This window comes from Megascapheus bottae, chromosome 17 (assembly GCF_031878675.1).
Source record: "Megascapheus bottae isolate mThoBot1 chromosome 17, mThoBot2.hap1, whole genome shotgun sequence".
In the NCBI taxonomy this organism is placed as follows: Eukaryota; Metazoa; Chordata; class Mammalia; order Rodentia; family Geomyidae; genus Megascapheus; species Megascapheus bottae.
The window spans coordinates 16,675,840-17,517,589 of record NC_143525.1 but is presented as its reverse complement, the minus strand read 5'-3'; the positions used below and the strand labels follow the sequence as shown (position 1 = coordinate 17,517,589).

General features: G+C 40.4%; 8 protein-coding genes, 2 long non-coding RNA genes, 3 other non-coding genes and 3 pseudogenes across 28 annotated transcripts in view; 11 read left to right on the top strand and 5 right to left on the bottom strand.

Moving 5' to 3' along the window:
• Positions 1-41,211, top strand: part of Itgb3 (integrin subunit beta 3) — a 60,213-nt gene extending 19,002 nt beyond the window's left edge. Inside the window, exons 2-15 of the mRNA XM_090349996.1 lie at positions 331-416; positions 9,163-9,358; positions 10,450-10,702; positions 12,559-12,721; positions 13,554-13,715; positions 14,905-15,000; positions 15,393-15,482; positions 16,114-16,253; positions 18,256-18,680; positions 26,499-26,721; positions 28,252-28,352; positions 30,677-30,796; positions 35,717-35,883; positions 38,668-41,211. Of these exons, the coding sequence (XP_090206122.1) occupies positions 10,518-10,702; positions 12,559-12,721; positions 13,554-13,715; positions 14,905-15,000; positions 15,393-15,482; positions 16,114-16,253; positions 18,256-18,680; positions 26,499-26,721; positions 28,252-28,352; positions 30,677-30,796; positions 35,717-35,883; positions 38,668-38,733 (1,938 nt within the window). The 5' untranslated portion in view covers positions 331-416; positions 9,163-9,358; positions 10,450-10,517 and the 3' untranslated portion in view covers positions 38,734-41,211. The remainder of the gene's footprint in view (positions 1-330; positions 417-9,162; positions 9,359-10,449; positions 10,703-12,558; positions 12,722-13,553; positions 13,716-14,904; positions 15,001-15,392; positions 15,483-16,113; positions 16,254-18,255; positions 18,681-26,498; positions 26,722-28,251; positions 28,353-30,676; positions 30,797-35,716; positions 35,884-38,667) is intronic.
• Positions 41,212-50,340: 9,129 nt separating this feature from the next.
• Positions 50,341-178,405, top strand: LOC150051205 (EF-hand calcium-binding domain-containing protein 13-like). Its single transcript, XM_090351491.1, has 43 exons — positions 50,341-50,417; positions 53,612-53,687; positions 55,453-55,604; positions 60,085-60,199; positions 62,919-62,969; positions 64,480-64,607; positions 66,664-66,746; positions 67,350-67,493; positions 69,339-69,413; positions 70,463-70,606; positions 75,172-75,243; positions 77,041-77,514; positions 79,584-79,718; positions 81,370-81,441; positions 83,234-83,377; positions 85,095-85,166; positions 89,204-89,344; positions 98,910-98,981; positions 99,207-99,275; positions 104,844-104,984; positions 106,121-106,192; positions 111,926-111,976; positions 115,138-115,281; positions 116,480-116,551; positions 119,209-119,352; positions 122,161-122,232; positions 124,148-124,291; positions 124,642-124,710; positions 127,406-127,798; positions 137,207-137,338; positions 138,623-138,694; positions 139,651-139,785; positions 153,583-153,636; positions 154,849-154,947; positions 155,796-155,849; positions 156,995-157,099; positions 158,995-159,102; positions 162,786-162,884; positions 164,289-164,339; positions 164,967-165,047; positions 170,028-170,120; positions 174,528-174,632; positions 178,344-178,405. The coding sequence occupies exons 2-43, from the start codon at positions 53,646-53,648 to the stop codon at positions 178,403-178,405; spliced, it is 4,737 nt and encodes a 1,578-aa protein (XP_090207617.1). The 5' UTR covers positions 50,341-50,417; positions 53,612-53,645.
• A 5,258-nt stretch (positions 178,406-183,663) lies between these two features.
• LOC150051202 (uncharacterized) lies at positions 183,664-320,481 on the top strand. Its single transcript, XM_090351490.1, has 68 exons — positions 183,664-183,761; positions 184,279-184,332; positions 185,526-185,630; positions 187,355-187,408; positions 189,127-189,222; positions 195,882-195,935; positions 198,113-198,166; positions 199,614-199,715; positions 201,551-201,604; positions 202,129-202,233; positions 207,508-207,561; positions 208,106-208,210; positions 210,466-210,519; positions 213,892-213,996; positions 215,767-215,871; positions 217,523-217,576; positions 220,081-220,185; positions 222,147-222,200; positions 222,950-223,054; positions 235,586-235,645; positions 235,962-236,066; positions 237,033-237,086; positions 238,590-238,694; positions 238,932-238,985; positions 240,052-240,156; positions 241,911-242,015; positions 244,095-244,148; positions 245,279-245,383; positions 246,285-246,338; positions 247,279-247,383; positions 252,977-253,030; positions 254,194-254,298; positions 254,860-254,913; positions 255,510-255,614; positions 258,700-258,753; positions 259,946-259,999; positions 260,530-260,634; positions 262,530-262,583; positions 263,729-263,833; positions 264,337-264,396; positions 266,655-266,759; positions 267,232-267,285; positions 271,304-271,408; positions 272,920-272,973; positions 274,261-274,365; positions 274,860-274,913; positions 278,232-278,336; positions 281,223-281,276; positions 281,899-282,003; positions 282,712-282,765; positions 284,728-284,832; positions 287,979-288,032; positions 289,811-289,915; positions 296,861-296,914; positions 298,707-298,811; positions 299,594-299,647; positions 300,553-300,654; positions 303,071-303,124; positions 303,527-303,631; positions 304,886-304,936; positions 306,034-306,138; positions 309,900-309,953; positions 311,170-311,274; positions 313,130-313,183; positions 314,050-314,154; positions 317,781-317,834; positions 318,979-319,083; positions 320,411-320,481. The coding sequence occupies exons 1-68, from the start codon at positions 183,701-183,703 to the stop codon at positions 320,479-320,481; spliced, it is 5,373 nt and encodes a 1,790-aa protein (XP_090207616.1). The 5' UTR covers positions 183,664-183,700.
• Positions 219,003-219,608, top strand: LOC150051204 (protein cornichon homolog 4 pseudogene; annotated as a pseudogene).
• Positions 262,732-262,863, bottom strand: LOC150051203 (small nucleolar RNA SNORA51). The gene has a single exon (XR_016538496.1). It is a non-coding gene; the product is annotated as a small nucleolar RNA SNORA51 (small nucleolar RNA).
• A 579-nt stretch (positions 320,482-321,060) lies between the features above and the next one.
• Positions 321,061-418,510, top strand: Efcab3 (EF-hand calcium binding domain 3). Of its 7 annotated transcripts, XM_090349992.1 has the most exons (54): positions 321,061-321,160; positions 323,663-323,716; positions 324,855-324,959; positions 326,341-326,391; positions 331,706-331,810; positions 332,790-332,843; positions 334,221-334,325; positions 336,534-336,587; positions 337,383-337,487; positions 339,076-339,129; positions 339,973-340,077; positions 340,717-340,770; positions 341,473-341,577; positions 343,572-343,622; positions 345,218-345,322; positions 346,257-346,310; positions 347,373-347,477; positions 349,054-349,107; positions 352,112-352,216; positions 353,195-353,248; positions 353,648-353,752; positions 355,913-355,966; positions 356,633-356,734; positions 357,106-357,174; positions 357,568-357,672; positions 359,977-360,030; positions 361,691-361,795; positions 362,355-362,408; positions 364,559-364,663; positions 367,031-367,084; positions 368,114-368,218; positions 368,989-369,042; positions 370,958-371,062; positions 371,773-371,826; positions 374,011-374,115; positions 375,738-375,791; positions 376,611-376,715; positions 379,212-379,265; positions 380,729-380,833; positions 381,343-381,411; positions 382,650-382,754; positions 387,206-387,259; positions 388,911-389,015; positions 391,602-391,655; positions 393,173-393,223; positions 398,303-398,390; positions 399,120-399,196; positions 400,066-400,209; positions 402,774-402,845; positions 405,487-405,607; positions 409,815-409,993; positions 411,559-411,743; positions 415,538-415,660; positions 417,996-418,510. In XM_090349992.1, the coding sequence occupies exons 1-54, from the start codon at positions 321,100-321,102 to the stop codon at positions 418,323-418,325; spliced, it is 4,845 nt and encodes a 1,614-aa protein (XP_090206118.1). In that variant the 5' UTR covers positions 321,061-321,099; the 3' UTR covers positions 418,326-418,510. The 7 variants fall into 7 exon arrangements, with proteins under 7 accessions (XP_090206118.1, XP_090206112.1, XP_090206115.1 ...); XM_090349986.1 differs by lacking the exons at positions 356,633-356,734; positions 357,106-357,174; positions 357,568-357,672; positions 380,729-380,833 and having other exon boundaries at positions 381,358-381,411; positions 417,996-418,492; XM_090349988.1 differs by lacking the exons at positions 321,061-321,160; positions 323,663-323,716; positions 324,855-324,959; ... (2 more) ...; positions 357,568-357,672; positions 380,729-380,833 and adding an exon at positions 324,999-325,080 and having other exon boundaries at positions 381,358-381,411; positions 417,996-418,492.
• On the top strand, positions 327,577-328,153 carry LOC150051201 (ADP-ribosylation factor-like protein 1 pseudogene; annotated as a pseudogene).
• On the bottom strand, positions 395,350-422,589 carry LOC150051199 (uncharacterized). The gene is made up of 4 exons (XR_016538288.1): positions 422,501-422,589; positions 420,579-420,658; positions 418,189-418,278; positions 395,350-395,677 (listed from the first exon to the last, which is right to left on the bottom strand). It is a non-coding gene; the product is annotated as an uncharacterized LOC150051199 (long non-coding RNA).
• On the top strand, positions 422,557-439,675 carry Mettl2a (methyltransferase 2A, tRNA N3-cytidine). Of its 2 annotated transcripts, XM_090349993.1 has the most exons (9): positions 422,557-422,642; positions 422,765-422,856; positions 424,412-424,767; positions 426,073-426,122; positions 428,158-428,218; positions 431,093-431,232; positions 433,333-433,439; positions 435,155-435,220; positions 437,693-439,675. In XM_090349993.1, exons 1-9 carry the CDS (start codon positions 422,557-422,559, stop codon positions 437,845-437,847), a joined length of 1,113 nt encoding a protein of 370 aa, XP_090206119.1. In that variant the 3' UTR covers positions 437,848-439,675. The 2 variants fall into 2 exon arrangements, with proteins under 2 accessions (XP_090206119.1, XP_090206121.1); XM_090349995.1 differs by lacking the exon at positions 422,765-422,856 and having other exon boundaries at positions 422,566-422,642.
• LOC150051198 (large ribosomal subunit protein eL30 pseudogene) lies at positions 437,220-437,566 on the bottom strand (annotated as a pseudogene).
• A 23,871-nt stretch (positions 439,676-463,546) lies between the features above and the next one.
• On the top strand, positions 463,547-570,840 carry Tlk2 (tousled like kinase 2). 3 transcript variants are annotated; one of them, XM_090349984.1, is made up of 22 exons: positions 463,547-463,629; positions 467,752-467,834; positions 491,934-492,005; positions 492,753-492,822; positions 493,909-493,952; positions 494,656-494,751; positions 507,256-507,423; positions 521,597-521,692; positions 523,041-523,133; positions 530,433-530,543; positions 532,607-532,743; positions 534,724-534,876; positions 540,141-540,207; positions 542,452-542,549; positions 546,017-546,098; positions 549,603-549,694; positions 556,435-556,524; positions 559,064-559,233; positions 560,365-560,503; positions 567,349-567,460; positions 568,570-568,677; positions 569,752-570,840. In XM_090349984.1, exons 2-22 carry the CDS (start codon positions 467,754-467,756, stop codon positions 569,923-569,925), a joined length of 2,253 nt encoding a protein of 750 aa, XP_090206110.1. In that variant the 5' UTR covers positions 463,547-463,629; positions 467,752-467,753; the 3' UTR covers positions 569,926-570,840. The 3 variants fall into 3 exon arrangements, with proteins under 3 accessions (XP_090206110.1, XP_090206109.1, XP_090206111.1); XM_090349983.1 differs by lacking the exon at positions 463,547-463,629 and adding an exon at positions 464,879-465,188; XM_090349985.1 differs by lacking the exons at positions 463,547-463,629; positions 494,656-494,751 and adding an exon at positions 464,880-465,188.
• A 9,607-nt stretch (positions 570,841-580,447) lies between these two features.
• Positions 580,448-635,790, top strand: Mrc2 (mannose receptor C-type 2). Its single transcript, XM_090349982.1, has 30 exons — positions 580,448-580,696; positions 611,832-612,233; positions 613,510-613,683; positions 613,869-614,033; positions 614,214-614,327; positions 614,542-614,685; positions 617,686-617,874; positions 618,041-618,195; positions 619,553-619,660; positions 621,430-621,545; positions 622,283-622,431; positions 623,048-623,265; positions 624,417-624,559; positions 625,640-625,742; positions 625,989-626,127; positions 626,235-626,270; positions 626,477-626,637; positions 626,736-626,803; positions 628,058-628,158; positions 628,902-629,044; positions 631,036-631,150; positions 631,273-631,436; positions 631,574-631,682; positions 632,249-632,487; positions 632,625-632,793; positions 632,889-633,038; positions 633,655-633,774; positions 633,966-634,145; positions 634,396-634,422; positions 634,529-635,790. Exons 1-30 carry the CDS (start codon positions 580,582-580,584, stop codon positions 634,750-634,752), a joined length of 4,440 nt encoding a protein of 1,479 aa, XP_090206108.1. The 5' UTR covers positions 580,448-580,581; the 3' UTR covers positions 634,753-635,790.
• On the bottom strand, positions 595,200-595,383 carry LOC150051195 (U2 spliceosomal RNA). The gene has a single exon (XR_016538540.1). It is a non-coding gene; the product is annotated as a U2 spliceosomal RNA (small nuclear RNA).
• Positions 595,874-595,954, top strand: LOC150051194 (small nucleolar RNA SNORD121A). The gene has a single exon (XR_016538527.1). It is a non-coding gene; the product is annotated as a small nucleolar RNA SNORD121A (small nucleolar RNA).
• Positions 635,791-643,422: 7,632 nt separating the features above from the next.
• Marchf10 (membrane associated ring-CH-type finger 10) lies at positions 643,423-730,135 on the bottom strand. 7 transcript variants are annotated; one of them, XM_090349977.1, is made up of 11 exons: positions 729,869-730,134; positions 724,446-724,552; positions 714,349-714,465; positions 694,381-694,549; positions 678,892-679,044; positions 671,532-672,909; positions 665,254-665,420; positions 662,056-662,165; positions 653,749-653,862; positions 647,336-647,378; positions 643,728-643,863 (listed from the first exon to the last, which is right to left on the bottom strand). In XM_090349977.1, the coding sequence occupies exons 2-11, from the start codon at positions 724,533-724,535 to the stop codon at positions 643,811-643,813; spliced, it is 2,394 nt and encodes a 797-aa protein (XP_090206103.1). In that variant the 5' UTR covers positions 724,536-724,552; positions 729,869-730,134; the 3' UTR covers positions 643,728-643,810. The 7 variants fall into 7 exon arrangements, 6 of the variants coding, with proteins under 6 accessions (XP_090206101.1, XP_090206102.1, XP_090206104.1 ...); XM_090349975.1 differs by lacking the exon at positions 647,336-647,378 and having other exon boundaries at positions 643,423-643,863; XM_090349976.1 differs by lacking the exons at positions 647,336-647,378; positions 729,869-730,134 and adding an exon at positions 728,076-728,277 and having other exon boundaries at positions 643,423-643,863.
• On the top strand, positions 650,446-651,737 carry LOC150051192 (uncharacterized). The gene is made up of 2 exons (XR_016538287.1): positions 650,446-650,543; positions 651,597-651,737. It is a non-coding gene; the product is annotated as an uncharacterized LOC150051192 (long non-coding RNA).
• Positions 730,136-841,750: the final 111,615 nt, after the last annotated feature.

The window sequence follows — 841,750 nt, the reverse complement described above, 5'->3', positions numbered from 1 at the left end:
CTTTTCCCATCAGTTACGATCAGACCCTTAGCCTTGGCTTAGCCTTATCATCTGCTGTCTCTGTGGCCATGTATAGTATGGCTGGTAATGAGTTTTCTCCCCGTCATCACTTTGTTCTCTTCCTTACCAAATATCCTGTGGTTTAGTAACAGTCTGTAGCATGAATAGGATATATCTGTGGAAACTCCAGAAGGGTCGATTTGAATGTGGAAACTCCAGAAGGTTAATTTGAACTTTAGGGGGATAAGTTGGGGAAGATGTGCAGGTTATTATTTCTTTCAACGAGTCCAAATCAAGTGTAAATCAAATGGCTTTGTCTCTTTGTTGCAGGGCCAAATATCTGTACCTCGAGAGGGGTGAGCTCCTGCCAGCAGTGTCTGGCTGTGAGTCCTGTGTGTGCCTGGTGCTCTGATGAGGTAAGCAGAACACACCTTACCTGGCTTCTGTAGACATAGACACTTGTATAGGAACAGACACATAGGTTGTCTTCCCTAGAAATGTGCAGCCCCCAGTCCCTTCTGAGCAAGACTAGGGTAAAGAATATCCTTTGGCAGATGGAAGAGAGCTGCCCTATAGAGATGTTACTGCTATTGCTATTGATACTACTGTAAACATCTTCATCTTCTTGTCTCCCCCACCCGCCCCACAGCCTCTACTTGGATATCTGGCCAGAGGCCGGAGAGGCTATAGGGATGGCGGGGGTGCTAGCTTATTTCTTTTCCCTAGATTTTTTTTTTAAAGCACATAGAAATCTCTCACTTGTATCTGGAGTGTTCCATCGGAGACTCTTTTGTTTTGACCAAGCTTCTCTCTTCCTTTCCTTTCCATCCTTCCATCTTCTCTGAAGTGTCTAGGAGGAAAGCTGGATTCATCAGGGGAGGATGAGAGGATGACAGGAAAGGGTTAGCTGTGTCTAGGCAGAGTTTGTTGTGTCTGGGGCCCTAGGGAATGAGTGTGTCTGAGGGAATGGTTATGTTTGTGGCTAAGATGGGAATTTGGAGCTGGCAAGAGCTGGTAAGGGGTGGGAGGAGTGAACAGGCCTGGAGAGCCTGCCAATGATGCCAATCTGAGGCTGAGTCACAGAGGACAGGTGTTTACCTGAGCTCTTGGCTGGCGGCTTCTCTGCACTGGAGACATCCTCTGTCATGTAGTTTGCTCCTGTGCTCTGCAGCTTCGTGGCTGCCTCTCATAATCTGCGTCTGCTTCTCTTCCTGATCTGCCAAGTTTCCTAAAAAGGCAACCTCCCTGGCAGGGTGTGGGAAGAGAGGAAATGGGGAGGCCAGAGCATCAGAGGCCAGCTCAACACTGTTCTGGCCTCCTGTGCTATTCAGCACGAGAACTGCTTCCAGAGGCAGCTGCCCAACATCTGGGCCATATTGACTTCATTTCGCAAATGAAATATTCCCTGAGGTTGGGAAAGGGGTGGGAGGGAGGGCGAGGCCTTCTTCTTCACCCCCCAAGGAGTCCCACCCCTCTGGCCTGAGCTGGCTGCTCAAGTGTGACGTGGCCTCCTCCCTTCCTTTTCTTTTACCGTATCTTCATTCCCTTGATTTCCACCAGCTATTGTCAAGCTTCTTGTGTAAGGAGGTTGCAATTCTGCAAATATGTCCTAGAAATGGAAGGGGGGTGCAAAGGGTGCTATGTTTGGATTGTGTTGCCTCAAGTTGTCTGGAGCAGAGGGGAGCTGAGGCAAGAGGCCTTAGTGTCACTCAAAAGATATTTCCCCCTCCTCCTCCCCTCTTTTTCAACTCAAAGCTAGAGCAAAGACAAGCAACTCTGGTTCAAACTCTGGAGAAAAAGGAAACAGGGGGTTTGGAGAGTCTGCTTTGGACCTCCCACCCCCATTTTCACTCCCACTTGATCCAGTAGAACTAATCAGAGCTAAGTGTGATCATCTAAAGTCCTAAGTCAGGTGACCAGATTGCAGTTATGCAAATGTGGGGTATTTATGGGTGGCCATGGTGAATATGGTCTTCTAGGGCAGACTGCAGAGGGCAGGGGGAAGGGGCAGGATAGCATTAAAGCATGTGGCAGGAGTGGGGGGCATGGAGAAAGGACATGGGTGCAGCTAGGACACAGAATTAAAGGAGGGAAGTGGAACGACTCCTTTGGAGTGGAGTGAATAACTGCAGTCATCAATGGAACAGGCGGGAGGGTGGAGCATCCCACTATGGGGGAAACATGTCAACCAGGGAAGAAAGAGATAAGAATGGGCCCTGTAACCTCAATATAACTGCCCCCCCTCCAAGGGAGCAGGACTTCCTCTTGCAAAGATCAATTTTAATAACAAACCAAAAATCAAAAGGTGGGGCTGGGGGTACGGCTCAGTGTTTCAGGCAATGCTGGCAGTGCCTGGGAAAACAACTGGTTGGGCTCTGCTTTCCCATAGTCTTTAGAGGACAGCAACTCTTGGGTGTGTATTGTGAGTGCTTGGCTGGGTAGTAGGAAAACACAGCCAATGTTGCATGAGCCTGGTGTTTGGGGCCCATCTGTATAGGGTGTGTTCTTGGAGGGTTACTGACATGGGTTGAGGTGGTGTGCTAACTCTTGTCTGTACAGCTAGCACAAAGACTAGCTTCAGGCAGAGATTCAGCTTTTATAGTCTTGGCTTCAGTGGTGCCATGCTGGTTTCTAGATCCTCCCAAACTTAGTTGGTGATGGGTTTCTTAAAAAAAAAAATGCAGAGCTGTCAGGATGAACCCTGGACCTATTGCATCCGAATGGGTTGTTATGGTAGCAAGTTGAATAAACATTGCTAGTGGAAGAGGCTGGTTATGGGGCCAGGTGGGTGGAGGTAGAGTTAATGTTGCCAGATAAAGACAGAACACCCAATTAAATTTGAATCAAACATCAAGTAACTGTTAGTATTGGCATATCCCCAATATTTGCTAAATGTGACAACCTTAAACCAGACAGAAATACTAGGAATTGTTGTGTAGGCTTGAATGTGCATGGGTGGGAGAACCAGCTCACACAGAGTCTGACATCCAAAAATGAAAAGTGGGAGAATGGGGTAGGATATAGTAAGACTGCAAGGTTGTGTGTGTGTGTGTGTGTGTGTGTGTGTGTGTGTGCACACATGAGCACGTATAAGCACACTGTCAGCCTTCTTTGTTCAAGGCTAGCTCTATCATAGCTGTACTTCTAGCTTTTTGGTGGTTAAAGAGTCTCATGGACTTTCCTTCCTGGGCTGTCTTCAATCATTGCTCCTCTCTCTTAGTTAACCTGAGTTGCTAGGGATTACAAATAAAAGCCAGGAGCACCCAGAAAGAGGAGTTTATTTATTTATTTTATCTGAAATTGCACAGGATTTGTGACTAACCTAATTATGTTTTTATATTTTTATTTTTCTGCTGTTCTTGGTACAAGTACTTGGGCTTGAGCTCAAGGCCTAAGCACTGTCCCTGCGCTTTTTTGCTCAAGGCTAGCACTCTACAACTTGAGCCACAACAATACTTTTGGCTTTTAGTGATTAATTGGAGATAAGAGACTTACAGACTTTTCCTGCTTAAGCTGGCTTTGAACCTAGATGTTAAGATCTCAGGCTGCTGAGTAGCTGGGATTAAAAGCATGAGTCACTAACTCCTAGCTTTCTACTTAGTTTTAACCTGGAGGGTGAATGTCTATCAGTAACAATTGGAGCTGGAGCAAAACTCCAACTATTACTATATAAAACAAAAACAAAAATGTATTAATAATAAGCATGTTTCTCTCCTTATAAAAACCTTGAAGTGTGATCCTCAATAACCACAGACTAAAATGCATTCTTTCTCTTCTTGTTTCTTTCCCTTTCACACTCCTTTCTTGTGTCCACGTGTTTACTTGTCCATACCAGATGAGCCACTCTACACAAGGATGATAATTTATTTGGACAGAGATGTTTTTGTAACTCTTGCCAATAAAGAAAAACCCTAGATTATATTCTGCCCTTGCCTTCCTCCCAGAAAGTCACTTTCTACTTACTTTTATTTTTCATACCACGTTGGGAAGGTTTGGAATATATCCCACCTCTGTGCTCAGGACCTTTTTCTTGGGTCTGTGGCTATTTTTGACCTATTTGTGTAACATCCAGTTTCACTAGGAACTAGAATTCCAACCTCCGGTTCCTTTCTAGTTTTCTCTCTGAGAAACCAAACCTCATTCTACTATCTCAGCCCTGGGTTATTCAGGGAAGGAATGTTGCTCAAGAGTGTTGAGGTCACTGCTTTGGTATCCGTCCAGGACAGGAGGCTTTTAGGGAAAGCTGGAAGGTTTTCAACCTCTGATGTCAGTGAGCACAAAAGGAGCCAGAGAGCCAGGTTTTGTTTTTGTATTTTTTTTTCCTAAGGAAATTCATGCCTAACACAAAAACGATTAGCTCATCTGAGCACTTCAGTTCTAATTAGGCCAGACATATGAGGAATGGATGTGAGGACCCCAACTCAGAAACAGTCTCTCTCTCTGCTGTCCCTTACACTGCAATAGCCTGAAGATTCTTGATGACATGCTATCCTCAGTCAGCTCCCTCAAACTACTGACCCTTCTCAAGCTTCCTCCTCCAAAGTCTTTCTTGCTTCTTCTTCCAGAGTCTTTCTTGTTCTGGAAAGGGTCAGTTTCTCTGACATCTTGGTGCTTTGATCATTGCCTTTTAGGGAAAGGTTTTTCCTAGGTTCTGTGGGTAGCTGGAATCAGAGATAAGAAAGAGATTTGTTTTCTGAGGGAAAAGGGTAGAGTTAGAGAGGGGGACCAAGAGTGTGGACAGAACTTAAAATGCCCAGGAGTTCTCTCCATTCTGTTGCTTGGCCAGAGGTAGGTGAGGGAGCCGAGATTTTCCTCTTTCAGTATGATAGAGAGTCTGTGATACCTCACTGTGCAGACACCTCACCATGCAGAGGAAGGTTAAATCTTACACACTAGTTCTCATTGTTGAGGCCATTTCTGTCCTCCTATTTCTGAGGAGCAAAGAGAGAAAGAAGGAAACTCTCTGCACTTTTCTGCTTCGACAGGGGTGTGTGTCCATGTGTTGCGAAGCTGGCCTTTAGCCCATCAGAGGGAGCTAGGTAGGGACTTTAAGTAACCCAGGGGATTTGGCTACTGTTGCTGAGCATGGGTGTCTCATTTTGGACATTATAGTTGCCAGGTCATAAGAACAGTATGAAGAGGAAGGCCATTAACCACCCTTCTTGACAACTTTCACCTCCCTAGCTGGCATCCTGTTCCCTACCTAGAATATTCTGTGCTGGGCTTTTCTGCCTAGCAGAAAGGATCAGTCCTTCTACATGTCCACTTCTCTTCTTTGAGCCTTTCCCTGTATAGAATGGAATAAAAGTACTTGAGGACAATTCTATTCTAGTAATCTAGTGATGGGACCTCAATTTTGCCACTTCCTAGCTCTAACTTTGGGCAGATTACTTAACTTCTTCAAGCCTCAGATTTCCTAACGTGGGTTCCTTATTTGTGAAGCCTCTGAGCCTGATGTTGGTCACTTATAGAATAAGAAAAAATTTCCAACTTTCCAGTACTGTCAGGAGTCTTGCAGTAATGCACAGTCACCATAGTGCCTGCATACAGTGAGTGCATCATAAATGTTTCTACTAGTTGTTCTGGGATATTGGTAGGGGTTATCTAGCTGACTTTTGGAAGAGGGTGGGTAGAAGAGCGTGAAGGCCTAGATCTTGTGAGATAAGCCCAGGGAGGGGCATTTCAGGTCTCCAGAAGGTCTCCTTAGCCTGGCAGTGAGTCCTCTTGGACTTGAAGCCACATAGGCATGGCTAAATTTCCTCAGTGTAGAGCAGTGTGGAACTACAGTATTGAACAGATGAAAATATTGATCAGAGACTAGGTGACTTCTCTGAAGTCAGTCAAATGGCTGACCCAGCATCAAGCCTGTTTCGTGACTACTGTTGTTCTTTCCAGAACAGCAATCTCCCCCCAATTCAATATGCATATGTAAGTAAGCAATTTAAAGTCAGAGGGAGGTGGGAGGCTTGTCAGGGTGTTGGGATGTGTTTGGCTCAATGTGCTCTTTGTCTTGGTTGAAGAAGGAAGGTGTATGATAGGCTCTGGCTTAGAATAAATAGTTTTGAAAATGGTTTTATAATATAATTTTATTATGTTATTAAGGTGTACCATTTTATAAGTCAGGTAATGAATACATTTCTTTTTGGACAATGTTACCCCCTTCGTTTGCTTTCTGCCCATAGACTGTTTTTTTCTTTTTTCTTTTGTTTTGTTTTGTTTTTGTCTGTTGTGGGGCTTAGACACCGGGCCTGGGCGTTGTCCCTAAGCTCTTCTGCTCAAGGCTACTGCCCTACCCTTTGAGTCACAACACCACTTCCAGTTTTTCAGGGATTAATTGGGAGATATGAGTCTCATGGACTTTAGTGCCTGGGCTGCCTTTGGACCTTGATCCTCAGATCTCAGCTTCCTGAGTAGCTAGGATTACAGGTGTGAGCCACCGCGCCCAGCTACAAGTTTTTTTTTTTATTTTTTTATTATTTATTTTTAAAACATTATGTCAGTGGCCTGGCATCATGGTATTTTCCCAAGCTTGTGGAGTTCATTCATCATTAACTTATTCATGAAGTTTTTATCAACCATTTCACAATAAATGGCTAACATTTACTATGCAATGTGTTTTCCATGCATTGTTTTATTTAGCCCTATGAGAAAAGAGTTATTATTATTATTGTTAACCCTTTAAAATTAATTTTTATTGTGGTAAAATATATATAACCATGTTACCAGGTAAACCATTTTTCTGGTGGTGCTGAGGTTGGAATTGAGGCCCTTATACTTGCACAGCAGGCACTCTTCCACTTGAGCCATTTTGCTGGCTCTGTCTTTTTTTTTTTTTTTTTTTTGCCAGTCCTGGGTCTTGAGCTCAGGGCCTGAGCACTGTTCTTGAACTTTCTCAAGGCTATAGAGTTCTACCACTTGAGCCTCAGAACCACTCCAAGCTTTTTCTATGTATGTGGTACCGAGGAATTAAATGCGGGTCTTAGTGCATGCTAGGCAAGCCCTCTACTGTCGGGGTCCTTCATCCCCTGTCCCTCTGGACTAATAGGAGGGATGGGAAAAACAGGCCCAACCAGGCCAAGCTGCGAGAGGAAGGGGCCCACTGTCCTGCACTCAGCCTTCCTTCCCCGGAGCACGAACAGAGACGCCACACAGCTTCATCAAGGCAGGAAAATCTCTCTCTCCAAAAATCCCCCCTCCCGAGGAAGTCCCTCCAGCTAATATACCCTCACTCTAAGTCTCAGCCGAGAGTGATAAACAATAACACATCTGTAACCAATGGTAATTAAGTCTTGTGCCCTGCCTCTTGCACCTTGCCTTGTCTCAGCAGAAAGTTATTGGACATGATGTTACTCGGCCCCCAACACTCTACCACTAGGTCAAACTCTCGGCCCTGCTGGCTCTGTCTTAATGTGTATGTGTGTGTGGAAGGGCGGGGGGAGTGAACTGAGAGCCTGGGTGTGGTCCCTTAGTTTTTCAGCTAGCATTCTTCCACTTGAGTCACAGCTCATTTGTTGGTTTTTTTTTTTTTTTTGGATAGTTAATGGGAGATAAAGAGTCTCATGGATTTTCCTTACTGGCTGGCTTCAAACCACAATCCTCAATCCTCAGCTCTAGCCTCCTGAGTAGCTAGGATTACAGACGTGGACCCCTGGCGCCCAACATTTGAATGACTTTTTGTTTTCTCTCCCCACCCCACTTCCATGAATTTTAAATGTATCATTGGGTAGTGTTAGATATATTCATAATGTACCATCATCTTCATAAGCCATCACTGTCTTCTGTCTCCATAGTTCTTTATTTTGTAAAATAAAAATATTTTGCTCATCAAACTGGGTGCCAGTATTTCCCCACTATAATCCTTACTGCTCAGGAGACTATAGATCTGTCTATCTCAGCCTGAAGCAGGCTGGGCAGACAAATATATAAGTCTCTTATCCCCAATCAACAACAAAAAGCCAAAAGTGAAGATGTAGCTCAAGTGACAGAGCTCCAGCCTTGAGTAAAAAAGCCAAGCAAGAATGTGAGGCCCTGAGTTCAAGCCCCAGTATCGACAAAAGAAAAAAATATCCAAACGCTTTTTACCCATCAATAATAGTACCCTATTTCTTTTCTCCTCTAGTTTCTGGTACAACCGTTCCATTTCTCTATGAGTTTTGATTCCCATGTGTACTAAGTGAATGCTATTATCTTCATGTTACAGCTGAGGAAACTAGATTGCGAAGACTGAACTCCTTGCCTCTAATAAGCAGTTAGTCAGCCATGCTGAGATTCCGTCTTTGCCAGTCCACTCCTGTGTACTTAGCTTACTCCTCTCCACACTGTTTTCACTCCTATCGTCTTGGTCAGAAGTCTCAGGTTAAGTGTTGGAACTGGAGCGGGAAGGACACATGTACTTCCTTCTTGACTTCATGGATCTCACTCCTGGCCTAGTTATCATCTAACACGATAGCTTCCAAACTATGCTGACATTGACCTACAGAAAGAAGCATTTTGAAGCATTATGGTAGTAGCCTGGCATCATGGTATTTTCTCAGGCTTGTGTAGTTCAATCATCACTAACTTATTCAGGAACTATTTATCAAGTATTTCATAATAATAGCTAACATTTACTGTGCTATATGTTTTCCATGCATTGTTTTATTTAGCCCCACAAGACATCCCTAAGAGAAAGGGGTTATTATTATTAGTTCCTTTGAAATTAATTTTTATTGTGGTGCAACACATATAACTATATTATCATATAAATCATATTTTGGTGGTACTGAGGTTGGAACTCAGCATTGTATGTCATTATTTATGATACTCCATCCCCAATAAATACATTTCATGAAGCAACACTCACCTTAATTATTCATATGCTTTGCTATTTTATATCCTATTCTACTGTATTTTACTTCATCCAATGATGGTTGGGACTCACTAAATTAATTTTGAGACTCACAAATGAGTAGTATTTCACAGTTGGAAACATGCTTTTCTGGAGGGTATCTTACAGACATTCACTCACCCCTTCTAATACTTAGTTTCCCTTTTTACTTCATAGTCCTAGGGATTTTCCTAAGAAGGACTGTATCCATTCATTTATGCTGATTTAGTGTGTGAGTGAGTGTGTGCCACCATGGCTCTGATTGTGAGTGTTTCCTTTGGGCTACTGCCTTTCAGGCCCTGCCTCTGGGTTCTCCTCGCTGTGACCTCAAGGAGAATCTGCTGAGGGATAAATGTGCTCCGGAATCCATTGAGTTCCCAGTCAGCGAGGCCCAAGTCTTGGAGGACAGACCCCTCAGTGACAAGGGCTCTGGAGACAGTTCCCAAGTGACTCAAGTCAGTCCCCAGAAGATTGCGCTCAGGCTCCGGCCAGGTAGGACTGGCTTCCCTTTGGGACATACCTGGGACAGGTAGGCCTGGAGGACAAGTGGAGGTCTGAAAGGGAAATCTTCAGGGAGTAGCTCGGATTAGAATTAGGGTGGGAAAAGAAGGAAATAGGCAGGAGAATGGAAGAAAATGGGAGATACTAGGATTTCAGTCAGACATCTGAGTTTCAATAGTAATTTCACCTTGTATTAGTTACTTGGCACATTATTTAATTCCATTGGCACAATAGGAATCATATACATGTCTGTTTCTCCTTTTCCTTAATGCCTGTTTTCTTTTCTTTATAGCTTTATGTTGAGGCACAGATAAAGGCTGAGAAAGCAAGTTAGGAGCCTGTATGTATGGGCTCTAGGATCAGGAATAGTGGGGCAGAAAAATTAGAGGGCAAGAATAGCATAAGAGACAGGATTTTTTGAAGCATTAGTTTTGACCTTCTGGTTAAATCAATAAAAATTTAGGAGAGTCTTACTCAAGATAAGGAATATATTGGATTCTACAAGATTCAGAGAGGACCTAGTTCCTTCTTTCACAGAGTCTAAAACATAGTGATTGTCAAAATTTCTGTGCCTCAGATGGACCATGGAGACACAGAATTTTAGATTAAGAGGGAGTTAGCGGATGGGAAGAAGAGGTTAAAATAGGGGGAGACCAAGAGATTAGAAGAACAATAGAATTGTAAGGTGAGGGGAGAAGGAACCAAGACTTTCAAGTTTGGTTTGATTAAGCAGTCGTTATTCCCAGCTATGGCCAAATGGCCAAGTCCACTTAACTCAGTCTTAGAAGAAGGAAGGGAAAGTCAGGTGCAGTGGCTCACACCTGTAATCCTAGCTACTCAGGAGGCTGAGATCTAAGGATCATGGTTCAAAGCCAGACGGGCACTAAAGACTTTAAAGACAGTGAGACTCTTATCTCCAGTTAATCACTAGGAAAAAAAGAAGTGGGGCTGTGGCTCAAGGGTAGGGTGGTAGCCTTGAGCTGAAGAGCACAGGGACAGTGCCTAGGCCCAGAGTTCAAGCCCTATGTATGAGCCACCAAAACAAAACAAACCCCAAACCTTAACATCTTTCTACCTTCCAGATGATTCGAAGATTTTCTCCATCAGCGTGCGGCAGGTAGAAGATTATCCTGTAGACATCTACTACTTGATGGACTTGTCTTACTCCATGAATGATGATCTGTCCAGCATCCGTAATCTGGGTACAAAGTTGGCCTCCCAGATGCGCTCACTCACCAGCAATCTGCGGATTGGCTTTGGGGCCTTTGTGGACAAGCCTGTATCACCATATATGTACATTTCCCCACCAGAGGCCCTCAGAAATCCCTGTTATGAGTAAGTACCTCATCTGGGAGCTCGGCAAGAATCCATCCCTAGTTCCTATTTCCAGTTCTAGGATTGCTTTGGCTTCCCTTTGGCCAAAATAGTAACTGTTTCTCACCTGATTTCCATATCTGGCAAATGAGTGAACCTATTGACTTGGGGTATTTGTGTCAACAGGATTCCAGGATGCTTAGGGTCCCAGAAAGAAAATCCATCAGCTTCTTTGGACTTTGCCATAAATACGTAGTTGGGAAGAGAATTTGGGAGGAAAATGAGGTTGACCACATAGAAGACTGTAGGAAGGAGGAAATGGAGGAATTCTGTTTTCAGAGCCCATTGTTGTCATGGTTCTCATCATCAAGGGCACAGAATATGCAAGGTTAACATGCAAGAAATTAAAGGCAAGAGGAATGTAAGAGTAAAAATGATGTTCTATAACATCATTTAATACTGTATAAATGGATAAAAAAGGCTTCGCTTCCTTTCTTTTTTCCTTTCTCTTCTTTTGTTTCGCTTTTTTCTCAAGGCCGATGCTCTACTTCTTGAGCCACAGCTCCACTTCTGACCTTTTGGTGGTTCATTGGAGATAGAATCTCACAGACTTTTTCTGATCAGACTGGCTTCAAACCAAGATTCTCAGATCTCAGCCTCTTGAATAACTAGTATTATAATAAGACACTGGCCTTTGGATTGTATTTTTGGTTATTGAGACAGAGTCTTACTATGTAGCCCATCCCAGCTTGCCTTGAACTCTTAATTCTTGTGCCTCACTCTGTGGTATGTCTCTCTCTCTCTCTCTCTCTCTCTCTCTCTCTCTCTCTCTCTCTCTCTCTCTCTCTCTCTGTGAGTGTGCGTGCGTGTGTGTGTGTGTGTGTGTGTGTGTGTGTGTGTAGCTGGGATTGAGCCTTAGTGTCTCATACATGCTAAGCAAGTTCTCTATCCCTGAATATCTCCAGCCCTGTGTCTCTATTTCAAACTTGGGCTATGTACTGAATGGCTTATTTAATTGCTGGTACTGAGCAAATCCATGTAGCAATGACGATTTAAAATGATGGTTACAGAGCCTGATTATAGGGGAATTTACATTTTAGTTTTCAAACTTATAGAATACTGCTTTTCACCTTTTATCTGTACTGTATGTCTTTCTAGCAAAGATATCAGCTATTGATTAAACATACTATTAGTCTGGGATGAGCAGTATCCTGGTCTGGCATAATCTATCAATTTATTGGTAATTCAGGAATCTTTCTTGGTGATGGATTTTTGCTTTTGTTTTTTTTAAAGTCATTTGCTTTTAAAAATGGTTATTGTAAAAGTGATGTACAGAGGACTTTATTGTTGCTATAGGGAAATGTTAATGTTAAGTGTTAATTGTAAAATGACCACTATAAAAACTCAGTCCTCTTTCTGGTCTATGTGCTTTATTCACTTGAATGAAGAATAATAAAGAACAATGTCCCATTATTCTAGGTTAGCTTTAGAGGTATCACATCTAGTAAATGGGGCTGCTGGAATTTGAACCCAGGTAGTCTAGATCTCTCTCATATTCTAAGATAGTTAGAGTTCAGGTTTATATGAGGCCCCAGATAATTTGAGGGGCTCACACTAAATTGTCTGGCTAAGTGTGATTGGATAGGGCTAGGGATGTAACTTAGAAGTAGAGCAAATGCTTGAAGTCCTAGTTAGGGCTCTAGTACCACAGAGAAAGAAGAAAGACAAAGAAAGGAACAAACAAAGAAAGAAGAAACAGGAGGAGAGGAAGGAAGGAAAAGAAGGGAAGAGCTAGAGTATAGGCATATGCTTTTCATATTTGTCCTTTTTCTCAGTCATCAGAATTTTGGCTTAAACGATCTCTCGTCCCTCCTCAGTTTGAAGACCACCTGTTTGCCCATGTTTGGCTACAAACACGTGCTGACACTGACTGACCAGGTGACCCGCTTCAACGAGGAAGTGAAAAAGCAGAGCGTGTCACGGAACCGTGATGCCCCAGAGGGTGGCTTTGATGCCATCATGCAGGCTACAGTGTGTGATGTGAGTTTGGAAGGGGTAGGGTGTGGTTGGCACAGATCAAAATGAGGAAGGAAGTAGCTCACTCTGGGGATTTTTAGTGTGATAAGAGCTGGGTAGGGACAGAGCAGAACTTCATGCAGTATGAGTAATAGTTGTAATGGTATGCAGCCTGTTTATATCCACTCCCTGCCCTAAGCTGATACCTTTTCGAACCATAGTCATTCCAGATGTTTCCTAGAGACAGAATCTTCCAACTTCTCTATGATTTTTTTTTTGGGGGGGTGGGGAGTGTGGTTTCAGTACTAGGTCTTGAACTCAGGGTCTGGGTGCTGTCCCTTAAAATTTTTGCTCAAGGCTGGTGCCCTGTCACTTAAGCTGTACTTCAGCTTTTTGATGATTCGTTGGAGATAAGAGGCTCACTAACTTTGCTGCTTGACCTGGCTTTACATCCTGATCTTCAGATCTTATCTTCCTGAGATAGTAGAATTACAGACATGAGCCACTGGTGCCTGGTCCTTGTCCAGAAGAGTCCTTATTTCAGAGTTAAGTCTGAGCAGATGGTAAGATGGGATTTCTTTTAGCCCAGCTAGCTCTGAGGCTGCAGGTGGCTTTCTAGAAGGGTAACATGACTGCTAGTTGAAGAGTTATGTTTGGAATTAAAGAATGGGCCATTTAATTGCTTCCACTACTATTACTCAAGAGGGCAGAAACTCCTGACTCAGAAATCTCCGGTCAAGGACTAGGATGGAGGTCCTGTTCACGCAGCGATTCTTGAGAAGGGGTGTTGAGTCTGTTCTCTGCCGACAGCATAGCTGAACTTGCGTGGCCTCTTTTGGTTTTTGTTTTCAAACAGGAAAAAATTGGCTGGAGGAATGATGCATCCCACTTGCTGGTGTTTACCACAGATGCCAAGACCCACATAGCACTGGATGGGAGGCTGGCTGGCATTGTCCAGCCCAATGATGGGCAGTGTCACATTGGCAGTGACAATCATTACTCTGCTTCTACTACTATGGTGAGATCCTTGACACCTTACTGTGATCAGGGCTGCTTTAAACCAGCTGGAGCTTTTGTGTGAATGTGAAGATGGAAGACTTTCCTCTGGGCAGTAGACAAGGCTCAGTGTCATCCTGCTGCTACCCCCTACCAGCAGGATAGCCTTATGATTGTCCCTAGGGTACAACCTGCCCAACCATTAGAGGTGGTCTTGATGTGGTCAGTGTTATCATTGTTTCCACTATCACCAGCACAGACAGTAGCACCATGGCATCCAGAGTGAACCCAAAGGCCAGCTGTAAGCAGATCTTCCTCTGCAGATCCCCAGTGGGATACCAGGTTCACCCATGGTTATTGGGAGAAGACAGAGGAAAAAGGGACAAAGATCAAAACCACTGACAGCAGGTTCTATCAGGAAAGGTTAAAGGGCTCAGAGGCATTTAGCTTAAAGGATAATATGTAAGAGAGTATATAAGAGAAAACTCAAGGACAGTGCCCAGGCCCAAAGTTCTAGCCCATGACTGGCAAAAAATTATATTAAATAATAATGTCCTTTTTGCTGGCAGGAGTCCTGAGAATGGTGCAGGGCCTCACGTGGGAGTGTACATGTGTATATGTGTCTCTTTGGGTCTCCCACTACCTTTTTTTTTTTTGCCAGTCCTAGGTCTTGAACTCAGGGCTGGGCACTGTCCTTGGACATTTTTTGCTCAAAGCTAGTGCTCTGCCACTTGAGCCATAACACTACTTTTGGCTTTTTCTGTGTATGTGATATCAAGAAATCAAATCCTGGGCTTTGTGCATGCTCCGAGAGCACTTTACCACTAGGCTACTCTCCCAGCCCCCCACTACCTCTTTTTATAAACTTAGCAGGATTTAATCATGGTGGTAGTGGTGTTCTAGCCTAATGACCTAATGATCTAATCTTTCTTACTTCCCCGAGTCCCACCTCTGAACACCATAGTCATATTGTTTCTATCTTTTTACTTTGCAATGGGAATTAAATTCCAGTTTTAAGGAACACACTGAAAACATCTCTATATCACCGTTTCTTGCTCTGACTAAAATGTTTGAGTAAAATATTTAAGTACCATCACTGTCTTTCTTGGTCACAAATCCCAATCTGTCAAGTTCATAGGCTTAGAATCCAGGGATATGTGTGAAACTCAACTCTTCACCTTTGCACCTTTTTAAATTTGTTGATTTTCTAGGATTATCCCTCCCTGGGGCTCATGACTGAGAAGCTATCCCAGAAGAATATCAACTTGATCTTTGCAGTAACTAAAAATGTAGTCAGTCTCTACCAGGTAATTATGACTTTGAGACTTCCTGGAGTGGGTTGATCATGTGATGGACGGTTCTTTCCCAGGCAGCCAACCCATGATGCGACTGGCCAGGGTCGTAACTGGGAAAGAGCCTGTGTATTCCTTCACCTGCCCTTTGCTTCTAACTTCTAACCTACTGGGAAGGGTGTGCTGCTGTTTGTAGTGGTGGAGCTGAGGGAATTCAGTGGGGGTGAGGAGATGATGAAAGGTTGCCTATTGTTTTACTCAGGCCTGAAAAACTGGCTGAGGCCAGTGAAATATGCCAAACTTTCCTCCAGTCTTCACTTCAGGACCCTTGGTTTGATTTGGGGAGAGCTTTAGTAAGACGGTTACTTCCCTCCCATAAGTTCTGACATCTTTGTTTTCCCTTCTAGAACTACAGTGAGCTCATCCCAGGGACCACTGTGGGGGTTCTGTCTGCCGATTCTAGCAACGTCCTCCAGCTCATTGTTGATGCTTATAGTGTAAGTGTCTTGTACTGGGAATGGGCCCTGCTGAGTCAAACTTGCTGTGATTCCCTGGAAGATTTGGCAGTCCTGGTTGCCAGGGCACCAGGAAGCTCTTCTGCTTCTTACATTCTCCAAGTCAGCAATGCCAACCCTGGGAGAGGTGCAGCTTTCCGAGAAGGAAATGGAATAGGAAGGGATGCCAGGGAGCAGCAGGAACCACGAATGGAGAGTAGAAGGAGATGGGATGAGGTGGCAAAGGGGCAGTTGTAGGGGTAGAGTAAAAGAGAAGGCTTCAACAACAGAGAAAACATGCAGCAAAACCAGAGGTAATGAAGATTAAAAACAACCACAAGTTGGTAACCAGTGCTTCCATCCAAGATGACCCACATTAACCTTTCCTGTTACACAATCTTTGTGGCTTGCAGCAGGGTATGCTAGTTTGGAATTTGCCTAGACTCATATGGAGTCTGTAGAGACTGGAAGCAGGGGCAGATTCTTTGATGGGAAATAGAACAGGAAACAGGCTCCCAGAATGCTCTAGCAGCTTCTGGGTCACCAAGGTCTTCTGATAGACTTTACTTGGGATGCAACTGGCCCATTTCCTTTCAGCTCATTTTCTTTCCTTCTTTTGCCCTTTTCTGCTCAGAAAATCCGTTCAAAAGTTGAATTGGAAGTGCGTGACCTCCCCGAGGAGTTGTCTCTATCCTTCAATGCCACTTGCCTGAACAATGAGGTCATCCCAGGCCTCAAGTCTTGTGTGGGGCTCAAGATTGGAGACACGGTGAGGTGGGCCAGGCAAGGACCATTGCTGCAGCTCTGACTCTGGCCTGGGACTCTGCATACCCATGGGCTCTCCAATCTCTGTCTTCTCATGTCTTCTTACTGAAGATCCTTACAAGTTAGATGTGTTAGAAGACATTTCTATTTCTTAAAACTTTTTACACCTGTAGAATGAATTACTCTCCCAGTAGTTTTAAGAACTTCTATTGTGGTAATCTTTGTTTCTATAGACACATTTGCCTGCAAATAAAAATGTGTGTGTGTGTGTGTGTGTGTGTGTGTGTGTGTGTGTGTGTGTGTGTTGATACTAGAGTTTGAACTCAAGATCTTGCTAGCCAAGCTGGAGCCACACCTCCAGTCTATAAAGAGTTATTTCTTATTTTCACCTCCTGAAAGATAATTTCTCTGCACCATAAAAGGGCAGTATTATCTATACATTTTTTTAATTGAACACTAACTATATACTGGCATTATTGTAGCTACTAGAGATTCAATAGCAGATGGAACAGGCAGATATACCTGCCTCATGAAATTTGAGAATATAATGTTATATATATATATAAATATAAAATGTTCATTGTGCCCCACCATTTTCTCTATATCCTTCCTTCCTTCTTTCCTTCTTTTTTAAATTTTTATTTTTTATTGTCGGAGTAATGTATAGAGGGTTACAGTTACATTCGCCAGATAATAGATGCATTACTTTTCACACATTGATACTCCTCTTGTTTTTATCCCCAGTTCCCTCCCCCACCCCATACCCTTCCTTCCTTCTTTCTTTTCTTTCTTCAATTCCCTTCTCCCTCCTTCTCTCCCTTCCTCCCTCCCTCCCTCTCCCTCTCTTTCTTTCTTTCTTTTTTTTCTGTCTGCCTTTCTTTCTTCCTTCCTTCCTTCCTTGCTTTTTTTCCCTGTGCAGATCCTAGGACTTAAACTCAAGGTCTAGACACTGTCTCTTAGCTTTTTTTGCTCAGGAATAATGCTCTACAACTTGAGCCATTGCTCTACTTCTGCCTTTTTTGGTGTTTTATTGGAAATAAGAGTCTTACAGATTTTCCTGCTCAGGCTGGCTTTTTTAAAAAAAATCTTTATTTTTATTTTTTATTGTCAGGGTAATGTATAGAGGGGTTGCAGTTACATTCCTCAGGTAGTAGGCACATTACTTCTCACACATTGATACCCCTTCTCATGTTTTTCTCCCCATTTTCCTCCCTCCACCCCCGCCTCAATCCTCAGATCTGAGCCTCCTGAGTATGTAGGTTTACAGATATAAAGCACCAGTGCGCAGCTCTCTACAGCTTTTCTTACTGGCTAGTTCACTTCTGCTCTGTTTAAAGACACACACACACACACACACACACACACACACACACACACACACACAGAGGCAGAGGCAGATAGAGAGAGGCAGACAGACAGACAGACACACACACAGACACACACTCAGACACAGGTATTAGTGAGGAAGGGAAACAAATCTTTGAGATATCAATCTTTCTGCAGGTCTATTGATCTTTCTGTTAGTTGATTTTCTAAGTTACATGTGCTCACACCTCATGTAAGAGATGTTTGCTTGTGATGAAACATTATACGGAAATTCCCCAGCTTACAGTTGTACACTCTGTGGCATTGTGTGCTGTGAAGCAGTACTTTGTGTGTCTTGCTGATATTATGTAATCAGCACCAGAGTAGAGTGCTTTACAAGTTCAGACATTCTATTCCACTTGACCTGGGTTGCTTCAAGTGTGGCAAACCTTCTATTTCCTGTCTGTGACCAGGTCTTTGTGTCCAGTCAGATAGTTACAGTGGCCCAAGCCCCCTTAGTGCCCTTGTTATTGCTCTGCAGAATGAGTAGTAGTAGGCAGAGGGACTCAGATCACACATGGATTAGAGACTCAGTGTGGGGATTTGGTGGCAGGGCACAAACAGGGGAAAGTTTCTATTCTTCCAGGGGTGGAATGCTAACTGCCTACTTAGGTATGAATGCCATCTGTCTTTCCATCTAGGTGAGCTTCAGCATCGAAGCCAAAGTGCGTGGCTGTCCCAAGGAGAAAGAGAAGTCCTTCACCATCAAGCCTGTGGGCTTCAAGGACAGCCTCACCATCCAGGTCACCTTTGACTGTGACTGTGCCTGCCAGGCCCATGCCCAGCCTTTCAGCCAGCGCTGCAACCATGGCAATGGGACTTTCGAGTGTGGGGTGTGCCGCTGTGGGCCCGGGTGGCTGGGGTCCCAGTGTGAGTGTTCTGAGGAGGACTACCGGCCCTCTCAGCAGGATGAGTGTAGCCCTAAGGAGGGCCAGCCAGCCTGCAGCCAGCGGGGCGAGTGCCTGTGTGGCCAGTGTGTCTGCCACAACAGTGACTTCGGCAAGATCACGGGCAAGTACTGCGAATGTGATGACTTCTCGTGTGTTCGCTACAAGGGGGAGATGTGCTCAGGTGAGTAGAGCTGCCTGCCTCAGGTGTTCACATAACCCAGCCTGCCTATACACCACACCCATACACCCAGAAACAAGAGGACAGGCAGAGCAGAGGGAATGGTATCCCATCCCAATGGCAGAAAAACAGAAGTGAGGAAGGGAGGGAAATAGATCTTTGCTCTTGTTTGTGGGGGTACAAAGATGCAAAAATGAGACCACACTTGCAGAGGCTTCTCTCCTTCTGATAGGGCAGACAAGGGGGAGTTGTGAGGAGGGTAAAGAGAGTTTTGTGTTTCTTTCTTTTGCTCATTGTGTTAATGTGTGAAATTCCTAATCTTTTTGCATACAAAAGTGCCTCTTTTCAACTAAAAAGCATACCATTGACTGACTACTGGGCACTCTGACTCATGCCTGTAAACCTCTGCTACAGAGATCAGGGAGATTGCAGTTCAAAACCTGCCTGAGAAAAAAGTGATGTCTTATCTTAACCCAAAACTAGATATTGTAGTGCCTGCCTGTCATCCCAGCTAAGTGAGGAAGCATGAATACGAGGATCACAGGCCAGGCTAGCCTAAGCGTGAATATGAGAGTCCATTTGAAAATAACTAAGGCGCAAGAGATCTGGAGGCATGGCTCAGCTGGTAGAGTACTGCCAAAAATAATCATTGACTGGTGGTAATTAAGTTGTCAGTATTTATGAATGATATATAAAAGAATATATAAAGTTAGTAACAACTCTATAGAAATTTATCTTTTTATCTCAAGGCATGAAATTGTACAATATATGCAAGACACGGGAACACATTTAATGAGCTAATATATTTAGAACAATGTCCAGAAAATAGTGTGCTCTTTGATACATACACATTAGTCTTATTGTGTTTCTGGGTGTATGGATAGCCATTAGCTACATGTAACTATGTAAGTTAATTGAGATTGAAAACATGAATTCAGCCAGGTGCATGGTGGCTCACAGGTGGAGTCCTAGCAACTTGGGAAGCTGAGATCTGAGGACCATGGTGTGAAGCCAGCCCAGCAGACAAATCCATGAGACTCTTATCTCCATTTCACCAGTAAAAAACCAGAAGCAGAAGCATGTCTCACATGGTTGAGTTCCAGCCTTAAGCAAAAAAAAAAAAAAACACACACAAAAAAACAAAAAAAACCCAAAAAACTAAAGAGCAAGAGCCTTTGAGTTCAAGTAGTACTGGCACAAAACCCTATACCAAAACACAATATAAAAAAAGCCAACACCTAAGTTCAATTGTCCAGTAGTTATAAGTAGCAAGTGGCTAATTGGATAGCAGGTACAGGTACAGAACATTACAGCATGGCAGAGAGTTCTACTGAGTAGCATTGCCATAGAGAGACCCTGCCTACAGATTGGACTTATGATTTTACGTCTGTTTACCTATAGGAGGCTGAGTTGTCCTCACTATGAAACTCAGTAAAAGTTTAAGAATGGGGAATGATAATACCAGACTGATTTCTCTTTGTCTTTTAGACCAGGCAGAAGAACAAAATGTTGACATAGTCTTTTATCTGCAGACAGGCTGGCAATACTCTCAGAGGACAAGCAGACAGGCTGGTTTTCCCTTGAGCCCCAGAGATAGATTTTTTTTCTAGTTCATTAACCACTGTGGTTTGGTTTAATTCCTCTTATGATAGACAGATTGCACATATTTGCAAGTCAGTTGGAACTGCAATAGGCGTAAACTATGGGGCCAATGGAAAAGTGGATCCTAATTGTTTTCTACAAAGGTTTGTGATCCACATGAGTTTCATTTGCATTGGACTTTAACTAGCTGGGCAGGTTGGCACAGCATTTTAGCACTTATATAAGCTCTGAAAAAAATTCGGTTAGGAAGATAAAGCTCTCATTCTCAAACATACTTTGAAACCATAAAAAAGCATTGCCTTAAAAAATTTCCAATATTATTTCCTTCACAGAAAAAGACTCACAAAACTTGAGAAGATGTTTGGAGGAAAGTGATGTTGATATTAGACTGGAGTGGGGGAGTGAGATCAAGTTCATAAGGATGGAAACATTTAAACAGCAGCCGTTTCGAATGAGGGGGGGGGAGGCAGAGATCTTAGCTCACAGTATTTGCACCATATTCAAAGCACCAAAGGCACCTGAAAAGTTCACAATTGAGAAGCCCAGTTTGGAACTTTGGGGGATGGGAGGCGAGGCTGGCTGGGGAGGGTTGTCCTAGGAGAGGCCTGCAGTGGACATGCTGGGGCACCCTCACTGTTCCTGCAGGCCCAGTTATCTCTGGTCTGGAGTGAGGTGCTGTGGTGAGGGATCCACATAGAATGTTTCCTTTGGCTGACCCCGAAGCCACGCAGCAAAGCTGCAAGGGTCGGCAGCTCTGGTCCATGAAGGAACTACTTGTATCCAGTCCAGAGGGAAACTCAGGAGGCCATAGCAGCCTTCTTCTGCCACTTCCTGCCAGGGGATCATGTGCCCGGCGTGTACCACATCTGAGTCCCTTGGCCTGTCACCATGTCCTCAGGAACAGACCACAGGATACACATTCATCACGGACTTGTTTTATGCCAGTATTCGGGTGAAGAAGGTGGCTCCTGACTTCTCAGAGCTTCTCGGCCCAGCTTGCCTTTGTCCTTCAGCTTTGTGGCTGGCCTAGTGGTGTGTCTTTGGCCACTTCCAGGGGCATCACTGCATGCCATTGGGGGAGCTTTCCACATAGGTGGGCTTCATTTCCCTAGACCCTGGCTGCCTCCCTCCCTCCCTATTGGATTTTGAGGTTGGGCACTACTGGCATCCTGCCTCAGACACCAGGGAATGAAGCCTTTTCCTCAGGCTCTTTTCTGCTTATGACATCCAAGCACATGGACTGTCTGCTATGCCGTTCTTTGCTGTGCAGGAGAGAGAGAGGCATAAATAAGACAATTTCTTTTTTTTTTATTACCAAAGGATAATTTACCACATGAGGCAGAATCTGCCAGATCCTAGAAATGAGGAAACCACTGAAGAAAGAAAGCCTGAGCAGTTTCCTGGAGGTGGAAGTCTGCCCAATGACTCTCAAAAGAAGAGTGGTCCATTAGAAGAGTTGTGGAATGAGGACTCAGCCTGCAGGTCTAGCTGTGTAGGGAGAGTGACCCAGTGCCCTCACCTCGACACCTCTGCCCCAGGTCTCTTCCTTCCTCCTTCCTTTCTTCATCTCTTTCATCCCTTGTTCCCTTCCTCTGACTTTCCTATGAACTCAGCCTCAGCCTCTCTTTTTCTGGAGGAGTGCCAGTCCTGTGATATTAGCATACTGTGGTTTCCCTTTAAGGGCTGGCTCTGCCAGAGTGTGGGGTCAGCCTGCTGGCTCTGGCTGGCAACTTCCATTCCCTACCTCACTCCCTGGCTTAGCCTGGCAAGGTCAGATCGTCAAAGATCACTTTGTTTGGCCTCACAAAGGAAACACTATGGGACAAGGGTTCTGAGCAGGCTGGGGCCTCTGAGTGCTGCCAGGCTTCTGTGGAGTCCATCTTTCCTTCCTTTCCTTGTTCAGAAGCCATGGTCCAAAGTGAGGCATAGTGGATGCTGTGGGCCCACTCTGTTGGCTGGCAGTCCCACCCCCACAAATCCATGAGGTCAGCTGAGAATAGCTCACAGCTGGCCCTTCCCTGGAGCCTTGGCTAATAGGAGCTGCTTTACTCTCAGATGATGTCCAAGGACTGATGAACGTGGGTTCCACAAGGCCAGGCCTTTGGCTTCCAGATGAGCCTAGCTTTGTGGTGCTCTTTATGTTCCAGAGCCCACCATGGATTCAGGCTGAACAGATTTCTCTGTCTAAGACCAAATTCAAATTCCTGCTGCCTTTTTTTCCCCCCAGTGTCAGTCCTGGGGATTTAACTCATGGCTGGGCACTATCCCTTTGTTTTTTGTTTTTCTCAAGAATAGCCCTCTACCACTTGAGCCACAGCTCCACTTCTGGCTTTCGTTTTGGTGGTTAATTAGAGATAAGAGTCTTATAGACTTTCCTGCCCAGGCTGGTTTTGAATGGTGGTCTTCAGGTCTCAGCCTTCTGCACAGTTAGGATTTTAGGTGTGAGCCACCGGCACCCAGCTCCAGCTGGATGACTCTACGCTGCATCCATCCATCCCATTTCCTCAGGAAGACACTTTTAACAAGAATCCTTACCAGATATTACTTTTAGGGAAGCCAGTCCCAACACTCAGACTTTCTGCCTTTCCTACTCTACATGGCAGCTCACCATCTGGCTTCTGTTGCCCATCCTTCCTGAGAAACACACATTTCTTTCCATGACACCTGGGGTGTAGCTGAGTCTTATTTATTTGGTTAGTTGGTTGTTTATGGTGCGTTTGACTCTCAAGTGTGAATGTGGTGTTGGAGCTACAGGAAGAGGGACCCACAATGGCCAAGAAATACTAGTTGCATCCAGTGGGTAGTGTTGTGGGGGCTGGCCTCGTCCCACATCCTCTTCTCCACTTCTCTGGGACCACTGCTTACCTAGGGACCAAGTTACTAGAGCAATAGTCCCCTTTACTTTATCTCTCCTTTACTTCCTGCAGTTCTTCTGATTGACATTTTAATTTTTGCATCCACTACTTTCTGATTGTGAATTCTAGGGGCCGGGTCACGTTCTGCAGCTTTTAAAAGCTAACTTGTTAACTCCTCGTTGAAGGAATATTGTGGGGGCTGAGTGCGGTGGTACACACCTGCTACCAGAGAGACAGAGGTAGGAGGATCGAGGTTTGAGGCCAACCCACACAAATGGCCATACAGTAAGGGTTAAAAAAAATAAAGGGAAATATAACATACTTGGAGAACAAATGATAGTTCATTCAGCCTGAGAAAGCCAGAAAAAAGTTTCTGAGAGTAAGGAACATTTAAGTTGGGCCTTAGTGAGTAGGAATTTGGTCGTGGTTGTGGAATAACAGGGCGGTCTAGGTATAGGGAACAGAATGAACAGAACAACCAGGATGTACAGCTCTACAGAAAGTGGAGCTGACTCAGTGTCAGCTTTGATGTGGAAATGTGAGATAGAAGCAGGCAGAGCCATTGTAATGGCTTTGAGTGTTTGCTAACGACTGGATTAATCCTTTAGATGATATGGAGTTCTATAAGTTTTTATGCAGATGAAGACAGAAGGTATGGCTCAAGCAGTAGAACTCCTGCCTAGCTTGCTCAAAGCCCTTAGGTCCAAATGTGAGCATCACCAAAAAGTAAGCTGATGAAAAATTAAGCTGATGAATATTAAGATTGAGTTGATGGGAAGTTTAAGAGTAGTGGTTCTCAATTTGAAAGAAGGAGCTATTTTCTCTCCCACTCGACTATGTATGGTGATATTTTTGGTTACTGCAACTGGAATGAGGCTACAGACATTTTGTGGGTGGAGTCCAAAGAGATTAAGCATCCTACAGTGTACAGACTCCTCCAGCAATCAAGTATACTAAGTTTGAGAAACCATACCTCAGAAAGAGGATCCTGGCTGCAGAGGAAAGGAAAGAGAGATGATTTAGAATTTTCTAGGGATGGAGCCAGGTTTGGGGCAGTATCCTTAGTGAGACCCGGAAACACAGCCATCAAAATATTGTCTTTGTGTTTAGCACTGGTGTCTTATGTGTGTAATCCTAGCCCACTCACGCAGCTGGAATATGAGTATCATGGTTTGAAGCCAGCCATTTAGCCAAATCCATGAGACTCTTATCTCTAATTAATCACCAAAAAGCCACAAGTGGAGCTGCGGCTCAAGCAGTAGAATACCAGCCTTGAGCAAAAAACCTAAGGAACAGTACTGAGGACTTGAGTTCAAGCTCAGTATCAGCATGAAAATACCACCACCACCAACAAAACCAAACAAAGACAAAAAGCCAAATAGTTCCCAATAGTTGAATATATTTGAATTCCTAAAATGTTCTATTTTCAAAATTTCTCAATGGTATTAAGCATAATTATGAGACATTCTCTGTTAATCTACTTTAGTCTCTTTTCTTCCTCCACTAGTCAAACTAAATGGTTTCATCTTCTAAGGTTACAGAAGTCTTCTGGAAAGACCGGCTGAATATAAATAGGGGAAAGCAATGTTTACAGCATTACATGGTGGCTTAGCAATTGGGACCTGAAGTTAGAATGACTTCATGCTGGGCTCTGGCCCTGTTTATAAGCTGTATTGTCTTGGGCAAGTTCCTTAACTTCTCTGACCCTACAAGAAATGAGTAGAATAGCTTACAAAGAACTGGGCACAAGGCTTGGCTCATATTAAAATGCTCAATAAGTATTAGTAGACATCATTATTGTTTTTTTGTGTGGGTGTGCATATTGATGGCACACTTCCCACTGAGAATATTCACTCCATTAATTGATTTGGAAAGTAGAGTTTGCTTTTTTTTTTTGTGGGTCATAGGACTTGAACTCGGCCTGGGTGCTGTCTCTGAGCTCTTCAGCTCAAGGCTACCACCCTACCCCTGGGCCTATGAGTTGTCCCTGAACTCTTCAGCTCAAGGCTACATCCTACCCTTGAGCTAAGCCCCACTCCCCAGCTAAGCCCCACTCCCCAGTTTTCTAGAGGTTAATTGGAGATAAGAGTCTCAGGTCCTTTTGTGCCGGGTTGACTTTGAACCTTGATCCTCAGACCTCAGCTTCCTGAGTAGCTAGGATTACAGCTGTGAGCCACTGTGCCCGGCTAGAGTTTGCTTCTTTAACTAAATATGTTCTAAAGCCATCTTAATATATGTCCTGGAGGCCACATAAGTTGTAGTGAAGTCACATGGTTGAGGCAACCAGGTTAAGAAAGACAGGTTGCACGGGTGAAGCTGGCAGCAGTAGAACTGTATCTACAACTTACAAATTTCACCATGGAAATGCTTTGGCAGCTTTGGTGTGCGGAGTTAGGAAGGATGGCATGCAGAGGCTTGGTGGCGGCCAGTGCATCAGGTGATGTCATCGCTAACAACTGTCTTAACTGCTGTTCACTGCAGGAAAGAAAATCTCTGCTGTCTTTTCTTAGCTTCTGTTGCTTCCTTCTGTCTTTTCTGTGGCATTCCTGAGATGGTCTTACATTGGCTCTCAGCAGGCTATGAGGTAGGCCAATTTGTTCTGTGCTTACTTGGCTCTGTTGACCGATTCCCTGGGCTTTCCGTGCCTTCTGTCTGTCCTCTGCATGCCTGACTCCCACCACGTCCCTGGCATTTTCCTTCCCAGGCATTGCTCCCAGTGCTGTGTGTGTACCACTCCATTCCTCCATTCTCCTATGGTGCAGCCTTCCTGCATGGAATCCACTCCCCCACCCTTGCTTCTTGCTTTGAAGCGGGATACCAAGCTGAGTTGAGAAACACCATCATGGACTAGTGGCTGGTTTGTGAGTAAGAGGACTATGTCGATGTTCCACCCACCTGGGAAATGACAGTGAAGACCCACTCTGGTCAGATAAGGAGGAGAGAGAGGCCCTCAAAGGAGGAGAGTTTGGGAATCTGCAGGGAGGGGAGAGGGGATTTTGCTATTAGTAGCCCACTCCATCGAAGCTTCTGATGTAGGCACAGGGCTGTGATGCAGTGCTGTGCCAGCACACAGGGCTAAAGAGCTTGTTTGTAGTCATGAGATGAAAGGGGCAGAGAATGAGGGAGGAGGGGTTTGAACAGGGTAAGAGAAGGGTGGGGGCTTAGGAGACATAGAGTTGACACTCCTTTGCTCTTGTCACACTTTGGGGCTCCTAAAGAGTTGAGTTTGTTCCACTGAATAGGGCTCCCCTGGTTGTGAACCCATTCCCTCATCTTATTGGGAGAGCAGGGAGGAATTCAGCCTGCTGTCTTGGGGGAGAGACTCCCTTCAGTTGGTTTGCCCTCCTGGGCTCTGTGTTTGCAGGTCATGGCCAATGCAGCTGTGGGGACTGCCAGTGTGACTCAGACTGGACCGGCTTCTACTGCAACTGTACCACACGCACGGACACCTGCATGTCCAGCAACGGGCTGCTGTGCAGCGGTCGGGGCAAGTGTGAATGTGGCAGCTGTGTGTGCATCCAGCCAGGCTCCTATGGGGACACCTGTGATAAGTGCCCCACCTGTCCAGATGCCTGCACCTTTAAGAAGTGAGTGGACAGTGTGGCAGAGTTAGGAGGCTGGGGTTTGAGACCCCTTCAATTTCCCAGGGTTCTGACTCCTCCTCACCAAAGACTTAGGGAGAAGAGTCCACTCCAGTCAAATGATTACTCTGTTCAATGAAAGCTTTGCATCGGGGAGGTGGAGGCAGAGGCATCTGTGAAGAGGTTCAATGTTGTACCAGCTGGACCCCAGAGTCCCTTTCTGGGGTGGCATCCCAAACCCCTCTGAGTGGGAGGAAGGCTAAATCCACATTCACTGGAGCATTCCATGCTGATGCCTGGATTCTGGGGGTAGGGCAGGAACTGGAGTTATTGGAGACACTGTGGGAGACAGGCATTTTACTAGTGCCAGCTCCTCCTGCTAACACGTCACAGGAAGCCACCGTGAGTCCCTGTCCATGGCTCTGCCCTTCCTTTTCCCACTGCAAGGGAGCCAAGATTTACAGTCATGTGCTCTGGGCCACTCTATGGGACTTAGAAGGGACCCGTGCTTGTTTAGATGCTCTGTTGTCACCGTTAGGAAATTCTTCACAAATGCTGCACCAAATTTTCATTTCTCACAGGATCTCCATCTCTGAATCGTGTGATCAATTCTGAGTTTAAGCTTCCAGAAATGATGTAGGGTTCACCATCACAGCTCTTGAAGTTTAACAAAGCTGGCCATGATACCACACGCTTGTAATCCCAGCACTATGAGAGGCTATGGCAGGAGGATCTTGAGTTCAAGGCTAGCTTGGGTTACATACTGAGACCCTGTCACCTTCTGGCTATCCAAAAGGCTTCACAAAAGGCTGTTGGCGGTGGTGGCCAGCCTGTAATGAGATACCTTGACTTGTGAACTCTACTCTTGGCTTTGGGTTCCCAGAACAGTATTACAGGTGGCGTGTACGTATGTGTACATAGCCAGTACTGGAGCTTGAACTTAGGGCTTCATGCTTTCCCATAGCCTTTTGATTCAATTCTATCACTCTACCACTTAAGCCATACATCCCCTTTCTGGTATTTTTAAATTTCTGTTTTTTTTTTTTTTTTTTCTGTTACTGGGCTTGAACTCTGCTTTGGGGTGGTTAATTGGAGATGAGTCTCACTGACTTTTCTGCCTGAGCTGGCTTCAAATCAAGATTCTCGGATTGGGCCCGGAGCATAGCCTAGTGGTAGTGTGCTTGCCTAGTATGCACGAAGACCCGGGTTTGATTCCTCGGTACCACATACACAGAAAAAGCCAGAAGTTGTGCTGTGGCTCAAGTGGCAGAGCACTAGCCTTAAGCAAAAAGTGTCCAAAGACGGTACCCTGGCCCTGAGTTCAAGCCCCAGGACTGGCAAAAATAAAAAAAAGATTCTCAGATCCCAGTTTCCTGAGTCAGTAGGGTCGTAGGTGTGAGCCACTAGTCCCCAGCTTGTGATGATCATTTTTACCTTTCTATCTCCATGTTTTCTGCATTGAGGTCAGAGATGGATCAGACCATGCTTGGGCTTGCTCTTTGTTTGTCTTTAACAGCCATGTCATCTCTCCTTTAGGGAATGTGTGGAGTGTAAGAAATTTGACCGGGGAGTCCTGCAGGAGGAAAAAACCTGTAATCGTTATTGCCGTGATGAGATTGAATCGGTGAAGGAGCTTAGTAAGTCCAACAATGCTAGAGTCTCCCATGCCCAGATTCCCATTCAGTTTCAGGTCCTCTCAGCTGCAGTCTGTAAAGTCTAAGAATAATTAATCCCCACCTCCCAAAATGCTATGCAGATCTGGTGCATGGCAGGCAGAGATGAGACTGGCTCAGCACTCTTCTCTTGCTTCCTGGAGCCCGCAGATTCAGCAAAGGTCTGCATACAACTTGAAATGGGTGTGTAAGCCAGGCAATCCTAACCTTACTCTCCAAAATAATGGAGATCAGTAATGCCCCATTTTATTGATGGAGAAACTGAGGCACAGAGTTGGGACATGGTTGCCTACCATTGTTATCAGCTAAGCAAGTAATCAAGTTTATTTGATGAAGTCCTCAGCAATGCCCAGCTTTTGGCTTAAAGCATTAATGATTTAAAAGGCAACTTTTTGCCATATAGATCTGTAACCCACACCTCTACAGCCAAGTCTTCTGGATTTCTGAACATCCTTCTTTTCTTGAGTAAGACAGAAGTACTGAGTGGGGAGCAAAACTCTAGCTCACAATTATTTTGGTCTGGAACTTTCCCTCTGACTTGAAAAATGCTCTTTGGTATGGTTATCTGGGATGGAGACACTGGATGTTACCAGGGAGAGGGCTGTCTTCCACAGATAGCACCTGCTATGAAGGAAGGACTGCATCTTCCGAGGGAGGCCACAGTTAGAGGCATTCAGGAAGTCAGTTCTGAGAGGGAGTATTTAGGAAAAGAATCAGATCTCTGCACCTTTTGGCTGTTAACACATGTGGAGAGATTAGGGGGTTGAGTTTGAAGGGGGTTGCTTCCCCCTACAGGAGGCGAGGCTTGTTCTGCTGAACTCAGGGATGGGAGGCTGTCCAGAGGTGGAGATCACTTATCATCTTGATCAGGCAAGAGTATGCAAATTCGTTTGTATTTCTTAACCCACCATGGCTATCACATTCATTAAGCCTTATCTGTATGGAATTTCTTTTTTTAATTTAATTTTATTATCAGGGTGATGTATGGAGGGGTCTGTATGGAATTTCATGGCAGATGAAAGATTCTAAAAGAAAATTTCTAGTTAAGAGAATTGTAAAATACTGGAATCCAAAAGCCACAGATTTTATAGAGCAGAATGAAACAAAAGCCTAAACTCAGCATTGTTTACTTAGCCCCTGAATTAATAGAGCCTGATTGAGATCATCCCCTGAGCAAAGGAAGGTCAAAACTTAAGCAACTCGATCTGAGAAAACATAGACACAAACTCATTACCAAATGCCAGTTTGCCTGGAGTCTTTCCCACATGTGGTGTTCTTGTCCTAACATAGCATGGCACCTTATCTTTTGAATAGGGGCCATGTTGTCTTTTTTTAAAAACCAAATTACTACTTGAAATTATAATACAGCCCATTTGCTGTTTCAATGCTGTCCTATATATTTTACTAGTGGTATGATTTTAAAATGACCTTCTATTATTCTCCTACTATCTAGATGATGACTATTTAACTTTCTCACTACGCTCCTTGTTATATGTAAAATGAATTTTTTTTTGGATATCATAAGTAATTTATTTGTGGAGGGGGAAAGTTGAGTCTCAGGAAAATTACCTTGCCAAAGATAAGGAGTGTTGTGTGAAGATGAGACTTCCTGCAATCCTCAGTCTTCCCTGAATACTGTGATTCTCCTGGCATACCGATGGCTTATTCACCTCTGGTTCATTGGATGTGCTTTGAGACTCAGATTCTAGTCCTTCTCCATCACCTATTTGCCGTATGAGTCTGGTGCATTAACTTAATGTCATCATGTGTCAGTTTTGCTCATCTGTTTTTATCAGCTCAGGATATGGCTCTGGGGGGGTGGCTCAGCAGATCAGAAGTAGACATGGGAAAACTGTAAGCAATTGATTGGGGAACCACTGAACAAATGGAGAAAACAAAGAAAGGGAAAGAGACATCTGCTAGATGTGAGGGATCAATTATTTTCCATTATTTAATTCTTCCTGTTGGATGGGCATCCTTTTTTAAAATAGGTGAGCAAAGAGAGATAAGGACAGATAACCTTTCCAAGATCATACAGCTTATCTCTTCCAGAGGAGGAAATGAGAAACAAAAGGGTCCGGGAAGGACAAACACACCAGGGAAGGCCAGTGAGTGACACTTGCGAGGCTTGATAGGCATCTCAAATCTAGACATCTTGCCTAATGTCAGGCCCACAGGGTTTCTTGTCACATACTTTCTGTGAGAGGTTTGGGAAGCCTTCATCAGCTAGGAATTGACCTGTTTTCCATTCTTCTATATCCTCCCCTCCCCTCTCACCTTTCCCCTAGTGGATACTGGCAAGGATGCAGTGAATTGTACCTATAAGAACGAGGATGACTGTGTTGTCAGATTCCAGTACTACGAAGATGCCAGTGGAAAGTCTATACTGTATGTGGTGGAGGAGCCAGGTGAGTAAGTCCTGAAGTCCTTCCTATCCCTGGCTCCAGGAAGAAGAGCCGTGTTAGGTGGGAATTCCCACCCAGCCTTTCTCTTACATTCAACAGATGAAGCCTGGTCTTACTAAAAAGTGATAAGTTCAAGTCTTATATTATTGGTCAGAAAGTACTAGTGAGAGAGTAATTCGGGAGTTGAATGTCATAAGGAATGGAACAACATATCATGACATTTTTTGAGTGTTAAGGTCTTGATGTGACGGAAGTTCAATTCTAGGATGTCATAGCTTATAGCACCTGCTTTATCATAAGAGAGATGGCTGTTAGGAGCAACCTGCCTGCTGCTGTAAAGACAGGCTCAGTGGGGGAGACACTGACCAGACCAGGTTTTTGGTGGGCTACATGGACTTAACGCTGCTATGAACAGTGCATAAGTAGATGGTGTTTGCTTTCTAGACTGTTCCAGTACACACAGCAACTACAGGTTTGTCACCGTTGGACATCGGTCATCTGACTACCTTCATAGCCTCTTGCTAAAACATACCCAAGGCTAGGAAATGTATCAAAACTAGAGTTAGTACTTGTGTTTGATTCTCTTACTACATATGCATCCCTTAGGAAAGTCTTCATGGCAAGAAGATCAAATAGTTTGATCATTTGCTGAATAGACCATAAATTCCATGAATGCAGACATGAATGTAGAAATCATATCCATCTTATCATTTATTACATCTTTGTTCTTATCATCTACTTAGGCAGCATTCAATAAATAGGAATTGAATGAATTAATAAGATCAATTATTCATAAAATATACCTGTATATATATATATATACAGTCTGTCCACTATCTTCCTTCCTTCCTTCCTTCCTTCCTTCCTTCCTTCCTTCCTTCCTTCCTTCTTTTCTCTCTCTCTCTTTCTTTCTTTTTCTCTCTCTTCTTTCTTTCTTTTTTTCTTTCTTTCTTTCTTACTTTCTTTCTTTCTTTCTTTCTTTCTTTCTTTCTTTCTTTCTTTCTTTCCATTCACCCATCTATCCATCCAACCATCCTAGCTATCTCTTCATATTTGCTAGAATACTGGCTGCTTGGGAAAGAAAGGGGATGAAGGTGGGAAAAAGGAAGATCATGGGGAGCCATTTTGGGTCTCTTTCTTTGAGAAAATATGGCCACATCTTCATCATCCAGGATGTTGCTCTTTCTTGGTAGAGGGGAATATGATGCCCTCATCTGGAATATCATTCATCGGCTCTTCTGAGGGGGCTTACCTCTCACAGGAACCAAAGAAGGTTAAGAAAAGGCAATACCTTCATTTGATTTAGTGACTTCCCTCAACCCATCCCACTACATTTACACAACTGAATTTTCCATTCTCACAATATCTGTTTCTTTGCCCCTTCTTATGATTAAAAGGCATTGTGTCTTTTTGAGGGGGGCTAGCATTACTTTGTCTCCTTGTTATAATTTTTTTGTTTTTACTCTGCTGCTGAAACACTTGCTTGAATCATTTGTTTGTGGTTTTGAGATTAGAATTTACCACCAGAAGTTCTGGTTGATAGCCTGGGATGGTTCAAATAACCCTGAGGGGTAACTCTCCAGGCTTCTTCTAGTACCTCTCTTTCTTCATATTAGGAGAAGAACTCTCACATCCATAGACTCATATTTCCTTTTCATTTTATGGTGCTGGGGTTGAAATCCAGGGCCTTATGAAGATAGAAGCAAGTTCTCTACCACTGAGCCATACTGTCAGGGCCTCCCATTTCCTATCTGGTTGCCTGGCTCTGCCTCTCTTCTCACCTGCCCCCTAACCACTTCTAGGAGCCATAGATTGGAAGAGAATGTACAGTTGAGAATATATAGTTGAAGAATGTATAGAAAAGAGAGTATTTCCAAATGCTTAAACATTGACCAGTTAGTTTAAACACATAGAATAGACTCCTAAACTGGATTATCTTCATTCCCAGATAAGATTGAAAGACAAAACAGTTTAATGTAGGCAATATTTGGGGCAGAATTTTACTAAAAAGTAATGATGTAAAAATCAAATTTATCTGAGTCCCTGAACTTTAGGTTTCTAAGTCTATCAACCCTAGCCAGACTTCTCTGACCTTGGGTTACTCACATGGGTTCACTGCTGTGGCTGAGAGGAGCCCCGGAGCCCCGGAGACCATCTGATATTGTCTCTTTGTACTAAAGCCTGCCACCTACCCATGCTTAAATAGTAACTGATTATTTTCCCCTGGGGTTCTACCTGTCCTGTCCCTACCACATGGAGAATAGAAGCAATTTCCCTTTGAGTTCAAAGTTTATGCCTCCAATAATAGGGAGGATTCATAATTGCTTTTCCCAGAAGAACACGGTGGGCGGGGTGTGTGTGTGTGTGTGTGCTTGGTTCCCAGGAATCCAGATGTTGGAACTTCATAGCCTCTCTCCAGGCACTCTTTCAATTACAGACAGCTTATAATTTGGTGGGTTGGGAAGGAGCCAGCTTGGTTTACAGTGGTGCTGGTTTTTGTGTATGTGTGGTGGGCACAGGGTGAATGTTTAGAGAAAAAGGCAGGAGACAGTGTGGAAAGTGGGTGTTACTTCCTCTCCAGGCTCAGTACCCATATATACAAACACCTGATTTCATAACACTTGAGGTTATGAAATAGAAAATAGTGAGATCATATGTCAGGCACCTGAGGTTTATGGGAAGCCAGGCTCTACAGACCCTAGAGCATGGCCTAATTTGTCTGCTTTGGTTGTTGACTAGGGTTGAGCAGGAAGTCAACTTCCAGCAGGGTTAAGATGTGGTATTATACACAATGGAATTCTACTCATCCATCTGAAAGAATGATTTTGTACCAGTTATTAGGAAATGGAAAGACTGAAAAATGATGTTAAATGAAGCAAGCCAGATCCAGAGAAACACAGGTTGCATGGTTTATGCCTATAGATCTACAAGTAAATACACTGGATGGTTCAAAAAGAAAGTACACTGGGACATGATAAATGATACAGGACTCTAGGCATTCACACACAGTGAGACCAATAGAAGATATTATTAGGAGAGGAATATAAGGGCATAATACCTATGTGCATCTGATCATATAAAATAATATTTATCGAAATGAACTCCAGGAAATGGAAACGAGGTCTTTTCTTTGTTGCTGTTTTAGTTTTTTCCTTTTTTTTTTTGCCAGCCCTGGGCTTGAGCTCAGGGCCTGAGCACTGTCCTTGGACTTTCTCAAGGCTAGAGCTCTACCACTTGAGCCTCAGCACCATTTCCGGCTTTTTTCTATGTATGTGGTACCAAGGAATCGAACCTGGATCTTAGTGCATGCTAGGCAAGCACTCTACAACTAGGCCAAACTCCCGGCCCCAGTTTTTTCCTTTTTTAAAATAATATAAATACAGAGGGGTTACAGTTATATTCGTTAGATAGAGGGTGCATTACTTCTCACACATTGATATCCCTTCTTATGTTTTTGTCCCCATTTCCCTCCCCCACCCCTTCCCTCATTTTCCCCTCCTATTTCAAATAAACAAGTAAACATCTATATAATATACCAGGTAACAAAGTGGTTTTTTTTCCTTTTGTCTTGTTCATTTATCTGTCTTTGGGAGGAAAAGTCAAGGCACAGAAATGGTGGCATAAAGGGAGAACAAATACAGCAGTGGCATTCAGTAGATGCTATATAACTTATGAGTGAGGACAGGAAGGAAAAACTGGGAGAGAATTAAGGAATGACATTGAGAAATGTACTTTTTTTTGGTCATGGGGCTTGAACTCTGGGCCTGGGCCCTGTCCCTGAGCTCTTCAGCTCAAGCCCAGACCCCTTGAGCCACAGCGCCACTTCCTATTTTCTAGTAATTAATTGGAGATAAGAGTCTCACAGACTTTCATGCCTGGACTGTCTTTGAACTGTGATCCTCAGGTCTCAGCCTCTTCAGTAGCTAAGATTACAAGTATGAGCCACCAGTTCCTGGCCAGAAATGTATTCTTTTTTTTTTTTTTTTTTTTGTGGATCATGGGGCTTGAACTCTGGGCCTGGACACTGTCCCTGAGCTCTTCAGCTCAAAGCTATTGCCCTATCCCTGGAGCAACAGCCCCACTTCCCATTTTCTAGTGATTAATTACAGGTGTGAGCCACCATATCTGGCCAGAAATGTATTCTTAATCTCATTTATATAACTGTAACTTCTCTGTATGCCACCTTTGTAGTAACAATACAAATGCATGAAGAAAAAAATTAGAAATAAATTTAAAACATTTTAGATAATAAAATATTGCCAGAAAGAATCTCAATGCTGTCTTGATCGGCAGGCCTCCTATTATATAGGGACACTAATTCAGAGATATTAATACCTGAACGAGGGAAACAGACACAACTGCCACTAGGAGCTAAGAATAGATAATAGATAAACAAAACAGTAGGGAGTAGAACCTTGTAAGAAGAGCTGATGTGTTTTGAACACTTAATTTGTATCAGATTACTGGCACTCTTTGAGTCACTAGCTTAATTATTCCTCATAGTAAGCTTTGTGTGTGTGTGTGCATGTGCATGCACATTCACGTGTGTGCATGGGAACAGACATATGCATGTGTGCACTGCTGGGAATCAAACCCAGGGCCTCACAGATGCTAAGCAAGTGCTCTACTACCGAGTTATATCTTCAGCTCCCATATCAAATTATAGAATAAACACTTGGGCAAACCACATTGAGAAAACAAATCTGTTTACTGAGACCATCTTAATTAAGAGCTCCAATTTTAACCACGCAGGACACATCATTGCTGTCTTCAGCACTGCTTGCTTCTTAAAAATATCAATGCCTTTACTTTTCAAGACTATCTTGTTTTTTCAGAAGTCTCTTTGGTCCTTTCTACCTTTGTCAAGAAGATCTCATTAGTAGCCAGTTGTAGTGATTCCTCTCCTGGGCTTCTGCCTCACAGAGTGTCCCAAGGGTCCTGACATCCTGGTGGTCTTGCTATCCGTGATGGGAGCCATTCTGCTCATTGGTCTTGCTACACTGCTCATTTGGAAACTTCTCATCACCATCCATGACCGGAAAGAGTTTGCTAAATTTGAGGAAGAACGAGCCAGAGCAAAATGGGACACGGTAAGAGACTGGGCTCGGTGTTTTTCTTCAGTTTTTAGTTTGAGAAGCTGAATTGAAAGCAGTAGTTGCTGTGGTCAGGTTCCTACTCATCTTCTGCTCTAAAAACGGGGAGATGGTTTAACAACCTCATGTCTTTAGGCTTCCCAAAAACTGAATCTCTACCATACCATGACCCTGGACCATGGCATACGTACTGATTGAATGCAAATAGGACATAAATGAGATGCTGTGAAGAAATTTAAAAGAAAAAAGAAATTCATTCTCCGATTGGAGGAGACAGAACCAACTTATACTGACAATATAAAATATACTATAAAGTAGTATTAAAGTCAAAAGTATTAATACACAAATGGAAAAAGATACAATAGCGAACATTTACTGAGAATTTACCATGGGCTAAGAACTATCCTAAATGCTTTCTATGTATTAGCTTCTCTCATCCTTTTGTGGGAAGCACTATTATTGTTGCAATTTTCTAAATAAGGAAACTGAAGGCTAGGAAGTTACCTGGTCATGGAAAGTTTTGGTTTGCGACTTGGGGTTGAACAGGAAGTCAATTTGTTATAGAGTTAGGAGTTTAAGTGACTGAATGTTGTGGGAAAGAACCTACTTGATTCTTTTTTAAATATTTTAGGCTTTTTTTTTTTTGGACTTTCCAAATGGCCATTTGATTGCCTAAATGTTCATGGTTAGACTAAAAGTTTGTTCCCATTTTTTTTTTTTTGTGGGACTTGAACTCTGGGCCTGGGCATTGTCCCTGAGCTCTTCAGCTCAAGGCTACCATCCTACCCCTTGAGCCACAGCACCACTTCCAGTTTTCCAATTTTCTGGTGGTTAATTGGCCATAAGAGTCTCACATTCTTTACTGGGCTGGCTTTGAACTGCGATCCTCAGATCTCAGCCTCCTGAGTAACTAGGATTACAGGTGTGAGACACCATGCCTGGCTGTTTTTTTCCTATTTAATCCCAGCCCCAGTGCTTTGTATTCATAGATCGCAAGGAACTAGATTGTTTCTATTAGGATCAAGTATAACACCTCTTAAGCTTAAAAACATATTTGGGTTTCTTTTTGGAAGCTTGAACTCAGTCCCTGAGCTTTTTTGCTCAAGGCTAGTGCTGTACCACTGGAGCCACAGATCCACTTGTGGCTTTTTTGGTGCTTAAGAGTCATATACACTTTCCTGGCCAGTCTGGCTTTGAACCAGGATCCTCAGATCTCATCCTCCTGAGTAATTAGGATTATATGTGTGGGCCACTTGTTGAAGGTATCATTACAGAATAATTGATATGGTGAAATTCATCACTTTTCGCTGGAAAATAATGCAATATCCAGTGAGCCACCGCTTTTTCCTGGTCACATGACAGTTTTCTGGCTAGGGATTGAAGAGATGAGGTGAAAACAAATAAAGAATTATTGCAGGAGAATCTGGCTTCTGTGTTCTGACCACCATACTCTTCAGCAGTATGGGAGAAGTACGAAAAGAGGGGTGGCAGGCAGGGGAAGGTCATGGGAGAGACTGGTGAAAGCTGCCCTGGAATGTTTGGGGCTATTAAAAGAAAAAAAAGTGATACATGTTTTTAGAAATAGTAACAGGATGTCCATCTACTTTGTTTATCCTCTTCTTATTTCTTACCTATTCCTGTTGTACAAGTAAAAATGTGAGTTAGCTGGCCTCTGGTGGCTCACACTTACAATTCTAGCTACTCAGGAGACTGAGATCTGAGGGTTGTCATTCAAAGCCAGCCCAGGCAGGAAAGTCCATGAGACTCTTCTTTTAATTTTAATTTTTATTTTTTATTGTAATTAATAGAAGGGCTACATTATATTCGCCAGATAGAAGACGCATTACTTCACAAACATTGCTACCCTTTCTCATGATTTTATCCTCATTTCCCTCCCCCATCCCCTCCCCTCATCTTGTTTTCCCCCCTTCCCTATCCTATTGCAAATAAACATATATACAATATCTCAGATAACAAGGTAAGCTACTGTAACAATATAAGATAACCAAGGGACAACAAAGGAGATGAGAAACAACATAGTACATTAAGAACAATAATCACACATTATATGGCTTTTGTTTCTATATCCTGGAGGTCCTATCATAGCCTCATCCTATATGGCCTTATGTATCTAGGTTTTACCCTATTGTAAACCTCTGCTAGGAGAGTCCAAGGTTTCTACTGATTATGACAAATGAGGAAAACCATTGAGCCTAAGTTCCTTTGAGTCTGGCTTACTTCACTTAATATGATTTTTTCTAAGTCTTTCCATTTCCTTCAAATGGGGCAATGTTGAAGTCCATGAGACTCTTATCTCCAATTATCCACCCCCAAACCCGAAGCAGATCTGTGATTCAAGTGGTAGAGTGCTAGCTTTGAGCAATAAATCTCTGGGTTAGTGCCTAGGCTTGAGTTCAAGCTCCAGAATTGGTATACACTCACACATACACACATATACAGTGTGTGTGTGTGTGTGTGTGAGAGAGAGAGAGAGAGAGAGAGAGAGAGAGAGAGAGAGAGAGAGAGAGAGAGAGAGAGAGAGAGAGAGAGAGAGAGAGAGAGAGAGAGGAGGGAGAGAGAGACAGAGAGAAACAGAGAGAGACAGAGAGACAGACAGAGACAGAGACAGACAGACAGACAGACAGACAAACAGAGAGAGAGACAGAGAGGGTGTTAGCCTGTTTCATCAATGCTGTGCTCCAGGGAAGAGTGTCTTGGACAAACCTTTAGGCCAAGGAGGGAGAAGGAGCTCAGTATAAGATTTTCTGTTCTTTTTTTCAGGCCAACAACCCACTGTATAAAGAAGCCACCTCTACTTTCACCAACATCACCTATCGGGGCACTTAAAGACAAGAGGTCAACTTCAGATCATTGTCACACTGTGCCAGGGTCGTGGGAGTCTCTGCCATCATGTTTACAGAGGACAGTGTTTATGTGGTGGGATATGGGGTGGGTGGGCTGGGAGAATGTTTGCATGTGGAAATGTGGGTCTCGTCAGTGTGTGTGTGTGTGTGTGTTGTACATGGGGAAATGTGTAATTTAAGCCTTGTGATGTGTTCGTTAGCAGAGCTCCCTCTCCTTGGTCCCGAGAATGCCTCCTTCAGGGATTCTTCCTGCTTCGCTCGAGGGTAACCTATGAGCTGAGTAGGTCTTCATTACCTCAGTGAGAAGCCAGCTTTTCTTGTCAGAGGGGCAAGGCTGAGGTCTGTCATGCCAGAGGAAGGAATTCCAAGTCTTGACCCTATCCTGAGTTTGTCAGTTCATGGTTCATATGCCTGTATTTCAGTGGCTAATGGCTATGGTAGAAACTTCTGGGCTTTATACCCTGGTTGTGTTATTAACAGTGTCTCTATCTCCTTCCCTTTTCTCAGGCTGCAGGGGGATCTAAGCCCTCAGACCTGTCCGTGTCTTTTATCATCACCTCAGTTCAGCAATGGTCTCTCCTGATGAGAGTCTTTGTCACTGAATTCTTTACCTGTTGTTCGTGAGGATGGCAGCCCCCCCTTCAGGGACCATGAGTGGCCTGGGGGATGTGCATGCATCTCCTCCCCCCTCAATTCTGAATCACAACCCTTCATATTTGCCTCATTGGCAGCTCTACCCCAGAGGTTGATTTAGAACTGCCATCATCCTTAGATCAGAGCCATAGATCAGAACCATCACTTACCTCCTGCTCCCACACCCTCACTTGTTGAAGACATTTGCTATACACTGGGAATTTCTCTCATGACCAGATATCTTCCTCGAAGGGAGGGTGCAAGTGATCAGAGTCAGAGGCCTGGCCCTATCCTCAGGCCTTTTCCCTTGTCCTAGGCAACCCCAACCACCTAACCCTGTTCCTCTAGGTATTCTATGCACCTGCAGGAATAATTGCATTTACCTACCTCTTGGGCATCTAGTGGAGGAGACATTCCCATGAGTATGCCAAGTGGAAGTGCCAGGATGGGATGATAGCCAGTGGGACCAGCATATACAGCCTGTTCTCCTACGGGCTAGAAAAAGCTCACTTTAACTCAGTCTTTAATATGAGAGGCTGCTGGGGCAATTTTATTTGATGTTTTTTTTTCCTTAGGGCACCTGAAATCTTGATAAGGTTTGCTTTATTGAAAGGAAACAGGTAACAGTGTACTCGAGACATATTTGTACTTTAATTTAATCGTGAAGGAGACCATAAGAGAACTCTGCAGACTTGGGTTGGATGCAGACACTCTCATTTGGCATCATGGTAGTTAAGTTGCTGAGCCTGTGCCAAGCCCTCTCTTCTGGGAAGCCTGTGGGGATGGATATTTGGACATGTTGGACCTTTCTCTTCTTTTGTCCTAATGCAAGCAGTTGCTTGAATAATGTTGAATTTTAATTAAAAAAAACCCCCACCCCTTCACCACTCAAGGAAAAGGGAAAGACCTGTATACAGTGGTCCACTGATAAGGAAATCTGAGTACTGGCTTTAAAGTTGCTACTAAGGAACCATCCATGTTAATTAGGGCAAGTTAGTTTCTTCACCTTGGAGTTCAGTTTTCTAGGCTGAAAAAGGATGTGTTTGGACCAGTTAGTCTTTTCTTCCCTTCCCTTCCTTTCCCTTCCTATCCTTTCCCTCTCCTCCCCCCGCCCCACTTTCTTTCTTTCTTTTTTTGCCAGTCCTTGGGCGTGATCTAAGGGCCTGAGCACTGTCCCTGAGCACTGTCCCTGAGCTTCTTTTGCTCAAGGCTAGCACTCTACCACTTGAGCCACAGTGCCACTTCCAGTTTCCTGGTGGTTAACTGGCGATAAGAGTCTCAAGGACTTTAGTGCTCAGGCTGGCTTTGAACTGTGACCCTCAGATCTCAGCCCCTGAGTAGCTAGAATTACAGGCTTTTTTTGTTTATGTGATACTGAGAAATGTAACCCAGGGCTTCGAGCATGCTAGACAAGCATTCTACCACTAGACCACACTTGCAGCCAGGTTTTTTGGTTTTGTTTTTTTGTTTTTTTGTTTTTTTTGGTTGGTCATGGGGCTTAAATTCTGGGCCTGGGCACTGTCCCTCAGCTCTTCAGCTCAAGACTAGTGTTCTACCACATAAGCCACAACAGCACTTCAAGTTTTCCGGTGGTTAATAGGGGAGATAAGTCTCACAGACTTTCATGGCAGGGCTGGCTTTGAACTGTGATCTTCAGATCTCAGCCTTCTGAGTAGCTAGGATTACAGGTGTGAGCCACCAGCACCCCGCAAGATATTTCTTTTTGTTAAGTATTCCTGGTTGAAATGACTGAGTGCCTTCTGACTTCTTCACCTCCTCCAATGTTTGAGTTGTGCAACAGTGAATTAAATGTGTTTTCCAAAAAGAATCTGTACTTCCTGTGTTATTTCTGTTTCCTTTGGGTGAAAAGCCTTAGGTGTCACTGCCTCACAAATGATTATTTTGGAGTAGGTGTATTTCTAAATGGGAACTGAGCTAGCTTTGAGTCATGCTCTTATCTTGCTTGCTGGCTTATTTACTTATTTATTTGTTCATTCATTCATTCATTCATGCATTCATCTGTGTGTTTTGTATGCTTGTCCTGAGGCTTGTGGGGGTAAGAGTCTCTTGGATGTTCGTGCCTAGATGGCTTTGAATTGTGATCCTCAGATATCAGCCTCCTGAATTGCTTAGGATTACAGATTCACATGACCTCCTGATACAACAAGGACATTTGGTAGACATGAGCTATATGATCTGCCAGCCACTGGAGCAGGGCATACTTTTTTCTAGTATTTTTTTTAAAAATTGCATATTTTTAGCTGTGTTAGGAATTGAACTCAGGACCTCATGCATACTAGGCAAGTACTGTTCTACTTTGAGCCATACTCACAGCTCTTTTGTTTTGCACGGCATGTGTGTATGTGTGCATTTTCTAGAATCACGTGTTGGGCTCTGCTGACAGCATTGTAAGCTTTTTGTAGTTACCTCTTCAAAGTTTTCTGCATGAGACTAGTTTTAAAGGTTTACTAATCCTATGACCAGATTAAGTCACAGCAAAGGCCCCATTTCTTGGCACTAATTTTCTGTATTAATGTTCTCTAAAGGAACAGGTATGTAATTATTAAGGAGGTTTATTAGATTGGCTTCTATAAATGAGTAGTCCTATGGTTGGATAGACCTATGAGGACCATTTGTGTGCTGGAGAGCCAGAGAATCTAGTTGCCTCCTAGTTTTCTTTTTTCTTTCTTTCTTTTTCTTATTCTTTCTCTTTTTTTGGGGGGTGGTTACAGGGCTTGAACTCTGTTTTTTTTTTTTTTTTTTTTGGTTGGTCATGGGGCTTAAATTCTGGGCCAGGACACTGTCCCTGACCTCTTCAGCTCAAGGCTAGCGCGGTACCTCTTGAGCCACAGCACCACTTCCGGTTTTCTGGTGGTTAATTGGAGATAAGAGTCTAATGGAATTTTGTGCTTGGGCTGGCTTTGAACTGTGATCCTCAGATCTCAGCCTCCCGAGTAGCTAGGATTACAGGCATGAGCCACCAGCATCCAGCTTCCTAGTTTTCTTTTCTTTTCTTTTTTTCTTTTTTGGTTGGTTGTGGGGCTTGAACCCAGGCCTGGGCACTGTCCCTAAGCTCTTCAGCTCAAGGCTATAGCACTCCACCACATTGAATCACAGCGCCACTGCCTGTTTTCTGGTGGTTAATTGGAGATAAGACTCAGACTTTATTGCCTGGGCTGGCTTTGAATCACGATCCGGAGATCTCAGCCTCCCGAGTAGCTAGGATTACAGGCATGAGCCACTGGCACCAGGCTCCTAGTTTAAGAAGTGAGAAGCCACAGAACAATAGGGATCTCTGATGTGACCTCAGTCCCAGACCGAGGGTGTGGAACCTTCCTAGAGAGGGGTTGGTATGAGTTTATGTTGAAAGTTAAAGAATCTGGGTGGGTTGACATAACCTGTAAATTCTACTAGTTTAGGAGTCTGAGTTAAAAGGATTGCAAATTTGAAGGAAGCCAGGACAATTTAGATTCTGCCTTGGAATGAAACAGAAAGAGTTGGGATATAGCTTAGTGGTAGTGTTTACTTACCATGCATAAAACTCTGAGTTCAATCTCTAAGTGTGAGTGCACATGATAAAATAAGTTGTAGTCATATGTGTATGGGCTATAGTAGCTACACTGGGTACAACTGCTCAGGAAGAATGAAGCTTATATATGCTGGTTAGCTTCCTCCTTTTTCCACTTTTATTCTAAGCAAGTCCCTTGCCCAGTGCAGGATGCTACTCACATTCAGTTGCTGTTCCATACATCTCTGGTTATACCATGACAGACACATCTAGAAATGTTCTTTAATCTCCTAGGCAACTTTCAGTCCAATCAAGTTGACAATCAAAATTAAGCACCAGAACTTTTTTTTTTTAAGAAAAAAGAAATGTGTTGATAGATTTGCTTTTCCTGACCTTCTTTTGATAAACCACACTTGTAATCATTTAACTTTTGGCTTCTGTAGTTTGAACTCTATAGTAACAGAGCCATCTAATGACCATTAGGGCCAATTACAAGCAGATTCCCTGATAATCACAGTGAGCCAATTTTCACACTGATGCACTGCAATGACTATATATACTTTGTTAGTAAGCACTTTAAATAATTAATGTTTGACTTTGCAATGCAATATGTTTCTGGAAACATACTTTCTTCATTTGTTTGGTTTGGCTAAAGTATGCAAGGAGACAGTCTTGGATGCTTATGATTACGGTTAAGTATATCATTAAGTGAACATTTAAAACTCCACTCAGTGTAGCTAAAAAAGGAGAATTAAGAGGTCAAGGACATGATTGCCTCGCCTGCTTTCTTTGCAGCTGCTAATGTCAGAATGATGTGACATTAAGTCACAGAGGAAACCTCTGTTATCACTGTGTATCATTGATAACATGCCAAAGAATGAACACAGAAAGCAGCATTTAGAAAATGTAAGAGCCTTAAGATAAAATATCCATTTTAAATGAATCTTTCACATTGTCCCTGAAAAGAACTATGTTAAGAAAACCAGTGGCACAATTAATTGTGCTTTATCTAATATGTTAGTTGAGTTTTCCAGTGATTCATGCAATTGGCAGGACTCTTTAGAGAGGTCAGAGTGAAGGGTGTGTAGTATCACTTTGATGGTCAATGAAAATAACTAGTTAAGAAAAAGGAAATATGTTGATGAGGTCTAGTGGATGTTGCCTTTTGACCCTTATAATCACCATTGTAACAGAAATCAGTAATTATACCCCATTATTTGTTTTCCCTTTCCAGTTTCTCTTGCAGCTAGATGTGACATGATTATTTCATAGGCAGTGAGGCATAAATGAAAGAATTGTTTGCAACTTGCAGTATTGCTGTTTCAATCAAGGGTGTATACCTTTTTCTTCCTTTCTTCAGGCTGGAATGAAAATGCATTCCATTCCAGAAGTACTCTGAAAATGAAGTAGCCATCATGAACGAAGATGTGATCTAGGTGACTGATTATATTAATTATCTGCAAGTGCATAAAGTCACCCCACAATTTAGCAGTTTAAACAACAAACATGATTGTATACCTTCTGTGGTTAGGAGTTCAGGGATTTAACTGGGTGGTTTTGGCTTAGTTTCTTATGAGACTGAGGTCAAGCTGTTGGCCAGGGTTTCAGACAATTGTAGGTTCAATGGGGCTGGAGGATGTTTTTCCAAAATGGTTTACTCACATGACTTTTGGCAGGAGACACTATCTAGGCTGGCGTCCATCACCCCTTGATTGTAGCCAGAGGGCTGTTTGAGTGTTGGCAGGACATGTCAGCTACTTACTTTCAAGGTATCCAAGGGGGAAGCCACAATGTTTTGACTTTTTAAAAAGGAAACTGCCTTCATTCTTAGTTGGTACAGAAAAAATGTTTAAGTTAGCTGAGAGGAAGCAAAAACCTGAGAGTCAATCATGAGAATGGATAGGTTCTCTGGAAGAAACCTGAATAGAGCAAGGAGAAAGGAATATTGTGAATAGCCAGAGCCTATAGCCCAAGCGAGAAAGCCAGCACCACTTCAAGTGTCTCTATTCCTCAGCCTGAAACCAAATTTCCATTTAGGAAATTGGCAGGCTCTGGAGAGGGAAGTAAAGTGTATGGGGGCTGAAAAGGGTTTGTGTGGCCACCTTTTATTAGAGAAGGGGGCAAAACAGGAAATTGTAAACAGCCTAGTTGACAAAAGGTATCAATTGCTTCTCTTCTAGAAAGAAGTAAACAGTCAAGAAACTCCTTGAATATAGAAATGAGGTTTAGCTTTATGGTCATTGTTTTTAATGGACTATGTGAAGTTATCTCTTTTTCTTTTCTTTCATTTTTCCCCTACGGTTTATCCCCTTTTCTCACTGTATTTGATTTTGGTATTGGTTTATTATATATATATGTACATATGTGTGTATGCACATATATATAAATATGTTTATTGGAACTAAAAAGAAGAAACTCCTTGAATTACCACTCAGTGTGTCATGTGGAGTGCAAAGAGTGCTGCTGCAGCCCTGGACCATGGAAAGTCAGATGGGTTGGACATCAAATAATGATAGCAAGATGACTTCTCACTTATAATTCTAGGAAAGTTAAAGATATATGTTTATATCTATTAGTATTATTATGCTGCGATCAATAAGCAACATTTCCTAGTTACCTGCATGAGGGGTATGCTTGCAGCCGTCTTTATAAAGTGAGGCACTTAGAATTTTTTTCTTCCCCCATCTAGCTTGTAGAACAGTCCTGTTGCCATTTGGGAAAACGCCCTCACTCCATCTCTGTATAGGGAACTCTGCAGCTGAGATGTAAGCCCAGCCAGAAAAAGGGTTGAGCAGTTGGAATGCTGCTTTGACAGTACTTGGAATGCCGATAAGTGACCATGGAAAGGTTAAAACAACCAGCTCTGGAGAGGGCTAAGAGTCTGGAATACTGCCCCAAGGAAGGGCTCTTAGAGCTCGACCTTGAAAGCTAGATAAGGCAGAGTACATGTTTGAATTATGCTATCTTTGCTCCAAAAACAATAAGGAAGCCAATTCTTCCCACAAACTCTGTGATTGGAATAACAGTATAGATGCATTGTTTTCTGCACATACCCATGGTAACCTTCCCCATACTAAAGAAATAAGCTTGCTTATGGAAACTTGGTGTTCAGAAGCTGGTGCGCACTGAATCCCCTGGCTCCCCACCATCTCTCTCTTTCTCTGTCTTTTCTCATTTCTTCCGCTTCAGTGCATATCTGCCTTCTTCAAGTTTTGTCAGTTCCTACTTCATCTTGGCTGCCTACCACCTTGTATGCTCATCATCTTCTTCTTCCCAACCAGGATGATGGGCACGCTGAGACAGAAATGCTTGACTTCTGGAATCATGTTTTTCTTGAATGCTTCTAAACTAGAACGGTTACCAGTTGGTGTCTGGGTTGGAAAGTGGCCTGGTTATACCCCCAAAACCAGCCTTATCAACCTTTCACCCACTTCAATGTCTGCCACATAATCCTCAAACACCACAGGGACACTGTACAACTCTGGGAACTGCTCCTTGCTGAGACCATGAGGCAAGCACATCTTCCTACAAGGTCCGTCCCCAACTATCACACCAGTTTGTCCCCAGTGGCAGTTATCACTTACAAATGTGCTTCAAAATGCATGGCTCACATGACTAACATTGCACAAAGTACCTGTAACTTCTCAGATGAAAGGTACACGATACAATTTTCTGGCTGGTCTCTTTGCATGTTATACACCTCTCTGTGAGTTACAAGCTCAGAGAAGAGAGCAGGATTCTCAAGAGGTAACAGCAGACTAATGAAAGGTGATGAACAGTGGAGCCTAAGTGAGGATGGCCAGGGCAAGAGTGTGGGGAAGCAAGGCTTGCTACAAGATTGAGTTTTATATCACACTGTCACTTCTGACATATTCTATTTATTATAGGTAGCCCAATAGAGCCAGCCAATAGATAAGAGGATAGGAAGAGTTGCTATCTCTTGAAGGAAGGAATATTATGGCCAGAATCATCACTCACCAAAGATACTCACATCCTAATCTTAACCCGTGGATTTGCAATAAAGAACTTTGTTGATCAACTCAATGATCTTGCCAGAGGAAGGTTATCCTGATTTATCTGGGAGGCTCATTGTAGTTACTCTGGCCCAATAGAGTCATAGTAAGAGTAAGTGAGTAGGAAATGTGATAAGGAAAGTATCTTGGAGTGATTTGGCTATAAGTCAAAGAGTGCAATAGTGCAGGTAGCCTATAGAAAGACAGGAATGGGTTCCCATCCCCCTGCTTCCATTCCCCCAACACACACACACACACACACACACACACACACACACACACACACACACAGACCCACAGACCCCCCCCCCCACACACACACCTGGAAGAATTGCAGTCTTTGATTTTAGTCCTGAAAGTTTCATTTTGGAGTTATGATCTCCAGAAATGTTAGATAATAAATTTGTGTTGTTTAAGACAATAAATTCAAGGGATTTTTGTTTGCTTTTGCTTTACAACAAGTATTGTTGGATGTATTTAAAAATTACCACTGTCCTGCCTCTGGCCACAAATTATTTATAATTTTCTCACATGCTAAGTAAACTCATTCCTCCCATGGACCTGGATTTCTTATCCCATTATAGCACCAATTCAATTTTCAGAATTATATTCTCTAAATAGGTGTAGGTGCATCTGAGTTCCTTGGGTGTAATTCCTTGTATATAGCTACATAAGAACAGAGCTCTAATTCCAAGGTCTTTGCGCTAAAGAAAAAGTTATATGCCCCATTCCCTCAACAATTCATATGAAATGGTAGGCCAGACTAGTTAGGTAACGTCTATAAATACACAGAAAGTAGGAAAAAGGAGGTACAGTGAAGTCACTGGTCCACAGCAACTCTGAAATCCACTTGGGCAGGGGTTTGCAGTTCCACACTTCAAAGCCTGGGAATAATTCTCCATGGTTCTTCATTCCAGCTTCTGGGCTCTTGACTTTATCTTCTATGTTTCCCGTCTCATGAAAGGTAACGTATGTTTGTGCCTGAATAGATTTCTCTGACTTCTTTCTGCTTGTAGAGCTGTGGGGGCCTTAAGGACTCTTTCCTTTCCATATTTTCTTGATTTTAGTCCAAGCTGACAATAAAACTTCTCAAAACTTTTTCAAGTCTCCTTCAAATCATACCACGTTTTAGCACATGAGCTAATAGCTATTCCCACAAATCTTTTTGGAAAAGTCTTTGAGATATGTCCATTGAAGGACAAAGACTCTAAGATTATTAGAGGACCAGTGATCTTCCATAAAGGAGTCACGAATGCACAATGGGGAAATGAAGATCTCTTCAATAAATGGTAGTGGGAAAACTGAATATGTACATGCAGAAGAATGAAATTAAAACAGCATAGAAAAGATCAGCTCAATAGTTGATGGATGAAGGGCTTAAGGGTAAGATTTGAAATTATAAAGCTACTCGAAGAAAAGTTGTTCCATGGTGTTGGCCTGGGCAATGATTTTTTTTTTCTATGTGACTTTGAAAGCACAGGTAAAAATAAATAGAATGGTACCAAACTGAAAAAGCTTTTGCTCAGCAAAAGAATCAGGAGAGTAAAGAGACAATTCAGAACAAGAATAAAGATTTGTAAGCCATCTAGTAAGGGCTTCATATACAAAGTATAAGCAAACCAAACACATTGTTAGCAAGTAAAGAAATAACCAGCTGGGGGCTGAGAGTGTTGCCATGGTAGAGTGCTTGCCTCACATGCATGAAATTTTGGGTTCAATTCCTCAGTACCACATACACAAGCCCCAGGACTGGCAAAAAAATATACACAAAAAAGGGAGAAATAACCAGCTGGATGCCGGTTGCTCAGGCCTGTAATCAGAGCTACTCAGGAAGCTGAGACCCACAGATCATATGGTTCTGGACAGGAAAGTCCTTGAGACTCTTATCTTCAATCAACTCCCACAAAATCCAGAAAAGGCTCTGTGGCTCAAGTGGTAGAATGCTAATCTTGAGCACAAAAACCTCAGGCCCTGAGTTCAAACCCCAGAACTGGCAATAATAATAATAATAATAATAATAATAACAACAATTATTATTATTATTATTATTAACCAAGCTAAAAGCTGGGCAAAGCTTCTGAATACACATTTCTCCCAAAGAAGACATATGGTCTTATGAAGAATGTGTGAAATCTCAGTTTCGGTCAGTGAGAATGTCTATTATCAAAAAGTTGAATGGCAGCTACTGTGGTTATGGAGAAAAAGGAACCTTTGCATATTGTTAGTGACACTGTAAATTAGTACAGCCATTATGGAAACACTATGGAGATTTTCCCTCATGAAGAAGAATGGGGTTACCATAATATCTAGCTGTCCATTTCTAGGTGTATCTCTGAAAGAATTTAAACCATTGTCTCAGAAAAACAACCGACACACATGTCTGCTCTTGTAATACTCAAATGGTCTAGATATGGAGCCGGCTGAAGTGACCATCAATGAAGGAATGGATCAAGAAAATGTAAGTATAGCAAGCAAATGATATTTTAGCCTCAATAAAGAAAGAAATTCTGCAATATGTAACAGCTGGCAGAAAACGGGTAGACATGCTAAGTGATATAAAACAGAAAGAGGGTTTGACATATATGAAATATGACAATGTCAAATTCATACAAGTAGGCAATGAAATGCTGGTCTTTAGTGACTGAGAGGGAATGAGGATGAGGAAACATGACACAAACGGTACAAAATTTCAAGATGGAAGGATCCTGTTCTGAAATCTGTTGCAGATGTACATTTACATTTATATAGAGTAAATGTACATTTGAAAAACTGCCATCATTTTCAGACGTCTTAAAAAAGATGAACAGATGACTGTGTTAGTAGGCTTGATGTAATCATTCTCTCTCTCTCTCTCTCTCTCTCTATATATATATATATTTTCTTTTTCTTTTTTTTTTTTTGCCAGTCCTGGGCTTGAGCTCAGGGCCTGAGCACTGTCCTTGGACTTTCTCAAGGCTAGAGCTCTACCACTTGAGCCTCAGCACCACTTCAGGCTTTTTTCTATGTATGTGGTACCAAGGAATCAAACCTGGGTGTTTGGGCATGCTAGGCAAGCACTCTACCACTAGGCCAAACTCCTGGCCCCTAAAGATACAGTTGAATTAATTGAGGGAAAATGATAAGTGGAATTCAGGATGAATATCATGGAGTGATTGAAATATCGTTTAGCGGGAGGGTGGAGGCATTCACAGGATGGACAGAAGGAGAAAACAAAATAGACGTGGGTCAGACTCTGGCAAGGCCAGAAAGGGGAGCCAGCAGGACAGAGGGCGACATTCATGCCAGGGTGGAGCTGGAGGCCCCCCAGTCGTGAGCGGGGCCCGCAGTGCTGGGAGGCAGGTGGGTGGAGGCCCCGGGCCCGCCTAAGTCGACGCTGACCAAGGCCTGACGCTCCGGCCCTCACAGGTGAGCGCTTCCTGGAGGCACGCTTGCCTGGACCTGGGGGGCCCACATCCGCCCACAAGAGAAGGTGTCCAGGAAGCGCTCAGTGGGCGGAGCGTCAGGCTTGGTCAGGTGACTTAGGGGGCGGGGCCTCACCGCGCGGGAGCCTCGAATGGGGGCGGAGCTAAGGAAAGGCGCTCAGGGCCGAGGATTCTGAGGGGAGAGTGGGCCTCTGGGGCCTGGCGAGTGGGCAGACGCATGTCCCCTCCGGGAAGCCTTGGAGACAGGACTGGTGTGAGGACCAAGTGGGCCGTCTGACACCATTGGGTGAAGGAAGGTTCCAGAGCGGCATGGTCAGTCATCAGAGCAGAGTGAGAAACCACGGAAAGATCCTGGCTCCCTTAGAAATGGTGGCTGTGGAAGGGAGGGGGACGCCCGTGTTCTGGAAACTTCCCTGCTCCTCCCGTGTGTGGCCTGTCCAGGCCCCGGTTTTAATCTCGCCTGGTGGTTCCTTTACTCGCCTATTTTGTTCCCAAAGAAATGTCCTCACAAAGCCAGGCCCCATGGGGGAACCTGGGCAGCCCGGGGCCCTGGTGAGGTGGAGGCTCACTCAGTGTTAAACACATTGATGAATGGTCATGGATGCAGTTGTTATCGCTGGATATTTGTTAGGGAAAAGTGAGAGAATTGTGAGGTCTTTTCATGTGAGGCCATGCCCTGCAGTCTCTCTTCAGTGAAGATACTCGACTCCATTTCTCCCTCAGTTGCTATCTTACTTTTTTTGTCAGTTGTGCGGCCTGAACTCAGGGCCTGGAAGCTGTCCCTGAGTTTTTTCAGTCAAGGCTAGCCCTCTTACTACTTGAGCCAAAGCAACACTTCCTACTTATTTCTCTCCCTACCCCACTCCCCACTCCCACCTCCCCCCAACCCCTCTCTCTGGCAGAATCTGAGCTGTTTCTGTTTCTTAGTCTCTTGTTTTAAGGACATTTCCTCCTTACCATACTTTGCTCCTTTTAACATGGTTTACCCTGCCTTGTAAAACCTATGGTGTTAATCAGATTTGTCTTGACCTAACAGTAGCATTTATCATTATTTATTTTTCTTTAAAGTATTTTCTTCACTTGGCATCCAGAAATGCAGACCCACCTGATTTTCTTCCTACAGTAGCCAGCCCTTCAGAAACGATTTCAGATCCTGTCACCTCCTGCTCTGAACTCTGCCATACACGCTGTCCCTGCAGAGTTCAACCCCAAATTCTCTTAATTACCTTAGGGCTCCTCTATGATCTGTTTCTTTTCCTTTGCTTCCACTGCTTAAGTGGCAACTTTTCCAGTATTCTAGAATGTTCTGACTTCTTGCCTCAGGGTCTTTTTGTACTTACTTTCTTTCTGGCTGAATAGCTCTTTCAGAATATTATTTGGAAGTCTGTATTCACCTTCCTCCCCTCCCCATGTCTGTCTGTTTTACATTCCTCTCCATCTTCTGCCCTTTGCTCCAGGCCTTCACTCCAGGCCTCCATTTTACTGGAGACACAACCACTCTGGCACCTGAACCACACCCTAACCTACCTCCCTGACTGCCTGGCTGTCCTTAAAATTCCCTATCCTCTTTCGTCTGCCTCTGTCTCTGCCTCTACCTCCAAGTAACTAGGATAATAGGTATCTGTCAACACACTCTGCTCTTGGCTACTTGCCGCAGACCCACTCAGTGGGAGTGCGGGGAGACCAAGTCTGGATTCACAGGTCAGGAATGGATTCGGCGATGACAGACAGACACAAACGCAAGGGAGGTTTGAAGTCTGCTGCGAAGTTTTACTTGTTGAATGTGAGATTATATACGGTCAAAGTAGGAGCATTTTCTTTCAGTTGGCATAAGGTCAAAAGATTACAATCATGTTTAAGAATGGTTACAGGGTACATTTTTCTGAGTAGAAAAGAAACTTCTCCCTCCCTTCTAAGGAGTTATGGTTAATATGTCAGACATTGTGGTTAGGCGTCATCCGCCTTGGCATTAATCAATATTAGTTTTGTTTACCATCTGTTCCATTCTAGTTCTTCCTATGATTTTGTTTCTGAGTCAGTAATTATTACCCTGTGCCAGGAATTGTAAAACCTTAAACCTAAGAGTCCATTGTTGCTGTTCAGTTAGAGCACACCACGGTGCTCTAGCCCTTCTAATCCTTTCCCATATGATTCATTATGTACTTGCAACATTTACACAAGTAATGCAGATGCATTAAAGGCATATTCAGGCAAACTAACATTTATTACTAATTCAAAGATCATGTTTTCCGTTTTAGTTTCTAATTCTGTCTTATTATTAATAGAATGCATTGAGGTCATTAAGGCTGCTGTGGGTGTGTCTTGCGCCAGAGTAGCCAGGCATGCACTTTTAGTTCCTGGAGCATCTAGTCGCTCAATTAATTGTTTAGGCCAGTAGCTGGCACAGAATATTACTGCCATACCATCAACTATCAGAAATGAAAAGAGTGATAAAAGAATCCCAGCACCCAGCATTATGAGCATTCCATGCATATGTCCCGGTCTCTGCCAGGGACCTCCAGGAGGCCTGATCACCGTTGGTGCGAACCTCAGGACTGGCAGCCATTCAAGCTCTTTCTGCTCCATGCTGCACAGACTCCACTGGAGTGGGTGTGGCAGCTACTCTTTCAATTTTCTGAATTTCTTCCCCAGTACCACACTTCATAGTCCCCTTACATTTACTTTTTCCCTTTATTTACTTACTCGATTATATATGACATATTTTATACTTTTCTATCTCTGATTAGAATATAAGTTCCCCGTGGATAAGGATTTCATAATCTTGTTTATTCGCTGGAATAATTCATGTCAAAATGTTTATCATAATATCTAGTAAAATATAACATAAGCCTATTCAACAGTGGCATTGCTATTTCAGGACTTCTGTTTCTCAGCATTTGTTTGAATATATACATATATTTATATTCATATACATGTATACATTATATAGATATAAATAAATATGAATTTATTTGCTTTTCATATCATTTAAAAGGTATTACACGAGCTTCTTATACTGAAAAGGACAAATTTTAAGGGACTGGGTTATATCCTGTGATTTTTGAGCTTTTGTCCACCTATCTCTGTTGGTGACATTTATTAGTTATACTCTGAGGGTGACATTGAAGAGGTAACTTCAGGTATATAATATATATATAATAACTTAAGTTATTATATATATATAATAACTTAAGTCTCCTAAACAGGCAAATTATTTTTCTATTTTTTTCTGACAGGAAATCTTTTTGTTCTGTTGTTCATTTGTACTTGTTCATTACCTTACAGCCCTGGAGGCCAGAATTTACATCAAAACAGAAAGATGGAAAGTAGAACACATTTTTTCAGCAAGGTATTTCAGAAGGTATTCTTCTATTACATGTTATGTGATCATACATTCATAATCATTAAACAAATGTAGAGCATAGTACAATTCTTAAGAACCTGTCTAATGATGGAGGTGACTTTTCAGGTCTTTTAGTGGAGTAGCACAAGTTGAACTGTTATCCAGCTACTCAGGTAGCTCCGTATAAAAAGAGTTCCTGTGGTGTATGATGGGAATCATTTTTTTCTCCAATCCCAGGGCTTGAACTCAGGGCCTGAGCACTATCCTTGGGCTTTCTCAAGGCTAGTGCTCTACTACTTGAGCCACAGCACCATTTCCAGCTTTTTTTCTAAGTATGTAGTACCAAGGAATTGAATCCAGGTCTTCATGCATGCTAGGTAAGCATTCTACCACTAGGTCAAATTCCTGGCCCTACCTGGATTATTTTTAAGGATTTCATAGGATTTAAACTATCTTCCAGAGTGATATATGATTTTGCATTCCCAATAATGAATGAGTTTAAGTTGGGTGTTTTTTTTCTTATTGTTGTATCTTGAGTTCTTTATACATTTAAGATAATAATACTTTATCAGATGTATTTTTTTTGCCAATTCTGGCTTGAACCAAGGGCCTGGGAATTGTCCCTGAGCCTCTCTGTACTCAAGGCTAGCACTCTACCATTTGAGCTATAGTGCCACTTCTGGCTTTTTCTGTTTATGTGGTACTGAGGAATTGAACCCAGGGCTTCATGCTTGCTACACAAGCACTCTACCACTGTGTCACCTTCTCAGCCCTCAAATATCTTCTTTGCAAGTATTTTAAACCAATGTATGGCTTCTCCGGTCATTCTCTTGATGACGTCTTTCATTATCAGAAGCTCTTAATTTTTAAAAAGCCTAACATATCAGTTCTTACTTTCATAGACCATGCCTTTACTTTTGTTTTTTGTTGATTGTGGTGTTTGAACTGGTAGCCTGGGCACTGTCCCTGCATGTTTTTTGTTCAAGACTAGCATGCTACCACTTTGAGCCACAGCACCACTTCTGGTTTTCTGGTGGTTAACTGAAGATAAAGAGTCTCATAGATTTTCCTGCCTGGACTAGCTTTAAACTGTGATCCTCAGATCTCAGCCTCCTGAGTAGCTTGAATTACAGATGTGAGCCATTAGCACCTGACTCATGCCTTTGGTTTGTATCTAAATAAACTTAGTTTTTATGATAAAATTATTGCATTGGAAAGCTTTTGTAACATGAATGAGGGTCACGCTGGGTGCCAGTGGCTCATACCTGTAATCGTAGCTACTCAGGAGGCTGAGATCTGAGCATTGTGGTTCAAAATCAGCCCAGACAGGAAAGTCAGAGTCCCTTATCTCCAATTAAACAGCAAAAAGCCAGAATGGAGCTATAGATTAAGTGGCAGAGCACTAGCCTTGCACAATAAAGTTCAAAAACAATGCCCAAAACTCAGAATTCAAACCACAGGACCAGAACAAAAACAAGAAGAACAACAAAGAATGAAGCTCAGATGAAATATATATGATTATGAATGGTCTGTACTTTACACCTGCAATGATGCATTAAGGAAAACTAGTAGTATACAGAATATGTTCTTAATATATTATAATTACAGTAATAATAAGAAGAATAATGTTCTAATGCACACTAATGGTAGTACTAATGAGTTCTAATTGCAGTACTATTTGAGCAAGAATATTGATTCAAAAAGAATTATTTGACTCAGAATGTTACATTTAATGTGTATATGCAAAGAGAACATGAATGACTTTGTGTCTTATGGTTTGCAGACAGAAGAAACAACTAACTCATCAGACAATGAAGCTAGTTCCTTTGCACCACCAAAAAGTAATGAAAGCAAGAAATATATCAAAATGTCTAGAACAATAGAGAAGAGAACTTCACCCAGAACTATGGATTTGAGCCCAGATACTACAAGAGAGTAAGTTAAAAATTCTGAACTTGCTGGGTGCTGGTGCTGGCTCAAACCTGTAATCCTAGCAACTCAGGAGACTGAGACCTGAGGATTGTGGTTTGAAGTGAGCATGGGCATAAAGTCTGAGACTATCATCTCCAGTTAACCATCAGAAAGCCAAAAGTGAGGATGTGGCTCAAGTAATAGAGTGCTAGCTTTGAGTTCAGGGAAAGTGTCAGACTTTGAAGCCAAGCTCCATAATCGGCACAATAATCTTTTTGGAACTTACTTTATCCAAGTTTGCTTTTTGAAGAATGCTACAAATGCAGCTTATGTGTTCTCATGTACCATATATGTAGGGTCACTCACATTGTGGCTATTCTTTCAGGAGCTGAGTTTTTACTCTTACACAGACATTCTTTTTTATTAAATAATTTTTTTATTGTGATTAATAGAAGAGTTACATTATATTCACCAGATGGAAGGTGCATAACATCACAAACATTGATACCCTTTCTCATGACATGGTCCCCATTTCCCTCCCACCCTCCCACTTATCTTGATTTCCCTCCTTCCCTATCCAATTTCAAATAACCAATTAAGCAAATATAAAATATATCAGATAACAAGGTGAAAAATGGTAACAGTATGAGATAACCAAGGGATGGCAAAAGAGATGAGTGATAACATAATACATTAAGGACAACAGATACTCATCATATGGCTTTTGTTTCCTTATCATGGAGGTCCTTACATTTAGTGTCATACTATTTGGCCTAATGTCTCTAGATTTTGTTCTATTGTAAATCTCTGCTAGGAGAGCCCAAAGTTTCTACTGATTATGACAAATGAGGGACTGTTGGGCCTATGTCTTTTGAGTCTGGCTTACTTCACTTAATATGATTTTTTCTAAGTCTTTCCATTTCCTTACAAATGGGGCAATGTCATTCTTTCTGACAGCAGCATAGAATTCCATTGTGTATAAATACCACATCTTATTGATCCACTCATCAACTGAGGGACATCTGGGTTGGTTCCATATCTTTGCTATGGTAAATAGTGCTGCAATGAACATCATTGTGCTAGTGGATTTAGTATGCCCTTGTTTCTGGACAGTGGGGTAAATTCCAAGTAGTGGAATTGCTGGGTCATAGGGGAGCTGTATGTTTAGTCTTTTGAGGAACTGCCATACTTCTTTCCATAGTGGTTGAATGAGTTTGCACTCCCACCAACAGTGTGGTAGTGATCCCTCCTGGCCACATCCCCTCCAGCATCTGTTGTTATTAGTTTTCCTGATCCTGGCCATTCTAACTGGAGTGAGGTGGAATCTTAGAGTTGTTTTGATTTGCATTTCTTTTATGACCAGAGATGTTGAGCATTTCTTCATGTGTCTATAGGCCATTTTTGTTTCTTCTTCAGAGAAGACTCTCTTTAAGTCTTTGGCCCATCTTTTAATGGGATGGTTGTTACTTTGGAGATTAGTTTTGGAGTGATTCAATTTTTTGAGCTGTTGATATATTTTAGATATGAGGCCTTTGTCCATTGTATGGTTGGTGAAGATCTTCTCCCATTCTTTAGGCTTCCTAATTAATTTACTAGCTATGTCCTTTGCCATACAGAAGCTCTGCAGTTTAATGCAGTCCCACTTATCCAGCTTTTCTCTTATTTGTTGTGTTTCTTTTTTTTATTTTAATTATTTTTATTGTAATTAATAAAAGGGTTACATGATATTTGCCACATAGAAGGTGCATTAATTCACATACATTGATACCCTTTCACATGTCTTGGTACCCTTTACCCTCCCCCCTCCACCCTCCCACCCGTCTTGGTTTTCCCCCCTTCCCTATCAAATTTCAAATAATCAAATACAAATAAATTCAATATATCAGACAACAGAGTGAGGTACTGTAACAATATGAGATACCCAAGGGACAGCAAAGGAGATGAGAGATAACATAGTACATTAAGGTTTTTGTTTCAATATCCTGGAGGTCCTTTCAATTAGCTTCATACTATATGGCCTTATGTATCAAGGTTTTGCTCTATTGCAGATCTCTGCTAGTAGAGCCCAAGGTTTCTACTGGTTATGACAAATGAGGGAAACCATTGAGCCTAAGTTCCTTTGAGTCTGGCTTACTTCACTTAATATGATTTTTTCTAAGTCTTTCCATTTCCTAACAAGTGGGTCGATGTCGTTTTTTCTGATGCAGCATAGAATTCCATAGAATACCACAACTTGTTGATCCACTCATCAACTGAGGGACATCTGGGTTGGTTCCATATCTTTGCTATGGTGAATAATGCTGCAATGAACATTGTTGTGCTAGTGGATTTAGTATGCCTTAGATTCTAGATGGTTGGGTAAATGCCAAGTAGTGGAATTGCTTGGTCATAGGGGAGTTCTATGTTTAGCCTTTTGAGGCACTGCCATATTGCTTTTCATAGTGGTTGAACCAGTTTGCACTCCCACCAACAGTGTGGTAGTGATCCCTCCTGGCCACATCCCCTCCAGCATCTGTTGTTATTCGTTTTCCTGATCCTGGCCATTCTAACTGGAGTGAGGTGGAATCTTAGAGTTGTTTTGATTTGCATTTCTTTATGACCAGAGATGTTGAGCATTTCTTCATGTGTCTATAGGCCATTATTGTTTCTTCTTCAGAGAAGACTCTCTTTAAGTCTTTGGCCCATCTTTTAATGGGATGGTTGTTACTTTGGAGATTAGTTTTGGAGTGATTCAATTTTTTGAGCTGTTGATATATTTTAGATATGAGGCCTTTGTCCATTGTATGGTTGGTGAAGATCTTCTCCCATTCTTTAGGCTTCCTGATTAATTTACTAGCTATGTCCTTTGCCATACAGAAGCTCTGCAGTTTAATGCAGTCCCACTTATCCAGCTTTTCTCTTATTTGTTGTGTTTCTTATTGACAAAGTTTCAATCTGTGCCAAGGAGGCCTAGTGTGTCTCCTATTCCTTCTTGTAAAGTTTTCATTGTGTCAGCTTTTATCTCGAGGTGTTTGATCCATTTGGAGTTAATTCTAGTGCAGGGTGACAAAGAAGGATCCAACTTTAGTTTTCTGCATGTGCTTAACCAGTTCTGCCAGCACCACTTGTTGAAGAGGCTGTCTTTCTTCCATTCTATTTTTTGGCTCCCTTGTCAAAGATTAGGTGGCCACAGGTCTGTAGTTTAATATCTTACAGAGACATTCTTATGCTTTCTTTGTCTTGCTCTGTCAAAGCCCTCAAAATATGTAAACTGTCATAGAATTCCAGTGAGAGGAGCGCAATTATGGATAGGTCTGTAAGTTCATCTCAGAATTTAGTAAGAGAATGGAAGGATTCTTCCATCTGGGCTTGAGTTTATGATTTCCATGAAATTAAACCATTTCATTTTCATGGTAGTTTTTATTTTTGTGAATTATATTGCTTGGTTGAAAGAAGCTATAGCATTTCCCTTATACCTAGGATATATGTAAGATATTGATAAAGAAAACAAAGGTTTTTGGAAAGAAGAATTCAGAATTTACCTCATTGGGTTGTTTTTTTAAATTAATACGAGTCTCATGGCTTCTTAATTAGGAAGGAGAGTAGAAGTATTAGAAATTTCTCCTTATCTTTTTTCTTTAGCATTGTTCATAATAAGTTAGCATCCGGAGAGATGCAAAGGAATGGGATATAGGAAGAATGTTTTGATTTATTCATGATTTATGTAAAATGGTTGATAGACCACAACCTTTTAAAATCTTAAAAGCATGATGACATTGTCAGCAAAATCCGGATTGGAAAATCTACAGTAAGATAACATGATAACAACAATAATAACCTAAAAGGAAAAGCAATATAGATGAAAAGAGGTTTAAAAGATCAACCTACAGGCCGGGTGTTTGGCCTAGTGGTAGAGTGCTTGCCTAGCATGCACGAAGACCCAGGTTCAGTTCCTAGATATCACATACATAGAAAAAGCCAGAAGTGGTGCTGCGGCTCAAGTGGTAGATTTCTAGCCTTGACAAAAACCCAAGGACAGTGCTCAGGCCAGGACTGAGTTCAAGCCCAGGACTGGCAAAAAAAAATATCAACCCATCAACTGTGTTACAGAGAAGTTATTGAATATGATGCCAAGTGTCAAAACATTTTTTGACATTTGACAGCTGGAAACTTGAACACTGATTAGGTATTTAGTGGAATAAGCATACCTATTAATTTATTTAGGTGTCATGTGGTGTTTAATATGTTTTTAGAGAAAAAAGCCTTCTGGAGATGTGTATTGAAATCTTTACAGATGAAAAATATGGTACTGAGATTTGCCTAAAAATGATAAAGGATGAGAGTAGGGACAAGGATACAGATGGATAATATTAGTCATTATTGAAGCTGAGTAATGGGTACATAGGGATAAAATAATATTCTGTGTGCTTTTTTATATACTTGAAATTTTTTCATAATTAAAAGTTGAAAAGAAGAAAAGGCAAGGAAAACAACTCAAGAATTACTCAATTTGTGTGCCATTTAGGTATGGAACATCAGTATTCCTAAGTAGAGAAGAAAACAGCTTTGATTTTTCAGGCGGGAAAACAGTAAGGAGAAAGAAAAGTTTACAAGTACACTTGCATAGTAGAAGATCTGAGGTAAATTAACATTTGGAAATTTTCCTTTCTCCTTCAAATGTTGTACTTAGACCTTAAATAGTTGTGTACATTTTTGCCCAAACCCATCCTTCCCTCCCTCCCTCCTTCCCTCCCTCCCTCCCTCTCTCCCTCCCTCCCTCTCTCCCTCCCTCCCCCTTCCTTCCTTCCTTCCTTCCTTCCTTCCTTCCTTCCTTCCTTCCTTCCTTCCTTCCTTCCTTTTTCTTGCTTCCTTTTTTAAACATAAAAAGGAAGCAAGAAAAAGGTGCCACTAAACTTCTGGGATCAGATTGTCCTCTTCTCAGCCTTTGTGAGTATTTAAGAATATACTATCACACCTGGTTGGAATTCTTTCTTACGTTTTCCTCTTCCTCCTCCTCCCTCTCCTGCTTCTCCTCCTTCTTCTTTTTCTTCCTCTTCCTCCTCCTCTCCTTCTTCCTTTTCCTCCTCCTCCTCCTCCCTCTTCCCCCTCCTCCTCCTCTTCCTCTTCCTCCTCCTCCTTTTCTCCTTCTCCTTCTTTTTCCTCTTCCTCCTCCTCTTTTCCTTCTTCTTCCTCTTCTCCTTCCTCCTCCCCCTCCTCTTCCTCCTCCTCCTCCCCCACTCCTCCTCTCCCCTTCCTCCTCCTCTTCCCCCATTCTGCTTTTGCTTCCACTTCCACTTTGCCTGTAATGGGGCTTGAACTCAAGGCCTGAGCACAGTCCTTGGGCTTTCTCAAGAAAAGTGCTCTACCACTTGAGCTCCCAGCCTTTTCTATGTATGTGGTTCTAACTCAGGGCTTCATGCATGCTAAGCAATCCCTCTACCACTAGGCCATGCTCCTGGCCCCAGGCTTACATTTTTTTACTCTCATTCCTCACATATATACATATACATCACATACATATATTTTACCATGCTGTCTGCTAACATTTTTTCTTATTCTTATAAACACTTCTGTCCTGTGATTGTTAACTTGATTGTAATATGGATTCCCATTTCCTACGTTGCAGATATTAGTAGCGTGGATCTACTATTCCACCTACTACATTCACTGTGATAATAGTTCAGAATATATTTGTTTTAATTTCTTTCATCTTAATATTTATGAGTTTCCTAAATCTGAGAATCAATATCTTTATTCAACTGTGATTATTTTTGCTGTGTATATGGTACTGAGAAATCAAATCCAGTGCTTCATGCATGCTAGGCAAACACCCTACCACTAGACCACACTCAGGGCCCCACTGTGGAAAAATTTAATTCACTGTTTTTTTTTTTTAGAATATTTCTTCTCCCTCAGTCTCTATTTTCCTTTTCACTTTTTTTTTTGCCAGTCCTGGGCTTTAGCTCAGGGGCTGAGCACTGTCCTTGGACTTTCTCAAGGTTAGAGCTCTACCACTTGAGCCTCAGCACCACTTCCAGCTTTTTTCTATGCATGTGGTATCAAGGAATTGAACCTGGGTCTTTGTGCATGCTAGGCAAGCACTCTACCACTAGGCCAAACTCCCAGCCCCCTATTTTCCTTTTATATTAGATGCATATAGGACTTTGTGTTCTTTCTGTCCTTTAACATTTGTATTAGCTTTCTGCCATAAAATACCTGGGGCAATTAATTCATAAGGAGGAAAGCTTTATTTTGGCCATATTCCTGGAGGTTGCAGTCCAAGATCAGTGGCTCCAGTTTTTGGCAGGCCATCATAGGAGCACATGGCAGAGCAAACTTCCTGCTTCATAAGCCAAGAAGATATGAAGGATTTCATAGTCCTCTTCAAAGTCACTCTTCAAGGTCATAGGGACTCTCATTTGGTCTTGCCTCTCAAAGGTTCCACTACTTCCCAATAGTGCTGTCCTGTGGACCAAGATTTTGGGGAACACTATCCATTCTCTCTCTTTCTCTTGCTCTCTTTTTTTTTTCCCAGTCTTGGAGCTTGAACTCAGGGCCTACGCACTATTCTCGAGCTTTCTCAAGACTCCACTTGAGTCACAGCACTACTTCTGGCTTTTTCTGTGTATGTTGTACCTAGGAATTGAACTGAGGTTTTTTTGTATGCTAGGCAAGTACTCTACTACTAGGTCACATTCCTGGCCCAGGTTTTGGTATTTTTAAATCTACCTTATAGTTCTTTTATTCAGCTAAATTTAATCTGCGACTTTATACTACTCTTTTTTTTGGTTGGTAGTTGGGCTTGAACTCTGGGCCTAGGCTCTGTCCCTGAGTTCTTCAGCTCTAGGCCAGAGCTCTACCACTTGAGCCACTGTGCCACTTCCTAATCTGCAACTTTAACTTATCCAGTGAGATTTTAATTTCAATGAATATATAGATATATATTAGTGTTTTTTGCTCATTCTCCATATTTGTTTCCAGACCAGTATCTGATAAATGATAAATCCAATATGTGGAGTCCCTGGGGAATGGGGGAATCTAAATCTTGCTTGTAGTTTTTATATGATTCTTATCCATGTTAGCGTGTATCCTTGAGTATTTTTATATGTTTTATTTATTCTTTCATATATAATTGATCTACATTTGTGGGAATCTGGTGATTTTTTTCTGTCTCTAAGAGATATTTTTATTCCAAACAGAATTTGCATGTGCTTTTGTCTTGAACAAATCTGAGACTACTTGGAATGAATTTTTGAGTTATTTTTCTAAGTCACATGTTTATTGCATATTTGAATTCAATATATGTTTATAATTAATCAGGACTAGTAATCTTTCTTTCTCTTTTTTATTTTTTAATAGCTTGGAGTTGGGATACAGAGAGAGGATGCTCTTCGTATTCCTAAACTGGAGGTTAGTTTTTTCAATGTAGTCTATTCTTGGTAAACGCATTAACTTTTGAAGTTTTTGGCTTTACATGGGCTTTCAGCATCATTTCTTTTTCATTTTTCTTTTGCCTGTCCTGGGGCTTGAACTCAGGGCCTGGGAGCTGTCCTTGGGCTTTGTCTTTAAGGCATATGCGTTCTACCACTTGAGCCACAGCACCACTTCTGGCTTTTCTATGTATGTGGTACTGAGGAATCGAACCCGGGTCTTTGTGCATGCTAGACAAGCACTCTACCACTAGGCCAAACTCCTGGCTATTTTCAGCATAATTTCTTGACAATCTTTAGTAGCTTAAGAGTTTTCTCTCCATAATTTGTAGGGTCTATAAAACTTAAGGTTCTAGGGCCGGGAGTTTGGCCTAGTGGTTAAAGTGCTTGCCTAGCATGCATGAAGACCCGGGTTCGATTCTGCGGTACCACATACATAGAAAAAAGCCGGAAGTGGTGCTGAGGCTCAAGTGGTAGACCTCTAGCCTTGAGAAAGTCCAAGGACAGTACTCAGGCCCTGAGCTCAAGCCCACGACTGGCAAAAAAAAAAAAAAAAAGAAAAAAAAAAAACCTTAAGGTTCTAGGTTCCATGTAAAATTGAAGACACCCTTAAGTAGAGTCCTCATTTTCTAAAGTGATATTTTTCTATATAGGTAGCTGTTTGTATGTTTTGAATTATGTTTGTATGTACAATGTTAAGTGGATATTTTATAATTTACTCAAATATAGGGATAATTTAAAACAAAATTACCTGCATCATTTGAATAAGTATGATCTGTCTGTCTCTCCCCCCCCCCTTCACGCTCCCCCTCCCAGTCCTGGGGTTTGAACTCAGGGCCTGGGCACTGTCCCTGAGTTTCTTTTGCCAAGGCTAGCATGCTACCACTTGAGCAATGGTGCCACTTCCAGCTTTTTTCTGTTTGTGTGGTACTGAGGAATGGAACCCAGGGCTTCATGCATGTTAGCCAAGCAAGCATTCAACTACTAAGCCACATTCCCAGCCCTGATGTTTCTCTATATTATTTTACATATGCTGTTAAAACTTAGTAGCCCAGTTTGAATGCTGAATCATTTTCTTGCTTTACTATAAAATTTCCTATTCTATAAAAACCCATTACTGGGAGGGGATGAGGGGAGGGAAATGGGGACAAAGACATGAGAAGGGGTATCAATGTTTGTAAAGAAATGCACCTTCTATCTGGCGAATATAATGTAACCCTTCTATTAATTACAATAAAAATCCATTACTATGCAAGAACATGTTTTTAATTAGATGATTCTCAGCTGTCAATTTAAGAAAAACATGATGCTGCAAATGAACATTATATATAGCTTATTTTAAATTCCAGTATATAAAAATGTAGTTTAATTACAAAAAAACAGTTATATCAGATGCATAGTTAAGTGAAGAGCCAACGAATGACCACTGTCCAAGGACAGTGGAGTCCCAGTGTGATCGTAGGCATCAGTATACTTATATTTTGCTCTAGATTGCCTCTCCTCCTCTGAAGCCATCCAAGGAGACTACCAGGAAAGAAAGTACTTCATGCAAATTGCCAGATCAGCTTGGTGCTCCCAAGCCTTCATTACCTCCTCGTAAATATTCCTCAAGTACTCGGTATTTAAATTTTTGTTTTCTTTTCTTTGAATGTTGGGCTGAGACTCGAGGATTTTCTCCAGAGTTATTTATCCCTTCTGCTTATAGAATGTCAAATTATTTGTATAATTAAGAGACTATGTCGATAGAAAGGATTATGTAGAGAAGTAAGAATACTATATGGGATTGGGTTCTAGTTGATCTGACCGTGTAGTTTTCCCACTTGTAAGGTTTACTTTGTATTTTGGGCCTTACTTTCTACTGCTGTATAAAAATCTTGTTCTAACTGAACTTTTTTTTTTTTTTGCCAGTCCTGGGCTTGAGCTCAGGGCCTGAGCACTGTCCTTGGATTTTCTCAAGGCTAGAGCTCTACCACTTGAGCCTCAGCACCACTTCCGGCTTTTTTCTATGTATGTGGTACCGAGGAATCGAATCCGGGTCCTCATGCATGCTAGGCAAGCACCTTAACCACAAGGCCAAACTCCCGGCCCAAGACTTTTTTTTTTTTTTTTTTTTTGCCAGCCATGGGCTTGAGCTCAGGGCCTGAGCACTGTCCTTGGACTTTCTCAAGGCTAGAACTCTACCACTTGAGCCACAGCACCACTTCTGGCTTTTTTCTATGTATGTGGTACCGAGGAATTGAACCCGGGTCTTCGTGCATGCTAGGCAAGCACTCAACCACTAGGCCAAACTCCCGGCCCAAGACTTTTTTTTTTTAAAAGACATCTGAACTCCATTTTACACTGGCTAGGTGTGAGCTATAGGTACCTGGCTTGCTCTACATTTTGGGGCATACCTCTGGCCCTTTTGCCCTGATTATGTGTCTTTTTGTTTTTTGTTTTTTTGTCAGTCCTGGGCTTGAGCTCAGGGCCTGATCACTATCCTTGGGCTTTCTCAAGGCTAGAGCTCTACCACTTGAGCCTCAGCACCACTTCTGGCTTTTTTCTATGTATGTGGTACTGAGGAATCGAACCTGGGCCTTTGTGCATGCTAGGTAAGCACTCTACCACTGGGCCAAACGCCTGGCCCTGACCTGATTATATTTGAGACCTTGCTTCTCCCTCCTCTCCTATAATGGCCTAGACCACATTCATTCTGCAAGAACTGGGATGACTTGCATATGCCTCCCTTTCACAACTTTTTGTTGTTGTTTGGCCTAGGCTGGTCTGGAACCACAATCCATTTGATCTCAGCTTTCTAAGTAGCTAGGATGACAGGCTGATAGCATTATGTCTAGCTATTGATTGAGGTGTAGGGTCTTGAGAACTTTTTGCCAGAGCTGGCCTCTAATGACTGTCCTCCCTGACTCCTTCTGAATAACTAGAACAGGCATGAGCCACTGGCACCTGGCTTTGCATGAACTCTTACATGATTTCAAATGTTTATATAATATAGCATCACATGAATCCTTCTCTTTTTTTCCATATATTTTTATTGTAATTAATAGATGGGTTACATTATATTCACCAGATAGAAAGTGCATTACTTCACATATATTGATACCCTTTCTCATGTCTTGGTCCCTATTTCCCTTCCCCCACCCCCACACCTCATCTTGTTTTCCCCCCTTCCCTATCCGATTTCAAATAACCAAATATGCATATATACAATATATCAGCTAACATGGTGAACTACTATAACAATAGGAGGTAACCAAGGGACAGCAAAAGAGATGAGAGATAACATAGTACATTAAATAATCATTTTCTTTGAGACTATTTTTTTCACCCAAAGATGATAGAATCTGGAATTCTTTGGTTGTTTAAGGGTGTTTTTATTTGTCTTATAGTAACTTTCATTGAATTGTAACTTATACTGAGTAGGGAAATTGGACCACAAAGGCTAGTGAATTATAGGCACTATTTACTCTCTAGGGTTTATTCTACCCCCATAGAGATGCATTGTCTAAAAATATAAAGTAGGAATCGGGATGGAGAATATGGAACTCCTTATCATTTGAAATTTCTTTAGGAAAAAGGTTCTTATGGACTTCAGATTATTGATGTTTACCAATAGTTTTCACTGAGGTTTTAAATATTTTCTTTGCTGCTTTCTAACATGGCCATTTCTTTGAAAGGAAAAAAGAATCCTTATCTAATCTCTACATGACACTATATGAAGAAATACCTGAAGGAAACATTGTCAAAGAAGATTTAAACGGTAATAGGAGGTTCTAGAGTCAATCCTTTCCTCTCCCTCCCTCCCTCCCTCCCTTTCTTCCTTCCTTCCTCTCTCTCATTTCTTCCTTCCCTCCTTCCCTCTCCCCTCCCTTCTTTCTCCCTCTCCTTCCTCTCTCTCTCTCTCTCTCTCTCTCTCTCTCTCTCTCTCTCTCTCTCTCTCTCTCTCATTTGTGTAGCTCAGGCTTGATCAGGACTTATCATCATCCTGTCTCTGCCACCTTACTTGGCTATTTAATCTTTTCTGAAAATAAATATAGTTGTCATTGAAGTAAACCCAGTCATAATTACAAAGAGCTTTGGCTGAGATGCACAGTGAGTGTTAAATGGCCACATAGAAGGATTTCATATTTCTAGGAAAACTTGTAGAAGCCTTTTCTTATGTGATCCTTGCATGACTTTTCTGACAGTTTCTTACTTGCACTTGACCTCAAATCAGATAGATTTTAAAATAAGCAATCTAGAAAACAGGAACTTACTCCCCTTTCTTCTTTCAATGATTATTGTTTGCTCTTATAAGCAGGTGAGGACAGTAAGAATAGTTATTCCTTAATGTTTAACTCAGTGTTTTGTGATATGTGTACAGCACTTCATAAAGCCTGCAAAATTTTTGGTAAAGTTCGAGGTGGTAAGATTTATGTGAATGATCTGTCAGTGGTCCTTAATACTTTGAAGATTTCCATGAGTGACTCAGAAATACGACGGGCACTAAAGATGATTGATATTGATGGTAAGTATCCTGTTTTATTATTGGTTTAAGGATCTTGAAAACATGAATTTGTTATGTTAGTGAGATTAGTTGAAGATGATATAATCCTAAAATTTAAAACAAAAGGCATCATTTATTAAACACACAATGTTTATGATAATGATATTAAAACGTGAGCTTTGGGTTATGCCTAATTAGGTTGACTACTGGGTTAGACTGTGATATATTCTCATAATTGATTTATACAAATCACGCTTTAGTTATGTAATGTTATTTTAATAATATGATAATATCTGACCCAACCAGCTCAAATGAAAAGTAGGACCCTGACAAAAATTTTCATCTGTCCATAAAAGTCCAGACTTGGGTTTTCTTAAAACACACACCTTATCTTTTAGTATCATGCAATAATGTTTAACAAATATGCAGGTCATACATGACCTTATTCATATGATCTTATTCATATGATCTGAAAATGTCGATTTATTTTGTAGTTTAGGTTAAGAGAAAGGAAATAGATGCTAAATGTCTGTAAAGTTCCTTAACCCAATCCAGGATTCTTAACATTAAAAAACATTAAAATACTTTTTTTTTTCTGGTACCATTGGTTGAATTCAGGGATTTTTGCTCACCTGGCTTGCTTTCTTAGCTGGCATTCTACCCAATGAGTCACACCTTTAGCCTGACTTTTTCGTAGTTATTTTGGAGATAGAGTCTTGTGAACTCTTCTGACTGGGTTGTCTTTGAATCACAATCCTCTGGAACACGTTCTCCTGAGTAGTTAGTAATACAGATTTGATTCACAAGTGCCTGGATTGAAAAACATTTTAAGGAGATAAAAGAAAAGTTAGTAACTCTATGTAATTAGAGGAGCTTATGGATGCCTAATAGTTGTACCTCTACTTGCTTTTTGACTATTACCCTGTTACGATTGCAATGAGATAGCGATAATTTCTCAAATGATAGTTTTTATCTGTAACATTAAAAAATGACTCCAAGTTCAAACTTAGCGCTGTGATTTTTTTTTTTACACAATCCCCAAATCACAAGGAAGTCAGAAAGGAAGTCAAAGTAATTGATTAATTTGGAAAATGTTTCACTGTTTTTCAAGGAAAGGAGAGGAGAGCCTACTGTCAAGTTGTTATCCTAAAGAAGTTTGGAGATGGATAACTTGACAAACTTTGCCATTTTGTTTGCAGATAGAAGAAGCCTGCTGACAGCAGAAGCATTTATACATTCTTGTCTGTTCAGATGACATTTAATAAAAATGTGGATTTATAATCATTTTAGTCTTGACATAGATAATATCAATGGTGCAAACCTGTAAAAGTTTTCATTTGATTAAAATGAAAAATTTCTTAAGAAAACTGAGATCATAATAATTTAACTTGAGGAAACTTGAAAATTTGAGATGTTTATGTACATTTGTTCAGAAAAAATGAGATTTATAAACCCTGATTCTGTGATTTGGTGGACCTTGTGCGTCAGGATTTTCAGTTCTGGTTATCAAAGATGGTATTTTCATTTATGATTCTAAAAACCACTCTGATTTGAAAGTCTTCATTCAAGTCAAACAATAAAAATTTCTGGTGAAATGATCATTTATGTAATGTAGACTTCCTCTTTTAAAAAATCTTTTACCAAAAAGGGCCATTTGTTTTTTTAACTGAAAATAATATTGTTTTTGGGAGTAAATAATATTTTAATATAGTGAAATAATATGTATACTTATTTGAGGAGAAATATTCTAGTATCAGTGAATTCTATTTACATGTTTAGCTCATCATTTTTGTCTTATGTTTTGATGAGTCTACTGATCTTATTTGCTGATGGAATTTTTCTTCTATTTTGGAACTATTTTTACAGTTAATGGAATGCTGGAATTTTCAAGTTTCCTGAAGACTGTGAATAGTGTTTCCAGTTTGGTTTCTCAGGACTTAGGTAAAAGAATATTCTTCAAAAGTATACATTAGACAGTTGCATAGATCAACTAGACCTAACAGATATCTGTAGATTATTCTATCCAGCAATACTAGAATATGTTTTTTTTTCCAGCAGCACATGGAACATTTTCTAAAATAGACCACATGTTAGGGCATAAAGCAAACCTGTGCTGATTCAGAAGCACTGAAATTATTCCCTGCATTCTCTCAGACCACAACGGCATAAAATTGGAATTGAACAACAGTCTCCACCAAGGAAAACCCTGTAACTCATGGAGACTGAACAAAATATTGTTGAATCACCAGTGGGTCATTGAGGCGATTAGAACAAAAATTTAACAAAAAGGAGCACACAGAATACCAGCTCCTGTGGGATACAGCAAAGGCAGTACTCAGAGGAAAATTTATAGCTCTGAGTGTCTACATTAACAAATTGGAAAAATCTCAAACCAACACTTTAATGGTGCACCTTAAGCTCTTGGAAAAAGAGCAACAAACCAATCTCAATTCCAGTAGAAGGAAGAAAATTATTAAAATTAAAGCAGAATTAAATGAGTCCAAAAAACCATAGAAAGAACCAACAAAACAAGGAGTTGGTTCTCTGAAAAAATTAGCAAAATTGACAGACCCTTAGCAAATATTACCAAAAAAAGAAGGGAGCACATCCAAATAAAAAAGTATACATTAGAATTATATTGATAGTGAATTTTAGTGTGAGATTGGTAGATTAGTTTTTATCTTTTCTACTTTATAATTCTATTGTGATGACTGAACGAGAACTCATAGCTGTTAATACAGACCTTAACTAATAATCAGTATTCAATAAATACAAGTGATTATAAGTATTACTTTAGCAGTAATAACAGCAAGAATTAGAATTTGTGTTAGAAATGCGGCCCTAATTGGGCATATGCTTTATTGTGGGTAAATATTTAGAAATCCTTCAGGCCTGTATAAGGTTACTTTTAAAGTATTGGTTGGCACAAAATCAGCTCCTTTCCAGGAAAAGCTCTTGATTCTCATGATACATTTGTTTGTTTGTTTCAGCATTCCAGAATGCCTTGAAGACTTTTTCTAAGATTAAAGGTGGTCGAGTTTCCACTGATGAAGTAGATACTGTTTTGGATAGTCTGGAGATCCTTAGAAGTCCAGAAACAGTTCAGGAAGTGTTAAAATATGTTTACACTGACCGTGAGTTGTTTCAATTTTGAATTGATTCTTTGTTTACTTCAGTGTCTTTTTTCTCTTTTTCTTACCTTTTGCCACAGCTCATCAGTGTCTATAGTAAAGGATAATCTAGAGAAACTTAAATGAAAAACTTCTAAAATTATTATATCTTCATATGTTTGGGAAAAGTCAGAGTACAATGAGTTTAAAAGAAAATTTAGCCTCACCTCTCTTTCCTAATAGTCATTTCCTATCTTTGTAGAGGGGCAGTTTTTTTTTCTTTTTAGAGTATCAAGGAAGGGCCTGGTTTCCCAAGTTATCAGGTTGAAACATCTTGACTTCCCAGTTTTTTATGTTATTTTGATGTAAAGATTTTGTTACAGTGTATAGTTATTCTCTGTACACTATAGACAACTTTGAAACATTATAGAAAATAACATTATATATATATTTAGCAGATGTTTGTATTGCATATTTACATTTGACCATGGGATGACATACTAACAATCCACTAATAATGGGTTGATTAGGGATTGGCTAGGTGACTGATTCATTCATTTAATGATTCTGATGGTCATTTAATATCTATTATGCATGAATCTATAATAGGGAAAAGAAAGATGAACAGGACGCTTCTTGTTTTAGGATGGTTCCCATTTTCATGTGGAAAGGGTCAATAAAGAAAATTATAATGCTCTGTGGCAAGTATTGGAGTGTATTTAGGTTGCTTTTGCATATAGAAAGAAAAAGGGAAAAGTTATCAGTTAAGGTGGTGTCTGAGTTGGATCTTGAAGAATTAGCTAGGTATTAATTGGATAAAAGTGGTAGCAATTTTAGGAAAAGAAAGCAATTTTAGGTTGAGGTGACAGTTTGTGCAAAAATGGCAGAAATGTAATCTGATAGAACATCTGTTTTAGTGAGCTTCAATGTTTTTAGTTTTTTTTTTCTCATTCTTTAGTGGTGGCTTTGTAGGTGGGCCACTGGGCGATAATGTGGCGTGGAGATAAACACAGGATGCACAAAATTCAGTTAGGTGTTGGACTCTAGTGTGGCAGAGTGGAGGGACATACTGGAGTTAGGAAGGGAGTTAAGTCTTTTTTTGGTCAATTGTGAGGCTTGAACTCAGGGAACTCAGGGCCTGGGCGTTGTCCCTGAGCCTCTTTGTGCTGAAGGCTAGTGCTCTATCACTTGAGCCACTGTGCCACTTCCTATTTTCTGGTGGTTAATTGGAGATCAGAGTCGCATTAACTTTTCTGCCCAGGGTTGGCTTCAAACCACAATCCTCCCGAATAGCTAGGATTTCAGGCATGATCCACTGGTGCCGGCTCATTAAAGTCCTTAAGGCATGCCTTGCCAGGAACAGTAGAAATTATATGTGAAGCCATTATATAATCCTGCTTTTTGGCTTACTTCTTCCTTGTTTGGTAAGGTCAATTGGGCAAAGTACACCAACTTTATAGGTTTGATGTAAGCATCTATCACAGGGATGATCACTGTGAACAGGCTCAGGAAAGGTGAGGAGGAAACCTCAGAATCTTTCCTGACAACTCCATTTCTTTCTTCTCCTCATGTTACCATTATAAAGTTCTCTTATTTTAAACTCCTCTTATATCTTCCTGCTTCTGTTTTCCTCCCTTAGTTCAAATTAATATAACCTTTCCCTAGAACCATTGTTATTTAACCTTATAAGTCTATCCATATCCATTTCTAGCCCCTTGACACTGAGAACATCATAAAAATGGTATAAGGCACACATTGTAACTCTCCTTTCATAAAATCCAATAACAATCCTTATGAACAAGATCCCTTAAGGCAGTGTTACAAGTTTTGTCATGATCTAGCCTTCCCTCAGATGTTCAGTTTTATTTCAGACCACATTTCTCCTTTGTTTTCTGTGCCTTTTTACTTTCAGCTAGACCTCTTTCTTCATTGCACCTGTTCTTTCTATGAGCATTCCTCTCCTCCTAGTTAATTCCTATTTATACGTTAGATCTGAACATTGACTGTATATACTTCTAGAAATGTTTCCCATGATCTCTTGGACTAGTTCACATTCTTTTTTTTTTTTTTGGCCAGTCCTGGGCTTGAGCTCAGGGCCTGAGCACTGTCCTTGGACTTTCTCAAGGCTAGAGCTCTACCACTTGAGCCTCAGCACCACTTCCGGCTTTTTTCTATATGTGGTACTGAGGATTCGAACCCGGGTCTTCATGCATGCTAGGCAAGCACTTTAACCACTAGGCCAAACTCCCGGCCCTCACATTCTTTTTTTGATTTTGTGCCAGTCCTGAGGCTTGAACTCAGGACCTGGGTGCTGACCTTGAGCTATTTTTGCTAAAGTATAGTACTTTGCCACCTGAGCCACAGCTCTACTTCCGGCTTTTTTGTAGTTTATTGGAGATAACAGTCTCACAGATTTTCTTGTCCTGCCTGGCTTCAAACTGCAATCCTTTGGTCTCAGCCTCCCGAGTTATTAGGATTACAGGCATGAGCCACTAGTGCCTGACACTAATTCACATCTTATGTTATACACTTTACAGTGAATCATAGTGGTATTTTTTTGTCGGTTTTGTGGACTTTGAACTCAGGGCCTGGGAGCTGTCCTTGAGCTTTTTTAAAAGTTCAAGGCTAGCACTCTGCCACTTTGAACCACAGTGTCAACCATTTCTGGTTTTCTGGTAATTAATTGGAGACAAGAGTGTCAAAGACTTTTCTACCTAGGCTGGCCTTAAACTGAAATCATCACATCTCAGCTTCCTCAATAGGTAGGGCTATAGGCATGAGCCACCAGTGCCTGCCTAGAATTTTAAATTGGCATTATTTAGTTGTACAAGAGGGTTTTATTTTGACATGTACATTTATGTGTGCAATTTATTTTGCTCAGAATCACCCTTCTATCACTCTCCTTTCCTCTTGTTCCCCAAACCAATCTTAACAAGTTTCATTGTTCCAATTTTACTCAAGAACATAAAGGATTGAATTGCTTTATTAGTGTTTGTATCGCAACTGAGACTAAACACCAAGTAGAAATATATGAAGTCTACTTTGACTCAATATTGTATCCTTAATACCTTGACACTTCTTTTCTTACCTAGCAACTACTTAACAAACATTTGTTGATTAGTAATTCTAGAATCTTACTACACATTTTCTTTCTTTTATCATATTAGTAACTTGGCTTTAACTTGAGAAAATATTTCTCATAGGAATGTACTTGTGTTTTAACTATGAAAATCATTGACCGTATATGTTAAACCCCACAGGAAAAACACATAGATTGAACTAAAGGGTGAGGAAAAGTAAGCTACAGATAAAAAGAACAGGAATTTGGTATATGGTAATGGCTCAGTAGTGTAGGAAGGAGATTGGTGGAACCTAAGAGCAGGTGATAGGGATCATTAATGGAGATAAGCCATAAAACATCAAAATCTGTGCTATAGTATAGTTGCTTTTTATTCTGTTAAGAACTCCCTTACTCCAATCAACTGCAAGCTGTTAGTAAGGAGTTTATATACAACAACCCATGTAACATTTTTGGTAGAGAGATTTAAAAGAAGAAAAAAAAATCCCTTGGGCTCTATCTTGGGTCTCCTTAGGTTGGATGAAGGTAGTACCTATAGAAGGGGATAGATAATATGCGATCAAGAATCCTTAGGAAGGTCCAGCACTCATGCCTGTAATCCTAGTTTCTCAGGAGTCTGAGATCTGAGGACCATAGTTCAAGGCCAGCCTTGGGCAGGAAATTCCATGAGACTTCTCATTTCCAATGAAAAAACTGGAAGTGGCTTTCAAGTTGACTTTCCCCATTGGTTAATGTGTGTTCAACTAATTATATTTGAGTTACCAAATCTCTTTGCTTTGGAGGCTGAAGCCTTGAAATCTATGACGTAAGAGTTGGATATGGAATCATTGCAGTAAGAACCAGGAATTCACTGGGGAGGCTGGGAGATGAGAGAGCCACATTCAACAACAGACTGAGGAAAAACACTAAGCAAATAAGAAATAAGACTGTAGGAAGCAGTTCCTAATTAGAAGACAATTTGGCATCAATTTGGTCTCACACTTCTCTGAATGATTCAAGTACATACATGCTTTATAGTAATTTAAAGGTCTGCATTGAGCTATTACAATTTCAGGTATTACTTAAAACTCATAACACGTGATCCTCTATTCCACACATGTGTATATTGTTTTCATATTAAAACAAGATGGCAGCTATATATATTTAAAAAGTAAATGCAGTATGGAAACAAGAGCTTTATAATGTGATTATTGTTCTTAATGTACTGTTATATCTCATTTCTTTTGTTGCCCCTTGGTTATTCTCATATTGTTACAGTATCTGACCTTGTTATCTGGTATATTGTATATACATTTCTTTGTTTATTTGAAATAGGAAAGGGAAGGGGGGAAACAAGATGAGGAGAGGGGGTGGGGAAAGGGAAATGGGGTCAAAACATGAGAAGGAGTATCATTATGTGTGAAGTAATGCACCTACTATCTGGAGACTATAAATGTAACTCTACTAATTACAATAAAAAAGAACAACAAAAAAGTAAATACAGTACTTGAAATTACTCTTTCTATTACAGGCAATGAGACAGTGGATATTGGAGATGTTATATTTACTTTGAGTGAACTGCAGCAACAATATGAAGATGTTTGTAAGAGAGCTTTTGCTGAGATAGCAAATTTTGTCTGTAAAAATCAAATTGTCTTTAAATCCTAAAACTATAGGTTTATATAATAGTATGGGTGGTGATGATGATGATGATGATGTCAGTTGTGGGGCTTAAACTCTGGGCCTGGGTGCTGTCCCTGAACTCTTCAGCTCAAGGGTAGTGCTCTACCACTTGAGTCACAGCACCACTTCCATGTTTCTGGTAGTTAATTGTAGATATGAGTCTCATGGACATTTCGTGCCTGGGCTGGCTTTGAACCATGGTCCTCAGATCTCAGCCTTCTGAGTAACTAGGATTACAGGCATGAGCCACTTGTGCCCAGCTCAGGTGGATCATCTTCTTCCTCTTCTTCCTCTTCTCTTCTTCCTCTTCCTCCTCCTCCTTCTCCTTTTCCTCCCCCTCCTCCTCCTCTTTCTCCTCCTCTTCTCCTTTTTGCTTTCTGCTTCCTCTTCTTCCTCTTCTCCTCTTCCTCCTCCTCCTCCTCCTCCTCCTCCTCCTCCTCCTCCTCCTCCTCCTCCTCCTCCTCCTCCTCCTCTTCCTCATTCTCCTCCTCCTCCTTTCAGTATTATGGCATTGCTCAAGATAGTGAGCTCCTGAACTCTATTTAAACTTTTTGCTGATTAATTGGAGATAAGATTCTCACAGACTTTCCTGCCTGGAAAGGCTGCAAACTGTGATCCTCAGTGATCCTGAGTAGCTAGAGATAAATGTTTTGGCCCAGATAAAGCACACCACTCAATTCTGAGCAGGGAACAAATGTTTAATCCCAGGGAGACTGGCATACTGTCTTCATCAGGACAGAGAGAAGCAGCTGCCATTAAGTTAGGGAGGAATATTTATAGGGAGGGAGCCTGCAGGAAAGATGGGAGAGTACATTGTGAAAGGGAAGCAGATTAAGGTCAGTGGCCATATCAGGTGGCCTTGAGATGAAGATAGCCAGGCAGAACTTTGATTGCTAAAATGCTGGCCCTCAAAGAATGACATCCCCACTAACAGTATTACAGATGTGGGCCACTAGTATCTAGCTTTATAGCATGTTTTGAAATCTGTCTTTGGATCCTTTTTTATAACTCATAAATCAGGGAGATAAAATTTTAATATAACACTTTTTAAAAAAAGTTGACTGTATAATAGAGCTATCTCATCCTTTTTCTTTTATCTTGTTCTTAACACATCAAGAGATAATTCAACTTGAAAACATCATAGTAAACTAAGGTGATAATAGTGTCTCATTTGTAATCTCTTAGATATTCTGGTATTGTGATATTGATCCTCGAATAAAATTTCATTGTTTCTTTTTATTTATTCTTTATTTTTCTTCATTAATGGGTACATTTTAAAAATCTTCGTATTGCTCTGCATACCATTTTTTAACACTTTTACTCATGCCATTTGGTCAATTACCTATGCCTATAATTTTAAGAATTGCGGTTTTATTAATCTTATTACCAAAAAACCATCTTCTTGAATTCTCAGAATGAATAACAATGACTAAATCAGAGAGATTAAAATTTAATATAACAACATACAAAAACCATTTTATTTTTACCATAACTATAAATAACTTTGGATGAAAGCATTTAACTATAGGAAAGTATCAGATTATGTTTATTCCAGTCGATAGTTTATTGACCAAATTTTTTCAACTTGTTAAGTTTTGCCTTGTATATTTAAGCAACTTCTATTTCTTGCGTGGCTTTTATAAGGACTTAGTTATTTTTTGAAATAGAAGACAAATTGTACAAGTAAATGAAATAATTGAATGTTTCTTTTTCTTAGCAACTATGGAAGACTTGGGCTCGAATGAAACTAGTTTAAACAGAACACTATCATACATAGCCCCACATAAGAAAAAATCAAGTTTGTCAAGACCATCTGAATCTTCATTATTACAAAAGTTGGAAAAGAGAAGCTTCCAATCTTTTAGTAATGTTCTAGAAAGGGATAATTCTGAATATAAAGAATCAAAAGTTTCTTTGCAGCCAAGGAAGTTTTCAGATGTGGTTGACAGTAGTCATATAAGAGCCCAAGAATCATATTCAAAGAATGGAACAGACTTAAAAATTTCAGAGGACGAACCTCCTGACTCAAAATCTAAACCACAAAGCTTACAAAGTAGTACAAGCCTCTTTAAGTTTCTGGATAAAAGTGATACTACTAATATACGCAAGCCTCAGAAATCAACTGGGAAAAGGCGTTCTACTTTTCTAAAACAAATTTCATCTAAGGAAAAACCTGCAGTTAATACTCTGGGTCAGTACTATGCATGTAAATCAGAATTTAGATCCTTAACTTCTTCAGTCATTATAGAAATGAACATAATTTGTCATTGGATAGTTGTAAGTATCTCTACTGTCAGTACTCTGTGTAACCCCCACTGTTGATACACTAGGCCAATAAATATTATTTTGTGGTGTTGATTTTTCACAGCGGGGAGGTATATAGAGAAGAATTTAACTTTGAGACACTTATTCCAGTTCCCTAGAAAATTTAAAAAGTGTGAAAGAAGTTTGTGAAATATTTTGTTACAATTTCATGCTTTAAATGATATTCATAGGACTTCAGGTATTATTCTCTATGAATGGAAAATATTATGAGAAGACAATATTATATATTAAAGTCTCCAAAAATTTATAATCATACTCAAAAAGATAAGTAATGATTTTTCACATAAATGTATGTACTCCTTCTGTGCTACGTCTAACACAGAAGTACTATGTATGGGAACTAGTCAAACACTTGCTCGAGTCTCTTCACAAAATAAGTAACTTACTATTAATGGAAAGGGTACTATTCTTAAAGAAATTTCATAACTTAAAAAATTTCCATTTAGGGAAGTGGGGCTGTGGCTCCAGGGGTAGGGCGGTAGCCTTGAACTGAAGAGCTCAGGGACAGTGCCCTGGCCCCATGGAGTTCAAGCCCCATGACCCATAAAAAATTCCATTTGGTACTCAGTAGTTAAAAATGAGTATTTAGTGAAAAATTAGTTATTAGTACACTGATATAGTCCAAATAATGTAGCTGAACAAAGAATGTTATCTGTCGAAGAAGGTTAGGGCTATTCATCTGTATTCCTTCACTGAGATGATGCTAGTGCTCTGAACCTCTTATTTCTAAGGGATCTTTGTGTTTTAATATAAAACAATAAGCCCTGAGTGAACAGAAATCTAGAGTAGTGGACATTTAGCCAGTAGGTAGAAGTGGCCTTCAGAAGAAAGGCCTACCTGGTTTTGCTAAAACCGAATGATACTGGTTACCACTGCCATATTTGTATTCTGTATACAAAGAAGCATAAAATAATTTATTTGGTACAAGTTCTCCAGACAAATTGTGGTGGTAATTAGGCATTTCTGAAACATGACCATATCAATGATTTATGTTAAAAATACTGGCTTTTTATCTTCAATTCATTTTGCACTCATAGCAGTTGAAAATATAGTTAAAATTGCCACATGCTCCTTATTTTCCCAAGTGTTAATATCTTATGTACCCATAGTCTAATGATATAAACCAGAAAATTAATATGGATACAAGAGTACTTATTCTCCATAGACCTTACTCAAATTTTGTTAATTATATCCCTTTTCTGATCATAATCTGATCTGAGATGATACACTACATTTAGCTGTCATATGTCCTTAGTCTCTTCCAACATGGGATGATTCCGCAAGTTTTCAATTTCCTTGACACTTTTGAACAGTAGTGACCATTTTGTGTAATGCCTTTATTTTGCACTTTTCTTATATTCATGAGCAAATTCATGTTATTCATTTTCCTTCAGAATATCAAAGGAGTAATGTCATCTATGCCTTTAGAACTTTATTATTTGAAGGTTGTACATGCAAAGTTTGTCTAGCATAAACTTACTGGAAGAGAATTCATTTTTCTTAGAATTCTGGAATTGAAATAAAAATATTATTGTCATGGGCACTGGCATAGGCTGTGACAAACCAGCAGTGTATATATGTTTATAGAATTTTAAGTTTGTTTTGTGTTTGTTCTAAAAGAGAAATATAATGTGTTACATAAGACAACATAAATGTGTGGAGAAAAGTTGTTTTAAATAGTTAATATTAAGTAAGTAAAACTTGTTCTTTGATTACTGGAGATTTTAGGTGTAGCTGGGTGTGGTGGCGCATGCTTGTAATCCTAGCACTGGGGAGACAGAGGAGCGGGCATCCCAAGCTTGAAGTTAGCTTAGGTGACAGAGTAAAACTGTGTCTTGAAAAAGAGAGAGAAAAAGGGAGAGATTTTGACCAGTGATTGCTTTTAGGCACATTAATTCTGTTGTTTAATAGTCCTCTACATTTTTGTACATTTAGATAATATCTCTCAACCTATCAATAAACTCCAGAAAAATTACATTTCTATAGAGGAACTTCAGTCCATTTTGCCCTCATTAGGGATTACTTTATTGGATACAGAATCCCAGAGAATTTTGAAACAGACTACAAATGGTAAGAGTTTGATAACACCAACTTTTTGAGAAAATTAGGTAGTCTTGTGGGATACTATTACATGTTGGAGGAATTTCAAGCAGAATTGGAATAGAATGGGTAATTCTGAAGAAGATTAAGAAAAACAAAACAATCGTAAATAGTTAAAAAAAAAAAGATCCCAGCAAGTGTGACCATTCTGGGTTTGTTTCGGAAGACACAGGCTTTTCATAACACAGAGTAAAGAATGCTAGCAGGGGTAAGCTAGGTGGTAATACATATTTATACATTCAAGATGTATAAAAATTGCTAATCAGGGGGCCAGGAGTTTGGTCTAGTGGTAGAGTGCTTGCCTAGCATGGACAAAGACCTGGGTTCAATTCATTGGTACCACATACATAGCAAAAAGCCAGAAGTAGTGCTGTGGCTGAAGTGGTAGAGCCCTAGCCTTAAGAAAATCCAGGGACAGTGCTCAGGCCCTGAGCCCAAGCCCAGGACTGGCAAAAAAAAAATTGCTAATCACTCTTAAGTTCTGTGACTCAGCCACTCAAGAGGCTGAGACCTGCATGATTGTGGTTGGAACAATGTACAAGCATTGTTAGATTACAATTAATCAGCAAAAAGCCAAGCTGGAGGCATAGTTCAGGTGATAGAGGCAAGTTAGTGAGATGGCAAGTCTGTACAGTTCAAGCCATACTTTAAAATCAAAACCAAACTATAAAACAAAACAAGAAAAGCCCTTTAACCAAGGGCTGGAGGTGTTGCTAAATGGAAGAATACTTGTTTAGCGAGTGAGAGGTCCTGAAATCAATCTCTAGTTATATCAAGAGAAAAAAAATGAATCAAGTTCCTAGAGATTTGGGGAGAACTAATTGGAGGGAATTTAGAGCTAGTGATAAGAGGGCTGTTAGCATCTAGATGTTAAACGACATGTTCCAGTTATGAATGTTAAGTTCAAGGAAAAGATGGTCTCTAGAGAGGTTTGTTTTTGTGAGAGTTTATATATTAGAGAATTTTTTTTATCAGTAAGAATTGTTCACTGCAGAAATTCAATTGAATGGAAAGAGACATTTTTCTTTTGAAAGAATGACTCAGAATCTGGATATAATTTCTCAGCTAAGAAAAATAGAAAAGATTTGATTGAAAATATAGAGATAATGGGTACTAATAAAATTATTAAATCCTTTCTGTTGCTTTTCAGGGTTAGTGTGATTACTGTGGAAGGTTTGTTTTTTAAAAAAGTTACTAGACCTAGTAAGGTGTCGTAATAGATAGCATATTAATAGTTTATGGGTTTCCATGGTGGCATGAAAAATAGACCCCTGAACCTTTTCATAGTCTACAATATGGAATACCTTTCCATTTACCCATGCCTAACAAGATCTTAGTATTTACCTGAATTAGTCTCATCTGTTGATATTGAAGAAGAAGAGATTATGCCATACTTATTTTTTTTATCACCTATGTTTAGCACTAACATTCCTCAATCATTGCTGAAGTAAAAGGAACTGACCTAATTTAGAAAGACTCCTCTTAGGAGAAAGTACCTGAAGGAGAAGTAGTATGATGAAATAAAAAAAAAATCAAATGCTTTTGCATACTTGCATTTAATGTGACTTTGTTTATGCAAGTGACAACGGAAACTATAATCTATTACTCTTTATTTTTATAGAAAATGGATTGGTGAACTTAGATGACTTTATTACAACTCTCTCCAAGGAGCAAAATCTTCATGAATATGATGGTAGGTAGGAAAATTGCTTTAAGATGATTTGAAGGAAAGAACAATTAGGTTGGGAAGAATGAAGTTCAATTTGGACAGATATTTGAATTGCCTGTGATTCTTAGGTAAAATGCAAGCTTTAAAAATAATCTTGGTATATCAGGGTAATTGTAGCTACCCCGCTGCCTCTTAGAGTTGTCATATGAATGTTATGAACTAAAAATCAGTACATACTCCGTAATGCTAATAATACTGAGGCAATCCAATGGGTAATTAGCCCATTGATTAATGATTGATAGATGATTTGATTAAAAAATTAAAACTTGTTTGAATAAAATACTGGCATGGCTTTTAGTGTAGAACATTTTAAAATGCTTTATTAAAGTATAGTTTACATATTTTATCCATTCACTGAGTTTTTAGCAAATTGCTCAACTATCCTCAGAATCCAGCTTTTGCTTGCAAAAATTCCTTTTTTTTGTTGGTTGTGGGACTTGAACTCTGGGCCTAGGCGCTGTCCCTGAGCTCTTCAACTTAAGGCTATTGCTCTACCACTTGAGCCACAGCACTACATCAGTTTTCTGGTGGTTAATTGGAGATAAGAGTCTCATGGACTTCTGTGCCAGGGCTGGTTTTGAACTGTGATCCTCAGGTCCCAGCCTCTTGAGTAGCTAGGATTACAGATATGAGCCATGGGTGCCCAGCTGCAATGATTACTTTTATACAAACAATTCAATATTTTCCCAGAAAGATTAAAATAAGAAATGAAAGATATTAAGTTTTGCTTTTATGTCTTCTATTTATTTGTATGATAAAAAAATTTCCCAAAGATTTTCCGATAATAAAAAAGAATCCAAAAGTCAAGAGACTTCCTTTTATACTTAGTTGACTCTCTGATATTAAAAGCTACCTTTTTGGGGCATGGTGGCTCACCCTGTAAACCTAGCTACTCAGGAGTCTGAGCTCCAAGGATCTGAGTTCAAAGTCAGCCTGAGCACTAAAAAGTCCTTGAGACTCTTATTTCCAATTACTCACCAGAAAACTGGAAGTGATGCTGTAGTTCAAGGAGTAGGGTGGTAGCCTTGAACTGCAGAGCTCAGGGACAATGCCCAGGCCCAGAGTTCAAGTATCATCAATGACAAAATATAAGCTATGTTTGTCATATAGCTTTAGTACTTACAGTGCCAATTTCATGAAGGTAAAAAACAAATCTACTTCTCCAATGCTTCCCTATGAAATAAGCAGTCACTGTTATGTTGCTGTTCTTGTGAAGACTAGAATGGACACTTTCTGAAACTTTGTGGTATAGCTTTTTTGGGGGGGTGGCAGTAGAAGGCATATGGTAGCTTCAGTTCCTGAAGCTCTATCACTTGAGCTGTGCCTCCACTTGTGTTTTTTTACTAGTTAATTAAGAATAAGAGTTTCATGGGGTTTTCATTGTTTCTAAGTAATAATAATCTACAGGAGAAAAGGAATTTACCAAGGAGAACAATATTAGAGATTAGATTAAATTAGAGGTTTTCTGGTAAAGATTAAAAAACTATTAGGACATTTCAATTTGTTGAATTAACTACTAATATTTCATATATTCTATACATGTTTAGTCATGATGTTTTCAGTACATTTTAGGCAAACTATAGAACAAAGATACAAATATTTTGACTGATTTTGAAACATACTGATCTTCACTATTATTAATCATTATGGCCTTATACTTTAAGTATATAACATTGCTGAAGTAATTTACATGTTTATTACTACTGGCATTCTCTTTTTGATTTACATGTAATACAAGTATGCTGCTTTATTTTAGTACTGACTAATCTCATTAATGGTGTTGAGAAAATTGAAGATGGAAAAGTTGATTGTAAGGATATAAATACTTGTCTTGAAGATTTTGGAATTTACCTCTCTAAGCCAGAAGTGGAAGAGCTTGTAGAACTGACTGAAGTTGATGGCAAGTGCTACATGTTCAGGAAACTAGGATGAGATATCTAGCACAAGTTGTCAATTTGCTGTTATTCTCCTTTGAATAATGATCTTTAAAAAAGTCTTATTAATGGAAGTAATGCTGTGGCTCAAGTGGTAGAGCACTAGCCTTGAGCTAAAAGAGCTCAGGCCCAGAGTTCAAGCCCCACAACTGACAAAACAAACAAACAAAAAGTCTTGTTAAGATTAAATAAAAGAGAGCACAAAAGTACTCACAAGTGTTGTAGAAAATGCTCAAAATCCTATTATGTAGAAGTAAGAAAAAGAAGAAAAATATATGACCTATGTAAAACAAAATGTGTAAGGGGAAAATGGAACTGTTAAAACATTAAGGTCCACCTAAATGAATGGGACTATTTCCCCCATCTATATAGATTCAGAGGCCCCAAACTGCCACTTTTCCTATTTAAATACCAGCACTCCCCATCTCTCCTTAGCATCTGACCTCAGATTATATTTGAGAATATTGAGGGTGAAGTGGCATCTGTCAATTCTCTTTTTAGCCAAAGCAATTCTAATAAAACAGGCTTGTAGCCAGTTGTATGAATCAACAAAATCTAAATATAGTGAAACCCTCTCAATCATTTGCTCCTCTATATATCCAAACTTCTTAAAAAGCTGTCATAATTAAAATAGTGTGAAAAGGGAACCAAGGTAGAGAAATTGACCATAGGAGAAGGTAAAGACCTTCAAAACAAGTTCGTATATACACATGGAAAGGTAGAAGATAAAAATTTATGCATTAAAGGGGGGAAACCAAGATGGGGTTGGGGGGGAGGGTAATGGGGACCAAGACATGTGAAAGGGTATCAATGTATGTGAATTAATGCACCTTCTATATGGCAAATATCATGTAACCCTTTTATTAATTACAATAAAAAATATTAAAAAAGAAAAAATTTATGCATTAAATTATACTTCAAAACTATTGTACTAATAAAGAATTAAAGGGATTTTGATCTATTTTCTTAGCTGTTGTGTGTGTGTGTGTGTATGTGTGTGTGTGTGTGTGTGTATTGCTGTGTTGTTGCTAGTACTGGCCTTGTGCTCTTTTTTAAAATTTTATTTTATTTTTTTATTGAGGTAATTTATAGAGGGGTTACAGTTACATTCACCAGATAGTAGGTGCATTACTACACAAACATTGATACCCTTTCTCATGTCTTGGTCCCCATTTCCCTCCCCCTACCCCCACCCAACATCTTGTTTTCCCCCGTTCCCTTTCCTATTTCAAATAAACAGTACAGTAACAATATGAGATTAACCAAAGAGCAACAAAGGAGAAGAGAATGTAATATGTTAGTACATTTTTCTGTTCAAGGCTGGCACACTAACACTTGAGCTACACCTCTACTTCTGGCTTTTTGTTGGGTAATTAGATATGATTGTCTTGGATTTGGCTGCCTAGCTAGCTTGTTTTTGAACCTTGATCCTCAGGTTTCGGCCTCCTAAGTAGCTAGAATTACAGGCATGAGTTACTTACATTGTTAGCCACTTTAACTGTTTTTAAAAATTTATTCTTTGCCTTTAAATTGAATTACTTCCTCTCCACTTTTATTTTTAGTGGTTAGTATTATGTGATGATTGTAATTATATCTTTCTAAATTTAGAATTTTTCACAACCCAGTATTTGTCACAATTTACTATTTAAAGATACTGATAAAATGTATTTCTTTTCCCTTCAGAAGCAGAAAAGGTGAATTTTAAGCAATTCATTGATACCCTGATGAACAACACAGACTTCTCTGAAAAATCAAGAACATTGTGTTTTATGCTTTTTTTTGAAGATCAAGTTGTTTAACAGACTTTGCAGATTACAAGTTTTCATAAAATGCCCAAGAACTGACTAGATATCAGGCCAACAAAGACCTAGATTCCTTCTGCAGCATTTGGCCTTAATCATCTCCTCCATATATTATATATAATTATCTTTAAGCAGTTGTACAAAGGGATTTCAGTTCAACATGTCCATTTATGAGCATAATATACCCTTTCTGTTATTCTTCCCACTCTCATCTACCTCAATCCCAATCATCTTCTTTATTGACCCTTAATTTTGAGGGAACTTCCACATGCAAATGAACAAAAACAATGTAAGAATCTTTTTATTTCCACCTTTTTTTACTATTACGAAAATAGTAACACTTTATTAAAGGTAGATTTGTAGATTCTGTACAATAGTAAGCATTAAATAGACTTTTCAATAGTCATCATAAAATAATACATATGACACCCCATTCAGTCTGATGGATATTAAATACAAAATGTAAATTCAGTCATTTCTATCTTTACTATAGAGCTAGAGCCATGTGTATCAGGTTCATGTTTTGGGAAATTTTAAAATATCTCTTTGCTTTGGGAAAGTGATACCATTTAATGCCTGGGTCTTTATATACAGAATTTCTATTCTAGCTATTTCATTAGCATTTCTTTCCATTCCTCATTTATTCAGTAATGCTTATGAGTTATTAATTTGTATCAGGCTGTCAGTGTGGCTATATGACAGTCTTTGCCAATATGAAGATTACTAAAGAAAGGTAAGGGGCTGGGAGTTTGGCCTAGTGGTAAAGTATTTGCCTAGCATGTTCAAATACCTGGGTTTGATTCCTCAGTACCACATACATAGAAAAAGCCAGAAGTGGTACTATGGCTCAAGTGGTAGAGTTCTAACCTTGAGAAAGCCCAAGGATAGTGCCCAGGCCCTGAGTTCAAGCCCAGGACTAGCAAAACAAAAGAAAGTTAAGAGTGTGTGTGTACATTTTTAATGGAGTAAAGTTAACACTTGAAAAATTGTGGCTAAGGGCTGCAAGTGTAGACTAGTGGTAGAATTCTTGCCTAGCATGCATGAAGCCATGGGTTTGATTCCTCCATACCATATACACAGAAAAAGCCAGAAGTGGTGCTGTGGCTTAAGTGGTAGAGTGCTAGCCTTGAGAAAGTTTAAGGACAGTGCCCAGGCTCTGAGTTCCAGCTGCAGGACTGGCAAAATAAAAATGAAAAAAAAAAACCCTGTGGCTTAAAATAATATTCTTATTTTTGTTTATACCAATGATAGATATCAAGCTATTTTACCTTATATGGAGTTTTGTCTCTTTAATATATAATGATGAAGAAGTTATTTGTATAGTCACTTCAGTTTTCTTAGAATTTCAATGTCAAGGAAATAAAAATTTTAGTAGCACCATTTTTTAAATTTATAATTATTTTTTATTGTAATTAATAAAGGGGTTACAATTGTATTCACCAGATAGAAGGAACATTATTTCACACACATTGCTACCCCGTCTCATGTTTTTGTCCCCATTTCCTTCCCCCCCAACAGCACCAAGTTTTATAGACTATTTCCATCAACATCTATAGTTAATATTTTTTTTTAGTTATTAATATTGTCTATCAGGTGACTCAGGACCATCTGATACCTTTTTCTTATGTAGGTCCTAGGGTTTGAATTCAGGGCATGGGCACTATCCCTGAGCTTTTTTGCTCAAGGCTAGTCTCTGCCACTTGAGCCACAGCTCCACTTCTGACTTTTTGGTGGTTAATTGGAGATAAGAGTCTCACAGACTTCCCTGCCCAGGCTGGCTTCAAACTGTGATCCTCAGATATCTCAGCCTCCTGAGTAGTTTTATTTGCTGGCAACTGCTTCTATGGTGACTTTTAAAAATTAGCAAGATCTCTGTCGTTATTCTGACCCTGTCTCATATTGTTACTGTGTCTGACTTTGTTACCTGGTATATTGTATATATGTTTATTTGTTTATTTAAAATAGTTAAGGGAAGGGGGGAAAACAGGATGATTGGGAGGGGTGGGGGAAGAAATAGGGACAAAAACATGAGAAGGGTATCAATGTGTGAGAAACAATGCATCTACCTAGCAAATGTAACTGTAACCCCTCTATACATTACCACGACAATAAAAATAAATTTTTTTGCCAGTTGTGGGGCTTGAACTCAGGACCTAAGCACTGTCCTTGGACTATTCTCAAGTCTAGAGCTCTACCACTCGAGCAACAACTTCTAGCTTTTTTCTACATATGTGTTACCAAGGAATCAAACCCGAGTCTTCGTGCATGCTAGGCAAGCACTCTACCAGTAGGCCAAACTCCTGGTCCAATATTTTTTTTTAAAAGAGTCTCTCAAAGTGAGGGGAAGATGGTGCCAAGACAATAGGGACCCAGCCTAGCTCTCTCCCACAAAAAGAGAGAATCAGGGAATCCCACGAGCCAACTACCTTAAGAAACCCACAACTACAAATTCAAGAAGCAATGGAGAAGTACACAAGCTGGAAAAGAAATCCAGATAAAACATGATTGTATCAATAGATGCAGAAAAGGCATTTGACAAGATCCAACACCCCTTTATGTTAAAAGCTCTGGAGAAACTAGGAATCCATGGAACATTCCTCAGTATAATAAAGGCTGTGTATGACAAACCCACAAGCTAGTATTATACTTAATGGTGAGAAGCTAAAGCCATTCCCTCTAAAATCAGGAATGAGACAAGGATGCCCACTCTCTCCACTTCTCTTTAACATAGTATTAGAATTCCTAGCCAGAGCAATAAGGCAAGAAGCAAGCATAAAGGGGATCCAAATAGGGAACGAGGAAGTGAAACTCTCCCTCTTTGCAGATGACATGATTCTGTATTTAAAGAATCCTATAGACTCTACTCCCAAGCTCCTTGAGCTGATTCAAAACTTTGGAAAGGTAGCAGGGTATAAAATTAACCCTCAAAAATCAACTGCCTTCCTCTATGCCAACAGTGAGAGGAACGAGACAACAATCAGGAAAGCAACTCCTTTTGCAATAGCCTCAAAGAAAATAAAGTACCTAGGAATTAACTAAGAATGTAAAGGACCTTTTTGATGAAAACTTTAAAACTCTGAAAAAGGAAATTAAAGCAGAACTGAGAAAATGGAAAATATCCTAGGCTATTCTTGAAACTATCTTCTTAGCTTAGTCTCCAGTGTGCTGAGCTTAACAAGGGTGAGACCAGCACTAGAGGTAACTTACTGCTCTAAATAGGATTTGTATCCTTTTCATTCCCAATTTATCTCCCTCTTACTGTGTTCTCCAGTAAACTTGCTATTTCCCTAGTCTTTGAAATGACTACTCAGATGCTCAGGATTAAGCTTCTTTAGCCTCCCTTTTTCCTTATATATTTTTTGTAATTAATAGAAGGGTTATATTATGTTCACTAGATAGAAGGTGCATTACTTCACAAACGTTGATACCCTTCTTCATGTCTTAGTCCCCATTTCCCATCCCCCACCCTTTTAGCCTCTCTTCAATTTATCATTAAATTGTCTCAAATATATCCTGAATGTTTCCACTTTTTCTCATCACCATCACTGTCACAGCAGGTCATCGTAGTTTCTTCTGCTTTATCTTCTTGAATCCATTCTTTATACAGCAGCACAGTGACCTTTTATAAACTTTTAACAAGATAATTTGTCTCTTCTATTTAAAATGCAAGGTTTTCTACTGAAATTCTAATAAAGCAAGCTTTTTATTGTCTGCAATGGTAGAGTCTAGGGGAAGGAGGTAGAAAAGGATTTGGGTGAAAGAAATGGGGCAAAAACTATTTTATTAACATATTTTAAAAATCCTTGGAGATGTTAAAATTGGGTTAAATATTTTATTATTTTTTGATACTTGAAAGTTGGCCATGTATTTATGCTGTTGTTATTCTTAACTTACAAACTTTTAAATTCCTTGACTATTTCAAATTGGTATGCTATATTAACTTATCAGATAAACATGTCATAAAAACTTGTGTTTTTATTCACTACTTAGAATTGCCTGATGCTACTGAAAATCTTCAGAATCTCACCCAGGATCAGATGAGTGTTAATGTCCTGTGGAGCATTCTGTCTACTTTGAATAGTAATTTGAAAAAAGAGAAATTCCTAGATATACTGAAACTAGCAAAAGTTGGTGAGTATTCCTTGTACCAAAGCTAAGAGGCACAGGATGTAACTTTATTTTCTGTTTTTGATGATAGCTAATCTAACAAATATAAGGTGCTAGTTCATTGTGGCTTTAATTGCATTTTTTTAATTAAAGAATTTATTAATGTTGATTTTTACATCATTTTTTAAATGACAAGTTTAACAAACAAGTGTTCAAGGAGGGAATCTCTATTTACAATCACTGGGACTTATTATTTAGAACTTAATCAAAATTAGGCTAAGGGCTTGTATGTCATAGAAACATTAATTTATGAAATAAAACATTATATCTGTAGAGTTATAGGTTTTATGTCTATATAGTTATGTTTATATTTCCATTACCATGTCCATGGCTTTGGGTATGCAGTTATTGAGTCCTTGCACTTGTACTCTTTGGATTTAATAGCCACATATTAAGGATACCATGTGCCTTTTGTTCCTTAGGTCTTGACTTGTCTCACTCAGCATGATTCGCTCTAGATTCATCCACTTCCCTGCGAATGCCATTATTTTATCTTGTCTGTTGGCTATGTAGAATTCCATTGTGTATGTATACCACATTTTCTGTATCCATTCATCTGCAGTAGGGCATCTGGCTTCTTTCCATCGCCTGGCTATTGTGAATAGTGCAGAGATGAACATAGCTGAGCAGGTGTCCTTATAATATCTGGGGTCATGATGTTAAGGATAGATGCCCAGAAGTGGTATAGCGGGATCGTAGGGAAAGTCTATTTTCAGTTCTTTTAAGGAACCTCCACACTGCTTTCTAGAGTGGCTGAACTAGTCTGCATTCCCACCAGCAGTGTAGTAGGGCTCCTTTTTCTCCACAACCCCGCCAGCAACTGTCATTGTCTGAGTTCAAAATCTTGGCCATTCTTGTTGGGGTAAGGTGTTATCTTAGGGTTGTTTCTATTTGCATTTCCTTTATGACCATAGATGATGAACATTTTCTCATATGCTTTTCTGCCATTTTAATCTCTTCTGCTAAGTCTCTCTTTAGTTCCCTTGCCCATTTAGTGAATGGTTTATTGGGTTTTGGGGGGATTAGTTTCTTGAGTTTCCTGTAGATACTGGATATTAAGCATTTGTCAGATGTTGGTGAATATCTTTTCCCAGTTGGTTGCTTGTCTCTCTACTTTTGTGACTATGTTTTTATCTGTACAGAAACTTTTTATTTTTAGGTAGTGCCATTTATCGAGTCTCTCTCCAATCTGTTGTTACCCTGGGATTCTGTTCAGGAATCTTTTGCCTGTGCCTGAGTTCCAGTGTCTCTCCTACTTTATCATGTAGCAGTTTCACGGTTTCTGGTCTGACGTTGAGGTCTTTGATCCATTTTGAGTTAATGCTTGTGCATGGTGAAAGGCTAGGGTCAATTTTTAGTTTTCTGCATGTGGCTGCCCAGTTTTGTCAGCACCAATAATTGAATAGACTGTGTTTGTTCCACTGTATATCTTTGGCTCCTTTGTCAAATACAAGTTGCCTATAGCTATTTCTGGGTCTTCTATTCTGTTCCACTGATCTTCTGGTCTGTTTTTGTACCAATACCAAGCAGTTTTTGTTCTTATGGCTCTATAGTAGAGTTTGAAGTCTGGTATTATAATACCACCAGCATTGCTCTTTTTGCCTAGAATTGTTTTGGCTATTCTAGGTCTTTTCCTAGAATTGTTTTGGCTATTCTAGGTCTTTTCTTGTTCCATATGAATCTTTGGATTATATCTTCTATTTCCGTAAAGAATGTCTTTGGGATTTTGATGGGGATTGCATTGAATTTGTATATCAATTTTGGCAGTATAGCCATTTTCACTATGTTGGTTCTCTCTAGCCATGAGCATGGGATGTCTTTCCATTTCCTAGTGTCCTCTTTAATTTTTTTTGTTAGGCTTTTATAGTTTTCATTGAATAATTCCTTTACATCTTTGGTTAAATATATTCTTAAGTATTTTATTCTTTTGGGGACTATTGCGAATGGGATCATTTTCTTGATTTGGCCTTCTGTTTGTGTATTGTTGGTGTCCAAGAAGGCTACTGACTTCTGAAGGTTAATTTTATATCCTGCTACTTTGCTAAAGTAGTTTATTAATTCTAGGAGTTTGGGAGTGGAGTTTGTTGGGTCACTCAAGTAGAGTATCATATCATCTGCTAATAGGGATAGTTTAATTTCTTCTTTCCCTATGTGGATACCTTTGATGTCCTTTTCTTGCCTTATTGCTCTGGCTAAGGGTTCCAGCACTATATTGAAGAGAAGTGGAGAGAGTGGGCATCCCTGTCTAGTTCCTGATTTTAAGGTGAATGGTTCCATCTTTCACCATTTAGTATAATACTGGCTGTTGGTTTTTCATATATGGCTTTCACTATTTTGAGGAATGTACCTCTTATTCCTATTTTTTAGTGCTATCAACATGAATGGATGTTGTATTTTGTCAAATGCCTCTTCGCATCCAGAGAAATTATCATATGATTCTTATCCTTAGCTCTATTGATGTGATGTATTACAGTGATTGATTTGCGAATGTTAAACCAGCCTTGCATCTGTGGGATCAAGCCTACTTGATAATAGTGTATGATTTTTAAAATTTGTTTCTGGATTCTGTTGGCTAATATTTTATGGAGGAGTTTTGTGTCTGTGTTTATTAGAGAGATAGGTCTGTAGTTTTCTTTTTTTTGTTGGGTCTTTCCCTGGTTTGGGGATGAGAGTAATATTAGCTTCATAAAATGAGTGGTATTCCTCCTTCTGTTTCTATTTCTCAGAAGAGTTTCAAGAGTATAGGTGTTATTTCATCTTTAAACGTCTTGTAGAATTCCGCAGTGAATCCATCTGGACCCAGGCTCTTTTTGGTTGGCATTTCCCTGATTGCTTCCACAATTTCATTGTAAGAGATTGGTTTGTTCAATTTGTTTACCTCGTCGTTGTTCAGTGTGGGTAGCCTATATTTATTTAAGAAATCATCCATTTCTACTAGATTTTCTTGTTTCTTTGAATATAGGCCCTGGTAGTACCTATTCATTATGGACTGAATTTCTTGGGAATCAGTTGTGATTGTTCCCGTGGGGTCTCTAATCTTGTTTATTTGAGTCTCCCCTTTCCTTTTTTTTGATTAATCTTGCCAGGGGTCTGTCTATTTTGTTGACTCTTTCAAAGAACCAACTTTTTGATTTATCAATTTTATGTATAGTAGATCTTATTTCGATCTCTGATATTTCTGATTTTATTTTTGTTATTTCTGTCATTCTGGTTGTTTTAGAATTAACTTTTTCTTGCTCCTCTAAGTGTTTCAGTTTTTTTTAAGGTTATTTACATGCTCTTCTTCTGTCTTTTTAATATGTGCTCCTAATGCGATAAATTTGCCTCTTAGAACTGCCTTTGCTATGTCCCATAAGTTCCTTTGGAATGTTTCCTGATTGTCATTACATTCAAGGAAGTTTTTAATTTCATTTCTGATCTGATCTGTTACCCAGGTGTTATTCAGAAGTGTGTTGTTCAGTTTCCAAGTGATTGAATGTTTTTTGACTTTGACTATATTGTTCAGAATTAGTCTGACTCCACTGTGGTCTGATAGAATGCATGGGATTACATCAGTCCTCTTGTATCTGCTTAAGTTTTCTGTATGAACTACTATATGGAATGGGTTCCATGTTCTGCTGAGAAAAATGTAAAACGTTTCGCCATTGGGTGGAAGACACTGTGTATATCTGTTAAGCCCATGGTGTCTTTGCTTAATTTTTGTTGAGTTGACCTGTCATTTGTTGAGAGTGGTGTATTGAGGTCTCCCACTATGATTGTGTTTGAGTCTATCTTGTTCTGTAATTCTAAGAGAGTTTGTTTGACAAATTTGGGTGCTCCCGCGTTGGGGGAGTAAATGTTTATAACTGTAATATTATGGGCATTAATTCTACCCTTTACTAATGTATAATGGCCATCTCTATCTTTATGTACTGATTTTACTGAGAAGTTAATTTTGTCAGAGATTAAGATTGCTACTCTTGCTTTTTTGCATGGTGCATTGGAGTGGAAAATTCATTTCTATCCTTTCACTTGGAATTTGTTTCTGTCTTTGGCAGTGAGGTGGGTCTCTTGGAGGTAACATATGGATGGGTGGTGTTTCTTAATCCAATCTGCTGCTCTGTGTCTTTCGATTGGATTGTTCAGCCCATTCACATTTAGGGAAATTATGGAGAAGTGGTCAGTGTCCATTGTCATTATTTATTTTTGCTTTTAAGTTTCTTTCTCTCTCTTTTTCCCTTTTTGTGTTTAGTGAATTATAGATATTTGCTTCTTGATGGGGGTTCTTGATACTCTACAATTTGTTCTCGATTAATTAGTATTTTTTTTAACACTGGCTTAGTGTGCACATATTCATAAAGCTTCTCTTTGGAGTGAAATGTTCTTGTTTCTCCCTCAAATATAAATGCTAGTTTTGCTGGATATATCATTCTGGGTTGGCAGTTGTTGGTCTTCAGGACATCAATGATGTTTTTCCAAGCTTTTCTTGCGTTTAGGGTTTGCGTGGAGAGATCTGCTGTAATTCGATTTTTTCCCCATTGTAGTATAGCTCTTTGTTTTTGCAGCATTTAAGATCAATTGCTTGGTATTCGGGTCTAGTGTCTTTACTATGATATGTCTAGATGAGTTCCTTCTAGGATCTTGCCTGTTTGGAGTCCTGAAACCTTCAATAATGTGAGTATTTTCACTTTTGAGGTTGGGGAAGTTCTCTGCTATGATTTTGGTGAATAAGGGTTGCATTCCTTTGTCCTGAAATTCTGCACCCTCATCAATCCCTATTATATGAAGATTAGACTTCTTTGCTGCATCTGCCAGTTCCTGGAGTTCTCTCTGGTGGATTTTGACTGATTTTTCCAAGATGGCGATTCTCTGTTCCAGCTCTTGTGTTTTATCTTCAGTTCCTGATGTTCTATTCTCCATCTCAGTCAAGTTGCTGCTTAATGCCTCCATTTTTGCCTGAAGTGTGGATACTGAGCTGGTCATGTCTGCTAAGAGGATATTGAACTTTTCTTCCATTTCTCTTTTGAATTCGAAGAGTTCCTTGGAAATTTCTTGCTTATGTTTTTGGAATTCAGCCTTCATTTCATTAGTCATTTCCAAAATCATCTCCTTGATTAGAGTCATATTTCGTGTCTCTTTAGGTGTCCTTTCTTGGGATGGTGACATCTCTCTCGTCCCTTCGTTCTTGTTTCCTTTTGGTTTTTGCGTGGGACTTTGATTATTTATGTATGTCGTAATTTGTCTTTGCGCTCTTCTAGGCATCGAGAAACTGTTGCTGTAGTTGGCTCTGTGGTCGCTAGGTGGCGCTGTTTACTTGGATTGGGACTGGTGGTTCTGGGAATCTGTGTGTACCTGTGCTTCTAGGCCAGATTGATTCCGTTGCTGACTAGGTGAGAGTTTGCAGTTTTTGCAGGTGTTTGGCCTGTTTCCAGGGGCAGTGTGCTGCTGCACGAGTAGCTCTCAGCCCAACCAGTGGCCTCACAGTGGGCTGTGGGTTGGATCTGCGCACTTCAGTCTCAGCGCACTGGGCGGATGGTTGGTTTTCCTGTGCTGCTTCCAGAGGAGGTCCCCGGCCAAGGGTCTGGGTTTTGGGAGTTTCCAGGGCCTCTCAGGTAGGCCAGCTGGTTTCAGCTCTGTTCCCAGGGGGTGGGGCCCAGCCGGTCCCAGGGGCGGGGCTCAAGGGCTCCAAGGTCAGAGCTGAGCCTTTCTGATTCTCAGAAGGCGAGCTTGGCTACTGGTCTGCCCTTCAGTTCCCTGCTGTGTTTCTGCCGCTTTATCAGAGAGTCTGTGACTGTGGAGGGGCCCCTTGGTGCTGTCTTGATCAGGATTCACAGCTGGAGGATGCCCAGTTGAAGATTTGAGGGGGACAGATGCAGGCTCCTAGACTCCAGCACCCCCCTTCCGCTGTTGGAAGGCAGGGTCTCAGCATCCCCCACCCTTCAGGTCCAGTGGCCTGGGAGAGGAACCTGTTCGGCGGGTGAGCTGGGACACCTCTGCCCCCTTGGTGTGGGGTGCTGAGTCTTAGCGCCCGCCTGCCTGACAGTCTCAGGTCAAAGGACTGGGAGAGGAACCTGTTGGGTGGGTGATAGCAGGGACACCTCCGCCCCCTTTGGTGGGTTGCTGGGTTTTAGTGCCGCCTGCCTGTCAGTCTCCTGTCAGAGGCCTGGGGGAGGGGACTGTTGAGGGAAGGGACAGGATTCTAAATTCCTTGCCCCCCTGCCTTTGCCAGTCTTTCTCGGGTGGGGTGGAGGGGTCTGAGTTAAGTTCTATAACTTGGCACCAGCTCTGCTTTCCTGATGGGTTTGGGGACCCCCTGGGCTACCTGCTGGGCTACCCCTGCTCTACTCACTCCTCTGCGTTTGGCTGTGGGGTGCTCTGCGGTGTTGGAGAATCATTCACTCCCCTTGGATCTCTGCCACCACCTGTGCTCCGCGTCTGGGTTCCGCTGCTTGCTGTTCTGGTCTGCGTTGGTTCCTGTGTCGCCGCTTGCTGTTCTGGTCTGCGTTGGTTCCTGCATCTGGCTTCTGCCGTTTGCTGGCCTGATCCTATGCTGGTTTCTGTGGCGATTGGGGCTGCCTGGCCTTATGCCCTCCGCGGCTTTTCCCGGCTTGGAGCCGGCGGGGAGGGATGGGGGAGGGGCCTCGCGTTTCTAAATCTTTGAGAAAGTTGAATGTAAGCTTTATCTGGATTTATTTTCCGGTTTGAGTCCTTCTCCATTGCTTCTTGAGTTTGCTGTGGATTTCTCAAGGTAGTTGGCTCGTGGGATTCCCTGGTTCTCTCTTTTTGTGGGAGAGAGCTAGGCAGCGTCCCTATTGTCTCGGCGCCATCTTCCACCCTTTTAATTGCATTTTTGTGATAGAAATATTGAGCATTTTAAATTGAAAGGACTTCCAGGATAGTGAAACAAAAGCCATATAATGAATGATTGTTGTCCTTAATGTACTATGTTGTCTCTCATCTCCTTTGCTGTCCCTTGGTTATCTCATATTGGTATAGTATCTCACCTTGTTATCTGATTTATTGAATTTATTTGTATTTGGATATTTGAAATTTGATAGGGAAGGGGGGAAAACCAAGACGGGTGGGGGGTGTGGGGGAGGGAGTGATACAGGTACCAAGACATGTGAAAGGGTATCAATGTATGTGAATTAATGCACCTTCTATCTGGCAAATATCATGTAACCCTTTTACTAATTACAATAAAAAAATTAAAAAAAAAAGAAATATTGAGCATTTTAGTCATTTGTATGTATTCTTTTGAGAAATGTTCTATTCGAGATCTTTGCCCAATTAATGGGTATTTTCTTGCTATTAAGTAATTTGAGTTCTTTATATATTTTAGATATTAGTCCATTACTTGGTATATGATTTGCAGCTATTGTCTCCCAATTCATGAATTGTCTCCTCATTCTAATTTTTTATCTGAAGAAGCCTTTTTAATACATTCCCATTCATCTATTTTTTCTCCCATAGATTGATTGTGGTATGGGTTCTATTGAAAAAACTCCTGCCTAGATAAAGATCAGGGAGCTTTTCTGTTGTTTGTTTTTTTTTCCAGTAGTTTTATGTTTTCAGGTCTCAGTTAGATAGAGTGTTGCAATGTGGTTGAAATGTCTATACATGTAAGAAAATTTACTTGTTTGACTGATGCATGAAAATATTAATATCAATGTATTGTTTAAGCATCAAATATGCATTAAGTACATTCAGAAAAAAAGATGTCCCAGAGAATATAGAGTGGGTGACCAGGAAATGATAGAACCCTATTAAAATTTTATCATAATTACTTGGGGTAACTGAGGAAGAGTGCTACTAAAAGGCCAGGAGTTTGGCCTAGTGGTAGAATGCTTGCCTAGCATGTGTGAAGACTTGGGTTTGATTCTTCAGTATCATATATGTAGAAAAAAGCTGGAAGTGGTGCTGTGGCTCAAGTGGTAAAGATCTACCATTGAGAAAGTCCAAGGACAGTGCTCAACCCCAGGACTGGCCAAAAAAAAAAGTATGACAAAACGGCAATAGACACAACAGCACTAGTGTAATTTACTATATAGTATAGTATTGGAAAACTTGAACGTTAATTTAAAACCCACAGTAGCCAGGCACTGGTGACTCACACCTGTAATCATAGCTACTCAAGAGACTGAGATCTGAGGAGCACAGTTCAAAGCCAGTTCAGGAAGGAAAGCCCACGAGACTCTTATCTCTAACAAACCACCAAAAAGCTGAAAGTGGAGCTATGGCTTATGTGATAGAGGGCTAGCCTTGAGGAAAAAAAAAAGAAAAAGATAAGAAAAGTTCAGGGATAGCACCCAGAGCCTGAGTTTAAGCCCCTGGACTGGCATGCACATATGTGCACATGCACACACACACACACCCCTGAGCACACCAAAATACTCTTCCCACAAAAAACTCAAAAGCATAGTACATAGAAGGTAAGACATTATTAATTGTACCTATATAATTTTTATATAGTCCTTTTAATTTAATTTTTTGTGTTTTATTGTATGGAAGGGTTATAGTTACATTCATCAGATAGAGGGTACTTTACTTCTCAAACATTGATACTCTTTCTCATGTTATTGTCTCCGTTTCCCTCCCTCCACCCACCCTTTAATCATCTTGTTTTTCCCCTTCCCTTCCCTATTTCAAATAAATAAACGTGCATACAATATACCAGGTAACAAAGTCAGATACAAAATGAGATAAATCATAAGGGGTAAAAAAGAGAAATCACTTTTACACCCCATGCGGTGACTCACACCTATAATCCTAGCTACTGAAATCCTCAGATCTCAGTTCAAAGCCAGCTCGGCACTAAAGTCCATAAGACTCTTATCTCCAATTAACCATTAGAAAACTGGAAGTGGCATCATGGTTCAAGGGATAGGGCAGTAGCCTTGAGCTGAAGAGCTCAGGGACAGCACCCAGGCCCAAAGTTCAAGCTCCATGACTGACCAAAAAAATAAAAATTGAAAAAAAGAAAGAAATAACTTTTTTATGCTGGAAATTTACTTTGCTGGCTATACTTTGTTTTAGTTTTTGGTCACAACTATAGTAATTTTAAACTTGGGGACTAAGCTTCTTTGTTCTCAAATAGGGAAGAAAAACTATTTCTCTCTCTTGTGATTGTTATTTGACATACTAATCTGCTATTTGAATTTTCTTGTATAAAATATGAGTATAAATATTTGTTGGATATTATAGAGCTAGAACTACTGGAAAAAAGTTTAAAGACAGACGCAGAATTTTTATCTTCAAGTGAAGATAAAATTAGACTAAATTGAAACAACTGTACCATTAGTTTAATCCAGGGATATGTCTTTATATTATATTTTAGGAATATAGATCATATAGTTTCTCTTTATTGATAGAAATTGAGAAATAAGCTTAAACTTACTCTAAACAAAATTATTCTTTTGATTATTTAGAAGTATGTAAAAGAAATATGATTTTCTTCTGAGCATGTCAAATGATTTACATTTATTAGATTACTTCATTGGAGCAGACTTTTGCTATGTAAGAGTAACCTATTAAAATTTTATTATTACAGATGATGACAAAGTACAACTTAAAGAATTTGAAAAAGCAGTTAAGAATATGCATGATGCTTCCAGGTTAAAAAGTAAGTATGGGTTATTTGTAATGGATTTTCTTGGAAATTGAGAAATAAACTTGAAGCTTGTTATCTCAAACTTAATCTATAAAATTATTCTTTTCGTTATTCAGAAGTATGAAAAAGAAATACAATTTTCTTCTGAGCATGTCAAATGATTTACACTTATATAGATTGCTTCGTTGGAGCTGACTTTTGCTATGTAGGAGTAACCTATTAAATTTATTATTACAGATGATAAAGTACAACTTAAAGAATTTGAAAAAGCCATTAAGAGTATGCATGATCCCTCCAAGTTAAAAAGTAAGTACGGGTTATTTGTAAAGTTTTGTCTTTTGTTGAATGTACTTCGTTTTGCTTTAGAGTTTTCATCACTTCTGGTTCTAATTTCTGGTTAACAGATTAGTGTTGATCTGCTGAGAGATAGATAAAACTTGGTTTTAAATAAAATTGACAGATTTCATAATGAAAGAGAAAAATGCTTTTTGAGGAAAAGGGTCGCACTGAAAGTTCTTTTTAATTCCATATTTATTTCATGAGAGCTGCAGAAATACTTGCTTTATTTATTTCCCCCAGATATAAGTATTCTCTGTGTATTATTAAGCCTGAGACTTGGAACTCTATCTTATGAATTATTTTCCTTTTTTTTTTCTTGTTGGTCATGGGACTTGAACTCTGGGCTTGGGCATTGTCCCTGAGCTCTTCAGTTCAAGGCTACCACCCTTCCCCTTGGTTTTCTGGTTTTCTGGTGATTAGTTGAAGATAAGAGTCTCACAGACTGAGAGTGCCCCGGCTGGCTTTGAATTATGATCCTCAGATCTCAGCCTCCTGAGTAGATAGGATTAAAGGAGGAGCTACTGGGCCAGGCTGAATTATTTTTTATTATTGAAATTTTTTTCTTTCTTTCTTTTTTTTTTTTTTTGGTCACTCATGAGGCTTGAACTCTGAGCCTGGGCGCTGTCACTGAGCTCTTTAGCTCAAGGCTACGAACTAACCTACCCCTTTAGCCACAGCACCACTTCTGTTTTTTTTAGTGGTGGTTAATTGGACATGAGTCTCCTGGGCTTTAGTGCCTGGGTTGGCTTTGAACTGCGATCCTCAGATCTCGGCCTCCTGAGTAGCTAGGATTACAGGCGTGAGCCACCATGCCGGGTATTACTGAAAATTTTCTCGTAAGTTTTCTGCTGCTTCCTTTAGGAGATAAGTCATTAAGAGCTTAGTCTTTAGTTTTCATTAAATAAAATAGTTGTCATATGTATGTTTTTTGCCAGTCCTGGGACTTGAATTCAGGGCCTGGGCATTGTCCTTGGGCTTTCTCAAGGCTAGTGCTCTACCACTTGAACCACAGCACCACTTCCAGGTTTTTCTGTGTATGTGGTATGGAGGAATCAAACCCAGGGCTTGTGCATGCTAGGTAAGCACTCTACCAGTAGGCCACGCACCTGGCCCCACCATATGCATTTTTGTAGCACATTGTTTTAGTATTTAAAAATGCTTTTATTGTTATTATAAAGGTGGTATATGGAGGGGGTACAGTTATTTAAGTCAGATGAAAAATACATTTACTTTTGGACAATATACCCCTGAACTCACTTTTGCTCAGTTTTTCCTTCCTGTTCCCACTCAGAAGTTGGATAGTTCATTTTCAACATAGTATCTAGTATCACTGCTGCATTTACTCACCCTTTGTCCCTCCACTTCTGTGGCCCCCTTACTCTCCCTAAGACAAATAAACAAATAAGATAAAAAGAAAAGACCAAAAAAAAAAAACCCAGCAAACAAGGAAAAAATTTCTGATTTCGATTTCCTGGGGTACTTTTTGATAAATCTGGAGACCAATACAGAATCATTTATGTTCCCAGATAAATAACAATACCTCATCTTCCCTGTAATGTAAAATTACCAATACTGTTCAGTTAAGAAAAGTGCTTGATGATTTTTCTGTTAAAACATAAACATGTTACTGTGTCACGTAACTGCCATCAACATAATGTATTAGTAGTTAGATTAACTTTATTATAGGAAACAAAGCATAGAAATAGAACATGAGCTTTGGGATAGACTGAGATAGGCTTTTGTTTCTTTCACTTAACCTCTGGTCATTCTTTTTGGGCCATTTTGATTTCCTTCAGCTAATAACATCATGTTTCTTATAAAGGGGTCAAACACAGTGGTAACATATAAAATGCATATAGCCTAATATTAGGAGCACATTGTGGGTTTAATAGGTAGTAATTATAATTTTATTTCTAATTCTGAAATCAGAGAGCAGGGCTTAGAAAGCCTGATTGATAATACTAGATATGTAACATTTTATAAGTAGGAAAAGGAAATTAAAGAAAAATTAAGCCATGGTGCATTAAGGAGAAGAGGATATAGACTAGGTACCTGAATCTGGAAGATAGTTACAGAGATCAAGGAGATGACATTGTTATCCAGTGCAGAATAAGACCAGTAACTTCCAGAAAGAATGACAATAATCTACATGAGCATGGCAGGGCTGAGGTTCCTGTTTGGAAGATCCTGCTTGCAAGGTTGGTTGGCATATGTGAACTTGGTGTTCAGAATGTTCTATCAGTAATGGATAAAGTGGACTCAATTTGTTGGAGAAACTGGAAGAACCAAGAGGATAGCCATATAAAGTTTTATGTTTTTCTTTAAGATATACAAATACATAAAGCTTTCAAGGATTATTAACAATGTCTGACCTTTTAGTTAAGATTTTAGAAGTAAGATAGACAATTTTAGCTATGGAAGCAGATGTAGGGTAGCATTGTTGTAGATGACTTTGGAAGGGAAAGACTTTTGGAAACAGAAGGTGAAATTACCTTGAGGCTGGGCTCATTCTTACAATCAGTAAATTGTAATGTGGTCTACAGTAAACGGAAGATTAAATCAAGGTGCCAAAACCCTCAGAAAATAAAACATGATGACGTTAGTGGAGTAACATTATTGAATGACAGTCCTGAGCCTTAAAGAAAAGGGCTAAGCTAGAATTAACTCCAAATGGATCAAAGACCTCAAGGTAAAAGCCGACACACTGAAAACTTTACAAGAAGGAATAGAAGATACACTAGGCCTCCTTGGCACAGGTCAAAACTTTCTTAATAAGGACCAAGATTTACAACAAATCAGAGAAAGGCTGGATAAGTGGGACTGCATTAAACTGTGGAGCTTCTGTATGGCAAAGGACATAGCTAGTAAATTAATTAGGAAGCCTAAAGAATGGGAGAAGATCTTAACCAACCATACAACGGACAAAGGCCTCATATCTAAAATATATCAACAGCTCAAAAAATTGAATCACTCCAAAACTAATCTCCAAAGTAACAACCATCCCATTAAAAGATGGGCCAAAGACTTAAAGAGAATCTTCTCTGAAGAAGAAACAAAAATGGCCTATAGACACATGAAGAAATGCTCAACATCTCTGGCCATAAAAGAAATGCAAATCAAAACAACTCTAAGATTCCACCTCACTCCAGTTAGAATGGCCAGGATCAGGAAAACAAATAACAACAGATGCTGGAGGGGATGTGGCCAGGAGGGATCACTACTACACTGTTGGTGGGAGTGCAAACTCGTTCAACCACTATGGAAAGCAGTATGGCAGTGTCTCAAAAGACTAAACATAGAGCTCCCCATGACCCAGCAGTTCCACTACTAGGCATTTACCCAATTGTCTAGAAACAAGGACATACTAAATCCACTAGCACAACGATGTTCATTGCAGCACTATTTACCATAGCAAAGATATGGAACCAACCCAGATGTCCCTCAGTTGATGAGTGGATCAACAAGATGTGGTATTTGTACACAATGGAATTCTATGCTGCTGTCAGAAAGAATGACATTGCCCCATTTGTTAGGAAGTGGAAAGACTTAGAAAAAATCATATTAAGTGAAGTAAGCCAGATGCAAAGGATTATAGGCTCAATGGTTTCCCTCATTTGTCATAATCAGTAGAAACCTTGGGCTCTCATAGCAGAGATTTTCAATAGAGCAAAACCTAGACACATAAGGCCATACAGTATGATGCTAAATGAAAGGACCTCCAGGATATAGAAACAAAAGCCATATAATGAGTGATTGTTGTCCTTAATGTACTATGTTATCTCTCATCTCTTTTGCTGTCCCTTAGTTATCTCATATTGTAACAGTATCTCACTTCGTTATCTGATATATTGGATATATTTGTATTTGGTTATTTGAAATTGGATAGGGAAGGGGGGAAAACAAGATGAGGGGTGGGGGTAGGGGGAGGGAAATGGGGACCAAGACATGAGAAAGGGTATCAATGTATGTGAAGTAATGCACCTTCTATCTGGTGAATATAATGTAACCCTTCTATTAATTACAATAAAAATATATGAAAAAAAAAGAAAAGAAAAGGGTTAAGGAGGCCATGAGCATGGCCTAGTGTGGTAGAGTGCTTGCCTACCATTCATGAAGGCCTGGGTTTGATTCTTGAGTACCACATACACAGAAAAATCCAGAAATGGTACTGTGGCTCAAGTGGTAGAGCACCATCCTTGGAGGAAGAAATTCAGGGATACTGCTTAGGCCCTGAGTGAAAGCCCCAGGATGGGGTGGGGGGAGAAAGAGAGGAGGAGGAGGAAGGGAAGAAGATGACCACTAAAGTTTGACTGAAACTAGAACAATAGTTGCCTGACAACAAGAAAAATGCCTTTCTGCTTCCTGGTCCTATGATATGTAGAACATGGGATGATGAGCTGACTCCATTTAAGACAGTTGTGCAAGGAAACTCTTTTTTCAAGGAAAGTAGGCTTTAGTTAAATCAAAGAGGCAGAACTGGTTTTTCAGGTGCTGGCCAGGTCGTTGTTTTCAATGACCTCTCAATGATGTTAGGGGAGCAGACAATAAAACAAGATCTAAGTTAGCTAAAAAGGTATTATTACTATTTAGTAGTTCTCATTAGCTTCAATAATCATCATAGATTTATTTTATAAATATTGAATTTGTTAGATTTTATTAATTGACTAATGTGATTTTTAGAGCTTTTCAAGCATCATACACATCAACCTTGTGAATTTAATTATTTTCTTATTTTATATCCATCACCATGAACATTATAGAGTGGTTAGATAGCAATAATGTGTATAGGGTCATGCAATTCTAGGTCACATAACCTGAAGCTGAGATTTAAATGTGCCTTAACCATCACTGGACATGAAACTAAATGCTAGGGTATAAGCAAATCTCTGAGGAACTGAAAATAAATGTGAATGAGCTCTTGTATCATATTTTGTACTTTTTATGATCCTAAATTATTCCCCTATGTCAGGATGAGTTAATTTTGTTTGCTACTATTAAATCTCCACAGAAATATTACTTTCTAGAATTGCCAGGGAAAATTAGTTATAAATGATTTTCTTGGATAATACTGATTTTAAAACAGTACCAAAGAAATGTGATCAACCAAGAACCCTCTTTATACTGAGGTGCTGGTCATGCAATTATTTGAAAGTTGAAGTAGTCATATTTCTCAGTTCAAGATGTAATCATAAAAGAATGGGCTGGGGGGGGGAGGGTAATGGGGACCAAGACATGTGAAAGGGTATCAATGTATGTGAATTAATGCACCCTTTATCTGGCAAATATCATGTAACCCTTTTATTAATTACAATAAAAATATCAAAATAAGAGAATGGGCTGCCACTGACAAAAATATTTTTTTCTAGTACAGTAAATTATTAGTTTTTTTTTAATCTGAGAAATAAACACATGAAATGTATATTCTACAACATTTCTTATGAAAAAGATCTTTAATGATGACTTTTGCTTTTTTCCTGTTTTATTTTTCAAATCAGAGTTTAGCTCAATTATAAAATATCTCTTTTCAATTTCTAGATTTACAGGAGATTGCCTTAGCTCTTGATTCCCTTGATGGTGACATGATAGCTGAGAAGAACTTGGAAGATTTTCTGAAAAATATTGGAATTAAGTCACCTAAAGAAGCAGAGAGAATTCTTCAATCAGATTTTGTTTCTGGTAATCATTTTATTACCTGCAACTTTTTTCCTGTTAGAGTACCAATGAAAATGTTGTACAAGCCCTTCTTTACAATTAGAGATAATTTAAAAAATTAAGAAGTTGTACAACATTGGGGTTGGAAGTTTGGCCTGGTGGTAGAGTGCTTGCGTAGCATGCACAAAGACCGGGGTTCGATTCCTTGGTATCACATACATAGAAAAAAGCTGGAAGTGGTGCTGAGGCTCAAGTGGTAGAGCTCTTGCCTTGAGAAAGTCCAAGGGCCGTGCTCAGGGCCTCAGCGCAAGCCCAGGACTGGCAAAACAAAACAAAACAAAATAAAACTTGTGCAATATCTATAGATATTTGTTTATGGAAGAACAAATATTATACATTCTATCTTTGAAAAAGAGACTTTCCTCTTCTAATTACTTCATTTGCAGCTATAAGAATATATATTCTTATATATTCATATATAAGAATATATATATATATATATATATATATATATATATATGAGCTGGGCATGGTGGCTCACGCCTGTAATCCTAGCTACTCAGGAGGCTGAGATCTGAGGATCGTGGTTCAAAGCCAGCCCAGGCACTAAAGTCCATGAGGCTCTTATCTACAATTAACTACCAGAAAACCAGAAGTGGTGCTGTGGCTAAACGGGTAGAGCTGTAGCCTTGCATTCAAGAACTCAAGGACAGAGACCAGGCCCATAGTTCAAGCCCTATGACTGACAAAAAAAGAATATGTATTTATATATATGTGTATACATATGTATATGAAAACAAACATGTCTAAAGTTTGTAGGGGGTGGGGTTGTTGAAATTCTGTCTGCTCAAATATATTTTAATTTACTGAGTGAAGAACAACTTAAGAACTCAAGCTCTGTAAATAGAAATCCCAGCTTTGTTATCTTTGATCAAGTTAAGTTACTGGCTTTTCTTAGCTGTTTGGTGTTATCACAGATGGAACTGGCACTACTATAATCACTATAAATGTATAGTTAGACAAAGTGGAAATGAATCCAGTGAATCTTGTAAATAAAATGTTCAAGAATTTATATAAATTTTTAGATAGAAATTTTATGTAATGTTGGTTATTAGTCTTTTTATATTACAGTTCTTGCTTTTTACTTCTTTTTCTTCTAGAAGGAAACATGGTGAATGTTAATGACAGTTTGAAAAGTTTGAAGGACACTCAAAAATTTTCCAATTTTATTGGTAAGAGCTTTATGTTAAAGCCATTAGAAGGCAACAATACAGGATTCATTCAAAAGGTCATTTAGACAAGTTCTCTTGCTTTGATTTGATGTCTTCTCTGAAACTGGTGATGAAATTTAATCCAATTGTGAGGTATTAAGAAACTTGATCTAATAGTGATTTTGGGGTTGAGCCTTGAGGAACTGATTAGAATTACATAAGGTTGTTAGGATAGATCCCTGTGGCTTTATAAGAAAGTAAAGAAAGGCTGGGTGCCAGTGGCTGAAATCTGTAATCCTAGCTACTTAGGAGGGTGAGTTCTGAGGATTGCAGTTCAAAGCCAACCCTGACCACAAGGTTCCGTGAGACTATCTCCAATTAACCACCAGAAAACCGGAAGTGGCACTGTAGCTTATGTGGTAAAGCCTTGAGCTGAAGAGCTCAGGGACAAGGCCCAGGCCCAGAGCTAAAGCCCCATCCATGACCAAAAAGAAAAGAGAGACCAGAGGACAGACAGAGAGACAGACAGACAGACACACACACACACACACACACACACACACACACACACACACACACACATGTGCATGTGCGAGTGCATGCTACTGTCTCTCACCATAGTATCTTAGACCATCTTGGAAGACCACCTCTAAATGTGACCCTTTGAACCTGAACCAGAGCTAATCATAGAAAACTTCAGTACCTTACTGAAGTACTTTCACTGATCTCACTGATAGGTCATCCAGTTGCCAGTGGCTCATGCCTATAATGGTATTTACTCAGGAGGCTGAGACCCTAAGGATCTCAGTTCAAAGGTAGACTGGCTTTCTCCAGTTATCCAGCAAATATTGGATTGGGAAGATGTGGCTCAAGTGGTAGGGTGCCATGTGAGCAAACGACCCTGAATTTGAGCACCAGGTGCTTAGGAGAAAACTAAACATCTCAATGCATTCTAGATTTCACTGTTGCCTTGGTTGTTGCTTCTAATTTTATCTCATTATAGTTGGAGAAATGTAGGTAGAGTTTGATAGTTCCTTTGTTTATTAAAAGTGGACTCCTCCCCCATTCCCTCCCCTCCCTCCCTCCCTCCTTCCCTCACTCCCTCGGCAGTACTGGGAACTCAGGGCCTTGTACTTGCTAGGCATTTGAGCCATCACTTGAACCACATTTGCAGCCTCCTTTTATTGCTTGCTCTAGTTATTATTATTATTTTTCATATAGGATCTGGTGATTTTTACCTGGGACTGCCTGGACCACAATCCTTGCTATGCCTCTAGCAGACATGTGACACCACACTCAGTCCTAAAAGTGGACTTTCTTCAGTTTCTATGTGTTTATTTCAAAAATCAAATTAGTTATAGGGATAAGCTAATGATAGGTACATTCACTTTTTCTGTCTTGGAAGTTCTGATAGGTTTTAAAAACAACCCATTCCACAGAAGAGGTAGAATATTATAAAAGTGCATTATATACATGTTTAAAAACAGAATAATGAGAACCATTCAAATCATTTAAAAAAGAAATAGAAGGCCGGAGGCATAGCCTAGTGCACATCTAGAATGCACAAAGCCCTGGGTTAAATTTCTAGGTACCACATAATCAGAAAAAGCTAGAAGTCGTGCTCAAGTGGCAGAGGGCTGGCTGTGAGCAAAAAGTGTCCAAGGACAGTGCCCAGGCCCTGATTTCAAGACTCAGGACTGCCCCCCCCCAAAAAAGAAAAGAAATAGATAACTTTTATAAGCTTGAAAATAGTCCACACCTGACAGGAGAAAAAACTGGAAAAGAATGAGAGAAGAGATGACATTGTGTGAAAAGAAATGCACTCTTTACCTGACTTATGTAGTTATAACCCATCTGTACATCATCTTTATAATAATAAAAATTTAAAAAAATATCCTTCCCCATCATTTTGGACAGTTATAGAACTAGAATTTTATTGCATAATTTTGGTAGAATTCTTTTCTATTCCTAGAATCATATTTGACATTTGGACTCTTTTACCTGTTCAAGAAGCTTTCCAAAATATGAAAATAACTTATTTTCTCTTTTCTTCTGAATAAACTGATCTTTTTTGCATAGTCACATTTCCCATGAATTCCTCTCCACTGACTTGTTTTTAAAAACTTCTTACTGATAGTTAACTACACCAGGTAGTTAATTACATTATAGAACAAAATAATCTATTAAATGATAGCTACTTTTAGATAAAACTTAAAACAATTTATTTTGCATTTCTTTCAGTGAATTTTATGATGATAGTTTTAGAAATATACTTTGAATATATGAATTTTTTAAAGAAAAATTTGGGAGGTTGAATGTAGGCTTTCTAGTCTAAATGTGTGCTAAATATGAGATCATAAGCCTCGTTAGAATAGACTAAGGTAGCTGACAGGAACCAAGGATGTGGTAAGGAATGTAGAAATAGAACTGGAGTTTGGAGGGTTTTGTAAAGAATGAGGGGAACTTTTTGCTGAAATAGTAGGCTCATTGACAGAGTAATTAGAGAAACATTGATATGGCTTTGTTCACAGAGGAGTAGCCCAGCCAAATCCTAGACACATTATAAAATAATTTTAAACATAAAGAAAAGAATTATGAGTGAACATGGTAGCACATGTCTGTAATCTTAGAACTATGGATGGTGGAGACAGGAGGACTATAAATCTGATGCCAACCTACACTACTTAGCAAGACCTATCACAGAAAAGAAAATATGTTGAAACATAGCTCAAGTGGGTGAGCACTTGCCTATGTAAGGTCCTACGCTCAAAAACCAGTTCAGAAAAACAAAACAAAAACAAAGAAAAACCCTGGTTATTTAGAACTATAAAAGATTATAAATACAAAATTATTGGAGTAGAGAAAACTATTAAAATGAGGTTATAGAAAATTATTAGGGGGGAAAGTAAGTTCTACTTAAGGGATCTGCATGTGTCTTCCAAGTACCATATCAAGGACCATTTCAAAGAGTGTAGATGTGAAAGACATGATTAGTTTTACTAGTGTGCTCAAAAGATTTCGATTCATGAACTAAATTATATGATCTATGTGTCTTTTCTGTATTTGTAGCATTGAATGAGATCATCGATATATTGGACCACATGGAAGATAGTTATCCATCTGATAAAGACAAATATTCTGATAAAGTTGAAGATACTTATTTTACTGATGATACCCTTCAAGAAATAATTAACGACTTAGAGGGTGAGTTGATTAAGCAGACAATCACAGCTTCCCATAAGCATTTTTTTCAAAATCTAACTTTGTCTTTTTTCCATATATTTTTATTGTAATTATTAGAAAGATGACATTATTTTCACCAGATAGAAGGTGCATTACTTCACAAACATTGATAACCTTTCTCATGTCTTGGTCCCCATTTCCCTCCCCCCATCCCCGCCCCTCATCTTGTTTTCCTCCCTTCCCTATCCTATTTCAAAATAACCAAATAAGCATATATACAGTATATCAGCTAACTAGGTAAAATACTGTAACAATATTAGATAACCAAAGGACAGCAAAAGAGATGAGAGATAACAGTACATTAAGGACAACAATTACTCATTATATGGCTTTTGTTTCTATATTCTGGAGGTTCTTTCATTTAGCGTCATACTATATGGTCTTATATATCTAGGTTTTGTTCTATTGTAAATCTCTGCCAGGAGAGCCCAAGGTTTCTACTGATTATGACAAATGAGGGAAACCATTGAGCCTGTGTTCCTTTGCATCTTGCTTACTTCACTTAATATGATTTTTTCTGAGTCTTTCCATTTCCTTACAAATGGGGCGATGTCATTCTTTTTGACAGCAGCATAGGATTCCATTGTGTATAAATAACACATCTTGTTGATCCACTCATCAACTGAGGGGCATCTGGGTTGGTTCCATATCTTTGCTATTGTAAATAAGTGCTGCTAATTTTGTGTTTTCAGATATAGGCTTTCTAGTTTGAATATTTGATGTTATTTTCTTCTAAATTTTGAAGATTTTGAATTATTTTAACAAATATTAATTAAAACTTCCTTATTTAGTTCCAAATTAACACCATGAACTTATTGGACCACTATATACTCTAGATCATATTTAATACTATACCTATGTTAAATCCATAGAAATTTTGTTATTGTAGTATTAAATGTGTGAGTAATCTCATGACCTGAATTGTAAAACTCATCTCAAAATATTTCTGAATATTGTGGTATGGTATTGAATTGATACTTGTTTCTAAATAACTATTTCACATTTAATACTTTTATTATTATATGCTTTACAGTGCTCATAATATTTGTTTCACAGCTTTTCTTTAAAGTAAAAGATCCATAGAAAAAGTATTGTTAATAATTACATTGAAACTGGTTTTGTTTCTCTAGACAATGGACAGTGTTGTCTGCCAATTTTCAAACAATTCATTGTTCTGTTTATTCTCTCACTTCAAATATATCTTACTCAAATTATGTCTTTCTTCTAAGTTTAATTTTGTCAAAAATGATAGTGAATTTTTGGTTGTTAGGGTAGATTAGGAAGAGATACTGCTAAATGCTCTGCTCTGCTCTGTCTGTCTATCTATCTATGTATCTATCTATGTATCTATCTATGTATCTATGTATCTATGTATCTATCTATCTATCTATCCATCCATCTACCTACCTAACAGCACCATCTCCCTGACCAAAATGTTGACAATGCTGAAGTTCAAAAAAATACTGCTTTAGAGTTACATATACAATTGCTTGATCCTATTGTTTTAAAAGTATTTTTTAATAGTTTAGCTGTTTTGTTTATCTCACTTAGACATGAAAAAAAATTTATCTGTATCTTAACCTCCCTTTATTACAAGGTAACACCTGGACTATTTGTGAGTAACTCACAACTGTTCTTGAACTTCGATAAGGTCAATGTACGCAAATAGATTTTTCTTTTTTTATATGCTTTTTATTGTAATTAATAGAAGGGTTACATTATATTCACCAGATAGAAGGTACATTACTTCACATACATTGATACCCTTTCTCATGTCTTAGTCCCCATTTCCCTCCCTCCACCCCCACTCTTCATCTTGTTTTCCTCCCGTCCCTATCCTTGTCATAATCAGTAGAAACCTTGAGCTCTCCTATCAGAGATTTACAATAGAACAAAACCAAGATACATAAGGCCATATAGTATGACACTAAATGAAAGAACCTCCAGAATATAGAAACAAAAGCCATATAATGAAGCAAATAGATTTTATGTCTAACAATTATGCCTCAAATAGATCTCTGTGTGAGTTTGCATTTCTGTAGGAAGCACATGGTATAAATGGAGGCAACTGCAGTTTGTGGGAAAAGCCTCAGGATTAGATAGTATCTTGCTAGGTAGTTCCGGAAGCAGAGGTAGACAAGAGTAATTAAGTTGGAGAGTTTATAAATACAAAATGAGAGAAAAATTTGAAAGCATCTATGATATTGGAAGCTGCCATACTTAAGAAGTGGATGGAGACCACAGACGGGATTCAGAATGAGAGAAGAGCAAGGAAAACATGATAGCTTGAGAGCCTGAGGCAGATGGGAAAAAAAGTCATTGTTTTGATTCTGTACATGTTTTCCATATCCATGTTTCAATCAGTCTCCTTTCAGCCAGGTAAGATTTTAAAATAAGGAACCAGTGATAAATGTTGATGAGAAAAGAAGTACTCATTGTTGCTTTCCTTCTAAACTAGCTAATGTCAAGATGCCATTCCTCATTACTTCGTCTTTGTCTTTACATTTTCAGATTTTAGTAATGAGGCTTTATCTTCAAATCCGAAATTGCCGGCGGTAAATGGTGAGTAAGAACTTTCCAAATGAAAAAAATTCCAAATAAGAGACTTTTATTTTTTCAGATCATTGTTAAGTACAAATGTATTCCTGATCAACCCTGCCCACTTCAACTAGATTTTTATTATTTCCAAAGAATAATCATGTGTTTAAAGATGAAATTTCTTAAAAATGAATGTCCTAGCTCTGTGATATTATTACAAACATTACCTATGCTTTCTATATTTCAACTCCATTTTCAAATCTTCAGTTCCTTACTCTCTTTTCTACCATTCCTAATCTTTTGCACATTTTACTGCTTAGGATATATTCCTCTGACTCTCTTAGCTTATATTTCTGTTCCACAGTACTTTCCTATAAATATCAACTCATGTTTCTTATTATTTGATTAATATTTCTTTTTCCACTTGCCTGAAAATGTCATTGGATCAAAGATTGTTTTATCTCTAGAAAATAGCACAATCCCAGCTCCTTTCATACTCAAAATAGCTAATATTAATTGCTCACACTTATATTTACTATGACAGATATTGGGGGCAGATATTGGCCTAGTGGTAGAGTGTTTGTCTAGTAAGCCTGAAGACCCAAGGGTTCAATTCCTTGGTACCACATACATAGAAAAGCCAGAAGTGGTGCTGTGGCTCAAGTGGTAGAGCTCTAGCCTTGAGGAAAGCCCAAGGATAGTGGTAAGGCCCTGAGTTCAGTCCCCAGGACTGGTAAAACAAACCAACAAAAAACTATGGCAGATATTGTCTCACATTTCTTATGATAATTTATAATTATAAATATTAATTGAACCAATAGATATGTATAACTTTTTTAGCTTATTGTTTATCATTTCTGTATGTGTATTTATTATGTAGCTATACTGCTACTTACAATTAAAACTGGCTCAATTTGCTCTTGGTTCTGTATGTGTTTGTGTGCTATTTTATTGGCATATATTTCCTGTTGTACAAACTGATAAACTTGCCTTATAGATTATGCCCTTTTCTGTGAAACTTTCTTCTGAATTTATCACTCATTAAATAAAGTGAAAACTTAGTTAACCTTCTTAGTACTTCCATACCTCTTATGTATATTTTTCTCAGAGCACTATTGACAATCACATGTTACAATTTTGTTTACCCAGATGACAAGTTCAGTCTCTCTCACTAAGGAATTTACGGGAAATGTTTTGTGTGTGTTATATTGGGAACTGAGTCTAGAGTTTTGTGTTTGCTAGGCAAGCACCATGCCATGTGAGCTTTATCTTAGCCCCCCTTTAAAAAATATTACTTTTGAGATAAAGTCTTGGTGATTTTGACCAGTCTGGCCTCAAACTTGCTATCTTCCTATTTTAGATTAAGAGAGTCACTTAGATTATAGGTGTATACTATCATACCTAGCTATAGGAAACTCTCTGATAAGAGGGATTGAATTTTTTCGTCGTTCTTAGTAACTTTTAAGATAATTATTTGTCAAAGGAAGATAGTTCTTTGATGATACCATGATATTTTGTTTCAAATGATCTGTGTAATGTAACATTTTTTCAGAATGGGGAAATAAATACACACACACATATATACATATATAAACTTCATTTTCAGGTTAAATACAAAATGGATGAGAAAATATAGATGAAAAATTAGAAAGATCAGCCTAGCTAGCATCTGGTAATCACGCCTGTAATCCTAGCTACTCAGATCTGAGGATCATGGTTCAAAGCAAGCCCATGCACCAAAGTCTGTAAGACTCATCTCCAATTAACCACTGGGAAACCAGAAGTGGCACTGTAACCCTACATGGTAGAGTAGTAGCCTTGAGCTAAAGAGCTCACAGACAGGGCCCAGGCCCAGAGTTCAAACCCTACAACTGACCAAAAATAACAAAAAAAATCAATAATGAGTATGTTTTATATATTTAAAATTTTTTTTTGCCAGTCATGGGGCTTTGAGCTCAGGGCATAAGCACTGTCCTTGGACTTTTTTTTTCCCTCAAGGCTAAAGCTCTACCACTTGAGCAACAGTACCACTTCCAGCCATTTTCTATGTATGTGGTACTGAGAAGTCGAACCTAGGTCTTTGTGCATGCTAGGCAAGCACTCTACCACTAGACCAAATTCCCAGCCCCTTTATATTTTAAATTGATAAGAGAACAATAGTCTCATTTGGCTATATGGGTTGTACATGTGCAGAGAGATAGCAACTTGAGGGAGTACAAGACTAAATGAGGCTCTTTTTCCACTGAATTCTCTAATTCTTGGACCCCTGTTCTTGATTATGACTGCCTACAGAAGGTACCTGTGACATGCATATAGAGTACATCTTTGTGTAATCCATACAAAAAAAAGTATAATCTGGATTGGCAGAGGTCCTGGGGATCAAGAACCTTAGCGCACTCTGTGTGTGTGTGGGGGGGGGGGTCTTGGGTCTTGAACTCGGGGCCTGGGTACTGTCTCTAGGCCTTTTTGTTCAAGGCTAACACTCTACCACTTGAGACAAGCTCTACTTCTGGCTTTTTTGGTGATAGTTAGTTATAGATTAGAATCTCATGGATTTTCCTACACAGGCTGGCTTCAACTTCAGTCCTCAGTTCTTAGCCTCTTAAGTAGCTAGGATTACAGATATGAGAGTCATTTTCATCTGGTGTTAGCCTTAATTTACCTCATCAGTTGATATAAATCTTTAGATCTATATGTAGAACCATTAATTCTTATTTAAGAGGTGTTTACAGCTTGATCAGTATATAGAGTATGAATGACTTCTGGTGAAATTTTATTAAAATGTGGCTAGCCCAACATATTCTCTTTGCCATAAGTTAAAAAAATTTAAATGTTGGACTGGGAGTTTGGCCTAGTGGTAGAGTGCTTGCCTAGAGATGCACAAAGATTCCTTGGTACCACATACATAGAAAAAAGCCAGAAGTGGTGCTGAGACTCAAGTGGTAGAGCTCTAGCCTTGAGAAAGCCCAGGGACAATGCTCAGGCCCTGAGCTCAAGCCCAGGACTGGCAAAAAAATTAAATATTATTTCAAATAAGTAGCCATCAATTACAAATAGAAATATTTTATTTCTGTTATATTTTAGGTTGACATAAATATTTACTTGATGGTTTGCCTGTAGTTGACTGTGAATTATTTCTCATTCACTTTTTATACTAATATTTTTTGTGTTTTTTATCTTTATAGAGATTAAAGAAGCTGCTAACATCTTTTCACATGTCGATAATAAAAGGATTGCTATACCTAAGTTGGAGCATGCCCTGAAATGTTTGAATCTTAGTTTGATGGAGGAGGATTTCAATGAAATACTTAAACACTGTAATACCAATGGTAAGCTGTTCTTGACAAGATTCTTTTCATTTTTTTCCCAACTCTCTGTCATTTTGTTGTTACTTAAAGTCTTCTTATTGTAGTTACAGCCCTGGATCATCTGCTATGGTTAAACTATTACTGTTCTGTTACTTAGCTTGTAACTCTGTCCTGGTATTGTATGTACTAATAATTTATATCATTACCTCAAGTTTCAGATTGAATCAGTTCATACCACCTCGAGAAGTTCTTGGCTTTGTGATCTGGACAAAGTTCCTTAATTTCTCTTTGCTTTCAACTTTTAAAAATAGGCATAATGCTTTGGCCTCATGGTACAAATTTGTGTTCCTAGTTACTTGAGTAGTGGAGACTAGGAGTCTAAGGCTTGAGGCCAGCCTGGGCATAAAAGTTCATGGGAGCTGGAGAATAGTGGCTCACACTTGTAATCCTAGCTACTCAGGAGACTGAGGTCTGAGGATCATGGTTCAAAGTCAGCCTGGGCATTAAGACTGGGAGACTCTTATCTCCAGTTAATCACTAGAAAGGTGGTACTGTGGCTCAGAGGGTAGGGTGGAAGCCTTGAGCTAAAGAGCTCAGGGACAATGCCCAAGCCCAGAGTCCAAGCCCCACGACCTCAGACAACAACAACAACAAAGTTCATGGGACTCCATCTTAAGCAATAGCTGGGTGTGATGATGCATAGCAATTATCCCAGCAATACTGAAAAGCACAAGTAGAAGGACCCAGACCTAGGTTAAAAAAAAAACTAACATGGAAAGAGGCAGAAAGTGTAGCTTAAATGGTAGATTGGCTGCCAAACAATTATGAGGTCTTTAACTCAGTCCTCAGAATTATTAAATAAGGTACCTATTTCAGAGAATTTTTGTGAAGATCAGTGAATTATTTACATATTATATATAAAATTGTATATGGAATATATATGTGTATGTATAATATATGTGTATATATATACCATGCATATGGCATATATATTTATGGTATACATATCAAAAAAGGGGCTAATGTATAAAATTCTAGTTATTTATAATATTAACTAATGGAAAATATTTACAAGTGTTAATAATTCTATCAAAATAGTTTCAATAATTTGAGAAAGAAAATGAACTAGAATAAAATTTTAGCCAATTATTGTAGAGCAAGGCCTATTTCATTCACTATCAGCTTTTTAATATCAATGTGTTTGGTTTTGATCTTCTAGATAATAGAGAAGTGGATTTACAAGATTTCTTAACAGAAACGAAAAAAAGTCCAAATTTCAAAAACTGTGAGGGTAAGTGAATACTCTGGTTCAACAAAGTGACTAGAAAATAGACATTATGAAATGACATGTTAAAAATCACCACTGTGGGCTGGAAGTGTAGCCTAGTGGTAGAATGCTTGACTAGCGTGCATGAAGCCCTGGGTTTGAATCCTTGGTACCACATACAGAGAAAAAGCCAGAAGTGGCACTGTGGCTCAAGTAGCAGAACTCTAGCCTTGAGCATAAAGTATCCAAGGGTAGTGCCCAGGCTCTGAGTTCAAGCCCCAGTACTGGTAAAAAAAAATCACCACATAGTTCAGGTACTGGTGGCTCATGCTTAAAATCCCATGTTTATAATCCCATGCTTATAAACCTCAGGAGGCTGAGGTTTGAGTGTTGAAGTTCAAAACCAGCCTGGGCAAACAAATCTGAAAGACTCTTCTCTCCAATTAACCAGAAAGAAACTGGACATAGACACATGGCTCAAGTGGTAGAGCTGTGAGCATTATTGCCAGAGCTCAAGGCTCTGAGTTCAGTCTTACGTAGATTTCAATGTTTAATTTCTATTCTTTAGTTTCAAGATAGATTTTAAGTAGTATGTAAAATGTAAGTAAGACTGTATGAATAAGGAAAACCAGAGAGGAGGAAAAAGGTGAGAGGAAATAGGTGATAAAGGATGAAAATGATCCTAAACATTATATACATGTATGGAAGTACAAAATTATAAATGTTAAACTGTCAAAATGGGGGAGAGGATAAGAGAGAATACTATATGATGGTGACACTCTTCTGAGCCATCATATGGCATTAGAACCATCTTTTCCCTTGCTGAGTTGGCTCAGTAGTGAGGCTTCTTATTGAATCTTTTTCTACCTTAACCTTCTCTAACATACTACCTTACCTTTGAATTTTAACAATAAAGGATTAGAAAGTCTTTTTTTTTTTTAGTCAGTTGTGGGGCCTGAACTCAGGGCTTGAGTGCTGTTCCCGAGTGTTTTTTTATTCAGTCATGAGACTAGATCTATGGGCCTGGGTGTTGTCCTTGAGCTCTTCAGCTCAAGGCTACCACCTTACTCCTTGAGCCACAGGGCCACTTCCGGTTTTCTAGTGGTTAATTGGAGATAAGAGTCTCATGGACTTTAGTGCTTGGGCTGACTTTGAACTGTGATCCTCAGTTCTCAGCCTCCTGAGTAGCTAGGATTACAGGCATGAGCCACAACACGTGGCTTCTGAGGTTCTTTTATTTTTTTACTCAAGACTAACACTATACCATTTTGAGCCACAGCTCCACTTATGGTTTTCTGGTAGTTAACAGGAGATGAGTCTTACAGACTTTGAACCATGGCTTTGAATCATGATTCTTAGGTCTCAGCCTCCTGAGTAGGTAGGATTACAGACATGAGCTATTGGTACCTGGCTCTCCTTCCTCCCTCCTTCCCTCCTCCTCATCTTCCTCCTTCTTTTTCTCCTTTAATGTCACTTCAGCTCTCCAGTGTCACCTTTTTCTCCTTCATCTTCTTCTGGGAAAAGTAGGGTTTATTTGAACTTAGAGTCTTAATTGGCTAGTGTTCCTCTAGATACCTCAGTTTCTGAATCCAAGAACAGTAGACATCCATATCTTGGGTATTCCTCAAGTTCAGAAGAGAGTGGGGAAGCAAACAGCCCTGAAATCAACACTGAAACACAGAACTGAGGGAAGCTAGGACTCTGCTAATCTCAAGAGTTTTCAGATTCCATCCTGTAATTTTGAAATCACTTGATAAGAGGGAAAAACTGGGAAAATAGTGACGTACTGGTTTGGCATCAGATCTCTTAGTCTCACAGAGCAGCAAACCACACTCAGTAAGGAGGCAACTCCAGCCTGTTGGTCATGGACAGGGGCTGGGGCACTTTCAGTCTCTGAAGTGATCCACAGGCAATGGTACAGCAGAGGCTCCATAGAGAGTGAAGCCTCTGACTCTCAGATCCTTCCAAGCCCAAATTACTCTCTGTGTAAGACCTCAGTGGGTTTATGTATGATCCTCCCACACATTATGACCACCTCTCATGTCTGTGTCCACTCTGACACTGTAAGAAGATGCACCTAAGCTCCGTGACTCGTAATTGTTTCTTGTCTTCAGATCACAGAGAAGCTCAACCTCAAAAATAGGCTTCATCTCAAGATGTGTCTAGCTAGCTATACCTATCTAAGATATGGGGAACAGCAAAATTGATTTTTTTCCTAATTCTGGACTGCCATGCAGGAGGAGTCATATCAATTCAAAATGGTTTCAGGAGCCACAACTGAAGTGTTCTATGACCCAAGGGATAAAGCATGACTGCTTTTATATGTTTGGTTGAAAGGCATAGTGGTTAAGAGCTTGAGCTTTGGATTTGAATCCTGAGCTTATCACTTAGCTAACAATATAGTCTTTAGTAAGGTAATCTTACTAACTTCAATTTCTTCATCTGAAAAATGAGATAATAGTGCCAACTTTGATATTATGATAAGGTGAAATAAAGTAAAAATTCTTAGACTATTGTCTAGCACTTAGTTCTTAAATTTTTAGCTATAATATACTCTTGTTTTAAAAACTATATTAATATCTCCATATAAAATTCGATTATATATGCAATCTGAGACCATTAATTAATGAGCAATATAGCTTGTCCTGCTATTGAAACATTTGGTTTTGCTCTTTTTGCAGCCACAGAGCTACTCTTAGCTATTACTCAAATTCTCCAAAATGACCTTGTTGACATCTCTGAACTCAAGATGTTATTGTTGAATGATGGCCTTGACTCAACTAATGTTGTACTTACTGAAATGTTAAGAAATATACCTGAATATGGTTAGTAGTTTCAACAAATTTAACATTTTTTAATTTTTTGTTGTATTTTATTGTTGGGGTAATGTATAGAGAGGTTACAGTTACATTCATCAGGTAGTAGGTACATTACTTCTTTTTTCCTTTTTTCCATATATTTTTTATTGTAATTAATAGAAGGGTTACATTATATTCACCAGATAGAAGGTGCATTACTTCACAAACATTGATACCCTTTCTTATGTGTTGGTCCCCATTTACATTACTTCTTGAATATTGATATCCTTTTTCATGTTTTTCTCCCACTTTCCCTCCCTCCACTCCCTAACAATCATCTTGTTTTTCTCCTTCCCTTCCCTATTTCAAATAAACATATATACAATGTACCAGGTAACCAAGTCAGATATAGTAACAGCGTGAGATAAACCATAAGGGAAAAAAAAGAGAAAAAAAAATAACTTCACATAGCACATTAAGAACAACAGGGCTGGGAGTTTGGCCTAGTGGTAGAGTACTTTCCTAGCATGCATGAAGACCCAGATTCGATTCCTCAGTACCACATACATAGAAAAAAAAAGCCAAAAGTGGTGCTATGGCTCAAGTGGTAGAGCTCTAGCTTTGAGAAAATCCCACAGATAGTGCTGAGGCCCTGAGCCCAAGCCCAGGACTGGCAAAAAAAAAAAAAAAAAAAAAAAAAAAGGACAACAAAAATAAACCTCTTGGGTTTCACTGTGGTATTTCCATATGTACATATAAAGCTTTTTGATCATACTCACCCCTTTTGTTATTGCTTTTTTTCTTTCCTCCCTTAAAAAAAAACTTCCTTACAATTTTTTTTTTTGCCAATCCTGGGCCTTGAGTTCAGAGCTTGAGTACTGTCCTTTGGCTTTCTCATGGCTAGAACTCTACCACTTGAGCTACAGTACCACTTCTGGTTTTTTTTTTTCTATGTATGTGGTACCGAGGAATTGAACCAGGATCTTCGTGCATGCTAGGCAAGCACTCTACTACTAGGATAAACTCCAGGCTCTCTTTACAAATTTTAATGTGGGCTTCATTATGACTTTTTAAATAAATACATGTAATGTACTTATATTTTCCCCCTTCCCTCTGTTTTCCACCTCCTACTGGTTTCTTCCAAATAGTCCCAATTGATGATCATACCTTCTCCTCCTTTTCCTCCTCTTTCTTGTTCTTTTATCTAGCTTCTAAGAAAACACATATTTGTTTTTTCCAAATCTAGCTTATTAGGATGATTCTTAATAGGATGATCCCTAGTCCCATTTACTTTCCTGAAAATAATTTTATTATCCTTTTTGGTTAAATAATACTCAATTACGTGTATTTGCTGGACTTTAAAATGCATTCATGGCCTAGTGTTGTAGTGTTTGCCTGCATGCACAAAGCCCTGGGTTGGATTCCTCAGTACCATATACACAGAAAAAGTCAGAAATGGTGTTGTGGCTCAAGTGGTAGAGCTCTAGCCTTGAGAAAGCCCAAGGACAGTGCCCTGGCCCTGAGTTCAAGACCCAGGACTGGCAAAAAACAAAAACAAAACCAAACATAAAATACATTCATCTTGTGATGAGTATCTAGTTTGATTCCATAACTTGGCTATTGTGAACTCTACTGCAATAAATATGGGTGTTCAGGTATCTTTATAATAAGTTGTCTTAATTTGCTTTGAGTATATGTCCAAGAGTGGTATAGCAAGATTTTTGTACTGGAGGAGGTCTGACAGAATTTGGCAGTGAATCCTTCTGGTTCCAGGCTGTTCTTTGTTGGGGGCCTTTATTTTGGTTTGTGCCAGTCTTGGGGTTTGAACTCAATGCCTGGTTCAGTCCCTGAGCTTTTTTGTTCAAGTCTAGCACTCTACCATTTGAACTCCTTCCAACTTTGTGGTGGCTAATTGGAGATAAGAGTCTCATGGACTATCCTGCTCAGTCTAGCAATCCTCAAATCTAGCTGCCATTACAAACATAAGCCATGGGTGCCTCGGTAACAGGGTTAGTTTTAATCCATAGACTACTTTTACTTGTCCATACATAAGTAAAAGGTACTGAAGGATTTTGTTTATAGGGGTAGTCAGATTTTGTTTTTAAGATTTAGCTCTCCCGTACCAAATTGTGGGAAATAAATAGAAAAGGATGAGACTGGGGTTATAGCCTTTTAAAAGGATCCTATTTTAATACCGTAGGAGTTAGATAATGCAATACATTCAGTAAATATTAGGTAAAAAGAGAAGCTGATAATTTTGGTCATGTAGGAAATAAGAAGGAAGAAATAATCTAAACTTCCAGCCCCCCCCCCACTTTAAAAAATAACTTGCTTGTTGTCTTCAGATATAGTAACTAATTTAGAAACATGTCACCCAGAGTGACTTGAACCTGTGATACTAGCTACTGGAGATTAAGGAGAACCATGATTCAAGGCTAGTTGAGAAGTTCATGAGACCCTATTTCAAACTATACCTAGGCACAGTGCATGGGCCTCTCATGGCAAGTCTATACAGGAAGATTAAGCTGTCAGGCTGGCCTGGGCAACAAAGTTAGAGAGATTCAGTTTCTATAGAAGGAAGCTAGATACAGAGTCTGTCAAATGCCTGTAATCCCAGTGATAGCAATGACAGGAAGAAGATTTTGACTTAGAGGTATACCTAGTTTAGAAATAAGATCCTATCCTAAAAATAACCAGTGAAGAACAGTACTGAAAGTGGGGCTTAGTGGTATTACAGCAGTTTGAGGTTCTGAGTTCAATCATTTAGTACTGCCAAACCACCATAACAACCACGACAAACTATTTTATTAACCTAAAATTTGCTTTGCATTATAGAATATGGCAAGATTACGATTCATGAAATTATGACTAAATTTGCAGAAGCACTGACAATTCCAAAAGCCCCAGGTGAGTTTTATTTAATATGCACATCTATAAAGATGTGATGATTTACAGATTCAAATAGTATGAGATGAGATATAGTTCAAGAACAGATAAGAAGCAATATGAAGATCAAGCAAGATTCATATTTTTATTTTTGCCAGTCCTGGGCTTGAGCTTGGGCCTGAGCACTGTCCTTGGACTTTCTTGAGGCTAAAGCTCTACCACTTGAGCCTCAGCACCACTTCTGGCTTTTTCTATGTATGTGGTACCGAGGAATCAAACCGGGGTCTTTGTGCATGCTAGATAAGCACTCTACCACTAGGCCAAACTCCTGACCCCAAGATTCAATTTTTATATAAAATTTTATGAGACATGTATTGCTAAGCTGAACCCAAACTTAAAATTATGAGTAGTTTTTCATTTGAAATGCTAGAGAATGACTTTATTTATGTGTGTGTGTGTGCGCGCGTGGGCGTGCTGATATTAAATTTTGAACTTGGAGGCCTGGGCACTGTCTCTTAGCTTTTTCACTCAAGACTGGCACTCTACCACTTGAGCCAGAGCTCCAGTTTTGGCTTTTTCGTGGTTAATTAGAGATAAGAGTCTCATGGACTTTCCTGCTTGGGCTGGCTTCAAACTTTGATCCTCAGATCTCAGACTCATGTGTAGCTAGGATTATAGGCATGAGCCACTGGCATCTGGCATTCTCAGATCACTTAGTATATATATTTGATTTCTGCATTGATAAGAAAATTTTAAATTGTTAGAAAATAATTTTTTTAACTTTTAAAAACCAGTACACAAAGGAGATGAGAGACAACATAGTACATTAAGGACAACAATCATTCATCTCCTTTGCTGTCCCTTGGGTATCTCATATTGTTATAATATCTCACTTTGTTATCTGATATATTGAATTTATTTGTATTTGGTTATTTGAAATTTGATAGGGAAGGGGGGAAAACCAAGATGGGTGTGGGGTGTGGGGGGGGAGGGAAATGGGTACCAAGACATGTGAAAGGGTATCAATGTACGTGAATTAATGCACCTTCTATCTGGCAAATATCATGTAACCCTTTTACTAATTACAATAAAAAAAATTCAGTACACAAAAGAAACTTTTGACAAACCTAAGGGAAGGGATTTTTGAACATATTTTCTGGTTTTTGGTTGTGTGTGTGTGTGTGTGTGTGTGTGCATGCGTGCATATGCACTAGTTCTAGGGCTTGAACTCTGGACCTGGGCACTATCCCTGAACTTTTGCTTTTTTTTGCTTTTCCTATATTAATTCTTATAACATTATAGTGTCTATTTTCTTCTTGTGACTAGATAAAATAAAATTTTTATAATTGGTTATTTGAAATTGGATAGGGAAGGGGGAAACAAGATAAGCGGGGGGGGGGGGGGGGGGGGGAGGGGGGGGAAAGGGGGAGGGGGGGAGGGAAATGGGGACCATGTCATGAGAAAGATTATCAATGTTTGTGAAGTTATGCACCTTTTATCTGGTGAATATAATGTAACCCTTCTATTAATCACAATAAAAAATTGTAAAAAAATAAATAAAATAAAATTTTTCTAATGACCTAGAATTCTATAATTATTCTAAATTATAATTTTAGTCTGTTTTAAATTCTCTAGTTTCTACAATGATCTCATGTATGAATAAAATTAAGTTTTTATTTTATTATGTAACTGAACTACTTTTATGTCTTTTTAAGTCCCTTGTAGTGGTTACCATCTCCAGTACAATGCTGAGTAGAAGTGGCAAGTCTTCAAAATCTGTTTGTAATTTTAGAGGGAACCACTAAATGGTTCAATACAAAGCATGATGTCAGCTGTAGAGTTTTCAAACCATTTCTTTTCAGCTTGAGTAGGTGTTCTTCTATTCCTAATTATTTTTTGTTACTCTCGAGCTGAAAAACCAATCATCTCTTTCCAGATGATAAAAATAAAGTTTACAACGTCAACATTCATAAAAGTGATCCTAAAGCTGCTTCTTATATTCAGCAAAATTTAAATGCTATAGGAATCGATCTAACAGATGAGGAAACACAGAAAGTTTTGGATAATACTAATCCTAATGGTGAGTACTTATTATACTTTAAACAGAGTTTGAATATTTCAAAAGCTTCACCTTAAATGCTTAAGGCACATACAACCATCTCCTAGTCTCCATTTCTAAAGAAAAGTTGAAATCATTTTTTCTTTCGTTTCTAATGGATATTCTTTATATCAAAGGAACTTATTTTCAATGCAATCTCTCTGGCAGCTTTTTACTTTTAGATTTAGTCTACATATTGCATATGTACATGATAATTGTAATTCTTCCATTCTTTTAGTTTATATTTCTGTTTTATAACTCCAATTTCATAATATCAAATAGTCCTTTAAAAAAGAATATTTAAATTATATCTGCTTTTTTTCTTTTAAAAGATGAAGTCGTGCTTTTCAAGGATGTCATCAGAGAATTGGCCAACACTGATGATTTTATGGAGTGTCAGAGTAAGTATGAAATTTGAAACAAATATAATTAGAAACTTCATGTTTTGGATTGGTATGTATAGGGATATGTGTGTGTATTTATAAAGTTTAACAAAACTCTTTCAAGTCCTCTTTTTCATTCTTTCATTTAACCATGGGAAATATATATATATATATATATATATATATTTTACACCCTATTTTTAGATGGCTGAAATATGAATTTATTTTTCCTAATCTCCTTGTATTACTTTAAAATTTTGAGGTATATCTATATTCATTTCTCTCTCTTGTTATATTCTGTGGTCTCATCAGTCTTATTAGGGGATTATTTATCTTATTATCACAGTTCTCTGCTCTTGGTTTCTTTAATCAATTCTAATGACTTTTTATCTTTTCTATTCTTATCTGTTTATTTATTCTGATTTATTTGGGCTTAGTCTTTCACTTTTTGTCAGTAACTTTAAATGATAACTGAGCCTTTTTTGATAACTGAGTCTGTTTTGACATTTTAGCAAAAACGACAGTGAGACAACCAAGTTTGAAGATTAGAGTTCTAAGACTGGGGATTTAAAATAGATGTTAAAAGTAAGCTTAATAGGGGCCGGGAGTTTGGCCTAGTGGTAGAGTGCTTGCCTAGCATGCACGAAGACCCGGGTTCGATTCCTCGGTACCAAATACATAGAAAAAAAGCCGGAAGTGGTGCTGAGGCTCAAGTGGTAGAGCTCTAGCCTTGAGAAAGTCCAAGGACAGTGCTCAAGCCCTGAGCCCAATCCCTAAGCTTAATAGGGGCCTGGAGTTTGGCCTAGTGATAGAGTGCTTGCCTAGCATGCAGGAAGATCCAGGTTCTATTCCTGGGTACCACATACATAGAAAAAAAGCCATAAGTGGTGCTGAGGCTCAAGTGGTAGAGCTCTAGTCTTGAAAAAACCCAAGCACAGTGCTCAGGCCCTGAGCTCAAGCCCATGACTGGCAAAAACAAAAAGTAAGCATACTATAAATTAATCTGTAATTTGAATATAATTCCAATCAATATCTTTTGGAAATTTTTGATGGGAACCTTTACATGTAATTTTGATAGTTTTCAAAACATTGCAAAAAGAACCATTATGGGTGCTAGTGGTTCATGCATGTAATCCTAGCTATTCAGGAGGCTGAGATCTGTGGATTGAAGTTCAAAGCTAGCCCAGGTAGGAAAGGCCATCAGACTCTTGTTTCCAGTTAATCACAGAAAAACTCAAAAGTGATGCTGTCGTTCAAGTGCTAGAGTGCTAGCCTTGAGCAAAAGGAGCTATAGCACCCAGGCCCAGCAAGGCACAGGACAGGCCAAAAAATTTTTAAAAATAAAATTTAAAAAAGAACTGTTATTGAAGTATATTAACTTATAAATCAAGAATCTCCTTTGCATACACTTGCATACTACTCAAAATATTTACTTATATATTAACAAACTAATTCTGGCTTTTACATAAGAGAGAAAACATGTAACCTTTGTCCCTCTAGGCCTGACTAGCTTTATGTAATATAATTTTTCCAGGTCCTTCCATTTCTTTTCAAATAATCTAATGGATAAATAAAATTTCATTTGTGTATAAAAAAAAGAACCATTATGGGTAATGTGCTTGATCAGATATAAGAGCACATTATAACACTAAAACAAAGTATTAAAAACTGATCAATTCATTATAGTACAGAACCTGTAGAAACTTAAAAAAAGAAGTTGCTGAAATGCAATACACTCAAACAAAAGCAATTATTTATTTTACCAATAGTTAGATAATTCCAAAGACTAATGAAACTGATAACTCTATTTCAGGATTCATGGGCATCTTATGTTGTCCTTCATATTGAAAGATTTCCCCTAAATTAGAGAAAAAAGTTGAGATAACATAAATAAGACAGTAGTAATAATGTACACAGATATTAAAATTTTAACTGAGAGCCAGGTATGATGGTATCTGCCTGTATTCACAGCTACTCAGGAAGTGGAGATAGAAGGATCATCAAGAATATTGATATTCTTGCCCAACATTTGGATATGGAGAGTTAGGGACACTTTTTTAATTTAAAAGAACTTTAAAATATTGTGGCATAATTTTCTTAGGGACTATTTGGTTTTAGTTGTTTTGTGAGCTGAACACAGGATAAAACATTCTAGTGTATAAAATTCAGTGCATATTCTACAAAATTAGAAAATTGAGGGAAGGGTTGGAGTTGGGAGGGATGGTGGAAAATGATGAAGGGAGTGATACTGATCAAGATTCATTGAGTTCAGACACTGTTGTGTTGAATGGCAACTCAGTTGTACAACAATTTAAAAATAAAAATTAAGTTAAAAATGTTTTAATTTCTCTTATCTCTAATTTAAGCATTGAAGATTTTTGTTAAGTTTTCAGCATAGAAATTTTTTTGCCAGTCCTGGGCCTTGAACTCAGGGCCTGAGCACTGTCCTTGTGTTTTCTCAAGGCTAGAGTTGTACCATTTGAGCCACAGCAACACTTCTGGCTTTTTTCTGTATATATGGTACTGATGAATCGAACCTGGGTCTTCGTGCATGCTAGGCAAGCACTCTACCACTAGGCCAAACTCCCAGCCCTATAGACAGTTTTTTAAAGGACAGAAAAAGATGAGCTGTTTTAGAAAATGAATGCATTTTCTTTAATCTAGTTTGTTATAAGCTTCTCTGGATATACTAACCATTAATACATGTGCGTAGGAATAGAAGATGCATGGAACATTGTTAACACTATCTCTGATGGAAAAGTTGAAGTTAAAGAACTTTTATCCACTCTGAAGAATATTTTTAATACTGTCTCTGATGGAAAGGTTGAAGTTAAAGAACTTTTATTCACTCTGAAGAATATTTTTAATACTGTCTCTGATGGAAAAGTTGAAGGTAAAGAACTTTTATCCACTCTGAAAAACATTGTTAATAAGGTCTCTGATGGAAAAATTGAAGTTAAAGAACTTTTATCCACTCTGAAGAACATTGTTAATAATGTCCCTGATGGAAAAGTTGAAATCAAAGAACTTTTATCCATTCTGAAGAACCTGGAGAAACCTTTAAATGAAGACCAGCACGAAGTGTTACTGAGCTCTGCAATAAATGGTGAGTACTTGTTATTTCTCAAGTTATTCCCCTTTGGGGCACCATGATCATACAGAAAAAAATTCCTTCCTTCCTTCTTTCCTTCCTTCCTTCCTTCCTTCCTTCCTTCCTTCCTTTTTCTCCCTCACTCTTTTTTTCTTTGTGTGTGTGTCTGTGTCTGTGTGTGTGTGTGCGCATGCACGCGCGTGCGTGTGTGGTAGTAGTGTGCCTTGAACTCAGGCCATGTGCTATCCTTTTAGCTTTTTGTCTGCCTCAGCTCCATTTCTGGGGTTTTTTTTTTTGCTAGTTAATTGGAGATAAGAGTGTCAGACTTTGCTATCTTTCAGTGATGATCTACAGATTTCACAGTCTCCTGAGAAGCTAGGATTATAGTTGTGACCCACTGGAACCCAGCTAATTTGTTTTGTTTGCTTTATTAAATGTTGACAGTACTGAGTGCTTTCTTCTTTGTTTTTTTTATTGTAATTAGTAAAAGGGTTACATGATATTTGCCAGATAGAAGGTGCATTAATTCACATACATTGATACCCTTTCACATGTCTTGGTACCCATTTCCCTCCCCCCCACACCCCCCACCCGTCTTGGTTTTCCCCCCTTCCCTATCAAATTTCAAATATCCAAATACAAATAAATTCAATATATCAGATAACAAAGTGAGATACTATACCAATATGAGATACCCAAGGGACAGCAAAGGAGATGAGAGACAACATAGTACATTAAGGACAACAATCATTCATTATATGGCTTTTGTTTCAATATCCTGGAGGTCCTTTCAATTAGCTTCACATTATATGGCCTTATGTATCAAGATTTTGCTTTATTGCAGATCTCTGCTAGTAGAGCCCAAGGTTTCTACTGATTATGACGAATGAGGGAAACCATTGAGCCTAAGTTCCTTTGAGTCTGGCTTACTTCACTTAATATGATTTTTTCTAAGTCTTTCCATTTCCTAACAAATGGGGCGATGTCATTCTTTCTGACAGCAGCATAGAATTCCATTGTGTACAAATACCACAACTTGTTGATCCACTCATCAACTGAGGGACATCTAGGTTGGTTCCATATCTTTGCTATGGTGAATAGTGCTGCAATGAACATTGTTGCGCTAGTGGATTTAGTATGTCCTTGTTTCTGGATGGTTGGGTAAATGCCAAGTAGTGGAATTGCTGGGTCATAGGGGAGTTCTATGTTTAGCCTTTTGAGGCACTGCCACACTGCTTTCCATAGTGGTTGAACGAGTTTGCACTCCCACCAACAGTGTAGTAGTGATCCCTCCTGGCCACATCCCCTCCAGCATCTGTTATTTGTTTTCCTGATCCTGGCCATTCTAACTGGAGTGAGGTGGAATCTTAGAGTTGTTTTGATTTGCATTTCTTTTATGGCCAGAGATGTTGAGCATTTCTTCATGTGTCTATAGGCCATTTTTGTTTCTTCTTCAGAGAAGACTCTCTTTAAGTCTTTGGCCCATTTTTTAATGGGATGGTTGTTACTTTGGAGGTTAGTTTTGAAGTGACTCAATTTTTTGAGTTGTTGATATATTTTAGATATGAGGTCTTTGTCCGTTGTTTGGTTGGTGAAGATCTTCTCCCACTCTGTAGGCTTCCTGATTAGTTTACTAGCTATGTCCTTTGCCATACAAAAGCTCTGCAGTTTAATGCAGTCCCACTTATCCAGTCTTTCTCTGATTTGTTGTGATTCTTGGTCCTTATTAAGAAAGTTTTGACCTGTGCCAAGGAGGCCTAGTGTATCTTCTATTCCTTCCTGTAGAGTTTTCAGTGTGTCAGCTTTTACCTCCAGGTCTTTGATCCATTTGGAGTTAATTCTAGTGCAAGGTGACAAAGAAGGATCCAGCTTTAGTTTTCTGCAGGTGCTTAACCAGTTCTGCCAGCACAACTTGTTGAAGAGGCTTTCTTCCATTCTATTTTTTTGGCTCCCTTGTCAAAGATTAGGTGGCCATAGGTCTGTGGTTTAATATCTGGGTCCTCAGTTCTATTCCATTGGTCTTCAGGCCTGTTCCTGTGCCAGTACCAAGCTGTTTTGAGAATTATAGCTCTGTAATAGAGTCTAAAGTTTGGAATTGAAATTCCTCCAGCGCTGTTCTTTCTGCTAAGAAGTGTTTTTGCTATACGGGGTCTTTTATTATTCCATATGAAATTTTGGATTGCCTCTTCTATTTCTTTAAAGAATGACATTGGGATATTGATGGGTATTGCACTGAATTTGTAGATAGCTCTTGGCAAGATTGTCATTTTCACAATGTTGATTCTTCCAATCCAGGAGCATGGGAGGTTTTTCCATTTCCTTAGTTCTGCTTTAATTTCCTTTTTTAGGGTTTTAAAGTTTTCGTCAAAAAGGCCCTTTACATTTTTAGTTAAGCTAATTCCTAGGTACTTTATTTTCTTTGAGGCTATTGTGAAAGGAGTTTCTTTCCTGATTATTGCCTCGTTCCTCTCACTGTTGGTGTAAAGGAAGGCAGTTGATTTTTGAGGGTTGATTTTATAGCCTGCTACTCTTCCAAAGCTTTGAATCAGCTCAAGGAGCTTGGGAGTAGAGTCTATAAGATTCTTTAAATACAGAATCATGTCATCTGCAAAGAGGGATAGTTTTATTTCCTCTTTCCCTACTTGGATCCCCTTTATGCTTGCTTCTTGCCTTATTGCACTGGCTAGGAATTCTAGTACTATGTTAAAGAGGAGTGGAGAGAGTGGGCATCCTTGTCTCATTCCTGATTTTAGAGGGAATGGCTTTAGATTTTCACCATTAAGTGTAATACTAGCAGTAGGTTTCTCATACACAGCCTTTATTACATTGAGGAATGTTCCATGGATTCCTAGTTTCTCCAGAGCTTTTAACATAAAGGGGTGTTGGATCTTGTCAAATGCCTTTTCCGTGTCTATTGAGACAATCATGTGATTTTTGTCCCTGCTCCTGTTGATGTGTTGAATTATATTAATTGATTTGCGTATGTTGAACCACCTTTGCCTTCCTGTGATGAATCCAGTTTGATCATAGTGTATAATTTTTTTGATGAGTTGTTGTAGACAGTTGGCCAGTATTTTGTTGAGAAGTTTTGCATCGATGTTCATCAAAGATATAGGTCTATAGTTCTCTTTCTTTGATGAATCTCTGTCTGGTTTGGGGATGAGGGTTATACTGGCTTCATAGAATGAGTTTGGTAAGGAACCTTCATTTTCAATTTCGTTGAAGAGCTTGAGGAGTATTGGTGTGAGCTCTGCTTTGAAGACCTTATAGAATTCAGCTGTGAATCCATCTGGCCCTGGGCTTTTCTTAGGTGGAAGTTCTCTAATTGCCATTTCTATTTCAGAGCTTGAAATAGGCCTGTTGAGTTGGCTTAGTTCTTCTTGGTTCAGTGTGGGTATGTTAATATTGGCTAGGAATTCATCCATTTCATCTAGATTCTCAAATTTGTTGGCATAAAGGTTTGAGAAGTATTCCCTCATGATATTCTGGATCTTGGTAATTTCTGTCGTGATATTACCATTTTCATCTGCGATTTTGTTTATTTTGATATGCTCTCTTCTTTTTTTGGTAAGATTTGCTAAGGGCTTGTCAATTTTGTTAATTCTTTCAAAGAACCAACTCCTTGTTTTGTTGATTCTTTCTATAGTTTTTTTGGATTCCAAATCATTTAATTCTGCTTTGATTTTAATAATTTGCTTTCTTCTTCTGGGATTAGGGTTGGTTTGTTGCTCTTTTTCCAGGATCTTAAGGTGAGACATTAACTTGTTGGTTTGCAATTTTTCCAACTTGTTGTTGTAGGCACTCAGCGCTATAAATTTTCCTCTGAGTACTGCCTTTGCTATGTCCCAAAGGAGTTGGTATTTTGTGTGCTCCTTACTGTTAAATTTCATAAACTGTTGGATTTCTGTTCTGATCTCTTCGATGACCCATTGGTGATTCAACAATGTGTTGTTCAGTCTCCATGAGTTACAGGGTTTTCGTTGGTGGAGATGTGTGTTCAGTTCCAGTTTGATGCCTTTGTGGTCTGAGAGTGTGCATGGAATAATTTCTGTGTTTCTGAATCTGTCCAGGTTTGTTTTATGGCCTAAGATGTGATCTATTTTGGAAAATGTTCCATGTGCTGCTGAGAAAGACGTATATTGTGTTGTTGCTGGGTGGAATATTCTGCAGATGTCTGTTAGATCTAGTTGGTCTATATAGTTGTTCAGTTCTAAGGTTTCTCTGTTGAGTTTTTGCCTTGTTGATCTGTCCATAGGTGAGAGTGGTGTGTTAAAGTCACCGACAATCACTGTATTTCGATCTATGTATGGTTTCAGTGTAAGTAAAGTTTGCTTGATGAAGTTTGGAGCTCCGGGATTGGGTATGTGAATATTTAGGATCGTTTGTCTTCCTGGAGGTAAGATCCCTTTAGTAGTATGTAGTAACCTTCTTTGTCTTTTTTTACTAATTTTAGTTTGAAGTCTATTTTATCTGATATGAGGATGGCAACTCCAGCCTGTTTATGGGGGCCGTTAGCTTGATAGAGTTTATTCCAACCTCTCACTTTCAAAAGATGCTTGTTTTTTTGGGTAAGATGTGTCTCTTGAAGACAGCAGAACGATGGCTCTTGCTTTTTGATCCAACTAGGCAGCCTATGCCGTTTAATTGGAGAGTAAAGTCCATTGATATTGAGAGTTAGGATTGAGAGATATTTATTAGGTCCTACCATTTTTAAAAGCTTTTATTTGGGCCTGTGTCTTGATAGTTCTTGTGGTCCTTAGATGGTATGCTGTTTAGGTGCCATTTCTTTCCCTATATTGCATTTATTTTGGTTTTCTATGTATAGAACATGTTTCAGAATTCTCTGTAGTGTTGGTTTTGTTGCGACATATTGTTGCAGCTTTTCCCTGGAATGGAATGTTTTTATTGTTCCCTCAGTTTTGAATGAGAGCTTAGCTGGGTACAGTATTCTTGGTTGGTAGTTATTTGAGTTAAGGGCATGACATATATGCTTCCATTCACTTCTTGCTTGCATGGTCTCTGCTGAGAAATCTGGGGTTATTCTGATTGGTTTTCCTTTATAGGTTACTGAACCCTTTTCCCTGGCTGCCTTTAGGATCCTTTTTTTGGTTTCTATTGATCCAGTTCGGATTACGATGTGGCGGTGGGATGTTCTTTTCTGGTCAGGTCTGTTTGGGGTTCTAAAAGCTTCTTGTATCTGGATGGGCCTGCCCTTCTGGATGTTTGGGAAATTCTCTGAGATGATTCCCTGAAGTATATTTCCAATACCATTGACCTCTTTCTCCACGCCCTCCTCAATACCAATTAGCCTTAAATTAGGCTTCCTAATTGTATCTTGGACCTCCTGAAGCGCTCTCTCATTTTTCCTAGATTTGGATTGACTCATTTTATGTTCTTTCTCTATAATAACTAAATTATCTTCAGCCCCGGAAATTCTCTCCTCTGCATTGTCTAACCTGCTATCAAAGCTATCTACTTTATTTTTCATCTCCCTTGCTTCTAATTGCTCATTTTTGATGCCTTGCATCTCTTCTTTTAGATCATGTATGGATTTCTTTAGCTCCTTGATTTCCATTTGAGTGGTTAGCTCAGTAGCTTTATTTTCTTTGAACATTTGCTGGAGTTCGGTCACCTTTTTATTTGTGGATTCTATGAATTCATCCATCTTTCTTTGAACAGCCTTTATTATGGCCTCCTTTATGGCTTCTTCTTTTTTACTTATCACCTTGTTTATGGTTTCCTCTTGTTCAGCTATGGCTTCCTCCCTTATCTCTTTCTTTATATTTTCATATTTTTCATTAATGATGTTTATCAATTGCATTTGTACAGCACTTGGAAGACTCTCCTCTAGGTTTGCCAGTGACTGTTCTATTGGCTGTTTACATTGGGTGAGGGGGGTGGGGGATGTTGTTTCCTGATTTGACATTTTTCTTGATTTTCTTGTTCTGCCCATTTGAAAATGGGAGCAAGATTAATACTAAACACGATTATAGTTTTTCAGATATAACCAACCTAGACCTCTGTAGCTGGCAGACTCTAGATGTTCACAAGTTTTGATTGGTGTTATCACTCTTTCTTTTTGTGCAGTTACCGACCAATCTAATACATCCACTGATAAGCGATTTATATCCAAAACAATAAGCCTCTCAACCCAATCTCTATTGTCTTTAAGTCCCTCTGAGCCTAGAGAATAATTAAACACCTAGATATACAGTGTTGCTCAACAGCCATCAAGTGTAGATCCATAAAGTATAAGGGTTGAAAGAGGAGCAGAGGTCCAGAGATAGAAAAATAGAATGAGAGAGGTCAGGGGGTAAGTAGGTAGTGTATTTGAGTACAAAGTTTGGAAAGTATTAGAATAAAACTTATGTGTTGCTGCACGACTAGCTGTTAGCCCAACCAGTGGCCTCACAGTGGACCATGGGATGGCTCTGCGAGCTTCCGTCTGAGCGCGGTTGGCGGACGTTTTCCTGTGCTGCTTCCAGGGGTGGCCCCAAGCCAAGGGTCTGGGGATTGAGAGTTTCAGGGGCTCTCAGCAGGACCAGCAGGAGACCCTTCTGTTCCCAGGGGCGGGGCCCAGCTGGGGACGTGGGCTCCAAGGGCGGAGCCGCGCCTTTTTGGTTCTCAGAAGGGGAGCTTGGTTGCTGGTCGGCCCTTCAGATCCCTGCTGTGTTTCCACTGCTTTGTCAGAGTGTGTGTCTGTGGAGGGCCCCTTGGTGGTGTCTTGCTCAGGATTCCCAGCTGGAGGATGCCCCGGGCAGGAATTGAGGGGGGGCAGATGCTGGCTCCTATTTACCCGCACCCCCTACCCACTGTTGTAAGGCTGGGTCCCAAAGCCCTCCACTCTCCAGATCCAGTGGCCTGGGAGAGGAGCCTGGTGGGCAGGTGGGAGCTGGGACAGCTCCGCCTCCCCTGGTGGGGTGCTGAGTCTTAGGGTCCGCCCACGTGTCAGTCTCCAGTCAGAGGGGTAGGGGTTGAGCCCCTTGAGCGGGTGGGTGTTGGGACAGCCCTGCCTCCCTTGGTGGGGTGCTGGGTCTTATGGGTAGCCCGCCTGTCAATCTCCAGTCAATGGCCTTAGGGAGGGGGCTGTTGAGGGAAGGGACAGGATTCTAAATTCCTTGCCCCCCTGCTCCCTCCAGTCTTTCTCGGGCGGGGTGTTGGGGTGTGAGTTAAGTTCTATTGCTTGGCACCCGCTCTGCTTTCCCGATGTGTTTGGGGACGAGCTGTATTACTCACTCCTCTGCGTCTGTCTGCGGGTGCTCCACGGTGGTGGGGAGTCTTTCACTCCCCTCGGGTCTCTGCCGCCGCCTGTGTTCTGCGTCTGGGTTCTGCTGCTTGCTGTTCTGGTTCCGCGTCTGGGTTCCGCTGCTTCCGCCATTCGCTGGCCCGGTTCTGTGCTGGTGTCTGCAGCTGTTGGGCTCCCAGCCTGGCGCCCTCCACTGCCGCAGCTTTTCGTGGATTAGATCTGGCGCCCGCCGCCACTTTCCCAGGGTGGAGCTGGCACCCGCTCAAGCCGATTTTCTCAGCTTGGTCCGGCGCCAGCTGCCGCTTTTCGCGGCTTTCCGTGGCTTTCGTGGCTTGGATCCGGAGGCGAGAGGTGGGGGAGGGGTCTTCGCGTTCCGAATTCTTTGAGAAAGTTGGATGTGAGCTTTATCTGGATTTCTTTTCGGGTTTGAGTCCTTCTCCGTTGCTTTTTGAGTTTGTTGTTGTGGATTTCTTTAGGTAGTTGGCTCGTGGGACTCCCTGGTTCTCTCTTTTTGTCAGAGAGAGCTAGGCTGCGTCCCTATTGTCTCGGCGCCATCTTCCTTCCCCCCTGAGTGCTTTCTTCTTTGTATGCTTGGTTTTTTTTGGGGGGGGGGGTCGGTTGTAGGACTTGAACTCTGGGCCTAGGTGTTGGCCCTGAGCTCTTCAGTTCATGACTACCATCCTATCCCTTGAGCCACAGCATCACTTCTGGTTTTCTGATGATTAATTGAAGATAAGAGACTCATGGGTTTTATAGTGCCCAGGCTGGCTTTGAACTGTGATCCTCATATCTTAGCCTCCTGAGTAGCTAGGATTACAGGCATGAGCCACTGTGCCTGGCTGTATGCTTGTTTTTTATGGGAGTGATACTACAGTATACCAAAGAGAAAAATCTTAAGGATAGCCAAAAACAGAAGTCAAACCGAAGTACCTGCAAAAGAGACATTTTTTCCTCTTCCTGATTTTTTTTTGAGTGTTAAAATCTAGGGAAAGTGTTCTATAATGTTCTATAATCTGAAGGAGGAAAAGGTCAGTTTTTGAAGAATCTAGACTTTGAGCTTTTGAAATTTCAACTGAAGTTTACCTTGATTTTATTTTGTGTTTGCTACTCTGGGGTAAAAAGTACCTGTCATGTCTACCCCCAACCCCCATTTTCAGTCTCTTCATGGGTGAGAGACTGGAAATTTCTCATATTCTGACAAGCAAATATATTTAAGATTTTTTTTCCAGTCCAGGGGCTTGAACTCAGGGCCTGGGCATTATCCCTGAGCCTTTTTATGCTCAAGGTGAACACTCTACCACTGGAGTCATAGCATCTCTTCCGGCTTTTTCTGAGTGGCTTATTGTGGATAAGCCTCCTGACTAGCTAGGATTATAAGCATTGAGCCACACTGGTCCTTGGCTTAAAATTACTTTAAATGTAACATTTTATTTATCATTTTTGGTTCTTTTCAGAGGTTAATAGGAGTATCTATCTATATGGTACCTGAAATTTCAGTTGCTTTAATAATTAAATTAAATATGAGCCTAATGAATTATCCTAATTCAGTATTGCAACCATCTCTCTCTACCAGAGAGATGGGGATGGGAGGTGGAGGAAGTACTGGGAAAAAACCCCTATTGTTTCCATTTCTTGGAATTAATTTCAATAAGCATCATCTTATATGGTCATATGCACGTAGATATTGAGCTGCTGTGATCCTCTCCTAAGAATGTCCCCATTTGTTCTCAGTGTGCAAATGCTTAGAGTGCTATTTAATTAATCATGTCCAAATGTAATTATTTGGCATTTTTAACTATCCATTGGATTAACTTGTAGATTTATAGACATTATTCTAGTTATTACAAATGAAGGAAACCATGAGCCTGTGTTTCTTTGGGTCTGGCTTACTTCACTTAATATAATTTTTTTCCAAGTTTATTTGATTCCTAAAAATAAAAAAAACACACTGGTAGGGTTTAAAGTCTTAAGATTGGAAGTGGCACTGTGGCTCAAAGTTTTAGAGTGCTATATCCTTGAGTGAAAAAGCTCAGGAATAGTGTTCAGGCCCTGAGTTCAAGCCTCACAACTGACACACAAAAAAAGTCCCAAGATATTCCTACCATCTGCAGGTTGTGGGTGCTTTGCTTAAAGAAGGCTTTGCTCCAATGCCATCATCTGTTCTCTTGAATTCACAGGTTTATTGAAAGAGAAGACTATAGCTCTTGATAAGATGCCTGAAATTAAACTGAACTCCAAACTTTTGGGTGCTGGTATTCCAATAAGTGAGAAGACATCCCAGGAGAGCCTGAGAAATGCATCTATCAAAGGTAAATTCCTTTTTTAGAAAGCAATTCTATTGAGCTTAATCAGGCTCAATATACTCCGCTATCTGTTCCTATTTTGACCAGGAGATACGTTTAGTTTTAATTAGCAAATGAAAAATTAGACATCTTTATAGTATAAAGGTGATATTTTGATATATAGATACATATATATACTTTATGAACTGATTAAGTCAAGATAGTTATCATATGCTTCATCTTACATCTTTATAATTTTTGTGATAAAATTTAAAATCTACTCTCAGCAATTTTAAATATGTACCATTATTAATGTAGTCATTTTGCTGTCAATAGATCTCCAGAACTTATTCCTGCTGATCACTGAAACTTTCTACCTCTTAACCAACACCTTCTCCCTGACCTCTCCTACCACATCAGTCCCTGATATTTACTGTTCCAAATCTAAAATTATTCCACATGGAAGCGAGATCATATATTTCATGTAGCATCATTCTATGCCAGACTTATTTTACTTCACATACTGTTCATCCATTTTCTTGCAAGTGACAGAATTTCTTTTCAAAGGTCAAATAGTATTTTATTGTGTGAGTATGGATGTGTGTATATGTGTGTGTGTGCATGCACATGTACATGTGCTCATTGCATTCTATTATCTAGTCATCTATTGATTGACAGGTCGATATAACACTTTAGCTACAATGAGCTGCAATGAGCATGGAAGTGTAGACATCTGTCATACTTATTTCTTTTCTAATAGTAAGAATTAGAATGACTAGATCACTCAGTAGTGTTATTTTTCTAATTTGAACCTACGTAATGTCTTCCATAATTTTATGGTTTCCATAATACTACTTTGAGTAGTCACTTAGAGTGTGTATGTTCCCTTCTCACTTCTTCCTTGCCAACAACTTCCTTTGGTCTTTCTCATAAAGCTCATCTTTACAGTTGAGAGACAAACTAAGTTAAAAATAAAATGAAACCAATAGCATATTGATACCTTGGTAGAATTTGTATTGTTTTCTTCTGAAAATGCTTTTCAGAGGCATCCTCTGTTTATTTGTATTACCTATATACATGCCCATATATAAAACAAACTAACTTTTTGAAAGTCAAATAATTGAATATAGTTACAGGTTATTTCTTTTATTGAAAGGAGGATTTTGAATAACATGATTTTCATTTAGTTTAATTTTATCTAATTTTCAGAAATTATAAAATTTGCCCATCCTCATCCTTTGTCATCAGTATTTAATGATTATTAGCTTTGGTATGTTGCCATTTTATAATCCATGTATTTTGTTTTTTTAGAAAATGATGAAATAAGTGTCAAGCAAATTTTGGAGAATTTGGACAAAAGTAAGCCAGCTCCTGTATTGGAAGGTAGGTTCATCAGCATTTCACTGTATGAATATGCGTGTGTGTGTGTGTGTGTGTGTGTGTGTGTGTGTGTGTGTACTAGGATCTGAACTGAGGGCTTAGCACTTGCTAGTCAAGTATCCAGATTAGATATACTGTGTTAGTATATGCTAAATATGAAGTTTTCAATATTAGACAGAATAGGCAACTACTTCAGTAAAAGACAGCTGTTCCCATAGTATCTGAAATTTCTCTCTTATGGGGTTTGGACTTTGGGCCTGGGTGCTGTCCTTGAACTCTTCAGCTCAAGGCTAGCACTCTACTCCTTAAGCCACAGTACCACTTCTGATTTTTCTGGTGGTTAATTGAAGATAAGAGTCTCACAGACTTTTAGTGCCTAGGCTGGCTTTGAACCATGATCCTCAGATTTCAGCCTCCTGAATAGCTAGAATTACAGGCATGAATCATCCCTGGCCTTCCAGTATCTGAAATTTCTATCAAGAAAAAAGTTTTGTACTAAGTTATTATCCACATTAGGCTTCTATTAATATGTCTTGTTATTAAATAGGTATGGAGGTACATGCTTGTAATCCCAGCACTTTCAGGGCTGAGGCAAAGGGATGATGAGTCTGACACCAAGATGAGGCAACACAGGAAGACCATAGCAACAAACAAAAATAAAATAGGGGAGAGTTAAGTAAAACTCCTCACTATATTAACATTAATTTCCAGTTATTAGCCAAGATTTATTCCTTCTGAGACTGCCTTACAATTGATCTTCTATTTATATGCAAAGATGAAAGCATATACGTATTCATACATACATATATAAGTTATTTAAACACAGCAAGAAAGTATTTCATGTAAATTGTGGTATCATCTTTTAATTAGTGTCAGGTATATATACTAATTTTTGATTGACAGTTTAGATTTGTTATTTAGAATTTATATCTAAACTGAAAATGTTTTTCTTTTGATAGATGTGCAGGAACTTTCAAAGGCTTTGGACAAAGTCACGAAGGGAAAAGTGGATACAGCTGATGTGCGACCTATATTGAAGGGCCTGAAGGTTTCTCCTCCTGAGGAAGAATTACAGAATTCCATTCCTGTTGACAGTGAGTATTGTCATTGAGTTGTTTATTATACGTAAAGTTGTGTTTACTTTTACACATTGATCAGCAACTGTAATGAGTGTCCATTGTGAAGTTTGTTGAGAATTTGTTGTAAGTTATAGTCATACTGAGATCCATTGAAGAAGGGATGATGGATATCTGGATTGTCAACTTGAGTGGTTTGAGAAACACATATGATATTAGATGGAGGCACAGACTGTGAAGGGATAATAGGTTCAACATTAATATTTTAAACCCATTGAATGGTTTAACCCATTCAGCTTTTGAATAGACTATTAGGAGGCAGTAGAACTGTGAAGGTAGGACCTGGTTGGAGATCATTGGTCCCTGGGATATATCCTTGGCAGCTATGTCTTCCTTTCCTGCTAATTATTGTATGCCAGGATGTAAAGATCAGAATGATGGCAGAAATATGGATAGTTAAGTTGAGGCTCATGAAGTTTCGCATAGGAAAGAGGGACTCTGTTGGGAGCTGGACTAGGTTCCATTCATGTTACATTGTGGGAAATAATTGACTGATATTTTATCTGTGTTCTGAGACTTTGTAGAAGACTGGCTTTACATGGGCTAGATTAATGAATCTGATAGAGGTGTTTTCAAGAGAGCTCAGAATTCAGGTTGCCAGAATATTTATTGTTGACTGCTCTGGGACAAGTTTTCTTGGGGATAGTTGGGAAATCATTGGATAACTGCAAAAATCAAAGTGAAAATATTGGGAAAAAATGTACATTCTATCCAGAAAAGGAAGTGGCTTAAAATTGTGGACAAGGACGTGTAGTTGTTAAAGGGATTAATACTGTCAAGGAGAAATTAAGAACTTTGCACTGAAACAATAAGAAAGATATATGTAGAATGCAATGGGAAAGGTATCTTGAATTGACTGGCCCCAACTTACTGAAGTCTCCAAGTTGTTAAAGGATAAAATTATCAAAAAGACTTTCCCTTGAAAAGAGAACACCTCTTGGGTTTTGAGATTATGCAAGGGGTCCCGAGTAAACTGTTTCCCCAGCACTTGAATCACTGTGCTCAGCTATGCAGGCCTCAGAGACTGTTGTCCAAAGGGAGCCTGGTCATTGTGTTGGTGACAGACTTTGGTGGTGTTATATGAGGCTGGTTTTGTAGAAATGCATAATATAAGAGTTATGGGGTAGTTATGGGAAAGTCAGGCAATATGTGATAGGGTCAGTATTCTTGCAGGCATCTGGCAAGGCCATAAGCACAGGGCTGAATAATTCCTTTGGAATTTATAACATACCACCATATAGTCTGGATATAAGACATGGAGGTGCAGAATTTAATGTTTCTCCTATTGAGTCTTCATCTTGCATTGTTCCTTACTATTTGACTTTCTATGTCTCTACTACCAAATAGGGAATGTTTACTTTGTGCCAGTATGCATCTGTTTTAGGGGGGCTCCTAGCTAGGAGACTACCTTAAGTCTAAGTACGGAGTCTGGATTTAGACTATTGAATAGTGTTGGAACTGCTAAGGATTACAGTAGTAAGGCTTCTTCATTGCTATAACCAAATACCTGCAGAAAGCACTCATTAAGATGGACTGCATCATGAGATGGGCATGAACACTTGAGGGTGAGAGGGTGAATTGTTATGGTTGGAATCTGAGATGTCTCCATCAGACTCAGGCTTTGATGCCAATACTTTGGAAGATGGGGCTGGTATGGAGAAAGTGAGTCACTGGAAGCATGTCTTTGAAGGTTATTCTTGGCCCCTGGTTCCTACCTCTTTGCTGTGCTTTCTGCCCACTATTTTGTAAACAGCCTCTTCCTTCACATACTACTGCTACCATAATGTTCAGCCCAAGTACATAAGGCCAAACAGCCATGGGATGATCCCTCTGAACCCATGAGGCAAAAGAAATCCTTCCTTATTTCTTTCAGGTATTTTCTTTCAACAATGTGAAAAGTACCTAATATATTAAAGTAACATAGTCTTCCTTTATTTTTCACATTTCCGAACTTTTTATTTTTCTTTTTGTGTAGTACTAGCATTTAAACTGAGAGCCTTGTGCTTGCTAGCCAGGTACTTTGTGACTTGAAATACACACACTCCTTTTGGTTCTAGTTAGCTTTTTGATAGGGTCTCATGTTTTTGTTAGGTGGACCTTGGATTGAGATACACTCACATATGGCCTCCAATGTAGTTGGAATCACAGGTGCAAACCACCATACACCGCTTATTTGTTGAGATAGGTGTCTTGCCTGAGGTGACTTCGAACTCCATATCAGTGTCTTATGTAGCTGGGATTACAGGCATGAACTAGTGCACTTTAACTCTCTCCCATTTCTTTGCCTCCAATGATTCAAGTTCATGAAACTAGAGCCTAATCTTTAGTGTGTGTTGCACCATAAGCTTGTTTTCTCAGAATCCTCCATGGGTCCTTGGGCTTCTTGCCTTGGAAACGTAGCATCGGGGGAAGGTGAAGCGCTTTCCCAAGGATGAGGCCTCCAAACCTGTCCACCTCACAGTGTTTCTGGGCTATAAGGCTGGCATGACTCACATCGTGCAGGAAGTGGATAGGCCAGGATCCAAGGTGTTGTTATTTTGGCTTAACTGTCTGGTTTTTGGTTAACTATTTTTTTCCCCTGTGAAGGCCATTTGCTTTTAACTTTTACTTTCCAGTATAGTCCTAATACACTCTCCAATTTAATTTTAAATTTTGCTTCTCCCTTTCCTCATTTTTTTTCTAAAATCATTATGCTTACATTACAAGGAGTTCATGACTACTAAATCAGCACTGCAAAAGATGCTTAAAGGCATCTTACTCACAGAAGAAGAAAATCAAAATACAGGAAAATACAGAAAGAATAAATCCTACTAGAAGAACAGATTATCAAGCAAAAAGAAAAAAGAAGCAAGCATCACAAAACAACAAAATGACAGACAATGTAACATAGTTATTAATATTAACATTGAACATTAATTACTTTAACTATAATCAAAAGATTTAGAATGGCAATTTGGATCAAAAAGCAAGATCCAACCATCTATTGTCTACAAAAAACACTTCTCACTGACAAATAAAAATACAAGTCAGGATGAGAGGATGAAAGAAGATTTTCTAAGAAAATGGACCCCACAAACAGGCAGGAATATCCATGTTTACAGACTTTAAACTAAAATCAGTCAGAGGAAATGAGGCTATTTCATATTATTAAAGGAAATGATTCACATATAGACATCAAATAAGGGTGTACCCAGTTTCATTAAACAAACACTATGGACTTAAAAGTACTGATAAACCCTGGCACAATAATAGTGGAAGATGTCAGTATCTTATTTTCATGCATAGATAGAACATACATACAAAAAGAAAACAAAATCAACAAAGAAACTCAGATTTAAGTGGCACTACAGACCAAATAGACTTAGCAAGCATCTTCAGATTTAAGTGGCACTATAGACTAAATAGACTTAGCAAGCATCTACAGATTATTTTATCTGTATACAATATACATTTTTTTCACTAGCCCATGGAACTTTCTTCAAAATAGATCATATCCTAGGACATAAAGCAAATCTTAGCAAATACAAGAAACCCAAAATAACCCCTTGTAAAGGAATTAGACTTGAGTTTAGTTGCAAAAGTTTAGTTGTAAAAGACTCTATTGAAACCATTCAATCATGGGGACTGAACAAATACTATATTGTTGAATACAAAGTGCATGGTGTGGCAATGACAAAATAAAAGGAGAAATGAAAATATTCTTGGGATCTGTTGAAAATAAAAGAGCAAAGGCAGTGTTGACAGAATAGTCATATTGAACTATGAGCAATTCTCCATGTTTTGATAAACAAGTTACTTTCAGGATTAGTTGCCATAGCTTTAAATATGATAAAGAGCACAAACAGATGTTTTGAGATTTGTGTTTATGTAACAGTCATTAAATCTTAAAAACATCTTGATTATTATGTTATTCTCCCTAAGGAATTAAATATGTGGCTCATCAAATTTGGCTTCACCTTTAGTAACTAGGTGTTCTTACACAGATTATTTACATCAAAGCTAGGTTTTTCTTATTTGGTAAAGTATTAAAAGAGAATTTTATCTTGTCTTTTCTGTTTTTCTGGGATGAAATCAGATGGTACATGTAAAGCATTTAGCATACTGCTTAGCAAGCTTAGACTGAAAACTTAGTAAGCAGTAACTCATTCAGGACATATTATTGATATTTGCATTTTGTTTTGTTTTTGAGTATAGAAGCAAAATACCTCTTAAAAGCTCTGGCCTCCATTAGGAAAAACTCAGTTCATACTGATGACTTAGCCTCTGTACTGTAAAATATGGGAGTTCATTTAGCCCCAGATGTGATTCAAACTGCACTGAAGAATATGATTCACAGGCGTGTGTATTTCATATGTTGTGTGTTTAAAAAATTATTTCTAGGGACGGAGTTTGGCCTAGTGGTAGAGTGCTTGCTGAGCATGCACAAAAACCCAGATTTGATTCCTCGGTATCACATACACAGACAAAAGCCAGAAATGGTGCTGAGGCTCAAGTGGTAGAATTCTAGCCTTGAGAAAGTCCAAGGACAGGGCTCAGGCCCTGAGCTCAAGCCCAGGACAGGCCAAAAAAAATTATTTCTAGTACTGCTGTTTGAGCTCAGGTCTTCACATTTGCTAAACAGGCACTACAACACTTGATTCATGCTTCCACCATAGTTTTTGTTGGTTTTAAAAAATGTTATTGTAAGCACAGCAATATGGCTCATGCCTGTAATCCTAGTTTCTCATGGTTCAAAGCCAGTCCAGTCACTAAAGAATGCGAGTCTATTATCTCCAGTTAATCACTAGAATATGGGAAGTGGGGCAGTGGCTCAAGGGATAGGGTGGTAGCCTTGAGCTGAAATGCTCAGGGACAGTGCCTAGGCCCAGAGTTTAAGCACAATGATCTCCCCATACAAAAAAGTTATTGTAATGGTGATATACAGAAGGATTGCAGTTACATAAGTAAGATATTGAGAATATTTCTTTTTGAACAGTGTCAACCTCTTCCTCATTTTCTCCCAGTTTTTTTCCTCCCAACTCCCCTTCTCCTCCATTTTGTATAACAGTTTCCAACATAGTATCTAATGAGTATCACTGATGAATTAGTGCACCCTTGTCCCACCATTTTTATGCTTCCCCTTCCTCTCCTCAAATCAGATAAACTTACATATGAGACAAAAAGAATCTCTCATACTTCTTTTGCCCAAGCTAGCCTCCAATTGTGATCTTCATATGTTTGGCCTGCCAAGTAGTTAAGAATACAGTTGTAAGCCAATGATTCCCAGCTGTTTAGTATATTTTTTTTAATCTTAGCTAACATGACTTTCCAAGTCTTTAGAAGGTTCTTCTCCTTCATGGATTATCCAAGAATTTCTTCTACCAACCAACTACCTGTGCTGTAGATTTTGTCAGTTGGGTTCTAACTACTTTCAATGGGAGCATGAAGAGGGGAATCATAGTAGATGAAGGTGTGTCTATCTGAATGATATGCGTATACTTCGATTTCTGGCCAAATATCTATATCTATATCTATATTTATATCTATATCTCTTTGATACCTATCTCTATATCTTTTTATAAAAGCCAAAACTGTAAAGTGTGTATGTGCACGCGTGCACATGCACGCACGTGAGCATACATGTGCATGCATGCATATGCTGGTTCTGGGGCTTGAACTTCCAGTCTGTGATGGTGTCCTTGTGGGTTTTTTTTCCCCCTCAAAACTAGCATTCTATCACTTGAGCCACAGCTCTATTTCTGTTGCTAGTTAATTGGAGAAAAGAGTCTCACTGGGTTTTCCTGCCCTGACTGGTTTCATACCTTGATCCTGAGATCTGAGGCTCCTAGGTAGCCAGGATTTTAAGTGTGTGCTACTGGTGCCTGGCTAAAGTATTTGTTTTTTGTTTGTTTTGCCAGTCCTGGGCTTGAGCTCAGGGCCCGAGCACTGTCCTTGGACTTTTTCAAGGCTCCACCACTTGAGCCTTAGTACCACTTCCAGCTTTTTTTTTTCTATGTATGTGGTACTGAGGAATCGAACTCTGGTCTTCATGTATTCTAGGCAAGTAAGTACTCTACCCTAGGCCAAACTCCTGGCCCCAAGTGTTTTTATATATAGCAATTATGCTATCATTGTCTATTGTTTATTATATTTGATCATTTATGTTTCCTAGATATGCTGAAATTCACTTTTTTTTTCAGAGAATGGGACTGTGAATTTAGAAGAATTCATGGCCAATTTGGTAAAGTCACAGTTTTCAACTGCACCAGGAAGTGAGAATTTTCAGTTAAATGCGGAGAGATGATGATATATGATAGATGATGATATATTTGTGTTTGAAGGTCCTTTGGGACAACTCCAGAGAATCTTTTGTAGTAGACTACTGTAAACTCAGCTTGATTTGTAGGCTTGAGTAAAGGGCCACTAGAGAGGAACTGTGATTTCTTATCTGATAAGTTTACAAAACCTGATTTACAGTGGTGTAATTTTCTAATGCCTCTGTGTCAGACATGTCTTGTATACAGCACAACTAGAAAAGACCATTTTCATTTTAGTTATCCTTTCTGCTTAGTCTGGGCATGAGAAATTTTACAATTATATTTTCCTACAGACATTATTAAGATAAAAGCATTACTGTTAAAATGACCAAACCATAGCTGGCACAGTGGCTCATGCCTGTAATCCTAGCTACGCAGGAGACTGAGATCTGAGGTTCAAGGCTCAAAGCCAGCCTGGGCACAGAAGAACTTGAGACTCTTATCTCCACTTAACCTCTAGAAAATGGGAAGTGGGGCTTGGCTTAAGGGTAGGGTGGTAGCCTTGAGATGAAGAGCTCAGGGAGTGTCCAGGCCAAGTTCAAGCCCCATGACTCACACAAAAAAATGACCAAACCAGGCTGGTGCTGTGGATCATTTCTTTAATTCTGTAGCTATGCAGGAGTCTCAGATCTAATATAGTTTGAAGCCAGGTAGGGCAGAACACCTGAGAGACAATTTTACTTCTAATTAAGCAGCAAAATGCAAAACTGGAAACATGGCTCAAATGGTAGCCAGTCTTGGGTGAAAAAACCCAAAGTCCTAAGTTCAAGCTCTAGTAGCAACAAAGAAGCTGGAGAAAAAGGAGGAGGAAGAGGAAAGGAGGAGGGAGGGACATGGGGAGGGAGGGAAGGAGGAAAGGAAGAAAAGAGGAAAAGGAGAGGTAGAAGAAGACAGAAGTGAGTGATAATTATTTAAAAGATGTTTATTGACATTTAGTATCAGGAAAAGTTTCTCTCCCAAAGGCCTAGTATGCCCTTTTTATATGGATAACTCAAATTTCCCTTTATTCCTTAGATATTAGGATCTCAGACCTAAATATAATATTTAATCACTTATTTCTGTGGGATTTAGTGTTCAAGGACAGTGTTCAGGCCCTGAGTTCAAGCCCCAGGACTGGCAAAAAACAAAAACAAACAACAACAAAAACAAGGTCCAACCATTTATATATATTGTCTCCAAGTAACACATCTCACAGTTAAAAGATAAACTCTGAATTGGAGGGATTCAAAAAAGATCTTCCAAGCAAACGTGCTCCTCAGGAAAGCAAGAGTAGCATATTATCAGATAAACTAGACCTCATAGTAAAAGCAGTAATAAGAGACAAAGTCGCTACATATTAATAAAGGAGAAGATCCACAAAGAGGAAATTACAGTGGTATATGTATGAAACATTAGAGCAACTGAACGTATTAAACAAGTACTCTTTGACTTAAAAAGACTGATAGATCCCCAATACAATAATATTGGGAAATTTTAACACCCCACTTTCACCAAAGGATAGGTCAACCAACCAAAGTATCAGCAAAGACACCTCTGAATTATATGACATCATAACCCAAATGGACTTAATATTTCACCCAACAAGACCACATAACACACATTCTTCTCAGAATCCAAGATAGATCATGTCTGGGGACATTGAACAAGCCTGAACAAATACAGAAGGATTGAGATAACTCTGCATCTTATTTGATCACAATGGAATTAAACTACAATTCATTGAAAATGAAAAACACATCAGAACCTCTAGGATACAGGAAAAAAGTTGAGAAAAAAAAAGTTGAGAAAAAAGTTCATAGAACTAAGCATATACAACTCAGGCAAATAACCTCATAATGCATCTTAAAGCTGCTAGAGACACAGGAACAAACCAAACCATGAAGTGCCAACTAGAAAAAGATAGTAAAGCTTAGAGCAGAAACAATTCAATGAAAGACTAAAAACTGTACACAGAATAAATGAACCATAAAGTTGGTTCTTTGACATTTTTAATAAAATTGACAAACCCCTAGCTAAGTTGACAAAAAAAGGAGAGGAGTCTTTTTTTATTATTATTATTATTTTTATTTTTCATTTTTTTATTGTAATTAGTAAAAGGGTTACATGATATTTGCCAGATAGAAGGTGCATTAATTCACATACATTGATACCCTTTCACATGTCTTGGTACCCGTTTCCCTCCCCCCCCACACCCCCCACCCGTCTTGGTTTTCCCCCCTTCCCTATCAAATTTCAAATATCCAAATACAAATGAATTCAATATATCAGATAACAAAGTGAGATACTATACCAATATGAGATAACCAAGGGACAGCAAAGGAGATGAGAGACAACATAGTACATTAAGGACAACAATCATTCATTATATGGCTTTTGTTTCACTATCCTGGAGGTCCTTTCAATTAGCTTCACATTATATGTCCTTATGTATCAAGATTTTGCTCTATTGCAAATCTCTGCTAGTAGAGCCCAAGGTTTCTACTGATTATGACGAATGAGGGAAACCATTGAGCCTAAGTTCCTTTGAGTCTGGCTTACTTCACTTAATATGATTTTTTCTAAGTCTTTCCATTTCCTAACAAATGGGGCGATGTCATTCTTTCTGACAGCAGCATAGAATTCCATTGTGTACAAATACCACAACTTGTTGATCCACTCATCAACTGAGGGACATCTAGGTTGGTTCCATATCTTTGCTATGGTGAATAGTGCTGCAATGAACATTGTTGTGCTAGTGGGTTTAGTATGTCCTTTTTTCTGAGTGGTTGGGTAAATGCCAAGTAGTGGAATTGCTGGGTCATAGGGGAGTTCTATGTTTAGCCTTTTGAGGCACTGCCACACTGCTTTCCATAGTGGTTGAACGAGTTTGCACTCCCACCAACAGTGTAGTAGTGATCCCTCCTGGCCACATCCCCTCCAGCATCTGTTGTCATTCGTTTTCCTGATCCTGGCCATTCTAACTGGAATGAGGTGGAATCTTAGAGTTGTTTTGATTTGCATTTCTTTTATGGCCAGAGATGTTGAGCATTTCTTCATGTGTCTATAGGCCATTTTTGTTTCTTCTTCAGAGAAGACTCTCTTTAAGTCTTTGGCCCATTTTTTAATGGGATGGTTGTTACTTTGGAGGTTAGTTTTGGAGTGATTCAATTTTTTGAGTTGTTGATATATTTTAGATATGAGGTCTTTGTCGGTTGTTTGGTTGGTGAAGATTTTCTCCCACTCTGTAGGCTTCCTGATTAGTTTACTAGCTATGTCCTTTGCCATACAAAAGCTCTGCAGTTTAATGCAGTCCCACTTATCCAGCCTTTCTCTGATTTGTTGTGATTCTTGGTCCTTATTAAGAAAGTTTCGACCTGTGCCAAGGAGGCCTAGTGTATCTCCTATTCCTTCCTGTAGAGTTTTCAGTGTGTCAGCTTTTACCTCCAGGTCTTTGATCCATTTGGAGTTAATTCTAGTGCAAGGTGACAAAGAAGGATCCAGCTTTAGTTTTCTGCAGGTGCTTAACCAGTTCTGCCAGCACCACTTGTTGAAGAGGCTGTCTTTCTTCCATTCTATTTTTTTGGCTCCCTTGTCAAAGATTAGGTGGCCATAGGTCTGTGGTTTAATATCTGGGTCCTCAGTTCTATTCCATTGGTCTTCAGGCCTGTTCCTGTGCCAGTACCAAGCTGTTTTGAGAATTATAGCTCTGTAATAGAGTCTAAAGTTTGGAATTGAAATTCCTCCAGCGCTGTTCTTTCTGCTAAGAAGTGTTTTTGCTATACGGGGTCTTTTATTATTCCATATGAAATTTTGGATTGCCTCTTCTATTTCTTTAGAGAATGACATTGGGATGTTGATGGGTATTGCATTGAATTTGTAGATAGCTCTTGGCAAGATTGTCATTTTCACAATGTTGATTCTTCCAATCCAGGAGCATGGGAGGTTTTTCCATTTCCTTAGTTCTGCTTTAATTTCCTTTTTTAGGGTTTTAAAGTTTTCGTCAAAAAGGTCCTTTACATTCTTAGTTAAGCTAATTCCTAGGTACTTTATTTTCTTTGAGGCTATTGTGAAAGGAGTTTCTTTCCTGATTATTGCCTCGTTCCTCTCACTGTTGGTGTAAAGGAAGGCGGTTGATTTTTGAGGGTTGATTTTATAGCCTGCTACCCTTCCAAAGTTTTGAATCAGCTCAAGGAGCTTGGGAGTAGAGTGGGAGTTGGATCAGCCCCACCTCCCTTGTTGGGGTGCTGGGTCTTATGGGTAGCCCGCCTGTCAATCTCTAGTCAATGGCCTGAGGGAGGGGGCTGTTGAGGGGAGGGACAGGATTCTAAATTCCTTGCCCCCCTGCTCCCTCCAGTCTTTCTCGGGAGGGGTGTTGGGGTCTGAGTTAAGTTCTCTTGCTTGGCACCCGCTCAGCTTTCCTGATGTGTTTGGGGATGCGCTGTATTACTCACTCCTCTGCGTCTGTCTGTGGGTGCTCCACGGTGGTGGGGAGTCTTTCACTCCCCTCGGGTCAAAAGGAGAGGAGTCTTAAGTCAACAAAAGTTCAGTTGCCGAAGATAATATCACAAAAAACCAAGTAACCCAAAAGATTATGAGGGATTACATTCAAAATCGATACCCAGGATGGAAAATCTATACCTAAGATGGAAAATCTAGAAGATATGTATAAAAATATGGATATACAAGCTGCCTAATCTGAACCAAGAAGATATAAACCACTTAAACAGACCCATAAGAAGCAATAAGATGGAGGAAAAGTCCAGATCCCAATGGATTCACAGCTGAATTCTGCAAGACATTTAAAGATGAACTAACACAAGTTCTCCTCGAGCTTTCCCATGAGGTAGAAATGTAAGGATCACCACTAAACACATTTTATGAAGCAAATATCACATTCATCCCCAAACCAGGATCCAAACTAAATAGAGAACGATAGACCAATCTATCCGATGAAAATACATGCAAAGCTCCTCAATAATATACTTGCCAAGAGAATTCAACAAGTAGTCAAAAAATTATATATTATGGAGCTTGGAGTTTAGCCTAGTGGAAGAGTGCTTGCCTAGCATGCATGAAGACCCAGATTTGATTCCTTGGTACCACATAGATAGAAAATCCTGGAAGTGGTGCTGTGGCTCAAGTGGTAGAACTCTGACTCTGAGAAAATTCAAGGACAGTGCTCAGGTGCTGAGGTGAAGCTCCACGATTGGGAAAAAAATTTATACATTATGATCTAGCAAGTTTTATCTCAGAGATGCAAGTCTGGTTGAATATGCATAAATCAATAAACATACTATATCACATTAACAAAACCAAATACAAGAATCACACTGTACTTCCCAGATATACCACTCTGGGGCATCTACCTGGAAACTTACAAGTCAAAGACATTTGCATATCCATGTTCATTTCTGCAGTATTCAAAATAGCACAATTATAGAAATAGCCTAGATGTCCTGGAGTTGACAGTCCTCAGATCTCAGCCTTCTCAGTAGCTAGGATTACAATCATGTATCAATCTTTCCCTAGTATAATTTATTTTTTAAAATTTTTTCCATATATTTTTTATTGTAATTAATAGAAGGGTTACATTATATTCACCAGATAGAAGGTGCACATACATTGATACCCTTTCCCATGTCTTGGTCCCCATTTCCCTCCCCCTCCCCCTCACCCCTCATGTTGTTTTCCCCCCTTCCTTATCCAATTTCAAATAACCAAATAAGCATATACCCAATATATCAGATAACAAAGTGAAATACTGTAACAATATGAGATAACCAAGGGACAGTAAAAGAGATGAGAGATAACATAGTACATTAACGACAACAATCACTCATTATATGGCTTTTGTTTCTATATCCTGGAGGTCCTTTCATTTAGCATCATACTGTATGGCCTTATGTATCTAGGTTTTTCTTTAGTGCAAATCTCTGCTATGAGAGCCCAAGGTTTCTACTGATTATGACAAATGGAAACCATTGAGCCTATGTTCCTTTGAGTCTGGCTTACTTCACTTACAAATTTCCTTACAAATGGGGCGATGTTGTTCTTTCTGACAGCAGCATAGAATTCCATTGTGTACAAATACCACATCTTGTTGATCCACTCATCAACTGAAGGACATCTGGGATGGTTCCATATCTTTGCTATGGTAAATAGTGCTGCAATGAACATCGTTGTGCTAGTGGATTTATAGTATGTCCTTGTTTCTGGACAATTGGGTAAATGCCTAGTAGTGGAACTGCTGGGTCATAGGGGAGCTCTATGTTTAGTCTTTTGAGGAACTGACATACTTCTTTCCATAGTGGTTGAACGAGTTTGCACTTCCACCAACAGTGTAGTAGTGATCCCTCCTGGCCACATCCCCTCCAGCATCTGTTGTTATTAGTTTTCTTGATCTTGGCCATTCTAACTGGAGTGAAGTGGAATCTTAGAGTTGTTTTGACTTGCATTTCTTTTATGCCATAATTTATTTTTTATTGGATTTCTCTTCTCTGTGTTTCCACTATTGTGTATTACTTTCCATTGCATTTTCCACATTTTGATTGTATTTTACGTTTGACTATCTTGTCTTTTGATATTTAAGTTTAATATAAGAAAGGATATATTATTTATCTTTTTATAGTCAATACCTAAAAGTATGTGACATATAAGTAGATATGCCATAAATGTTGAATGAGTTATGAATAAATGACTGTGAAAATGCATGACTGAGTGAATACATAGGTGTTGGGAGCCAGAGTGGGATCAAACTGTACCTTGATTTGCATCAGACAATGGCTTTATTGTCTTATTGTTTTCTGGCCTTATTCTGTTTAAATGACCTGAGATTTACCATATGAATGTAACACCTGGAAGTTCCTTGAGTCTGGAGAAGGGAAGAAGGGGAGTGAAAAATAAACGGCAGTCTTTACCTGGACTGCGGACATCCCGGACCCGGTGTGTCTGTCTCTCTTCTATTTCTTCCTAGTCCTTGCCCCCTATTTCAGGAACCCCAATCTGCGAACCCTGGTTTGCTGCCGGTTGGCCCCGGCACATAGGTATTAATGGGATGATTTCTTAAGAAAAAGCAAGGCCTCATTTGTATGTGGAACTAATGTATTTCTGGCACATTGTAATTATTTATCTACAGCAATTCTGAATGCCACAGAGAACTGAAGTCTGTGTTTAGACACAGAATAAAAAATAGTCTTTTTTCCCTTTAACCTGAGAGACTCACTTGGAAGATTCTATATATTGCTAGAATTGAGGGTATTAAGAGAATTAATACTTGAATGGTATTTTCTATCATGTTTAATAAAAAAGTATAGTCCCCAGGGCTAGATTTTTTTAGTGGTCAAGGGCCAGTTTACCAAAAATCCTAGGAAACTAAGAATTGCATGATTAAATAGACTATAAGGAAATAAATAATGCATAATAAACTTTAGTTTATGAATCATTACCTTGAAAACATTTTCCTTGAATTTGTATATTATAGCTAAAGCAGAGACTGATCTGAAACCATTGGCAGATACAGGAGAAGTTACTTCAGGTTAGTGAAAAATTACTGTTAATTTAAGGCTCAAATTTTTTATCCTATACTATATTTTTTCTATGATAAATATTTTATTGAAGTATGACATGTGATCATTATATTACATAATCGTGTGTGTTCAGCTTATGATCACAAAGTAAACACATCCACATTGCTAGCGCACTACCATTTTGCATCACAGCTCAGATCCTGGCCTTTTGGTAGTTATTTGGAGATGAGTCTCATAGGCTTTCCTACTCAAGCTGGCTTTAAACCATGATCCTCAGATTTCAGCCTTCTGAGTAGCTAGGATGATAGGCATGAGTCATCAGCACCCAGATCACATTGTCTTTTTTTTATTTTTTAATTTTTATTGTGATTTTATTTTTTATTTTAAGGTGATGTACTGGTACATAAGTCAGGTAATGGGTGCATTTCTTTTTTTTCCTATTCTGGTTCTATCATCATCAATCGAATCTTCTATTAAACGCTTACACATCTGTATTACTCCTGACATTATTCTAGATTTCTTTTTTCTTTTTTAATTGTAATTAATAGAAGGGTTACAGTTATATTTGCCAGATAGAAGGTGCATTACTTCACAAACATTGATACCCCTTCTCATGTTTTTGTTCCCATTTCCCTCCCCTGATCCCTACCCTCATTTTGTTTTCCCCCTTCCTTATCCCATTTCAAATAAACAAATAAATGTATAACCATATACCAGATAACAAGGTAAGATACTATAAAATATGAAAATAACCAATGGACAACAAAAGAGATTAGTAATAACATAGAACAACAATCACACATTATATGGCTCTTGTTTGCATATCCTGGAGGTCTTTTCATTTTGCTTCATCCTATGGATCACACTGTCTTTTAACATACCATCTTTATAGACAATTGACAGTAATCCTGAAAATCCTTTATGGACTTTATGGTCAATTCCTTGCTACTTTTGGAGGTAATTCCAGTTACCCCTTCATATCCATGGCCTCCCCATCTGCAGGTTCAACCATATTTGGAACAATATTGCATCTGTATTGAACAAACAGATATTTTATTGTTATTATTTGAAACAATACAGTATATTCCATTAGGTCTTATAAGTAATATAGGAATGCTTTAAGGGATATGGAAGGATGTGTGTAAGTTATAGTCAAACCCAGTATCACAACAAACAAAAGACGAAAACAAAAATTATCATCTTTATTTTTTACTTTGAAGAAGTTGACTTCAGTGACCTGGAAAATGTCATAAAAAATATGGGGATAGAGCTCACACCTAGAGAACCACTGGAGCTAGAGAAATTACTTCGTATTGATGGTAAGCATTTCAAATATTAGATTAGCTTTCAAGACTGTTTTCAGGGTTATCCAGGGAGTTATATTCAGCACCAAAAGCATCAATAGTCTTGAAAGACTTATGATTATATCCTTAAAATGTGCATTGTCTAATAATTCATGTTATATTAGATAATTTATAAATATAGGTAAAAATTATCCATAATTTTATGTGCAATAACGTTCAGAATATGTAAATTTTCATTTAAAATGTACTCAGGCCAGTAAACCATAAGTTTTGTCATCAGGTTTGAGGAATGCTTAAGATTACTTTTCATCCCTTCAAGATGTTTGGGTTGCCAGGCTCCCATGACTCATGCCTATAATCCTAGCCACTCAGGAAGCTGAGATTTGAGGATTGCAGTTTGATGCCAGTCTGAGCAGGAAACTCCATACAACTCTTATCTTCAAATAACTACAAAAAAACTCCCACAAGTAGGGCTGTGGTTTGAAGTGGTAGAGCACTTGCCTTGAGCAAAAAAAGCTTAGGGATAGCTCCCAGACCCAGAATTCAAGACCCATGACTACCACCACCACCACCAAAAAGATGTATGTATGGAAGAAGACCTATAGGAAATAGGAGGAGGAAGAGAGATATATAGGAGAAAGAGGGGAAAATGAGTTTTGGAAAAAATACAAGTTAGTGAAGTGCTTTGCTTTAGCCTAATTGGTATCTATAATTGTCTCAGGTGCTGAACCTGATGTTATTTTTAGAAAATAGACACATTTTAGGAGCAAATTATTTTATGGTTTACCCTTATGTACTTAAGACATCTTTTATTACTTTGATATCATAGCTTTCCTTGACCTGAATTATGTATTTTCTTACAGCTAATGGGAAAATAGATACGAATAAGTTGATGAGTTGTGTGGAAACTATAAGAGGTAAGTGATTTTCAAATTAAGAAGCCAGACTGAGGTGCTTATGTTATGCTTTTAGGATTTCATTCTCATTCCTCCCTACCTCTCCTCCCTTCCTTCCTTCCTTCCTTCCTTCCTTCCTTCCTTCCTTCCTTCCTTCCTTCCTTCCTTCCTTCCTTCCTTCCTTCTTTCCTCCCTCCCTTCCTTCCTTCCTTCCTTTTATTTATTTTTGCTTCTTTTCTTGCTTGTACACAGGGCTTGGGTACTTTCCTTGAGCTTTTTTTCCTCAAGGCTAGACTCTACTGCTTGAGTCACAACTCTACCTCTGGCTTTTTGCTGGTTAGTTGGAGATGAGTTTCATGGCCTTTCTTGACAGGACTGGCTTTGAACTGTGACCCTCAGATCTCCAGCTTCTTGAATAGCTATGATTACAGGAGTGAACTATCAGTGCTAGCTTAGGTTTATTTAATTTTGTTAGTGGAAATAACAAAATTTGAGGGAAGCAAGTGTAACTTGAAATTTGGTGACTAAGTAAACTCTATTTTATTATTTATTTATTTTTGCCAGTCCTGAGCACTGTCCTTGGACTTTCTCAAGGCTAGAGCTCTACCACTTGGGTCTCAGCACCACTCCCAGCTTTTTTTTTTTTTTAATATATGTGGTACTGAGGAATCAAACCCAGGTTTTTGTGAATGCTAGGTAAGTACTCTACTATTAGGCCAAACTCCTGGACCAACTCTATTTTTTCAAAATGTTTATGTTAAATATTGTTAGTGTTACTGTTTTGCTTCTCTAAGTAGCCTGAGTTATGTGTCAGGTCTTTTTCTTTTTCTTTTTATCAGTCCTGGGGCTTGAACTCAGGGTCTGACCACTGTCCTTAGGCATTCTGAAGGCTAGCACTCTACCACTTGAGCCACACCACCACTTACAGCTTTTTCTGGGTATGTGGTGCCAAAGAATCAAATCCAGGGCTTCATGCTCTTTCAACATGTTTTCTTAAAGACTTATTTACAATGTCGAGTATGGATGGGGAGATTAATATTAGTCCATTAAGTCCTCTTTAAACAGAAGTCTTTGAACTCTATTTTTATGAGGAAACTGATAACTGTGATCTATGGAAATTATTATTTATTATATTTTTCTTTGGTTTCTTTTTCTTTCTTCTATAGGGTCACAAGTTGATATCCATGATATTGACAGTTTTCTTGGAAACATGGCACTAAAATTTACAATGACAGAACCCAGTGATCTAAGTTCAGATTTAGTAGTTGATGGTGAGTAACCTAATAGAATTGCACCCCGGAGAGAATTTGGGATTTGAAGCTACTGTTTTTTTAAATTGTATTTTATTGTCAGGATAATGTGTAAAGGGGTTACAATTACATTCGTCAGGTAGTGGGTACATTACTTCTCGAACCTTGATAACCCTTCTTATATTTTTGTCCCCCTTTCCCTCTCCTCATCCCCTTCAGTCATTTTGTTTTTCCCCTTTCCTTTCCCTATTTCACATAAACAAATAAGTATATATACAGTACACTATATACAAATTCAGTTATAGTAACCTCATGAGATTAACCATAAATGGAGAAAAAAAGAGAAAAGAAGTAACTTCACATTAAGAACAGCAATCACAAAGATAAACCTCTTGTTTCATTAACCAAGAGTTCATTTTGTTTAGATTCATCCTGTATGACCTTACGTACACAGCTTTTGAGCTACTGTGACCCTGTTAGGATAATCCTAAATGTGTATTAATTATTACAAATGAGGGAAATGGAGCCTGTGTTCCTTTGGAACTGGCTTACTTCACTTAAGATTTTTTCTAAGTCTTTCCATTTCCTTACAAATGGGGCGATGCCATTCTTTCTGATGGCAGCATAGAATTCCATTGTGTATAAGTACCACATCTTGATCCATTCATTTACTGAGGGACATCTGGGTTGATTCTATATCTTAGCTATGTTAAAAAGTGAGGCAATGGCATCATTGTGCTAGTAGCTTTAGTATGCCTGTGTTTCTGGACATTAGGGTAAATGCCAAGGAGTGGGATTGCTGGATCATTATGGAGCTCTATGTCTTTTGAGGAATTTGTCATACTGATTTCCATAGTGGCTGTACGAGTTTACACTCCCACCAACAGTGTAATAGTGATCTCTCCTGGCCACATCCCTGCCAGTGATTCGTCTATTTTTGATAGCATTTATTTAGGTTAAACTTGAATACCTTTTCTCTTAGTTGCCACTACTTGGTCATTCATTTATTTAATACATTTTGCTAATATACATGAAATTTGAGAAAGGTAGAGTTACAAATTGAAAATATACTCAGCATAAAATGGTAGGAAGAATTAATTAACTCTGTATGAAGCTTTTCTCATAGCACAGGTCTACTCTTATTTGTTTATTTTTTGGGTCATGGGGCTAGAACTGGCCTGGGCGCGCTGTCCCTGAGCTCTTCAGCTCAAGGCTATCGCCCTACCCTTGAGCCAAGCCCCACTTCCCATTTTCTGGAGGTTAATTGTAGATAAGAGTCTCAGGTCTGTTTGTGCTCAGGCTGGCTTTGAACCTTGATCCTCAGATCTTAGCCTTTAAGTAGCTAGGATTACAGGCATGAGCCACAACGTCCAGCTCTACTCTTATTTTTTCTTTTTTCTTTTAAAGCTACTTTTTTTTTTTACTAGATCCAAGCTAAGTCTTTTCTTCTATTTTATGAGAAAGTTACTGTTATAGTCTTAATAAGTGGATAATAAAGTTGTTACAAGTGATATAGGGAAAGTAATATCACAGAGTAGGATGCTTCTAGAAAACTAAAGTCCTTGTCCTTCCTGTATGTATACAATTTACAACTGATTTTTAACATTATTACTTCATGAGCTTTTGGTTGTTTTTTCTCACAAAATTATTTTTACATGAACAGCAGACTCTTAAGACAAAATTTCATTCTAGTAAAAGATGACAAAGAATGTCATGGCAGAGAATCAAACATAGGTAACCAGCATTACCATTATTTCAAGTTCAAGGAACAACTTAGCTTCTTACCAGATTTTTGCAAGTCATTATTGGAAAACTGAAAGGCCAAGTTTCTAGTTTCTGTCTCTGTTCATGTAGCCATTGAATATAGCAATATAAAGGCTATTCCTAAAAGTCTTTATTTTTTTCTTGCTTTTCAGAAAGAGGGAAGATTGATACCAGTGGCATGAAAAAAGTTCCAGAAATCATGGAAATAGAACCTGAAGATAAAGACCCCTGGAAAATGGTGAAAGACCAGCTAATGAATGGTAAAAACATCAAATTGTAGTATACTTAGTAGATCACCTTTCTTCAGAGGAACTTATGTGTTCATTTATGAAAATTTCTATGACAATTCGATTTCCTATCCAATTGGAAAATTGTCCCTTTTTGTTTGAGGCAGAGGATGGTCTCACACTCAGTAAACTTTCAAAAGACATTATTGTTTTATCCTAAGAAAAAATAATCAAATGTAACAACTTGATTCAAATTTGAAAATCACTTGTTTATTCAGAAGTCTTCTACAGTCAATAAGAATACTGGTTGTTATCCTTGATCCATAGGGAGTCTCAAGATTTAAAGTGAGAATTAAGAGGAAAGTAAAGCTATAGAAAAGTATTAGAATTGGAAAAGGAAAGAATTACAAAGAAGAAATGGCAGTCTCACGGAAGGGTTTGAATACAATGATTATAACAGTAATTATCTTAATGCCAATAGGTGAAAGTGATATTGTTAAGAAATTTCTGTTTTATTTGTCTAATAAAATTATTGAGAGTTGGGCCGGGAGTTTGGCCTAGTGGTTGAGTGCTTGCCTAGCATGCATGAAGACCTGGGTTCGATTCCTCGGTACCACATACATAGAAAAAAGCCAGAAGTGGTGCTGAGGCTCAAGTGGTAGAGCTCTAGCCTTGAGAAAGTCCAAGGACAGTGCTCAGGCCCTGAGCTCAAGCCCAGGCTGGCAAAAAAAAATATTGAGAGTCAATTCGTGTTTTGTTGGGAAATGCAAAGTCTGATTTTGTGAAGTAATGATGTCTTTACTGCCTTTGAAAAAAATCTTAATGTCACTTGGGAGAGACTATGTCTCTTCCATCTGTTGAAAAGAATGATTATAATAGGTCTGTGAATTGTATGAAAGCTTTAAAGTTGAGTAAATGATGCAAGACATTAAATTTTCATCCTTGCCACTCTTCACATATTCAGATGGTATATTTAAGCTTCTTTTGCTCTACCTTTAATTCTGCAGATAATCTCATATTACATTTTAGGAAAGAGTCTCATAATTGAGTCAAACTTTGAGACCTATGAAAAAGAATAAGCAAAGTTCTGATCTAAGTAATTAGTAAACAAAAATTGTGCTTTCTAAGAAATTTGGCTTAAAAATCAGACAAATAGCCAGGTACAGTGGCTCACGCCTGTAATCCTAGCTACTTAGAGGCTGAGATCTGAGGATCATGGTTCAAAGTCAGCCTGGGGAAAAAAGTATCTGAGACTTTTATTCCAATTAACCTCTAGAAAATGGGAAGTGGGGCTTGGCTCAAGGGTAGGGTGGTAGCATTGAGCTGAAGAGCTCAGGGACAGCGCAAACCAAGTTCAAAGCCCTATGACCCACAAAAAATTTAGACAAATAAGAATAACCAATTTTACTGAATAGAATCTGAAGTTTGTTGTTGTCTACTGCTGTATTTCACTGAGCAACTAATCAGTCTCCTTTGTAACTTTGCTATATGGACTGATCAAATGATGAGTTTTGATTCGAACGCTGTTATTGAATATCTCTTAATGGTTTGAAAGTTGTTGATTTAGACATGATTTTTGTGCTATAACTTAAGACTATAATACATGGGAGTTAGTAAACAGACTCACACATTAGCCTGTAAATTTTGATCTCATTTTTCTGTTACTGAGAGGAATGGCAGATATCAGTCCAACTATAGGGTACTATGGAAATTGTGGATTTCCAGAGAAATTCACAATTCTCAGAAAAAGGGACTTTACCAATCTGAGCAGAACCAGCATTGAGTCACTCTGGAGTGCTTAGACTTAGGAAGTTATGAAAATAATCTATTAATTTGACACTTTAGCAAGACATTTTAAAGGCTTATAAAAGAGCTCAGTTTTTGGCTGGGAATGTGGCTTAGTGGTAAAATGCTTGCCTAGCATGCATGAAACCCTGGGTTCAGTGCCTCAGTGCCACATAAACGGAAAAAGCCAGAAGTGGTGTTGTGGCTCAAGTGGTAGAGCACTAGCCTTGAGAAAGCCTAAGGACAGTACCTAGGCTCTGAGTTCAAGCTCCAGGACTGGAAAAAAACCCTCAATTTTAAATATAGGTCTTTCCTATTACACCTGGGCATCTACCCAGCACTTCATAAACCAAGATAGCATAAAGACATCTTTGTTCATTGCTGCACTGTTCTCAGGATCCAAGTTGTAGAAGCAGTCCAGGTGTTCTACAATAGATGAGTGGTTCCAAAAAATATGGTTCTTATATGCTATGGAATTTTATACAACCATTAGGAAAAATAATATTATGTCATTTGCAGGGAAATGGATCGGCCTAGAACAAGTCATGTTAAATGAGGTGAGCCAAGCTCAGAGAAGCAAATGGGGCATATTTTTTTCTCATATGAGGAAGCTATATCTAAAATACATTGAGTATATTATGCAGGACTCTAGTTGTTCACTCACAGTGAGACCAAAGGAGGTACACCCTTAGGAGAGGAACAGAAGGACACAATGCCTATGTACATATGATCATACAAAATAATATATACTAAAATGAACTCCATGGAAATGGAAACTGTTTTTGTTTTATTTACTTTTTGTCATGTTTGTCTATGTCTTTGGCAGTATATAGGGAGGCACAGAAATGGAGGGACAAAGGGTAAATTAACCAATTAGTACTCAATGGATACTGTGTTGAACATGAACTATGCAAGTTGTGGGTGGGATGCAAGGAAAACTGGAAGAGATCAAGGGAACAGGTAACATTGTCCATAAGGAAATTTACTCTTTGCCTGACTTCTGTAACTGTAACCCCTCTTGTTTTAGCATTTTCAAATAAAAAATAAAAAGAAAAATCGAAAATACCTCAGGTCTAAATTGAAATAAATACTATCTTCAAAACTTAATTAATGTTTTAGCAGCAATGTATTTAACTGTGTATCATAAGCACTGCTGTAGTTTCTAAAAACCACAGAAGGCCAGGGAAGAGTCAAGGCAAAGCACACAAATAGGGGACAAGGAGAGTGGAAATAAGAAAGAAACATTAAACTGAAAAACCAAACTAAAGAATATACTGCAAACACAGAGGTGAAGAACTAGCAATTCCTTGATAGAAACAAAATTTGACTCAGGCAGAAGGGGCTAGATTTTTTTTTTGGAGTGGGGAAAGTCTGTTCTGGGGTTTGAACTCAAGGCCTGGGTAATGTCCCTGAGCTTTTTGTGCTCAAGGCTAGTAGTGCTCTATCACTTCAGGCCACAGCTCCTCTTCTAGCTTTTTAATTACTTGGAGAAAAGAGTCATGCAGGCTTCCTTCCCAGGCTGTCTTCATACCAAGATCCTTAGATTTTAGCCTCCCAAATAGCTAGGATTATTAGGCAGGAAACAACAGTGACCAAGTGGGCCTAGCCTTTTTATTGTTTAACAGAATGAAACATGTTGTCTCCAGCTCTAGTCATTACCCCTTAGTACTATTTGCTATCTAAAGTTGACCTGAATATTAGGTAAACAGTACTGGGTTTAATTTGCTCTATCTTATTGATGTTTTTGAATAGGAATCAAATTAAAGTCCCGATGGGCTTAAAATACACTGTTATACAATAATACAAAGTCATTGATTATAGTGTATCTTTTTTATAACAGTAATACTGATTAATGTTACTTGTAATATATTTTAAATCATTTGGGTAAACATTTCATCTTTCTTATTTTTCATTTATATTACTTCTATAAGGACAAAAAATTGATGTGAATAATTTGGATAGCATTCTGGGAAGAATGGAGATTAAGCTTTCAGAGGAGGAAATAGAAATGCAGACAGAAAACCTTCAAAGTGAGTATTATAGAAATGACTGTGCCTTTAAAGAGGATTCATACTTGTGAACATAAATAGTAGAACTTCTAAAACTAATACCTTTGATACCTGCAGGTATCAAATCTATTCTTAATACAAAAGCAAGTCTTGTTGATTGAATCAGAAAAGTTAAGATACTATGGACTTCAGTTGAATCACTTTGTCAATGTCTTAGAAAATGATAATGCAACTTTTCTATAGATAAAATCTTATCTATAGATTTGTGGAGCATGCTAATGGTCATACTACTGAGTTAGTGTTGTATTTATAGATTAAGAGAATAGGCATTTGAAAATGATAAGAATTGAGGTTCAGGAGTTTGGCCTAGTGTTAGTGTTTGCCTAACATGCACGAAGACCCGGGTTTGATTCCTTGGTACCACATACATAGAAAAAAGCCAGAAGTGGTACTGTGGTTCAAGTGGTAGAGTTCTAGCTTTGAGAAAATCCGAGAATAGTGCTCAGGCCCTGAGTCCAAGCCCAAGACTGGAAAAAAATGGTAAAAATTGATAGCTACAAACATAATATATCTTTCTTTTAATTTTTATATTCAGTTTTTAGTTCTCAGGGAAGAAGACATTTTTTTTAAATTTTACTTCCAATTATTTTTCTTGTTAATGTCTTTTAGATAATTCTTTTTATTATGTTTCTCTCCCTTCCTCTCTCCGTCCCTTCCTTCCTTCCTTCTCTGCTGGGTTTGAATTCAAATCTTTAAGTTTTTTAGGCAAATGTTCTGCCCCTTAAAAGTTCCCAGTCCTTTTTGCTTTAGTATCTCAAATGTTTTCCCAGGCTAGCCTGGACTGCAATCCTCATATTTATGCCCTTAGCAGAGCCGGATTACAGGCATATACCACCATGTCCACTTATTGAGATGGAGTTCTCATTAACTTTTTATATGAGTTTACCTTGAGTTTTAATCTGTTAATCTCCACCTCCCAACTAGTTGGTTTTACAGGTTTGGGCTACTATATCTTGAGTATAGGGAATTTTAACGTTTCATTTTCTAACTGTTTACTGCTAGTATCTGAAAATATGACTTTTATATTGATCTTGTATACTATAGAATTATTTCATTCATTTATCAGTTCAAATAAATTTTATAGATTTCTGCTTACATGCTCATGTCATCTACAAATTATGTTTTTTTCATTTCCTCCCTTCCAATAGTACAGTGTTGTTTTCTTTTTCTCTCTTTATCCTTTGACAGTGGATGATGTGTCATGCTCCAATCTTAGGGGAAAAAAGAGCGTAATGTTTCATCACCCAGCGTTATGTTACCTGCAGTGTTTTTGTAGATGTCCATCCAGATTTCTATTCTTAAATTTGTTATCTTTCCTAAGAGTCTTTTTCATTTTAGGTCTCTCAATTATGGTTTTTCTTATAGCTGAAGAGAAGACTGATTATAAATTAACAGGTGCAGTGAAAGTTGAATCAGGTTAGTGGTGACAAATGTGAGATTCCCATTACTTTGTGATTCTTTACCCAAATTATATGTTAATGAACTATTTACACCATCTTTTATTCCTTTTCACATGTATCTTGTGAAACATTTTGTGTTTAATATCCTTGGATTTGACTATAGATTATCTACATTGAGCAACAAAATTCTAGTGTACTTTCATGATGGTATTTTCTTTATGAAGATTTTGCTGATGCTACTCTTCTTTGTGCATTACTCTTGGGGAAAAATGACCTGGAATTTAAACATAAAAATTTGAAATAAAAATAAAAGCATAGATATTTCACAACTAGAACAATGAAAAAATTGGTTCTATATACTACAGTACATGCATATTGACATATATTTATATATACATACATTTATAACTTATTCTTGCTATATAAATTACCCTACTTTTATCAGAGATAGGAAAATTACATTTTAATTGGTACAATAAGTTAAATCTTCATAATAACTACTGATACAGTTGAGTAGGTTTCATGGTGCTTGCCTGCTCATGTGGAAATTAATTCTAGTCAGACATAAAATTGTGTATGTATGTTTCTTAGACTATTGTTTTGCTCTTATCTACTTGTATTTTTATTTTTTTACTTTTTGAAGGAGAAGAGGTTGATGTTAGTGATGGGAAAGAGCTCCTACCTAGAGGAAGCCAGGACCTGATGAAGAATGTGTCAGTTGAATGTAAGTAATTCACACTTGTGCATGTTTTATAACAATCCATAAATTGTCATAAGATATCTTTTTTATTCATTTATTGCATTTTCCCCATAAAATGTCCTTTTTATTTATTTATTTATTTTGCTGATTCTGCCTTGAACTTAGGGCCTGGGTGCTGTCCTTGAGCTTCTTTTGCTCAAGGCTAGCCACAGTGCCACTCTGGCTTTTTTGAGTAGTTTATTATAGATAAGAGTCTCATAGAGTTTCCTGCCCAGGCTGGTTTTGAATCACAATCCTTTGGTCTCTGTTTCCTGAATAGCTAGGATTACATATGTGAGCCACCAGCACCTGACCCATAAAATGACCACCAAAATGAAAATACTTCCTCAAAATGTTTCATATAAATTTCTTAGTGTTTCTACTTTAAGTCCCAACTGCACAAGAAAATAGTTTAGAGATCACTTCTGTATCATTTCTTTTACATTTAGGACAGATTGTCTGTTTCTTCCTTAAAAACCAATGATAAGAACTGGGAGATAACAGAGGAAGGGATGATATTTTTCAAAAAGAAATATACTCATTACCTGGATTATGAAATGATAACCCTTAAAAGACGGCTGGCCATTGGTGGCTCATATCTCATGTCTGTAATCCTAACTACTCAGAAAGCTGAGCTCTGAGGATCACAGTTCAAAGCCAGTCCAGGTAAGAAAGTCTGTGAGACTCTTTTTTTTTTTTGCCAGTCCACTCATGGCCTGGGCCTTTTCAGTGTAAGTGGTACCAAGTAATCCACTCAGGACTTCGTGCATGCTAGGTGAGCATTCTACCACTAAGCTATGCTCCCGGCCTCTGTGAGACTCTTATTTCCAATTAAGCACCAATAAAGCTGAGAGCAGAGCTGTGGCTCAAGTGATAGAGTGAAAAAGCTCAGAGACAGGTCACAGACCCAAGTTCAAGTTTTAGTGCCAGGAATGGCACACACAAAAAAAGCAGTGATAAGAATTTCAAAAGATGAAGCTGGGATGAATAAGAAAATAAGTCAAATGTAAGTGAGAACTGAGATGAAAAATAGGATAGGATAAAAAAATTAAGAAGGATAGAGCAAATTAAGAAATGAGATTGGAACATAGATAATGATCTTTTGGAATAGGAAGTACATTCCAAAACATTAAATATTGAATGATTGCATAAAACAATTGTTATAAATTGGATTTTTGCCTTTTAAAAATATTTTGTTATTCAAACTCCTATAAACAAAAATAGACATTTTGGTTTGGAAAAATCTAGAATTATTAGTAAGCTATAATAAATAATTGGGCAGGACAACTTATACATTACTCTTCTGTCTTCTAAGAAATAGTCTTGAATTCTGTATTCCTCTATCTGCAATATAGGTACAGAAAGATTTACTTAGCCAGGTGTGGTGGCTCATGCTTATAATCTCAGCTATTCAGGAGGCTGAGATCTGAGGATCACGGTTCAAGTCAGTCCAGGCACTAAAGTCCATGAGACTTTTATCTCCAATTAACCACCAGAAAACCAGAAGTGGCTCCAGGGGTAAGGTGGTAGCCTTGACCTGAAGATCTTAGAGACACTGCCCAGGCCCAGGTTCAAGTCCTACAACCGACAAAGAAAGAAAAAAAGAAATATGTACTTTCATTTGTATATTTTACTTCATGTGTAATATTTGTGTATCAAAAAGTAAGCAATGTAGAAATACATAGAAAAAATCAGATCAAAAGAAGAAACTTGATGAACTGATGAATACTCTTTTTTTTTTTTTTTTGCCAGTCTTGGGCTTGAGCTCAGGGCCTGAGCACTGTCCTTGGACTTTCTCAAGGCTAGAGCTCTACCACTTGAGCCTTAGCACCACTTCTGGCTTTTTTCTAGGTATGTGGTACCAAGGAATCGAACCCGGGTCTTCGTGCATGCTAGGCAAGCACTCTACCACTAGGCCAAACTCCCAGCCTGATGAATACTCTTTCCATCTAAAAATGTTAGCATTATTATCATTCCTAACTATTTACTTGTATGAAAAATATAAACATACTTCAACACACACACACACAAAAGAAATGAGATTGGAAGATGATGTGAGATCTCTAGAAGGTGAAATGCATAAAGGAAAGACACCAGAATGTAATGTGCCTTTAAATTGTAACTTTTACTATCCTGTCTTAAATTGTGATATTATATATACATTTCATTTAGAAATCTAAGTGCATAGTAGCAATTTTGGTTTTGTGGTAGATAGTAGTCTTTTACTTGAGATTTTCCCATTTTTAGAAAGAAACAATTAGATAAATTACATAAATATATTAAAAACTAAATGATAGGAATAGAAATTTTAGTAAAAGTTGGAGCACACAATCTTATGGAACTGAGGAAAGCAAATGCTATTTTCTTTTTTGATGAAGTCTTAAACTTGTCTTTTCTTTAACTATAAATTACTAATAAGTGCTTAACCAGCTGGATAAAAACACCAGATCAAAGTAATACATCTGTTTCTATTCTGGCATTGATATTTCTGGTACACTGGCGTGAGTAGACTTCACTGGGCCTTAATCTTTGTACACTAAGCTATCATAATTCCCTAAAGATTATACCCATAAATAATACATAGTAATTTAGCTCTGCTCATATTTTTTCTAATGGAAAGCATTTATTGTTATTTTGTTTCTTGAGTGTTAGGGTTCCAATTTCTTGAATTTACACTACTATTTTATCTAGGTCTCCCCAACCTGTTTTGCTTTAGTTACTTTTCCAATAGCATTTTGCTGAGTCTATTGTCAGACTGAGACCTTTCTACCTACAGCCTTTTGTATAGCTAGAATTACATGTCTAAACAACCAAGTCTGGAAATGAGGTCTTGCTAATTGTTTGCTTAGATTGAACTCTAATCCTCCTTATCTCTGCATCTTTAGTGGGAAGGATTGTTAATCTTGGCAAACTGGACACTCTTTTGCAAAATACAGCTATGAAAGTCACAGAATATGCAATTAGCAATCTTAAGCAAAACCTTCTGGATGATGGTGTGTAGGTATATTTAAATCGACATTGACAATTGGGGAATATGAGCTTTTATGTATATGTCTCAAAAATGTCTATTTTTACAATAAAATATAGGAAAAATCTATCCTAATACTTTAAAAATTACACCACATTTCATAATTTTATTCACTAGTCTTGAGAATTTGGTTGTATTTACTATTAGACTGAGATTAAGGGAAAAGGTAATATTCTTGAAAGTATCTTTTTATTTTGACAGTTCTGGGGCTTGAACGCAGGGTCTGGGCACTGTCCTTGGACACTTTTTGCACTCTGCCACTTGAGCCACAGCACCACTTCTGGCTTTTTCTGTGTATGTGGTTCTGGGAAATTGAACTCAGAGCTTTAAGCATTCTCTAGGTCATGCTCTTGGCCCTTGAAAATATCTTATGGACAGAAAATGTAAGAAACTAAAAATTAGAAAAAATATAAAGAGATAGAGACAGAGAAAGAAAGAAATACTGCCAGAGTAGGAAATTGTTAAAATACTGTCCTCCCAAAAAAGAATGAGAAGTTCTTTAAAACTCTCCTTTATCTATTTTTTGAGAAATTCAAAGGAAATTTGTAACCAGATATTTTCTTGTTACCATGTTTATGGGAGCAGCAGTTTTTTACAACTAGATATAATAGGATAAGCTATAAAGATAAGGCTGTGGTCTCTCTACTACAGAATCCCAAGAGACATGACTGTTTCAGAGCTGAACATTATTAAAGGCATTACCACTAAACCTATAAAATAGAAACATAATTGAGGAATTTATCTTCCTTTTGGAGTCCTCAGATCAAAGGCTCCTGAGTTAATGTAGACCTGATTCTTAATACATATGACTGAATCAAGAAAATTAGTATAATCAGTACATTATTTACAGTGTTACTTTCCCATTTTATATAAGGCCTCAATATTTTTTAAAAATGTTAATTGTTATTGTAAAGGTGATGTACAGAGGTGTTATAGTTACATAAGTCAGGTAAAGATTACATACCTGACCTTGCTCTCTCCCAGATTTTTCCTCATGTGCCTAACAAGTTGTATAGTTCATTTTCAACATGCTGTCCAGTGAGTACCATTGCTGTGTTTGTTTACTCTTTGTCCCTCTATTTCTATGCCTCCTCATTACACTCCCAAAGATACATAAATGAACTAACAGGAAAAAAAAAAGAAAACCAAAACACACACAACCCCTTCCTTTTTTTGGTCAGTCATGGAGGTTGAATTCTGGGCCTGGGCGCTGTCCTGAGCTCTTCATCTTTTTGGTGGTTAATTGGAGATAAGAGTCTCATGGACTTCAGTGCCATGGCTGCTTTGAACCATAATCCTTAGATTTCAGCCTCCTAAGTAGCTAGAATTACAGTCCTGAGCCACCGTATCCAGCTAGTTTTTTTTTTAAAACATGTAATGAAAAGGATACACTCAAATTTGTTGCATGCAGTTGTAGGTTAGTAAGAAATGCCATAAATCCATTGGTTGCTGTTTTGTTTAGTAGAGAAGTGTATATATCTAATTGCTTGGAGTTGAATTTTAAATTATCCACATTTTAACAGTAAAATTTCATAACAGGGGCCAGAAGTTTGGCCTAGTTATAGAGTACTTGTCTAGCATGTGCAAAAACTCAGATTCGATTCCTTGGGACCACATATATAGAAAAAGCTGATAGTGGTCTTGTGGCTCAAGTGGTAGAGCTCTAGCCCCAAGAAAGCCCAAGGACAGTGCTCAGGCCCTGAGCTCAATACCCATGAGTGGCAAAAAAAAACTTCGTAACAATGTTTTCATAAGTTTTATTTTTTGAAGTGTTTTTATAGACAGCTATATTCAAATGTATCATAATCCTGGCTAGTATCTTGAGTGGCTGAAGAAAACAAAAGATTCATAATAGAAAATGCAAAAGTCACTACTGCTGTAGAAATGATCAAGATAAGCCAAAAATTCTCCTCCATCCATGTTTCTATCATTTGAAGGGAAAAAAGTTGGTGTCCATGATATAGAAAATGCCATGTTGGAGCACACAGATCAAGAGGGATTAAAAGAAATGAAAGGTCTACCAAATGAAGGTAAGAACTTCACATGCCAAGGTAGCCTTTAAGGGGTTTATTTATTTCTTTTTTGCCAGTCTTGGGGCTGAACTCAAGGCCTAAGCACTGTCCTTGGTCTTTCTCAAGGCTAGAGCTCTGCCACTTGAGCCACAGCACCATTTCCAGCCTTTTCTATATATCTGGTACTGAGGAATTGAACATGGGTCTTCATGGATGCTAGGTGAACACGCTACCACCAGGCCAAACTCCTAGCCCCTATGGGGTTTATAACTGTATGTGTTTTGTACTTGCTTAACTTGAACAATTTCACATATAACTTTTATCTACATTTCATGATTATAAAGATATTGTCATACCTGCTTTTATTTCTCAGGATGAAATAGTTTGGACCAAATCTATTCTATTTTACCTCTGCATTTTTGAGTATGTATGCATATTTGAGTATGTATCTCTTCATGCACAGTTACATTTCTAATACTTCAGGTATTTTTTATGTAACTAGATTGATTAGTACAATTTTAAATTTCCTTTTGTCTTTAAAATATCTTAAAGCCTGTTGAAAAACCAAATAATGGTTGTACATTTTATGTGATGATATTTAAATCTCATGTAATTGACAGCTCTTTCTCCTACTGCCCCCTTTTTAGTCATTGACTTGCTGAAAAAAATATATTTTACTAGTTGTCCTTTTACAGTAATTCTGTTTTAGCTGTCTTTCTCCTTTATATTGTTCCTCTACTCCCATTTTTCTTATGGATTAAAGTCCATTCTAACAGCTAAATTGTTTTGGAATAAAAAAACTTCAATGTCCAAAATGTCGCACTCCATCAGGAAATACAGTTCAATTTTTAGCTTTTTTTAAAAAAGATTTTATTAACACTGATTTTTATATCACATTTCAAATGTCATGTTTAACAAACAAGTATCCAAGAAGGGAATCTCTATATGCAATCACTGGCACATAGATTTTAGAACATAATTAAAATTAAGCTGAGGGTTTGTATGTCATAGATAAATATTAATCTAAATAATAAAACATTATGCCTATAGAGAATATATCCCATCATAGATTTTTATGTCTATGCAGTTGTATTTATATCTTCAAGACCATGTCTATAACCTTGGGTACCCAAATATTGAGTCATTGTTCTTGTGCTGTTTGGATCTAATATCCACACATCAAGGAGACCATATGCCCTTTGTTACTTCATTGACCATGCACCCTTTGTTGACTTACCTCACTCAACATGATTCGCTCTAGTTTCATCCACTTCCCAGCGAATGCCATTATTTTATCTTTTCTGTTGGCTATGTAGAATTCCATTGTATATATGTGCTACATTTTTTTGTATCCATATGTCTGTCTGTAGTGGGGCATCTGAGTTGTTTCCTTTAGTTGGCTATTGTGAATAGTGCAGAGATGAACGTGGCTGAGCAGGTGTCCTTATTATATCCTGGGTTAGGATGCTCAGGGTAGATGCCTAGGAGTGCTATGGTGGGATAGTAGAGAAGGTCTGTTTTCAGTTTTTTAAGAAACCTCCCAAGTGCCTTCCAGAGTGGCTATGCTAGTATATATTCCCACTAGCAGTTCAGTAGGGTTACTCTTTTTCCACAACCCCACCAGCATTTGTAGTTGTTTGAGTTCAGAATATTGGCCATTCTAAATGGGGCAAGGTGGTATCTTAGGGTTGTTTTTATTTGCATTTCCTTTATGACCATGGATGATGAGCATTTTCTCATATATATATATATATATATATATATATATATTTGCCATTTTAACTTCTTCTTTTGATAAGTCTCTCTTTAGTTCCCTTGCCCATTTAGTGATTGGTTTGTTGGATTTGGGGAAGGGGTGGTTAGTTTCTTGAGTTTCCTATAGATAACTGGATATTAAGCATTTGTCCGATGTATTATTGGTAAATATCTTTTCCCAGCTGTCTTTCTACTTTAGTAGTTATGCCTTTGTCTGGGCAGAAACTTTTTATTTATAGGTAGTCCCATTTTTTGAGTCTCTCTCCAATGTGTTGTGACCCTGAAACTCTGTTCAGGAAGTTTTTGCCTGTGCCTATGAGTTCGTGTCTGTCATACTCTATCATGTAGCAGTTTCAGGTCTGATCCATTTTGCATTAATGCTGTGTATGGCAATAGGCTGGGATCAATTTTTAGTTTTCTGCATGTGGCTACCCAATTTTCCCAGCACCAAAAATTGAATAGGCTGTGTTTGTTCCACTGAATAACTCACTTCTGAATAACTGATGGGTTACAGAACACATCAAAGAAGAAATTCAAAACTTTCTTGAATGTAATGACAATCAAGATACATCACAAAGGAACTTATGGGACACAGCAAAAGCGGTCTTAAGGAGCAAATTTATTGCACTAGGAGTCCATATTTCAAAAACAGAAGAAGCTCATGTAAACAACTTAAAGAAGCAATTGAAGCACCTAGAGAAGCAAGAAAAAGTTAACTCTAAAATAACTAGAAGGATAGAAATAACAAAAATACAATAAAAATACCAGAGATTGAAATAAGATCTATTATACAATTTTTACCTTTTTAACAAATAGTTTCATAGATGTCCCCATATTGTTTAAGTGATCATCATATCACACAATTTTAGATGGTATTGTAAGTATAGTGTATTTCTAAATATAATTGTTTAGTTTGTTTTTATTTCTGGTCCTAGAACTTGAATTCAGGTCCTGAGCACTGTCCCTGCGCTTTTTGTGCTCAAGGCGAGCAGACTACCATCTTGAACCACAGCTCTACTTCTGGCTTTTTGGTAGTTAACTGGAGATGAGTCTCACAGACTTCCTTGTTAGCAATAGCTTTGAACTGTGGCCTCCTGAGTAGTTTGGATTGTAGGTGTGAGCTACCAGTGCCCAGCATACCTGTCTGTTTTTAAAATGTTTACCTGTGAACCTAGTGATGTAGTGTGGTTCTTGATACCTTTCATCACGCCATATATCTCCTGTTAGCTTCTTTCCTCTCCTTCCTTCCCTACCCCTTTTTTTCCTTCTCATTCTCTATCCTCTTCTTTACCATCATTTCCTTTCATTTTTTTTTCTTTTTTGCCAGTACTGGGCTTGAGCTCAGGGTCTGAGCACTGTCCTTGGACTTTCTCAAGGCTAGAGCTCTACCACTTGAGCCTCAGCACCACTTCTGGCTTTTTTCTATGTATGTGGTACCGAGGAATCGAACCCGGGTCTTCGTGCATGCTAGGCAAGCACTCTACCACTAGGCCAAACTCCCGGCCCCATTTCCTTTCATTTTTAAGAATCTATTATTACTTTTAGATTTACAAAAAATTTGACATATATTTATGCATATTAATGAAGTTCCATGTGAAGAATTGATTTGTATATACATTGAGTAGTGATCAATTCAGTGTAATTAGCATATCTATAACCTTAAACTTTTATCATTTGCTTATGGTGAGGACACTTAACACCTAATAATGATTTTCAGGGACCTACTGCCACTACCTGTTGCTTCTAATTTTTCTCAGGGACTTTATTTTATCTGTGCTTGAATAAATTGTGAGCTCCATTTCTAAGGGGAGAGTCCTTGAAAGGAGCCTAATATGAAAGCACATTCCTAAAAAAATATAACTGTGTTTTCATTGCAGGATGTTAGCATTGTTGTGTTAACATTGCAGTATGTGTGAGCAAGGCCTTCCTGTATTCACCCTCCCAGAGTTAATTTTTCTCCTCTACTTTCTCTATTTTAGGGAAGCTGCTCTTATAGCCTTGGGGTTTAAGGGAAGTAAGGTAGTCATACCTTTCAATTACTATTATCCTGAAGATTTAGTCTTTTAGGATCCTAGCCTACTCTTTAAGATCTTAGAGAATCTTCTTTGACCAAGTTCAGGTCTCTGGTTTTGTTCAGCTATACTCCATGAGATCATCAGCTTTACAGTTTAAATTCTGATTTCACTAATGCCATTCAAAAACAGTAATTGTGCTTATCATTCCTTCCTGGGTTTCTGTTTTCTATTAGATTTTTTTACCTCATAATTCTATATGCTCTTACCAGCTGTTCATGTTCAAGGAAAGAATTTTTGTAATTTCCTTCAGGAGGAAAATTGGTCTGAGTATCATAGCTTTCTAAATAATTGGTAGCAGGTTTTAGTTAGGAGTTGAGGTATTTACTCTGGAAGTTCAGAACACAAAAAATAAGATCTACTGATTTTAACTAACATTTTATTTATTTTACCCTTTGTTGTAAGTGATTGAATGGTTGCCTAACCACCTAAAATATTCCGTTTTAATTTTAACAGTATTTTTGACAATCCTTTATACAAGAACAGACTTTATTGATTTTTTGTCTTCTTCATGAGACTGATAATCATAATAGATTGTGATATCAATGGTTATACTACAGAGTCAGTATATTTTACTCATATTGCTGTTTTCCCAAAGGAGGGGCTGTCGATATCAATGAAGTAGGCACTCTTTTGCAAAATATGGGGACGAACCTTTCAGAAGAGGAAATTAGCAATCTGATGCAGAATCTGCTATTTGATGGTAAGCATGTAGATCAAAATCTGAATTGCTCAGGACATCAAAGAATATTTGCTTCTATAACAGACCTCTGAAAAGTCCTATTTGACAACAAGAAGACACAATATTAAAGATAACAGCTGAAAGGGAATATGTTTTATCTTTATATTTTTAGTAACTTCATTGCAGCGGATGGTAGGGCTAGGGCTACCATTAGTCTAAGAAAGAACTAGAGAAAGACAGTGTTATTGAGGGAGAAAAGAAGATACATAGAATGGAAACTTTAATATTGGTAAAGAGGGAAAATAGGGGGGTGGGGAGAGCATTGCAATAGTGAGGAATGATTAAAATAACATTTCTTTTTTTTTTTTTTTTGCCAGTCCTGGGCTTGAGCTCAGGGCTTGAGCACTGTCCTTGGACTTTCTTAAGGCTAGAGCTCTACTATTTGAGCCACAGCACCACTTCCGGCTTTTTTCTATGTATGTGGTACCAAGGAATCGAACCCGGGTCTTCGTGCATGCTAGGCAGGCACTTTAACCACTAGGCCAAACTCCCGGCCCTAAAATAACATTTCTTCACTCTGCATCCCATCATCATTTACAGGGATATTTAAAAAGACAGACAGACTCTACAGTAGGTAAACAAATAAGGAAAAGTTAACATTTTAGAATGTGATGTTAACTTAGCCCCAAGTAGTACTGTGTCTATATGGAATATAACCCAACCATCTTATAACCTTAGACAAAATGAATTTTTATTGATTTATTATTTAGTTTTATTGCATTTAGTTTACCAGAGAGAACATATAGGTTGTTTTAATTATCTGATGTCCTTTGCTTTTACAGTGGTGTAAAAAGTTAGAAAAAGTTAGATGTATTATCATCCATTTTCATAGCAGATATTCTTTCTAGCCATGGATATCTCTCTGAAGATATTATAGAAGTTTTTTTTATTTTCTAATTGCTAACGTGAGCAGAACTGTGAGGAAAAGTACATAGTCACTATTTGGTAACATTCTCTAGCCTCGCCATTGACTCTTACTCTCATTTTAAAATAACAGTTTAAGATCAACTAAGGCAAATTGTAAAAGATGGTTGGACAAATAAAACAGAGTACATGAAATAAAATGGGCATCTGGAATAAATATACCTTTAAAAATCAGAGTTATTTTAATTTTAATTAATGTCTATTGATGATGTGAGCATCTGAGAAATTAATATTATAATTGGCCATGAAATAAAACTTCCTGAAATGCTGGGACTCACGTTGAAAACACCAGTTAAGTAGGGGGACAAAAAGACTTTGAAGTTCTGACTTGGGACAAAATGTTTCTCATAATGTATTGTCTACCAAAGAGATGCAAATCTATGAAAAAAGCCATATTTAACTGAAATGTGACCCAAACTAGCATATACATGTGCTAAGTATGTAGCACTATACCTGATACATGTGCTTTTCTTTGTCCTTGAAAATATATGTATCCCAGGGAAACTGGCATGTATTTTTTCATTTTCCCATACTTAGCATTAGCATATAAATGTCTGTTTGAAGTGTTATGCCTCAGTGGGTCCAGATTTGAAATGTTGTGGCTCAATATGTCCAGAACAAAACTAAAACAAGAGTCTACTTTGCCTAGGTTTAGCAGTCATATGAACATTCATGTTTACTTGAATAGTCATTGTTCAAGAACTTGTCATACATATATATATAACACATAAACCATTTTTTCTATAAGTCACTACACACTTCAGATACTTCAGTAAATATACTGGCCTATAGTATATTTCCATGTTCATATCTTTTTTAAAAGATTTTTTGGAGTTTTTTTTATTGTAATGTATAGAGGGGCTATAGTTATATCTGCCAGATAGTAGGTATATTACTTCTCACACATTGATACCCCTTCTCATGTTTTTGTCCCCATTTCTCTCTCCCCACCCCTCCCAATCATCTTGTTTTCCCCCTTCCCTTTCCTATTTCAATAAACAAATAAATGTATATACAATATGTCAGATAACAAAATCAGATACAGTAACAATATGAGATTAACCAAAGGGCAACAAAAGAGAAGATAAATAACATAGTACATTAAGAACAACAATCACACAAGATAAAGCTCTTGTTTTCATATCTTGGAGATCCTTTCATTTAGCCTTATCCTATGTGACCTTATGTATCTAGGTTTTGAGCTGTTGTAATCCTCTGCTAGGAGAGTCCTAGGTGTGTACTAATTATTACAAATGAGGGAAACCATTGAGCCTATGTTCCTTTGGGGCTGGCTTAAGTCACTTAATATGATTTTTTTCCGAGTCTTTCCATTTCCTTACAAATGGGACGATGTCATTTTTTCTGATGGCAGAAATAGAATTCCATTGTGTATAAATACCACATCTTCTTGATCTAACCATCTACTGAGGAATATCTGGGTTGGTTCCATAACTTTGCTATAGTAAATCGTGCTGCAATGAACATCATTGTGCTAGTGGCTTTAGTATGTTTTAAAGATTTAAATAATACTGATTTTTCATCATATTTCAAATATCATGTTTAACAAACAAGTATTCAAGAAGGGAATCTCTATATGCAATCACAGGCACATAGATTTTAGAACATAATTAAAATTAAGCTGAGGGTTGTCATAGATACATGTCCATCTATATAACATTATGTTTATAGAGTATATATCCCATCAAAGATTTTTATGTCTATGTAGTTATGTTTATATCTCCAAGACTATGTCCATAACCGTGGGTACCCAAATATTGAGTCATTGTCCTTGTACTGTTTGGATCTAATATCTACATATCAAGGAGACCATGCACCCTTTGTTCCTTCAGTCTTGAGTTACCTCATTCAACATGATCCGCTCTAGTTTCATCCACTTCCCAGTGAATGCCATTATTTTATCTTTTCTGTTGGCTATGTAGAATTCCATTGTATATATGTACTACATTTTTTTTGTATCCATACATCTGTAGTGGGGCATCTGGGTTGTTTCCTTTAGTTGGCTATTGTGAATAGTGCAGAGATGAACGTGGCTGAGCAGGTGTCCTTATGATATCCTGGGTTAGGATGCTCAGGGTAGATTTCCAGGAGTGCTATGGTGAGATAGTAGGGAAGGTCTGTTTTCAGTTTTTTAAGAAACCTCCCAACTGCCTTCCAGAGTGGCTGTACTATGTTCACATCTTTTTAACACTGATTTTTGTGAAGTTTTATAGAATATCTATGGTAAAAATATACCCATTTATTGAGTTGACACTCAGTGAATTCACATGCTCAAATTAACATGGTCTCACAGAGATTACTATTTAATTCTTATGAATAATATGCCTAGGCAGTGAAATTGAAAGAGGAATAGTAACTCGATTTCAGTAAGTGAAAGATAATGTTAAAAATTCGGTTAAAATCAGATGATTAATAGATTCTACTTTTGAGTTTTGCTCTTTTAAGGTAATCAAGAAATGATTCTTTAACATCTCAGAACTAAAAGTTAGGTCCCATATAAAGAGGCAATGTTTGTTTCATGTTTTTACTATCAAAAATTGTTTTTTTCTATATGACAACATAACTTTTTCTAAAAGCATGCTCACAGTAAGTAGAGTGATTTTTGTTCATCCTCATTTTACAAGAGAAATAGGATAAATTCAATTACCAATAAATGTTCCTAAGTTTCTTTAATATTTCACACATTATAGTTGAATTTAAAGTATGCCTTTGATTTACATTTTCTTACAGGTCATGGGAAGATTGAAATTGAAAATCTTCTGGATGGAATAAAAGCTTTTATAGGTAAATAAGAAATGACTTTTTTATTGTTGACAAGTATGAATAATCAGAAATACTATAGTTTGGAATGGAGGTGACTAGCTTATGCAAATACCTTGAGTAAAACAAGCTGAGGGACAGTACCTAGGACTGGCACACACACACAAAGAAGTCCACAACTAAGAAGATTCTAGAATATATGGCCAAAAGAGACTTATTTAAAGGAAAATTAATACCAATCCTTCATATATTCTTCCAAAAAGATAGTAGAGGAAGGAAAATCTCCCCATTCTATTAGGCAAGCATTGCATTGATTACTAAAGTCAATCAAAGCATCAAAAGAAAAAAAAGCTTTAACTATCCTTTATTAACATAAATCACAACAAAATAATACTATAGACTGAAGCAAGCAACATATTAAAAGGAATATGTACAACAGTTAAGAATGGTTCAACATACAAATATCAATGAAACACACTTATAGAATAAGGGGAAAATCACACAAGCCTCTCCCTTGATGTGGAAAAAGCATTTGGGAAACCTAATATTCTTTCATGCTAAAAAATAAGTGATTCAAGTTTCTTGGACAAAATGGAAAATTAGAAACTGCTCCTATGGCTCTGAATGATCATGATTCCCCATGAAGTCATCTCTATTTTAGGTTTGAAAATCCTTTTTCTAATCTATCAAATAATAAATCTAACCCACCTTGAAGCCATCAGTAGACCACAAAGGATGAAAGTAAACTCAGTGCACTAGTACAGAAGGTGCCAGTGGCTGAAGACTAGGGGCCTGTACACTTGGTGTCATAACACAGGATGGGAGATTGATGGGAAAGCACATAAATAAAACTATATCATGGTGGTAGTTAGCACTACTAACTTAGCAAGTCACTCCACATATCCTGACTGTCACAGAAAAAATGTAGCCGTTACATGCATCCACCCAGTTTCTTCACACACCTTGAACTTTGGCAGAACACAGATTTGAGCTCAGTAATGTAATGGACTCATGGTATGTAAACACACAGTACCAGTCACAGGATCAGGTGGGGCTTCATATACAGAGCCTTCCTATTCCAAGTCTGATGGTTGCAGCAGGTGGAATGTAGACAGATAGGACGCTGTAGTCTTAAAGCAAGACTTTGTTTGGGGAGTTCAGATGAGCAAAGCTTGTTTGGCTTCCTCTTTGTAGGTGGGGCAGGGCTACTTGAGACACACCATGAGTGGGATGCATTTGACAATCAGCTGCTACTTAATAGTAACAAAACCTGCCATTAAAGTTTGAGAAACTTTTGTAGACCAAGATTCTATAAAAAAAAGGAATTTTCCAAGTTAAATTAAGTATTTTGTGAAAGAGCAGGAAAAGAAAATTAGGAACTCATGAGGAATTTGAAAATGAAGGTTGATGTTTAAAGCATTGTAGATAGATCACCCACAAAAATACCTTAAGCTGCCAACAATTGAATAAAATATTCAGAATATTTCACTTTTTTATCAGCACTGGGGCTTGACCTCAGGGACAAGGCTAGCACTCTACCACTTGAGCACAACTTTTGGATTTTTATGAGTATGTGGTACCAAGGAATTGAACTGAGGGCTTCATTCATGGTAGGAGAGCACTATACCACTAGGCAAGTTGAATATTTTTTTTCTGGGAAAAGTTACAAATCTTCTATATCTTAAATGAAGACTTTTGCTGCCTTGGTACTCATCTACATGTCTCACTTACATGTGATTTGGCTTATGTTTCTGCAGAAAATAGAAAACTCTACCAGAATAGGCTAATGGATAGTTTGAAGTCCCTTAATAGTAAGTGCAAAGAGTAATAAAATTCATATAAATCTAAGAAACATTATTAAATATTAAGTTTTGAATATGACCACTTTACCCAAATTTTGACAGCATTGTATCTTCCTGGGCAGAGAGGTTTGAACTAAATCATCTCTAGATTAAATTACAAATTTTTTCCTTTGGCAAAAGAAAATAAAGTCTATCCCCAGCAATGAAACCAAAAAGAAATGACTCAGTCCAGTAAGGACTTTAACATTTATTCTCATAAAATAAGCAACACTGAACCTATCTATGTGTGAAGATTAAATTATTTCTCATTAATGTGAGTTGTTAAAGAGTGATTCGGCCTATTTTAAACTTAGTGGTTTGTAACCTATAATCATAATCGAACTGAAAATATTGAGTTTTAAGTCCATTTTTTCCTTCTTTGTAGTTGGATCCTAGACATCCCTATTGACATTGATAACCATAGTATGTATAAAGTAAAAGCATTGGAACTTCAGTGTTATTCATACTTACCTTTTTCTTCCTAGGAGTTCTTGCCAATATTAAGAAAATTGATTGTTTACTCAATTTGGCTACTTTTGCCTTACACGATTTCATCTAATTTATGCTTTAACAAATCTCATGATGGACTTGATCTTGCCTAGATTTAAGTGTATGATTAAAATTCTGTATTTTAGCCTTCATGGGAATATTTTTTCATATATTTTATTGTAATTAATAGAAGGGTTACATTATATTCACCAGGTAGATGGTGCATTACTTCACATACATTGATACCCTTTCTCATGTTTTGGTCTTCATTTTCCTCCCCCAACTCCCGCCCCTCATCTTGTTTTCCTCCCTTCCCTATCCGACTTCAAATAACCAAATATGCATATATACAATATATCAGATAACTCATGGGAATATTTTTTTAAAATAATCAATATTTACTTAGTAGTACTCAAGTTACCCATATCAAGCAATTAAAAAACAAAGCTTAATTAAGGATCTAAATATTTATGTCTCTAAAAATTATATAATTTTTAAGAATCTCTTCCTGTATTGACTTCTCCTTCTATAATTACACATCATTCTTATTTCCATCATTCTTATTTTCTAAACAACCTTGACAGCAAAGTTACTGCTCTGATTTGTTACTTATATCCTCTATACATATAAGCCATCCATTAACAAGACATTATTCATTTTATGAAATTAAAGAACAATGCTCCATTATGGATATCCTATAATAATTTGTAGTTATATGTGAAAAATTTTTCCTTCCCAGGATGTAATAGAGCACAGCTGATGAGGACTTCCTTACTTGAAATCTATTAATTTGTGTTATTGTTCAAGAACCGAATAAAACACTGATCTGTTGAACAAAGAAGCATGCAAACATATGCACTATCATGGTCACCATAAGAACAAGATTTCCTGTGCAGGCAGATCTCATGGAAAAGTCCAATGATGTGGGTGTAGTTCTCCATGAGCTCATTGCTACCTTAGATTTAGAAATCCCAGTTTTCTCCTGGCACGGTGGCTCACACCTGTAATCCTAGCTACTCAGCAGGCTGAGATCTGAGGTTCAAAGCCAGCCTGGGCACAAAAGGACCTGAGACTTTTCTCTGCCATTAACCCCTAGAAAAAGGGAAGTGGGGCTTGGCTCAACACCCAGTCCAAGTTCAAGCCCCATGCCCCACCCAAAAAAATAAAAAAGGAAATTCCACTTCTCAATCTATCAAATTATCAATACGTCTAACCCACCTTGAAGCCATCAGTAGACCACAATGGGATGAAAGTGAACTCAGTACACTAATATAGAAAGTTCCAATGGTTGAAGTTAGGGGCCTTTACACTTGATGTCATAACACAGGATGGGAGCTTGCTGGAAAAGCACATAAATAAAACTATATCATGGTGGTAGTTAGCACTACTCACTTAGCAAGTCTGTCCACACATCCTGACTGTCACAGATAGAAAAAATGTAGCAGTTTCATGCATCCACCTGGTTTCTTCCCACTCCTTGAACTTTGGCAGAAAGCAGATTGGAGCTCAGTAATTAAATGGATGCATGGTATGTAAATACTCAATCTGAGTCACAGATTGAGTGTGTTTTCCACATACAGAGCCTTCCTATTCCAAACCTAATAGTTTTTTGCAGGTGGAATGTAGACATATAGTAAGCTGCAGCCTTAAAGCAAGACTTGGTTTGGGGAGTTCAGATGAGCAAAGCTTGTTTGGCTTCATCTTTGTAGGTAGGGCAGGGTTACTTGAGACACACCCTCAGCTGGACACATCTGAATTCAATCTCCTATTATTTTTGTCAGTCTAATTTTGATGTCTGAATGCAAGAGTAAATACAGAGCAAATTCATTTAATGACAGTCCTGACCTCAGATGTTTTAAAATTAAGACAAAGGAAATAAAGTCAAATAAAAGTTTTCTTTAATTCAGACATGGAAAATAAGGGAGAGTTAAAAAGGTTTCACTGGGCCCCTAGCCCGGAGCTGCATGAGCAGCTCCAGTCACATGAAGGGGGGTGGTGTGTGTGAAAAATAAAAGAAAGAGAAAAATGTTTCACTGGGTCTCAAACTGAGGTTTCTTATTTTTTAAATGCTTTAGTGTCCTGAGATGCATATGCATATATGTTAATATACATATGATATGTAATATAATACATTATATGATGATATTTTAAATAATTATATGTTAATATTATATAATAATCATGTATATTATACAGTATAATAACATATATAATGTTACACTGGATATATTAAAGCTATAGTTTATGATATATTAACATGTTAGTAACAAATTACTATATAGAGAGTAATATATACAGTAAAAAATGGCTTTCTGCATATTAGGGTGATAAGTAATTCTTTTGTTCACACTTTGTAACTTTCCTGTACTCTTACAGTGCATTATACTACAAATATATTGCTTGTAAAATGAAGAGAAAGAAAGGTGGCCAACTTGGCCAACTGCATACTTGTGGTATGCTGACAGGGCAGACAATGCACATGACACTGATGAGCCCATTTACTTTGTATTTTTCTATGTGGACTGGGCCAGGGATGAGCACCACAGCAGATTCCAGACAGGGAATGGAGAAATCCTGAGTATCTACCTCAACTGCTTTCAGTTGACTGCCTCTTTTGGCCAGGGGCCACAATTCTTCCCAAGTAGCCTCTCTGCAAGCCCATTTCTCTTCTTCTGGTCCTGCTATCATCTTTCCCCAAGGTAGCAACCTCTCTTTTTTATTCCTCCCATACACCTGAGGATGCTGAAGGTGTCTCACAAAAGCCATCCCCAAGAAACTGCACTCTCTGAGGCTTCCTGCATTCTTCTGAGAGTGCTGCAGAAGTCTCTTGATTAAATGTCCCTCAAACTACACAAACTGTTCTCCTTTCTTCTGCTGTGACCTCACATGATGTAGTAGTCACATGCTCCAATTGAAACTGGGTGTTTACTGACATTTTCTTATCTTTTAAAAGGGCAAAAGGTTGGTGCTGGAGATATCACAAAAGTTCTGGGAGACATGGGGATCGAGCTCAGTGAGAAAGAACTCACGAAGCTTCTCCAAGTACTGCCTATGGATGGTGAGCCATACAGATCCCAATGTAGTCTGTCCAGGAAGCTCGGTTGTCAGGATTATTGTAAGCAGTTCCATTATTATCTCCTGGAACGTGCTTAAAATGATTGAGAACAGTTAAAATATTCTTCATACAGATTTGATGCATCACCAAGTTCCTCTATTAGAATTTTGCCATCAGATGCACATGTAGCAGTCTTACTCACTCAGGTTTTTTGAGGCCTAATGAAAAAGGAGAAATCTGAAGAGGAAGAGGCACACAAACTGAAGAAAATGAAGGAAGAGTCTCAGAAAGCAGTCAGGATTGTTTCTGCATATTATAATTTTCTCAGAAATTTCCCCAGTGTACACATTTTTGTCACTAAGAGGATTTTCTTTTTAATATTTTATTTTATGGAATGTTAGGGAAGAATTTTCAGGGAAAGCATTAAAAACTCTTGCAGTAGAATTACTCTGTGGCCCTGTAACTGTGTGACTATCTTCTTTCTTTTCCTTTTGAACATAAACAATGTCTTTTCTCATAGATGCTGGAAAAGTGTCTGAAAATAAATTGTTGCATGGTGTGAAATCTATAAAAGGTAAAGAAATATGGTTATCAGAAAAAGACTTCTAAAAATTCAACCATGTAACTATTTTTTAACTTTGTGTATGTTAGTATATTTACATTTCTTACCTCACTGAATTCATTAGACAGTAGTTTTCCATAATCATCCAGGTTATACCACTGCAGGAAGTTTATTCTTTCCAGACCATTTCTAAGTAGTGCCCTCAAAAGAGTAATTTAAAATCTAATTTTATACAGAACTTTATGTTGAGAACATTAATTTTCTGTAGATTTGCCCAGTACCCATTTGGAATAATTTTTTTGCCAGTTCTGGGGTCTGGGCCTTGTCCTTGTGCTTTCTCAAGGTTAGTGCTTTATCACTTGACCACAGGACCACTTCTGGACCTTTTCTGTGTGTATAGTACCAAGGAATCAAACCAATAGCTTTGCACATGCTAGACAAACACTCTATAACTAGGCCATGCTCTTAACCACTGGGATAATATTTAATATGCATTTATTTCATAGTCTTCTAGTTCTTTTCTCTGATGTATCTTTCCCTTGTGGCCATTTAACACATAAAATGAAGCCAGAGAAGAAGGCATGGTGGTGTAGCCAGGATATTTTTTATTTCTTCCTCCTTTGATATCAGACCTTCATATAAGAATCAAATTCTACTTCCTATTAAATGACATGGGAAGACTTTTACCAGTGGCTGTCAACTTCTCCACATTCCTGACTCCCAGAATACTGACAATTAGCAATATTCTTTGCAAAAACTTGTGGTTGCATATATTGTCCACAATACTGGCATAATACAATTGTTATCATTTTAAATCCATATTTGGTTATAGCAATAAAGCAGAACGCTAACAATCAAATATTCAACTGGTTGCCACAACTTTCTTTTGCACAAAGACTGTCAGGTTTTCCTCCTTATGTATACCTTATGAGGACTGATTTATAATACTATATAACTTCAAACACACACAATCATGGCGCTTTGAGAAACTCTTCAACTTCAGAACATTTTCATCAAAATTGTTTTTCACATTATAGGTGATTTGCTGAGTAGTGCTAGCAAATGCCTGGTCAGTGATGCGAATAAACTATTTATACTTTTAATCACACTAAAATGCATATAAGTATAGCTTTAAGCCTAAATATATCATTATTTGAAAATCATTAACTATTTTTCTTATTTTGCTTATCTGTTTGTTTCCTAAGGAGGAGTAGTTAAATCCCAAAACCTAGATACCACTCTGGGAAAACTGGAGATGAACCTCACCAAAAAAGAACACGCAGACCTGATCAAAATTCTACCATTCAATTGTGAGCATTGTAGTTTCCAAGGGGTCTTAGAAAGCATTTGACATGGTAGCTTTTGTTTGGTAATGTAATATTATTACTTAGTGATATTTTGTATGCAAAATTGTTATAAATTAGTAAAAAGCTTGTCTTATTTAGGGTGTTAGTGGAAAACTATTGCAAAACTAATTTACCGAAGTTAATTTGAGCATTAAAATATCACAAATTGGGCAGTGTTCATGGTCAGAAGAAATTCAAGAGTGCCACCTTAGCAGTAGGAATGTAGAGGCAAAGTAAAGAATCACATGATTTACTCTAAATAAACATTTTCCTTATCTGGGTATGATCCCCTCTTTATCAATTATTGATATTATAATGGACTCAAAGTTCATTATAATGAGCTTAAAATTGGATTTAGTAAAAAGTAATTTCTCCAAGTTGCGTTTTAATTATATGTATAAGGATTCTTTGTACAGGAACAACCCCATGTTCATGACTGCCTATTTATTTACTTAAAAAAGAACAAGCTCTGGCCGGGAGTTTGGCCTAGTGGTTGAGTGCTTGCCTAGCATGCATGAAGACCCGGGTTTGATTCCTCGGTACCACATACATAGCAAAAAGCTGGAAGTGGTGCTGAGGCTCAAGTGGTAGAGTGCTAGACTTGAGAAAGCCCAAGGACAGTGCTCAAGCTCTGAGCCCAAGCCCAGGACTGGCAAAAAAAAAAAAGAACAAGCTCAACTTTTGCTTTGAACAGCAAACTTCAGAATATCTTGTGTTTTTTGCATTTCATGTCATCTGTTACAAATGTCCAAGATGATAATTTTATAGAAGGAGATCATTGTTTCTCCATTTAATCTTTCTTCCATCTTGTAATCCTTTATAAGCCAATTTGTTGTTTTCTTTGCCAGTCCTGTGGCTTGAACTCAGGTCCTGGGCTTACTCAAGGCTAGGGTACTACCAATCTAGCCACAGCACCACTTCCAACTTTTTCTGTGTATGGGGGTCCTTATGAATTGAACCTAGGTGCAGGCTAGGCAAGCACTCTACCACTAGGCCTCTCCCCTGTCCCTCAATTTATTTCTAATATGCAACTGATGGAATAGAAAAGAGTTCATGTTCTATAAAGCACACAGAATTTCAGTAACCCAGGGGGTATCAATATGTGAGAAGTAATACACCTACTACCTGACTATTGTAACTGTAACCCCTCTATACATTATCCTGACAATAAAAAAAAAGGAATTTCAGTAACCCTTTCTTTGCTGAGATTTGCTTATCTCTGTAAGCAAAGAAGAGAAGTCCAGTTAGGAGGCATTCCTCTATTCACAAATCCTAATGATGGAAGGTCATTGGAAAATTGGGGAATACCTCAGTTTTTTTGTGTGTGATAGGTATTATTGTAGGTAGGGAATTATTTTTCTAGTTTCTATTTGCTATTTTAATTGCTTTTTTATTTTTAAGCCAATGAACTATTTCTTAATTTTCACATATAAAAGAATAAGGCATATAAGAACAAGGCATGTCATTGCAGAAATCCATAGTCATTTATTTCTTCCCTTCTGTCTTCTCCATATTGTCTAAAAATTGGTCAAATAGTCACTTGCAAATTTGGAATTGCACATGGAGAAGTGATCGTTAGTGCGAACATCTCTTTTATGAATTTTTATTGTGTTAAATTGTAGGCAGATTCTCGTCCTTAATTCATTTTTTCATAATATTTTTCTTATCTAATTATGTTTTTCTTTCAGCTAGTGGGAAGGTTCATCTCCCTGACTTGCTACAAGCAGCAAAATCGATTACAGGTTAGTTTCATTAAATCCAGTGCCTTTACACTTATACTAAATTTGATTTTTACACAATATTTTTATTATTATGACATTTTAAGCTTTTTTCCTTTTGAAAATTTTTATTGTTGGGATAACCTATAGAGGGGTTAGAGTTACATTCATCAGGTAGTAGGTGCAGTACTTCTCACTCTTTAATACCCCTTCTCATTTATTTGTCCCTGTTTCTCTCCTCCTACCCTCTTCCAACCATCTTGTTTTCTCCCTTTCTTATTCCAACTAAACAAATAAACATATACAATATACCAGGTAACAAATTCAGATACAGTAACAACATGAGATTAACCATAAGGGCAAAAATAGAGAAGAGAAATAATGTAGATTTTAAAAACAATAATCACACAAGATAAACTTGTTTCCATACTAGAGTTCATTTCATTTAGTCTCATCCTATATGATCTTGCACATCCGTACCTATGTACATATGTTTTGAGCTATTGTAATCATCTGCTTGGAGAGTCCTAGATGTGTATTAATTATTACAAATGAGGGAAACTATTGAGCCTATGTTACTTTGGGTCTGGCTTACTTTGCTTAATATGGTTTTTCCATGTCTTTCCATTTCCTTATGAATGGAGCAATGTCATTCTTTCTGATTGAATCATAGAATTGCATTGTGCATAAGTACCACATCTTCTTTTTTATTGTTGGGATAATGTTTAGAAGGGTTATAGTTACATTTGTCAGGTAATAGGTTCATTACTTTTTGAACATTGATACCCCTTCTCATGTTTTTGTCCCAGTTTCCCTCCCCACACCCTCCCAATCATTTTGTTTTCCCCCTTCCCTTCCCTATTTCAAATAAACAAATAAATGTATATACAGTATACTAGGTAACAAAGTCAGATACAGTAACAGCATGAGATTAGCCTTAAGGGCAAAAAAGAGAAGAGAAGAGAAGAACAACAATCACAACAAGATAATGCTCTTGTTTCCATATCCTACAGCTGTATCCTCTTGATCTATTCATCTACTGAGGGGCATCTGGGTTGGTTCCATATCTTACCTATGGTAAATAATGCTGTAGTGAGCATCACTGTGCTAGAGGCTTTAGTATGTCCTTGTTACTGGACATTTGGGTAAATGCCAAGAAGAGGAATTGCTGGGTCATAGGGGAGCTTTATGTTTAGTCTTTTGAGAAATCACCGTACTCCTTTCCAGAGTGGTTGAAAGAGTTTACACTCCCACAAGATTTTTCCTTTTCTTTCACATGGATATTTCTCTGAAGCTGTAGTTTATTTAGCATGTGCTTATTTTAGCGCTGTTTCAGTACAAGGTTTTGATAGCAAATAATGCTTTGCGTCTGGGATATATGCTAATAAATGTCATTATTACCAAGTTTGAAAGTAAGAACATAAATTCATGCTGCAAGTTATACAGCTGAATTTCATAAAAATTCTCTTATTTATACAATATATTATTGGGGGAAGAGTAGATAGAATCCTGACAAAAATATATGAATCTTATACTACAATCTCCTAATTTACTTCATATAATATGAATTTCTATCTAATATTACACTAAAAATAGAAGGAATGTACCTGAAGCAATTACAATTATGAGCAATCATATGAGGCCACATATGCATTTCTAATTCTTCTAATTGAATACACACCAACATTCTTTTGGACATGGAAGACCTTTATACTCATATGTTTTATTTCATTCTATTGAAGGAGAAGAAGTTGATGTACAAAATGTTCTAGAGAATATGGGAGTGATTCTCACAGATCAGGAATATGAAGAGCTGCTAAAAAGCCTGCCAGTTAATGGTAAGCCTTTAAAATATTAATATGATCTTAAAGGCATTGTACATTTATTTTTCTGGATAAAGGCCAGATCCCTACCACTTTGAGCCACTCCTACTTCCAGTATTCTGGTGGTTTATTGGAGATAAAAGTCTAAGGAACTCACCTCCCTGTGCTGGTTTTGAACCATGACCCACAAATCTCAGCCCCCTGAGGAGCTCTGATTACGGGTGTGAGGTGCTGGCCCTTGACCCCATTGTACACTTTTTTTTGCCAGTTCTGGAGCTTGAATTCTGGACCTGAGCACTGTCCTTGGGCTTTTGCCTCAAGGCTAGCACTCTGCAACTTGAACCACAGCATTATTTCTGGCTTTTTCTCTGTTTGTGGTAATGAGGAATTATACCCGGGTTTCATGCATGCTAGGCAAGCACTCTACCAAAACTCCCGGCCCTCACACTGTACATTTTTATTACATTTGTGTGAATGTGCATAAACTTTTGAAAAAGATAGTAAAGAAAATATTTTAAAAATCGTTCACATTTAATACTCTAATCCTAATGTAATTACAGGTGGACAGACAGAATATCTAGACTAATTTGTTAACACGAAAAATTTGAAGCCTTATGATTACGTCTGTAGGCAGAGAAAGGAAGTAAAGAGAACAGAATGAAGAGTAGACTTTAAAAACACAGTGAGGGTCAGAAGGGTGGCCTAGAGGTAGAGTGTTTGGCTAGCATGCACTAAAGTTTTAATTCTTTGGTACCACATGCACAGAAAAAGCTGGAAGTGTACTGCGGCTCAAGTAGTAGATTACTAGGCTTGAGGAAGCTCAAGCACAGTGCCATGGCCCTGAGTTCAAGCCCCAAGACTGGTTAAAAAATGCATAGTCAGCTGTACTGAGAGTGCAGGGCCAGCTCAGGCTGCATAGTGAGACTCTGACTCCAAGAAAGGGAGATGATGTAATCCCAGAAAATTTTGGTAGCTGTGGGAGCTCATGGTTCTTCTACTGAGGGATCTGCACGTTTCTATTTATAATATAAACATTAAAAATAAAAAATCCGGTTGGAAGATGGCACCAAGACAATTAGGATGCAGCCTAGCTCTCTCCCACAAAGAGAGAATCAGAGAATCCCACGAGCCAACTACCTTAAGAAATCCACAATAACAAACTCAAGAAGTAACAGATAAGGACTCAAACCAGAAAATAAATCCAGATAAAGCTTACATCCAACTTTCTCCAAGAATTCGAAACGCGAGGCCCCTCCCCCACCCCTCACCACCGGTTCCAAGCCGGGAAAGCCCTGATCGCCGCAGAAACCAGCATATACCGGGCCAGCAAGCGGCAGAAGCCAGACGCAGGAACCAGCACAGACCAGACCAGCAAGCAGCAGAACCCAGACACTGAGCACAGGTGATGGCTGAGATCCGAGGGGAGTGAATGATTTTCCAACACTGCAGAGCAGCTCACAGCCAAATGCAGAGGAGTGAGTAGCCCAACGGGTAGACCAGTAGGTAGCCCAGTGGGTTCCCCAAACTCATCGGGAAAGCAGAGCTGGTGGTGAGCTATAGAACTTAACTCAGACCCCTCCACCCCGCCAGAGACTGGCAAGGAATTTAGAATCCTGTCCCTTCCCTCAACAGCCCCCTCCCTCAGGCCATTGACTGGAGACCGACAGGCAGGTGGGCACTAAGATCCAGCACCCCACCAAGGGGGGCGGAGGTGTCCCTGCTCCCACCCGCCCAACAGCCTCCTTTCCCAGGCCATTGACCGGAGACTGACAGGCGGGTGGACGCTAAGACCCAGCACCCCACCAAAGAGGGCAGAGGTGTCCCTGCTCTCACCCTCCCAACAGGTTCCTCTTCCAGGCCACTGGATCTGGAGACTGGGGGGCGCTGAGAACCTGCCTTCCAACTGCAGGTGGGGTGTGTGGGAATCTAGGAGCCACCATCTGTCCCACCCAAATCTTGAGCCTGGCACCCTCCTGCTGGGAATCCCCAGGAAGACAGTACCAAGGGGCCCCACACAGTCACAGCAGGGAACTGAAGGGCAGACCAGTAGCCAAGCTCGCCTTCTGAGAGTCAGAAAGGCACGGCTCTGCCCTTGGAGCCCACTTCCTCGGCTGGGCCCCACCCCTGGGAACAGAGCGGAAACCAGCTGGTCTAGATGAGAGCTCCCAGAAATGCCCAAACCTCAGGCCTGTGGCCTGGGCTCTGCCCCTGGAAGCAGAGTAGGAAAATCAACCATCTTCCCAGGGTACTGAGACTGAAGCGTGCAGATCCATCCTACGGTCCACTGTAAGGCCACTGGTTGGGCTGAGAGCTAGCCCTGCAGCAGCACACAGCCTCTGGGAACAGGACGAACACCTGCAAAAACTGTAAACTCTAACCTAGTCAGCAGTGGAATCAATTTGGCCAAGAACCACAGGTATACACAGATTCCCAGAACCACTGGTCCCAATCCAAGTAAAGACCGCCACCTACCGGCCACAGAGCGAACCTACAACAAGAGTTCTCGATGCCTAGGAGAGCGCAAAGATGAATTACAACGTACATAAATAATCAAAGCCCCACACAAAGCCCAAAAGGAAACAATAGCGAAGGGATGAGAGAGATGTCACCATCCAAAGAAATGACACCTGAAGAGACGACTCTAATCAAGGAGACGATTTTGGACATGACCAATGAAATAAAGGTGGAGTTCCAAAAACAAAAGCAAGAAATTTCCAAGGAACTCTTCAAATTCAAAAGAGAAGTGGAAGAAAAGTTCAATACCCTCTCAGCAGACATGATCAGCTCAATGTCCACTATTCAAGCAAAAATGGAGGCATTAAGCAGCAGAATGACTGAGATGGAGAATAGAACATCAGGAACTGAAGATAAAACTCAAGAGCTGGAACAGAGAATCATTAGCCTGGAAAAATTAGTCAGGATCCACCAGAGAGAACTCCAGGACCTGGCAGATGAAGCCAAGAAATCTAATCTTCATATAATAAGGATTGATGAGGGCGCTGAATTCCAGGACAAAGGAATGCAACCCTTATTCACCAAAATCATAGCCGAGAAATTCCCCAACTCAAAAGGGAAAATACTCACATTATTGAAGGTTTCAGGACTCTAAACAGGCAAGATCCTAGAAGGAACTCATCTAGACATATCATAGTAAAGACTCTAGACCCGAATACCAAGGAGCTGAGCTTAGATGCTGCAAAAACAAAGAGCTGTACTACAATGGGAAAAAAATTAGAATAACTGCAGACTTCTCCACGCAAACCCTGAATGCAAGAAAAGCTTGGAAAAACATCATTGATGTCCTGAAGACCAACAACTGCCAACCCAGACTGATGTATCCAGCAAAACTAGCATTTACATTTGAGGGAGAAACAAGAATATTTTTTTTTTGCCAGTCCTGGGCTTGAGCTCAGGGCCTGAGCACTGTCCTTGGACTTTCTCAAGGCTAGAGCTCTACCACTTGAGCCTCAGCACCACTTCCAGCTTTTTTCTATGTATGTGGTACCGAGGAATCGAACCCGGGTCTTCGTGCATGCTAGGCAAGCACTTTAACCACTAGGCCAAACTCCCGGCCCCAGAAACAAGAATGTTTCACTCCAAAGAGAAGCTTTATGAATATGTGCACACTAAACCAGCGTTACAAAAAATCTTAATTAATCGAGAACAAATTGCAAATATCTATAATTCACTAAACACAAAAGGGGGAAAAAAGAGAGAGAAAGAAACTTAGAAATAAAAATAAATAATTACAACGGACACTGACCACTTCTCCATAATTTCCCTAAATGTGAATGGGCTGAACAATCCAATCGAAAGACACTAGCAGACTGGATTAAGAAACACCATTACCTCCAAGAGACCCACCTCACTGCCAAAGACAGAAACAAATTCCAAGTGAAAGGATGGAAATGAATTTTCCACTCCAATGCACCATGCAAAAAAGCAGCAGTAGCAATCTTAATCTCCGACAAAATTAACTTCTCAGTAAAATCCGTACATAAAGATAGAGATGGCCATTGTACATTAGTAAAGGGTAGAATTAATGCCCATAATATTACAGTTATAAACATTTACTCCCCCAACGCGGGAGCACCCAAATTTGTCAAACAAACTCTCTTAGAATTACAGAAGATAGACTCAAACACATAGTGAGAGACCTCAATATACCACTCTCAACAAATGACAGGTCAACTCAACAAAAGTTAAACAAAGACACCATCGACTTAAACAACACCATAGCCCAGCTGGCCTTAACAGATATACACAGAGTCTTCCACCCAATGGCGAAACATTTTACATTTTTCTCAGCAGCACATGGAACACACTCCAAAATAGATCATATAATAGTTCATACAGAAAACTTAAGCAGATACAAGAGGATTGATATAATCCCATGCATTCTATCAGACCACAGTGGAGTCAGACTAATTCTGAACAATGCAGTCAAAGTCAAAAAAACATTCAATCACTTGGAAGCTGAACAACACACTTCTGAATAACTCCTGGGTAACAGATCAGATCAGAAAAGAAAAACTTCCTTGAATGTAATGACAATCAAGAGACATCACAAAGGAACTTATGGGACACAGCAAAGGCAGTTCTAAGGGGCAAATTTATCGCACTAGGAACACATATTAAAAAGACAGAAGAGCATGTAAATAACCTATAAAAAGAAATTGAAACACCTAGAGGCGCAAGAAAAAGTTAATTCTAAAACAACTAGAAGGGCAGAAATAACAAAAATAAAATCAGAAATATCAGAGATTGAAATAAGATCTATTATACACAAGATTGGTTCTTTGAAAGAATCAACAAAATAGATAGACCCCTGGCAAGATTAATCAAAAAAAGGATATGGGGGACTCAAATAAACAAGATTAGAGACCCCATGGGAACAATCACAACTGATATCCAAGAAATTGAGTCCATAATGAATAAGTACTACCAGGGTCTATATTCAAAGAAACAAGAAAATCTAGTAGAAATGAATGATTTCTTAAATAAATATAGGCTACCCACACTGAGCAACGATGAGGTAAACAAATTGAACAAACCAATCTCTTACAATGAAATTGTGGAAGCAATCAGGGAAATGCCAACCCAAAAGAGCCCGGGTCCAGATGGATTCACTGCGGAATTCTACAAGACGTTTAAAGATGAAATAACACCTAGACTCTTGAAACTCTTCTGAGAAATAGAAACAGAAGTAGCAATACCAAACTTATTTTATGAAGCTAATATTACTTTCATCCGAACGAGGAAAAGACCCAACAAAAAAAAGAGTCTGGGAAGGGAATGGGAAAAGCAAGAGGTGTGACAAAGGACAAAGGGTGAACCAGTATGACAGCTTCACAGAAGAACATGTTCACAGAAGAATATGTTTGAAATGAATTTTACTAGAGAGGGGGTGGGAGGAGGGAAAATGGGAGAAAATCATGGGAAGGGGAAGCAGTGTGCAAGAAGTATTGTATTCATCACCTCATGCATGTAATTGTAATCCTGTTTAAAAAATAATTATCAATAAAAAAGAAATGTATTCATTACCTTACTTATGTAACTATAACCCCTCTGTAGTTACCTTTACAATAAAGGTCTGATTTTTTGTAAGCCAAAAAAGAAAAAAGAAAAAGATAAAGGGAAAAAATCTTGAGTGGTAATTGAGGCATGGTCCAAGTCACAGATTTCCTCGTTAACTTGATGCCCTAAGTTCAAACCCAGCATTAGAAAAAAAAGTCTTTCTAATAGTAGACAAATGTTAACCATTGAAGCTGTGAAATTATGGGATTGATATTATACTGTTCTACTTTTGTAAACATTGGAAATGTTTCATAATGAAAACATAATAGTAGATTTTTAAAGAAATTATATTAGAGGGCCGGGAGTTTGGCCTAGTGGTTAAAGTGCTTGCCTAGCATGCACGAAGACCCGGGTTCAATTCCTTGGTACCACATACATACAAAAAAGCCGGAAGTGGTGCTGAGGCTCAAGTGGTAGAGCTCTAGCCTTGAGAAAGTCTAAGGACAGTGCTCAGGCCCTGAGCTCAAGCCCAGGACTGGCAGCAAAAAAAAAAAAAAAAAAAAAAAGAAGAAGAAAGAAATTATATTAGAGAAGTTGGTTTGTTTTGGCATTCAGCTGCTACTCAATAGCAACAAAACTTGCCATTAGGGTTATTGAATCTTTTATATCCCAAGATCCATAAGGAAGGATTTCTACAAGTTAAACTGAGTATTTTCTGAAAGAGTAAAAAATGGAAATTAAGAACTCATGAGGAATTTGAAAATGAAGGTGATGTTCAAGCACTGTAGATAGATCACCCGCAAAAGTACCTTAAGCTGCCAATAATTGAATAAAATAGATACATTGAGAATATTTCAATTTTATAATAAAGAAAAACCTGGATATTTTTTGTCAGTCCTGGGACTTGACAGAGCCTGAGCACTGTCCTTGGGCTTTCTCAAAGCTAGAGCTCTAACACTTGAGTCACAGTCACACCTCCAGTTTTTTCTGTGTATGTGGTATTGAGGAATCAGATCCCAGTCTTTGTACATGCTAGGCAAACATTCTAACTCTAGGAAAAACTCCTAGCCAGGCTTCTGTATCTTAAATGAAGACTTGCTGCTTTGGTAAACTTTCACATGGCTCACTTGTATGTGATTTGCCTTATGTTTCTGCAGAAAATGGAAAACTGTACCAGAATAGGCTAATGGATAGTTTGAAGTCCCTTAATGGTAAGTGGAAAGCATAAGGAAAAATCATACAAATCTATGAAATAATCATATACTATTTATTAAATATGAAGTGGTGAATACGACCTTTTCACTGAAGTTTGGATAGCGCTTGTATCTTCCTGTGTGGAGAGGTTTGAACACAATTATCTCTGCTAAATTTGAATTTTTTTTATCCCTTTGGTTAAATAGACAGTAAAGACAATCCCAAGCAGTGAAACCAAAGAGAAATGACTCAAGCTAATAAGGACTTGAAACAATCCATCTAATGAAATAAGCAAAATGAACCCTACTTCTTAGTAAAAAGATTAAATGTTTCCCATTAATATGAGTTGTTAAATAGGACTCAGCCTATTTAAATTTAGTGCTTTGTAAACCTATGCCCACAAATCAGTTGAGGAACATTCATTTTACAGTCCATTTCCCCAGCTTTGTAGTTGGATCCTAGACATTCCTACTGAAATTAATAACCTTAAAATGTAGAAAATGGGAGTGTTGGATTTTCAATGTTACTCATACTCTTCTTGTTCTTCCCAGATGGGCTTCCCAATATTAAGAAAATGAATTCAGTTTACTCAGTTGGCTAATTTTGCCTTACAAGTTTTTCATTTAATTTATGCTTTAACAAATCTCATGTGGAACTTTCTTTTACCATGTTGTATGATTAAATTCTGTATTTTAGTAGGCAATTTAATGAGAATATTTAAAATAAATATTCTGAAGTTTCCATATTAAGCAACTAAGCAACTAATGTGTTATTAAGGTTCTAAATATTAGTGTCTCTAAGAATTACATAATTTCTAAGAATTCCTTCCTGTATTAATTTCTCCTTCTATAATTATCAATTTGTATTGTTCTATTATTCTAATTTACTTTTTTCCCATTATTCTAATTTTTTAAACAACCTTACGGCAAAGTTACTTCTCTACTGTAGTCTATGCATATAATCCATCCATCATCAACTTATTATTTCCTTGATAAAATTAAAGAACTATTATGGAGACCCCCAAAATACTATGTAGTTATATGTGACCACTTGCTTACTTACCAGGATGAGATAGAGCACAGGTGATGAGGTCTTCATTATTTGGAGTCTTTTAGTTTTTGTTAATTTCAAGTAGCTAATTAACCACTGATCTGTGGAAAACCCAAGCATGCAAACATGCACTGACATAAACACCCTGAGAGCAAGAGTTTGCTGTGCAGGGAAATCTCACGGAGAGATCCAGTGATGTGGGTGTGGCTCTCTGCAAGCCCATTTCTCTTCTTCTGGTCCTGCTATCATCTTTCTCCAAAGTAGAAATCTCTCCTTTCTCTTCCTCCCACACACCTGAGGATGCTGAAGGTGTCTCACAAAAGCCATCCCCAAGGAACTGCACTCTCTGAGGCTTCCTGCATTCTTATGAGAGTGCTGCAGAAGTCTCTTGATTAAATGTCCCTCAAACTACACAAACTGTCCTCTCTTCTTCTGTGACCTCACACGATATAGTAGTCACATTCTGTAATTCAAATTGGGTGTATACTGACATTTTCTTATCTTTTAAAAGAGAAAAAGGTTAATGCTGAAGATATTGTAAAAGTTCTGGGAGACATGGGGCTCGAACTCAGTGAGAAAGAACTCACGAACCTACTCCAAGTACTGCCTATGGATAGTGAGTCATGCAGATCCTAATGTAGCCTCTCCAGGGAGCTTGGTTGCCAGGAGTATTGTAAGCAATTCTGTAAAGTCACCCCTTCCATTATTTTCTCCAGAAACGTGCTTAAAATGATCAAGATCAGACAAATTTTCTCTCATACAAATTTGATGCATCACCAAGTTCCTCTATCATGAATTTTGCCATCAGATGCACATGTAGCAATCTTACTCACTCAGGTTGTTCAGGCCTATGGTAAAAGAAGGACTCTGAGGAGGGGGAGGCACACTGAAGATGAAGAAAATGAAGTCTCAGAAAGCAGTCAGCATAGTTTCTGCATGTTATAATCATTGTAGAAATTTCCCTACTCTGCACACTTTTGTCACTAAGAGAGTTTCCTTTATAATATTATATTTTATGGGACATTATGGAATGTTTCTTGGAGAAAGCATAAAAACTATCCTACTGGTATTACACTGTGGCTCAGTAACTGTGTGACTATCTTTTTCCTTTTCTATTCAATATAAACAATGTGTTTTCTCATAGATGCTGGAAAAGTGTCTGAAAATAAACTGTTGCGAGGTGTGAAGTCTATAAAAGATAAAGAATAAATATGGTTGTGGAAAAAGACTTGTAAAATTTCAACCATTTTACAATTTTCTGATTGTGTGTATATTAATATATTTACATTTCTCACTTTACTAAATTCATTGTCAGAAATTTGACATAATCACCCAGGTCATATCACTTCAGGGAATTTATTCTTATATTTTTGAGAATCCATTAGCTTGATCTCAGGTCCTGAGCTCTGTCCTTGTGGTTTCTCAAGGGTAGACTTCTGTTACTTGAGCCACAACATGCCTTCCAACTTTTTCTATGTATGTGGTACCGAGGAATCCAACCCAGGTCTTCTTACATGCTAGGCAAGCACTCTACCACTAGGTCAAACTCCTGGCTCAAGAAATTTTTTTCTTTTGAAATATTTCTAAGTAGTGACCTCAAAAGAATAATTTCAAATCTAATTGCATACAGAATGTTATGTTGAGAATATTAAATTTCTCACGATTTGCCCAACACCCATTTGGGATATCTATATATCTATATATCCACATACATGTGTGTATATGTATATATATATCTACACATGTATACATATATATTGCCATTCCTGGATATTTACCTCATGGAATAGGCGCTGTCCTTGTGCTTTCCAAAGGACAGGGCTCTACAACCTGAGCCACTTCTCTCATTTTCTCTGTATGTGGTACAGAGGAATCAACCATGGCTTTGCACAGACTAGGCAAACATTCCACCACTAGGCCATGCTCCTGGCCCCTGGGACAATCTTTAATATAGATTAATTTCATGAATTGTCTTCCAGTTCTTTTCTCTTATTTTTATTATCCATGTGGGCATTTAACACACAAAATGTAAATAGAGGAGAAGGTATTGTAGCCAAGTTGCTTATTATTTCTTCCTCCTTTGACATCAGACCTTAAGGTAAGAATCACATTGTGCTTCCTATTAAATGACAAGAGAAATCTTTACAGGTGTCCTTCAACTTCTTCACGTTCCTGACTCCCCAAATACTAACAATTAAGCAAAATTATTTGCAACAAAACTCGTGTTGATATATTGTCCACAATACTGGCATAACACAACTTCTTATCATTTTAATCCATTTTTAGTTATAGCAATAAGGCAGAACGCTAATGATCTTGAACTGGTTGCCATGACATTCTTTTGGAAAAAGACCTATGGATTTTTTCTCCTTTTTTCATAATACTCTATAACTTTGAACACACACAATCATTGCCCTGTGAGTAAATCTTTGACTTAAGAACATGTTTATGTAAATTGTTCTTGACAGTATAATTGATTAGTGCTGAGTAGTGCTAGCAAATGCCTAGTTGGTCAGTGATGCAAACAAACTCTATACTTTTAACCACACTAAAATGCATGCAAGTGTAAATTTAAGCCTAAATATATCATTATATGAAAATCATTAACTATTTTTCTCATTTTGCTTATCTGTTTGTTTCTTAAGGAGGAATAGTGAAATCCCAAAACCTAAATACTGCTCTGGGAAAACTGGAGATTAACCTCACCAAAAAAGATGCAGACCTGATCAAAATTCTACCAGTCAATTGTGAGCATTGTGGATCCCAAGGGGTCTTAGAAAGCATTTGATATGGTACCCTGTGTTTGGTAATGTAATATTACCTAGTGATGTGTATGCAAAAAAGTATTGTGCACACATGAGAGAAACACCAATTATAAATTAGTAACAAACTTGTGTTATTCAGGGTGTTAGAGAAATACTATGGCAAAACAAATTTAAATGATTTAATTTGGAAGTTAAGATTCACAAATTAGGCAGTGTTCAGGGTCTGAAGAGCTTCAGAGTGCCACCTTAGCAGTAGGAATATAAAGAAAGCAAAGTTTTAATCACATGGTTTGCTCGAAATAAACATTTGCCTTATTTGAGTATGATCCCCCCCTTATATCAATTAATGGAATTATGATGGACTGGAAGTTCATTATAATTAGCTTAAAGTTGGAATTACCTAAAAGCCATCTCTCCAAGTTACTTTTAGTTACATGTATAAGGTTTCTGTGTATACAAACAGCTCCATGTTAATGGCTGCCTACTTGTTTTCTTAAAATAGAACAAGCTCAAATTTTGCTTTGAAACAACTAACCTCCAGAATATGTTGTGTTTTATGCACTTCATGTAATTCTGTTACAAATGTGCAAGATGATAATTTTGTAGATGGTGTGCAGTTTCTAATCTCCATTCAGTAACAGAGGAATCCATGTTCCTTTCACCTTGTAATCCTTCATAAGCCAGTTTAGTTTTATATTCACCTGATGGAATAGAAAAGAATGCATGTACTATATAGTACACAGAATTTTTATATCCTTCCCTTTTCTGAGGTTTTCTCATATCTACAAGCAGTGAGGTCCAATTAGCTAGGCATTCGTCTATTTACAATCCTAATTAAAAAAGAATGTGGGAAAATTGATGAATACCTTGGAATTTAGTGCTAGCTATTATTCTAGCTAGCAAATTATTTTTATAGATTGTATTTGCTTTTATAATAGCTCTTTTCCTTTTTGCCTATGAACTATTTCTTCATTTTCACATACAAAAGAACATGGCCTGTAAGAATAGTGTATGTCTATACCAGTGTATGTCATTTATTTCTTCCCTTCTGTGTTCTCCTCATTGCTTCGAAAACAGTCAAGGCCACTTGAATTTAGGAAAGTCACATGGAGAAGTGATCTTTAGTGTAAACATCTCTCTTATGGACTTTTTATTGATTCTAATTAAACTGTATGCAGATTCTGGTTCTTTATTTTTTTTGCTTTTAAAAGTGGTCATTTTGATATTTTCGACTATATTTTAAAATGAGCTAATCCTGAATACAAGTGTATCCTACATTTACTATATATACACAGATTATTCCTTCTCTACTTGTATTTTGTTCATATATTTTTATTGTAATTATTAGAAGGGATAGATTATATTCACCCAGATAGAAGGTGCATTACTTCACAAACTTTGGTACCCTTTCTCATGTCTTGGTCATTTCCTTCTCCCTACCCCCTCCACTCATCTTGTTTTCCCCCCTTCCCTATCTGATTTCAAATAACCAAATAAGCATATATACAATATATCAGATAAATATTGTAACCATATGAGATAACCAAAAGACAGCAAAAGAGAAGAGATAACATAATACATTAAGGACAAGAATCACTTGTTATATGGCTTTTGTTTCTATATCCTGGAGGTCCTTTCATTTAGTGTCATACTATGTGGTCTTATGTATCAAGGTTTTGATCTATTGTAAATCTCTGCTAGGAGAGCCCAAGGTTTCTACTGATTATGACAAATGAGGAAGCCATTGAGCCTTGTTCCTTTGATCGTTATTTTATTTTTTACAATGTTTTTCATAGTAATTATGATTTTTCTTTCAGCCAGTGGGAAGGTTCATCTCCATAACTTGCTGGAAGCTGTGAAATCTATTACAGGTTAGTCTTTAAATCCAGTGTCTTTACTTTTATAATAAATTTATGTTTACACAATACAATTATTTTTATTACATTTTTTAGCTTGTGCCTATTCTATATAAATATTTCTTTGATGGTGTACTTTAGAATGTCCTATTTTAGCACTATTTCAGTACAAAGTTTTTATAGCAAATATCACTGTGTGTTGAGAGTGAAAACTGAAATTAGGGCTGCAAGTTATGCTGATGAATTTCATAAAGATTCTCTTATTAATAGAACATGTTGTGGGAGAGAGTAGATAAAATCCTGACAAAATATATGAACCTTAGACCTACAAGTTCTTAATTGACTTTATGTACAATGAATGTTTTATCTATTATTACACTAAAAATAGAAAGAATGTATTTCAAGTACAATAATAATTGTGAGTAATCATTGTATTAGTCAACATATGCATTTATAATTCCTGTAATTGAATCCACATCAACATGCTTTTGGACATAGGAGACCTTTATGCCAATTTGTGTTATTTTCCTATGTTGAAGGAGAAGAAGTTGATGTCAGTGATTTAAGAAATGTTGTGGAGAATATGGGAGTAACTCCCACAGATCAGGAATATGAAGAGCTGGTAAAAAGCCTACCACTTGATGGTAAGCATTTAAGATACTATTATGATCACAAAGGCATTGTACAGTTTCCAAACTTTTTTTTCCTTTTGGTCTGCCATGGCACTTGAACTCTGGACCTGGGTGCTGTCCCTGAGCTCTTCACTCAAAGCCATGTCCCTACCATTTTGACCCGCAGTGCCACTTGAAGTCTTCTGGTGGTTTATTGGAGATATGGGTCTCAGAGACTTCCCTGCCTGTGATGGCTTTGAACTGTGATACACAAGTCTCAGCCACCTGAGGAGCTCAGATGGCAGTTGTAGGCTTTGATGCCCAGCCACACTGTACATTTTTATTATATTTGTGTGAATGTGTATAAACTCTAATTTGTTAATGTGAAACATTTGAGACCTTGTGATTGCATCTACAGCTTGAGAAGGGAAGCAAAGGAGAACAGGATGAAGAGTACAATTTAAAAACATAGAGAAGGGCAGGGAGGGTTGCCCAGTGGTAGAGTACTGCCTACTATATGCTAAGCCCTGGATTTGATTATTCAGTACTACATATATAGAAAAAGCTGGAACTGTGCTGTGACTCAAGGGGTAGTGTTCTTGGCTTGAGGAAGCTCAAGCACAGTGCCCATGCCCTGAGTTCAAGCACCAGAACTGGCAAAAAAAAAAAAAACAAAAACAAAAACAAAAAATCCCTAGAATTTGACCACTTGAGCCACAGCACCACTTCTGGCTTTTTCTGTGTATGTGGTGCTAAGGAATTGAACCAAGGTTTTCATGCATGCTAAGCAAGCATTCTACCACTAGGCTAAGCTCCTAGGCAGAAGTTGAATTTTTTCTGAGAAAAGTTACAAATCTGTGTATCTTACACATTTAGACTTTTGCCGACTTGGTACACATCTACATTGCTCACATGTGATTTGGCTTATGTTTCTGTAGAAAATGGAAAACTCTATCAGAATAGGCTGATGGATAGTTTGAAATCCCATAATGGTAAATGGAAAGCATAATGAAAAATCATATTAATCTAAGAACAAATCGATACTATTTATTAAATAGTAATCACCACTTTATCCTAATTTGGATCTCAATTGTGCAGATTATCTCCATATAAAATTTAAATTTTTTTCTATTTGGAAAAATGGAAAACCAAGTCTAGAGCTGAGCGGGTGGCCTAATGGTAGAGTGCTTGCCTAGTATGCATGAAGACCTGGGTTTGATTCCTCTGTACCACATACACAGAGAAAAACCAGAAGTGGAGCTGTAGCCTTGAGAAAGTCCAAGGAAGTGCTCATGCCCTGAGCTCAAGCCCAGTACTGGCCAAAAAAAAATAAAAAAAAGAAAACCCAAGGACAGTGCTCAAGCCCTGAGTCAAAGCCCCAGAACTGGCAGAAGAAGAAGGAGAAGAAGGAGGAGAAGGAGGAGGAGCAGGAGGAACAGGAGGGAGGAGGAGGAGGAGGAAGAGGAAGAAAGAAAAAGAAAATCAAGTTTATCCGAAGCAGGGAAACAAAAAGAAATGACTCAGGCCAGTAAGGTTTTGAAATAATTACTCAATCTATTATTGAGAAGATTAAATTATTTCCCATTAATATGTTAAAGAGGACTCAGCCTTTTTAAAACCTTGTGGTTTGTGAACCTATCACTGTAATCCACCTGATAACATTCCGTTTTTAAGTCCATTTTCCTCTTCTTTGTAGTTGGATCCTAGACATTACTACTGAAATTGATAAATTTAATATGTAGAAATTGAGAGCACTGGATCTTCAATGTTACTCTTATTCTAATTCTATCCAGGAAAGCTTGCCAATGATAAGAAAATTGATTCAGTTTACTCAGTTGGCTAATTTTGCCTTACACATTTTTCATCTAATTTCTGCCTTAAAAAATTTCATGTTGCACTTTATCTCACCTTGATTTAACTGTATGACTAAAATTCTCCATTTTAATAAATACTGTGACCAGAATATTGCAAGTAACTGATTAATATTTATCTCGGTAGGACTCAAGTGCTCCATATCAAGCAATTAATCCACTGAAGTGTTATTAAGGATTTAATTATTAATGTTTCTAAGGATCATATAATTTTTAAAAATCTTCTCCTGCACTGATTTGTCCTTCTATAACTATAAATTTCTATTGTTTTCATTATTCTAATTTTCATTTTTTTTGTGGGTCATGGGGCTTAAACTCAGCCTGGGCTCTGTCCCTGAGCTCTTCAGCTCAAGGCTACCACCCTACTCTTGAGCTAAGCCCTCCTTCCCATTTTCTAGAGAGGTTTATTTTTAAATGAGAGTCTCAGGTTCTTTTGTGCCCTAGCTGGCTTTGAACCTTGATCCTCAGCTCTCAGCCTCCTGAGTATTTAGGATTACGGGTGTGAGCCACCAGGCCCGACTTCCAGTATTCTAATTTTCTAAATAATCTTGACAGCCTAGTAACTGCTGTGCTGTAGTCTATGCATAGAATACATCTATCATGGAGACATTATTGCTTTTATTAAATTAATCAACTATGCTCCATTATGGATACCACACCATACTGTGTGGCCCTTCCTTCCATCCCAGAATGCAATAGAATACAGTGGCTGAGGTTCTAATTATTTGAATTAATTACTTTATTAATGTTTAAGTATTTAATAAATCACTGATCTGCAGAAGAAGCAAGCAAAGAAATATATGCTATGACTTGATCACCATAAGAACAAGAGTTTTCTCTTTAGGCAGATCTCATGGAAATGGTCCAGTCATGTGGGTGTGGCTCCCATTTGGTTCAAGATTCCCCATGAACTCATCTCAGTCCTGGGCTTGAGCTCAGGGCCTGTTCTTGGACTTTCTCTAGGCTAGAGCTCTACCACTTGAGCCTCAGTACCACTTTCATCTTTTTTCTATGTATGTGGAACCTAGGAATTTGAACCCAGGTTTCCCTGCATGCTAGGCAAGCACTGTACCACTAAGCCAAACTTCCGGCCCTGGAAATCCCATTTCTTAATCTATCAACTAATCAGTAAATCTAACCCACCTTGAAGCCATCAGTAGACCACAACAGGATCAAAGTGAACTCAGTGCACTAGTATAGAAGGTTCCAGTGGCTGAAGACTAGGGGCCTGTACACTTGATGTCATAACACAAGATGGGAGATTGATGGGAAAGCACATAAATAAAACTATGTCATAGTGGTAGTTAGCACTACTAACTTAGCAAGTCACTCCACACATCCTGACTTTCATAGAAAAAATGTAGCAGTTACATGCATCCACCTGGTTTCTTCCCATTCCTTGAACTTTGGCAGAAAGCAGATTTGAGTTCAATTATATAATGGACTCATGGTATATAAACACCCAGTATCAGTCACAGGACCACAATGGGCTTCATATACAGAGCCTTCCTATTCCAAGCCTGATGGTTGCTGCAGTTGGAACATAGACAAAGAGGAGGCTGCAGTCTTAAACCCAGACTTGGTTTGGGGAGTTCAGGTGAGCAAAGCTTGTTTGGCTTCTTCTTTATAGGTAGGTCAGGGCTACTTGAGAGACACTATGTGGGGAGGGGGACACATGTAAACTAGTACTCTCTCTTTTGTTTTTGACAGTCCTGGGGCTTGAACTCCGGGCCTGAACTCTGTCCTTGGGCTTTCTCAGGGGTACTGCTCTACCAGTGGACTCACAGCTCTACTTCCAGGTGTTTTTCTTTTCAGTGTACATGGTACTGAGGACTCCAACCCAGGGCTGTATGCAATCTAACCATTCTACCACTTGACCATACTCCCAACCCCACTCCTTTTTTTTTTTTTTTTTTTTTTTTACCAGACCTGGTCTTGAACAATTGAGCACTGTCCTTTGGCTGTCCTCATGGCTAGCCATCTACTACTTGAGCCACGACACCACTTCCGGCTTTTCTAAATATGTGGGTACCAAGGAATCAAATGTATGCTAGACAAGCACTGTACCACTAAGTCAAAATGCTGCCCTCTGCTATCCTTTTTATCATTCTAATCTTGATGTTTGTATGCATGGGTAAATGTACAGTAAGTTCATTTCCTGAGGGTACTCACCTCTGATGTTTTAAAATGAAGGCAAAGGAAAAATAAAGTCAAATATACATTTGTTAATAGAGTCCAGGAAAATAAAGGAGATTTAAAATTATATCACTGGGTCCAAAACTGAGGTTTCTTATTTTCCAGAGCCTTTGTATCCTCAGATGTATTTGCATGTATATTAATATACATATGCCATATGATATAATTAATATATTTTTGTAGTTATGTGATTATATTTTAAAATAATTTAATATATCATGCAGTCATATATAGTATATAATATATGAGGTATATAATGTATTACTGAATATATAAATTATATATTGTATGATTTATTAAGATATATTAGTAATAGACATATACCATGAAGCAAAACAGAAAAAATGGCTTTCTGCATATTAAGGTGATAAGTGATTTTTTATTCATATTTCTTTGTTTGCAACTTTCCTCTAGTCTAACTACATATTATACTACAAATATATTGCTTGTAAAATGAACAAAATACAAGTTTGCCAAATACATACTTCTGGTGGGCCCTACTCTATTCCTTGACAGGGCAGACAATGCACACGACACTGATGCCACATTTATTTTGTATTTTCCTACTTCGATTAGGCCAGGGATGAGCACCACAGAACATTCCAGACAGGGAGTAGAGAAATCCTGAGCATCTCCTTCAACTGCTTCAGTTGATTGCCTCTTTTGGCCAGGGGCCACAATTCTTCCCAAGTAGCCTCTCTGCAAGCCTATATAGCCAGCTCCAGCCACTTGCAGGTAGCCAATAGGGTTACAGCCCAGTGTTCGAATTTACCTATCACCTTAGTTGGAATTGGTGCGCGAATTTGGACAGTCTTCACACAAAGCAGCCTCCCCTCCCCCCACCCCAAACCAAGCAGATATCCCATGTCATGGGGGCTGGGATATGGTTGCCTCCCTCAGAAGGGCAAAGGTGGCTGGGCTGCTTTACCATTGCTGGCCTTCCACAATGGGGCAGGGAACTCAGCACATTCAAGATGATGCCAGTCTTTGCTCCCTTAACAGGTGCATTACTTCTCACACATTGATACCTCTGCTCATGTTTTTGTCCCCATTTCCCTCCCCCACCCACCTTCTCTGTTTTCTACATTGCTTAGGAAAGCCACATGGAGAAGTGATCTTTAGTATAAACATCTCTTTTTATGAACTTTTTATTGATTTAAATTAACTTGTATGCAGATTCTATTACTTAATTTATTTTATTATACATTATTTTCTTATCAATTTATTATTTTTCTTTCAGCTAGTGGGAAGGTACAGCTCGAGAACTTGGTGGAAGCTGTGAAATCTATTACAGGTTAGTTTCACTAAAACTAGTGTCTTTACTTTTATATTAAATTCAATTTTTGCACAATACTATTTTTATTACACTTTTTAGCTTGTTCCTTTTCTTCTATATGGATATTTCTCTGAAGCTGTAGTTTAGAATGTCCTTATTTTAGCATTGTTTCAGTGCATTATTTCTGTGTGTCTGGGATATATGCTAATAAGTCATTATTACTAAGTTTGAAATTAAGAACTAAATTAGAACTGCAAGTTATTCAGCTGAATTTCATAAAGATTCTCTTAATAATACAACATGTGTTGGTGGGCAGAGTAGATAAAATCCTGATAAAATATACGAATCTTCGACCTACAAGTTCCTAATTTACTTCATGTAAAAGGAATATTTTATTTATTATTATACTAAAAATAGAAGGAATGTATTTCAAGTACAATGATAATTGGTAGCAATCACTGTATGCATTATACATATGCATTTATAATTCTTGTAACTGAATCCACATCAACATGTTTTTGAACATAGAAGACCTTTATACTCATGTTTTATTATATTAAAGGAGAAGAAGTTGATGTCACTGATGTAAAAAATGTTCTGGAAAATATGGGAGTAACTCTCACAGATCAGAAATATGAAGAGCTGCTAAAAAGCCTACCCATTGATGGTAAGTGACCTCTTAAAACATTAATATGGGGCCGGGAGTTTGGCCTACTGGTCGAGTGCTTGCCTAGCATGCACGAAGACCAGGGTTCAATTCCTCAGTACCACATATATAGGAAAAAAAAACTGTAAGTGGTGCTGTGGCTCAGGTGGTAGAGCTCTAGCCTTGAGAAAGCCTAAGGACAGTGTTCAGGTCCTGAGATCCAGCCCCAGGACTGGCAAAAAAAAATTTGTTTTAAAAATTAATATGATCTTAAAGACATTGTATGTTTTTTTTTCTCTCACTAAAGGCCAGATCCCCACCACTTTGAATCATACAGCTACTTCCAGTCTTCTGGCGATTTACTGGAGATAAGAGTCTCTGAGTCTTTTCTCCCTGTGCTGGCTTTGAATCATGACCTACAAATCTGAGTTTCCTGAGTCTCAGATTATAGGCATGAGGTGCTGCTGCCAGGCCACACTGTACACTTTTATTACATTTGTATGAATGTTTACAAAGTATTTTAAATGATAACCAAAGAAATGCTTTAAAGTCATTTAGAATGATTTCTCTCATGCTAATGTAATTACAGGTGGACAGACAGAATATATAGACTCCAATTTGTTAATGTGAAACACGTGAGACCTTATGATTGCATCTGTGGCTGAGAAAGGAAGAAAAGGATAACAATATGAAGACTAGATTAAAAATATACTGAAGGGCTGAAGCATGGCCTACTGGTAGAATGTTTGCCTAGCAGGCACAAAGCCCTGGATTTGATTCTTTGGCATCACATAATCAGGAAAAGCTGGAAATATGCTGTAGCTCAAGTGGTAGACAGCTAGCCTTGATTAAGCTCAAGGGAAGTGCCCAGGTCCTGAGTTCAAGCTTTAGGACTGGCAAAAAAACAAATAGTCAACTATGGTATGAGGGAAATTTATATTTATTTAAATGTAAATAAATATAACATAATTTTAAAGACAAGGGTAACAAAAATATCACCTTAAAGAGTGACAACTACTTATAATAATTACTTATAACTACTTATGTTAATCAGTTTTTAAAGTTTTGAAGTCAACCTATGCAAAAAGTTAGTGACACCTCCATCCATATCCACCTCAAACAAAGAAGTTTGGCATGAAGGTATGTTCCTGTCATCTTAGCTATACAGGAGGCGCCAGATAGAATGATTATGGTCTAAAGTCAGTCTTGGACCATAACACTGTCTAAAGAATAACTAAACAATAAAAAAATCTAGGGTGGTAGTTGGAGTGTGGCTTAAGTGACAGTAATTTCCTAATTGACATGATGGCCTAAGTTCAAACCTAGTATTAGAAAAACAGATATTTCTAATGATAGAAGACTGTTAACCGTTGAAGCTGTGGATTTAGTATACACTTCTACTTTTGTATACATTTGAAATGTTTCATAATGAAAACATAGCAGATTTTTTTAAGGAATTGTATTAGAGAGATTAGTTTAGTTTGGCAATTAGCTGTTACTTACTAGCAACAAAACCTGCCATTTGGATTAGAGAATACCTTTTGAAGACCAAGAGTCCATTAGGTAGGAATTCTCTAAGTTTAAATTATTTTATGAAAGAGCAGAAAAAGGAAATTAGAACTCATAGACAAATTTGAAAATGAAGGTTGTTGTTAAAACATTGTAGATAGATTACTAACAAAAATGCCTTAAGATGCCAACAATTGAATTAAACAGATACATTGAAAATATTTCATTTTAGGGGCTGGGAGATTGGCCTAGTGGTTAAAGTGCTTGCCTAGCATGCACAGACTCGGGTTCGATTCCTTGGTACCACATACATACAAAAAAAAAAAAAAAAACGGAAGTGGTGCTGAGGCTCAAGTGGTAGAGCTCTAGCCTTGAGAAAGTCCAAGGCCAGTGCTCAGGCCCTGAGCCCAAGCCCAGGACTGGCAAAAAAAAAAAAAAAAAAGAAAATATTTCATTTTAATCTAAAAAATAAGTTGAATATTTTTTTCAGTCCTGGGGCTTGAACTCAAGGCCTGAGAACTGTTCTTGAGCTTTCTCAAGGCTAATGCTCTACTACTTGAGCCACAACACCACTTCTGGCTTTTTCTATTTGTGTGGTAACAAGAACTCGAACTCATGCGTACTTGGCAAGCATTTTAAACTAGGCCAAATTCCTTGCCACAAGTTAAATTTTTTGCTGGGAAAAGTTACAAATCTTCTAAACTTTTGCTACCTTGGTAAACTTTCACATGGCTCACTGGTATGTGATCTGGCTTATGTTTCTGCAGAAAATGGAAAACTCTACCAGAATAGGCTGATGGATAGTTTGAAGTCCCTTAATGGTAAGTGGAAAGCATAATAAAAAATTCATATAAATATATAAAACAAACATATTATTTATTAAATATTAAGTTGTATATATTATCAATTCGTCCAAGATTTGACAGCAATTGTATCTTCTTGTACAGAGAAGTTTGAACCAAATTATCTCCATATTAAAATTTATTTTGCCAATCTTGGTACTTGAACTCAGGGCCTGAGCACTGTCATTGGGCTTTCTCAAGGCTAGAGCTCTACCTCTTGAGCCACAACACCACTTCTAGCTTTTTCTGTATATGTAGAACCAAGGAATTGAACCCGGGCCTTCGTGCATGCTAGGCAAGCACTCTACCAGTAGACCATGCTTCAGCCCTTCAGTATGTTTTTATGGAGGGCCACATTCCCGGTCCTCCATATTAAATTAATTTTTTTCTATTTGGCAAAATAGAAAATAAAGCCTATCTAAAGCAGAGAAAGCAAAGAGAAATGAGGCAGGCTAGTCAAAGGGCTTGAAACAATAAATACTATAAAATAAGCAATACTAAACCTATCTACTAATGAGAAGATTAAATTAGTTCTCATATATATGAGCTGTTAAAGAGGACTCAGCCTATTTTAAACTTAGTGGTTTGTAAATTTATCACCACAATCCAACTGTGGAACATTCAGTTTTAAGTCCATTTCCCCCTCTTTGTAGTTGGTTCCTAGACATTCCCACTGAAATTGATAACCTTAATATGTAGAAATTGAGAGCATTGGATCTTCAGTGTTATTCATATTTTTGTTGTTTTTTCCAGGAGAGCTTGCCAATGTTAAGAAAATTGATTCGGTATACTCAGTTGGCTAATTTTGACTTACACATTTTTCGTCTAATTTATGCTTTAACAAATCTCATGCTGTACTTTATCTCACCTCAATTAAACTAAATGACTAAAATTATGTATTTTAGTAAACAATGTGATGAGAATATGATTGATATTAACTCTAGTAGTATTCAAGTTGCCAGTATCAAGCAATTAACCAACTAAAGTTTTATTAAGGATCTAAATATTAATATTTCTAAGATTATATAATTTTTAAGACTCTCCTCTAGTATTGATCTATTCTTCTATAATTATATATTTCTATTGTTTCCATTATTCTAATTTTCTAAATAACCTTGACAGCAAAGTTACTCCTCTGTTGTAGTCTATGCATATAATCCATCTATCACCAAGACATTATTCCTTTTATGAAATTAAACAACTATGCTCCATTATGGATACTACACCATACTGTGTGGCCCTTCCTTCCATCTCAGGATGCAATAGAATACAGTTGAGGAGGTTGTCATTATTTGAAATATTTTAATTTCTTTGTTAATGTTGAAATATCTAAATAAACCATTGACCTGCAGAGGGAGCAAGCAGACAAACATATGCAATGACATGCTCACCCTAAGATCAAAAGTTTGCTGTTTGGGCAGATCTCATTGAAATGGTCCAGTGATGTGGATGTGGCTACAATTTGGGTCAAGATTCCCCATGAGGTCATCTCTATTTTAGGTTTGGAAATCCCATTTCTAAATCTATCAACTAATCAGTAAATCTAACCCACCTTGAAGACATCAGTAGACCACAACAGGATGAAAATGAACTCATGCACTACTATAGAATGTTCCAGTGGCTGAAGACTAGGGGCCTGTACACTTTGTGTCATACACAGGATGGGAGATTGATGGGAGAGCACATAAATAAAAATATGTCATGGTGGTAGTTAGTACTGCTAACTGAGCAAATCACTCCACACATCCTGACTGTCACAGATAGAAAAACTGCAACAGCTACATGCCTCCAGCTCCTCTCTTCCCACTCCTTGAACTTTGGCAGAAAGCTGATTTGAGTTCAGTAATATAATGGACTCATGGTATGTAAACACCCAGTACCAGTCACAGGACCACAATGGACTTCATATACAGAGCCTTCCTATGCCAAGCTTAATGGTTGCAGCAGGTGGAACATAGACAGAAAGGAAGTGGCAGTCTTAAAGTCAGACTTGGTCTGAGGAGTTCAGATGAGCAAAGCTTGTTTGGCTTCATCTTTGTAGGTAGGTCACACCTTGAGACACACCATGAGCTGGACACATCTGAATTCAGTCTTCTGTTATTTATGTCCTTCTAATGTTGATGTTTGAATGCATGGGTAAATGCAGAGAAAGTTCATTTCGTGAGGTTTCTGACTTCAGATGTTTTAACATCAAGACAAAAAAATAATGTTAAATAAACTTTTTTTAATTCACTCATGGAAAAGGGAATAAAGTTAAAAATGTTTCACTGGGAGCCAGGAGTTTGGCCAGGAGCCTGCCTGGGAGCTTGCCTAGTATGCACGAAGACCAGGGTTCAATTCCTCTGTACCACATACCTACAAAAAGCTGGAAGTAGTGCTGTGGCTCAAGTGGTAGAGCTCTAGCCTTGAGGAAAGCCCAAGGACAGTGCTCAGGCCCTGAGTTCAGTCGCCAGGACTGGCAAAAAAGAAAGTTTCACTGGGTCCCAAACTGAGGTTTCTTATTTTCCTAAGATGTAGATGCATATATTTTAATATACATATTGTATACATACATACGTTCAATAAAATTAATGTATTATTGTAGGTTATATGATTGGTTTAAAATAATTATTCTAATATTATATGATATAATTATATATTCTACAACATCATAAGATAAATAATGTTATATTGGCTATATTAAAATTATGTGATATATGATTTATTAACATATTATAACATACATGTAATCTGAAGTAAAACAATAAAAATGGCTTCCTGCATATTAAGGTAATAAGTAAGTATTTTGTTCACACTTTGTTTGCAACTTTCCTTTAGCCTAACTGCATATATTTCTTGTAAAATAAAGAAAATGTGAGTTTGCCAACTACATAGTTGTGGTGGGCCCTACTTTGCTCCCTGACAGGGCAGACAATGCACACTACACTGATGAGCACATTTACTTTGTATTTTCCTTTGTGGACTGGGCCAGGGATGAGCACCACAGCAAATTCCACACAGAGAGTGGAGAAATCCTGAGCATCTCATTCAACTGCTTTTCTTTTGACCAAGGGCTTGCCTCTCTGCAAGCCCATTTATCTTCTGGTCCTGCTATCATCTTTCCCCAAGGTAGAGAACGCTCCCTGCTATTCCTCCCATACACCTAAGGATGCTAAAGGTGTCTCACAAAAACCATCCCCAAGGAATTGCACTCTCTGAGGCTTCCTGAATTCTTCTGAGACTTCTGCAGAAGTCTCTTGACTGAATGTCCTTCAAACTACACAAACTGTCCTCTGTGACTTCACAAGATATAGTAGTCACATTCTACAATTGAAATTGGTTGTATACTGATATTTTCTTATCTTTTAAAAGGGAAAAAGATTAGTGCTGGAGATATCATAAAAGTTCTGGGAGACATGGGGATCGAACTCAGTGAGAAAGAACTCAAGAAGCTACTCCAAGTACTGCCTATGGATGGTGAGCCATACAGATCCTAATGTAGCCTCTCCAAGAAGCTTGGAGGTTAGGATTATTTTAAGAAATTCTGTAAAGTCACCTTGTTCACTATTTTCTCCTGGAACATGCTTAAAATGATTAAGAACAGATACTTTGTCTCTCATACAGATTTGATTCATCACCAAGTTCCTCTACTATGAATTTTGCCATCAGGCGCCCATGTAGAAATCTTATTCAGGTTGTTGAGGCCTACTGAAATAGAAATAAACTAAGGAGGTTGAGGCACACTGAAATAAAGAAAATCAGTCAGGATTGTTTCTGTATAATCTTCTCAGAAGTTTCTCCACTCTGCACATTTTTGTCACTAAGAGACTTTATTTTTTAATATTATATATTATGGGAAGTTAGGGAAGATTTCTCAGGGAAAGCATTAAAACCTGTCCCACTGGAATTACTCTGTGACCCAATAATTATGTGACTATCTTCTTTTTTTCCCTTTCAACATAAACAATGTGTTTTCTCATAGATGCTGGAAAAGTGTCTGAAAATAAATTGTTGCATGGTGTGGAGTCTATAAAAGGTAAAGAAGAACTATGGTTATTAGAAAAAGACTTGTAAAAAATCAACCATGCAGCTGTTTTTTAATTTTGTGTATATTAGGATAGCTACATTTCTGACCTCATTAAACTGATTGATTGGACCATAATTTAATGTAATCATTCAGGTTCTATCATTGCAAGAAGTTTAGAAGTTTATTCTTTCTGGAATACTTTTAAGTAATGCCCCCAAAGAATAATTTAAAATCTAATTATATGTAAAATATTATGTTGGGAGTATTATCTGGGGATTACCAAAAACCTATTTGAGATTATCTCTATTATAGTTTTGTTTCATTAATGATCTTGTAGTTCTTTTCACTAATGCATCATTTCCTTGTTACCCTTTCACACACAAAATGAAAATAGAAAAGGTGTGGTGGTATAGCCACGTTGCTTTTTATTTCTACCTACTTTCATATCAAACCTTCACATAAGAATCACATTCTGGCCAGGAGTTTGACCTAGTGGTAGAGTGCTTGCCTAGCATGCACAAAGATCCGGGTTCAATACCTCGTGTATATAGAAATAAGCCGAAGTAGTGCTGAGGCTCAAGTGGTAGAGCTCTGGCCTTGAGAAAGTCCAAGGATAGTGCTCAAGCCTGAGCTCAAGCCCCGGACTGGCAAAAAAAAAAAAAAAAAAAGAATCACATTCTGCTTCCTGTTAAATGACGAGAAGTCTTTACAGGTGCCTGTCAACTTCTTCACATTCCTGACTCCCAGAATAGTGACAATTAGCAAGAGTTTTTGCAAAAACTTGTGGTTGAATATATTGTCAACAATATTGACATAACACAACTTACCATTTTAATTCATTTTTAGGAATAGCAATAAAGCAGAACACTAACAACCAAATCTTGAACTGGTTGGCATGACCTTCTTTCAGATAAAGACCTGTCAAGTTTTCCTCCTTATTTGTCACGAAGACTGATTTATAATACCATAAAACTTCAAACAATCATGGCCCTTTGAGCAACTCTTCAACTTCAGAACTTTTTATCTAAATTGTTCTTGACATTATAGGTGATTTGCTGAGTATTGCTAGCAAATGCCTGGTCAATGATGCAAATAAACTGTATATTTATAATTTTAATGATATTAAAATGCATGTAAGTATAAGTTTTAGCCTAAAGATATCATTATGTGAAAATCATGAACTATTTTTCTCATTTTGTTTATCTGTTTTGTTTCCTAAGGAGGAATAGTTAAATCCCAAAACCTAGATACTGCTCTGGGAAAACTGGAGATTAACCTCAACAAAAAAGAACATGCAGACCTGATAAAAATTCTACCGTTCAATTGTGAGCATTGTAGATCCCAAGGGGCCTTAGAAAGGATTTGACATGGTAGCCTGTGTTTGGTAATGTAATATTATTACTTAGTAATATTTTGTATACAAAAATTATTATGCGTGGATAAGGTTGAAAACAATTTTAATAGCATACTAGTATTATTTTGGGAGTTAGAGAAAATATAGCAAAACTAATTTAACCAAGTTAATCTGAGCATTAAAATATCACAGTTTTCAGCATCTGAAGAAATTCAAGAGAGTGCCACCTTAGCAATAGGAACGGAGAGGCAAAGTGAAAACTCACATGATTTGCTCTATATAAGCATTTGCCTCATTTGGATAAGATCCCCTCTTATATCAATGGTGATTGTGATGGGCTTGAAGTTCAGTATCATCAGCTTAAAATTGTATTTAGTTAAAAGTATTATCTTCAAGCTACATTTTAGGTGCATGTGTAAGGATTCTGTATATAGAAATAACCTTATGTTAATGGTTGCCTGTTTGTTTAAATAAGAACAAGCTCAACTTTTGCTTTGAAACAAACTTCAGAATATGTTGTAATTCTATTAGAAATGTCCAAGGTGATAATTTTGTAGATGGTGAGCAATTTCTCCTCTCCATTCAGTGACAGAGGAATTTATATTCCTTCCAGTTTATAATCCTTCATAAGTCAATTTCGTTCCTTTATGTGCTGGGGCTTGAACTCAGGGCCTTGACACTGTCCTTGGGCTTTCTCATGTCTAGTGAGCTACCAATATAGCCACAGCACCACTTCAATTTTTTTCTGTGTATGTAGTGCCGAGGATTAGAACCCAGGGCTTTATGCATGCTAGGCAAGCACTCTACCACTAGGCCATAGTCTTGGTACTCTAATTAGTTCTGAAACCCACCTGATGGAATAGACAAAAAGTGAGTGTACTATATAGCACACAGAATTTCTTTTTTTCTTTTCTTTTTTTTTTTTTTGTCGTCATGGGACTTGAACTCTGGGCGCTGTCTCTGAGCTCTTCGGCTCAAGGATTACTCCCTAATCATTGAGGCACTGCACCAGTCCAGGTTTTCTAGTGCTTAATTGGAGATAAGAGTCTCAGGGTGTAGTGCCTCAGCTGGCTTTGAACCGCAATCCTCAGATCTCAGCCTCCTGAATAGCTAGTATTACATGTGTGAGTCCCCCAGCAGCACACAGAATTTCTGTAATCCTTTCTTTTGATGAGATATGCTTAGGTGAGCAAAGAAGTCCAGTTAGCTGGGTATTCCTCTGCATACAATCCTAATTATATAAGAAAGAGGGAAAATTGGTAAATACCTCAGTTTTTTGTGCCAGTTCTTATTCTAGCTAGTAAATTATTTTTCTGGATTCTATTTGCTATAGTTGCTTTTTTCTTTTTCTGCCAATTTCTTAATTTTCTCATATGAAAGAGTAAGGCCTGTAAGAACAGGGCATATCTGTTGCAGAGATACATAATCATTTATTTTTCCCTTTTATGTTCTCTACATTGCTTAGAAAATAGTCAAGGTTACTTTCAAATTAGTAAACTCACATGGATAAATGACTTTCTGGGTAAATATCTTTTATGAATTTTTATTGATTTAAGTTGTGGACAGATTCTGCTCCTTAATTTTTTACAGTATTTTTATCATAATTATGATTTTTCTTTCAGCTAGTGGGAAGGTTCAGCTCTGTAACTTGCTGGAAGCTGTGAAATTTATTACAGGTTAGTTTCTGTAAATCTAGTGTCATTTTTTACTAAATTCAATTTTTTATAATACTATTATTTTTTTAATTTTTTATTTGCCAGATAGAAGGTACATTAATTCACATATATTGATACCCTTTCACATGTCTTGGTCCCCATTACCCACCCCTCTCCCCCCCTTGGTTTTCCCCCCTTCCCTATCCAATTTCAAATAACCAGATACAAATAAATCCAATATATCAGATAACAAAGTGAGATACTGTAACCATATGCGATAACCAAGGGACAGCAAAAGAGATGAGAGATAACATAGTACATTAAGGACAACAATCAATCATTATATGGCTTTTGTTTCAATATCCTGGAGGTCTTTTCAATTAGCTTCATACTATATGGCCTTATGTATCAAGGTTTTGCTGTATTGCAGATCTCTGCTAGTAGAGCCCAAGGTTTCTACTGATTATGACAAATGAGGGAAACCATTGAGCCTAAGTTCCTTTGAGTCTGGCTTACTTCACTTAATATGATTTTTTTCTAAGACTTTCCATTTCCTAACAAATGGGTCGATGTTGTTTTTTCTGACAGCAGCATAGAATTCCATTGTGTACAAATACCACAACTTGTTGATCCACTCATCAACTGGGGGACATCTAGGTTGGTTCCATATCTTTGCTATGGTGAATAATGCTGCAATGAACATTGTGGTAGTGGGTTTAGTATGCCCTAGTTTCTGGATGGTTGGGTAAATGCCAAGTAGTGGAATTGCTGGGTCATAGGGGAGCTCTATGTTTAGCCTTTTGAGGAACTGCCATACTGCTTTCCATAGTGGTTGAACGAGTTTGCACTCCCACCAACAGTGTAGTAGTGATCCCTCCTGGCCACATCCCCTCCAGCATCTGTTGTTATTTGTTTTTCTGATCCTGGCCATTCTAACTGGAGTGAGGTGGAATCTTAGAGTTGTTTTGATTTACATTTCTTTTATGACCAGAGATGTTGAGCATTTTATTATTTTAGTTTTTTCCATTTCTTTATATAAATATTTATCTGAAGCTGTAGTTAAGCATGTCCTCATTTTAGCACTGTTTCAGTACAAAATTTTGATAGCAAATATTGCTGTGAGTCTGGGATATATGCTAAAAAAGTCATCATTACTAAGTTTAAAGTGAGAACTTAAATTAGGACTACAAGTTATACATCTAAATTTTATAAAGATTAGATAGTAGATAAAATCTAGCAAAATATATGAATCATATATTTACAAGATCCTAATTCACTTCATGTAATGTGAGTCTTTTATCTAATATTATACCAAGAATAGAATGTATTTCAAGTATCAGTGTAATTGTGAGCAATCATTGTATTAGTGCACATATGCATTTCTAGTTTTTGTAATTGAAGACACATCAACATGTTTTTGGACTTAAAAAATCTTTATACTGGCGGCGGCGGCGGCGGAGGATGGAGGCGGTGGTGTTCGTCTTCTCGCTCCTTGATTGTTGCGCGCTCATCTTCCTTTCCGTCTACTTCATAATTACATTGTCTGATTTAGAATGTGATTACATTAATGCTAGATCATGTTGCTCAAAATTAAACAAGTGGGTAACTCCAGAACTGATTGGTCACACCATTGTCACTGTGTTAATGCTTATTTCATTGCACTGGTTCATCTTCCTTCTCAATTTACCTGTTGCTACTTGGAACATCTATCGGTTCATTATGGTGCCAAGTGGTAACATGGGAGTGTTTGACCCAACAGAAATACACAACCAAGGGCAGTTGAAGTCACATATGAAAGAAGCAATGATCAAGCTTGGTTTCCACTTGCTGTTTCTTCATGTATCTTTATAGTATGATTTTGGCTTTGATAAATGACTGAGGCTGGAGAAACTACTGTTGAAGTCAACCTACACCACAGTGTACAGTTGAGGAGCTAGTCTACTTAAATCATCTTTAGAACCATAACCACAGCAGTATATATTTTTGTCTTTGGAGAACAACAAAAAATTATTTTTTGCTGTATTTTTTACCATATAAAATATTTGAAAAACAAATTGAGTTTTTTTAAATAAATTCCTGGTTCTCAACTTTAATCTGAATCCCAGCATATCATCTGTATATTGAAAAATGGTAATATGTGTGTAGCAGGCATGTGTGCTAACTTTGCATGCCAAAGAAATAAAGAACACATCTGAAAGGGACACTTAGTAGATGAGATAGGCTGTCTTCAAGTCTACCAAAAAGTCAGACCACAAAACAATACTGTTAATGTGCACAAAAGAAAGAAACCCTTTTTGCCTATGTTGTGGCAACTTTGTGTTACTGTAGTTTGAGATTTTATGTGACTGTTAGCAAGTGCTAACACAAGAATGTTAACAAAACGACCCATACACACATACACTCTGCAGTATTTGTGAAACTTAAGCCATTTGCCACAGGTACAATGTAATCCCTGCATATAGAAAGGAAAATAAAATTTTAAAAAAATGAAAAAATCTTTATACTAATGTATTATTTTCTTGAAGGAGAAGAAGTTGATTTCAATGATGTAAGAAATGTTCTGGAGAATATGGGAATAACTCTCACAGATCAGGAATATGAAGAGCTGCTAAAAAGCCTTCCAGTTAATGGTAAGTATTTCAAATAGTAATATGAAATTTTTTTGGTCAATCATGGGTCTTGAACTCTGGGGCTGTGCGCTGTCCCTGTGTTCTTTAGCTCAAGGATAATGCCCTACCGCTTGAGCAACACCACCCCTTTTGGTTTTCTGGCTGTTTAACTGGAGACAAGATTCTTATGGACATTCATGACCGGGCTGGCTAGAAACACCATTCTCAGATCTCAGCCTCCTAAGTAGGTAGGATTACAGGTGTGAGACATCAGCGGCTAGCTAGTAATATGATCTTAAAATCATCATTGTATATCCTTTTTTTCTTTTTCTCAGTCATGGGGCTTGAATGCCAGTCCTGGGCATTGTCCATGAGCTCTGCAGCATAGGGCTAGATCCCTACCACTATGATCCACAATGCCACTTCTGGTTTTCTGGTGGTTTGTTGGAGATCAGAGTCAAAGAAACAAAGTAAGCCAGACTCAAAGAAACAAAGGCTCCATGGTTTCCCTCATTTGCAATAAGTAGTACACATCCAGGATTATCCTAGCCAAGTACCACAGTAGCTCAGTAGCTCTGTGGATATGGCCTTGTAGGATGAGGATAAGCGAAATGAACTCCAGGATATGAAAACAAGAGGTTTATCTTTGTGATTGTTGTTTCTAATGTACTATGTGAAGCTACCTCTTTTTTTTCCTCTTATGGTTTATCTCGTGTTACTGTATCTGATTTTGGTAGCTGATATGTTGTATATATCTTAATTTGTTTATTTGAAATAAGGAAGGGAAGGGGAAAGCAAGATGATTTGGGGGGGTGAGGGGGGAGAAAAACATGGGAAGGGATATCAGTGTTCAAGAAGTAATGTATCCACTATCTGACTAGTGTAACTGACCCCTCTGTACATCACCCCGACAATAAAATACAATGTAATAATAATTTTAAAGAAATGGAGTGAGCTCTATACATAGGCCTGACAATAAAATACAATAATAATATTTTAAAGAAATGGAATGACCAAATTTCACCTTAAAAAGTGACCACTACTTATAATAATGACTTATAGCTACTTATAAAAATCAGTTTTGAAAGTCAACCCAGGCAAAAAAAGTTAATCATCTCAGACAAAGTTTGGCATGAAGGTTTGGGGGAGATTTAGGGGTGTGACTTAAGTGACAGAGTATTCATTAACATGATGCCCTAAGTTCAAACCCCAAAATGGAAAAAAAATTCTAATGGTAGATTAATGTTAACCATGGAAGCTGTGGATTTATGGGATTTCTATTATACTATTCTACATTTGCATACATTTGAAATGTTTCATAATGAAAACATATTACTAGATTTTTTAAGGAATTATATTAGAGAAATTGGTTTGGGCCAGGTACCAGTGGCTCATGACTATAATCCCAGCTACTCAGGAGGCTGAGATCTGAGAATCATGGCTCGAATCCAACCTGGGTACAAAAGTCTGTGAGACGCTTATCTCCAATTAACTACCAGAAAACCATAAGTGGCTTAAGTGGTAGAGCACTAGCCTTGAGCTAAAGAGATCAGGGAGAGCATCCAGAGTTCAGGCCCTATCAACAAGAAAATAAAATAAATTGGTTTGGTTTGGCAATCAGCTGCTACATAATAGTAAAACTTTTGTAGACCAAGATTCCATAAGGAAGGAATTCTCCAAGAATTTTATGAATTTTTTTACTCTTTTATGAAAGAGTAGAAAAAGAAAATTAGGAACTCATGATGAATTTGAAAATGAAGGTCAATGTTAACGCATTGTAGATAGATCACCAACAAAAATACCCTAAGATGCCAATAACTGAATAAAATAGGTACATTGAGAATATTTCACTTTTAAACTGAGGAACAAGTTTTTGTTCTGAGAAAAGTTACAAATATTCTATGTCTTAAATGAAGACTTTTGTTGCCTTGGTACACATCTACATGGCTCACTTGTATGTGATTTGCCTTATGTTTCTGCAGAAAATGGAAAACTGTACCAGAATAGGCTAATGGATAGTTTGAAGTTCCTTAATGGTAAGTGAAAAGCATAATGAAAAAAAAATCACATAAATCTAAGAAAAAAACATATAGTATTTATTATTGAGTTGTGAATATTACCAGTTCACCCAAGTTTCGATAGCAATTGTACAGAGAGATTTGAACCAAATTATCTACAATATTAATTTCTTTTGGACAATCATGGGGTTTGAACTCTGAGCCTGCGCTGTTTCTGAGCTCTGCAGCTAAAAGCTAGCAGTTTGAGCCACAGCACCACTTCTGGTTTTCTGGTGACTAATTGGTGATAAGAATCTCAAGGACTTTCATACGCAGGCTGGCTTTCTTTGATCCATGATCCTCAGATCTCAGCCTCCTGAGTAGCTAGGATTATAGGCATGAGCCATGAGCACCCAGTTCATATTAAATTTTTTTAAATTGTTTTCTGTTTGACAAAATAGAAAATAAAGTCTATCCCAAGTAGTGAAACCAAAGAGAAATGCCTCAGGCTAGTAAGGACTTGAAACAATCATATAAAATAAGCGAAACTGAACCTACCTAATAGAAGATTAAACTATTTCCCACTAATATGAGTTGTTGAAGAGTGACTCAGCCTATTTTAAACTTAGTGGTTTGTAAACCTGTCACCACAATCTACCTAAGGAACATTCCATTTTTAAGTCCATTTTTTTACCTCTTTCTAGCTGGATCCTAGACATTCCTTAATATGTAGAAATTGAGAGCATTTGGATCTTCAGTGTTACTCATGTTCTTGTTGTTCTTCCTAGGAGGGCTTGCCAATGTCAAGAAAATTGATTCCATTTTGGAAAACATGGGATGGAAGCTCACAAAAGAAGAAATTAAGGATCTAAGACACAATCTGCCCATTAATGGTAATAATTTGAAATAGTTTTAAGTAATATCAGCTACTTGTAATGCAGAGTTGGAAGGATAGTGTAAGGCTAGCATGGCAGGGAAAAGTTGGCCAGATGTCTTCTCTATTAGTAACCTTGACATAGTAGTGCATACCCGTCACCCTAGGGTCAATGGAGGAAGGCCATCAACAGGAAGATCTTCATTTCTTGCTGGCCCTCCGTAAAAATACAAAATTCTACTTAATAAAGTACAAAAGGGCTGGATGTGCAGATTAGTTTGGAGAGCACCTTTCTAGCAAATACAAGACCCTGAATTCAAATTTTAGTGATCTTCACACACACACACACATACATACACACACACACACATGCGCGAACACACACAATTTTAATTACTCAAGAAATTTGAGGATTTTTATACAAACATCAGTCAAGCTAAATGTTCACTGGGCAGAGGTAGGAGTTTTAAGTATAAAAGAAGGCAATGGGGGCTGGGAGTGTGGCCTAGTGGTAGAGTGCTTGCCTAGCATGCACGAAGACCCGGGTTCAATTCCTTGGTACCACATACTTAGAAAAAGCCAGAAGTGGTGCTGAGGCTCAAGTGGTAGAGTTCTAGACTTCAGAAAAATCCAAGGACAGTGCTCAGGCCCTGAGCTTAAGCCCAAAACTGACTAAAAACAAAAAACAAAAACAGCAACAACAAAAAAAAAACTAAAAGAAGGCAATGGATAACTAATTTTGTCTCATCATATTCATCAATTCATGATGCAATTCATTTCACTTGAAACCAGGACTGCCTTTTGTTCAGATTGTCTATAATACTGGGAAATGTTAGAAGAAAGAATAAACTAGTCGACAGGAGAGAGTGAAAAATCAAATTAAAAAAATATATGGAGCAGGGTATAGTGGCTCTCACCTGTAATCATACCTACTCAGGAGGCTGAGATCTGAGGATCTCAGTTCAAAGCCAGCTGGGCACTAAAGTCTGAGAGACTCTTTTTATTTTCAATCAAAGAATTTATTTTTTTATTGTAATTAGTAAAAGGGTTACATGATATTTGCCAGATAGAAGGTGCATTAATTCACATACATTGATACCTTTTCACATGTCTTGGTACTCATTACCCTCTCCCCAACACCCCTCACCTGTCTTGGTTCTCCCCCCTTCCCTATCAAATTTCAAATAACCAAATACAAATAAATTCAATATATCAGATAACAAAGTGAGATACTATAACAATATGAGATAACCAAGGGACAGTAAAGGAGATGAGAGACAACATAGTACATTAAGGACAACAATCATTTGTTATATGGCTTTTGTTTCAATATCCTGGAGGTCCTTTCAATTAGCTTCATACTATATGGCCTTATGTATCAAGATTTTGCTGTATTGCAGATCTCTGCTAGTAGAGCCCAAGGTTTCTACTGATTATGACGAATGAGGGAAACCATTGAGCCTAAGTTCCTTTGAGTCTGGCTTACTTCACTTAATATGATTTTTTCTAAGTCTTTCCATTTCCTAACAAATGGGGCAATGTCATTTCAATTAAAGAATTTATTAACATTGATTTTTACATCATATTTCAAATGACATGTTTAACAAACAGGTATTCAAGAAGGGAATCTCTGCATACAATCACTGGTACTTAGATTTTAGAACATAATCAAAATTAGGCTGAGGATTTGTATGTCATAGATATATAATAATCTATGTAATAAAACATGTCTATAGAGTCATAAGTTTTCATGACTATGTAGTTGTGTTTATATTTCCAATATCATGTCCATAGCATTGGGTATGCAAATAATGAGTCCTGGCTCTTGTACTGTTTGGATCTATTAGCCACATATTAAGGATACCATGTGCCTTTTGTTCCTTAGGTCTTGATTTGTCTCACTCAACATGATTCGCTCTAGATTCATCCACTTCCCTGCGAATACGATTATTTTATCTTGTCTGTTGGCTATGTAGAATTCCATTGTGTATATATACCACATTTTCTGTATCCATTCATCTGCAGTAGGGCATCTGGATTGTTTCCATTGCCTGGCTATTGTGAATAGTGCAGAGATAAACATAGCTGAGCAGGTGTCCTTATCATATCTTGGGTTATGATATTCAGGGTAGATGCCCAGAAGTAGTATGGCGGAATCATAGGGAAGGTCTATTTTCAATTCTTTAAGAAACCTCCACACTGCTTTCCAGAGTGGCTGAACTAGTTTACAATCCGATCAGCAATGCCATCATGGCCATTCTTGTTAGGGTAAGGTGGTATCTTAGGGTTGTTTTTATTTGTATTTCCTTTATGACCATGGATGATGAGCATTTTCTCATATGCTTTTCTGCCATTTTAATCTCTTCTTTTGATAAGTATCTCTTTAGTTCCCTTGCCCATTTAGTGAATGGTTTATTGGGTTTTGGGGGGGATTAGTTTCTTGAGTTTTCCTGTAGATACTGGATATTAAGCATTTGTCAGATGTATTATTGGTAAATATCTTTTCCCAGTTGGTTGGCTATCTCTCTACTTTTTCGACTATGTTTTTATCTGTGCCGAAACTTTTTATTTTTAGGTAGTCCTATTTATCAAGTCTCTCTCCAATCTGTTGTAACCCTGGGATTCTGTTCAGGAATCTTTTGCCTGTGCCTATGAGTTCCTATTCTAACATGTAGCAGTTTTATGGTTTTCAGGCTTACACTGAAGTCTTTGATCCACTTTGAGTTAATGCTTGTGCATTGCGAAAACCTAGGGTCAATTTTTAGTTTTTTGCATGTGGCTGCCCAGTTTTGCCAGCACCAATAGTTGAATAGACTGTGATTGTTCCACTGTATATCTTTGGCTCCTTTGTCAAATACAAGTTGCCTATAGCTATGTGGTTCTATTTCAGGATCTTCTATCCTGTTCCATTGATCTTCTGGCCTATTTTTGTGCCAATGCCATGCTGTTTTTGTTATTATAGCTCTATAGTAGAGTTTGAAGTCTGGTATTGTATTACCACCTGCATTGCTCTTTTTGCCTAGAAGTGTTTTGGCTATTCTAGGTCTTTTCTTGTTCCATATGAACCTTTGGATTGTATCTTCTATTTCAGTAAAGAATGTCTTTGAGATTTTGATGGGGATTGCGTTGAATTTGTATGTCAATTTTGGCAGTACAGCCATTTTCACTATATTGGTTCTCCCTAGCCATGAGCATGGGATGCCTTTCCATTTCCTAGTGTCCTCTTTAATTTTTTTCATTAGGCTTTTATAGTTTTCATTGAATAATTCCTTTACATCTTTGGTTAAGTATATTCTTAAGTATTTTATTCTTTTGGGGGCTATTGCGAATGGGATCATTTTCTTTATTTGGCCTTCTGTTTGTGTATTGTTGGTGTCCAAGAAGGCTACTGACTTCTGAAGGTTAATTTTATATCCTGCTACTTTGCTAAAGTAGTTTATTAATTCTAGGAGTTTGGGAGTGGAGTTTGTTGGGTCACTCAAGTAGAGGATCATGTCATCTGTGAATAGGGATAGTTTAATTTCTTCTTTCCCTATGTGGATCCCTTTGATGCCCTTTTCTTGCCTTATTGCTCTGGCTAAGGGTTCCAGCACTATATTGAAGAGAAGTGGAGAGAGTGGGCATCCCTCTCTAGTTCCTGATTTTAAGGTGAATGGTTCCAGTCTTTCACCACTTAGTATAATACTGGCTGTCATATATGGCTTTGATTATTTTAAGGAATATACCTCTCAGTCCTATTTTTTTAGTGCTTTCAACATGAATGGACGTTATATTTTGTCAAATGCCTTCTCCATGTCTGAATTTCTTGTATATCAGTTGTGATTGTTCCTATGGGGTCTCTAATCTTGTTTATTTGAGTCTCCCCTCTCTTTTTTTTTTGATTAATCTTGCCAGGGGTCTATCTATTTTGTTGACTCTTTCAAAGAACCAACTTTTTGATTCGTCAGTCTTGTGTATAGTGGATCTTATTTCAATCTCTGATATTTCTGATTTTATTTTTGTTATTTCTGTCCTTCTAGTTGTTTTAGAATTAACTTTTTCTTGCGCCTCTAGGTGTTTCAATTTCTTTTTATAGGTTATTTACATGCTCTTCTTCTGTCTTTTTAATATGTGTTCCTAGTGCGATAAATTTGCCCCTTAGAACTGCCTTTGCTGTGTCCCATAAGTTTCTTTGTGATGTCTCTTGACTGTCATTACATTCAAGGAAGTTTTTCTTTTCTGATCTGATCTGTTACCCAGGAGTTATTCAGAAGTGTGTTGTTCAGCTTCCAAGTGATTGAATGTTTTTTTGACTTTGACTGCATTGTTCAGAATTAGTCTGACTCCACTGTGGTCTGATAGAATGCATGGGATTATATCAGTCCTCTTGTATCTGCTTAAGTTTTCTGTATGAACTATTATATGATCTATTTTGGAGTGTGTTCCATGTGCTGCTGAGAAAAATGTAAAAAGTTTCACCATTAGATGGAAGACTCTGTGTACATCTGTTAAGGCCAGCTGGGCTATGGTGTCGTTTAAGTTGATGGTGTCTTTGCTTAACTTTTGTTGAGTTGACCTGTCATATTGGTATACTGAAGTCTCCCACTATGATTGTGTTTGAGTCTATCTTGTTCTGTAATTCTAAGAGAGTTTGCTTGACCTGTTTGGGTGCTCCCATGTTGAGGGAGTAAATGTTTATAGCTGTAATATTGAGGGTATGGATTGTACCCTTTACTAATATGTACTGGCCGTCTTTATCTTTATGTACTGATTTTACTGAGAAGTTAATTTTGTCGGAGATTAAGATTGCTACTCCTGCTTTTTTTTTTAATCTTGAAAAAGCATTTATTTCTCAGGCATACTGAGAAGGGGACACATTTAAAAAGCAGTTGACATTAATATCATGGAAACATATATATTCAATATATACTCCTGCTTTTTTGCATGGTGCATTGGAGTGGAAAATTCATTTCCATCCTTTCACTTGGAATCCGTTTCTGTCTTTGGCAGTGAGGTGGGTCTCTTGGAGGCAAAATATGGATAGGTCTTGTTTCTTAATCCAGTCTGCTGCTCTGTGTCTTTTGATTGGATTGTTCAGCCCGTTCACATTTAGGGAAATTATGGAGAAGTGGTCAGTGTCCATTGTCATTATTTTTACTTCTAAGTTTCTTTCTCTCTCTTTTTTCCCCTTTTGTGTTTAGTGATTTATAGGTAATTGCTTCTTGATAATTCTTGCTGTTCTACAATTTGTTCTTGATTATTTAATATTTTTTGTAATGCTGATTTAGTGTACATGTATTCATATAACTTCTCTTTGGAGTGAAATATTCTTGTTTCTCCCTCAAATGTAAATGCTAGTTTTGCTGGATATGTCAGTCTGGGTTGGCAGTTGTTGGTCTTCAGGACATGAATGATGTTTTTCCAAGCTTTTCTTGCATTTAGGGTTTGCGTGGAGAAGTCTGCAGTTATTCTAATTTTTTTTTCCCATTGTAGTATAGCTCTTTCTCTTTTTTTGCAGCATCTAAGCTCAGCTCCTTGGTATTCGGGTCTAGTGTTTTTACTATGATGTGTTGACAAGATCCTTCGAGGATCTTGCCTGTTTTGAGTCCTGAAACCTTAAATAAAGTATTTTCCCTTTTAAGGTTGGGGAAGTTTTCTGCTATGATTTTGGTGAATAAGGGTTGCATTCCTTTGTCCTGGAACTCCGCCCCTTCATCGATCCCTATTATATGAAGATTAGATTTCTTGGCTGCGTCTGCTGGGTCCTGGAGTTCTCTTTGGTGAATTCTGACTGTTTTCTCCAGACTGATGATTCTCTGTTCCAGCTCTTGAGTTTTAGCTTCCGTTCCTGGTGTCCTATTCTCCATCTCAATCAATCTGTTGCTTAATGACTCCATTTTTGCTTGAATTGTGGACACTGAGCTGCTCATGTCTGCTGAGAGGGTATTAATCTTTTCTGCCATTTCTCTTTTGAATTCAAGGCACTCCTTGGTAATTTCCTGCTTATATTCCTGGAATTGTTTTTGTAACTCTGCTTTAATCTCTTTAGTCATGTCCACAATCATCTCCTTGAATAGAGTCATGTTTCGTGTCTCTTCAGGTGTCATTTCTTGGGATGGTGACATCTCTCTCGTCCCTTCACTCTTGTTTCCTTTTGGGCTTTGTGTGGGACTTTGATTATTTATATATGTGTAATTCGTCATTGTGCTTTCTGAGGTATTGAGGACTGTTGTTGTAGCTCGCTCTGTGGTCGGTAGGTGGCGGTGTTTACTTGGATTGGGACCAGTGGTTCTGGGAATCTGTGTATACCTGTGGTTCTTGGCCAAATTGATTCCACTGCTGACTAGGTTAGAGTTTACAGTTTTTGCAGGTGTTCGTCCTGTTCCCAGAGGTTGTGTGCTGCTGCAGGGCTAGCTCTCAGCCCAACCAGTGGCCCCACAGTGGGCTGTAGGATGGAGTTACGAACTTTGATCTCAGCTAACCTGGCAGATGGATAGTTTGTCTGCCCTGTTTCCAGGGGCAGGGCCCAGCTGAGGGCCGGGGTTGGGGTGTTTCTGGGAGTTCTCAGCTAAACCAGCCCAACTGGTTTCCACCCTGTTCCCAGGGGCGGGGCCCAGCTGATTACATGGGCTCCAAGGGCAGAGCCATGCCTTTCTGGATCTCAGAGGACAAGCTAGGCCCCTGCTGATCTGTTGGGGGAAGTGACAGGATTCTGAATTCCTTGCCCTCTTGTACTTGCCAGTCTTTCTTGGGCGGGGTGGAGGAGTCTGGGTTAAGTTCTGTAGCTCGCCACCAGCTCTGCTTTCCCGATAAGTTTGGGGGAACCCGCTGGACTAGTTACTGACAGGGTTTGGCTGTGAGCTGCTCTGCAGTGTTGGAGGGTCGTTTGTCTCCCCTCTGGTCTCCACTGCCATCTGTGCTGTCCGTGCTCAGTCTGTGTGGGTTCCTGCGTCTGGATTCTGCTGCTTGCTGGCATTGCTGGAGGTCAGGGCTTCCCAGCCCGGCGCCGGTGGGGAGGGGTGGGGGAGGGATCCTCGTGTTTCAGATTCTTTGAGAACGTTAGATATAAGCTTTACCTGGATTTCTTTTCCAGCTTGTGTACTTCTCCATTGCTTCTTGAATTTGTAGTTGTGGGTTTCTTAAGGTAGTTGGCTCGTGGGATTCCCTGATTCTCTCTTTTTGTGGGAGAGAGCTAGGCTGGGTCCCTATTGTCTTGGTGCCATCTTCCCCTCACCTTGAGAGACTCTTTTTTTTTTTTAATTTTTTTTTTTTTTGCCAGTCCTGGGCTTGAACTCAGGGCCTGGGCTAGAGCTCTTCCACTTGAGCCTTAGCACCACTTCTGGCTTTTTTTTTCTATGTATGTGGTACCGAGGAATCGAACCCAGGTCCTTGTGCATGCTAGGCAAGCACTTTAGCCACTAGGCCAAACTCCCGGCCCCGAGAGACCCTTTTAAAAAAAAAATATGCTTGTCTAGCATGCTCGAAGACCTGGGTTTGATTCCTTGGTAACACATACGCAGAAAAAAGCTAGAAGTTGTGGCTCTAGTGGTAGAACTCTAGACCTGACAGTGCTCATGCCCTGAGTTCAAGCGAGTTACACTCGCTAGGTAGATACATTGTTTCTCACACATTGATACCCTTTTCATGTTTTTGTCCCTATTTCTTCCCCCACCCCTCCCAATCATCCTGTTTTCCCCCTTCCCTTAACTATTTTAAATAAACAAATAAACATATATACAATATACCAGGTAACAAAGTGAGACACAGTAACAATATGAGATTAACAAAAGGGCAAAAAAAGAGAAATAACAGTACATAAAGAACAATCACACAAGATAAAACCCTTATTTCCATATCCTAGAAATCCTTTCATTTAGTTTCATCCTATATGACCTTAGGTTTTGAACTATTGTAATCCTCTGTGTACTAATTATTACCAATGAGGGAAACCATTGAGCCTATGCTCCTTTGGGTCTGGCTTACTTCACTTAATATAATTTTTTCAAGTCTTTCCATGTCCTTACAAATGGGGCGATATCATTCTTTCTGATGGCAGTATAGAGTTCCATTGTGCATAAGTACCACATCTTCTTGATCCAATCATCTACCGAGGAGCATCTGGGTTGGTTCCATATCTTTGCTATGGTAAATAGTGCTGCAATGAACATCGTTGTTCGACTGGCTTTAGTATGTCCTTGTTTCTGGACATTTGAGTAAATGCCAAGGAGTGGAATTGCTGGGTCATAGGGGAGATCCATGTTTAGTCTTGTGAAGGACCACCATACTACTTTCCATAGTAGTTGAACGAGTTTATACTCCCACCAGCAGTATAATAGCAATCCCTCCTATCCACATTCCCTTCAGCATCTGTTATTAAGTTTCTTGATAATGGTCATTCTAACTGGAGTCAGGTGGAGTCTTAAAGTTGTTTTGATTTGTATTTCTTTTATGGCCAGAGATGTCAAGAGTTTCTTCATGTGTCTATAGGCCATTTTTATTTCCTTTTTGGAGAAGTCACTCTTTAAGTCTTTAGCCCACCTTTTAATGGGATGGTTGTTTCTTTGAAGATTTGTTTTGGAAAAATTCAATTTTTTTTACCTGTAGATATATTTTAGATATAAGGCCCTTGTTTGTTGTATGGCTAATGAAGATCTTCTCCCACTCTGTGGGCTTTCTATTTAACTTGCACCACCAAGTCTAAGAGTCTCTTATCTCCAATTAACCACTAGAAAATGGGAAGTGGCTCTGAGGCTCAAGGAGTAGGCATGGTAGCCTGGAGTTGAAGAGCTCAGGGACAATGCCCAGGCCCCAGAGGTCCAGCCCCATGATGACCAAAAAAAAGAAAAAAGAAAAAGAAAAAAAGAAATGTCTACTCCTATTGGTTAGGCAATTACCATTCTGCAAGAAAATATGAAAAGGAAAGAATGACCATCATTGGACACATTTGTTTGCTGAGAAGCCAAATATAACCTGGCACCTGTCTTCTGGTTGAGGGCAGTGATGGATTCAGGCCAGCACACATGATACATCCTTTTCATACAGCTACAAAATTCCTTTCTTTTGGGCCCTACTTTGTAACCCAAAAGTTGTATTCCTGGATTTCTAACTACTGCTGACTGAATTGGTAATAGTACTTAAGTTCACCAAATCACAAAGCAATTCCATCACAAAATGAGCACAACAGATGAGTAGCAACTTGGCAAAATTCCTTGCTCGTGATCATTTTGTTAATTTGCAATTTCTGTTCACTGTTGTGGACTGATTACTGTACCTTTGTGGAGGATATGAATTATTTTCAGAATATATTTCTGTGAAGGTATCCATTTCTTCCTGGCCATCTTTATTATTTTCATGATAGTTATTCCTTTATTATCTTTTAAAAGACATGGAAATATAAAACTATGTTTTACACAATAGATATATAGATATATATGCTATAAAGTTTTCTTTGGTTGTACTAGGTTTTGAACACATAGCCTTCCATTGATAGGCAGATGTGCCCCTACTTGAGATCTACTGCAGCCCTTTTTTGTTTTCCAATTTTTTAAATTGTTACTAAAGGTGAAGGGCAGAATGGTTACAGTTACATCAGTCAGATAATAAGTACTCTTCTTTTTGGTCAGTGTCATCCTTTCCCTTGCTTTCTCCCAGGTTTTCCCTCCCCTTCCTACCCACAATTTGTATAGGTCATTCTCAACATAATGTCTAGTGAGTGTCATTCCTTAATTTGTCCACCCTTTGTCCTTCCATCTCTGTGCCTCTCTTGCCATCCCAAAGACAGATAAAGATGAAAAGAAAACATGAACAGCAACAAAGAATAAAACCTCTTGTTTCCAGTTCCTAGAGTTCATTATGATAAATATTATATGGTTAGGCATTGGCACCTTTGTTTTCCTCCTCCAAGAATATCCTTCTTTGGTCTTATCTCATTGTGTATGAATGCCTAGAATTCCATATAAGTTATCATGTCCTAGTATATTTTAGATCTAACTTCTGCATACAAAAGAAAACATGTATCCTTTGTCTCTCTGAGCTTGGCTTACCTCACTGAACATGATTTCTTCTAGGTCCATCCATTTCCCTGCAATTTCTTTTTCAGATAAGAGCCTCCCATTTTTGGCTATCTGGTCTGGACTGATCCTCCTATCTACATTTACACAGCTACAATTACAGGCATCAAATTGCTACACCCATCTCATTAAGACCAGATCGAAGTTTCTGCCCAGTTGGCCACCAACCATGTTCCTCTTGATCTCTGCCTCCTAAGTAGCTAGGACTACATATGTGAACCATGTACCCAGCCCAAGTTGTTTTCATAGATGAAAAAATGACAAATTAACATAGGGGCTCTTCCCACATCACATCCCTTTGCCATTCCCTCGCAAGGCAATCACTACGCTGAATTCTGTAGCAATTTTAAAACCAATTGTTGATCATATATATGCATTCCTAAACATTATTTTAATACATTCTATTAACTTTATAAAAATATTTTCTTACATTTTGTGTCTAATCTACAATTTATTTTTTCAATATGAAATTCTGAAAAGTCATCAGTGCTGTATATGCCACAATAGTAATATTTCTTTGTTGTGCTATAATGTTTCATTGAATGAGTATACTACAACTTATTTATGTTTTCTAACATCAGTGGACATTTTGTTTCCAGTTTTTACTATCATGAAGATTTCTTCTTGGTAGTCTGGGCCTCTCAGTGCATGTCAAAGGATTTCTATAGGTTTATACCTAGAACTAAAGTCCGTGAAATTCTCAAGCCACAAAGATAAGGACAAACTAAAGTCTTGATGGAAATATTTCTATCAGATATTAATTTATATTGTTAAAACAATAATGTGTATGTACATGTTTTCCTTACTTTCATCAATCTAATGAGTATGAAATATTTTATTTGAATATTAGTTAATAGTTGGAGATATATTTTATTTTTTTTCATATATTTTTATTGTAATTAATAGAAGGGTTACATGATATTTGCCAGATAGATGATGCATTAATTCCCATACATTGATACCCTTTCACATGTCTTGGTCCCCATTTCCCTCCCCCCACCCCTACCCCTCATCTTGTTCTCCCCCATTCCCTATTCAATTTCAAATAACCAAATACAAATATATCTGATATATCAGGTAAGAAAGTGAAATACTGTAACAATATGAGATACCCAAGGGACAGCAAAAGAGATGAGAGATAACATAGTACCTTAAGAACAACAATCATTCATTATATGGCTTATGTTTCTATATCCTAGAGATCCTTTCATTTAGCGTCCTACTATATGGCCTTTTGTATCAAGGTTTTGCTCTATTGCAAATTGGAGATATATTTTATATATGCTTAATTGGTTATTTGAAATTGGATAGGGAAGGGGGGAATCAAGATGAGCGGGGAGAGAGGGGGAGAGATAAAAATTTACTCTTATATGAGTTACCATTCATAACCATTGCCCATAGAGATGCACCATTGTCATTTTCTTATTTACTTAGAGCAGTTACTTATAAGTTTGCAATAATCTTTTGTGTGGATATTTTATAGTATAGTCTCATAGTTCATATATTTTCTCTTTATGAAGTACTGGTAGACAGAAATAGTCAACATTGGTATCTTTATCAGTGTTTTTCTTTATGACTTGTACTTTTCAAATAGTTTCAAATAGCTTTCCTAATGAACTAAAAAAAGATTATAATTTTGTTTCAAAAGATATTTTTTAATTTTGCTTTAAGTTTTTAAGGATTTACATGTGGAATTTATTAATGTGATCTGATTGTTTTTTCCACATGGAAAATAATCATTTCACTATCATTTATAGCCTTTTTCAGTTTTTTCACCTATACTAAACACAACCACTTCCAAATATCAAAATTCTATTAATTATTGCATCTCTTTCTGGTCTCTTTTATTCCATGGGTCAGTTAATCTGCCTATACACTAATGCTACCCTACTAATTATTATAGCATAAATAAAATTTCACATTTATTAATGCAGTACCATGCTTAGACTTCTAAAGCTTCTGTTAAGAGATGATAATTTTTATTGGACAAAGTAGGTCAAATGGCCAACAAATGATACAGTAAGTATAATCTTCCAACCCAAAATACATCTCATAATTTATCATAAAACTCAAAAAATAGTAAATAAAACATACCTAAGTCTTCTAAAAAAGCAAGAAAACACTGGAAATGTTACATGAGAAAGTGATTGGTCAATACCATATTGAAGCATTATTGAAAAATATAAACTAAATTTAAATGCTGTTTGTTATTTGATCTAGAGCTTCATAAAGTTAAAAGAAGATCTTTGAAAATAAGTAGCTTTTGAATCTCATTTCTTGGATGTTACAGGTTTGATTTTCTATTAAATAATTAAATTACAGTTACTGTTAGACTTGTTAAACTTGTTGACAGCTCATCTTTACTCCAATTCATTCTCAGAAAGAAGGTAAGGTAGAAGAAGGTAAAGGTAAAGAAATTTATTATATAAATGTTTCTAGGCTTTTCTTCACATTAAGTCTCATAGTCTCTATCTTTTTATTATTTGCATGTCTTCCTATAGTGCAAGCTTCAAATAATATTCCAATGAAAACACTCTTGGATGGAGTAAAGCCTTTTACAGGTAAGGAATTCTATATTAACAAGTCTTCTGACAGTGTGCAGTAGTAGTGTTTTACTATTTCATTCCTAATTTGTGAATTTTAATCTTTGTGAATAAAACATGCTTAACTAGTTGTTCAGACAATGTTAATTTTCCTTTACTTTGACTCATCCTCAGATTAAGAAATCGATCTTTTCAGCACTTTAAAGCACATTTGTTGTATGACGTTATTTTACTATATCTGAGCCTCCTCAAATTAAGGAATATTATTTCATTGTAATTTAGTGTAATTATTCTATAAGATTCTTGGACTGACAGAATTTCATGTTTTCCAAAGGAGAAAAGATGGATGTTAGAAATGTGCCTGATATGCTGAGTAACATGTGTCTTGAGCTAACAAATAAAGAACAAATGATGCTACTAAGTGAACTGCCAGTTGATGGTGAGTTTCATAGATGACTCTGATGCCTTCTACTTAGCTTAATTTTATAGAACTATTGGAGGATTTTAAAATCATTCTCTATGCACTATTTTTTTTTTTGCCAGTCCTGGGCTTGAGCTCAGGGCCTGAGCACTGTCCTTGGGCTTTCTCAAGGCTAGAGAGCTCTACCACTTGAGCCTCAGCACCACTTCCAGCTTTTTTCTATGTATGTGGTACTGAGGAATTGAACCCGGACCTTTGTGCTTACTAGGCAAACACTTTACCACTAGGCCAAACTTCTGGCCCTCTCTCTATGCAGTATTTAAAAAATACTTACAACCCTATTAAGGAGGCTAAGATACGGAAGGTCATGGTTCAAGGCCAGACTAAGAAGAAAAGTGTATGACATCACGGTGCCCTCTTGCTGTATCTGCTACAGTCCTGGAACATGCCTAGGCAAGAAATAACTAAAATAGGCTGGAGGCATGGCTCAGAGGTAGAATGCCTTACCGGCAAGCAAGAAGCTCGCTCTGAGTTCAAATTCCAGTACTGCAAGACATATAAAACAATTATTAAACCAAGTGTTGAGTTATATAACTAAAGCCCCTTTCACCTCTTTTAACTAAGGCTACCAAGAAGTAAGCAAATAATTTAATGTCATTCCTTCTCACCAACAGCAAAACAATCTCAGGAAAGAAAATAAAGGAAAGTAATTGTGGGAGAACATTTCAGAATTGGATGAAAGAATCCAAATCACAAACATAGGAATATGAACAGTACAGCCTACTAAAATTGCCTCAGATGTTAAAAATTGCATATTTTGTCACTGATGGTTCTGATTTTCATTCTTCATTTTATTGGAAAATATGAAACTTTATTTAGTTATAAAAGATTTCTTCTTGAATTTAAAAACTATATATATAAATATAATTTTGATCTGCATCTATATTATATTTTGTTTGATATTAAACATGCTTTGTTTCATAGTTACTGGGAAGGTATATAAAAAGAGATTGTTGGATGGTATCAAGTCTTTCATAGGTAAGTAGAAAGCAGCTTGAGGTTTAAGGTTTACATTGTTTTAGAGTTATCAACCTATCCTTTTCATGATACAATGTTTAAATTACCTTTTTTCATTTAAAATATATTTTCCTCTCCAATGTTTCGTATGTTTTCAAAACCAGATCTTCCAAGTGTAGGTATGTGGGCATTATGAAGACAGTAACATATATCTATTCTCTTTTAACTGAAGAAAAAAAGAAACCCAAAATTTAATCTTGCATATTGTCAGATTGATCAGACATTATTTTACAGTAGAATTAGTCTTATTGTCTTGTTATGCTTTCCCTAAGTATATATTTGCAGTAAAGTCTATTTATGAAAAACTGTTTTTAAAAAAAGGCACAAGTGTAGCCAAGGTGCATTTCCTCCATCCCTGTTCACCATGTCTAGTATAAAAACAAAAGGAAGACTGAGGAGAAATGAAGAAAGGTATTTACTTTGCTACTTGTTGCCTATTGAAAAAATCCCTAGGCACAGGGGAAAACTGCATCCTACATTATTTGCTGCAGGAATTTAATGAGGACATTTATGATGCGCCTGTTTTATAATGTGTATGTGCTAATATAATATAAATTTTAAATGAAGAATTATTTAGTCACTGATGACTCAGGCCTAATGCAATCCTAAATATGCAGATGGCTGAGGTCTTAGGATCACAGTTCAAAGCCCCAGCCTGGGCAGGAAAGTAGGTGACTCTTACCTCCAACTAACCACCAAAAAAAAAAAAAAGAAAAGAAAAATCTTGAAATTGAGCTATGATTCATGTGGTGGAGTGCTAGCCTTGAGCAAAAAAGCTCAGGGACAGAGCCTAGGTCTGGCACAGAAAGGAAGGAAGGGAAGGAGGAGGGAGGAAGAAAAGAAGGGAGAGAGGGAGGGAGGGAAGGAAGGAGGGAAAGGGAAGGAAATGAAACATTTATCACTAGAAGCTTCATAGGTCAGCCTCTCTGTCTGTTTTCTCCTCTATCCTATTGTGACATCTAACCTACCTTCAGATTCCTGTTTCACAACTTTTACAAAACATTTTCCCCTCCATGTGTTCCCAATACCACCTTCTGTTTCAATTTTAGAACACTTTAACTGAATGCATAATTCATGGAGATGAGTAGATGTTAATTTGTCAATGCAGGTAGCTATTTTTAAACAATCTCTACTCACAAGCTATCTTGAGAGCATGAATAAACCAGTTCTGTAGTCATTTCTGGGTTAGTGGACAAAATCTTTTTCCATTAACAATTTCATTGGCTGCCTTCACCTTCAGTTGCAAAATCCGCTTAGAGACTATTGCCTGAGTGCAATTTCACCAAGACAAAGCTTAAGGTTCTTTAATAGAAATCTTCTCTAATTGTTCATGTTTAAATGCAGTATTAATGCTCAGATATGGATTATATTTTTCCTTTACTCTGTTTTTTTACTTTACTATACCTAGCATGTTTTAATTGTTAACATATTTTTAACAATTTTCTCAATCTGTCTTTTACTAAGGGGGCAAAGTAGAAAAAAATAAAATGGATACTGTTTTAGAAAACCTCAAAATCGTGCTCACAGAAAAGGAGCTTGGACAGCTAACAGACAGTGTTTCAGTTACTGGTGAGCAATGAAGTTATTACAGTGCCTTTCTGCACATTGTGCTTATACATTTATTTTATTGAATTTTATATATACTCATATACCTGCTCATTTCAGCCAGGGGTCCAAATTTAATTATTGAAATTAAATGATTTTCAGAAAGTGAGGAAATATTATTTGGACTAGTGTTGAGAAACTTTTATTTCATTTTATTTTATTTCATTTTTTCTGTGTCTGTATATTTGTTATCTCTTATAGAATCTGGGAAGGTTAATTTCAATGAGTTGATGGATAAAGTGAAAATTATCACAGGTAAGAAATCAGTTGCTATAAATCTAATTCTTACTTTAAATCATATATTGATGATATCCTTGTTTTTCTATTTTATTCTTATTTGTTTCTAATTTTATAAAGCTGAACTTCCACTTATATGTTAAGAATAAATTTTTTTAAGATTAAATATTTGGGGCTGTGGCTCAAATAATACAATGTTTGCCTAAAATGTCTGAGACCCTGGGTTCTTCAATTCTTGGTATTGTAAAATAAAAAAGGAATTATTTAAACTGTCATTTGTTAATTATATTTCATTCTCTATAAAATTTTCCAATTGTATAACTTAATGATTCTGTGATTTTAAAGTATCAAATTATAAGTTAGCACAGTGAATTATAAAAGAACATGTTGACAAAAATATAATTTTATATATAATAATAGGACTACTGCCTAATTATAAATGTTTAAAAATTACATTTTATTGTACACTGTGTTTTATTGTATCATTATGAAATAACCCAATTTTATAAGACTAAAAGGAGAAACTCTTTGTGTTGTTGTTGGTGGTGGTTATGGGGTTTAAATTCAGGGGCTGGTCACTGTCTCTGAGTTATTTTGCTCAAGGCTAGTACTCTACCACTTTGAGGCATAGTGCCACTTCTACTTTTCTGGTGTTAATTGGAGATAAAAGTTTCACAGACTTTCCTTCCCAGAATGACTGTACATCTTGATCCACAGATCTCAGCTTCCTAAATAGCAAGGATTACAGGTGTGAGCTACTAGTGCCCGGTGGAAAATACTCCTTTCCTTCTAACCCCGTGAAAAGTATCTAGTTGGGTAGACCTCCTTGTGCTTTTGGTTATGTGGTTGGTTAGGTGAACATTGATTAGTAATAAGAGCTCATTCATTCTCACTATGTTGTCCCAGTTGGCCTGGAATTTGCTATGTAGTCAAGGCTAGCCTCAACCACTTGATTGCCTTGTCCCTACCTCCTCAGTGCTTAGGGATTACAGGCTTGTACCACTTCATCCAGCACAAACAGTTGTTTAAAGTAATTACATAATGTGCAGATTCCTCATCTGTTTCTATTTTCATCTTTCTGAAGGAGATGAAGAAAATATCAATGAAGTAGAAAATATTCTAGAAAATATGGGGATAGAGCTAACAGAGGAGGAATACACGGAGTTGGTGAAAAATCTACCTGTTGACGGTAAACATTTCAAATAGCAGTATGGCCTTCAAGGAAGTTTAGACCATGTTTTTTCCTGTGAGAACTTTATTAGTTCTTGTTTGATAGCCAATGAAACAATTAATAACAAATTATCAAAATATGTGTGAAAATTTCAATTTAGAACTTAATCATATTTGATTAATAGTATCACCCCTGATCACAGGCATTATTGTCTTACTATGAACCTGGAGGAGGCTAGAACTCAGAACATTTGACAAATAATACTCAATACTACAGCATTAAGAATTACTGTCAAAAGGGTAAAATGGCACTATCTTTAGCTACTACTATTTCATATGTTTAGAAACAATTTGTATTTTCTCTCCTAATACTTATTTTTACCCAGTTTTCTATTACTAGCCTGTAACTTTCTTGTGAATTTTTAAGAGTTCTTTACATTCTTGATCAGAAGGCAAACAAACATTTGCTATAAAAGGCAAGCTGGCAACTATTCTAGGTTTTTTTGCTGCTGCTGCAATTGCTCCCCTCTTTTATTACAGGAAAAGTACCCATAGTTAACAGCTAAACAAATTGACATAGCTACGTTTCAATAAAATGTAATTTTTGAAAGCAGGTGGTGGGTTTGTGTCTCACAGTCCATACAATGCTTGCCTCTAAGTTTTTATTTTAAGTGTTTAAATTTTCTATCAATTTGACTTTCTCTGAGTTCATTATGGCTATACAAATAGTTGCTCCAACTTGTATTATTTTCCCTTGAGACTTGAGTTTTTATGTTTTTCCTATTAAGTCATGAAATATTCTACACTTTCTTCTAAATGTTTTAAAATTTACCTTTCACATTTACCTCTTCACTGTACCTGAAATGTCACTTTGTCAGAGCTAGGAATCAACCAGCTATTCAGCCAAAGAAGGGTCTAAACCTCAAGTGCCCCTTCCTCAATTCCCAGTTCTACTAGGAGCTTTACTTATAAAAGATAAAAGGATAAAAGTGTCATAAAAAGAAGTGCAATAAAAGGGAAATTAGGGAAATGAATCCAGAAATCAGCATATTTATTTCAGTTTTTGAGGGCTAATAGTCCATTGTCTGTGGTTCAAAAGAATAGGAATACAGGCTTAACTCATATCTCTGATTGAACTGTAATTTTTCTTGCAGCTGATGGAAAGTTCTATCACAACAGATTGATGGAGGCTCTAAAATCTCTTAGAGGTGTGTGAAAGCATACTTAATGGAAAGAAATTAAGTCTGACATCATGGTTTCAATGTATAAAATTTGTAGTCACCAAATTGTCAGTTCTTCAATCCATCATATACAGATGATTTTTTTCTCTTTGTCACTGCATAGAAAATTCATTTCTACTGGAATTTTCTAATCATTGACATGGTAGAAAATAAAAGTCAGTTTGAGTATGAACAACAAACAAAATACAACAAACAAAATAATTAACATTACATCTATTTGGGAGCTAGAGAAATTAATCTGAGTTTGGAGAGGAAAAGATAAGCTCCATACTATTCAGAAATATTATATTTGGAACTATACTGCTTAATTTCATGAACTTATATGCAAATAAGTAACAATTTTTGAAATGGGACTGGTTGTGAAAAATAAGTTTAGTAAAAGTGCCTTTGCTTTTACTGTATTATCTTTTTACACTTACATAATCTCAATGAATGTTTGTTTTCATACTGAAGAAAACTATAGTTTTCAGGAAATAATATTTGTTATATTTTTGAACCATTAGATTTTTCATGAGCTTTTTTTTCCCATAAGGAGGGAAGGCTGATATCAACAAACTAGACATAATACTAGAAAATATGAGGATGAATGTGTCAGAAGCAGAATTTAAAGATATGAAAAATAATCTACCAGTGAATGGTGAGTGTTTAAGATTTGAGTCCCTGAGTGTGAAAGCCTAGAGACTTTTTTTTTTTTTGCCAGTCCTGGGCTTGAGCTCAGGGCCTGAGCACTGTCCTTGGACTTTCTCAAGGCTAGAGCTCTACCACTTGAGCCTCAGCACCACTTCTGGCTTTTTTCTATGTATGTGGTACCGAGGAATCGAACCCGGGTCTTCATGCATGCTAGGCAAGCACTTTAACCACTAGGCCAAACTCCCAGCCAAGCCTAGAGACTTTTAAAGATACTTATACTAGTAAATATGAGATGTTATTGTGATTCCCCTTCTTGAAACAAGTTCCACAGGTTTTATTATTCTATTTTATATATGCATATTATAATTTAGCCTAATTAATCTTATCAGTTGCTCTCTATTCTGTTCATTATGCCCTTCTTCATACAGACATACAGTGTATTTCCATATTTTATTTTACCTATTTGGCAACAAAGAGACATTTAAAATATCTTAGATAAGAATAAGAACACATATAAAATAAGAAAATAATTCCAGTAAGAATAGTTGTTTTCAAAAATTCAAGACATGACAGGATACAGAGAAGAGAGAACTCTTATATATTGTTAATAATAATATAAATTAGTAGTTGGGGCATGGCTCATGCCTGTAATACTAGCTGCTCAGAAGGCTGAGATCTGAGGATCAAGGTTCAAAGTCAGCCCCAGCACACCCTGCACAAAAGGACCTGGGACTCTTATTTCCAATTAATCTCTGGAAAACAGGGAGTGAGGTTTGGCTCAAGGGTAGGGTGATAGCCTGGAGCTGAAGAGCTCAGGGACAGTGGCCAGGCTGAGTTCAAGCCCTATGACCCAAAAAATGTGTGTGTGTGTGTGTGTGTGTGTGTGTGTCTTTGTGTGTGTGTGAGAGTTAGTATAGCCACAATGGAAAACAGCATGATAGTTCCTCAAAAGACTAAAAGTAGAACTACCCTGTGATCTAAAGGAAGTAAAATCAGAATAGTAAAGATGAACCTGCACTGTTTATTATAGTACTATTTTTCAATAACCAAGATAAAGAATCAACCAAGGTTTCTATTGATAAATGAATGGATAATGAAATTGTATCTATATACAGAGTAGAATATTATTCAGGTAGAAAAATAATGAAATCATGTCCTTTGCAGCCACATGGATGGAACTGGAGGAAATTATGTCAACCATGTGAACTAAGCAAGGCAGAGAAATAAAAATGCTGCATCTCCCTCATTCATATATAGAATCTAAACCCATTGATTTGTTGTAACTACAGAGTACAATATAAGTTACAAAAGATTAGAAAGGATAATATATAAGGAACAAAAATAAGCTGGACTCCAGTTGCTCACACCTGTCATCCGAGCTACTCAAGAGAATCTGAGGATCACAGTTTGAAGCCATCTAAGCCAGAAAAATTCATAAGACTTTTATCTCCAATTAGCTACCAAAATGCCAGAAATGGAGCTGTGGCTTAAGTGGTAGAGTGTCAGCTTTGTATATAAAAGCTTAAGGAGTGCTCTTAAGGAGCGTTCAACTCCTTTCCCCCCCAAAAATATATATGTATATGTATGTATGAATAAGAAATAAGTCAGTTACTGGGTACAAAATATAATAAGAAACAAGTTCTAATGTTCTACAGAACAGGACGACTGTAGTTAACTAAAGATGACAAACACAAAGGAGTTTGAATCTTCTAAAAGCAAGTAATATTTGTGGTCTGGCATGAATTCTGTTAAGATCAAATTTTATTATCAGAATCTTATAATCCTTTTGGCCAGGGCTATCCTGTAACTTCAGCCTCTCACACAGCTGGGATGACAGATGCACACCATCACACCCAGCTGGAGTTTTTATTAAAATCATTATTAATTTTTAATAATAAAAAGATCACAATTTTCACATAGGTGAAACACGATATTTACCATGTTTAAGTGTTTTCCCCTAAGTCATGCTTATGAAGTAATTAAACTGTGTTAAAATGCTAGAAAATACAAATATTTTAAATTTGAGCAGAGTGATTACGGTTTCTTAGTCTTAGTATATCTGTATGTGAAATGCATTTTCTTGTAGATGATGGGAAAGCTGAAATGACAAAGCTGATTGACGAAATGAAAGTTTTTTCAGGTGAGTAAATACACTGTGGCACTGTTTTACTTTGAATTGGCATCTTACCAATTGTTTATCACTGACTTTTTAATTCTCTTTTGCTTTTGAAAATGTCTCATGTTTTACTGTACTACATCATTATTTAAAACCAAGAAAACCAGAGCAAACAGCAAAATAAAGCTTTAAGAAATTCAAAATGGGGGGCCAGGAGTTTGGCCTAGTGGTTAAAGTGCTTGCCTAGCATGCATGAAGACCCGGGTTCGATTCCTCGGTACCACATACATAGCAAAAAGCCGGAAGTGGTGCTGAGGCTCAAGTGGTAGAGCTCTAGCCTTGAGAAAGTCCAAGGACAGTGCTCAGGCCCTGAGCTCAAGCCCAGGACTGGCAAAAAAAAAAAAAGAAATTCAAAATGGTTTATTATGAGATGTCAATCGTGTGCTTTTCATGTGTATATGTATGGATGCCAGTCCTGAGGTTTGAACTCAGGCCTCTGTCCCTAAGAGTTTTTGCTCAAGGCTAGTTCTGTACCACTTGAGCCTCAGCTCAACTTCTGGCTTTTTGGTGCTTAATTAACAACTACAGTCTCCCAGACTTTCCTGCCTGGCCTGAATTCCAATAACAATCCTCATATCTCAGTCTCCTGAGTAGCTAGGATTATAGGTATGAGCCACTGGTGCCTGGGTAGGTAATGTGATTTAAAAATGAAAATTAGGGGGGCGGGAATTATAGCCCAGTGGTAGAATGCTCACCTAGCATGCGTGAAGCCCTAGGTTCGATTCATCGGTACAGCCTACACAGGAAAAGCCGGAAGTAGCACTGTGGCTCCAGAGGCAGAGCACTAGCCTTGAGCAAAATATGTCCAAGGACATTGCCCAGACCCTGAGTTCAAGCCCCAGGACTGGCAAAAAAAAAATGGCCCATTTTCAACCAGGCATTTAACTCTGTGACTAATTGTACAAATACAGGACTTTTTTGCTACTCAGTCCTAGTTCCCAAAATATTCAAAATTGGTTTCTGTACTAATAGTCTTGGAGAATATTTTCTCTCATTGACATTATGTGTTGTCATTATTAAGCTCTGAACTTTATTTTGTACATCCTCCTATCTTTCCTATTCTTCTAATAGTTAGCATTCTCATCTTTTCCAAGGTGAAAAAATTCACATCAGTGATCTCCGAAACACTGTAGAAAGCATAGGGATTGATCTCACAGAAGAAGAATTCTCAAAACTGCAGGAAACCCTGCCTGTTGATGGTGAGCCACAAAAATGCTACTTAGGCTTTACAGGAAACCTGATCTAGTGGGCTGTGAAAGAAAGTTTAGACTTTCCTATTTAAAATTCCTTTGGATTAATGCACCTTCTATCTGGCAAATATCATGTAACCCTTTTATTAATTACAATAAAAAAATTTAAAAAAATAAAATAAAATTCCTTTGGAAATTGTTAGGAAGTGAAAATCCACCTGTAAGTCTTAGTTTTGCCAATGACTGTGCAAAAAATATTGAGAAAATAAAAGAATGACTAAATTAAAAAGAAAAAATAGAGTTGAAAACCTGTGTGGTTCAGGATTGTAGACGTTTACAAAAATCTCTGACAATGAGAACCTTTAACAATGGCTTCAAATGCCATTGGTAATTTTGTCACATAACAAAAGTTTTCCATTCTTTGATTCATATTTGAAAGACCTAAAGAAATTACAGAAGGAGCCAGGCACAGTGGCTCATACCTGTAATCCTGGCTACTCGGGAGGCTGAGATCTGAGGATCAAGGTTCAAACCTAGCCTGGGCACAAAAGGACCTGAGACTTTTATCTCCAATTAATCTCTAGAAAAAAATGAGAAGTAGGGCTTGGCTCAAGGATAGGGCAGTAGCCTTGAGCTGAAGAGCTCAGGGACAGCGCCAAAGCCAAGTTCAAGCCCCATGACCCACCAAAAAAAAAAAGAAATTACCAAAGGGAAAACCTGGGAGAGAGTGAGGGAAGGAGACAGTGTCCAACTTGGGTAACTGTAACCCTTCTGCACATCACCTTAATAATAATAATAATAATAAACAATTGAAAAGAAAGTTTTAAATTTTTAATGTAATTAAAGTATATGAATTATTGTCTTTAATATTATTATCTGTTTCTGCCATGAATTAAATCTCCTATTGTAGATGCTGAGATGGTATTTCTGAATAGAGTTTTAGATGGAATGAAGTCTCTCAAAGGTAAGAAACTTAATAAGCCAGATCCACAACTGGATATGATGATTCATTGTTATAGTCCCAGCAGTCAGGAGCTTGAGGCAGGCAGCGGGATCTTAAATTTAATGACAGAGTGGGTTACGGAGGTCCAAGCCAACCTAGAAGTCACAGAGCTACCCCTTCTCAAAGGAAAAAAGCCAGAACTTTCTTAAAAATCTTAGGACATATAAATAATATTCCTATCATTAGATAGGAAATCTTGTCTCTCATTTATAAACCATTTCTTACATATTGGAATTTTTTTTTGCCAGTCCAGAGCTTGAGCTCAGGGACTAGAGCTCTACCACTTGAGGAACAGCACCATTTCCACCTTATTTTTTTCTATGTATGTGGTACCAAGGAATCAAACCCCAGTCTTCGCGCATGCTAGGCAAGCACTCTACCACTAGATCAAACTTCCAGCCCTCTTATATATGGTTTTTATAAAGTATATATGTAATTTACCAGCTAGTATTCTTGATATTTCTTGGCATAAATCAAACTATTAGAATTTTCTAAATTTTACTTCAAAAGGAAAAAAAGACTTTAGTAGCTACTTCAGGAGAAAAAAAAGTGTAAAGACACATAAGCTTGAGTTGCAGTAGCAACTCAATACAAAAGTTCAGAAAAATGTCTCAAACAAAAGGATTTGTTGTTTAAAAGTATGAACTCATGAAGCCATTTAATTCCATCAGGTATTTTCAAGTATGAGCCTGACCCAACAGCAAGGGTTAGGAAGTAGATTCGTGTTAGTTGGTATTCATATTGTGAGCCAGAATAATATATAATATTATATATAGTAATATTTAATATATGGCCATATCAAATTTTTAAACAATAACATATATTCATTACATGTAGATTATCATTAAAATAATATTGATTGCTTTAAAGCCTTCACATTCCTAACTTCTGTCTTTTTAAGGAGGGAAACTCAGTGTTGCTGACATAGACTCTGTACTGGAAAATATGGGGATCAAGCTCACAGAATTAGAGCTTAAACCTCTAGCAGAGAACATAACAGTTGATGGTAAGCCTCATAGAGACTGCTTATGTCCTTTTCAAGTCTTTACTAAGCTTCTCAGTAATTCTATAATTATTCTTTAAGATATTGCAGGAAAAAAATCCTATAACCTCAGCAAAATAAATTAAAATTAGGGCCAGGAGTCTGGCCTAGTAGAGTGTTTGCCTCGCATGCATCAAGACCCGGGTTCGATTCCTCAGTACCACATACATAGAAAAAAAAAAGCCGGAAGTGGTGCTGTGGCTCAAGTGGTAGAGCTCTATCATTGAGAAAGCCCAAGGACAGTGCTCAGGCCCTGAGTTCAAGCCCCAGGACTGGCAATGAAAAAAAAAAGAAATTAAAATTAAAAGAAATCCTATAATCCCAGTAAAAGGATCCCAAATTACTGATCTCTTTTATAAAGAGATAAAATGTATCTTACAGCAAAGTAAGGATCACTACCCAGCCCACATCCCCCTGAAAAGTTGTTTAGGAAACAGAAAAAAAGTTGAGAGATTAAATCAGAAGGTTCCAACATGTATATTGGCATAACAATTATATCTAACCACCTGAGAGATCTTTTAAGAATTCAGTCTCAGTATTTCCAGTTCTACTTACCTCTGTTCCCAATAGACTCATATATTTTCTTCTCAGAGTGTCCATTCTTTCTACTTTTGCCCAGTATAATTCTAGAGTTTTTAGCCAGAGCAACAAGACAAGAAAAAGCTATGAAAGGGGTAAAAAATGGGAGAAAAAAAAAAAGAATACAACTTGTCCCTTTTTTGCAGATAGTATTATCTTATACTTAAAGACCACCAAAAAATTTTTTTTAATTATTTGAAATCAGCGGAAGATGGCAGCAGTTCAGTGTCTTTCTGAGCTCTCGCCAAGATACCAGTTCTAGCATCATAGGGGAAAATTTATACCCAAAGATCAATTCTAAGTAAGCTTTAGCACCACAGAGATCTCAATCAGAGAGGAAAAAGGCAGGAAACTGGTGCAAGAAGAAAGCTGGAGTGGCATCAGCCACAGGGAGCAGCGGTGGAGACAAAGCCTCCCTTCGGCACCTGAGCAGATAGTGTTTCTTGGCAGCTCAGACTTGCCGGCTACAGACAGAGCCTGACCAAGCTGATAGCCGTCACCCGGCCGTGGCGCAGACCTGCCAGCTTCATGGAACCAGAAAACCCAGCAATTTGTGAGTAACTCTGTGGAGACGTTTTCGCTTCTGTTGGTGGAGCAGCATTGGGAAGGAATCCCCTCCCCTCACCAGCTGACAGCAGCGCTATCTTGACTGCTGGCAAAGACCCTGCCAAACCAACTGGAGCCTGAGAAGTGGTGCTGGCAGCACCATCATTCAAAAGGGCAAAGGTTTTCTCAGAGGTAGCTTAGCTGGACTACCACCCCCAGTGCTAGTGGAAGTTCCTTCTCCTGGGCGGGGCCTCGCTCCTGGTAAACAAAGCCACTGGTGGCTCCACCGGCTTTTTTTTTCTGCCCAATCAAGCAAACTGATCAGAAAAACCACAAAGCCAAAATGCAGGAGAAGAAGACATTTTAAAGTGTTTGGATCACGAATTTAATGGAGACACAAGTTTCCCACTCTGCCCCACCCCCAAAAAAACAAACTGAAGAATACCACCCCCTTTTTTTTTACTACCTTTTTTCATTTGCGTTTTTATGTGTTTTTTTTTTTTTGTCATTTTACCTCCACACTTCTTTTTTAATATTATGATTTTTCTTCCCATTTTTTTTCTGCTTTCCTTTTGTCATTGTGGCTATTCGTAGGAACATAGTGACAGCACTGGGTACAGACTGGATACAAATTATATTTTTATTGATAAAGTCAATAACCCTAGTTATTTCTTAACCCCAGTATTTCTTGTTTAAGGACTCACAATTGTGTGGGTTCTTCCCCAACCTTTTTTCTTGTTGGGTTTTTTTTTTACTTTTTTTAAAATTTTTATCATTTTATCTCTCCTATATGTACCTTCTTCTTTTTTATATATATTCTTATTACTCTTGTTATTTTTTATAAATTTTATCTTATTCTTTCTAAATTTTGTACTCAACTATTTTATCTTTCTATCACCTTAGGTCAGTTATCTTTACGCTATCCCTTTCTGTTATTACTATATTAATCTTACACTCCTACATTACTCTTTTCTCACCTCTTGTCTTTCATACTATTTTTCTATCTCTGGTCCTCTGTTCATATTTCAACTTTTATAATGCATGGATCTACAGTTGATGGTTGTTGAGCAATATTGTGTATCTAGGTGTTCAATTATACTGAGTGATTTAAATGCCATAGAGATTGGATTGTGGGGGTTTTTTTGGTGATGATGTTAGATTTGTCTGTAAGTGCACAAAAAAAGATAGAGAGAATGATAATACCAATCTAAAATTGTCAACTTCTATTGTCTGGCCAGCTAAAGAGCTCTAGGTTGGTTATATCTTAAAAACTGTAATCTTGTGCAATGTTAATCTTGCTCCCATTTTCAAATGGGGAGAACAAGGACTCAAGAAAAATGGCAAATCAAGGAATAGCATCTCCCACCCAATATAAACAGGCAATGGAGCAGTCATTGGCAAAACTAGAGAAGAGTCCTCTAAATGCTATACAACTGCAATTGATAAACATGTTTAATGAAAAGTTTGAAAACATACAGAGAGATATGTGAACGAGAAGAAGCCATATCTAAACAAGATGAAACCATAAAGAAGGAGATATATGAACATGAGGAAGCCATAAAGGAGGCCACAATAAAGGATTTATGTGAATATGATGAAGCTAGACAAAGAAAAATGGACAAATTCATAGAATCCACAAACAAAAAGCTGACCAAATTCCAACAAATGTCCAATGAGAGTAAAGCTGCTGGACTTCAAAGAGACTGCTCAAATGGAAATCAAAGAGTTAAAATAAAGGATCTAAAATAAGAGATGCAAGGCATCAAAAATGAGCAATTGGAAGGAAGGGAGAAGAAGAACAAAGTAGAAAGTATTGATAGCAGGTTAGACAATGCAGAAGAGAGAATCTCCAGGGTTGAAGATAATCTAGTTGTTATCAAGAAAGAACAGAAAATGAGTCAAACCAAATCTAGGAAATATGAGAGAACACTTCAGGAGGTCCAAGATACAATTAGGAAGCCTAATTTAAGGCTAATTGGTATTGAGGAGGGCCTGGAGAAGGAAGTCAATGGTATTGGAAATATACTTCAGGGAATCATCTCAGAGAATTTCCCAAATATCCAGAAGGGCAGGCCCATCCAGATACAAGAAGCTTTTAGAACCCCAAACAGACCTGACCAGAAAAAGACATACCACTGTCACATTATAATCCATACAGGATCAATAGAGACCAAAGAAAGGATCCAAAAAGCAGTCAGAGAGAAGAGAACAACCACCTACAACGGAAAACTAATCAGAATAACCACAGATTTCTCAGCAGAGACCATGCAAGCAAGAAGAGATTAGAAGGCTATATGTCATGCCTTTAAGACAAATAACTACCAACCAAGAATACTGTACCCAGCTAAGCTCTTATTCATAACTGAGGGAACAATAAAAACCTTCCATTCCAAGGAAAAGCTTCAACATTACGTAGCAACCAAACCAGCATTACCAGAAAATTCTCAAAGATGTTCTACGCATTGAAAACCATTGCTGTCCCTTGGTTATCTCATATTGTTACAGTATTTTACCTTGTTATCTGACATATTGTATATATGCTTATTTGGTTATCTGAAATAGGATAGGGAAGGGGGGAAAACAAGATGAGAGGCGGGGGTGGGGGGAGGGAAAAGGGGACCAAGACATAAGAAAGGGTACCAATATTTGTGAAGTAATGCACCTTCTATCTGGTGAAGATAATGTAACCCTTCTAATAATTACAATTAAAATATATATGAAAAAACCACCCCCAAAATACCCTCTTGGATATAATAGTTACTTTGGATAAAACAGTATGATATAAAATCTACATAATCAGCTTTTTTTCTGTTTTTTGGGTCAGTCGTAGGACTTGAATTCTGTGCCTGGCATTGTCCTTGAGCACTTTAGCTCAAGGCTACTGCCCTACCCTTTGAGCCACAGCACCACTTCCAGTTTTCTAGTGGTTATTGGGAGATAAGAGTCTCATGGACTTTAGTACCTGGGCTGGCTTTGAATTGCAGTCCTCAGATCTCAGCCTCCTGGGGAGCTAGGATTACAGGTGTAAGCCACCCCACATGGCTTACAGTTAGCTTTTCTATAGCTCAATAATGAACAGGCTGAGAAAGAACAGGTCAACAGTTACATTCACAAAATCTAAATTATAAAAGTACCTATAGATAAACCTAACCAAAGAGGTGAAAAACATCTGCAATTAAAATTGTAAAACACTAAATAAAGAAACTGAAGACCCTAAATTATGATGATTCCATGTTCATGGATCATCAGAACTAATATTGTATAAGTGGCTGTGATACTGAAAGTGATCTACAAATCAACACAGTCATCAATTCCAATGACATTCTTTGCAGAAATAGAAAATAGGAAAGCAGTTTTGTACAAAACAGAACAAACCTGGATGCATCACTTTATGTGACTTCAAAATATACTGCTAGGTAATAATATCCTTAGTAGAAGATAGTCACTATCAACAATGGTTTTTCTAATGTTTATACAATAGAATGAATTTCAGAAATTCACAGAAAAATACTGTGTCTATGGATAAAACTATCTCTTATACCTTGGCAATGTATATAGAAAAGGTAAAAAAAAAAATTCCTTTAGTCTTTCTAGGACTAAATTCCTATCACAAGTAGTCACTTCAGTCTTTTTACTTTAATCTCATATATGTCCTAGTCAGTGAGGTTTATTTCTTATAGGCAACCAATAGTTGGGTCTTTTATTTAATCAGTTGGTTTTTTACTCCAGTCTACAAGTCATCTTTCAATTAGAAAGTTGAAATCATTAACATTAATGAAACCATTACCATTACATTAGTGAAAAGCATTACTAATTCCTTTCATTTTATTTTTGTATGTTTCTTTCCCAATTCTCTTTATTTCTATTCTTTTATAGTCAGTTTAATTCTTTCCTATATCGTCACTTATTTCTCTTTTGTGCATAGAATTTCTTTACCTTCTTTAATCTTTTTAAAATCCTTTTCTATTTTCTAGTTTAGTTGTGATGAATTCCTTTGATTTTGATTTTTTTCTTTACATGAAAATTTATTTCTCCATCATTGTGAAGGAGAGTTTTGTGAGGTATAGTAATCTAGATTGGCCATTATTTTCTTTCAAGGCTTTTCATTCCAGCCTTGCTTTTAAAGTTTCTATTGAGAAATCAGAGATTTTGTATTACTACAATTGGTTTGATTTCATGTGTAACTTGTTGCCTCTCTCTTGCAGCTTTCAGTATTCTTTCTTTGTTCCATATATTTAATGATTATAATATGACAAGGGATGGTCTTTCCTGGTCTTGTCTGTTTGATGTTCTAAAAGACTTAACTGGATTATCACTTTTTCCTCAATATTTGTCTTTAGGCCTATCCATTTTACTGCAGCTGATATCATTCTTTTTATGGCTTAGTAATACTCCACTGTGCTGGCTCATTTGTTCTAATTTTATCTTATAGATAATGGGAAGGTTAATTTTACTGAGTTAATGGATAGAGTTAAAGCTCTCACAGGTAAGAAATTTATACAAACCTAAAAATATAAGTTTTATTCAAGATTTTTATTAATTTATTGCTGGTTCTGGGGCTTGAACTTAGGATCTAGGTGCTGCCCCTGAACTTTTACTCAAGACTAGTATTCTATCACTTGAGCTACAGTGACACTTCCAGTTTTTTCTGAGTGGCTTACTGGCAATAACAGTCTCAGAGACTGGGGGTGGGGGAGGGAAATGGGGACCAAGACATGTGAAAGGGTATCAATGTATGGGAATTAATGCATCATCTATCTGGCAAATATCATGTAACCCTTCTATTAATTACAATAAAAATATATTAAAAAAAAAAAAAGAGTCTCAGAGACTTTTCTGCCCAGGCTGTCTTTCAATGTCAGTCATCAGATCTTATCCTCCTTAGTGGCTAGGATTATAGATGTAAGCCACCAGCGCCTGGCTATTCAGTATTTTTTATGTCCTTGTTTATTGAGCCACAGCATCATTTCCAGCTTTTGTTTGCATGTGGTACCAAGGAATTGAACCCCAGTCTTCATGTACTCTACCACTAGGCCAAACTCCCAGCCCTTGCCACTTTTGTTTTCAAACCTAGTTTTTCTAATGTTAGGTTAGATTTTTGATTGTTTACATTTAGCAATAAAATCTTAATTCTGTGACTTCGTAGCAAGTTTTTTGTTGTTTTGGTATAACACTAAAATATTCCTGTATAGACAAATTCTAGATCAAATAACTGAATGAATGAGAAGGTAAAACTCTGATATGTATATTGGAGATTGTGTTGTTTAAAGCTGTTCAGAAAATTGACATGATGAAAATTGTTTGAATCAATTCTAATAAATCTTCATTTACTATGAGATTTTATAAACCTCTTTTCTTTTATATGTTGTGGGGTTCTAGTTATACTATCCTATCTGTATCAGTATAACCTGAGTCAACCTACTAGGATTAAGCAATATCTTTATAGCAGTTAACTAGAGTAAATGATTTTGCTAGGGGTAAGCAATGTACTTAATGAATGCAATTGTTTATATAGATACCACAATCTGTCTTTGCTTTTCAACAAGCAGTAAAGATCCTGTGGAGCAGGCTGAGATGCTATTTTTTCATGTTTTAGAATTAGATTGCTCTTTAAACTTCTCAAATTATTTAATTTTCTGTTTTTTGAAGGAGGAGAGATTGATGGCAATGAAGTAAAAGATATTCTGGAAAACATGGGGATATACCCAACAGAAAAGGAACTGTTGAAGCTGCTGAAAAATCTGCCAAAAAATGGTAAGAATTTCAATTACCCTAGTATTGCCTTTAAGAGGATTTACTATTACGTATTTGTAAATGTTTTTAAATTATTTTTATTTGGTTATAGAAAAAAGAATATGTATCTCAGAATACTTAGCATCCTTCTTTTCTTCCTTAAGAATGTCTGTCTCAGTTTAGCAGGTAACAAAGAGCAGTCATAAATCCCATTATTAGGGGAGAAGCTTCTATATTTGGATTCTAGTGAGAGGCCACAAATTAAGCTGTGAATGAAGGAAACAGAATATAATACAAGTTAAGACATAGATTAATAATAGTAGCAGCAGCTGCAACAACAGCAGCAACAATAATAATCAAGGGAACTAGAAAAGAACTGTGTTTCATCAAGGAATTAGCCAGTAGTAACTGTTCATGAGTAAATGGAATGTCTATAGAAAGAACTTTCTCTATTTATTAGTCCTATTAGTTTTAAATGGACATATTAATGTATATAATAAAATGTCTTTTAAATTTTTAATTATATTTTATCATAATGAATAATTCCTTGTATCTATGATTTGATTGTAAATTTTCTCACAGAGAATGGAAAGATCTATCAAAATAGGTTGATGGATGATATAACATCTCTTAAAGGTAAGAATCATGAAATACAAATGTGAGAAAAACTCCTCAGAATGTCTATACTGCCCCTCAGCAACTAAACTGTGGATATTGTTTCTGGTCATAAATATTTATTTTATTTTTATACTTCTATAAATTGTGATTTACTATTTTATGTTTATTTTTGTTCTTGGAAAGAAATTGCCCACTTTTGGAATTTTTATTCTTAGGAGGGAAAAAATGGTACTTACATTTGAAATGTCAAAAATAAAAACAATAAGGATTTATGCCAGTTTAGCCCATTGTAGAAAGAAGCTGAATAGTCAGTTAATGAAAGTAAATTATTTGCTGGCCAAACAAAAATCTCCACTACTAAATGGACAGTGTATTTAATATAGCCTTTTAAAACTTTACATTACAGAGAATAGAAGACCAGTAAATTAAGGCAAGTTTGTATAAAAATGCTTCAGTTATTAAGGCCATTATTGATTCTCTGGTTGTTTTTACTATTTACTGGCCCTTAGGCCTCAGTCCTCATACTGAATATGATTATCATAATCCATAAGAATAAATAATTATATAACTTTTTAAATTATTTAATTTTGTTTTTACACTGTGTCTCTTACAAGATGGGACAATGGATGTCAATAAATTGGACACATTTCTGGAAAACATGAGCATGAAACTCTCAGAAACAGAACATAAAGATCTGACTCAGAAGCTGCCAGTGGATGGTAAGCTGTGAATGTTACTGAGCTCCTCACAAGGAGATGAACTTTGACCTTGTGTGTTTGGTTATAAATGCCACTAAGTATAATTATTGGGAATTATTAAGCTATTTAGGAAAATTTTCAGGAGAAAAAAAAAGCGTAAAGTGAGATTCAGCATCACTGTATTGTCATATGTCATGATACCAACTTTTTCCACAGTTTGGTTAAGATCAAAGGAGTCTCTAAGATTGGTGGAACATGGGAAAGGAGTAAAACAAAAACAAAATGTAAGATGTTTGATTTTCTAAAGTAGGGTGAGAAGTAATGGAAATTAAATAGATGAAAAAGAGATTAAAGAAATAGTGGTAAATTATTCAAATGCAATAAAAAAGAAAAAGAAAATGCCACTGTGAATTTCCTAAAGTGAATAATTAGTCATATACTCCCTCCCTATTAATCATGAAAGTTCTAGAAGGAATAAGAAGCAATAAAAGCATATCTCTACATTGACCATAAATGCTATCTATCACTGATTCCGAAAAGCACATTGTGTTTCTCCTGCTCTTGAAACCTTACACATCCTAATATTTCTCAGTAAATCTCACTTGAAAGCTAAAACAATGAAGCTATTTCTGACTGTTCATAAAATGGAAACACTGAAGCTACGCGCTGGTGGCTGGAGCCTATAATCATAGCTACTTAGAAGGCTGAGATCTGAGGATTGCGGTTCAAAGCCAGCCCCAGCACAAAAGCCTGTGAGATTCTTATTTCCAATTAACACCAGAAAACCGGAAGTGGCTCTGTGGCTCAAGGAGCAGGGCCGTAGCCTTGAGCTAAAATAGCTCCTGGACAGTGCCCGGCCCAGAGTTTAAGCCCCACAAAAAAAAAAAATAAATAAATAAATAAATAAAATAATAATAGAGGGAAACACTGAAACTATTCTTCACTGTTCACTTTTTCACCTTCTGTTTACTTTTTGGAACTGCTGAGTGCCCTGCACATAATTATTGCTTATATATAAATATATTATCTATAAATATTATATGTAAAATAAAGATAAAAATATATAAATACATTATAAACTATATTTAAAATATAAACAGCATAATTGAATATCCAAATAATATTAGAACAAATAATATAATTAAATTTAAGTATATTTTAAGATGGATATATTAAAATATATTTACATAAAATATATAGAAGCAGTATATACAATATAGAAATGTATTGTATATTGTATATATATCAATAGCTTGTCACTTGCCTGATTTCAGAAAACAGACTTTGTGGCAGAAATTTGTATTTCAGGTTTGTTGTGAATGCTTTCAGGACACCACATCTGTAGGGGAATATGTGACACAGGGATTAGGCAGGGAGGGGAACTAGAATATAGTTGTGACAGCAGGATCAGCTGATCCTAGAGATGCTAGGCCTGTGTATTCTAAATCAACCAATCAGGCATTGGGTATGGTCACATCTCCAAGGAAAGGCAGTCAATATGGAATATGGTTGGCAATTCCAAGAGGAAGAATAAGGCAATGAGCTTTCAAAAGCCAATACTTTCACTGCTTGAGGAATGACTACTTGTACTAGTATGGAACGGCATCTACTAAACAATCCTGAAAATTACCAAGGAAAGTTAATTTAGGCATAAGATGAATTTCAGCAAAAGAGGCCATCCTGACTGAAGAGTCTATCTAGATTTGTAGTAGAAATGTTTTGTTCTTCTTTTCTAGCTCAAAAAAATCTAATAAATCTTAATGATAATGAAAATTCAATCAAATTATAGTGTCATTCTGTAATTTGTCATAATATTTTTGTTGCTTTGGGGGGGAAACAACAGAAAGGAAGGAAAGAAGGAAGGAAGGAGGGAAGGAAGGAAGGAAGGAAGGAAGGAAGGAAGGAAGGAAGGAAGGAGGAAAGAGGGAGGGAAGGAAGAAGGAAAGAGGGAAGGAAGGAAAGAGAGGGGAAACAAAGAGGGAGAGAGAGGGAGAGAGGAGAAGAGAAGAGGGAGAGGAGAGAGAGAGAGAGAGAGAGAGAGAAAAAGAGAGAGAGAGAGAGAGAAAAAGAGAGAGAGAGAGAGAGAGAGAGAGAGAGAGAGAGAGAGAACCTCTTGCTAGGAGCTAGGAGCCATGGCTCACACCTGTAATGCTCATTACTCAGGAGGCTGAGATCTGAAGATCTAGGTTGAAAGCCCTCCCTGGGAAGGAAAGTCCATGAGAGTGTGGTCTCTAATAAACTATCCCTAAAAGACCAAAGTGGAGCTATGGCTCAAGTGATAGAGTGTTAGCTTTGAGTAAAAGAATCTCAGGGACCATGTCCAGTCTCAGGACCAGCACAAAACGAACAACCTAAGCCATTAGGTTTCAACTCTGTTCCTAAGGAAAGAGCAGGGGATTAGGGCCCTTGAGCCCACTCCTTGGGCAGCTCTTTACTAGGTGTCTGTTAGGACATTATCACTACAATTATTACTTGAAGGCAAAGATAAACATCTAAGCGGAATAAACATTTTAACTTCCTCCTTTCCATTCTCTAATAGTGATATGAATCACTTCTACGTTTGAACAGCATATTATATAGGAAAGTATATACCAAAGTATCCACACAAGTAAACAGATTTCATACAAAAAAAACTTGAAATTCAACTTTTGTATGCCCTGTATATGATTCCATAACTTGAAAAATAGGAAATCCGGGCCGGGAGTTTGGCCTAGTGGTTAAAGTGCTTGCCTAGCATGCATGAAGACCCGGGTTCGATTCCTCGGTACCACATACATAGAAAAAAGCTGGAAATGGTGCTGAGGCTCAAGTGGTAGAGCTCTAGCCTTGAGAAAGTCCAAGGACAGTGCTCAGGCCCTGAACTCAAGCCCAGGACTGGCAAAAAAAAAAAAAAAAGAAAAAGAAAAATAGGAAATCCATGTTCATTCGCATAGCCATTTTATCACGAAGGGCTATTTTTCCTTCTCTATGATCTTAAAAAAGATTTTAAAATGCAGTGAAATTATAAAGAGAATTTTTAAACAAGTCTTGGATGATTAGTAATTTTCTTTGGTATTTCATATCATATTCTAGTATCAATGCATGTAATTTATGCCTTATTTTACAGCTGATGGAAAAGCTCCTCTTAACAAGGTGATGGATGAAATTAAAAAATTCTTAGGTAAGTAAAAAGGTTGCCATAAAATGTATCTGTAAGACTCCCATTGTTCTATTTTTTTCTTACATTTTCTACCCCAATCATTTAAAAAAATATGGAGTATTAATTTTTTTACTATTGAAATACTGTATTTACTACATCTGGATGTTAGTTGAAGGGGTTGACAACTGTTATTTTACTCTGTAATTTACTTTTCCAAGAATATAATTGACAACAAATGTTACTTATCCCAACTTCTAGTAGGCACAATAAGTATATAAAATAATTTTCCTTATTACAGGGAATACATAATCACAAATGAATATCTACAAAACTTAAAATAAGTCCAGTGTCCAGGGCTCATGATTGTACCCTTAGCTACCTGGGAGGATAAAAACAGCAGGATCGCAGTTCAACACAAGCTGGAAGTTCACAAAACTCTATTTCACCCCATAGTTGGGCCTGGTGGCATATAACCCTCATCTTGAGCTCAGTGGGAGGCTGACACTAAGAGAGTTTCAGGCCAGCTCAGGCAGAAAAGTCAATCTCAAGGGCAGAAGCTAAATGTGGTGGTATGTTCTTGTCATCTCAGCTAGGGACAAGGAATCCTAAGGTAGATCACCATCCATGCACATTCCTGAACAAGAAGTAGGACTATCTCAAAAACAACCAGTACACAAAAGGGGCAAAGAAATGGCTTAGTGATAAATCACCTGCCTACCACTTAAGTACTATCTTATCAAATCCTAGTATTGCCAAAATAAGACTGAAATATGATACATGCTTTTTGGTTTAGTAGCCTAGCTAAAATAGTAATCATCTAAGATCTAAATGCAAAGAAGAAGCTAAAAGTTTTAATATCTTAAAGCAAGGAAAGTTGATGTCATATTGTTAATATAACTATGAATTGTGAAATTAAGTTTTTTTTACTTTGTCTCACAATAATGAAGGGAAAGAGATATTTTTTATGGCCAGTCCTGGGGCTTGAACTCAGGGCCTTGGCACTGTCCTTGGGCTTTTTCAAGGGTAGCATTCTACTACTTCCAGCTTTTTCTGTGTATGTGGTACCGAGGAATTGAACCCAGGGCTTCATGCATGCTGGGTAAGCACTCTACCGTTAGGCCCCAAAGGGAAAAATAAATTTTACACCAAGTAATTTCTTCTAAAATTTTTGCTCAGTTTATTCTGTTTAGTGTTACTATATGTTTTCTTGCAGTTGAAGGGAAAATTGATGTAAAGAAGGTGATGAATGAAGTAAAAGACTTCACAGGTAAGTGAAGTCAGTTTGTACTAACTGAGTCTTTACAATAATCCCTTTCTTTGCTGTTGCCAGTGTTCAACAAAAACTATTGTTTTAGATTACATAAACTTTGACAAGATGAAGCAAAAAATTATAAACATTCCTATAGGACTAAATCTTAGTACGAAATCCTATGTTCTATAGAACTCTTCTAATATATTAACACCCAGGAAATTTGAGGCTGAAATAGTAAATGGCACCTTTAATTTTGGTGGTGTAGAGTTAACATTTCAACAGTACTAACAAAAATCATATGACAATTTTTATAAAGTGTTTGTATTAGCTATCTATGTGGTTGACACAACAGTAATGGAATCAAATTTATTTTTCTAGAATTCTAAAAGCATCTCTGTATATTGCAATGGAAGGAATCGCTAAAATTCCAACTCCCCAAAGACAGTGCAATGAAAGAGGACTGCACTATGCTTTTGCTAGTCACCATAATACAAGATCATCATTAATGCACTTATCTGTCGCTAACATTTTTCCTAACTTTTTAGGTGAAAAAGTTGATATAAAAAACCTGAAAAATGAACTGAGAAAAATGGGAATTGAACTTGCTAATAAGGAATATGAAAAGCTAATTAAAACATTGCCATTTAGTGGTAAGCTTAGAAATACTTATGGAAACTTATTTACTGTTGCTGTTTTTATCTTTAGTCATACAAAAAGGTTTCAATTCATATCAATTTATGAGTACAATGAATCTTCACTAGTGTTGCCTCTTCTGTTGTTCTTCCCCATCATTCACAGATTCATCCATCCCCTCAAGTTACCTGGTTCTGTTTTCACATATATACACTGAGTATTTTGATTATATTCACCTAGACTTCCTCTCCCATTTGTCTCCTTTCCCTCTCTGTGATTCCTTTCCCACTCCCAACATCACATGTTTCAGCTCTTCTGGAACTTTCTTAACATTGTTTCACAACCCTGGGAGGAAAATTTAAAAGTTTTAGAATTTAATAGCAACTGAAATTGATTTATGAAAATAATGGAAATTTAAATTACAAGAAATTTATGCCCTGAATTATTTTTGTCACAGCCTTACATACAAACAGAAGGATAAATAACAAAATAAATAGCTCATGCACTTCAAATGTGAAAATTATGAGTTAATTATGAGAAGTATCTTATTAAAGAGTTTAATGAGCTGGGCACCAGTGGCCCATACCTATAATCCTACGTGTTTAGGTGGCTGAGATCTGAGAATCACAGGTTGAAGCCAGCCCATGCAGGAAACACCATGGGACTCATATCTCCAAGAAATTACTCACAGCTGAAAGTAATACTGTGGCTCAAGAGGTAGAGTGCTAGCCTTGAGGACAAAGAGGGTCAAGAACAGCATCTAGTCCCTAAGTTCAAGCCCTAGGACAGGTGTAGGGGGAAAAGGGGAGGGTGACTTCAATGACATGAGAAATTAATGCTTCATTGCTATCTATAGCATTAATGTGGCAATATATCAGATCTGAATAAATTCTGTATATTAGTTAGGTTTACTAAAAGTTTGTAATAAGTTAAAACACACAAACATAGTAAAAAAAATTAACACCTGTGATATCTAAGTGACAAATATATAAGAATCTTTGTTCTATATTTGAAATTTTCTGTAAGTCTGAAGTTATATCAATAATAAAAAGTTAAAGTAAAGAAATCATACTGGTTTAAAAATTATTGAGATCTCCATTGAAGACTTGTCATGGGAGATAATGATTTTATTATAATATGATTGTAATGTATTACAATGAAGATCAACGTGTCATGAATCCTAATGTATCAAATAACCTAATATCATCCAAGAATTACATTAACTTTCTATTTTTTCTCCAGATCATTTTAAATATGTTTTGGTCATACTCTACACATTGAACTTAGATTCTAGCATTTGCTAGGCAAGCACTCTACTACTTGAGCAACAACTGGTATGATGTATACTAGAGAGTCCCCCATTTTACAATTTTCTAGAACTTCAATTAATTCATGCATAGAATATGGAAAGGTATTTTCATTTTTTTGTGCTGAGGCTTGAGCTCAGGGATTCAGAGCTCTTGCTTAGCAATTTCCCCCCACATACTTTTTTTTTGGTAGGCTGGTACTCTACCACTTGGGCCACACTTACAACTCCACATAATTTTTAAATATGTTATGTATTTAATTATTTTCCACTCCCATCCCTTATTTGTTATATTTATGTTTTATCTTTTTCTCAGTTCCTAATAGTTTATTTGTGTTATTTACATGGAATTTTCTTCCTGAAGAAATCAACTCATATTTATCAGTCTTTTACTTTTTGTTTAGTGCACTAACTTTTACCTGGGTTTTAATCAATTGCTTTCTTCTTTTCTGTCATTAGGACTGTTAAAATGTTCTTTATTGTTCTTGAAGTTGAATGATGGATTCTATCGTCATTCTTTGTTGTTTTGCCTTCTGTTTTCATAAATTTCCTTACCAATTTCCCTGTATTATAAAAACGAACTCCTCTCCTATTTTTTTTAAATAGATGATGGAAAGGTACATCCCATTAGGGCACTGAAGGAGGTAACGTCTTTCAAAGGTTAGTAAAACTTATACTAATTGTTCGATGTGAAATCTTTAGACTTTATATTTTTATTTCTTTTCCACTTTATTTTTGTTCTTATATTTATTTATTTTTAGTATATTTCATACACACAAACTGTGCATTCTCTTTTTTCTTCCTTTTCCCATGTCTCCCCATTCACAATATAGACCAGGCATAGGGCCTGGACTGAGGCATATATGGGGTAGGTTTACTCTGCCTCCTTTTTCTATACAGTCAGTGTAAGAATACAGCCTGTCGTAAGTACCCAGAGGCCTACACTGTATAATCTTTATCTTCATAGAAAGCATCATACTTGAAATTTCACTTTCAGATGAGAAAGTAATGTTAGATATACAGAGCAAAATTGGAAGATTAATATCATTTTGCTGTATTTAGAAGCATTGGTTCAATAAGAGACAAAGCCAATATAGGAGCTTGGCAAAATTATAAGTATTCCTTACTGTGCATTAGAAGTATTTAAAAAAATGATGAATAAGTTCTAGGTCCAGTTACCACTAAGCCAAATCACCTTAAGAACTACTATGCTATGTGTATTTCTTACCAATACAGAGTTTAAGAAAATAGGTTCTTGTTAGATACTACTGTCTTATAATACTAGACAACTCAGGAGGATCAAAGTTCTAAAGCCAGCCCAGGCATGAAAGTTTGTGAGATTCTTATCTCCATTTAACTATTCAAAAAACCCCAGAAGTAGCATTTTGGCCCAAGTGGTAGAGCATTTGCATTGAGCAAAAGAAGCTCAAGGATAGTTCCCAAGCCCAGAGTTCAACTCCCAGGACTGGAAAAAGAAAGGAAAAAGAAGAAAAGGAGAGAGAGAGAGAGAGAGAGAGAGAGAGAGAGAGAGAGAGAGAGAGAGAGAGAGAGAGAGAGAGAGAGAAGTAAAGGAGGGAGAGAGGGAAATAGGTCCCATTTCCATTATAGATTTATGTCCTATAGGAAAAGTTAAATAGAAATTAGTCTTTTTAAAACCAGGAATAGCAATAATAAGACAAAGATGGAATTGTATTTTTGTTGTTTCTTTTCTTAAATTAGTTAAATGTACTCATTAAAAACATTCTAAAACATGAACATGTTTTCCATCCTTCTTTGTCTTAATGTTCCTTTGTGTGTTTCATAAGGAGGAAAAATTGACATCATCAAACTGAAGCCTCTCTTAGAAAGCCTGGGTGTCAAGCTTACTGAAAAAGAACTTGAAAAGCTGACAGAAAACCTACCAGATGATGGTATGTATAATAGATACCATTGTCAGTCTCCAAAGCTGAAAATTTCTAAAACTACATTTAGTTTAGTGGTAAGATAAATGTTTAAAATCTTAGGGAATATGATTGTTGGTATTAAAGTATAGGGGCTGGGAGTTTGGTCTAGTGGTAGAATGCTTGCCTAGCATGCACAAACACCCAGGTTCAATTCCTTGATGCAACATATACAGAAAAGGCTGGAAGTGGTGCTGTAGCTCAAGTGGTAGAGCTCTAGCCTTGAGAAAGCCCAAGGACAGTGCTCAGGTCCTGCGTTCAAGCCCCAGGACTGCCAAAAAAAAAAACCAACATATAAAATACCAACTCTTAAATACAATTTCAAGCTGGCCTTTGTTTGAACTCCAGTACTGAAAAAAAGAAAAGTTATTATTATATATGGAATTTATCTTCAAAGACTATTCTTTGTGTGTGTTTCCTGAGCCTTTGACATCAATCGCATGTCTCATATTGTCTTTTTTTCTTCTTCATAGCTAATGGGCAAGTGGATCTAATGAAAGTGATGGATGGAGTGGAAGCCCTTACAGCTAAAGGTAAAGTTGTTGTACACATAAAATCCTAATTCTTTATAGTAGTTGTGGTTTTCTTCATGCCTTAATTGCTTTGTTAATTCTACATTGTACTTCCTATTTAATTTTTTTATTCATACAGTGGCCTAGAAACTAAATGTTTTCTATGTATTTTCTGCAAACAAATTTCATTTTCCTGCCAGGCACTGGTGGCTCAGGCCTATAATCCTAGCTACTCAGGAGACTGAGATGTAAGAATCGCTGTTTGAAGCCAGCCCAGGCAGGAAAGTTCATGAAACTCTTATCTCCAATAAACTATTCAGAAAACACTGGAAGTGTTATTTTTGTTCAAGTGGTAGAGCATTGGCCTTGAGAACAAAGAAGCTCAGGCACAGTGTTCAGGCCCTGAGTTTCAAGCCCCAAAACTGGAGAAAAAATTTATTTCCCTTATTTTTAAATCAAATACAATCTATAATAACATGAAATGAATCTTTAAAAATAGATCCTGGAAATAAGATTCAACATGTTAACAGAAATATTGGAATAAGACATTTGCAATTTACTAATAGAAGAGAGAGAAGCATAGTACCCATTTGTTTTTCTTGTAATGATGCATGCCATTATTAGAGTAAGCTGCCCAAGAAGCAGTCACCAAGATAGGATTAAATATGCAAGGACATTATTGGAGAAATAGCTATATAAGAGAAAATAGGAAAAAGCTATTGAACTACACTTTGACTTCAGATTAAAGAGAAAAGAAAGGCTAGGTGAGAATCTTAGATACTAACCAGTCTAAGGAAGATCTAACAAGGCCTTTTAGAAGCCTCCCAGGCCCAGATTTTTATTAGTGTCTGTTATACTCAATTGCTAGCAAGAAAAAGCCTATGAAAGAATAGGCCTAGCCTGCCACCAGTGGCTCATGCCACTGAGAATCCTAACTTCTCAGGAGGCTGAGATTTGAGGATTGTGGTTCAAAGCCAGCCCAGGCACTAAAGTCCATCACTCATCTCCAATTTATAACCTGAAAATCATAAGTGGTGCTATGGATCGAGAGGTAGAGTTGTAGCCTGAAGTTGAAGAGCTCAGGAACAGCACCCAGGCCCAGAGTTCAAGCCTCTCTCTCTCTCTCTCTCTCTCTCTCTCTCTCTCTCTCTCTCTCTCTCTCTCTCTCTCTCTCTCTCTCTCCCTCTCTCTCCCTCTTTCACACACACACACACACACACACACACACACACACACACACAAAGAAATAGGCCTAGTTCATTTACCCAATCGTCCAGAAACAAGGACATACTAAATCCACTAGCACAACGATGTTCATTGAAGCATTATTTACCATAGTAAAGATATGGAACCAACCCAGATGCCCCTCAGTTGATGAGTAGATCAACAAGATGTGGTATTTATACATAATGGAATTCTATGCTGCTGTCAGAAAGAATGACATCGCCCCATTTGTAAGGAAATGGAAAGACTTAGAAAAAAGCATATTAAATGAAGTAAGCCAGACTCAAAGGAATGTAGGCTCAATGGTTTCCCTCATTTGTCATAACCAGTAGAAACCTTGGGCTCTCCTAGCAGAGATTTACAATAGAGCAAAACCTAGATACATAAGGCCATATAGAATGATGCTAAATGAAAGGACCTCCAGGATAGAGAAACAAAAGCCATATAATGATTGTTGTCCTTAATGTACTATGTTATCTCTCATCTCTTTTGCTGTCCTTTGGTTATCTCATATTGTTACAGTATTTCACCTTTTTTATCTGATATACTCTATATATGCTTATTTGGTTATTTGAACTAGGATAGGGAATGGGGAAAACAAGATGAGGGGTGGAGGTGGGGGGAGGGAAATGGGGACCAAGACATGAGAAAGGGTATCAATGCTTGTGAAGTAATGGACCTTCTATCTGGTGAATATAATGTAACCCTTCTATTAATTACATTAAATAATATATGGAGAAAAAAAGAAATAGGCCTAGTTCATATTTCAGACCAACATCTGGTCAATTGTGTTTTCTATAGTTGATCATATTGGCATTTTCCCTTCTTTACAAAACAAAATATATTTCTGTGAATAACAACAATCTCTTTACATTTTTTACATACTTAGTCAGGACTTGATGGGTATCACTTTCAAAGATATCATAAATTAGTGCTTTTTCTTGGTTCAGTAGTACTAGGGCTTGAACTCAATGTGAGTGTCTTCTTCATAAATTTACTTCTTTATTTGCAACCATCTGACTGTACTTAAATGCCATATTCATCATTTTATTAAGGAGGGAAGGTTGGTATCAACAACGTGAAAACTGTCCTGGAAGACATGGGGATAGAGCTCAAAGATAAAGAATTGTTGGAACTGGTGACAAATTTACTATTTGATGGTAAGCATTTCAACTACATATGTAACTGACAGGGTCTTTTGTGACAAAATCATCTTAAGTTCCTAACTCTGCAGAAAATAGAAATTTTTTTCTCAAAAACAAACCAAAGGAAGAAAATGTATAGCCCCTAGTGAATCCATATCTACATTCTTTTGGCTTTTAGATTGGGAAACAGAATCTCCATTATATTGAATCATACCAAGGATCAAACAAACAAACAAAAGACAAAAGTTGACTTGAGCTTTCTGAAAAGAATAAGGCTGATAGGTTAAGAATGAGTTAAAGGTGGGATTAGGGATTAAAAAAAAAGTATGCTTGATGTGCCAGATCACTCCAATTTTCTTTTAAATTTTACTATAATGCAAAAATAAGATAAATATCTGGTGAAAATCATAGCGCATCTATTTTCCTGAGAGTACGCCAGTGATAAACAGCATTCCTCTTAAAACATGGATCCTGTCTTTTCTTACAGATGATGAAAAGACCTTTCAAAACAGGTTGCTAGAAGGTGTGAAGTCTCTTAAAGGTGAGTGAAAAGCCTAATAGGAATGTAAATTAACATAAGATTCCCACACTGATACTCTTTTCCAAATATTAAATAGCAAATGCTAGTAAGTAGATAGAGCATACGTACAAAAGACTAGTCAATCTTCACTTTAACAGCTGATCTATTTTTTTAAGTATATGAAAAGTTATATGCCACAAAATCCCACTGTAATTCGACACTGTATAGATTTAGCTGTCACTCTTCATAGACATACATTCACATATCCGTAAATCAGAACAGCATAGTCAGTCCTTCGGATAAGACAGAGTAGTCTCATGATGGAAAATAAGTAAAGCATACATGCATGCACACATCACCACTTTATGTTAAAAGCTCTGGAGAAACTAGGAATCCATGGAACATTCCTCAATATAATAAAGGCTGTGTATGACAAACCCACAGCTAGTATTATACTTAACAGTGAAAAGCTAAAGCCATTCCCTCTAAAATCAGGAACGAGACAAGGATGCCCACTCTCTCCACTCCTCTTTAACATAGTATTAGAATTCCTAGCCAGTGCAATAAGGCAAGAAGCAAGCATAAAGTGGATCCAAATAGGGAAAGAGGAAGTAAAACTTTCCCTCTTTGCAGATGACATGATCCTGTATTTAAAGAATCCTGTAGACTTTACTCCCAAGCTCCTTGAGCTGATTCAAAACTTTGGAAGGGTAGCAGGCTATAAAATTAACCTTCAAAAATCAACTGCCTTCCTCTACGCCGACAGTGAGAGGAATGAGGCAACAATCAGGAAAGGAACTCCTTTCGCAATAGCCTCAAAGAAAAGAAAGTACCTAGGAATTAGCTTAACTAAGAATGTAAAGGACCTTTTTGATGAAAACTTTAAAATCTTGAAAAAGGAAATTAAAGCAGAACTGAGGAAATGGAAAAACCTCCCATGCTCCTGGATTGGAAGAATCAATATCGTGAAAATGACAATCTTGCCAAGGGCTATCTACAAATTCAACACAATACCCATCAATATCCCAATGTCATTCTTTAAAGAAATAGAAGAGGCAATCCAAAATTTCATATGGAATAATAAAAGACCCCATATAGCAAAAACACTTCTTAGCAGAAAGAACAGTGCAGAAGGAATTTCAATACCAAACTTTAGACTCTATTACAGAGCTATAATTATCAAAACAGCTTGGTACTGGCACAAGAACAGGCCTGATCTTTTTTTTTTAAGTTCTCAAAGTCCTTTATAAAGAAAAATAGGATGTGACTTACATTTCATTCACTGTGTGACACAAGAGAAATTGCTGAGATGTAAAATACAAAACTAAGAATAAGACACTGTATTTCAACACTGAATAAAATGATAATAAGCAAATATTAAATCTGTAAATAATATTCTAAATTCTTTAAAAAAACAACTTCTAAAAGAAGTAATGCTTATTATAAACTATAAATAATCAAAATTAAGGAATACTACAAGGCAAAGAATGGAACAACCACAAGGCTTACAGATAAACTTCAATCCAAACTATAGTTACTAGAAATCAAACTTCCTTTGGCAGAAGTCAACCAAGTCAGGTGAAAGCAAGACCTGACTTACAAGCTAAAGTTTCTTAAAAGAAAAATCCAGGCATTTCATATTATTTAAATTGCAGTATTGTCATTTCTAATGTATGTATTGACTTCACCAACAACAGCTGATCTATTTTAAGAAGAAAGTTCTCCACCTTCTCAGGATTTTCCGAAACTTTTCAACAGAACAACAGAATTTCAAGTTTGTGGTAGCACAAAGAGTCTGAAAATATTAGTAATGGTCTAAGGAACTTAATTAGCTGGATGAATCTAGAGTGAATCATGTTGAGTGAGACAAGTCAAGACCAAAGGAACAAAAGGCACATGGTATCCTTAATATGTGGCTATTAGATCCAAACAGTACAAGAGAGAGGACTCAATATTTGCATACCCAATGCTATGGACATGGTATTGGAAATATAAACATAACTACATAGACATAAAAACCTATGACTCTATAGACATAATATTTTATTTCATAAATTAATGTGTATCTATGATATACAAACCCTTAGCCTAATTTTGACTATGTTCTAAAAACTAAGTGCCAGTGATTGTATATAGAGATTCCCTTCTTGAATACTCGTTTGTTAAACATGTCAGCTGAAATATGATGTAAAATCAATGTTAAATTCTTTAATAATAAAAAAACTAACCTGGGACCTCAGTCATCAAAAATCAATCCTACATATTGTTCCAGAAGCAAAGAATGGTTGAATGATAGAATTCCTTAAAAATTTATAGAAAAGTTGATTATCAAAATACAGCTGATTATGCCTTGAATAAATAACTATTAAAACTTTTGGGATGAAAACAATATCTCCTTCTCAGTGTATTTCAAGAATATGATATACTATAAAGTACATACCCTATGCCATAAATAGATCTCTTAAATTTACTACTGAAGTTTCTAGCTGAAGTTTCATATCCTTTAACCAACATCTCCCCACCCCACTCACAGTCCCAATTCTACTCTAGTTCTATGGGTTTCATTTAGGATTCCATACATATTAGAGATCCTACAGTATTTGTTTTCTCTGTGCTAAATTTTTTCATTCAACATGTTCTTTAAGTTCATCTATGCCATTAAAAATGATAGAATTGTCTTTTTTTTAAAAAAAAAAGGCTGTAATAGATGGACATCAGTGGCTCATACTTGTAAGCCTAGCTATTTAGGAAACTGAGATTTGAAGATCACAGTTTGAAACCAGCCCTGGCAAAAAACATCATGAGGCTCTTAGTTCCAATTAACTATCCAAAAATGCCAGAAGTGGAGCTGTTGCTTAAGTGGTAGAGCACTAGAGTTGAGCAAGAAAGCTCAGGGACTGTGCCCAAGTCCTTTCAAACTCCAGCACCAGAAAAAAAAAAGATATATAGTATTCCAGTGTCTATATGTTTGTGTACACACACGTGGCACATTTCCTTAATCTCTTCATTCTTGGAAGAACGTAGTTGGTTCCCTATCTTGATCACTGATCACTGTCATTAATGCTACAATAAACATAGAAATACACAATAGTGAAATTTAACATACTGATTTCTGATTTCTTCCTTTTCAAATATGTGTCCCAATAGTGGTAATGCTGGATCATATGGAAGTTCTATTTTTCATTTTTGAGGAATGTTTTTATTTTTTACATTACTCCTTAACAATTTAGTCAATAGTATTTAAATCTTTGAGTTGTATATATTAGTCTCCAAGGCAAGTCTCAAGGAAACTGACCTTAATACCAGCTTTGTAGTAGACTTTCTTTATGGACATAAAATCTCAGGTCTCTTGCTACGCACCAGTGGCTCATACTCAGGAGGCTGAGAGCTAAGGATCACACTTTAAAGCCAGCCTATGCAAGAAAGTCCATGATACCCTTATTTCCATTTAACCACCAAAAAAGTTGGAAATGGATCTCAAATGGTAGAGCAAAAATAACTAAGGGATAGTGTTTAGACCCTTGATATCAAACCCCGGTACCAGCATATTCACACATATATAAACACATAAAATCTCTGGTCTCTGCTAAAATTGATGTTTTTGTAACTAATAGAATACATTTCAGTTAAAAGTGATAGGTAAGTGACATGATGGCCACAGTACCTAGTTTTCTCTAACCATTCTACATTGTGTGTATACATACATCTATATCTATATCTATAACTATATACATATCACATTGACAATTATGATCTTTCCATTTAAAAATAGTATTACTAAAAAGAATAAAATTATAGTTTGTTCATATTTTAGAGCAACATTATTAACCCTGGTAAGATACTTTAAGGGGTTCTGAGAGTGGGCTTTAGAGAATGCATGAGTTGCCCCCACACACATACCTACTGAAATGATCTGTAGTCTTTCTGAGCACTAGCACACAAATCCTGAAATTCACAGCAGGGTGTATATCTCCAAAAGGTTGAAGAACCTATATTTTGACACTTTGTAATTTTCTTCATGGATTATCTCTTTCCTTAGGTGGGAAGGTCAGTGTCAAGAATTTGGAAGCTTTACTGGATAATTTGGGAATCAAGCTAATGGATGTGGAACTTAAGGATCTGATTGAAAATCTCCCTATTGGTGGTGAGCAAATCTTTCAAGCATCCTAGTTACACCAGGAGATTTTAATTGCAAAGATTCTTCAATTAGTGATAAAAATTTTAGGGTAAAGGGGCTTTAGGAGTGGTAGTATGATGTGACATAATCAAGAAGCTGTAAATAGGGGCAAAGCATATTAGTAACAAGTTACAAAAATCAGTATGAAAACACTGTGCCTTGCATATAGGGAAATATTTATTCTCTATTCATATTGTGATCAAGAGTAGACAGTCATCCATATCTTAAATAGAAAAATATGAGCTCTTAAGTTAAAATGACACTTGTGAATTTCTTCTGATCATTAACACATATGACTTTCAGATAGGATAGAACTATAAATAAAACTTACATTAGTGAAATGGTATGCCCTAACATTTAAGGTCTTTTTTTTTTACTAAGAACTCATGAAGGTAATGAGAGTGAATAAGATAACAGAAAATACTATCCTGTTACATGCATATATATACATCTACATACATAGACAGCATAATGAAATCCACCAAATGCTATTTGAAAAAGTAGTGAGGAGGACTAGTAATATAAAGAGGTGAATTTGTTCAAAGTGAATTGTGTGCATCTATGAAACTATCACGGTGAAACCTACCTAATACTGCAAATTATGCTCATTCAAAAACAAAATAAACACACACTTGAGTGCTGCTGGTTCACACATGTAATCCTAGCTACTCAAGAGGCTAAAATCTGAAGGATCAGGGTTCAAGTCCAGCCAAGTTAGAAAACATTCCTCAACTCAAAACCATCATTAGAAACCAGCAAAATCAGAGCTTGGAGGCATGACTCAGAATACCAATCTTGCAAGCATAAGACCCTGAACTCAGATCCTGGTAATGACCCAGAACAAACAAACAAGCAAACAAAAACACCTTTTAGTTTTGCTGAGAGGAAAGAAAAATATATGTTCATCATTTAAAAAAAGATTGTTATTTTCTTTCAACCTAGTGTCTTTCACTTAGCAATATACTCTTAAGGTGCTTTTTGTAGCTTGGTAACTTACAACTTTGTCAGTGAATAATGGCTATGACCATTTCTTTATCCACTTGCCTATTAAAGGAAATTTTCTTGGTCATTTCCAAGTTTGAAGATTATTAATTAAAGGTACTTTAAACAAAAATAAGGAATGAAATATTGCCTTATATTTCCTAAGTAAGCATATATAAAATATTTAGGATAGGGGCCGGGAGTTTGGCCTAGTGGTAGAGTGCTTGCCTAGCATGCATGAATACCCAGGTTTGATTCCTCGATACCACATACATAGAAAAAAGCCGGAAGTGGTGCTGAGGCTCAAGTGGTAGAGCTCTAGCCTTGAGAAAGTAAAAGGACAGTGCTCAGGCCTTGAGCCCAAGCCTAAGACTGGCAAAAAAAAAAAATTTAGGATAGTACCTAGCATGTGATAGATGAGGATTTATTATCATTATGCTCATACTTTTACTCAAACATTTTGTGATTTTTGTAAGTCTTTTTGTAATCTCTTACAGTTGATAGGAAGATTTCTCTACCAAGATTATTGAATAAATTGAAAGATTTTACAGGTGAGTGAGGCAATGCTAGAAATCTAACATTTTAGTCCTTTATATTAAATGTTGATTTCAGTGATATTGCCAGTATCTTACTAAATTTAAATGTGCCATTATTTAATATATGCATGTAAGGCCTATCAGACTGTAATGAAATTATTCAGATTTTTGCAGGAGAACACATCTGTGTGTGTTTGGAATCTCAGGGTCTGTGTTGGTCATGCCAGTAATATGCCTCATATCACCAAATGATAATTCTAAACTTAAATAAAAATAGCATGAGCCAGACCCAGTGGCTCATGCCTGTAATCCTAGCTACTCAGGAGGCTGAGATCTGAGGATCAAGGTTCAAAGCCAGCCCAGGCACAAAAGAACCTGAGTTTCTTATCTCCAATTAACCTCTAGAAAATGGGAAGTGGGGCTTGGCTCACGTGTACAGTGGTAGCCTTGAGCTGAAGAGCTGGAGGACAGCACCCAGACCAGGTTCAAGCCCCATGACCCTCAAAAAAAAAAATAGCATGAGGAGATGGGAATGTAGCTTACTGGTAGAGTGCTTGCCTAGCATGCACAAAGCCCTACGTTCAATTCCTCAGCATAAAAAGAAAAAGCCAGAAGTGGTACTGTGGCTCAAGTGGTACAGCGCTAGCCTTGAGCACACAGAGGCTCAGGAACAGTGCCCAGGCCCTGAGTTCAAGCCTTATAACTGGCAAAAGAAAAAATAGCATGATGATGTTTAGAAGTAATAAAACATGTTCACTGAAATCTTCAGGTAGCAAGTATTTCTGAAGAATATTTTATGTAAGAACTAATATCTTAATTCGTTCTTTGACTTTATTCTGGAAGTTATCATTTCCAATGTTAGTAAAACCTCTTTCTTTATATATGGTATATTCACATGTATATCTTCAAGGAAGTGGGAAGGAGGGTACAAAACTCAGAGGGGAAAGGGTAAAAAAGTGCAGCAGTAGAGCTCACAGGACACTGATGAAAGTGAACTATACAATTTGTGGGAGGAGATGGGAGTAAGGGACGGAAAGAATGGAGGGAGGGAAGACACTATATGAAAGGAAGTGTACTTATCTGACTTAATTGTAATCCCTCTGTGTTGTTTTTATAATGACAATAAAATAAATTTAATAAAACCTCTAATTTATAGTATACCATAAAACCTACCTGGTAACTCTACTATAGATTCCCCACCTTAAACCAATGGGATGTTATTAACTCATTTAAAATGATTTTATAACTTGACACAGTATGGTGGTTCCCAAAGTTCTTACATCTGCTCTCCCTTTGGGAAAGGAGAGAAGGTGGATTCCAGTGACCTGAAAAATATCCTGAAGAATCTGGAGCTGGAGCTCACAGAGAAAGAACAACAGAAGCTATTGCAAACACTGCCTGTGGATGGTGAGCCATCCTCCAGGGCCTGCTGGGAGTCCAGGTTTTTTGTCTCTAGGATTCTGTAGACATCTCCGATGCTGCTTCTTTATCTAAAAATGAAAAAGAAAAAAAAACTTTTTAGATTGAATTCCAAGTAATATAGCAATTTTGTCATTGTTATTTATCTTTTATATTGGAAACTACAGAACTTTTGGCAGGCAAAAGTTGATGTTAAGATGAAAATGTTATTCGGCCATTACTTTTCTTATATCATCAAATAGGAAAAAAGAAAAGGGAAAGGTATTGCATTGCTGATTTTTTGAAAGCCACTTAAGCTTGAGCAGTTAGACTAGAGTAGAAAGGTTTATGCAATAAGGAAGTCTCTGTCCCCTAACTTCCTCAAATCAAATGAAAATTAGAGGAACATCTCTGAAATGTTGTTTTTTAAATAATTGATACCATGCTGTTTTATATGATCTCTGTTCTTTCAGCATTAAGGAAATTTACGGTTTTTCTTACAGCTGCTGGGAAAATGTATTACAATAGATTGTTAAGAGGTTTGAAGACCCTGGAGGGTAAGTTTCCCAATTAAAAGGCATGTTATCTGACATTCTCGATCGTTCATTGTGAATGCAGATTCTTATTTTGTTGTCATTCCTATATCTGACTCGGTTTGTCCACATTGTAACTAACAACATGTATTTTATTTTACAGAAAGTTCCATAGACTTGCACTTTAAAAAGAAAACAAATCTTTATACACCATTACTAGTCTTGTCACTAAGGCAAAATTTATTGCTTTTTATTGATTGTGTACTTAGACTAATCTATTGAATTGTCTAGCCTTGTTGAAAATGGTAACTAAAAAAGATATAAGATACACTTTTTTGTTTATTTAATAAAATTTATTGTCATTGTACAAGTTACAGCTTGACTAAAGAATCAGGATTATTATGAATAACATAATGACATGGGAAGAAATCTTTGAAGGCTACTACTGCCTTTGCTCCTCATAACAGGTCTAAAAATCTGTAATAAACCATAGACAACAAGGCCAGCAATCAGGAGCAAAAGTTGGACACAAAAGAGTTGTGGAAAATGAGGGCAAACTACTATCTCTGAGGACACGTTAGAAACCTGTCTGTCATACTTTCTCCACTCTTAAGAATTCTAGTGAAGAGAAAAAAACAAGTAATCTTCTCATTGGAGATGTGCACCTGCATAGCACAAGATTAGGAGGCTCTGAAGAGAAAATGTAACAAGAGGAAAGTAGGCCTGGCTTCTACCCCATGATTACAAAGGTGATCCAAAAAGTGACAACTATAATGCTATAGTGCTATATATAATGGCATCTGGATCCCTTTACTGACCTTCAGAGTTCAACAGCAGATACCTAACTTGTGGGAAAAAAATCTCCCATGGACAGCCAGAACTATATAGGGAAGAAACTTGTAGAAATGGGTTAGTCAGACTTTTCCTTGCTATGACACGTCTCTAAGAGAAACAGATTAAAAGGCAAAGAAAGATTTATATTGACTCACCATTTCAGAGTCCACAGTTTCTAAACTTGTGGTGAGACAGAGCATCATAGCAGGAGAGTATAGTAGAAGAAAGCTGTTTACTCTATAAAAGCCTGAAAGCAGAGCAACAAGCAAGACAGGGAACAAACAATGTATCTTTCTGAGAGATGTCTTCAGTAACCTACTTCCATCAGCTGGGATCTCTTACCCACCTTCCACCACCTTCCAATCGTGACATCACATTATGAATCTACCAAGAGATGAATATTGTGGTGGGAGACTAGGGATGTAGCTCAGTAGCAGAGCACTTGACTAGCATGTGTGGGTCCCTGGGTTCAGTCCCCAGCCCTGAAGAAAACAATTGCTGAAAACTTCTAGTGGTTTACCAATAAGAGTGGAGGGGGAAAAAATCTCAAAGTCAGTAACTACATATCAAATATCAAGGCAAGTATTGATTTTTATCTACAACTAAGCCTCATCTAGAGTTATAACTGAAGTTAAAGGACTATCAAATTAAGGTTATATAATCAAATGTTATCCTCCAAGATTGAATGGAAATGTGGTAGGAATCACTGTGGCACCTGTTTAAAACTCTCAGTGGTGTTATTAATGTCTGCTACTTCTCCAAAAAAATTAGTATTCCTTTTGGTTTATACTTTTTGTGAATAAAGACATTTCTGGAAGTGGCTCTGTGGTTCAAGTGGTAGAGTAGTATCCTTGAGCTGAAGAGCTCAGGGACAGCGCCCTAGGCCCAGAGTTTTAGCCCCATGACTGACAGAAAAAAAAGACATTTCTACTGTATATTTCCTATCACAATAGCACTCATTTCATAGGCCAGGGAACCTTGACGAAATTCTGTCAATTGCTCAATATCTTTATCCTAAGTCTATCTGAAATCAGAGAAATAAACAGTCAAGTTAATGATCTTCCAGACTTACTATGTGATAAAACCAAGTCAAAGTTTTGTAATGATGACCTTAAATTTCTTCAGAACCGTAAGCTCAAGTGTAATGGATGGCAGACCCACAGTATTTTGAAGGTTTCAGTATCAGTATTCATTCAGAACCATTACACATTACTTCCTAAAAGGTCTGAGTGTACAGGTAGCCCCCTACACTCTCCCACTGACCCAAATAGCAGCCAAGCAACACCAGTAAACCCTCACTCCCTGAACATAACCAAGAAGTCACCCTGCACAATTAGCCCTACAGAGATCCAAGAAAGTAGATGAGAGACTCCATTCAAACAAACCAAGATTCTGGAAATCAACCAAGCAGCCAATTTTAAGTGGTTTATCTACTGAGGCACCCGGGAGAACAATGAACCAACTCTTCCACTCTCAGAAGCTTCATCCACGAAGACTCTGAGAAAGAAATGTTTGATATGTACTATAAGCCTTATGAAGTAATTTGACCAAGTCAGCACCATAAAGGCCCCACAAAATTACCTATTCAAACCTCAGACACTGACAGGTCTACTATGTGGATTTACATATATGGAGAAGTCCTCAGACACTGACAAGCACATTATTCTTATTTAAGATATACCGTACTATACCCTTCTGGGCCCACAAGGGTAGGAATATGCTCATATGACTCACAGGAACTGATAGGCACACCCGAAGCCAGATTCACTCTGCTCGAAACTTCTAGTGAATGTACCTGCCAGTGAACCCATCCCAGCTGGTGGTGTATTCTCACAAATCCTGCACCCTGGACCAAAAGACAGACATTGCTAACCTTGATATAGCTAAAGAAGCTATACTAAAGCACCCACTTGGAACCAAAGCCAAAGCAGCATATCCAACCAACACTGAAGGGCAACTAGATCAGCAGAAAGTCTCTTTCTACAAAAGTTAATCTATGAAATTGGTAGGGACAAGTACCCTGCTGCCAGATGCACAAATACCAAAATAGGATCAGGTGAAGCATTAAAAAAAAACACAAGGTAACAAGGCACCTTCAATGGAACACAATAACTCTAGCAACAGACCAAAAGAGTTGAAAAGAATATAAGAAAACATAACAAAGTACAATCTCACATAAATGAACAAAAATAATCAGCAAAAATAATTTAGGAATAAATGAGAAAATCCTGGCCTTGCACACAGGATTGACCTAGGACTCAGGGAATCAAAAGAAGTCACAGAAATGTTGAGGGTATGGCTCTGTGGCAAAACTGCATGGCTCAAGTGGGTTTGATCCATGAAGATAAGATGGAGCTTTACACAATAAAGATGATTCTTGAAAACTTAGTCTCAACCTCAGTTGATATAAGGCTGAAACCATTACAGTCACTAAAGATACTAATTAATAGTAGACAAAATATTGAAATAGTACATTTCTTCATGATTCCATGTTGTCTCTTTTTTAAGGAGGAATGGTTCTTATAAATAAAGTACACAATGTTCTAAAAAGACTGGGAACCAACCTCGTAGAAGAAGAACTTGAAACAGTGATAGAAACCCTTCAAGTTGATGGTAAGCACTAGAGATACCTCTTTTTTTTTTAATGGTACCTGATATATTTTTAAGAATTTTTATTTGAAATAGGGGAAGAAAGATGAGGGGAGAGAATGGGGGGAAGGAAATGGGGACAAAAAGGGTATCAATGTGTGAGAAATAATGTACCTTCTATCTGGCAAATTTAACTGTAACCCCTCTTTACATTAAAATAAAATTTAAAAAAGAATTTTTATTACTATTATAAAGGTGATCTCCAGAATTATAGTTATGTAAGTCACATCATGAGTACAACTCTTGGATATCTGATATATTTTAGAATAAATTTAATTGGTGACAGATGCATGTAGGAAAAAATGTAGATCTCAAAATTTATGCAAGAATAAATTTTGGGAAAAAAAACATAAAAAAACAAGAATAAATTTTGGATCTTTATCACAATTAAGCTAAAATAGGTATCATTTCTCTGTTCCTATCCTTGCTACAGGTACTGTCAGGACTCTAAAAGATCTAGATCACAATGCAAGCAAAATACAAGGTTACAGAAAAAATAGAAAGCATCAGGTCTATTCTTCTATCCATTTACCTATCTACTGAATCTTTAAGTTCAAAGAGGGATTCTAATTTTTAAAAATCTTCATGTTCCTCTAATACAATATTTTTCATTTTATTTTTTATTATTGAGGTAATATATAGAGGGATTACAGTTACATTTGCCAGATAGTAGGTGCATTACTTCTCACACATTGATACCCCTTCTCATGGTTTTGTCCCCTTTTCCTTCTCCCCACCCTTCCCAATCATCTTGTTTTCCCTCCTTCCCTTTCCTATTTCAAATAAACAAATAAAGTATATACAATATACCAGGTAACAAAGTCAGATACAGTAACAATATGAGATTAACCAAAGGGCAACAAAGGAGAAGAGAAATAACATAGTACATTAAGAACAACAATCACTCAAGATAAAACTTTGTTTCCATATCTTAGAGATCCTTTCACTTAGTCTCATCCTATATGACCTTATGTTCTGATACAATATTTTGTCTTATTCCTCCTATAAAACATATTTAATTACAAGTAAATTCTACGTATATAATTTGATATTCCTATAATTTTCTTTTTCTCAACCTCTCTTCAATGTGAATTTCCCACCCTCCCCACACACACAACCAGACTTACTAATAAATGAAATAATTCAAACATATTTCCTGATGGAAAGAATCTTAGAATACATCAGGATAAGTTAAGGTTAAGAAATTATATTACCAGAGTAACTGGCCATCCTCAACTAGGGTTTATAATGGCATGCAAAACAATATGGACAAAGACCTGGAGGTAAAAGCTGACACACTGAAAACTTTACAGGAAGGAATAGGAGATACACTAGGTCTCCTTGGCACAGGTCGAAACTTTCTTAATAAGGACCAAGAATCACAACGAATCAGAAAAAGGCTGGATAAGTGGGACTGCATTAAACTGTGAAGCTTTTGTACGGCAAAGGACATAGCTAGTAAATTAATTAGGAAGGCTACAGAGTGGGAGAAGATCTTCACCAACCAAACAACGGACAAAGGCCTCATATCTAAAATATATCAACAACTCAAAAAATTGAATCACTCCAAAACTAATCTCCAAAGTAACAACCATCCCATTAAAAAATGGGCCAAAGACTTAAAGAGAGTCTTCTCTGAAGAAGAAACAAAAATGGCCTATAGAAACATGAAGAAATGCTCAACATCTCTGGTCATAAAAGAAATGCAAATCAAAACAACTCTAAGATTCCACCTCACTCCAGTTAGAATGGCCAGGATCAGGAAAATGAATAATAACAGATGCTGGAGGGGATGTGGCCAGGAGGGATCACTACTACACTGATGGTGGGAGTGCAAACTGGTTCCACCACTATGGAAAGCAGTATGGCAGTGCCTCAAAAGGCTAAACATAGGACTCCCCTATGACCCAGCAATTCCACTACTTGGCATTTACCCAACCATCCAGAAACAAGGGCATACTAAATCCACTACCACAACAATGTTCATTGCAGCATTATTCACCATAGCAAAGATATGGAACCAACCTAGATGTCCCTCAGTTGATGAGTGGATCAACAAGTTGTGGTATTTGAACACAATGGAATTCTATGCTGCTGTCAGAAAAAACAACATCGCCCCATTTGTTAGGAAATGGAAAGACTTAGAAAAAATCATATTAAATGAAGTAAGCCAGACTCAAAGGAACTTAGGCTCAATGGTTTCCCTCATTTGTCATAATCAGTAGAAACCTTGGGCTCTACTAGCAGAGATCTGCAATAGAGCAAAATCTTGATACCTAAGGCCACATAGAATGAAGCTCATTGAAAGGACCTCCAGGATATTGAAACAAAAGCCATATAACAAATGATTATTGTCCTTAATGTACTATGTTATCTCTCAACTCCTTTGCTGTCCCTTGGGTATCTCATATTGTTACAGTATCTCACTTTGTTATCTGATATATTGAATTTATTTGTATTTGGTTATTTGAAATTGGATAAGGAAGGGGGGAAAATCAAGACGAGTGGGGGGGGAGGGTAATGGGTACCAAGACATGTGAAAGGGTATCAATGTATGTGAATTAATGCATCTTCTATCTGGCAAATATCATGTAACCCTTTTATTAATTACAATAAAAAATAAAAAAACAATATGGAAAATACAATTTTCCTGACATATATCCTATATTCTAAGATATAGGGGACAGCATTTCTATTAATATGAAGGTAAATTGCTTGAGATCCAAAAATGTAATAAGGATAGGTAAAATTAAAATAAAAGGAAATTTATGGTATCTTTTCCCAACAAACTAAGTCTTAAGTCTGTTTTCTGTGCTTGTGACATTATCTTTATGGAATTTCTTCTTATAGATGATGGGAAAGTTGGTATGAAAGAGGTGATGGACGGAATAAGAGCTACCACAGGTAAATAAGAAAATATGAACGTATGGTGTTTATTGTAATTTTACTTTATCATAAATCCTTCATTGCCCTGTTAATTATGACATCTCCTTCCTTTTAATTGCTTCCTAGTCTATTTTCAGCTCATTTATATATTTGTTGCAAAGCTTCCAATCTCTACATCATTTATAGTATTGTAATTCAATTGAGGTACTTACTATAGATTTCATTCTTTGGATGTAGCACTGCCACTGTCATTATAATTGTCTTCTTTTTTTTTTTTTTTTGCCAGTCCTGGGCTTGAGCTCAGGGTCTGAGCACTGTCCTTGGACTTTCTCAAGGCTGGAGCTCTACCACTTGAGCCTCAGCACCATTTTCGGCTTTTTTCTATTGAACCCAGGTCTTCATGCATGCTAGGCAAGCACGCTACCACTAGGCCAAACTCCCAGCCCCTATAATTGTCTTCTTTTATCAAAGCATTTATGGCTCAAATCACTTTTCTTTGACTGTCACAGTCGACTTACAGAAATCTGATTGGCCTCTAGTACTTCTTCTCACAATGTAGTTATAGATCATTTTTCTCCATTTGGAATCATCAGATAAAGCTGTAAGTGCATATATGTGATGGTGTCTATCTTTTTTTCAGGAGGAGAAGTAGATGCTACAGATGTAAAAAGTACTTTAACAAAAATGAGATTAGATCTTACAGACAAGGAATTATTGAACCTAATGGAAAATCTGTCTTTTAATGGTAAATATTTCAAATATTTAAAGATCTTAAAGAATTCTTTGCCTTTTAATTTTTTAGCTTCTAAAATTTTAGCTTCTCATTTTCTAATATTAAAAGTACAAATTTATTGCTAAATAATTTGATTATTCCTAGGAGAAATTCCTACCTGTGCAGTTTAACTTTTTTGTTTGGAAATAAGCATATCCACTATATTGAATTATGTCAACCAAAAGAAGAAATAACCAGATATTCCTCAGTGTGGGAAGTAAAAAATGAGAGGTGTGATGTTAACCTAGAAAGGGCAGAATCTCTCCCTCTCTTTCTCATACACACTTGTACATGTTGCAAAGTACCTTATTGTTGAGTTTTCTGGTAGCTTCACTTTATAAAATATCCCTAATATTCTCTCAAACTTGATTGATTGACACTCCCGAGGCTTAAACTCAGGGCCAATGCACTGTCCTTGAGCTTTCTTCAAGGCTAGCGCTCTACCACTTGAGTCACAGGACCATTTCCAGCTTTTTCAGTGTATGTGGTACTGAGCAATCAAAGCGAGGGCATTGTGCATGCTAGGCAAGCACTCTACCACTAGGCCATGCTCCTGCCTCAAACTTTAATGAGAGCAACATCTAATACAAATCACAAACACTTCAATTTTGGTGAAGTAGATTTAGTACATAGCTACAACATTATTTCTCTATGACCTTAATTTTGCCCCTTTTTTTATAGATGATAACAAGATCTTTAAGAACAGGTTATTAGAAGGTATAAAGTCTCTTAAAGGTGAGTGAAAAGCATCATGGAAAATGTACTGGCTTTGAGATCCTTGTACTTACACAGATTACATGAAAATTTAATTTGTGTGCACTTCCATCTTTCTAGATGTTAATTGCCAATTGGTATTTTAAAGAGCTCAGTCTTTATGCTCAAGAAGATAGATTTTCTTTGTTCAATCTTAAAAGTTCTGCCTCTCTTGTGATTTTTTCCAAACTTCTCAGGAAAAGAAATACCAAACTTTAAGTTTGCATAGCAAAAATTATATGTGATTACAAGAAGTCCAAATAAGCTGGGTGCTGGTGGTTCACACCTATAATCCTAGCTACTCAGGAGGCTAAGATCTGAGGATCACCATTCAAAGCCAGCCTGAGCATGAAAGTCCATGATACTCTTGTCTCCAGATAACTGCCAGAAGACCAAAAGTGGTGCTTTGTCTCAAGTGGTAGAGTGATAGCCTTAAGCTGAAGAGCTCAGGGACAGAGCCCAGGCCCAGAGTTCAGACCCTCTGACTGACCCCCCCCCCAAAAAAAGTCCAAGTAACTTAATAAGTGGCAGATTAAAATTAAGCTACTAATTCAGACATGACTAGCCAAATTCATACACTGTTCAAAAGTAGAAATGTTGGTCTCCACAATAAGTATTCTCCAACCATTTTAAATATTATATGTTGCATAGTTGCCCAAGAGAAGACTCAAGGGAAGTGGCCTGAATTCCAAGTTAATATATTTGACCTTATTAAAATATTTGGCCTCAGCGAAAACTGTTAATGTATTGAATTTTTTTACTGTGGCTTTCCTTTATTATTATTTTAATTTTTATTGTCAGGGTAATATATAGTGGGGTTAGTTACATTCGCCAGGTAGTAGGTGCATTGTTTCACACATTGATACCCCTTCTCATGGTTTTTGTCCCCATATTCCCCCCACCCCCTCCCAATCATTTTGTTTCCCCCCTTCCCTTTCCTCTTTCAAATAAACAAACATATACAATATACCAGGTAACAAAGTCAGGTACAATAACAATATGAGAGTAACCAAAGGGCAAAAAAAGAGAAGAGAAATAACATAGTACATTAAGAACAACAATCACACAAGATAAAGCTCTGTTTCCATATCCTAGAGGAATTTTTTTACTATAAATATTTTTAATGTCAACCTGGTATCTGAGAGAATTCTCAGATAGGCTTTAATGAGTAAAGACCTTAAGGTTGTGCACAGACTTTCTGTGCTCAAGAAATTCATGGTAGACATAGCAAAGATATGGAACCAACCTAGATGTCCCTCAGTTGATGAGTGGATCAACAAGTTGTGGTATTTGTACACAATGGAATTCTATGCTGCTGTCAGAAAAACGACATCGCCCCATTTGTTAGGAAATGGAAATACTTAGAAAAAATCATATTAAATGAAGTAAGCCAGACTCAAAGGAACTTAGGCTCAATGGTTTCCCTCATTTGTCATAATCAGTAGAAACCTTGGGCTCTACTAGCAGAGATCTGCAATAGAGCAAAACCTTGATACATAAGGCCATATAGTATGAAGCTCATTGAAAGGACCTCCAGGATATTGAAACAAAAGCCATATAACGAATGATTGTTGTCCTTAATGTACTATGTTATCTCTCATCTCTTTTGCTGTCCCTTGGGTATCTCATATTGTTACAGTTATCGGATATATTTGTTATCTAATATATTGGATTTATTTATATTTGGTTATTTGAAATTGGATAGGGAAGGGGGGAAAACCAAGACAGGGTGGGGCGGGGAGGGTAATGAGTACCAAGACATGTGAAAGGGTATCAATGTATGTGAATTAATGCACCCTCTATCTGGCAAATATCATGTAACCCTTTTATTAATTACAATAAAAGATATTTTTAAAAAAGTAATTCATGGTGGAGTATATCAGGAAAATTTAAGAACCCTTTGATGTCACTTAATATTATCCACTGTAACATTTTTCTTTTTAGTTGGAAAGGTTGATGTTGACAATCTGGACATACTTCTGGAAAACCTCGGAATCAAACTTGAAGATAAGGAACTTCAAGATCTGTGTCCAGACATCCCTGCTGATGGTAAGAAACTTACCAGAAACTATACACATCATTCCCTTTTGTGCTGATATAACAGCATCCACCAACTACATGATTTTTAAAGAACAGCAGTTAATTTTCTCAGTGTTCTGGAGGGTGGGAAGTCCAAAATAAACGTCGCTGTACTTGAAGGTCATCTTACTGTAACATCACTTAGCACTGCCTTAAGACTACTCACTTGTTAAAAACCCCATCTCTTTTTTTTTTCTTTTTCTTTTTTTTTTTTACTCCACATGTTAGTATTGTTTTATTTCTTAATCTAAGTAGTGATTACACAGTTATTTCTTATTTTGTTTTTGTGGGAGTCCTGGGGCTCAAACTCAGGCCTAGGAGCTGTCCTCCTGAGCTTTTATGCTCAAGGCTAGTGCTCCACCCCTTAAACTTTTTTGATGGTTAATTGGAGGTAAGAATCTCACAGACTTTCCTACCAGGGCTGGCTTTGAATTACAATCCTCAGATGTTAGCCTCCTGAAGAGCTAGGATTACAAGGGGACCAAAGGACCCTTGGCCTATAATCACTTCTTAATACTTTATTGACTGCATTTTTTAAAAATTATCTTTAGGTAGTTTCACAAAGGGATTACCACTTATAACTACTTAAAGATAATAATAAAAGTCTTGTCATCCCTTTCGTAATTCTCCTCTCTTTTCCTATCCCAGCTACCCCCTCAATTTCCCTAGTCCTGTTCTCACATATGTACATTGAATATTATCTCTTCACTTTCCCACCTTTCTGCTCTCCATCCATCTATCCTCAATTTGACTTCACCACACTCTCAACACCACAAGTTTTAGCTTCCTACTATTAGTTTTGTTAAACTGTAAGTTAGTTGTTTAAAGTTATACCTTTAGAATCTTCCTGTATATATACCATAATTAAGCTAATGTGTTTTTCAAAAAAACACACTTCTTAATATCATTAAAATAGCAATTAGCCCAATGTGACTTTTGAAGAGGACAGACATCTAAACCATAACACCATAGGTGCTCCCTAATCCCATTCTTTTTTTTATTTTTTTATTGTAATGTATAGAGGGGTTACAGTTAAATTCGCCAGATAGTAGGTGTATTACTTCTCACACACTGATACCCCTTCTCATGATTTTTCCATATTTCTCTCCCCTTCCCCCCTCCCAATTATCTTGTTTTCCTCCCTTCCTTGTCCTTTTTCAAATAATCAAATGTATATACAATATACCAGGGAACACAGTCAGATATAGTAACAATATGAGATTAACCAAAGGGCAAAAAAAGAGAAATAACAGTACATTAACAGCAACACACAAGATAAAGCTCTTGTTTCCATATTCTAGAGATCCTTTCATTTAGTCTCATCCTATATAACCTTAAGAATCTAGGTTTTGAGCTATTGTAATCCTCTACTAGGAGAGTCCTAGATGTGTAATAATTATTACCAATGAGGGAAACCATTGAGCCTATGTTCCTTTGGGGCTGGTTTACTTCACTTAATATGAATTTTTCTAAGTCATTCCATTTCCTCACAAATGGGGTGATGTCATTCTTTCTGATGGCTGCACAGAATTCCATTGTGTATAAGTACCACATATTCATGATTCAGTCATCTACTGAATCTACTATGGAACAAACCCAGGGGCATCTGGGTTTGTTCCATATCTTTGCTATGGTAAATAATGTTGCAGTGAACAGTGTTGTGCTAGAAGCTATTCACAGACATATTTAACCATCCCTCTGCTCTGTTTCTGAGTTCACCTCTTTCATATTTTGTGTAAATGAAAGACCATGAAGTATTTTTCTTTCTGTGCCTAACATTTCATTTACTACAACTATGTAATTTGGCTGAGTAATGCTACAGTGCACATGAAGCACAACTATGTTTTTGACATGTCAATTGCATTTCCTTTGAATAGACTTAGTAGTGGGATTAACAAATTATAATTTCATTTTTTTGTGGGTCGTGGGGCTTGAACTCTGGGCCTGGACACTATCCCTGAGCTCTTCAGGTCAAGGCCTACCCCTGAGCCACAGCCCGACTTTCCATTTTTTTTCCAGTCCTGGGGCCTGAGTACTGTCCTTGGGTTTTCTGAAGGCTAGTGTTCTACCACTTGAGCCACAGCCCTACTTCTTGCTTTTTCTATGTATGTGGTACCAAGGAATTGAACCTGGGTCTTCTGCATGCTAGGAAAGCACTCTTACCACTAGGCCAAACTCCCAGCCCCACTTCTCATTTTCTAGTAATTAATTGGAGATAAGAGTCTCAGGTTCTTTAGTGACCAGACTGGCTTTAAACCATGATCCTCAGATCTCAGCCTTCTGAGTAATTAGGATTACAGGCGTGAACCACTGCACATGGCTTATAATTTCTTTTTTTTAAGAGCTCATACACTTGTTTCCATTAAGAGTTATACTAATTTACATCCCCTCTAACAATACTGAGTACACTTTTCTCCATATCTTGTCCAATACTACCCATATTATAGATTATGATCATGATGAAAGGTTTTATCTTAAACCAGGAGCAGAGAGAGGGAGAATCAAGCCAAATTCAGGCTTTTATGATTGTCTTCTCATGAGAACTTTCAAAGAGTTCTAAAAACACTACCTTCTACAATCATTCTTCCAAAACCAGTAGGGATCTGTGGGAAAAATGGTTCTGCTGGGTATCTCCTGCTATTCCCCCTCCTAGTTCCATGCTGATTCCAGCTAGATAGAGTAGAGGCATGATGCTTTTTTCACTTCTCCATGCAGCCAGCCTGAGCTCCTGTACCCTACTGGTTTTCACTACTTCCTTGTTGTATGTCATGGTTCATCTTCAAACACTCCAGATCAAAATGTATTTGCTCATTTGTTTTGTTGTTGTTGTTGTTGTTATTTTGGTCTGAGGGCAGGGAGAAGCCTATAAGCATTAGCTATCTTTAGTTAGCCATCTTGCTGAGATCACTCTTCTTTATTTTCAATGCTTATAAAAAGAATTAAGGAGTAAAATTAAAATCCAGAAAGTACGTATGATAAATATTTCTGAGGGATATAATTAGTGTGGTTCCTGACCCAACACTTTGTAAGTGCAACTTCTACATTTATCTTTATGCTTCTCCACAAAATCTGTGTAACTATGATGTCTCAATGTAATTTTTAATCTCCTCCTACAGTTGATGGGAAAATATCTCTAGAAACATTGCTGGAAAAGGTCAAAGATTTTATAGGTAAGTTTTTTTAAAAAAAGCTATTGTACCTGATATATCAGATATATTTGTATTTGGTTATCTGAAATTGGATAGGGAACAGGGGAAAACAAGATGAGGGGTGAGGGTGGGGAGGAGGGAAATGGGGACCAAGACATGTGAAAGGGTATCAATGTATGGGAATTAATGCACCATCTATCTGGCAAATATCATGTAACCCTTCTATTAATTACAATAAAAAATATATGGAAAAAATTGTTACTTCAAAAATCACAAAAAAAAGCTATTGTAAAATTAGGAAATTATTTCCCAGTATTTTTCAGAACTCAATCCTTGACTTGTAAATTCTGATAATTTTACATGTTTATTAAGAAAATATTTGCCACTAGAATCCTATGTTTTGACATAAAATTACCTTTACTTGTGAGTGATATTCTATAATCTGTGATTTATATCAATAATACCACTCATATCACTTGATATTAATAAGTACAGTATAGAGAACATTGGAAAATCTGAATAAGTTAATAAATTATCACTAGTATATCTTTATTGTGTTTGTTGTGTGATTCCTATTATAAAAATTAAAGTACAGCTGGATACTGGTGTCTCACACCTGTAATCCCAGCTACTCAAGAGGATCTGAGGATCATGGTTCAAAGCAAGATCAGTCAGCAAATCCATGAGACCTTATCTCCAATTAAACACCAGAAAACCAGAAGTGGAGCCATAGCTCAAATTGGTAAACACTAGCCTTGAGCAAAAGATCTCAGAGATAGCACCCAGGCCCTGAGTTCAAGCCTGAGCTCCTCTCCCCTCCAAAAATAAATTGAATACTCTTTGGCCAGGTGTGGTTATCTCAACATTTGGGAAGCCAAGACAGATAGATTGCAGTTTAAGGCCAGCTATTAGCAAGACCATGTCTTTGAAAGAAAAAGAACAGAAAGAAATCACACCCCTAATCCTAGCTACTCTAAAGTCTGAGTAGCTAGGTAGTATCACACCTCTAATTCTAGCTACTCAGAGGGTAAGTAGCTAGGTAATGAGACTTATCTCCAACTAAACTCCAAAATCCCATCGGTGGAGCTATGGCTCAAGTGATAGGCTGCTAACTTTGAACACAAAAGCTCAGGGCCTTAGTTCAAGCCTCAGGAATGGCACAAAGATTTTGGGGGGGGCAAGGTTCTATGACTGTTGGGGTACCTGGCACCATTTTTTATTAGCTTCTCAATCATCATCTGTAAAGAAAACATTCTTGAATAACATTATTAAAAACAGCTTTGGTAAAGCACAGTCACTACTATGTATCGTAAAGCAGGTACAAGGTATTTTATATTCAAGAGGGATGATACAGTACTGTCCTACATCTATAATACTAGAGAATACAATTAAAAAGGCATTATACAGACTTGATTTTATTTTTCCAGCAGAAGGCCCAAGGATTGGTATGATACAGCTCTGTAAAGAAATGAACTTTCTTAGATAGGAAGCAGGAAGATTTTTTTAAGGAAAACAATAATACAAATAGTTTTAGGAGAAAAAAACCCTAAGTATCTTTTTGTTAAACTAATTTACCAAATTATATTCAGAAATCATCTTCCATGCATTTTAGAACCTCATTTATATGATGAAAATAAATTTGACCTAACATGCTTTTTGACTGTATAGTTAATATTTTTCTCTAATCCTCAAGCTAAAATTAAAATGATGTTAGTTTTCATGAAGTAACTTTTTAAAATAAGGAAATATCATTTTCTGAAAAGGTGGTACATGTCCTACCCTATCTTCCATTTTCAAAGGTAAGAAGATTGATTCTAGAAATCTGCAGAATACTCTGGAAAGCTTTGGAATTGATCTCACAGAGGAGGAAGTAGAGGATCTGCTGAGTACATTGCCAGTTGATGGTGAGTTGCATGCTCTGTGAGGACCTTCTAGAAAATATGGAGAGGTTTATCTACATAAAAATTTTTATTTCTTCAAAAACTGGATGGGATTTTTTTTAGTTAAAATTTAAGCTACATGTGAAAGTTATCACTCATTTAGTGGATGTCTTATTTTTTGTTTTTGTTATTATTTTCCATATATTTTTATTGTAATAGAAGGGTTACATTATATTCACCAGATAGAAGGTGCATTATTTCACAAACATTGATACCCTTTCTCATGTCTTGGTCTCCATTTCCCTCCCCCTACCCCCGCCACTTATCTTCTTTTCCGCCATTCCCTATCCTATTTCAAACAACCAAATAAACATATATCCAATATATCAGATAACCAGGTAAAATACTGTAACAATATGAGATAACCAAGGGACAGCAAAAGACATGAGAGATAACATAGTACATTAAGGACATGTTTTTGTTATTTTTTTAGTAGCCAAGAAACCCCTAAGGTGTAAGTTGCCATCAAGGATCATGTGTGCTTCCTGCTACTTTTCCTTGGAGAAACATCCATTCATTTCCTTTGTCAAATTTTACATTGGGTTGTGTCTTTACTGTCGAGTTTAAAGTTCTTTATATATTCTAGATAAGACAGCCTTCTCAAATCATGGTTTACAAATCATTGTCTATGATTCAGTGGATTGTCTTTTCCCTATTGTTTTGTTGTTATTGTTGTTGGTGGCTGAGGGCTTGAACTCTACATCTGGGCACTGCCTCTGAGCACTTTTGCTCAAGAATAGCGCTCTACCACTTTAAGCCATAGCTCTACTTCAGTTTTCTGATAGTTAATTGGAGATTTCCTGGACTTGCTGACCAGGCTGGCTTCAAACCATGATCCTCAGATCTCCTGAGTAGTTAAGATTGCAGGTGTGAGTCACTGATGCCCAGCATTTTCAGTTTCTTTATGGTATCTTCTGATACACAAAAGTTTTTTTTATATATTTTGATTGTAATTAATAGAAGGGTTACATTATATTCACCAGATAGAAGGTACATTACTTTACATATATTGATACCCTTTCTCATGTCTTGGTTCCCATTTCCCTCCCCTCCCACTCCCACCCCTCATCTTGTTTCCCCCCCTTCCCTATCCTATTTCAAATAACCAAATACTCATTTTCAACATATCAGATAACAAAGTGAAATACTGTAACAATATGAGATAACCAAGGGACAGCAAAAGAAATGAGAGATAACATAGTACCTTAAGGACAACAATCACTCATTATATGGCTTTTGTTTTAGTGTCATACTGTGTGGCCTTATGTATCTAGGTTTTGCTCTAATGCAAATCTCTGCTAGGAGAGCCCAAGGTTTCTACTGGTTATGACAAATAAGGGAAACCATTGAGCCTATGTTCCTTTGAGTCTGGCTTACTTCACTTAATATGATTTTTTCCCAAGTCTTTCATTTCCTTACAAATGGGGCAAAGTCATTCTTTCTGACAGCAGCATAGAATTCCATTGTGTATAAATATCACATCTTGTTGATCCACTCATCAACTGAGGGACATCTGGGTTGGTTCCATATCTTTACTATGGTAAATAATGCTGCCATGAACATCATTGTGCTAGTGGATTTAGTATGCCCTTGTTTCTGGAGGGTTGGGTAAATGCCAAGTAGTGGAATTGCTGGGTCATAGTGGAGGTTTATGTTTAGTCTTTAGAGGAACTGCCATACTGCTTTCCACAGTGGTTGAACGAGTTTGCACTCCCACCAACAGTGTAGTAGTGATCCCTCCTGGCCAAATCCCCTCAGCATCTGTTGTTATTAGATTTTTTGATCCTCACTAATCTAACTGGAGTGAGGTGGAATCTTAGAGTTGTTTTGACTTGCATTTCTTTTATGACTAGAGATGTCTAGCATTTCTTCATGTGTCTATAGGCCATTTTTGTTTCTTCTTCAGAGAAGACTCTCTTTAAGTCTTTGGCCCATCTTTTAATGGGATGGTTGTTCCTTTGGAGATTAGTTTTGGAGTGATTCAATTTTTTGAGCTGTTGATATATTTTAGATATGAGGCCTTTGTCCGTTGTTTGGTTGGTGAAGATCTTCTCCTATTCTGTAGGCTTCCTATTTAATTTACTAGCTATGTCCTTTGCCCCACAGAAGCTCTGCAGTTTAATGCAATCCCATTTATCCAGCCTTTCTCTGATTTGTTGGATACACAAAAGGTTTTAATTTTAATCATGTGTAGTCATCAGTTTTTTGCTTATTTGGTTTGTAATGGTTTTGGTATCAAAGCTAAAAAGACTGTTGTGTTATTAAGAACAATAAAAGTTACACCTGGGCTTTCTCTCCTAAAAGTTTTTTTTTATAGTTTTAGTTCGTATAATTAGGTTATTAACCCATTTTTAGTTTATTTTGAATATAGAATTAAAAAGGGATACGAAACAATGAATAGTCCTTTACATGTAGCTATCAGATTGCCCCAGAGGCACTTGTTGACAAGATTTTTCTTTCCCTCTGAACAATGTTGACACCTTTATCAAAACTCAATTGACTGTAAAGGATTAATTTTGAATGATCAATTCTCTTTCATTGATCTGTATGTCAGGTATAATGTCAGTTATTTTGTTGTTTTGTTTCTGGATAAGTATTCACATTTTAAACTCGGAGTCCTTCAACATGGTTCTATTTCAGAATTACTTTGGGGACTTGAGCATGGCTCAAGCAGTGCAGAGATCCTAGTTTAACTTCTAGTACTGCCAAAAATAATAGCATATTTGGAGTCCCTGCACTATTGTATGAATTTTAGCACCATTTCATCAGTTTCTAAAGGCTAATGGGAATTTTAATAGAATTCGATTTAAGGTGTAGAATAAGTTAGGAGTATTACCGTCTTTATATTAACTCTTCCTGTTCATGAATACTGGACACCTTTTCATTTTTTACGTCTTTTACATTTTCTATCATGCTTGTATTTTTCAGAGTATAAGTCTTCTCATTTTGACTTCACTCTTTCTTTTCTCTTCTTTTTTTTTTGTCAGTTGTAGGGCTTGAACTCTGGGTGTGGGTGTTGTCCCTGAGCTCTTCAGCTCAAGGCTAGCACTCTGCACTTGAGTCACAGTACCACTTCCAGTTTTTCTAATGATTAATTGGAAATAAGAATCTCACAGAATTTCATGCCTATGCTGGCTTTGAACCCTGATCCTCAGGACTCCTCCTCCTGAATAGCTAAGCTTACAGGCATGAGCCACTGGGACCTGGCAACTTCATCCTTTTTGATGATATTGTAATTGGAGTTGCTTTGTAATTGGAGTTAGTTTCATTTTGGGTTTGCACATTGCTATCGTATAACTGTACCACTAGTTTATATAAGTACCACTAGTTTATATAAGTAAAAATACTTCAAATGTCTTATTTTGTATTTTAACTTCTTGCTAGCTTTATTCATTTCATATTTATCATTATGCAAAATATGGCTTTTTATACAGATGCTAGAAAGATATATAATAATAAGCTGCTTAATTCTCTGAAGTCTCTGACAGGTAAGGAAGGAACCAAACTCAGATTGTAAGGCCTATTATCTGAGTTCTCAAGACTTCCCATCACTTAATGTACTATTTTGCCTGTATAATTTGTATTTGGGATTCATTTAGCAAAATTACTTTTTATCAGTTATTATACTTTTTCTCAGCCAGAAGTTTAGTAATTGACTTTTTAACACTTTTCTTTGCTGGGAAAAATCAGACTTAGCAAGACAAAATAAAACCTGGCCATTATCAAAATATATGAGTCGCTAATAAAATGTAGTTAATAAGTCAGTCAAAAAAATTCCACTTTTTGTGTAAAGGAATAAAGTTGTTTTCTGCGGTTCTACTTGTTCAGTTTCTAAACATGTAGGCTTGCCAATAAGAATAAAGGAAATACACTCCAAATCTGATTCTTCTATTGGGGCATCCAAGTGGACAAATTTATTAAAGAGATTCCACCTTGTTGAACATAATGGTATAAAGGCATGAAAGATATCTGATTTATTCTCTCCTGCTCTGTTTTATTAATACATGCTTATTAAAGTTAATAATACTAAAAAAGTAGCTTTCTCAAAAAAGTAAAAAATAAATAATATATAAATATAATTAATTAAATTTTAAAAAGTAGCTTTCTCATTTAACTATGGCATGGGTTTTAAAATATTGCTTCATTGTTCCCTCCCAGGGGGACAGATTAAAAAGAATGATCTTCATAATAGTTTGGAAAATATAGGAATCAAGATCACAGAAGGAGATTTTGACAAACTGTTAGAAAACTTACAAATTGATGATAAGCACTAAAGATCTACTTAGTCATCATTTATTTTCATCTTCTATGTGCTATTGTTTCCTAAATCACTATATGAGTAATTTATTGGGTTTTCCTACTTGATCGTATGTTTTCTTTTGCACATTTACTTACATAAAATGAGAATGTTGATCTACCTGATGTGATGGAAAGAGTGAAAGACATTACAGGTGAACATAAAGCTACTATAAACCTAAAATTCTTCTTGGCACAGTAACACAATATTCAACCCTTGGCCCTAATGTCTGTATTAACTCTGGTATGTTAGCCTTTTTCATGAGTGTTTGTTTAACTTGGGCTTTGTGATGAAATTGAACTCTTGGTAATAACATTTTAGTGTTATGTCTTGGCTAAAGCACCTTTCTCTAAATAAATGCTCATAAATGTTTTCTCTTGGTTAATACAATATCGGTATCATGAAACATTGCTAGCTTGTTGCCAGTGGCTCACTCATATAATTCTACCTGCTTTTGGGGCTGAGGTCTAAAGAATCATGGTCCAAGGCAAGCCTGAATAGAAATATTTACTAGACTCCATCTCTAAAATAACCAGCAAAAAGCCAAGATGGAGATATAGCTCAAAAGGTTGGAGTACCAGCATAGCAAGAGCAAGGCCAATAATAACACCAATAGAAAAAATAAAGAAGGAAAACAGGAGGTAAGGAGCAGAATCATCATTGTAGAATGCTACTTGTTGTGTATTGGCAGAATAAAACAAATATTAAATATGTGATAAGTTGAAGAGAGTAGAAGTATCTTAGTTTCTCACCTATTATTTTATTCCCTTCATAGTACTAAATTTCTTTATTCTGTTTAATGAATTGCTGCTGTTCATGTTGAAAAACATAATCATGATTCACAGCAATTTTCTTTTTAATATGGAGCTGTCATTCTAAAATCAAGTTTCATAACTATAGATAAGGTTTATTGTTGGGCTACTGCACATCCTCTGAGATCTTTGTTTTTTTCCTGCACTGGGGCTTGAACTCAAGGCTTTGTGCTCTTACTGGGCTTTCTTGCGCACAGATGGTGTTTGACCACTTGAGCCACACCTTTAGCCTAGTGTTTTGCCAATTATTTTGGAGATGGAGTCAAATGGTACTTTTCTGCTTCAGCTTGATTCAAACCTTGATTCTCCAGATCTCAGCCTCCTATGTAGTTAGGATTTCAGGTATGAGCTGTATCCTCTAAAATCTTAATGCCTAGTTAATAAATATGCATATATTTACTTTGTAGAGATGTTAAATATATATCTGTTCTCAGATTTTCCAAGGGTTTATGTCTCAAAAACAAAACACTTTAGAAATCACTTGGAGCTCCTCACTTTTTTTCTCACACCCATCTCTTTCTGAGTAGAGAAGGTTGACATCAAAAACCTGGATACCATTCTAAATGACATGGGTATTAAGCTTACCTATAAGGAACTTGAAGATCTGATACAAAGCCTACCTGTTAGTGGTAAGCATGTTAAGAACTATTGATTTTTATTGCTTTTCTTTAGTTGTCCAGAAGAGTTGACTATTGATTTTTATTGCTGTTTTTTTTTTAATAAGACAGTATCTTGCTATATAACCCAAATTGGCTTGGAACTTGCTGTGTAATTTAGGCTGTGCCCAAACTCACAATCTTCCTGCTTCTGCCTTCCAAGTGCTAGAATTTTAGGCATGTGCCACCATATTTAGTGCTAGATCTTTGGATCTTATATACCTTTAGCACTGGAAAGAAAGAAAAATCTCTTTACGGGGAAGATGATAAGGATGTATAAGAGACTAACAAAGAATTTGAAAGTGCAGTATTCTGCAAAAATGCTTACATGAGGGTAGGAAAGCTGACCTTGAGGAGACAGCCACTTTTAACTGGCATCTTTTTGTGATCAAACATAATACTTGGCCATATTATAGGACATATTATCAAACACAATACTTGCCATATTATATATATACATATATATATACACAGATACGTTTGAAGTAAATTTATTTTTGATATAAAGTTTTCTTTGCTTTGTGCTTTTAACATATTCTAATTATTTGCTGAATTACTATTTAAAGTGATTAACAGAATGTTCAGTAACAGAAGTTCTATCAGTAGATGGGTATTTTGGGGGTTTTGCATGTTTGTGAAAGTACTCAGGTTTGAACTCAGGGTCTTTCATGCTTTCTAGGTAGGCATTTTACCACTGAGCCACATCTTTACCCTTGATCTTTGCTGTTTATTTTTTAAATAGTCTCACTTCCTGACTTGGCACACTCCTGAACCAGGACCTGCTTCCTTTGAGGCTTTTTCTCATTGCTGGAATGTTAGGCATGTGCTACCATGCCCAGATCTCACAGACGTTCTTGCTCAGGCTGATCTGGAACTGTGAACCTCCCACTCTTGGTTTTCTAGATAAGTTAGGATGGCAGACATACACTTTTCCTAGCTCTTAGTTGAAAAGAGGTCTTAGGAATTTTTCTCTCCAGACTGACCTCAATTCACAATGCTCTGATTCTTAGCTTTCCTAGTAGCTAGGATTATAAGTGTGAGTCACTAGCACTGAGCTGTTGAAAATGTTTACTCAGTGAAGGAAGAAGATGAAGAGACTTTATTTTATATCACTTTATAAGCTTCAAGTTTTTTTGTATTACAGATGACAATAAAATTTCTCTGAAATCTTTGATGAAGGAACTGAAAGCTTTTACTGGTAATTATTATAGATGATTTGCAATTAAATTTTTTTCTGTCTCATACATTTTTTTCATATTTTTTATTGTAATTAATAGAAGGGTTACATGATATTTGCCAGATAGGAGGTGCATTAATTGACATACATTCATACCCTTTCAGATGTCTTGATCCCCATTTCCCTCCCCCTATCCTCACCCCTCATCTTGTTTTCCCCCCTTCCTTATCCAATTTCAAATAACCAAATACAAATATATCCGATATATCAGGTAACAAAGTGGGATACTGTAACAATATGAGATAACCAAGGGATAGCAAAAGAGATGAGAGATAACATAGTACATTAAGGATAACAATCACTCATTATATGGCTTTTGTTTCTATATCCTAGAGTTTCTTTCATTTAGCGTCATACTATATGGCTTTATGTATCAAGGTTTTGCTCTATGCAATTAAATTTTAATAGTATTTTTCAATATGGTAATTGTATCTTATAAATCCATGTTTCAATATTCATTTTTGTAAAATAGTTATGTGACCTAATTAACCTTTTTAATTAAGCAAGAAGACTATTTTTGATAGTAATTTTTACTTTCTTTGATGTTTTTGCCAATAAAATATCACTAATATTTGTAGAGCCAAATGATGCATTTAAAGAATGTAATAAGTCTATTGTACACAACTATTTAGTCTTAACAAAATGGGGAAATGTATCCTATTTTGTTAACTGGGTATTTTCCTATACTAACCACCCTAATTTTTGAATAATTACATGACCAGATTTCTTTCTGCATTGTCTAGTATTACCATTCTATTGATAAACATTAAGAGCTAAATTTTAATTTCAACTTACCATTTAACCATTTTATCAGAAATTCCCACATTCTTGTTCCTCTTCACTCTTGTACTAAAAGACTAGGCATTCACATAGACCTAAGGAAGATATTCTTAGGAGAGAATCATGAAAGCAAATAGTTATATACATCTGATCATATATAATAATGTTTATCAAAGTGAACACCAGGAAATGGAAACAAGGGGTTTCTTTGTTGCTGTTTTTGTTTTCATTTCCTTTTGTCTTATTTGTTCATTTTTCTGTCTTTGGCAGATTATGATGAAATGATGTGACAAAGGGTGAACAAATGAAACAGTGATACTCACTAGACTCTATGTTGAAAATAAACTACATGACTTATGGGTGGGAATAGGAGGGGAAAATTGGTAGAGAGGGAAGGAAGAGATGTTTAAAAAGAAATGTATTCATTACCTGACCTATGTCTCTGTAACCCCTCTGTATATCACCTTTCAATAACAATAAATAAAAGATTATTTTAAAGATTTTATTTACATTGATTTTTACATCATATTTCAAATGTCATGTTTAACAAACAAGTATTCAAGAAGGGAATTTCTATATACAATCACTGGCACATAGATTTTAGAACATAATTAAAATTAAGCTGAGGTAGGGCCGGGAGTTTGGCCTAGTGGTAGAGTGCTTGCCTAGCATGCACGAAGACCCGGGTTTGATTCCTCAGTACCACATACGTAGCAAAAAGCCAGAAGTGGTGCTGTGGCTCGAGTGGTAGAGCCCTAGCCTTGAGAAAAAATCCAGGGACAGTGCTCAGGCCCTGACCTAATCCCAGGACTGGCAAAAAAAAAAATTAAGCTGAGGGTTTGTATGTCATAGATACATGTTAATATATGTAATAAAACATTATGAAAAGAGCCTATAGCAGCACAATTATACTTTTAGTTCATTTGAAATTAATTATTCACTGACATTTTACCCATGAACACTTTTTTTAAAGGTGAAAAGATTTATACTAGTGACATAAAAAATATCCTAAAGAACATGGGAATTGAGCTTTCAGACAAGGAATACAAGGAGCTGCTGAAAACATTGCCTGTGGATGGTAAGCCACATGGATGCCATATGCTTTCCAGGGAACTTTACAAAGGCCTTGATGAACAACTATCCATCTTATAGTGCACATTCACCTAAAACATGTAAATGATACTACAAAGGCAGTCTGACTTGAAGTAAATTCTGCCATTTTCTCTCCAAACACCATTTAAGAAGTCTTCTATACATATATAGTTTTTCTGATTATGTCTTCCCTTAGATTGCTATTTAAGCTTATAATATGGGCAGTAAAAAAAAAATCTAAAAGAGAAGACTAAGAAAGCAAAGTATATTAACATTTTTTAGTGTGGCACCATGGAAGAACTGAACTCATAAATGTCTCTATTATCAAAGGATGGATAGTTTTTGTCATGGTGGAAAATATTTCCATTTACAAAATATCAATAGCACTAGTGGCTCATGCCTGAAATCCTAGCAACTCAGGAGGCTGAAATCTGAGGATCACGATTCAAAGCCAGCCCAGGCATGAAAGTCCCTGAGACTCTTTATCTCCAATTAACCACCAGAAAAACAAAAGTAGCCCTTTGGCTCAAGTGGTAAAGTGATAGCCTTGAGCTGAAGAGCTCAGGGACACCTCCTAGGCCCAGAATTCAAGTGCCACGACTGACAAAAGAAAAAAGAGTTGAAATGTCCATATTATCTGGCTATGAAATAGCTTCAATATAAGGCAAGGCAAATCATTAAAATATCATTTTACCGACTTCATATAAGTTGTAATATTGTAAATCTGTGTTAGTATTATAGATATCTGAACTTTGTCTCTATTTACAGATGATGGAAAGGTGTTTCAAAACAGGGTGCTGAAAGACTTGCAAAATAATATGAGTGAGTAAGAGGCACAGTTAAGAAGGAATAGGAAAAAAAAAAGAAAAAAAAAGAAGGAATAGGAAATATGTTCAAGGGTTTAATAAATACCAATAGAATATTATGCCTTATTTTTGTTTTGTAGCACATCTATATTTTCCATAATAACCTTTCTCTTAAAAGGTGGTTTTTCTACTATCTTATGTATTTCAAACTTTATGGAAAAAATGTTTACATGAACAGAAAGAAAAATGTATAGATATATTGGGAGATAAAGAAACATAAGAGGGTAAGAAAGAGGAGGGACATGTGGGAAATCTGACACTTATTCTAAGATTTGACCATAAGTAAACTAATAAGATTTCTCTTCTTTACTCACATTACTTTAACTTATGTTCCACCTAACCTTTCATCGACAGATGTATCGTAAGGTTTGAGGAAATGAATTCTAATTCTGTTTTTAACTTTCTGTAGAATAAAACAAATCTATTATAGCTGTCCTTTTCTTGAAAATATTAGCAGTTATACTAGGTTATAAACTCACTTTTCAGGCAGGGCACAGTGGCTCACACCTGTAATCCTACCTACTCAGGAGGTGAGATCTGAGGATGACAATTTAAAGCTAGCCCAGGCACTAAAGTCTGTGAGAATCTTATCTTCAATTAACCACTGCAGAACTGGAAGTGGCACTGTGGCTCAAGGGGTAGGGTGGTAACCCTGAGCTGAAGAACATAGGGACAATGTCCAGGCCCAGAGTTTAAGCCCACAACCAACAAAAAAATTACTCTTTTCTAGGATATATTCATTTACTAGTAAATTTAATAGTAATACCTGTTAGATGATGATAATGATATATATGTAAGATATGTATTTTTATTGTTTTAGAATCATCCCTCTTTTCTTTGTTTTTTTTTCATGTTCACAAGGAGGGATGGTTAGTGTAAATAATCTCGGTGGCATTTTAGAAATGATGAATGTCAAACTTACAGAAAAGGAGCATGATCAGCTAAAGGACCTTCTGAGAGATGGTGAGCATTATAAGAAGTGTGAATTTTAACATGAGTTGAACTTGCAATATTGTGACAATTTCTGTGATTTAATTTGTTTCCCAAAAGAGACTTGAGAAACCTTAGAAGAACTCAAAGTGAACCATTCATTTTGTTCCTTTAAAATCTAAAATCTGTTCCTTTACATGTCTTAAGACAGGATAAAATGCTACTGGTGAAGGGAATTATTGTCTTGTTTTACAGAAATATGATCTACAAACTGGCTTTTTTTTCTATCACTGAGCCATAGACCATCGACCTTAATCTAGGATGTAACCTAATTTGGTCAGCCTTTTCACATCCCTCCATTCATGGATATGGCAGTCCTTTCCCTTCAGTCTTGCCCTACTTCCTTTTCAGCCTCCTTCCATATTCCTTCCTTCCATCCCTCATGGTTTTCAATTTGTTTATAATTTAGGATGTATACAAAAGATATGGTAAAATAATTGAACTTTAGTTGAGAACTCAGCTAAAGAACCCCTCATTGGATCACTACTACACTGTTGGTGGGAGTGCAAACTCGTTCAACCACTATGGAAAGCAGTATGGCAGTGCCTCAAAAGACTAAACATAAACCTCCACTATGACCCAGCAATTCCACTACTTGGAATTTATCCACTCATCCAGAAACAAGGGCATACTAAATCCACTAGCACAATGATGTTCATTGCAGCACTATTTACCATAGCAAAGATATGGATCCAGCCCAGATGCCCCTCAGTTGATGAGTGGATCAACAGATGTGGTATTTATACACAATGGAATTCTATGCTGCTGTCAGAAAGAACGACATCGCCCCATTTGTAAGGAAATGGAAAGGCTTAGAAAAAAGCATATTAAATGAAGTAAGCCAGACTCAAAGGAATGTAGGCTCAATGTTTTCCCTCATTTGTCATAACCAGTAGAAAACTTGGGCTTTCCTAGCAGAGATTTGCATTAGAGCAAAACCTAGATACATAAGGCCATATAGGATGATGCTAAATGAAAGGACCTCCAGGATAGAGAAACAAAAGCCATATAATGAGTGATTGTTGTCCTTAATGTACTATGTTATCTCTTTTGCTGTCTCTTGGTTATCTCATATTGTTATAGTATTTTACCTTGTTATCTGATATATTGTATATATGTTTATTTGGTTATTTGAAATAGGATAGGGAAGGGGGAAAACAAGATGAGGGGCAGGGGTGGCAGGAGGGAAATGGGGACCAATACATGAGAAAGGGTATCAATGCTTGTGAAGAAATTAATGTACCTCCTATCTGGTAAATATAATGTAACCCTTCTATTAATTACAATAAAAAATATATGGGCAAAAAGAACCCTTCATTGGATCAAGGGATCGCTAAACCAACCACTGAAATCATTTCTCTCTGTTTACCACTACATTCTTAGATCAACACATAGCATGTAAGACAATAGTCTTTATAGATATTGAGAGAGAGGTGCATAATTTAAAGTAGTAAGTGAAAAGTTATTTTGAAGAACTACTCTAATCACAATAAAGTCACTAAAAATATGAATGTGATATACCATGTGACAAAAAGTGCATTAGCCAGATGGCAGTGTCCTATTCCTGTAGTCCTAGCTATTCAGGGGGCTGAGATCTGAGGATCATGGTTGAAAGCCAGACTGGGTAGAGTCCATGAGACCATTATCTCCAATTAACCACCAAAAAGCCAAATATGGTGATGTGGATCAACTGGTAGAGAGTTAGCATTGAGAAAAAAGTTTAAGCCCTAGAAACAGCATACACACACACACACACACACACACACACACACACACACACCACACACACACACAGCTGCATAAGTAATGACACGATTCTGAATAACATGATTTGAGCTCCAAAAGATTCAGAGAAAGAGCACTGGGCAAAAGTTATTCATTTTGTAAATAATACTTTTTTTTGCCAGTTGTGGAGCTTGAACTGTGAGTCTGAGTGCTATTCCTGGGCTCCTTTTTGCTCAAGGCTATCACTACCACACTTAGGCCACAGTTCCACTTTTAGCTTTTTCTGTGACTTACTGAAGATACTGTCTCATGAACTCTCCTACCTAGGCTGGCTTCAAACCACAATTATCAGATCTCAGCCTCCTGAGTAGCTAGGATTACAAGTGTGAATCACCAGTGCCTGGCTTGTAAATAATACTTTTAGCATGTTTGTTTCAAAGTTCTAAAGGATCTATAGTGCAAAGTAATATAAATAAACTTATTTTTATAATTTACACTTTCTTCGAACTTTAGAATATTTTTACTTATTATTGACTATTACATACTGGTATTCATTTTGGCTACATTTATTCTGAGTTGTCATTTAGTTAATAGTAAATCTTAGCTACAAAATTTCCTGTCATATATCTTTGTGTTTATATAATTGGTTGTTACTGATCTGCAGGCTATGGCAAGATTCCTCTGGAAAAATTGATGAGTAAAGTAGAAACTGTTACAGGTAAGAGACAAATTATAAAATATATATGATTCTGGAAGTTTGTCAGTCAATTGACTTTTTTCTTGAATAACATCCTTTTAAAAGACCAACAAATGTTAAAAATATACTTAGCTTAATATAAAAATGAACAAAGATCAATTTAATTTTTACAGTTTTGTTTTTTGAGACAATGTCTCTCTGTATAACCCAGCCTAACCTCAAACTTGTGATCTTCCTGCCTCAGCCTCCTGGGATTACCAGTGTGTACCCCCACACCCAGTTTAAAATCATATAAAATATCAATTACATGTCAGAAAAGTTTATTATGAACTGAGTAGAGTCCAATAATAGAAGTTTCCTTGTTACTTTAGAACAATTATGTAGTTCTTTAAAAATCTAATGTGCTACTATTTTTATTGGAAGGAAAAAAAATTGATGTCAGTGATATCAGAACAATTTTAAGAAACTTGGGAATAGAACTCTCAGAAAAAGAAGTCTCAGAACTGGTGAATAATTTGCCAGTCGATGGTAAGTAAGTGAAATTTAAAGAAGTAGGGCCGGGAGTTTGGCCAAATGGTAGAAAGTTTGCTTAGCAATACAAAGACCTGGGTTCGAATTCCTCCATACCACATATATAGAAAAGGCTGGAAGTGGTGCTGTGGCTCAAGTGGTAGAACTCTAGCCTCGAGAAAGTCCAAGGACAGTGTTCAGGCCCTGAGTTAAAGCCCCAGGACTAGCAAAAAGAAAAAGAAAGAAATTTAAAGAAGTAGTCTTTTGTTACATTATGAGAACTTCTAAAATTATCTATCTAGTTGCTTTCCAGAGATTATCTATGAACCATGGTACATAATTTAAATCATCTTATCACAAGTAAAGTACTCATTTCACATTTTTAATGTCCACTCCAAAACTTTTCCAATGTCAACATGAATCCACAGTGGTTTCATATTAGGCTTCCTTAAAAACTAAGGCAACTGAACATATTGTGTACAATTAGATTCGGCCATGTGTACAAGTTGGAATAAAACATAAGTGAATTTGATGTTAAATCTAGATCCCATCTGAAATAGAGAGGTAGGGGGACTATATTTGCACAGATGCAAATATCTCCAAATCTAAAAATGCTTCCACTCCCAAACATTTTGGATAAAGGTATATTCAAGCTTTATTTTTTAAAAGTGCACCCTTCGATAGTCAGTTGGTAGATTGGAGGACTGTAGACTGGACACCCAGCTGTGGCCATCTTTTATTTCTTAAAAGACTGTTAGTTTTTTATTCTATTGAAAGATCTGAAGTATAAGCCAGTCTAAATGAGCAAATTAAAAAGGAAATGATTTAATAGGGAAAGACAAAAATATACTAAAAAGAGCAATAAATATTGCCAAATGTTGGTGGCTCACACTTATTATAATCCCAGCTACTCAGATGGCTGAGATTTCAAACCAGTCTGGGCAGAAAAGTCCATAAGATTTTTTTCTCCAGTTCACCAGAAAAAAAAAAAACTGGAAGTGTGACTCCGTGGTAGAGTACTAGCCTTGAGTGTAAAGAGGGCTAGGCCTTGAGTGCAAGCTAGTACTAAGAAAAGGAAATGTTGCGATGAGTTTGGGTAACAGTTTTAACTAAATTGCTAAAGTTAAAAAGTTTCCCCATATTCTAAATAATTCATTTTTATAGGTAAATCAGCAAATTTCTAGTGTAATTCATGAAGTTTGTCTTTCTTGGTTTGTATTGACTGTGAATTCTACTTTTTCTTTTGTGATCTGAATAGTGTTTTTCTTACAGATGGAAAAGTATATGAGAAAAGGTTATTGGATAATCTGAACTATCTTAATGGTAAGGGAGAATCATAATGAAGCAAGGGTGCAGTAGAGATTATCATGTTTGTTATTTATACTGTTTCTTTGTGAATAAATTATGAAGCTTGCTACCTAACACATTAATATATACTTTTAGTTCTTATATACACCAGTATACAATTTAGGAGATCATTTCTTACAATGTAACCTGGAGAGAATGCCTGTATGCTCCGGAGGTTATCCATACTTTGACAGAAGAAATCATCAGAGGCCAGATTGCATAGCAAAAAGTAAAGGGGAAATTACCACATACTAAATTTATTTAGCAGCAGAGACTAGTAATATCATTGTGCTCTCCTCCCCTCCCCCCAAAAAACTATGAAGTCTCAAAAAAAACGTGGAGGGACATATGACTAATGAGCTAATAAACAGGAAGCAGGCCAGAAAGGAACTTCCACTAAATGAGATTCCCATTCTTCCATCACCGCATACTACAATCATACCTGCCAAGTCCGCGCATCAATTAATGCCTAAACCACTACTAATGATTTTTTGAATTGTCTTATTTTTACTTAAAATCATTTGAATAGGAATGGAATCTAGTATCCTTTAACATACTAGAAATTCATTGTAAAAATAAATGCAATTAAAACAGGGCAAATTTAGAAGTGGAATTCACTGTTACCTTTTTGTTCTATAAGAAGTTATTCAATTTTTTTCAAATTTTATAGTGAGCATGCTCATCAAAGATTAAAGCATTTGTATCTGATTTTGTTACCTGGTATATTGTATATCCATTTATTTGTTTATTTGAAATAGGAAAGGGAAGGGGGGAAACAAGATGCTTGGAAGGGGTTGACTGAGGGCAATGGGGACAAAAACATGAGAAGGGGTATCAATGTGTGAGAAGTAATGCACCTACTATCTGACAAATGTAACTCTATATCTTATCCTGATAATTAAAAAAGAGAAATTAAAACAAAAAAAGATTAAAGCAACAAACTAGTTTTAATTCTGATACAGACTCACTAAGCATTGATCTTTTAAATGAAAATGTTACTCATAGTCCTCAAAAATTATAAATTTTCTTCACATTTGAGGGACATTAACTTCTGTTTCTATGTCTCTCTTAAGGTGGGAAAGTTGACTCCAGTAAAGTTGATGAAATTTTCAAAAGCCTGGGCATAAACCTCAGTAAAAATGAGCTTGAAGATCTAAAACAAAACTTGACAGTTGATGGTGAGAATTTTAGATATTACCAGCCTTTATTTAAAAATGTCATTTTATAAGTTTATCTACAATAATAATTAAAAATGTTTCTTTGATATCAGGAAAGCATTCTGAAAAACTTAGGGGAAAAACTCAAACTCAAAGAAAGAACACATCTATCTTGTGAGGTTCATGTGTATTTCCCATCTCCATTTCCATCGTCCCCATTCCCCTTCTCTTTCATTTTCCCTGCTCTTTCTCCCTCCCCCTCTCCTGTCTCCTCACCCTATCAACTTTTTCTAATTCTTTTCACATACAAGGAGAAATGCTAGTTATTGCTAAAATTCCAGTGGTCATGTACACAAAGGAGTGACATCAATGTTGATTTTTTTTTTTTTTGCCAGTCCTGGGCTTGAGCTCAGGGCCTGAGCACTGTCCTTGGACTTTCTCAAGGCTAGAGCTCTACCACTTGAGCCTCAGCACCACTTCCGACTTTTTTCTATGTATGTGGTACCAAGGAATCGAACCCGGGTCTTCATGCATGCTAGGCAAGCACTTTAACCACTAGGCCAAACTCCCGGCCCCAATGTTGATTTTTGAACAGAAAGAACACTTACTCTTTTATGCTCTAATCCCTTTCAGCCAGGCTAAAGTGAACCTGTTCTATCATCTAAATCAGTGCTTGTTTATCTGTCTCTTACTTTCATGTGGGTTCTGTGAAGGAAAGTTTGTCATCAACAACCTGAACCTTCTCCTTTTCATTTCCTCACTACTGGCATCTGTGGAGCCTATCAGCCTTTATTAAAACAATGGTGGCAAAATTTAAGACCTTATTTTATAAGGTCTATTTCTGCTGTAATATTTTCAAGTTCTACTAGCTTATTAAAACTACATAAAAATTACATGAAATTTGGGGGAAGTGTTAATTGCCTTTATTTCCTAGGAGTGTGTTTTCTCTTAAACTCAAGGGAAAGAGGTTTGTCATAGTTCTCAAGTTCCTGAAACTCTTGACAAAAAGCGAACATCTTTACCTTCTTAATAACACCTAAATCTTTTCTTAATTTCTATTTTTAGTAAACTTTGTCATTTTTTGAACAATTGTGAGCGGTACTGCCAGAGCCACTAGTAGGTGAAATAACACCCAGAAAGATTAATTAGGCCAAAGTTATGGCCAGATAATGGGTAAAATATATGCATGTACTTTTGTTTGTCTAGAATGTCGTTGGAGCCCCGGCTGTGCTCCAACTTGCAAACTTCCTGCCTCAATTCCAGTAGCTGAGATTATAGGCCCGCCCCATGTCATTTTGCTTTATGTTGTGTTTAAGCTAAAATACATGGGAATATAGAATTTCATCTTTTACTTTCTAGCCATATATAATTATGAAATTTCCCCCTAATAATACCGCTTTATAAACTACTTTGCCCAGTGTTACCAATGTTATTAGCTTTTTTCTTTTTTCAGCTGTTTATCTTTTATTCCCCCATATATCTAGAGGGTATATCTGGTAAATAGTATATTGTTGGATTCTTTTTCATTGATTCTGAAAATGTTTTCATTAGAGTTTTTAATACATTGAATGTAATTACTGATAACAATCTTCAGAGCATGACATGATTGATAAGGGTTTTTGTTTTGTTTGTGATGGTCTTGGAGCTTGCATGCAAGAGAGACCCAGGAGGCTATCCTCTGAGCTTTTCTGCCCAAGGCTAATGCTCTACCACTTGAGCCATAACTCCATTTCTAACTTTTTGCAAGTTAATTGGAGGTCAGAGTCTCACAGACATTCTTGCCTGAGCTGGCTTCAAACCGTGATCCTCAGATCTCAGCCTCCTAAGTAAGCTAGGATGAGCAAGCATGAGCCCCTGGCACCTAGCCAATTGTTCAGTTTTGACCAGTACATACCTGGTACAACCTAACTTCTGTGGTGCTGCAGAACACTGAAATCACCCCAGGAAGATGCCCCATCCCAGGGCATATCCATCCATCTAGAGCCAATTGATGTTCTGATTTTTTCTCATAAATGAGTTCTACTTTTCCTAGCCTCTCCATTTTCTAATGCTGCATAATAATTGCTCCAAAAGTTAATGGAATAAGGTAACTATTATGATTACATATGGTAAATCATGAGTTCAAGACATTAAATTAGTAGCTTACGTAGTATGGCTTATGTGAGTTCCGTAAAATCTGGAGTCTCGGCTCAAAACTCTTAAGGACACATTCACTCTCTCATCCTCACATTCATCCATCTCTCTCATCTAAGTAGTTAATAGTCATTGGATAGGGATTGAACAGTCTGTTTCTCCCCATGTGAACTCTCCATGTGCTTCAATGTGCTTCCTAGCATGGCTTCTGGGAACAGAGAAAGATGCAAAAAGTGCAGTGAGCCTCAAAAGTCAAGCAGCATTGCTTTCAATAAATGTTTTTGTCAAAGAAGTTGTAAAACCGTGCCTAGAATCCCTCTAAGCTCTAGATAGGCAATGTGTCAGCCATTTTAAAGAAAATGGATCTTGTCAAGGCTTCAAGAGGCTCAGTAAAATTGTTTTAGATTTGTGATAATTCATTTGTTTTAAATGCTGAACCAGTATTTTATAAATATGCTCCTGTACATTTATCTCTTCTTCTATTATGAAATGGTTTTCTAGTTTTGAATTATATGAATAACACTGCTGTGAACATTGTTATACAAGTATATTTGCACTTGATTTTTCTCTTGGGTGAATATGCATAAATGCAAATAGTGCATCATAAACTTTAGTTTTGTTAGCAATTGCCAGATATTTTTCCAAAGTTGATATCTTATTTTATATTTCCACCAGCAATGTGTAAGAGCTCTATAATTTCATTCCTTATCAATATTTGGTGTTATGATTTTTTTTCCTCCCTCCCTCCCTTTTGTGGGAGAGAACTGGGTCCCTATTGTTTTGGCGCCATTTTGCTTCCCTTCCCTTCCCTCCCTCCCTCTTTTCCTTCTTATTCTTTCTCTTAACCTACCCTCCTTCTTTCCTTCCTTCTTTTCTGTCATTCTTGTGGTACTAGTGGTCAAACCCAAGGTAGCACAAATGCTAGGCAAGCATTTTACCACCAAGCCACATCCCCAGTTCCTGTTAATATTTCATTACAGCCCTTCTGATTGATATCTAGCAGTATCACACTATCTCTTAATTTATATTTCCTTAATAACTGGTGAAATGTTCTGTTCCAAAATTTTATTTATTTTTAAATTTTTTATTATAAAGTAGTTGTATAAAGAGGGTACAATTCCATAAGTCAGATTATGAATATGATGCATCTTCATCAGTCACCCCTTCCATTGTTCTCTCCCATAGTTCCCTCTCCCATCCCGACCCTCAAGTTATGCAGTAGACATTGCATATCTTTTATAAAGCTTTATTACATTCTAGAATATAATCAAAGATAAATTACCCAAAGTAAAAAAAAAAATAGAAGAGGAGACTAGGAATGTGACCTAGTGGTAGACTACTTTCCTAGCATGCACAAAGTCCTGGATTTGATTCCTTAGTAGTACATACACACAAAAAAGCTGGAAGTGGCACTGTGGATCAAGTGGTCGAGCGCTAGCCTTGAGAAAGCTCAAGGACAGTACATTTACATATCTTTAATTGTGTGTATGATCGCTTAAAATTTCTTCTCGTGTCTTTTAACTTCTTATGAAATATATGGCAAAAGGTAAAAATTTTTAGAAGAAATATACTGCTAAATTCCCCTGCTCTGTACAACATCATTTTCACAGTCTCATTGTTATGTTTCTGTCCCATTATATGTCTTACAGTTGATGGTAAGACTGATCTGAAAAATTTGATGAGGGAAATGAGACCTTTTGTAGGTGAGTAAAACAATTTTATTTGAATCTGGTTATCTTTTGCTTATTGTCTTCCCATTATTATATCATAAATTCATTAATGCTAACATTTTCTATATTTATAATGAAATATTTATATCCAATTTTTCTTCTTTTAACTTGGAATTATTTAGAGTTTAACCATGAAAATCAATAGCAGTACTTGGGTAATATTATTACTTGTGATCTCTGACAATAATATGCTGATCTTAACTGGTGTTTTAATCAGCATTCATAAATTTTCCACTTATGAGTTAGATCCATATTGCATACTACTTGGGAGGTCAGAAAACATTGATTCTAAATGCCTTCACAAAAACAGCTGACAGGGGGTCAGGAGTTTGGCGGAGTAGTAGAGTGCTTGCCTAGCATGCATGAAGAACCAGGTCGATTCCTCAGTACACATACTTAGAAAAAGCTAGACATGGTGCTGTGGCTCAAGTGGTAGAGCTTTAGCCTTAAGAAAGCCCAAGGACAGTGCTCAGGCCTTGAGTTCAAGCCCCAAGGGGGAAAATAAACAGCTGGTAGGGCCAGGAGGGGAGCTTAGTGGTAAACTGCTCTTCTAGCATGTATGAAGTCCTAGGTTCAATTCCTCGATACCACATACACAGAAAAAGCCAGAAATAGCACTGTGGCTCAAGTGACAAAGTGCCAGCCTTGAGCAAAATGTGTCCAAGAACAGTGCCCAGGTCCTGAGTTCAAACTCCAGGACTGGGGAAAAAAAAGAACAGGTGGCATTTTGATAAGGCATGTTCTTCTCCATTTCACTATGGCCTCATTTCCTATATCATTTCCTCATTCACTCATTTCCACTTGCAACAGGCCCTTTAAGAACTTTTGAGTTAATTAACACTTGCTTAAATAGAATGTAAGTACACAGAGCAAATAAAAATTCAATAGTGTTGATTAAAATGATTATCACATGAAATATCATGAAGAAAAGAAAGACTAGATAATGCTAGTTTACTGGCTGATTATATAATACAAAGTGATATCCGCAGTACTAGGTTCTCTTGCTAATAGGCTCATTTTTTTTCATAAAGAACTAAAAAGTTTTACCTGACTCCTTCTTAAACACTGGAGAATGTGTGAGAATGTGCAAGAGAGGGTGGCATGGCATGGGCCAGCTTTTCATTATTTTAGACCATTAAATAATATCCTGAAACTACCATATGTTGTTACCTTTTTATGTCTTTCAAAGGAAACAAAATTGATCTAAATAAAATTGATCAGTATTTGGAAAGTTTGGGGATTGACCTCAAGCCTGATGAATACTTGAACTTTCTAAAGAGATTGCCAGTTAGTGGTAAGTCTATGGATATCATTTGATTTTTTAGGTAGTCTGGTTTTGTACCTATATGAAAATTTCCAAAATAAATTAAAATTGCTTAAAAACTGTTAAAGTTAATGTTATTATAAAAGAAAGTTTTACCATGTACATTTGAATTTAAAAATCATATTCTCAGGGTTGTCGTTGGGTGGAATTGTAAAATTATAATATGAATAATAGAAACAAGAAAGAAGAAAGTTAAACACACAAAGACAAAGACAGAGACAAAGAAAAGTAAAGAGATAATGAAAAGAAATGATTTGGCTGTATGTGTTTTTATACAGAAGAAGCTATGGTTTACTGACAAGATAAAACTTCCGTATATTTAAAAAGAGGCTACATTGGGCCGGGAGTTTGGCAAACTGGTAGAGTGCTTGCCTAGCGTGCATGAAGAGCCGAGTTCAATTCCTCAGTAACACATGCATAGAATAAAGCTCGAAATGGTGCTATCGCTCAAGTGGTAGAGCTGTAGCCTTGAGAAAGCCCAAAGACAGTGCTCAGACCCTGAGGTCAAGCCCCAGGACTGGCAAAAAAAAAAAAAAAAAAAAAAAAGAGGCTACATTTCTTTTTTTTTTAAATGGGAAAGTAATTTATCATAAAACTGGTTGAAATGGTGGAAAGCTAGTCTACCAGAAGTACAAATCTCAACATAGGGATTAAAAAAGCAGAAGTATACAAGGACAAGAAAAACACAAAACAACAACAACATTATGACTTCAAAAGAATTCAAGGTCCCAGGTGCCTGTGAAGTTTAGGAATATTCCTCAACATAAAAGATTGTGATGAAATGTCTGACAAAGAATACAAAAGAATGATGCTGAGCCAGTTCAAAAAAGTTCCAAAAGATGTAAATGCAGAAAGTCAATTCAATGAAAGTAGGAAAATGGTATGGTTTCTGATGTGAGTGAGAAATTCTTTTTTTCTTAATATCAATATTAGATTAAATAAAACTTTAAAGGGGGGGAGGGAAATGGGTACCAAGACATGTGAAAGGGTATCAATGTACGTGAATTAATACACCTTCTATCTGGCAAATATCATGTAACCCTTTTACTAATTACAATTAAAAAAATGCAAATAAATAAATAAATAAATAAAACTTTAAAATCAGGACATTTTAAGATGCTTTTAATTTCATGACCCAATGACAACTACTATCAGTATTTTTGTGCATTTGTTTTAGTGCTCTTAAGATATGTGATAAATAGACATAAATAAATATTTATGAATATATTAATTATACAACTAATCTCTAAATATGAATGTATTCATCATAGAAAATCTTGATAATGCACAGAAACATTAAAAATAATCTCATCTTAGCAAAATCTACTGTTAAAAACCTGACATACATATTCCCACTCTCCTGACTATGTATTTCTCTAGCTTGGCAACCTTCTGAGTAAATCTTTGCAAACCCCCTTAAAAAAAATCTTGCCGGGAGTTTGGCCTAGTGGTAGAGTGCTTGCCTAGCATGCATGAAGACCCAGGTTCGATTCAAGCCCAGGACTGGCAAAAAAAAAAAAAAATCTTAATTCCTTTAGGACTTAGAGAAAAAGTTGCAAAATGGAAGATTTTTTTCTTTGCTCCCATTAGCATAAGAGTATTATTTTCAACATTGACTGTACAGAAAAAGACCTGGGGAGAGTACACATCTCATTATTACAAGTTAAATTTTGTTCACATACCAGTAACAATGGCTCTTTTACTCTCATGTGTTATCCATTTAAAATGTTCATAGAGCAAAGATTTTTAAAAATTCTTTTTCTCTGAAATTAAGATGTTCTATTTTTTTTACTCTATTTTCAATATATCCCTTTTTTTCCCCTAGATGATGAAAAAGTGTATGAGCAAAGGTTGCTGAAGGGCATAATGTCTCTCCAGGGTAAGAAACAAAACTTTAAAAAAAAAAAAAAAGAATCCTTATTTGTACAGTCAAAAACAAAAAAAAAGTACTCATAGCTAGGCACTAGTGACTAATGCCTATAAATCTACTACTCAGGAGGCTGAGATTTGAGATCATAGTTCAAAGCCAGCCTGGTCTTACCTCCAATTAACACTTACCTTCGATAAACCACCAAAAAATGTTAGAAAAAGTGAAGCTGTAAGTCAAGTTGTAGACTACTAGGCTTGAAGGAAAAAGCTCAGGGGGACAGAGCCCAGGCAGGATCAGGGACTGGCACCAAACAGAAAAGGAACCTGCTTATATTGGAAAATCCTTATATATGCTAAAGTAAAATCTGCTGCAGACCTATGCTTTACTTAATAGGCCCTCTGAATATGAGTTGGCACAAAGTGTTAGATTTCCTTGGATTTCCCCCTAGCACCAATGAAACAAAAAAAAATTTTTTTAACTAGAAGCAAAACAAGAAGAGTGAAGACTGTTACAACAGGATTTCAGAGAAAACAGAAATAACTTTGGAAGCACAGACAACAAAAATGACTGTTTTACAGACCGTCAGTCCACTTTGGCACTAGTTGTCAACCTCCTAGAATATTTTTCTCTACGGGCTTGTTTCCAAGAGTTCAGAAAATTAATTCTATCTTTTAAAATGTTTTTATTTATTGATATAAGACTGAAATTTCCATGTTTATCTTTAAAACTTAACAGTAACAAGAAGGGATTAAAGGTTTTGATTTTAATGAAATATGTCCATCAATAAAGAAGAAAAATAATACAGTAGCATGAATATAAAGAACAATTTTAGAATCATTACATTTCTCTGAATTTCTTTCCTGTCTGTTACTTAGAAGGTGAAGTTGATATCGATAAATTAGATACGTTTTTAGAAAAGTTGGGGATCACATTCTCCGAAAAAGAATTCATGGATCTAACAGAAAAATTGACAGGAGATGGTGAGCACTGTAATTTATTCTATACTTTTAAAGGGGTTCTATTCTGTTGAACTTGAAAATATGAATTTATCTAACCAGAGGGTCAAAATATGAAAGATTTTTGAAAAGCTTGGAGAACTTAGCCTTAAAATAAGTTTTAAAAAAGACTTGTTTTTATTTCCATTTATCTAAAATCCAGTTTCTTTCCTTCTGGGTATTAAGCACCAATAAAATAAAGCCAAGAAGACATTGTTAAGCCAGAGAAAGATCAGGAAGTAGATTCACAATTTGAAGAGATTTATAAGAATGGGAGCCTCACATCTACATCTTCCAGATATAGGATCTCATTCCACATCTACTACGTTATCAAAATACCTTGTCCTTGACTCTTCCCATTTTTCTTGAGTTCTTTCACATTTTCAATAATATTTTTTGATATTACCACACTGTAGCTAAAGTAAGGATTTATGAAAATGACATCGTATACACACCTTAAACAGTCTACTTGAGAACCAAAGACATTATTGTTTAATTCAAGGATGCTCTCTAGGCTGTTTACCTTGAATATACATACATATTTATTGTCTATATTCCTAAGGCAGTTTCTTTTAAGAGGAACAGAATACCTTTTTAAAAGTTCAACCAAAGGGTCAGTGAGAATCTGCCTGGATTTTAATTCTATTTTTTTACAGTTATTTATCCCTCCCAAATTTAACAGAACTTTCATTTTCATTCTGGTATGTGAATTTTTAAAATTTGACAGAAGAAAACATTTTAATATTTTTGTTGCTGAGAGTGGTGGCTCACACCTGTAATCCTAGCTACTCAAGGAGGCTGAGATCTGAGAATCATGGTTCAATAAAAGCTGAGACTATCTCCAATTAATAGCTAGAAAATGAGAAGTGAGACTGTGGCTCAAAGGTAGGATGGTAGCCTTGAGCTGAATAACTCAGGGACAGTGCCCAGGCCAGATTTCAAGCCCCATCCCCCCCCCCCCCGCAAAAAAAAACCTTATCTTTAAGTAGTTGTACAAATGAGTTGCCATTCAACAAAGCAGTTTATGGATATGATGCATTTGATCACTGTCATCCCATTCAACATTCTTGCCCATCCCTCCCAACCTGCCCCTCTCTCACTTTTCTTAATTTTGTAGATTATACATTGAATTTTTACTGCATTTCCCCCTCCTTCTACTCATTCTTTACCCCTCTTTCCTTGTCTCCCCCCACCTTTTCAAGTATCCATTCCCTGCTTTTTATTTTGGTGAACTTATGCCTCTCTAAGGAATTATACTGAGTTCACTCTTGAATCTACTGTATTTCAGTTAATTCTTTGTGTACATTTTCTTATCACCCAAAGTATTCACTTATGCATTTATAAACTAATTTTAGCTTCTACATATGACAGAATACATGCAGCCTTGGTCTCTCCAGGCCTGCGTTATTTCAGTTATCATTTTTTTTCCAGGTTCCTCCATTTCTGTAAAATTCCTTTTGTATGTTTGTATGTATATATATATATACATATATATATGTATATATATAACAATTTCCTGATCCATTCATCCATTGAGGGGCATCATTGGCTATGGTGATTAAGTGCTGCAGTAAACATGGTTGTGCTGGTGGCTTTACTGTATCCTAGTTTTTAATCTTTTGGATAAATGCCCAAGAGTGAGATTGATGGTTCTTCTATATTTAGTTTTTTGAGGAACATCCATACTACTTTCCAGGGTGACTGAACAGATTTACATTCCCAAGAACAGTATATTAGGGTTCACTTTTGCCCACATCTTCACCAACATCTGGTCTTTATCATCTGTTCTTCATGATGGCCATTCTGACTGGGGTGAGGTGGAATCTCGTGCTGTTTTGATTTACAGTTCCTAATGGCCAAAGGTATGTAACATATTTTCATACATCTGTTAGAATTTTTACTAATAGAATTCTTTTGGCAATTTTCCTTTACCAGAACTTTCTGTATCACTCAAATTTGTTTTGTGGGGAAACACCCTTTTCCATTTATAATCTGTCTGTTTACATAATGACTAAAATATCAGTTTAATAAGAGTAATAGATGGAGTGAATTTAATCAAAAACATTGTATTCAATTACTATTACTAATAAAACAAAAAAAATGTATATCGACAAATTCCAGTTAACACACAGCAGGCTAAATCTGGGTTGTTAGCAATTTGAACTTAGCATATAAAAAGTAGCACCCAGGCTGAGTTCAAGCCCCATGATCCCCACACACTCACACAAAAAGTAGTTCTTGATGTTCTTATGCTTCGGTGCCACTGTTGTTCATCTACAATTACTCATGCAATAAACTAAAAATTATTTTTGGCTGCTTGTGCTCACTTCATTTCTTCTTTTTTTTTTTTTTTGCCAGTCCTGGGCTTGGGCTCAGGGCTTGAGCACTGTCCTTGGACTTTCTCAAGGCTAGAGCTCTACCACTTGAGCCTCAGCACCACTTCCGACTTTTTGCTATGTATGTGGGGTATCGAGGAATCAAACCCGGGTCTTCGTGCATGCTAGGCAAGCACTCTACCACTAGGCCAGACTCCTGGCCCCTCACTTCATTTCTTCTTAAAAATATCCCCCAAATTATTCTTCATTTCTGGCTTAGATTTCTTACAAAAGACATAGTTTTCCTTAAATGCATTCTACATAAACTAGCATTGTACATAAACTAGCATGATCTAGCCAAGATGAAACTTGGACCTTGTTGTTCCTAAATTAATGACTCTCCAAGCTTACAGAAATCCTATAACATCCTTAATGTACTATGTTATCTCTCATCTCTTTTGCTGTCCTTGGTTATCTCATATTGTTACAGTATTTCACCTGGTTATCTGATATATTGTATATATGAGTATTTGGTTATTTGAAGTCAGATAGGGAAGGGAGGAAAACAAGATGAGGGGTGGGGGTGGGGGGAAAGAAATGGGGACCAAGACATGAGAAAGGGTATCAATGTATGTGAAGTAAGGCACCTTCTATCTGGTGAATATAATGTAACCCTTCTATTAATTACAATAAAAACATATGAAAAAAAGAAATCCTACAACATGTACTGCAAAGGATTTTTATGAATTACTCATTCATTTGATTTACTCACAACTTCTATTGGTATTTATATCTACACATATCTTTTGGGATCGGTATGTATTGAGTACCCAAATAGATACACATCTATGTATGAGTCTTAGTAATAGAGCCATGTACAAGACAAATTTATGTTAACATGGAGCCAGAATTTTCTTTCTCAAATCCATAACAGAGTAAAGACAGAATTCTACCTGCTACCTGCTACAAGAAATTATGCTAAACCCCATTCTGTCTCTTTGAGTCATCTTTTTACCCATCATGTGGCATTCGTTGTCTTTCCCAATTATATAAAGCAATGTAATGTGATAAACAATGGCCAAAAATGTAGACCAGTATGTGTTATCAAGTATTCAGAAAAACCAGGAATTTAAAAATATACACCTTAAAGACTTGAGAGGAGATTGTAATATAAAATTAACTTTGTAATCCAAGAAATCTTAGTTCCTATTGGAGCTTCATCTAGGCTATTCTTCATAACTCAAGTACTTAAGGCTTTATTTCTTTTTGTAATTTGAATTTTGTATTATCTTGTAGGTCAAAAGAAAATCAAACTAAATGAAATAATGAAAGAATTGAGTTCTACTTGGGGTAAGTGCAAAATTACTTCTTTATACTGTCTTACAGATATTTTCTACACACACACACACACACACACACACACACACACACACACACACACGCATGCACACATGCACACAGAGGAGTTTTAGCCACCCATAAAGAAAAAAGAAATTATTTTGTTGTCAGGAAAGAACTGACAGATAGAACTGGAGGTCATTATCTTGCTACATGAAATAAGCCAAAATAAGAAAGACAAATGTGGCATATTTTCCCTTACAGATAGTATCTAGATTTTTTAAGACACAAAAATAGAAGAGGAACTATTTGGGAAGCAAAGTAGGGGAAAGAATCCAAGAAAAGATAATAGGTAGTGAAGCTGATTTAAAGTGTTATGTGCTTGTTTTAAAATATCCTAATGAGAGCCAGGAACATGGCCTAGTGGTAGAGTGCTTGCCTAGCATACATGAAGCCCTGGATTCCATTCTTCAGTATCACATACAGGGAAAAAGCCGGAAGTGGTAGAACACTAGCCTTGAGAAAAACCTTTAGAACAGTGCCCAGGCCCTCAGGTCAAGCCCAAGTCTGACAAAAATAATAACCTAATTACAAGTACAGTGGTAACTCATTGGACATTTTGTTGAAAATGAACTAAACAACATATGAGTGGGTATGGGAAGGAAAAACTGGGAGAAGCAAAGGAAAGGGTAACATTGTTCAAAAAAAAAATAGTACTTGTTACCAGATCAATGTAAATATAACCCCTCTGTATGTCACCTTTATAATTACAGTTGTTTTTATTGTTCGTTTGTTTGTTTGTCCGTTGTGAGGCTTGAACTCTGGGCTTGGGTGCTGTCCCTGAGCTCTTCAGCTCAAGGCTACTGCCCTACCCCTTGAGTCACAGTGCCACTTCTAATTTTCTAGTGGTTACTTGGAGATAAGAGTCTCATTGGCTTTAGTGCCCGGGCTGCTTTAAATTGCTGTCCTCAGATCTCAGCCTCCTGAGCAGCTAGGATTACAGGTGTGAGCCACTGCACCTAGCACAGTTAAAAATTTTTAAAGAACTATTATAAAATGCCAATATTTTAACAATAATATATGCTAATACAAAATATGTTATTCATTAACAAAAGAATTCCTTTTTTGATGCTCTTTATCTTTATCTTTTATCTAGGAGAGGAGATAAGTTTCAGTAACCTAGACAGTGCTCTGAAAGACATGAAAGTTGAGCTCATAAATAAGGAATATTTTCATTTAATGAACTCTCTACCTCGTAATGGTAAGTGTTTAATTATATATATATATATATATATATATATATATATATATATATATATGTAACAGGTGGGCACCTGTGCCATATACCTGTAATCCTAGCTGCTTAGGAGACTGAAGTTGAAACAATTGTGGTTGAGGCCAGCCAAATATGAATATCTCTTCTCAGCCAATAGCTGAGCATGGCAGCACACACCTGTGACATCACAGCTAGGAGGCTGAAATTGGAAAAGATGAGCTAAGTGGTATATGAATGTCATCCTAGTTACAGTAAGAAACTTAACATGGTCAGGTCTAAGCACATGTCCATATAGGAAGCAAACCTCTATCACAAAAAATGAACAGTGCAAAAATGGAGTGGAGGTGTGGCTCAGTGGTAAAGCATTGGTCTAGAAATAGCAAAGCCCTGAACTCAAGCCCTATTACTGTCAACTAGATAGATGGATAGACAGAAGGACAGACAAATAGATTGATTCATTCAGAGTCTCCAGCTTGCCAGGCAGGCACTCTACCAATTGAGTCATGTTCCCAGGCATTTTTGCTTTAGTCTTAAGCTGGCTTTTCTTGACTGGTCTGAAAACCTCATACTTTATACACGTACAGCTGGGATAATAGGTTCACAATACCATGCCTTGTGAACATTTTCCCCCAAAACTGGCATCAAACTGCATCTTGAGTAACCAGAATTATATGTAGGAGTACTGGCACCTAGCTGTCATTTAACTTTTTTTTCATTTTTACCAGTCCTTAACTCAGGGCCTGAGCTCTATCCATGAGCTTTTTCTTTGCTCAAGAACAGCACTCTTGAGCCACAGTGCCAATCCTGCTTTTTTCTGTGTATGTAGTACCAAGGAATCGAACCCAGGGCTTCATGCATGCTAGGCAAGCACTCTACCACTAGACCACACTCCTGGCCCCTCATTTGACTTTTAATAAGTTCAACAAAAATTATTTCAGGCATTCTAGCTCATACAAGACTATATTGCTATCCTTGGTTGCATTAATATGCCTGAGAGGATAAAGCATGTGTAAAATAGAAAGGATAAAGGATAAAAAGTAAATCAATGAGTAAATCACTTGCAGATAAATCAATGAGTTCTATGTTTACAAGCTGTTAATTAAGCCTTGGCTGCAAGGGAATAGATTTCCCTCATTAACATTTTTCTCCAAACAAACTTCATTATCAAGGGAGAAAATTAGACAAAATTAGGAGAAAATCATTAAGATGTCTATCACTTTGAAATTGTGGGGTTGGATGAAGAATTACACTTTTTTGTTGTTTAGGCAGATCTCTTTTATTATTCTGGCTTGAATTCTGCCTTTTCTTACAGCTAAAGAAATGGTGTATAAAAAAAAATTGCTGGAAGGTGTAAAGGTTCTTCATGGTAAGTGTAAAGTATGATAAGCAGATAAATCTAAGAAATCATTTTTTTCACTTATGTGAATTCATTTTATTAAACTGAACATCTCATCCATTTCCATATTTATGGATGTGTTAGATACACTGTGCCATGTTACTTAGAAAATTACCAAGTCCCATTTAGAACTTACCATACACTGATATCAACAAATGATACAAAGAATAAAAATCTATAGTTTTTGTTATTTTTCTTTGTTTGCTTGTTTGTTGCATTGCCAGGGCTTGAACTCAGGACCTTGTACTTGCTTGGTTAGCAAGCTACCACTTAGCCACACTCTTAGTCCAGCATGTTGGTAGTGAATTAGAGATGAAGTCTTGAGGACTTTTCTGCCTGAGCTGAACTATGATCCTCTCTCTGGGTCTTGAGTATTTATGATTACAGGCATAACCCATCAGCATCCATCTAGGTTGGTTTTAATAACTCTTCTTATACCTTGACAAAGTCTTTCTGCATCTATGTATTCATGATTAAAATGATAAACACAGCACATGTAAACTAATAAGCATATTTCTCATATTTAGGCATTTTCTTTAATGATACATTGTCTCTCATAAGGAGGAAAAGTTGATGTGAATAACCTGAATGCATTTCTGGAAAATATGGGGGTTGAACTCTCAGCTGGAGAATTTGAAGATTTTTTGCAAGACCTACAAGTTGATGGTGAGCATTATAGATGAAAAAATGTTCATTTTCAAACCACTAGATTTGAGATCATACATAGACAAATGACAGTGTTTGTTTGGTATCTAGAGGGTTCAAAAAATTTGAGGCAAGGGTGGGGGAAGGAAATGGGGACAAAACATGAGAAAGGGTATCAATGTTTGTGAAGAAATGCACCTTCTATCTGACGAATATAATGTAACTCTTCTATTAATTACAATAAAAATAGTTTGAGGCAAAAATTAAATAATATACCCTGTGTGTTTCCTAAGTCCAGAAAATGTCTTCCATTACCAATAGTGAAGCTGGGCACTGGTGGCTTTGCCTGTAATTCTAGCTACTCAGAAGCTGAGATCTGAGGACTGCAGTTCAAAGCCAGCCTGAGCAGGAAAGTCCAATTAATCACTAGAAAACTGAAATGGTGCTGTAACTCAAAGTGGTAGCCTTGAGCAGAAAAGCTCAGAGCCCAGGCCATGAGTTGAAGCCCTACAACAAAAACAAAAGTGAAAATTCATTAGAGTGCCCTCAGAGCATTCTTAGATCAAAGAGTATAGGGAAGGAGATAATGGGAGGTGATGTATGAATGAACAGAATGGTGAAATCCATTTAAAAAATGTTTTATGGTCAAAAACCAGTGGTTCACACTTGTAGTCCTATGTGAGTATTACAGTTCAAAGTGAGGCAGGAAAGTCCATGAGATTCTTATCTCCATTAAGCACCAAGAAACCTCAGAAATGGAGCTCAAGTGGTAAAGTGCTAGTTTTGAGCAACAAAGTTCAGGGACAGTGCCAAGGGTCTGAGTTCAAGCTTTAGGCTGGCACAAAAAAATGCTTTACAAAGTGGAAAGAGATTAAGAAAGAGTAATAGAGACAAGATTGATCAAAGGGATTGTATTCATGTATGGAAACATACAAGGAAACCAGTTTGCACAATCAACATACATGAGTAAAAACATTTTGATAACAGCAAGAGAATAAAATGAAAAACATTTAATAAAAGCATTAAATACCTCATCAGAGAAAAATAAGATCTGCATATGATGAATGATTTTAAATGATTACTGAAAAGGCATGGGATGTAGCATAGTGGTAGAGTGATTAATTAGCATGCCTGAACCTTCAAGGACAATCCTCTGTACTACAAAGGAAGCAAAGAATTTGTCTGAAATTGTTTAATGGTTATTTCCAGTTTGTATGACTTGGCTGTTCTGAAATAGAATAAAAGGGGAAATTAGATAGATAGATAGATAGATAGATAGATAGATAGATAGATAGATATGCATACACGTGCATGTGTATATAATATATGTACTCAACAAAGGATATTCAACACCAGCCAAATAATAAAAGGGGACCAGTCTAATGCCATAATGGATAAAAGGGGACAGACAAGGAAATGAAACAAACTACAGAAGAAACAGCATATAGTAGTCGGGTTCTTCTAAATTCCTCTAAACTATCAGAAACGAAGCCATAAGGTATGAGATCCAGGGAAGTCTCACTAAAACTCCCAGATCTAGAACAAAGCTAAAGACAGTTTCACACTACTGTTCATTATTTTTGAAAATATGCTTATCCACATCAGTTGCCCATTTTGTCATTATTATTATTAGCAATACTGGGATTTGAACTAAGACTTTTGTTCCTGGTAAGCAAAGTTCTCTACCACTTGAACCATGTCCCCCTTCCCTTTATACTTTAGTTTATTTTTCAAGTAAAATCTCCTGCTTTTTACTTGGGGCAGAGCCTACATTCCTTCTTCCTTTGCCTCCAGTACAGCTGGAATTATAGAATGTTACACTGTACCCAGCTTGTATGTTGAAAAGCTCTCACTAACTTTTTTCACAGGCTAGCTTCAAACTCCCAACTCTGCCTCCCAGCCATCACCCATTTCAAAATTGGATTTTTGTTACTGTTCTTATTGAAGTATTTGAGTTCCTTATATATTCTGCATAATAATCTCTTATCAAGTGAATTGTTTAATAAGTTGAAGTCCTTTCCAACCTTAGCCTTGCAAAATTTCACAACATTTAGGACAAATGAATTTGTACATAATTAAAAGGAAGCAAAACTGACTACTACACACAAAGGAATTAGCAGCTCATATTAGCAACATTGGAGTCAGGGAAAAAATAGAAAAAATAGTTTTCAAAATGGAAAATACCTTCAAAATGCTAAGAACAATAACTTCAAACACCTAACTTTCAAGGATAGCAGTAAAGCAAACATTTTCAGATATGTAAGAAAACAGAAATTTACTGGCCACAGATTTTCTAAACAAATGGCTAGAAGACATATTCAAATACCGAGGAAAATAAATAAGTAGAAGATGCATGAAGCAAAGTAGGAGGACATAAAAGAACTTAATATGTAAGTAAGTATTTTCAAAACCAATAATCTCTAAAATCCATACAATAGCGACATTGTAGTTGGGATCCTATGTTATAGATTGAGAAAGTGGAAAGAGTAACCTGTTACTGTGGGTCTGTGATCTGTTTTATAGATGATGGGAAGATTGATCTGAAAAGCGTGGTGGGAAAAATGAAAGACTTCACAGGTGAGTTCCTATAGCACTCGTACTCTACAATGAGCTTCCCTTATATACTGTTTTCCCAGCATCTCACTGACATTAATTTAGCCATTTTACCTTCCCATTGTAAAATATTTCTGCCAGATACAATTTATCTGCTCTTAGACAATCTATTCTTTTTAATATTTACATTTGATAACAACCCCTCTGTATGTAAGAAGTATATTTTTCATTTATAAATATTTCTTTGAGCCGGGCATGGTGGCTAACGTGTAATCCTAGCTACTTAGGAGGCTGAGATCTGAGAATCAAGGTTCAAAGCCAGCCTGGGCACAAAAGGACCTGAGACTTTTATCTCCAATTAACCTCTAGAAAACGGGAAGTGGGGTTTGGCTCAAGGGTAGGGTGGTAGCCTTGAGCTGAAGAGCTCAGAGGCAATGCCCAGTCGGGGATCAAGCCCTGTGACCCACCAAAAAAAAAATTTCTTTGCCTACATGTAGATGGCTAAATTTCAAGAAAGTATATTAATAAATGGAATAAATTTTTGGAAAGCCTAAGATAACTTTTGGGTAATTAGTTATACGTCAGTGTAATTATTATGAGAATTATTTCTACTGGCAATTCATAATCTAACTTGTGAGCTAGATTGCATTTTGCACATTATGTATCCCCTACTCTGAGAGAGCCTTTTTTACATTAATATAAGGAGCAGGTCCACTTTGTCTTCTATTACCATGCTGTCTTTATATGCTCTATTTTGCCTTTATTCTTTAACCTTAAGATGGAAGCAATGTAAACTATTTTAAAGTATATTTAAAGAAAGCTGTGATGAGCTGGGCATGATGGCTCATACCTGTCATCCTAGCTACTCAAGAGGCTGAGATCTGAGGATCACAGTTCAAAGCCAGCATGGGCACTAAAGAACATGAGATTCTTTTTTCCCAGTTAACCACCAGAAAACCAGAAGTGGCACTGTGGCACAAAGGTAGCCTTGAGCTGAAGAGCTCAGGGCCAGCACCCAAGCCCAGAGTTTGAGTCCCATGACTGACAAAAAAAATAGTTAAAAGAAAGTTGTGATGATAGCTCACATTTGTTAGGAACTTCTAAGACACTGAGTTATTAATGTATATACATTGTTCACCTGCAAATACTTTTTTCCCCAAAGGAGAAAAAGTGAATACCAGGGATGTGAAAAATATTCTTGAAAACATGGGTATAAGAGTCAGTGATACGGAATGTGAGAAGCTGCTAGAGTCACTGCCAGTTGATGGTGAGCTTCATACATGTTACTCTGACCTCCAGTCTGTCATTCCACTATGGACATCAATTGATATTTAAAGGGATACATTTTTCGATGTTACCTGCATCCATCCTCCAACTATGCTTCTCCTGTGAGCAGTCTTTCTTTTACCATGTGAACTCAGGTGCAGTTTCAATTCCTAAAAGAATCCTCTTTTACAAAATCATTGTTAATGAGAAATGATAGAAGGATTTAATTATTTTCTCTCTCAAGTAAACAATGTTATCAATGTTGTTTCTTGCTTCCTTTAAACAAAAAGGCTCATCCCAAAGTAAGCTTTTAGCTAGCATCTTCTTAACCAAGTGTGGTAGCCTACACCTGTACTCTCAGCATGTGGGAGGTAAAGATAGAAGCATGTCAAGATCAAGGCCAGCTTAGACTACATTTTAAAGTCCTGTTTCAGAAAAAGAGAGAGGGGGAGGGAAGGGGGGAGGAAGGAAGGGAAAAGGAAGGAAGGAAGGAAGGGAGGAAGGGAGGGAGGGAGGGAGGGAGGGAGGGAGGAAGGAAGGAAGGAAGGAAGGAAGGAAGGAAGGAAGGAAGGAAGGAAGGAAGGAAGGAAGGAAGGGACGGGGAAAGGGGAGGAGAGGGGAGGAGAGGAGAGGAGAGGAGAGGAGAGGAGCATCTTCTCAGCAAAGAACCATTGACCTCTACAATTAGTTCTTGTACTGGCTGCTAAGAAATTTTTCCATATTTTTATACCAGTTTGTAATTATGAAAGTCTTCGGGCATAAGGTTTGCCATCACGGAGTATAAAAATATTTGCTTTTTCTTGGTTATGTCAAACTTTAGGAGTAAGAGTAAATGAAGCAGAATGAAAATATGGTAGAAGTAAGAGATGAGACAAATCAAAACTAGAAAAGATTCTAGTATTCTGAAGGCTGAGGCAGGAAGATCCAAAGTTTGAGGTCAGTTTAGGGTATGGGGAAGGACCATATTTTAAAAAAAGAGAAAATGGGTAAGCATGAGGGTTTCGGTTCTATACTATAGAAAACAATAGTTGTTTGGTGTTAAGGAATTAGTAAATATACTAATAATACTCTGTAGCATACTGATGATCAAGTGCCACTGTCACCACACACACAATGATAACATATTCTCCTCATTTGATAGTAGAGGAAATAGGCATAGATCTGTTTGAGGCCACAAAAGATAATAGCAGAGCAAGAATTTAAACATAGGCTCCTAACTTCTACAGCAGTAACCAGTGCATGCCATAACGAGAATTTGTTGCTTAATTCCAGTATGATTTAAAAGAGGACCACATTGCTATGTCAGTCACACAAAAGAAAGTCAGACCCTTATGTTCTCTTTGAGAAACATTTTCTGTCCTGAACTATGCCTTTTCTTACAGGTGATAAAGTTTTTCAGAATCAAGTGCTTAGAAGTTTGAAGTCTTTCAATGGTGGGTAACAGACATTTTTTTTTAAGTATTTAGGATTTAGACTCTAAATCTTTGTATTTGTCTTTTTTCCCAGTTACTATGTCATTTTGCCTCTTCTAACCTTTCTGTGTATTGATTACATATTGATTACATATTATTGAAAGATCAATATATAATCCTTTTTGTGTATATGCTGTGTAAATTTGATACTTAGATTCAAAGAAACCAGTCTGAAGTATCTCCATGGTGGTCTTTCTTTGCATTCCCAGATAGCTTTAACTAAAGTTCTGCCATTGTAATATTCAGTTGTGAGCTGTTAGTGTTATTTTTCAATATACCAAGTGTTATATACACATTTAATCAAGTCATATGCCCATTTAATAAAATAACTAATACTTTAAATAATGATTCTTAGTCCTATTGTGTTATCATACCTGCTTGATATTTTGAAGCACTCTATATTTAAAATATCAAAAACCTGGCTGGCAGACCTATGGCCACCTAATCTTTGATAAAGGAGCCAAAAAATAGAATGGAAGAAAGACAGCCTCTTCAACAAGTGGTGCTGGCAGAACTGGTTAAGCACCTGCAGAAAACTAAAGTCGGATCCTTCTATGTCACCCTGCACTAGGATTAACTCCAAATGGATCAAAGACATCGAGGTAAATGCAGATACCCTGAAAATTTTACAAAAAGGAATAGGAGATACACTAGATCTCCATGGTACAGGTTGAAACTTTCTTAATAAAGACCCAGAAACACAACAGATTAAAGAAAGTTTGAACAAATAGGACTGCATTAAACTGCAGAGCTTCTGTATGGCAAAGGACATAGCTGGCAAGTGAAATAGAAAGGCCACAGTGTGGGAGAAGATCTTCACTAGCCACACAACAGACAAATAACTCATATCTAAAATATATCTACAGCTTAAAAAAAATTGAATCACTCCAAAACTAATCTCCAAAGAAACAACCATCCCATTGAAAGATAGGCCAAAGACTTAAAGAGAGACTTTTCTGAAGCAGAAATAAGAATGGCCTATAGACACATGAAGAAATGCTCCACATCTCTGGCCATAAAAGAAATGCAAGGGGCTGGGCTGGCGAGGAGATCCAGGCGAATGGAGGTGGCCCCAGGGCTGGAATCGAGTCGCGGCCGAGCCCAGGCCCTCTGTGAGGGTCAGCGAGGGCAGACAGGCGGTTCACCATGGGTGGCTTTTTCTCAAGTATTTTTTCCAGTCTCTTTGGAACCTGGGAAATGAGAAATTTAATTTGGGGATTAAATGGTGCTGGAAAAACCACAATTTTATACCGATTACAGATTGGAGAAGTTGTGACTACTATTCCTTCTATCAGATTTAATGTAGAGACAGTAATGTACAGAAACCTTAAGTCTGGGACCTAGGAGGACAGACAAGTATCAGGCCGTACTGGAGGTGCTATTAGTCAAACACAGATGCCATCATTTATGTGGTAGATAGCTGTGACAGGGACAGAATGGACAGAATTGGTATTTCCAAGTCAAAATTAGTTGCCATGTTGGAGGGGGAAGAGTTGAGAAAAGCCATTTTAGTGATGTTTGCAAATAATCAGGACATGGAGCAGGCTATGACACCCTCGGAGATGGCAAATTCACTTGGGTTATATGCCTTGATGGATCGGAAATGGCAGATATTCAAAACGTCAGCAACCAAAGGCACTGGCCTTGATGAGGCAATGGAATGGCTGGTTGAAACATTAAAAAGCAGGCAGTAATTCAATCACTCCAGCTCCTCTGAAATAGATGACATTGTGTCTCTGTACAAAGTCAGGTGTGCTCACATGATTACATGGAAAACTGTGATTGATGATATATATAGAACTGACTGTAACATCTATAATAGATATTTTAAAAAGCACAGACACACACACACACACACACACACAAGTATTTGGAGGAATAACATGGTCAAATCACCTGAAAGTTCAATGTAAAGTAAAATATTTCTTCCTTTCTCTTCTGTGTTAAGGTATGCTATTTGTATGGAGTTCTTACTCAAATATAGTTGTATTAAAGAATGAACTCTTCTCAGGGGGAAAGCCCTCCTGTTTCTGAATAAATAGTGCATCTTGTTTGTATAGACACTCACATATATTAATTGAGGTTTTTTTTCTCCCTTACAATAAATTAAGTCTTCCAAAAGATTAGACTCAATAGAGTAGGCTAGAAACATACCGTATACTATAGCCTTCATTTGCTTACCTGACCGTATTTAAGCTTGCTCATTTAAAAGCTTCTGGTTACAGGTATGAATATGATTTTGGTGGCCATATTTACTGGCTGCTCTGTAATTGTCATTCTAAGTACCTTATAATCATCAAAATAATTCTACATATATTGACTTAATTGATTAATATAGCAACCCTATGACACAAGCAGGGTGTGCGGTATAATAGTCCTTCATGGTTATGGACTCAAGGTTTTTATAGATTGGCTTGCCCATAGACATAGGACTTAAAGTAAGACTTTGGGGTCTGAAGCTTGTCTCATAAATTATAAATTATATATTCCTGAATATACCAACATTTACAATACACAGAACGAAGTTAAAATTACAGTGAAGTAGTCAGAGAACATTGAAAATAATGTCTATTTAAACTTACTTGGTTATAGTAATCTTATCTAATATGGTGAAAAAATAGTCCTGAATGGTTATATTTCATGGAATTTATTACATAATAAAGAAAAATGGCATTAAAGAAAATAAAAAAAATATTTAAGAAACAAACAAACAAAAAAGAAATGCAAATCAAAACAACTCTGAGATTCCACCTCACTCTGGTTAGAATGGCCATGATCAAGAAATCTAATAACAACAGATGCTGGTGGGGATGTGACCAGGAAGGATCACTACTACACTGTTGGTGGGAGTATAAACTCGTTCAACCACTATGGAAAGCAGTATGGCGGTTCTTCACAAGAATAAACATAGGAGCTCCCCTATGACCCAGCAATTCCAGTTGGCCTTTATCCAATCGTCCAGAAACAAGGGCATACTAAACCAACTAGCACAACGATGTTCATTGCAGTAGTATTTACCATAGCAAAGCTGCCCTTCAGTAGATCATTGGATCAAGAAGATGTGATATTTATACACAATGGAATTCAATGCTGCCATCAGAAAGAATGACATTGCCCCATTTGTAAGGAAATGGAAAGACTTGGAAAAAACCATATTAAGTGAAGTAAGCCAGACCCAAAGGAACATAGGCTCAATGGTTTCCCTTATTTGTAATAATTAATACAAACCTTGGACTCTTCTACCAGAGGATTACAATAGTGGAAAACCTAGATACATAAGGCCATATCAGATGAGGCCAAACAAAAGGACCTCCAGGATATGGAAACAAGTTCTTAATGTCCTATGTTATTTCTCATCTCTTTTGTTGCCCCTTGGTCAATCTCATATTTTTACAGTATCTGACCTTGTTATCTGGTATATTATATATACATTTATTTGTTTATTTGAAATAGGAAAGGGAAGGGGGGAAAACAAGATGAGGGGAGGGTTAGGGGAGGGAAATGGGGACAAAAGCATGAGAAGGGAGGAGTTATCAATGTGTGAGAAGTAATGCACCTTCTATCTAGCTGATATAACTGTAACCCCTTTATTAATTATAATTTTAAAAATTCAAAAAACAAAAACCTGGCTTGTGTGTGGCTTAGTGGTGGAGTGCTTGCCTAGCATGCACGAAGCCCCAGGTTCAATTCCTTGGTATCACATACACAGAAAAAAGCCAAAAGTGGTGCTGTGGCTCAAGTGATAGAATGTTAGTCTTGACAAGCTCAAGGACTGTGACCAGGCCCTGAGTTTAAGCACCAGGACTGGCCAAAAAAATCAAAATCTCACACAGACAAAAATGCTTTGAAATCTCACTGGAAGTTTACATGAAAAAAAAACACCCACCTACAAAGCTTAATAAATTTAACATAGTTACTTTCTTCCACTGTTGGAAATGATTGTTATGCCTATGGCTGAGCAATTAAGTAAAGTAACAATTGGCTTGAATAGGTCATGACACACAAAAATATTTCTAATATTAGGATCACATTAAATTAAGATGTTCATGATCTGTTGGAGTAAAAAATTTATGTATATATATAATTTAAATATATATATGTATATATAGAGAGAGAGAGAAAGAGAGAGAGAGAGTTTATCTGATTTGGGGAGGGGAAGAAGCACAGAAATGGTGGAACAAAGGGTGAAGTAATTCAGCAGTGAAAGCCACTTAGACAGTATTTTGGAAATGAAGTATACAACTTGAGGGGAGAGAAGTAGAGAGGGACAACTAGGAGAGAATAAAGGAGAAAGAGACACTGTTCAAAAGGAAATGTACCCGACTTATGTAACTCTAACCTCTTTGTATATCACTTTGCAATGAAATTTAGAAATAAATAAATTGATATCTACCTGAGATTTGCTCTACTTAATATGCCTGCCATCTGTAGAATGGCAAGGAAAATGACAGGCATTGTTTATTTCCTTCATTTCCTACTTATCTTTGCTAGACAAGTGATTTTAATTAGTATAAGTTAAGTGATTATATAACTCTACTCCACCAAAAGGCAGCTTTTCCTGTGTTAACTATCTGTTGTAAATGATTGTAGCTACATCATTTTCTATGAAATAAAAGTACATTTGTCGGGGGCCGGGAGTTTGGCCCAGTGGTTAAAGTGCTTGCCTAGCATGCATGAAGACCCGGGTTCGATTCCTCGGTACCACATACATAGCAAAAAGCCGGAAGTGGTGCTGAGGCTCAAGTGGTAGAGCTCTAGCCTTGAGAAAGTCCAAGGACAGTGTTCAGGCCCTGAGCTCAAGCCCAGGACTGGCAAAAAAAAAAAAAAAAAAAAAAAAAAAGTACATTTGTCGGCTAGAGGTGTAGCTTAAGTGGTGGCGCATCTGCTGAGCAAGTAAGCAAGCAATTCTGAGGTCTTGAGTTCAAATTCTGGTGCCAGCAAGCAATAAAACAATATTTGTTACTTAATAATACCCTGCCATTAGATATTTAACGTGTGAGTTTTTTGTTCCTAGGTTTTATATATATATATATATATGTATATATATAATAACCATTTACTCTTCCTCTTTGGCATAACTTTTTTGTGAAAAGTAAAATTGCTAAACTAGCAGTTACAACATTTTAATTAAAGAATTACAGAACCATTTTCCAATAATGTAATTTCAGTTAAATCTCACCAGCAGCCAGGCCCATAGAAAGTTAATTTAACGGCATATGTGTTTTTCACATTATGTCTTTACTGTGTTTTCTAATATCTCTGTCTTTTTCTTAAGGAGGGAAGGTCAATGTCAACAACCTGAACCAGGTTCTAGGGAGCATGGAGATCCATCTTAAAAATAAGGAATTGAAAAATCTGATACAACAGCAGTCTGTTGACGGTGAGTATTGTGAATCACTATTTTGCCTTTGAGTAGAAAACTTAGAATCTTTAGGGTTTGGTACTAGGAAGGCTGAGATCTGAGGAATCTCAATTTGAAGCCAGCCTGGGCAGGAAAGTCTGTGAGACTTTTATCTCCAATAAACTACTCAGAAAAACCAGCAGTGTCACTATGGCTCAAGTGGTAGAGTACTAGCCTTGAGAACAAAGAGGCTCAGGGACAGTACCCAGACCAGAGGTGAAGCCCCAAGACAGGAAAAAAATTCTAAAACTAGGCTGATTTAAATCATTTAGGACATTTTTATTAGAGAAAGGCTTGGACTATCTTTTTATTTTTATCTATCTGATGTTATTGTCCTGCTTGACTATACTAAAAGGGAATATTCACAACTGTCATTAGACAAAAAGACAGGACAAATGAGGGAGAATGAAAGAAACAATGAAGAATGAATGAAGAGACAGTAAAGACACCCAGAAATAACTGAGAGAAAAGTATCCATAGTAAAGAGTGGTAGAACATCATTAATATTTCTGAAGGCATCAAACAATAATAAGCCACTACAACTTTTTGAGACACAGAAGTTGGAAACAGTACAGGAAAGCAGTAACATAGGGGAGATAGAAAATGTCTCGCTAAGAGTTAAGTTTTAGGTTCACAAAAATAAGAACAGATCTTATGAAGGATATTTTTTACCATGCTTACAAGAAAGCATCTGAAGTCCAAGCACTGGAGATAGAGTACACTTGTTATAGTCAAACCCTGTGGTCAAAGAACATGAGTGGAAATGTGTGGTCCTTCTTACCTTAATAAGGAATCAGACTCTCAAATAAGGAAATATAAATGTCAGTATAACAAAAATAATTCAACAAGATTCAAAGAGTTTCATTGAATCCTAGTTTGTAATTATTGCTAGATATAATTAGAAACATAATAGAACTAGTTTCTACAATGATTGTCCAAATTATCTTTCATATTACAGCTGATGGAAATGTTTCTCTGAAAAATGTGATCAATGACGTGAATAGAATAACAGGCAAGTTATTTTAAAATACTAATTTCTTTAATATTTCCCCAATCTTTTAGTAAATGCATAAATTCAGGAGCATAGTATTCCTGAATAATTAAACTCTTGACTCCACCAATCAAAAATAACTAGATGGGCCAGGAGTTTGGCCTAGTTTAGAGTGTTTGCCTAGTATGCATGAAAACCCCAGTTCAATTCCTAGGTACCACATACATATGAAAAAAAAAGCCGGAAGTAATGCTGAGGCTCAAGTAGTAGAGCTCTAGCCTTGAGAAAGTCCAAGGACAGTGCTTAGGCCCTGAGCTCAAGCCCAGGACTGGCAAAATAAACAACAACAAAAAAAACTAGAATATTTCTAGTGTTATTATATTACATCATGAGTACTATCATCTTGCTCCTTTACTCTTAGAAATAACACTGTCCTGAATTTGTAGGGGGGGGGGAGGCGGTCATGGGGCTTGAACTCGGCCTGGGCACTGTCCCTGAGCTCTTCAGTTCAAGGCTACCACTGTACACTTGCGCCAAGTCCCACTTCCCGTTTTCTAGGGGTTAAGTGGAGATAAGAGTCTCAGGTTCTTTTGTGCCTGGGCTGGCTTTGAACATTGATCCTCAGATCTCAGCCTCCTGAGTAGCTAGGATTACAGGCGTGAGCCACAGTGCCCGGCACTTTCCTGAACTTTATATTGTTTGTTCTCCTTTGAAAAAGTTTGTTGCCTGTGTGATAGTAATTTTTATTTTTCATTATTTGTATGAAAATACTATCAACTTCTATAACTTTCTCTTTTTCTGAAAATTGTGTCAGTTAAGATTTTAGAGTTGCTTGCTGTGTAGTTTATTCCGTTTTTGCTAACAGATGAACCTTCTATTGTTAAAGAATATTGAGACCAAATACTACTTTACAGCTGGTTTTATTAATGGGGATGCAGTTACATAATTATATAATAACACTACTTTGGTGCTATCACAGAGTTGAGTATGTGCTAGGGAAAGCAGATGGCCTGCAGAGCCTATAATATTTCTGAGTGATCCTGTATGGGAAAAGTTTATTCACTCCTGATGTTGATCACCTCAGTAAATGTTGAAATAAAGATGAAGAAAATCCTTAAATCCAATAATTTTGCAAAAACAAAACTGATTCACTATTAAACTAGTTTCTATAACATTCTAATTTTTGGAACACTAAAAGTTGTGCCCCTAGATATGCTTTTTTTCCACTAGGTCAAAGAAGCAATTCTAATTTTCTTCCCATTGTTGGTATTCTTCTGGCCGTGTCTTCTGCCTTTATTTTTTAATCAAGGAATCAGAGGTAGTACTGTAAAAGTATGGGCAATTTTCTTTCATTTTTTGAGTATATAGTTTTAATTAAACCATTTCTGTTTATTCAAGGAGAAAAAGTTAATGTCAAAGATGTGAAAAATATTCTGGAAGACATTGGAATTGAATTGCCTCCTAATAAATGCTCAGAACTGGTACAAAATCTAGACGTTGACGGTGAGCATTACAATTAGAGTGTTTAAGGAGGTCCAAATTGCATATTATGACAACTTTTTAAAAACTAGGCTAGATGCAATGACTCATACCTATAGCCCTAGCTTCTCAAGGGGCAGGGGTCAGAAGCATCACAGGGTGAGGCCAAGCCAGGTAAAAAGTTGTGAAACAATAATCTCTACCAATGGAAGTTGGACATGGAGGCACAACTCCATCATCATGGACATGTAAAAAGAAGACTGCAGGTACGAACAGTCCAGGTTTAAACACAAGACTGTACTCAATAATTAAGAATAACAATAATAAAAAGCAGGAGGGCCTGAGAACATAGCCTAGAGGTAGAGTGCTTGCCTAGCATGCAGGAAGCCCTGGGTTCGATTCCTTGGTATCACATACATAGAAAAGGCTGGAAGTGGTGCTATGGCTCAAGTGGTAGAGCACTAGTCTTCAAAAAATGGAGCCCAGGCACAGAGGTCAAGCCCTAGGACTGACAAACAAACAAACAAACAAGTATTTTTTAAATATTTTTTAGAAAGGCAGGGAAGGTGGTTCCAGTGATAGTGATCCTGAGTTCAAACTTCAGGGATAAGAGAAAGAAAAATATTGGCAGGAAAGGCTGAGAGTTTGGCCTAGTGGTAGAATGCTTGCCTAGCATGCACAAAGACCTGGATTCAATTCCTCAGTACCACATATACAGAAAAAGCCAGAAGTGGTGCTGTGGCTCAAGTGGTAGAGAGCCAACCTTGAGAAAGCCCAAGGACAGTGCTCAGGCCTTGAGTTCAGACCTGAGAACTATCAAAAAAAAATGGGCAGGGAGTGTGGCCTAGTGATAGAGTGCTTGCCTAGAATGCATGAAGCCCTAGGTCCATTCCTTGGTACCATATACACAGAAAAAGATAGGAGTGGTGTTGTGGCTCAAGTGGTAGAGTGCTAACCTTGACAAAGCCCAAGGACAGTGCCTAGGCCTTGAGTTCAAGTCCCAGGACTGGCAAAAAAAAAAAAAAAAAAAAGAGGGGCCGGGAGTTTGGCCTAGTGGTTAAAGTGCTTGCCTAGCATGCATGAAGATCCGGGTTCGATTCCTCGGTACCACATACACAGAAAAAAGTCGGAAGTGGTGCTGAGGCTCAAGTGGTAGAGCTCTAGCCTTGAGAAAGTCCAAGGACAGTGCTCAGGCCCTGAGCTCAAGCCCAGGACTGGCAAAAAAAAAAAAGAAAGAAACTATAGCTATCTACAGATATTTGTAGATGTCTCCTACTTTATGAGATCACACATACCCATATACATATCTTCATATTTTTTTCTTTTGTTTTTTTTGTGGTTTCTTTTTTTTTTTTTGCCAGTCCTGGGCTTGAGCTCAGGGCCTGAGCACTGTCCTTGGACTTTCTCAAGGCTAGAGCTCTACCACTTGAGCCTCAGCACCACTTCCGACTTTTTTCTATGTATGTGGTACCAAGGAATCGAACCCGGGTCTTCATGCATGCTAGGCAAGCACTTTAACCACTAGGCCAAACTCCTTGCCCCATGATAGCTATAGTTTCATAATAAGTACATATACCTATAGTGTATTATGTGATATATATATATATAGCCTCTATATACTTACTAGACATCCTACTTTAAAAAAAATAATGTGATGGCTAACCTAGTTCTTTCTTCGAATTATAGTTTGCTCTTTTTTTGTCAGTCCCGGGGCTTGAGCACTGTCCTTGGACATTTTTTGCTCAAGGCTAGCACTCTGCCACATGAGCCCCAGTACCACTTCTGGCTTTTTCTGCATGTGGTTCCGAGGAATCAAACCCAGGGCTTCGTGCATTCCCAGCAAGCACTCTACCAGTAGGCCAAACTCTTGGCCCCTATAGTTCATTTTTTGAGAATCAGTAAATTCTATTTTCTTGAATCACTGTCACTAGATATAGATTTTTGTATTTGTTGGGTTCCACCTTTAGAACAAAAATTAAACTGAGAGATGTAAGGAAAGTGTGAATAGATAGGAATAAGAGTAGAAAAAAGAAGGAAAGGTCGGGGGGAAAAAAAGGTGAGGAAGTGTTCTTGTTCCTTTATGGCATTTATCACAAATTATTAAATAATTACAATCAGACATAGCTGTTTCACAACTCTTGGGTTGTTTCTCATGTAAATCATGAAAATACCTATACAAATGTATCTGAATTTCTGTATTACTTTGATCTATACTGTGCCTTTTATTTACAGATGATGGCTATACATTTGAAAATCGACTATTTGATGGTGTAAAATCTTACAAAGGTAGGAAGCATAATAGAAGAAAGATAAATAGAATTCTTGTACTTTACATACGTATTATTATTTAGTTATCTCTTGTGGGTCTTACTGCCTCCCACACTAATTCTATACCTATGGTAATCTTCTGATATTACTGTACTTCCAAATAGTTTTTGTTTTGTTTTGTTTTTTACAGGTAGGATTGGATTTTAGTTGGAAAGAAAATTTAAATCTGGCCCTTTGGGGTTGATGGTACCTTCCCCTGCACACACACACTCATGCATGCACACATGTCTTTTCATAGATAGTATTAAATAAATAATTGGAACTTGTTCTGCACATCTTATTAACTAAAGGAACTAAACTAAACATTTAAGACCCGTTTACTAGAAAGTTTAAAAAAAAATTTGCCAGTCCTTGGCTTGTACTCAGGGCCTGAACCCTATCCTTGGGCTTTCTCAAGGCTAGAGCTCTACCACTTGAGCCACAGAACCATTTCTGGCTTTTTTTATGTATGTGGTACTGAGGAATCGAACCCAGGTCTTTGTGGATATTAGGCAAGCATTATCCCACTAGGCCAAACTCCTGGCCCCAGTTTTAATTTTTTCTACTATTGTAATTCATTGAGAAGTGAATTCATACTTGGAATGCATATCTAAAGAGCAAGTAAGAGCTTATGACTCTGTCTATTTTGTTTACTTTTGTGGACTTGAAAATTGTGATTCTGGCATTTTAGGTAGAACCATGCATGGTATGTGTTAACTGAAGTTAATTCTTGTTCAGGGAAATTATTATATTTCCTTTGTTTCTGATTCTTAGGTGCTAAAATTGATATAAATAATGTGGAAAACATTTTAAAACACATGGAAATCAAGATCCCAGATGCACTACTTAAAGATTTGGTAAAAAATCTACCAGTTGATGGTAAGTACAATATATATTTCTAAACCTTTTAGGGTAATTCAGACTTACAGGTTTATTTAGTGTTAGTGTGGAGCTAGATTTGTTTCAAGGACAGTGTAACTTTTTCAGTCTTAGAAAAGAACCCAGTCCAAGCTGAGCACATTCATATTTAGTGTCTTTTTATTAGCATCAGGGTATGTGGTATATGTTCTCAGAAGCTGAAAAGAGGACAACTTGTTACAGAAAAAGTTACTAAGTTCAGATTATCATTTCAATGTACTTTAAAAGTCCTATCAACCCTTTGTATATTCCTCAACCTTAGCATACAGACTTCAAATCCTTTTTTCCTGTATCTTGGCACTGGCTCATTAATATTCTTTCCAGTATTTCAACCTTTTAAAGATAGACTTCCAGAGTCTTTTTTTGATATTTTTATTGTAATTAATAAAAGGGTTACATGATATTTGCCAGATAAAAGGTGCATTAATTCACATACTTGATACCCTTTCACTCCTGTTCCCTGGGGAACAGGAAATATTTCTTCTCTCCATTTCTTGGTAATCAAACCTTATTTTTCTTGTTGTTGTGCAGTTTTGTTTTGGGGTCTTTGTTTGCTTTTGTGCTGGTCCTAGAGCTTGAATGTAGAGCCTTATGGGATATCCTTGAAGTTTTTTTATTCAGAATTAGCTAGCGCTCTACCATTTAAGCAACAGTTACACTTCTGGCTTTTTGTTGGTTAATTGGAGACAAGAGACTCAGATTTTTCTTCCCAGGCTGCCTTTGGACTTGATCCACAGATCACAACCTCCTGAGTGGCTAGAATTATAGGCCTGAGCCACTAATGCTTAGCTAATGTTGTTCTGTAGTAGTAGTTGCTAGCATGAGTGAGACCCTGGGTTCATTCCCAGGGAATGAAACAGCACAGGGAAATGGACTGTCACGTACAAGCTTTATACTAGTTGCTTTATGCTAGTTGCTATGTCTTAATATGAAGCAGAATAAAAAAATATTGATTTAAATTACAATCTGAGTATATAATGAATATATCTGTTAGGAAAAAAGTTACAACAGATTAAACTAACTACTAAAGGGTATTTGTATAGAGTAATGTTGAATGGGCAAAAAGGTTAATTTTTCAAACAGAAATTGTTTCTAGGAACCTGGTAGTAGACAGGGTAAACACTAGAAGCCTGAACTGGGAGATGTCTGAAGAAGCTGAAGTCTTGAAAAGGAGAGAGAATAGTTAGAATAACATAGAAAGTAAATTTCCCTAGTTCATCTTTGTGTGTGTCATTAAGCTATAATTCAAAACAAATCATTAAGGAAGGGCTGGGAGTTTGGCCTAGTGGTAGAGTGCTTGCCTAGCATGCACGAAGACCTGGGTTCGATTCCTTGGTACCACATACATAGAAAAAAAGCCAGAAGTGGTGCTGTGGCTCAAGTGGTAGAGCTCTAGCCTTGAGAAAGCCCAAGGACAGTGCTCAGGCACTGAGTTCTAGGCCCAGGACTGGCAAAAAAAAAAAAGGACAAATCATTAAGAAAAAACTACTGAAAAACCTTTGTGAATCAGTAGACCATTATGTATGTCTAATTATGGCTTATGTTTTAGATTCTGGGAAGACTGATGTATATAAACTGCTACAAGAAATAAATAAATTCACAGGTGAGAAAAAAATTTCCTTGAAAAGATGTAAACTCTAGTACAACCGCTTCATATTCCATAAATATTTAAATTTAAAATTTCTTATCCCGTCATTGATTTAACTTCAACATTAAAGCTTGTTGTTATGAATTTCTATAAGTTGTCTAGGATAAGCATAAGTGGATCACATCTATAACCTTAGCTACTCAGAAGACTGAGATCTGAGGATTGTAGAGTGAAGCCAGCTAAGGCGGGAAAGTCTGTGAGGCCCCTATGTCCAACTAACTACCAAAAACAAGCCAGAAGTAAAGATGTGGCTCAAATAATAGAATGCTAGCCGTGAGCAAAACAAAAAGTTAAAGGTCAGCACCTAGACCCTGAGTTCAAGGAGCAGCATAAAACACACACACACAATAATCAAGTTGTCTAAATGTTCTGACACCTCGTTTTTATTTTATGGTGCATATCACCAGGATTTAGGCAACATGCCTGTTTCATTCATTCAAAATGCATCCTTAACACCTACTGTAATCTAGTAAACTTACTCTAAAACAGGAATGCAAACAATATGGTCACCATGAATAACTTAGCTAATAATTCAGTCAAAACAGAGTAACAAATTTTATGTAGTAATAACAAGCATATGCATACTTAGATAACTGAGCCTTCTATATACTGTATATCTCTTTCCAATGCATTGGGTCAATGTCTCTGAAATTATTTAGACTGTTATAAATGGACATTTCTTTAAGAATAAGGACATCTGAAAATTAAAGATAAGCTTAGTTTTGATCATTTGGAGTCAGACAGTTCCCACTTTCACAACCCCCCCCCCACACACACACCTTTCTTTTTTTCATAAAGGAGGAGAATTTGAAGCCAAATATGCACAAAAGGTGCTGAGAAACGTGGGGATAGAGCTCACAGACAGAGAATATGAAGAGCTGCTGAAAACCTTGCCAGTTACTGGTAAGTACTTATGCAGTTACTGAAAGTTGCTGTAGTCACTGGTATGTATCTGTATGCTAGTTAGGACTTTAGGGAGAGATTATTCCAAAAATCAATCTCTGTGACTTCCTATCAAAATCTAGAAAAAATTATTAACCTTTAAGTGTACAGACATTATGCTTTGACACTTACTATCTTGAGAGGCTAGATCTCTGACCCTGAGTTCTTCCATTAACAGCACCATTATCATGAGGTAAATAAAGTTTGAGTATGGCAAGAAGAAACAGGATGAATTACCAAGTGATAGAGACAAGAAAAGGGAAGAACACAGAGTAAGGGAAGAGGTATATTGGTTTCAATGTAGAATGAACAGACTTCCTACATTGAGGATTTTTCTACTGAACTTGAGTGTAGCTCAGTGGTAGAAGACTTGCCTAAAATATTATGAGACCCTACATTCAATACCAAACACTGCAGAAAGGAGAAAAAGACTGGGGGGGGAGTGTTCTTGTCTTATGTTTTTACTTATTTAAAAAGGGGTATATAGGCCAAGAAAATGTAAAAGTATAAATTAAAGTTAGTGTTTTTATCTTCATTTGAAATTATTCTTCTTCTCTTTTTTAATTTTTTATTTGATTTTAAATGTGCCTTGTTTTACAGAATATGGGAATGTATATAGAAGCGCATTGCTCGATCATATGAAATGGTTTCCTGGTGAGTAAGAATCCCAATAAGAGAGCAAGATCTGAATTTCAGAAATCCTTATCATTAATGAGGGAGAATGATGGAAACCTGAGTCTGTTTGAGCTACATTGTAAGCATATATGAACATGTCAAAATGAAATACCCTTGTACAGCTAATTGATGGTAATGAAAAGGAAAAAACCTTACCATTATGCCCAAATTAGATTATTTATGATCATCCTATTGCTCTTTTAGATTTAACTCTAATAATTATAGCTTTCTGGTGATAAGATGTTTAGCTGTAATTCAACAAGTTTACCTAAAAGCATTCATAATTTATAATATAACAAAGTAGTATATCTAATTAATACATCAATAAAGTATATGAATACCTGATAGAATACATTGATTTTATTTATATATTAATTTATAAACTACATTTGTATCATCTTTGTGAATTATATATTATTAACTTTCTTCTAAATATATCTTTTTTTTTCTAAATATATCTTTCCTACAAACTATAGAGAGTATCCCTTGAAGCAAGATTGGCCAAATATATTGGTATATTTCTGGCTTTCAGAGTATGTCTGTCTGTAGCCGTGAAGCATTTTTGGTTTTTTTGTTATTATGCAATAGATTTTCTTCCGTCTGATTATACTTAGTGCATGAATATAGCCAACATTTTCTTAGCTATCTGCCCCTATTTTTATTACTTCCTTCTTTTCTAAGGTGGGAAATGCTCAATCTCTAAGATGGATGGCATCTTAGAAGACATGGGCTATGATTTGGAGTATGAGGAAATGGAAGACCTGAAGAACAACATGCAAACTGATGGTAAGCATTTCATAGTACCTTCGGGGAATCACCAAGTGTTTGGCCTAGTGGTAGAGTGCTTGCCTAGCATACACAAAGATCCAGGTTCAAATTCCCCAGTACCACATACCAAGGAAAAAGTGCTGTGGCTCAAGTGACAGACCACCAGCCTTGAGAAAAAAAAAAAAAACAAGGACAGTGTGTAGGCCCTGAGTTCAATCCCCAGGTCGAGAGAGAGAGAGAGAGAGAGAGAGAGAGAGAGAGAGAGAGAGAGAGAAGAGAGAGAGAGAGAGAGAGAGAGAGAAGAGAGAGAGAGAGAGAAGAGAGAGAGAAGAGAGAGAGAGAGAGGGAGGGAGGGGGAGAGGGGGAGGGGAGGGAGGGGAGAGGGGGAGAGGGGGAGAGAGGGAGAGAGGGAGAGGGAGGGGGGGAGGGAGGAAAAGGGAGGGAGGGAGGGAGGGAGAGAGAGAGAGAGGGAGAGAGAGAAACATTCATTTTTTTTTTTTTTTGCCAGTCCTGGGCTTGAGCTCAGGGCCTGAGCACTGTCCTTGGGCTTTCTCAAGGCTAGAGCTCTACCACTTGAGCCTCAGCACCACTTCTGGCTTTTTTCTATATATGTAGTACCAAGGAATCAAATCTGGGTCTTTGTTCATGCTAGGCAAGCGCTCTACCACTAGGCCAAACTCCCGGCCCTCACTTTGAAATATTTTTACCTCATATTATAATATTTAAATCAGAGGTTAGGAATCTGTTAAGCAGTGATCCACAACTGTAACCTAAACTCAAATACCACTGAGGAATTGACAAACCTAAAAAAGAGAGAGAAGCTAGATATTGGTGGCTCATACGTGTAATCCTAGCCACTCAGGAGGATGAATCCTAGGGGACCTTGATTCAGTGCCAACCCTGTGAGAAAACTCTTCAAATACTAGAAATCTGATAGCCATGGAGTTAGATATATACAGAAGGTGCTCCTGTATATTTATGCATGTGGAAGTAGCTGCTTCACAATAGCCAAGATATGGAAACAAATGCAGTACCTATATACAATGGAATTTTACATGACCATTAAAAAGAATAAAATAATGCCATTTGCAGGGAATTGGATGGAACTAGAACAAATCATGTTAAGTAAGATAAACCAAGATAAGAGAGACAGATGGCACATATTCTCCCTGCTATGTAGAAGTTAGATCTAAAACATACTGGGATATGACAAATTACACAGGATTCTAGATAATCACATACAGTGAGAAAAAAAGAGGATAGTCTTAGGAGAATCACAAAGGTACAATACCCAAGAGCCTCTTCATATGTATAGAAAATAATATACATACAGAAACAAACTCCCAAAGATATGGAAACAAGGACTTTTTTCTTAATTTAGTTTTTACTTTTTCTGATCACTCTGTATTCTTTACCTTATATACAGTGTATTCACATGCTCATCTCTAGGAGGGTAGAGGAGGGCACAGAATCTGAGGAAAATGTGTCAAAAGGATGGAGATGAGAAAGAGGGACTGGAAAAAAATGAGGGAATAGATAACACTTATTACTGATATATGTAAATGTAACCTGCTGCACATCACCTCTAAAATATAAAGTAAATTTTAAAACAACAGTAATTGCTACAGTGTTGAAGGTAGATGAATATAGTGATTTTATAGTATACACTGCTTTTAAATCCTATAATACTAAAGAAGGCAAATACAGATGATTTTTGATCCTACAGTGGGAAAAGGCCAAATGAAAAAGAAATAGTGATCTTTAAATTTCGTACATTGTATATAACACTTGAAATACTGGTCTAGACTTTCCTCTTCGGTGCTATATGCTTATCATATTTAGACTTTTAATCTCTAATTGCATGTCCATCTGGGGATGAAAATTAGTGTATTCATAGGACAAATGAGGGTGACTCTCTGAATTTGGTGATTTATTCCACAATATGAGGAATTATAATGTGTTTTCAGGACCTGAGTCATTATGACAGATCTCACTTACACCTTATCTTACAGGTGAAAAGGTTAAACTGACTGAAATGATGGAAACTGTAGCGCTATATACTGGTAAGTGAAAGATATAAGAGGAAATTATTGTAAAGCATAGCTGTAATGCTTTTACTGTTATACTACTAAATCTTCTATTTATATTATACCGACAAGAGCCATATTAACCTTCTTGATATGCTACTGTTATCTTTCATCCAGTAATACAAATTAGTTTGTTACATATTTTTTATGTAATTGTTACTAAGGTATTATCTTTCTATAGTACCTTGTAATTTTCTGGATTTTTTAAATTAATATATATCATTTTCCCATTGCTCAAATAACCAAAAGCCTTGGTTACCACAATATTTGATCATATATTAACATAAATATTTAGAATAATCTTACTACATAGACTAAAAAGCCATATTAATATTACCTTGTAGAAATCTGGGTGCTGGTAGTTCATGCCTATAACCCTAGCTACTCAGGCTAAGATCTAAGGATCAAAATTCAAAGCTATTCCACACAGGAAAGTCCATGACACTCTTTTTTTATATATATTTTTATTGTAATTAATAGAAAGGTTACATTATATTTACCAGATAGAAGGTACATTACTTCACATACATTGATACCCTTTCTCATGTCTTGGTCCCCATTTTCATGACACTCTTATCTCCAATTAACTACCAGAAAACTCCAAGTGTCACACTTAGAAACAATACCCAGGCCCCAAGTTCAAGCCCCACAGCCAACAACAACAACAAATTTATTTGTATAGTTATTAATGCAAGTCACTCTAGATCTCTATAACTTCAGTTTCTGATTGTTAACTCATCTCATTGTTACGAGAACATTCAAAAAGTATTTTTTTTTCTGTGTGCCAGTAGCTCACTCCTGAAATCATAGCTACTCAGGAGGCTGAGATCTGAGGATCACAGTTTAAAGCCAGCCTAGGCAGGAAAGTCTGAGACACTCTTATCTCCAGTTAGCCAAAAAAAAAAAAAAAAAAAAAAAAAAAAAAAAAAAACCCACAGTAAAAGTGTGGCTCAAATGGGAGAATGCTATCTATGAGCCAAAAACCTTAAGAGATAATAGTCAGGCCCTGAATTCAAATCCCCAGTACTAGAACAAAAAAAGGGCTTTTTTTCTCTAGTAAGAAATTAGGCAGGGGCCGGGAGTTTGGCCTAGTGGTTAAAGTGCTTGCCTAGCATGCATGAAGAGCCAGGTTTGATTCCTCGGTACCACATACATAGAAAAAAGCCGGAAGTGGTGCTGAGGCTCAAGCGGAAGAGCACTAGCCTTGAGAAAGTCCAAGGACAGTGCTCAGGCCCTGAGCTCAAGCCCAGGACTGGCAAAAAGAAAAAGAAATTAGGCAGGGCATAGGGGTGTGTACACTTATAATCCTAACATTCAGGAAACAGAAACAGAAAGATCTTAAGCTAAAATTAGCCTGGGCTGTAATGAAGTCATAGGTCACCACAGAATACATAGCAAGATTCTGTCACCAAAGAAAAAAAAGGCACGAGTTCTGTTCTTTATATCTTATTAGAGTTTTGATTCTGAATTATGACCGTTTAATTTTGTAATTAAATTTAGATGAATTCACAGCTTAAAATCATTTGTTTCTGTTAACTTTTTTGTTAGCCATCATTTCTGTCTTTTTATAGGAAACAAAATTGCTGTAAATGAAATAGGTTATGCTTTGAAACACATGGGAATAGAACTCACACCAAAGGAACTCTGGGAGTTGTTAAGGAGCCTGCCAATTACTTGTAAGTATTTCTGATACAGCTTTGGCCTTCAGGGGAATTTAGTTTCTTCGGTATGTATATCATTGCAGAAGTACAGAATCATTGAACACTTATTCTACATTTATTGGATGATAAAATTAAAGGCAAAGTCCTTGCCTTCATGGAAACTGTTATATGAGGTAGGGCTTAATCTTTTGGGATTGAGATTGAAAACTTCTTAATAAACTAAGAAAATTCAATGACAATAATGGAGGGTAAATAATCTTGAAATCAATTTTGAAAAAGGATGAATGGTCAAAACAGGTCATTTACAAAATAAAGATTGTTTACAGCTATAGAAATTTAGCAAGAAAGTCTGTTGAAATTGTTTGGGAAATGAGGAGGTAAAAATGATAGGAATATATTATAAACTAGTATGGAAATGTAACAGTGAAATCTTCCTTTGTCTAACTAATGTAAGCTAATTTAAATAAACATAAATAATGAAAAAAGAAGTCAGGGTCAATTCAAAGAGAAAGTTTAAGCATTGGAAGATGGACAAATTCTGAAATTTCACTACCTCACTTTATTATATGTATCTGGGGTGGGGGACAGCCTTGAATTTAAGACTGGGACACTGTCTCTGAGCTTTTTTGTTCACAAGATTAGTACTCTACTACTTGAGCCTCAGTTTCACTTTTGGCTTTTTGGAGATGAGTCTCATGGATCTTCCTGCTTGGGCTAGCTTGGACCCATGATCCTCAAACAGCAGCGTCATGAGACTCGAGGATTACAAGCATTAGCCATCAGCTCCCAGGACTTTATCCTTAAAGCTAAGAAGGCTGTGTACATGGGAATTGGATGAGTCTCTAAGGCAGATTATCTAATGTTATTGTCCTCATAAATTACCAGTCTACAGTTTTATGAACTTCGGTTATCATTTTACCTGTGACACTAATTATATCTTCTGTTATAGCTGATGGAAAGGTGTATTGGAACCGATTGCTACGTGGTTTAAAGAGTTTTCACAGTGAGTGATAAACATAAAATTGAGTAAAACTGATATCTTTAAGCTTGTTTATTCTTTCAAAAAGTCCATTTAATTTATTACTGATAACTCATTTCTGTTGCGTATAACTCCAAACACTAGTCTAACTACATCTACTAACTTATTCTCACAGTGATATAAAAGTAAGTACTTAGCACTACTTCCCAGGTGAGTCATGTTGATTCACTTGCTTAAGGTCACACATTCTGAACTTGGGAAGAACCAGGATTTGAATCCAGATTCTGAAACACTGTGGTCTATTTTAACATTTTTGCTTTGAGTACTGGGACTTCAACTCAAGGCCTCACTCACACTTTGGCTTAACGTTTTTGCTCAAAGCTGGTGCTCCACCACCTGAGTCATAACTCCACTTCTGGGTTTTAGCTGACTAACTAGAGACAGACTGTCCTTCCCAGCAGTGCTTCAAACTGCAATCCTCACATCTCAGCCGCCTGTCATCCTGGACAGGCCTAAGCCACCAGCGCCCAGTTTGTTTTTAATCTTTTTGCCAAGTAACTCAAATAGCTGAAACATCTACTAAGTTTGCAGAGATCATTTGCTGTTACCACAGGTTTCAAACTTGAGAGCCACCATATTGATGTTGTTTTTCATATATCTCTCTATCACAAAAAGAAGAATGAATGTTAAATCTTGTTTCCTTTGTTATGAATATCTATACAGGAGAATTATCACTATATTTTGTAACATGTATATGATGTTCTTTTCCTGATCTCCTGATCTCCTGCTGCAATGATTTTTAACTTTCCCTGAACAATGTATTGCAATTTTGCTTTTATCTCTCCTCCTTGGTACATAGAAAAAAGTAGAACTTTTAAACTAAGGAATGTATGAGTGTGTGTGTGTGTGTGTGTGTGTGTGTGTGTGTGTGTGTGTATGCACACATGGGCATATATACTGGGGCTTAAACTCAGAATCTCACTTTTGTTTGTCTTTTTTCCACTTAACTCTTGGTATGCTACCACTTCAGCCATAACTGAACTTCAAAGAGTTTTAAATTTTTATTTCCTCTCTTTCTTTCTTCAGGAGGGAGGGCTTTGGGGAATAAACTAGAAACTATTCTGGAAAGCATGGAATATGGGCTGGAAAAGAACGAAGTGGAAGATATGCGGAACCTTCTGAAAGTTGACGGTATTTTACCACTTATGACTTCCTTTCAGAAGAATCTTTCTTATAGAATATCTGAGCATATTTTTGTTCACTTAAGAAGTGTTTTTTTTAAATAAAAAAGTAGGAAATATGAGGTTCACACCTGTAAACCAGCTGCTATTCAGGAGACAGAGTTCTGGAGAATGAGTTTGTAGTCAGCCCAAGGCTAAAATGTTAGTGAGGACCCATCTCAATCACAAGCTGTACATGGTAGCAAATGCCTGACATCTCGGAGGATCGCAGTCCTGGCCAGCTGGGGAAAATTTCATAAGGTCCTATTCAAAGAATAGAAACTCTAGCCAGGCACAGTGGCTCACGCTTGTAATCCTAGCTACTCAGGAGGCTGAGCTCTGAGGATTGCAGTTCAAAGCCAGCCCACGCACTAAAGTCCATGAGAACTTATCTCCAATTAACCACCAAAAACCAAAAATGGTACTGTGGCTAAAGGGATAGGGCTGTAGCCTTGAGCTGAAGAGCTCAGGGACAGTGCCCAGGCCCAGAGTGCAAGCCCCACAATCGACAAACAAAATAGGATACTCTAGATATAACTCAAGTGGCAAGTTTGATGCCCTAAATCAAACCCTAGTATTGGGGAAAAAAATTAGACAGGAAGAAGGGAGAAAGGAAGAAGGAAGAGGAAAGAAAGAACTTGTAGAGTTGTAATGTTCAAGGATGAAAATATATCTTCTGCTCATTCATCTCACCTCTCACATAAGGCTGAAAAGAGCACTGTTAAGTTCAGATGTAGCTAGAGAAAACAAATTATATATCAAAAGAAAATGAGGGGCCGGGAGTTTGGCCTAGTGGTTAAAGTGCTTGCCTAGCATGCATGAAGACCCGGGTTCGATTCCTCGGTACCACATACATAGAAAAAAGCCAGAAGTGGTGCTGAGGCTCAAGTAGTAGAGCTCTAGCCTTGAGAAAGTCCAAGGACAGTGTTCAGGCCCTGAGCTCAAGCCCAGGACTGGCAAAAAAAAAAAAAAGAAATTGAAAGGGCCAGGAGTTTGGCCTAGTGGTTAAAGTGCTTGCCTAGAACGCACGAAGACCCAGGTTCAATTCCTTGGTACCACATACATAGAAAAAAGCCGGAAGTGGTGCTGAGGCTCAAGTGGTAGAGCTCTAGCCTTGAGAAAGTCCAAGGACAGTGCTCAAGCCCTGAGCTCAAGCCCAGGACTGGCAAAAAAAGAAAAAAAAAAGACAAAAAAGAAAATGTAAGTTTTTGGAAAAAAGATTGGCAAACCAAATAAGGTAAAAGTAGTTGAGACTTATAAGCAATTTACAGATAAAAGAGATATTTTCATTTAACAAATATTAGCTAATTTTAAGGAAGGGTTGAAATAGCATATCAGTGATTTCTGAGTTGAAATTTACACGGAAAGAGCTGTCTTTTAAGTCAAATGACCATTTAGGAAAAGAACTTAAGACCGAAGTCAATGTGTTCAAACAACCTCTTTAGGATTCTATAATATAATAACTTGGAAATGTTTATGGGTAAATGATCCCATTTTCAATAGCAATCAAAAAAAATGTGTGATTCCAATTATGCTTTGTATTTCAGAAGATGGAAAGGTTACCCTGAATTCCTTGTTTAATACAGCCAACTTATATTCTGGTAAGTGAGAATTAATGATAAAAACATACAGAAACACTACTTCTGGTTTTCTGGTGGTTGATTGGAGATGAGTCTCATGGGCTGAATTTGAAATGTCATCCCCAGATCTCAGCCTCCTGAGTAGCCAGGATAATAGGCATGAGCCACCAGCACCTGGCTACATTTGGGTTTCTTATTGTCCGCCTTTTAAATAAGTATCTTGGGAAGGGAGGTTGGTTGTTCATTTTTGTGTTGATAGGCAGGCTTGAATCTGGGCACTGTCTCTGAGCTTTTTTGTTCAAAGCTGGTACTCTATTACTTGAGCCACTGCTTCATTTCTGGATTTTTGGTGGTTAACTAGAGATAAGTGTCTTATAGGACTTTCTTGCCCAACTGACTTTGAACCACAATCCTCCTCCTGAGTAGCTAGGATCACAGCATGAGCCATGGCCTCTGGCTATAAGTATCAATGTTAAATAAAATGGATTTTAATATAGGCTGATGGCTTGTCCCTGTAGTTTTGACAGTATAAAGAACTGTTGTTTCTTCGGCATGTTTTCATGTGCATACTAATGGGCTTTATTGTGCTATTTCCATGTCTATTTCATGTACTTTGGTCATATTTCCCTACCTCTTTTCCCTTTGCACATGTATAATCTCTCTCTTATTTCCATATTCTTTTTTTCTATAATTTCCAAATACGAGAGAAGACATTGCAATATTTGCCTTGTGGGATTGATTTACTCTACTTAAGATAATGATCTCCAGTTCCATCCATTTTCCCAAAGGCGAAAATTTTCATTCTTATGGTTGAATAAAACTCCATTGTGTATTTTTTTTGTTTTCTTCATTCATCTACTGTGAACTGTGTAGTGACACAGTATGCAAATGCCTCTACAGTAAGTTCATTTTAATTTTTTTTGCCAGTCCTGTGGACTGAACTCTACCACTTGAGCTACAGCACCACTTCTGGCTTTCTCTATGTATGTGATACTGAGGAATCAAAACTGGGTCTTCATGCATGCTAAGCAAGCACTCTACCACTAGGCCAAACTCCCAGACCCAAGTTCACTTTTTTTTTTTTTTTTTGCTAGTCATGTACATGAACTTAGGGTCTGAGCACTGTCCCTGGACTTTTTTCTCAAGGCTAGAGCTCTACCACTTGAGCCACAGCACAGCACCACTTCCAGCTTTTTTCTATGTATTTGGTACCGAGGAATCGAACCCAGGTCTTCGTGTATGCTAGGCAAACACTCTACCACTAGGCCAAACTCCCAGCTCTACTTTAATTCTTTTTTTTTTAATTTTTTTAATTTTTTTATTTTTTATTGTAATTAGTAAAAGGGTTACATGATATTTTCCAGATAGAAGGTGCATTAATTCACATACATTGATACCCTTTCACATGTCTTGGTACCCATTTCCCTCCCCCCCCACCCCCCACCCGTCTTGGTTTTCCCCCTCTACTTTAATTCTTAAGAGTATACTCAAATGTAGAATAAAAGGATCATAGAGTCATTTTTATTTTTATTTTTTTAGAAATTGCCCTACAGATTTCCCTAGTGACCACACTAATTTACATTCGTACCAAGGATCTCATTTTCCTTCTATCTTTGCTAAATTTGACTAATTTTCACTTGAATAATACTTTGTCAGATTTGAGTACAGCTTGTATAGCTACATTGAGATTTCTTTTTCTATTCTTTCAGTCTCTGAGTGCCTTTGCCAGTGAGGTATTCTCTCTTGAAGACTCTAAAAGATTGAATCTTGTTTTTTAAATCCAGTTAGTGAGTCTAAATCCTTTAATTACAGAGTTAAGACCAGTTAGACTTAGGGTTGGTATTGAGAGGTAAGTTGTACAAATTTTCTTTTATTCCCTCACTGCTTGATATGAGTACTAATTTTTTTTTCTTTTATTAATCTTAGAAGTTTGCTTGTTTACTGAATGGAACATAATTGCTTCTCTCCCAGGTCTCATTTGTTCATCTATTCTTCTCATAAATTTATGCTTTTCCAAACTTTTGTGACTCTTTCTTATCTGTGTATAGGATACCTTGAATTATATTCTACAGTGTTGGCTTAATAGTCATGAATTGCTTTGGTTTGTGCTTACCTGGGAAAGTTCTATTTCTCCATCAATCTTAAATGATAATTTTGCAGAATATAGTAATTATTTATATTCACATAGAACCTGCCTGATCCCTTACCCCAGAGATCATCTGCAATTCCCAACTTCCCTCTGCAGTCGCCTATACTTCCTACCAAGGAGGCATGTGACTGTGAATCTACACCTAAGTCATAACCAGTTTCCCGGGCCCGCAGTGATTCGAAGGCTGGTCATTAAATGAGGCCTTTGGTGCTTAGAGGTATAAATACAAGAACTGCTTCTTTCCCAGATGAAAAATTTGACTGTAAGCCCTCTCTTAGTCTAATTCCACATCATAGCCAGTGAGCAAGCCAGACAGTATATGGGAAGGGAAGGGCTGCTTCTCCTACATCACCATTTCTGGCAGTTCACAGATCTCACATCTTAAATGATAGCTTTGTGGATTCCAGATTGTGTGTCTGTAGAGCTCACTAAAACTTTCCTTTCATCTTTTGCTTAAAACTCTGCTAAGGAAATTCTCCCCCTTCCTAGCACCCAAAGTTTAGGGTTTATAGTTTCTTTTACAAATCTGAAGTTTCTGGATTTTACATGATCTCTTACTGTCAGGTGTTTGCTATGAACTCCCATACCTTTCCACCCTTCTCCGATCTCTCCCAGTGGCCAGACATCTGATTATTTGTTTCGGGTTTAGGAAGAGTCAGGAAAGGACTGCATGTTTCAACTCTACCATCTTGCCTTTCCTCACTCAAGTGTTCTAATAAGACTTAATAGGAATCATGCTCCAGTATTTAGCTCCTTTACAGCAAGAAAGGCCCCATTGTGCTCTTGTTTTTCTGCAGTTGTTTTTATTATTACTTTAATGTAAAGTCAATGTATATGAAAATGTTTACTTACCATGCTTCCTGTCCTTTTTTTAAGGTATTAAGATTAATGCCAGTGACACACAAATTTTCCTTGAAAATGTAGGCATCGAGTTAACAAATACTGAAAGCCAGGAACTACTGGAAACAATGCCATTGGATGGTAAGCATTTCAAGACATGACAATCGATTTAAGAGAACCTTGGGCTTATGAGTTCTGTGAATGAAGTTCTAGAAGTATAACTGTTCAACAGTGTATTAAAAATAAAAGCAACAAGTAAAAGATTCTGATATAAAATGTCTTGCCCTTAGGGGGCCGGGAGTTTGGCCTAGTGGTAGAGTGCTTGCCTAGCTTGCATAAAGACCCGGGTTCAATTCCTCGGTATCACATACATAGAAAAAGCTGGAAGTGGTGCTGAGGCTCAAGTGGTAGAGCTCTAGCCTTGAAAAAGTCCAAGGACAGTGCTCAGGCCCTGAGCTCAAGCCCAGGACTGGCAAAAAAAAAAAAAAAAAAAATGTCTTGCCCTTAGCATTTATATCATAAATGTCTTGTCTTAAGCATTTACATTATATATTGGGAGATAAAGCTCTTTTGGAGATCTGGGAGTTGGCCTAGTTGGTAGAGTGCTAGCCTAGCATGCACGAAAAACCGGGTTCAATTCCTTGGTACCACATACATAGAAAAAAGCCAGAAGTGGTGCTGTGGCTCAAGTGGTAGAGCTCTAATCTTGAGAAAACCCAAGGACAGTGCTCAGGCCCTGAGTTCAAGCCCCAGGACTGGAAAAAAAAAAGCTCTTTTGGAATATTGTTGTTATGGATAAGTAATTTTTTGTTTGTTTGTTTGTTTATTTGTTATTGAGGAATAGAACCCAGGTCTTTGTGCATACTAGGCAAGCACTCTACCACTAGGTCAAACTCCCGGCCCAGAGATTTTTAGGAAGGAAAGTACAGCTAACCTCTATTTTTTAACAAGTTATAATGTATTCTACTTACAATATATCAGAATAGTTTAAACTTCAAGAATCATATTAATTTCCTTTCATGTGTTTTGAGTTTAACTAAGACAATTTACAAAACTTATAACTAACGAAACACTATTACTTAAATGTGAATGAATTAAACTGACCATTATGTCTTACAGAAAATAAAAGGGTATATAAGAATAGATTAATGGATGGTGTGAAGACGTATGGAGGTGAGTGAAAGCATGGTGAGGTAGACATACCCAAGATGTTCAGCTTTTGCATTTACTTGTCTAAAACCTCTCATTTTCAACTATTAAATTCTTCATCCCATAGAAAACAAAAACTCTCTGCATAATTATGATCGTTATGTGCTAGAATTCTTCTTTGTTCATATTTGGCATAATACTGATACTGTGCTGTCACTGTAGCAAATATAAATTTTGCTGGTAAGAAAATTTTCATCCCCTGTCTCTTTCTTCTGGGTGAATTAATACTACATACTGCTATAGCAATGTTGCTGAGAACCCTAAGGAGGTTTTTTTCTCTCTCTTTCTAATCCCCAACTGATTTATTTTCCCATTTGAGTAATAAATATGAATTTATTTTGTTCTTATTTCTCATTTCTTCAGGAGGAGAGGTTCATGTTGATAGAATAGATGATGCTCTTGAACATTTGGGATTCTTACTGGAGGATAAAGAAATTGAGGAAATATGTAAACAACTACCAATTGAAGGTATTTCAAATGCAGTACCTGTAAGAAATTTTTCATTTTTTCTTTATTCATTTTTGCCAGTCGTAAGCCTTGAATTCTGAGCCTAGGTGGTGTCCCTAAGCTTCTAGCTAGGCTAGTACTCTACCACTTGAGACTTAGCAACCTGCCCGAGCTGGCTTCAAATCACACTCCTCAGATCTCAACTTCCTGAGTAGCTAGAATTACAGGTGTGAACCACCTGTGCCTGTCTAAGAAAAATTTTATATCTCTGTGTAATAATCTCAAGTACAGTTGTTAATTTTATGCTAAAATTTAGAAGTACACAGATACTCAAATCTAAAGTATGAGAAGATATTATCTCTTAATATTTATCATAATAGGGCTGGGAGTTTGGCCTAGTGGTTAAAATGCTTGCCTAGCATGCATGAAGACCTGGGTTCGATTCCTCGGTACCACATACATTGAAAAAAAAGCCGGAAGTGGTGCTGAGGCTCAAGTGGTAGAGCTCTAGCCTTGAGAAAGTCCAAGGACAGAGCTCAGGCTCTGAGCTCAAGCCCCAGGACTGGCAAAAAAAAATATTTATCATAATATTTTTCTGCTATTGGGATTAAAATAATTAATATGAATATAAATTTAGAGGTCACAATAACACTTAATTTTAGATAAAATATATACTTATTTTGCTACTACCAGAGGTCCTGTGCTAGAGAGTCCTTGTATACCAGGTATACAAGATTTCTCTTTTTAGGAGGCAGAAGGAGGGAGACTATTTGAAGCCAGAAGTGGTTCACACCTATAATCACAACTACTCAGAACATGGTAACAGGAGAATTGCAAGTTCCAAACCATCCTGGAAAATGTTAATTAAACCTATTTTTAAAAAGTCAAAATCCAAAATAAAGGGACTGGCTAGGCACCAGTGGCTGACACCTATAATCCTAGCTATTCAGGAGGCTGAAATCTGAAGATCGAGGTTCGAAGCCAGCCTGGGCATGAAAGTCCTTGAGACTCTTATCCCCAATTAACCACCAGAAAGCCAGAAGTGTCGCTGTGGCTCAAGTGGTAGAATGATAGCCTTGGGCTGAAGAGCTCAGGGACATTGCCCAGGCAGAGTTCAAGCCCCATGACCAACAGAAAAAAAATTATTTTTATTGTCGAGGTAATGTATAGAGGGGTTCCAGTTACATTTGCCAGATAGTAGGTGCATTACTTCTCACTCATTGATGACCCTTCTCATGGTTTTTGTAGCTATTTCCCTCTTCCTACCCCCTCCCAATCATCTTGTTTTCCCCCTTTTCCTTTCCAATTTCAAATAAACAAATAAATGTATATACAGTATACCAGGTAACAAAGTCATGTACTGTAACAATATGAGATTAACCAAAGGGCAACAAAAGAGAAGAGAAATAACATAGTACATAAAGAACAATAATCACACAAGATAAAGCTCTTGTTTCCATATGCTAGAAATTCTTTCATTTAGTCTCATCCTATATGACCTTATGTACCTGGATTTTGAGCTCTTGTAATCCTCTGCTAGGAGAGTCCTAGATGTGTACTAATTATTACAAATGAGGGAAACCATTGAGCCTGTGTTCCTTTGGGGCTGGCTTACTTCACTTAATATGATTTTTTCCAAGTCTGTCCATTTCCTTACAAATGAGGCGATGTCATTCTTTTTTATGGCAGCATAGAATTCCATTACGTATAAATACATCTTGATCCAATTGGATCTACTAACGGGCATCTGTTCAAGTCCCACAACCAACAAAAAAAATTAATAAAAATAAATAAAGGATAACACCTGCCTAGCAAGCTCAAGGCCTTGAGTTTAATTTCTCAGGACAGCAAAATACATGTGTGCGTGCATGTATGCATACATGCGTACATAGAAGTGTACATGCATGCATGGATACATGCAAGGAGTATCACTTAGTGGTAGAACACTAGGCTAGCAAGTGCAAGATCCTGGGTTCAATCTCCAGATAATTTTTCTCTTACAAAATATTGTTTTATCATATTAGATCCTACCCTTATTTCTGTTTACCTTTAATTACCTCCTAGAAATCCTCTCTGAATACAACCCCATATAGGGTCTTAATGGTTCAATGCATGAATTTGTAGGAGAGACATAGTTCAGTCTAGAGCAAGACCATATCTAATTTGTATCTTGTATTGTAGATGAAAGAAGACTTAATTTGAAGTCACTTATAGGTGAAGTCTATAACTTTTTAGGTGAGTGGGAAATTATGAGAAAGCAGAATAAAATATATAACAAAGATTACTTTTAAAATATTTTATGTCATGTCAATAGTGTATTAACCCTATCACCACATTTATTTTTACTGGTAATTATATTTAACTAAAGAGAATACTTTACAAATAAAATCATACTCATTGTTTTTTCATATATTTTTATTGTAATTAATATAAGGGGTTACATTATATTATACTCATTGTTATATTCAGTCCTTATCTATGTCTTATTTAAAAGACCACAGTGCAATGCCTAAATAAAAAGCCTTCTATGGAGTGTTTCAGTGGTAAAACAAAAAATTCTGTTTTAATATAAAAATAACAAGGCAGGTGATACATATGACATCTGTAACCAAGGTAATGATTCAGGCAAAAATTATAGAGCAAATATCACTGGCAGAATGATGTCCTTGGCATACTTAGTGATCTCTTAAAAAAAAAAAAAACTTTTTGTATTCTGTTTTCCCAAAGCTGGAGGGGCTTTTTACCATAAAGAAGCTATGTTCCCGAGTCATCTTTCTGGTTCCTTATAGATAACACAAAATATTTCTTTAGCTTCTTAGTTCCATGATACTTTATAGACATGTTTAGTTTTATTATTTATATATGGAATCTGACCATTTTACTACCATTTTCTTTTCTAAGGGGAAGAAATTGACTTTGTTGATATGGAAAATACTCTTAAAAATATAGGATTAAGACTCTGCCTGAAAGAGAGCGTTTTGATGAAAAATTTGCCAATTGATGGTAAGTGTGTCCTTTATCTGTGAAGTATTCACTCACTTAGTGAAAGTTGATGAAGAAGAGATAGAGGAAAAAAGGAAAAGGGCTGGGCATTATCCTTGAGCTTTCTCAAGGCTAGCATTCTACCACATGAGCCACAACACCACTTTCAGCTTTTTTCTGTGTATGTGGTACCAAGGACGCAAACCCAGGGCTTCATGCATGCTAGACAAGCACTCTACCTCTAGGCCATACTCCTGGTCCCTTGTCTAATTCTTATATAGAAAAAAACTGTATGTAAAATTATGAGTTGTACTGTATGAAATTCTTGGGTTTTGAATTCTTTCCATATATTTCCTTACCAATTACTAACTATACTCTGCCTTATCTTGCAGCTGCTGGAAAGTTGCATAAGCAACAATTGCTGGAAAGCCTGAAATTTCTCCCAAGAACAGAGCAATCAGGTAACATTGAGACTTTTATTTTCACTATTTAAAAACCATACATGTTTTCAGTGATGGCAAATTTGTCTGTTAACTTATTTATTCAAATATTTTTGAATAAATGATCATTTTCACATAAACACTTCATTAATATAATTAAGAAGGCAGTTTTTTGCCAGAATTCTCCAACACTTCTTTACCTTGTAGTTCTTTTCATATGTCTCATAAGAGCTACAATCAAGTGCTTCAGGGAGCAGTTTCTGTCCCCAATTCCTGTGTCTATATACCCCTTTCATTTAAACAACTTTATTGTTTTTATGATGGTTTACTCTTAGATTACTGCATGGATATGATAAGCATTTTTAGTCTGTCAATATTACTTGCTTTTCTACTTCCCATCCTCTTTTTCCTAAGAAATAAAGCTTGACATTGGTAAGCTAAGAAACTTCATGGAAAATATGGGGGTTGACCTTGACGATAATGAATACGAATACCTGAAAATCAACCTGCCAATTAATGGTGAGTTGTTCCTTTGGATTCATATAGTGGAATTTCTGAGAGTAGATTTGGAGTCTGAAAAAGACATTTAAAAGTTAAATGATAGTGTCCAAACCTCAAGTAATTACTAGCTCATGCAATGAACTTTATTGAATGCTGATATATGTATATATATATATAAACAGGATGGCAGGCTCTCTGACCTTTAATGAGTTTTAAATGCTGATAAGTCATTATCAAACTATACAGTTGAGCTCAATGAATGTATTATGCATATATTCACACACAAATATATATTATATGTATATATGCATATGTATATATATGAGATCCTAAAGACAATTAACTTTTCTGGAAAGGGAATCCACGACAGAAAAGGAATTCTAGATAAGGAAAATAATGCAAATAAAACTATAAATGCAAATAAAAGCTTGGAAAGCAGCAAGTATTTCTTTATAGCTAGAATGTCTGCTTCATGTTATAAAAGTGGCTGGGAAAAGCTGGAAAAAAAAAAAACTGGAAGGACCTTAAACCAGGTTATAGAGTTTAGTCTTCATTTACCTGAGTCAGTTTCAGTAATCTGTACCATGTGAGAAATTTATCTACTTCATCTAAGTTGTATTGGCATAAAATTGTTTATTGGATTCCTCTAAAATCCTTTTAATTTGTGCAGTTAGGGAAATTCTTTCTCATGGATGCATCAGTCGATAGATGGGTGAATGGATGGATGGATGGATAAAAGTTCTTCAGTACTAGAAACTTAACTCAAGGCCTCAAGCTTGTTAGGCATGCCTTCTAGCCACATCCCCAATCCACTTTCCTCCTCTTTCTCCTCCTTTTTTGTTGTTGTTTAATAATGTTCATCACTTTTGATGATCTTTGCACCCGACACTAATCTTCCCAATTAATTTTCTGTTCCCATTTTATTGATTTCAGCTCTAATATCTCTCTCTAGAGCAGACTCATTTTGTTGCCAGGCTAGTCTCATCAATCATACCATAGCCAATTAAAAGAACTCATGAAGGGTAGGCACCAGTGACTCATAAAGTAGTCCTGCTGTGTATTCTGAAGTACTGAAAGCAAGTTCAAAATAAAGAAAGGTAATAATTCCCAAAGTAATTCATTTTTAACCTTGATTACACTTAGCACCTATTAACATGGCCTTATGAAAACTTTCTAAAACAATAGCCACCTTTAACAAACAGCAGAAACCTCTGACTCATTCCATTGGTTCTACTATTATACAGTATTTTGGAAAGAAATGAATTTCATATCTCAGTTCAATTGGCCCTAGCTGGGTCAATTGGTCAAGTCCTCTGAAACTTATTTCTTCCATTACAAAGAAAATAAATGTTACTTTTTGTGCCCAGGCCTTGAGTTCAGGTCCCAGTACAAGCATTAAAAAAATTTTAATACAGATTTTAAAATCCATTTTAAATATTACTATAGTTCAGGTAGGTTGAGCTAGCTCTTTGTTTCATATTGAATATAGTTAGTGGAAGAATAGCCACCACCGTGAAGTGCTATCTGTGGACTGAGTTTAAAACTATGCTTCATTATTGCTCCAAGTCAAATTTTCCCTATCAGAACCTTTGCTCCATTTAAGTTGCTTGCCAGATTTATAACCTGTAAGAGATATTCCAGATATAAAAGTAGCTCAGAATCAGCCCTACATTTCTACTATGCAGAGTTTATTATCTTAATTGTATAAAAATCACATTAAAAACATGAAGTTTCAGGGCTGTAGTATGGCCTAGTGATAGAGTGCTTAGCTAGCATGCATCTCTGGGTTAATTCCTCGGTACCACATACACACAAAAAAAGTTGAGAGAATGGGCTGGGAGTTTGGCCTAGTGGTAGAGTGCTTGCCTAACATGCACGAAGACCCAGGTTCGATTCCTCGGTACCACATACATAGCAAAAAGCCGGAAGTGGTGCTGAGGCTCAAGTGGTAGAGCTCTAGCCTTGAGAAAGTCCAAGGACAGTGCTCAATCCCTGAGCCCAAGTCCAGGACTGGCAAAAATAAATAAAAATTAAAAAAAGCTGGGAGTGGTGCTGTGGCTCAAGTGGCATAGTACTAGCCTTGAGCAAAAAGTGTCCAAAGACAGTGCGCAGGCCTAGAGTTTAAACCCTGGGATTAGCAAAAAAAAAAAAAAAAAGTGAAATTCCTTTTTATAATCTAAATTTTGCCTTTCCACATTTTCCATTTGGGATGAAAACAGGATAGAATTCTGCAGCAAATCACAAAAATTTGCTGAATTTTGTCTTTTGCTTCAAGATAAAACTTTCTATTATCATCTGTATTCATAAAATTCTCTTGCACAGATGATGGAACAGTTGATCTGGATATGGTACTGGATGAAGGGGCTCTTTTTACAGGTAGGTTATATTTTCACTAACTTACTGAATATCTACTATATTCTAAGTATGGATCTACAAAAACTAAACTTCTAGGTTTATGTAATTAGGTCTTCTGTAATGGAGGAATATGGGTGCCAGTTATAACACTATTCATAAATAAAAAGTAACCTGAGCACCAGTGACTCATACCTGTAATCCTAACTATTCAGGGGCTTGATAAGGACTGTAGTTCACAACCAGCCCGGGCAGGAAACTCCATGAGATTCTTATCTCTAATTAACCAGCAAAAAGCCAGAAGTGGAAGTGTGGCTCAAGTACAGATTGCCAGTCTTGAGCAAAAATTAAAAGCTAAGGAACAGTGCCCAATCCCTGACTTCAAGCCCCAGTACCTAAACACAACAAAAAATATTTAAATAAACATGCAGATACATAAATAAATAAAATGGAGTTACATGGCCACTGGCACTAGAGGGATTGGAAAATGATTTAATAGAGTGATGACACAAAATACATGATCTGGTACTTAAAAAGCAAGTCAGTGTTTACCACACAGAGTAGATGGACAAGAAAAATGAGGGAAAAAAATGCATAGAAAGGTCAAGATGGGAAGCAATGTAGAAGTAGAAATAATTGGGCCTGGAGCATGAAACCAGAGTTGTGCTCTGTTGTGAACTAGTATAAATATGGCAAGGAATAAACTTCAATGGGTGAAGAGGGGGGATGTAGATGGGCTGGCCCCAGTCGTCAGAAATGCAAATATTCCCTTACATGGCAAAAGTGACTTTGGAGATATGATTAGAGGTCATGAGGGAGATACCATAAACTTTCCAGACTGGTTGTACAAGTAATCCCAAGCATCCCTAGAAGAGAGTGGCAGGGAGAGAGAATGACAGAAAAAGTGTAAGCCAATGTAACAGTAAAAGATGTTGCACTTGCTGGCTTAGAAGATACAAGAAGGTATAAAGGCTAAGGAAGTCATCTCTAAAAGTAGAACAGCAAAGAAATGGATTCTTCTGGAGCTTCCTAAATGAACCAATCCTGTTAATGCTTTAACTTCCAACCAATAAATTCAGATTTCTAATGTTCCAAACTATAGAAGAAAAAAAACTGTATTGTAATGCACCTACTACTTGATGAATGTAAGTATAACCCCTCTATACATTATCCCAACAATTAAAAAAAGAAAAAGAAAAAAATCTGTATTATTTTAAGCGACCAAGTGGGTGGTAGTTTGTTATAACAACAGGGAACTAATACAGGGGACAAAATCACGGAGGGCCTTAAATACCAAGTAGAGTATGAGTTTTATACTGTGTAGAGTGCAGAGTCGTTCCAAGATTGTAAGCAGGAGACTGTTGTGATCAATTTACAAACTAGGATGATTAGTGTAGCAGATATATGGCTATGTAGAGGATGGGTGTGTGCAAGAGTAGAGCTAGGGACAGCAGTTATGAAACAAATCCTAACTATTCACACAAGACAGTAGAGAGTGAAATTATAAGCTTGGGGTGTGTTTTAATCAAAAAGCTTCTAGGATTTTATGTTCATGATAGTCTACATTCCTGTCAAGTTTACTTCATGAACATTTAATCCACAAATGATACCACAAAGTCATTTATCAGAAGACAGAATCATCAGTCTTTAAATTTTAAGCTATTCCCATTTCTTGCTTTTTCAGGTAAGAAGATTGACACTGATAACATAAAAGATTTTCTGGAAAACATAGGGATAACACTCAAAGAAGATAAAAGCATGCAACTGTTAAATAATCTGCCAACTGATGGTGAGCATTTAAAAATAATCATGATACCAGGCACAGGTAGCTCATGCCTTTAATACTAGCTACTCAGGAGATTGAGATCTGAGGATCGTGGTTCAAAGCCAGCCCAGGCACGAAAGCCCATGAGACTCTTATCTACAATTAGCCACCAGAAAACCAGAAGTGGTGCTGTGGCTCAACGTGGTAGAGTACTAGCCTTAAGCTGAAGAGCTCAGGGATAGTGTTCAAGTCCTGTTCAGGCCCAGAGTTCAAACCCTAGATAAGAGAGAGAGGGTGGGGCGGGGAGGGGGAGGGAGAGGGAGGGAGGGGGAGAGAGAGAGAAGAAGAGAGAGGGGGGAAGAATGAAAGAAAGAAAAAAGAAGTCATACTAACATTTGACAGATTCTCAACATAGGAAACTCTGTGACTGTATTCCATGTGTAAGGACATTTCATGCCCCATCACCAAAATGGTTGAGATCAGACAGAGTAAAACATGTAAAAGTCTGCACTTTTTGAATTATGTGCTTATGCTACTTTTAAATATCTGCATTGTTCCCTGAGACTTGAACTTTGTCTTATAGCCAAAGGAAGGGTGTATAAGAACAGACTGATGAAGGAGCTGGAAAGTCTCGATGGTGAGTGAGAAGCTTACTGGTTCTTTTCTCCACAGGTAAAACAGGTCCTCAAGCTCTTCCTACTTCCCAGTTTTCATATAGTTAATCTTGCTGTCCCTACTGCTTAATTCCATTTTTATCCTTACATGATTTTAGGACACATTATAGTCAGCAATGGGGTGCTTTAATTACAAATAGACCCAAAATTTAATTACAATAAACTCAAAAGCAGTGATTCCCAGATAAAGTTATATATTAGAATTGACACCTTTTAGCATTTGGAATACTAGACACTTTTCAAGTAATATTGATGTTGAATTTCTAGACTTAGTACCTAGAAACATGTTTTTAATTATTCACAACAGTGAAAAAAAGGAAACAATATAAATGTGATCAGCTTATGAATGGAAAGAGAATGTGGTATATATATACATACATAGTATTTGACCATAATCAAAAGAATGAAATTCTGTCATTTGTAACAATGAAGATGGAATTGAAGAGCATTTTGTCAACTGAAATAAACCAGGCACTAAAAGACAAATAGCATAGGATCTCTTTTATATGTGAATCTTAAAAAAAAAAAAATGTTCTTATGGAGTTGAAAGTAGAATGCTGGTTCCAGAGACAGGGGAGAAGAGAGAAAAGGAGGAAGAATGAGGAAAGGTACTGTTTAGATAAGAACAAGTAGATCTGATTGTACACATAAATCTGCTATTGTACATTAGAGTGAGTATAGATATCCTAAGTTGTATGTTGTTGGTTTGTATTTTGATCTTGTGGCTGTTCTGGGTTTTTTTGTTTGTTTGGTTGGTTTTATTTAATTGTTTATTTTTGTCAGTCATGGGGCTTCAACTCTGTCCCTGAGTTCTTCAGCTCAAGGACATCGCTCTACCACTTGAGCCACAGCACCACTTCTGGTTTTCTGGTGGTTCATTGGAGATAAGAGTCTCACTCACTGTGTTGCCTGGGCTGGCTTTGAACTGAGAACCTCACATCTTAGCCTCCTAAGTAGCTAAGATCACAGGTATGAGCCACCGTACTGGCCTTGTTCTAGATTTTGAACTCAGAGCCTTATGCTTGCCAGGCAAGTACTCTACCAACTGAGTCACACCTCTAGCCTCAAGTTGTACGTTTTCAAAAGCTAGAAGAAAGCATTATTTTGAAAATTTAAGCTATAGAGAAATGACAGATGTTTAACTTGACTTAACTATTACAAAATGAGAATTTAGGGCTGGGAGTTTGGCCTAGGGGTTAAAGTGCTTGCCTAGCATGCATGAAGACCCGGGTTCGATTCCTCGGTACCACATACATAGAAAAAAGCCAGAAATGGTGCTGAGGCTCAAGGGCTAGAGCTCTAGCCTTGAGAAAGTCCAAGGACAGTGCTCAGGCCCTGAGCTCAAGCCCACGGCTGGCAAAAAAAAAAAAAAAAAATGAGAGTTTGGAGGCATGGCTTAGTTGGTAGAATGATAGCCAATGAACAGAACAACAGGTACTGAGTTTGATTTCCAGTCTCACAACAACAAAAAATTCAAAATATGTGTCTCAAAATATTGTATTACCTCATTAATATGTACAATATTAGGTTTTATGTATAAATGTTTAAAAGTAAATTTGATTTTAAGTGATTCCTTGGGGATAATAATGGAATAAATACATGGACCTTGTTTCTTTCTCTCCATTAGTTTAGCAACCTTTAAATGTATTATATAGGGAAATTTATAAAAGATTTGCCTCAGTCTTTGCCATGATTTACAGAAACCCCAAACTCTTCATTTACTTATGAAGACTTATTTAGGAATTCCAAATTCTGAAAGTTTAAAATTTATACCCCAATGGCCGGGAGTTTGGCCTAGTGGTTGAGTGCTTGCCTAGCATGCACGAAGACCTGGGTTCGATTCCTCGGTACCACATACATAGAAAAAAGCCAGAAGTGGTGCTGAGGTTCAAGTGGTAGAGCTCTAGCCTTGAGAAAGTCCAAGGACAGTGCTCAGGCCCTGAGCTCAAGCCCAGGACTCGCAAAAAAAAAAAAAAATTTATACCCCAAGCCATGGTTTACCTGAATAGTTTAATTCTTCTTTGCTTTTCATTCCCTATATAGTATTGATGCTTGGGAATAATAATTTACGCCATTATAGCCATTGTTCACATCCATCCCCTTCTTTCTTCAGGGATAAAGGTGTCTCCAGAAAAGATGGAAAATTTTGTTAAAAACCTAGGAATTGACCTCAAGGAGAAAGAAATCAAAGCACTGAAGACCCATCTACTTCTTGATGGTGAGATTTTTGAATATCTATATAATCCCTAGTAAAACTCTGGACATGACAGGAAAAAAAGAACAAGAATGGACAAATGGAAGCGCCTTAAATTAAAAAGCTTCTGTACATCAAACAATTACCAGAATCAAGAGACAAACTACAGTGTGGGAAAAAAATTTGACTAGATATTCATTTGATAAAGGATTAATATTCAGAATATATTGTGTCTAGGAATGTGGCCTAGTGGTAGAGTGCTAGCATACATGAAGGCATGGGTTCAATTCTTCAGTACCACATACACAGAATAAGCCAGAAGTGGTGCTGTGGCTCAAATGGTAGAGGGCTAGCCTTGAAAAAGCTCAAGGACAGTGCTTGGGCCCTGAGTTCAAGCCCTAGGACTTGCAAAAAATTAAAATAAAATAAAATAAATAAAAATATTCAGAATATATAAAGAGCTTAAAAAATAAACATGAAAAGAATAAGTAATCCAGTTAATGGGGCAAGTGAATTGAACAGACTATTTTCAGAAGTAGTAAAAATGAACATGAAGAAATGTTCAACATCCTTAGTCATAAAAGAAATCAAATCAAGGGCCCAGGAGTTTGGCCTAGTGGTAGAGTGCTTGCCTAGCATGCACGAAGACCCAGGTTCAATTCCTCAGTACCACATACGTAGCAAAAAGCCAGAAGTAGTGCTGTGGCTCAAGTGGTAGAGCCCTAGCCTTGAGAAAATCCAGAGACAGTGCTCAAGCCCTGAGCCCAAGCCCAGGACTGGAAAAAAAAAAAAAAGAAATCAAATCAAAATGACACTGAAATGACATTTCACCCCAGTCTAAGTGGTCATCTTAAGACAACAACAACCAGATGCTTGTTATAAAAGAAACTATACGCATTTATGGGAATGTACATATTAGTGTAGCCACCATGAAAATCAGAATGGAGATTTGTTAAAAATAAAAATTAAAAAAAAAAACTAAGAAGCACTAGTGACTGTGCCTATAATCCTAGCTACTCAGAGGGCTGAGATCTAAGGATCTCAGTTTGAAGCCAGCCCAGGCAGGAAAGTCCATGAGACTCTTATCTCCAATTAGCCATAAGAAAACCAGAAGTGTAGCTGGGTGTGGTGGCTCACACCTGTAATCCTAGCTAGTCAGGAGGCTAAGATCTGAAGATAGCAGTTCAAAGCCAGCCCTGGCACTAAAGACCATGAGATTCTTATCTCCAATTAACCAACAGAAAACCAGAAATAGGGGTGTAGCTTAAGGGGTAGGACAGTAGTCATGAACTGAAGAGCTCAGGGACAGCACCCAGGCCCAGAGTCCAAGCCCCACGACAGAGAGAGAGAGAGAGAGAGAGAGAGAGAGAGAGAGAGAGAGAGAGAGAGAGAGAGGGAGGGAGGGAGGGAGGGAGGGAGGGAGGGAGGGAGGGAGGGAGGGAGGGAGGGAGGGAGAGAGAGAGAGAGAGAGAGAGAGAGAGAGAGAGAGAGAGAGAGAGAGAGAGAGAGAGAGAGAGAGAGAAAAGAAGAAGAAGAAGAAGAACAAGAACAAGAACAAGAACAAGAACAAGAACAAGAAGGAGGAGGAGGAGGAGGGAGGAGGAGGAGGAAGAGGAGGAGAGGAAGGAAGGAAGGAAGGAAGGAAGGAAGGAAGGAAGGAAGGAAGGAAGGAAGGAAGGGAGGAACCTTATCATATACCCAAAGGAAGGAATCCTTTGGCATATAGCAAATACTCATGTTTATTGCAGCAGTAATCACAGATGGAATTATGTTATTTATGGTAGAATGGTTAGAACTAAAGATTATCTTGTTGAGTTAGATAAGCCAAGCTCAAAAAGCCAAATACTGGGACTGGTAAGACCTTCACCATAGGCTTTGAGAAATATTGAGTGAAGAAACTTTATATTTTGTATGAAAATGCCATTCAGTCTAGAATTGTCATTGAAAATAAGTTTTGTCATGTCAGTGAACTTTCACCAGTACAATCAGCAATAATGATTATGGTGTTGGCAACCTAAGAGTGGCCAGACATGCACACCAATGCGCTGATCTTTGATCACATCACATGGCATACATGTGGTTATAAGCCAAAAGATGAATGGCATCAACAACATGGAAATATACTTCTTTAACAAAAACTTCTAATTCTCAAAAACATTTCCAACCTCTGAAAAGACTAACAATTGGTAATAGGGGAATAGTTAAAATTGTGTTCTTATGTTGCACTTATTAGGTAAATTATAGTCGATCAGTTACCTACATGACTTATATTAATGAGGGTATAGCATGAAAAATAATAAACTTCTCAGGAAATGATTGAATTTTCAGTTTCTATTTCACAATTTAAAGATTTTTAGATCACTCTTCTAAATGATTCTGTTTTTCTTAAAGATAAAAAGAAGATTAGTTTCAATGTCTTGATGGATAAACTTAAAAAGATTACAGGTGAGATGTTACATAAGTATTATGCCACCTATTTAGGGTTTATATTGAAATTCATTTTTAACATGATATTGTGTTCCTTTCATTCATTTAACAACCGCTTATCCAGCATTTGCTTGACAGCAAGCATTATTGTAGATACTTAAGATACATTGGTAAACAGAAAAGCAATAAATCATAATACAATACATAGCCATCGTAGAGTATTTTAGGTAGATAATTAAGCCTCCTTGAGAATATGGCACGTGAGCCAACTCTTAAAGGAAGAGAAGATTTGGTCCATGTAGGGATTTCTAGACAAACAGTACTGAAGGCAAAAGAGACAAGGAGAGAGACCGAAAGGAAAGACTGTGCTAGGACTATTCAAAGACCAGCAGGAAGGACAATGTAGTTAAAGATGAGTGACTAGGGGGAAAAAATGCAAGAGAGACTAGGCACCAGTAGCTCACACCTCTATTCCTGGCTACTCAGGAGGCTAAGATCTGAAAATTGTAGTTTGAAGCCAACCCATGGCAGGGTTCACAAAACTCTGATCTCCAGTTAATCACCAAAAAAAGCAAGAAATGAATCTATGGCTCAATTAATAAACACTAGACTTGAGCAAAAAAAAAAAAAATACTCAGAGGTAGTACATAGTCTCTGAGTTCAAGCCCCAGGATCCCCTTTCACTCTCCCTACACAAAGTAATAGGAGATGAGAATAGTGATTGATTGGTGCAGAGAAGTAAAGGAGCAGTCAGTGAAGTCGCTGGAAACCCAAGAGAATAGGAAGGATATTTATTAAGGTTGGCTGTCCCCAAAAAAGGAAGTTCAGGTCAAGGATTTGTCATATAGACAGTTTACTTGGAAGAGAAGCCTGACTAGAGTGAACACAAAAGAATCTGAGGACCAGATTTAAAGGCAACATGGTATCTGAGGAGTTTTGAGGCTCAAGAGACAAAGAAATAGAATGGGGGGAGGGGCAAGCAAGGTAGTGCCTGTGAAAGCAAGCCTTCCTTGTCTTAAGAGACAGACTATTTCCTTCTTTCTAAAGGAGAGAAGATTCACGCTGCTGATGTGAAAAACACTGTGGAAAACATGGGGATAGAAATAACAAATAAAGAACACAAAAAACTGCTTAAAACTCTACCATTTTCTGGTAAGCATGGCACTGAGTCCTGAACATTTATGGCCCTAACCCAAATATTGCCCCAAGTTCCTTGCCTCTTAAAGAAAACTTGAGAGGAGGATGGCCCCAAGGTTTTCTAGTAATTCTAATATTTGAACTAGTTTATGACAACTTAAAATAATTTCTAAAAGATCCAATCCTAAATAGCACTCTTTTGTTTCTTCTCTTTTCCTTTTTTTTCTTTCTTTTAGTCTCATATTGTCCTTTATTTTTTCTTCTTCTCTTTTTGTTTATTTTCCTTCGTAAGACAGGGTATCATTGTGCAGCCAAGGCTAGCCTCTAATTTATCACAATTCTCCTGCCTCCTCTTCCTGAGTACTGAGATTACAAGCATGCACCATCCATCTTCTAACTAGCATTTCTAAAAATCTTACTGTTTTTGTTTTAGTTTAGAAAACAAAGGACCTTGTCATGCAAAAATCCTACCATAGGACAAACAAATTGGTTTGTACCATGTAGGAAACCTAATACTTAATGTACAATCTGGAAAATAATAAAAGGACAGGAGCAGAGAAGATGAATAAAGAAAGATGAAGCCGTATTAGAGAGGAGGAAAACAAGACAGTGAATGCCACTACAAATGCCTTTGCATTTTATCCAGAAATAGAGTGCACTGAGACTCCTATAACTACCTTTCATTTCATTGAAAATGAATTGTAATATGTTTCTAAGTGCTCCTTTTAAGTATGAACACTGATTTTTATGACTCTTCAAAACCTTAACTGTGTTTTATCTTACAGCTAATAAAAAAGTCTTTCGAAAAGATATAGTGGATAGTGTGAAGTCCTTCATAGGTAAGTGAGAAAAGGGAGACAAACAATAAAATTTTAGAATATTCTCAGGTTTTTTATTCAACAAATGTCCAGGATCTACTAAGTATTAGCTACTTCAGAATAATCTGAAATACAAAGCGGCACATAGAAGAAAATAAGATACTACTCATAGCCTCAAGTAATATTACTTTTTTGTAAGTTATAGTTATCATTGTTCTTTTTCTTGTGTGTGTTCATTCCTGTATGAAGTAGTCATTAAATTTACTGCTGTTTATGTAGCCAACATTTAATCCTACAATTGTAGTGAAAGAATTTCATTATGTCAGTTAAAATTCCTTGGAAACACCATTTTTAATGATCATTTCAACTGATTTCAGCATCTCATTATAATCATTCTCCTCTCATTAAACATTCAATAGTCTCTAGAGTTTTGCTCTATGTGATTTGTGTAGTTAAGCTTTGATCTAATTTTAAAATTATTTCTTTAGACACATTCTTTTGGCAAGAAATACTGAGGTTTAACATGTTTAAGGCTTAAAATTCTGAGACCTCTATTTTGCATTCCAAAATGATTATATTAATTTACTGCTCCACACATTATGAGAATACTGATTACCATTATGTTCTAACTATCGCATATCATTTCCCATTTTTTTGGTTCTTGCTAATTTTGTAGAATGAAAAATGAATCTAATTATTGTAAGTTTTTTGTTATCAATGAAGCTGAAGATCTTTTTATATAATTATTCCTTTCATGCTTTGAATGTCTTGTTCAGGACATTTTATTATTTTTATCTCTTTGCATATTAAATCTAAGCATATAATTCTATCTGTAGTCAATATTTGCCAATTGTCTATTTGCTTTTGGTTTTGTTATATTAAAGCTGTATGACTGCTTTGCTGACCTGTTATTCATATACTATATAATTTACCCCCTTAGAGTGTACAATTCAGATGGTTTTAGTATAGTGACAGAGTTGTACGACTGACACTATAATCAGTTTTAGAACAGTTCATCACCCTAGAAAGAAACTCTTAGTATTGCTACTGGTACTCCAGCCCTCTTAGATCTAAGCAATTATAACCCAGTCTTGCCATTACACTGTATTTTCATATATGGACTTTATTCTGTGTCAGTCCTGTGTCAGTCCCCTGAATTCAGGGGCTGGGCCAAGTCCCAGAGCTTTTTTATATACTCTACCATTGAGCCACAGTGCTTCTTCCAGTTTGGGCCAACATTAATTGGAGATAAAAATCTCATAGACTTTCCTCTCTAGGCTGGCTTCCAACTGCAACCCTGAGATCTTAGCCTTTCCTGAGTAGCTAGGATTAGAGGAATGAGCCACCTATTCCTGGCTTCGTTTTTCATTTTTATATGCTCAGTTTGATCAATCATTTCTTCAGTGATTTCCCATTGTTTTTCTATGACTTCACAAATCATAGAAACAAGTAATTACATTATACATTTAATTATTTAAATCATCTGATATATATAGGCTCTTTGTAAACTCATTTTTCAAATTTATTTGACAAAAGCTACATCAAAAATTTTCAATAATCTTTTTTATGAACTAGAGTTATCATTTATGTATAATTAATTGAGGAGGTATTTTTGTTTCTAGATAAAGTTTTACTTATTTTTTATTTTATTTATGTGGGATGAAAGAATCAAACCCAGGGCCTCAAGCATGCTAAGCAAGCACTGTACCACTATGCCACATTCCCAGCCCACATATCAAGTTTTAAATACTTTTGACCACATTAACATGAGTTGGTTATTATTATTACCAGACTCTATTTCCACCCCCTGCCCCAGTTCATTGTGAAGCGTATTTCTGACTCCCACATGACAAGCTCTTATTTCTAGGTAGGAGTCAGTGGCCTCAGTTTTTCATTTTATAAGGTCTTTATCTATTTTTTCTTAATTTTTTTAAAGGAGGGAAGGTTAATGTCTCTGACTTAAAAAATGTTCTGCGAAACATTGGGTTCAAACTCGAATCAAAAGAAATGAAGGACCTGGTGACTCACCTACCACTTACTGGTGAGTAGAAGCTATATCAAAAAGACATTCAAATTCATGGATATGTACACGTGTGTATTTTTTTTTTTGGTCAATCATGGGACTTGGGCCTGGGTGTTGGCCCTTAGCTCTTCAGCTCACGGCTGGGATTATAGGCAAGAGCCACTGGCACCCAGCATGTGTGTATATTTTTATACATATATTTATACATATATATTTATAACACAGGTCTAATACTATGGAATTCTTAAGAGAGATGAGGGAAAGGGATGATGAAAAAAGATGAAGGATGAGTAGTTTTGAGATACACTGCAACTATGTACAAAGACAGCATAAGGGACCTTAACAAAAGCTGTTGAACTAGCACTGATGGCTCATGCCTATAATCCTAATAACTATGGAAGCTGAGATCTGAGGATCACAGTTCATAGCCAGCTCAGGTAAGAAGTCTATGAGACTCTTATCTCCAGTTAACCACCAAAAAAGCTGCAAGTGGAGCTGTGACTCAAGTGGTATAGCTTAGGGAAGAAAAAGAGGAACTCATATTAATGGAATATATATATATGAAGCTTAAATCTTCTGTCCTCCATTACATATTCTGGTATTTTAGAATAATAATAATTATTATTATAGAACTAAATATGAAAATTTTGCAATTCCATACACCATATTTTCAGAGTATTTTTAAACCCTATCTTCACTTTGAATTCAAATTCTGATCTTTTTTACAGAAGATAAAAAAATTGACTTGGATGTATTGATGGATGTAGCAAAATCTTTTTCAGGTGAGTGAGAATTCATGTAAGATATAAAATTAAGATCTTGATTTTGTAGAAAATTGTCTCTCTGTATGCTGGTACTGGAGCTTGAACTCAGACCATTACATTCCCATTCAAATTTTTTATTAGACTAGTGCTCTGCCACTTGAGCCACATTTCCACTTCTGGCCTTTTGCTAATTAATTGGAGGTAAGAGTCTCTCAGATTTGTCTGCTTGCACTGGCTTTGAGCCTCGATTCTCAGATCTTACTCTTCTGGGTAGCTATGATTACAAATGTAAGCCACTGCAACCAGAGACAAATGCCTTTTGCCGTGTGTGTGTGTGTGTTGTGTGAAAGAGAGAGAAAGAGAGAGACAGAGAGACAGACAGAGACAGAGACAGAGACAGAGAGAGTTGTTGTAGGGCTTGAACTTGGGTCTGGGCACTGTCCCTGAGCACTTTTTGCTCAAGGCTAGCACTCAACCACTTTGAGCCACTTACAGTTTTCTGTTAGTTAAATGGAGATGAGTCTCACAGACTTTTCCTGCTCCACTTGGCTTTGAACTAATCCTCAGATCTCAAGCCTAGTGAGTAGCTAGGGTTACAGGAATGAACCACTGGTAAGTACCCTGTAACAACTGCATTTTTAAATTTGTTTTCCCTTTGAGCAATCACTGTTTACTCTGCTCACTTACCTATTATTGTTCATTTTAATGTATTTTCAACAACTTAGATTAGAAACTGATGAAAAGTATAGCACGCTTCAATATTTGAGCCAAAATATAAATACTGTCTCAAGGTAGCATCCTTTTGTTTTGGTTTGGTTTGGTTTTTTGCATTACTAAAAATCAAACCCTTGCTCATACAAGGCACACACTCTCTCCTGAGCTGTGCCCCTGCCCTATCAAGGTAAAGGTTATGCACGGGGAATATGGACACTATGACAAGTGAGTCCCATAATCCATGCTTTGACATAGTAACAGATTTTCCTGCAGGTAGAATTCTGTAGGTTCTATTTGCCTTCGGTCTTCTATAACAAAATGCTACATGCTGGACTGTTTGCAGGGGAGTCCAATGTTAAGGCACCTACATGTTTGGCCAGCGTTTGGCGAGGGTTTCTCACTGCTTTGATGGTGCCTTGAGTGCTGTGCCCTTATACTGTGGAAGATAGAAAGGCAAAAATAGTAGGGAGGGATTGGATTACCAGTGTGTAAGACCGCCTTTATAGGACTATAATCTCATTTGTGATTGAGACTCCCCATGATTTCATCCCCTCCTAAAACCTTTACCTCTTAATATTATTGTACTGAAGATGGCTTCAGCATGATTGTTTCGAGGGGCAATACTGAGGTATGAACTCAAGGGTTTATGTTTGCTAGGCAAGGCGTTCTACATTTGAGCCATACCATCAAACCTGTTTGCTTCAGTTGTTTTTCATATAGGGTCTTTCTTTTGGCAGATTCAGCCTCAGATCATAATCCTCTTACTTATATTTCCTTGTAGCTGGGATTACAGATCTCTATTTCCACATCAGCTTTTTTTTTTTTTTTTTTTTTTTTTTGCCAGTCCTGGGCTTGATCTCAAGGCCTAAGGACTGTCCTTGAGCTTTCTCAAGGCTAGAGCTCTACTACTTGAGCCTCAGCACCACTTCCGGCTTTTTTCTATGTATGTGGTACCGAAGAATTAAACCCAGGTAGGCAAACACTCTCACTAGGTCAAACTCCCGGCCCCATCAGCTTATTTTTTGAGATAGGGTCTCACTAACATTTTTTAAAGGGCAGCTGAATTCAAACCAGTATCCCTCTATTTCTACCTCCCAAGTAGCTGAAATTAGAGATTTTGCTGCGAACAAAAACATTCAGTCCACAGCATCATCATAAATCATTGGGCTTCTATGAAGCTTCCATGTTAATCCATGCTATATTGATTCATACACAGAATAGAAATGTTGTCTTGTCTCGCTTAGACACTGAATTTCAAAGTAACTCTTATTTCCATTTAACCTCTAGAAAAAACAGTAAGTGGGGCTTGGCTCAAGAGTAGCGCAGTAGTCTTGAGCTGAAGAGCTCAGAAACAGTGCCCAGGCTGAGTTCAAGCCCTAAGACCCACAAAAACAAATTAATTAAATATTTCTGCACTTTATTCTGTTTTCATAATTTGTAATAATTGTCTTAATATTGTCATCTGAAACATGTCCCATCTACTTAAAGGAGAAAAGATTCATGTCAAAGACATAAAGAATATGCTGGAAAACTTGGGAATCAAGCTCACTGAGCAGGAAGAATGGAAGCTGTTAAAAAATCTTCCCATCTGTAGTGAGTATTTGGCACCTTTTTGGTATTCAGGGGAACAAGGAGGTGGTATGGGCTTCTGGGTGAGGAATGTGAGGAATGGAAAGAAAATGCCATTCTGGCATAAGAAGTCCTGTTCTTGTTGTTTACATTAGGAAATGAGAATCTCTCTCTCTTCGGTACAGCCAGAGGCTGTTGTTGTTGTACATAGACAACAAATTCATTGACAGCTAAAATTTCTGAAGCCCTTGATGCCCTCACATCCTCAGGCTTTCCCCTGGGAGCCTCCCATCTCGCCACAATCCATTAGCTTCTTAAAAGATAAACACCAGGGGCTCACATCTGTAATCCTAGCTACTCAGAAGGCTAAGATCTGAGGACTGTGGTTCGAAGGCAGCCTGGGCAGAAAAGTCCCATTGAGATTCTTTACCTCCAATTAACCACTCGAAAACCAGAAGTGGCAGCTGTGGCTGAAGTGATAGAACTCTAGCCTTGAGTATAAAGATGCTCAGGCCCTGAGTTCAAGTGCCAGGACTGACAAAAAAAAAAAAAAGTTCTACTCTAGGTTCACGATAAAGACACTAGCATAGGCCCATTTCTTGGGACCCCCACAGAGACATCATCATCTATTCCCTTTGTACTCGCCCTCAACTGTGCCCCAGTCTAGAGCAAGCCTACACATTATCAATGGAGTTATTGCTCCTCACTGTGTCTGGCATTCTCTCAATGAACAATTATGAGAACTGAAGCTGTTCATGGGGAGGAGGGAAGAGGAATGCTGAGTATTAGGTCTTGCATGTGGTAAATAAACACTCTTCACCCTTGCAGCTTTATTAGCACTTTGGTTCTGGACGTAGAAAGGGGATGCCAGATAATGCCAATGGTGACTTCTACAGACATACACCAGGCACTGCAGATACTCCTGCCACAGGATGAAGGGCTTTAGGGACTGATAAGACCCAGGAGGATGGGTTAGGCTGGCAAATGTCCCCTCTTCTCCATCCCACCTCTGTTTATCACCTCCATCTATCAAGATTACTTGACAAAAATAATTTTAAAGACTGTTTTTTTATTACTGTTTGGGTTTATAACTGATTTTGATATCATCCCTTTATGGAATCTACCATTTGGGCTAAACATCTATGCATATCTTCATGGTCCCAGTGCCTAGGCAGAGAAGAGAAGAAGAGACGGAGGGTGAAAGTTTAGTTACAGAAGAAAAGAGGAAGGGAGCAGAAGAAAGAAGCACTGTGTGTGTGTGTCCCCGTCTGTCTGTCTATCTGTCTGTGTCTGTGTATATAGTACACAGTAGCCACTAGCATGTGTACAGCTAGGAGACAAAAAAAAACACACTGAGAACAATTCTCTCTTGAGGATTGAAATAAACTTCTAAGTGGGTCAAAAAACAACCTGGAGTATAGGAGTTTGGCCTAGTGGTAGGGTGCTTGCCTAGCAGGCACGGAGCCCTGGGATTCAAATCCTCAGTACCACATACACAGAAAAAGCTGGAAATGGTACTGTGGCTCAAGTGGAAGAGCTCTAGCCTTGAGAAATCCCAAGAACAGTGCTCAGGCCCTCAGTTCAAGCCCCAGAACTGGCTTTGACTCTGTCTTCCTTCTTTTGACTTGAATTTTACTATCTTACAGGAGATGGAACGGTGTACAAGAAAAGAGTGCTGGAAGGCTTGAGGCTTTTCAAAGGTAATGAGAACAGCACCTAAAATTGATGTGCATTGTGTTTGGCTTTGGGAGGATGGCTGAAGTTTGAACTCAGGGCTATACGCTTGCTGGGATGGTGTGATACTGCTGAGCCATTCCCTGTGATTTCTCACTGATTAGTTTCTTGATTCTGAATTTGTCTCCTCAACCTACCATTCTTCTGTGAGTCTATTGATAGAGAAGTCATGGTCAGTAATATGTCACTGTCCCAAGCTTAAAATTTTGCTTTCATTCAGATGATTATTTGTATTATAATTTACCAGAATTATCTAATTCATTGTTTGTTTTGAACTCGGGGCCTAGATGCTCCTGAGCTTTTATGCTCAAGGCTAGTGCTCTACCACTTGAGCTATAGCTCCACTTCTAGCCTTTTTTTGTTTGATTAATTGGAGATAAGAGTCTCATGAATTTTCCTACCGAGTCTGGCTTTGAACTTTGATCCTCAGATCTCAGCCTTCTGAGTACTTAAGATTACAGGTGAGAGCCACTAGCACCCAGCTAATTCTTTTTCATTGGTCATTACTGCCATTGAAAGTTATAGCTTTGTGCTTTCTCTTCTCAATTCCAACACTGAGTTTACTTGTGTGTGTGTGTGTGTGTGTGTGTGTGTGTGTGTGTGTGTGTGTGTGTGTGTGTGTGTGTGTGTGTGTGTGTTGGGGAAGATTGTTTGGGTTTGGTTTTCAGTTTTAGTTTTTGGTGGTACTGCAGTTTAAACTCAAGGCTTCATGCTTATGAGGCAATCACTCTATCACTTTTGCCTGCAATTCACCATTTCTTATTTCTGTCCCCTTATTTCCTAAGAGAAAAAAGTTCCTGTTAGAAACCTGGAAAACCTGGTGGAGGACATGGAACTTGAAGTCAAGGATGATGACTATGTGGACTTAAGGAACCACCTGCCAGCAGATGGTAAGTAGATAGGAAGTAATTGGCGGGCTGGGAGTTTAGCGTGGTGTTATAGTGCCCAAGGACACTGAGGCCCTAAGTTCAAGCCCAGGACTGGCAGAAAGAAAGAAAGCAAGACAGCAAGAAAGAAAGGAAGGAAGAAAGGACGAAAGAGAGAGGAAATTTCCAGGATTTCCAAAACTACTATGTTGGGAGGAATCCTAAGGCTTCTGTGTGAAGGCTTCTGAAATCAGAATTATTTTTGAGTGTCTTAGGAAGTATTTCTCTGTGTGCCAAATGGCTAAGGTTAATAATTGTTATTGTTTGTGCATGTGTGTGATTATCCATCTTTCTTCTTAGGTCTTTCTCCTCCCTCCTCCCTTTACATGTATGCCTGCTTTAAATAAGATAGCTCCATTATGATTTAACAAGATTGGTCTGGCTGTGGGGAAAAACAAAACACAACAAAAGCATCAATAAGAACTTGAGATGAGCCCCAGACCAAGATTTTTCTCATAGGAGGGTGTTAAACTTCAAGCCTAGAGCCAGTAGCTTCCCCATGAATAAAAACCTGACTGGGGGCTGGGGATAGCCAGCTTTCATCAGAGGTCTTAACTACCCATCTTCCAAAAGCACATAAATACACAAATCATTACCTAATTCAAGGTCTCTACACTAATAGTGACTGGCAGGTGTAAGTAAGACAGACCACTGCTACCTACACCATTTCCCATTCTACCCTTTCTTGTAGCTGGCCCTAACAAAGTTTTTGGCCTCACCTGTATTTTAAAAACTCATTCACACCAGGCTTAACTATGCTAGTAAGTTATTCATAACTGTCTGATTCTTCTTCCTATCATAAAGAAATCATTATCAAGTCACTTTTTTAACTGTGATCTTTGTCCTCACATATTAGTTAGAGATCCCACAAAATGCTTCCTACTACGAGGCTTTTGTTATCAGTTAAGAATTTTTAAACTGGGCCGGGAGTTTGGCCTAGTGGTAGAGTGCTTGCCTAGCATGCATGAAGACCCGGGTTCCATTCCTCGGTACCACATATATAGAAAAAAGCCGGAAGTGGTCCTGAGGCTCAAGTGGTAGAGCTCTAGCCTTGAGAAAGTCCAAGGATAGTGCTCAGACCCTGAGCCCAAGCCCAGGACTGGCAAAAAAAAAAAAAAAAGAATTTTTAAACTGATTATTTTTATGACAGCTTTTTTTTCTAGCCCTTTAATGTAACTATTTCTATGTCACTTGAATTCTTCCATTCATTTACCAAGCACAAACTAGTTTAACTAGTGCCAAGCACCCAGATAAAAGAGTGGACAATTTACAACTGATTATATAGGGAAATATTGGTCTGATCCCTGGTCACAAGTAGCTTCCAGTTAAAGGATAAAGAGGAGGAACATAAACTTGTTTAGAACATAAAGAAGGGATGCTAATGGAGGGACAAAGGGTAAACAAATGCAGCAATAGTACTCACTAGACACGATCTTGAAAATGAACCATACAGCCTGTGGATGGGAGAGAAAAAGCAGGAAAGAGCAAGGGAAGGGGTGACATTGTCCAAAAAGAAATGTCCTCTTTATCTGACTTACGTAACTGTAACCCTTCTGTACATGACCTTTATAATAACAATTTAAAAATTCAAAAAAAAAGCAGAAAAAAAGAGGGTGTGCTATAACAAGAAGCAGAACTGTGTTTTTGTGAGGGGAAGAGAAGAGGAATGAAGGCAGGAAGAGTAAGCGAGCAAACGCAGTCATTATATTCAATGTACTTTATATGAAAATTGGACTACATAACTTGAGAGGATCAATGGGATTGTGAAAGAGGGGGAAGGATTGTGAAAAGGGAACATGGATGAAGATACACTGTACTACAATCTAACTTGAATTGAAACCCCTTCACACAACTACTTAGAGGAGAGGAGGGGAGGAACGATCTAGAGAAAGAGAGGATATAAGGCTTCAGGGCAGTGCTTGTGTAAATTCAAGCCTGTCTATTGATAGTAGGAAAGGACAGGCCTAGGAGAAAAACTCCCTGTGAAACTTGCCATATCTCAAAATGGTAATAGTTGCATGGATGTTCACTTTATATTTACACATTTCGTTTTTTTTTTTAATCATTGTATGAGTTTAATCAGGGCATGTTTAGGTTTTTTTTTTTTCTTTGCTTTGTGATTTGAACTAAAATAGTAGACAAAAGGGGCCGGGAGTTTAGCCTAGTGGTTAAAGTGCTTGCCTAGCATGCATGAAGACCCGGGTTCGATTCCTCGGTACCACATATAGAAGAAAAAAAAAAGCCGGAAGTGGTGCTGAGGCTCAAGTGGTAGAGCTCTAGCCTTGAGAAAGTCCAAGGACAGTGCTCAGGCCCTGAGCTCAAGCCCAGGACTGGCGAAAAAAAAAAAAAATAGTAGACAAAATACTCAAAGATAAATTCTAGCTCTTTATATTGTGACTTTTTTATAATTTTTACAATCAATTTTTCTAATCTCTGTGCTTGAATTATCTTTTCTTACAGAAAATCAAATGGTTTACTTCAATGATGAAATGGATGAAGCAAAAACTTTTACAGGTGAGTAAGAAGTTGTGGTGAACAGAGCATTCATTATTAACTATGAACCCAGTGCCATAATGATTTCTTTTTTAAAAAGCTAGACACTTGTGGCTAACTCTAGCTACTCAGGAGGCTGAGATCTGAGGGTTAAGAAATCAATCCAGCTCAGGCAAGAAAGGCTGTGAGACTGTTATCTCCAGTTAATCATGAGAAAACCAGAAGCATTGTTGTGGCTCAAGTGGTAAGATGCTAACCTTGAGCAAAATAAATTCAGGGACAGTACCTAGGCCCTGAGCTCAAGCCCCAGGACTGACACAATAATCAAAAATAAAAGTATTTTTAGGGCCAGGAGCATGGCCTACTGGTTGAGTGCGTGCCTAGCATGCACGAAGACATGGGTTTGATTCCTCACCACCACATACATAGAAAAAAACTGGAAGGGATTCTGTGGCTCAAGAGTAAAGTTTCTAGCCTTGAGAAAAGTCCAAGGACAGTGCTCAGGCCCTGAGTTCCAGCCCCACAACTGGCAAAAAAAAAAAAAATATATATATATATGTGTGTGTGTGTGTGTGTGTGTGTGTGTGTGTGTGTGTGTGTGTGTTTTAATTTTTTTAATTTAAATTTTATTGTAAAGGTGATGTACAGAGGAGTTACAGTTACATAAGTAAGGTAATTAGTACATTTCTTTTGAACACTGTTACCCCCTCCCTCATTTTCTTTCTACTTTCTCTCCCTCCCCCCTCCCCGACTCGCCTCTCCCCCAAGGTATAAAGTTCATTTCTAGGGACCAGGAGTTTGGCCTACTGGTAGAGTGCTTGCCTAGCATCCTTGAGGACTGGAGTTCAATTCTTCTGTACCACATACATAGAAAAGCTGGAAGTGGTGCTATGGCTTAAGTGGTAGAGTGTTAGCCTTGAGGAAAAAGTCCAAGGACAGTGCTCAGGCCCCAGGACTGGCCAAAAAAAAAGTTCATTTCCAATGTAGTGTCTTGCTAGTGTCACTGTTGAAGTGGCTCCCCTCTGGCCCACCATTTCTGTGATTCTCCTTCTCCAAATCAGATAAATTTACAAGACAAAAGATACAGTAATCAAAAACACTGACAACAGGGACTAAAACAAAGGGAGGAGGAAAGAAAAGAAAGAACTACAAACAGGGCAAGATAAAAACCTCCGTTTCCGTTTCTTGGAGTTCATTTCAATAAGCGTCATTTTATATGTTCATATGCACATAGCTATTGTACCATTGTGATCCTCTGCTAAGAATATCCTAGACATATTCTAGTGAGGAAAAAAAATTTTTATAAAGAATATATTCTCTGTAAACTCATAAAATACATTCAGATGTCCCTTATTTAACTTTATATAGTTTGATAAGTTTCATTGTAAATTTGCTCCTCTAATTAGGAATTAAGCCACATAAATGTTTTCCATAATCTGGAGTCATTCTTTTTTAACACTTGAAAAACTCCCATTTTTGCTAAGGGGAGAGAGTTGATATTCATCAGCTGCGCCATGCGCTGAGGAAACTGGGGCTGATTCTTACTGATGAGGAGTACAAGGAGCTGCGAAAGACCATGTCAGTTTATAGTAAGTAATAAGCATATCCTCTGAAGCATAGAGGTAGCGGCTTAGATGTGTGCCTTTCTGAGATTATATAAGTGTGTGTGTGTTTAGTAAAATGAATTTAGAAAACAATGCTCACAGAAGAAATCTTAGTGCTTGTTACCACTTTCATTTTACTACTGAAAGTTTGAAACTTGATGCCTTTCACTATTCTCCACCATCAAGGTGAGTTTTCCTGCTATCCTGGGAGCACTGCTTACTCTAAATTACAGCCAAATAAAGAGGAGCATCAGTAAAATAAAACAAGGGGTAAAAAAGAATAAGCAGGAAATTAAGACAGTTTTTAACTAACCAATGAGTTTACTAAATATCTTTACCTTTTGTTTCATTCTCCCATTGGGGTAAAAACAGAATAAATTGTCAAAGAAATCAGAAGTTGTTAGGAGGATTTTTTTCCTACAAATTATATTTTTGTGTTGGATTTGTGCTGTCTTTGCTAATTTTCTCAAAGTTTAAACCAATGCTGTGAATGGTATCTTGTCTTACAGCTAGTGGCAAGGCATATAAGAGCCGATTGATAAAAGAAGTGAAGACCCTCAAAGGTGAGTGAGAAGCACAGTGAAAATTCAATTAAAATATACCTCGAGATGGTAGTACACTTCTGTAATTCCAGTACTTAAGAGACTAAAACAGGAGAACAGGGAGCTAAAGGCAGCCCTGGGCTACCTAGAAAGACCCTCTCAAAAAAATCCTTATATGTATTTCTTTTTATTGGTCATGGAGCTTGAACATGGGGCCTGGGGGTTGTCCTAAGCTCTTCAGCTCAAGGCTAGTGCTCTTGACCATAGTTCTACTTCCAGTTTTCTGGTAGGTCATTGGAGATAAGAGAGTCTTAGGGACTCAGTCTAGCTTTGAACCATGATCCTCAGATCTCAGCCTCCTGAGTAGCTAGGATTATTGGTGTGAGCCACCAAAACCCAGATACATATTTTTTAATGTTTCAATTTTTCTTCCTGATAATTTATAGATTAATGTGATTTATAACTTGCCATTTTTTGATACATTTACTTTTGGAGATCTAATAAAAAGTATTTTTTTCAAAACACTGAAAAATTTAGTTTCCCAGCTAGACATGAGTCACTAGACTTGCCTACAGCTGGACCATTCAGTATTCATAGAAATGTCCTATTTCTACATTACATAACTAAGTCTTTGAACATAATTATCCTTTTAATTTTTAACTATGGAAATATATTTAAGGATAGCGATATAGCCCAGTAGTAAAGCATTTCCTTACCAAGTACACATTCCTAGGACATTTACCTAGCATGTATGAGGTACCCCGCCCTCACAAAAAAAAACATGATATTCTCCCAACCTCTCACCAATCTAACCTACCTCTTAAAGGCAAATGATGTTAAGCATTGAATGGTCATCTTTCTCTGTTTTTTTTTCTTCCTGTTAACACATGTACAGTTTCTTTTATGCTCTGGTACATTACCTACCAATAGGGTTTTTGATGTGTGAACATGGTTAATCTTTAACTTTGTGTGTGTGTGTGTGTCATAGGCTTGAACTTGGCCTAGGTGCTGTCCCTGAGCTCTTCAGCTCAAGGCTACCGCCCTACCCTTGATCTAAGCTCCACTTCCCCATTTTCTAGAGATTAATTGGAGATAAAAGTCTCAGGCCCTTCTGTGCCTGGGCTGGTTTTGAACCTTGATCCTCAGATCTCAGATTCCTGAGTAGCTAGGATTACAGATGTGAGCCACCATGCCCCGTTTCATCTTTAACTCTTAAACCTGAGTGTTCACATTTTTATTCCATGTCCTTCTTTCCTAAGAGCCCCAGGTCAGATTCAAAAATATAGAACCTCTTTTGGAAGACCTGGGAATCAGAGTCAAGAATGAAGAACTTGAAGAACTAATGGCTTGTATACCAACTAACAGTGAGTATTCCCTTCACTGCATTCTCCAGAGAAACACACAGTGCATCTATCCGAACTGCCGAAAGTAGGCTCTTTGAAATCATATGAAATAAACGTGGAAGTGGCACTGTAGAGTGCTAGCCTTGAGCAGAAGAGCTCAGGGACAGCTCCCGGGCCCAGAGTTCAAGGCTTGTGATTGATCAAAAAGGAAAAAAAAAATAAAGAAAAGTAAATGAATGTTGGATATGGTGGCTCAAGCCTGTAACTCCAGCTCTGGAGTTGGAGACTAGGGATCGTGGTTTAAAGCCAGCTCAGACATGGTGGTAGGTGCCTGTTGCCCCAGTTAAAGAGGAAGCAAAATGGCTGAGCAGAGTGCCATTTATGTCATTGCCCTCTGACATAGGGAAGCATAAGGAGAAAATCTTAGCTCAGGCCAGACTAGGAACAAAGCTCGACCTTACCATGAAAATAAGTAAAAATGGGACTGGAGCTAGGTACTGATGGCTCACACCTGAAATCCTGGCTACTCAGGAGGCTGAGATCTAAGGATCAATATTCAAAGCCAGTGAGATTCCTATCTCCCAATTAACAAAAAGCCAGGAGCTATAGCACAAATGGTAGAGTGCTAGCCTTAAGCACAAAAGGTCGGGGACAGCACCCAGGTCCAGAGTTCAAGCCCCAGGACTGGAAAAGAAAAAAAAAGAGAAAAAAGGGAGCGGGGAGCCTGGAGGCATAGCTGTAGTGGCTGGAGACTAGAGACTGGCTAGGCAGATAGATACCCCACCTAGAAAGCATAAACTCAAAGTCATATTTCCAGTGCACGCGCACACGCGCGCGTGCACACACACACACACACACACACGTACACACAGGGAAACTTAATTCTGACTTGTGCAGATGACTTTGACTTTACTTGCCAGGTGCAGTGGCTCACGCCTGTAATCCTAGCTACTCAGGAGGCTGAGATCTGAGGATCAAGGTTCAAAGCCAGCCTAGGCACAAAAAGACCTGAGACTCTTATCTCCAATTAACCTTTACAAAATGGGAAGTGGGGCTTGGCTCAAGGGTAGGGCAGTAGCCTTGAGCTGAAGAGCTCAAGGATAGCACCCAGGCCTAGTTCAAGCCCCATGACCCACAAAAAAAGAATTATTATTTTTTCTGTGGTTTATTAAAATCCAACTATAATACACTTAAGAATACACTGTAGGAAAAAAAAGAATACACTTCCCACATTACTAAGACACTGTTGTATATAACATCTCTCCAGCCACATGGAAATCTTCCTCCCTTGCTCCTTCTCGTCCTTCACCAATACCTTTCCACCACATTGCCTTCCTCCCATGCTTAATATCCTATCATTTTAGAACTTCCAGAACGCCTATCAAATGTGCATGGCAAAAAAAACTGAGCCACCACATTCCATGCCTGTGCTTGGACAGCTTAACACTGCTGGAGAAAATTCCCAGCACCATGCAGTAAAACTCATTTCATACAATAGCCACACGTGTCCAATCAGCCCTTAACACTTCCCAGGGAGCCTCTGCTATACTTTCATACTTTCTTACTCTTAGAGACAATTTTATACCTTCTCTATTCAAATTTTCAGTATCTTCTCACCTCAACTTTTAGCTAATGACCTCATCTCAAATTTCATAGAGAAAATTGTTGCAATTAGCCAAGAATGTCCTTATTTTTCTACCTCCATTTCCATGAGCCTCCCTCTCTCTGTCCAGGCCCTCAAGACCTGCCCTGCCCAGCTGTGAAAAGAATCCCTGCTCCTGTGGTGGGCCAGCCTTCCCACAGTAAACACCTGCAAGGAAAGGAGCATTCCTTTCCCTGCCTGTATCCTCAGTTTCTACCTTTCAATTTCCAGTAGAGTAAATATGCTCTTCTGTCCCACTGGCCCCTGCTAGGTACCCTCCATGCTCTATTTCCTCTTCAGAGTTGTCTCAGAAAGTTAGCATCACTCATTGTCTCCACTTCCTCATCTCACGGTCTCTCATCAGGTTTTCATTCCCACACAGCACTGACCCAACTCTCAACAAGGTCATCATAGACCTACCTCTTATCAGGGGACATAGTCAAGTCTGTTATGTGAGTTGAATCTTGGCACCATTTGACAATAATCACCTACTTCTAGAAACATTTTTCTTCAGATTTTTAAAGTTCCATTCTCACCAAGTTTTCTAGTCCTTCACTGACAACATCTCCACCTCTTCTTCTGCCCCCAAGATATCCAAATAATTCAGTACCCAAGGCAAGCCAAAGACTGCCTTTGTTTATCTGTACCATTTTCCTAGGAGATTGAATCCAGTGTTCCTTTGGGTCAGATACCACCTCCAAGCTGATCAAATACATTTATTCCTCTAGCTCAGTCTCCCCACATCAGGAATGGTATAGCAAACTAGCTGTTTAATATTTCCACCAATTCATTAGTGATTCATTCCCTTAAAAGTTCTCAAACCCTCCCCATCTCATTTTCTGTCTATCCTAATAATTGGAAAGTAGAAGAAATTCAGTTTAATTCTTTTTCTTTATTGTCAGGATAATGTATCTCTACAGGGGTTACAGTTACATTCTTCAGGTAGTAGGTGAATTACTTCTTATAAATTGATACACACATTGATACTCCTCATGTTTTTGTCCCCATTTCCCTCCCTCCACCCCTCTTGTTTAGTTTAATTCTTTTTATTGAGTTCTGAGACTAGAACTCAGGTCCTGGGCACCGTCCTTGAGCTTTCTCAAGGCTACTGCTTTACCACTTTAGCCACAGCACTTCTTTCAGCTTTTGCTGTGTATGTGGTACAGAGGAATCAAACCCAAGGCTTCGTGCATGCTAAGCCACTCTACCACTAGGCTACAGTCCCCACCCCAATTCAGTTTAATTCTTAATTTCTACTTTTTCTTTATTCCATGTTCAAGTCTAGGCTCTAGAAAAAAGTATGACTTGAATCCACCTATTTCTCATCATTTATACTGCTGCAACCACAGCCAAAGCCACCAGCATCTCTTCCTTGCACCAATGAAATAGTCTATACAGATTCTAGTGATCTTTTGAAAGCTGAAAATAAGTCACTTTCCTCCTTCAATACCTCCAATGGCATTCTATTGCAACCACAATAATGTCCCAACTTTTTTCATCATAAATTATAAGGCCCTGTCACATTGGCCTTCTCTCAGTCTCTCAATCACAGGTCAAATGCATACCAATCTTAGGACCACAGGCACACAACATTCTTGTGTGATATGAATATTAATAATCCACAGAATATTTTTGGAATATTTTTCTTCCAATTCTTCAAATAGTTAACTCCCTTCTCATCCATTGAGGTCTCAATTTAAATAAACTCTCCTCACCTTTCCTTGCCTCTCTATCTAAAGCAACTCCACCCTCTATTCTTCTTTACTCTGTTGTCCTGACTTGTTTGCTTATAATGATATTGGGACTTGAACTCAAGGCTTCATGCTTGCAAGGGAGGCACTCTACCACTTGAGTCCCAAAGGAGTCTCTTATCATTGATTATTTTCAAAATAGTGTCTTTCTTATGTCTGAGCTGGCCTGGCTGTAATCTTTCTACTTGTGCCTCCCTATGTCACTGCAGATGACAGGTTCCTACCACTCTACAGCCACTGTGCTTCCTCTGTAGCTAGGATAACAGGCATTGCTCCACCTGGATATTGATTAAAATTGAGTCAGACTTGTACGCCCTGGCTGGTCTTGAGTCACAGTAGCCTTCCAAGTAGGTAGGATTAAAGGCTTGAGTCACTGTACCCAGCTGCCCTGTTTTACTTTTCATAGCATCTTACTGGTACTTCAAATTACCCTTTTTGTTTATACATATTGTTTATCTTCCTTATGAGCTTGTATACTCCATGAGAATTAGAACTCATTACCTTTCTTACTTTTTCATCCACAAGATCTGAGTGCCTAGCACAAAGGTTACTATACTACTAGTAGATTAAGTGATGAACTAAAACTATGCAGAGTCAGATTCATTTACCTTGTCTTCCTACCATTAACAATACGCAGTCATTTCTTAATTTAGATAACTGTGGTGGTCTCCAAAGCAAAGGAAAGAGGAAGATACAACCATGAGCCATTATACATTGAAAACTTTGTTTCCAAGATAACCATGTTATCTCTGAGGATAAATTCATAAAATCCCACAAAAGGGGCTGGGAGTTTGGCCTAATGGTAGAGTGCTTGCCTAGCATACACGGAGACCCAGGTTCGATTCCTCAGTACCATATACATAGAAAAAGCTAGAACTGGTACTGTGGCTCAAGTGGTAGAGCTCTAGCCTTGAGAAAGTCCAAGGACAGTGCTCAGGCCCTGAGCTCAAGCCCAGGACTGGCAAAAAAAAATCCCACAGAAAATAGATCACTTAATTCTTATACATTTATATAATACATTTGCAAGTCATAGTAAAATGGGTTTATCTGATCTTAAATATCCTCCCCTTGTCTTACAGTTGACAGAACAGTTTATCTAAATGATCTGGTGGATTCTATCAATTATATTAAGGGTGAGTTACAAACTATGATGCAAAAAACTTATAAGTATTATATTTAATGCTCCATAAATTAGTGATGTATGAAAGGATTTTCTACTCATCAAAGTTTAAATTCTTCCCTATAGCGTATGTTCCATTTCTGTGGATGCTGTTGAACTTGGATAAACAACAACTAGTATATATTTACAAATCCACACCTTTAGTGTTCTCTGAAATATTCCCCCCAAAAGTTCTTTAGTACATCAGATTTATACCCTTTTCCCTTCTTAACCCTCTTCTAGAAAATTATCTTAAGGGACTGGGAGTTTGGCCTAGTGGTAGAGTGCTTGCCTAGCATGCACAAAGATCTGGGTTCGATTCCTTGGTACTACATACATAGGAAAAAGCCAGAAGTGGTGCTGTAGCTCAAGTGGTAGAACTCTAGCCTTAAGAAAGCCCAAGGACAATGCTCAGGCCTGGCAAAGAAAGAAAGAAAGAAAGAAAAAAAGAAAGAAAGAAAGAAAGAAAGAAAGAAAGGAAAAGAAAGATAGAGAAAGAAAGAGAAAATTATCCTGAGAATAAATTTACTTAATAAAATTTAAAATCCCTGTCCAAAAACCTCCATTCTTATGTTAGAAAAAAAACTGAAAAGCTAGGGGCTGGTATTGCACCCTTATAATCTCACTATTAGGAGGAGATGAAGCATAAGAGTAGCATGTTCAAGACCAGACTGGACAACCCAGCAAGAAAGACTAGCAAAGGGAGGAGATAGGGAGGGAAACAAAAAGAGAAAAGATGAAATAGGCTAGAAACATCTCAATACATAAGCCATGGTGTCAGTATAATGGTGAAGAAAGTGTTGAAGGGCTGGGAGCGTAACCTAGTGGTAGAGTGCTCATCTAGCATGCGCAAAGCACAGAGCCCTGGGTTCGATTCCTCCATACCACATACATAGAAAAAGTTGGAAGTGGCACTGTGGCTCAAGTGGCAGAGAGTTAGCCTTGAGCAAAAAAAGTATTCAAGGACTGTGCCCAGGTCCTGAGCTCAGGCCCCAGGATTGGCAAAAAAAAAAGAGGTGAAATGCTAATTATAAAGATTTTATGGCAGCTAGGCACAGTGGCTCACGCCTACAATCCTAGCTACTCAGGATCAGAGAATCACGGTTCAAAGACAGTCGCAGGCACTAAAGACTGTAAGACTCTTATCTACAACTAACCACCAGAAAACAGGAAGTGGCCTTGTAGCTCTAGGGGAAGGGTGGTAGCCTTGAGCTAAAGAGCTCAAGAGCAGTGCCCAGTCTCAGAGTTCAAGCCCTACACTGACAAAAAAAAAAAAAAAAAAAAAAAGATGTGGCAACTTAGAATCATGCTTATAAAAGGATTATTTTAGGTTAGAAAAAAATGTGAATTTTTGGGCTGGGAGTTTGGCCTAGTGGTAAAGTGCTTGCCTAGCCAGAAGTGGTGCTGAGGCTCAAGTGGTAGAGCTTTAGCCTTGAGAAAGTCCAAGGACAGTGCTCATGCCCTGAGCTCAAACCCATGACTGGCAAAAAAAAAAAGTGAATTTTTTCTTGCCCCTTTTTATAATTTTGTTTGTACCCAAGTTATGGTAAATATAAGCACACAGAACATTTTTCACCTTTGTAAATAGTTTCATAATAATTCTTTCCTTTCTTACCTTTTCTAAGGAAACACAGTTGATATCCAGAACTTAGAGAAGTTTCTAGCAAGAAGAGGGATTTGGCTTACAAAAGAAGAGATGAAAGATCTGTTAGTTTATTTGCTGTTTGATAGTAAGTGTTCCTTTCTATAATATTATTTTCCTGAAACTGTTTTTTTTTTTTTTTGCAGTCGTAGGGCTTGAACTAGGGACCTGGGTACTACCTCTGAGCTTTTAGTTCAAGGCTAGCACTCTACCACTTGAGCCACTTCTGGTTTTCTGGTAGTTAACTGGAAAGAAGAGTCTCACAGACTTACCTGCCTTAGCTGGCTTTGAACTGCAGTCCTTAGATCTCAGCCTCCTGCGTAGCTAGGATTATAGGTGTGAGCCACCAGCACCTGGCTCCTGAACTATATTTTTATCCTGTATAGACGATCCTCAGAATCTAGACACAGTGGCTCCTCTTTATAATTCTAGCTACTCAGAAAACAGAAGTCAGGATGATTGGGGTTTGAGGCTGACTTAAGCCAAAAAAAATAAAAGTCCAAGAGACTCCATCTCAACCAATAAAAGGCAAAAAGGTCTGGGGGATATATAGCTCAAGTGGTAGAGTACCTGTGTAGCAAGCATACATTTTCTGTACTTCAGTACAGAAAAATGCTCAAAGACTTTCCTTTTTGTTTTTTTGTACTTTAGTGTCAGGGCTATGTATAGAGGGGTTACAGGTATGTTCATCGGGTAGTGGGTACATTACTTCTTGAACATTGATACCCCTTCCTATGTTTTTCTCCCACTTTCCCTCCCCCACCCCTTTCTTAAACCATAAGTTCCATTAATATGCTACGTCCTAAAAGGAAAGAAAAGTATAAGAGAGCAGGGCATGGTGGCTCATGCCTGTAATCCTAGCTACTCAGGAGGCTGAGGTCTGAGGATTGTGGTTCAAAGCCAGCCTGGGCACTAAAAAGTCTGTGAGACTCTTATCTTCCAATTAATCACTAGAAACCAGGAAGTAGTGCTGTGGTTCCAGGGGTAGGGCTATAGCCTTGAGCTGAAGAACTCAGGGACGGTGCCCAGGCCCAGAGTTCAAGCCCCAGGACCAACCAAAAATAACAATAATAATAAGAGCACTTGAAATTGGGACTATAAAAGTATTAAGAAAAAATACACAGGAAAAGCATGAATGTAGAGTGATTTAACTTTGTTTATGCATTTCTAATATTGTTATTGAGCTTAGTTACATGACTTACTCATAACTACTTTTTCGTGGTACTGGAAATTGAACTCAGGACCTCAATACATGCTAGGCAAGGACTCTGCCACTTGAACTCTGCACTCAGTCCTGAAGATAATGAAATGCTGGCCCCATGCCTCTAAAACTATATCTTTCCCCTAATGGAGGGTGTATCTCTAAAGCCTCCAGTTTTCTGAGATAAGTGTACCCCTTGTATAGGGGAAACTGAACATCCTACCCAGGTAGGCCAGGAGATTGTGTACTTCTCTTATTCATTAGTGCTTGGATTTTCTACTTTAACTGGATCTTCAATCTCTACGTTGAATTCCTTCTATTTTGTTGCTACATTTTGTATTCTGCTATATAGCTGGACACTGCCTAACCCTGCATTTCCTAACTTAATACTGAATGGATAGTTGATTTTAACTAAACTGTCTAAAGCTGAATAATCACTGGATAATGGTGGCCAATATCTATAATCCTAGCTATGCAGGAGGCTGAGATCTGAGGATCATGGTTCAAAGCCAGCCTAGGTAGGAAAGTCCATGAGATGCTTATCCCAATTAACCATCAAAATGCCAGAAGTGAAACTGTGGCTCAAGTGGCACAGCACCAACCTGAACACAAAAGCTAAGAGACAAGCTGGGCACAGTGCCTCATACCTGTAATCCTAGCTACTCAGGAGGCTGAGATCTGAGGGTTGCAGTTCAAAGCCAGCCTGGGGAATACTAAGTGGAGAGGCCCTTATTTCCAGATAATCACTAAAAAATGGGAAATGGGCCTGTGGCTCAAGGGTAGGGCCGTAGCCTTGAGCTGAAGGCCTCAGGGACAGTGCCCAGGTCAGAGTTCAAGTCCCACAACCCCCAAAAAAAGCTAAGGGACAGTACCTGGTGCCTGAGTTCAAGCCCCAGACGTCACAAAACAACAACAATAATAAACATAACTGAGTATGGTGGCATATGCCTGTAGGATCTCAGTTTGAAGACAGTCCAAGAAGACTCAATCAGCAAAACCTCAGGCTGGAGATGGGGTTCAAGTGGCAGAGAGCTAGCGATGAGCAAGTAAGCCAAGCAAGGGTGACACCATGAGTGTTCCTGAAAAACGCATCCTTTTCCCCATCATACTCACTTAAAAGAAAACAGAATCCTAATTGCAGGGCAAACTCCTAGATAAAGTTTCAGCTTAGAAATTATCTTTGATAGGTCTGGGAGTTGGCCTAGTGGTAGAGTGCTTGCCTAGCATACATGAAGACCCAGGTTCGATTCCTTGGTACCACATACATTAAAAAAAGCCAGAAGTGGTCCTGTGGCTCAAGTGGTAGAGCGTTAGCCTTCAGAAAGCCTAAGGACAGAACTCAGGCCCTGAGTTCAAGCCCCAGAACTGGCAAAAAAATTAAATTATCTTTTAAATTTTAATTATCTTTGATAATTTCACAATTTTATTAATTTTTATATAACAGCCTCCTATCTAAATTCAAATGTTTTATAGGAAATGGAAAGGTTGCTGTGGATTCAATAGTAGAGGGCGTGAAGAAGCTTAAATGTGAGTAGAAATTATCATACTATATAAAGATTGCTAAGTGAGTGTTCTCTATTTTAGATGCTTTATTGTTTATAAATATAATACATGGCTGGGTACTGGTGGCTCATACCTGTAATTCTAGTTACTCAGGAGGCTGAGATCTGAGGATCATGGTTCAAAACCAGCCTAGGCAGGAAAGTCTATGAAATTCTTATCTCCAATTAACCACTAAAAAGTAGAGCTTTGGCTCAAGTGGTAGAGCACTAGCCTGAGCACAAAAGCTCAGGGACAGTGCCCAGGCCCTGAGTTCAAACCCCAGGATCATCATCACCATCATCATATCATTATCATTATCAAACATGGAACTTGGGATGTGTCTCAAAGTAGAGCACTTGACTAGTAATGTATAATTAAAGAATTACATTTGGTGATACTTTTAGTCTATGTCATTCAAAAGGGAGCATACATAAAGTAGAAATACCTTCCTTATTGAGGGAAGGATTAGTTTAAAATACATTAAATTATTTGTAGAATCAACACTAAAAACACATGGGGATTGTTGGGAGTGGGAACAGGAGGGTGGGAGAGTAAAAGAATAGGGTGGTGAATATACAAAATAGCATGTACATGTGCACTGTGCGCGCACTCGCACGCGCGCACACACACACACACACACACACACACACACACAAAGTTAAGGTGTGGGGATGTGCCTTAATGGTAGTACACTTGCCTATACAAAATACTTCATACACATAGGCAATCCACACACTCCTTACAGATGCTCCCACCTATCCATGAAAAGAAAAGAGCCCAGAGCCAGCAGCAGGTAGAAGAAGCTGAAACAGAAGGTGGACACCACAACTACGGATGTATGGAGTGTTCATGTACATTAGCACATAATGGAAATCCTTTCTATTTAGGGCCCAACCTTAGCTTATGATCTTTGACCCAAGTTTGGTTTTTGTTAGGTCTTGGACTCAGGGACCCAAAACTTGTCTGGAACAATTGCTGAAATAACGAATATGAGAATAATGACACCAGGCTGTCTGTAGGCTCTGGGTAGTGCTGATCATGAACAAAGGCAAACAGCAAGAGTAGTCATATTCTGAATTTTCCTGCAGACAGGTGAATGGACAATGTGAACAGTTGTAGAAAAGCTTATCTTCCTTTAAAGCACTGCTTTAAGTCACTGCTGCCACTCTCAGCAGAGTACTTCTGGTCACTAGAGTAACCACAAACACTAGCATCTCCTTCATACATAAACACATACATACATATATGCACACACATGAAAAATACGAGATAAATGAATAGTTTTTATTTCAATTGTAACTCTAGTACTTTGCAAGACTTTTTTTAGAATTTAATGTACTAGGGCACTTTTAAAGCAACATACGAATTAAGATGGATATCTCACATAATTTTGATGTCTGGTTTAGTTTCTTACCCATTTGAGGAAAACTAAAATAAACTATACTTTTCCATTCCATAACTTCAAATTTTGTATAATTTTGAGTCTTCATCTTGTCTTTAAGCAAAAAGAATGAGTCTACACAAGCTGATAAGAAGTGCCAGTGATCTCAGAGGTGAGTGTGCAGCCTATGTGGAGGAGTGAGTGCTATAACACAGTTGTTGGTCTCATGGGTGCTTTCCTTACTAGTCTTGTGTTTACCCTCTGTCTGCCAATCCATAAAGTAGATAAACATCATTGTCTCTCGAACTGTTTTCTCATTCCACCTCACATCTCATCTTGACTATTATTTCCTAATAGGTTTATTTGCTCCTGTAGCCTCTCTATTGTAACCTGTTCCATTTATACAGGAACTGCTGATAACACTGTCATTGAAGAAATGAAATGTTGATTCCTGTAATCCTAACTCTTCTCAGGAGGCTGAGATCTAAGGATCCCCATTCAAAACCCAACCCTGACAGGAAAGTCCATGACACTCTTATCTCCAATCAACCACCAAAAGCCTGGAAATGGAGGTGTGGCTCAAGCATTAGAGCATCAGCTTGGATCAAAAAAGCCAAGTGAGAGCAGGAGACCTTGAGTTTAAGCCCCAGTACCCCAGTTCCAGCACACACACACACACACACACACACACACACACACACACACACACACACATTGTTAAGGTGTGAGGATGTGCCCCAGTGGTATACATTAAGCCTAGCATGTGGAAGGTCTGGTACTTGATCCCCAGCATTGCAAAAATAGATTAAGATGTAATGTGTGCTTTGTTAAAATTAACAATATATAATATTTTAATGTTTTTGTTTCTGTCTGGGAACTATTCCCCATGCCTGTAGTGCCCGCTATTTGGGAAGCTTAGACAGGGGTGATGTTTAAAGCCCAGAAGTTTGAGGCCAGCCCAGGACACATATCTTAAGACCCTATCTTAAGAACAAACCCTAATTTTTTTCACCAGCACTGGGACTTGAACTCAGGGCCTGGGCACTGTCCCTGAACTTGCTCAAGGTTAGCACTCTACCACTTGAGTCACAGCCCCACTTCTAGCTTTTCCTTATTATGTGGTACTGAGGAATCTAACCCAGGGCTTCATGCATGCTAGGCAGGCACTCTACCACTAATCCACATCTCCAACCCCCAATTCTTAATTTTTAATACCAATTCCATTCAATAGCAATTGTCATTACTGCCATTTTAATATGGTAACCCTTCAGCAAATAGTTGTTGATCTGTAAATTAAACTTTCCCTTCTTTCTCTTTGTAGTCCTGACCACAACAGGAGACAAGGTTACCAAGTCTGAGAATACTTAGTACACTAGCTAAATTATGCTCATAATGAGCAAATTCTCAGAGCAAGAATTAGAAACTTCTAGAAATGCTCCCACTAAGTGAAGTCTGGAGCACTTTGGAAAGCTTCATTGTGAAATAGCTAATCCTTGGGTGCCTGAGGCTGCATTTAGCCATAATAATTTCTGTGCTGAAGGGCTTAAAATGCCATGAGATAGGTCAGATCATGCATATTACAGTTTCTGCTTGACATGATCTATTTTATCTGTGTCAGAACCTTACTGTGGAACCCAAGCTGGCCTTTGAATTCAAAATCCTTGTGCTTTATCCTTCCAAGCACTGAGAGCAATTTTTTTGAGTCACTTTCCTCCTAGTATTAAAAACTATGAGTTTCAGTATTGTTGTTGTCTTTCTAGGTTTAAACAACTAATGAAATAAGTTTTCTAATCATCATTCAGGCAAAGTACCTGTGTAAAATGTTTTAAGTTGAAGCCAGGCTCAGTGGCTCACGCCTGTAATCCTAGCTACTCAGGAGGCTGAGAGCTGAGGATCAAGGTTCAAAGCAAGCTTGGGCACAAAAGAACCTGAGACTCTTATTTCCATCTAACCTCCAGAAAACAGAAAGTGAGGCTTGGCTCAAGGATAGGTAGTCTTGAGCTGAAGAGCTCAGGGCTGAGCTCAAGCCCCATGACCCAAAAAAAAAAAAAAAAAGTTTTAACTTGAACTTTCTACTCATTAATGAAAATATGTTAATGATTTAAAAACAGTTCCCTCTCCTTCTTGAAACTTCAATGGTGTCTAAAAAAGAGGTTCTCATTCTGTAATTCACATTCTCACAGACACCCACCCCTAAGGTGCTGAATGAACTACTCTGAAACATTCAACACTGGACAGAGTTTATGGTCATTTTCTCCCTAGGCCTGAGCCTGAGCAGTGAATGAGGTCACAGTTGCATGATGGAACAAAAACCCTTTATTTGATTCTTGATCTGAAGTCCCAAAGTCCTTAGTAGCACAGTTTAAAAGTAGGTAAATAACAGGATTTTGTACAATTGGATGCTGAGTCCTTCTAGGAAAAATAATCTATCATCCTTATAAGAAATTGAAGGTATTTTTTTAAGTAATGATTATTTTGAGCCAGAAGACTATTTCACAGCACCTTTCCTGTGCCTAGATTGTTGAGCATCTCTGCAGTTCCCAGCTCCGTGGTAGGTTTTTCCATTCTGAACACTATGTAATTGGGTTGTTTAGAATGATTGCTTTCCAAGTTCTGGGGTGACGACCTAGGAAAAAAAAAGAATTCTAACCAAACATTCTGAAACTCTTTTTACTTCCTAGTTCAATATCCTTTATTATCCCTAATACTCCTAATAGGGTTTAAAAAGGTAACCTGAGTGATTAAACCAACAAATCTGGGGAAGCTCTACCACCTAGCCCTGTTTCTCAGACTACACAGGAGAAAGGGAGGAGAAGGCAGGCCATAGCAATGGAAGAGTGCATTCAAGGGTCAAGGATGACAAACATCCTTGCATCCATACCCACTTCTGCTTTTGGCTCATACTGTCAGGGAAGAAATGTCTTCCCCGGGCCGGTAGTTTGGCCTAGTGGTTAAAGTGCTTGCCTAGCATGCATGAAGACCCGGGTTCGATTCCTCGGTACCACATACATAGAAAAAAGCCGGAAGTGGTGCTCAGGCTCAAGTGGTAGAGCTCTAGCCTTGAGAAAGTCCAAGGACAGTGCTCAGGCCCTGAGCTCAAGCCCAGGACTGGCAAAAAAAAAAAAAAAAAAAAAGAAATGTCTTTCCCCCAGGGTTTCCTTCTAGGAAATCTGCCTACTACCAGGCAGGTAGTTAAGATAGAAAAAAATAAGTAACCATTTTAGAAATGATGTAACATTTTATTCTTCGCAACATAAAGTGTTGTGATTTCATAAATAAATGGTAGTTTTACATACTCTTGTCCATGTATTTCAGGATGATTTACCTGTACATTTTTTATTATTAGATAGTTGTACAGAGGGGTTTCAATTCCATAAACCAGGTTACAAGTACAATGCATCTTTATCAGTGTCACCCTTTCTGTTGTTTTCCTTTTCCCCCTTCCATTCCTAACCTCAAGTTCTACAGCTCAGTTTTTACGTATTATGTATTGGATATAATGACTGCATTTGCTCATTCTTCCTCCTTCCATTCATGTGCCCCCAACAAGACATTTTCACATGCTGGTAGTCATTACTGTTTTTCTTAATGTATACAATTTCATGATTTTATATATTATACATTGAGAAATAATAACTACAGTCAAGCTAATTAACATATCATTCACCTCACACAGATACTGGGGTGGGGGGGCGGTTAGGAATTTTGTTCCTGTAAATCACCAAACCATACATTTAGTCTTTTTGTGGGGGGCGGGTCATGGAACTTGAACTAGGCCTGGGTGCCATCCCTGAGCTCTTCAGCTCAAAGCTACTGCCCTACCCCTGGGCCTGGGTGTTGTCTCTGAGCTCTTCGGCTCAAGGCTACTGTCTTACCCTTGAGCCAAACCCCACTTCCCATTTTTTACTTGTTAACTGGAGATAAGAGTCTCTGGTCCTTTTGTGCCTGGGCTGGCCTTGAGCCTTGATCTTCAGATCTCAGCCTCCAGAGTAGCTAGGATAACAGGCATGAGCCACCACGCCCAGCTTACATTCCATCTTTGGAAATTATGTGCATAAGGGCCAGGAGTTTGGCCTAGTGGTAGAGTGCTTGCCTTAGCATGCATGAAGACCCCAGGTTCAATTCCTAGGTACCACATACATAGAAAAAAGCCAGAGTGGTGCTGTGGCTCAAGTGGCAGAGCTATAGCCTTGAGAAAGCCCAAGGACAGTGTCAGGCCCTGAGTTCAAGCCCCAGGACTGGCAAAAAAATTATGTGCATTAACTGCAACTTGTGTCCATTGACCAGTATTTCCTTTCATTCCCCTTGCTCACCGTTCTACATTCCTGTGAATTTTACTGCTTTAGAATTTATACATGAGAAAGAATATAATAGCATTTCTTGTTGTATATCTGGTTTGCCTCATTTCACATTTTTTAATATAAGATCAAAGTGAAACCCTTGAAAGGAAAAGCTGTGGCAAAAAAAAAGATTTTTACTTACAGATCAATCTAGTGATAATAATAAGACCTTTTCATATGATCTTCCAGTTTTGCACATGGTTTTAACTTGGATTTGTATACAGAGTCATTCTAGGAAAGCCTTACCTTTCAGACTACAGGCCTTGTAAACTGTGAAAGTTGCAAAAGAAAATAAAGAAATTAATCTGTAAGAAGTTGGGGTTGGGGTTGAGGGTAGAGCACCTGCCAGCAAGGCTGAGTTTAAACTACAATACAGTACTTTAAAAAAAAAAAAGGAGAGAGAGAAACATGATATGTAGACTAAACTTAGTGATGCATATTTGGAATTCCAGTACTTGAGAGACTGAGGCAGGAAAACTGTGAATTTGAGGCCAGCTTGGTGAAATTCTTCAGAAAGAAAGAGTGGAGGAGAGGGAGAGGAAGAAAGGAAAATATTAAGGTATTAAGGAAGTGAGGAAGAGAAGAAAAGGAAGGAGGAAGACTAACCTAGCCAGACTCCAGTGGTTTATGCTTGTAATTCCAACTACTTAGGAGACTAAGAAGCCAGCACAGACAGAAAAGTCTATGACACCCCATCTCCAGATCATCAGCAAAAAGCGAGGTTGAGTCAAGTAGCAGAATATCAGCCATGAGCAAGCAAGCGAGCATGAGGTCTTGAGTTCAAGTCCCATATTGGTATAATAGTAGAAGAAATAGTACTAGTAGTAGTAGCAGTATAGTAGTAGCAGCATAGTAGTAAACCTATTTATTAGATGACCCTTAATTCCTAAATTGTATCTTCTGAATTCCAGACAGAGTCTCTGGCCACATGGCAGTTTCAGATGTTAAACCAAAACTTAAGCTGAAACCTCTAAAAGTACCTGTCTTCCACGTCAGGAGGTAGGTAATAAATGTGTTAATATATCACAATAAAGAATTATTAAGGTAACCAATATGTTTACTATGCCATAAAGGCAAAGTAGACTGGTCCTCAAGTATTTTATAGTAAGTTTTCTTTTTTCTTTTTTTGTTGGTCATGGGGCTTGCACCCTGGAGCTGGGTGCTGTCCTTGAGCTCTTCAGCTCAAGGCTGGTAACTTTACCACTTTGAGCCACAGTACCACTTCCGGTATTTTGGTGGCTAATTGGAGATAAGCTCATAGACTTTCATGCCTGGGCTGGCTTTGAGCTACGATCATCAAATCTCAGCCTCCTGAGTAAGTAGGATTATAAGCGTGAGCCACCAGAACCCAGCTTTGAAGTAAGTTTCCTTATAAAGTAAGACATCTAAATTGTCAGTCATGGGGCTTGAACTCTGGGCCTGGTTGCTGTCCCTGAGCTTTTCAGCTCAAGGCTAGCACTCTACCACTTGAGCCACAGCACCACTTCCAAGTTTCATAGTTTTTAAGGAGTTACGTATGATTGGTAAGCAGACAGCAGAGGTGGACCTCAGTAGTCAACATTTTTTTCCACCCTCCATCCTATAGCCTCAGCAAGTGACAGTAACAGGTCTACTTAGGTATGTTCTGACGCTTACAGACATTCTAATCAACAGGAACTGCCGAAGGAGACTAACATTTGCTGATTTTGCATTTGCATGAAAGCTAAATCTTTTCATGTCTCTTTTCAGGGAAAACGATTTACCAGGATCTCCTCAACACCAATCATACCACAAAGAAAAAAAGCTGAACCCTGCACAAATGGAAGGTAATGAGATTTCCAGAAGTGTCTACACTATCTTATCACTTCAGAGGGTCACCTTTTGTGTTATCAGATGGGAATTGGTTTCAAATTGGCATCTTCCTAGAATGTGGATAGTCCTGGTCAAATAGTTTCATTTAAAGAATTTGTAGTAAAGTTGGGTACTGTGGCTCACCCCTGTAATCCTAGCTACTCAAGAGGCTAAGATGTGAGGATCAAGGTTCAAAGCCAGCCCAGGCACAAAAGGACCTGAGACTCCAATTAACCTCTACAAAATGGGAAGTGGGGCTGGGCTCAAGGGTAGGGTGGTAGCCTTGAATTAAAGAGCTCAGGGACAGCACCCAGGCCTAGTTTAAGCCCCATAACCTACAAAAAAAAAAAAAGAATTTGTAGTAAAAAGAATAAATGCAAGATCAAATATGAATCAGAAGATGGGTGCTAGTAGCTCATGACTCCTATAAGTGTGTGCTACCTTATCAGCTTCCAGTTCAAATCCCAAGAAAAGATAAATATTCTACATTTAAAATACCATAAAATACTATTTTTCAACAGTTTTCCAGAACATTATCTTTGACCAGCTGCATTATCTGTCTTAGTTCTATTAACATCCATAATTCTTCTTGAATAAAAATCTTAGACAGGTGCCTGTGGTTCACACCTGTAATCCTAGCTACTCAGGGGGCTGATCACAGTTCAAACCCAGCCTGGGCATGAAAGTCCATGAGACTACAATTAACCACCAGGAAACTGGAAGTGACTCTGTGGTTCAAGTAGTAAAGTGAAAGCCTTAGCTCAGGGACAGCACTGATGCTCAGAGTTCAAGCCCTACAACTGACCAAAAAAAAAAAAGTCCTAACACAATCCAATTTCCCCAGCCTTCCATGATGCCTACAACTTCTTCAACAAGGATAAAACTGGCTGCATCGATTTACACGGACTGATGTGTACTTTATCTAAGTTGGGAATGAATGTAAACAAATATGACATTTACGCTGAGTTAAAACTTGCTGATCCTGATCGTGAGTATTTGACTTCTCATTGTCTTTGAAGGAAGACTTTTGTCAGTGTCTCTTTTTCCCTCTGTTTACTAAACTATACTTAGTAACCAGAAGCAAAGGGAGGATTCCCACAATTGCCTTCATGGTTTCAGTTCTCCTGACTCTTTCAAGAGAAAGATATCACATTCACATAACCTTTATTACTTTATTATCATTAAAACTGTTATATTGTCTTTGTTCTAAAACTATTATATTTTCTCACTTGTTTTTAACTTGTTACTGTGCCTAACAGCATTAAACTTTATCATAGGTAGGTATGAATAGGAAAGTATCAGTAAAAGTAGTGTTCAAAAGTCCAAGAGTGTGGCCTAGTGATAGAGTGCTTGCCTAGCATGGACAAAGCCCTGAATTCAATTCCTTAGTACCACATACACAGAAAAAACCAGAAGTGGTGCTGTGGCTCAAGTGGTAGACTGTTAGCCTTGAAAAAGCTCAAGGACAGTGCCCAGGCCCTGAGTTCAAGTCCATAATTGGCAAAAAAAAGTAGTGTTCATTAGTAGCTGACTGCCAGATGGTATTGAATGGTATATATTCTCTGTGGATTAAAGCACTCATTTTTCCCTTCAAGAATATCAATTAGGCAAAACTTTTTGAAAAGAGTCCCAGGGGCACAGCAAATAGGAGAGACTTGAAAAATGGGATTATATCAAAATCAGAAGTTTCTTCACAGCAAAAGACATAGTTGTCAGGCATGGTGGCTCACGCCTGTAATCCTAGCTACTCAGGAGGCTAAGATCTGAGGATCAAGGTTCAAAGTCAGCTTGGCACAAAAGGACCTGAAACTTATTAACCTCTAGAAAATGGGAAGTAGGGCTTGGCTCAAGGGTAAGGCGATAGCCTTGAGCTGAAGAGCTCAGCCAGGAAACATCTGACAAAGGCCTAATATATTCAAAGTATATATTATACAAGTACATAATATATATATACACAAAGGATACAAGAAGCTCAAAAAATTAACCTCGCCCCCCCCAAACTAATAAACCAATCAATAAATGGGCAAAGGAACTAAAGAGAGACTTCCCAGAAGAAAGGCCAATGAACATATGAGGAAGTGCTCAGTGTCCCTAGGTGAAAATGAATTGCAAATCAAAACACCAGTTAGGCCACTAAAGTTAAAGTCTGTGAGACCATTATCTCCAGTTAACCACTAGAAAACCGGAAGTGGCACTGTGACTCAAGGGGTAGGGTGGTAGCCTTGAGCTGAAGAGGTCAGCAACAGCACCCAGGTCCAGAGTTCCGGACTCATGACCAACAAAAAAAAAAAAAAAAAAAAGAAAAAGAAAAAGAAAAACCACCAGTTAGATTGCCCAACATTCAGAATTTGAACAAATGCTGGTGGGGATTGGGGGAGGGGGGCTGGGAAGAACCCTAGTGCACTACTGGTGGGAATGAAAACTAGTACAACCACTTTGGAAGGCAATTTGGAGGTTCCTCAAAAAACTAAACATAGATCTTCTCTTTGACCCAGCCATACCAATCTTGGACCTCTTCCCAGATCATCACAAGTCAGGATATGATAAGACTTGTACATCCATGTTCGTGCTGATAATAAAAACAGCCCAGATGTGGTGTGTGTGTGTGTGTGTGTGTGTGTGTGTGTGTGTGTGTGTGTGTGTGTATGTGTGTGTGTATACATACACATATACACATACACAGTGGAATTTTACTCATCCATTAAAGTGATGAAGATTGGGCCAGGAGTTTGGCCTAGAGGTAAGAGTGTTTGCATAGCATGCATGAAGACCCAGGTTGGATTCCTCAGTTACCACATACATAGCAAAAAGCCAGAAGTGGTGCTGAGACTCAAGTGGTAGAGCTCTAGCCTTGAGAAAGTCCAAGGAACAGTGCTTAGGCCCTAAGCTCAAGCCCAGGACTGGCGAAAAAAAAAAAAATTAAGATTATGTCATTTGCAGGGAAATGAATGGACCTAAAACAAATTAGGGTAAGCCAATCTCACAGAGAGAACAAACAGCAAAACAGCATACCTTTTCTCTCATATGTGGAAAGTAGATCTAAAATGTAACTGGACATGATAATGTATACAAGACTCTGGGCATTCACACAGAGACTAAAGGAGGATACTCTTACAGGAGAAGCACAAAGGTGTAACTTCTCTGAACATTTAAAATGCTATTTATTGAAAGGAATTCAGGGAAATAGAAACATGGGTTATTCTGTTGTTATTGGGTGGTGGTGGTGGTGGTGTTTGTTCTTGCTTTTGAGTTTTAGAGGGCTGTTTTTTATCTATTTAGTGGGGGAGAAAGAGGAATGCAGAAAGAGAGAGAAGGGTAAGCAAATTCAGTCCTGCTAATCAGTATATACCATGTGGAAAATGAACTATGCAACCCGTGGGCAGGGATGAGAGGGATGAGAAAGGAAAGGGATGACATTGTCCAAAAAAGAAATGTACTCATTACCTCATATATGAAATGGTAACCCCTCTGTAAAACACATTAATAACACAATTATATTAAATGTATAGATACATATGTTATCCTTATTCTGATCTTAGATTTCTGTTCCAGGAGATGGGAAAGTGAACTTTGCAGACTTTATGAAGGTGCTAACAGATAAGGAGCGCTTCCTCAAGGCTGTGGGTGAGTAGACAATTGCTATAGAGACAGCAGTTTAGGTCACTACCACCAACTACATATTCACTTAATTCTTCAACCAGAAGACAAATACTGAAGGAATAATTTGGGATGTGATTTATTTTTATTTTTTTATTTTTGCCAGTTCTGGGCCTTGAACTCAAGGCCTGAGCACTATTCTTGGGCTTTCTCATGGCCAGAGTTCTACCATTTGAGTGACAGCACCATTTCCAGCTTTTTTTTTTTTTTCTATATGTGGTACTGAGGGATCAAACCCTGGTCTTTGTGCATGCTAAGCAAGCACTCTACCACTAGGCCAAACTCCTGGTCTTGATGTGATTTATTTTTATACTGCTTCACTTAAACACTATTTTACATAACTTTTCAAACATGTTTATCTCCAATAAGAGGATTCAGAAAAAGATAAGTATAGAAACTTTGGTCCCCTTTTGTAGTGTTAACTTCTTTACCAAGTGTATGTACTACTTCCAAAGACATTCTTTTCACAAAAGAAAAGGCATTTCTTAGCCAGGTGCCAGTGACTCCGGCTATTCAGGAGGCTGAGATTAGGAGGATTGAAGTTGGAAGTCAACCTAGGCAGGAAAGTCAACAAGACTCCATATGGTATATCCATGTTATGTATATGGTATATATGATATATCCATGGATATATACAGCAAAAATAAAAGAATGGAGAAAACTGGTAGCAAAAAGCTCAAGAGGGGGGCGCTGGGAGTGTGGCCTAGTGGTAGAGTATTTGTCTAGCATCATGAAGCCCTGGGTTTGATTCTTTGGTACCACATGCACAGAAAAAGCCTTAAGTACTGTGTCTCAAGTGGTAGAGTGCTAGCCTCGAGAAAGCTCAAGGAGAGTGTCCAGGCCCTGAGTTCAAGCCCCAGGTCTGATTAAAAAAGAAAAAAAAAAGCTGAAGAGTTTGGGGGTCAGCTGTGAGCAAGTAGGCCTAGCAATTGGTCTTGAGTTCAAACTCAAGTTTTTTTTAAGTATTTCTTAAAGAAAATAATAAAGCCTTTCTTTAGAAAAAGAAAAAAAAATTCCATGTAGATCCCTGGGGCATAGCTAAATTGCTGTGGTTGTGGGGCTTGAGCTCAGGGCCCGGGCACTATCCCTGAGTCTCTTTGTACTCAAGTGCTAGAGCACTTGAGCCAAAGTGCCATTTCCGGTTTTTGAGTGATTATTTTGAGATAAGAGTCTCAAAGAGATTTTTCTACCCAGGCTGGCTTTGAACCATGATCCTGAGATCTCAGCCATACAGGCATGCTTAGGAATACAAGCATGAGCCAGCAGCACCCAGCTAACTTGCTGTTCCTGAAGAAACATCCTCCTCATACTGATGAAGCCTCTCTACCTCAAAGAGGGCAGGGGAAATAATGCTGGAGGTGAAAGAACATGTTTATACACAGGCCATAATGCTGTGTCAAACACTTGAAATAATGATTACTATTCTCATACTTTGCTTACTAGCTCAACAGGCAGCCTTGAAAAATCTAGCTGCTGTCACATTGTTTTACTGGATAATTGTATTTCTATACCTTGAATAGTTTTTAGGCTATGAACTGTAGTTGTGACACAGTTACTGTTTGCAAATACAATTATAATGAAAGTTTCTGCAAAGCCAGAGATAAGTAATTTATCAATTCCTTTGCTTAAAAAGAACAAGATGATGTTCACTCTTTGGATCCATTTCTGGATCCATCTTCCCTTCCACCTAGACACTATGTTGGACATGAACTTTATAACTTGGGAGGGAAAGGAGTGGGAGAGGGAGGAAAGCAAGAGAAAACAAGAGAGGGGATAACATTGTCTGAAAAGAAGTGTACTCATTACCTTACTTATGTAACTGTAAGCCCTCTGTATATAAGCTTTATAATAAAATTAAATTTAAGCTGGGCGCTAGTGGCTCACGCCTGTAATCCTAGCTACTCAGGAGGCTGAGATTTGAGGATCACAGTTCAAAGCCAGCCCAGACACTAAAAACCATGAGACTCTTATCTCCAGTTAACCACTAGAAAACCAGAAGTGGTGCTGTTGCTCAAGGGGTAGGGCAGTAGCCTTGAGTGAAGAGTTCAGGGACAATGCCTACTCCCAGAGTTCAAGTCCCATGACTGACAAAAAAACAATAATCGTAATCATAATTTAAAGAAAAAAGAGTAAGGCAGTAATACTTAACAAAGAATTTAAGCTTGTGTTAAAAGTATAACTCTATTGGGCCGGGAGTTTGGCCTAGTGGTAGAGTGCTTGCCTAGCATGCACAAAGACCTGGGTTCAATTCCTCAGTACCACCTACGTAGAAAAAAGCTGGAAGTAATGTTGAGGCTCAAGTGGTAGAGCTCTAGCCTTGAGAAAGTCCAACGACAGTACTCAGGCCCTGAGCTCAAGCCCAGGACTGGCAAAAAATAAATTAATTAATTGAAAAATATAAAAATCTTTAAAAGTATAACTCTATTTACTTTGAATTAAAAGTATTCAATTATTATTCTGTATATTCAGTAATAAAAGTGATCTACTATAGTCCATGCATTGATAGTATTATATTCAGTAAAAAGAATGTTTTCTGACATTTTTTTGCTATTTTTCTCTCTTTGGTTTTAATTTGATAGACGGAATTTTGTTTTTGTTCCCTCCATAGTTCCAAGTAAGAAGATATGTTTAGAACTGACTGCCACCCCAGGGATCATTTTATTTGAAATACTGTCAAAGCTTGTAGAGACTTCAGCCCTACCCAGAAAAACTATAATGGAAATAGTGAGGTAAGTGGCCAGGAAAAGCAGACTTCTCAGAGCCACTTAGAGGACAACTCATCAATATCCTACCCAACAAGAGTCTGGTTCAGAACAAGGGAGATGGTCCTATACCACCATGTTCCTGCCTGGCTCTGACATTGTAAGGCAGACCTCAGACTAACCCAAGGTCTCATTGTAGGCAAAAGTTTCAGCCTTCCCTAGCCTAGGCCACAGAATCCCCACAAAAGAAGACTTTTCCATGATTTCAAGTGAGCTTCAAAATCTGGTGTGGAGTACAAGACATATCCTACATGTAGGAACAACAGGTGCTTGGACTGTGAATGAGGTGTAGTAAGCTCAGACCTCCCACAGTAGTTTGGGAACTGGAGTGGAACAAGAGCCCACATATCTTGAAAACTTTTTAGTATCCCTCTTAGAGAAGTTTAAAAATAATAGAGACCACCAACAGTGTAAAAAAATATTTTATCTCCTCAATACTTTTCTATTCTAACTTGACTATAGGATGTGGAACAGAGGGATGCACAAAACTACTCATTTCATTTCATTTTAGTTCAAGGCCACTAATATACCTGCCATTAGTACACAAATGTTTTAACTGAGGCTTAACTCTTCAGCCTCAGTCTTCTTAGCTACAAAAGGTAAAAGTAGAGCTGGGAGTTTGGCAAGTGGTAGAGTGCTTGTCTAGCATGAACAAAAACTTGGGTTTGATTCGTTGGTACCATATACATAGAAAAAAAAAAGCTGGAAGTGGTGCTGTGGCTCCCGTGGTAGAACTCTGGTCTTGAGAAAGCCCAAGGACAGTGCTCAGGCCCTGAGTTCAAGGCCCAGGACTGACAAAAAAAATAATGCCTAATAATAATAATATCTGCCTTAAAGGGCAGCTGCAGGAATGATGTATGATAAGACATGTGAAAGTACATGGTATATTATAAAAGCTCAATGTTAGTTACTATAATGTGGAAATAATTAGAATAATCACAGGCTCTGTGTGTGTGTGTGTGTGTGTGTGTGTGTGTGTGTGTGTGTGTATGTGTACATACTATCATTCTGAAGTACAGATTAGTTATCCGAGAATCAAGGATACTTAAGATTTTTGTGCAAGTCTGATTCCAGAATCCAGGTTCATACTCACTTTCTTACACTGCCTCCCTCTCCCTCTCCCTCTCCCTCTCCCTCTCCCTCTCCCTCTCCCTCTCCCTCTGCCTCTCTCTCTCTCTCTCTCTCTCACCAGTCCTGGAGCTTGAACTCAGGGCCTGAACTCTGTCTTTGGACCTTCTCAAGCCTAGAGCTCTACCACCTGAGCCACAGCGCCACTTCTGGCCTTTTCTATGTATGTGGTACTGAGGACTCGAATTAGATTGTATTGTTGCTTCTTTGATTTTCTTATGAGGTAGTTATTTATCTCATCTCACTATCAGATTCCTAAAGACATTAAAAATGCTTAAAACCTCCCTAGCAAGCACAGGGCCCTGAGTTCAAACCCAGTACCAGCCCCAAAGCAAGACAAACAAAAACAAAATAAGACAAAGCCTGAGAACCCAGAAAGACTTATCTCTCACCAACATGGATTGCAGCACTACAGTACAACACCCATCAAGAACCAAACCCAACACAGAATATCCACATGGCCCCCTAGGAGAGTTCTCCAACTGAAAATCTCTTGCTACAAAGCCACCCTGCAAAACTTGTAGAGGCAAGTACGCTGAGAAACACACAAATACAACTGAACAGCCTGAAAAACACTGACACTTCCAAAGAAACACAGTAACTCTATCAACAGACCCCACAGAGAAAGAAATCAAGGAATTGCTTCATAAAGAACTTGAGGAAATCCAATGTGCTATAAGAGAAAACAGACAATTCAGCAAAATTCAGACAATTCATGATATATATGAGAAATTCAGCAGAGATAGTGATTAGTAAACACAACCAATCTGAAATCTTGCTGCAGGACTTGGAGGTATGAAGCAGGTGATAAAACATCTGCCTATGGGCTGGGAGTTTGGCCTAGTGGTTAAAGTGCTTGCCTAGCATGCACAAAGACCTGGGTTCGATTCCTTGGTACCACATACATAGAAAAAAGCCGGAAGTGGTGCTGAGGCTCAAGTGGTAGAGCTCTAGCCTTGAGAAAGTCCAAGGACAGTGCTCAGGCGCTGAGCCAAAGCCCAGGACTGGCAAAAAAAAAAAAACAAAAAACATCTGCCTATCAACACAAAGTTCTGAGTTTAAGTTCTAGTAATGTCGAAAGAAAAAAATAAAACGTACATCGTGGCATAAGCAATCTTGGTTCTTAGTACTAGATTATTTAGTAAACAGAATAAAAATACAACTAAAGCCAGGCACCAGTGGCTCATGCTGAGTTCTGAGGATCACAATTCAAAGCCAGCCTAGGCAGAAATGTCCCTTTGAGACTCTTTTCTCAATTAACCACTCAAAAAACAGAAATGGCACTATGGCAAAAGTGGTAGAGCTCTAGCCTTAAGCACAAAGAGGCTCAAGGATAGCACCCAGGCCCTGAGTTCAAGCCCCACAACCAACAACAACAATACAGTTGAGTACCTCAACAACATAACTGATGAGAGGATTTTTCTGAGTTATGAGATCTGAAATTATCCTATCATATTTTAAAAAGAAAAAATTGAAATCAGGCATGGTGGTTCACAGCTGTAATTCCACTTACTCAAAAGGCAAAGATAAGGAGGATTAAAGTTTGAGGCCAGCCCAGACTAAAAATTCAAGAGGTCCCACATTAATCATACATGGCAGCATGTACCTGAGATTTCAGCTAAACAGGAAGCCATGGGTTAAAAGACCACGATCTGAGGCTAGTCCCAGACAAGGTTGGGGGCATTGTTCAAATGAAAGAACAGCCTGCCTAACAAGCACAGAACCCTGAGTTCAAATTCTAGTACAACAAAAAAAGAGGGGAAAAAACTGAAGAGAAGAAAGTAAACCATAGAAATTCATGGGATATTATTAAGCAAGAAAAAAAAATTGAGCTGGTGGCTCACACCTGTAATCACCGAGGCACAGAGTTCAAGCACCACAACCAATAAAAAAGAAAAAAGAAAAAAAAATTGCACTTAGTAAAACAGTTCAAACAAATTAGCTGCAAAAACCTAACAAATCTCAGGACATAAACAGACATAAAAGAAGTTCAAAGAACTCCTAGTGAACTCAACGAAGAAAGATTCTCTCCAAGGAATCTTATGGCCAAATGGTTGAAAGTACAAGACAAAGAGAAAAATCCCTGTAAACAGGAAGGAAAAACTATCAAGTCACATATAAGAGCATCTCTATTAGAACATCATCTTTGCAGACAAAGAGACAGAGGGAGAGGGAGAACTTTGGCTTACACCCATCTGGAGGCTGAGATCTGAGGACCGAGGTTTGATGGCAGCAGGGACAGAAAAGTTCTGTGAGACTCTATTTTCATTTAATCAGGAAAATGCTAGAATGGAGGCATAAATAAAATGTTAGCCCAATAACCATAAGTAAGAACGTGGAGCAAAAGTGAGGCCCTGAGTTTTCAAGCCCCAGTACCACAACACATAGAAAAATCAGCAAACAATCCTAACAGACATTTGTAGAACCTCTCTCATTCTTCTCATCAGCACATTCTCCACATGTTAAACAATAAAACAAGCATCAGAAATTTGATTTTTAAAAAAATGGTAGCCAGGCAGAATAGCTCACATCTGTAATCCTAGCTATTCAGGAGGCTGAGATCTGAGGATCATGGTTCAAAGCCAGCCTGGGCATTAAAGAACATGAGACTTTTATCTCCAATTAATCACCAGAAAATAGGAAGTGGGGCTGTGACTCAAGAGCTCAAGGACAATGCCCAGGCCTAGAGGTCAAGCCCCACAGGTGACTAAATAAAAAAAAAATAAAAGGAAAAAAACCTTGATTTTAAAGTAATAAACATGATTAATATTTGTATTCAAGCTGGTACCACCTCAATGATTTCTCAAAGGTCTGAATAAGTGTTTTCAACACAAGACAAGCAGGTCTTGAGGAAGAAGGAAACCATAGATCATGGCCTACAGAGAGTCAATCTGTGACTATTCCATAAATGTCACAGGAAGAGGAACTCAAATACTATTGAACAAATATACAAAATAAAGTTAATCTGCATAGATAACCCACAAGTATTTTATCTTATAGCTGTTGTTTTTATCCATTTCTGAATTACTTTTTTTTTCTTTTTAAGCTATTTCCGAAAAAAATTCCAGGATGCCAGTGCAGAAATTTGGAATCCCTATGGAAAGGGAAAATTTAAGCCAGAAATGTGCACAAGTCCAAACACAAGCACAGCTGCCTTTGCTAATGCAGCCCGGGCTGCAATAATGAAAGAAAAGGATTTGTTTAAATTTCTTGAAGAGCTCAAGAGTAAGATCCATTTGTCCTTCTTGCTGGTTTATTTGGTGGTGTACTCTGTAATCCCAAATACTCAGGAGGAGATTGGGAGGATAGAAGTTTAAGGCTAGCCCAACCAAAATATCTCTAAGACCTCATCTCCATAAGTAAACTAGAAAAAGAGTGGAACACATCTGTAATCTCAGCTACATGGGCAGCTGAGGCTGGCTTTGAACAAAAATTTAAGACCTTATCTAGCAGCAGATCTGCTTAGCATATGATAGACCCTTAGTTAAAACCCAGTACTAGGCCAGGATCGTGGCCTAGTGGTGGCATGCTTGCCTAGCATGCACGAAGCCCTCGGTTCAATTCCCTGGTACCACTTACATAGGAAAAGCTGGAAATGGCACTGTGGCTCAACTGGCAGAACACTAACCTTGAGCAAAAAGTGTCCAAGGATAGTGCCCCAGCCCTGACTTCGAGCCCTGGTCTGGCAAAAAAAAAAAAAAAAAAAAAAACCCAGCATTACCTACCAGAAGAAAAAAGAAAGATATATTTGCATATGGTCAGAAATATTAGAAGCTGGGGCCGGGAGTTTGATCTAGTGGTAGAGTGCTTGCCTAGCATGCAAGAAGACCTGGGTTCAATTCCTTTGTACCACATACATAGAAAAAAGCTGGAAGTGGTGCTGAGGCTCAAGTGGTAGAGCTCTAGCCTTGAGAAAGTCCAAGGACAGTGCTCAGGCACTAAGCTCAAGCCCAGAACTGACAAAAAAAATTATATATGTATATAATTTTTATATATTATATATATATATATATATTAGAAGCCAAGATCAGACCTAAGCCCCTGACCTAACTTCTCAGACACCTGGGTGAAGCCTAGCATTTATATTTAAGCTGGTACCACTTCATACGGAGTGGGATATGGAGTGGAGTAGGAAGGCAGGGGACAATAGCAAAATAGGCGACTTGTGTTTGTCTTTTTTTTTGCAGAACTGTACCTTAGTCCCAAGATCTCACACACGCTAGGCAAGCACTTTGTCACTAAACTATATGCCCAACCTTACATGCTTGCAATTTGTAATGTAGCTCAGGCTGACCTTTACCTCAAGATCCTCCTGCCTTTGCCTCCCTAGTCCTGGGATTACAGGCCTGCACACCACCATCACTGGCTTAGTTTGAGTTTTTGAAACAAGATTTCACTAGTAACCCAGCTCACTTGGAACCAGAGATTCCTCCTGCCTTAGCTGTCTGAGTGCTGGGATTATATGCATGAGCTACCGCACTCAGATTCTTACTTGTCTTTTATGGGAACTTTTTTTTTTTTGGTGGTGGGGCTTGAACTCTGGGCCTGGGCATTGTCCCTGAGCTCCTCAACTCAAAGCTATCATTCTACCACTTAAGTCACACACCACTTCTGATTTTCTAGTGGTTAATTGGAGATGAGTTTCACAGTCTTTAGTGCCCAGGCTGGCTATGAACCAAGATCCTCAGATCTCAGCCTCCAAAGTAGCTAGGATTCCAGGTGTGAGCCATCACTACCGATGAGAACTTATTATGTTGTTAGTGATAGCAGTTTTGTTTTCTTCTTTCTAGGATGCAGTCTTCCTACAAAGAGCCCATACTCAAAAATACCCATCTTCCCTTTGTTCCCTAACGTGGATGGAGTGGTGATGGGAAAGCCACCAAAGGACCTACAGAAATTAGAACTGCTAAGGAGAAAGGAGCCTCTGGATTTCTTTGAGGACTACTTTTTCCATAAAAAAGACTGGAAAGCACAGGTGAGACTTAGATTTTCATGTTAGCTAACTTTGTTCTTGTTGTTTTGTCAGTTATAGGGCTTGAAGTCTGAGTCTGGACACTGTCCCTGAACTCTTCAGCTCAAAGCTAGTGCTGTACCACTTTGAGCCACAGTGCCACCTCTGGTTTTCTAATGGTTACTTAGAGATAAAAGTCTTATGGACTTTTGGGCCCAGGCTGGCTTTGAACTGTGATCCTCAGATCTCAGCCTTCTGAGTAGCTAGGATTACAGGCATGAGCCACCAGTGCCCAGCTATATATATTTAGATTTTTTTTTTTGGTAAGTCATGAGGCTTGAACTAGGCCTGGGTGGCTACTACCCTACTCCTGGGTCTGGGCATTGTCCTTGAGCTCGTCATCTCAAGGCTACTGCCCTACCCTTGAGCCATTTTCTAGAGGTTAATTGGAGATAAAAGTCTCAGGTCCTTTTGTGCCCAGGCTGGTTTTGAACCTTGATAGCAACTGGCTAATTTTTTTTTTAATGTAGCAAAAGAGTATCATGCTTTTTGTGAAAAAAATGTATCTTTAGTCATTATATTTATAATAAGATACTTGAAGTATATTCCAAACATAGGCCCACATGTAAATATGTCACTTAATATCAATAAATAATTCAATTTACTGAAGATGCCAGCTCTTAGTCCCAGTTAGGACAGGTTCTATAAGAATAACAGTGATGAGGGCCGGGAGTTTGGCCTAGTGGTAGAGTGCTTGCCTAGCTTGCACCAAGACCAGGCTTCAATTCCTTGGTACCACATACATAGAAAAAAGCCAGAAATGGTGCTGTGCCTCAAGTGGTAGAGTCCTAGCCTTGAGAAAGCTCAAGGACAGTGCTCAGGCTCTGAGTTCAAGTCCCTGGAATGGAAACACACACACACACACACACACACACACACACACACACACACACCAGTGATGAACGACCTGCATTGCTGTCCCATCAACTCAGGGGCCAGAAGCTGTATTTAGGATTCCCTCAACTAGCCAGAGCCTGTGATTGGCCAAATACCATGCAACAGGAGGGCCAAGTCTATGCCAGCACTCTGACGATGGGACCATCTTGTTCCTCATTAAACCTTGTCATGGGACCAACTGTACCTCTGGACTTTTATCAGGTGTATGGCTGGTCATTGCTAGTTCTGGTTTTGTTTAGTTGGTTCTTTTAGACAGGGTCTGAAACCATATGTAAACTACACTGGCATGGAATGTATGGTAACCACTAGCTTAGAACTGGTGATCTCCCTGCCTCCTGAATGTTGGGATTACATGAATAGACCCCCATGCCTCACTATCATCACAAGTTTTAAGATCTCAAAGCAAAGACACCCACATTTCCAGCTCTTCTGGCTTCCTCTAAGTTTGCCATAGGCCTTTCACTTGAGCACAGGAATGAGATTTGTTTGGAATCAAGCCACCCTGCAAGTCATGTCTGAGTTCCCAAGAAAAGTATTTAATCTAGGTGCTAAGACAGCCCAGACATACTAAATCCACTAGCACAACAATGTTCATTGAAGAACTATATACCACAGCAAAGATATGGAACCAACCTAGATGTCCCTCAGTTGATGAATGGATCAACAAGATGTGGTATTTGTACACAATGGAATTCTATGCTGCTGTCAGAAAGAGTGACATCGCCCCATTTGTTAGGAAATGGAAAGACTTAGAAATAATCATATTAAATGAAGTAAGCCAGAAGTAAGTTCAAAGGAACTTAGACTCAATGGTTTCCCTCATTTGTCATAATCAGTAGAAACCTTGGGCTGTCCTAGCAGAGATTTGCAATAGAGCAAAACCTTGATACAAAAGGCCATACAGTATGAAGCTAAATGAAAGGACCTCTAGGATATAGAAACAAAAGCCATATAATGAATGATGGTTGTCCTTAAGGTACTATGTTATCTTTCATCTCTTTTGTTTGCTGTCCCTAGGTTATCTCATATGGTTACAGTATTTCACTTTGTTATCTGATATATTGGATATATTTGTATTTGGTTATTTGAAATTGGATAGGGAAGGGGGGAAAACAAGATAAGGGGTGGGGGTGGGGGGGAGGGAAATGGGGACCAAGACATGTGAAAGGGTATCAATGTATGGGAATTAATGCACCTTCTATCTGGCAAATATCATGTAACCCTTCTATTAATTACAATAAAAAATATATGAAAAAAAAAGCCAGCCGAGGTATGAAAGTCTATGAGACTCATCCCCAATTAACCATCAGAAAACTAGAAGTGATACTGTGGCTCAAACTGGTCTTGAACTGAAGAGCTCAGGGACACCACGTAGGCACAGAGTTCAAGCCCCACGACTGACAAGAAAACAAAAGAAAAGAAAAGAAAAGAAAAAAGCTCTCTCATATGGAAGGAAAAAACAACTGGACTAAAGGATAGAAAAATCATAAGGTAGAAAGATATATTAAGAGAATTCATATAAAGTAGTTGAACTCAGAACCTGAGTACTATCCCTTAGCTTTTTTTTTTTTTTTTTTTTTTTTTTTTTGCCAGTCCTGGGCTTGAGCTCAGGGCCTGAGCACTCTCCTTGGACTTTCTCAAGGCTAGAGCTCTACCACCTGAGCCTCAGCACCACTTCCGGCTTTCTTCTATGTATGTGGTACCAAGGAATTGAACCTGGGTCTTTGTGCATGCTAGGCAAGCACTTTAACCACTAGGCCAAACTCCTAGTCCTAGCTTTTTCACTCAAATTTGGCACTCAACCAATTGAGCCACATCTCCACTTCTGGGTTTTTAATGGATAAAAGATAAAAGTCTCAGGGCAGGGAGTTTGGCCTAGTGGTAGAGTGCTTGCCTAGCATGCATGAAGACCTGGGTTCGATTCCTCAGTACCACATACGTAGAAAAAAGCCGGAAATAGTGCTGAGGCTCAAGTGGTAGAGCCCTAGCCTTGAGAAAAATCCAGGGACAGTGCTCAGGCCCTGAGCCCAAGCCCAGGACTGGCAAAAAAAAAAAGAAGAAGAAGAAGCTAAAAGTCTTACAGACTTTCCTGCCTGGGCTAGCTTTGAATCATGATCCACGATCCTCGATCCTCGTGTAGTTAGGGTTATAGGCAAGAGCCACTCCTAACCCGTATATTAGGAAGTTTTAAAGAAACAAGATTAATAGTAGCAGGAGTTCAAAGGCCTAACTTTTCTGCAGCACTATGAGCTCTGTAAGAGTGTTAACAATGGGCCGGGAGTTTGGCCTAGTGGTAGAGCGTTTGCCTAGCATACACAAAGACCTGAGTTTGATTCTTTGTACCACATACATAGAAAAGCCAGAAGTGGTGCTGTGACTCAAGTGGTAGAGCAGTAACCTTGAGGAAAAAACACAAGGACAGTGTTCAGACTCTGAGTTCAAGCCCCAGAACTAGCACACACACAAAAAAAAGCATTAACAGTGAATGGAGAAAAGGAACATAGAGTATCCGTTAACGAATGCCTGAATTAAATTAGGTAATACACATTTCCAAAGTGGGCAGTAGATTCACCTGCTTTCTCTAACTAGGAATAGGCAAGGACAGACTTTGGTTACTATGGCACACACCTACTCTGTGGCACATACCTTCACTTTTGTGCAGATTCTTGATTTTTCTCCTTTCATTGCTAGAGATTAAACCTACATCTTACGTATGGTTCCAACAACAATGACACATGGTTCTGCAACAACTAAAAGATCATATATAAATTCCCTCATAATAAGATATACATGTTTATGTTTTTGTTGTATAATTCAAACCAATATGTATCCTATACCTTCTTTTAAAATGTGCATTTCAGGCAGCACATATAAAGCCAGTGAACTCTGCCTCGGGCTATCCTGATGAAATCCTTGCCATCGACCATTTATTCAAGAAAAAACATAATTGGACATTGCCTGATGCTGTTGCTATTAAGCCGCATGTGAGTACTAATTGTAGAAAGCCTTCCCCTTCAACACCACCCCTTAAACTTGGAGAATCTTTATCAGCACCTTGTCTTCAAAATGAGACAAGATGGGTTCTCATTGTTATCTATTGTAATAACATTTCTTGTGCATAAACAAACAGATTAAAAGTGTCCAGGGTTAGGATTCATCCTGTTAATCATTTATGAAGCTGCAGTCAGCATTATTACTGGGACATTCATTTGTTACATGCTGGAAATAGCAAACTAATTAAGGTAGTAAACCACAGAATCTGTGAGTGGTGTACTTGGTGAGCAATAATGTATGAATGAAAGCAGCATTATTAATGCAACAGCAAGAATATTAGTAGCTGACATGCACTTCCTGTCTAGCACCGGGCTCTACAAGGATTCCAAAATTGTTCTACAGGTACGGACTCATTTCTCACAACTCCCACCCCCCACCACCCTCTCAGAAACAGCACTGTAAAAATTCCTTCACAGTTCAAAAGTATGTATAGAATGGTTAAATGATTTGCTCAAAAGTACCCAGCCAGGAAGAAACCTATCAAGGATTATGAGCAGGGTGGCTCCAGAACACACACCTGTAAAGCACAACTCTGTGCTGCCTGTCTACAGTGTGCTCTGTCTTAGCAACTTTACTACTTTTCAGTGAAGACCTCTTTATACTGCTTCTCTTTGGTATTTGTCCGTAATGATCAAAGTCTGCATCACATTTCTGCTTTCTTGGCTTTCTCACACTGCATCTTCAGTCCCTCTGGCTCAGTGTGCTCTTCTCTCTCTTCTCTTTCCTTTATCCCTCTAGAAATGATATGATGCCCAGGTGTCTACTCTTGTGCTACTCTTTTCACTGCACATACACACACACACACACACACACACACACACACACACACACACACACACACATATTCTATTCAGTTATTCAGTAAGTGTTTAGGCAGGAGTTCTGAGATGAGGAGATAGCATGAGAAAAAAACACAGCTCCTCCTCCTTTTAGCAAGTTTGGAGGCACAAGAAAGTTACTGAGGAAGAAATGGATAGGAGGAATACAGTGGGATAAATAAGACTTTAGGACTTCAAACTGCATGCCACAGAACACAAAGATGTGAGCTCAGCATGGCACATCATGCACTAGAGTAAATGGAGGTTGAGTAAAGCCTCAAGTACCAGCTGCTGAAGATCAATAGTCTGTCATTCCTATAACCCAGACATAGCAGAACACTGGATCTCGGGGCCTGGTGAAGGAACCGCTAGGACAAGTGTTTAGGCTATTTCAGTCTATCTTACTGTTTGCCACTTAATACAGTGATAACTGTTGAATTTGTCCCTAGCCTAGACTTCTTTCCTGTGCCTTATCTCACTGACTAATTCATAAATACTTCCAACTCTCTGCTATATCTCATAACACATAGAACTAACTTATGGTGTCCAGCACCAAACATCATCTTCTGTTTCAAGCTGGCACTTCCCTGAGGACTTTGTAGTTGTTGAGACTGCCATGGTCTTGTCCCCTGTAGCCAGAAGGCCAGAAGACATTCTTAACTTTTCATTCCTCACACCCATCACCACATCCAACCTCTCTGTCCCATTCTACCTTTGCCTTAGCTGAGGCCCTCCACGGGTCCAGTCTAGACAACAACTTCCATCCTTGAGGTCCTCTTCTCTGTAGCTGCTCTTCCGTAGCCATTCTCCACACAGCTAAGGATCTAACATGAAGATCCAGTCACAGGATTGTCCTGATTAAGAATAAATGCTTCCCTGTCAGTGCTGGCAAAGTTTTTCAGTTATCCACATAACTGAGAGATTTGTCTCTCTTGCATCAGAAACAGTGGCTCACTGAAGGATGAACAAGGGATCACCCTACCTACACTGACATCAATAACTGACAAGTTTGTGTCTACGGGCCTGCTTCTCCTCCATCATTACTCCTTCCTTCCCACTTTAAACATGACACTGAAGTGCCTGAACCCTTCCCACCAATGCTGTTTACTGTCAGCCATTGTTTATGCTGCCTCCTCTTCCTGGTACACCTTCTCATCAGCACTCCCTCAAGTTTATCAAATCCTCACAGACTTACTCAGCTATTCTTCTACTGCTTCTCCCTGCCCCAAACTCAGATGGGTGCCAATTATGTGCCCCAACTCTGTTCTACCATATTTTAATGTGTGTGTGTGTGTGTGTGTGTGTGTGTGTGTGTGTGTGTGTGTGTGTACTGAATTTGGTTGAACTCAAAACCTGGATACTTCTTTCCTTAAGTTGCTTTGCTCAAAGCTAGTATGACTCACATGCATTTGAAGGTAACTACGGTGAATATCTGCTCTTGTTGCAGGTGAAGAAAGCTACAGAGACCTATCATTTAGGAATTGCTGTTGAACACCGGAAAGATATGCTAAATTTCTGGCGGAAGATCCGAGGGGATCTGGTTGGACTAGAAACTGGAAGTGAGACCTTTTATGACACCTTTTCTACTTATTCTTGGTCCTGGAATGTTTGCCAAGAGCTGCTTTCTCCTAAGGACTTACGGTTGCATGATGCCTGCATGAACAGAAATCCCTCCTCCCACAGCTCCGCATTCTCTTCCGCATCAGATATCAACGAAGGTGACATAGAGACTGGAAGAAAAAGAAAACGGAAAGGCTTCAAAGGGTTTCGACAATGAAAACTCTACATTTTTCTGAGCAACTCATCAAAAACTACTTTTTCATAGTTATCAAAATTACGAGTTCTTGCTTTTGTCTAGTACATTCTTAGCAGATGGAAATTTTGACATCTTTTGAATTCTGACGAGTAAAAAAAGTTTACGTCATAAAATGATTACACTGTCCTAAATTTTTACTAGCAAGTAGATAACATCCCTGCTAAAAAAATGCCAGTTGCTCTCTGCTGCCCCCACCTGGATTAAAACTAACTTAGCAGAAAGAAAAATCTGGCCCCTGATTTCCTAAGAGCCTCCACACAATAAGCTTCTGAGCTTTTGGTGACTGTAAATGGAATTAGGCTTTCCCAAGGTTTATGAAAGAGGCCAGTGGCTGAGGATGGCAATAACCTTTCAGTTTTAGGGGTTATCACAGCCCCCTAGGAAACTTGTAACTGTATGTTGTGCCCTGTTCAAGGTCTTAGCTATATAACAGTGAACAAATAAAATACCTAACCTCACTGGGCTTACTAATGGAACTAGTTAAAACTATTGACTCAACAACTCCATTTCTAGAAATTAATCCTAAAAAAAGTGAATATAGAAAATCATTTAGTTACTAAGGGGTATTTGTTTTGTTTTGTTTTTTGTCATCCCTGGGGCTTGCACTCAAAGCCTGGGCCCTCTCCTTAAGCTTTCTCAAGGCTAGAGCTCTACCACTTGAGCCACAGCACCACTTCCAGCTTTTTCCATATATGTGGTACTGAGGAATCGAATCCCAGTCTTTGTGCATGCTAGGCAAGCACTCTATCTCTAGGCCAAACTCCTAGCCTGTTACCAAGGGTTTTTTTTTTGTTGTTGTTATTGTTTGTTTGTTTGTTTTTGTCATGATTGGCTTGAACTCTGGGCCTGGACACTGTCCCCGAGTTCTTCCATTCAAGGCTATAACTCTATCACTTGAGCCACTTCTGGTTTTCTGGTGATTAACTGGAGCTAAGAGTCTCTTAGACTTTTGTGTCTGGGCTGGCTTTGATCTGTGAACCTCAGATCTCAGCCTTCTGAGTGGCTAGGATTATAGACATGAGCCACCAGTGCCGGGTTATGAATTCTTTTTTTTTTTAATTAGGAGATTGAGTTTTACTGAAGACTCTATCTAGAGACTGTATTTGAAAGCAAACTAAAAAATGCAAAACAGGGGGGAGGGAAAGGGAGACAAAAAAATGACAAGGTTTGAGAAGTAACATACCCATTACCTTATAAATGTAACTGTAACCCCTCTATACATTATCCTGACAATAAAATATCAATATTTGAATAACAGTACATGTGAAAAAAAAAGCAAAACAAACTAGGGGTGTGGCTCAAGTAGTATTAGTACTTACCTCACATGCACAAGGTCTTAGATTCAATCCCAACTTCCAATAAATTATTAATAAAGCAGTGCATAATAGAATTTGTTCTGAGGCTATTTTAAATTAAAAGTTTTTTTTAAAGTTATTTTTATAAACAGGAATGACCACAAGGATATAAAAAGGTGCTAATGAATTAACTTGTGAGACACAATATTTGTTTTATTGCTCATAAATACTCTATGATGTACATATATTTGTTACTCAACAGAAAAATAAGTCTTAAAGCCGGGTGCAGTGGCTTTTGCCTATAATCCTAGCTACTCAAGAGGCTGAGATCTGAGGATCTCTATTCAAAGCCAGCAGTAATGAACTTGAGACTTTAATCTCCAGTTAACTCCAATTCCCCAAAAATGGGAGGTGGGGCCTTGGCTCAAGGGGTAGGTCAGTAGCCTTGAGCTGAAGAGCTCAGGGACGGCGCCCAGGCCCAGAGTTCAAGTCCTATGACCCCCACCTACCCACCCACCCCCCAAAAAATAAGGCTTGATTTTGTAATCTTAGCCCTCAGAAGGTAAAGGCAGGAAGATCTAAAGTTCTGGGCTACCGAGAGCCTGCAGAGTTGAGATCTTTCCTCAAAAAAATAAAAATAGTCTAGGCACAGCAGCTCATGTCTATACCACAAGCTACTCAAGAGGCATAAATCACAAGGATCACAGTTCAAAGCCAACCTGAACAAAAAGTATTGAGAACTCATTTCAATCAACAAGCTGGGCATGATGGTATGCATCTGTCTAACTGTGCAGGAGACCATAAATAGGAGGATCACTGTCCACTGCCAGCCTGGGAAAAAAACAAGACCCTATCTGAAAAATAACATAAAGAAAAAAAGGAAGGGAAAAAAAGAAGGCAATGTATAAAATAACTTTACCTTAAGTTGAACAGACACCAAGATACTTCTTCCCCAGTTTTCTGTTGCAAAGTGCATGTTTAAAGACTCCACTGATGGAACTGAAAGAAAAGCATGAAATAATTAGCCATCTTTGTCCTAGGCTAACACCCAAGGGAGTGATCTAGAATACGTTTTTAACCTTTACAAACTCTTCCATTGAGCAAGAAGCGTTTTCAGTACTTCACTCCTCTGAAACAATATGGTCACTATAGTCTAAAGCTACAGATAACTTGAGGCTAGATCTTCCAAATTCATCTGAAAAATTTTAGATGATTTAAAAGATGGAGAAAAATGAGTTGTACAGGCTAACCAAATATAAGTATGTTTAAGTTCAGGGCACTTAAAAACACTTCACAGGGGCCAGGAGTTTGGCCTAGTGGTAGAATGCTTGCCTAGCATGCAAGAAGACCTGGGTTTGATTCTTCAGTGCCACATACATAGAAAAAAGCTGGAAGTGGTACTGTGGCTCAAGTGGTAGAGCTCTAGTCTTGAGATAGTCTAAGGACAGGGTTCAGGCCCTGAATTCAAGTCCCATGATTGGCAAAAAAGGGGGGGAGAAAAATTGGGAAAAAATTTTAATGTGCCAAATTATTGGGCATTCCTGGTGAGGAGAGAGAAATTCCAATTTTTTTTGAAAGGGTTATTTTGTTCAAAATGTTTCAAACAATCATGAGGATGACAAATGTTATTTGTCTTCAAATAAAGAACATGTTCTTGACTGTCATATTTTTTTCATAACTACAGATAGCTTAAGTAGGCTCCTCCCAATTTTTCAGTGGGAAAAATTCTGAGTCTCATATTAACTCCCTTAAGTAGTTGTTGTTGTAGTAGTTTTGCTTTGATTTTGCTGGTCCTGGTGCTTGATCTCAGGGCCTGGGCACTGTCCTTGAGCTTTCTCAAGGCTAGAGCTCTAGCCACAGCACCACTTCTGGCTTTTTCTGTACTTACCGTGGAAACAAACCCAGGGCTTCATGCATGCTAGGCAAGCACTCTACCACTAGGCCACATTCCCAGCCTCCCCTAAGTTTTATCTGCAGAAACTCCCTACAGTGGAACACCAGTGTCCTTTATGTAGCACTGTACTAATTAATAACTTTGTCTCCATCATTTGGAAGTCATCCACATTTTATTGATAGCATGCTTCTAGTTTCTTTTGAGAACCAGACTCTAGTGATTACGGAAATAATCATGTAAGGCTGAAATGCATTAATATTGCAAGCTGTATGTATGTATTGCAATCAGTATTGTAATAATTAAACCTAGTTAGTTGTTTGTTTTTTTAAATTTGTCCATGTGAGGAGTGAACCTCATGTGCTTGAAATTCATTTCATATCCACCCCCAAAGTGTGTGCGTTACAGAACCCCAGTAATTGCTGTTTTCTCCCACTGCTTGTTACCTTCCTCCATTCTGGCTATCAAGTTCACAATGGATGCGGGTACCTTTATGTCTTTAAAGATGACCTAAGAATTTTCTTGTCTTAAAACACGAGGGATGGAGGGTTGGAGGCTAGGCTTGGGTGGTAAAACGCCAGCCAAAGAGCCAAAGCTTCAGGTACCCCGTTCAAGTCTGGGGAGGCCAGGGACATGAAGGGAAGAACTGCGGCGTGACTCAAGTGGTAGAGCGCCACTGAGCCAGCAGCCTAGAATAAGTGTGCACCCCTAAGTTGGAATCCTGATACCAACACACACACACGAGGGAAACGAGTGAGCCTGCGCGATTCCAACACTGAATGTGGGGGAGGGGGTCTCAGGGAGAATGTCTCCCATTGTCTCCCCAAGTGACACATCCACTAGCGTCCCCAGGGGAGGGAGAGAGTCCTCCCGAGTCAGGCCCTCCGCCCTCTTCCCTGGAGACCTCCACCCCAACTTGAGGGACCGCCTCCCTTCTTTCCCGCGCTGACCCGGAAACTTCCGGAAGGGGCGTGGCCGCCAGGAAGGCACTTCCGGGCCCGGTGTCATGGCGGCTCCCGTAGACGGGAAGAGACGAGCGTTCGGGAGCCGGCTTCTGAGCGACCCGGCGAAGGTCTTCCACCACAATGCCTGGTAAGCGCCCTGCCGCGTGTCCCGCGGCTCCCGAGCGATTCGGGAGGCCTCCCAACCCCCCCAACCACCCGGCCGGCAGCTCGGAACGCGAAGCCGCTAAACCGCCCGTTCGGTTTCCGCAGGGACAACGTGGAGTGGTCGGAGGAGCAGGCCGCGGCGGCGGAGAAGAAAGTGCAAGAGAATAGCACCCAGCGGGTGTGCCCGGAGAGACAAGGTGGGCACCGACCCTCCACGTGCTGCCGCACGCGGCCCCTGGCCCGGCCCCCGGGATCCTTTGTTACTGGCCGGCTGCAGAACTCGAGGGTAGAACGGAGGGGGAGGGGGGCGTCGAACGCACGGCCGGGGTCACAGGGTGTGGGGGTTTTAGGGCTTTCCGAGTTCTTACGTGAGGGAGCGTTAACTAACCATTATGGCTTTTTTCTGGTATCTGAGTTATTCATGGTCTACATGCGACCGGAAAGTGGCAACCTTATGGTCTGATAATCATCTCAGAATGTGGTTTTTCCAGTATTTATACTTTTTGAGGGTTCCCATTGAGGGTAGATTGCGACTCTAAGTACTGTTGAGTGAGGAGGCTTAATAACTGGGGATAGTACATCTTCTGGTGTGATGGGAAAGTGTTTAGGGCCAAGGAAAGATGGTTGAAGCTGAATGGCGATAGGTCTGGCCAAAGAGAAAAAAAGAGGCCTCTCTTAAAGTGGAGAATATATTCACTGTAGAACATCCCCAGACTATGACTAAAACTAATTGATTCTGTGACTCAATTGACAATTGGAAATAGGACTTTGAGAGTGATGCCCATTTAAAAAGGATCTTATACAATAAGATTACAGTTAGATAGCATCCATGGTATATAGTTTGACAGACCAGTTTAAAGCAAAGTAGAATTGAAAGGAAATTTTGAGTAGCATGTATCACAGTTTCCTCCTTTTGGGGGGGGGGGCAGCCCTGGGACTTGAACTCAAGGCTAGCACTCTGCCACTTGATCCACAGCACCAATTCTGGCTTCTTCATTTTTTTTTTTTCCCCTCTTTATATGGGATACCGAGAAATTGAGCCCAGGGCTTAGTGCATGCTAAGTAAGCATGCTACTACTAGGCCACAACACCTGCCCCTCCTCTTTTTTATGGTTAAACTTCAGCCAGGGACTGTGGTGTACATCTGTATGTAGTCCCATCTACTTGGGAAAATCACTTGAGCTTGAGTTTCAAGGCTATCCTGGGAAACATAAGGCAGGCTATCTCAAAAAGAAAAAATGAGCCGGGCTCATTCACAGCCTGTAATCCTAGCTACTCTGGAGGCTAAGATCTGAGGATCAAGGGTCAAAGTGGTGGGGCGGGGGGCAGGGGGGGGCACAAAAGAACCTGAGACTCTTATGTCCAGTTAACTTCTAGAATTGGGAAGTGGGGCTTGGCTCAAGGGTAAGGCTGTAGCCTTGAGGTGAAGAGCTCAGGAACAATGCCCAAACCCAGGGGAAGGGCAGTAGCCTTGTTCCTAGAGCTCAGGGACAGTGCCTAGGCCCAGAGTCCAAGCCTCTAACCCAACCACCCCCCCAAAAAAAAGCTTTCTGGAAATCAGAAATAGGGAGCATTAATATATAATAGTAACTAGTAGAAATTACTTAAGAAATGCCTTCAGCTCTGAGACTGCAGCTCTATTTGAATATATTTTTATTTTTAAATTATACTGGTAAAGCAGAATATCTGACATTTGATATAAACAAAATGTTTTGAGACTGATTCTTAAAATTCTTTCTGAAATATTTTCAGTTGATTACGAGGTCAATGCTCATAAGTACTGGAATGACTTCTACAAAATTCATGAGAATGGATTTTTCAAAGATAGACACTGGCTATTTACCGAATTCCCTGAATTGGCACCTAGACAAAATGAAAATTATTTGAAAGATTTGCACTTAGAGAACAAGAGAAATGAAATTCCTGAATGTGGAAGCAGTGACAATGGATCTGATTTAACAATAAAAGAGCAACACAAGTGCCCTGCCAGCCTTGGACATAAAATACAGAAGCCTCCTGAGGAAGAGGCTATAACTCAGAAACTCAGTCATCTGATGGTTTGTACTGACAGCTTTCCTGGATCCTCGGCCACCTACAGAATACTTGAGGTAATCTCTGTGATACAGTTCATAAAGCTGTCACCCTGCCCGCCAAATAGCATTAAAAAGGCTAATGATCCCGAAGTGTCTGTTGAAAGTGTCTTAATTTAGTACTTATGTTTAATTGGCCTGGAATAACTTCCATTGTTTGAACTGTGAAAGAAAGTACCTAAGTGTCCACGTGCCACCTGTAATCCTAGCTACTCAGGAGATTTGAGGATTGTGGTTTAAAGCTAGCTCAGGCAGAGAAATCTGTGAGACTCTTACCTCCAATTAACCATCAAAAGGCCTGAAGTAGAGCTCTGGATCAAGTGGTAGATTGCTAACCTTGAACACCAAAGATCAAGGACAGCATCTGGGCCCTGAGTCTCAAGGACTGGCACAAATCAAAAAGAGAATAATTACCTAAGTGGGTACCATAATGGAAATGACACAATTAGGATACTACCACTGGGAGCTTATTTTGAAACTGGTTTATCTTAGAGTTGAGCCTTATGCTATGATTTGTGTCTGCCTGTACCTTTGGACAGACACTCAACACTGAGCTGTACCCTTGCTGTTCTTTGTCTTTGTTCAAAGACAGTGCTGTACCACTTGAACCATAGCTCTATCCAGTCTTTTGGCAGACTAGAGTCTGGGGAGGCCAGTAATTGAAGATAGGAGTATGAGGGACTAGAACTCAAAAAAGTAAAGATAACCCATCCTCCTCCCTCCCCCTTTTTCTTTGGTGGGTCATGGGGCTTAAACTCTGGGTCTGGGTGTCCCGAGCTCTTCAGCTCAAGGCTAACCTCCTACCCCTTGAGCCACAGCCCCACTTCCCATTTTCTAGAGATTAATTGGAGATAAGAATCTCACATTCTTTAATTCTTTAGTGCCCAGGCTGGCTTTGAACCACGATCCTCAGATCTCAGCTTCCTGAGTAGCTATGATTACAGGCATGAGCATTCCTGTCCAGCTCCCATCCCCTTTTTCTAGACCAGCTCCCTTCTACTTTTGTGTGAGACTTCAGGGCCCCTTAGGTCAAGGGGCCCTTACTGAGCTCTCACTATAACTTGCCTAATACACGTAGGGAAGTTTTGTTATGTTGATTATTAACTTAAAGGGCTGGGCATGGTGATATATATATATATATATGTATATATATGTATAATCCTTATATAACCCTTAGCACTGCAGAGGCTAAGACAGGATGATCATGAGTTGGAGGAGCTGTAACAAGTTCAAAGCCAGCCTAAGCTACATTGTAAAATCTTGTCTCAAAAAAAAAGTTTTTGTTAATGGTTTCTGTGGTTAATAGTTCATTTCTGTGTGCAGGTTGGTTGTGGTGTGGGAAACACAGTCTTTCCAATCTTACAGACTAACAGGTAAGAATGTTGTTAGGTTTATTCATATGAGAGAGTGAAAAACTTCCTGTTTGAGACTAGGACTCAAACTTGCTAGCTCTCTGATGCTTTATGCTCATCGGCAGGTGCCCTGCCCCCTGAGCCATACCTCCAACCCCAGGGTTTTATTTTCTAAACTATCAACTACCAAACTATAATCTAGAGGCATTGATATAGTATGAAGGACTTAGATATCTACATTATCCAATGTAGTTTAATTGGTTATCATGGAAATTAATGAAACTTAACAATCTGCTACAGTGTTAATGTGCCTTCCTCTGAGTTGCTTAAAACATGTTTATGTTCTGTTTCTCCTCTCTCCTGAGCTCTTGTAGAACAGTTAGTGACTAAGCTATCATTACCCATGGTAAAGTAGAGCTGACTTCCATGAAGGTGTGTCCAGTTCTGATGACAGCACACTGCTTCTGTACCTCACACACAGAACACTGCTGATTCCAGATGTTATGGAGATTTCCCCACACTGACCAATTCTCTAGCACTAGCTTAGTGCTTTGTAATATAGATCTGAGACCATCCATCTGGTGTTAACATCTTGTCACATGTGCTAAGGACTCATTCCCAATTATGATGCCGATTGTAAGCTGGGCACCCGTGGCTCGTGCCTATACTCCTAGCTACTCAGGAGGCTGAGATCTGAGGATCATGGTTCAAAGCTATGAAAGTCAGGAAAGTTTATGAGACTCCTGTCTTCAACAAACTACCAAAAAGCTGGAAGTGGAGCTGTAGCTCAAGTGGTAGAATACTAGCCTTGAGCAAAAGTGGCTCAGAAACAACTCCCAGGTGTTAGTAGTCACACTACATGTTTTTCCTTGACTTTATACCTTCCCAAAATGTCTTCACTCATTTCTGTTACACTAGTCTTCAAGATTTAGATCAGAAACATCTGGAAAACTTAACCCAATTAATGCAGTCCAGATATATAATTTCGTAGTCATTCTACTGTTACCTTAATGCCCATTTATTGTCAGGTTGGTTGGTGGTGGTTGTTGTTTGCAAGTACTAGGATTTGAATTCAAGGCTTAGTTCTCTACTGTTTTAACCATACCTCCAACTCGACATTTTTTTTTAAATAGATAAGTCTAGCTATGTGCCAGTGGCTGAGATTATTGGGATCAAGATTTAAGACCAGCCTAGGCAGAAAGAAGAAGCTTGGGAGACCTAAACGTAATAGGCAAGTGTTTTCTACCTATTATCCTAACTACTGGGAGCTAACATAGGTTAACCATGCTTGCCCAGTTGTATTCCAGACAGGAAGATGGTCTTAGCTCAAAAATAGGCAAAATGAATACTAGGTACACAGTAAATTGTAGAGTTATTCCTTGTTTTGTATTTTGATGTCTTTGGGATACATAATATTTCTGAATTGCAATTTTGATAGTTATTAAATGTATCTTTGTATTAATGCTTCATGATAAGACTTCAGTAATAAGCACAGAGATTTTTTTATCTTATTTCTCTTCGTTTCTCCACACTTAGGATAGTAGCCAACATGTTGTAACCCTCAGGGAGCTTTTGATGAACACATAAGTAGCAAATGTGATTGATTTCTACTTTGGTGGCCTCACCATATGGTAGAAGCAGGTAGACAGGCACAGTTGTATTCCTAGCATGGAGCAAGTGCCAAGGTAACTCCGAGAATATATGGGAATACTATTGTGCAAGCAATATAGAATTGTCTAGGTGGAAAAAAAGAAAACAACTAAGATTAGCCATTTCCGCAGGCCTGATAAATATGTATCAAGAAAGAATTTTGAGGGATGTGGGTGCAGCTCAGTGGTGGAGCACTAACTGCATACACAGGACCCTGAGTTTCAAACTAGGATTGCAAGCAAAAAAATTATATGTAATTTTTTAACCAAGACATATATTGTGACTAGTAGCAGTTCTTTGAACCCATCCATTGTTCTTTGCCGTTTGGTATTTTAACTCTGCCACGATAGATGTAGTCTACTCTGTAGCCTAATTGTTGTGTTGTTTTGTTTTGTGCTTATTTCAGTGACCCCGGGCTCTTTGTTTACTGTTGTGATTTTTCATCAACAGCTATAGAACTGGTTCAAGTAAGTACAATGACCCCTTTATAAATAATTGTTACTGATTGAGGTGGGGAGGAGAGATTAAAAATCAAGGTTACTAACTCTGTTTTTATATTGTATCCTAAAAGTAAAAGATTCCTTGAAACAGCCTGGAGCTGGAATAAAGAGCCAGACATGAATGTTGAATCTGCTGCTTACCAGCTGTAGAACTCAGAACAAAGTTCCTGACCTCTCCAATCTATGTTCTAAGTATTAGAATTAGATTTCTTCAGTAAATGTTCTTTGAATTGTAAGAAACTGGACATGTAGAAGCCCAAACTATGAAAAATTATGTCACAGAACCTAAGTACACTAGGGTAGCCCAGGCAGCAGGAGAACTGACACTCAGACCTGAAAAATGACACCATACCACAACAAGCAACTGCTCCATGCTGTCTCATTCCTCCCCTACCCCCCTTTTTTTTTGGTGGGGGCAGTACCAGGCCTTGAACTCAGGGCCTTCAACTTCATAGGCTAGCACACTACCATTTAGGCCATGCTGAACCTCAGTTTCTTGATGATTATTTTAGAGATAACATCTCATCTGTAATCCTAGCTACTTAAGAGGCTGAGATCTGAGGCTCAAGGTTCAAAGCCAGCCCTGGTACAAACAGACCTGAGACACTTACCTCCACTTAACCTCTAGAAAACAGGAAGTGGGGCTGTGGCTCAAGTAGTAGAATGCTAGCGTTGATAAAGCCCAAGGACTGGCAAAATAACAAAAAATTTGCTTGCCCTGTTTGATGCATGCAGGCCGATGAGAAAGTCACATTTTGGGGGGGGACTATGTATAGAGGGTTTACAATTACATTCATCAGGTAGTGAGTGCATTACTTCTCAATTCTTGATACCCCTTCTCACATTTTTGTCCCCCTTTTGCTCCCTCCACCCCTCCCAATCATCTTGTTTTCCTCCCTTCCCTATTTCAAATAAATAAATATACAATACACCAGGTAACAAAGTCAGATGCAGTCGCCACATGGGGGGAGGGAAAGGGGGACCATGTCATGAGAAAGGGTATCAATGTTTGTGAAGTTATGCACCTTCTATCTGGTGAATATAATGTAACCCTTCTATTAATCACAATAAAAATATTTTTTAAAAAAAGATTAACCATAAAGGGAAAAAAAAGAGAAAAATAACTGCATATAGTACATTGAGAACAAGTATCACAAATAAAACTGAAAGTCTTTGAGATTCTTGGTTTTGTTGTTTTGTTTTGTCTGGATAAGGTATAGAGGTGCTGTAGTTACAATCACTAGGTAGTAGGTGTGTTACTTCTCACACATTGATACCCCTTTTCATGTTTTTTCCCCATTTCCCTCCCCCCATCCCCAGTTTTTTGTTGTCATTTTTTGCCAGTCCTGGGGTTTGTACTCAGGGCCTGAGCACTGTTCTTGGACATTCTACCACTTGAACCACAGCACCATTTTCAGCTTTTTCTATGTATGTGGTACCACTAGGCCAAACTCCCAGCCCCAAAGTCACAATTTTTGAGAACAAAAGACATGGATAGGGACGATGCCCTAGGGTGTATCTATCTATTGCCTTCATTCAGGATGCTGTTTGCATAGGAGACTCTAGAATTGCTATCGTTTGTCTTTCTGCTTATGGGATACTTTCCTTGTTTATCACTTGCTTACCTGATCATTCCTTAATTCATAGATCTGAGAAATGCAGAACATATATCAAATTAAGAATGGGGGACTGGGGCCAGGAGTTTGGCCTAGTGGTTAAAGTGCTTGCCTAGCATGCATGAAGACCCGGGTTCGATTCCTTGGTACCACATATATAGAAAAAAAGCCTGAAGTGGTGCTGAGGCTCAAGTGGTAGAGTTCTAGCCTTGAGAAAGTCCAAGGACAGTACTCAGGCCCTGAGTTCTAGCATAAGGACTGGCAAAAAATAACAGGATAAAAGCCAGGCATGGTGGCTCATCTGTAATCCTGGCTACTCAGGAGGCTGAGATCTGAGGATCAAGGTTCAAAGCCAGCCCAGGCACAAAAGGACCTGAGACTCTTATCTCCAGTTAACCTCTACAAAATGGAAAGTGGTACTTAGCTCAAGGGTAGGATGGTAACCTTGAGCTGAGGAGCTCAGGGACAGCGCCTAGGCTAAGTTCAAGCCCCATGTCCCATTAAAAAAAAGAAAGAAAGAATGAAGAAAAAATGAAAGTAAAGCTGAGCTTAGTGCACATACCTGTAATTGCAGCACTTAAAAGGCTGAGACGCTGATGAGTTTTAAGGGCTAGCCTGGGCTGTATAATGAGCCCCAGCTCTAAAAAACAAAGATGTAGAAGATCTGGGCAAGTTAGTTTTTGTGCTGGTTTGGTTTGATTTTGCTTCCATACTAGTAATTGGAATTGAAGTCATGGTAGGTTAACCTACATTCCTAATCCTTAATTGTTTATGTAACAGTCTCTTGCTGGCCTTGAACTCAAAATCTTGTTGCCTGTTTCTTGAGTACAGTAATTAGAGCAATGGTGTTCAATTTTAGCAACACCAGTTCTGCAAGGTCTTCCTGGGTTATTTTGACTCATATCCTGTATGTCCCCTTGGAAAACCTCATACTGCCAGGGCTCGATCCTGCAACCCATTTACTCAGAAGGCAGAGAACAGGAGGATCTTGTCTTAAGACCTGCCTGAGCAAAATGCAACCACAACTTGTTCCCAACTGATAATCAGGTGTGGTGGTATCCATCTAACCCCAGCTACAAGGGAGGCATGTGTAGAAGGATTGTGGTATCCTAATACCTAGAAGTACATCCCTGGGCTGGGAGTGGCAGCAGTGACATTTAAAGGAAGGCAAGCTTTTCTCCAAATCTGTTCACATGATCTTACCATTGTATCTCCCCGTCTGCAGACAAATTCAGAATATGACCCTTCCCGCTGTTTTGCCTTTGTTCATGATTTGTGTGATGAAGATCAGCGCTATCCAATGCCTAAAGAAAGTCTTGATGTCATCGTTCTGATATTTGTTCTTTCAGCAATTGTTCCAGACAAGTAAGTTTTAAATCCCTTAGCCCAGGATCTAACAAAGATAAGACTTTGGCCAGACCATGAGTTAGGGTTGAACCCTAAATAAAGAAGATTTTCGTTATGTACTAATAGACATGAAGATGTTATACGTCCATAGTCCTGGCATCCACCCTATTTCAGCCTCTGCTGTTGACTGCTGGCTCTGTTCTTCCTCTCACCTACTGGTACTCTCAGCTGTGGGTACCACAACTGTTAGAGAACATCATGAGTAGCTTTTTAAATGCCTAAAGTTATTAACTGCACAAATTTTACATTGAACCTCAACAAATTAGATCTCTGACGTTTAATATTTTTGTAAAACTGAAACAGAATTCCATAAAAGCATGTTTATGCAAAAAGGAAGTCAAACGCTGTACCTTAAAAGATACTGTTACCTGAGTGCCAGTGTCTCATGCCTGTAATCTTAACTACTCAGAAGGCTGAACTCTGATGATTATAGTTCAATACCAGTCTAGAAAAGTCCATGAGACTCTAACCTTCAATTAACCAGCAAAAAGCTAGAAGTAGGGATGTGGCTTGTGACTCAAGTGGTAGAGGGCCTGCTGAGCAATACTGCCAAAGTAGGCCCTGAGTTCAAGCCCCAGTATCAGCACCCACGCACGATAACCTTAAAGACTTGGGTGCAAGGGACTAGGAGTGTATTCCAGTGGTAGAATGTGTTTTTCAGCATGCCAGAGGTCCCAGGTTAATACTTAAACCAGGGTAGGAAGAGCCTGCCTTGAATAGCATAGCATGTACAGGCTTTTGTAGTCCTAGTTACACAAGAAGCTTTTAGGGCGAGCCTGGGCAACGTACCAAAACCCCAGCAGATACATAAAATCTCATGTGTATCAGTATAGTTTCCTAGGTGGTCTTGTGAAACTACTCAGAAAAGCAGGATCCAAAAGATTGTGGCATCATTTGTTGATCCAGTGCCTGATGACTGACCCTGCCTGACTCCAGTGAGTCAGGACAGAACAGGGCCATGGGCTGGGCATGTACCAGTATTATAGACAGACACACCCCTACACTGGGGTTAGTACAGGTTCTTAGAGACCTTAAACATCTCCTCATTCTGTACATTGAGAGCCAGCAGATGATATAAAAAAGCCAAATAGTAAGATTAAATAGGACAACATCACCATGGTCACTGCACTCAACAGGAACCAGAGGGTGAAAGGATGGGACCAAAGTCCTACAGTCCTCTTTGATAACACATCCCTAAAGAACTCCCATTAGGTCCCACCTCATGAAAGTTTCTTCCATGGGCTAGGGAGGGAGATACGTTGGAAGGGATACTCTGATCAAGATGTGCTATGCCCATAAGAAGTTTCCACCCTTTCCCAAAATCACCAAGCTGAGGAGCCCTTAATCTTTGGGTCAATGGAGGACCTTCTAGATTCAGCAGAGCAGAGCAGTTGTAAACGTAAGACACTGTAGTGCTCGTCTGCATCCTGATTGTATCACCAAATAACCTTTTGGGGTTTTTTGCTCTGGCCACTGGGGTATATGAGTTGCTAGAGTTCCTCATGCTGGATGGTTAGGGCTCCTAGACTTCCATGGGAACACAGGGCAAGAGCACTTGACAATGCCAGGACCAGGAGGCTTTGGACCAAATGAATGTGGAAGCCAGGGGCCGGTGGCCCATATCTGTAATCCTGGCTGCTCAGGAAGCTGAGGTCTAAGAATCGTGGTTCAAAGCCAGCCAAAGCAGGAAAGTCTGTGAAACTCTTATCTCCTATAAACTACTAGGAAAAAGTAGCAAGTAATGCTGTGGCCCAAGTGGTAGAGTGCTTACCCTTGAGCAAAAGAAGCTCAAGGACAGCGCACAGGCCTGGAGCTCAAACCCCAGTATTGGCTCAGAAAACAAAACAAAAAAAAACATGGAACTTTCCCCACCACAGAGCCCTATAATAGAGCAGATTGTCCTTAGATCTGTTCCCACTGAAGAGAGACTGTTACTGAGGAGAGGAGTTACTGTTTCCATGTTGGTGTGAGAGTTAGTAGGTCCTTAGTCTTCGGGATATGCTCCAGGGAAAGGAACTCTGTCCTATAAGGCTGATCTCATTCTCTACTGCCCCACAGGATGCAGAACGCTATCAGTAGACTGAGCAAACTTCTAAAGCCTGGAGGGGTAATGCTTCTGCGAGATTATGGTCGCTATGACATGGCTCAGCTCCGATTTAAAAAAGGTATGGTGGGTTTGCTTTCAGACTAGAGAAATGGGTCAGTAGAAAATGGCTCTAGACTATAAAGTTATTATGTAAAGCCATCAAATATTTGCAGTAGAGAGGTGATATATTTTTGAAGAAACAATAAAGATTGTATAATCTTTATTTTCAAAATAACTACTTTAGAAGAGCATTTTAGAAAGACAATAGGGCTGGGAGTGTGGCCTGGTGGTAGAGTGCTTGCCTAGGATGCACGAAGCCCTGGGTTCAATTCCTTGGTACCACATATGCAGAAAAGGCCAGAAATGGTTGCTGTGGCTCAAGTGATAGAGCCCTAGCCTTGAGAAAGCCCAAGGACAGTGCCCAGGCCCTGAGTTAAATCCCCAGGATTGGGGGGGAAAAAAAGATATAAATTGTACAGATAGTTTTCAGTGTATGTAACAAATTTCATTAAAAAGTTAAATAGGGGGCTGGGAGTTTGGCCTAGTGGTAGAGTGCTTGCCTAGGATGCACGAAGACCTGGGTTCGATTACTTGGTACCACATACCTAGTAAAAAGCCAGAAGTGGGGCTGTGGCTCAAGTGGTAGAGCCCTAGCCTTGAGAAAATCCTGAGACAGTGCTCAGGCCCTGAGCCCAAGCTCAGGACTGGCAAAAAAAAAAAAAAAAAATAGGCATCAGTGGCTCTGAAATCTGAGGATTGCACTTGCACTTTGAAGCCTGCCCAGGCAGAAAAGTCCCTGTGAGACTCTTAATAAACTGGTCAGAAAAGGCTGGAAGTGGCATTGTAGCTCAAGTGGTAGAGCACTAGCTTTGAGCAAAAGAAGCTCAGATATAGCACCCAGGCCCAGAGTTCAAGCCCCAGGACCAGAAAAAAAAATTAAAAGAGGGCTGGGACTGTGACTCAAGCCTCAGGCATGTGCGTGTAATCACAGCTACTTGGGAGGCAGAGATTGTGAATAAAAGTTCTCAAGACTCCTCTTCCAATGGTTTGACACAATGCTGTCATCCTAGCATACAGAAAGTTCAAGTAGGATTGTCAGAGCCCAGGCAAGACTCTACCAGTGCAGCTTCGTGTGTGCCAGTGGATTGTGTCTGTGATCCTAGCTCAGGATGCTGAGATCTGAGGATCATCATGGTTCAAAGCCAGCTTCAGCAGGAAAATGTGAAACTCTTATCTCCAGTTAACCATGAAAAAACCAGAAGTGGAGCTGTGGCTCAAAATGGTAGAGCGTCAGCCTTGAGCAAAAACAGCTCAGGGATGGTGCCAGGCCTTGAATTCAAGGAGGAGGAGGTGCCAAATTGTAATGCAACAGAAGTAGCATAAGGGAAGGGGTGTCCATGATAAGAACAATAGGACTCATCACTGGCATGAATTTGCATGTGAGCTCATGGAGAAACATTTGAGAGAGCTAGCACCAAAATGGTAGTAGTAGCTTGATCAGTTATATTGTATGGTTTTTTTCTGTGGCATGAGCATGGTGGAATTGTAAGCAGATGGACAGTGAGGGCTACATGGCCCTCCTTGTCTCCAAAAAAGAGAGGAAAAGTGAAAACATGGTTCTATCAAATAATTCTAGGCTGCAGAGTTAAGAATTGCATCTGTACTGAAATTCACTCCCATGGAGCTGCCTGATCTTTTATACATTCCACTTGTGAAATCAGTGTCTTGTTGCATACTCAATTATTCAAGAAATGTTTTAACCTGTCTCTGTATTTTTACCATGTTACCCTACAGGTCAGTGTCTGTCTGGAAATTTCTATGTGAGAGGTGATGGCACCAGGGTTTACTTCTTCACACAAGGTATGCAAAATGTCAAATTTATTTAAACTAAAAGTTCCTGAACCACCTGGTCAGGTTTGTGGTCTTCAGTGTATTTTCAGACAGAAAATCATCTACTCCCCCTACCCCCACTTTGCAGGCTGCCTTTTCCCTGAAGATCCCCATCTCTGCCCCTCCCCCACTACTGGAGCCATTCTGAACCACTTACTGTCCCCAGACGCTGCCCTTTGCCACTGTTTTGCTCTTCCTTTTTATTGTTTTGTTCAAAATGGAAACCTGCTTTTATTTTTTTATTTTTATTTTGTGTCAGTCCTGGGGGCTTGAACTCAGGGCCTGAGCATTGCCCTTGGGCTTTCTTAAGGCTAGAACCCTACCACTTGAACTACAGCACCACTTCCAGCTTTTTCTGTGTATTTAATACCGAGGAATCAAACCTGTGACTTTGCGCGTGCTAGGGAAGCACTCTACCACTAGGCCAAACTCCTGGCCTCAAGCCTTTTTTTTTTTTATGACTCATCTCCAGTACTGTTAGACTTCTGCACGAGGCTGGGCTTTAGGTACAGCTGTAGCAAGGTGAGTCATTTCCCCTAAGCTCCAGGAGCTACTCTTCTCTATCACCTTCCCTGTCCACAAGCTAGGCCTCTACCAGTACTTGCATACTTCCCATTCCTTTGATGGGTCACAGATACTGAACTTTTGGCTAAAGCAATGAAAGCTTTCCAGGGAAACAATGTTTTGACATTCATATGTAGATTTTTGCGTATAATTTTTGGTGTCGTTTTTAGGGGCACTGTGTTGTTGAAATAGGGTCTTCCTATGAAACCCACCTGAATTTACCTGTCTCAACTTCCCAACTGTTGGTATTATAGCCCTGTAACACCATTTCAGGTTGAATTTTTTCATATAAATTTAAGGTTTCATAAAGCCTGGGGCAGGGGGGAGGGAGGAATTAACTTGTTTTTATCTTCTTAAAAACTCCTTCCCCATGGCCAGGAGTTTGGCCTAGTGGTAGAGTGCTTGCCTAGCATGTATGAAAACCTACATTCAATTCCTCGGTGCCACATACATTTAAAAAAAAAAAAGCCTGAAGTGGTGCTGTGACTCAGAGTTCAAGCCTCAGCACTGACGAAAAAAAAACTTCCCCTCAGAAATCTGTAGGTTCTAAGTTGCCCTTCTGTGAAGGGTGTTTTCCCCAACCTGTCAGAACAACTAGCTGGTTAATGCATTATCACAGCAGTCTCTCAAGTCTCTCTCTCAAGTCTCTCAGCTGCATTTAACCTGGGAAATGCCTTTTCTTCCTTCCTTCCTTCCTTCCTTCCTTCCTTCCTTCCTTCCTTCCTTCCTTCCTTTCTTCCTTCCTTTTTGTTTTTTTTCTTTTTTTGTTGTTGTTGTTTTTATTTTTATTTCCAGTCCTGGGGCTTGAACTCAGGGCCTGAGCACTGTCCCTGAGCTTCTTTTGTTCAAGGCTAGCATTATGCCACTTGAGCCAAAGCGCCACTTTTGGCTTTCTCTGTTTATTTGGTACTGAGGAGTCGAACCCAGGGCTCTGTTTGCTTGTTGGTAGGGCTTGAACTCTGGGCCTGGGTGCTGTCCCTGAGCTCTTCAGCTAGAGATCTAGCCATTGGGCGCGCACGGTGGCTCACACCTATAATACTAGCTAATTAGGAGGCTAAGATCTGAGGATCAAGGTTCAAAGCCAGCCCAGGCACAAAAGGACCAGAGACTCTTATCTCCAATTAACCTCTAGAAAACAGGGAAGTAGGGCTTGGCTCAAGGATATAGGCTTGAGCTGAAGATCTCAGAGATAGCTCCCAGGCTGTGTTGAAGCCCATGTTGAGCCACAATACCACTTCTGGTTTTCTGGTAGTTAATTGGAAATAAGAGTCTCATGGACTTGTTCCCTGGCTGGCTTTGAAATGGGAATTCTCAAATCTCAGCCTCTTGAGTAGCTAAGATTACAGGTGTGAGCCACCAGTGCCAGCTTTCTGGCAAGTTTTATTAAAGAAAAATTATGCACTGTTTATTTTTCTCCAGTTTGTTCTGGCATGCTCCTAAGGGTATCAGAGTCTTCTAGATCAATGATAGCCAGTGTGTACACTGTAGTATTTCCCACATGCTGTGTCCACTTCAATATTATTGCCCCTATAGCAATGGACACCAGTTTTGGCCAACATAGCATAGTATTCTATTTCAGATTTCCTCAAGGCTGGGCACTTGTTGGTGAGAATGACTAATTTCCCTTTGCCTGGTCTGATCACCTTCAGAGTCTGCTTGTACCCCAGCATGTTCTTTCCACTTTTCATAACAATTTGGAGTCTAGAGTTGATTAGCTCCCGATATTTTTTCTGTCTTCTTGGTGGCCACCATCTTCCTGCCTTGGGTACAGGAGGATTCCCAACCAAAAGCAGATGACAAGATGGCTGGGTAGAGAGAAAGGAGGAAATGCCTTTTCTTCACAGGAAAATCCATAAGTATCTCCTCTTTCCCACCCAGATGAGCTAGATGCACTTTTTACTACAGCAGGACTAGAAAAGGTACAGAACCTGGTGGATCGCCGATTGCAAGTAAACCGAGGGAAACAGCTGACAATGTACCGTGTCTGGATCCAGTGCAAATACCGCAAGCCTCGGATGTCCGCTACCAGCTGACTGGCACCCACTCTTGACCTGGCACCAGCTCAGTGGGTTTGAGGTTTTTCTAAGAAGAGCTTCCATAAACAGCAACTCCTTGACAGTGGACTTCAAAATACTTTATATCATTTACATTTTTTATCAGTGAAGTTTATTAATATATACTTGTTATTTTGCTAGCTTTTTATTTTTTGTGTGTGAGAACAGGATTCAAACAGGATGTATTGATGCTTTATGCTCGTTGGCAGACACCCTCCCATTAAAACTGAAGTTTTGTATTTTAGAATTGTTGATTTTTTTTTTTTCCTGGTCATGGGGCTTAAACTCTCTGAACTTTTGCTCAAGGCTAGTGTTCTGCCACTTGAGCCACGGTGCCACTTCTAGCTTCTTCTAAGTTGTTTATTGGAGATAAGAGTCTCATGGACTTTCCTTCCTGGGGCGGATTTAAACCACTATCCTCAAATCTCAGCCTCCGGAGTAGCTAGGATTTACAGGCACCTGGTGGAATTGTGAAATTACAAACAAGGAATAGCTGGGATTGTAGTTCAGTAGTGGAGGACATGCTTAGCATGCACAAAGCCCTGGTCTATCTCCAGCAAAGAAAACCATAATAGTATCTGTGCTGGGCCGTTGTAGTTGATACATACAAAGATAACTAAAAGACTTACTAAATCTGCAAGGAAGCAGTTTGAAGAAATTATCTGATTTAGGGAGTTTTCCTTAGGAAGAGCATCAGAATGTATCCTGTTGGCAAGGAGGCACAAACTTTGTTCTTTTTGCAAGTCCTAGGACTTGACCTTAGGGCCTGAGTACTGTCCCTGAGCTTTTTGCTCAAGACAAGCACTCTACTACTTGAGCCATAGCTCCACTTCCAGCTTTATGTGTTTTCGTGGTACTGAAGAATCAAACCCAGAGCTTCATGTATGTTAGGCAAGCACTCTACCACTAAGCCACATTTCCAGCCCCTACACAAACCTTTAATCTCAACATTGAAGGCTGAAGCAGAAGAATTTTTAGTTCAAGGCCAGCCTTGGATGCTGTATTAGCAAGACCCGGTGCCAAAGTAAGTAATGTAATATCTTTGATAAGGAATTACTCTTTATCTCCATTTTAAATCTTACTGCTCTAGGTTTTAGCACTGTTTTCTCTAGTGTGTGTCTAGAAAGAATTTAAAAGGATGACGAGCTCATGTGGCTCACACCTGTAGTTCTAACAGTAGAGGCTCTGATCTGAGAATCACAGTTCCAAGCCAGCCCAGATGGGGAAGTCTGAGACTCTTAGCTTTCAGCTAACTACCAAAAAGTCGTAAAGGGAGCTGTACAAGGTAGAGTGCCGGCCTTGAGCAAAAAAGCTCGTCAGCACTGAAACCCTGAGTTCAACACACACACACACACACACACACAGTAATTGAGGGGCCTGGAGCATGGCCTAGTGTTAGAGTGCTTGCCTAGCATGCATGAAGGCCTGGGTTCGATCGATACCTCAGTACCACATACACAGAAAAAGCTCAAGTGGTAGAGTACTAGCCTTGAAGAAAGCCCCAGGGGCAATGTTCGGTCCCTAAGTTCAAGCCCCAGGACTACTAAAAAAAGTAATTGAAAAACACTACTGAGGCTTCAGCTTTAAGACCTTATACTTGATAGGTAAGAACTGTATTACTTCAGCCACTGCAATCCCTGCTTTTTTGCTTTTATTTTGGAGATGGGACCTAGCAAACTTGTGCTGAGGCTGGCCTCAAGCCTCCAGATACCAGCTCCCTGGGTCGCAAAGATCTAAACTTGAAGAAAAGAAGCAAGACTGTTGCAGAAATCATAAATTTTTTTCTGAACTGTATGAATAAATTGCAAAGGAATGTACCACACTCGTGTAATTTGTAATTTCTGTAACTGGAGACATTCTGTCTCATATATAGATCCTTCAGAATAGAAGCGTAGTAAAGTCACTATAGTCTACAGAGAATTCAAGACACCCAGTGTCTTTCCACACACAGACCCCCCTTGTGTTAACACTGCATCCTTATATCTGTCTCCTGAAGCCTTGCTTCCTTAACCTTGACATTTAAGATTGCATTCGTAACGGGCAGCTCAGATCTGTTGGTGTTTCTTCATGACTGGGTTCAGGTTACTCACTTTGGCAAGAATATCAAAAGTTGTACTGTCTTCTGTTGTATTGGGTGATATAAGTGCCAGTAATTATTATTGATGATTTCACTTAGTTGAGGCAATATCTCCCAGCGAAGTATTTTGTAAGGAGATGCTTTGAAACTAAATGTCCCATTTCCTCATCAAAGGTTTAACTTGGTACTTTGAATATGTCACTAGTTTCTTGATTGAATTATTACTAGGATGGCTACCTGTAATCTACATCTATTGGTTGACATTCTTAGGGTAGAGAAAAGCCAAGTACTTGTGGCTCCACTTGCAATCCTAGATGCTTAGGAGACAGATCTGAGGATCATGGTTCAAAGTCAGCCTGGGCAAGAAAGTCCATGTGACTCTTAACTCCAATGACGAGGGGAGACCTGGTAGTGCAGCTGTGACTTAAGTGGTAGAGTAAAGAAAAGGAAGGAGCTGGGCATAGTGGCTCATGCCTGTAATCCTAGCTACTCAGTAGGTTGAGATCTGAGGATCACGGTTCAAAGCCAACCTTGGCACTAAAGTCCATGAGACTCATTTCCAATTAATCACCAGAAAACTGGAAGTGGTGCTGTGGTTCAGGGGGTAGGGTGGTAGCCTTGAACCGAAGAGTTCAGGGATAACGGCCAAGCCCAGAGTTCAGGCCCTACAAACAACAAAAAAAGGAAGAAAAAAAGCCAGGCTGGGAGTTTGGCCTAGGGTAGAGTGCTTGCCTAGTATACATGAAAACCAGGGTTTGATTCCTTGGTACTCATACATAGAAAAAGCTGAAAGTGGCACTATGGTTCAAGTGGTAGAGCTCTAGCCTTGAGAAAGTCCAAGGACTCTACCACTTGAGCCTCAGCACCGCTTCCGGCTTTTTGCTATGTATGTGGGATACCAAGGAATCGAACCCAGGTCTTCATGCATGCTAGGCAAGCACTCTACCACTAGGCCAAACTCCTGGCCTGCACTTCCAGATTTTTTTCTATGTATGTGGTACCAAGGAATTGAACCAGGCCTTTGTGCATGCTAGGCAAGCACTCTACCACTAGTCCAAACTCCCAGCCCAAGACATGAATATATTAATATGATCCACCAAAAAAAAGGGTGATTTGACTTGTTCTACTGTATATCAATGCAACAGGAGCAATTTTAATTCCCTTTTCCTGGCACCTGATTTGGTCTTTGAGTTTGAAAAGATGAGTCCTTTCCTGCCCTGCTCCCTTTTATTCCCTGCCATGTGCTAAGCTCTGCAACCAAGGAGAGCCAAGTAGACTGGGAAGGATTTTGCACAAAGTCGTGGTGGGCAGAGGACAGTCACATGCTCAGGGTGGAACACGGCATGACCTGCACAAGTACTGGTAGGACTGTCAGTCTCACTCCAAATAGTAAGTATTTTTGTTCTAAGGATCAATCCCAGGGCTTCACACATACTACACAAGCACTCTACTCCTCCAGCCCTCAGCCTATAAGAATGGTCCTGTGTAGGGCTAGAAATATAGCTGCAGATGTAAGAGGTGTGGTTTAGAGGTAAGCCTAGGAGAGAACTATTTGTGAAAATAACATTTCTTCCAAATGGTGGCAGTTTGACCAAGGAGAGAAATTGTTTGACAAATGAGAATTGGTTGAATTTGCGACAGATGCAGTAGAGCTAGTAGAACAAAGCCATGTTCTTGAAAGCCATGCCGAGTCAGAGTGTAACCTGAATCATCTCAAGACTGTAGGCTTTAAACCGCAAAGGCGATTCACCTAATCTTGCATGGTTAATCCTGAGCCTGGGCCCTGTCAGTGTTCAGCAAATCAGCCTCCTACCTTGCTTCATATCACTTCATACTCTGGCTGGAGATTTAAGATCCTGGAAACCCAATAGGAAGAAAAACCTAATGTGTTGAGACAGCTGGCTGTCATAGTTGATTCATGTACTTTTTTGAAGACGTGTGCTTGGTGGCTTAAAAGATGAGTTACGCATAAACAGTTTCTTTCACTCTGCTCACAAAGATCTGTTCTTTGATTTGGAGCTGCAGCTGCTGTTTTCAGAGCCAGGCTGCATTGAGTCACTACAGATTTTTTTTTTTCACCAGTCCTGGGGCTTGAACTCAGGGCCTGGGTACTGTCCTTAGATACTTTTTGCGCAAGGCTAGCACTCTGCTACTTGAACCACAGCACCACTTCTGGCTTTTTCTGTGTATATGGTACCAAGGAATCAAACCCAGGGCTTCGTGCATGCTAGGCAAACACTCATCACTAGGCCTTACTCGCAGCCAGATTTTTTTTTTTTTGCATCAGTTATGCAAGGTGGGGAGAGGGGGTCATGTTGATAAGCAAACAGTGTACTTTTCCTAGGTATTCTCTCCTCCCCATGTCTCCTCTCCAAACCAATCCCTGAATTTCATTGTTCCAACTTTGACCTTTATCCTTCTTCACCCTCACAGCCCAGACAGGACTTGTTTCACCTTCTAATGTGCTTCTTAGTCTTGAGGTTATAATCTGGGAACCTTGTTTAAGCAGTACCATACCTGTAATCCTACTTTCCTGGAAGGCTGAGATCTGAGAATCCTGGTTCAAAGCCAGCCCAGGCAGAAAATCTTATCTCAAGTTAACCAACAAAAACCCAGAAGGAACCAAGCACCAGTGGCCTATAATCCTAGGAGGTAGAGCTCTGAGGATCAAGGTTGGAAGCCAGCCCTGGCAGGAAAGTCCGTGAGACTCATCTCCAGTTAACCACTAGGAAACCAAAAATAGTGCTGTGCCTCAAAGAGGTAGAGCACTAATCTTGAGTGAAAAAGCCCAGGGGCAGTGCCCGGGCCCTGAGTTCTAACCCCACAACTGACAAAATCAAAAGTGGGGCTAGCTGTGAGTGATAGAACACCAGTCTTGAACAAAAGAGCCAAATGAGATCATAAGACCCTGAGTTCAATCCCCAGTACCAGCACAAGAACAGAAGTAGAAGTAGGGCTGGTCGTGAATTTCCCAGGTAAAGACACAGCGGTGGAGTACCCCAGCAGGCTCACTGTGTTGCAGTAAGTATACTTATGACTAGACATTGTCCCTTGGCTACCGTCGATGGAACCTGCATGACCAAGCTTTGGGACAAATAACAATCTGATTACATGGTCCGTTTTGAGGCCAAGACATGGACTAGTATCCTTGACCAAAAAACTCAACCTGATGTGTTCACCTGCAGAAAGCTTAAATTGCATGCACCCATTTGTTCTTCCTTTCTGTGAGTTTGGATTTCTCCTCTGAGAGGAAGGTATCAGGGCTGGGAGTGTAGATCAATTGTGGGGAAGAATGGGGGAGGAACTCAGCCATAGCACCAAGGCTTTCGCACACTCTGCACCCTTGCTCCTCTTAAGGCTGACCTTCAGTAGAGCTTACTAAGTGATAAGTTCCTTGCAGTAACTGTGTATTCTAAACACTTAGTACAGTGACAATGCATCTGGCCAATGGCCAGGACACAATCAACAAGCTGAAGGTGACTCCTTCGCAGGCCATCTTCCAGGCAGAAGGAACAGTCAGTGCAAAGGCCTGAGGCTCATGATAGCAGTCTCTTCCTCTCCACCCCCGCAGCAGGGGAGCGCTGCAGCCCAAGAGGAATGTATGGCTCCATTGCTCATGTCTGCATCCACCTCCTGAATGTTCTATTAAGAGCACTACCCAGTGAAAATAAATGTAAGGGACCAGAAGTGTCACTCAAATGTATTATGCGCCAAGAAATGAGAAAGAAAGATTGCCTGTCTCTGCTTGTCCCTCACATCCAGAGTCTGGATTCTCAGTTCAGCCCAACTCACCACTCTTGTTCACAAAGTACCACTGTTGATCTGTGATCTGAAATGTAACCAACCTGATTCACAGCCTCCTCTGTGTCCACTGGACTTCACTTTTTCCTGTGTGCGTTTAGCAGCTGTATTGGTGATATTTCCTTTGGGAATTTTGACTCAGAGAGAATTCATGTGTTAGGCCTGGACAAACTTAGACTTTTCTGGAAAGATGTCTCAGAGCAGGTAGTCCTCAGGCAGATTCACCGCCAAAGGGGATTTTTTGGGTGGGTAGAATGGAAGCAACAGTGCTTGGCCATAGGAAAGAAATTCACTCCCCCCACTCCCCTACCCCCAAAGATCCATTTCTAGGGCACAGCAACAAATGTACAATGGTTCAGCACCTGTGCAAGGGATGGTTCCAGAAGCATCTAGTGATTGTTAAAAAATAATGTCCAGGCAGGGTGTGGTGGCTAACCCCTGTAATCCTAGCTACTCAGGAGGCTGAGATCTGAGAATTGTGGTTCAAGCTAGCCTGGGCACTGAAGTTCAAGAGACTCCAATTACCACTAAAAAACAGGAAGTGGGGCTGTGGCTCAAGGGGTAGCCTTGCGCTGAAGAGCTCGGGGACAGCGCCCAGGCCCAGAGTTCAAGCCCCATGACCGACAAAAAATAAATAATGCCCAGGCTGGGAGTTTGGACTAGTGATAGAGTATTTGCCTTGGTACCACATACATAGAAAAAAGCCGGAAGTGGTGCTCTGGCTCACGTGGTAGAGCTCTAGCCTTAAGAAAGCCCAGCGACAGTGCTCAGGTCCTGAGTTCAAGGTCCAGCACTGGGGGAAAAAAATACCATCAAAGGCCTGGGAATGTGGCTTAGTGGTAGAGGGCTTGCCTAGCATACACGAAGACTGGGGTTTGATGCCTCAGTACCATATAAATAGTCCGAAGTAGTGGTGTGGCTAAATTGTTAGAGTGCTAGTCTTGAGCAAATGAAGCTCAGAGGCAGTGCTAAGATCAAGCCCCAAGACTGGCAAAAATGAGGACGGAGGAGGAGGAGGAGGAGGAGCAGGACGAGGAGGAGGAGGAGGGCAGGCAGGCAGGCAGGTGAAAAAGAAGAAAGCCAACTAGCCTATTCCTCTTCAACAGCTGAGCTAACCTCAACCACCAAGCCTCCCCTTGTACTCAGCAATGGGTCACAGAGGAAATTGCAAAGAAGAAAACATGGAATTACTGGACACTTAAGAGCGATCTCCCTAGAGAGAACGACAGGGGAGGGTGGCAGGTGTGCAGACCAGAGCAAGAGACATGAGGTAAGCAAGATAGACTGAACAAGGTAGGGACAGATGGGGACACATCTAACCAGTACAACGGGTAAGGTGGGTACCCAAATGAGGGAGGCAGTGAGGTGAGAAACAGAATAACATCCAGGTTTCTAGCTTTAACTTAACTGTGGGGAGGGGGAGGGCTGATGCCATAATTAGGTCTTTAATCAAGATAAAGAAGAGATTTCAGAGGTTGGAGGGCAGAATAAGAGCTTTGGCTCCAACCACGCACAGGCCTCGTGCATAGACATGTAGCAGCAACTTTGAAACTAAAAAGTAGATGGGAACATTTCAGTGAGGGAATGACCAACCTGGAGGCCAGGCTGTAGCCATGGCCATAGGGGAGAAAGAGCTAGAATCCTGTGGGAGGAAGCTGCAGAAGAGCCCTTTGAAGTTGAGCCTTAGGGGTGGGTTGTCTACAGAGAGAACCATGGGGGATGTCGTAAGTTGTAGGGTTGTTTTTTTGTTGTTTTTTGTTTTGTTTGGTTTGGTTTTTTGCCAGTCCTGGGCTTGGGCTCAGGGCCTGAGCACTGTCCTTGGACTTTCTCAAGGCTAGAGCTCTACCACTTGAGCCTCAGCACCACTTCCGGCTTTTTTCTATGTATGTGGTACCGAGGAATCGAACCCAGGTCTTCGTGCATGCTAGGCAAGCATTCTACCACTAGGCCAAACTCCCGGCCCGGTTTTGTTTTTTGCACTTCTTGTTCTCTACTTGTTTTTGTTTGTTTCTTTCTTTTCCTTTGCTGTGGATGGATCCCAGAGCCTCCTGCACACTAGCATGGTATCACTGTGCTAGACTACTGGTCCCTATTTTCTAGTTTTCATTCTTCTGTTGCTAACTACATATTGCCAATTTTTATTCTAAAAACTTGTTGCTGTTGTTGTTGGTTGTGGGACTTGATCTCTGAGCCTGGACACTATCCTGGAACTCTTTTTTTTTTTTTTTTTTTTTGCCAGTCCTGGGCTTGAGCTCAGGGCCTGAGCACTGTCCTTGGACTTTCTCAAGGCTGGAGCTCTACCAGTTGAGCCTCAGCACCACTTCCAGCTTTTTTCTATGTATGTGGTACGGAGGAATCGAACCTGGGTCTTCATGCATGCTAGGCAAGCACTTTAACCACTAGGCCAAACTCCCGGCCCCTATCCTGGAACTCTTCAGCTCAAAGTTACAACCCTACCCCTTGAGCCACAGTCCCACTTCCCCTTTTCTAGTGATAAACTGGAGATAAGAATCTCACCGACTTTTTAGTGCCCGGGCTGGCTTTGAACCGTTATCCTCAGATCTCAGCCTCCTGAGTAGCTAGGATTACAGGTGTGAGCCACTGTACCCGACAAAAACTTTTTTTTTTTTTTGCCAGTCCTGCTCTTGGGCTCAGGGCCTGACCACTGTCCTTGGTCTTTCTCAAAGCTAGAGCTCTACCACTTGAGTCTCCGCACCAATTCCTGCTTTTTTCTATGTATGTGGTACCCAGGAATCAAACCCAGATCTTCATGCATGCTAGGCAAGCACTCTACCACTAGGCCAAACCCCCAGCCCCCAAAACTTTTTTTAAAAAACCTTTATTAGAAAAATAAAAGGATGGCAGGTGCCAGTGGCTAAGAAGGCTGAGATTTGAGGACTGTGGTAGGCCAAGCTCTCGAGTGAGGATGAGGGGTCGGGAGGAAAGGGGCAGGTGATGGTGCTGCTGTTCCTGGGATGGGGAAAGGGAGGTGTTAAGACTTCTGTTTGGATGCACTGTGGTGCTGGAAGCACATCTACAAAAGGGACAGGCAATGCTGGATGCCCATGGGTGCTGGCAAGGTGTGTGCCACTGGCATCTGCCTAGGGGATCTAGTTCAAGCTAAGATGGCTGAAGAGTACTGAGCACATTGCAGGACCTAGCTGGTAATGTGCTAGTGGTCCTGTGCTTGCTTAGCATGTGTAAGGCTTAAGAACAGAAGGGAGGAGAGAGGGAGGGAGGGAAAGAGGGAGGGAGGGAGGAGGAAGAAGAAAGGGGACTTCATATTAGACAATACTGGATCAACATTTAATTTCTTATTTATTTGCCTGTGGTAAAAGGCAAGGCTTGGTTTTCCCTAGGGGAAAACACCCAAGTATTTACTCTACTATGGAAACTGAGGGGAGCCCTGAATGAACACTCTATCTTTGCTTGCTTTTAATCACTTCGGGTTTTTTCATCAACTTTTTTTTTTTTGGTTGGGGTAATGTATAGGAGGGTTACAGTTATATTTACCAGGTAGTAGGTACATTACTTCTCACACATTGATACCCCTTCTCATGTTTTTGTCCCTTTCATCAACTTTCTAAGTTGCATAGCTAAGGGCCCATGCTTCACTGGCTACTCAGGAGGTTGAGATATGAGGATCGCAATTCCAGGCCAGCCCAGGCAGGAAAGTCTATAAGACTCTTATCTCCAATAACCACCACAAAAAGCTGGAAGATGAGCCATGGCTCAGATGGTAGCCAGCCTTTAGTTCAAATACTGGAAAAAAAAATTAAAGTTACCTAGCTAAGCAAAGCATCCCATTGGCTTTACTACAGATGGCGCTGCTGATGTGACCATTACTGTGACCCTAAACTATTTTTCACTAGCATTTATGTAAAAGGTAATTCAAAAGCTGCTTTGGCTGGGCCTGTGAGTTAAGTAAAAGCTGGGCATCCAGTACCCACCTTTTATATCGGTGCTATTGGATGGAAGCCATTCTCTACCTCAGTCACTTTACAATCACCTTGGGCTTCCAGGAGAGATCTGACAACTATCTTGTGACAGAAAGCAAACTGCCCTTCACACAAGCAATGCCATCCTCTTATCATCTTAAAGAAAATAGCCAATAGCCCAACAGTCTGCCCTCCAGGCAGGCTGTGCCTGTTCCGTTACAGTGGTAAAGTGATAACAATGTCTCCAGACCCCTTTCTCACCCCTTTCTCCAATTCTCCCTATTTTACCTGAAGCCAATATCCATACCCCTGGAGAGGTGCCATAGAATAATGCTCCTTTCTCTGCCCTTCACCATGGCTCTTTATTTGGTGGATGGGGTGAGTGGGCAGATCAAACATGGAACTCTTGGACTTTGGGCCTGAAATCAAAAACTCCAGTGTCACTAGAGATAGCTCAAACTGGTTGAAACCACATAACCACATACCTCCACTTACATCTGAGTCAGCATCAGATAGGTGACCTTTCTATGTCACCAGGCCCTAATTCTAGCCTCAGAGTACATGGAGCCACCATGTATCTGGACGCAGGCCCTGGGAAGAGTCAAAAGTTCTGTAGTGTAAAGCCTGAGATCACACCTCTTTCCTAACCTCTAATCCCTTCTCCCCTGAGCCCAGACCAACCTGTATCCATCCCATAAACACCTGTCCTGAACTCCATCCTCCCGGAGGAGGCCTTAATATGAGAGCCCCACCTCCTCATGCTAACACACCTAGTGAATAAATGCTTATGCAAAATGTCCTAGCTCATGGGGAATGTGGTTTAATGGTAGAGTGCTTGCTAGCATGCTTGAGGCCCTGGATTCAATTCCTCAGTACCACATAAACAGAAAAAAAGCCAGAACTGGCACTGCGGCTCAAGTGGTAGAGTGCTAGCCTTGAGCAAAAGAAGCTTAAGGACAGTGCCCAAGACCTGAGTTTAAGCCCCAGGACTGGCCAAATAATAATAAAGTCTCAATTCAATGATTGACACATTGCTCACTGGACACAGTGAGCTGTGTCAAGTGTGAAAGAGAAGGATGCTGAAATTTTTCAGAGATTTCAACAATTACACACACACACACACACACACACACACACACACACACACACACACTCCACAGTATGTGTATATGCTAGGGAAAGGGAAGAGGAGGGAGGAGGAAAAGGAAAAGAGAAAAAAAAAAGAGATCTTCCAAAATGCTAGTTAGAAAAGTCTGAGTGAAGGAAATTTTAATATCTTTTCTTTTTGTCTGAGACCAGGACTCAAACCTGGTACCTGATATTTGCATGGGTTGGCAGGTGTTTTCCTTCCTTCTTTCCCTCCTTTCTTTTATGGTTAGTCATGGGGCTGGAGCTCAAGGCCTAGGCACCATCCCTAAGCTCTTTCAAGACAGGCTAGTGCTCTACCACTTTTTGTTTGTTTGTTTTTTGTGAGTCATAGGGCTTGAACTAGGCCTGGGCATTGTCCCTGAGCTCTTCAACTCTAGGCTACTTACTGCCCTACCCTTGAGCCAAGCCCCACTTCCCATTTTCTAGAGTTTAATTGGAGATAAGAATCTCAGGTCCTTTTGTATCCTTCAGTCTCAGATCTCAGCCTCCCGAGTAGCTAGGATTACAGGTGTGAGTCACCACGCCTGGTATGCTTACCACTCTGAACCACAGCACCACTTCTGGGTGGTTCATTGGAGATAAGCATGTCATGGACTTTCCTGCGTGGACTAGCTTTGAACTGCAATCCTCAGATCTCAGCCTCCTGAGTAGCTAGGATAACAGGTGTGAGCCACCAGCCTTATATTAACTCTCTGTAGGCTTAACTTTTTTGGGGGGTGGGGATCATGGGTCTTGAACTCAGCCTGAGCGTTGTCTCTGAGCTCTTCAGCTCAAGGCTACTGCCCTACCCTTGAGCCATGCCCCCACTTCCCTGTTTTCTAGGGTTCACTGGAGATAAGAGTCTTAGGTCCTTTTGTGACCGGGCTGGCTTTGAACCTTGATCCTCAGATCTCAGCCTCCTGAGTTGCTAGGATTGCAGGCAAGAGCCACCATGCCAACTGTAGGCTTAATTTTTCAAAAAAGGAGAAGAATGAGTGAAGATGTGAATGTCAGAGTCTAAGTGTAGCTTTATGGAATTCATCCATGGTGGTAAGATGAGATTGTGTACACCTGCACTTGGGAAGCTTCTGGTGGAAGGCCAAGCTTCCAGAGGGTGGCTTGGTGGTGAGTACTCTGCTCCTATCTGCTTACTGCATTCTCTCCACCACCGCTCCTGAGACTGTGCATTGACAAGGCCAGGAGGGTGATGGGAGGCTCAGCCCACAATGGTGGAGCTTGGGGCCAAGGGAAAAACTAGTGGGGATTGTTTTGTTTTGTTTTTGCCAGTCCTGGGCTTGAGCTCAGGGCCTGAGCACTGTCCTTGGACTTTCTCAAGGCTAGAGCTCTACCACTTGAGCCTCAGCACCACTTCCGGCTTTTTTCTATGTATGTGGTACCAAGGAATTGAACCCGGGTCTTCATGCATGCTAGGCAAGCACTTTAACCACTAGGCCAAACTCCCAGCCCCGGGGATTGTTTTTTTGAGTTGAAGATCTGAAGATTGTTTCTATGCTGAGGGAAGAAGCCGCGTGGACCTTAGGAGACTGAACCAAACAATCTCAAAAGACCTTGCAAGTTCCTGAGCCCTTAAGATCTCTTACTGAAAGCAGGGAGTGGTGGCTCATGCCTATAATCCTAGCTGCTCAAGAGGCTGAGATCTAAGGATTGTGTCCCGGCTGAATGGCTCCGGGACAGTGCGTAGGCCCAGAGTTAAAGCGCCACGACCAAAAAAAAAAATCTCTTCCTGAAGTCCCAAGGGAAGGCACTGGGAAGAGCATGTCTTACACAGGCATTAAAGGCCTGGAGGGGTAGCTGGGTGGTAGCGGGTTTGCCTAGCCAGGTGTTGGAAGCTCATGCTTATAATTCTAGCTACTCAGGAAAGTGAGCTCTAAGGATTACAGTTCAAGGCCAGCTCAAGCAGGAAAATCCATGAGACTCTTATCTCCAATTAACCATCAAAAAGCCAGAAGTAGAGTTGTGGCACAAGTGACAGAGAACTATCCTTGAGTACAAAAAACTCAGGGATAGCACCCAGGCCCTGAATTCAAGCTACACACACACACACACAGCAAAAGCTAGTCCCTTACCCTAAAGGTTTCTAATTTGAGAGTTAAAAGCAATAAAACAGAGAAATGCCTGAAAGGAAGGTTTTATACTTACCCTGTCAGGGGAGTGAGAAGGTGGCCCAGAGGCCTGGGGATGGAGGGGGCGGGTCTGGGGAGGGAACGGGGTGGGGGGTGGGGGCTCTGAGAAGCCTTAATGGTGCTTGGTGGGACTGGGGTGGGACCAGAACTATGTTCTGCTAGTGAGGGCTTTTCTCCTGGCTCTCAAAGACATTCACACCACACAGCATGAAATGAAACAGCACATTAATATGATTAACACCGAATAAACCTCCTTGTGTGAGCAAATACAGCATGAAGTGGGTTTCAGGAATTTGAAAGTATCTATTATTAAAGACAGCCTCCAGGGATGCAGTGACATCTTATGATAAGCCAGAGACTGCCACCATACTCTCACATTGCCCCCATCAGCGGCGCTGGCTTCTTTGCAGAGCCCGGGGAAGCAGATCAGCACTGCCCATTTTATAGATGGAGAAACAGCACCATTCTAAACAGGTCTCACACATGGTTCAGGACTGGGTGTGAGCTGTGCACCTGAGAGGAAGGAGCTGAGTTCTCTAAGGGAAGCCTCTGCCCTACACTGCTAAGCTGTGACTGCTTGACTGCTCTCCACACATGGTCTCACTTAGACTTGATGACAACTCTTAGAGGTTGATATTAACCCCTAAGAGGAAACTGAGGGCAGAGAGGTTAAATAACTTGCCAAAGGGCCACACAGCAGAAGCAGGATTCAACAGAAGCTCATACCCCTGCCTGCCTGCAAGCCATCTTCCACCGAAACTCAAGGTGGACTCCGGGAATTTCTTGCAGTGACTTTACTTGAAAGCAGTTAACTCCGTGCTGAGCACAGGTAATGGGTCATGGATGGATGTAAGCACCTGTAACTGCTCACATGATTGACAGTCCAAATGAACGAACAGATAGAGATGTGACTGCCTGCCTGTGGGGAGGGGGGCGGGGGAGCTTTCTCTCCAAATGAAAGATTTCCTCCAGAGCCATTTAATGCTTGGGATCTAATTAAGGCAAAAAGGCATTCGAGAATTGCTGGGCCTGTCCTTTATTAACTGTCAAGACCAATCTGTAGGCTGTTTATGTGCCAAGGTCAGAGATCAATCTTTAGCTGCTCTCTTCTCATTCATCTGGCAAAGTGCTGAACATAAAGTTTATTGATGCAAAACTGATTGGCAGGCAGGGGTAACAAGGTGGTGGCGACAGGGAATAGCTCAGAGCTCTGAGCCGCTGTCGTTCAGCCAGTGTATGGGTGGACTGGCTTCCCTGGAGTCCAGGTTATCGGGTCACAGCTTTTGCACTAAAATCAAGAGAAGTAGCAGATGCTTGCAACTGGGAAGTTTCCATGGAGTGATCAGAGGAGGAGAGAGGACTAATCTGTTCAATTTTAAGGATAAGCCATAGGTTAAGTAGGGAGGTTCTTACAGGAGTTTCTCCTTAAGCCTTCTGGGTAACATGATGGAGGCAAGTAATTATCTTTAGTCTGCAGCCAGCCTGAAACTAAGCAGTCACCTGGTTTTCTGGGCCCACCAGCAGGAGTGGCAGGGAAGGAGGTGTGGGTCACACCTCTGGCTCTATTTGCACAGTGCTCAGCATAAAAGCAAGGAAGTGGGTAGTAGGTTCCAGAGGAGGCAGGTGACCCCAGGAACTGTTTGGCTCATGCCTAGACATGGAGAAAGGTCTCAAACAATGGTCCCACCTGACTCTGGCTGGGTGCCAGTGGCTCACACCTGTAATCCTAACTACTCAGGAGGCTGAGATCTGAGGATTGTGGTTTGAGGCCAGTGAGGACAGGAAAGTCCACTTGCTTATCTCTAATCTCTCTCTCTCTCTCTCTCTCTCTCTCTCTCTCTCTCTCTCTCACACACACACACACACACACACACACACACTCAGATGTGGAGCTGTGACTCAAGTGGTATAGCGATAGCCTTGAGTAAATAAACTCAGGGACAGCACCCAGGCCCCGAGTTCAAACTCCAGTACTGGTAGAAAATCAAAACCAAAAAACCTGACTCATCTTGATCCAATGAAAAGCTGAAATAGGGGCTGGTTGTTTGGCCTAGTGTCAGAGCACTTGCCTAGCATGCATGAAGACCAGGGTTCGATTCCTTAGTACCACATACATAGAAAAAGATGGAAGTGGTGTTGAGGCTCAAGTGATAGGGTTCTAGCCTTGAGAAAGTCCAAGGACAGTGCTCACACCCTGAGCTCAAGCCCAGGACTGGCAAAAAAGAAAAAGAAAGAAAAAGGAAAGCTGAAATGATTTAAAACACTTCCTTTGTCCTTGTAAGCACATGTAGTGATCTTCACAATAGATAACGTACCTGGATTTAAACCTCCAAATCATATCACAAGGTGAAGCAGTCTATCTAGAAGCAAAAAAAAAAAAAAAAAAAAAAAAAAAAGAAAAGAAAAGAAAAGAAAAGGAAACAGGACTGGAGGCACGGCCCAAATGGTAGACTTGACTAATGAGTGAGAGGCCTCAAGCTCAAACTTTGGTTTGAACAATCTATATTCAAAACATGGCATTTTGGCTGAGAGTTTAGCCTAGTGGTAGAGTGCTTGTCTACCATGCACAAAGACCCAGGTTTGATTTTTCAGTATCATATACATAGGAAAATCCGGAAATTGTGTTATTGCTCAAGTGAAGAGCTCTCACCTTGAGAAAGCCTAAGGACAGTGCTCAGGCCCTGAGTTCAAACCCCAGGACTGGCCAAAAAAAAAAAAAAAAAAAAAAAGGCATGGCACTGCTTTCTCTTTGAGATACTGAAGCACTTCCCAGGGCAACAGTTCTTGAGTCAAAATAAACCATGACCCCACTGAGAATGGACACTGAGGGTTGACTGGTGGGCAGGTGCTGCAATCTCCCTTCTCTTTTCTATTGCAACTACTGTCGTAGGGAGACCTTATCTTGAAAGAACAATTCCATCTTCCATTTATACACATTTTTAAAAAGCCCTTCTAAGTCTAATGAATGTGTTAACTGGTTTAATCCTAAGATTAACTTTGATAGATGAGGAAATTGGCCCCAAGAGGTAAAGTGACTTCCCTAAAGTCAGAAAGCTAATGAACATTAAAGCAGTGTCAAAAACCTCAAAGCCACCATCACACACACACACACACACACACACACACACACACACACACACACACACCAGAGAGCAAAACATGGAAGACTCAATTGGGAGCTGAAATCAGCCACATACAAAAGAGCTACAACCCAAGGGATTAGCTGAACTTGGTTGATCTAATTTTCTAAGAAAATGTAAACCTGTATATCACTTGTGGTTTCAGGAGAGGTGTGGTCCTCCATCCAGCAGCTGAGAAGAGAGAGTTTGGTGGGGTGCCATAAGATAGGCTTACTATCTAGTCTTTGAGAAGACAGGGCCTTGATTTTTTAACTTATAAACTGAATTTATCAGCATATAAAATTGATAGGTACAATCTGATGCAATTCACGAACACAATGTAATTAACGTGCATGTGAGTGTGTGTGTACGTGTGTGTGTGCTCACATGTGCATGTGTGTGCTGCTAATGGGGCTTCTAGGATTATAGGCATGAGTCCCTATACCAGGCTAGGCCTTGCATTCTTGCTTGGCTTTTTTTGCTCAAGGCTGGTATTTTACCACTTGAACCATACCTTCACTTCTGGCTTTTTGCTGATTAATTTTTTAAAATTTTTGCATATGTTGGTCTCAAACTGTGATCCTCAGATTTCAGCCTCTTGAGAAGGTAGGATTATAGGCATGAGCCACTGGCACCCAAGGCTTCGGTTAACCTCTGCCTTACCTCAAATACTTATCATTTTTGTGGTGAGGACATTTGACATTTACTTTAGTAATTTTGAACTGCACAATATGTATTCACCATGCTGTACAGTATATCTAAAAAAAAAAAATCCCAGCACCTCTGAGAAGCATTCTGGTGTAGTCTGCTCTCCTGTAAGGTGAGTCTATAACCAAGTATTTCTGCTTGGTAAGCATGTTCTCCTTTCATTTATATATTATTTATTATTCATTCACTTAATGTTGAAACAGGGTTGTACTATGTTCCCCAGATTGGCCTCAACCTTTTTTTTGTTGCCAGTCCTAGGCTTGGGCTCAGGGTCTCAGCACTGGCCTTGGGCTTTCTACCACTTGAGCCACAGCACCACTTCTGCCTTTTTTTTTTTTATGTATGTGGTACCAAGGAATCAAACCTGGGTCTTCGTGCATGCTAGGCAAGCACTCTACCACGAGGCCAAACTCCCGGCTCTGGCCCCAAACTTTTGATCCTCCAGTCTGCCTACTTACAATCATCATATTCAGTGGTCATGTTTTCCTTTTAATGCTGGTCTTGGGCCTGAACACAGGGCCTGGGCACTCTCCTTGAGGTTTTGTACCCAAGTATGGTGCTCTACCACTTGAGCCATGGCTCCACTTCTAGCTTCTTGGTGGTTAATTGGAGATAAGATTCTGATGGACTTTCCTTCCTCAGGCTAGGGTTATAGGTGTGAGGGACTAATGCCTGGTCCAACTTCTTGATGCCATGAAGCATTCCAGTGGTGCTGTTCACAGAGGCAGTTTTCTTGTGAAGATTGTGGTGGAAAGGCCAGTGGGGGATTGATTTCACATCGCAGATTATTTTGTGCCAGAATAATATCAGTTACCAGGCACACATGAATGCATTTGGCCACAGTCATACTTATGCTCACCAGTTTACCAATGTCAGACATCTGGCTTCCTCCAAGATTCGAGCTGCTAATCATGGTGGGGACGTTCATATTCCAGCTCCATTTTGGATTAAAATGACATCATCAGACTTGTGTGTGAGACAGAACCATCCTTTCTGTCCTGGCCGTCAGGATTATCAACAGGGTAACAGCTCAGAAGGCTGCTGATAAAGTCTTTTGAGTCTTTGTTTCAATACCATGAACCTTCAGGAAGGATCACGCATAGCAAGACATATGTAAAACACTCACAGACCCACAGGCCCCTGACGATGTTACTCAACTATGTGAAGGCAAAGACAATGTATGTTTTAGAGTTTCAGGGATCATGAAGAAAAGATGGCTCTTAAGGAAACAGATGTATAGAATGTAAAAGATTAAATTTAGATAAAAGCACAGGATGTTGCTTTTAGCATATGATCAGAGAAAGTAACTAGCAAAAAATGAAACTGTTGGCCTGGCACGGTGGTTCATGCCTGTAATCCTAACTACTCAGAAGATCTGGGGATTGTGGTTTGAAGTCAGCCTGGGCACTAAAGACCGTGAGACTCTTATCTCCAATTAACCACAAGAAAACTGAAAGTAGGGCTGTGGCTCAAGGGGTAGGGTGGTGGCCCTGAGCCGAAGAGCTCAGGGACAGCACCTACGCTAGAGTTCAAGCTACACCCAACAAAAAATAGAAAAAAGAAAAGAAACTGTTTTGAACTCCAAGGTAAGACTTGTATCTTTGTAGCTAATCAGCTGGTACATGAGATAAATAAATTACATTTTTTTGTATATAAAAAAAAAGAACTCCTGGGTTGGGAATGTGGCTTAGTGGAAGAGTGATTGCCTAGCATGCATGAATGCCTGGGTTTGATTCCTCAGTACTGGCAAAAAAAAAAAAAAAAAAGCTACAAAAATTCCTATCGTAAGCTGGCTCACATCTCTAAACCTAGTTACTCAGGAGGCTGAAATCTGAGGATCATAGTTTAAAGCCAACCAGGGAGGCCATGAAACTCCTCAATCAACCAGCAACCCAGCTGTGACTCAAGTGGTAGAATGTTAGCCTTGAGTAAAAAAGCCAAGGGAAAATGGGAGGCCCTGAGTTCAAGCCTCAGTACCAGCACGCACAGAAATATCAACTTTCTAGCCATATAGTGTCTTTACCATTGTTTCTACCTTGAAAGTTTTCTGAGAAAAGTCACTAGCCAGAATTCAATAGCTGAAAGGAGGGGGCTTTTTCAGAATGGAGTTTATTCTTTTTTTTCCCACATATACTTCAGCTGCTGGAGAAGGAAGGAACAAGATGCAGGAAAAAATGACTAAAAACAGATAATGTGTGGGGTGGGAGTTAGGAGTTCATAAGAGAAGGGAGAGTATGCTCCAGAGAATAGGACTTGACCAGTAAAACAATGTCAAAGGGACTTGCTTTAGCTGAGGACATGAAAAGCAGAGGCAAAAGACACCTAAAAGCAAGCTGTAGTGAAGCCTGAGGTCTGGAAACAGTTTTCCATTTCATTAGAAATGGGAAGAAAGCCTGGGCACTGGTCACTGAGGCAGAGATTTGAGGATCAAGGCTAGAAGGAAAGTCCATGGGACTCTTACCTCCAGTTAAGCACCCCAAAAAAATCAGAGGTGGAGGGACTGGGAGTTTGGCCTAGTGGTAGAAGGCTTGCCTAGCATGCACGAAGACCCAGGTTTGATTCCTCGGTACCACATACATAGAAAAAAGCCAGGAATAGTGCTGTGGCCCAAGCAGTAGAGCTCTAGCCTTGAGAAAGTCCAAGGACAGTGCTCAGGCCCTGAGCCCAAGACCGGGACTGGCAATAAAAACAAAAACAAAAACAAAAAAACATCAGAGTTGGAGCTGTGGCCTTGAGCTAAAGAAGTTCTGGGACAACATGCCCTGAGTTCAAGCCCCAGATTTGGCACAAAAGAAAATAAGAAGAGAGTAATGCCATTAGCTACACTTATTCTATGTCAGGAAAGGTTACAGGCATTAAGTAACTTTATACAAATTTTAATTAAAACTATTCATGGAGTTAGCAGGTTGGCCACAGGTGAGGAATCTAGTTCTGTCACACTGCAAATATCTTATGTGTTCTCTGCTGGCAGGCCTAGGATAAGTAGTAATGGAAATAAAATTGTTCAAATAAATACTTATTTTTTCATACTCTTGGTTGTTAGTATAGACCCTGGATCCAACCTCCCACAAAACAAAACAAAGGCTTTTAATTATTTATTGTGTTTGAACCCTGGGCTGGCAGCTGTCCTTGAGATTTTTGGTAGTTAATCGGAGATAAAAGGCTGACAGTCTTTCTTTCCCAGGTTGGCTTTGAACCTTGATGTCCCCACCTGAACCTCCTGAGTAGTTAGGATTTCAGGTGTGAGCCACTGATGCCCAGCATAAAAGCATTTTTTGTTTTTTTCTTTTTCAACTTAATTTTTTTTTGCGAGTCCTGAGCTTGAGTTCAGGGCCTAAGCATTGTCCTTGTACTTTCCCAAGGCTAGAGCTCTACCATTTGAGCCTCAGCACTACTTCCAGCTTTAAAAAAAAAAAAAAAATATATATATATATATATATATATATATATGGTAATCTATCTATCTATCTATCTATCTATCTATCTATCTATGGTATAGAGGAATTGAACCCAGGTCTTCGTGCATGCTAGGCAAGCACTCTATCACTAGGCCAAACTCCTGGCCCCTCAACTTATTTTTTTTTAATCATTATTATAAAGGTGTACTAAGGGTTATTATCTGATGTGTCTAAATGTAACATCTCTGTATATCCCCTCTAAAATAATAAAGTAAATAAAATGTATTGTTAATTGTAACAGTGATGTACAGGAGGGTTACAATTGGGTAAGTCAGGTAAAGAGCACATTTCTTTTTGGACAATGTCACTCCTTCCCTCACTCACAAAAGCCTTTTAAATTCAGAGTTAGGGACAAACATGACTGAAAAATTTTTTGTGTGTGGGTTTTAGGGCTTCAACTGGGATCTTGGCACTATTCCTTAGCTCTTTTGCTCTAGTCTAGCACTCTACCACTTTGAGGTACAGCACCACTTCCAGTTTTCTGGTGGTTAAGTGGACATGAGTCTCATAAATTTTCCTTCCCTGGCTGTTTCAAACTGTGATCCTTAGATCTCAGCCTCCTGAGTAGCTAGGATTCTAGGTGTGAGCCATCAGTACCCAAGTGGATTGAAGATTTTTATCTTTTCTTCACTTCTCCCATTATAATTTGGATCCGTGTGTGCTTCCAAAAAAAAAAAAAAAGGCTGTGTGTTGCAGACTTCGTCCTCAGCTAATGGTGCTACTGACAGGGTGATTGGCTCATGTTATCAGTGGATTAACTAATTCATGAGTTCATCCTTGAACTGGCTATTAAGAGATGAGGCCTTAACCCTGGCCCTGGTGGTTCATGCCTGTCACCTTAAACTACTCAGAAGGCAGAGATCAAAGCTGGCTGGGGCGGGAAAGTCCATGAGTCTAGTATCTCCCGTTGTCAAAAAACTGGGAGTGGAGCTGTGGCTCAAAGGGGAAGAGTGCTAGCCTTGAGCAAAAGGGCTCAGAGACAGCCCCTAGAATTGGATTCCTCCCCCCCCCCCCCCGAAAAAGAGATGGCCTGTCTGGGGATACAAGTCTCTAGGGGCATAATTTTAAGAATGCCTTTTCTCTGGCCCCTTCTTGCCATTCTTTCTGCTTCCTGGCTACCATACATACTGGAACTTAGTTCTACTGCACTCTTTTGCTGTGATGCACTGCATCACCATAGGCCAGAAATAACAGACCCAGCAACATGGACTGAAACCTCTGAAACGCAGGTCCAGAATAAATCCTTCCTCCCCTGAGATGATTTCTCAGATATTTGCCACAGCAATGAAAAGGGATAAATACAACCCAGCACCGCTCAGAAATGGAAGGGATGCCTTAAAAGGGTACGAAAGCCTTCTTAGCTGTGAAAAAAATTAGTCACACACACTAACTTAGTAACAGTAACTTAGTACGACAGCAGCCTGGTTTCCCAGGTGCCACTGTGTATTGCCAACTCAATCTAATGACAAAGATCCAAACCCTTGACAGAAATTGGGGTTATGCTCAGAGACCATTAATTCACGGATTACTGGCAGGTATGTATGTATACTGTCTTACTTAATCCAGCACCCTGTGAGGTAATACCACTATTTCATGAGTAAGGCTGAGAGAGCAGTTCAGTGTCTTATTGAAGGCTACACAGCTCCTAAGACGCCTGGGAAAAACCTGAGGTCCTTTCATAGGGTATGTTCTTGGGGCCTCCATAGTCTTTCTATGAAAGAACCAGAGCGCCAGTGCTCTGGGGCAGTTAAAGGTATCAGCACCATCAACATGCTTAGTTTACATATACCATCTCTTTGATGAAGATGATGACACTGCAGAACTTTAAAGAAAATGCTAGACCATCATATGGTAAAGACCAATGGAGAGTTAATAGTTCAGCTTTTCCCTAGTGCTTTCCTGGAAACACTTTTCCTATGAGGGATCCTGTAACAGATGAACCACAAAAATAAAGCGTGGTGGTTGCAAAAGCAAACTGTTCCCCAATCCTCCTCATAGAAATGAGCACCTCCATAGTAGAAGCTCTAAGTGCAGTAAGTTATCCTGCTTAAGTTTAATCCACAGTTCCTCTAAGATTACTGGACCAAGGCAACTTTTACTATTTTTGATGCATGACTGACCTTTCTTTTTTTTTTCGCCAGTCCTGGGCTTGAGCTCAGGGCCTGAGCACTGTCCTTGGACTTTCTCAAGGCTAGAGCTCTACCACTTGAGCCTCAGAACCACTTCTGGCTTTTTTTTCTATGTATGTGGTACTGAGGAATCAAACCCGGGTCTTCGTGCATGCTAGGCAAGCACTTTAACCACTAGGCCAAACTCCCGGCCCATGACTGACCTTTCTAAACCAATGGAACACATCTTGGCAAACACCAAATTAAGGTGTGTTTAGCTAGTTCTGTGGTCCTCTAGCCAGGATATGAATCTGAAGGACCTTTCATTCACTCCCTGAAGGCAGTACGGGTCTGATGACCCACCTTCTAGTTTTATTCATATTTACATCCTCCACAGCTGATGGGAACCGAGAGGATTTGCATGGGAATGTTGCCACCTACTTTTGCATAGTAGGCTGAGGCTCATGGGATTCTATGAGTTACCATGTGATCAAACATACTTTGATCAAGTTTATCCAAGGTGAAATCATTATCTTCGAATTGGAGGTATGTGGCTCAAGTGATAAAGGGCAAAAAAGAAACATCACTTGACAACAGTACCTGCTTTGAAAACTTCTTCTGGGAAAGAGTATATGGCCTATATTTTCTTGCCTTACTGTTATGTATTTTTATGGTGCTTAATATGCAAGCACTCAGTCTTTGTAGTAATCTAACTCACTAACTTTCCACAAGCAGTTCCTATTGGGATGGGTATAGTCTAGAGTGGGGCTATGAGTAGACAGGACCCTCTCTGTTGAAATGGAAAAAAAGTGAACCAGGTATAGTGGAACTGAAAATCTCATTTTTTCTTGTGCTCCAATGATTAAACAACTTTAAAATGGGGTGGGGTGCTAATGGCTCACTTCTGTAATCTTAGCTACTTAAGAGTCTAAGATTTGAAAATTGAAGTTTGAGGCCAGCCTCAGCAGGAATGTCCACGAGACTCTTTTCTCCCAACTACTCACCAAAAAAGCAGGAAGAAGAGCTGTGTCTCAAGTGCTAGAGTGCTAGCCTTGAGCAAAAATGCTCAAGAACAGAGCCCAAGCCCCAAGTTTTTTTGGCAGGACTCATACACAAAAGTACTCATGTGAAGGACCAGGAGTTTGGCCTAGTGGTAGAGTGCTTGCCTAGCATGCACAAAGACCCAGGTTTGATTCCCCAGTACCACATACACAGACAAAAAGCCAGAAGTGCTGCTGTGGCTCAAGTGGTAGAGCTCTAGCTTTGAGAAAGCCCAAGGACAGTGCTCAGACCCTGAGTTCAAGCCCAGGACTGGCAAGAAAAAAAAAATCAAACAGAAGTAATCATGTGATGTAAGAACTCAGATTTAGGGCTGGGAGTTTGGCCTAGTGGTAGAGTGCTTGCATAGCATGCACAAAGACCAGGGTTCGATTCCTCAGTACCACATACATAGAAAAAAAAAAAAAAAGCCTGAAGTGGTACTGCGGCTCAAGTGGTAGAGTGCTAGCCTTGGGAAAGCCCAAGGACAGTGCTCAGGCCCTGAGTTCAAGCCCCAGGACTGGCAAAAAAAAAAAAAAAGAACTCAGATTTAATAAAGCTTTCATAAAAAAATGTATTCATATACAGGTTGGGGTATGTGAGGTGCATGCCCGTAAACCTAGCACTTATTTAGGAGGCTGAGGGAGAAAGATTTCAAGTTTGAAGTCAGTTGGGCTACAGTATTTTCTTTTTTTTTTGGCAAATCCGGAGGCTTGAACTCGGGGCTTGGGCCCCGTCCCTGAGCTTCTCTTACTCCAGACTAGCAATCTACCACCTGAGTTCCAGTGCCACTTCCAGCTTTTTCTGTTTATGTGGTAGTGAGGAATTGAACTCAGGACTTCATGCATGTTAGGCAAGCACTCTACCACTAAGCCACATTCCCAGCCTCCTGGGTTACGGTTGTTTTTTTATTTTGGGGGGGGCTAGTCTTGGGGACTGAATTCAGGGCCTGAGCACTGTCCTTTTCCTTAGGGCTACTGCACTATCACTTAAGCCACACCACCACTTCCAGCTTTTCTATGTATGTGGTATCGAGGAATTGAACCGGGGTCTCTGTGCATGCTAGGCAAACACTCTAACCACTAGGTGAAACTCCTGGCCCATGGGCTACATTTCTGTCCCAAACTTTTCCACTTAGAAATGACTTTGGAAATCCTTTATCTTCAAAAAGGTACACTGTATCTCATGAGTTAGTCAAGCTTGAAAAGTCAGGTAACTGGACTCAAGTGGCTCACTCCTCTAATCGTAGCTACTCAGGAAACAGATTTTAGGATTGCAGTTCAAAGTCAGCCCAGCCACACAAGTCCCTGAGACTCTTATCTCCAATTAACCACCAAACAGAAAAAGTTAGTAAGCTTGTTTATAGAAGTGGGGTGAGAACTAAACTCCATTTTTTTTTTTTTTTTTTGCCAGTCCTGGGGATTAAACTCAGGGCCTGGGCACTGTCCTTGGGCTTTCTCAAGGTTAGCGCTCTGCCATGTGAGCCACAGTATCACTTTCAGCTTTTTTTTTCTATGTATGTGGTACCAAGGAATCGAACTCAGGTCTTCATGCATGCTAGACAAGCACTCTACTAGTAGGCCAAACTTCTGGCCCCAGGGATAAGATTTTTATGGACTTTCCTGCCCTGGTGGCTGGCTTTGATCCTGGATCCTCAGTTCTCAGCTTCCTGATTAGCTTACAGTCCTGAGCCACCAGTTGCTTTCATGACACCTACTATTAGGAAAAACTTTGCCTTATTTGTTTCCTTGTGTATGCTGTGGGAGGCTCGCCAGGCAGTTACACTATCCTTGCTCTAGCACTCAGGAGAGGCTGCATTCTTGGTGATTCTCAACTTTGCCCCCTTTCTAACCTCTGTCCCTGACTTGCCCTTTCTCCTTTTGAAATAGTAATCTTTGGAAATTATGTGTGTGACTTCCCAAGCAGTCTGTAATGAGTTTTTCCACCATGCCTGAATTTGCGAAGACCGGAAGGCGGAAGAGCCAACAGCTAGTCAACTGTCATCCTTTCTACACTGGCAGGTCTATGGACTGTCCATATACTGAAGAATTAGGAAGAAGGAAGAAATAAGGGCAGAAATGCCCGTTGGGAGTACTTGCCTACCCCTAGGCAAGTCCAAGGCTGTTCTCCAAGGTCTGTCTGTTTCCCTTGTGAACATCTGTAGTCCAGTCCTTCAGTCATCTTCAGACAGCGGATCAAGAAGGCATGAGAGGAAAACCAGAAGCTGGGTAGTTGCATTGAAGTAAGTGTGCCAGCTAATGGCTGTTGGTGGAACAAGAGACTTCCTTTGGCTCTGGGTCAGTGGGGCCCCTTTCTCATGGTGGACTAACTTGCCAGAAATGGCTCTTCCCTTCACCGTCATTCCTCAGCAGCCTTTCTGGAAAGAAGCAGGCTTGTTTTTCCATTCTAGCACTTACCCTCCGACCCACCTCAGCACCCTGGAGGGCCGTGTTTGTAATTGGAGGCTGAAACGGAGCCTCCGCCTGGGGGCTCCGGGAGGGTCCCCCCGGGGTGGCGCCCTGCCCCCTCCGGAAGGCAGCATCCTAGTGGAGGGCTCGGCTCCGATCCCGCGGCGCCTTTGGTCCCCGGAGCCACCCCGCCGGCCCGGTAGGTGTGCGGAGGGGAAGAGCGGCGGCTCCCCGGGACTCCAGGCGGGGGCTGGGGACCGCATGGTGGCTCTGGGGAGTGGCGGGCCGGCGAGCCTGGGAACCTCGGCGGACCCAGCGAACTCACTAACGGGGCGTCTCCTGGAAGTCCGGGCGGGGTCCGCCTCGCAGAGCCATCCCCGAGGAGAGCAGCCCCCCCTCTTCTCACCCAAACTTGTGTGGACCCGGGATGAGGCGGGCGCGGGGGGCGCCGAGGCGGACCTGGGGGCAGCCCAGCCTCGCCGCGAGGACCCTCGGGCGCGCGTCTCCAGCCCGGGGCGCATCCCAGCGCCGAGGGGCCGGGGGCCGCTGACACAAAGGCGGCGGCTGAGGCGCCGGGGCTCGGCCCGGCAGATGGCAGAGCGCCCCGGAGCCGCCCGGCCGTCCCTCGCGTCGCGGGAGGTCCACCAGCGCCACTCGCCGCCCGCCCTCGGCCGCCCGGCCAGGCGCGGCCTCCTCGGCCGGCGCGGGGTCCCCCGGTTAACCCCTGCCCGCCAGCCCGGCCGCTGATTGGCGGAGGCGGGGAGCCGGGGCCGCGGGGACCCCCCCCCACCTTCCTGGTTTCCTCCCCCTCCTCCCCTACAGTCGGCGCTACCCCCCCCAAGACCCCCCCCCCCGCCTCCCAGCCGTGCAAATCTCGCGAGGAAACACGCGGTTTCACTAGTGTGTTTACACCGATCACTACTAATCCGGACCGAACCGATCCGGATTAAGGGGCCGGAGGCGGGTCCTGGGCACCAGCGGTTCCGACCCCCCCTCCCCCGCCCTCCGCGCCGCACCCGAGTGGCCCCCAGCCGAGCGGGCCCCCACCTCCCCGGCCGGCCTGGGCTCTTCTGCGCCTCCCTTGGCCTTTGTCCGGCGCCAGGAGGCCCGGTCCCGCGCCCCCCGCGGCCGCCCGGGCCCGGGCCCGCGTCAGGCGCCTGGCTCTGTACGCGAGCCCGGGGATCTGCGGCCTCCACGGCCCCCCTCCCCCGCCCGCCCTCTCGTGGAGCCCGGCGCCGGCGGCGGCTGCCCGGGCGGGGGGTTGCGGCGCTCAGGAGAGGCCCCGGCTCCACCCCGGGCCTGCCCAGGGGGAGAGCAGAGCGGTCCGCAGCCGGGTCGGGTCGGGGCCCCTCCCGGGAGGAGCGTGGAGCGGCGGCGGCAGCGGCGGCGGCAGGTGAGAGGCAGAGCCCGGGGCGAGGGAGGGCGCCGGGCCTGAGTGTCTAACCGTCTCGGAGACCCCCCCTCGGCCCACGGAAACTGCGACCCGGGCCCCCTGCGGGGCCGGCGCCGGGCCGCGGCTCCGGGCGCTGAGGAGGGAGGCGCTCCCCGAGGGCTGCGAGGTCGCTGAGGGGCCCGGTGAAGATGGGGCAGGCCCGGGCCTGGGAGTGGGGCTGGCGGTCGGCCGAGAGACGGGGGACACCCCGGGAGCCGAGGCCCCGAGAGCCGGCTGCTCCCTCCCCACCCCCGTGACAGGTGGGCCTGGAGTTGGGGAAAGTTTGGAGGCGGCGAGGGGCGCCGGGAGCAGGCCCGGCGGTCCTGCTTCTCGACGGCTGCGGGCCGCGGGGAGGAGCCCGGTCCGGAGCCCCGCCGGAGGGAGACCCAGTGCCTGTTTTCTTAACATGAGTTGACATTAAATGGAGTAACCGCTGAGGCGTCATTTTCCGGGTCAGGCCTAGGGATGGAGGCTCGTGGAGTGTTTCAGGAGACCTCTGCCTTTTCCATCAGGGCCGGGCGAGGAAGGCCACCGAAGGAAACTCACGCTCACCACCTCCTTTTCGGTCTCCCTCGCCCCCTCTCCCCTCTCCCTCTGTCCCTCCCTCTCTTTCCTTCTCCCTCTCCTCTCTCCCACTCTCCCTCCCCCCCCCCAACATGTCTTTCTTCTCGTCCAAGAATTTCCTAGTTCCTCTGTAACCTGCACTTGTACGTGTGGGTGAAACTTTCATTTGTCACCCTCTCATTCCCCTCTGCCCCCGGCTCCCGGTCCAGGGAAGGGAAACGAAACCGGAGGACTTACATAGGGGTTTTTGCTGGCAGTCGTGGAGTTGTTAGCTTGCAGATGGATCCACGTTTTCTGTGAACTTTAAAAGCACGCCAGTCCTTCCAGTCACCACCTAATGACCAGTGCGAAGGGGTTCTGTGTGGTGATTCATGCTTCTTTCCCACTTTTTTTTTTTTTTTAAATGTGGAGGAGAGAATTTGAGTGCAACTTGCGAGAGTTGATTGCTCACAATGGATGGGCATATCTGCTCAAAGTGCCTGTACATTAATTGGTCGGGGAAGGAATTTAAAAATGGTGTCCTCTTGATTCCTGCTCAGGAGTGCCTGGCTGCAAGTAGACAGGTATCCAGAGGGGAGAGAAACTTACTGATCCCGGGAGTGGTCAGCAAAAGATTTTGTAGAAGGGATTTTTCAAGAATTACATTGATTTCCCGAATAAATGGAAGTCGGTGGTTTCACCATGGTTCTCTGTTCAACTTAAAATAAAATTCCTTTTTTTTATATATATATTTAAAGCTGCTGTGAGTTCTGCAGAGAATGGGGATATATGATGTTATTTGGAGTTGTTTGCAATGTCTGGCTCATGCTGTATTTGAAATTATGAATGCTTTATATTTTTAGATTAAGGACTGATTGCTGCATGTTTGAGAAATAACTAAAAGTACTTAGCTCGAGTCAAAGGTTGATGGAAGGAGTTTTCTTTTTGCAAGTTTGCCCTGTTTCATTCCCTCTGCTCAACTTTTTTTAAAAATAGGTTTTACTTTTATTTATTTATTTTGCCAATCCTGGGGCTTGAACTCAGGACCTTGGCACTATCCTTGAGCTTTCTAAAGGGTAGTGCTCTCCCATTTGAACCACAGCACCACTTGTGGCTTTTTCTGTATATGTGGCAACCAAGGAATCGAACTCAGGGCTTTGTGCATGCTAGGCAAGCACTTTTACTACTAGGCCAAACTCCTGCCCCCCCTCTTTTTTTTTTTTTTGTCAGTTACAGGGTTTGAACTCAGGGCCTGGGCATTGTCCCTGTGCTCTTCAACTCAAGGATACTTAGCACTCTGCCACTTGAGCCATAGCGCCACTACTGGTTTTCTGGTGGCTAATTGGAGATAAGAATCTCTTGGACTTTTGTACCTGGGCTGGCATTGAACCATAATCCTCAGATCTCAGCCTACTGAGTAACTAGGAATACAGGCCTGAGCCACTGGAGCCCAGCCTCTGCTCAACTTTTACAGTGATTATGCAAAGGATTTGAAAATCTGTGCTAACTTTTTTTTTTTTTTTTGCCAGTCCTGGGCTTAAACTCAGGGCCTGAGCACTATCCTTGGACTTTCTCAAGGCTAGAGCTCTACCACTTGAGCCTTAGCACCACTTCTGGCTTTTTTCTATGTATGTGGTACCAAGGAATCGAACCTGGGTCTTCATGCATGCTAGGCAAGCACTTTATCCACTAGGCCAAACTCCCGGCCCCCTGTGCTAACTTTTTTTTGTTAAAATAAAATCAGAACATGGGAAGAATAAGTGGCATTCATGGAAGAATTTTAAGCTTCTATATGTAACTATTGATAACATCAAATAACTGATGAAGCATATCATAGTTTACCATGTGCAGGATTTTTTTTCTTGATGTACTTGTATGTTGTCATTAAGTTACACTATTTACTATAGTTTTGTTATAATTGTTTCCTCTCATTTTAGTTTTCATAGTTTCATAACTTTCTTTTTTATTTTTTTTTTTGTAGAAATGATGGAAGAATTGCATAGCCTGGACCCAAGAAGGCAAGAATTATTAGAGGCCAGGTTTACTGGAGTTGGTGTTAGTAAGGTGAGTTAAATAATAATAATACTATTATTTATAGTATACTTTAAACACATTTAAAAATGACTTATGTGGAACGTACTGAGAGACTGTAGGAGAGATTTAGTTTGTGGTTTAAATGGTTTTAAAATCTAATGTGTTCTATTTGGGAAAAAATGTTTCTTTCTTCTTCTAATATAAAAGTTTCCCAAGGGGCTTGTTGCAGGAATATGAACAGGATGCATATCTAAATTCTGGCCATATTTGTTAAAACTCTTCAGTCCCTGGGGAAGGGGGGGGCGGGACACACCTTAATTACAAGGTATTACATAGCTTCATTACACTGGATTTTTTTGGAGGTAGTTATGTGGTAGTGTTGAAGAAACTGCCTCTGTGAAGTCTGTCGATGTTCTAAATCTGCAGCTCAGCAGATTTCCCTATATTTTACCCCTAGATTGTTTTTTCACTCCTGTTTTCTTTCTTTTTTGTCGGTTGTGGGGCTTGAACTCTGGGCCTGAGCACTGTCCCTAAGCTCTTCAGCTCAAGGCTATTGCTCTACCACTTGAGCCATAGCACTACTTTTGGTTTTCTGGTGGTTAATTGGAGATTGAAGTCTTATGGATTTTCCTGGCCTGGCTGGCTTTGAATTTCGATCCTTCAGATGTCAGCCTCCTGAGTAGCTAGGATTACAGGCATGAGCCTCCAATGCCCAGCGCCTGTTTTCTGCCTGGTTCACTGTTTTATTTTTGCCCCTAGAATTGGTAGATGAATAGTTAAACATAAATTAAATATTTTTATGATGTTTTACTTAAAAGCTTCAGTTCAAGGTGATTACTGCTTACTTGGGTTTGAAACGTGAGGTATGAAATTTTGATCTTGAGCTGATTCAACATTTTTGTGTTTACTTTTTTAAAATTCTGTATGGTAACTTCAATGTTAATCTTGTTCTTTGGTCAGTTGCTTCTACAAGAAGGTGTATATTAAGGTTTATAGTTTGAAAGTCTGGGTTCTTTGATGGTTCAGGAAATTTTGTTTTATTGTTGGTTGTGGGGCATGAGCCTGGGCACTGTTCCCTGAGCGCTCTTACTTAAGGCTTGAACTCCTACATTTTGAGTCGCAGCACCACTTCTGGTTTTCTGGTGGCTTATTGGAGATAAGAGTCTTATGGACTTTCCTGTCTGGCCTGGCTTCAAACTTCCATCCTCAGATCTCAGCCTCCTGAGTAGCTAGCATTACAGGTGTGAGCCACCAGCTCCTGGCTGACATAGTTTCTACTGAGTGCTGACAGTATGCTAGGCATCATGTAAGGTGTTATCGATGATATTGTAGCATAGTACCTCCAAACCTGCAGTATGTGGAAGTGGAGGGGAGAACAGAAGAGATAATGTGAGGAGAGCTAAAATTACAGCTTTGACTAGGTGCTATGGGACACAGGATTTGTTTACACATTAGATGTTTTTTTTTTATTTTTTTTATTTTTTATTTTTTGCCAGTCCTGGGCTTGAACTCAGGGCCTGAGCATTGTCCTTGGACTTTCTCAAGGCTTCCACTTGAGCCTTAGCACCACTTCTGGCTGTTTTTTTTTTCTATGTATGTGGTACTGAGGAATCGAACCCGGGTCCTCGTGCATGCTAGGCAAGCACTTTAACCACTAGGCCAAACTCCCGGCCCCTGTTTTTTGTTTTTTGCTTTATATTTTGGAGACAGTCTTGCTATGTAGCTCAGGCTGACCTGGAACTTAGAATCCTTCTTCCTCAGCCTTCTAAGTCCTGGAGTTATAGATGTGTACCACCATGCCTTGCTGCACATTAGTTCTTTGTCCATTTTATTGATTTACAGGAAGTAACTTCACATAGAAATGAGATTTAAATTGATCCCTCATTCAATTGATTATGTATGTGTTTTTGTGGCAGTGCTAGGGCTTGAACATAGGACATTGTGCTCTTGCTTATTTGCTTTTTAGCACAAGGCTACCATCCAGGCTACAGTCAGTTGTGGGACTCGAACTCTGAGCCTGAGTATTGTCCCTTAGCTCCTCAGTTCAAGGCTACCACCCTACCCCTTAAGCCATAGCGCCACTTCCTATTGGAGATAAGAATCTCTTGTCTTCCCTGTCTTACTTCAAACCATAATCCTTAGATATCAGCCTCCTGAATAACTAGGGTTACAGGTAGGAACCACTAGTGCCCAGCTTGTATTGATTTATTTAAGCAGGGTTTTGGTGTGTGTATGTACATGCATGTCAGACTGACTTTGAACTAGTCTTTAACCTAGTCTTCTGAGTGCTGGGATTACAGGTATATTCCACCATGCTTAGGCCTTTTTTTTTGGTTGGTTGTGGGACTTGAACTCTGGGCCTGGGTGCTATCTTTGAGCTTTTCAGCTCAAGGCTACCACCCTACTCCTTGAGCCGCTGCACTACTTCTAGTTTTCTAGTGGTTAATTGGAAGTAAGAGTCTTATGGACTTTAGTGCCCCAGCTGGCTTGGAACCTTCATTCTCAGATCTCAGCCTCCTGAGTAGTAGGCGTGAGCCACCGTGCCTGGCACTTAGGCCTTTTTGATGTCTTTTTTCTTAAAACAATCTTAGTCCTAGGAACTGAATCTACAGCCCTTACCTTGTTCATGCTAGCAAGTACTCAACCTCTGAACTATCCCCAATCCTGATGTGTCTTTTTACTTGAGAATTCAACCAAAGGCACATACCATACTGAACAAGTTGACAGCAAGTTGTATTCAAGTTGTATGTAATTTCAACTTATTGGTGTTGTTTGGGATGTTTTCTGTTTTTTAGGTGCATGATGACTTTATCAAAGTATAAATTATATGAAATAGGATGTAAGTCATGAAAATGAGTAACATTCTGAATTTTACTGTCTAGGGCCAAAATTTTTCAAAGGTTTCAGAAAATTTTGTTGCACTGATTTATTGGTATAATAGAATAGTCTACCTGTAACATAAAGAGAAATATATATATATATGTATATATATATATTTTTTTTTTTGATGGGGCTTGAACTCCGCCTGGGCGCTGTCTCTGAGCTCTTCAGCTCAAGGCTACTGCTCTACCCTTTAGCCAAGCCTCACTTCCTGCTTTCTAGAGGCCAATTGGAGATAAGACTCTCTGATCCTTTAGTGCCTAGACTGGCTTTGAACCTTGATACTTAGATCTCAGCCTCCTGAGTAGCTAGGATTACAGGTGTGAACCACCGCTTGCTAAGAAAGAAATTTTTTTATAAGTGAAAAGAAGTTAATTTAAATCTAGCTGATTTTGTGCTATTGTGTATTGTTTTTATGCTTCTGTCATGGTAAGCCTGGTTATTGAAATAAAACGTTATTCTAGAACTAGTAGGGAAGTATAGTTTTTCTTTCTTAGCAAAGAAATTTGAAGGAAGAGTAAGTACATTACTAAGTAGTTTGCAAAGGTAGGAAGAGAAAAAGAAAAATGCCTGTTTTTGTATAACTTCTTACCCCTCAGACCATAGGTTTAAAATGAGCTCAGGAAGGAGTCATGGTACTGGGACAAAAGGATACTTTTGGATGAACTTGTGGCTGTTTATTCTGCATTATGGGTTATAATTCCTCAGTGAGGATATTGCCGTGTTGATGACAGGTTTCAAACCTTGCTACTCAATGAGAGGAGAGAGAGATTTGTCTCTGGTGGTGCCATCTAGTGGGACTGGTACTACCTCACGTGCTCTTCTGAGCCTCTCCTAACATTTTCTGTACTCTTTGATGTCCATAGAAGGAAGAGTCTAATGCTTCTGCAGATTCTTACATAGTGGATAAGACTTCTAATAGCTTCAGTCTTTGAACTTCCTAGCTATTGTAGGTCTTCTATCATTGCCTAGTTTTTTACACCAGTGAATTAGATATATTTCATAAAATTTAGGTTAAAACAAAATGGTAAACTATCACATTTATTCCTGGTATTTTAGTGACTTATTTATATGTAGGTTCTTAACTTACAAGTTTTAAATACTTACAGTACATTTATCTGTAATCAGTATAAAATACTTCGAAAGTCATTTACTTGGGAAGCCTTATGTGGTTTTGTTTCAAAGACTGATGATAGAGAAAAGATACCTAATGTGCACTGAGAAGCCTTTGGCAGACTTTTTTTTTTTGGCCAGTCCTGGGGTTTGAACTCAGAGCCTAGGCACTGTCCTTGGTCATATTTTGCTCAAGCTAGTACCTCTTTGGCAGATTCTTTTAGTTTAGCTTCATCCTTGTAGAAGAACTTGGAATTATCCTTATAGCAAATTTGAGGTAATAAGATTAAATTGAAATATGAACTCACTTTATATCACTGATATTTGAATTTTTTTTTGGTTGTTCATTTTTGTTGAGCTGTCTTCTTTAAGATCTCTGTTTCTTTTTTCTGGTACTAGGACTTGAACTCAGGGCCTTAATTACCCTCTGTTCCTAGCTGTCACTCTACCACTTGAGCCATATCTCTACTTTGGCTTTTTGCTGGTTAACTGGGGATGAGTCCATGGACTTATCTACGTAAGTCGGCTTTGAACCTTGATCCTCAGATTTTAGTCTCCTAGGTAGGATTATAAATGTGAGCCACTGGTGCCCAGCTAGAATCGTGTGTGTGTGTGTGTGTGTGTGTGTGTGTGTGTGTGTGTGTGTGTGTGTGTGTGTGTGTGATTTATGGGGCTTGAATTCTGGGCCTGGGTGTTGTCCCTAAGCTCTTCAGCTCAAGGTTAGTGCTGTACCACTTGGAACCACAGCACCACTTCTGATTTTTCTGATGGTTAATTGGAGATTTAAGAGTCTTACTGGCTTTGGTGCCCCGACCGGCTTTGAACCATGCTCCTCAGATCTCAGTCTCCTGAGTAGCTAGGATTACAGGTGTGAGCCACCAGTGCCCAGCTTGTTGTTACTTTTTAAAGAGATCAAAATGTATAATTTTGATATTGCAGATCTATTACTCAAAAGCCTAACTGGTGAGAATATATTTAGCACTAAAGATGTAGCCTAGGCCAGGAGTTTGTCCTAGTGGTTAAAGTGCTTGCCTAGCATGCATGAAGACCCGGGTTCGATTCCTCGGTACCATATATAGAAAAAAGCCGGAAGTGGTGCTGAGGCTCAAGTGGTAGAGCTCTAGCTTTGAGAAAGTCCAAGGACAGTGCTCAGGCCCTGAGCTCAAGCCCAGGACTGGCCAAAAAAAAAAAAAAAAAAAAAAAGATGTAGCCTAACATTTGCTAAGCCTAGGGTTTGATCTTGAGTATGTTGGTCAGCTTTTCATTACTGTAACAATACCTGAAAAATCAGCCTGAGGAATAAAAGATTCATTTTGGCTATTTTAGAAGTTTCATTCCATGGTTGCTTGACTGTTGTTTCTAGGCCTAAGGTAGAGTATCATGGTAGACAGAGTAAATGGTGGAGTACAATTACTAGGAAGCAAAGTGAGAGAAAACAAGAGAAGGAAGGGTTCAGGTATAAGATGCAGACCCCAAGAATATACTTGGATCTTTTAGATATGATCCCATCATTGGATCGAATCATATTCATAAAGCCTTGCCTCTGAACATGGCTACATGAGAGATCAGGCCCTCACCACATGAGCATTTGTGAAACCTTACAGAGCCAAACTATAATAGGTATCTAGCATGGCAGTTTTGTTTGTTTATTTTGTTAGTCCTGGGGCTTGAACTCAGGTCCTGGGCACTGCCTTTGGGCTTTCTCAAGGCTAGAGCTCTACCACTTGAGTCACAACACCACTTGCGGCTTTTTCTGTGAATGTGGTACCAAGGAATTAAACCCAGGGCTTTGGGTGTGCTAGGCAAGCACTCTACCACTAGGCCATAGTCCCAGCTTGCACTGCCAGTCTTAACAAATTTATAAGGCTTGTACATGATCAAATTAGGCTTTTTTTTTTTTCTTTGCTTGGTCGTCTGGCTTGAACTCTGGGCCTGGGTGCTGTCCCTAAGCTCTTTAGCTCATGGCTAGTGCTCTACCACTTGAGCCACAGGGTCACTTCTGGCTTTATGGTGGTTAATTGGTGATAAGAGTCTCACAGACTTTTGTGCCCAGTTGGCTTTGAACCATGATCCTTAGATTTCAGCCTCCTCAGTAGCTAGGATTACAAGTATGAGCCACAAGTGCCTAGCTGCAAATTTGACTTTTGAAAAGATAGTTAAAAAATGGATGCCTTTCAGTGGATTATAGTTGGAAGGTTTATAATCTACTCTAAGCTCTTGCATATAGTAGTGCCATTTTTATTATGTTTAAACATGTATAGTTAACCATGCTAGACAATAAGCATAAATGTCCAAAAGAATACTTACAAGAATGCTTTTTCCCCTTCTGCGGATGTGGTTTGACCCCAGCACTTTGTGCTTATTAGGCAGATCCACTTATGATATTCTGCCACTTTTTTCGTAGTAGTAGGGATTTTTTTTTGAGGGGGGGGGTCATGGGGCTTGAACTCTGGGCCTCGACACTGTCCCTGCGTTCTTCAGCTCAAGGCTACTGCTCCACCTCTTGAGCCATAACCCCACCTTCCCCTTTTCTAGTGATTAATTGGAGATAAGAGTCTCAAGGTCTTTAGTTCCCTGGACTGGCTTTGAACCATGATCCTCAGATATCAGCCTCCTGAATAGCTAGGATTGCATATGTGTGCCACCACGTCCGGTTTAGCCAGTGGGGATTTTTGTGTGCTACTACTAGGGCTTGAACTCAGAACCTGGGCAGTGTCACTTTGCTTTTTGCTTCTGAGCCACATCTCCATTTCTGTTTTTTTTTTTTTTGTTTTTTTTGATAGTTAATTGGAGATACAAGTTTCATGGATATTCTTGTCCCAGCTGGCTTCAGTGATTTTTAGATCTTAGGCACCTGAGTAGCTAGGTTTGTATAGCTAAGCCACCAGTGCTCAGCTCATGGTGATTATTTTGAGGTGAAATCTTGCTTTATGCCTGCGAAGGCATGGGCTATAATCTCCTATTTGAGCTTACCTTTGGTTCTGGTATGGCATGTTTATACCACTGTTTCCAGTCATTGTGCTTTTCCTGTAGCTTTAGATGGCAGGCTCTTGCCACCATAGTCAATCATTAGTTGAAATGGAGTCTGGTAAATGTTTATGCCTGTACTGGCCTTGAATTGCAATCCCCTTCTCTGCTCCCAGTTGGTTAGGATTATAGGCTTGAGACACTGCACCCAGCATTTTTTTTTTTTTTGGCCAGTCCTGGGGCTTGAACTCAGGGGCTGAGCACTGGCCTTGGGCTTTCTCAATTGTAGAACTCTACCACTTGAGCCATAGCACTACTTCCAGCTTTTTCTATGCATGTGATACCGACGAATGGAATCCAGGTCTTCGTGAATGCTAGGCAAGCACTCTACCACTAGGCCAAACTCCTGGTTCAATATATTGCTTTTTTGTTTCGTGGGTACTGAGTTTTGATCTCAGGGCTTGCTCCTTGCTAGGCAGATGCTGCATCTCTTTGAGTCCATACCTCTAGCCCATTTAATCAATGCATTCTAAGGAACTCTTTTACTATTACATTTACCTTCATGTTGTCTTTTTCCTTTTTGTTTACTTTGACATTTGATTCTCTGTCATTTCTCATACAATTATTAACCCAAGTCTTTATTTTTTATTTTATTTTATTTTTTTTGCCAGTCCTGGGCTTGAGCTCAGGGCCTGAGCACTGTCCTTGGACTTTCTCAAGGCTAGAGCTCTACCACTTGAGCCTCAGCACCACTTCCGGCTTTTTTCTATGTATGTGGTACCGAGGAATCGAACCCGGGTCTTCATGCATGCTAGGCAAGCACTTTAACCACTAGGCCAAACTCCCGGCCCCCCAAGTCTTTATTTTATTCATTGTTTGTCCTTTGGAGATAGGTCTTGCCATGTAGCCTCATGGCCTCAAATTCAAGAGTCTCCTGCTTTAGCCTGTACTGGAATTACAGCTGTGTACCACTGTGTCCAGCTTTTTAGGTGTCATTGTAGTTGTCCTGTTCTTCTTCCTCTTTTAATTTTACTTTAACACACATAAATAATAGTTTCATTCTGCTAATTTCATGGATGCATATAGTATAGTTTGAACAAACTTATTCCCTTGATTATATTCTCATGCTGTCTCTCCCTCTGCTGCTTCTTGAAACCGTTTTTGGTGGGTTTCATTATGCTGCCTTCATATGTATGCATGTAAACTATTTTGATTCTCTTCACCCTTCATCTTCTTCTCTTCCTTCTTGTTGATCTCCTAATGAACCTTCGTTCAACATTCATATCCCATTATCATCATCATATAATATCATCGTCATCATCACCATTACCATCGTATCATCATCATCATCATACTTACCATTATCCTAGGTCTAGATTCTACAAATGAGTGAAAACATGTAATAGAACTTTCTGAATTTGTCTCCATCAGCATAATCTCCAGTTCTATCCATTTTTCTTCAAATAAAGCAATTTCATTTTTCTCTGTGGTCAGTAATAGTCCATGATGAATGTATGTATGTAAGAACTTGTATATCTGTTTGTCTTTAATTCAGCCCTATATTGAGATTTGAACTCAGAGGTTTGAGCTTGTTTGGCTGGCTTATATTGGCTAGTGGTCTGCCACTTGGCTGCTTTTTTTTTTTAAAGTAGATCATGGGGCTTGAACTCAACGTAGTAGGTACTGACCTTGAGCTCTTCAGCTCAGGCTACCGCCCTACCCCTGGACCTGAGTGGTAGCCCAGAACTCTTTAGCTCAAGGCTACCACCCTACCCTTGAGCCAAGTCTCACTTCCTGTTGTTTTTTTTTTCTAGAGGTTAATTGGAGTTAAGGTCCTTTTGTGCTTTGAACCTTGATCCTCCAATCTCAACCTCCTGAGTAGCTAGGATTACAGGTGTGAGCCACCATGTGCCTACTTGGTTACTTTTGGAAAGGAATCTTGAAGACTTTTCTTCCTGGACTGTTGATTCTCTGTATCTCCTGAGTAGCTGGTGTTAACCATTGGCATCCGGCTTCATATCTTTTTTATCCATTCATTGGTTGTTGGCTGATTTCACAGTTTGACTGGTAGGAACAGAGCTGCAATAAACATGGGTATGCAGGTATCTTTGTGTGTGTGTGTGTGTGTGTGTGTGTGTGTGTGTGTGTGTGATGGTACTTGAACTCTGGGCCTGGGCATTGTCCCTGAGCTCTTCAGCTCAAGGCTACCACTCTACCCCTTGAGCCACAGTTCCACTATGTTTTTGTTTGCCTGTCCTGGGGCTTAAACTCAGGGTCTGGGCGCTGTCTTTGGACACTTTTTGCTCAAGGCTTGCACTCTGCCTCTTGAACCACTTCCTGGCTTTTTCCTGTGTTTGTGGTAATGAGGAATTGAATCCAAGGCTTTGTGCATGCTGGGTAAGCACTCTACCACTAGGCTATGCTCCCAACCCCATCAGGTATCTTTTTAATATGTTGATTCATATATTTTTTGGGTATATATCCAAGAATGGTAATGCAAAGTTGTAATATAGATCTGTGTTTAGGTTTTTTTTTTTGGTCCTTGTTGGTATTGGGCATGGAACACAGGATGTTGCACTTGCTAGGCAACTTGCTAGGTAGCACTGAGCTACATCTGAGCCCTGTTTTTAGTTTTTTGAGGAATTTCCATCACTGATTCTCACAGTGTTGGTACTAGTTTACATTTCCATCAACAATGTATGAGGGTTCCTTCTTCCTCTATATTCTCACTAGCATTTGTTTCTTTTTCCCTTTTTTTTTCTTTTTTTTTTTTTTTTTGCCAGTCCTGGGGCTTGAACCCAGGACCTGGGCACTGTTTTTGGACAGTTTTGCTCAAGGCTAGTGTTCTTCCGCTTGATCCACAGTGCTATTTCCAGCCATTTCTGTGCATGGGGTACTGAGGAATCCAAACCCAGGGCTTCGTGCATGCTAGACAAGCACTCTACCACTAGGCCACATCTCACAGCCCCCGTTTTGTTTATTTTCTTGATGATTGTCATTCTGACTCTGATGACAAGAGATCTTAGTGTATTGTTATTCATTCTCTCTCTCCTCTCTCTTTGTTTCTTCTTTATCTTCTCAAATCTTAGGACTTGAACTGAGTGTTCTCTCTGAGCTTTTGTGTTCATAGCTACCATTCTACCAGGTGAGTCACTTTGTTGTTGTTGTTGTGGATAACTGGAGCTAAGAGTACTTTGGACTTTGCTGCCTTGCTAGCTTTGAGCCATGAACCTCAGATCTCAGCTTCTTGAGTAGCTAGGGTTACAGGTTTGAGCTACTGACACCCAGCTTTGTAGGTGCTTGATGATAGCATTTTTTTTTTCTTTGAGACAGTCTCACTATAGCTCAGATAGATAAAGCTTGAACTCACATCTAGCCTAACCTAGGTTGGCCTCAAATTTGTGGTGGTACTCCTTAGTCTCCCAGATGCTAGGATCACAGTGTACATGATTATGCTAAGTAATTTCTAATTCCTCATCTGAGTCCAGGGGTGACTTGGTTTTAGTCTTATTCTTCCTCAAGTGGATCTCGAGCTGTCAGGTTTTTTTTTTTTGCATTTTTTTTATTGTAATTAGTAAAAGGGTTACATGATATTTGCCAGATAGAAGGTGCATTAATTCACATACATTGATACCCTTTCACATGTCTTGGTACCCATTTCCCTCCCCCATCTGTCAGTTCTTTTTATGGTAGCATTTTCTTGGTCCTGACTACTACTAGATATAAACAGGAATGGTTTAGCATCTGCTAAATCTTACTGTATTAATCATGGCTAAGCATCCTGTGCTGGGTTTGAAATCATGACCTGGTTCATGATAGATACCCTTACATCAGGTATCTACCCTGAGCCACATCCCCAGCTAACTAGACTTGGTTGTTGTTGTTGTTGCAAAGTTGCTGTCTTCCTTTCTCAGCCTCCCAAGTGCTTGGGTTCTAAATGTGGGGTACTAAGTCCTTATACAACTTTCTTAAGTTTCAGGCCCCTGCCCTTCTTTTTCCCCTTCCATATTCTCTCTCTCTCTCTCTTCTGCCCTTTCTTTCTTTTTCTCCCCCTCCCTCCCTCCCTCTCTCTCTCTCTCTCTCTCTCTCTCTCTCTCTCTCTCTCTCTCTCTCTCTCTCTCTCTCTCTCTCTTTCTGCCTTTCTTTTCTTTCTTTTTTTTGTGCCCATTCTGGAGCCTGAACTCAGGGCCTGAGTGTTGTCCCTGAACTTTTGTGCCCAAAGCTAGCACTACCATTTGAGCCACAACTATACTACTTCTGGCTTTTGGATGATTAATTGGAGATAAGAGCTTTATGGGCTTTTTTTGTCCTGACTGGCTTTCAACTTGATTTTCAGATCTAAGTCTCCTGAATAGCTAGGATTACAAGCATGAGCTATTGCTGCTCGGCTTCTTTCCTTGATTGTCCTCCTTTCCAGGGAACCTCTTTTATGGATTATAGAAGTCTGAGGAATCTAGAGCCTTTTCTCTGTTTGATTTATTAACTTTATCTGTTTTTCAGTGTTCTCACAACTAAGTCTGGCTCCTTGCTTTTTTTCTGCTTCCAGAACACAGTACCTCTTTATCTAAGATTTACTTTTTGTAGTTTCTTTTACCCTTATTTAGCCATGGACTGAAAATATTAGGTGGGAAATTCCAGAAATAAGTTGTGTGTGTGTGTGTGTGTGTGTGTGTGTGTGTGAGAGAGAGAGGGGGGGGGGAGAATGCTGGAGATCGATCTTAGCCTCCAGAGTAGCTAGGATTATAGGCATGAGCCAATGGTGCCCAGCAATCATAAGTCATGTTTTGAATTATATGCTGTGCAGCATGATGCTGTCTTGGCTAGCTTACTGTATCTTGTGCTAGATATAAATCATGCCCTTGTTCCTTGTGTCTGCACTGTATATGCTGTTGCTTATTAATTACTTAGTAGCCATCTTGATTATCGGATTGATTACTGGTCATATTGCAGGACTTTATTTTACTTAATAATGGCTCTAGAGTCTAAGAATAATGATGTGATGCTGGTAGTTGGGATTGCCCCATAGAAATTGTAAAATACTACTTTAAGTGTAAAAGTTCTCAACTTTTTTTGTGTATGGTTCTTGAACTCCAGGCCTGGGTGCTGTCCCTGAGCATTTCTGATCAAGGTTAGCACTCAACCACTTTGAGCTATGGCCCCAGTTCAGGTTTTCTGATGGTTAATTGGAGATAAGAATCTCACACTTTTCTGTGTGGGCTAGCTTTGAACCACAGTCCTCAGATCTTAGCTTCTTGAGTAGCTAGGACTATAGGCATGAGCCACCACTACTGGCAAAAGTTTTCAATTTAATAAGGAAAGAAAAAGTGAGTAAATTTTCTGTTTATGAAATTGAAAAGGAAAAACTGTTCTAGATTTGTGTTGTACTTGAAACTGAAAGAATAATAGTTCCTGTACTTACTAAGATGAAAGAGATAATACTTCTATATATGTATAGGAAAGTATATATATGGTATTTGGTAATATCTGTGGTTTTGGGTATCCATATGTAGTCCTGAAATGGATACTTATAGAAAAAAAGAGAGAGAACAATTCTGCTTGTATTGCAAGTTACATTGGAATGGAATAATTTAGCTTGATCCTAGTATCCACTTAGAAGTTAACTAGCAATATGACTTGGAAATTACTTCAGTTCTTTGGATACTTCCAATTTAAATTTTTTGTGTGGGTTTCTTTTATTGTTATTATTTTTTAAAGTGGTACTGGAGTTCAAACTCAAGGCCCCAAGCTTCCTAGGCAGGTATCCTATTGCTTGAGCACTTTTTGCTTTCATTAGTTTTTGAGATAGGTTCTCACTTTTTGCAAAACTTGGTTTCCTGTGTATCCTCCTAGACCTCTTATGAGATCTCCCTAACTTTTGCTGATCTGTCTTGAATTTTAGTGCTTCTGATCTCAGTCTCCTGAGTACCTGGAATTACAGGTATAGAGCACTAATTCTAGCTTATATATATATAGGTGATTTTTCTCCTTGTCCAGCCTGAACTGTGATTTTCTGTGTTTCTTATGTAGCTAGAATGGCTACATGGGCACACCACTGTGTCCAATTTTTTGTTTATTGGGAATATGGTTTCCCTAACTTTTTGCCCAAGTTCGCCTTCTGATTTCTACTTCCCGAGTATCTAGGATCACAGGCCTGAGCGACCATACTGGCTCTTAAGCTCAAGGCTGCCGCCCTTCCCCTTGAGCACAGGGCTACTTCTGGTTTTCTGGAGGTTAATTAGAGATGAGAGTCTCACAGACTTACATGCCATGCCAGATTTGCATGCCTTACATGCTGGGCTAGCTTTGAACCATGATCCTCATACCTCAGCCTTCTGTAGCTAGGATTACAGGTGTGAGTCACCAGCTCTCTGTATTCTTAATGAATCTTGACCTAATGGAAAGTCAGTAAATGGTGTTTTATTTGGCTTAGATCATACTCTTAAGCTTTAGAAGTATTACAAATTCTGGGGCCAGAAGTTTGGCCTACTGGTAGAGTGCTTGCCTGGCATGCATGAAGACCTGGGTTCTATTTCTCGGTACCACATACATAGAAAAAGCTGGAAGTGGTGCTGTGGCTCAAGTGATAGAGCTCTAGCCTCGGGAAACCCCAAGGGCAGTGCTCAGGCCTTGAGTTCAAGCCCAGGACTGGCAAAAAAAAAAAAAAAAAAGTCTTGCAGGTGGACTAATAATTTTTAAATTGTAGCTCTTTTTGTGAAAGTTAAAGACTTTTTTTTTTTTTTGGTCAGGCAGAAACCTTTATTAATCACTGTAATTAGAGAAGTAGATATATATGCCAGATAAGGCATGTATGTACACTGATGATTGCTTACAGATACTTTATTGAAGTGTAGTCAGTTCTCTTGCCAGTCTCTTCTGAGAAGCTCCTCTCCCAGTTCTGTAGATAATCAGATGACTGTTTTCCTAGTTAGATCTCTATATAAGGAAGCTGCAAGATCACACCTGAACTCTGGAAAGGTGACTACAGGTATTGTGTAGACCTGAGTTGTCAAAGTTAAAGATTTTTAAGCTATCATGTAACTTACTGAGTTTTATTTTAACTAAAGCACAGATTAATTTTAGGATGAAAACAGCAAATGACTATTCATATTTGCTCGCTCTTTCTCCTTCTTTCTTTCTTTTATTTTATTTTTTTGGTTGTGGGGCTTGGACTCTGGGCCTGGGTGTTGTCTCTGAGCTCTTCAGCTCAAAGCTACCACTCTACCCCCTGAGCCACAGCACCTTTTCTGGTGGTTAATTGTAGAGAAGAGTCTCACAGTCTTTAGTGCCCAGGCTGGCTCTGAACTGAGATCCTCAGATCTCAGCCTCCTGAGCAGCTAGGATTACAGGTGTGAGCCACGGAGCCAGATTCTTCTGTACTAAATCTATTAATTTTTCTGTTTTGCAGTGCTGGGGATTAAACCAAGGACCTTATGCACAATAGGCAAACACTTTACACAGAGCTGTATTCCTAGCCCTAGAATAATACAATTTCAAAGTTGACTTTGCCTTAAATATTTAGTTCTCTGAAGATAGGTGAAGTCCACATAAAGATAAGATATGACCTAGTGACTGATAACTTTGCTTCCAAAGAGGACAAACTTGTTACTTTTTTGTTTGTTTGTTTTTTAAAAAAATTTTTATTGTGATTAATAGAAGGGTTACATTATATTCACCAGATAGAAGGTGCACAACTTCACAAACATTGATACCCTTTCTCATGACATGGTCCCCATTTCCCTCCCACCCTCCCCCCAAAACTTGTTATTTTTATCACATAAACAACATGTAATTTTTACCTTGCCTGCTATGGATTGTGAATATTCAAATGAAATTGAAAGGAACATCTAATCACAGGAGATAATACTGCCTAGTTCAGGATATCTGTCATATTAATGAACTTTAGCAGCCACATTTAATATTCCTTTTTTTTTTTTTTTTTTGCCAGTCCTAGGCTTCAGCTCAGGGCTGAGCACTGTCCTTTGACTTTCTCAAGGATTGAGCTCTACCACTTGAGCCTCAGCACCACTTCTGGCTTTTTTCTGTGTATGTGGAACCTCGAGGAATTGAACCTGGGTCTTCATGCATGCTAGGCAAGCACTCTACCACTAGGCCAAACTCCCGGTCCCTCATATTCCAATTTTGCAGAACTTGCTAATATCAAACTAACTTGTCTAGTGTTTATTACAGAAACAATTGACCAGCTAGACTAAGATGCAAGCTAGACTAAGATGCAAACTATTCTACCAACTTCTTGTGAAAAGTCATTTGACCTACATGTATTTGGATGAATGAAAAATCATTTGACCCACCTATCTGGATAAGATGAAGAGACATAGTAACTATGTATCTTTTTTTTTTTTTTTTTTTGGTTGTGGGACTTGAACTGAGACCATGAATACTATCCCTAAGTTCTTTTGCTCAAGGCTAGAGCTCTACCATTTTGAGCCACAGTGCCATGTCTGGTTTTCCATCGCTCTGGAGGTTGGTTTGGAGTATTAGTCAGAAAGCAATTGAGATTACTGTGAATGAACAACAATAAGATACTACTATGAATGTCACAGAATATTAGTACTGGATGGCTTTTCTTTTTCTGTTGAAACAGTCTCATATAACCTATGCTGGTCTCAAACGTATAATCTTCTTGCTTCATCATTCTCTCCATTAATTGAAATATAAATAAATTATTTGTATCTGTATGTACTATATATACTATAAATATATGTAGCCTTATGTATATGCTTCTTTTTGTGCCATACAGTGAAACATAATTTGGTTAAATTAGCCTTTGGTTAAATTTTCCTTTGAAAGACATTTAGATTCACAACAGTGTTTTGTTAATATGTACAGGTTCTGTAGGCACCAGGAGTTTGGCCTAGTGGTAGAGTGCTTGCCTTGCATGCATGAAGACCTGGATTGGATTCCTCGGTACCACATACATAGAAAAAAAAGCTGGAAGTGGTGCCGAGGCTCAAGTGGTAGAGCTCTAGCCTTGAGAAAGTCCAAGGACAGTGCTCAGGCCCTGAGCTGAAGCCCAGGACTGGCAAAAAAAAAAAAAATAAATAAATAAAAATGTACAGGTTCTGTAGTTGAGCCTTGTACATAATGTTATGTCACACATATTCAGATATACTTATAGGCTAAATCTCTAGAAGTAGAATTGCTGGCACACAGGATATGTCTATCTAGCTATACTCCTCTCCACAGAGAAGAGGAATACAATGTTTTCTTTCATTAGTAACTGAGGGAGTCTGTAGATGTTAGGTCTTCTCACCTTATAAAATGTTAATGGGGGTGGGGGTGGGAGTTTGGCCTACTGGTAGAGTGCTTGTCTAGCATGCATGAAGACCCAGGTACGATTCCTTGGTACCACATATGTAGAAAAAAAATGCTGGAAGTGGTGTTGTGGCTCAAGTGGCAGAGCACTAGCCTTGAGAAAGCCCACGGACAGAGCTCAGGTCCAGAGTTCAAGGCCCAGGACTGGCAAAAAAAAAGAAAAATGTTAATGGGCCAGAATAAAGCTAAAGAAAGACCCTATTGAAAAATAAGTAAAGCAAAACAAACAATAACAACAACAACAAAAAACATGTGAAGCAGGGGCTGGGGGGCATGGCTCACTGGAAGAGTACTTGCCTGGTAGCATCTGTGAAGTACTGGGTTCAGATTTTCAATACTGAAAAAAAAAAATAGTGTGAAGCAAAAATTGACAGTTGAAGTTGAAGTAGACATCCATGATTAGAGTTGGAAGCAGCAAACTTTTCTCTCAGTAATTGCTAGAACAGCAGGAAAAAGAAATCTGTAAGGTTCACCATGCTGGTGGTCGTACCTTTAATCATAGCTACTCTGGAGGCTGAGGTCTGAGGATCACAGTTCAAAGCCAATCCAGGCAATAAAGTCTATGAGACTGTTACTTCTAATTAACCAGGAAAAGCTTGGACTGAAGCTGTGGCTGAAGTGATAGCCTCGAGTACAAAAGCTCAGGGGCTTTACCCAGGCCCGGAGTTTAAGCCCTAGTACTGGCCAAAATAAACAAACAAATAAGAAGATAAATCAGTAAGGATATAGAAAACTTGGGCAATGTTCTCAGTGTTCTGAATGGACTGTACCTAATTGACATTTTGAATGTTCTGCGCATGTTCATTCCACATAGAACATTCACCAAAATGCACATTGCTGGGCTATAAGAATAATTTCAACAAAGGGTGGAACTGACTAGAAACTATTTTGAATACAATAGAAATTAATCAGAAATTGAGAAGCAGAAGTTACCCAAAAAACCTCTATTGGAGTGAAATAACATTTCCAAATAGCCTTTGGGACAAAGAAGTACTTAAAAGAGAGTTTAAAGGTATTGAATGAAGACATAGTATGTTGGCTGGGAGTTTGGCCTAGTGGTAGAGTGCCTAGCATGCACGAAGACCCAGGTTCAATTCCTCGGTACCACATACATAGAAAAAAGCCGGAAGTGGCGCGGAGGCTCAAGTGGTAGAGCTCTAGCCTTGAGAAAGTCCAAGGACAGTGCTCAGGCCCTGGAGCCCAAGCCCAGGACTAGCCAAAAAAAAAAAAAAGAAAACATAGTATGTTGAAATTTTTTGGGTTTGCTTTAGAGTGAGTCTTACAGCTTCAAAACAAAGGAAATCAATGACTCAAGATTCTGACTGGAGGCTGGGAGTTTGGCCTAGTGGTAGAGTGTTTGCCAAGCATGTACAAAGACCCTGGTTCAAGTCCTGGTACCATATACATAGAAAAGCCGGGAGAGGTACTATGGCTCAAGTGGCAGAGCACTAGCCTTGAGGGAAAAAAACCAAGGACAGTGCTCAGGCCCTGAGTTCAAGCCTCAGGACTGGCAAAAAAAAAAAAAAAAGATTCTGACTGAAGAATGGGGGGGGGGCGGAGAACAATCCTAACAGAAGGAAAAAAAAATATTAGAGTTGAAATAAATTAGAAAATAAATCTAAATAGCACTATAGTTATTAAGCTGCATTTGTAACCGTTTTCCCACAAAGAAAAATTCAGACTGTTGCTGATTGAATTGTATTAGACATTTAAGGAAGAAGAAATACCACAGATTTCAGTGGTATTTCAGTGAGTTTAGTCCTATTGTTATACCAAACAAGACAAAACGAGTAGGAAAAAAGAAAACTACAGTTTAGTAACCTTTATGCATATACATGTACAAAAATCACTAACAAAAATCAGGCGCTGGTGTCTTACGCCTGTAATCTTAGCTACACAGGAGGCTGAGGTCTGAGGTTTGTGGTTCAAAGCTACTCCAGGCATGAAAGTCCGAGTAAGACTCTTGTCTCCAGTTAACCACCAAAAGCCAGAAGTAGAGATATAGTAGCACCAGCCTTGAGGGAGAGGGTGAAGGAGTTGGAGAGGATGTGTACATGCCAGTCCAGGTGCTTGAACTCTAGGACCTGGGCACTGTCTGTGAGTTTCTTTTGCTCAAGACTAGTTAGAACTCCACAACATAAGCCACAACTTCAATTATGGCTTTTTTTTCCCCCTGGAGATTATTGGAGATAAGAGTGTCATGGAGGGCTGGGAGTTTGGCCTAGTGGTCGAGTGCTTGCCTAGCATGCACAAAGATCTGGATTTGGTTCCTTGGTACCACATGCATAGAAAAAGCCAGAAGTGGTGCTGTGGCTCAAGTGGTAGAGCTCTAGCCTTGAGAAAACCCAAGGACAGTGCTCAGGCCACAGAACTGGCAAAAAAAAAAAAAAAAAATCATGGAGTTTCCTGCCCAGGCTAGTGGTCTCAAATATGATCCTCAGGTCTCAGCCTCTGGAGTAGCTAGATTACAGGGGCAAGCCAGTGACACCTGACGCGTAAGATAGTTTTGAAAGTTCAAAAATGCTTATTTTTGCTTGTAAGCAGGCAACAGGCAAAAATATTCTAGGACAGGGAGTATATCTCAGTTTTTTTTGCTAATTAAATTTAATCTACTAATTTAAAATAGTGTGAGATGCTGTACTTTTTGTTAGACTGTAGAGATTTTTCTTAAGATTTTTCACTGATATACAATGTATGTCACTGTATATTTTAGGTTTTTTTTTAAATCATTTGCAATTGCTAATAGAAATAGGTGGTGTAGTTCTTTCATCTCTATTCAACATTCATGCCATTTCCTTTTGAAAAGGAGGGATATTTGGTGATAAAGTGGATAGTTAAAATGTATCACATTGTTTTATTACTATCCTAAAGCAAAAATGCTTCATAATGGTAACATTAAAGACAATTCATGCTAAGATATAGCTCAGTGGTAATCTGTTTGCCTAGCAAGCTCAAGGCTACATCTCCAGCACATCACCCCCTGAAAAGATAATTCATGAACTGAGTAACTTCAAAATGTCGACATAGAAATATTCAAGTTGTTATTGTAGTTATGTAAATAAAGCTCTTGTTTTCATTTTAAAACAATTTTCTTCATTCAGTTTTATTATTGAACTCTAAGAATAAGTCTTTTGTTGATTCATGTCACTAGGAATGCATGATTTGATTTGATTTCTTCTTCAGTTTCACTTATTTTCTTTGCAATTTTACAAGACATTTCACTGACACTCCCTGGTACAGTGTGCTGATTATAGTTTTAAAGCTTGCTTTAAGGATACAATGAGAGAAATACATAGTACAATGTTAATAGGTATACAAATTATTCCTGATGTGAAACTTAGTAACTGAAAAAAACAGCTTTTTTGAGATACAGTTTGTAATACATATATTACATCTATAAAATAATATAATTAGACTATGGTATCCAGTGTTTTTTAGTATGTTGTCAAGTAAGTATATAACATTAGCATGGTTTTAGAACATTTTCAGTACCTTAAGAAGAAATCCCATGCCCTTTCACATTCAGTCCTTTTACCTTTCACTCACTCTCACTCCTACTGTTATCTTCCATCAAGCAACCACTAATGTATTTTCTGTGTGTTCTGGATTTTCATAGAAATGGAGATATTTGCTATATAATCTATTCTAACTATTTTAACTTCAGCAAAATGTTTTCAAGGTTTATCAGTGGCTGTCTCTATACTCAGTTTAATTGGATTTATAGTGAATAGTATACCACTATGGATATTTCATTTCATATATTCTTTTTGAGTCAGTAATCCTCTGTTTTTCAGCCATGTAGCTTTTTTTTTCTTTCTCCTCGTCCTGGGGCTTGAACTCAATGCCTGGGCACTGTCCCTGAGTTTCTTTTGCTCAAAGCTAGCACTCTACCACTTGAACCACAGCATCACTTCTGGCTTTTTCTGTGTATGTGGTACCAAGGAATTGACCCTGGTTTTTGTGCATGCTAGGTGTCTGTGAAGGGGTGGCATACATACTTATTGAACATTGCTGGCTGAAGTGTGGTCTAGTTGATACAGTCTTCACTTTTGTAAAGAATTCCAGAGAAGTTGTTAGCTCTGTCATCATTGGTCAGGAAAAACAAGTCTTTGTTGCCTGGTGGGTGGTCTGACCTAAGGAAGCTCTTCTCTAGGGGTAGTTCTTTTTTTTCTTTTTTTTTTTTTTGCCAGTCCTGGGCTTGAGCTCAGGGCCTGAGCACTGTCCTTGGACTTTTCTCAAGGCTAGAGCTCTACCACTTGAGCCTCAGCACCACTTCTGGCTTTTTTCTATGTATGTGGTACCGAGGAATCGAACCCGGGTCTTCATGCATGCTAGGCAAGCACTTTAACCACTAGGCCAAACTCCCGGCCCCATCTAGGGGTAGTTCTTGTCCTGTAAAAATGTTACTGATCAGTCACAAGTGCTGTCATTCCCTAGTTCTAAAGTCAATGCCCAGCAAATGACTTAAAGATACATAGAGAATAGAAGCAAGCTTTTCTCCTGCTTTTAGTTTGTTCAGGTACCCATCAAAAGCAGCTTTTAACTATCTCTTACAATCAGATAGCCCTTTTACTGTGTGTATATGTGTGTGTGTATGTATTTTAATACTGGGGCTTGAACTCAAGGCCTCACACTTTTTTTTTTTTTTTTTTTTTTGCCAATCCTGGGGCTTAAACGCAGGGCCTGAGCACTGTCCTTGGGCTTTCTCAAGGTTAGGCCTCTACCATTTGAACCACAGCACCACTTCTGGCTTTTTCTATGATGTTGTACTGAGGAATCAGACTGTGGTCATTGTGCATGCTAGGCAAGCACCTACTACTAGGCCAAACTCCTGGCCCATGCCTCATACTCTTGCAGAGGTGTTTTTTTTTTTTCTGAGAATTGGTATCTAATAACAGCATATTACTAATTTATTAGACATGGAGTCTTAGAGACTTTTGTACCTGGGCTGGCTTCAAACCTTCATCCTCAGAGCTTGGCCTCCTCAGTGGCCTCCTGAGCTAGGCTTCCCAAGTGCTGAGAATACAGGTGTTATGCCACCATACCTGCCCTTTCAAAATTTATTTTTCATTTATTGATTACTTGATTATAGTGCTGAGGATTGAGCTCATGACGTTCTTCATTATCCATGCCAGGCAAGTGTTTGATTGTTTGTTTTGATTTTTGCCATTCCTGGGGCTTGAACTCAGCTACTATCCTTGGGCTTTCTCACAGCTAGAGCTCTACCACCTGAACCACATCACCACTTCAGTTTTTTCTATGTATGCTAGGTAAGCACTCTAGGATTAGGCCAAATGTTCAGGCCCTAGCTCCTGGGTTTGTTACTGTTACATTTGTTTTGGGGCAGGTAGAGATGGAGGGTATGTGGGTATGTGTGTTAGCACCTAGCTGTGTTATTTTAATGACATCCATTTCACCCTATCCCTGCCTCTTAGTTTGAGCCTCTGATCCTAAGAGGGCTACACCTCTCTGTATGCCAATATTCATCCTAGGGTGACCATAGTGTAGATAGGACTCTATTTCTGAACCATATCCATCTGTTACATACCACTAACATCTAGTTGCTCTTCCTGCCCCCCCCCCCCCAACAATTTCCTGGGCAAATTCCATGATCTAATCCAATATAGTTTCTCTGAAAGGTTTCTGCATCTTTTTTGTTGTTTTTGTTATTGTCTGTTAATGGGGCTTGAATTCAGGGTTTAGGTGCTGTCCTTGAACTCCTTTTTTGCTCAAAGCTGGCTAGCAGCTAGCCTTCTGCCACTTCTGGTTTTGTGGTGGGTAACTGGAGGTAGAGTTGCTGACTCAGCTGGCTTTAAACCATGATTCTCAGATCTCAACATTATAGGCCTGAGCCACCAGTACTCAGCCAACTATTTTTTTTTTTTTTTGTCAGTCCTGGGGCTTAAACTCAGGCCTTGAGCACTGTCTTTTGGCTTTCTCCAGGCCAGAGCTCTACCACTGGAGCCTCAGTACCAGTTCTGACTTTTTTCTATGTATGTGGTACCGAGGTATTGAACCTGTATCTTCATGCATGCTAGGCAAGTACTCAACCACTAGGCGAAGCTCCCAGCCTAAGCTGATTATTCTTAAGAATCCTTTTTTGTGGAGCGGGGGAAGGAGGGGAAGAGTGGTCAGTCATGGGACTTGAATTCAGCCTGGGCCCTGTCCTTGAGCTCTTTTACTCAAGGCTAGCACTCTACCACTGCAAGTCACAGCTCCACTTCCAGTTTTTTTTTTTTTTTTTTTTGTGGTTAATTGGAAGCAAGAATATCCTGGAGACTCTCTTGCCTGTGCTGACTTCAAACAGTGATCCTCAGATCTCAGCTTCCTTCGTAGCTAGGATTACTGGCACAAGCCACCAGCACCCAGCTTTTAATAATACACTTAAATTTGTATTGCAAATGAAGTTTCTTCTCTTAGGCTCAAAATACTAGTCAGGATTTTGAAGGCCTGAGACAATAGCAAGCTATTTCTGTGAGTAAAGTCCTCTTGGCTTCTTTTCCTATTGTGGAACTACTTCTTTGGGGGAAGGCATCCCTATTGGTTTGTTGTGTTCTCTTTGCCATGACTATAGTAGAGCTTCTGTCCCACAGTAGGGACTTGTTAGAAAAAGGCCCCTCCTTGCTTTTGATGGCATGCTGAATATTTGGATGTGGGGGAAGGGAACCCTGTGTTGCTGGACAGAGCAGTTTGAAGCCAGGCTAAGGAGGAAGGAGAGAAGGTAGTAGTCTTGGTTTGAATGCTACAGGCTTTTCCCTCCACTACTACCTCCTCCCCCTCCTCCTCCTCCTCTTCCTCCTCCTCCTCCTCCTCCTCCTCCTCCTCCTCCTCCTCCTCCTCCTCTTCCTCCTCCTCTTACTCCTCCTGTGGTGCTGCTGCTTTTTCTTCTTTTTTGTCTCCTCCTCTTCTTCCTCCTCCTTCTCCTTCAACAACTACTACTATTTCTTCTTCTTCTTCTTCTTCTTCTTCTTCTTCTTCTTCTTCTTCTTCTTCTTCTTCTTCTTCTCCTCCTCCTCCTCCTCCTCCTCCTCCTCCTCCTCCTCCTCCTCCTCCTCCTGCTCCTGCTGCTGCTACTGCTGCTGCTTCCTCCTCCTCCTCCTTCTCCTCCTCCTCCTCTTCCTCCACCATCACCACCACCACTTCCACCTTCACCTTTATCGTAGCTAGAATTACAGGTGTGAGCCACCAATGCCCTGGCATCTAGAAGTTTTTAATGCTTGTCTTTTTATATAATTTCACTGAGGACCAGTACCTGAAGCTAATGTTACAGTATAGTCAATCTCATGTAGCCTTTTTGTTCTTTGTTTTTTCTTCTGGGACAGAGCCTGTCTGTGGATTAGACTGGCCTCCAATTGATGATCCTCCTGCTTTTAGCCTTCTAAGTGCTGGAATGTAACCTTTTGGTTTTGTAGCTTATTGTCATGCCTCCATAAGCATGTCTTAGAAGAGCACTTCTTTTATTGTGGTTCCTAACTACCCCTTATAACATACCCTTAACATACTTCTAGATACAGCTTTATGATACACAAGGCAGGAAGAATTGATTTCCATGCTTATTTTCCTTTAATAATGACGTTAGAATATATGAAAGTACTTTGGAATGGAAAACCTGCACATAAATAATTTATAAAGCAAGTGAAATTAGTAGTAGCTGGAGAATTTTGATATAGAGGGCGTAAGTTCCAAGTTACTATTGTCAAGTTGATATAGAGGTGTTGTTACTATTTTCTGTCTTCATCTTACCTAACTTAGACATAAGTCAGCAGGCTTCTTCCATTTTGTAGTCATCTTAAACCAAAATTTCTTTTGATTTTCTCTTGAAAATTTTCTTTTTAGGGGCCACTCAATAGTGAGTCTTCCAACCAGAGCTTGTGCAGCGTGGGGTCCTTGAGTGATAAAGAAGTAGAGGTAAGAAACCACATTAAGGCAAGACTTCTATATTTCTAGTCGGGGTTAAGAGATAAGTACCCTTTTTTGCCTCCCCGGGCATTTAAGTCTATGTCAGTCTTGTGCTGTTTGTATAGCTTTGATGTAGCTTTTATCATTTACTTATTTATTTGTCTTAAGGCTTGAACTCTGGGCCTGGATGCTGTCCTAGAGCTCTTAAGCTCTATGGCTTAAGCTCTAGGGCCTACCACTTTGAGCCACAGCACCACTCTGGTTTTCTGGTAGTTAATTAGAGATAAGAGTCTTCTGGATTTTTGGCTGGCTTTGAACCCATTATCCTCAGCCTCCTGAATAGCTAGAACTACAGGCAGCCATCACTGCCAGGCTTATCATGTTTTGTTTTTTGTTTTTTGGGTTTTTTTTTTTTTTTTGCTAGTCTTGGGGCTTGAACTCAGGGCCTGGGCTCTGTCCCTGAGCCTATAGCTCACCCTGTCCTCTGACTTGTGGTCCCCATGCCTCAGCCTCCCTCGTGTTGATGTTATAGGCCTGTACCATCACACCTTAACATATATATCAGTAAGTCAAAGGTGTAATACTTTAAGCAACTTGCCAAAAATTTAGTAGAATTCTGGACTCTGTGTGTTTTAGTTTTCAGGACTTGTTTGTGTCATGGTTATCTCTTATATATTTATTATTTTATATATGCTCTAGTTTTCCTAATGTGAAGTTTACCAAAATACTAATTGTGACATATGTGATGTTTAACAGACTCCTGAGAAAAAGCAGAATGACCAGCGAAATCGAAAAAGAAAAGCTGAACCATATGAAACTAGCCAAGGTAGTATTTAACATAAATTGAAAATATATCTTTATATATTTAGAATTTTTAATTCACAATAAGTTATTAGCTTATATGCAAGGCTTCCTAATAAATTTTTGTATCTTTCAGCAATATCAGGCAGTTTATAATAGGCTGGCATTTGATATATACTGGATCAAGTGTCAACTGTTTGGAGGCTGTTTTTACTATTTCTTTTTTGGTCTAAGACTTGGGGGAGGACTCAATTGGTACCAGCTAAGGCACACCTCTTAATCCCCTTCCCCTGTTGAATTTCAAGCCATTTTTTCCCTTCATTTTGTTTTGTTTTGTTTTTGCCAGTTCTGGGGCTATAACTCAGGGCCTGGACACTATACTTGGGCTTTCTCAAGGCTAGCACTTTACCACTTGAGCCACAGCACCACTTGTATGTGGTACAGAGGAATTGGACCCAGGGCTTCATGCATGCTGGGCAAGCATTCACACTCTACCACTAGGCCATACTCCTACCTCCTCAAGCCATTTTTTTTTTTAAATCGTAAGATTTTTTTTTCAGATACAAAAGAGAATAGATACATTGATGTTTAAGCATGTCTTAGATTAGATCAGTGATTTGTTTGTAGCCAACATTTTTGAAATTTACATCGCCGCTATTCCATGGCAAGTATTTAGTTTAGCATTGGGGTCCACTGGGATAAATCTATAAAAATGATCATTATAATGCCAATATGTACTGAAACAATAAATGGTTTGGCCCTTCTTACTTCTGTTGTAAGGAACAGAAATTATTATACTTACATTTTGAAAGGAAAATTCTCCCATAGTGACAAAGTCATGTATGTTTGTGAAACAGAATCAACTCTTTAGTTCTGATTAGTATGTTTTGAATCCTCATTCTCATAAATTGAGATTATAGATGAGTTTTGTTCCTCCTATTTTGCATATATTGTTAGTGTATTTGTGAAAGAAAGATTATTTTTGGCTCATTTGTTATAATAGTAAAGGCAATACTTGTTTTATAACAATGTGTGCAGTTATAATGCATTTTGGTTATGATGTTTTACATGTGCATTGTAAAAACTGTACTCACTTTGGTTTCATTTTCAGGGAAAGGCACTCCTAGGGGACATAAAATTAGTGATTACTTTGAGGTAAGTTATATTTTGGGGGAAAAAAAACAATCTAGAGTGAATTTTTAAAAACCTAAATCTGTGTTCATCTGATACATTAGGGTACACTATTTTGCCTTTTGCCCCCTTTTCTTCCCATCTGTATCTCCCAATGCTTCCCCATCTCTTAGTAAGAGGAAACTGCTGCTAACTTGTTAAATTTAAAAGTTTTTATTACGTGTTTTGTTTGTGATGATACAAGAATTCACGAGGTATTTTTTTTCTTGGCCAGATGAAGTTTTGTGTCTTTCAAAGATTAAGGTGGAATGACTTATTCTCTTCTTTTGTCCTCTTCCCTTAGTCCAGAGGAATGTGTGAGAGCTCAGTGACCCATTCTTAGTGCTACTAAAAACAACTAACACCACGGCACCATGCATTTCTGCTATGTGTATTTTGAGGCAAACAGAGAAAACATTCTTCTGCCATTCAAAAACCATGTGTACTTTCAACTTTCTACTCATGTTTTCTATATATCTTGGTGTATTTCTATGTTAGCTCATTCTTAAAAATGTCATTGAAAAGAGCAGAATTTGACTTACATGAGATTTTCTCTCTAGAATAAGATGTTTTGACATAAAAGGGCCATGTATAATTAAGACCTGTTTGTGTATTAATCTTTTACTCTCCTTATCTGAAGCATAGTACTATTTTGAATTATTCATATCCATTTTTCCCTGTTGGCCAGTTTGCTGGGGGAAGCGGGCCAGGAACCAGCCCTGGCAGAAGTGTTCCACCAGTTGCACGATCCTCACCGCAACATTCCTTATCCAATCCCTTACCGGTAAGCATTCACCTGGAGAAATATGACCACTGTTATAGGAGACCAAGAAGCCCAGGAACACTCAAGTAGTTTCTCTTCCATTAATTACCCATGGGGAATGAGGCATGAGGGAAAAAACTTCCTCGTATTCCCTAGGAATAAGTGATTCACTTAACTTAGATTCAAATCTGTATCACCAAGTTAACTTTAGAAAAGTGCTAACCAATTCACTCAGTATATAAATTATCTCTAAGATTATGTAGCTCAGCTGTCAGTCAAGAAAGTGATTCCAGACCAGACAGTAGTTCTTTGTTGGTTTGTGCCTGTTTTAGGGCTTGAACTCAGGGCCTGGGTGCTATCCCTCAGTGCTTGTGCTTAAGGTTAGCATTCTGCCACTTGAGCCACAGCTCCACTTCAGAAGGCTTGTTTTTGGAAATTGTTGTTTGTGGTGAATTGGAGATGAGAGTCTCATGGACTTTCTTGCCTGGGCTAGCTTCAAACCATGATCCTCAGATCTTAGCCTCTTGAGTAGTTAGGATTACAAACAATAATACTTTTTTGGTGTCTCTCCCTACTTCCTCTGCTGGTCCTGAGGCTTGAATTCAGGGCTTGAGCACTGCCCTGAGCTTATTTGCTCAAGGCTAACTAACACTCTACCACTTGAGCTAACTGGAGATAAGAGTCTCCTTTACTTCTCTTCCTAGCAGGCTTGAACTATGATCCTCATAACTCAGCCTCTTGAGTAGATAGGGTTACAGTGTTGGTGGAGAGGTGGGGGGCACATTACTATAGGGTTGTTTTGGTGCTAATTCTGGGGCTTGAACTCAAGACATGGGCTCTATCCCTGAGCTTTTTTGCTCAAGGTTAACATTCTACATGAGTCATAGCTCCACTTCTGGGTTTTCTTATGCTTAATTGGATATAAGAATTTCCTGGGCTTTCTGGCCTTGGCTGGCTTTGAATCTTGATCCTTGAAGATCTTGATCAGTCTTTCGAGTAGCTAGGATTACAGACATGATCCACCAGCATCTGGCTAATAGTGTGTGTGTGTGTGTGTGTGTGTATGTGTGTGAATCCCAGGTTTTGAACTCAGGGCCTTGATGCTGTCTCTGAGCTTCTTTTGCTTAAGGTTAGTACTCTACCACTTGAGCCACATCCCTACTTCTGGCTTTTTTGATAAGAGTCTCACAGATTTTCCTGCCTGGTCTGGCTTTAATGTAATCCTTAGATCTCAGACTCCTGAGTAGCTAGGATTACAGGTTTGAGCCAACAATAGGTTTTTAATTCTTTTGTAACTTACATGTTTCTGAAACCAAATTCTTTCTCTTCCTTTTTACAATTTGGTCACCTCTTGGTATTTGAGTTGACTCCAGAGGTTACATAGGATACAGAAAAGCTAATGCCATACACATTTGGGACTGATTCTTTTCAGTCTTTTAGTGAGACCACAAATTCTTAAAATCATTACACCTCTGTTAGTGGTTTTCAACCAGAGACAGTAACAATATTTTGAGTTATTTTTGTTTTAAAGGTAGGGAATGCAAGGATAGATGCCATGACATCTACTGAGCAGAAGCCAGAGTGCTGGTACATAACCTATGAAGTTAGGACAGTTGCTTTACAAAGAAGAATCATTTGATTCAAATAATTCTGAGATTGGTAATTTCTGAACTACCTAATGTAGGAGTTTGGTTAATTTGTTTTAGTAGCTTTAGATAATTGGTGGATAGTAATACAAACTCCAGCACCATGTCCTTAATACCATGCATGGATAGTGCTGTCACTGGAAGGAAGCTGTCATCTTGGATCTCTGTTTAGGAAAGTTGTTTTTCTTTGCCTTCTTAGCACATTGGATAATATAACTTCCCTTTTTCTGAGTAACTTAAGCTTTTATATTGTTAAGGCACTTAAGACATGTTTCCTTTTCTTCTACTTCTTTATCAAAATATGCTTATATTAGGATGAGTAATTGTTAAAGTACTTACAAAAGTATAAGTTAAACTCTTGAAACAACATTATTTTTTCATTACTGCCATACTTTAGTATTGTTAAATGTATATATCTACTTGCATAGATTGAGGTTTGTGAGATAATGACTGAGGAGGCTATTTTTTCTACTTTGAAATGAAAGTTAGAAAATATTACATGAGACTGCAGAGTATTGGCACAGATAGAATGTCTCAATGTTGTCTCTGTCTTGGGCTTGAACTCAGTCCTGGGCAATATCCCTAAACTTTTTTGCTCAAGGCTAGCATTTTACCACTTGAGTCTCAACTCCACTTCTATTCTTTTGGTGGTCAACTGCAGGTAAGAGCCTCATGGACTTTCCTGCCTTGGCTGGCTTTGAGCTTTGATCTTCTGATCTCAGCCTCCTGAGAGCAGCTGTGATCACAGGCATGAACTAACATTTGTCTCTTGTCTTAAAATCTTTTTTTAAAAGTAGTGTGATATGATTTGTCAATTGAGACATAATTCCTCTTATTGTGTCTTTACAATCCTCCATAGCACCTCTTCAATTCAATTAATAGCCTTGCTGTTTTACTTTCCTGAGAAAATAGAATCAATCAGAAGGGATTTCCACATTCTGTGCTACATTTGCCATGCTGCCTCAGTGGTGGGCAAAGACCATAATGCTGGTAAACTTCCTATATAAAGTCAGAACAGTATCCTAATAACAGTTTCCTAAGGTAGCTATCTTTTTTCTTTCTTTCCTTCCTTTCTTTTCTTTTCTTTGTCTGTCGTGGGACTTGAACTCTGGGACTGGGTGCTTTCCTTGAGCTCTTCAGCTCAACACTATTGCTCTACCCTTTGAGCCACAGCACTACTTATGGTTTTCTGGTGGTTAGTTAGAGATAAGAGTCTCATGAACTTTTTAGTGCCTGGGTTGGCTTTGAACCTCAATCCTTAGATCTCAGCCTCTTAAGTAGCTAGGAGCCACTGTGACCAGCAGCTTATTTTTTAAATAATATCGATGTCTACTTTTTTGAATGAGTGAACTTTTTGCTCTTCACTTGGATTCTGGTAAGTATGTGTCCATTTTTCTTCTTGAGATTGCCACTTTTATTTAATGCACAGTTTATACTTTAACATATTGGTAAAGGGCTCTGCATTGTCTCATACAAAATAACTGCAGATGATTTTTCTATTGTCTAGGAAATCTACTTTTTAGGTAATGAGTTAAACTTCAAAATATATAACCCATCAGAAAATCTCATTTCTCCTTTAAAATATATTGGAATTTATTTTCTAGCTTCCATCATAGACTCCTTTTTTTTTTTTTTTTTGCCAGTCCTGGGCTTGAGTTCAGGGCCTGAGCACTGTTCTTGGACTTTCTCAAGGCTAGAGCTCTACCACTTGAGCCTCAGCACCACTTCCGACTTTTTTGTATGTATGTGGTACCGAGGAATCGAACCCGGGTCTTCGTGCATGCTAGGCAAGCACTTTAACCACTAGGCCAAACTCCAGGCCCCTCCTTTTTTTTTTTTTTTTTTTTTTTTTTTTTGCCATTTTCTGACACATTTCTAGTCTGAGAGGTAAGAAAGTTATGGCTTAACCCTGTCATTCCTCTGCTCAGAATTGCACAGGGGCTTACTACACTGAAGTTGTCACATGGTCTCATAGCTCCTGTCTGACCTGCACTCTGCTTCTCTGACTATTATCCATGTTGTATGTGGCGGTAGCACATGGTCTCTTTGAATACTGTAAAGCACTCTTCTGCTTCAAGGCCTTTGTTGCCTTTCCTTCTTCTGGAAACATTCTTTCCCAGAATTGGCAAACTCTTCAGCAGGTTGTTGCTCAAAAATGACATTAGCATAGTTTATTTCTGGTCAACCTTTGCAGAATGGTACATATTCATGCCTTGATACAGTCTCTAATTTGACCTTAGGTTTTATTTATTTGTTTGTATATTTGTTTGTTTGTTTTTGGTCTGGGGCTTTAACTCCAGGCCGGGTCACTATCCCTGAGCTCTTAAGTTTAAGACTACTGAGCCATAGCACCACTTCACCACTTCTGGTTTTCTCATGGTTAATTGGAGATAAGAGTCTCAAGGACTTTCTAGCCTAGGCTAGCCTTGACTCAAGATCTTCAGATCTCAGCCTCTTTTTTTTGCCAGTCCTGGGCTTGAATCAGGTCCTGAGCATTGTCCTTGGGCTTTCTCAAGGCTAATGCTCTACTACTTGAGCTACAGCACCACTTCCAGCTTTTTCGGTGTATGTGGTTCCAAGGAATTGAACCTAGGGCTACGTGCATGCTAGGCAAACACTCGGCTACTAGGCCATGCTCCAGTTGTGACTTGGGTTCTTAATTTTTCTTAACTTCTCCCCCCCACATAAACACATGCTGATTTGTGAAAAGCAAATGTTGCAGCCCTGTAGACATTCCACTGAGTTCCTTTCCTGCTGACCACCTCTTTCTCCCTTGGGCATAGCCATGGTCCTGACCTGTAACAGCACTGTTGATTGATTGATTTTACTTTGTATTTTGTATGAAAACAATGATGTAGTATGTACTCTTGTGTTTTTGGCTTCCTTCATTGGGCATTCTATGTTGTCTGCTTATTGATGCCATTGTGTATGGTATAATTGTATCCTTTCATTTGCTTTTTCTTTCTTTCTTTTTTTTTTTTTTGCTGATCCTGGTCCTGGGCTCTGTCCCTGAGTCTGTCTATGGTCAGGGTTAGTGTACTACCAGTTTGGCCACAGAATCACTTCTTGCTTTTTTTATATTATATTGATAATATAAGTCTCACAGTATCCTGCCAAGACTGAAATGCTCAGATCTCAGTCTCTTGAGTGGCTAAGATTACAGGATTACAGTGGTGCCCAGCCTAATTTTTTCTTTTTTTTTCTTGGTTGTGGGGCTTGAACTCATGGCCTGGGCAATGTCCCTGAGCTTTTCAGCTCAAGGCTACTGCCCTACCCTTTGAGACACAGCTCAACTTCCGGTTTTCTAGTGGTTAGTTGGAGATAAAAATCCAGTTCTTCGGTGCCTGGACTGGCTTTGACCCTGTGATCCTCAGATCTCAGCCTCCTGAGTAGCTAGGATTACAGGCATGAGCCACCATGCCTGGCCAAGGTCCTAATTTTTTTTTTTTTTTTTTTGCCAGTCCTGGGGCTTGAATTCAGTTCCTGGGCACTGTCCAAGGCTAGCACTCTGCTACTTTAGCTACATAACCATTTCCTGCTTTTTCTGTGTATGTTGTATGGAGGAATTAAACCCAGGGCTTCATGCATACTAGGTGAGCACTCTACCACTAGGCCACATTTCTAGCCCCCTAATTTTTTTTTTTTTCCAGTCCTGGTTTTGAGCTCAGGGCCTGAGCACTATCCTTGGACTTTCTCAAGGCTAGAGCTCTACCACTTGAGCCTCTGCACCATTTCCAGCTTTTTTCTATGTATGTGGTACCAAGGAATCGAACCCGGGTCTTCATGCATGCTATGCAAGCATTCTACCACTAGGCCAAACTCCCGGCCCATCGCCCCCTAATTTTTAAATATAATTCATTGCCCATCTTCTTTCACAAATATGCTAATACTGTGAGCAAAGGTGTCTAGCTTGCTTTTGTTTACTCCTGTTTACAGTGTTTATTATATACAAATGTTCTTAATTGATAACTTTCACTTGACATGTAAGAGATAATGCTCAACCAGGTACTACTGGCTCACACCTGTAATCCTAGCTACTCAGAAGGCTGAGATCTGAGAATTACAGTTTAAAGCCAGCCCTGGCACAAAAGTCCATGAGACTCTTAATGAGACTCTTATCACCAGTTGATCTACAGAAGTGGTGCTGTTGCTCAGGTGGTAGAGGGATAACTTTGAGCTGAAGAGCTCAAGGACAGCACCCAGGCCCAGAGTTCAAGCCCCAGGCCCCCCCCCCCCAAAAAATAAGAAAGATATTGCTCAGTTCAATTTTTCCTTTTTTAGTACCCAAAACAGTGTTTGGTACCCAAAATTGCTCAAAGAGAAATTGGTAGATTAAAAAAAAATGAATTTTTTTTGTAAATGATTGTTTTCCTCTGGTATTTGACCTCAGAGCTTTAAACTGGTTCAGCTTGTTTAGTGAGATACTCTACTACTTGAGCCGTGCCTCTCCTCCAGCCTACTTTTTTGCTGGTTATATGAGAGGTGGAGTCTCATGGATTTGTATTATCTGGCTTGGCCTTGAACGGTGATTCTCTGGATCACAATTTTCTGAGACTAGCTTTCAGGTGTGAGCCACCCATGCCTGTCTTAATAAATGTTTCCCGTGCATGCGTGCGTGCATGTAGGTGTAGGTGGTGGAGCTTGAATTCTACGCCTGGGCATTGTCTTTGAGCAGTTCATCTCAAGGCTAGTGCTCTACCACTTGAGCTACAACACCGCTTCTGGTTTTCTGGTGGCTAATTGGAGCGGAGTCCAGGCTGGCAAATTTTTTGTTGTTATTGTTGTTTTTGGTTGGTTGTGAGGCTTGAACTCTGGGCCTGGGCACTGTCCTTGAGCTCTTCAGCTCAAGGCTATTGCTCTACCACTTGAGCCACAGCACTACTCTTGTACTCTTTTACTATTTGTAAAAGTACAAGAATGTAGCCAGAGTCTGGTGGCTCATGCCTATAATCCTAGCTACTCATGAAACAGATCTGAGGATCACAGTTCGGCTTGAAGCCATCCCAGTCAGGAAAGTCTATGAGACTTTTTTTTTTTGCCAGTCTTGGGCTTGAGCTCAGGGCTTGAGCACTGTCCTTGGACTTTCTCAAGGCTAGCACTCTACCACTTGAGCCTCAGCACCACTTCCAGCTTTTTGCTATGTATGTGGGGTACCGAGGAATCGAACCTGGGTCTTCGTGCATTCTAGGCAAGCACTCTACCACTAGGCCAAACTTCCGGCCCCCCCATGAAGACTTTTATCTCCAGTAAATCACTGAAAACTAGAAGTGGTACTGTGGTTTAAAAGGATAGAGGGCTAGCTTTGAGCAGGCTGAGTTCAAGCCCTATGATCAATTAAATAAAAAGAAAGAAAAAAGTATATAAAGCATGAACATTTTTGTGAATTGGCAAGTTAGTGTCCATAGCTGCCAAGCTCAGATGATTTTTAGGTTCTTAGAAACCAAGAATACATGCAGAAAATGTGGCCCTAAAAGCCTAAAAAGCTGAGTGAGAGTGAAAAGCCCCAGTACTAGCCCAAACAAAACAATTTCTAGAAAACCATTATTATATTAACTCCACGTAATCATTCCATACAAGAGACAAACTCATCAGCATAGTTTTTGTTTCTTTTTCTTTTTTGTCAGTCCTGGGGCTTAAACTCAGGGCATTTGTCCTTAAGCTTGTTTTGTACAAGCATAGCACTCTACCACTAAGCCACATCCCCAGCTCTCAGTATGCTTCTTGCTTGAGTGTACTTCCCCAATTCTCTGAGTATGACTCAGGTGATTACTCCTCTAATTTTGTACTGGTTATGGGGCTTGAACTCAGGGCCTGGGTAGAGCTTCTTTTTGCTCAAGGCTAGTATTCTATCACTTGAGCTACTATTTTGAGTTTTGGCTTTTTGCTGGTTAATTGAAGATACGAATGTCCCAGACTTTCCTGCCCAGGCTGGCTTTAAACCATACCTCTCAGACCTTACTCTAAGTAGCACAGTTTACGAGTGTGAGCCACTGGTGGCTGATCACTTGCTTTTTGTTGTTTTTAGTTTAGTCATCCATGTGTATACGTTTAACATAATGGTTTAGTTGTGCTCTTAATTTGGTTAGTCATAATACTAAATCTTCTGTAAGTTTGGCTAGAGATTTGGTTCAGTGGCAAGAGCACATGCCTTAATATGCTTGATCTTCAGTGCTAGAAGAAAGAAGTAGGGATTAAATAAATAAGCTTTTTATGATTTGATATTTGAGTTTATCTATTTAAAGAGAAGCATATTCATTTCTCTGTGATTGTAGAGTCTTTTTTTTCTCTCTCTCTAATTAAATGCAGATTATAACAGTTTGAGGGCAAGGGCCCTCAGTTGGTAGAGTATCTGCCTAGTGAACACAAGTCCTGAGTGGAATCCCTAGTTACACAAAAGAAAAGGTTTGACAGTGGTTCACATACAAAATCCCCTCCAAAAGAACTGTTAGTGTGGTGGGCAAATGATTATGTGGACCTTTTTTGGATACAGTGTTGTATATTTGTTCTATAATAGTTTTTCTTCTTTCAGTTTATTATTATTATTATTTTGTGTGGATGCTAGTACGGGGCGTGAATTTAGGATCTTGTATTCTTGTTTGCCTTTTTTGCTTACAACTTGTCTTAACACTTGTCATGTGTGCTTAGAGATGTGAGTCTCTGGATTTATCTGCCTATACTGGGTCTGGACCTTTATCCTCAAACTCTAGTCCCCTGAGTAGCTTGGAGCATAACATGTAAGCTATTGTCACCTGGTCCCGGTTGGAGGAATTTTTCTTTTTTTCCTCTGTGCCAGTATTAGGTTTTGAACTTTAGTGCTCCACACTTTTCTTTAGCTTTTTTTGCCCCAGGCTGTCACTACCACTTGAGCCACACCTCCAGTTTCTCCAGTGAATTGTTTTTAGTCAACATCCTAGAAATATTTGTGTACAGTTCTATAGTGAAATGAATTGTTTGGTTTTCTTTTTTTTGCTTTTGATCGGTTGTGGGCTTGAACCACCTTACCCCTGGGCCTGGGTGTTGTCCCCCAGATCTTCAGCTCACCACCCTACCCCTTGAGCCACAGTTCCACTTCCTGCTTTCTTGTGGTTAATTGAAAATAAGAGTCTCAGGTCTTTTGGTCCTTTTGTGCCTGGGGTTGCTTTGAGCACACAGTCCTCAGATCTCAGTCTCCTGAGTAGTTAGGATTACAGGCGTGAGCCTGCTTTACTTCCAGCTTTTTATATGTATGTGGTACCAAGGAATCAAACCCAGGTCTTTGTGCATGGTAGGCAAGCACTCTACCACTAGGCCAGACTTCTGGCCCCTAGTATTTTATTTTTATAACCTTTTAAAATATTTATATTAAACTAGTTGTAAAATGGGGATTTTATTCCAAAGTTAGGTGCTGAATGCAATGTATCTCGATCATTATAACTGTGTTCATCATTCTCTCTAGTCTTTCCCCATCCCATCCCTACCTTCAGGTTATGTAGTTCAGTCTTCCTAATGTACATATTGGATATAATCACTACATTTGTTCTCCCTTCTTCCCTCCGCCTCTGTATAATTACCTCCTCTTATTGCCCCGCCCTCCTGCCATGTTTTAGCTTCCCTGCTATTCATTGTGCTAAACACTTTTGTTCAAAGGAGTTAAACTTTTGGACTTCTTCCCTAAGTATACTGTCCTTTAATCAATTTGTGTAGGGCTGGGGATTTGGCCTACTGGTAGAGTGCTTGCCTAGCACATACATAGAGAAGCTGGAAGTGGTACTGTGGCTCAAGTGGCAGAACATTAGCCTTGAGGAAAGCCCAATGAAAGTGCTCAGGCACTGAGTTCAGTCCCCAGGACTGGCAAAAAAAAAAAAAGAAAAAAAGAAAAAAAAAGATTTGTGTGTATAACTATCTTTCTAATCTTTTAACTAGTGAGAAAATACAATACCTTCTTTTACCTTCCATGTGTTCACTACTGTTGCCAAGCATCTTTTCATATACTGGATGGCTTTTTCAATTTCTCTTTTAATTTATATTTTTGGCATCTTTCTCTGTTCCAGTATTTGTTACGCTAGTGTTGGTAGGAGCACTTTATTAAGATTACTAACTCTTTGTAAATAATTTTCCTGTTTGTAGTCCCATAACTTCCTGTTGAATTTTCCATTCATAAGTAAAAATATTTAAAGAATGATCAGATTTTCCTTTATGGGCATTTTGTTATTTATACATGTTCTTACATGGTTTACAAATATGCACACACATTTTGCATTGCTGGAGATCAAACTCTTGACCTTGTGCATGTTAGGTGAGTTCTATATCCTCAGCTGGGGTGTGTGTGTGTGTGTGTGTGTGTGTGTGTAAATATATATATATATTTAGATAAAATTTTATTTTTATTACTAAGATGTTGTACAGATGGGTTACCATTTTGGTTTATGTTTTTTTTGCTTTTTTTTTTTTTGCCAGTCCTGGGCTTAAGTTCTGAGCACTGTCCTTGGATTTTTCTCAAGGCTAGAACTCTACCACTTGAGCCTCAGCACCACTTCTGGCTTTTCTCCATGTATGTGGTGCCAAGGAATCAAACCCGGGTCTTCGTGTGTACTAGGCAAGCACTCTACCACAAGGCCAAACTCTGGGCCCCTTGGTTTATGTTTTTAATGTAATTTTTTTTCCCCCCCAGTCTTTGGGCTTGGACTCAGGGCCTGAGCACTGTCCTTGGGCTTTCCTCAAGGCTAGCACTCTACTACTAGGCCATGCTCTCGGCCCCTAATATAAATGTTCAAAAGGCCTTCACAACTATGTGCCAGTACCTCATGCTTATTACTCTAGCTACTTTTGAACATAACGGGAGCTTCCAAGTTTGAGGCCAACCTGGAAGAAAGGTTCTAGAGACTTCTTTCAACCAAAAGCTGGGGTTGAGAGGCCAAGATTGAGAGGATTTTGGTTCGAGGATAGTCTGTACAGAGAAGTCTTGAGAGACTTCATCTGTCCCCTTTCCTTCTCTCCCTTCTTGGCAATAATGAGGTTAAAACTCAGGGCCTTGTACTTCCCTCCCCTCCCTCATATTTTCTCCCCTTATCACCCGGGCTAAGAAACTACAATAATGTTGAATATGGCCAGGTATGATGGCACACACTTATAATCACAGCATGTAGGAGACTGAGACAGGAGAGTTTTTAGTTTAAGGCATCGGTACTACATAGCTAAACTTCATCTTAAGACAACAACAGGGACCAGAAGCATAACCTAGTGGTAGGGTCTTGCCTAGCATGCACAAAGCCCTGGGTTTGATTGCTCAGTAACACATTCACAGAAAAAAGCTGTGGCTCAAGTGGTAGAGTGCTAGCCTTAAGAAAGCCCAAGGACAGTGTCTAGGCTCTTGAGTTCAAGCCCCAGGACTGGCAAACAAACAAACAAAAAACCCCAACAGTAAACAGTAACAAAAAGAAAACTGAATGTATGGACTGTTTGATTCCTACTTTAACTTCTTGTTTTGATTCTTTTATTGGTGGAGGTAGAAGCTGAACTCAGGTCCTTAGGCTTGTTAGGCATGGTTTGAGAGTCATGCTCCATCTTGTTTTACTTTTTTTTTTTTGAAAGTCTGACTCTGTGCAGTGTGACCTGACAATCATGATTTTTCTAGGATTTTTTTCTTCCTGTATTTGGATTGTCATTGCACTAAGCTGTCTTTTTTTTTTTTTTTTTTTTTTGCCAGTCCTGGGCTTGAGCTCAGGGCCTGAGCACTGTCCTTGGACTTTCTCAAGGCTAGAGCTCTACCACTTGAGCCTCAGCACCACTTCTGGCTTTTTTCTATATGTGGTACCGAGGAATCGAACCCTGGTCTTCATGCATGCTAGGCAAGCACTTTAACCACTAGGCCAAACTCCCGGCCCCTGTCTTTTTTTTTTTTTTTTTGGCCGGTTGTGGGGCATGAACTCTGGTCCTGAGCACTGTCCCTAAGCTCTTGAGCTCAAGGCTACCACCCTACTCATAGAGCCATAACACCACTTCCAGTTTTCTGGTGGTTAATTGGAGATAAGAGTCTTATAGACTTTCTTGCCTTGGCTGGCTTTGAACCACGATCCTCAGATCTCAGCCTCCTGAGTAGCTAGGATTACAGGTGTGGCGTGTACTACCTGTTGCCTGGTTGCTTTTTTTTTTTTTTTTTTTTTTTAAAGCTTTTTTTGGTTGAGGTGGTGTCTTCTGAACTTTTTTTTTCCAGGCTGGCCTCAAGCTTTGATCCTATCTAGGAAGGATCCTCCTAGGATTTCAGCCCCTGGCTATATCAATTTTTTTTTTGAAAGAAAATACTTTGAATCATTAAATTGGAGTTTTAAAAGATGGCCAAAAAGGTACTATAGTCTGGTTCAAAGACATAAATCATAATTTTTCTCTAACATTAATGTTGGATTAGATTTGGTGATTTTGCTTATGATGAACTATCCTTGCATTTTCGAAGAAATTTCCTAATTGTGTTTATTCTTTTAATTCACTGTGCTTGTTTTGTTTATATTTATTGTAGATTTTGTTTTTATACAGAAGGTTTGGTATATTGCAAATCGAATTGAAAGTGACATGGTCTATCTAGAAAAGCATGGACAATTGGTTGTCTTAATTCTTTATTTATTTGCAGGATTGAATAAATTATCTTGTCTGGGAAAGAGTATTATGAAGTAGATTATTGAACTCAACAAAGAATTCTATAAATTCAGAATTACATGAATACCGAGAATCATGAGAATGGGATTGAATTATTTCCTCAGTTTTATAGTGACATAATTGACAATATTGTTGAGTTTTCTTTCTGTAGGCTTTTTGTAAATCATACATCTTGTGGTCTGTAGCTGTGTGGTTCCATATTTTGGTTGTATTACTTTCTCATGTAAGATATTCCTTTACTGTTTTCCAGCGGCGAGTAGAGCAGCCCCTGTATGGCTTAGATGGCAGTGCAGCGAAGGAGGCCTCAGAGGAGCAGTCTGCCCTGCCAACCCTCATGTCAGTGATGCTAGCAAAACCTCGGCTGGACACGGAGCAACTAGCGCAAAGGGGAGCTGGCCTCTGCTTCACTTTTGTTTCTGTAAGTGTAACACTATATATATATTTATTTATTAAAGAATTTATTAACATAGATTTTTACATCCTATTTCAAATGACAAGTTTAACTAACAAGTGAACACTATATTTTTATCCTAATGCTTCTTGTCTTCAAGCTTCTTGACGAAGGCGTATTAGTTATTTTAATAGAGATTATATTTTCTATTCTATGTCAAGCCTAAAAGTTCTTTCAGTCACTTGAAACTCTGAGGAGAGACTGCTTTGTCCAAATTAAGCTCACAGTGGAGAAATAAAGAATACTTAGGTTAATGAAGAAGAAAAAGTACAGATTAAGGAGCTGGGAGTGTGGCCTAGTGGTAGAGTGCTTGCCTAGCATGCCCAAAGTCCTGGATTTGATTCCTCAGCACCACATACACAGGAAAAGCTGGAAGTAGTGCTGTGGCTCAAGTGTGACAAAGCACTAACCTTGAGCAAAATGTATCCAAAGACAGTGCCCAGGCCCTGAGTTCAAGCCCCAGGATTGGAAAAAAAAAAAAAAAGTGCAGATTAAATTCCATTGTAAACAAAACGTTTGTATAATTAAAAATAAAATCTCCAAATTTTATCTATCAACTGATGTTCAAATTGGTATCATGTAATAGGTAGGTAGGTTCTACAGAGGTCATTTTTCCTGTGTGGTTTGTAGGTCATCTACATACTTGCTTTCCCACTCCTTTGGAGTATTTAATATAGTTAGTTTTTCAGGAATAGTTGACGATTTTCCTTTTCTCTCTTTTAAAAGAACATGTATTAGGTATTGTAAAAGCTTGGCTCCAGCCTGGCGTGGTGGCTCATGTCTATAATCCTAGCTGCTCAGCAGGCTGAGATCTGAGGATCATAGTTCAAAGCCAGCTTAGGCACTAAAGTCCATGAAACTCCTATCTTCAATTAACCAATAGAAAACAGGAAGTGGCGCTGTGGTTCAAAGGGTAGGGTGGTAGCCTTGAGCTGAAGAGCTCAGGGACCCAAAAAAAAAAAAAAAAGCCTGGTCCTAGAGGTAGATGCTTGTTAGCATGCATGAAGCCCTGAATTTGATTCCTTGGTTCCACCTACACAGAAGGAGCCGGAAGTGTTGCTGTGGCTCAGGTGGCAAAGCACTAGCCTTGAGAAAGCCCAATGACAGTGCTCAGGCCCTGAGTTCAAGCCCCAAGACTGGTATTAACAAAAAAAGCTTGCCAAGTTACAATGCAATTTGAATTATTTTCTGTATCCTACCAAGTATCTATTTTTGTCCATAGTGCTATAGGGGAATTACTGTTCTCTTCTCCAGTTATAAGTCAGATTTCCTCTTTGCTCAGTAGATTATTCTACATTTGAAAAGATAGTAAAAATGGTGGGTATATTGAGGCAAGAAAATAAGAATATAATTTAGCAGGGAAGGAAATAATCATGTATTATTATTATTGTTGTTGTTGTTGCCGTTGTTGCCAGTACTGGGGTTCGAACTCGGCCTGGGCACTGTCCTTGGACTTTCTGAAGGCTACTGATCTGCCACATGAGCCACAGCACCACTTCCGGCCTTTTCTATGTATGTGGTACCAAGGAATCAAACCTAGGTCTTTATGGATGCTAGGAAAGCACTCTACCACTAGGCCAAACTCCCAGCCCCATTGTGTATTATTTGAAATGTTTTATATATATATATATATATATATATATATATATATATATATATATATTTACCTCAAGGAACAGATATGACTTTTGACAAGATGTATAAAATTGTTTAGTAATTCAAGGAATGGGAAAATTTCCTGTGTAAATATAGTAATGTTTTGAGCACATAAAAATTAGAAATAGAGTTTCCTACCTCGTCTGGCTTTGAACTGGGATCCCCAGATCTCAGTTTCGTGACTACCTAAGATTACAGATGGGGGCCATCAGTGCTTGGCAATGCACAGGATTTTGATTACCAAACTCTGTCCCCTAATGTAAACCTTCCATACAAGGCCTGGGTTTGTGGGCTTAGTGTGGGTGTGTACATGAAGGATCATGCACTGAAGTCCTGTCATCTAGAATACTCAGGCTTTAGGAGGAGTTGTAGATGCTCTGGTAAGATTCTTTCTCTCAGGACAGAGAAGAATAATAAGGTTTATATGTGAAGAAGAAATGTGTAAAGATTTAAGACAAAGGCCTAAATACTTTGATAAGTGTTTTCTCCCTTTTCCTCCCCCTCCTCCTCATCCTCCTTCTCTTCCTCCTCTTCCTCTTCCTCCTTTTTTCTAGTCAAGGATATAAACTTAATAATACAGTGAAAGAAAAAAAGTAAAAGCATTATTAACTTTAATATACAGCAGTAAAGATAAATATTTTCCAACAAATCAGAGATAATTTTCAACCTAGTACTATAAAAGTATATATATATATATATATATGTTTAAATTATTTATTTTTTTATTTTTTTATGTCTTGGGCTTGAATTTAGGGCCTGAGTACTGGCCTTGGGCTTTATCGAGGCTAGAGCTCTATCACTTGAGCCATAGCTCCATTTCTGGCTTTTTCTATGTATGTGGTACCGCTGGCAAACACTTTACCATTAGGCCAAACTCCTGGCCCCATAAATAAGTAATTTTTAAAGGAGTGTACTGGTTCTCACTTCTAACTCTGTAACCTTCCCACCTCAATAATAAGCAGTTACCTAGAAAATAAGCAGTAAAACACTTTAAGAAAAGTCAAATAATATGAATACATAAATGCAGAATAAAACAATTTTACCAATTTAATTGACCAAGGATTCAATAATTCTCATGGAAGTTCAAGACATACACAATTTTATACTGACTAGAAATTAGAAGTAATAGTAATTTGGACAAGCTAGTAATATATTTTCATGTTAAATTTATGTATCTTTAGTCCAGATTCTGTTTCTATGGAACTAAAGTATTTATTTTTGTCGGTTGCGGGGCTTGAACCTCTGGGCCTGGGCGCTGTCTGCGAGCTCTTCAACTCAAGGTTATCACCCTACCCTTTGAACCACATGCCACTCCCAGTTTTCTAGTGGTTAACTGAAGATAAGAGTCTCACAGATTTTAGATTTTAGTGCCTAGGCTGGCTTTGAATGGTGATCCTCCAATCTCAGCCTCCTGAATAGCTAGGATTATATATGAGAGCCACCTCCCAGACTTCTAATCTTTTGTGTTGTGGGTTTTTTTTGTTGTTGCTTTGTTTTTTGCCAGTCCTGGGGCTTGAACTCAGGCCCTGGGCACTGTCCTTGGGCTTTCATCAAGACTAGTGCTCTACCACTTGAGCCACAGCACCACTTCCAGCTTTTTTCTACGTATGTGGTACCAAGGAATCAAACCTGGGTCTTTGTGCATGCTAGGCAAGCACTCTACCATTAGGCCAAACTCCCAGTCCTCTTTTGTGTTTCTAATCTATAAACATTGGAATGTCCTAGGGCTCAGCCTTCAGATTTCTTTATCCTTCTTCATTTTCTGCTTAATCTTATCAAGTTATTTGGGTTTTTTTGTTGCTGTTGTTTTGTTTTGTTTTGTTTTTGTTAGTTCTGGGCTTGAGCTCTGGGCCTGAACACTGTCCTTGGACTTTCTCAAAGCTAGAGCTCTACCCCTTAAGCCTCTGGCTTTTTTTCTATGTATGTGGTACTGAGGAATCAAACCCAGGTCTTTGTGTATGCTAGGCAAACACTCTACCACTAGGCCAAACTCATGGTCCTCAAGTTATTTGTTTATTAAAACTTATCACCTTTATTCACTGGATAGCCACATTTGTATCTCTAATTAAGTTCCTACCTTGAATTTCAGACCTGTATTGTCTAGTACTTCCAGTCATCTCCCTTTTCCATCCAACGAGCAATTGGGTTTAAAGTGTCCACAGCAACTCTTCTTTCTGTGTCTAAACTTAAAATGATTTTCTTTTACAGCTTTCTACATCTCAGTAACTGAACTCTTCTGTTCTAGACTAAAATCCTTGGAGTTATTTTTGTCTCTTTGTATGTACTTCAAATCTAGAAACATCAGGAAGGTTTTATCTGATATTCAGAATTATATTACTTTGGCTAGGAGCATGGGCCAGTGGTAGAATACTTGCCTAGCATGCACGAAACTCTGGGTTTGATTCCTGGTACCACATACACAGAAAAAGCTGGAAGTGGTGCTATGGCTCAGGTGGTAGAGCACTAGCCTTGAGAACCTACAAGGACAGTGCCCAGGCCCTGAGTTCAAACCCCACGAGTAACTAAACCAAACCAAACCAAGCAACACATTACTTTTTAATTCTTTTCAGATGTTATTCTATTCTTACCCATTGTCTTCTACTAAGATGTTGGGTTCCTGATTTTTTTTTCCCCACATTTGTTTCTTTTTATTTTTTTTCTCAACCAAACACAGTGATCCTATTGAAATTGAAATGTTAAGTTCCATCTTGTCTGATTCCTGTTGAAAAATCTCCCAAATGGCTCTATATAACGTATGCCCTCTGCTCCCACGTTCATTATTATGTCCCTTGTTGTGTTCTGTTCACACTGGCCGCCTTATTTCTTCAGATACTACCAGGCATGTTTTTAACCTCAGAGCCTTTATAGTTAAGGTTACTGTAACATTCTTTTAGACATCAGCATGCCCCCATTCCTTATTAGAGATGCCCCACCCTGGCATACTGTATTATGTAGCAACCCTCCCCGCTTCCTCTACCTATTATTTAGCTTAGATCTTGCTTTGCTTTTCCTCCTTAAGTTTATCACTAGCTGGCAGGTTTCTGTGTACTCAGTCTAACTTTTCCCACTGGCTTACTAGCTTATCAGCTCTAGGACTTTGTTCAGCTCTGTATCTTCAGTGTCCTGTAGGATTTGCTTCAATAGTCACCAAGTGCAATTATATGTTGCATAAATTAATAAAGGCAGCTGGATGTCAGTGGCTCATACCTGTAATTTTACCTACTTAGGAGGCTGAGATCTAAGGATCAGAGTTCGAAATTAGCCCAGGCAAGAAAAGCCTTGAGACTTTTATGTCTAATTAACCAGCAAAAAGCAAGCAAAAAAAGCTCAGGAACAGTACCTCGGCCCTGAGTCAAGCCTTAGGACTGCCATGTGCATGCACGCGAGTGCGCGCACACACACACATACACACACACACACGGAATACTTCAAAAAAGTGTTTGGTTAAATAAATTACAATTGAATAATAGAAATTATAGCTGAATAGTAGAAAGCTATATAACTGACAAAAGAGGTGAATATTGTACATTGACAATGAAAGATCTGTAAATTTTTATTTATTTATTTATTTATTTATTTATTTATTTATTTATTTATTTTGCCAGTCCTAGGCTTGAGCTCAGGGCCTGAATACTGTCCTTGGGCTTCTTGGGCTTTCTCAAGGATAGAGCTCTACCACTTGAGTCACAGCTCCATTTCCAGCTTTTTTTTCTATGTATGTGGTACTGAGGAATCGAACCTGGGTCTTCATGTTTGCTAGGCAAGCACCCTACCACTAGGCCAAACTCCCGTCCCCAAATATCTGCAAATTTATATTGATTAAAAAGTAGGTTATGGCTGGGAGTTAGGCCCAGTGGTAGAATGCTTGCACAATTGTTTGGTACCATATTCATAGAAAAAGCCAGAAGTGGTGTGTAGCGTGCTAGCCTTGAGAAAGCCCAAGGGCAGTGGTCAGGCCCTTTTTTCCCCCCTCCGTTGTGGATGCTGTCCTTGAGCTTTTTTGCTCATGTCTAGTACTCTACCATCTTGAGACACAGTTCCACTTCTGATTAGAGATAAGTCTTAGGACTTTCTTACCTGGGCTGCCTTTGTTGTTATTGTTGTTTGTAGGGCTTGAACTCTGGGCTTGGATGCTTGTCCCTTAGCTCTTCAGCTCAAGAGTTCAAGGCTAGCACTCTACCACTTGAGCCATAGTTCCACTTCCATTTTTTTTTTTTATGGTGATTAATTGGAGATAAGAGTTTCATGGACTTCTCATAGACTTTGGTGTCTAGGCTTGCTTTGAACCTTGATCCTCAGATCTCAGCCTCCTGAGTAGCTAGGATTACAGGTGTGAGCCTACAGTACTGGGCTGGGCTGGCTTTGAACTTGGATCTTCAGGTCTGATACCTTTTTGGGGGGGGAGAGGGGGAAAGAGTTATAGTGCTAGAAGTCGGGGCCTTGGCACTGTCCCCAAGCTCTTCAGCTCAAGGCTACTGCCCTGCCCCTGAGCCATAGTCCCACTTCCTATTTTCTAGTGATTAGTTGGAGATGAGAGTCTCACCTCTTTTAGTGTGTGGGCTGGCTTGGGCTATCTTTGAACCAAGATCCTCAGATCTCAACCTCCTGAGTAACTAGGATTATAGATGTGAGCCACCATGCTGAGCAAAGATCTGGTACTTCTTAAGTAGCTAGGATTATAGGTGTGAACTACCAGAGCTCACTCTCTTCCACTAATTTGAGTCACTCCTTCAGCACAGCTTTGATCTTTTAAACATTTATATTGATTACATAATTTTATGTTTTAGCATAGAAAGTTTGTTTTTAATTCATAAGCATATAATTTTTTTTTCTTGTGGGTCGTGGGGCTTGAACTTGTCCTGGATACTGTCCTGAGCTCTTCAGCTCAAGGCTACTACCCTATCCTTGAGCCAAGCCCCACTTCCCGATTTCTAGAGGTTAATTGGAGATAAGAGACTCAGGTCCTTTTGTGCCCGGACTGGCTTTGAATCTTGATCCTCAGATCTCAGCCTCCTGAGTAGCTAGATGTGGGCCACCACGCCCCTGGCCATAAGCATATAATTTCTATGTTGTAAAAATAGTACATTTACTTAACGTATAAGAAATTAAAGCAATAGAGACAAATTCCCTCCTTTGAACTCCTCAGAGAGATAGCCACTGTTGGCAATTTATATTTTAGATTTTCTAGTGATTATAATGTTACCTTCTTATACTGTTTCCTATTTATTTAACTTTATAAACAATGTCTGTTTATTCATTAGGAAAGATAAATTGAATATATTCATAAGATTCATTCAGTGTCTCTTGCATTCAGTCTTCCCTTTGTTACATTGTGAGTGACATTTGTTAGTTTAAGTATAATTGAGTTTTCTGGTTTGTAAATTATTCTGAGATTTGAAAAATTAATATTTATAATGTTATGATAGTTTTATTGTTGAATATTACAAAGCCAAATGATTTTATTGAATTCATTGAGAAGAAAACAGACCCAGTCACTGAATTAGTTTTCATGAAATAAAAGACTTTATTAAAGTCTACTGGATTTTCTTTTTAAGTACCAAGTCTATTATTTCCTTGAAAGCTGTATCTTTAAAAATTTTATAGGTCTTGTTAAAATCGTGACTTTTCTCCACTAGGGATCCAACTGAGAGCTTTGTATGCACTGAAACAAGTGCTCTAACATGGAACTATAACTGCCATCCCAGTACTTGATTTTTTTTTTTTTCCATCATAGGGCTTTAACTTTGGGCTTGGGGCGCTGTTCCTGAGCTCTTCAGCTCAGTATTTGATTTTTTAAATTTATCTTTTTCATGTTGGTCCTAAGGCTTTAACTCTTTATCAGGGCACTGTCACTGAGTTTCTTTTGCTCAAGGCTAGTGCTGTACCACTTCTAGCTTTTTCGGTAGTTATTTGGAGGTAAGAGTTTCATGGACTTTCATGTCTGGGCTAGCTTCAGACCACGATCTTCAGATCTCAGTCTCTAGAGTAGCTAGGATTACAGGTGTGAATCACTGGTACCTGGCCAAAAGCTTGACTTTAGAAAAGAAGAATATGTAGTTTGCTTTTATTTATACTGAAGTGTAATTCAAAAATACATTTCAGAATTCTTGGCTTCATCCAAATTGGCATTTGCTATAAAAATACTGACATTTCCTTAGATACCCAAATTAACATCCTACTCTTTAGCTTGTTTCATAATGTAAAATGGAACTTTCATCATCTCCTGCTTCTTAGGGTGTGCTCACATAGTTTTACTGGAAAATCAAGCTAAAATGTCTTAAGTTTTTTTCTTTTTTCAAATTTGTGTGTGGAGGGGGTCCTGGGATTTGAACTTATGGCCTGTATGCTATCACTGATATTATTATTATTATTTTCCCTTAAGGCTATCCTTCTACTACTTGAGCCATATGAGTTTCATTGCGTTTCCTGCTTGGGCTGTGAACTATAGACCTCAGCTCTTAGCCTCCTGAGTAGATAGGGCTTGAGCCATAGATTCTTGGCTTTCACTTATTTTCCTTTTGATTGCCAATTTTGATTTCTCTTTTTCTCCCATGATTAAACAATATTTAATTGCTTAGTTTCATACAATCCATTGCAGCTACCATCATTATGAGGACTTCAAATTCTAGAGTACTTTGGTCCTTGATCTCATGGCTCTTCTTCTCCCTCCATCTTTCTCCCTTTCCTTCCCTCCCCCTTCCCTTTCTCTCACTCTTCCCTATTCCTCCTTTTCCCTTCCCTACTCCTTCTCCCTCTGTTCCCCCTTCTTTTACCTACTTTCCCTCCTTTCTTCTTTCTTCCTTAGGAGACGAGAGTTTGTTCCAAAAGTTTGTCTAAAGCCGAGAAGTGTATTGGATAAAAAGCTATGTATATCAGGGCTTTAGAGATGACTACACTTAAGAAATGTCTTGTTATAACAGAATAGAGAATAAAATTACTGTTGAGAGCTAGAGACTAATAGTGACTCTTTATGACATACCCCATATAGCTTTGAAACCAAGTATTAGCATAACCACCATCACAAGTACTTACTAGCTCTTGAGTAGAGCCACAGTAGCCACAGATGTTTCTGCTTCTTTAATGCAGTTAGTCTGTCCAACTTATCATTGGAGAACAGAGAGAAAGGAAAGAAAACACATTGGCTATGTTTTTACTATGACCAGGTCCTGTTTTAGGTGCTTCACTTTTTCTATCCATTTAATACCCAGAACAGCCTGAGTTGAATACTATTTCTGTTTTAGAGAGAAAAATGGAGACTTAAGTGTATTTTAGGAATCATTGAAGAAGCAGTATTGTTTTGTAAGGTAGATTTAGATACAACACCATGTTATTTAGGCTGGTTATTCAAAGATAGAATAGCTAATCATAATTCTGCCTTTATACCTAAAATTAAATCATAACCAATACAGCCTTTTAGAGGTAATGTCTTAAGCAAAATTTTACATATCTTTGAGCTTCAATTTCATCATTTGTAACATAGTCCTGGAATAGGCGATTATTTTAAATCTTCCCTGATAAACCTGAAAGTTTAATAGGCTCTTACCTTAAATCATTGTTATAGCTAAACAGGTGAGTTGTCAGAAATAGTTTTTTTTTCACTTTTTACTATCAATTTTATTTTATTTGCAAGTCCAGGGGCTTGAACTCAGGGCCTGAAGCACTCACTGTCCCTTGGGCTTTCTCAAGACTAGCGCTCTACTACTTGAGCCACAGCACCACTTCTGTTTTTTCTGTGTATGTGGTACTGAGGAATCAAACCCTATGTTTTTGTGCATGCTAGGCTAGCACTCCTGGCCCTCGATTTTATTTTATTTTTATTATTTTTTATTTTTTTTTTTGCCAGTCCTTGGCTTGAGCTCAGGGCCTGAGCACTGTCCTTGGACTTTCTCAAGGCTAGAGCTCTACCACTTGAGACTCAGCACCACTTCCGGCTTTTTTTTTTTTTTTCTATGTATGTGGTACCGAGGAATTGAACCCGGGTCTTCATGCATGCTAGGCAGGCACTTTAACCACTAGGCCAAACTCCCGGCCCATCGATTTTAATTTTTGATTTAATTTATTTTTTTTTTCCAGTCCTAGGCTTGAGCTCAGGGCCTAAACCCTGTCCTTGGACTTTCTCAAGGCTAGAGCTCTACCACGTGAGCCTCAGCACCACTTCTGGCTTTTTTCTATGTATGTGGTACTGAGGAATTAATTGAACCCAGGTCTTCATGTATGCTAGGCAAGCACTCTACCACTAGTCCAAATTCCCAGCCCCAATTTTAATGTTTTAAGTAAAAATTTAAATCTCAAACTAGAGAGTTGTTGGCTTACTATTAATTTCATCAAGTGGTGACAAATACCAACTCACAGACTTTTTTTTTCCAGTAAAAAGCCTCTGGGATTGAACCCAGAGGCTTACACTTGGTAGGCAAGTGCTTTGCCATATCCTCTCTACTTTCCTGCTGTTCTCCCTTCTCCCTTCCTCCCCTTGGATGGGAAGATTGAGCCCAACACTTCATACATGTAAGCATGTGATATACCACTGAGCTGTATTCCAGCCCTGATATTTAAAAAGTTAATTTTGAGGGCCGGGATTTTGGCTTAGTGGTAGAGTGCTTGCCTAGCATGCACAAAGACCCAGGTTCAATTCCTCAGTACCATATACATAGAAAAAAGCTGGAAGTGGTGCTGAGGCTCAAGTGGTAGAGCTCTGGCCTTGAGGACAGTGCTCCAGCCCTGAGCTCAAGCCCAGGACTGGCAAAAAAAAAAGTTAATTTTGAAAGCAATCCAAATAACTTTTTTACTTTTGTTGCTTGTATTTCTTGTCACTCCTAAGAAGGTTCTATCTGACATAAAGGTATGAAAACGTACTCCTATATTTCCTTCTCTTTTATACTTTTACATTATATAATTGAATTTGATCTGCTTTGTGTTTAATTGTACATGTGTTGTAAGGAAGGAATTTTTTTTATTCAGTGTAGCTTACTAGTGAAGTACCAGGCTAGCATGGCCAAAGACTTGAATCAGTCTCCAGGGCTGAAGAAAGAAGCAGTGGGAGAGGTGAGGTCAGGAAGAGGGAAAGAGGAGGAAGTAAATGGCAAAATAAGATGATGTTGGGCCGGGAGTGTGGCCTAGTGGTAGATTGCTTGCCTAGCACGCATGAAGGCCTGGGTTCAATTTTGGTACCACATACACTGTTTTTTGCTTTGAGAAAACCCAAGGACAGTGCTCAGGCCTTGAGTTCAAGCCCTAGGACTGGCAAAAAGAAAAAGACAGAAAAGACCATGTTGACTCAAAACGTAAAGGGTTTACTTCTGAACTCAATTCAACCGTACTGCTCCATGGGCCAAGCCTTAGGTAATACCACTCTGTTTTAATTGCTATAGCTCTTTAGTTAAGTTTCAAAGTCAAGAAATTTGAGTCTTCTGACTTTTTTCTTTTGGCCAGACCTGGGGCTTGAACTCTCAGGGCCTGGGCACTGTCCTTGAACACTTTTTGCTCAAGGCTATCACTCTGCCTTTGCTCAAGGTCAGCACCCTACCACTCCAACCACAGTACCACTTCTGGGTTTTTCTGAGTATTTGGTATGCAGGAATGGAACTCAGGGCTTCATGCGTCTGGGTGAGCAGGCTGCCACTAGGCTACACTCCCAACCCCACGTTTGTTTGTTTTTGAGATTTATTGACTGTTTAGGATCTCTTGCATTTCCATATATTTTTAGAGTTCCCTCTTACCCTCTTTTCTCTTTTCTTCCTCTCCTTTTTCGTGTTAAGGGGGAAATTTGAGGCCAGCTTAACCTTTGAACTCAAGATATCCTGTGCCTATTCTGTCACTGAGCTACACCCTGGCCCTAAGGTCAGGTTTTCAAGTCACTTAGTTTTTAAATACATGTTTTAGGTTGGCTCAGTTTTGTGGGACAGTCATACTAAGTCATACCAGCCTAGGCTGGTCCTGAGCTAGTGATCCTTGCCTCCATTTTGCAAGTGTTGAGATTATAAGTGCACAACCCTATTGCCAATTCCCAGTTAGTATGTTGATAGTGATTATGTTGAGTCTGTAGATCCATTTCCAGACTATTGCCTTTTTAACATTACATAGCCCATGAACAAAAGTTAATTTAACATTTATGTAGACTTCTTTAATTCCTCTCAACAGTATTTCGGTTTTAAGTATTCTTTGATCTTTGAACGTTTTTTTCCTCCATCTGTCTTGTGGTACTAGGGTTTAAATGTCTTATACTGCTAAGTAGCTACTCTAACTTCTCTGAGTCTCAAATACATTATCTTTTCTTGTTATGTTTTTGAGTATTACTATTTTCAATGCTGGGAGCTGGGCCTTGTGGGTACTAGGCAAGTAAGTGCTCTACAGTAATGTAATTCTTTTTTTTTTTTTTTTTGCCAGTCCTGGGCTTGAGCTCAGGGCCTGAGCCCTGTCCTTGGACTTTCTCAAGGCTAGAGCTCTACCACTTGAGCCTCAGCACCACTTCCGGCTTTTGTCTATGTATGTGGTACCAAGGAATCGAACCCGGGTCTTAGTGCATGCTAGGCAAGCGCTTTAACCACTAGGCCAAACTCCCGGCCCCAGTAATGTAATTCTTAAAGTTGTTTATATTCAGTTGTCTGTTGTCTCTGTGGTCTTGTTTTGATCTGTTTCTTACTGTTAGCTTTCTTGAAAATGTATTTTTTAGTTGAATAAAGGACTAGCTGATTGGTATATATTGTTAGTATGAATTTTTTTGGTAGCTTAGTTGTGTTTTTCAAATCATTTTCCCATAATAATGGTGGTAGTTGACTTTTTATGTTTTGAAAGCTCTAAGCTTCTCTACAGTTGTTGCAATATAGGGCTTTATTCTGATGGATAGGCATTTTTTTTGTATTAGGATAATATCAAATCTCAGCCTCCTGAGTAGCTAGAATTATAGGCATGAGCCACTAGTTCCAGGCCTGTTTTCCTCCTCCTCCTCCTGTCTTCCTCCTGTCTTCCTCCTTCCTCTTTTTTTTTTTTTTTGTTCAGTTGTAGGTCTTGAACTCTGGACTGGGCACTATCCCTGAGCTCCTCAGCTCAAGGCTACTGCTGTACTCCTTGAGCCACAAGGCCACTTCTTGTTTTCTAGAGGTCAATTGGAGATAAGAGTCTTTAGTACCTATTGCTGGCTTTGAACCACGATCCTTAGATCTCAGCCTCCTGAGTAGATAGGATAACAGGCGTGAGTTGCCCAGGCCTGTTCTCCTTCTTAAGATAATTTAAACTATAAATTTTAGAATTTGATATTCTCCATCAATCTGATCATGATATTATACACACATGCATGCATACACATGTATGTATGTATGTATGTATGTCCTACATACTTAACTGCTTAGGCTAGCTTTGAACTGTGATCCTCACATTTCAGCCTCCTTAGTAGCTAATATTTTGTTTTTTTGAAGTATGAAGATCAAACCTAGGGGCTCCCATATGCTGACCACATGTTGTACCATTAAGCCATACCTTAATTCCCTAAAATTCACATATTTGAAAATACTACTTTCTGTTGAAATAGCAGTGGTAGAAGGATTTTGGTCTGAGACTAGAAAAAACCCAAGACTTTGATGAAAAAATGAAAGAAGTAAAATGCTTAGAAGCTCTGAGTTCATTCCACAGTACTGCAAAAGTAATAAATAAATCAGCCAGCCAGTCTCAGCTCAGTGGTAGGGTGGCTGACAACATGTAAGTTTGGTTTGTACTGCTCCAAAAGAAAACTTAAAAAGTAAAAGAAATGATATGATATACCTCAGAATGCCAAGTCGGTGAGTGGCAATATTGGAGATCTGTCGTATTCCAAAGTACTTAGAGTTCTAAGTACTGAATTCAAGGCCTCGTGCTCTATTGCAGTTTTTAACTTGAAGTTTTAGATCAGTGTGTTCATGGCTAATATGGGTATATGTAGGAGATTATTCTGCATATTAGTTCATAATCCTTTTGGTTTGTATCTCTTGGGTCTGAGATGCTCCATTTTTTCTGACAAAAAGTGCTAAAACAAATTATTACAAGAGTAGCTGTCCATTTTCTCTAATTTATATATTTGAAAAAATTTGGATATAGGCTTTAAAGCCTAGCTGTAGAAACATGGGCTATGGGCCAGGAACATAGCCTAGTGGTAGAGTGCTCGTCTAGCATGCATGAAGCCCTGGGTTCGATTCCTTGGCACCACATACTCAGAAAAAGCTGGAAGTGCTGGCTGAGCACTGGCCTTGAGCAAAAAGTATCCAAGGACAGTGCCCAGGCCCTGAGTTCAAGCCCCAGGACTGGCAAAAAAAAAAAAAAAAAAAGAAAGAAACATGGTCTAAACCACCATATCTGGCTCTTAACTCTTTGACATGTTTTACTTTCATCTTAGCCATAACTTTTGACTTTTATCAGAATGAATTTGTTTTACAGAGGTAATTATTTTCATTCTTACAAATGTTTATGGAGAAAAATTCAAAACCTTCCTGTGATTGGTGATGTACCTTTATTATAGGCTCAGCAAAACAGTCCTTCTTCTACAGGATCTGGCAACACAGAGCATTCCTGCAGCTCACAAAAACAGATCTCCATCCAGCATAGACAGACCCAGGTAGGTTTTAATCAATGAACAGTGGAGATCTACTCAGGCATAAATTTGATCGTAGAAAAACTGATTTTTCTTAGTCTTCCCTTTGCTCCATTGGCTGTACTTCCTTATTTGTGTGTTATATTCTGAACTTTCATATAAGTAGTAAAGGTCTTTGGGAGGTACTTTTAACTATTTGAGGCTTTCTTTTATCTTTCTAGGGTATTATAGGACAAGTGGTGCAGCATAATATTGAGAAAAGAACACATGCTTTGAAAGCCTTAGGGCTTGGGTTCAAATTCTGTCTCTGCCATTTCACTTAATTTTCCTGGTCCTCAATTTTCTTTAGTAGAGATCAACTAAAAATGTAGTTTCTAATTATCTTAGTATTTACAAAATATTAGTCTGGTCAATGTTTACAGTAGGCTTTTAATAAATGTACTTCCTGCTTTATGAAAGGTATTTATTTCTTGCATATACTTGCTTATTTGTCAAAACCAAGTTAAACTTCCTTAACATGTGCTACACTAACATAATTTCCTTCCTAAATTTAAGGACTGTTGTGAACATTTAAGTTATATATGATGTGATGCATGCCTGTAGTTTGGCACTCTAGAGCCTGAGGCAGAAGGATTGCATATTTAAGGGCAGCCTGGGTTACATAGCAAGTTTCTAGGACAACCCCAGCTACACAGTGAGACCCTGTCTACTGGAGGGTGGGGGTCTTGGGAGGGGGAGAGGGAGCAAGCTAATAAAGGTTATTTCTGGCAATCGAGCCTGTAATTCCTAACACAGGAGGCTGAGAGAGATGAATCCCAAATTTGAGGCCATCCTAGGCTCTAAGAGAAAGCCTATCCAAAAAACAAAAAAAGTGATGGGGGTTTTGAGAAGGGAAAGGAACTAGAATCTCTTCAAGTCTCAACAACTATACAAACACCCAAAGCAAATTTTTAAAATTTTGTTTGGAGAATAGACTTGGTTGAACATGGAGAAAACTTTTCTTTCCTTTTGATTTATCTGTTTCCACTAGGTGGCATTTTTGTTCCTTTGCAATTTGGGTCATGTCTTCATACAATCACTTTATATTCAGTTTTATTTCTAGAATATTACATTTTTGTGTGGTTCAATACATAATAGTTTGAGAATTTGTATTTGCTCCCAGAACTAACATGTTTTGGAGGTGCATGTATAGTGAGATGGAAGGAACCCATAGCTAAGGTTAGAAGAACAGGGTGAGTAAAGCATACTTAATTTCTTCAGCTATTTTAGGCTGTTGGTGATAGAAAATATTTTATTTCTTTAGAAAAGTAATGACATATGAACATGTAATATTTTGTTACTAATTCTAAATTTGTTTTTCCATTTTCTTTAGTCTGACCTCACAATAGAAAAAATATCTGCACTAGAAAACAGTAAGAATTCTGACTTAGAGAAGAAAGAGGGAAGAATAGATGATTTATTAAGAGTAAGTATCAAAGTAAAAGGCATCTTAAAACAAGCATCTATTATGTGTATTTGTATAATGTGTATATTATGGATATAAATACTTGGGTATTCTTTAGTTTGAGGGAAACGAGTAAGAACTGCAATTATATGTTCATGGTAAATAATGTCTTTGGGTTGAAAACCTAATATTGCAGTATTTTGATATTTGAATTTGTACTAAATAGACCTGTAGTGTTTTATTTCATCTAGAATTGTGGGATTAAATGTAAACTAGTTAAGAATTATTATTTAGGGGATTTATTTATTTATTTATTTTAGTAGGAGATAGGGACTTAAGCTTGATATATGATGCTTTATGCTTATTGGCAGGCACTTTCAGTGAGCCATGCCTGTAACTCCCATTTATATGTTCTTTTTGTTTTCTTGCAATGCTAGGGTTGACCCCCTGGGTCCTACATATGCTCTGCAAGCACATTACTACTGAGCTGCATTTACCCGCCTCCTCCCCCCCTTTTTTTTTTAAGGTCATGACACTTGAACTCTGAGCCTAGGCACTACCACTCTACCCCTTGAGCCACAGCGCCATTTCCTTCACACCCTTGTATTCTTTTTTTTTTTGCCAGTCGTGGGCGTGAGCTCAGGGCCTGAGCACTGTCCTTGGACTTTCTCAAGGCTAGAGCTCTACCACTTGAGCCTCAGCACCATTTCTGGCTTTTTTCTATGTATGTGGTACCGAGGAATCAAACCCGGGTCTTCGTGCATGCTAGGCAAGCACTCTACCACTAGGCCAAACTCCCGGCCCCTCCCTTGTATTCTTAAATCTTAGTGACTTTTAAACAGATCTTTCAGCCCATTTTACATTTTTGTATGTTTTGATTTTGGTTGTGGGGCTTGGACTCTGAGCCTAGGTGCTGTCCCTGAGCTCTTCAGCTCAAAGCTAGCACTCTACCATTTGAGGCACAGTGCCACTTCCGGTTTTCTGGTGGTTAATTGGAGATAAGAGTCTCATGGACTTTTGTGCCCAGGCTGGCTTTGAACTATGATCCTCAGATGTCAGCCTTCTGAGTAGTAGGATTACAGGCGTGGGCCACAGTGCCCCGCTAAACTTTTTTATTGTTATTATAAAGGTGACGAACAAAAGGTCTTAGTTACATACATCAGGTAATGTGTACATTTCTATTGGGACAATGTCACGTTTTCCTTCCATATCTTTCAGATTTTCCCTCTCATCCCCACTCATAAGTTGTATAGTGTCAAGTCAGCATGGTGTCTAGTGAACACCATTGCTGCATTTGTTTACATTTTATCTGTCCATTTCAATGATTTTGTGTCTTTGGTAGTCTATCCATTTAAAACTTCACAAGCTTTCAAGACACTTTACAATGCTGAATTAGGAATTTAAAGATACAATATATATAATTCATTTATATTCGTACATATATATTATTTTTTCCCCATGAGACATTCTATACCCTATGCTGGCCTCAAACTTAATGTCCTTAATGTTGGCCTTGTAGGTGTATGCTATCACAAACTGGCTCCCAATATCTTTATTTGTGTTTTTGATGAACTCATGCATACTAGGTAGCAGTCTTACCACTTGAGCGATCTTGAGCTTCTGAGTATGATTTTGTTTGAATAAAAGGATGTTTAGTAACAACAAGTAACAAAAGCTACTTTTTATGTTTATCTGCCCTCCAAAACTTTTGCATTCTCATAATCAAATGTGTAATATATTTAAAATTTTTTAAATATCTTTTTTTGTGTATGCTGGTATTTGGGCTTGAACTCAGGGCCTGAGTGCTGTCACTTAGCTTTTTCCACGTAAGACTAGTGAGTGCTTTATTACTTGAGCCACAGCTCTGCTTCTTCTGGCTTTTTGGTAGTTGATTGGAGAGTCGCATAGACTTGTTTTGCTCTGTGGGGCTGCCTTTACACCGTGGTCCTCAGATCTCAGCATCCTGACCAGCTAAGGGGACAAGCATGAACCATTGGCAGCATGCATAAAATAGTGTCCTTTTACTTGGAAGTTAGCCCAAGCCAGAAGACTCATCTTTGCCTAGTGCATCTTTTATGTTTATATTATTAATGGTATTATTTCATTCAAGTTCTTATATTTATAGATACCTTTAAGTTCAGATGCTTAGAAATCTGTTCATGGTCATTAGCTATATTTATATTTGTTTATTTGTTTGTTTTTTGGTGGGTTGTAGGGCTTGAACTCAGCCTGGGTGCTGTCCCTGAGCTCTTCAGCTCAAGGCTACATCCTACCCTTGAGCCAAGCCCCACTTCCCTGTTTTCTAGAGGTTAATTGGAGATAAGAGTCTCAGGTCCTTTTGTGCCCTGGCTGGCTTTGAACCTTGATCCTCAGGTCTCAGCCTTCCACTGCGCCCAGCTGTTAGCAATATATTTTGTACTTTTTATCATTTTGTTTCATCTTTTGATTGACTGGATTACATTTTTTTTTTTTTTTTTTTTTTGCCAGTCCTGGGCTTGAGCTCAGGGCCTGAGCACTGTCCTTGGACTTTCTCAAGGCTAGAGCTCTACCACTTGAGCCTCAGCACCACTTCCGGCTTTTTTCTATGTATGTGGTACCAAAGAATTGAACCCGGGTCTTCATGCATGCTAGCAAGCACTTTAACCACTAGGCCAAACTCCCGGCCCCTGGATTACATTTTTAAGTAAACATTTTTTAAGGTTACATCAGGTTAAAATTTCTATGCTCTTTCTGATCTGAGAATTGTTTGCTTTCTTCTCTGATATAAAACACAGCAGAATCAGTAAGATTTTTGTGTTATAATCTGTTGTAGTTTTCTTTGTTTCCTAAATCATATGCACATGCACACACGCGCACACACACACACACACACACACACACACACACCTCTTTAATTTCTCTAGTATTCAGTGTTCAGAGAAGTCCATGGCCAGAAGAAGCTTTTTTGCAAGAATATACATATATATGGGTCTCTTTTTTTATTCCAAAAATGTGTGAAAAGTATGACTAATGATTGCCTTTTCCCCTAATACTTGTTTTCTATCTTACCTCATTTCTTGTATTTCCAACATTTTGTTTCATTTAATATGATTAACCTTTTCTTTTGAATCCTGTTAATTATTGTTTACCATGCATTTTCTCCTGTCTGTCACTTGTTTGAATTTTAGTTATGATTTTTACTTTTTGTTGTTATCTACTTCTCCCCTGTTATCTAACATACTTAACAAAAATCTCACTGTTTTTTGGGGTTTTTTTTGTCTGTAGTGAGGCTTGAACTCTGGGCCTGGGTGCTGTCCTTGATCTCTTCAGTTCAAGGCTAGCATTTTGCCACTTGAGCCACAGAACCACTTTTCTGCATATGTGGTACCAAGGAATGGAACCCAGGGCTTCATGCATGCGAGGCAAGCACTCTACCACTAGGCCAAACTCCTGCCTGTTACCCTGTATGTTTTTAATAGTTTTTTTTGGGTTATATTTTATGTTTTGTTGATGCTGGGGTTTGAACTCAAGGCCTCACACTTCACTACTGACTTATAACACCAGCCAAGCGCTTGTTTACCAAGTATAACTTTTGCATTTTTTAGTAGTACACCAAACAGTATTTTCAAATTTTCATTTGACTTATGTAGGTGACATTTTCTTCGTGTTTCAGTAGATGTGCCTTTATTTGGAAAAACTTTCATAAGGCTTGTTTTTATTATTTCGTCTGAACGTGAAGAGCCATCTGTTGACTCAGTTACTGTTCTGAATGCATCTTCATTGTTACCATATAAACTTATTTGGAGTTGGTCTTATTCTAGGTTTTTTTTTTGGGGGGGGGCAGTCCTGGGCTTGAGCTCAGGGCCTGAGCACTGTCCTTGGACTTTCTCAAGGCTGAGCTCTACCACTTAAGCCTCAGCACCACTTCTGGCTTTTTTTCTATGTATGTGGTACCGAGGAATCGAATTGGGTCTTCCTACATGCTAGGCAAGCACTCTATCACTAGCCCAAACTCCCAGCCCCTTATTCAAGTTTTTATTGCTCTAAGTTCTTCTTGAATCGTCGTCTAATACTACCTGTGTGTTAAAAAAAAATCCTAGCTTAAAAATGAAATCCTGAGCCCAGTGCCAGTGGCTCATGTCTGTAATCCGTTACTCAGGAGGTTGAGATCTGAACATCGTGGTACTGTCAGCTTGGGTACAAAAGTCCCTGAGACTCTTATCTCCATTTAGCCACCGGAAAACCAGAAGTAGCACTGTGACTCAAGGGGTGTTGTGCTAGCCTTGGCCTGAAGTGCTTAGGGACAGCGCCCAGGCCCAGCGTTCAAGCTCCATGGCCTACAAAATTAATTACTTAGCCGTGAGTTTGGCCTAGTGGTAGACTGCTTGCCTAGAATGCATGAAGACCTGGGTTCAATTCCTCGGTATCACATATATAGAAAAAAGCTGGAAATGGTGCTGTGGCTCCAGTGGTAGCGCTCTACCCTTGGGAAAGCCCAAGGACAGTGCCCAGGCCCTGAGTTCAAGGCCCATGACTGTCCCCCCCCCCAAAAAAAATTAATTAATTAATTAACTATTAAAATCCTGGAGCTAGAAATGTCGCTTAGTGGTAGAGTGCTTGCCCTGGGTTCTGTTCCTCAGTACTACATAAACAGGAAAAGCCAGAAGTGGCACTGTGGCTTAAGTAGTAGAGTGTTAGGCTTGAGCTTTGTTTAAAGCTCAGGACAGTGCCCAGGTCTTGAGTTCAAGCCCCAGGACTGAGGGAAAAAAATCTTAGCTAAATTTCAGTATTTGATAGCACTTCATCCAAAGTAGCTTTACTGGACCCCTTCTTTATTGCCTGACTCTCCTAAGACTGTGAAGATAATGTTACTGGGAGGAGAGCTTAGTGGTAGAGTTCTTGTTTTAACACACATGAGGCTCTGGGTTTGATCACCAGCTTAAGGAAGCATGAAGATGGAGAGACTGAGAAAAGTGGTTTATGTGAAAATCTTAAACCCTAACTTGGTAGTTATTTTACTTCTTGGGCTTTAAGAAATGTTTACTTTTATTTCTAGAATGGTATTCTGCCTTTACTCATCACTCACCCTCTTGTATTTCATTGTCTTTTTCTTTTTCTTCCTTCCTTCCTTTTTTTTTTTTTTTGCCAGTCCTGTGGCTTGAGCTCAGGGCCTGAGCGTTGTCCTTGGGCTTTCTCAAGGCTAGCACTCTACCACTTGAGCCATGGCACCACTTCTGGCTATTTCTATGTATGTGGAGTGCTGAGGAATCAAACCCTGGTCTTCGTGCATGCTAGGCAAGCACTCTTACCACTAGGCCAAACTCCCACCCCCTTCTTCCTTACTTTCTTATGTGCTCCCCCCTTCATCCCTTTTTCCCCTTTTCTCTCCTTTTCTTTCCCTTTTCGCTCTTCTTCCACCTCTCAGGTCATTGTACATGCTCAGCCAAAGTTCTATCAGAGAGCTCTACCTGCCATCCACCCCCTCCCCACCATTATCTTCTGAAGGTTGTTTTCTCTATTTGGACGTAGAGTTGTACTATAAGGGAGTGAATATAGTGGTCAAGAAGAAAGACCCAGGCGGGCAGCTGCCATGTTTGTTTGTTTGTTTTCCTAATTGATCATTTTTTGTTTTCTTTGTTGTTTATTTGAGAAAGTATTTTGCTATGTAGCCTCTACTAGATTCCTAAGTATTGAAATTATAGGCAATTGCTACCATGACTGGTAGAACTTTTGTTTCTGATCTAGAGGATAGACAGTAGGGATTTTCATATTTCTATTTTGTGAGATGATGGTATGACTGCACAGGAGGCTATAAACCACCTCCTACTTAAAGATGAACTTGAAATCATTAGTGTTTCTTATTATTTTGTCAGCCATGGGGCTTCAACTCAGGGCCTGACTGTTTCCCTGAGCACCATTTCTGGATTTTGGTAGTTAATTGGAGATTAGAGTTTCATGGACTTTCCTGCTAATGCTGGCTTTGAACCCAATCCTAGATCGGGGCCTCTGGAGTAGCCAGGGCACAGGCTTGAGGCACCAGCCCTTAGCTCATCGTGTTTACAAACCACAAACATTTAAATTTTTTTTATATTTTAAGCTGCCAACAATTGATTAATTTTATGTATTTTATTAGGATTTTGAAAAAATACTGACTTCTCAAGTAGATTGAATTTTATGTAAACATTACATGGTCTTTGACTTATAAATTCTTATTAGGTAGAGTCAAGTTTATCCAAACATAATTACATTTTGTCTTTGATATTATAATCTCTAGGATTCTGTAAGAAAAACTAATAGAATTGTGCGTATGGAGACTAGAAATATTGGGAGATGGAAACTATTTCACACCTGTCACTTTAAAAAGGAAGATGGGCTGGTGGTATGGCTTAAGTATGGAATATCTATCTAGTAAAACTCTAGCATTGCAAAAATAAAAAGGAAGAGAAAGGAGAAGGGAGTGGAGAGAAGCTGAAAAGTCTCAGCAATTCAGTATCTTGTTATTGTCCTTTGTTTGCTCATTAACGGTTTCAGAAATGCTTGTATCATTTGATTGGGAAATAACAGTTTTTTTGCAGGGGGGGGCATTCAAGGAGGTTATTATAAAGTAGTATTATTTTCCAAGAATAGAAATCTTTTGTTTAAATTCAGGCTTTGCAAGCCAAATTTGATCTTGGGTTAGTGGTTCTTTCCTTCTCTGTTATTGTTAGAGGCTTGAAAATTTCAAAGTATTTAGCTCATCCTGCAGGTTTCTGACCACAGCTAAATTAACTGTGTATTTACATTTTGGCATTCTTGAACTAGGACCTTACTTGTTTGTTCTCTTTTGTGGATGTGTGTGTGTATGTGCCTGTCTTTTCTGGTGAGAATCATTTGTAAAAATAAACATTTATTATATTTTTAGGAATAAGAGCAGCAGAAAGAATAAAATATAAAGCATGAAGAATATTATATAGCTTGTAAAAATCTAGTTGTTTTTGTAAATGTTAATCAGACTAAGTAATCTGTAAATGCTTTAGTGTATATTTTGAACATTTACTATAGATTATTTTAAATTTTACTTTGTGGTTGTTTAACCTCTTCAGTGCATAATATTAGATGGAAGGGGTTATTGTGAGAAACATTAAAAGCATATCTACTTTTCAGAGCAGAAATTATTGACAAATCCATAATATTAAGTGGTTAAAGGAGTGAATATTTTCACCTTTCATAAAGCCATGTTTACCTCTTTGAATCCAAATTTTGCTTTTGATTGAATAACAGAAGTGATTTTTCTCTCTCCCTAGGTACTCCTTTTCTGTTTATCATTTTTGGAGCTATCTTAAAAATATTTTTCCATTGTAGGCTAACTGTGATTTGAGACGGCAGATTGATGAGCAGCAAAAGATGCTAGAGAAATACAAGGAGAGGTTAAATAGATGTGTCACAATGAGCAAGAAACTCCTTATAGAAAAGGTTAGTGAATAATGCTGGTTTAAATGTTATATTCCAGGGTATTTAACATATGTCATTATGTGGTTCTTTCTTACTGGGCTGAATCTATTTAGGGCTTTATGGGAAAAGACATCTTGTGTTCTGCTGTCCATATCAAACCCATGACCTTGAGTATGCCAGGCTTATCATTGGGCCGTAATGCCTACTTAGCGTTTTACCCCTAGCTAGTCAAAGCACTACTTTGGGCTTCTTCTGTATATGTCGTACAGAGAAATGGAACCCAGGGCTTTGTGAATGTTAGGCAAGCATTCACCACTAGGCCATGTTCCTGGCCTGTCTTTTCAATTCTTGTATTCATTCTGCCAGTGGAAGAGAGTGCACTTACTAAGACCACAATGTTTTAACTGTATTCCCATTTCTGGTATTTGGAGTGTCTGAGTATAATAATGTGATAATTAGGTGCTCTGTGCTTCACAAAATAATATTATCATATAATTGTATATAATTACTTTAATTGGCTTATGTTTACCTTACTTTCCCTTAAAAGGCAGTATATCCAGGAAAATTTTTAAGATTAGAGTCTAGAGGCTTGAGATATACTGGTGGTTACTTTTCTTATGGTCTTTGGAATGCTGTTAAATGTCGTCAAGGAGCTCTGTTTTTCAATGAATGTGAAACAGATTATTTTACTGAAGCCAAAAATACTAGGTAGAATTTTGCTCCATTTCTTTAATCATTAATCAGTTTAAAAGAGAGGGAAAACAGTCTTTTTTCCCAGGGCCAGGAGTTTGGCCTAGTGATAGAGTGCTTGCCTAGCATGTATGAAGACCCAGGTTCTATTCCTCGGTACCACATACATAGAAAAGCTGAAGTGGTGCTGTGGCTCAAGTGGCAGAGTGCTAGCCTTGAGGAAAATGCTAAAGGGCAGTGTTCAGGCCCAGAGTTCAAGCCCTAGGACTATCAAAAAAATATTTTTTCCCTATTTGTGGTATTGAGAAATAAGAAAGCTAAAATAATATTAGAATATACTATGACAGTCCATTTATTTAAATTTTTAAAAGAAAAACTTCCTGAAATCAACTTAGATCAACCCCGTGGTACTAAAATCTGAACACCATAGTTTCAAAAAATAAGCATAGGACTAGGAATATGGCTTCGTGGTAGAATACTTGCCCAGCATGTATGAAGCCCTGAGTTTGATTAAACCTCAGTACCACATCAGCAGAAAAAGCCAGAAGTGGCACTGTGGCTCAAGTGGTAGAGTGCTAGCCTTGACCAAAAGAAGCTCAGGGACAGTGCCCAGATGCAGAGTTCAAGCCCCAGGACTGGCACACACACACAAAAAGGCATAATTCTATCTCTGACCTTTCATACTTCTTTTTCTTCAAGTTCTTTATCGTAATGTATACTTAGAATTACAAATTAATATATTCACTGGTGGTAACTCCCCTTGGTCATAAAACACCTGTTTTTTTTTCACTTTTTTTTTTTTCTGTTTTAAGCAACCTTACAATCCTTCTTATATAATTGGTTTTTAGTAAGTATATGTAAAATTAACAATGTGCAAGAACCAAAAGTATTTAAGATGTCATAGAATAAGAATTATGGGGGAGTCGATTTAATCAGCTTATGGAGGACTTTTTCATATCAGGATTCAGTGTTTGCAGCAGAAGAGCCATTGCAGGTTTGGAACATGAGCCAGGAAATATACAGAGTGGTGCTTTGACATGTTAAGTTAGTCCATTTTCTAGACTAGATTGCACAGAGAGGAAACTAAAGATAGGGCAGGGCCACCATTGGATATTGCCGCAGTCCAAATATCAGATGTTGTTAAGATAAGAGAGATCAAAGAAAGTTTACCTAGGAAGAACCTGCAGTTCTTGATTACCCTATCATGTCTACTCATGAGCTAGGAATAGTTTGTTACCAAAGGAATCATTGCTGACTGATCTGAGATGGTGTATCATTTGTCAACAGTATTTTCCCAGTAATCTTTTTTTCAATTTCAGAGAATTACTAATTAACCTATCTCCCTCCCCTGTCCTTGCCCCCCTCCCTTTTTTGGGGGATCTTTTCTTCCTAAGTCAAAACAAGAGAAGATGGCTTGTAGAGATAAGAGCATGCAGGACCGCTTGAGATTGGGACACTTCACTACTGTCCGACATGGGGCCTCCTTTACTGAACAGTGGACAGATGGTTATGCTTTCCAGAACCTTATCAAGTAAGTCAGTTCTTATGACTAAAAAGAAAGTTTAAAATTTTCAAGGTTTCTTTTATTAAGAATCCTACTTATGGCTGTCATTATTCTTTTTGTTTTGTTTTGGGTATTTTTTGTTTTTATGGTGCCGATCCTGGGGCTTGAACTTTAGACCTCTTGCCAGATAAAAGAAATAGTCAGTGAGGCAAGGGTATAGGCAGTGGTCATGCTGGTGACTAGCCACACTGTGCAGCTTGTAACCTTGATCACCCTTTTGTTTATAACACCTTTTGTTTTGAAATCTTCGGGTATATCCCCTAAGGAGGGAATCAACATTTAAGTCCTAAAATTCCAATAGTGCGAATAACTGTTATTAGATTAGGATTTAAAATGTACATTTTCATACCTGAAGTACCAGGATTGGTATAGAAGCAGGATGACTGAGAGTATAAAGCCTCATCACAAAAAAGAGGATCAGTCAGGAGTTTGGTCTAGTGGTAGAGTGCTTGCCTAGCATGCACGAAAACCCTGGTTCAATTCCTTGGTACCACCACATACAGAGAAAAAAGCCGGAAATGGTTGGTGCTGAGGCTCAAGTGGAAGAGCTCTGGCCTTGAGAAAGTCCAAGGACCGTGCTCTGAGGCTTTGAGCTCAAGCCCAGGAATGCCCCTCCCCCCCAAAAAAAAGGAGGATGAAGAAAGCACAGAGAGCCAGAGATGGGGGGAGGTGAGGGGGTACACAAGGAAGGAGGAAAGGAAGAGAAAGAAGGAAAAGGGAAAAAGGAAAGGACTCAGTTGGGCACTGGTGGTTCATGCCTAAGAAGGCTGAGATCTGTGATCACAGTTCAAAGCCAATTCAAGCAGGAAAGTCTGAGACTCTTGTTTCCAGTCATAAAAGGAGCCATGGATCAACCAGTAGAGAGCTCTATCCTTCAGCAAAGATGCTCAGGGACAGTGACCAGAACTGGTATGAGCGCGCACACACACACACACACACTGAAATACTCCACACTTGTAAGACTTTTGCTTTGTCTGTATGGTTGTTGTTGTTGTTGTTGTTTTTAAGATTACTTTAGGTGTTACTGCATTAGTAATTGGGAATGGGTTACAGGGCAGTAATGACTTTTTTGGTTTGTTAATAAATGGTCTAAAAAGACAATCCTGTGTGTTCTTTATTTGGTATGTTTCTAGGTGGAATTTGAGGAAGATATTGAGAACATTTATGCTTTTTTCTCTTAATGAAATATAAATCTTTAATGGGCTCTTACTAAAGTTGTTTTCTTAGCTGTTGAAAGACATGTCATAATAGAAAATTGGTATTTTCCTTCTCAGCTGCTTTTAAGATGTTACTAGTCTGTTCATCTGTCGCTATGTCTCTCACTCTCCCTCTCTCCCTCCTTTTTTTCTTTCTTTCTTTTTCTTTCTTTTTTTCTCCCTCTCTCCCCCTTCCCCCTCTCCCTCTCTCCCTCTCTCTCTCTTCCTCTCTCCCTCTCCCTCTCTCTTCCTTTCTCTCCTTCCTTCCTTCTTTCTTTCTTTCTTTCTTTCTTTCTTTCTTTCTTTCTTTCTTTCTTTCTCCCTCTCTCTGCCCCTCCCCCTCTCCCTCCCCCTCCCCCTCTCTCCCCCCCTCTCTCTCTCCCTCTCCCTCTCCCCCTCTCCCCCCCCCTCTCTCTCTCCCTCTCCCTCTCTCCCTCTCCCTCTCCCTCTCCCTCTCTTTCTTCCCCTTTCCCTCTCTATAACTAATCTCTTAAAGTTATGTCTTACTGGGGAAGAAAAGAAGCTGAGAGTTAACATACTAAATAAAAAAAAAACCAACATTCACCAATTATTTAGCTCTTATACCTTGATGGTCAAGTAAAAATCTCTATTTGATTTAAAGAATTATTTTATTTTGATTTGGTTTGGTTTGGTTTGTCAAAGATGTAGATGTCAAGTTATTTGTGTTTGTTCCATAGCAATGATAAGAAAAATTTTGCTTCTCTCTGTGCCAAATCTTTTATATCTCTAGGCAACAGGAAAGGATAAATTCACAGAGGGAAGAGATAGAAAGACAACGGAAAATGTTAGCAAAGCGGAAACCTCCTGCCATGGGTCAGGCCCCTCCAGCAACCAACGAGCAGAAGCAGCGGAAAAATAAGACCAATGGAGCTGAAAATGAGACGTATGTTCTTATGGACATAAACTGAGGCAACGCCCTCCCCCCAAATCCAAATATCCTGTTGAATGCCAGTGGAATCAGTTACAAATTACAGATATCTTTAGGGTTTAAGATCTTCAGTTCATATTAATGGTTTTGTTCAGCTCATATAAAAACCATTAAAAAATTAAGTGGTTTACGTGGGGTGCAGTGGCTCATGCCTGTAATCCTAGCTACTCTGGGGCTGAGATCTGAGGATCATGGTTCAAAGTTGACCCAACACAAAAGGACCTGAGACTCTTATCTCCAGTTAACCTCTAGAAAACGGGAAGTGGGGCTTGGCTCAAGGATAGGGCAGTAGCCTTGAGTTGAAGAGCTCAGGGACAGTGCCCAGGCCATGTTCAAGCCCCATGATCCACCCCCCCCTCCAAAAAAATAAAAATAAAATTACTCTTTGATTTTTGACCACCCATAACAAATATGATGTCAGTAAAAATTACTGTTTACACATGACTCTTGGTTATGGTAAACTAGTGTATTACTATGACTGCCTAGCTGCTATTTCAAACTGAAGAATGTACTTTGTTGGTCAAAAAAACCATTTGTCTAATAACAAACTTAGGAATAAGCTTGCAGGGGGGAGCTGTTGTTTGAGGAAAAAGACATTTTTATAATAAGCTTAAAAAAAAATAACAACAATAGTACCTTAAATTGAATTGCAGTTTTTTGGGGGCTTTCTCTCTACCACTTGAGCCACAGTACCACTTCTGGCTTTTCTCTATGTATAGTACTGAGGATTCGAACCTGGGTCTTTGTGCATGCTAGGCAAGCACTCTACCACTAGGCCACACTTCCAGTCCCAAGTTGCAGTCATTTTAATTATTTGCAATTATCTGACATAGGAAGGGTCAAAAATCCTGAGCATAAATGACTTTATTTTCCTTTTATTTCTCCCTTTCTTTTAGTTGAAAGTAAATTTTGTTTCCAAAGAGAAGAACATAATATAAAGCATTATATAACTTACTAATATGCCTTTTTAAAATGCTTTTGTATCAGTTCACAAAACACAATTTATAGTCCACTTCAGAAATATTACTGATAGTATTTCTAAAAACCTCAGAAAAGCGAATTCTTCTGTTCCAGTAATGCCAGTCCTTACCCTGTATATATATATACTTGATGTATTGGGAAATCGTTTCTTTGCATTCACTTAATAAATCTATGTTGAATGCTTATTTTAATTAGACCCTTTTTTTAGGAACAACCGAGTTTGAATTTGAAGATAAAGCCCCAATTTAGGACTTTAGTTAACTTAGGAGAAGTGAATTGATAAATATAGTAGTAAGAAGTAAACATCATAATCCAGCCACTGGTGGCTCATGCCTGTAATCCTGGTTACTCAGAAAGCTGAGCTCTTAGGACTGAGGTTCAGGAAAGTCCATGAGACTCATATCTTCAATTAACCATCAAAAAAGCCAGAAGTCAATCTCTGGCTTAAAAATGTTAGGATCAGTAAGTATCCAGGCCCTGAGTTCAAGCCCCAGTACCACCAAAACAACAAAAGAAAACAAAAACCCGAAACAACCAAGTAAGCTAAATAGTAGTGCCTGCAGTCCTACCTGCTGTGGAGGCTGAGGATCACAGTTCAAAACCAGCATCAGTAGGACAGTCCATGAGAGTCATCTCTGATGAATGACTAGAAAACTGTAGTGGAATAGTGGCTAAATGATGGAGCGTTAACCTTGAGCTCAGGAATAGCATTCTGAATTCAAGCCCCATGTTTGGCCAAAATAATAATAATAAGAAGAATAAACATACTAAATTAAGTTTGAAAAAGGTCTTCATACAATTATTTTAAAACTAGACTATAAATGTAAAGGATTTTCTTTCTAAAAGTCCAAATAGGAGTCCAAATTTGAAAAGTTCTCCAGATAAATGAATCTGATTAATATATTTTAGCCACAGAATAATAATTGAAATTGACTGTAGGCCAGGAATGTGTCAGTAGGCAGTTGCTGCCTAGAATGCAGTGTAAAATGCATGCTGGAAGGCTTTTAGTCTGGTTTTTAATTTAAAAGTGTCTATGACTTGGCTTTTTCCCTTGACCAGAAGCCAAAACAGGTCTTTCGAGTGGGTCACATTATCTTGTTCTGTTATATTGAATCTCTTGCATATGAAAAGAATTCTTGTCTATAAGTTTTCTTTTTTTTTTTTTTTTTTTTTTTTTGCCAGTCCTGGGCTTGAGCTCAGGGCCTGAGCACTGTCCTAGGATTTTTCTCAAGGCTCGAGCTCTACCACTTGAGCCTCTATGTATGTGGTACCGAGGAATCGAACCCGGGTCTTCATGCATGCTAGGCAAGCACTATACCACTAGGCTAACTCCTGGCCCATTGTCTATAAGTTTTCTTTCTTTTTTTCTCTTTTTTGGTATTTCTACCTCTTTGCAGTGAAAATGTAACAGTCCTATTAGATGTATTTGTTCTTACCCATTCTTTGAATTAAACCTCAAAGGCTCTTTTATAGCCCTTCCTGCTGGAAAATGGCTGTTTCACGCTGCTATTTAGATTGTGTCTCAACAGTGAGGTCTAAACCTTGAAGTCTCACATGTGTGCTTCTAGAATGTGAAGCAGGTAGATGGAGAAGAAAGATAGCACTTCTTGTTCATTCTTGAGATACAAGAATGACTAGAATATATGGAACATGAAATGGGCCATTATCCCTCAAGTCAACCCTTGAGAATTGGTTCAAATAGAATTTTCAACATCCTTTTCAAATTCTTATAAATAGATAATGCTTTGTTGTTCTTTGTTCCTCTTTAGTTTGTTGTGCTTTGTTCCAGTGGGTGAGTTAAGGGGTTAATATTTCTTGCCCAAAGTCTCATGGCCAGAGTCTAAATTTTGAATTCTAATTTTCTACTATATCTTTCTCCTGGTTATTAGAGTCTAGAAGGCTGGATGTCATGGCACCTGTCTGTAATCCCAGTTACTTGGGAAGTTAAATAGGAGAATCATGAGTTTTGAGGCCAACTTAGGCTACATGGCAAGACCCTGTCTTAAAACAAACAGGAAACAAATGTCTTGGAAATTACCAAGAACAATTAAGTTAGTTGACTTATTCATCCTTAAAATATTTTTTAAAGAATTTATTAACATTGATTTTTACATCATATTTCAAATGACATGTATAACAAACAAGTGTTCAAGAAGGGAATCTCTATATACAATCACTGGCACTTAGTTTTTAGAACATAATCAAAATTAGGTTAAGGGTTTCTATATCATAGATACATATTAATTTATGAAATAAAGCATATCTATAGTCATAGGTTTTTTTTTTTTTTTTTTTTGCCAGTCATGGGCTTGAGCTCAGGGCCTGAGCACTGTCCTTAGACTTTCTCAAGGTTAGAGCTCTACCACTTGAGCCTCAGCACCCCTTCAGGCTTTTTTTTCTATGTATGTGGTACCGAGGAATCGAACCCGGGTCTTCATGCATGCTAGGCAAGCACTTTAACCACTAGGCCAAACTCCCAGCCCCAGTCATAGGTTTTTATGTCTATGTAGTTGTGTTTATATTTCCAATACCATGTCTATAGCATTGGGTATGCAAATATTGAGTCCTCGCTCTTGTACTGTTTAGATCTAATAGCCGCATATTAAGGATACCATGCGACTTCTGTTCCTTTGGTCTTGACTTGTCTCACTCAACATGATTCACTCTAGATTCATCCACTTCCCTGAAAATGCCATTATTTTATCTTGTCTGTTGGCTACGTAGAATTCCATTGTGTGTGTGTGTGTGTACCACATTTTCTGTATCCATTCATCTGCAGTAGGGCATCTGGATTGTTTCCATCGCCTGGCTATTGTGAATAGTGCAGGGATAAACATAGCTGAGCAGGTGTCCTTATCATATCTTGGGTTGTGATGTTCAGGGTAGATGCCCAGAAGTGGTATGGCTGGATCGTAGGGAAGGTCAATTTTCAGTTCTTTAAGAAACCTCCACACTGCTTTCCAGAGTGGCTGAACTAGTTCACAATCCCACCAGCAGTGTAATAGGGTTCCTTTTTCTCCACAACCCTGCCAGCAACTGTCTGAGTTCAAAATCTTGCCCATTCTTGTTGGGGAAAGGTGGTATCTTAGGGTTGTTTTTATTCACATTTCCTTTATGACCATGGATGATGAACATTTTCTCATATGCTTTTCTGCCATTTTATTCTCTTCTTCTGATAAGTCTCTCTTTAGTTCCCTTGACCATTTAGTGAATAATTTGTTGTGTTTGGGAGGGATTAGTTTCTTGAGTTCCCTGTAGATACTGGATATTAACCTTAAAATATTTTTAAGATAGGGGCCGGGAGTTTGCCCTAGTGGTAGAGTGCTTATCTAGCATGAACAAAGACCCAGGTTTGACTCCTTGGGACCACATACATAGACAAAATGCCAGAAGTGGTGCTGTGGCTCAAGTGGTAGAGCTCTGTCCTGGAAAAAATCTAAGGAGAGTGCTCAGCCCCTGAGTTCAGTTCCCAGGACTGGCGAAAAATAAAATAAAATAAATAAATAAATATATATATATATATATAATTTAAGATAATCTCTGAGTTTTTACCTAAGTAATATATAACAAAACTAATTTAATAAATAATGTAAAAATTTGGCTCAGTAATTTTTATGTTTTACAAGTTAAACTCTTAGCTTTTGATTATTCCTCACATGTAAGAAATCATAGAAGTTTCTTCTTGCCAGAGGACTGCAAGATACTTTTTCTTTGTTGGTCATGGGGTTTGAATTTAGGGGCTGGACACCGTCCCTGAGCTTTTCTCTCAAGGCTAAGAGTGCTCTGCTACGTTGAGCCACAGTGCCACTTATAGTTTTCTGGTGATTAATTGGATGTAAGAGTCTCGTAGACTTTGCTGTCTGGACTGTCTTTTCATCTTTTTAAGTAAGAGACCAAATATGTCTTTTTCCTCTCACTCTTGGGGCTTTAACTCAGGGCATGAGTGCTGTCCTTGAGCTTATTCACTTAAGGCTAACAGTGCTGTACTACTTGAGCCACAGTGCCATTCTTGGCTTTTTCTCTGTGGTTTATTGGAGAAATGAATATCATGGACTTTTCTGTCTGGGCTGGTGTCAAACTGTGATCCTCAGATCTCAGGCTCCTGAATAGCTGTGATTATAGGTGGGAGCCACTGGTGCCCAGTTGGAAACAAAATAAATCTTGTAGCATACTTGAGTATTTCTATTTAAACACATTATTTCAAGTAAATTGTTGGATTTTCTGTTATTTTTTTTCAGGTTAACATTAGCAGAATACCATGAGCAAGAAGAAATCTTCAAACTCAGATTAGGTCATCTTAAAAAAGTAAGTATATAGTTAGCCTATAAACCTGTAAGTAAACACATTGGTTGGTATAAAGTGTTTACAAATATATTCATGGAAATATGCATATTCAAAAGAGAGTTCAAATTCTATCACACCTTAGAAAGGTAAAGTCAAAGCATAACAAAATAGGTACCGGGAAATGGGTTCTTGTGAGAGGTAGGAAAGGGGAAACAGCAGGTAGAATTCAGCTAAGAATTCAATGTATATATTATACAATTAAGAAAAGTAAGGGAAGGGTTGGGCTGGGTGGGTGAGAATGTTGAAAAGGGTGAGATAGTGATCATAAACTGCTTTAAGTGGCAACTCCTTTGTACAACTAGTTAAAGATAATTAAAAAAAATAAACTGAGCCATTAGTCCAATAAAAATGAATAATTATTGAAGACTTTTTAAGAAAAAAAAGTAAGTATGGTAGGAAAATCTTCCCAGAGAAAATATGATTTCTCAAGGAGTTCTCCCCACCCCCACCTCCCCATCTTAACTCAAGGCCTGAGCACTGTCCTTCCTTTGATACTTTTGGCTTAAGGCTAGCACTCTGCCACTTGAGCCACAGCACCACTTCCAGCTTTTTCTATGTATGTGGTACCAAGGAATTGAGTCCAGGTCTTCGTGCATGGTAGGCAGGCACTCTGCCACTAGGACAAACTCTTGGTCCTAGAAAATGTGATTTTTATTTTACTTCTGGCACAGAATCTATTTGGTCACTTGGGCAAATATAATAGCATCATATGAAGGCATCATAATATGAAGACATCATAAATATCAACTGTTACTATATGTAAGGATAGTAATGATTTCTTTAGGTTTTCAGGTCAATTCAAGCCTCCCAGTGAGAGTACTTCTTTCCTCAGTGGACATTAGTAGATTAATCTGTCCATATTACAATGCTTTATAAGTGGCTGTCCCTGTAGAGCTTAAATACATGGAGCACAGGATTCTGAAGTTAATGTTAAAATTCTAGTACTCTTTTAAATCGCATAGCAGCTGTTATTTTTGGCGTAAAGTAGCTGTAGAGAAAACATTATTATGCCAACCATCATGTAACGGAAAGACACCAAACAGAACTGTTGAGAGTTATTTGTTTACTTTTGAGTTTTCTTTTGTTTTGTAAGATAGTCTTGTTATCTAGCATAGGTAATCCTTGAACTCCTGATACTCTGCCTCAATCCTGGAATTATAAAGATGGGTTACCATGCCAGCCTAAAATGTTTCTTTCTTTTTTTCCTTCCCATTTTTCTGATATTGGAGATCAAACTTATGGTCTTTCCGGGTGCTGGTGGCTCACACCAGTAATTCTAGCTACTTCAGGAGGCTAAGATCTGAGGATGGAGGTACAAAGCCAGCCAGGGCAGGAAAGTCCATGACTCTTTTTTTTTTTTTGCCAGTCCTGGGCTTGAGCTCAGGGCTTGAGCACTGTCCTTGGGCTTTCTCAAGGCTAGAGCTCTACCACTTGAGCCTCAGCACCACTTCCGGCTTTTTTCTATGTATGTGGTACCGAGGAATTGAACCTGGGTCTTCATGCATGCTAGGCAAGCACTTTTACCACTAGGCCAAACTCCCGGCCCCAAGTCCATGACTCTTACCTCCAATTAACCACCAGAAAACTGGGGGTGGCAATGTGGCTCAAGTGGTGGATGAGCTGAAGAACACAGGGCAGTGCCCAGGCCCAGAGGTCAAGTCCCCCCACGCCCCCCCCAAAATACAAATAAATCTAGGACCTTGAATATATGCTAGACAAGTACTGAACTACACCCCCATTTTCAAGAACATCCTATACTTTTTAGAATAGTAGTGGTCAGTAAGCATTTAATAACCCGCTCTTTGCGTGTGTGTGTGTGTGTATGTGTGTATGTGTATATGTGTATGTTCGTGCATATGTGTACTTCATGTATTAGTTAATATCTTTTTTCCCACTGGGTTCTCAGGCACTAAGTTAGTAGAACTTAAGACACAAGTGTAAAGCATACTAGAGAAAGAACTAGAAGGCACAGAGCTAATTTTTGTAAAAAGTATTTACATGCCCATATGTAAATGCACAAAACATTTGTGAAGAGTTAACACAGACGCTTAAAATGGTTTATGTCCAGGCAAGTAAACAGGAGAGGAGGATTTAATCTTTTTTAGTATGAAATATTTTCCTTTAGATTTTTACAAGAGAAATATATTTCATTTCTCTAAAATGAAATTGTGCAGTTCCCTATAGTCTGTTTTCTTTCCTTTTCAGGAGGAAGCAGAGATCCAGGCTGAACTGGAAAGGCTAGAAAGAGTTAGAAATCTACATATCAGGGAACTAAAAAGGATACATAATGAAGATAATTCACAGTAAGCATCTTGGGATGTATTGGGATGGAGTTGCTAAGCACTTTCTGACATAAATGGTCTAGAATAATATTTTTCTTTAATATAAGTTTGGTAAATGATTTTCATGGTATATTTAGTTCTTTTGTATGTTTAACAGTTTTGTTAACAAAATTATGATCTGCTTTAGTTTAAATATGTAAATATATTTTATATACGAAGTATGTATATACATATATGTATATATACACATACACATGGCATTTTTAAATAAGTAGAAGTTTCTGAAACTATGTACAGCATTGCAACTCTAAATGGGTGGGGTATATACTGTTCATATTATCTATGGAGCCTTGAAAAAGGGAAACACGGCACAGTGTAGTATTGTAGTATATTAGGTTGAGATGACATCTAGTTTCCACATAACTCTTAAGGGCCTTTTGGGTGTTGAGATTTTTAAGTAAAACTCTTTACATTCCCATTAATTAGCCAGCACTAGTAGCTCACACCTACAACTAAGATGTGAGGATCACAGTTTGAAGCCATTCAGAGCAGGAAAGTCCATGAGACTCTTCTCTCTAACCACCAAAAAAGATGGAAGTGGAGCTGTGACTCAAGTGGTAGAGTGCTAGCCTTGAGCAAAAAATCTCAGGGACAGTACCAGACCCTGAGTTCAAGCCCTAGGACCAGTACCCCAGCTTCCCCGCACCCACGCGCCCCAAAAAAGAATCCCATTAATTATAAATTAATGTCCATTTTTGTTTATAAGTCATTTAAAGGCCTGAATATAGGAAAATTAAACTAGAGAGAGAGAGAGAGAGAGAGACTTTATCATTTACTGTTCTTTCTCACATATGTTTGAGTTTGAAGCTTTTTTTTTTTTTTTTTTTTTTTTTTTTTGCCAGTCCTGGGCTTGAGCTCAGGGGCTGAGCACTGTCCTTGGACTTTCTCAAGGCTAGAGCTCTACCACTTGAGCCTCAGCACCATTTCTGGCTTTTTTTTCTATGTATGTGGTGCCGAGGAATCGAACCCAGGTCTTCATGAATACTAGGCAAGCACTTTAACCACTTGGCCAAACTCTTGGCCCCTGAAGCTTTTTTTTTTTTTTTTTGGCCAGTCCCTGGACTTGAGCTCAGGGCCTGAGCCCTGTCCTTGGACTTTCTCAAGGCTAGAGCTCTACCACTTGAGCCTCAGCACCACTTCTGGCTTTTTTCTATGCATGTGGTACTGAGGAATCGAACCCGGGTCTTCATGCAAGCACTTTACCACTAGGCCAAACTCCCGGCCCCAATTTGAAGCTTTTTTTTTTTTTTTTTTTTTTTTTTTGCCAGTCTTGGTTTGAGCTCAGGGCCTGGGGACTGTCCTTGGATTTTTCTCAAGGCTAGAACTGTACCACTTGAGCCTCAGCACCACTTCTGGCTTTTTCTAAGTATGTGGTACCAAGGAATCGAACCTGGGTTTTCGTGCATGCTAGGCAAGCACTCTACCACTAGGCCAAACTCCCGGCCCTTGAAGCATTTTTTAACATAGCCAAAACCTTCTTGTTTGTCCATTGTCAGACATGGCTTACTCCTTTGCCAAGTGTCAAGTACCAGTACTTGACATTCACAGAGACATCTTGTATATCAAATATGGTGCTATGGTGCTAAATGTCTACATTCTTATCAATTTTTGGCCAGTTCTAGGACTTGGACTCAAGGCCTGGGCACTAACCCTGAGCTTCTTTTTGTTCAAGGCTAACTTTGTACCACTTGAACCACAGCACCACTTCTGACTTCTTTTTCTGTGTATGTGGTACTGAGGAATTGAACCTACACTTCATGAATGCTAGGCAAGCACTCTACCACTAAACTACATTCTCAGCCCTATCATTTGTAACATACAAAAAAGAAAACAAGCTTAGAGAAATTTAGTTTGACGAAGAGTCCATAACAAAGACTCAAATTTGGATCCATCTAATACAAACCACTTCATTGCATTTGTTGTTGTGCCCCCCCACCCCCGCCACTCCAGGCATGCTACTCTGTTAAGTCAAAATGCAGTGATTTTACGATTAAGATAAATGCTGTTTTAAGATCAGAAAAGCAATATGTTAGATTTTTGTTTCTGAGACAAAATACCTGAGAAAACAAGGACGGAAACACTTATTTTGGTCTATAGTTTAATAGTCACTTGACTTCGTTGTTTTGGGCTTGTGGGTGGGTAAGACATATGACATTTTGGCCAAGAGTGAATAGCAGAGCAAAGTTACCCTGCATGGGAACTGTGAGTGATTAGATAAAGGCACACTCAATTACTGTACTTCCACTAGGCACCATTTCTTGATAGCCCAGTTGTCCTCATGATCCACTTGAAAATAGGGACAGCAGTTGGGGGACTACACCTTTGAGCCTTTGGGACCATTTTCTATTTGTTGTATAACATATATGTTAAATTTTATCAGAATATGCCATTTCTTCATAATATTGTTAGGCAAGTGACTTGGGGTAGGATCCTGGTTTTTGTTTGTTTTTGTTTTGTTTTGGAAGGGAGGGGGGTTGATCTTGGGGCTTGAACTCTGGGCCTGGGTGCTTTCCCTGAACTCTTCTGCTCTGTCACTTGTGCCACAGCTACACTTCCAGTTTTCTGGTAGTTGATTGGAGATATGAGTCTCACAGACTTTCATGCCCAGTCTGGCTTCACACCGTGATCCTCAGGTCTCAGCCTCCTGGGATTACAGGTGTGAGCCACTTGTGCCCAATTGGATCCTGTTTCATTTTATGACACTAGGGTTTGAATCCAAGGCTTTACACATATTAGCAAATATGGTACCATGTATCCATATCCCTAGACCATGTTTTTCGGGACAGGTACTTGCTATTAAGCCAGGCTATCCCTGAATTCATGATTGTCTGCCTCTGCCTCCTGACTGCTAGGATTACAGGCAGGCACCAAGATGGAATCGCATTTGTAGAATATGCTGGAATCATAGCTATTCTGTCTTAAAGAGAAAAAAATGAATTGGATATGGTGGTGTATGTAGATCTATAACCTCTACGTTTGGGAGACTGTAGCATGAACTCAAAGATAGTCTGGGCTACATAGAAGATTGTCCCAAAAATAAAAATAACAAGTACAGAGGAGGAAGGAAGAAAGTCAGAAATAGAGAAATGACTCTACATAGACCATACATCTCACTTTGTAATTATCCATTTTGAAGGCAGAAAATACTGCCTTTGAATTTTACTCTATATAGTTTCAAAATGGTAAGAGTATGTGATTCTTAAATCCTTTGGAAGAGTTAAGTAGCAGTTTTGAGCATTCATCCTCTAGTCTAAAACTACTTCTTATTTTGTAGCAGGAGAGCTAGTAAGAATGACAGAAGATCTAATTGTAGCTACTTATACCTCTGGCTCTGTAGCCATCATGGTTTGTTGCAGTTTTACTTCCTATTTGAACCATTAAAAGCTCTGCTTGACTTCAGAGTGTTACATGTTCCCTATTTTCCACAGATTTAAAGATCATCCAACGCTAAATGACAGATATTTGTTGTTACATCTTTTGGGTAGAGGAGGTTTCAGTGAAGTTTACAAGGTAAGTATGATAACCCAATACAAAGGCTATCACTAGTTTGGAAGATATGTGATAACAGAATAGTGATAACAGTGGGTTAATAATCCATGAGTTGAATTTAAAAATGTTAAGAAGCTATCACTAGGAAGTTTACTTCCAATAAATTTTTCAACTTGGAAAAATTAGTAATCGACAAGACAAACATACTTGGCTTTGGTACAGGTATTGGGACTTGAACTAAGAGCCTTCTGCTTTCATTCAGCCTTTTCTATTCAAGGGTGCCCCTGAGCCACACCTCCACTTTTGGTTTTATGCTAGTTAATTGAATGTAAGAGTCTCTTGGGTTTGTTTACCTGGACTGGCTTTGAACTTTGATCCTCAGATCTCAGCCTCCTTAGTATCTAGGATTGTAAGTGTGAGCCACTTGTGCTTGTTTGACCCCCACCCCCCCCCCCCCAATCCTGGGACTTGAACCTGAGGGCTTTGGTACTGTCTCTGAGCATTTTGCTAGTGCTCTACCATTTGATACACTGCTACCTTTCTGGCTTTCTTTATGTTGGTTAATTGGAGATAAGAGTCATGGATTTTTCCTGCACAGGCTTTGAATGACAGTCCTCCTGTCTCAGCCTCCTAAAGAGCTAGGGTTGTAGGTGTGAGCTGCTGGTGCTTTGCTTCTCCAGCTGATATTTTACCAGCTTTAAATATAGCTACAGATACACATATTTCCAGCACCTGGCTATAAAATGCAGAATTGGTTTATTAAGTGGTTATTGCTGCATAACTATGTTCATCTGTTTACTAAAGCATAATATTTATTCTGAGGTGACTTTGGACCATAAGAATTTTAGTATATGTGAGAAGCTTTTCTCTTGTTTATTTTTTTTTACTTTTTTTTTTGTAATGCTACGAGATTGAATCCAGGGCCTTGTGTACATGCTACGCAAATGTTCTACTGAATTATAGCTTTAGCCTGTGAAATCTTTTCTCTTTTTTATGGGTCTTGGGGCTTGAATTCAACCTGGGCGCTGTCCCTGAGCTCTTCAGCTCAAGGCTACCACCCTACCCCTGGGTCTGGGCATTGTTCCTGGGCTCTGTAGCTCTGGCTACTGCCTTACCCTTGAGCCAAACCCTACTTCCCCTTTTCTAGGTTAATTGGAAATAAGAGTCTCGGGTCCTTTTGTGCCCCTGCTTGCTTTGAAGCTTAATCCTCAAATCTCGGCATCCTGAGTAGCTAGGATTATAGACATGAACCACCACATTGGCTAGCCTGTGAAATCTTTAGCATAAATAAAAACTTTCATTTAGGTAGAAACTATAAAATCTGATGCTTCACTAGAGATCAAACCAAGGACATCACACATGCTAGAAACACTCCAACCGAACTACACTGAGACTGTTTTCTTTTGTTTTTTTTTTGTTGTTCATTTATTTATTTATTTATTTATTTTGCCAGTCACTTGAGCCTCAGCACCACTTCCGGCTTTTTCTATTTATGTGGTACCGAGGAATCGAACCCAGGTCTTCATGCATGCTAGCAAGCACTTTAACCACTAGGCCAAACTCCCGGCCCTTGTTCCTTTATTTATTTATTTCTAGTCCTGGGGTTTGAACTCAGGGCCAGGCTGAACTTTGTTCAAGGCTAGTATCCTATCACTTAAGTGACAGCTTTACTTTTGGCTTTTTTGGTAGTTTATTAGAGAAGTGTCATGAATTTTCCTGTCTCTGAATCACAGTCCTCAGATCTCAGCCTTCTAAATAGCTAGAATTATAGGCATGTGCCACTGGCACCCTGCTAGTAAGTTAGCTTTTAATCAAGACCTAAGAATCTAGCGGGGGGAGCCAGTGGCTCATGCCTATAATCTAGCTACTTGGGAGGCTGAGACAGCCTGGCAAGAAAGTCTATGATACTCTTATCTCCAGTTAATCGTCAGAAAACTGGAAGTGGCTCTAGGGCTCTAGGTGGTAGAGCACTAGCCTTGAGTAAAAGAGCTCAGGGACAGGGCCCAAACCCTGGGTTCAAGCCTCATGACTGACTGAAAACAAAAGAACCTAAGAACCTATACCCTTACTCTGCCAAAGCTATGCACCCAACTCTTCAGGACTGGGTGTTTGTTTGCTTTTGAGATAGAATCTTGCTTAGGCTAGCCTCAAAACTCACAATCCTGCTTGTTAAGGTGACTAGCTTCAAGCCTTGTTATAGCTAGAAACTATTCACTCTATGTCAGGATAGAAAGTAATTGCAGGGCTACCTTTTGTTTTTTTTTTTTTTATTTATATTTTTCTCACACCTGTAATCCTGGCTACTCAAAAGGCTGAGATCTGAGGATCAAGGTTCAAAGCCAGCCCAGGCACAAAAGGACCTGAGAGTCTTATCTCCAGTTAACAACTAGAAAAGGGGAAGTAGGGCTGTGGCTCAAGGGGTAGAGCACTAGCCTTAAACTGAAGAGCTTAGGGACAACGCCCCAGGCCTAGGGGTAGGGCAGTAGCCTTGAGCTGAAGAGCTCAGGAATATCGCCCAGGCCCAGAGTTCAAGTCCCACAACCAACAAAAAATAAATAATAAAAATAAATACAGTGTACCAAATTACAGAGTTTTTGGAAACAGTTATGCTAGAAAGTTGCATCCTGAGGAGTTTTCTCTATGAGGCAGGCAGTGTGAGTCCTCTAGATGGATTAATTTTTTCCTTTCCTTTCCTTTCCCTTTTCCTTTCCCCTTTCCTTTCCTTTTCCCTTTTCCTTTTCCTTTTCCTTTCCCTTTCCTTTTTCCTTTCCTTTCCCCTTCTCCTTCTCCTTCTCCTTCCCCTTCCCCTTCCCCTTCCCCTTCCCCCTTCCCTTCCCTTCCCTTCCCCTTCCCCTTCCCTCTCCCTCTCCCTCTCCCTCTCCCTCTCCCTCTCCCTCTCCCTCTCCCTTTCCCTTTCCTTTTCCTTTCCATCCTGGAGCTTGAATTCACGGCCTGGGCACTGTCCCTGAGCTTCTTTTGCTCAAGGCTAGTATTCTACCACTTGAGCTACAGCACCATTCAGTCTAGCTTTTTCTATTTATGTGGTACTGAGGAAACAAATCCAGGACTTCATGAATGCTAGGCAAGTACTCTACTACCAGCCCACATTCCCAGCCCTCCTCCGGATTTCAAAAGCAGGAAGGCTTTCTGTTGGGGCATGTGAAGTCCTAGTATCAGCTGAAGGGGTAATAGACAACCTAAGGGAGGAAGGTCTGATAGGAGGAGGGCACTATCCAAGGAACATTGCTGGGAAAAGCAGGGTTAGGCATGTGCTGGCTTTCTGTTTGTGGTGTTTGCTTGGTTTGTCTTCTAAACCCCTTGGTGCCAGTGCGTCTGGAGACTTCTAAATTATCTAATCACAGTTTCAAGATGATTGCAACACTGAAGGAATTATGTGATCTGTTGTCATTTGCTGATGTTTTTATTTAATATTTTGTATTCTGAACTTTGTATTTATCTGTTGTCAGTTCTCAAGCATTCTTGTTAATGTTTATTCATAATACAATCTATTCCTTTTCTTTATAGGCATTTGACCTAACAGAGCAAAGATACGTAGCTGTGAAAATTCACCAGTTAAATAAAAACTGGAGAGATGAGAAAAAGGAGAATTACCACAAGTAAGTGATACTAAAGTATCTGATTTTTCCCCCTAAATTTAATAATAACTTTGAACATAGTGCCAAGAGATCTAGATGTTTGTTTTGTTTAATCTTCCTAATTGCCCTTGGATATATATTTGAATATACTTTACCTCTTACTGATGGGGAGAAGTGTAAACACTATTTGAGTAACTGTTCACTGGCTGTCGAACAGAACCCATGCTTTTAACTCCCTTTTCTATTGTATCTAAAAATAGCTACAATAAACAAGTAAGCCTCAGAAACTATTGCTATGGGTATATAGAAACCAACTGAGAGTGTCCCTTAATAGTCTGGACCCTGGAACGCTTCTTCCTCAGTCCTTTAGTTATATAGGACACAATGGGGGAGGGGGCTTGTAGTGTGCTTCAGTGTTTGTGCTTGATTTACTCAGCCTTTAGTGCCATGCTCCTGCCCCAGCATAGTTTGCCCATTTCAAAATTCTGAGTGTCCCTTATCTCCATGTGTTTGCTTATCTTCAGAGTGTAAGTGGAGTGCATCCTCTTTGGGATGAGAGGTTTCAGAGGGTGTTTTCTTTAGAGATACAGCTGTGAATTTCTTTGTTTCACCAGTATCAAGTTTGTCTGCAGCTTCAGAACACCAGAGTTCAATGGTTCATTTGCTTTGGGAGCCCCAGACTTCATTTTCCTTTAGGTTTCCCACTGGGCTGTCCTGTGTTTTCATGTGAGAGGTACATATATTGAATGAGACACATCTTGCCCCTGAAAGAAGGAAACAAGCTCCTTTTGATAGAAACAAACACCTCTTGATGATAGAGACACTCAGATCTGTGCTTTTTCTCATATTTCAGGGACAGAGATGAGGAGAGCGAAAAGCCTTTTAGTTGACTTCTAAGTCTTTAGAGGAAACCCAAGTATTTATTTTGTTATAAGACAGTTCTTGGGACCTAAACCAATGCAACTCTTACTTTATACCTGGTACTTACCAGGGATTCTCATCCCATCCCCATCCCACCCCTACCACACACACACACACACACACTCACACACTTTTTTTTAAATTGAGTGATATGATTTGAACTTGGGGCCTTGTGCTTGCTATAAACAATCTCTTTGTGACTTGAGCTGCACTCTGAGCCTATTGGCAGTGGAACCCAACTTTGGACTCCAGAGAGGTTTTGTGCAATATTAAGAGAAATTAGGATTAACAGAGGTAGGAAGAGGGGGTGATGGGTACCTTCACGTAGTTCTGTGCATGTGTGACAAGCAGATGCATTATTACAAGTGCATTCCAGTCACTTGAAGTCTAGGAAGAATGGTATGCAGTAGTGCATGCCAGGAGCATTTTGGTGAAGAAAAGCACACATTATTCAGGCCATTTATAAATGAGAATTATCACTTTTATATTGAGGCTTGTAAATGGCTAATAGTGTCAGACCAAGTCATCGTTAGTGCTTTTTCTGTAGCTTACCTGTGCATTGGCCTCTCTATACCAATTGACTGAATAATGGTCAACATTGAAAATACAGCTTCTATACCAAGGCTTGTACATATTTTTCTATTTTACAATCCAGCTTTTAGGCTGACCTTAAGAAGACCCTAGTAATTTCAGGAGAGCTGTCAGCTGATCTAGACTTTTCAGACAGGAGTTACCAGGCTATGTCCCTACTAAACACATTTGGATAGTGAGTTTTAGCCCTGGTGGGTAGGATTGGGGTCTGTCAGGGAAAGCAAGTCTATCCCCTTTGCCCTAGCTCTGCTGTTCCAGCACAGCTGCCCATTTGCCTTCTGACTCTCCCTTCACCAGTAGGACTCAATGTACCTCCAAGAGTGTGGAAAGCCCTCTGGTCAGAGTTTGTTTCTCAGTTGACAAACACATCGGGGAGAGAGTGTGCAAAATGATTCTGACCTTCTTGCTTGGGAGGAATTTTTCAACATTTCTACTTTTCTTTGAAAGAGTTTACTTTGTAAGTGATAAGAAGTCATTATGAATTTTAAGCAATAATAACGGTGAATTGGGTGTCATTAACACATTTGCACATAAAGAAGGCTTAGTTCAAACATACAACATTTGGAAGAACGCTTCAATAATGTTTTGTTAAACACTGAAAAATAGTACCTTTGGTATGGGGTAACCTTATAAAATATAAAAATGCTATTCCTCTACATAGTACTGTCTTTTAAAATTGTATTTTCTTTCATCAAGGTACTTTCCCAGGCCCGTTTGGAATCAGATCATATGGGTTAAAAAAAAAAAAAAAGGAAACTTAGAATTGAAAAATTCTTCTTTTGTTGAATGTTCAGTTCGATTTTACCATCCTTTCCTCTTTTCCTTCTTTTCTCAAATTAAAAAAGGCTAATTATATTACTTTTGCATTCAAAGAATATTAGTTACGGGGCTGGGAGCATGGCCTATAAAGTTACCTATCAAAAGTTTATAGTTGGGGCTGGGGTTTGGCCTAGTGGTAGAGTGCTTGCCTAGCATGCATGAAGACCCAGGTACGATTCCTTGGTACCACACACATAGAAAAAAAGCTGGAAGTGGTGTTGAAGCTCAAGTGGTAGAGCTCTAGCCTTGAGAAAGCCCAAGGACAGTGCTCAGGCCCTGAGCTCAGGCCCAGAACTGGCAAAACAAAACAAAACAAAAGTTTATAGCTAAATCAGTATATTCTTGTATGAAACTTCTAATTTCCTTTTTATTTTTCTTTTTGTCGGTTGTGGAGCTTGAACTTGGCCTGGGCTCTTCAGGTCAAGGTTAGCATTCTACCACTTAGCCACAGCGCCACTTCCAGTTTTCTGGTGGTTAATTGGAGATAAGAATCTCACAATTTACCTGTTCTGGCTGGCTTTGAACCGGGATCCTCAGATCTCAGCTTCTTGAGTAGCTAGAGTTATAGCTACTCAGGGCTGAGTAGCTACCAGCCCTGGCTGAAACTTCTAATTTTTCTAAAGTGAAAGCAAGGGTTTTTAAATTTAAATTGTATATCTACCTGTAATAGGCTAAAAGTGTAGAGGGTCTCTCCTGCCTTAAGTCTCCATTCACGATGTGCATTGATCCCTTGGATGATAACTGAAATGTTGAGCATGTATGGAACTACCCAGTCAAACCTGGCTGTGAATTTACTAGTAGCTGGTACTCTACCAATGGAGCCAGCCTCTGGCTATGAGATTGATGTCACTGAGTAGCTACTGCTGCCAGTGAGGCTTGGCAGATTCCTTCAATGGTGAGGATTTTGAAAGATTGTTTCTTTGATTCTTGGTTTCCTCTATTTTCTGTTCTTTCACAGAGAAATTGGCTTGTCCTTTGAAATGTACAGGATAATTAATTGCAGAGTTAAAAAGCATTTTCAAGTGATTTCTGATTTGAGCAATGATCTGCTTATTTTTTAAGCATCAGTACACCACCCTCGCCCCCTCCAGCCCCAATGTAATATTATGTAGAATCTTGATATATTCAAAAAGATAGCTGCAATGGGAGGGAAAACCTGGGAAGGAGCCAGGGAAGGGATGATACTGTCCAAAAAGAAAGGTACTCTTTACCTGACTTACATAACTGCAACTCCTCTGTATATCACCTTCATAATAACAATGAAACCATATCAAACAAACCCAAAACGGCAGCTATGGTGCTACCTTGGTAAAGGGCTTGAGCCAAAGCCGTGTATGCTTATAACTAAGGGGTGTTTTTCTGAACTTTGCACCCAAGACAAGTAAACCATAGCTCTGGGAACGAGGTTCTTGCTTACTCATGCAGTAAGGGTCTCACACTACTCTGCCATGTTGGCCCATTTTTTTCTCTATAGAAGATGTAACAAGGAAATGAAACATTAAAAAAGTAAAGATTGCCCAGAGTGGCAGCTTCAAAAATAAGCCTAAAGTTTCCATCAGGAAAGTTTATTTATTTTTTTTTTTTAGCTTTTCCTTAAACAAATATTTCTAAACTAGATCATGCAGAATTGCCTGTTTATTTAATTTTTATTTATTTATTTATTTATTTTTATGCTTTTTATTTTAGAATGAACCTGAGGTCTTGCACAAGCTGGGAAATCTACTAATCTATATCTCTAGCCCAGTTACTGTTGTTAGAAATAGCTCAACTTGGGATATTGGAGTGTGATGTCAGAATAAGGACACCAAGTCAAAAGGAACTTGGCAGGGCAAAAAGCAAGCACACAGAGCAGGCAGGCTTCTCCCTTTTTAGCCTTAACTCAGTGGGCCCTGCCCCTCTGCTCACACTGGCTGAGTTAGGTGTACAAGCTACAAACAGATATGGCTTAATTGACAAGATATAATTAAATTCAAGGAGTCTCCAATAGAATGTCTTAATTAAAATGCAGCAGGAAAAGGATATAACTAAGATGTAACTAGCAAGGGCCAAATCACCTGGCCAAAGCAGGAACTTCTCAGAAAAAGAATTCTCACAAGATTAACAGAAGAGAAGCAAACTACTTGGATAGAAAAAAAAAAAAAATGTTGGGCCGGGAATTTGGCCTAGTGGTAAAGTGCTTGCCTAGTGTGCACGAAGACCCGGGTTCAATTCCTTGGTACCACATACGTAGCAAAAAGCCAGAAGTGGTGCTGTGGCTCAAGTGGTAGAGCCCTAGCCCTGAGAAAAATCCAGGGACCGTGCTCAGGCCCTAAGCCCAAGACCAGGACTGGCCAAAAAAAAAAAAAAAAGAAAGAAAGAAAGAAATGCTTTTCTCACACTATTTTTGTAAATAAAATCTAAATTCTTGGCCAGGTGCCTGTGGGTCATGCCTGTAATCTTAACTACTCAGGAGGCTGAGATCTGAGGATTGTAGTTCAAAGCCACCCCAGGCACAGAAGTCAGTGAGACTTTTCCCTCCAATTAACCACCAGAAAACCGAAAATGGTGCTGTAACTCGTTGGTTGAATGCTAGCCTTGAGCTGAAGAGCTCAGGGATAGCTTCCAGATTCAGAGTTCAAGCCCTACAACCAATCCTGCCCCCCCCCAATAAATAAAAACTACCAAACACTTGAAAAATTATTGGTAATTATACTGCATGAATATATTCTGTTATTTGAAAATTCAGTATTAAATGTCATATTATGCCATACATTTTTGTTTATAATCTTAGAAAATTATTTTAAGGCACAAAAGTACTTTTAAATTCATGTTAGATTTGTTCCAGGATCCCCCACAGATACCAAAATACTGTTTATTAAGTTCTTCTTTTAAAATGGCACAATGTTTATAAAACCTGTGTGCACCCTCATGTATGACACTCTAGAGAACTTACAATGCCTAATACAACATAAATGCTATTTAAATTGTTGAAAAGTCTGCATACTCAATGCAGATGTAATTAAGTGAATGTCCATGATTTGTTGATCCATATTAAAGAGGTGTGTGTGTGTGTGTGTGTGTGTGTGTGTGTGTGTGTGTGTGTGTGTGTGTGTGTGTGTGTGTGTGTGTGTGTGTGTGTGTGTGGCTGTCCTGGAACTTGAACTCAGGGCCTGAGTGCTGTCCCTGAGCATATTTGCTGAATTTAACTCCACCACTTGAGTCATAGCTCTACTTTGGACTTTTGTTTATTTAACTGGGTATTGGAGTCTCACAGACTTTCCTGCCTGGACTAGCTTCAAACTATGATCCTCAGATCTCAGCCTCCTGAGTAGCTAGGATTACAGGTGTGTAATCAACGTATTAAATTTTTCTAAGAGAACATTTCTTCCCCCCCCCTCCCTTATTGAAATTAGGTAATTACATGCATAATTTTTATATTCACACTGATAGGGATCATTATTCTGATTTATACAGCTTATGAATAATATAAAATGCATAGGACTCAAGTTTTACATAGGAAGGAAGTTTAACTCTTCAAACATTATTAATAAAATTATTTCTTCCTGATCAGGTGATACATACATTTCCTTCCTGTTGCTTAGTATCAGCTGTTCCCTCCCTTCTTCCCATTCCCTCCCTCCGTCCTTCCACTGCCCCTGAGTTGCTCAGTTCACCTTCTACTTATTCTATGCCCTCTTCCCATCTTCCTACAGGTGTGTACTTGTTTGCACCATGTATGAGGTGGAGGACAATAGGACAAGTTAAGATGTCCTTTGTTGCCCCATCCTTGGGGCTCCCATCATTATATACGAACATTTCTTTATATTTCAAATTTCTATAAATTTTACATTTGTTGGAACAAAATACAACAAGCCCTTTTTATTTGTGATTTTTTCTTTTTTTTTTTTGCATGTAGCTTCAATCTAACATACTTGCCCAAAAAGCAAAAGACCAAGTTCGGTAGATTATGCTGGGCAATGTCCCTAAGCTCTTCAGTTCAAAGTTAGTGTTCTACCACTTTGAGCCAGAGTGCCACTTCTGGTTTTCTGGTTGTTAATTGGAGATAAGAATTTCATGGCCTTTAGTGCCTGGGCTGGCTTTGAACTGTGATCCTTAGATGTCAGCCTCGTCTGTAGTTAGGATTATAGGCATGAGCCACCGGCGCCTGGCTCCATGAGACTCTTATCTCCAGTTAATTACCAAAGGCCAGAAGTGGAGCTATGGCTCAGTGGTACAGTGAGCTGAAAAAGCACAAGGACAGCCAACACATAGGCCCAGAGTTCAAACAACAACAAAACAAAAACAAATGATAAAACAGCAATAGCAGAAAACTACCAAGGTTGACATCTATTCATTTAACCAATATTCAAGTAATATATACTCAAATATATACCTATAATTTTATCAATAGTGTTCTCAAATGCCTTCTTCATTTTTTGTTCTGTTTACAGGCATGCGTGTAGGGAATACCGGATTCACAAAGAACTGGATCATCCCAGAATAGTTAAGCTGTATGATTACTTTTCACTGGACACTGACTCGTAAGTCGACTCCATTTACCCTAGCAGTGAAATCAAGACTTATGTGAGATCTTTGGCAATTTTTTTTTTTTTTTTTTTTGCCCGTCTTGGGCTTGAGCTCAGGGCCTGAGCCCTGTCCTTGGACTTTCTCAAGGGTAGAGCTCTACCACTTGAGCCTCAGCACCACTTCCAGCTTTTTTCTATGTATGTGGTACGGAGGAATCGAACCTGGGTCTTCGTGCATGCTAGGCAAGCACTCTACCACTAGGCCAAACTCCCGGCCCATCTTTGGCAATTTTTAAGTAATCCTCTATATTATTACCTGGCATAGCAAGTAAGTTCTCAAGCCTGTGGGCTTATCTAAGAGTTTAGGAACATTACAAACATTTAGAAAATGTTTCTCTGTAGGAGCCTCGCCTGAGTTGGAAAAACATATCCTAGATGCGGTCTACTGGTATCTCCTTAGCCTCCTAGAATGATTCTAGGAGTTTTATTCTGTTCAACCAACAGCTGTGTTAGATGGCATAGACAACGAGCCCACATTTAGACTTACCCCAGAATTCTTGCGATTTTCCTTTTACATTGAGGAGCTCTTGTACCAAGCGTATAATGTGTGTTTCTGAATGTCATTCAAAAAAAAAAATACCTTAGGTAGAAAGTAGGAGAGGGAGTAACCTGTCAGGTGACATCGCTTTGAGTAGACTCCTTTCTTTGAGTAGGGATTCTTCTGACCCCTAAAGTGTAAATAGGAAAACCATTTCAAAGATAAATATAATGACTTGCTCAGTATCTTCTGTTTAAAATTATTTACAAGTGTTTAGCTATTGTGATTGAGTTGATTCCATACTATTCTTGTAGCTTTGTTCTTCCCATTTGTGTATGATGAATTTTCACCAAAAATAAGTCAGACCATAGTTTGATTATTAAAAGTGAGGTTTTGTTTCTATGCTTCATGCTGATCATAGAATTAGTCCACCATTGTGAAAGTCTGTCTCAGATTGTAGCACTTCGGATCAGAGACTATACTCTAAACACCCCAGCACTAGTGCTGACCGGCTTGCCCTTTCCCTGCTCTATATTAAGGAAGGAAGTTCGCCCTTGTAGTTTGTGCTTAATTACTCATATGTCAGTTGCTGTCCATCTAGGTTCAGCTGAGTTTCCTTGGTAATGTGAATTCTGGTTGTACTGTCTTCCTCTGATTACTGGTCTCGGGTTGTTAAAGGCTTCCTGCTGTAGATGATGGCTGGGGTGCCTCTCTGGCCAATTTGTCTTCACAGATCTTCCATCATTTGTGTGATCAGTTTCCTGAATTAAAACCTGTTTTCTGTCTTAAACACTCAAGTGGTTTTTATTTTCTTGCTAGACCTGACTGATTGACATGACATTGTTAGAACCTTAGTTCAAAAGGTAATAATATCTCAGGGCTTGCCGGGATGCTCAGACACCCTAGGATGCTAAGGGGGATACCTGTTTGTTTGTTTGTTATTTATCTTTGTTTTTTTGGTGGGGGGGAGGGTCATGGGGCTTGAACTCAGCCTGGCACTGTCTCTGAGCTCTTCAGCTCAAGACTACCACCCTACCCTTGAGCCAAGCTCCACTTCCCATTTTCTAGAGATTAATTGGAGATAAGAGTCTCAGGTCCTTTTGTGCCCCAGCTGGCTTTGAATCTTGATCCTCAGATCTCAGCTTCCTGAGAAGCTAGGATTATAGGCATGAGCCACCGTGCTCAGCTACATTTGCTTTCTATTTGGGCTTAAATTGTGGGCTTGAGTGCTTTCTCTGAGCATTTCTGCTGTGGACTAGTACTTGAGGTCTACTTTTGGCTTTTTTTTGGTACTTGAGATAGGAGTCTAATAGACTCTCCTCCTCGCCCCACCCCATCCCCCAGGCTGGCTTTGAGCCACTGTCTTCTGATCTCAGCATCATGAGTAGTTAGGATTATAGGCATGAGCCACCAGTGCCTGGCTTTACATCAGTTTTTAACACCTTGGAAGATAGACATGTATCCTGTAATGCTACCAGTGGTGTATAATTTTAAATGTGGGTCTGTATGATATATTAACCATAAAAAGAACCCATACCATATAGTAACAGTGCAGTGGTGTATACAACTCCTTAGAGATATAGTATACTATTCATTTTGGGGATCCGAAAAAACCCTAGATATTTCTCAGTGTCAGTACTCAGATTTATATAAAATGTTTACAAGGAGAAATGGGTATATGATGTGGTATGTAAAGGAGAACTTTCCTAGAAAATGTTTAACTCATGTACATTATAGTTATTGCCAGTGTCTTTAATTGTGTAGATTCAAGAAGAGTTATACCCTGGTGAACTGTATAGCAGTGAGTACCACCATTGAAGGTTACAAGAGGCTTTTCAAGAGAGCAAGCTCTTTTCCTGTGACATAGCAGATGGTGGATACTGAGTAAGGAAAAGTATTTTAAGGGACAAAGGAGAAAGGAATGAGAGAAGCTAGTAGTTATGTTAGGAGTGATTGAGATAGTTGTAATCTGCTTGTTCTTACTCCAAGGTTAAATGTCGGTTTGTTTGTCTTTAGGTTTTGTACAGTATTAGAATACTGTGAGGGAAATGATCTGGACTTCTACCTGAAACAGCACAAATTAATGTCGGAGAAAGAGGCCCGATCCATTATCATGCAGATTGTGAATGCTTTAAAGTACTTAAATGAAATAAAACCTCCCATCATACACTATGACCTCAAACCAGGTATGTCCAACTTTTAGGAGACAATATTGGTGACTTTTTCAGTCTTCCTACTGGATTTTATCAAGTTAGACAATTTGACAGGCATCAAGAAGACCTAACGATATCCAATTGTAAATTGCCCGAGTAGTGTGTGTCGAGAGTGGGTGAGTGGGATTAAATAGTCTAAAGAAACAGTACCTTTGTCTGCAGAGCTAGGGCTATTGAGCAACAGTTACCTTGGCAAGTTCAGTTTTGCTTTTTCCTATTATTCAGTATAGCAAGTCCATATTTCATTAACTTATGAGCAGTTTTAAAAATCCTTTTGCATTATCATGTTTAATGACTTTGATAGTTATCAGTAAAGAGCAGATAGACTTCTTAACCTTGAGCTTTGGTTGGTAGCTCCAAGAGGGTTTTTTTTTTTTTTTAATATCTGCATATATTGTGTGTAGATTACTCAAACCATTTTAGGACTGTCTTGTCATGGGCATTAGAAAAATAGTCCTATTACCTCCTTCTATGCCACAGTTGTTAACTTTGTTTTACTCTCCTGGTAGTTACATATTAAATCTCACCAGTCAGTGTTCTTCAGTGTTCTCATACAGTTCACATGGCTTTAAAAAAAAATGCTGAGGTAGTTTTAAAAGCATGATTATGTGACCTAGTTTTCTATCACTGAATTCAACACATCCCTGCCATAGGAGCTATAGGTGGCGCTGTGGTACTAGCTTTAATAACCAAGCATTGTCTTTTTCTTCCTCTCTCCATGCTATTCCCCCTCTCCCTCCTTCACCCTCTCCTTTTCCTTCTTTCTTCCCTCTTCCATCAAAATTTTTAACAGGGTATTATAGCAATCTTATTGAAAGTTAATAGGAGATTTTCCTGTCATTCATTACCCATCTGTACAAGTGATATTTTATTTTGACAAATTATTTTCTTTCCAAAGCTTATAGTAGTGGTTTTGGTACATTAAGAAGGTAATTCTTGGAAAATAAATTTCTAAAGATGCCAAAGACTCTTCCTTCAGTATTCAGAGTTAAATTCTTTTATTCCAGAGATTTAGAATTCAGTTGTTCCCTTTATGTCTATTAATACATTGGATTTTTCTCTTAGTGAAACTCTGCTTATTCATGAAGATTTTTATCTTTTTAGGTAATATTCTGTTAGTAAATGGTACAGCGTGTGGAGAAATAAAAATTACAGACTTTGGTCTTTCCAAGATCATGGATGATGATAGCTACAATTCAGTGGATGGCATGGAGCTAACGTCACAAGGTGCTGGTACTTATTGGTAAGTATCCAGAGAGGTTTACTGGGTTAGAGATCTACTGGTGGAGATGCAACTACAGTACTGAAGTCTTGTCAATTCACGGTTTCTGTTTTAGCAGTATTTGATCCTTTGTATTAATTTATCCTGCTTTTTTTCTTTTCTCTCTCGAAAACACTAGTGAGAACTTGTTTGTGGACAGGTCTTTCAGAGCTAGCCTCACAAGTCCCTAGAGAATGAAGTTGCTCTTGTGTGCAAGAAGAGGTCTCCTTGAGTTAAGCAGACAAAGAATTTGTTTCTAGAGTTATCTGAGGATGATAGACACATGAGGAAATAGGAATTATAAGAATCAGAATTTAGGGCTGGGAGCGTAGTCTAATGGTAGAATGCTCGCCTCACATGCACAAAGCCCTGGGTTTGATTCCTCAGTATCAAATACATAGAAAAAGCTGGAAGTGGTGCTGTAGCTCAAGTGGCAGAGCGCTAGTCTTGAGCAAAAAATGTCCCAGGACAGTGCCCAGGCCCTGAGTTCAAGCTCCATGACTGGCAAAAAAAAAAAAAAGAGAATTTAAAAAGCCAAGCTAGGCATGACCCACACCTTTTATCCTAGCTACTCAGGAGGCTGAGATCAGAGGATCAAGGTTCAAAGCCAGCCCACACAAAAGGACCTGAGACTCTTATCTCCAATAAACTTCTAGAAAAGAGGAAGTGAGACTTGGCTTAAGGGTAAGATAGTAGCTTGAGCTGAAGAGCTCAGGTACAATGCCCAGGGTTTGGGTAGTGACCTTGAGCTGAAGAGCTCAGGGACAGCACCCAGGGCGAATTCAAGCCCCATAACCCCCCCCCCCCCTCCAAAAAAAAAAAAAAAAGGAATTTAAAAAGCAAAAAAAAAAAAAAACAGTTGGGTGCTAGTGGCTCATGCCTGTAATCCTAGCTACTCAAGAGGATGATATCTGAGGATCACAGTTCAAAGCCAGCCCAGGCAGGAAAGTCTGTGAGACTCTTATCCCCAGAAAGCAAAAGTGGGGGTGGGCTTAAAGTGGTAGAGTAAAAGCCTTGAGTACAAAGAGGCTCAGGGACAGTGCCCAGTCCCAGAGTTCAAGCACCATGACCCACCAAAATAGGAAAAGCATACTATGAAATCTATATTCAAAAATATGAACACAGTTTACTAGAAGTTAATCCATGTATATCAGCCGTGTTCTAAAAGGTTTTGAGGCACGGTTCTTTCTACCATCTATTATCACCTACCTCTGCCTGCCAGTTCTGTGTCCTCTCCTATTCTTGCCTACTCTTCTTCCCTACCCCTTCTTGTTCTTTTGTTTTTGTTTTGTTTTTTTTGGGGGGGGGTGGTCATGGGACTCTGGGCCTGGGCATTATCCCTGACTCTTCAGCTCTAATACTCTACCCTGTGAGCCACAGGGCCATTTCCAAATTTTACAGGAAGAAATAGGAGACACACATGGGCTCTTAGGCATAAAGTCTGGGCCTGGGCATTGTCCCTGACCTCTTCAGCTTAAGGCTACTGCCCTACTGCTTGAGCCACAGCATCACTTCCTCCTACCCCTTCTTACTATTGCTTTTGACACAGAAAATCATGTGGTACACCTGTGCCATACAACTTTGTGATTGTAAAAGAGTGTTAACAAAAGTTTCTTCCTCTCGTGAGGTGATTACTCAGAGCCACATATTGGCATTTGTGATTCTGAACCTGGAGAACCCTCTATTTGCCACAAAAGAGGGATAATATGCTTTTGTGTCCAAGGGTCCAAAGGGTCAAGTCACTTGCCTTTCTGACTGAGAGCTCTGGGCTTTAGCAGAACACTTAACTATCTAGGAAGAAAAGGTATGATGAGGAAGATACAGGGAAGGAGAGTGAGTCGTTCACAATAGGATGAGTCCCATTGTCTACAGTTAATCCTGCTGCCAGCAGCATGTGCACGGTACTGTGCTTTCCATTTCTCCTTGTTCCTTGTGGTGGTGGAGATGGTACCTGTACTAAAAGTCACTCTCTAATACTTCAGAATTCTAAGTTTAAAATAGAACATGTACTTTCAGTGTTTATCCATTAGAGTGGTTATTGTGAATCAGTATCCCTGTCACTAAATGATGTAAAAATATCTGATTTTGGAAATTCAGAAAGAAAGGTCTATATTGCATGAAAGATCTATATGCCTCCATTGTATAAAGTCCTTGGAACTTGATTTGAGCTTTGTGTCTGATAGCTTATTCTTTCTTAAACTCAAGGCCTGAGCTCTGTCCTTGGGCTTTCTTAAGGCTTTCTTGTTACTGAGGAATTTGAACCTGGGTCTTTTTGCATGCTGGGCAAGCACTCTACCATTAGACCAAACTCACGGCCTGATAGCTTGTTCTTGAAAGGTACAATATTTTCATGTCCAAAATAGTTACCACATTGCTTTACTACTATATTTGCTTAGCTGTAAGAACTCAAAATTGAAGCTGTGTGCTCTTATCTATAACCCTACCCATTGACAAGGCTGTAGTCTAAAGATCCGGGTTTGAAGTCAGCTCAGGCATGAAAGTACATAAAACTACCTCCAATTAACCACAGAAATGTTGGAAGTGGAGCTGTAGCTCAAGTGGTAGAGTACTAAGCTTGAGCAGAAAAGGTTAGGGACAGTGCCTAAGCTCCAAGTTCAAGCCTGGGACCAGCCTCATCCCCCCTAAAAAAAATTTGAGAATCGAAATTTAATATTGCAATGTTTTGTTTCAGAGTAATCTGTTAAGGCAGTGTGAAGGGTGTATATGAGGAAAGGTTGACCACATGGGCTAGATGATGTTTAGTTGGGAGTTCATCTTATTGTTCCTTGTATAGTTTGTGAAGATTTTTTATGAAAAATAAGAGAATTTCTGAGACTATCTTTATAAAGACTTGAAGACTCTCCACACAGTTGTCATAATCACTATCTTCAATATGCCATCCTCTTATATGACCCAAAGACATATAAACAGATTAGGAGGATAGAAAAATTTAAGCAATTATTAGCAGTGTCTAGTTGTTTCATTATTCTACATTGGTGAGCTTTTTTTTATTAAAGAATTTATTAACATTGATTTTTACATCATATTTCAAATGATGTATTTAACAAACAAGTATTCAAGAGGGAATCTATATACAATCACTGGTACTTAGATTTTAGGACATAATTAAAATTAGGCTGAGGGTTTGTATGTCATAGATACATATTAATCTATGTAATAAAACATTATGTCTATAGAGTCATAGCTTTTTATGTAGTTGTGTTTATATTTCCAACACCATGTCCATAACATTGGGTACTCAAATATTGAGTCCTTGCCCTTGTACTGTTTGGATCTAATAGCCACATATTAAGGATACCATGTGCCTTTTGTTCTTTTGGTTTTGACTCATCTCACTCAACATGATTCCCTCTAGATTCATCCACTTCCCTGCAAATGCCATTATTTTATCTTGTCTGTTGGCTATGTAGAATTCCATTGTGTATATATACATATATACACCACATTTTTTGAATCCATTCATCTGCAGTAGTAAAGTAAGCAAATAGTAAAGCAAGCTTAGGCTACAGATATTTGAGGACTTGTATCAAGATGGAAATTCATTTGATTTTTTTGTTTGTTTAAGAACTTTTTTTTTTTTAGGGGCTAAGAGGTTAGACTAGTGGTAGAGTGCTTGTCTAGCATGCATAAAAACCTGGGTTCAATTCCTTGGTATCACATACGTAGAAAAAAGCCAGAAATGGTACTATGACTCAAGTGGCAGAGCTCTAGCCTTGAGAAAGCCAGAGGACAGTGCTCAGGCCCTGAGTTCAAGCCTCAGGACTGGCCAAGAAAAAAAAGGTTATAGGGCTTGAACTTTGGGCCTGGGCGCTGTCACTGAGCTCTTCAGCTTAAAGCCCTACCCTTGAGCCACAGCCCTGCTTCCCATTTTCTAGTGATTAATTGGAGATAAGAGTCTCTTGGCTTTGTATTGCCTGGGCTGGCTTTGAACCCAGATCCTCAGATCTCAGCCTCCTGAGTAGCTAGGATTATAGGTATACGTGACGTGAGCTATGGCACCCAGCTTTTTTTTTTTTTTTTTTAAATAAAAGTTGTATGTAAGATTACTTCATTCCTGCTTCTTAATTGCTCCTTCCTTGTGTTTGCCATTTTCCTTTCCTACTTGGCAGGATTTGGCTTTCCATTCCAGGATCTTTTTGCAGTCCAGTTTCAGCCTGGTTATAACCACCTTGATGGAGTGATGTCCACATGGACAGTGGTGCCATTGGCCTTTTCCTGCTGTCCCTATTCAATGTGGATGACAATTGTCTTCCTGTAACCTGGACCACATTGCCACTCTCCTGACCTCTACAGTACCCTCATACAACCTGCACCTCACATCTTTTCAGATGGGCAGAGATCTTATCTTGTGCTTCTTTAAACTGTCTCAGTTCTTTGGAAAGAGGGAAAGACATTATCTTCCCAAGAATGTGGGAAGGTGCATTGAAATGCCTTTTCCAGTTCTTGCTTTGGTCAGAGTGACAAAGGGATTAGCCTTCATTTTGGCAGCTCCTGCTTCAGTGGTGGCCAAAAAGGTGGCCAGAAAGGGCACATTTAAAAAAATAAAAAGCTGGGCGGGTGTTCATGCCTATAATCTTAGCTATTCAGGAGGCTGAGATCTGAGGATTATGGTTTGAAGCCAGCCTGAGCAGCCAGATGTGGAGCTGTGGCTCAAATAGTAGAGTTTGCCTTGAGCAGAAAGAGCTCAGGGACAATACCAAGGCCCTGAGTTCATGTCTAGGACTGGCACAAAAATGAAATCATATTTAGTTCATATGTGTTTAAGAATCAAACCTGGGTGCAAGTGGCTCACACCTAAAATCTTAGCAATCTCTGTCTGTCTCTTGTTTTGTCACTATTTCTCTTTCTTGTCTCTCTCTTTCATTACCCTAACCTTCACTCTTCTGCCTCATTCTTCAGGTGTACCACAATGCCCAGCCAATTTTTTATTTGTGTGTGTGTGTGTGTGTGTGTGTGTGTGTGTGTGTGTGTGTGTGTATTTAAAAATGAAATATATGTATATTTCATTTTTAAATATGGATTTGTTTTGCTTTGGTTTTTTTTCTGGTGCAGAGATTAAATCCAAGACCTCATTCATGCTAGTTTTTGCACCTCTCACAGTATGTTTAAGCTAAAAATATTCATTGTGAAATAATAATTTAGTCAGTGGTTTTAGTCATCCAATGGTTTAAGAAAAGATATGAAACCAAAGATATGAAACAACTTTTTTTTTTTTTAAAGAAAATCTGATATCTAAAACTAAGTTTGGTAGTGTTGGTGAATGAGACATGAAAATTTTTTGCCTGTTGCCTTTTGTGATATTTTAAAACTGTAAATTTAGATTTTTATGCCAGGAATACAGCAGGATCCAAAATAAAGATTTTTCTGTAGGATAGATTTTGTCACATGAAATCTACAGAAATTGATCTGTTATTTTCAGGATTTTGTCTACTAGCTGTGCTGTGGCTAAGACTGTAGGAGAATGTATTTGGTTTCCTAAATACCCAGGGCCACTTACCTTCCATACCATACAATTTGGTGTGGTCTGCTGTTCCCGGGTTTCTTCAAAGACTAGTGGTCAGAAGGGAAAGAGTTTAGATCAAGTTGTGCTAACTACTAGTTTGCATGGTTTTTGCTGCAGTATTTGTTAGGGTTCTAGTAAGCCCCCTTATCCCAAAAGTAGGAAATAGAAAATATCTTCTGATAATGTAGACTTTAATGTCACCTTCAATTTTGTAATTGCATCCTTTCTAATAGAGTTCCAAGAGTCTTTTTTTGTTGTTGGTGGTGTTGTGGGGCTTGGACTCTGGGACTGGGCACCGTCCTTGAGCTCTTCAGCTGCCCTACCCCTGGAGCCATAGTGCCACTTCCAGTTTTCTAGTGGTTAATTGGAGATGAGAGTCTCACAGACTTTATTGTCCAGCTAGCTTTGAACCTCGATCCTCAGATCTCAGCCTCCTTAGTAGCCACTGCACCCAGCTCCAAGAGTCCATCTTAAAAAGACAGAATAAACTTTGTCTTTAGAACATTTGTTAATTTTAAGGGCTGAGGCCATATAGCTCAGTGGAGGCTTTGGATTGATCTCCCTGCACCATGAATGAATGAATGAATGAATGTTGGTTTTATAGAACCCTTCCTTTCTAGCAACATGAAAAGAAGCCAGAATCATTTTTCATATTAAAATACTTGTCATTGAAGCTATCTTAGAAGGGAAGTGCTTTCTCTTGTGCCTCCACTTGTTTTAAAAACTCATTATGGGCTGTGAATATAACTTGGTGGTAAAATGCTTACCTAGCAAGCATGAAGTCCTATGTGTGATCCCAACACCACAAAACTCCACAAAACTTTGTTGTGTGATACCTAGATTAGGCCCAACTCTGTGAACGGCAGCTGGGTAAGTGAAGGAGGACTAGGGACAGTGTTGATCTGTTTCTATAATTGAAAAATATTTCCCAAGGACATTGCTACCTCCCTTCATTGACTTGCATACATTTCTAAGTTGAATGTAAAGACTTGAGTGTATCTTTTTCACCAAGGTCTTTTTTTTTTTTGCCAGTCCTGGGCTTGAGCTCAGGGCCTGAGCACTGTTCTTGGACTTTCTCAAGGCTAGAGCTCTACCACTTGAGCTTCAGCACCACTTCCGGCTTTTTTTTTATGTATGTGGTACCGAGGAATCGAACCCAGGTATTCATGCATGCTAGGCAAGCACTTTAACCACTAGGCCAAACTCCCAGCCCCTCACCAAGGTCTTTTATTTAGCCTTTCTGTACGTGTCTTAGGTGTCTATATTCATTTTTCTAAGTATTTTTCTTTTTCTTTTCTCCCAGGTATTTACCACCAGAATGTTTTGTGGTTGGGAAAGAGCCACCAAAGATTTCAAATAAAGTAGACGTCTGGTCAGTGGGTGTGATCTTCTACCAGTGTCTTTATGGAAGGAAGGTAAGGAAGAAGGGTGGTGCAGCAGTTTCACTTCCTTCCTGGGAGCATTGTGTCCATAGTTCCTCAGTGTGGATTGGTCCCTGGAGTTAATCATTGGTTTATACTAAATGTAATCCTGAAACTAATGATTTAAAGAAAATACACATTTTAAGGCCAGACTGGGTATCTCAAGCCTGTAATCCTGGCTACTTGGGAGGTAAGGACCAGGAGATCACAGTTTAAGGCCAGTATAAAAGTTTCTGAGGGAGAGATGGGGAAAATGATGAAGGGGTGATGTTGATCAAGATGTATTATACTCAAATTGGCATGTTGAATTGAAACCTTTTATATAGCTACTTAAAGATAATAAAGTAAACTTTTTTAAAAATTAAAAAGGGAAAATGACAAGACACAATAAAAATTTGAGATTGTAAAGAAGAAAAAGAAGTTTTCAAAACTCCATCTCAGCCAATGGCTAGGCATAGCAACATGGGGAAATATAAGTGAGAGGAGCTCAGTCCTTTGGCATACAAGGCTAGCACTCTACCACTTTGAGCCACAGGGCCAGTTCTTTTTTTTTTTGAGTAGTTAATTAGAGATAAGAGTCTCACTGGGACTTTTCTGCCTGGGGTGGATTCAAACCTTGATTCTCATATCAGCTTCCTGAGTAGCTAGGATTACAGGTGTGAGCTTGAACTTAGTTTTTAAGTTTATTACCAAATTCTAACTTAGGGCACAGCTGAAACCATAAAATGACTCCAGCACATTTTTTGTTTCCATTTTCTCCTTAGCCTTCTGCTCTTTTATTTCTTTTTCTCTTTTCTACATGGGTTAGCCAGTGGTGTGGGAGGGGGCGGTACATGAGCCTACAGCTCTCACTTGGAGCCCACTGGTTTTTGGTCTGACTTCCTTTTCTTTGCTGTGAAAAGAAGTTGAGATAGGAGATGCTGCTTCAGCTTTGACCTAGTCCTTAAGCTCTGAGTCTACCGCCTTGTCTGTTTAAGGTGAGACTTAGAAGAGAGCACTCTCAAGTTCTGGGGCTCCTTCTTCTCTCCTTACTGGATTGTGTTCTGTTTAATTTCACCAGAAGCCCACCTTTATTTGCTTATTACTTTGTTTTTATATGACAGCCTTTTGGCCATAACCAGTCTCAGCAAGACATTCTACAAGAGAATACTATTCTTAAAGCTACTGAAGTACAGTTTCCGCCAAAGCCAGTAGTAACACCTGAAGCAAAAGTAAGTTTGACTTATTTATTACCAACAGAAATAATTACCTTGCTGCCTTGCTTTCTATATTAATGTTTTGGATGGTAGTAGATGGATTATTTCATACGAAATTTAGCAGTAACTAAAAACAGTATTGTAGGCATGAATTACTATTCCTAAGAACAGTAGATAGACAGCGATTGCTTTCATTTTCTACCCACCTCATTCTCAAGTCCAGTAAAAGGATTGTTGATATGTGGAATATTTGAATGCACAAAGACACTGTGGGGACAGGGCAGGACAGGGAAGGGTAAGCAGACTCTACGGTAGCAATCTATACCAGGCATTGTGGTCGATAGGAAGGATACTCAGCCTGGCCCCTGTAGAGTATGATCTGTTTGGGGAGTTAAGATCCACATGGTTACACAATACAAAAGTACTAAGGAAGGGAGATGGAGCCCTTTTTTTTTATTTCCATGGTGTGGTTGGGGAAGGCCTTGATGGGGAAGTGACATTTTTAGTATTGTCTGATGTGATGGTGCAAGTCAGTGTAAGTTTGGGGTTTTGCAAAGATAGAAACAAGTATAGCACCAATGAGCTTGTAAGTTCCACAGAGCAGAGAAAGGGGTGTGGAATAAAAGAGGCACTGAGACACTGTGAACTGTGGTGCTGGAAAGCAGAAGGGTATAATCAGGGTTGCTACGTGATCTTAAAACTGTTGTTTTAAGAGCCTCCATTGGCAGCTGTGTAGAGAACATTCAAAGTAAAAGGCATTTGTTTGACCAATATCTGACCCAAAAGAACCTTTTAAATTCTAGATACATGTATCTCATTAAGAAAGGTTCATTTTAAAGGCCCAGTTACTTATGTTTATGAATTTGTTTGTATCTCCAAATGCTTTAATCAGTATCTGTGTCTTCATGGAAAATCTGAATTGGCATTGTGCTTTTATATTTTGTCAATCAAACATGAGATCAATAGTTTGTTTCATGTGACCTAAGCCTCTTTTTTATGGGGCTCTGGCAGCAGATCCACAACCTCAGGTTCCTTGTAGGGTGCCAGGATTGTTGTCTTCAGTCTTCTCCAAAAAACTTTCCTTTGCAGGCATTTATCCGGCGATGCTTAGCCTACCGAAAGGAGGACCGCATTGACGTCCAGCAGCTGGCCTGTGACCCCTACTTGCTGCCTCACATCCGAAAGTCAGTCTCCACAAGTAGTCCTGCTGGAGCTGCTATTGCATCAACCTCTGGGGCATCCAATAACAGTTCTTCGAATTGAGACTGACTCCAAGGCCACAAACTGTTAACACACAAAGTGGACAAATGGCATTCAGCAACGGGTTTGGAACATAGCGAATCCGAATGGATCTCATGAAACCTGTACCAGGTGCTTTTATTTTCTTGCTTTTTTTCCCATCCATAGAGCATGACAGCATCGATTCTCATTGAGGAGAAACCCTGGGCAGCTCTGGCCAGGCCTCATAGGAAAAGGCCCCGCCCGAGGTTCCGGCGTCAACCGCCACTGTGTGTGGCTGCTCTGAGTGAGGAAAAAAATTAAAAAGAAAAACTGGTTCCATGTACTGTGAACTTGAAAACATGCAGACTCAGGGGGGTCCCTGATGCATTGCTTCAGATGAAGAATGTGGACTTGAAAATACAGACTGGGCTAGTCCAGTGTCTATATTTAAACTTGTTCTTTTCTTTTAATAAAGTTTAGGTAACATCTCCTGAAAAGCTTGTAGCACAAAGGCTCGGCTGGGGATGGTATTGACTTCGGAGGAAAAAAGTTGCTATTGCCCGTTAAAGGCACTAGAGTTAGTGTTTTATCCCTAAATAATTTCAATTTTTAAAAACATGCAGCTTCCCTCCCCCCTTTTTTATTTTTGAAAGAATACATTTGGTTATAAAGTGAAACCCGTATTAGCAAGTACGTGGCAATGTTCATTCCAATCAAATGCAGCTTTCTCCTCCGTCTGGTCTCCTGCTAGAATTGTTTCCCTCATTTCAAGAGGGAAAATGGAGTGGGAGGACTGAGATGCGTGGTTTGCCATTGGACAAAGAATGAGGTTAGAAGACTGCAGCTTGGAGTCTCTGGGTTTTCAAATATTTCTTCACAATTTGAACACTTGACGGTTGTCCCTTTTAATTTATTTGAAGTGCTATTTTTTTAAATAAAGGTTCATCTGTCCATGCAGTCCTCCTGGATTCACTGAATGTAGTCACTGTCAGAACTATCCAAAAGTAGCAGAAAGTTGGCTGGGAATCTGGATGCTCTGGGGATCACTAGTTTCTACCCTCAGTCTTTGTGTGATTGCTAAATGGTGTACATTTCTTGTTAACCACATTATTAAAACTTGATGGACACATAAGCTATCTTCTGTTAGATCTCTTGGCAGGAAGTAACCTTCTACCCCCTAAACTTGGAAAATATATGTTGGTACCTGTTGTGTACCTGTAAGTGTACACACGCACTTTATGTAACTCACTTTAGACACAGCAGTGGAATTACAAAAACTCATCTCAAGGAACTAAGTATTTCAGCTAGAAGCATTCTTTTAGAACTAAATTTTTTAAATGGGTTGTTTCTGAGATATGTGTTCAGCTGAAGACAGAAGTGAAATGAGATGCATGGCCCCGCCGTACCCTTGAAACAGCATAGCACTCAGCAGGAGAGGGAAGGAAGCCAGAGCCTGAACATGTGGTAGCCAGCTTGGAATGTTACTGACATATGTGGCAAAAGGGCTCAGGCAGAAATATTTAAAGATGTAGCATTCAGGCCTTGGCGGGGGAGGGGCGTCAGGACCAGGAGAAGGCTCTCAAATAACACATGATTCTAGTGTTTCTTTTACATGTGAAAAATGCCACTGAGAACAGATTTTCTAGGGTCCTTGTTTATTTAGTGGGCCTGGCCCCACTCTCCTCAGTATGGACTGAAGATGGAGTGTTACAGATTGAGGAGAGATTCGTAGGTAGATCTTGTCACGTGAAGCTCTGCAGGAAGGAAGTCACTCCTGAAGGCCTTACTGCCCCCAGCTTTAATCAAACTTCTTTTTTTCTTTCTTTCTTTTTCTTTTTCTTTTTTTTTTTTTTTTTGCGAGTCGTGGGGCTTGAGCTCAGGGCCTGAGCACTGGCCTTGGACTTTTCTCAAGGCTAGAGCTCTACCACTTGAGCCACAGCACCACTTTCAGCTTTTTTTTCTATGTATGTGATACTAAGAAATTGAACCTAGGCCTTTGTGCATGCTAGGCAAGCACTCGTAACACTAGGCCAGATTCCCAGCCCTAAAGCTACTTTTAAGCTGTCAAAAACTATTTATTGAAATATGTATTTATATATATATATATACATATAAATGCATGGGGTGTGTCAGATCTTCTCCCCCCTTGGAGATAACATCTCCTTCACTGCCTTTTGTTTTAATTGTTATTGCTTGTGGTATCAGTTTACAGGGAAATAGGCAGTGTCATTTTGGCATGTCTATATGTGAATGTAATGTACCTTGATCAGACTGCCCCTGCATCACTTCCCCCTAGCTCACTCCTTTCCTTCCTCCCTTCCTTTCTTTCTCTTTTTTCCCCCTTCCCTTCCTCATCCCCTCCCTTCTGTCCTCCCCTCCTCTCCTCTTCCCTTTCCCTTTAAACTGTTATACAAAGACCAGCCTGGACTCATGTATATTTCCACAGAAGGCTGACAAGGGTGGTTCACATATATGAAGAGGTACTGGATGAAGCTAAGATAATGTGTAAACCCCCAGTAATTCCATTCGTAGACTGGGGGCACAGCTCATGTGGTAAGCAAACATGAATCTTAGGTTCAAACCTCAGAACTGCCAGAAGTAAAGTTTGTGCCTTTTATTCTCCTCCAGTGACCTTATAGTGAAATTTTGGTTTTTGTGTGTTTGTTTATTTTTAATTTGAACTTTTTAGGGTTGAAAAAAAAGTTTTGAGCCTTTTCTTACTTCCTGCTCCCTTTTTGTCTGAGCTTAGCGGTGAATATCAGGACTTGATTTGTAATCTGCCTTTCCCCCTCTTATTCTGAAGAAGGATGTCCTCTCTCCTTGCTGTGAATGGATCTAGCTCTGGGAAGTCTTCTATTGTATGATCCCCGCTCTGAGAGCACACAGTGCACATATCCTCTGGTTTCTGGCTTCAAAGGAGCCAGTAAAATGATTTAAGTGCAGTTCTTTATGACACACTTTGTTAAGATGGGTTTCACTTTCTCCAATGATAGTTGTTGATTTTATTTACACAGTAATTTTTTTAAAATGTATGTTCATGTGTGATTAAACCCAGCCAGACTTTTGGCATTTCCCAATAGGAGGTGTAGTGGAGAAAAGGATATTAACATAAGTTTTAAGAATTCATTTCCTAGCTCCCTGCTTTCCACTCCAGCTCTCCAGCCTCAAATGGGCGGAATCCTGGAGGGTGTAGATATGGGGATTCCCAAAGTGTGCATGGAGGGGCCATAGACATGGCAGGCATGATGGGAACGTGCTAATTTGTGCAACTCCCATTTCTTGCACTGTGCCAGGACCGGCTTGTGGCTGGGCATACAGCAGTAGGAAGCAGTGTGCCGGCCACACTGTCAGCTGACAGTCTAGAAGTGAGAGCCTGGTGGGGACAGAGGTGCAGTGCACAGGGATGGGTGGTATGCAGGCTGTCCACTGCTTTCCCTCTTCTAGCTGGGATTAGCAATCAAGAGCTTGCCGGGACCTGCCGGCAGCAAACCAGGATTCCTGAAATGGGGGGCAAGGACTGGAAAAAATAGAAGAGAGACAAACAGATGGGGTTCGGGAGGTCTGCAGCCCAGGTAAAGACTGCAGCCCCATTTATTTCCAATGCAAGGCTTATATCCTTTCTTGAAACCAGGGAACTGCCAGGTGTTACGTCCAGATGGTAAATCAGAGAACTGTTGGGGGTTACATTCATATGGTAAATCTCAGATCAATTAAACAGAACAAGGCCAAAAAACAATAAGACAATAAAGCAATTATCTGGTGCAAATCAAAGTACAGTTTGATTCCACTCTGGCTCCCAACAAGAGCTCTTGTGTTCCTTCATTTAGAAAATAGCTCTTTAGGGCTGTGAGTTTGGCCTAGTGGTAGAGTGCTTGCCTAGCACGCATGAAGACCCGGGTTCGATTCCTCAGTGCCACATACATAGCAAAAAAAGGCCAGAAGTGGTGCTGAGGCTCAAGTGGGTAGAGCTTTAGCCTTGAGAAAGTTCAAGGACAGTGCTCATGCCCTGAGCTCAAGCCCACGACTGGCAAAAAAAAAAAAGAAAAAAAAAAGAAAATAGCTCTTTAAACAAAGTAATCTGGTAGTCTCTAGATTTAAAATTTAGCATTGACTTTCTTCTAATAAGGCAAAGTTTGAAACTAATGACCCATCAGGTGTTTTTCTTTTGAGTATTTCTCCTTCTGTCCCTTCTGTGGGTGGAGATGACAGAGTGTGGTTTTGGTGTTTTAGAGTGTGTGTGTGTATGTGTGTGTGTGTTGAGATAATCTTGCTGTGGAGTCTAGGCTGGCATCAAACTCATGGCCTCTCTGCCTCAGCTTCCTAATCTTGGGACTATAGGTTTATACCACCATTTCTATTCTGTTGTCAGTACTCTAGGTAGAGTGGCTTAGAGGCTAAGAGTTTAAACTTTAAAATTAGATCTGGGCTCAAATTCCATGTCTGCAAGCTTCCAAGATGACTCCTTGCATTGTAGGAATAAGATGTATACTGCATTACTAAGAGCTTCTTGGAAATGCAGTCTCGGGCCCCTGCCTTATCACTGATCACTGGGTCTTAGTCTATATCAGGTACACATGCTGCTGGTGCAGGAAGGAGAGTGGAGGATTTAACAAGGGAACAGCTGCTGGGGAGCTCTAGGAGGATGACTGAGAAAACACCCACCTAGGAGCAGATCTGGGACCTGATGGGATTAGTGCTATTGTGCAGGAAGAACCCAGGAGGAGGAACCCAGACAGGCTGGAGTCACAGCTAGAGGTATATATGTGAGGCTCTGGACAGGTCAAAGACCAGCTGGTTGGCTGACAGGGTGTCATGGGCAGTGCCCAGCTAAAGAACCCTCAGAGAGCAGCCTGCACTGTGGCTTCCTGTGTAGCCTTAAGACTTCTCACCTGGAAGAGACTGCTTAAGGGCTGCAGAAAGCAGTCTTGGCAAAGAGAAGAGGCTCTAGCCCTTTTCTTTTACAAACATGTTTCTTGGGAGCATCCTACTAATTTTACAGACCAGGAAACAGGTCAAGAATGGTTTGATGACAGCTGCAACAACTGGGAAGAGGAACTCAGGTTAAGGTTTTGTAAAGTAGATTTTCTGAGTACTGTGGATATCAGGGAGTGGAGGGGGGGGAGCAGGCATGGATGATGATGGTGCTTGGGCTCTCAGCTGGAGGCACATCTTTTCCTTAGAAATCTACTGGAAGGTCTGGGTCCAAGCCCTGCCTCTATAATCCTTTGCTCAAGATGAACTTTGGTGAAACCACGCCCCCATTTTGCCACCCAACAATGCTACCTGTTCCCTAAAATCTAGTTCTGTTATTTTGTTTATAGATTTGGAAGCCATAATCTTGCCCTCCCCTCTGGGAGGCAGGCTTGTATAAATGGGAATGGGACCTTGGCTTTGATTTTTTTTTTCTTCTTGAGGATATTGTAATCTTGAAGGGGGTGAAGGATAAATAAGAAGCTGTGGGCAGCTGTGCTGCACCACTGGCTCCTGCCTGTAATCTTACCCAGGAGGCTAAGGGACAACACCCATGCAGTGAGTTCAAGCCTTAGACCAGTATGGGTGCACACACACACATACACACACACACACACACACACACACACACACACACACACACAAAATGGTGGCTAGTTGCTACTTCTGTGTTACAGTGGTTCATGGAGAGATGTTCATAGGACACAAAAGACCTGACACAGAGCCAGACTTGAGCTTTTTAGCCTGTGCTCCAAGACAAGGATACACCACTAGGAAATAGCAAGGGAGGAAGTGCCACCACAGGAACTGTGGCTCCTGAAATTTTCCCAGGAGCCCTGTGGCTCAGGAGCTCCCAAGCCGCATTAACCAGGCAGAACTCATCCAGGTTGGAATCACAGAACAGGGATAACTGGTTCAGGTCACCACTCTACACCTGGCAGTGTGACTGTGGGCCAGACACTCACCCACAGAGCCATAGTTGGCACGCATCTACTTGGGCACAGTGTGGAGAGCTTTCTGTTGATTTTTGCCGGACTAGACTCCACGGGAGATGAGGAAATACAGGGGTATAAGCCTGGAGGTGTGGTAAATTCTATAAGCTTGAGATCTGGTCTGGGAAAATGAAAGATAGCATAGGATTGGGCTTTTGAAGATGGGTAGAATTTAAGAAGAATGAGAAAGGAAGCGTGTTGACAACAAAATGACCTTAGCACTTCATAGAAACATGTATTCTTCTAAGACTCCTCCAGGTCCTCTCACAGCCCCAGATTCTAACAACACTGTTCAGTCACCTTGGCCTTCTGAATGTTTTTGGAAGCTGACCTCAGGTGGCAGCCCTAGGCTGTCTTCCTCTGGGCTCCCGTGGCCCCTTGGTTCCTGCACCCTCACATCACTCCCCTCCCCCAGATCATGCCGTTGTAGTAAGGCAAGTCCATGACTGAATGAAGGAGGTCTTCAAAACAGTCTAGGCCTATTGACAGATGAGCGAGGGATCGTGGATGTGAGGCTGAGGAGGAATGAGAGGCAGCGTGTCAAGTCGAGTTAGGGACTACTGAGTCGGGAAGGCTTAGAGGCCTGATGACTGGGCCTAGGGCTTCGGCTGCAGCAGTTTTTAGACCCCGTGGATGGCCGCCCACAGCATGATGCTCTTCAACATCTCAACCTAATCTTGGGTGGGAATTTGTGCCCCAGTTCCTGAGAATCAGTCTCCCAGAAAACTCCCTTAGACTCACGGAAGTTGTGCTAATAACTTACCTTGTGGCCTCTGGAAGGAGGAGAACAGTGTTGAGAGTTGTTTTAAAGGACCCTCAAGGATACAGGGGCAGAGGGGATCCTGGTGTAGGAAAGACCCTCCAGATGTTCTCCACACCATGGAGAAGGGAAGGCATAGGCACTGTGGACAGAGTTCTTAGGTTCTTCTTGTAGACATGAGATGGGACCATCAAGAGAAGATGAGAGCCACATACTTTCCTGCAGGGGTGTAGGGAGAACAGTTCTTGTAGGTTAACAGCTTTCCTGAGGCTGCACAGTTTTGTGAGCAGATGGGGCCAAATTTGGACATTCAGTGCTATCTAAATCCTCAGCCTGCCTTCCCCCTCTAGCCCAGTTTCTTCTGGGGTCCTCGGTGCTGTGAAGGAGGTGGACTGCCTCCACGGCTCCTGAGGGTCTGTCATGCCATATCCAGAGAGGGGGAAAAAGGCTGAGGTCCACCCAGCTTGTGTTTGGCTGGACCTCTGCCCTGACTTGGAAAGGGAGCAGATTGTGCCCCTTTGGGGGTCACATCCCTTTTTCAAATCCTCTCTGGCAAGCATTGGCTGAACGCTTTTAGCTTCCTCTAAATCGATTATGTTCTTCTTCTCTGTTTCCCTTTCCTATATTTGTATTATAGGCCTGCCTGCTTAGGGTGCTTTCTTCTTTTCTGAGTGCCACTGGCACCCTCAGTAGCAGAGGCTACTGAGCTCCAGAGAAAAGGAGACTAATGCAGAAACACCCTAAATAAGCACAGTGAGAAATGACTTCCATGTGTGTATTTCAGAGTACCCTGAGACTCCAGGCAAGTGACTGCCAGAGAATCTGTGACTTTAGTGACTGGCAAAGCTGAAATTCAAGTCACTATTTTTTTTTTTTTTTTGCCAGTCCTGGTCCTTGAACTCAGGGCCTGGGCACTGTCCTTGGGCTTTCTCAAGGCTCTACCACTTTAGCCATAGCACCATTTCTGGCTTTTTTCTGTGTATGTGGTACTGAGGAATTGAACCCTGTGTGCATGCCAGGCAAGCACTCCACCACTAGGCTAAACTCCCGGCCCTCTCAAGTCACTTTTGATGCTCAGGCCTGGACTCTGCACTGCCCCAGACTCGGCAGTTTAAGGGTAAACATTTACTAGCCTCCCCGGGCAGTGGACCACTTCGCATCTTTCTGGGTTTATACTTCAGGATGCCATTTTTGTACAGTTAAGTCTAGAAATGTTCAGATACTGGGGAGGAGGCCATCTTGTTCTTTTGTAGCAACTCAAGGGTATCCTGATAAATCTGTCCTAGGCAGTTCTGGGTGGGGGTGGGGGAGATTCAGTGAAGAGTCAGAAATTGGGGAGACCCCTGGTATCCAAATGGCAAATAAGGGGAACAGGAAGAAGATACCCTTTCCTGAACACCTTCCAAGGACTGCACCCTCTAGACGAATAGTTAACTCTCAAGATACACAGGCATTGCTCCATTTACAAATAACAATTGTGAGCTCGGAGGACTAAAGTAACATACTCAACATCAGAAAACTGGTGAAAGGGGGAGCCGGGAGTTTCAGATTTCTGACTCGGAAGTCTAGGCTCCTTGCACTAACTGGCCTCATGAAATCCCAGGCATCCCACTGCTACCCTAGGCCTGTTGCAGGCAGAGTTACCATCTGAAGGACATTGCCAGACTGTCTGCAAGAGGGCTGTTACAAGTACCATGTTGTCAGAATCTGCCATACCATACCAGAGACTTCACTAAGTCCCAAGCATATAACTAATGCCTGGAACATAGTCGGGCTATCAACAAAGCTGTACAAACTTTCTGGAATGGTGAGTAGGCTGAGGGTACAGAGGACACTGACTCTTCCTTGCCTCAGCCCTCAACAACACCCAGCACCTGTAGATCCACCGAGCTCAAGATCTAAGCCGCATGGTGGATGTGGGTGCCAGTGCAGTCTGCAGCACGGTGAGTAACCCTGGTACCCAAGATGGGAACGTGTCTGCCCTCAGCAAGGGCCAGACCAGGCCTCAGCATTTGAGCAAGACTCATTCTCCCCCCCCCTCAGGAAGCAAAACTCAGAGGGCTACATCTGCTGTTGACATAGCAGCAGGCAGTGCTCCATGAGTGGGTGGAGGGCACGGTCCCCTGTGCTGGGCCCACTGCGGACCCTGTGCTGGTGAGTAGTAGACTCCAGCCACATCACACTTCGGTGATGTCAGGGAGCTGGCTTCTGCTATGCCATCTGGAGCATGCCAAAACTTAAGGCTGGCTGGGAAGGAGGAATCCAACCCTGATCCAGAAGCATCTTGTGTTTGGGCTATTGAGATAGGGAGAGCAGTTTTGTTTAGTCAGCTCTCTTGTAGATAACAGGACTGTGAGACAGAAGGGCAAGAGGAGGACGTTGGAGGTCGCCTCAGCAAGACCTATCTTGTGTCAGGGCTTGAGATCCCAAGGCATGCCAAACCAAGGTGACAGGCTCTAAGGGACAAAGAAGTAGCCAGTTCCCCAAAATGACCTAAGAGCAGCAACGTTCGTTGAGCCCTGCTGTCAGTCATTCTTCAGGGCCACCATGACAAATGCAGTCTTAACAGAGCCCATTCAGTGGGGGCTTTCATAGGGGTCCTGCAACAGAGAGTTGCCAAGAATCTCAGCTTGGCTCTTCTCACCTGGGCCTCTCCGGCTCAGCACAACATTGTAGACAGGAGACGGTAAAGATTACCCAAGACAGGAGTCATAAAAAAGAAAAGTCACACTTGGTTATTTCCAAATAAATTCCACGTGTGGACAGCCCAGCAAACAATAAAATTTGTATTACAATTTCAGTGTCTTTATTTATTGTGGTGGGAGAATGTGAGTCTTCTTTCTTGCACTTGGGGATCTCCAAATGTCTCTGTCTTACTCTTGGCCTAGAGAGCTCAAGCAACTTTTCTAAGGCTCTGGGGATGAGAAGTGGTTATGAGGGCTACACTCCCACATCCTGACTCCCAGTCCAGTGCTCTGCGCTGAAATGACCTGTTGCGTAACACTGAATAACTGGATTGTCTTCTCTTTCATGAAATTTCCATTTGGTCCTTTGCTATCGTCCAGCACACCCGTTGGTGGGAGCTGATGTAGGTCTTCTGGGACGTCCAGTGGACAGATTTTCCCCAGGTTTCTGGATGCAGCCCCAGGCAGCAAAAATGCTACACTCCTTTTGTGCCAGAGACACTGACACAGGGGTCACACCAATGCACAAATGCAGAAACAAGACGTGTAAGAATTGTTTTTTGTTCCGCGCGCGAAAGGAGTCCTGTCTCCCCCTCCTTCAGCCTTCTCCCCGGAGGCTGAGCCCAGGGCTCCCCCCCCCCCACCAACACTGGGAAGGGGGTCTCATAGGCGAGGAAGTTGCGGGTGCTTAGAGGCCACCAAACTTGGCAGCGAGAGGCGGGGTGGAGGGGTGGGGGAGGCTGTGTTGGGCGCCTGGATCGGCAGCGCGCCCCCGCCTTCGCCTGGCCCTGCACAGCTCGCCACGCCGTGAAGTTTGCGGAAAGTTTTGCAGTTGCTTCCCCCGCCCGCGCCAGCAGGGGACTTGTGACGCAGCGTCTGGGGCTTCGGGCCCCGGCTGAAAAGAGGGAAGGCGAGGCGGGGAGCTCACCAAGGAAAAAGCGCACACTGGGGTCCTTCCTTGACCCCACCGATCCTCCCGGTCCCGGGCCATTCCCTCCTCTCCCAGGCCCCCAGGCCCCTCCCCCACCTCCCCTCCCCTCCCACGCTGCCCGCTTCCCTTCCCCTCTGCCCCTCAAACCCTCCTCCTGGGTTCTGCGCTCCTCCCTCCGCCCTCCCTCCGCCAGCCTTGCCTCCTCCCTCCTCCGCCCCGGGAGGCATCGCTTCGTCCCGACCCGGAGGAGGACGCGAGCCCCTCGCGGGCGGTCAGCACAGCTCCGAGCCCGGGCCACACCGCGCTCCGTCTGCCCGCGCGCCCTCGCTCCCCGCATCCTCTGTGCGCCGCGCGCGCGCGATGGGCCCCGTGTGGCCGCCCCGGGCGCCCTGGCCTGGTCACCTGCTGCGCTGCGCCCTGCTCCTCGGGGGGCTGCGCCTCGGCCGCCCCAGGGACTCCACCGCCGCCCTCCCGGGTAAGGCGCGGCCGGGCATGGGGAGCGGGCCTCTCCCAGCCCCGAAGCGTGCGTGCGTGTGAGCGTGTGTGTCTGTGTGTGTGTCTGTGTGTGTGTGACTGGGATTTTTTAAAAAAAGTCCTCCCAGCTTTTCTGGGAGCGGGGTGGGGAGGGGAGGAGGACCTGAGTGGAACCAGATGTGGCGGGGGAGGAGGAGGGAAACGCGAGCCTCCAGGCTGGGAGTGGCGGGCTCTGGAAGACCCTCGCCCCGGCCTCCGGGACCCCTGGCGCCCGTCCCGTGCTCAGCCGAGGATCCGCACGGCGCGCGCGCCTGGGGAACCCGAGGCTGGGTCCAGCGGGCTGGGGTGGATCTCGGGCCTCTGTCCCGGGACTGGTGCGGCATCGTGGTTTCTCTCGGCGCGTGCGCTCGGGGTGCGCCCTGCCTCTGCCCGTGTTCCTGTTCTCTTCTACACTTGGTCTTCAAGGACGCTTTGTGGCATGTGGCATCTCACCGGAGCAGTTTTAGGCCATCAGGATGCAGTGGCCAACTAAGCGGGGTGTGTGTGTGCGTGTGCGTGTGTGTGCGCGCGCGCGTGTGTTTTCAGTGTGGGCAACTCTAGCCAAATTGGCGCCTTTCCAGATTGGACAGATCTTGAGCAGCGAAAGAGCTGCAAGCGATGTGAAAACTCAACCCGCAGAAAACCCAACAAACTCCCAAAAAGACACCCTTCCTTCTGCTGCGTTTTAAACGGGGTGTCAGTAAAATGTGGGATTACATTCCTCACCGAGGATTTGAAAGTTAAGGGGAAAGATTGTACAGGGAACTTTTCAGGAATAACAAAACGATTCTGTGCTGCCCACCCCCTCCTGGATTCCGCTTCATGTTTAATTTGGGGCTCGGGTGAGTGAAAGGGGGCAGTCAGGGTTGTGTCTGTAGCTTTGTGCAAAGACCAGCTAGCCAATAACCCCCCCCTCCACACACACACACCCGAGAGGCCCAGGCCTCCGCTGCGGCCTGGTGTGCTGTGGGCCTCTGCTGCGGGGAACGCTGGGGGACCGAGGGTGGCCCACATCCGGTCCAGGAGGGGGGCACATTCCGTCCCACCTGGAATGGAAGGTTGGACAAACAGGAACTGGGCACCGCTCACTGCGCTGCAGGCCACCACAGGCCGCCCCCACCCCTCCCTGTTCATAGAATCTTGCTCCTTTGCAAAGGATGGGGGTGGCAGGGTGAGGGAGAAGGGAAGAGGATGACCATGCTGAGAGTCCCAGCCCTAGTTTTAAAGCCAGGTCCTGGCTTTCACTTTTCCCCTGAGCACCATGTCACAGGGAGCAAGAGGTGCCTGGGTGGCCACACATTCCGTGTCTGAATTGAGCACATCACCATCACCACCTACTGAGGAAACCTGGGGTTTGGGCTGGGTGACTGGAGGTCACCCAGAAAAAAGAAAGAGGAACTTGCATAACTTTTTCTGCCATTAACCCTGCACACAAAGGTCCCTTCTGCCACCTCCTGTTAGTGCCCGTCTGGGAATCCCTGGGCAGAGCCTTGGACTCAATTCTTGGCGTGAAGAGCTCCTATTCCCAGGTTTCTGCCGTGCAGACACTGGGAAGAGAAACAGGGCCCCAGGAAATGCTTGTGGGAGGTAGGATTTACTGGGCAGGCCAGCCCTGGGGTGGGGGAGGGGCTGCCTCTGACCACTACTTGAGCCCAGCTGGCCTGAGGATGCAGCACTATAGTGGCCCTTAGGGAAGAGGGGCGTAGGGGCTGCCAGACTCTGGCAGAAGCCATCTCTCCGCTTTAGCACAGTGTTACCCCTGAGTATGCCACCAGAAGATGTCCTCTATGCTAATTGCTGTATTACTGTATTTTTTCTTTTTTGAACATTCATAGTTTGTTCACCATTGAGCCAAATACTAGAGAAAGAGGGGAGGTAAGACAGATGCGTCCTCGAGGAAAACAAAGCCTCGCTGGAAAAAATGATACTTGAAACTTCAGCGGTGTGGGGAGAATTCCACTTGCAGAGTTCACAGTCACTTCCCAGAACTATGCTGATTGGTTTGGTTGCAATTTCTCCATTTATTTCCCGTAATAACTCAAGGAGGTAGTTATTGTTGGACCCATTTTTCAGAGGATAAATTAAAGGCTGCGAAGAGTCTGATGATTTACGTACTTGGGGTGACATTTAGTAAGAGGTGGAGGCTGGGAATGCTTTATGAATGGAGGCAGAAGCAGTCTGAAGTTTGAGGTTCTAGAGAAAGTAGACAGGTAGCCAGGCAGTTGGGCTGGGATCCCCAGAGCTTGTTAGGCTCCTGAATTGAAGGTCAATTGATCCAGGTGCTTGGGAGGCAGAAATGAGGAAACGACTTGAAGAGTGGGGGTGGGGATGGGTATTTCTTCTGAGGAACATCGCATATTTGCTGATGCCACCAGAGTCCCTCACTTCCAGCTCGCAGTAATCAGAGCTCAGAGCCTCTTCTTTCACCACAAAGCTCAGCCTTTGTGAGTGAGCTGCCAGGAGGCTGGGGTGCCAACCTGACAGCACCTGGTGCTGGTCCCTGAGTTCACCTGAGCAAGATAAGAGTGCAGACAGGAAAAATGATAGTTCAAAGCCAGCCCAGGCAGAAAAAGTCTGTGAGACTTATCTCCACTAAACTACCAAGAAAAAAAAAATACAGAAGTGACTCATGGGTAGAACACTAGTCTTGATCAAAAGAATCTCAGTGATAGTGCTCAGGTCCTGAGTTCAAGCCTCAGGGCTGCCCTTTGCCTCACAAAAAAGCAGGAGAGGCCAGGAGCATAGCCTAGTAATAGAGTGCTTGCCTAGCATACATGGAGCTCTGGGTTCGATTCCTGGTACCATATACACAGAAAAAAACTGGAAATGGTGCTGTGGCTCAAGTGGTAGAGTGCTAACCTTGAGAAAGCCCAAGGACAGTGCCCAGGCCCTGAGTTTAAGCCCAGGCCTGGCAAAAAAAAAGAGAGAGAGAAACTTGACACCAGTGGCTCACACTTATAATCCTAGCTACTCAAGAGACAGAGATCTGAGAATCATGGTTCAAACCAGGCCAGATAGGAAAGCCCATGAGACTTATCTCCAATTAACTACCTAAAAGCCAGAAGTAGAGCTGTGGCTTAAATGGTAAAGTCCTAACCTGGAGGATAAAAACCATGATAACCAGAATGTAGCCTGCTGTCTGAGGGCTAGGTGCTGTGTATAGTGTTTTAAAGGCAGTTGCCCCTCACGTCTCACAACTCTTACCAGTGTGTCAGAGGCTTTTCACACCCTGCAATTCAAAAGGATTTGCTCAAGACCACACTGCTAGACAGAGGGAAAGTGAGTTGGAATGCAGATGGGGCCGCAGAACCTGAACTTGGTAGTGCCACACCAGGAAGCAAGCCATGAGAAGCTATCTGATAGTGCCAAGCTCCCTTGGGTGACTCCGTTTATGGTGATAAATGTTCTTTACCAAAGCAAAATACCTGAGGTAAAGGAGGAAGGGTTTATTTTTGACTCTTATTTTCAGAGGTCTTCCATCCAACTGACTCTGTTACTTTTAGACTGAAATCAAGGAATAATATGGTGGAAGGGTCTGGCAGAGGAAAGCTGCTCAGCTCATGGCAGCCAGAAAGCGGAGAGAGGAAGGGGCAGGGGACAAAGCATCCTTTTCTTGGGCCTACCCCCCCTGATTTTCTCTAAGCTTCGCCTCTAAGTCATTCTGCCAATAAGACTACCATATTATGACTATCAATAGATTAGTCCATCAAATAGGTGAGAGCCGTAGGAGCCAATCACTTCCCCGACTGAACATTGCAAGTGAACGTTGTATGAGAATCAAGCCTGTAACGTGAGGTTGTTTTTGTTTTTTGGGGTCTTTTTTGTTTTTGTTGTTGTTTTGACAATGCTGGAGATTAAACTATGATCGTTGTGCTTTCTGGGCAGGTGCTCTACTCCTATTTTTCTTTGTGTGGGTACCGGGACTAGGACTTGAACTCAGCACCTTATGTTCTAGATGAAGCTTTCTTCGTTGGCTGTCTTTTTGCCATTTGAACCCTTTTCCGCATTGGTTATTTTCGAGGTAAGGCATCACTTTAAGCCTAGGCCAGCTTGGGCTACCATCCTGCTCTTTGTGGTTTCCTGTGTCCCTAGGGATGGTGGGCCTGTGCCATAATGCTCAGTCATCTTGCTTCTTCTGTAGCGGAGACAAGTCCACTCCACGGCTCCCAGTATTGGTGGAGATGGAGTCTTGAAAACATATTCCCAGGCTGACCTGGAACTTTAATCACCTGAGCTCTACCTCCCAAGTAGCTAGGAATACAGACCTGAGCCATCACACATAAGTTTCTTTTGGGAGAGGACACTGCATGTCCAAACCATAATACTCTTTACATGTGTCCTGAGAGAAAGAGGGTAGAGTCCTCTGTGATGTGTCGGCTGGCTAGGCCACAACCTTGTGGCCTCAGGAGCCCTGAGGGCTTCTGAGTTGTTCCAAAAGGATATACTTAGGAATTCAGTGCCTCAGCCAATCTGCCTCTGAAGTCAGTGATTTGCAGGTTCGTTCGTTCGTTCATTCATGCATTCATTCATTCATTCAACAATGAGTACTAAGAGTAGCAGTGCTCCAGGCCTATTCTCCTGTAGGGTTTACCTTCCTTTGTACCTTTGCTGTCTCTTGAAGGCCCCAGCATTGCTGACAGGAAGTGTGTCTTCCTACTTAGTCCTTTAGGAGATGTGGAGGGCTCCATTCCCATGACTCGATCCTATAAATCTGGGTGGAGTGAGCCATCAGAGTGGTGACACAGCCCTTGGAACTCACCCCAGACACTACAAATCCTAGTTACTCCTCAGCTGGACATTGGGTCAGTAAATAGCAGGCTGGAGGAAGATATCTGTGGCCCTGGGGGAATGCTTGGGTCAGCTAGTTCAATCCCTTTAGGAAACAGACTGGGTTTGTCTCCCCAAATAGCACTGCTTGACTCCCAGGTATAGGTTCTAGTAATTGGTTCCTCCCGTTTCTTTTCCCAAAGGCCACCCCATCTTTTTTTTTTTTTTTTTTAAGTCCTGGGGCTTAGACTCTGGGCCTGAGCACTGTCCTTGGGCTTTCCTCAAGGTAGCACTCCACCACTGGAGCCACAGCACCACTTCCAGTTTTTCTATACATGTGGTACTGAGTAATTGAACCACTATCTTCCAACATGCTAGGCAAGCACTGGACGGCTAATCCAAACTCCTGGCCCCAGGGCTCCCCATATTCTGTCCTGGAGCTTGGTCTTGTACCTTTAGAGTGCAACCTCTCCTACAGGCATGGCTAGGCCTGTGCTTTCTGTCTGTGTCTGCTCTGGCCCTGCATTCAAACTTCATTTTCTCTGTCTGTATTTTATCCTTTGAAAGTAAGAAGGGAAACCACTGCTTTGCAAGACTCCACCTTTTTACCTTCACTCTATTGTCCTTTCTGGCACTCCATCCTCCGTGAGTCTTTCCTATCTCCAGACTTTGGCCCACATATACCCTTTTCTGAGCTGGCCTTTCCATCCCTGTGGCTACCACTGACTCTTTCCTTCAAGACTCAATGATTCTGAGAACACTCGTGAGTTCTGGCCACTGCCCCTTGTGCTTCTCTGAGCTGAAGGAAGAGAAATACTCAGACATTGCCCACAGTGATAAATATGAGAATCCACAGGAAAGCTCCTCTTTTTCCCTGTCCTCAGGGATTGCCCAGAAAAGGCCATCTCATGGTAAGACCCTGCTTTGATGAGCTGAAAACTTGCATTCGTTTCTCATCTGACTCGTTTCAGAGGACTCAGTCCATAGTCACTTGGTCCTGTTGCATTGAGCTGGAGAGGCCAGGCCAAACAGCATGGAGAAGAAAGCATAGCAGAGCAAACCTGCTCACTTCAGGAAGGAAAGAGAAAGAGAGAAAGGGGCTGTTTCTGGGGCACTTTCTCAGTGACTACTTTCTCCAGCTGGGCCCTTCTTCCCAGTCTCTACCATATCCCAGCAGGATCATCCGTCAGTGAATCCGAGGAATTCATCCATCTGTTAGATCGCAGCTTTTACTATTTCCCCAAAGCTTGTCAACTAGATTCTAATTGTAACAGATCTCTTCTAGAGAAAACCTAGCTAATATCCCCCAGAGTTCTCTGATATCTGCAGGAAGTTTAGGAGGGTTGTTTCAGGTGGTACCCACTCCCTGGTAGACTGAGGCAGGAGTATGGGAATGACCTGGCATGTCCCCTCCTCTCAGTTCTCTGCAAATGTAACTCAGTGAAGGACCCAGGTGATCAGGCTGAATGCCACTCACCAACTGTGTGACCTCAGGCAGAGGCTCAAATATCTTATTAATTTGTCAGATTGGAGCAATAACATCCTCCTCCCCCACAGTGGCATTGCGAGAATTACAAACAAATGAGATGATGAATGGGTGACATATGTGTCTGGTGCATTTGTGGGTATAACATTGTGTCTTACCAAAGCAATATTAAATTAATAATACATTTGTTTTGCTTGTTCTGGAGCTTGAATTCAGGGTCTGAATACTGTTCTTGGATATTTTTTGCTCAAGGCTAGTGCTCTGCCATTTGAGCCACAGCACCACTTTTGGCTTTTTTTTTTTTTTTTTCTATGTATGTGGTACCAAGGAATTAAACCCAGGTCTTGGTGCATACTAGGCAAGCACTCTACCACTAGGCCATGCTCTAGGCCCCAATAATAATTTTGTTGTTGTTGTTGTTGTTGGTCGTGGGGCTTGAATGCTGCACCTGGGCATTGTCCCTGAGCTCTTCAGCTCAAAGCTACTACCCTACCCCTTGAGCCACAGTGCCACTTTCTGGTTTTCTAGTGGTTAATTGGAGATAAGAGTCTCATGGACTTTTATTGCCCAAGCTGGCTTTGGACCAAGATCCTCAAATCTCAGCATCCCGAGTAGCTAAGATTATAGGTGTGAACCAATGCGCCGAGCTAAATACAATTTTTATTTTTTCTAATTTAATTTAATTTTTTTTGCCAGTCCTGGGCCTTGAACTCAGGGCCTGGGCACTGTCCTTGGGCTTTCTCAAGGCTAGCACTCAACCACTTGAGCCACAGCACCATTTCTGTTTTTTTTCTGTGTACATGGTACGGAGGAATCAAACCCCAGTCTTCCTGCATGCTAGGTAAGCACTCTACCAGTAGGCCAAACTCCCAGCCCTACAATTTTTATTTTATTTTATTTTATTTATTTATTTAATTTATTTTTGCCAGCCTTGGGACTTGAACTCAAGGCCTGGGCACTGTCCTCGGTCACTTTTTCCTCAAGGCTAGCGTGCTGCCTTTTGAACCGCAGCACTACTTCCAGCCTTTTCTGTGTATGTGGTACTGAGGAATCGAATCCAGGGCTTCATGGATGTTAGTCGAGCTCTACCACTAGACTATGCTCTCGGCCCTTAATAATACATTTTTTTCAGTGCTTGTCCTGGGGATTGAAGTAAGGGCCTGGGTGCTGGTCTAGCTTTTGGTGGATAATTAGACATAAGGGTGTCACAAACGTTGAACCACAACCCTTAGGTCTCAGCCTCCTGAGTAGCTAGGATTTCAGGCATGAGCCACAGGTACCTAGCTTAACTATTTTTATTAAGAAGTTTCATGATTGGGGGTGAGGGGGAGGGTAATGGGTACCAAGACATGTGAAAGGGTATCAATGTATGTGAATTAATGCACCTTCAAAAAAAAAAAGAAGTTTTATGAACACAAATGGACTCAAACATGATTAGACAGCTCTCAGTATTCAAAGTTCTAATTACAGCCACTTCAGTACTTCTTGGTCACACTTTGTTAACTGCTGTATGTACCTCAGAGTAATTTTGGTTTTTCTTCAAATAAACTTAAATCCTTTAAAAAGAAAGGAAGGAAGGAAGGAACAAAAGGGAGAAAGATCCCAAAGCCAGCCAGCCAGTGGTCCAAGTAGCTAGTATTACAGCTTGAGCTGCTCCATTCAGCCTGATGGGCATCTTTTTTTTTTTTTTTGCCGGTCCTGGGCTTGGGCTCAGGGCATGAGCACTGTCCTTGGGTTTTCTCAAGGCTAGAGCTCTACCACTTGAGCCACAATACCACTTCTGGATTTTTTCTATGCATGTGGTACCAAGGAATTGAACCTGGGTCTTTGTGCATGCTAGGCAAGCACTCTACCCTACCACTAGGCCAAACTCCTGGCTCCCGATGGGCTCTTCTTGAGACTTTCCCATCCTCTTCCCTTGTGATGTAGTTTGTGTCCATGTCTTCTGCCTCCAGCTTTCTCTCCATCCCTCGTCCTCAGCATAAGGGGCAGCTGTAATAATTTTTTAACTTTGTGAATGTACAATTCCAGGCCATCCACAGGTGAGCTCTACCTTTTCAAATCCCTTGCACAAGTAAACTGAGCTGTGAAGCTGGTATTATCCACGGATGCACAAATACTGCTCTTTTTTTTTCTGACAGCAGTGCCAGCTAGCTTCCTTCAGGACTGTCTTTGTGTCCTTCCACCTCAGGACTTACCTGGCCCACATCACCCCTCATACCTGAAGCTCTTCGGTTTTCAGCTGGAAGAAGCCTTTTCTTCCTCCAACGTTTTATTGCTGACTTTCCAATTCTTCCCTTCCTAGACCAGAGGGATCTTCCAGCAGAGTCTTGTTTTGAAGGGGAGTTGATGGGAATCAAACCCAAGGCCCTGTGATAAGTATGGTAGACATGCACTCTACCACTGTACCCGTAGGCTATACCCTAAACCTCTGTCTTGTTTCTTCTTTTTCTTTTTTTTTGTTTATTAGAACCTGAACTCCAGGTCTCAAGCTTTCTCACTTAGCTGCTTTTCCCCCTACTTCCTTCCTTCTTTCCTTCCTTCTTTCCTTCCTTCCTTCCTTCCTTCCTTTCTCTCTTTTTTTTTCTCATCCTTGCTGGTGCTTTACCACTTGAACCACTCTACCACTTCTAGATTTTTACTGATTAATTCGAGATGAAAGTCTCACAGACTATGGATTGGCTTCAAATTATGATCTCAGCCTCCTGAGTAACTATAATTATAGACATAAGCCACCAGTTCCTGGTAACCCCACTTTTAATTCCTGCACAGATTTTTTAATTTCTGCAAAGGTTCAATGCTTTAGACACAGTGGCATTAAGTAAATATTTATTAAAGTGAAAAAAAAAACCACTAGAAAGACAAGTGTTTCAAAGATTCTTTTTTTTAAATAGAAAGACAATAAGGAAAGTTTTAGATGATGTCATAATCATTAAAAACATATGGCATTGAATTAAATAAGCAGTAAAATGTCAAATGGACCAGAATAATTTCCAGACGTTGATTTAAACTATTATAAGAGCTTAATGTGAGGCACACCAGAGTCAACACTTTAATGAAAAAAAGAAATCTTTTAAACATTATTGAGACAACTGGATTGCAGTTAAAGCCATTTGGAGGGGTGTAGATTTATGGTGGCGGGTGTGCTTAACATATGTGAAGCCCTGTATTTGACCCCCCAATGGGCCCCCAAAAAGAGGAAATTTAATTTTAATTTATAACTGATCACATTCGAAGAGCTTCAGATGACAAATTGTCACATAGGTGCAAGGATCAGTAGAAATGAAAGAAATGAGCTTTCTTAGATACTTAAGCTAGTGAAAACAGAAAACCTAGTTTGGAAAAGAGCTGTTAGGAATGCAATAAATATGCATGAGGCACTGAAAATCAGTTCCATCTTTCAAGGTTCAGTCTCTTGGACAATATGGAGTGCAGTAGATAATATAAGATTATTTGCAAACTACACAGTGGACAATTTATGCAACACTTAGGTGACACATAGATAGCTAATGTCAACTCTTGAGAAAAAGTCAAAAATTCTCATGACCACCAGGTAGTCTTACAAATAAATATGTGCACTCTGGTGACGTGACACTGCATGCCTGCTGCTAACATTCATTCATGCATTCATTCATTCATTCATTCATTCATTTGCTTCAGTATTGTGTTTGTTTTCTTTGCTGAGCACTGATAATATGCCAGGCATGGTATTTAGTGTGGTAACAGCCAGCCCTCCTGAGCCTTGTTCTGAACAATCCCCTCTGCCCTCAAAATAAAGATAAAACAACAGTCAAGTGTGCATGGCATTAGTCTCAACCCAGTTATAACCAGAACAAAAGGGCTGCGGAGATACGGAGGAAGAAGTAGGACATCTGTCTAGCAACCACACAGCCCTAAATTCAAACCTCACCCCCCGAAAAAGTCAAGTATTCACAATTTATTTTTTGTCAGCCTTGAGGCTCAAGCCTAGGGTCTAGGCACTGTCTTTAGGCTTTCTCAAGGCTATCACTCTACCACTTGAGCCACAGCATCACTTCCAGCTTTTTGTGTGTGTGTGGTACTGAGGCATAGAACCCAGGGCTTTGTGCATGCTAGGCAAGCACTCTACCACTGGGCCACACTCTTGGGACCACATTTTTTTTGATAACACTTAGAGTTCATTCATAGAAAGAAGCAAGCTGGGTGAGGCGGCTCACACTTAACTGATAGGATTAAAGGGAGCCCTTCCGCCACTCATTTTGTATTTTCTTGCCGTTTATATAACCTACATATCCCTGTTTAGGACTTAGTGCATTTCTTCCACTTGAAGCCTAGGGTCAAGCATTTGCTGATGACAGTGCATCAACAAGAGGTGGCTGTGGTCTAGAGGAAATCTGTTTCCACATCCCTCCATACCTAGCCCACAGCTGCCAGCTTTCTCCTCTTCTCTGGCACTTAGCAGCTGAGGGGTTCCAGCTGGGGCATGGGGATGGCGCTTGAAAGCTGTGGTGCAAATGCTTTTAGAAAGCAGCAGGATAAACAAAGTCTATAAACACAAAATAATGGTGCCAATGTACCCGATTGGAATGCTAATCAGAAAGGTGCCAGGAAGTTAGGGGATGGACCTGGGGGAGGGTTTCTTTTGGAAAAAAAAAATAAAATGCTTTATAAAGTTTCTGTATGAACTTGTTAATGCAATGGATAAGAAATGGAAACGACACACGCTACCTCGTACTTAGCACAGGACTAGTGTTAGGTAATTCCACATAGCCAATGTTTCAGATCCTTACATTCTCCTTTTCACAGACAAGGAGGCTGAGCCAGAGAGACCAGGAGTCGGTGAGATAGTAAGGTCTGTTTGTTCCCATCATGGTCCTTTACCGATGCCAGCATATCTTAATTATCACAAGTAATATAGTTACTAATATTAGCAGACACCACTGATGACCTCATCTAATCTAAGATGGAGAACATTAAAATATCTATCAATTTATCTATTCAGTGAGGTTTCAGTTGCTTTAGAATTATAATGATCTAGCTGGACACTGGTGGCTCACACATAATATCCTAGGAACTCAAGAGGCTGAGATCTGAGGATCACAGTTCAAAGTCAGCCAGGGCAGGAAAGTCCATAAGACTCTTATCTCCAATTAATCACAGAAAAAGCCAGAAGTGGAGCTGGGGCTTAAAGTGATAGAGTGCCAGCCTTGAGCAAAAGGAGCTCAAGGAGTGCCCAGTTCCAGAGTTCAAGTCCCAGGACTAATAAAACAGATTATTATTAGGATTGGAGCTTCCTGTCTTTTTTTGCAACAAATACTGACCCATTTGTTTTTTGTTTAAAAGTAAGTGTGTGTGTGTGTGTGTGTGTGTGTGTGTGTGTGTGTGTTTTGTGGGGATTTACCTTAGAAACCCAGTACCATCCCTGAGCTTTTTCACTCAAGGCTAGTGTTCTACCATGTTGAGCCATAGAGCCACTTTCAGCTTTCTGGTAGTTCATTGGAGATAAGAGTCTCATGCCCTTTCCTTCTTTGAACTTCAATTGTTAGATCTTGGCCTCCTGAGTGACTAGGATTACAGGTGTGAGCCACTGTACACCAGCTGGGAAATATCTTTCTTATTTATTTATTGTCAGTGGTAAGACTTGAACTCTGGGCCTGCGTGCTGTCTGTGAGCTCTACAGCTCACAGCTACTGCCCTACCCCTTAAGCCACAAAGTCACTTCCAATTTTCTAGTGGTTAATTGGAAATAAGAGACTCACATATGGGGTCGGGAGTTTGGCCTAGTGGTAGAGTGCTTGCCTAGCATGCATGAAGACCCAGGTTTGATTTCTAGGTACCACATACACAGAAAAAAAAGCCTGAAGTAGTGCTGTGGTTCAAGTGGTAGAATACTGGCCTTGAGAAAGTTCAGGGATAGCCCCCAGGCCCATAATTCAAGTCCCAGGACTGGCAAAAAAAAAAAAAGACAATAAGTAAATGAATAAAATATGCAAATATTTGTATATTTCCAGTTAAGAATACATTTGGGGGGAGGAGGTAGGGAGAGAGAAATAGGGACAAAAACATGAGGAGTATCAATGTGTGAGAAGTAATGCACCTTCAACCTGGCAAATATAACTAACCCCTCTATTAATTACAATAAAAAAGAATACATTTTTTTTGCGGGGCTGGGAATGTGATCTAGTGGTAGAATACTCACCTATCTTGCATGAAGCCCTGGATTTGATTGCTTGTACCATATACACAGAAAAAGCAGGAAGTGGTGCTGTGGCTCAGTGGCAGAGTACTAACCTTGAACAAAAAGTGTCTAGGGACAGTGCCCAGGTGCTGAGTTCAAGTCTCAGGACTAGCAAATTAAAAAAAAAAAAGAATATTTCCAGGCATTGGTGTTTCATCCCTGTAATCCTACCTACCCAGAAGACTCAGAAGATCTGAGGATCATGGTTCAAATCTAACCCAGTCAGAAAAGTCCATGAGACTCTTTTCTCCATTAACCACACATACCAAAAAAGCTGGAAGTGGAGCTGTGACTCAAGTAGTAAAGTGCCAGCCTTGATTATAAAAGCCTAGGCTTTGAGTTCAAGATCCAGTACTGGCACACACACAAAACACCATTTTAATGATTATAAGAATGATATCTAAGCTGGGTTCTGTGGCTTACACCTGTAATTCTAGCTACTTGGGAGGCTGAGATCTGAGGATCATGGTTCAAAGCCAGCCTGGGCATGAAAAGGCCATGAAACTCTTATCTCCAATTACCCACCAGAAAACTAGAAGTGGCACCATGGCTCGTGGTACGGTGGTAGCCTTGAGCTGAAGAGCTCAGGGACAGTGTCCAGGCCCAGAGTTCAAGCCCCATGACCAACCCCCCCCCCAAAATCTATTTAGAGTATATAATTGAAACAATGCAAAAAAAATTCCTCCCTCTCCCAATTTTATGACCAGACATAGGTAGCTCAGGCCTGTAATCTTAGCTATTCAAGGGGCTGTGATCCTAGGATCTCCATTCAAAGCCATTCTGGACTGAGAAATTCTATTTCCAAGTGTGACTCAAGTGGTAGCAATGACAATTCAGTTCCCAAGTAAGAAAACAGAACAAGTCCCTGTAGTACTTCCACCTTAAAAGGTTGAAAGGGACCTAGGCTCCTGTTTCCAGGGGCTTGTGCATGCCAGGCAAGCACTCTACCACCAAGCCACATTCCCAGCCCTAGCCTTTCAGTTCCATGTGCCCTGCTGTTGCCCTTGTCCTAGGGAGGGTTCCACACACTCCTGTCCCTGCATCTGCACTGCCCCAGCACTAGTGCTCCACCTCATTCCAACTGTGGGGAGTATGTGACCTCATTTTCCTTTACAACTATCCTTGACTTTCTGTAAGACCCCAGCATGGTAGGAGGGGAGCATACTTCACGAGTCTTGACCCTCCCAAAAGTCCTTTTCCAACACGCCTACATCTCCACGTACCTCCCTTCCCAGGAAGACCCATCACAGGATCCAGAAAGAAGTTCACTTGGTACAACTATGTAGAGATAGTTTTATACAAATATACACATTTAATAAAAAGTTCAAAGACACGCATGCTAGTTTTGAGACATCAAGACACCCGTGGGAACTGTGACGAGGACTGTGCATTTGGACTGTGGGTTTATTTTTCTTTTCTTTTGAAGTCCTTGGCCTTTTCTCTTATCATTTTTTCTTATCCTAAATGCAGAGTACAGTGTCTTCTAAGCCTGGTTCCCAGGCTCAGTGCTGTGAAACCCAGATTCTCTTGCTTTTACACCTGATGCAATAGTGACTTTCTTCCCACATCAGCATTCTCTACTTCAAGCCTCCCCAAGACCCACAGAGCTCCCCACACTACCCAAAGCTCCCAGGCCCAAAGCTCAAGAGCCCAGGCAGGTTATTTGAACCTTTTTATATCCAGATTCCAGAGTTGCTTTCCCTAGCCTTCTGGAGAAAGTGGGGGCTATGTTCTCACCGCCTTGTCCTTGCAGACAGCAGGTTTGTTTTTGTTTTTGTTTGTTTGTTTGTTTGTTTTGTAAAGTAAACACTTATTTCATCTTGAATGATAGTTTGAAGACAATTCAGTTCCCAGGCTCCCCAAAAAGATTCTACATCCTGGGGCTGGGAGTTTGGCCTAGTGGTTAAAGTGCTTGCCTAGCATGCATGAAGACCCAGGTTCGATTCCTCGGTACCACATATAGAAAAAAAAAGCCGGAAGTGGTGCTGAGGCTCAAGTGGTAGAGCTCTAGCCTTGAGAAAGTCCAAGGACAGTGCTCAGGCCCTGAGCTCAAGCCCAGGACTGGCAAAAAAAAAAAAAAAAAAAAAAAGATTCTACATCCACTTGATTGTAATTAGTGCCATGTTGTGTTTTTATACTGATACTATACTTGATCTTAGCCAAAAGGCTGAGAAATGATCATGATGTCATGCTTTTAGAACCAAGCAAAACATTCTTGAAGTCAGATCAGGATGGTGAGTAGAGCAGAAGCTTGTTCTAGGATGTTATATTTTCCTAGTTGTGTTTTGTGGCCTCTCACACGTGTCTCATGAAAATCATACAACTTTATTGTGGGCAACATAGTGGATAGGGAGCAGTAAACCCCTCCCCTTCTCTCATTTCCTACCCCCTCCATGATCCTCAGAGACCATCAGCTAATAAGGATTCTGTGCAGCTTGGCGAGAAACCCTACCTCTTGATTTCAAATGTTGTTTGAAATATAACCTATCTATCCAGAAATAGGGTAGAATGCTAATATTAATATTCCTTTATGTGTATGTTGGTACTGAGGCTTGAATTTAGGGCCTGGGTGCTGTCGCTCAGCTTTTTCACTCTAAGCTGGTGCTTTACTACTTGAGCCATACCTCCACTTCCTCTTCTTCTTTGAATGGTGACTTGGAGATAAGTGTTTCCTGGAAACAGTGATGTGATAATTTCCAAGCACATATCTGATGGTTCTATGTGGAATTTAACTACTGAGTTTCCTAGACCAAACTAAAAATATGTCTTCATAGTACACTGAATTCTTTTTCAAGTAATAATCACTCCAATTGAAAACATCCTTCTTATTCATGACTTTTTTTCTCAGATTTGGGAGCAGTGTGTCCCTATTTTTAATCTATTTAGTTGACCTGAATGTTAGTCAGTCTTGACTTATATAAAACTAATTCTAAGAGTCTGGAATTTGGCCTAGTGGTAGAGTGCTTGCCTAGCATGCACAAAGACCGATTCCTCAGTACCATATACATAGAAAAAGCTGGAAATGGTGCCATAGCTCATGTGGTAGAGCACTAGCCTTGAGAAAGACCAAGGACAATGCTCAGGCCCTGAGTTCAAACCCTAGGACTGGCAAAAACAAAAACACCTGATTCTAAGTTTATCTAGGTTTATCTAGGTGTTAATGTTTTTGTGATTTTTGTTGTTCTCATTCCAAAAAAATAAAGGCTCCTTTTTCTTAAAGTGCCAAACAGTATTTAAAAAAAAAAAGAGAGAGAGAGAGAGCCTCATAGAGTGCTTGCCTAGCATGCATGAAATCCTGGGTTTGATTCCTCAGTACCACATACACAGGAAAAAGCCAGAAATGGCCTTGTGATTCTATTGGTAGAGTACTAGCCTTGAGCAAAAGAAGCTCAAGTTCAGTTGCCAGGCCCCGAGTTCAAGCCCCAGGACTGGCATAAAAAGAAAGAGTGGCAAATACTAATATTTCAAACTTTAACATTTCACAAGCCATTCTATTTTAGTGGAATTCTAAACACTCTTCTTTTGCCATTGGCTGGCTGTGGGCAGGAACGAGGACGTCTGACAAGGCAGGAATGACAAGGAGCTGGAGTCCTACTGGGGTCTTCTACCAGTGGATTTTATGAAATAGAATCACAGATAAGAAACAAATGGGTCTCACCAGCCTTGGGGACCTGCTTTAACGAGTGATGGCTGTGGTGATGGTGACGTTGTTGTCTGGGGGGGGGGGCTGGAGGCACCCCACTCCACCCACAGGTTTGGGTCACATTCCGGAATTGTGTCCTTGTGGCCGGGTCAATGGGGTTGGATTGTGCTGGCCCAGAAAGCCACTTCCTGCCGCCACTGGGCCTCTGTCCTTGTGAACGCTCCCCACCGAGGAAGGAAGCTGCTCTTGCTGCTGTTTATTTTGGCTGCAGGCTGGCAGACGCTCACCCGCCCTCCAGGGCTGTGGCCTTGCACACCCGGCCTTGGCCTCCTGAGTGGGCAGAGGGGAACGGGGGCTAGCGTGGCACATGGCAGCAGCCAGGACCTGAACCTCTAGAATCCAGGGTCTCAGTGCCCCAGGTCCTGGGCATCTGGGCCAGGCAGGGATCAAGGTATGTCCACCTCTGGGAATTTCTGGGTGGAGGGCATCCAGGATGGAGTGGGAACTGGGGAAAGGCGAGCCTTGAGAGCTGTCCAGAAGTGGAGGATGGGCACTCCCCTTGGGTTTTAGCCTTACTGGGTGAATCCCCCATTCATCCTGCAACATGGAGCCTGGACAGCTGGAAAATAGAATGCTTGGGTCTGTGAAGAGGAAAGCCACCAGAGGATGAGATCAAACACTTAAGTCACAGGGAGAGAGTGAGGACCCAGCAGTCAGATCCCACTAACCCTGTCCTCTGGGGGAGAGGGGATTCCAAGCCTGCAGGAAGGGGGAAAGTCACCTTTCTAAATTTCCAGGGATTCTTCCACCACTCCTCTAAAGTCCCCTTTGTCCTTCATTGAGTAGGTGAAGGCCATAATTGCAGCTGGTTTTACTGTGTTTACTTATTTGCTTGTTTTCTTCCTCCACTCTCATTCCTCTTTGTGTCAGTTCTGGGGCTTGAACTCAGGACCTGGGCTGTGATCTACTTGGGTAATTGGAGATAAGGGTCTCTCAGACTTCTCTGCCAGCGCTAGCTTTGAACTAGCCATCTTCAGATTTCAGCCTCCTGAGTAGCTAGGGTTACAGGCATGAGCCACCAGGGCCTGGCTTGTTTATTTTCAAGTCGAGGTTTCCTTGTGAAGCTCAGGCCTGAACCCTCTGCCTTCCTGCTTTGTCTCCCTGGCGTTGGGATCACAGACCCATGCCACCATAGCTGTGATGCTTCGCCATTTTTCCTAGAGTGCAGTCTATGGCATTGTGCGGCACACATTTGGAGCAGAAGGAAGCAAGGATCTGCCATTGAACTGTAGAGAAAACCCTTTGGAAAGCAAGCGGCTGCACACTAGGGCTGGGGACAGATCCGTGGCTAGGAGGTTACAGGGAGGGTTCAGACAACATGGAAAAGCTGCCGGGCGCAAACAAGTCTGGCCGGGCTGGAGCAGAAGGCAGGGATACCACAAATCTAGGCCTTTATGGAAGGGGTTCTGCTTCTCCCCACACCCCAGCTTAGGGTCCACATGCCTACATGTATAATATGGACAGTGTCTGGTGGCCTGTGCTGGCTGGGGTGCCGGTCCCCAGGGTTGGCCTCTTAGCAGGGAGGAGCTGGCTTGCTTCTGCTGACTCAGGGACCTTTCCAGTCTTGGCCCCAGGGCTAATCAGCTCATTGAAAACAGCTGCTTCTGTTGGCAGATAGCCCTGTGGGCTGCAGGCGGCCTCTGGCTCTCCCTCAGATGACCCTTCACCTCTGCCTCTGGGAGGCTGGAAAGGGGACTGATGGGGGGTGGAGAGGCTGAGTGCTGGTGGCCCCCCTGTCATGCCCTCTGGACCATATCAGGTCCCTCTGTCCCCAGCTCTCAAGAGCTATACCAGATGGCTGCTGAGCCCCGGATTCCTGCCTCTGGCCTTTGCCCCCACTCCCGCTGCTCATGCCTTGCTGTTGGGTTTTGTTGGACGTTGCCTCTCATCCAGCAGATATTTGCCGCGTGGTGCTGCATGCCAGGCACTGAGGAGGCGATCTCATCTGCCCTTTCCGTGCTGATGTCTTCAGCTAGTAACAGTGATCGGCTGGCGGGTCCAAGGTCATACCTCTGGCTGCCTCTGCAATTGAGCTGAGCCTGGAGGTTTTCTCCCAAGAGATAAGCTGTACTCCAGCCTTTACACTCAGCTTCAGACCCCACAGAAGCAATGTGCGTACCTTTAGTTAGACCTGAAGGGAAGGGAAGCCGTGGTGGCCATGGAGGGGACAGGGGGGATGGGCTGCTCAATGGAGAACAGATCCATTTAATTTCTACTTGACTCTGCATGGGAATTAATTTCCTCAATGATGCCCTGGGGAATGCAGGTACAGGAGCTATGGACTTCAGAAGCTCCCCCCACCCCCTTTACTGCTTGCTTGGTGACAGGAATCTATTTATGATCATGTCAAAGAGATTCCTGTCATACTTTGATTACCTGGAAAGTGCATTTCTTTTTTTCTTTTTTCTTTTCTTTCTTTTTTTTTTTTGGCCAGTCCTGGGCCTTGAACTCAGGGCCTGAACACTATCCTTGGACTTTCTCAGGGCTAGAGCTCTACCACTTGAGCCTCAGCACCACTTCAGGCTTTTTTCTATGTATGTGGTACGGAGGGATCAAACCTGGGTCTTGGTGCATGCTAGGCAAGCACACCACCTCTAGGCCAAACTCCTGGCCCTGGAAAGTACATTTCTATCCAACACCTGCACACACACACACACACACACACACACACACACACACACACACACATATTATGCAGTAGAAAGTAAGTCTAACTGATCTGTGCATTTGTTGGTTGGTGGTTTGTAATTTTCTCATGGATTGCATCAGTAATTCAGCCTCTCCAGCTTTCTTGTAATCAGCACAAGGACAGAGGCCAAGTCATCTTGCTCATTTTTAGTGTCCCTGTACTCCCTTGAACACTGCTCTGTAATGCTTGTCATCGACCTGGGGTGAGATGGCTCCTCAGGGAGCAGCTAGAAGGGTGAGAATTGGCTAGGCTGGAAAAGGATCTTCCGAAGCAGTCTCAGTGTTGCTATTGACTCAAGAAGCAGGTCTGACAGAGCAGAAACGTCCCTGGCCAATACCCACCCCAAGAATAAAGAGAAGGAGGATGTAACAAGAGCTCGGGCTTCAAGGCATAGGGCTGTATATTTATTGGAATTTCTGTTGTTATTGTTTTAACCAGGATAGTGCAATTCAACTTAGGAAAAAATGTGTCTACTGAGCAATTGGTGGCTTGTGCCTGTAATCCTAGCTACACAGGAGGCTGAGATTTGAGGAGTGTGGTTTGAAACCACCCTGGGCAGGACAGTCTGTGGGACTTTTTTTTTTCCCCCAGTCCTGGACACTGTCCCTGAGCGTCTTTTGCTCAAGGCTAGTACTCTACCACTTGAGCCACAGCATCACTTCTGGCTTTTTCTGTTTATATGGTACTAAGGAATCAAACCCAGGGCTCCATGTGTGCTAGGCAAGCACTCTACCACCAAGCCACAGTCCCAGCCCTGTGAGACTCCAATTACCCACTGTAAAACCAGAAGAGGAGCTGTGGCTCAAAGTGGTAGAGCGCTAGCCTAGAGTAGAAAAGTTCAAGGATAGCACCCAGGCTCTGAGTTCAATCCCCAAAACTGATCCAAAAAAGAAAGAAAGAAAGAAAAGAAAATGATCTTGAGCAATTCACAGCATCACCCCAGAAAGTCAGGAAAGAGATTAGATGCCCAGAACCTCTAAATCTCATTTCCTCCGTCCAGTTCTCAGCTCAGCTTAAGCTTTTTGTTTCTCTTTGCCTTTTTCCCCTTTGAGTAGGAAACATGGCCACTGGCAACCCCAGTCTAGCAAGCTCAAAAGAAAAGGACAACTATGTGTTCCAGGGAAACTCTTATCAGCCTGGCTTGAGCTATGTGCCCAGTGAGACCACTGGGGCTAGGGAGATGGATGTTCGTACTCTCCATCAGTAAGTCTTGAGTCCACCCATACAGCTGTAGCTTCCTGTTTATATATAAGAAGGGAATAGGCTTGGTTCTAATGGCTTATGCCTGTAATTCTAGCTACTTAAGAAGCTGAGACTGGTTCAAAGCCAGCTAGGACAGATAAGTTGGAGAGAGTCCTCTCTAATTAACTAGCAAAAAGCTCATCTGGGAGGGATGGCTCAAGTGGTAGAGCACCAGCCATGAGCAAGCTTAGTGGGTGTAAGGCTTCTGAGTTCAGTTCTTAGTACCAGCAAAGAAAAAGAGAGAGAGAGAAAGAGACAGAGACACACACAGAGAGAGACAGAGAATAAAGAAAGGAAAGAAAAGGAAGAAGAGATTGTACAGTTTTTTGGGCAGACAAAAAATGCAAAGTAAGCCATATAGAAATAAAGAGCAGAGGGCCAGGAGTTTGGCCTAGTGGTAGAGTGCTTGCCTTGCATGCACAGAGACTGGGGTTCAACTCCTTGGTACCACATACATAGAAAAAAGCTGGAAGTGGTGCTGAGGCTCAAGTGGTAGAGCTCTAGCCTTGAGAAAGTCCAGGGACAGTGCTCAGGCCCTGAGCTCAAGCCCAGGACTGGCAAAAAAAAAAAAAAAAAAAAGAAAGAAAGAGCAGAGCCGGATGTGGTGGCTCACGCCTGTAATCCTAGCTACTCAGAAGGCTGAGATCTGAGGATCTAGGTTCAAAACCAGCTGGGGCACTAAAGCCTGTGAGACGCTTATCTTCAATTAACCCAGAAAACTGGAAGTGGTGCTGAAGAGCTCAGGGACAGAGCCAAGGCCTAGAGTTCAAGTTCCATGACCGACTAAAAAAGAAAAGAAAAGAAATAAAGAGCAGAAATGCTTCATCATTGACCATGACTGCTCTCAACAAGTATTTGTTGAATGGAGGACCGCCGCTGTTCAGTGTACAGCAGTGAGCAGTGCTCTGCCTTATTCATTCATGTATTCATCCGCAGAACAGCACATACCGAGCCACCACCTGATGCATAGCACACTGCACCAGGCATGGGAGGATTACCAGCAAAACACAAGATGGATACCTTTGCCCTTGGGGAGACCAGGCCCTTCTTCGGGGCTGGGCGCTGCACCCTCAGACCTGGGCATTTTCATTTCTTGTTCTGACATCTGATGCTCTCAAACAGGCGGGGTCATGTGGGTGTGGTAAGGCTGGAAGGGCTCTGTCACTTTGGGGGAGCATTGGACCTCTGCACATTCAGTTCCCTTTGCCTGCTTCCATGAGCTTGACGAGAGCACAGGGACAAAGAATACAGAGCAGTTCTTAGCATTCTCTTCCTCCTCTCCTCAGCAGTCCTGCTCAGTCAAGCTGCACTCCTGCTCTCCCCCATTGGCTCCTAGAGAAATCATTTCCTCTCTCTGTGAGAAGTAAGCTTTTCCCCCCACCTGGGCTATGAAATACTCCTTCAAGAGGCTTCGGCCCAGCTTGACTGAGTGCCCAGAATCCTCCTTCAGAGAGGAGCCATGGTTCAATAGTAGAGTATTAGATAAGCAAACATGTGAGCCGTGAGTTCAAATCCAGCACCACCAAAGATGGGGGCCAGGAGGGAGGAGAGCTGGACAGTGATGGCTCTCACCTGTAATCTTAGCTTCTCAAAAGACTGAGATCTGAATATCAAGGTTTGAAGCCAGCCCAGGCAGGAAAGTCTATGAAACTCTTATCTCCAATTTCAAAAAGCCACAGGTGAAACTGTGGCTCAAATGATAAAGTATTACCCTTCAGCAAAAGAGCTCAGGGACAGTGCCCAGGCTCTGAGTTCAAACCCAGGGCTAACACACACACGCACACACACACACACACGAGACCATCTGCAAGAATTCACTCAGTCTAACCTATGCTTTACAGCTTCTCTATATGCTTCTACTCTTCTTCTACCTGCATCCTTCACCCTCTGCCTCTTCCAGATTCTTAGTCTGCAGAGCTCAGTTCTGAGCTGGCCTTCCAGCACAGAATTCCCTCTGACACTCCAGATGCCTGGGGCTTAGAGGCTTGTTTGCCTTCGTGTCCTGCAGTGTTCAAAGCCACTATCTGTCTCTACACTGAATTACACATTTAGAAGGGCACAGATAGTGTTGGGCCCTGTGTTTCTTTACAGCCTCAGTACTACTGTGCATGCAGCAAGTGCTCCAGAACCTAGGACATCAGTGGGAGGAGGAAGCAGAAATCTTGGAAGGTATTGTGGACATGCTCAGCTTCCTCTTCTATGGGCAGGTGGACCTCATACCAGGGGTAGGCCCTGCCATCTACTTCTTTGAGACCCTTCAGTTGTCATTTGTTATAACTACTGCAGTCTGGCTGGCGTGGGCTTAGTGCCCACATGGCTGCCCTAGATGAGAATGAGGGGGAGGCTTTTGTTTCCTTAGGCTCTTCTGAAGTGTGAGGCCTCATTGTCCAGACCTATCTCTAAGAAGCATCTACAAAAACAAACAAGGCATTCTTTTCTGGTCCTGGATCCTTTCTCTACCCCCATGCTGAGTCACTTTCAGTTACTACAGACTATCCTCTCTAAAGTAGAATTTCAGAATAAAATACTCAGCCTTAAAGGATATTTGGACAGGGCTGGATCAGGTCTAGGACAGTTAACTGTTTCTGGGATTGTTGGAGAATGTTTTAGTTCATTTTGGCCATCTATTAAAATGTATCATGATATCTGGGTGCTGATATCTCATTCCTGTAATCCTAGCTAGATCTCAGGAAGCTGAGATCTAAGGATCATGGTCAAAGCAAGCCCAGGAAACTCTGCGAGACTCTTATCTTCAATTTACCACGAAAACCAAAACAAGAAGCTGAAGCATAGCTGTGGCTCAGGTGGTAGAGTGCTAGCCTTGAGCATAAATGCTTAGAGATAGAGCCCAGACCCTGAGTTCAAGCCCCAGGACTGGTATCAAACAAACAAAACATAATGGGAATAGAACTCATCAGAAAAAAGTGTAAAAACAGAAGTCTGAGTTTCAGTCTTCTAGATAGGGTAAAAACGGAGGAAAAATCTTACAGCCATAGAAATTCCCCTCAACCCCCCTGTGACTCCTAACTTGCACACATACAGGGCAAGACTCCAAGCCCAGCAAGAAACAGGAGTGGCGAGGCAGTAGTTTCCATCACTCATGGTTCTGAGACCTCAGAGCGTGGAATTCAAGTTCCACCATGTTGGCCTGCTGATCACTAAAGTTTCCTTCTGAACCGTCAGAAGGGCTTCATCTTTCTTAATTGAATCCCAGGCTAAGAGCCACACCCCAAGACGTAAGGCCTAACCCAAACAACTCCACCCTGGAAAAAGCTAAAAATCAAGCCGCCTCAGGACCCAAGTGCTCCACTGCCAGAACAAAACCCAATGTCATTTATAGGAAGATTTAAAAAAAGATCATATTCCCTAGAAATGACCGTCTACAACATCCATCATACGACTTAAAAACGTAGCCAAAAAGTGGCTCACACCTGTAATCCTACCTACTCAGGAGGCTGAGATTGTGGGTTCAAATTCAGCCCAGGCAGGAGTCAGTGAGATGCTTATCTCTAAAACTGCTCAGAAAAAGCTAGTATGACTAGTATGTCATAAAAAATTGCCAGGTCCAGTGCTCATACCTATAATCCTAGCTACTCTGGAGGCTGAGATCAGGATTGCGGTTCAAAGCCAGCCAGGGCACCAAAGAACATGAGACTCTTTTTTTTTTTTTTCTTTTTTGCCAGTCCTGGTCTTGAGCTCAGGGCCTGAACACTGTCCTTGGACTTTCTCAAGGCTAGAGCTCTACCACTTGAGCCTCAGCACCACTTCTGGCTTTTTTCTATGTATGTGGTACCGAGGAATCAAACCCCGGGTCTTCATGCATGCTAGGCAAGCACTTTAACCACTAGGCCAAACTCCCGGCCAGAACATGAGACTCTTATCTCCAATTAATCACTAGAAAATGGGAAGTAGTGCTGTGACTCAAGGGGTAGACAGTAGCCTGGAGCTGAAGAGCTGAAGAGCTCAGCGACAGTGCCCAGGCCCAGAGTTCAGGCCCCAGGACCTCCAAAAAAATTTATTAGATTCTTGTCCATAATGTCTAGTGTATAAGGTTAATTGCTAGTCATGCAGGCTACAGGACATAGGTTGAATGTTCTATCCAGGAGAAAGTGGCCATAACCAAGGAAAGCGAATCGATAAGTACAGTCTTTCAGAGAACCCAATCCTTCAACACTGGGAAGAGAATTGTGATAAAGAAATATGAGAGAGAATTACTGGTTACTTATAAGTAAGAGGGAGACTTACATTGTTTATTTTCCTTTGACTAAGACAGAGACTTCAAATATATAAATGCCAATTGCACTTTATTTAGCATGTCTTCATTTTCTACTGCATTGTTGGTAGAGTTTTCATAATATATTTATTTTTTTATTGTGGCAGAAGCTCTTTTTTAAAGGAGTTAATCACTTGCCTCTAATAGGTTACATATCATTATATGCTTTGAATTTTGCCTTTGATTTGTCATTCATCTTGTCATGGAAAAAAATTCTTTTTTTTTCTTTTTCCTTTCTTTTCTTTTTGCCATTCCTGGGGCTTGAACTCAAGACCTTGGCACTGTCCCTGGGCTTCTTTTGCTCAAGGCTAGCACTCCACCACTTGAGCCACAGCGCCATTTCTAGCTTTTTTCTGTTTATGTGGTACTGAGGAATCCAATCCAGAGCTTCATGCATGCCAGGCAAGCACTCTACCACTAAGCCACATTCCCAGCCCATGGAAAACAAATTCTCATGTTATTAAACCCGTCACTCTTTATGACCTTCAACACTCTAGTATTTTTTTCTATTTCTTTCTTTTTTTGCCACACTTGGGCTTGAACTCAGGGTCTAGTCACTGACTCTGAGCCTCTCTGTGCTTAAGGCTAGCGTTCTACCATTTGAGTCATAGCATCACTTCCAGCTTTTTCTGTGTATGTGGTACTGGGGAATCGAACCCAGGGCTTTATGCATGCTAGGTAAGCACTCTACCACTAGGCCCCACTCCTTGCCCCACTCCAGTATTTTAAAACATTTTTTGTGGAACTTATCTTTTTGTTTTGGGGGGGGGGTGTTGTGGAACTTGAACTTTGGGCCTGGACATTGTTCTTGAGCTCTTCAACTCAAGGCTACTGCCCTGGCCCTGAAGCCACAGTACCACTTCTGGTTTTCTGGTGATTAATTGGAGATGAGTATCTCCGGCTTTGTAGTGCAGGAGCTGGCTTTGAACCTTGATCCTCAGATCTTAGTCTCCTGATTACACTGTGCCCAGCCTTATTTATATCTTTAAAAGGTGATTCTGAGCTGGGTGCAGACTCACATCTGTAATCCTAGCTACTCAGGAGGCTGAGATCTGAGGATTATGTGTGTGTGTGTGTGTCTCTGTGTGTGTGTGTGTGTCCTTCCTAGAACCCAGGGCCTAGTCTCTGTCCCTGAGCTTTTTTTGCTCAAGGTTACACTACCACTGGAATCACCACTTTACTTCCAACTTTTTAGTGGTTAATTGGGGAGATAAGAGTCTCACAAACTTTTCTTGCCCTGGCTACCTTAAACCTCAGGAGGGTCACATTTTGAAGCCAGCCCATAACACACAAATCCTCCAGATTCTTTTTTTTTTTTTTGCCCATCCTGGGCTTGAGCTCAGGGCCTGAGCACTGTCCTTGGACTTTCTCAAGGCTAGAGCTCTACCACTTGAGCCTCAGCACCATTTCTGGATTTTTTTCTATGTATGTGGTACTAAAGAATCAAACCCAGGTCTTCGTGCATGCTAGGCAAGCACTCTACCACTAGGCCAAACTCCTGGCCCCAAGTCCTCCAGATTCTTATCTCCAGTTGATTGGCAAAGATGTGGAAGTGAAAGCACGATCCGTGGGTAGAGCACCAGCCTGGAGCAAAAGAGCCAAGCCAAGAGCACAAGAAGACCCTAAGAGAAATGATAAGGCCAGCCTGGGCTTTGATCTCTAGAGGATAAGTACAGTCTTTTTTTAAAAAAATTATTATCAGGGTAATGTATAGAGGAGGAACAGTTACATTTGCCAGGTAGTAGGTGCATTACTTTTCACACATTGATACCGCTTCTCATGTTTTTGTCCCCATTTCCCCCCACCCCTCCCAATCATCTTGTTTTCCCCCTTCCCTTTCCTATTTCAAATAAACATATATATAATATACCAGGTAACAAAGTCAGATATAGTAACAATAGGAGATTAACAAAAGGGCAAAAAAGAGAAGAGAAATAACATAGTACATTAAGAACAACAATCACACAAGATAAAGCTCTTGTTTCCATATCCTAGAGATCCATTCATTTAGTCTCATTTTATATGACCTTACATACCTAGGTTTTGAGCTATTGTAATCCTCTGCTAGGAGAGTCCTAGATATGTACTAATTATTACAAATGAGGGAAACCATTGAGCCTATGTTCCTTTGGGGATGGCTTACTTCATGTAATATGATTCTTTTTCATATATTTTTATTGTAATTAATAGAGGGGTTATATGATATTTGCCAGATAGATGGTGCATTAATACCCATACATTGATACCCTTTCACATGTCTTGGTCCCCATTTCCCTCCCCCCCACCCCCACCCCTCATCTTGTTTTCCCCCGTTCCCTATCCAGTTTCAAATAACCAAATACAAATATATCCGATATATCAGGTAACAAAGTGAGATAGTGTAACAATATGAGATAACCAAGGGACAGCAAAAGTGATGAGAGATAACAGTACCTTAAGAACAACAATCATTCATTAATGTAATATGATTTTTTCCAAGTCTATCCTTTTCCTTACAAATGGGGCCATATCATTCTTTCTGATGGCAGCATAGAGTTTCATTGTGTATAAATACTACATCTTCTTGATCCAATCATCTACTATGGGGCATCTGGGTTGGTTCCATTTCTTTGCTATGGTAAATAGTATTGCAATGAACATCGTTGTGCTAGTGGATTTAGTATGTCCTAGTTTCTGGACGATTGGGTAAATGCCAAGTAGTGGAATTGCTGGATCATAGGGGAGCTCTATGTTTAGTCTTTTGAGGAACTGCCATACTGCTTTCCATAGTGATGGAACAAGTTTATACTCCCACCAACAGTGTAGTAGTGATCCTTCCTGGCCACATTCCCCCCAGCATCTGTTGTTATTAGATTTCTTGATTATGGCCATTTAACTGGAGTGAGGTGGAATTTCAACGTTGTTTTGATTTGCATTTCTTTTATGGCTAGAGATGTCTTTAGGCCATTCTAATTTCCTCTTTAGGGAAGTCTCTCTTTAAGTCCTTAGCCTACTTTTTAATGGATTGGTTGTTTCTTTGAAGATTTGTTTTGGAGAGATTTAATTTTTTAAGCTGTAGATAGATTTTAAATATGAAGGCTTTTGTCTGTTGTATGGTTAGTGAAGATCTTCTCCCATTCTATGGACTTTCTATTTTACCTGCTAGCTATATCCTTGGCCATACAGAAGCTCTGCAGTTTAATTCAGTCTCATTTGTCCAAACTTTCATTAATTTGTTGTGCTTCTGGGTCTTTATTAAGAAAGTTTTGACCTGTTTCAAGGAGACCTAGTGTATCTCCTATTTCTTCCTGTAAAGTTTTCAGGGTATCTACTTTTACCTCAAGGTCTTTGATCCATTTGGAATTAATTCTGGTGCAGGGTGACACAGACAGATACAACTTTAGTTTTCTGCAGGTACTTACTCAGTTTTGCCAGCACTACTTGTTGAAGAGGCTGTCTTTCTTTCATTCTATTTTTTTTTGGCTCTCTTATCGAAGATTAGGTGGCCATAGGTCTGTGGGTTGATTTCTGGGTCTTCGGTTCTATTCCAGTGGTCTTCAGGCCTGTTCTTGGGCCAGTACCAAGATATTTTGGTTACTGTAGCCCTGTAATAGAGTCTAAAGTTTGGTATTGAAATTCCTCCTGTGCTGTTCTTTCTGCTAAGAAGTGTTTTTGCTATACAGGTCTTTTATTATTCCATATGAAATTTTGGATTGCTTCTTCTATTTCCTTAAAGAATGGCATTGGGATATTGATAGGTATTGCATTGAATTTGTAGATAGCCCTTGGCAGGATTGCCATTTTTACAATGTTAATTCTTCAAATTCAGGAGCATGGGGGTTTTTCCACTTCCTCAGTTCTGTTTTAATTTCCTTTTTCAGGTCTTTTGAAGTTTTCATCATAAAGGTCCTTTATATTTTTGGTTAAGTTAATTCCCAAGTACTTTATTTTCTTTGAGCTTATACCAAAAAGAATTGCTTTCCTGATTTCTGCCTTGCTCCTCTCATTGTTGGCATACAGGAATGTAGTTGATTTTTGAGGGTTAATTTTATACCCTGCTACCTTGCCAAAGTATCAATTCTGCTCAAGCAACTTGAGAGTGGAGTCTATAGGGTTCTTTAAACACAGAATTGTGTCATCTGCAAAGAAGGAAAGTTTCACTTCCTCTTTCCCTATTTCAATCCCCGTATGCTTGCCTTCTATCTCTCTCTAGGAATTCTAATACAATATTGAAGAGGAGTGGAGAGAGTGGGAATCCTTGTCTAAAATCATTCCTGATTTTAGAGGAAATGGCTTTAGCTTTTGTCATTAAGTATAATGCTAGCTGTAAGTTTGTCATACACAGCCTTTATTATACTGAGGAATGTTCCATGGATTCCTAGTTTCTCCAGAGCTTTCAGCATAAAGGGATGTTGGATCTTGTCAAATGCCTTTTCTGCATCTATTGAGACAATCATGTGATTTTTGTCCTTGCTCCTGTTCATGTGATGAACTATATTGACTTGCATATATTGAGCCAGCTTAGCCTCCCTGTGATGAATCCTGTTTGATCATAGTGTATAATTTTTTTGATGAGTTGTTGAAGACGGTTGATCAGTATTTTGTTGAGAAGTTTTGCATCCATATTCATCAAAGAAATGGATCTGTAGTTCTTTCTTTGATGAGTCCCTGTTTGGTTTTGGGATGAGGATTATGCTGGCTTCATAGAATGAGTTTGGCAAAGAGCCTTTGCTTTCGACTTCATTGAGGAGTTTGAGGAGTATTGGTGTGAGCTCTGCTTTGAAGGCCTTATAGAATTTAGCTGTGAATCCATCAAGTCTTTGTCTTTTTTTTTGCATGGGAGGTCTCTTATTGCCATTTCTGTTTCAGTACTTGAACTAGGTCTGTTTAGTTGGTTTAGGTCTTCTTGGTTCCGTTTGGGTATGTTAATATTGGCTAGAAATTCATTCATCTCTTCTAGATTCTCAAATTTGTTGGCATAAAGTTTGAAAAGTATTCCCTTATGATGCTCTGGATCTTGATAATTTCTGTTGTGATATTTCCATTTTCATTGATGATTTTGCTTATTTGTGTGTGCTCCCTTCTTCTTTTGGTAAGATTTGCTAAGGATCTGTTGATTTTGTTAATATTTTCAAAGAACCAACTCCTTGTTCTATTGATTCTATTTTAATAATTTGCTATAAGTACAAGTTTTTTGCTCTATTAGCCTGTGGGTCTGGTCATCAAATTACACACTGCACTTAGTTTCTTTACCAATAAATTGTATAACTCATAATAATCATGGTGATAATGAAAAACACTTATAGTATTCTTCTCTGAGATACTTTGCACCTAGTATCTGTTATTTCATTTAGTCTTTATAATAGTCTTATGATGAGAAGCTGGCCATAAAGAAGTAATGTTCTTGTCTGAGTCACATGTGAAGTAGTGGAACGAGGATTTGAACACCAGCATTCTAATTCATGCTTTTGAGGCATGGAAACAAACTTAAATGGCTAGACAAGTTCATATGGCCTGGGACACGCAGTGTGAATGTCTATATGGTGCACTTCAAGACAGCGTGAGCCCGAGGGGAGGAAGGTGTGACACATGGCTGTCAGAAACTTGGGTTTGCTGATTGTCTGGGTGACATTGTGAGTAGATGATTTTATGCCTCTAAACCAAAGTCTTTCCTCTCTTGTATTTTGACCCCTCTCCTCTTTCTCTTTCTGAAACACAGTGCACATATTCTAAAATTTACAGGGTAAATTTAATTGGGTTTTTAGTATGTTCACACAACAGTCCAGTTCTAGAACATTCTCATCACCCTCTTCCCCTTAAGAAACACCATATTCTTTAGCAATCTTTATCACTCTTAGTTCATTCATTCCCAGGCTACCACTAACCTTCTGCCTTGTGTCTCTGTCCCTTTAGTCCTCAGGTCTCATTGCCTATGAAGTCTGTTGGGCGTGGGGATTGGATTTCCCTAATGTCTTCCACAGAGACTTGAAAGGCAGTAGAGGAGAAGATGCAAAAATGGAAAAGCAAAAAACAAGCTAAATGGCACTGTCTCAAAAATAGGGCATGAAATAGTTACGAGAGTATGAGTGTGGTTAGGTACAGGCAGGGAATGCAAGCTTTGGCAAGTTTCTAGAAGAGTATAGAAACCAATGAAACTCAGGGACCAGAGGGTGACTGAGACAAAATGTCTCCAGGCCCTAGGGCTTTGACAAAACTTTGGTATGTCCCAGAGATGGAGACTGGGCTTGAGTTGTGCTCTGTGATGACAGCCCCTCCACAATGCCTCCCCAGCTGCCCCGAAATAATTATAGGCACTGTAAGAGAGGAACAATAACTAATAATAAGCTAGAGCAATTGAAATGATACACTATAGTAAAAGTTGTTTCAAACTTATGAAATGTTTATTTCTGGATTTTTTCCATTGGTTATCTATTTTGGACTGCAGTTGACTGTGGGAAAATGCAGCCACAGGTGAGAGGGAACCAATGATACAGGATCAGACCTGCTACTAGAGTTGGGTTTGCTTGTGAAGTTTACAACCTAGGGGCACGGGACTGGACTGCAGATGGGTTGTGCCACGTCTGGGCATGAGGGCATACTAGTGCCCCTCTCCCCAACTTGAAGGGGACGAAATAAGGACAGAGTGACCAACATTCTAGGCAATGGTCAGTGTCTGCTGGCTTTGCCAGGCCAAACTTCTCAATGTGATAGTTTCATGTCCCACCTTCTTTTTCCATCTAGAAGCTGACATCTTCCTCATCTTCAGCCACGGACTGCAAGGTTGTTTGGAAGCTCAAGGTGCCCAGGTCCGAGTCACCCCAGCCTGCAACACCAGCCTCCCAGCCCAGCGCTGGAAGTGGGTCTCCCGGAATCGGCTTTTTAACCTGGGTGCCATGCAGTGCCTTGGCACAGGCTGGCCAGGCACCAATAGCACAGCCTCCTTGGGCATGTATGAGTGTGACCGGGAGGCACTGAGTCTCCGTTGGCAATGCCGCACCCTGGGGGACCAGCTGTCCCATCTGCTAGGGGGCCGTGCAGGCAATGCATCCAAGCCTGGCCCCCTGGAGCGTGGAGACCAGACCCGCAGCAGCCAGTGGCACATCTATGGCAGTGAGGAGGATCTCTGTGCTCGGCCATACTATGGTGAGGGGTGAGGGGCTGCCTGCAGGTGAGGGGTGGGTCCTTAGTGTCATGGCAACCAGAGCAACAAGGCCTTTGGTTTTCTGTGGATCTCTTTAATTGTAATAGGAAGGTTGTTTTTTGTTTTTATTTATTTATTTATTTATTTATTTATTTATTTATTGCCAGTCCTGGGGCTTTAACTTAGAGTCTAGCCCTGTCCCTGAGCCTCTCTGCACTCAAGGCTAGCACTCTACCACTTGAGCTTTTTCTGAGTATGTGGTACTGATGAATTGAACCCAGGGCTTCATGCATGCTAGGCAAACACTTTACCCCTAAGCCATATTCTCAGCCATATTTATTATTATTACTATTAGTATTTGTTTTGGATGCTGGACCTTGAACTTAGAGCCAAAGTGCTATGCCTTAGCTTTTTATGTTATTTTTTTTCACTCTAGGCTGGACTGCTACTACTTGAGCCACATACAACTCCACTTCCAGCTTTTTGGAGGTTATTGGGGATCAGAGTCTCACATAGCTTCCTATTTAGGCTAGCTTTGAACCAGGGTCCTAAGATCTCAGCATCCTGAGTAGCTAGGATGACAGGCATGCGTCACTAAAGTAGTTACTTTTAAGAAATGCAAAATGAATACTGCTCATAAAGATTTTAAGACATATAAAAGTGAATGGCCTTCCCCCAGGGGACTCCCTGGAGCCACACTGCACTGGGGTTGAGGCTACTGAAAGTCCTCCAGTGAGGAACTTCCAGGGGTGGGCAGCTCACCGTCTGGGCTTTTGTTCTGGAAGCTGTCAAAGCTTCATGGTAGATCTTTTAGGGGATGCATGGCGTCTCCTGGCTGATTTTGTCTTTATCATTAGAAAAAAAAATGTTTTTATAAAGGTGATATACAGAGGGAGTACAATTGCATATGTGAGGTTAAAGTGTACATTTCTTTTTGGAAAATGTCACCTCTTCCCTTGCTCTCTCCCAGTTCCCATGGCTGATTCTATGGGGTTTAGTCCTCTGGGGGTGACTTGGAGCTGCTCCCATGTAGCTGGATTTTGGATGAACATTCCAGGGACAGGGGAGGCTCTTTCCATCCCCATGGGATGTGCCAGGCTCCCAGTCTCACCAGACAGCAGATGGTACCATAGAGCCGCTGTCCAGCGCCATCGTCCCTCCTGATCTCTGTTGATCCTGCCGTTCCCTGGCCCCTGAGTTAGAGGGGGCTTTCCCTGAGAGGAGAGAGGCTCTGGGGTGGGGTCCACCAGCCCAGGGCCTGACTTTGCTCCTCCACAGAGGTCTACACCATTCAGGGGAACTCCCACGGAAAGCCATGCACCATCCCCTTTAAGTACGACAACCAGTGGTTCCACAGCTGCACCAGCACAGGCCGCGAGGACGGACACCTGTGGTGTGCCACCACCCAGGACTATGGCAAAGATGAGCGCTGGGGCTTCTGCCCCATCAAGAGTGAGAGTGGGGCGGGATGGGGAGGCATCTGGAGGGAGGCTGGTAAAGGGACTAAAGTGGGACCCACGGAAGCTTTGGGGCTGGGGTGAGACGCTGTCCCTCTGTACTCCAGGAGGGGTGCTGGGTGGGGCTAAGGGACCACCTGCTGGAAGGGAGGTCATCCCATCCATTCGTTGTGGTGCTAGGTAATGACTGCGAGACCTTCTGGGACAAGGACCAGCTGACCGACAGTTGCTACCAGTTTAACTTCCAGTCCACGCTGTCCTGGAGGGAGGCGTGGGCCAGCTGTGAGCAGCAGGGGGCAGACCTGCTCAGCATCACCGAGATCCACGAGCAGACCTATATCAATGGTGAGGTGGAGGCAGCGCCTGCGGCCAGGCTGGTGGGCTGGAGAGTTGTCTGCCCTGGGGCACAGGGCCCGTGTCAGGCCAAGCCTGAGACTCCTCTGCACCCTTTGTGCATATGAGGGGTGAGGAGGGCTGAGATCCGGACTCCCTGCTGTCTGTCTCAGTGCCCCCTCTTGCTGCCAGGGCTCCTCACGGGCTACAGCTCCACACTGTGGATTGGCCTTAATGACTTGGACACCAGTGGAGGCTGGCAGTGGTCGGACAACTCACCGCTCAAGTACCTCAACTGGGAAAGTGGTGAGGCCACGGGGTTTGGGGGACTCGGGAACCCTACAGGTCCTTGGCTGCCGTCTACCCTGCTCCATTGTGTGTAGGTGAGGCCCAGATTTCTGCTGGTGCTGATGCCTGGCTTTCTTTACCTGATTCTGGGAGTAGAGGGAGGCAGGAGGCTCCATCGACTATAGGGTGAGCTTCTGTCTTCTGTCATGCCCATGCCCTGCCTACCCCACAGATCAACCAGACAACCCAAGCGAGGAGAACTGTGGTGTGATCCGCACTGAGTCCTCAGGCGGCTGGCAGAACCGTGACTGCAGTATTGCTCTGCCCTATGTGTGCAAGAAGAAGCCCAACTCCACCACTGAGCTGATGCCTCCAGGTGAGCCAGGGTCCATGCCACAAGTGTGTGTGTGTGTGTGTGTGTGTGTGTGTGTGTGTGTGCGTGTGTGTGTGTGTGTGTGTGTGTGTGTGTGTGATTAGGGAGCTCAGCTTCTCTTGTTCTCTCCATGACTTGAGGTGGTTTTCATCTTCTCTATCTAATTGCTGAGCTTAAGTTTGAACAAGTTTGAATGTGCCATTCATTCCTTTGGGAAATATTTGTGGGAACTGTGTTAAACGTTAGTAATATTCTCCATGTCCTGTGGAGACCACAGTCAACTGGAGGTGACAAGACCTATGAACACATAATTAGAATATCTTGAGCTATGGGCTGTTGTATTCATATAGATAATAAGTGCTAGAAAAGAAACAGTTGAAACTTCTGACACTTCAGAGTTTTGTGAAATGACATGTGACTTGTGCCTTTCAAGGTGAGAGCAAGGACAGGTGTGGGACACTCACGTGCAAAGGTGTGGAGGCAGGGAAGCCTCCAGGATGAGTCTGTAGTTGACTTGAAGAACAATCCCCACGTCTTCCAAGCAGGGTCTTTAGCTAGCCTCACACGAGAAGAACAATATCGTCTAGAACTGTGTGAGAAATTTTGGCCAATGGGTCCTGCCTCAAATGAACTGAATTAAATCCTTCTTTTAAGGGATCCACGTGACCCCTGTGCAGGATCCATTTGGGTGTGGGGATGAGAAGAGTTGAGAAAGGCAGGTTGAAACCCATCTCAGAAGAAACATGGCTTCTGGGTAAAGTTTGGGTGGGGTCAGGTAGCCCATGGAGAACCCTTGCAGGTTTTTAATCTCATTTGGATGATTTATAGAGATAGTTCTAGTGTCTCACAGGAGAAATGGAGGAATTTGGGACTATGGACAAAGTCCATTTGGGGGCTTTACCCCTTACTGGTTTGTGGCCATGGGTAAGCAGTTTAGTCTTTGGGGTACAGAATCCTCATTAACACATTGAAAAGAAGTGCCACCAGCCTGCAAGGGTGTTGCAAAACTGAGACCTGGCCCAAGGTGACAGTGTTCCTAGATGCCCTGGTTTTATCAGTATAACCTACCTGTCCACTGTTACACATAGCTGTGGACTCAGTAAAGAGGAGGTTTCCATTTTTAAAAATATGTATGTATGTATGTATGTATGTATGTATGTATATACCAGAAAAACCCACAAACCTGTGATGTTGGAGAGATTTAGTGTCAGCTTTCTGCTCTGGACTATGAAACATGCCAAAGACTAACTCAGGACTGTCAGCTACTGCATTCTCCCCTGACCCCTTTGGGGATCAGGAGCAAGCCCCACACCAGATAGCCCACCTCTGGCTGGGGAAAGCCTGGGCAGTCAACAATCCTGGGTTTTCTCAGAAGTGGCTTCTGAATTTTCCCTGTGTGTCCCCATGGCCAGACTTCCTCCAGTCAGGAGGATGGAGTCATGGAGTCATGTCTGTGACCTGAGATTCCCTCCCTCTTCTCTCATCACCAGCTCTCTAACATGAGGCATAATGTAAGCAGTTGTTAGGGCAGGCGGATTCTGCTTTTGGAGTGTCATCACATAAGGCATGTCATTTCCAGGTTGGCGCCCCAGCCAGGAGCAGCCTAAAATCCATTCTGTTGAGGTTGGCAGCTTCTTTCAGGTCATAGCTCATTGGCTAGTGAAAGATGATTGACGTTTTCTAAGCCAAGGAGTGAATCTGATCAGGTTCTGAGCCTACCCCCTTTGCTAGATCTCTGGGGAAAGGTGTGTCTGGAACATCCAGAAAGAGCATCCTCATTTGGAGCAATGTTTCAAGTAGGCACAGGTCTTCCTGCCTGGCCAGGCGGAATCCTGCCTGAGCCTGACACTGTGGGTGGTTTGAAGATGTCCTGTTTTCTCTTGCCAAGATCCAAGTGAGGGCTTGTTTGCCTCAACTGCTCTCAGAACCCAGGCCCTAGAGGGTGAAGCTGAAATGCATGGTCCTGAGTGTAAGAGGGCATTGGGGTATATGGAGAGGAGTTGGGGATGGGGAAAGGAGCCAGGGGAGGCATCCTAGCTTGGGGATGTGGCCAACTACAGTGACTTTATGCACCCCATGATCCTGATTGCTCATCCAGCCTATGATCTGCTCAGTTTCCCAGTGGTCCACACTGGTTCTTGTTATTGCCTCAAGGCCCTTTCCCTTCATCCAAGCCTTCCCAGGCCAGCACAGTGTTGAGGCTCAGTGACTTATTTGCCAGAATAATTAGGATTCCCTTTACTAAGCAAGGTTGCCACAAGCTAAGTTTGATTCGCATAGCAGGAAATACCATCTAGAGAGGAGAAAACTGGGGCTCAGAGGGCGTTGTATGCGTGTGTGTGTGTGTGTGTGTGTGTGTGTGTGTGTGTGTGTATGCACATACCAGTAATGGAGGTTGGGCCTAGGTGCTGTCCTTTAGCTCTTTTTTTTTTTTTTTTGCTGAAGGCTGGTGCTCTACCAGCCTTAGAACCAAGCCTCTACGTCTAGCTTTTTGGTGGTTAATTGGAGATAAGAGTCTCACAGACTTTCCTGGCCCAGGAACTGACTTCAAGTGAAGATCCTCAGAACTCAGTCTAGACAGTAGCTAGGATTGCAAGATGTGAGCCACTGGTGCCCAGAGTGAACTTCACTTTCTCTTTTTTTTTTTAAATTTATTTTTGTTTTTTGTTTATGTGTTACCAAGAAATTGAGTCCAGGGCCTCATGTATGCTAGGCAAGCACTTTACCACTAAGCTACATTCCCAACTCTGAGAATTTCAGTCTTAATCCGGATCTCTGCCTACTCAGTAGCTGAAAATACAGATGTGAGCTACCACACTGGGCTCTAAGAAGGGTTTTATTTTCAACATCCAGACTGTTCTGAGTAGGGAAGGTCGACATGGGATATACTTGGGAAGAGGATAACTTGGTTATTCCGATTGTGTTGATGTCCAGTGAACTGGTAGGTATCCAGTCTGGGCAACTTGGTCTCTGAGCAGTGGCCTCGGGGCTCTCTCTCCACAGACAGGTGGGCCAATGTGAAGGTGGAGTGTGAGCCGAGCTGGCAGCCCTTCCAGGGCCACTGCTACCGCCTTCAGGCTGAGAAGCGCAGCTGGCAGGAGTCCAAGAAGGTGTGTCTTCGGGGTGGAGGTGACCTGCTCAGCATCCATAGCATGGCTGAGCTGGAGTTCATCACTAAGCACATCAAACAAGGTGAGGGGCTGCCTGGCCGCGTGGCTGAGATGGAGGGCGGGGCCTGTCTGCTGTCCATCCAGTTCTCTATCCAGGAAGTTCAGAGCGTGTCCCTCCCCTTCCTGTGGGTGGCTGGGCCTGACTTGTCCATGTCTTCTCTATCTTCCTCTTCTACTGCGTGTCACAGAGGTGGAGGAGCTGTGGATCGGCCTCAATGATTTGAAACTGCAGATGAATTTCGAGTGGTCTGACGGAAGCCTTGTGAGCTTCACCCACTGGCATCCTTTTGAGCCCAACAACTTCCGGGACAGTCTAGAGGACTGTGTGACCATCTGGGGGCCGGTGAGACCCTTCTTTCCCACCACAGAGCCACAGAACCCATGCCCCCCACCCCACCCCAGACCTCCCCATTGATCCTTGGCAGTCCACCGGGTTTTGTCTCTCACCCTCCACTTGACTAGCTGAGTCACTTTGGCCATGTTACCTCTGGGCCACAAGGAAAATGAGAGGAATCTACTCTCAGGAAACCTTAGGTGCATTTGCCTGGAATGTTTTTTTGGTCTCGTGCCAATGCTCCTCCCCACCAGCAGGTGGCATCAGAACCTGTAGGATGGAGAGGCTCTAGGAGCAGGGCTGTCTGCCAGCCCACGCCCTCCAGGAGTTTGAACTTATTACAAGATCCTTTCTTTCTCTAGAAATGGGGTTCTGTTTGCCATGGTCTTGACTTTGACATGGTGTGTGCAAGCGAATTAACCCAGGGCTTCAAATAAAGAAGAAATCCTTTAAAAAGAGATAGAGCTGCAGGGACACGTCGCCTGTTTAGGAGCCATGCAGAATATTCTGTCAGATGCAGTGCCAGGAACTGAAACAGCAGAGTTTTTGCCTTTGGGGCTGTTATTTAACAACATAAAAGCAGTTATGTATTGAGTACCAACTTTGTGCCAGGCACTTCCTGGGTGCTAGGATATATAAGCATGGTGTTCTTAAAGTGAGCCTAAAGGCCGACTCCCTGCTGGACGGCTGTGTATACCAATAAGGGCTCAAGTGCTTTTATCCCTGAGATTCTCAGCTGGCTGAATCTGGTCCTGATTTATGGATTTAACTTTACTGTAAGTATAAAAGCATATAGTATATACAAGGATTGGTACTGTCTGTGATTGCAGGTGGGGAGCTTAGAACACATCTCCTGTGGATAAGCCCAGACCTTACACTTAGAAACACACCTGTTTGTTCAACTGACAAAAAAAAAAAACCCAAAAACCTGTTTGTGCTATCCAGATACTCTAACAATTCTAGCTGCTTTTTGTTTGTAGCAGGGGAGGGCTTTGTTTATCTTTAATAGTACTGGGGTTTGAGCTCAGCCTCGGGCTTGCTGAGCAGATACAGTACCATTTGAGGCACACCTTCAGACCCAGCCAGTTTGGTTTTGATGTTTTTAAAATTCAGAATTGAGAATAGCTTTCTCCATTGAGGCATTATTGTTAGAGTTTCAGCGCATTTGCATATAAATGATTTATGCTCTCATCTACCCGGGAGGCTTACAGAATGTGTTGTCCCCATTGAACAGGGTCATATAACTCAGCATCACACAGTAAGTCAGAGATAGGGCCAGGCCAAGAAACAAGTCCATGGAAAGATTGGAGGTGCGGGGGAGAGGACGGAAGATGTGGGGTATGACTTTCCCTCACTGTGTTCCTAGGAAGGTCGCTGGAATGACAGCCCCTGTAACCAATCCCTGCCTTCCATCTGCAAGAAGGCTGGTCAGCTGAGCCAGGGGGCCGCTGAGGAGGACCACGGCTGCCGAAAGGTGAGGGTGTTTCTGGACCTGCCCTGAATGGGGCCTGCCAGCAGGGCCCCCAGGGCGAAGGGGTGGAAGGAATCCTTCAGCCTTCCCCAGCACTCACCCACTTGTCTAGCTTGCCAATTGCTCCTGTCTGAAGGAGCAGTACTGCATGGGGTGGGATAGGGCAGGGACTATAAGAGGAAGTGAAGACCCTCATCCAGGCGGGAATCTTTCCCCCATCTATGAGGAAGCACTTCCCACCCCAGTGGAGAACAGGGAGGTGAGAATGGCCCAGTCATAGCGGGAAGAGGCCTCTGTGTACCCCAGGCCTTTCTCCTCTGTGCCTTGCTGGCATGTGCCTCGGTGCTACAGTGTGTGCTTGCCTGTCACCTCTGGAGGTGTGAGGCCCCTTGATGAGGGCAGTCTTCATCTTCTTCCTCTTCTTGGTCCACCACCCTGGGCTCCCTCCCCTCCCCTCCCCCTGGGCCCCAGAAGAGGAGGGGAGGGCTGAGGAATGAAAGGTGAGTGAGTGGAGCCATGTGGGGACGGGTGAGAATGAGCTGGTGATGGCCCTGCCTCCAGCTCTTCCTCACCCTGCAGAGTGGTGGCAGGGGTGTGAGAGGCAGGGGTGTGGGGAGGTTGCTGATAAGGCCTACTTTGTGGCCTTCCCGTCTCTCCCCTCAACCTCTCCCTGTAGATTTGTTCCTCACTGTATTTTCCTATGGATTAAGCCCCTCACCACAGCCATTCCCACCTGCAACCAGACCTTCCCCCAGGGGAGAAGCAGGAAATACCAGTGGGCCTGCTCAAGATGGATGGGCCCAGCGGAGAGGCCTGAGCTCTGCGAGCTCAAAGTATTTCGCCTGGAGACTGTCTTGGCTTGGGTGGGATAGAGAGAGGGGATAGAGAAGAGTTGCTAATTGCCTGGCACCAGGGCCAGTCTAGAGGTGTGTGTGTGTGTGTGTGTGTGTGTGTGTGTGTGTGTGTGTTGGTGTGCATCTCAGGATGGCTAGAGGTCTCTGGCCAGATTCTAATGGTCACATGTGCTCCCCTCCCCCATCATACCTTCTGCCTTGGCTCCTGACATCACCCAGATACCAACATTGCACCTAGAATGTTCTCTTCTCTACTCCCCACTGATGGGCTACCCTGCCCCCCCCCAAGCACATCCTCCCCAGTTCTAGCTTTTTACAGACCTCTGAGAACTACTCAGCCCCGCCCCTCCCGCAACACCCCGGCAACTCCAAAGCTTTTCAGCTCTGGTTTCCCAGCCAACCAGCAGTTTCACACTGTACCTCTTTGTTTCAGTGCTACTCATCTTCTGAGCCAGGCTGACTCCTTCAGCCACCTGCAACCATCCTGGCCTGCCGGTCATGGTTAATGTGGGGGGTGGGGGGAAGAGTGGACACTGACCAAACATAGGCATTACCCTCTCTGGGATTGAACCCATGCCCCTGCTGTCTTTTTTTTTTTTTTTTTTGAGGGTCATGGGGCTTGAACTTGGCCTGGGCATTGTCCCTGAGCTCTTCAGCTCAAGGCTACTGCCCGACTCTTGAGCCAAGCCCCACTTCCCATTTTCTAGAGGTTAACTGGAGATAAGAGTCTCAGGTCTTTTTGTGCCCAGGCTGGTGTTGAACCTTGATCCTTAGATCTCAGCCTCCTGAGTAGCTAGGATTACAGGCGTGAGCCACCATGCCTGGCCTGCTGGCCTTTTGTACCCCAGTATTTATGGGGGAAGAGGGTGGCCTCTTCCTCTCACAGACTCCCCTCTTCTGTCCTCTGTCTTGAGCCAGGGTTGGACTTGGCATAGCCCATCGTGCTACTGGCTGGGAGAAGACCAAGTGACTTACAGTGAGGCCCGGCGCCTGTGTACTGACCACGGCTCTCAGCTGGTTACCATCACCAACAGGTATGGGAGGAGCCAGAAGCCCTGATCAGCCCTTGCCTGCATCCTGGTCTAATCTACCCCCTCCACCAAATAAGGTAGTTTCCTGCCATCAGATCTATGCAGACCTGGAGTCTCTTAAGGCTCAATGGACTCCAGGGTCTTCTTGAAATCTTACGGTAAGAAAGGTAGGTGTGTGTGTGTGTGTGTGTGTGTGTGTGTGTGTGTGTGTGTGTGTGTACTAGGACTTGTACTTAGGGTCTTACTCTTACTTGGCTGTTTTGCTCAAAATAGCACCTTGAGCTGGTTGCTTTATTTCTAGCTTTTTGGTGGTTAACTGAAGATAACACTCATAGCTTTTCCTGCCTGGGCTGGCTTTGAACCTTGATCCTCAGATCTCAGCCCCCCTGAGTTGCTAGGATTACAGGCCTGAGCCACCAGTACCCAGCAAGGAAGACTTTCCCTGGTTAAGTGACCTCAGGCTTGTGAAGGACGGGGGCAGGGCCCAGGTGCAAATGGAGTGCCCAGGAAAGGCAGGCCTTGGCAGCGTGTGATCCTTTCTGCTTTCTTCTCAGCAAGGCACGGAGGTGTGGACAATAGAAGAGGGAGCTTGGTTTCCTCCTCTGTCACATGGAGTCCCCACTTCCTTCAGCCTCTTACTGGTTGGGCAAAGCATTCAAGCTCTTGGGGCTGGTGACTTGGGCTTGGGCTCCAGGGATGGGGTAGTGAACTTCCTGCCTTGACCAGCCCATCTCCCAAAGGTTCGAGCAGGCCTTCGTCAGCAGCCTCATCTACAACTGGGAGGGCCAGTACTTCTGGACAGCCCTGCAGGACCTCAACGCCACCGGCTCCTTCCACTGGCTCAGTGGGGACGAAGTCATGTATACCCACTGGAATCGGGACCAGCCCGGTGAGCCCCGCCGTCACAGCACCCCTTCTTTTCTCTGGTCATGAGGAAGCTGGAAGGCTGTGTTGGACTTGCCCTCTAGGGCTGAGCCCTGGAGTTTCACAGGAAATGGATCATTTCTACAATATGGCACGTTGTTCAGGAGCACAGGTTCTGGAGCCAAAAGGCCTGGCCTGGGTTCCTGACTGCTGGTGGCTGGTGGGGTGTCTCTGGACCCAGGCCTCTTCTGTCAGATGGGGATCATGGCGCTTTCCTCAAAGAGCTGATGTGAGGTTTAAAGATAGGCCCCGTGCTAACATAGGAAAAGGGCTAATGTATGCAGAGTGGATATAATAATGAGCACAATACAGTGCTTGCTGTGAATAGTGTTAAAATCCCATGCTAATTACGTTTTCCCCCTAATCCTTCACATAACCTCAGGTACCTCAGGGGCTCAGAGAAGTTAAGGAACTTGCCTAAGATCTCATAGGAAACAACCACAGAGCTGGGCCGCTGCCTCATTCCTTCCTCCTCCCCTGGCTCTGAGCTTGTCCCTGCAGAGAGGGCCAAGCTGGTTCCTCTTGTCAGGGCTGGAGTGGTGAATCCTCTTTCATGAGCTGGTCTCTTCTCTCTTCCTCAGGGTACAGCCGTGGGGGCTGTGTGGCTCTGGCCACCGGTAGTGCCATGGGACTATGGGAGGTGAAGAACTGCACCTCATTCCGGGCTCGCTACATCTGCCGGCAGAGCCTCGGCACACCAGTGACGCCAGAGCTGCCCGGGCCGGACCCCACACCCAGCCTCACTGGCTCCTGTCCACAGGGCTGGGCCTCAGACCCTAAACTCCGCTACTGTTATAAGGTAAGTTAGCCTGTTGGCATGGCAGAGGGCAGAAGAGAAGGGCGGAGCAAAGAGGCCGCTGTCCTGAGTATTATCTGTAGTCCAGGCATACCACAGCAGACAGTAAACTCTGTGTGTGTGTGTTTGTGTATGTGTGCGTGCGTGTGTGTGTGTGTGTGTGTGTGTGTGCGCGTGCATGCACTGGTCCTGGGGCTTGAACTCAGAACTCAGGGCCTGGATTGCTGTCCCTCAGCTTTTTTACTCAAAGGCTAGTGCTCTACCACTTGAGCCACAGATCTACTTCTGCCTTCTTGGCTAGCACTAGTTTCTCAGTGAGGCTGAGATCTGGGGTCATGTTTCAAAGCCAGACTAAGCAGAAAAGTCTGTATGGAACTCTTATCTCCAATTAACTATCAAGAAGAAGAGGAGGAGGAAGGAGAGGAGGAGGAGGAGGAGGAGGAGGAGGAGGAGGAGGAGGAGGAGGAGGAGGAGAAGCAGCAGCTGCAGCAGCTGGAAATAGAACTGTAGCTCAAAGTAGTAGAACACTAGCCTTGAGTACCAAAGCTCAGGGTCAGTGCCCAGGCTCTGAATTCAAGCCCTTCAAACCCCAGGATGGCACACACACACACACACACACACACACACCAAACAACAACAACAACAACAACAACAACAGCAAGACTTTCCTTCTCAGTCTGGCTTTAGACCTAAGCCACCTGAAGAGCTAGGATTACAGGCTTGAGCCACTCATACCTGACTAAATAAACTCTCCAAGGCCCTGGGTTTTATCCCCAGCACCACAAAACAACAAAACAAACAAGATCTGCTAGGTTGCCACTGTAGAGACCCAGCCTCAGTAAGTCTTCATGGCGCCTGGTCATCTGCCATGTTTCAGGGTCATGGAAGTAACTAAGGTCTTTTATGAAGTGCAGAAACTGAAGTCTAGGAAGAGGCACTGGTCCATAGCATATTGTAGCTGTGCTATAATGGATCTCCGCTGGCAGATTGGGCACAGGGGCTCTAGCCTGTGCTGATGGTGAGGGTTTCCCTTTCCTGACGAGCAGGATTGTCCTTAGTAATTGAACCACAGCACCCCACCCTCCTATTGTCATGGGGACCCTGAGAAGGTGGGCCAGTGGGCAAAGCTTCAGCACTGAGCTCTACTCCTGCAGGTATTCAGCTCAGAGCGGCTACAGGACAAGAAAAGCTGGATCCAGGCCCAGGGGAACTGCCAGGAGTTGGGGGCCCAGCTGCTGAGCCTAGCCAGCTACGAAGAGGAGCACTTTGTGGCCAATATGCTCAACAAAATCTTTGGGTACTGAGCTTGGGACCAAGCAGGGCTGGGGTGGGGAGGTGCTTCAGGACAGGCGTAAAAGTAAACTATCAGACCCTTGGTTTTGCTGGGGACAGGAAATGGGTAGAGTAAAGGTGATTGCGAGCTTGGAATGCCTCAATAAACCATTCTGAGATATTAGGATTGCTCAGGGAATTTTTTTCAGGACCCCATCTCTATCTTGTGGGCCCCAAAGTACTATTTTCTATGGCACATATCATTTATATACCTTACTATTAGGAAAAATCCAAACGGGGTCAAACTTTCTGAGACCAATTTATTTATTTTTATTTTTAAATTAATTTAAAATTATTTTTGATTATGTAGTACTAAGGAATTGAACCTAGGGCCTCATGCATGCTAGGCAAGCACTCTACCACTAAGCCACATTCCCAGCCCTCCTTCCTGAGATTTTAATTCTAAGGATCTCTTCTAGTAATCAAGATTATGTATGTTTTGTTTTGTTTTTTTTGGTGCTGGTCTTGGGGTCTGGATTCAGGGAATGGGGAGCCAGGCCACTGCCACATGAACTGGACAATTTTCTTTAGCTTTCCTCATCTCCAGGGAAAGAGCTTGAGCAAACCAGGGTGTTTTGGGCACTGGTGGCTCATGTCTGTAATCCCAGCTACTCAGGAGGATCTGAGGATTGTGGTTCAAAGCCAGCCAGGGCAGGAAAATCCATGAGACTATTATCCCCAGTTAACCACCAGAAAACCAGAAGTGGCAGTGTGGCTTAAAGTGGATAAAGTGCTAGCTTTGAGCAAAAGAGCTCAAGGACAATGCCTAGGCCCCGAGTTCAAGTTTCATGACCAGAGGGGGGCGGGGAATGGAAAAGAAAAGAAAAACAGAAAGAAAGGAAGAAAGAAAGAAAGAAAGAAAGAAAGAAAGAAAGAAAGAAAGAAAGAAAGAGAGAGGACAAGAAAATGACTGCTTTGGCAGGCCAGAATGAAGCTCAGATGGAACAGACTCAGGCACAGGACTGCCCAGGTCATCAGTAGCCAAGTAAATTTTGGTCCCTGTGGTTCTCACTTCTCTTTTCTCTCTCCATCCCTGGTACTGAAGTGAATCAGAGCCGGAGATCCACGAGCAGCACTGGTTCTGGATTGGCCTGAACCGTCGGGACCCTAAAGAGGGTCAGAGTTGGCGCTGGAGCGATGGACTAGGGGTGAGGGTTAGGGAGGAGGCTGAGGCAAAACTGGGGATTGGGGGCGCGTGGCTTGATTGTGGGTGGGACTTATCAGATTAAGTGCTTGGGGTAGGTGGGGTTCTAAGAGGCCAGAGCTTAAGAAAGCAGGCTGGAGATGGGAGCCCAGCCCAGTATGGGAGTATTCAGCTTGGGCCAGTCCTCCTGGTTATCTATCCTGTACCCTGTGTCTTAAGTGTTTCTTCCCTCCTCTACCCGGTTCTCCAGTTCTCTTACCACAATTTTGACCGGAGCCGGCATGATGATGATGACATCAGGGGCTGTGCAGTGCTGGACCTGGCGTCCCTGCAGTGGGTGGCCATGCAGTGCGAGACGCAGCTGGACTGGATTTGCAAGATCCCTCGAGGTTGGCTGGGTAGCTCTGGGGAACATTCCGAGAGAAGGGCAGTGGGGCCTGGCCTCCTGGGAGAGCCTCCTTTCCTGGGTAGCATCTTTGTTTCTGCTGTCCCGCAGGCACAGAGGCTCGGGAGCCTGACGTCAGCCCACAAGGTGAGACCCTCAGCTTCCTCCCCTCCACACCATGGTCAGGGGTTCCGGCCCAAGGGGATGTTTTGGCTGGGGTTGGACACTGTCACCCTGCTTTCTTTGATCTGGAAGGAGAGGCAAGTCCAGGTCCTTGAGCCTGGCCTTGCCCTGGCCCCTTGGTGTGCCTCTGGGCCCTGGCCCTGGCCCCCACCCCTGCGCTGCTCCCGCAGGCCGGCGGGAGTGGCTGCGCTTCCAGGAGGCAGAATACAAGTTTTTCGAGCATCACTCCACGTGGGCGCAGGCACAGCGAATCTGCACATGGTTCCAGGCCGAGCTGACCTCTGTGCACAGCCAGGATGAGCTGGACTTCCTGGGGCACAACCTGCAGAAGGTGGGCAAGAGATGGCCAGGGGTATAAACTTGGAGGGAAGACCTATGGGACCAAAGGCCAGGAGGCTGCCAACCTGCACCTTCCCTCCGCCTCCCCAGTTCTCTAGAGGCCAGGAGCAGCACTGGTGGATTGGCCTGCACACCTCGGAGAGTGATGGGCGCTTCAGGTGAGAAGCATTGGTGGGCTGCAGGTGTGAAAGGAGCGCATGCGCAGGCGGCCAGCTCTGCCCCTGGGCCCACCCTAGGAGTGTGTTGGGGGATAGATGCCATGTTTGAATTTAGCTTTGCTCCTCTCTTGACTGTGTGGCTTCAGGCAAATGACTTTGCCTTTCTAGTCTTCTCATCTAAAAGTAGTGATTAGGAGACTGACTTCTAGGATTCTGTGTGTGAGTGTGTGTGCGCGCACGCACACATGCACACGCACACGCGCCTGTATTGGGGCTCGAAGTCAGGATCAGTCCCTTAGCTTTTTTTTTTTTTTTGTCAGTCCTGGGCTTGAGCTCAGGGCCTGAGCACTGTCCTTGGAGTTTCTCAAGGCTAGAGCTCTACCACTTGAGCCTCAGCACCACTTCCGGCTTTTTTGTACGTATGTGGTACCAAGGAATCGAACCCGGGTCTTCATGCATGCTAGGCAAGCACTTTAACCACTAGGCCAAACTCTAGGCCCCAGTCCCTTAGCTTTTTTGCTCTGACTCTACCACTTGAGCCACAGCTCCACTTCTGCACTCTCGGTGGATACTTGGCAATAAGAATATCATGGGCTTTCCTGTTCAGGCTGGCTTCAAACCTCAGATCTCAGCCTCCTGAGTATCTAGGATTACAGGTGTGAGCCACCCATGGATCGATGTGGGGTTCTTGTGAGGATTCAAAATTAGGATTGGGTTCACTCCCTATACTACAAAGGAAGAAGAAAGTGGGGGGGAGGCAGAGAAGGAAGGGAAGGGAGAGGAGCCAGGAGAGAGAGGGAGGGAGGGAGGGAGGGAGGGAGGGAAGAAATCCAAGTCCTTAGCTTAGCATCCAACAGAGTGTGCACTACCTAATGAAATGATGACAGCTCCCTTCTGTTACGCCTGGGATTATGGGTAGAATCTCTGATCACCCAGAGAGGGGCTCTGCATTCAGTGCTCACCTCCATTTGGCAAAGGGCCAGAGGAAGGCCTGCGCTTAGAATCCCATGAAGGAGTTTTCGGGCATCTCAGAGGAATGAGGGCTGGGCTGTCCTTGGAGTCACCAGGTCAAGTCTCTGGCTGCTCCAGCTGTTTGATATTGTTCTTCAGTCTGCAGCCACAGAACCCCTGGATGTGGATTCCCGTCCTCCGCCCCCCTCCCCCCACCTTCCCCCGCTGCCAGCCTCATGCTGCATGTGGGGGAGGCTGAGCCCTGGGCTAGTGCTGGTGTCACCCTGTTCTGTGCCACTGCAGGTGGACGGATGGCTCCATTATTAACTTCATCTCATGGGCAGCGGGCAAACCTCGGCCCCCAGGGAAAGAGAAGAAGTGCGTGTACATGACAGCCAGCAGAGGTGAGTGTGAGGCGGGGCAGGAAGCAACCGCAGCCAGGGCCATCAGTCTCTTCTCATTCTGTCTCTCTTTTTGGGGGGTGCGGGGGGCCTGGTACTGGGGTTTTCACTCATACTTGCTAGGCAGAGGCTACCTCTAGGCCTTTCTGCTTTAGTTATTTTTCAAGCAAGTCTTATCTTTTTACCTGAGGCCAGCCTCAGACTTGGATCCTCTACAGCCTCCATCCACTGACAGATCACACTATGCCCAGCAGTTTTTTTCCTCCCCCTTTGGTTGTGGGGTGTGAACTTACGGACTGGATGCTATCCCTAAGCTTTTTCCACTCAAGGCTAGCGCTTGACCACTTGAGCCGCAGGCCACTTTTGGCATTCTGATGGTTAACTGGGTAAGAGACTCATAGACTTTCCTGCCCAGGCTGGCTTCCAGTCAGCATCCTTAGATCTCAGCCTTTTGAGTAGCTAGAATTATAGGTGAGAGCCAGCCGCCCAGCTTACTGATTGAGATGGGGTCCTTTGTTCTCCTAACCTCTACTTCCTAGGTAGCTGGCATTGCAGACACAATCCTAGTTCTTCTCATTCTTTGTTCCCAAGCCCAAGAAGGGCTTGACCTAGAGAGGGGTGGCTTGTGCCTTGTGGCTCCCAAACTACAGAGGACTTGAGTTCAGAGCTGGACGAGAACCCCAATTCATGCTACCAGCTACTGCCCTGACCCACCGTGGGGTGACTGTCCTCCCCTCCCTCCACAGAGGACTGGGGGGACCAGAGGTGCCTGACAGCCTTGCCCTACATCTGCAAGCGCACCAACAGCACAGGGCAGGCACAGCTTCCTGACCTGCCACCTCCAGCCCTGGGGGGCTGCCCTGCTGGCTGGAGCCAGTTCCTCAACAAGGTAGGAGGTGGGGGAGACCTTGGCAGCATGGTCAGGGGAGGAGGTGTGAACCTGCGGATGCTGGCTCTTTGGCAACTGCTTTTTGCAGTTACCCCCCCCCATCTGTCTTTTACTTGGCCCCAGTGCCAGGGCTACACTCTGGAAAATGGCTCAATATGGTAAGATCTTCTGGTTGACCCGGGGCAGGGTGTCCAAATAGATTGAGGTTTTTGGATCCATTGTCATCAAACCTTATGATAATGAACTCCTCCTAATAAAACAGAATAGGGGCCATACATTCCCAAACTCATGTGTGTGTGTGTGTGTGTGTGTGTGTGTGTGTGTGTGTGTGTACATAGTTGGCTGTATGTATCAATAAAAATGCATATATAAGTAAAATGTAAGAACAAAACCACTTAAAACATGCTAAAGGTGAAAAATATATTTTACAATGGAAAATTCTTTGGTATGTAAACATGTTTGGACTCACTCAAATGATTAGTTGTAGTAATTATCAATGTTTAAATAATGTTTAGAAGAGATGTGGTTGTATATATTCCATAATTAGTTTTCTTTGTGATAGAAAAATCCTAGCCTTGTTTTTTTTTCCCCCTTAATTTAAATTTATATTTAAATGGTACCTAATAGTATAAAAGTTGCACATATTTGTTGGGTATCCTGTGACATTTCAGTACGTGTTTATGTTGTACGCTGTTTAAATCTTCCTAAGTATTTCGTATTCTTTGGGGGGAAATATTAAATAATCATGAATTCTAGCTTCTTTGAAGTACATAGTACATTACTGTTTTCTATAACCATCCTATTGTAGAATAGCATCCCAGCACTAATTACTCCTGTCTTCTTGTAGCTTATACCTAACCAATCAGTTTTCCTCTGCCCTTCCACTGGGAATCCCCATTCTATCTTCAACTTCTGTGTGAGATGAACATATATTCTGCATAGGAATGAGATCCCATGGTACTTACTTTTCTGTTACTGTATTTAAAAATCTCAGTGTGGGGCTGGAAGTATGGGTCCAGTGGTAGAGCTGCCTATCTAGCAAGCATGAGATTCAGAGTTCAAACTCCATTACCCAGGCAGGTTGGTCCATGAGACCTTTATCTCCAGGTAACCACCACAAAACCAGAAATGACATTGTGGCTCAAAGTGGTAGAGCGCTAGCCTTGAGGAAAAGAGCTCAGGAACAGAACACAGGCACTGAGTTCAAGCCCCATCACGCACGCACGCACAAAATCGCATGGAGTTTTCTCTATAGGCTAACTTTGAACGGTGATCCTCAGATCTCAACCTCTTGAGTAGCTATAATTATAGGTGTGAGCCTTCAGCACCCAGCTTGAGCTTGAGCTTGTGTGTGTGTGTGTGTGTGTGTGTGTGTGTGTGTGTGTGCGTGTGTGCGTGTGTCTGTGTGTGTATTGGTCCTGGGGCTTGAATCGGCCTGGGTGCTATCTTTGAGCTCTTTTGCTCAAGGCTAGAGAGTTACGTCTTTAAGCCACAGTGTCACTTTCAGATTTTGCAGTTTTTAAGTGGTCAATTAAAGATTAAAGTCTCACAGGGACTTTTCTGCTCAGCCTGACTTTGAATCTTGAATCTTGATCCTCAGATCTCAGCCTTCTGAGTAGCTAGGATTACAGGCGTGGGCCACCAGTGCCTGGTTCCACGGGACTCAACCTCCAATTAACTACCAAAACAAAACCAAACAAAAAGCTGTGAGTTCAAGTGGTAGAGTGCTAGCCTTGAGCAAAAAGCTCGGGGACAGCGTACAGACCCCCAGTTTAAGCCACAGGACCATCACATGAGACAAAAAAATCCCCCTCCCCCCAAATTCTCCAAGAACCTTGGGCACATGTCTGAATCCAGCCTCTGTGGCAAGTTGGGAGGGTAGAGTCTAGTCTAAGACCCTGGTATCCTGGTTCTCAGCCCCCAAATGACCCATTGCTGAGGTGGGTGGCAGGAAGTAGGAGCTGGGGCTCAGATCACCTTCTTTCCCACAGTGCTTCCAAATCCAGGGCCAAGATCCCCAGGACCGGGTGAAGTGGTCAGAGGCACAGTTCTTTTGTGAGCAGCAAGAGGCCCAGCTGGTCACCATTTCGAGTCCCTTAGAGCAAGGTAAGGCAGAGAGGCCACGGGGAGGCCTGCCCCCCTCATGTCCTCCAACACAGCCCCCCAGCCTCCCTGCTCGGAGGGATTGGGGATTGGCCCATCACTCTTCACTCTCTTGGGCTCTGTAGCATTCATCACAGCCAGCCTACCCAATGTGACCTTTGACCTCTGGACGGGCCTCCATGCCTCGCAGCGGGACTTCCAGTGGGTGGAGCAGGAGCCTCTGCTCTATGCCAACTGGGCACCAGGGGAGCCCTCAGGCCCCAGCCCCGCTCCCAGTGGCAACATACCAGTAAGAACACCTCTCCACTCTCTCCCCCTGTCTCCCCTCTTTCCTTCTTTCTTCCCTTTTGGGGGGCAGTGGTTCAAGTGGAGGAGAGGCAGCCACTGGGACGTCTCTGAGCAGCTCCTCCTCCCTCCCTCCCCCAGACCAGCTGTGCGGTCGTCCTGCACAGCCCATCGGCACACCTCACTGGCCGCTGGGATGCCCGGAGCTGCACTGAGGAAGCTCACGGATTCATCTGCCAGAAGGGCACAGGTGTGTGGCACCAGTGTACCTGGAACTCTAATGCTGAGCCAAGCTGCCAGGGGCCATGCCATCGTGAGGAGTGGAACAGGGTCTCCCGAGCCTTCGAGGCCCTTAGGACAGAGGGTCACGTGTCTACTAGGGAATCAGGTGGGCGGAAATGCAGGCACGGAGAGCAGGAAAGACAGTAGCAGGCTTCGGGGGTCGTGGTGGCAGATCTGGAAGTGTGGAGGGCTCCCCTGGAGAGCTGGACCCTCGGTGCCTGGCAAACACTGGACACATCCCTGGGGTGAGGCCTCTGGGTTCTTTCTGCCCCCTGCACCGTGCCTTCTGCCCTGGGTTTCTTGCGACAGAGTAAGGCCAAAGCCTTAGTTCCTTCCTCCTCTGACTAGGAACAAATATGCCTTCTTCATGAATAAGTTTACCGAGGGTCATTCTATGCCAAGTACCATGTCCAGTGAAGACCTGGTCTTGGTTTGATGTCTACCCCTCCACCCCCACCCCAACCCGGAGCCTCGTGCATGGGAATGAGATGAGGGTGGCAGAGCCCAGCCTGAGCCCCGCCCTCTTCCCTGTAGACCTTTCTCTGAGCCCATCTCCAGCTGCATCGCCCCCCGCCCCGGGCACCGAGCTCTCCTACCTCAATGGCACCTTCCGACTGCTGCAGAAGCCGCTGCGCTGGCATGACGCCCTCCTGCTGTGTGAGAGCCGCAACGCCAGCCTGGCCCATGTGCCCGACCCCTACACCCAGGCCTTCCTCACGCAGGCTGCCCGAGGCCTGCGGGTGCCCCTTTGGATTGGGCTGGCCAGTGAGGAGGTGGGCACCCAACACTCCAGCCCCTGCCCTTACCCCACCCACTGCCTAAATTCCTCCCTTTCTTCTTCTCCCTATCTCTCCCCCCCCCCCCCCCACTGACTATCCCTCCCTTCTTCCTGCTCATGCCTCATGTCCAGGGGGCCCGACAGTACTCCTGGGTCACAGAGGAGCCCCTGAGCTATGTGAACTGGCAGGATGGAGAGCCCCAGTACCCACAGGGGTGCACCTACCTGGATGTAGATGGGGCCTGGCACACTACCAGCTGTGACACCAAGCTGCAGGGTGCTGTGTGCAAGGTTAGCAGGGGTGAGTATCACCCACTGAGGTCAAAGTCGGGGTGCAGTGGTCCTGGGTGGTTATTGGGCTACATCCTCAATACTGCACTCCCCCATCTTCCCCAGGGCCGCCTCTTCCCCAGAGGATCAAGTACCATGGCAGCTGTCCCCAGGGGTTGGTGGACTCCGCCTGGATCCCTTTCAAGGACTATTGTTACTCCTTCCACATGGAGTTGCTGCTGGGCCACAAGGAGGCGCTGCAGCGCTGCCAAAGAGGTAGGCGGAGGCAGGCCAGTCCACGTGGGCATTTCAGAGGGTCTCCTCTGACGTCACTCAGACCCCAGGGAGGCAGTCACGGGTCTCCCTCTTTATTTTGTTTTCGAGGCAGGGTTTTTAGGAACTCTTGATCCTCCTGGCCAACCCATCTAGTTTTCCCTTCCTTTTCATTGTGCCAGTCCTGGGGCTTGAACTTAGAGCCTCATGCTTGCTCGACTTTTTCACTCACAGCTGGCAGGCACTCTGTCACTTAAGGCATGCCCCCAGTTCAGGCATTTTGCTGATTAATTGGAGATAGAGTCACATGGACTTTTCTGTCTAGGCTGGCTTTGAAGTGATCTTCATCTCTCACCCACCTGAGTAGCTGGGATTACAAGTGTGGAGCCACGTGGCCTGGCTTCCCCTTCACTTTCTAATTCCTAGAGACTGTATGTGACACGGACAGTACAGAGAGCATAGGTGTCTGGTACAGAATATTTCTACGCTATACACACGTGTACAATCCATGGATTCCACACTGGCCTGTACTGGAGGCCAGACAGGAAGGCTGGGGAGGGGGAGGTTCTGCTACCCCAGGGAAACCTAATGGCCCTAACTAGGCCTCCTTTATGTCCAGCGGGTGGGTCAGTCCTGTCCATTCTGGATGAAACGGAGAACGTGTTTGTTTGGGAGCACCTGCAGAGCTCTGAAGGCCAGAATCGGGGTGCTTGGCTGGGCATGAACTTCAACCCCAAAGGTAGGTACCCCAAGAAGAGGAGTGGAGCAGGGCTTGTGCTATAGGAGAGGTGTCCTATTCTTTTTCCTCCCTGGATTGGAGATGGAGAGGCATGGGAAGAGAGGAGTATTGGTCCTCAAGCACTTCTCCTGCCTGCTCCCGCCCCACCTCGCACCCATGTACCCACATCCCCAGGGCCTTCCTTTCAACAGGAGGCACACTGGTCTGGCAGGACAACACAGTGGTGAACTACTCTAACTGGGGATCCCCTGGCCTGGGCCCCAGTATGCTGAGCCACAACAGCTGCTACTGGATCCAAAGCAACAGCGGGCTGTGGCGTCCCGGGGCTTGCACCAACATCACCATGGGCGTCGTGTGCAAGCTTCCCCGAGGTGAGCAGGCATCCTGGCAGGTCCAGGAGACACAGCAGGTCAGAGGGCATGGGTCAGAGGTCATGAGCAGCAGGGAACCAGGGCAGTTGGGACCCCTTCTGGGGACCCATTAGTAGGAAGTGCTGGCTCTGAGCTGGACAGCAGGCCCCAGAGGCCAGCAAGTCCCTGCCAAGAGCTCTCCAGGTGTTTGCTCAAATGATTGTTACTGTTATGGCAACCGTTACCAACCAGCCTCTTCCTTCTTCTGCAGAAGAGAAGAGCAGCTTCTCCCCATCAGGTGAGTGGAAGGCAGTGCTGGAGTAGGCCTCCTTCCCCCACACCCCTGCTCTTCAGCTCGCCCCTGCAGGCAGGACTGCATCCTGACGTCTCCCTCCCCTCTGCAGCTGCACTCCCTGAGAACCCAGCAGCCCTGGTGGTGGTGCTGATGGCCGTGCTGCTGCTCCTGGCTCTGATCACAGCCGCCCTCATCCTCCACCGGAGGCGACAGAGTGTGGAGCGTGGGACCTTTGAGGGCGCCCGCTATAGCCGCAATAGCTCTGGCCCTGGCGAGGCCACTGAGAAGAACATCCTGGTGTCGGACATGGAGATGAATGAACAACAGGAATAGAGCCAAGGGCGTGGTCAGGGCCATGATCGGGCGCTGGGGAGCTGGGCCCCGGGACAGCCAGGGCGCCTCCCCTCAGCCTGTGGAGGGGAAACCCCTGGGAGCCACTGTTGGGAGCTGGGACTGGGACTGGGGCAGGGCCTGGGCTGGGGGTGGGCACCCACTTTCCTGCGAAGGCTGGATGACACCCAGATGGGTACAGCATGGAGATTCCCTTTCTGGGGGCCTGAGGTCTTACAGTCACCCGAGACAGGATGGGGAGGGCCAAGGAGAGCCTCTTCTTGCCCTTCCTCCCCAGCCCCCCAGCCCAGGCCTACTGACCTTCTCCCTCAAGACTTCTTCCTTGTAGACCTGGGGGACCAGGGCTGGCCCCTCAGCTGCTCCCCATTGCTTCTTCTCTCCTGCCTGATCGTCTCAGCTCAGTGATCCTCACCCAGCCTTTCTCCCAGCCCCTCTCGAACCAGGCTTCAGCAGTCAGGGAGCTCCCTAGCTCATAGTGAGGGTGAGCCGATGGCCAGGCATCTGTCACTGGGGCTGGAGTGGCCATGAGGGTGGAACAGGAGGGGCCTGGGGGGGGGGACTAAGAACAGACACCAGTGTGTCTTCTGCTGGGGTAGAGACAGGACTTGGGGGAGACACTCCATGCTCCCAATGGGGTGCTAGGTGTCATCTCCTGCCTGTTGGGGGGAGGGTTATGTTCCTGAAAGAGTCCCCTGTGGGGACCAAGATAAGTTCCCTAATGTCTCTAGCTCCAGGCTCTTGTTTGGAGAGAAAGTAAGGGGTTGCCAGGGTCCAAGAGGCCAGGCAGTGGGAGCCCAGGACGATGCCAGGTGTCGCCCTCTAATGGAACCCAGAGGAACAGCGCCTTCCCAAGAGGCCAGAATCCACCCAGGATGTCAAAACAATGTGAACACGGACTTGAAAACATGGGCTTTTTTTTTTTGTTGTTGTTGTTGTAGTTCTTAATTTTTTTTAATGTGCCCTTATTCTAAAAGAGTAAAAAAGAAGAGCAAACAAATAAAACACCTTCCAGAGGCTTGAGAGCTGAGGGTTCCAGTCTTGTCCTGGGGTCAGCCTGGTTCTTCACATTCCTTGAGATGAAGCCCGTGTCATAATTTCTGAAGCCTATGGCTGGAGCACTTCAGAGAACAATAAGTGGGCCCTGCAGCCAAAGAGGGGGGCACTGTGAGGAGTGAAGTCAGCCCAAGGCAAGGTGCTAGTTTTGACTGCCTCGGTGGGGTCCTATTAGAGGGAGGGAGATGAACTGAGTTTAAAAGTACAGATGGGCAGCATAGACATGAGGGCCCAGGGTGGAAGAAGTTGGGGTCCCTGGTGTCTCAGAGGACCAGCAGGAAGGTTAGGCCCGCGGAGGAGTGTGGAAGTGTGTGTGATTTAAAAATATGCTTGGAAGTAGGGGGATGGGCAGTCTGACCTTTTAACAAGATTGTTCTAGGATATGGGCAAGAGACAATGGGTAGGAAGCAGGAGTGAGAGCAGGAAGGGCATGGGAAGCTCTTGTAATAATTCAAGCAACAGGACATGGTGGTTGGTTTGGCTCAGAACTGCAGCCTTCAGATGCAGAGAGAGAGAGAGAGAGAGAGAGAGAGTGTGTGTGTGTGTGTGTGTGTGTGTGTGTGTGTGTGTGTGTGTGTGTTTGCCCTGCTCATGGCTTTTTAAATATACATTTCTCCTTCTATGAATAGGCAATGCAGTCACATGGTTCGGACCCTGAAGGATATAAAAAGATACACAAAGATACGCATTGAACATTCTTCCTCCTCCTACCCCATTCCCATCCAGCCTGCAGCCTCCTTCCCTGCTGCTTTCCTGTGTCTCTCTCCAATGTTTCTTTATAAAAACACGAGCACCAGATCTGCCTGAGGGATGAGGGACACACTGGCGCTTGTGAGAGCTGAGGATAGGCTGTGCTGCAGGAGGGGTTATGGAGGCATGGGGGAAGTCTTCCACACTCTCTGGAGAATGGGTGCCATTAGCCAGAAATGGGGCCCTGGGGCCTTGTGAACTGAGTCCTGAGTCCAAGACTAGGGGACCTGGCCCAGCTGTCCCCTCTGTAGCCCCGGCAAAGCCTGTATTTGTGGGGTGGAAGGTGCTGGCCTCTGGGAGGGGGCCCTTAATGATTAACCCGCTTCATCCTGAAGTGAATTGCTTTCGCAGTCCAGGCCACATTGGCTTCCTTTGTGAACAAAGTGCCCGCACCAGCTACAACTCAAGAGCCACTTGACAGGGAGACTGGGAGCCACTCTGAACCAGAAATCACCCCCGCCCCTTGATGCCCCTGACCTCTGCCCTGGAAGAGAAGGAAGCAGAGGGGCAAAGGCAGGTTTGCAGGAGCTAGGGGCAGGGGAAGGGACCCAGTTCAATTTGGGGGACAGACCTTGGTGTCTATGGACAACCTGCATTCAGCAGCTTTCCCCTGTGACTGGAGTCTCACCGGAGCCCTGCACCCCCATGCAAGCATTTCCCATGAGCCCTTGGGGCTCCCCAAAGATCTTGTTCATAGCCTATCTGATGGGGGCGCCTGTCAGCCCCAGAGGACCTTTGGTCACTCTGGATGGATATGCAGGAGGAAGGCACGTGGCACAGCCTCCTTTCTCCCTGTTAATTTCAGTTCACTAAACATGAAGTGCCTCTTTGGGATGCCAAGATATTTGCAGGGTGGCAGATGTCCTAAACCTGTCCTGGTGGGTCTGGGCAAGGGCGCTGTCTGCCAGGCACTGAGCCCAGGCTTCCCTTATAGGACTCCACTGGCCCTGCTCTGGTCACCTGGACACGAAGTGACAACTCAATGAGTCTAGGGCAGCTGTAGAATGGCATTCTGGCAGTCACTTGGTGTCATACTGGGGACGGCCTCCTCCCAGGTTTCCTGGCAGAGCTGGTCTGGCCCAGTGGGCAGTGAGTGCTTAGAGGCTGTCGGGGAGAGGAGCCAGCCATACCACGTGGCTCTCCTGGACCCGAGTAGCCTGAGCCAGGCCAAGCTGCCTGAGCCCCAAGGCTTATGAGTACAGCAGTCACATGGTAAGAATTCCGTCTTAGGGAGGCACTGAGGAAGGCAGGCAGGAAAAGGGAAGGAAGAGGCATGCAGACCAAGGAAATGAGAGGCCATAAGTGGGGGGGTGTTGGGGGCCGAGTAACGCCATTCTAATAACTTTCTGCTGAGACCTGCAGTAGGGGTAAACAAGTGGACCTCTTTATCCTGCCCACCTGTTGTGCTGATAGGCTCCCACACCCAATATAAGGAGGGGAGTTCTAGAGAGAGAGAGAGATTCCTGCCTTGATGAAGCTGCGTGGCGTTTCTGTTCGTGCTCTGGGAAGCAAGGCTGAGTGCGGGAGGACAGTGGGCCCTCTCCTCTCGCGGCTTGAACTGGTTGGGGTGTGCTTTTCCCCATCCCTCCTCAGGAGGGACTGGGGACGAAGGACCCCAACATAGTGGCGCCCAACGTGGGGCACGAAAGAGGCACAAAAGAGCCAATGTGGGGCAAGAAAGAGGCACGAAATGGGGCATGAAAGGGGCACGACTGTGAGTTGAGCCAAGTGAGAGATACATGGAGGAAAGACTGAAAAACCAGAGAAAACCTGAAAGGCACAAAAAGATTGAACAACCAGGGAAACCTGAAGGGAAAATGCAGGCTGAAGTCACTCACAGGGAAAAAGAAAAAGACAGGAAGAGAAAGAGAGGGACAAGGAGAAAGAGAAAGAAAAAAAAGGTGATAAACAGGAGAAAGGGAAGCAACTACCTGCAAAAGTCAAGAAAAACTCAGACTGAAAAACCAGAGAAACCTGAAAGGAAGATATAATGCAAAGAAAATGAAAAAGGGACTGAAAGGCCAGGGAAAAAGAGAAAGACAAGGAGAGAAAAGGCAATTGAAAAGCCAGGGAAACCTGAAGGAAAAATACAGGCTGAAATTGCTCACAGGGAAAGAGAAAAAGGGAGGAAGAGAAAGAGAAGACACAGGGAGAAAGAAAGAAAACTCCTCAAAGACTAAACCAGTGAATGTGTGTGAAAGGGATTTTAATCATTCCCAGATCACCTCCGAAGCGCGGGTCACTTCGGGAGGAACCTCTCGGAGGGCGAGGCAATGTCCCAGGAAGGGAGGAACCTCGCGGGAGTCTCTGGCCAGAGCAGTGGGGCGAGGCTAATGGTTACCTCGCAGAGGGCGAGGCCTATTTTCTACTTTTCAAGAGGTTTTAGAATGGAACCGAATGGGTTCAGACTGGAACGACCGCGAATGTGTGTGTGAATGGTAAATGTAAATCTAAATCTAAGTCTATACGGGAGTAAACAGTTTAAGAACAGGTGAAAAGCGCAGACTTGAGAAAGAATTAAGTGGTGGTGATTTAGAAAGCCTGTGCTCGGGTTCAGAATAGTTGAAAACAGGCTAAAGCTTTTTAAAGTCCCTGACAAAATACAGAGACGACGCCCCTGAGTCAGCTTGAAGAAGTTACAGAAAATGGATCTTCGCCCATAACCCCCTAAAAATGAAGGGACCAGAGTCATTTTTAAAACAAAAAGGGAGGGACTGGAAGACTCCTCTAACTCTTCCATTGCCCTGCTACTCCCTATGGCTTCTCTGTTGTAGTCAGAGTCACTCAGTATATACTAGTGCCTGTACAGGAGGAGAAGAATGCTTTTCCGCTCATCAGTAAAAGACTTTGGTGTTTTCCTGCCCTTATTGCTGCGAGTATTGTCCTTGCCACTGGGGTTCCTACAGAAAATGATTTGAATACTGCGTTGTAGATCTCAGAAGCCATTAATCAGCATGTGAGGACTGGAATTGTTATGTGCACAATTGTTACAATATTCTAACTTTGGGTGATTAGTTATCTTGACACTATTTTGGGATTGATCAGTTTGGAATTGTTTTTATGCACTATAATTGTAATATGTCTATTGCTTGCCTACAAAGTCAACGCAGAAAGTGAATGCTAATACGACAGGCATTTGCTCCCATGGAAATAGATGCATCTCCTCAGGTCTGATTTGCTTAAATGGAAGGCTGGTAGTCAAAGATGGGAAAGTCGCAGCTATTAGCCTATCAACTTAAGACAGGAGCCAAGTACCTATCAACCTAGCCAAGTAAAAAGGACTTGGTGATCCCATGACGAGTAAGAAGACTAATGAGCTTGGAGACACCTAAGACAGGCACAGCCGATCTAATATGGTGGTAGCCCCACATATACTAAGTTTTGTCTTTTTTAAGATAAAAACGGGGGAGATGTTGGAGGCCGAGTAACGCCATTCTAATAACTTTCTGCTGAGACCTGTAGTAGGGGTAAACAAGTGGACCTCTTTATCCTGCCCACCTGTTGTGCTGATAGGCTCCCACACCCAATATAAGGAGGGGAGTTCTAGAGGGAGATTCCTGCCTTGATGAAGCTGCGTGGCGTTTCTATTCGTGCTCCGGGAAGCAAGGCTGAGTGCGGGAGGACAGTGGGCCCTCTCCTCTCGCGGCTTGGACTGGTTGGGGTGTGCTTTTTCCCATCCCTCCTCAAGAGGGACTGGGAACGAAGGACCCAGATAGCTCTTTGGGGTCTGACTTTATCTTAGGGCCTAGGGCTGCCAAAAAACACCAGGAAAAGGCAGCTTTCAATCTTTAATTCTACTAGAATCAGTTTCCAGGAAATCTTCTGCTTGTTTTTGGTATCTGTACTGGGGCTTGAACTCAGGGCCTAAATGCTGTCCCTTAGCTCTTTTGCTCAAGGCTGGCACATTCTACCACTTGTCCCCTCCATGTCTAGCTTTTTGGTGGTTAACGAGAAATAAGAAAATCTCATAGACTTTCCTGTCTGGGTTGGCTTTGAACCATGATCCTCAGATCTTAGCCTCCTAAGTAGCTAGTCCCCAGCTAGCTTCCTGTATGGAGGGGCTGAAAGGCAAATGCCAGCCCTAGGAGGTTTGGCAGAAAAAAAGAGCAACAAGTGGTCCTTTTGTGGCGGAGATGGACATGCCACTGGCAGCGAGGTTCAAGGTCATTTTTACCTTTATTTCCAAGTGCTTCTGAGTATTGAAGTCTATGGGGTGCCAGGTTCGCAGAGGGGGCCGATGTGGTCCTTATTCTGCCAGGTTCTGATGCAGAGATGTGCTGTCCTTCCGTATTCTCTCGAACTCAGCAGCATGGTGGTATCTTTCCTGGACTGGAGCTCCAGGTGCCCCGGAAGTGGCATCAGATGGACAGTTCCTCCATGATAATGTTGTTAGCACCATCTTTCCTGGGTGTCTGAGGAAGATTGGTTCTAGGACCTGCTGCTGGTACCCAAATGATATTTACCTATAATATGTGCACTTTTCTCCTGTACTTTGTTGGTATTGGAATTTGAACTGAGGGCTCCTCCATCTCTCCAGCTCCTTTCTCTCCATATCCTTTGCTGCAGCTCCCTAGCTCTGGCACCCCACATCTTGGGAGCTGGGTAAGGTGTTACCTTTTCTCCCAAGCAGTAGAGCAGAGGAATTAGGCACATGGCCTCCTCATGTGTAGACCTTATGAACTGCATGTGTTCTTTAACCTCTGTGAGATTAAATTTCCTTCCAGGTAACATGGGGTTAATCATGGTTGCTTCACAGACTTATTTGTATTACAGATATTTTTCAAGTGCCTATTTGTCCCCAGAAGGACAGCTCTTAGGCAGTGCTAGCGGACAGGGAGGGAGGAGTACAGTCTCCTATTACCCTCATTTGACTCTTCCTGTCTATATCCCTTTGTCCCAAGAAGGCTGAGCCCTGTCGGGGTGGGGCTCATCACACCTCACAGCCTGGCATGCACTTATCATTATGCCAGCTGCAGGAAGAGCCAATGGCTGGAAAAGGCCCTGTGTGTCCCAGCCTCTGGTAGAAGCTGGCAAGAATCACCCCATTACAGAGGGAAACACAGCCCCCTTTTATTAGCTTTGCCTTTTTTTTTTTTTTTTTTTTGATCAGAGACTAGGCACCAGTGGAAGGCCTTTCAAAAGAGTTCCATAGGCTGGTGGTGGGGACTTAGATTTGGTGTCTCTCCCACTTCTGACTACACATGCCACTTCCACCTTTCTAAAACCCCACTGACACCATCCTTGATCTCCAGGCCCTGAGGCCACTGGGAGAGGGCTGGGTTGGAAAGCAGGAGCCATGCCATGAATTTAAGGACTTGGCCATTTGTTCAGCTAGCTTGCTGGTGCTCTACCACTTGAGTCATGTCTTCAGCCCAGCTTTTGACTGGCTGTTTTGGAGATGGATTCTCAAGGACTTTTCTACCTGGTATAGCCTCAAACATGTGTCCTTTAGATCTCAGCCTCCTGAACAGCTAGGCATGAGCCTATGGGCTCATTTGTCCTCTATGATTCTCATTCTCCTTCCTCCCCTCTGTCTTTCCAAACAGGAGCACGGAGGTTCAAAGAAAGAGGGGGAAGCACTTCTTTTTCATTTCACCTCTCTTCTTGCTCTCAGACCCTTCTCCCACCGAATCTGAGAACATTTACAGAGGTACATACCAAGCCTGTGGCATTAAGTTCAAACTTTGTAAACATGCAGCTCAATGAGCTTGAGCAAATTTGTCTAGATGTGTGACTATCACTACGAATTGGCCAGGGTCTGCTTAGTCCCTGTGCCTTTCCCAGCTCCCAAGCCCTCAGCTCTCTCTGTGGGACTTATTGTCTTTCCTAGAAGCTGCATATAAGTGGACTCATCATGGACTATGTAGTCATTTATGTTTGGCTGTGTGTATGTGCAGAACAGTAGCATACTCTTCTATTAATTAACCTACCTCTGTCTATATATATTTTGCCAGTCCTGGGGTTAGAATTATATTATGGGCCTGGGCACTGTCCTTGAGCTTTCTCTAGGCTAGCACTCTTATCACTTGAGCCACAACACCATTTTCTGGCTTTTTGTGAGTATGTGGTACTGAGGAATTGAACCCAGGGCTTTGTGCAGGCTAATCAAGCACACTACCACTAGGCCACACTCTTTGTACCAGTCCTGGGGCTTGAACTCAGAATCTGGGCACTGACCCTGAACTCCTTTTGCTCAAGTCTAGTACTCTATTTGATCCACATCATCATTTCCGGCTTTTTCAAGGTAATTGTTGGACAGCCTCATAGCCTTTTCTGTCTGAGATGGCTTTGAATCATGATCTTCAGATCTCAGCCTCCTGAGTAGTTAGGATTAGAAGTATGAACTACCATCGTCCAGCTACTTATGACTTTTTTTTTTTTTTTTGGTGATTAATTGGAGATAAGAGTCTCATGGACTTTCCTGGCTAGGCTGGCTTCAAACTGTGATTCTCTAATCTCAACCTCCTAAGTAGCTAGAATTACAGGGGAGAGCTGCCAACACTGGCTCTGTTTTCCTCTCTCCTCCCCATATACAACCCTCTCCAATCTCTCCACCCCCTCCCCCACAATTTTCTCTCCTCTTTCTGATCTCTCTGACCTGTCTATGTCCTGACTTAGTCTTGGGGCAGGTCCTAAGTGGGTCTGACTGCCCCAGCTCATGGGGGCCTGAGATGCATCACACCCACCGGGTCATGGTAGGCAGCTGAGCAAAAGTACAGGTGGTATGTGTGTATGTGTGTGTGTCTGTGTGTCTGTCTGTGTCTGTCTGTCTGTCGGGAGTTTTCTTCTCCCTGAAGTTCGAGCTGCTCTGCCTTCCTCTGCCAGGAAGGGAAATAACATGAAATAAAGGCCGGAGAATAAAGTCAGTTTACTGAAGGCCAGGCTCCATTCCACTCAGGGTGGATGGAAGCCTAAACCAGCACCCTGAACAGTGGATCCCAGCTGCTGGGACTGCCGGGGCACCTGGGTCCCCTTGGGCTTCTTGGCAACAGGAGGACAGCCTACCAGGGGCTCGGCATCCCCAGGTGTTTAGACCTGGGCTGCCTGGGCCTCCACTGTCTCCTGTGGCTGCTGTGATCACTCAGGTCAGAGCCCCAACCAGAGTGGCACAAGTTGCAAATGATAATGACACAGTGGCTTCGGTTTCGGTAAAGAGGAAGAGGGGAGGGGGCTGGCAGGACATGGGAGGACTGCTGGCTGGAGGGGTCTCTGCTGCGCCCTGCAGCCGGCTCCCTCGCTAGACCACCCGGCTTGAAAAATTGCTCTCATTTCCATCTCCCGACTCGGAACCTAGAAAACAAGATGTCATCTCAGGCCTCAGCCGTCTTCAGAATCTGTCATGGTGTCATTGCCCTTCCCTGTGCCACCCTGCCCCAGGGCCCAGCCACACACACACACACACATGCATACACGGATGGCTACAGAGCCTGCAGTCTAGGGCCGTGTGGTTGTTGCAGCCTGACCAGTTGTTTCAACCTAGACTGCAACCTCCTGGTCACATGTTCTCAGTCATCTCCACATCCCACTTAGCCTGGTGTGCAAATGTTTGCAGGCCAAATTCTCAGAACAAAGTTCCCAGTCCCCTGCCCCCACTGCTTCACTGATAGAGGGGAAACTGAGCTAGATTCCCAAGATGTCGGCTGGAAGTCAGGAACTGGGGGAGGGACATATGCTAGTGGAAGGCAGTGCTGGTGAAAGGCTGTGGATGGAGGGTAGTAAACGGTGTCTCCTTTTTCTTGGGGGAAACTTGTTTGCAATATATTTCTTTCCATCTTGGCTAGAGTGAGCATCGCCTCAATATTTAGAAACAGTTTCTGGGGTCAGGTATGGTGCACACCTACAATTTCAGCTACTAAGATTAAATGATCTTGGCCCAAGGCTGAACCCAGGCAAAACCATGAGACTCTATTAAAAATAAACTGGTGGCGTGCTGGTGGCTCATGCCTGTATCCTAGCTACTCAGGAGGCTGGGATCTGTGGATCGCAGTTCGAAGTCAGCCCAGGCAAGAAAAGTCTGTGAGACACTTATCACTAATGAACTACTCCGAGAAAAGCTGGAAGTGGTGCTGTGGCTCAAGTGGTAGAGCACTAGCCTTGAGCAAAAGAAGCTCAGGGACAGTGCCCATGCCCTGGAACCAGCAAGACAGCAACAAAAATAGAGTATGGCTTAAATGGTAGTTCAATCCCCAGTACTGTTCCAATATCCCTCTCCCAAATAGGAAGTTTCTGATTGACTGCCATCTTTTCCCCATTTCCCTCCAGAGCCTCTTCAGCGCTGCCTTTGGCCTGAAGGAAACCCATCTTCCAGGGCTGTCTGTCCCAGACTGCTCTGGTCTTTTGGCCTAAAGGCCAGCATGGGTGACTCTGCTCCAGCCCTCACCTGTATGGAAATCAGCAGGTGGCATTGCTCCCCTGGTCTTGGTTATGGTGACAATCACTTGTGATATCTGGGAAGCAGCTGCTGGGGGGCTGAGCTGCAGAGCTGCCAGGACATTGTCACACTCTCCCAGATTCCCTAACCTGGGTGCTGGCTGTGGCCTTTGTGTGAGTTTTTGGTTCTTGGGGCCAAGGGGACCGTGACCAGTAAACAGGCAGGCACGGATACCTTAGAACCACAAGGCAGCTGGCACCTCTTGTCCTGATGTTTGGGTCTTTTCCCTTCCTGTTGACCTGAACTGAGCTGGGGTGGCAGGTCACAGCTATGACTCAGTGCTGGCAGCCCCCAAGTTAACAAAGTGCGGCCAACCAGGTGAGTCATGGCTGGGGGTGAAGGGTCAGGGTGTGTGTGTGTGGGGGGGTTGCTGGAAGCTTCTGGGTCTGTCTCTGGCTGCCCGAGTAGCTCTTATCTTGATAATATTGGAGAAGAGCCAGGCTGACAGCATACCTGACCGGCCCCTCTCTGCAGGGCGATTTTGGCCGGGCTGTGTCCACCCCTGCCTGGGGACGAGGGGGATTAGGTGGAGAGGGCCTGGACCCCTATTTCCAGGGCATTGCTTGGATGCCCCTCATTGGGATGGGGGCCCGCTGAAAGTGGTGGGGTGGAATCTAGAGCCACACCCAGCTCCCTGAGCACAGATGGGTTTGTGGGTGCCAGACAATCCGGGGACAATTGGCCTTGGGGCCGCATGGAGGACGGCAGGTCCTCTCCCCCCCTGTCTCCGGGGATCCTCTTTTTGAGGTGCCCTACAGAGGTGGTTTTAGGCACCCGCTCCGACCCCCACAGAGTGCAGCGTCCGGTGGGGCTCGCTGGGAATCCAGGGCGCCCTTCTAGGGGACCCCAGCCCTGGCCTGGGCCTGGGCTCCGCACTGGCCAGCCCTGGGCACTAGGGGGCGCTGCTGCCCAGCCGAACCCACAGGGGCGCGCCCGGGTGCGGGGCGCAGCGGGGCGGGGCGCGGGGACCGGGTTCCCCCCCCACCGCCCGGAGACCCGCGCCCAGGCCACGCGGAGGACCACGCGGCGGGGGTGGGGGTCACCGCCCCGAGACCACGTCTCCAGAGGTGCTGGGGGTGGAGGGCACACAAAGGTCACCCGGACCCCAGGGCCCCGGGGAGGGGCTGCGCCTGGCGACCCTGCGAGCATCCCGGGGCCAGGCTCGGCTGGACTCGCGGGGTGCGCGGCTGCGGGGGTGCCGTTGGTGGGCTCAAGTCAGAGTCACCCCTCTTTCCCCCGGCTCTGTGTCCCGAATAATAATAATAAATATTGTGGCCTCCGCAGGGTCGCAGTGTGGGCCCCCACCCCGGGGAGCCCCGAGTTGGCGCCACGTCTTCTGCACCCAGCTATTGGGGTTCGGGGGGTCCTCAGGGCGCCCCAGACAGATGGTTCCCGGGTGGGGAAGGGCGCCTGGGCACCGCGTCCCCGGAGGCGGGATCGCTGGCAGGGGAACGTTCCCCCGCGATTCCCAGGCTCGGCCCGCGTGGGAGACCTGGGCAGGTGGTTGTAAAATCCTCTCCCCGAAGAACCCCCAGAGTCCCCTCGGGGAGGGGTTTACAACCCTCCTGCTGGTGAGTCCTTCCCTCTCCGGCCTCGCCTAGAGCCCTCCTGCTGAAATCAAGACCCCCCCCCTTTTTTTTTCTTCCTCCCGGTGGGAATTTCTATGGAAGGAAGAAGAGGGAGAAGCCTTTTTCTCCAACCTGTTTGCAGGCAGTCGCCCTGCCTCCTGTGAGGGAGCTTTCTGGGGGGCTGCTTTGCTCAACCTCTGAATCCAGTGGACACACTTAGGTGGGTGTAATGGTAACCCCAGCCAATCCAGTCTCCTGCGTGCCAACAAGTATGGTTCCTTTTGGTAATGGCCAAACAGGCTCCTTTCAGGGTTTGGGAGGGAAAATTCCAGATAGGATTCTGACAGGAAAACAACAATAACAACCCAAACAACCACAACTACCACGACAATAACAGCAAACTCTAAAGCTCACAAAATACTGACTGGATGCTGGAGAAAAAAAAAATAAAAGACTCCTCCCCCTCCCCTCACAAAAAACCCTTTTCCGCTTGCTGATAGCCTCTGCCTCTCTATTGACCCTTTTCCTTGCTTTCAGGATGAATTAAAATTCTTATCTTCCCTGCCTCTCTCCAGCTTCCTTGGACTCGCCTTCCGGATTGTTGGCTGCAGCTAGAGTTTTCCCAAGCTTGGTGGGGTTATTTTTGCTTCTGGGTGGTGGTCATTATTTCTTCCCACAGTATCAAGTTCACAGTTAACAGTAAGAGAAAGAGGGTGCTTTAATGAACACCCTCAAAATGGCAAGACTGATCCCCCAAACCTACTTTCAGTTTCTTCCGGTCTGGGTTGTGGGTGATTTCTTGACAACTATGAGAAAGAAGACAATGAAAAATGAATTGTTTGTTGTTGTTTCCAATGCAATTGTGAGCAGACGTATAAAATTCCCTAGTCTCGGGAATGTTCTAAGACTCCCTCACAGCACTTTAGAGGGGCAGGAAACGAATCTGAGGGCATGGAAGACATTCAGGGCAGTGTGCTATCCAGCGTGATTGGGGTTTCACTGGCCCCAAGGATAGCCACAGTGATAACCCAGGTTGCCTTTGCGTTCGCAGCTTTGGGACTTCTAAACGGGGCCCTGTGAACAGGCTTGCTTCTTTTGCAGCAAGTGATCTGAACAGCAGAATCCCTTTCTGCTGGTGGAGTCACAGTTACAGGCTGTGAGGGGAAGGCTGTGCTAATTGGCCACTTGCCTCACCACTGGCTCTTAAACAATTGGTTGTATTCTCTGCTCGGCAGGAAACAGCAGACCCATCAAGGCCCTGGGCTTTCTCTTTGTTCTGACTTTATGGCATTTTATGCCACAATAAGATAGCTGTGTACTCCATGGGAGCCCATTGTGCCAGGCTGCAAGGAAGTGGGCTTATTGCAAAGGCACTGGTGTTCTTCCTCTTGAAGAAGAGGGGCTTTGTGACAGTCTAGGGACAAAAGAAGGGATGCTGGACTCTGTTATCAGGCAACTATCTGCCTGGCCAGTAGAGAGGCAGCTCTAGTCCCTGGGCCCCTCCCTGTACCCAAGGAGGTGGCAGGGGCAGGATGGAATTTCGTCTAGAGTAGGAGCTCCTGGTTGCCTGGTAAATTATGTATCAGGCTACTACTGGGCTATCCTCCACCTCCATTTACCCTAGGCTGCTACAATGAATGTTCTAGGCTTCTACATCCTGTACCAGGTGACCCTCACTCTCTAACCAATCCATATACTCCTGCGAAACCTGACCTTGGAGGGCAAATTATGTTTTTCTAACTGTGGGCCAAACCTGGGTTTTCCAGGTTTGGGGTAGATTTTGACCCTTGAAGCAAGAGTTTTTGGTCTCAAATATGAATGGACAAGTGGGATCTGAGAACCTTCTAGACCCTACCTACACTTTAAGTGAACTATGATTTCCCCTCCCCTACCACCTAGCCTGGCATTTCCACCATTAACAGCACAGCTAGGGCAGAAGACAAGGAAGGGCTCTCTCCTTTTCTCCTCTCTCTACTTCTCCCTCCTCCCCTCCAGAAGATGCCGTCATAATCAGAGATAAGACTTGGGCCACATAGGAAGCCCAGGGCAGGTCTGCTTTGGGGTAGCAGACCTCAAAGGATGGAGTGTCCCATGTAGATATGAAAGGGAAAGAGAGAAACAGAGAGTGTCCCATGTAGATACAAAAGGGAGGAAGCGAGGGAGGGAGGGAGAGAGAGAGAGAGAGAGAGAGAGAGAGAGAGAGAGAGACAAGAGACAAAGAGACAGAGAGACAGAGGAGGGCAAGTCCATTTAGTGCTCTCTTCCAGGTCTGGCTGCCTCCCCATCAGACTAAAGGGTGAGGCAGGTGGGGTCAGGTGAGGCTCTTAGGGTCCCACCAGAGCACCTGCTATGAGGAAAAGCCAGCTTCCCACTAGATGTGTGTGTGTGTGGGGCACATAACATTAGCGCTTCCTTTATGCTGCCCTCTTTACACCCATACCCAAGCCTGCCTTCCCATCCATGCTCTGTATGTGCCCTGGCTATTGTCCTGTGCTACAGCCACCCAGCTGGTTTCTTCCAGCCTGTCTGGCCATGTGACTGTTCAACTCATCATTCAAATGGCTAAATCTCCCTGCCTGTCAGTCCCAAGCTGGGATAGTTTCCAAGAGAAACTGTCCAGTAGCCTCCACAGCCACACCTAAGCCTTCCTGTCTAGCTTCTTGCCTACACTAAAAGCTTACTTCCTGCCGGCCCTGGCCACACATCCTTGGCTTTCTCTAAACAGACAGACTTTTCCATGTCTTTCAGCCTTTGTGTTTCCTCTTTCCTCCCCACCCACTGCCAGTTTCCAGGATTCAGTCGAAGCATCGTCTCTCCTTGGCTGATCAGTTTATAAGAGTGAAAATGGAAGCAGTGTTATCACCAGGTTCCCAAAGACTGATGACAAAGGTCTCCCAAGCAGGGGTCCCCTGGACACCAAGGTGGCAGAATTTCTCCTAGAGATGAGGTAGAAGCAGGGTGGACGAGCAATAGCTCCCACTTTACCCAGATGCTCTCAGCTCCTTCTGTTCTGTCATAATCTTCACACAATTTTAGGTCCTTTGGTTACTAAAAAAAATCCTTTAAAGTGCCTTCTTTAGACTCAGCCTGTAATAGGCAAGGGATGTCTTAAAATCATATCTGGACTCCAGGATAGCATTTAGAACTAAACATCTCTGTAGGTGTGCAGAATCAATGAGTAAAAGGATCTCTCTTGACTATGGGAGTTTTTCTTTACCTAGAATACTGTTCTCTCCACAAATTTATACTATTACTTCCCAAAATGTAATTCAAGACTTGCTAGGTTCTGGTTCATTGCACATCACAAAGTTATTTAGCATAGATTATGAGCCAGAAATGTCTTATAGAGTACCGTGGGATACGAAACAGACAAGGGTTCTATGCTCAAGTTGGTAATGAATGACTACAACCTACGCACACTATTTCCTTATTCAGTCATCATTTGGAACAATTACAATCATCCAATGTTCCTGGGATCCATAGTGCCGGGGGACATGGTCGGCAGTCAACCATGACTCATCCTGTGCCTACCATCAGGAAAGACAGGTGCAAAAGGCATGGCTTAGCCTTTAAACAGTTCACAACCCTCACTGGGGAGACAGATGGTCTGTTGGTGGTATAGTTGGAAACCCAGAGAGCCTCAGCCTGAGAAGATACTGTATAGTTGATTTCAGCATCTAAGAATTCAATGGGCCTACAAGTTCTCCTGTCCATGTGCTACTTTTCAATTATTTTCTGTGTGTGTTTGTGTGATTCTTGCTTTGCAATGCAATCATGAGCTCCACAAAGAAAGGGACATTGTGACATCACATCTGACAGCTACTTCCCCTGATCCCCATCTCAGCTCTGGTGCAGATGGTGCTTGTAGGATTGAGGAAATGATAACTGACACCATTGACAGGTGTTTGTCACAGGGTATCTTAATGAGACACCATTAAGAAGCCCAATGGTAATGACTTAACCACTGACAGGTAAGGAGGAGGAAGAAGGACTTCTCTTCCAACTCATTGCCTTTCTCTTGCTAAATGTTACTCTTAGATTAAGACACAAAATTCAGGAGCCGGGAGTTTGGCCTAGTGGTAGAGTGCTTGCCTAGCATGCACGAATACCCGGGTTCAATTCCTCAGTACCACCTACATAGAAAAAAGCTGGAAGTGGTGCTGAGGCTCAAGTGGTAGAGCTCTACCCTTGAGAAAGTCCAAGGACAGTGCTCAGGCCCTGAGCTCGAGCCCAGGACTGGCAAAAAAAAAAAAAAAAACCCAAATCTAGAAAAGTAAGGATTTGACAGAAGCCATTGGTTTTTATTTGGGATTCTTTTTCTTTTTTGGTGAGTCATGGGGCTTGAACTCGGCCTGGGTGCTATCCTTCAGCTAAAGGCTACTGCTCTACCCTTGAGCCAAGCCCCACTTCTCATTTTCTAGAGTTTAATTGGAAATAAGAGTCTCAGGTACTTTTGTGCCCAGGCTGGCTTTGAACCTTGATCCTCAGATGTCAGCCTCCTGAGTAGCTAGGATTACAGGTGTGAGCCACTGTACCCCACTTTTTTCTGATCTTGGGGCTTGAACGCTAGGCCTGGATGCTGTCCCTGAGCTCCTTTTGCTCAATGCCACAGTCCTACTTCTAGCTTTTTCTGAGTAGTTTATTGGAGATAAGAGTCTCATGAACTTTCCTGCCCAGGATGGCTTCAAACCATGATCCTCAGGATTTCAGCCTCTTGAGTAGACAGAACTACAGACATGAGCTACCGGCACACATATTCAGCCTTAACTGACTGCACTTGTATTAATGCTTGATGTTAGAGTGGGTGAGACCTATTTTAGAGTTTCTCAGCTTAAATGTGAACTGGTGATGAGAGAAGGGTGCCTGGCCCTTTTTCCTTTTTTCCCTCTTTTCTGCTCTGCTCTTGGTATAACTTACTCCTTTCTCTAGAAGAGTTTTGCCAGAAGGTTCCTCAGAGTCAGGGTTCTAAGGGCCTTGGTTTCCATTCATTCATTTGTACTGTTTGTCTTATGTTTGCTTTGCAGTCTCAGTGACTTGTACTAGTTGGACGATACTGGAGGTCCATCTTGACCTAAACCAACCCTGGTGCTTTGAACTCCAATGTGTAATAAAAAGTTCATTAAAAGAAGATGTGAAATCATGAAAGTGAAGCTACACAAACGTTACCCAAGGATCATTTCCTGCTTTCTGTATTTTCTTTTTTTTTTTAAATCAATATCTCTGAGAAATTTATGTCACCATTAAAACCATGGAAAGAGTTTAAGGAAGGACAGGCCTGGGTTAAACAGAGGGTGAGATTCCTGGAGAGATATATTGGCCGAGACCCAGAGGGTTGTCTTAATTGAGAGCCCAGGATCTGAAGGAAGAACTGAAGCCAGAAAAAAAGTAGGAAAATCTAGAATTTTATAACTTGATGGCTTGAATCTGGCATTTTAAAATAAGAGTGGCTTTGAACAGATCATCACAGTGAGTTCAGTGGGGTCTGTGGCAGTGTAAGGAGCCTTGGCGATTGCTGGGCTCCAATCTGAAGTGACGAGCACTGTAAGGTGTCTCTTGTCAGGGAGGAAGGAGAGGGTGGCGGGGGAGGAAGAGAAGCAGAGAGGGAAAATGGGGAGGAGAGAGGGACTAGGAGTGGGATGGCAGATCACTGAAATTGTCTCATGGTGCTATCAGTGACTCTTTCTACTGGTACACTGGCTCATAGTCTGGTCATGACCTTCTGGCATGGGAAGAGGTCAAGATCAAAGCCTCACAGGGAGTTCTCAGACTCCAGCTCAACAGCATATCAGTGGCTAGTGTGACCTTAAGGAAAAGGAGGCGCCCCTGTCTGTGCACAGCTTTTGCTGATCCTGACTCTGAGGAAACTTCTGGAAAAACTCTAAGTTGTACCAAGAGCAGAGCAGAAAAGAGAAGAAAGGGCCAGGCAACAAATTCATGGTGCTGACCTGCTAATGACTAAGTACCTTAAGACACTGTGGCCCATTGCTGACTTTACTAATGCCAAGCCCTAGTTGGTTGCAGGGCTAGGCTTCTCCCTCCACCCCACGAGGTCTGCTAGAAATCGTGGCCCTCTTGAAGAAAGGGCAGCGCAAATCAGGCACTGGTGGCTAATCCTATAAACCTCACTACTCAGGAGGCTAAGATCAGAGAATCAAAGTTCAGAGCCAGCCTGAATAGACAAAAGCCTGGAGACTCTTTAATTAACCAACACAAAGTCAGAGATAGGAGGAATTGCCCAGGCTATAGACTGCTATGCATGAGCAAAAAAAAGCTGAGGGAAAGCATGGGGTTCTGAGTTCAGACTTACTATTAGTACAAAAAATAAAATAAAAAAAAATAGCTGGGTGCTGGTGGCTCACACCTGTAATGTTAGCCACTTAGGAGGCTGAGACATGAAGATCATGGTTCAAAGACAGCCCAGACAAGAAAGTCTATAAGACTCTCCTCTCCCATTTAAAACTGTCTGTCTGTCCATCTGTCCATCTGTCTGTCTATCTCCAGAAGTGAATCTGTGGCTTAAGTGATAGAATGATAACACTTAGTAAAAAGACTCAGAGATAGTACTTAGAGGCTGAGTTCAACAACAAGGATCAGTACAAAAAAGTGCCATTGTCACTTGTCTAACAGGATCAGCATCCTAAAGACTTCTTGGAAGTCTTTCTCTTTCAGCAGGTTCGGGTATGCACATAGTGTGCTTGCTTATGCATGAGCCTGCGCTCGTGTGCACGCACACACACACACACAAGGTATACATATGCTGGGATACAAACAAAATAGGATGGTTCATCTGATTGTTCATCAGGCCTCCAGCAGGGAAGGTCCCACTTTGCACGGGTCCTCCGTACCTGGGCTGGGGAGGGGGGTACACCCACACAGTGCCCATGCAGCCCTACCATTCCTGGCTAGCCTCTATTTGGGGAGACTCACTTATGTGATCACGTGACCACCTAATATGGTCACTTCATTACTATTTGTATTTACTAGTCACCAATTACACGATCGCTTGCTTTTCAGAGAATCAGTGCACAATACCCTTCGCGACCCTTACATCTCAGTCCTAACAATGACTGCCCCAGATCTTCCCATGGGACCATGAGGGCCTCAAGCCTGTCTAATAATATTGCAGGGCTTGGGTGGACTGTGCCCCCACCCATTCCAGAAAAGGGCCACACTTACCCTCTCTCTTGAAACCCGTCTGTAGTTAAGTCGCATGAGCTCGGCAAACCTCTGCTCATAGAGGTGAAGCAGCAGTACCAGGTACAAGCCTGAATTCATCAGCTCATTTTGTGCCTAAGTATGGAAAAGAAAGCCAGTAAGTGCATGTACAGAATATTCAAGGAATGAGGTTAAATAAGATGTGGGAAGAAACAGAACAAGAGTCCAAGCTCCAAGGCATGGCCTGCCCTTGAGGAGCAGAGGGCAGGAGGTGCCCGGGGCTGGGAGGGAGGAAGGGGAGGCTGTCAGCCATTCTTCTGTATTTCTTTACTGGATGCTCTGAGAACGCTTCCTTTGACAAGTGGGGTCTTATTCCACAGACATTTGTCCCCGGAGCAGTTTTATAAGCAAAGCCTTGAGCCAGGTGTCGTAGGGAGCTCCTTGCTTGGATACCATCACCTGATCTGGGGAAGGTTCTCACAATACAGCTCCAATACAAGCCAGTGTGTGAGTACAGCAGTAGAGATGCAAACTTTCCTGCCTGGGGTTGGTTTTGAACCACAATCTTCAGATCTCAGTGGCTGGTGAGCTAGTGAGTCACCAGTGACCGGCAAGAGGAGGACTTATAATGGGTCCTTAAAAGATGGTAGGTAGAGGGCTGGGAGTTTGGCCTAATGGTAAAGTGCTTGCCTCGAATGCATGAAGACCCGGGTTCGATTCCTTGGTACCACATACATAGTAGAAAGCCGGAAGTGGTGCTAAGGCTCAAGGGGTAGAGCTCTAGCCTTAAGAAAGTCCAAGGACAGGGCTCCGGCCCTGAGCTCAAGCCCAGGACTGGAAAAATACAAAAAGATGGTAGGTAGCAGGAGGGTGTTAAGGCCATTCAGACAGACAGAGGCATTGAAGGCCAGCAGAGATGGGGTGGAGAATGCAGAGCAGGTTGTGGGCAAAATTCCTCTGTGGCCAGTGTGGCTAGAGTAGATGACGTTGGTGTTTGTTTTGGATTTTAACAAAGCATCGGCATGAGCTGGGGCCATGGGAAGCTAGGGACCAGAGCAGAAGGCACACTCCACGGTGACACAATCCGGGACAGAGATGTTGCAGGCGCACATTGTTTTTTGAGATGGTTCTTTGCTCAGAGGAAGGGCTCTATCTCTATGGTTCTCTATAAGTGGGCCTTGTGATAGGCCTCACCTGAGATGCCCTTCTACCAGCACATCTATTCTTTATTACCACTTAGCCCCCAGAGAGAGTAGCAGGAGCTGGCACGGCCCTGAGCCTTGACTTTAGGGCCTTCACTTGGGGTTCCTTTTTCGTGATTCTTTTTTCCCTCTCCTCCTAGTGCTGGGATCTGAATTCAGGTTCTTTGAGTTCACGAGGCATTCTACCACTGGAGCCATGGCTCCAGCCCATGTATCTGCTTTGAATGCTGCTCCTCCCACCTTAGAGTCTTTCCTTCCATGGGTCATGAACATTGCTCCCTGTGGAAACCTTCCTGATGAATCTCGTTTGTTCCTGCCATTTCTCTATTTTCAGACTCCTAAGCATTTGTCTTTATTGCCTGCACCACATTTTGTACATGTTAAATGTGTTTTGCCTTTTTGCAATAGGCAGGTTGTACTTTGATTCTCACTGGGCTGAGCCCCTTTCCCTCCTCTCCTAGGCTGTGCTACAAGGCCAAACTCTCCAGACCCCTCATAGCCCTTCAATAGATCATATCAGTAGCCTAACTAACAACTTCTGGTTGGTAAGAGGAGGAAGGGAAGGTCCTTTTTGTCCTCTACTGGTCTCAAGCCAAGTCCCCACGAGTGGAGGGCTCTGGGATGGGCCAAGGCTGTGCTCAGGAAGTAGCCCAGCCCCAGGGGACTGAGTTCCCTTGAAAAGGGTGCGGTCTTTCTATCACCCTGGGAAAGGTCAGTGCTGTGACTCTGTGTCCCAAGTAATAAAGTGATCGCTTTGGTGTGGCATCTTCCTGCAGCTGCCGAGATGTCCCCATTCCCATTAGATCAAGGGCAGCTCAGGAAGCTGGCACAGAACCCAGCTCTCCCAGGACCCAACAGCTATCAGGAAAGGGTTTGGAAGATGAGCAGGGATCGATGTGTCCTTCCTTTGAAACAAGACAACTCCGGATCTTTGGTGACAACTGACCCCTCAGGGTCAGCGCTCAAGGCCTCTCCCCTGTCCTGAAGATCATTTTAGAAGGCACAAGAGTTTGATATCTTGTTAACCACTTATTTTTAGCTTTTGGTGGTGGCTTCTTTTTGGGCAGGGGGGGGGTGTAGGGAGGGACTGGTGGTTTTTGGGTTTCTATTCTTCCTCCTAGCAACTCAGTGCCTGGACCTCCTTTCAGGACAGTTTCCAAAGCCACCTCCTTTGGGAGACCTTCTGAATGAGCTTTTTAGAATCACCACTTCACTCCCCCTAACCCCCCTCCCCCCAACCAAGCCCTTGTTCCTTGCTGGTTTTCCAATACTCTTGCCATGAAGGCTGTCTGTGCAGAGACATGCTAGTGGTAAACCAATCAGCTAGAAAATGGCTTGGAACTCTCAGATTTGTCAAAGCATTCAGGGAAATCATTTACTTTTTTATGACTCAATAAGACCCGGAGGCATGCAGATGGGAAAATATCCACTAATGTTTTCTGCAGATAATTTGAAAAGTCACTTGCAGCAGATTGTGTCTCTTCTCTGTTCTGTGGGAGGGACTGTATCACGTGAGACCATGAATCTCCTGGCTGGCCCTCTGCAGAGTGAGGTGGCATACCCAGGGGTTGAGCTGGCCAATCAGAGAGGGCACTGACGGAGTCAGCCTGTCTACTCCAGAGTCACAAGTGGGCGGGGCTTGTTCACTGAACGAATTCTACAGCTTTTGTTTGGCAAGTGCCAAATGAACTCCATTTTGGAGTGTTATTTGTTGGAGCCGCTCCTGGACTCAGCCTCCTTAGATTCAGTCATAATCACACAACTCTGGCTCCCATGTGGAGTTTCCTTTGTCTTTAGAATGCAGGGCATTGGGGACATGGGAGGGGAGACTAGCAGGTGGAGGTAAGGACACTTGACACTGTGAAGGGTAAACGCTAGAGAGAGCTCAGCCACCTGTCGATCTCCTTTCCTTCCCAACCTTCAATTTTGTGAATATTCATTGTGGTTACGGGATTTGCTACTTGGTGGAAATTTTCAATATTCCAAGTAATGCACTCAAAGAAGCTATGAGTTTGGCTGAATGTTTTATGGTCTTCAAACACGTTCTAGAAACGCTGTCAGGTCTGAGGGTGATTTAGATGCCAGTGTGTGTCCAAGGACACATGTCCTTGACTGGGAGCAAAGCCAGGCCTGGGCTTCACAGCAGTGAGAGCCAGAGGCTCTGGAGATGCTCCTGTGTGGCAGAGCAAAGATGGCAGGAGAAACAGGTTCTGGACTCAGTAGGTGTGGACCCAGAATGTGCCAGCTGTAAGGTGGGCAATGTGGAACCAGGGAACACTGGCTCTGAGCAAGGAGTTTCCACTGTGTGGCTCCATAGGTAACCTCTGCTCTGCCCATTTCCCCCAGGTGTTATATAAATTGAACTCACAGAGGGCCATGATATATCATAAAATAAAAATAATCTACAGGAAAGCAAGAACTAGAGCTAGGATACCAGGTACACTGTCTGGGCATAAGGTCGGTGAGGGCAAGCCTGACATCTTGTGTGTACCTGTCCTGCTAGGGCTTGGCCTTGTGCCTGGTACCCAGTGTGTGCTCCATAAATATATGTGCAGATGGAGCAGTGAGAACCAATCCCAGACTGCTCCATGTCTCTTGTTCTGATCCTTCTACAGCATAGCTAATGCTCACTTACGGCCTCCTTATTAGGAAGAATGGCTATATTGATCTTCGATACCTTGGTGTCTCCAGCACATTGTCTGGCATACAGTAGGTGCTCAATAAATGTTTTGAAAACTAAACTTTTCACGCAATGTATATTTTGACATAGTTAAAAAAATGAAACTAGGCATGGTGGCATACACCTATAAATCCAGTACTTGAGAGGTAGAGGCAGGAGGGTTATAAGTTAATGGCCAACCTGGGCTACATAGCAAGACTCATCTGGGAAAAAAAGAAATGGAAACCAGCCTCATGCCTGTAAGCTACTTCAGGAGAATGAGATCTGAAGATCAAGATCCAAAATCAGCCCAAGAAGACAAAGCCAGTTAACCAGCACATGGACTGGAAGCAGAGGTGTAAAAGGTGTAGCTCAAGTGGTAAGAGCCACCTATGGGGTTTGGTTGTTTGCTTGTTTTGCCTGGTCCAGCCTTTGAAGAGCAGATCTTCTGAAGTAAACAGAGCTGATCTCTAGTGGGGTAAAATAAACTAAGTTTGGGTATGAGTCAGTTGTCAGCTGTGGGTGTAAAAGCCAAGTGAGAGTGTAAGGCCCTGAGTTCAATCCCCAGGGTTAGGCCTGAGTATCAGTATTTTCGTAGGAAAACCAAAGAAGATCTCCAGCTAAAGGTTAAAAGCTGTTTTCTGGGATGGCAATTTATGGGAGATTATGTCACCAGCTCTTTGTGTGACTTTCGAAATTAAAGCAAAACTAACAAAATAACATGAAGTGGGAAAATGCAGAAGAATGCAGTTGGTCAGCTAGGTAGTTGAGGCTCAGTTAGAGCCAGTTAGAAGCCAGTCCTAGGCCCCTTATGGGTTTCCCCTTAGCTCTCTACCCTTTTCCCTTCCCCTTTCCCATCTTTCAGTTTTGCCTCTTTCTTTGTACATATCTACATTTGGCATAGTTGCCCCATGTCTCAAGACGGAAACTCACTAGCAAGGAGCACTGAGGGTGGCTAGAAGGCCTACATGAGCGCCAGTTTGGGTATCAGAAGAAGGGCTCAGCCCTCAAAAGCACAGGGAAGTATATCATCCCCACATCCAGCCTTGGGGACCCTCCCTCCCTAGGGGAGCTGAAGCCATATTCTAGGACATTCTAGAGAACAGCTTCTTCCGCCTTGGTCCATGATGAGTTTCTGAACTTGCTTGCGCACTCTTCCCTCTTGTTTTGAGACAGACTGTTAGCAGACACTATTACAATTACAACAGGCCTCAGAGCAGAAGTGCTTGTGGCAGTGTGCTGGAAAACAGCCTTCTGCGTCCTAGGATGCTTCGCGTCCCGCCAGAGGGGGTGGGCAACCCAGTGTTTACCAGGAATTATAAGGAGGGGCACTTTCCAAAAGCCTCTGATGGCCTGTCAGGTTCTCACATGGAAGATTTTTAAATCTTTTCTGCTTCTATGTAATTATGAGCTGGACATTTTCCATTTCCGTCCCCCAGAACTACTGTCTACCCTGCTCGCTGGTCTACAGGCTGACCCATGGCTTACACTGCCAGGCTGTCTTTGCTGTCTGCCTCCACTTGGTCGGTGGGTTTGGCTGGGAGGAGATGAGGCTGGAGGAGAGAGAGTTGAGATTATTCTGTTTCCTCTTTGATGGGTAGTGGTGTGGCTGGGCTGCTTCTTGCACTAAGTAGCCACAGCACTTCTGTTCTGACAGGAGACTCCTTGTCTCATCAAGCCCTGCTAGCTCTTATTCCTTTTCTTTTCTCTTTTGGGGGGAATAGACATTGAACTCAGGGCCTTATACTTTGGCCCTGCATCCCTTTACTTTGAGTTAGTTTTGTTGTTTTTAATTTTCTGTTAAGAGTCTTGAACTTTTGTCTGGGACTGGTTTTAGACTGTGATGCTCCTATTTTTTCCTGTGGATCTAAGATGTGTTGTTGACTTTTTAGTTTGTTCAGATTTTTTCCTTGTGGTACTAAATGCTCTATATGTGCTGAGCAGGGATGTATACAAAGTCTGTGAAATGTGATGCACACTGTGGTTTGGATATGAGTTAAGCCTTTCCTCCAAGGGTTCACGGGTTGAAATTTGATCCCCATGGCTGAGGATTGATGAGGCCTAAGGCTCATGTGTTCAAGGCTTGGTCATTGTGCCCATAGGAGGCAGGGCCTTATAGCAGGTCCCTGGGTCATGTGGAGTGTGCCTTTGGTGGAGAGGTGGCAGGCCAGTGTCTTCTGCATTCTTTCTCTGCTTCTTGGACATGAGATGATGAGCAGTTGGCTCTGCCACATTACTATCATGTCGTGTTACCCCTTGTCAGGGGCAGCTCAGTCTTGGCCTGGGACCATGAACCAAAATATGCCTTCTATCTTCTTAATTGCCTCAGGTACTTCGTTATAGTCATGGGAAGCTAATGCACTCACTCTGACGTATGTAAGATGGTGAAAACTAGCTGGCTGCAATGGTGCATACCTATAATCTCAGCAGTCAGAGAGGCAGAGGCAGGAAGGTAGGGTTCCATTGTGAAACGCTGCCTTAAAAAGACGATCTGGATATGGTGACCCATCTTTCACTCCAAGCTATTCCAGAGGCAAATAATGGAAGGACATTGGGTTGAAGCCAGCCTGGACAAAAAAAAAGTTCTTATACTTTTCATCTTAGTAACGTGAGAAGCATAACTAGAACTGCTGTCCGGGCTGGCCTGGGCACACATGTGAGGCCTATTCAGAAAAATTAATGCAAAATAAAAGGGGCAGGGTATGACTTGGTGTTGTTGGCTAGTGATCATGGGGCCCTGAGTTCAAAATCCTAGTATAAGAGAGACAGAGACAGAGAGATAGAGAGTGACAAAGTGACAGACAGAGAGAAGAGAAAGGGAAGGAAGAAGATAGGGACAGGGGAGGGAAAGGGGGAAGGGAAAAAGAGAAGGGAAGAGAGGGAGAGAGGGAGTAAGGGAGGTGGAAGCTTAATCTGCATATGGTGTTAGGACTTGAGGCCTTCAGGAAGTAACTAGAATTAGATAAGGTCATCAGGATGGAATCCCCATGGTTGGATCCTGGTGACTTTAGCAGGAAGAGAGAGAGATCAGGAGACATGCATGCTTCCTATTTTTTACTGTGTGATGCTACATCCGGCCTTGGCACACTACCAGCAAGAAGACCATTATGGGATGTGGGCCCTTGGACCTACATATGACTGATAGAACTCAGTCATGTTGAAGTTATCCTGGGACAAAGGGCTGCTACACAGTCAGCTATTGGCCTTGTAACTTCAAACCTGCTTTCTCTGAGTCGACCAGACTCAGGTGTTTTGTTCTAATCTTGAAAAATTAACTAACATTTTATACATTGAATATCAAATTGTGTGATTGTTTACTCTTGGGTTTTTTTTTTTTGGCCAGTCCTGGGTTTGAGCACAGGGCCTGAGCACTGTCCTTGAACTATCTCAAGGCTAGAGCTCTACCACTTGAGCCTCAGCACCACTTCCGGCTTTTTTTTCTTTTCTATGTATGTGGTACCAAGGAATCGAACCCCGGTCGTCATGCATGCTAGGCAAGCACTCTACCACTAGGCCAAACTCCTGGCCCCTTGTTTACTCTTTTTTTGGAGGGCTGTAATTTGACATGGGCTGTGTATTTATCACTTAACAGGACATCTTGATTAGAATTGACCACCATCTTATTAGCCACAGATGGCTTGTGACTTCGATCTTGGAGAGTGTAAGTCTAAATGAAAGATTATTTACTGGAGAATTGGGTGATTAACTACTACCCTGGGCCCAAATCACCCTTTCCACCTGAGGTTAATTAACTTTTTCACAGTTTTAGAAATGTAATCCAAATGCCCATGAGACTTCTCTCCACTACGCCATTCCTTGCTGCACTAGGTGTTAAGCAGCATGCAGTAAGCATTGACTACATGCTTATTAACCTTAGATAAAGCAGTTCCTTCTTACCCAAGAGTTAAGTCAGGACCATTTCCTCCAGGATTGTGCTTTTTTTTTTCCTTGTGATTACTTTAGCAAATCTAGGATGACTAAGACTTCCCAGTACTCCAATATTCTACTTTAGTGATAAAGCTTCTTAAAAAAAAGTACAATGGACTGTCTCAGACCCATGTCACACACATTCCTTAGATTAGGGAAATTCATACTTGGGTGTGGCTCCTAGGAGAATGCTAACTCAGCATGCTTGAGGAGGCTCTGAGTTTGATCCCTAGTGCCCAGTAGGTTAAGTGGTTTTAATCCATGTGAGTCTAAAGATAGAGCATAAAGCAGGTGGAGTTTTTTTTTTTTTTTTTTTTTTTTTTTTTTTTTTTTTTTGCGAGTCATGGGGCTTGAACTCAGGGCCTGAGCATTGTCCTTGGGCTTTCTCAAGGCTAGTGTTCTGTCACTTGAGCCATAGCTCCACTTCCAGCTTTTTCTTTGTATATGGTACTGAGGAATCGAACCCAGGGCTTTGTGCAGGCTGGGTGAACACTACCACTAGGCTACACTTCCAGCTCCCATGGGTGCAGTGTTTCTTACCCGGGATTGCTGGTGCTTCTGATAGAACTCAGTCATGTTGAAGTCATCCAGGTCGACCAGTAGGCCTTGCTTACACATTTCACAGGTCTTCACAGTGCCTAGATCAGCTCCTTAAATGAGACAGAGGTTCTGTGTAAGAGAATAGATCTATTCTCAACACACACACACACACACATGCATACACACCCCATTACATACAATCCTGCCATCTGTGTTGGCACTTTGGGCAGGTGATGTTTTGAGAGTGAACTTGTTTGTGTTATGAATTCCGGGCTTTATTGACCTTCATTAAAAGTCAGTCATCCTCTGGAGAAAATGACCTTGAAGTTGAGATCTGAAAAATTCCCTTTGTAATCATTTATTATACAAGCTTCATGTCAGTGAAATTCCCATGACTTTTAAATAACAAGTCTTGTTTCTATTTAAATGTATAAACATAATGGTTCATAAAATTGGAATTGCTACATGGAAGCCAAGAGTCTGTAACACAGGTGTTTGAAAAAAAAATAATAAAACAACTAACAGTGGCCTTAGTTCTTCTTGGTTTTTGTTTTTTTCTTATAGACTTAACATAGATCGAAGTAGAAGGAAAAAAATTTGTAAAGAAGCTATACTCCCATCACTGGCTTAAAAATATAGCTTTAGTCCTTCCTAGGTGTGTTTCTTATCTGAGAAAAGAAAGGGAGCAAGGGATGATGTGTGGTTAGGAGTGCAGTGGGGGGAGGGAGCACCTAGTACCTAAGTCCCAACTCAGCCCTATTTGGGGAAAAAACAAGAGAGTTTCCTGTTCTGGGGGGAGGAAGGATGCATTATTCTAAAATAACAACTTGCATTCTAAATGAGCACTTTTTCTTCCTCTACCCTATTCCCTAATACAAAAGTAGGAGCTGCAAAACTGTGGCTATTTTAAGGGGGGAAAAAAAAGCATACTTCTTACCTCTTCCCCCACTTTGGCACATACATGCGTTAGGAAACAAAGAACTGCTTAACTGTTATCTATTGAGTAATTTGGGCCTTGCAGCTTTCTATACCAGTTCTATTTCCCCATGGAATATGGAACAAGAGTAAATGATAGAGACTTTTAAAGGGAGAATGAACCATGATCTCTTATCTGCATTTTGTTTCCTTGACGTCTTTTTTTTTTTTAGCACCATTCAGCAATGCATTTGGCTCCTCAATATCCCATGTGTCTTCCAACCTAGTCTTGCCAAACATATCATACCCACATTGGCATTTATGAGCCTACAATATCATTTTTTAAAAGATGATCCATTTCACGGTTCCTTTTTCTTATACTAGATTTTTTGGCTTGCTTTTTCTTTGGGAAGGGGGTGTCCCCCCCTGCAAAAAAAGACCCCTTAGGGGCCTCAGGTTCACTTATTGTCTTATTTGTTCATGGTTGGAGCTCTATCACTTAAGCCATATCTCAAGTCAGGTTTTTTGCTGGTGAATTAGAGGTATGGGTCTCATAGACTTTTTTTTTTTCCCCCTCTAGCTGGCCTTGAACGGTGATCCTCTAGGTTTTAGGATTGCAGGTATGAATTGGTGTTGGTTGGTCTAGATATTTCATTGACTCAACTTTCTATTAAGATAAAGCATTAGATGGCAGGGTTATTATTGCCCTCTTACTAGAAAAAGTTCTTCACTTACATTTAAGCATCTCAGGACTGATTCTGTATTTCTTATGCTGGGGAACACAGGGAAAGAGACTTTAGGAATGAGATAGTTAATGTGACAAAAGTCCCTGTGTCCATTCTCTGGTTAAACAGTGTGCTGTCTTTGGTGAAGGGGGTGCAGCAACACATCACAGGGACACAGGGTAAAGCCCCCAGGGTCTCTTAAGACAGCAGAGAATAGATAAGAATGTGTGAGAAGAGAAATGGCTCTAGCTACAGAGTAAAGATTTCTGAAAGGGAGAGAGAGAGAGAAAGAGAGAGAAAGAGAATGAGAGAGAGAGAGGGGGGGGTGTCTGAAAGACATAGCTATTTTCTAATTGAATTGCTTCCATTGATATCCACAATTTTTGTTAAAATTGGCATTCATTCCTAAAGCCATGTTTGAAAGAAATCTTCCATTCTCTGCCAAGAAAACTATAGCCAACTTACTGATGCGGCTATATTTAGGTTATCACCTCCCCCGAGGAGTTGAGAAGGGACCTTACACTCCGTTGTAAGATCAAACTGACAAAACCCACACATGGAAATCTCTAATATGGTTCTAGAAAAATCAGATCAATGCTTAAAAAGAAAATGTTAGGGCCGGGAGTTTGGCCTAGTGGTAGAGTGCTTGCCTAGCATGCACAAAGACCCGGGTTTGATTCCTTGGTACCACATACATAGAAAAAAAGCTGGAAGTGGTGCTGTGGCTCAAGTGGTAGAGCTCTAGCCTTGAGAAATGTCCCAGGACAGTGCTCAGGCCCTGAGTTCAAGCCCCACAACTGGCCAAAAAAAAAAAAAAAAAAAACCTAAAAAAAATGTTAACCTCAGCTTGTCAACAGGAAGCTCTGCTTAAGTTCCTAGATGCCCTCAACCCTCCTCCACCTAAATACGAGGAAGATGAACTGGGTGTGTTTCTTCTGATGGTCTTTCTGAATGAATTTTGCAGAGGGCTTACTGGCTGGGCATGGCCAGGGGGCATGGTGTTTCCTGTACCTCCTCTACTACTGGGAGCTTCCCAATTTCTTCTGTTTCCTTTCTTGTAGACTGGCAGGCTTAGCACCTCTGCTTGAAGCAGGGGGAGTCCATAGTAAAGGTTTCCAGGATCTATCTCTGGGACTTAAAGACAACAAAACAAACAAAATCTCCAACACATTTGCCAGGAGCTGGTGGCTCATACCTGTAATTCTAGCTACTCAGGAAGCTGAGATCTGAGGATCATAGTTCAAAGCCAGCCCATGAGACTCTTTAGGGAACCATCAGAAAGCTGGAAGTAGAAGTTGTGGCTCAAGTGGTATACTAGACTTGAGTGCTCAGCACAGCAGCAGTACGCAGACCCCGAGTTCAAATCCCAGCACTGGCATGAAAACAAGCCATATTCATTTCCCTCCTGTCATTTGAAGGCAGTGTTCTAGGGCAAAGAAACCCAGGCTAGGCCATGTTTTCCTGGGACAGAGCAGTTCACGGGCTCCGAGGCCCATGGCGTGGTGGCTCAGATTCATTCCATGTGTCTGTGCATGTGCGCCCTTCTCTCTCCACCTACCTGATGTGATCTTCACTTTCAACCATTTTTTCAGGCACTCTTGGTGAACAAACTGCAGGCTTCCCACACAGCCGCAGGGCTCCAGGAGGGGGTTGGTAGGGGAACCCCCAGCTATCTGACAGATGCGACACAAGTCTCCCTCCTCCTCAGAGTCCTCCTCCAGGAGACTAAAGAGAAAACAAGCCCTCATGACCAAGAGTCTCCACAGTTGCAGTTTCCACAAAATGTCAGTTCCCAGGGTGCTCACGGGAGAAGGAAGAAAAGGGACATTGGCCCCTCCCCCCTCCATGGGGGTGCTCAGGATGACTTCTGGGGTCTAACCTGCGGGCCCCCTCTGATTCTGGGAGCATTCCTCTAGATGTGGTTGTGGATGGTCAATAAACATGTTCTTATGTCCCAGGCTCTTTTTAAAATTTAACTGTTACTGTTAAGGGGATGTACAGAAGGGGTTATCATTTCCTTAGTTAGGTATGAATACACACAGGCTCTACTGTAATCATGGATACACAGGAGCTCGCTGGGACCAACACGACTACCACAAACAAAGAAGGGAGCCAGGTGCCAGTAGCCCACACCTGTCATCCTGGCTACTCAGGAGGCTGAGATTTAAGAATCATGGTTCAAAGCCTGCCCAGGCCGAAAAATCCCTGAGATGTCCTACCTCCAATTAAGGATCAAAAAAGCTTTGAGTGAAAAAGCCAGCCAAGAGCCTGAGGTTCTGAGTTCGAACCCCAGTAATCTGCACCGAAAAATAAAGAAGGGAGCAGAGGGCCAACTATTGTACTCTTAGATGAAGCAAGCAGGAGCCCCTGGGTTCAGTTCTCAGGTTCAGTTCACTTTAGAGAGAACAGAAGTGAGGATAAGCTTCTGGACGAAACTAGAGTAAGGCCTGCTGTCACCATTTCACAGGAGTTACCATCAGAGCTCTAGGGTTTGAGGGCTGCCTTTTAAGCCATGTGTAAACAATGTTGTGACTTGCGACAAATTCCTAGTATTTTCTCAGGATTTTGCCACCTTATTTGCTGCTTGATTCCCAGTGCCTGATTACTGACCTGCTCTACAAACTTTACGGTGCGTCCAGGGTACAAGCTAAGCTTTTCATTCTCAGAGGCCACTCAATAGGCAGGCACAAGTTTGAATAAATGATGAACCAAAAAACCTGAACGTGAGCAACAACTATTGCCCACATTTCAGGATGGGAGCTGCTAGAAGTTGATAAGGATAGAATGAATGAAAATGTAAGCAAAAATACGTGTGTGTAATAAATGGCAAGCGAAGGATAGCTGGGTGATATTCATGTTAAGAGTGCTGAAAGAAGCTGACAGTGGTTTTTCTTTTCTTTTGCATTTTCATGGGTCTAGGGCTGTCAATAGAAGGAAACCACTTCGTGGCTACACTCAAAAGGAAAGAAATGGACCATGTTTAAAAAAAAATCTTGACATCTTCCCCAAGAAAGGGAAGTTCAATGAAGAGGAACAGAATTTGCTGAGTGCCAGTGGCTCATACCTGTAACCTTAGTACTCAAGGAGGCTAAGAGGGGAGGATTTAGCTTTGAAGTCAGCCTGGGAAATTCTTATCTCCAATTAGTCAGCAAAAAGCTAGTAGCAGAGGAGTGGCTTAAGTTGTAGAGAGCCAGCCTTGAGTGAAAAAGCCAAGTGAGACAAGAAGGCCTTGAGTTCAAGTACCAGTACTGGCATCAATTTTTATTTTTTGCTGGTCCAGGGACTTGAATTCAGGGACTGAGCACTGTCCTGTCCCCGAGCCATTGTGTGTTCAAGGATAGCACTCTACCACTTAAGCCACAGCATCACTTCTGGCTTTTGCTGAATAATTTATTGGAGAGGAAAGTCTCATGGACTTTCCTGCCTGGCCTGGTTGCAAACTACAGTCCTCTGATCTCAGCCTCCTGAGTTGCACCTTCCCCCCCCCCAAAAAATAACTAACATTGTAAGGCCAGTTACTCTGAGAAAGAGCATCAGTAGCGCTAATATCTCCCCCCAATAAACATGGAGCTGAGCACTGTGGAATGGAGCTGCTGCCTGTAAAGCCCGAAGTTTCAAACACTGTTAATACTTTCCATTCACTTACTCAAAACCCTCCGTTTAGGGAAGAGGATAGAGAGGAAGCAAGGCACACAGCCTCCAGGGAATTCATGCTGGCAGCCTCTCTTCTCAACCCCCCTTTCCTTCCTTCAGGAGGCAGCAGCAATCACCTGTCATGGAGGCAGCAGGGAGGGAAGGGGACAGAGGCAGGGCTCTGCTGATGGTAGAGGAATGGATAGTTCATGGAATAGAGGAGATTTATCCAGAAGATTCCAAAGGATTTAGCCTACTATTTTGTAAAGGAATGATTAGATCAGAGATAAATAGATTTCTGGGGAATTAAAAAAAGTATGATTAAGCCTACACCAGTTGGCTCACGCCTGTAATCCTAGCTACTTGGGGGGCTGAGATCTGAGGATCATGTTCAAAGCCAGCCCGGGCACAAAAGACCAGGAAACTTATCTCCAATTAATCACTAGAAAACGGGAAGTGGGAATGTGGTTCAAGGGGTAGGGCAATAGCCTTGAGCTGAAGAACTTAGGGACAACGCCCGGGCCCAGAGTTCAAGCCCCATGACCGACAAAAAAAAAATATGATTAAGAAAAAGGAATTTTTAAAATAGGTACAAGCAATATTAATAAAACAGAATTCAGGGCTAAAGAAAATTAGCTCCCCCCTTTTTCTTGGACAGTGCTGGGAATCAGCCATTAGTCTTAATGAAATAAATAAAAATAAAATTCCTATAGATACAAAAGAGAATGGGGCAAATCCAAATCCTAGCGGAAAGTTTTAGTGCATTTTTGGAAATGGATCCGTTCAATAGAAAAGAATAAAGAAGGAAGATTTTTTGAATAGCAATTTTTTTCCAAGCTGTATTTTATATATGTGGACAGACAATAAAAGAACAGAGACTTTACAACCTCTCTATGTGGTAACGGATTTGTAAATATTTGCTATGTACCTAAGCCCAACAAAGCACATTTCTGAGATCACAATACAACTAAATAAGGAAGGGCAATAACTTTTTAGAAGAGGATAACGGAAGATGATTTACTGCATCAGATAGTAAATCTATAGTAAGTAAAATTGTACAGTGCACGCAGTATTCAGGCAGATTGACTCAAGTGTTAACGCTAACATATCCAGTAGGGATCTTGAATGCAAAAGAAGTCATGGATTGACAACTGGCTAACCGTGAAGAAGGAGCTGGAGAAGTAGGAAAAAGAAAGATAGAAAAAGACATTAGAACCCTACCTTGTGCCATACACCAAACTATATTCCATATGAATGGAATGGTAGCTATATGACAGTATAGCTTAGGCAAATATTTTAGACCTCATTCAATTTTCACTGCATTGCTCCTTCTCTTTTCTAGATGGAAAAAACATAACTCCAGAAAATGAACAATTTCTTAAACCATAGACAGCTAATAGTTCATAGGATCAGGAACGGAATCTAGACCTGTAACCACAACAAATCTATGCTTTTAAACCTCCATGCTACATAAAATGAGAATATGAAAATGCCAGAGGGAAAATGACTGTGGACACTTGAGTGTTCATAAAATGGCAGTGAGAATGGAAAGGTGGAGGACTTTCTTTCCTCTGGAGGTCTTTACTCAGCGTCCTCCCAGTGGCCAGTGCTTTACCGCTTGAGCTGCTTTCTGCTGGTTCATTGATGTTAAGAGTCCAGTCTAAAACAAACCCAAATAACAACAAAGAAAAAAGACAAAAGAAAAGGAAGGAAGGAAGGAAGGAAAGAAGGACCCAAGTAGCTGGAATCATAGCTACTCAGGAGAATGAGCAAGTATGAGGACCTGAGTTTGAATCTTGGCATCACACTAAAACTTGCATTTATATGCAAACATGAAAGACTGGAAACAATGTTTTCAGCAGTACTTATCTCTGAATGGCAGGTTACAGGTTTTATATTTGTTGTTGTTTGTTTGTTTGTGGGTCATGGGGCCTGGGCGCTGTCCCTGAGCTCTTCAGCTCAAGGCTACCACCCTACCCTTGAGCCAAGCCACTTCCCATTTTCTAGGGGTTAATCAGAAATAAGAGTCTCAGATCCTTTTGTGCCCAGGCTGGCTTTGAACCATGATCCTCAGATCTCAGCCTCCTGAGTAGCTAGGATTACAGGTGTGAGCCACTGTGCCCGGCAGTTATAGGTATCTTTCTAAGCCTGTATTTTAAAATATTTCCTAAGTGGACATTTTGGAAATCACAAGAGTATAAGGTTCATTTTGTATAGAAACAACAGAGCATTTGATAAACATTGATAAGGCATTGATAAACAATAGTTTCAATGCTTAGAATTGCATGCATTATAAAATATTTTGAGCCTAAAGGTGTCACTTTGGTGGTAGGAGTTAGGATTTGTGGCAAGCTATTTTTGAGGGGGATGGGTAAACATGTGGTCATCTAGTAGTTGGTTAATTAAGAAAAGGAAAACGTAATGGCAACTAAAAAGTTCTTTATTTCTGGAAGTAGAGACAAAGACTTAGACGCTGGGCACCAGTGGCTCATGCCTATAATCCTACTCGGAAGCCTGAGATCTGAGGATTGTGGTTTGAAGTCAGCCAGCGCAGGAAATTTTGTGAGATTCTTATTTCCAGTTAAGCACCCTAAAGCCAAAAGGGGAGCCGTGGCTCAAGTAGTAGGGTGCTAGCCTTGAGCAAAAGAGCTCAGGGAAAGCATTCAGACCCTGAGTCCAAGCCCAGGACCAGTACACACACACACACACACACACAAATACTCAGAGAATAGGCCAGGTACCTAGCTAATCAGAAAGCTGAGATCTGAGGACTGCAAAATCAGGGAAGACAAATTCATGACTTCTGCAATTAACCAATAAAAAGCCAGAAGTGGAGGTGGAGTTCAAGTGATAGAACACTACTCTTCAGCAAAAGAAGCCAGACAAGAACACAAAGCCCTAGGTGTATTTTTTTTTTAATGTACTAGCGCACACACCCACACCCACCCCCCCCCACACACAAACTCAGAAGATTATAGTTATCACTGAGTGAATTAAACTTTCTTGATTCTAGATGCACATCAATAGGATAATTAATGGCCCAAACGAGCCATTCCAGCGTACCTAAAGAAGGCTCACATTTCAATAATCAATTCTCAGATCAGTAAGCCAATATAAGGACACAGTAAACACCTATCATAAATGAAATGGTAGAATTTTGACACTGTATAATGATGGCATGGAAAACGATCCAATTTTGAAGCTGTAAAATTCCCAAAGTCACATCAAGAGGAAAAAGATCGAAGAAATGGGCAACTGGAAAATATCTTTTTTTTTCCCCCCTTTCTCTCTCATGCATGAGAAAGAGCACTTATAATGTGCACAGCTCTTCAACGATCTAAGTAACTATGGGAACTGTTTGGGAACAGTCTTTTACTTCGGAAGGTTCCAATTCTAAAACTGTTGGTAAGATTTGCGTTTAGTCCCAAGAGGGAGAGCTGTGAACTTCAAGGGCTGTATGGTTCATTCTCTAGGGAGACAGCAACCTTTCCATAAAAATTCCTGGTTTCTAATTGCTGAAGAGAAGAGTTAGGATTGTGTAGCCCTCAGAAATGCTTAATCTGCAAGTTTTCCTTTCTTAAAGTTACGGTATAGGGGTGGGAGGAGCCCATTTTGGTAAATTGAGTGCTACACTAAACTTTTCTCTATACATTTACATACACTTTACATACACGTGTGTGTGTGTGTGTGTGTGTGTGTGTGTGTGTGTGTGTGTGTGTGTGTGTGTGTGTGTGTGTGTGTGTGTGTGTGTGTGTGTGTGTGTGTGTGTGTGTGTGTGTGTGTGTGTGGTGGGTACTGGGATCTGAACTGAGGGCCAGGGCCTTGCCTTTTCTGCTCAAGGTAGATGGTCTACCACTTGAGCCGCATCTTTCCACTTCTGGCTTTTTGGTGGTTAATTGGAGATAATTCTCACTGATTTTCTTGCCCAGGCTGGCTTCAAACCTTGATCCTCTGATATCAGTCTCTTGAGTAGCTAGGATTATAGGCACAAGTCACTGGTGTCTGGCTTATCTATATTTTAAAGCAACAATAGAGGGGCATTTTTCTTCAAACAAGTCACCATTAAAATGATGAGAAAGAGCCTATCTGTGATTTAAAATTCCTAGGACTTTCTAATGAGAACAATGCTTATTTTAGCACTGGGAGGGAAGCAAAGGAAGACAAGCTGTATATATTTTATATAGAATTGTGAGAATTCCTCACCTTTCTTGCAATTTCTTGAGTTTCTCAGGGTCTGCCTTTGGCTCAGTCTCCCCCTTCTCATCTGGAAAGCTAGAAACTGCTACATTGTAGGCCTCACCATCATTTTGGTTCGTGAAATCAGACACTGCAAAGAAAGTAAAAGGGATAGCTTCTTGCAGGGACTCAGGCATGCGCAAGTGGCCTTGCAAGTCCATTCTTGATAGAGGTGGCCTGGGAGTGTCCACCGAGGACAAACTGCCTTGAGGATTTAGTAATAAATCTTCTGTGTATAACGAAGCCCCCTGAGGTTGGCTTGTTAAAGTAATATGTTCTGTTCCCCTGATGTCAAATTCATGCGTCGTGTTGACCAGAAAAATACCGTGGTTTTCAGTGCTGGTGAATGGATTCCTACTTCTAATAGGGGACAGCGGTCGACGAGCATTGAATCTGGAGCTTTCCTCCAGCTGCGAACTGTGAACTAAAATAGACGACACTGACAAGTCTATTGGAATGTCATCCATCAGAGCGGAATGCATCAACGACGCAGGAGTGTTATAGGGATTCACTGACGCTGATCTTGGAGCTGGGGGTCTACCCGAAAGCAAGCAGTCAAAAGAATTTCTGGGACTATTTAAATAGTCTTGCCAATCTCTTTCGTAGTCGTGGACCCCACGTGCTTCCACCGAGCCGTGACTGTGAGATGGATCTTCAGCACCGAGACCATCTTCTTGTCTGGGATGGGATTGTGTGTCGGATTCGATCTTTGTCTCATTTTCACCGTCATCGCTGTCATTCTCTGTAGCAGGCTCCTCATCAGACAGTCGGGAGTCTTGCTGCTTTGTCACTGGCTCCATTGTATTTATCCTGAGTGAGCCAAGTTTGGGTTCACTTCTTCTTAGAGAATGACCTCGACTGTTTTCGGCATTTTCTTCGTAATTATGATTTTTGACTGGAGTGGTTGCTGTCCTGACGCATACATTTCTTCTCTGGTTGGAAGGAGAATGGGGCAAGCGCATGCCAGCCATCAGAAGTTGTTCTTCTTCTTGGATTTCCTCTTCTGTGTCATCGTCTTCCGGGACCATGTTTATTGAAAATGTAGAATAAAAGTCTTCATCTCGGAACCTAAATGGTGTCCCTCTTCTCGTCGCTCCCATGGTTCTACTAGGTATAAGAGGTGACCCTAAAGACTCACTGTCCATGCCTTGGAAGGGCTGAGATAGGGCTGAATGGGGCTCTTTTTGGGAAAGGGCACTGGGTTCGCCTTTCTTGGGCCTCTCGGGGGTTTTTTCCACCAGTCGCACCAGCGGTGGGGGTGCAGCTACGTTTTTTCTCTCTCGACTTGGACGCTTCAGCTTCATCTCACCTGCAAACACGTGGCCTTCTGGTTGAACAACTGGACCTGCATTGAGAAGAGACAAATTCATCATTCTGTTAAACAACAAAAACAAAATCTGGTGGCCTGGGTGCCAGTGGCTCATGCCTATAATCCTAGTTACCCAAGAGGCTGAAATCTGAGGACCGTGATTTGAAGCCAGCCTGGGCAGGAAAGTCTGTGAGACTCTTTGTTCCAATTAACCATTCCCCAAAAAGCTGGAGCTATAGCTGGCTCAAGTAAAGTTCTAGCCTTGAACAAAAATGCTCAGGGATAGCATCCAGGCCAAAGTTTAAGCCCCAGGACTAGTGCACGCACACACATACACACACACACACACACACACACACACAGATACATATACACAAACCTCTCTACACCAAACATGAGATATCTGGCCACGAGGTACCAGCCCAGTCTGATTTATGGGCTTCTATTTATTGCTGCTAGTCTTCTTTGTGCTCAAAGGTCGACCTTAGGTTTGGGGTGACTCTGAGCATATGGGTTAGTTTTTGGTGGTATTGGGGTTTGAGTCCCATGTCTGTTGCCTGCTAAGCAAGGCGCTCTACTGCTGCAGTGTTGATGCTAGTCTTCTGCACAAGCACTGGGAAGACTGATCTAGCTCCATCCTTGTCAAGACTGAGGATGGATAAACCTCCCACTAAATACTGAATTCATTCTGTAGTTGTTGAAAAGGAAAAGCAGTTATCTGGGAATGACTTCTAGAAAAACCATTGGTTCTGGGCTGGGAGTGTGGTCTAGTGGTAGAGTGCTTGCCTTGCATGCACAAAAGCCCTGGGATTCTTCGGTACCGCATGCACAAAAGCCCTGGGATTCTTTGGTACCACATACACAGAAAAAGCTGGAAGTGGTGCTATGGCTCAAGTGGCAGAGTGCTAGCCTTGAGAAAGCCTAAGGACTGTACTCAGGCCCTGAGTTCAAGCCCCAGGACTGGCAAACAACAACAAAAGCACCACAGGTTCTTCCTTTCTCTTCCAAACTCCTCTCACATACATTTATGGCAGTTCTGCTTCACACACACAGCTTCATCAACACTAAAGTACAATCTGCCTTGACAGATTCTAGAAGCCCCAAGCCCAGGTAGGTACATTGATGATTATGGTCATACTTATTAAATTCAAGCATTTATGCATGTGTGTGCATGTTCGTGTGTGTGTGTGTGTGTGTGTGTGTGTGTGTGTTTGGGGCTTTTTTACCCCATGTGGGCATTGACACACTGCAAGCACTTTTCTTAATTCCTCTTCTCTTCCCTCCTGTCATGGTGCCACCCCCCTATGCTCTTCTCCCTGCTTCTCCTTGCATCTGATGAAGCTCTGCTGTCCTTATCGCTTAATTTCTACAGCAGTTTGCTGTCTAGTGGACAGGATGCCACAGGCTGGGCAGGTTGGTGATAACAGCTCTACTCAGGGAAATGCAAATCTTCTGAGCAGCCGGCTCAGCCAAGGCCAAGTCAATACTGACACACTTTAATTGAGGTGCCTCACAGGGGAGGCTGGCTTCATTCTCTAATGTCCTAATACTCGGTAAGCTTCTTTTATTGTCAACAGTGTGGGACACTCAGCGACACAGTGCGAATCTTTACTCAGCAGCTCTTCCAGAGATCAGTTAAACTCTCCTACCATGCCCCCTCATGGGTTTATAAGCCCCAGTGAGTGATGTGTCAACAGTTCGAGGATGCATTGAACATCTGGTTCTATAGGAAGCACCCACCCTACAGGGCGGAATCATGTGTTTGGGAAATGGAAGAGTCTATGAAACCAACTGTGGACCTCAGATTAGTAACTTCTTATTTTGAATTTGAGGGCAGGGCCTTAGAATTTAACTGACTGACTGCATATGGCTCACATTTGTTAATCCTAGTTATATAGGAGGCTGAGATTTGAGGATCATGGTTCAAAGCAAGCCTGCGCAGGAAAGCTGTGATCTCCCATCTTCCAAAAATCCAGAAGTAGAGCTATGGCTTAAATTGGTAGAGTGCCAGCCTTGAATCAAAAAGCTAAGAGATAGTGTTCAGGTCTTTAGTCCAAGCCCCAGTATTGGAGTGAATGTGTACATACACACACACCTGCACGTGCACACGCGCACACACACACACACACACAAACACACACAAACACTCTCACACACATTTAGTTGGTGGCTGATCAACCAAAGTCCTGGGTTTTCTGACGCCCTGTAAGAAGATCAGGACCTCCTGCCTCAAATTTAGCTCATGTTTCTGACCAGAATAGGGAGACACACTTAACAAGCTAGATGGCTTCTGAAAAACAGAACTAGAAACCCAACCAGAGCTATGAGCTCATTTTGTGGAGGCCACTGAGCTACCACAGTACACCCTGGGTCTAGGCCCAGCTATGTGCTGGGCTGAGATTCTGTGGCTCTGAGACACACACCAGGGACTGTGTCTTCACCCTTCCTTGTCACACTGCTTTCCTTTTTAACCATTTAATCAGAGATTCCCTGAAGTGTGTGTGTGCATGTGTATGCATACGTGCGTGTATCTTTCCCATAAAGGTGGCAGACTGTGCTATTCTATATTTATGCTATTTTAACCCCGTGTGTGTGTGTGTGTGTGTGTGTGTGTGTGTGTGTGTGTGTCTATATCAAAGTGGGAGTGAATTCCAGTAGCTCTGGGCTGGGAATAAACACTGATTGCTATGCCAGGGATGAGCTATTCATAGCCCAGGCCCTGCAGATGCTGAGGCTTCTCTGAGGCCCTGCCTGGCTTCCAGCTGTGGATGGAGGGCCTGCCGCCTCCAGGAGGTCTAGGCACACTGAAATGAGACTGGAACAACTATCTGCCCGTGTGAAGACAGGGCCTTTGGTCTGGGCTGCCTTGTGTGCTTGACCAGTGGTGCCGTACATTCCAGCAGCCAGCCATCTACTGCTCTCTTTTTTTTTTTTTTTTGACTTTTTCCTTCTGTATAGAAATAGTCTATGACCACCGGAGAAAAATTAGAAACTATAGAGGAAGATTAAATAATCCATGTCTGCTCACAGCCAAACGCTCAGAATAGCTGATGCTCATACTCTGGACTTCAGGGGTAAGCTGTAGACTCCAGACCAATAACGGTTGTATGTCGGTATTTGGATAATAAATTCAATGCCTTTAAGTGGAATAATGTATATTGTGGTTTAATACAGGCCTCATAATTCTTGCTATGTCTCTCTTACAGACCCACATGGCTCTCTGAAGCCATTTGAATTTTTATAACCCAGGGTTCCCTTATCTAGAGGCTTTCTTTTTTGTTTGTTGTTGCTGTTGTTGTTGTATATTTGGGTTACTGTTTCTTAGCTTTTTCTGTTCAAGGCTGGCATTCTATCACCTGAGCCACAGCTCCACTTCTGGCTGTGTGTGTGTGTGTGTGTGAGATAGAATTTCCTGCCTGGGCTGGCTTTGAACCGTGATCTTCAGATCTTAGCATCTTGAGTCTAGGAGTACGGGCATGAGTTATGAGCACCTGGTTAGAGTCCTTGAAATAAAAGAAAAATTTGCCTCCTTTCTTAAACATTTCATTGTGGTTAATTATTCTCTAAGAACTTATAGAAATTAGAGTATAAAGGTACCCTATATAAATATACTATGATTTGCTCCTTCTGCTGGTAGGTAGCTTGCTCGGAAGGTTTTTTTTTTTTTTTTTGTCATGGGAAATCACATTGAAATGAATGTCCTTGCTCACACATCTTTGATGACTTGTCTTCTGAGAATGGATTCATGGGGGTGGATTGCCAAGTTAATAGGTATGAACTTTCTAGACTTCTTTGACACATGGTGCCACATTCCTCCTTTGTACCAAATTGCCCTCCAGGTAGGATATGAAAGCATCACTGTCACCCTGTGTTGCCCACAGTTTGTGACAACAGGAAATGCCAGTCGTTAGCTTTGCTCTACCAGTGTTAAATACGCTGATCGAAACCTCAGCCGATTTAGTGGATCAAAATGAGTTCATGTGAAATTAGTTCATGTATAAATTTACACGTATTACCAATGAGGCTGAATTTAAAAAATGTCTATCAGCTACCTGTAATTTTTTTCTGTCCAATTTTTATATTCCAACACCATTTTTCTATAAGGTTATCTGTGGTGTGCTTCTCTTAAGATACAAAATTGATTTGCAAGAGGTTCTGTATATCATCTTAGTCATATTTGGTCCAAATCTCTGATACAATTCTTATATCTGGTTCAGACTCCCACTTAGAATGTGAGAAAAAGGAGCTCAAGGGAGACTGGCTGGGATAAGGAGCCCCAGGTATTCGTCCCCAGTGGACCACAGGCTGATGGACCGCGTGACCTGGGTGCAGATGGAAGATTGTATAAGCTCCTTGGGTTCATAAATAGTTCATGAACAATGCACTTCACCTTTAATTGTGTGTGTGTGTGCGCACGTGTGTGCACATACATGCATGTATGCATGCATGCACCGCCAGTACCAGGACCTTGAGCTCAGGGCCTTGCATTCTTTTTTTTTTTTTTGCCAGTCCTGAGGCTTGAACATAGGGCCTGAGCACTGTCCTTGGGCTTTCCTCAAGACTAGTGTTCTACCACTGGAGCCACCAAACCATTTCTGACTTTTCTATGTATGTGCTACTGAGGAATTGAGCCCCGGGTCTTCGTCCATGCTAGGCATGCAGTCTACCCTTGCATTCTTGCTTGGCTTTTTTCACTCAAGGTTGGTGCTCTACCACTTGAACCATACCTCCACTTCTGGCTTTTAGCTGGTTGATTGGAGATAAGAGTCTCTTGGATTTGACTGACGGGATTGGGTTTGAACTGTGATCCTCAGATCTCAGCCTCTTGATTAGCTAGGATTACAAGTATGAGTCACTGGTGCCTGGCCTCACCTTTTAAATAATATCTGAGAATTCATTGATGGCAGCTGGGGAGGCAGCATGAAGAAACTATCAAAATGGTTCAGTGCCTTGTATGTGGACCTACTATGTGCTGGCCTGTATATCATTTCATTTAATTAACCTTCACATGCAGCAGGTTAGATGACATCATCCTTATTTCAAAAGAAAGGAGTTGGAACCCTTATGGCACTATGTGACCATTCAAGAATCTCCTGCCAGGAAGAAGAAGGGAGAGTAGACGTTTTAGAAGTAGGATCTGCCCTAAGGCTCAAGCCCTTTCCTCCAGGAGGCATTCCACTACAGAGGCATCTGGTCACTTACAGGATCTTGTGGACTCTGGTTGTCTCTTAATTCTAAGCCATCCAAATACTTCCAGGTGTTTCTATGGTTTCTACCAGAGTATCAATCACCTTTGATAGCAACAAAAGATGACGCCGGGTCATTTGTCTAAAGGGCGAGGCTGGCTGTGGTGTGCGACTTTCCTTGAGTTAGCCTAAGAGGACTCCTGAGGTCGTGTGCTCTCTCTTTCTTCCTGCCACCATGGGAGAGGGTGATGGGGTCAGCAGAGTGGCACGGCGTGGGCCTCCAGATACACGCTTGGGAAGGCTGCACCCAAGCCAGCGCTTTGAAATAAAGCACCTCTTCATTTTGATGTTATTTTGTAACACATTTAAAGAACTTGCTGGTGCGACTGTCCCGGATCACAGGGAAGAAGATCTCTGTGGCTTGCTGGAGCCATTTGCTACTCACATTCCTCCATTCTCCTGGCCTTGCAGGTAAGTGGGAACCGCAGCCTGATGGGGCCTCCCCAGAGTGGTGGCAGGCTGCTTCTCCACCTTCCCCTCCCCTCTCTGTCCATGCAAAACCATGCAGAGGCATGCTCACGGGTGGTGATTTGAGAGAAAGACAAAAGGTCAGCTCCCCTCATTCCCTTTTCCTACTAAGCCTCTGTTGGAGAAAATAAAACAAGATTGAATAGTCCGCTTTGAAACCCTGTTACATGTTCTGGTTCGCGATAAAGCTCCTTCATATAAAAGCCTAAGCATCTAAAAAAAATCAGAACAAATTCAAGAGGTAACAACAAAAGTCAGCCTCTCCTCTCAATCCCCCCTCTCTCCAGGCAACCAAGGTTCTTACCTGTTCCCACGAGAGCTGGCACCTTTGCGGGCAGCTGTGATTTCTGTCTGCTTCTCTCCCCAGATACTCTTGGGCTGTACATTTCTGGGCTGACTGTCAGTCTCCCCAGATTTGGTCTCCTCTTTCTCGATAAAATCTTGGGTGTCTGTGTCACTGAAAGGTGCAAAAGCTTTTCAATAACTATTTTAAAAAATAGGCAAACACTTTCTGTATAAAAGGATGCTCACAAGACTCACCTAGGAGAGAAGGAAGGGGTTACCACAAGAGACCCAAGAGGTCAGAGAAGAGCTAGATTTGAAAACAGGTTCCACTCTCTCATCACCAAGTGAATGTGGCAAATGGCTTACCTCCCCAAGCCTCAGTTTCCCCATTTGTTACACAGACTGCTACTGTCTCATCAGATTATCTTCAACATGAATAGCGTGATGCGGAGGATAGAAGGGTCTTTTACTAAAAGCTTTCATGCTTCTAAGGTCAAGAAGGTTCATGGAGCTAGGTACTAGTGGCTCACAGCTGTAATTCTAGCTACTCAGGAGGCAGAGACTTGACAATTATGGTTTGAAGCCGCAAGAAGATAAATCAGAGAGCTGCATCTTCAGCCAAAAGCTAGAACTGGAGGTATGGTTCAAGTGATTTAGTGCCAGCCAAGAATGAAAAAGCTAAGATGGAGCATGAGACCTAGAGGTCAAGCCTTCGTACTGGCAAGCAAGCAAGAGGAAAAGAAAAGAAAAGAAGGCTCTTGGGACACACAATGCTACAGTTGCTCAGGAAGTCACCCAGGTTTGAAACAACACACTTTGTCTCAACATATTTATGTCCTCAGGTTGTTAATTAGCAACAGGTATGCTCTTACTGGAAGGTGCCGAGCCTCTGAGATGGTGGGCCTTTTCTTTTTGCTTGCAAAATTGTCACCTACCACTGTGGAAGATGGCAGCTAGAGTACCATGGACTGAACCCCAATCAATACCTTCTCAAAACTCACATTTGGAAGTAGGTCTGAGTGACATCAAGCTTTGTGTGGTTAGTTCCAGGGCCTATGAAGGTGGGGGTAAAGTGCCAACATTTTCCATGTGTTTTGACACGTTGTTGGGTTCACAAGGCATCTAAATCATCAACATCTGCACAAAATCTCCCAAGAGAATTTTCCTGGCTCATCTCCTTTTAGAAAGCTTAGAAGTTTCACAAATAGACATAGCCAGCAGGCACCATAGAGATAGAGCCCACTGGCTGGTGTGTGTGTGTGTGTGTGTGTGTGTGTGTGTGTGTGAGCAGAGCCTTTCTTGGCATGTTGGGGACAACAGGATTTATATTCCTGAGTATAGGTTGTGGTTGGGTGAATAGTTTCCATCTTGTCTTGGGAAAAGGATGAAAGTTTTCTTTGGCAGCCTGTGAAACTTGGTTTAATCCAATGGCTAGGCCTCCTGACTAACTTCTGACAGACTCTGGCCGGGATGGAGGTGGAGGAGTGGAGGGCTTTGTGCCTCGATAGGGGGGAGTATGCTGTACAGGGAACTTACTAGAAGAGAACTACTAATTACTAGTGGTGATGGGTAGCTTTGGACAAGTAGGTAGAGGCCCAGAGAGGCCATGGGTATGGCCAGACAGGGGAGGAGGGAAAGGAAGTTCTGTAGGAAATGAGAATCTATTCTTTGGGGTGCACAAGGTGGTGGTGAGATATAGTTCACTTTTTAAGAGTGAAAGACAGGAGAAGAATGAGAGAGGAGAGAGGAATGGACAGAGGGGAGGGAAGGAGCGAGGGAGGGAGAGAGAGACAGAGAGAGAAACAGAGAGAGACAGAGAGAGACACACAGAGAGACAGAGAGGCAAAGACATAGAGAGAATAAGATACAGAGAAATAAGATCCAGGATCTGGAATCTGCCACAGTAGACAGGAGGGATAACATTTTCTCAGCATAAGAGTTGCATTCCTTGGGTGAGGAGTTTGGCCTAATGGTAGAGTGCTTGCCTAGCATGTACAAAGACCCAGGCTCAATTCCTTGGTACCACATACATAGAAAAAAAAAGCCAGAAGTGGTGCTGTGGCTGAAGTAGTAGAGCTCTAACCTTGAGAAAACCTAAGGACAGTGCGCAGGCTCCGAGCTCAAGCCTAGGATCGGCCAAAAAAAAAAAATTGCATTCCTTAAGTCAGGCACCAGTGGCTCACACCTATAATCCTAGCTACTGGGAGGGTGAGATTTGAGGATAGCAGTTTGATGCCAGCTGGGGCAGAAAAGTACTTGAGACTCTTTTTTTTTTTTTTTGCCAGTCCTGGGCTTGGGCTCAGGGCTTGAGCACTGTCCTTGGACTTTCTCAAGGCTAGAGCTCTACCACTTGAGCCTCAGCACCACTTCCAGCTTTTTTTCTATGTATGTGGTACCAAGGAATCGAACCCTGGTCTTCATGCATGCGAGGCAAGCACTTTAACCACTACACCAAACTCCCTGTCCCATCCTTGAGACTTTTATCTCCAATAAACTACTACAAAAAAGTTGGAAGTGACACTGTGGCTCAAGTGGTAGAGTATTAGCCTTGAGCACCCAGGCCCTGAGTTCAAACCCCAAGACTGGAAGGAAAAAATTGCATTTCTCAAAGCTAGAAGCTTCCCTGTATCACCAAGGCCTCATCTGTCAGCAGTTAGAAGCAACTGCTTCCTTACTGCCCCGCTGACAAGAGGAAGGAGCAGGGAATGGTTAAGTTTCCTAAACCTCAGGCCCAATCCAGTAAATTCGAACCTGGCCCAAAGGTTCTAACTTAGTTGACTTTCTCAGTGAAAATCTCAGCAGAACACTCAAATTCCTTCCACATCCCCATCTGCAGAAATTCACACTGTCACAGTCCCTCCCCCCGCCCCCCAAGTTACTCCAGCTCCACCAACACACCCACAGGGTGGGTGACCTGCCTTCCTAAGGGCCTGTCTTCCCGGGCCATAAGCCAGCCAGTCCTTCAAAGTCTGATTTTATGTCCACTAAGTCTCTGCTTTAACTGTCTTTTCCATAGCCCTTACTTTCAGCATTTTGTTTGCATATATATATATATATATATGTATATATATATATATATATATATTCACCTGTAGTATACGTAGACTGAAAGCTCCTTAAGGCCAAATATCACTGCTTAGCTAGTCTATATGTGCTCACATTATCCTGCAGGACTCATTATATTTGCTTAATAGGGTTGAAGAAGATGAAATAATCACAAGCCATGAGAGAACTTCAAAAGTAGAACAAAACCTTTGGTAAACAAAACACCCAAGGTGACTTTAAAGGTTATTTTTGGGGTTGTGTTCAAAAACTGTTTTCCTTCAGGGAAAGCATCAGATTTCTTAAATTCTTTCCAAAACTAAAGCCACAAAGCTGAACGCCTTGGAGGGCTCTGGCAGGTCTGGGAGTGGAAATGTCATTGTTAGTAGAGTCAGAATTTTCTGACCTTTGATAATGTATGTCTTAGCTCCTATAGCTATAAAATGGGACTACTACTCCTGCTTTGTTAAATTACTGTAAAATAAAGCAACAATAAACTTCAATGGCCTACTTCAAGTGTCTCGGTGCAAATTAGGCACTAAAAAGGGTAGCTGCTTCTTCTATCACAAAGGATACTAGCAAGGCATTAATGGCTTACATCTATAATCCTAGCTACTCTGGAGGCTAAGATCTGAGGATCTTGACTCAAAGCCAGCCTGGGCAGGAAAGTCAGTTAAGACTCATCTCCAAATGACGAACAGAAAATGGAAAATAGAGCTGTGGCTCAAAAGTGCTAGCCTCTGACATCTGAGGACCAAGGTTCAAAGCCAGCCCAAGCACAAAAGGACCTGAGACTCTTATCTCCAATTAATCTCTAGAAAATGGGAATTGGGGCTTGGCTCTAGGGTAGGACGGTTAGCCTTGAGCTGAAGAGTTCAAGCCCCATGACCTCCCCCTACCCCCAAAAAAGTGCTAGCCTTGAGCAAAATATGATTAGGAACAGTTGCCCAGGCCCTGAGTTCAAGAATCTGAACACCACCATCAGTGGGAATCTGAAGTCACCACCCAGGAGAGGAGCTGAATTTAACCAGAAACTGAGTTTAACTAGCCACCTTCCCAGGTTGACAATAATTTATTCTGCCCTTCATTCCCATATACTTTTTGTTGATTCTCTCCCCCAAGTCTTCTTTTATAAAATCCAAAAGGTAAATGGCAACTCTTTTATAATAATTTGTTCAACAAATACCTGTGTGCCTTTGCTATGCAATAATTTGAGTAAGACATTTTGGTCACGACCTTAAAGATTATGAACTCATTTGATTGCTCTGTGGACTTCTTCCCTTTGATACACTTTAGGTTTGTTATTTCTTCTCCATCTTTCCCTAACAGGTCACAAAGAAAGTGACTTTGATGAGATAGTGTGTGTATAGGAATTCAAGAGCTACAGATAACACATTCCTAAATCATCTCATCTATATGAACAGTGACTCCAATTTCAGAACTTTGGGGCCTTTCTAAGAGGGGACCTTACCCTGGCACAATGCATGTACATCAATGAATATTGCAGGAAATCTAAGTCCTATCTGTACTGGAAGATGAAATGTGACTTCCTCTTCAGGTAAAAGGAACAAGCCCTTTGTCTTGTGGAGGAGAGGGTTTGCATTCAGTTTCATTGCTAGGTAACCCACTATCCTATTTGTCAGTAGATGGGGGATGCCTGCGATTGGCTCTAAACAACGCGAATCCCCTTCCTGTATCTGAGCAAGGTGATATATCAGGAACTAAGCATTGAAACAGCTGTTTTTTTTTTTAAGCCATGTGCCCCAGTTCTCTTGATAATGCTGGGAAATAATGATTGTTAAGAGATTAGTTCTTTATTCAGACAGAAAAATGGGGAAAATATGTAGAAGTCTCATTTATACAAGGCCCTGACAACTGACACCCAAGTCTACTCAATTGCTCACATTTGTCATACACAGTATACAGTCCTTGAAGAAAAAATGAGAAAAGCAAGAAAAGGAGGAAGATACAGTCCCTGAGCCTTTGCCCGCTTTCCACTTGGACTGCAATCCCTGGCTGCCGGGAGGGGCTGAGATTCTGTCTGAGGAAGACGCTTGTTTGCAAAGCTCACTGCTCCCTTTGGATGGCAGGAAGAATTACAGCTTAATTGCAAGAGCTACTCACTGCTGCCATGGTATAATAGGCAGCTTTCTATACAGTAACAAATAATAGGTCACGTCTATTTTCGATTTGAGTGTGCTAGAAATGTGTGGTGTCACACATCCCCAGAGGAGATCTTAATTAAAGCTTAATTATGGACCATAAATATGTTTTACTTTGGAACTCAGGAGCTGGGATTTTTGATGTTAGGAAATGCAATGCCTAATAAGTAGGCAGGAAAGGGAACATAAACATCAACTGAGCCCTTTCATTTGTCCCTCCTTGGTATGGCTCTGGATGGGGATGTATTTTCAGAGCCACCTGGTCAGTGCCACCCTCTCAGGGCAGGGGGCTCCCCAAACAAAAGTTGGCTTTCTGGTGGTAATATTCCAAAGAGTGCCAGACACAGGAGGTAAGAAATCAAAGGAGTCTGCGGAGATGATGGGATTTTATTGGTTGTTCTTTCCTTAAGCACTACAAGAAGCTGAACTTAAGGGGAGGTGGCAGCGTAGTCCGGTCTTCCTGTTTCCCGCACACCACACCTCCTGGTATTGATTTCTGGCCCCCTCTCCTGTCCAATTGCCTTCTGGAAGCCTCTGTGCTGTGCCTTGCTGCAGATGACTTACCACATGAGATAAATCTTACTGGGCCTTCTGGGGCCAGGCAGGCACAGCACAGGGGTCTCAGATGGAGTAGGGCAAGAGACAGGGAAGTAGCAGAGGGCTGCTGGTGACCCCTTTAGGCGACCTGGAGTGGTGGAGGCACTGGAGGTGGTAAAGCTGGGAAAGATGATAGGAGGGAGGGAAGTAGAAGGTCCCTGAGCCGCTGGAGGGGAAGGTGGCAATAGAGGCAGGAGCAGGCAGCAGTAATTCGTATTGGGCTGCAGGACAGGGGAGAAAGCGAACACAGAACAGTAAGGGGTATATTCAACACAGAACAGAGGGTGCTCGCTGCTGTCACCTGCACAAAAGAAAAAGAGCAATCAGGTTGCAGCACTCACAGGGGAAAGGTCATTAAAAAAAGAAAAGGCTACGAATGAATTAAAACTGAAAAAAATAATTGTGCTTTTGGGGTGGGAACAGTGGTCACGCCAGGTGTCTTAGGACACCATGTTTAGTTCTGAATCCCTGAGAGGGTCATCATGAGAAATGGCATGGCTTTGCACTCATTTCTCAGAGAAACAGTTGAGCAGATGTCGGGAAGTTCATCCCCTAGCAAGTTCCCAAGAACGTCCTGAAGTGGCGGTGGGGAAGGTTCCATCTTTCTCCATCTCCCACAGCCAGTCTAACGAGCTGCTCTGGAAGCAGCATATGGCAGCCTGCAGGGTCTCCCTACCAGCAGGCTCTCCCACCCCATCTTCTGGCTGCCCCCAGTAGGAGGCCGTGGTCATACCCCTAATCTAGGCACCCCTCCCTTTTATTTTTGCTGTGGAAGGGAAGATTGAGAGAGAGAGAGAGAGAGAGCAAGCTCAAGAAAAGAAAAAAGAAAGCAGAGAGATCCTGGTGGGATTGTGGGAAGAAGAGGACCCAAGGTGGGAAAGACAGGTGACAAGAAAGGTCTCCAAGTGGAATAGATCATTTGTTCACTAAGCCAACCGCGCTGGAGGCAGAGAATACACATTGATGGAATCAGGATTCAGAGCCACTCAACTTGTACCTGCCACTAACCAAATGGGTCACCTTGAGTCAACGGCCTACATTCTTAGAACATGATTCTTCATCTGCAAAATGAGACAGGAGTTTTCTCTGGCATGCATGGACATCCCCTGTCTGCTTCCTACCAATACTCAACCTCAGCTCACCTAAATCAGAGCATGTGTGTGTGTGTGTGTGTGTGTGTGCACGTGTGAATGAACATTAAAGCTGGGGAAGCAAAAGCAAGTCTTTTGAGACAGTTTCCTGAACCTCAGTCGTGAGAATGATGTATAGTATTAGTATGAAAATTTTTTTTTGCAGGCTTCTATATTGTAGGTTTGGCTATATTATGGCTTGGAAAATGATACTCATTTTCTTATCCCCCCAATTCCATGTGTTAAAAGGTTTGGTCCCCAGAAACTTTGGGGGTGATCATTAGGTCACTGAAGGTGTGTGAAGAGAATTGTGGGATCCAGGTCTTTGCCTTTCTCTTTTTCTTCCTAGTGATGAGATGAACTGTTTTGCCTCAGTGTGCACCAGTGCCATGAGATATTGCTTTGCCACGGGTCCAAAAGCAATGGGTATACATGACAACCAGTCCAAGCCAGTCCTAGGGCTTGAACTCAAGACCTGAGCCCTACCCCGGAGTTTTTTGCTTAAGGCTAGCACTCTATCCCTTGAACCACAGTTCCACCTTTGGCTTTTTGCTGGTTAACGGGGGTAAGAATCTCATGGACTTCCCTGCTCAAAGCTGGTTTCAAACCTTGATCCTCAGATCTTAGCTTTCTGAGTAGCTAGGATTACTTGTGTGAGCCATTGGCACCTGGCAAATCTCTTCTTTTTATAAGTTAACTATCTCAGGTATTCCATGATGGTGCTATGATATTGACTAACACAGAAACTTGGGGTTGGAAAGAAGCAGGAATTTATATTTCAGTGAAGTACCTCTCTGGCGATTAAATCATACTGCAATAGAAATCAATTCTGATTCTAACAAATAGTTCAAATCAGTAGCCCTCCATTTGAGAACCACTAGCTACAGTGGAAGGCCTCAGCCTACTAAAATGGCCCAACATGGTTCTGCTATACAAGGTTTTGACTAAATATCTACTCTTCCCTGAATGTCTTTGAGAGTAGTCCTGATACATTTGCTCTCTACATTGTCTTCATGAATTGTCTCCATTCTTCATTTAACTGATCTTACCTCTAACGGTTGTCAAATCTCTTCCTATTCCATCCACTCTCATAGGAGGGGTTCTTTTACAGTTTTAGCCCTGTTTTGCTCCCTAGGATATGTGGGCTCCAGCTAGCAGTGGGGAGTGCTCTGATGAACATGATGGCTTCCTGGTATTTCTACCCCACTGTCCAACTTGTGCTGTAAAGACCACATCACAGGACAAGGATGCTTTCTTCTCACTTTCTCAGCCTTGGCTCTTGGCAAAGGCAACCTTCACTGGCCTCATTTCCTAGGCCAAATCCCTGAATTCGCTCAGATTCCTTCTTTATCCCATCCCTACCATCGCAGTCATCAAGTTCTTCTAGGCCTAGTCCTTGGGTCTCCTTCAAGGTCATTCTTCTTCCCTGTACGCTCTGCCTTTGATCCAGGTCAAGCCCCTGTCACTCACACCCAGTCCACTTCAAGTGGCCCTCATCTGGCCTCCTTTGTGTCTGGCTGTCTGCCCAGACAGCCCCTTCTCCAGACTACAGCCAGAATCAGAATTAAAAATGCCAATCTGGTGGAGTGCTTGTGGCTCAGGCACAAGCTAGTAATCCTAGCTACTCAGGAGGCTAAGATCTGAGGATCACGGTTTGAAGCCAGCCTGGGCAGGAAAGTCCATGGGACTTTTTAATCTCTAATTAACCAGAAAAATGCTGAAAGTGGAGCACTGGTTCAAGTTGTAGAGTACTAGCCTTGAGCAAAATTGCTCAGGGATAGCATTAAGGTCCAGAGTTCAAGCCCTAGTTCCAGTGCGCGCGCGCACGTCTCGCACACACATACACATACACACACGTGCACACACCCACACACAGACTCACACACACATATGAATTCTCCTGCATAGACCCTAGAGATAGCTGATACCTTGTTCTTCTACAGACTTTCAAAGCCCTTGGGAACTTTGTCCTTGTCTACTGGTAAGGCCTTCACTTTACACTCCATATTTCCTACTTTGTAGCTGACCATAAACCAGGATTCCTCAGACCCACACATGCATATGAATGTCCTTGAAGTCTTAAGTGCAGTCTGGTTAGGTCTCAGTGGAGGTTTCAGATTCTGCATCTTTTTAACAAGCTCTTAGATGATGCCTCTGCCACTTCTCTGGAGATGCTTGAAGCACAAGGCCAGAGTTTTTTGTAGGTACTTAATGTCTGTCCATCTGTCTGTCTTTTTTCTCCAGGCCTTTGCACACCAAGCATCTCCAACTGAGGCTCTTCTTTTCTCTCTCCCCTCTTCCCTCATCTTTTGTCCTCTTTCTTTCTCCTCCCTCTCTTCCTCCCTTCTCCTCCCTCCCTCCCTCTCTCCCTCCTTCCCTTCCTCTTTCTCCTTTCCTCCCTCTCACCCTCCCTTTCCCTCCCCCTGCCCCATCTCCCCAAGTCCTGGCTGCCACTTGCTCACTGCTCTCAAAGCTCTTAGAATTTACTTTGGTCATGGTGTGCATTGCACCATTTTTCCCATTGGTGTCCCAGAGTTTCATTTCTGTATCCCCAGGGCCCCAACTGGGAAGCAGGAAGTAAAAGAAGAGGGAAAACCAAATAACCTAAAATAGGGTGCACAGCAAAGTGAGGGAGGGAGGGGGGAAGTTGAATGTATTGATCTCTATAGATAATATAAATTATTTCATCAATAAAAAATATTTAAAGTTTTTTTAAAAAAATAACTAAGCTGCACACATCTCAAACTAAAGTTTCTTTGGCCAGTTTTCTTATGGAGTTGCCAGCCCTGGAACAGTAGGTGTTATTGAGAGCAGGAGGGAAGGAATGGGGATTTACCTGTGCCTAAGCTCCAGCTGATACCCAGAGTCTTTCCTGATGAGGACTAGTGAATTCAAAAGAAGTTGCCACCTTTCATTTTGAGACTGTAAAACAGTAGAGCCAGGATTCACAATCTAGGCTCTGTGATCTCCACCTCCACCCTGTGCCCTCTATCACAGAAGCGTTAACAAAATAAATAAATAAATAAATAAATAGACCTGTGTGTGTGTGTGTGTGTGTGTGTGTGTGTGTGTGTGTGTGTGTGTGTGTGTGTGTGTGTGTGATGGGGCTTGAACTCAGCCTGGGCGCTGTCCCTGAGCTCTTCAGCTCAAGGCTACTGCCCTACCCTTGAGCCAAGCCCCACTTCCTGTGCTGGGCTGGCTTTGAACCTTTATCCCCTCAGGTCTCAGCCTACTGCAAAGCTAGGATTACAGGCATGAGCCACTGCGCCTGGTTTAGACCATTTTTAAATTAAAGAATGACAATTTAAAAAAAATAACAATGGGAGTAGTCATGTATATCGTTTTCATTTTTTTTTTCTCTCTTGGACAGATAGTTTGGAAAGTTGTTGGACACCAATTGAACTTGCTGGAAAACTCATTCATCTTGGCTTTTGGTGGGGAGGGGACCCTGGACGGAATTCATTTGCAAAGCAAATTATAAAGATTTAAGATCTGCCCTCAAATTCCTCATTCATGATACTCTTTAAATAAATGTTTCCCCAACAAGAGAGACCACAGTTATTTTAGATTTCTATCTCCTCAAGACTGAATTCCAGGCTTTTGCTTGTTTCACAAGAACACATCTTCACAAAACACGGTGAAGAGGCAGAACAGGCCTGGCTCCTCCCACCTGTCTGAGTCTGGTAATGACTAACGTTGAACTCAATAATAAGTGAGGATAATTTCAGAACACTTGGCTTTGTTTTAAAGGGCAAGATTTTGGAAGCAGCCTCCCAGGAATCCATCCAGATTTCGTTTTCCCGGAACATAACTAGTGAGGGCTCTCTCTGCTCAAGCTCCAGGTGAGAAGAGAACAGGAGAAAGCCACATTTGGGTTTCCCATGTGACTGATCCTGCGGTAGAGAACGCTTCAGCGTTCTAGGTGCCAGAACCCCACAAGCACAGGACATGGTTCTCCATGTCCTGAGAAGGAGAGGTGGCTCTTTCTAAGACCCAGCTGGGGATTGGAAAGATGGAGAGCTGGGAGGACTGGGGTGGGGGGGGGAGTCTGGTACCCCTAGTACCCTTGCACTTGCTAGGCTTCACCCATCCATACAGAATTCTGAAATACATGCTGTTCTTCTAGATTCACTCATCACCTCACACGTTGCCAATGAATGAAGATTTAGGAGTCAATACGTTATCATTCCCAGATGTGCCTCGACACATGGCCTGCATTTTGCCATCTTTTTAGAGATAAATGTATCTCTGGCTTGGTTTTGGAAACTCATGAGTGTGGTAAAAATGTCTATACCTACATCTATGACAGAAATCTTAAAACTACATCTCTGATTTCTGTAAAGGGGCAAAGAAAAAGAGGATAACATTGTGTTTGGGGGGGGGAAGCTACCGGGACTTTAAACATGGGGCCCTTTTATCTCATCCTGCTTCCTCTCTCAAGGCTGGAACTCTACCACTTGAGCCACACCTCTACTTCTGGCTTTTTGACTATCAGCTGGAAATAAGAGATGAATGTTCCTGCTTTGGCTAGCTTCAAACCACCATCCTCAGGTCTCAGCCTCTTGAGTAGCTAGGTTTACAAGTGTGAACACCCCATTCTGGAGAGAATAGCATGAAATCAAGAAAAGTACACTGTGCTGCTGTCAAGTACTAGAATGAGAATGCTATAATTTAATTCATGGTTACAGAGTTAGTGTTTCACAGACATGAATTTTAATCATCCAGTCTTCACAGCAATCTCAGAGCAGGGAGGCTGTTTTTATTCCCTCCATTTTACAGGTGTCAAAACTGAGGCCAAGGGGCCGGGAGTTTGGCCGAGTGGTTAAAGTGCTTGCCTAGCATGCATGAAGACCCGGGTTCGATTCCTCGGTACCACATACATAGAAAAAAGCCGGAAGTGGTGATGAGGCTCAAGTGGTAGAGCTCTAGCCTTGAGAAAGTCCAAGGACAGTGCTCAGGCCCTGAGCTCAAGCACAGGACTGGCAAAAAAAAAAAAAAAAAAAAAAAAAAAAACTGAGGCCAAGAGAAATTCCTTGCCATAGGGCATAGAGTAAATAAGAAAAAGGGTTCTGATGGTAATTGAAGAAATCATTTTGATTCCAAAGTACTTGCCCATGAACTTAGCGCTTCTACTGGGACCCCTACCACCAGAGAGAGGGAGGAGGAGGGACATTGTGACTTGATTCATCCAGGATGGCTCATATCAACTTGATATGGAAAACTTAAATGTGACCTCCCTTCAGTGAGGAATGGGGAGAATCTTAGGCCTTTTTAGTTGTAAATCTATTTATGAGGGCATGGAGAGATCTATTTATTTTTATATTTTATTCCCTTTGTACCAGTACTGGGGCTTGAACTCAGGGCCCTGATTTCTGGCACATTATTATTATTATTAATATTAATATTTTTGCTCATGGCTGGTGCACTACCACTTGAGTGATTTTTCTGCCTGGCTGGCTTTGAACCACGATTCTAGTCTCTTGACTAGCTAGAATTATATGCGTGAGCTGCTGACAACTGGCTTATTCTGGGTTCTAGATGGCAGTCTATTAGTAGCAAGAACGGATTTTATGACATGGATTATTGTCACGTGGGTTTCCAGCAAATGCAGCCCCTTTAGCCGCCGTGCCCCCCACCCTCAGCCTTGGTGTTTTGTAACACAGTGGAGAAGGAAGGCTAGCCTAACAGACAGATGCTCTGTGCTTCGGATTCACTCAGGTCAAGCATGAAAAGAAGTTTAGGGGATGTACTGTTAACTTTGGATCACCTCAAAAAATGCTGTAGGAAAATATTTCTCTATGAAGATGAAGAAAAGCAAGAAATTGAGCTAGTGAATTAGTAGATCAGTGTCCAGATAATTCAGGAACCAAATCCTCTTTTTTTTCTTCTTCTTCTGTAACAGCAGGTTATTTATCTGAATTGTGCATTGTCACCAGCCCTCATCTCGGCTTTTCCGGAACAGACACAGCTTGAACATTTGCCATGTGTCTAGTTTCTAGGCTCATTTTGCTATGTTAATCAGGGACGAGGGCGAGTCTACACAGGCTAAAAGGTGGATCACAGCAAGCCAGTGCTTTGCTTTTAGTCATCTTCTTTAAAAAAAAAAAAGTGTGTGTGTGGGGAGTGTGGCCTAGTGGTACAGTGCTTGCCTAACATGCACGAAGCCCTGAGTTCAATACTTCCATACCACATACACAGAAAAGGCCAGAAGTGGCGCTGTGGGTCAGTTAGCAAAGTGCTAGCCTTGAGCAAAAATTGCTCAAGGACAGTGCCCCAAGCCCTGAGTTCAAGCCCCAGGCCCGACAACAAAAAGTTGTGTGTGTGTGTGTGTGTGTGTGTGTGTGTGTGTGTGTGTACATGTGCATGCACATGCATGTATTCAATTGGAATTGAAACCAGAGTCTGAGGCATGCTAAGCAAGCTTTTAATTTTGTTTGTGAATAGGGTCTCACTGGCTCCTGACTCTTCTACCTTCACCTCCTGAATAGCTGGGATTACAGGCATGAGCCACCAGACCTCACTGGTTTCAATCAACTTTTCTGAGCAACTCCGATTGCTGTACCCCAGCCTCTAGCATCGTCTGCAATTCAGTGTTGCAGCTCAGATATCCTCATCCAGGACTATGCTAGCAAATAGTTGCGCAGGTCAGCAACAGTCAGTTGCTGATATAGATTAGGGGCATAATCTGATGATGGAGCTGGCTGCTTGTAAATGAGTTGACTATATGTACCATCTCTTATTTGATTTCTGCCAACCTGGCTCTTTTGCCTAAACTGTGATTTTTTTTTTCCAGCCTGGTAATTCTTCAAATTTGATGTCTTCTAGAATGGAAAGTGAATTAATTATGCCTCCCCCTTTGTGTCAGTGTGGTAAGTTCCATGTAGAGTTTTCTGTCTGTATTAATCAGACAAACTAAACCATCGAGTGAAACTCAAGCCGATGGATCATTTTAATGATTATTTCCCACAGATGATAGAGAAGGCAGCAAGAAGACTAAAAATTATATTAAATGAATACAGTTAGCATTATTTAAACTTGCAGTCCATTTTTTTGGCAATTAAAAAACATCTTCAATTTGATAAATCGCAACTTCGGTTTTGAAATTGTAGAATGACCACATTTGTTTGAGTCCAGCCTTAAAAAAACACTTAAATTAAAACCCTAATTCTTACTATGGATCCTTAAAATGAGAAATGAACTTGGAAACTCCTTTCCCCCGATTAAATAAGTAGCAAGAGCTGGGGCTTTGCCTGAGTGGACGTCATTTTAGAACTCTATTCGGTTTTGACTTCATTAAAGCAATCAGTGTGGGTGGCTAATCTGAGTGAAAGCTGCCATTTTGTACAAATGCATTCAGACTTAAACTGGGTGGGTAGTTGCATGACAGGAGCTATTTAGGATTAGGAAATAGCTGTGATTGGGATTTTAATGAATTGAAAACTATTTACCAATTCTTCGGCAGTTAGTTTGGATCTCTTCCCAGAAGGCAGACCTTTCTGCTTAGTTACCCCAACTAAAGGATTCAAGATACACACATTCAAGAGCCCATGGACTCAAACTTTCCCTTCAATTTTAGGCCTTTTCTGGATTCCAGAGAATCAGTCTTGCCCCAAGTGGAAGATGGTTTTTGCTTCAAGGGCCAATTAAAGAGTGAATTATTTACCAAATTGCACAAAAGGGTGGATTTATCAAATCCCTTTATTCCCAGAGAGGACAAGCCCAGGACTAGAGGACTTTATTACTCTTTTCCTTGGCTAGTAAACATGCTATTCAAATGCCTTTGAAAGCTTCTCTTGTCCGAGCCATAAAACTTGATACCTCGGTCCAAATGCCTTCACTCACCTACACGAGCACACACACACTCCCCAAGGGGCAGGAAGATAAAGAGGCAGAAGTTCTGGGGAGGAGCCACACAAAGCTGGTGATTAGGAGAAGGTGGTCACTGGGAGAGAGTTGCTTCACATTAAGTGATGCCTTTTTTTTTTTTTGTGGGTCATGGGGCTTGAACTCAGCCTGGGCACTGTCCCTGAGCTGTTCAGCTTAAGGCTACCTCCCTACCTTGAGCCAAGCCCCACTTTCAGTTTTCTAGAGATAAGAGTCTCAGGTCTTTTTGTGCCCCAGCTGGCTTTGAACCTTGATCCTCAGATCTCAGCCTCCCATGTAGCTAGGATTATAGGTGTGAGCTCAAATGATGCCTCTTTGACTTGTTATACTCTATTCTGAAATTAATTCTACCAATTGCATAGGCCAAATACCCCTAATCTGGTGTGTGTGCGCGTACATGTTCACACCAATACTAGGGCATAAACTCAAGGATTTGTGCTCTCACTTGGCTTTTTCATTCCAGGATAGTGCTCTACTTCTTTAGCTACAAGTTCCATAACCATCTTTTTGCTGTTCAAAGAGAAAAGTCTATCAGATTTGTCAGCCCAGGCTAACATCAAACCCGGATCCTCAGATCTCAGCCTCCCGAGTACAGCTGGGATTATAGGCATGAACTACCAGTATCCCACTAGCAATCTGAGTTTGATGATGGGAATTTTAGATGTGATGAAATGAGATAAACCAGCTACTCACCTGGAGAGGGTTTGCTGGGTCCAGCCTTCTCTGGTTTCTTTGGGGTCATGGTACTTTTATGTTTCTGCTTGATCGGTGTTGGGTCAATTGCTGGAAGTCTATCATCACACTTCGTTGAAGGTAGCTTTGTGTATCTTGGTTCCGTTAGAGATTCCGCCTCACTAACACTCTGTGGGAAAACAGAAAAGGAGAGGGTCCAAGTAGGTTACCTTTGCCAGGCAGGGAAAAGGAAAATGATGCAAATGTGGGGAATCCCTGAGCAGGAACACTGCAGGCTCCACTTGGCCTTTGGCCAGTGAGGTTTGGATGGGCTAGGAGAATCAGCTTAGACCTAAAAGCCAACCTTCTGAATCTATTTTGTGAAACAGTATGTAAAGAAGGCATTTCTATGAGTCTGTTTGGCAAATTATTATTATTATTATTATTATTATTATTATTATTATTACTATTATTTTGCCAGTCCTGGGGCTAGAACTCAAGGCCTGAGCACTTGTCTTGGGCTTTCAAGGCTAGAGCTCTACCACTTGAGCCACAGCACCATTTCCAGCTTTTTTTCTATGTATGTGGTACCGGGGAATCGAACCTAGGTATTCATGCATGCTAGGCAAGCACTTTACCACTAGGCCAACTCCCGGCCCTGGCAACATATTATTTAAAAAAAAATAATATGCATTCCTGACCTGCAAATAACTTTATGATCAATAAATAGCTCATGTTGAAAGCTACATTTGAAGAGAAAAAAATGGTGGGTTTTTTTTTTCCCATTTCTTATTTGAACTGCTTTGGGGATGGGTGAGGGAAACTATTTCTTATGTTTTTCATGGACTTGATAATGAAAAGGAAATTTAGTTTAATGGGGTCTGACTACTCACTAAATCAGAATTAAGGTTGTTTTTTCTTTTCTTCCCTTTATGCCAGTACTAGGGCTTGAACTCAGGGTCTCTGGCTCTCCCTTGGCTTTACCACCTGAGCTACACCCTACTTTTTGGCTTTTTACTGGTTAATGGAAACAAGAGCCTTTCAGACTTGTCTCCCTAGGCTAGCTCCAATCCTCAATCCTTGTTACCTTAGCATCCTATGTTGCTAAGATTACAGATGTGAGCCATTGATGCCTGGCTCCAGATTTCAGGGCGTGTGTGTGTGTGTGTGTGTGTGTGTGTGTGTGTGTGTGCGCGCGCGCGTGCGCTAGTCCTAGAGCTTGAACTCAGGACCTGGGCACTGTCTTTGAGCTCTTGTGCCCAAGGCTAGAACTCTACCACTTGAGCAAAAGCTTTTACTATCGGCTTTGTTGATGCTTAATTGAAGAGGAATTTCACAGACTCTCCTCTCTGGGGCTGGTTTTGAACTGTGGAGCTCAGATCTCAGCCTCCTGAGTAGGTAGGATTACAGGTATGAGCCCATCAATGCCTGGCTTTGATTTCAGTTTTAATATTCTGAGTTGCTGATTGTAACATAAGACAGATCTCATAAGAAATCTCCTCCTCCTTCTCCTTTTCTGTAGCAAAATCAATATAAATCTATGCACAGGCAAATCATGATTCTTTCAGCGTCAGAGTATCTCACCCAGCCTTGCATCTAGATGCAGTGAAAATTATTCAGTCATTCAATTTTTTACATATTCAACCAAAAAAGAAAAAAATAAAGAAACCCAATATAGAGGACTAACAGAAACTTGATCTTGAAGCCTGATTTAAGTAGAATCTTATGGCTTTAGGTTCTGGCGCTAGCATGATTTGCTGGGCTACACATCCTGTAACAAACCCCACAAACTCTTCTCCTAATCCCAGTGCTAATATTGCACATTAGTCTAAAATACTGGAAAGTTCTGGGAAAGTGTCGTCTTTTTGCAGACATGGGATGCTAAATGAATATCCCCAGATCCTCGCCAACTGTTGCAATTTGTATTGATCTTGTTCATCGTTCTTGCTGACAGTGTGACATTTTCATTTCACAGGTTCCTGACTCAGGAAAATACTCTGAATAGCTTTGAATTATTGGGCTCAGTGTAAGACAAACTAGACTTTAAAAAAATAAAACAACAACTCTGCTCCATGTCAGTTTCCTATGCAGATGTCTCTATAAATCTACAGGTAGACACATCATTAGCCATTGAGATGACAAACCATGTATTTAGATTTAGAGTTTCCATAACAACATTCAGACAAATAATTACTGTTACTCCACATTTTTTAAAAAGCAGATCACTCTGAGATAAAGGGACAGGGAAAGGATAGTATATAATGAATTGATTGTCCTCCCTTTCCCTTTTGATTCTGTGGCTTAATAGAAATCCTTGAAAATTATTCTGAAATGTCAAAGATGAAACATTAGGTCATTTCTGAACATGAGGTGAATTCTCTATTCTCAGAAAAAGGAAATATGGGCCAATTTTAATGATGGCCCTAACGCTGTCATTGGGTTAGGAAAGTCGCAGTCTAAGATTTCGGTCCTAAGAAGAGCAGCAGGGAGCCTGGGACAGAATTCCTTCCACAAACTGTCTAATACAAATAGTTTGTTGGCTTTAGTGGACTGAGAACTCTGTCCACCTAGGGCCATGCAATTTGCCTTTGGTGTCCAGCCCCAAGAAATGCAAGAAAGAGGCTCCAAGCTAAGATTTTCAACACCAATGCTGTTTCATCAGAGCAGGAGCTTGCAGCCAGGCCTGGAATTCAGTGCCTGCCCCAGGAGGTGTTAAGACAAGAGACACTTTACTGGGTGAGTGCTAAAACCAGGTTAATCCTACCTTCACCCATCCATTATCTCTTGAGCCTTAAGTAGCATGGCCAACTAAATTGCCTGGAATGTAGAGGATTGAGCACCTGCTTTCTGAGTATGTCTTTTCAGATTCCTGGTTCTATCACCCTTAGTTTCAGGTAGCCATTATTGTCAGGGTATAGAAACTGCCAAGAGAAGTAGGTAGCTTTGTCCAGGCCTCTAATTCTTATAAACTATCTTTTTTCTGCATGTCTCACTGAGCAATTTTGAACAAGTCACTTTTCTGTATCTTTTGTCTTTGTCCATTCTCATCTGTCCTCTCCCCTGAAAACCCACTGTGCCATCTGGGGAAGATGGTCTTGGGAAAGAGAAGTTGTGCTAACTCATTCTGGCACTACAGTGTGGTATTTAAAACTCTGGAACCAGTTCTTTAGCAGTGAATCTGGGCTTTTGCACATAATCATCGTGTGATCCTTGGGGTTTATTTCTCTGCATCTCAGGGTTTGTTGTCCATGAATAATAGTACCTGAATTTTGGGAAATTAACAGATATATGCATACAGTATTTATGACATTACTATATACCCAGAACACAGTCCGCATCCTATGAGTGTTGACATTTATAGTTAGTTACTCACAAGCTCTTCAGCTTTGTTTGGTATAGCTTATTTTGTGGTGTTTGTTTTTTAGACAGGGCCTTGGTTCTGGCCTTGAACTCACAATCCTTTTGCCTCTGTCTGTGTTACAGTGCTGGGATTACAAGTCTGTACCACAATGCCTGGTTATGGTCAGTTAAAAATTGTGCAGCTAACCACTGAATGTTAACTACCATGAAAAATCCTATTGCATTTCCTCCATTCCAAGTAAATGAATGGAGAGGAGAGTCAGTACCCATATGGCGTTCTTGCTTTCTTTTATAATGGTTTTAGTATGCTGGTGCTGGTACTGGGTCTTGAACTCAGGTATTATAGCCTTGGCTTTGTTTTTCCTCAAGGTTATCTCTCACCATTTGAGCCATGGCACCACTTCTAGCTTTCTGGTGGTTCATTGGAGAAAAGAGTTCCTCGACTTTTTTGGCTTGGCTGGCTCCAACCCAAGAACCCAAGATACTCAGAGCTCAGCCTCCTGAGTAGCTAAAGTTATCATTCTATAAGTATAAGTGTAATTCTATAAGTTATAGTTGCCAAAAAGAGGCAGGTGAAAGTCATCCACTCTTAATGGGGACCATTTTTTCACATTGTGATGTTCTAATAGCAAATATAAAATAATACATTAAATAATAATTTAAATTTTGGATTTAAAGCTGATTTTAGAACCATATTTTCCTCTTAAGGCATTGAAAATTATAGTTTTCATTTCTTCTGCATACGTTCTCAAGTTGAAATGTCACATGGTGGTAGAGACAGCAACACAGTGTTATTCCTTTGGGGAAGAAGAGTGGCTCTAACTCTCAAAATCAGTGCCTAAAATATCAAGATCTTTTTCCTTTCTATTTGTTGGGCATTGGTGGCTCACACTGGTAATCCTAGCTACTCAGGATGCTGAGATCTGAGAACTGCAGTTGCAAGCCAGCTCAGGCAGTAAAGTCCATGAGACTCTAACGTCCAGTTAACCACCAAAAGAGCCCCCAAACCAAAACCAAAACAAAAAAATAAATAAAATATATAAGTGGAGCTATGGCTCATGTGATAGAGTTCTAGCTTTGAGGGAAACGAACTCAGGGACTGCTGAATTTTGTTTGTTTAAGTCCCAGAACACATACACACACACACACAGATTTCAGAGAAAACCTCAAAATGGGGGGAGGAGAAGGAACTTTATAATTAGAGAATGTCCCAGGCCCTGGGGTAACACTTAATGACATTTTGATGGTTCAAATTAAAGTGGGATGTAATTCCCCAAGAATTTGAGAACTAGAAACTGAGGGTGAACACTGATGGTAAGGTGTCATATTAACTGAGCTTATTAGAAGACAACGAGACTCAAGCAGTTAAGGGACAGAAAAGACTTGAAGTCATTTTTCCCACCCTTGCCTGATGGTTCCTTTCCCAGGCCCAGGAAATTGGTTCTCACTTGTCTGCCCCTCTGTCCCTCCCCAGAGCCTTGCGGCTGAGCGGCTGATGGATGTGTTGGAAGTAAGCTTTTGCCAGGAGACAGTGAGGGCAGGCTGAGCAGAGCAGGTCTTATGACAGGGTGCAAATCAGGGCAGAACTTTCTAAATAAGCAGGAAGAGGCAAAAAGAAGTATCAGGCTGATGCCAGAGGAAGATTGTGTGCTTATTACATTGGAAATAAATTTAGTCTCATGAGATCATGAAAGAGCGTCATTAAGGCAGTGAACCTCGACAATCAAACAGGGACAATACAAGCAAGGTTGAGCAGGGGACTGTGTGTAAAATGAACATTCTCAGAGTGTGGTCCCCAAAGTCCATGTTCAAACAGAGTCTCACACACAAAAACTGCCATAGGGAATTGAGGGCAGCTTGTATAAATAGCCTTCAGGGTAGGATGTAAATAGCCTTTACTTATTAAATAAATATAAAGTATGTTCTACACGGCATGCTGCTGTAATACAAAGCAGGCTTAACTTCCTCTTGCTTCAAGAAGAGTCTAAACACAGCAAAACCCTTCTTCCTTTGTGTTCAGAACATTTTGAGGTTCACCAGAATTATAAAAAGGAACAGTAAGAAGAGATAGGAATAATCAATAGGCTTTGGGAGAATCTTTTGGGTTCAGTTATCACTCACCTGAATTAAACTGAGGTTCTTCCTTACTTGTGTCTCCCATGAGAAAATGTAGCTTCCCAGGGAGGTTCTGGGTAAGAGTGAGACTAAGGCAAGAAACCCTTGTGCATGTTCTCTCTCTCTCTCTCTCTCTCTCTCTCTCTTTCTCTCTCGCTCTCTCTCTCCATCTCGACCTGGGCACTGTCCCAAGACAGTACTCAAGACATTCTACTATTTGATCCATAGCTCTACTTCTGGCTTTATTTTGGTGCTTGATTAGAAATATAAGTCTCATGGACTTTCCTGCCCAGGCTGGCTTCAAACTGTGATCCTCAGATCTCAGTCTCCTGAGTAGCTAGGATTATAGGCATGAGCCACCAGTGTCTAGCTCTTGCTCTCTCTTTGTACAGATGTGCTTCTGGAGTCAGCTGGGCTGCCATATATAAATAACATGGTTTCTGTCTCTTATTTATTCTATAGACAATACCCTCCTGCCTGCAGCTCTGGGAAACATGTTACAATCCTGTTTCAAAAAAATAAAATAAAAAGCTAGTGTGTCCACTGCTGCAAGAAGAATATTGTTTCTAAATTCTTTTATTGAACTGGATTAAGAAGATGTATTTTAAGAATTATGAATTCACAGCAATAGTTCTAATTAAAATTTAACACTGCAGGTTTTCCATTGTTTTCTATGCGTGTCTCTTTCCTCTTACATTTAAAATCTTTATTCATTAATCATATTAATATATTCATTCATTTGCTTACCCTGAAATAAATATTAAATAATTTTAGAATTAAAATACTAATGTGACTCGGAGTAAACCTGCTAAATAAAGTTTATTCATTTGTTTTTTTACAATATATTCTTCCTTTTATAAATATCCTAATTCTTCTGTGGTTCATGATGATTGCTTCTGACTTTTTGCTATGATAAAAGTCATTGTGTATTGAAGTATATTGTTAGTTCTTAACTTCACCACAGTGGGAATTTAAACCACTAGATTAAAAGTGTTATGAAGATTTTAATTTCTTGTTCCTAAAACATCCTTCACAAATACCATACTAATTTACATTTCAGGATTCATATGAAAATGTCAGCTTTTACATAAATTTCCTATATTACCGTAAAAAAATCTCTTGTCATTTTTGGATAAGATTGTAACTTTAATTCGTAGCCTATATGTACCTTTGATTAATGATTATACTAGCTTCTTTATCTATCTAATTTACTGGAAAATGTATATTTTTCCTCTGGGGATAAGAATAATAGAACCTCAAAAGGAGCTGAGATAGGCTGGGAGTTTGGCCTAGTGGCTAGAGTGCTTGCCTAGCAAGCATGAAGCCCTGAGTTTGATTCCCTAGTTCCACATACAGAGTAAAAGCTGGAAGTGGTGCTGTGGCTCAAGTGGTAGAGCATTAGTATTGAGAAAGCCCAAGCACCGTGCTCAGGCCATGAGTTCAAGCTCCAGGACTGGGGAAAAAAAAAAGCTTAGATGACTTAGAAAGTTGAATTCAAAGAACATTTTTAAATTGGGTATAGTAGTGTACACCTGTAACCCCCACACTCAGGAGGGCTGAGACATGAAGATGAAGATTCCAAGTTACACAAGGAGATCTTACCTCAACAAGAACAACAACAAAAAATAGCTTACTGAAATGGAATAAGCGAAGGCAGAACCTCTGTCCGATGAAACCAATGCAACAGTGATCCCTCTGGATGGGGCACAAACACAGCTGGCGTAACAAGAGAAAGGAGGGAACCTGACAAGGCTTACCTTTATCCATAGTTCATAATAAATGGTCATTCATTACATTCAAATTTGTTCTTCCATGATATCAGCAACTAATAGTGAGAGAACAATGGTCGATGCAGGCAGGTAAGGTAAGTTTTGATTCCTGCCCAGCATGTATGAGGCTCCGGGTTTGATCCCCATCACCCTCAAAGCAAGACAAAACAAAACACAAATTTTGAAAGAGATGTCTTATCTGACACTTGATGCTTTGGAAGTGACAATGACAAGGGTCCACCAAGGAAAAGGCAAGAGAAGCTCTGACCCTGGAGATGAAAGTATGATGAGTGCAATCAAGGCCTTCCCTGGAAGAGCTTCCACTCGAACGTTGGAATTCGATTATCTATTCGGACAGTTACGTGACAAGTATAACATTATCCCTGTCAATTTTTTAAAGGAACCACAGACATGGGCGGAGAGATTCCTCAGCTAGTTGTGGGTAGGAATGGCCAGGGAAACCCTGCCTGAATGTCTCCTCAGCTGACACCTGAAGCAGGTGAGCACTGCAAGACAGAATAGCATGTGTAGAGACTCTACAGCAGAAAGTACCTGGACATAAGGGGCCCTGCAGCCAGTGCAGACAAGGCATAGGTGGCAGTATGTAGATCCCACAGGGCCTTGTTGCTTATATGATGAATTTTCACTTTGAAAGCTTATGCCTTAGCAGGGGAACTGTGCTCTCTACCTGTTAATACCACTGTCCCTGAGGTACATAATGGGCTTGGGAAGTAGGAATGGGAGCGTGAGGACAAGTTAGAAAGCCATTTTAATAACTGAAATTGGATCAGAAAGATATTGGGGAAGTAGAGTGGACAGGTCATGGAAGTGAGGAAGGGTGGAGAGAAGGTGGGGTTCTCACAGTACGGAACAGAGGAAGAATGGGGTATTCCCTTCAGAACTTGTAGCATAGGGCCTGTAGCCCTTGAGGTGTCTTTTGAGGCAATCAAGTTGAATATTAGATCCGGAGATGGCAAAAGGGGTTGGATTGGGAATACAGATTTGGGAGTCATTGGCAGCTAAAACCCTGACTTTAGCAGTTAAAATGCTAATGAGATAAATTGAGAATATAGAAAGCAAGGCTTCTTAAGAGTGGAGATGGCAAAAAAAGACATCTTTATCAAATCTAACTGCTACCTGGAATCTAAGCATATCTGTCATCTATGAATGCCGCCAATAAAACCACAGTAGTATTAGAGGGATATGTGATTTTTGTCACCAATGGAAATCACAGATATTTTTTTCACATCTCATTAGATTTGTTGCAGATGTCTCAAAATACCCTTTACACCCATCACTTGCTATTTAATGTGTTAATAAGAAAGCACATGCATTACCAAATCACAAATTTCTAAAAATATTCTGATGACTATTTCAATACAAAGTGGTTTCCTTTGAAAGTTTGGCTATTTGAAAAGAGGAAATCTACAGAATTCACCAGAGAAGTTTGTGGTGCAACAACAGACTAAGACTCCCTAGGTAAGAACAAAAAGTCCCTAGGAACCCCAGAATTCCTGCAGGGGAGTGGAGGAAGATTAAAAAGTGGGGAAGGGTTCCCCCCCCCCCACCGCTCCCCGACACACACAAGACAAGGAAGGAAGCTATCAGGATACAGTGCAGACAGGAAGTGACATCAGCACAAGCATCCAGAGCTGTGGTAGGGTTTAGCATGTTGGTGGGGGGGGGCGACAGGAAGGTATCTGCCACATTCGCTGATGGGAAGTCACATCTCCACAAAGAGCAGTTCTGCAGAGCTGTGAATGTGGAAGCCAGATTGGAGTGGGTTGAGGAGTGAGTAGGAGGTGGGGAAAGGGAGTCCGGCAGCGTAAATAATTCTTCTGGGAACTTAGGCTGTGAAGGAGGAGAAGTAAGTGGAGGGGAGGTCTGGATAAGGAAGGGTTGTCCACTTGTCTTCGGTGAGAGGCCTTAGATCATGGATAAACACTGAGAGGAAAAGCTCTGGTACAGCGATGAAGATACAGGAAGGGATAAATTTAGGGTCCTGAGAAAGGCAAGAGGGTGGATGGTGAGTATACATAGAGAGGTTGATAATATGGGAAGATTCAAATATTGGAATATGGGATTGAGGGCTGCAGAGAGAAGAGTTGAGGTGACAGAGATGACTAAGCAGAGGAACCGAGCAACTTTGAGGAATGCCAGGAGGTTGGTGGCTGTGACTCATTGTTGGTTCATTTTTTCAAAGTAGGGTGATTTTCCTTTAGCAGTAGCCAGTGGTGTGGATATGGGCCCAGAGATATGAATGGTCAGGTTTCCATGGCCGGCTCAGGAATGAAGAAAGGGGTCAAGCACAAGGGTGAAACATAATACAGAGAATGCTCACAGGACAAAGGGCGAGGGCTCAGTGGATGGGCAATTCCTGGAGTGATGGAGGAAAAGCAGTGCACGTGATGGACAGCAGAGCGGTGGACTGGAGCAGTCGTGATCTATGATGTGGAGACAGAAACCTTTTCAATGGCCATGAAGTCTGGGGATTCCCTTGGAGGCAGGGGTGGATGGCAATTAGGATGCATCATGACCTGAGAGGCCTCGGGACTGGCTGATTATCCAATGAGATATTGAAGCCACCAAATTATGTGGTAGAAAATCAGGAGATGGGCATATAAGAGACTGAACTGGAGCTTCACTGGATAAGGAAAGAGTGGCCAGGAGATCAACAGGGATGACAAGAGGGAGAATGCTGGAATAGAATAGAAGCCAGGAGAGCAATGGTGTGGGCAGCTTCCTGGTAGGGGTGTTGGATAGTGCCCCCCAGAGGACAGTGAAGCAGAAGCATCCTAGGGGAAGAAGCATACATCCTGGCAAGTCATTTCCCAATTGAGCCCTGGTTTAGCTCTTTCACCTGACATGGCTTTAGGACCCAGTTTCAAATCTGCATCCTCTACAAAGTATCCTCAGATTTCCCTTGGTTCTGTGTGTGTGTGTGTGTGTGTGCACGCGTGCACGCACGCACGCGTGTTCGTGTGTGCTGGTACTAAGGCTTAAACTCAAGGCCTGGCTGCTGTCCCTACTTTTTTTTTTTTTTTGCTCAAAGCTGGCACTCTTAAGATATAGCTCTATTTCTGGTGTTCTGTTGGTTAACTGAGGTAAGAGTCTCATGGATTTTCTTGTCTCAGTTGGCTCTGAACCTCCAGCCTCAGAACTCAGCCTCCTGAGTAGCGAGGATTACAGGTATGAGCTGCCAGTGCCTGCCCCTCCAGCAATTTAAAAAATATATATTTAAAATCGTTATTATAAAAGTAATACACAGAAGTGTTACTGTTCTTAAGTCAGGTAATGAATACATTTCTTTTTGGACAATGTCACCTTTTTCTTCGCTCCCTCCCAGTTCCTCCAGGAATTTTTATTACACTCATCAGTTACCTTGTGAGCTGCAGGCATTTATTTAATGTCTTAGTTTACTAACACTGCAAAAAATACCAGAGAGCAGGGCAGAGTTAATTCATTACTATATCCCAAAGCACCTAACAGAGTGTCTTGTACATAAGTGATTTATAATTTCTGCATTTTATTTTATTATTCAAATTTTTTAATTTAAAATTTATTTTTAATTGAAAAATAATTATATTATACTTTTTAAATGAATAAGGCAATATGAAAATAAAATACTACTTTAGGATGAAATTCTATGTTACAGAATACATTTAATGCAGGTCTGCAACTGAATATCTTGCGACTGAAAAATTTTAAATTGATATCTAATATTTAATTGGTTTTTAACAAGGCTTTAGTTTTCAAAATGAACTGAAATCATTTTTTTTAAAGTAGACAATTTTTAATCAAGTGTAGTAAGCGGAAATATATAACATTATATCCAAAGGGGAAACGAGGCATTTTTTAAAAATTATAACCTATTTTCATGCAATTTCTGAGCTGCTAAGTCCAATTAACACAGGCAACTGTTTGGGTCAGAGGCCACCAGTTCCTGACACCCACAATCTCCCTGAGCTGCGATCATTCTTGGTGTTTGAATTGGCCTGCCGGCATGGCGGAAATGTCCGAGCTAGAAGGCAAGGCTGGCTGACTTTTCTGTTGGAATAAAAAGGCAAGACAACCTTCTGGAAGCAGTCACAATTTAAACTGACACTTGTCCCCATTTTAATGTCATGGTCTATTTTTAAATTACCTGGTGGAACTCTAAGACAAAATGCAGCAATTGAGGAGCCACCAACTCTGCTGTCCTTGCTTAAGAGATAATTATTTGTTTGTGCTATTGGGGCTCCTCAAGACCCTGGCTTGCCTGGAGAGGGGCCTGCACATTGGTTTCCAAAGAATCCATAACCCAAGCACAAAAGAAACAGCCAATCAGGCCTGTCTCAGTTATCTGGCAGAACCAGATAACCACCCCAGTTCAGCCACAAGGAGATGACCTCAGTTGTCAAGTATAGGCCAGTTACTTCTGGATGATACTGAGTTTCTTCTGTGCATTGTGAGCTGGAATCTAGCATTCTTATGTCTCTGTGTGCTTGTCTGCCTGTGACAAAAGAAACCACGTGTGTCTTTGCACAGTGGTATGCCAGGAAAGGAATGCTCTATTTAGCTCATTCCTGGTCACCTTTAAAAAAATTATATTAATCAGAACCTGAACTTCAGAGAAGTTATCTTTGAGCCCCAAACTGGTCCTCTCGGTGATTGCTGGCCAGCTCACTGAGCATGCGCTACTCCAAGTAACATAATCCTCTCTCTTGTCTTGCCCAGGGCGAGGATCCCTAATCTGGCTGTTATGTCTACATGGTTATGATTTTCAATATGTGCACATTCCTAATACATTAGCCATCAAACACAGGTTGAGCTCCTATTACAGGCCAGGCCTTGTAAACAGAACACTAAGCGGTGCCTGCTCTTAACTAGCTCCTAGTCTAAGAGAGGACGATGAACTTCTGGAGAACTTGAGCCCAAATAATATCCTGAAAATATAAAAAGAAGGTGAAGAGCCAGGCACGGGGCTCCCAGGAGAAGCCTGGGAAAGTCTTTCCAGAAAAATATTCCAGGTGTTGAGAGAGTTTCAAGGTTGGGCAGATGAGCTAGAGAGCTCTGCAGGAAACTGGTCAACCAGAGGGGGCCTTGAGTTCCTTGCTAAGGGGTTCAAACTTAACCCCAAAGACAATGAAAACAAATGAAGAATTTTTTTAACAAAAAGAGTGTCATGGGGGCTAGGAGTTTGGCCTAGTGGTAGAGTGCTTGCCTAGTATGTATGACACTCTGTGTTCAATTCCTTGGTACTGCATACACTGAAAAAAGCCACAAGTGGTGCTGTGGCTCAAGTGGTAGAGTGCTGGCTTTGAGGAAAGCCCAAGGATGGTGCTCAGGCCCTGAGTTCAAGCCCCAGGACTGGCAAAAAAAAGAAGAGAGTGTCATGATCCAATTTGCTTCTAGGGATCACTCTGGAAGACTACCTAGAGGAAGTGAGGTTAAAATGAGATGTCTGAGAAATGGATTCCTGCAATAGTCCAGACACCAAAAGACAGGACCCAACAAAGGGAAGTGATGGTAGGCAGATTCAAGAGAGAAGCAAGACAGGCAGACTTTTGGTATCTGATGTAAAGCATGAGCAAGAACAGAAGGAGAAGGAGGAGGCTGAACCAACTTTCAGAATTCTGGCTGGGAAGAAATGGGAAGGAAAAAAAGAATCTAGAAAGAGGAACCAGTGTGGGGGGAGATGCTGCATCTAGTCTCTTGAGGGGCTTTCGGGGACACTCAGTGGTGAAGAGATCCACAGCTAAAATGCTAAACAAGCTCAGAGGAGACGTTCCCACAGATCCACACTTGTCCAGCTCGTGGGCTGCACATTCTCTCTCCATGACGTTCAAGTTGGGGTGAGACGCAGTGTGCAGAGCTGCCTTTTTTTTTTTTAACCCAGGTGTGCCCAGAGGGCCCCAGATCTAAGCTAGAGTCAAGAGGGCAACTGTGACAAACACCATGCCAGGTGTGAGAGATGACTCACAACCTCTCAGGGTGGGGCCTTCAGTAGTTAGAACCAGCACCAGCCTGTGAGAGTGAGTGTGAGGCCTCTTCAGCACACAGGCTTGAGGCTGGGAGGCGGCGGGGAGAAAAGTGGAACCCACCCCACCCCATAGAAGTTAGAGAAGATGAAAGTATGATTCAAATTCATGGAACGCAGATGCTATATCCCATGCAGAGTTCAGGGTGTCAGTGAGTTGACACTGACGAGTTCCTAGGAGATGAACACCTTCTTTGAAAGAGAAGGGGAAGGTTCTCAGAAAGAACAAGCAGGTGAGTCATGCAAATTATCCCCAAATGCCCAAGACGTAAGATGCGAATGGCGCTGGGCTTCCCTGGCAGCTCAGTTAGGGGCCAGCCAGCATCTCAAAGGAGCTGCAGGATGCAGTGCTCATATACTTGCTTTTCATACTTGGTCATCCTCAGGAGTGCCGTCCCTAACAAATTCCAGCAATGCTCTATATGTTGACAAGGATTACTGCTGTGACAGCCACTGGCCAGAGTATGGGGAACATAACCATCGCAACTCAGAAACTCAGTTTTAGATAGATAGATAGATAGATAGATAGATAGATAGATTGATTAGATAGATAGATAGATAGATATTTTTTTTTTTTGCCAGTACTGGGGCTTGAACTCAGGGTTTGGTAGCTGTCCCTTAGCTTTTTTGCTAAGGGACTTTACTTGGGTACTTTACCACTTGAGCCATATCTCTATGCCTGAATTTTGCTGGTTGGAGATAAGAGTCTTGTGGATTTCCTTGCCTGGGCTGGCTTCCAATTGAGAGCCTCAAACAAGAGCCACCAGATCGCTTGCTTACTACATCCATCCGTCTGTCTGTCTGTCTGTTACTGGAAATTAAATCCCAGACTTCACCAGAGCAATCCCTCTAGCACTTGAGCCACATTGCTCTACTGTTAATTAATTTGAGCTGCATGTGGCTTTTGACTGCTGTATTGGATAACATAATTCTAGACCTTTGCTTTCATGGAGGATGGATCTCTAATTTTTTTAAATTTTTAATTAAGCCACTTCAGGTTACAAGAAGAAGCCGTGTGTGTGTGTGTGTGTGTGTGTGTGTGTGTGTGTATCTTCCAAGTTTATTTGGATTCTCATGGACTAAACCAAGTGTTTACATTGGGTAGCAGCCCTTCTCCCGAAGCTTCCCTTGCTTGATGGGAGGTTCAGATGAGCTCACTTACGCCAACATTGCACAGAGGGAACAAGACTGGGGCACTGCCAGCAGCTTCTTGGTTTCAGGTTAACTGCTTTCTTCCAGTGTAACCTTGGGTCCCTGTGACCTGGATGCTAAATATTTAGTTGCTTGGTTGCTGAGGGAGAATAGATGATAATCCTATTCTTATCAGAAAAAGAAAAATATGTTCTTGAAAAGCTGAGAGCTTATCTCTCTTAGTTCCCAGTGACAGCCTGGAGGCTGGTACATTTGGAACTCTGTCCCTTCCAGCATGGATATAGGAACTTGGAAGATGAGAAAGGCTCGGGTTGCATCACTGCATCCCAGCTCATTGCCTCCATCCTGGGCTAATTAATCATTTTCAGCATCTTCTATTGGCGAGGGTGGCGGGGTCAGGGCTCCTGTCCCTTCTCTGTGTTAAAGGGCTGGAATATTCCGGTGCCCCTGTAAATTGTGTCAGTTCCTCTAAATGAGCAATTGGCTCAGGGGAGGGGGAAGGGAAGGAAGGAAGGAAGGAAAGAAGAAAGAGAGGGACGGAGGAAGGGAAGGAAGGATGTTTCTAATTCAAGAAACCTTGTTTTATAGTTTACTAAATTATCTAGCTCCTACTTGATAATGAAATGCTAATGTTTATTTCCCTGTTAAATTCTCTTTTCTCTCTTCCTTTTCTCCTTTATCTCTTTCTTCCTGTTTTTTCCCCTCTTCATCCCTCTTCCTCCTTTCTTCTTCCTCTCTCCCTCCTCACTGGAGATTTATCCTGCCAGGGCCTCTTGTCAGGACAATTTGATCCACATCCCTAGTACCTATGGCTTTAGGTTATTTTTCCAAAGAAAGTTTCTTTTCCTACCACTCTCTTCACTAGCCTGGAACTGAGATTCACCTAACTATACCTTCCACATAGCTACAGAAGTGAACTTCCACACAAGCTCATTTGATTGACACGGGTCTCATTTATGTTTCGTCCAGTTTGGTTTTAAATCACAATCCTCCCCAATTTCTATCTCCTGAGTAAACTTCAGGCATGAGTCATCTCAGCCAGCCTTTCCCTGTTAAATTCTAGTCTGGTTAAATAGTCCATATGGCTGATGTAATCCTGAGAAGGAAGTACAACTCAGTTGTCCCCTTAGGTTGGATTTTAGAAGTGTAACCATGGATGAGATGAGGAATAAGTCAAAGTCACCCCTTCATAGGAAACTGAAGAGTTTAGAAGGGCAGTGGTTTGCCTGAGTTTACAATGAAATGAGGTACAGAGCTGGTCTTAATGAATGTTTCTATTATGCAAAGTCCACAAACTTACAAGTACGTAGAAAGTGCCACTTTAAGCATGGGCTTCAGAGAGATTGCTTCCTGTTGGGTTTATAGATAATAAGCACAATCTCTGTACCCACGTCAGTCTCAGCCACTGGCCAGAAGCAAGGAGGCCAGGTTATGAGGGCTGACAAGACAGGTACCAGGTCACCTGCATGGCTGGGGAATCTACCCTACCTCTAGGCAAGTGTCCCAAAAGAGATCTTGACACGGAGAGTCATTACATGCTGCTAAAATGCCTTACATGTTCTCATGTCGGAATTGTGACAATTTGAGTCTAGGTTAAGAAAGGAACAAGTGATGAAAATTGCAAGACAAGTGTCAGAAAGTGATTGGGATGTGCTTCACAGAGTGACAAAGCAGTGGGGAAATTTCCCATGCACTCAGCACTTTACTTTCCTATCTGCCACTCAATCAGGGGATAAACCTGCCTCCACAAATCACAGGCAAAGCGTTACTTAAGAGTTTTAGGCCACAGCAATCTCTGCAAGGAAATTACCCAGGGAATTTCTGCTCAGGGAAGGAGCTTTGGTTGGGTTTGTACCATCTCATGATGCTGTATCTTTTTTTCCACCCAGTCCCTTTCTCTCTCCCCTTCCTTCCTTCCTTCCTTCCTTCCTTCCTTCCTTCCTTCCTTCCTTCCTTCCTTCCTTCCTTCCCTCCCTCCCTGCCTCCCTCCCTCCCTCCCTCCCTTCCTTCCTTCCTTCTTTCCATTCTTTTTTATTGGCTGGGGATGTTTCACAACGCTAGCACCCTGTGTGACATACAATACATTGAGTTCTGCAAATGAGATCTGTATGGCCTGGTTCCCCTTTGGAAGATGGCTTAGATTCCTTATTCCCTATTTCCTATAGTGTCTGGGAAACTGAGTCTTTAGGAGACCATTCTTCCCTGGTATGGTATACCTTGCCCAAAGAGGATTATTTAGTAAATTGGACATCCCCTCCATTGTTGAGATAATAACTGGGCATGCCAGGCTCTAGTGATTTAAGAACCATCACATTTCTATAGGAATTTGGGCAAGTCTCCAAATCAACCCGTGAACCTGGGGGGATTGAGGATTTCTGTGGATCTAGTATGAGTCTCCCAAGGGAACTTGGGTTCCATTCAAATCAAGCATGAGTTGAGAGGATTGAGCCTGGGTTGGGGTGGGGGGTGCCACACAAGCCTACAGATGACCATTGAAGGCGGTACATTCAAAGGACAGCTGCCACTCTGCCCTTCTGTGTCCTCTGTGTGTGTATCCAGCAGGCAAATCCTCCAGTATCCTCAAAGAAGATCGGTAATAACCAGGGTAAAGCAGACATCTCTGATGTTGCTGTGAACACTCTGATTTTGTCACTCTTTCTGACAAGAAGGTGGGGCCTTGAAGGCACTTGTGTAATCAAAGTCTGGCCTTGGGAATATCAATATTGAGGGAAAAATATATAGGCAATGTTTTCTAACTCATACAGTGGCATAATGCAAACATAAAACCCATGCCTTATAGTTTAATAGAAATGGCCACTTTTATGAAATTGTGGGGGGTTTTTTGGGTGTTGGGTAGAAAACAAATGAAGCATTAGGAAATCAGATCTAGGGGCCGGGAGTTTGGCCTAGTGGTGGAGTGCTTGCCTAGCATGCACAAAGACCCAGGTTCGATTCCTTGGTACCACATATATAGAAAAAATGCTGGAAGTGGTGCTGAGGCTCAAGTGGTAGAGCTCTAGTCTTGAGAAAGCCCAAGGACAGTGCTCAGACCCTGAGCTCAAGAGCTCAGGACTGGCAAAAAAAAAAGAAAGAAAGTCAGATCTAATTAATCTATGATTTTAGAAGGTCTTGTACAGAATGACATGTACAGCCATGGTCTTTGTCTGGGTGTGGTTGAATGTCTATACAATGATGACTGAAAGAAAGAAGGCATGGTGCGAAGAAGATAATCTGACAGCAGATTGCCACAAACATCAATGGCGTGGAGCATTAAAATGTAATTCTGGAACATTCCAAATGCACACATGCACAAAACGAGAAGTACAGGAAATCTGCATGAAGACAGGAGAATCCCTCCACCTATTTGTTTAGTAAGCTCAGTCTAGGAAGATTACTACAAGCTACTAGCTGACTTAAATTACATTCTTATCTATTGTTGATTTTTGTTTCTAAGTGTTAGACCTTCATCTCCCTGCTCAAATGTGTTGTTAGAGCCAAACCAGACTTAATTTGGGGGTTAATCTCACTCCCTAAGTCTAATCATCAGCAGGTGTTATATTGGTCCTTGATGAACAGGAAAGGAGCCAGGCAACATGCTTTTCTTGGCTCTGTCAATATTGTGAGATGCTCTCTTTCACCTTCAGACTCTAGGTGGGATATTTCATTGTGTGATTTTTATATCCCTTAATAGGGAGTATATATCTCTCCCAGGGATATAGCTACATCCATAAACATCAATCACTGATGTTTTTAAGATCCTCCAAACATTAAATAACCACAATAAGAACATCCTGGATTAAAGAAGAAATCTCAACCAGGGCTTGATTGATATCAGGTACCCAAGATCTATCTCAGGGATCCAGGCCACTGATAGGGAAGAGAGAGTTCCTCCTCTCGAGTCTATTTCAGGCATAAAATATTAAATAAGAATTCATAAGAAGTATATTACTCATCTTAAATCAATTCACCATGCTAGCAACCAAGGTTGAATGCAATTTGTGGTATTTAGCTCTTATGCAGCAGAAGTAAAATTCTTAGACAGACCAGATCTTAAATGTGAAATACGACTGGATAGTGCAACAGTTCAAAGCATCACCTTTCTCAGAGGTCAGCCCGCCTGCATGGAATCCCTGCCAGGGAAATCTTAGACAAGGTTACTTAACTTCATAAGGCCCACTTTCCCCATCTGTAAAATGGGATAGATAGATAGGTTTATGAGAATTAAATAAGCTAATATATATAGTGCTTAATATATTACCTGGAATCCAATAATGATGCTTATTATTATCATCATCACTATATTGATATAGTATTATAATAATCCGAAGTATAAGTATTTAAACAGTTTCCAGTTCTTACATGATATAGGTATCCGTACATTTTACCCTCACTCTCTCTTTTCTTTTTAGACTTTTTTCCCCTAAAAGCTAGTGCTCAACCACTTGGGCCACAATTCTTCTTCTGGCTTAAAAAACAACAACAAAAAGTTAATTGGGGACTGGGAATGTGGCCTAGTGGTGGAGTGCTTGCCTAGCATGCAGGAAGCCCTGGGTTCAAGTCCTCGGTACCACATACACAGAAACAGCTGGAAGTGGTCCTGTGGCTCAAGTGGTAGAGTGATAGCCTTGAGAAAGCACAGGCCCTGAGTTCAAGCCCCAGGACTGGCAAAACTAAACAAAACAAAACCCATTAATTTAAGATAAGAAAGTCAAGGAACTTTTCTGCCTGGGGCTGTCTTCAAACTGCAATTCTCAGATCTCTTTCTCCTGAGCAGCTAAGATTACAGGTATGAGTCACAGATTCTTCTGAAATAAAAACTAGACTCAACAACCTTAGACCTTAAGTCACAAACATGATGCTGAGCTTGGCAAGGCCTAGTGCCTCTGACCCGTAGGATAAAGCATTCCAGTATGTCTAAATTGGTAGTACCTTGTATCATGGATGTCAAGCCCTTCACCCACAAGGGAGAAGACTGAGGTCTGACGAAGGTGAAGTAGAAAGGTCACAGATGGGGTATGGTGGGTGACATCCAGGAAGGGGGCTCCGGCCCAACCTTCCCTCTCTTTGCTTTGACCTTTAACATTCTATAACATCTCGTGTGTGTGTGTGTGTGTGTGTGTTTCTGTTTGTTTTTTGTTGTTGTTGTTTTATTTTGTTTTGCTAGTTCAAGTCTTGGGACTTGAACTTAGGGTTTAAGGCCCTGTCCCTGAGTTTCTTTTGCTCAAGGCTAGTGTTCTACCATTTGAGCCACATCTCCACTTCTGGATTTTTGGGGGATAGTTCATTGGAGAGAAAGAGTCTCATGTACTTTCCTGCTTAGGCTGTCTTTGAACAAAGATCTTCAGATTTCTGTCACCTGAGTAGCTAAGATTATAGGTGTCTGTCACTTGTATTCAGCTAATGCCTTGGTTTTAGTTTGGCTTTTTCCTAAATCCACACACACACACACACACACACACACCCCACCAGTTTCGCTTTTTCCTAAATCTACACACACACACACACACACCCCACCACCAGCAGCAGCAGCAACAGGAGAAGGAGGCAGAGACTGCCTCTCAGGATTCTCCATACCTGTTTAGAAGATGAGCCGCTTGAATGCCAGGATCTCTCACTTGTGTCTTGTCCCCAAAACTGATCTCGTTTCTTCTCACTTGGGTCTTTTTTGAATTCATGTCGTCTCAAACAAGCCTAGGGAACAAAAAACGGTTCGTTTATCATTGGTCTACGGCTGGTTTGGTAAACATTAGGCTTAATTCCAATTGCAAAGAGCATGTGATACATGACATCTATTTCCAAGAATTCACCAAATATCTTGCATTCATTTTCTCATCAACCAATCAGAACAAACAACTTAAAAGATAAATGTCTTCTGAGAGTTTAACTCATGGTTGCTTGGCCCCCGTGGGCTCAGGCAGAGCATTATGGCAGCAGGACTATATGTGCAGAGGAAATTCATCTCCTCATACCAGACAGGAAGTGGAGTATGAGGAATTAACTCAGGACCAGGTATCACTTTCAAAGACACAGTCCCAGTGACTTTCTTCCTCCAGCTAGCTTTCCCTCCCTAAGTTTCTACCACCTCTCAAAACAGTATTACCACACAAGTGTGTGGAGGAACAGTTATCATTTAAACCAAAACCTACATGTTACCAAATGTAAAGACCAAGAATCACCAGGCCTTTCTTTTGCCCCAAATGCCTGCCACCACTTTAGTAAATTCAGATGATACACACACTCATATGTGTCCAGTTACAAGCTTGCTTTCTCAAGAAAGGTTATACCTAATACATCGTATTAGGGTCTCCTTTTATCCCCTTGGACTTCTTCCTACTTACAGAAAAATTTCTATAGTTTCAGCATATGATGTTTGTTTGGTCAATCCTGTTAATTACTAAGAAGCAACTTTTGTGATATCATTCCTGGGCTGAACTAATTGCTGAAGAAGCAATGCACAGCAGTACCCACCCCCGTCTCTGCATTTTAGATTTCTATAGTCTCAGCTGCCCATGGTCAGCCTTCATCTTAAAACATCAAATGGAAGATTCTAGAAACACAAAGTTTGTGCCACTCTGAGTACCGGGAATTAATCTCACTTGGTTTCCTACCAGATACAACAATCTATAGGATTAGTATTATTTGCAGCATCTGCTATCCACTAAGGACCCTGAATTAGTCACCTATAGATAAAAGAGAACTAGCATATATTAATACAAGAAATTATATGTAATCTGAGCTGTGAATTTTGTACCATATAACTATTTGTTCTGTCGGGCTGGGAGTTTGGCCTAGTGCATACATGAAGACCTTGGTTCGATTCCTCGGTACCACATACATAGAAAAAAATGCCAGAAGTGGTGCTGTGGCTTAAGTGGTAGAGCTCTAGCCTTGAGAAAACTCAAGGACAAAGCTCAGTCTCTGGGCCAAGCCCAGGACTGGCAAACAAAACAAAACAAAAACAAAAAATCTATTTGTACTGTCATTAGCTAGCAGTTAGCCTGTTCTTCCCGCTGATAAGTGAGAATTCTACCTTTTGAACAATGCCTAGGCACCTGGCACTTAATGTTAGTTGATGACATTTTTGCTTTGGAAGAAAATATCACTCTTTAGGTACAAAATAATAAAAAGAATAGCCAACCACAACAATTTCCTTAGTTTCTTAGCAAAATTAAAATAAAGTCTGGTACCCAATACTTGTCCTCTAGTACAAAGACTGAACAAACCCAAGTATGTCATGTGTCAAGTGGCATTTTAAGTACTCTGAAATAGTAACACTTCTTGGAGTATTTCCATATATGTAGATCCAGTGACCAGATTTACCTTTTTCTTTCTGGTTCTGGGATTTGAAATTCAGGGACTGGGTGCTATCCCTGAGTCTCTTTGTGTTCAAGGTTAATGCTCCACCACTTGAACCACAGTGCTACTTTGGGTTTTTTTGTATGAGTTGTTTATTGGAAAAGAATCTAATGGACTTTCCTGCCCTGGCTGGCTTGGAATCATAATCCTCATATCTCATCCTCCTGAGTAGCTAGGATTACAGGTGTGAGCCTCTAGTGTCTGGCTTTAATTTACCTCTAATCTAACAGGGTCAAGTTATCCACGATTATAGTAAAGAAATTTGGGGCAAAGATCCAACATTATAATGTCACTAAAGTAATCTTGCCATCTTCCCTTTCCTTAGCTAAGTTGAGACAGGAAAGATTTCCTGGGATTTTTTTTCCTCCTTCCTTCCGTGTGTGTGTGTGTGTGTGTGTGTGTGTGTGTGTGTGTGTGTGTGTGTGTGTGTGTGTGTGTGTGTGTGTGTGTGTGTGTGTGTGTGTGTGTGTGTGTGTGTGTGTGTGTGTGTGTGTGTGTGTGTGTGTGTGTGTGTGTGTGTGTCTTGTGGAGCTTGGACTCTGGGCCTGGGCTCTGTCCCTTAGCTCTTTAGCTCAAGGCTACTGCCCTACCCCTTGGTAAGGGCCATTTCTGGTTTTGTAGCAGTTAATTGGAGACAAGAGTCTCTTAGTTCTTAGTGCCCAGGCTGGCTTTGAACCAAGATACTCAGATCTCAGTCTCCTGGGTAGCTAGGATTACAGGTGTGAGCCACCATGCCTGGTTTCTTTCTTTTTTAAACTTCTGTTCAGAAAGTTATTTCCTTCTGGGATAAAGGAGGAATTCCACACCATGGGGAAAGCCCACAAGGTTACCATCCCAAGGTTAAGAATAGAAATGACCTGATACTGCACAACAGTCACTGCTCAGAATTGGGAACAGTCATGCTGCACTTCACAGGAACTGCAGGTGAAGCTGGGGCCTCCAGCTTGTTCAAACAAGCAATCACCTGCAGCCAGTGGAACCCTGGATCTACCTACCTTGTTAGTAAAGGGAGAACCCTCCAAAATGTTTTTTGTTTTGTTTTGTTTCTCTGCCCTGCAGCACATTTAATTTTCAGAGAGTATGCTAGATAGTAAATCACTGCAATAAATACTGAGCTGTGTTTGTTTCCATAACATAGGCAAGAAATCTCCAAGAGTAGTAGACAGTAATGATAATAAATAAGTACAACAAATAAACAAAGAATAAATAAGCCAAGGTGAATCTAAAGGAAGTCAGCCGAAGAGCTTTAATGAGTTTAACAAAATAGGAGCCCCTGTTTTGATCTCTTCCTCCACAATGACGTCAAAGCAGAGCTTGGGTGTGCAGGGCTGTTTCCTGAAGTGGCAGCTGCCTGCCTCGCTTTAACCTACTCTCTTGAAAGGCAGATTGTGGCTGGGCTGAAAAGTGGAGGAGCCAGTGTGAACAAATGCACACAAGACCAAGGCAGATTTTGTGGGATGAACAGAATTTTTGTGGGCTGAATTTTTTTTTAAATTACCTCCAAGAATGTATACAACTTTTTTTTTTTAACCCAAAGGGGTGGAGGAATAGATTGGTTGGTACCATTGGAGGGAAGGAGGGATGGGAATCTTTCTTTTCTAGTTCCTTTTTCTTCTTTCCAGATTAGTGGGCCAAACCAACCAGTTGGCAAGGCAGGTACTTATTCATTTTTATCTTGAGACAGCAGAGCAACCTTTTTGTAAATCAAACTTGAATCCTCTCAAAGTTATAGCACCACTGACAAGGAATTCAAAATAGACCCACGAGACGTCCAGTTGTACAAAAAAGCTGGCAATATTCTCCTGGTGTGTGTGTGTGGTCTTTTCTTTGTATTTTAAAGGGGGTTTTGGTGGTGATGATGATGCAACTGTGGGAGGGATCCTGAAGGTTATCAGGCAATGAGGATGCGATCCTTGGGCTAAAGAACTGATGAATTGGTAATTCCTGACCACTCCAGGCTTCCTTCCCCTTTTATCCATTTAGAGGAATCTAAATGAATTTCTGGTGTGTGGCAAGACCATCAAAGGGCAGTCTTGGAACTGAAGGCTTCGGGTAACTTCTTGTTTCTTCCTTCTGGGAGAAGCAGGACTTCCTTCTAGGGGTCTACCTCAGTGGGCTCCCTGCTCTGCCACACGAGCTCATGCCTCGGAGAACAGCACACGCAGCCAGGCTGCCTTCTGTACAGGATCTTCCATCATGGGGGCAAACTGCAGAATATGCAGAGCTGCCTGCGGGGGATGGCGTGGGCTTCATGACTCAATCCTGATAAACACGACAAACCCCAGCCCTGCCACTTTCCAGCTCTGAGTCCTTGGGTGAGATAGCATTATGGAGAGTCATTGCCCTCATCTGTAATAAGATAAAGACGTCTCTGTGTGGTGAGATTGTTTCTCTTGTCAGACTTGTTAGCAGTGACTGATCCATGGTGAAGACACAATAAAAGGTTCCCTAGCCCCATCACCACCACCACCACCACCACCACCATCATCATCATCATCATCATTCTGTTTTCAGTCCTACTTGCTGGTTTACTTCCATTTCTAAAATCAGCCTTTGTCAAAGCATGTGACCATGATCTTGTTTCTAGAAGAAAGAGCCTTTCTGTCTGGGCTTGAGAAACACTCTTTCTCTGTAAGAAGTCTGTTTCCCATCCCTAAAATCCCCCAGGCAGCCAACTGAGGGTCTCTCACGCACGGTGATTCAGGGTCACACTATAAAACACTTTGTCTTCAGATGGAAGTTTCTGAGCCCACAGTTGTGCTCAGAGATTCTTGTTGAATTACCAGTATGCTCCTTCCAATCATCCTCCTGACTTAGGATGGCTTAAGAAGTCATTGGTGAAATTGGGTGTCATGACACATGCCTGGGGTCCCAGCTTCTCAGGAGGCAGACAAAGATCAAGGGCCAAGGGAAGGCCCAGCAAAAGAGGGAGACACTATGGCAGAAACAAACGAAAAAGCAGAAAGACTTGTGGACATGCCTCGAATGCCTGCCTAATAATTGAGAGGCCCTGAGTTCAAACCCCACTAACTGCCATAAGAAACAAGAGAAACATGTGTCACAGGAATATTGCCCTAGCCACATGGTTCTGCTATAAAAATAAATAATAATAAAAATGACACAAATTTATATATCTCAGTGACTAACAGCATCTACAAGAACCTCACAGGCATTTTGGGAAGTGGAAGCTGCCATTGGATTCTATTGGTTTTTCTTTCTTATACTTTTGATCTAGCTAAGAGTTGGGGTTTTAACATTGGTAATATGCCAAAAGTTCATCTGTCTTAAAAGTTAAGAAATTGAAGGCATAATAAAGCTTGACATTCCCTTCATTGGCTGTGAAGAGTAGAGGCGAGCCAGGGAGAGAATGCTCTCCCTAATTTCTCTGAGGAGGGAAGTTGAATTACAGGTCAAGAATCTCTTATCTGAAATGCTTAGGACCAAAGTGTCTCAGATCTAGAGGGTTTTTTTTCTTCTTCAGATTTTAGAGTTTCAGCTTAGATTTCATAATGTTCTAGTTTGACTCAGATCCAAGTCTAAACACCGAATCTCTTTTTCTGAAATTCTTAGGACCAAAGTGTCTTAGATTTTGGATTTTTTCCCCAGATTTTGGAATATCTTCTTTGACAGAGATATCCAATGAGATCTAAGTCTAAACACAAAAATTCATTTGTTTATATATACCTAGACATATAACCAAAAGGCAAAAGTATATAATATTTACATCGTTTTTCTTCTTTCTTTTCTTCCTTTCTTCTTTTCTTTTTCTCTCTTCCTCTTTCCCTCCCTCCCTTCTTTCCTCCTTTCCTTCCCTTCTCTCCTTCCTTTTCTTGCCCTTCCTCCTTCCCTCCTTTTCCTCCCTCCCTCCCTCTCTCCTTTGTTCCTTCCTTCTCTCCTCTCTTCTCCTTTCCTCTCTTCTTTTTGACAAGTATTTGGATTTGACAGTGTTTTCATATGAAACTGTTTTCATTTACTGAATTTTGGCTCTTAAAATCCTATATGTCTTTCTCCAATATTTTCAAAAGTAATTTTGTGCTTAAAATTTCCTGGTATAGAATATTCTACTTGTGACATCATGTCCGTAGTCCCAAAGAGTTGGGTTTTTAGATTAGACTTGCTCAACCTGTATCTCTTTCCCTCCCCTCCCAGCCCTTGCTGCCTGGTACAAAGTCACCTATCATGTCCTTGAATAGATTTGTATCATCATGTTTAGTTGTTTGATCTGAACTTGAAAGAATCAAGATGGGTAAGTGACGTGAAATGAAACCAATTTGAACACATTTGGTAGATTATAGAAAACTGCTCTGAAATGCCAAGTGTAATCTTTCCCTCCAGCTTTCTAGTGGACATTAATGCCTAAATTCTTCCAGTTACATAAACACATTTGCCAAAAAAGAAAAAAAACAACAACAAAAAAAACCCCAAACCCACAACTATGTAGCATGAACACCCTTGAAGGAATAGAGCCAAATTCTGAGATAGCATATAATTAGATACTAGTTACCAGATTCTGAAATAGCATGTAATATGCCAAATAGATATTTATTTCCTCATGTTTTCTCAAAAGTGTCCCACCCAGCTACTGAAAGTTGTATCAAAATAACCCAGGGTAGGTTTGTCTCTCTGCCACTAGTGCAGAGACCTGTAAAAGCCCTGCTAATTTTGGGGCCTACCCACCCTCAGTGTATTTTAGGAGGCAGCAGGAATAGCCTTCACAGGAGGTTTGTGTGGGCTTCAATTTGAGCCAGTTCATTAAAGGCAAGTGAGGAACAGGAAGGGATATGTGGTGAGTGCCTACAATTTGGGAGCCCTACGTAGTGATTAGGTCTTACACTATTTGCACACGCCGAAACGGGGAATCCCAGGTGGTGTCCCCAACCGATGACTTCACTGAGAAAGAGAGAGGGAAGAGGAAAGAGAAGAGAGGATAAGGGGAGAGGAGAAGGGAGGAGGGGCTCAGAGTGAATTAGGATACTCATAGGAATAGCCTACCAATGCCACGTCTACCTTAGTAAACAATCTAAATACACATTGGCCATATGTGAGCCAAGATACCCAGGAGTCACTGAAACCATACAACTGATTTGTTGTTGTTTTTTTCCTTGAGAGACAGGGTCTTGCTATGTAGCTTAGGCTGTGGGTCTGTAAGAGGCTGTGTTCTTTGGTTCTGATGATGGAAAACACTTGAACACTTTTGTAAACTAAGTCAGTAAAATAGAGAGGGTCAAAGGCATAGTAGATAAGAGATCCATAATTGGGAGAGCTGGGAGGAGCCAAAGGGGTGGAGGGTGCAAGGAGGAAGAGCCTGAGACTTGAGGGCTGAAATAGTACATGTCCTGCGAGGCAGCAGACCAGGTGTCAAGTATGTTTCTACCTGCTAACCTTAGGTCTTCCCCTAAACAGGAGGGAACCTGCTAGAAGACTGGGGGGGGGGTGGAATGGAAGCTTTTACATGGCTGATATTCAAGGAGGCTGATGGACACACCAGTGTGCCGAAGCTACTCTCATCCATTGCTATTTCTTTCCTTCACATCTCTTCTCCGTTGATCCACCCTATGTCTGTTTTGCTTCTGTGTCCTGGGCTTGGTCTGCATGCTCTCAACCTGATCCAAATCACCATAATCTCGCTCCTAAATTTTCATCTTAGTTTCCTTATGCATTTTCCTGTTTTTCTTGCTCTTTCTAGTCTCTTCCCTTTCCAGAACCCAAACTGATTTTTAAAAAAACCTAAATCGGCCAGGTGCTGGTGGCTCACATTTGTAAATCATAGCTAGAGAATCATGGTTCAAAGTCAGTCTGGGCAGAAAAGTCCCTGTGAGACTCTTATCTCTAATTAAACACTCAAAAACCAGAAGTGGGGAGCTGTAGCGTGAAGTGGTAGTGTATTAGCTCTGACAAAAGTGCCCAGGGACAGCATGCAGGCCTTGAGTTTAAGCCTGGCCACCAATAAACAGCAACAACAAAAACTAAAGCAACCAGGTGCCTGAATTTCATGCCTGTATTTCTAACCACCCAGGAGGAGGCTTGATGTCTGAGAACCTCAGTTTGAAGACAGCTTAGTCTGGAAAGTCAGTAAGACTATCATCTCCAATAACTACCAAAAAGTAGTGCCCAGGGGCTGGGTTCAACCCCGTTTAGGCATAGACACACACACACACACACACACACACACACACACACACACACACACACACACACACACACACCTAAACCAAGTTATACTGTTCATCTTGTAAAATCATCCAGTAATTCTCATTGTGCTAAGAATCAAAGCTGTACTCAAGCCTTGTTGATTGGGCCCTATGGAGCCACCCTCTCCACAGCTCCCTCCATGAATGCCTTTCAGCCACTCTGGTCTTCTTTTGCTTACCCACAAGGGCTCCTCCCTCCCCGCTCCGCCCATTTAGTTCCTGCCTCAGGGTCTTCATATTTGCTTTCCTTCTCTGTGGGATGCTTTTGGCAGGCTTTTTCTTGTTATTCACTTCTGAGAACAAACAACATTTCTTCAGAGGAAGTCTATGGAAAGGAGTAGTGCTCTTACTTTCACCACCTGCTTTATTTTCCTCATATGTTTGTAAGAAACTATATTAGTCAGCTTTCTGTTACTATAACAAATATCTGAGATAAGCTGACTTAAAGAGAGTGAAGATTAATTTTGGAAGTGTGACTGGGACCAAGTGCTATGACGGAATGTTCCTGTGTCATCACTGGACAGTAAGGAAGGATCTACAGCAAAGCCATTCACCTCACTTTGGCCAGGAAAGAAAGGAGGAGGAAAGGAAAGAAGGAAGGAAAAAAGGAAGGGAGGGAAGGAGAGATGGATGGAGAGAGGAAAGAACAGGGAAAAAAAGGGAAAGAGTGTAGTGTGAGCCTACACATCACACGTCACTATCTCCTTTGAAGGCATGTCTCCGATGACCTACTAAGTGAGGACATTCTCACTTGTCATCTAGAAATCTCCTTAGGATGTGTGTGTGTGTGTGTGTGTGTATGTGCATGTGTACATGCACGTGCATGCATGCATGTGTACTAGTCCTAGGGTCTGAACTCATTGCCTAGGTTCTGTCCCTGAGTTCGTATGCTCAATATTAGCACTCTACCACTTGGGCCACAGCTCCATTTGTGGCTTTTTGGGTAACTAATTGGAGATAAGAGTCTCATGGATTTTTCTATCCCAGGCTGTCTTCAAACCACAATTCTCAGATCTCAGCCTCCTGATTAACTAGGATTTATAGGTATGAGCTACTAGTGCCTGATAGCTCATTATAATTGTGTCTGTGTGTGTGTGTGTGTGTGTGTGTGTGTGTGTGTGTGTTGCCGTCTTGGGGTTTGAACTCAAGAGCCTATGCACTGTCCCTGAGCTTTTGCTTGAGCACTCTACCATGTAAGCCACAGCTCCACTGAGATTTTCTCAAGTTTTATAGTCTTCTTGGATGTGGGATGCAAGTTGTGGGAGGAAAAGAGCTGACTCCATTTCCAGCTCCAAAGTAAACCTGTATTATACAGGTGAAGTCAGGTTACTGAGCTATGTCTGGTTTCCTTGGTGACCTGGGAGAGGTTCGGTTATATTTGAAATTGCTCAGAAGGAGGAAAAGCCTGCTAACAGCAGCTCTGTGTTCTCCTTAGAGACACAGATAGAGCGTTCCAAACCTCCACCAGGGCTCAGGAGGACGTGCCCCCTTGATTGGCGAGGGCTGACAGACCTCGGAGGCCAAGCTGACCTCTGGCAGGGGGGTGATGAGTGACATCTTCCATCTGCTCCCAGAATCCCACAACCAGTCAGGCGAGTTTGTCCTATGCCAGCTCCAGGTAATCGCATCATGACCCTGCAGGCACCAGGGCTGCGTTTGTTTTTGCATGTAAATATGGTAACCATGGAGACGAGGAGTTGAGCTTCCTGCCCAATGTACTTGCCACCTTTCTTGGGGGGAGGGAGAGACTCACGACAACCGAGGACAAGACTGTTTTATAAATGGTGGGGGATGACCGAGTTAACCTCTTAGTGGATGAACTTCTTGGTCTGTCGATTTGGAACCCATTTAATGTCATTTGTTGCCAGTGACTGTGTGTCATACACTGAAAACAAAAAGGTTTATCTCATTTCATTGTCAGGTTAATAGTATGAAGTGAGTACTGTTAAAACATTCCTATTTTACAGATGAGAACACTGAGATTCAGAAAGATGAAGTGACTTTCCATGGTCACTCTAGTTAGTGAGATGGGTTGGGAGGTTTTAGATGATGATTGCTTATCACATACCCAGGCTGCATTCTGAAGTCTCACATGGAGAGACAAGTCCTACATCCTGCAATTACCTGATATTCAGAGTCCACCTTATGTTGCATGTCCCGAAGATACTGAACATCATTGACAAACTTCTGCCTGTCCCTTGCTTCATGCAACATGATTCTTAATCCCCGACCTGCATTGGAAAGAAAAAGAAGACATGTGTTGTGACAGGCTCTTTTGTGGCTTTGCCCGTATTTGGAGTTCTTTGAGTATAATTGCTTTTATTCTCTTATTAATCTGATCTCCATTGTTTGAAAGGCACAGATGTGCCATTCAGACTGAAGGGCTACTTGTGTTGGCGGTACAGCCCTTACAGTCCTCCTGTTCCAGACATAAATAATGCAGCTGCCCCATCAGCTGGCTTCAGTGTGCCTGCTCTGGTACTCTGGGAATTCACTGGTAGTCTAGCTGACAGACACCTAGTTCAGAAGCAGATCCACGGCCCTGGGCCTAGCTAGGTTAGCATCTTGATAAGCTCTGGCTTGCTCGAATTCACAGATGCAACAAACTGGGCACTGCTATGCATTTGTCCAACAAGCAGGATGGCAGATTCCATCCCAGCCCTTGGGTTGCTTGCAGTCTAGATAGGCAAGACTTTCCTTTGAAAATGGCACTGGTTTGCTAAGACAAAAGCTGGGCAAGGAAGCAGGACAGAGAGGACAGAGCAGATGTAAAGGCTTCAAGGCATGGATGGGAGGTGGGAGGAAGGGCAGGGAGAGAAGGGAGGGGAGCCCCACACGAGTGTGGGGGGTATGGCAGCAGCAACAGCTTCTGGAAGGCTTTAAAAGATTATGATTGGAAATGCCATCCTACTACTGAAAGGTTCTAGATGAAGACACTTGTGTTTGTCCATAGTTGTGCTGTGGGTCAGGGGTGGAGTAGAACTTGGAAGTGGGAATGCCACTGGAATATATATATATGGTAGCCATCCGGATGTGCTGACGGTCAGACTTGGTTAGCCAACAAGGACTAAGGGCTGAGGAGGAAGAGGGGGAAGACAAGATACAGGGGGGCAGAGCTTGAGGAAGTTCCAAGCCCTCTTTCATTAGGCAGCCTCACATTTCAACATCAGGAAGACAGGCATCGTCTAGCTATTTTGTAAGTGAGGAAACTGAGGCCTGAGGTATACTTAAGCCTTTGTTGCTTTGGAGCTACTAAATGGAGAGCTGGGATTTGAACCCAGAGTCCTGTACCAGTGCCTATCCTCTTTACCATAACAGGCTGCTGTGATTTGCATCTCTGCATCCTGGAGGCTTGAATGTATCTCAATGGTGGATGCCAATACTTCCTTCAGAAAACAGAGGAGGAACTAGTATTGTGAGAGCAGAAAATCAAAACAGTGTTCATTAAACTGCAGGGTTTAAGGTGTCTGGGGTACTGCAAGTGGAGATATTAAGCAAACTGGTAGACAGAGGTTCTGGAACTGATGAGCCAGGTAAAGATTTGTACTCTGGGGGCCGGGAGTTTGGCCTAGTGGTAGAGTGCTTGCCTAGCATGCATGAAGACCCGGGTTTGATTCCTCGGTACCCCACATACATAGCAAAAAGTCGGAAGTGGTGCTGAGGCTCAAGTGGTAGAGCTCTAGCCTTGAGAAAGTCCAAGGACAGTGCTCAGGCCCTGAGCCCAAGCCCAGGACTGGCAAAAAAAAAAAAAAAAAATTGTACTCTGCCACATATTGGTGGATAGTTGAAGGGAAGCAGACAAGGTATTGAGAAGAGAAAACTGGTCGAGGGACATAACTATTGTGTCACTGAAAAAAAATGTCGGGAATAGGAACCCTGTAAAGCAGCCTGAGAGGCAAGAGGAAAGGCAGGTGGGTGCCAATCCATAGATGCCGAAAGAGAGTTTCCAGAAAGTTATTATTAACTATGGTGAGAACAGAGCAGTGCAGTGACTGTGCTGAGGACAGATTGCTGGAGGCTCCGTATATGGAAGGGAAAGAATTCAGTGAGTCTTTCGAGAAGTAAAACTCTGGCTAGGTACTGATGGCTCATGCCTATAGTCCTAGATGCTCAGGAGGCTGATATCTGAGGATCGCCGTGGGAAGCCAGTCTGGACAGACAAATCTGTAAGAATCATCTCCAATTAACCAGCAAAAAGCCAGAAGTGGAAGTGTGGCTCAAGTGTTAGAGACAGCCAGTGAGAGCCGATGCCCTGAGTGCAAGCCCTAGTACACACAGACACAGACACAGACACACCAAAACACAAATGTGAAACTCTGGTTGGTGTGTAATATTCAAGCTCACAAAGTTATAAAACAGCCAGATCATCAAAGTCCTCACAATTCCTGCTTTTTGCCCAGTAAGGCTCTTGCATTATTGCTACACACACACACACACACACACACACACACACACACACACACACACACTACTTGTTTAATGACTTTGATGTAAGCCTGGAACAGCTCTAGAGTCTGGAGACAAGGCAGGGCAAGACAGAAAGATGACGTCCTAACCCTCAAAGGTGTCTGTATTCTGTGGCTTTTCTTCCTTCCTCTGCTTGGTTTGGCAGTGTAGAAATTGGCAGAGTCTGATTATCCCTGACTCATGGTGACCCAGTGTCTCTTGTCTGGCAGTTAGGAAATCTGGCCAAGTTTATCATTGCTCTTTGAACAATGGAGAAAACTTTCATTGGTTCCTTGGGTATTATTTTTTCTCAAGTATAGAAAGTTGGTTTTGGAGAATCAGTGTGAAATTATACATACATACATACATGCATACATACATACATACATACATACATACTTATATGTATGTATACAAACCTAAGTTGTATCACTGAACTTTCATAGTCATTTGTGGGACTGTGTTTTATAAGATCACATTTAAACTTTTCATATAAGTTTGTACCTATGTGGAAGGAAGTTCTGTTCCCACTCATTTTGGGGAAAAAAATCTTGATTTTAAAAACAGAAATATGAACCCCTTCTGCTACTGTGGACAAGAGAAGCCTGTCTGAATATTAATCAGGCAGTGCATATAAGGATTCATCATGAGAATAGGTTAATGTCACATCCCTAGGTTGACTTGGATGCTATAGCTTAGTTACAAAGTTAACCTAGTAATGCCAGAAAATTTATCGTGGCTTTACGGGTATTATTTTAAGAGCCCTTTAGACCAGAAGGCATGTCTAAAGAGGTAGGAAATAACACTATTTGAATAACTTACTGGGTTATTTCTGACTTTACAAATTACCTACCAAATCAAGGACTCCATTATATTTTACTATAAAATGAATATCTGGAGGCATTGTGGAGCCACACAGACTCCCCAGGATTATACAGAGACAACTAGCAGCAAGGAAACAGACCATCAGACATAGACTACGGGTAGAGTAGGTTAACTCAGGGGAGGCAAATATTCTCCACTTTTTTGAATTTCATGCTGCACTACAAGTTTGAATAATTGACCAGGATGAATAAGATACAGAAATAACTGTATGGCAATAATTCTACCATAAAACAATGCTTAAGTTGTGGAGCTCAGCTTTTTGGGCCTACTCAACCAGATGGTCATTGAAAGTCAGGTTTCTTCTCAACAAATACAGACAGGTGTAAGGCCACAGGACGGTGAGAGGTGTGGAGAGAATAATATCAAAATGTAGGCAAGGCACATGGTTCTAAAATAGCATTCTTATTGTCTTTGGTTGCTTACCTTTGAACTGCTTCTCAATTTAAAAATCCACTCATGTTCACAGACACTTATGTTTTAAGTTTCTGGCAGGTGTTCTGTACCAGATTTGTGCTTTAGAAATCCTGGTTAAGAAGCCATATTAAGGAGAGGGAAGTGGGGGAGGGAGGAAGAGGAGGCATGTGGGAAAGGGAGAAGGGAGTTGGCTTTGCTGAAAGCAAGAGCAAATGATTCTTTTTGGCCTCAGAATTCTACACATCTGTGAAATTTCAATGAAGAATATTCTAAGAACTTTGTGACATATGAATCCCTATCTGGTGTAAATTTCTAGTGAATTCACACTGAGTTTTATTTTTTCCCTCTGAAGAACAGAACTTGATTACAGAATATATTACTTTCAGTTCTCAACCCATATATGTATATGTGATATATGTATATGTGATATATGTATATGTGATATATGTGTGTGTATACATACATGAAGACAAGTGTATATATATATATACATATACAGAAAGACACTATGTCCTTCTGTTCTATTGCTATGTTTTTAAAAAACAAAACTGATTTGAGAGGAGCTCTAACTGGGCGGTGCTGGTAATCTTAATTTGTAATACTAGCTACTCAGAAGGCTGAGATCTGGGAATCATGGCCAAAGCCAGCCTGGGCAGACAAATCCTGGGCAAATCAATCAGAGATTAATCCAGTTACCCACCAACAAGCCAGAAGTAGAGAAATGGCTCAAAAAGTAGAGCAGAAAAAGCCCAGGAAGGCCCTAGTACTAGCATGCACACAAAATGGGAGAAAGGAAAAAGAAAAGAAAGCTTTTAAAAATGAGCCATTTAACTGTTTTCTTCCTCATAAATATTAAAGTCGTGTTTTGTTAGTTTTGACAATTAAGCAAAAATGTAAGTTTAACCTCCTCTCAAAGGTTTAGTCTCATTTAAAATAAAATTTATATGGCTATGTTAAACATCTAACAATCGGGTTTATTAATCCCCTACCACCTTTTCCCAATTGGGTGCGTGGAAAAGGGAAAAAAAAAAAGGATTTCAGGAGACTTTAATTCAACCTTTTCCATAATTAATTAATGTGTAATGACAAGAATTACAGGATTTGTTTAGATCATAGCTTCAAAAAAATTCTTGGGGCTTTTAAATCTTAAGCTTATAAAAACGTGTTGAATGTACGGAAGGAAATCTAGTGATTTGGACCCAGTTTTTTCCAGCACTTGATGCACACTTGCAGGGAAAGGGGAGGAATTGTTGGGGGGGGGGCGGGGAAGGGGCAGGGAACATCTTTTGTCTCGTCAAACCATTTAGCTTAGAGAATCAAGGTGGGGCAGAAGGCAGGGAACAGGCTCCTGTCACCCTCACGAATATCAAGACCCATGGAAAGAGGCAGATGTGTCATTGGGAAACTTGGGGGAGGAAAATGCCACGTGTTGAACGCACAAGTCGGTGACATCATTAATAACAGTGTCACCCTTCTGACCCAACGGTTCCGGGTGTACCTTTCCTGAACCTGCGGATCAATGGGGTTGGCAGGGATGTTTTGTGGGTGCGCGGTGGCTCACAGGGTGAACCCCCTCGCTTCCCAAACCCTTTCCTTTGAGGCCGATTAATAATAATAATAATAAACTTGGGTCTGGGGTCAGCGGAGGCAAGGGAGGACCCATCCCCCAGGCTCCGGGCCCCTAATTTCCCACCAGAACCTTAAACATAACGCGGTTGTCCCCCCATCTCCTCCTACGGGCGGGGCGCACCCGGGGGGCGCGCGGCCGGGGCTGGGGGTGGAGGGCGAAGCGCGCCCGTTACCTTACGGGTCTGCACTTTCTCCAGGGGCTAAAGGGGGCCGCGGGGCGGAGCTGGTGGGCAGGTCCAGGGCGAAAGGGTCGCCCATCAATCGTGGGGGGGGCCGATCCTAGGCTCCTCTTCCTCCTCCACTCACGATTCCCCTCCCTCTCGCGGCCCCTCTTCCTCCTCCTCCCCCGGGCAGCTTTCCGCGGAGGCCGCCGGCCTTTCTAGGGGCGGAGGCGGCGGGGGCGGCTGCTTGGCGTCTTCCCGTTTCCTTGGTAACCGGGCCTCCGCTCCGGCTCACGCGCGGGGCCGCCTCCCCTCCCCCCCTCCCCCCCGGTGGAGTGGAGGGGGCGGGCCGGGGCTGCGTCTCCGGTGGTCCCGAGCCCGCACCTGGGCGCCCTGCCGGTTGCCGTGGGAACGAGGCGGGATGCAGTGCGGATGCGAGATGATGGCGGCGGCGCGCACCGGGGAAGGGATGCGCGCGGAGGGGGCGCGCCGACCGCTTTGTCTCCGTGTCCAACCCAGATCCAGACCTGAGCTCCCTCCCTGGAGGAGCCCAGTGATGGAGAAAGAATCAGATTAGGAAACCAGAGAGTTAAAAAAAAAATGAGAAAATAACCCCACTTTACTTGAATAAAATAATACCACGGAAAGAAAGACCGGGCAGTCCCTTTTCCAGGGGAGTAGACACTGAAATGCTCCAACAAACATTAAAAAAAAATAGAGAGGAAAAGAAAAGAAATTATTAAGGGAGGCACCCCATCCAGGGCAGAACGGAGACTAGAACCCAGAGCTCTTGGCTTTCCAAGGAAAGAGGGGCTGGAGTGGGCTGGAAGGCTTAGACCAGTGTCTGCCTGAACCTTTAAGAGCCCCAGGGTCTCTGTGCCAGCCTTATTTCTGTCTTAGGCAGAGATGCTTCTCCTATTTATTTTTGCATATTTAGTCTTTAGTAAGCTGCCAGCTCCTGTCACTGGGGGGAATGGTAGACTAGGCTGGAGTAGGGGACACAGACCCGCAAACCTTGAACCTTTCACTGGTGTTCAGCATCTCTACGGGGCTTTTGTGCCGTGCCCACATCCAGATGGACATTCCTCTGTGGTCTCACACCTCCCTACTTTGGGCTCCGTGCTCTCTTAACCGGATTATTGTAAGGGCTCCTAACCACACACCCCGGGTCCCTAGCCACACAGTGTCTACTCCCCTAAAAGCAGCCGTCTTCCATTCCTGCTGCTTGAGAATTCCAAACGTGTGTGTGCGCCCACGTTTCCCCATTTTATTCATACTCCAGCCAGATGGGACTCTATTCCCTATGAACCTTAGATATTACTTTCATACCAACCTCTCAGGCATATCCTGAGCTGCACAGACAAATCATACCAATGTAAAGTCTTTGTTTGGGGCACGTTGTTGTTCGTCCTCCTTGGTTTCCTAATAGTTCCTAGAAAATTTCCAACCCACATTTCTTTCAAATATTCCTCATGAAGGCACTGATCAACTCAACCCAAGACCTCTGTCTCTGCCCTCTGCCTTTCAAAAGGAGATTCTTAACAATTCGAACTTTGAGGAACACTACGTTGCAAGCCCCGGTGTAGTGGCATGTGCCTGTAATCTCAGTGGTAGGGAAGCTAAAGCAAGAGGATTGCAAGTTTGAGGTTACCTTGAGGGTGTCGGAGAGGCCCTGTCACAAAACAAAGAAGGAAGAGAGAATGAACCAAGAAGATAAACTGGCTTGAAATGATAATAGTAAAATGATAGGAATCGTTCTGCTAGAGTTATGACCTATTTGAAATTAAAAAGACTGTAATAATGATTGCTGTTAGTATTTTTGAGTAACAAAGGAGAAAGTAGAAGCCCAGAATTGGCAAGGTCAAGAACTCAAGGTCAAGAACTGGAACTAGCACTTGAAAGCAAGACTCCTCATTCCTGATAGCTTGAGGTTGGCCTCTGGTAAGGAAAAACACATAGGTGCATGTGGGATCTAAGCTTGTCTCCTTCTGCTTCAAGACATATATAGTACTTCTGACCTCAAAATACTGCAGGAAAGATTAAAGAAGAACAAGCCTTTAACATTATGTTTTGTAGTAGTCAGCATTCAGCCTTTGTTCTTTAAGGCATATTTTAAGGTTTTTATTGAACAGACATAAGCTATAAATATTTTAGGATTTTCAAATAACAAGATTTGGAGAATTCACTTCTTATCTCAGTTTTAACGTCTCCTAGGTTACACATAGTAGTTGATGTTGTCAGTACTGTTATTTGGGTCTGGGTCTTACTTTTATGTTTTGGTTTTGATTTCTTTTTTGAGACAGTGTCTCACGATGTAATGCAGGTAGCCCTTATCCTTCTGTTTCTCATGTACTGGGACCATAGGTGGGCACTACTTCACTCGCTCCCATTTGAAGTCTGCTTTAAAATGAAGTTTTGTGAAAGAAAATATTATGCTCTTGAGAGAGAAAGAATGATAGCACCAATGGGTAATCCATAAAAAGCTAGAAAAGAAACTCAGCCCAATGGCTCATGTCTTCATCCTAGCTACCCAGGAGGCTGAGATCTGAGGATCACAGTTCAAAGCCAGCCTGGGCAGGCTTATTTCAAGTTAACAACCAAAATGCCAGAAGCAAAGCTATGATGTAAGTGTTAGAGCTGCTGTCCTTGGGCAGAAAAGCACAGAGACAGATCCCAGGCCCTGAGTTCAAGCCCCAGGACAGGCACACCCACACAAAAGCCCTAGAGCAATCTCAGACAATGTGACAAGTTATTAATGTCCTTCAGGTCTTTATACTTGCTAGGCTGATGCTCTATTACTTGAGCCACTCTACCAGTTTCTGGCTCATTGGGGTGTGTGTGTGTGTGTGTGTCTACATGTTAGAGGTAGAGCTTGATCTTAGTGCCTGGGTGCTGTCGCTGAGCAATTTTGTTCAGGGATAGCATGCTTCCCGGCTTTACTTCTGCATTTTGGTGGCCAATTGGAGGTAAAGGACTCATGGAGTTTCCTGCTTCCGATCTCAGTCCTTCAGATTTCAGCCTCCTAACCAGGATTATTGGTGTGAGCCCCTGGTTCCTAGCCATTTTTTAAAAATTAGCTAATGACTTACTAAGTATGTCATGGGCTGTTGTGATGTTCTGAATTCATCCTACATGTGACCAGACAGAAACTATCAATGTGACAATTTCTTAATATCACACATTAAAAGTGGTCCTATATTAATATCATTAAGATAAACTGGAGTGCTTTGTAGGCTTCGTAGGTCATCAAAGCCCCAGGATTTCACCCTTGGGTTTTGTAGAATTAGAAATTCATTTCGATTCAGTCCAAGCCTAGCATATTAGGACTTGATTCCCAATAACCCCACAGTCAGTAGATTTTAACTTTTTGTCCATTGCATAGACTACAGTTGGCAGGCTTGCTCTTATTTTGCCTACACGGCTCTTTCTCTTGGTAGAAAGGCCTCCCCAGGAGACTGAATTAAAGATCAGAAAGTTTGGTGAATATTGAATTAGATCAAAGGGAATTGGGTGTCCCTGAGGGATTTATCCAGCAGGTTCAGGGGACCTTAAGGAATAACTTTATTCTCATCCATGTTCCTCCTGGATAACTGATCTGGATTGTGCCCCTCAAAGCTTTTGGAGACTTTATTACATTTATAGTTCATCTAGGTGCCTTCTCGCTCAATTTTGCAGGGCCATTTCCCCTCCCTCTCATCTATTCCATAAACAGCATCGGGTGGCATTGAGAAGACCAGGGCTAAAATTCCAGCAATGACACTGAGCAATTCGCATCTCCCTTGAACCTCAAGATCTTCATGTGGAAACAGGAATAATCAAGCCTCTCCATCAGGTTGCTGTGAACATGTATGAAATGAGCAGAGAGTTTCTAGTAGAGTGTTTCTGTTAGGTGTGAGGATTAATTAATTAGACATGAGATCCAAGGACACCAAAGACACATCACCTTCAGATGTATTTATAAAGGCTTATTTATATCTTTAAAAATGTTAATAGGGCTGAGAATTTGGCCTAGTGGTAGAGTGCTTGCCTAGCACGCATGAAGAACCAGGTTCGATTCCTCAGTACCACATACATAGAAAAAAAGCTGGATATGGTGCTATGGCTCAAGTGGTAGAGCCTTGAGAAAACCCAAGGACAGCACTCAGGCCCCAAGTTCAAGTCCCAGGACTAGCAAAAAAAATGTTAGTCTTGTGATTACTAGTATTACTGCATTATTTTTTTTATTTTAAATTCAGAGAGTTATTCTATTATGACTTCATCCCTCATTGTGAGGGTACATCCAATTTGAGGCTTTCAGCCATCCATGAATGATCTGAAATTTAGTAATGTTTATTGGGCCTTCAAAGATCAGATATTTGGGATCCAATTCCTTTGTGGAATAAAGTAGACACTGTTAGAGATTGGCAAAGTCCCTACAATTAATTTATTTAAAAGCATGCCTTTTTGGAGATCCCTTAGAATTTTTCTCATTCGGAATTGTAGCTGATCTACTATGCTATTTCACACAGAGTGGGGGTACTCCAGGAAGGGTTTGGAGCTGCAATGTTTCTCAAAAGTTCAAACGAGCTTTGATTTCTTTATCTATTTTGGAAGCTTCAGACTTTTCAAACCCTTTCATTAGGGCAATTGATATATCTGAGATGATTGGATATGATTATAAGAAGTTGGAGAACAGAAAACATTCTCCTTTTTTAAAGTTTCTGAAAAATTATTACCAAAGGAAAGATTTGATTTCTGTCCAAAAAGAGTATCTGATTTGTTTAGACTTTGGATAAACTCAAGCCATGTGTGTTTGGCCAGGAGTTGAATCTATAGACTGATTCTCAAGCCCTGAGCAAGATTCAGCCTTTGGAAGCGATGTCAGCCACCCCTCCCACGCCAATCCCATATGAGTCCTAAGAGGGTAGCCCCAGATTGGGGAAGTCTTGAGGGAAGGGAAAGCTTGGGAATTCAAGGAAATGAAAAAAAGATAACCAAAAAAACCCACAAGAAAAACAAGCCAGGGCAGCTAGAAGACTGATTAAAACAGCAAGACTGGAGTGTGTGTGTGTGTGTGTGTGTGTGTGTGTGTGTGTGTGTGTGTGTGCGTGTATGCCAGTACTGGGACTTGAACTCAGGGCTCCAGCTCACAACTCCATCCCTTGAGTTACAGGTCCAGGTCTGGCTTTTGTTGTTGTTGTTTGGGTTTTATTTTTTTTCTCTTTTTTATTGTAATTAATAGAAGGGTTACAGTTATATTCACCAGATAGAGTGCATTACTTCACATACATTGATACCCCTTCTCATGTTTTTGTCCCTCACTCCTCCCACCCCCAGTTTTATTTTTTTAACTGATTTTTTTCTTTTTTGGTACTGGGAATCAAAACCAGGATGTTGCACTTGCTAGGTAAACACTTTGCCACTGAGCTACATCCCAGCCCGCAAGTCTGGCTTTTTGTTGGTTAATTGGAAGTAAGAGTCTGGAGAATTTGTCTGCTTGGGCAGGCTCTGAACCTTGATCCTCAGACTCCAGTCTCCTTAATAGCTAGGATTATAGTCATGTGCCATGGGCAGCTGGTTGGATTTTATATGAAGTACAAAGGAAAGTCACAGAACAATCAACACATGCTTCTATGTGTGTGAATGCCTGGGTGTGCATGTCTACATACCACGTGAAGACTATTGTTTAGACCTATGATATTTATGACCTTATCAACGCTTTCGTTTAGTTTTTTAGGAAATTTCAAAATATTGTTCAAGCACATCTTTGTTCATTGGCATGAGACAAACTGACCAGAGTCAAGTGATAAAAAGTGCTTCTTCTAGTTCCAGGATCCTGACATAACCAGATTCCCCATGCCCAGTAGTATATATTGGGTAGATTTTTAACTTTCCTTACAGTGTATTTTCACATTATGGTCCTCTTGAGGCCTTTTGCTGCATGTGGAAGCTTTCCCTTTTTTTCTTTTGCTAGTCCAGAGCATCTTTTACTCTAGGCTAGTACTCTATTACCTGAGCCACAGTGGCTTTTCCTGTTTATGTGGTATTGAAGACTCAAACCCAGATCCCCAAGCTTTAGTTTATTGGTGCTACTGGGATTTGAATTCAGGCTTTTTTTTTTCTCTCTCAAGAATGGTGCTCTACCACTTAAGCCACTGCTCCACTTGTAGAGGTGGTTAGATAGAAATAAGAGTCTCATAGAATTTCCTGCTGAGGCTGGCTTCAAACCATAGCCCTCAGACCTCAGCCTCCTGAGGAACACAGCCCACAGGCATGAGCCAGCTGTTTCTTTTTTTTTTCTTTTTTTGCACATTGAATCTTGCTCTGTTTCTTCCCTCTTTTCTTCCTCTGTTGCTCTCCACCGCTCCTTCCTCTTTCCTTCTTTCCCCTTCCCATTCTCATCTCTGTTTCCCCTTTCTTCTTTCTCTGCCTTTCTCATTATGAGTCAGAGTTACTTGCCAAACCACAGCTCTTCCATTTCTGTTTTCCCAAACAACTCTCTTGGCTGGTTCTTCTAGACGTTTATAATTGGTCCCTTCTCTGTTTCCCTCACCCCGGACCTCAGTCTTTGCTCTCCTCTCCTCCTCTGTCTAACCCCAGTTCACATATATTTTTTTTTAATGTCTAGGGGGAAAAGTGTCTTCCTTTAGCTTTGTGGAAGGAAGACAGGAAGAGGCAACTTCTGTGAAGGGTTAGCTCTGCCCCTCCCCCGGCCCCTGCACAGTGGAGAGCAGGTCCTTAAAACCAGATGAAATAGAAGGTATCTCTGTGCAATGTCTTTTCTGCAGATCACGGCACCCTCTGAGTCAGGATAATGAGAGAGCATTCTTAAAACATGACTTAACCACGCTCAGTCCTCAAATTCCTGGATGTGTGTGGAGCACACGCTCACAGCACAGGCGTGCAGGGGGTGGGAGGGCTTGTTAGCAACTCCCAAAGTTGCTGCCTTCCCAAAGATACCTTCTAGCCAGCTTATTTGCATTAATATAATCTGTTCAAGAAATAATCAGTGAGTAGATCCAGCAGTCACTTGGAGAGTTCCCCCTGCCCATATTTTCATGCTTTCAGATGGTGGTGACTAACTTAAAGCTTTAAGGGGAACAATCTTGGACTTCTTTTTTGTTGTTGTTTTGGTTGTGTGTGTGTGTGTGTGTGTGTGTGTGTGTGTGTGTGTGTGTGTGTGTGGTATTTTAGTGTGTTAGAGAGGTGAAGCCATGCTCCCAAACTCCTAGACATCATATATATATATATATATATATATATATATATTTTTTTTTTTTTGGTCAGTCCTGGGGCTTGAACTCAGGGCCTGACCACTGTCCTTGGACTTTCTCAAGGCTAGAGCTCTACCACTTGAGCCACAGCACCACTTCTGGCCTTTTCTATGTATGTGGAACCGAGGAATCAAAACCAGGTCTTCGTGCATGCTAGGCAAAACATTCTACCACTAGGCCAAATTTTAGCAAGAAGAAGCTATGGAAAATTTCTGTCAGACAGAGGGGAAAATATCTGCCATTTGCAGAACAAAGCAGAACAAAGTTACCACACGATTACAGTTTGTCTTTTACTTCATCTTCACCTGGAGGGGTGTGTGTGTGTGTGTGTGTGTCTGTGTGTGTGTGTGCTTAACACAAGCGGCTTATCTGAGTGATCTAAAGAAATCAATCTAATTGAAAGGTGATTAAATTACAAAGAAAGGGAAAAAGCATTTGGTGGACATCACTCGGGGTTGGAGGCCACTGCTAATGTAATATTTTATCCATTGACTCATTGCTATTCCTTCATTGACGTGATTTAGTTTCTCAAATAGCTCTTATCGGGGCAGGCTTGCAAGGGATACACTGCACAGATGCCTCACAAGCACCACAACGTGTTTACTTAAAAACTTTAAAAGCTAGTTTAAATATGTGTGTGTGTGTGTGTGTGTGTGTGTGTGTCCATCCACAGAGAGTTTTTTGTTGTTGTTGTTGTTGTTTTGTTTTTTTTTTTACAAATGCTCAGACTTGGGCTCTCATGGAACAGGAGGACAAGTGTTGAATTGATACACTGAAATGTTCTTCATGCATTTCAAAGAGCTTCGTACAGACTAATGTTAAGCTTTCTTCATACCCGTTGAATATACTATTATCTCTCTTTAATACACTGAAACACCCCCTCTCTGCCCCCCGAGGACAAAGAGTCTTCCTGTGTGCCTTATCCAAGGCCACATAACTGTTGGTGGGACCTTGAGCTTTCTGAGTGCTAGCCTATCATAAATGCCAGAAAACAGTGGTGGGTCAGTTTGTTAAGAAGTAAGATAACCCTGAGATGGTGGGGAAAGGTTTTATACACATACACGCACACACACATATATACCCACATCTATATATTATATATACATTTCACTTTTAAAATTTGCTCCAATGCAAAACCAAGTCATCCTAATGGTCTTTCTCATAAGAGGTCTCATGAGGCTGGGAGTAAAACAGTTAGGCAGGGAAAGGGCAGAGGCCTCATTCTGGCAGTATCTGAGTGGGTAGGTGTATGAGCCTGAGTGGAAATAGCTTCATGCCCCAACCTGTCTCATGCCTCTTCTTTCTCTTTGTTTCAAAATGTGATGTCTAGAGTTTGTCAATGCAGACCTCATTTGATATAGAGATTTGCCATTTCTTTTTGCCCAGGGTACCATAGCAAGGTGACTTCCTTATTATGTCCAATGACCCAGGAAGGTATATTTGGTATTCATTCATCCAGTGCTTACTGAGCACTTAAATGTCAACTGCTGGGCCTCTCAGAGAACTCAGTTTGCAGTCATTATGCTGGCGGAGGAGGAAAGAAGGTAAACAGTCAGCTCTACCACTTAGTAGGTGTGGGCCTAAGAGGATAACCAGAAAGTGAAGAGAAGACCAAAGGAGGGATGGTGAGCTTCTCCAATCTTCAGTGCAGGTTAGCTCAGTTCTCTTCTGGTGGAAGCACCTCCCAGCAGTGCCAGACAATGGGCTAGACTAACTAAGAGCAGGATGACGTTGGTGGGTTGTCAGGTCTCACAGCTGGTGTGACGGCACCCTTTCCCTCCCTCCGCATCTCTCTTTCCTTCCCTGTCTCAGTAGTTTTTATCAAAAGCAACTGAGGGCAGCCACACATTGTTGAGTCAAGGATGGATTTGGATGGGTCAGAAGAGTATGCCCAGGGAGGGATGTCATTTGGGGGTGCACCTGGAGTGGGCGCTGCTGAACCCACTTGTATCCTTAAGCATTGTAGGCAGCAAAGGAGAAGGGAAAGTTTCCTGAGAGGGCTGCAGGCTCCTGCCACCCCTGATCCACATATTCTGGACGGTGGCTGGCTCTTTTTGCTCTGGGAGCTGGCACTCTTTCCAGGCTTTCAGTCTGACCGGGTTTTCCCTCCCTGCCCTCTATTGTGGCTGGCTGATAAGGCCTGGGCAGGGGACTGATAAGTGCTAGTTGCAGACATTTTGGCTGCAAATCCCCCAAGGCTATAGAAACCACAGAGATTGAAGTCTCAGAGAGCCCAGGGATGAAAACAAAACAAAACAAAAAACCCTCCTGTTAGAGGGGATGGGGTTTAGATATGGTCTCCTCTTGAGGACACTAATTTAGTTCTTTATTTGCCCTGTATATGTTTCTTGTTTGTAGGCAGAACCACACACGAAGATAGGTAGATGAAGAGAAATTATATTCTTGGTTTTCAGTGGCCAAAGTGGCCTATGGCCTGAATCCTCACCCGATTTCTGCTCACTATGATTCTGCCATCCAGCTGCAAAAACTGTGTTCTACCTGAATTTTCCTTCTGAACTGCAGATTCTGCATCATGAATTCAATGCATTAGAGACAGAAAATGTGTATTGACTACATACAATGATTTCCTAAGTAATATAGTATGACTCTTTCTAACACACACACACACACACACACACACACACACACACACACACTGCATTAGGTATTCTGTGTAATCTAAAGGTAATTATGTCTATAGGTTTTATGCATATAGGTTTTAGAATTTGGCCATCTAATTCAGAATGCTGTTAGTGACTCACTATGAAAATGAAAAGCTCCTCTCATCTTCTCATGCTGTGTGTGTGTGTGTGTGTGTGTGTGTGTGTGTTAATGAATGTTCCTTGCTAGCACTCTGACATAAAAAAAGCAATTAACAGTGAAAATGGTTATTCTCCTGACACTTTCTCCCAAGCCACTGAGACCACAGAATTGGAGGATGGGCAAGAACTTTTGAAAGCTCTTAATTCCAGCCTTTCTGTGCATTCAATCCTGATAGGGAATATCCAGCATATCCTGATTGCTGGGCTCCCATATTAAACAATCAGTCACCAGGTGTAGGGAAGAGCCTAGCATCCAGTTTTTAAAGTTCCCCTAGGTGATTTAAATGCATGGCTGGGGCTGCAAAGGCAAAAAGCAAACTGAGCAACCTGAGGTAAAGTGACTCATCTGAGGCCCCATTTCAGGTCCAATTTTGGGGTTGACACTCTGAGTAGGGATTTACTAGAAGGAATAGGGAAGAACCCAAAGGAATAAACCCTCCAGTCAGTTAAATATTTTGTCCACAGACTCAGCCTAAGCCAGAGTGACTCATTAAGAGAGTTCTCAGATGTAAACTATCCATGTGCCAAACAGATATTGCGCATGTGCATGATCAAGTGAGGTGAGCTGGGTAGGGGCCCCTGGCCAGTGCAGTGTACATCTTATAATGGGTGCAGCCTGAGGGCTCCTGCTGCTCCTGGCCCCATAGAAGGGGGTGGGGGGTAGGGATCTATACAGTCCTAACCAATTGCTCAGAGAACTTGGCAACTCAGGTTTGGGATTCTTTCTGTGTTTCTGAAATACCATTGTGAATGTTGGCAACAAATTTCAACCTTTAGAAAAACATATGTAAAGGTCAAAGAAAGCTGACTCAAGAGCTGAGTTCTCCAGGATGCAGACTTCCTCAGGAATCCTCAGTGAGTTGATGGTTTCCAGGATAATTGGCCAGAAACCATAGATACGTGTAAAAGTCATCACTGGAAGGAAAAGCAGGACAATAGCAGTTGCATGTGTACACACATGCATGTTTAGGTTGGGCGTTAGTAATGGGGCTTGAATTCAGGGCCTGGGCTCTGTCCCTTAGCTTTTTCATTCAAGGCTAGTGCTCTAGCACATGAGCCACAGCTCCCCTTCCAGCTTTTTAGTGGTTAATTGGAGATAGGAATCTTATAGACTTTCCTGCCTGGGCCAGCGACCCTTTCAGATATCAGCCTCTTGAGTATCTAGAATTATAGATGTGAGCCTGGCACAGTTCCATTTTAAATCTGTTCATTTCATCACTCTCCATGTTCTTATTTCTTTGGGGCATGGCACCTTTGAGGTGCCATGCATGGTCACAGTAAAATTAAAGCTCACGACAGTTCACATGGTTGAGGTTCATTCATTTTTAAGTTCTTTCTGAACGTTTAACAAGTTAAATTTACTAACATGACCATGGAATAAACACAAGTTCTGCTAAACACAGCTGCATGAAGGAAAAATGTTTGCATACAGTGTAAAATGAACCCCAAGTTTCCATTTTGCACTGGGCAGCTCCATAGTTAGGAAAATGATAAAGAAATACAAATCAGAATTATTCTTCCATGCATTCTTAATTTCAAGAAGAAAACACCCAGCAGGCCACTAAGGGTTCTTGATTTGAAATAATCTCAGTCATTAATAATAACAAGTGAACCTTTTTTTTAGTTAACAGTTTGAGTTGATGGTTAAATAACTCTTTAATCTGAAATATGCATGCACAACAAATATAAATATGTTATATTTATAGCATATTAGAGATGAATGGACCATATGCATATGGCTGGTTTCTTGGTTATTCTCCTTACATATAACCTTCAATTTTGCCACAGTTCTTTATTTATGTATTTTTTAAGGCAGAAACTCTAAAATTAGAAAGTGTACTGGTGAGAATTGGTTTCAGGTATATTTCTGAGAGTAGATTCCACCACTGCCCTTAAATAACCAGAGGCCAGTAACAGTTTCTAACCAAAAAAAGAAAAAGAAAAGGAGAAGAAAGAAAGAAAGAAAAGATAAAAAGCTGTAGGGAACAGGATTAAGCAAGAATTAGAGCGATTATGTTTTCTTTATCTAAAACCTTCAAGTCATTGGAAAGCTGCTTGGTTTCTATTTCAAGCCATGTTGCTGCCCACGTAGCTTAACAACAGAATTTTTTGCATAATTTTGCTCTTCTTTCTATCGCTGTTTGGGTGTATTTCTGATTTTGTACGTGATGATGCAAACCCTGTTAAAAAGTCCATTTATATTCTCTGGGAGGGGATGCTGCTGCTTCTCTGTTTATGGACCCCTGGCTGAATATTCTGATTTTCTGGCACAGGGCCCTCCAAAGCACATATATACACATTCCTTTTCCTCTGGTCTTCTATTTATGGGAGTCTATGTGATTTGCTCAAGACTCATAGAGACAGTGTAAAAGGATAGGGCATGGATTTAGCCTTTCATGGAATTTTAGCACTTCGCGAGAGTGCTTTATCTCGTGTTCTTTTTTTTCTTTCCAATTTAATTAAACAACAACAACAACAAAAAAAGTGTTAGTCCAAGTGAATGACAGTTGGCAGACCTGCATTATTCAACTGGAGGGGCTCCAGAGTTTCTGAGGCTCTGAGATGGACAAGTAATTGCCTCCTGTCTGTAACTATTTTCTACCAGGCTAAGCCCAATGTTTATTGTAAACTATCTGCTATTAAAAGCTGTACTAGCATGCCTTATGTTCCCCCACCATAAATGTAACTTCACTGTTTTTTTTAAATTTACCTCTATGTTTTATTATATTCTTTGGAATTTTTTAGGAAGATAACAGAAAAATGAACATTGAACACATTCCAAATTCACGCTTGGAAAAAAAAACCCCATTATGCTTAGCCTACTCCGCCAGCCCTGACAAATACTTTCTGAATATTGGCAGCCTTTATGCAACCATTAGATGGAGTGACGATTAGTACATCATTTGCTAAATTGAAGTTTAACCAGGGCATCCCAACGGAGGCTGGCACTTTTCAAACTTTTTATTCTTAGGAGTTCTTTATGTTGTAATTCCCCGCCCCCCCCCCCACAACCCCACAGCTGCCTGCTAATAGCTCATGCCTGTAAATCCCAGGGACTCAGGAGGCTGAGATCTGAGGATCATAGTTTAAAGCCAGCGCCCGAGGAAAAGTTTGTGAGACTTTTGTCTCCAATTAGCCATCAGAAACATGGGAAGTGAAGTTATGGCTCAGGTGGGAAAAGGCCAGCATTGAACGGGAAAAACTAAGGGAGAATGAGAGACCTTAAGTTAAGTCCCAGTACAAGAACATTTTTCTTTTCTCTTGCTCTTTTTTTTTATCTCCAAAGAGTGTTGGTGGGTATAGATTATATCCGTTAATATTTATAAGAAACTAGAACTGAGATTTTTAAAAAACTGTAATTGTATTGTTATTATTAAGGCCTGTATAGTAGGGTTGTCATTAAAAAAGTGAGGCAATGAGTATGTTTCTTTTGGGACATTCTCCTCCAATTTTTCCCCTCCCATAAGTTGCATAGTTCATTTTCCATAGTATATACTGAAGAGCATGCCTACATCTGTTCACCTCTCCTCCCTCCACATCTGCACCCTCCACCCCCCTCAAAAAACAGAAAAATGAGCAAACAAAACAAAAACAAACAATGCCACCACTACCATCGTCATCAATAAAAGCAACCCCATGTTTCCATTTCTTAGAATTTGTTTCCATAAGTAGTATTTTAAATGTCTAGGGCTGTTATACCTTTGGATTTAAAACTGAAAACATTTTAAATATTCATTTATTTGTTCATTATAAAATGAGAAACCATTGATAATGCAAATAATGTTTTTTTTTTAAATCTGTACTTTCTAAAGGAAAGAGTTTAATGCAAAGAGAGGGGTTGCTTTTCAGACTTTGTATGGCTCAGTAGAAGACAGTTGGATACTCTTATTGGCATCTTCATTCAATCTGTTGTAATGTGTTGCTTTGGTTGAAGGATAGGAAGAAAAAGACATCTGCCTTTGCACAGCTGTGTAGCTGCAGAGGGGAGTATTTTAACAGCCTTTGCAAATAATTACGGACATTCTTCTTTCATTTCAACCCAAACTCTGATTAATAGTAATGTCTTAAAGGCTAACAGCAGTATGGAATCTGAAATATTATCAGTGGACTTTTATTTTGAATTAAAAGACTTTATTCTTGTTTTTTTTTCTAACTTGTAGGTGGAAGTATACAAGGTTTCATTTCATAGTCCAGATTGACTATTTGGTACATAGCCCAGTCAGGCTTTGAATTCCCTATCCTCCTGCCCCAGCCTCTGTAAATGCTGGAATTACAGGCATGCTTCATTATATCTGAGAAGTCTTTACTTTTCAGAGCAGTAAGAGGTTTACAGAAAACCCATCAGTCCCTCTGAAGAGTGGTGACATACTTCTCCCTACATCATTCTTATCATCCACATTTTGCATTATTACAGCTCATTTGTTCCAATTGATATATTATTATAAACTAAAGTCCAGGGGGGGTGGGGGGGAGGGTAATGGGGACCAAGACATGAGAAAGGGTATCAATGTATGTGAATTAATGCACCTTCTATCTGGCAAATATCATGTAACCCTTTTATTAAATACAATAAAAAATTAAAAAAAAAACTAAAGTCCACAGATTGCCATCGGGATTCCTTCTTTCTGCTGTCTATGAAGTTAGGCGACAGTTTAATGCCATGAAGTCACCATTACCAAATCACACAGAATAGCTTCTCTAAACACTCTTGTGCTCCTCCTGTGCATCCTTTCTCCTTCATCTCTGGGAACCCCTGACAATCACTGATTTTATGTTGCCTCCATAGTTTTGCTTTTTCCAGACTGTAGCACATTTAGAGTCATGTCATATGTAGACTTTTCAGACTGGTTCATCTCCCTAAGCGGTGTGTATTTTGATATTCTTTTGTGTCCTTTTCCAGGACTAGTAGCTCATGTGTTTATTTGTTCATTTGCTTTTTAATCAGTGAATACTATTCCATTTTATGGATATACCACAGGTTTGTTTCCCCATTCACTTTGTGAAGGACATTATGTTTGATTCCACCTCAATGAATGAAGTTGCCATAAGCATTTATGTGTATACAAATTTTCAACTCTTTGGAGTCGTTATCAGGGGTGTGATTTCTGGATAATATGCCAGGAGTATGTTTGGTTTCAGAAGGGGAAAGCCTGTCTTCCACAGTGGCTAAAAATGAACTTACCATACAATATAACTATTCCATCCTTGAATATACATGCAAAGGAATGTAAGACAGCACATGACAGAGATGCCCAAACACCCATGTTTATTTTTGCACCATTCACAAAAGGAAAGTTACAAAATCATCCTGATGAGTTAATAGGGAAAATGTGATACACACACACACACACACACACACACACACACACACACACAATGAAGTATTATTCACCTATAAGGAAGAATGAGGCAGGGTGTTGGTGACACACACCTGAAATCCCAGCTACTTAGGAGGCTGAGATCTAAGGATCACAGTTCAAAACCAGCTCAGGCAGAAAAGTCCACAAGACTCTTATCTCCAGTTAACCACCAGAAAATCAGAAGTAGAGCCAGGCTCAAAGTGGTAGAATGTTAGCTTTGAGCAAAAATGCTCAGGCACCAAGTTCAAGCCCCATGGCTGACAAAAAAAAAAATCCTAGGCTCAAGCAATCTTCCAAACTCCTAAATAACTGGGAATATAGTTGTACTACTATGTTCAGTTCTATGTGGCATTGTTGAAATGAAAACTGTAGAAATGAATGATTGGTTGGAAGTAATAAAGAGGAGTGGCAAGCAAGTAATATTTTCTTTTACATTCTTGTGGCATGGAAATATTCTGTATCTATTGGAAATCCAGATTTCAACTTGACTACCACTGTGAAGGGAGATATCACTGTGGCTTTTGGCCTTGAGCACACAGATATTGTCTGATTTTCCTATTGCATTCACATCTAGCTTGACAGAAAATGATAGCCACATTAATAACAACAAATGACTTATCCCTAGCGAGTTGTAGTTGTGTACTCCTGTAATCCCTTTTACACTGGAAACTGAGGCAGGAGGATCACTGGAACTGAGGAGTTTGAGACAAGTTCTGGGAAAAATAGGGAGATCCAGTCTCAAAATCGAACAAAAAGGCTAAGGTTTAATTCTGTAGCAACACATATTATAGTATGTACAGATGAGACCGCTGAGTGAGCAGTGCTTCCCATGGTAAGGAGTTTGGTTGTGCAGAGGGAAAATACTGAGGCATTTTAACTAGAAGTGGCGACATGATCAGATTTGTAATTTTGAAAGGTCCCTGGGATTTGTCCCGCTAGTGTCCTTAATAGCAGAAGAAACTCTCAAATCACAGGTGGCCCTCTGTTGTCACATCTCTTTAGTCACTTTTAATCTGAAAGGCTTCCTAAGAGCTTTCTTTGTCTTTCATGAACCTGACATTTTGAAGAGACTGCTTGGTTATTTTGTAGAATGCCCCTAGATTTGGGCTTTGTATGATGTTTCTTCATGATGGGATTTTAAATTCTGCTTTTGGCCCGAAATATGACCAACATGCTGCACTCCTTCCAGTGCTCCACAGCTGATGGTGATGGTCTATTCATTGCTGTGCTAATTTAGTTTACTTGGTTAGGGTGAGGGATGTCAAGAATCTTCATTGCAAGACTATTTGCTTTTCCTTTGTAGTTTATACATGCATCATTTCTCATATGGACAGATATTTTGAAATAACTGCAAATACCCTATTATTTCTCATATACTCACTCTAGGTTATAGAACTTAATGATCCTTGCTTGATCGTTGAATACTCTGATGATAGCCAAATGGCAGATTTCTCCTCTTCTGTTAATTCATCTTTATTCATCAATTGGCTTTCTTTGGTAAGGCTTCTGATCTATTTATTTATCCTTATTCTACAGCCACATGACACGTACCTACACATACAGAGAGAGACTTGTGTATTGTTACTTTATTCAGTGAATCTCTTGATTTTTTAATCTTTCTGTAGCATGTTGTATTGCAGGTGTTTCTCTTACAAACAACATATAGGTAGAATTTTTTTTTCCAGATGGACTTTCTTATCTTAAAACCATTTTATTCACTGATGTGAATCTTGAAAATCATATACATAGAGATTTATTATCTCTGCCAAAAACTGGAGTAGATTTCCATGTCCTAATATAGAAACATGCCTAAGATGCAGTGTGAAGAAGAAAAGTTGCACACAAGTGTGTAGACAAGGAGTGTGTAGAAAAGGAGCCCATTTGCAGGAAGGTAAGGGTCTTGCACACCTGTAGTTTCACAGTCATAAGAATTTGGGGGAGATTACACAGGTAGGAGGTTCTCATGAGTTACCTCTAAGAAGCTGGGCTGGAAGAGCTGCTTAGAGCTTTAAATACTATTTTCACCTTAACGATTGTGAACAGGAATTACTTAGATTATTCAAAGGTCCAATGTCTGCATGCTAGCAGATCACAGACAATGACACAGACAAACACTTGCATTGTGGGTAGTGCCTGGGGCAGAGAGGGGAAGAGCAGAGATGAACATCAAAGTCACAGGTGGGGTTGCCCCACCACCCAGAGAACAGGGCATCTGAGTTGAGTTCTGAAGTGAGAGACCTTGCAGACCCTGGAGTCTGTGAGTCTCCACTGCTCACTAACCTTGAACTTGGGGCCAAGCTTAGGAGTTTCTACATGCCCCACAGGATTCTTAAGAGGATTAGAAATAACAATGTGTGCGTAGAGTGCTAGACTCGACATTCTTGAGGAATAAGGAGGTGTAAACCAAAGGGAAAAGGGTAGCTAAGACAGGAAGGCCATGCTCAGAGGAACAGCCCGTGGTTCACTGGGCCCCAGCTTTGGCTAGGAAATTTGGTTGCATTTTGAAGACAAAAAAAGACATCTATTGAAAGATTTTAGGTAGAAGTCACCAGACCAGATTTGTAATTTTGAAAGGTCATTGGCAATAAATTGAAGGGCAAGGCAGAGAATTAGAAGAAGAGAAGTTGGGAATGTCTTTTAGAAAATTCTTGCAGTAATTCAAAAAGAAGATCTAAATCAAACACTTGGCAATGAAAGAAGTGCAATGATTAAGACCTTAACCAGAGTTGGGTATCCTGAGGCTCACAATTGTAATTTTACCTATTCAGAATGCTATAATCCAGTAGATCACAGTTCAGAGTTAGTGTAGGCAAAAATGTTCACTACAACTGGGTATTGAAGGCTCACACTTGTAATCTTAACTATGCAGGAGGCTGAGATCTGAGGATCAAGCTTCTAAGCCAGACTAAGCTGGAAAGACTCTTATCTCCAAGTAACCACCAAAAAGCTGGAAGAGGCTCAAGTGGTGGAGTGTTAGCCTTGAACAAAAGAAGCTCAGGGACAGTGCCCAGGCCCCAAATTCAAGCTTCAGGACTGGCACACACATACACACAAAGAAAAGTCCACTAGACTCCATCCCCAAAATAACCAGCACAAAGCATGGCTGGAGCATAGCTCAGGTAGTAGAGTGCTAGTAAAATAGGCACAAGTTCCTAAGTTAAAACCCCAGTACCACCAAAATAAGTACGTAAATAAAAAGATCTTCCCTGGGATCTGACAGAGATGTCAGATTTGGTAGATGCAGAGATTGTGAGTTCCAGGGTATAAGGCAATGCCAGGCAGAAAGTTTGTAAGGCCCTATCTCAATTAATAAAAGCTGGGCCTGGTGCCATGCATCTTGTTATCCCAACTACATGGGGAGCATAAATCGGAGGATCACGGTCCAGTCTGGCTCAGGCCTAAATGCAAGACCCTATTTAAAAAAGAACTAAAGGGGCCGGGAGTTTGGCCTAGTGGTAGAGTGCTTGCCTAGCATGCACGAAGGCCTGGGTTTGATTCCTCAGTACCACATACATAGAAAAAAGTCAGAAGTGGTGCTAAGGCTCAAGTGGTAGAGCTGTAGCCTTGAGAAAGTCCAAGGACAGGGCTCAGGCCCTGAGCTCAAGCCTAGGACTGGCAAAAAAACAAAAGAACTAAAGCCCACTGGGCACTATGTTGATAATGCATTATATAACTTGTGATGGGGCTGGGAGGGAAAAACTGGGAAAGAGGGAAGGGAGGAGTGACATTGTCCCAAAAGAAAAGTACTCTTTACCCGAGTTATATAACTATAACCCCTCTGGACATCACCTTTATAATAATAATAAGAAAAAATGTTTTAAAAGTAACTAAAGCCCACAAGGCTGAGAGGGAGAGTGCCTACCTAGCAGCCACGAGGCCCAGGGTGAAAGACTCTACTATTGCCAAAACCAAAAGGTTACCTATTAGATGTGACAGTCAGAAAGAAAGGGAAAACACATAGCTTTTTGTTTTAAGCAATTGTGTGTGTGTGTGTGTGTGTGTGTGTGTGTGTGTGTGTGTGTGTGTGGTAGGTAGAGGCACACTGGGACAGTGTAGATCCACAGAAGAGTCTGGCACTAAGAATTTTGATGCTGAGGAATATATAAGAACTCAGAAGGAAAACTCTGCTCTGGAATTGCAAGTCTATTCTGTTGTGCCAGAGAAGATGGATGGCTTAGAAGGTGATGATTATTTTGAGTAATGCTCAAGCACGACAGGTGCCTGAAACATGGTGGATTTCTTGGTCTTCTGACTCTAAATAGAAGGCTGATTAAAAATTTCAGTGTCAGCAATCCAAGCATAAATGGGTACCAAGGGCTTAAGAATGACACACAGAGGCCTTTGCTCAGGGTTATGGACAGAAAATGAAGCAAATGAGGTTGGATTTCTCCAGCAAAAGCCTAAGTGTATTTGTGCTTTCTAGAGTAACTATTAATATGCTAACAATTGAAACCATTTGGCAAGTGGTAGAGTTGATCTATAACTGACAATTACATTATTTGTTCTGATTACAGAGTTGAAGATATGGATTGGAGAGTATCCAATAGAAGCTGTTTAGTCACATTTATGAGAATCTTGTGTGAATATCTAAAGCTCATATTCCATATTCATTATACTTCAGAGCAGCATGTTTATGAGGGAAATGAAATAAAATCAGAGAAACAATGAAAAATTAAGAATTCATGGGGCTGGGAGTTTGGCCTAGTGGTAGAGTGCTTACCTAGCATGCACAAAAGCCCTGGGTTTGATTTCTCGGTACCACATACACAGACAGAAAAGCTAGAACTGGTGCTATGGCTCAAGTGGTAGAGCATTAGCCTTGAGAAAACTCAAAGACAGTGCTCAGGTCTTGAGTTCAAGCCCAGGAATGGTGGGGAAAAAAAGGCATGCTGAAACTGGGTGCAGACGGCTCACACCCATAATCCTAGCTACTCAGGTGGCTAAGTTCTGAGGATTGGCAGTTTGAAGCCAGTTTGACTAGGAAAGTTTGTTTGATTTTTAACTACAGTCACCACAGAGAAAGCCAGAAGTGAAGCTGTGATCAAATGGTAAGGGCACTTTCATTGAGCAAAAAGAAGCTCAGGGACAGCATACAGACAGGCCCAGAGCTCAAACCCCAGGACTGAATGGGGGAGGGGGTACAGGGAGAGAGAAAGAGAAAGGGAGAAAAAAAGAAGAAAACACTAATATCGCAGCTAATATCCTCCCAGACTGATTCTTTATGAAAGATTTAGACTAGAGGAATTTGTAAGGCTATGTGTAAATCCCCTAATGCTGCAAAAATAACATGAAAATGCCAGTGTATATAATTTGTCAAGAATGAAAAGACCACATCCATGCACTTTCAGAAGGCTACTGGATATTTGAGAAATGATCATGAAATAATGATAGATCAAGTCATTGGTTTTTCTTCCATCTCTGTCCCTTACTGACTTTTAATACTGAGTACAAGTAGTCTTGGGGCTTCATCTTCTCTTGGGGGCCCAGACAGCTAGATGTACCGTGTCTAAGATTCTCTGACCATCTGGACCCATCTCTTCTGAAGCTCCCCTTACACGGGCTCTTCACAGATCCTTCCCCTCAGAGCACCAGTCCCTCTTCTACCTTGTAGCATCTGCCTGGTTAGGGTGTTCCGTCTAGTTCCCTATCACTTTCTCTCTGCTGCTGTCTCTATGACTTCTGGCTGCCTGCTGTTCCTGGGGGAATTGTCCTCATCTGAATATAAACACTTTTCATTTGGAGAGGCTGGGATTTTCTTTCAGTGATGATGTTACCATCCAATAATGTGTAAGTCTTCTCTTAGAGCCTGCATTCCCATTCTTTTGATTATCTTCTGTAACTCTTGGATTGACTTTTTCCAAATGGCCATTAAGTCAGACTTGGGCACAACGATGAAAACCACAATCAAATACAATGCTACTTAGGTCATGAAAGTAATAAGACAGGTTTTCCTTTGTAATTTGTAAACTGGAAAGAAAGAAAGAAAGGAAGGAAGGAAGAAAGAAAGAAAGGAAGAAAGAAAGAAAGAAAGAAAGAAAGAAAGAAAGAAAGAAAGAAAGAAAGAAAGAAAGAAAGAAATCCCACCAGACTGGAAGCATGAGGCCATGGGTTGTTCAGCATTGGATGCTCAGCACTAAAAGAAAGAACTGGGAAAATCATAGGTGCTTGATCAGTATTTATTGCGGGAGTGAAGAGGAAGACTTTCATGAGTGCCAGAGCACAAGCAGTATTAACTGGACAAGTAGATGACGCCTCAAGGTGAGTCTGACAGAGAACAGTCTAGCTTAGCACAGAAATCCTGCTATCTTGTGCCTCCTGCCTTTTCCTCGCCTCATGTGGAAATATATTACTGGAAAGCTGCAAGCTCAGAGAGTTTGCAACAATTAAATCAGGAATGTAAACTTTGGGATCCTCTCCATGTTGGAGCCATGTGTGCAGATGCCGTTCCCAAGGGAACCAGTGCAGGCTGACGGTCAGGATCACATGGCTAAGTCTTTCCATTATAAATCATTATTGCCAGAAAAAATTTTTTTTAAAGAAAGTACAATTCGGGGCTTTAGATGGATTTGTTTTTCTCTTCATGTGGTAGGATCACATCTGGACATTAGATATATTTCATCTAAAAATAGCACTTATCCAACTTACTGTCATTTAAGAAGAGTTTTTTTTAAGGCAGATTGCTTATAATTTTCTGTCATCTTGTATGGCTTACTGCCATTTAATAGGAAAATAAAGGGATCAAATTTGTGTATGCCTGTGTGTGTGTGTGTGTGTGTGTGTGTGTGTGTGTGTGTGTGTGTGTGTAGAAATACAATGACATCATTTTTCAGGACTCTTAAACAGATAACTGCTTTGTCATCTCCCTTTTATTCATGCTTTCTGTCTTGAAAATTGTCACAGACTTTATGGGTTGGATTGGTAAAGCCCTAAACTTAAGATCTGGCTGAACTCCATTGAACTCTTCTGAGAAATGTCTTGGGCCACAAAACATGAGTTTGGGGATTTTTATATCTATCTTCTTATAGACCAGATCGTGTCCTCCAAGTTAGCTACTATTTGTGGCTTAGAAAAGAAGAAGAGAAATGAAAAAAGGAGTCAAAAATAAGAGATGAAGGCAAAAGAGAAAGAGAGCAAAAGGTTAAAGAATCTGATTTAGAGAACTCTTTAGAACAGTTTGCACACATTTAGAGGCAGATATTAGAATCAAATGTGACCGAAGAAAATCCAGCATGCTACTTTTTGTACTTAAGTCACTGACACCAACTTAAAAACATATGACTTGGCTCAGAAAGTGACTGATAACAATAAGAAGGCATTTATTAGTACATCCCAATTCTATATTCTCCAAGGTTCATTTTGAAGGACAGAACTCTTGATCTTTCTTGGCTTGTCTCCCTAAACAGAATTCTTTCATTTGCGCTCTCTCTCTCCCTCCCCCCCCTCTCTCTTTTCCCATATCTTCTCACTATCACCTATGGGATGGAGATGATTTCGAGTTTCTTCTTCAAAGTACTTTCCAAGCAGTGTTAACAGATCTGAGCTGTCACTATTATCACAAGCTGCCCTTCAAATGTGGGTTCCCTGGTCAGCTGTGAATAAGGCATGCCTGGAGTCCTTGGCGTGCTTCAGGGAAAGACACACCTCATTGCAGCCCCTATCTTCTAGCCTTCTTATTTAGGATCTCCCACAGAGGTATGTAGAGGAAGAGAGCTTTTCGGGTTATAATCTGAGCTATGGAGTGAGTAACACTGGCTGAGCTGCACAGTGATTCAATCTGGGACCCTTCTCTGTGTCTGTGTGTGTGTGAGCATGCACCCTCATACATATGTGCCAGTACTGGGGCTTGAACTCAAGGCCTCTCACTCTTATTTAGCATTTTTCTTTTTTTGCTCAAGACTTGCGCACTACTACTTGAGTCACAGATCCTCCACTTCCAGGTTTTGGGTGATTAATTGGAGATAAGAGTCTCTCGATTAATCTACCATCGCTAGCTTTAAACTTAGGTCCTCAGATTTTATCTTCCTGAGTAGCTAGGATTACAGGCATAAGCAACTGATCCCTGATCTCTTTTTTTTTAATAGGCTCGGGGGATCAAGGCTAGAATATCTGCTATTCCACTGAGCTGTATTTTCAACAGTAAATGTTTTTTTTAAAGAATTTATTAATGTTGATTTTTACATCATATTTTAAATTACAAGTTTAACAAACAAGTGTTCAAGGAGGGAATCTCTATTTACAATCACTGGGACTTAGTATTTAGAACCTTATCAAAATTAGGCTAAGGGTTTGTGTGTCATAGAAACATATTAATTTAAGAAATAAAACATTATGTCTATAGAGTCATAGGTTTTTTTAAATATATTTTTATTGTAATTAATAGAAGGGTTACATGATATTTGCCAGATAGATGGTGCATTAATTCCCATACATTGATACCCTTTCACATGTCTTGGTCCCCATTTCCCTCCCCCCCACCCCCACCCCTCATCTTGTTTTCCCCCCTTCCCTATCCAGTTTCAAATAACCAAATACAAATATATCCAATATATCAGGTAACAAAGTGAGATAGTGTAACAATATGAGATAACCAAGGGGCAGCAAAAGTGATGAGAGATAACATAGTACCTTAAGAACAACAATCATTCATTATATGGCTTATGTTTACATCATATTTTAAAAGACAAGTTTAACAAACAAGTGTTCAAGGAAGGAATCTCTATTTACAATCACTGGGACTTAGTATTTAGAACTTTCAAAATTAGGCTAAGGGTTTGCATGTCACAGAAACATATTAATTTATGAAATAAAACATTATGTCTATAGAGTCATAGGTTTTTATGTCTATATATTTATGTTTATATTTCTATTACCATGTCCATAGCTTTGGGTGTGCAGTTATTGAGTCCTCAATCTTGTACTCTTTGGATATAATAGCCACATATTAAGGATACTATGCGCCTTTTGTTCCTTAGGTCTTGACTTGTCTCACTCAACATGATTCGCTCTAGATTTATCCATTTCCCTGCAAATGCCATTATTTTATCTTGTCTGTTGGCTATGTAGAATTCCATTCTGTATATATACTACATTTTCTGTATCCATTCATCTGCAGTAGGGCATCTGGCTTGTTTGCATCGCCTGCCTATTGTGAATAGTGCAGATGTCCTTATAATATCTTGGGTCATGATGTTTAGCATAGATGCCCAGAAATGGTATGGCGGGATCGTAGGGAAGGTCTATTTTCAGTTCTTGAAGAAACCTCCACACTGTTTTTCAGAGTGGCTGAACTAGTCTGCATTCCCACCAGCAGTGTAGTAGGGTTCCTTTTTCTCCACAACCCCGCCAGCAACTGTCATTGTGTGATTTCAAAATCTTGGCCATTCTTGTTGGGGTAAGGTGGTATCTTAGGGTTGTTTTTATTTGCATTTCCTTTATGACCATAGATGATGAACATTTTCTCATATGCTTTTCTGCCATTTTAATCTCTTCTTCTGATAAGTCTCTCTTTAGTTCCCTTGCCCATTTAGTGAATGGTTTATTGGGTTTGGGGGGGATTAGTTTCTTGAGTTCCCTGTAGATAGTAATGTGTTTTTAACGAACACATTGATATCTACCTTCCTTTCAGAGATGTGTGTAAAATGTACTCATTCAGGAAGATCATCCTCTAATTCAACACAGGGGCTTCCAACTTCCTAAGGAATATCTGGTCTGAGAAAAACATTTGTACATGGGGTATCAATGCTCAAGAAGTAATGTACCCACTAGCTGGTGAATGTAACTGTAACCCCTCCATATATCACCCCAACAATAAAATCAAATTAAAAAAAAGACAAATATTTGCCATATCAGCCCTGTCTTTGAACCTGTTGAACAATGTTTATTTGAGGAACTATTTTTGTAGACTTCTTTTCTGATCCAGCTTGGCATACATGAAACAAGAGATTTTTTTTCCTAAGAGAATACTCTCATTTGACTCCAGTTATTTTGCAACCTTAATTTCTCAGCCATAAAAAAATTTCACAGATAAGTATCATGGGTGGAATAAAATTAATTTTTAACCACCCACAATAGTTCATTAGTGAAATAAGGAAAGTATTTAATGGATTTATGCTGGCTGTGCCTAAAATTATTTCCCCCTAACAAAAGGTCTTGAAAGACTAAGAAAAAGTATGATGACAATTAAATTGCTTATCTGAACACTATTGCTGTATAGAGGCAACTAAAGGCTTAAAATAGCTCATTGTAGAGCCAAAAAAGATGGAGAAATCCATAAAGGAAGCACAAAGGTGTTGCATATGGAATGAAAATCTTTAAAAAAAAATACCAACCAGTGCTTGTTTTTTGGTTGCACAGAGTCCTAGATTTTCAGGATTTTTTTCTGTTCCCTTGTGTGGGGGGTGAGGGGAGAAATGGGACTTGTTTCAGTTAGAATCCTGAGTGAGCTCTATTCCTCACCTTCGAAAGCTAAACCTTCCTTCTTTTCAAATGAACAGTCAAGCTTTATATTTGTCATGTATTGAATCCTACTAATTAAGAATTTGATGCTCTCTATTAGAAAAAGATCAACAGGACACAAGGTAGCAGCAGGAAGGAATGTTTTACAAATGCATTCCTTTACAGTATAATGTCAGAGATGGAAGGGTTTTAATGCCATCTAGCCCTGTACCCTCTTTTACAGATAAAGAAAAAGAAGTACAGAGAAGATAAGTGATTGGCTTAAGGGGAACAGCCAGGTAGGAGCCAAACAAGAAGAAAATTCTGTACAGTGGCTTTCTTTACTATAACATCTGAACACCAATTCTTGCTTACTAACTTGATAAAAGCTCACCATTCTGCAGCACGAATCCACTTTAGAGCTATTAGTCTTTATTAATGCAGCTAATTGAAAGCAATACAGTTTCCTTGTACTGTCCTTGAACACAGACATTTTGCGTGTGGTGTTGGAGAGGACACCCTTTGCTCCCCATCTGGAGCTCAGTGTGAAAGTCCAGCTGCCAGAGTCTGGGTCACCAGAAGTCAGAGTCCAGCTAGTGACCTTCCTCGGGATGAGGAGGCTCTGGACCTCTCTACGTACCCCTGAGGCTCACTTGTCTATGTGTTACCTCTCCCTGCTCCTTCTGAATCTAACAAAAAGCAATTCTTTTCTGATTATCTGGTAACACTGCCAAAACAGTTGCTTTTACTTTTCTGGTTTCCCAGTTGCTTAAATTTTCATTATGTGAAGTCCAAAATATATTGTTTTTTGCAGGTGTGTCAGTGCTGGATCTTGACTTTTTCCCTCAAGGCTGGTGCTCTACCGCTTGAGCCACAGCTCCACTGCTGGCTTTTCGATGGTTACTTGGAGATAAGAGTCTTATGGACTTTTCCACTTGGCTTGAAACTGAAATCTTTAGATCTCAGCATCCCGAATAGCTGGGAATACAGACGTAAGCCATCACCTGTTGTTTTTTTTTTTTTGATAGATGGTTACCTTTAGGAAGGTCAAGACTTGGTATGACATCTAGAATTCATGTGTGGTTTTGTGCTGGGCTCGGCTGTGTGCTGTGCTAGTCTGTGGAGGATGAGATCTGAATATGGGACATAAGGGATCCTCTACCCAAAAAGGTTTTAGACTGAGGGAAACCACATACATAGAAACAGCCAAACATATAGGTGGAGAGTTGTTAATAAAATGACCAGTATTTTGGGTTCCAGTTAATCTTGTAAAGCAAGTAGCATTTCATTTCTTCCTCCTGCCTGGTAACCTCTCTTGCTTTCATCCTTCAAGTCACTCTCCTGCGTGATAAGGCTCACAGGACTAGAGCTAGGAAGAGTGAGGCACATGCCGTGGGCACACAGTTTGAAGGGATACCAAAAATGTATTTTATCGGTATTAATATTTCACAGTCTTTTAAATCCATGATGAACAAAAAAATGCCAGTATTTGAAATAAAGAGAAAAACCAGTATTATGGATTTCTCCTTCAAACTCTAATGCGACTTGAGGTGGCACAGAGAATGAATATCCAGAACTAGAATGAAATGGGGTGTGTGTGTGTGTGTGTGTGTGTGTGTGTGTGTGTGTGTGTGTGTGTGTGTGTTCAGAGAGAGAGAGAGAGAAAGAAAAGGAAAGATCCACGAGGAGAAGGATCATAAAGCAAGAAGAAACGGTAATCCCTAAAGGTTAGTCCAATCGATTTTACAGGTGAGGAAACAGAAATTAAATGTGTTGCCTTCCATCACAATGACCTTTAAAAAGATGAAAGGTCAGGCTTCTTGACCATAAGTTTTGGGTTCAGGCCAGTAGTGCCTTATAAGCAGGGAAAACAAAGGGTAAAAAAAAAGAAGAAAAGCTCAATAGATTGGTAAAAACTGGAGCACATATTGTTGGACTGTATCATACAGAGATTTCTAAAATAAAGATCAAAGAGTGCACCTATATAATCTTCGGATACTGAATCTTTCGGATTCAGAAAAGCACAGCATACACTGAAGATCTAACTGTAGTTCCTTTTGTGTGTGTGGGGGGGGGGGGAATAATGCTTGCAGGAAGTTGAGGGATAAGTGTGTGTGTTTTAAGCAATCAGACCCAATTTTTACTCCTGATAACTTGGTAAGGAGAACCCTGGTCTCCTGCCCTCTTGCTCCCTCCTTTCTGGTTGGATCTTCCCATCTCCACTAACTTTCCCTTGGCTTGGCTTTTCCTTTCTTTTTTTGTCCTGAGGTTTGAGATTCAAGTTGTAGTTCTGATTCTATCTCAGGGACCCAGGCTACAGTAGAGTTTAGCAACAGGGTTAAGAGCTAAAGTACCAGTTAGATAATGAGTCTCTTGGCCTCACTTTGCCCTCAGTGAGCCTAGATCGCCTCCCTCCCCCCCACCCCATGGCCTGGAAGGGAAGAATTGACACTAGCGAGTGCAGGAGTCCGAGGTAGCTGACCAACTCGGTAGCAGCCATATACTTCTTAATCTATAAATAACTTTCAGTATCCCATTTTGATAAGACTTAGAACACAGTCCAAATAGAATAAAAGCTCTTGTGTTTTTTGCTCCCTCCCCATGTAAGTCTAGAATAGCAAAGACTATCTCACATATCTATGAGGGTATAAGCACATCAAGAGTTCAGAATAAGGCAAAGGAAAGTTACAGGAGCCATCTCTACTTTTGTTGTTATTGGTTTGTGCCAGTATTGGGGCTTTTACTCAGGGCCTGGGCACTATTTTTTAGAGTTTCCTTTCTTTTCTTTCCTCAAGGCTATAGTCTGCCACTTGAACCATGCCTCCATTTCTAGTTTTTTGGTGGTTAACTGATGAAAATCTCATGGATTTTTCTGTCCGGACTGGCATCCAACTGTGACTCTCAGATCTCAGCCTCTTGAGTAGCTAGGTTATAGGCGTGAGCAACCCATGTGCCTGATCCATCTCTGTTTTTAATTCTCTTGGAGGATTTTGTTAAGTTATAGGTCTCATGGGTACTGGAAAGCTGGCCTATTGAAGGTCAGTAAACAAATTCAACCTGGCTTAAGTTGTTTGGGACATTCCTGGGATTATGAGGAAAACCCCAAATCTTGGGAAGCCCTTCAGCCCAACTAGTCAATCCCAGTTTAGTGATCACACTGAGACCACATTGTGATCTCTGTTGTCATGGTGAAGGTGAGTAGCCCATCCTACCCCCCCCACACACACCCTTAGAATAGGATGAAGCCCCAGTATATGGAGCAAAGGAACACAGAAACCCGTTTTTCAAGTTTGGAGAGTACTTTAGCAAAACCTATCCCTGGGCCACTTGAGAAGAATCAGTTACTTTAACCAAATATGGTCGTGCATGCTATTTGAGGGACTGAGACAGGAGATTCAAGACTTCAAGGATGGCCTCACCTATATAGCAAGACTCTAAGAGAGAGGGGAAAAAGTAAAGCAAGGAAGAAAATAACATGTCAGATGTTTTTGGCCCGAATCTGCAGTTTGAAAGTAGAACAAGTGTTGACGACATCCTTTCCCACCCCCATGGCCTTTGGGTTATCGATCAGAGATGTGTGGTAAGGACCCAAGAGTGATGGACATGCGCTGACGTGGGCAGCAGGAGGATTGGATAATCCTGGATATCTGGTCCTCACTGCCAAAGAAATCAAGGCAAGGAATGGAGGCAGGAGCAACCAAACCAGGGACAGGTTTCCAGGACCATGCTCCTCCTGTCAAGTCCATCTTCACAGTCACCAGGCCAGATTCTTTCTTAGTGCTTGCTCAGACCCTGAGTTCAAGCCCTGGTACCACAAAACCAGAAACACAAATATATATATATATATATTACTTACTTTTTTCATCAAGATCTTCACTGAGATCATGTACATATTTTCTCTCTACAATCTGGCTCAATGGCAGAACAAGTCTCTCCTATGACAGGACTGATGGAGAAAGCGCTGGAGACATAGGATCCTGTCAACATCTGGATACCTGGGTGGTCTATAACAGTCTCCCCTTGAATTCTGAGAAGCAGCTGTGGACGGGAAGGCAAAGAAGGGAGTTGGGGTCAGCCAATCCATTCTATGATACATATTTTCTCTATCTCTCTCTGTCTCTGTCCTTCTTTCTCTCTGTCTCTCTGTCTCTCTCTCTGTCTCTCGCTCTCTGTCTCTCTCTCTGTCTCTGTCTGTCTCTCTCTCTCTCTCTCTCTCTCTCTCTCTCTCTCTCTCTCTCTCTCTCTCTCTCTCTCTCTCTCTGGGACTAAAGTCACAACTAAGAGAGCAGCAACTGAGCAGAACAATGTGTTCAGGTATGCAGCAGATCAGGCAATTTCCAGTGCTCTTGACTTCCAGTGGTTTCCACTGGGCCAGTTGACTCAGAGTCAGCACTTAGCCTCTAGTCATAACTTCCATCATGTGGAATAAACAGACTGGTGATGTTCCAAAGAGATCACATGCTATGGACAGGCCTAACAAACTGATTGGTTATAGAATAGGTAGGGTGGAAGGATGGGTAGGATTTAGGGAAAAGGTGACTGGAGGAGACAGAGAGAGGAGTGTCAAAGGCTCTAGTCACAGAGGTTCTGGGATATAAGTAAAACTCGTTATTGTCTTACTGGTGTAGATGTCCAGTGGTGTCTAATTCCCCTGTTCCCCTTTCAGATTACAAACTCCACCATGACAAGAATGTGTCTTAATTGATTCTATCCATGTATGTGCTTAGCAGGGCTTCTAACATCATAGGACTATCTTTACCATCAAGGAATGCTTCTGATGAAAATGGAAATAGAAGTAGGCATCTGTGGCTATGATCTAGTTACAGAAGTGGCTAAGATCTGAGAATTGAGGTTCAAAGCCAGCCTAAACAGAAAAGTTTGCGAGTCTTATTTCTGATTTACTACCCAAACAACAACAAAGCTGGAAGTAGAACTGTGGCTCAAGTGGTAGAATATAGACCTTTAGTGAAAAAGCTACAGGATAACACCCAGGCTCTGAGTTCAAAGGGGAAAAATGGAAATGGAATTCTATAAATGATTTATCAAAGTTTAGGGCAAATTCCTAGGTCAAAGAATGGCTATATGTCTATGGGAAATAAACCTAGTCATAAGCCAAAGGCCACATAAGTTGTAACGATAAACATCAGAAGTCCTCCAAATGCTTTTAATTACAGATTATTTCTATTGTACATATAAGCCATGTTATTAAAGCTCACCTCTGTAATCCTAGCTACTTAGGAGGCAGAGATCTGACTATTATGGTTCAAAGGCAGTCTGGGCAGAAAAGTCCCTGAGGCTTTATCACTAATTAACCAGCAAAAAAACAGACTGGAAGGCATGGCTCAAGCATTAGAGCATCAGCTGTGACTGGAGAAAAAAAAGCCAAAAGAAAGTACAAAAGGAGCCGGGAGTTTGGGCTAGTGGCAGAGTGCTTGCCTAGCATGCACGAAGACCTGGGTTCAATTACTCCGTACCACATACATAGAAAAAAGCTGGAAGTGGTGTTGTGGCTCAAGTAGCAGAGCTCTAGCCTTGAGAAAAAGTCCAAGGACTGTACTTATGCTCTAAGTTCAAGCCCTATGACTGGCAAAAAAAAAAAAAAAGAAGAAAGTACAAGACCCTGGGTTTAAGCCCTGGTACCAGAAAACTACACACACACACACACACACACACACACACACACACACACACACACACACACATATGTGTGTATATATATGTATATATATATATATATCTCACTTACTTTTTTCATCAAGATCTTCATTGAGATCATGTACATATTTTCTGACTGCAATCTGGCTCAGTGGCAGAACAAGTAGAGCACCCTGGATTCAATCCCCAGTAGCCCCCTCAAAAAAAAAAGACAGTAAATAGAAGTTGTCAGTTGGGCATGTGTGGCTCACTCCTGTAATACTAACTACCCAGGAGGTTAAGATCTGAGGACAGTGGTTCAAAGCCAACCTGGGCAGGAAAGTTGTGGAAACAGGTCATTCCACTTTCCCTCAAAGACCACCAAGCTTTTGCAGCTAGGTAGATTTTTTTTTTTTACAACTAGGTAGATTTCTATTCTTACTACCAAAGGTGATTCCTGCCCCTTCTTCCCTACCTCTGCTGTAGGTAGGCCTACCGGTAATGTCCACAGGCAAGGCTGAGTCAGTACATAAATGAGCTAACTGCTAGTCTTCAACCTTGCGATGAAGCTTTAGGATATTTGGAAATGGGTAGACTGTTGGTAGAATTTTCTACTTCTTAGTGGAATGTTTCAGCATCTTTTGGATAAGGCTCTTGACCTATATTTAAGCACCTTGTTAAGACCATTAAATGAATTTTGTTGTGTCAGACAAGGAGGATTCACACTGATATTGTCACTAAGCCCCTATCTATATTGTAGGCTTAGCTGGATATAAGTGATTAGGGATTTCTTTTTTCCCTTCCATTTTTATTTATTTATTTGTTTGTTTGTTTGTTTATTTATTTATTTAAAGAATGACATTTAAAATGGAGAAATAGAGTAGATTTTATCTCCCTAAGAGGAGTAGCCAAAAGAATAGCAAACCCTTTTTCTATCTCCAATAGGGAATTGTGGCAAGAGAATAGAAGCTTTACGGGGAATTATTGGTATTATCAAAGGCTTTTCAAAATAGACTTGAAATGAATAGTTGTGTGCTGGTTTTATCGCTGCTTTGAGAGTTTACATTTTGTTTCTGTATGGTATTTTTCCTTCCCTCTATGAGGTGGTTGCTAGGGCTTGAGAGCAAATAACCTTTATTGAGTTGAATTTGGGGACTGAACATAATTATCTGATAATTTGGGTTCATAGTGCCATTTTGACAGTTATATTATGAGCCTTTTGAGGAAAATTGAACCCACATGCTGGCAGCTGCTACCTCTTCAGTTGCCCTTCAAGTTATGATGTCTCTGCTCCCCTTCTCATATTTCCTCTGACTAGGATAACTTTAGGAACATATGCTGCTGGAGGTAAACCAGATGACCCAGTGTGGGCTTTGCCAGGCTATGAGTATCATTGTCTCTGAAATCTCTTGTACCTTGTTGGTGTGCTACAACCAAGTGACTACATAGACTTGAATCTCAAGGGATGCTGCCATTGGTCACTGCTACAACCGGTTATCACTCATTACAGAGGAAAAGGATGAGCTAACAGAATTTTTGCAAATCAAGGTAATAACTTCCCTGAGCATTACAATGATGTTTTGTCTTTATCTCTGGTGGGTCTTTAGTTGGCACCATTTCTTGCCTAATCTATCCCATAGAATTACTCTAAAAGAAAGTAATGAGCTGTAAATAAACCCTGAAATGCATCAGGGAACATACTACTCACAGAAATCCTTCTTTTAAATAGCAGCTATTTTTTTCCCCCTCTGTTCCCTTCTATAGCTCTAGTTGAAGTTTGAGCTCCTCTAGGAGTAGACCTTGAGATAAGGGTTTAAATGCAAAGATTTGCTAAAAAAGATAATGTCAGGAAACACAAGTAGGGGCACAGCAGAGAGAAAGAGGGAAGAGAAGGACTTCATTAAGCAGAAGACATGTCACTTGGTAGATTATTAGTATGAACCAGTGTGGCCGAGTTCTACTGGAGACCTGGGGGAGGGAGACAGGGCTCAACCTCCTGGCGGCAAGGGAGTTGGGAATTTATCTAGCAACTCTTTCAGTCATTGGTTGAAAACTGCTTCCAGAATTGAGGTGGGTATTAATTTCCCAGCCCTTCTACCCTCTGAGTCAGCAGAGGCTATAGAAATTCAAGAAGATGCTCAAACAAAAGAAGATCTAGGCAGAGACTTACAAATGCTCATAGTTGGAAGTGACATGTAAATTTCAGCCCACTGAGAGATTGTGGGCCAGACCACATCTGTGTACTTAGCTTCTCAGAACACATGTGAGGAAGTGATGTTTTACTGCTCCCGAGTCATCAAAACCTTTCATTAGAGATATATTAATAGCAAAGTCAAGCATTCTCCCTAAAAATACTACTAATAAAGAAATAATAATAAACAATCATACAGTTATTTCCATCTATTATTAAATAGCCATTTATTTCTTTGATTCTGATTAATGACTTAATTTGATTATAATTGTTTGATTACAAATAATTTAATTATATAAAAGAAACCATAATAATAAAGAAAATATTTATGTAGAAATAATAGAAAATAAGTTGGGTTCCTGTGGCTCACACCTGTAATCCTAGCTACTCAGAACACTGGGATTTGAAGATTGTGGCCCAGCTAGGCCAAGAAAATTTTATCTCCAATTAATCATCAAAAAGCTGGAGGTTAGAGATTAAACCACAGACCTATGGCCACCTAATCTTTGACAAGGGAGCCAAAAAAATAGAATGGAAGAAAGACAGCCTCTTCAACAAGTGGTGCTGGCAGAACTGGTTAAGCACCTGCAGAAAACTAAAGTTGGATCCTTCTTTGTCACCCTGCACTAGAATTAACTCCAAATGGATCAAAGACCTGGAGGTAAAAGCTGACACACTGAAAACTTTACAAGAAGGAATAGGAGATACACTAGGCCTCTTTGGCACAGGTTGAAACTTTCTTAATAAGGACCAAGAAGCACAACAAATCAGAGAAAGGCTGGATAAGTGGGACAGCATTAAATTGCAGAGCTTTTGTATGGCAAAGGACATAGCTAGTAAATTAATTAGGAAGCCTACAGAATGGGAAATCTTCACCAACCATACAACGGACGAAGGCCTCATATCTAAAATATATCAACAACTCAAAAAATTGAATCACTCCAAAACTAATCTCCAAAGAAACAACCAGCCCATTAAAAGATGGGCCAAAGACTTAAAGAGAGTCTTCTCTGAAGAAGAAACAAAAATGGCCTATAGACACATGAAGAAATGCTCAACATCTCTGGTCATAAAAGAAATGCAAATCAAAACAACTCTAAGATTCCACCTCACTCCAGTTAGAATGGCCAGGATTAAGAAAACTAATAACAGATGCTGAAGGGATGTGGCCAGGAGGGATCACTACTACACTGTTGGTGGGAGTGCAAACTCGTTCAACCACTATGGAAAGCAGTATGGCAGTTCCTCAAAAGACTAAACATAGAACTCCCCTATGACCCAGCAATTCCACTACTTGGCATTTACCCAATCATCCAGAAACAAGGACATACTAAACCCACTAGCACAACAATGTTCATTGCAGCACTATTTACCATAGCAAAGATATGGAACCAACCCAGATGTCCCTCAGTTGATGAGTGGATCAACAAGATGTGGTATTTGTACACAATGGAATTCTATGCTGCTGTCAGAAAGAATGACATTGCCCCATTTGTTAGGAAATGGAAAGACTTAGAAAAAATCATATTAAGTGAAGTAAGCCAGATGCAAAGGAATATAGGCTCAATGGTTTCCCTCATTTGTCATAATCAGTAGAAACCTTGGGCTCTCACAGCGGAGATTTGCAATAGAGCAAAACCTAGATACATAAGTCCATATAGTATGACGCTAAAAGAAAGGACCTCTAGGATATAGAAACAAAAGCCATATAATAAATGATTGTTGTCTTTAATGTACTATGTTATCTCTCATCTCTTTTGCTGTCCCTTGGTTATCTCATATTGTTACAGTATCTCACTTTGTTATCTGATATACTGGATATATTTGTATTTGATTATTTGAAATTGGATAGGGAAGGGGGGAAAACAAGATGAGGGGTGGGGGGAAGGGAAATGGGGACCAAGATATGAGAAAGGGTATCAATGTATGGGAATTAGTGCACCTTCTATCTGGTGAATATAATGTAACACTTCTATTAATTACAATAAAAATATATGAAAAAAAAGCTGGAGGTTGAGGTGTGGCTCAAGTAGTAGAGTTCAAGCTCTGAGGAAAAAGTCAAGCGATAGCATGAGGCTCTGAGTTCAAGCTCCAGTGTCAGCACATAAAAGAAGGAAGGAAGGAAGGAGGGAGAGAGGGAGGGAGGGAGGATAGAATATAGAACCTATGGCCGCAACAAATAGATTAATACCAAGTTTTTCCAAATTACTCCCATCTACCACTTTCAGTAGATGATGGTCACAGATGCGAATATGCATGTCCATTATTCTCTAAGTGTATTTTGATCCAGCATGAGCAGACCAAAAATCTACCTATATTCAGCATACATTTCCCGCTTAGATACTTTTGTAACTGTGTACTTATTCCTGGGTACTTCATGGGCCATGGGGCAGTGGGTAGGCCATCTGTAGCTTGCCCATATGGAACCAAACAGACGTATCTTAACATTGTCTTTTTATTCCTAGCTACTAGCTGTAGTATTGGGGCTTTTTCATTCAACATTGATGCTCTCCTACTTAAGCTGTACTTCTTACTTTTTGCTGGTTAATTGAAGATAAAAGAGTCTCTCAGACTTTCCTACCTGGGCTGGCTTCGAACTTGATCCTTAGATCTTAGCTTTCTGCGTAGCTAAGATTACAGGTATGAGCCACCAGGTACCTGGCCCAATTTTTATTTGTAGTATGTAATTTGTGAAATTTCTGAGTTAAAAAGAAAGGGAATTTAGCGAACATCTAGCCAACCTATTTTACTGATAAGAACACTTCATTCTAGTGTGACTAAGTAATTTACCCAGATTTCAACAGCTAGAGAAGAGCGGGGTCTTGGGACAGAGCCAGTCTTTTCCCCACTTCACTGCAGCAGAATTTCTCACTGAATTCAGCAGAAGTAAATTTTTGATTGTACCAAATTGTACTGAATATCTGATGAAGCCAAATCAAGATATTATGGGAGATTTGAAGATCACACTACAGCTATGTGGCTTTAAGTATCTGATATGACAGAAGATCTTTTACTTTAGTATGTGAGTCTATTTGATAAACTTTGGAGCTCATGTTCTGGTGTGTCGATCACCATAAGCAAGGAAGTCTACCTTCAAAATCTAGGCTGTGTCTTGGGTCAGTAGGGGTGGTAGGGGAAAAAGGAGCTGACCTCCATGTACACAGTTATAAGGATATCAACTCCTCAGCATGTATACCCTTCTGCTTTGACTAAGATAACCATGGATTAGGGCCAGTTCCCTGTCAAGAAGATTTCCTGCCCTGCTTCCTTAAGCCTGCAGCTACTTCCTGGATGCACAAACTTGAGCAGGTACTTTAATCTTTGTAAAACTCAATTTCTTCATCTCCAAAACACTATAAATAACACGATGCACAGTGTTGGCTGACAATGAAGACTAAATCAGGTAACAGTGAAATTCTTAGCACACAATGAATCCTTATTATTATCATTACTGTTATTTTTCCCAGTTGCTACCTTCAGCACTAACCCTAAAATAGCTTCTTTTCTCTATCTCGTTAGTTTTTATGTCAACACGTTCCCAATTTCTCCCATCACTGACAAATTTCTCCCTCTGTTCTTTTGCATTGTCTATAAATTCTTTGCTCTCAGCCTCTGGCTTTCTTTCCACTCTGGTTTCTCTTTCTCCTATTTCTAGTTCTCTCTCCCTGAATTGGATTCCTTCTTATACTTTCCTTGTTTCTCATTCCCTTTTCCATCCTATCTTCCCACCTCTCTCCCCCAGTCATTTCTCTGCCCCCACTCTGCGGTCCCTTCTCTGCTATTGTCTTTTTTTCCTTATATTTATCTTTCTTTCCCCCCTCTGCCCTTTGGCTTACCAAACCTCCCCCTTGCTAGGCACCATAGTCTCCCCTCTCCCACTTTCCATATCTCATTAGGACTTCTATTGCCATCCTTAAATCTCTCCTATTTGTGTTTTTTGTCCTGGAATCTTACTTGGTCATAGCAGTCACTTTTGTTATTCATGTCTTCAGGGAATCCACTTCCCTTCTGAGTGACTCAGGCCTTGTAATTCCATTCTGATAAATAAAATATGGCAAAAGAAAAAGAAAGGAAGAAAGAAAGAAAGAAAGAGAGAGAGAAAGAAAAGAAAAAAAGAAAAGAAAAGAAAGGTGGTGGCTCATGCCTGTAATCCTAGCTACTCAGGAGGCTGAGATCTGAGGATCAAGATTCAAAGCCAGCCCAGGCACAAAAGGACCTGAGACTCTTATCTCCAATTAACCCTCTAGAAAATGGGAAGTGAGGCTTGGCTCAAGAGTAGGGTGTTAGCTTTGAGCTGAAGAGCTCAGGGACAGTGCCCAGGCGGAATTCAAGCCCCATGATCCACAGAAAGAAAAGAAAAGAAGAGAAAGAAAGAAAGGAAAATCACCTTTAAGTTTAGATTTAAAAGGATAATGGCTTCTATTATGGATGCTCTTTAAGTATGAGAGAAACTACTAGTATGTTGTGAACTACCTAACCAGAGAGTAACAACCAAAAAACAAAAAATCTAGGCTACAGGCAACTGCCAGCAAAGATCTGACGCTGACCAACAACCAAGCTTAGAAGCTGAGCCTCTTTCTCTGGAGCCTGGGGATGCTGTGGGCCTTTTGGCGTCTATATTGTAGTCTCATAAAAAAAAATGCTCCTTGATTCCTGCTTCACAAAACCTGCAAGATAATCCGTGTTTGTCATTTCAAGTCATAGATGTTTGAGGCAATTTGTTATGGCATATAAGGAACACTATTCAGAAATATTTGTCTTCTTACCCAAAGGGAACTATTTCTACTTTGGGGCTTAGTATCTTTGTGACACTTTGCGGGTTGGTGTCTACTCTGTCAAATGTCCACTGTCAAAAGGTTGTGAATGTTGCAAGGTGTACCTATTCCGTTTCCCCCAGGAAGCCTAATGCAATCTGAACCTGTTTGAATTCTCTATTTGCCTCACAATTCCCCCCTTTCCTATTATCTGAAGTCTGTTTCTAATTTCTGACAAAACTGCAGTGGCCTATTGTTGCCTTTTGCTCTACATGACATGCCAATTTCATTTCAGAGTCATGGCTATTGTCGTTTTTTCCCCCTCTCCGCTAATCGCTCTTGTTTTGCAAAATTCCAATAGAACACGTGAACATACAGAGTTGCTCTTGAGCCTGATCCTGGCACTGTGTGGTTTCCTCCAAACATGGGTGAATGCAGACAGACAGACAGACAAACGACAGACAGACACCCTGGCTGCCACAGAGGCATCTTTTCTTGCTTAAAATTTTGCTTTCCAGATTGCAGACTCCTTTCCAACTCCTGCTAAGACTGGAACACATTAAATAAAAAGCAGAGCTGAAATTGAATGGAATGTCTCAGCCACTTAGATTCAGACCTCTCTTTCTGAGGGAGCACGTGGGAAAGGTACATTGGTCATCCTGGGGGGGCGGGGAGGGAGGGGGAAAGGCGAGGAGGGTAACTTGAGGGAAGAAACTGTTTCCATACTTTTCTCATACTATTCAGGCTTTAAGTCAAGACAACACCTTTCCCCCCCCCCCCCTTAAGCTGGGCCTGTAACCCAGGATCCATCACTTATGTATGGTGTCCATGGCAACCAGGCAATGGTATGGGATCCCTTCTCACTGGGGAATTCCTTTTATGGCTCATTTCCGAAACCAGCATGGCCAGTACAAGAGTCTGCAGTTTCCCAGTTGCTTAGCAACCAGCTCCTATGCTCTAGTCACTAGGAAAAGCAAGCAGGGCTTGTGTGTGTGTGTGTGTGTGTGTGTGTGTGTGTGTGTGTGTGTGTGTGTGTGTGTGTGTTTGTCATCAGAATCATACGTTACATTCTCTCGACTTTGTCTCTTTAGAATAAAATAATTAGTGTGTGATAAGGATGCAGGAAAGGGCAACTGCTCCCTGTTGTTCCTGTCTCCACTGCTCCTGGAGGGCTGCTGCAGGCAGGCAGGCAGGCAGGCAGGGAGAGAGGGAAGGGAGGGAAATGCTAGCGTGCTTTTGCATGGTAATTAAGCAGTTTGAGCCATCTGCACATTGAAAGCTCTACATTTTTAACCTCTCATCGGGGCATCAAGTATGTCCCGGACCTGTAATCTGCCATATATTCCCTGCCTCAAACTGGAAAAGCCAAAGGACACCCACAGGTGTCACTGGACCAAGTCTCCTTGCCTTACATTCCAGAAGTGGGGGAGGGTGTGTGTGTGGCTAATTGGCTTGTTGTTTCAGATAGAAAGACCAAGAGACCTTGGAGCCCGCTTTGAGTGACAGCCATGATTTTCAATCAGGAGAAATTTTGCCCACTACCCCTCCCTCCTCCAAGATGACATCTGGCAATGTCTGAAGACATTTTGGATTGTCATCTGTAAATAGAGGAGGATGCAAGAGCTGTTACTGATATCCAGTGGATAGACACCAAAAAGGCTCCTCTGGCAAAGATGGGTATCCTCCCCTCAATGTCAGTATGCCAAGGTTGAGAAATCCTGAGTTAGAAGAAGCAGAATAGCCATCTGTCTCATTCAAAACTCCAGCACTCTAGCTGACTAGGGAGAATATTGACAAGGTGAACAGAAGAACAAATGAGTCCCTTTAACAGACATAGCTCCATTCAACATGTCTGTATAGCAAAGAAGCTTAACATTCCTGTCACCTGGAGCATCAGCAAAAGTATTGAAAGCCCTCTGGAGTTTGTGGCCACAGTCACACATAAGGTGCTATCCTGTGAGAAAGAAGCACAGTGTTGGATGGTGGCCTCTCCTAGCTTGGCAGCCTTGATATTATACAGACCTGATTTCATATTCTTATCTATTGCATTCATGCTGTGGGCTCTTAAGAAGTTTAAATAGCCTCTCTGAGTCTCAACTCTAATATGAGAATTAAGTTGGTGATGATGAGAATTTCATGACAGTATATGTGACACGTCTGACCATTATTTAGGTCCTTGAGGTTAGTTCCTTCCAATCCCATTTGTCTCAGCCCCAGAGTCCAGTCATCCCCATTCCTACTAAATCTCCTAGACTTTTGAGGAACAGGAACAAATATACAGTCCCAGGATGACTGAGGTCATTTTATTCAGCAATGAGAACATGATTAAAACATTGGGTAGGGAATTTGGGATGCTAGTTTCAGTCTAAAATTTTTGGGCACCAGGGACAGAAAACTGTAAGAAATGGACAAAGAAGAGGCTACATCACATTGATCAAGCGTATACCTGAGGGGGCCAGGAGTGTGGCCTAGTGGTAGAGTTCTTACCTAGCATGAGTGAAGCTCTGGGTTTGATTCCTTGGTACCACCTACACAGAAAAAGCTGGAAGTGGTGCTGTGGAGTAAGTGGTAGAATGCTAGCCTTGAGGAAAGCCCAAGGGCAGTGCCCAGGCCCTGAGTTCAAGACCCAGGATTGGAAAAAAAAAAGAGTCTGCCTGGGGGAGGTAGAGGTAGGAAGATGGTGAGCCGGAGGTCAACCTGGGATATATGGTGAAACCCTGCCACAAATAACCCAAAGTCAAAACCAAGGAACTCCCAGCAACTCTTTTTTTTTTTTTTTTCCCCGCCAGTCCTGGGTTTGAGCACAGGGCCTGAGCACTGTCCTTGGACTTTCTCAAGGCTAGAGCTCTACCACTTGAGCCTCAGCACCACTCCTGGCTTTTTTCTATGTATGTGGTACCAAGGAATCGAACCCAGGTCTTCATGCATGCTAGGCAAGCACTCTACCACTAGGCCAAACTCCCGGCCCCCAGCAACTCTTTTGAGTTTTCCCTTCTTACCTATGAAGTGGAGAGAATAATTTCATTTTATAGTATTTCTGGAACGATCAAAGATAATGTACATAAAAATACCTAAGCTGATATCTAATATAACATAGGTGTGTGGTAATATAATAAAATATATATTCACACGGGCAATCCTTTAATATATGTATGTGTGCTGGTACTGGAGCTTGAATTCAGAGCCTTAAGTTTTCATTTGTATTTTTCCATTCATGACTGGTGCTCTATCTCTTGTACCAGGCCTACAGTTCTGAATTTTTGTTGGTTAGTTGAAGATAAAAATCACCCAAATTTTTCTGCCCAGGATGGCTTTGAACTGAGATTTTCAGATCTTAGTCTCCTGAGTAGTCAGGATTATAGGCTTATGTCATCGGTGCCTAGCTAATCTTACAATTTGTTTTTAAAGATAAAATAGGATTGTCACATGTGACCCAACCTCAAATCTCCAGTGACACTGAGAGGGAGGCTGAGGGTTGTGTGCTAGGAATACGTAATGGTTCTCCTATTATCTCATCCATAGCAATCACATTTCCCTCAGGATAATATGATAGTGTCAGCCGTCACAACATTATGTAAGCAATTTTGGAAATGATTTCTATTTTCATCCTGCTTTATTTTTTAGGGTAGGGGTGTTATAAACTCCATATGTTTAGTGTTTGTGGGGAGGGGTTCAGTGCTGGGAGTTTTGTACACTCTCTAGGTGTGTAAAGTACATCAAGGCCCAGATCCCTGGCCCATCCGTTTAGTAACTATTTTTTACTTGCTTGAAACCTTCAGAGAAATCTCAGACTACCTTTTAATTCTAATATACTGAATTATGGTCTATTTTTACCTATCATAATTTCTCAGACTGCAATACATACCCTGTCAGCCCTTAGTCTCTACCCTGGTTTCGTCTAGAAATCTTCCTCCCCAGCCACTTCCCTCCCCACCTCAAGCTCATTTTAAATGCTTTGTAAATTCCATTGTTTCTTTCTTGAAATTCCCCAGTCAGAACCGAGCCTTTCAGCCTCTGTTGAAAAATCAAAGTACAGCCATGTTTTCTTCATTATTCTCTCCCCATCTCCCATTCTTCCTAACAGATTCCCCAAGTTGTTAGCCTCCAGGAGACAAAGATGTCACAACAGTGGGCATTGACAGCACCTCTGTAGTCTGTATTGTTCCTTCCTCCTTTTCTCTTGGTTCTCATTCAAATTTATCTGTAGAGGGTTTTCCCCATTCACCCAGACTCACTTATCTCATCCTTGTTGAACGACCTATCAGCTCTCTAAAAGCTTTGAGATTTAACTGGTTTTTTTTTTTTCCCTAGCTGTCTATGAGTCCTACCAGTCTTGTCCAATTGACTGAAAACCTCCTTGAAACTGCAGCTCTAAACATGTCATTGCGAAGATTTTCCCCCCCTCCACAGGAGATAATTAAACGTGTTAAATATAGAAGCATCTTGCTCATCCTTTCCAATCAGATATGTACTCTCACCTGGAAGCCACCAAAACCAAGAAAGATGGCAGAAGGATATTTGCCAGACACACAAGGCAAGCTTCTCAGGAAAGGGTAAACAGGTGCCTTTGTCTCTGAGCAAGTAGCAGGAGCCAAAGCCATAGTCACTCTCATCTTGTGTGCTACTTGAGATGAGCTGTTCATGAGGTTCACCCGATGTACACTGGAATATGTGCAGGTCAGAGCAGTGGCAAAGGAGTCCAGACAGGCTGGGAAGGGGTCAAGGGGCATCAGGCAGTCTATCTAGAACCCAAGATGACATATGGGAAACAGAGCATCCTTATAGCTCTGGAGGAAGACAATGTTTGATCAGTATGGGAAGTGAGGTCAAGGAGTAAGAGTTGAACAAGGAGCTTGGCTGAACGGGGATCTAGGGACAGTCCTTGAGAATTCATTATTTTGTTTGTCAGTCCTGGGGCTTGAACTCAGGGCTTGAGCCCTGTCTTTGGGCTTTCTCAAGGCCAGAGCTCTACCATTTCAGTGCCAGCACCACTTCTGGCTTTTTCTATGCATCTGGTACTGAGGAATTGAACCCAGGTCTTGCATGCTAGGCAAGCACTCTACCATAGGCCAAACTCCTGGCCCTGAGGAAGCATCTTCATAATGATAAATCAGGGAGGAAGAGAGGAGAGTTTGATGCTTTTTTTTAGGAGCAATACTTTTCTTCTTTTCTGCAGGAATAGTACAGGTGCCTAGATCAATCAGTTGGCAAATACCAGGTCATGTTGAATGTGTAGCCCATGGTTGCACATTTATATGATTTGTTGCTGTAAAAGCATCTAGTGTCACAATATGCTCCAAGGAAAACATTTCTGGAATTGCTAAGCTTGGAATATTTGCAAATGACATGTCCTTCCTGGAGATTCACAGCATACAGCAATTTTTATTACTGTTACTTTGTTTTTATTTCTCATTATCTTTAAGTAATTCTACAAAGGGGTTTCAATGCGACATGTTAGTTTATGAGTTCAGTGCATCATAGTCAATGTGACCCTTTGCGTGATTCTCCATCTCTCCCAATCAGTATGTTTTGGTGCCAGTACTGGGGCTTTGTCCTCAAGTCTAGTACTCTACCACTTGAGCCAGCTTCAGTTCTAGCTTTTTGATGATTAATTACAGATTGGCATCTCACATATTCTCCTGCCTGGGCTGGCTTTGAACCAAGAGCCTCAGATCTCAGCCTCCTGAGGAGCTAGGATTACAGATGTGAGCCTTAGTTCTCAACTCAACTAATAATGTTTTAAAAAGCTCCCAGACTGCAGAACAAATCCATTTAATTGTTAAATTCAGCGGGTTTTTCTCTCAGATGTAATAAACAGGATCCAGCAGGATCCTTTTGATACCTAATAACTATGACCATCGTATGGACACACCTTGAGAAACATTGTTCTAGAACATTCCTAATCTGGTGTTCCCAGGCCCTTCACAACCTGGTCCTGCCCTTGTTTCCCAACCTTTCTTTCCTTCCTTTATTTTCCACATCCCAGCCACATTAAATTCTTCCCTGGTACTGTTATATATTTCCTTCTCTCTTGTTACAGCAGATGATTCATCATTTGCCCCCAAATGGGCTTAATTTAAAAAAAAGCCTACATTTCAAAACCTGAATTGTTCTCATCTCCCCTTATTGAGTTCCCTCTTTCTGTCCACTGGGGCCCACCTCAAAAGGTACATTTGGTTTATTTTCTGCCCTACCTCAATCTCTTTATTACTATAAAAAAATTTTTAAAAACTATCTTCTAATCCTTCCTGTCCCACTATCTCTTAAGTTTTAGAGAGCTTTCTACATTCATGTTTGTTTGGGGTCATTTGCACCTTTCCATCTTTCTTTCTTTCTCTCTTTCTTTTTCTTTCTTTCTTTTTGCCAGTCCTGGGCTTGAGCTCAGGGCCTGAGCACTGTCCTTGGATTTTCTCAAGGCTAGAGCTCTACTACTTGAGCCACAGCACCACTTCAAGCTTTTTTAAAAAAAATTATGTATGTGGTACCAAGGAATCAAAACCTGGTCTTCATATATTCCAGGCAAACACTCTACCACTAGCCCAAACTCCGGTCCTGTACCTTTCTTCTTAGAGCATTATACTAGAACCTGGCATATTTATAGATTGTCAAAGGGAGCAAAAGGTCTGACCCCTGAGGTTGAGTCAGTTCTCTTCTCAATCCTCAGGCCAGAGGTGGTGAATATCTAACTCACCTGCTTGTCCCACACACCAGTGGCAGAAAGCATCATCAAAGACGGCCCCAGAATGCACAATACTCCCACCATTCAAAGCCCAATGGGTTAGGGCTGACATGAAAGGAAATTTATTTGTCATTTTGGATTTGGACTTTTCCATCAAATGAAAGTTGAGACAATCTTGCAAACTGAATAGAGGAACTGTTCCTAATACAAACTGCTGTCTGTCCATAACAGAAAAAGAGCAATTAGCAAAAACAATTCATTATGCTTTCATGTTCATGTCTAATCTCAAGGCCAATTATCTGTACAATTAGCATGTTACCAAATGCAAATAATTGATGAGGCTGATTTCTTGGAATGAAACAGGAGACTTGTGAAATGTAAATAGCTGTGAGTTACTCACAGCTTCCTTTGCTTAGGCTTCTCAATAGGGCTGAGCCTGTATGTTAAAGAAACAATATAATTATAATCCCCTTGATAGGAAGAAACAGACAAAACAAAGCAGTGTGATGCATGAATTGAAATGCATAGGAAAAACACTGGTTTATGCTTTTCCCTGAGCTGTGTGTCCTTGGATGTGTTGCTTAAGCTCAAATTCCTCAAAATTACTTACAAGTCTGTTTCAATACTCAGAACCATATAATAGCAGCCCTCAGTTCAAGGGTTGTTGCTAGAATGAAATGAGCTAAACACCAAGAAGTATCCAATACATGATTGCTATCATTTTTCATTACTATTACATTTTTATATTGATTCTAGTGGGACTTGAACTCATGGCCTCACATTCTTGCTTGGCTTTTTCACTCAGGGCTGGTGCTCTACTACTTAAATCATACTTCCTCTTCTGGCTTTTTGCTAATTAATTGGCGATAAGAAGCATACAGACTTTTCTTATCCAGTTGTCTTTGAACTATGATAATTAGATCTCAGACTCCTGAGTGCCCGAGATTATAGGTGTGAGTAACCAGCTATTTTATAGTTTCATACTGGTTAATAACTATAGGATATTCCCTATGCTGAATATTTATGTTATGACCTAAACATATAAGCCATAGGTATCCCTACCAAATATTCTTTAGCTTTCTTGACATCACTGTTTTTTTTCTCAAAATATAATTTTATTATTATTAAGGTGATGTATAGAGGGATTACCATTTTGTAAGTCAGGTAATGAGTGCATTTAAAAATTTATTGTTATTGGGCCAGGAGTCTGGCCTAGTGGTAGAGTGCTTGCCTAGCATGCATGAAGACCCGGGTTTGATTCCTTGGTACTACCTACATAGAAAAAAAAAGCCAGAAGTGGTGCTGAAGCTCAAGTGGTAGAGCTCTAGCCTTGAGAAAGTCCAAGGACAGTGCTCAGGCCCTGAGCTCAAGCCCAGGACTGGCAAAAAAATTATTATTATGTAGAACAGTTATAGTTAAATAAGTCAGGTAAAGAGAACATTTCATTTCGGACAATGCCCCCCCATACCCCAGTTTTCCCCTCTAGGCCCTGCCCACAAGAGGTTATTGGGGCTTTTTTGTTTGCTTATTTGTTTGGTTTTTTTTTTTTTTTTTTTTTTTTTTTTTTGCCAGTCCTGGGCTTTCACTCAGGGCCTGATCACTATCCTTGAGCTTTCTCAAGGCTAGAGCTCTACCACTTGAGCCTCAGCACACTTCCGGTTTTGTCTGTGTTTGTGGTACCGAGGAATGGAGCCCAGGTCTTCGTGCATGCTAGGCAAGCACTCTACCACTATGGCAAACTCCCAGCCAGAGGTCATTATTTTTTATATAGCAAGGTCAGGCGTTCTATCTGTAACCTGAGGTCTTCTCGAATAGAAAACTCCCACTCGTGTCCCCCAAGAGTAGATGGAGGGAGGATAGAAGTCAGATAACCCTGGTTGTCATATTGAGCCAAATCTTGTACCTAACCACAAGGAGCTAACACTTCATGACCTTTAACAACACTGTTGTATACAAGTTGTTACTTCCACGTTCTAGATAACAAAAATCAAAGCTCAGAGGAGTTAAAGTTGGTGGTGGGGCCAGAATTCAAATTCAGGCTTACACGGTTTCTAAACTGAGGTGTTCCTTCCCAATCCTAGAAAGGTCTATATTTCTATGTATGCTTAAATTCATGGGGAGTTTGCTTCTTGGTTTTCAGAAAAGCTAAGAGAGTTGGACCTTCCTATCCTTCGTTCCACTAATGTGGTGAATTTCAGGGGAAGCACACATGGACATATAAATGCACGCATGTACCCATGTGCATGCAAATATATATGCACACAAGCACACACCCACCACAAGTTCACATGTTTGTGGCATGCATATCCACACATGCACACAAACACATACACACACAGTGCTGCTGGCTGTCCTCTGAGGAGCAGTTGATCAGTCTTTTTTGCCTTTCTTTCTTTCTTTCTTTCTTTCTTTCTTTCTTTCTTTCTTTCTTTCTTTCTTTCTTTTTTGGTGGGTTGTAGGGCTTAAACTCTGGGCCTGGGCTCTGTCCCTGACCTCTTCAGCTCAAGGCTAGCACTCTACCGCTTTCAGCCACAGTGCCACTTCCAGTTTTCTGGTAGTTAATTGGGGATAAGACTCTCACTGACTTTAGTGCTGGGGCTGCCTGCTTTGATCCAGAATCCTCAGATCTCAGCCTCCTGAGTAGCTAGGAATAGAGATGTAAGCCCCTGGGGCCTGGATTGTATTTCCTTTTTTTATATAATATTTTTTTATTGTAATTAATAAAAGGGTTACATGATATTTGCCAGATAGAAGGTGCATTCATTCACATACATTGATACCCTTTCACATGTCTTGGTCCCCATTACCCTCCCCCCACCCTCCCCCTGTATTTCCTTTTTATATTTAAATTTGCCTTTTAAATAGCTCAAAAGATCTGGGCTCTTGCCCAGTTTATGGTTGTATTCTTCATGCTCAGGAGGTAGAGATAGGATTACAAATTTGAGGCAAACCTGGGCTACATAGCAAGACTCTTTCTCAAAAGAAAAATGAAATAAATACTAAAAGGAAATCTCTAAAGATATTCTGTAACGTATATGGTGATGGTTCTAATTTAAAAGAGAAAGACATGTTAAATAACCAGTGATGTGGAGAAATTGGAACCCTTATATGCTGCAGGTGGGAATGTGAGCTAGTGTAGACACTTGGTATAACAATCCTGAAGTTCCTCAAACAATTGAACACAGGCCCACCCTAGGATCCAGCAATTCCATTCCAATATAGTACCCAAGGGAGATGAAAGCATATGTCTACACACAAAGTTGTACACAAACAGTGAGATACAAAGCATACCAAGTTACCTCTATCCACTGCCTAAGATGGCTAACATTAAACACATAGATGATACAAACTCTTGGCAGGCCTATGGAGCAACTGGAACTCTCCTACATTACTGATAGAAACAGTTTGACAGTTTCTCATAAATTTGAACTTACACCAATCTTATGACTTTAGTTTCCAATGCCACTCCTAGGTTCGTAAGCAAGAGAAAAAGACATGAATAGCATTGTAGAAGAAGTCACAGAAAATGTGTTCCTAATGTGCTCAAGCTGAAACCAGTCCAAATATCCATCAACTTTATAAAACTTTAGTATATGCATGCAATGGAAGAATACGAAGCAATAAAATAGAGCCAACTTTTAAAATATATAAACTGTGGATGCTTCATTCAGATATTACTCTGAGCACAATAAGCTAGATTACAAAGGCTACATACTATATCATTTCATGTATATGAAACTTGATAAAGGACAGAAAAAAAATTTTGTGGTGAAAAATCAGAAAGCTAGTAGCCTGAAAGAGGGTACAATAGAAAAACAATAGTACTCTTCAAAATGTTAGACAAAGTCTAAACATTACAGATATATACATTTGTCAAAATTAATTGAATTATGTAGTTAAGAGTTGTGCATTGACTAGTTACTTGGGAGGTAAAGTTACAGATGGAGGCCAGTCTGTTGTGTGTGTGTGTGTGTGTGTGTGTGTGTGTGTGTGTGTATACATATCTATCTATCTATCTATCTATCTATCTATCTATCTATCTATCTATCTATCTATCTGTCTATCTATCTATCTATCTATCTATGAGACCCTTTCTAAGCCAGTATCTGGGGTGCACCTGCTTCACCAGCTATATGGGAGGTTGAGAGTAGAAGGACTATGGTTCTAGGTCCAAATAGGTATAAAAGCCATGAGATTCCACCTCAGTAAAAAGCAGCTGGCTGACATCTCCAGGACCCTAAAATAGGGGGATTTCAGTCCAGGCACACACCTAGACAGGAAGTGAGACCCCCATCTCAAAATAATCAGTGTAAGAAAAGGGCAGGAAGCATGGCTGAGCAGTAGAGTACCTTCCTGGCAAGAAGGAAGCCCTCAGCTCAAACCACAGTATTACAAGAAACAACAAAAAATGAATTTGTGCATTTCGTATGGGTAAACTTTATCTTATAAAATAAAAATAATTTGAAACCGTATTGAATTTGCTTCTCCCAATAGTATAGCCTAGTGATTCTAAAATGTTCTTTTTTTCTGGATAGTATTTAAAATGAGCAATCTTTTTTTCTGGATAGTAAGTCAAGTGAGGATTCAGGACTCTCACTGTATAGAGTAATGTTAGCATGAGGAGAATGGCCCCTGGCCTACAATCTACTTAGGAAGCAGAGATCAGGAAAAACACAGTTCAAGGCCAGGTTCACAAGGCTCCACCTCAATGAATAAAAAGTAGCTGATGATAGGTCCATACCTATCATTTCATTTAACCAGGAAATATTCATAGGAGGATCACTATCTTAGCCTGGGTGTATGAGGGGAGACCCTGAAGCCTAAAATCGTGACAGAGATGTTTCAGATGGAAGGTGAAGACACATGACAACTAATGCAATGTGTAATACTAGATTAGATCCTGGGTTAGGAACAAAATAACCACAAAGATGACTATTGGGACATCTGATGATGTTAGGCAATGGATTATGGATTAGATGGTAGTATTATATCAATATTAATGCTAGTACATCTCTGATTCTGCTTAAAGTTCCTGAGGCTGTCTGGTTCTTAGGAAATATAAATTAGAGGTGAAAGCCATATTGTTTCCAAGTTCCTCATAGACTGCTCAAATTCTCAAACGGCTCAGATAATAAATTCTATTTCTCATACATATATCTATATATTTAGCAATATCTATATTTAACTCTGTCTATCTATCTTTTTTTTATTTATGTCCACAGAGAAAAAAGCAAACAAGACAATGGCAACACAAGGATATAAAATAGTTTCTTGCAGTATTGCAATTTTTCTGTAAGCTTGAAATTCTATCCAAATACAAAGTTACCAAAATGAAAAAGTGTTGCAAAAGTTACTAGAAGAGAATTTTCTGAGGGTCACCTGTCTGGTAAGCATAGGCATTCTCATAAACATTTGCATAGGGAAGAGTCTAAGAAGATAGAGATTGAATCACCTTCTGGAATAAAAGGCAAGGTTTGTTTTCTGTTGAGTATAATAATATAATTTCTCCCTCTGGGCAAAAGTTGGCCAGATATGTTCACGGCCCATTATTTTTTTTAAATTGGCTTCTCTTGCTTTGATGCAATTCTGCTATGTGTGTAGCACTCGCCTGGACCCCACTGTGTTAATCCTGTGAGAGTTTGGGGGCACAAGGAACTAATGCAATTGGGAATCTTATGCAACCTGAGGTGCCCTGAGGAATGAAGCCCTTTGCTTCTGATCCAGAAGTCTCATCTCTGTTGCCAGTTTTCATGAAATGATAGCAGTGTAACTTAGCTTGCAAGGGGAGAAGGGAGTGCCGAACCCTTCACAGCTCTTCCCAAAAGAAAATATAAAAAAGAACACTGTCAAACAACTTGAGGGTACACATTATTTTGATATCAGTAGCTGTCTATTAGAGGGGATCGGAGAAAAGATAGAAAAGATGAAGAACAAGGAGGGCATGGTAGATCATTGTAAAATCTCAGCTACTTGGAGAGGTGGAGATTGAGAAGATTGTGGTTCAAGGCCAACCTGGGCAAAAAGTTAGCAAGATACCATCTCAACCATAAGGCCAAGTGTTCTGGTGTATTTCTGTGACCCGCTAGCTACTTCAGAGGTTGAAGGTGGGAGGCTAACTTTCTGAGGTTGTGCTCAGTTGGTTTCTTTACACTATGGTGGATGGCATCATGATAGAAGTCAAGAAGGAGACATGGGGCCTGGAGTTTGGCCTAGTGGTTAAAGTGCTTGCCTAGCATGCACGAAGACCCAGGTTCGATTCCACGGTACCACATACATAGATAAAAGCCGGAAGTGGTGCTGAGGCTCAAGTGGTAGAGCTCTAGCCTTGAGAAAGTCCAAGGACAGTGCTCAAGCCCAGGACTGGCCAAAAAAAAAAAAAAAAAAAAAAAACAAGGAGACATTGATGTCGATCACAGAAAGCTGCATTTTTTTTTTTTGGTACTGGGATTTGAACTCATGGTCTTGCCCTTGCTAGGCAGATGCTCAACCCTTCTGAGACATAAACTTTTTCATGTCAGTTATTTGGGGTATATTCTCACATTTTTCAACATGACTACCTAGACTATATTCCTCCTCCATATTTCCCCATAGCTGAGATGATAGACATGAAGTGGACGCACATAGACTTTTTGCTTGGGATGGCCTCAAACCCCAGTCCTACAGATTTCTGCCTTCTAAATACTGGGATAAGAGGTGTGAGCAACCACCCAACTTGAACATGTTAGGACCCCCCCCACTTTGATGAGAAAGAATGTACTTTTTAAATTAGCATACATTAGTTGTAAAAAGGGGATTTTATTGTAACATTTCTTTCTTTTTTTTTTTTTTTTTTGCAGTCCTGGGGCCTGAACTCAGGGCCTGAGCACCATCCTTGGGCTTTCCTCAAGGCCAGCACTCTACCACTTGAGCCACAGCACTACTTTTGGCTTTTTTCAGTGTATGTGGTACCGAGAAATCGAAACCAGAGCATCATGCATGCTAGGTAAGCACTTTACCACTAGGCCAAACTCCCAGCCCCTATTGTGACATTTCTAAGACCCCATTTCAACAATACACAAAAAAATGAAGACAAAACAAGACTAATTTGTTTCATAATACCTTCCAGAAATTAGAGATATTCTCTTAAATTCCTTAATTGCTATTAACATAAGCAGCAAAAATCCAGCAATGAATCCCAACCCTTCTTGAACCCATTTTAATACTTAAATATTAACTCATTTCACAATTAAATTAAGCATGTAATGTATGCCTAATACTTGATAGATATTGGTTCCCTTTTTCCTGTGTGGTTTTCTGAAAATACAAAAAGGAAATTTTTTGATAGCAAAATGGACAGGAACATTTTATTTGTTTTTTAAACTTTGAATAGGCAAAGACATGAAAGAAATGTACCCTTCGTTGTTTGATCTACAGCCTAGATCCAGACCTGAACCTGCTTCTAAAAGGTGGATCTGATCTAGTAACAGTTTTTGTTTCCATTTTCTTTGTGCTTCCTAAGAGTTGTTTTCCTGTTATTTAGCCTTTTATTGTCAAGCCTATCAGAACAGCAACTTCCCACTTAAGTTATAAAGCAAAAAATTGTTTTTTGTTAGGTTTTTTTTCTTTGTTGATGAATTCACTGGACTCTTTAACAGGAATATATCATTTGTGTAATAAAGTTGACCTGATGGGTACCTTCCTCAGAAGCATATTTCCTTTGTGCTGGATCAACTTTGTGTGTGCATGCATGTATGTGTGCAAACATTTAAGTATTCTTATTGTGTATGAAAAATGGTACCAGATCTTTCCCTTGTCAAACTAGTAGTCATTGCACTGTAGAATTGGGATCCTTTCGTGTGTGTGTGTGTGTGTGTGTGTGTGTGTGTGTGTGTGTGTGTGTGCGCGCGCATGCGTATTCACATTCCTAGAGCTTGAACTTCGGCCTGGGCACTGTCTCTTAGTTTTTTTTGCTCCAGGCTCACTTGAGCCACAGCACTACTTTTGGCTTTTTAGTGGTTAATTAGAGATATGAATCTCATACATATTTCTTCCCAAGCTGGCTTAGAACCACAGTCCTCAGATCTCAGCCTCCTGATTTGCTAGGATTATAGATGTGAGCCACTGGTTGGTGCCAGCTGGATCAGCTTTTCCATCTGTAAGACAGTCTAAAATCTGTAAATTACAGATCATTTAGAGATTACTTTTCACTCTCTCAGCATATTCATTGGGCTCCCTGCCTGGGCCCTAACTCACCCCAACAGTGGGCTTGCCTTTTGTCTTTTGTCTTTGTTATGTAGGCCAGCACATTTGAGACAAAAACCAACAAGAAAGCTGAGCCAGAAGCTGTCTCCAATCCCAGCATCCCACATAGGTCAAACCTTTAAAGATGGAAATGAAAATGGAACTGTCCACTGTGGTCCACTGTCAAAGAGGTCATTTGGCACTCATCACACAAATGGGGCAGAATAAAAGATGGGGGGAGCAGTGTGAGATGGGGGAGGGGAATTAACATGCAGAAACATCCAGGCAAAAACATTAGTTCCTTGCTTTGTCAGTTCATAAATCCTGCCTTTGATTACATTTGGTATCACAAACTTTCCAGGGATTGCTGGAGAAGAAATCACCTGCTGGCTACATCCTAGCTCTTTGGATTTGCTACTAATGGAAAAGGCATAGGCTTATCCAAGATACTATTTTTTTCTTCTTCTTTTAAGTGCAGTTGCACTCACATCTGCGAGCACCAGAGGAAATTGATGGTAACCAATTGTCTACGTGCTTTTGTTAGCGCCTCTTTTCTGCTGTGCTGGGCCATGCAATTACTAGAGCCCTTGAGAATGCTTATTGTCAATAGGAGTAATTTCACATCCCATCCATTTAGTGAAAAGATGTGAAAATTGATCTTGGTTTCTGTGCTTACGACTGGACCCAGAGCTCAGGCTACAAATGCCATAGAAACAAATATGTGCCCATCACTGTTTTCATTAGGTATTGCTGTAGCCCAGCCTCCAGGGAAATGAACTCAAGTCCAGTTGTCTTTCTGTGCAAGTTCAGATGTGTTTCCAATCTGGTGAAGTAGACTGTCAGTTTCATTTATTGTTCAGTTTTGTACTACTTGTCAAGCAAGGGGTTGGCAGTATTGAAGAGCTCAATTCTCTGTTTTATCCACAGACTAGGGGCAACGTAATTTGACACTGACTGCCAAAGAGGTCTTTCTAATTCAGCTTATTGTCTGGGTTTTTCTTCTTTTTTTAAAAAAAATTTGGTTTCAAATATCTCTTCAAAAGGACAGCAAAATTAGGCTTAAATAGTATTTCTTGGATTGCTCTTAACAACAAAGATAAGGCCAAAGCTTCTAGTTGTGACAGAAGTGGTTTCATTACAACTTGTTTTTATCTTGCCAAAATAAGCAAGGACTTAAAAAAAATGTGTTTTCATTAAAACTAATGACTGAGTTTTAGCTGCTATCTTCTTCCAAAAAGAAAAATCTGTAAACTCCTTTATTCTGTCTATATTCAGCTTACTTTCTGCTTCTAAAACAAATAGGAGATTTGGGGTTTGTTGTTGTTTTCTAAGAGGATTTCTGTTTCAATGAGCACAATTAACCTATCAGGAAGAAATTGTATTTTCAGACGTTTGTCCTATATTTCCCGGCAAGGAATCCAACTTTTCAAATGATCTTCAGTTGCCAAGAATGGTCATCAAGATGAAAATCTTTCACCTAAAAATGAATCTAGGACATAGAAAGGTGAAATAAAAGCTTAGACTATCTATATTTTCTAAGTCTTCTTCTCTTGCAGGTGACATTAGGCTGACTTTGATCTGCAGACGTGACATCATCCACAGGGTGCGCCCAATTTCAAACATACTACATTCTTTCCATCAAAACAGTGGTTTTGTGCAGACTTACAGATACAGGCTAACGAGCTTCAGAGCTGGTTTGAGTCTTTGCAGACAAACAGGTCAGAGCACATTGGAGTTACACAACTCCTGCAGTCGCCCAGCCTCCTTCCCCTGTGGCCAGCTGCAGAGTTTACATTTGTCAATTGCTTCCTTCAGGGCCTGGCTCAAGACTCACTTCCTGCAGGAGTTTCAGCCACTCACCTCTCTCTCTCTCCCTCTCTCCCCCCACTCCACCTCTCTCCCTCTCTCTCTCTGCCCACCTTTCTACACATCTGCTTCTTCCTCATCTGACACTCTTTGTCCTGCTCTAGTACACATTCTGATGTGTCTTATCTTACGATCATTCCCACAAAGTTCTATTTAACTGTACATTCCTGTAGCACACAGGAGAGTGATGTACAGACATTTGTGTCTCAATAAATGAGGAATGTATTGTGGTGGTTGTATTAGGATTGGTATCCTGCCTTTGTTTTCTGGTCCTGAACACCAAACTCACTGCTTTCACATTATGGGATTTTCCCACTTGGCTCTGGTGATAACAAGGTCACCTTGATATATTTCTATCTGCTCTGACCTAGGAAATCTGCCCTCTAAGTCTCGTTCCTCAGTGCCCTTAAATCACATGGGTTCTATTTTTCAGTTAGCTTGTGCTCATTCTGGAGGCTATGGGGGGTAGAGACAGGGAAGGGAGATATCTAAATACACAGGTATGTCAAGTGGAGAGCAAAAAGAGGGTCCAAGGGCCTGAGAGCCAATCTTTAAGTGCTGGAGGATACAGTGTGAGGAGCAGGTTTTAAGGGGAGAGGCCAAGGAGACTGAGAGCAAAAATATTCAGAAGTCAAATAAATACATCATAAAGGCAGAATTCTTTTTTTTTTTTTTTTTTTTTTTTACCAGTTGGGACGTGGACTCAGGGCCTGAGCACTGTCCTTGGACTTTCTCAAGGCTAGAGCTCTACCACTTGAGCCTCAGCACCACTTCTGACTTTTTTTCTATGTATATGGTACCGAGGAATTGAACCTGGGTCTTTGTGCATGCTAGGAAAGCACTCTACCACTAGGCCAAACTCCCTGCCCATAAAGGCAGAATTCTAAACCCAGCCCGATATGACCCTAGAGACATGTACTAGAGAAATGTGAGGCTATATGGTAAACACACATTTTTTCTTGAATGTCCATTTTGCTGAACAATTTATGAGTCATCTGCAAATGAGCTAATGCAAATAACACCTCCTCCTCCTCCTCCTCCTCCTTTTTTTTTGTTAACCTTACTAGGACACTCAAGAACCTTCAGGTATAGTTAGATACAGGTACTCCAATGAGGTGGTTGTGACTATAACTTTCTTTTCTTTTTCTTTTTTTCTACCTTTCCTTTCCTTCTTTCTCTCTCCCTCCTTCCCTCTTCCCTCCCTCCTTCCCTCCCTCCTTCCCTCTCTCCCTTCCTTCTTTTTGTTTTTGTACTACTACTGAGGCTTGAACTCAAGGTCCAGGCTCTGTCCCTTACCTTTTTTTGCTCCTTGGGTCACAGTTCCATTTCTAGCTTTTCAGTAGTTAATTGGAAATCAGTGATTCACAGACTTTTCTACCTGGGGTTGGCCTTGAACTAGGATCCTCAGATCTCAGCTTTCTTACTGTCTAGGATGTTAGGCATGAGCTGTGGGTACTCAGCTTGGGACTTTAGCCTTCTTGGCATTTTTGTGCTCTCCTTGGCCTTAGAATGTGCAAACTTTCTTCAAGTTACTGCAGACAAACTTCAGGCTCTTGTTTTCCTTGCCTAGGCATCCGCAGATATATGTACATATGTATGAAGAAAGTATATATGTGTATGTATACTTTCGGGAGTCCTGTTTCAATGCTAGTGGGATACCCTGTTGCACCTATGTCAGCAGCCTAGCCTCCTGAGTAAAGATTCAAAGCTAATTATAAATGATGGCCCCCCTACAGTGATGCAATGGAGATCCATGTTTTCATGCTGGAGAAGGTTAGACTAAAAAATCACCATGATACTCAATGCTAAGCCACTTAAAACATTTCTATATCCAAAGAGATTCTACTATTAGATTTGGGGTACATGGTTTGACTTCTGTCGATAATGGAACTTTGAGCACAAGTAGGAGGAACACTCATTTTAGGATTTCAATTCACATAGGTTTCCAAAGCTGCAGGTACAACATGGAATGAGAGATGAATGTCTACCGATCACTCAGAATAACTGGCCCTCTCAGAGGGACACCTGACTCTGCTGGTGGGTGTTGTGTAATTGCCAGGTAATATTTCTGACTCCATGAAGAAGATCTCTTGCTTTAAGAACCAGATGGGCCTGAATCATCAGACTTGGGTAGCTGCAAGAAAGAACCAACCATAGGCATTGTCTTCCTTCTTTACAGCAATAGGGTAGACTCTCTAAAAAATGATACATGGTTATGAGAAATGATTGGAGAAGCCAATGGAAAAATGTGTACATGCATCCAAAGAAAATGACATGATGGAGCAGGCTACTCTGGTGAGAACATAAAAGGTTCCACTGGTCCAAATATCTGACCTGCATATGCTTGACCTGCCAGGACTCCATGCATCCCAAGTTCAGGGAACACAGAATGGAATAAAACAGATGTTTTCAGTAGTCAGATCATCTCTGCCTCAAGACCTTCAGTGCAGAACTCTAACACTTCCCATGGTCTGTACCTGCATTTTCTTCCCCGAAGGTACTCTGGCAGTGGCTGGTGTGGTGGACTGGAAGTGCTTGGATATTACTCCTCTGGGCAGTCTATCCTGGTAGGGAAAAAGAAATACTCCAGCTCCCACCCTTGAATGACTTCTGCTCAGGAGATTCTCACATTGGCTCTCAGATCTGTCCAGTAGACTTAGACTCCATTTCAGTAATAGAAGGTTAGGTCATCTTCTTTATAATCTACTTTTCCTTCCTGTGTCATCCACTCCCATATTTACACATCTTAAACTAGTTGCACTTGAACTCTTTCTTCAGATTCTACTTCTTAAGGAGCTCCAACAAAGATGAGAGCTTTCAGTTAAGGTCTCAGGATGGATAGGCTTTCTGAGGTTCAGAATAAGAATGGTGGATCTGTGATACAAATATGCACCCATGTCTATAGATTCACTTGGTCATTCATCTTTATGATATTGGAGCTATTCAGAGGATATGGAACTATCTAGGGAAGCCATGGTGATCCCATAATACCTTTATTGGTTAGCTATTATTGTATAACAGTAATCCATCATGGTAGTACTAGTGCCTCATTACAGTTTATATCTCTAAGAATTGGGTAGGGTTTGGCGGATCTAGGCCAGGTTTCTTCATACATCTGTTGTCATCTAAGACTGTCTTCTGGGCTGAGTTTAGCAAATCATCTCTGCTCCTTAAGTCTTCTCTCCTGGAACTGACCAGCTAATGGGAACAGCTTCTTCCCTTTGAAATGGTGGAGGTGGAAGAGCATATGCTCTACTTATATCATATATATGCATGCTCCTTTGGCCCAGATAAATCAGACTGTCAAACTTTGAGACAAAGAATAGAAAAAAATGCTCTTCTATTTTGGGGATGATCAGCAATGCCATATGGAAAGATAAATGGAAGTAAGATCAGATCTACCTAATATCTATTCATATGTTTCATAAGTTCCTACCTTTCTACTCATCCAACTCTGGCAGAATTCTGCAGGAAATATTTGGCCATTGTCCACTTTTGTAAGTAGATTCTCAAGTAAATTTAGTCCCAGCTTTCCTTTCTTTTCTTCAGAAAAGAATTCTCTCTTCTCTCTCCCTCCTCTCTTCTCTTTCTCTCATATACAATAAACAACCCTTTTATCATTAAAATGGATTCCATAAAGGCAACCTTCTGAACTTCTGTAAGGGCTAAACTAATGAATTTTATATTTAAGAAGGGATAAAAAATAACAATCAACCAACTGAAACCAAGAAACTGCTTCAAGAAAACACATTTCCAGGAGCATTTAATTAAGATTCCTTACAACTTAAACTTGACACCTGATTAAATCCAGAAACTTGAATGTGCCAGGTAAATGCTTACCACTAAGCTACACCACCAGCCTGAGTCTTACTCATTGTCAGGCTTTCCCCAGACATACTAAAATGACTGTAATAGAAACACCTTTCATCCATATTCTTGCTAGTCTTTTTTGCATTTTATGTCCATCTGAAGAGGAAAAAGAAAAGAAAGAAAGCAAGAGTTATGACTCATTTTTTTTTTCAAAAAGACTGCTTCCTCTGCACTTTTGCAGGTTGTTTGGGGATAAGATTTTCTCTTTGTTTATGCACTGCCCACTGACATTCTTTTTATACCTCAGGTTTGTATGTTTACTGGCCCATCAACACACTTTATAATACTATTTTCTGTGTCTGTTTTTGATATTTTGAAGCTGACTTGATACGAGAGAGAGAGAGAGAGAGAGAGAGAGAGAGAGAGAGAGAGAGAGAGAGAGAGAGAGAGAGAGGGAGGGAGGGAGGGAGCGAGCGAGCGCAAACCTGCCTAGATCCAGCCAGTGCTATTAAAAACAATCGTACTATTTGACCCAATACTCTGATAGAAGCCTTTTATGGTAGTTCCGTTTCTCCAGAACCATCTTTTGGGATTGCTGTTGGGCCATTTCTGAAACATTACGTTTTGGAGGTTCTCTAGGGAATAGTCCTAGGTTCTGTGGAGCCATAGCTCCATTATCTGTGGGAGCACAGGAAGGAATTTTACAGTAATTCTGCTACAGTGAAACATTTGCCTTGAGGCTGAAATCGAAAATAGCAGCTGGAAGGACATTTGGAAAGGGGGGGGTAAGGCAGGATGAGTGCAAGAGAGGTGGAGAGGGAGAGCGTTTCACATTTGGATGGAAACCACTAGCTACAAGGCAAAATGAGACGGGGCTGGCATCATCTACTCTTGAAACTATCCCAAATCCAATTCTCCTTGGGCTTGGCTCTCTTAGCCAGTGATTTCAGCACTGTGAAAGTTGGCCAGGGTCAGCGTCCTGCTCAATAACGAACAGTGAGCATCAAGGCTCCTGGACGCCGACCAGCAGAGCTGGCCTCTATTTCATCACAGCTCCTCCCCAGCAACCCTCCTACCTGCCAAACAAACCAGCTTCCTGGAGTCACCAGGCCCTACCATGACTCATTGTAGCCCTCTGAAGACTGCTGGACAAAATTCTTCATCTTTATCAGTAAGTGTCATTACAATAAGGAACATACACTACAGAAGACCTGGACAAGAATCTAAGAGAAATAAACAAAAGAATGTCAAGTAGGAATATCTACGGAAGCACTGAAGGGATGATGATAGCCAGACTTCAGAGATGGCCTCAGTGAGCTAGAATTTGTGGTTGTGTGTTTGTAAAATTTCCTCTCTTTGAATCAAGGCTGTCTAGGCACAGAAAATGGTTAAAGGATACTGCATGATTTCTGGAGCTAGGTCATAAGACCTCTTGAAGCGCCTATCTGAGTCTTCTAGATACAACATTTTGCACTGGGGACACTCCAACGAGAAACCAGGGACCAAGCTGAGAACAGCCCTAAGAACATTGGTGAGAATATGTGCAGGCATTGTAATTGTCAGCCCAGATTGGCTTCTTGTGACTAGAAGCATCAACTGTGCCTTCAGATGACTCCAGCCTCAGCTACCCTTTGGCCAAAACCATGAGAAAAACCAAGAGAATGACTCACCTGGGTACACTGAAGGATCAAAACCACACAAGATGAAATGAGATGATGATGATAATAAATTAAGTACAAAGTAACTGGAATAGAGATTATATATTTGGAGCCATACAGATATAGACCTATGAATGGGTCCATCAAACTGATGGATTACTTAAATGACTTTCTGTTCATTTACTTATTGAATTACTCAACAAACACCTATTAAGTGTACATATGCCAGGCACAAGGCTAGTATCTGAGAGAACAGCCCCGGACAAATTAATTACTGTCTTCTTCCAAAAGCTTGCAGACTAGTAATGGGAGATGAGAATAAACACCTAAAGAATTATAAAATATAAATTACATTGTTTTACAACTGAAAATTTAAGGAATGCAGTGGTATGCCTAGTCCAGAGAATCAGAAATGGTTCCTCTGAGGAGCTCATATCTTGGTGGGTAGCTGAGTTGTAGGAAGAGCTTCCACCTTAGGGATAGAAGGTGCAGAGATCTATGTAGAAAAAGGGAAAAATCAAGACTCTGAAGTGGGAGGGAGCTTGAGATACTGGAAACATGGAGAAAGCTGCTGTGAGGGAGCAGGGGAAACAGGCAGAGAGGAGGAAATGGACCAGACTGGTCAGATTTGCCTGCCACCCTGGGGGGTTTGGAGTTTCACCTAAATGCAATGGGAAACTGTTTAAGGCTTCTAGAGTGACATGATCCAATTTACATCTTAAAAAGGTCACACAGATAGCCAAGGTGGGTAAGGATTGCAAGGGGATAGGAGGCAATCAGAGAAGCTGTAATCCACGTGTAGTGGTGGTTCAGCCACTCCAGTGACATCCCTGAGAGACCTCACATAGCACCTGTTTCCTTCTGTGTCACTGAAGTCATTGCTTCTCCAATAGCCCCAGTGGCATTTGTTCTAAGACAGGTAGCTTACACAGTGTACTTCTGATTGATGGCAAGTGCCACAGGCCCAGAAAAATCTCTAAATTGTTTCTGTGAGGCCATGCTACCCTTGTTCTGGCTTGATAGATGGACAATACTTACTGTTCACCCAGCCTAGTGAGGTCTTGTATCAGCCTGCTTCCTTACCACCCCACTCCAGTGCTACCTCATTTTATACTGGATAACATCCCAGGGGTAATGGTGATTGAAGAGTTAGATTAGCATCACTGCCTCCACCACGAGCCAACAGCCAATCCTGCCTATCGGGACACGTGGTAGCTGAAATGCCAATCCATCTGGCTAACCAGATTTACTGTCGATGAAGCTGTCTTTCCTCACCAAGTTGGCAATTGTTACCAGCAGATCCTGGATCCTATGCTGTTACTAAATTAGTTGTGAATTAAAAAAAAAAAAAAGAAAAAAAGAACCAGACTATCTAAAGCCTGTGGTCCTCATAGGCTACAGGAAATCTTTCAATAGTAATTATTCCCTGGGATTGTCATCACAAAGGTATTTAGTGCTGTGTTCAGCTTTCCTCTGCCTTTTTCAAGATTTATAGGTTGTATTCTCCTAGATCTGGCAGGTGCATTGCTGACGGAAGTGTCTGCTTACACACAGCCAAATGTGTGTGTCAGGTACTGACTGAACACACTAGCCAATAGATCCCACCATCTATCGCCAATCTCACCTTAGATCTGTTTCAGCCAGGCATCTGGGAGTCAGCTTGGTACTCTCCCACACTTCCTTTTCATTACCATTCGCTGGAAAGTTGTGCAGATCATTCTAGTTCTGGATTTAGTGTTCTAGTTCAAGATTCCTGCAAATTCAAGTCCTCGGGTGGTTGGATGCTCACTCCAGTCTATCTTTCTGTGCATAGTTCTTAGCAGTTACCCTCTGGACTGAGTGTTCTTCCAACTCACAAACTACAATCTGGGGCCTGGAAAACACATCCACTTCCTCCAGGAAGTCTCCCTATGTGCACCCAACCATGTTTACATCCTCATAGCACTCCATTGTGGAATTGTAACAGTGATTGCACAGGCCTGTGTACTTCTCTGTATCTCCACTAGATGCAGACTCCTTAAGGGCACAGAATTGCTGGCCTGCTTCACTTTTTAGTGGGCCCTGGGGCAAGAGTACAAATAAGGCTCATGTGCCATCTGTTTAAAAAAATTTTAAATGTCACAAATTTAGCTAGCAGTTGAGTAAAATACCTTCACATTCTTAGCCTGACAAGTATTCCCTTTGTATGTATTAAAGAATAAAAAACACGGTGTGAAAAGCTATGTTTTCGTGCAATTAAGAGTTGGCAAAAGCGAGGCATAGCAGTATATGCCTGTAATCCCAGCACTCGTCAGGCTGAGCCTGGAGGATGATGCATACAGTACAGCCTAGGCTATGTAGTGAGACTTTGTCTCATAAAAATGAAAACAGAACAAAAAGAGTTGGCAAACACTTAAAGATAATTTAGTTATTATGAATTTCTGGGTAGTCTGCTGACAGAGTAATACTGCTTAGGTGAATCATGTAAAGGACACATAATTTAAGAACGATTACATGCTTGTTTTGTAGTCTTTTTTTTCTTGTCTTCATTTTGGCAAAAGCACGAATTGTGTTATCTAGATTTTCACACCATTGTGTTCAACTGTAATAATCTACAGTATTTATTTAGAGGATTAAAAATACACAAAGATTGAATATATTTTGTTAACAAAATAGCAAATTTAAGAAAAAAAGGAAGCTCGGCCGGGAGTTTGGCCTAGTGGTTAAAGTGCTTGCCTAGCATGCATGAAGACCCAGGTTCGATTCCTCGGTACCACATACATAGAAAAAAAGCCTGAAGTGGTGCTGAGGCTCAAGTGGTAGAGCTCTGACCTTGAGAAAGTCCAAGGACAGTGCTCAGGCCCTGAGCTCAAGCCCATAACTGGCAAAAAAAAAAAAAAAGGAAGCAAAAGAAGGATATTAATTTATTATTTTTCTCCTAAATTGTTCAAAACTATTAAAAATTTTAAAGGAAAAAATGTATAAGTAGCGAATATCAGTTTTTTAAATCAAAATGATTCAATGACATATTAATAGATTCCAGATGGGGTGTCAGTGGCTCATGTCTGTAATCCTAGCTAGTCAGGAGGCTGAGATCTGAGGATTGCGGTTTGAAGCCAGCCCAGGGAGGAAAGTTTGTGAGATTCTTATGTGCAATTAACCACCGAAAAAGCCAGAAGTGAACCTGGGGGTGTGGGGGGGGGAGGGAAACGGGTACCAAGACATGTGAAAGGGTATCAATGTATGTGAATTAATGCACCTTCCATCTGGCAAATATCATGTAACCCTTTTACTAATTACAATAAAAAAAAAGAAAAAAAATAAAATATCACTCAGGTAAAATGATTGGATAATATAGAATCCAATTGAGGGTAGAGTAGCTGATAGTCTCCATGGTCTTGTTCAGGTTCTTTCTTATGTTCCAGAAATGGCCAATGCCTTCAAAAGTTACTATTAGAATAATAAGGGAAATTTGAAATGGCCTAGGTGTTAGATGAGATCAAGGAACTATTATTCATTAAATTAACCAGTATATTGTAAGTGGAATCATGTAGGAATATATCAGTATTAATTAGAACTATATGGAAACGGTTGTAGTAAAATAGACTGATGGCTGTGATTTTTCTTTAAAATAGACAACAAAATAAAGAATGAAGCCAGGCCCAATGGCTCATGTCTGTAATTCTAGCTACTCAGGAGGATGAGATCTGAGGATCTTGGTTCAAAGCCAGCCCAGCAACTAAAGAATGAGGGACTCATCTCCAACTAATCTCTAGAAAATGGAAAGTAGGGCTGTGGCTCAAGGGATAGGGTGGTAGCCTTGAGCTGAAGAGCTCAGGGGTGGGACAGTCCCTAGGCCTGGAAGTAGGGCGGTAACCTTGAGCTTGCCAGGTCCAGAGTTCAAGCCCTATGACCAGACAAAAAAATAAAATAAAATAAAGAATTGGTAAATATACAACAAAATAGTGATAATTTTTAAATCCAGAAAATGGGCAAGTGAATTTCTGTATTTTTATAAACTGTCAGAACAAGTCAAAAAATTATGAGCTAGAAACAAAAGGTTTTTCTTGTGTGATTGTTGTTCTTAATGTACTATGTTATTTCTCTTCTCTTTTTTTGACCTTATCGTTAATCTCATGATGTTACTGTATCTGACTTTGTTAACTGTATATATGTTTATTTGTTTATAGGAAATAGGGAAGGGAAGGGGGTAAAACAAGATGATTGGGAGGGAGTGGGGGAAATGGGGACCTACTACCTGATGAATGTAACTATAACCCCTCTATACACTCTCCTGACAATAAAATAAAAAAATATGCTTGTATATATTTTACAGTGTCAAAACATATAAAATATACATTATATATATATAAAAAAAAGAAAAAGCCAGAAGTGGCTTCTCAAGTGGTAGTGCTAGCCTTGAATACAAAAGATCAGGGACAGCCAAAAAAGCCAGAAGTGGCTTCTTAAGTGGTAGTGCTAGCCTTGAATACAAAAGCAGGGACAGCACTCAGGACACATACATTTATATACACATACATATACATATACACATACACACACACACACACACACACACACACACACACACACACACTCACATACACACAGCACACGGATTCCAAAACTATGGTGCAATAACTACTAGTTTGACAAGGTAAAGAGTTGGTACCATTTTTCATAAGCTATATGAATAAATATTTGCAAATGCAGTATGAATTATTTAATGTAGCTCCTATCATGTTATTTCATATATATCCTCAGAACTGCAAACTGGAAGTCAGAAATGCCAGAGATTGATCTCCAGACCTGATGGGACATCAAAAATCTTTCACAGCCATCTGCAGAATATTCTTCCCTGTGTGTGCCAGTACTTCATCTCAGGGCCTAGATGCTGTCCCTGAGCTTTTTGTTTTCCTGCCAGTCCTGGGGCTTGAACTCAGGGCCGAGCCCTGTTCCTTGGGCTTTCTCAGGGCTAGAGCTCTACCACTTGAGCCACAGCACCATTTCTGGCTTTTTCTGTGTATGTAGTATCGAGGAATCGAACCCTGATCTTCATACATGCTAGGCAAGCACTCTACCACTAGGCCAAACTCCTGGCCCCTCCCTGAGCTTTTCTTTTGCTCAAGACTAGCACTCTACCACTTGAGCCACAGCTCCACTTCTTGCTTATTAGTGGTTATTTTGAGATAAGAGTCTCATGGACTTTCTTGAAGCCAGAAACTGGCTTCAAATTAAGATGCTCAGATCTCAACCTTCTTAGTAACTAGAATTATACTTGTGAATCACCAGCACTAGGTTATAGCATTCTTGCTAAAATGAAGGGCTTGACTACTTAGTTACTTTGCCTGTCACTGCTCAAATCCTGCCTGCATGCCAAAGAAGCATCTTCCTTCCATGTCAGTGTCACATACAAAAGGCTTGGTCTGCTCAAGCACATACACAGCAGAGGCTGATTGGTCCAGGCACAAGATGATGGGAATGAATTAGCTGATGGGAAGATGATAGCTATCACCTAAGGGCCATCTGAGCCAACAAGGGCAGGTAAAGAGCTTAATTAAGACTGAAGATTTAAGGAAGTATATTTTCAGACACGGGCTAGTGCTAAAATAATCATTCATCCTTATCATAATCATTAATCTTTTAGTGGCCCATTTCTTTGATGCACATTCTTATGCTAACCAAAGGTTACCAGATGTCTTGGGTTCTGTAAAGTTAAAGAAAGGTTACTGATTATGAGATCTTATGACCAATGTTTCTTCTCCCTCACTCACCCAACTACTGCACCCCAGGATAGCTGACTCTAGCAGTTAATATCTTAATCATTTAAATGCGATTTTCCTTTAGAACTTAGTGTGCTGGGCAAAGGTAAAGAAAACAAAATCCAAGGGACAATTTTTACTTATTAAGTGGCCGCTTCAGTAGTGGCACACTCAACAAGGTATTTCTTGCCATTTTGACATGGTTACCTTTAGAATTTTATCCTTCCTTTCTTCTCTTTCCTTCCTTCCTTCCTTCCTTCCTTCCTTCCTTCATTCCTTCTTCCCTCCCTCCTTGCCTCCCTTTCTTCCTTCTTTTCTTCCTTTCTTTCTTCTTTTGCAATGCTGGGGTTTCAACTCAAGGCCTCACATTTGCTTGGCTTGCTTGCTTTGTTGGCATTTTACTATTTGAGCTATGCCCCCATCTCTGTTTTTTGATAATTATTTTGGACACAAAGTCTCACAGATGTTTCTGCTCAGATGGGCCTTCAACTGCAATCTTCTGGATCTTAGATTCCTGAGTTACTAGGGTTACAAACATGAGTCCCTGGTGCTTAGCTACCATCTTTAGTTTTGAAGGCATACTGCAAGGGATTTAAGGAAGTATCATCCTAGGGCTTAGATAATGTTAGCCACAAGAATGGTTGTTTGTGGTTACTGAGTATGCTGTGTCAATGGTGTGTAATGCTGGGTCTGGGACCCAAAGATGGAAGCACCATGTATTTTTTTTGCTGATTATTTTTAAAAATTTTTTTTATTGTAATGTGTAGAGGGGTTATAGTTACATTCACCAGATAGTACGTGCATTACTTCTCACACATTGATACTCCTCATGTTCCATTTCCCTCCCCTCACCCCTCCCAATTATCTTGTTTTCTCCCTTCCCTTTCCTATTTCAAATAATCAAATGTAAATCCATGTATTCTTTAATATATTTATTTTTGTGTATTTAGGATATATAATAACTTATAAAGTAAGGGTTCCATGGTAAGATTACCTTTTGCTTGAGTATAAGGAAAGTATGCTCACTGTTGTATTCCTATTTCTTACCATGGAGTCTAACATATAATAGCTACTCAGAGGCTGGTTTTATTTTTATTTATTTTTATTTTTACTGCTGGGGATTCAACTCAGAGCCTTATGCATACTAGGTAAGCACTCTAACACCGAACTTACACCTTCAGTCCTAGAAAAAGACCTTAGCCATAAATGTTTAATATCCAATATCTATAGGGAACTCAAGAAACTAATCCCCCCGCCCCAAACCCAACAAACCAATTGCTAAATGGGCAAGGGAACTAAAGAGAGACCTATCAAAAGAAGAAGTTAAAATGAAAAAGAAACATATGAAAAAATGCCCATAATCCATGGTCATAAAGGAAATGCAAATAAAAACAACCCTAAGATACCTTACCCCAATCAAAATAGCCAATATTCTGAACTCAGACAATGAAAAATGCTGGCAGGGATGTGGAGAAAAAGGAACCCTATGGCACTGCTGGCAGGAATGTAAACGAGTACAACCACTCTGGAAGGCAATTTGGAGGTTCCTCAAAAAACTAAACATAGACCTTCCCTATGACCCAGCCATACCACTCCTAGGCATCTACCCTGAGCATCATAATCCAGGACATGATAAGGACACCTCCACAGCCATGTTCATCTCTGCATTATTCATAATAGCCAAGTGATAGAAACAACCAAATCGCCCCACTACAGATGAATGGGTACAAAAATGTGGTACATATATACAATGGAAGTCTACCTAGCCAACAGACAAGATAAAATAATGGCATTCACTGGGAAGTGGATGAAACTAGAGCAAATCATGTTGAGTGGGAAAAGCCAAGAGCAAAGGAACAAAAGGTGCAGGGTCCCTTGATATGTGGATATTAGATCCAAACAATACAAGAGCAATGACTCAATACTTAGGTACTCAAGGTCATTGACATGATCTTGGAGATATAAATATAGCTACATAGACATAAAAATCTATGATGTGATATATGCTCTATGGATATAATGATATATAGATCAATATGTATCTTTGACAAAATCTCAGCTTAATTTAAATTTGTTCCTAAATTTATGTGCCAGTGATTGCATATATAGATTCCATTCTTGACTACTTGTTTGTTAAACTTGACATTTGAAATATGATGTAAAAAAATCAGTGTTAATAAAATCTTTTAATAAAAAAAAAGAAAAAGACCTTAGTCTTAATCAGCAAAGACTTGGAAGTGAAATGCTTGGCAGTGGGTGAGTGGAGAAAGAGGTCAGAGTGGTAACTTGGGAAACTCTAGCAGTGTAGAAAGTGAGAACTGTGGCTCCAGTGGGAGAGCATCTGCCTAGCAAGTACAGGGCCATAGTACTGGAAGAAAAAAAGAAGTAGAGTCAGATGTGGTAGTGCATGCCTGTGATTGTAATTCCCAGCACCCAGGAGGCTGAGGCAGGAGGATCTCAAGTTCAAAACCAATTGGGGATACAGCATAAGACTATTTCGGGAAAAAAAGGGTGGGGGTGGGGGTGGGGGTGAAGGGAAACAGAACCTTCAGTGAATGAAACTTCCAAGTACTATCCACCTTATCTCCAGAAAAAGCCCAAGTCTCTCTCTCTTACTGGAATAGCATTACAGCCACCTTATTTGCTTATTTATTTATTTATTTGTCCAATCCTTGGGTTTTCTCAAGGCTAGAGCTCTACAGCTTGAGCCACATCACCACTTCCAGCCTTTTCTGTATATGTGGTACCAAGGAATTGAACCCAGGGCTTTGTGCATGTAAGGCAGACACTCTACCACTAGGCCACACTTCCAGCCCCTACAGCTACTTTATGTAACCCACCTTCTACATGGCAGCCAAAGTAAGACTTTGAGGTACAAGGACAAGAATAAAACCCCTCTGTTTACTAGTCTTCCATATCTCCTCATCACATTTAGCATAAAGCCTTCAAGTCTTTACACAATCAGGATTCTGGTCCTCTCCCTGAATAATTTCCCCTTTGCCTTCTCCTCCAGTCCCAGCCTATAGTTGGATCTTTCTGCTCTTGAATATATGAAGCTCAGACTTTCCATTCTGCCTGAGGATTATGAATTGTCTTGATCATTCATAGCTTTCTTCTTCCAAACATTTGGGTCTCAGGTGCCACCTTCTCAGCCTTAACTCACCTTGTCTCTATCAACAGATCCTCCTTCACTTTCAGATGTTCACTTATTACTAACAATGAAGCTAGAAGTCATTTTGATAGCAGCACTGCGGCTACTCTCCAGCTTTAGGCTGATTGAGAGCAGGCCCAACTCTCACTGGGCCTGAGCTTTTAAAGGTATGCACCCCACGCCTATGATATTCACTCTATAACATCACCTTACCATGCCCATAGTCAATAACCAGAAGGATGAAACCACATGCAGGAGGTTGTAACCATTCGCAGGTAGTCGAGCAGGGCAAGCATTTTTACAAAAACTGAAACAATTTGGCATTTAAACTGCCAGGTTATTACAATGTGCAGCACCTAGACTGGTACCTAGCATAAAGTAGGTACAAAATAATTGAGTTAATGAATCCATGAAAGAGAAGCACCTTGAAATCTGTAAATGTGATAGCTCACACATTCTCTATACCCTTTCCCAACTATATAAACTCATTGCCACATATCATTTGATGTCCTCATAACATGATTCATAATGATGAAAGCATAGACAAGAAATCTACTTTAAAACATTCTGGAGAAGCAAATGGAAAGTCAGTTTAATGTATGCTCTCATTTCCACAAAAGATTTCGATGAGAATCTGTTGTGGTAAATCTGAACAATTATATCAGCTACAATTCTCTCATTCAGGGATCTTTTCTGGGTTTGGGTCCAAACCCGTGTACCAATACTGGTTGGCAAGTGCCAATGGCAAAACATTCCTCAACCATTTGGTATTTTTCTTGCTCTTCTTTCCTTTCTGCCCTACGAACTATAAGAGCAACAAATATGTATTCATTTTGAGAATTCTTTTTATCAAGAAACAGTGTCAATAAATTCATGTCTGGAAGATTCTTCCAGGGTTTCTGATTCTGTATTATGAAACATTTTTAAGTGGGTTATAGGCCCTTTTCTATCCACTCTATGTACCTCTTAATAGATTGTGTAATACCTCAAGAAGGGCCTGGAAGCACAGCACCGCCTACATCTCTAGTTTAAAACTAGGTTAGGAGTAAAATGAAAGCTGTGCAAAACCAAACCAAACCAAAAAAAAAAAAAAACCCAGCTCAATTCATATCTCACTGGCAGTGATATCCCAATTGTGTACAGAGGTCAAGAACCTAAATAATTATTCTATTAGGAGCCAAACAGCAGGAGAGACAACTCCCTTTGAAATTATGGAAATTCTCATGTCCACAAACAGTCCAAAGAACACAGCCATGATGTGACGTCAGTGGCGCACAAAGACTGGAAATTACCTGATTGCTTCTGCCCTACTTCCACCTGAACAAAGCAAGCCTGGCGCAGGTCCTGGGGTTCAGGGAGTTTTAGAATGGAGGAGGGGTGGTGGGTTGAGTCAAAATATGCATACTTTGGGAAAGGGCCCAAGTGAAAATAATTGAATACCAAATCATTTCCCACACAAAGCTGGCAGAGTTCTCTACAGACTGTTAAGCTTCCATTACTCAGTGAGCTCTACTGAGCATCTTTAAGGCCCAAGTTACCCTTTGGGGTAATGTCTTCCACTCTAAGAGGTTAGCCTGGGAAGAGAGCCTTTATCTTCAAATGACAACAGTCTCAAGCACCCCTTCCCCTCCCTTCAGCCTGAAATTCTTCAGCTCTGTACTCCACCCCAATTCCGATCAGGAAACTGGTAAGACAGCTGTGAAAATATGGTATAAAACATTCTCTCTCATTCAAATTAGCTGGCACAGTTTTCACTTAAAAAAAAGGAGGCAGGGAAGAGGGACAGGAAGCTGACTATTCTTTTTATTTACTTATTTTTTCAGAATCTCTATTTTATTAGCATATATTGTGATATTTCCTGTGTCAATATAATGTATTTTGATCAAGTTAACCCTTTCTATTACACTATATTATCTTCCCTCACTTTTCTTTTTTCAAACAGTATTTTTTTTGTCAGTCCTGGTACTTGAACCCAGGGCCTGGGCACTGTCTTTGAGTTTTCTCTCAAAGCTAGTGCTCTACCACTTGAGCCACAGCACTACTTCTGGCTTTTTCTGTGTATGTGCTACTGAGGAATCGAACCCAGGGCTTTGTGCTTGCTAGGCAAGCACTCTACTACTAGGCCATACTCGTGGCACTCAAACAGTATTTTATGTGAATTTTCCTCTGCTATCTTCATGTAGATATGGATAGTATAATGTATTTGAATTATGCTCACCCCTAGTACTCTCTCCTTTCTCCTCCCCTTATATCAATCCCCCCATTTTATGTTCTTATTCCATTATTTTGTGATCATCACCACTTTAGATCTAGATGTCATATTTGAGTGGAAACAATAAGACATTTGGCTTTTTGAGGTGGGTTTATCACCTTTAACGTGATGCTCTCCAGTTTTATCCACTTCTCTACAAACAACATAATTTCATTCTCCTTTATGGATGAGTAATATTCCACTGCGCCTATGTACCACATTGTCTTTTTCTATGCATTGGTTGTGGGCACTGAAGCTGATTCTGTAGCTTGGTTATTATAAAATTATCATGAATATTGCTGCAATAAATTTGGGTGTGCAAGTATCTGTGTATTAATTTAAAATCTTCCAGATATATGCCCAAGAATGGAATAACAGGATCAAAGTTAAGTCCAATATTAATTTTTTTATTTTTGACATTTCTGAGACTTGAATTTAGAACCTCCTATTTTCTAGGCAGGTGGTCTGCCACTTGAGCATGCTTCTAGCCTGAATGTTTTAGTGTTTTGAGACACCTCTATACTGATTTCCATAATGGTTGCACTAATTTACATCTCAACCAAGAGTGTGTAGATTCTTTCTTCCCTTCTTCATCTATTTGTTTTCTTGAGGATTCCCATTCTGACTGGTGAGATGGAATTTCAGTGTTGCTTCCATTTGCAATTCCTTTATGGTTAAGAATGCTGAATATTTTTTCATGTATTTATTAGCTATTTGTACATTTTCTGAATGTTTGTTTAACTCATTTAACTATTCCACTTTTTAAGGAGGTAATGGATTTTTCTTTGGGTGTGGTAACTCATTCCATAGCACTTAGGAAGCTGAGGCAAGAAGAGAATGAATTTTGAGGCCTTGTCTCAAACAAATAAAAATATTAAGAGCCAAGACAGAATTAAGTAACTGGATTTATACTGCAAACTGAATTTGTCTATCCATTGTCTTCTGTGTAGCTCATACGTATGTAAATGCATTCACTTAAAACTTCATATTACCGATATTTTTGAATACCCACAAAAGCAGAGATGAGCACAAAGAAATTCCATTTACACCCAACACTGTTTCAATAATGATCAATATAAATCCATTTCATTTTAATGTTTTCAGAATAAAACACAAAATCTTGCTCTGAAAATGTGCTCATGGCAGTTAATTTGCCATAATAGTAGCATCTTTGGAGGTTTTGATCAAAAGACTAAAGCATCACAAAATTCTTCTATCAAAACCATTGAAAAAAGTTGCATTATTTAACAGCTTTAGAGGCAGTTTTACCACTTCTAAGTTAAAGGGTATCCTAAAAGCATTGTCAAGAGGAGCTCCTATCACATACAGTAACGGCAAAATTATTATTTTTGCATGTAAATCAATGCTTCTAAAGTAATGGATGATGGATTAACCAGCTTGAGTTGCCATAACAAAGTACCATAGACCAGAAATGTATATTTTCAAAGTTCTGAGGTCAGGGGAGCATGAGATTAGGGCACCAGCACAGTGGGGTTCTGATGAGGGCTCTCAGCTTGCAAAGTGACACCTTCATTCTATGTTCTTATATGTCCTGGAGAAAGCTGAATTTCAGCTGTCTCTTTTATTTGTTTGTTTGTTTGTTTTGTGCTGGTCTTGGGGCTTGAACTTAGGGCCTGTGCACTATCCCTTAGCTTTTCCTGCTCAAGGCTAGGGCTCCACCACTTAAGCCACAGCTCTACTTCTGGCCTTATGGTGGTTTATTGGAGATAAGCGTCTCATAAGACTTTTTTGCCTAGGCTGGTTTTGAACTGTGATCCTCAGATCCCAACCTCCTTAGTAGCTAGGGTTATAGGCATGATGTTTCTTCCTTGAAAAAAAAATGATGCTATCATTAAGCCAAAGATTTCATGACCTCATGCGTGCTAAGCACAGGCTCTATTATAAGCTAAACTCACAACCCCTAATTCTCATTGTTACAAAGGACACTAATCTCATCACGAAGGCCCCACTTCTCAGAACTTTATCCAAACCAAATGACCACTCCAAATCCCTACTTCCAAATGAGCCCTAGTGGGTCATGCCTGTAATTCTAGCTACTCAGGAGGCTGAGATCTGAGGATCATGATTTGCAGCCAGCCCTGGCATTAAAGTCCATGAGATTCTTGTCTCCTATAAACTACTCAGAAAAAGCCAGAAGTGGTGCTAGGGTTCAAGTGATAGAGTGCTCAAGCCCTGAGTTTAAGCCCCAGGACACACAAAAAAAATTAAAAATTAGGAAAAAAAAGATCTCTACTTCCAAATTCTATCACCTTGGGAATTAGGGCTTCAACATAATGATTTAGGGGACACTAGTCAGTCCATAACTCTTCCCTTTTGTTTCACTTCCTCTTTTCTTTACAAAATACAACTTATAAAGTTGCCTAGCAATCCCTTTTTAGTCACAATGCAAATAAAATCTTTACAGAAGTCAATAATAAACATTACAAATTCATATTAGATCAATTTTATTGAATAGGCTTTACAACTTAACAAGTAACTATCAAATCAGTACCTGTCACTTTTTTCTTCTCCTTGAGGGTACATTTTCCCTTTGGTAAACTGATTTATATAAGATTTTATATATGTATGTGCATATATAAAATTACATATATGTGTATATATATACACATATATTCTTGTGGTTCTTAGTATACTGTTTATTGCTTGTGAGTCTAAGAGTGTGGCTTTAGGAGTCTGGAAAGTTTTTAATTCAAATTCTGTGACATTTAGAAGCTATAGAACTTCTAAGCCATACCATTGTTTTTTAAATCTGCAAAATAGATTTAGTAGTACCTATCTTCACTAAGTGTATATAGGAAAAATAAAGTAATGCATCTAAATAGCATAGTGACTGACCTAGAGTAAAAGCCAAATAAATGGTGAGTACTATTATTAACTTAGCATAATTGACCTCAGCAGTTATAATTAACTACATTTGCAAAATCTGAGTAAAAAATCACTCTACTTATCTCTAGAGCCAGGCACACCTTCTCCAAGGAAGCAAGATATTTGAAACTCTTTCCAGTGTTACTTGGCATATCTTCAGGGTATTTTAAAAGGTGCTAAGCAGGGTTCCCCCCCCCCCTCTTTTTAGCACTCTAGAGTATCCTTCTGGTTCATAGAGTTTCGGTAGCTTATTTACCACTTACATAAGTCTCACTTTGCATGAAATAGTGTGATTTTTTTTTTTACCAAGTCCTTTTCAGAAATAAGTTAAGCAGTAAGAAATTCAGTCAAGGTCCTGGGGATACATATGAAATGTACCAGCACAAATAAGGGGTCTCAATGTAATAAACAACACCACTAAATACAACAGTTTACTTTCCCAGTTGTATAGAAGTTGCCAGAATAGGCGCCTCTGACTATTGCAATCACAGTGGGAAGACCAGTGTGAACTGACAGTAATCCTGGGGTACATTGAAAAGAGACAACTCAGCCAAGATTGATCTCTGTGTCTTTTGCTTGTTGGGGATCAAATCAGGCCTTTCTGTATGCTAGCCAAGTGTTCCACCATTGAGGTAACAGCCCCCCCAATTCAGCCTCTAGCTCTTATTTATAGTAAGGAAAGCAGAATTTGCTTCAGTGAATGTGAAATTCATTGGTTGATTTCAAAGGGGAAAGTTGAAGGCTGAAGATTAAGTGAGCAGATAGGAAATGCTCCAGTAAAACACTGTGAAGTGGTAACATGAAAATGATGCTCTTGAGTTCTGTTTCTCATCAGTGAGATGCTTGAGAATCACTAGTCTGATTAAAATAGAGGAAAACTTTGCCAGAAAATGAAAAAGGATGTCTTGTTTTGTGGTCTCCTTGCTCCCCATAAAGAAAAAATAAATGTTCTAAGTATTAAGAGCTATGAAAGGAGTGGTAGAAAATTGTGTTTTTATGAAGAGTGTAAATCAAATTTTACTAATTGAATTCTAAAACAGGGGAGGTGATTAGAAAATTATTGAGTAAAGTGCTTTGTCAGTATGAAGCATTGCCAGCTGCTGTAGTTTGTGGGTGAAATTATGGCACTATGGTGCCATAATTCACATTTGGTAGGATACAGGCAACTCTGCAACCTGGGTAGACTTATAACTGTATTACAGGTGTTTTGTTTAGGCCCCTTCGTCTTAAGGGCTATTACACAGTGTTTCTTATGATCACTTCTTTTTTAGGGGTTAGGATAAGTTGAGATAGTGTCTTATGTAGTTCTGGCTGGCCTCCTGAATGCTAGGACAGTAGGCATTTGCCACCACATTCAGATCTTTTATGACCCCTCCTAATGATGGATAAAAATTCTCTACTGATCTCTACCTTAGCCTAACTTACAATTAGAAGTGTGTGTGTGTGTGTGTGTGTGTGTGTGTGTGTGTGTGTGTGTGTGTGTACTGGGGCTGGGCACTATCCCTAAATGTTTTCACTCAAGGCTTACTTGACTACTTGAGCCATATTTACACTCCTGACGTTTGGTTGGTTATTTGGAGATAGGAGTCTCACAGATTTTCTTCTTTCTTTCTTTCTTTCTTTCTTTCTTTCTTTCTTTCTTTCTTTATTTATTTATTTTTATTGTAATTAGTAAAAGGGTTACATGATATTTGCCAGATAGAAGGTGCATTAATTCACATACATTGATACCCTTTCACATGTCTTGGTACCCATTACCCTCCCCCCCCACACCCCTTAACCCGTCTTGGTTCACAGATTTTCTTGACCAGGCTGATTTCACGCCTTGATCCTCAGATCTCAGTCTCCTGATAGCTAGGATTACAAGTGTGAACCACTGGTGTCCAGCTAATGTAATGTTATCTTAAAATGCATAAAATAAATCTAGGTACCTCATATTTATAGCTCTTATTAATCAAAGACATTTTTTCAGAGTAAATTTAAGCAACATTCTGAAGCACATGGCCTTTAAATTGACAACATTAATTTAAGGAGATGGATGGTGTTATTTTGCTGAACTAAATAATTGAACTGAAACAGTACCAGTTGCCACAGGGAAGTTCTATTTGGTTTTTGATTTCTTTCCCAGATTGTCATCCCATCTCTCTCAACTTTTCTTTAGTTGCACTATTAGATCACCTACATGAATACAGTGGCAGTGTGTCTTTTCAAAAACTGTGGCTAACTCTACTCTTTCCTCATTTGCCAGGGATACTGTAGCATGCCAATTTGATCTCCAGCATAAGGCAAACATGAGCACAATCACAGAGCAGTACTGTGCTATAAAGTAGTTGGTGTGGTGGGGGTAGGAGGACTAGTAGTGGGCTTGAACTCAGGCCCTTGTGCTGTAATTGGATTTTTCTCTCAAGACAAGCTTTACCACTTGAGTCACACCTTCACTTCTGGCATTTTCCTAGTTAATTAGAGTATCCCTGACTGCTCTGCCCAGCTAGCTTTTAACTCTATCCTTAGTCCTCAGCTTCCTTATGTAAGCTAGGATTACAGGCACGAGCCACCAGTGCCTAGCAATCATCTTGTTCTTAATAGTAGCCCCTGGTCCCTTTAAGGAGTCTCTACTGACCCCTTAAAGCACACAGTAGAACCCAGGAACAAAATTTTAAATGAGTTTTCATTATTATATATCCTTATCAGTAGGAATTCTATTGGATAGGGTAAGGTCCTAGTTTGTGATTTGATTTTTCTTAAGATAACCATTTTATTAAAATCACTAGCTGTGTAAGTAGGGCCTTCATGTAACCTGTCCAGCCTTCCATACCTTTATGTATAAATTGAGGACAATGAGATATAATGCATTTAATCACTTAGCACAAAGCCTGGAGAGTAGCAGTTCCACTTGGCATCTAGGGTCCTAAGGATGTGTCAAACAGGTTGGGGAGGGTCACCCCTTCTTACTTTCCATCAGGGCTCTCTCAAACAACCCTGTCTGCTCTTTGGAATACACAGTTGACTTTTTCTCCCTTATACGAAGTGCTAATGAAGGGATCCTTAAACAATGTTGTGTTTTTTATTAAACCAGTCTATCACAAGCTAACTAAATTAAAAATAGTGTTTAGCATGAAAACGTAGTTTGGATTAATTACCTACCACTCGGCCTACTGCATTTCAATTCAACCACCCAGCCCTTTCTTGTGGCACTAGGATTTGAACTCAGAATTCATTGCCCCTCTTACCCACAGTGTGTTGTCTGGTGGTAGGGGAATGTGATGAAACAAGTTTGTCACACCACTGTCTCTGCTGCTGTACCTATGGATATGTAGTTCCATCCCTAAGCCTATTTTACAAGTCTGTTCTCTGCCTGGAAAATGCTCTAGATCATTCCCCCAAATCATTTCAAGTATAACCTCATCTATCGATAGCCTTTTCTGATCCTTTGCAAGTACAGATCATCTCTTCTGCTCCTGTCCCCTTCTTGTAGCTTACACAGATTTCTATCATACCCACGACAACTCATTATTCACATTCATCCTCATGCGATATTACAAACTGAATTGTGTCTCACCAAAAGATAGACTGGAGTTGTAATTCTTGGTGCTTCAAAATGTGACCTTCCTTGAAAACAGCTTTTGTAGATCAATTTAGATAAGGTCTTACTGGAGGAGGGGAGGCCAATATCTTTAGAAGAGATAGAAACATAGATACCAGAAGCTACAAAGAGGCACAGAAGGAATCAAAAGTGTAGGTGCCAGAGAGAGCATGGTAGTGACATATCTTCATCCTGGACTTTTGGCTTTCAGAGCTTTGAGACAATCAACTTCTGTTTAAGTCACCCAGTTTCTGGTACTTGGTTTCAGCAGCTCTAGAAACCAGTATACTTTTCTAGGCTGTAAACTCTTTGAGAACAAAGACCTTGTGTATGTATACAAAGATTTATGTATGTGTTCTGGGCAGTTATTGTAGTGTCCAAACTAGTCAGAAGTAGGACCAAACCTTGTTGGATGGGTAAGTGAGTGAATACAGGATGTATTCTTTTGCCTTAATCTGGTCTCAACTTGGAAACCGTAGAGAAAAATTACTTTAAATCTATTCAGGGCTGCTACATATGGCTACACAGGCTGGGCACTGCATGGTTCCAGACTTGTGTGATCTGGTGACCTTCAATTATTTATCACCGTATAACTTAATTTACACAAAAAGTCAACAGAACAGTGAACTTCCATGCCATCTGCTAGGAAAAAACTCTATCATTGTAAGGTTTGGCTCTCATTTCCACTGCCAAGTAGCAGAAGCCACAAATAATTACCCTCTAGATCAGGAGTTGGTAAACTATGACCTTCTGGTCAAATCTAGCCTGCCACCTACTTTTGTAAAGTCTTACTGGAACATGGCCATGCTTGTTCATTTATGTATTGCATATGGTATTGTTGGTGCGACAGAGAAGACAGTTGAGTGGATTTGATAGGTAGTAGTGAGATATCATCTATAAAACCTAAAATGTTGACTCTCTGGCTTCTTCACAGAATGTTTGCTGAGCTCTGCCCCAGATAATAGAAACTGGTAGATATTGCCACCTGGAAACTGAAACCACTCATTTTAGCATACTTCAAAAGATTCTGTATCATTACTATTAATATAGATTAATATAGATGTGGCAGACACAAAATTATGTGTAGAAAATGATTTATTGAGCGGGCTTGTGCCTGTAATCCTAGCTTCTCAGGAAGCTGAGATCTGAGCATTATGGTTCAAAGCTGGTCCCAGGTAGGAAAGTCTATGAGACTCCAGTTAACTACCCAAAAGCCAGTAGCTATGGCTTAAGTTATAGAGTTCTAGCTTTGAATAAGAAAGCTAAGAGACATGGGGCCGGGAGTTTGGCCTAGTGGTTAAAGTGCTTGCCTAGCATGCATGAAGACCCAGGTTCGATTCCTCGGTACCACATACATAGAAAAAAGCCAGAAGTGGTGCTGAGGCTCAAGTGGTAGAGCTCTAGCCTTGAGAAAGTCCAAGGACAGTGCTCAGGCCCTGAGCTCAAGCCCAGGACTGGCAAAATAAAAAAAAAAAAAAAGAAAGCTAAGAGACAGTACCCAGGCCCTAAATTCAAGACCCAGTAACAGAAAAAAAAAGAGAACAAGAGAAAAAGGAAATATAATGGAAGCCAAATGTTAAAAGAAAAAAGAATATGTTGTTTGTGTTTATGTGAAATAAATTCCAAACAAAGTGCATGTAGCTTCCAGAATTAGGCACCCATCATAGGGAATCTTTAGACTATATCCAATGTACACATTGCAAAGGACAGAAAACCAAAGAACATGGGTAGAGATCAATTATGAAGTCCATAAGGACACAAAAAGTGTTGCTTACCTTTTTGTTCCTTTGGAAAGTATTGAGTGAAGTCTTGAATGGTTCTATGAGATTCTTGGTACATTTTGTATACCAGTTTGGCATGTGAACCCATCCCCAGATCTCAACTGATTGAACTAAGGCTGGACACCTATTCCAAACGTCAAAGGCCTTTAGAAAGGCCACCTCTGCCCAGGAGAGGTAGATTTGGGCTACAACAACTGCATGCTCTCTTGGGGAGTTTAAACTAGACATATAAGGAAATACACATAGAAAATATGTATGTATCAATTCAAAAAATGTAGAAATATTTTTGAGTAGTTGTTCCCACAATTTCAGGGTAATTGTTACCTAAGAGATGGGTAGAAAACTTGGTCACAAAAATAACATTCTATCTGGAGTCATACCTCCATTTCTGGAGCCTCAACTGATACAGGGCTGTAGCATTAACCACTGCCCTTCTGTTCCATTCTCTTTCAGGGTTCCAGGTTGAGTTTAGTTCAAGGTCAGCTGCATTTTACTATTTTATTATTTCAAATATGTTCTTATGTTTGATTACCACTGTGTCCTTTATCAGCAGTTGTTGCACAGACTCTAATCCTCAGCTAGCCCAGCCACGTATTTCTATACTTCTATGTGTGGCAATTTAGGGCTACAGAAAAGAAATATCAGCCATCCATTGTGTTGGGTCATTTGAGATGATCAACTTCAGCTAGGCTTGTTTGTCTAGTTGAAAGTTTCTTTTATGGGCTTATCTCTTAGAGCTGATACTCTAAAGCTTGAATATCCTTCAGTTTCCATCTCTGTCTCATCTCTCATCCTACTTCAGAGAAAACAGAGTAATCAGGCCAGATTCTTACACCCATCTATATCACTGGACCTTTTCTTTCCTCTCTTTCCTGTTTCCAAAGAGGAGATAACCATCTGCTGTCCAAAGCACATTCATCTACCCACACTCCAAGTTCTAAGTAGTAGCAGTTAATTGTTGTTGCTATTGTTGGTCCTCCTCTTTCTCCTCCTCCCCTTCCTTCTTCCTCTCCTCTTCTCCATTTCTTTCCTCCTTCTATTTCATATATAGTGCTGGAGGGATTGAACTCAGGACCTTACAGACAAGTGCCCTACCTTGTAACCTATACTGTCAACCATTATGGGATATGGCCTTGATAACTTTGCCTGGGTTGAACCCAAGACCTTGTTGTCTTTGCCTTCTGAGTAGCAAGGATTACAAATGTGCACCACCATACCTAGTTCAAATGTCAGGATCTTCGGTCTATGCTGAATGTCATCATTTGTATATCTGCCATTTCCCCCTCACCAATAGTTTCTTTTTTCTTGAGTTTATATATGTTCGTGTAACAAAAACAAAACTTTTTGAACCTTCCTAACCTACTACCAAATTTATTCATTGACAGGTTAAAAAGCACAGAAAAGGGGCTGTGAGTTTGGCCTAGTGGTAAGAGTGCTTGCCTAGCATGCATGAAGACCCGAGTTCGATTCCTCAGTACCACACCAGTACCACAAGGGAAATGGTGCAGTGGCTTAAGTGGTAGAGCTCTAGCCTTGAGAAAGTCCATGGACAGTGCTCAGGCCCTGAGTTCAAGCCCCAGGATAGGTGTGGGGAAGCACAGAAGTCTAGTCAATATGAAAAACTAAAATGGTTTCAAAGAGCTCCATTCCTAAGTACAAACACATAGAAATGTTGCTTAGAAATATAATCTATTGGGTTTTTTTCCCTCCTTAAGTAAATAATTGAAATAATTGATCTGAAATTGAGTAAGAAGTTTCTCTAGATTCTAGAGATCAAGGAAAGTCTGAGAATCAGGATGGTGGGAGGGAACAAAGTGACTGACAGCTGGGCTTCTGGAACCTAAAATAGGCCTTAACAGATAGGAACTGGTGTTCTGGTAGCAATGGAGGTGCATAGTATTGGTTTCAGGACTACTGGTGAAGGTAGAAGGTCTTATCCACCAAACTGCAGGGTGTATGTTACTGGACGTCTCACCATCCTCTGAAAGGGTTAACAAAGTTGAATATTTACCCAAGGCAATGTATGGGGAAAGTATCTGCCTCTGAGAAAACAGAACCTAAAGCCAGCCTACCCATACAGTCTTGGGCCTGAATTCATACTTCCACATGGATTCTAGCTGTGGTTTTAACATGAGAATTTTTTCAGATCCAGTGACACCTATGTAGGGATTTCATGGAATAAAAAAACTGCCTTGAAGGACACTTGTGTTATCGAGGGCATTGGGGACTTAACCTTACTCAATAAAGATGAGCTCATAGTAAAGATGTGTAAAGTCAGGCAAGAAAATAAATCATCTTAAGAGTCAACAGAAGAAGAAACATAATTCAGACTGGAAAAAAAGAGTCAATAGAGCAGTTCACAAGAATTTTATACTTCCATGACTAGAAATAACAATCCAATATGAAAGAGACTTCATATATATACATTTAAATTCCATTGGGCATATACATTTAAAATCCACTGGGCAACAAAGAGCCAGAAAAAAGAAGAACAGATGGATTTGAGAAAAAAATTCTAGAAATGAAAAATGTAGTTATTGAAAATGAAAACAGTGGATATGTTGAAGTTATCTCATCTCATCTAGTTAGAAAAATTCATGTGTTATCTAGAATATACAGTTCAAAAGGAGATAAAGGAATAAAATGAAAGAGCTGAGATGCACCCATAGAGTCCCAGAATAAGAGCTATTTTGCTGCTCTCCTTCTAGACATTTGGGATAATTATACTTCCTCACACCAACCAGAAGTCAGTGTGGTCATGTGATTTACCATAGCTAAGGCATATGAGTAGAAATGATATGCATCACTTCCAGGAAGATGATTTAAGATCAATGTATAGCTCACCATGCTCTTTCGTTTGTTCCACTTCTGCTAAAGCAACCAGCAACATTCATGAATGAATCCAATCATGATTGTTCTATAACTCAGACTCAGAATATACACAATACAGAGCAGGGGACTGCCATCCAACCCTAATGGAGCAGATTTAAGGAACAAATCTTAATCTGTTGTATTAAGCTGAAGAGATATTGGAATTGTTTGTTCTGCAGTGTAACATATCCCATTTGACCAATTCAAAAAACAACTAGCAAGCTGAGATAGAGATACCATTCAAATAGCTAATTAAAGTTGCCCGGAATGGAAATCCGATATGAATCATTCTGTTAATAGAGAATAGCAAATCCTTAGCAAGACAAATAGAAATAAATGCAAAAATGAAGCTATAAAATACTAAAAGCAATACTTCTTGGGCCTATAATCCCTGCTACTCAGGTCTTCTCTAACAGTAGATCTCTAGTGTGCTATGAATGTCCTCATCCTACTTTATTTTCTTATCTTTCTGACTTTTTGTGAAAGTTCCCCAAGAGTAAATTCCTTATTTTATTCCATTTTCTCAGTTGCTCAGTATGTATTTGTTGAACAAATGAATGGATGGATGGATAAATGAACAGATGAATCAGTGTCCATGGTCAGCATTGAAAAGTGTTGACTATAGACACTGACTCATCTCAGAAGAGTAACATGAAATGGGCCAGACACTAGTGATTTATGCCTTCATCCTAGCTGCATGGGAGACTGGTAGGATCAGGGTTTAAGGCCAGCCCAGGCAAAAAGTTCTTGAGACCCAATCTTAAACAATAGTTACACATGGTGGCACATACCTGTCTTTCCCGCTGCAAAGGAGGCAGAGATCAGGATGATCGTGGTTCCAGGCTACTGTAGGCCATAAAAGTTTGCAAGATCTCATATCATCAGAAAATATAAGGCACGGGGCCAGGAGTTTGGCCTAGTGGTAGAGTGTTTGCCTAGCATGCACAAAGACCTGGTTCGATTCCTCAGTAACACATGCATAGAAAAAAAGCTGGAAGTGGTGCTGAGGCTCAAGTGGTAGAGCTCTAGCCTTGAGAAAGTCCAAGGACAGTGCTCAGGCCCTGAGCTCAAGCCCAGGACTGGCAAAAAAAAAAAAAAGAAAATATAAGGCACGACAGTATGTCCTTGTTATCCCTGCTATGGCAGAAAACATAAATAATGAGGATTTATGGTCCAGTCAGGCCTGGAGAAAAAGCAAGAACCTATCTAAAAAATAAACAGAGCAAAGAGGGCTACAGGTGTGGCTAAAGGGGCAGAATGCCTGCCTACCAAAACAATAGCCCTGAGTTCGAATTATAGTGCTGCTAAGAAAAAAATAGGAAGAATGTGAAGTAGGCACTGTGAAAGCATACCTCATCACAAAGCAAGGCTGAGTATATGGCAGCCTATACGACAGTGCAAAATATTAAATATACACCTGCCTCTTAACTGGAAGAACATCAAATGTTTTTTGCTCTGGATGGGTCCATAGCAGATCATATGCAAAACTTGCTCATCTACCTTTGACCACACAGTACAAACCCTGCCCCTCATAATTTAATATTTACTCAGTAGGGTTAGAAATGTATCTTCTGGCTTTTACAAAGGACCACTCTGTCACACTCCTCTATGTGTGTTCCTTCATTTTCTCCTTTTCTACTTATCCATGTGGCTACAACCATGACAAGTGTTATGACCCCTTGATTATACTTCATTTCATACATGAGAAAAATCTTAGCTCAGAGAGACTAAGATTCACCTAAGATCACATAGCTGACAAGGGCCTGCGCTGGGATTTGATATTCGACAGGGATTGATGGTGTTATGAGTTGAATTGTGCCTTTCTCCAAAAGGATATGTTGAAGTCGTAACACTCTAGTACTTCCAAATATGGCCTTATTTGGTAATAATTAGTTAAGATAGGTCATACTAAATTAGGGTGGGCTCCCTTAATCTAATATGAGAATGGTGTCTGTTTAAAAAAAACAACAACAGGTGAAGAGACAGTGAGGGGGCCAAGTGGACTGAAAGCCATTTAGAAGCCAAGAAACACCAAGAGTTGCAGGCAAGACACCAGAAGCTGGGATAAAGCAAAGATGGCATCACTAACTAGCTTTCAATAAGATTTTGATTTGGGACTTGCAGTCTCCAGAACTGTAGGACAATACTTGTCAATTGTGATACTTTGTCATCACAGTCCTAGGACATAAACATGAATGACAAAGCCATCTTTCCTCTTGGAAAGGGTTGGCTTACATTACATAAGTAAACCAAGAATGTCTACCTAAAGGTTCTGGAGATTTTTTTTCCCTCTCTGAAATAGAACCTCAAATAGAACCAGCAACATCTATTTTATACACAGCATGGTATTCATGAATGTAAAGAAGTAAGTTTCCTAGTATGATTCAGAGCAAGTTAGTTTACTAGAAAGAGTGCACCAGGGAAAATGGGGTATCCCCCTAGGTATCTCCCCAATTTATATTTAATAGTGCCTCCTACCTAACCCCCAAATTTAGTGTGATAGTTAAGGACTTTCTTATCTAAACCAGTATTTTTTTTCTATCCTCTACTCTCTATTCCCAAAAACTACCCTTACTGTTTTTCTTCAGCTTACTCTGGTTCTGCTTTAAATCTGGCATTGGCATCCAAAAGCATTTTTTCATCCTATTGCAAGTAAACAAGAGTACCAAAATATCAAATCCTGGTTCTATATCTTAAAGTCATATGCATTTCTTTGAATAATGTTTCAACTCTCCCTGGTGCTGTTGTGAAGGGAACAGGATAGGGATAGGGGAGAAGCAGAGAGACAGGCTCCATGCAGCAAGGAGAGTGGAAAATGGAGTACAGGAGAGCTGATATGAAGGTGGACAACCAAGATCTACTGACTTTTTCTCCATGTACCAATGTTCTGAAGCCTTTGACTCTTAGGAAACAAGCCCTGCTTTTTTTTTTCTTTCGGTCAGTCATAGGTCTTGGACTCTAAGTCTGAGCACTGTCTCTGAGCTCTTCAGCTCAAGGCTACTGCCCTACCCCTAGAGCCACAGCACCACTTCCGGTTTTCTAGTGGTTGATTAGGAAATAAAAGTCTCAAAGTCTTTAGTGCCCGGGCTGGCTTTGAACTTTGATCCTGAGTAGCTAGGATTACAGGCATGAGCCACTGGCCACTGCGCTGGGCTAGGAAACAAGCATTTCTTAATGTTTCTTTGCCTTCTGCTCAGAATCTCTAGTATTCTGATTTTTAGTAGTGAAAAAAAAATATTTTGATTTAAGCCATATGGCCTTTCTCTCCCTACACTAGAGCTGTAGAAAACTCTCAGGGGCAGGTGTGGAAGGCAGTGGCAGCAGGGTGGGTGGGTCCATAGGGCCTATGTGTCTATAGCTTGTGCAGTTCTGTAGCTATGGCAACCATGTGCAATGCAACTTGCTTAGCATCGTAACATGGCCCTGGAGCTGCCCCTGGATCTTCAACTGTCCCTGTTCAATGCACGATCTGTGTTGCTGTTTCCTAGCTACCATAGCTCTGAATATATATATATATACATATATATATATATATATATATATATATAGAGAGAGAGAGAGAGAGAGAGAGAGAGAGAGAGAGAGAGAGAGAGCTTAAGTACTGTTTCTGTCTGCCCTGTTGCTGGCACTACACCTTGTCATCTGATTGAAAAACTAGATAATAAAACCAGAGACACTTTTCTTATGGATAATGTGAATTGCTCACAATAGTCTCCACTCAAACACATTGAGTTTAAAAAAGATTCTCAAGACCATGGTCTGGACAAGACAACCACCTGAGACTTTTCTAGTTTTTTGCGAGTTCAAAAGGTCTTTGCTGTCAGTGTTGGAGCCCATTAGCTATAAACTGACTGCCTACTATACAACTGAAAACCTGTCTCTCGCTCTCCCCCCTTCTTTCCTCCCTCTCTTTTTACCTTCTCCTTCAAGAAAATTATTACAATTTCTAGACTACAATAGTAAAATCTATAACAATATAGCCAATATATTATAATCCTATAAAACTTGTACACAAGTAATTTATGCACATGTACTCTAAAGAAGAGAATGGCCTTGAGAATACTGACACAATTGGTTTCTTTTATTTATTGTTAAAAATAATCCCCAAATCCTTAGAAATATTTTTGCTGTAATTAAATCTAAAATGTTCCTTTAAAAAATTCATGTGAGTTGATAATTTACTATGTTCATATTTTAGTTTCCCTAAATTTGGTCATTAATTTTGGCATCATAAACAGCTAAGATTTAAAACCCTCCATCTTCCCAGGCCCAAATAGAAGCAAGATGTCAACACCCATAAATTATAAGCAGCCTCCCAATGGGACTGTAAGATGAAATACTCTTGTAATTGAATTAACTTGGGAGAGGATTCTGGGAAGATGACAGCATCAGCAGCATAGTTGTCATTCTTCTTCAATCCTTACACAGAGCAGAGAAAACAATGGCATAGTAAAACCAAAAATCCATAAACAACACAGCTGTGTTTAAGTCTGTATGCTGTGGCTGTGACTTAATACCACAGGCTGGGTGCTTTATAAAGAACAGAAGTTTATTTAGCCTATAGCTCCGGAGGCTGGGAAGTCCAAGAGCATAGCACCAACATCTGCTGAGGCTCTTTCTGGTTGCATCCTAATATGGTGGATTGTACCACATACTGAGATAATGAAGTATGCTAGCTCAGGTCTCTTTCTTCCTTTTCTTATATAGCCACATATGACCTCATAAGATCCCACTTTCATGACTTTCCAAAACCCTACCTCCAAATGCCGCTAGCAATGTAACTTGGCAGGTTGAGTTTCCAACAAATGGCTTCCAGAGGATTCACCCAAGCCATAGCAAGGTAGAAAGATATTCCTACAAATGTTAAAATACAAGTGAGCAGAGAGATGTGGGCAAAAGATAAAGGAAAGAAAAGTTCAATACTGAAATGGTGACATATCCTGAAGCAAGTTGTCTTATTATTAATATAACCTGAAATCGCAGAGAAAGTTCTATGAAGAACTGAATTTCCCAAATGCCATTTTACAACAAAAGTTCAGGAAAACTAAATTCACATTAAAGAAAAAAGGAGAAAAATACCAAAATCACATGGTTTTTATTTATTTTTATTTTTAAAAGGAGGAACAAAGAGCTGAATAACATTCCTACAGGCAATGAGATCCACCCAGAAAGAAATATCCACAAAACACAGCAGTAGTATAACCTATTATTTTAAATGAGATAAAAGACATTAAGAAAATAATATGCAATACAAAATAATGGAAATAAGAATTAGGAACTTAGAAATGAAGAGACAGAACTCAGGAAACAATTAGAAATAAGGCAAAAATAATTTAAGAAATGAAGAAGCCAGAAAGAAAATAAGAGCAAAATAAACCTAACAGTTATGCCTAAAAAGGAAAAAGTACAAAAAGAAGAAAAGAGAGTTTTTTTTTTTAATTCAGAGACAATGATTTATAATGACAAAATCCAAAGGCTGACAAGTAAGATCCAAAATGCAGACAACAGGTTTGAATTGGGTTTATCAGTAGGAACTCCTGAGGCATTTTATTTAAATATGTTAATTATATTTAATTATGTGTGTGTGCATTTCTCTTCCTGTACACTAAAAATAATACCCATTTTGTCCACTGAAAATGACCAAACACTGACAGTAATCCCCAAGATGGCAGCAGTGGTCATCTTTAGAAGGTACAATTGGACCCCAACCCGCCATTCCTTCCTAAAGGAAATTATTATGTCTTGGGGGAGAATGGTAATTTGGGGTACAAGGTAGGAAGTATATAAAAATGAATGTGTTGTACAGCAGATGGGTAGTAAGGAATTACCAAAAATGACCAGAATTTTATCAGAAATACAGAAAAGCCAGTGGCTTAACATGGGATCAGCAGATTATCTATAAATAATTATAATTCCAATAAGTTAAAAGCTATCAAATCTGTTTGAATTCACAGTTCAGAATGAGATTTCCAAGAAGGGAAAATACTTATCTTTCAGAAAATAATAAAGACAAATATCCTCCCTGGCCCCATCCTTGTAATAGATGGGCAACTCAGGACCTCAAGTACTATATGGTTTGAGCCATACCCCTAACTTGGTTTTAGGTTTTTGTTTGTTTTGTTTTTTGTTTTTGGCCATGGGGTAGGAACCCTGGGCCTGGGCTCTGTCCCTGAGCTCTTCAGCTCTAGGCTACCACCCTACCCCTTGAGCCACAGCGCCACTTCCAGTTTTCTGGTGGTTAACTGGAGATAAGAGTCTCACGGACTTTAGTGCCAAGGCTGACTTTGAACCACAATCCTCAGATCTCAGATTCCTGAGTAGCTGTGATTACAGGTGTGAGCCAACTTGCTTGGCAGTTTGTTTTTGTTGTTGTTCTTTATACATAGAGAGAGAGAAAGTCCCACACTAACTTTGCCAAGACTGGCCTTAAACCTCAAACCTCTTGTTTCTACCCATAGATACCAGATCGTAAGCAGGGGCCACTATGCCGGTCTTAATTATCTTTTAGTTTATTAAATTAAGGGGGAAATCACAAATATATCCTGCTTTTCTTACATAAAAGGTGTTAGTAGGTAAGTAAATAATAGAGATAATGAGAAGTGTCTATGACAGCTTTTCACCTAAAAAAAAATGAAAAGAACCCAGAACGTCAGCATTTTGTAGCCACAATGAATTGAAAGATATAAACATTAAGCATCAACAGCTGCTAGTATGAATAATCTATAAACAATATAAATATTTATAACAATATAAACAATAAATAATCAGACATCATAAGCTTTGTGTTATTCTTGTCAAATAACAATCCCTTCATAATATCAGTATGGGAGATACCAATACCATGTAACTCCTATATTTTGGGCAGATAGTTTAGAAAGGGATAGAACCAATCTTTGGATCCAGCAGTTACATTTTAAAAAATATAGTGAACAGAGGAACAAGCTAAACAATGTACAGTCATTCAACTGAGCCTGGTAAGTTGTAAGGAATAGAAAAAAATAGAGGAGAGCTTATAAATAAATATAAATGGGACTACAACACAGATGATAGATAAATCGATACATACATACATACATACATACATACATACATACATACATACATACATACAAACATGCACATATTTTTTCAGACAGTCTCCTGAAGTTTAGATTGGCGTGGAATTCAAGATCCATCTGCTTCAACTTCCTAAATGTAAGAATTATAGTCATTTGCCACTAGGGTCAGCTCTAGAACTTTTTGGGGGGGAAAAAGACACAATTATAATGTCTAGATCTGAATGATAAAAAATCACCAATGTACAAGATGGTGATTACTTCTAGGATAATGGTTACTTTAAGTAGGAGGGAGGGACCTGTGAGTCCAGTTGGACAAATACAAAATAAGTGGAGTGTTTCGCATGTCTCAGGGTTGGAGGTGTGGTTCAGTTGGTAGAGCATTAGTCAATGAGAAAAAATGTCTGGTATCAAGTTTGAGTCCTGGTCTTGGGCCTTAAAAAAAAAAGCATAGAGTTTCAGCTGGGCTCATGCCTGTAATCCTAGCTATTCAGGAAGCTGAGATCTGAGGATCAAGGTTCAAAGCCAGCCTAGGCACACCAGGACCTGAGACTCTTATTTCCAATTAACCTCTAGAAAATGGGATGTGGGGCTTGGCTCAAGGGTAGGGTAGTAGCCTTGAGCTGAAGAGCTCTGGAACAGTGCCCAGGCCGAGTGCAAGCCCCATGACCCACACAAAAAAAAAAGGCATAGAGTTTCATTTCCCCTTTATCATTTTATTTCTCTGGGAACTGTCTATGCTAAGCATAGACTACTCTACCACTGCACTTCACCTCCACCCTTGAAGTTCTATATTTTTATCTGAATGATATTTTGAGGGTAGTTGACTCATATTCATTTAACTAAACATTTTTGTATAAATTTGTATGTATTTGCTTTGTTTCATACTAGAAGTTTTGTTTTGTTTTGTTTGTTTGTTTTGGTGGGTCATGAGGCTTGAACTCTGGGCCTGGGCACTGTCCTTGAGCTCTTCAGCTCAGGGTACCACCCTATCCTTGAGCTACAGTGCCACTTCCAGTTTTCTGGTGGTTAATTGGAGATAAGAGTCTCACAGACTTTAGTGCCCTGGCTGGCTTTGAGCCATAATCTTCAGATCTCAGCTTCCTGAGAAACTAGGATTACAGGTTTGAGCCACTGTGCCCGGCCAAACTAGAAGTTTCTTGAAAAGATCAGATTCAAGCTTTCATTGTTTTATTCACATTTTCACAATTTATGAGCAAAAAAATCTTTTGAGATATAATTCTAAATTTCCATAAATACAGTATTATTCTCCTATTACACCAAGACACAGAGCAATTCCATCTCTCAAAATATTTTTTTATATTCCTTTGTAGTCAACTTCCCACCACACCCCAAATCCCAGCAAGCACTCAGCAAGCATGCCATTTTCTGTTCCTTGTACTTTTGCTTCTTTGGACTATCATACAAGTTGAACCACACAGCATGTAGCCTTTTAAGCTTGATTTCTGCAGCTTAGTGTCATGCTTTGACAGTCATCTACATATTCCTTTTTATTGCAGAGTAGTATTTGTTGTATAGATTCATCACAGTTGTTTGTCCATTTACCAGAAGGATGTTTAAGTTATTTCCAAAGGTTCTTTTTCAATTATAAAAAATTCCATAAATATTTCTGTACAAGTGTTTTCTGTGTGAAAATAGAATTTCATTTTTCTTGAATAAATACCTAGGAATAGAATTGCTGGCTCATGGGGGGGGGACAGGAGAAAAAAGGGAGGGGGAACAATGGTCCACAAGAATTGCACACATTTCCTAACTTATATAACTGTAACCCATGTATACATCACCTTTATAATAATTCTTTTTAAAGTAACTGAGTCAGAGACATCAGAGTGATTTCATCATAAGAAGAGAGGAGTTGAGGCTGGGCGCAGTGGCTCACACCTGTAATCCTAGCTACTCAGGAGGCTGAGATCTGAGGATCAAGGTTCAAAGCCAGCCTGGGCACTAAAAAGTCCATGAGACTCTTATCTCTAATTAACCACCAGAAAACTGGAAGTGGCTCTGTGGTTCAAGGGGTAGGGCAACAGCTTTGAGCTGAAGTTCTCACCGACAACGCTTAGGCCCAGAGTTCAAGTCCCACAACCAACAACAACAACAACAAAAAAGAGGATTTGGAGTTCAGAATCTATTAAGGAAGAAGAACACAGGATCCTGAGAGGGCTATACCTCAGAATTAAGGGCAAGCTAGCTGTAGCTAGATAAAGATGATGTACCTGAAGTATATGTCACCAGCACTAGCCAGGAGGTGAAAAAAAGGAACTCAATAATGTCAGGAAGGGACTAAAAATTAAGAGACTAAAGAGCTCATGAAAATAAAGCTACAAATCACAAACAATGCAAATTTTTGCTTCACTTAAACAAAATTATATGTTGTTTATTCAACAAATGTTGATACACACTTTTTGTATAACTACCAGACACTGCTGCCAAAGACTTGAAAATCATAAATAATTTGTACAACCTCTGTTTGAAAGTAATAAGAATATGCTTTCCTTTAAAAATCTACTTTCTCTGGTTTCCATGTTATGATGGTTAGTATTCTTGAGCTGTAGCAAGAAGAATCAAGTCTTAGTTGAAGGTCTGTCTTTTTTTGGCTTTCATGCTATGTATTGCTGTTAACTACAGATTTTTAAAGTAGCTACGGCTAACATGTTTAAGAAATGGATGGAAAGATGGAGACTTTCCTCTGAAAATTGAGACAATTAAAAATTAATTGTGAATTCCAGGAAGGAAAAATTTATCAGGTGAAACCCAGAAGAAGGTATTAATGAACTGCAACATATGTCAGTAGAAAATATCTAGATTGAAACAGCATAAAAGTACATGATAGGAAAGAGTGTAAGAGACACATGAGACTTCATGAAAATCTTATACGATTGTTCGTGGGGTCCTAGGAAGGGAAGACAAGGAATGTGTCAGGATCTAGATTTGAAGAGGCACTGTTCAAGAATTTCCCCAAGCTAACGGAAATCATTAAGTCACAAAATCAAGTAGTTCTATGAAATCTAACGTGGAATACATTCAAAGAAAACCACTTCTAGTCAAACCACTGAAAATGAGATGAAAATATTTTTAAAATTTTAAATTAGCCAGAATTTTTAAAGAACAGCACATTATGCTCAGATAAGCAAAAGTAAAGATGGATGGCTAATTCATTCCATCGATGGATGTAAACTAGAAAATAATGGGACATCTTTAAGTTGTATGAAACAATATACAGTAAAAATGAAAGTGTAATAGCAGTAGAGTGGAATTTACCTTCAAAAATAAAGGTAAGCCAGGCGCAGTGGCTCGTGCCTGTAATCCTAGCTACTCAGGAGGCTGAGATCTGAGGATCAAGGTTCAAAGCCAGCCGGGGCACAAAAGGACCTGAGACTATTATCTCTAATTAACCTCTAGGAAAAAAAAAGGAAGTGGGGGTTGGCTCAAGGGTAGGGTGGTAGCCTTGAGCTGAAGAGCTCAGGGACAATGTCCAGGCTGAGTCTAAGCCCCAAGACTCACAAAAATAAAATAAAATAAAAGTAAAGGTAAATTAGAAACATTTATACAAAAATGAATCCCAGAGTATTCATTGTCAGCCAATACACATTAAAACATGTAATTAATAAATTCTTCAGATTCAAGTGAAAAGAACAGCAGTTGGAAGACAGACAAGAAATTCAGGAAGGAATAAGTACCAGAAAAGGACATCTAAATTAAAATTGGTTATTTGAAACTACTATATAGATAGTAGTATTCAAAGGACTATGAATTCTTTCACACAGCTGGACTAAATATCATCCCAATACAACATGTACATTCTTAATTCTTCACTCTTGGTCTGTCATCATTTGAAGGAAAATTGGCATGATAGTCCCTTCAGGAATAGTTCAATGGTCACTATTTCATTTGTCTCCTCTCCCATCACTCTCAAAACTATGTGGTCTGGATCACTGTTTGGAACTTGACTGAAACATTTTTTTATTCTCTTTTTCATTTTTATTTCATTTTATCTTCATTTCTCAAAATATAAATTTATTATCTTTTTAGTATCTCCTGTAAATTATCTATGTAGCAGATGTTCAACAAATGTATCTCCTACTTGTAATCCTAGCTACTCTGGAGGTGAAGATCTGAAGATCAAGGTTTGAAGCTAGCCCGAGCAGAGAAGACTATGAGACTCTTCTCCAATTAACTAGCAAAAACCTGGAAGCAGAGGTGTGGCTCAAATAGTAGAGCATCAACCAGAGCCAAATGAGTAGACAAAGCTCTGAGGTCAAGCCCTAGTATCAGCATACCACACACACACACACACACACACACACACACACACACACACGCACACGCACGCACACCACAGAGAAATTAAATTTGCTGAAGAATGAATTGGTAATGAATGGCTGACCTTGTTGTTTCCTAGGACAAATCTTCCAACCATTAGCTAATAAATTGTTATCCTGAGATTTGATACAGACAGCTACTATAAATATAGTCAAGAAAAACTTTATAGGTTCTGAGTTGACAGATCCATGAGGGACAGAATGGATGTTCACATATCATCTTTTCCTTTTGAAATTTATTTGATGCTTATTAAATAAAAATCTTTCTTGGTACCACCATCAAATGCATAGGGCTGGTCAAAATTTATCCACAGGTATGGCATTTATGTCATTCCGATGTGAGGCACTGTACTATTTTTGGATACTAAAGAAATAGAAGGCATAGCCTTTGAACTCTCCAGAGAATGTGAAATCTAATTGGAGCCTAACATATACGTACATACAAGAACCAGAGATGAAACCCAAAGAAACTTTTTTCAGAAACAAGAAAATATAGCAAAGTATAGACTATAGCTGCAATAGATAAGGACTCAAAACATACTTGAGATGTGATTAATAGGTGAAACAGGGTCTTGTTCTGTAGCACAGGTTAGTAGACATAAACTTACAATCATCCTGCCTCAGTCCTTCAAGTGCTGTGATTTCAATAGTCATACTCTACCATGCTCAGATTAGGGAAGGCATCTAAGAACAAGTAAGATCTGGTTTTGAAGGTATACAATCTTCAAATGCATGAAAAAGAAAGGGCATAGGTTTTTGTAACCCAGGAGAAGTACGCATAAAACATAAAGGTTATATTCAGGTAACTATAAATAGGAATCAAGGTATTATGTGTAGCAAGAGACATTTGGTAGAAGATAACAAAATACATTTAGTTTTGAAATACTGTGGAAGTCTCTTTCTCTTTTCAGTAGAAATAACCTTTGCTGTCAATGACCCAGTCAGACTCTTCAGTTGATATAATGATGATCCTAGCTTCATAGGCTATTATTTGCAATAATTTCTGCCATATGAGTGTAATGGGAAAAACATATTGCAAAGTGAATTACTTTTGAAATGTATTGCATGCTGACATTTGGGAAATTAGATCCTGAATACAATGCAACTTGATTATTGGAGGTACCTTCCCTTCTTGAAAAAAAACACAGTCCAACAATTCAAAAAGAAATATCCACATGCTAAATCAAGTTAAAGTTCTGTTCTTTTGGCATGGTTCTGCCCCCAAACTTTTGATCTCTATTCAAATAAATATGGGTAGGTCAAAAAAATATGTGTAGGTCATATTTCTTAAGTAATCTACATGGATCTGAGACGATCGAAAAGGCCCTCATTCAAATACATTCAGTCTATTTTGTGAGTCTATTCACTTATGTAGAGATGGTCCTATTCAACTGGCTTCCATTATACTTTTTGGTGGAAAAACACAATCATACTTTTATGAAGAACAAATAAATGATGCTTCACTTCACCATCCCACTCAGTAGAGTCCTCTAGTACCATCAGTCCATCTCATTGTGCATTTGCTTCAGTCTCTCTTTGTCATGCATAACATTTTCTGTGGCACTGTGGTACCGAGCAATGATAAATTCAGTCGTCCTGACTACAGAAACAAAGGTCAGGAATGAAGCTGAGAAAAGGCCTTTTGAGAGATTTCACCATTGCTATTTCCAGCCAGTGCCTCCCTTGTTTATTGAACATGTCCAATCTGTGTACTGAATAAAACAATGTGATGAAAGAAAGGACATGAGGGGACCTCATATGAAGAGCAGAGAATGAATTTGTAAGGAAACTGGAAATTCTAGACATGAATAGAATATGATAGCAATAGAAAAGCATCAATAATTTTCACATAAAGCATATGGGTTTTCATTTTGATCATTTATTTTGATCTAAGTATCCATAAAATAGGGCTTTATATATATATATAATAAGAGAAAGTGACTTTATATGAAATAAAGTTCTTTGTTATGAATCTATATTTTAGAGTCAGAGATAACTGAGTTTGAGTTCTGACCTCACAATCTAGCATATTAATGATCTTGGTTATATTATTTAACCTCTTTAAATCTGTTTCTTTGTAAGTAAAATGATGGTGTGAATATTATCTAACACTCTAGGATTCATGTGGGGATAAAAAAAGATAATACTTGTAAAAAGCTTAATGCTCAACAAACACAAAGTTAGCTTTCATTATTTTTGAAATTTATGTCATTTCTCTACATAAATTGGTTTATACTCACTAGAAAGAATGCCTAATTAAAAGAATTTTACACAGAGTGTTTTGGGGCAGTAAATTATCACCCTATATCTTATATTTCTGGCAAGTCTGTATTTTCATGGACTTAAGTTAAAATTTTCCTTCCTTACAAAGAGCCAGGAGCATGTTTAGTAAATAGTTAATATAGTACGCCATTTTCCCAAAGCCAATTGAGTGAATACCCCTAATGCTTGAATTCTAGGAAAAATACACACACACACACACACACACACACACACACACACACACATACACACACACAAGTCCACATTACAGTTCTAAATTTTACAAAACCAGAAATGAAGTAGAGATTAAGTAGCTAGGTCAAAGTCAAATTGCTTGCTGGACACATCCTCTGTCTCATTTTTCTAGTTACCCTCTAAGTGTTGTTTAAAAGTGAGCTCCCTATTTCAGCCTGCAAAGTTCTTCTTGGTAGATTTCTTCTGCCAGTTAGTGACACCACTGTCTATACTCAGTGATTCAAGTTTGAAATCTACAGAGACTGATCTCTTGCTTTCATTCTTCATCACACCAGTGTTTATTGAGTCTGAAATTCTCTTCATTCTTTTTTTTTTGCCAGTCCTGGGCTTGATCTCAGAGCCTGAGCACTGTCCTTGGACTTTCTCAAGGCTAGCACTCTACCACTTGAGCCTCAGCACCACTTCCAGGTTTTTTCTACGTATGTGGTAGCGAGGAATCGAACCCGGGTCTTCATGCATGCTAAGCAAGCACTCTATCACTAGGCCAAACTCCTGGCCCCAATTCTCTTCCTTTTTAGCACCACTGTCCTTTTGCTTCTATTATTCTCACCCAAACTGTTTCAACTATCTTCCAACTGATCTCTGATATCATGTGGCCTTCCACATCAGTCTGTGCATAGCCATCAGGGTGATTTGACTAAAAGACAAACTGATTTTGTCAATCTCTAGTGGCAAAGCCTTCAGCAGTTCTATAGTCTCTAAAATGAAACCCTAGCTATGACTTTAGCCTAGTCTTGATCAAGTTAGTTAAAATTAAGTACTTCTATGATGACCTCTCTTTTAGACACTGTGCTCTTGAAAGGTAAAGGCAAAATCTTTTCATCTTTGCATTTCAGTATCTAGGAGTCCCAGCAAAAATTGAAAATAATATGATAGTATCAAGTTTGCACTTAAATGCGTTCCTGTGTGTGTGTGTGTGTGTGTGTGTGTGTGTGTGTGTGTATGGCAGTGGAGGGGGGATGGTCCTGGGGCTTGAGCTCAGGGCCTGGGTGCAGTTCCTAAATTTTTGTGCTCAAGGCTAGTGCTCTACCACTTGAGTTATAGCTCCACTTCTGGATTTTTGGTGACTCATTGGGGATAAAGTCTCATGGGGACTTTTTTTGTCGGGCTGGCTTCAAACTGTAATCCTAAGGTCTCAGCCTCCTGAGTAGCTAGGATTACAGGTGTGAGCACTGTCACCTGGCTCAGCTTATAAAAATGATTTTATGCTTTAAAATATTGAAATATAGCTGGGTGTTGGTGGCTTATGCCTGTAATCCTAACTACACAGGAGGCTGAGATCTGAGGCACTGAAGTCCGTGAGACTCCAATTAACCACTAAAAAACTGGAAGTGGCACTGTGGCTCAAGTGGTAGAGCACTAGCCTTAAGATGAGGAGCTCAGGGACAGCACCAACATCTAGAGTTCAAGCCCCATGACTGACAAAAAAATTGAAACATAATTCATTTATTCTAAAAGCTATCATTTCAGTATTTTCAGTTACCATTTAGATCTTTAGTAGCATGTTGTCCAACCATCACAACTATGTAATTCTATACTGTCTCAATATCTCCACAAGGAAGCTGTGACCCACTAGCATTCTCCATCCTTGTTCTTTCCCTTGCATAGAACATGCAGGTAAGCAAATCTAATCATATTGATCCTTAAAGGTAGAGAACCTCTCCCAGCAAAATAGACAGAAGTGTCACAGAGATGTCAGGAAAATCTGATGCTAGTTTGCATCAAATAGGGGAATATATACAAGGGCCAGAGAGAAGCTGCCAGGAGCTGAAAGGGAGATTTTAAATCTACAACCATATGGAACTGAGTCGTATCAGCATTCAAATAAGCAAAGATGTCTTCAGAAAGGAACAGTCCTGCTGGTACCTTGATTTTAGCTTGGTGAGACTCACACTGGGTTATGATCTGCAGAATTATGAGATCATAAATCTGTGTTTCTTTAAGCCACTAAATTTGTGCTAGTTTGTTGTCATAGCAATAGGGAAATAATATGGTGGAGACTTCTGTAATTCACTTTTTCACAAAATAAGCATATCTTGGAGATTATTCCATATAATGCATTCCTTTATTTTTGCTGGCTGAATCATACTTCACTTAGATGGCAATTGATCAAAGATACTATCTTGCAGTAAGAATTATAACAAAAATATTTTTTAAAAAATTTACAAGAAAAGAAATCTTTGGCTTAGTAAAGGACAATGTGGTACTACATTCCCTAGATATCACTAGCTCACTTTCTGTCCAGTATGAAATATTTACATCTGTGATTAATTCATGATCTGAAATGGTAAATCCTCTTAGGACCTTCTTTCTTTGGTTCTTGCTATAGCCTGAATATTTGTGTGACCCTTCTTTCTGAGAAAGCAATAGCAACGTTGTTTGTTTTGTTGGTCTTGGGACTTCAATTCTGGTCCTGGATGCTGTCCCTAAGCTCTTCAACTCAAGGATACCGCCCTACCCCTTGAGCCATAGTGCCACTTCCAGTTTTCTGGTGGTTAACTGGAGATAAAAGTCTCATGAACTTTTTAGTGCCTGGAATTTTTGGTCCCCCATCTGGCTTGGAACCCCATTTCTTATCTCTCAGCCTCCTGAGTAGCTAGGATTACAAGCATGGCTACACCCAGCTTTTTAAAAAAAAAAACAGGATTTCACCTAGGTCATCTCGAAGAGGATATCCATCCTATTCAGATATTAAAATCCTACTCCACAGGGCACTGGTATTAGTACTTAGAACCTTTTGGAGATGATTAATTTGTGAAGTCAAAGCCCTTGTGAATAGGATTAGTCCCTTTATTTTTTAAAAGTCCAGAGATTTCATTATGTTAAGCAAAATAAACCAGACCCAGAAAGACAAAAGTCATATATTTTCTGTCATGAGAAATCTACATGTTAAAAAAAGGGGGGGAGGGGGAAGCGAAGGCAAGAAAGCAGAAGGTAGACTATGGGAAAAGGAAAGGAATCAAAGGATGAGGACATGGGCCAAGAGAGGTTAGTGGATCAAAGTACATTATATACATACAACAATATATAATACAATCCATTGCTGGTGGATATTTTTGCTAACAACAATAACAACAAAAAACAAACAAAGGGAAAAAAAAAAGATTCCAGAGGGATTCTCACACACTTCTTCCGTGTGGGGATAGGGAGAAGGTGCTGTCTATGAGCCAGAAAACTGGCTCTCACGAGATGTAGGATTTGCTAGCACCTTCACATTGGACTTCTATGCCTTTAGAACTATGAGAAATGAATGTGTTGTTTATAATAGTGATTTGTTATAGGAGCTTGAATACGCCAGGACAGCCCCTGTTGGCAATAATTATAAAACCAATAGCATAGTGACAGCATTAACACCTTGATTGATTGAGATAAGAATCTTGTGATTTGACTCAGAATGGCCTCAATATTTTTTTTTTTTTTTGCCAGTCCTGGCGCTTGAACTCAGGGCCTGGGCACAGTCCTTGAAAACTTTTTGCTCAAGACTAGCATCTGCCACTTGAACCACAGCACCACTTCTGGTCTTTTCGAAGTATGTGGTATCAAGGAATCAAGCCCAGGGCTTCATGCATGCTAGGTGATCACTCTACCACTAGGCTATGCTCCTGGCCTCGTGGCCTCAAATTTTTGATCCTTGCCTCAGCTTCCCAAGTACTGAAGTTACAGAGGGTACACCACCAGTCCCAGAATATAAAATCTAGGTTTGTTGAGAGAACTTGAAATAAATGGACAGGTGCATATGAAGATGTGACTGAAAAAGGACCTCATTGTCATTATTGTCCCCTGGAAAAAGTCACTATTACCAGTTTATATGGTTATGGTTAGAACTTCAGTTATCTAGTTTTAGTAGCCAAAGAGTCACCAGCCACAGATTGGAAGATGCCCAATGAGAGACAGGCAAGCTTTCAAAAGGAATGTGCTGAAGTCTTCACTCCTGGAGAAAATGCAAAGTCATTAATTAGGAGGAGAGAAAGGATCTGCTAGTCAGGGGCAGCTCATGGCCAATCCTAACTGAACAATCTTTTCCACCTTTAATCAATTGACTAGACTCCAAAGCAACAAAAGTAGCTATTAAGTTAACAAGTTCAGCAAGGCAGCAAGATACAAACTCAAGATACAGTTCTATACACTAGTCTGGAAATGAAATTAAGAAAAATTTCACTAGCTCGCAAAGAATCAAATACACAAATGTGAAATTTCAATGCCATTTGTCTTTTAGGAAATGCCCATTGAAATCAGAAAAAAATGAAGTCTTGCTTTACAACCAGTAGGATGGCTCGGATCCAAAGGACAGACATCACAGCATTGGTGAGGAAGAGAGAAGCTGCAACTGACATACTTTGATGATGGGAATGCAAAATGGTATAGCTACTTTGGAAAACAATCTGGCCATTCCTCAAAACCTCAGGTACCATGAACTGATTTTAAGTATACAATCAAGAAAATTAGAAATACAAGTTCACACAAAGCCTTGCACTCAAATTTTAATAACAGCTTTATGCATAATAACTTCTAAATAGAAACAACTCAAATAGCCATCAACTGATACAAGGAGGAACAAAATGGGGTGTAGTTCCTTATTGGAGACATATAGTTCTTCTATTGAATGTTACCCAGCCATTAAGAACATCAGGGATTCATACTGCAACATGGGATCAACTCCCCAAACAGCTAAATGGTAGAAGCCATACACAAAAGATCACATCTTGAATCATGTTATTTCTATTAAATGTACAGAGTTGCTTCATGGTTGCTGAAGTTTAAGGTGAAATGGAGAATGACTGCTAGTGGGAAAAGAGTTTCTTTGGAGGGGGGTGATGAAAATGTTCTTAAACATATGGTGGTGGTTGTTTTTTCACACTCTGAATATGCTAAAGACCATTGAAATATATATTGTCATGGGGCTTGAACTCAGGCTTGGGTACTGTCTCAAGGTTAGCACTCTACCACTTTGAACTAACCATAGCACCACTTCCACTTGGAGATGAGTCCACAGAGGCTTTTCTTTTACAAGACTTGAGCAAAGTTAAACTAGAATCTCATCAGGCAGGGACTGCCTTTAGGATATAGTGCTTTGAGCAAAGGGAAGGAATACAAACTTAACTATCTTTTTATGTTGTCTTTGTTTTCCTAGACTAGGGTTTGAATTTAGGATTCCATGCTTGCTAGGAAGTAACTCTACCACTTGAGCCACACCTCCAGCCCTTTTGATTTCCAGCTAACTTTTCAGATAAGATTCCATATATATATATATATATATATATGTACATAAATATACACACACACACACACACACACATATATATATATATATATATATTGCCAAAGCCTCCTACTGCATACCTGAGTTGACAGATGTACACGACCATCCCTGTTCTGTTTAGTTTGTTTTTGTTCAGTTGGGGTTTTGACAACATTTTTTTGGTGGTTGAGAATGGGGTGGGCTGACTTTGAACTATAATCCTCCCTATCTTTGCTGCCTAAATAGCTGGGATTAGGTGTGAGCGCTCATGTTTGACTTCAAATATTTTTCAAACAGAAAAGTTTTTGGGTTTTTTTTTAAATGAGAGAGGTAAAAGAGGAATTTTACATTTTGAGTTTCCCCCAACACTCTGGTGTGGGCAGCTAAGCTGTTCTTGGAAATAGCTCTCCAGACCTTCCTATTCTAATCAAGGCCTTGAAAGCAGAACTGAAACGTGCTGGCACAGTTTATCCCAGTCCAGGCTCTGACTTCGCTGCCAAATTTAGCCCTTGGCAACTTCTTTCTGTTGAGAGTCCCTGAGGACTTGTTTGACCTCCTTTTGGAAAGCTGCAAGGGAATTCACTTCTGGACTGGGGCCCAGCAAGTGGGGTGTGGCTCAACAAGCTACCCAATCCTCTACTAAGTTCATGACAAACTGTACCTGAGCACAGTCCATTCATTGGAAGGCCAAGCCTTTAGATGTAGTCTTTGGACTAAGAATTTTCTGGTTAACTAAAGATAATTCCCAGCATCAAGTACTGCAATCAATTTGACGGAAACAGAAAAATATGTACTGTACATCTTTTTGGCTTTTTTTGTTGTTGTTGTTAGGCTCTTCCTTTAGGTACAATATAACTACTGTGGAAAACTGAAAAAGTGGAGTACTATTTGCCTTCTCTAGAGTTAACATTTGCTAATAGTTTAGTGTATTCTTCCTGTTTTTAGAAGCTAAATATACATATATATATTCAGTTACCACAGTTATTTAACTTTTTAAAATTATAGTAATGGGGGTTGAATTCAGGCCCTCAACCTTGCTAGTTAAACACTCTGCCACTTCAGCCTTATTTTCAGCCCATTTTGCTTTATTTTTCAGATAGAGTCACATGTTGTTGCTAGGCCTTGCCACAGACTGCAGTCTCTCTACCTGTGCCTCCAGCTTTGCTGGGATTGCAGATGTGAACTACCACATTTAACTCGTTGGGAGAAGTTCTTGCCAACTTTTTATTCTGCCTGGCTTCCAATCATCATCTCCCTAGTCTTTGCCTCTCAAGTAACTGGAATTGCAGCTACTCCGTAACATTTTTAATGTTTTGTTTACTCTTATAGACACCCTTCTGGTCACTTTAGTCACTTTTTAGACATGATTGAAAGTAATAAATGGGGATATCATTGTCATAAAACTGACAAAGTGAGAATCTGCAAACTAGAAACCATGCAAGAATGAAAAAAGGCCTTGATCTCTAAAACCTTCAACTTAAGGCCTCATGGAATTATTTCATGGTCTTCATTTATATTTGTATTTATGTTGTCTTTGTATTTGACTTCTTTGTATTTCCCAGTGTGATCTAAAAGTCTCCCACACTTTCAAATTTTTATTATGTGCCTTAGAGAACTATTTATATAATGTTCCACATTGTCTAACTCAGGAGTGTCTTCCTATTGAATAGAACTTGATTTTCTTGATTGCTTATAGTTAATATAGACATTGGTTTACATTTCTTTTTCTTCCCCAAGGCCTTCTGATAGTTAGATTCATGTTTATGCTCCCCCTCCTTTTTTACCCCCAATTCCACCCTGCTTACAGATATCCAGCTTTCTCTTCTCATTCTACCTGCATGTCTACTGTGGTAATGTCTCTCCCTTCTCATGTACTGCTTCTACTTCTCCATGAGTTTCAAAATCAGTTGACTAATTCTTTAAAATCAAATCCAGTAAAATTTTAATAGCAAGAGCTTGGAAGAGTATTTAGAAGTGATTGACATGATGTTTAGGGTATGGACTATTTTTTTTCTGCTGAGATATCTTTCTGCTTCCTTCATTTCCTTGGTTTTTCTGCTGTACTTCCAGTTGAGATTGTCACACAGCTAAGTTCCATGTAAATGAAGTTTCATTGCAATTGTTAGGTTGGTAACATATTAAAATGCCCTTTCCCTCCTTGACTTTCCCAATTCTTTCTTCTCTTTGTTCATTTCACATTGTGTGTCAGGATGGGTTGACTAAACCTAGAGAGATTGTTCTTTGGGTTTCAGATGAATGGGAAAAGGTTCAATTTGTACTGTAATTTCCTTCTTCTCATCTCTTCTACATATTATTTTTAATAATTAAACCCTCTCTACATTTTTCTTTAATCAGCTATAATTCTTTTATTTGAAAGAAATCTTTTTTGTCAAATCCCCATTTGATTAAAAAGAAATTAAAGGTATTCCATCACAAAAAAAGAAAAAAAATTGACACAACTCTACTGTATTCTGCTCAGTCCTAATTGATAAGGGCTGTGGTATGAACCCATGCCTCTGGGGCTATTCTCTCCTCTCCTCTTACTGTTGATTGTCTCCTAATATTTACTAACTGCTTTGTAACTACTTTTGGGCTGTGAGTGAAGAGATATGTTATGTTCCAAGTTTGTTTCATAAGTAGTAAGTCTGGGTATCTCCTAAAATGATGGGCTTGTAATTTCTTTAGCATTGTCTTTAAGGAAACTATGTCAGCTATGGTGGCAAAACAAGTGATTATGCTCACAGCCTCAACTTTAGACCAACTAAAATTTTTACATTATAGAATGCCATTCTTCAGCCATTTTGATATATTAACTTTCTTTCTCATGTATATCATAGTATATGATCTGCTGATGAACATTTTAAGCTCTTCCTGGTGACACAACTCACTACTAAAGAGTTTATTGCTGAAGGTGGATGAAGTGATACATATCTGTAATCCCAGTTCCCTGGAAGTTGAGACAAAGAATCATAAAGCAAGTCTGGGCTATAAATCAAGTTCCAGACCAGCCTGGTTACATGGACAGAAAATGCAGAAAATGTGTGTGTGTGTGTGTGTGTGTGTGTTATGAGTTTATTTTAAATAGTATTTCTATTTTTATATTTGTTTATGCAATTGTTTTTGATACTTTATTATATTTTTCTCACTCGCAAATGGATAGAAAAATGGAAAAATTAAAATGCTGGTGCAAGTAATAAAAATCATAGTTTTTCTATTTTATACACCAACTGAAGTTGGTACCACTAGCTATCTACAAATCAATTGTTATTTAGCCTCAGCTAAATAGATACAAATGTAGACAAAATAGTACAAAGGGTCAGGAACATGGCATAGTGGTAAAGTGCTTGCCTCACATGCATAAAGCCCTGGGTTCAATTCCTTGGTACCACATATACAAAAAAAGTGAAAAGTGGTGCTGTGCCTCACATGGTAGAGTGCTGGCCTTGAGAAAGCTCAAGGACAGTGTCTAGGCCCTGAGTTCAAGCCCCAGGTCTAGCAAAAAATATGTATAATATATGCAGGAAATATATTATGAAAGATCTTTAACATAAAGGTGTAAGTAGGCACTGAATAGAAACAAAATTCTTACTCTTACATGCTGTAATGTGTTTAATTTCTGCAAAATCAACTTGAGTAGATGTGACCAGGAATGCATTTCATAAGAAATTTATTGTGGCTTATTGTGGTGGCACATACGTATAGTACCAGAACTTAGAAGGCTGAAAGGAAGAGCAAGAGTTTGAGGCCATCCTGGGCTACATAAGATTCTGTCTTAACTAATCAATCAATAAATCCACAAGTCGATCAATCAACCACAGAAGCTTAACATGAATGGAAATTTTAAAAAATGGAGCTTTATTCATTCTTCATTTGCAGTCCAAATGTCTTTTCTGCACTGAACTTTGCAATTAACTTTTATGCAATGAACTCTGCGGAGAAAAACAGAAATCAGCGCAAGCCACATGTGTTTCCTGCTTGCTTTTCTGTTTGTTTCTCTGCTTTTCTAATGTCCTTCTCTCCCATATAAACAGGTTCCACATCAATAGTGGATATAACACTACCATAGGATGTCAGGTGTCTGATTTTTAGTGACAAATTAATTTGTTTTCACAGTTTCAAGCTGTCAAGGGCATGCCAGTAAAGTAGGAGCTGGGGGAGAGTTTTGTTTTTGTTTTTGTTTTCTGTCATGGGACAGGGTGTTTTCTGTCTGATCCTGGGTGTTGTCCCTGAGCTCTTCAGCTCAAGGCTACTCCTCTACCCCTTGAGCCACAGCGCCACGTCCAGCTTTTTGGTGGTTAAGATTTTTTTTTTAATGTGTAAAGTGTTGTCCTTAGTTTTTTACAAATCTAGAAAAGTCTAGCCTGTCCATAACGTAGAGTTGACTGAAGTCAAGAAAGGTTATTTCAGTTAACTGAAATAATGAGAAATGTTTTAGTTTTCAGAAGGTCAGTTAATTAATTGATTTTGTAAGGGGTATAATTGCCACATGGATTAGAATGCTTGTGGTGGTACAAACAGTTTTCTACCTCTATTTTCCAAATCTACTTATTTCAAGTAAGTAATTAAAAATTCAAATTGACAAGTATTTATTCAGGATCTATTACAATATGTACTGGGAATATTTTTGAGTGTGAGAGATTATAGCCAGGAACCTGTTAGAGATTAAAGTTTTGTAGTTTAAACCAGTAAGCACAAAATCAGAGTAGGTTATATAATCTAAATGTTTAATAATATCTACTATGATTTGAAAAGATCTTTGTTCCCTCAGCAACTTATGTTGAAATTTAATCTCCACTAAGAGATATTAAGAGGTAGAACTTAATGGGACCTCTAAGTGATTAGAGTTCTGTCACCTTATGACTGAATTAAGGCATTAATTTGATTAATGAATTAATGGATTATCTGGAGAGTGGATCTGTTATAAATGCCAGTTTGGCTATGTAACATGCAAGTCCCTTATTTCTTGCCTGTAATGGCCTGGGCATTTTTGAGACTCTTCAAGCAACAAGGCCGTTACTCTAGTAGCCTCTTGGCTTTAGACAGAACTGTGACCCAGAATAAACCTCTTTTATTGTAATTTATCTAGCCTGTGGTATTACATGATTAGCAAAAGAAACTGGACCATGACAGACATCAAGTTATGTTAGTCAGATGTTTCCATCTCTGTGCTAGGAATGTATCCACTACAGGACTCTTGGAGGCCAAGTTCAAAGTGTAGGACATTTCCATTCCCTCCTACCAATGAAGGGTTGATTCTACTATTGTTTTACTTCCTGTTTTACTCTTTGACTTTCCTTTTCTATGTTGTAAAGATATCTAATTTTCCCCTCTTTGGCTACCTTTTATTTTATTTTATTTCATTTTTTTCTTTTTATACAGAACTTGGGTTTGAACTCAAGGACTCCTGTTTACTAGGATGTCACTCTAGCTTTTTTTTTGTCCTTTGTTTTTCAAGTTGAGGATCACATTGTTTAATCAGGGATGGCCAGTCTCAAACTGTGATTCCAATTAGCCTACCTATAGCCATGTACTGACATGTCTGGTTTCTTGACTAGGATGGAGTCTCACTGAGGTTTTGTCTGGGCTGGCCTCAAACTGTGATTCTCCTAATCTATGCCTACTGAGTAGCTGGATTAAAGGCATGGGACCTGGGGTGATTTAAGCCTCAGTGTTTTCATCTAATAAAATAGGAATATTAATTTCAATCTTATAAAGCTTTTATGAGGATTAGATTAAATACTATATCATATGCAATATGCCTAAGCATAAGCTTGCTTCTTTCAGTGTTGATAACCCAGAGACTTGGCTATGAGCTACGTGTACTAATTTAATCCTGACATCAGTTTAGTAGCATAGATGTAATTTTTTTCTTTAATCAATTTTTAAAATTGTGGTAAAATACATATAACCTCTCCCTTCACGAATTAACATACTGAGATCTAGAAATGTGGAATAACTTGCTTGATTGAATAAGGGTTATAGGGCAGCCAGTCCAAATCCAGGACTTGCTCTTGACTCATGCCATATTTCCTCTCCTTAGGTATTCATTTACTTTTCTTAGTCCGTTGGCTAGTTGCTATTTCTACTTGTATGATTTTTCTATCATCTTAAATCAAGATTTCTTATGTGGTGCCCATAGATAGGTTTTCAATGAATATTTTTAATTGGTGTATTAATCAGAACTCTAGGCAGAAGAAATTTTAGTCCAACAAACCTATATATGAAGGAATTTCAGAAAGAAAGAAACCTAGAAAACTATGGCAACTCCTGAAACATCTCTACTTGCCTTTCCTTCCTCCCACCCTAACTCCCTTCCTTCCTTGTTCCCTCCCTCTCTTCCTCCCTTCTCTCTCTCTCCCTCTGTCTCTTTGTCTCTGTTTCTCTCTGTAACTCTCTTTCTGTCACTCATTCTCACTCTCTGAGTCTCTCTCTCTCCCTCTCTTATATTAATACTGGGCTTCAGTTCAGTTGTGTTCTTGCTTAACTTTTTTGTTTAAGGGTACCTCCATTTCTAGCTTTTGGCTGATTAATTGGAGATGAGTCTCTTATATTTGTCTGTCTGGGCAGGCTTTGAACTTTGATCCTCGTGAGTAGCTCAGGTAAGAGCCACCTGCCCAGGCATTTGATCTGTTTTGATTTTTTTTCCTTTTGTCAGACTCTCCTCATATTCTACACTTGAACATCCTTTGCTTCTCAAGTTCATGTATTAGGAAATATATCTACCAACAGTTTTCACCAGTCTGGCTATTATGAAGAGAATGACATGATCCCTTAGAGATAAATGTCAGAGATGCCAGTAGAGGTTCTGATTGACCCAGTTTAGGTCAAGAGGCCTCTGACAATCAAATCCATATGAATGTAAAAGAAATTATAGAGAATGTATACCTGTATTTTATTTCTTCTCAAGAGAGATTGGTTCCATCAGATTCCCAAAGGAAAGGATTTATAAACGCCCAAACAATAAAGAACTACTATATAAGTACAAAATATGCCAAAAACATATCTTGCTCCTCTCTTCCAAACTAGCCTTTCTGATTTTTTAGCTTCTATCACTGGTACCCAAGACAGACTTGTCATCTCATTACGTTTGGATTCCTCATCATTCTTTGACCTCTTGTGTTCAGTTGATCAGAAATGTTTATTTTTCCCATGCAGTGATTGTTATAACTCTTGGTTTCTTTTTCCACTGTTGCAGGTTTGACTGTCAGCTATCATCCTCTTTAGCTCCTTAAACAGCAATATCTTCTTAATCATATTCTTAACATTTTGTACCTTCCTGTTCAAACCCACCCTGTAAAATAAATGTTTTAAACCCTGTCTTCCTGCCATTTTTTTCTTCTTCTTTTTTTTTTTTTGCCAGTCATGGGGCTTGAACTCAGGGCCTGAGCACTGTCCTTTGGACTTTTCTCAAGGCTAGATCTCTACCATTTGAGCCATGGTACCACTTCCAGATTTTTTTCTATGTATGTAGTACCAAGGAATCAAACCCAGGCCTTCATGTATGCTAGGCAAGCACTCTACCACTAGGCCAAACTCCAAGCCTTCTTCCTGCCATTTTTAAGCACAAAAATTCCATGGTGTATCTTTCCCTGAACATGAAGACCTTTTACAGTTGGGTCTTGTCCTTCCACCTTCCCATCCTCTTACCAATGAGCAAATTTCTTGATTCAGCCATACTTTTTATTCATGGGTACATTCTCTGTACTTGCAACTTGCCTACTTGGAGTTCACATCAATTTGTGTCATCATTAAAAATGCAATTCAAGCTAAACACCAGTGGCTCATATCTCTAAATGTAGCTACTTAGGAAGCTGATTTCTGAGGATAGAGGTTTAAAGCCAGACTCTTATTACCTGACTAATCAGCAAAAATCCCGAAGTGGAGCTGGGTTCAGATGGTAGAGTGCCAATGGACAGTGCTCAAGTCTTGAGTTCAGTTCAAGCCCCAGTGTTCGCACCAGTGTAAAGGCACACACACACACACACACACACACACACACACACACACACACCAATCCATATCCCAAAGAAATCCATTTGTTGACATAAAACTTTGTTCTACTATCTTCTCTTCTTAACTTTTGAGTCCCAATGACCTTAATGACTTTTCTTCCCCTCTCCTTCCCAGCTAGAGACTTTCCTTATTCTGCTTCCTTTTTTTTAAGAAAAAAATATTTATTTATTTATTTTGCCAGTTCTGGGGTTTGAACTCAGGGCCTGAGCACTGTCCTTGAGCTTTCTCAAGGCTAGGGCTCTACCACTTGAGCCACAGCACCACTTCTGGCCTTTTCTATGTATGTGGTACCCAGGAATTGAACCCAGGTTTGCATGCTGGACAAACATTCTACCACTAGGCCAAACTCTTGGCCAATCTGCTTCATTTTAAGAAGCAATCCCATGCCATCTTTGTCAATCTCTCTTTCCTGTGAAATATAACAGAATTTACTGTTTTACTCATATTGACATTTAATTTTATCCTATGCTATATTAATATTTAAATGTTTTGAGTATTTTATTTCTCAAACAGATTATGAGGGGCTATCAGGCAAGACTTACCTCAAATCAATTATAAATATCCTATAATCACGTCTACCCAAAAACAGTAGGCAAAAATACTTGTCAAACATTTATAAATGTCAATGGGAAATATATAATGGTTTGCTTAGTCACACTATATATACATTTTTTTTTCATATTACAGAGAAGGGATTTACTTAAAACTTTCTTTAACTAGTAGCTCCTCTGTGTGGAATTGTTTTTAACTGTTAGTCTTGAAATTATTAAATATTCATCAAAAGGCTGAGAAGGAAGTCGTTGGGGAAAATGTTGAAGCTATTAGATTTGGAGTTATCAAACAGAAATCAGAAGAAAATGAGATTGTCAAAAACAGAAAGTGAGATCTGGGCATAGTAGCTCTTGCCTGTAACCCTAAATACATAGAAGGTCTTTACCTTTGGGGAAGATCACATTTCAAGGCCAGCCTGGGCACAAGGTTAGTGAGGCCCCCATCTCAGTTAACAACAAGATGGATGAAATGGCACAAGCCTGTCATCCCAGCTATGTGGGAAGCATAAATAAGAGGACTGTAGTCTAGGTCTTTTCAAGTAAAACTCGAGGCCTTTTATTTTGAAAAACTAACAAAACAAAAGGGTTAGGGTATGGCTCAAGTTGTAGAGTATTTGTCTATAGAGTATTTGTCTAGCAAACACAAGGTCCTGAGTTCAAACTCTAATACTGCCAGAAAGGGGGGAAAATCAGTGATGAGAAAAATCTAATTTATATCACATTTTCTTAATACTTTTAATGTAAGGTGGCTCACGTTGTGTTTGTATTTTATATAGCATTCTCTTGTGGATAAGAGATAGTGTGTGACGTTTATATCTGGGTTTAGACTGTGGGATCTACCTGTTATTTAGTGTGATGGAGCCCTAGAGTTGTGGTTCAGTGGTAGAACTCTTGCCTAGCTAGCATAAGGCCTTGAGTTCTAACTCCAGTACTGCCAAAAAAGAAAGAAAGAAAGAAAGAAAAAAAGAAAGAAAGAAAGACTGACTAATGATCTTCTGAATTATGATGAAGATAGTGACTCAGAGTGGCTTTCTCAGAACAAGAAACCATGTGGAACACAGAAATCAAAGCTTGCCATGGGAAAAATCCAATAAAGAAGTCTACCAGTGAAGTTGAACAGTTGCAGTGTCTTTGTACTTTGCAGGAAAATGGGCTTAAAGGGTTTTATTTTGTGAATTATTATTAAATTTTGGTACTTCCTGCCTTGTGAAAAGTTGTGAACAAATTTAAAAAG

Coding starts and splice junctions, on each gene's coding strand:
- Mettl2a (XM_090349993.1), top strand. CDS start 422,557: ATGGCGGCTCCCGTAGACGGGAAGAGACGAGCGTTCGGGAGCCGGCTT. Junction 422,643..422,764: donor GTCTTCCACCACAATGCCTG/GTAAGCGCCCTG, acceptor CGGTTTCCGCAG/GGACAACGTGGAGTGGTCGG. Junction 424,768..426,072: donor CCACCTACAGAATACTTGAG/GTAATCTCTGTG, acceptor TTCTGTGTGCAG/GTTGGTTGTGGTGTGGGAAA.
- Mrc2 (XM_090349982.1), top strand. CDS start 580,582: ATGGGCCCCGTGTGGCCGCCCCGGGCGCCCTGGCCTGGTCACCTGCTG. Junction 614,328..614,541: donor GTACCTCAACTGGGAAAGTG/GTGAGGCCACGG, acceptor CCTACCCCACAG/ATCAACCAGACAACCCAAGC. Junction 631,151..631,272: donor TTCGAGTCCCTTAGAGCAAG/GTAAGGCAGAGA, acceptor TGGGCTCTGTAG/CATTCATCACAGCCAGCCTA.
- LOC150051205 (XM_090351491.1), top strand. CDS start 53,646: ATGGAAAGTAGAACACATTTTTTCAGCAAGGTATTTCAGAAG. Junction 99,276..104,843: donor TGATCCCTCCAAGTTAAAAA/GTAAGTACGGGT, acceptor TTCAATTTCTAG/ATTTACAGGAGATTGCCTTA. Junction 127,799..137,206: donor ACTGAGCTCTGCAATAAATG/GTGAGTACTTGT, acceptor TTGAATTCACAG/GTTTATTGAAAGAGAAGACT.
- Tlk2 (XM_090349984.1), top strand. CDS start 467,754: ATGATGGAAGAATTGCATAGCCTGGACCCAAGAAGGCAAGAATTATTA. Junction 492,006..492,752: donor TGAGTGATAAAGAAGTAGAG/GTAAGAAACCAC, acceptor GATGTTTAACAG/ACTCCTGAGAAAAAGCAGAA. Junction 546,099..549,602: donor GTTTCAGTGAAGTTTACAAG/GTAAGTATGATA, acceptor TTTTCTTTATAG/GCATTTGACCTAACAGAGCA.
- LOC150051202 (XM_090351490.1), top strand. CDS start 183,701: ATGGGGATCGAGCTCAGTGAGAAAGAACTCACGAAGCTTCTCCAAGTA. Junction 262,584..263,728: donor GGAGGTAACGTCTTTCAAAG/GTTAGTAAAACT, acceptor GTGTTTCATAAG/GAGGAAAAATTGACATCATC. Junction 304,937..306,033: donor TAATCTGAACTATCTTAATG/GTAAGGGAGAAT, acceptor GTCTCTCTTAAG/GTGGGAAAGTTGACTCCAGT.
- Marchf10 (XM_090349975.1), bottom strand. CDS start 724,535: ATGTTGCATGAAGCAAGGGACAGGCAGAAGTTTGTCAATGATGTTCAG. Junction 694,550..714,348: donor GCGGCTCATCTTCTAAACAG/GTATGGAGAATC, acceptor GTTTTCCCACAG/AGTGTTAGTGAGGCGGAATC. Junction 653,863..662,055: donor AGAAGCACCAGCAATCCCGG/GTAAGAAACACT, acceptor TTCCATACTTAG/GCACAAAATGAGCTGATGAA.
- Efcab3 (XM_090349992.1), top strand. CDS start 321,100: ATGGGGGTTGAACTCTCAGCTGGAGAATTTGAAGATTTTTTGCAAGAC. Junction 368,219..368,988: donor TAAAACTCTACCATTTTCTG/GTAAGCATGGCA, acceptor TTTATCTTACAG/CTAATAAAAAAGTCTTTCGA. Junction 375,792..376,610: donor AGGCTTGAGGCTTTTCAAAG/GTAATGAGAACA, acceptor TTATTTCCTAAG/AGAAAAAAGTTCCTGTTAGA.